A 1,153,433-nucleotide genomic window follows, 5' to 3' on the forward strand; every position below is an offset into this window, starting at 1 on the left:
CTTGACCTCTCATGGAGAATCACTGCTATTGTGAGCCATAGTTTCTGATGAAATTTTTCTCTCTCAGGTATTTGAGAGCAGAAACAAGATTGTGACAATTCTCAAACTAAGTGAACTGTGACAGTGGTGAGCTCATGAGATCTGAGCTCATGAGATCTGAGCGTTAGAATATTTGAACCATTTTATTTTACCTTTAAGTCTAAGATACAGAGATAGTGAACTCAAGAAAAATGGAAACAAAGCCTAAAAGTGAAAATTTAAAAGGAAAAGTGGTAGACACTATAAAATTTAGAGAGAAAGCAAACATAAAGAAAGTGAATATTTTTATATCAGAGGTTTTTTTTCCCTCTCTTATGAGTGAAAGCAGTTTGCATTCCCTGTATCTGTGAGACATGAAAGGGCCATAATCGTGGTTGATAAGTTAATCAAAGACAGGAAAGCCCTTAAGTTTAGAAATGAAATTAGACATAATGTGAAAAATGACATCACAGTTAAAAGCCCTTGAAAGTGCCCTGAAGTCCACCTCAGAATTTTTATGAAGTCTTTACCTGGTTGTAGTCCCCCAATAATCTTTATTTTTCTTTTATATCACAATTCATGTTAAATTAATGGCATTAATAGCTATCAGATTTGCTAAATTACTATTGTTTTAATATTTGACAACTGTGTGCATACTTCATAATTTTTTTTTTTTTTTTTTTTTTTTTTTTTTTTTTGCGGTACGCGGGCCTCTCACTGTTGTGGCCTCTCCCATTGTGGAGCACAGGACGCGCAGGCCCAGCGGCCATGGCTCACGGGCCCAGCCCCTCAGCGGCATGTGGGATCCTCCCGGACCGGGGCATGAACCCACGTCCCCTGCATCGGCAGGCGGACTCTCAACCACTGCGCCACCAGGGAAGCCCCTTCATAATTTTTTGATGGCTTCTGTATACATTTATCTCATGACTCTTTAAAGATAATAGTGGCCTCAATATTGTCTACCATTTTACTTATTTCAATTAGGTTATACATCACATAGACTCTTATCTTGCTTTATTTATTTTATTTTTTATTTTTTATTTTTTATTTTTTTTGCTCTACGCGGGCCTCTCACCGCTGTGGCCCCTCCCGCTGCGGAGCACAGGCTCCGGACACACAGGCTCCGCGGCCATGGCTCGCGGGCCCAGCCGCTCCGCGGCATGTGGGATCTTCCGGGATCGGGGCACGAACCCGTGTCCCCTGCATCGGCAGGCGGACTCTCAACCACTGCGCCACCAGGGAAGCCCCTTGCTTTATTTTTATTGAAATATATTATTCATATAGAAAATGCATATATCATGAATGTACAGCTTAATGAAGTTTTTGAAAAATTGGACACATCTGTGTAATCTTCACTCAGATCAAGAGACAGACCATTACCAACACTCCAGATTGCTTCTAAAGTCAGTAATTGATTTTAACTAGATGGTTGCCCATCTAGCAACCAATGCTAAACAATGTTCAATAAATAGCTGCTAAAAAACACGATTGTGCTATATGGTGTGGGAAAAAATCCATGTATAGATATTTCTAATGTTATCTTTAGATAGGATATGCCCTGTTAATAAGAAAATGATAAATGTTCATATAGAATTTTAGCACTGTAAGGCATCTAATCTACCACAGATTCCCTCAGATAACACTCTTTGTGGGATTCTGCTGTGTGACATCTTCTTCCTAATCCCTTATTAGTATTCCAGAGAATTTCTGCAATAAAGGACAGATGCTCTTGCCAAAAGCCTTACTTCTATTTTCAATTTGCCAGTATTTTCTGGGACTCTACCTCTTATGTTAAATCACAGAAATGGCAAAGAATTCTCTTTCAGAATTGAAACAGTGAAAGATCTTAATTCCTTCTACAGTGCTGGATCTACCCTCCAAGTTGGTCTGCCATCAATTTACTCTCATGTTTCCATGAAGCTGTCTGTGGCCCCCATCTTCTGTCCACTATAGTACAAAATTCAAATGACTGTCTGTCTTTTCAGCATGGATTCTTCTCTTTTCATCTCAGGCAAAGTCTCTTCCATGTACTTTGAGTGGTCCATGACCATTTTGTTTAATGCTTAGAGTCAGCCAGCAGGACAAGTACAGATTCATAGACCAAAATATGCAACTTCAGTTATATCAGTATTTGCTTTATTAATATGCTCTACATAACATTTTTAATTGATACATTGTCATTGGTTTTTTCTGTTCCCCTTTGCAGTACATGAATGTGTATTGTAGTCGTATTTTAAGTGTCTAGAGCTGAGAGGAATCTTGTAATCAACTGGTATGAATCATTCATTTTACTGATAAAGATTTCTGGGCCAGAGAGGTAATTGTAATAGTAGTGTCCATGCTATCCCAATTCTAATCTGGCACTATTTTAGTGTATCACACTGCACTCCTGTCTTACGTGTCCTGTAGTGAACTTCATACATATGTGCACACATATATACAAACACACACAACTTGTGTACCTAATACAAATGCATGAAACCACACTAAAAGATAAATCAGCGGTTTAAAAAATTTATGCTCTAATAATATATTAATTTTTAAAATATTATTTTTAATTTTTAATCTTATCCGATGCTTATCTTATCCAGATTAAAATCCACAAGAAAGGATGGATGGAATAAATTTGTAACCTAAATATATATGAAACATTTTTTATACAAGTGTGATTTCAGTGTGCTTACCTGTAGCATTTTTCCTCTCCCATTTTGCCACAAAGGATGAGAAAACCTACCAAAATGCAGTTGGCACTCAAAAAGGATTGTTGACTTGAAGATTGCAGGAGAGACTAGTTTTAAATATCTGGAGACATGCCCTTCATGGTTCAATGCTCTTGAGTAGTCCAGTTGGAGGAAATGACACTGAGCTGAAACACACAGAAGCTGCCTCTCACACTAGGAGTCACATAGTAGAACAAGTAGTAGAGAGGTTGGCAGAAAAACAACTACTTGTAAAAGGTAGGGACTGAATCTTTGCCTACGTTTGTGACCTGGGTACCATAACTAGACCCTACCTTTGAGAAAAGGGTGAAAATTATTCAGTGGCAAGTATAAAAACAGAGTTCTGTTAAAGGGGAGTAACGCAGAATTATCTGAAATGAGAAACTATGGTTTTATTATGCCTTTTATGATGCAATTTAAAAATAATGATTTATATTCAAATCATAAAATATTATACCTGAACATAATATTTTAAGATATTTGTCCCATGCCAGGACTCTGCTCGTGATTATCCTCTGAACTCAAAAATTTCTGAACCCGTGAATGTCTGGATAACTTCTCTAAATTAAAGACAGTTTTCTCACTGGAGTTATCCAGCACACACAGGTATAAAAAAGCTCTAGTTTAATCACTTACATTCACAGCTCTCTATGGTTATGATAAAACCAAAACTTTTGAAAAATATTTAGAAGAAAAGAGGGCATTTTGTTATATGTACTGTTTTAAAGAAAGCTAATCTTAAATTCTGACAATTGTTAATTTTAAGCTTTGAATTTGTTTTATTATCAAAATTTAGAAAAATGAGAAAATGGATTCAAGATTTAACCTGGGCTAAATTGCTATTATTATCTTCACTTAGGCTGTTCCTAGTATTCTTTCTCTAAGATATTCTTTTTACATCACTTCTATAATACCGATGGGACAGAATAGAAAAGCAGTCATTGACTGATAGTGTCATGTAGCTCTGTTTTCTCCCTAATGTGTAGGGGGACAGGAACAATGTGCCTTTGGGACATGGATGAGATAAGGTACTCTGTAATCATTCTAATATTCACGAGTGGGGTTATGCTAGCCGGGAAGATGGGGGATCAACAGTTTTAACAGCATATTATAGTAAGGCTGTGCACAACAAGGGAGTGCCCACCTTTGGGATCACCTCTTGTCAAAGATCCCTAGCTGGATTCCCAAATCTTCTCAGCTACATTTTGCCTTCCTCATTTATCTTTCATTTCTTTTTCCTGAGCCATCTCACTCCAGTTTATAAAATATTGGGAAATGTTTCATAGCAATTATAAAAATGTATATAAAAATATTTAAACCTCATTAGATGGTACAATAAGGCAAACTTTTTGAGACCAGGAATCATCATATTTACTTTTGTATTGTCTACAATGTTTCACATAGATATTCCCCCAGAAAAAGAGGAATTGATTTGAATGTCCTTGCCATTTAGACAATGTCGATTTCCTGTAAATAGGGATGATTTTGTGCCTTTAGGGAAAAATTGTACGATATTGCAATTTATCTGAGACATACGTGGAACAAAGATAAAAGACTAAATATAACTTAGTTAATTTAGATTTAAGAAGTGAATTGTAATATTAGTAATGATAACTTATTTTCCCAAAATTGTATAATAATCGTTTCACAACTATAACTTTCTACTTTAGACAGAAACAAAACAGTGATTTAAACAACAATAATAAATATTTAAGTTTAAAACCAAATAACTGGCATATTTGTTAAACAAATTAAGGAACAGAAAATATAACTTATAAGCCATTAAATGTAAAAAATGGAATGTAAGAAAAGTAATGAAACTGAAAAGGATGAATGAATTGATAGTATTCTCATTGCCCAATAAAGTCAGTGGTGCAAGTAGAAGATGAAGGGTTGTATAAACCAGGTTCTTAACCTGAGAGAAGAGCTAAACCCCTGACATTACATACAAATTTTGGATATATACTATTAAGGATTTTTCTTAGGACAGATTCATACTTTTCTTCAGATTTTCAACATACACCATTACTCAAAATTCTTCTCCTGTATAGCTGAACCACTCAAGGATTCAGTATTCTTACTCCTTGCATTCCTTACCTGCTATATTCTGCTCACCCCACTCCAATTATCATCGACCTTCATATTCCCAAGTCTAATGTCCACTTTCTGTCCTTGTTTTACTTAATATCTCAGAAGCACTTAAAAGATTCAACTAGTCCCTCTTTCTTGAGTTAGTCTCTTCGTTAACATCACATTCTTCTGGTTTCTTTCCTATTTTACTGGTACTCTTTCCCAGTCTCTTTTCCTGGGCCCTCATCCTCTTTCCAACTTCTCAAGTTCAGAGCACTCTAAGACTCAACCTAAACTCTCTTCTCTATCTCAAAGCTCTCTCTTGGTAACTGTATTCAATCCCATGATTTATGCTCATGACATCAGATTTTTATGTCCAAACCTTACCTCTTCCTTGGGCTCCAGACACAAATATACAACCACCTCCCGACTTCTCTACTTAGATGCCTAATGGACATACCAAACAACAACTCGCTTCCCCAGTCTCCCATTACTTAGTTAAATTGCTTTGATTTCCACTCAGTTGCTTAAGTCACACATTTTTCTCTTTCTCTAACTTTTGATAACCAATTAATGAGTAAGACCTGTCAACAGGGGACTTCCCTGGTGGCGCAGTGGTTAAGAATCCACCTGCCAATGCAGGGGACACGGGTTCGATCCCTGGTCCGGGAAGATCCCATATGCTGCGGAGCAGCTAAGCCCGTGTGCCACAACTACTGAGCCTGCGCTCTAGAGCCCATGAGCCAGAACTACTGAAGCCCATGTGCCTAGAGCCCGAGCTCTGCAACAAGAGAAGCCACCTCAATGAGAAGCCCGCACGCCACAGTGAAGAGTAGCCCCCGCTCGCCAAACAAGAGAAAGCCCGCGCGCAGCAACGAAGACCCAACGCAGCTAAAAATAAATAAATAAATAAATAAATATATATATATATATATAAAAAGACCTGTCCACAGTACCTCTGAAATAGATGACAAGTCTGACCACTTTTCTCAGTGTTAACCTCTGTCCAAGCCTCTGTCGTCTGGTCCTAACCACTGTAAGAGCTTCGTCATAGGTCTCCCTCCTTTCACTCTTGCCTCCCTAAATCCATTTACTGTACAGTAGCTAGTGTATATCTTTAAAATAGCATCATGCCACTTTTTGCATAAAACATAGGTTTTCTGTCACACTTAACATTTAATCTTCTAATTACAGCTTACAAGGCCCTTAACTTATTACACTATTGCCTATCTTTTTCCTCCCGTTTCTCAATCCTTCCCCCTTAATCTCTATACACAAACCACTGTAATCATCTTAGGGCCTGGTACTTCAGTACACCAAGTGTGTCTCCCTTCAGGGCGTTTGCATCAAATTATCACATGACTGGCCTCTTCTTATCCTTTAGGTTTCAGATTCACTGTCACTTCCTCCCTTGTCAATCAGTCTTATCCCATGAATCTCTCTATCACAACATCTGTTTTATTGCTGTTATAGTATTTATCACCATCTGAAATTGTACCTATTAACATATTCATTATTTGTCTACTGTCTGTCTCTGCACATAAGAATATAAGCTTTAAGAGGGCAAGACCTTTTCTTCTTCACCATTATATCCTGGTGCCTAAAACAATGCCAATTACGTGGTAGGAGATCAATAAATGAGTTCAGAATAAAACTCTAGAAGAGCTTAGGCTAGTGGAGGTAAATTTCCATGTTATTCTCCTTAGATTCTGAAAAGTTAAACTGAAAAGACAAGGCTGCCAAATCTCCATCAGCACAAATCAGAATTTAGCAGATGATGATCATCACTTGCTTCTTCCTTTTATACTTTTTCACCTTCAATCATAGCATCACAGCAATCTGAATGGTTTGCAGTTATTTATGATAAAAGCTAGAGTAAAATACATCACATACTAAGTGTAATGTCTCTTGGTGTAATGAATCTTTTTTTTCCTTTATTATACTTCTTTAGTTTTCCAAATTTTCTTCAATAAGTTTTATCTTAAAGATGAAAAAATTATAAAAGTTCTCTGCTTATGATCTGAAATCCATTTAGGCTACCACTGCTTAATATGCCTTTATCTGCCCTATGTAGACACATGCACAACTCACAAAATATGTCTTTTGTAAAATTTTGAAAGTTCTTTTCTTTATATATACATGTAGTTGTCTTTGTATATGTACAGCAAAAATAATAATGATAAAATAAAAACTGCTACTAACTGTTGATAGTGTAAGGTGGCTCCTATACATTATAGCTCATGGATTATTTATAACAAATTTCTGACATAGTATTATGTCTTCTTCTGTAAGTGAAGAAACCAAGTTGCAGAGAGGTTTAATAACTTGCTTACAGGAAAATAGCTAGATTTTGCTAGAGCAGAGATTATTTCAGACTTACTTCTGTATCTCCAGTGCTAACATGGTGCCTGGGAAATAGTAGGTACTCAACATGTATTTATACATGAATGGAGGAGTGTGGTTGGCATTTGAATCCAGGTATGAATGACACCCAGACACTTAACGGCTATACCACACTGTATCTTTGGGCTTATCTATATGTGTACGTTAATCAGAAGTCCTATGAATTAAAATCTTCTTTTAAATTAGCAACAGCTTCTTATTTAAGGCAATTATATTACATTTTATATTCAAGACAGGATAAAACACTGGAATGAAGGAATGTAAATGCCAAAATTGGTACATGAACTGGACTCCTAGATTGATAAGATGTATTGAAAATGATATTCACATAATCATATTACTACTAAAGATACTTGCTTTGGAAGATTGTCTCAAGAAAACAGTCATCATTAAAATGATCATAAATCTTTGAATGAGATTTTGAAGTATAATGATCTTTGGCTTTCGGCTGGGAATCAGTAATGGTTGAAACAATTTTTAGAGGTTTTTACATGAAAATTTAGTCTTGGAGTAGTTAGTTTAAATTTTTTAACTTCCTAAAATATTGATATCCAAAAGTTAAACATAGTAATACAGAGTCTCATTGGGTTTCCCCTGTTTATTAGCAAATAATGGTATGTTCTATATTGGGTTTCTCATTGTTTGATAATGCAATAAACAAAGTATAAAGTGGGCATTGGATAAAATTTAGATGAATTTAAAAATGAATATCATCATTCCTTTTATCTGATTTAAAATGTTTATATATTTTTGAGGTAAAAAATTACAAAATACATTTAGTTTTCATTATTTATTGTAGTTATATTCTGCATAGTCATTGCAAACACTCAATTAGTGAATACTGAACCATTGTTCCTACAAGAAATATAGGGTTAGGTTCCTGAGAACCTGTGGTCACAACATTTGCATCAATACATAACCTTGTTTTTGTATTTGCATCAATACAAACCTTGATTTATGTATTTCTGCTTAAAGTTACCTTGTTTAATGCATATGATTGATTCATTAACATTGAACTCACAATCAACAGCATTATAACTTATACCTGAAAGAAGTTTATCTAATGTACACCTTTCCTCTTTGTAAGGCACATCACAGCCTTCTTGCACTTAGGAACACTAAACAGCATTCCAGCACTACATTTGGGGACCACTTTAAATGGCAAAATTGACAAAAAGCACAAAAATGCAAAAAAAACATGGCACTAAGTATACAGTGAAAAGAACACTTGATTTCAGGTTAAGAGCTGCAACAAGAAGGCAAAGAGATGCCTTATTTGACCTCAGTTGGGAACTTGTGAGTCGAGCGACTCCAATTTTTCACCAGTCTGTTCGTGCATGAGTCCGTGAATGACCAGAATGCACCACAGTATTGATTTTGGGTTAGAAATAAATTTTAGCAATAAGGTGAATACACAAGTACTGAATCCACGAATGAGAATCAACTCTGTGAAATGCACAGATCTTAAGAGCACAAGTCAATGGATTTTGATAAATATATACACTTAATGCAACCAACACTCCAATCGAAATATAGAACATTTCATTACCTCAGAAAGTTTCCTTGTGCCTCTTACAGTCCATGCCCGTGTGCACCCTCCCCCCCCATAGGCAACTCATGTCCTGATTTCTATCACCATAGACTGGTTCTGCCTGTTCTAAAATTTCTTATAAAAGGATTCATTCAGTATATTATTTTTTTGTGTCTACATTCTTTCATGCAAAACAATGTCCAAACCACTAGTTCATTCTTCTTTATTACGTAGCAACATTTTCTTGTTTGAGTACACACTGTATGGTTATACAGTTATTTCCAATTTAGTCTCATTATGAGTAAAGCTGCTGAAACATTCCCGTACAAATATTTTTGCAACGTGCATTTTGATTTTGGGGGGAAAATAGTTAGCAGGGAAATTGTTGGGTCATAGGATTAATATATGTTTAATTTTATTTAAAAACTGTCAAAGAATTTTCCAAAGGGACTGTACAATTTTGCATCCCACCAGCAATGTATGAGAGTTCACATTGATCCAGGTCCTAGTTAGTCCTTTTAATTTTTAGCCACTGAAGTGGTGTAAAATTGTATGTCATTGTGGCTTTAATTTCCCTGATGACTAGCAATGTCAAGAAATGTTTCACGTGGCTATGGGTATTTAATTTACCTTTATTTGTGGTATGACTTTTGCCCATTTTTGTCTTCCAGTTATTGACTTATAGGAGCTTTTAGTGTATTTTAGTATGCTCCATGTTCAGATATGTATGTTGCAAATATTTTCTTCTTGTCTCTTTCTTGCCTTGAATTTTCTTAATATGTCTAATGATGAGTGGAAATCTTTAATTTTGATGAAGGCCAATTTATCAAGTGATTTTGATGTCCTCTAGGACAGCGGTTACCAACATTTTTGGCACCAGGGACCAGTTTCATGGAAGACAATTTTTCCACGGACTGGGGGCAGGGGAGGGATGGTTCAGGCAGTAATGCAAGTGATGGTTCAGGCGGTAATGCGAGCAGTGAGGAGTGGCAGATGAAGCTTTGCTTGTTCGCCCGCCACTTCCCTTCTGCGTTGCAGCCCGGTTTCTAACAGGCTGCGGACCAGTACCAGTCCTGGCCTGGGGGTTGGGGACCCTTGCTCTAGGAAATCTCTGTTAACCCCAAACTCCTAAAGATACTCTATGTTATCTTTCAGAAGCTTTATACTTAAGCTTTTATTTTTGGGTCTAAAATCCATCTGGAAGTAATTTTTGTGTGTTGAGTAAAGAAGAAATTAAGATACATTTTCCCCTTTATTTATCCAGTTGTTCCAGCACCAGTTTTTGGACAGAACAAGACAAACAAAGAAACAAACACAAAATCACCTTTTCTTTCCCCATAGAATTGCCATAGAGTCTTTGCCAAAAAACAGTGGATCACATATGTCTGGGTCCGGTTCTGATTTCTTTATGGAATACTATAGCTTTATAACAAGTCTTCAAAACAGATGATAAGTCCTCTACTTGGTGTTTTTCTTTTTGATAATTCTGAATATTTAAGGTTTTAAAAATTCCTTATAAATTTTAGAGTCTTCTATTTTTATTTCTACAAAGACTAGTGTTGAGATTCTGACTAGGATTGCATTGTATATATCTGTTTATTTAAAAGTTTAATTTCCCAGCAATGATTTGGAAATTTTGGTGTGAAACTTTTTTTTTTTTTTTTTTTTTTTTTTTTGCGGTATGTGGGCCTCTCACTGTTATGGCCTCTCCCGTTGCGGAGCACAGACTCCGGACGCACAGGCCCAGCGGCCATGGCTCACAGGCCCAGCCGCTCCGCGGCATGTGGGATCCTCCCAGACCGGGGCACGAACCTGTTTCCCCTGCATCGGCAGGCGGACTCTCAACCACTGCTCCACCAGGGAAGCCCGGTGTGAAACTTTTAAAGCTCCCCCAAATGACTCTAAGGTGCAGACAACGTAATAAAATCTATTAATCTGGGCTCTTTCTTTCACAAAAGATTCTGAGTGCCTGAAAGGAAAGAATTCATCCCATCTCTAAGATTCTACATATTAAGTTAGTGATGGAGTCATATCTAGCAACACAAAAAAAATGTCATGCAGTAGGCCCTCCCCAATGTGTATTTCTAACTTAAAGCTTCCATTCAAGTGGTTCTTTCAGAACAAAGACATGTTCCAAAGTGACATTCTGTCTATACCAATACAGAGGAGCATTTGACAATTTCTTCAACTTAAAAAATAAAAGTATTTTGTGCCTACCCAAGTATCGTATTACATGTTCTGTCTGATTGCAGTTGATCATATTTATATGGTTTGGATTGATGTGTAAAAGTGAGCAAGATTAAATTGGATTTATTTCCTTATGGGATTTATATAGATAATATAAGTAATAGTGTATGGCATATCTACATAGAGATGTATATTCTCTTTTTTCTTATTGCATAAATAGGTAACTGATAACTTATGAGATATATTAGTAACACCTCAGAGAATACTGTAACCACCTAAAGACGGATTTTATAGTCTCTGAGATTTTTCTCTCAAAATTAATAAATGTTGAGCAAAAGACTGAAAACTCTAGTCACTGTAATTTTATTGAAGCATTTTCAAACAGATGTTACATCTTGGTTTGTGACTATATTTTAAATACTTTCTTTTTTTCAACATTCATTAAACCAGTCTTCTTTTGTCTCTAATAAGAGAAACATCTGTTTCTTCTTGTTCAATCAAAGCAACCACCTCAAGAATCTTACTTTAAAAATAATACCGTTAGAAAGTCAGCCTGGATAGAATATGCTTCATTAACATTTTACATTTGTATACAAAACAAGTTTTTCTAGAAGTTATAAGTTAGGGAGATGCTAGAGAAAATATTGTAAAACAGTTTCGATATTTTATGAAAGAATTAAAGCCAGAAGCTGGAATATGGCTTCAAAGATGTTGGTTTTAGGTTAAAAAGTCTCTTTGTAAAAATGTTAGTTTCCTTTTGTAATGTACAGTTGAAAAATTTTTATAATTATGAATTAATGAATAACTGGAGGTATCTATCATAAAGTAAATTCAAATAATCTTTAAGTATAAAAGTACATCAAAATTGTTGAATAGTGTATATTTTTAAAACAAAAATACTTTGGAAAATGTGTACTACAGTTCATATCAGTCTCCTCAAAATTAGTCATCAGGCGAAGTCCTTGCTTGGAATTGGATTTGATTTTTGGAAATATTCCACAGACATTCAGAACCACACCTATTGAATAATCTAGTTGAAAACAAAACACATTTTGGGGAGGTGAAAGTACATCTGTGACTATGAAGGAATAAGACCTATTTTATTATATAGCTCAAATTTGGCTTTAGAAATTGTTGACCCTGATATTAACAAGAGATATATATTTAGCTACCTTCCCAAATTCCTCAAGACTTCTCTTGTACTCTAAAATTCTTATGGGGAGGTGGGTATTTATTCATAAAGAAAACCAATGTTTATTCATTTTATAATAGTTAATACTTATAGAATTAACGTACAACAACCCAAGTTGGTATTTAGAGAGCTAGTCTTAATCACTGAATACGAAACAATAGCTAATATCTATTGAGAGTGAACTTACTATGTGCCAGGCACTGTTCTAAGTGACAATGTATATACTTAATTCTCAAACCTCTATGAGGTAGATACTGTTATTATTCCCATTTAATAGAGAAGGAAACTGAGGCCTAAAGAGGTTAACTTGCTGAAGGCCCAGCTATTAGGTGAGCAGAAATGAGATTTATATCCATCTGACTTCAGAGTCTATGCTCTAGACCCTTATACTGTTCTGCCTCTCTGAGGGTGAGTCTGTAAGGCAGACACCCCTGGCTTCTAATCTTCCTCTGTGTCTTATGGAGCATGTTACCCATCAACCCAAATAAAATATGACCCCAAATGAAAGGCAATCCCCCATTTTCCCAATGAGATAATTAAGACTACCTTTTGACTTAACTTATATATTTATAAACTTTTAGGGCTGTGGGTGAAAATGTCTCTAATATTTAATTACTATTTTTAAAATTACATAAATAATTTAGAAAGTTCATTTTTCACTCTCACTTTTTGGAAATAATTTTGTTCGAATTTCTTCACATGCAGCTTTAACGTCAGTGTCTTTGTCATAACTTTGTGAGTCCTCTAACACATTTTTTCAGAACAAATCATCTTCAGCTCTAAATTGTTTGAATACAAAATTTTTTCCCACGTCTAATGCTGTCACTGGACATGTTTTTCTAAGTTTCAAGTGCCCATTAGCATAATGTTAGGACACTTTTATCAGTTGTCTCATATGTATATATTTCATGATCTCCACGTTGTTGAGTTATTATATTGCTGTCTTGTTTAGAAGGCTTATTTATAACTATACCAATATTTGTAATTGCAATGCAATAACCCCCAAAGAAAAAGTACTACGTTTAAGTCTGCTTTTTTCTTTGTAAAATGAGACTCAACAGCCTTCTTTGTTTTTTGACCTAATGGTATAGATACAGATATGCTGTTTCCTAGCTGCTAGGCACTGTTCTAATGCTATGCAAACCCTAATTCATCTACTCCTTAAAACCAATCTACAAAGTGGATACTACTGTTTGATTTTAGAGAGGAGAAGCCTGAGGCACAGAGAGGTTAAGTAAATTGTCCAGGTTGGCAAGGGCCAGAGCAAACACAGGCAGCCTGGCTCCTGGGTCAGTCCTCTTAGCTGCCACACTATTTTCCTGCCCTTGTGCCATCTTGATGCTCATTATTGAGAAAAGGCAATAGATTGACACATACAGAGTTAGGTAGTGCCAGGCACATACCAGGCTCTTAGGAAATGTTAGCTGTATGAGACATGGGTCTCTTTTTTAAGTATCAGTAACTAACATCCTTTTTTGGTCTGGTCCTGAGTCACTCTCCAGCCACCAAGACCCCACTGTGTCTGGGATTATGGGTCGCTGGTGAGTCTCTATTCCCTGGGACATTCATTGCTCTAGAATATTGAGTGAAGGGATACCATCTCTTTAATAGCAAATGAGAAGTGATGCCTTAATCCTATTTGGTGATGTGTTCTTTGTTGTTTACAACTCATAAATTTCTAATAAAACTTGGGATGATGATACATTTTTTTTCTTAATACTGTATTGGTATTGTAAGTGTATATCGTATGATCAACTGCACGGTTCTGAGTGAATTTTATATATTGAATTCCAAAAGCTCTTAAATTTCGTTAATGTTCTGTTTCATATGAATTAAAAATTACTAAAGAATATTGTTACTTTTTAAAAATGCCTCAAAGAGGCTATTCCATATAGTTTTCTCTGAAGCAAAACTAATTCTGTACTACTTCCCAAGTGTCAGGTGGCCCAGGAAATGGTAAAGGCAAAACTCAGTAGTCCGTGTTTCACACAAAGTTGTTCAGGTCTCCCTTGCACTGAAGCGAAGGGACACAAGAGGAGGGAAATTATGCTGAAACTATGGCATCTTTTTTTTTCACACCATAAAATTTAATGGCTGTGTTCTGAGTGGGAAGAACTACTGTTTGAGTGCAAAAGGCCTAGTTAGGATCTCAACTCTACAAACTGACAAAAGATAGCATGTTCAAGATCATTGATTGATCCATTCATGATAAAATGAAAGGAGTGAACACAGAGTTCTCTTCGCTGAGTTTCACAAAGTATGGAGATGATTTAAATGAATGCTCCTGGACTTACTTTAATATGCCTTAGGGAAATAATGCTAGAATTTGCTTCTCAAACTTATAAAATTTCCATTCAAATTACAATTTTAGGGGAAAAACATCAGTGTAAGAAAATACTAAAAGACATGTAGTAGTGGGATCCTAACATTACAACAAAAATCTGATGACGCAAGTGCTGAAAGTTGGCAGATGAAACCGGATCGGTGTCTCAGTTTATTTACAACCCTGATGTTGTATGAGACAAGGGTACTCCAAAAACTCCCTCTAGATGTGGTGGCAGATGGAAGTGTGTGTGTGTGGGGGGGTGGGGGTGGGGTGGGGTGTGTGTGTGTGGGGGTGTGTGTGGGTGGTATAAGAGAACTCTGATCACAGATGCACAGAGTCTATATACCATGTTTCATTGTTGTTGGTTTTTCTTTGTTTGCTGTTTATAAGAACTCAGCCTCCAGAACTAGATATAGCTGAGTTCCAGTTCTCGGTTCTGACATTTACCACATACGGGATGCCTAAACATTATTAGATTCAGTTCTCTTACCTATTTATTGGGGATAGTAATTAAAAAAAATCTTTTTCTGTGAAATATTGTTTCGAACTGTTAATATTAATCATCAAGAGGTATGCCTCAGCAATCTATGATAGGAATGGGCCCCAAATATAATGAAGTTCATTCTTCAGTGGGGCAAGGATGACCTAACTTCTCAAAAGAAAATATGTCACTTCTTAAAATTTTTCTTTATCCAGATGTTATTAAAAAACCCTCTTGATGATTAACATTAACAGTTCAAAATAATAATTGGAATTAAAATGAATAGAAATCACACCTTAAGCTCACATGCAGCAGTGGCTGCTATCAACAAGGGTGCTTTTATATGAGGTCCAATTTCTTTGGTAATTAAGTTTCTTGAAAAAATAAAGTAACCTTTTTATTTTAATCTGATGGAATAATAGACCTTTTTGTCATGAACAATTAAGCTGGTGATTTTCCCTTTAAAAATTAACTTTATGATGAAGAAGTTTTCATTAGAATTTTTAGGAAGGCTTTCTGGTCTACCGGTTAGAACAGAAAGCCCTGTCACTGAAGACAGCTTATAAGTGACTTCCTCTGAATGTGTGACTATTTAGGATTAAACATTTGTAACATTACTGTCCTTGGGACCCATGCCCCAAAACTGCATTTCAAAGCAGGGTCCATCACATTGTAAAGACAAAAATAACAACCAGAATCAAAACCATACACTTCTATGGCTAATTAACACTAACCCCAGTTTTATAATTTAACAGAATATGTTATGGTGACGGTACAGTCTTCCATGAATCAGTTTTGTGGGAGAACCCACAAATGGAGAAGGAATTGTGTCAGTAAACACTACTACTTGTCTAACAGCTAACTGACTTTACTTTTAGAATAAGACTGTATGTTTACATAGTAATTTCAGTACAAAAAAAGTATATATTTGTATGTATTATACATTTCATAATTTGAAAATTATTTAGTATTAATTACTTTAGAGCTGTTTTCCTCCATTGAAATAAAATGTGCTCAATAAATGTTACTAAGTTAAAATTTGAAAATCCTGAAAAAAGATACCTGAGGGATGATTATTTGTAATGATATTTACTAGTACAGTGTTAGTTAATACTACATATATGTGACTACCTTAAAGCCCCAGGAAGCCTTAATTTTTTTCTTTAAAATGGTGTTTCTGTTTAATAATGTAAACCAACCACTAGTTTATGCTTTTCCTATAAAGGACGACACAGTAAATGGTATAGGCTTTGTGGGCCATACAGTTTCTGTAGCAACCATTTTTGACTCTGTAGAACAGACAGTGTATAAACAAATGAGTTTGACTGTATTCCAGTAAATTTTATGTGGATACTACATTTGAATTTTCTATAATTTTCACAGGTAATTTAATATTGCTATTATTTTTATTTATTTTTCAACCATTTAAAATGTGAGCTTTATTTGTAGCTCTCAGGCTGCACAGAACCAGATGGCAGCAAGCAGGATTTAGCCTGTAAGCTGTGGTTTGCAGACCTCTGATCAGAAGCCTGGAAGCCGTCATGCGTGCTTCACTGATTTTCTCTCATTCCATTTTTGGATACCTTTTCATGCTAGGCTTCTCTTTCTTTTGTGAGGCTGAAGTGTACCTTCAGTAACTTCTACCTATGGATTCTAGATTAAGCCATCTGGAGTAGTCTAGAACAAAATAGTTTCCCTTTGCGTAGGCCTTTATAAGGTGAAAGAAAGTCATTTTGACTCACTTAGATTTCTGTCTCTCTTAGTGTTCCTTAAACTCTTTCAAGATATGTTTGTTCAAAGGCTGTTCTCCTCTCTTTATTCCTTAATTTTCTAATTACTATTTGAAAAATGAACACAAACTAAACAGAAACTTTATGTTATTTTCTGTCTAATGGATAACTAAATAAATTTTCTGTTTCTGAAGACCTTTGTACTAGGCAAGAGTGGAATGTGATTGTTAGGGAGTTGTTGATTTATTCTGTTGGTGTTTATCTGTTTAAATATAACCTAATTCATTATAAAGATATCTTATTTGTAAATGATCAGATAATCCTGGTATCATTTCCCATACCTATCAGTGGTCAATTAACACAAATAACTGCTGTAGGGAAGGAAAACTTTTCCTTTCTTCCCCTGTAGGTTCTTTGGCTAATCTAAGAATTAAATTGACATCAGACAGATTACCAGGAGGAAAACAAATATAATTTTGTACGTATGGGACCTCTCTGAAATATGAGGCTCAAAGAAGTAACCAGTGTAGGCAGATTTTGTACCTTTAGCCAAAGAAAAATATTAATTTTGTAAAGAATTAACAAGACAAAGAAGTTTTGGGGTAACTTTGGTAACCCAAAGTTTGGGGTTGGGGGTAGTAGATTAACAAAGAAGTAACATGGTTTGTTTATACAGCCTTCTTGGCCCTAACTTCCCTCTCTCTAGTGATAAGGAAGCCTTGTCCCCTCCTGGTACAGGGAGGGTACCTTTCACATGAGAGATTTGTTTCCTGCTCTCAGAGGGACAAAGGAGGGTCAGAGTATCCATACTGCACTTGCTGTTTCTTAAGTAACTTTAATTCAAAATAATCAGTATGCTGAAATGGCATATGTTGAGGTGGCATATTCTTCTCCCCTTCACTGCACATACTCACACATTTATTCTTTAGTCCTTCATTTCTATTAGCTATACTTGCCAGATGTGGCTATTGAGAGACAATGACAGTACAAAAAATAGTTTTTAAAAACAGAGAGGCTTCCCTGGTGGCGCAGTGGTTGAGAATCCGCCTGCCGATGCAGGGGACACGGGTTCGTGCCCCGGTCTGGGAGGATCCCGCATGCCGCGGAGCAGCTGGGCCCGTGAGCCATGGCCGCTGGGCCTGCGCGTCCGGAGCCTGTGCTCCGCAACGGGAGAGGCCACAACAGTGAGAGGCCCGCGTACCGCAAAAAAAAAAAAAAAAAAAAAAACAGAGAGTGACATTAGATAAAATTACAGGGCTTCCCTGGTGGCGCAGTGGTTGAGAGTCCGCCTGCTGATGCAGGGGACACGGGTTCGTGCCCCGGTCTGGGAGGATCCCACATGCCGTGGACCGGCTGGGCCCGTGAGCCATGGCCGCTGGGCCTGCGCGTCTGGAGCCTGTGCTTCACAGGGGGAGAGGCCACAACGGTGAGAGGCCCACATACCGCAAAAAACAAAAACAAACAAAAAATTACAAATCCTTTTTCTCATCTGAGAGTGGTCTAGTAAAGCTAACTAGAAAATAAGTTATTAAATTAAAATAGTTCATCATCATCTCCCAAACAACTTAATTCACTCCATTTTCTCATGTACCCCGATGGCACATTATGTCCCTACTTGATTGGGTTATGTTATGCCGTATTTGGTCTGGCGGAGGATAGAACTACTTAGAATATTAAAGAAGATGAGATATTAATTGTACCCACACTGAATTCTCCTAGATGAAAATATATTAATTTTTACTTACAAAGCTCTGACTGTTGTTATTAAAAATTATTTTAAACTGAATCATCTTAAGAAAAGAAATGGCCTTTTCTCTTGTATCTAACAGGTTCTGGGTTGAATGACGGCCAGTGGCATGAAGTCCGTTTCCTAGCTAAGGAGAATTTTGTTATTCTCACTATCGATGGAGATGAAGCCTCAGCAGTTCGAACTAACAGTCCTCTTCAAGTTAAAACTGGCGAGAAGTACTTTTTTGGAGGTAAGACTACCATTTTTTTAATTGGTTAACTAATACATTGCTAAAAATGGAGTTTCAATAAAGTTTGATTATGAAGTATTTATATTGATTCAGTGGACTCAGTAGATCTCAGAGAGGAAAAAAGCAAACAAACTCTGTAACCTCATTGAACTAAAAGGAGCATCAAATCTATTGTTTCTTTATGATAAAGTGTTAATATGATGTCACCATATTCTTCTAGTCCAATTCAAATATTCTAAGTATAAAGCATGAGATTCTGAATCCATTCATTCTCATAATACTATTCTCAAGAATCATGTCCTTGGATTATACATTGGTCATCTCTTGCTGTGTAACTAATTACCCCAAACCTTAGTGGCTTAAAAGAACAAACATGTATTATCTCACAGTTTCTCTAGACCAGGAATTCAGAAATGACTTAGCTGGGTGATTCTGACCACCTGGGTCTATTATGGGGTTATACCCAAGCTGTTGGCCATGGCTACGTTATTTGAAGCCTTAATTGCGCTAGAGAGTTTGCTTCCAAGACGGTGCACTCACTTGGTTGATCATTTGTGCTGGCTATTGGCTGGGGTGCCTCGGTTCTCCTCTATGCAGCTCTGATCCTTTGGGGCCTCTCTTCTTCTAGTGGTCTCCTCTATAGATGATGGATGTGTGTGTGTGTGTGTGTGTGTGTGTGTGTGTGTGTGTGTGTGTGTGTGTGTGTGTAGAGAGAGAGAGAGAGAGGGGTGGAGAGAAGTGGAGAGGGAGGGAGGGAGGGGGGAGGGGAGGGAAAAGCCAGTAAGTGGGAGAGAAAATTTACAAGATAGAAGCCATAAAGGTTTTGTTCTTGTTGTTTGTTTTTAATAATCCAATCTTCTGTTATGTACAATTGGAAGTCACATCCCATCACTTCTGTTATATACAACTTATTAGAAACAAGTCACTAAATCCAGCCCACACTTAAAGCAAGGGGATTACACAAATCAGGGGTTATTGGGGCCTTCTGAGAGGCTGCCTAACACAGGTTGCCTTACATGAAGCCACCTTATCACAAATATCTTGATTCTTAAGTAATAAAAAGATTAGTGGAATGGAAGATTCTTTTAATGATAAATTCTACTTCTATATGTGAAAGAGTGTTGGAAGACACACCTGGCATGTTTTCTAATTTGAGAAATGCATCCTGCCAGAAAATGTTTTTCTTCATTAATGAAACATAGGGATATCTTTTATTAAAATGCTAGGTGTGTTGCTTAGATCAATAATAATCTTTCATTAGTTTATTCCCTTTCTCATTCTAATCACCCAATGTGAAATCTAAAAAAGTACATTGTATCCTTCGAAAAGGCTTTGGTTTAAGCTTTAAAAGGTATGTGTACATATACTTGCCTCTGCAAATATGCCTATTAATATTCCTATATCTGTTTATTTGTATCTGTAAATATATGTTTATATATCACTATTTGTATATATTTCTCTAATTATTAGAATAAGCCTACTTGACAACAGACATCTTGTATGTCTTGTTTCCTGCTTTATCCCCCAAGGTCCTAGAAAAATTCCTGAATATAGTAGATGACCAATAAATATTTGTAAATGAATTAATAAATTCTGAAAAATAAGCAAGGCAAGCCTTTTATTCCTAAATTTCTAAAAGAAGCAATAGAAGCCCTAAGAGCTGTACTGACTTGCTGCTGAGTCTATAGCCAGCCCCTGAATTCAAAACCTCTGACTGCTGTATGAGGGTGTTTCTCCCCTCTGCATCATGATAGGATGAGTGGTGACAGCTCAGAGAGAGAAGTCCTGAACTAGACCTCTGCTTCTTTAATCTTCCATGGTCTTTGTTGGGAGTTAAAGCTACATGCTTTTTAAAAGTCTCTCAATAAATATTTGATGAGTGGATGAAGTCAGACAAGATGTCTTCGGAGTGAATAAACTGGCCTTATTGATGTGAGAAAAAGCAGCCCAGTAGCTAAACTGGTTTTTCTCCCGAAACATATTTAACAAGATGGACTTTTGGCCAACAGTTTTCATTGCTGTCCGAAAATGGATGGCAGGACTCAGTTGGAAAGCTATTGATAATCCCTACTTATCCAAATGGCAGTGGAATATCTTTGGCCATGAATGAGTTTGCTGAATGCTTAAGGCAAGTGTTGATCGATTTCCGTCTAGATGGGTAGGCAAAAAGCTGTAACCACAGATTTATGGCACAGAGTTTAGAAGATATGAGGGCTTTATAGTGTACTATTACTATTGCTTTACAGATTTGGGTTTTCAAACCCTGCGGTCAGGGTCATATTTCCTCCCTCTTGGGTCTTTAGTCTGCCATTGGGAAATGCTGTCAGAAAATGATCAGGATGCTGCTTTGGTTATATCTTCATTGGCTGGATCCTCAGAGTATATGAGAATCACTAGGGGAACTTGTTACAATTCAGATTCTCAGGCCCCACTCATAAAACTTTAGAATGCAGGATGTTGAGAAATAGAAGAATTCTAAACTTCAAGGGATTCTGAAACAAATGATCTGAGGAACAGAATTATAGATCTGACTTAGCCAACTTGCATGCGTATCTATTATATTCTTTTTAAAAAACACTGTTAGCCACTGACAAGTGAGATAAGTAAGAAACAGCTGTTCTCATACAGCTCTGCCACCATGGAGCAGTGAATGGAAGCCCCAGACAGGGTCTGGGGCACATATAGACATTTATGAAATGAACATTTATTAGCAAGCTGGAACAACCCTGTTAATACAAACTCCTCTGTCAGCTCAGTGAAGTCCTAGCTCTCTGACTTGCCTTACCTTGAAGAAACTGTTTTCTTCAGGCAGCTGTAGCAGTATTTCAGAGGCAGGATTCAGCTATACCCAGAGCCAGTGCCAGGCAACAGAAAGCCTCCTAAGCTAATAGCTGGCACAGGTTCACTGATCCAGAATCCAGAACCGTCTCCACGGCTTCAGGTCACAGACCTCACTGGAGTCTTACACCATTTTCACACAGGCTGTGAGTGTTTCTAAAAGATGTTTTGCCAAACTACATAACCTTAATATATTTAATTTCACCACTGAGATCTCTTTTCTAACATTTATCTACCATTTATGCTAATTAAGAGACTGCTATTTTTACCAAAGAAAACCCAACTTGACATTCAGAAAGTTGATGAGAGGAATAGATAGCAGAAATCCTGGAGTAGTCGTGTCTGGAGTGGCTGCAGTGTTTCTGAGAGCATGCTCACGACTACCTCTGGCACGTGGCTGCCTGATTAGAATGATAGCCGCCTCTGGACTGTAACTTAAAACACACACACACAACTTCATACTGTCTGTGCTAAAAATTTAAAGTAAGTTGTAGATGTTATAATGATGACATCTTAAGAAATATTAGTATAGTGGAAAGGAGGATTGACTTTGTTCTAAAATAAGAGCTTTGAATCATCCACACCGAATTTGGGACGGTGGCTTCTCTTAGTTGATAGGTCATTTTAATAATTTATCTTTCTTTATCTATTAAAAGGCAATAGGATCTGTTCTGTGAACATTACACAGCATCACCTGTTAACCCGAGGGCCTGACCCCAGGGTTTCATGCTAAATGCTGATTGCCTTTCCAATTCATCTGGGGTCTTTTCTTAAACTCCCTTTGAGACAGCCCCTTCCAAGGAAAATTTCAGATTTCAGGTCATGTGCTCATCTAAGGCCTCTCACCAACTGCTCGGCTACTCAAAGCATTTCTTCCTCCTTAGTCAGTAAAAATCAAATTGTTTTCCCGCTGGGTGAAAGCCTTACGTAAAGGCGTTCTGCCCTTAACCGTGTCCACAGTTTGCTTCTTTTGAAGTAAGTCCTGGCCACACAGCTGCTTTTGCCACCACAGGCACGGCTGTGCCCACCAGCGTGGAGCCTGCTCTCTCCCCGCCTGCGCCCTGCTCGTGCCAGGAAAGCTCTTAGTTCTCCTCTGTAACACTCTCAATCAGACGTTTACGCTCTAAGAATTATCTTGCCTTGTTTTTTTCTTGGGAATAAACAGAAAAAGAAAGATTATTCACTTGGGAATGTTTCCTCAAGAAAAGTTATTTGAGCTGCTTTACCTTATTCCTCTATCTTCCAACTTGAATTCCTTTTGATAACACTTCATTAATTTTAATAATCAAAAGAATTCTAAAGAAAATAATTCAATTCATTATTGACTGCTTACCGGGGAATTGGCTTTCTGATTTCTGATACAGACCAGGGCCCATGATCATGAGACGGTAGAAAGATTTTTAAACTTAAAAATTTCTTTAGGTTTGGTATTTTGATTATTTGTTTTAATTTAAAAGGAAAAGGAGCTGTGGGCTGAAGAGGAGGGGTAAGAGAGATCCAGTCTTGTTGGAAGCGGAGTTCTAAGGAACACATTGGGGGTGTCAGCTCTCAAGAAAGTGCCATATTAGGTGGAGGTGACCAGAGAGATGGGGGGCGTTGGGAACTGGCCAGAGTCTGATAGGAACGGAATTAATAAAGTTTAATAAAAGGGCACATCCCTTCCCAGTTACAAATCTAGGCTCACCGGTATATAGCCTTTTACTCCTCATTGAAATAGAGCATGAATTTTAAATAGTTATTAGATTGATATGTAAATATGTTACTGACCAGGGTTTTTGGACTCCTTAATCAATAGAAATTGATCAGAGACCAGACAAGAAATTCAGACAAGGCTTTACTGGGGCCCCTGCTGCAACAGTGGGGGAGCGAGAACAAAAACGGGTTCCCTTGCTCGCTCCCGAGGTGGGGCGAGCTGGTTCCTCATATGGGGTGAGGGGAGGGGTGTGTCCAGGGGTCAGGCTGGAGGTGTGGCTTAGGTGGTCTGCCCACCCCTTAGGTGGTGGTGAGTGCGGGGCGGGGGTGGGGGGGCATGAGCAGTGCCCTGCTTTTGCTCCCGACCCCCTGCCTTTGCTGCTGGCTCTGCACAAGTGGCAGTTGGGGTTTTATTTTGATTTTTTCTGTATTTTGTTGTTGAAAACTTGCCCCAGTTGCACATGCACACAATTATTTTTAGTTCCTTATATTTTCTTTGTGTTTTGTTGCTCGAGAAGACCTTTGTCCAGGTGCAAGTACTGCAGCAAAGTGTCCCAGGTCCCAGGTCCTAGCCTGTCTCAAATATGTATCTGTGTAAAGTAGTTCTCATTGAAGCAGTTAGAGACTTGTTACCAGTGCTGGTGCTCCCTGGCTGTTTAAGGGAAAATGCCACCAGCTGTGAGTGCCTAAATCTTTCCTTAGTGATCTAAAACACACCACAACTTAGTCATGAAAGGTCTCCCAGATAGTTTCTCAGGAATACCTGGGTTGACCCGTCTGTCACCAGAATATGTGCAGGGCCTTGCAGCACTCTGTTTATGGTCCAGTCTTCCTTCCTCTGAAGGGCCAACTGGCCTGTTGTTGCACCTACTGAAAATCTGTTGTTTGGAGATTTGTTTTCTAGCTCCTTTTTGTTGCTTTCCACAAGAAATGGAGTGATAAATGTTTTATCAAATGATATGGTACATTAGATGATTGTCTTCTCAGTGGTCTGAAAAGTGAATCTTAAACAAACTTCTTTGTATTAGGTTTCCAGGGCTGCTGCAACAAACTACAAACTGGGTGGCTTAAAACAACAGAAATTTATTCCCTCACAGTTCTGGAGGCTAGAAGTCTGAAACCAAGGTTCAGCAGGGCCCAAGGTTCACTAGGGCCCTGATCCCTCTAAAGTCTCCAAAGAAGAGTATTTTCTGGATTCTCCTACCTTCTGATGGTTGCAAGCAATCCTTGGTTTTCCTTGGCTTGTGGATACATTGCTCCAATTTCTGCCTCCATCTTCAAAATGAATTCTTCCCTCTGTTTCTCTGTGTCCAAATTTCCCTTTCCTTTTAAGGACACCAGTCATCAGATTAGGGATCCATTAGGTGATCAGATTATCACCTCATTTAACTTGATTACATCTGCAAGGACCCTATTTCCAAATAAGGCCACATTTACAGATTCTAGGGGTTAGGACTTCAACATATCTTTTTGGAAGGTACAAGTCGGCCCGTAATAAGATATAAGTGATTTGCTTCATAGCTCCCTTTAATTAAAGTTATCATACTTCTTAAGGGAGATTCATATTTCTGGATTAATATTATCCATTTTCAAAGATGAATTTTATAAGAGTTCAAAGTCAAACAAATTTTAGGCAATGTGGATAACTAAAAGGTAGAGACATTCTAACAATCAAACAGCAACAACAAAAATTAAACTACTGTGCACACTGGATAAAAACAGCACTGCTGGCCAAATTTCTGAACATTACTTTCTGACTTCTAAATAGGACTGAGTATAGAATTTTAAGGAAATCAATAAAAAATATTTTTGAGAAAATTCCATGACCACACTTGGTTATGGTGAGAAATCATCTCTGATATGTTAGAAAGCTTTGTGTAAACAAAACAATACAAAAGTACAAATGAGTAAAGGAATCATTGTTTTGAAAATGTATCCCATGTGTAAGAAACTAACAATTAGAGTGAGAAAAAAAGCATGCAGCTTAGACTTTGTATCAGTCAGGATTCATATATGTGTGTATGTGTGTGTGTGTGTGTGTGTGTACACACACACACACACACACACACACAGGGTTATGGAGCCCAGAAGTCCCACAATCTGCTGTCTGCAAGCTAGAGAACCAGGAAGACAGTGGTGCAATTCAGTTAGAGTCCAAAGGCCTGAGACCCAGGGGAGCCAGTGGTTTAACTCCTAGTCTCAAAGGCTCCTCTTATAAGTCCCAAAGTCCAAAGGCTGAAAATCTGGGAGCTCCAGTGTCCAAGGGCAGGAGAAGATAGACATCCCAGATCAAAAAGAGAGATGGAATTTGCCCTTCCTCTGCCTTTTTGTTCTGTTGGGCCCTCAACAGATTGGATGATGCCCACCCATTTTGATGAGAGCCATCTTCTTTACTTAGTCTACTGATTCCAGTGCTAATCTCTTTCGGAGACACCCTCACAGACCCACCCAGAAATGTTTTACCAGTTATCTGAGCATCCTTTAGCCTGCTCAAGTTGACACATAAAATTAACTATCACAGACTTGGAGTTAGCAAACTCTAGGGGCAGGATCATACATAAAGACAAGGGTGGGGGAAGTCTATCCACATTGCTTAGCTGACCTGGAAATTTTCAGAAACAGGAATTTTGAATTTGACCTTGATTTGTAGTGTGGTGGGACCTATCACTACCAAAGAAATGAAAATAGTAAAGACTTTGGCTGTAGATAATAATAATGCTGGAAATAAAACAATCACACACATACAAAAGAGTGCCATGAAAAGAAGATGAAATCTGGGAATTGTTCTCTTCCCTCAGTAGAGTTTAAGTGGCTTTTCTGAAATCACATTGTGTTTAAGAATAAATTGTCATCCTAATGGCATGCTGTACTGGTCTTGGAATTTTGCATAATGTGCATCTACTGAGTAGCAGAACATAGGCTCAGAGTCATAAAGATATAATGAAGTGTTCCCAGAGAGTTGTTCATATTAAAACAACCAGAAAAGTTCAGGAGAACATACTTGACACCAATGGCTATGTGTCCAGTCCCTTACTGACAGTAAGATCATTCCTACATTTAACATATAAATGCTGGGTACATGTTCTGTTTTGCACATTAAGTGTTCTCACAAGAAATGCCTTCAAAGAAAACAAATGTGATATTACTTTGGAAATTGAAATCCTTCAACTCTGTTATTAGATCAATGTTCAATTTTCTCTTAACTGGTTGAAATAATAGTAAATCTTTTAATCTTTTTGTGGGCCTATTTCTCTAAATGCTTGGTTACCTTTAGGACTTTCTTTTCAAACATGCATTTATCTTTCTATTATAGAACTGAGATCTGCATTTATTCATTCATATCCAAAGAGACTATGGAGCCCTTCATATAACTCAGGGGTTATGCTTGGTGCTGGTGATACACCGCAACCAAACAGGAAACAGAATCTCTACCCTCATAGAATTTACAGTTTTTGCTCTCATCCCCCCATATGTCTCACCTTTATAAAGTTATCATTTTACATTGTTTGTATGATTCTCTTTTTAATGTATACCTACTCTAAGCTCCATCTGGGGAAACGTCTGTTTTGCTCTTAAGACCTTTCAGCTGGTTGGATGAGGGCTACATTGTCAAGGCTTATCTCTTTTACTTAAAGTCAGTTGAATGTGGATGTTCACCACATCCACAAAACACCTTCACAGCAGCACCTAGATGAGTGTTGGATTGAATAACTGTGTATTAGAGCCTATCCAAGTTGACATGTAAAACTCACCATCACAGAGTACTTTTATATATCCTGGATTCTGGATTTGAAACATCAAATAAAAATTTAATCAGGTTGTCTGGTTTAATGTACAGATAAAGGAGTACCAGAAACTGCTTTTACAGTTTTCTAATTATGATATCCAAGCCTTCTACAGGCATGTTCTTCTATTTTGTTTAATTTTATGTTTCTAATGTTACCTCTCTTAATCCCTCTATCTCTTTTCATTGCTTTTACTAAGATAAAATTTACATATGCTAAAATCCACCTATTTCAAGTGTATATTTCAAGTATATAAATCAGTGAGTTTAGTGAATTTATACAGTAGTGTAGCCATCACCACAGTCCAGCTTTTAGATCATTTCCCCAGTCCCCCAAATTTCCCTTCTGCCCCCTGCAGTCAATTCTCATTCCTGCCCTGTCCCAGGCAACCACTGGTCTGGTTTCTATTGTTCCTATAATGTTTTCTTTTTTTCCTAGACCCTTATTTTTTTTGTTTCGTTTTTTGACTCTTCTCTGGTTTACTCTCCTTCTCAGAGACTTTGCCCAAGTCTCACCTCCTCCAAGAGGACGACCAGGCCCTCTCCTTCCTGCTCTAGCACATCCTGACCCCCGCCCCCCCTCCAGCATCCCTGGTCCCTTTTGTCCCACTCTACTTTCTTCCCTCCCCTACCACAGCACTTAATTACTTTCTAACATTCTACATCCTTCATTTTGTGCTATATTGACTGTTTATTATTGGAATCTCCACTAGAATGTAAGCACTAATACGACAAGGATATTAGTTGTTTACATTTTCTGCTATATTAAGTGTTGGGGACAAGTGCCTGATGCATAATAGTTCTATATTTAGTAATTGACTAAATTAATCAGCAGTCCATATGGTTACATTTAATGGTTACATGCAAAAGGGGCTAGAGGACTTCTCATCCCCACATAGGTGGCCAGCTTCTGCCACACTCTTCTCCCCCTAGAGAGCTTTAGGTAAGGGATACTGACTGTGCTGGCAGAGAACAGCCACTGGTATTCCATTATCATATTTGTCAGGAATAACTTCTCAGGGTCTTGACAATAACATGATTTTGTATTAGATCAGATGCACTCTTATGTAGGTTTACATACTATCTGTATGACTAATGAGGAGTAGGGCCAGGATTCAAATCATTTTATTTACTAAAGCCTGGCATTATTATTCATGCTAGAGCATTGAACAAGTCAGAAAAAAATACTTGCTGTCATTCCAGTCGAGATAACAAATTGGTGAAATGAATATTTTTGGAGAAAATAAATCAGAGAAGGGGATAGGAAGGTCTGGGGGAAGGGGGATGTTGAAGATGACCATTTAAAACAGTTGGACAGATGACGCCTCAGTGAGAAGATGGCACTTGAACAAAAAGCTCAAGGATTGAGCAAAAAGCTCAACGATGTGAGCAAACACATCAAGAAGAGACACGGAGAAGAGCATCTCTGGTAGAGAGAAAAGGAAGTATAAATAGTGCACAGGTGTGAGCACGTGGAGGCCTTGAGGACAGGAGGCCACACAGCTTCAGGAATGCGAGGCTTCAGAGGCTGGATTGTGAAGGGTCTTTTACTCTGAGTGAGGTGGGTGGCCATTTGAAGTTTGCACCAGGTGAGTGGCATAATCTAATTTATATTTTAAAACGATGTCTAAGGCTGCTGTTCTGAGAAAAGACTATGGTCAGATGAGGGAGCAGAATAGTTACAATAGTGGAGACGATTGTAATAACCCAGATAAAGGAAGATAGACTAGTGGAGGAGTGGGAAAGGGTCAATTCTGAATACATTTTTGGAACTCAAGCCTACAGGACTTGCTGACAGGTGGGCTATGGGCCGTAACACACAAAAAGGAGTCGAGGTGACAGCAGTCAGCCTGGCAAAAAGCCTTGCGCTGACCCTCTGCGCCACACTTTCTGTGTCTCCTTCTGCATTTTGGGGTCCGTCTGGCAGTGTTTCCCTAAAGACTACTTCTGACCTGTGCATCAGGAACTGCTGAAGGCATTGCTATCCATGGAGTAACCTGTCCTTCCTCCTCCCAAATTAACAAGACCATGAACCAACCCCCCAACACACACACACACACACACACACACGCACGCACGCACGCACGTTCACAGTTCCCTGCATCCTCTCTCTCCTTGATGGGTTCTGAATTAGTTCTCAAATCTTTCAAGTCTTGCCCAGATGCTCCTTTTGCTGCATCATACATGGGGTATAACAAGGGTCAAGATTCTGCTGACTTAAAACCAGCTCTGGTAAACTAAAGTTCCAGTCAGTCGCTGATTTGGGGACTGCAGTGCCACTCAGAAATAGGCAAGTAGAGAACTTCGACTCAAAGATAAACAACTGCTATAAAATAAATGGTCTTTAAAAATATTAGTCTAGTGGATATACTTCCAACTTGAAAGCATGGACTAGTCATCATCTTTTCCTCTTGGTCTTTCTTCCACCCATGGCCCAACTATACTGAGGTTAGAAGGGATCGGGGATAAATTATTTATTGCCTTTTAAAAACTAAAATGAAAGTTCACCATCATCTACATTTATATAGCGTTGAACATCACTTATTAATATTGAAATACTTGGATGCCCATTTTACTTTTATGTAATATACCTCCCTTTAAAATACTATGGCAAGAGTCAAGTTTTTCTGACCGACTAACAATTTATTAAATAGCAAAACAAGAAATGAGGAAATCACATCTTAGAACCTTAGGGATTCCTGTAAGTTGTTAAAAATTATTTTGATTTGGATTGGCTAAATTTATATAATAATTAGAATTAAGTTTTCTTTTATTGTTTCCAAACCCATTCACTAATTTTTTATTTATATATTTTTCCTTTGTGCTTTTACTATTTCACCCTGGTTCATTGTTATATGTGATTTTTTTTCTCTTATTCAGCTTCAGAGAGTTAGTCTTTCCTTAACTGTAGTGAATTAACCTAGAAACTTTCTCAATTATTAATTTCTTAAAAAGAAATTGGTTGTTTAAAACAACCACTTGCCATAAAAATATTTAGATCAATATTTGCTATTCTAAGCATATTCGTTCCCTGCTTTAAAAAATACATTTTTTAAGCCATTTCTTTCCATTATGAGAACATTAACCAGAAGAGACACATTTCTTTTTCAATCCAATTCCCAAGGAACTTTTGGTTGTTTTACTTTGTTTTCCAACTACATGCATAAAAGAAAAGGGCACAGAGGAGGAAGGGAATTGCACAGTGAAATTGAATATATTAACCTCTTCAGAAACTCTTTCTCTGTTGGAGATAGGAAAGTATTCATTACATAGCGCCCAATTCCAAAGACCTTTTTATACCTCCTAGAAGTAAAATTTGATTAGAGCTATGATTTGAGCTAATTATCATTAGAATTATTGTGATATTCTACATGCCTTTGCTTTTTTCTGGCTCTTACGACTGGCGTGCACTGGGAATATTCAGATTTAAGAGCAAATTATAAGTAGTTTTTCAAAGGAAAAAATCATGAAATTATAAAAACTCTTTGACTTACAGGAATTGTCTTAACCCTGTGGCTATTTATCACTGTTATTTTGTGGTTTTTTTCCTCCTTATATTAATTTTGTTATTTTAAAATCACTAGATTAAAAGAACATAATGTTCTGACTGTAGAAATATAGGTAACTATAAATATGTAGATTGAATATGATTTTTTGTATGTATCTTTTAGAAAATAATTTCCATATCTAAAATGCTCTTAAGTTAAAAAAAAATTGGCCAGATTTTAAAACTGCGATGACTTGTATATCTCATGTAAATATGTAATATGTGTGTCAGGTTATTATTTGGAGAACATAAACATTTCTACAGATCACCCTATCCAGTTGATTTTACAGTGCTTTACCAAAAAAAAATTTTATACTTTTTTTTTCATGAGTAATGTGTCAGTTCAGGTACTCCAAGAAACAGATGTTAAGGCAGATTTAGACACTGAAAGATTTACTGGGCAAAATGTCTCTGAAGGATAAAGGGGTAAAAGAGGAGGAGGAAGTCTGACACCTGAGGAAGGAGTGATGGAAGGAAGGAGGATTGTGTAGGAAGAACCCCAGGTTGTAGCAAAGCACTGAGACAGTGTCAGCCACAATCCTCATAAAAATAGCCTGTTAGAGTCCCATGATAGACGGAAAGGGCCTGACTTGGGTGCTCTTGCCATGTTTAGTAATTAACTGGGGCAGCCTCAGGGAGCATGGCCTCAGCGGGAGGACATCTGTGGACCCTAATTAGACCAACCAACTGTGCTCCTCAAACAGGAAGGGAGATACGACCAGCATCCCTCCTTGGCCACCACAAATTATTGAGTAATGACACAAATAAATGAAAACAAAGATAGTTTTAGGACATTCTCTCGTAAAACCTCTTTATAAACCAGAAAATAAGTTTTGTTTTGTTTTCTAATAAAGTTGGTATTTCTGTTTACATTCCTAATTTTCTATGGCCAAACAAATAGAAGAAATGATTTTAAGGGACTTTTTTTTAGTTGCTGAAAATTCATTCCCTCAAAAACACTGTAGTTTTGTAATCTATTTTCTTTAAGACGGTTCTGTGTGCAAGTAACCAAATCGAAATATCTGTTCTTGATGTAGTGGGTTTTTTTTCAGTAAAACTATTTATTTATTTATTTATTTTTGACTGCATTGGGTCTTCGTTGCTGTGCGTGGGCTTTCCCTAGTTGCAGCGAGTGGGGACTACTCTTCAGTGCGGTGCTTAGGCTTCTCATTGCAGTGGCTTCTCTTGTTGTGGAGCACGGGCTCTAGGAGTGCGGGCTTCAGTAGTTGTGGCATGCGGGCTCAGTAGTTGTGGCTCGTGGGCTCTAGAGCGCAGGCTCAGTAGTTGTGGCACACGGGCTTATTTGCTCCGCGGCATGTGGGATCTTCCCAGACCAGGGATCAAACTTGTGTCCCCTGCATTGGCAAGCAGATTCTTAACCACTGCACCACCAGGGAAGTCCCTTGATGTAGTTTTAAGCTTGGTGACTCTGTTCTTTTATTTCTTACCTTGGTGTTCTGCTAATTCTCAGTGGAGGTGAGTCACTCTGATCTCTCTCCAATAGAACATGCTGATCCATCCTTTCCTTCTCCTTCCTCCTTTCAACTTATGCCCCCTTTCAACCTCATGGCCTTGAGGAAGAATAACCCTTTATGATAATATCCTAAATATTATTGCCATAGGACTGTTTCCCACTTTCTGGTAGATGGCTCTTTTTGTTGTTATAATTATTTGTTCCTTTCATTTATTTATTTTATTTTATTTATTATCTATAGTAACAGAGTTTTGCTGATGATTATATATTTGCATCAGATATGAATTAAATCCTAATGTAACAAGTCCTAATCAATAAGATGCCTATTTCTCATAGTTTATTTTTCCCCATCCTTACTCTTACCTGAAGGTGATAAAAGGCATCTTGGGCTACAGCTTTACTTCCTTCTAAGGCTACCGCTTGGCAGCTATGGCTTATAATTACTGTACCTTAGTTTAGGATACAGTTTTTGTATGTGTGTGGAGGGCTTTCTTGTTTTTTTTTTTTTGTTGTTGTTTTTTAACTTTTTAAAGCTTGTAAATTGAGGATTCTCCATCATTTTAGATTGCCAGCAGAAGCAGAGAGCCTTCCATCTTCCATTTCAAAGTGGTTTTCCTTTTATCTCAGGCTGCTGACTGGCTAGTCCTAGACTGAGTTCATCTCTCGAAGACCGCTGAACATAGCAAGAAGGAGCCAATGCACATCAGCATTTAATGTTTTCCTAACTTTGCTCCTAATATTAAAAGTCTCAGTTGGCACCTGCTTTGCCTTCCAAGGAACAGCAGTTGACAATATGACCAAGTATTTTGCTACAAATAATAAAGGCTCCAGCTTGCCAAGCCTGTAATATCCCAGGCTTCAGGGCCCAGTGCTTATAGCAGGCAATTCCATGAACTTAGGTTTTGTCACACATAACATCTTATTTTTAAATATAATACCAAATAACAGTATTCATTTGGATTAGGTTCTGCTCTGAGTGACAGAGACTGCAGTTAACAGGGTAGAGATTTATTTCTTTCTTCCATAAAAGAAGATAGATAGAAGGTAAACTCTGGAGTCATGGAGTCAGAAAGTCAAGCTTCTTCCATCTTTCAGCTTTACCATTCTCAACATTTAGTATTAGCCTTGTGGTTCCAAGCTGTCAGTTTAAGCTCCAGACGTTAAATATATCCAAATTCCAAGCAGAAGCAAAGAGAAGAGAATGGGAGGGCCTGCCCCCTTCCTTCAGAACCACTCCCTCAAGTCTCATATTATGTATGAAACACTGCATTGGCTGGAACTCACATGGTCAAACAAGGGAGACTGGATAACTGAGTGCCCAGTTAAATATCTATATGCAAGAGAGGGAAAATAAGTATTGGAGGGTAATTAGCAGTCTCTGTAACAACTCCTCTTTTAATATTAAACAGTTGATATTATCTTTGAACTTATTATAGTCTGTATACCCAATTTTACTTAATAAACTGGCATCCAATATTATTATTCGTTCCTTGGGCAAATTTTGAAAATCTGTGTATGGTTATTTAATCTAAAGATATTAAGTTTGGGAAATACATTTAAGTGGATTCATTTCTTTTCCAAGTTTTTAATTATCCATCATCCTAGCCTGAAGCTTTTTACAGCAAATAATTTAGAGAAGCAAAATTAGTTTTTTAAAAGCAATAGAATATTCTCTAATCATGTATTTATATCTCTGCCATTCCCAATCATATTTCTATTCCCCATAAAAAAGCATAATTCAATAAATTTCTTGCCTTAAATTAAGAGAGAAGAGTTACTTGGCCATTCCTTAAAACACCAGAAGTTACTGAAATTAATGCTGGTTGTTATCGAAGAGCTTTTTTCTTTAGCTTGGAAAGTAAATGATTGTACATTTCTTAGTTTGCAGATGGTGGAAGTACAAGGGAAAAGGAGAGAGATGATCCTGATTGTTTAGTCTGGAGAAATGGGAATTAAGAGGCCAGAAAAACTGTCTTTGGATGTAGGAAGCTGCTTATAGCTTAAAAAGAAGTGAGGTGTATCAGGTGGACAGCATGAGGGTAAGCTCCAGGAGAGCCGTTCTGCTCATCCCGGTACAGATAGACAGATCTCAGTGCTATGTGGAAGGTGCTAATGTGGAGGGTGCTAATTAAACATTTGTTCTACGAACTAATAAGGCTAATTAACCACATCATTAAAAATTATTAGACATGTTTATATTACTTTATGCTAGCAGGCAACAGTGAGTGTTTTAAACTTTTTTTTTTTGCACTTCTTTTGCTATTAAAAAAGTATAAGATACACGATTCCACGCGTTACATTTTTACCTCTTACTGTGGCATTGAAGTATAATCTGTAGGAAGGCATGATTTTTACCCTGACATCAACTTTAAGGGTTACAGGTGCACTCTAGAACACCTTAGTGTTTCCTTGATAAACATCTCCAGTTTTTCCTTGTAAGAATTTCACTAAATCTTTCTAAGACGTATTTTTATGTTTGAAGATTATATTGTCCCTTGGGAAGGTGCGTTTTCTAATGTATAATTTGTTTTTCAAAGAAGAAAATCTTCTAAGCTAAACAAAGACACATTTCAGCATTGTCCTTTTTGAAATAACACAAATATCAAGTAGAGAAAAATGCATCATTAAATTCTGCACGTGGCTGTAGATAATATCATGAGAGGGAAAGCATCCTCCAAATTTTTAAAACACCAACATTTCAAAATGGTTTTGTAAAAATGAAATTAGAGTACTTAAACATAACTAAACGTAGCTTACTCACAGTAGTAAGAAATGTTTATTTACTGTTTTTGGAGGTCATATATGTTTCTGTCAAAGCAGACTGTTGGACCTTGTGTGCTAAGTCTGCACGTTTGCCATCTCTCTTGCTATGCCTGCTTGTTCCCTGGTGAAGTGAAAGAATAAGATGTTTGGTGGGAGGAGAGTCCTAGAATGACAGAGGGTAGCAAATGTTTTCTCAACTTATATAGAACAGGAAAACATAGCCTTTATTTGTTATTGCTGTCTAAATATTGATTTGTTTTTTTCAACCAGTCAGGTAACAGCTAAGATTCCCTATATTATAGTGGGAAAAAAATTATGCTAGTCACAGCTTCCAACTATATTAACTGTTGAAGTCACACAATGTATGATTTTTGGGGGTGAAATATACATAACCTAAAATTTACCATTTTAACCATTTTTAAGTGAATATATAGTTCAGTGATATTAAGCGCACTCACCTTTTGTGACATAGCCATCACTACTATCCATCTTTAAAATGATTTCATCTTCCCCAAACTGAAACTCTGTACCTATTGTACAACAAGTCCCCATTTCTTCCTCCCCCAGCCACTGGTATCCACTATTCCATTTCTGTCTCTATGAATTGGACTATTCTAGGTACTTCATATTAGCGGAATTATATGATTTTTGTCCTTTTGTGTCTGGCTTATTTCAGTAAGCATAATGTCTTCAATGTCCATTCATATTGTAGTATCAGAATTTTATTACTTTTTATGGCTGAGTCATATATTCCAGTGTATGTATTATATGTTAATCCATTTTGCTTCTCCATCCATCGATGGACATTTGGGTTGCTTCCACCTTTTGACTATTATGAATAATACACGTACAGATGGTATACAAATATCAGCTTGATTTCATGCTTTCACTTCTTTAGGGTATAATCCCAGAAGAGGAATTGCTAGATCCTTTGGTAATTCTATTTTAATTCTTTGAGGAACTTCTACAATGTTTTTCACCATGGCTGCACCATTTTACGACCCCACCCTTAGTGCACAAGGGTTCCAATTTCACCACATCCTCACCAACACTTGTTATTTATTTTTTTCTTTCTTTCTTCCTTCCTTCCTTCCTTCCTTCCTTCCTTCCTTCCTTCCTTTCTTTCAACAGCCATCCAAAAGGGTGTGAAGTGATTGGTTTTCTTTTTTTTTTTTTTTTTTTTGCGGTACGCGGGCCTCTCCCTGTTGTGGCCTCTCCCGTTGCGGAGCACAGGCTCCGGACGCGCAGGCTCAGCGGCCACGGCTCACGGGCCTAGCCGCTCCGCAGCATGTGGGATCTTCCCAGACCGGGGCACAAACCCGTGTCCCCTGCATCGGCAGGCGGACTCTCAACCACTGCACCACCAGGGAAGCCCTGGTTTTCTTTTATGGAGAGGTAAAATGTGTTGAGGTAAATGTTGCCTATCACCTCTTACACCTGGCTTTTACACTTAGCCTGCTTCCTGTTCTGCACTGATACCATGAGACTAGAAGTTCTTTGAGCGCAGGGAGAATATGTGTTGTTTTTCACTGTTTTTCAACTTCTAATATAATAGGTGCTTGATATATGGTGCATGAGTAAAAGAATGGAAGAAAAGATAAATGAATAAACAGATGAGTGCATCTTAGTATCTCAGTAGTAATATCTGTTAATTTTCCTTTTGTTGATCAGACAAGCTATGAAAACCCCTAGAAACCCTGAAACCCCAAAGCTGACTTGAAGAATCTTGTTATGTTTTTCTATTTAAAAAATAGAACTCACAACAGTAATATTACTCACAACAGTAATATTCATTGGCTTTTTACTGTGTTCTAGAGACTATTCTGGGCATTTTACTTATCTCATAAATGCTCGTGGTAGCCTCATCAGGTGGCTTCATTATTATGCCCATTTAACAGAAGTAGAAATTAAGCCTCAAGTTTTATGATTTGCCCAAGTACCCTCAGCTCTTAAGACTCAGAGTAGGATTTGAATCAAGGCTTGTCTGACTCTAGACACTAAACTCCTAATCAACATAATGTGTTGTTCACTACAATGCCTGAATTTAGTTGGCATTTTCTTGATTAGTTTCCAGGTTAAATTGTAATCACTGCTTTAAATGCCCTACGGAACATCCTTACATTAAAACTTAAATAGATCAGATCAGAGTAAAAGTTCTGAAAAATCATACTAGCTCTATTTTAGAAACCTCTAAAGACATGGAGAAGCTATTCCTGCCTTTATTGTATAGCTGTCTGAAGTTTTCAATGATGAATGTGCATTATATTTTCTTTTATTGGCTTTCCTCATGTTATTTAAAGAAATGAGACATTTACATATAGGTAAGTACTTAAAAATATCTGTTCTGTGATTAGTGGGGCTTTAGGAAAAACTACCTTCCTTTCAAAGTTCTTTCCTTATTGTCTCTGCCAGAATATTTGAAATCTCCAATCATGCACTCTTTTGGGTTAAGGAATTAAAAGCAGTTGTGAAAATGCAAATGCTATCCTAAAAGGTTGATACATTAAGCCATTATCAGCCATCAACACCTTAGCAGGAATTGTCTGATCAGAAAGAAAAAGATCTTGAGAGAATTAACTCTAAGAAAAACATCAGAGTCTAAGAAGCCTGAATAAGCTGGAGCTTATGAAAAATATTGAGACAATTTTTAGAAAAAAATACTTAAGTATGTGGAACAAAAATGTGGAGGATGAGTCAGGATGAGAATGTGGTCTTAACAAACAATAGGAAAGAAGCAAGGTGGGCTACTTCACTCTTATTTTCCTTCAGTGTTCTTCCATGAGGAAAATGGATTTCAAACTAGAAAAGGAAAAACAAGTATCAGAGAAAGGACACTGGAATCTAAAACCAGTGAAGAAAAGAAGAGCTTCTAGTTGTCTCTAAAAAGAACTCTTACCAAAAGATGCAGATCAGGGATACAAATTTTAACTCTCCGTTAAACACAAAATCATACATTCTATGCATCTGGCACCTAAGATAGCTGAGAGTTGTGATCACATAATGGATGGTCTCTCAGTTACAGATGAAAATGGCGGGGGCTGCCATGAGTGGTCATTTATAAAGTGGGGCAGGACGGATTCCAGAGGCCACAGGGCAGTGGAAGCCTGATTTTATACTCTCTTTAAAAATTATAAAAATTGGGGCTTCCCTGGTGGCGCAGTGGTTGAGAGGCTGCCTGCCGATGCAGGGGACACGGGTTCGTGCCCCGGTCCGGGAGGATCCCACATGCCGTGGAGCGGCTGGGCCCGTGAGCCATGGCCGCTGAGCCTGCGCGTCCGGAGCCTGGGCTCCGCAACGGGAGAGGCCACAGCAGTGAGAGGCCCACGTACCGCAAAAAAAAAAAAAAAAAAAAAATTATAAAAATTGGGGCTTCCCTGGTGGCGCAGTGGTTGAGAGTCCGCCTGCCGATGCAGGGGACACGGGTTCGTGCCCCGGTCCGGGAAGATCCCACATGCCGTGGAGCGGCTGGGCCCGTGAGCCATGGCCGCCGAGCCTGCGCGTCCGGAGCCTGTGCTCCGCAACAGTGAGAGGCCCGCGTACCACAAAAAAAAAAAAAAAAAAAAAAAAAAAATTATAAAAATTGATTATTAAACTAATGATTTATCAATACTTGGTACAATACTTGGTAATTAATGAAACAGTGAAGAGTCTCACTATGGATAAATTGCCCCAGGACTTTTTTCTTTTGTAGTTTTTGATAGGACTGACAGGTTGAAAGATCAAGGGACTTTCATTAACAAGTGATGATCAGTAGAGGAGAAGCCCCCAGCCTCATGCATGCACACACCATCTGAAAATTACTGCTAAAATAAAGCTAGGCTTCAGGAGTGCACTATATCCCTCAGCTGTCTTGGGACAAATATGGTTGACAACTTGAAAGACACTGTACCTTTAACTCAATTTATTTTGGCAAATCTGTTATAGCAGAATCTGGAGTTGAACTTTAAAATCCTAAATTCAGTAGCTTTTTCATCAATGTGCAGTTTTGACCCCAAATTAAATAGACATAATCCAAGAGAAAAAGCAAAAGGAATGCGTTGTCTTTACAAAATGTCCTGATTTCAACCTCTCTCTGCCTTGCAACTATGAAGATAAATAAGACAAAATTAGTAATGGGTTGAGAAAATACAGTACACTTTCTGATGACTTGTGGTCGGTTGGTCACTGCCAAGGGGTTGAGCATCCCCCCATCACACACACACACACACACGCGCGCGCGCGCACACACGCACACACACACACACAAAGGCACACATACCATATCGTTAACCACCATCATGGATAGCAGGCTGGATCTGAGCACTTGAGGTGAAGGCGAGTGAACTGTAAGAATTACAGAAGGCCTGATTTTTATGGAGTAATGGCAGTAGTTGTTTTTGAAGCTGCTCTATCTTAGGGAGACCTATTAAACTTTGTAAGCAGCTAGTTGTTATATTTCTGATATGAATATAACCAAATAACCAAATGAAATACTTGGCTCCATAGGTGTTTGTATGTGTGGAAACCAGGAAGGACTTGTTTCACATCCAGGTTAGTGTTGATGGCGGGATGCTTTTACTACATAAGTCTGCCTCCTTTACTATGGGTACCATTTAATGAAAGATAGTATTCTTTCAGCACTTGTTATACCTAGCACACATTTTATTTCATTTTATCATCTCAATAATCCTAGGAGGTACCACATGTTATTGCCCCTTTTCTACATTTGAGGAAATTGAAGCTTAGAGAATTTAAGTGACTTGGTATGGGTTACAGAACTAGTAAGTGGTGGAGCAGGAATTCATACTATCTTGTACCTAGTAGGTACTCAGTTTATATTAGTTGAATTTAATTAGCTTGAGAGTTGTATATTTTAGTGAATTGGCTTATGAGTATATTCTTATTATGGAGTAGGACACTTCCTTAAAAACTAATATCCAAGGAAGGGACTCATGCTGAGCTGATGCTTCTAATAGAATAACCTAGAAATCTATTATTGTATTGTGGTGCTGTCAGCGCTAATCAAAACTTTATTTGATTCCTGCTTTTCTCATTTATGCTACAAATGAAGGGACTAGCCTTAGGAAAGTGCTTTGCCTGTCACTTGATCTTTATGAAGAAATTACACATAATTAACTTATTTCATTTTTAGTAAGTTACTAATTAGGTGATTCGTTGAGATTCCAAAGGATTAATCTTTTGGCTTCCAGCATGGAAGTAAAAAAGAATCCACTGTCATAGAGAAAACAAAATCATCAGGAGTTCTTGAGCCCCCAAAGAAAATAAATGATTGAACAAATGGCAATGACAGGCTTTAATCTGAGCATTTAAAGTGAAACAGAGATTCATGAAATCTTATGATCAAAGCAATCAAATTAAAATAGAAATAAATTATTTATTTAGCTGAGGGTAACATTTTCTTTGTAATACTTTTCTTAGAAATCAAACGCATCATTTCACTTGTGTCATAATATTTTAGATTTCACAGGATGAATTACTCTACTTCCATATTATTAAATTGAATCTTATTGTTCCCCAAATGGAACTTAACATTTAGTATCTAAAGGTCATTGCTGTACAAATGTGACATGGAAAAAAATAAAATTTCGCAGCTGTATCGCATTATACCAGTCAGAAAGCATGGAAGTGACGAAAAAGCAGCAGTGTGAGATGGCTGCAGTGTGGACCAGTGAGAGGTGCTGAGTAATTAAATATGTTATTGTGGGCAGAATCTGATCCTGGGACATTTTCCTCACATTTTCATCTTTTTTTTTTTTTAACATCTTTATTGGAGTATAATTGCTCCACAATGGTGTGCCAGCCTCCTCTTCACAACAAAGTGAATCAGCCGCACATACACACACGTTCCCACATCTCCTCCCTCTTGCGTCTCACTCCCTCCCACCCTCCCTATCCCACCCCTCTAGGTGGTCACAAACCACCAAGCTGATCTCCCTGTGCTATGCGGCTGCTTCCCACTAGCTATCTATTTTACGTTTGGTAGTGCATATATGTCCAGGCCACTCTCTTGCTTTGTCACAGCTTACCCTTCCCCCTCCCCATATCCTGAAGTCCATTCTCTAGTAGGTCTGTGTCTTTATTCCCATCCTACCCTGCATTCTTCATGACGTTTTATGGTTTTTTTCCCCTTAGATTCCATATATATGTGTTAGCATATGGTATTTGTTTTTCTCTTTCTGACTTACTTCACTCTGTATGACAGACTCTAGTTCCATCCACCTCAGTACAAATAACTCAAGTTCGTTTCTTTTTATGGCTGAGTAATATTCCATTGTATATATGTGCCACATCTTCTTTATCCATTCCTCTGTCGATGGACACTTAGGTTGCTTCCATGTCCTGGCTATTGTAAATAGTGCTGCAATGAACATTGTGGTGCATGACTCTTTTTGAATTATGGTTTTCTCAGGGTACGTGCCCAGTAGTGGGATTGCTGGGTCGTATGGTAGTTCTATCTGTAGTTTTTTAAGGAGACTCCATACTGTTCTCCATAGTGGCTCTATCAATTTACATTCCCACCAGCAGTGCAAGAGTGTTCCCTTTTCTCCGCACCCTCTCCAGCATTTATTGTTTCTAGATTTTTTGATGATGGCCATTCTGACCAGTGTGAGATGCTATCTCATTGTAGTGTTTTTTTTTTTTTTTTTTTGCACGGTACACGGTCCTCTCACTGTTGTGGCCTCTCCCGTTGCAGAGCACAGGCTACGGACGCGCAGGCTCAGCGGCCATGGCTCGGGGCCAGTCGCTCTGCGGCATGTGGGATCCTACTGGACTGGGGCACGAACCCGCGTCCCCTGCATCGGCAGGTGAACTCTCAACCACTGCGCCACCAGGGAAGCCCTCATCGTAGTTTTGATTTGCATTTCTCTAATGATTAATGATGTTGAGCATTCTTTCATGTGTTTGTTGGCAATCTGTATATCTTCTTTGGAGAAATGTCTATTTAGGTCTTCTGCCCATGTTTAGATTGGGTTGTTTGTTTTTTGTTATTGAGCTGCATGAGCTGCTTGTAAATTTTGGAGATTAATCCTTTGTCAGTTGCTTCATTTGCAAATATTTTCTCCCATTCTGAAGGTTGTCTTTTGGTCTTGTTTATGGTTTCCTTTCTGTGCAAAAGCTTTGACGTTTCATTAGGTCCCATTGTTTATTTTTGTCTTTATTTCCATTTCTCTAGGAGGTGGGTCAAAAAGGATCTTGCTGTGATTTATGTCATAGAGTGTTCTGCCTATGTTTTCCTCTAAGAGTTTGATAGTGTCTGGCCTTCCATTTAGGTCTTTAATCCATTTTGAGTTCACTTTTGTGTATGGTGTTAAGGAGTGTTCCAATTTCATACTTTTACATGTAGCTGTCCAGTTTTCCCAGCACCACTTATTGAAGAGGCCGTCTTTTCTCCAGTGTATGTTCTTGCCTCCTTTATCAAAGATAAGGTGACCATATGTGTGTGGGTTTATCTCTGGGCTAACTATCCTGTTCCATTGATCTATATTTCTGTTTTTGTGCCAGTACCATACTGTCGTGATTACTGTAGCTTTGTAGTATAGTCTGAAGTCTGGGAGCCTGATTCCTCCAGCTTCATTTTTCGTTCTCAAGGTTGCTTTGGCTATTCGGGGTCTTTTGTGTTTCCATACAAATTGTGAAATTTTTTGTTCTAGTTCTGTGAAAAATGCCAGTGGTAGTTTGATAGGGATTGCATTGAATCTGTAGATTGCTTTGGGTAGTAGAGTCATTTTCACAATGTTGATTCTTCCAATCCAAGAACATGGTATATCTCTCCATCTATTTGTATCATCTTTAATTTCTTTCATCAGTGTCTTATAATTTCTGCATACAGGTCTTTTGTCTCCTTAGGTAGGTTTATTCCTAGATATTTTATTCTTTTTGTTGCAGTGGTAAATGGGAGTGTTTTCTTAATTTCACTTTCAGATTTTTCATCATTATTGTAGAGGAATGCCAGAGATTTTTGTGCATAAATTGTGTATCCTGCTACTTTAGCATATTCATTGACTAGCTCTAGTAGTTTTCTAGTAGCATCTTTAGGATTCTCTGTGTATAATATCATGTCATCTGCAAACAGTGACAGCTTTACTTCTTCTTTTCCAATTTGGATTCCTTTTATTTCTTTTTCTTCTCTGATTGCTGTGGCTAAAACTTCCAAAACTATGTTGAATAATAGTGGTGAGAGTGGGCAACCTTATCTTGTTCCTGATCTTAGTGGAAATGGTTTCAATTTTTCACCATTGAGGACGATGTTGGCTGTGGGTTTGTCATGTATGGCCTTTATTATGTTGAGGTAGGTTCCCTCTATGCCTACTTTTTGCAGGGTTTTTATCATAAATGGGTGTTGAATTTTGTCGAAAGCTTTTTCTGCCTCTATTGAGATGATCATATGGTTTTTCTCCTTCAATTTGTTAATATGGTGTATCACGTTGATTGATTTGCATATATTGAAGAATCCTTGCATTCCTGGAATAAACCCCACTTGATCATGCTGTACGATCCTTTAAATGTGCTGTTGGATTCTGTTTGCTAGTATTTTGTGGAGGATTTTTGCATCTATGTTCATCAGTGATATTGGCCTGTAGTTTTCTTTCTTTGTGACATCCTTGTCTGGTTTTGGTATCAAGGTGATGGTGGCCTCGTAGAATGAGTTTGGGAGTGTTCTTCCCTCTGCTATATTTTGGAAGAGTTTGAGAAGGTTAGGTGTTAGCTCTTCTCTAAATGCTTGATAGAATTTGCCTGTGAAGCCATCTGGTCCTGGGCTTTTGTTTGTTGGAAGATTTTTAATCACAGTTTCAATTTCAGAGCTTGTGATTGGTCTGTTCATATTTTCTATTTCTTCCTGATTCAGTCTTGGCAGGTTGTGCATTTCTAAGAATTTGTCCATTTCTTCCAGGTTGTCCATTTTATTGGCATATAGTTGCTTGTAGTACTCTCTCTTTATCCTTTGTATTTCTGCAGTGTCAGTTGTTACTTCTCCTTTTTCATTTCTAATTCTATTGATATGAGTCTTTCTCCCTTTTTTTCTTGATGAGCCTGGCTAATGGTTTGTCAATTTTGTTTATCTTCTCAAAGAACCAGCTTTTAGTTTTATTGATCTTTGCTATTGTTTCCTTCATTTCTTTTTCATTTATTTCTGATCTGATCTTTATGATTTCTTTCCTTCTGCCACCTTTGGGGTTTTTTTGTTCTTCTTTCTCTATTTGATTTAGGTTCATGGTTAGGTTGTTTATATGAGATGTTTCCTGTTTCTCAGGGTAGGATTGTATTGCTATAAACTTCCATTTTAGAACTGCTTTTTCTGCATCCCATAGCTTTTGGGTTGTCGTGTCTCCATTGTCATTTGTTTCTATGTATTTTTTGATATCCTCTTTGATTTCTTCAGTGATCACTTCGTTATTAAGTAGTGTATTGTTTAGCCTCCATGTGTTAGTATTTTTTACAGGTCTTTTCCTGTAATTGGTATCTAGTCTCATAGCATTGTGGTAGGAAAAGATACTTGATACGATTTCAATTTTCTTAAATTTACCAAGGCTTCATTTGTGACCCAAGATATGATCTCTTCTGGAGAATGTTCCATGAGCACTTGAGAAAAATGTGTATTCTGTTGTTTTTGGATGGAATGTCCTATAAATATCAATTAAGTCCATCTTGTTTAATGTATCATTTAAAGCTTGTGTTTCCTTATTTATTTTCATTTTGGATCATCTGTCCATTGGTGAAAGTGGGGTGTTAAAATCCCCTACAATGATTGTGTTACTGTCGATTTCCCCTTTTATGGCTGTTAGTATTTGCCTTATGTATTGAGGTGCTCCTATGTTGGGTGCATAAATATTTACAATTGTTATATCTTCTTCTTGGATTGATCCCTTGATCATTTTGTGGTGTCCTTCTTTGTCTCTTCTAATAGTCTTTATTTTAAAGTCTATTTTGTCTGATATGAGAATTGCTACTCCAGCTTTCTTTTGATTTCCATTTGCATGGAATATCTTTTTCTATCCCCTCACTTTCAGTCTGTATGTGTCCCTAGGTCCGAAGTGGGTCTCTTGTAGACAACATATATACCGGTCCTGTTTTTGTATCCATTCAGCCTGTCTGTGTCTTTTGGTGGGAGCATTTAATCCATTTACATTTAAGGTAATTATCGATATGTATGTTCCTATTCCCATTTTCTTAATTGTTTTGGGTTTGTTATTGTAGGTCTTTTCCTTCTTTTGTTTTTCTTGCCTAGAGAAGTTCCTTTAGCATTTGTTGTAAAGCTGGTTTGGTGGTGCTGAACTCTGTCAGCTTTTGCTTGTCTGTAAAGATTTTAATTTCTCTATCAAATCTGAATGAGATCCTTGCTGGGTAGAGTAATCTTGGTTGCAGGTTTTTCTCCTTCATCACTTTAAATATGTCTTGCCAGTCCCTTCTGGCCTGCAGAGTTTCTGCTGAGAAATCAGCTGTTAACCTTATGTGGATTCCCTTGTATGTTATTTCTTACTTTTCCCTTGCTGCTTTTAATATTTTTTATTTGTATTTAATTTTTGATAGTTTGATTAATATGTGTCTTGGTGTGTTTCTCCTTGGGTTTATCCTATATGGGGCTCTCTGTGCTTCCTGGAGTTGATTAACTATTTCCTTTCCCATATTAGGGAAGTTTTGAACTATAATCTCTTAAAATATTTTCTCAGTCCCTTTCTTTTTCTCTTCTTCTTCTGGGACCCCTATAGTTCGAATATTGGTGTGTTTAATGTTGTCCCAGAGGTCTCTGAGACCGTCCTCAGTTCTTTTCATTCTTTTTTCTTTCTTCTGCTCTGCAGTAGTTATTTCCACTATTTTATCTTCCAGGTCACTTATCCATTCTTCTGCCTCAGTTATTCTGCTATTGATCCCTCCTAGAGTATTTTTAATTTCATTTATTGTGTTTATCGTTGCTTGTTTCCTCTTTAGTTCTTCTAGGTCCTTGTTAAATGTTTCTTGTATTTTCTCTATTCTGTTTCCAAGATTTTGGATTATCTTTACTATCATCATTCTGAATTCTTTTTCAGGTAAACTACCTATTTCCTCTTCATTTGTTAGGTCTGGTGGGTTTTTACCTTGCTCCTTCATCTGTTGTGTGTTTTTCTGTGTTCTCATTTTGCTTATCTTACTGTGTTTGGGGTCTCCTTTTTGCAGGCTGCAGGTTCGTAGTTTCCGTTGTTTTTGGTGTCTGCCCCCAGTGGCTAAGGTTGGTTCAGTGGGTTGTGTAGGCTTCCTGGTGGAGGGGACTAGTGCCTGTGTTCTGGTGGATGAGGCTGGATCTTGTCTTTCTGTTGGGCAGGTCCACGTCTGGTGGTGTGTTTTGGGGTGTCTGTGGCCTTATTATGATTTTAGGCAGCCTCTCTGCTAATGGATGGGGCTGTGTTCTTGTCTTGCTAGTTGTTTGGCATAGGGTGTCCAGCACTGTAGCTTGCTGGTCATTGAGTGAAGCTGGGTTTTGGTGTTGAGATGGAGATCTCTGGGAGATTTTCACCTTTTGATATTATGTGGAGCTGGGAGGTCTCTTGTGGACCAGTGTCCTGAAGTTGGCTCTCCTACCTCAGAGGCACAGCACTGACTCCTGGCTGCAGCACCAAGAGCCTTTCATCTACAGAGCTCAGAATAAAAGGGAGAAAACATAGAAAGGAAGAAAGAGGATAAAATAAACTAAAGTAAAGTAAAATAAAGTTATTAAAATAAAAAATAATTGTTAAAAAATTTTTTTAATGTAAAAAAGAAAAGAAAAAGGAAGAAAAAAAATACAGACAGACAGAACCCTAGGACAAATGGTGAAAGCAAAGGTATACAGACAAAATCCCACACAGAAGTATACACATACACACTCACAAAAAGTGGAAAAGGGGAAAAAATAATACATATTGCTCCCAAAGTCCACCTCCTCAATTTGGGATGATTCGTTGTCTATTTAGGTATTCCACAGATGCAGGGTACATCAGGTTGATTGTGGAGATTTAATCCGCTGCTCCTGAGGCTGCTGGGAGAGATTTCCCTTTCTCTTCTTTGTTCACAGAGCTCCGGGGGCTCAGCTTTGGATTTTGCCCCGCCTCTGTGTGTAGGTCGCCTGAGGGCGTCTGTTCTTCGCTCAGACAGGATGGGGTTAAAGGAGCAGCTGACATGGGGGCTCTGGCTCACTCAGGATGGGGGGAGGGAGGGGTACGGATGCAGGGCGAACCTGCGGCGGCAAAGGCCGGCGTAACGTTGCACCAGCCTGATGTGTGCCGTGCGTTCTCCCAGGGAAGTTGTCCCTGGATCCCGGGACCCTGGCAGTGGCGGGCTGCACAGGCTCCTGGGAGGGGAGGTCCCATATTTTCATCTTGCATTTACAATCAGTGAGAATATAGAAATGTTGAGAATTAGGACCAATCTGAGTTTATCTGATATGACCTTTGTTGAATGAAAATAATTTCAAGAGACAGATATGTTAGCTCTTGAACTTTAGGTGATTTTAATAATTATTTGATAATTTTGCTGTATATTATTTATAAGTAAAGTCAAAGGTTTTGTTTTAGGAAGGTCATATCCCCATTGGATTGTGATCACATTTCCAAATCTTAGAGGCTTGCTGCTTAATTTCCTTTATACTTGTTGCTCACATAGATGCAGCAGCATGTCTAGTACAAGATGTACCAAAAGGGACCTTATTCAAGCAGAACTATATGAAAATGAATTTAAACAGGAAACAAGAGTCCATTTCCTCACAGAGCCTTAGGGTTCTTAGGGTTTGGTTTAATTCGCCGAACTCTCTCACTCCTTCAGTATATGGGTAAAAATACTCAAGAGAAGTTTTTTTGCCATCACCTGCTGATGAAAATTGGCAGTTAATGCTTTCCTGCAGAATTTACAGGTGGAAGGGAACTCAGAGCCCCTCTAGTAAATAGTTCCTTGATCTGTGAGAAAATAAAGGCTTGTGGAGAAGAAATCTCTTGCTGAAATCATAGAAGTAGTTAGTGGCAAAGCTAGGATCAGAATTCAGGACACTAAATTTCTAGTTCAGTCCCTTCTCCACCGTTCAACTCTGAGTCTGTGCTCCCTCAATGCTGGGACCCAGGTATTAGTTGTCTCTTGATTAAGTGCACCCCCACCATTCTCCAGAACTATGGAGAAGGACACAGCATTCTATGGAACAAACCATGGAATTTCCCTCTTAATTCAACTATGAAATTGGTAAAATTTTATAATCGAATGCTAGATCAGGTGCTATTATCAGCCAAGTTGGGGGTTTTTTCCCCTTATTTTCCTAAGTAGTATTGTATACCTGGGATAGAGGCAAGATAATCAATTGGAGAAATGGTAATAAAATATTAAAGCTTTTATTAGTATAAAATTTGTAGTTTTGTCTTTATATGTATATGTATAATATTATATAATTTAATTTACAAATAAAAATAAATTGATAGTAGTGATTTTCTAAGTTAAGGGGCACAATGTAAAAATTTTGGGGGGGCCAATATTTTAACTGAGACCTCCTTCAAAAACTAAGTCCTATCCATAAAAAGACTCTAAGGTCTGTTTACAGATTATCACAAAATATCACATAGTCTCTATTGCAGTTCCTTGATACTCCAGTCATAAATTCTTATCTCAAATAAAATCCATATTCTAACCCACCATCATCTTCAGAATGAACTTGGTTATTGCATTTTCAGACTTATTTGTAGTATTCAGAGGATGGCAGGTGGCTCCAGTTAGGATCAGTTTGATCACTGGAATTAAAGAAAAATAACCCTGCTCATCAATAAGACTATCTAAATAATTGACTCCTTGACTCGACCTTATCAATGCAAATTCTAGGTCTACACATCAAGAGGACTGACCTTGGCTGATAACATTTGAGAGAGCAGGTCAGTGCTTCTCACTGGTTAATATTTGGTTTGTGGTTTTATTTTTACCCTGGAAATAAGGAATAGGCTTGTCAGGAAGAGGGAGATTTCCCTCTCTACCCATCTTGAGTTCTTGTGGCTGGACTGGTAATAAAATTGACAGGATAGATTAATAGAAAAAGAAATAAATTGCAATCATGCACAGAGGTCTCATAGAAATAGAACCTAAGGAGCGGCCAGAGCAGGCAGCTTTTAAACTTTTGAGACAAAGAAACAATAAATTTGAGAAGAATTGACAGGGCAGCATTAGGTTTGGGTGTTTAATTAGTAAGGAATTTAAACAAAGTTTGGGCTTGGGTAGTAAATTAGTAAAGAAGTAACAAGATTTGTTTATACAGGCTTCTTAGCCCTGAATTTCCTGTCTCTGGGGATAAGGATGTCTTTCCACCTCCTGGTATAGGGAGTGATCTTTCATAGGGAAGATTTATTTCCTGCTTTCAGGGAGACAGAGAGGAGGGTCAAAGTGTTCCTCTTGCACTGGACATTTCTTAAGTAACTTTAATTCAAAATAATCAATATGCCAATTGAGGCATATTTTGGAGCAGCCTGCCCTGGGCCCCAACAGGTTACAAAATCTGGATATCGAGTGCTTTACCTTCAGGTACATATACCCCTGTAATCCCATCCATCACTATCTTGTTGGGTGTGCATAATGTGTACTGCTGGAATAGATGGCTGCCATTTTCCTGTAATTTTCAGATTACAAGATGCTGGCTCACAAATGCTCACTAGACAGAAGTGTTATGATCCCATCTCTGAAACAAGATATTTAGCTACTAGACTAGTTTGGAATTTCCCAGCACATTGCAGGGGCCAATCTTAAAATCAACTCCAGTGTGATTTCTATGCAGAGGGAATTCTCAACTTGACATTTTCAGTCTATATTTCTTTTCCCCAATGTAAAAAATACACAAAATCAAATAAGATTAGGGTGATCATCGTAGTCACCTTTCCAAAGCAAGGACAATTCGCTCTGCTTATTTGTTATTTATTTTTTTAAAACCAGCTGTAGAACATAGGAAGAAAGAGTGCTCTTTATTTCATTGTTAAGTCAATGCCCTCTCCATTGTTAATAAGTCAGAGAGGTGGTTCTGTCATACAGCTAGCTGTTAGAATTGAAGTAGTATATTACTAAAGCCTATTAGATGAGCATACTTCTTTTCAAATTTTTAATACTCGGGTTTTAAAAATCTAACTTAAACTGAAAATCTTATAAAGAATAGCTAAAGCATACCAATAGAGACTTGTTTCATATTAATCCACATTTTAAATCAGGCTTTCGGGTTAAAGGAGAGAAGGTAAAAAACGACTCCATAAAATTTCCTTTTCATTAAATAAGGACCAAATATTCTGATCATTAGTGTTTGCTGGTGTGTGTCTGCATGTAGATTTATAGAAAGTGTGAAAGGATGCATACCAAACTGTGGATGGGAATCTCTGAAGAGGAAAGTGAGAGTGGAGGGGCATGATCATTTTTGCCTTTCCTGCTTCTGTATTGTTTGAATTCTTTTTCATGGACAACTTGTTTAATTAAAAATTAATAATAAACTAAGGCACTGTTAAGTGGCAAATATATATTAAAAGGTCCCCCCCACGAAGAAATACAAAGTGCTTCATAAACATAATTTTATTATCAATGAATAGCCTACCTTGACCAATTATGAATTTGCATTTAAATCAGTAATTATTATCATTAAAAATAAGATAAAGTTTTCTGTGCATCCAGAAAGCTAGCTGAATTTTGTCAAAGCAGGAGGTTTTTTTTTCCTTTACAAATTAATAACCATCATTTAATTGGCTAATTTACAAGTTTTAAGTTTTTTTTTTTTTTGCGGTACGCGGGCCTCTCACTGTTGTGGCCTCTCCCTTTGCGGAGCACAGGCTCCGGACGCGCAGGCTCAGTGGCCATGACTCACGGGCCCAGCCACTCCGCGGCACGTGGGATCTTCCTGGACTGGGGCACGAACCCGTGTCCCCTGCATCGGCAGGCGGACTCTTAACCACTGCGCCACCAGGGAAGCCCTTAAGTATTTTTTAAAAATCACACAGTAGGTGCAAAGACTGTGGCTTGATTTGCAAATGTTACTCATGTCTTATATTTTGTCAGTTATTTTTAAACTTTGGAATGCTGAGCAGTAAAGATTAGATAAAGCATTTTATATCCAAAATCCAGTGACTTTTAGTATATTTGTTTCTTCACGATAGTTTTCCAGATAAATCAGTAGCTTCCTTGTTTTGTCTTTATTTGGATCTCACTGTTCCATAGTTGTTATGAAGTTGGGTAGTAAATTTGTCCAGCCAGGTCATCTGGGTGGCTAGAAAAGAATTGCCTTGATGAATATTTTGTGCTTTAGAGGTCTTCAGACACTCAGGCCCTGAAGCAGGACTTTACTGTCTATTTAGAGGTAAGAACTTTCCTGATGTCACTCTCTTACCAAGTGAATTCACATGAGACTGATGCATGAAACTGAAAAACCAGTTCATTAATTCATACTTCAGAGTGTTTCTTTTCATTTATGACATGATAATACCCTTTCAAAGGCATCTCCTTTTTCTGTTTATCTACTTGGGAAGCCAAATTAGTGCCCACTGGTATGAATAATGTTGGAATCATTTTCATCCATGCATGGTAAAGTCTGAAAAGGTACTTATATTTTTGCATATCCTTAAAATAATTCTGCTCATTTTAAAAACATCTAAGAGAGATCCTGTAAACTGTCCAGAGGTCATAGTATGTGGCAGGGCTGACATTTGAACTCAGGCAGCTTAGTTTCAAAGCCCTCACTCTTCCCTCCAGATGAAATGTCCTTGCACTTAATGAGCATCTAGATGCTAGATTTCCAGATCCAGCCAATGTTCTCACCACTGGTGCTGCAACATACTCAGTTGAGGTTTCCCTCTGACTCTCCTCCTTCTGTTTCCCTTTTGCTGATATATCTTTTCCTGGCATGTATTTTTGTCACGGATAAAGCAACTATCCAGTAATAGCTTTTACGTGAAAGTACAGAAAGCAGTTCTGTATGCCCCATGTGTTACCTGTCAGAGGGCAGCTTCCCTTACCTCTAAGTTTGGGGGTATCTGCTCACTGGTGCCCCCCATGCACAGCAAGCCTGTCTTATCCAACGTACTGAAAAGAAACAATATTTTAGGACAAATATGTGTTACTTATGTAAGATGTCACACTTCTGAACTGCGTGCACACACACACACACATACATACATACATACATACATACGTACATACATAACCCCCAGAACTTCAATCATGCGGACTAACCTTGTAGATAATTCACAGTGGTTTTTAGATTTCCTGTTCTGTAGGATCCTCTTCAACCACATAACCCCACTGTCTCAGCCATCACCTAGGCTTAAAGACAGTGTGACATTCTCTCTGACTGAGTGGCCCATCTTGGTGGGCAAGTGCGTGGGACTCCTTGCCCATAATACCTTCCATACTTGCAGAGTTTGAAGCTTTTTGTCAACTTCCAGCCATTAAAGTTTCCTCTGAAGGCCAACTATTATGTCACTGAAACACTTCACAGATTCTGACCTTGTAAAAAAAACAATGGTAATTACTCATTTCATTTCAAATATTGATACTTAAATCTGGGTAAAGTTTAAGCTCCTATAATTTCACACTCATTTTCCAAACCTCCCTTCATATTTTCAATGGTCCTGCTGTATCAAAATAATCACCCTCTTTTCCTGCTCTTTTACAAATACTGTCTTCTCTGTCTGGAATGGCCTCCCAATTATCTCCTGAGGTTAAGTGTCCTGCTTCCACAAGACCTTTCTCCCCACTACTCCCCTGAACCTCCACTGTTAGATGCTTCTTCCTTTATGTTTGCGTAAGAATTTGTTCATATTTCTGTTAACACATGTGTAATACTACTCCAGACTAACAGCAGACATGCCTGTCTTTTCCAGCATCATATATATATATATATTGCCACTCTGCTCTTCAGGGAGAGTATCTGCTCTGTGGCAGTCATGCAGAAAATGTCCATGGAATGAATGGATGGATTAAAAATGAAATTGTCTGAAAAATTGGATGAATTTCTCATGAACTTTTTTCCTTTTTGTTTTTAACTGCAGTATAGTTAACGCTCATGAGCATCTTTCAGAGCTGCACATATTGAAGTTGATACAGCATAGTTAGTGTTTAGGAGCATGAGTTTTCGGAATCAGAAAATATCTGATGTGACCTGCATTTAACTAGCAGTGTGAACCTGTTCTAAGACTAGCTAGCGGGTTCTTGATTGGCATCATCTGGTGAATGTTTACTTTGTAAATAAGCAGCCCCTGACCCCTCCCAAACCCAGCCAGATCCTGATCTAGACTCACACACATACACAATATCACATCACATTTAAGGATAAGAAACTTTTATTCATCCTAAAAGTTGGGTTACATAAAGTTGGATTATATGCATTGAAAGCAGAATATAAGTTATGATAATTAAACATGTGATATTTGGTAAGTTACAAGGTTTTTATCAATATTTTATGTAATTTAAGGACTTGTCTCTTTGAGTTGTGTTTGAACAAAGATAACTAATACATCTGTAAATGAGTGTGGGCTGTGGAAACATTTGTTCACGATCTCTTATTTCCCGTCAGTGATGATAATGTGATACTACATTCGTGCTGCTTTTTATCCTTTTCAGGGTAATATGTTTCACATATGTTATCTGATTTTGCACCCACTGCCCAGTTTAATGTCAGACATGTTTCCAAGCTTGTGTTTGTATTTGGTGGGTTTTTTTGTTTTGTTTATTATTATTTTTTATTTATTTTTGGCTGTAGTTGGGTCTTCGTTGCTGTGCATGGGCTTTCTCTAGTTGTGGCAAGCAGGGGCTACTCTTTGTTGTGGTGCACGGGCTTCTCATTGGGTGGCTTCTCTTGTTGCAGAGCATGGGTCTAGGTGCGCGGGCTCAGTAGTTGTGGCACGTGGGCTTCAGTAGTTGTGGCTCACGGGCTCTAGAGCACAGGCTCAGTAATTGTGGTGCATGGGCTTCGTTGCTCCGTAGCATGTGGTATCTTCCTAGACTAGGGCTCGAACCCGGGTCCCCTGCATTGGCAGATGGATTCTTTTTTTTTTTTTTTTTTTTTTTTTGCGGTACACGGGCCTCTCACTGCTTTGGCCTCTCCCATTGTGGAGCACAGGCTCCGGACGCGCAGGCTCAGCGGCCATGGCTCAGGGGCCCAGCCGCTCTGCGGCATGTGGGATCTTCCCAGAGCGGGGCACGAACCCGTGTCCCCTGCATCGGCAGGCAGACTCTCAACCACTGCGCCACGAGGGAAGCCCGGCAGATGGATTCTTAACCACTGCGCCCCAAGGGAAGCCGTGTATTTGGTTTTTTTAAAGAAGATTCTGCCCTTAGATGTGGTTATACATGAAATATATATTTACTTTAGTGCACCAACTCAGTGAAACCCATAGCAATTTCAATTGTGCTCATCCAAGGACAAAATTAGGTTTTAGGATTTAACCCGGGTGGCATAATAAAATATAAATAACTTGTTTACTTGAGAGCAATAGGAACAAAAAGAGACAATCTGAAATACAAGTTACTGTAATGAACAGTAATGAAATGTGACATTAAAACTATTAATGGGTGTTGACCTTCTGAAATGAAATAATAACAAAGGAAAAGGGAAACAAGAAAACTAAGAGTGCTCCTAAGGTTGAGAAACATTTCTCGAATTTCAGAGATTTTCCATTGTAACCCCTCCTTTTTTGTTTACATCTCACTTTATGCACTGGCCATGACATTTCTTTTTTTTTTTTTTCTTTTTTTTTTTTTTTGCGGTATGTGGGCCTCTCACTGTTGTGGCCTTTCCCGTTGCGAAGCACAGGCTCCGGACGCGCAGGCCCAACGGCCATGGCTCACGGGCCCAGCCGCTCAGCGGCACGTGGGATCTTCCCAGACCGGGGCATGAACCCGTGTCCCCTGCATCGGCAGGCGGACTCTCAACCACTGCGCCACCAGGGAAGCCCATGGCCATGACATTTCTTATGCTTATAATTTACATGTCTGTCTCCCATTCTAATCTGTTGGAGTCTTGTGCATCTTTTATTTGTTCACTGTTAATGCCAAACCTTGCACAGAGACTAGGCAGTCAATACACATTTGTTGAATTGCAACAAATGTGGGTGAAGTTATGCCAACTATAAGCCCACTTATTTCCTAAATCTTAAGCAGTTTAAGGAGAAAAAAGGTAAAACAGACCACTTTCTTCACTGCATGAGCAACAGTAAAATACAGCTTTCTGTGGTTTTTCCAATAGGAAATATAGTTATCCTAGCCATAATCTTAGTCTTCTGCTAAATGTGTTAAAAGTTCTTTATGTAATTTTTAGTGTTTTATTGTACAACATCCCCTCATTTCTCTAAACCTTTGATAATTGGTTTTTGTTAGTGTTCCCTTGGGGTTTCTAAGGATAAATGGTCCCATTCCTTATGTGATATGATGCAAGGCAGAGAAAAAAAAACTTCCTAAGGGGCGACTTCAATGAAAAGAAAAGTGCAGTAAAAATAGAAAATTGGAATTAGAGGTGATCAGGAAAATAAGGCCTGTGAGTTGTACAGAAAATTTTAAGTCCTTGGATATCAATCATATAGTATGTAAGACAGGTATTCAAGCTCCAACCTCCCTCCCCTCCATTTTATAAAAATTTTTAAAGAAAATTTGTTCCTGGAAGATGGAAGGACCAGGGGATCCCCTAGTTACAGACACTTGGGTTACATTTTTACATTCTTAATTGAATATGAGTGTTAGCATTTGTCAAATCCTTGAGAGTTACAGGATAATAATGTGCTAAATACTAAGCCATGGCCTGTCAGCTCCAAGCCCACTGGTCTCTTCTCTTCTTTGTGATGCACGAACTAGGATTCTGCAAGCCACATTCATCCTTTACCAGCAGGTTTTCTGTTGGGTTCCATCAACAGGGGACCTTAGAAGGAGACAGGAAGACAGGAGGAAGGAAAATACAGCTTGCCCTTTCCCACGTGCTTGCTCTTGCAGGAGACTGTTTCCAGTCGCCTGCTTTTTTTTCCACCTCAGTACTCTCAGAACCGACTTCATTATGTCTTCTCCAAAACAACAGAACTGGCCAGGTTGCAGCTCCTCCTAACAGGTCAGAATCCCAACTCCACGTGGTTTCTCCCTTCAGCTTCTAATTTCTGCTGACTCCAGTCGCTTCTCACTGTTGCCCCATCCTAAGAGGGGTAGCTGTTTCCCATAAATATTATCTCAGTATGGCCTCAACATTCCCTTTGCAGCTTTTCTGTTCTCTAACAAGTTTTTAACCAAACTCTTATATTAAATATTTTCCAGTTAAAAAAATGTCCTTTATACATAAATGGTAAAACCCCATGATGAATCTCTTGTAAGTATTTCAGCGTTAAACAGATGATTGTGCATTTTATGAACCCATTTTTATTAATCAGTAAAAAGTTAGCTTCCCTTTACCTATTTTATTTCTTTAAAGTATTAATAAAATGCATTATTCTGCTATATTATTTTTATTGTTAATATTTCTGAAAATTAAGGGAAAAAATCTCTTTTACTGAACCTACGTATAAGATCCAAATATTCCACATAATGTCTGATTCTTCTGTTGATCTCTCCGTGAAGATTATATAGTTGAAAGAATGTAATTTTACATATCCAGGTCAGCATCTCTTTTCTTTATATATGCCATGTAGCTTACCATTTTGTAACTAAAATTAAATTTGCTCATTATCTAAAGACCCAAGTTATTATTACATTAAATAGTCAGGAATATTATATGACATTTTCCAGTTTTATAAGCTTATTTTTATATAGATTACTTGGGATATTTATAAAATTTAAGAATGTGCTGTGGATTCATGAGCCAATACGTGTAATACATCCTGAAGTTTCCTGGTGACATATGTAAATACAGAACCATCACATTTACATTTAATTATAAAACTGTTAACAATGAAAATGTGTATTCTGAGTGGGTGGTATATTAATACCATACAGTTTGTCATTTTTTAACTTTTATTTATACGCATTTGACAGCAAAAAAATTGTCTAAATGTGTTTTAATAAGATAGTTTTATAACTTTATATAAAAGCTTACATAGATTCATTCTTTTTATAGTTACACATAGGTGATTATGAAATGAATGTCCCTAAATCAACATTTTGCTTCCTTGTTTGGATCAAATATATGTAGATATTTTCCTTTACTTTTTTTTAAATTAGAACTTGTGAAGTGAATGTTATGTATTCAATTTAATTGTATGCAAAAGGTGGCAGTTTTTGCTCAACTCGAGGACTTCAGTTTGCTTGGTTAACATGTCTAGCTAACATATGTTTGCTAAAGATAAGGTGCCTATTTAAAAAATGATGTTTAGAAATGTTGGTCAGTGACATTTCTTTCTGTCTCATTAAAGACAGTATATGCTTTCTACCTTTTCTCTTCCTTCAGCAAAGTTGGTGTAGATGAACTGTATTCAAATTATACAGCATATTTTGGAATTAACACTTAAATTTAGCACTGAATTTCAGGAAAATTGCAAGAGCATCATATAGTAATTCTACAAGGAGGAACTAAGATAAGACCTGGGAAGAGGAGGAAGTTTTAAGCACCCTGAGTCTTTTCCAAAGTTTTGCCAATTTCTGTATACTTAGGCTCAAGCTTACTTAATTAATAACCTGTAAAAAATTAATGGGTTAATTTTCTACCCATTAATTTCAAGAACCTTGAAAGAAATGTTTTTGTGATAGTCGCAAAACCATTATATTTCTATAGACCAGGACTAAGTGTGACATTACAGGTTTATTTTTGCCTCTGTCACATAATTGAGACTTTCCAAGCTTCAATGTTTATTCATTCCTATTGTCAATCCTTTTTTTCCTCGTTATGTCCATCAACACTGACCTTCAGATAAATTAGATTAAATGCAAAATGGATCTGACAATCTGTATGGAAATGATCCATGTGAATGCGAAGAAGAGAGAATTAAGGGACATTAAGATTTAAAACATTTCATCATGCTAATCCTAGCTTAGAAAGCTCAGGGACTACCACAGCTTACACGATATATTTTAAAATTCCTAGATTGACCTATTGAAAACTCTGCATAGTCTGTTCTAAATTTATCTTTTAAACCTTATTTACCATTTGCTTAATTGACTGATTTTCTCCATTGAAGTCACGTTGATGTTGATTTTATCACTTTTTCTTAAACATGTTATTCTTATTCCTGCTTTTTCTTAGTTGTATTCAGTACTATCCTACTAGAAATCATTTATTCATTCACTTATTCACCCATTTTTCATACTTGTATGAACAAAAATACATACTAGGCGCTGAGGATATAAAAATTAAGAAAATGTAATTTCTTACATGAAGGAACTCAGAGTCTAATAGAAGAGATACAAATACAGTATTGAGAGTACATCTTAATAAGTAATAATAAAGTATGCTTTCTCCAAGTGTGCAAAACCTATCTAAGCTGTAGATATCAACTTTTATCATATCTTCCATATTTATTTTAGGTCATAATTCCTTCTCCCTCTATATACTGCAACAAAATTTATTGCCTGTATTACTCATTCTATAAATAAATCATGAAATCTTGAATTTATCTCAGCCTAATGTGCACTTATATTCTCAATTACCGTTATTACTGAAGAAAGCAGTTTTTAAAATTGCCCACATTATAGTGTCTATACACCTATTTGGTACATAATAAACTTTTTTTTTTTTTGTGGTACGCGGGCCTCTCACTGTTGTGGCCTCTCCCGTTGCGGAGCACAGGCTCCGGACATGCAGGCTCAGCGGCCATGGCTCACAGGCCTAGCTGCTCCGCGGCACATGGGATCTTCCCGGACCGGTGCACGAACCCGTGTCCCCTGCATCGGCAGGCGGACTCTCAACCACTGCACCACCAGGGAAGCCCATAATAAACATTTTTGTATGAATAAACAAGTGAAAGAAGGAAAGAGAAGAATTCACAGGGCCAGAACAGTGTATTTGATTAGGAAAAATAAAATATGGGGGACACATAAATATATATATGGAATAAAATACATATAAAGAGATAGTATTTCAATACCACTGGAAGTATCAAATATATTATAATAGATTACTTTCATGACTCAATATTATTTCACTAACCATTAAATCTTATTCTGGAGAAAGTTCTCACAACTGATTGAGGAATGAAGAGCATGTAAACATTATAACAAACCCTGCCTGTGTAATCCAAACAGGGAGTGTTGGGAAGAATTTTAAACAGAGGCAAGGCACTATGGTCAAAAACCAAACCTGATCTGTTTTCAGATGGTGATGATCAACAAATGATCAGTCCTTTTCTACAAAAAATAAAGGTGACTATTTCATGTTAAAAAGTCAGTATGAGCCAATCATGGAAATTCTTTTTGCTCTTGCTGGTGATTGAATGAGGAAGATACTTATGAGCCAGTCTTGGTCAATTGGCTGTTTGTAGCTCAAAGAGAGAGCCTGTGTTTGGGCGAAAACCAGTTGAAGATAAGAAGATCACCATACCTCTGGATTTCTTGGTTATGTGAGAAGATAAAGAGGGTAAATGTTCTTAATGTTTAGTCCAGTTTGAGTCAGAGTGTTCCATTACTTGTATCCGAAGGATTCCTAATACAATGACCACTGAAAATAATCAGCTATATCAAAATAATTGAAAGACACTCATGCAATTTAAATATGAAGTTACATGAGTTTCTTGAAAAGCAAAAGTAGATAAAGGTATTTGTGTGATTTTCAACTCTAAAAATGTGCTTTTCATGAATTAAAAAAAAATCTTTCCCTTGCATGGAATTTTTTTTATACTAAAGATAATGATGTAAATTAATGCCTGGTATTTTGTAGGGTGCTTTTCATCAACATTATGACATTTAGGTCTTGTAACAACCCTATAAGGTAGATAGAACAAATATGGTAATATTCTAATTTAAAGGAGGAAATTGGTAATCTTAGAAATTGGTTTGTAAAATAAAAGAAAATGATGTAGCCCAGATATCTGGTCTTTTGATTTCTCACTTGCCATGCTGCCAGACTTCTTATTGGAACTCAGGGCTGAAATGATTATTTTAATGGTTTTAAATCCACTGGAAAACATATATACCACCCCAACCTTCCAGTGAATTTAAAGTTGGAAAAGTATTAGTAAGCTACATTCCAATAAAAAAATAGACATCATCAAGGTGTACATTGAGATGCAGGGAAGGAGCTCGTGGGTGAACAGGGATTGTCCTCTCATCTTCTCTGTCTACACCACCACTTTGTGGTCTGGCAACTAATTCATTGTTACCACAACCATGTGGGAAAAAAAAAAGAATTATCTTATATGCCTAAGCTCTTACAATTTTTGAAATATGTTTACAAAGTGTAATTAGCAAATTAATAAATCATAGTTCCATTCATATTTCTAATATGAAGGATAGTCATTTGCAAGTGAGGGTCCTTTGCCTTGATTATGGATGTTAGAAAAGAGAATGTGAGAGGGGCTATAGAAATAAACAATGTAAATTTTATTTATTTTTTGAATTTTATTTTTTTAAATACAGCGTATTCTTATTAGTTATCTGTTTTATACATATTAATGTATATATGTCAATCCCAGTCTCCCAGTTCATCCCACCACCACCAGCACCATCCCCCCATTCTCCCCTTGGTAGTTTTCATTTCAGTTATTGTATTGTTCATCTCTGTTTGTTTGTTCTTTAATTCTTCTAGGTCTTTGTTAAACATTTCCTGCATCTTCTCAATCTTCGCCTCTATTCTTTTTCCGAGGTCCTGGATCATCTTCATTATCATTATTCTGAATTCTTTTTCTGGAAGGTTGCCTATCTCCACTTCATTTAGTTGTTTTTCTGGGGTTTTATCTTGTTCCTTCATCTGGTACGTAGCCCTCTGCCTTTTCATCTTGACTATCTTTCTGTGAATGTGGTTTTTGTTCCACAGGCTGCAGGATTGTAGTTATTCTTGCTTCTGCTGTCTACGCTCTGGTGGATGAAGCTATCTAAGAGGCTTGTGCAAGTTTCCTCTTGGGTTTGTTTTTGAAGGTCCTTTTCTTCTCTTGTATTTCCCACTTAGAGAAGTTCCTTTAGTATTTATTTGTTTTAGAGCTGTTTGGTAGTACTGAATTCCCTTAGCTTTTCCTTGTCAGTAAAGCTTTTGATTTCTCCGTCGAATCTGAATGAGATCCTTTTCCGGATAGAGTCATTTTGGTTGTAGGTTCTTCCCTTTCATCACTTTAAATATATTGTTCCACTCCCTTCTGGCTTGTAGAGTTCTGCTGAGAAATCAGGTGTTAACCTTATGGGAGTTTCCTTGTATGTTACTTGTCATTTTTCCCTTGTTGCTTTAAATAATTTTTCTTTGCGTTTAATTTTTGTCAATTTGATTGCTCTGTGTCTTGGCATGTTTCTCCTTGGGTTTATCCTGCCTGGGACTCTCTGTGCTTCCTGGACTTGGGTGGCTATTTCCTTGCCCATGTTAGGGAAGTTTTTGACTATAATCTCTTCAGATATTTTCTCGGGTCCTTTCTCTCTCTCTTCTCCTTCTGGGACCCCTATAATGTGAATGTTGTCACGTTTAATGTTGTCACGGAGGTCTCTTAGGCTGTCTTCATTTCTTTTCATTTTTTCTTTATTCTGTTCTGCAGCAGTGAATTCCACCATTCTGTCTTCCAGGTCACTTATATGTTCTTCTGCCTCAGTTATTCTGCTATTGATTCCTTTTAGTGTAGTTTCATTTCAGTTATTGTATTGTTCATCTCTGTTTGTTTGTTCTTTAATTCTTCTAGTGTTTGTTCTTTAATTTTTCTAGGCGTTTGTTAAACATTTCTTGCATCTTCTTGATCTTTGCCTACATTCTTTTTCCGAGGTCCTGGATCATCTTCACTATCATTATTCTGAATTCTTTTTCTGGAAGGTTGCCTATCTCCACTTCATTTACTTGTTTTTCTGGGGTTTTATCTTGTTCCTTCATCTGGTACGTAGTCCTCTGCCTTTTCATTTTGTCTGTCTTTCTGTGAATGTGGTTTTCGTTTCACCGGCTGCAGAATTGTAGTTCTCTTTGCTTCTGTTGTCTGCCCTGTGGTGGATGAGGCTATCTAAGAGGCTTGTGCCAACTTCCTGATGGGAGAAACTGGTGGTGAGTAGAGCTGGGTGTTGCTCTTGTGGGCAGAGCTCAGTAAAACTTTAATCTGCTTGTCTGCTGATGGGTAGGGCTGGGTTCCCTCCCTGTTGGTTGTTTGGCCTGAGGTGACCCAACACTGGAGGCTGCTGGCTGTTTGGTGGGACTAATGGTGGACTCTCAGAGGACTCCTTCCCAGAACTTTTTCTGCCAGTGTCCTTGTCCCCGTGGTGAGCCACAGCCACCCCCCTTCTCTGCAGGAGACCGTCCAACAGTAGCACGTAGATCTGGTTCAGTCTCCTGTGGGGTCACTGCTCCTTCCCCTTGGTCCTGCTGCATACACTACTTTGTGTGTGCCCTCCAAGAGTGGAGTCTCTGTTTCCCCCAGTCCTGTCAAAGTCCTGCAGTCAAAATCCCGCTGGTCTTTCGAAGTCTGATTATCTGGGAATTCCCCCTCCTGTTGCCAGACCCCCAGTTTGGGAAGCCTGGCGTGGGGTGCAGAATCTTCACTCCAGTGGGTGGATTTCTGTGGTATAAGTGTTCTCCAGTTTGTGAGTCACCCACCCAGCGGTTATGGGATTTGATTTGATTGTGATTGCGTTCCTCCTACCGTCTCATTGTGGCTTCTCCTTTGTCTTTGGATGTAGGGTATCTTTTTTGTTGAGTTCCAGTGTCTTCCTGTCAATGATTGTTCAGCAGTTAGTTGTGATTCCAGTGCCCTCACAAGAGGGGGTGAGCGCATGTCCTTCTATTCCGCCATCTTGAACCAATCTCCAATAAATGATGTAAACGTTAAACACCTTTTAATTTATTCACAATGAATATATTTCTAAACACTTGATTAAAACAAGAAAATATGATTTTGAGTAGAATTCTTAAATGCAACATCTAATTTCTCCTTTCTGATGCAAAAATAATGCAGGATTTAAAATTTTGCATGCAGAACATATTGATTCACAGATGAAATGGCTCATTTATGTTATATTAGTTTAAGTCTTTCCATTCGTGGTGCTATGTAATTTTCCTCAAAGTGGATCATGAATACTGATAAACATACTTTTATACACTTCATAGACCCTGTTTCCCACAAATAAGTCAAAATTCCTTAATAACAGTGAGCAATATTCAGCTCTTGATTTAATAAGGCAAAATTCTGTTCATCAAAATAAAATATCATACATAGGAATTCTTGTTTAGTTCTTTAATCTCTTTGTATGTGTATGTGTGATTTATTCTGTTTTTCCTGACATTTGTGGAATCAAAAAGTTTTTCTACAACTGGACGTTTGTTTCTTCTTTTCAGTGCTGCCTTACAATACCATAGTATTGATATAAAATGTGCAGTCAGTAGAGTAGGCAATATATTTCAGACATCAGACTTAACCTAGGTACCATTTTTATTCTGGTTTTAAAAGCCAGACTTGTACAACCCTGCATTGAAAGCATAAAATACTTGTCCTTAGTCAGTGTTCCTGGACCAAATTATTTTACAGCATCTAAGATAAATTAATTTTTTTCTCATAAAAGGAAATGAAACATTTTATCAATCAGTAAACTCAATTAAACCAATGCATTTGAACAATCTATCTTTTGTGTTAGTGGTTATCTGCTAACTCTAACTCTGTATGAAAACCTTTTTCTTCGTTTCAGTGTTTTCCTAGTTATGTGGTTAGATTCAAGTTATTGTTTTTTAATTTCAAAATATTCCTAAAATATATTAGGTCTTGCATACACTGCTTTATCTCTTCACGCTCTGAAAACTTGATTGGTGATGTGGAAAATAAATTATTTATTTCCGCAATGATGTGGAAAATAATATATTTAAATTTATTAATCTTACATTTATTATAATAGTTCATAAATATTATAAGCACAAACCAGAGCTTCTTTAAACTGTGGACTAAATCTGATTCCTTTTTAAAATAACCAACATAGAATAATCATAAAACAATGCACAATTTGTGAAAAAGAAAAGAAGGGAAGGAGGAAGGAAGGGAGGGGAAAAAATAGCCATTCGAGCAATCTGGGAATTTCATAACAGCTGTTATAAAGTTCAGATGATTACAAATTATTTTAAAGCAATATATAGTGGTTATCTATATTTCTGATGTAGAGTAATGCTCTTTTGTATTTCTGTAATTAACTTTCTGGAGAATAGTGTTAAATATATATTTATTATGGTCTAAATCTCTAATTAATAAGTTGTAAGTTGCCAAGCAAGTTTACCTTAATTCATCAACTTCTGAACTTATGCTTTTGCCCCCCTCTTTTATAAATCATTTACCCAGTAGTTTGCACTGATGCACTAGACCTCCAGGCAAACACCTGAGAGTATTCTATCACAAAGAATTATTAAAACGAAAGCTACAAAGCTAAATCTTCAGTGGTATCTAAAAAGTAGATAAGGACTGTATAAATCTGATTCCTCAAGACAAGGAGTTCTATAAATTAAGGGCAAATTGGCAAGTGATTAGTCAACACGTGATTTAAGGTAAAAGTCTTTCAGTGGTCATGACATTGCATGGTGTTCACTGAATAAAACTATGCCAATTCTTCAATGATGAATAACAAACTGTTTTGCCTCAAATGAATTAGCTGATTAAAAAAATGAATAAATAACATGAGCAAAGGCCATCTGGTCTACTTGTTGCTTTATATTAATTTATTATATTTTGTCCACAGATTCCTCAGCTCTCAGAAATATCATGCCTGTCATGGCCCAAGAAATCAAGACATTTGAAATATGTCTATAATATGTTAGTTTTATGCAAAGGCAATTTAGCACATGTGCAGTTACTTTGCCTGCAATGACTATAATATAACAAAAATGGAAATAATTTATAACACTGTGCTCTGTGTCAAGTATACTTAAGCACTTTTGAGATAAGGCAGAAGATCTGGCTTCCCTCAGGACTAATAATGTTAATTTCTAAGTCATAATTCTAAGTCATAATTTTAATTAACTGCCGTTGTTAGGATAGTTTTTTCTTCCTCTAATCCTAATCACATTTGGTATTTAAATGACTTATTAAATAAATATTGTTTCCATTTTATCCATTGTCAAGTCAAAGGTCTTTGCTTTAAGAAAATTTTAGACTAGCTCTCGAGTTTTTAGAAGTTGTTCCGGGACCTTATGAACTGTATCATGAGTAAATAACTAATTGGTACTATACTCTATGGTATTGGCACATTCAAATAGTTTAATTGATTCAGTGTAGTTTTTCCCTCTTAAAAACATGAGACCTGTGGCTATGGTAGAATTCTCATTGTTCAGTTACATTGCCTGTTATATTGCCTGTTAGTGAATTATTCTGTTTCAAGGGCAAAAGTATGTTTTCCCATATGGAAAAAAATCTTATAATTTAGGCAGTAGATAAGTAAGTAATATGATTGTTAGTAGCGTGCTAAATAATAGTAATGCATGCAGTCGTTTACTTTGCACAACTTAATAGATGAAAATATGAGCCTATGACTGATAATTACTTAAACTTTACTGATAGGCCTGAGTTCTTTAAGCCTCAGCCTTTGGTCCTTTTGCATTGCTCTATATAGCAGTTAGTCCCTCATATGAAGTTGCATCCTATAAACATAATTCTGTTACAGCACTTAGCATTTTGTAGTTAACATTTCGTTGTTTTAGGAAAGTTTTTTCTCATCTACCACCTACTGAAGCTTTTAGAGAAAACAACTGGCATTGTAATCTAATTAAGTGTCATATTCATAGTAGAATTAAAAGAAATTATTGTTTAATGAAGAAACACTTTGTGCATTTGTATAATGTGCACATGAGCAATTGAATGCTTTCTCATGAAGGGGAATATAATTTCCAAATTTGAAATTGGTATTTTAATGAAGTAGAAGTTACCTTTATTTCATTTTCCTCATTCAAGTTTAGTGCAACTCTCCCCTCCTCATTTAAGGCTGTGTCTTAAGTTACTGCAAAATGAAACGAGGCTAAGATTGCATGGTCACCAGTTAACAGTGAAGTCCTGAGAGATGTCTTCTGTACTGGAAGCTTACCTAATATCATTTGAAATTGTATCCTTGTCTTTCATTCAGATGTAGACCTGCATCTTTCTAATTGTAGCATAGTCATCAAAATCTGCTACTTTCAGTGACTACAATAGCTAATATTCTCTTACATTACTTCTGTGGGATGGTTCCATAAATCCTCACAAAAATCCTATGAGGCAGGTTGTATCATCATCCCTTTGGTATCTTCCCCCGTTGTTACCCAGCTACCTCTTGGAGAGCTGGGAAGTGAACTTGTGATCTGACTACACACCTTGCTCATCATCATGAAACTTTATTTCCCACATCTTGACATCTTTGTCTTCTGTGTTCCTGCATCTGGATTGGGTCCTGAAAACCTGAGCTCAGCTGTAGTGCCAGAACCCTTACCCTAACATTTAGGGAGTCTTCCTTATCACTTTAGAGAAACTGCCAGAAAGCATTTCCTTCATTCCCTGGAGGCTGTTTCTCCTGCTCATGGGAGGTCTCAGCAGTGTCAGATATCTCTGGTGATAGAATCTTTTGATCCTAGAACCAGCAGCAATCACCACTGAGAGAAGTAACATTTAATCATTTCTTGACCTTTCTTCTTCCAACTTAGTGATTCTAGATAATGTTTTTTCTTTATCTTCTGTTCCTTAATTAGCACCTGTTGACTAAATGGATCAAAAAGCTTTACCTTATGCACATCATTATTTACTTTCTGGGCACAGATCTTGTTTTATGGTCTTGTTCATCAGAATTCCAATCAGTTTCCCTCATACTGACCATCCAGTGGATATTTTTTTGTTGTAATTTTCTCATTTTAGAACTTCATACTGTTAAGTACTTGCTGAATTTCAGGATATGTTTTTTCAGTCAGAACAGTGGGAAATGAGTTAATAAAGCTTCTACTTTCATTTTAAAGACCCCTGAGAGATACTTAACCAGTTGCCTGCTGTGTAAATGTTATTGAGAATGAAAAACATAAAGCAGATTTACAGCTGCAGTTGTGTCCACGTCTATTCCAAACTTTATACACAATAACAAAAATAACATATAGCACTTTAATGGTTATTTCTTTGAAAAGGCTTCAGTGTGATTTAGGTAATAAATTAGATACTAAAAACTTTATTGCTTAAAAACTAGGAAATGAAGACACTAGGGGTAAATATAACTTGAGAAATAGCATTTTCCCCAAAATAAAATCTTCATTTTCAAGTAAATGCCCTTTTTGCTAATTTTCCAGTAAATAGGTCTTATTGCCATAAAAATATGTATTTGTGAAAACTTCTAACATACTTGAAAAATCAACTGATTTTTTTAAGGAAACCTCAGTTTTTGGTGGTACTAGTATTTTCCTCTTCCCATAAATAAACCTTTCCCCCTCAAACAGATGTGTATTTTTTTCCCACATTGCCAGCAGTATATCACCCTTAAGTTCCTCCTGTGTAGCAAACCCTCACTGTACTCATTGAGTAAGGATGACTGAAGAGGTTACAGCCAATTTTTTTTGTAATTGTTTTTGAGTTTGAGGGGAGTTTTTTTTTGTGAACTTTTTATTTTTTAGTGGAGTATAGGTGATTAATAATGTTGTGTTAGTTTCAGGTGTACAGCAAAGTGATTCAGTTATACATATACATGTTTCTATTCTTTTTCAAATTCTTTTCCCACTTAGGTTGTTACATATTATTGAGCAGAGTTCCCTGTGCTTTACAGTAGGTCCTTGTTGGTTATCTATTTTATATATAGTAGTCTGTTTATGTCAATCCCAAACTTTCAATTTATCACTCCTGCCACCTTTCCCCTTTCATAACGATAAGTTTGCTTTTGTTTTCCAAACTTAAGTCTGTGAGTCTGTTTCTGTTTTGTAAATAAGTTCATTTGTATCTTTTTAGATTCCGCATATAAGAGATATCATATGATATTTTTCTTTCTCTGCCTGACTTCCTTCACTCAGTATGGCAATATCTAGGTCCATCCATGTTGCTGCAAATGACATTATTTCATTCTTTTTAATGGCTGAGTAATATCCCGTTGTATATATGTGCCACATCTTCTTTATCCATTCATCTGTAGATGGACATTTAGGTTGCTTCCAGGGCTTGGCTGTTGTAAACAGTGTTGCAATGAACATTGGAGTGCATGTATCCTTTCAGACCATGTTTTTCTATGGATATATGCCCAGGAATGGGATTGCAGGATCATATGGTAGCTCTATTTTTAGTTTTTTAAGGAACCTCCATCCTGTTCTCCACAGTGGCTGTACCAATTTATATTCCCAGCAACAGTGTAGGAGGGTTCCTTTCTCTCCACACCCTCTCCAGCATTTATTGTTTGTGGATTTTTTGATGATAGCCATTCTGACTGCTATAAGATGGTATCTCATTGTAGTTTTGATTTGCATTTCTCTAATAATTAGCGATGTTGAACATCTTTTCAATTTTAACACAATTTGGCCAATGTTTGTAAAACCTATAGTTTTCATTTGTGATTAATTTATGGCATCAATTTTAATTAACATAAAGGGTGGATGATGAATGTGTGTCCGTCAGTGTGGGACTTTAATGCACATAAGAGTGACTATAAAAAGCCCTTTTCTCCCAACAAAAGACAAGCAAACTTTATTAATCTAAATAAAATATTCTTCTCAAATAGTTTTAAAAAGCTATATCATTATTCTAATAGTGTTTCCATCCCTCAAAAACATTCCCAGACTTTTTTGGAATTACCTTGAGCATTCATCTCTGAAAGGCCATTCAGGTACTCCCTACACAAAAATGTACAGAACTATCTCCTTTGTTAAAGCTTATTTATTCTTTGATTGATGAGACTGAGCTCAGAAGTCAAAACTGGCCTGCAGAAGTATTGTGTTTGGGCACCAAGTATACCCTAAAGGGATTTTAAGGCCGTAGGACACTTCTTGCCCACAAGTAATTGTCTTATATCTGGCTCCAAACCTCATTTACATAACTTACTTAATCTTTGAGAATTTATACATTAGTTACCCCTGACCAAACTCAATATTCATCTGGATTTTCTACATCTCACATTAATGTCTAATAGGCATCCCAAATCACCCCAAAGAAAGCTTTTGATATTTCCCAATAATCCTGTTTCTGTTTAATTCTCCCTCATCTTCATAAACGACAACACTATTCTTCTCATTGCTCAGAACAAAAAGCTTGGAGTTATCCTTGACTCTCTTCTTTCTCTTCAGCTTCAATGCATCAGCAAATCCTGTTGGCTCTACCTTAAAAAAATGTGTGCAAAATGTGCTACTCCATTGTCCTCAGCCAACACACGCTCATGTTGGTTATTGCAGTCATCTTTAAGGTGGTCTCCCCACTTCTGCCTTTGCTCCCCTGCAGCAAAGACAATGGTCAGAATCATCCTCCTAAAATGCAAGCCAGATCTTGTCACCCTCTCTTCACAACCTTTCAGTGCTTCTCGTTTTACCACTGAAGAAGTCATGATCCTTGAAACAGTATTTGAAGCTCTGCCTAAGAGGTCCTTGAAACCTCTGTGACCCACCCCTAATTTCCCCTCATTGTCTCTGCTTCAGCTACACTCTTCTAGCGTGATAGGAATAGTGTTGCCCCGGATCTTTGAGCTTGTTGTTCCCTCTGCCTGGAATGCTTTTCTGCTTGTCCACATGGCTGCCTTTCACATCTTCCTCAAGTATTTGCCCAAATGTCCCCTTGTTGCTGAGGCTCTCCCTGACTGTCCTATTTAAAGTGGAAGCAACTCCTCCCACCCACCCCTCTATTCCCTATTCCCTTTCCTCTGTCTGTTTAATTATCTTTTGCCTGAAACTCTTAGCTCTCCTAATATAATGTGTTCTTTATTTGCTTATTGTCTGTCTCCCTGCACTAAAATAAAAACTCTTAGTAAATTTCAGGGATTTCAGTCTGTTTTGTTCACTTCCATATCCTTGGACCCGAAGTAAGTGATTGACACACAGGAACACCTATATATTAAAGATATATGGTTCTTTCCAAAACTCATAACAACCCTAGACTAGTAAGATATACCACTACTAATATTCATTCATATGTGGCTTAGAGCCTTTGATCCAATTTATTTATGAATTTTCATATATTCAGTTAGCATCTTTATAAATTCTTACATATAACTCCTTAGCTTGATCCTGTGTCCTCATTCTTGTGGTTCAGCAATATCTTGTCCATGTCTTGGCAGTTAATTAGTAATTGATTATTTTTATTAGATTTCAATGTCCTAATGTCTCCTAAAGTTGAACATTATAGTCTTAATGTATGCTTTTCTCTTCTCAAATTTCTCCTCCGACTTACATATTTGAAATACAACTTTTAATTCCTTCTCTAATAGTATGTTGACCATGACGGTCTTCACCTTTAAAGATGTGAGATGTTTTTCAATATTCTTCAAACAACTATAATTGAGACCATTAGACTATTTTCTTTTTTCACTGCTAATTCTGTTGCCTGAAACCTCTCCATGTAAGGTAATCATAGAGCCTTTTTCATTCTCCATATATCTTCAATTTACCAGATTCCCTCTCTTAGGGATAGTGCTTTTATTGCAAGAAGAAAGAATGTAGATATCATACTGTAGTTCTCCTGTTGTTTCCATGACCACTATGTGTCTATGAATATTTATCAATTTTGTGAAATAACTAGAAACGCCAGTGGATTCTCAGCTGTCCCCCAAAATTGAAATCAGCAAAGATTAGGGCTGAGTCAACAAAATTAATTCTATGAAAAAAAAAAAGAATAGATTGGAGCAGAAGGGGTCAGAGAAAAAAAGTGGTTTTCTTGGACATTACGAGGGGGTTGAATTCATCATTTGGAATCTCTCCAACTGAGGGTCAGAGAACCCAAAACCAGGATCAAGGGTAATATTATGCCAAAAAATGAAGGATCAGGGAACTCACAGAGATAAAGGCTGAAGTCTTGGAAAGCCAAGAAATGTCAAAGTGCTGGCGCTTGTAGTCAAAATATAAATAAATAAGCAGATCTAAAATCTAGGAATGAAGTAAGATCAAGCAAACACGCTGGAATTCTAAGGACTAGAGCCACACAGTGAGAATCAGTTTGGAAAATACTTGTGAAACTTTTCTATTTAAGACATGGGATCTTTTTGAGCTCCTGATATATTTTCTTCTATTCTGAAAAGTACGTTAAGCTAATAGCGTCCATGATTTCTTGATGATCATGAATTTTAAAGGCTCTTGATATATGAACAGTAATGTGAACACTAATAATTTAATGTTTGGCTAGTCTATCCTGTTTTGTGTGCATGCTTTGCATTTTCATCGTGTTCTATTATTTGATCTGCCCATTTTGTTCTTGCTTACCAAGGAATTTCTAGGAATACATTCTATACCCTGAATAATTTAACTCAAATCATGTTCCATTAGACAGTAAGTGTGCTTTATCTTCTTTTTTTTTTTTTTTTTTGCGGTATGCGGGCCTCTCACTGTTGTGGCCTCTCCCGCTGTGGAGCACAGGCTCCGGACGCACAGGCCCAGCGGCCATGGCTCACGGGCCCAGCCGCTCTGCGGCACGCGGGATCCTCCCAGACTGGGGCACGAACCCGTGTCCCCTGCATCAGCAGGCGGACTCTCAACCACTGCGCCACCGGGGAAGCCCCTATCTTCTTATTAATAATCGATTGTCCTAAATTAATTTCATCATTTATAGTTACCTATTCTGGTTATATAACACTGCATAATAAGTAACCACAAAACTTACTGGGTAAGACAATCCCTTTTTTGTGTGTGTGATCAAAGATTCTGTGGGTCAGGGATTCAGATAGGGAACAACAGGGTTGCTCGTCCCTGTTACGTGATGTCTGAGGCTCAGCTGGCATGACTTGAATGGTTAAGGGGTGACTCTAAGCCTGGGAGTTGAATCATCTGCCAGCTTCTTCATGCCTGTGTCTGGGACCTGGGCTTGGATGGCTGAAGTGTGGGTTCAGCTGGAACCAAGGATCCAAGTCCCCACGTGTGACATTTCCAGGCAGTCAGTCTCAGGGTAGTCTGCTGTAGTACATAATAGTGCAGGGCTCATGAGTGAGTGTTTCCAGCAATAAGTAAGCTGCATGATATTTTTAAGTCCCAGCTTTAGAAGTCCATGATGTCACTTCCACTGTACTCTATTCGTCACAACAATCTTAAGGCCACCCAGATTCCCGGGGAAGGAACGCAGACCACAACTCTCCTTGGGAGAAGTATTGAAGTATTTGCAGGTATAATTTAAAACTTAGGCCATATTGCCTAAGGAAATATTGGATGTTCTTTATTTCTGGAGTTATCAATAACCATTATAGCAGTTACTCATTTTAAAAAGCATGTGAGCATTCAGATAAATAACGTTACACAGTTTAACCATCGTGTGCATCCTCTTATGGTTGCACTTTGTTTTTTCTTGTACCATATACTTCTTCAAATGTGTTTTCTTGACTGTTTGCACTTCAAGTTCATGAATTGTTATTAACTTCTATGACTTTGCCTCCACTGACTTTGACAGATCATTTGTTAAAATGTATATTGTATATCATTTTGGTCTTAGAGTCATTTCCAATCCAATTGCCTGTCCACTGTTTTTCTATTTTCTATTACCATCCACAGTTTATTTTATAATATCCACAGAGTTTCAGGAAAATATACCATAAAGTAAATGTGCCAGTAATTCTTCATCTATTTAGGCTCAATTCTTCAGTGAAGTTTCTGAAAACTGCCTCTGTTACATGCAGTTTCAGAGAGCTGGTTTCATCTTGGATGTGCCTTTTCTGACATTGAAAACATGTGAATCTTAAAATAATCTTATTCCATTAGACAGACCTTGCTTATTATTCCTGCCATCAGCTGATATAACTAGTTTGGTCCTTACTTTGTTCAATTTATTTAATAATTTGTAGAATTTCAGTGAATGAGAGATACTTATAGGAAACAAATGTGCAACAAATAGGATTTTAGTAGTTTTGCTTTCCTTTTGATAACAGATTATATGGATATTCTCTATTGTCAAATAATCAGATTGAAAGCTTATGTTGTGTTCTTCTGTTTGCCTTCATAAACTACTTTATATGCTGTTGAAATAATGTGGATTAAGACCACAAGCATTTGAGTAATAAGTATTATTGGAAATGAGTGTCATTGTGTAATATTTCCAAAGTATGCTAGTTTGGGTATTTCCATGTACGTATTGAACAGCTTGAAAATTATATTTATGTATTTGTATATAATTAAATTTACCCATATATAGTTACATACATATATAATTATATGTACACCATGCAATTGTCATGCCATTTCATATATTTACCTTTTTCTGGTGTTAAGAGGGACTCAGTTTCCTTCTATATTATTTGAATAATTGTAATAGATACTATCTTGCATCATCCTGTTTTAACTTTACATTATAAATCATGAAATTCAGTATAATGTTCATTAGTTTATAATTAGTCATTTTTATGTGCTAATGGAAGATAAGACGTCATGGGACTATTTCATTTTTTCCAGTTCTTTTTTTTTTTTTTTTCACTTTTCCAGTTATTTTAGAGGACCATCATTTTTTTTTTTTTTTTGCTGTACGCGGGCCTCTCACTGTTGTGGCCTCTCCCGTTGCGGAGCACAGGCTCTGGACGCCCAGGCTCAGTGGCCATGGCTCACGGGCCCAGCCGCTCTGTGGCATGTGGGATCTTCCCAAACCGGGGCACAAACTCGCGTCCCCTGCATCGGCAGGCAGACTCTCAACCACTGTGCCACCAGGAAAGCCCTAGAGGACCATCTTTAACCAAGTTGATGACTTGAGGTTGCTGGACCTAAATCTACATAAGAACTAGCATATGACCCAAGTGTCTTAATAAAGGGTATTTCTCATTTTATTTTTTTTCTCCTTTGCTTAGAACCAAGGCATCCTCTAAAGGGGATAGGAATGAGGCGTTAAATTTTAGTTCATCTTTCCCTGGGTGTATAAATTTAGGGGGGTCCTAGCTTAGTGAGTAGAGCCCCTCCAGTCCAATTCCCCATGTTTGTTAAGCTTGGATCCTTGACTTTTGCCCCACAACTGCAAAGGTTGTCAGAATACCCCTATTTGCTGGGATTAGCAAATGTCCTCACTTAAATCATGGTTTTGATGCTCAGCACACTGTTTTCCAGTTAGAAATAATATAGTTTTTCAAGTAACCTTAGTTTTTTTTTTTTAATCACCTTCATAGTTGGTCTAAATAACCTGCTTGACATGAGTAAAAATGAACATTCTGTAGCATTTTTCTTTAACTCTTAAATGTGTCTTCTTAATATTTGGCTTGGATTTTTGTGTGAGTAAGATTGGCCTTAAATTGTAATTTCTCAAGTTTCTTGTCACAATTTTTAGTGTCGGCGTTATAATATCCACAAAAATTATTTGAGAGGGAATTGTTTCTTTTTTCTTCCCCTTTTCACTGTTGCTGTAAGATTGGAATGAATTTTGAAAGATTGGTAGTGTTGACTGAAAAATAATGCACAACCTGGGCTTCCCTGGTGGCGCAGTGGTTGAGAGTACGCCTGCCGATGTAGGGGACACGGGTTCGTGCCCCGGTCTGGGAAGATCCCACATGCCGCGGAGCGGCTGGGCCCGTGAGCCATGGCCGCTGAGCCTGCGCGTCCGGAGCCTGTGCTTCGCAACGGGAGAGGCCACAACAATGAGAGGCCCGTGTACAGCACACACACACAAAAATAATAATAATGCACAACCTAAAAGCTGAGAATTTTATTCGGTGGACTTACTGAGGACCTAAGCAGAGGGTACACCTTGTCAGATGGCCCTGAGGGACTGTTCTGAAGAGGTAAGGGAGAAGCCAGGATATATAGGAGTTATTATTTAGTGCTTTTTTTATATATGGGAAGATGCAAGGGTCTGGGCTTATTGAAATTATTCCTTTAGTATGCACCTCAGTTACCTGGGGCCAGTACCTGTTTTTCTCCATCCTGAATCCCTTCAGGGTACACAGTCAGGGTGGCTGCAGTGGCTGCTGGCTTGATGGCCGCAGCCTCCTTTGTTTACTGATATGGCAGGCGGCATTCTTTGTATACAGTAAGATTCACCTGTACTATCATATGAAGATTTTTGTGAGATTTTTTGCTCACAAACTCAATTAGTTCAGTGGTTATGGTGCTATTCAGGCATCCTGTTCTTTGTAGAGTTGGGATCACAATCTAAAGTTCTGTCTATTTCATTAAGTTTTCAAAATTTGGGCATAAATTTGTTCATAGCCTTCTCATTATTTTCTTAATGTTGAGTGAATCTCAACTCTTGCCTCCACTTGTACCTTCTCCATTCTTGTCTTCATTACTCTCAACATTGTTATCTTTCCAAGAACAAGTTGTTAGACTCAGTAGTTCTTCTCAACTTTGTTTTCTATATCGTTAGTATCTATTCTTCCTACTTGTATTTAGTTTTTCTTTTTGTTACTTCTTAAGAATGCTCAACTGATATTTTATTCTTTATATTTAATGTAAGTGTTTAGAGCTATCAGTTTCACTTACAAGTCCCCTTTAGATGCATCCCCCAAGTTTTGTTATATAGTATTTTCATTATTGTTTAGTAATGTTCAATGTCTTTTAATATCCATCATGATTTTTATTAGTCTGTGTGTTATGTTAAAGTTTTGAAAAAATTTGATGTACATACACACAGAGACTTGTATTTTATTGGTGATTTCTGTATAAACACATTATAGTCAGAGATATTATTTCTTGGATATTCATTGAAAGACTTGCATTATGGTTTTTTATATAGCCAGTTACTGTAACGGTGCTGTGTTTTCTGGAGAAGACTGTATATTCTCTAACTGTTGAACACAGAATTATTTATGTATCTTTAGATCTAAGAACTTTGAGTGTCCAGTTTATTATTGTAAGATTAAGCAATATAATTTATTAAAATTTATTACTGACGTTTATTAGATAATATGTGGCAAACCCTGTCCACCTCATTGTTTCAATTAGTATTTCATAAAGATCAACTTGCTTTTTCAATTTTTAAAAAAAAATAAAATGCATTTCATTTTACTGGAAGAGGTGTATTTGTAGGGTTATATGGCCACATATTATTATAGGGAATTCCCAGTTCTAAGCTGCACCTCTATATTGGCAGAAAAACAAGAACTAGTTAAATGAAAATGAGCATTTGGCTGCCTATGGCAGTTCTGTGGTGTCACAGCAGGGTAAAAGTACTGGAAAGGTTGTATGACCAGATGGCCATGAAATCTGGAATGCCTAGGAATAGAAGTTCTAATTGATTCTGTAAAAAGAACTTTTAAAATCGCTGTAAGGCTAGTCCCAGCATGATCCAGTACATAATTAAAGGACATGATAATATTAAATAAGAGAACTCAGAAGTAGGAAGCAAGACTCCTCTGTGCTTTCATGTAACTCAGCCACACAATAGAAAAGGCAAGATGCATTCATGAATAGAGGAATTTACCTACTCTCATTCTGGCTATTCATGAAATAGATGGACCTAAACCATTCCATTTCAGAATGATTCTGCCAGTTTAATGCTTTTGGCTTCAAATAACAGAATACCTAAATAATAATGAACTTCAAATTGTCATTATTATTTCATCTAATAAGAAGCCTGGAGGGAAGGGGTTCCAGATTTGGCTAATTCTATGGCCCACTGGTGCTAGGCACTTTATTTTTCACTTCACAATCCTTAATGGGCTAGCCTTTGTGGTCAGGTTTTTTTCCGGACATGGGTTGTTCTTACATAGCTGTACACAAAAGCGAGGAGGACTCTCAGTCTCTCTCTCTCTCTCTCTCTCTCTCTCTCTCACACACACACACACACACACACACCCTTCATGAGAAATATGCTGCCAGAATCCCCTAACAGATTTTATTTCAGATCTTCTTAGACATAATTATGTCATAGTTACATGGAATCCTGGATAACTAAGTATCTGACATGTTCAGCCTGTATTCTGGAAAGCTGGCCTACTCTCTTGATACGGAAGAAGATTGAGAACATTTCTTGAGTAAACAACAAACAGAATATCTAGAAGGATATTCTAAGGAATGTCAAGTTTTGGTTGTTCTTTTCTCTTTCTTTAATGTAAATAATGGCTAATTTAGAAACTTTTACTTTAGCTCTTAGATAGTACTTTTGTTCTTATTTTGAATGTAGGGGTGTCTAATGTTTTGAAACACTTCAATAAGAGAAGCTACAGTCTGCGGACTTTATGGTGGAGATGATTAAATACCTGTACCTTGTATGTCCTGCCCCGTTCCCCCACCCAACGGTCCAGTCAGTGCTAGAAGGAGAACTAGTTTGAGTTCAGGGGCTGCTCTAGTTAGCTGTGAACCTCAGGCAAATCACTTAACCTCTCTAGTACTGTACTTTCCATTTAAGTAAGGGCACTGTGTGTCCACCGCATGGTTTCTCTGAAGTGATTTTCTCACAGTTGCTTTTGCCAATCATGTCTTCGTAAGGTCTCCTATGTTTTTCTCATATTGTTGAAACACCCAATGAAAACAGAGCTGACATCTCTGTCAACTCATCAGCTTAATTAAAAATAATTAATAAACACCTACTATGTATAAGATGCCCAAATGAATAGGTCACAGTTCCCTTTCTCAGGGGCTTACTGTAGAGATGCAGTTATTAAAATGTAAATCAACACATTAAAATACAAAACTCGGGGCCTCCCTGGTGGCGCAGTGGTTGAGAGTCCGCCTGCCGATGCAGGGGATATGGGTTCGTGCCCCGGTCTGGGAGGATCCCATATGCCGCGGAGCGGCTGGGCCCGTGAGCCATGGCCGCTGGGCCTGCGCATCCGGAGCCTGTGCTCCGCAACGGGAGAGGCCACAACAGTGAGAGGCCCGCATACCGCAAAAAGAAAAAAAAAAAAAAATAAAAATAAAATAAAATAAAATACAAAACTCACAGAAGGCACAGACATAGAACAAAGGAAGGAATGCTTTATTGCAGTTAGGTTCTACACAATCACTTGGTTGGGTTAAGAACCTCTGGACTTTAGTCTGTATAAGAGAAAAAAGCATGGGAGGCTTTTAATACTTTATAACCATGTTTTTTCATTTGAAAAAATAACCTGCTATGATAAATTTTGTTTATTCCTTCTCTCTCCTTTTTGTGGCTATGTATTTCCAGTTTTCCAGTTGGACATCTTCTCCTAAACATCCTACAGGCCCTTCAAACTGAACATATCCAGAATCAAACTACTTGTCACCCCAAACTTGATCTTGCTCATTTGTTACCAGTTGTGACTTTAGTCTTTGCCTGGGGACACTTCTTAATAAATGCTGTTTACGATTTTTTGGTTTTGATCTTATCTAGCCCAACATCAAAGAGAAATAGCTATAGTATTAGTACATGTGCTACAACTGATGGTCAATGAATGGGTAGGTGAAAATATCCCAGGATATTTTAAACTTTAACACTGTGACCTCACATCACAAAGGGGATTTAATTCAATCCAACCATCCTCCTGTTGCTTAATGTGAGGATTTGTGTCTGAAATTAAGGTATTAGTAAATAGTTTTTTAAAATCTGGAAATATATATATTATGTGACTATGCAGTGACTCCTGTGGTCTTTGTGTATCTCTTTTGTGGTGGAATTTAACAACTACAAATTGATGAGGATGATAGTCTAGTAGAGGCCCCATTTAATTTCCCAAGAAACTACAGCTCACCTTTCTAACTTGGTTATTTTATGTACTGACTTCAGTTTTATGTATGATGCATAGCCCAGTGAATAATAAAAAATGTATTATTACATTGACTTTAACTCTTAGCCTTTGCTTTGACTCTGCAGGAGGAGACCTTTAATTTTTATACGCTTTGAAATTCATAAAAATTGACATTTTTGCCTCACAACTTATTTTTCCACTCTCATATGCTTTTCCTCTTGACTGAGTTGAGTCTTTAGTAGTATTGTGGAGGCTGCCAATTACAAAATTCTCCCAGATTCACAGAATGACCGTGGGCTTGAAGAATATGCTGGGTAAAATTGGAGAATGGTTATATTCTCTCAGATATTTTCAGATAAAAACCTTAAATGGACATTCTTTTTCAAATCAGTAGTATGTTATTAACAATTGTTACATTAACAGAACATATTTAGTGCAAAATGTTTGATCATGGCATGGTTAAAGTAATTATTTTGATCATGTTAATCACTTCACTGTTTTTTAAATTTATGTGAGAGTATTTTTTTATTTTATTTTTTGTAATTGAAGTATAACTGACTTACAATGTTGTATTCATTTCTGCTGTACAGCAAAGCAATACAGTTATACATATATACATTCTTTTAAAAATTCTTTTCCATTATGGTTTAATCACAGGACATTGAATATAGTTCTCTGTGCTATACAGTAGAACCTTGTTGTTTATCCATCCTGTATATAAAAGCTTACATCTGCTAACCCTGACCTCCCACTCCATCCCTTCCCCAACCCCCTCCCCTTGGTAGCCACCAGTCTGTTCTCTGTGTCTGAATTGTTTCACTATTAATATTAAACTCAAGTATCACTCGTTTGACATGAAAAGAAATATAGGGCTAGTTTGTTTGCTCTGGCAGCCTCTCCAGGCTCACTCATTCATGTGTGTGTACTTTGTGTATGTGTATTTTGTTACATATTTTAATAATACATATTATAGTCATACATATATATTAGTATACCTATGTGTGTGTCTTTAAATATATATGAGGGATGGGTGATGATCTGTTGTATTGTTCAACAAGGAACAAGGTTATGTAAACACTGTCTCTAAACCACGTTGCATAGCAGAGCTTTCAGTGGATGGCAGATGCTGTTACTACCACAGTGGCTTTGAGAGAGAAGATACAGCTCCCCATCCTGAGCATTTCCCCACAACACAGCCAGCGATAGGCTGAAACATTTGAAATAGCTTCCCTGCCTACGGGGAGAAAGCTGCACAGGCTGTCAGGCCATGGCACAGTTACAGTTTTCATTTTAATATGTTAATAAACAAACATTCCTCTAAACTTAGCTGACATGCTCTTACCCCTGAAAGATAAATCTGGTTTGGGAATGCTGACCCAGCGAATCTTCTGAGCCTATTAGAGTGAAAACAGTTCACTGTGGTCTAAGGTGACTAAAACTGTAAGTTGATGAATGTACTTTGAGAGACCACTTAAGAACAGACACTGGCCGTCTGGACTATATTTTAATGTCCCTTTCAGCTTTTTCATTTGGCAACATTTCATCTTACTTCTGTTTCGCTCCTACCAGAATTTTCCTCAGTTTAAATTGTTATACTCAGTTGTTCATTTCTGAAATGTATCCCAGGAACTTTTTTTCTCTCACTCTTATCAGAAGTCAAGAAAAATAGATCAGTCTTCAGTAATTTAGTAATTAATTTGGTAGCATTTTACTCAATCCTATCTTTTAAATGTGTGATAATTACTCTGCATCTCCAGCTTTGTTTCGAGTGATAGAATTAATACTGAGACTTTATCTTCCCTGAGAGTTAATACGAAGAAAGTTTTAGCCAGTTATATGATTTTTTTTTAATGGCATAAAGTTAGAAAGCCTGCTGCATGCATTTCCACAATGCAAATGGCATCAGAACACTTGATAGCATTAGCCTAGACTCCACTCACCTCTACGCTGATGATGGCTAAGCCAATGCGAACCTGATACTCAAAGTCCTTGGCAAAGCTCCCTCTCCACCGGTGGGGCTTGGCTGAGCCGTGTCCTCACTTCCTCTGTGGCTCCTTTTGTTTCTGTATTGGCTTGCTGACCAAGCCTCCACTGGTTCCTATTCACCTTATATACATTAGTCTATTCAAGCACAATATTTCAATCTGACTGATCAGAGAGGCCTCACTGAGAAAAGATGAAGGATGTCCTAACTGTTTTTAACCCGGGATACCATTTTTTTTTTCTTTTGGCTGCACAGCATGTGGGTCTTGGTTCCCTTACTAGGAACCAAACTCGCGCCCCTTGCAGTGGAAGCGTGGAGTCTTAACCACTGGACCGCCTGGGAAGTCCCCGCAGGTTACCACTTTTTACGGCATTCCAAATGGCCAGCCTCAAAGTTGCTAATATTTCCCATGATTTGCATATTATCAAAATATCTATCTTATTAGATTTTTTTTTTGCCAAGAAAAGTCATTATATTAAACTTAACCATTTACCTACCAATTGAGGTAGGTACAAAAATAACTACAGCCCTGACAATTGTAAAATAATATTTTCATATTCTTTACTGCAAATGTAGTATAAATTTCTTTTACTGGTTTATTATTTTGATAAATTAAGCCCAAAGGAAAGAGGGTATATCTTATTATTTTAATATTTAATTGTTAGAGCATTGAAATATTATTTGAGCATACTTATTACTTTATAAAGGAGACTTCTTCATTTGACAAATGTATCATTCCCTTGAGCTGTTTCTAGGCATAGGCAGTAAATAGAAGATACTATGTCCAGAAACTTTCCTTGAATTTACCAGTTTTTATATTAAGTGTAGATCCTGGCACTGAATCGGATAGCAATGCTTGTTAATCACAGAGAGTCAGGGCAGGAACATATTAGTTTGTTGTACCCAAGCCCAGGTTTATTTTTTATTTTTTGGCTGGGTAAATAATTATATTTTCTTTGGCACATTTTTTATATGCAGAAAAAGATATACGTTGGAGGTAGAATAAACATTTTAAAAAATATAAACTGCCAGTATTTTACTTACACTTCTAAAAAGACTTGGGACAGATTCATTCATCAGAAGAAAGCAAACATAGGCTGCAAATCCATTTGCTTTATGTATCTTTCTCATGGTGGTAGCAGTTTGTCTAAATAATGGAAAGCCATACTGACAATAAAACTCATTCCACAGAGGTGAATCCCAAATATTCCAATAGACCTGCATGGAGCCCTGTAAACCTTCAGACTGTAAATCAAATTTTATCATTTTTCCCCTTACTCATAAAGGAGCAGGTTTTATCCCTATTTTCCCAAAAATATGACTAGGAAGGTGAAAATCTGCTAATGTTATAGACTTCTTAAGAAGGAATTTGGCCCTTTAGGGGTTCAATTAAATGGCTAAAAGTCTGCTTTTTTATTTGTAACATGATTTTTCCACTGTTATCACTAAAAAGTAATTTATAGGTCTCTGTGGACACTTACATTTCCCTCATCCACAATTTAACCAGTGCATTTATTTGAAATCAGTGTTGATTTAAAAATTTTTTTAACCATTTGGAGCAATGCCTGTGAATCATTTATCCATATGTGGTTTGTAATATGCATTCCCAATCCCTGTACATATTAAACAACAAAGTGCCATGAAGAGGTATTTGTCTCTAGGTGACTGCTGTATTTATCACATGATCAGGGACAATGAAGTGGTTCTTAAACTGCACTCTAAAGTCTTTTTTTTTTTTTTTTTTTTTTTTTTTTTTTGCGGTACGCGGGCCTCTCACTGTTGTGGCCTCTCCCGCTGCGGAGCACAGGCTCCGGATGCGCAGGCCCAGCGGCCATGGCTCACGGGCCCAGCCGCTCCGCGGCATACGGGATCCTCCCAGACCGGGGCACGAACCCGTATCCCCTGCATCGGCAGGCGGATTCTCAACCACTGCGCCACCAGGGAGGCCCCTAAAGTCTTTTTATGAGACTACTTCCTCCAGAGGACGATCTGGTAGTTTCTGGCTGTGTTCTGGAAGCACAGGAAGGGAAGGCACCTGGGGATTCCACTGTCCAATTTGCAGTATCACTAGCAATCCTCGTTTCACTCTCTCAAGGGCATACACACCCTCCTCCACCACTGACTGAATCCAACTAGGATTCCCAGTGTCAGCTTCTCTCACAGCCTTTCAGGGGGCGGAGGGCAGGGGAGAGAAAGAGGAGAGATGCCATCTGCTGTTTGGCATCTCTCATGACACCTTGCACCTCCAGAGTTTGAACCTTTCTGAAGTTCAGCCCTGAAGCCTGGGTCACTTCTCTTGGGTATTTCTCTCCACAGGTACTTAAGTACTTTTCCTCTTCATCATCTCTGTTTTCACATCTCATCTACTTCACTATCTTTTAAAACTTTGTTGAAATCTCTCCCCCATCACTGCACTCCAATTTCTTTGACGTTGCAAAATTTATACTTTTTATTGATCTTGTTATGTGGGTGAATTTTCAGAGACAGGGGTAGAACCATGGTCAATTTATCAATCCCTGTGTCAGGATTTCTTATATGTTTGCGATTCATAGATATTTATGAGAAATTAATGTTTCTGTCATCTTTCACAGAAATGTATGTACATATGACAGTCTGCATAATACTGGGGTTTACGATAGGATGAATGGGTGGAAAGAAATACGATAATGTGTGGAGATTTCCTACATAGGCTGAGGAAGGTTAATCTTTTTTGGAAAAAAAAAAGCTGTGTCTGTCAAACTTTCTCATTTAAAGCCATTTTTTTTACTAATTGTGAAGCATGCATGTTTTGGATGCTTACTTGGTATCATGTTTGTAACCCAGTACTGAGAATACAGAAGGTAGTTCTAGTGTTCAGGGAGCTTAAAGCACTTGGTAGGAGAGAAGTGAGAAACAAAGAATTATAACTAATATGATAGGAGCCTATAATCTAATTTATGCATTGGGAGCTCCTGAAGCACTTAGGAAAGGGACCAAGAGTTGGGGGTAAGGGAGCAATCATCCGGGAAGGTTTTCCTGAGGGAGTGGTGCTTGCATTTTTTGAAAATTTATTTTATCTATTTGAATACTAGATGCAGACATATTTAGAATATAACTTTCTAGTGAATTTTACCTTTGTCGTTATATGCTAACCTTCCTTATCCCTCATGGTGCCTTTTCCTTCATTTGTTTTAGTTTTTATCTTAAAATAGATTTTTGTCACTTCATCCTCCTCAGAAACAGTGAACATTACTGTGTGTCAGACCCTGTGCTTAACAATTTACATGCATTCAGTCCATAATATATGTGTATTCAATTCATTCTCAAAATGATACTGTAAGATAGATACTATTATTTTCTCACTTTAGAGATGAGGAAAAACCGTGATGCTCAATTTTTAAGTAATTTAGTGAAATACAAATTGGGAAAACTAGAAAAAGCAAGGTCAAACTCTATCTCTTCACATATTAATACTAAAGCCAATATTATACACTGTATCAGTATTTTTGGATTATATCACTAAGGCTGGTATATTAATATCATCATAGCCACACCAGGTTTTTCAAACTTGTATTTGCCTTGCTTATGTTTTTTCATTTCCTTTACTCTCAACTTTTCTTAGTTCCTATGTTTCCGACATGCTTCTTAGACATAGTATATTGTTAGATTTAAAAAAAATTTTATGGTACAATCTGTCTTTTTTTTTTTTTTTTTTTTTTTTCTTTTTGCGGTATGTGGGCCTCTCACTGTTGTGGCCTCTCCCGTTGCGGAGCACAGGCTCCGGATGCACAGGCCCAGCGGCCATGGCTCACGGGCCCAGCCGCTCCGCGGCATATGGGATCCTCCCAGACCGGGGCACGAACCCGTATCCCCTGCATCGGCAGGCGGACTCTCAACCACTGCGCCACCAGGGAGGCCCTACAATCTGTCTTTTCAGTATGAAATTCGGTGTTTTTAATATCGATTTTCATTATTGCTATACTTGGGTATACTCCTACCATTTCTTTTGCTTTTGGTCCAGATTTTTCTTTGTTTCTTTTTTTTTTTTTAAATAAATTTATTTATTTATTTTTGGCTGCACATGGGCTTTCTCTAGTTGCAGCCAGCAGGGGCTACTGTTTGTTGTGGTGCGCGGGCTTCTCATTGTGGTGGTTTCTCTTGTTGCAGAGCATGGGCTCCAGGTGCGTGGGCTTCAGTAGTTGTGGCACATGGGCTTCAGTAGTTGTGGCTCATGGGCTCTAGAGCACAGGCTCAGTAGTTGTGGCACACGGGCTTAGTTGCTCTGCAGCATGTGGGATCTTCCCGGACCAGAGCTCGAACCCATGTCCCCTGCACTGGCAGGTGGATTCTTAACCAGTGCACCACCAGGGGAGTCCCTCTTTTTTTTTTCAATAGATATTTATTGGAGTATAATTGCTTCACAATACTGTGTTAGTTTCTGTTGTACGTCAAAGTGAATCAGCCATATGCATACACATATCCCCATATGCCCACCCTCTTGAGCCTCCCTCCCACCCTCCCTATCCCATCCCTCTAGGTCATCACAAAGCACCGAGCTGATCTCCCTGGCTATGCTGCTGCTTCCCACTAGCTATCTGTTTTACATTCGGTAGTACATACATGTTGATGCTACTCTCACTTAGCCCCAGTTCCCCCGCCGCAACACCCTGTGTCCTCAAGTCCATTCTCTATGTCTATGTCGTTATTCCTGCCCTGCCACCAGGCTCATCAGTACCATTTTTTCCTTTTTTTTTAGATTGCATATATATGCATTAGCATACAGTATTTGTTTTTCTCTTTCTGGCTTACTTCACTCTGTATGACAGACTCTAGGTCCATCCACCTCACTACAAATAGCTCAATTTCGTTTCTTTTTATGGCTGAGTAATACTCCATTGTGTATATGTGCCACATCTTCTTTATCCATTTATCTGTCAGTGGACATTTAGATTGGTTCCATGTCCTGGCTATTGTAAATAGTGCTGCAAACAATACTGTGGTACATGTCTCCTTTTGAATTATGGTTTTCTCAAGGTATATGCCCAGTAGTGGGATTTCTGGGTCACATGGTAGTTCTAATTTTAGTTTTTTAAGGAACCTCCATACTGTTTTCCATAGTGGTTGTATGAATTTGCATTCCCACCAACAGTGCAGGAGGGTTCCCTTTCACCACACCCTTTCCAGCATTTATTGTTTCTACATATTTTTATAATGGCCATTCTGACCGGTTTGAGGTGATACCTCATTGTAGTTTTGATTTGCATTTCTCTAATGATTAGTGAATTGAGTATCATTTCATGTGCCTCTTGGCCATCTGTATATCTTCTTTGGAGAAATGTCTGTTTAGGTCTTCTGCCCATTTTTTAGTTGAATTGTTTGTTTTTTCGATATTGAGCTCCACGAGCTGTTTGTATATTTTGGAGATTAATCCTTTGTCCATTGTTTCATTTGCAAATATTTTCTCCCATTCTGAGGGTTGTCTTTTCATCTTGTTTATAGTTTCCTTTGCTGTGCAAAAGCTTTTAAGTTTAATTAGGTCCTGTTTGTTTATTTTTGTTTTTATTTCCATTACTCTAGGAGGTGGATCAAAAAAGATCTTGCTGTGGTTTATGTCAAAGAGTGTTTTTCCTATGTTTTCCTCTAAGAGTTTTATAGTGTCTGGTCTTTTTTTTTTTTTTTTTTTTTTTGCTTTATAACAAATTTAATCAGCTATACATATACATATGTTTCCATATCCCCTCCCTTTTGCGTCTCCCTCCCACCCTCCCTATCCCACCCCTCCAGGCAGTCACAAAGCACCGAGCTGATCTCCCTGTGCTATGCGGCTGCTTCCCACTAGCTATCTACCTTACGTTTGGTAGTGTATATATGTCCATGCCGCTCTTTCACTTTGTCACAGCTTACCCTTCCCCCTCCCCATATCCTCAAGTCCATTCTCTAGTAGGTCTGTGTCTTTATTCCTGTCTTACCCCTATGTTCTTCATGACATTTTTTTTTCTTAAATTCCATATATATGTGTTAGCATACAGTATTTGTCTTTCTCTTTCTGACTTACTTCACTCTGTATGACAGACTCTAGGTCTATCCACCTCATTACAAATAGCTCAATTTCATTTCTTTTTATGGCTGAGTAATATTCCATTGTATATATGTGCCACATCTTCTTTATCCATTCATCGGATGATGGACACTTAGGTTGTTTCCATCTCCGGGCTATTGTAAATAGGGCTGCAATGAACATTTTGGTACATGACTCTTTTTGAATTATGGTTTTCTCAGGGTATATGCCCAGTAGTGGGATTGCTGGGTCATATGGTAGTTCTATTTGTATTTTTTTAAGGAACCTCCATACTGTTCTCCATAGTGGCTGTACCAATTCACATTCCCACCAGCAGTGCAAGAGTGTTCCCTTTTCTCCACACCCTCTCCAGCATTTATTGTTTCTAGATTTTTTGATGATAGCCATTCTGACTGGTGTGAGATGATATCTCATTGTAGTTTTGATTTGCATTTCTCTAATGAGTAAAGATGTTGAGCATCCTTTCATGTGTTTGTTGGCAGTCTGTATATCTTCTGTGGAGAAATGTCTATTTAGGTCTTCTGCCCATTTTTGGATTGGGTTGTTTGTTTTTTTGCTATTGAGCTGCATGAGCTGCTTATAAATTTTGGAGATTAACCCCTTGTCAGTTGCTTCATTTGCAAATATTTTCTCCCATTCTGAGGGTTGTCTTTTGGTCTTGTTTATGGTTTCCTTTGCTGTGCAAAAGCTTTGAAGTTTCATTAGGTCCCATGTGTTTATTTTTGTCTTTATTTCCATTTCTCTAGGAGGTGGGTCCAAAAGGATCTTGCTGTGATTTATGTCATAGAGTGTTCTGCCTATGTTTTCCTCTAAGAGTTTGATAGTGTCTGGCCTTACATTTAGGTCTTTAATCCATTTTGAGCTTATTTTTGTGTATGGTGTTAGGGAGTGATCTAATCTCATAGTTTTACATGTCCCTATCCAGTTTTCCCAGCACCACTTATTGAAGAGGCTGTCCTTTCTCCACTGTACATTCCTGCCTCCTTTATCAAAGATAAGGTGACTATATGTCCGTGGGTTTATCTCTGGGCTTTCTATCCTGTTCCATTGATCTATCTTTCTGTTTTTGTGCCAGTACCATACTGTCTTGATTACTGTAGCTTTGTAGTATAGTCTGAAGTCAGGGAGCCTGATTCCTCCAGCTCCATTTTTCGTTCTCAAGATTGCTTTGGCTATTCGGGGTCTTTTGTGTTTCCATACAAATTGTGAAATTTTTTGTTCTAGTTCTCTGAAAAATGCCAGTGGTAGTTTGATAGGGATTGCATTGAATCTGTAGATTGCTTTGGGTAGTAGAGTCATTTTCACAATGTTGATTCTTCCAATCCAAGAACATGGTACATCTCTCCATCTGTTTGTATCATCTTTAATTTCTTTCATCAGTGTCTTATAATTTTCTGCATACAGGTCTTTTGTCTCCTTAGGTAGGTTTATTCCTAGATATTTTATTCTTTTTGTTGCAATGGTAAATGGGAGTGTTTCCTTGATTTCACTTTCAGATTTTTCATCATTAGTATATAGGAATGCCAGAGATTTCTGTGCATTAATTTTGTATCCTGCAACTTTACCAAATTCATTGATTAGCTCTAGTAGTTTTCTGGTAGCATCTTTAGGATTCTCTATGTATAGTATCATGTCATCTGCAAACAGTGACAGCTTTACTTCTTCTTTTCCAATTTGGATTCCTTTTATTTCCTTTTCTTCTCTGATTGCTGTGGCTAAAACTTCCAAAACTATGTTGAATAAGAGTGGTGAGAGTGGGCAACCTTGTCTTGTTCCTGATCTTACTGGAAATGGTTTCAGTTTTTCACCATTGAGGACGATGCTGGCTGTGGGTTTGTCATATATGGCCTTTATTATGTTGAGGAAAGTTCCCTCTATGCCTACTTTCTGCAGGGTTTTTATCATAAATGGGTGTTGAATTTTGTCGAAAGCTTTCTCTGCATCTATTGAGATGATCATATGGTTTTTCTCCTTCAATTTGTTAATATGGTGTATCACGTTGATTGATTTGCGTATATTGAAGAATCCTTGCATTCCTGGAATAAACCCCACTTGATCATGGTGTATGATCCTTTTAATGTGCTGTTGGATTCTGTTTGCTAGTATTTTGTTGAGGATTTTTGCATCTATGTTCATCAGTGATATTGGCCTGTAGTTTTCTTTCTTTGTGACATCCTTGTCTGGTTTTGGTATCAAGGTGATGGTGGCCTCGTAGAATGAGTTTGGGAGTGTTCCTCCCTCTGCTATATTTTGGAAGAGTTTGAGAAGGTTAGGTGTTAGCTCTTCTCTAAATGCTTGATAGAATTCGCCTGTGAAGCCATCTGGTCCTGGGCTTTTGTTTGTTGGAAGATTTTTTATCACAGTTTCAATTTCAGAGCTTGTGATTGGTCTGTTCATATTTTCTATTTCTTCCTGGTTCAGTCTCGGCAGGTTGTGCATTTCTAAGAATTTGTCCATTTCTTCCAGGTTGTCCATTTTATTGGCATAGAGTTGCTTATAGTAATCTCTCATGATCTTTTGTATTTCTGCAGTGTCAGTTGTTACTTCTCCTTTTTCATTTCTAATTCTATTGATTTGAGTCTTCTCCCTTTTTTTCTTGATGAGTCTGGCTAATGGTTTATCAATTTTGTTTATCTTCTCAAAGAACCAGCTTTTAGTTTTATTGATCTTTGCTATTGTTTCCTTCATTTCTTTTTCATTTATTTCTGATCTGATTTTTATGATTTCTTTCCTTCTGCTAACTTTGGGATGTTTTTGTTCTTCTTTCTCTAATTGCTTTAGGTGCAAGGTTAGGTTGTTTATTTGAGATGTTTCCTCTTTCTTAAGGTGGGATTGTATTGCTATAAATTTCCCTCTTAGAACTGCTTTTGCTGCATCCCATAGGTTTTGGGTCGTCGTGTCTCCATTGTCATTTGTTTCTAGGTATTTTTTAATTTCCTCTTTGATTTCTTCAGTGATCACTTCGTTATTAAGTAGTGTATTGTTTAGCCTCCATGTGTTTGTATTTTTTACAGCTCTTTTCCTGTAATTGATATCTAGTCTCATAGCATTGTGGTCGGAAAAGATACTTGATACAATTTCAATTTTCTTAAATTTACCAAGGCTTGATTTGTGACCCAAGATATGATCTATCCTGGAGAATGTTCCATGAGCACTTGAGAAAAATGTGTATTCTGTTGTTTTTGGATGGAATGTCCTATAAATATCAATTAAGTCCATCTTGTTTAATGTATCATTTAAAGCTTGTGTTTCCGTATTTATTTTCATTTTGGATGGTCTGTCCATTGGTGAAAGTGGGGTGTTAAAGTCCCCTACTATGATTGTGTTACTGTCGATTTCTCCTTTTATGGCTGTTAGTATTTGTCTTATGTATTGAGGTGCTCCTATGTTGGGTGCATAAATATTTACAATTGTTATATCTTCTTCTTGGATCGATCCCTTGATCATTAGGTAGTGTCCTTCTTTGTCTCTTCTAGTAGTCTTTATTTTAAAGTCTATTTTGTCTGATATGAGAATTGCTACTCCAGCTTTCTTTTGATTTCCGTTTGCATGGAATATCTTTTTCCATCCCCTTACTTTCAGTCTGTATGTGCCTCTAGGTCTGAAGTGGGTCTCTTGTAGACAGCATATATATGGGTCTTGTTTTTGTATCCATTCAGCCACTCTGTGTCTTTTGGTGGGAGCATTTAGTCCATTTACATTTAAGGTAATTATCGATATGTATGTTCCTATTCCCATTTTCTTAATTGTTTTGGGTTCGTTATTGTAGGTCTTTTACTTCTGTTGTGTTTCTTGCCTAGAGAAGTTCCTTTAGCATTTGTTGTAAAGCTGGTTTGGTGGTGCTGAACTCTCTCAGCTTTTGCTTGTCTGTAAACGTTTTAATTTCTCCATCAAATCTGAATGAGATCCTTGCTGGGTAGAGTAATCTTGGTTGAAGAAAAGTTTTTCTCCTTCATCACTTTAATTATGTCCTGCCACTCCCTTCTGGCTTGTAGAGTTTCTGCTGAGAGATCAGCTGTTATCCTGATGGGGATTCCCTTGTGTGTTATTTGTTGTTTTTGCCTTGCTGCTTTTAATATGATTTCTTTGTGTTTAATTTTTGACAGTTTGATTAATATGTGTCTTGGCGTATTTCTCCTTGGATTTATTCTGTATGGGACTCTCTGTGCCTCCTGGACTTGATTAACTATTTCCTTTCCCATATTAGGGAAGTTTTCAACTATAATCTCTTCAAATATTTTCTCAGTCCCTTTCTTTTTCTCTTCTTCTTCTGGAACCCCTATAATTCGAATGTTGGTGTGTTTAATGTTGTCCCAGAGGTCTCTGAGACTGTCCTCTGTTCTTTTCATTCTTTTTTCTTTATTTTGCTCTGCAGCAGTTATTTCCACTATTTTATCTTCCACCTCACTTATCCGTTCTTCTGCCTCAGTTATTCTGCTATTGATCCCGTCTAGAGTATTTTTTATTTCCTGTATTGTGTTTTTAATCGATGCTTGATTCATCTTTAGTTCTTCTAGGTCCTTGTTAACTGTTTCTTGCATTTTGTCTATTCTATTTCCAAGATTTTGGATCTGGGAAATAGAATCTTGGATCATCTTTACCATCATTATTCTGAATTCTTTTTCAGGTAGACTGCCTATTACCTCTTCATTTGTTAGATCTGGTGGGTTTTTATCTTGCTCCTTCTCCTGCTGTGTGTTTTTCTGTCTTCTCATTTTGCTTATGTTACTGTGTTTGGGGTCTCCTTTTTGCAGGCTGCCGGTTCGTAGTTCCCGTTGTTTTTGGTGTCTGTCCCCAGTGGCTAAGGTTGGTTTAGTGGGTTGTGTAGGCTTCCTGGTGGAGGGGACTAGTGCCTGTGTTCTGGTGGATGAGGCTGGATCTTGTCTTTCTGTTGGGCAGGTCCACGTCTGGTGGTGTGTTTTGGGGTGTCTGCGGACTTTTTATGATTTTAGGCCACCTCTCTGCTAATGGGTGGCGTTGTGTTCTTGTCTTGCTAGTTGTTTGGCTTAGGGTGTCCAGCACTGTAGCTTGCTGGTCGTTGAGTGAAGCTGGGTGCTGGTGTTGAGATGGAGATCTCTGGAAGATTTTTGCCGTTTGATATTATGTGGAGCTGGGAGGTCTCTTGTGGACCAGTGTCCTGAAGTTGGCTCTCCCACCTCAGAGGCACAGCACTGACTCCGGGCTCCTCAATTTGGGATGATGTGTTGTCTATTCATGTATTCCACAGATGCAGGGTACATCAAGTTGATTGTGGAGCTTTAATCCGCCGCTTCTGAGGCTGCTGGGAGAGGTTTCCCTTTCTCTTCTTTGTTCTCACAGCTCCTGGGTCTCAGCTTTGGATTTGGCCCCGCCTCTGCGTGTAGGTCGCCGGAGGGCGTCTGTTCTTCGCTCAGACAGGACAGGGTTAAAGGAGCAGCCGCTTCGGGGACTCTTGCTCACTCAGGCCGGGCGGGAGGGAGGGGCATGGAGTGCGGGGCGAGCCTGCAGCGGCAGAGGTCGGCGTGACGTTGCACCAGCCCAAGGCGCGCCGTGCGTTCTCCCAGGGAAGCCGCCCCTGGATCCCGGGACCCCGGCAGTGGCGGGCTGCACAGGCTCCCGGAAGGGCGGTGTGGGCAGTGACCTGCGCTCGCACACAGGCTTCTTGGCGGCAGCAGCAGCAGCCCCAGCGTCCCACACCCGTCACTGGACTCCGCGCTTTCAGTCGCGACTCGCGCCCGTCTGTGGAGCCCCTTTAAGCAGCGCTCTTAATCCCCTCTCCTCGCGCACCAGGAAACCAAGAGGGAAGAAAAAGTCTCTTGCCTCTTCGGCAGCTCCAGAGTTTTCCCGGACTCCCTGCCGGCTAGCTGTGGCACATTAGCCCCCTTCACGCTGAGTTCTCGCCGCCAGCCCCAGTCCTCTCTCTGCGCTCTGACCGAAGCCCGAGCCTCAGCTTCCAGCGCTGCGCGCCCCAGCGGGCGAGCAGACAAGCCTTTCGGGCTGGTGAGTGCCGCTCGGCACCGATCCTCTGTGTGGGGATCTCTCCGCTTTGCCCTACCCAGGTATGTGGGGAGTTTCTTGCCTTTTGGGAGGTCTGGGGTCTTATGCCAGCGTTCAGTAGGTGTTCTGTAGGAGTTGTTCCACGTGTAGCTGTATTTCTGGTGTATCCGTGGGGAGGAAGATGATCTCCGCGTCTTACTCTTCCGCCATCTTACCCGGAAGTATAGTGTCTGGTCTTACATTTAGATCTTTAATCCATTTGGAGTATATTTTTGTGTATGGTGTTAAGGAGTGTTCTAATTTCATTCTTTTACATGTAGGTGTCCAGTTTTCCTAGCACCACTTCCTGAAGAGGCTGTCTTTTCTCCGTTGTACGTTCTTGTTTCCTTTGTCGTAAATTAGGTGACCATATGTGCATGGGTTTATCTCTGGGCTTTCTGTCCTGTACCATTGATCTATATTTCTGTTTTCATGCCAGTACCATACTGTTTTCATTACTGTAGATTTGTAGTACAGTTTGAAGTCGGGGAGCCTGATTCCTCCAGCTCCATCTATCTTTCTCAAGATGCTGTGGCTGTTTGGGGTCTTTCATGTTTCCATACGAACTGTAAATTTTTTTGTTCTAATTCTGTGAAGAACGCCATTGGTAGTTTGAGAGGGATTGCATTGAATCTGTAGATTGCTTTGGGTAGTATAGTCATTTTCACAATATTGATTCTTCCAATCCAAGAACATGGTATATTTCTCCATCTGTTTATGTCATCTTTGATTTCTTTCATCAGTGTTTTATAGTTTTCTGAGTACAAGTCTTTCACTCCCTTAGGTAGGTTTATTCCGAGGTATTTTATTCTTTTTGTTGTGATGGTAAATGGGAGTGTTTCCTTAATTTCTCTTTCTGATTTTTCATTGTTAGTGTATAGGAATGCCAGAGATTTCTGTGCATTAATTTTGTATCCTGCAATCTTACCAAATTCGTTGAATAGTTCTAGTAGTTTCTGATGGTATCTTTAGGATTTTCTATGTATATTATCACGTCATCTGCAAACAGTGACAGTTTTACGTCTTCGTTTCCAATTTGTATTCCTTTTATTTCCTTTTCTTCTCTGATTGCCATGTCTAGGACTTCCAGAACTATGTTGAATAATAGTGGTGAGAGTGGACATCCTTGTCTTGTTCCTGATCTTAGTGGAAATGCTTTCAGTTTTTCACCATTGAGTATGATGTTTGCTGTGGGTTTGTCATATATGGCCTTTATTATGTTGAGGTAGGTTCCCTTGATGCCCACTTTCTGGAGAATTTTTATCATAAATGGGTGTTGAATTTTGTCAAAAGCGTTTTCTCCATCTATTGAGATGATCATATGGTTTTTATTTCTTAATTTGTTAATATGGTGTATCACATTGATTGATTTATGTATATTGAAGAATCCTTGCATCCCTGGGATAAATCCCACTTTGATCATGGTGTATGATCCTTTTAATATGTTGTTGGATTCTATTTACTTGTATTTTGTTTAGGATTTTTGCATCTGTGTTCGTCAGTGATATTGGTCTATAATTTTCTTTTTTTATGATATCTTTTTCTGGTTTTGGTGTCAGGGTGATGGTGGCTTCGTAGAATGAATTTGGGAGTGTTCCTCCCTCTGCAGTTTTTTGGAAGAGTTTGAGAAGGATTGGTGTTAGCTTTTACCTAATGTTTGATAGAATTCGCCTGTGAAGCCATCTGATCTTGAACATTTGTTTGTTGGAAGATTTTTCATCACAGTTTCAATTTCATTACTTGTGATAGGTCTGTTTATATTTTCTAATTCTTCCTGGTTCAGTCTTGGAGAATTGTACCTTTCCAAGTATTTGTCCATTTCTTCGTGGTTGTCCATTTTATTGGCGTATAGTTGTTTGTAGTAGTCTCTTATAATCCTTTGTATTTCTGTGACATCAGGTGTGATTTCTCCTTTTTCATTTCTAATTTTATTGATTTGCATCCTCTCCCGTTTTTCTTGATGAGTCTGGCTAAGGGTTTATCAATTTTGTTTATCTTCTCAAAGAACCAGCTTTTAGTTTTATTGATCTTTGCTATTGTTTTCTTTGTTTCTATTTCATTTATTCTGCTCTGATCTTTATGATTTCTTTCCTTCTACTGACTTTGGGTTTTCATTGTTCTTCTTTCTCTAGTTGCTTTAGGTGTAGGGTTAGATTGTTTGTTTGAGATGTTTCTTGTTTCTTGAGGTAGTATTGTATTGCTGTTAACTTCCCCCTTAGAACTGCTTTTGCTGCATCCCATAGATTTTGGGTCGTCATGTTTTCATTGTCATTTTTTTCTAGGTATTTTTTCATTTCGTCTTTGATTTCTTCAGTAATCTCTTGGTTATTTACTAGTATACTGTTTAGCCTCCATGTATTTGTGGTTATTACAGTTTTTTTCCTGTAACTGATTTCCAATCTCATAGCGTTGTGGTCAGAAATGATGCTTGATACGATTTCAATTTTCTTAAATTTTCTGAGGCTTGATTTGTAACCCAAGATGTGATCTATCCTGGAGAATGTTCTGTGTGAACTTGCAAAGAAACTGTATTCTCCCACTTTCAGGTGGAATGTTCTTTAAATATCGATTAAATCTATCTGGTCTATTGTGTCATTTAAAGTTTGTGTTTCCTTTTTTATTTTCTTTTTGGATGATCTGTCCATTGGTGTAAATGGGGTATTAAATTCCCCTACTGTTATTGTGTTAGTGTCAATTTCCCCTTTCATGGTTGTTAGCATTCACCTTATGTATTGAGGTGCTCCTATGTTGGGTGTATAAACATTTATAATTGTTATATCTTCTTCTTGGATTGATCTCTTGATCATTATGTAGTGTCCTTTCTTATCTCTTGTAATAGTCTTTATTTTAAAGTCTATTTTATGTGATATGAGTATTGCTACTCCAGCTTTCTTTTGATTTCCATTTGCGTGGAATATCTTTATCCATCCCTTCACTTTCAGTCTGTATGTGTCCCTAGGTCTGAAGTGGGTCTCTTCTAGACAGCATATATATGGGTCTTGTTTTTCTATCCATTCAGCCAGTCTGTGTCTTTTGCTTGGGGCATTTAGTCCACTTACATTCAAGGTAATTATCGATATGTATGTTCCTATTACCATTTTCTTAATTGTTTTGGGTTTGTTTTTGTGGGTCTTTTTCTTCTCTTGTTTCCTGCCTAGAGAAGTTCCTTGAGCATTTGTTGTAGAGCTGGTTTGGTGGTGCTGAATTCTCTTAGCTTTTGCTTGTCTGAAAAGCTTTTGCTTTCTCTGTTGAATCTGAATGAGGTCCTTGCCGGGTAGAGTAATCTTGGCTGTAGGTTTTTCCCTTTCATCACTTTAAGTATATCCTGCCATGCACTTCTGGCCTGCAGAGTTTCTGCTGAAAAATCAGCTGATAACCTTATGGGGATTCCTTTGTACGTTATTTTTGTTTTTCCATTGCTGCTTTTAATATTTCTTTTTGAATTTAATTTTTGTTAGTTTGATTAATATGTGTCTTGGTGTGTTTCTCCTAGGGTTTATCCTGTATGGGATTCCCTGTGCTTCCTGGACTTGGGTGACTATTTCCTTTCCCATGTTAGGGAAGTTTTCCACTATAATCTCTTCAAGTATTTTCTCAGACCCTTTCTTTTTCTCTTCTTCTGGGACCCCTATAATTCGAATGTTGGTGCGTTTAGTGTTGTCCTGGAGGTCTCAGACTGTCTTCAATTGTTTTCATTCTTTTTTCTTTATTCTGCTCCTCAGCAGTTATTTCCACCATTTTGTCTTCCAGCTCACTTATTCATTCTTCTGCCTCAGTTATTCTGTTATTGATTCCTTGTAGTGTATTTTTAATTTGTTATTGTGTTGTTCATCTCTGTTTGTTTGTTCTTTAGTTCTTTTACATCTTTGTTAAACGTTTCTTGTATTTTCTCAGTCTGTGCCTCAATTCTATTTCCGAGATTCTGGATCATCTTTCCTATCATTACTCTGAATTCTTTTTCAGGTAGATTGCCTATTTCCTCTTCCTTTATTTGGTCTTGTAGGTTTTTACCTTGCTCCTTCATCTGTGACATATTTTTTCCACCATCTCTCTTTTTTTTTTTTTTTTTTTTTAATCCGTGCAATTGTGTTCCTGTCTTACTGGTTATTTGGCCTGAGGCTTCCAACACTGGAATTTGTAGGCTCTTGGTAGAGCTGGGTCTTGGTGATGAGATGAGGACCTCTGGTAGACCACACTCCATTGACTATTCCCTGGGGTCTGAGGTTTTCTGTTAGTCCAGTGATTTGGACTCAGAGTTCCCACTGCAGGAGCTATGGCCCAATCCCTGGCGGTTTGCTTGAGGGTTCCTCCCACTTCCTTGGGCATCGGGGTCCCCACCAGCGTCTGGCAGGCGCCCTAGTTGTGGGGAGATGCAAACTCTGCGTCTTCCCACACCGCCATCTTGACTCCACCCCTGGTCCTACTTTTTCTTTCTTCCTTTTATTCCTTCGTTTTTTCCTTCCTTTGGCTCCATAAGTATTTTAAAAAATATATATCTCCCCCACTAGTAAATTTCTGATTTTAGGGATTATCGCTATAATATTTATAAAAGTCAAAAGTAACTTAACATCTTGATCTTTGTCCTGAACTATGAAAGAAACTTGGTGGTTCTTGGGCTGCCATAACAGGATACCACAGACTGGATGGCTTAAGCAACAGTAATTTGTTTTCTCATAGTTCTGGAGGCTGGAAGTCAAAGATCAACATGCTAAGGTTGGTTTCTAGTGAGGACTCTCTTCAGAACTTGTACATGGCTGACTTATCACCACACCTTCACATGACCTTTCCTTTGGGCACATAGGGAGAGAGAGCGATCTCTGGGTCTCTTACTCTTCTTATAAGGACACCAGTCCTATGGGATTGGGGCCTACCCTCATGACCTCATTTAACCTTAATTACCACCTAAAGGCCCCATCTCCAAACAGTCACATTGGAGGTTGGGGCTTTAACATATGAATTTTGAGGGGAATAAAATACAGTCCACAACACTTGGTGTAACATAACTGTGCTCATCCCCTACCATCCTGTATCCTACTTTTGTCCTGCAATTTTGTTCTACCTCTTTTTTAACTTTAATATTATCATTTTTATAAATTTATTTTTATGTAGTCACTGTATTTTTAGGTTTTCCCATGTTTGCCAGTTTTTTCTCTTCCTGTGTCTTCCTGTGTTTCTCCTCTTTCTGGACTTATTTCCTTTCCATTTGACACACATTCTCTACTTTTAATGGTTTCTAATCAGGGTCTGTTGGTAATCTGCTTCAATTTTCGTTTTTCTGAAAATATCTTAATTTCACCTTCTTTCTTTTGATAGTTTAGCTTGACGTACAATTCTAGATTGGAATTTTATTTCCTTTCAGCACTTTCAGTGTATTATTCTATTGCATTCTACCTTTTGTTTCCCCTTGTTAAGAAGTTTCCTGTCTGCTTTAATATTGTTTTTTAGGAGTAATCTCTCTTCTCTCTTGCTTATTTTTATGCTCCTTGGCGACTTGCTCTTACACCATTGTGTGTAAGATTGATTTTTTAAAAAAATTTCGTTTGGGAATTATTGTCCTCCCTGAATCTAAATTTTTAGTCAGTTCTGGAAAACTCTTAGACATTCTATCTTTGAATTCCTTCTCCATAATTCTCTCTTTTCTCTCCTTCTGAAATGTTAATCAAATATATGTTAGACCTCATTTCATCCTCCACATGTTAATATTTGTATTTAATATTTTTAATCACTTTTTCTTCTAGACTACTAGATGTCCAATCTATCTTTCAATTCACAGATACATCCTATAGCTTTGTCTCATCTGCTTAACACAACTAATGAGTTTCTAATTTCAATAGTATATTTTTTTTCTTGGAGAATCTATTTGGTTATTTATCAAATCTGACTGGTTCTTTTTAATATTAGCTCATTCCTTTCTTATATGTTTTGTTCCACCTTTTATTTCTTTAAATAATTTTTGAATGTTTTACCATATTCTCAATCTTAAAATTTACCTGAAATCCATAGGGGCCAAATTTTTATGTGTGATGTTTCTGCTGAATCTTGTTCAGTATGCTTGTTTTCTTATGTTTCGCATCTTTAAATTATGAGTTTAAATTTCTCTTGCTTTTATCTTCAGGAATCTTATAATTCCAGAGTCAATCCAGAGAGGATTTATGCTTCCTTCAAAAGATAGCAATTTAGAACTACTTTCTGTATTTTAATTTCTTGGCTTGGAGGTTATACCCTATTAGCCAGAGTAAATTTGAAAGCCATAATTTTGTTGAGCAAGACTGTGGTTTATGAATTCTCAGAAAGTAATTTCTTTTTCATTTTCTTTCTATAGGCCAGTAAAAGAGAGACAAGTTTCCTTGTCACCTCTCTTTGCTGACTAGTGAATTATTCTCCAGTATCTGCTTCAACTGCAATTTTAGCATTTTTAGGCTTTATGTGCTAGTGTGGGGTGGTGGACAAGGCGGGGGTGTTCCTATTCCTTGCACAAGTCCAACACTTGATTTCTAATTCTGCTTGGCCTTTAAAATCCAAACTTCTGCATTACAAAGATTAGCAAATACCCTCTGAATACTAACAGCCCAGTATCATCAGGTACCCTGTAGTTTAGAGTTTTCCCTTTCTTTCTTGCTTTTTTTTTTTTTGCGGTACGTGGGCCTCTCACTGTTGTGGCCTCTCCCGTTGTGGAGCACAGGCTCCAGACGTGCAGGCTCAGCGGCTATGGCTCATGGGCCTAGCCGCTCCGTGGCATGTGGGATCCTCCTGAACCAGGGCACGAACCCGTGTCCTCTGCATTGGCAGGCGGACTCTCAACCACTGTGCCACCAGAGAAGCCTTCTTTCTTTCTTTCTTTCACCCCCACAAAAGCTTCTCCTACCTTATAGGATGCATAGAGATATAATTTAAATGATGTGTGTTACATTTTATCTAGCATTTCTATGTGTTTTGAACTGAAAAATTAAGTTTCAGGCTCCTCACTTTGTTGTATCACAGGAAATGGAATTATCTAGAAATTTATTTATTTGTATCTCTTTCCTAAATACTCTACAGTATGTTATTCTTGAATGTTAAATGTTGTTAAATAAATTCTCATAGCAGAGAATTTGTGTTATGTTAAAAAATTGAGATGTGGTAGAAGTTTTACAAATGTATTTATATGCAACAAGTCTTTTTTTAGTAACTCTGAATAGACAATGTCGGCATTTTGGGGAAAATTATTATTTTGGGAGAGTATTGAGTTAGCGAAATTTGAAGCATTCTAAAAAGCATTGGGTTGGCCAAAAATTGCTTTTGGTTTGTAAGTAAAAATAAAAGACTTATTTTCACCAAGAACTTTATTGAGCAACATATTCACCCTTCTTTTGTTCCACTACCTTCTGCCATTTTTCAGGTAATTTCATAATTCCACCTTCCCCAAACTTTTAATCTTTTTGAGCAAAGAACTGTTCCAGGTGCCTTTTACAGTATTCTAGGGAATTGAAACTTCTTCCATTAAGAGAATTTTGTAAAGACCTAAATAAATGGAAACCCGAAGGTGCAATGTCTGGTGAATATGGTGGATGAATCAGAACTTTCCAGCCCAGCTGTAGCAGTTTTTGCCTGGTCATCAAAGAAACTTGTGGTCTTGTGTTATCCTGATGGAAGATTATGCATTTCCTGTTGACTAATTTTGGATGCTTTTCATCGAGTGCTGCTTTCAGTTGGTCTACTTGGGAGCAGTACGTGTTGGAATTAATCGTTTCATTTTCTGGAAGGAGCTCATAATAGTGGACTCTCTTCCAATCCCACCATATACATAACATCACCTTCTTTGGATGAAGACTGGCTTTTGGTGTGGTGGTGGTTCATTTCACTTGCCGCACGATCTCTTCTGTTCCACATTATTGTACAGTATCCGCTTTTCATTGCCCGTCACAATTTGTTTTAAAAACGGAAAGTTTTCATTACATTCCAGTAGAGAATTGCCTGCGGAAATATGGTCAAGAAGGTTTTTTTCACTTTACTTATGTGGAACCCAAACATCAAAGTGATTCACATAACCAAGCTGGTGCAAATGATTTTCAAAGCTTTAATTGGATATTTTGAGTATGTCAGCTATCTCCCATGTGGTATAACATTGATAGTTCTCAGTTAATGTCTCGATGTGATCACTATCAGCTTCATCTGGTCTACCCAAATGTGGAGCATCATCCAGTGAGAAATCTCCAGCACGAAACTTCGCAAACCACTTTTGACACATGCAATCAGTCACAGCACCTTCCGCATACACTGCACAAAACTTTTTGTGCATTTCGGTTGCGTTTTTACTTTTCTTAAAATGAAGCATAATGTACTGAAAATCTTGCCTTTTTTCTTCCATCTTCAATATTAAAATGACTATACAAAAATTCACCAATTTTGATGTCTTTTTTTAAATGCATGCTGATATGATAGCTGTCACATACAACTACCAAAATTGTTTTGAATGAAGTTAAAGAAAACTAAGTGCTACAAGAGCCAACTTACGGAAAAAAACAAACAAATGTTTTGGCCAACCCAATATTTTACCTTCAAACTCTAACATCAGACTTCACTGATGAACATGGAAACATTATCACAACTGAAGAAAAGCACCATCATTGTACAGAGTGCAGAACATTGAAGTCTCAAAAGATCACATCAAGGGTAATAACATCATCAACAACAACAATAATTGTAACACCAAGTAGAAGGGAAGGAGGAGGAAAAAGGATAGGTCATGGACTCCTATTTTGGGCCAAGCACCCTTCTAAGCACCAAAGCCAAAACAGGTTGAAAATTTCTTGCCTATCCAGTTTCAAAGCAACTCCTGGAATAAATCTTCACAATATGGCTTTGTATTGATTTGAAGTTCATTTCCAGAATATCAAATATAGTCATATTTAGAAGCATTCCAAAGCCAGGTAGAAATTGCCTTGATTTCCTAGTATTTTGGATTATAGATATTATTGTAATGCAGATAATTGTGATTCTAGTTTACATGCATATTTTCCTTTTTCACATGTAAAAATACTAATAAAGAAAGGCAGAGTCCTCCCCCCTCAAAATATTAAAAGATACATAGGCTTTTAAAATGGGTCTATTTATAGGAGTGATGAGAAACCAATTTCTAATTTTCTTTACAGTATAGAACAGATCTCTCAAATATCAAAATACTTTTAAATGTGAGAAATTACCATGTTATTTAATCAAAGCCATGCATTTAACAGGCTCCTAATGATAAGAATTACCATTATTGAGCACCTACTGAGTGCCTGTCACTGTGCTAGGTGCTTTTCTTATAGTATTTTATTTAATGTTTACAAAAACCACATGAATTGGGTATTATTAATCCTGTTCTTCAACTGAAGGAACTGAAGTTAAGACCAGACAGGGGGAGGTAGGGGAAAGGGGAAGATGTTGGTCAAAGGATGCAAATACACAGTTATGTAGCATTGTAAGTCTAGAGAGAGATCTAATGTACAGCATGGTGTTAATCATATTATAATTAATCATATTATATTGTATAGTGGAAATTTGCTAAGAGAACAGATTTCAGGTCCTCTCACCACACTCCAAAAATTGGTAACTCTCTGAGGAGATGGATGTGTTAATTAGCTTGACAGTAATAATCATTTCACTATTTAGATATATATTAAAACATAATGTTGTACACCCTAAATATATACAATTTAATTTAAAAAAATACATTAAACAAAAGCCAAGTAACCTAGTCAAGGCATAACTATGTAACTAATATATTCAGGACTGGGATTCCAACCAGTTCTGCTGTTCTGCAGCCCATACTCCTGACCACTAAGATTGTATTTTACAAAATATTGTATTATTCCACAGTAATCAACAAACAGCTTATACAGAAGAATCAAGAAGACAATATTATTTTATTTTGTGAATGTATAAATGTACTTGTCTATTTTATGTGTTACATACACTAATGGGAATGGTCATAAAGAATCAAAGTTATCAAATGTGAAAGTCTTTTATTTTGCATTTTGCACTCTCTCTCTATACGAATACACAGCTAAGTTTTCAGAAATTCACTTAACATTAAAAAAAAAGACATAAAAGAGTTAAATTATTCAGTTTGGTAATTCTGCTCTTCTTTTTATGGTGGCCCTGGGGCAACAATGGCTTTTAAAATCATATTGTACAATTTGATTTGCAAATTGCTAACTATCCCAATTTGTCAAGATACCTAGTCTGCTTCTCTGATTTCCTTTTATTTTTCTATGTTCTTGTAATTTTCTTCATGATTATTAAAAGACACTCATAGAAATACATCCAGTATCTTCTAAATTTAAGCTAATTTTGGTATAAATACACTGTACTTATCTTATGAGTATTGTATGAGGATAGGAGGGGAGATTCACAAATAATTTTTTCTTTTTTTTTTTTTTTTTTTTTTTTGCTGTACGCGGGCCTCTCACCGTTGTGGCCTCTCCCGTTGCGGAGCACAGGCTCCGGACGCACAGGCCCAGCGGCCATGGCTCACGGGCCCAGCCGCTCCGCGGCATATGGGATCCTCCCAGACCAGGGCACGAACCCGTATCCCCTGCATCGGCAGGCGGACTCTCAACCACTGCGCCACCAGGGAGGCCCCACAAATAATTTTATTTGAAAAATTTTGATCCTGCTAAGGCAATAAAGTTTTGATAAACAGTGTTTTTTAAACAATATATTGATACTAATGTTTATATATTTTTAAATATTCTAAAATATACATATTTTACACTGTAAAGCAATTATACTCCAATAAAAAAGTTTAAAAAATATATATATATACATATTTTAAATTAATCTAGCTTCCTAAGTGGTCCAATAAATTATACTAAATTAATTTTAATTAAAGTCAAACTGATAAATACTATTTTTAAAAACAAATAAAATTTTGTTTTCATAATGTAAGAACCCATGTTTTGTATATCACTATAAATATATTTTGCATTTGGAAAACTAGAACATTAGAGGGAAAGAAAAACCTTGGGAATTAAAAAAATCCTGTTAATTCATTTTATCAAATAAATAAAAGACTCCTGATCAGGTTGTAAATTGATCAGATTAATATTTTTAATATGGATCACTTAGGCTTCATGCTGGAGATGGATTGGAAGTGGGTGGTGGAGAAGGTGTGATAGTCTGATCTCAGATGGTCATGAAGAGACTGAGGATTATTTAAAAGATAGAACTGACATGATGTGATTGTGCATACAGGGAGTAAGGATGGAGGTGCCAGGAATTACTCTTGGTTGTTTAATATGTGCAACATTTTAGATGAGAAAATTGAAGTTGACTTTCTGAGTGACTGCTGGTATAGGGACAATAACATAATACCACCCGGGATCAAGAACAATATATCTTGAGTTTTGAACATGTGTTAAATATTAGAATGGGGAAGTCCAAGAACCTCTGGATACATTAGTCCTCAGCTCAGAAGAAAGACCTGTGATGGAGATATCATTGGAGACCTACTCATATAGTTGGTAGTTCAAGCAATGGGTTTGGGTAATGCTATTATTGTGGAGAGACTACCAAGAAAACTGACATGGCCCAGGACAAACTTTGATGAACTCCTACATTTATACACCAGGTAGGAGGCAAGCAATCAGTAAATGAAATTGAAATGATACTGCTAGAAAAGTATAAAGAAAACCTGGGACAATATATATTCTGTTAGCCAAGGAAAGAGATAAAATATTCAAGAAGTGAGAATGATCTTCTCAAACTCTTCCATTACTTGCATTTTACTTACTCATTTGGGTAGGCAGTAACATTTTTAATACAATTATGTTCATGTTTCTGAGACCTGTCTTCCTAATGAGATTTTAACATTCTTAAGGATAAAAATAACATAGTTTTGGATCTCTGATAAATACAAAGATAATTGAAATAATATAAACCATTTGAAATAATAGAAATGGTGATGATGTTGGTTTCTGGATCTCTTTGGTGTATATTCTGGGCATTTTCTAGGCACTTACTTTGTAGTTGTATTCTTACTAATTCTTTACAACAACCCCCTGTGCTTATACATTTCATAAGTTTTATAAAATATTGTTTTATAAAATATTGTAAGTTTTCCTATTTTATAGATAAAGAAATAAGAAACAGAGCATTAATTTCCCCAAGGGGAAAAAATTGATAGAGACAAAATTCTTAATATTATATCTACTACTCATTTATTATAAATAAACAGTAGATAAACATAAATGTAATAAATATAAATGACATCCTAAATTTGAAAAAGCCAACAGATTATATTAAATAATTTACAAAATTAAAATTAACTCATAAACATTACCTCCAAAGATGTTAGTTAGTTAGCCTTTCGTTAGTAGACCACTGTTTGATAATGGAATGTTAGGAGCACTGTGCTTCCTGCTCTCCCACATGTTGTGTGCTCTTTTAACAATGCAATTTGTTATCCTCACCCACTTTTCCAGTTTCCCATTGATCTAAATGGTAAACCCAAGTCAAGCCCTAAGTCTTCATGTAATTTGGATTCTGTGATCTTTGATATTGTTAATCATTCCTTCACTTCCTTAATATCACTCCTTGGTTTTTCTTCTACCTCTTTCTTAGTTTTATTCACTAGTTTATTTTCCTGCTTTTACCACTGATATGTAGATTATTTCTAGAGTTCCAGCCTTGAAGTTCTTTGCTTAGCGCACTATACAATTTCTTTATACAATCTCCTCCACCTCCATAGCATAGTGACTGAAAAACTTCCCCAAATTCTGATCCCTCTCCTGATGTCCAGATATTAATATTAATCTATGGATTGAATATTTTACCTTAGATATCCCAGTGGTACTTCAGACTTGAAAAGGCTAGCTTTGAACTCATCAGAACCACCTACCACCCTTTCTCCTCTCCTTTCATTCTACTCCTTAAAGACCTGATGCTTTTCCTGCATCTTCTTTTTCATAGAGGCAAAAGCATCCATGTAGTTGCTCACCCAGAAATCTGAGTCATTCTAATCGTCTCTCTCTCTGTGCAGTACTCATATCCAGTAGATCAGCCAGTTCTGTCATATCTTCCTATGAAATATTTTCTTCCATTCCCTCTACGTCAGCTTCATTAACATAGTTTAGATAAGAATTGTAATTTATCCAATGACTCTTTTGTAAAACAATCCTTATCTCCTGTTTTCCCTCTACCAGCTTATTCCTCTCTCCACCAGAGAGAAAATAACATAATACAAATTGATTAAGTTATTTCCTTGCTCAAAATTCTTCAGTGGCTTTTTGTTCATTCAGTAGACAATGTTTGAGCCCCTACTATGTAAGAGATCTAGGAGTCGAAGTCTCATGAAGGGTACATTCCAGTAAAAGGAGAAAAAACAGTAAACAAAAATATAATATATAATGTGGTGATAAGAGTTATGAAAAATGAATCAGATAAGGGGGATAGAGCATCAAGGGGGTGGGGGAATGTTATTTAACTGGTGATCAGAGAAGGCCTCTCTGATAGGTAACTGAAACAAGAGTCCTGAAGGAAGTGAAGATGAAAGGTTAGATAGCACCTCATTCCAGGATAAAAATGCAAACATATTCACACACTTGATCATTCACCTAACAAATACAGAGGGGTCAATAAAGCCTGAAAAATGGAGATTATATTATGTTATAAAGGAGAGCTTCAATCTGTTGAAAAATAATTTATTTCCAAACTTTATAATATAGACACTTTGTATCTTGAATATCTCCCTTATATCCCATGGATTGTTTTAATATAAATAGGTTGGTAAATTTTATGCTATGTGTGTTTTTCTCAAAAAATATGTTTTTTTTTTTAATTCATAGAGAAATAAGGCAATACAATTGCTGTCATGAAACTATTATACTAAAGGGGAGAAAAACACATTCAGAAACACACACGTGTAAGTAAATAAATCAATCCAGATAATTATAAATTGTGACAAATTCTATGACAAGAAATAAGTAGCTGAGGAACTGGAATGAGAAAATGGATAGAATAATTTTAAGTAGAGTGGTCTTGGAAGAACCCCTCTCAGAAGGTGATATTTGAGCTGACCTGAATCATAAGTCAGCCATGAAAAATGTAAGTGGGAAGAAAATTCCAGGCAGAAAGATCTTGGTTTTCCTAAAGCACAGGCAAGAGAATGGGGGTGGCTGAAGCATAGTGAGCAAGAATAGGCACTTTTTTTTAATTGAAGTATAGTTGTGTCAGTTTCAGGTGTACATCAAAGTGATTCAGATATTTTTGAAGGGGGTAGGAATAGACATCTTAAAGCATTTAATTTGGGAGCTAGTAGTCACCCCAAAATACAACAGAACCATTTTTAAATGTGACAGATTTATTTGAAGCATAAAGTATATACTGAGGGAAAACATCAATCTTTTGTAGAATTTTCTTATACTTATTTAACGCTTTAACTAATATTGTTTAATTTTTAAATCTTGGAAGGGGATTTGAGTGTTTGCATGTGTCCTAATATTTTTAGGGTTTAGGAACTCCCTAGATCTAAAAATCTGGCTAAGGGGGATATGAATTGAGATTGGAATGTGGGCAGGATTCAGAATATTCAGTCTTTTAAGGCCACAAAAGTCACCCTGGCCTGGTAACATAGAACATAAAATGAGGATCAAGTGTTAAATGCCACTGGGAGGTCTAGTTAAAGGGTAAAAGATGTCCTTTGGTTACCTGAAAATGATCACTGAAATTAGGAAGAGCAATTTCATTGACAGTTCATGGGTACTGAATGCAGATTAAAGTGGAATAAAGTGGGATATGGGGAAATGGAGATAGGATGATTGCCTTTTATTGGGAAATAATTTAATCCAAAATAAGGTTCTCGAATAGCATTATGTTTAGCATCAAGCACCATCTCATGTCAAATGGATCATAATCTTTTTAAAAATAGTTTTTATTTTCAAACAATTTAAAATGTGAAAAAAAAATTGCAAGAAGAGTTCAAAAGCCACCAGTATAACTTTCACTCAGAGAACTCATTCAAGTTTTGTCAATTGTCCAGTAACGTCCTTTATAGTAAAAGACCCAGTCTGGGATCACATGTTACACCCTGTTTTCCTGCCTCTCCAGTCTCTGCTGATGGAAATCAGATTCTCAGCTGTTTGTTGGCTTTCACAACCGTATCATTCCTGAAGATGCTCTCAGTTTGAGTCTGTCTGATGTTCTCTCATGACTGGACCTAGGATATGTGTCTTGGGCAGGAGTACCACCAGGAGTCATTGCATTCTTCTCACTGCAGCTTATCAGGTGTCCCACAGCGTCAGTGGGTCCCATTACTGGTGGTGATAACTTTGATCATTTGATTACAAAGATGTCTGCCAGGTTTCTTTGCTGTAAAATGACTACTTTCCCCTTTGAAATTAGTGAATATATTCATAGGGAGACACTTTGAGACTGTTGATCATCCAAATTTCACCCACTCATTTGAGCATCAGTTAATATTTCTTGCCTGGATTAATTACTACTATGATGGTTGCCAGATTGTACCTTTCTAATTCCAACATGCTTTTTACATTTGTTAGTTATCACAGGAAGATATTTCTGTTCTCCTGTTTATTCATTTTTATGCAAGTGGACTCATGGATTCCTGTTATTCGATGAAGTATATCTATAAATTATTTCCTTTTCCTCTTATTTCCCTCCTCCCTCCCTCCCTCCCTTCCTTCCTTTCTTTTGATACTCAAAATATCTTTCGGATGCTCAAATTATTTATTTTGTTGTAAACTTGTCCAGATCGGAGCAGTAAGGGCCCTCTTCAGACTGGCCCCTGTGTCATTCTGACATGACACCATCGTTCTTTGAGCACTTCTTTACTTTCCTGGGCAGCAGAATGTTCCAGGCTCATATTGTGCTTTCCGTGACCCAGCTCTAGGATCAGCCTTTCTCCAAAGAGTCCTGCTTTTATTCAGTAGAGAAACTAAGATCTGAACTGTAAGGGGACTCATTTCTTCTGGGTATAATCCTTCTCTGGACCATCTTCAGTGGATGGTTGGAACCACCTGTATATTGAGCATATACACAGTTCCATCTAGATTTATTTCTATATATATCTCTATATACTGAAAACCACAAGTGCACACTTACAGATTAAATTCCAGTCCAAACCCATAGGATCCATTCAAGATCTCGTCTTTTCATTTGCACCCTCCTTTCCTGACAGTGTGAACCTGGCTCCCACTATCGTCAATCTATTTATTTATTTGCTCAGTCAACCTGTATTGTCCTCAGTCTCCCAGCCGTGCCAGGTGGGCATGTGCTTGGCTGTCCTTACTGCAGGCACCAAGCACCACTGGGCTCACTCCTGGCTCACTCTAACACACTGCTTGCTTGGGCCCAACCCCACCAGGGTGAATTATTTAGGAAGGTTTGGTAAACAGTAGAGATTAGTAGACACTTTGCACAATATTCCAAGGTTATTTTGAAAGGAAAAGCCTAAATGGTTTTTAGCATCTTTACGGCATTCTACCAGCCTTTCTCAACCTCCCAAACTTCCCAACTTTAAAATAAGTATAAATAGAGACATCTTGTATGCATGTAGTTTTAGACATGTAAAATATTCAGCCCTGTTGCCTGTTGTTTGCTTTTCTTGTCCCATCAAGTTACCATTATAATTTACAACAACTTAGATTGGCATTTTAATGTCAAAACAAATACCAGCATGCTTTTCACTAATGTATATCTGAGTTAAAATTTAAAACCTTGAAAATGCATGTGTTTCTTTTGTCAACAAGAATAACTAAATGCTGAAAGGACTTCAAATCAGGTATAAAGTTTTTATATGCCAAGTCTTGGAATGGAAATCTCAAACATGCCATTAAGGTAACATAGTTATAATGACCCAGTTCACTGATAGATGCAATTGAGAATGACACAATTACAGTTCACTGTGGGTATTACAACATATCGTAAGATCACCAGTAACTACAACCCATGTATAAACATTGTATTTTTTATTTCAAATTCATAGATATAATAAATTTAAAGGTCTAAGCCAAAACAAGCAAAAGTTTACTTTTTTACTGTTTTTAATTTTTATAATAACTTGGCAAATTTTAGTTGAGTTTAACCCTCTATCCATTTTATATCTATTCATTTCTGACCCTCAAAATCCCAGCTGCAAATTTTTTTTCTCCGAACAATCCTGCTGTTAATCTACTAAGTAGGTTAAATCCTAAGCTTTAGTCACTGGAAGTATCACAGACACTATTACACTAAGAATTTTTCCTGAAATTATATTTGTACATGCAGGGAACAATAACAGAAATAAATAATAATATGCTGTCCTCCATTTCAAGGGTAGGAGGGTGTTAGAGCACCCGGAATTTCAGTACCAGAGACTCAACATCTTTAACCCATTGCTAACTATAAGGGAGTGGTCAACATTCTACTAGTACAGTTCTCTTAAAAATGTGTAGGCTTCCTATGAATGATGTTTAGCTTTACTTCATTAAACAAAAGCCATATCCACACTTTCATAAAGATAAGCTCTTTTTCACATTGGGCTTCCACTGACATGCTGAGGGGAAAATGTCCATAAGATTATTAGAACCATTATTGTTTAACTCAGAGGCTCTGTAAGACATACCAGTAAGCTGGCTAGAAGTTATTTTGTCTGAATGAATGGTTTTTGGAGGCACCATCTAAGATATTTCTGAGGTCTTAATATGGATTTTATAGCCACACCTCATTATCATCTTTAGATCATGTTTTCCTGGTAGTAGAAATTTGCCATGAAGTGATTTCTTAATTTTTTGCGTTCAACAACTGGAGAGACTGAAATTAAGAAAATATTTTATTTTCAAATCCATCAAGACCTAGCTTCCTTATATTTAACAGTTTGTCTTTAGTTTTTCTCTCTTCTTTTTCCCTTTTACTATAAACAAAGAGAAGACGCCAGAGTACTCTGTGTGGAAATGTCCTTAGCTAGATATGCAGTTCATTAAGTACAGTGTTTTCCTTTCCACATTATCACAGTTTTGCTAAACTTTCCACTGCAACATAGCAATGATCCAGTTTTCTTCCATTTCCAGTAACATTGCTTCCTCACCTTCCTTTCAGTCATTACTGACAGCCTCTTCATGAGCCATGAGTCTCCATGGCTACGTTATAATGGACATGTAGTAGTTTGTACTATAATTATCTTCTCCTAGAATGTATCCCATGTAGGAAAATGAAAGGAATTGACAATTTCAAGCTCTAGAATTCATCAGGGCCAAACAACATTGTTATGAGTGACCGATGAAGTCTTGTTTTATGAACTTAACTGTACCCATTTGATAGCGATCCGTGTATTATATGCAGCTGCCTTGCTTCTGAGAAGATCTTGTTCTCACAATAGATCTACCCATTTTGGAATACTTCAAGTGTGGATACTTAGAGACTCCCAAGTATTCAAAAAACAGAATCATATGATTGTCTCGTTAAGAATAGTCAGTAAAGTTACAGCTGGATGTTTTCTCTTTGCTAAGTTTAGACATTAAACTCCATTCAATTTTATCTTGATTAGACAGAGTGAAAATCATATGTATGCATACAGCTAGTCTAAATAGACCACTTAGCTAAGATCAGCAATTTTCTGAGAGGATTAAGTCAATGCAAATGCAAAAAAAAAAAAAAAAGTGACTCAGAAAAGAAAAAAAAAAAGCCATATGTTTGACATTGAAATAGAGCCTTATTTATTTTTAAGCCAAGAAATTAAGTATAATCGTATTTTTACATAGTACTGTGTTGATGGAAAATGATTGTATACACTTCTGTGATTAATCCTTAAAGAGGATTCAATTGATAATTATTAGATTTTAATTATTGTAACCCATTAATAAAGGGAGAAGGAGATTTCTGTTGTTCTAAACTACTATTACTAGTCAAACACAATAGGACATTTAAAAAAAATCACTTAATGGGGACTTCCCTGGTGGTCCAGTGGGTAGGACTCCACGCTCCCATAGCAGGGGGCCTGAGTTCGATCCCTGGGGGGGAAACTAGATCCCGTATGCATGCTACAACTAAGAGTTCACATGCCACAGCTAAGAAGCCCACATGCCACAAGTAGAGATCCTGCATGCCACAACTAAGACCGGGCGCAGCGAAAATAAATAAATAAAATAAAATAAAATAAATAAATATTTAAAATAAAATAAAAAATCACTTAATTGTCATTTTTTGGACAATGTTTTTATTGAAAATTCCCTTTCATCCAATTAATGGCACATCCTGATACCAACCCATTTTGTATAAATTGTTTTTTTGCTATAGATATAATATTAGATTGAAAAGAATGTGTGAATAACTTAAGATTTTTTTGTTTGTTTGTTTGTTTTTTAAAGGACTGTTATTATTTCCAGTTTTTTTTTTAATTTTTTTTTTTAAACCCACATTTGTTTATTTATTTATTTTTGGCTATGTTAGTTCTTCACTTCTGTGCGAGGGCTTTCTCTAGTTGTGGCAAGCGGGGGGTCACTCTTCATCGCGGTGCGCGGGCCTCTCACTATCGAGGCCTCTTTTGTTGCTGGAGCACAGGCTCCAGATATGCAGGCTCAGTAGCTGTGGCTCACGGGCCCAGTTGTTCCGCGGCATGTGGGATCTTCCCAGACCAGGGCTCGAACCCGTGTCCCCTGCATTAGCAGGCAGACTCTCAACCACTGCGCCACCAGAGAAGCCCATAACTTAAGATTTTTAAGCAGACAAATTACTATAGTTTAAATTTACTCTGATAGGTGAAGTTCATTTGGGGGACTTTGTGGAGATATTTAATGTGATCAAGAAATTTTATTCCATATGGCCTACAGATTTTCTATGCATAATATGAATTATGATTTTTTTCTATTGAAAAGCGTAAAGGCAATTTATTTGTGGTGCTATTTTAAAGTTACTTTGCAATAAAATTTTTAAAATTATCTGATCTCAACCTTAGTATATGTATATCCTACTCTGTAATAGAACCAGTAGTTGCTAACCCAAATAGGAACTTTCTTTTTTTGTTTTGTTATTCATTCTTTTAAGCTTTTAGTTTCACTTCTTATCACTTATGCTACCTATACCATGTTAGGTACCTTATATGAGATGGATATTCAGAGCAAGGTGGCTGACCCTTATGCCTAAATTTATCTCTTTATGTTTCTTTGGGTTTTATAAATTGGGAAATCATTTGTAATGCAAATGTCTCTTTGGATTGAATTAGATATTAATCTATAAAAGAAACCCGCCTTAGCTGATAATAGTAAGTTTAGCTTCTTGACATCTGAATAACAGACCTCTGAGGAATTAAGAAAATAACAGAAAATATTAAAGACATAAAAGGAAGGAGCTTGGATAGTTGGGAAAGGTCTAAAATTTTATATCCTCATCTCTGAAGACAGGGTCAGATGAAGAAGTATAGCCGTGAGCAGATGGACAGAGATGTGACAGAGAGAAAAAGAAGATGTCAAAAGAGAAAATATGAAGGATGCTTCATAGACATAGACCAGAGACAAACATTTGCCTAGGTTCAACCCTTAACAACTTCCCCTGAAATAATACCGTTTTCTCAAAAGACTTCATTCTTCCACACTGAGTACAACGTCAGCAAGGATCAGTGAAACACAGTAGTTGGATACGATGGCTGTGGTCTGGGACAACACCCAGAGGAATTGTAGTGAAGCATGCTGGACGCAGAATTCAACATTCCCATTTTTTCTCTTTCACAGGTTATCTGAACCAGATGAATAACTCAAGTCACTCTGTCCTTCAGCCTTCATTCCAAGGATGCATGCAGCTCATTCAAGTGGATGATCAACTTGTAAATTTATACGAAGTGGCACAAAGGAGGCCAGGAAGCTTTGCGAATGTCAGCATTGACATGTGTGCCATCATAGACAGGTAAGCGGTCTTCATCCTTCCTCGAATTGTTCAGCATTGACATGTGTGCCATCATAGACAGGTAAGCGGTCTTCATTCTTCCTTGAATTGTTCAGCATTGACATGTGTGCCATCATAGACAGGTAAGCGGTCTTCATCCTTCCTCGAATTGTTCAGGTTTTCAGAATTCATGTTTTTGTTGTAGGACAAGTGAAACACCCGAACACACAACCCTGTAAGGGGTAAGGAGACAGGAGCCGTTTGCCATGCCTGTGGCTTTTGTTTGTGATGTTAGCAGTGATGTTTATATCAGGACATGGTTATATATGACAGAACAATATGTGATGCCACATTAACCCATTCAGCCTCCCTTGGTGAATGTGAGCATTATGCATGTAGTTTTGCAAGCAACAGCTGGAAAAGGAACTTAGTTTATTTTTAGGTTTGCTTCTGATGCCCACAGCAGAAATGTCCCTCTTCTTTTTGTCTTGGTCATGATTCATCCTCAGTATATGGTCCCCTCTAAAGGCCCCTCTTGAAGGAAAAGAAACATTAAAATGTGTTGGCAGGCAGTATGGGGATTTACTGAAGTAGAATATTTAATGTAGTTGAGTCTGCTTACAAAACAGACATACTGAAATATTATTACAAGATCTCATCTTTGTCAGTTTTTGCAAATCTGGGGAGAAACTTTTTGTAAAAACTTAGTTGACCTCTCACATGGTGGAAAGATACAACCTTTATATGAAATATTATGACAGCATTACATATACTACCTTAACATACTTCTAAAAAGTGGCTTTCATTCCAACATGAAAAAATTTCATTTTGAGATGTTTTGCCCACAAACAAACTACATCTAATTTTGAGTTGAATTTAACCCGGTGAATTTAAGTGATATTCTGTCCTATTTTCAAATCTTTTATGAGAGGGCTATGTTATTCTGAAAAGAATTTTATTAATTTTATATTTTGAAGATAAAAGTTCTATAAGTCTCAGCCAGCCCCCAGTAAAGTACAGACCTTAAGTCTCTAAAAATCTTAATTCATTTAAGAGGGGATCCTTGGGGAAGTCATCCAAAGACATATAATGAATCTTAAAAATATACAAAAATCATCTATTATGAAATAAGCTTGCTTCCATATAATCTTAATAAAGTAGTATTCACATGAATGGTAAATTACAGTTTATGATGTCTGTAGAATGTAACTTTTTTTTTTACATCTTTATTGGAGTATAATTGCTTTTACAATGGTGTGTTAGTTTCTGCTTTATAACAAAGTGAATCAGTTATACATATGTTCCCATATCTCTTCCCTCTTACGTTTCCCTCCCTCCCACCCTCCTTATCCCACCCCTCCAGGCGGTCACAAAGCACCGAGCTGATCTCCCTGTGCTATGCGGCTGCTTCCCACTAGCTATCTACCTTACGTTTGGTAGTGCATATATGTCCGTGCCTCTCTCTCACTTTGTCACAGCTTACCCTTCCCGCTCCCCATACCCTCAAGTCCATTCTCTAGTAGGTCTGTGTCTTTATTCCTGTCTTACCCCTAGGTTCTTCATGCCTTTTTTTTTTTCTTGAATTCCATATATATGTGTTAGCATACGGTATTTGTCTTTCTCTTTCTGACTTACTTCACTCTGTATGACAGACTCTAGGTCCATCCACCTCATTACAAATAGCTCAATTTCGTTTCTTTTTATGGCTGAGTAATATTCCATTGTATATATGTGCCACATCTTCTTTATCCATTCATCCGATGATGGACACTTAGGTTGTTTCCATCTCCGGGCTATTGTAAATAGAGCTGCAATGAACATTTTGGTACATGACTCTTTTTGAATTATGGTTTTCTCAGGGTATATGCCCAGTAGTGGGATTGCTTGGGTCATATGGTAGTTCTATTTGTAGTTTTTTAAGGAACCTCCATACTGTTCTCCATAGTGGCTGTACCAATTCACATTCCCACCAGCAGCGCAAGAGTGTTCCCTTTTCTCTGCACCCTCTCCAGCATTTATTGTTTCTAGATTTTGTGATGATAGCCATTCTGACTGGTGTGAGATGATATCTCATTGTAGTTTTGATTTGCATTTCTCTAATGATTAATGATGTTGAGCATTGTAGAATGTAACTTTTTAAAGCTTTAATATGTTTATAATAAAACATAACATAGTGCTTATTTTTATTACATATATGCAGATATGGGTCCTGATAGCCTAAACAGTTTATATTTAAACAGAACAGCAAACAATTTTAATAAAAATATACTCCTAATTTTTGAACCATCAATAATGTAATAGCTGTTATTTCTGCCTAAAGCAAGTGGTGGCAATAATCACAAAAACTGAGAGATGAATGTTTTAAGATAATATATTCTGATATTAGATGTGTATTCATAAATTTTAATAATGGTTTTCCATACAGGAAGATTTTCCTTCTTAGTAATAGACAGTATATTGAGTCATTTTAGTACCTTGTTCATTTTCCATGTCAGTAACTTTAATGATACAATAACTTCTGTGAATGATACCCAAGTTAGTTCATCCAGCTTTCGTAAACTGCTAGATTTTATGGTGGTGTTGCTATTTCACTTCAAACAGCATGTTTCCTGGGCACTAAATGTAAATTGTTTGCTACCAAAGAAGTGCAGGTGAGGTATTGAGATTTTACTGTTTTACCCCCATGGCAAGATTAGGAGTTAAAATATCTCCAGAAGAAGATTTTGATAAACGAACCAGGCACTCCTGGTAAGGAGAAGAACACAAGAGACGATGTAGAATAGGGGTTGCAAATTTCAATTTTTGGCAGGTAGAGAAATATACAAAATAGTTTTTTGCCAAACTGGCATCATGCAACTGTCTATGTTGCCAAGTATCCTGTAGCTGACAGAACAAGGAATATGTCTTTCTTATCCTCCAGGGTGATAACCCGGAAGAGTGGCTGCAGGGAAGTAGTCACCTCTGATGCATCACAAATTTGCTAAATCCACTATTGAATACGTTTTCTGCTTGTCTTACTTTTTGAGGACAATGACTTCTTTTTTTAGGTATAATTGACATATAACATTATATTCATTTCAGGTGTGCAATGTAATGATTTGATATTTACATATATTTTGAAATGATCACCAGGGCAATGATTTCCGCACATTAATTACCAATGTGTGAAATAGCAGATTCCTTTATTCACCCAAAATGTGCCCAGTTCAGAATCTTAATCTGTGAAGTGCTGTGTTTTTGCATGTATGATACAGGGCTGTATTCACCTTATTCAAACCGTTGAGGGGCTCATTGATGAGCTCACCCTTAATCTGTGTCTTTGCATATGAGAGTACCAGTGACGTTACCCTGTCCTCACATAGCTGTGACCCATCAGATAACATTTTAATGATACATCCCTGGCTTTTCTCTGGTTTGATCTTTTCCCCCCTCACTGACTGAGACTTTGCAACTGCCTGATCTCTACCATTTTATTTTCAGACTGCCTAAATTCTCCCTAAGCAAGCCTACACTGTCTCTTTCTTACTTTTATCCTTCCAAATTTCAGCTTGATTGATTTGAGAGCTATTTTTGAAAAAAATTTAAAAAGCGTAAATGAAAATATAGGGTAAAAAATTAGAAATCACAGGCATGATTTTTATAAAATGTTTAGAGATTATAGGAGCAGCTGCAATGATTTTATGAGTAGAACTTAGGAAAATAGTTTGGGAAGATGATTCTAAAGGAGTCTTGCTATGTGTCATACTGAAATATCCTATGAAGATATTTTTCTTTTTTTGGGTGTGGATTTACATGTGCCTTGTTTTGTTTATTTGTTTGCTTTCTGAACACAGCATTGAATCAAGGAAAGAGCAAGCATGACAAGCTATAGAATTATTTGTTCAGTAGTATTTTCTGAGTGCATCCATGGTGCCAGACACTGTTCTAGGCACTTAGGATAAATCGTTGAACAACACAGACAAAGATCCTTGCACTTGTGAAGCTCACATTCTGGGCGAAGGGGAGGGAGCACAGACATGATAAATAAAGATTATAGTAAGTTAGAAGGAATAAGTGCTATAAAAAAGGAAAGAAAAAAGTTGAGCAAATCAAGGAGGACTGGCATTTCAACAGATTGGTGTTGAGTTGCTGTTTAAATAGGTTGGTCAGAGTTAGCCTCAAATATTAGTTCAATAGAATTCACCAATTTGGGGAAAGACCATTACAGGCTGAGAGAGTAGTCAATGCAACAAGGCTGCCTGGTGTCATCTGGGGTTAGCAAGGGGCCAGGGTGGCAAGTTTGGAAGGACAGGAGCAGAGCCACATAAGAGGAGGCCAGAGCAGTGCTAGAGGCCAGGGCCTGGAGACCTGTAGGTAACTGTAAGGATCCGGCTTTTATTCTGAGAGAACTCGGGAGTCATTGCAGGTTTCTGAGTAGAGCAGTGGCATGCTTCAGCTTACATTTTTAAAGGATAACTCTGGCTGTGGGAGGAGGACAGGTAGAAGCAGGGAGCCTGTCATAGTAATCCAGGTGAGAGGTGCTGGTGGCCTAAGACTGGGGTGCTGTGAGCACAAGAGGTAGTGTCATGTGGTCAATTCTGAATATACTGAGAAGGGTTGGTCTGTAGGGTTTCTTAATGGATTGGTTTCGAGGCATGAGAGGAAGAGAAGATATAAGGATAAACCGAAATGATTTGGTAACAGTAACTGGAAGGAAGGAGTTACCATGTCCTCCAGTGGGAAGGCTAGTGGTAGAGAAGATTAGTCATGGGGTGGAAGAAAAAATCAGGAATTCACTGTCGGGCATGAGTTGAAAGGTCTATTGGACATCTAAGTGGACATTTCAAGAAGGCAGTTGGATACATGTATTGTACAAGCACACATCTGCAGATTAAACAATGAGGTGTTGCATCTGACAAAATATTGTGCTTATCTATTGAAGACCTCTGGTTTCTTCAGCTGTATTTCATAAACAGCAGGAGAACTGGAAAGAGAGAGGGTGAGTAGTGGGCAGGAAGCCTCTTCCAATGTCAGGAGCCTGTAGCCTTACCCTTCGGGTGAGACCCTGCTCTTAGGGAGGAGGACTTCATCAAACGCTCAGTTGCTAGAATATTCTCCATAAACAGTAAGATATCTAGCAGATAATCTCCTTGTTTCTCCTTGCATGAGTACCATTTTTTATCTGCTCCTTTGCGCCCTCACATTGTTGGTTCCCTGTGGCAAACATCTTCAGGCACCAGACTCACCTCCTGTCCTCGACCCACTTCTCTCTATCCTCTTTCTGGGTGTGAAAATCTGAGAGGCAAAAGCCTGCAAAAACACTCCTATAACTAAAGTTAGGTTTATTTACTTCCTCCTGCAAGTGGGAACCAAAAGAGAACCAAGGGTCTTCTCAGAGGGAGGTGGCGGAGAGGAAGGGAGTGAGGAAAGGGTATCGGGGGTCTGAGTCAGTCCTGGGAGGGTTCTGGCAGGTACTGGTCATAATTTATAAACTAGAAGAGTTGCTGCAGTACAGGGTAGAACTTGTGAATCCCTGCAGAGCTCTTGCTTGTTTGTCTGTGATTCTGATTCACGTCACATGGAATGGAGAAGCTGGTGTTAAAATATTTTGAGCTGAAGTAAGTGGTGTTCATGACTGGTTTGGCAATTTTTTTTCTGTTTTGTGAGTAACAGTAAAGTCCATTTTGCTATCTGTGACTTATATCAATCCTAAGATCACCCTCATAGATTAGCTGCCAGGGAGAGATTTTTTTTTTTCTTTGTCATCCGCAGTGATGATGTGACACAGTCCTGGCTAATGAGAGGTACACAGAAGTCAGCTAAGGTGTTCTGAGAAAACTTTTATTTTTCGGATACAGAGGTCCCCTGTTACTCTGCACTGTCCTTGTTCAAATGCAGACACCGTGCCTGGAGCTGTATGATCAAGAAAACCAGAGCTCCAGTGAACCACAGTCAGCAACCACCTTCACTCCTTTTTGTGTGAGGAAAAAAGCAATCCTGGTTTATTCAAGTCACTGTGAGTCAAATATTATTTTTCTTGGAGCTGAAAGCATCTGTCCTTTTTTCATCCTCCATGTCTAAAATAAACCAATGCCATCATTTTACTAGAACACAGAACAACAAATTCCTAATTATGGAAATGGCTTTGAAAGAAAAGATGGTAAATTTATTTTAGGATATATTAAGTTGCATGCCAGTGATGTCCCCTAGAGATCGGAACCTGGGGACTAAATGGCTGTTTAGAGGCCAAAGCAAATTCATATCGTTAGTCAGCATCTGGTAGAAAACCTGGTAAAAGTAGTTCATTAGAATTAGAATCTTCTATACCTTTTCTATAACCTTCCTTGTAAATATATTAAGAAACAAAACCAGTAAACATTCTGGATAGCACAGAAAGCAGAAAAGGAAGAGTAGACATCCCAGCTTAAGTACAGCCCACAAAATTACCCCTTGAGAAACTGCGAAGAGACTGGATCCTATTTCTGAGTTAGTAATTAAGTCTTCATTTTATTTTTGGATGGAAATGCATCATCACAGACCCGGTTTTTGTTTTTTAATTCAGTGCTTTCTTTTCAAGAACACCTACCCAGTTTGTTGGATATTTTTTTCCTTGAAAGGAAAGTATATGATTTTTTATAAGAGCACGTAAATGAGGGTTGGGTAGATACAGTGTGAGGTGCTTCAAAACTAAGCTAACTCTGCTGGAAAGGTGAACAATGAATAAATAGATTAATACTAACAGTTCAGAAGGAGGTCATGACTTCTTATAAAAGCAGGTTTAAGATTTACAGTCCTGAGATGAAGAATACATGTAACATTTTTTTTTCTAAAATTGATCTTCATTTGTTCATAAGCTCCCATTTCCAGTCAATAGCAGCAAAAAAGAAATATCGGAGCACATGCATACCTTCGGGTACCCTAATAACTATATATATAAGTCAGTATGGGATTCAAACTTAGTCAAAGGCCAAGCTCCCATTCGGGGCTGCTGTCCCGTTTTAAGTGTCCTCCTTGACTCCCCCAGCATAGCCCTTGGGCCGGGCCCAGCTAACTATGTAACATCATCAGAGGATTGGGGTCTGCTCCATGTGCTCTACTCGGGTTCCTGCTGGGCTCCCCACTGCTCTGGCAGTTCTTCCTCCTGGCTGTGGGATGAGCCTTGGCTCCTGCTGGGCTCACGTTTTGGGATTTTGGTAAGAAGGTAAGCTGTCCCAGTTTGTCAAGGACTGTCTTGCTTTTAGGATTGAGAACCCTTTACCTGGAGAAACCCCGCAGTTCTGGGAAAACCATGATGGTTGGTCACTCAAGATCCATGTACCTTCTGGGCACTGATCTTCTCCTAAGTCCCCTTTCTGGTCTACCAGCCACCCAAGCACTTTTATAGACCCCCATAGGGACATGCAGTGATTTTGAGATCTCTTGCAAACTGTGTACAAGCTGAGTGGGAGTGGGGAGTGGGGATAACTATCTTAGGCCCCCCTCTGACTCAGCATATCATGCTCTGTATCTGCTCTGTACACCTCAGGCTGACATGGGGCCTCTTATAATTCAGATTCCCAAAGGCGGAAAGCAAGGCACAAGCCACCACTGCCAGAGGATTTCGAAGTCTCTGTTGAGATTCATTCAGTCAATAAACACTTATTAAAGGTCACTCAGTGAACATTTCTTCCTGGAGCTTTAATGCTGAGGTAGTGGAGGGGGAGGGTCGTTGATCAGACCTTATGCTGTGCTAATACTATGTTCCTCTCTTTTGTTCTCAAAGACAGACCTCTTTCAACCCCAGAGCCCCAGGGTTTTAGACCATCTTCCCAAAATTGAATCTGCATGTCTACTAACTTTTTGTTCCGGTCCAGGGTCCAGAGGTGAACTCTCCCAGCCCCCACTCCTTGTGAAACATGTCGCTGATCCACTGAACAAGAAAAATAAATAAAATCAAAACTTTGACTTGAAATATCTAAAAATTATTTTTGCTCTAGGGAAAGGAAGGCTTTTCTCACACACATGAGTATTTCTGCAGTGACACTATTTATGCCAGATTTCCTTTCTGTTTCACCTGGATATTGCTACCTGCAAATTGCCACCCTGTGGCTCTGGCACCTTTCCATAGATGTGCAGGCTGACGGTTCCTTGCATTCTTCTTTACAAATGTTCATGTGGTCACTTAGGCTGGTGTCAAAGTGTGCTACTGCTCCTTTAACACTGGGATCATTTTGTCTTCTATCATTAGATTCTTGTTACAAAACTGTAGGTTTCCGGGAATATCTTACTTTCACTTCATGATAATTACGCAAAACGGTAAAGGAGGCAGAAAGTCCCTCAGATAAACTTCAGATTATTCAGAACTTCACGCCTGTTCAATTCTGACTTCATCGTGGCTCTGATCCCATCACACTTGAAAGGAGCAAAGAACAGGTCAGCTGGAACTCATTCCCTGAGAACTGGAGCCAGCAAGCAGTTTTCCAGGCATGAAGCTAGATTTCTTTTTGGAAAACACCCTTCAAAAACACCCTTAGGATAGAAGGTATTCAGGGTCCTAAAACCAGATCTCTAGCTCAAAATAAAAAACAAAAAAAGACTAGTTACGTAATTCAGTTTTAATTTTCATATATGACAGTTCATATTGTGATTCTTTATTCTGGGTATGTTTACTTTGTCTCTTCACCTTATCTCAGTTGACTCCCCACCTGGGATTCCATCCATTTTATATTGCAAATGGCTGTGTTCTTTCCTTCTTTGAGCTTAATCAAATGATTTATTAGTAGATTTCTGGAAAGCCCTGTTTCCTCATGCTAGGTCTGATTCATTTCTGGTGTTAGAAGCATGGATCTCTGTATAAATTTTCTTGGCCTTCCAAGCTAAACCCAGACTCACCTTTAGTCTTTAACTCCATTGCCAGAGCCATGGGGTTTCCTATAGAAGGGTCCAGAGAGGAGTATCCTGTTGATACGTAAACATTTAAACCATAGTCATCTATCTTAGCAAAAAAAAACATAAGCTCAATGACGTAAAAGTATCACACACCCAGGTGAACCCATGTTCAAGTCAGTTGCCTCTCTGAAGTGATTTCAAAGTGGTTTCATTTTCAAGTACAAGTAAAGTACTAGAGGGACAAAATTATTTTTTTAACATCTTTATTGGAGTATAATTGCTTTACATTGTTGTGTTAGTTTCTGCTGTATAGCAAAGTGAATCAGCTATACATATACATATGTTCCCATATCCCCTCCCTCTTGGGTCTCCCTCTGACCCTCCCTATCCCACCCCTCTAGGTGGTCACAAAGCACTGGGCTGATCTCCCTGTGCTATGCAGCTGCTTCCCACTAGCTATCTGTTTTACATTTGGTAGTGTATATATGTCCATGCCACTCTCCCACTTTTTTTTTTGAATTTTATTTTATTTATTTTTTATACAGCAGGTTCTTATTACTTTTCTATTTTATACATATTAGTGTATACATGTCAATCCCAACCTCCCAATTCATCCCACCACCCCCACCCCCTGCCACTTTCCCCCACCCCCTGCCACTTTCCCCCTTGGTGTCCATACGTTTGTTCGCTACATCTGTGTCTCTATTTCTCCCATGCAAACCGGTTCATCTGTACCATTTTTGTAGGTTCCACGTATATAGATTAATATACGATATTTGTTTTTCTCTTTCTGACTTGCTTCACTCTGTGTGACAGACTCTAGGTCCATCCACCTCACTACAAATAACTCAGTTTTGTTTCTTTTTATGGCTGAGTGATATTCCATTGTATATATGTGCCACATCTTCTTTTTCCATTCATCTGTCGATGGACACTTCTTCTTTTTTTTTTTTTTTTTTTTGCGGTACCCGGGCCTCTCACTGTTGTGGCCTCTCCCGTTGCGGAGCACAGGCTCCAGACGCGCAGGCTCAGCAGCCATGGCTCACGGGCCCAGCCGTTCCGCGGCATGTGGGATCCTCCCAGACCGGGGCACGAACCCGCGTCCCCTGCATCGGCAGGCGGACTCTCAACCACTGCGCCACCAGGGAAGCCCCCTGTCGATGGACACTTAAGTTGCTTCCATGTCGTGGCTATTGTAAATAGAGCTGCAATGAGCATTGTGGTAACTGGCTCTTTTTGAATCATGGTGTTCTCAGGGTGTATGCCCAGTAGTGGGATTGCTGGGTCGTATGGTAGTTCACTTTTCAGTTTTCTAAGGCACCTCCACACTGTTCTCCACAGTGGCTCTACCAATTCACATCCGTACCAGCAGTGCAAGAGGGCTCCCTTGTCTCCACACCCTCTGGCATTGATTGTGTCTAGAGCTTTTGGTGATGGCCATTCTGACCCATGTGAGGTGATACCTCATTGTAGTTTTTTTTTTTTTTGCGGTACGCGGGCCTCTCACTGTTGTGGCCTCTCCCATTGCGGAGCACAGGCTCCGGAGGCGCAGGCTCAGCGGCCATGGCTCACGGGCCCAGCCGCTCCGCAGCACGTGGGATCTTCCCGGACCGGGGCACGAACCCGTGTCCCCTGCATCGGCAGGCGGACTCTCAACCACTGCGCCACCAGGGAAGCCCGCTCATTGTAGTTTTGATTTGCATTTCTCTAATGATTAGCGACGTTGAGCATCCTTCAAGTGTTTGTTGGCAATCTGTATATCTTCTTTGGAGAAATGTCTGTTTAGGTCTTCTGCCCATTTTTGGATTGGGTTGTTTGTTTTTTTGATATTGAGCTGCATGAGCTACTTGTGTATTTTAGAGATTAATTCTTTGTCAGTTGCTTCGTTTGCAAATATTTGCTCCCATTCTGAGGGTTGTCTTTTATCTTCTTTATGGTTTCCTTTGCTGTGCAAAAGCTTTTAAGTTTCATTAGGTCCCATTTATTTTTGTTTTTATTTCCATTTCTCTAGGAGGTGGGTCAGAAGGGATCTTGATGTGATTTATGTCATAGAGTGTTCTGCCTATGTTTTCCTCTAAGAGTTTGATAGTGTCTGGCCTTATATTTAGGTCTTTAATCCCTTTTGAGTTTATTTTTGTGTATGGTGTTAGGGGCTGTTCTAATTTCATTCTTTTACATGTAGCTGTCCAGTTTTCCCAGCACCACTTATTGAAGAGGCTGTCTTTTCTCCATTGTATATCCTTGCCTCCTTTGTCATGGATTAGTTACCTGTAGGTGTGTGGGTTTATCTGTGGGCTTTCTGTCCTGTTCCGTTGATCTACATTTCTGTTTTCATGCCAGTTCCATACTGTCTTGATTAGTGTAGCTTTGCAGTATAGTCTGAAGTCAGGGAGCCTGATTCCTCCAGCTCCATTTTTCTTTCTCAAGATAGCTTTGGCTACTCGGGGTCTTTTGTGTTTCCATTACGAATTGTGAAATTTTTTGTTCCAGTTCTGTGAAAAATGCCAGTGGTAGTTTGGTAGGGATTGCATTGAATCTGTATGTTGCTTTAGGTAGTTTAGTCATTTTCACAATGTTGATTCTTCCAGTCCAAGAACATGGTATATTTCGCCATCTGTTTTTATCATCTTTAATTTCTTTCATCAGTGTCTTATAGTTTTCTGCATACAGGTCTTTTGTCTCCTTTGCTAGGTTTATTCCTAGGTATTTTATTCTTTTTGTTGCAATGGTACATGGGAGTGTTTCCTTAATTTCTCTTTCAGATTTTTTATCATTAGTGTATAGGAATGCAAGAGATTTCTGTGCATTAATTTTGTATCCTGCTACTTTAGCAGATTCATTGACTAGCTCTAGTAGCTTTCTGGTAGTATCTTTAGGATTCTCTGTGTATTGTATCATGTCATCTGCAAACAGGGACAGCTTTACTTGTTGTTTTCTGATTTGGATTCCTTTTATTTCTTTTCTTCTCTGATTGCTGTGGCTAAAACTTCCAAAACTATGTTGAATAATAGTGGTGAGAGTGGGCAACCTTGTCTTCTTCCTGATCTTAGTGGAAATGGTTTCAGTTTTTCACCATTGCAAATGATGTTGGCTGTGGGTTTGTCATACATGGCCTTTATTATGTTGAGGTAATTCCCGCTATGCTTACTTTCTGGAGAGTTTTTATCATAAATGGGTGTTGAATTTTGTCAAAAGCTCTTTCTGAATCTACTGAGATGATCATGTGGTTTTTATGCTTCAATCTGTTAATATGTTGTATCACATTGTTTGATTTGCATATATTGAAGAATCCTTGCATTCCTGGGATAAACCCCAATTGATCATGGTGTATGATCCTTTTAATGTGCAGCTGATTTTTGTTTGCTAGTATTTTGTTGAGGATTTTTGCATCTATGTTCATCAGTGATATTGGCCTGTAGTTTTCTTTTTTTGTGACGACTTTTTCTGGTTTTGGTATCAGGGTGATGGTGGCCTCATAGGATAAGTTTGGGAGTGTTCCTCCCTCTGCTATATTTTGGAAGAGTTTGAGAAGGATACGTGTTAGATCTTCTTTAAATGTTTGACAGAATGTGCCTGTGAATCCATCTGGTTCTGGGCTTTTGTTTGTTGGAAGATTTTTAATCACAGTTTCAATTTCAGAGCTTGTGATTGGTCTGTTTATATTTTGTATTTCTTCCTGGTTCAGTCTCGGAAGGTTATGCTTTTCTAAGAATTTGTTCATTTCTTCCAGATTGTCCATTTTATTGGCATAGAGTTGCTTGTAGTAATCTCTCATGATCCTTTGTATTTCTGCAATGTCAGTTGTTACTTCTCCTTTTTCATTTCTAATTCTGTTGACTTGAGTCTTCTCCCTTTTTTTCTTGATGAGTCTGGCTAATGGTTTATCAATTTTGTTTATCTTCTTAAAGAATCAGCTTTTAGTTTTATTGATCTTTGCTGTCATTTCCTTCATTTCTTTTTCATTTATTTCTGATCTGATCTTTATGATTTGTTTCCTTCTGCTAACTTTAGTGTGTTTTTTGTTCTTCTTTCTCTAATTGCTTTAAGTGTAAGGTTACGGTTGTTTATTTGAGATTTTTCTTGTTTCTTGAGGTAGGATTGTATTGCTGTAAACTTCTGTCTTAGAACTGCTTTTGCGGCATCCCATAGGTTTTGGGTCATCGTGTTTTCTTTGTCATTTATTTCTAGGTATTTTTTGATTTCGTCTTTGATTCCTTCAGTCATCACTTGGTTATTTAGTAGTGTAATGTTTAGCCTCCATGTGTTTGTATTTTTTTACAGTTTTCTTCCTATAATTGATATCTAGTCTCATAGTGTTGTGGTTGGAGAAGATACTTGATATGATTTCAGTTTTCTTAAATTTACCAAGGCTTGATTTGTGACCCAAGATATGATCTATCCTGGAGAATGTTCCATGAGCATTTGTGAAGAAAGTGTATTCTGTTATTTTTGGATGGACTGTCGTATAAATATCAGTTATGTCCATCTTGTTTAATGTGTCATTGAAATCTTGTGTTTTCTTTTTTATTTTCATTCTGGAAGATCTGTCCATTGGTGAAAGAGGGCTGTTAAAATCCCCTACTATTATTGTGTTACTGTCGATTTCCCCTTTTATGGCTGTTAGCATTTGCCTTATGCATTGAGGTGCTCCTATGTTGGGTGGTTAAATATTTACAATTGTTATATCTTTTTGCTGGATTGATCCCTTGATGATTATGTAGTGTCCTTCTTTGCCTCTTGTAATAGTCTTTGTTTTAAAGTCTGTTCTGTCTGATATGAGAACTGCTACTCCAGCTTTCTTTTGATTTCCATTTGCATTCAATATCTTTTTCAATCCCCTCACTTTCAGTCTGTATGTATCCCTAGGTCTGAAGAGGGTCTCTTCTAGACAGCATATATATTAGTCTTGTTTTTGTACCCATTCAGCCAGTCTGTGTCTTTTGGTGGGAGCATTTAATCCATTTACATTTAAGGTAATTATTGGCATGTATGTTCCTATTACCATTTTCTTAATTGTTTTGGGTTTGTTATTCTAGGTCTTTTCCTTCTCTTGTGTCTCTTGCCTAGAGAAGTTCCTTTAGCATTTGTTGTAAAGCTGGTTTTGTGGTGCTGAATTCTCTTAGCTTCTACTGGTCTGTAAAGGTTTTAATTTCTCCATCGAATCTGAATGAGATCCTTGCTGGGTAGAGTAGTCTTGGTTATAGGTTTTTCCCTTTCATTACTTTAAATATGTCTTTCCACTCACTTCTGGCTTGCAGAGTTTCTGCTGAAAGATCAGCTGTGAACCTTATGGGGATTCCCTTGTATGTTATTTGTTGCTTCTCCCTGGCTGCTTCTAATATTTTTTCTGTGTATTTAATTTTTGATAGTTTGATTAATATGTGTCTTGGCATGTTTCTCCTCAGATTTATCCTATATGGGACTCTCTGTGATTCCTGGACTTGATTAACTATTTCCTTTCCCATATTAGGGAAGTTTTGAACTATAATCTCTTAAAATATTTTCTCAGTCCCTTTCTTTTTCTCTTCTTCTTCTGGGACCCCTATAATTCGATTGTTGGTGTGTTTAATATTGTCCCTGAGGTCTCTGAGACTGTCTTCAATTGTCTTCATTCTTTTTTCTTTATTCTGTTCTGCCGTAGTTATTTCCACTATTTTATCTTCAAGGTCACTTATCCATTCTTCTGCTTCATTTATTCTGCTATTGATCCCTTCTAGAGAGTTTTTAATTTCATTTATTGTGTTGTTCGTCATTGTTTGTTTGCTCTTTAGTTCTTCTAGGTCCTTGTTAAACATTTCTTGTATTTTCTCCATTCTATTTCCAAGATTTTGGATCATCTTTACTATCATTATTCTGAATTATTTTTCAGGTAGACTGTCTATTTCCTCTTCATTTGTTGGGTCTGGTGGGTTTTTATCTTGCTCCTTCACCTGCTGCGTGTTTCTCTGTCTTCTCATATTGCTTAACTTACTGTGTTTGGGGTCTCCTTTTCACAGGCTGCAGTTCGTAGTTCCCGTTGTTTTTGGTGTCTGTCCCCAGTGGCTAAGGTTGGTTCAGTGGGTTGTGTAGCTTTCCTGGTGGAGGGGACCGGTGCCTGTGTTCTGGTGGATGAGGCTGGATCTTGTCTTTGTGGTGGGCAGGACCGAGTCCAGTGGTGTGTTTTGGTGTGTCTGTGAACTTATTACGATTTTAGGCAGCCTCTCTGCTAATGGGTGGGTTTGTGTTCCTGTCTTGCTAGTTGTTTGGCATGGGGCGTCCAGCACTGGAGCTTGCTGGTCATTGAGTGGACCTGGGTCTTAGCATTGAGATGGAGATCTCTGGGAGAGCTCTTGCCGATTGATATTACATGGGGCTGGGAGGTCTCTGGTGGACCAGTGTCTGGAACTCACCTCTCTCCCCTCTGAGGCTCAGGCCTGACACCCGGCCGGAGCACCACGACTCTGTCAGCCACACGGCTCTCACCACACACATTCCTGGAGTCTTCCTCTCTGAAATGTTCAGAAGCGCTACTAAAGGAGATAGGGGTGGCAGGATGCTGGGGCCGCTGGGCCCATGGACTTCTTGCACTGGAAATCTGCTTCTGTTAGGAATCAGAATCCTTTTCCCCTGGGGTGGCACCACAGCAAGATGTCAGATTGGTGCAGATTCCCTCCACACCTTCTGAGCTCTACCCTCAGAGGATGTCAAGGCCAGAGAAGTCAAGAGCCTTCTTTAGTTTAATGGGAAAGGTCAGCCGTGCTTTAATGGTCCTTCCCGTGTTCTCTTTATATGACTAAGAGGGCAGTCTTTTGGAGGCACATGGCTCCTTTCTTTATGCATCAAGTCCAAAGTGATATAAGCAGCTCTGGAATTCCACTGCCTTCAGTGTGATTCTTTTTCTTGTCTGCTTATAGCACTCCCAGCACCCGCTTCTAATCAACAGGAAAGAATGACAAAACTTATTTTTAATGAGAAAATACAGTAGTGAAATGCCAGAGGAGATAACTCCCCTAGGAGAAAAGGGAAAAAAAGAAAGTTGAATTAACTGTCTTAAGATTCAACAGCAGCCTTATTCTTCTTTGATGTATTGCATGTATTAGGACAAAAGAAAACTATATTTGCTTTTGGTGTGGCATATAGCTGTGCTTTGACATTTAAATCCCAAGGAGGGCCCGGTGCATAGAAGTAATGTCAGACAATAGTTATGTCTTTGAAGATAAGCAGGAAGGAAAAAGATAAATAATTTTAACATGTAGCTAAATCAACTACAGAGAGATTTAAATGAGTCCTTAAATTTTATTTCTTGTTTTTGATATTAGATTACCTGAAAAATAAAGACAAAAACAAGTAATTAAAGAATATATTTTAAACATCTGCCTTAACAAATATTTTCTTCTTAAGATAATTGCTTTTGTCAGTTTCTTAACTATATTGCAAAATTCTGAATGAACTCTAAGAACTCATTTAACTGCCCTCCCCTTAAACCGACCTTATGGATTAGTAGACACTCAACCATTCACTTTGTAAAATATAGGGAATGATCCCATAGCCTGGTGGATGAAGAGCTGGAGCTAGTAGGCTACCATCTTTCACCCCTTGTACTCTCCCACATGCTGTGTAGGAGTTAGGTGTTCTTCCTCAGGTATGTTTAAGCAAGTCATACTTGTTATTGTAATAACATGGTCCAATTAAATACTAACTACACTTTAAGTAGGTAGGGACAGAAAGAAGTAGTTTCCATTAAAGCCAAATTTAAAAGTTTTAGAAAAGCAAGTGGCCAGAAACAAACAAAACCACCAGTTTAGGTATGACGGACAAGGCCAATGTAAAAATTTGCAGGTTCCTGGGTGACTTTAGTTTTCACTACACTTTAAGAAGCCAAGACTGGAAATCAAGGGTGATGGAAATGGTTCATCAAAAAAACAGTTCCAATTAGTGGGCCCATACCCAATGACTCCAGAGCAAATCCCTCTGGAAGTGAGTTATTGAATTTACATGATGAAGGGTTTTAAGTTAATTAAAATGATTAAGGTAAGTATCCTACTAATGTTTAGTTTCTTTACTTCTTCTCTAATCTGGAAAAATAAGGAAGTAGAATTCTCTTTTGTCTTTTGCTTTCTATATTTCAAATAATAGAGGGAGAGAGAGAGAGAGAGAAGGAGGGAAGGAGAGAAGAAGAAAGGAAAAAAGGAAGAAAGGGAAGGAGGAAGATAGAAAGGAAAGGAAGATAAAGAAAACAAAGGGAAGGAAGGAAGAAAGAAAGGAAAACTTAATTCACATTGCTTTCTGGTTTATTGATATGGGACATTATCTACTTTCATTAAAGTAGAAATCAGGATAAAATTTAAACAATGCTGTCTATTTATTATTGCAGTTTTAAAATGATATTTTCTTTGAGAATTTTCCTTTGCTATTTAAATTATCCATGACCTGAGAAGAAGGAGAGAGTAGTCATAGATTTTTCTGTGCCAGGAAAAACAGCTTTATTAAGACTTGGGACTTGTCATTATTTTTATTTCATTTGTTAATTTCATTTGTTAATTGAACAAAAATACTTCCTCTCCCTGTGATTGTATTTATACTACCTAAAAACTAGTTTCAGGAGGGTTAACAAGCTAAATGTTTTAGGTAACATTGTTTAAAATTCTGCAAGGTACTCATTGTCCTATTAGAGATAAATACTTCTTCATTGTCTGTGTCTGTGAATTCATTGAGGAACTTACTAGAGTCTGAATCTCATTTTGTTTACCAAATCCTGCTTACATCAAAAAGAATGTTACATGAGCAAGAGGGGAATACAGATGGAAGGGGTGGGGAATATGTGCATGTTTGTTTGGAATGTTGTTGAAAAGCAAATCTGTAATAAATTTTAACAGACAAATTGTAGTATCTGAGAAGGGTGTCTTAATCAGAAAATAGATTGATTTAAATAGATCATAATCTACAGTTGTGATAAAGGAGAGACCCTCTAAGTACAATGCAACATTTGTTTATAAGATTAACTTAGTTTGCCTTAAACAAGTGGTGCCTGTAAACTTTTACTCCAGTAGCTTCATGATGTTTGATCCTTTGGCATAGTCCCCAAAGGGCTTCATCAACATGAAAACTATTCTCATGGAGGACACACTTCACTAAGACCCCTCCTGAGCAAATAGACATGACATCAAAGTGAATTATTTTTTCTTGAAACTTCAGGCATTTGAAAATTAGAAAATTAAAAAAAAAACCTTTAAAATCTTAAAGTATGACATTTCCAAGGTTAGATGGAGACACCATACACAAAGAGGCAAATTCCTTTCACATAGTTATTATACAGTCGTCTCTCTATGTACGCTGATGATTGGTTCTAGGACCCCCCAGGATACCAAAATCTGTAGATGCTCAAGTCCCTTATATGAAGTAGTGTAGTATTTGCATATAACCTATGCACATCCTCTTGTAAACTTTAAATCATCTTTAGATTACTTGCAATGCCTAATACAATGTAAAGTCTGTGTAAGTTGTTGTACATACTATGTAAATGCTATGTAATTTTGCTTTTTGGAACTTCCTGGAATGTTTTTTCCAAATACTTTTGACCTGATGTTGGTTGAACTCACAAACGTGGAACCCATGGATACAGAGGGCCAACTATATTTTATTAAGCAAGAGACATTTGTTAATATCCCGGGATGGTAAGAGCGCTGTTACTGACGTACACAGTGAGGAACTCAAGAGATGCAGAATGGGGTCTCTTCTCATGGGGAATGTACTACTTTAGCCATGGAAATATGAAACATTCATAACAACTTAAAAAGCTATGTAAGAAGCCTGTGCTTCATAATCATTACAGATAATTGTTTTCATAGGAAATTAATGAAGGGAGAATCACTGTGGGCTCCAGTGGCTGGTGGAGGCTTCAAAGAAATATGTTGAACTTTAAAGGAACTGTAGTCCCAGAGGAATATCCCAGGCCAAAGCAAAAGCATAAGCAGAATTGTGGAAGCACAGATGACCATTCCATATTTCTGAAACAATAAGGTGACTATTTGAATTAGTGCAGAAAGTTTGTGTAGGGGGTCAAGGAAGAGGTGGAAAGACATGTCATTCATTCATTCCCTTATCCATTCATCCCACAGTCCTTCACTGATAACCTACCATGTGCCAAGGATAGTGTTAGCCTTGATGAATAAGATGTCACCTTATGGAGCCTGCATCCTTACTGGCTAATAAAAGAGACGGACATTTAAAAAATTATTATTATTATTGAAGACACTGGGAAATGCCCAAATTGAAGTATGCAGAGGGATGGCACTTCTAATTCAGCCAGGGGTCAAGATTAGGATGGAGGATCTCATACAGAGGAGCAGGTCACAGGCACACAGGAAGGACTTTTTAGGTAGACAGAAAGCAGATGCAGAAGGATGCAGGTGTGAGTGACGTGGGGACCCACAGGGAGCTCGGGTAGTTATAGCAGAGTCTTCCAGACATTAGCAGCTACTAGTGTGAAGCTAGAAATTTCATGTGGAGATCTGAGGCTAGATATTTAGGGAGAACTGACTGGAAACAGGCCTACTGAAAAAATTATAATTTATCCTCCAGTCAGTAAGGAATCATTGAAGGATTTTCAGGGAAGTCAGTTTTGCATTACTGACATTTGCTCTGATGTCTGAGCAAAGGTGGTGAGAGCCTAAACTATGGCAGTATCCATAGAAGTGGGCAGGAAAGGGTCAATCCAAGGTATTTAGGAGTTGGACTGAGGAGAACTCATTGGATGTGGAGGTTGGGAAGGTATTCCAGGAAAGAGAAACTGGTTTCAGAGTGAGAAGATGCTTTCCTGGAAGATTAAGTGCTGCCTCCACTAGCCCCTGAACAATGTCCTGACTGAATATTTAAGTTATTTAGTTATTAAGACATGAATAGTTAAGTTAATTAACTGTTTAGTCGTGAGCATATTAGTCCCTCCCCATCCATGGTTTCACTTTCTTTCTGTGGTCAACTGTAGTCTGAAAATATTAATTGGAAAATTTCAGAAACAATTCATAAGTTTTAAGTTGACACCCTTCTGAGTAGCAAGATGAAGTCTCCGGCCATTGTGCTCCATCCCACCTGGGACTATGAATCATATCTTAGTCCAGTGCATCTCCTCTCTTAGTCAGTTAGTAGCCATCGGGGTGATCAGATCAGCTGTCGGTACTGCAGTGCTTGCATTCAAGAAACCATTATTTTACTTAATAATGGCCGCAAAGCCCAAGAGCAGTGATGCTGCCAATTCAGATAAGCCAAAGAGAAGCTCTAAAGTCCCTCCTCTAAGTGAAAAGGTGAATGTTCTGGACTTAATAAGGAATGAAAAAACAATTGTATGCTGAGGTTGCCAAGATCTATGGTAAGAACGAGTCTTCTACCCGTGAAATTGTGAAGAAGGAAAAACGAATTTGTGCTAGTTTTGCTGTCACATCTCAAACGGCAAGAGTTATAGCCACACTGTGTGACAAGTACTTAGTTAAGATGAAGAAGGCATTCAACTTGTACAGTGAGATATTCTGAGAGAGAGAGACCACATTCACATAGCATTTATTACATTACATTGTTAAGATTATTCTATTTATTATGAGTTATTGTTGTTAATTTCATACTGTGCCTAATTTATAAATTAAACTTTATCATAGGTATGTCTATATTGGAAAAAAACATAGTATATATAGGATTTCCCCAAGGCCCCCAGTGGATGCCTGTCCAAGGTTTTAGGCATCCGCTGGGAACCTCGGAACGTATCCCCTGAGGATGGGGGGGGGAGCTGCTCTGTATCAGTTAGAATAAGGTTTTACTGGGATCTAGAAAAATGGTGAAAACTAGTAGCAGCAGTTGAGCAATGGGGAGAGGTAAAAGAAAGTTAAAATAGGAAAGGCAGAGCTGAGTTAGAAATGCAGGCAATGACATTATGGAATAAAGAGGAAGACGGGAGATGTGAAGAGCTGTGCTGTTGAACATAGACGTCCCTAGCCAAATTTGGACACTTAAAAAACTACTCGAGGGCTTCCCTGGTGGCGCAGTGGTTGAGAGTCCGCCTGCCGATGCAGGGCACATGGGTTCGTGCCCCGGTCTGGGAGGATCCCACATGCCGCGGAGCGGCTGGGCCCGTGAGCCATGGCCGCTGAGCCTGCGCGTCCGGAGCCTGTGCTCCGCAACGGGAGAGGCCGCAGCAGTGAGAGGCCCGCGTACCGCAAAAAAAAAAAAAAAAAAAAAAACTACTCGAATTGAGATGTGCCATAAGTGTAAAATACACACTAGGTTGTGAACCCTTAGTATAGATAAAGGAATATAATATTATTAAAATTAAATCCACCTTTTTCTTAGTATAGATAAAGGAATATAATATTATTAAAATTAATTCCACCTTTTTCTTTTCACTTTTTTAAATGTGGTTACCATAATATTTAAAATTACACATAGTATGTGACTCACATGGTATTTCTATTGGACATTGCTGGTCTAGAATCCCTGCATAGTTTCAGCTGGATACTGTGCAGCTATAAAAAACCCTCCACCTTCTGTGTTGGTCTTGTCCAAAGGTGAGTTAAAAGATCCTTGGCTGCTTCTGATAAGACTCAGTAAGTTGCCCTTTAGAATTGTTTTATCTCAGAGACAATGGGGATTCCCAGAAGGTCTGTGAAACTGGCATCATTCTGAAATTCTCAGTCCCTTTTAATTAGTTAGAAGTTTTCTTAATCCCTAAATCTGCTTGAAAGACCAACTCGAGAGTATCTTTACAGACTTAGAATCCAGATGTGTTGGTTTTCTTCTAGAATATTAATTCCCTATTCATTAAAAATGAAAAGTATTCACTGAAAAGAATGAGGCCTAAATTAACTAGACAATATTTTAGTTGAGCACAAGTTAGAATTCAAAGATTAATTTCTTCCACTAAAATATGTGTCAGTTATACAAATGTGTACAAGTCGACATCCCTGAAGTAAAAGGTTGGGTTTCAATTAGAAATTGCTTTCAGGTGATAGGAAAAAAGACAATTACAATTTCTTTTTTTCTTTCTTTTTTTATTGAGGTATAATTGACATACAACATTATATTAGTTTTAGGTATACTATACCATGATTTTCTTTTTGAAGTTTGCATTGTCAAGTTTATTTATTTATTTATTTTATTGGAGTAAAATTGCTTTACAATGTTGTGTTAGTTTCTGCTGTACAAGGAAGTGAATCAGCTATACGTATACCTATATTCCCTCCCTCTTGGACCTCCCTACCCCCCCGTGACCCCTGCCATCTAGGTCATCACAGAGCACTGAGCTGAGCTCCAGATATTTGAATATATTGTGAAATGATCACCACAATAAGTCTAGTTAGCATCCCTCACCATAAAGTTACAGAATTTTTTTTCTTGTGATGAAACTTTTAAGATCTCTCTTATCAACTTTCAATTATGCAATACAGCATAATTAACTATAGTTGCCATGCTGTACATCATATCTCCATGACTTACTTATTTTACAACTGGAAGTTTGTACCTTTTGACCCCCTTTACTCATTTTCCCCCTCCCCACCTGCCCCTTCTGGCAACCGCCAACTACTTCTCTGTATCCATGAGCTCTCTGGCTTTTCTTTTGTTTTGTTTTAAGATTCCACATATAAGTGAGATCATATGGTATTTGCCTTTCACTGTCTGACTTATTTCACTTAGCATAATGCCCTCAAGGTCCATACATGTTGTTGAAAATGGTAAGATTTTGTTCTTTTTTATGGCTGAATACTATTCCATTGTGTATATATATATCACACATTTTCTTTATCCATTCATTCATTGGCGGACTTAGGTTGTTTCCATGTCTTGGCTATTGTAAATAATGCTGCAGTGGACATGGGGGTGCAGATATCTTTTTGAGTTAGTGTTTTCTTCAGATAAATACCCAGAAGTGGATTTGCTGGATCCTATCAACTATGGTTTCTTAGACAAATCTGAAATTTTAAATTGCACATGTAAGGTTTCTGAAACAGATAATTCAAAGCTTGTATGATAAGTCCTAAAAGCAACCAGAGATCCAGACTCTACCTTTCTGCTTTAATTTCCTTAGCTCATGATTTCCATTCTCCCAGTCAAAAAATGTCTGCTAGAACTCCAGGCATTTCATCTGCTTCTCCTGAAGAAAGTAGGAGGGCCCACCTCCCCTTTTAATTAGTATTCTCAGAAGTTTCATGCAACCCTTTCACTTATAGTTCATTGGCCAGATTTATTCAAAACTGCAGTGAATTGCAAGATAGACTGGGAATTATTCTCTTATTCTAGGTAGTAATGTGCTTACTAAAACTTGGGAGTTTGTTACTGAGATGGAAGAAGAAAATTTGTAATTAGAGAGACAAATAGAAGTTGATAGCCCAGTTGATATTTCAAAAAGCTTTTTTAATTAAAAAATATGCTTCCATAAAAAATTGATGCAGCATTTATATAATTATTCAATATGTATATTTTATATTTTTCCTCTCAACTACTGAAAAATAAATATATTTATCAATCTTGAGCCTAAGATGATAGGCATTTTGGGGCATTCAAGGATGAATAAGATACTTCAAGAATTTTATGTGTAGATCTGTAGATATGTATCGATCTTCAATGATTTTATAATAGAATGGCAGAGGTGGTTATAAACTCTAGTTCTTATGCTTCTGCTCCTTGATATTCATCAGTAACTTCTCATTGCCCTTAGGAAAAACTGCCAGATCCTTTAAAGTGGTGTGTAAGGCTCTTCCAGTCCGGCCCTTGCTTCCCTCTCCAGCTCCACCTTACATCATTTTCCACACCCCCTGCCACACTGCCTATGGTCAGTGCCTGGAGTGTGCCCTCCATGGCCCTTGCCTGTACTGTGCTGTGGGTCTGGAGTTACTCAACCCCCGACTCTCATCACCTCTCCTCTGCCTTATCCTTCAGATCAATTCAAAGATAACTTCCTCAGAGAAGCCATCCCAGACCTTCTATGACTGGGCCAAGTTCTTTTAAACTTCTTTATAATCACACATTCAAGACTGTGTTTACACCTCTATCTCCTCTTACAGACTTTGAGCTTCATAAGAATGGGGTACAGACCTGAGCTTGCTCCCCACTCTGACTGCAGTGCCTCACAAAGGGCCTGGCATGCAATATGCCCTAAATACATATTTTTTGGGTGTGTAATGAATGAATTAGTACAATAGTAGCACACACACAAAAAGGCTATAAAAGTACAAAGAAGGAAAAGAATAATTCCAAATGGAGGAATTCGGCAATGCATTTGGAAGATATGGGATTAAAACTGGTCCTTCAAGGGCAAAAAAAGCTAGCATCAGATGATAAGGGAGAAACCTGTCTTGGGAAAATGGACAATTTAAACTAATGCATGTGACATGGCTGAAACAGGGAGTTGCCCTAAATTCTCAGAATGTCTGAAAAAAACATCCTGAGAATGTGTGCTATAGTCCATAGGTCAGAAAAACCATTCACTTTTTGGAATATACCCATGGCTTGTTTTTAACTCTATATAGCCCAGAGGAATTGAGTCATCAGATTTTACCCATTTGAAGGAAAGCCCACTTCAACTCCTTCATTCTTAAAACTTATCTGCTTCTCTTTTCCCTACCCATCCTCTTTGAGTCAGTGGTCAGAAAATCCTAGAAGTGGGTACATAGGAAAAGAGTTTACTGAAAATATTTTAAAATAATGGTTTAGAATTATGGAATGTTGTAAACTCTTCTCTCTTAATGAGTAGAAAAGGAAATGACTGGTTTCTATTGACAAGTTTACTGTAGAATGTTTTCTTAGTGGAGAAACTAGATTTTGTAGTTATGAATGTACAGAAGTGTTGGAGAAAAATGTTCAAGGTCAATAGGAGTTTGTTTAGATACAACAACAGTTCTCTAGGAGAAGACTTCATAAAGAAGCCCTGGAAGGGTAGGTGGAAACACTGTAGCACAGATGATATGGATCAGAATAAAAATTAAGAGTCCAAAAGTTATTTACAGGGTAAATATCTTGCTGAGAGGTGAGAGGAGTACTTTCAATAACAGGGATGGGTGATAAAGGGGTTGGATGGAGATGCAAGCTCATGATGACCATATAATTTGCCAGAAAACTGGGGCACTTTTGAGAAAGAAAGGAGTGTAACAGGCATGAACTGGTCCTCTGCTGAACAAGCTGAGATGCATGGTCAACCTTACCTAACAGGTGTGGATCTTGCTGTGACTGGAACCAGAGGGAGTTCTTGATTCAAGACAGTTTAAAAGGCACAAGTTCTTCACCCAAAACGCTCTGCATTTACATATTTGAGCCCTCATTTTTTCCCCCTTTAATCCGTAAACCAGCTGGATCGCTCTCCTTATAGTTTTTGTACTCTTCATAAGTTCTGTGATGGATACACATTGCTTGCTTGGTCAGCAGCCGATTTCTTGTGGGCTGCCCCTACCCTATCCCTTTCAGCACCTCCTGGTTTCTGTTTGGGTTCAAGGAAGCTAATCTGTCTTCAGGTACGATCAATATTTCAACCTGTGGGCTTCCCCCGTGGCACAGTGGTTAAGAATCCGCCTGCCAATGTGGGGGACACGGGTTCATGCCCTGGTCTGGGAAGATCCCACATGCAGCGGAGCAACTAAGCCCATGCACCACAACTACTGAGCCTGCGCTCTAGAGCCCACGAGCCACAACTACTGAGCCCATGTGCTACAACTACTGAAGCCCGCGTGCCTAGAGCCCATGCTCCACAAGAGAAGCCACCACAATGAGAAGCCCACGCACCGCAACGAAGAGTAGCCCCTGCTTGCCGCAACTAGAGAAAGCCCGCGCGCAGCAATGAAGACCCAACGCAGCCATAAATGAATGAATGAATGAATGAATTAAAAAAATCTCAACCCGTGGTCACTGGGGCTACTTTACAGAAATGCATGTGATCCAGGCCAGCCATCCTGGAAACCTTCTGGAATGATGGATGGGGCAGCCTTAGGTGAAAGACAAAGTAGAGAGAGAGCCCTTGGAAGGACAAACAAGCCGGAATCTGGCTAAATTTCTTGAGCCTCTTGATCATGCCTACACCCAACCCCATACTTTTCATTTATTTGGACCAACTGACTTCCTTTTTTGTGAAGGCAGATCCAGTGCTGTTTTCTGTTATTTACAACTGAAACCATCCAAACTAATGCAACTGCAGTGTTCACAGTGCCCCGTATTTGGTCCTGCAACTCTATATGACCTTTTTTCTTTCCTTTGTTCTATAGAAGTCACTTATAACTGAATAATAATTACGTTTCTATACCCACAATTTCACAAGGTGATGAAAGGCATAATTCTATGGCATTTATCTTCTAAAACTAATACTTTTCCTCCAATACCCCATCCTGATGATTTCCACAATGAAATTTCCATTAGTAGGAAATTAGAAGATTTGATTTTTGGTGCTATTCCTTTGATCAAAGGAGAAAGCACATCTTTTACTGAACAGGAGATTCCTGATGTATGAATACTCCATTAAAGAATGATTAATAGGGACTTCCCTGATGGCACAGTGGTTAAGAATCCGCCTGCCAGTGCAGGGGACACGGTTCGAGCCCTGGTCCAGGAAGACTCCACATGCCGCGGAGCAACTAAGCCTGTGTGCCACAACTACTGAAGCCTGCGTGCCTAGAGCCCATGCTCCACAACAAGAGAAGCCACCGCAACGAGAAGCCTGCACACCGCAAGGAAGAGTAGCCCCCTTGCTGGAACTAGAGAAAGCCTGTGCGCATCAACGAAGACCCAGCACAGCCAAAAATAAATAAATAAATTAATTTTTAAAAAGAATGATTAATAACACTGGGAAAGTTCTGGTTCTGACTTCTGTAATTAACCTTTATTCTCCAAGTCAGAACATATGACCTGGAGTATCCCTTTTCTTAAATAGACATAGATACACAGTGAGCTAATGAAGTAAGATGTTTCCAAGAAAATCTTCCCTTGTCCATCTGACATGGCTTGTTATTTGACGGGCCATCACCAAATGGGAAAATATTCTCCTAAAGCCCTAATATAAAATTACAAATGCAGTTCCCCATAGTAACAGTAGTCTAAAAATTAGGAGCAGTGGCTGATAATTAGGATTAGGCTTTGTGGGCTGGCCTGGGAAACAAGTCTATTTATAGCATATTTTTATACCCAAAGGGTAAAAGTAGTCTGAATTTCAAACAATTGACTGGTAAATGCACTTTTTAAATGTCGTCTGTTAATAAATGGTTAGACTTATTCAAAGAACACAAGTTACTTTCTCTAGAAAATAAAGTGGGACAAATCACCAACATTTCACTTCATTACAAGTTAGGATGACATCTAAAGGTAAGTAAAGCTTCAGGCATTGCCTCCAGTCTGGGGGCGCCAGCTTTATTCTCTTTGGGGAATGGAGTCTAAAGCACATCCTTCTCCCTTTGCTTTCATGCCTGCTGTGTCTAATAGAGAATCAAATTTCTGCTAAACCTTCTGGTGAAAGTACTCATTATTAAATGGACTCTGAAATGCTATGGTTCAAAGCATGTTTCCAAAAAAAAAAAACATATTTAGCCTATGAAGAAACATTCCCTTCGACACCAGTGTTACAAAAAAACTCCAGCAGCTTCCAAACATTGAACTGTAACCACCATATGAGACGTGAGCAAGTCGATAAATAGTCATTCAAATAAACAGAAACAGGGTGAGTGTTTATTTCCCAGGGAAGAGGATTCCTGCCGTCCTGTCTTCACTCTGCCCCCTGCCTGTCTTGCCATCTTGTAGCCTGCAGGAAAATTCCTTAGGGCTTGACTGGAGAAGCTTTCAAACTTCAGTGTGGTGCCACAGGAGTGCCCTGCTTGCCCCTTGACAACCCCTCTCTACCCCTGCCACTACTCCTGGCAGCATTCATCTGTGTGGGGCCTATATTCTGCCACATAGATGCAGACAACTGGCCAGGGTTATGGGAGAAATTTTTTTCTTGATGTTCGGTAGGAATATTTTAAAAAGCGAGAAACACAAACAGAAACAAAGACCTGAGTTCTGTGTTCTACATCGTAACACGCTATCTGGCAGGATGACATTTTTATTTAATGACTTTACTTATAAACTGCCTATTTCCAATTAAGATTGAAAACTGGGGCCAAGGGCAAAAGGGAAGGCAGAAGTTAATATATTTTCTGTGCTTGAGCTTGAAATTTGGCTTGAAGTTTCTTGGAAGCTTTATTATATTTGTTGGGAATACGGGATTAGCCAACATACACAGCTGGGGTTCCCTGTTGGACTGTTTACCAGCATTTTTATGGGTATTGGTTTAGTATATAACCAACATTGCTGTGGCAAATTTAGAGAGAATTCTTCTTGATCTGGGCTCAGATGTGAGCCAGGAAGCACACAAACCTGTAGGGTGTATCCAGAGTTGGAGCCCTAGAAGAGTCGTTAGTTATGGTCCCTCCAAAATTCTCTGATCCAGTGACATGAACTCTCTCTTGAGTCTTTGCTTTGCCACTTGCTGTGGCAGGTAAAAAACTGACAAAAGGAGGCAGTTTTCCTTTCCTACCCAGTCATCTTATCAAAGGAACCTTAGAAGCAGAGGTTCAACAAGATACAAGAGGGTACAAATTAACATTTGTGAGTAATCTCAATGTTAAATTTTGGGACGGGGGAAAAAAGCTGAACTTGCTAATGGCATACACTTGCCTAAAAGTAGAAATTACACCATTCACCAAGTACATATTTCTAGAAATCAAAGCAATAATCTGCACTTACTATTTAATTCCAGTATAATGAGGGGACTCTGTCAAAATGTCATCTCTATTGAGGTGCTATAAAAAAAAAAGCCTCCAGCAGTGCCAAGTCATTCTAAAGTGTTAAGTATAATTTTTTTTTTCTTTTTTTTGCGGTACGCGGGCCTCTCACTGTTGTGACTTCTCCCGTTGCGGAGCACAGGCTCCGGACGCGCAGGCTCAGTGGCCATGGCGCACGGGCCCAGCCTCTCCGCGGCATGTGGGTTCCTCCCAGACCGGGGCACGAACCCGTATCCCCTGCGTCGGCAGGCAGGCTCTCAACCACTGCGCCACCAGGGAAACCCCTTAAGTATAATTTTTAAAAAGTATTCTTTTGTGTTCTGAAAATGAAATAACCAAAGTACATATTGAACACCACAATTTTTGATATTAAACTGAATTCTTTTCACTAAATATTGCAGTGTTGTCAAGAGGAATAAAACAGAAGAGCAAAATAAAGTTAGAAATAGGATGTGTTCAACATTGCTCCCTGAATTTTCCCAGAGAATTAATTTTTTCATTCAACAGTATTTCTAGAGGGCCAGAAGAGAAACTGTAGTATTTATTTGTATACAGCTCAAGATCTTCATGTTTTTTCCCCCATCCTTATTGAGGTATAATTGACAAATAAAATTTATTACATTTAAAGTGTACAATGTGATGATTTGATATACATTGTGAAAGGATTCCCACAATTAAGTTAATTAACATATTCATCACCTCACATTATTATCTTTCTTGTGTGTATGGAAATGCTTAAGATCTATTCTCTTAGCAAACTTCAAGTATACAATACAGAATTATTAACTATAGTCACCATGCTGTGTAGGATCTTTAGAACTTATTCATCTTATAACTGAAAGTTTGTACCCTTTGACCAACATCTTCTTGTTTCCCCCGCCCTCCAACCTCTGGCAACCAACATTTCACTCTGTTTCTAAAAGTTTGACTTTTAATTTTATTTTTTCTAGATTCCACATGTAAGTGATACCATACAGTATTGGTCTTTCTCTGTCTGGCTTACTTGACCTAGTATAATGCCCTGCAGGTTGTCACAAATGGCAAGATTTCCTTCTTTTTTAAGAATGAATAATATTCCACTGTGTGTATGTGTATGAGTGTGTATGTATGTATATATATTTGATATATATATTGTGATATAGATATATATCTATCATATTTTCTTTATCCATTCATCTATTGACATACATGTAGGTTGTTTCCATATCTTGACCACTGTGGATAATGCTGCAGTGAAGGATGTTCATGTGTGTAAACTCATTTTGTCACATTCTGCCACAGGTCATCTTTGGCAGCAAGGATGCAGGAATGAATGTTTGAAAGTTACCCCCTTTAAAAGAGTTATTTAAATTGATACATTTTAAAAGGGATTATGAAAGGTTAATATTATATTAGTTTTCTAAGTAGAGTTTACATTGTTTATGATTGATACTAGTAAATATTCATTGTTAATTTAACTCTGCACTAATAAATATTATATTATGAACAATTTCTGAGAGCAACCAAAAATCCTAACTGCAAAAATCAGCTGCAGACATGGATTTGTACATGAGTACTTTAAAACTGTGTCAATATTTGTCATCTAGTCCTCTGAGAATACAAAACTCATGACAAAGAGGGAGGTTATCGAGTGTTTTCTTAGTTCATCTCCAACAGAGGATCAGAAAAAAATCATCACTGAAAATAATTTTAATGCAAGCTGCACCAGAAAAGCCTATCCCTGCAGTATAGAAATACAGTGAAGAGGAGCACAGATGGAATCTCTACTCAGAGAGTTTGGTTTTGACCTTTAGGAATTGTATTTTATCACTGGTTTGAATTAAGCTATTACTGGCTCATTGTAGGCTCAGCAGCTAACACATGAGTCGGTGTTTTGAAAAGTAGTGTTTGGTATCATTTAAGATGTTTTTTTTGTTTTGTTTTTTTGTTTGTTTTTGCGGTAAGCGGGCCTCTCACTGCTGTGGCCTCTCCCGTTGCGGAGCACAGGCTCCAGACACACAGGCTCAGCGGCCATGGCTCACGGGCCTAGCCGCTCCACGCATGTGGGACCTTCCCGGACCCGGGCATGAACCCGTGTCCCCTGCATTGGCAGGCGGATTCTCAACCACTGCGCCACCAGGGAAGCCCCTAAGATGTTTTTTTAAAAGTTCATTTCCGCTGAGAAGATTTTCTAATAAGCATGTTTCTATTAATAACTCATCTATGTATGTATAAAAATATTGAAATTAGAGAAATAGGATATATTGGTGTGATACAATTTTATAGAGAAATGTTTATAGATGATAGACATTACAGTTCCTTTTCTATACAGAAAGGTTACATTGGAGGATTATCAGCATTTCTATCCATTCAAAATATAGTTGCATCACCTATCCTTCTATTTAAAACTATTAAAAAATAAATCATGGATAAATATACCACTATAAACATCATTTCTGGGATGTATAGACCATTTAGACCCTGGCAGATGCAGTCTCTTTAACTAAGACATCACACAAGCTAAAGGGATGGTTCAGAAGGATCACTAATAATTACCCCCATCTAAGCAGAAAATAGTCACAGATAATTAGTAAAGTTACTTGTACTTAAATGTGGGATACCTTCTTCACATAGAGGATCAGTTTTTAGTTCACAGAAATGAACATGGAAACACACCAGAATTACTTCCTGTAACATCATATTCAAAGTAAGTGTAGTTTCCCCAAACACTTTAAATACTTGAACATATTTTTATAAACTCACAGAATACTTTGTTACTATTGCTTTGGAACAAAGTGCCCCAATTGTAAATATCTAATGGTCAATTTTTACATGGGACTTGTCTGTATATGAGTTTGCTAAGAAGAAAAAAAAGTCATATTTCAGCTCTTTGTTAGAAATCACTTGTAGATTAGGATCAACTGAGCTACTTTTCTTACCAGTCATGGACTACAGACAGGTGCTTAGGTTGAGTTGAATAGGTGTTGCTAAGGTTTTACAGGCAAGTCACCATCACACTCTGAGTGTCCTGTATGACAGGCTTGAGATATGTAGATTTTTTGACTAATGACCTCTTCTAATTGTAAGACATGTAATGAAAAATAAAAGGCACACTCTGACCACCCTTCAGATCCTTTTCCCACCTCCCTAAATTAGATTTTTTGTGAAATGCCTGTGATTGTTATGTAAGTGATGGAATTTAATTTTCAAGAGTCTCTTAATTAAGTTAACCCAGCGAGTCTGATTTTTGTCACAAAGATCGTGGAATCAGCAAAGCAGTAATTTATATGCCCAAGAAAAATCCAGTTAAAATGTTTAATATAATGACCATACCTTTAATAATCTTAATTATAGAGCACATACTACTTACATCTTTTGAAGTGGTTCCAAAATCATGTTTTCCATTGTGTGTATGTTTGTTGAATAAGCAATTCCCTACACCTCCCTCCTCCAGTGCCCCAGGATAAAGCTAATTATATCACGTTCTACCTTTTCTTACTGTGGATATTTACAGACTCTTGGCCCATTACCTCTTCATCTTCGCAGATTGAATACCTGGACACTGCCACATGCTCCAATAACTCCCCTGTCATGTTCTTTGGAGCTTTCAAAGCTCTATCTGTCCCAATTATTGGACCTTCTCTTCTCCTCCAACGTGTTGTAGCCACTGACTTCCAGGGTCATCCCCTGGACCTCAACATGATCATTAACTATAACCACTCCATCATTTTTCTGTTCCTTATCTCTAGTTCCCTAAATCAACCATAACAAAAATACATCACTCACGCCCTCACTTCCCTTCCACCCACTTTCAGTTCTGTGTCTGAGCATTATAATGACTCCCTTATAATCATCCTCAGTTTCTTTGCTCTTTTCTCCTTTCATTATACTTCCTCAGAAAAATGCCAGGGCTGGTGAAGTGTAGGTTTCCATGTGCTTTGTATCTCCCCAGGGGAGAGAGATGTGGCTGGGAAAACTGCACAACTATCCTGATGGGTCTTACTTTAAGTTCATGGCCACTGACTCAAGTGAGACCCTGGGGCTGCAACCCTGCTTCATCCCCTTTCATTCCATCTTCTCACTTCCAACCTGTTCTCTTTCCTTTCAGCTAATTATGTTTCCCCATTCATTAAAAATACCAGCTGATTTCTTTGTTCCCTTTTAAATTAGTCATCATTGTGGCCTTCACCTTCTTTTGTCTCATTCTTTCTTGAACCTATTCCAAAAGGCTTTCATCCACAGCAGAACAGTTCTTGTCGACTCACCAGCAGTCTTCATGTTGCTAAATCCAGTGAGGAATTCTCAGTCCTCTTCTTGACTCATCATCAGCATTAGACACAGACCATTCCCTCTTTCTTAAAACATTTTCTTGGTGTTCACGTGGTATTTCTCTCTTTCTTCTCATCCTTCTACTACTTCATATTTTAGTTCTTGCTCATTTTTGTCATATTTAAACAGTGGGAGCCCCAGGTTTCAGTTTTTGGACCTGTTTTCTTTCTACACCTGCTTTTTGGGAGATCTTCCACCTATATGCTCAGGACTCACAGATTTCTATCTCTAGCTCTATCTCTAGCTCAATAGAGAGGCTACTCTCTATTGAACCTCAAACCCAACTGCCAATCCACAGTCATCACAGTATAATGGGCATCTCAAACCCTTTGTGTTCAAAACCACTGTCCATCAAAAAAAAAGTCCCCAAACTCCTAATTTATCCCTCCCCCACTACTATATATAAAATAGATAACTGCCAAGGACCTACTATATAGCACAGGGAACTAAACTCAATATTTTGTAATAACCTTTAAGGGAAAAGAATTTGAAAAAATATATATGTATGTATAACTGAATCACTTTGCTGTACACTGGAAACTAACACTACATTGTAAATAAACTATAATTCAATTAAAATAAATAAATAAGTAGATAAATAAAGTTATTATTAAAAAAAACCAAAATACAACAACAAAACAAATGTCCCTCCCTCAGTTTTCGCCATCTAAGTGTCAGCTGTATTCATCTATTTGCTCTGGTCAAAAACCTTAGCTACATCGTTTTTTTTAACATCTTTATTGGAGTACAATTGCTTTACAAGGGTGTGTTAGTTTCTGCTTTATAACAAAGTGAATCAGCTATACATATACATATATCCCCATATCTCCTCCCTCTTGGGTCTGCCTCCCAGCCTCACTATCCCACGCCTCTACATGGACACAGAGCACCAAGCTCATCTCCCTGTACTATGTGGCTGCTTCCCGCTAGCTCTCTGTTTTACATTTGGTAGTGTATATATGGCAATGCTGCATTCTCACTTCTTCCCAACTTACCCTTCCCCCTCCCTGTGTCCTCAAGTCCATTCTCTAAGTCTGCATCTTTATTCCTGTGCTGCCCCTAGGTTCTTCAGAACCTTTTTTTTTTTTTTTACATTCTATATATATGTGTTACTATGTGGCATTAGTTTTTCTCTTTCTGACTTACTTCACTCTGTATGACAGATTCTAGGTCCATCCACCTCACTACAAATAACTCAATTTCGTTTCTTTTTATGACTGAGTAATATTCCACTGTATATATATGCCACATCTTCTTTATCCATTCATCTGTCGATGGACACTTAGGTTGCTTCCATCTCCTGGCTGTTGTAAATAGAGCTGCAGTGAACATTGTGGTACATGACTCTTTTTGAATTATGGTTTGCTCAGGGTATAGGCCCACTAGTGGGATTGCTGGGTCATATGGTAGTTCTATTTTTAGTTTTTTAAGGAACCTCTATACTGTTCACCATAGTGGCTGTATCAATTTATATTCCCACCAACAGTGCAAGATGGTTCCCTTTTCTCCACACCCTCTCCAGCATTTATTTTTTGTAGATTTTTTGATGATGGCCATTCGATCGGTGTGAGGTGATACCTCACTGTCGTTTTGATTTGCATTTCTCTAATGATTAGTGATATTGAGCATCCTTTCAAGTATTTGTTGGCAATCTGTATATCTTCTTTGGAGAAATGTCTAGTTAGGTCTTCTGCCCATTTTTGGATTGGGTTGTTTGTTTTTTTGATATTGAGCTGCATGAGCTGCTTGTATATTTTGGAGATTAATCCTTTGTCAGTTGCTTCATTTGAAAATATTTTCTCCCATTCTGAGGGTTGTCTTTTCATCTTGTTTATGGTTTCCTTTGCCATGCAAAAGCTTTTAAGTCTCATTAGGTCCCATTTGTTTATTTTTGTTTTTATTTCCATTTCTCTAGGAGTTGGGTCAAAAAGGACCTTGCTGTGATTTATGTCATAGAATGTTCTGCCTATGTTTTCCTCTAAGAGTTTTATAGTGTCTGGCCTTACATTTAGGTCTTTAATACATTTTGAGTTTATTTTTGTGTATGGTGTTAGGTAGTGTTCTAATTTCATTCTTTTACATGTAGCTGTCCAGTTTTCCTAGCACCACTTATTGAAGAGGCTGTCTTTTCTCCATTGTATATTCTTGCCTCCTTTATCAAAGATAAGGTGACCATATGTGTGTAGGTTTATCTCTGGGCTTTCTATCCTGTTCCGTTGATCTATATTTCTGTTTTTGTGCCAGTAACATATTGTGTTGATTACTGTAGCTTTGTAGTATAGTCTGAAATCAGGGAGCCTGATTCCTCCAGCTCTGTTTATTTTTTCTCAAGATTGCTTCAGCTATTCGGGGTCTTTTGTGTTTCCATTACAAATTGTGCAATTTTTTGTTCCAGTTCTGTGAAAAATGCCATTGGTAGTTTGATAGGCATTGCATTGAATCTGTAGATTGCTTTGGGTAGTGTAGTCATTTTCACAATGTTGATTCTTCCAATCCAAGAACATGGCATATTTCACCATCTGTTTTTATCATCTTTAATTCTTTCATCAGTGTCTTATAGTTTTCTGTGTACAGGTCTTTTGTCTCCTTTGGTAGGTTTATTCCTAGGTATTTTATTCTTTTTGTTGCAGTGGTAAATGGGAGTGTTTCCTTAATTTCTCTTTCATATTTTTTATCATTAGCGTATAGGAATGCAAGAGATTTCTGTGCATTAATTTTGTATCCTGCTACTTTAGCAAATTCATTGATTAGCTCTAGTAGTTTTCTGGTAGTATCTTTAGGATTCTCTGTGTAGAGTATCATGTCATCTGCAAACAGGGACAGCGTTACTTCTTGTTTTCCGATTTGGATTCCTTTTCTTCTCTGATTGCTGTGGCTAAAACTTCCAAAACTATGTTGAATAATAGTGGTGAGAGTAGGCAACCTTGTCTTCTTCCTGATCTTAGTGGAAATGGTTTCAGTTTTTCACCACTGGGAATGATGTTGGCTGTGGGTCTGTTATATATGGCTTTTGTTATGTTGAGGTAAGTTCCTGCTATGCCTACTGTCTGGAGGGTTTTTATCATAAATGGGTGTCGAATTTTGTAAAAAGCTTTTTCTGCATCTATTGAGATGATCATATGGTTTTTCTCCTTCAGCTTGTTAATATGTTGTATCACATTGATTGATTTGCGTATATTAAAGAATCCTTGTATTCCTGGGATAAACCCCACTTGATTATGGTGTATGATCCATTTAATGTGCTGCTGGATTCTGTTTGGTATTATTTTGTTGAGGATTTTTGCATCTATGTTCATCAGTGATATTGGCCTGTAGTTTTCTTTTTTTGTGACATCTTTATCTGGTTTTGGTGTCTGGGTGATTGTGGCCTCATAGAATCAGTTTGGGAGTATCCTCCCTCTGCTATATTTTGGAAGAGTTTGAGAAAGATGGGTGTTGGCACGTCTCTAAATGTTTGATAGAATTTGCCAGTGAAGCCATCTGGTCCTGGGCTTTTGTTTGTTGGAAGATTTTTAATCAGAGTTTTAATTTCAGTGCTTGTGATTAGTCTGTTTATATTTTCTATTTCTTCCTGGTTCAGTCTCAGAAGGTTGTGCTTTTCTAAGAATTTGTCCATTTCTTCCAGGTTGTCCATTTTATTGCTTATAGTAACCTCTCATGATCCTTTGTATTCCCTTTTTTTTAACATCTTTATTTGAGTATAATTGCTTTACAATGGTGTGTCAGTTTCTGCTTTATAACAAAGCAAATGAGCTGTACACACACACACACACACACACACACACACACACACGTGCCCATAACTCCTCCCACCTGTGTCGCCCTCCCGCCCATCCTCCCTATCCCACCAGTCTAGGTGGTCACAAACCATCGAGCTGATCTCCCTGTGCTATGTGGCTGCTTCCCACTAGCTATCTGTTTTACGTTTGGTAGTGTATATATGTCCATGCCACTTTCTCACTTTGTCACAGCTTACCCTTCCCCCTCCCCATATCCTCAAGTCCATTATTTAGTAGGTCTGTGTCTTTATTCCCATCTTACCCCTAGGTTCTTCATGACTTTTTTTTTTCTTAGATTCCATATATATGTGTTAGCATATGGTATTTGTTATTCATTTTCTGACTTACTTCACTCTGTATGACAGACTCTAGGTCCATCCACCTCACTACAAATAACTGAATTTCGTTTCTTTTTATGGCTGAGTAATATTACATTGTATATATGTGCCACATCTTCTTTATCCTTTCATCTGTTGTTGATGGACACAGGTTGCTTCCATGTCCTGGCTATTGTAAATAGAGCTGCAGTGAACATACTGGTACATGACTCTTTTTGAATTATGGTTTTCTCAGGGTATATGCCCAGTAGTGGGATTGCTGGGTCGTATGGTAGTTCTATTTTTAGTTTTCTAAGGAACCTCCATACTGTTCTCCATAGTGACTGTATCAATTTACATTCCCACCAACAGTGCAAGAGCATTCCCTTGTCTCCATACCCTCTCCAGCATTTATTGTTTCTAGATTTTTACATGATGGCTGTTCTGACCAGTGTGAGATGATATCTCATTGTAGTTTTGATTTGCATTTCTCTAATGATTAATGATGTTGAGCATTCTTTCATGTGTTTGTTGGCAATCTGTATATCTTCTTTGGAGAAGTGTCTATTTAGGTCTTCTGCCCATTTTTGGATTGGGTTGTTTGTTTTTTTGTTATTGAGCTGCATGAGCTGCTTGTAAATTTTGGAGATTAATCCTTTGTCAGTTGCTTCATTTGAAAATATTTTCTCCCATACTGAGGGTTGTCTTTTGGTCTTGTTTATGGTTTCCTTTGCTGTGCAAAAGCTTTGAAGTTTCGTTAGGTCCCATTTGTTTATTTTTGTTTTTATTTCCATTTCTCTAGGAGGTGGGTCAAAAAGGATCTTGCTGTGATTTATGTCATAGAGTGTTCTGCCTATGTTTTCCTCTAAGAGTTTGATAGTGTCTGGCCTTCCATTTCGGTCTTTAATCCATTTTGAACTTATTTTTGTATATGGTGTTAGGGAGTGTTCTAATCTCATACTTTTACATGTACCTGTCCAGTTTTCCCAGCACCACTTACTGAAGAGGCTGTCTTTTCTCCACTGTACATTCTTGCCTCCTTTATCAAAGATAAGGTGACCATATGTGTGTGGGTTTATCTGTGGGCTTTCTATCCTGTTCCATTGATCTATATGTCTGTTTTTGTGCCAGTACCATACTGTCTTGATTACTGTAGCTTTGTAGTATAGTCTGAAGTCAGGGAACCTGATTCCTCCAGCTCCATTTTTCGTTCTCAAGATTGCTTCAGCTATTCGGGGTCTTTTGTGTTTCCCTACAAATTGTGAAATTTTTTGTTCTAAATCTGTGAAAAATGCCATTGGTAGTTTGATAGGCATTGCATTGAATCTGTAGATTGCTTTGGGTAGTATAGTCATTTTCACAATGTTGATTCTTCCAATCCAATAACATGGTATATCTCTCCACCTATTTGTATCATCTTTAATTTCTTTCATCAGTGTCTTATAATTTTCTGCAAACAGGTCTTTTGTCTCCTTAGGTAGGTTTATTCCTAGATATGTTATTCTTTTTGTTGCAATGGTAAATGGGAGTGTTTTCTTGATTTCACTTTCAGATTTTTCATCATTAGTGTATAGGAATGCAAGAGAATTCTGTGCATTAATTTTGTATCCTGATACTTTAGCAAATTCATTGATTAGCTCTAGTAGTTTTCTGGTAGCATCTTTAGGATTCTCTTTGTAGCGTATCATGTCATCTGCAAACAGGGACAGCTTTACTTCTTGTTTTCCGATTTGGACTCCTTTTATTTATTTTTCTTCTCTGATTGCTGTGGCTGAAACTTCCAAAACTATGTTGAATAATAGTGGTGAGATTGGGCAACCTTGTCTTGTTCCTGATCTTAGTGGAAATGGTTTCAGTTTTTCACCATTAAGGACGATGTTGGCTGTGGGTTTGTCATATATGGCCTTTATTATGTTGAGGAAAGTTCCCTCTATGCCTATTTTCTGCAGGGTTTTTATTATAAATGGGTGTTGAATTTTGTCGAAAGCTTTCTCTGCATCTATTGAGATGATCATATGGTTTTTCTCCTTCAATTTGTTAATATGGTGTATCATGTTGATTGATTTGTGTATATTGAAGAATCCTTGCATTCCTGGAATAAACCCCACTGGATCATGGTGTATGATCCTTTTAATGTGCTGTTGGATTCTGTTTGCTAGTATTTTGTTGAGGATTTTTGCATGTATGTTCATCAGTGATATTGGCCTGTAGTTTTCTTTCTTTGTGACACCCTTGTGTGGTTTTGCTATCAGCGTGATTGTGGCCTCGTAGATTGAGTTTGGGAGTGTTCCTCCCTCTGCTATATTTTGGAAGAGTTTGAGAAGGATGGGTGTTAGCTCTTCTCTAAATGTTTGATAGAATTCGCCTGTGAAGCCCTCTGGTCCTTGGCTTTTGTTTGTTGGAAGATTTTTAATCACTGTTTCAATTTCAGTGCTTGTGATTGGTCTGTACATATATTCTATTTCTTCCTGGTTTAGTCTCGGCAGGTTGTGCATTTCTAAGAATTTGTCCATTTCTTCCAGGTTGTCCATTTCATTGGCATAGAGTTGCTTTTAGTCATCTCTTATGATCCTTTGTATTTCTGCAGTGTCAGTTGTTACTTCTTTTTCATTTCTAATTCTATTGATTTGAGTTTTCTCCCTTTTTTCTTGATGAGTCTGGCTAATGGTTTATCAATTTTGTTTATCTTCTCAAAGAACCAGCTTTTAGTTAGTTAGTTTGTTTTTTAACATCTTTATTGGAGTATAATTGCTTTACAGTGGTGTGTTAGTTTTCGCTTTATAACAAAGTGAATCAGCTATACATATACATATATCCCCATATCTCTTCTCTCTTGTGTCTCCCTCCCTCCCACCTCCCTATCCCACCCCTCTAGGTGGTCACAAAGCACCGAGCTGATCTCCCTGTCCAGCTTTTAGTTTTTTTGAGCTTTGCTATTGTTTCCTTCATTTCTTTTTCATTTATTTCTGATCTGATCCTTATGATTTATTTCCTTCTGCTACCTTTGGGGTTTCTTTGTTCTTCCTTCTTTAATCGCTTTAGTTGTAAGGTTAGGTTCTTTATTTGAGATGTTTCTTGTTTCTTGAGGTAGGATTATATTGCTATACACTTCCCTCTTAGAACTGCTTTTGCTGCATCCCATAGGTTTTGGGTTGTCGTGTTTTCATTGTCATTTGTTCCTAGATATTCTTTGATTTCCTCTTTTATTTCTTCAGTGATCTCTTGGTTATTTAGTAATGTGTTGTTTAGCCTCCATGTTTTTGTATTTTTTATAGATTTTTTTCCTGTAATTGATATCTAGTTCATAGTGTTGTGGTCAGAAAAGATACTTTATATGATTTCAATTTTCTTAAATTTACCAAGGCCTGAGTTTTGACCCAAGATATGATCTATCCTTGAGAATGTTCCATGAGCACTTGAGAAGAAAGTATATTTTGTTGTTTTGGAATGGAATGCTACATCTTTGACTCTTCTTCCCCTCACATCCCAAATCCAACTTATCAGCAAAGGCTCTCCCCTCAGTATATATCCAGAACTCAGTTGTCTCTTACCATCTTCGCAAATTCCACTCCTGAGCCATTCACTGCATGGACTGTTGTGGTAACTTCCTAATCGACCAGCACAGCAGTCAGAGTGATACATTTGTATGATACGTTTGCTTCCTGTTTAGTGTAGAAGCCAAAGGCTTTAGGAGTGAAGTTTTTCTTCATTAATTATTGCTTTTGTTTTCAGATGAAGAAAATAATACATATTTAAAAGGAATATTTCTACACTGTGACAAAAACTTTATAATCCTTCTTATTGGTTCCACACAATGACTATTGCTTTTAAATAATCACTGTCCAGGGTTGGGATTAGGCAAATAGATCCTAAGAATAGAGAAGATTTAAGTTGTGTTTGTGGTATTATTATTAGTCATTTTTTAACAGTCTCTAGTATTATCATAAAGAAAGAAAATTGCTTCCTGTTATTAGTTGCAGTATTATTATGAAAAATTCTTATGACAAAACTCCAGATCCCTCTAACCTTTGACATCTCGTCTTCTAACTCACTCAACTCTCCTGAAAAGGCCCAGAAGCCAGAGACAGAATATTCCATCAACATTATTAGGCACTCCCTGAGCTGAACAACCAGCCCTGACCAAGGTCATCTAGTCATTCTCCATCCCATTGTCAAAACTTTCCTTGTGCAATTTAATATGCAGGCACTGCCTGACTTCTGCATATTTCTCTGGCAAAAATTCTTCTGTTTGCACCTGTTGTATCTGTTGACCACTTGTTCCAAACGCCCAGGGAAGGATAATTGGTCAGTGAAATTAACCCCATCAGTGTGAATTTCATGTTTGAATGTCTTATCAATGTTGTTGATTGAGGGGATGTTTCCCTATTGATTTGATCATTTGTTACTTGATTGTGTTCTTGGGCTCAGAGGTTTAACGTGATACTTAAAACTGAATCTTATAATGCATATTTTATTTATTCCAGTATTAAACATAATTTTATAGCTCAGAAACTTCAATGTCGATTGACTTCAAATGCTAAGGTATGAACTCCTTTTATTGCAGAATTATTATAAGGACATATTATATAGTTATATCTCAGTTCTCATTACTTTATGATTAGGGATTGAAAAATTAGTAATTCTGAAATGGTAATTTTATTCTGAGCTCCTTTGCCTATAGACCAGTGTCTTGTATCAGTCAGTAAGGAGGCCCAGTATACAAAGATATATGCATAATTGTGCCTATTTTACTTTTAAGCCAGGTGTGTTTTTTTTAAAGCATTAATAATTAGAAACCTCATGTGTATATAAATACTTACTATTTTCCATTATTCTTTATGGCGTTGCTTTAGCCTCAATCATTTATGATTCCAGTATTAAAAATTGAAGCCCCCACCTGCGTGCTTTTTGGGTGGTGGTGGCAGTGGTGGTGGTGTGTGTTTGTAATGGATATAAATAAACATTTGTCACTGAGTATGAACACTATAAAATTTCTCAACATGTCTTCTCTGACCGTAGATCCCAGAGACTTAAAGCTTCAAATCAGCTTCAGTCAAAATGCTTAGCTACCCCTTTCCACTGAGCAGATACCACCCTCAGTTTTCACCCTAGGACTTTTAATTTCTTCTCACGTGCCCTACACATCTAGTCCTACCAACAGGGTCTCTTTCTGTCTTTAATGAGAGGGACAGGACAGAAGATGTTTAGAAAGATGATGTGTCCAGAGGCATAGCACCCATACCTCAGGCCCTTATAACGTTTTCAGTACACAGAATGTCTGTCATCTCATTAATTTGTTATGTTTTAAGAGGCCTGGAAATGAGTCTATTTCGTTTACCACTCTATCTTCAGTGTCTAGCCCAGGGAAAATCTCATGACAGACTTTTATTGGACAAGTGAAAATTTTCATTGAATGAATGGGTGGATGAATGATCCCATACTCATTTTCTAAATATAAGTGGTATTAAATCATCGCAAATAGATAGAATGCAAGGCAGTTTGTGACAAGTGACCCAAAAAACCCAGAGGAGACAGCAACTAGTTGCTGAGAGTGTCTGGAAAGGTTTTATGGAATATGGATTCTTTTTAAGAGCAAAGATAAACTAAACAAATATGGACAAAATGAATCCAGTCAGGACAGAGGCAAAGGTGACTGTGTGGGGAGAACCTAGGACAAGTTTGAGAAAGTCAGACAATAGTTGGGCTAAAATATAGAAATAAAACCAACAGGTGCACCTTATGGACACTGAACGCTAAGTCAGAGATCAGGCATTTTACTGGCTAGGTTACAAATAGAAAAAATAGCAGGGAGTATATGAAGTACATAATATTCATACTGAAAACACATAGAATTGAATGGTAGCCACAGTAAAGTATATGATGAGAAGTATTCATAGAAAATAGACATTTTTCTGGGTTGCTTTTACTCTTTGCAAATACAGGAACATGCACTTCTCTACCCGTGATTCATTTTCCTGGAGGGCTCCAGGCAACCAGCTTTTATCTTTCCTGGGCTTTAGGAAGAGGGCAAGGTTAAAGCTGCGTCAAAGGGTAGAAGCAGCCCAGTTGTTTTGTTCATGATGGCTTTCAATTTTTACAGGCAAACTTAAATATGTAATTCTTAGAAGAGAATAATGAAAAAGAGGCCATATGGCAGGGGAAATCTGGCATATTCTAAAGGTTTGGGTTGCAGTTGCATACAAAAGACTTAGTAAAATTCATTGTGAAATAGAAACATTTCAATTGCAAAGAACAGTACAAATAAATCAAAGTGCATACTAATTTAATTGGCTCACATTAAAAAAATATTCAAGGGTAACAGTACAGCTTGATTTGTCATTTGACAAATGATGAACTGGGAAAACCGAAGGCATCACAGTCTACCTCAAGTTTATTTTGCATGACTTTCCGGGATAGTTTAGCCCACAGTGTACCCTCAGGAGTTCACCAAAGGCTTGAGCCTTGTAACCTACTCAAGATTGCTAAATGACTCTATTCTTATTAACTTTACTTCATAATTTTGCAGTTAATGATAAAACTGCTCTGTATTACTATTTGATATATTATTTCTTCAATAGATAGCATAAGATGAGGGCCCTCACACTTTTCTTGAATCTTATATTTCTCATTTAATGATTAAAACGGCAATATCATTAGCATTACCTCAATTACATTGAGTTGAATTGCCACTGTCTTCTACTCCAGAGTGGAGGATTTGATTTAGAGTTGACCCTTCTTTTGGAGCTTGTCATTTATTAGTGTTCAGTTTATTTTATAATTTCATACAGCTACCCCTTTTCTATAGAGAATTCTAGAGTCCATTGATAAATTGAATTCTGTCCTTTGGACTGCCTTTTTTCACTTAAGACATAGATTTATATTTTTGAAAGAAACAGGGATAAGAAGAATTCTTCCATTGTTTCATTTATTGCTTATATGATATCAGCTCTTCTAAGCTTGCGTTTGACCTTGTCGTATATGTTAGAGGTAAAAGAGGGCAGCAGATATTTGGAATCAGAAACCTGATTCTACTTATTCTTGTGTTCCAATTCTTCTTCTCCCCAGTTGTACTTTGAGCCTAGTCCAATTATATTTTTCAATAAGCATTTTTGGCAAATGCATTTTATATTTAATTTAATGGGAAAAATGGAGAAAAGTGTCCTGCCTTCTATGGGGCCACAGTCTGGGAAGAAAGATTCAATAAACACCCAGTTAATTAACTTGATTATGAAGTGCAGGCTTGCAGTTAGCAGAATTTCTGTTTAACTGAATTTTCTAATTAACTCAGGATTAACCCATCTGTTTAGCTGTTTAGAATAGAGAAGCCTGTAGCTAAGGGGTCATTCTCAGAGGCACATATGTGTACGTACATATAAATATGAGTTGGTAGTTCAATGTATAATTTTAGAGATTCACTGTTTTGCCAATGCAAGATAGCATTCCATTCGGGAGATATTTATAAGAAAAATAAAAAGGAAAGCTCATCTCCTAAGCAAGCACTTATTGGTCACCTGCCAAGAGACAGGCACTGGGCCCTAGTGTTCTGTGCGTGACGTGACCACACCCCAGAACAGCTCCCAGTCTAGCGAAAGAATTAAACAGGTAAAGAAATCGTTACTATATACTATAGTGTGTGCTACTCAGCACGGAGGAGGGAGCATCCACTTCCATCTGAAGGTGCAAGGAGTGGTTTCCAGAGGACAAGGAGTAGACAGGATTTTTTTTTTTTTTTTTTTTTTTTGCGGTACGCGGGCCTCTCACTGTTGTGGCCTCTCCCATTACGGAGCACAGGCCGGACGTGCAGGCTCAGCGGCCATGGCTCACAGGCCCAGCCGCTCCGCGGCATGTGGGATCTTCCTGGACCGGGGCACGAACCCATGTCCCCTGCATCGGCAGTCGGACTCTCTACCACTGTGCCACCAGGGATATTTTTGGTAAAAGGAACAGCATGGGCAGCAGGTTAGGGGACGTGCAGGTGCAGGACATTTCCTATGATTTGCTTCTGGAAATTCCTGATTAGATTGGTTTGAACAACTGAAAAGATAATGTTTTAGTCCATTTGAGCTGCTATAACAAAATACCATAGATTGGAGGCTTCCCTGGTGGTGCAGTGGTTAAGAATCCGCCTGCTGAGGCAGGGGACCCAGGTTCGAGCCCTGGTCCAGGAAGATCCCACATGCCGCGGAGCAACTAAACCTGTGCACCACAACTACTGAGCCCGTGAACCACAACTACTGAAGCACACGCGCCTAGAGCCCATGCTCTGCAACAAGAGAAGCCACCGCAATGAGAAGTCCGCGCACCGCAACAAGGAGTAGCCCCCACTCGCTGCAATTAGAGAAAGCCCGCGTGCAGCAATGAAGACCCAATGCAGCCAAAAATAAATAAATAAATAAATAAATTTTTAAAAATTAAAAAAGACCCCATAGACTGAATGGCTTATGATCAACAAGCATTTGTTTCTCACTGCTCTGGAGTCTGGGAAGCACAAGATCAAGGTGCTGACAGACTTGGTGTCTGGTGAAACCCTGCTTCCTAGATAACTGTCTTTTTACCATAACCTCACACAGCAGAAGGGAAGGGAGCTTCCCCGGGTCTCTTTTATAAGGGCACTAATTTAATTCATGCTGCCCTCATGACCTAATCACCTCCCAAAGGCCCCACATCCTAATACCATGACCTTGGTGGTTAGGATTTCAACATCTGAATTTGGGGGGAACACAGACATTCAGATCATAGCAGATCATGTTTTTGACCCCTTCTCATTCTATTTTATTTGAGGAATAAATATTTATTGCTGCACAATAGGCCACAAATCTTGTATCTCTTCTATGAAAACCAATCGGTAAAGATATTTATTGATTCTTCTCTCCTTTTACAGTAGAGGTGATTTCCCTGTTATAAAGCCAAACTCTCTATCTCTTTTCAACTCTATCCCCTTATAACTTCAGGGAAACTTGACAGTATAAACTTTTCCTTTTCTCCCCTGTATACTGACTGCTGGCTTCGAATCAAATCACTGCCTTCAACCTTTAATCACACTCAGGTCTGTCCCACGTTAACCTGGATTCCACACATATGCCCCTACAACCTCTGCTTCCCTTTACAATAGAAAATTTCCAGAAGAGTTGTCTCGAGTTCCGCGCTGCCACTTAATCCTGGTGCACCCCAGTCTGGCTCTTGCCTCCATCACTCAAGCAAGACAGCCCTCCTCAAAGGTCACTAACGAGTTCTGTGTCTCTTAATAAAATGGACTTTTCTGTCCTTTCTTTGCTTTTTCTCCTTGATGCATTGGACACTATAAATCAGTTTTTCTTTCTTGAGATAATCTCTTATATTGGTTTCCGTGACATCACACGTTTCTTATTTTCTCTTACTTCTTTGAATTCCTCCTGGTCCCACTAATTTTCCTTTGTGGGCTCATTGTCTTTTATCCAGTCGTTAAATGAGGGCTCCTGAAGACTTGGGCTCCTTTCTCTTTTTATGCTTCCTCTTTGGATTAGGCCTTGTCATCCCTACCCATGGATTCAGTTTCTGTGCACCCTTAAAAATTCTCAAATTTGGGGCTTCCCTGGTGGCACAGTGGTTAAGAATCCATCTGCCAATGCAGGGGACAAGGGTTCAAGCCCTGGTCCGGGAAGATCCCACATGTTGCGGAGCAACTAAGCCTGTGCACCACAACTACTGAGCCTGCGCTCTAGAGCCCGTGAGCCACAACTACTGAAGCCCGTGGGCCTACAGCCCGTGCTCTGCAACAAGAGGAGCCACTGCAGTGAGAAGCCCATGCACTGCAATGAAGCGTAGCCCCCACTCGCCTCAACTAGAGAAAGCCCGCGTGCAGCAACGAAGACCCAACGCTGCCAAAAAAAAAAAAAATTCCCAAATTTAAATTTCAAGTCAGGACCCGCCTTTTAATATATCTGGGTTTACTTAATAGGCATCTCAAATGCAACACTTGCAAAACTGAACATGTTTGCCATTCCTTATATCCTGAAATCTGGCTGCCCACATGTTTTCTATGTAGGAAATACACAAATACTTACCTTATACTTTAGGTTAAAAGACAATGAAAGACATCTTTAGTTTGTAAAACACTTTACAGTGGAGTTTCTCAATCATGACAGTACTGACATTTTGAGCTAGGTAAGTCTTCATTGTGAGGGTCAATCCTGCACATTATGGGATGTTTCTCCCTGGCCTATACCCACTAGATACCAATAGCACTGCCTTCCAGTTGTGACCACCAGAAGCTGCTAAATGCTCCAGGGAGACAAAATCAGCCCTGTCTGAGAACCACAGCTTTATAAGGAGGACAAGAGGGTAAGCTGCATTTTTTTAAACAACAGAAATCATACCGAAGTTTTTATGGTACAAAAAATTTGAGTCAGGGGCCTCCCTGGTGGCGCAGTGGTTGAGAGTCCGCCTGCCGATGCAGGGGATACGGGTTCGTGCCCCGGTCTGGGAGGATCCCATATGCCGCGGAGCGGCTGGGCCCGTGAGCCATGGCCGCTGGGCCTGCGCATCCGGAGCCTGTGCTCCGCAACGGGAGAGGCCACAACAGTGAGAGGCCCGCATACCGCAAAAAAAAAAGAAAAAAAAAAAAAAAATTTGAGTCAGGAAAATAATAAGAAATCTAGTAAGTGAATTATCAGTTCAGGTATGTATTATTTTTTGAAACATCAATATTCTCCACATTAGTTACAGCTTATGAATTTCATCAGTTATCTAAAATACTCTTCACAAAATTTGTCCAAGTAAAGACTTGCCCTATCACCTCACACTTGTTAGAATGGCTGTCATCAAAAAAGAAACAAGTGTTGGTGAGAATGTGGAGGAAAGGGAACCTTTGTGTACGGTCGGTAGGATTGTAAGTTAGTGGAGCCATTATGTAAAATAGTATGGAGCTTCTTTAAAAAAAATTTAGAAAGAACTACTATATGATGCAGCAAATCTGCTTCTGGGTGTTTACCTGAAAAAAACAAAAACACTAACTCAAAAAGATATTTTCACCCCCGTGTTCATTGCAACATTATTTACAATAGCCAAGGTATGAAAACAACCTAAGTGTTCATCACTAGATGAATGCATAAAGAAAATGCAGGAGATACAAACACACACACACACACATATGTAAAATGTAATGTTATTCATCCATAAAAAGAAAAATAATCCTGCCATTTGTTCAACATGAATGGACTTTGAGGGCAGTATGCTATGGAAAATAATTCAGAGACACAGTGCTGTGCATGTTTGAATTTATTATGTGAAAATGATAAGAGCGGCCATTTGTTGAGCTCTTATATCCCCTACCTAGGATTGTTAGGTTGTATTAGCTTCTCTCTATAGATAAGGAAATCCAGGCTCTGAGACAGTACTCATATCACTCACAGGAAGTGTTAGAACCATAAATACCACAGACCTGTAAGGTTCCAAAGCCAATACTATTAGGAGAATACATAAAATAATAACAAAAAAACTGGTGTTGTTTGTGATCAGTGTGACCATCACTGAAGCCAAGTGTCCTAGGCTAAGCTTTGTGTCTGGTGTACATTAGTGATTAGCTGGGTAAACACTGGTTGAACTGAATTAGTTTGATCGTTTTACCCTTTGAACTTGTCTTTGGGATGAGAAAGGTGTTTTTGTTTTTGGTAACAGCTTTGAGGTATAACTGACATACAATGAATTACACATATTTAAAGGATACAGTTTGACAAGTTTTGATATATGTGTACAACCGTGATGTTTAGAACATAGCTTAGACATCACTTTCCCAAGAGGCCTTCCCTGTACCCCTTGAAATCAGAACTGTGCTAAAAAAAATCTTTGATATACTGGTCATCCACAAAGTATAGTATCTTTTCTCTATGTCATACCACTTCCTGGGCATCATAATTTTTAAATATTCCACCATTCATCTCTAAAAATACTATTTTTCAGAACTGTTAATTCCCTGGGTGAGTATTATACACATATAAGTTTAAGAAAAATTTGTTTAGGTGGTAAATGCATTAGTTAATTATTTGAAATTTTATTCTACCCTACCAAATTTCATGGGTTTTAAACTGAAAATTCTACATGCAAGTGATTTGGGTTGGAGCAGTTGTAGGCAATATAAAGTAGTTTATTTAGTCACAGTGAGTTTCCTTTACTTTCGGATCTCCAGAAAACAGGGCTGTGCTACTCAGGAACCCTGCGACATTTCTTGGGTGACAAGGGAGTGAAGCCTTGTATTTGCTTTGTAAAAGACCTTGTGGGCAAAAGTGTTGAGGACTGAATTGAACACTTGTCTGGAAAGACGTGTTGTGAATTTTATAGTGTAATGTAATGTTACCTGTAAAATTTTGACCCTATTTTAAGATTTTCCTATTTTCATATCAATTAGAATTTGTTGTGAACCTGCTTTCTCCTCCACGTCCTACAAACTACAATAAAACTATATGCCTCTGGGTGTTTTCAAACTGCCTGTAGGTAGACAGTGACTATGTTAATATCTGGAACTCTGTGAATGTCTAACAGAGAGTTGAAATACCAAAATTTAAAAGCAGCTCATTTTTGTTGATACGTCTTCATATTTTATGACCTAGGTTGGGACTGTGGCAAAATTTGGACGTGTTCAAATATTTAAGAACCATGAAATTAGAATCTATTAAAATAGTAATGCTTTGTTGTCATTTAAAATAATATCTACACTTTAAAGTATTGGGAAACTTTTTATACTCTCTAAAAATACATTATCAGGCCACTAAAATAATGAATAGCTAATAGCAAAAAAGATGGAGAAAAATTGAAACTTACTGAAGGTCACAGGACCTGAAAAATTAGAACTGAGAGTAGAAAGTGGAAAAAATGTTCTTGATAACTATTCAGCTGGGTTTCAAGTTCAAGGTTATGCCCTCTCTTGATTTGTCAGTAGTTGCAGTACGATATGCCACAGTTGCTGAGCTTAATATCTTAAGCAAACATTTTTCCCTCAAATAAATATGTTAAATTTTTATATGTTAACTTAAAGTAGTCATATGAAAATAGATTCCTGTGCATGACTACTACAAAAAACAAACTTTTTTTCATAATTGTAATGTGGAGTTTTTTAAAAAGTCCCTTGAAGGTTATTTGAAAATCAGATTGGAAGGTTGCCTACCAAGATATTTAGACATTGTATATTTATCTTATCTTAATGTTTGAACTCTCCCTTCTAATTTCTATACTGAGGGAGAAATGGAATTGTCCAGTGTTTGCCAAGGAAAACAACAACAATAATAATATATTTATATTTAAAGCTTCATAATATCTTCCATTAGCATATGGTTGTATATGCACTTTTAACGTCTATTCAAAAATTAAGGCTATGCTTGTTCTGCATATAATTGATGTGTCTGTGTTACTAAGGAGAGGCTGACAAGGACAAGTAGGAAAACTGGTTTTGATTATCTGAAAGAGTATAACATACAGAAATTTATATAGTCCTTGTAAAGTATTTTGTGACTTCAGTTGCACGTGGGAGCACCTGCTACTCTGGGCAGTTGTAGCACTTCAAATAAATTAGCCATGGTCTGCCATGCTGTGACGACCAAATGCCAGGGTTCTGGACTGCTGCCCAGACTCCTGTTTTCCCTTGTTGGACTTGGCAGTGACCTCAAAACGTTATCTTTTGTCTCACTTGCAGTTCAGGTATGTGTATGTGTGCATGAAGGGGATAGAGTATACTGTGGATTCTTGCAAATTTCCTCAGCTTTATACTCTTAGTCTGTGGGAACAGGAAAGGGAGAAGTAGAGAGAATTTTATTGATTCATCCAACAGATAGCTCTGAAGAAAGCATTTTGTGTGTCTTCTGTTCTTGGTAACATGGGGAATGGCAAGATTTTGAAATGTGAGTTTCTTGATCTTTAATATCAAAATCTGCCCAGAAAAGGCATAGTTCCTGTACGTTTTTCCACAATAAATGGGTGGAGCCCACTTCAGGCTGGAAATCTACAAATCACTACAGAGTATTAGTAAGGTAATAACTCTGCACAAGAGCCAAGGCAACAGCAAGATAAGGATCTCTGCCAAACTTTGCCTTAGACAAGTGAGTCTCAAACTTGAGCAAGCATCAGAACCAACAGGAGGACTTGGTAGAACTGATTGCTGAGCCCCACCCAGAGAGTTTCTGATTAAGTAGGCCTGGGGAGGAGCTGGAGAACTTGCATTTCTAACAACCAAGCGATTCAGATGCTGCTGTGACCACACTTTGAGAACCACTGCCTTAGACAATGCGACTACAGCAAGGAGCAGAAAGAATTTTTTTTAAAGGATAATTGTGACTTAGCAAGACTGTAATTGAAGACCTAGCCATTTAAGCTGGTTTTGTATATTTTACCTTATTTCAATCAATTTTCTCATATCTGGTGTTGACAGGCTGCAGGCCTAGATGCTATGTAGTGTAATGGTTAAACGTGTTGGCTTTAGTGCTACACTCCTTAGATGATCAAATCCCAGCTCTGTCATTTATTAACTGTGTGATTTGGGGCAAGATATTTACATTCTTGGAACCATGCCTTCTTCATCTATAGAATGGGAATAATAATAGCACCTACCCCTAATGTTGCTATTAGGATTCTTTAAGTAATTCATACACTGCATTTGGAACAGTGCCTGACAAGTGGTAAGTACTTAATAAATCTTAGCTTTCTTTCTCCTTATTTTTTTTATTATTACATTATTCTTTTTTTTTTTTTTTTTTTTTTTTTCTTTTTTTTGCGGTATGCGGGCCTCTCACTGTTGTGGCCTCTCCCGTTGCGGAGTACAGGCTCCGGATGCGCAGGCCCAGCGGCCATGGCTCACGGGCCCAGCCGCTCCGCGGCATATGGGATCCTCCCAGACCGGGGCACGAACCCGTATCCCCTGCATCGGCAGGCGGACTCTCAACCACTGCGCCACCAGGGAGGCCCTATTACATTATTCTTGATAGCTAGCTATTGCAGGGACTTAAAGACTCACACATTACCACCCAAGTATGTCAATTTATTAATTTATAATTAAAACTTATATAAGCATTAAGGGAACCAGAAAAGTTATGGTGCTCCCTCCAGCATCATCCTAAGCAACTGAAATAAGATTAGAAGCTAGCGGAATTGAGAAGTCTTATTTCATTGTTCAATAACTGTTGTGAAAATTATTCTTCACTAAAGGAACAATCGCCTATGCCAAATAGATTAAGTATTCTTACTGACCAGCCAGGGAATCTTGTTCATTGAGAAACACTGAAAAGAATTTTTTTAATGTGTTTGTTTAGTTTTTAAAGAAATTTAAAATAAATATGTTCTAGAAAATTTAAATTTAATTTTTAAAGATATTTTAGGGTAATGAAAAGCACTGTTTACTATCATGTAACCTGAGAAAATCAGCCTATTTCCAAAGAAAAAAGCAAACTAAAAAATTACAGGGAAACAAAAGCAGACAGCTCTGATTACTACAACATAAAAATTGAAATTAACACTTTCAAAGAAACATTAGGCTGGACAAAGTTAAACAAGCAAGGAACCCTTTATTCAAGGTTATTGCAATAGGGGAGAGAGGCCAGAACTCAGTCCAAGCTCAACTCCACTGAAACACAGGATAGCGAAATCTGTGTGAGCCATCTGTGTTTGCTATTGGCTTTACCAAAAGGAAAGTAAACTTTCTCCTATCTTCATGACAGGAGGTAGTTTTACAACTTGGATTAAGGCTCCTTGAAGTTAGGCTCCTACCATCTTACACAGACTGGGAAATAGGGGTGCTATCTTCCTTAATTATTACATTTCAAAGGGATGACTGCCAGGTCCTTAAGAAAAGCATTCCTGGGTTGTAGAACAGTTAAGAGGCTTTTAAAAAGATTTACATCTCAGTGGGGCAGAGAAAGGATCTACAGTTACAGGTTTCTAAATTAAGTGCTCTAAGAAAAGGAAGGTCAGGAGCCTAGAGTCAGAAAGAAACCTCCCTAATTTTTTTTTTTTTTTTTTTTTTTTTTTTTTTTTTTTTTGTGGTATGCGGGCCTCTCACTGTTGAGGCCTCTCCCGTTGCGGAGCACAGGCTCTGGATGCTCAGGCTCAGCGGCCATGGTTCACAGGCCCAGCCGCTCCGCGGCATGTGGGATCTTCCCGGACCAGGGCACGAACCCATGTCCCCTGCATCGGCAGGCGGACTCTGAACCACTGCACCACCAGGGAAGCCCTACCTAAAATTTTTTATTTTTATTTATTTTTATTTTTATTTTTATTTTATTTTATTTATTTATTTATTTTGCGGTACGCGGGCCTCTCACTGCTGTGGCCTCTCCCGTTGCGGAGCACAGGCTCCGGATGTGCAGGCTCAGCGGCCATGGCTCACGGGCCCAGCCACTCCATGGCATGTGGGATCTTCCCGGACCGGGGCACGAACCCGTGTCCCCTGCATCAGCAGGCGGACTCTCAACCACTGCGCCACCAGGGAAGCCCCCTACCTAAAATTTAGTCAAGTTTAGGGGGGACATTAAGCCTGTCTTGGTCAGCACCTACTTTTTACATAGTTTTAATCACAACAGCGTATGTGGTCTGAACACACTTGGAAAGAAACCAACAAGAGAAAGACTGTTGAGGTGCCATGCCTGGTGGATGAGAACATTCCTCCATTTTTGATAATGAGGCAGAATGAAATGAATAGGAAGCCTTAGCCTAATACGGGCAAGTATGTAGGCAGACCACACAGTGTCCTGAACAAAATAGTGGACAGAAACAGAGTAAAGCATAGAAGGAACCAAAGGAGATATGTTTTTCATTTTGTTTAATTCTCTGAAGTCAAGCCCACACACTTGCAATTTCTTGGGTACTTCATTAAAGGCTTGCTGCTCTCAATCATATGGCAGTTGTCATTGTCGGTACCCAGTGTCCACAAGTCATGGTGAGTGGGCCTTCGTTGCTGTGTTTTTGTACCATTGGCCTCGTGGAATAGATCCTGGTCTAAGACACTCATCATTTTCATAGCTTTTCTAAAATGATCTGGAACTGCAGGGCTACCTTTGATTCCACTGCCCTTCATGTCACTTTCTACCACCCAAGAAGCTGCAAAGGGATTCAGCTGTGAGTAGAGAGGTACAAGGTACTTATTGTCCAAGTCTAAAATCCTCAAATTAAAGCTATTATTCTAAAACCTGCTATGTTAAAAGTACTATGACCAAGTAGGAGGTTCCTAAATCATATTTGAGGTTGAATTACTTTGAACCATATGATCTCAAGATTCTTCTTTCAATTTATGGATGAGTAAACTGAGGCCAAGAGGAGAAAAATTGCTACATAAAATGAAATTAGAAGACTATTAAGGTGATAAAGTTCTAGAAATAGGTTCTCAGAACTATGAATGACCACTCTTAAGAACACTTGAGAAGACTTCAGATAGGTATAACCCAAGGGGACAGGAGGCCTGGGGTCCCTTTACCATGTAACTACAAATAGGTTCATTAACCGATTCCTTTGTTAGATTAGGAAACCGATGACCCTTGGTTTCCTAATTTAACAAAGACTGGGTCCCATGATAAGATGATTTACCTTTAGAGTTCTGGCTTTCTGATTCCTACTTGGAGGTGGGAATTTTGAACAGCTGGACGTGATGTTCTCCTTAAGTTATACTAGGAATGTGTGAATCCACAGTTCCTGAGACGTGTATTCTTCATTCAGTGTGAGTCCTACTTCTGGCATTGCTCATTTCAATAGTTCCTTAATTTCACTGCATGTTTTGGGGCACATAGCAAACAGACGTATTTGTGCAGTGTAAACTCCAGTCAAATATTACTATAGGATTTTGATGTTACAGTACTTCCTGTAATAGAAGACAGTTAAGAGCTATAGTTACAAATTTTCAACATAAGAAAGTTGACATTTTATACAGCAAAAAGAAATAGTTCTTAGGATCAAATGAAATAATTTTGTTTTTGTAAACTGTGCCATTTGATAAAATTGCTTTGCTTGTGAACTCTGTGTAGCAATTATATTTCAACTTCATGATATAAAAAATAAAATATCCCTCCAAAAAAATTTCACTGGTCCAAAATTAAATATACTCAAAATTATCCACATAGTATATTGATGGAGATATTTTGCTAGGCAAAAAATACTAATATTCTAAAACTCAAAACTAATTAATAGGAAGAGTTTTAGAAATTGAATTTGGTGCCTGAAAACAAAATCTTGTAAACAAGTTTCTTTGGCAATTATGATTGTTCTCACTGACCCTGATCAGAATATGCTAGAGTTTAAGAATCAGAAATCATGACTTCTGCTACCTCTGCAAGTGCTTAATTCATATTTATTCAGTGACTCTATAATCTTTACCCTTACAACCCCTTACCCTCCCTCCCTCACCTACAATAATGAATCCTCATCAAAGATCTTAATTTGGCCTGGTGGGGACAGAGCTTGCCAGGAATTGGTGCTCATCTTTGGGCATGTTTTTGGCATCCATCTCAGTGCTTTCAACAATCTAGAATGAAGAGAATTGACCTCTGTTTCACAATTTGTGCTCAAAATTTCATGGACTATCCATTCAGTCAATAGGTGTGGAGAAACTCCCATGTTATCAAGAAGGGTTTAAAGTTTGTCCATTTTGGACCCGGACAAATATTCTTCCTGTCAGAAAGTTGGAGTGTAATATCGCGGCCTGGATGGGGAAGTTGTGTAATGTTACAACTTGGAGAGGGACAGCTATTATGTGGTACTGTTACGGTATACTCTGACTCCTGACTTAAACACTAGTTTACAGAGAGCCTTTCCTGAAGGTCCATCTGTCTAAACCCTGATCTGTTAACCTTACGGGCCAAGTGACTTTTACTTCCTTTTTCTTCAGATGATTCCATTTATTTATTTTTATTTCCGTAACCTCTTTTCAAATTCAAGCTCCAACTAAACAGCTTTATATTATAGCCTTTGTGTAGTGCTGCTTTTGTCAGCAGATATATTCCAAATTAATAATCAATTTTTTACTAACAAAGTAAACAATTGGGATGTTTTAGAATAATATTTTACTCCAGCTCACATAGATTATAGATAACTATTTCTGCTTCAATACAATATCTGTGCTTCATGAGTCTCTCTCGCCTAGCAATTCCAGATAAATATCAAATTCTTACTTCCCAGTTTCTACTCCCCACCCTTAACCTGTGTTTTTGTTGATGTTGGTGGTGATGTGGGGGGGCAGTGGGGGGTGATTAATGAATCACTGAAAACACAATTTTTCCAAGTCACAAACATTATAAAACTGAATAGGTCTAGAGGCACCCAAATCATGTGATTTTTATTAGGAGATATTATAGGTTTATTAGCAGTTAATTTCAAAATAAATCATTTTTTATTGCATTATAGTTGTTTTACATCAAAATAAATCATTTGAAAAATGGTTAAATATTTTGGTTTGACCTTTGCTGACTTTATCTCTGCATTCTAGGCAAATGCTTTAATTCAGAGGCAAAAGATGAATACAGCCAAAGTAATACAGATTAAGAAACAACTTTATTTGTAACTTTTGCATACACTGCTTTACATGATTATCTTTGGTATTTAGTTGGGCAAAAAACCTTTTAATTCCCTCAACTACTCCAGTCATTATTTAGTTGCTCTGTCTGCTTATGTGATCAGTTACATCAGACCTCGGTTTTTAGCTGAGTGACATTGGGGAAATTTCTTACATTTCCTGGCCGCAAAGTTTAGCATTACTTTGTAAAGTCCTTTCCAGCTCTTTTTTGGATTCCTGTATTCCAGCACACAGCAATATTTTAAACATGAAATTCCCACTCAGGCCATAGCGATGTGGGTAAATATGTGTATGGACAAGTTTATGGCTTTGTGTTCTCTTTAATATGCAATTTCAGATCCACCAATCCTAAAACTTTAAAAAGCATAATCCAAATACACTGTTTAAATAAACACTGCCCTTATCTGTTAGCAAGCAACTGGTTGTCATTCTGTTCCGGGACGATCAACTTCTCTGAGAAGCAGAGCTCTGCTGGCTGCATTTGTTTGACCCTCATTCCTGATTGTTTGGTTTTATTCTTCTTTAGGTCTCAGTCTCTCATCCACTATTTGCATTTGCTATTCCCAGTGAAAAGGGTTTTGTACAATTTTTGTTTTGTTCCCATCAGTCACTTAAAAGAAAAGACACCCAAAGGCAAGGGCATCAATCACTTTTTGAAGGTCCCTGGGAAATTATTATTTATGTGTCGGTGGTGAATCTATTCCACCCTCTAAAGGGCAGAATTGCTAGATTAGGAACATGGTTCCTAAAACACAGCAGTCATTAACCTTATTGCTTTCCCAACAAAGAAAGGCAGGGTAAAAACTGGCTGAAGCCAGTGGTAATTGAGAGCAGAAAAGATCAATAAAACGGAGCCCAACACAGAATAAAACTTAATGCCAGGGTCTTGGCACAGGTTTAAAATAATTTTATGTAAACAACTGTCCTCAAAAAATGGAAGTCAGTAAAATGATTTAGTAAAATGGCTAGAGAATTCCAAATCTTACTTATTCCTTTGTGTTTTGTGTAAGAAGGATTTTGTTTGCTTTAGAAATCTCATGATTTATTTGTTTTTAGTCTAATTTCCTTATTTTTACTGGCAATATTCCTCTTAGTTGCTAAGAGTGAAGTTAAAACCACCAAACTGTATTTGTTAGGTTATTATAATTATATTATACGTTCTCTCTGAAGGGGTGGCTCTACATAGATCATTTAATAATAAATGTTTCTTGAAAAACTTCATTTCTCAAGGGAAGGCAAGAATCAAAGAAATTCTAGGGATTGAGCAAGCGCAGGACAAGAGCACAGATATGGAAAGTGAGTCCAGGAAAAGTATGCCTACCTAGCAGGATGCTTAATCTCATCTGTTCTCTCACCAGGTACTGGTGACCTCCTGCTTTATGAATACTTGAAGACTGTGACAAAAGATGGTGCTGTTCCTGTCCATATTTTTTTGCTTTGTATTTTAGTGTTCATTTAAAATATATAATTAAAAAAAACCCAACAACCTAGTAGGACTATGGTGCTGGAGATCTTCTGGTGATTCCAAAAGAGCCTTGCCAGGTGGAATTAGCTTAAGCAGGATACCACATTACAGATTTGGTCTCAAAATTGTAGATCCGGAAACTTTATTTTCACATAGCATTTTATGTTGGTTAGACTTATCAGGATAGCCTCCTACCTCAGTTTCCTTATTTGTTGCTGTGAATAAAAACTGTATTTAACTTAAAGTGTTGTTGGGAGGATAAAATAGCATTAGAATGTTGCTTGACACAACACATTCAACAAATGTTAGTTGTCAGTCTTATTGAATTCTCAGCAGGCATATGTAGGTTTATTAATTTATGAAGTCTACATTTAATTATTTTATTCTCCTTTCAGAATATTCTGTTCATAGTACCAAATTAATTGAGAAGCTGATTCATTTTGACACGAAGGGGGAAAAAAAGTGGAACAGGGGATCCGAGTGGTTATAGTATGTATTTTTCTTGGGCTCTATAGCATCTGGTAAACTACTCACCACCCCACCCCTGTGCACCATCATGGAGTCCTTCAGGTAGTCCCAAGGCTGTCGAGTGTACAACATCAGAGTAGGATGCACTCTCTCTGTCATTATTTCTATGTGTGTTTCTCTGTATCTAGATAAATCCTGTTTAATTTTTGAGCTCCTGTGTCTTGTTTTCTAGATTACAGGAGGCAATCTTCCTTCTTTGACATTCTTTTTAGCTTACTTATGCCACTGTTTATGTTACAGCATTCAAATGAAAGGAAATAGGATTCTTTTCTAACTACTTTTAGTTGAGAGTCTTGCTACTGAAGAATATTCCTGAAAATGGTTACTGTTTGTGTTACTGGAATGTTTTGGGGTTATCAGGGCCCTTACTTACCAGTATTTAGTTGGTCCATGCTGTCAGTGATGGAATCATCAGTAGATGGAGGTTTATGGAGTTGGAGACCTAAGAGCCATATCCAGGTCTGCCCCTATTTACAGCCATGACTGTGGGCAAATCTAACTTCTTCTCTTCCTCACAAGGAGACAATGAGAGAAGACAGGTTTTCTCAAGAGTACCTGAACACCTGACTGTTTAAATTATTGAATCAGACTAAGCTTTAATATATAGTGATTATTTAGTTAAATTCTTGCCACACAACACCAGCTGGTGGGAACTCATGGTTAGGACAAGGTCAGCTATGGGCAAAATTTTAAATGTTATATTTTCTCTGGTCATTAATAACAATGTAAGATAAATCTTGTGCCTTTTATATAAAAGGAGTAGCATGTGAAGGTAAAAGCACTTTTAGGTGTCTGATAAGAGAAGCAGGGTCAGTGTGATTTGACAAGGGTCAGAGAGGAGAATGGGATGGCTTTAGGCTGAAGAGGTGAGCAGGGGTCAGATCTCACAGGACCTTGTAGGTCATGCTAAGACTTCCCATTTTATTCTAAGTGCTGTAGAAAGTCAAGAAAAGGAATTTAAACATAGAAGTAGTTCAAAAGGCTTTTATTTTTAAAAATCACTATGGTTCCTGTATGAAGAATAAATTCAAGGACATACACATTTAAGTATGGACCAGATAAGAGATGCTTGTCATTTTATCCATGATGGAGCCAGTAGATATAGTCAAGTGGATGGATTTCAGAAGAGCTTTGGAGAATGACATGTAAATAACTTGCATTTGCATGTTCCTGCACAGCATGTTCTTCTACTTGTGAATAGATCTGTTTACATTGTCTTAATCTGGTTGGGCTGCTATAACAAAGTACCATAGAGTGGGTGGCTTATAAACAACAAAAAACTGTTTCTGACAGTTCTGGATGCTGAGGATTCCCAGATCAAGGCACGAACAGATTTGGTGTCTGGTGAGGTCCTTCTTCCTAGATAACTCTCTTTTCTCCATAACATCACATGGCAGAAAGGGCAAGCTGGCCCTCTGGGATCTCTTTTATGAGAGTATTAATCCCATTCATGAGGGCTCCAAATTTATGACCTAATCATCTCTCAAAGGCCTCACCTCCTAATACCATTTCCTTGGGGGTTAGGATTTCAACATGATTGAACTTTGGAGGAATGCAAACATTCAATTCATAGCATAAACACATATGTATGTATATAGAATATGTATTTATGCATATACTTAGGGAAAAGGGTATGAAAATGCAACAAAATGTTTTACAGTGACTATATTCAATGTGGTAGTATTTGGGACAATTTTTCTTCATTACATTTTCTTTTTCCCTAATATTCTGTAATGAGCTATAAATATATAAAGTAAGATATGTTAACATATATTACGTATAATAAAGGTAACATTAACAAAATATTATGGGAACTAAATTATAAATAGGGCTAGTATTAAGAGAGTCATAACATTCAAGTTTTGTTATAAAACTTTTCCCCACTTCTCCAATGTATTAAAGTGCTTTTTACATAAAAAATAGTTTTTTAAAAGGCAAATTCTTGTGTTGTAGGCTCTCTCAATTTTTCCATGAATTATGTATATCTCTTAAAAAATTAAGAAGGCAACAATTAATAATGTGGTTGATTTAATTAAACACCCTTTGCCATTAAATGACACTAGAATTCGATAATGCAACAGTTTTAAAATTAAATTAATGTTGGTGACCTGCAACTGAATGTGATATGCAGTATTTCTGTTTCCTCATCTTCTGTTTCTGAAAATGTAAATAATCTTCTTTTCATTTTTAAAACATATTATTTATGAGGAATTATCTCCAGAATGCTAGATGAGAATCAATTAAGAGTTCTGAATTAAATTTAAAAATTTACTTCTAGAGATTTTTTTTGGGGGGGGGGTTGGTACGCAGGCCTCTCACTGTTGTGGCCTCTCCTGTTGATGCGCAGGCCCAGCAGCCATGGCTCACGGGCCTAGCCACTCCGCGGCATGTGGGATCTTCCCGGACTGGGGCACGAACCCGCTTCCCCTGCATTGGCAGGCGAACTCTCAAGCACTGTGCCACAAGGGAAGCCCCTTTTTAAATTTTAAGTTATTTTTTCTCTAGACTATCTCCTTTCACAAATGAAGGGGAAAACGAGGAGCCATCATGTAGGAAGAGGAATACAGAACAGTAAGGGAGAAGTAGAAAATTGTTCATATTTGTGCTTTCTGGTAGTATTAAGAGAAACAGTTATCTCAGTTATTAAACTTTATCACCATTATTGAAAAGTTAATGATCTCTTATCTATCCTGAAGAAACCATAATAAAACCATGGAGAGCTTTGAGGCTTAATAAAGGAGTGTCTGAATGTTTCCTAAAAGAAGAAATAACCCAGGGCTTCCCTGGTGTGCCCGGTCCGGGAAGATCCCACATTCTGCAGAGCGGCTAGGCCCGTGAGCCATGGCCACTGAGCCTGTGCATCTGGAGCCTGTGCTCTGCAATGGGAGAGCCCACAACAGTGAGAGGCCCCTGTACTGCAAAAAAAAAAGAAGAAGAAATAACCCAACATAAAGAGAAAAGTCTGGAGTAGGGCTGGAGAAGATATGGCCAAAAATGCAGCAGCCTACCCCCCAAAACGAATAACTGCCTCCCTCTGGAATAACCAGTGACCTCAAGAGCTAAGGATGGTCGTAACATTCTTTTCTTCTTTTTAAAAATCTATGTAGCATAGATATTGCTTATTATTTATTTATTTTTGTAATTATGTATTTATTTATTTATAATTTGCAGGGACCCAGAAGCTTAGATGACTAGAGATTTTTAAAAATTATTCTATAAATAAGAGCCCTTCTCGCTTATACAAAGAATAAACTGCTTGCAAGAAATGAAAGCACTTGTAAGACATTAAAAATTTTTAAATCTTGAAAAATATATTGTAATCTATTATTTTATACCTCTGTTCCCAGAGGGAAAAAATCCAGAGGATGGGGGTTTCCTACAGGAAAATAATTTTATACTAAACAAATAGATTTTTTGTCAGGTAAATCAGAAAAGAATAGGACAAGTATAGCATTTATAACAATACATAAATAGATATATATTTGCAGATATACTTTTGTATGAATTAAAATGACAGAGCAAAACTGTCACCTGAGAAGGGAGAATCTGTGCTAAAATTCAAGGGATTTCAGCCAGGCTTACAGAGTTTTGTGTGTTTTTTTTTTTTAAGGAGAAAATGCTCCAAGAATTTTTCCCTTCCTCAAAATTGTCTTGATTGTAAAATAAATGTGGTTGCAAGAGTTTTCTAGGATACTATTACCATAACTTGTTCATTCCTTTATTTTATCCTTTATTAATTCAACAGTATTTCTTGGGTGCCTACCATGTGGCAGATACAGTTTTATGCACTGGGGATTATAATAGTGAAGGAAAAGAAACAGAAAAAAACCAAAAACAGCCCTTCTGTAAACATGAACTATGGTTTAGTGGGAGGAGACAAATAATAAACAACTAAGTATAGTCAAGTAAGTGCTGTGGTAAAAATAAAGCAAGTTTGGGGGAAGAAATAAAGCAAGTTTGGAGGAATAAACAGGTGTGAGCTTTTTTTTTTTTTACATCTTTATTGGCATATAATTGCTTTACAATGATGTGTTAGTTTCTGCTTTATAACGAAGTGAATCAGCTCTACATATACATGTATCCCCATATCTCTTCCCTCTTGTGTCTCCCTCCCACCTTCCCTATCCCACCCCTCTAGGTGGTCACAAAGCACCGAGCTGATCTCCCTGTGCTATGCAGCTGCTGCCCACTAGCTATCTATTTTACATTTGGTAGTGTATATATGTCCATGCCACTCTCTCACTTCATCCTAGCTTCCCCTTCCCCCTCCCCGTGTCTTCAAGCCCATTCTCTATGTGAGGCGTGAGCTTTTCTGATGATGAGGCATTTGACCACGTGGTCAGGGCTGAGGCACAAGGTGGGAAGTGTTTTCCTGGCTGAAAATAGTACATGAAAGGGCCTGAAGTGGGAGCATGTTGGTCGAAGTAGAATGAAGGACATTTTTGATGATTCCCGTCTTCCAACCTGTGAGTAGTGGAGAAAACTTTCAGAACTCCAACTTCAACTTCCAACTTTATTTTTCATCTGTCCTTTTCCTTTGTTCTCCACCTTTGGTAACTTGTATTTCTTAATACAATACAGTGAAATGAGGGGTATTTATGTCTGGCTTTTGGGGATGGAAGCATGAGAACAAAGGAAAATGTCAGGGCAGAAATAAGATTTCTGGTCCAGTTAGTTTTGATTCCGTACTGGACACCTGACTACTTCCTAACTTTTGAGTCAATTAGGGCAAGAGATAAGAACATATGTAACACCATTTATACTACTGCTTCATCTTTTCAGGTTCTTGTCACATCCTATCTATTTTTTCTCTATGATTAATTTTTCTAAAGCACCAGTTGCATTTTGGCCCCAATCTTCTTAAGAAGATCTTCTTCACCATTCAAGGTCCTCCATTTGGTTGTCTCCCTTTCTCTTTCCTTCCCCTTCCACTAAAACACACAATCTCCTCATTGTTCTCTGCACAGACCACACTTGCCCCTACCTCCCAAATGGAAAAAAAAAAATTCTTGGAAGCTACTCTTATCTGAAATTGAAATAAGGAGTTTTCTGTTCCCTTCCATTATATCTTCAAACCTGTTTTTGTTTCATTATATATGGGCTATTGATTTCTGTATGTTAAAGTTATGCCCTGCTATGTTATTAAATCATCTCTTTGTATCTAGTAGTTGCTCCATTGATCTTTCTCAGTTTTTCAGATCGTCATATCATCTATAAATAGAGGTAGTTTTATTTCTTTATCTTCAAGTTGTATGCCTCTATTTGCTTTTTGTTTTTTTTTTTTGGTGGGGGGAGGGGCGGGGCTCGTCCAGGATTCTACTTGCCTTTTTTTTATTGTTATGTATCTGCAATATTACATTAAATCATGATGAAACTAGTGGGCAGCATCATCTTGTTCCAGTGGGAATTCTCTACTGTTGTCCTTTTGGATAGATGCTGGCTACATGCTGGCTTTTGGAGACATGGACATAAAAATACATATAGAGGGCCTTCCCTGGTGGTCCAGTGGTAAAGAATCCACTTTCCAATGTAGGGGATGCGGGTTGGATCCCTGGTCAGGGAACTAGGATTCCACATGCCTCAGGGCAACTAAGCCCTGCAGGCAACAGCTACTGAGCTTGCACTTCTCAACTAGTGAGGCTGCGTGCCACAAACTACAGAGCCCACGTGCTCTGGAACCCTCGCACCATGACTGGGGAGAGAAAACCCACATGCCACAACTAGAGAGAAGCCTGCAGGCCTCGGTGAAGATCCCGAGTGCCGCTTCTGAGACCTGATGCAGCCAAAGATAAATAAAATAAATAAATAAATAATAACAAAAAAATACATACAGATAAGTACACATACGTAAGATCATGTTAAAGAGGTATTTATCCTTTAATTCCTATTTAATAGTCATTTTTTGGGTTTGTTTGTTTTAAAGAACTGTTATTAAATTTTGTCTAATTCTTTTTCAACATTCCTGGAGATGATCATATTGTTTATCTCATTGGCTCTATTAATGTGATGACTCATATCATTAGACTTCCTACTATTGAATTGTCTTGCATTTCTAGAAGAATCCCCACTTGTTCATGATATATTATTTATAACGTGCTATTGAATCCTGTTTAATATTACTTTATTTAAGACTTGTTTTGATACTCATAGTGAGAGTGATCTGAATTTTTTTTTTTTTGTCTTGTGTTTTGTTTGGGTAAAATCTATGTCAGATTTGTCATTGTTGAAATTACTTCATGAAAATAATTTGGAAGTTTCCCTCTATTTCTATGCTCTGAAATAGTTTAAATTGAGCTTTTCTTTTCTACCTGTAATGTTATCCAAGCTTCCAAAGAGCTATTTGTTCATGTAATTGATTTAAATTGAGATGATGAGGTCAGAAATGTAGACATACGTCTTGAAGATTGTAAATAACATGAGTTTTTTCAACTGTGTGACCTGAAAATAGTGAATTCTGGCACTGTTATTATTACTGGTGTAAGTCGAGCAAATTATTTAATATTTTAAAATCTTTTTTTCTCACTATTAAGTGGGAGTTATAACATCTCTTAAGTTTATGGTGATCATTTTACTTTTGTTCTACTAGTGCATACATAGATACGGAAATTGTTGTTGTGTGTCACCCATTCTCAATTTCAGGGGTTATTCAACTTATAACAGTTTGAAGAGAGATTAAGGGACAAAAATGAAAATATGTGGAACAGAAGCTCTGGTGAACCTTGTCTACTTCTGTAACATTAAGTTTCTTCTACATTTAGAAGATGTCAAGCATTTAGTATTAATGAAATGGGTCATCAGAAAGTCAAAGTTGAGGACAGGGCTGCCTGTCTGTCACTACAGGAAAGTATTTCCTGAGGTCATGAGAACCATATTCTACAGGGCATGCAGTCAACTCTGGCACACCAAAAAGAAGATTAAGAGCCATGATCCGGTCAAATGGGGGATTGGTTTCTCAAATGGAATTTTCAAATACAGATCCTGCACAGTGAGCACTGGCAGACCCAGTGTTATTAAAAGTCATCGGGATGTTTTCTTAAAGTTGCAGTGCTGGCAGCTTTATCATGAGCTCTGACCCTTCAGGTATATCTACTCAGGACTTTTACTAAAACCTTGTTCACTTCACTTGTGTCAGAAAAGAAAAGCTAAGGTTTCTTGTAGGTTAATGGGCTACAGGAGAAGCCTTCTTTTAACCATTTTAGTGTTTGATTTATAAACCATCCAACGCACCCCTGATGAAGCAGCACCAATCCTGCTTAGATTTTAAATCCTTAAATTAAATTTTGTTGTGTTCTTGAAGTTAGAGGGCAAATACAGAAATCATAGCCCTGTTGGGAAACTGTCCTGGCAATATTAACGTAGTTGTGATTTTGCTCAAATATAAAATTATATACTGAATATATGACCCGTATCATAATTCTAAAACAAAACAGTGACAATCACAAAATACTATATAATTCAGTAGAAGAGGGGGAAGCGTTGTATAAATGATGGCAATTCATAAAACGAGAGGAATGCAGCTCTGGCTCTGCTGAATAAATATTTCAATTAAACTAGAAATCGTGTTGCAAAATAAACAAAATCCAAGATTGAAAAAAACCCTAAAACATCACCAAAGAAAATTCCATGTTTGACTCGGAAATATATGGTGTTGGACAATATTTTAACTAGTGTAAAAGTAAGGTAAAATTAAACAGAGTCGATGCTTAGCATATATGGTAAGGAGATATTTATTGAATCGATATATGAAAGAACACAGCAAAAATAAAGCCTCTGTTGATGTAAAGTTATATAAGTTTGATTTAACTGCAAAATGCTTTAAATTATAGAATGTTTAAAAATTTATTTTTGCTCTAGTATTGTAAATCAGTTCTCTTAGATAACACATAAGAGATAATGATGTATCTTAAGTTCCTATTTCATAAATTACCATGAATTTTAACTTTCCTACTATATATATGTAGAAAGAATGTATTTCTCAAAAAATTCATAATTAAAACACACTGAAGGGCTTTTCATAGTTCTTTCTTTAATTCTCAGAATTATTCTCTCAATTTTATATCTTAGCGAGAACCAAAGAATGATTTTCAGGCTCACTTATACTGATGATATTGACAAGTCACTTAAATAATCTGAATTTAGGTTTACTCTTTTGTAAAATGAGGAACGTAGTGCCTAATTCACATGGTTAGTTGTGAGAATTAGAAGTGGCAATTTATAGAATTATTGAGCGCTTCCTATGAACCAAGCCCTATGCAAGGGTCTAGTAACACAAGATGAATTAGACAGTTTCGCACCTTAAGAAGATGGCATTCTAATGAGGAGAGTACAGATGAGTGAAGCAACTGCTATGAAAGAATGAGAGCAGTTTCCTAGCCCAAGTCTACACTTCACTCTCCAGGAGACAGGAGGTACTAAGGAATCTGGGACAACAATAGCTCAGATTCTTCCTGGGGTGTGGGGACTGGGGAAGGCATTCCTGTTTGGATTTTTAACAGTGAGAAGTTTACAGGAAGAAAACAGTTCTGGGGTGAATAGGAAGCTTTAAGACCTAAAGAAGTTGGCGTGTTCTGGACAAACCTTTTCTAGGGCTGAGCAGCAGTCTTTGCAGGGAAGAGGAGCAGGAGAAGAGGGAGAGGAGCATCCCTTCCTTTCCTGCCTTCCTTTCCTTTTTCCACGTCCCCCTTCCCTTGTACTTCTTTCTTCCCTCCCTCCCTCTCTCCTCTCCTCTCTCCCTCCCTTTCTATCCTTTTTCTTATTTTTTTCTAGTTCCTTATTCCCCTTCCTTCTTCCTTGTCTTCCTTCTCTTTTCCCTCCCTTTCCCCTTTCTCCTTACTTCCCATTCCTCTCTCCATTCAACAGCATTTCTCCAGTGCTCATATATCAGGCATTATTCAAGGAAGACCTGATCCCTCCGTGATCTAGCGAATGTAATGTAATTACAGTCTGTATATCAGGTTCAGTCCGAAGGTCAATTCCACACATAAATTATGCTTAATGACATGTCCAGTGACCAAGTACAACTGCCTTTTGCAAAATTTAGCATTAACTTCTCTTCATCATGTAAGTGTGTTAAAATAGTTTCTTATTATCACTTTTTATCTGTACTATATCAGGCTGCTATACAGGGGAAAAAGTATTAGAGCCACTTAATTTGAAATTGTGCTTTTGATTGGATTTTTTAAATTCTTTGAGTGGTTTTAAATATATTAAATTTATTGATGAAAAAACATTATCAAAAGGTCATTCCTGATTTATAAGATCAGTCTCAAAGTTCAAATTAGAATAACAGCAGAACCATATAGTATGGACCTGACTGCACTCAGTCAAGGCCATATACCATTTAATATTAAAAATGATTTATCTAGGAAAATATTTAAAACTACTAAGGAATTAGGGTGTGACACATCCAGCAGTTGGACAGAGAGTTTAAGTGTGTGTGTGTGTGTGTGTGTGTGTGTGTATTCAAATAAACACAGTTCTGTGTAATCCTTTTTAGTCTCAATCTCTAACATTTGTAGACAAAACTTATCTTAAAATAATTCATGTCCCCACTTTTCCACTCCCCACTTAAACCATTCTGCAGGAATATGAAGGATGCTGATGCCTGAGCATCAGGGGGAGGGTGTGGAATAATGATGAGATGAGCACAGGCTGTGGAGTCACAGCGCACAGGTTTTAATCCTGGAGCCCCTCTTTCTAGCCCTGTGACCTGGAGAAAGACCACTTTCTCTGGTCGTCACTGTGCTCCTACTCTCACTCTTTCTCCTATTCCCAGCTTCAGTTTGGTGGGTCAAGACAGGTAGGGAGTTTGAATCAAGGAAATATCAATGAAATGAGTGGTAGGATAGTTGTGACAGTTGCTTTATTCTCTGAAATTTGTGAAACTTGGGTACAAATTTGGTTCCTTATGCATATACTCTATGTCAACAGAGTGCTATTAATGGTATCCAAAAAAAATTGAAAATGTTCTTTTCTTTAAGAAATTCACAGTCTTGTTAACAAAACAGCAAACAAATCTTGACAGCCTGTATTCTTTTGGTATTAAGGAGACTCTCTGGCTACACCTCGTGTTCTTATTTCTTCCCAGATCTTATCACCATGTTCTGCAATAACGTAGGTGACATTAGCTCAGCGTAGCTTTTTACCTCAACTAATGTTCTATGTTGACTACTCCCTCAACACGTTGTTAGACGGTGGAAGAAACACAGGACATTCCAGCTGAGGAAGGTGCTTGAGGAAAGGCAGAGGGGCAGGTGTGGTCAAAGGACAGTAAAGATCTGGCCTGGCTTCCGTGTGGTTAAGGCTCATCCGTGAGTGGGATTGAGACCTACCAATGCCGAGAGGCATGCTGGATTCTGAGCATATGAAGAGCCCCTAAAAATGCTCCTATCTTCAAGGAATTAGTGTTCAGTTCAATGGGGTGACAGATAAATACATAGAAAATTATAACGCAATATAAAAAACAGGAGATCAAGTTCAACAACGTATTATGGGAACATGTTCATTTAAGAATAGTAAAAAAAATTTAGTAAGGAATGTAGTAAGATAGGGAGGTTTGGCTTAATTTAATGGAATGTCTTAAAATCAGAATAAAGGTGTTGAATTTGATCCAAAGCCATGAGAAGGCTTGTAGATTTTCACACAGAAAAAAATGTTAAGATAAGCAGTCTTTTATAAAAACCAAGCTGATGAATATGGTTTAGTTTGCTTAGTTTGCTATTGCTGTGTAACAAACTACCACAAACTCAGCAGCCTGAAACAACCCACATTTGATTACTTCACAGTTTCTATAGATCAGGAGTCCATGTGGCCTTGGCTGGGTTCCCTGCTTAGGCTCTTACAAGGCCACAATCAAGGTTGGTTCAACTGGGCTCTTATCGGAAGACTCTGAGGGGGAAAAACCCACTTCTAAGCTCATTCAGGATTGTTGCAAACATTCAGTTCTTTGTGGCTGTAGCACTAAGAACTGTTTCCTCGCTGGGTTCAGCCAAGGCTACTCTACTCCTAGAGGCTACCTGAGTCCCTTCTCATGTGGCTCTCTCTATCCTCAAGCCACCAATAGTAGGTTGATTTCTCATGCTTTGAATCTCTGTGACTTCCTCTTCTGCCAGCAGTAGGAAACAGGTCTCTGCTTTTCAGAGGCCATATGATTACACCAACACCATTTGGATCATCCTCAAGTCAGTCATGCCATAGAACATAATGTGATTGTGGGAGTGATATGATGCCCACAGGTTCTGGGAACTGGGGCAGGACATCCTTAGTTAGGGGCTTTTTAGAAACCTGCCTACCATACAGGGTTAGGGGTGGAAATGAGGAGGATGTACTGGACATTGTTGGAAGCTATGTTCTCAAAATAGTGACAACAGGGAAAAACATAGGTATATGCAAAATCAGTTAGAAATAGAATTGATGTGATGGGCTGACAGGTTGGCTGTTGAGGAATCAAATCTATAAAGGAGCGAAGAACGTTTGTGATTTCAAGCCTGAATCCCTAAAAACAGCTTACAGACAAAAACAAGAAAAATGCGAAGCCCCTTGGGGTAAGGGAAGAAGAGCCTCCTTCATTCCAAGAGCCAGGTTGTATTTTCTCATTTTCTATCAAACTCTCTGGATGATCATACCTCAATCTTTTCATTCTTAAACAAATATTTTTTCTTAATCTAAAGCCTTATTGTCTATGCCTTTAATCTGAGACGTGCTCTGAGAAACTACATTATTGCATTTGTTTCCTCCAAGTCTTGAAGTACAGGCTGTCTCGTCTGTAACTTTTACTCAGATGATACTATATAGTCCACTTCTGAAAGAAGATGTAGAGATCAGCTCTGCCATCCTGCCAGGATAATCATCACAGGCAACTGACCAAGTGCAAGACAAAAGACAGATTTGGTCGTAGGTTGCCAAAAAAGACCACCTTGGCAGATCTTCATAGTTGATGCTTCACACTAGATGAGAGAATAACCCGCAGACATCCTGAGGGGACAAGGAATGCATGAGACTATTCCTGAGGCACACTTCTATATCTTACATCATTCACATTTCTCTTTGAAAGAAATATGCTCATTACAAATGGACTGCAAGTGTCTACTGCATTTTGCACCTTGCTAAGACTTCCTCTTGCAGATAATGTAGATAGCCAGAGAAGACATATCCACTTTTGACATGTTACCAATTTAATAGGCATATGAGTATTTCACATATTAATTTGTCTTACCTGTCCATTATGATTCCCTGCTCTGTTAAAACCAAAGAAAAACTCCTTTTAAATAAATATCTGGTTCATTAGCTCCTTGTAGCATTGCAAAATATTAGTATTTTCATGATTTAGCATATTTGTTCATATTTAGCACATACGAGCAAAAAGATGCCCAGAGTCCTTTGCTATTTAACAGTATATAATCATGGCTTAGTATATATAAAATCATACATGTGACAGTAGAAGAAATGAGCATAACAATAAATTCCAGTAAAATAAGTTATCCAATATAGCAGAAACAGTGCCAAATGTGTAGACATATAGACAGCTAAACCTTAAATTTTAAAAAGCATTTTAACCTTATTTTTATTACTTACAAATTTTTGTAAATATAAACTTTCAGGTGGCAACCTAGATTGAGTTATTTCATGAAATCCTGTCCTTACTGCTTCATTATCATTTGTGTGCAAATCTCTGTGTAAATGAGCTAAAACGGGTCCCCAACTGTACAGGTCCTCGGCCTGTTCAGAACCGGGACACACAGCAGGAGGTGAGCGGTGGTCCCTGCTCCCCATCACTCCCTGTCGCCCGCATTACCTCCTGAACCATCCCCACCCCCTGCTCCCATCCGTCCGCGGAAAAATTGTCTTCCACAAAACCCGTCCCTGTGCCAAAAAGGTTGGGGACCGCTGACATAAAATATAAAGATATCTACTCTGTCATTATAACATTTTCTGTTTATCATCATAGAGTCATTTAAGAGAAGAAAAAGGAAACAACATTGTTGTGAATTGTTTGTTGTATATTCAGTATTTCTAGTAAGGCTTGATTATCTGATATTAAGCAATGAGGAGGTTACAAATGAATATAATTGGTTTGTTTTTACTTAGGATTGGTTCATGCTTATGCAGCATTCAGCCCTAAAGTAAGAGTGCCCTAATCCATAAGGTAGAGAGAAGCAACTGGAGAGTTTTAGCCTGTTTACAACGCAGCATCTCAATAGGTAGGCATTTGTTTCTGCTTAAGAGCCTAGGCATCAAGAGTCTGCAATTTAATTTGAGCATGGATTTGGGAGGAAATTAGACATAAACATCAGCCCTGAGAATGACCCATTAATTTTACTTATAAAACCAAAAATGGATCAATTGACAATATATTATGTGGGTTTTCAAAACATTAGAATTCTTGTGGTAGAATACTGTAATGGCTCCCATAATGACATCCTGATAACCTGCGAATAAGTCACCTTACATGACAAAGGGACTTTGCAGGTGTGAATAAATTAAGGATTTTGAGATGGAGGGATTATCCTGTATCACCTTAGTGGGCCCAGTGTAACCACATGTCCTTCTCAGAGGGAGCCAGTAGAATGAGAGCTGGGAGGAGATAAAAGGAACTATTAGGACAGAAGCAGAAGTCAGAGCGGAGAGAAGACCCTGTGCTGCCGGCTCTGAAGATGGAGGAAGTGAGCCGGGGAACACGGGCTGCCTCAGAGGCTAGAAAGGCAAGGAAACAAATTCTCCCCCAGAAGCTGCAAAAGGAGTGCAGCTCCCTGGACACATTTCAGACTTCTGACCTCCAGAACTGTGAAATAATAAATGTGTGTTGCTTTAATCCAGTGTGTTTGTGGTAATTTGTTACAGCATCAGTAGGAAACTAATATGCTGCCCTAGAAAATCTCTTGTGCCCGGTACCCTGGTCTGTGGTGAAAAAGATAGGTCTGTAACGATGCTCCACAAAGGGGTCCAGGACTCAGTTGTATGTGCCCAGCAAAAATTCATATGCAGACTAACTTTATACCACCAAAGTCCACTTTGCCTCTAAAGCAGGAGGATCCTTGTGAGTAAATTATTCCTGCCACTTCACCTATTCAAATGCGAGTCGGCATCTGCCCATACACCATGTGGGCTCTATGAGAGGCAGCTCTTCACTGAGGCTGGGCAGAGCTGCCACCTTCCCACCCCAGCTCCTACCCACTCTGTGACTGCGTAAGTTGAATACATGCAGAAAAGCTGCTTTATTCTTGTTGTTTTGTTTTGCTTTACAATTTGGTTTAAAGTTTTCCTTAAACCAACTTTAGTTTTGAAGTTAATCTTTTGAAATTGGGCTTTGAATGCACCTAGATCAGATTTTCCCCATCAGAGAAGAACCAGTGCCCTCATTATTTTCATAAATGTTCTTTTTTGCAATTTCATTCCCTCTGTGAGTTACACCTAAGAGGAAACGGGTTATTTGGGAGGCTTTCATCAGCATTAACCATAAAATCCTACCCGGCCTGAGTCAGGGCAGCTGGTTACACATAGGGCTGTGAAGTCGAATTTTGACCTCGGTGTTCTGTATCTGGTTAGGACATTCAAGCAGAAATTTTGATTTTTTGTACTTGGTCAATTGCTTGGCTAATTACATTGAATTATTACTTTGGAGCAGAATTTTTGCTGTTTTCCATGGGGGGATTGGGAGGAATTTCTATTACCGTCGTATGTCTTGAGCTAACTAACCTGTCATGATAAACCAAAAATGAATTCCTAGATGTACATAGAAGGGAAATGCTGAAGACTTTCACTTGCTTTTTAATATATACACATACAATGGAAACCTGTCACTCCACTTGAAAAGGAAATACTTGTGAGATCTGCTTTGCAGCAGTGACAAAAACAATCAACACTAAAAAAAAAAGTGTTTTTGAAATAAAATACTTGGTGGTAAACTCAAGTTTAGGCTTGAATAATTAAGTTTGGGGGTATACTTCTGCTACCTGAGGCATAAGCCTCTAAAACCCCATAGTTTATTAATTATCTGAAACACTGAGAAAGACTCAACGGTTTTGACATGCATGATGATGCCATAGTAACTTGAGAGTAAAAGTAGGATCAAGAAACTCTAACCAGAAGCAAATTATAGCCTATCAGTTTTTCTGTAGGGCAATCAGACCACGTTTAAGTGAGATAATAAGTCCGCAGAAATGAGCTGTTTGTAATTAAAATTAAGCATGCCAAATCATTTCAAGTGCCTGTTAATTAAACAGTTAGATTTTCATTGTTATTACTTTCTTTAAAATTATTTCATTTGAGATGACTTATTTTGTTGAAAGTGGTTCAGCTTTGGTGTATTCTGAAGTTTTATTATTGTGGATTTGAAAAAAATTGTAATCATCTCCGTAATTTCCACCTCTTCACCCTATACTCTTAAGTGTTGAGTGAGGGTTCTTCCTGGCTCCAAATCTGAGTTGAACAGTGAATGACTTGTTTTTTGACTTTTTTTTTTCCTGTTTCTAGTGAACTGAAGATTAGCAAGATAATGAGTTCATAGTAACAACTTTATAATGTTGTTATAAATAACTTTATGGTATCTATCATAGAACAGTGATTATAGCCCTGCTATCACATCCTTTGTGCAATCTTGATTTCTTAACTTAAAACTAGAAGTAGAGGTTGAGTGCCTAATTAGGAAGTGGCAGTGTCTAGGTGAGTGCAGAGTCAGCTTCTAGGAAAGACAACAATGTAACATCTGTCCCACATTTAATGTCATTATTAGTCACATATAAAAATAATGAAATTACCTCCTTACCCCTCCCAGTTTTGCTCTTAAATTTCCAGCAATGATAGATTCCTGACATGTGCGATTCACCAGGCTGTTACAATTTACAAGCCTTCCTACCTATCTCTGCCTATGCTGTTCTCACATCCAGGAGTGACTTCTTAGATTGTTAACTCTCCTTCATCCTGAAAACAGCTCAAGCCCCATTTCCAAAGAGCTGGCATGATGATGAGCAACCGCACTCCCACCATAGCATCATCTGCACAGCCACCCTACATCCTCCCAGAGTATCCTGTCGATGTCTCTGCAGTGCTGCGTACGACAGTGTGTTGATTTTACCATATTCCCTTAGAATCCCCAGTGCTTCATGCACTGCATGGAACATAAAAGGCACTCAACAAGTATTCTTTCCATTTATAAATAAGACATAAACTATCGCCTACTTCTCATTAGTTTATTCTTCAGTGAACCTGCAAGACATCTTCTCTGGAAACTATTTCATTTTCCAACGCCTAATAATGTTAGTCAGTTTACTTATACTGCCAGCTTCATTCTTAGGTAAAATGTAAATTCTTGAATAGAACCCTAAAGGTAACAATATATTCAGTTCCGTACAAAGACAAATAGGACAATCTTTAGCAGTTTATTTTGGAACAAAATCAAATTAATGAGATAGTCGTTCTACAGCATGCTATCCAGGACTTCTATAGACAAGTGAAAGTTCTTAAATGAGAAGAAATTTGAAATGATTTATTTCTGTACTCTTGCTTAGCCACATATTAACATAAATGGTGATAATAGTGGGTACTAAACTGGAAACTGTCTTCTAGTAAACATACCAAGAGGAGAAGTAACAGTAGTGAACATGTTTGTTTTGAAAGTGCTAAGTATATTAAAAAATGTTTTGAGAAGATTTTATTTGAATTGACACCTTGTTAAACAGGTTATGTTCACTCTTTACTAAAATACGATACTAGACTATGATGAAAGAACAGTGTGCAAACCACCTCCCACTATTTATTGACATTTATGATATCAGATGTGCCCTGGAATCCTCTATCTTTTTTTAACAGAAAAGAAACAAGTGTGAACACTAGAAGACAAGGATTGAGGATATTAATCTGAGAATTTTATTTCTGGCAGTAACAAGCTGTGAGACCTTTGGAAAGCTGTTTAGAATGTTATGTTTGCACAGAATTACGTGTATCTCTGAAGGAAGTGTTAAGAACAGATTGCTTTTTTAACTTTTTACAATCTGAAAATTCTTTGATTCTTTTTGTGCTGGAACATCTATCATAGATGAGAAGTTTCTTACACGTTTTTCTTTGATTAAGTAATTCATCAACATGCATTTATTGAAGGCCTACTATGTCTCAGGTGCTGACACAGGTCTTATGTGTCAAATACCAATCTAAAGATATTTAGAATCTTGTTGAGGTACAGTAAAATAATCATGAGGTAAAACAAAACCCTATGTCATGGGACTTTTAATCAAGTATCCTCTGGCTTTCTAAATGATAATTGCCTTCTTCCCCTCAAATATTTTCCAAATCCCCATCTCCATTAGCGAAGCCTCTTTTCTGTACTCCTTAGAGAGTCAAAATCTACATACAGCCTTTTTGCAAACAATATCTGTCACAAACTGCTTCCGACAGAGAGATTTCTGACCAGCTCAATTTACAACAAACACTGCCTTTCAAAGAGACTAGCATATTTTTCAGAAAAAATAATAATAATAAGTTAAACAGTGAGGGTAATAACAAAACCACAGCAGTTGTTGAAATCATTTACTACACTATTTGTTTTGAATCAGCTATAAAAATGTCAGAAATATTCGTCTCATTTCTTCCTTGTACAGATACTAAAAATATGCATAAACATAGTGTATCTACTTGGATCCAGTTTTAAAAAAGAAAAAAAAAAAGAATTGATAGAGTCAGACATTGGAGAGACTGTATCCAGGCATTCCAGTGGTTTAAAGACAATAAATATGTACTCTGTTTCTTTGATTGTTTGTTACTCCCCCAAAAAAAGGGGAAGTAAGAATTATTTGTTAATTATGTGCTTCCCAAAGATCTCTAGTTTGCAACTATGATTCTCTATTGTAACTTAAGACAATTATGTAGCATTTAAAAAGCACTAGATAAACATCTGTGCCCAAGACCTGACTATGCCACAAATATGCTTTGTCACCTTGGGTCTACTTAATTTCACTGAATTTCCAGTTTTTAGTTCCTTCATCTATAAAATAAAGGGATTTGACAAGGAATTCTATAATTCTTTTGAGATCTAAACGTTTACCACTCTATTTCAATGGTTTGAAATTTCTTATAATCCAGAAATATACAGATGATAATTTTAGAATAAAAAAAAATCCAAAAAAAACAGCAACACACACACACATATTATGATAATTTCATGGAATCATAAATTTAGTAGTTTATTAACTTCATGTTTGAAACAAAAATTAAAATATCTTTAAGAGTGGAAGTGGAAATCATATTATATATCTGAGACTGCATAAACAATCTGCACGGTAAAGAGGCTTCATTGTAATCATTCTCTCCTAATATGTATTTCATTTGAGGTTTTCTGCCATTTACAGCTCTTTTCAATATTACTGGTGACAGTAGCCCCTCCTAGAGATTGTATAGACATGAATAGTTTCTTCTTGTAGGAGATCTGGGTTCATTTCTAGATGCTGACTTTTTAAAAAATTTAGAGCATGTCTACATGGTACACAAATTGCTCAACTCAAGCATAGAGCAATGGATTTATTACCAGTGCTTGAGCAGACTCTCATCCTTTTTGCTTTGCTGTTTCATTTAAAAATTTATCAGATCCTCTGGCTTGACAGGGTCAGTTTTGGTTTTCAAAGTCTTGGGCCAAATGTCTACCTGTCTTAGGAAAGCCATGAGCATTATGTGTTGCAAAGTCATGAGTGCCTTCCTTTAACAAATTATGTAATAATGGAATCTCTTCCTTGATTCAGTTCTTCACTGGTTACTGTTTTTATTATTTTGGAGGAGAGGAAGTGCAAACCTTATTGAATCTCCTGGCTACAAGTTCAACATTGAATAGACATCTTAAACAAGTTAACCATATCTAGCTTGTTTGTGTTTATATGTGTTTGTGTATGTGAATGTAGCTTAAGTGAAAACATTGCCATATTGATATCTAGAAAACAAGAATCTATTAGTTATACATTTCTGCCTTGGGAGAATTTTCTTTAATCGAATGCACTCTGTATAGACCATTAGAAGCCATTTGTGTCTCCCTATCTTTTAGACTATTGATTCAACATGTATGCTACTTTTTAAACCCAATCACACCAAAACAGGACATTTTAAATGTTCTTTGTTAGTGAATGTTTGGAGATAAGAACGAAATGATGCCTATCTAAGGGGCTGTTTTCAGTTTGATTTCAGTTTGATTTCTGGGTTGTAAGAAGTGGTGAACCCATTAAAAAAGACATTGTCCTTCAAATAGTATTATTTTTTGTGTAAATTTTTCTTATTTGTTAAACTTACATCAGTTTTTAAAAAAATAATGATAACTGCTTGTATTCCTTTGGAAACATAAACTGTAAAATAATTTAACTATTGTTTTCATGGTAACTTTATTAATAATAACACTTTGTTTAAAATATTTAATCATCCTAATCTAATAACAAAACAATTTTATAGTATCCTTTCAAGTTACTCATGCTGTTACTTTCTTTAATAAAAGAAACCTGTAAATTTATGGGGCTTCATTTTTGTATTAACTATTATTTTATCATACTTTTGGTATTTTTTTGTAAATTGATTAACTTGTAAGTATACTATCTTTGCTTGACTAGTGGGTTTCTCCAAGTTCAGACTTGCTATTCTAACAGTTATAGCAATACATAAAGTCTTCACTAATTTTCAGATTAAAGGGCTTATGTTAGATGTGTTATTTTTTCATATATAAATGAAATAGCTTTCTGGTAGATGTGGAAATTATGTAAAGCCTTTGGTCAGACAATTTAACTTATTGTTTAATGGTATAATGTTTATATGTTGGATTTGAGAGAAATGGAATAGATAATCCAAAACTTGCTTAAAATGCAGCAGCCTGAGACATTCCCTGTTTCTATGCATTCATATACTAGCAAAATGGTTCTGAAAGCCATTTCTAGTCAAACTGATTGATATTCATTTATTCAAAATCCATTCAATGATTATTTACTGAGCACCTGCTCAATACCAGACAGAATTCTAGGCAATGGATAAAGAGTGGTAAACAAACAGGCATAGTCCCTACCACCATGGAAGATATCATTCAATGGAGGAATCCTCACAACACACAAAAAAACCAATAGGTATATAATTAGAAACTGTGATAGATGAAAAAGAAAGCAAAAAAAAAATGGTGGTGAAGATGAGGGTGGTGACCACTTCAGATTGGAAAGTCAGAAGAGACCACTTTGAAAAATTACATTTAAGGTGAGAGCTAAAGGAAACAAGAAATTTTTTGTGTGTAAAATTGATGAAAAGCTGCATTAGAAAAAAGGCAGTGTGTGTGTAGAGACACTAAGGGAAGAGCCCATTGGAGAAGCAGAAGGGCAGATGTCACTAGAAGATGGGAGAGGAAGGGGAGCATGAGATGAGGTGGCAGCAGAGAAGCAGGAGAGCAGATTGTGCAGAAGGTCCAGTGTTTCAAAAGTGAAGTGAGACTCCATCAGAGGGTTTTAAGCAGTAGGGTGACATGGTGTTAAAGATCACTTTGGCATTTTGTTGATGGTGAATTCAAGCAAGGCAAGAATGGAGAAGGGTAGATAGAGGAGTAAGGAGACAAGTAGTTCAGGTAAAAGGTGATGGTGGCTTGAATTGGGGTGGTAGAGACACAGAAAAGTGGACAGATTTGAGGCAAGTTTCTGAAGTTTAATTCATGAAGCTTTGTTAATGATTGATGAAGAAGTGGTAGAAAGAACACCTTCCAGTTTTCTGATATGAGTGACAGGATAGAAGGTGTGCCATTTACTGCGATGAGATTGAACAGTGGGGGTAAGAAAGTTAGGAGTAAAATCAAAATATATGTCTGGTCACACTAATGTTGTGATGCCTCTGATACACCCAAGTAGGTATGTCAAGGAGCCAGTTAGATACGCTGATCTGAACTCTCAACTCAAAATTCAAGCTTGGAGGCATTCTAGACAGACAGAACCAAGTGATGAGCTTTGCAAAGAACCCCAACATCTAATAGTCAGGGCAGTTTAGGTGGAGCCACGAAATGGGGCTTAGCTCAGACCAATATTGTGAGTTCAAGTACATCCATAGGCTGGGAACTTGGGATTGTGCATACCTTGACAAAAGGAGTTCTGTGGACAGATGAGAGTGGATTTTATATTGGAGCTGATTGAAGTGGAAAGAACTTGCTTAAAAAAATATTGAAGAAGTTTGGCTGTTAAACGGATAAGATAAATGGATTAAAAAAATCAGTTGAATAAATAAATCCAGTCAGGAACTGCAGGGGGATATGGGGTCAAAAGGAGAGCTTTGTAGATTTGTTTTAGGTGAAATGGATGGCTGTGTATTGAGGGGAATGATTCAGGAGAGGAAAAAGTTGATAATTCTGGAGAAAATAGTGACTCAGTGTGTTATGTCCTTGAAAAAGCCCGAGGAGACAGGATGCGGAGCACACGTATACAGATGTGGTCCTTTCACATGGTGGCAGAAACCTGGGAAGTTCTCCTGCTCTAGCTGTGTCATTATGTGGATGGTCCAAACCGGTTCCTTATTTTTTTTCAATTTGAGGAATTTGTCTTAATAGAGAAAATAATAAGCACCTATAGTTTAACTTTTGTTTAGTAATACAAAAGGGCATATAGTGAAATATAAGCTTTCCCTTCATCTCAGGTCCTACTCATGGAAACCACTGCTATAGAATCTAAAGTATTTATTTTGGAAATATTCTGTCCACATACAATATTTATGTCTTCTTTAGGTGTATGTGTGTATGTACATATATTTTTTTTCTCCATTTTTACTTGTATCAGAGTGCCAAGAAGAAAGAGCTGACCAATGTAAGATAATTCGAAGAAAGCTTATTTACAAATGGTTAATTACAAGGGACGTAAGGAACTGCACGGGATCATGTAGGAACAGCGCAGGACTAGCAACAGCAGAGCCAGCACCACTCTTAAGCTCACAGGGATGAGGGGAGAGCGAGGCTAGAGAACGCAGAAGTATATAGTGTAACACAGGGCAGACCTGAGGGGAGATGTGACCTTCAGTCAAAGGACACGCCAGACTGAGGCAACGTCACAAGGAGAGAACCAGGAAAATGAATACTCTGAGCGAACGCTTCACCCTTCCTCCAGACTCCTGCCATGGACTCCCATTGGTCAAACCCAGTGTAAAGTCAGAGGGTTAGGATTTCTCAGTGTATCTGCTTCATGGAGCTGAGAGCAGGGTGCAGAAAGATTGAGAGTGATTCTTGGAGTGACAAACAATCCCTCCACCCCCCCACCAAGCTGCATTGAGACATAACTGGTATTTAACACTGTGAGTTTAGGTGTACGTCATGTTGACTTGATATACATATATACTGTGAAATAATTACTACAATGAAGTAAATTAACACACCCATCACCTCACATGCTCTTTTTTTTTTTTTTTGTTAGTGTGGAGAGAACTTGTAAGATCTACACTCTTAGCATCTTTCAAGTATACAGTAGAGTATTGTTAACTATAGTCACCATATTGTACATTAGATCCCCAGTACTTAGTCATCTCATAACTGGAAATTTGTACCCTTTTACCACATTCACCTATTAACTGCAACCCCCAACCCTTGTCCCTGGCAACCACCAATCTACTCTCTATGTCTGTGAGTTCAGTGTTTTTAGATTCCACATATACACGAAACCATGCAGTATTTGTCTTTCTCTGACTTACTGCAAATGGAAGATTTCTGACCTTCATATATCATCATAATCACTTCACTATTCACATGACAACTACAGCAATCAGCATTTAAAACAAAGGAGGCATGTTATAAACACTGGTCTATACATCTTGCTTTCTCACGCCCACACTACATCTTAGAGATTGCATCTTGTCAGTACACATAGATCTGCCTTGTCCTTTTAACAGCTTCCAGGGGTTTCATTATATTATTGCATTAATTTATTAGTTAGTTCCTAACCCACGAATATCTTTTTTTCCAGTTTTTAGCTGATATAAATAATGCTGCAGTAGACATTTTAAACATGACTATGTGAAAGTGTACTAGTATACCTGTGGGATAAATTCTTAGAAATAAATTAGCTGAGTCAAAATTTGAAATTAATTACCTGGCAAAGGTAACCCTGCAAGCAGTTTACACTCTGATCAGGAGAACTTAAAAAGGCCTTTTATTTTTATTTATTTATTTATTTTTTTGCGGTATGTGGGCCTCTCACCGTTGCGGCCTCTCCCGCCGCGGAGCACAGGCTCCGGACGCGCAGGCCCAACGGCCATGGCTCACGGGCCCAGCCGCTCTGCGGCATGTGGGACCTTCCCAGACCAGGGCACGAACCCGCGTCCCCTGCACCGGCAGGCGGACTCCCAACCACTGCGCCACCAGGGAAGCCCAAGGCCTTTTCTTAAGTATCAGAGAGATATCAATGAATCTCACTGAAATTTAATTTATACTTCCTTGATTTTGAATGACATTGAACACTTTTCTGTATGTTTAAAAGTCATGTGTATTTTTTGTGTGTGTGTGAACAGCCCCATTCATGCATGCCTTTTGCTCATGTTTTACCTGAATTATTTCCTATTGATTCATAAGGATTCTTTATATCATAAAGAAATTGGCTCTTTGTCTGATATATTAAAAAGTTTTTGCGGTGTGTTACTAGCCTTTGAACTTGGTTATGTTTGACCATGCAAGATATCTTATCTTTTTAAATTTTATGTAGTTAAATCTATTAATCTTCACTTTATAGTTTCTGGGTTTTGTGTCTTCATTAGAAATACCTCTTATAGTTACCGATTACAAAATGAACTCCTTCATACTTTATTATTTTTTAATTGCCTTTTCATGTTTAAAAGCTTCATCTATGTGGAATTTATTCTGGTGTCAAGAAGTAGGGGACTTTATTCTTTCTCAAATGAGTAGCTGGCTGTCTTAATCATTTATTAAGTAATCCATTTTGCCCACTGATTTAACATGCCACTGTTAATGTATTTAATTTATATATGCCAGTGTATTTATTTCTGGATTCTCATTTTTATTCTATTGGTCTGTCTTTGTCTTAATGCACCAATATTAATTTCTACTTATTATAGACCTATTAAGTGTTTTATTATTCACTAGGGATCATCTTACCCTGTTATGCACCAATTTCAGAGTGTTCCTGGCTCTTGTGTATATTTTCCACATAAGTATTAGAATTTTAGTGACTTTTATAATTTCTCATTAGAAATGTTTATGCTGACATTCTCCCAACAAGATTTAGGCACCTTGAATATCTTCCTCTCTTCCGCTTTCTCTCTTGCATCTTCCTCCCTCTTGCCTACATTTCCCTGCATAGCCGCTTTCTCTCCTAGGTTATGCCTAGCCCTAAACTTTTCTCAGTCTGCCTCTACAATTAGTGAACAAAGACCTAACAGTGAAAGAAACAATCCATGGGTAAGAATTTATGGATGGACTTCCCTGGTGGCGCAGTGGTTGAGAGTCTGCCTGCCGATGCAGGGGACATGGGTTCGTGCCCCGGTCCGGGAAGATCCCACATGCTGTGGAGCGGCTGGGCCCGTGAACCATGGCCGCTGAGCCTGCGCGTCCGGAGCCTGTGCTCCGCAACGGGAGAGGCCACAGCAGTGAGAGGCCCACATACCGCAAAAAAAAAAAAGAAAAGAATTTATGGATAAGAAACATGTAATTCAAACTTGATACTTAAAACATGTAGCTCAGTGTATGAATTCCTACTCTGCAGAGAATTTATTTTTCTGACACAGTGTTTCTTATATCTCCTTTTTGTTGTCCTTGTCATTCATTATCTTTTCCCCCACTAAAGGAGATGAAACTGAGATAAAACTTAATGACATTTTTTGGAGGAGTACAGCATACAGCCATTCTAAATTTAGTTCATTTGGGGAACTTTTTTTTTTAAATTATGAGTTTAAATTTAAAAATTACTGTCTTAAAAGTTTTGATAGAGTTTGAAATTTACCTACCTTTAGTTATATAAGAAAAGTTATTGCCTCAAACTGAAAATGTCACTGTCACTGTTTCCTAAACGCAGAATATCAGGCATTTTTAACTGATTTACTTCCAAGTAATCAGCTAATAATATAGTCTCTTTAATCCTTTTGTTTCTTCACAGTCTCATTCTACTTCAGAACTTTACGATATTTTACTTGGGACATTAAAACAGCTGTTTAGTTGATCTTTTTGCCTTTAGTTTTTCCTCTCCCATCTATCCTGCATATTCTTACTAGTTTAATGTCTTAAAATGTCTACTTATCAAGTAAGTTTATTTTTTAAGAGTCTCCAGTGCCTCTCATTGCTAGGAAAAAAATGTTCTAAATCCCAGAGTTAGTGAAAGTCATCCTATTAGGGTCAAAATAATACCATTCCACCATGCATTTCTCTGATGGTCTGGCTTTATTTTCCTGTGGATAAAGTTTAGAATCTCTTGGGGAGTGGATGGACTGCACCTCCTCACACAATATCCTATAAATATTGGTTCTTGCAATTAAACTTCTTGCTTAGAAAGCTTAATTAAGCAGCATAGATTATTATACATAATAAGCACTCAGTAAATACACATTAAATGAATAAACAAGGTTATATTCTTCAGGAAAATCCCTAACTTAATAAACATTACACTTTATGACCTGAACTCAACCTAGGTTCATAAATTTAATATCTGTTGGTTTGGCTGTTTTCAGTTGCAAGTAATATAAGACAACACATAATGACTTAAACAACAGTAGCCATCAAAAGAATAGATGTAGGGCAACCTCAGGGTAGATTAACTGAAGGTCTGTATTAGTTAGGATGTATTTGCTATTGCAACAAAGACCAAAATAACATAAATCTATTTCTTTTTTCTTTTTTTTTTTTTTTGTGGTATGCGGGCCTCTCACTGTTGTGGCCTCTCCCGTTGGTGGAGCACAGGCTCCGGACGCGCAGGCTCAGCGGCCATAGCTCACGGGCCCAGCCGCTCTGCGGCATGTGGGATCTTCCCGAACTGGGGCACGAACCCGCGGCCCCTGCATCAGCAGGCGGACTCTTAACCACTGCGCCACCAGGGAAGCCCAATCTATTTCTTTTTCATAAAAACATTTGGGTAGGTGGCCCAGGGCTGGTATGTTATCTGGAACCCAGTCTCCTAATAATTTTCCTGTGCCATCCTGTTGTGTTCTGAGATGTCTGTTCCAGGTATCACCATTATAGTTCTTCACAGGAGGGAGATGAAGAGGATAAAAAAAGTACCTGCCCCCTAAGTTAAAAAGAGTGTGGAAAATGGTATCTTTAGCTCTTTGTCAAGACGTAAATTCTATTGCTATAGCAGAAACAGATCATAGACTTGGGGGAACAACATACAACAGGTTAAATGACTTCATTGAGAAAACTGGTTCTTTACTTTTTGTCCCCTGGAGACCAGGATAGTCTCTCTTCCAAAAGCACACAGCCACGTGAAAGAGAGAAGATACCTGAAAATATCAGGGTTATGATAGGAAGGAAGAAAGGGGGAAAGGCTGTTGGTCAGACATCCAAAACTTTCTGCTATAATCCTCACTCCTGAATGCACACTTTCTTCTCTAGCCAAATTTGACAATCCATTATTTCATAATCACATTTTCCACTAACTCATACTGGTACAGGCCCCTGCTTTCACCCCATGTGGAAAGGTGCTCCTCCACCTTCCAGGCTAAGCTAAGTCTATATTTCTTTTCAAAGATGAGCTTTTCCATAAAACCTCAGTATACTCATACAGTAGTAGTATATTACCTTAATCCTGTACCAATGTTTTTAATATTAAGCATAGAGAGACCTAACTTGCTAATTACATTTTTTAAAATGAATACAGTTTCTTAAGGACAAAACATGCTTTATTCTTTGTTTTTCTATAGTTTGTTTTACAGTAACTGGAGCAGGTTCTGATTATAACGGGCTTACTGTTATTTATTTAGAGTAAATACAGTTGTACCTGGAAACAGGTAAAAGAACTAATGATCTGGCACCTCTCTATCCTCCTATGAGCCTATGATCTCTTAAAAGATGTTATATTCATAAAATTTGGGGGAATATATTATAAAATTATAACAAAATAAATTCACATTTATTATAATAGAAATTATTTTTAAGATGTTTATATTATCTAAGGCTAAAATTAATCATTTATATGGTTAGTGTAAAAATGTACAATTGTTAGATATGGACCAAAGATACTTGATGATTTTTAATGGAAAATTTGGGCATAATATAGGAGGTATCGTAAATATATCTGCATTTAAATATTTCCATAAATAAATGCTTGTTGAAGGAGCAACATCAATATAACATTAGTTTTTCTTTTTTTTAATTTAATTTAAAATTTTTTATACAGCAGGTTCTTATTAGTTATCTATTTTATACACATCAGTGTATACATGTCCATCCCAATCTCCCAATTCATCCCACTACCACCACCACCACCCACCCACCCCACCCCCCGCCGCTTTCCCCCCTTGGTGTCCATACGTTTGTTTGCCAGTTTGCCCTGCAAACTGGTTCATCTGTACCATTTTTCTAGATTCCACATATATGCGTTAATATACGATATTTGTTTTTCTCTTTCTGACTTACTTCACTCTGTATGACAGTCTCTAGGTCCATCCATGTCTCTACAAATGACCCAATTTTATTCCTTTTTGTGGCTGAGCAATACTCCACTGTATATATGTACCACATCTTCTTTATCCATTTGTCTGTCGATGGACATTTAGGTTGCTTCTATGACCTGGCTATTGTAAATAGTGCTGCAATGAACATTGGGGTGCATGACTCTTTTTGAATTATGGTTTTCTCAGGGCATATGCCCAATAGTGGGATTGCTGGGTCATATGGCAATTCTACTTTTAGTTTTTAAAGGAACGTCCATACTGTTCTCCATAGTGACTGTATCAATTTACATTCCCACCAATAGTGCAAGAGGGGTCTCTTTTCTCCACACCTTCTCCAGCATTTGTTGTTTGTAGATTTTCTGAGGATGCCCATTCTAACTGGAGTGAGGTGATACCTAAACATTAGTTTTTCTGGTTATACAACTATGAAACTAACTTATGTAGTAATGAAATACTAAATTAGTTGCTAAATTATGATAACTTCTCTATATATTTTCAGTTTGAACAGAAGAAATATAAGGCAGTAATATATACTCCATGGAGAGTATGCCTTCAAATAAAATTAAAATCTAATTAGGGTGAGAATAAAAGTACTAAAATATTGTTGAGATTGATATTGAAGGTAATGCAGAAGAAAACTCTGCCTTGACAGTGGAAATAGCTCTGAGAGCCAGGAGTATGAAAAATAGCATTTAAGAAACCAAACTTTCTAATTGAATTTCTTGTCTTGATAAAGCAAAAATAAAATTGGGAGCCGAGATGAAGGGGAAAAATCATAAATTCAGGAGCTCATTTATGCTGAGATAATAATTTATAAATTCCAATCGTTCACAAAATATCCTACAAGTAACCTGCAGTTTTCCTTTCTAAAGTTTAGAACAAGGCAAATGTAATGTCTAAGTATAAAATTTGTACTAATTTAAAAGCAAATCAAGTATCCTAGTATTGGCCTCTGTATAAGAACTAAGAAGGTGGGAAACCTCAGCTGACTCAGATTGAGAACACGGAACTTCATTTTAAGGTGAAGTGAAACTGCCTTTATAGTTAGTGATCACTTTCTATGAATTACATGAGGTCTGCAGTCAGATTCTGAAACGATTAAACCTACTAAATGAGGTTTAAAAAAGATTACTAAAAGATTATTATGTTGTCACTCTGAATGCATCATATTAAAAATTGGTAGGAGAGCCTATGAAAAAAGTACAGTCTCAGGAGAAATGGCAGCATAGATCAAATTTTCCCTTTCCACATGCTGTCTCTCCTCTGTGCCCTCCGTTCTTGGGCTGTTTCTTCTCTTGGTGTGCTCATTTTTTGAGATCCTACCGCAGTGAACTGGAAATCCCTAGAGACTTGTAATTAAAGCTGGTTCTCTGACCAGCTGCGTAAGTATCACCAAGGAGCATCTCAGACTCCACCCCAGACCTAAGGAGTCAGAGTCTTCTTTTTAACAAGATTTTCAAGTGATTCCTCTGCACAGAAAATTTTGAGAAACACTGCTTTTGCATACCAGTATCTTGGGATCTTAGTAACAGCTAGCTTTTCTGATAAACACTCCATGGTTAATTGTGATTTGGTTTTGTGGGAGCCTATTTCTGAAGCCATTGTGCTGGCACTGTGGATTTTATATTGGGTTCTCCAGAACCAAATGTAGTTGTAGGGGTAACACAAAGATTTGATTTGAATTTTATTTAAAACTATCTATTTTATGGGCCTAAATAGAAGACCTAACTAGACATTTCTCCAAAGAATACATACAGAAGGCCAACAGGCACATGAAAAGATGCTCAATATCACTAATTATTATAGAAATGCAAATCAAAACTACAATGAGGTACCACCTCACATCGGTCAGAATGGCCATCGTGAAAAAGTCTACAAGTAACAAATGCTGGAGAGGGTGTGGAGAAAAGGGAACCTTCCTACACTGTTGGCTGGAATGTAAATTGGTGCACCTACTATGGAGAACAGTATGGAGGTTTCTCAGAAAACTAAAAATAGAGTTACCATATGATCCTGCAATCTCACTTCTGGGTATATATCTGGACAAAACTATAATTCAAAAAGTTTCATGCACCCTTATGCTCATAGCAGCACTATTTACAATAGCCAAGACATGGAAGCAACCTAAGTGTCCACTGACAAATGACTGGATAAGAAAATGTGGTATATATATATATATATATATATATATATATATATATATATGTGTGTGTGTGTGTGTGTGTGTGTGTGTGTGTGTGTGTGTGTGTGTGTGTATACAAACATATATGCATATATACATATACGTACATACACAATGGAATACTACTCAGTCATTAAAAAGAATGAAATAATGCCATTTGTAGCAACATGGATGGACCTAGAGATTATCATACTAAGAGAAAGACAAATACCATATGATATCACTTACATGTGGAATCTAAAATATGACACAAATCAACATGTCTAACAAACGAAAACAGACTCACAGACATAGAGAACAGACTTGTGGTTGCCAAGTGGTGGAGAGGTGGGGGAGGGATGGACTGGGAGTTTGGGGTTAGCAGATGCAAACTATTATGTATAGGATGGATAAACAACAACGTCCTACTGTATACCACAAGGAACTATATTCAATATCCTGTGATAAACCATAAAGAAAAAGAATGTATATACAGTATATGTATAACTGAAGCACATTGCTGTACAGCAGAAATTAACACAACCTTGTAAATCAACTATACTTCAATAAAATAAATTTTAAAAAAACTTTTAATTTTTAAATACTGTAGAGAAAAAGAAATACAGCACCTTCACGGTGCTTTGAAGACTACCAGTGCATTCAGTTATGCTGTCAGATTAACATTTTTTAGATTTGAAATAAAATTTCTTCCACCATCCCCATTTAAGTAATTAGTATCCATAGACTAAAAAGTGAGCTGCTACAAACAAATGTGGTACAATTTTCAGTTTCTTATAGTTGTGAATACCAATTTTCTCAATGCTTTGCCATTAAAATCAAGTATAGAAATAAAAGAGATACTCTGGGTAAAATAAAACTGCACCTGTCATCCATAACCCTGGATAGAGTTGTTGCATCCATCCAAACAGGCACTCTGTTCATACTGATTTTATATTAAGTAATTGTTATATATTTGAATTTCCAAAATACAGCTTTTCGGTTCTAAAGTATTTTGGGAAGCATTGCCACAACAGAAAGGATGATTCCAGCTGGAAGAGTCTCTAATAACAGGGCTACCTCAGAACAGAGTTAATTGAATGCATCACTTCTTCCGGAGTCCTTTGATCAAAACAAATTGACACCTGCCAACTTCTCCCCTGTATGTTCCTGATCCCGGTCAAGTAGTTCTCAAGTCGTGGCAGCAAAGTTATTTTGATTAATTTTTTGATGTGAATCAAACTTTCAAGCTAGCACATGCTATGAAACAAATTATACATTTCCTGTGACCTACTAAAATAATTAGTTCACTAAAGCAAGAGTTTGGATTTAAGACTAATATCGTACCTAGGAATAATCTATATTTCTCACAGTAAAAGATATTTTCTCTGAAATTACTTTAGTTCCTTGATGTAAATTTCTAACGTTGTGTTCATCCATTCCTTCAGTCTGTCAATAGGCATTTACTGAGTGGGCTATATGCCTTGTCATGCTAAGAATCAAAAGATCAAAATCCCTCACTGCGGAGTCTCAGTTTAGAAGAGACAGATGCTCAAACAATAATTACTGAACAATGTGATGATGGTATATTGGGCATATACAAATGGTTCCATAGGAGCACAAGAGAAGAAATAAATAATTAGGAAGGGGAAAGCTAGGGTAATTCAGATTTTATTTTGCTTGGTAACTGGTTCTAACATTTTTTTTAATATAGTGATAAAATATTATGGTTTGAGATTATATTTGAATCAATTTGATTTAGAAATAAAACATTTCTCACCATTAGGAATTAAAATGCCAGTAATCAACATATGGATAATGTCAATTTCAAAAGATAAATATTAAGAAACAAACATTTAAATTAAAATATTAACATTTTATTTAAATAAAAGATCACTTTTAAAGAAATACTTAATACTGAATTTTATAAATATTCAGTTAACCTCACTTGACTGTTAAATGCTTATGTGTGTGTAAGTGCACACCAGTATTTTTTATCATTTGACGTGGATTTTCTCATTTGTGCCTTATTTAGAGCACACTTAGATTCCAGCCTGGTTTCCCCTGGAGACTCGGTACACTCTGTACTACTTCCCCTGAATTAATTGATATAATGAGCTGATGTAAATTACTTTCACTATTAGGCTGAGTTACTGTTAACCCACAACAATTTAGAAGGTAAATATACCACACAGAGACATATAAGTACTGAAATCCCAAATTAAGTATCAAAGATGTTTTTTAGCTTTATGTAATTTTGGAGTGTCTGTATCATTGCTTCCCCACATGGTCTGGAGAATCAGGACTCTTGGATATAAATGCCTTCTGCTAAGGCCTATGCCTGGGCACCTGTAGAGGAAAATGGCTCTGGCAATAGACCCGAACAACCCTGGGCCACCCACCCACTGATCATGGTTCTAACTCTTCCTTCTTGCTTTCTTGCTTGCTCTGCTGGGAACAGTTTTCAATATTTTAATTATAAAAATAGAACTTCTCTTTTTAAGGCCCAAGCAAAATGCTCTAAGCTTGATTAAGCCCTTTGTTTATAGTCTACCCATAACTACTCTGGTCTCCGCATTTCTGTACGTTTCATATCACTCTGATGACGGATCAGATTCTGCCTAGTATTGTATCTCGCATGAATCTTATCACCCACCCCCACCTCCACGTAGGTTATAGAGTCTTTGGAGAAGAAACATCTTCGTAGCCTGGATAACACCAAGTCCAAATTCATATGGAATAGAACTGCCTATTCAATGTAGAGTGAATTTTCCATCCCACCTCCTGAAAATCCAACGTTATGCTCTCTTATGTTGTATTTCCCCCCCTTATAATGTTCTTCCTCATTTTCTTCTCTTACAATCCTGTCCTCCTAGGCTTAAGCTCTTGAAAGGCAGTGAATAGACTCTTATTCATCTTCTGTTTCCCACAGTGCTCAGTAACTGTTTGCATGACTAAAGGTTTGCAAAGAGTTGTAGAGGAACAGCATTCCTATATAAGAAACAGAGTTCCATGCCAAACTGGGCTATGCCCTGCTATGGTAGTTTTAGGCATGGCTGATGGTAAGTCAAGAACAGGGGATGGAGACTATTATCTCTGAGGCCAGTCCTATTCTATTTTGCAGCAAGACGCTACCAGGGCTTTATGATTATTGGTGTTCAAAGTGTGGCTCTCCATCAAGCAACCTGTGACCCACTATTATGGGTTCTGCCTTTTTAATCTGGGTGGACTTTTCTACTTCAGAGAGTTTCCTATTCAAAGCTAGAAATATTTTGTGAATGCTAATACATAAGAAGAAAATAATTTGTGCTGTTGAAACAGGAGTTTTCCAGAACCAATTCCAGCTTCACTATTGCTAGGATACAGGCAGACTGTAAAACAGTGCCCTGCAAGCAGTGGTTCAGATATCCATAGCTCCTGTTTATTGGCCCTCTATTTCTTGCCTATTAATTATCTACTTTATGAACATTACCTCCTAATCTCAAAACTATTGGGTTGTCCAGAAAGTTCATTTCCATAAGATGTTAAGGAAAAACCAAATGAACTTTTTGGCCAACCCAATACTTACCAGATAGGTATAATTACTCCACTTTTCAAATGAGAAAATTGAGGATCAGAAAGGTTAAATTACATCATCATAACTGGCTATTAAGTAAATAAAAAGACAAAGATTTGAACACAAAACCTGCATTTTCCCCCCATATTATACTTGCTGCCTCCTTATAAAGGTGGCTTTCGTTAGCCAGCGGGGCATGGGAGGAGGGGTAAGGAAGACTTAGAAATCTTTTCTTATGAGGCTAGTATATTCTCATTGCTGTGGCATTATTTCAGAAACTCATATTGCTATAAAAAAAAAAACTCAGCATTACCCCTTTCTGACTTGGTACTATTGGCCTTGATAAAGGATAGTACAGGAAACAAGATGGCTAATGTTTTGTCTCTCACCAGGAGGAAATTTAGCTAGTGTCTTTGTTTATTTTGCAAAAGGAAAATAAAATGAATCTGTGATGTGCAAATGAATCTCTCAACTGTTTGTTAATTTCTACTGTTTACTCAAAAATGGGAAACACCAAGCCTGTGATACATCATCTTTTGTGTGCTTGGCACCTTCCATCATGAATCATATTAATCTGCTTAAACTAACAAGGATTAATTGCCTTGGTAAGGCAACCTGGCATTGAAATGATATATTGCCCAGACAGCTTGGAATTTAGCCACTCATAAATCTCATTTGCTTGTTGGTTTATTTCTGTTTGTCTCTTTCTCTGACAGATGTGTGCCCAATCACTGTGAGCATGGTGGGAAGTGCTCGCAAACGTGGGACAGCTTCATATGCACTTGTGATGAGACGGGATACAGTGGGGCCACCTGCCACAACTGTGAGTGCCAATTTATCTCACTTTAAACTTGTAATTGCATGAGAATCCTAGGTCTTCAGCTATGCTTTAAAGCTCAGCAACCTGAATAATCCACAGAGTAAATCACTTGATTCTGAAGAACCCAGATTTCACTGTTGCTTTTCTAGAATAGTATTCTAGTTGTCAAAATATATTCTCTCAAGCCTAATGACTCAAAAAGAAGGACCAACGTTTCCGAAGCTCCATAAACATGTAGTTGAGATTAGAATGCTGCTCTTGGATGTGACTTTATGTGTCTAAGCCACATCTGTCTGGATAGATTGTTTGGAAAATTGTGTTAGTGTGATGTCTCTGACTGGATACTTATTTATCAATTCATCAGAGAGGCAGACAGAGTGTAATTTGAACATTTAGTTTCTGGATGATAGTTGTCTCAGTGCTCCTTTAGAACTATTTGGCCACATTTTTTAGATGAGAAAAATGAGCTGGTAAGTGTAAGAAAGTCCATTGAAGTTGTATATGTAAAATAAAAATGCAAGAAGGCAAATTTTTTTAAATATTAAAAAATAAAAAGTAGCATGCAAAAATGTCTTTTAGAACACAGATGTACCTTGTTTTACATAATAGCTTTTCCCTGCAAAGTTAAATAAAAATTATATTTTTATAATTCAAAGATTATTAAAAAATGAATATTAACTTTATAATTGTAATGTTAATTTTCCAATAATGCATAGCACTTTTGAAGACAGATTTGCCATAAAACATACAGTTGAAAGAAGAAGGTCATCTATTATGAAGCATGAATGTGTGTGTGTGTGTGTGTGTGTGTGTGTGTAAGAAGGAAGAAGGAAACAGATTCAGTCTTCTTCAATCTTCTCTCCGTATGAAAATCTAATATCTAAATCCTCTAAGTACACAGAGTGCTTTCTCTTCATTTCACTTTTAGAAAATAATAACAAGCAAAATATTATTCGAGTTCTGGGGACAGTAAAAATGTAATACCGTTCTGTGAGACTTTTCATATCATTTGTAGTAATGTACAGTAAGACATTGAGTTCAGCATATACTGTAAGACCTCAACTAAGGAAAAAAAATTTGTAATTTATTTTATTGCACTTATTAATTTGTTTAGGAGGATATTTTAAAACAGTAAGAGACAAAAAGAACTAGAAAAATTAACATTAATAGGACGATATAAAAGAGTTAAAACAGACACTTAGTAGATTCATCATCTCTACAGTATTTATATATAGATATGTAAAAAAGTATTTTAATGAATAAAGAACCAAAGTGATTGATATTGAAAATAATTAGAATTAAGGAGTTATGACTTAAATTGTACCCTTCCAATCCCATCAAAATATTAACTTTCATCATATGACATTCATTGTATGATACATAATGCTTGAACTAAGTAACTTAGATGAAACAAAGTGCCTTCACTCCACCAGTAGAATTTATATAATATGTTATAAATACCACCTTTGACTATCACAGTCTTGTTTCTGAGAATGGAAATTCTAACTAAAGGAAAGAACAAGAAGTTGGTGGTGATTACAAGTGTTACCTATCTCAGCGACCACTTTTATATTTCATGTAAAAGCAAATAAATTTTTTATAATTGCTTCTTTCATTGAATACACAGCAAAGAAAAAAGACATTTAAACATATTAAATTAAAAACAATTTAAAATATATGCCAGTAGTTGAATAATTGAGTGTTTTTTTCTTTTTTAAAGAGTTAACAACTCCAAGTATTAGAAATGTCCTAAGTGTGGTTAGATTTGGCTCTTGTGGGAAGTTATAAATGTAAAAGAGGGAAATTATCTCTTCCCTGCTGCTTATTCTACTCTTCCTTTATGTAATTTTTGTGTGTATGAATATAGAATCATTCATTTTAACAGTGAAAGCCTGATCGCTCATTGTCTTCCCCAAATAAGGCCAAAATGTTGAAAATCATGTGTGTGCATAAATAGATGTTAGAAGACCATAGTGCAGAATTCAAGAAAGGATTGATTGGACACAATTTTGTTGTGAAAGATATATCTTGTGGGTTGTAGAAGGTACATGCTTCCAAATAAGCTAAAAGACTTGATATATCTGTTAGTTACTCCCATGAATTAGTTAAAAATTGGGAGGGTCTGGCCCAGCACATAATACTGTGAAAATTATATAATATATGCTATTCAGTTTGATACAGAATGAACAATTTGGCATTTTTACATAGTCAGTGACTGCATGGGCTTCTGATGCTGCCTGTGAGGTCACCATGCTGGGTGCCTTTGCAGGAAGTCATTCTCTTCTCTTGGACTTCCTTAATTCCTCTGTCGCCTAAGTGCCTCCTGAGGTCTCTTACAGTTCTGAAATCCAAGGAGCTGAGACTTCCAGTTGCTTATTCCGTGTTCTGTGGTTTTGACCTTTGTTAGCATTATTCAATTTTTACCTCATTATTTTCAGTGAAAGACCAAGTGTCCCTTTTGTAAAGGAACTTTGGTAATTTTAAAATAGTACTAGTTTAAAAAGGTAAAGAACAGCTAACTAAAGTCTGAAGTTTAGTAAAACTAAATATTTAGGAGAGCTTCAAACATTACAATTAGGCTGCTAACTGTTTAACACATTTTCTTCCCTGGTCCAGGCTTGGCCAGGATGAGAAAACTTCCTTGCGTGATTGTCCAGGCTGGGTTGTAGTCCAAGATAGAGGCTCGAAGCCCTTCTTTGACAGGTCACACTGCCTGAGTTTGAACTTGGATCGACTTACTTGTAATTGTGGGCACTAAAACTGTTTGAGCTTCATTTTTCTCCTTTGTGAAATGAGATTAATAACAGCACCGCCTCATAAAGCCATTGTGAGATTAAATGAGACGATGTGTGGAGAACACTGAGAAGGGCTTTAGCATGTTAGTACTCAGTGAATTATTGCCACGTCATCCCATTCAGAGCAGTCATCCCTTTGCTCTGAATTTCTATACAAATAGTTGTCCATGTCACACAATTTGTCACTTAATTTCCTGCTGCCATTCATTGTTTGCTATCGTTTCCATGGCAGATTTGAGCTTGAAGTGAATGATTGGTTTCCATAGGGTTTTGTTTTTCCAGAAGAATTGAAGAACATTAAAAGTGATCTGGGTATGTCCTAGACCTATCTGTTTGTTTATTTGTTGCTTATACATGGAGGAATTAATTTTCAAGTGAATTCTATACAGGGCTCAGAGGATTGTCATTTACACACCACTCCCATGAGGAGACAGGGTGTCATCCTTTGGGTGAGGATATCCTACAAGAAAAGCCACAGATTGCAGGAAAGGGAGAGACAGTTTTTCGTGTTCAAAAACTAAGGAGGCTAGTTTGTGAATATGTGCAAATACATTACATTCTTGCAGTTGCATACCTTTAAAATTTCCTTATGCAGGTATTCCATTCTCAATCAATTTCTAAGAACTGACTAGTAGCATATCAAAACATAAAATCATGACACAGAGACACAGAGGGTAGAATGATCATGTTAAATAGTTTATTTGCTTTGTTACATTGACTTATCCCTACTTCATTCTCCCAAAAGTGTAAGAATTTGTCTTTATTTTGAGCAAAACTTCATGTTTGTAGCTACAGTATTTTTCTTTTATCTGTCTCTTGGTGATAGATAGACCCTTTTCAGTAGATCTCCAAGCTCACATTCCAATACCTCAAATGCTTCTTAGGATCAAATTATCATCTCATTTTTTTCACTTGTGTTCTTTACACTTCATAATTCTGGCTCTGGTTTACATAAATTAATTCAAAAACCTATCCCTTATCCCAGGGCTTAGCAGATATTTTTTCTCATGCTGCTGGGGTCTATCTTTTTTTTTTTTTTTTTTTTTTTTTGCGGTACGCGGGCCTCCCACTGCCGCGGCCCCTCCCGCTGCAGAGCACAGGCTCCGGACGCGCAGGCCCAGCGGCCACAGCTCACGGGCCCAGCCACTCCGCAGCACGGGGGATCCTCCCAGACCGGGGCACGAACCCGTGTCCCCTGCATCAGCAGGCGGACCCTCAACCACTGCGCCACCAGGGAAGCCCTGGGGTCTATCTTTGACCTCAGTCATTCTTACATATACTATTAGTCCCCTATATGGAACTGCCCTAAAAATCCCCAGGGTATCCTCAATAATATGAAACCTTTTTGCTATTTTCACAAGTGCAAGAGGATATTTGACAAATATAAGCAATGTTTTGGGGTGGAACTCTCTAAGAATTACTAGATGCCAGACCTTCATTCTGAGAGAAAATATTTTTCCAGATATCTTTTTACTAAAGGAGGGAATTTCACCTTGCCCAGATATACAGACATGACTGTTTCCAGAGGAAGTAGGAGGAGGTAAGTTAGATGACCTATGAAGATCTCTTCCAATTTTAAACTTATGTGATTTCTGAATTCTGAAATACTAAGAAGAAACAGGGATTGATGTTGCCACAGAAATGCAAAAGTAAATTTTTCACCAGCCAGTTTTAGAAGAAAAATTGCAATTTAAAAGGAAACTATTCTACATTCTGTAGTCTGGAGCTATGACTCTGGGGCTATAAATTTGTAAACCATAAATTATACTGCACACATGAAAAGTGAAGTGGATTTCAGTAGCTCACACCATGTTATTTATAATCCATTATACCCATAAGTAACTTAATTCAAAGCATAATTTTTTAAAAAGAAGTTATTCCTAACTGCTGAAAGTCACACTAACCTAGGGCATAAAAACATAGATTTATTGGCACAAGGAAATATGGTCCCCCGCATCCATTTGGAACTACCACAAACTTAGACACCAATAAAGATAACTTGGAATTTGACCATTGCTACCAAAAAAACAAAAACAAAAAGGGCAGTCATTGGGTGGAATCATGGCCTTATGGAATTGGAATCCGTCCTTCAGCTGTAAGTTCAGTTGGCTTACAAGGTCCTACTTGGTATGGCTGTGTCTTTAACCTGGTTTTTGGCCATACTCTTCCTCCCTGTCTCCCCTCTAGTCCCACTGGCCTCCTTTCAGTTTTCCATACTTGTGTGGTGCCCTCGCACTGTTCCCTCTCCCCTCCCACTGCCACGACCACAGGACTTTTGCACATCCTCCCTCTCTGCTTTGCTTGGTATGTTTCTAGTCATCCTTCAGATCTCAGCTCAGTAGTCACCTCCTTAGGGAAGCTTTCCGTGAACCCGTAATTAGGTCAACAACTCTTATTTCAAGACCTATATCTTCTTCGTAGCCTTGGTGATGGCTGTGATTTTGCATTTATCATTTGTGATTCTTTAATAATATCTGTCTTTTCCACTGGACTATATAATATCTGAGAGGAGATAGTGCCAGGTTCTGTCCACCATTTTATCCCCAGAGCCCACCCAGCATATAATATGTGCTCAGTGAATATGCACTGAATCTAAGAGTGAATAAATGACAGATAACCTAAGAAGCATCAAGAGCTTTTTAAAAATCAATGTCCTTTATCCAAATTTATGAAGGTTGTAAAGCTAAGAAGAGAGAGTAAAGCCAAAGGGAAAAAAAAACAGAAAAAGGAGGGTAGAGAATAAAAGATGCATTAATTCAACGCAGAGGGCACAGTGATAGACCTGACAGCACAGACGATCACGAGAGGTGTCGAGTTTTAAGAAATTACATGGACAGATTCAATATATGGGCACACAGACCCACACGTTTCAAATAATCTTTGAGGAGAATATTGCCATGTTAAGACACCATTCGATAGAGTAACTTGTGGGACTATATGGTAATAGTGGCAAAATAAGTTGCCACGACACCAGAAGACCTTAGATAACATAGTGCAGTCAACTCCTGTGCTGGCTGACTGTATGAGCTGCTCTAAAATAAATATAAGAGGGAGAGGATATGGGGATGTATGTATACGTAAAGCTGATTCACTTTGTTATAAGTATATGTAGAGCTGATTCACTTTGTTATAAAGCAGAAACTGATACACCATTGTAAAGCAATTATACTCCAATAAAGACGTTAAAAAAAGTTATATTAACAGGATTTGAACTTACACACACACACACAAAATAAAATAAAATAAATATAGATGTGTTTAAATACTGACCATCTAGTGAATGATAAAGAACTGTTTAAACTTGGTATGAAATTTGAATAAGATGAACATAATCCTTTGATTTATCATGTAATAATCATGTGTGTGTTCTTACTACAGTAGAACTGTGGAAAGGGAAAAGAACTCAGGGTTTGAAATCAGATGATCTACTGTGAAACCCTCAGGCTGTCTGGCCAGCCTTTTTCCTTCATCAGCTGAGCGTGCCTAGTGTAGGGCTGTACCCTCTCCCATTCCTCCAGCCCTCTTAGCACAGTTGTGTGGATTCCACCTACACCCCTGGAGGGTGAGGTCGGCTCTCCCATTACATGCTGTTAGTTACAGGTCACTAACAGCAATTAAATGAGAAGCACTGGGTTTAATACACTTCCTCCTTGCCTCCTTTATTTCCCCCTCTGGGCTGCCTTGGCTTTGTGCTTTGACAATCACTTAACCTCTCTGAACTTAAGTTTCTTCTGGGAGATTCAATGAAATATTGCCTCTTAAAGTGCTTTGTAAATATAGAAAGCATCCTAGATCTTGTTGTAACTTTTATTGTACTGCGAAGTCTTAAAAAACAGCCAGCCAAATTTTTGTCTGCTTATAAGTAGCTTAAGGATACGGAGTACTGATACAGTTGATTCTCAAAGATCAGAGAGTGTCTAAGTATTTTAACCAATACTTATTGAAAAGATAAAAGGCTGTATTAGCAAATATAATGGCTACCCAGGCTGATTTATATGAACAGGGTGAATCTGCTGTTTCTAATCTAGACGTGGCATTAAGTAGCCAGACTGTGCCTCTTTGTTATCAAGTGAACAATTGCCAAATTCTTTCAATTTTACCTCCCTCTCATCCCCCCGTTCCATTCCTACACCATGAACTACTTCATATGCTCTATGTGTCCTTGGCATTAAAGAGTGACTATGGGGTACAACTGTAGAGCCGTGGGACACCAAGGTTCTGATTCCCACCATCATGTATTCATTCATCAGTATGTTGAGAGCTGATCCTGTCCTGCATATAGGACAGGTGTGGAGTGTGGAGACGAGAATGGAACAAGGCAGGGATACTAGAATAGAGTGTTGGACAGCCTCCTTCAAAGAAGTGCATAATTTCATTAAAAATAAAAGTCCTTATAATCTTAATTCATTTTCATATCCCTGGTTCATTGGGATTGTGAGCTGAGGGTAAATTGTACCATGCGCTTACCTTTTACAGTCTAGGTTGGTAATTTTCATGTTTACAAAATATTTATAAATGTAATTATATGGGAAATTATTTAATGCTATATCACAAATTCTTTATGGTTTTAAGCAATTGTTTCATCTTTTCAGAGGTTATTATCAGATTATTTACTTGTTTATTTCTGGTTTTTGTCTGATCAGATTGGCAGAGGGAAATCAGGGTGAGGAGGCTGCAGCTTCAGCATGGTGCTGGGTAGAGAAAGCAGTTATCAGTGGAATATGTACAATTACAATATTAGCAAGCTCATGCTTGGTTGTGTGTATTCTCTAGGTGAGAAGCTCACTTTCTTACCAGAGCTGGAGCATTTGGGGAAAGAGGAAAAATGACAAGTGCTGTCACTTCCTGAAATCACACTTATTAGGAAAAGAAAAAATCATCCCAGCATCTCCTTTGCTGACATTCTCACCTGACCTCTGTAAATAAAGTAACGTGGAGAGAAGTGGGGAGTGTTACCTGTGTAGAAATGTTGGAAGGGGATTTAGAGGCCATTCTCTCTTTCAGCTACAACCAAATAAATTACATTGGATTAAAATAGTGCAGGTCATTTGGAGAAACACAGCCCAAGCACCTTTACATTTCTAAGGCACCCCAAATTTCAAATTAATCCCCTCTTTCATGCCTTGCTTTGGAAAGATGGCTAAGATTAAACATAGAAAGAAAAGATTTAATTTCAGTTTTACAAAGACTTTCAATAATTTCAAAACTATATCTTTCTCTTTGAATAAAGAGCCTTTGCAAAAAGTTGATCTGCAAATGCATATAGAAAAGCAGACTGCTCTACCAACAGAGGAGCTGTGAACCTGTGAACTTCTCAGAGGTGATAAAATGCCAGAGCCGGGTCTTGAAGGAGCTGACATTATTCATTCAGCTCCCCTGTGACTATCTCATCCAAGGTACAGAGTGAAGAGAAAAAGGGATAGAAAACACCCACCTCTGCACCTTTGCCAAGTTCCATTAGGGGGAAGAAGTCTGAGGGAGGGAGGGCTGTTTAATTGAAAGATAAGGAAGGAAACTTCTGAGATGTTTATATCCACTCAAAACACAAGAAAGGAGAATTAAAGTTAAAAGCACTATGTGCCTCTCCTTTGATCCATCTGACATTTGCCAAATCAAACTTTTTTTTTGCTTTCATATTGACATTAGTCACTGTGTTCCTATTGCACGTCTTCAGCTTTACAAGCTTGGTGTATAGGAGTATCTCTAACTCATAGACAGTTTCAATTCATTCAGTACTATTATGTCTATTTTGTATGCAGCACACTACGTGGATGCAGAGATACAGACAAGAGCCCATTTCCTTATGAAGTAGATGAGGTAGTTAGAAAAGGAAGCAGGACAAATATTCAGGAAACATTAATATATTAGTAGATGTGTATGTGCCAAACTGGTGTAAAGGCTAGTATGTATATGTAATAGGAGAGAGAGAACAATGCAACCAAGCTGGTCAGGAAGGGTTCAAGGAGGAACTGAATTCTGGCTAAATTCCTTGTTTTTTGGGGAATAAAGATTGGGACTGGCAGAGTCCAAGGCAGAAATAAACATGGAGTGTGGAGAAGCATGCTAGTGAGGAGACCCAGCTTTGGAGTCCTCAGACCTCAAGGGGATACTCACTTAGATTTTTACATGTCGTAGGATCCTGGGGAAGTTGCTAAATCTCCCAGATTAGCACCACCCTGTTTGAATGGTGTGCTGCAGCCAGGATTGTTAAGTATTCAGGAACTTTGTGAGCTGGTTGTTAAAGCTTGGTACCTTGAACCAGATACAGTGGGAGAATTTACCCCATGGAACTTGACCAACCCTACAAATACAAACTCTTTTTTTTTTTTGGTAAAACTGGTTTACCAGAATATCATTGCCCTGTTTCATTATTAATAAAATGAGAATAATAGTATCTCCTATCAGTATTGTTGGGAAGGGTACAGATAATGTGTAAAATGTCTGGCACAGTTACAGTCAAAACAGGTGGTTCTCCAGAGATGATAGCTACACTTACAAATGTAATACTTTGAAGAGACTTCCCAACAAAGGAGCAGCAGGATGTGGAGTCCAGTAGGTGGGTTGAGATGGCCAGAGGACAATGGCCTCTCAGTACCTCGGTTCCGAAGTATGGCTTCAGACGTGATTCTTCATCACTCATTTTTACCGTGAAACACATTTACTTTTTTTGTGTGTGTGTGTGTAGTGGGGGTTTGCGGGCCTCTCACTGTTGTGGCCTCTCCTATTGCGGAGCACAGGCTCCGGACGTGCAGGCTCAGCGGCCATGGCTCACAGGCCCAGCCGCTCCGTGGCATATGGGATCTTCCCAGACCGGGGGACGAACCCGTGTCCCCTGCATCGGCAGGCGGACTCTCAACCACTGTGCCACCAGGGAAGCCCGAAAGACGTTTCTTGCCATCACAGATGCAAGCATAAGTGCCAGACAATGTTGACACCTATAAAATTGCTGTCATTATTCATTAGCAGACATCAAAATGTCCTAATAATACTCTTTTCCATTATCCAAGCCTGTTGAGACATCAGTTAAACACATCTTGCTTGCCAAGTCATGTGATCAACGTTCTCTGTGCTGGATAGGGGCAAGTGAAGCCATCCAATTAGACTGGATAAAGAAACACCTCTAAGGGTTTGACTGTGGAAAGAGAAATACCTTCCTTACATATTCCTGCAATGGAATTCAGAGATCTAGAAAACACTATGTGTGTTTTCCACCATACGGCCATCTGTTGATGAGTCTGCCCCACTTAGAGAACATTAAAATACTCAGTGAAAAGCATATTCGTACTCAGAAACTCAGAAAATGCTAGCATATTAAGGCTCCCTTGTGGTTTCAGTGACATAGATATAGACTTCCTGAATGAATAAAACCTGAAGTTGGGCCTCCCTGGTGGCGCAGTGGTTGAGAGTCCGCCTGCCGATGCAGGGGATACGGGTTCGTGCCCCGGTCTGGGAGGATCCCATATGCCGCGGAGCGGCTGGGCCCGTGAGCCATGGCCGCTGAGCCTGTGCGTCCGGAGCCTGTGCTCCGCAACGGGAGAGGCCACAACAGTGAGAGGCCCGCGTACAGCAAAAAAAAAAAAAAAAAAAAAAAAACCTGAAGTTTGTTGGGCCAGATTGATTCTTCTGAACGTTCCTACAGTACCTGGAGCAAGGTGAATGGAACAAGCTTGGTTAATTCATTGTCCAAAAGGACTATTTTTTCCTATATATAATTCTTTAAATCAAGCTGACTTAAGCCATGTGAGAGAGAAGAAGGTATTCTGAACTTCCACAGGAGAGAAATAACCAGTAATGGAGACTGTCCTGCCTTCTCATGACATAGCAGTTCTGGGAGAAGTATTGGAGTTGTACTTATATTAGATGCCTTGAGGAAGGCGGGTAGGAAACTCCAGGTGGCAACACTTGCTTCCTAGTTATCAGTTAGAGCATCTCCTCCTCTGTGATCAGGGCACCTACTGGGAAAGCCTGAGCTGTAATAGAAAATCTCTTCTCAGCTGGCCATGTAGCTGATGAGCCACAGGGCCAGTCGTCCAAAGAGTGCTGAAGTGAAATGGGGACCGGGAGAGGAAGCAGGATCGGTGATGGGTGACAGAAGTGCAGTGACTGCAGAACAAATCCTCCTCTTCTCATCAACACTGAGTCCACCACTTAGGACATGCTTTCCACCATCACCAGATAAAATGTGGTATCAGTCCTGTCTTGCAACTTCTGCTTTGCCGCAGTGCCATTGCCACAGCTCCAGTGAAAGTTGTCATTTTCACCCAGCTTTATTTCAACAGCCTGAACTAGGTTTTTGGGCTAACATGTAGTTTAGAAATAAAAATAATGATACAGAATGATTCATAGGGCAGACATAATATGGAAAACAAATGTGCTGAGGAGCGTTTGAATTGCTATTAGCAAGCACAGAAGAAAGTTTACTAATAGACAACATTTTCCCCTATCCCTTATACCTACAGATTAGATTTTGAAAGACCTTATACATAATAAAAGCATATCTCTTTAAAACCCAAGTAATTTATTTACTATATAAAAAATTCTAAGGGGCTCTGAATTAGTTCAGTTTTCATTCAAATTGGTACTTCTTTTTCCTATTTGTCTCACCCTATGCTTCTCATGTACCACCTATCTTAAGATGAAATAAATGAATATCAGGCCCTAAATTCTACCACATGTGGTTCCTTAGCCAGGGAATGGGTTCACATTGACACTTGACTCATCAATTTCACATGTGGTAATCAAAAAGAAAACATTTAATCTGCACAAACCGTAATTTTCATGCTGGGATCATTTAGATTCCAGCAGTCTTTCTCTTGGTTGGTTTAAGAAAATTGTGTCTCCATTGTGCTTTTTCAGTGAGGATCCCAGTGAAGAATCATACTTGAATCTTGAGGAACTTTTTGCTTTTCATAAGTGCAACCAACAGAACTTTGATGGTTGGGAAGATGAGCTTGTTGTCCATAGACTTAAAAAATTAAGAATAAATATACAAAGTTTGAGAAGGGGTAGTTTAGTAGATACTTTGAAATATTTATCGATGTCGTAGTATATTAAGATGAGAGATTATGCCTAAAAAATAAAGTAACATGTCCTGACATGCTGCCTTCTACAGTCGTCTTATCAAGAGGTATGAAACCATCCTAATTTCCTGAATTTTGTCCCAGTTCTCTTCCCCAGAATGTGGCTGCCTGTTACCTGTCAACTAAAAAAGGAAGACTTTAAGCAGGGGTGGCTGGGGCAGGGGTGGCTGGGGGAGGGAATGTGGAGGGAGGCTTGTTAGAGTGGATGGAGAGAGAAGGATGAGTGTTTCAGCCTTTGAACTGCAAGGCTGATTGCACAGAGTTTCCAGCTCCCTTGCTTTCTACACTGCGATCTGTGGATGGAGAGGTGGCTTTGTGCATATTTCTGGTAACCCTAGAGATCGTGTAGATGCAGTTTAGAAGTAGGAATTTATTTTTAAAGTAAGTTTACTTCCTGCCTTAGGTTTAAATATATACTTAGGGCCAAAAAGCATTTTTAAAGTGAAGTCAAGAGAATAGTATTTTTTCTCAGCAAAACCAGAACAAGATTTAAAAATAAAAGCAAAAACAAAGCCAAAATTTTTTTTTAAATGGCAGTAAGCAAGAGTGACTGTCATAATTCATCTTTTGGAATAGTTTATGGATAAAGATGGGGCGTGAATTATAGGCTCTATAATTATCACAGCATTTACTCTTTTCTCTTTGATGAAGAAGGACATTCTATTCATAAGAAATAATGAGAAGTTTACAAATCAGGTATTAAAACTTATCAATGACAAAGGCACAGACATTCGTACATTAAAACTATTAATGGAAAAACAGACCAGTCAGGTTTCTTACAAATCACCTACAATACAAGAGGTAAACACATGGACAGCTCTTATACTAGATAGATCTCAAGTAGAAATCAAATCAAATGCTACACACTTATTGAGGCATACTTCACACCAGCCCCCATCTGTGTCAGCAATAACTGCCTTACATTGAAATAATCTCTCTCACAACCAACTATGACTTTCTCAGGGCACTGAGCATGTGATTTTCATCCACACACTCATTGCTCAGCACCTGGTAAGTATTAAACACATGTAAGAGCAACTGAACTGTGATTGTGTCTAACGTGCACACGCACACACGTGCACACACACATATAGCATACCTTGAACGACTAAGAAGACACGTTTATCAGTCTCTGAACATACCAAGCCTTCTGCCTACTCAATGGAGGATCTCTCTTTGGGGCACAGCTGCTTCTTTTTTTTTTTCTTATTGTTGCTGTTTTTTTTTTTAATTAGTTTCTGCTTTATAACAAAGTGAATCAGTCATACATATACATCTGATCCCACATCCCTTCCCTCTTGCGTCTCCCTCCCTCCCACCCTCCCTATCCCACCCCTCCAGGTGGTCACAAAGCACCGAGCTGATCTCCCTGTGCTATGCGGCTGCTTCCCACTATCTATCTACCTTACGTTTGGTAGTGTATATATGTCCATGCCTCTCTTTCGCTTTGTCACAGCTTACCCTTCCCCCTCCCCATATCCTCAAGTCCATTCTCAGTAGGTCTGTGTCTTTATTCCTGTTTTACCCCTAGGTTCTTCATGAATACAGCTTCTTATAATAAAAAACTTTTTGTTTCTCAGTAAGAGACTAACTTTCTTTTCATTTCATAGTGTTCCTGGTGTCTGGTCCATGAAATTTTCTTTATGCCAAATTATGTTCTATAGAAAATTGCATGTAAAGTGGGCTTCATTATCAACAGAACGGACTCCCTCTTAAATCTTATAGTGAACTATGTATGAGACAAAGCCTCTACTTTATCCACGATCAGAAAAGTGTCAGAAAGCAAGTTGAAGGAGGGGTGCTTTGTGTCCTTCTCTTTATAAATGACTCCAAGAGATGGGATGTTATGTGTAGCAATGTCCTAGGGCTGCCTTAACAAAAGACCACAGACTTGGTGGCTTAAAACAACAGATATTTATTCTCTCACGGTTCTGGAAGCCTGAAATCAAGGTATCAGCAGGGTCATGCGTCCCCTGAAGGCTCCAGGGAAGAATCCTGGCTTGCGTCTTCCTGGCTTCTAGTGGTTGACAAGCAACTGTTGGTGTTCCTTGGCTATTGCAGTCTAGTCTCTACCTCTGTCTTCACATGGCCTTCCTCCCTGTGTGTCTCCGTGTCTGTATGTCTGAATCTCCCTCTCTTGTCTCTTATGAAGGCATCAGTCATTGCATTTAGGGCCTATACTAATCCAGTATGACTCATCTCAACTAATTACATCTACAAAGACCTTCTTTCCAAATACAGTCTCATTCCGAGTCTCTTGGTGGACGTGCGTTTTGCTGGACACCGTTCAGCCCCCCACAGTCTGCCTGCTCATGTCCATCCCTGTAGGTAGTGCCACGCGCCCTCGTGCTTTCCTGTCTCCTTTTTTTGTGCTTACACTCTCCTCCCAAATCCATCCCAAAACGTCCTTCTTCCCGCTTTCACCACATTTTTGCTCTGTGGGATCCAGTTCATAGTCTCTTTCTATTTTGTGAAATTTTCTCTGATCACTCAAGCTAAAAGAGGTTTCTCCTTTTTTCTTATTTTTCAGTAGCAATTATTATCTTATGTGATTTTTCTGCTATTTATACACTTAATTATTTTTTCCAAATGTTTGTTCATAATTTTTCCCCCAGAATGTAAGTTGTGTGGGCATAGGCCAACGATTCCCATATTTCTTGAGAAACCTAGTAGTTCGTATATATTGATTGAATTTTTAATTTTGAACGTGTACTGTGGATTGAAAGAAAATTAACGGGAACAGAGAGGGAAGGATGTTAAGTATTGGACTTTACATATACTATTTCATGTAATCTTCAAAACTGCACGTAAGGAAGATATTCTTATTCCATTTTGCAGGTGAATAACTGTGGTTCAAAGTACACGGCAGAGTCAAGATTTCAAACCCTCTCTGTCTATTTTGTGAAATCTGTATTTTGTTGGACTGCCTTCCTTCTGGCAAAGCTTTTTCGACTTTCAGGGCGTTTAAAATACCTACAACATGGAGACTATTTTGAGAAATGATCCTGAAAAGTTGGCTCTACATTGGAAGGTGTGGTTAGAGAAGTCACACCCCACATTCCCGACGTTAGTCTCCACTGATGTTCATCAGCCTGGGGGCAGCTACTGTGGGGTGACTAAGAAAGCTCTGGGAGCCATGGGGGGCGGGGGCGCTCGTGCGCTGTGGCTGTGCATGAGTACATAGGCCCCAAGGAGTCTCCGTGCCAATTCATTATAATCACCCTCTTTAGTAGAGACTATATAAAATCATGTAAAAGCATTTTGAAACCTCAAAGAAAGACTGTATATAAATTATTTTAAAATTTGTAGTTTGTGATATATTTATATTAGTGTAAATGTGTGTGCATATACCATATACATATATAATAGTAAACTATTACCTTATGAATCGGAAAAGCCCATTTTCCAGGCATTTTGGTTAGTGGAATCTGTCCTTTGCTGGCCTGACCATTTCGGATCTGATTAAATATGCGCGAATAATATGCATGATGATGCAAACTTCAGCAAGTTATCTGAGGCTGACTTTTTACAGGCTCTATTTTTTGACTCCATAAAATCCTAATGCGATATCCATTCCCACACAGACTTTCCTCCTCTCTGTACAAGACAGAGACCCAAATGCTGCAAAGCTCACTGGGGGCTCCTGGCTCAGAAACAGTTCTCTCAGGACTCTCCTGACATTATTAATGGCCCTGATGTACAAACCCAGAATAAAATAGAATTAAAATCCAAAATTAATTTCAAGCTCCATTAGAAATTAAAGGTGTTGGGGAAGAAATCAATATTTTCCCAGTGCAAAATGACTAAATTCAAAGCAATTAATTCTATTATTTTGTAACTTCTAAAAACTATGAAGAACTTTCAAACTGTAAAATGTTGCCACACTCACACATATACACCACATGTGACAAAAAATAATGAGATTGATTTCCAAAAGCAAGATACAAAAATCTATTTTATACTTTATAGCTACACCATGTAGTGTACACACTAAAATGTATGTCTTAAAATACAGCCAATTATTCTGTAAAATTCGTGGCTATTTCCAGCAATTACCAACACTTAGTTGCATATCTGGGAGGATGTAAGGAACAGAAACAATGCAAAAGAGCAAAGAGATTTATTTAAATAGAATAAACGTATCCATTTCCTTAATTTTACTTTTTCTCTTTTTCACCTTCTTTTTATGTAACGCTATCGATTACCAAACAAGTGACCCTAAAACACTGTAGTTCCAACTAGTATAAAGTATTTTGCAACCTGTAGAGTTGTAGGTCATAAAGGAAATAAAACTAACACTCAGTAAAATCTTTTTCATATCAGAATCATTGTCACTTCTTCCCTGTCATGACTTTCTGAGAAAATCTGAGTTAACAAATGGATCTTTTGCAGGTCCAGAAAGATCAGAGTCAGATGGCTCTGGATCAGACCTTGTAATGAAAATGTGTCACTTGTTCCTTCTCCCCACGTCAAGAAGAACCTCATGAGAACTGGCTCAAGCATCTCTTATTATTTCAGCAGACTGGGGCAAACAACTTGAAAGATAACGTGGGACTAAACCAGTTCTTAGCTCAGGAAATGTCATGAGCCTTCTGGGGAAGCTATCCTTTCTTTGTGATAAAAATGGTCCCTATGATTTAGGTCTAATAGCGATAGAGGAAGACGTAGTCAGACACTGGGACCATGCTCAGACTTTTCAATAAGAGAGGACAGAGCAATCACCATCGGCAAAAGCCTCATGTCCTTCAGGTTTCTTAATATTGACGTACTTTTCCAATGGCTAGTATTCAACTCCTTGACCTTTCAAAACTGGCATCTTTTAAAATTCTATTTGATGTACTTCCCTACAAGTGTGACTTATTTGGCCAGGTGAAATAAAGTTGGGATTTGGGAGGGGAGCTGCCTGTTCCATCAGCCCCTATCCACTGCCTTTGCTGTTGCTATTCAGAGTCCTACACTAGCTCTAACACAAACAGGTATCAGATCAGATTGATTTTCAACTCTCTTAACCTCCCTGTTGTTTAACTGTTCCTTCCTTCCTGTGATATTTTAAAAGTAGAGTGGATACAGGAATAAGCCAGACTGGGATTTCAGCCCCAATTTTGTCACTTATTGTCTGTGTGATCCAAGGTGTTGACTTAAACTTCCTGATCCTCTTTTCCCTTTCCAGTATAAGAGACACAGTAATCCTTACCTGGCAAGTATTTTGTTTTTGTTTTTAAGAATTTAAAGTGTGTGTGAAGTGAATGCTCACTACCAGGCAGATCGAGGGCCCTCAGAACTATAGCCATTGGTGTTACTGTGGATCTCCATTTCCTAGGTGCCCAGGGACTGTGTGTTTTCTCTCTCCATTTCTATCAAACCTACTCTCAGGAGGGCATCGAATAGCTAACATTCGTGCTTGCAGGTGACCAAAAGTCAAGTGAGAGAAAAGAGATAAGGAATGTAGGGTTAAAATGCAGGAGTGTAGAGAGGGCAGGGATGAGGATGGTGTGTGTTTAAAAACGATGAATCTGGGCTTCCCTGGTGGCGCAGTGGTTGGGAGTCCGCCTGCCGATGCAGGGGACACGGGTTCGTGCCCCGGTCCGGGAAGATCCCGCATGCCGCGGAGCGGCTGGGCCCGTGAGCCGTGGCCGCTGAGCCTGCGCGTCCGGAGCCTGTGCTCCGCAATGGGAGAGGCCACAGCAGTGGGAGGCCCGCGTACCACAGGAAAAAAAAAGAAAAATGATGAATCTTTCTCAACTCTTCTCGTAAATGCAGCCAAGGAGCCAGAACAAGTCGTCCTTCCTTGCTCTCCTCCTCCGACGCTGGTCGACCCCCAGGATGGCTTGCATCTCCCCTACTTCACTGAATCTGCTCTCATCACTGACCTCATATTGGCAAACTGGTGCTAAGTAATAATAAAAATAAAATAATAAAATAATAAAAAAATAATAATAGTAATATAAATGGGGCATCTGTACTTTATATACGTTGGCTCCTTCTTTTATAGAAGTTTTCTTTGTTTTCTGAGACTCAACAAGCTCTTCATTTGGGTTCAGTTTGAGTGAAGCCACTGTTTCTCAGTCTGCATCCTGGGCTCTTCCTTTAGCCTCACCCTTAAATAGCGATGCTCCCCAGTGTTGTCCTCAGACTTTTTTTCTCACTTACACTCTTCCCCTTAACGCCCTCAACCATGTCTTCAGTGTCCACCTATATTGCTCGTCCAGAACATTCTGCTGGATCCATTAACTTGCCTGATGGACACTGACTGACGCACAGAAGGAATTTAATAAATATTTGTTGAATGTATAAACATCTCAATATCTTTCATGTTGTATCCCTATAATAAACTCAGAGGATTGAAATTCAACTTTTCCTTTCCCTCATCCCACCCAGACTTGTTTGTCCTCCTGTATTACCTATAAATGTAAGTGGTCCATTACCAACCCAGTCACTGAAGCCAGTAATCTAAAACCCCCCACATCTAATCAGTCCCCAAGTTCAGCATATTCTACCTCTGGAATGTCATTCATACCCCACTTTCATCTCCAGGGCTACGCCTCAGCTCAGCCGCCCCTCTCTTCTGAGTAACTGCAGGGACCTTCCAACTCCTGATGTGAGGGTGTCACTTACTGTCTGTGTGAGGGCCTTCACATGTCTTCAGTACTCAGCTCATGTCATTTATTGCAGGAAACGTTCTATCATCCCAGGTCTAATTTAAGAGCCCACCCTTTGTGCTCCCACAGCACACTGTACATATCATGTCAACAAAAGAATATAGAGCTACTGGATAGTTGCTTCTTTTTTTTTTTTTTTTTTTTTCACAACAAAACATGGGAGATGAGTTTAGAAATGGAATGTGATGGAAAATCCTGGGCAGACTTAAGCCATGTCTGGATCCTGGATATTAGCTTCTTGATATCAAAAAGCTCCTTATTTGACTTTGTAAACTAAATCACATGATGGGACTAATGCAGTAGGCACTCAGCAGATGCTTGAGAAGTGAGTGAGAATTCCATGCATATTATACAATGAATGAGAATGAGTGTCAGGGAGCCTGACACTCCCCAAACTACTTACTGGCAGTTCATTTGCTTAAAGGAAGGCAGTTGGGCTTGTGCTAAACTTTCAGCTTTCTCTTTCTCTGTTTCTTCCCTTTGTTGTGCTTTGTTTCTCTCATCTCTTTCAAATGACGGAAGGTCTGATATCAGCCACTTATTTGGAAATTCTTTGGTACGAGTGGGATTCATTCACTGTCACTTTCCCCGTTGGTTATACGTTAAGCTGGCTTATAGGTGGTTGTGGAAGGAACGACTAGGTTCCCAGTTAAATACATCTCAGGGCGGAAAAACCTTCCTTGTCCTTGCTTTCTTTTTTTTTTGTTTTTAACGTCTTTATTGGAGTATAATTGCTTTACAATGGTGAGTTAGTTTCTGCTGTATAACAAAGTGAATCAGCTATATGTATACATATATTCCCATATCCCCTCCCTCTGCGTCTCCCTCCCACCCTCCCTATCCCACCCCTCCAGGCGGTCAAAAAGCACTGAGCTGATCTCCCTATGCTATGCAGCTGCTTCCCACTAGCTATCTACCTTACCTTTGGTAGTGTATATATGTCCATGCCACTCTCTCACTTTGTCACAGCTTACCCTTCCCCCTCCCCATATCCTCAAGTCCATTCTCTAGTAGATCTGTGTCTTTATTCCTGTCTTACCCCTAGGTTCTTCATGACACTTTTTTTTCTTAAATTCCATATATATGTGTCAGCATACAGTATTTGTCTTTCTCTTTCTGACTTACTTCACTCTGTATGACAGACTCTAGGTCCATCCACCTCATTACAAATAGCTCAATTTCGTTTCTTTTTATGGCGGAGTAATATTCCATTGTATATATGTGCCACATCTTCTTTATCCATTCATCCGATGATGGACACTTAGGTTGTTTCCATCTCTGGGCTATTGTAAATAGGGCTGCTATGAACATTTTGGTACATGACTCTTTTTGAATCATGGTTTTCTCAGGGTATATGCCCAGTAGTGGGATTGCTTGGGTCATATGGTAGTTCTATTTGTAGTTTTTTAAGGAACCTCCATACTGTTCTCCATAGTGGCTGTACCAATTCACATTCCCACCAGCAGTGCAAGAGTGTTCCCTTTTTCCCACACCGTCTCCAGCATTTATTGTTTCTGGATTTTCTGATGATGGCCATTCTGACTGGTGTGACATGATATCTCATTGTAGTTTTGATTTGCATTTCTCTAATGAGTAAAGATGTTGAGCATCCTTTCATGTGTTTGTTGGCAGTCTGTATATCTTCTGTGGAGAAATGTCTATTTAGGTCTTCTGCCCAGTTTTGGATTGGGTTGTTTGTTTTTTTGTTATTGAGCTGCATGAGCTGCTTATAAATTTTGGAGATTAATCCTTTGTCAGTTGCTTCATTTGCAAATATTTTCTCCCATTCTGAGGGTTGTCTTTTGGTCTTGTTTATGGTTTCCTTTGCTGTGCAAAAGCTTTGAAGTTTCATTAGGTCCCATGTGTTTATTTTTGTCTTCATTTCCATTTCTCTTGGAGGTGGGTCAAAAAGGATCTTGCTGTGATTTATGTCATAGAGTGTTCTGCCTATGTTTTCCTCTAAGAGTTTGATAGTGTCTGGCCTTACATTTAGGTCTTTAATCCATTTTGAGCTTATTTTTGTGTATGGTGTTAGGGAGTGATCTAATCTCATACTTTTACATGTCCCTGTCCAGTTTTCCCAGCACCACTTATTGAAGAGGCTGTCTTTTTTGCACTGTACATTCCTGCCTCTTTTATCAAAGATAAGGTGACCATATGTGCATGGGTTTATCTCTGGGCTTTCTATCCTGTTCCATTGATCTATCTATCTGTTTTTGTGCCAGTACCATACTGTCTTGATTACTATAGCTTTGTAGTATAGTCTGAAGTCAGGGAGCCTGATTCCTCCAGCTCCATTTTTCGTTCTCAAGATTGCTTTGGCTATTCGGGGTCTTTTGTGTTTCCATACAAATTGTGAAATTTTTATTCTAGTTCTGTGAAAAATGCCAGTGGTAGTTTGATAGGGATTGCATTGAATCTGTAGATTGCTTTGGGTAGTAGAGTCATTTTCACAATGTTGATTCTTCCAATCCAAGAACATGGTATATCTCTCCATCTATTTGTATCATCTTTAATTTCTTTCATCAGTGTCTTATAATTTTCTGCATACAGGTCTTTTGTCTCCTTAGGTAGGTTTATTCCTAGATATTTTATTCTTTTTGTTGCAATGGTAAATGGGAGTGTTTTCTTGATTTCACTTTCAGATTTTTCATCATTAGTATATAGGAATGCCAGAGATTTCTGTGCATTAATTTTGTATCCTGCTACTTTACCAGATTCATTGATTAGCTCTAGTAGTTTTCTGGTAGCATCTTTAGGATTCTCTATGTATAATATCATGTCATCTGCAAACAGTGACAGCTTTACTTCTTCTTTTCCGATTTGGATTCCTTTTATTTCCTTTTCTTCTCTGATTGCTGTGGCTAAAACTTCCAAAACTGTGTTGAATAAGAGTGGTGAGAGTGGGCAACCTTGTCTTGTTCCTGATCTTACTGGAAATGGTTTCAGTTTTTCACCATTGAGGACAATGTTGGCTGTGGGTTTGTCATATATGGCCTTTATTATGTTGAGGAAAGTTCCCTCTATGCCTACTCTCTGCAGGGTTTTTATCATAAATGGGTGTTGAATTTTGTGGAAAGCTTTCTCTGCATCTATTGAGATGATCATGTGGTTTTTCTCTTTCAATTTGTTAATATGGTGTATCACATTGATTGATTTGTGTATATTGAAGAATCCTTGCATTCCTGGAATAAACCCCACTTGATCATGGTGTATGATCCTTTTAATGTGCTGTTGGATTCTGTTTGCTAGTATTTTGTGGAGGATTTTTGCATCTATGCTCATCAGTGATATTGGCCTGTAGTTTTCTTTCTTTGTGACATCCTTGTCTGGTTTTGGTATCAAGGTGATGGTGGCCTCGTAGAATGAGTTTGGGAGTGTTCTTCCCTCTGCTATATTTTGAAAGAGTTTGAGAAGGTTAGGTGTTAGCTCTTCTCTAAATGCTTGATAGAATTTGCCTGTGAAGCCATCTGGTCCTGGGCTTTTGTTTGTTGGAAGATTTTTAATCACAGTTTCAATTTCAGTGCTTGTGTTTGGTCTGTTCATATTTTCTATTTCTTCCTGATTCAGTCTTGGCAGGTTGTGCATTTCTAAGAATTTGTCCATTTCTTCCAGGTTGTCCATTTTATTGGCATAGGGTTGCTTGTAATAATCTCTCATGATCTTTTGTGTTTCTGCCGTGTCAGTTGTTACCTCTCCTTTTTCATTTCTAATTCTATTGATTTGAGTCTTCTCCCTTTTTTTCTTGATGAGCCTGGCTAATGGTTTATCAATTTTGTTTATCTTCTCGAAGAACTAGCTTTTAGTTTTGTCCTTGCTTTCTTACTTTCAAAGTTAGCCTTTACTATAAGGTTTAATCCTTTTATGCTGCTTGGAATGTATCCAGAGTTTTCCTCTGCACATTGTTTTGTCTGGCAGTTAATCCCGAGTTACTTCTGAAGGGAAGAGGTGTTCCAGCTTCAGTCACTGGACTTGGAGATCACCAGTCAGTCCATCAGTTTTGTTTTGTTTTCTCTAAACTAGTGATTCTTAAATTCTAGTTTGTTTGAGAATCACCTGAGTAAACCTACAGAGTACAGATTCCAGGGCACCATCCCAAGAGTTTCTGGTTTATAACCTCTGTAATAGACTCAGGGAATCTGCATTTTAATGAGATTACTAGAAGATTCTAGAGGCATGACTCATACTAATTTGAGTAGATAATACTTCCCTTCCGTTCTCTTCCTCCAAACAGAAGACAGAGCCTCTCTGGCATACTTATTCTCTTTCCTTTCCTAGACTTCAAGTTCACTAGGCTCTGAAGCTGAAACCCATCACTTAGTGACCTTTTATAGAGCAAGTTCACTGACTATCCTACCTAAGCCTTGGAGTATCACTTCAGCCACGTGCCAGATGGGCTCTTCATTACCTTGTGATCCTGAGCTTACGTCACCTCATCTTCACCAGGATGCAGGACATGGTCAAGAAGCAGGTCCCTGCAGAGCATACTGTCTGTCAAGGGGGCTTTAGAAGGAAAGAGTCCCTGGGAGTCCTCCCACCCCAACCATGAGGAAGGTGGACAGGTGAAAAACAGGAGAGCTTAAGTTTTGAACCATTCATTCCAGAATCTTTGTTTTTAACATTGAAGGTGTTTAAGATAACTATAAATGGTGTCAGGACAAATACCGTTCCCTCAAAATAAAATTACAACTGATACCAACACAGAAGAGAATAATCTCCAAAAGTTTTATTTAACAGTTAAGTGACATCCATACATTTTGAATTATTATTAATTCATAATTCCCAAACAATATAACAATCATGCATTTTACAAAAGATGCAGATTAATACATGATATATATTAATGTTTGTAGATTTTTATTATAGCACTTAATTTCTAACATGTTTAAATTTTTTAAGTGTTTCTGTAACATACTCACAACTTAAAAAAATAATAACAACAGAGGAAGCATTTTTTTCCATTGTTCTGAATCCAGACCAAATAGATGGTGAGCTGCTCTGGCTGGGCAAACAGACAACTCTAGTCCTTTTTAGTTTTTCACCCCTCTGGCTACCTTTTTTATGTCAGTGACAAAAGGAAGTACATTTAGTACATCAGGAATACCAACCTGGCACTTCTTTGAACCCTACCTAGCACTTTCTCCTTTCCGTCTGATCTTCATACACTATTTAAAGAGTGATACAAGTACCAAGAATTCATAGAGTAATGATTTCACTATTTAATTCTACATTTCTTTTAGAAAAGGGTTCTTTACTTCTCAAGCTGGTTTCTTTTTTTTAATGAAAAAGCTAATTATCTTTTAAAGCAACATTTATTTTTTTGCTTTTTGTAATAAAACTAGGAAGTAATTTACTAACTTTCTAATAGTAAGTTAATGAGTTTCATCCAAGAGCTAGTATCATGTGGTGCATATTTTTTATATATACATAATGTTTCTAAACTAAGCCCAGTTGATTTTTTCTTTTACTTTTATCAGCAAGAAAGAGAGGTTAAAAACAGACTGTGCTAGCTCCCCAAAGTGCTCGATAGGAGTATTTAGCAGCGTCCCAACACACTTATCACTGTACATGTGGAAAGCTCTTTGCCACAAAATGACAAGGATCAGAGACAAATCACTATGGAAGGTGCCAGAAAACCTTTTATTTCTAATGTTCATGCTGTGCTGGTTGTCCTTGGAGAAAACCTAACCTATTTTCTTCAACCTTGCATGAGCAAAGAAGAATGCCTGTAGGTGCTTTGCATAGTGGGAGATCCAGGTACCAGTGCACACCTAAATAAAAGTTTGTTTGTTTGTTTGTTTGTCTTTAATCGCACTCGGTAGCCTCATAATTCAAGTAATTACTCTGTCAAAGCATTATGGTAGCCTGTATTATTTTGGAGGAATCTTCATGAGAAAGATACAAACTGGGCAAATTTTAAGGGAAGAAATAATATGAGTTGGATGAGAAAAAAATACAGGCTGAGGATACCAGTTAATGTACCTTATGTCCTAAAACATAGAGCATGTCTGCTACACTCTCTGCCGTATCCCTGACCATAGATCTCAAACATGTGTGCATTCGTGTAGGATCAAAGAGTTCACACTCCCATTTGCAGACATGTTCTTTTGAGATACTTTTCTGGAACCACCAGGGAGTACTTTTACTGAAAGAGAGAATTTTCACATCAGCAACATAAGAAGAATATATCTATAGGGAACAAAAGTTCATACCACACAACAGAACCATGTTATGGTTTTGTCTTTTAGTTGGATTATCTTCAGTTTAAATCACAGAGACTCAGACCTATCCCAGAAGCTTGCCATATTCAACTTCCATAAGATGTTTTTTCCGTAACTAAATAAAAAAATCAAAACTGTAGGACAATTTTCCCAGTAACGTTATAAAGAGAAATTTCATACATTAGCTTATTTAAACTTATTAACCATTAGGAAAGATAAAAGTTTGCATTCTCATTTAAAGAATTATAAATTGAATTTAAATCAAGATCTGTCCTCACACTCCAGAGGCCAATAGTTTTAAACTTAAATATGACCTTTGACCAACAATTCTATTTACGTAATTATATAGCAAGGAAATAATTAAACATATTTACAAAGATTTATGTATGATTTTTATCTCAGCATAGTTTTGGATGATAAAAATTGGAGCAAATTTTAACATCCATCAATAAGAGTATGGTAAAATAAATGATCAAATAATGACATCCTGGGAAACTATTAAGCAGAGCTATGTTGTTTGACATAGAAAACATAAGAATCCCACTCTATACTATAAGGAAAATAAAACTAAAATCAGAATACATAGTTTAAAAGTATAAATAAATAAAAAGCATAAGATGTTATGGTATTTTATAATTTTAACACTGATTTTTGCCAGGTGGTAGGATTACTGGTCATCAAATTCTTTTTCTTATTTTTATGTATTGTCTTATTTGCATTTAAATGAACATGAATTATTTTTATAACATGATAAAAAATTTTTATTTTTTAAATGTTATGATAAAGAAAATTAAATAGGATTAAAAAGACCAGATATGTACATGTAATGTACAACATGATTAGCAAAACAAAAGAAAATCAAAAGACCTAATATTAAGTCCTACTCTATTTTCAATCCCTAATCAAGTTTTAAATATCTATTTATTTGTACAAATATCTGAATGGATTGTGAACTCCTCAAGGAGAGAGACAGTGTATTAATTTTCTTTCCCCCCTGCAATGCTCTGCAAGAGGAAGAATTGTGGATGCATGGTAAATATTTTTTGAATAAATGTGTAGCCTTGGTTAAGTCACTTTCTCTCTCCGAGGCTTATATTTCTTTTCTACAAAATAAACAAAAGGTCCTCTCCCCTGCTTGCTGGAGGTTACAGTGGGGCTAAAATGAGGACATGTAGTCTGTATTTGCGAAGGAGCATCGTTTTAACCTCAGTGGTTACACTCAGGCCACTGATGGAGCAAGTGTTGGATCCTCATCCTTAGGGAAGGCTCAAGGCAAACCATGAAGCAAGCAACAAGTAGGCAGTGTCCATGGGGCTGCCTTCTTCACGTTAGGGCCACCCCCTCCTTCAGGGTCCTGTATGTTCTTGTGTTATCTCCAGTTTTCATGCAAATTTAATCTCGTGGAAAGGGGCTCAAGTCTAACCTACTTTGAGTGGAATTTGCATTCTCACCAGAGATAAGAAATTATCAGCCAAGACAATGAATGGCCAGTCACAGATTTTCCCGTTTCAGTGGACACCCCCCACCCCCCTGCTGAAATCACACCACCTTGCTTGCCCTCGTCTGAATGAAGGCCAAGCATCAGATCTCTCCTACGGAAGCAGAGAGTTCTCTGACAGGCAGCGCTTCTGACTCAGATCTCTGCTGTGACCATGAAAATATCATAAATCTGCTGAAACAAAATTCCACCTCTTTTTAAGAAAAATACCAGGTATTAAAAGTTATCTAGGGGCCTCCCTGGTGGCGCAGTGGTTGACAGTCCGCCTGCCGATGCAGGGGACACGGGTTCATGCCCCAGTCCGGGAGGATCCCACATGCTGCGGAGCGGCTGGGCCCGTGAGCCATGGCCGCTGAGCCTGCACATCCGGAGCCTGTGCTCCGCAACGGGAGAGGCCACAACAGTGAGAGGCCCACATACCGCAAAAAAAAAAAAAAAAAAAGTTATCTATGTGTCACATTTAAAAATGGAGAAAAATACACTGATAATAGACTTTGCTAGTGTGTTTCCATAATCATAATTATAATACTGTATTGGGCACTGAGAACAATACAAGGTAAATGTATTTCCTTATTCAGCCCATATCTATATGTATAGATATATATTTTACATATATTGTTATTTATATTTGCATAAAATATATATTTATATATTTTATACATATATAGGTTTTTGAGTAAATTGAAATTTATTAGATCTACAAAGTTATCTAAAAAGTTGCAATTTACTTTTAAAAAATCTACCATATATATATATATATATATATGCACACACTACCATATATTTACATATATGTATAATTTTTCAGCTTTCTAACATTTTATATACATATATTTAACAAATATATAATGTTAGAAAGCTGGCACACTATTTTAATCAGGACCGAGTCACAAAATAAACCTATCCACATGCCTCAGGGAATGCAGTTTAATGGAGTGTTTGGAATAACATGAGGTTAATTAGGTTAAGATTCTTAGAAAAGTTAGACTTAAACCAAAGTCAATCAGTGTGTTATATTGATAAAAATATAGGATCACATAATCCAGTAAGAATTTATCCACACCAAGCACAGAGGAGAGAATGGGCACTTGTTCCAATTGTCAAGGCCAGAACCCATCTTTGATGCTTCTCTGCCCTCACACCCCACGTCCATTCCATCAGCTAGTTCTGCTCTCATTACCTCCATTGCTACCCCTCTGGATCAAACACTTTTGTCTTTTACCCTCTATTTCAGCGACCTCCTACCTGCTCTCACCCTTGCCACACCTCAGTCCACTCTCATTACAGCAACCAGAGTGAGCCTGTTAACATATATGTCATGGTCATGTCACACCTCTTCTCAAAGACAATGGCCTCCAAGGCCCTGAAATCTTGATCTTGGCTTCTCCTACCCTCCCCATTGCTTGTTTGCTCATCCACTCACTCACCTTCAGCTGTACTGGACATGTTGCTGTTCCATGAACATATCAGGGCCATTGCATTTGCTGTTCCCCCAACATACCTACCAGCATGACCATCTCCATCAGTTCTGTCAAGTCACTGCTCAAATGTTGCCTTCTCACTAAGACCTTCCTTGACAACCATATCTAAAACAGTATTATCTCACTTCAGTCTTCATCTTCCCTTGCCTGCTTTAGGTTTCTTTGTAGCACTTATCACTTTTTAATATCACTTTTTAATACTTATTTATTTGCTTTATTAGCTGCCACATGCAACTAGAATGTAGATTACATGAGTTGGAGTTTTGCCTGTTTTATTCATTACTGTGTCTTCAGAATTTTAAATAGTGCCTGGCACAGCAGTAGGTCCTCAGTAAATATTTGTTGGATTAAACAAATTGATTTATTTGTGTTGGGGACAGCAAGGAAACTAGTTTGGAAAGAAGTGGCTGAAATTAGACCTACAAGAGGTTAGTTCGGTAGATTTACAGTTGAAAAATATTGAGAGGTTGTATTAAGATCTAGTTATGGAATGGTATACTGATAATGAAATAGTGGAAACCAAATTAAAATTTAAGTATAGATTCTAAAGTAAATAACCCCAAATCATTTCTTTCTGAAAAATAGTCTGACCCTATTTCTGCTATTACAACAGAAGTAGAGGATTTACAAAATCTACAAGGTAATGAAAGATGAGAAATTTTTGAACTGTTATGAGAAAACTAATAAAACCCTTATAATGTGATTGTAAAAAATGTACAAACAAATATCTCCAGGGGTTGATAAAAATTATCTACTGCTAATTACATGTTTTGTACTTTTTTAAAAAGTACATGTGTAAAACTACTGTTTTATTTGTTTTGTTCTACTCATGTGTAGAACAAAACAAATAGAACAAATTAATCATAGACTCAGAATGATTCACTACATACAGTTTACAAATTAATTAACTTTTTCTTAATCTTTTCAATTAAGAAAGTGTTAAAGCATTAGTTTATTGCTTACTTCAGTGTCAAAATGCTGGTTAATTGCAAAACATTATTTGGGGCTAATATTAAAATTCCACTTACAAGCATGAGGGGAACAGAACACATTTAAGGTTGATTTGCAAATCCAGCTTTTCTAAGTCTGCTTGGGTTAAAGCAATACTGTTAAAGTGCATTACCACACTCGGGTGATGTATGTGTAGAAGTTTTCGCATTTGACTTACATATATATGTGTATACAAATAAACATTTACACATGTGTATGTATATATACAAATTCTTAGTAGCATTAATTCTAGTCATAAAATCATAAAAGAGTATAAAGACTTTATAAAAAATTGTATGAAAATAAAGAACCATGCATACAAATCTACTTGTGATTTGCAATCTCTGTGCTTTCAGTTTCAAGTGTTTTCTTCTTTCTAGTTCTCTATGTCAATCAGATAGCTGGATTCAGCCCCCAGATTCTATTCAGACAATGTAAAGTTGTGATGAATTTGGTTAAGATTTGGAATAAGTCCTGCTGAAACATTCAAGGAGAAAATTGTGAAATAGGACCTGAAAGTATTCACAAAGAGTTGTTTCTTAATGCTTCAGAGGCAGCCTTGACTCTAGGAGGGGAGTGAAAACCCTCCTACTCTTAAATACTTAATGGAGTGGACATGGAGAACCTCCTTGTTACATTTTTCACTGCTCACTGAACCAACGGTGCACATGTGGGAAACGGAAAACAAATACAAATGTTGTGACAGATGGCTAATGTGAGCAGCTGAGAAATGATGTTCAAACAGGGCATAAAAGGTCAACTAATGGATGTCAGGAAAATTATTTCTAAAAATACTCAATAAGTAGGTAGCACTAGAGTGGCAAAACAAGTGTAGAAAGCAAGTTAAGCCAACTACAGAAAACCATTATAAAGAAGAAAAACAATAAACAGAAACGGTTTCCTTTGCATACATGTAAATAAGAGGACAGCATGGCATAAGAATCTTCTCTCAGTTTATTTTTCATTGGGTGTTTCTTTGTTAAAATGTTTAATCAGGGGCTTCCCTGATGGTGCAGTGGTTGAGAGTCCGCCTGCCGATGCAGGGGACACGGGTTCGTGCCCCGGTCCGGGAAGATCCCACATGCCGCTGAGCGGCTGGGCCAGTGAGCCGTGGCCGCTGAGCCTGCACGTCCGGAGCCTGTGCTCCACAACGGGAGAGGCCACAACAGTGAGAGGCCTGCGTACCGCAAAAAAAAAAAAAAAAAGTTTAATCAGGTCACAGAAACTTAGATTTCAAATCCTAAAAAGGGATTTAAAAGTAAGATTAAATGGTATTAAGGGGACAGGGTTTCGGGGGCATTTGGGGAGTTCTTTTTTTCAATCATCTTAGTGTGTTAAAAAAAGATATATTGTCTCTTTAGAAAAATATTATTTCAAGATGAGATATGTAATGTGGAAAAACTGGAAAGAATAAAAAAGGAAAAAGAGTCATCCATTACATCACCCTCTAGAAATAACCACTGTTATCTGCTTTGATACATTTTCTGTTTCTTTCTTTTTCAGTTCATATATATGTCAATTTATCAAATGCAAATTTCATTTTTGGTAGCTACCATTAAAATTAAGCACAAAAAATGGAAAGACATTTAAAAATAACTCTTATAGCTTCAAGATAACATAATTGAGCAGGAATGAAAATATATTGAACATAAGGAAATTAAACTTTTTGGATAAATAGAACTAGTAAGGTTGGATTTAGTTCCAAATGATGGCCAAATTAAGAAAAGAAGTCAGAAAGAAAAAAGAAGAGAATGTGAAGAGAGGGAGAGAAAAAAATGAGTGAGAGAAGATAGGAGACAGAGCCTGTAAGCAGAGGATAAAGGAGAAGGAAACAGAGGGATGCTGGGATGCTGATCTTTCCCTGTCACGGCCCAGATTTTGGTGGCCTCTTCTGTCACCCCTCTTGCACCACCTTTGGCTTTTGCAGTCCAGCACACAAACGTAGGAGAACTACCTCTGTGAAAAGGCCGATGTTGTTCTGTGCCAGAAACTTTCCTTCAGGTCTTCAGGTGGGCAGAGTTGTATGGTGTGCTCTCTTAAGTATTTTTATAAATTTCATAAATACTGAAATGCCCAGCACTGAACAGAGGAGGCCAGCCTTGTTTCCAGCCTTAGATGCTGTGCTTTAATTTCATTATCAGAGTCTTCATTGTCAGCCTCCTTTAAAGGAGACCTTATTTAATTAAAAATTAAAGTGTTAGATTTTTAAATGCTGCTGTAACACATTACCACAACCTTAGTGGCTTAAAACAACACGAATTCATTATTTTACAGTCCGGTGAGTTAGAAGTTTGAAATGGATCTCATTGGATAAAAACCAAAGCATCAACAGGGCTGCATTACTTCTGGAGGCTCTAAGGGAGAATCTCTTCCCTTGTTTTTTCCAGCTGCCAGAGGCCACCTCTATTCCTGGGCTTGGGGACCCTTCCTCCATCTTCAAAGCCAGCAATCAATGGTTGGTCCAGTCTTTCTCACATCTTATCACTTTGATACTGACTGCCTGCCTCCCTCTTTCACTTGTAAGAATCCCTGTGTTTATATTAGGCTCATCCAGATAACCCAGGATAACCTCCCACTTCAAGATCCTTCACTTAATCACATCTGCAAATTCCCTTTAGCCAGGAAAGGTAAAATAGTCATAGGTTCCTGGGATTATGAGATGACATCTTTGGGGGGCACTATTCTGCCTACCACAAACATTAAGTTGTATTTTGTGATAATTTTAAAGAAGAATAAACTCCTAAAATTGAATATTTTCTCACTATGTGGCACAAGCAGAAATTAGAAAGCATCATGACCATCCAAGAATCATAAAATTTTTAGAAGGACCCTTAGGTCAACATTTTTCTCATTTGGAGGGAACTTTTCTTCCATATCTAAAGATTTCTCAATATTATTAGTACATGGGTTTTTTTTGTTTTTTGTTTTTTTAGTTTCAAATCTGTTCACTTTTTAAATTCTTTATTTCCTTCTCATTTGCTTCCTTGTCTCATTGCTTTCCCAAGAATGCAGTGACTGTATTTTGGGACAAAATATTAGGAGTGTGGGAAGCCAGAGTGTGAAAACTCAGTTAAATTTCTCATGAACTCACATATTTGGCAGTCAGTATGGTGATTGATGATGTGTTTAGAATGTTAATGTTATGTCCATAATATTTCAGGTCAGTAAATCCAAGGAGAGAGAGATTCCATAGGAACAACTTCATGTCTTACAGCTCCCTATACAACATCACATCAAATAGAACCAGAGAGAGTTCCTACTTTACATTAGTGTTCTCAGCAGAACGATTTTATTCACCACTTCTTCCCTTTAAACAGCATACTTGGAAGGAAGATGTAACACAACTGTGTGTGCCATCTCCTAGGTTTCTTCCTTCCTGTCATCAATTTCAGACTTTGTCTACTAGGGAAGACATGCAAAGGTGATTTCCTCTAAGCTGCCAGGGCACAGGCACTGATATATAACTACTGTGGAGGAGGAATATCAGAATGAAATGATGCATTTGATGTTAGTTTTTCCATCTGTTCCTAAGAAAAAGTAACTCAAGCTTACTGTTGCACAAAACTTGTCAAGAGCATTTGATACCACTGAGAATTTTAACTTTCCTACAAGGTATTTTTTTTTAATTTCCAGAAAATTCTAATTCACTAACGTATTTATTTCTTCTACTAATATGTCATTTTCAGTGTCCCTCCTATCCCCGAAGAGTCCCTGAAGGCTCACGCTCAGCCTCTTTCTACTCTGTTGGTGGAATTCAGATAGCAGGGATGGTCAGGGACTGGCAGCTATACTTGCTGATCTCTTTGACTGGCATTTCTGGCAGACTTGAGAGCAACTGGGGACAGACTATATCAAGGAATAGTTCATCCTTATTCATTTTTTAACATACATATGTTTTTATATAACATATTCTTATATTAATGTAAGTTGAGAATCAGGGGCCTATATTTTTCTAGGTCAAAAGAACAGAGAACATATCCTGTTCTATGCAAATGGCAAATGGGGTGTGTGTGTGTGTGTGTGTGTGTGTGTGTGTGTGTGTGTGTGTGTGTGTAAGAAATAGAAAGACAAAGAGAAACAGAGAGGAGAGAATACAAACAAACTCACAGGGACCTTGAAAGATTTCCCAAGTGGATAAAAAGTGCATTTGAAAGAAGTGAGATGCTATCACACTGGGAGAACTAGGATGGCTGAAATGTCTGGAGGGGATGCAGGACTGGCAGGGGTATGGTTGGGTGGGTAGGCAGAAGCTGGTGATACAAAGTTTGATATCTCAAACCTAAGTCCTTTAGCTTTACCCTGGAAGGTCTTGATTTAATAGGGCAGCACTTCCTAACATAACAAGGTTGTACCTGGGGAGAAAATAAATTCCTGTGACCAAGTTAGGTCAGTAAATACATTCTTTATCTACATCAATTTAAGGACTCTTTAATGTTCCAACATGTATGTTGTTTCCCCAAATTATTTTACGACAGAAATCTTTTCTTGAGGGACCGGGGATTACAGAATCTTAAGGGACCAGTGTTCCACAGAACATGCTTTAGAAAATGATTTTGGAAAGCATTACAGAGGTACCTAGATCCTTAACGTGGTTTTTCATCTAATTCACAGTGTGACTTTTGGCAAATAACTTCATTTCTTTGGGCTTTTTTTTTTTCCTTGCAAACTAAGAAGGTAGGAGAAAATTAAATAGTGTCTCTGATCCCTTCTAGCACTAATGTTCTAGCAGCCAATGGAAAATATCCTATAATCAGCCTGTCTGGAATATAGATATCAAGCTTGAGGTAAAGCTTGACTCACAAGGGTGACAAGTAACATATTTATATATATATATATATATATATATATAAAATCAACTTGAATACTCTAATAATGGCTTAGTGCACATTGCTTGAAGGAATGATTTTTTAACAAGGTCATGATTTTCAAGGCTTATATTCATTTTTGCCTTGAACATTAGTAAGCATTAGAACCTGGGGTATATAGGTCATTGCATTCTGAGAGGTATTTCAGTGTGTGCTCACCAAATCAATTAGCCTTTTAAATGAAAGTTAAAACCTCTTTGAGTTCAGGCATGGTAGATAAAACTAGCCTAACTGGTGAAGACGGAAGAATCTTGTGCCTGTGATTAATGTTCTTCACCAGTATGTCAAAGTGGTAAGAGATAGAATAAAGATGTTTTCAAATAGCTCGTGTGGGTTTTTTTGGACTTATTTTTTTGATATATACTTCTATTTATTCTCTTAAAATATATGCCATAAATTTTTTCTTATCATTTAGGTACCATCAATTATTGAACAAATAGAACACTACACTTCTGAGTCCCATGTAAGACAGGTACTTATGCAAGACAGGTATTTCTTTTCACATTTTATAGCTCAGAAATCCAAGGCTCAAGAAATTTTAGAGATCATACCCAGGTCTTAAAAGTAAAAAGGTGCAAAATTTCAAGTGCAGTGTAAGTCTTCTCTGTATACTCTCCATTTGTATAAAGTATCAATTATCTAAAGTATAATCACATGTATAACATTTCTCACAAAGAAATGTATGTATACTGTATAAAATTCCCCCAAATAATACAAACTCTCAATGAATTTTAAAAAATGTGTTCTAAGAGTCATTATAGGACTATAACAGAGGCCACATTATGTAGCAGAATTTGTTATAATGGCCCAAGTCTTCTCTCTTACTCTTTGGTGTCAGGTGAGACTAGGTAGGCACATGAGTGAATAGCAAGTGTTAGCCATATAACAATCCAGTCCCCTTATGAAGCCCTTTCATGACAGGAAATGGCTTTTGTCATAGTTTTGGTTCTCCCCAGACCAGTTCCTGAAACCGGACTTGGCTGGAGGTAGTTTACTTGGGAGGTTATCCTGCAAAGCCCAAGTGAAGGAGTGGAGATGATGAGACAAGGGTGAGATAAAATAACAAAAGGCACATTGAGAAGTGAGTGACTGCGGTCATCATTGGGGCACAGTCCCCTGGAGAGTCTCTGAGGAACCTTTTGGTACATGGGGACGCTGGGGCATTTATTCACTGACTCTGTTCCCCACTGGCTCAGGGTGGACTCTGAGAACATTAACTCTCACACCCTTTCTGGCTGACGCGGCTAGGCAGGCTGCCTGGGAGCCCAGGAGGGTCTGTGGTGGGAGGCAAGTGCTTGAGGTGGAAGCTGTCATTGTACATAAGTAGTAATTCACCCTCAGTGGCGCCTGATCTCAGAGGTATGCTGAAAGGATAAAAGAAAATAAAGTTGGGTTTCCTCATTTACCGGCATCATGGCTGTAAGGCAAACTGGACTAGTCGAGATCATTTTGGTTGCCAGTAACCAAACGTTCTTTGTGCTAAGACCACTTTGATTGGCTTTCTAAGGATGCAGGTGTGAATCATGGCACATGAGAAACACTAAAGGCTCATTCTGTCTCTAATTCATCTGACCTCAGTGTGCCAGCATCTCATTCTCCCTCCCTCGCTCCTCTTCACACACATGCGTGCACTCACACACACGTGTGTGCGCACACACACCAGCTTTGTGTGCATCTTACATGTTCCTAGTCTAGTAAAGAAAGACTGACTTCTGTCTTTTAGTAACAATTCTGTATTCCTGGTGAAGGGACCCAGATTGACCCACACAAATGGGAGTCAGTAGGACATGTAAATCCAGAAAGAATGGGCTTGGGAGAGAGCTGGAGAGTTAACTTCATATGTAAATTTACTACAGTAGCAACTAGAGCAAATCAGTATTCTACCGACCAACTAAATGGAGGGGCAAGTAGGGACATCGTCTGTGCTTTTTTAAATGATACACTGGATGAGCCCAAAACATACCACATAACATAGTAGCTGTCTGAAAGCTATTTGATAAGCGGAAAAACAGAGCCAGGTCACAGTTCTGAAACTGCCTTTTAGGGTAGAAGTGGAGTAATGTGTAAGAAAGTTATGCTCATCTTAAAATGGAAAAGAGCTGTGTCCATTTCAGAATCAATCAGTGCAGAAAAATGTGAATATATTAGCAGCTTCTACATTATACTATTGAGATTTTATAGATTCTGAGTTTAATGGCACCATATCATGCAAAGGTATACTGGACAATTTGGACTGATGTTATACATATGGTTCTCAATGAAAAGGTCAGCTTTTTCTTTCCCAATGGACATAAAAGTTAGCAAATACATTTGACCAATATTTATATAGGTTCTGGTGATCCATTTTGGCTTTTCAGAGTGCACCCCAGCACATTAAGAGAGGATCCTTCCTCCTTCCCTTGGTCCCTTCCTACCCTTCCTTCCTTCCTTCCTCCCATTGTTTGTGTATTCATTCATTCATATCACTATATTACAGGCACTGCACCACGCATTATGAGCAGCTAACACCAGAGACAAGGTCTCTGCCCTCTTGGATATAATCACGAGGCTACACCATAACACTGTGGCTTTTTCAGAGAACTATTCCCATCACAGCCTATTCCCTGAGCAGAGTAACAATGTCATTTTAAATTGAACGCTTATGGTGATGTTATCACCTTCTTCCAAAGCAAAATCCAGGGAATCAAAGGAGTCAAGTTTTAATAAAAAATCAAAGTATATTTGTATATTTTTTATGTGTTAGGGCTACAGGTTTCCATAAAATAAAATTTTAATGCCAGCACAATTTTATTATTAGAGATTTCAAAGAAGACATAAATTTATCTGTTATCAGCAGAGCACAAAATGATATATGCTGGATACAATTTTTTTCCAACTATTTCCATAATGTTCCATTATGTTGCTGAACACAGAAAAAATTATTCCAATCACTAGGAAGTTGTAGGACTCACCTGGGGGTGAAAAGGCCCCTGTCTGATAAGAGTTTAGCTGTCTCCCTGCCTGTCAGTGTTAACATATTTATTCATGCAAGGTGTTCAGAATATTCAGTGTATTATTAATGATAACTGGGATGGCAGTGACGGTGGTGGATATGACAATAATAGTACTTTACTTTTGTCCTAAGTACTAGGATTCCTAAAGCAGTTTTTCATATACAAATTTATTTGTTTCTCATAAAAACTTCAGGAGACAAAAGGGTATCACTCTTATTTTACTTATGATACTTAGGCTGAAAGAGTTTAAATGATATGTCCAAGATCACATAGATAATAATGACAAAACCATAGCTAGAATCCAGTTTGTTTGGGGATGTTCTTTTGTCTTAGTTTGATCTTAAAAAAAAAAAAAAAAAGGACAGTTATACTAAATGATTTTCACTCTCATTGTAAGCTCAAAGACAAGAGTGTTAAGTTGCCCCTGTGCCTAAAATTCTGAAAGGTTACCGAATGATGAAAACAATCAATTATCTGATTATTTCTACATAAGTGCCCTCCCTTTGTAATTGAAGCCTTTGGAGTAAATTCTTCCCAGAACTGATCTCCATAAACTTCGTGAAAATGAGAAATAAGAATCAGCAGAAGGGACAAGTACGCATTGTACACATTTTTTAGTGATGCAGAAGTAAGAGGTAAAATATTTGTAAAATTTAATTAAATCTTTTAAAGTCTGCTGACAAGTAAAAAAGTTCACATGTTTAATCTTCATGCTTAAGGGAATAGTCTCTAATTATTATTTTTTAAAACCACTGATCCCTTACCCCATTCTATCAGTGATAACCAGGCACAGCAGGCACCACTAAACTGGTAACAATGGTTCTGATTATAGTCACAGCTGTACTGGCTTCAGTCGTACTGGTAGTAATAGTTAACATTTACTGCAGATACAATTACACAGTAAGCATTAACTATTAATACTAATTTAACCAAAACTACCATAACTAGCATTATACCCTTTCATTTTTATCATCATTTACAGGTGAAGAAATGGAGGTTCAGGGGACTTAATAGCACGGCTGTTAAATTCGTCAGCTGTTCAGTGGTTTACAGAGAACAGTGTTGCCCTTCACTTTCTAGCTTGTAGTCTTAGACAATTCCCTGTCAACATGGAAGCTCAACCTAATCTTTAGGCATCTTTTAGAACCGTGGTCCTCAACAGGAATGATTTTAACTCCCAGGGGACATGTGGCATACAGTATTTGTTTTTTTCTTTCTGACTTACTTCACTCTGTATGACACACTCTAGGTCCATCCACCTCACTACAAATAACTCAATTTCGTTTCTTTTTATGGCTGAGTAATATTCCATTGTATATATGTGCCACATCTTTATCCATTCATCTGTCGATGGACACTTAGGTTGCTTCCATGTCCTGGCTATTGTAAATAGAGCGGCAGTGAACATTGTGATACATGACTCTTTTTGAATTATGGTTTTCTCAGGGTATATGCCCACTAGTGGGATCGCTGGGTCATATGGTAGTTCTAATTTTAGTTTTTTAAGGGACCTCCATACTGTTCTCCACAGTGGCTGTATCAATTTACATTCCCACCAACAGTGCAAGAGGGTTCCCTTTTCTCCACACCCTCTCCGGCATTTATTGTTTGTAGATTTTTTGATGATGGCCATTCTGACTGGTGTGAGATGATGTTTCATTGTAGGTTTGATTTACATTTCTCTAATGATTAATGATGTTGAGCATTTTTTCATGTGTTTGTTGGCAATCTGTATATCTTCTTTGGAGAAATGTCTGTTTAGGTCTTCTGCCCATTTTTGGGTTGGGTTGTTTGTTTTTTTGTTATCGTGCTGCATGAGCTGCTTGTAAATTTTGGAGATTAATACTTTGTCAGTTGGTTCATTTGCAAATATTTTCTCCCCATCTGAGGGTTGTCTTTTGGTCTTGTTTATGGTCTCCTTTGCTATGCAAAAGCTTTGAAGTTTCATTAGGTCCCATTTGTTTATTTATTTTTTTATTTCCATTTCTCTAGGAGGTGGGTCAAAAAGGATCTTGCTGTGATTTATGTCATAGAGTGTTCTGCCTGTTTTCCTCTAAGAGTTTTATAGTGTCTGGCCTTGCATTTAGGTCTTTAATCCATTTTGAGTTTATTTTTGTGTATGGTATTAAGGAGTGTTCTAATTTCATTCTTTTACATGTAGCTGTCCAGTTTTCCCAGCACCACTTATTGAAGAGGCTGTCTTTTCTCCACTGTATATTCTTGCCTCCTTTATCAAAGATAAGGTGACCATATGTGTGTGGGTTTATCTCTGAGCTTTCTATCCTGTTCCATTGATTTATATTTCTGTTTTTGTGCCAGTACCATACTGTCTTGATTACTGTAGCTTTGTAGTGTAGTCTGAAGTCAGGGAGCTTGATTCCTCCAGCTCCATTTTTCTTTCTAAAGATTGTTTTGGCTATTCGGGGTCTTTTGTGATTCCATACAAATTGTGCAGTTTTTTGTTCTAGTTCTGTGAAAAATGCCAGTGGTAGTTTGATAGGGATTGCACTGAATCTGTAGATTGCTTTGGGTACTGTAGTCATATTCACAATATTGATTCTTCGAATCCAAGAACATGGTATATGTCTCTCCATCTGTTTGTATCATGTTTAATTTCTTTCATCAGTGTCTTATAGTTTTCTGCATACAGGTCTTTTGTCTCCTTAGGTAGGTGTATTCCTAGGTATTTTATTCTTTTTGTTGCAGTGGTAAATGGGAGTGTTTTCTTAATTTCACTTTCAGATTTTTCATCATTAGTGTATAGGAATGCAAGAGATTTCTGTGCATTAATTTTGTATCCTGCTACTTTACCAAATTCATTGATTAGCTCTAGTAGTTTTCTGGTAGCATCTTTAGGATCCTCTATGTATAGTATCATGTCATCTGCAAACAGTGACAACTTTACTTTTTCTTTTCCAATTTGGATTCCTTTTATTTCTTTTTAGTCTCTGATTGCTCTGACTAAATCTTCAAAACTATGTTGAATAATAGTGGTGAGAGTGGGCAACCTTGTCTTCTTCCTGATCTTAGTGCGAATGATATCAGTTTTTCAGCATTGAGAACGATGTTGGCTTAGGGTTTGTCATATATGGCTTTTATTATGTTGAGGTAAGTTCCCTCTATGCCTACTTTCTGGAGTGTTTTTATCATAAATGGGTGTTGAATTTTGTCGAAAGCTTTCTCTGCATCTATTGAGATGATCATATGGTTTTTCTCCTTTAATTTGTTAATATGGTGTATCACATTGATTTGCATATATTGAAGAATCCTTGCATTCCTGGAATAAACCCCACTTGATCATGGTGTACGATCCTTTTAATGTGCTGTTGGATTCTGTTTGCTAGTATTTTGTGGAGGATTTTTGCATCTATGTTCATCAGTGATATTGGTCTGTAATTTTCTTTCTTTGTGACATCTTTGTCTGGTTTTGGTATCAGCATGATGGTCGCCTCGTAGAATGAGTTTGGGAGTGTTCCTCCCCCTGCTGTATTTTGGAAGAGTTTTAGAAGAATAGGTGTTAGCTCTTCTCTAAATGTTTGATAGAATTTGCCTGTGAAGCCATCTGGTCCTGGGCTTTTGTTTGTTGGAAGAGTTTTAATCACAGTTTCAATTTCACGGCTTGTAATTGGTCTGTTCATATTTTCTATTTCTTCCTGGTTCAGTCTTGGCAGGTTGTGCATTTCTAAGAATTTGTCCATTTCTTCCAGGTTGTCCATTTTATTGGCATATAGTTGCTTGTAGTAATCTCCCATGATTCTTAGTTTTCTGCGGTGTCCGTTGTTACCTCTCCTTTTTCATTTCTAATTCTGTTGATTTGAGTCTTTTCCCTTTTTTTCTTGATGAGTCTGGCTAATGGTTTATCAATTTTGTTTATCTTCACAAAGAACCAGCTTTTAGTTTTATTGATCTTTGCTGTCATTTCCTTCATTTCTTTTTCATTTATTTCTGATCTGATCTTTATGATTTCTTTCCTTGTGCTAACTTTGGGGTTTTTTTGTTCTTCTTTGTCTAATTGCTTTAGGTGTAAGGTTAGGTTGTTATTTGAGATGTTTCTTGTTTCTTATAAGGTAGCTTTTAAAATTACTACATTTTACTAAGTTTACAAGATGAGACTAAAACGTCATGTTTCTTTTTTTGTTGGGGGTAGGAGTTTATTAATGTTATTATTATTTTTTTTTTGCTGTGTTGGGTCTTCGTTTCTGTGCGAGCACTATCTCTAGTTGCGGAAAGCGGGGGCCACTCTTCATAGTGGTGCGCAGGCCTCTCACTATCGCGGTCTCTCTTGTTGTGTAGCACAGGCTCCAGATGCGCAGGCACAGCAGCCGTGGCTCACGGGCCCAGTTGCCCTGCGGCATGTGGGATCCTCCCAGACCAGGGCTCGAACCCGCGTCTCCTGCATTAGCAGGCAGATTTTCAACCAGTGCGCCACCAGGGAAGCCCTGTCATGTTTCTTTTTCCAGTACTTTAGAAATAAATTCCTTCTTTGAAATGTCTTTCCAATTTATTCTTCATCTGCATAAGTTCATTTATGTTTTCATTTATTTAATCATTCAACAAGTATTATTGAGAATCTACCATGCACAGGGTCCTGGGAGTGCAGCAGTGAGACAATACACATAATGTCCCTACCCTCATGGAACTCCTTTCTAGTTGGAGAGAAACAAGATAAACAAGTAAATAGAATCCTAATCTGTGTTGGGAAAACAGTCAACAGGATGCCACTCCCTGGTCCTGGTGCTCAGGGTCTTCCTACAGGACTGTGTTCTCTCACTTCACTTGTCTCTAATGCATCTTCTCTGCCACTAAACCACAGTCCTAAACTTCTGCCTGATCCAGTCACATTCCTTTTCGAGACCTGCAATGGCTCATCCCACCTGGTGCTCCCTCCCCAGGCCTTGAGTACAGCCTCCACCTGCCTAAAACCTGTTCCTAGAGATGAGGCCTCCCCTCCCACCATGTCATCCCATTTACATGCCAGGTCTCTGTCCACATGGAAGATTGCACACTTTCCCCTCTTCTCTTCATCTTTCTAAATCCAGCCCTTTAGTTAAGATCCAACCAGTTTCCTGCATGCCTTGTTTCATTAGAAACCCAGCCCACGCTGAGAGCTCCCTTCTCTGACCTCTCACAGCACACACTTTAGCACTTTACATCATAGACACCCAAACTTGGAAGAAGCATATAGACCCAGTCCAGCATTGAATGCCGTATGGAAAACATAGTTACAGCCTTTCTAATAGGTGGCCTCAGACAATCACACTCTCTACTAGTATTTTTCAAATAACTAAATTTTCAATATATAAATATATATATTAATATATATAAATATACACATGTATATTTATATCTTTATATATATATGAATAAGTCTTTATGCTTACAGCTTTCATAAAATCATAAAAGAAAACAAATTTAAAAATTAAATATAAACCAATGACAAACCTAATTTCAACTGATCAATGTTAATTTATTGACACATAATGTTTCACCAAAGCAAAGTGTTTATTCTCATGTGAATGTGATAATGACTACTACTGTCAAGCAGGTTCTCCAGAAAATGCCATCATGTGACCTTACTTAGGTGTAAGGCTACCTTTGCCATTTTTTAAATGAAACTGCAACAGTTGCCGTAGTTTTGCACTGAAGAAATCCCCAGTACAAATACAATCCAGGCATTACTTAATTATAGGGTAGTGATCTAGGTCATGTGGGGTTTTTATTCACTTAAAATAAAAATTAAAAACTTTAAACATTTTTACAGAAACATATGTGCCTCTTCCAACATGTTTTTGGTTTTCCAGGCATCCAGAGATCCATGTCATATAGTTTTGGGCTGACTTAGGAGTTTATGCTTTGACTCAGCAAATGGCTACTATGTAAAATGGGCTGCCAGGAAGGACAACGTTTAACATTTATCCCGTTTTCATCATAGCACCTAACACTGTATATAGCACATGCTAGATGCTAACAGCAGATTTCTTGGATGTATTTTTTCTATTTCTTTCATCATTTCTTCTGGTATGAATTTCCAGAAGTTCATTTACAGACCTCCATAAATCTCCCAGAAAAGCGAGTTAGTGATTTTTCCTTGATTCTGATTTTCTGGACAAATATTTACACGAGCCCCATAAGACCTTTCCACAGACAGCTCCTCACAATGATGAAAGTCAAATTTAAGACAAAAAAGACTGAAAAATGATCAGCATAAGAAAATCAAAATCTAGGTAACCTAAAAGTCAAGCGATAGTTTAAGAATGAGGAATAAACTGTGGTTGTCAGTCAAGGAAAATTTCCTGTTGCTGACAATTATGTGAAGGGCACATCTTTTCAGACTCTTTCCACTTGTCCCCTATGGTGACAGTAACCCTGTTAGTAAGTCAATAAAAAAGAAATTGCCTCCCTATCTTTGAGATTTTCATAGAGGAGTCTGTATTTTTATGTTTTCAGGGGAAAAGAGTAAAAACAAATTCTGTAATACTCAACTAAAGGAGCTGATACCACCTGCAGGCCAGGTTTTTCCTGTATATTTTAACTTTTTCACTACCTTAGTTTCATCAACTAAAGGCTTTATAGTTAATGGAAGGAATGTGTTTTTTTTTTCTTTCTTTAATTGTCCTTTAAATAGCTGTCTTCCTTTTCAGTTGGTGAACTGATAATAGACTGTGACCAAAGAAAATTGTTCATGGAGCTGTTTTCTTTCACCTGGGTGGTCATCTCCCCAAGCTCCCTCCCCTTTCTCACAATTATCCGCCTGAGTCTGGGTCTTAAAAGTGTTGAGCCTCTAATAATTAGCCCCTTTGTTGTAGGCCTTAGTAGTATGCTTTGGGGGTAGCTGGGAAGCCACTGGCCGTTAAATGCTCTTTTTCATCTGTATGCCCCAAAGGCTGAAATTTACTAGTGGCAAGCAAGAGTATTTTGCCTCCCAAAGCACAGTCTTGTAAAGAAGATGAGAGAAATTTGTCTGGGGCTAATCACATAGGAATTAGGAATTAGCTTATCAGAACTCTTTATCTCTGTGGCAAATACTAAAAAACTGAGTGAAAAGCTAATTAGAGATTTATTGGGGGTTAGGGTATTAATCTGAGAAGAAGGAAAGAATTGCTTTATTAGAGGAAAATTATACCAACTGTGGAGGAGTGCCCTGGAGTGACATTATGGGACAATAGTGGGTAATTGAGAACTAGTTTGCAAGTTTACTTAGGGCTAGTCCTGCTTACAAGTAACTGATATTCATAGCATTTAGGAATGCCTTATGTTTTCATGAGGTCTAAATCTTAAGCTAATTTCAAAGAATCATGCAATTAAATTAAAAATAGTCTATATCATGGGAAAGGAGTATTTGGCTTTTTCTGGGTAACCAAAGGGAAGAATTAGGATCTGTGGTAATATAGGGTCCAGTTTCAGCTCAGTGTAAGAAGAACTTTGGAACAATTAGAACTCTTTAAAACTAGTCTGTTTTCTTCCAAGACTGTGAGCTGTCTCTCAATGGAACTGCTTACATAAGAGGCTGAATGATGTCAGCTTTGGACTTAATACTGGTTTTAGGTTTTACCTAGAATGTTCCTTCTGATTTAAGAATGATTATAAATTACGTCTGAATTGAGAAGCCAGTATGTTCTTTAGTTACGTCAAAGGAAAAAAAAAAAATATATATATACATCAAAAAAATGTAAGCTAAATTCCCATCTATCTTTAGCACTTTACAGGACCTTTTCACTTCCAGAGTGATGGTCCTCAGGACCATAATAGCTAAAACAATAATAGTTAGTACTAATGCAAAACTCAGTAAGTACAAGACACTAAATGTTCACAACTCACAAAACTCTAGGAAAGATAATATTACAACCCTCCTTCTGCAGATAAGGGAACTGAGCTGCTCTGGTTAAGTGATGTGCTCAAGCTTACAGAGCACATAAATAGGGAAGCCAGCCAACAGCCAAACTATTGTGGGGTCAGAGGCCAGGATTAACAATGACACTGCCCATTAACTAGAATCCTGTTGAGAAGCCACTAGGATAATCTCAGAATATTACTGGATGACCAAACAAATTGAGATTTTAGAACACTGACCTGGGCTGTGCTTACCCTAGTCATCATAAATCTTTATGTTTGTACAGACCAGGAAATTAAATCAATGTCAGAACAGCCTTAAAAGCCAACGACTGTTGCTTTATGACTCCAACGTACTGATGATATCAGCTTCCAGCTGCAATCAAGCAGAGAGGAAGATACCTAAACCAAGTCAAAAACGTTATTTCTTTGTATAGCATTGGCCATGTATTAGGAAATAATCATAAGCTAACAGAATCACAGAATTAGAGAGTTTTAGAGTGCAAGAGGTCTTTAGCATTGTTTCTCCCTTCTCATCACAGAAATGAGGATACTGATTTCTACTGAGAGGATCTTATTTCAGAACCATGCCATGGCCTTATAATTGGTCTTCATGTCCAGTCTTCCTATCATAGCCAAAGGGAATTCTTAATACAACTTGATCATCTCATTCTGCTTCTTTAAACTCCTTCAGATACTCCTCAGACTCAGTCAAAGTCCTTGATTCAAGCACCAGTTCTTTGAAGACCTGGTCCCTGGTTGATTCTAGTCCCAGCTCCTTCTACTTGCTTGTCTTGAACTCTTGACTTCAATCACTCAGGAGTCCACCCCCTTCCCAGAGCATCATACTCTGGCCTCTGAGCCTTTGCACATCCTGTTTCTTTCCTTTTACAGCCCTCTCCCTGGCCTCTCCTGGCTTCCTCCACTTAATCCTTCAGAAAGCAGCTTAATACCTCCTACAGGAAGACAACTCCTACTGGTCATATTTGTTTTGTTTCATTTGTCAAATACCCAACGTAAGCAAGCCTACCTGTATTGTTTCCCAACCTATAACATATAAAGAATAATTTATTTGTGTGTCTGAACAAGAAGTACAGTTTGAAATTGCACAATAGCAGTGTGACATCCCAAGTAATAATACAGTAAAGAGTCATAGTTTATAAAAAGGGAAACCAACAAGTCAATGAAACAAAGTTTTCTGATATCATTTGGTGTGACTCTGTTGCCTTTACAACATAATCCAGTGATTGACTTAGGTAATTATAAAACTTGAGTCAGCAAGAAATGGCACTTAGGTTTAATGTAGTGTGATTAAGGAGGCAGAAAACTGTGCAGTAACTTTTAGAATGATTTTCACTGAAAATATTTAAAATAAAATGAGTCAGTGCTTAAAGGAAGGAAAATAGTTTATCAGTTCATTTATATTAAAGATTCAGTTATGGTAGAGTGTGTATGATATAGAGGGAATGGGATAATAGATAGGAGACCCAAGTTCTGGTCTAGTAATTGATGCTAAATAAGTGAGTGAGTTGGAGTAAGACGTTTCCATATTGGATTCTTGGAGCTGGTGTAACATCGTGGCTAAAAAACGGGCCATGGGCTCAAATACAATCTCAGCTTTGTTACTTTTAAGCTATGTAGCCTTCAGTTATTTTACTCTCTCTAGGCCTCAGTGTGCTTATTTATAAAATGGAAAGAATAATACATACCTCATAGGCTTACTGTGAAAAATAGATGACATATTGCTTGCAGAAGCACTCAGCAGAGAATATGATTTATCATAAGGGCTCAAGCAGCCATGGTTGTTGTTATACTCCTTATAATTATTCACAATGAAGGAGCTACATTAGACGATTCAGGTGTTCTCAAGCACTAAAACTGTGGTTCTATGAAGGGCTCATTCCCAAATGATGTCAGATAAATGAGGTTTCACTGTATATTGGGCAAGAAATCAATATGGCCAATTTTCAATTGTGCAAAATAACGTAAGGTGAGCAGAGCGTGAATTATTCAAAACGTCGATTATACTCAATATATTTCTATTTGATCTTGGAATGCATAGATGCTTTAAAAGAATATTTTCTATCCTTCTCATATTGTGCTTAATGATTCAAATGAGCTTGGCCTTTCTGTGTTCACCAAAGGAAAAGAAATGGAACAATGCTAGATGCTGTATATATGGTATTTCACTTGATCCCTAGTGATTCAGATGCAGTTATCTGGCAACTGACTGGGTAACAGAAAAATCAAACAAGGTAATAGTTTGGGGCCAGAAGATGAACAGGCCTGGGGTCCAGTGTCAACAGCACAGTGTCCCCTCATGACCCTTTTCAGAGTTGCGGGCAGCTCCGGTCCACGTGTACGCTGAAACCCTCAGCGTGAAAAGAGGACTATCAAGTGTTGTCACCACGGCTATCTTAATTTAAAATGGCCTCACCACAGAAGTGGCGTCTCAGTAGAATTTCTTGGCACAACGGCCAAAGCCCAGCACTGTAATAGCCTGATTATCTAAATTCTCATTTATCACTCAAGAGTTCTTCCCCACCTACCACACACCTTGTCATGTAAAGAAGATACATATCTTTTTCCTTTTTTCTTCTTTTTCTTAGTGAAGAATTTGTTCAGTGAGATGTTTGAACTGTTCAAAGTAAATGGCACCCCCAAAGCAGATTGGGCAATAGGTGTTTGTGCTGGACTGCAGACATAACATAACCTGGAAAGGCAGGGCACCTGTGGAGTCCAGGTGTCCACTTACCGCCAAGCCATGGGACTTTGGTAATTCACTGAATCCTTCAGAGCCTTAGTTTCTTCATTTGTAACCTGGGGATAGTCAGAGGGAATTCACTCTGAATCTGTTGAGTACGGCTCAAGGCCTTCACTATATTTACGTACATTGTACAAAGACGTCTTAACTGCGGTGAGCCAAGACCGCTGTCTCTTTTCACTCCCACTTTCCCCCATCACGTGTTGGGGGACTTTGGAGTAGCCTCGAGCATCTTTGCTGCGTGGCTGAGGGGAAGTTAGGGATACAGTAAAGTTGGATTTAATGACTATATTTATATGGTCTGAGATCATGTCTCTATATTGTGAAGTTATTGCTGGTGTCCTGGTCCAGGAATGACTTCCAAGCACATTTCCACTGCCCATTTTCATGCCTACATTTTCATTTGTATATGAATATTCTTTTTTTCTTAGCAATAGCCTCCAAATTGTATTATCTCCAAGTCCCAGAAAAGCTGGATCTGCCTCTGAGGATAATAACACCTACCTCATTCCATTGTTATGGAGATTAATACTGAAGTTTTTCCCCACTTTCCTTCTTTCCCCTCTTTTACCTTCTTTTTCTTCCTTTCTAAAATCATATAATAATAATGAAGGACCTGAGGATTAACTAATCCAGGACTTTTAAGTGTTTCTCCCAAAACATTTCCGCCCCTCAAATAAAATCATCAGCAAAACCGTGTTACATAAAATAGACTGGTAATTGACAGGACTTATTCGAAGTTTAAACCTTCACTGTTTGGGGAGTAGCCCCAAAGATGTTTTACTATATAGAAGTAATGAGATATTACCAATCCTTGAAAAATATAAGTTCTTATTCTTCCACTCTTAAGGAAATAAATGCCTTGAAGAACCAGTCATATTGATCAGAGAGTGAACTTCTGTTGGAAGAATGTGACTTGGCTTTTGATGGTTACTCTTCATACAAGTTTTTCTTTTTGAGAGAGCTGGGCATGGGCGAGAGAAAGTCACAAACTGAACTGAAGAGAAAGGAGGGGTTTGTGTGGGGAATGGAACATATACTCAGCAGCAATTGGTCTCTTTTTTTGTCTCTGGCCCCAAAGGAAGGACAGCACCAGTCAGGGAGAGAACTGGGTAAGCACCTTCTGAAAGAAGCCTCTACCCCAATAACCACAGCAGATATTAAATAGCGGATGAACTCACAAGTAGAGACAGAAGTGACAAAATTTTTCAGTAGAAAGTAAAAAAAGTGTATACTTAATACACATCACAATGCTGTAAGAATTCACTAATGTATCTGGAAATACTGGACAATGAGATATTCTCTATAAAAATATTTTCCAGAGAACTTAACTATTCAGTGAGCTTTTATGGACTGACTCAGGTGTGCCAGGCACTGTGCTGCCAGGTGGGAATATAGAAAAAAGGATGACGTGGCTCTTATGTGCATTAAGATAAATCTTATCCAAAAATGTATAACAGGTTTTTCTGCCTTCTTAAATGAGAAAACAAACATAGCTTTCTCCTAATGGCCCAGGTGTATTATCATGGTCAACTAAATACTTGGCGAGATAATGCATTCTTTTCCAGCTTTTTTCCTCTGCTATACGTGGGATCAGTTAAACTCACAATAAAGGCCACAGAAGCTTCTATTGCAGTGTGAATACTTTCATGAAGCAGTTTCAACGTGCCTAGACTAGTGACAGGTAGTTCAAGATTCTGGAATATTTAAAAACGTTGCTTCCCTGCTTCTCAGCTGTGTTCAGGAAAGCTGACATTACTGACCACTAGATCTCTACTGAAGTGGCTTATTTTGAAGTTAGTGACTCCATCATTCATTTCAGAGATGGCTTTGACAGGACCTCAAGCAACAGGAAGTTTTGTAGGTCACACTTTATCATAATAACAGTCTGATGCTTTTGAGGCCTGTCCTGTTATAAAACAAGCCTGCATGTATATAATCCTCACATCTCAAAAGCAATTGGAGAAAGACACTGTCAGAGAAAGTCCTTTATTCTAAATCTAAAGTTAATGCTAATGTCCCCTTGCTGTTTCAGTTTTACCAAAACAGTCATGACTTTTATCCATTGATGGATGTTCTCTATTGTCTAAGGGATTAACTGTATTTAAATCTTATTTTAACTTTGAGAGAAGAACTCTAACACCACCAATGTTTTAATCACTACACCAGCGCTTAAATAATGAACTAGGTATAATAATAGATGCTTAGAAAAGATATCCAGGTTATTCTGGCCTTTTGAAATATGAGCCATAAACTATTAAGATCATAGAGTGCTTGGCCAAAATGAAACTTGACTATCATCCCATCAAAATCTTCCTTCCTTAATTGAGAAAATTCATACACCTAAAAGTTCAGTCATAAACAGTCCAAGCCATATGGACAGTAAATTACAGAACCAAAACTCAAAATAAGAACTCTATGTAAAGCAATTATACTCCAATAAAGATGTTAAAAAAAAAAAGAATTATGACTTCTAATCTAGACATCTTTCCTCTGTATTATTCTTCCTTACTGCCTTTAATTTGTAGGGGTGCATTATATTTGTTTTTGATTTGGGTTATATAATACTGTAGACACAACCCTTTCTGCTATGGGGACAGCTTATCTATTTCATTTTCAAGTTTTAATGCTCATATTATTTAATGGTTTACTTTTCCATCAAATCCAAATGACTTTATTAGGCATTTAAAAATCAGTCATATTGACTCATGCATTAAATTGGATAGATTATAGTAAAACATTTTTTATAGTGAAACATGTTTTAAGCTGTAAAGTAGTATAAAGTATAGTTATCTTTTTATTATTTGAATTACCAGGACAGCTTTACTCAAAATGACTGAAGTTTACAAAGGGATTAGCACTTTCTAATCAGAGCCAGATTTGATCTTTTGTTAAAGTTTTGTTTATCTAAAGACAATTGCAGAATTTCCTCACTCCATTTTTCTTTCCTAAGCACACATGCACACACTGATAGACATAAGAAAAGTCTACTCTTCCTTTCAAGAGACTCTTCCTCAGTGAAACACACCTCCTCACTTTTCTCCAAGTGATTCTTCAGCAATAAAAACAAAATACCCCCCTTTCCAAGATGAGATTAGTATAAGCTGTTCAGCATCATTTAAGAGCAGGGGCTCTGTAGCCAGAATCCCTGTGTTGGAATTCTGGCTCTGCCTTTTTCTAGGTGAACAATCTTGGACCAGCTAACTAATCCTTCTGTGCAGATGGCAGAGACAGAGCCCTGAGGACAAGCCCTGAGAGAATAGCTCCCTCTATAGACCAGGAGAAGAAAAAATGACAGTGCAGGACACAGGAAAGGAGTGGTCAGAGGGGCATGAGCAGGCAGACACGTGTAAGAGCACAGAAACTTAGAGAAGAATGGGTTTCCATGAGGGCCTGGCCAACAGTGACTGGGTCTACTTAAATCACAGAGCACAAGGACTTACTTAGTAAAGTCAGTGTGGACATCGGTGGCATTTTTGAAAGTGAGGTGGAAGTGATGACCTTCTGATTTGAGGGTGTGAAGGTGTACGTGGTGAAGAAGCAGGAGTTCTCCTATAAACAGGACTAGAGGACAGCATGCGTCTTTTCTTTTTATTTTCTTTCCCATTACCCAAGATAGAGAAGACAGATTAGATAGTGCAGATTATCAGACATAGAAGATGAAACCAATGGGAAAAAGAGAACAGGAAAATCAAGAAAACAGCCATCTTAAATTACCTAAGGACTCCATGGACTAGCGCGGCGTCGGGAAGGAGCAGGAAAGAAGGATCCCCTCTCCCCTTCCCGCCAAACTCCTGCTCATCCTTTACGACTCGGCTTCAAGTGACTTCACAGATGAAACCTTTCCGACTGCCCTAAACCAAGTTATCCAATCTCTATCTAAAGTGTCTGAGTATTTTGTTCATATATTTTTTATAACAGAAAATTATACACTATTTTATCTATGAACATGTCTGCCCCATATATTAGATAACAAATTTCTCAGAGCCAGGATCTAAGGTTCATTCATTTTTTTAAACTTATAGTACAAGGCATAGCGCTAGATCTAGTACTATATTAGTAGGTATTTAAAATAAATTGATGAATTAGCCATAGGAAAGGGAAAAGGACCTGTTTAATTCAGAGTTATATTGCAGGAGGGGGATATAGGCCCTAACACACCTTGAGTCAATGTCCTTAGTCTCATTATTGGGACACAGTAAAAATGAGAGTGAGAAGGTTAAAATGGGAATAGCGGATTAAGTAGGTGGAGCAAGAGACAACAGAGGCGACCTCTATAGGATCTAAGTAAGTCATTAACAGGGTTGCTGTGCTCCATTGTAGAGAGCTATTAAAATGAGGAAGCATGAGTTTATAGTATGCCCGCTTGGTTTTAGAGGGGGTTTTCTTCCCTCCTCATTGTCTTCTATATCCTAAAAGTAATAATGAAGAAAATACAAGGAGAGCTTGTCCAGACTGAGTCATGGAAAAAATGGACAATTTGATATTCTGTGAAGTGATAGTCAAAGAATAACAAGAAAAGATATTGACATCACCAAGGAATAAGGCAGTCATGACGATATAGAGGCAAAGAGTTGTAGAAAGTTTTGTAACTAGTATTGCAAAGGTATGGATTGTTGTTTTCTTTAAGGTAGTGCCTTGGAGCCAGTGCAGAGAATGGAGGAATTTGGGAAGGATCAAACAGAAGGCAGAAATGGATGGATGTGGGTTATAGAGAGAGTAGATTTTATTCTGATTTCCGAAAATTTTTTGAAGGACTTGTCAGGTAAGAAAACTATAAGCTATTGTTTTATTAACAGGAAATCAAAACTTGATCCTTTTTTTTCCCCTTCTAAATTACCCCTTTCCCTTGAGACTTGGACAGGTGAAAGAACGCATTAGAGGATGGTAATCAATAACAACTCACACAGAAGTTACATTCGTGGAAAGATCATGACATAGTATCAGCATGCAGAATATCTGTTTTTAAACCTCCACTCTCTCTAACCACCACTCTTTGTGGTGTGTCAATTATGAGACAGTAGTCCCTAGGGAAATAATGTAGTTTACTCAGGGCATTCATTCAAGCTGAAAAAAAATCCAAAGAGACAGAGAATGTACCAGGTTAATAGTCAGGTGTTAATGAGGACTTAGGTGTTATAAAGCTTACATTGTGCTAATTAAAAATAATTGAACGGTCCTAGAATTAGGGACATTTCACAGGGGAAGGTCTCAAGGCCACTGCGCCTCTTTGGATTTCCAGCTTGGCTGTGTACAAACCTCAGTAGTTACCTTAACAGGAATAATTAGATCCTGGGAAAACTAGTTTCTCCAAACAAATGCACTAGAGCCTAGTTGAGATCAGAAGGTCAGTTTCATCGTTTGCAATGACAAATATCTCTTCCCAAAGGAGAAACTTATTTTTGAAAGATAGATTAAGATCAGGGGTGGCTTTGTGATTAGAAGGGATCAGAATAAGGAGGACCCCAGTGACCATTCTGTTCTGAGTACCACCAACCCAAATATGCCCCAGGCCCCTCTCAAGGGCTGAGAACTACTATATTGTGTTTTTTTTTTTCTGCTATATCCACGTTTTCCATTAAAGGACTTCTTTATTAATTCAAGGTTAGAGTGTCCAGTAAACCAACCTCCCTTTTTAGCACTTTTGTCACCTGGTTCCTACAGCAACTTTGTAGTAAGTACTGGGTCACCTCCAATATAAGAGAGCAGGAAAGCGAGGCCATTCATAAATTACCAATACTCAACGTGTCATGTTACAGCATTTTTTAGTAAATGAACCATAAAGTTATGCTTCTTTCCAATTTTATATCAAATCATTGTAAGTGAACCCTTCCCTTTCTGTGCAATCAGGAAAAGACTACTTATGGGGTTCCAAAGGTAACCTTTATGTATGTGTTCATTTTTAACTTGGTTCATCCTTGGCCACTTCAAGCAATCCGTATGCTCTAGAAGGTAGTAACAGGAGGGAGGTATACCACATGCTTAATTGCCTTTCTCAAAGCGTGAAACCTAGAAAGGGGCTAGGAGAGCCTTCCCCAGCTCAGCAGCATCATGAAGATCTAGAGAGCTGTTGCTTTGTACTATTGAGAGCACCCAGCATAAGACCTTGCACAGAGTGCACCAAAAGCAACTATTTTACCAGGAGGATATTCTTTCTTAATATACTGATGTTCCGGAGCATGGTGGAGAGGCCTCCTCCACGCCACCTCTAGGACAGTTGGAAGAGCTCAGAGGTGGAGGTGAGGAGAGGTTGGCCCAGTCAGCTGGCAACGGTACGTCTGTATTAGTTTCCTAGAGGTACTGTAACAAAGTAACAAACAGGATGACTTAAGGGAAATTTATTGCCTCACGATTTTGAGGCTAGAAATCTGAAGTCTAGGTGTCTGCCTGGTTGGTCCTTCTATGGGCTGTGAGGGAGAATCTGTTCCATACTTCTCTCCTAGCTTCTGGTAGCCTCAGGCATCCTTTAGTTGTGGTTGGCAGTATCCCTGTTGTTTATATTGTCTTCCTATTGTAGGTGTCTGTCTCTGTGTCCAAATTTCCCCTTTTTATAAGGATACCAGTCTGGTTGGATTAGGGGCCACCCTAACGAGCTTATCTTAACTTAATCACCTTCAAATACCTTATTTCCAAATAAAGGTTCGAACTTCAACACCTATTAGGGGGATACATTTCAACCCATAGCAATGTTCTTCTTGAATCATCACTATTTATGTGAAAATTGAAGCCATGGCACAAATCACAGATATGTGCTTCCCTCTCTTTTCCCAGGGACTTTAATGTTCTAATCATGTATGTGTGTATGATTAGCTTCCATGTCCCCTTGCAGTGGTCTCCTAGTTGTTATTAATTTCCCTAACCTATTGTCCACACAGTTGCCAGGAGATACTTCTTAAACACAAAATTGATGATGTTACTACCTTATTTTAGCCTATGGTTACAGAGTAAATACAAACACCTTAGCATGCTAGTTAAGGCCTTTATTGTCATAAATGGAAGATAATATTATACACTTAGGAGCTGTGATAACAATTTTTAAAGGGGAAATCTTAATAGAGTTGATAACATAAAATATTATACATCAAAAGCTACATATTCAAGGTGTAAGGCAAAAAACAAGGAAGACAAATATGATGGAACACAGATTTTAGTTTTGATTTTATCATAGCCAATTTAAGTCAATGGAAAAATGCTGACGATAAATAAATGGGCAAAAGGCATAACTACATACCTCACAAAACAGTTTTAAAAACTCTCCAATGTATATGTGAAAATAAATTTTCCAATCAAAAAATACAAATCAAACAATAATAAAAGCTTTTTTTTGGCCAAGTAAGAAACTATTTTTTTCTTTTTATTTTGTTTTAAATCAGTCTAACCAGTGCTGGTAAAGATGCATTAACGGGCAAAGTTGTTATTACATTCTCAAGACTCTAAAAATTGACCGTCAGATTTACAGCTTATTTCCTGGTGGCAGACAGTGAGGGGAGTAACAAGTCCCTGATAACAGCTAATAAAACCTGGCTATTAGGTATCCTGGATTCTGACTATTTACATTAACTTCTCATACCCTTGAAGGAGGTCTAGAAAAGAGGAGAGGGGCCTCGCATTCCAAAAGAATGAAATGCAAACTCCCCAAATTTACTTCTGGAGCTAGGGAAACAGGAGGTTCTTTTTTTTCTTCTTCTTCTTTTTTTTTTTTTTTTTTGGTTACTTTTTCAGAATTAATACAAGGAGTATAGATGCTTTTTTTTTAAAATTTTTTTGACCATGAGATATGTGGGATCTTAGTTCCCCAACCAGGGATTGAACGCGCACCCCCTGCATTGGACGCGCAGAGTCTTAACCACTGGACCACTAGGGAATTCCCCTATAAATTCCTTTTATAATCAGAAATTACCCCATTAAAAACAATAAAGATAACTGTCTCACATATCCTAACAAAAATTCCCTCACTTGTACTTAGCAATCTCTATCAGTTTTTTTTCTATTTTTTCCTTTCACGGTTCAAACTCCTACAATAGTGTGGTCAACATTCACCCCATTCCACCAGCTAGTTCCTTTTCTTATAATCTGGTTCCTACAAGTACCACCACCCTGAAATATTTAAAAAGTCACCCAAATCTGCTCACTAAATGTATTACCACTTCCCCTAGCTGATTTCCATTCTGTTTTTCTGTGACAATTCAAAGTATTGAGAGTTATCCTTTTCCTTGGGGGTAGCTCCTTCTTTATACTCTGTTCTTACCCTAAATATTCCTTAAGTGATGCTTTATTTCCCAGCACATTAGGCCTGTTTCACATCTTTGCTTTTAAACCCTTTGCTTTTCTCTCTGCCAATGAGTTGGCATCTCTCATTAATCAACAACACTGGGAGTACATTAGGTGCTTAATAATATTTGTTCTTTAAATAGAGCAATCATATTATTTATATATAGTTGCGATAAGCAGAATAATCCTCTCCCCACCAAACGTGTCTATATCCTAAGCCATGGAACCTGTGAATATATTGGTTTATATGGCAAAAGAGACTATGGTTAAGTTAAGGACCTTCTCGTGAAGAGACTATCCCAGATTATCTGGGTGAGCTTGATGCAGTCAGAGCTCCTTAAAATACAGAGAGGTGACAAGGCAAGCAGAGAATCAGAGCAGAGTGTGAGAGAGACTCCACCAGCCACATCTGGCTTCGAAGATGAAGAAATAGGAAAATGAGCCAAGGAATACAGGTGGATTCTGGAAGCTGGAAAAGGCAAGAAAGTGGATTTCCCCCCTAGAATTTTCAGAAGGAGCACAGCCCTACCCACACTTTGAATTTAGCTCAGTGAAACCCACTTCGAACATCTGACCTCTAGAACTGTGAGATAATGCATTTGTTTCAACCTGCTAAGTATTTGGTTATTTGTTACAGCAGCCCGGTGAAACTAATACAATAGTACTTTGTCATTTTCCATTGTACCCAATATGATGTCACACAGACAACATTCAATATTTAATGAAAATTAATAAGATACTTAGGGTTTGTCACTTTCTGGATTTTTACATGCTATGAAATTCAGTCTGATGTGTTCATTCATAATATTTTTGAATATCTCAGATTTAGTTAAGAATATGTGGAATAATATAAGACCTTTTATTTGGGACTAGGAGTTGCAACAGAGAAAAATTACTTTTCCAGTAAATCAATGGACTTGATGAGTCTGTTTATTTTGCCATCAGCCCAATTGCCTTTCTGTTCTCCAGCAGTCTACTAGAAAAGCTCGATTATTGACAATGGCACAGATCCTTCTCTTTCTTCAGTGGCTGCTGGCTTAGCCCCTTCTGCCCTGTCAACTCCCTGGGGCTTGATATGCACAAATTGTGCAGCCCAGCCAGGACTCCGCTGGGTGGAGAGTTAACCGGCTGAGGCATGCAGGCTAGATACTTCGGTTAGCTCCTTCTGTGCATTAAAATTTCCATACGCTTAATGCTTTTTAGTTTACAAAGTGTGTGATTTCATTTAATCTTCACAATAACTTGGTGGAAGAGGTATTAGTGTCTTCATTTTACAGCTGAGAAAACTGAAAGTTAAGGGGAGTCTCCAGGTGGTAAATGACAGAAAGGAGATTTGAACAAAAATCTCTTAATTCCCAATTCAGTTATACAACTAATGCAATTTTACTATGTACAGCTGTTCTTGCCATTTTACCTCAGTGCCTTTACTCCAGACATGTATTTTGCAAGTGTATTTTTAATGATAACATAACTTATGCATGTTATAAAGTAATGTGGAAAACACAGAGAAGTATGAAGTTTTAAATCATCCTTAATCTTACTACTCAAAGATAACCACAGTTACTGTTTGAGTGTATTCCTTTCCAAATATTTTTCTGTGCATTCATCCAAGTATATTTCTTTCAACATGTATTTTTATTTAGAGTTTTGTATCTCATTCCATTTTTATTATTCTGAGTGAAGTGAGGTGGCATTCTAGCCTTATGTTATTGGATTGGCCAGAAAGTTCATTTGGTTAGTCAATGTGTTTTTCCATAAAGTTCTTCGTGAAAATGAAAAATGTGTCTTTTATTTTTACTTAAAACAGAACAAAATTTTTGGCCAACCCAATGTTTACAGTTGTACTGTATTGCCTTTCAGTGACCTACTTTTCCTATTTATACTAAAATATAAATAAAGAATTAGTCCACCTTTCTTGAGTTACCTTTTTTTTTCAAGACTAGAGCCATGCTTCTAACATGTAGTCAGGACCAGCAGCATCAGCATCACTTGGGAGCTTGTTAGAACTGCAAATTCTCTACTGAGTCAGAATCTTCGGGGTGAGACCCAGGAATCCCTGTCTTAACAAGCTCTCCAGGTGATTTTTCACACATGATAAAGTTTGGACTAAAGTTTTGGTTTTCCATTTGTGTTGATGAGGCAGAAGCAGCTAATAAACCTGTTATAGGTTAAAGACAAGCAGAATAGTTGTCACACTTTGAAGAAAAAGAAAGAGCTTCTTGCTTACCCAGATTTCCCTCATCCACGTGCTTTCAACTCTACTCTTAATTACTTGGGTTAAAGTCCAAAGACCTCTTTAAAATGCTTATATGCTTACTTAGAAATGCAGTAGTTACCTATACTTACTATCATCCAATTGTGCTTTCATTTGCATATACTTCTCCTAGTGAGCCAACTAATCATTTATCAAAATCAGAACAGGATGAAGGGTAGGCACATTTTAAGTTTCATTCTGACAGCTTTTCTTAAACATCTACCATGTTAGATCAATATAGAGTAGAAAAGAAAAATACGTTTTCTACACCCTGCCCTCACGACAATTCACAATCTTGTTAGGAAATAAAAATTTCCTATATGGTTTAATTAACAGCAGTCAATCAAGTCCTAAATTGACTAGTATTACAGTATGTGAGACGAGCAATGTATGCCCTGGACTATACAGAAAGCTGGACGTATTTATTAGGGAAGGTCTCCTTAAGAAAGGAGGAATGTCAGTGGTGCCTAAATAATAATAATTATATTAACGATAAACAGTCCACCTATTAACTACTACACCTGTGATACCTATTCCCCAGACAAGGCTGAATGAGATTAGGTATCTTTGTCAATGTTATATAAATCGTACTTCGTGGAGTCAGAATTTAAACTCAGATCTGTTTGACAGGAACCCTGTTTCTTACCACTTCTGCCTTCATAGTTAGCTCTGACTGAGAAGTTTTACGGATTGAGAAAGAGGCCTGTAGAAAACCACAAGTAGAGGAGGCAACCCCAGAAAGGGTGAGCATGAGTTAAACAAGTTCCTGTGTCAGATTCACCTGAGCAGAGAGCAAGGTTGATACTGGCGAGTTGCTAAAACCAAAAGAGATCTGTAAGGACTATGGAAGGTCTTGCATGCTTAGATGGTGATCTGGGATATACAATCAGAGATGCTGAAGAGCCACTACACATTTTTTAAACATAATGAAAGTAATGTTTTGGGATATTGCATAAAAAAGCATAATTGGGTGGGAAGTGAAGAGATATTTGGGTAGAACAATCAATTAATAGGTTGATTGTTGTAAATCAGATACCAGATGATAAGGAAAATGACTGGGGTGCTGGCAGTGGGGAAAGAGAATGATTATTAAATATTACAAAACAAAGGTGAAAGTTTTTAATGGTAGACTGGCTGAAGGGACAATTGGAAAACCTAAGAATTTGAACCTGACGTTCTGGGTGATCTTGAACTGTACACAAAAATTGTAATAATCTGAAGAAGGATTGTCAAAAATTAATAAGGCAGTTGGTTTTTTTCAGAGACTGAGTTTAAGTCATCTTTGTTGCTTCCTAACTACATCCACCCACCTAGTCTCCATGTTCTGTTGATCTTAAATCCCATCTACTTTATCCTGCCTTGTTTGCTTTATCCTTTCTCATAATCTTCTATACCTCTGGCCGTCTTTCAATAGGCCTATAGGCCTGTTGCTGTAGCAGTTATAACCAACATGCTCTCATTACTCACTTCTCTAAGAGCTATTGATTTGCTACAAGGAACTTTCTTTCTAAAACCTACGTCAAATTATGGCATCTTTCTGCTGAAAGTTTAAAAATATTTCTTCAGTCTTTTATTGCATTATTTCATTTGGTATGGCATTCAGAATTAGAGCGACCATAGTTTATTATCCAAATAAGACAACTGGGAGATTGAAAGTGGCATATTAATAATTACACTCAGACAAACAGTGTATGGGCTGTGCTTAACTTTCTAGCCACATCCTCTTCTGACAGCACTTCTTTCATGAGCAATGCACGAGTACTGAGTGAACAGTCCCTACTCCAAAGGTCGCCAATCTGTGTTGTTCACAGCTGTGCTTGTGTTGCCTAACCTACTGCTCAGCACGTCATATGGGCTCAATAACTATTTGCAGAAGGAAGGAAGGAAGGAAGGAAGTGAGAAGCAAGCCTTGAGTAAATCAAAGAGTTTATGAACTGTTTTAGTCTCCTGTGTTGTCTTTGTTGAAATGAAATAGAATTTAAAGTCTAGCATCCTTGGGAAGAGGAAACCATGGAAAGCCAAAGGGAAGCACAGAGAACATGGGAGAGGAAAGTAGAAAAGGGAGGTCCCAGAATCAGACCTCCTACTTCATAGCTTAGCTAAGGACAGATGCTAGGAGTATTGAATTCAAGGGCACTTTACCAAAAGACTCTGCTTATCAGATAGATAGATTTTTACCAGAAATAGTCCTTAGTTTTGTAAAGAGGTCTGTCAAATTCATCGTATATGTCAATGTAGAGCTATTAAAAAAAAGTTTTCACAATAGTGTTTTAGAAGTTCCAGCTATAAAGGAGATATGTAAATGTCCATTTTGCACTTCTGAAGACAGGTGCAGTCTCTGTGAGAAAAGAAAATGTGTTAGGAGAATGGGAACAAAAAGGAAAATGATGAAAAAGAACCTACAATCAAATTACATAAATGTCAGTTTTCTACAAAAACTAGATTTGATGTAATTAAAGCACACCTGTAACAAATAAAATGAAACAGAGACATCTTTCCATTTTCCTGAAATAAAGGAAGATTAGAAATCACGTGGTATTTGTGGGAGATTTATACTAAATATGCAAAAAACAAAGTGCCCCTGTGTGTGTGAAAGAGAGAGAGAGAGAGAGAGAGAGATTTTCTCTGATTTTCTCTGATCTCTTAGCTGATAGCCCAACAGTACAGCCAATATTCATGGCCTTTCAGTAAAGTCCCTTACAGTAAGCAGATGATATCTATAAATAAGTATAAATTAGTTTTCAATGATCATGAGCACCTGTGAAACAAACATTATATTTGTTTAACAATTTATTGATTGTTTTAGACCTTTCCCCAACTAAAGCCATAGCAGGAACTTACTATCTTTGTTTGTTAGGTCAGAACCAATGCTTATAGACTAAAAATCAGATTATGAGTTTAAATGTAGAGAAAAGCGTGCTCTTTCTAACAAGAGGATACTCTCCTAAACAGTGGTTTGATAGCATTTGATCTGTTACTGGGGCATTTATTTGGAGAGACATTTTTTGGGTGCTGTGCTCATGTAGGATGTTTCGTTCCAGCCATCTATGAGCCTTCCTGTGAAGCCTACAAACACCTAGGCCAGACATCAAATTACTACTGGATAGATCCTGATGGCAGTGGACCTCTGGGGCCTCTGAAAGTTTACTGCAACATGACAGGTAACTATGCCATATTTATGTTTCATGAAGATTGCTTTTCTGTATGTTGAGAATAATTAGCACCACTAAAGTTTGTTTCTTCTGTGCTGTATTCTTATCATAATGTGTAATAAGCTAAATATTGCTGGCTTTGTTAGGCTAAATGGTGAAATGTATTTCAATGCTAGGTTTTCAAAAAAAGTCTACCTTCTGATTTGAACGGTTACTAATTACTGTTTTAAAAAATCAGCATGTAGAGGAAAAACTAGAAAGTAAAACTGCAAGGTTGAAGTCCACAGAAAGAACTAGCCCATGAAGCATCCTCCACAAGAACCTAGACTGGGGAAGGTTAGTATCACCTCTCAAACCATCCACACTGCCCACGTGAAAGGAAGCTCAGAGGTCACGCCAAACCCTCCTCTGCTTGCCATGGTTATGCAAGGAGCCGTTCTGGGTACTGCAAGCCCATTCTGGCACTAGCAAAACTTACCTGCCACTTTCATGTAATTTTTCTGGGGAAGAGAGCCTAGTTTTTCTTCACTTCCATATTAAATTTCAGGGCTATGAAATGGGATTGTGGGTTCCCACAGTCATATGTAAGATGTACAGATCCGTAAGATAAGAGCACATCTTCCATCAGACACTTGGTAGCATCTTGCCCTCCAAAAATCTGGAGAAGTGTGTGGGGCGAGCCCTGTTTACTAGCTCCAGGAGAGGATCAGCATGTGATATGAACTCCTGAGGCATACAATGATAAGGATAATGATTATATGATGCTACTGATGATGATTGCTGCATGGATGGTTAACCATGTATCGGGTACCACAATAACTGCTTTATTCAGATAACCTGGGTTTATATTCTGGCTCTGTTAATCACCAGATATATAACCTTGAGCAACTTATTAACTGTATTAACTTCAATAAGCCTCGGTATGTTTTTCTTTGAAATTGATTGATAATAATATCTACCTCATAGCATTATTGTGTGAATGAAATAAGATAATCTACATATGGTTCTTAGCATATTGTCTGACACATAATAAACTTTCAGAAAAGGTTGCCAGGAGTAAGGTATAATTATTTTTTAAAGAAGTTAGAGAGTTAAATAACTCGCTTATATTATTCAGGCAAAATTCAAATTCCAATATGTTTGAGGCCAATGGTTCTTAAATCCAGCTATTCTTCAGAAACATGGAGTTTTGTCTTCCTATACAAACCTGTTGGCTCCATCTCAGGAGACTGACTCAGTAGGTGTGAAGTGCAAATAGGATTGTGCGCCTAGAACTAAGAGCCCTAAACAGTGCTGTAGACAAGCAGACCCCTGTGGAGAACTCAGCAACATCAGGAAGACACACATGGCACAGAATGGAAGGGAGAATGATGAGGACGTGGGTATAGTGTGGAAGGTGGGTAGAGAAAATGGTAAAGTGAGAGCTACTGTCCCCAAATTTCCCCCCATGTCAAGACTCTAAGCGTGCCCCAGAGAAATAATTCACTTACCAGAAAGCTTGACCTAAGAGTTCATTGATTGTTGGACTTGTCAGTGCACTCAGGTACTTTCTTCTTTACCTTCATTCTAATCTTACTTCAACTAAAGTAGAATCCATGAGAACTAGACTTAATCCAAAAGACTCCTGATGTTGATTTCTCAAAACTATTGTCAACTATTAACCTTAAGGGAAATCAGGGCATCCTGAATGGGCTTGGACAATTAAGAAGTTACTTTAGTTACTTTCCTATATGCCTTTTCAGAAAAGAACTAGAAAACTAAACAAAACCATAATGTATATGATCCTCATATGAAGAACACACAAAATGGAAGAGGATTTTTTCCTTTTTTGCCGGGGGGAGAGATCACTTTTCTGTGAATTGAAGGCCTTATGTGGAAACACAGATCTCCTCTTCATCAATACCTCCTTTAAAGAGTATGACTATAGTTTGACCTAATACTCTAGATTCAGTCTAAGTGGTGAAAAGAACAGCATGACTTCTGCAGTTAGAAGATTTTTTTTCTATTGTCAAGGTAGTTATGAACACCAGTGTTTCAGGGACCCTTGAAGACCATCAGGTACTCTTTGGCCTTTTGCAACCCATTAACCCTTCCTTCATCTGGAAAGAACATGAACTTGACCCATTAGGAAAACATGGCACCGTAGAGCTTGGCTTGGGTTGTTGCTTTTCCAAGAAATACATGTTGAAGAAGAGGAGGGAGTGACAGCATGAGATAGTCTATGAATCTTGAGATATCACTCTGTGGTCATGAGAAATTGTATATGCACCTTAATTCACAACATTTGTATTAAAGAATAGAGCTGTCCCACTTCTTAGTGACCCAGATGTAATTGAGTGTTTATCACTGTTGAATACATCACATATTTTTAAAATGGGAGCAAGATATCTTCTCTGGGGAAGAAGCAATGTCTTGGCAGTGATCAATCTCTTTTTCCTTCTTCTTACTAAGATGAGGGAGAGTTTTTCACTTGTACAGACATAGTGAAAATATGAGTCTTGATTTTGATTTCTCGACACTGGAGAAACTTTACTGGCAGGTAATATCTGATGTAAATTTGGGTAGAAATGAAAAATCACTCTGTTGGAAATCACTTCTGATTTATAATTATTCTTTGGAATACTAAACTTTAAATTCACTTACTAATTAAAAAATAAAACAAAATGAAAGCACAGTTAATTACTTTAGGGCCTGGCAAGAAGAAGGTGGTCTCCTCTGACTTTTAGAAAAGAACTTCCTCCAAATAATCATTACAGCATCACTGTTCACTAATATCTCCAAGTTTTATGTTTGTTTAACATGATCAAATAAGTAAATTGTTCCTCATCTTATCCTTATTTCCTTTTCCGTTGAATCACAGGGAAGACTTGAAGTTTGTCCCTGCTAGAGTATTTTACTGTTGGATTCAGTCCAAACGGTCAGCATATATCTCTTGGCATCTCAGATACTGTTAAATTCTCAATTTCTCCTTCCCAGTGCCTCTTGCAAATCATTATTCTTTCCATTCCTCAAACCACCATCCTGATTCAGACCCTCAGTTGTTGGGTTTAGGTTATTCTAGTAATGTCCCAACTGGCCCCTGTTGGTTTACAACCTTGGGAGTTCCCCAAGTGAAATCTGAAACTGGACCCCATACGTGGAAGGCAAGGAGAGACTGAGAAGGAGGCAGACCCTCTAGATTGGTAGGTGAAGGTTTAATAAGCAAGGGAACTTACTTACAAGGCTTGTCTTGGGCGACACAATAGGAGTAGATTTCTGCACCGAACCCACAGGATCTTAAAAGTTTATATCAAGGCCTTGACAGATTCAGTGACATATTCAGTCCAGATGGTCTCAACACCTACCTCTCGCAAGGATTTACTCCCTGCAAGGGCTGCTAGCCTGGGAATAGTAGGTGGGACGTACATTCCAAGGACAGGGGAGGGGTGGGGAGCCTCCGGTTGCCAGGGTTCTGCTTAAGGGTCAGCTGGCAGTCACATTCTCTCCATGACCTCCTCCAGCAGTCCCTTCAACTCCAATATTTTCCTACTGCCCCCGCCTCCATGCCACCTGTCAGCAGGCTGCTAGATGAATGCTCCTAACACACCACTGTGATCATATGACCACTGTGCTCCATCCCAACTACTGAATAATGGGAATGGGCCTCAACTTAGCATTCACCTCCCTTCACATTTAATACAAACTTTGTAGCACTGTCTTTTTTCTACCCTGCTTCCTTATGGCCATCCCATGCTCCAATCAGAGTAGAGTTTCCATCATTCCCTAAATTCAGTTTGGCTTGTTTTACACTAAATTTCATGACAGTCTCCCTATGTACAATATTCTCTCCTGAAACTCTCTATAAAATACTTATCTCTCAAGAGTTTTCTTGAATCCTAAACTCCTCCATGAAGCTCTTCCTCATCTTCAATATACCCTTCACCACCAAATGACCATTGTAAACTCTTTTATCGATCAAAACCTTTCCTTTTTTATTTTTAATTTTTATTTTATATTGGGGTGTAGTTGATTAACAACGTTGTGTTAGTTTCAGGTGTACAGCAAAGTGACTCAGTTATACATATACTTGTATTGATATCTATTCTTTTTCAAATTCTTTTCCCATTTGGGTTATTACAGAATACTGAGTAGTGTTCCCTGTGCTATACAGTAGGTCCTTTTTGGTTATCTATTTTAAATACAGCAATGTGTACCTGTCAATCCCAAACTCCCAATCTATTCCTCCCCCCACCCTTCCACCCTGGTAACCATAAGTTCTTTCTCTAAGTCTGTGAGTCTGTTTCTGTTTTGTAAATAAGTTCATTTGTATCATTTTTTAAAATTATGCATATAAGTGATATCATATGGTATTTGTCTTTCTCTGTCTGACTTACTTAGGATGACCATCTCCAGGTCCATCTATGTTGTTGCAAATGGCATTATTTCATTCTTTTTAATGACTGAGTAATATTCCATTGTATATATGTACCACATCTTCTTTATCCATTCATCTGTCGATGGACATTTAGGTTGCTTCCATGTCTTGGCTAGTGTAAACAACGCTGCAGTGAATATTGGGATGCATGTATCCTTTCGAACCATGTTTTTCTCTGGATATATGCCCAGGAATGCGATTGCTGGATCATGTGACAATTCCATTTTTAGTTTTTTGAGGAACCTCCATTCTGTTCTTGATAGTGGTTGCACCAATTTACATTCCCACCAACAATGTAGGAGGGTACCCTATTCTCCACACCCTCTGCAGCATTTGTTATTTATAGATTTTTCAATGATGGCCATTCTGACCAGTGTGAGGTGGTGTCTGTATTATTTCTTAAACTGCATGTAAAATTTACATTATCTAAAAGAAAAATTTTAATTAAAAATGTAATGTACACACACACACACACACACACACACACACACAAACCCCCAAAATGTGAATTTCTTCATAGACTTTGTGAAAACAAAAAAGAATATTAAGCATCCCTCTAGGATCCTTTTTCTAGGTTTTTTCATTTCTATATTCACTGTGTGCCAGGAACTGTGCCATGTGAGAACAAATGGATATAATAAATGCCTTCATGGTATTCACAACCCAGAATAAAAACAAGCACTAAAAAAGTAAACAGATAAGTAATTTTTCTGTAGAGAAAAATAATGGAATTGTGAGGAATGGTTTATTTTGGATAGAGGGTTTTTTAAAAAACCTCCCTAGGAAGCAACATTTTAGCCAAAATCTAGCATATGAAAGGAGACAAGGCACTCAAAAAGGTGAGGAAGGGGAATGAGCCCTGAAAAATTATACCCGAAAGAGTGAAAGAGATCATTTCCTTCCAAGGAACTGAAACCCCAGTGGCTGAAGCATAATGAGCCTATAGGGGGGCCCAAAATGAAGTGGGGAGATGGGCAGGGGCCAGGTGGTGGTGCAGGAAAAAAATCTGCTTTTTACTTTTTCAATTATATTTCAATGTAGTGGGTGGGAATCTATGGAAAGTTTTTAAACAGGAGAATGAGAGGGTCTCAATTAAAACTACCACTTGGAGTACCATGAGTGACAGACTGAAAGCACTGGGACCAGTTCTGAGGCTATTGTAAAAGTCCAGGGAAGGAAAGAAGCTCCTTTGGACTAGAGTGGTGATAGTTTAAGTGATGAATAAGAGATGAATTTCAGGTGTACTTTGAAGGAAGCATTGTCAGGATTGGTGACAGATAGGAGAAGGATGGTTAAAGACAGTTGTGAAGAATAACTCCTGGGGCTCCCCTGGTGGCACAGTGGTTAAGAATCTGCCTGCCGGGCTTCCCTGGTGGCGTAGTGGTTGAGGATCTGCCTGCCAATGCAGGGGACACAGGTTCGAGCCCTGGTCTGGGAAGATCCCACATGCTGCAGAGCGACTGGGCCCGTGAGCCACAACTACTGAGCCTGCGCGTCTGGAGCCTGTGCTCCGCAACGGGAGAGGCCGCAACAGTGAGAGGCCCGCACACCGCGATGAAGAGTGGCCCCCACTCGCCACAATTGGAGAAAGCCCTCGCACAGAAACGAAGACCCAACACAGCCTAAAATAAATAAATAAATAATTTAAAAAAAAAAAAAAAAGAATCTGCCTGCCAATGCAGGGGACACGGGTTCAAGCCCTGGTCCAGGAACATCCCACATGCCATGGAGCAACTAAGCCCATGCGCCACAACTACTGAGCATGAGCTCTAGAGCCTGCGAGCCACAACTGCTGAGCTCACGTGCCACAACTGCTGCAGCCTGCGTGCCTAGAGCCTGTGCTCCACATCAAGAGAAGCCACCACAATGAGAAGCCCACGCACCGCAAGAAAGAGTAACCCACTTGCCGCAACTAGAGAAAGCGCATGTGCAGCAGTGAAGACCCAACACAGCCAAAAATAAATAACTAAATAATAAAATAAATTTTAAAAAATAAATATTAAAAAGAGCAAAACATTTAACAACAACAACAAAAAGAATAACTCCTGAATATATGGATTAAATAACTGGATGAATTACAGTGCCATATGGCAGATGTGGGAAATAAAGGAAAGAACAGATTTAGAGGAATTTCAAGAATTCAGTTTTGACCTATTTAAATATGAAGTGCTATATGCCATCTCAATTGAGATGCAAATTTTTCAGTTGGACAAGCCCCCAAAGGATGTTTGGGTTAGAGACATAAATGTCCTAATTGTTAGCATATGAATATATGAGAAATGATAATATCACTTAGGGGATGATGTAAACTGGGAAAAGGCATCTGCGAAATGAGCTCCTAGGAAATCAGTAGATAGGTCAGATTTCTAGTGATGAAATATTCTATATGTAGGAGAATGTATAAGTAAGTGGAAGAAAAGTGTCTAAGAGAATTTTAGGGACAAATGGGTCATCCTTATGGATGTCAAATTGACTGCTTGGGTCGTAAAGAATGAGAAAAAGACTGGGAGGATGGAGAGTGATTTTGAATCAATGCAAATGTATATAATGAATGAGTAGGGGACCTTCCTGGGTTCAGACTCCCCCCACCTCCATGCCCCCCACCTCTTATTTGTAAAAAAAGCTTTAGCCTCCTATTCCTTCCCCAAGTTCCAAAGAGCAAATTTAATCAGAGAAGTGAGAAAATGAGAAAGTGCAGAAACAAAGGAAAATAGTCAAGCAAGACAAAATAATAATAGTTCAGCCATGAAACAAAGTCAGAAACATTTAGTTCTTCCTCAAGGGCTATGGATAATATCCTGAGCCATATCCTTGAGTTATTTTGCAGATACTAACCTCCCCGCCAGATGGAAGAACTTAGCTACATGCTGACCACCAGTATGTAGACCCCAGACAGGGTGGAACCAAAAGGTTGATCATTGAGATTCCTGAAACATCACCCTGTTACCTCACCGTCAACCAATCAGAGAATTGTGCAGGAGCTGATCAGGCACCCTACAACTCCCACCCGTAATGTTGCCTTTCAAAACTGTTACCTGAAAGCCATTGAGAAGTTCAGGTATTTTGAACATGAGCTGCCCATACTTCTTTCTTGGTGCCTTGCAATAAACTCTGTACTTTCCTTCACTACAACCCAGTGTCAGTAGAGTGGCATAAATCAACTTGTAACATGCTTTATATGGGATGCAAAGCAGTTAAAACTTGGCAAGCAATTGATGATACTGTATTTTTAAAGCATGGCTTTGGCAGCTGGGAATAGAGTTTTCCAAAGGAGACCCATACATAAGATAGGGAAACAAGTCAGAAAGCCTCTGTTGTAATACAGGAGTTAAAGTTGAGATTCAAGGTGGTGGCTGACAGGTAAAGGAGAGGATTGATTTGATGGATATTTAGAAAGTTGAGTTGACCAGACTGTGGCTGGTGATTGGAGTTGAAAATGATTCCCAAGTTTCTGCCTTGAGTAGCCCCATGTGAGGGAGTACGGAAGAGCAGGGACAGATCAGAAAAAGGTGGGACTCTGTGTTGCCTTCAGTGTCTGTAACTCAGCGTGTTGGAGCTGTGCTGTGGGCAGATGCTATACAGATTCCCTGAAGACTTTAAACACAATTAATCTCTGTCTCAGTTTCCTTATAAATAGAGTAGGAATTGGAATGAGTTGATCTCTACACTGCCTTCTATTCTTAAAAAAAAAAAATTCTATTATTGCCCTGGAACATGAAAGAAAAATATCACTATTCAAATAATTGAGAAGCAAAATCCTCTTGCCTCAAACAAGCTTGAATTTACTCATTTCTTGGCCACGTTTGACATAAATTGGCACTGTTCATTTTTTATCAAAAAGCAGTTCTTCTACTATGCAATTCTCCTTTTGACTATCTGCAGTTCAGTGCTTCATCACTTGGAAATTAGGGGGTGCCCTAAATGACAGCGTCTCAAGTGCTCAGTTGACATTGAGGAGAGAATATATTCATTGAATCTTTTGTAGGAGAATTCATCATTCTGTGCAAGTCAAAGCCTGGTTTCCTTTTTTAGATCTTAGGGCACATTATAAAATGTGGTCATTGTTCTCCTCACCTTCTCAATTTTTATCACCTCTCTGAAAATTTGGTATAAATATAATTTTAATGAGTATATACTATCATATATTTCTAATATTTACCTCTTTGTACATTTTTCTCACATTTCAGTTTATTTCTGTTTCCTTAAGATGCTTACCAACATCTTCTAGAAACATTGCACTTTTATATTTAAAGCTTCATTTAGTTCTCTCTGCCCAGTGATAATAACAATAGTAAATGAAGCTGGATCCAGCTATTATCCTTGGAAAATTACTGCTTATCCCTAAATCAAAAACAATGTTTTCCTTAATATTCTATCCTCGAATTCATCTTTATAACTCTCTTTGCATTCATATTTAATTTTTAAAAATTTGAGTAAACATCTGTACTGTACGGTGTGAAGTTTAAAGTCCAAATAAGGAACACCTCCTGCATTCTTCCTAGCACTACTTTTGTAGTTTTATCAAAAAGCCATCGAGCTTGTTTACATAATTTGTGCTTTATAAAGCCCTGGGATTTAGCTGATCAAATTCTATTATTCTCTATAATGGTAAAAGCTGTTCATGTCTTTTTAATCTAATATTTATAGAGAGCTTGTTACCCAAGTTCTTAAGCACTTGCACTCAGTAATATCATTTTATTTATCGTTATGCCTCTCAGGAGTTTCCGTAGCACAGTGGGGGGTGGGGGGTGGAAATGGGCTGCTGGGGTGGATGCTTGAGCTCTAATGGAATCATGAACCTGCCCCCCACTCCTGCTGCCATCACCTCCCGCCAGCCCCCCAGCAAAGCAAAGCAGTTCCTTCTCTGTCATATTCATTTTCTTAGCAGCTTTCAATAACACCAATTTATTATCTCACAGTTTCCATGGGTCAGGACTCTGGCAGAGGTTAGCTGGGTCAACTGCTCAGGGTCCCACAGGCTGAAATGAGGGATCAGCAGAGCTGTGCTCTCATCTGAGGCTTGAGATCCTCTTCCATGTTTATTCAGGTTGTCGATGGAATTCAATTCCTTGAGGTTTTAAGAGTGAGGGTCCCATTTTCTTGTTGGCTGTTGGCTGTGGCTTGCCCTCAGCTCCTAGAGGATGTTCCCAAGGTCCCAGATCTGCGTCCTTCTCATGGTATGGCAGTAGGAGGATCTCTGACCTCTAGACTCTCTCTCAAGAGCCCACCTGATTAGGCCATGCCTAATATCCACCCAGTATAACTACCTGTTGGATTAACTCAAGTCAAGTGGGGACCTTACTGACACCTACAAAATCTCTTCACCTTTGCTGTATAGAGCAAGCTAATCGCAGGAGTGATATCCTATTGTATATACCTGTCCCACCCACATTCAAGGAGTGGGATCAGGAGGTGTACACTGGGGGTCGGGAATACTGGAGGAATACTTTTTATTCTTCTTGCCACACCTACCTCTGTGTCTCTGTATACTATTCATAATTCCAGCTGCATATAGCCTTACCTTTTGAGTAACAATGCCACATTTAGTTTGTAAAAAATTAAGCTTTATTATTTGTCTTACGGTTTTTAACATATTGTTCAAAATAGGAAAATTTGAAAATATAGATAAGCAAAAATAAAAATTGCTTACCAGCTAGAGAGAACAATTACTAACGTGTTAGGAAATGTGATAAAGATTTTGTATTTTATGCTTGTAGCTATATATATAGTATTGAGGGCAAACTAAATGCCAGGCACTGTTCTAAGCAGATCACACACATTAACTCATCTAATAATTCACAACAACCCCACAGGGTATGTAATACTACTCTAATTCCAGTTTTTGGGTGAGGAAAGTAAAGCTCACAGAAATCAATTCCTAACTTACACATCTAGTGGGTTATGGAGATTGACTTCTTAGACAGGCTTGAGTCATCCAGAGCCAGCGTTCATAGTGTGTGTGTGCACATGTGTGCACATACATGCCTATATGTGTGTGAGTGCCCCGTGTGTGTTATTCATCTGAATGGCCATATGTGTGCATACAAATGGTACTCCTCATTTTGGATTTTGTAGTCTTATTTTAAATATGATTTCTGAGATGAGCATCTCTTATTTATATGTCTTCATTATCATCAAAACTTCCTTACACAACTCTAATTCATTATCTGTGGTTTGGACAGCACTTTTGCCATAAATTATTTACTTCTTCATTGTTCCACTGATGCCTTGGGGTGTTTTATGAGAGAACACGTTTTAAATGAAATCAGTTTATAAACCACTAAGCAGTTGTTATCAGTTTTAGGTCTTAATTCAGCTATAGGCATTTTCTCGAATACCAATTTCTGAGAGCTTTTATAGGATAACGTGTATTTCTTGTGTACCTAGGTTAATTATCCCTTAGGGTTTGAGCCAGTCTTGAAGGATAATTTAAATTCTATTCCCAATATCTAGTTACTTTTTCAGTGTAAAATCTTAAACTGAACCTAGCAAAATCTGGTTTGAGAAGGTAACAAGATTGAATGGAATTGTATTAGGTATCATTGGTAATATTTAATATGATTGTGGCACCTCGTTCTCTTTTTGCAAGGAAACCAGATAGAAATGAGGACACACAGCTCTCCTCTTCTCTGTGAGAGCTTATTAATATTCACAGGCCAGGCACCGCTATGATTCTACCCCTTTGTGTTCCTGTGTGTCATACACTGTCTCTCTCTCATGTGTTCACATTCTAAATCATAAACCTCAAAACACTGGCTTCTTCCATTTTCTCCCCCCCACTCATTTGTATGTTTTCTCATCAAAGGCATTCGCCCTCCTCTTTCTTTAACCTAGTTTGCCTCCTCTATCATTAACCTGCACATAGAATAGCTCTCCTCTGTCTTCTTTCACATCATCTCCTCTTTGTCGACTTCTCACAAGCTCTCTTTGTTATAAACCTTTGTAATCACGTAGCAACTCCCACTTCACGCGCTCAGCTGTTTCAGTTCCTCACAATCAGTATAAATCTTTGAATTCAATTCTGTTCATACAGCTCCAGTTGAAAATCTAGGAACCAACTCGCTGATCAAACACAGCCTGAAAGGAGAGCTCTTCTCTGTAACTGATTACCCACCACCCAAGACTCCCTTTCAGATTCACACTCTTATTCCTCAGATGACTTCTACCTGCCAGACTTTCTTTTAAATCTCTTCATTGTGTGCCAGTCACAGTGATAGGTTAATATAACAAAAAGTTCTCAGGTGGTTTTCGAACTTTAAATCAAGAAAGGGAGAGGAAAGCTGTAAGAGGTCTGGTGAGGCCCATGCAGCAGACAGAACCAAGCAAGGGAAGGCAGACCCCAAGTAAAATCAAGATGGCCTTAGATCTAGAACAGGCAGCTCCATCACATATGGAGCCTCCAAAATGGTACCCCAGATGCAAATACGCCCACCTTCAAACATTTTTACACACCTGCCTAAACAATATTTTAAACACACTGCCCTTTTAGTGCTTTAAAAAGCACTGCCTCTGTTGTGCGATTTCCCTGCTCAAAAACTGAGAATGGCTTCACATTGTCTATGGTTAGGGACTGTTGTTTGGTTTCCTCTGTCATTTGGGGGCTGAAACCCTTGTCTAGTCCATAAAAATCAGCTTGTGCAGCAGGCAGGTGGAAAAAAAAACAAAAAACAAACAAAACCTTGGGAAATCCAGTTAAGTCAGCGCAAAGTACAAGAACAACCTCACACTTACTCACTAGGAATTCCTCCCTTCTGGCTAAACTTAAAGCCACTATGCCTGAGCATCTATCTTTCCAAACCCTAGGTTTTTCAGTTTGCTGGGTCACCTTTCATGCCTTCTGAGTAAGTCAATTTCCATTTCAGAAGATTCCTGGCAATTTTAGCAGGAGTATCTCATATAGCAGCTAATCTCTCTTTTTATCTTTTCTCTTGGTCTAATTGATGCAACCAAGAAAGTTAAATAATAAACTGTACCAATACGACATGTTTTCTAAACTGGCAAATATTGGAGTCCTATTTCTGGGACAGACTTAAAGTAGAAGCAGAGCTCATCAATGCCCAACGCAAGTGAGTGCCATATAACAGCACTTGTCTCATTTATGACGAGTGAGAAAATAACTTTGAATAAAAGTATACCTGTGGATGAATTTCTCAAAAATCTCTTTGTTGTATTTATGTACAGAGGAGGTCAGTAGGGCTGACCTCCCCTCACATAATCATTAATCTCATATCCTGTTTCTACTCATATTTTTGAACAAAATCAGCATGAAAAATGAGACTATTCAGGAACTTGCTAGATCCTCATCATTAGCATCATTACTGTTATTTTTCCTTTTTGATTTATGTGCATATATTCTATTTTCTTTTCACTGGAACCATATTTGCCCCTTCTGCTTCTGAGCTCACTTGGTGTATCTCCAGGTTTCAGGGCTAAGACAAGGCAGCATGCTTTTGAGAGGTTACCTGATACCCTAGCCGATCCAGGCAGCAGGACAGGCACGTGAGAATAGGAAGTTTATTAGCGCACTGTTGTGGCGAGTACAGAGTAGAATCCGACATATTCTGTTCTCAGTATTTAAAAGACTGTAAAATAATAGTGGACATTTTGCCAGTGTTTCCTCTTGCTCCAGTCCAAACTGCTTGCTCTCTATATCTGGGGCATCCCATCATCATGAAATCTCCCTTCACCACACCAGTGTTTATTCACCCTACAATTTCCTCATTGCCCCTATGTTGGAACTCATGCTTCCTATTTCCCGTGTCTTCTTCATTTTAAATCACTCCCTCATTTGGGCGTAGCACATTCTCTGATAGTTTCTTGATCCTTCTCCCTAGAAATTAGAAGAACACTCTTTTACTCCCCAATGTTCTGACATTTCACACCATGCCTTAGAATAGGTCTGTTTTCATCTGTTTGGTAGGTGCTCACTTTCACACTGGCTCCTCCTCAAATTTCTTTTTATTTTTCTATTCATGATTTTGTCTCTTCTGATTTCTCTGTTTTCTCCTTCTTCCTAGAATGACTTTTCATCCTGGTTTTAAATCAAAGAGCTCCCTTTTGTTCTTCAAAAGTTCCATTTTAATAGCATACTATTATTAATTCATATATGCAAAATCTTTTCTTGTCTCTCAAGGATAATAACATTTTTTCCTTTCCCTCAGTTTCTAAGTTCCTTTATTCTGTTTATTTTCCTCATTTTTTTGTCCTCTAATCTCCTCAGCTTCCCTCAGATTCCTAATAATTACTAGCTATGTGTTTATTATTAAGAATGAGAGGGTCTTGGATTTCCCTGGTGGTGCAGTGGTTAAGACTCTGCAATCCCACTGCAGGGGACACAAATTTGATCCCTGGTTGGGGAAGTTCTGCTTGCTATGCAGTGGGGAAAAAAATACCAAAAAAAAAAAAAAGTGAGAGGGTCTTGTTGACCTTGAACTTCACTCTTGGTTAGAGTGGCCATATGTCCTGTATGCCCAGTATAGTCCCATTTTACTTCTTTTGCCCTCATATAATTATAAACAGCTCTCCCTTTTACTCTCAATAGTGTCCTGGTTTGAATATGTCTATATATTTATCATATATATTTATGAATGTACATGGGTACATAAATATATTCTAGCTTTAGTGGACTTTCAGGCGGGAGAAGTTAGATGCCAGTGTTTACTCAACATCCTAACCAGGAAGTCTCTTATTCATTTTTAATCCCTTGGTTTAATACCATAGAACCAATAGTTTTTCAAAACATGTATTTTTAAAATTCATTAAAATTTTCAAATTTTCATATCAGTTAATATTTCTCTTTTCATTTAAAGGATGTCATCATTCTTAAAGTGTTTATTGGTGACTCTTTATAAGGTAATGTGATAGATGCTTTCATCTGTAGTAGTATTCCATCTATTCTTCACCATAACTACTACAGATCTGTAGTAGTAGTCCATCTATTTCTCCCTTTGTATTGTATTTGTAATACAATACAAAATTAGTATTCCAATTTTGAAGACATGTGAACTGAGACACAAACAGGTTTTAAAAATTTCCAAACAGCTAATGAGTGTTTAAACCTCTTATCCTCCATGGGTGCATCTATAACAGAATTCACAAAAAGCTGTTTAGGTAAAGAATGAGGTTTGAATTAGACCAGCAGTTAGAGAATGAGAGGCTTCCATATCTTTTAGTGGCATAAATTTACACTTTTTCCTTTTTAATAGATTGAAACATTCTATAAACCCTTGGTTCTTATAACTAAAATAATATAAATTATTATTACTATTATTATTTAAAGTTTTTCTTCCCCTATTCCTAATTTCTGATTAACTAGAATCTAGGCTGTGAGCTAGGATGTCCGTCTTGTTCGCTCCTAAATTCAGCAGTGTCTGGTATATAGTTGGCACTAACAAATGCACTGTTCCAAACAGACCTATGCCACTCTGGCTTTTTAGTAGATATAAGTAGCCACCATTAGTTAGAGATAGATGAGTAGGTCTGAGTAACTTCTCCATCAATCTCAGTACTGTATAAGAAACATGTGTGATACAAAAGTCTGCCTCACCTACAATTAGAAGGCAAATGTTTATTAGCAATAGGCTCAAAAGTTGCCTATACAACCTGTTCTGTAAATTTGAAAATCCAAGCTCTCTGTCCCTTTAGTTTTTCCAACTACTCCTTGTGTGGATGCTTCTCCTATAGCAAATATGAAAACATTCTAGAAGCAGGATTGAGTTTACTTCATAAGTGGGATCAGGCAACCAGAATCCTCTAATTCAATGGATGAAAAAGAACCTAGCCATAAATCACCTATGAAAAGCAAAAGGCAAAGGGCTCCCTGTATTTCTTTATCCTTTTGTTGCAAGAGTCAGGGGGAATCTTTAAATATTTTAGCGGATTTAGGTGAACATCAGTAATCTCACCAATAAAAACCCATCCTCCAAATTGTAACTGAAATTAAATTAATTTATGCTAATTAACAAAACATGAGGTCTTGAGTGGTGATAAATGCAATGTGTACACTTGTATCCACTTCTGAAAGCGTGTTTTTTCTTGAAATACTAGCCAACAACCCACAGACTGTGTGTTTTTGCTTAGAGCAATCCTGTGCCAACTCTTGGGTATAAAATAACTAATATACATGTAATTATATCAGACTGTCCTTGTGGATGTATTTTAAAGGTAAGCTACAGACCACAAAACGTATGAATTGAATAACTATCCAGGTTGCCTACCAAGTATTTGTGAAAGGAAGTTTGTCAACATAAGTTGTAAATTTGGAAAACATTTGCAAAAGATGGTTACTTTAACATTGTTAGTAAGTTGGTTAATTGCTGTAAAGCACAGCATTTTGTCCTGGTAATAGTTATCATCAGTGATGTTCCTGTATCTGCTAATCATACTCCTGGATCACTCCTGCTGGTTAGTAACTGCAGTTCCAGGCCAATGTGGACACCATTTTCCTTTACATTTTGTTTTGTTCCTTTCTTCTTTCTGGTGTCTGTATTTTCCCCAAAGTTTCTCCCAAAGTTCTCCCTTGGATAGGAGAAAAGAGATCTGATATGACGTTAACATATTACTGTAATATGTTACCTCTCCCAGTGGTATTTCCATTTCAAAGAGAATAGCAAGAGGAATCAAAATATGAAGAAGATATTTTCAAACAGAGCGTTTTCAAATGCTAAGTCATTTCTGCCTATGTATACAGAAAACAATAGCCCAAGTGATTTTTAAAGGCCTTCCCATGTGAAGTTGTTGTTTGTTTGAGAGCTGGCAAGCCCTATTTCTATTACTAATTACTCTTATTTTTGCTTCAACATCTACTTTATACCAGGTTGTTTTTTCGTAGTTATCTCATTCCATAGACAAACACTAGAGGAAGATGAGATCAGAGAAAAAAATCAAATTAAATATTATATGGAAACAAAATATAAAGGAACACATTATGCAATAGAATATTTACTCTGGGAAGAAAATAATCTATTATCGATCATATTTCCACCACCTCTACTCTCTCCGAGTTCTATCTTCCCTTTGAAAATTCTAGATTCTACTTACTGAAAGATTCAGTATCCCCCTTTACAGTATTCATTTTTAATATTTGAAATCCTAATCTCCATTCCTATTTGAAAGTAAAATACTCTGACTCCCATATAACATTTGACTACTTCCTCCATGTGGCCACACATTATGAGGGTCTGTGTATAATTAAGGGTGAGTAAGAACCCAGCTTGCTCAGAAACTTCTGTGGATGCTGGGATTTTATCATTATGTTGCCTATCTGCACAATACAGTTTTGGTCGTCAGTAATTACAATCTTGTTCAGATATTTTTGGTTAATAGTTTTTTGCTACATAAAAAGGAAATTAGAAGTTGCATTTAGAGGAGATTTACTGTTAAAGCCAGGGATATTTTCTTTCTCCCATTTCAAGCCCTGGGCAGAAACCTTATGAAAACATTTGGATGGACTGTTATGGCCCCATTGAGCATCTGACTCTGTTGCAATGTCATTAAAATGAATTTTTGGTGCCAGTTCAACTTGTCTTCAGCTTTATAGTCATGGTCTTATTCATATTGATTGCTCTTCCTTTCATGGAAGCATAGTAAAGAAAATAAGAAACAGTGTCCAAAAGTGGTCCATGTGTTAAGGCTTTCTTTTTCAGTATTCCTATATCATGGTGTTTTAATAGACTGCAAATCTATTGAAGATGTTACTACATGATAATAATCTTGCTTTAAAGAGGATATTAATTTCCTGTGTCATAGTGGGAAAATATTTAGTGTATAAAATATTAAAATCATGGAAATTTTATAAGCATACAGATCTCAACTTTCCTTTGACAAAATTACAAAAGAAATCACTTCTTTATATCATAAAATTATTGTTTCCAACACAAGTGTAACTCTATCACTCTTTACCTTTACTAAGCTTGGAAAACGCTTATCTTGTGACCTTTAAATTAAAATCAACTATAGCTGAAGTTATTTATGAATACTAATATCTTTAGTAAATATGCAGAAAAAAAATCAATTCTGAAATATTCTTACAAATCAGTCTCTTTAACATAATCTTTAAATTGGCCCTTGGACTTCCCAGTTACCTTAGCATTTAGTAGATCCTTAATTGACATGGTTCCAAATCTCTTTCTAATTCCAGTCATTATCTATTTTTTTTAACTTAATGAACTCTATGATTTGATTAGCAACAACTTTAATGGTAGGTATGATATAATGGGGTTCTATCAGATATTAGACAGTGAGAGTCATTTCCCAGTCTTATAAACTATCTGTTTATTGTTCTATGTTTTCCTCTGGGTACGATTTTTAGAATTTTAATGTGTTCTCCTAAGTTTATATAATTGTTTATTGTCTTAACTAATATATCTTAGTACATATTATGTGCCAGGCACTAGGAACACACAGCAAACATGTTAGACATGACATCTGTTTGTGTGGAGCTTATAGTATTATAAATATGTATAAAGTTATTTTAAATAATCCAACAGAGTATTATATCAGAAACCAAGTCATTGCTATCAGACACTGAATTATTGAAATGAGAAGTTATGAAGTTATTAACGTGCTATTTACAACCAATTTGTGATAGATAAATCATTATCTTGTCAGCATTTCCCAAACTTTGGATTTGTATACCATCTTCATAAGTTTTACAAAGCCCACAGACCACCAATTTAATTATTTAATAAATATATTTTTTAATCAACTTACTTATGTTATTGCAGACATACAACTAAGATAATAAGATATGATATTTCTCAATGTATCAGCGGTACACATTCTTTGGGAAATTCTAGCTTAACTAAACCCTTGTGCCTAATTTAATATTTCTTTTTGGGAAATTATTAGCTTGCATGACCTTATGCAAAGAATTGTAGCTAGCATGATACATGCATTTTCAAAATCTAATATCTTACCTGAATTCAAGGAAGCCTTCAGCATGAGAACTTTCTTTTAAAAAGTATAATTTTTTAAAATATCTTTATTGGAATATAATTGCTTTACAATGGTGTGTTAGTTTCTGCTTTATAACAAAATGAATCAGCTATACCTACATATATTTCCCTATTGTGTCTCCCTCCCAGCCTCCCTATCCCACCCCTCTAGGTGGTCACAGAGCACCGAACTGATCTCCCTGTGCTATCGGCTGCTTCCCACTAGCTATCTATTTTACATTTGGTAGTGTATATATGTCCATGCCACTCTCTCACTTCGTCCCAGCTTACCCTCCCCCCTCCCCATGTCCTCAAGTCCATTCTCTACATGTGCGTCTTTATTCCTGTCCTGCCCCTATTATATTATAATTTGATAGTAAATAATTGACCTGGGTCCTAGTCTGTTATTTTGCTAACAGTTTTACATGTTGACCCAAGTGTCCTTTATTACCCACATCGGACCTTCCGACATTCTCCTTCTTTTGTCCTTCCAGCCGTAACTCTGATTTAAATTGGGTGTGTGCGCTCATAGAATGAAACCCAATAATAATGTTGTCCTTTGAACACTTCCTAAAAGCATTTTATATTGCTGACTCTTTTTCAGTTGGCTTGCAAAATGATTTTGCTTATGTTATTTATATTATGTATTTATCCAGTATCTTAGTCATTCTTCACCCACATTTTGAGCATGTAAATAACAACGACAACAATACAGTGCTAATACTTAGCAAACCCTCACTGTGTGCCAGGACTGTGCTTTATGTGCACAAGTTCGCATGAGGTAGGTCGGATTATTGTCCGCTTTTATGTGTGAGGCAACTAAGGCAAAGGTAGTTAACTGGCCTAAATCCAAAATTGTTAAGTGGAATCGTGGACACCAGGTTTGTGTGACTTTGGAGGCCACCACCTTTGTCACTTCATTATAGCATCCACTTTTCCTGGTGCCATGCTAGAGGGATAAGACACTATAGAAATGTACAAGACTCAAATCATACCTTTAATAAGTCTTCAGTCTAGTTCGAAAGTGAGAAGTAAAAATATCATTCAGCAGATTCAGATCTGAATAACTTTTGCCTACTGTCAAAATTTAAAGCTACCTTCATAAGAGTAAGATTCATGATCACTGATAGACATGTGATCCATACCATGGAGGCATTTTCAGTCAAAGTACTACACATTGCTTTGCACAATAACAGAATCAGTGAAATGTTTGTAGTTTGGTGTAGTTTGGTGTTTTTGCTTTTACTCCTGGAAATAAGGCAACATAAGGCCCCTGGTCAACCAAGGGAAAAGCCCTTATAGGCAGGTTCCAGCAGCTCCAGGTGTGTAGGACTCCCCTGGCAAGGACATTATGACCTATCATCTGGTGAACTTCCCTTATCTCATCCAAATCTGGTGAATAATCACTAGTGCTAATTTCATGGCAACTCAGTAGTAACAAGGTGTTAGGTTTAGTTATCTGGAATAAGACAACAAAAAGGTTTGCAGTGGTATGAGTGCTATAAAAGTGTACATTATATATAAAGCAGAGAACTTTTACATAGAAGGAACTCATTAAATAAATATTCCTGATTGATTACAAAAAATACAATAATGAAACATTGCTATTTAAACATGTAAATAATATGAGTCATGAAATATGATGTGAAAGTATGTATTTTTTCCTCCCTGTGTATAAAAGATGAGCTAAGAGATTTTAGGAGAAAAGGTAAGACAGAAATAATTTTTTAGCTTATTAGAAACTTAGAAGTTTATTGAAATTCTTTGCTAGTAGACTTGGTACGTTTACAGAATTTTTATAATAGCTTCAGTTTCCAAACAAGTGAGTACATATAATTGACAGCCAGCTGTAGTAATGAAAATTGTGGTGCTGTAAATTAGCTCTGTAGCCTCCATTCTTCACCCTGAGCAGGTTTACCCTGGCACTTGTAGATTGCGTGTTCTTATTGCAGGTGACATTGAGAGATTACATTAAGTTGGTTATCGATCATACTGTATGGGCTCATTTTACTACAATGTAATCTCTGTTTCTACAAATCTAAATCTGACAGCGTATACCATTTTCATGCCATTATAGTCTCAGCAAGAAGTTATAAGAGAAACTAGAGGTTGGTTGAAGCCCCAAATTATGGGCATTTCAAATCTAACCCACAGTGTTGTTTAGAAGTATTCAATTAAATGATACAAATGAAAATGTTTTTATACACTAATATGTAGATTTGAAACTACTGTACTTGGAAAAGTACAAAACAAGTGTCATTAAACATCTAGTGTCTACAAAACACTCTGGAGAGTCTTACAATGAATAAATCATTCTCTCCAGGGATTTAAGAGTAAAGGAAGCCTTTGTGACAATAGTGGCTTCTATGTGATAATTATCACAACAGAAAAAAATAGCTTATAATTTTCCTTACTTCTGGCTTCCCTTATTAATTGTGTCAGCTTCTGCTCTGCCACACATACAAAGGTAACTGTACCCGAATCTACCGGTACTAATCTGGACTTCATGCAAGACAATTTGCACATCCATTTAACTACTGACTCTAATCTGCACAGCCTACTTAATCACTATTGCTATTTCCTATCTTTTTCTTCAAAAATTTGGTATACAGGAAAAAAAATGCATTCGTGTGTTCCTGGGAAATTGAACAAGCAGATCCCCAGGGAGTCTCATAAAGTGATATTCGTTACATTGGTGATATTATTATTATCTAGAGAGCTTCATTGTTGAAGAATAAGAGGTGATGAAATCCTAGGAGAGTGACCCATTAACTAAAGCTCAGTAGATTTCTGTATAACACTAAAAAGTCAATTAACTTAATTTCTGATGAGAAATAATTATATTGAAACCTGATTCTCAAAAACGATTGCATCTTCTCCCTTATTGGCAATCTTACATAATCAGACAATGTGGTGGCTTGGAATCAGTATCAGAGGAATTACATAAATCACATGAACTGATGACATCAGGCTAAGCCTGTGTGTTGCATTATTTTACTGCTTTAGTCTGTTGAATAAACTTCCCTCTCCACTTGACAACTTCTGCGTCTATAATTGTTTCTTTTCCCCAAGTTTCCAAGGTTGGACAAATACCATTATGATCATTTTTTTTTCTCTACACATAAATGATGTTAAACATTAAACTTAGAAGTTCTAGACCTGCACATTAACCCATCTGTTAAGATCAGTTTACATTTTTTCAGTCTGATTCATGTGTCAATTTTAAAGTTTAACTCATCGAGAGGAATTTTGGTCCTCACATATTCACATTTTTAGGGTCCTCCTCAGTGATGCCTCACAGTACTCGCAGCATGTTCTCTGAGAGGGAGTGCTCTGTGAGGCAACGTTCTGAAATATGAAAAAGTCTATTTATTGTCAGAATCTCAGGGAAAACAATAGTTCATTGACTCTTGGATGCACATCGTTTTTCACAGTTTTAGCATCTCTGATATCAGAATGCATCTTACTGTTGACAGCCTCTTGCCGTCTCTCTTGGCCAAGCAGTGATTGTGAAACAGTTGCCTTTGCCTGGGTGCATGTGGCACTAGCATTAAAACTTGCAGATTAAGTTGCAGTGCCTTAGAAGCAAATTCTAGAGACAATGGAAGAGCCCTCTCTTTAAAGAACTTCCCTATCACTAGTGCTTTTATAGACACAGAGGACCATCCTGTGGGGACATCAATGATTTGAGCTGCAAAGTGTTTCAGGAGAGTTGGACTATGACTACGAATGTGAAGAATTTGAGGGATGCCTTAACCAATTCACTTCTCAATATTTTCCTTTTCAAGTATGTGCAAGGATAATATAATTAAATAAAATTAGAATCGTTCTTTTGAGATGCTTTAGTTTTTCTTTCTTAGTGGTATATCCTATAATCAATGACCTCTTAAATTATGAAATATGATAATGTGTATTTTAAGTAATATTCCATCTCTGTGCATATTTTGGGCATTTTAGAAATCTTTAAGCTGGAATCAACATCTTCCTTTGAGGTGGACAGATCTCCCTCTCTTTACTACCTGATGAATGAGAGTGGTAGGAGGCCATCATCCTTATTCTGAAAGATGTAATGGGTAACTTTAAGTGATATTTTCAAATTCTATCCAAATAGCAAGTGGAAAAGTAAAGCCCTTTATTCATGAAGTGTGATAAAGTGCTATTTCATCACTATATAGTCAAACCCATTATGCACATGGTTTGCATGTGAAAAAAATAGTAGAGAAATATAAATTTTTGTAAATGAGGTAGGGGAATGAAAATGTCATGTTACATCTGGAAATGGAATTTCCTGGAAGAGTAAGTTGACAGTATCACTACTATTTACGTGAAAAATTCAGGGCTTCTTGCCTCTTCCTCTCCGCTGGGGCAGAAGCTCCCAGGAAAGAAATGCCTCAGCTTTGAAGACACTGCAGGAGGCAAGCATCTCTGTGCTCACACAAGATGCTCTGCTGGGGTGACCTCCGTGGGGAAGTCGCACAAGCCCCCCACAGAACCCCCTGGCTCCCAGCCCAGGAAACAAGGCTGCCCTTGATGGTGAGTGGAATTCTCCAGGCTGCAGCCAGGGGAGATACTGATCGGGTGATGCTCACTGAGAATCTCAGGGACCCTTTGTGAGCCCCTGGGGTCTGCCAGCACATTTCAGTGTCTTTGAATATCTGTGCTACCCATGGCCTTCTGCCTGCACTGACCTGTTTGACAGTAACAGTGGCATAAAGTCAAAAGCAATTCCCATAAATCTTATTCTTATGGTTTGATTTGATGTCACATCCCCAAATGTCACTTCCAAGTCAGAAGCAGATATACTCACAGACTTGGGTGAATTGGCTTACCCAATTAAAGATGTTAATTAACATATATGATTTTAAATGTATATCCTTGTATATTGAATAATTTTATATGCTGCTCTAATCATTTAAAGCAACACAGAAAATAAATATTATTACTGTGAGTTAGGAATAAAATAACTTTGGTGAGTAATTTTATATATATACAAAATTTTATATATACAGATTTATATATATATATAATTATATTCTATAATAATACATAATCTCTAATATATAATATAACATATTAAAATTATGTACAATTATGTGAAATATAATTATGTATTATATAATTAAATGGAATATATATCTATAAGATTTTACATATATAAAAATTTATTCACCAAAGTTGTATCTATAAATATAGATATAAATACAATATATTTAATATAGGTAACATATTGTTTATTATATTTATATATGTTATATAAATATAAATATCTGGCATTACTGCTTGCTATGTATAGGTAATGAGCAGAGATAATTTGAGTCCAAATTATGCATGCTTATAATCTACTACCCTTAATTAGTTAAGACTTGAAATAATTGACTGTTTATTTTAAATTATTTTCTATGAAATTCCTCTTGTGCTTCACTCCTCTAAAAGGATATATATGTAGAATGAAAGAAAAAGAGAGAGATGGGGTAAGGGAGAGAATGAGGCAGAAACATAACAGAAATAACCCATCACAGCATAACCTGTGCATACGTGTGGCCACTGGGCTGGTCATACAGTAGTGCAGGTTGTTCCCTGAACAAGGCAGCCAGACGAGTGAGTCAGAGCTGCAGTCAGCTCATGCTCCACTCAGAAGCACGTGCTTGTTCATTGTCTGCATTCATGCAGTAAAATGGCACTTTTTTCTAAGTCACACAAGGGCACTATAAGGGCTACTTTGGCCCAAGTGGTAGAAATAGACTTTTCACACCCAGGCAACACAGAATCTAAAGTTACATCCATAGAAATTCAAGCTGTTGTATTAATCATTACTCTTTCCAAGCACACTCTTAAAATCCAGTGACACTTCCATGCAAAGTAATTTAATTGTTACTTTTTTTGGTGATTAGAGTAGGCACCGGCAAGATAAGAATCCAAAGGAATTTGGACAGAGGAATCCCAAGGAAAGTAGTGAGAAAAAGAGGTGAGAGTTGTTGAAAGCTGGCTTACCTGCTTCCTTAGGATCACCTGAGCATCCTGACGATCTAGATCACAGGATGAAGAAGATGAAGAAAATCTAATCATCTTCATTAAATATTCACTTCCTATTTGATTTATAGCAGGAAAGGTCAACACTTGAGAATTAGCACTATACCTAAAACATTCATAGAATCTTCTCAACTCAGAAGTGATATTGGGATAAAACTCAGGTGCAGAACTCATATGACTAGTAACAATTTCACTTATTTATGTCAAGACAAATTTTGCACCTGTGCTTTTGCAGCATGAAGTTAGTGAGCCTTCCTCCCTGCAAACCTCATTCTCTGGATACCACAGGCAGTGGATGAAGACAAGAGAATATCCAGCCCTGCTTTCTGCTTATGCAAACATTTTAGCATATTTTAAATTTCTCCACTTCATTTTTTTTTAACATCTTTATTGGAGTATAATTGCTTTACACTGGTGTGTTAGTTTCTGCTTTATAACAAAGTGAATCAGTTATACATATTCATATGTTCCCATATCTCTTCCCTCTTGCGTCTCTCTCCCTCCCACCCTCCCTATCTCCACTTCATTTTTGAACTTGGTATAGTTTGAATTTTGTGTAACCCTAAAAATTACCTAAACTAGCTCTAACATAGACTGCTACTGAAAGCCAGACTTATAGAGTTGGAAATATTCTGTTGAAGAATCATTCATCTAAAAGCAACAGCAAAGATTTATTGATACATGGCCACATCCTGCCAGTCCATTCTTCACTGTCCCCCTCTCTCCCGAAGAGACATCATTTTAAAGACAAATAAGACTCAAAGTGGTATTTCACTTGGAACCTCATGATAGAGAACTCAGTATATTTGAACATCGTAACATTTGTTTGTAATTATTTTACATTTCTTTTTTTTGTATTTCTTCCCTTTTATAACTGAATGAGGGGAGAAAATGTTATTAATTGCAAGTATACCATATCAGAAGCCAGAAGTCCTAAACTATATTTTTTTGCTTTCTGAATAATTGTGAGACTGTGGACAAATCAGTGCTTCCCCGGGCCTCCGTTTTCTTATTTATAAAGTGAGACAGTTGAACCACATCAAAGTTAAGGTCACATCCAACCACAAATGTACCCTAATACTATGGTGGAAACAAATAAGTTACTCAGAGCTATTTCAAATCAAAAAATGAGAATATTTTATAAATTGTAGAATTGCTTTGTAGAGTCTCAGACTTACTTTATTTAAAAAGAGAAACAAAGAGAAATAGACAGAGAGAGCCAGAGACAAAGAGAGGCACTAGACATGTTTAGATCCTCGTCAGTCTAAGAAAGTCCAATGAACTTTCTAAAGGAAACGGGGAATGGGAAATGTTTTATAAGGACTCCAGGGTATTTACAAAGGACTAGAGCTATAACCAGACCCATGGTTAGGATCTAAGTACTCAGCAGAGACTTGATGTTTCCAAAATGCGATTCCAAATTTTGAGGGGAGACAGTCAACTTGACTGAGTTTAGGTCAGGATTCTCTTCCTAGGACAATCAGCTATATTTAGATCGCTAGGATAATCTAGAAAAAAATGTCTCAAAAACCCCTTTATGAGGAGACAGTTCTCAAACAGGCTCCAGTGTGAGCAGAGGTACTGGAGTCTATCAATAGAAGTGCCTATTTCTTACCCCTTCAGCTATTGTACCCCCAAAGATTTGAATATTTAGATGCATTTGGAGAAATATAGTGTCCTAGGTTTTCATTCTTGGCTACCCAAGAAAATCATCAATCTGTACATTTCTTCTCTGTGTTGACGCAGTAATTAGAACGAAACTATTCAGATTATGCTCTTTTCCTCACGTCATAGCACCAGGCTACAGTGGAGGGACAGCGGAGCCAGCCTGGTGCCTGAAGAGAGACATTCTGAGTCTCTTAAGGTAGATGCCGTTTATGGGAGCTACTGTACAGCATCAGTAATTCACAGAACCTCATGGCAAGTACTGGCAAGCAGCTGGTCTACAGACAGGGACCTCATCACTTATTCATGTTTGAGACATTTTTACTGGTTCATTGCCTTATTTTAAAGCTTCTTTCTTTAATTGTAGGGACTACAAAAAGGATGTAGCAACCAGCAATTAAATCAAGAGTACAACTCTGCATTATAAGGGGGTAGGTTGATTACTTCCCAGAGAGGGTAATTGGTTTTTAAAGCCCTATGTGAATGTTCAGCCACCACAACATAATATTATAAATGATCCATTTCTTTCTGTTTAACATTTGCTTGTACAGTGAATTGAAAAACACCTCTTCCTCCTACCTTATTTTATAGAAACACAGACATTTAAACTTGAATGGCTCTTTAAAAATGATCAAATCCTTACTTTTTATTTTGTTTAAGAAACAAAGCCCTAGCATAAAGAAAATTTCCAAAATTCACAGCTGGTTCTTAAGAGTGTTAACACTAGAACTCAAGTTTGGGGGAATTTTCTCCCCTAACGGGACCTCACCTCCACAGAATTCAATAAATCATTATTCTTGATTTGTGTCCTACTATCACTATTCATCACTAACTCATCAGCTTTTATTTAATAATAATATAGCAAGGGCCTGCGAACCCATCATCCCCCCGAAAGAGCAATAATTTACTAAACTCACAGTCCTTCCTGTTTCGCTCCCTCCCTACCACACAAAGATAACTGTCAACCTGAATCCTGCTTTTCATTGATGCCCTTTCTATAGTTTTCTTGAATGTAAATGTAATCCTTAAAAAGCATATATTTTTAGATTAAGTTTACAAAAAATAAACAGTATCATGCTGTGTATAACTTACTATATTACTTTCATCCACATTGTGGTATACGTCAAGTATATTTTTCACTCTCCCATTAATAAGCTTTTGGACTGTCTGTAAGTTTTCCTGTTGTGAACAGCGTTGCTATGAATATTCTTGTGAATGTTTCTTGTTCTAAATGTGCAAGAATTTTGAAGTGGTATATACTTAGCAAGAATTGCTAGGTAAGAGACTACACAAATGGTCAGCTTTGTAAAGTAATGATAAGCTGTATCCTGAAGTGGTGGCACCATTGTGGACTCCCACCATCGATGTGTAAAACCTTATAGTGACTATCAGGGGTCAGAAAGCTTTTCCTATAAAGGACTAGACAGTAAGCAATTTAGGCTTTGTGGTCCACATACAGCCTCTATAGCGGTTATTCAACTCTGCTACTGTAGGTAAAAGGAGTCATGGACAACACTTAAATGAGTAGCATGGCTGTGTTCCGATAATACCTATTTTATGGGCACTGAAATTTGATTTTCATAAATTCTTTACATTACAAAATACTAGTCTTCCTTTTTTTCAACTATTTTAAAGTACAAAAATAACATTCTTAGTTTGTGGGTTGTACAAAAACAAATGGCAGGCTGTTGATGTCTTCCCTTCTCTCTTCCTTCCTCCCTTATTTCCTTCATTCTTTTTTTATTTATTAAAAAAGTTATAGATAACCTATTGCATGTCGTACACTGTTCCAAATACTGAGGATTCTGCCAGTGAATGAAATACATAATGATGGTGGTAGGTATTATAAAGACAAATCAAGGAAGTGGATGTTGTGATAGGTGGTGATTTTTTATACAGAATGGGCAGTAAGACCTCTCTGATAGAATGATATTTGTGCTGAGCCCTTGTTTTGAATGAGGGATTGAGACAGGCAAATATCTTAGAGGAAACTATTTCAGTGAGAGGTAACAGCAAATCTGTACACCTCCCCTGAGCTTCACATTTGTATTTCTAATGCTGTGCTGGCCATCTTGTCAAAAATCTGCCAGAAGTTCCTGTGACTCTCCATTTGCCAATTTGAATTTACCATCTACTGCAATCTTGGGTTTCCCAACTTGGTGAACTGCATCTCTAATAACCTGTCACTCAAATCAAAACCCTTTGAATTTTCTTGCCTCTCTCCTACCCTCTTTCCCCAAACACCTATCTAGTCAACAAGTACTTCTATTTATATTTCGTTAATATTTGTATCAGTCTGCTTGCACTGCCGTAACAAAATACTACAGACTCAAAAGATCAAGCATATTTTCTGACCACAACGCTGTGAGGCTAGAAATCAACTACAAGAAAAAAAACTGCAAAAACCATGAACATATGGAGGCTAAACAATATGCTACTAAACAACCAATGGGTCACCAAAGAATTTACAGAGGAAATAAAAAAAATACCTGGAGACAAATGAAAATAGAAACACAATGATCCAAAATTTATGGGATGCAGCAAAAACAGGAAACAAGAAAAATTTCGAATAAGTAATTTAACCTTACACCTAAAGGAACTAGATAAACAAAACCCAAAGTTAGTAGAAGGAAAGAAATCATAAAGATCAGAGAGGAAATAAATGAAATAGAGACTAAAAAATGCAATAGAAAAGATTAGTGAAACTAAGAGCTGGCTCTTTAAAAAGCTAAACAAAATTGATAAAACTTTAAACAGACCCATCAAGGAAAAAAAGAGAGAACCCACATAAATAAAATCAGAAATGAAAGAGGAGAACTTACAACAAACACCACAGAAATACAAAGGATCATAAGTAATTACTACAAATAATTACATGCCAATAAAATGAATAACCTAGAAGAAATGGGTGAATTCCTAGAAATGTACAATTTCCTAAGACTGAACCAGGAAGAAATAAAAAGTATGAACAAATTACCAGTAATGAAATTGAATCAGTAATTTTAAAACTCCCAACAAAGTCCAAGACCAGATGGTTTCCAGATAAACACTACCAAGCATTTAAAGAAGAATTAACACCTATCCTTCTCAAACTATTTTAAAAAATGGAAAAGGAAGGAATGCTTCTGAACTTATTCTACAAGGCCAGCATCACCCTGATAACAAAACCAGACAAAGACACCACAAGAAAGGAAAATTACAGGCCACTATCACTGATGAACATAGATGTGAAAATCCTCAACAAAATATTAGCAAACTGAATTCAATAATACATTAAAAGATCATACACCATGATCAAGTGGGACTTGTCCCAGGGATGCAAGGATAATTCAGTATCCACAAATCAGTCAGTGTAATACACCACATAAACAAATTGAAGAATAAAAATCATATGACCATCTCAGTAGAGGCAGATAAAGCTTTTGACAAAATTCAAATCCATTTATGATAAAAACTCTCAACAAAGTGGGTATAGAGGGAACAGACTCCAACATAACAAAGGCTGTGTCTAAGAAGCCCACAGCCAGTATCATGCTCAATGTTGAAAATCTGAAAGCATTCCCTCTAAGACCAGCAACAGAACAAGGATGCTCACTCTCACCACTTTTGTTCAAAATAGTTTTGGAAGTCCTAGTCACAGCAACAAGATAAGAAAAAGAAACAAAAGGAATCCAAACTGGAAAGGAAGAAGTAAAACTGTCACTGTTTGCAGATGACATCATGCTATACATAGAAAATTCTAAAGACACCACCAAAAATCCATTAGAACTAATAAATGAATTCAGTAAAGTTTGAAGGATGCTAAATTAATATACAGAAATCTGTTGCATTTCTATTCACTAACAATGAACTATCAGAAAGATAGATAAAGAAAACAATCCCACTTACAGTTGTACCAAAAAGAATCAAATACCTAGGAATAAATCTAACAAAGGAAATGAAAGAGCTATGCTCAGAAATCTGTAAGACATTGATGAAAGAAATTGAAGACCACATAAACAAATGGAAAGATATACCATGCTCATGGGTTGGAAGAATTAAGACTGTTAAAGTGATCATACTTCCCAAGGCAATCTACAGATTCAGTGCAATCTCTATCAAAACATAAATAGCATTTTTTACAGAACTAGAACAAATCTAAAGTTTATGTGGAAACACAAAAGACCCCAAGTAGCCAAAACAGTGTTAAGAAGGAAGAACAAAGCTAGAGTTATCACACTCCCTGATTTCAAACTATCCTTTAAAACTACAATAATGAAACAGTATGGTACTGGCACAAAAATGGACACATAGATTAATGGAACAGCATAGAGAACCCAGAAATAAACGAAGCTGGTATGGTCAATTAATCTAAAACAAAGGAGAAAAGAATATACAATGGGGAAAAGACAGCCCCTTCAATAAGTGGTATTGGGAAAACTGGACAGCTACATGCAAAAGACTCAAACTGGACTACTTTCTCACACTATGTACAAAAATAAACTCAAAATGGATTAAAGACTTAAATGTAAGACCTGAAACCATAAAAATCCTAGAAGAAAACATAGGTAGTATGCTCTTTGACATTGGTCTTAGCAGTTTTTTTTTTTTGGGATATGTCTCCTCAGGCAAAGAGAACAAAAGCAAAAATAAAAAAATGGAACAACATCAAACTAAAAAGCCTTTGCACAGCAAAGGAAACTACCAACAAAACAAAAAAGCAGACTACTGTATGGGAGAAGATATTTGCGAATGATATATCTGAAGGGGTTAACATCCAAAATTTCCAATGAACTCACACAACTCAATATCAGAAAAAAATGAACCACCCAATTAAAAAACGGGCAGAGGACCTGTATAGATGTTTTTCCAATGAAAACATACAGATGGCCAACAGACGTGTGAAAAGTTACTCAACATCACTAATCACCAGGGAAATGCAAACCAGAACCACAATGTGATACCACCTCAAACCTGTCAGAATGGCTATAATCAAAAGGACAACAAATAACAAGTACTGAGGAGGATGTGGAAAAAAGGGAACCCTTGTGCACTGTTGGTGGGAATGTAATTTGGTGCAGTCACAATGGAAAACAGTATGGAGATTCCTCAAGAAATTAAAAATAGAACTAACATATGATCTAGGAATTCCACTTCTGGATATGTTTCTGAAGAAAACAGTAATACTAATTTGAAAAGACATATGCACCCCTGTGTTCTTTGGAGCATTATTTACAATAGCCAAGATATGAAAGCAATGTAAGTGTCCATTGATAAATGAATGGATGAAGAAAATGTGGTACATATAACTCAATAGGATGTTAATCAGCCATAAGAAGAGTGACATTTTGCCATTTGCTACAACATGGATGGACCTAGCGGGCAATATGCTAAGTGAGATAAAACAGAAAAAGACAAAGACCATATGATTTCACTTATATGTGGAATCTAAAATAACAAAACAAATGACCAAATATAACAAAAAAGAAATGGATCCATAGATAGAGAACAAATTGGTGGTTGCCAGATAGGAGGGGTGTTGGGGGAAGAGTGAAATAGGTGAAGGAGATTAAGACGTACAAACTTCCAGTTATAAATAAGTCACAAAGATGTAATATATAGCATAGAGAACATAGTCTATAATATTGTAATAACTTCGTATGGTGACAGGTGGCAAGTATATTTATCATGATGATCATTTTGTAATGCATAAAAGTATCAAATCACTATGTTGTACACCTGAAACTAACATATTGCAAGTCAATTATACTTCAATTAAAAAAAAAGAAATGGAAGAAAGGAAAAAAATAAAGACACCAGTTCCATTGGATTAGGGTCCACACTAATAGCCTCATTTTAACTTAATCACCTCTTTAAAGGCCCTGTTTCCAGATACAGTCATATTCTTAGGTAACTGGAGGGTTAGGGCTTCAAGATCTGAATTTTGAGAGAACACAATCCAGCCTATAACAGTATCTTTTTTAGACCTTAATTTAATCTTCTTTTCCATTTTAATGCCATTCTCTTACTTAAGAAATAAATAAGAACAAATTTATGTTTGATTTCCTTATTCTTCTTCATACTAGTATGATCAACTTTCCCCAAAGATAGCAGAATAATCATGCAAAAATGAAAATTTGATTATCTTTTTTTTTTTTTCTTCTGCGGTATGCGGGCCTCTCACTGCTGTGGCCTCTCCCGTTGCGGAGCACAGGCTCCGGACGCGCAGGCTCAGCGGCCATGGCTCACGGGCCTAGCCGCTCCGCAGCATGTGGGATCCTCCCGGACCGAGGCACGAACCCGTGTCCCCTGCATCGGCAGGCGGACTCTCAACCACTGTGCCACCAAGGAAGCCCCTGATTATCTTTTATTCTGCTTGAATCCTTCGTTGGTTCCCCAGTAGTCTTCAGGGCAATGCCCACTACTTTACCAGATGTTCAAGGAAGGCACCTGTGTTCATTTCCAGTCCTCCCGCTTCCCAGGTAAATTCTCACCCCCTCAGCTGCAGCAACAGCAAACTACTTGCAGTTCAGGGCCTTTGCAAATTTTCTTTGCTTGAAATCCCACCTCTGCTCTAATTGAGTCTTTTTACATAATTAATTAATACATCCCCAAAAGTACAGCTCCATATCATCACCCTAGAAAAACATTAGGAGACCACTGTTCTCAATGTTGTCTAAATTTGCTGTGTCTCCTGTGTGCTCTCATAGCTTCATGGTCTGTTTCCACATCAGTAACACAATACGGTAGAATTGTTTCTGCCTTGCACTGTGGGTACCTTGTGAGCAGGGACTGTGTCTTGATTTATTCTTGTATCTTTAGTGCCTAGTGAAGTGGCTGCTCCCCTTAGGCACTTAGTACCTATTTGGTACATAAGTGAGTGAATGAATAAATGAAAGAAAAAAAGATTAGCTAGAGGGAACATTTTTGCAAGTTTTTTCAATACTCTAATGCCAACATCATGAAAGTGATCAATTATAGTTTAAAACAAACCTTTAGTTTTTACTAAGCAAAAATAATGACTATAAAATGGCATACATGGTATGACTGTAAATACATAAAAAATTAAAATCTATATAGCAAGAGACACTGAAAGTGAATACACCCAATATTTTAAAGCGGCGTTTTTTGTTTAGAAGTGATGAGTCTATAGAATTTATTTACTTTTTTCTACTTTCATGCATTTCTCAAATGGCCTTAGTTCTATAAAATGTCCCATGATCCAACTCATGTTGACCAATTTACCACCTTTTTCTCAACATCCTTCAATTTTCTCTCCTTTACATTTCACTGTTTAGAAAATAAAAGTGTATCTGCAACAAATTATTCTACCACAGATCCACATTTTCATGGGAACCAAGATGAAACCCATAACAAGGGTTGGGGGGTAAATTTCTCCAACCCACTGTGAAATTTCCATTAAGTCCTTCATAACTTCTCCAGGTCTTGGCCCTGAGAACAAATGAAGAGTGTAATCTTTGATCAGTGGTTACTTTAAACTGAAATTATCTAGTGTTAAAGAAAAACTCTTCCAAATGGTCACACCCTGCTGCTACAAAGGTGAGAGTCATCCCCACAGCTCACATACTGTATAGCTGTAGGATGCAAGGCAAAGGATTGGAAAAAAGATTAAACCTCATGCAAAACATTATTTCCATTAAAATTACATCATTCAATTATTACGTAAATGGTTTTATTTTTCTATAACTCTAACAAAACAAATGTTGCCCTTAAGGCAACCTTGCAGAATAACTTTCACTTAGGAGAAATGCAAAAAGGAATAGACATTATACTTTTAGGGAAGGAATAAAATAATAATGGTATGGTTTCTGGGAGCCTTCCCTCTGATTTTCTTTCATGTGCTGATTATCTCTGTGGCTAGATAATAGAACTGTAGAGTTTCAGAGATGGAAGGAGCCTTACAGATCATCTAGTATATATATAGCCTCATTTACAGTTGAGGAAATTAAAGCCCAGAGATGCTGAGGAACTTGGTAAATGTACTCATTCCCTTTTCTCCCAGAGACCTTGGAAATGAATTTCATGATAAGTGACGTCTCTGTTATTAATTTCAGTTATTCCACTTGTCTGCAAGCTCTGCAGTCAGAAAGACCTGGGTTACATACACCTTTCACTACACACCAATGTAACCTTGGGTAAATTATTTAGTCTTTGGAAAGCTCCTCTTCCTCAATTATAAAGTATTAATTTTAAAGGACTTATCATGTAACATTGTGTTAGGATTAAATGAGAAACTGATGAGAAGACTATCCAGGTTCATAAGTAACACTGGCGTTCGCTGTTTTTATTATTGTGCTCATTTATTCCATGTGCAATCCCACTATTTGAGATGAGGCATTCTGAAAGATCCAAATTTAAGAGTTTGTGAAGATGGTCCCTTTAACGCTTTTACCTCAGACTATTTCGTTTGTGTCCAGCTTTAATATGCCTGTTTCTTGGGAATTTTAAAGGTTGACAAAGGAAGAGAAGGGCCCAAAACACCAACAATAGTTGACACAGGGAGTGCTGGTTTGACACAAGCTCTCTTCTTTTTTGTCCTTTTTGTGTATTTTCCCATTTATTCTTCAAAACGACTTCACCGGGTAGGCAGGTGCTGTGGTAATCCCCATTGTACAGTGAGGAGTCAGATGCAGAGGGATTAACTGAGACGTGTTAAAGTGGTGTTTTATTACCATCAGCCACATCACTCCTCCAGCTCCTACAGTCACAAGTCAAGAGGATTTGCCACCTCCTGGTGGCTGGGTTCTGATCTTTGGCTCCTAGAGCTGACAGTGGCTTGCCTGGTGGCAGGAGAGTTTCCCAGCCCTCTAGCTGTCAAATCTTACCTCTCACCATACACCCCAATGAGCAAGATTTTATAGAGCAAAAAGGTAGCCTTTGGTGAGGGGTTTGAATACCTAGTTGTAAATAACATACAATCTATATAATGATACGTAAGTTATGCCACTGGAACATAGAACATGCTTGGAAATACGATCTGATATGTTTTCTTTCTAGGTTCTTCCCTTCTCCTTCCCTTCTCTGTCCCTTCCAAGTCATCTGGTGATGCTTCAGACCAAGTCCAATTGCTCCAGTGAAGGGAGGGTAAATACTCACTAGAGCTGAGAGCTGTTACTCAGTTTTGAGTTTCAATTTACATTTTTAGAAACTCTTAGCAAGATAGCAATTTTAAAGGAAGAAAGCATTTTTCTTGAATGCATAAATTTTATCAGAGTCAAAAGCAGAAATTAACTGAAGTAATTTATAGAGTAAGGAAGAATGTGCTTAAAAACAAAGTTCTTGCCACACAATAAAAAGAAAAGCCTTTCTGTGTGTGAAAAAGAGAGAGGAGAGGAGAAAAGAAGAAAACAGAGTGGAAAGGAAAGAGAAATAGAAGAATTGAGTTTGAGGTAAAAGAGAGAGTGAGAGATAGAAGACAGGGAGAGGAGAGAAAAGCGAGACCCATGAGCTCCTTGCACCCTCCCCCCCTCACCACACACCGCCTTCTGCCTGGTGTCAGAGTCCTGAGGGCAGGCCGAGTGTAGAAATACCCAGATTGTTTTCAGGGATCTAAGATAGGCAGACAGGTAGGATCTGAGACAAGTTCAAAATAAGTCTCTTAAAGAGATTATGAATATTCCCATAAATTTTCTCTATTCTTAATGTCAGCTCCTGTCCTATAACAGCTATAGTCAGTAAACTTTTTATGTATTCCGTCTTCGCTTTGTGACTCCTATCTAGATTTAGTAACCATGATCTGTATTTACCATCTCTTAACCTCAGCATTCAAATGATTCACCAATTTATGCATGCAATTGTATTGTACGCCTTATTTTCCAGTCTCCAAAGAAGCATCATTTTGGAAATGTTATGCAGGTCTGGATATAAATGTTTCTCTATCCGATATGTAAGTCGTACTTAGGAATTGAACAAGTTTCGGGATCTTTATAGGGACATTTAAAAACGTGAGGTGTTTTGAAATATTCCCTACTGATGTACATCATCTCATTTGAAGTAACATTCAATGGAAGCAAATGATCTGCTGAAGAGTATTCTTCATCTTGTTTCCCACAATGACTTACAGCCTTATCTCATTTCTCAGAGTGCTTTTCCAATTACAGCCAGCACTTGATCATTTGAGCACGCAGTACTTTAGCTGAACCATTCGTGCTGCTTTTACCTTTTTGCCTTATTACCGGCCCTGAGACCGTCCTCGGAAGTTGTAGTTGCTGAGGATGGAGTAGAGAGGAGAGATACTGAGGATGTGCCTTGTCTGACTGTGAGACTCTTACAAGATTTCGTTGACCTCAGTCTCCTTTGAAGACTCTCTCTCTCAATGACCTCGAAAAGTTGGAGCTCCCCAGGGCTTGTCCTGGCCTTTCTTCTCTTTGCTCTCTTTCTAAACATCTCCCCTCAGTTATCTCATTCATTTCCATGACACTAAATGCAATTATATGCTACTAGTTTGTTAAAAACGGAATTTTTGATCTTTCCACCAGAAAAATGTGTTCTTCCATTTACCCACTCATTTAAGCTAGAAAGCTGACAGTCATTCTACACACTTTTTCACTCTCCCTCCCCCCGCCACCTTGCCTGCTACCTGCCATATCCAATCACTAATTTCTGTTTCTTTGTTTCTATCAAATGTATTTCAGACTCATCCACCTCACCTCCACTGCCACCACCCTGATTGCAGTGCCATCATCTCTATTCAGGGGTTCACATTACCTGTCTGCTTCCATGCTTATCCCCTCCAATCTACTCTCCAAATGACAGCCAGAGGGATCTTTTAAAAACAGAAGCCTGACTGTACTGCCTCCCTGCGGGCTTCCTATCATCCTCTGCATCTTATTCAGCTCCTTCTCAGTCTCAGACCCTTTGCAGAATGGCTCCTCAGTCTCAACCCCACCCCACGTCCTTCAGCTGCATCTGCTTCTTGAGCCCAGTGTCAAACTCCGTGCCACTTCATTAGTTCAGCAGGTATTCATTGAGCACTTGAGTACCTACACCAGGTACTCGGTTAGGCAATAAGGATTCAGCAAGGACAGTGGTATCCAGCTCTGCCTCAGGGGCAGCGGAGTTGTGTTACAACAAACATGTTCCAAATACCATATGAGAAAGGCAAACCCAGTGGTAAACGTGGATTGTTAGGGAGGCAGATGGAGGTGGATGGATATCTAATCTGAACTTGGTCTCACACTGGGGCTTGGGAAGTGGGCGGTATTTTCTAGCAAAGTATGTAAAGCTGAGACTTGATGGACTCAGAGCCAGGGCAGGTGGGAGTGTTCTTGGCAGGGGGAAGAATTTGCTGGGTTTAGAGGAGCTTTAATATTTTAGTTTCTCAGAGAATCATTTTTTTTAAAAAAAGAGAAATCACCTAATACCTTTGTGCTTCTGTTAAAATTAAAGTGAGGACACCAGTTTTAGGTCCTTTGAATATGTTAATTCTGCTATCTTAAGGATTTTCTTTCCCTAAAAATTTATTTCTAGCTAATTATCCTCACCAAGGAACTTAATCTGTCAGACTGTCGTGCTAATGTTCCTCACAATAGGGGCTGCTTCAGTGAATAGAAACTGAGTTAATGGGGAAAATTAAATACTCAGAGGAGTTGATTATTTGGGGATTTTCTTCCAAGGTGATAAATATTATCTGTATTATCAAAAAAATTATGTTTAAGCCTGGTGCTTGGGTTGAAAGGAGGGAAAAGGGCCATAAACTTTATTTTTTTAATTGAAGTATAGTTGATTTACAGTATTGTGTTAGTTTCTGGTGTACAGCAAAGTGATTCAGTTTTATATATATTATATATATGTACATGTATACATGTACATATATATGTGTACATGTATACATGTACATATATGTTCTTTTTCATATTCTTTTCCATTATGGTTTATTACAGGATATTCAATATAGTTCCCTGTGCTATACAATAGGACCTTGTTGTTTATCTATTTTATATATAGTAGTTTGTATCTGCTAATCCCAGACTCCTAATTTATCCCCCCCCACTTCCCCTTTTGTAACCATAAATTTATTTTCTATGTCTGTGAGTCTGTTTCTGTCGCCACAAACTTTCTGATGGGACATCGCCTAAACCACAGCCCTTAGTGCCCCCAAAATGTAAATTGCTGGGATGTATTTGATCTTTTCAAGTTTCAGGGGCAGACAGTAATGTGAGCTAGGGTCAACATGAAAGGAAGGGCCATCTTATGAGATTCTATCCTGTTAATAGCGAATCAAACTGTCATTTTCAATTGTGTGTTTTCTGCTACATCAAAGCTTTTTGGATAGAAACTTCAGGAAGAATATAATTTCTCAGGTTAGCCTGATACAGCTTAGGTTTAAACTAAGTGCTAACAGAAAATAAAATCTCCCAACAATAAAAAAATATATAAATACAATAGCAGAGAATTTTAAATAATGTGTTATGTATGTTAAAGGATGTGATGTAGGTTATAAGTGGGTTTATGATTTATATGCTAAATCTCATTACTTGGATGATTCTGGCAGTTGTTTGAAAAGTAAGTTATTTTTTCAGGTTGTACAGTAATTACTTATTTTGTGTACCTTCTTCCCACTGGCTCTTTGGTGGCATGCCACACATGTTATTTGCCTTCATGTGCTCAGGACCTAGAACAGTGCTTGGAATAAAGCAAGTTGTTGATGAATGAAACTACTATGTTCAGGATCTCTTGCTATGTAAGGAGATGTCATACACTTTGCACAGAATGATTATTATCTTACTGTTCAACCCAGAAAGAAAATGATGATGGTTTTAAGAAGCTTATTGCATCTTGGATGTATTATCATGTTGCTCTTTTAAAAAATCCTTGCAGTTTACAAGATTTAAAAAATCTTGTAAATACTGCAAGTACAGTACCAGGATTTTATAATTTCAAATATCACTTTGTTCCACCTGTAAAGACTTTCTAAATGTTTTTTTTTTTTTTTGAAGCTTAATAAATTGTAGAACTATCTGATGGGATCTATAAGCCCATGAACTGTATTTTTTTTTTGAATATCTTTATTGGAGTATAATTGCTTTACAATGGTGTGTTAGCTTCTGCTTTATAACAAAGTGAATCAGCTATATGTATACATATATCCCCATAACTCCTCCCTCTTGCATCTCCCTCCCACCCTCCCTATCCCACCCCTCTAGGTGGTCACAAAGCACTGAGCTGATCTCCCTGTGCTGTGTGGCTGCTTCCCACTAGCTATCTATTTTACATTTGTTAGTATATATCATCAAATGGATATATACTACCAAATACCATCAAATCACTGATGATGATTGTGATAGAGATTTGTTGGAAACTAAGTGAAGAAAGGGTTAAGGTATATTATTAGCACAATATTTATGAACTTCTGCAGACTGCTAGGTACTATTCTAAGAATTTAAGATTCATGAGTAAACAAAATTTATTTTAAAAATTCACTGATATATTGAAGTTTATAGTCTATGAGGAAGGTGGGGTAGGGAGGCAGATGATAAAAATAACAAACAAGTAAATTGTATACTATGTTCAAAGGCCATATGTGTGTGCTTTGGGTGTAGAGAAGGGAAGGGACAGTGCGGGCTGTAAGTTTAAATAAGATCGACTTCACAGACCTCGATGAGAACATGCCTCTTGAATCAAGACTAATGGAGGCGAGGGAGTTAGCCTGAGACCATCTGGAAAAATTCCTCTAGGCAGAGGAAACAGCCATGCAGAAGCCTTAAAGCATAAGTGCCTGGCATATTTGAACTACAGGTAGGTCAGTGTGGTAAATCCTTGAAGTGATTTTTTTTAACCAAGTGTGTGCAATATGTTTTAAGGTATTTTTAAATAATAGGAAGTAAGTGGTATCTTGAAAGGTCCACAGAAATGGTCAGTCACTGATCCAAGATGACGTTTACCTAGTGTCCAAGTTTGAACTCAGATCAAAATCTAATTACCATTATAAGCAACACAAATTGAAGAGTAACATTTCCTTGCTACACAGGGTAGAAATCTTATTGCCACAGAGATGAGCTCCCGACTGTCAAATACACACCAACTACATCTCTACCCAGTGTGAGAGAAAGAGGAAAGGGAAGATTAGCTTGTCTAAGTGTTCATGTAAATGCAGTCAATAACTCCAGCCGTATTGTAAAAGAATGTTAACATCTCTACAGTGGAACAAAAACATTAACGAATATTCTTCTTCCCAGAAAATAGCTAATGTCTTCCTCGAAAAACGATATACATAGGCTCCAAATTGCTCTTCAGGTGGGTATGAATGATCCACCATTATTTATACTTGCTCACAACACACCATTTTTGAGCTGGAATTGTGAGCATAAAAATAATCAACATTTTCCACCACCTGCAGAACATCATCTGTACTTTTAGTTCATTTCCTCGGTGCTTCCTGCAGGGGTTCCATCTGCTTTATATACCTTATTTCTCTACATGTGATTAAAGCTGCTTATGCCACCTGAGCTGCATACATAGCAGGCATTATGGAGTGGCTCAAACCATTGAAGCCCACCATGGTGAAATGACCTCTATGATATTAGGGTCTAGGTTACAGAGATGCTTGTAATGCTCACACAAAATGTATTTGGGGGGAGAAAAATATGACACCAAAAATTTCTAATAAGTTAAATTTTGTCAGTAGGATCATAACTATTGAGAAAACCTTCTAAACAAAATAATGGTCTATAAAATTAATGGTCTTTAAACTTACCTACCTGGAAGACTGATGAAATTTTCAAATAGATCCTCTGACAAATGACTAAAAAATGAAACAAAAACAAAAAACCATCATAGCCTACCATCATTATAACCTAACATAGTTTGTAGAATTATTTAATACTTTGGATAAGCAACTATATAAGAAATTGTTCTGTGACTTATGCAGTAAAGCACACACAGCTCATGTAAAATGACCAGTATTTCCTAGATTATTACTTTTGCAAATCTGGAATTCATATAAAGTTTACCTGAAATAAGGTACCTGTTAATTGTTTGTTTCACTATGAAGTATTTCTAGTTTGTATCCAACACCCAGATTAAGAAATATAACATCACATATAAAATTAAAACCTAGGTATATCCCTAATCATATTCCCCTTGACTTGTTCCAGATTTCTAGAGGAAAAGCTTTCAGCTGTTCCCTGTTGAGTATGATGTTAGCTGTGGGCTTGTCCTATATGCCTTTGGAGACATATTTTTTTAAATATAAGTTAATCTTCTATCTCCACAGCATTTCAGACCTACACCATGACGGTCTACTAGAACTTTCAACCCATACGCAGTTGTTATGACTGCAATCGTATACTTCACCGTTCCAGACCCTTCAATTTCCAATTGATCCAGATCCCAGTTACTGAACGTTTTGTCTCCAAGGTATTTGGTCTGAGCTATAGGAAGAATGAAACTGCTTTTATCACCATCTTCATATGGCTCATCCCCATTTAACCTTCATCATTCACTGAAAATGCCATGTCTTCTTGGGTCACTTCATGGCTGTCTAAAGCTGGGTTATACAGACTTTCCATGTGAACTCACAAGACCCTGTGCATATATCTGTTTTAGCACCTGTTCACAATTTGCAATTTCAAGCTTAATGTTTTCTCCCCTCCATTGGACTACAGGCTTGTTGAGGACAGGAACTCAAGTCTTTTTCATCCTTGTACTTCCAGAGCCTAACATCGTGCTGAAACAGATCAAAAACAAAGTAATCGTTTATGAATGTATTCATGATTTTATGACATTTCTCTTGATGTAATAACTTGTATATTGTAATTTAAAATAATATTTAAAAAGTCTAAAATAGTGTCTATATTCCCCTGCCCCCTGAAAGTTAGTGGGGTGCTGTGGGGAAGACAATAAGTATTTTGACATGTCACCAAGCATATCACCACTGGGTCAAAGACATGTGTAGCGAAAAGAGCACTAAATCCAGAATTAGGGACAAAGTTTCCATTGTTTTGCCACTAACTTTTCGTATTCATTTGGTCAAGCCACTGTCACTTCTGACACTTTTTTTTAATTGAAGTATAGTTGATTTACAATATTGTGTTAGTTTCAGGTGTACAGCAAAGTGATTCATATATATATATTCTTTTTCAGATTCTCTTCCATTATTGGTTATTATAAGATATTGAATATAGTTCCCTGTGCTATACAGTAAATTCTTGTTGTATATTTTATATATAGTAGTGCATCTGTTAATCACATACTCCTAATTTATCCCTTCCCCCACCCTTTTCCCCTTTGAGAAAGTTTGTTTTCTGTGTCTGTGAGACTGTTTCTGCTTGTAAATTAGTTCATTTGTATTTTGTTTAGATTCCACATATAAGTGATATCATGTGATACTTGACTTTCTCTGACTCACTTCACTTAGTATGATAATCTCTAGGTCCATCCATGTTGCTGCAAATAACGATATTTCATTCTTTTTATGGCTAGTATTCCATTTTATACATATATTATTTTATAATATATGTATATATAATCTTCTTTAGCCATTCATTGACGCACACTTAGGTCGTTTCCTTGTCTTGGCTATTGTAAGTAGTGCTGCTGTGAACATTGGGGTGCATGTATCTTTTTGAACTAGAGTTTTTGTCTTTTCCAGATACATGCCCAGGAGTGGGATTGCAGGATCATGTGGTAACTCTATTACAGTTGGTTTCTTAATCTCTAATTGAAGAGATTCAAAATGGATGCTCTCTAAAATGACATTATCTTGATACTATGTAGAACTCAAAATTTTTCACGTGAGAACATGGTTTCGTTTAAATGGTAGGCTTGTTCCCTTGGCTGTGTTCTCCTGTAAGGCTGCAAATATGTAAGCAATTCTTATTGATGCTATAGCGTTTCATTGGCGATCTTTGCTCATATCTTCCTCACAGTTGAGGTTCAGTTGTTGATTTACTGAATCAGGATAATAGCTATTAAGACTTCTGTGCTCAAAGAAAACCACAAACCTAGTTATCAGAATGCAGTTTATGAGATAGAGAAGAAATTTAAGGATATACAAAGTTGAATTCACTAGTTTTATGCAGCAGGCCAAGTTTTACATGGAATATGGAAAATCTTAGGTGAGGCATGTATTATAGTTCAGTTCCAGTTGTGTTACTCTCAGAGTGAGAGACCCAAAGTCATTCCTGTAGAATTACTGTAATAGGTAACAGGGCTGCTCAGGGATTTGGACTACAAGTAGATGTTGCTGATGCCCGCCTAACAAGCTTTATACACCATTTTAAATTTAGGTAATTTATAATATAATATTCCCTAATTTTAAAGATCATTTCAGAGTTAATATGAATAAAGGTGTAAAAAGCTCCCAGATAGACAAATTGCTCAATAACCAGAACCGTGATGCTGCTTGAAAATCAGAAACACTTAGATGCATATTCAGATGTATGGGACACAAAATTTTTTTGTGCTGGATTTAGCTCAGATTGGACTTTAATTAAAATGTGCTGTATAAAGACCTGCTCTGTACTGTGAACTTCAGATTATATATGGATAACATGGAAAAGAGTCAAAGAACAGCCATATGCATGATGAAGAAACTGGTTATATTCTGGGAGGAGTAATTCTTTGCTTTCTTCACTGGTCATTTCCTCGCTTTAACAGGCCCTGGTCATAACTCCCACTGTGCCAGGAATTGAGTTCTCATGAAGTGAATTACCTGAGAATTACAGTTAGGATAAGGATATGGGGTCACTGATACAGGTAGCAGAGGGACCTTTCTAATGTACATATGTCAACACAACTAAGCTGTGTAATCTTGAGGACCCTGTAAATGCCAAGGAGAGGGATGTATTCCCACAGTATGTTCCAGATGTGCCCCAGTATTTGAAACATCATTAAATCAGCTATATGTAAAACAGTGTACAATGTGACAGGTTTTAAATATGTAATTGCATGATGTGACAGATACTAAGCACTAAGTAATCACAAAGGCCATTTTCATAACACACTAATCCAAAAAGAATATTTGAAATACACTAGCTTATCAGTTGCTTCTTCATGAAAACGGACAGTGGCAGAAATTAGGAGTTTCCATACACATTAGTTTTTATTTGCATTACACACATATCTTACAATACATGCTAGATAAACACACTGTGAATATGGGAATACGATTTTTAATTTTTCCACTTACAATACTAGTGAAGAAAAATCTATACAGCATAACTTTCTTCTAGATGCTGGATATCAGCAAAATTGTTAATATCCATTTGTCATTTAAGATTTAATAGCTCCAAAGGAGCCATCGCACTGTATAATATGCAAGCATTAAAAAATAATTTGCAAGATGCATCAACAGTAATTGTTTTATGCTATCAAAATAGAGCTTATATATTACCTTTTATAATGCCATGACACTGTAGAAAGTTTTAAATCTTTATAAAGATATATATATATTATTTTTCAAACCCCTCTGAAGTATAATTTTATTGCAGCAAAGAATAGTATGTCAAAGATTAAGTTAAAGCAAACTACTTTCACTTGCTCCAAACCTTCCAAAGCCAGTGGCTTTCCATCTCACTGAAAGGTCACAATCCACTCATTCTCATTACATTTCTGCCTTCAACTTCTCCTCTCCCCTTTCGTCACTCACTGGCTTTCTTGTATACCTGAAGGACATGCGGAGTATTCCAGAGTTAGAACATTTGCATTTTCATTCCCTCTGTCTGGAATACTTTTCCCCAGACATCTACATGGCTTGCTGGATAGCTACCTTATTTATTCAAATGTCACTTTCTCAGGGCTTTTATGGTTTCCTCTGTGTTTAAAAATGCAATCCCCATACACACAGCCTATCCTTCCCTTCCCTGATTTAGTTTTTCTCCTCGCCATTATCACTGGCTAACTATATATATATATGTATTCTTTTAATTTTGCTTATTATCTGTTTTCTTTTCTCCACTAGAATGTAAGCTGCAAAAATTTATGAATGCTTTTTTTTTGGCTGTGGTTTCCATGGTTCCTAGATCTGTACTGGTCATATAGTAAGTAGGTACATGATAATATTTGTTGAATGAATGAGTGGACTATAAAACAAATATAAAGATATAATGTACAGGGTTTTGATGATGAAATGTGTGTACTGAGATGGCTGGAACTAGAGTTTAGGGTCAAGAAGTCACCAGGACCAAAATGTTAGAGATTCATCAACATTAACAAATTGGTTAGTCTTTTTAAAGTTATTGACAGAGACCATAATGGGTGATCATTTTGTTTTACTTGCTTAATTAATGTTTGCCTTTATTAACGTATTTTGTATATATAAAAAGGGGTTTATGATATTTAAAGGAGGGTCAGATTAGAATGCTGTTCCATCAAAAGTTAAAGAAAGAGAGGTCTGGAACAGCGCTACAGGGCAAGGCTCTTGGTAAGGATTTGTTTTAAAAAAAAAAAAGAGAGAGAGAAAGAAACAAGGAAGGAAGGAAGGGAGGGAGGGAAAGAAAGAAGAGAGGAAGGGAGGAGGGAGGAAAAAGTAAGTGGTGTCAAACATTTGAGAATTCTGTGCCATAGACTTATTGTAACAGAAAAGTGATAGAAGTAACCTAATTCAATTAATGAATTTTTAATTAAGTGAAGGTAAATCTGAAGGTCTGGATATAAATGCCAATCAGTTCATTTTCAGAATCATGTCAGAAAGTGACAGAATTACCAAAATATATTGTAGCTTTTCTTGCTGTATCAGAGGAGCTAAAGGAAGGCAGTTCTGATCAGGCCAAAGATAAAACTGGCAAAACAACTATCTATAGAAAATGACTACAGGTGACACCATAACTGAACTTCTTTTAATCAATTTAAGAACAGCAAGCTGGGAAGTCTTCTGATAGAGAGGCATGTTGTAACAGACGAAGGGAAATTCTGGCTCAGAGGAGTGAAGTGGCCTGTCCACAGTCTCTAAGGATAGTCTTGGCAGAACTTGAACCAAAGTGATTTTTAAAAGTTCCTAGCTTAAGGATTTGTATTCTGTTTATTTTTATTAATTCATTCTTCTGTTCAACTAATATTTTTGAAGACCTGCTATATGTCAATTACCATCCTAAACACATTGCATATAGCATTGAAACAATCCCTGCTTTCTTCCCTTCTAATGGTGGGAGACAGACATTTAAAAATAATTTAAATGTGCCCTAAGATAGAGATAAACGTTATGGAGAAAAGCAAAGCTGGGCAGGTAGATGGAGAGCATCTGTGGTGGACTGGGACTCGGGAAGGAAAGGTTGTCACTGGAGCTCAGATCCGGAGAAAGAGTGGGCTTGAGGAAAGACGGCTCTAGATGCAGGAAAGAGCAAGTGCGAGTCTCCAAGGAGGCGGAGCCAAAGGAGCGAGGGGGAGATGAGTAGGGCGGCAAGGAAGAGCCGGATCTCGGAGGGCCTTTCACTATTCTAAGAACTAGACTTTGTCTGTGAACGAGACCGGGTGCCATGTGAGGACCCTGAGCTGTGTCAAAATCTGACTTGTGCTCGAAAACCTCAGCCTGGTTGATGTGTTGAAGGTAGGCGTGAGGGTGCAAGGGTGGAAAGAGGGGACTGGTTAGAGGTTACTGTGGGATGCAGGCGAGCGGCCCTGGGGTTTTGACCAGAGCAGTGGCGGGGGTGGGGTGAGGGATGCCCAGATTCGGAAGAATTATTGAAGGTAGAGCAGGCGGGGGTCACTGACAGGTTGCAGGAGGAGGTGGAAGAAAGGGAAGAGTTGAGGGCGACTCCAAGGCTTTTGTCCTAGAACTGGACGAGTGGAGTTGCCATTTCCTGAAATAGGAAGACCTCAGGAGGGGCAAGTTCAGGACATCTCTCATCTCTCTTAATCTAAAGCTTTCTGTCTCTCTCTCTCCTGTGCGTGTGTCTCTCTCTCTTCCTTTGTAAATTATCACTCACTCACCTGTTGAAAAACTAGATTGTATGATGTATACAGTTTTCCACAGCATGGATTTTGCTGTTTCCCTTTGGTGACATGTTCCCCTTTCCCCTGTATTTTCTAGAAGTTGGCAGGTAGGTCTGTAAGCTTGGTGAAATTCACCTCTGAGTTTTGTCCGCACCTCTCCACATGTAGTGCTGGGTACTTGCCTGCCCCTCCTGATCCCCAGGAGGCACGTCTCCTCCGGTTTTACTTGTTATATTAGCGACCATGAATAATCCTACTTAGATCCTACTAACTTGTTAGAAGTTAAAAAATTTATCATTTAGGGCTTCCCTGGTGGCGCAGTGGTTGGGAGTCCGCCTGCCGATGCAGGGGACACGGGTTCGTGCCCCGGTTCGGGAAGATCCCACATGCCGAGGAATGGCTGGGCCCGTGAGCCATGGCCGCTGAGCCTGCGCATCTGGAGCCTGTGCTCCGCAACGGGAGAGGCCACAGCAGTGAGAGGCCCGCGTACCGCAAAAAAAAAAAAAAATTTATCATTTAGCCTTCATTTATGAGCTGAAATATTTCCATAAAGAAAGTATTTAGTTACATTACACTTCATATAGCTAAGGTAGACAAAATGCTGGATTCTTTGCCTCTATTTACCAATATTCAAAGTAATGAGTTAGTTACCTAGCATCTTCCAAAATTAGACATTTCTTTTTTTTGTACAAACTCATGGAGTTAAATATACTTGCTGTATTTTAATTCATTGCAGGAAATTCTTATTGATGTTAATTAAAATCATCCTTCTTTGGCCCTGGGGTTTTTTGAACCACTCTTTGTCTCCAGTAGTTTGTTTCTGAAGTGACAATATGTTCCAGGCTCCTCTTATCCATTTCCAGCCCTGAATCAGCCATTTCTCTGGGGGCTTAGTTTTCTCTTAATGGAAAATGGTATTGAATAATGACAGTCTGGTGCCAGAGGTTGGTCCTTGTTTGGGGACTTTTTCAGTGGACAGAACTAAGACATATCTACATTTTTAAAAACATCATCCTGGGTTCATAGTGATGCTTCTAATTCAAATGCAGAACCATACAGGATTTTAATTTAATCTCATCAATCTTATATATGCTTCTCCTTTTCACATATTGAAATTTTTGGGGTCCAAAACACCAAGATAATTACTTATTTACATCATCCCACATGTGTAGAGCATTTCAATAACAGAGCATGCAGTGTCTAATTATAACTGAAAGGTCAGGGTGAAAAGAATATTTGTTGACAAGATGAGTATGCATATTCTGATTAGAGCAAACAGCATGTACAAAGATCCAGAGGCTTGAGAGCACGTAGTTCATTTAGGAAGGAGCAAATACTGTTTTACGGAAGGACTGAGGGATTACAGAGCCGGGAAGGCTCTGGAGCACAATGGGCCTCGCATTCAGTGCAGCAGATATTAGAGCATCAACCAGATTCTCAGGCTATTTGGTTTCATTTTCAGGAGGTGTCTTGCGTTTGTTTTTAATAAAAAATATTACTTTTCTACTCTGTCTATATAAGCAGAACTTAAGTGTGAGAAAGGGTAGGGGTTACTTTAAGTATTACTGTCCTTAGTTCTGTTCTACAGCAGTTCAGGGAAAACACCAGTGAAAGTATAGCTCACTTATTTTCTGACATTTGAAGATGCATTTGCATACTAATGACCCATTGTCGTGGCATTTTTCTCCCCACAGAGGACAAAGTATGGACCATAGTGTCTCATGATTTGCAAATGCAGACGACGGTGGTGGGCTACAACCCAGAAAAATACTCGGTGACACAGCTCATTTACAGCGCCTCCATGGACCAGATCAGTGCCATCACCAACAGCGCTGAGTATTGTGAGCAGTACATCTCCTATTTCTGCAAGATGTCCAGGTTGTTGAACACCCCAGGTAGGCTGAGAATGGAATGTTACTTTTAATTACTATCTCAGCTGGTGATTGGAATTAACCTAAACAGTCCAACAGGTGTGGCTTATTATCTTAACAGTCCAGTCTTCAAAGCACGGGCAGCTGTGAAAGTAAAATATAACCACTTGTTTTTTCTTTCTGGAGAAGGAAGCTAAGAAATACTATTTTTTCGAAAAAATTCCATTGTTTCTAACTTAGCGATTTTAAAAATTTATATGCATATATGTGTGTGTGTGTGAGTGCTTGTCGTGCGTAATTATCAGTATTTGTTGCTCTGGGCAAAAGTTTATCAAAGCTCCTTGTGAACTTTCAAGTAATTCCCTTTGAGTTCTTCAGTTGTCTCTAACATAGAGATGAAAGAATTCCGAAGGCTGTCTGCAGGTAAATAGCATATAGAATAGCGATAGAATTTAGAGCTGTTTGTTGTCTGTAGTCATTTAACAGTATCTGTTGGTCTCAAGAAGTCTGCCCTTTTTTTTTTCATGATGGCTTACTTTTAGCAGTGCTTCAGGACTTGTGTGTGTGTGTGTTGGGGATAAAGAAGATAGAGTTTACAAAGGGTATATTGGAAGTATCTTTACCACAAGACCCATACACTCTGGGATTCTTGGCAGTAAATTCATTATGTTGACAGCAAACAAAATCTCTTCGTCTATAGTATAACATAGAAGTAAAGCATGTGCTTTGAGTCAGAGAAACATATGTTCACACTTTTCAGCCTTGCTGCTTCTCGGATATGTGACTTTGGGAGAGTTCATTGAACTTCTCTGCCTCAGTTTCCAGTGTCTTTCAGTCAAAGAGGGATCATAATGCCTATTTCAGGGTGACTGTGAGAATTTAATCAGGGAATATACTAAGTGCCCGTTATAAGGCTTGATGCACTTAAGGACTTAATAAAGAGCAAATAGTATATTGATGATTTTTTTATTATTAAACAACTTTGGAAGTGGCATTATGTCAGAGACCAAGGGACTGCTTGATGTCCCAAATTAGTGTTGTACTGGGGCCAGTGTTGTTCGGAGTCACAGAGAAGAGTTATAAGCAGGACAGTCTATAATGTTTTGAAGATTTAAGTGCTTTTATGTGCAAAACCTTGTGCTAAAATTACAGACAAGTATAACCTATGAACTCTAAGAAAGTAAAATCTGTAAAATATGAAAATGATTGGTTCAGACAATTAGTGCTTCTGCTATTTGGAGAAAGAAGACGTGACTGTGGCTGGGATGTTGAAGTGAAGCTTCATTAAAGAGGTCGAAAGACAATTGGAGGTTGGTGAGAGTAAACAAGAGTCTGGAAGACAGAATACGAATGATCTTTCAGGCCACAGTGAGAAGTAGTTTAGCAGAAGCAGAGTTCGTGTCAAAGAGCAATAAGAAATAAGGCTGGAAAGTAAAAATGGGAGAAACCGTGGAGGAAATTAAATGCAATGCTGAGAGTTTTCCCTGGAGGCTCATGCTTCTCAGGCTTTAGTGTGCCTGCGAATAACCTGGAGGGATTAATGAGACACAAACTGCTGGGCTTCGGTCCCTGAATTTCTGATTCAGTAGGTCTGAGGTGGGGCTCCAGAATTTTCATTTGTAATGAGTGTTTTGGACTGAATTGTGCCCCCCAGAATCCACAAGTTGAAGTCCTAATCCCTATTGTGACCGTATTTGAGACAGGGCTTTTAGGAGATAATTAAGGTTAAATGAGGTTATACGGTTGGATTCCTAACCTGACTGAATTGGTGGTTTATAAAAAGAGGAAGAGTCAGAAAGAGCACTCTCACCGGAAACCAAACTGGCCAGTACCTCGGCCTTGGACTTAGAGCCTCCGGAACTGTAAGAAAAGAAATGTCTGTTGTTTAAGCCACTCAGCCGATGGTGTTTTGCTATGGCAGCCTGAGTGTGCTAGTGCAGTGAGTTTCCGGGTGATGATGGTACTGCTGGTCTAGAGACCACTGTGAGAACCATAGCTGTGGGCAGTGGAAATCCCTGAAGGTCCCTACAACTGTTCTTCTATCCGCCTTCACTTATTTCAGCCTTTTGTTTTATTTTTACTGGATCCTGTTTCCAGTGCTAAGAAAAGTCAACCAACGATTATAGAAAATCCGGAGCACTAGGCACAACTAATGAATCCCATCAGCTTGTCTGCCCTCAGTTTAATGAGCGGGTGCTCCTTGTGGAAGTTCATTCCAAAGATTCCAGTCCATCAGTCTCCAGTCCTGGAGGGGATGGTGTGAGGGAAAACTGCTGACCAGAAAAATAACTTGGTACCATCAGCTTTGTTTTCTTTATTTTCTTCCATTCTTCTATTAAACTCCAAAGTCAACTTTTTCTGTTTGAATTTTTGCTCTCGTGGTTAAAAAACACAATGCAACCTCCAAATAAGTTTATCTTACAGTTCAGGCACCAGGAGAATTAGGCTAGAGGTAAGAGAAACAATTTGCTTTTAGCAGTTCTGGTCTTGTAGTTCATTCCTTCCCTTCCCTCATTGGTACACTCTGTGCCTTCCCCCAGCCACCAAGAAGCCTCACACACTTATTACCCTCCTTTTGGAAACACAGGATGTCCAAAACCATCAGGAAACAGGATAAATTTGTTTTTAAAAATACTTCCATTACGTTTTCTCATAATAAGCTAAACACACTTCTCTTCAGCCTCCAGACACCTTTTCAGAGGAAGAACTACTAAATTGAAATCAAGAGTGAATTGTTAATCTGTACAATAAGCACACTATTTTCTTTGTGTTTGCAGACATTTGCAGGTTATTATTATACTTCCTAAACTGTGCATTGAAAATCATGTTATCATATGCTTCTTGCCTTTGGGGACACCCTCCATGTATCAAATTTTTACTCACATAGGATCGGACTTAATAAATGTTTGCTGACTGGAATGAAATGACAAATATATTGTTTTAAATATTTCCTCATTCAACCTTCAGTCAGTTGTTTTTAAACAAGTGTGTACATCAGAATTTTCAGGTTGCTCGTCACAATGCTGATTCCGTGATTCTGACTCGGGAGAACTTGGTTGGGGCACAGGAATGTTTGCTTTTAACAAACATCCATGCGTCATTCTGTGAACTGTACATTGAAAAATACCATCTTTAATTTATGGCATGAGGCCTCTCATCTTGGATTTTAAGGCATCAGTCCTCTGTGTGGGAGAAGATTAAAGGGAATATTAGAACTTGTCTGACCAACTGAAATAAAATGGCATACATAACTACCTGTTCCTCCAGCTAAAATAAATTGGCATAGTGGTATTTTAAAAATCCTTTTCGTAGACTATTGTAAAGTGAATTTCAGCCTACTCTTCTTAGGCATTTTTCATATCCCAATTTCTATTTTCAGGGTTAATTAATCCATAGACAGCTGAGGCAAGGAAAAGGAGTGGTTGATATAGCAAGTTTTCCTGTATTACTGTATTCTGTATATGTCCAAGTATGAAAGAATACAATTTAATACAAATCTTTAATTTGCTATTTTAAGGAGCTGATGTTTTCTGTAATTGGTTTTCTCCCTCCTTCCTGGTAACGTTCCATTTTAAATATCCATTTACTTATTCTTAACTAAGGCTGAATTTTATTGGAACTTCTGTAGTAGTACTTGTGACATCTGTTTGAATTCTAAGTATATTCATTATAGTCATGGCAATTAAAATGAATATCAATCGCTTCTCGGCCTTTTGGCTAAGATCAAGTGTAAAATGAATATCAAATGGGTTTGTAATAGCTATGTACTTAAAATGTTATTCTTTGTTTTAAGAGCCTTACCCTCAAGAGTTCATTTGGGGCTCTATAGTTGCTAATGATACTTAAGATAAAGAGTTGATTTTACATGTATATGGACCTCATTTTTATTTTGATAAATCTTTGGTTGTACCACACCATTAGCTAACAAATGTAGATTTACTCATTAATGGTTTCTCACAACTTTTACAAGGATAGTAATATATGACTTACAATGTTATGACTTCTTAAAAAATTTATTTATTAATTTCTTTGACTGCATTGGATCTTCGTTGCTGCGCGTGGGCTTTCTCTAGTTGCAGCGAGCAGGGGCTACTCTTGGTTGCAGTGAGCATGCTTCTCGTTGCGGTGGCTTCTCTTGTTGCAGAGCACGGGCTCTAGGCACGTGGGCTTCAGTAGTTGTGGCACACGGGCTCAGTAGTTGTGGCTCACAGGCTTAGTTGCTCTGTGGTGCATGGGATCTTCCCGGACCAGGGTTCAAACCCGTGTCCCCTGCATTGACAGGCAGATTCTTAACCACTGTGCCACCAGGAAAGTCCCATCACTTCTTTTTTTATATATAAATTTATTTATTTTATTTATTTGTTTTTGGCTGCATTGGGTCTCCGTTGCTGTGCATGGGCTTTCTCCAGTTGCTGCGAGCAGGGGGCTACTCTTCGTTGCAGTGCCCGGGATTCCCATTGCGGTGGCTTCTTTTGTTGCGGAGCAAGGGTTCTAGGTGCACGGGCTTCAGTAGTTGTGGCACACAGGCTCAGTAGTTGTGGCTCACAGGCTCAGTAATTGCGGTGCACACACGGGCTTAGCTGCTCCTTGGCATGTGGGATCTTCCCAGACCAGGGCTCGAACCCATGTCCCCTGCATTGGCAGGTGGATTCTCAACCACTGAGCCACCAGGGAAGTCCCCCATCACTTCTTTTTATTTCTACAAAATTTTTAAACGGAATCAATTTTAAAGTAATGCTTTTGCCATTCTTTATGATGATATCTACCCTTGCAATGTAACTATTAATTCACTTGTCCTTAATCAACTTTACAAAAGACACAGAGCAAAGACAAGTTTATTTTATTTCATACCAATTTGAAAATAAACAAATTAATTCTACCCAAACGGAAAAAAAACAAACAAACAACCATTAATAGCTATCCAAAACCACAAGGATGTTAACATGTTTTATATTTATATCCCCAGAACTGCAAATATACTGATACCTGAACTTAATGAAAGGCAGAAATCTTTAAACAGTGAAATCTACTTCTGAAAATAAATACCTCAAGAACTTAAATTTGATAAATTAGACACCAGGAGAAAGTATATTAGATCCCACTTGAGTCAAGACTTAGTCAACAATCCTAATGCTTTTAAATGGCAAAAATATTTCTCTATATTTGGATAAGACCTATTAGCCTGATTTTAAATGCTTATTTGTGTATTTTAGATGCACTGTTGTCATGTATTTATTTTATAAAACTTTATACTTTCTAATTAAGCATTTTCTTCTGAAGTATTTATTCCTTACATACATAAGTATTTAATTATAGAGATATAAAGTTGATATGTTTCCTATTTTTCTGACTATATTTAGTGTTGATTTCATTTGTTCCCAGTGTTTTTCATTGTGCCATGTAGTTTTGTTCTCATAAGTCATAGTTTTATTGCTTCTTTTTTGGAAAGAAACAGTATAAATTATCCATCCTTTTGGGTAGTTTACTATTAGATTTTGTATCTATTGAAAAGGAGTTACGTTCACAATTTTTACCTGCTAAGTAAGCTGTGTAAAATTCAATATACTTTAATGATACTGAACTGTGATTTAGTGGCATCCAAAAGACAAGAAAACGTGAGTTTGGCATTGTAACTTATAAGCTATTTTTAGAAAAAAATTCTAAACTTCGGTGAAGCTATCAAAAAAGTGAATTTTCAGCTTGTGATGTGCATTATAAGAAACTATGATGTTTAACTCTTGAAACAACGTAGATAAAACATTGCTCAACTGCAACTAAAGACTGGCATTTTCCGTGAATGAGTTTCATTGTGACTAGTCAGTATGTTAATCAAAAGATTAATCATTTATCTACTTAATCATTATGTTAAATAATTGTAATGAAATTGGAGGATACAATTAAATGGGACAAGCAATGAAGATAGTAATAACTAAAAGGTAAAATTAGAAAATTAAATCTAGCAATATTCTACACCCAGGCAACTGGCATCTTCATAGAGGACCCTGTAGTTAAAAGTGACAGAATGGTCACAGGGGAGAGTAGAGACTATTTCAGCAGTGTGGGTAGGAGGTGATCAGAGTCTCGGTTGGAATAATGGATGAGATAATCAATCCATATATATGTATTGTTTCTTGTGTATCAGGAATTGTGATATGTAGGCTGAGATGTGAAGGATTCATTTGAGTTAACTAAGAAGAAAAATGGCAGGGGGACATCTAGGTTTGAGATGTGAGAATGTGCAGTAATTCTGAGATACAGGTCAAGGAACACAGGACTTTGAAGGAAATGAGAGAGGTCAGAGGGCCTGCAGCAGAGAATGTGAGAGTGAGAGAGAGGAAAGCAGACGTGAGGAGATCAGTCCAGAGTCGCTGAATGATGGTTAGGGTTTCACTCCAAGGGCAAAGGAAATGGTTGTAAGTACGGGTATTCTGGCTGTGATGAGGAGGATAGAATCCAGGAAGGGCAGAGTCTGTATGATGGACCATCTGGTACAATGTCACAGGAGCACAGAGGAGACTGGATGACCTGTAGGGTCACTGGGAATTAGGAGGAAAGACGGTTTTAAGTTTAGATAGTAGAATGAACAGGATCTGTGACTGCGTATATGTAGAGTAACTTTAGGGGAAGGGAAAATGCAGTCTTCCCATGTACCCAGGGGTAAAGGTAAAACGGATGACTATGAACAGTTGTAAAGCCTTCACAAGATGACTCAAAGAGGTCATGGGAGGTGCAAGAAAAGAACAGAAGGAAAGAAAATACTAATCTGAAAAAGTAATTTAAGGAGTGGATGCTGCTAACTAAAGGGACTCAAAAGTAATGATCAGAGCAGTAGGAAGAGAATCAAATTAGAAAAGCCTTATAATGGGGAAGCTAAGGGAAATGTGTGTTTAACAATCAACAGGTGAAAAACAAAAACAGGAAAACTGAGATGTGGTCGGTGGTGAGACATCAAAGAAGGAAGTCAGCTTTGGCTTTGGCTGTTGCGAGGCCACTGGAGTTTCACGTCTGTGGGGTCTGCTGGGTGCAGCCACTGAAGAATGAATGGCAAAAGGAAACAAGTGAAGGTTTTCAAAAAGTTCGATGGTAGGGCTTCCCTGGTGGCGCAGTGGTTGAGGGTCTGCCTGCTAGTGCAGGGGACGCGGGTTCGGGCCCTGGTCTGGGGGGGTCCCACATGCCGCGGAGCGACTGGGCCCGTTGAGCCACAACTGCTGGGCCTGCGCGTCTGGAGGCCGTGCTCCGCAACGGGAGAGGCCGCGATGGTGGGGGGCCCGCGCGCCGCGATGAGGAGTGGCCCCCGCTTGCCGCAACTGGAGAGAGCCCTCGCGCGGGGATGGGGACCCAGCACAGCCAAAAAAAAAAATTAATTAATAAATAAATAAAAAGTCAAGCATTTGAAGCCCTTAAAAAAAAAAAAAAAAAAAGTTCGATGGTAAAGGGATGGCTATATAGAGGATTGCTGCTTAACCGGAAGGCAGAGCCCAAGTGAGGGTTTGGGGTTTTTAAGGATAAGGGAGTTATGAGTAAGTTTATAAATGTAGGAGGCAGTGTAGAGGCTAAAGCTAAAGGTATAAGACAGATAAGGAATGTAATAGATCCCACGAAAGAAAAGAGAGTATGGAATTTGCCTTGGCAAAGAATGAACACCTGCTCTGAGAAAGGAAGTAAAGAAAAAGGTAGAGATTTCCATTAAATTCTATTGACCAATACCATCCTTGACATTTTATCTCATTTAACTATCAAATTATGCAAAGTAGATTTTATTATCTCCATTTTGCAAACACAGGGCTCAAAGAGGTGAATAAACTCACTGAACATCACTACAGCTGGAAGCGGGCAAGCTGGGGTTCAAATGCAACTCTGCCCTACTATAAACGTTTTTTTCTGACACATTAAGAGTGTGTGAACATGTAGAGAGGTCAGTGTGCTGCCACCAAAGTGAGGGTAGAACTAAGCCCAGCAGTATCTGTACCCACCCCATCTCTTCAACCACCATCAAAGGACATTTTCCCTCTTGGCATTTACTTTTTCTGTCTATGATTAGAAATACTCTTTGTCAAGTGGCCTTGGGTCAAATCCAATATTTTGATTAATAAATTAATCTTAAGGTCAGATTTATTGAGGATAGCTTGTCTGACTTCTACTAAAAGTGTACTCATTTCAAGTTGCCAACATTTTGAGCTTTAAGGTGAGACTTTGAAGAACATTGACCTTCTACAGCATGATAAAGATTGTTTTTATTGCTGCCATTTTATTTTGTGAGTGCCTATATGTGTGTAGCTTCATTTTTTAATGACTAAAATAGAAACAAATGAGAACTTTGAAGTAATCCTATATCACTCTGTAGAATTTGAAAATTGTCTCTTCGTGTGCTTAAATCAAACTTTTTTGGTTGTACATAATCTTTATAATTATACATTTTAATGACATCATAAAGTGAGGATAAACCTAATTGCTCAGATTTGATAAATTACGTTTTTATTAATCATTTTAATTGAAGTATAGTTAATGTACAGGATATTAGTTTCAGGTTTATAGCAAAGTGAGTCAGTTATATATACATATATATATATATATTCATTCATATATATATATTCTTCTTCAGATTCTTTTCCATTATAGGTTATTATAAGATATTGAATATAGTTCCCTGTGCTATACAGTAGGTCCTTGTTGGTTATCTATTTTATATATAGTAGTGTGTATTTGTTAATCCCAAACTCCTAATTTACCTATTCCACCCCCCACACTATCCCTTTTGGTAACCATAAGTTTGTTTTCTATGTCTGTGAGTCTATTTCTGTTTTGTAAATAAGTTCATTTATATCATTTTTTAAGATTCCACATATAAGTGATATCATGATATTTGTCTTTCTCTATCTGACTTACTTTAATTAATAAGATAATCTCTAGGTCCATCCATGTTGCTGCACATGGCATTATTTCGTTGTTTTTTATGGGTGAATAATTTTCCATTGTGTATATATACCACATCCTCTTTATTCATTCATTTGTTGATGGACACTTAGGTTGCTTCCGTGCCTTGGCTATTGTAAATAGTGATGCTTTGGGGTGCATGTATTTTTTTTAATTAGAGTTTTCTCTGGATATATGCCCAGGAATGGGATTGCAGGATCATATGGTAACTCTATTTTTGGTTTTTTAAGGAACAGTATGGATACTGTTCTCCATGGATGCTGCACCAGTTTACATTCCCAGCAACAATGTAGGAGGGTTCCTTTTTCTCCATGTCTTCTCCAGCATTTATTATTTGTAGACTTTTTAATCATGGCCATTCTGACTGGTGTGAGGTGATACCTCATTGTAGTTCTGATTTGCATTGCTCTAATAATTAGTGATGTTGAGCATCTTTTCATGTGCTTGTTGGCCATCTGTATGTCTTCTTTGGAGAAATGTCTAATTAGGTCTTCTGCTCATTTTTTGATTGGGTTGTTTGTTTTTTTTATATTAATCTGTATGAGCTGTTTGTATATTTTGGAAATTTATCCCTTGTTGGTACCATCGTTAGCAAATATTTTCTCCCATTCCGTAGGTTGTCATTTCATTTTGTTTCTGGTTTCCTTTGCTGTGCAAAAGCTTTTGAGTTTAATTAGGTCTTATTTGTTTATTTTTGTTTTTATTTCCATCACTCTAGGAGACGGATACAAAAAAATATTGCTGTGATTTATGTCAAAGTGTGTTCTGCCTACGTTTTCCTCTATGAGTTTTATAGTATCCAGTCTTACATTTAGGTCTCTAATCCATTTTGTGTTTATTTTTGTATATGGTGTTAGAGAATGTTCTAATTTCATTATTTTACATGTAGCTGTCCCATTTTCCTAGCACCACTTGTTAAAGAGACTGTCTTTTCTCCATTGTATATCCTTGCCTCCTTTGTCATAGATTAACTGACCATAGGCACATGGGTTTACTTCTGGACTTTCTATCCTGTTCCATTGATCTATATGTCTTTTTTGTGTCAGTAGTATATTGTAGCTTTGTAGTATTGTCTGAAGTCAGCAAGCCTGATTCCTCCAGGTCCATTCAAAATACCTGTCTTAAACAGGATATTGAAAGAAAAGAGAGTTTTACTATAAAAATATCTTGGAAATATCTAGAGTATTATTGAGAAATTACTCAGTTATTTATTCAGCAACATTTATTGAATACAAAATACTCTGCTGGATGCTATAAGAATACAAGGAAGGCAAAGATAATACTTCTTAAATAACATTTGCCTCAGCTTTACTCTAAGTCCTTTCAACTGATAGAATCAGTCCATCCAGATTATCTGGCATAACCACTCTTATTTAAAGTCAATTGATAATAGACTTTAATGATATCTATAAAATACCTACATGGCAACACCTAGGCTAGTGTTTGGTTTAATGACTGGGCACCTAAGCCTAGCTAAGTTGATACATAAAATTGACCAGCAAACATTATTTTTTAAATGGACAACAGAGAAATTCTAGAGTAGCAGTGATTTATTCCCTCAGTTGTGCAACGTGTACCTCTCTATGGCATCAGACAGGTGAGACAACGTGTTAGAGGTGTTGAGGGATATTTTATTCTCATATCTCTCCATTTCTGATGAGGGCACATTTGAGCCTGGTGTCAAGTTGCCAAATGAAATATCATTTTATATGGTTACAGCAATGACAATTTGAATGAATCAAGTAGATCAACTTTAGTCAGGAAGATAAGTCAAAGAAAAGATTTTCATGTTCTCTGTGTTGCTTCAGAAAAAACCTGTAGACACCTCTGTTTCACATTTTAACCAAATTGGCATATGTCCACCAGGTATATGGCATTATTAACTCATTATCCACTCAGAATTCTGTCTAGAGTCAAGCATCTCCATAGATCCAAATAAGAACACTCTATATCCATAACCTTAGAAAAGCTGCAAAATACTTCTATCACCCCATCAACATTATTTTGCAGTTTTGTTGTTGTTTACTCATAATTGAATCAAATCCCATTGCCATGCAAAGTAAAGGAAATGTTAAAGAAGTTCAAAGAAATAAAATTAAAACTCATCTTTATGCATTTCTGTGTAGAATTGGATATGGACGAAATAATAGATAAATTTTATTTTGAAGACTGTATGTTTGGTAGGTTGTTATTTTCCCATCAGGGAGTGACAAAACTTCTCTAAAATACTAAGTCACCCGAATAGCAGCTGGATTCTAATTACCCTGTTGTGTTTGCTTACTATTTGCCAAAACCAGCAACTGGTAGTTTTTATGACAGTGAATAATGTTGCAGAGTGATAGTTGACTAGGAATGCCACAGCCACTTTGACCTTCACCTCATATTTTAAATTCTCTTGAAGAAATGATGACTCTTTCTTTCTCTTGGTGTTGGATCTGGCGTTGAGGCTAAATATATTGTTACCTATATAGTTGGATAAATAATACTTAAAAATAATTATCTCCAAATTAGATAATGATATAAATGGAGGGGAAATGGCATTAGTATTAAACATTTACCATGGGCATTTACATATATTGGCTCATTCAGTCCACCCCCAAAACTTTGCAAGTTATATATCACAGTTTCATTTCATAACTGAAGAAACAACTTCAGAGGGGTTAATTAACTCACCACAGGAAAAACGGTAAATATTGTGATAAGCGTCCAAACCAAGATGAAACTCTAGGCTTATGTGCCTCTAGAACTCATGTATTTTCTAACAAAATATTTAAAAAAATAAAAGGGAGGAAGGGGAGGAAAGGAGAAGTGGTAGGGGAGAGGCAGAGAGATAGGAGAGAGAGAGAGAAGGAAAGATAAAAATAAAATGGGAAGATTATGTACTGAAGATGGCGGAGTAGAAGGACATGCACTCACTCCGTCTTGTGAGAGCACCAGAACCACAGCTAACTGCTGAACAATCATCAACAGAAAGACACTGGAACACACCAAAAAAGATACCCCATATCCAAAGACAAAGGAGAAGCCACAGTGAGATGGTAGGAGGGGCGCAATTACAATAAAATCAAATCCCATAACCACTGGGTGGGCCACTCACAAACTGGAAAACAATTATACCACAAGAGTCCACCCACTGGAATGAAGATTCTGAGCCCCATGTCAGGCTTCCCAACCTGGGGGTCTGGCAACAGGAGGAGGAATCCCCAGAGACTCGGACTTTGAAGGCCAGCAGGATTTGATTGCAGGACTTCAACAGGACTGGGGGGAAACAGAGACTCCAGGCTTGGAGGGCACACACAACAAAGTAGTGTGCACACCAGGCCCCTTGGGGGGAAGGATCAGTGACCTCACAGGACATTGAACCAGACCTACCTGCTAGTTTTGGAGTCTCCTGCAGAGGCAGGGGGTGGCTGTGGCTCACCAGGGGGACAAGGACACGGGCAGCAGAAGATCTGGGAAGTACTCATTTGATGAGATCGCTCCCAGAGTCCACCATTAGCCCCACCAAAGAACCTGTAGGCTCCAGTGCTGGGTCACCTCAGGCCAAACAACCAACAGGGAGGAAACACAGCCCCACCCATCAGCAGACAAGCAGATTAAAGTTTTACTGAGCTCTGCCCACCAGAGCAACACCCATGTCTACCCACCACCAGTCCCTCCCATCAGGAAGCTTGCACAAGCCTCTTAGATAGCCTCATCCACCAGAAAGCAGACAGCAGAAGCAAGAAGAACTACAATCCTGCAGCCTGCAGAACGAAAACCACAATCACAGAAAGAGAGACAAAAGGAAAAGGCAGAGGACTATGTCCCAGATGAAGGAACAAGATAAAACACTAGAAGAACAAGTAAATGAAGTGGAGATAGGCAACCTTCCAGAAAAAGAATTCAGAATAATGATAGTGAAGATGATCCAGGACCTTGGAAAAAGAATGGAGGCAAAGATTGAGAAGATGAAAGAAATGTTTAACAAAGACCTAGAAAAAGTAAAGAACAAACACCTAGAAGGATTAAAGAACAAACAGAGATGAACAATACAATAACTGAAATGAAAAATACACTAAAAGGAATCAATAGCAGAATAACTGAGGCAGAAGAACAGATAAGTGACCTGGAAGAGAGAATGGTGGAAATCACTGCCATGGAACAGAATAAATGAAAATAAATAAAGACTGCCTAAGAGACCTCTGGGTCAACGTTAAACACACCAACATTCGCATTATAGGTGTCGCAGGAGGAGGAGAAGAGAAAGAGAAAGGACCCGAGAAAATATTTGAAGAGATTATAGTCAAAAACTTCCCTCACATGGGAAAGGAAATAGCCACCCAAGTCCAGGAAGGGCAGAGAGTCCCAGGCAGCATAAACTCAAGGAGAAACATGCCCAGATACATAGTAATCAAACTGACAAAAATTAAAGATGAAGAAAAATTATTAAAAGCAACAAGGGAAAAACCACAAATAACATACAAGGGAAATCCCGTAAGGTTAAGAGCTGATTTCTCAGCAGAAATTCTGCAAGCCAGAAGGGAGTGGTACAATATATTTAAAATAATGAAAGGAAAGAACCTACAACCAAGATTACTCTTCCTGGCAAGGATCTCATTCAGATTCAATGGAGAAATCAAAAGCTTTACAGACAAGCAAAAGCTAAGAGAATTCAGCACCACTAAAGCAACTCTACAATAAATGCTAAAGGAACTTCTCTAAGTGGGAAACACAAGAGAAGAAAAGGACCTACATAAACAAACCCAGAGCAATTAAGAAAATGGTAATAGGAACATACATGCCAATAATTACCTTAAATGTGAATGGATTAAATGCTCCAACCAAAAGACACAGACTGGCTGAATGGTTACAAAAACAAGACACATCTATATGCAGTCTACAAGAGACCCACTTCAGACCTAGGGACAAATACAGACTGAAAATGAGGGGATGGAAAAAGCTATTGAATGCAAATGGAAATCAAAAGAAAGCTGGAGGGCTTCCCTGGTGGCTCAGTGGTTGAGAGTCCGCCTGCCAATGCAGAGGACGCGGGTTGGTGCCCCAGTCCGGGAAGATCCCACATGCCGCGGAGTGGCTGGGCCCGTGAGCCATGGCCACTGAGCCTGTGCGTCTGGAGCCTGTGCTCCTCAACAGGAGAGGCCAAAACGGTGAGAAGCCCGTGTACCACAAAAAAAAAAAAAGAAAGCTGGAGTAGCAGTCCTCATATCAGATAAAATAGACTTTAAAATCAAGAATGTTACAAGAGACAAGGAAGGACACTACATAATGATCAAGGGCTCAATCCAAGAAGTTATAACAATTATAAATATATATGCAGCCAACATAGGAGTACCTCAATACATAAGGCAAAGGCTAACAGCTATAAAAGGGGAAATAAAAGTAGCAAAATAATAATAGGGGAATTTAACACCTCACTTACACCAGTGGACAGATCATGAAGACAGAAAATTAATACGGAAACACAGGCTTTAAATTACACAATAGACCAGATAGATTTAATTGATACTTATAGGACATTCCATTTGAAAACAGCAGATTACACTTTCTTCTCAAGTGCACATGGAATATTCTCCAGGATAGATTACATCTTGAGTCACAAATCAGGCCTTGGTAAGTTTAAGAAAATTGAAATCATATCAAGCACCTTTATGACCACAACGAGATTAGAAATACTTCTATGAGATTAGAGATTAGAAATAAATTAGCCATGAGATTAGAAATAAATTCAGGAAAAAAAAGTAAAAAACACAAACACATGGAGGCTAAACAATACACTACTAAATGACCAAGAGATCACTGAAGAAATCAAAGAGGAAGTTAAAAAATACCTAGACACAAATGACAATGAAAACATGATGAGCCAAAACCTATGGGATGAAGCAAAAGCAGTTGTAATAGGGGAGTTTATAGCAATACATTCCTACCTCAGAAAACAAGAAAAGTTTCAAATAAACAATCTAACCTTACACCTAAAGGAACTAGAGAAAGAAGAACAAACATAACCCAAAGTTACTAGAAGGAAAGAAACCATAAAGATCAGAGCAGAAATATATGAAATAGAAGCAAACAAAACATAGCAAAGATCAATAAAACTAAAAGGTGTTTCTTTGAGAAGATAAACAAAATTGATAAATCATTAGCCAGACTCATCAAGAAAAAGAGGGAGAGGACTCAAATCAATAAAATTCAAAATGAAAAAGGAGAAGTTACAACAGATACCGCAGAGATACAAAGCATCCTAAGAGACTACTACAAGCAACTGTATGCCAATAAAATGGACAGTCTGTAAGAAATGGACATATTCTTAGGTATAACCTTCCAAGACTGAAGCAGGAAGAAATAGAAAATATGAACAGACCAATCGCAAGTAATGAAATTGAAACTGTGATTTAAAATCTTCCAACAAACAGAAGTCCAGGACCAGATATCTTCACAGGTGAATTCTGTCAAACATTTATAGAAGAGCTAACACCCATCCTTCACAGACTTCCAAAAAATTGCAGAGGAAGGAACACTCCCAAACTCATTCTACAAGGCCATCACCCTGATACCAAAACCAGACAAAGATACTACAAAAAAAGGAAATTACAGACCAACATTACTGATGAATATAGATGCAAAAATCCTCAGCAAAATACTAGCAAACAGAATGCAACAACATATTAAAAGGATCATACACCATGATCAAGTGGGATTTATCCCAGTGATGCAAGGATTCTTCAATATAGGCAAATCAATCAATGTGATACACCATATTAACAAATTGAAGAATAAAAACCTATAATCATCTGAATAGGTGCAGAAAAAGCTTTTGACAAAATTCAACACCCATTTATGATAAAAACTCTCCAGAAAGTGGGCATAGAAGGAACCTACCTCAACATAATAAAGGCCATATATGACGAACTCACAACAAACATCATTCTCAATGGTGAAAAACTGAAAGCATTTCCTCTAAGATCATGAACAAGACAAGGATGTCCATTCTAGCCACTGTTATTCAACATAGTTTTGACATCCTAGCCACGGCAATCAGAGAAGAAAAAGAAATAAAAGGAATAGAAATTGGAAAAGAAGAAGTAAAACTGTCACTGTTTGCAGATGACATGATACTATACATAGAAAATCCTAAAGATGCTACCAGAAAACTACTAGAGCTAATCAGTGAATCTGGTACCATAGCAGGTTACAAAATTAATGCACAGAAATCTCTTGCATTCCTATACACTAACAACAAAAGATCAGAAAGAGAAATTAAGGAAACAATCCCATTCACCACTGCAACAAAAAGAAAAAAATACCTAGGAATAAAGCTACCTGAGGAGGTAAAAGACCTGGACTCAGAAAACTATAAGATACTGATGAAAGAAATCAAAGATGACATAAGCAGATGGAAAGATATACCATGTTCTTGGATTGGCAGAATCAATATTGTGAAAATGACTATACTACCCAAAGCAATCTACAGATGCGATGCAATCTCTATCAAATTACCAATGGCATTTTTTACAGAACTAGCACAAAAAATCTTAAAATTTGTTTGGAGACACGAAAGACACCGAATAGCCAAAGCAATCTTGAGAACAAAAAAACAGAGCTGGAGGAATCAGACTCCCTGACTTCAGACTATACTACAGTGCTACAGTAATCAAGACAATATGGTACTGGCGCAAAAGCAGAAGTGTAAATAAATGGAACAGGATAGAAAGCCCAGAGGTAAACCCACACACCTATGGTCAATTAATCTATGACAAAGGAGGCAAGGATATACAATGGAGAAAAGACAGTGTCTTCAATAAGTGGTGCTGGGAAAACTGGACAGCTACATGTAAAAGAATGAAATTAGAAAACTCCCTAACACGATACACAAAAGTAAACTCCAAATGGATTAAAGACCTAAATGTAAGACCGGACACTCTAAAACTCTTAGAGGAAAACATAGGAAGAACACTCTTTGATATAAATCACAGCAAGATCTTTTTTCACCCACCTCCTAGAGTAATGGAAATAAAAACAAAAATAAACAAATGGGACCTAATGAAACTTAAAAACTTTTGCACACCAAAGGAAACAATAAACAAGACGAAAAGACAACCCTCAGAATGGGAGAAAATATTTGCAAACAAATCAATGGACAAAGGATTAATCTCCAAAATATATAATCAGCTCTTGAAGCTCAATATCAAAAAACCAAACAACCCCATCAAGACATTGGTAGGAGTCCTAAATAGACATTTCTCCAAAGAAGACATACAGATGGCCAAGAAGCACATGAAAAGCTGCTCAACAGCACTAATTATTAGAGAAATGCAAATCAAAGCTACAATGAGGTATCACCTCACACTGGTTAGAATGGGAATCATCAGAAAATCTACAAACAATAAATGCTGGAGAGGGTGTGGAGAAAAGGGAACCCTCTTGCACTGTCGGTGGGAATGTAAATTGATACAGCCACTATGGAGAACAATATGGAGGTTCCTTAAAAAACTAAAAATAGAATTACCATATGACCCAGCAATCCCACTACTGGGCATATACCCAGAGAAAACCATAATTCAAAAAGACACATGCACCCCAATGTTCATTGCAGCACTATTTACAATAGCCAGGTCATGGAAGCAACCTAAATGTCCATCGACAGACGAATGGATAAAGAAGATGTATATATATACAATGGAATATTACTTAGCCATAAATTGGAACAAAATTGGGTCATTTGTGGAGACGTGGGTCAACCTAGAGACTGTACAGAGTGAAGTAAGTCAGAAAGAGAAAAATAAATATCACATATTAATGCATTTTTGTGGAATCTAGAAAAATGGTACAGATGGACCAGTTTTCAAAGCAGAAATAGAGACACAGATGTAGAGAACAAATGTATGGATACCAAGGGGGGAAATTGGGAGATGGGGGGTGGGATGAATTGGGAGATTGGGAAATACATAAAATTAAAATAAAATAAAATAAATTGGGTCCCGCATAAGCTAATCGATTATGAAATTTTTAATTTCTTCTAGATTGCAGAATTACTGTGTGCTTTCAGCATAATTAAAGTTGAAGGCTGAAGCATTTTTGTCAAGTAGTAGGGTAAAAGATACATTTATAAGAGCTGCAAAACCTTCATTTTGAAATCCTACCTTTTTTACTTTCAATATCCCTGGTTTGGACCTGGGAAATATATTCAAAAATATGGTTTAGATGACAATTTGTTTGGAACCATATTGAAAAACATTTTATATGAAAGAAAAAAAACAGGCCTCTCTTTCTGTAGAGCACGACTTTCATGTTTTTAATATCCAGGTATTTCAAATAAAACAGGTGAATTTTATATTGATGAAATACAAAAATGTTGCAAAAGGTTATCCACGTTTTTTCAGACATAAGATATGAAAACAATATGTTGACAGTTTCTTTTTTTTTTTTTTTGATCTTTGCAGAAGAAACTCACATTGCTAAGCCTAACAGTCATGATCTGCCCAACGTTGCATTCTTATCTTATTAATTTGCTGTTGACAGATTGTTCAGAGACCCTATTAGAATGGGGAAGGACAGGGATGGCCAGGTCTACCAGTGGGTGGGCAGGGACTGAGGGGTGGGCCCTAGGACACTGACATGGACAGGAAGGCAACCAGCAGAGACATAGAGATTCGTTCTCTTAGGATAGGGAATTGTTTTCTGTCAAGAGAATAAAATAACCCTCAGTTCAGTCTTGTAAGTGGGAGGGAGAGAGGACCAGGGGAGGTAGTTCCACAGTGAGTAACAGGAGGGAGGGGACTGAGTATGAGGGCGTGGGGGGCAGGGCAGGAGGGTGAGGCCAGAGAGAACAAAGGAAAATAAGTAGAACAAACAGCCCACTCCCTGTTATGTCCTGCCGGACTGTTGATTATATTTAGTATCTCATAATTTTTATAAACTCATATTGATCTTGTTAGCCCAAATGTTAAGATCAATGAATCTTTCTTCTTAGAAGGCAGCCATGTAAAGGTCTCTAGAAACCAAAAGTTTTTATTTTGTTTCATGTCAAAACATCAAAATGGTAAGGTGATCAGAGCAACAAAGTCAGGAGGACTGATATTATGAGGTACTCAAGTCTACAAAATGAAGCTTTGTACATACCATAGGCAGGTAGATGTTTCAGCTCTGTTAACCAGTCATGGATTTGCATAAAGAGAACTGATAGAATAATTTATAAGGTTTTCATGTAAAAATGGAAGTATTAATGAAATAATGCTGAGCAGAGAGGAAATGTGTACTTCCCGAATGAGTAGTCATTGCACGTAGGTCTCATAGACTGTCACAGAGGGTTTGAATTTGGGAATCACTGCACACACATACAGTATCAGCTTTTTGACGACCTAGGCGGTTAGGATAGGGAGGGTAGGAGGGAGGCTCAAGAGGGAGGGGATATGGGGACATATGTATACGTATAGCTGATTCACTTTGTTATACAGCAGAAACTAACCCAACGTTGTAAAGCAATTATACTCCAATAAAGATGTATAAAAAAATGAATGAATATAGTAGATGATTTTAAAATTAATATTTAGCTTTAAATTGCTTTACCATAATTTTTTAGATAGGAGTAACCAATATCTAAAAATGTACTCTAAACATGCTATTGAAGTTACAAGATACTCAATGGTGATGACTTCTTTCTCCTTCTGTTCCTAGGCAATTTATTATTCCTTTTCTTTCCAATCCTGAAATATTTTTCAGATTAAGCAAAGCACCCACCATAACTATATATATACATATATATATATTTTTTTTTATCCACTGAGGTATGTACCAGTGCATATGCTTCTGTAATAATGTACCTATATGTGTTTTAAATACATAAATACTACACACAGACACACACACAAACACACACGCACACACAAAACTTCCATGGTTCCAAAAATAACCTAGTCAAGCTGAATTCTTCCATTGAACTGTCCCTGAAATGAGAAACTGGTTAGTTCTGATAGGCTTCCATACTATATGGCACAGACTTCTTGAAAATAATAATACACAGAGCTTTTTTGAAATGCAAATGAAACAAATTACTTATATAGAATAGGTGTCTGCTTTTAAAAATGGCATTTGTGGGGAAAATAATCAGGCTGGAGATAACTAAAAGTTGGCTGTAATTTACTGAATTGGTAGCTATAAATGAATTTAAGATTAAAAATGACAGAGGTGGAAAAAATTAAAACTAAATGTAACTCAGTATCATATAGCTGAAGCCAGAGTATTTTACCAAAAACAGAGATATATTTAGTGGGGAGGGGTAGGCTTTGGTCAAATATGAGAGATAAATGTCTAAAGTAACATAGACCAAATATAAATTTAAAAAGCACCTGGCATAAGCATAGTGTGAAAATATATAACCCCCAATTTTTTAATCGGTTTTTCTACTACCACTTAGAATCACTGTTATCCTGTGTTGAGTATCACCTCAAGATTGGGGCAATGCAGTTCAGGCAAAATGTATAAAATATGTATAGGCATGGTTCAGAGAAATAAAGGCAAGGATAAATGACCTGAGGAGGAGAAGTATAATTGGAATTATATATGTAGGAGGAAGATCTATAAAAAAGAAGTCCTTGAGAAAATAAAAATAATGTTGAACTGCCGGGGAAATTTCATTTTTAATGAGAAAGTAGAAAAACAAAGAAACTGGGTTTCACTTATATTAGAAAGGATTTAGCAGAGATTTTTTTTTTTTTTTTTTTTTAATTTATGGCTGTGTTGGGTCCTCGTGTCTGTGCGAGGGCTTTCTCTAGTTGTGGCAAGTGGGGGCCACTCTTCATTGCAGTGCGCGGGGCCTCTCACTATCACGGCCTCTCTTGTTGCAGAGCACAGGCTCCAGACGCGCAGGCTCAGTAATTGTGGCTCACGGGCCTAGTTGCTCCGCGGCATGTGGGATCCTCCCAGACCAGGGCTCGAACCCGTGTCCCCTGCATTGGCAGGCAGACTCTCAACCACTGCGCCACCAGGGAAGCCCTAGCAGAGATTTTATCTGAAGCAACTTCTTAGGATAGTATAGATGAAATGCTTGCCTATGCGTAGAAGTTTCAGAAAGGAAAAGAAGCTTAGCTTCCTGCATCAAATTCTGGGAGCTGAAATTAGATCACATGGAGAGGTCTTGAAGGCTGTCTCTCAAGATATCTGACATTACCTTAATGAGTTTTCTACAATTCAAAGTCAGATTCTTGTGAGGGAACTTGATTCATCAGTGTACTCTAGTTTGCTCTCAAATATAATCAGAGCCTCTGAGATTGAGATCTGCAATCAGAATGCTGTTACATTAATTTACAATGAGAAGAGTGACTGCTGATGGGATAGGATGGACTGGCCAGCACATTCTATGCTGGCAAGGTACGTGGAGAGCCAAATTGTAAACCAGGATGCCAGTGGATCAATTTGTAATGAAAAATGTAGTGCTGGAGGGACTGGACACCTGTGTTCTCTAACCCGCCAACCGCCCCCCCCCACCCCCCGGAGGGTTACCATGCGAGGAGCCAAATTGAAATCAGACGCCTGCTTCCCGAGCATGGACCCAGAACAGGAGGGGCGGAGTGTGATGTGAGAGCTAGAGAGAAGAGACTATCTGTGGACCATGGAGCCCTCTTCCTTAGCCTGTAGCTGGATATAAAGTCCATCTTGCTCACCACCCTTTTGCCTCCATATTGGCTCATCTTTCCAGCTTCCTTCTGACCCTGTCCTTTATTATGAAGCTCTGCTAATATATGCAATCAGATTACAGTGGAGTCTTGCTAGCTTGGGAGCCATTTAATCTCGTAGCAATTTTGTTCCAATCCTTTAAATGTTTATATTTTAGTTTAACTCAGAGGCCAATCTTATTTTCAAAACTCTTCAGGGAAGCCGCCTAAGACCCCAACGCTGACAACCTAAGACAACAGAGCTGATTTCTTAAGTCCTTTCCAATCCTATCTTTTTGTCGGAAAAAATGTTTCTAACGCTGTATTATTGCACACGGATAACTGAATTTCCTTTGGAAAGAATAGGAGAGACAAAGAAAAAGAAAATTGGGTAGACTTAAAGATGTGTCCTACATATAACTAAATCCTTAATGGGTTTTTTTTCTTTTCAGTTCTGAGAGGGGGGAAAAAGACGATGATTGAGATGTTTACATTCATTGCTAGGAAACATGAATTTTGGCTCCCTATGGAGATTAAATGGAATATGCAGATACAGTACTTTTTTTCACAGTAGCTTTTATAGATATTTTGATCATTTTCTCATATTAGACTTCCAGTTTGGAATTGACTGTGAAAATGAAGAAATACTTGCTCAGCAAAAAAAAAGTCTTAGGACAAATGAAACCACGCACTCCCTGGAAGCTTTTGTGGTAACAGATGCCACCAAGACAGAAACCGTTGTGGTGAATAGACCTTATCATCTAGCTGTGCGCTCTCGCTGAAATACTGAAGGCAAGCCGTGTGTTTGCATGGGACTCCACTGGAAAGTTACCACATGATAATATAAAGAAAATGACAATGACTAGAGAGTGATACAATTAATTTATAGCCAGATACATTAAATCCAAGACTGATAGTAGATTTACCCCTGGGAAGGAAGAGGAGAGAATGGAATGGGTTTTGTTTTAAAGAACTCCTGAAACCTACCAGGATGTTTCCTAATGAGGTGATGTAATATCACTTGATGCTAAATTTGCATAATGCCTTTTTTCCCCTAAGAGATTGCTTTGAAACAATAACAAAGAAACTGAAATGAGGTGGAAAACAGAATAACAAAACACAAATATTTTCTCAGCGTTTGCAAATATTAAAAATAACTTTCTATCTTCTGATTCATTAGTTCTCCTGAGAGCCCACCTGGATGTCCTCAGAATATAAAATATTTAAATTAATTAATACATTGGGATTTAGATTTCTTTGTAACTATGCCACTTGTCTAAAAAATATTTATAGCTGTGTATGCATCATGCAAAGCAACAGTGGTCAGGTGAGTTATGCCATGTTGCTCAGGACCAGACAAACCCCTATGAACGGCTTTAATTTATGCACAGACTTGTAAATAAGGCCTCCCATTCAAAAGATTGTTCAAAGAAGTCTGTCTTTTGCAATTTTTTTCTTTCATTTTGTACCTTTGTCCTTTTAATGGAGAACTTTCTCTTCCTGTAGGTGTCTGTTTTCTGACCAACTGCTTATCCAAAAAGGAAAACGTTTTGGTGCTCTAATTTTTGGATTACTCTGTCACCCCAGGGTCCACAAATCTTCCCCTTATTGCTACTCCCTTCCCAATTTTATATGAGACCTAGTGCTTATATTGTCTGTGTTTAAAATCCTCTCTACAGAAGTGGGAAAGACTCTGCTTTCAAACATTTTATATTTGTTGCTTAATTAAGTTTTAGTATAAAAAGGTTTTAGTCACTGCACCACCTTGTACATATTATTTTGTATTTAAAAGTCTTCATGTTTAATTTTGAAATTGCTCATCATTCCTTCGTTTTTTCATTCATTCTCTGAACTGTTTATTGACCATCTACTCACCTTAAGGTATTAAGCTAACTTCTGTGGGAGATTAAAAAGTGAATAAGATCTGATCCCTTAAGGCGGTGATCTCCTATTAAAGGTGTTTTAAACAGCTTCTGCTCAGAAGGAAGTAGGAGGGTGGGAGACTGGTGAGCCTTTGAAATCACATTGTACCTAACATTGGCCCTAAAAGTATCCATCACTGAGGTCTTTGTTGAGGGAGCTGCAGAGCAGATGGAAGCATGCGCGCTCTTTCCTTGTCAGCATCCTCATGCCTGCCTCCCCACCCAAACATGCACATTAAGACGGAAGTACTTATGTCCAGACCTCTGTCCTCAGGGGTCTGCTGCCCTGGGTGTGGTTGTTATAAACCTATCTTAAACCTATTTCCTGATCTTGTATGTGCTCTCCTGGGCCCCTCCTTCCCTCCTCTCCCAGACATATCTTCGGTATGATGCACCTGTTAACCCAGCCTCAAACTTCAGTGTGACAGTGTTTTCCCTTCCTTTGTCTCAAGAACTCCAATGTTTTTATTGCATACCTGATATAATTTTTAGAGAATATATGTCATTTTCTGGATAACTCTTTTAACATTCTTGCCTTTTAACTTTAAGCTGTATACTTTTATTTCTGGAAGCAGAATTTTGGCCAGAATGTTTAACCCAGTTCAGTAGAGGTCAGTTCCCCACTTTAAGCCACAGTCCATGCTGACTACAGCAGCCTCACTGAGCTCTTTAATAGTAGAATTTGGTAGTAGTGTGCTACTTCCAGGCTTTGAAGAAAATGCCTCTGCTCTAACCTTCCAAATTCAGCTGCTTCCCAAGTGACTGCTTTTTGATCTGAAGCAATCACCCTCTAGTCTACCAGCCTGCACCATGCCATAACACTACCCTAGTAGAAAGTTGGACCTACATTCCAGTCACCAAAGCCATTTGCCCTTCACATCTGTGTCACTAATAACAGTACCAAGGCCCTCTCCCTAAGTGGTCCATCATCTTAACTCTCAGGACATACACCTTAGTCTTGGTGCTCTTGTAGGCTTTCAAGAAAGGCCAATTAATCCTTTCTTAGAAAGTTCAATACCAGTTTTCAGCTTATTTTCTCCAGTACCCAGGTGGCACATGTATTAATCAAATATACACCCCCCCAAAATCTGATTTCTATAATATAAATGCAACATCAGACACTTTGCACAATAAATTTAACCCTCCCCTCTTCAAGGACCCTTTGTCCTTTACAAACCAGTTTAAGATTCTCCATCTCCATCACTGCCTGAAGGATAACATCCCAGTGTTGTCAGGGGTCATTTAGCCCACCGATGGGATGGCACAGTCCCTACATCTGCTCCCAAATCAAGGGGCGGATTAATGGTGCATTGCAGTTCTTGGTAAGAATTAGAGTAGAAGATAAAATTAAGGTGTAGGAGTTAGGCAGGAAATGTAGGTAGAACTACTTGGGACATGTAGCTAAGCAAGATATAATTATCTAACTATAATTAGCCCAGAACATCAGGCCTACCATCCCTAAAGGCTGCTTTTTTTTTTTTTTTTTTGTAAAGAGACAGTGATACCATAAAAGAGCAGATGGGACTCTTGTATGAGTGTGAGTGAGTACTGGACACTTCGTACCTTAAAGAGTAGCCTGCACAGAATCTGGTTTAGGAATTCCTATTGGCACTAACTTGTCAGCTGGATAGCTCATTATTTATGTGTCTCCTATTCCTTTGGGCTAGCACAATTATTACATTAAAAAGAAGAGTTCTGGAAAATTTTAGTAACATCTCTATAGGCCTACTGGCCTCTATCATCAGATTACTTAAAACTACCTAGCAAATTAACACAACCAAGGAAAGCCAACAAATGCGATTAATTTGAACATGACTCCAACAATTTTTGCTACATTTCAATTTTATTCCTTAAAAATTCTATGCTAAAGAAAATTATTCAAGTCTAGAAGTGTGATTTTTGCCCCATTGAATGCTCCTGCTTCGAAGGCCCTTACATGTAACTCTGTAAGTAGCCCTATAATTACAACGTTGTTTCTTAAAAAAGGTTAACAAAGTCTCCTGCTTTCAAGAAATGCACTGTGGAGAGAGGCCCCAATACCACAAAGGGTTTATGGCTTCTGTTTATATAGGCAAGGTTAGTATGATGGACATTCTAGTTTGTTCTTTCCCTCGGTCTATAATAGGCATTTTATAGGCATCTTAGTTTGCTGAAAGCAACCTGGCCAAAAACATGCTGGCTGTAGGAAATGGTTTTCAATTGTGTTTCTCTAGTGAAATGGTGTCCTGGAATTACTAGTCTGTATAATCTTTGTATGTATAACCACAAAGGAATTTAGCTCTTAAAACCCTTTATTTCTAAATGTGGACTTGTTCATTTATTTACCCATTCACCCTGTAACTCATTAATTCTTTGTACCAACATTTGCTGAATATCTGTGCTATGTGACTTTCTAAGTCCTGTGGAGAATAAAAATAAAGTCCAGTTTTCTGTGTAGCAAAATCTGTTTAATTGCTAAGACATTAAGAGCATTAAACTAATATACATTTTCCATTTCATTTAGGAGGTGGAAATGCATAGTAGTGAAATAATTTAAAACAGAACAGGTTTTATACAATCATATATACACAAATATAAGTATATTTTTATGTGTGCATATGTATATATAGTTTTATATATAGATACAATTTTAGAGGTAGTAAACATGATTTCCCATAGTTACTTCTTTAATAATAACAAATAAAATGTCTTAATGCTTATAAATGACTCAGAAGATATCCATTTGTAAAATAATCAAGCAGAGTAATTATTCATTTTTGGAATACAAGGAGAACAGCCATAACAACTTACTTTAAACTTTAGATTAGGGCTTCCTAGCCTTTATCTTTATTATTATTTTTTTTTACTATATGATTCCATTTATTGAAATAACCAGAGTTGGCAAATCCTTAAAGACATAAAACAGATTAGTGGTTCCCTAGGGTGGGAGGTGGTGGGAGAGGGAAACAAGGAGTAACTGTTTAATTGGGTACAGGATTTCCCTTCAGGATGATGAAAATGTTCAGAAACTAGGTAGTGGTGATGGCTGTACAAACTGTGAGTACAGTACATGTCACTAATGGTACATGTTTCTGTTATGTACACACACACACATATATATATATATATTTTTAAATCTACAAACAGTAAGTGCTGGAGAGGGTGTGGAGAAAAGGTCACCCTCTTGCACTGTTGGTGGGAATGTAAATGGATACAGCCACTATAGAGAACAGTATGGAGGTTCCTTAAAAAACTACAAATAGAACTACCGTATGACCCAGCAATCCCACTACTGGGCATATACCCAGAGAAAACCATAATTCAAGAAGAGTCATGAACCACAATGTTCATTGCAGCTCTGTTTACAATAGCCAGGATATGGAAGCAACCTAAGTGTCCATCGACAGATGAATGGATAAAGTAGATGTGGCACATGTATACAATGGAATATTACTCAGGCATAAAAAGAAACGAAATTGAGATATTTGTAGTGAGGTGGATGGACCTAAAGTCTGTCATACAGAGTGAAGTAAGTCAGAAGGAGAAAAATGAATACCATATGCTAACACATATATATGGAATCTAAGAAAAAAAAAAAAAGAAGGTCATGAAGAACCTAGGGGCAAGACGGGAATAAAGACACAGACCTACTAGAGAATGGACTTGAGGATATGGGGAGGGGGAAGGGTAAGCTGTGACAAAGTGAGAGAGTGGCATGGACATATATACACTACCAAACGTAAAATAGATAGCTGGTGGGAAGCAGCCGCATAGCACAGGGAGATCAGCTCGGTGCTTTGTGACCACCTAGAGGGGTGGGATAGGGAGGGTGGGAGGGAGATGCAAGAGGGAGGGGATATGGGGATATATGGATATGTATAGCTGATTCACTTTGTTATACAGCAGAAACTAATACAACATTGTAAAGCAACTAGCCTTTTTCTGACAGAGAATGTTAGCTCCGTAAGGACAGGGCTGTTGTCTCTGTAGTTCATCACTGTGTTAACCAGCCTGTAGACCTGTGCCTAGCACATAGTAATATACATTACCATAATAAGCAGTAGTTGAATGATTGAAGGACAGAACGCAAAACGCTTTCAATGATCTTCAAAGACACATGAAGCGTCTCCACAGGAAAATGACATGGGTCCACACATCATTTTGTGTACATTTCAGGGAAGCGGTGGGCTCTCCTAACCCTCACCCACAGCTGCCAGGTTAAGATTCCCAGCGTTAGCTGAAGGTAAAGAAAAAAAAAAGACAGGATATGTACAAAAGAACATCAACCCAAAGCAGAGAGTACAGCTGCTGTCATGGGTCAGGTCATCCCTGAAATGTCCCATGATACTAGGAGGTCTTCTTACCTACAGTAGATTTGGTATGAAGTAACTTATTTTTTAAATCAGTTGTAAATATTTTTAAAATCAGTTGTAAGTGATACTCCAAGATTATTCCAAATATTCAGAGTAAAGACAGTGGGGGAGGGAGGAGCGCATGCGTTGAAGGACTGGGGACGGATAGTGAGTGATGTTTAACAGGAATCATTGTTCACCTTCAGTAATGCCATAGGGGAGAAAACTTCTCTAATAAAGTGTCAGTTTGTTCCTTCTCAGTATTAAAGTTATCTAAGTATTTGAAAATATTGAAATTATTCCTACATCCCCAACACACTGTAATTCATGTGCCGGTAATTGTGTCCCCCAAATTCATCTGTTAAAGACTTAAACCCCAGCAACCTCAGAATGTGACTATTTGCAGATAGAACCTTTACAGAGGTAATTAAGTTAAAATGAGGCTGATGGGGTGGGCTCCCATCCAGTATGACTGTTGTCCGTGTAAGAAAAGGAGATTAGGACACAGAGAGACAACAGGAAAGCACACAGAGGAGGGACCACATAAGGATACAGTAATAAGGCTGCCATCTGCAAGCCAAGGAGGGAGGCCTTGGAAAAAACAAACCTGCCAACACCTTAATCTTGGGCTTCCAGCCTCCAGAGCTGTGAGAAAATAGATTTGTTGTGTAAGGCAGCCAGTCTGTGGAGTTTTGTTATGGCAGCCCTAGCAAACACATACATCGTCTTTCATCTGACAGAACAATGTACTACCTTTAAAAAACAAGAATAAGATTCATCATCTTACTTCAAATCACGTGGCTTTAATGTCCAGTTCCTAAGACTCTACTTTGAAGAGCAGCTACTTTGACAGTTGTATTGTGAATAAATAATACCATAGTATTGTTAAGTTTCCTTTCTGTATACAAGGGAAAAGAGGAAAATAATATTTATATAATGTCAACTCTTTGCTAGACAACTTCATGTTTTCTGGGTTTTGTTATCTGTTTTATCATTCAAAGAATGTTAGGAGGTAGATACTATTAATGATGTTATACGGATAAGAAAAATGAGGTTCTGGTGGGTTTAGAATGTGCTAGGAGTGCCCTTAAGCTACTCACTGGCAAAGCCAGTGCTCAAAGCCACATGTGGACTCTGACACCCACACTCTCTTTTGGACACCACACTGATAATATCTCCGGGTCATCATGTTCTAAGGTATACCCAAGATGCTTGCTTGTTAAAGAGAGATTGGAGTGTTTGTTGTCACTTAATTTTGGTTTGTAAAGTGATGACACTGGAAATGAGAAAACAGGTTTTCTTTTCTATCTGTGATGACATCAGAAATTAACGTTCATTTCTTTTTTCCTCGCGGGAAACATACCCAGCAATTAATGTAAAAAGAAAGAAATGTGACTCTCAGGTTCCATTCTTGTATTTGTGTTGAAAGGTCAGAGAATATGTAATCAAAACTAATCGATTAAATTTTTCACCTTGCCCCTAAGAATTAAAAGGTGATCAGTTCGTAAAGTCAGTTTAGCACGAGAATTTTTAATAGTGAAAAGATATAGGTTTAGCATATTTTATCAATGTTTATATTTTATATACCTCACAATTACAGTAAGAATACTATGCAACTGTTTCTCATATTCTCTGAGAACAAAAATTGCCTGTTTATATGTCTATAGAAGTAGTAGAACCTAATGGGTATTACACGAGTTCTTACAATATTTTTTTATTAGCACATATGTCAAAGTTCCTAGAAGTCAACATAATGGTTGGTTTTCTTTTGTTTTAATACAAACACAGCTCCAATTTTATTTCTCTGCAAAAATCCTTTATTTGTTTGGGGATTTTTTAGAAAGCTATAACAGTGCTAATCTGGTTGAACAAAATTTCTTGATCCATCTTATTCTCACTCAATACGGCAATTTCTCAACATATTCTATTATTTACAATTGTCAAATAAGGATACAGTTTTTCAATTGAGTCAAATTATATTTTTCATTTTATACTTTTAAATTGCCATCCTCATTGTTAGTTTCAATGATGTATTATTTTCTTAGTGCCTTTTTCTTTTAAAGTAAACTGCTAGACTGGGGGAGGTTTTATCTCATTGTACAATATAAGTATTTCAATTTCCATGATTATCATTATAAAATCCTATTTATTTTCAAGTGGGTATGACCAAGTAAGAACATTGTATTTCTATTAAGTGCATACCTGGCAAAGGAATAATGCTAAATGATTTTAGGTCGCCTGCCAGCATGGAGAAGAGAATATTTCACTTGGCTATTTGTCTGTGACAGCAGTGAGAGGACAGTGAGAGGGTTTTTTTTTTTAAGTTTTTTCTCTTTTTTTGAGGTGGGAGGGGGATAGAGAGAAAGCAGGGTCTCTGCCAAACATATTTTCTTTCACCCCAAAATAACATTTCACCTAAACCTGCTGCTGGCTCTGCAGGCTCTTACATGATGTGAAGAATCTGTCGCAAGATCGTGTGGTCTTGCTCTCCCTGCATCCTTTTGGTTTTCTGCCACAATTTTCAGATTTATTCTCAGAATTCAGTTCAGTCTTTTTTCTCCTTCACAATAGGATGTGTATTGTGTAGAACATGAAGTGAAGCAATTAGAGATTCTGTTGTCTCTCTACCAGTATAGTACAGCTCCTGTTCTGCTTTTATTCCTATGAAATCTCCTTGGACCTATGCTGTAAATAGGCATAACTTCCCATCACACTTAGAATGAAAACCAAAATCCTTACCTTGACTATAGAGTCTCTCATGGTCTGGCCCCTGGCTGTATTTCTGGCCTCATCTTTGGCTCTTCCTGTTGCTAACATAGCCAGGAGCCAAGAAACAGAGATTCAAATCCAGTTCTGTCTGGCTCTAAACCCAGTACTCTTAGCCAGTGCCCTACACTACCTTTGTAAGCTCCTGACCTCTCTCCCACAGAGTGTAGGTGCCAGGTGGCCCACAGGTCTCACCTCAAGTCCTGTCTCCACCTCAAAGCAGCTCTTTTCTTAAAGTCAAATTTTGGTAAAGTATAATATCCATCGAGGTATGTGTAAAAATCATAGGCATAAAGCTTGATTACTTTTCACAAAGTAAATATACTCAGGCAACCAGGACCCAGACCAAAAAATGAAGTATTACTGTGTCCCAGCAGAGCCCTGACCACCCTTTCAGAACCTACTTCCCCCAGGGCAACTACTTTCCTGAATTCTGAAACCACCAGTGTGTTTTCCTGTTGTTGAACTTTATAGGTACTCTCTTGTGTCTAGCTTCCTTTGATCTCAATAGCGAAAACTGTCCCTTCAGCTATAATCACACACCAAAGAGCTGCATTTTTTCAAATTATCTCTCACAAAAAGTTAGTGTCCAATGATGTTCGTCTCAGAATTAAAAGGTTATTTGGTCAGAATAACTGGGTTGATTTACTTTACTCTAACAAGCGTTTTAAAATCCTGAGAGTAGAATGCAATATGGAATGTTTCCTAAAATGTTTCCACAGAACAGCTAATAACACGTGGAACGCTAGTATTCATCACGATATGGTGGGTGAAGCTCGAGTCCAGGGATTTTCTGTGGGGCTCTAAAGACTTAATCCATCCATTAGCTCCTCTGGCAGTGACCCAGTCCCTGCTAAAGGGAAGGATAGGCTCACTAGAACGGGATGGCCCGAAACTTAATTGACCAGTGTGTGCTTGTCCCGGGATATGGGCTACACCTGCCCACAGGACTGGTGATTCAACCTTCAGCTCATTAGCCATAGCGGATAGTATTGGGTGGGCCAAAAGTGCCTTTGGCTTTTAAGTAAGGAAAAAAGACACATTTTTCGTTTTCACCAAGAAGTGTATTGAACAACGTAGTCGCCCTTTTGTTCCACTACCTTCTGCCATTTTTCAGGCAACTTCATAATTCCATCTTACCAAAACTTTTTGTCCTTTTGAGCAAAGAACTGTTCCAGGTGCCTTTTACAGTCTTCCAGGAAATTGAAATTTTTTTCCATTTAAGAGAATTTTGTAAAGACTGAAATCAATGGAAATCCGAAGGTGCAATGTCTGGTGAATACAGCTGATGAATCAGAACTTCCCAGCCAAGCTGTAACAATTTTTGCCTGGTCATCAAAGAAACATGTGGTCTTGCATTATCCTGATGGAAGATTATGTATTTTCTGTTGACTAATTCCAGACGCTTTTCATCGAGTGCCGCTTTCAGTTGGTCTAAATGGGAGCAGTACTTGTTGGAATTAATCCTTTGGTTTTCCGGAAGGAGCTCATAATAGAGGACTCCCTTCCAATCGCACCACAACATCACCTTCTTTGGATGAAGACTGGCCTTTGGTGTGGTTGGTGGTGGTTCATTTTACTTGCCCCACGATCTCTTCTGTTCCACATTATTGTACAGTATCCACTTTTCATCGCCTGTCACAATTTGTTTTAAAAATGGAACATTTTTATTACGTTTCTGTAGAGAATTGCATGCAGGGATACGGTCAAGAAGGTTTTTTCGCTTAACTTATGTGGAACCCAAACATCAAACCGATTCACATAACCAAGCTGTTGCAAATGATTTTCAACGCTTGATTTGGATATTTTGAATATGTCGGCTATCTCCCACGTGGTATACCATTGATTGTTCTCAGTTAATGTCTCGATTTGATCGTATCAACTTCAACTGGTCTACCTGACTGTGGAGCATCTTCCAGCGAGAAATCTCCAGCACAAAACTTTGCAAACCACTTTTGACACATTCAATCAGTCACAGCACCTTCTCCATACATACACTGCACAAATCTTTTTTTGCCTTTCAGTTGCGTTTTTACCTTTCCTGAAATAATAAAGTATAATATGCCGAAAATGTTGCTTTTTTTCTTCCATCTTCAGTATTAAATTGGCTACACAAAAATTCACCAATTTTGATAATTTTTTTAAATGCACACTGATATGACAGCTGTCACATACAATCTAAAAAAATCGTTTCAAATGAAGTTAAAGACAGCTATGTGCTACTAGAGCCATCTTACGGAAAAAAACGAACCGAACCAACCTTTTGGCCAGCCCAGTATGAAGGTCCATTAAAAGGGGGCTGTTATGTTTCCCCAAATTAAGGGAAGCCATCTGGGCATCTTGTGTCTCCTTTTTGTAGAGAATTAATTAGAAAATCATGTATTGGTCTGACGTGAATGCTGGTTTGGATACTCAAGAGATTTTTTTAAAGTACTTTAAAATGCCAGGATGAAATCATTGAAAGGAATCCTTAGCATTAAGGTGGGATAAATTCCTGAACAAGGTATTGTAAATTGAAGTGATGTGTCAAGTCTGATTTTATTTCCATAGGAAAAAATGTGTCATAGGGAGATATAGTCCTGACCACATTCCTGATACCAAAAAGTTAATAGGAATTACCAAAAATTATCTACTAATTCAAATATAAATAAAACACAAATATCCCGTTAAACTTTCTAAATTTGAATTGTTTAAACAGGATAACACAGTAAACAGTCAGAAAATGACATTAAATATGACCCAATATTAGAGGCTTTTGTATGAAAATTTTGTCTTCCTTATAATTTCTAGTTTTTAAATTTTTTTCTTTTTCTCTCTTTTTTCCTTCTTCCTTTCCTTCCTTCCTTCCTTCTTTCTTTCTTTCTTTCTCCCCCCTCCCCCTTCCCCTCCCCCTTCCCCTCCCCCTTCCCCTCCCCCTTCCCCTCTCCCTCCTCCTTCTTCTTTGGATTGAGGAGGGCATGTGGCAAAGCAGTTAACATAGCAGGGAATACTTTTAAGAGGTTCAGGGAATTCAGAAAGTATTCTTTGGAAAATTTGGACTGACTTCTCAGCAAACACTTTAGAGAGACTTAAAGCTAGTAAATGACTTCTTGAGAAAGTAATCCAGGTAGCTGATCTTTTGGTTTCTATTTTTTAAATATATAGTTCCCTGTTAAAATATACGTATGAGACAGATCACATTTTTAGATGCTCTTCAGACTTCAAAACATTACCTTCCTGCTTTCAGAGAGCTATTCCTGAAATATTCAGCTTTAGTGTATTCACTGTGGACCCTGCTGTCCACTGTCGAGGCACCATCATGGCTCAAAATTCACAAGACCATTCTTATTTGTATTTCCTCCTTCTTCTCCTCCTCCACAATGTTGCTGCTTCTGTTTCAAAAAATCTCATAGCTTTGGTTTGAATGTAGCTGGATTCCAAGCTAACTAAAACCAAGTTTGATCCTGAATCCACAAAATAAAAAATATTTACATTTCAGCATGTGTTCTGCCCTTGGCCATGTAATAATAGATAGCAACCATCACTAGAGGTAGTGGTTTTTTTTTTTTCTGATCAGTAATTTTTATGACTTGAAAATAATAGGAAGAAGACTTCTATTCCAGACTAGGAATCAATGGATTTGATTCTACTACACATTTGCCAATAACCAGCAGTGTTACTAAACAAAGCAACTGGCTTAAGTCTTTAAAATTTCTGTTGTTTTATGAATTCCACATGAAGTATGACTTATACAGCCATCTGATCACTCTGATATACTGTTGTGGTTTTGCTGTTGGCATTATCTTTTCTAGAAGGAAAAGACAAAGTTGTGGGAGTGCAGGAGCTCACTGAAGGTAATTACCATGTAACTGAGTATCATCCCTGTTCTGAGTGCTGTGCTACTATTACATTATTTTATTTAATCCTTGCAACATCCTTATTCCCATTTTCTAGCCAAGTAAAAAATGAGGCTCAGAGAAGTGAAGTAACTGTTCATGGAGAGGGCAAATCCACAGTTGGGAATAAGTTGGAATGAATGTGAAGCTCATCCTCATTCCACTAGGGCATGCTGAGTCCTAGCTGTACAAGAAAAAATAGTCTCATTATTCTACTACCCCATTGAGAAACTACTATTGCCTCTTGTCCCCCCTCCTTCAGCCACGTGCGTACTTAGCTCCAATTAAATCTAAGTTAAAACCTGCTGCTGTTGCTGATGACTGCAGCCCTAGGGTGGCACTAACCATAGTTCCAGGGAGCAAATGGGGAGAATGACTAGACTGGAGACAGGGATATGAAATTTCCAGAGGCAGATCAACTGAAATCAGACTATGTTTTAAGTTAGTAATATGAGTTTAAATGAATCATTTTAAAAAAATCAGAGGAAGCTGAAGAGATAGGAATCAAAGGCGACCTGTGTTTCCTTATGACTTTCAAAGTAAAAAATAATTTTCAATATATATTAAGTGATATAATAATCAGGTAAAGCTTTTAAAAAAATTGAAGCCTTATGAGATAAAATAATAAAACACATACCAAAATATATCTGAATACTGTTAAAGATAAGTGGTGTATCATTAATAGCACTGGCTGTTTCAGAGAGGTTTAATAAACAAGAGATATATTGTAGCTATGACTATTTACTTTTATTTATTCTAAAAGGAAATTTCAAACTGTGAAATACATAAACAGAAAGGAAATGAATAATGCATCTGAATAATTGGACTAGCATGAGATGCTAAGCCTCATTCCCATTGCGGGCAGATAATATAGAAGAAAAGATTTTGGTGGAAAGATGTAAAAGCTGTTTAAATGGAGGATTTTTGTTGCTGTTGAAAACATACCCAGCAACATCTGAAAACCAAATAAAGGACTCTACAGTTTCATCTCTCCTTAGAGATATTTTTTTTAGTTGTTGGTGTTTTGTTTGGGAGAAAATTGCAGTTTAAGGTTTACAAACCACTTCATTTGCAAACTACTATTACAATACTTTCTGCCTCTGAAAATGTTTAAAGCTGCAGGCAATGAAAAGACATGGTATTAGAGTTTTTCCTTGTAAAGAAAGTTCTCATTCTGTTGTTGAAAAAAATGAGCAGTATATCAATACAATATTACTTATAGAGAGGTATTCGTATAAGTAGTATTTTAAAGTGCCTTGCTGAATTTTTAAGATATTAGGTAGCGGAATCTTGGAGAAAACGTATTTTACATGGTTGTTTAAATGTGATAGAGTTCAGGTAATTATCTTCATCATGATAAGATACAAAGAAATTTACATTGCTAGTTGGATCTTGTACATCATAAACGTTGTCACTTATTTTTCACATGTAAGGAAGGTTAGATTTTCACTGTTTAGAGTTAAGATTCTCTAGTTGATATTTGAAAAGTCCTTAAACATTGAATTTGTTCTTTGAAAACTTTCTTGAGTTCAATTGTGTCTTATAATAATATGCATGATCAGCTGTTTTTTTCTACTTTCTTGTCATCTTTCACCTTAAGAAATTATTCCTTTTACAGGACCACGTTAGTTTCCTGGGGCAGCCACAACAAATTACCATAAACTTGGTGGCTTATAACAAAAGAAATTTATTCTCTCACAATTCTAGAGGCCCAAAGTTTGAAACCAAGGTGTTGGCAGGGCCAGGCTTCCTTCAGAGGCTCCCGGGGAGAATCCTCCCTGCCTCTTCCAGCTTCCAATGGGTCCAGGCATTCCTTGGCTTGTGAAGACATCACTTCAATTTCTGCCTCCATCTTCACATGACTTCTCCGCAGTGTCTCTGTGTGTCTCAAATCTCCTTTCTCTAATAAGGACTCCAGTCATTGGAATTACAGTTCATCCTAAATCCAGATGGTTTTATTGTGAGATCCTTAACTAATTACATCTGCAAAGACCCTATTTCCAACAAGGTCACATTCACAGGAATCAGGGGTTAGGAATTGGACATATCTTTTGAGAGGATACAGTTGAATCCATAACAAGAGGTTAAGAACAGATTATGGAATTAGGCAAAACTGGGTTAGAAGCTTGGCTCTAACCAATGCCACTTGCATTGAAGATATGTCATCATGTTCATAATTCCTCAGCATATCGGCTTCCTTCTCTGTAAAATGTGGGTGATTATATCAGCTTCATGTATGTTGTGTGAGATAATAGATAGTGCGTTATGAGATAGTATATATAAAGCAGTTAGCCCAGTGCCTTGCTATTAAATGGTAGTTGCTACTGTTTTTGATATTGTTTTTTTTCTAGTGAGTAATTCTGTTGGCTTCAGTTTCTTTAGAGTTCCTCTTTTCTCTCCATACAGAAGTTACAAAAGAAAAAATTACATGAATCATATCTGTATTGAAAGTCAGAAATATGACGACTAATTTTGTTCAAACAGAAGGATGTGATTGTTGTTAGGATTAAATGGAAATAATGTATGTAAAGTGCTTAGCACTAGTGTTTAGTGTTAGCTACTATTATCTGCAATTCCTAAAACCTTCTAGATTTACAAGGACCGTGGCAACACAAATTGCTTTTTAAACCTCATCATCCTTTAGGATATATAATACAATTAATAATTTCTCAGGTATAAATTTGCACCTTTTCAAATAAACCATATATATTCCAAAAATTGATAACCAATCATGGTTTGAACTACCAACTGGTGGTTCCTTTCTAACTTGCCCTGAATTCTGTTATTTTATACACATACCTTCCCAGGATTGCTACATGAGTCCTCAGTTAAGCTCATCAAAACTCAACTCTCCAAAAGTTTTTACTCCCTTCCAGCTGTCTTATACCTATGCCTAATACCAAACTATGGTTTAGGTGACTTTGAAAATGTTCTGAAGATATATCTTCTCCAGAAAATCATTTTGGACCCATCTCCCTACATATTAATTACACTAGAATTATTTTACTAATAATTGAACTTTATTCTTCTCTAACAATTGTTCTCTTCGTTATTCGTTTCTTTTATGGCATTAATCAAAAGATGCTGGATATCTGAGTTGATTCTTCACTATATTAATAATATGTATTTAAAGGCCTCAGCTTTGTTAATACTGAATAACAGACCACAGAATGAAGGCTTCTAACTTGTAGATAAAGTCTCTGCCTTCTTTGTTCAGGGTAGGATCCAAAAAGATGGCAAGCTAAGAGCATGGGGAGTCATACGCCTGCAGGCAGTGTGGTTAAAGTTGTTCTCACTTAGTTCTCATATGCAAATTATAATTTGCATTTTAATTTTAATGTCTCTAGAACCGTGAAAGCATATTTAGGTAAATGTGCTAATTAGATCTTTGTAAACAACCATATGTTATTTTGGTTTATGAAATTTAAAGAGCAATTAAAAACACATACATTTTACTGCTTATAAGTGGGGGTGGGGATGGATTCAATCTGTGAAGCATAAGTGAATCTGAGGAAAGAGCTAAATTAGAGATGTGCTTAATGATCTAATGGGAGAAACTCAAAGAAGTTTGAAACTCTTCTTCATAAAACCATAGGACCAAGCAGTGCTACACATTGAGCCTTGCCATAATTAAATAGAAGTGTTTGAAAATTACCTTTCAAACTTCTTTTCAACTAGTGTACCTACCTTAGAAGAATTTCAAAAGAAGTCAGTGGTATGTCTGTTTTTAATGAGAGCATGTCATTCAATCTCTGGTGCCTTATCCGTTTTTAGCACTTTCACTGTGAAGAGCACAGTGATGTATGAGTGTGTTAGCTTGAGGTGACATCTTACAGTGTGATACATTATCTGAAAGATTTAGGGAAAGAGCTCTCTGAAAAACAGAACTAAGGAAACAAATGTTTCCAGAGGTATAATAAAAACCTTTTATGGTTTTGGTTCAGGATCATCCATTTCTATAATATCATGTACTGAGGAAGTAGTCTGCTGATCATGTAAATAACACTTGTATTTTGATTTTTCTTGGTTTTACTTTCCCCATAGAGAAACTAACAAATCATAAACAGAGAATAAAAGGGAAAAAGTGTCTAAGTTTGCTTAAAAGTTCCTTCCTGAAAGCTGTTAATTGGGAAATAGATTTAAAAAGTATATTAAAAGTGGACTCAAAAAAAAAACAAAACAAAACCGGACAGTGTTTTCCAAAAATACAGCCATGCTGTAAAGGTGTATTTATTTCCTCATCAATAAAAATAAGAACTGGGGCTTCCCTGGTGGCGTAGTGGTTAAGAATCCGCCTGCCAACGCAGGGGACACGGGTTCGAGCCCTGGTCCAGGAAGATCGCACATACCATGGAACAACTGAGCCTGTGCACCACAACTACTGAGCCTGCGCTCTAGAGCCCACGAGCCACAACTACTGAGCCTGCGAGCCACAGCTACTGAAGCCCGTGCGCCTAGAGCCCGTGCTCCGCAGCAAGAGAAGCCACTGCAATGAGAAGCCTGCTCACCGCAAGGAAGAGTAGCCCCCGCTTGTCGCAACTAGAGAAAGCCCACATGCAAAAACAAAGACCCAATGCAGCCATAAATAAATAAGTAAATAAATAAATAAAAATATAAAAAATAAAAATAAAAACAGGAACTGGATTGCTAATTGTCAGGATGCTTGGTCTCCTGTTTTTGGCCCCTGCCTCTTGGTCTGGGGCTATGGAGCTAACAAAAATATTTTTAATCTGCCTCATAATTACTCCCTGATTGACCCCATTTAGGGAACCAAAGAATTCCATTTTTCAACAAATGCTCTTGTGCCTTGCTCTGGAGTGATATAATTTCCTTAACATTAACCTAGTTTGATTTAAGAGGTCTCTAGTTTCCAGGCCAGGATTATAATTTGAAGATACAGAACTCATTAAAAATGAACCCAGAATCTCAAATCAGCATTGCAAAAATGACCTCAGTTAAATCAACCAAAGTGAAAGTTTAAAAGATGCTATTAACTTGAACTGAGAGTTCAGCCTGTACCTTCCCCCTTATGCAGAGCAAAACCAGTGGCCTCACCAGATCAGGGAACAGTGCACACTCTGGCCAGATTCAGCTCCCCAAACAATGAGTTGTACAGACCCTGGGTCCCATCCTGTTGCTCTACCAGGGCAGGGAAGCTAATTCATGGCTCCGTTTAATACTGAATATAGTACCCAGTCCTGTCCATCTAGTAAGCCTGACCAGAGAATGTAGGCAACTGTAGAGCCCACCCTACAGGCTCATTTGGGTAGGAAACCAAGCCAGCAGTATATCCAACTGTTCTCATCCAGAGGCACAAACCACATCCCCCAATCCTCAGAGCTAAAACTGTTGCCTCATCCAAAAATAGACCATAATAGCAGGCCCCCTGCCCAAGGACATTACCAAAAGACATACACAGAAACCCAAACTGAGCTGATCGGTGTAGAACAGTTTCTGCCTAAACAAACCTGTAAAATCTGGAAAAGGAGCCCATCTACTCAAACGTGCAGATAACAATGTAAGGAATCAAGGATCATGAAGTATCAGGTAACTATGACACCACCAAGAAAACAGTAAAGCTCCAATAACTGACCCTAAAGAAATGTAGATCTGTGAATTGTCAGACAAAGAATTCAGAATAATCCTGTTATGGAAGTTTAGTGAACTACAGGAAAACTCAGACAAACAACTAAACCAAATTAGGAAAACAGTGCACAAAATGAGAAGTTCAGCAAGGAAATAGCAATCATAAAAGAAAAAAAAAACACAGATAGCCTGTTGTTGGCAAATACAATAACTGAACTGAAGAATTCAGTAGAAAGTTTTGAAAGTAGACTCGACCATACAGAAGAAAGAAGCAGTAACCTGGAGGACAAGACATTGGAAATTATCCACTGGAGGAACAAAAGAGTGAATAAAGCCTAAGGGAATTATAGGACTTAATGAAAAGAAACAATATTTATATTATGGGAATTCTAGAAGGAGAAGAGAAAGAGAAGGGACAGAAAGTATACTTAAAACAATAATGGCTGAAAACTTCTCAAACCTGCAAAGAGAAATGGACATCCAGATCCCTGAAGTCCAAAAGACCCCAAATATGTTGAAACCAAATAGGGCTACACCATGATACATTATAATTAAATTGTTGAAAATCAAAGACAGAGAAAGAATTGTAAGAGCATGAAGAGAAAAGAGAGACGTTACATACACGGGAACCCCAGTGAGACTACTGGCAGATTTCTCAACAGAAACTTTTCAGGCCAGGGGAGAATGGGATGACAAATTCAAAAATATTGAAAGAAAATAACTGTTAACCAAGAATTCTATACCCAGTAAAGCTGTTCTTTAGAAATGAAGGAATAATAAAGACTTTCCTGAACAAACAAAAGCTAAGGGAGTTCATTATCACCAGACCTTCTTTATAAGAAATGCTAAAGGGAGTTCTTTGAGTGGAAGTAAAAGAATGCTTAGTAACATCATAAAAGCGTAAAAAGGGGCTTCCCTGGTGGCGCAGTGGTTGAGAGTCTGCCTGCCGATGCAGGGGACACGGGTTCGTGCCCCAGTCCGGGAAGATCCCGCATGCCGCAGAGCGGCTAGGCCCGTGAGCCATGGCCGATCAGCCTGTGCGTCCGGAGCCTGTGCCCCGCAACGGGAGAGGCCACAGCAGTGAGAGGCCTGCATACTGAAAAAAAAAAAAAAACAATGGCAGGTCACTGATGCACATTATCATGTATCATCAGAGATACTAGCCAATGTAATTAGAAAAGAGAAATAAATAAGAAAAATTAAAACCTTAGGGGAAAAGAATCATCAACAACAACAAATTTAACAAGTGATAGAGTGAGAAAGATCTTTCCAAGCAGAAAACAGAGCCCAGACATTATAAAGCAAAAGATAACAAATTGAGTGAAAGCAAGAACCTAATAAATTTGACTCCATTATAAACTTTAACACATGTGAGAGGAAAAGGGCTAATGGCCTTAATAATTGCTCATAACTTAATTTTTAAAACTGTAACTTGATGAAGAAAAGGAACAGAAATATGGAGGTTTTCCATTGTACCTTAAACCAAATAGGAGTCAAAGTTTATGCCTCCTCCCCACTAATTCCATCTTTAAAAAGTAAATTTTTTTCTTAGAATAACTTTAATATTACAGAAAAACTACAAAGATCATTTTCCTTTTTATTTTTTAGAACTTTTTCTTTTATCAAGGTGAAATTTTCATAACAAAATAAGACATTTTGAAGAGAACAATTCAGTGGCATTTAGTGCATTCACAATATTGTGCAACAAGAACCTCTATCTAGTTCCAAAACATTTTCATCCCCCAAAAGGTGATCACCCCATACCCATTGAGCACTCACTCCCCATTACCACCTCCCCCAGCTCCTGGCAACCACCAATCTGCACTCCGTCTCTATGGGTTTACCTATTCTGAATATTTCTGTGTATATGTGGAGTGATACAACATGAGACTTCTTGTCTCTGGATTTTTTCACTTAACATGTTTTTGAGGTTCCTTCACCCAGTAATTCTTAATGGCTTTTCAAATTCTGACACAAATTGGGGAATTTATTATTTTCCTGCTTATTTACAGCTTTTCTTTGCTCCTCACCCTGTGTTGTTAATGGTCTGAATCATCCCTAGTCCCAAGTGGGGCTGAAGTTTTTTCCTTCAAAGGCGTGTTTCTTTCAATTTTCTAGTTGTATCAAAAAAGTAAATGTAGATGTATAGAATAGGTAATGGTATCAGTAAGAATATGAAGGTAAAATCTATTATGGATTAGAATGATTTAGAAACCTACCCAGAGATGATTGGGAATTATTGAAGTTCACCAAAATATAACCTAGGGCCACCATGGTGTTACTCCAGGGAGGGCTATTCACATTGAGGTCCAAGCCATACAAGGTAACTCAAGAATATAACTGTACCAGTCTGTTACCCTCATGATTGCAACTATTTTTCTTTATCCAACTGAATTTTATACCTATACACATCAAACTCATCCCTGGGAATTATTCTCATCATTTCCCACTTTTATTCTCAGAGGGCAAGAAGTTGAAAAGTCACAAAACATATGCCTAAAAGATTAAAGAATTGAGTCATAGTATTAGTGCTAAACTGAAGAAACATCAGAAGGAAGAAATGAAAGCAGAAGTAAAGCGATTGAAGCTTGGAAACTTATTGGTGTTTTATGAGGAGACATAATTTCTCCCCCTGCACTATACTGGAGAAAGTGCCAGCTTCAAAATGAGAAGCTGAAATAGAACAGTGTGAGACCCATGTTAAGTGTTTTGCTTGAGAGAAATTGCTCGAAATGAGAGCAGTCCCTAAACTCCTAGTATCATTTAATATGTTTACTCATAACTATTACTCATCATTTGGCCCACTGGGTCTCCTTTTTTACCAGAATGGTACCGTCGAGTGGACTAATTCTGGAAGGAGAGGCACCGCTGGAGGCCTTGATGTCTGCTCTGAAATGTGAAGCTCAGAGGATGGATGGCATTTAGTCCACCATATTTCTCTGGGATCCTCATGTAGAGAAATCATTTAATTTTTAAAAATACCACGAATTGCTATTAGGGTTCTTCGTGGAGCTTCTCTCATTCACGCACTTAACTCCTCAGAGATGAGTTTTGTTAGTGACGTCTTTCAATGTGTCAGGCTCTTTTCACTGAAACTTAAGATGTTTTGATGTTGGACCACTGTAGCTGAACATTTTTCTTTCTTTGCCTTCATGGAAAAATGACCCTTGTGTAAAGTATAAATGAGGTTTGTTTGCAAGGAAAATGTACTATTCCATTACATGTTTCTGGGTGAAGGAATCTGTCAAGTTCTGCCTTTAGCTAATGGTAATGGTAGCAAAATCAGCTTCTTTTACTGTAACGTTAATTTATCAGATGACTTAGTGAGTGTGGGAATACAGCCCATAAAAAACCATAAAAATAAGTTATCAGCTAGGAGGCGTTTCAGTTTTTTAGCAGTTCACTGAGTAACTGGACCATAGATAGATTTTTATTAAATTACATATCCAAACAGAGTACTATGAAATTCAGGTGGGAACTTTGTCTTCTAACAGTTTTTTTAAAATTCTCATTAATCCATACTCAACTGGGATTCTTATTTGAGACCATTTTAAGTCTTTTAACAGAATCAGATCTTATATTTAATTACAGACATATAGACTTTTCTATAGAATTAACAGTAGTTAATTAATTCTAAGTTAATTTCTTAGAATTAACAGTAATTCTAAGTTTGTCCAACTAAACAAACATGGTATATATTAAGTTGAACACCAAACACATTTCAGGAAACTTCATTCTGGTCATGAGGTCCAACTTTTCATAAATGTCAATATCTAAAAATCACTTGGCCCTCCAACTAAAATATTCAGAGCCTAGCAGTTGTGATGTATTTTCATTAATACATTTACACATCTAACCCAAAACTGACACTATAATAAATGTTTCATTACGATGTACATCTGAATTGTCTTTTATTTGTTACATTTTCCCCTGAACTAGTAAATATGAAAGCAGTTTGAAAACTCTGATACAGTGCAAAGAGCTCAGTCAGGGGCATCATATACCTGGGTTTTGGGTCCAGCTTTCTCTAACTACCGGTGTGAACATGAGCTTGTTCCTTACCTATCTATGCCCCACTCTCTCATCTGGGGGGAGCAAAAAAAAAAAGAAAATTGCAGTAGAGCATAGTTCTTAACCAGGAGACTGTCAGATCACCTTGGGAATTTTTTTTTTCTTCTTGTCAGAATCATCTTGTCCACACCTCCCTGCTTCCCTCCGACACTATTCTGATTCTGTAGACTTGGGCGGTTCTTCTCTACCTAAATTCCTTTTGGGGAGGTGATATCCCTCCTCCGACCCGGCTCTGCAAGCTCTGACTCTGCAGCCTCAGTGCTATCAAGTCTTGATGTTCACCTCTAGCAAAGGAAGTCTTGATCCCGTGACGTTTCCCGATGAGAAGCGAGTTAGCTCTTCTCAATCTATTAGGACAACAAACCAACTTTTGAACCAAAAATCTTGATGTGTTGTGTAAGATATGGTCCAACATGTATTTCAACAAGGATACAGAGTATTTAAAAGTAGAATGGTGCTCACTCAGCTCCGCTGGTGAGAAGTTGGGACTGACTGGAGATTTTGTAGCCACTGTGTTCATTGGCAGCCTCCCCTCCCCAGGGCCCAGAGGGCTAACAGGCTAGAACAGGCGAAGGACAGAGTAATAGGAGCGGAACTTTCTCAGGTTTACAGTTGAGGTGTTAATCGGTGATCTGAGGGGAAAAAACTCCGTCTTTCTTATAGTTACCTTTTGAGTCTGTAACCAGGGCCAACCTTGTGGACATGTGACACATGCAGTCACACAGGGACCTAAGCCCAGAGGGCCCCGTGCTTGTTTTAATGCTCTGCTGTTAGTCTTGAAATTCTTAATAATTTTTGGACAAGCATCCTACATTTTTATTTTGTAATTTGCCTGCAAATTATGTAGCCAGGCCTGCTTATAGCAATAAAACCAAGCGCTCCATATAACCTTCTTTGGTTCTTTTCTTTTTCCTTTGAGGATTTCTCTTAAGTACATAGTTTAGTCACTGTCAGGGATGAACCCCTCCCCTGGATGCCATTGCACTTCAGCCACAGAGCAAGTTCGTCCTCTTGGGTTCTGGTGACCGGCCCATTCTGGTCAGTATAGCTTTGTCCTGGAGAGCAGCCCTTCTCACCACTTGTCCATACATCGACCTCATTACCAACCCTCTCTCCCATCACAAAAGGAAAATTTGCTTTCCTAATGCCCAGGTCACAATAATTATGACACTTCAAAAACTGACAACTAAGGCAAGTGATTGCCACATAGTCTTTACTGGTCTCTCCAGCAGAAGTGAATTTCAGAGTGATCATTTCCTTGTTACTAATAAAGCACTAGCAAGAAAAGGGGGAAAGTGAGGAGCCCCCAGAATTTTATTTCTTCTTTATGTTTTTAATAGCCAACTAGAGGGCCCTGGGCCTTTACTGAAAGGCACTTTCAGATGTGTTAGTAAATATCTATTTAGGATGACAGATCAATAATATTACACAAATGATTAGATTTATAATTTAGGTATTTATAGAGTAGGGACAAGAATGTATATATTTTTGCATTCAAAGGAGTTAATTGATGATCCTCTCTCACTTTTGAGTTGGATCAGATGAGGCCCAAGCTAAAATTCAATATAGTCCTTATTTTTTTTTAAGATTTTTTGATGTGGACCACTTTTTTAAAAGTCTTTATTGAATTTGTTGCAATATTGCTTTTGTTTTATGTTTTGGTTTTTTTGGCCATGAGGCATGTGGGATCTCAGCTCCCCAGCCAGGGATCGAACCCACACCCCCTGCATTGGAAGGCGGAGTCTTAACCACTGGACCACAGGGAAGTCCCTAATATAGTCCATTTTGTATCATGATCCATGATGGTATCCCACAAATCACCTTATGGAAAGGTAGTTCTACTTAGAGATCTAGTCTTTGGCTAAAGTAATTTATGTGCTTTCTAAGTAAAAAGGAAACAAGAGAAATGGATAATGCAGCAGGTATGGTATTAGTATTCAAAATATATTTTATGAAATTCTATATGAACCCCATAAATTTAGCTCTGAGCTTCATAGCAGCCAATGCACAGAAGAAAATCTGGCCAGTGATGAGGATACCAGTGTCCAAAATACAGAACATATCCCTTGTATGGGTTATGCACAGCTATGCCAGCTACCAAGAGCTATTTCTCCCATGGGGCTTCATAAAAAGGGTATTGCGTAAACAAATCTTTAAGGCCTTTGTGGCAACCCAGAGATACATCACTCAGATCCTACTTCAAGAAAGGACTAGATGCCCAGCTGAAAGGATTGTGGTCAGCTGATACATCCAGTCATTAGCTCCTTCAGGGTCTGTTCCAGCTTTTAAGATGAGGTCACATCCTCCTCCAGGTGGCCTCCAGGTAATGACAGCAGATTAATGGTACAAGGGCTAGGTCATCTCCAACCCCTGTGGGGCTTCTCCAGCATGCCATCTTTGCTCCAGAGCTCTTCCCTGGGCTGACAAAGACTGGATGAGGTCTAAATTAGGGCCTGTCGGCACCACATGCCCAACCCTGCATCTTGCTCTTTTCTTTCACTGGTGCTACTCCCAATAAAACTTTTGCAGCTCTAATTCCATCTTAGCATCTGTTTCCCAGAGAACCCAACCCGTACAACATCGTTATAGTGGATGAAAAGATGAATTTTACAGGGCTCCTTTTTATTAAGATGCTGGTATATAAAGTCTGAGCAAATTTAATGGAAGCAACACAAGGAGGGAAGCACCACAATAAGATGGGATATAACCCTCCGCTTGGATTTATTCCAGAAGAAAGGATACCCCACCTAACTTTCTAGCAGTTTCCTGTAAACACTGGTCCTCTGGACTGATCATTTGATACATACTGAGCAGCCTTAAGCTCAAGGTTAGAGGCCCTGGAAAGTAGATGTTGTCCAGAACAAGCCCCACTAGGTACCTAGAACTCTGACTTGAAGTCTCATTGTCATCTTCAACTGAGCATGTTTGTGGATTCATCTTTACCACCTAAGTATTCTTTCTCATTTTATTATTTTTATAAATCACTGAAGAACTTAAAAAGCTCAGTGATTTAGAATCAAAATTTCAGTTACTCATTTTTTTTAGCCCCTTATATCCAACTTATCACTGAGTTCTGTTTATGTTTTCTTTGAAATCTCTTACTTTTCTCTTGATCATACCATGCCTGATGGGTCTCTCCTTTGGCCTGACTCTACAGCAGAGGTGAGCTAGTCGTATACCAACTTTGTTTTCTTTTCCTCCTGGGCAGTATAACCTGCTGGCATCTTACAAAGCATGAATTCTAAATATAAGTTTGTAAGGAGGTATTGTTTCTGCCTGTTCGAGTTCCTGTAAATTATATTTACAACTCCTTGTTGATATCATGGTGCTGATGGAGCTGCGGGTCTCCTGTGAACATGTGCGCTGACCACTGACCTGTTCCCTTGGCTATAGCATTTGGTACACATTTTAAGCTCCTTAGTTTAGCACATACATCACGTTCTAATTTGTGGCCTCCTTCCCCCTAGCACTATTCCAGCTAATGCTTCATGCTTTGTCTGTGCCATTTGTCTTGTACAGAATCCTTTTCCTTGCTTTCTGCTTAAAGATAACTCCTACAAGCCTTCAAAGCTTGGCTTAAGTATCTCTTCCTATGTGAATTTTCCCTGATCCCCTAGTTTGATTCTCTTCCTCTCATGTATTTCCATCATACTTCAATTATACTATTATCCTGGCACTTACCATACTGTTCTCTAAATGTTGCTCTAAATATATAGTGAATACCTTGAGAAATGTAATCCTGTATTATTATTTAACTTTAAATGATCCCCCAGATGTTGAATGAATATGGTTTGTTTTCCATTTTGACATCTTCATGCTCTCTCTCTTTTACTCCAGGGCCTAAAATTAGCTCTCAGAACAGATGGCTGATAGGAACTGGCCTTAAGTATGCTAAGAAGTAGGTTTAGTTGTGGTCATGGACATGCTTCTTTCTCAGGGTTCCATTTCTGAAATGGAAATTAATTTGATGCTTCTCTGGAGTGATGTTCAGGTTAATGTTATGCCACTTGTAAAGACCTCTAAGCTCTCAGATGAAGGGCATTTGATATTAGCCTCATTGTTAGTTGAAGCTGTTTGTAGGGTTCATCTATTTGCTACTCAGCAAGACGTTTGACATCCTCTCTTCATATAGCACATCCCAGGATTAAGAGATTTCTAGAAGACTCAGGGACACACCTACTTCCATATCAATGTGCTTTGAATGTTGGTCTTGACATCTTTACTTGGAATAGTTATGGGGTATTTATTTTAGTATTTTTCCTTTTTTTTAATTTGAGAAACATTACAAATTTATTCCAGAAAATTTGATATCCAGTTTCTAATTCTTCAAGCTATCCTTTTTTTTTTAACATCTTTATTGGAGTATAATTGCTTTACAAAGGTGTGTTAGTTTCTGCTTTATAACAAAGTGGATCAGCTATACGTATACATATATCCCCATATCTCCTCCCTCTTGTGTCTCCCTCCCACCCTCCCTATCCCACCCCTCTAGGTGGTCACAAAGCACCGAGCTGATCTCCCTGTGCTATGTGGCTGCTTCCCACTAGCTATCTGTTTTACATTTCGTAATGTATATATATGTCCATGCCACTCTCTCACTTCTTCCCAGCTTACCCTTCCCCCTCCCCATGTCCTCAAGTCCATTCTCTATGTCTGCGTCTTTATTCCTGTCCTGCCCCTAGGTTCTTCAGAACCTTTTTTTTTTTTTTTTTAGATTCCATATATATGTGTTAGCATATGGTATTTGTTTTTCTCTTTCTGACATACTTCACTCTGTATGACAGTCTCTAGGTCCATCCACCTCACTACAAATAACTCAATTTCATTTCTTTTTATGGCTGAGTAGTATTCCATTGTATATATGATAACCTAACATACAATCAAGACTCCCTCATCCCTGTAAGGATTCTGAGTAGAATTTTATAGCAATAGACAATGAATACATTCTCCAGGATTTTCTACTAAATTTAAAAAGAAACCCAAGTTCTTGAGATTTATTCACTTTACTATAATGTCTTTCTCAATAAAGTCTCTTAGCTAAAACCATGGATGAGAGAACTGAGGCATTCATGAGCACAGATACTGGCCAAAGCAAGGATGCAGAATTGTACTCTCCTATACTCACCCTGAGGCTTCCAAGGAAGGAACGGATGCCCTTTCTTCGGTGACTTCATATAGGGGTCAAAATGTATTTGAACTCTGGATGGAGCAGAAAAGCACTGTTCTGTAGGATTTCTGAGATCAGGAATGACTTGAGCATGTGACAGTCCAGGCAGCTGCAGTCCCCAAGGTGTAAAAGAAAGCAGCCACTGAGCAGCCCTTCCTGTAGATGGTGCCCCATGCCCAGAAGCTATAGAAACAAACCGCTGGAGGCAGCTGTGCTTCCCTTCTGCTAAACATTTAAAGATGCCATTTTTAACACAGGATATCTATTATTAAGACAATCAGCTAAGATGTCAATTCAGAAAGCCACAAAGGACTCTCGGTCTGCAACATAAATAACACACTGATTCCCCTTTCCTGTTGTGCCAGGACGTGGCTTCTCTCCTTCTTCTAGAGGGAACACTACTTCCAGAATGATCATCTGTACAAACTGCTTTTTATGATAACCCCCATTCAAGAACTTACTATAACTGTCTTATGAGAAGACTTTAATCCTGTCATGGGCGGTATTTAAAATTTAAGACCCTCTGCAGTCTGGCTCCGTCGTCTTTATCAAATCAACTTCTCGTTCCTCTCAACACCAGCTCTGCTCCGTTCAGGTAAGACTCCTCATTCCTGCTCAGTATTTTTACTCACATTTCTTCAGGCAAAAATGCTCTTTCAGTTCTCTCTGCCCAGCCAGGTTCTGCCCACCCTTTTGATGTTTGACACTGAAGTCCAGTCTTTCCTCTTCCCACATAACTCAGTGACCTCTTTAAATTCAATTTATACCTATCCTTAAACTTCATAATTCAGCAACAAATTGTATACGAGTACATGTGATTTCCTTATTTATGTGTGTTAGTCTCGTCTCTTACATTATATCTGAAGGCACACAGTGGCAAGATCTGTGTTCTTAACTTTTAGGCTACAATTCTGTTTTTTTCGATTGAGAAAAAATTTGCATAAGGTAAATTCACCCTTTTTGGTGTACATTTTTTGTGAGTTTTGACAAATGCATACAATTATGTAACCGTCACTGCTATCAAGGTATAGAACTGTTCCATTGCCTGAAATATTTCCCTCGTGACCTTTTGCAGTCAATTCCCCTCCCATCTGCAGACCCTGATGACCAGTTATCTGTTTCCTGTCTCTATAGTTTTGCATGTGCGGAATCACACAGTATGTAGACTTTTGTGTGTAGATTCTTTTACTTAGCATAATGTGTTTGCAGTTCATTCATATTTTGTGTGTCAGTAGTACATTCCTTGGATTTCTGAGTAGTACTCCATTGTATGGACATATCAGTATGTTTATACATTTACCAGTTGGAAAATGTTTGGGTAAATTCCAATGTGGGGCAATATGACAGCTATAAACATTCTCATACAGATTTTTGTTTGAACATAGTTTTCATTTCACTTGGATAAATGCCTAGAAGTGGAGTTGCATGGTAAATGAATGTTTACCTTTATGAGAAACTTCCAGGCTTTTCCCTAGTGGCTATAGCATTTTGCATTTTTACCAGCAATGAATGAGATCCAATTGCCAGGATCTTAGTCATACTTATAGGTAGTATCATATTGTGGTTTTAATGATCATTTTCCTAATGACTAATGGCACTGCTTTGTCGTGTTCTTATTTATGCTTGTATGCATCTCTCCTTTGGCTGTTTCATCGTACTGGCAAAGTACTAAGAGTATATTGGATGCTTCATGAATGTTTCTTTGTGGACTGTTAAATTGCAGAACTCTATTTCCACTCTCTTTTGTGTGCCAATTGCTTCCTGTTACTTGCTGCTACCATCTGTTGAGCACCTACTGTGTGCCAAGCACTGTACTAAGTGCTTTACATATGACATCTTATTTAATATTCATAACAACCCTTTAAGGGTGGTGGGGGTTATTAACCCCATTTGATAATGAAAAGGGCAAACTATTAATGTGTCAATATTCAAATCTTCCTCTTTCCCCAGAGAGGTTTTTGTGTTTGCTTATTCAAGTTCTCAAGTTTTTTTGTACTGCTGCTAACGATGGCTGAAGAGGCAGTTAAAATAATCCAAAATAGGCTAAAGTTATGTATATAATAAAGAGATGATCCAGAGGTTTGTGGGACCATGGGGAAGAAAAGGACCTGTACTTGGGGGAGGCAAGGGGAAGCATAGCTATAGAGATCAGGAAAGGGGAAGGGGAGGGTTATTTGTTTGTGTGGTTGTTTTTCATTTTATTTGGTTTGGGTTGGGAGAAAAGACAGAGGAGCTAGACGAGGAAGGGCATGCTTAGGATGCTGGCTGTTTAGTTATGAGGTGTAATTCTCTCTTTGGAGTTTTTTGAGTGAATTATGCAAAAACAAGGTTTTATGGGGAGAGGGCTGGATTTTTTTTCATTTTGATAATGGTACAAGTCATAGAGCTTATTCAGATTTCACCAGTTATAGAGGACCATGTGTATGTGTGTGTGCCGTTTTATCAAATGTGTAGCTTCGGTTCACCACCACCACCACCACAATCAAGATATTTAACTGTACCATCACCACAAAGCTCCCATGTGCTACCCACTTTTAGCCATATCCACCCTCCTCATCTCTGACCCACAGAAACCACCAATTTGTTCTCCACTTCTGTGATGATGTTTCACAAATGTTATATATGGAATCATGCAGTGTGCATCCTTTAGAGATTGGTGTTTTCATTCATCATAATTTCTTTGAGGTCTGTGATAGTTGTTGCATGTATCAACAGTGCCTCCTTTTTACTACCAAGCCGCCTCCCGGGGATGGATGTACCACCGCTTATTTGAGCATCCACCTATGGAGGTACATCTGGGTAGTTTCCAGTTTGTGGCTACTACAAACAAAGCTGCTAGGAATATTTGTTTATCAGTTTCTGCATAAAAATAAGTCTTTATCTCTCTAGGATAAATGCCCAGGAGTATGATTCCTGGATTGCATGGTAAGTCTATTTTTTTAATTTTAAAAGACTGTCAAACTATTTTCCAGAGTGACTGTACCATTTTATATTCCCACCAGCAATGTATGAGTGATCCAGTTTCTCTACATGCTCGCCAGTATATGGCATTTTCTCTATTTATTATTTTAGTTATCTAAAAGGTATGCAGTGATGTTTCATTATGGTTTTAATATTAATGTCTCTAATGACTAATGATATTGAGCATCTTGTCATGTGCTTATTTGCCACCTATATAGCCCCTTTGCTGAAATGTCTATTCGCATCTTTTGCTCATTTTCTAATTATATTTGTTTTCTAATATCGAGATATGAGTTATTTATAAGTCTAGATACTAGTCCTTTGTCAAATATACAGTATGCAAATATTTTCTGCCAGTCCATTATGTGTATTTTCATCCTTAACAGGGTCTTTCATAGAATAAAAATTTTTCATTTTCATGAGGTCCAATTTGTCAAGCTTTATGTTTTTTAATGGCCCATACTTCTGGTTTTAGTTCAAGTCTAAGAACTTTTTGCCTTGTCCTTGGTCCTGAAGGTTTTCTCCTGTGTCTTTTTCTAGAAGTTTTATAGTGTTATGTTTCACATTTAAGTCCATGGTCCATTTTAGTTGATTTTTATATTACATATAAGGTTAAGGTCAAGGTTCATTTTATTCATTTATATATTTAATTTTTGCTTATGGCTATCCAATTTCTCCAGTACCATTTATTGAAAAAGCTGTCCTTCTTTCATTGAATTGCTTTTGTTTTTTTTAAGAAAATTAATTGGGTAGAATTAGACTTTTACTTCTGTAAGATGCAACTTGTGCTAAGACTGTTAATAAGACAGCCAGTTCTTACTCAGGTTTCATGTGAATGGAGAAACTGGAGCTCAAAGAGTATAAGTAACATGTTATAGCATCTATCTTTCTACTCCTTAACTGTCCCTCCTTCAATGTTTCTAAATGCCATATTACTGGAACCAGGAATTAGACTGTATGTTATATAATTTCTTAGACATCACAATAGCATTCCTATGCTTTATGACCACGGCAAGGTCAGTCTGGTTCTGAGGTTGAGGTGAACTTCACATTTGCACCTTCCCCTTCTCTGATAACATCAGGAAGTCGGAAGCTGCAAGTCTGGCAAATACATAAGAATCTCCCCGGTGTCTTTGTGAAATTATTTTGACATCAACATCAGCAGAATTCTTAGAGACTATTATACCTAAATGTGGGTGAAACCAGTCTTTTGATTTGTAAAGAAAGAGAAAGAAGGAAAAGCAATTGCCTTTCGTTTAGCTACTCTGCTTAGTATTAAAATTGCTGAGTAACCAAGATTTAAATGAAATGTCAAATTCGTAGAACACTGAAGGCTACAGTGATGATATGCCTGGAAGGTTCACCCATATTTACAGCAGATCAGATCTGCAGTGTTCACAATAACCCCAGAGGTGTAGTATTGCAGGGTTTAAAATCTCCATCACTGATATTTAAATATAGCAGAAAAGCAGCATAGGAAGGCTCAGTTTACTAACAGCATCCTCACCTAATTTCACATATATTTTCTAAATTGACTTTGAGTTAGGTAATATCCCATTTCATGGATCTCAAAACCAAATCCAGAGGAGAAAAGTCACAAATTAAAATGGCAAATCTGTATCTTGACTCCATCACTAATGTTGCCCTTGGAATTTTATTTCTTCCAATTTAGAACTTACAGTGATCTCCACTGTAACCTAAATTAGTATCAAAACACAGACTGTTTATCCTGGAAGCAACCCCAGGGTCTCACTGGAGAGATTTTATGTTACAATATGCTTTCATATTATGGATGAAGAAATTTTTATGTAGCGTTTTAAAAGGCAGTGCAAAGGTAACACCAGCAACATAATTCCCTTGGTTTTTCTGAATTCATTCATCTTTCTGTAACAGCACCAATTATACTTTATTATAATGGATGGTTTACCTATGCCTCCCTTAACTCAATAGTAAGCTCTGTGGAAGCAAGGATAAATTTATGGTCATCTTTATATCCATTTTGCCTGGTACAGTGCCTGGTTTATGAATACTAATGTCAGCATGATTACTTGTAATTTAATGTGCTTAGCCAGATTAACTTATTTATTTTACTTTGACCATATAAGGACAATTGTATTAGCCATGAAATAACTGTCTCAGATAGTTTTCATATGTGGGTGGTAAAAAACTACACAGAAAATTATTAAACTCCAGCTTTCACAGTAATTTGAATGAGCACACACTGCGCAGGCAGTCGATAAAACTTTGGCTCTTTTTATAAATGAAAATGCTCTTTAAAAAGATTATTAGCTTCCTAATTACCTTGTGATGCAATGCTTGGTGATGGCGGAAAATATGTATTCTGCATGATGTTTACTGACTCTATAACATTATTTTATTAAGTCTCCGTTTTCATATAAGAATCAGAGCACTAATATTTTTTAAAAGTGATAATCTCACAAAACAAAATACATTTCAGTCTTCAGAAGTTAAATAATTTGACACTGCAAGTTCAAAAAGCAGAATTTGAGATCATTCTTGGTGAGACCTGTTTTGCTGACTCTTCCTGTGTCTAAATGGTGCTTTCCTATTTCCTGCCATGAGTACCATACAAATGGATAAAGAATGTTCACTGAACTCATTTGGACCAACCACTGTTGGTTCTTGTATAAAGTAATTACTAAAAAAAAAGGCATGTAGCCATTTACAAATATAAATGCTAAGTTTCTGCTGTGGAGTATCACTTCTGGAGCCCAATGTAATAGTGTCATAATATAATTATACACATATATGCTTATAAGCACATGTAAGTTTCCAATCAGCAATAATAAGGCTCTGGATCTATCTCAAGACCTGTAGTATCACCATTGCACTGAGACATAAACATTTTTAATAACCTTCCCTTAAGGGTTTTTAACGAAAAAGCTATGAAAAACTCCCTCCTAACATGGAGCTTTCCTTAGAAGGGCATAAAGAGATGCAGATATTTCGAGGTTGTCTTAATGAAAATTTTTTTTATTATAAGATACTTAAAGAGGTTATTATTTCATATTTGCAAATACAAATGCATGTTTCTCCCGTCCACAAGAATTTCAGGGGGCCGGTTTACTGTGGTGATTCTGGGTGCCTAAGCACCTCCAGATGTTCCAGCCAAGAATCTTACCTCTGACTGTAAACAAGCTCAGCAAAGAGTGTCCTTCTCATCTCTCACATTCAATGCAACTGCTGAACCCACTCCAGAAAATAGTGATTGCCATAGCCAATTGAAAGCAAAGCCTACCACTAGGTTAATTAAAATTATTCTAAACTGGCTGGTATTCTTATTAATTATAATTGTACTTGACGATGTGGCAGAATCTGGTGAATCTGCTAGGTACTTTACACAGAACCTCTGCTGTCTCTAAATTATTTACCTAACTACCAGTGGTCATAAAATAATAATAACAGCAGCAACAGCAACAAGAGCTGAATTGTTTGACACTGAATAATATTTTAGTTCAGCTGAGATCGTCACTTAAAGTCATAAATTATCTCACGAGGAGTGTGAAAGTTCAACTCAAATTGTGAACTAAGTCTAAGCCATTTCATATATGAATAATATTAAAAACCAGAGTGAGATACTTAAGCATGTTTTAACTTCCCATCATTTATCTTGTCGCCACCCATACTGTGGCTTGTGCACCTTGATTTCTGAACTTCCATTTCCGCCTCTGTAATTGAAACACCCACATCTTTAGGTTTCCCTCACCAGACAAGGCTTTATTTTCATGTCCTTGTTACCGCTAGTATAATTGAAAATTCCCTACTTTCTATATTCCTATCATCTACATCGAAGTTAATACGTTCCCACCTCCTGACACACCCACCATGTGCATTTTAATTAAGACAGACACCCCTGTATTCTTTACATTCATCACATAAGCTTAACTCACGTTTTCTTTTTCTTTCAGTTCTTTCCCTTATACTCAATATCTATTAATCACTCCTCACTGAGATGCACATATTTTATGAATTCCAATTTTCCAAATATCAAATGACACGTATGTTCCTTCCAATGTAAACCGACCTGAATACAAATGAGTCTCAATTTTATTCTAAGAATAAAAGAGAGAACAAAAGCCTATGTGTTATATAAACTATGTAAACATGTTGACTAAGCATAATACTATTATATCTGTGGGAGAGAAGTTCTAAAAATAACTTTTCCAAAGCAAGCAACAGATGCTGAGGAAGGTTATTTCTGTCTCCTTTCTTCCTGCTGTGCTGAGGATCACCAAACAGGCTAATAACCCTTAAGTGTGGGATCATGTTAAACAAAAAGAGGACATTTTGATTCATGGATGTGCCAGGTTACAAAGCTCGTCCTTTGCAAAGTTTCACACTGGGCTCCAAGGCCTCTCTGGTGCTCATGAGGATCCTGAGTCCTGGCCCACAGCCAGTGACTGTAGTATGGCTTGGTGACCTGGTTTTGATGGCAAGTCTCAGTAGTTGCCAAATCTGCTGAATTTGTTAATTAGCACATTGATTCAACACAGACTTATTCAGTGCTTTCTCCCTGTACTCAGCATTCTGTTAGATGCTGTCTGGTCAACAAAATTAAGTTATGACATAGTTTCTTAACTTAAACAGAATCCTAAGGTCTTAGGTAGGTAGTGATACCTAATCTGTGATTGGGGTGATGGTAGGATCAATGCTTTTTTTTTTGGCCTATGTATTTCTACTTGAGTTAGTCATGTTATAGCACTTGTAAAATTTTGTTCTCTTTATGTTTGGTTTTGGACTCAGCTGGCAAAATCAAGATACATGTGTTCAGGGTTTTTGGTTTTCAGTCGTTTTCTTTAACCATGTTAACTTTACTCCCAAGTTGGGGTGGGGGGGGAAGGTGCTAGGATGTCTGTTAATCTAGATAGAGTTGACATCAGGAAAATTGTCAGGTTGTGATGTTTGCCTTTTGTGCTGCCCTTTGCCCTGGTATGTGGGCCTTCCCTGAGTCCTCCAGGCTGACATTGGTCCCCATGGAAATGAGACTTGTAAGGAGCTTTCCTCTCTTCTGTTCATCAAATTTACCTTAACTTTGTGCCGTTTCTTCAGGGAATTCCCTCTAATCTAGTATCTAAAAAATTATGAATTTCTCCTTAATTTTATGTCTTCCTTGTTCCTTTGCCCCAAGGTATCCTGAGGGAAAACATCTGTAGGAAATCCAGCATGAAACTCAGATATTCATTAAAATAACGGCTCATAGTGTCCTATTAAGCTGGCTGCATTTTGAGGGGGACACTAGTTCAAGAGATACTTCTGACAGTGGTAATGTACATATTTCTGTGATTTCCGAGGGCCAGTCAAGTTCTGGAGCACTGATTTATAAACTCATAGGCAACTGTTTACCAGTGCTTCAGTTTATACCAGACATCCTAGTCCTGGGTAGGGCAGGCCTTTCTGATCTGCAGATCTGTTCAGTTATAGACCACAAAAGGCCATGTGGTACAAGGAAAATAAAGACAAAGGTGGAGGTATTTTAAAGAGATTTTCTACCAAGTCCAATGATCGGTTGTTTCCCACTATTGGCTATTTCTGTTTAAGGAACTGGGGCCAGTTTTGTAACACTAGTGGGCCCTCTCCACACAGACCGTGCAGGAGAGACACAGACAGATCCTTCCTTTGACTCTAGATTTCATGCAGACTACCACACTTCTAATTTCATTTGTCAGTAACATGTTCCAGCTTCTGAGATGACAGTCTTTCATTAATTATATTTTAAATTAACCACAGTATGCTTTTACAGGGGCACTTAAGATGTCATCAGCAACACATTGTGTATATCATCGTTGAGGGTGGTTTACTTTTGAGGAGATTTATGTGGCTGATAATTCCTTAAAAAGCACATGGATTCTTAAAACCCTTTTTTAAAGTATAATATTTCTGGGATTTGACCATTATTGAAGGGTATTGTATATTAGGCAGTTTCTACATTCCTTCATCTAATTATGCCCACAAGCACATGGGGAATGATATATTTTCTTCTGTGGTTGTCTTTTGTCCATTTCAATAACCTGACTCCCAGATTTATAAACCTTATATGGCACAGTTATTTGAGACTATAATGGTTAATTTCATGTGTCAACTTGACTGGGACACAGTGAGCCCAGATTAAATATTGTCTCTGTCTGTGAGGATGTTTCAGATGAGACTAGCATTTGAATCAGTGAACTCCGTAAAGCAGATTGCCCTCCCCAGTGGGAGTGGGCATCACCGGTCCCGTTGAGGGCCTAAGTTGAACAAAAAGCTGAGGAAGGGAGCATCTGGCCCCTTCCTGCCTGCATGAGCTGGGATGTCAGTCTTCTGCCCATGGACTGGGATTTACACCATTAAGTCCTCTGATTCCCAGGTCTTTGGACTCAGACTGGAATTTTACCACCAGCTTTGCTGGGTCTCAAGCTTGCAGATGGCAGACTGTGGGACTCCTCAACCTCCATAGTCTTGTGAGTCAGCTCCTCATAATAAATAAATATATGTATATCCCATAGGTTCTGTTTCTCTGGAGAAGCCTGACTGACACACAGACCTATTCCAACTCTTTGCATTTTTAGTGCCTTGAAACCCCTAGTGACACGGTTATGAGGTCTCTCAAATAGGGTTATCACTTAAACCATTAAAGTCTCCAGAAGCTCATAGCATTATTTATAAATATGTAATATATTAAATTGCTAGCCTGCTACCGTGTAGCTGTGTCACAGGCCATTTCATCTCTCTGGGCATCAGTTTCCTCAAATGTCAAAATAAAGGAGAGTTAGAAGCACAGTAAGATCCCTTCCAAGTCTAAAGTTCTGGTTCTGTGAATAGTGCCATAGATATTCTACTTTTTTGCTTTACTCACATCACACTGACTGATGTTGATTTTTATCTCAAAAAATAAGATTGTGTGGGATGAATTGGGAGATTGGGATTGACATATATACACTAATTTGTATAAAATAGATAACTAATAAGAACCTGCTGTATAAAAAAATAAATAAAATTTAAAAAAATAAATATGTCAATTAAAAAAAGTGTTAGCTCTGGAGGGACCTTCAAGATTATCAGCTCTAACACCTTCATTTTGCTGATAAGGAAACTTAGGATTTGAGAGATGCAGTTACTTCTCAGTTTCCACAGTCAGTGAGTGGCTGACATGTGATGTCAACTCTCCTGCTGATGTAGTTCTCTCTCCTCTAAGCCATGAAATGTTTCCTGTATTTTCATTTAAATCAAAGATATTTTGAAGTAAATCTGATCAATGAGATGCAACTCCTATGCACAGATATTTCAGAATATTGAAGTCAGAAAACAGGCAAAGGGAGATGAAAAACAGCATGTGTAATAGCACCCAGACACCCAAATTAGCGTTGATTCACCGAACTGGGGACTGAAATGAAATAAGGACAAGCCTAAAGAAATTCACAGGTTTTGGGCAAGTGTGGAATTTAATAAAAATGGAAATAAGGCCTGGAGAAGTGCAGCTATGCTTTTGTCATTGACATTCAGTGCCATTAAGTTCATCTTTACTGGACACTGGTGAAGAAAGGGGTGGGCTTTTTCCACCCCAGAGTGACAGGCTTTTTCCACCCCAAAAAGACTGAAAGGCTTTTTCACCCCAGAATGACAGACTTTATATTTCTCTTTAGAACTGTAGTTTCTAAACTCTACTTATACATGAAAAAGGAACAATCTACATCTGTTGCTGTTGCCAATAGTAACCGTCTTTCATCCACTGCTGCCTTTCATAGCAGGTAAACATTTTGGTCCCTTTCACTTTACTCCGTTCAGTCTTCGGAGTTCACTTCGTTTCTCTCTGCATTTTCATGTGTTTTTCATGACCTCCAGGAATGCTCTCCGAGTTCTCTCTCTGGTCTGTGCAGTGCGTTTTTTGTTTTTTTTTTTCATTTCAGCTACTACTTGTCCTACTCCTTCATTTCTTCACAGCCATCCTGCTGCATTTCAAGATCTTTAAAAGCGTTACTGGAAGGAAATAATGGAGCTGTCACATTTACCATCTGTTCCACAGTCCTATAATTTAATGTATAGCATTTAGAGCATTCAGGAATTTTCATACAAGAAGGTCTATCAAAACTCAACTGCCATTAAATGTTAAATTGCATAAATAATATGTTTTTAAAATGCCTGGAGGCAGTAGTTCAGAAGGCTGAGCACACTGATTGGTGTTAATAAAGTCATTCTAGCTCTATGTACAGTACATACATCTTGGTCATACCACGTACTCAAACTTTCTAGGTCATCCTTTGACACTCAGTCCATTTAATTCATGCTCAGTGTTCTTATGATTTCTCCAAGACTCCATGGAAACCTTGGAGAACAAAGGTTGTGCTGTACATAGAGTCCTCAAGCGTCATAGTCGCAGGTTCTGCTTTTCAATTTCTTGTCCTAGTTTTACCTCCTTGCATTCCATTGCAAACGCGTCCACCCCACCTCTTTATTCTTTTTTACAACTTTATTGGAGTATAATTGCTTCACAATGGTGTGTTAGTTTCTGCTTTATAACAAAGTGAATCAGTTATACATATACATCTGTTCCCTCTTGCGCCTCCCTCCCTCCCACCCTCCCTATCCCACCCCTCTAGGTGGTCACAAAGCACCAAAGGGTAAGCTGTGAAAAAGTGAGAGAGAGGCATGGACATATATATATACACTACCAAACGTAAGGTAGATAGCTAGTGGGAACCAGCCACCCTACCTCTTTAAATGACAGCCAGATTCAATCCCTACTGAGGTGTTGACCTTGGTTAAGGCCTCTCTCTAGAGAACTTGTTTCTTAAAAGTCACCACAGGAATCCCTTATGATCCACACATAATATATATAAGAATCAGAGCATTACATTCATTCCTAATCCTTCTGGATAAATATACTGAATGTAATTTCTGCTTCCAACATCATAGTTCAAAAGCTAGAATTCAAAAGTATAGTCCTTGTTACCTTTCAAAGATAATACAACTTCAAGACAGTATTGCAGAAAACTGTCAGACTAGATGCCACTATTGTAAAGTTGGTAAAAGGTTAAATGCCAGAAACAAACATAATTAGATGACTTAGAAATCATCTAAGTGCCTTTTTCTAGTAACCACTTCTTTGTATCACAAACAGGAGCAACACATTTACCCCAGACTCTTCAAATCAGGGTTAATTAAGTCGAAGGGATTGCCATTCCATTTTATCTTACCTCTTCTCAGATAAGCAGATAAGAAACAGAAAAAGATGAAACCTGGTTGTAATCCCTGCAGAGATGGTTGTTTTAAAACTCTCCCACTCCAGCAAGGAGAAAGAACACTCACACAATTCCCTTGTTTGCTGCTCCATACTAGAAATCTAGAGGTGAAGCTATTACAAAATATTCAGCTTTTGAAGAGTCATTATCTTTTCCATGGTTAAAAAAAAGGATCTTTTTGAACTTTTAGAGCTTGATTTTCAGACCAGGACATATAGTGATTGCACTAAAATCTATACTAAAGTCACCATTAAAATCTAATCATTTATTTGGAGGAATTAATGCTATTTTCCTCTAAGGAACCAAAGGTAGAAAGTATAGCTGTCTTAAATGCAGTTCTTGAAATAAGCCTGTCTTCTTCATGCTTCAGAAATTGTTTAAGATCAAAGTGGCTTCCTGCCTTTTCAGATTAAAGCTCTGTCTTGGGCAGGGAGCAAAGAAGATACCACAATTGGTAGGAAGCTCAAAAGGGGCCCCTCCTCTCTCTTCCTCTCTCTGGAGTCCAACTTCAGTGGTGACTTTGGCTCTGAGAAATTCTCAGAAGAAGGAAAGCTGGTTCCCCACCAGGATGTCATATGTGAACAGCCTCCATTATTACCCTCAGATAAGAGCCACCCCAAAGCAGGGCACATGCTTTGAATTGTTTTTCAGGTAAATGTCATAGGTTTCCACTGAGCCAGTAACCTATACTTGTAGACCCAAACCAGGACTAGATAGGAGCCTGTCTATGTTCCTGTCTTCTTTCTGCCAAAAACCAATTTTATGAACTTGAGAAGATCACGTACCTACTCTAGGCCTCTGTTCTCCTCTCTGTCAAGTGGAGCATGTAGAGTGTGTGGCTTTTAGCTTTTTCCAGTCTGTGAGTGTATGAAAACTACGTTGTTCCTGATTGATGAAAGCTTAATATATCATCCCTCGCAGAGGACATTTTCCTTTTAAAGAGAGGACAGTGAAAGATAGGTAATGTCCTGAGTCGGGGGGGAGGGGGGTGTCTCCCCAACCTACATAATCCCTAGTAGACTGAGCTGTCCAAGTGTCAGTGGGACCAGGGTCTTCCATCTCTGTCTTCCTGATGTCTAGTACCCTGGCACTTTGTGGGTGTTGTGTAAATGTGGGTTACTGCTCGGTATTTGAATCGAACCACTCCTGAGAGTCGACTACGAGACCTAAATGACAGGTGCAGGCGCAGAGACCCTACAGTGCTGCCTCTACACACACCATTGACCTTGCCCTGGCCACGCTAATTCCCCTCATTAATTATCTGATCTAGTGAATTAGCTGTCAGTTGTGTGATTTTTATCTGATTATTCCAATTCGTCGCATTTAATTATGTTACTGTTTCTACCTTCCATTAGTGAGGAAGAGAGAACATTTGCTGAGAATTTTATGTGGTAGAACTATGCTAAGCTCTTTACATACTCCGTCTTATATAATTTAATAGTGTTCTCAAAAACACTGAGGTAGGAATTATGACACGTATTTCACAGGTGAGGAAAGAGACTGAAGAGTTTAAGTAACATGCCCAGATTCTCATCACTGAACAGCAGCAGAGCTGGGACTGGAAATAAGTCTACCTCCAAAACCCATATTTTTTCCATTACACTGCACTAGCTTTGTGTTACCTCACCAAATGATTGAATGTTATTTCTGAGATCACATAATGGGATTGTGGGGGGCTTTTGCAGGAAGCAGAGAGGGGCTGTCTGAAATGATTTTTTCTAACAGTGGTGATAGATTACATCGATCCAGTGAAAAGAACATCTCACTGACATCATCAACGTGATTTTATTATGTGTTTTGCTGCAGGTCGTGGTACAAATAACACCACAGATGATATTCCCTGTGTAAAGCAGCAGGCTGTTTTAGATGTATCATCCATGTCTTTTGTCTCATTAGGCCCATATTCTACCGAATCCAGTAAGCAAACATTAATAGATATCTTTCAGATAATAATGGCTAATGCTATTTTTTTTCCTGTAAGTAATCAATTCTTTCTGTTGTTTAAAAAAAAGTGCTATTTGCTATTTGAATTTTTGCACTTAAGGTTTTTGACAGTTATAATGGTAACTGAACAGCTCTAATTGTTTTTCTCAGATGAAGCCAAATATAAAAGTAGTCAAGTACTGATCACTGACTAAACAAGCAAGGAAATGTTTTAGATGATCATTTTGGAGAAAGAGGATTTTTACCTGAGTTCTTAAAGTTGTGAAAAGAGAAACTGAGATTCATTTCCTCTTTGGAGTTATAGTGACACAAGGACATTAATCACTTAGTTTCCATAAATATAAAATGGGGATCATAGTGGCCCCAAAATGATGCTATAACACACCTTGCAGGTTCTGCCATCATGAAATTAGTGAGGCTGTTGACAGCTTTTCTCATGTTTCCAGGCAGCCCCTTTATTGCAAGATTAATAAGGGCAAAAGGAGGAAAATCGAGGAACTCAGTGGGCAATGCACACTATAATACCCAATCAATTTCCTTCTGCAAGTTTTATTACATTGAGACTTCTGGAGAAGAAAATTGATTGGGCTTATTCTCCTGGGAACCTTTAAGGAAACAACGTAGGTTCTTTTCGTTTTCTATCGCAACCTAATTTATAGGTCTAGAACTAGGGAACAATGAATGGTCCTGCTATATTCAGTTACTTTATTCTGGATTTTATGCCAGGAGTTTAGAGAACTGTCAGAGAATTAAATAGGAGGGAAAGTTTAAAGAGGAAATAGTACAAAAAAGAACAGATCAAGTTTAATATAAAAAAAGATGAGAGAAAAATAGGAAAATATGTTTTAAAGGAGATAATTCAACTCCATCTCACCTCAGGTAGCCACACATTTATTGAGCACCTACTATATATCTAGACTTAAGCTCAATGGTGGAAATACAAAGATGATAAATAAATCATTCATGCGTCCCATTCCAGCGTCCCGTATGAGATAAGGAATCTCAGGAGATCAGTTGGGGGAATAAACATGGCCCATCACAGAAAACCACAACTGCCATGTTAGGTGAAGTAGGTCAGACTTAGGCAACAGAAGACCAGAGTGCTTTTAAACAGAGGATAATATGGTCAGATTTACATTTGGGTAGATGACTCTGGAATGATTATAGAACATGGATTTTAATAGGAAAAGACAGGAAACCAATGAGGATACCAGGGTTTACACTCTGTGAATGGAATGCCTCTGACAATTTCATTTAGAGGAGATCTTCATTGGTTTAAGTCGTCAATAAATTAAAAAGCAAATGAGTGAAGAGAAAAGAATTTATATATATAGCCAACCATTTATATCTGTGGGTATGAAGATGGAGTTTGACTTCATTTAGCATACTGGAACATACTTTAATATTGGGGCTATTGAATTAGCACATCTGATCATTTATAATTCTCAATATGTACATAGAAGATCTTTTTCAGGGGTGCTGTTTTAACTGCTCTCATTGTAGTTAAAGCATTTGCAAAGAATTGAACCACTTCAGATGTTCAAAGATATTGAACAATATGGTGCATCGAGAAGGGCAGATGAAATCCAATTAACTGCCAAGGTTCAGGCTTGCTTTCAGTCACAACTGTATTCTTTAGGCAAGTCACTTCATCACTCTGAGTCTTTGTTTTGTAAGAAGTGTACCAGTATACTTCCTATCCTGCTGACTTCATGGGGCTATTGTGATAGGGAAATGAGAAACTTTAAGAGAAAACCACATACCTTTACAAATCTAAGTGTTTTTTTTATCATTTATTGAGAGAGAGAAAGAAAGAGTTAGTTTACTATTAATATAAATTTTCCCCTCCTTGGGGCAACCCCATTCATTCTCATTTTCCTTTCATGTATCAGGTTTTCCAATACCTTTTCTTTATCAAATACTAAGTGCAAAAAAATGATACAAGTTATTAGCATGTGGAATAAAACCAGTGAGTTCCCCTTGATAGGAATTTCAAATCTTGTCTCAGCCCCATCATCCATGAACCTAAAATAAGAACTTTTAGTGTTCTTGTGGAAAGGTGGGTCTAATGGTTTGGGGCAGGGTGTGATATATGTGCATGACATCAAGATTGTTAATTATGTTCTTCAGATCTTCGAGATACTCACTTTTTGTCTGGAAACAGTTTTTACATTATTTTTCAGCTTGGGGTTCTGACAGCAGGTGGGCAGTGGTAATTTTGTGGTTCCCATACTGCATGGTGCAGGTTTAGGGGCCCAACATGGAGAACCAGGGTAGGGAAGCCCAGGTGTCCTTGACTCTTTCCTGGGATGGTAGGCAGAGCTTGTCCACCCAAACGGGACAGCCCTTTGGGGTTTGAGTGCTTTGCAGTCCTCTCAATCCCTCTCTCTACTGGGCCAATATCAGAGCCAATTCCATCCAGTTACTGTGGCCTCAGTTCCCAAGGTCATTGCCGTGTTAGCTTAGTTCTCCATGTTACCCAAGGCTGGCCATCCTTCACGTAGTCTTATGACTCTCTCTGCCCCATTACTCTGGGTTCCTGTGTAGCTGTGACTGGTGTCTCTGCAGAGCTGCCCTGCACCAGATGATGTAGCTGGAGAGGTGCGGTGGGAACTCTTTCTTCCTCCAGGCATCCACAGAGGGCTGGCTTCAAATTTATTTTAGTCCCGCTGCCCGCTGTGGGCCAGAGAAATGGATTAATTAGGTTAGCTCCTATGTGAGATATTGCTTTGCAGGTTAGAGCAGTTCTGATGCTATTCTGGTAATATGGAATTGTTTTCAAAAGTTTTGTAAGATTATGATGTGTGCAGCAAGCTTTCCTTTATTTAGACTTGAAAAAGGTTTTTTAAAATTAAATTTCAACTCAAAAGTGATTTTTTTTTTTTTTTTTTTTTTTTTTTTTTTTTTTTTTGCGGTACGCGGGCCTCTCACTGTTGTGGCCTCTCCCATTGCGGAGCACAGGCTCCGGATGCGCAGGCTCAGCGGCCATGGCTCACGGGCCCAGCCGCTCCACGGCATGTGGGATCTTCCCGGACCGGGGCACGAACCTGTGTCCCCTGCATCGGCAGGCGGACTCTCAACCACTGTGCCACCAGGGAAGCCCCAAAAGTGATTTTTAATATTGTCATCTAGAATGGACCAGAAAATAGTAAAAATAGATGTTTAAATGGAGGAAAACATTTATGTGGCAACCCCGAACCCCCATCACACCCTATTCACTACACCGGCCCCACAGACCCACTGAGGCTTGCTGCTAGAAATTGCCTTATTAAAGAGGCTTATAAGAGATCTGGAAGAGGTAATACAGAGTGAACTCTATGAGATTTTCTATGTAAAGACTAAATTGCTGAACCAATAAGGATAAGCTTCAGACAATCCAAGATAGGTTTTATTTTTGTTTTTATTTTTTCCAGCTTTTTTTTTTTTTTTTTTTTTTATGGTACGCGGGCCTCCCACTGCTGTGGCCCCTCCCGTCGCGGAGCACAGGCTCCGGACGCGCAGGCCCAGCGGCCACGGCTCACGGGCCCAGCCGCTCCGCGGCACGTGGGATCCTCCCAGACCGGGGCACGAACCCGTGTGCCCCGCATCGGCAGGCGGACTCTCAACCACTGCACCACCAGGGAAGCCCTATTTTTTCCAGCTTTTTAAAGATATAAGTGGCATAATAACACTGTGTACATTTGTGTATAATATGATGATACATGTACATATTGTGAAATGTTTACCACAGTAAGGCTAGTTAACACATCCTTCACTTAACATAATTGCCATTTTGTTAGTGTTGTTATGATGAGAACATTAAAGTTTTATTTCATAGCAACTTTCAAGTATATAATACAGAATTGTTAACAATAGTCACTATGCTGTACATTAGATCCCTGGAACTTATTCGTGTTGTAAATGAAAGTTTGTACCCTTTGACTAACTTCTCCCCATTTCTCCCACCTCTCAGCCTCTGGCAACCACCATTCTACTCTCTCTATGAGTAGATGTTTTTAGATTCCACATATAAGTGAAATCATACAGTATTTGTCTTTCTCTGACCTATTTCACTTAGCATATTGTCCTCAACTTTCATTCACATTATTGCAAATGGCAAGATTTCTTTCTCATAGATGACTCATGTTCTCATTTATATAAAACTTCTTTATCTATTTACTTATTGATGGAAACTTAGATTGTTTCCATATTTTAGCTATTGTGAATAGTGCTGCAGTGAACCTGGGAGTGAAGACAGGTCTTCGAGAATGATTTCATCTCCTTTGCGTATGTACCCAGAAGTAGGATTGCTAGATCATGAGGTAGTTCTGTCTTTAGTTTTTTGAGGAACCTCAGTACTGTTTTCCATAGTGGCTGTACCAAGATGGGTTTTATGAATAGAAAGAAACTTGTAGTTCACCGTTTATGTAGACAAGTAAAATATATGAGTTTAGGGGAAAATATCTTAAGTAACTCCTTCAAATTATTTTTAGAAGTAGTAAAATGTCAACCATATTATTAAATAATGAAACTGTCTGTCTTATGTAAAGTTCCCCAGAAGCAAATCCTGAGATGAGGATTTGTGTGCAAGAGATTTATTAAGGGGAGAGAGATAAGAAAAGAGGGAAGCAAGACAGGGATGAGATAGAAGCCAGGCGAAGGGGAGATCTTGGGCAAAAGTCCTTGAGAACAGGCAGCCAAGTGCACCAGGAACCTCTGGAGTGAGTTAAGTTTGTCCCAACCAGAGATAAGGAACTTAGCTATCATTCTTCCACCCCCAACAGTCATTGATTACCAAGCCCCCAGGCCCTTCTGACTCTTGGAAGTTCCAGTAGGCAAAGGGCAGTCAGTCAAAGAGTAAACCAGGTGATGGTCATTGAAAGTGTTCCATTGTGCTATAGACTGAATGCTTGTGTCCCCCCTCAAATTCGTATGTTGGAACCTAATTCCCAATGTGTATTTGGAGGTGGGGCTTTGGGGAGGTGATTAGGTCATGAGGGTGGGGCCCTTAAGGTGGAATTAGTACCCTAATAAAGGAGTTTCCAGAGAGCTTCCTCACCCCTTCCATCACATGAGGATACAGGGAGAAGGAGCTCTATATGAACAAGGAAGCAAGCTCTCACCAGACACTGACTCTGCCAGCACCTTGACCTTGGACTTCCAGCCTCCAGAACCATGAGAAAAAAATTTCTGTTGTTTTTAAGCCACTCAGTCTATGGTATTCTGTTATAGTAGTCTAAACTGACTAAGACACATGAGTTCAGATTTTCAGACCTTGGTTAGATGGGACAAGAAGAGATCTGGTCATCACAGCAATGACCATGGTATTGTCTGCTATGATGGACATTGCACCATTCTTTATGTCCTGACAAGGAATCTAGGTGTCATTTGACATATTGCTTCCTGACCACAAAAGCCAAATCATCAGGAGTATAATGGCAAATAAAATAGGTCCTGCATGAGACAGTTTGCTGCTGGGTCACAGTTTGATCTGTGACCCACTTTCGCTTACATGAGATCTTAAAGGAATGTTAAATTGAGCATTATATTCTATCCTGACATGAGGAAAAAATAATTTTCCATAATATAGAAATAGAACATTTTAAACTTGCTAAATCTGTTAAAACAAGAGGTTAACCAGAAATTAATATATATTCCTTTCTTCAGGAAGTTCTTAACTCATGGTTTAAACATGCTTTTGTATTAAGTTGTGTACCATAGCAATGAAATAACTATAGGGATGGCACAATACCAAAGGATAATTCCTAATGGCAGACGTTTGACTCTCTTCAAATAATGTGCAGTATTATAGTAAAGTAGTCCCCCAAACCAGTCTTGTATTATGAGAACTGACTGATGTTAATCTGAATTAATCTCTCTATCCTTTTGTGCTCATCACAGCACTTTGTTGAAATCATTCTACAGTACTTATGCCATTCTGTTCCATGTTATTATCTTGAAAGAAAACAGTATATTTCATCTTTAGATTATCCAAGACACTTATCACTGTACCAGCTCATAGTAGGTGTTTGGAAACATTCAAATGAGAAAATTGGCCTACAGTTCCCCTTCTTTGAAACATCTTGTCATTTATTTTAATAGCCAAGTACATTTGCTCTTTGAATAATGATTCACCATAGAGTCTCCTAGCTGCTTGTTAATTCTTGACTTCCTCTCTCTTGCTCATTTGGAATCTGCCAGCAGTGTTTCTGCAGGATGTGGCAAGCATCAGGGCATATGTTATCTGCATATGTATCAAAGGAGACATCTCTTTCCTCTTCTCTCCAATATTTTTCTCTTTAACGTAACTGTAAATTCCCAGAATGTACATCCTATTTTGAAACAAGAATTAGGCTTTGTGTAAGAGTTTGCTCAAATAGAGCAGAATTCAACTTGAATGCAGAAGGTAAGAATTTTGTGTAGCTTTTTCTGCTGTCTCTGAACATATATTTTAAACTAGTCCTTGGCTCTGACTTTGCTCCTTCTCAGGAATAGAGAGTATATTTATATAAAACAATGCACAGCTTTTTTCAAAGATAGAGTGAGAGAAAGAAGAGAGCTCTCTAACAGGCTTTAATACACTAGTGAATTTCATGGATTTATTTCGGACCAAATCATCCCAGATATGGTCCCAATACAGTCAGAAGCCTTGAGAAGCTGAAAATTGGGAAGAAAACTTGGACAGTATGTGTACCTATGAGAATTCCATTTTCACTACACACTAAAAGTTTATGCTGCCTGTCAGATGTTTCTATAATAAAATTTAACATCAGAATTTACTTAAAAATTGCAAACTTAATGTGCTCTCAACCTTACATAGTTTTAAACGTACATTAATGTCAGAGCCGACAGTATAGTCAGCTACTATGATGTGAGAGGAACACAAAGACCGGCCAGCCCCTAACAGCTCTTCCCTGACCTGGTCATAATGAGGTCTCTACTATGATAGTTACTCTTTTGGAAAATAAAATCTCCATCCGAAATCTCCTTCTAAAAAATGAATATCAGATGGCAGAAGGAAATTGGTAGGAATTAGCTTCTTAGACCATCACTGAGTGGATAAAGTTTCCTAAGTAAATGAGTTAGACAAGAGTTCAACTTTGATCAGGTAATCAGAGTCATAAAAAATCTTGCGCTGGTGGGAAGGGATTAGGCAAGGCTGCAGGACTGGATGCCCCAAACAGACATGCTTTTTCTTTCTTTTTCCTCCCACCCATGCCCTCCTTTCTTAGTTAACGCTACCACCATTCTCCCCTGGCACCAAAGCTAAAAACTATGGGTCCTTCGGATGCCCAGGCTCTCACCCCACTGTTCAGTCACTAAACTCCAGCTATTTGTCTTCTGCTTTATTCCTGCTGCCTTGGTTCAGGCTTTCATTTTCCTCCATTCAGCCCAATGCCATTTTCTCCTTCCTGACCTCTTATATGTCCCCATGGTGCTTTTCAATACCAAACATTTCTTCAGTCCTAGGTTCGTCCACACCCCCGCCTGCTCCATCAACCTCGTGGGGTCTCCCCACTTTCCCCCCCTGCCTTTGCCGTGGTGGTAGCTGCTGTTGAGCAGAGTATTGCTGAGGCCATAATATCTGAAAGATCTGGCTGCACAGCCCAGCTCTGCCTCTTACTACCTGGGTGACTTTGGCTGTTAGGAAGCGTCATCAAATCTTACTTTCCTTCTTTGGTTTTTGTTTTCCCCCCCACATACTATTAGTTCCTAACTCAAAAAACTTTTGTGAACATTAAGTAAGACAATACCTGTAAAGAGCTTAGCACAGTACCTGTTATGGTGTTATGTACTCTCAGTTAACATAGCAGTAATATTAATGATTGGTGTTCAATACCACTGAGGCTAGATGTTGTAAGAATCTCAGTGGGTGTGGGAAAATTTTAAGTAGATGACCAACATTTACTAAAAGAGTTGGGATACCTGTCATCTGCCCTTTTTACAACTTAAGGATGTTTTTAAAGATTAATACAATAAGCATAATCCCTTAATATAATGATTAAATATCAAATTTTAAGTTGACTTAGCCATAAATCATCTAATAGTTGATACAGAGACATAACCTAAACCTCCAGAAATAGTACCATCATCCTACTTTATATCTCAGCAGCTCATTTTTTTTTTTTTTTTTTTTGCGGTATGCGGGCCTCCCACTGTTGTGGCCTCTCCCGTTGCGGAGCACAGGCTCCGGACGCGCAGGCTCAGCGGCCATGGCTCACGGGCCCAGCCGCTCCGCGGCACGTGGGATCCTCCCAGACCGGGGCACGAACCCGCATCCCCTGCACCAGCAGGCGGACTCTCAACCACTGCGCCACCAGGGAGGCCCTCAGCAGCTCATTTTTTAAAAAAACATATGGTGCTTTCCTGCACACAGCGCTTAACTGAGCTAATTGTTGAGGATGTCAGAGGACAAGGCATGTTCATCTCCTTCCTTGAGAAAATTTACTCTCTAATGACAAGATCAGAAAATTAAAAGATCAATAATACTTTACAGTGATAAAGGCACACTTAGCTCAAGTCTTTAGATGAACCATGTCAATTATGAATTAACATAAAAACATTTCTGAAAGGAAAAAAGAAGCATTACATTTGGCACTCCGATTTGAAGATACTGGACTGAGAATTAGAATGTTTGGGTTCTACTCTTCCCTCCATGGTGAAGTTGCAGTTTACACAAATCAATTGCTCAAGTCACTCTGGCTCTCTGTGACCAAGTCCAGTGAAGCCTAGTGGTGCTTAGGATGTTGTTGTGAGACATAAGAAAACTCTGTAAAGGCAAGGCTCTGTGATTTTCATCACTGTCTTCCAGCTAAAAGCTGAAGCAAGTATATTTTTACCTTTTCAGAGAAGGCAGTCTTCATCACCAGTTCACTTACATAACATAATTTCAAAGAATATTGATGTTAAAATGTGAAGTTCCCTATCACAGCATTGATTAGACATGATTTTGAATAAGTTAATAGAGAAAACTTCCACCTACAAGCCACTGTCACCCATCGACAGACCCCAATCAAGAACATCTTTAATAGAAGATTGAATTCTCCTTTGTTGAAATTCCATGGTGTGTGTTGCTTTATTCCAATTAGAAGATGTCTGAACATGAAAATACAAATTGATTTTCATTCAGGTCTTAATTTCAAACAGCCAGAGTGTAGTTCTTTATAACTAATGGAGAAGTGTGACTGTGATGAAGTCAGTGCTACTTGATAAAAAGAAAAAAGAAAGCTTTTTTCCTAATGTCCTAACAATAGTCAAATTGATACTCTTATGTATAGTTAGAGGACATCTTTAATGTAAAGCAGGTCAAGGATATGCAAGGAATAAATTCAAGAGTCTTCATCAGCACAGCCATTCTTTTCTGTTGAACTGGAATTATTAAAATCATTTTCCATCTTTGAATGTATCTACCTGTTTTATAGTTTCCAATGCACCAGTTTAAAAAATCTATAGCTTTAGATGTGTAAATAAGAATGACATATTACTCAAAAGACTTCCCTTTCATGGGGTGTAATCCATAAATTGTTTTATACAAAGAAAACCATAATAAAGAAATCACCCCTATTCTCTGGGGATAGAGAACAGTAGCACATCCAGCAATCCCACTCTTGGGCAGATATCTGGAGGAAACTCTAATTCGAAAAGACACTCGCACCCCAGTGTTCATAGCAGCACTATTTACAATAGCCAAGACATGGAAGGAACCTAAGTGTCCATTGACAGACAAATGGATAAAGAAGATATGGTATATATACACAATGGAATATTGCTCAGCCATAAAAGAGAATGAAATAATGCCATCTGCAGCAACATGGATGGGCCTACTAGTGAAGTTAAGTCAGAAAGAGAAAGACAAATACCGTATGATATCACTTATATGTGGAATCTAAAATGTGATACAAATGAACTTATTTACAAAACAGAAACGGACTCACAGACATAGAAAACAAATTTATAGTTACCAAAGAGGAAAGGGGGTGGGGGAGGGATAAATTAGAAGTTTGGGATTAACAGGTACAAACTACTATATATAAAATAAACAACAAGGTCCTACTAAAGGTATAGTATAGGGAACTATGTTCAGTATCTTATAATAACCGATAATGAAAAAGAATATAAATATATATATATACACACACACACAGCTGAATCACTTTGCTGTACACCAGAAGCTAGCACAACGTTGTAAATCAACTGTACTTCAATGAAAAACTTTTAAACAAGCACACAGTCAAATGTACAAGTTTATATATGTAAGTAACATTGGTGAGATGTGTTATCTTACTTTTTCGTGATCTTTCTGTGACAGAATAACAGACTCCCTGCTCATCTCTAGTCATGACAATGATGAAAACTTGGGTACAAAGCAGAAGATGATCTGCAAGTTTTAAGTAAAACTCTTTGGTTTCCACTCTGTGTTTGCTCTACTGCATGAAAGATACCCAATTTACCAACTTTTAAAACAATGCTGAGCTTAAACACAAAATAATCAAGCAGCAAAACTCAACTGTTTATTTCTTGTGCCTTTTAGATGATAGGCAGTCAGTAAATATTTCCTGAAGGAACACATGAATCACCCAGATAAAGCACAGTTGGGCAAACTAATCACACATATCTTCTGCTGGGACAAGGGAGAGATATTTAAAGGTTGTAAAAAGTGAAACTTTTCCAGCCCACCACCCTTCTCCCTTCTTCTTCTGTAATAATGCAAAAACTCACTCCCAGTTCCTGCAGTGTCTCCAGGTACAAGGTGTTTCTAGTTATCTCATGTTACTTCTTGTGAGAAACTTTCCTTGCCACAGAAGAAAAGAATATAGGCAGGAGTTCTCCACTGACATCAGTGGGACCAACCGTTTCTTTCCCATCTCTGTCCCATCTCAACCCTAACTGCTGCCTTAAAATAGACATATTTTATTAAGGGTGGTGGAATCTCAGTTTCACAAACTATTTATAGACCGGACACATCACAAATTCACAATTTTACCATACTCTGGGAAAATAATACAATATTATATGAGGATGTTTTGAAGCCCACACTCATTTATTTTCCTTCCACTTAGTGATAATTTGGGCTTTTACACTCACTGATTCATATGATTTATATTTATATTTATCTATATTACATATATATTTTTTTGCCAGTTCACCTGTCATACATATATATATGCATATTTGTTTGTGTGTATGTGTGTTTGTGTGTGTGTGTGTGTGTGTGTGTATATATATATATATATATATATATGTATATATAATTTTTTTTTTTTTTGCCAGTACACCTTAACTTCAAACCCAAGTCCTAACTGATCATATAAAGGGATATAAGCAGAGCTGTGGAAAAAGAGCCCTTTGTATGTTCCACCACAGGGGGTTACTTTTGGCTTTTGGTTGTAAATGTCCCATTTACTTCCAGCCCAAACTCAATTAAGATAGCATCCTACAGCTTCTACCCACAGTAATTCACTGCAAACCTCTTGTCTGAGCCAGAAATGCACTCTTCCTCAGTTCCTCTGAGATGATTTTTACATCTCGGTCCACACCTCTAGGACCCTCCCTACTTTTCTCATCATGTCCTCCTGGCTTCTCAGATCCAGTCATTTTTCTAAAGACCTGGTCAGTCCTTTTCTTTCACTCTCAATTACATCAGACTGACAGCTCCTCCATCTTCTTTCTCTTTCTTTGTTTCATTGTATATGAAACCAGAAATCTTTTCACGATTCCAGGTTTCATCAACTCTGCCTCAAAAATGCTCCAAAGTTTTCTTGCAAATGAATCTCCATGCAAATATATTTCTTTTGTGATTGACAATTTAATTACAGTATTATGTCCCTTTTCTAATCAGTATGGAGACAACTTGAAGTCTACAATGGCTTTAAGGCAATTTCCTTGAAAGCAATTAATTACTTGTTGACCCACCCTGCCCATTTTGAGATAAAGCTTATCTTGTGTAGTGGTGCCCTGGACCAGCCAGTGCATTCCCCAGAATGGAAGAACCCCAAAATGGAGCTTAAGCTGATGCCATTCATTCATATAACAGGCACCTCTGCTGAGACCTTTTCCATTCAAGAGCAATAATCAGATGGAATGATTTGCATGGGAGAAAAGAACATTCTTATTAATTTTACAGATTGAATCAAGGTGTGTGGGAAGGATAGAGATATAAATGATCTCGACAACAGCTAAGAAAAAACTAGTCAGAGCCTCGAACTCAATGATGTTTAATAGAGATATGGGTTAAGTTGCACATTTAAACATTTTTTAAAAGTAAGGATATATAAAATAAAGTCTAAGTCACTGCACCATTAAAAACTCATGTGAGGGCTTTTCTGGTGGCGCTGTGGTTGAGAGTCTGCCTGCCGATGCAGGGGACGTGGGTTCGTGCCCTGGTGCGGGAAGATCCCACATGCCACGGAGCGGCTGGGCCCGTGAGCCATGGCCGCTGAGCCTGCGCGTCCAGAGCCTGTGCTCCGCAACGGGAGAGGCCACAGCAGTGAGAGGCCCGCCGTACCACAAAAAAAAAACAAAACAAAAAACAAAAAACAAACATGAGAAACTTACTGAATATGAATTGGAATTGTTCTTTTTTTGAACATACTCATTGAAATAAGATGAATAAAAAGAGTGTTGCATAGGAGAGTTTGAAGGAAAGTTAGAAGGTACTGCCATTTGGTTGGATCTTTTATTAGCACTCTTGTTGAGAACTGACAGAATTACACTCAAATTTGCTTAAGGGAAAAAGGTAATTTGGGGGCCCATATAACTAAGAAGTCTTTGGACTGGCCCTAGCTTCCAGCATGGGTGGATCTGAGGATTCAAAAGATACCATCAGGAACAAGTTTCTGTCTCTTGTCTCTTATCTCCGCTTGTCTTTCTTGGCTTCCTGTTGCTTTCACATGGCAAGTTTGTTACTGGCACACCTCACTGGAACTTAGAGCACATGACCCCAGAGCACCTCTACACTCCTGCTCTCGTTACTGTGTCCAAGAGATGGGATATTCTGTGGCATGGCAGACAAGCTCACCTGATTAAAAATTCCACAGGGTTATGTGGAGTAGGGGAATGATCCTTCCCAAAAGCAAACGGTGCTGGACAGATTGAAACTAAAAGGGAGGGGACGAGAAAGATCATTTCCTACAGACCCTCATTAATTGATCTTGAGGGTTCACGGCATTTGGTTGAGAAGGATTTGGGGGAAGATGTAAGTCATCTAAGTGGTATATAGGACTGATAATGAGTGAGGACTTTTAGATTCTGAGATATGTATCAATGATAGGACGGGTGAGTTTTGAAGTAGGTTTTTTATTTGTTCTTGCATAAAACAAATATAACTGATTATAGGACATTTAGGAGGAAAAAAGAACGATAAATATCAGAAGGAGAAAATAAAAAATATCTAATAATCACTATTAACCTGTTGGGCAAATTTCCCTTGTGTTTTATACAAATAGCACGTGTGTTTGCTAATCAGAGTAATTCAGTATAAATGCTGCATTTTTGTTTAAGATATTGAGAACATTTTGGCACATGACTAATCTTCAGAGATTATAAAGGTTTAATGGCTAAATGATAACACATTAAATGGATTTATCATAGGCAATAATCAATGTCCGTTTTTCATATTTAAGTTTTCTATTTTTACTTTCAAAGATTATATTATGATAAACATTTTGCTACCACATCTCTTGTCATTTTTCTAAGATTGAATCCTTCAAGTGGAATTACTGAGTCATAGAATATGAACATATAAAATTCTTGGTATGTGTTGTGAACTTTCTATGCAGAATATTACTATTTTTGCCAGCAATGTGGTGGAATGATCCTTATTAGTGCCCCAAATAGTGATTCTTCGGGAATTAGATTGTGAGGTTAATTTGTTAACATGAAATTAAATTGTTTAATTTAGGTTAAATTGTTGACATGAACTAGTGATTAAATAGCGTAGATGAGAATATCACATTTGTATAAAAGTATATATGTGTGTGTCTGCATAGAAACCCAAAGTGTCATTAACCAAAATGTGCATTGTGATTATCTCTTGGTTGGAGAACACTGGGTGATTTTTGCTTTCTTCTTTATATTTTTCTTTATTGATTGAATTTTCTTTATGAGTATTTGTTATATTTATGGTAATAAACAGTTAGTGAGACCGTTCCCATTTTTTAGAAACCTGATTACATAAGAACTTCTTTAGTAAACTCTGCAATTCCTAGGTGCCTTGCCTAAAGCCAGGTAGCCAGCTGGTTGCAGGACAGCAGTAGAACAGTTTACTAATTCCTAGTACACAGATCAGATGACGGCTGTCAGCTAAAATGATCAAGAGGAAAAGAAACCATCAATGAGATTAGGCTAAAACAATTAAAAGATTCCAGACTGTAAAGACAAAAGCTAGAAGTTGTGACCTATTTCGCTATGTGATCTTGGGCAAGACTCATGATCTCTCAAATGCTGTTTTCCTTTTTCTTTTTAATTCCATTTATAAAATCATTATCTGAAAGTTCCTAAATAACCTAATAAAGAGATAAACTGAGGCAAACTCAAGTGACCAGAAATTGAGTTTATTTGGGAATGGCAGAGGAATAGCAGTTCAGGAAATGCATGTTGTGGTGAGCTACAGGCCAGTCTGTTCAGGATTTGGGTCAGGCTGTATTTGTGGGCAAGAAATGCAAAGAGGGAGAAGTCCAGCCAGAATCCAAGCAAGAAGTTCATGGGCTTGAGGATGGGGAGAGATTCCTGGCAGATGTTCGTTGGTCAGGAGATAAGTCTCGGACTGCTGCAAATCAGGCACTCACAGGAAAATAGCCTCTAAGTTCTTAAGTTCCGTTCTTTTAAAGTAGCATGCGTGAGATTTTCCATTTCATATCCTCCGGTTCCAATTAGATTGAAATACTTTCACGTTCCTGTACCTTTGAGAACATAAAGGAATGAGGCTTATGACACAGGGGAAGCTGATGTATTTATTTAGTTAATTATTAGTTAGTTCCTTTTAACCAAATGTCAAAATACTAGTACTGGAGTAAATATTTATTCATAGTTGGGCTGTTACTGCTTAATAAGGATCACAGTGGATATGGTGAGAAAATATGAAATTACTTATCTGACTTGATGAGTCTGCTGAACACCAGAAGATGTTCTTTAGAATATGTTTTTGACCCAGATTTGACTCCTTTTAAACTTTCCCTCCCTATTTAACTAAAGGGAGGTAACACGTTATTGACTCACATAACAAAGGAAATTTTCAGAATGTATAGTAATTTGTTCTGCACAAAGAAAACCTGTTTGGGAATATTTTCTTTTTTCCTGAAGGGTAATCTTCAAGGCATTTCCCTTGAACACTTTTTTCTCTGCAGATTATAGAGGATATGAAAAGACTGAGATAAAACAATCTCGCTAGAAGCTATGATGACAGATGAGCAAGCTTAATTGTGACAGGCAGTGTTGGTCCCTTTCCCGTTTCTTCTGTGAAAATGGAACTGTCCTTCAGTGAGCTGAGAGCTTGGTCAGTAGAGTGTGCCCTGTGTGTGATGTGTACAGGAAGGAGCCGCCCATAATTGCAGGAGGCAGACAGTTCATCTGGAAGCTGTAGAAAATGAGAGAAGAAAAAAAAAAGAGCTCTAAATGTCCATCTGGGTTTTGAAAAGTAAGTATTTGAAGTTGTGTCAGGCTATTTTGTAATTAAATCATCACCGAGGTCCATTTTCATAGCAGTCCTATTCCAGATGTGATCATAGCATAATGAAGGGTGCCTTTATAAACATTGCATTTCCCGGGATCAAAATATGTGCCAGTATTTTTCTCCCAATTTAAAGAGTTTAAATACCACATTATTTTGAAAAGTGCTTTGCTCTACTGGTGTTTTTGTGCCATAGAAAACAGTTGGAGGGCATGGCATGGAATAACAGATAAAGGAAAACCTCCCTCCTGTTTGTATAAAAACAGAATTCACTGTGCTTCCATCCCGCTGTCCAGCCTCAATTCACGTGGACCAATTTCTCTTCTGGCTAGTAAGATAAATGTAGTATTTACCGAATAAAGGTGATCATATTTTTTACTCTGCTATGTATCAATCTTGAAGGGTCAGGATGCACTTGTTATCTAGATACACAATCCATTATGTGTAGAGGTATCTTATTCTTCTCTGATTTGAACCTCATCTTCAATTTATTTCTATTTCAAACTGAGTTTAAGAGTTGATTACCTATCAGAGAAAGAGGCTAGCTAGCATAATCAGGTTAGACAGGGCAGGCTCCTTGGAGTCTTTCTTGGGTAACTTTTCTAATAGACTGAAACTAATTCTGAGACTCTACCTGTCACTAGGAACAGTGTCTCATTCCCGTGCAACTATGTGAGTTTGTGTGAAATCTCTCTCTCTGAGACGCCCAGACAGAATTTATCTCAGTTCTGAAGCAGACTGTTAATACCTTGAGTAATTCTGGAGACACACCCTCATACTAAAATTTACATGCAGACTGAATCATGCCAATCCAGTTGTGGTGGGTGCAATTAGAGCAAATTATGTAAATGAACTATGAGCATTCATGGTTCCATAATGATGCTCAAAAAAGGATTGAAAAAAGGAAAGGGAAACAAAAGAATTGGAGAAACAAAACAAAATGCACTAATACTACTGGAAACTAAGGCACCAACTCCTATCTCAAAATGGATCGCTAATTGTAAATCATCTATACTTCAATAAAAAAATGTACTTGGAGAAAAAAACCTTAAAATTGAATTAAATTTTTATAAAATTGATAATGAGAAGGAGTAAGCATTTTTCCTGCCCCACTGGTAGGAATTCTACTTCACACTAACTAAAAAAGGCCTTAGGAAATGAGTAAAGCTTTCTAACCAGGAGGAATTATAGGAATAGAAAAGCATCGTGTTACAACCCCTAGTGAAATCATTGATTTAGGTCATCAACAAATAGTAAAACATTAGTGAAGATTTCATGGGAAATTTTAGAGTGATGGGATCAGGCCGATACCACCCAAACTGCACTGGTGTATCTCCGCCTCACTGAAGTACGTCACTCAGACTTAATATTGCCCCCGAGATTATGCAGATGTAATGTGCAGAGTACCACTTCTGAAGTAGCTTGGAGGAAAACAACTCAAGTAAAATCAAACCATTAGATTTAAAGTCCAGTTTATAGGAACTGTGGGGGATAGGGGACCTAACTAAGCATCAAGAAGCAATCAGTCAAATGCAAAACGTCAGAGACTTAACAGGATCATTCTTGTGGTTCCTTTAATAAGTCAAAGAAAAAAAATGAAAAAGGTAAGGATGGAGTACTGTGACTGCTTTAAAGAAACAAGTAAGATGTAACAACTAAATACAACGCATGGAACATTTTTGGATCCTGATTCAAGCAAACAAACCATAAAATTATACTTTTAGACAACAGGAGAAATTTGAGTATAGGCTACATATTAGATGATAGTAAGGAATTATCTTGTACTAATTTTGTAGGAGCAATAATACACTGTCTTATATAAGAAAAGAAATTTGAATGTATATTAAAGTATTTATGGGTAAATGACTTGAGATTTGGAATTTGGTTGAAAGTAACACATCCCAGTAAAAGGGAAGCGGGCACGGAGAAAAGATGGGAATAAATAAAGCAGACAGCAAAATAATCATTGTTGAGGCTTAGTGCTGGATCCAGGTAGACTATATTTTCTACTTTTGGCATGCCTAGAAATTTTCACAATAAATTAAAAATAAAATTAAAGAATTGTTAAGGCACACACAAAAAAGGACAGACAGTAGAAGGTAATGCATTAACTTCCATTGCAACTATCTGTTCATTTATGTGTTCCCAAACATCTTCATATAAAACAGAGGGTTGTGAACTCGAGATGGATGCCTACACACATAGTAGATGGGGTGTAAAGAGAGAAGTGCTGAGGAATTGTGACCTCAGGCAGAAAAATAACCCTGATGGCTGGGATGGCCACAACTTAAAGTTATCTGAGTCATGAGAATTGTCAGGCACACTTGTGTTTCGTGACTTTTGGAACAGTGATCTTCCCAAGCCTTATCTTTATAGGTGAGTCGGACAGGAGGTAGATTTGAAGAACAAAATATAAAAGTGTGATTTGTCCGCATTTCAAATGTTTTTGTTGTATTTTGGCTTTGTTTTTAAAAGGTCACCGTTGTTAATTTAATAGCAAACAAAAGTATTACAGTTAACACCAGGGCCAGCTTCCTGGGTGTGTAACTTGTACAGTCGCTCGGGGCCCTGTGCTCAGAGGGGCCCCACACTTGGTTCAACGCTCTGTGGGCGCCATCCTGAAATTCTTCATAAATTTTGAACTAGGAGTTTTGAATTTTCATTTTGTACAGGGTCTGCAAATTAGGCAGCCGGTCCTAGTTAAAGTGTATTATATATTATAAAGTGTGTGTGTTGGGAGAGAGATCTAGTGAACTTGATTAAGCTTATAATTCATTCTCCTGAAGGAGAGACATTAGTCACTTCAGGGTCACTTTATAGCATCTTTGTTTTTTAACTTTCCAACTCTTTGGGGGAAAACTAAATAAACACAGCCTCTAGCACTGTATTATTACTTGGGACTCTTAAGTTCATGAAAATGACACTCAAAAGCAAAATCCAATTTTAAAACATGATTGCTGTCTAGATCAAGAATTTTATTTTGAAATACAATTTTCAGATGCAGGTGTGCTTCCTGAGAGTTCTAAAATATTGAGTTTTATTAATAAAAGGTAAATCTGTCTAAACATACGGAACTCTTCTGGTAGTCTTTGTTATGCAAACATATACATTTACTGAGTGCAGCTTTATGTTTTTCCTGTGATAGAAGAATCTTTTCACTAAGGAAGTAATAGCAAGACTTGCAAGGTTACTGTTTGTTGTGTACGTGGTTTAAATAGCAATGAGATATCCAATTAATAGCAATGGATCAACAATAGCAATTACAGAAATCTTAACTGAAGTCACCCAGAAAGTCACTTGTCACCATACAGCCCATAATCTTGCATGCCGAGGATTAGGATGGCTGATGTTTTGTCACATTGCCAAAGTTAATCATGGTCTGAGAACACTGAAGAAAGGCTGAGATATGAGAATTAATCACCATTAAAAACAGATTTAAAAAGTAATCCTGAAAGGCAACTTTTAAGAAGAAATATGTTTTGAATAATTCATAATTCTCCTTTTCCAATATGGAAAAGATGCTTCTAGAAGGGAATACTTTTTCTTAGAATTTAGTATTATAACCGTAGGCAGGAAATTGCTTTTTAGAAATTAACCTTTCATGGTAACTCCATCAGGTCACTAGTTTTTATCCCTCCAAAGACACCAACTTTACATCAGATTTCTATGTGAGTTTTTGTGTGACCCCTGACATTCCAGAAAGGAGCCAAAAAAGAAATTACACCCTAAATCATGGCTTCTTAAGTTGATGCTATGTATATTTCTCTCTCTGCTGCCCTCCTCTGGCTCTCCATCTCTCTCTTTCCCTCTCCCTCTCTTTTTCTCCAAATATATAGTCATGATTAATACATATATATTTATTTCTTCTTTTATAGATGTCCCACAATTTATGTGGGGATCCCTCACTTGGATAGTTATTGTTTCTAAATATTTACTGTTTCAAATACTGCTCTATTATATATCCTTAAACATGTTTCCATATTTGTCTTCTTATTTGTATAGGATAGATTCCTAAAGGAGAACTGCTGGGTCTTAGGTAATGCATTTAACATTTTGAAACATGCCCCCAGAGACTGTGCCAACATACACTTCTGCCAACAGTGGTTTTAGACTGTTTTACCTAACCATTATGAATGCTGCGATACTCATATTTTTTAAATGGCAGTTTAATGGGCAAAAAGAATTGTTGCTTTAATTTGCATTTCTTTTTCAGCTTTCTTAAGGAATAATTGACAAAATTTTAAGATATTTAAAGTGTTCATGATGATTTGATATACATACACATTGTGAAAGGATTCCCCTCATTGAGTTTATTAACGCATCTATCACCTCACGTATGTAGCATTTTTGTGTGCTTGAGAACATTTAAGTTTTACTCTGTTATCAAATTTCAATTGTACAATTCAGTGTTACCACTGTAGTTACCATATTATACATTAGATCCTTAGATCTTATTCATCTTAGAACTGAAAGTTTGTACTGTTTTTTGTTTGTTTTTTGTTTGTTTTTTTTTTTTTTTTCTTTTTGCGGTATGCGGGCCTCTCACTGTTGTGGCCTCTCCCGTTGCGGAGCACAGGCTCCGGATGCGCAGGCCCAGCGGCCATGGCTCACGGGCCCAGCCGCTCCGCGGCATATGGGATCCTCCCAGACCGGGGCACGAACCCGTATCCCCTGCATCGGCAGGCGGACTCTCAACCACTGCGCCACCAGGGAGGCCCTGAAAGTTTGTACTGTTTTACCAAACTCTCTCTATTCCCCCCACCCCAGCCCCTGGCAACAACTTTTCTAGTCTCTGTTTCTGTGAGTTTAACTTTTTTTTTTTTTTAAGATCACATATAAGTGATACCATTCAGTATTCGTCTTTCTCTGTTTGGTTTATTTCACTTAGCATAATGCCTTCCAGGTTCATCCATGTTGTTGCAGGATTTCCTTCTTTTTTAAGGCTAAATAATATTCCATTGTAGATCACATTTTCTTTATCCATTTATTATCAATAGACACTTGTTTCCATACCTTGACTATTGTAAATAATGCTACAATGAACATAAGAGTGCAGGTATCTCTTCAAGATAATGATTTCATTTCCTTTGGATACACACCCAGAAGTGGGATTGCTGGATCATATGGTAGTTCTATTTTTAATTTCTTGAGGGCTTTCTATACCATTTTTCCATGATGAGTATACCAGTTTACATTCCCACCAACAGTGAACGAGCCATATCTTTACTCTAAATGAAATGGGGAGAAATTATTTTAACAGGTTACATTTACTGGATATCAATTATGTTCCACTTTCTGGTTTTTTGTTCCTTTGAAAAATTCCTTCATTTAATGACCACAGCAAACCTAATATTCTCTCCTACTTTACTGACAATGAAGCTGATGTTCAAAGAGTTCATTAATACATCCAAGGTCAACCAGAGTTGGAGCCCAGCTCTTATTCAAAAGCCCAGCTCCTTGTATTAATCTGTGCTCACAATTAATGACATTGAGAGGCCAAATGTAATAACTGTTTTCATCGCGATATGAAGTGTGATGAAAGAGAGACATTTTAAGCGGAGGAAGGTAGAATTTCATAGAGAAGTTGGTACCTCTGCTTGAAAGGTTGCCAGCAGACTGACACGTCCTAAGGAGTCTTCGCAGCCTGTGTCATGATTTCAGGCTCTACTGTTTTTAGGTCCTCTGTTTCCTCCCTTCATGAGAACAACTTGAGCAGTTCGTTTTGATAATAGTTTTCCTGCCACTGGTGTCCCTCAGGTCTGTCCCTGAGATTTACAGGGTGTCAGCTTCTGCCTAAGAACTGAATGAAAGTGTGAATTGGAATCTGGATACACGTCTCTTTGGCATCATCCCTTTAGTGGATTCATCAGAATTAGCTAGAGAACTTTATAAAGTTCTAGAATATTCAAATGAGTCTTTCTGTTATATGTGAAGGGAGGAAGATGGTTATCTAAATGGTCAGATGGTTGGGACATGAAAATAAGTTATTAAACACCGGTTGAATAACTTCAGAATTCACTTACATATTAACTTTGATACCAGTGGAGTAATCTGTCACCGTATCTTTTATTTTAATATTTGCCAATAGGCTTAAGAATGGGAACACTAGAGACCTACCTCTCCCTGCTACAAACCGCCAAGTGACTTGTAATTAAGGTGCCTGGTAGCGACAGTCAATCATCAGTCTTTTGTCTAAATACTTTATTAGCTCTTCCAGTACTGACTTATGGCTTGCCTGACCTTGCTTTTCTCTCCTTTCTTTTTTCCCCCATTTTAAAGAGTGCTTATTTCTGAATAAGCAATTTCCTTAAATTATCCAAGGAAACAGATTTCCAGGCAGAAGGAAATTTGCATTCTGAAGTTGTTTAGCATTCCAAAGACCTTCTCCAAGTCACCTCAGTCCTACGTGGTGTTTCATGGCCTGTCCTAGGAAAACTCACTTGAAGCCTTTTAAGTTTCATTTGTCCCTTAACCTTAACCCCTCTCAATATAAATAGAACAGAAAACCAATGCATAAATGAGCCCCAAATAATAGTGCATCGTTGCTCTTGTTCTTTCCTTCACTGTTATACAATTAAAATTTTCTACTCTGATTTTTCTCTTAATTGACTCTTCTGTTTCTAGATATTCCTCATACTAGTTTCCTTAGACCTTCAGACAAAAACCGTAGCCTGGATTTTAATAATTATACCCTACAAGCTGAGGGCTGAGTTCAGTCGCATAAGTATTGTAAATTAGCAAAAGTCAACTCATTAACATGTGGCAAATGCAATACTTTTACAAGACATGAAAGGTAGCAAGTTCCATAGATTCAATATGCCAATTGTCTTCTAGCTACCAATTCTTGGAGGGCATACTTAACTCTTTATAAGAAAGTTTTATTTTAAACAAAACACTGTAACTCTGGAAAGACAGATAAGCATAAAATAATTAGGAAAGGGAAAAACTGTCACTAAAGAAAAGAGGAAATATGTATAGATATCTTTCATAGTCTCTTTACATGCAACAAAGTAAAACTGAAAAATGAATCAAACACAGACAAGGAGCAAAATTCTTCTTCATAAGATTTCAGGAGCACATAGGTTTTAAGGCTCACCAATCTGATTGGTAACAAAACTGGTTACAAAGGCAAAATATAGTTTTAATGAGGAAATGTATTTCTCCAGCATCAGCTGAAAGTCTCTTTCTTGAATTGGGACATCTGATAACTGTTTTACTTACCTCACTGAAGAAGTTACCTTCCAGCAGATTATTGATAATGCTCCTCTGTCTTTTATAGTTCCAAGAAGCCTGCAGGAGCTCACATGCCAGGCAGTGAGAGGCCATTCTTACTGATTTCTCTTCCCTAAGCCCTAGCTTAGGTTCTCATGCCCTGAACTTCAAGGAAGAGCTATATATCCTGTTCAAGGCCAATTCACCGTGGCATTTGGGGTAAGAACCCACAGCAGGGGTGCCTGAACTTGGTTTTCAGTAGGTTAATTAAATATTTCACTTTTAACAGCCACTAGCATTTGTGTTGGGTTACTTTGGAGGAACGCTGATCTTTTCCTTTAGATTTCCTTCCAATAAAAGAAATTCTTCTTAGTTTCTAAAGATCTCTGCTTTTCAAGGTAATAAGATATTTTTATTACCTTATTCATAGAGCTTTCGAGATAATAAACTATTCATAAAGCCTTGAAGAAAAAGTAAAAATTAATATATATTTTTACATTTACATCCACTTACTATTCCTAAGGGCAGTACAATCTCTCTTCCTATACATAAACCTTTTTATTAGTAGATTGTGCTTTTGCTCCCTGGTTAGCTCTTGGTTGTTACAGGTAGAAATGAAATTATTTTTGGAAAATAAATTATGCTCCATGTAGCTATAGTAATCCATTTAAAATCCCCTTAGTTCCTGCAGCCTTTTTGTCTAGACTAGTCAAAGTATTCTGAATTCCATAAGACAGTTCCTCTGAGTACAGCGTTTTTTTAATATGAGTGAAACCTTAGACATTCCAAATAAAACAAGGGAATTACTGACATTCCAATGCTGTTTGAAATGAACACCTACAGCGTACCAATGTGGAGGAAATATTAAAAAAAAATTACTTTCTACTGAAATCCATTTGTTGTCTGTAAAAAGGCCCATTATTCATTTAAATTAGTTTCCAGACCTGTGATAACACGAAGGGTAAGTGTCAAATCAGACTCAGAGAAGCAGAGATCTTAGCAAGTATCAAACTTTGCTAATAATTCACAGAGTACAGGTGAAGACAAAGGCAATTCATGGAAACATCTGAGACCACCAGTCGGCTCCCCAGGTCCTTCTGTGCCACATTAAGATGTGGCCTGGTCCAGATTTAATGTTTGAAATCTCTGTGTGATGCATGCAGTTATGAAACAGCTCCCTCTGATACTTGGAAAATTACATAGCTGACCTAACACTTTCCAATGGGCCATATCCCACAGATCCATACATTCCTCATTTGTTTTCTATAAACAGCCTAGCCAGACTGGATATAGCCTACTAGAAAGATTCCACTGAAAACACTCTCATTATCTCTCTGCTAGTAACTACCATCAGGAGGTCTGATTAGCGTGTTTACAAGGAGTCTTTACTGGGCCATCTAATTTCTGTTTTCCCTTTCTCTCTTCTTGGGCATTCCCCAGGGGAGAGAAGATGAGTTACAAACAAGCTACAAATGCTTTCTTTCCCAAGACCCATCCCTATAGCAAATGTTAATATATTGTGTGTTTTTAGATGTATGCTGTTTTCCATGTGATGATTTATCATTCATAACATACATAGCACATACACAAATCTTCAGAATCACTATCCAACACTTTGCATCACTATTGACAGTGACAAAATTTGTGCTTCACTAAGGAAAAACATTCTAGAGGAACTTCCAAAGAGTTTTTTCCAGTCTTTGTTATTGGTCACTCTCACCATCCAAGGAATTAAACATGTTTTTTTTCCCCTTAAACCAGCCTTGGGATTATTGCTGGGTCTTATACTAATCTTAGCATCTTCTCTCTATCCTAAATCTTCAACATTGTCACATACTCTCAGCCATTTAGAGTACAAAAAGATAAATCATTTGGGCATGGGAAATAATTGGAAACAAATTATGTACATTTAGGAAAATTATACATTTGTACCAGAGTTATAAAATCTTTTTTTGAACAAATTAACAAACTGTTTTGGCTGATTTTGACTGCTCTTCCTGTTTCACGTCAAGCCATCTAGGCAATGTTCGTAGCCCTTTCATTCTTAGGATAACAAAGTTCTTTGAGCCTGAATCTCCAGGCAGACCTCTTAGTTAAACCATCTGGCCAGGGTAGTTCTGGTCCATTAATTCATTAATTGAACAAATTGCTATTGGACCCCTATTCTGTGGAGAGTATTATCCTAGATGCTGGGGATACAGTAGGGAACAAGACCATCATGGTTGCTGCCTTCATGGTCTGACCTCTTTATAAAGATCTATGGAAGAATTCAAGGAAACAAATTCAACTAAAACAATTACAAATTGTGAAAAGCCAAAGGATCTTTGAATTGAGATTTTTATGACAGTTATATTCTTATGAGGTTATTCAACAAAGGTAACTAGCAAATGAAAGAAGATTGCATTATGGCTTCCAGCTGCTGACACTATGTTATATGGCTTAGATTAACTCTTCACCAGACTCAAGAAGGAAATTAATCATCCAGTATCACAGAAAATCAATAAACTTCAAGCTGCTCTGAAAATACTAACATAAGAATGTTAATGCATTGATTACAGAGTTATCTGAAATGATAGATAATGACAAATGTTTGTCTCCTAAAACACACACTGGAAACTTTCTGAACTCACAGTGAAACTGATGTGATTGTTTTTCCTTTGCATAATTTAATCTTTAGGCAGTCATTTCAAATTAATAAACGTTTTCTATTCCAGACAGAGGGTACTCATACTACTTTCTGAAGCCTAAGCACCTTTCCCTTTCCTGCTCTCCTCTTCCCATCCCCAGGCACATGGAATTTCCTGTCCCCTTGTATTTTTATATATAAAAATGGCATTTGAATTCTGTTTTAAACATATTGAGGCTTTAGAAGCTTCCTTCAAATTGAAACCATATGAAGGGGTAAAGGACATTTTTGTCTTCTAGGTCCGTAAACTGCCCCTTTCTGGGTTTTCTCCTTTTCTTTAACAGTCACCATCTTCAGTACTTGTCATTCTTTATCCAACCACTGGGTTTCAACCCCAGCCCTGTAGGTGATCCACGGGGAATTATTGCTATAGATCCTGTACTCAAAGAGGTTATAACCTTATAGGGGAGATAAAAATAATCACAGCACTATGAAGCTGTACTTACCAGACATTGGGTTCTAAAATCAGAGAAGGTAAAAATTGTGTAAACTCAAAATAACACAAAAGTTTTTAAAATTCACTCACAAAATACAGAATATGCGGTCATAAAGGACAGAGTAGAAACAATCTATTGAATATAACATAGCCAGATTTTCCTTTAGGATCAGAACAGATAGCAGATTCTTCAACTGAGCATCATGTAAAGTAGATGGCTTATGTTTACAGGCCATATTGCATGAAAAATACATGCAGGTCAGTCCTGGCACAGCATTATGCTCACCCTATGAGAGACACAGAAAACTATATATAAAAAAAATAAGGCAAATGCAGATTTGGGATTTCCATCCCACACTCGCCAACACTTGGGGCAGTATTCACTGAGTGGGTGCTGAGCAGAATTGTCTGCTTTACTGTAATCTCTCTCTCTCTCTCTCTCTCTCTCTCTCTCTCTCTCTCTCTCACACACACACACACACACACACACACACACCCCATTCTGGTCAACAGTAACAACATAAGCTAAGCTTCAGAAAGCTTAGATAATGTGATAGCGATAGAGCAAAGAATATATGTAATTTTACTAGAAAATACTAACAGAATAGTGTGGCTGGGAATTCATTATAGAATATCATAAATATTAGGCAAAAGAAACTGGGCTATAGTCAGTCAGTTATATAAAGCCACTGAAGATTTCTGAGACAGAGAGTAACATTACTATTTTGCTGGAAGGCAAACATGATGCATTCAGCTGTGAACCTGCTGAATGGGAGCTGTTACAAGGACATTCAGAACCAGTTGGACACTCACATCTAGTCCCTGGAAGGAAGTCATAACTGGAGATAGAGTCTAATGAGCCATTTCCAGAGATATCTTGTTTATTGCTGTATCTTCAGCACCTAGAATGGTTCCAGGCGATAGTATACACTCAATAAAAAATTACTGGAGTAATAGTACTTGATTATATTGAGGTGATGATGACTATATAGCTATCAGATACTGTATGGATAAACGGATAAATGTATGGATGGATGGACGGGTGAGTGGGTGGAAGGAAGGCAAGAAGGAGAGAAGATCATTTTGTTTTTCTAGCTAGGTTGCCCCTTGAACTTTTCTAGTCTGAAAATTTCCACTAAAGATCTATTGGGTTCACAGACAGTTATTTGTAGACATGAGGTCAGATTCTGGGCAACTTCCAGCATCCCAACAGTATTTTTAAAGTGCTGTCAAGAGTAAAGGAGCAGCACCTTTGGAACAGCCAATGAAGAAGAAAACAGCTGAGAAGAAATGAGCACACCCAAGGGTTGCGGCTGTGATGAGTCGGCTTGCTAACCAGATGGATGGAGCATTGTACTGAAGAACTGTAGCTATGAAATGCAGGCTATTCGGGGATGAAAGCTAGGGGGTTGGGAGAAATGAGAAGGAGAGGAGAATGCAGTAATCCGCTTGCTTTTTCTCTTTCCTGAGGCCAAAGTGGCGGTAGGGTTAGAAGAGCATCATAGTAGGCATGCATTCTGACAGTGGAGAAGAGAGTCAGCTGTGGAGACTGAAGATAGCACAGCTCTCCTGTCTGGGGAGGCAAAGAGCCATTAAAGGTGTCAGTAACTTCTAAGGTTAGCATTGTGTTTCTCTAAAGACACCACATATGGCAAGTTCTGCAGTGTGGAGAGGGGGTCAGAAAGGCATTTGCTAAGAGGGCAAGCCAGGCCCTTTTCGCTTCAGTGTTTTCCTGGGAACTGACTGCATTGAGACAGCTGAACACTTCACACTCCACTCTCACCACCTGATGCAGAGCAGCAGTGTGGGGAGCTGAGCCTGGTTCAAGAGAATAAGTATTCTTGCCTGAAGGGCTGTGAACACAGATCACACCCCAGAGGGTGTTAGCAAGTGTCCCTCCTCTCTGCTTCCTGCTGCCCAGTCTCATCAACAAGTTGCAAGACATTCCAGCCTCTGGGATTGTCAGGCTGCACCCCACAGACCTGCAGCCGTGTACTTGCCCAACCTAGAGATCGAAGAAAGAGCTGGGAGTCAGCAACAGAGACATCAGTGGTCTAATGGATGGGGGATCTTACACGTCTGAAGCAAGGTCCTGGAGTGACAGACCACCCTGTGCGTGTGTGGGCAGGACATGGTGGCAGTCTTTGCCCCCCAGGGGAGGGGGAGGTTACCAGTTATAGGAATTGACAGTCAGGTTGGCTCATTGGTTACCACGGAAACTAGCAGAGGGGCACGCCCATCATGGCCCATTTGATAAGCTCCATGGTGGAGATGTTCTGATCTAAAGATAATAATCACTACCTGGGGCAGGGTGGGGGGTGCGGGGGGGGTGGGAGGGGGGCAAATCTGTAAGAAGATCAGTCACGTGAGTGAGGTATAGGTGAAGCAGGCGTTGGTGGGGCAGGGGGTGTACAGAGAACAAGACGACAGCCATCATGGGTGGCCTGGCCATACAGGGATCAATCCAGTGCTTAGTCAAAATGAAAGGATCCCAAGTGGGTTCTTGCCTTTTTAAATTTTTTAAGTGATTTATATCGAATTTTTAAAAACAAAAGACATAGCTAAACCAGAAGAAAACTCAACTATAGTCCTGTTACCCAGAGATAATCATTGTTAACATTTTGGCTTATATCCATATTCACATTTAAATTCTTTTTATTTATTCAGACAGTTTTCCTAGCTTTTATTGAAGTCTAATTTACCCCCCAAAATGTATATATGTAAAGTGTACAACTTTGTGATTTGATGTACATATACATTGTGAAATAATCACCACAATCAAGTAATTAACATATGCACCACCTCACATAGTTAACATTTCCTTCCTTCCTCCCTTCCTTCTTCTCTTTTCTTTTTCCCCTTCCTTCCTTCCTTCCTTCCCTCCCTCCTTCCCTCCTTCCTTCCCTCCTTCCCTCCTTCCCTCCTTCCTTCCCTCCTTCCTTCCCTCCTTCCTTCCTTCCCTCCTTCCTTCCTTCCTTCCCTCCCTCCTTCCTTCCTTCCCTCCTTCCTTCCTTCCTTCCCTCCTTCCTTCCCTCCCTCCTCCCTCCCTCCTTCCTTCCTTCCCTCCCTCCCTCCTTCCTTCCTTCCTTCCTTCCCTCCTTCCTTCCCTCCTTCCCTCCTTCCTTCCTTCCTTCCTTCTTTCCTCTCTTTCTCTCTTTCTCACTCTCTCTTTCCTTCCAGACCTGCCATCTCTCTGTGACCACTCCTTATATTGATACACTGACTTCTTCATGAACTGTGTTCTTAGCTTTCATGCTGGTTCTCAGAGCTCTACCTCATTTACTCCAGAAGCAGAACCCTGTCATGCTAGAGGTCATTCTCATAGGTACTTGTTGCCTTACCCTGCACCACAGGTCACAGCTGCCAGCCCTCAGCCTCTTACTCTGTAGGGTTCTTGCATTGCTGTGGGTTGGTGTGCCCAGCCTTACGGGTGCCCCTCTGGCCATTGTGTTTGGTTATCCTATCACTCCTGTTGAAAGTCTCCAGCACTTGGGGACTGCATGTCTACTTTTGCTTCCAAATCTTATAGGTGAGAGCACATCCAAACATCTAATTTTACTCTTTTAGGCATTTCTAATCTTCCCTACTTTTATCTTCTCCACCATCACCTGGATTCACAGATTGGCAGAGATAGCTGTGGTATGGCTCACTCTTATTCCTAGTGAAAGGCAAAGAGCACTTGAATCAGAAAGTTGTGTTAACCTTAAAAATGCACATAGAAATGTTTACACGTATTCAAAAGGTCGAGTGTAGGAAAATATTGATGGATCAATATAATATTGGCTTATCTTTGTAACATGCCACAAAAACTCACCAAGAAAAGTCAGAAGTTAAATATATTGTAGGTCTGGAAATTAACCTGCTGGTTTTGCTGAACATAGCCCATGAGTAAATCAGAACACCTGAGGGTGTGTTTTATGACTAATTCTTAATTAAAAAAAAAAATCAGAGGTCACCCCATCTCTGCTCAGTGCCAACTGAAAGCCAAGAGGTTAGTCAGAACAAATGTAGTTCACAGACCGATTTGGTTTGGTTCTTCAGAGTGAATCACAGCATTAGAGACTCTAGAATAATAAGCATAAAGGCCACATTGTGTGGCTTTTTTTTAACAACTTATTTCTAATAACTTCATAATGCTGTTGAAGCTGGTCGGATTTAATTATGCTTGTAAAGTCTACCCTCTTGTACACTAGTGAGTCAATTACTACAGTTTTAAACAGAATAAGAATAGTTTTCTAAAAATACATATTTGATCACATCATACCTCTGGCTATACCACTGTTATTTTGGTGCATATTCTCTGAGTTTCCATAAATAAAGTATTTGGCAACTGTTACATTTCAAAAGTGTCCTTCATTTATCTAGAGTTCACAGTATAAGTGACTTGGTAAGAAAGTGTTTCACGCTATAATCACTGTGTCCCTCCAGCATTTACATAGAGCCCACTCAGACAGTCACATGATGACAGAGTGAATGAATGAATCAAAATGAGTGAACACATCAAATAACCACTGGACAAAATAGTATTTTCTAGCTGATATAATCATTTAAAATATCTTTACCATAAATAATTTCCTAGCTCTAAGATTATTGCAGTAAGATTGGGAAACCCACTATGAGGAATTTAAAAGTAAAAAACTTAAGGAAAGGCATATGAAAACATGCTCAGCATCATTAGTCGGCTGGGTAAAGTTTATTGAAACTACAGCGACCTACCACCATACATCAGCAATGCCTAAAATAAGAATATCAATAGCACCAAGTGTTGGCAAGGATGGGGAGCAAATGGAACTCTTATATGTTGATATTTGCGTGTAAATGTTGCAAACACTTTGGAAAACAGTTTTCAAGTTCTTAAAAAGTGACACGTAATTAATATACGATTCTTCAATTCTACTTCCAGAAATGAAGATATATATCTACATAATACAAATTGTAAAAATACAATTTAGAAATAATCCAAATGTTCAGTTTAAATCAACAAGTAAATTGACACTCAGATTGTCAATATAATATAGCCATACAATGGAATACTACTTAGCCAAAAAAAAAAAAAGAAAGATTGTGATGAACTACTGATTGTAACATGGGTGGATCTCCAAAACATCATGAGTGAAAGAAACCAAAGTCTAAAAAGTAAGGGTTGATAGTAAATAATTTCATTTATATGAAATTCTAGAACAGGTAAACCTATAGTGATAGAAAGGAGATAAGTGGTTGTCTTGGGCCAGTAGTAGACAGAAGATTGACCACAAAAGAGCACAGGGAACTTTAGAGGTGATGGCAGTGTTACTCTTCTTGATTGAGGTGGTGGTTACACAGGTGTATGCACCTGTCAAAATTTATTGAACTATCCACTGAAAATTAGTACATATTACTGTATGTAACTTACACTTCAATAAAGTTGATTGCAAATTAAACAAAATTTGAAAAAGTTGGTGCCTGTTTTTATAACTACAGAAATTTATTTAATGTTTTATTAATTATCAGTATTGTTTTTAGCTTACTGAATCAGTTCTTCATAAGAACTTGCTAGTTGTCTAATATTGCTAGTAATATTGCTCCTTCATTACCTGCTGAATAACTGTGCAGATAAAATAGAAGAGAGATTATAAGTTCACAAAATGTTGCCCAAGTTCCACTGTATTAATGATGTATTCAGTATTTTGTATGATAGTAAGGGTAAGACAGAAATTCTCTCAAAGGTCAAAATTACCACTTGGCAGAAGGCTGTGCTTTCACCCTTTAACTCTGCAGGTTACTTTGCATAAATTTTGTTATGCTATCTCAGACATGAAGCCATCAAATATCATTTATTCATTACCTTAGGGAAAAAAAAAAAGAAAGTGACCGAAAAGGAAACTCATTGTAGATACTTTTTAAGGAAAGCAAGCTCTAGGGCCAAAGGTGAGACCAACACCCACCCAGCTTTATGCCTCATCCCATCAGCGCTGTGTATCTACAGCATAGTTGGTGCAGGACGATGTGAGCGAGCAAGAAAAGGTTAAACTGTGCTGAGGGTGCCCTCTTAAGGCAGAGGAATATACAATCAGTTTTGAAAGACTGTCAGGAAAAGCAGTTGAAATACTGTAAGTGTTTGCCCTTAGGACATTGCCCTCAAGTTACCTGGCAAATTTACTTATCCAGAGGACCATGGCCACCCTAGTAATATATAGTTTCTGAAGAACGTCTTTAATGTAGACTGGGCTAAACTATAGGAAAATGTCCGAAGAATGTTTAAGGAACACGAATGTTTTCAATGCAATATCATTCATATTTTTTTTTTTTCTTTTTGCGGTATGCGGGCCTCTCACTGTTGTGGCCTCTCCCGTTGCGGAGCACAGGCTCCGGATGCGCAGGCCCAGCGGCCATGGCTCACGGGCCCAGCCGCTCCGCGGCACATGGGATCCTCCCAGACCGGGGCACGAACCCGTATCCCCTGCATCGGCAGGCGGACTCTCAACCACTGCGCCACCAGGGAGGCCCGCAATATCATTCATATTAACCAAAGTTGTTTTTTTTTTCACCAAAGACAGAACAGAGTGTGGTTTTTGATACTTTTATTCCAAAGTAAATGTATCAAAAGTTCTCATTAAGAATGAAAACTCCACAATAAGAGCAAGAGCAGCGGAGGGAGAGAGGGAGAGAGAGAGAGAAAAGAGAAGAGAGACTCATCTATTGAGCTCCTGGTTTATTTTGTCCTTATTATCAGTCTTATTCCTGATTCTAACCCTGAACTTTTCAAGTACTTGAACCAATAAGTTCTATTTTTCCTTAAGCTTATTTTACTGGGTCTCTGTTCCTTGGATTAATTCTGTTATATAAAATTCAAAAGGAACAGAAAGTTTAATGCATTAATATACTTACAGTTTGGTAATATACTCTTAAAAAAATGCTGTATCTTATCCTTTCTCCTGTATCAGTCATCTGTTCCAGGTAATCAACTGGAGATTTTTTTTAATGAATAAGAATTAAGTGTTTCCAGTCTTTATTGAAGGATTTCAGGTTATTGAAAATTTGACAAAGAATTTCTAAAGTACGCATAAATTGTCATTCTATGAAATGTGCCAATATATATCAATGAGTACTAATTAGTTATCCATTGTTAAATTATCTACATACTGTAACATACCATTATGTATACCCTAATGAGTTGTTGAAGTTTAACTAAATTAGCTTACTGGCAAAGAAAAAAGCCAATATTTGAAAAGATATTATTTACAATGGAACTATAATAGATATCAGGTACATTTTTTCAATGGGGTAATGTGGTATGGAGGAACATTCTTTGCTATTAAAAAGATAGAAAGTGAGAGTACACCTTTGGATTTTAACGTATAGTGTCTGGTAGTGGTCACTAATCATATTTCTAGGTGAAGAAGCCATGTGTGACTAGTGGTGGTTTTTGTATCATAGGATAGCCATAATTAATATTGTTTGGCTTGATTAACATTTTGTTTACATAGTCTGGACTTGGGAAAGACTTAAGACATACAAAAGGTATAGGTATAAAACAGTAGACTAACACTGTGAGTATGAGTGATGGAGCTTTCTAGATCAGTCAGCATGCTGTGAGGTCAAGTGATGGGTTTTAGGGGAGATCTGCCTCTCATATGTGTGACCTTTACTAAATAACTTAAATTTGCTGAGTCTCAATACTGTAGAAAGTTGCAGAGTGGCTGGAGGATTGATAATGTGGGCAGATATCATTTCATCTTCAAAGAAACGAGAGTTGTACCGTATGATCCATCAATCCCATTTCTGGGTATATATCCAAAGGGGACAAAATCATTATCTCAAAGAGAAATCTGCACTCCCATATTCATTGCAGCATTATTCACAATAGCCAAGATACGGAATCAACCTAAGTGTCTGTCAACGGGTGAACGGATAAAGAAAATGTGATACACACACACAGAGAGAGAGAGAGAGAGAGAGAAATATTATACAGCCTTAAAGAAAGAAGGAAATCCTGCCATTTGCAACAACATGGATAAACCTGGAGGGCATATAGCCAGACAGAGAAAGACAAGTACTGCCTGGTATCACTTATATGTGGAATCTTAAAAACAAAAAAAAAGAAAGAAAAGAAACACAGTTTCAGAAACAGAATGACAGTTGCCAGGGTCTAGGGGCTGGGGAACTACGGAGAAATTGTAACTATGGGTACAAACTTTTAGTTATAAGATGAATAAGATCTGTGGGTCTAATGTATAACATACTGACTGTAGTTGAAAACACTGCATTGTATAATTGAAATTTGCTAAGAGAAGAACTTAAATATTCTCACCAAAAAAAGAAAAAAAGAAAAGAAATAAGGTAAACATGGGAGGTGATGGATGTATTAATTAACTCAATGGAGAGGAATCCTTCCACAATGTATGCATATATATCAAATCATCACTTTGTACACTTTAAATATCTTACAGTTCTTTCAGTTTTACCTCAATAAATCTGAGAGGGGAAAGCAGAGTTCTAAAAGTATAGATTAGAAATTGATATTTACCTTGTAAATGATCCTTAAATAGATTTATAAGGGGACAGAAAAAAGTTACAGTAACTTCACACACACAGGAAACCAGGAGCAGGCAGGAACTGACTGTCCCTATTATCAAGATATTAGCACGTGCCACAGCAAGTTTGGGAGACAGAAGTGACACAGGAGCCATGTTAATCTCAACCCTAAATGCCAGTTAGGTACAGTGTACTGGGTTATCCCAGAGGTTCTGCCATATAGGCAAGACATCACATGTGAAAGAAGATGGTAATCTCCAGACAGGCAGTTACTTGGGTCTGGAAGTTTCTACCTAAGCACCCCATCTATGGACAGAATACTGTAAACCCAGTAAGCATGCCATTTTCACCAAGATCCTGACCACAGAGATTAAGACCCTTACCACTAGTCTGGGCCCAGGGAAGGTACTTGATTTCCGCTACAGAGAAGTAGCAGGAACCAAGCAGGAAACTTATGCCTGCATAGTGGTTATTAATACATAGATCTTGGAATAACAATTAAGGATGCATTCAATAGTTCCCTGTGCTATACAGTAGGTCCTTGTTGGTTATCCATTCTAAATATAGCAGTGTGGACATGTCAATCCCCAAGTCCCTAACTATCCCTTCCCCCCACCCTTCCCCCCCCGTAACGATAAGTTCATTCTCTAAGTCTGTGAGTCTGTTTCTGTTTTGCAAATAAGTTCATTTGTATCATATTTTAGATTCCACATATAAGTGATATCGTACGGTATTTGTCTTTCTCTTTATGACTGACTTCACTTAGTATGATAATCTCTAGGTCCATCCATGTTGCTGCAAATGGCATTATTTCATTCTTTTTAATGGCTGAGTAATATTCCATTGTATATATGTACCAAAAAGAATTTGAAAAAGAATAGATACATGTATATGTATAACTGAATCACTTTGCTGTACACCTGAAGCTATCATAACATTGTTAATCAACTATACTCCAGTATAAAATAAAAAGTTAAAAAAAGAAAAAAAAAACATGAATCTCAATGCTACAGATGAAAACAACAGTCACATAGAAAGAAAAACAATAGTGCTATGAATACCCTGTTGTTTCAAGAAGAAATAACTAGAAAAATAATTTTAAAGTAATTCTTGGGACTCAGATTTTTAAATGTAGAGAGCATGAAAAATAAAGAAAAATATTTTAAAACATATGTATTGTGGAAACAACTTTTGAAGTGCTGATAACAGAAATAAAAGGGACATCATTATAACCTTCCTGATCTAACAAGTCACCTATTATCCTTTTTAAATGATTTTTAACGACTTAACTGTATACTATATGTGTAAAATTTTGAAAGACCAAAGAAACCTGTAAACTCCAAAGTGATCTTTTAAATAGCCATATCTCTGCACACACCTCTCTCTCTCTCACACACACATATACACACACATGCACACACACACTGTGACATACTATAATCACACTAAAGATGTTTTTCATACTGCTCTTTTATTTAATATTATGATGATAACTTCTTTGGATATGTATTCTTTGGAAACATATGTTTTGATATAAATAAAATATTCTGTCATATAAATAGACCACAATATACTTAAACATTCCTTTATTTTTGAATCTTTAGAATTTTTCCAGTTTTCTTTTTTAGAAATAAATTGCTTATATCCATATAAATAACTCTTTGAATAATTCCCTTAGAATATATTCAGAGAAGTGGAATTACTGGGGAAAAAAGTATGGAAAATATTTGACATTTTATTGTTTTCTGATTATAATAGTAATATATGTATGTTATAGAAAATTTGGAAACTATGAAAAGTTACAAAGCAAAAATATAAACTTCTAGCTCTACTCTTTATTGCCTCAAATGCATACATTAGTTCTGGACTGATATTTCTAGTTTCTTTAAAACCACCCATGCCCTCTTTTTTCTTTCCATCTCATCCTGCTCTCTTGCTTTATGGGCATTGAGTCCATTTCATCAAGGCTTGTCCTCCTGCCCTCTGGCTCCCATGCTCTCTTAGAAGTGTTTCCCTTAGGTTGATGTTCTTTTTCTCTGGTTCTACAGCATGTTTTCCTTTGGGCAGATAAGCACGAGAACACAGAGGTCAGAGCTTTTCCTAGAATACAACTGTCTGATTTGAATCCCAGCTCTGCCATTTCTGAGCAGTATGATCTCGGCCACACAGTTTAAAATATCTCTGGGCTGTGGTTCTCTGAACTGCAAAATGGAGATAATCATAATTCATTTTTGAGGTCATTGAGAAGATTAAATGAGCTAGTACAGGTAAATCATTTAGTATACACATAGGAAATGTTAAATCTTATTAGTATGGCTCTGTATTGGCTTTTTTCTATTTATTTTTCTTTAAAAAGAGGAAACCTGTAAAGATTTATTGATTGTCAGTATGTGTGTGAGACACTATATACACCTGTCCTTTGCGGCATGAGTCAAATCCTCACTGAGGTCAAATTGACGGGCGTAATCCCTAGCTCAGTTCCCCGTTCATAGTCACCTTCTGTGGCTCTGCCACTCCAAGGTGAACTTGCTTGCTGTCTCCATTACGTGGTAGGTCACAGGACGATCACAGGTGACCTATGACAGTCCATGGTCTGTAGTATCACCACTACCAGGATGACTTCCATCATCTCCCTGACTAATAGTTTTATTCCAAAGTAGTAGCACAGCACCGTCAGCCCCCTCTACTTCCTGTCTAACAGAAGGAAGTAGAAATGGGGCAATAAAGAGGAAGGGGTGGGGGAATGGGTAAGACAAACAAGGATTCCAAAGAAACTAAGAATGTCATTACAGAATTAAAATATGCATTCAAGATGATAAAGAGCAGGACTGACACTGTTTACATTTTTGCTTTGTAGCTTTCTATATTTTCCAAATTCTTTGATTTTCTATCTCAGAACAGATTTAGAAAGAGGTGTAATAAAAATGAGATCTTTAAAAATACCTTTTACAGTAGTATCAAAAATATCAAATAATTCTACATATGGAAGGGATATGTTAGTATTCCTGGGGAAAAAATTGTAAAACTTTATGAGAGATGTAAAAGAAGATCTAAATAAATGGAGAGATAAAGAATGTTCATGGAGTAAAAGACTGATTATTTTAATGATGTTACTCTTGTCAAATTGACCTATAGAGTTGATTAAACAGCAATCTAAACTCCAACAGGCTTTTCTTTGGTAAAAATACATAAATAGATAATTATAAAGTTCAAATACATAAGCAAAGGGCCAAGAGCAGCCAAAACATTCTGAAAGAAGAAAGTAGAAGGACATGCTGTACCATCATAAAGACTATCTGTAAAGAAAAGCCTGAAGGAGAGTGTAACTTTGGCATAAGAATAAACTAATAAGTTAATGGAATGGAATAGAGAACCCAAAAATCAACATATGCAGTTATGGATACTGGATTCATGGCAAAGGTAGTGAGAGAAAGAGAGTACCTACAGTAAAAATACTGTATTTTTGAGGAATAATTCTGGGATTATTGAAATCTTCTACATCACACCATATATAAAAAGTAATTCCTAGTTAATCACAGAACTAAATGTGAAAGGTGAAACTATAAAGCTTTCAGAAGATAATATAGGAAAATACCTTAATAACCACCAGATAGAACATATTTTTAGACAAGAAAGCACAAATCATAAAGAAAAAAATTTACAAATTTCTGTGCATGAAAAGATGCTGTAAATAAAATGGAACGAAAAGTCATAGCGATAAAGATAATAACATTACATAACTCTGACAAAGAACTCGCATGCAGTACGGGGCTGAAAGAGCACCTTGTGGTTCAGGGATGACTTTTCCAAACTAGGGAGGCCACAGTTAAAAGAACAGGTGCCTTTCTGTTTTGTTCGGCCATTGGGTTTGCTTTGTTTCTAGTTGGCATCGGCATAAAGGCCACATAGACATAGTATTTAGTAGAAATTCTGTTTATATTCTGACATTATATAGGGGATCATTTCTCCTTTCCAATGCTATCATTAGTTTTCACTTTTCTTTATGTCTTTATAGGTATTTTAGGGGGAATTTGAAGTTGCCTGGCCCAAACTGCAGGCCAGGTGCCATCTGAACCCCATTTTCATGTGCTTAAAATCTTTTATAATCTTTACTTTACAAAGATTCTTTAGTATTGGCATAGATTTATGATTTAGATATATTTTATGCCCTTTCTGTATGCCCTTAAAATTACATCAGTAGTTTTCCATGTTGAAATACCGTCTTGCATAATATTTCTAATTGCATAATTACAGTGTATTCAGGTTGTAATCTAATTAATCTTCCATTCCCCCACTGTAGGGAATTTTAAATTACTTTTACTTTTTCATAATGACAGAAAATTCAGTGAGAGACCTCTTGGATGGAATTTACAAACTATAAGATTGTATTTTTAGATAAATTCTCAGGAGCGAGTTAACTAGGTCAATGTGTATACGTTGTTTTATGCTTTTAAAATATATTGCAACACTTTTCTTGCTACCAACAATATTTGAAAGTACCAAAGATCTTGAAATTTTAGAATCAGAAGAGAAGTATGACCTCCTGATTAGGACTGGGCTTTAATGGTTCAGGACTCTGGGCTGGATGTCCCTAACTCGACATGATTTTTCCTCAAATTGAAACAAAACAAGTTTTTCTTTTTGTCTTCCCTTTTTCTCAACTTAGAGAGTGGCACAGCTGCCCAGTTCAGGCGTCTGAATTGACTCCTACCTTAATCGAATTCCATGTCTGATTCAGCTGGGATTCCGCCAGCTTTGCTCTCAGACATCTCTAACACCAGTCCCCTCTTTCATCCCCGTTGTAGCCTCTCAGCTGAGCAGCAGCGAAGGGAACCTAACTGGCCACCAGCCTTTCCAAGTCTTCCTTGCGCTGCTGCGGCAGATGTGTTCTCCATCACAGATGCAGCCTTGCCATTCCACCACCTGTCATCTCCAACGGCTCTCACTCTGCACAATAGAGCCAGTCCTTAGCATGTCAGCTAGAATTGTCACACCTGACCCCAGTGTCATTTCCAAGCCATTCCCCAAAATGCTGTCATTACAGACCACATCCCGCCACCTCTGTGATTGTGCCCACCCCCTACCAGATCTTCAGTACTTCTTTAGGACAATTATAGGTCAATGCCTTCACCCCTACCAGCACCCTTATGCCTCACACAGGGCCTGGGACACGTGGGAGATGTTTAGCAATGACAAACTAAAATGAAAAGAACTGAATTGAACTCAATGCGATTGGTAGATGTACAATCGTTACTCAAAGGATATTGCATTATTAGCATTCAAAAATGCCAGTCATTTTTGCTGGTCTTTTCATGACCTGAGCCCATTTGAGATTTTGTAGGAGCCCTTAGATAAGGATAGAAGTCATGTTTATTACAGATGCTGAAAACACAAACTAGAGAGCTGTAACTAATATGTGAGAAAAAATTATTGAAATTAAAAATAAATTTGCTAGGCCTGGTCAGAAATACAGAGTCCAAAACAACAGCAATATCTGCTGTCTCTATTTTCAAACTATTTGGAGAATTTGGCTACCTCCTGGCACCTTCACGGCTGCCACGTAGGTTCAGGCCCTTGTCTCTCACCTGTACCACGGTGGTAGCCTCCTAACTGGTCCCTCTCCTTCTTCCTTGCCCCCTTCAAACTATTCTCAACGCCCCAGTAAAAGTGACCTTGTTAAAACATGAGTCAGATCCTGTCCCTCTTCCAGGATAAGCCCTCTAATGCCTTCCCATTATTCTCAGTAAAAACGAGTCTATTTTATGATAAACCAGAATCTCTTGATTTTGTTCCTCTTGAACATCTACTACCCTAACCATCATTCAGTCTGTTCCAGTCACACAGACCTCCTTCTGTTCCCTGAACAATCAAGCATGCTCCTACCTCAGACGCTTTGATACCTACTGTTCCTTCTGCTTAGAATATTCTCCTCTCAGATATCAACATAGTTCCTTCTCTCATTTCCTCTACTTCTAAAGTTCCAACTCCCCCATCCAAATATTTAAGAACCCCTTTCAGCTTTACTTTGGTGCCTTGACTCTTAATACTATCTATTCTACTAAAATATAGTATTTACTAAAATATACTATTATATATTTGACTCTCATTCACTCACTGTCTGCCTCCCCAGTAGAGTATGAGCTCCATGTGGAAGTGGGTTTTTGTCATTTTCTGTTTATTAATAATTTCACAGACTTAGGACAGTGTCTGATGGATAGCAGATAACTGAACTATGAGCTCACTTAGGAACAAATAAGAAATTTCAGGGAGAAAAATAATAATTTGCTTTTTGGTTCAATATATTGCTTATACAATAGGACAGACATGATTTAACATGGCCTTTATGGAGGTAATTAAGGCTAATTAGGTCACAAGGGTAGGACCCTGATCCAGTTGGATTAGTGTCCTTATAAGAAGAGACAGGAGAGAATTAGCGCTCCCTCTCTGCCATGTGAGGGCACAGTGAGAAGGCAGCCACCTGCGAGCCAGAAAAAGAGCCTTCATTAGGAACCAGATCAGTTGGCACCTTGATCTTGGACTTCCCAGCCTCCAGAACTATGACAAATAAGTGTCTGCTGTTTAAGCACCCAGTCTGTGGGATTCTGTTATGGCAGTTCATGCAGACTAAGATAGAAATGTACCTTAAAAATCATTTAAACTAAATGCCTTACTTGACAGATAAAGAAACTAAAGCCAGAGAGTTAAGTGACTTTCCACAGGTCACAAAATCAGTATATAGCAGAATTAAACTCAACATCCGGGTTGAAGCTCAGCACTTTTCCTACTTACTATGCTGACTCTTACACCACTCTATGTAATAAATAATCAGTATAAGGCAGGGGTTCTCAAACCTTATTCTCAAGGAACTTATTCTGCCAAAGGCTGTACCAGGAGTTTTGACATTAGAAGTTAATGATGGTGATCTTTTCACAATATTTTAAGGGGGCAAGCAGTTATTTAAGTGATTTTTTCCCACAATTTTATGTTTTTTGCCAATTAATCTTCTTACTCCCGTAAAAAGATACGAAAGGGGAAAAATATTACTGGAAAAACTCTGGACCATAATCTCTAAAAGTAAATCTGCCCTTGGGAAATGTGGAGGGATAGATATATTTATATTTTATATAAATTATAATTAATATATATAATTGTATGTGTCTATATAATTATATATATTATATATATAAATAATTATATATATTTTTTTTGACCAGTACAATTGAGCCTGGTTCAAAAGATAGAATGAATGCTGCTCAGAATTCCACTGTATTCCAGAAAGTGCACCATGACCTCAGAGACCTGCTTCCTGGACACATTTAAAAAGCGCTGATAGGGCTTCCCTGGTGGCGCAGTGGTTGAGAATCTGCCTGCTAATGCAGGGGACACGGGTTCAAGCCCTAGTCTGGGAGGATCCCACGTGTCGCGGAGCAACTAGACCCGTGAGCCACAACTACTGAGCCTGTGCGTCTGGAGCCTGTGCTCCGCAACAAGAGAGGCCGCGATAGTGAGAGGCCCGCGCACCGCGATGAAGAGTGGCCCCCGCTTGCCACAACTAGAGAAAGCCCTCGCACAGAAACGAAGACCCAACACAGCAAAAATTAATTAATTAATTAATTAATTCCTACCCCCAACATCTTAAAAAAAAAGCGCTGATAAAACAGCATGACACAGTAGCTCAGAAAGCTATTATGAGCCTAGGCTGAATCAGTAGAAGAGAAGTGTTTGAATTGAAGAGATCTCAGTACCTCTGTACTCCTCACTTTAGAACATATACGTGGTATTATGTATGTTGCCTATTCTTGGATCCCATCTTTGAGGTGTTATTGACTAGCATCCAGAGGATGTTAAAAGAATGGGGAATGGTTACTTTGGGAAGTGAAGAGTTTGAGGAATATAAAGCTATTTTCAGAATTTTAAGGGGCTGAAATAAAGATGAGGGAGTAGATTTATTTGGCATTGTTCCCTGTGCAAAACCAAGCTCGGTGCACCCTGAAAGGAGAAGTTGGTTTTGACTCAGTTTAGGAACAATTAGAGTTGCTATCCCTGGAAAATGTTCCCTAGTAAAAGTATAAAAATGTATTGAAAAGTACTGGAAATGTTCCGGACATCACCCCAGCATATGCAGAAGAAATCCTATTTGGGAAGTGATTTAAGACAGATGACCTCAAAAGGTCATTCCAACATGAAGATTCTGCCATTGTATGAGTACAAAGAACTGAATCATTATTTATTATAATGAGTATGTTACAATCAAGTGAAAATGACTGGTTCCTTTCTTGTCTTGTAAAGAGGAAGCGGGTAAAGCAAAAAGGCTTTTGATAACCATAATGAACGTGGGGGAAGAAAGGAAAGTTGAAATAGTACTTCACAATTAGCTTAAGTCCTGGCCCTGTTTTCAGTGAGGAACTGCACTGAGGTAAATCATATTCGTGGTCCTGCCCATTCAAGTGTGTAGACTGATGTCTTGGCTCTATGAAAAAGTCAGTTACAGTCTTTGAGACCCTCAGTTTTCACTTGTCTGCTGAGATGTTCACGAATGTTATAAAACAGGAAAGAAAACCACTGGGAGAAATACCTTTAAGCATGGTATTTCACATTATTGCTTATTGAAATAAATACTACTGCCATAAATTCAAGAGATAATGAAACTAAAAGTTTGAAAAATTCCTTTGGTTCTAGGATCGGGTAGAACAGACATATCCTTAATTACCGCCTTTTTCTTTTAATATCATCATCTAAGCAATGGGATTTTTACCTTGATCTTTTTCTCTTCTTTAATCATCTTTTTTATTCCTTCACTGAGTCTTCCTCGTGATGTTTTATTTCTAATCTAAATGTTGAGTTTTCTCTTTTTATTGATACTTATAATAGTCTTTTCTCTTTCTGTTACACCTTTTATTCTTTCTTTGAAAGGTCATAGCTGAATAAAATACATGTCATTAAAAAAAAGACAGGGTACTTTTTGAATTTCATATTTGATTCCTCCACTTTCTAAACTTCTCAGGTTAAGAGTAATTCTATACTGTTTTAAGTATTATTTCATAAGGACTATGCTTAAGTTGTTGGTATACATTAGAATATAGCAAGTCAAACCCAATACAAATTTTCTTTCTGTATTTTGGGGAATTTATGAAGGAGGAGAAGAGAAAAACTTACGTTCTTTAGGTCAAAAAACCATCACATCTGAAACACATAAACTCCCATAACACAGCATGTTATTTTAAACATTGGAGTAGAAATGTCTAAAGTAGAGAGAAAATAAGGTTATCTTGATCTTTATATGGAAAAAGTTGATGATTTAAAGAATAATTTAGAATGACAAATGTTTGCCTGTATAAATTCCCAAAGAGCCCCCCAACCCCAGCAAAATGGCACACCTAGGAATGGAATAGCCATGAACAAAGTGAACCTGGGGACCCGCTTCCCAGCAGCCTTGCCTCCTGGGCCAGCCTCAGGTTCCCTACCTGGGCAGCACTACAAGGTGGCAGCTTATGCACTGGGCCTCTGCCCTCCATCCTCTCCAGCTTACTTCATTGAATTCCTTTTTTTTTTTTCAAGGTTTTGTAAGTAACAGTAATAAAACTGATAATCTAATTCATACCAAGGCATTAATGATTAATAGTGACCTAATATATTTTCCCTCACAGTTAATATTTGCATTATAAGTATTTTTGTGACTTAACCTAAAGTGTTGATGGGAATTTTAGGCCCATATGCATATAAACATATGCATATAACCCATCTTTTTCTCACAGAATTAATATACATTGACATTTTATTTACTTGCTACAATTTTCTGTGAGTGTATCACTTTGTTCTGTATTCAGTGTTTTAAATAGTACATCTTCATCCTAATGTATCTTGCAAATATTTGTAGAGCTAATCTCATCTCTATTATAAAGCCTACTTATACATACACATGTATGTTTTTCTTCCTACCTTAATCCTTTTTTTTATTCTTCTTTGTTCCAATTTACTCTTATGGAGACCTTTTGCCATTTGATGAGAATAGATATTTTAAAGAAATCTGAAGGTAATGGGAACTTCAGAAATGTTTTCACTTGACTCATGCATCAGCATAGAATTCCCATTCTGTCCTCAAACTCAACTACATATTTAGTTTTAAAAATTATGTTTTCACCTTTTGATTACTATGCCACTGAAAATTATATTCATTCCTTTATCCAATGCTTTCTAAATAGAGACAAGTGGCATTATCATATTTTATAATATGAGTCACAATTTGGAATAAAGAGAAGATAGGTTATTTGTTGAAGAAATAAATGTGGAAACACAGTTTACTTTATTGTCATCATGCTACATTCTTTGTGTATTTGAAACTCTCCGTCAATGATTTGGGGTAAATATAATTAAAACCAAGAAACATATAGAATTGTTTCTTGGGATTTATATTCTGGAATAATTATTTGATATTAATGCCCGGCTAGAAAAGCTGGCACTATTATCTGTGGAACTAAAATGTGTGGAAAAGAAGTGACTATCAGTCTACTTATCATTGACAGGTTAAAGGTACTACCTGTAGTTTCAGTGAAAGATGCCCTGGTTTCCTGATGGGACAATTAAGCTTTAATTTGCAAATGTTCCAGAAGGGATAAATATATTATGAAATAGCTATCCTATTTTTTTTGTCACACACATGAGAATTCCCTTACTGGAACAGACCTGTGGTTTGCCTCTCATACTGCTCTATGTGTGGAAAGGAGAAATAATTTATACAAGATTCCAACTGTATACAATCATTACAAAAACTTAAAGATACACTTCCAAAGCACTTTTAGTTTCTTTAACAACCTATTATAAATAAGATATTTAGTTAAATTTCTTAAAACTTCATATATCTGTGAGTTGTGCCATCTTTTATAATCAGAGCTTTAAAAAAGGCTAGAAGGAAAATTACCAGAATTATTCTTTTCTTGTTATGAAATTGGCTTGCAGTCATTTTTTCCTGTAAATAATGTAGCCACTTCAAAGAGGATGCACCCTTCAGATAATAGTGAATAAAAAATTCAGTGAAAGAAAGTAAGCGTATAGCCGCTGTAAGTTTCCAGAACCATTGTGTGTCCTGCTGCATTGGTTTTGTTGGTGCCGCTAAGCCTTTCCTCCAGGTTCCATCCTAGTATTTATGAGCATAAAATAAGGGTTGAAGGAAGGAGCTGAGAGTGAAAGTAAATGTAAGTGCATATAAGATTTTGATAAAAATTAATATTGCGTGCATGTCACATGTGATTTAGACCAGTGGTAATTTTCATGTTGGTCACATATGTTTATAAATTTGGGTATATAAATGAAGGGAAAACCTAGAGTAGGAGAAAACCTAGAGTAGGAGAAAAAAATCTCTATCTCTGTGATTAACAGGGCTAAAACAGATAATAGTTAATACTAAAACAGATAATAGTTCCTTACAGTATGTCTTATGGTTTGTGGTTTATATTATTATTAATGCTAAATATCATTTTTTCAAGCCTTTTCTTTGAAAACAGTCCCCAAATGGAGGACTCCTAGCCATGTGTTATGGTTCTAAAGCCTGTGGTTAAATTTCTATAGCATTCTTTAAAAGTTCCAGACTCAGGGAAGTTAATGTATTTAACTGAAATTAAACGAAGAACATTTTGGCAGGATAGCAAATGTTTTAGCAGAATAATAGGTTTTGACAAATCTATCTGTTAGACTGCCCTAAAACATGCTGCCTCCTTGCAACTCATCAGAAGTTCACCAGAAGTCTACCTTTCTCAACTGGTTTCCTTACCTGGGAATTTTAAAAAGTGAACAGAAAAACATCACACTTTGAGAAATTTGAGGGGTCCTTGAAAACATAATTTATTCCCCGTTAACAAATACACATCTCACCATAATGCAGTGTGAAACTACATAGAGTGATTTCAGGTGTAGTTATTTTTCCAGTTTCCTTATGCCACAAGATCATTTTTCTATATACCTTGTATAATTCCTACAAAAGATTTTCAAGCGGTCTTTTGGCATGTGCATTTATTTATCATCAAATATTTGTAAATGAAGGTGCCAGGGGATGAGACAGATTAGACAGCTAATCTTGAGGCTGTTCTGAATGACAGGCAAGGAGACAACACGGACGTTTCCAAAGGAGCAGAATGTCGGTACGGAAAATCGCCTTTGCAAGCATGGTTTGGGTCCTCAGTGCTCAGAAAAGAAGATCGAAATTGTTTGCAAGGTGTCCTAGTAGAACTGGCAGCAGCTGCTTCACTATGTACAATTAATTAATTAATATACACGTGCATACTTAAACAAAGCAACAGAAATTATTTAAAGATTAATGTGTTTAGAAAACAGTTTTGATATTATGAGAGTATTTCTGAAGTCAGTCTTTCCACCTATACAAATCTACATCTGGCCACTGAATATCCAAATACCGTTTACTTTAGAAATCAAGTTTCTTATCTGCTAGTTCTTAAGTGTAATTGCTGGTTTCAGTGTGAATTATTGAATGATCTCCAGGACAAAAAAATAAGATGCATGAAAATACATTCATTGCTACTGTCAGCAACTGAATGACTCAGTTTGAGTTTACCTCAGGTTTTCTTAGAGAACACCTGCCTAAGCTCCTTGCAAATGTCCCTTTGATGCTTTGCTGTGCTCTTCTCGTAGTGAACAAATAAGATTTCCAAGTCTAACTCTCAGAACAGAATTATAAGTAGTGGGATCTGCTAAATAATGAGGCTTTGGGGCATGTATCCCAGGATGTGTGTTTTATAGTCTTGTTTTTGGGTGTGAAAGGCTTAGTCCAAGAGAGGGGAGACCATTTAATGAGTATCTGTAATTTCCCAGGTACTGTAAAAGAAGGTATTATTCCAGCTTTAAAATGAAGAAACAGAGGCCCAGAGAATTTCTTTGCTCACATAATATAACTTTCTGGGGCAAACTCTCTCCTTATAGCTCCCTGAATGGTTACAGAACACCCCAAACAGCAAGGACCTGTGAGCTTCATTGACTAAGGTGTTAACTTCATCTTCACTTTCACCAAGATACCAGAGTGAAAATAATGAAAAATACTTTTTTTTTATATTTCTGTACAACAGTGCTGATGTTTTCTTTTATGGGGCCATTTTTCTAATATAAGAACTCTTTAGGGTATCTCCATAACTACTGAAATTTCATTTACTTAATGAAATAAATTTATTACTAGTACACTGCTGTCAAAAGAAAACTGGATACTAAGTGGAATATCTGGACTCAAGACTCATATCTGCCAATTTTGCTTGTGGTAACAGCAAATAAGTCACTTAACTTCTCTGGTTCATCCTCAAGAGGAAGAGCTTGGACTTCCAGCTCCTCCAGCAGCATTGAACGTGGCCCAGGTCCGGGTAGTGCTGGCGGGTTTGGGAAATGCTGGGGAGGAAGAATCTTTGGAGGTAGCAAAGTTGATTATCTATGTACTCCCCAATGATGGCAGTGCCCTGAAGAAAGCCCTTCCAGCATCTCCAGTCCCCATCCTTAATAAATGGCTTCTAAGAGGAGGAACTACCAGAAGAATGGATCCTTCTATGTATTATTCAGAATCAGACCAGATTTGAGATTAAATCACAAGCAGAAGAGAATCCTTAGAAGCTTCACAGTTGATACAGGCTTGTATGTACCTGATAGCATCTCCACCCAAATTTGGATGACTATGAATTACAATCTCTAACTAGGACCAAGATATTGATTTTATATCAATGTATGTCCAACACCCAGTTGGAAGAATATGGACATCTGTCTCACCATGAGAGTGAATTTGAAGTGAAAATATTTTATAATAGAAAATTCAAAATTAAATAAAAAGAAGAGTTTGGGTTCAATGAGCCCTAATATCTTTTCTAGGTTCAAATAGTTTTGGAAGATCCAGAAAATACAAAAGCAAAGCAAGAGTCCTAACCCCAAATTTGCAAAGTATTGCTCACAGCTGAAGCATTCTTTTTGTATTTTGCCTGTTTCTGTGACTTCCTCTTTGATTCCTAACCATTGCCCCACCCACCCACTTTAGTCTTTCCTCTGCCCTCCCAGGTACCCACTATCTGGCTGTATAATAACTATATATGTGCTAAACATCTTTGGTTTTCACTTAAACAATCCTTCGGGTATAATCAAGAAAATAATACATAATGTTATTAATTAATACTGAAATCTAAATTATATTAAATTTTTTAGGCAAGGTGAGATTGTGGTACCATGTAAATAGAAGGAACATCTTCTCTATCTCTGAATATTTAAGGTGTATACAGTGCCAACTACATTAATAGCCACCCTAATATTTGCCAAATAAATACATGAAGCAAGCAAACGTCAAAGGAAAGAATTTAGTTTTCATTTGAAAAATCCTTAGGGCATAATCAGGGAAAGAATGCATAATATTGTAAATTAATACTGAATCTAAATCATGTCCACCGCATTATTATTTGTAATTAGCATTGAGTTCATGGAAATACATTTTAACTCCTTTTCCTTCAAATTATAGATTTTTCAGAGAGCTTAGTTGCTGTTATTGTTTTGTTTTGGTATGATTTGTTTGTTATTTGTGAGTTTGCAGGCATATTTTAAGATTTTAATTTAAGAATAACTTTTTCATAGAACTTTAAAAGATTTACCTCAACCTGAGCCTCTGAGTGGTCCGGTTCCCTCCAAATCAAACATTGAGGTCAAAATCCTTTTTGGTACTTATGTTAGTTTCCTGGGTAACTTAAATAACAGAGACTTACTCTCTCAGAGCTTGGAGGCTAGAAGTCTGAAATCAAGGTGTTGACAGTGTTAGTTTCTTCTGAGGCCATAAGGGAGAATCTGTTCCAGGCCTTTCTCCTAGTTTCTGGTAGTTCCTGGCGATCTCTGGCAGTCCTTGGCTTGTAGACACATCACTCTGATGCTTGCCTTCATGTTCACATGGTGAGTGTTTGTCTCTATGTCCAAATGTCTCCGTTTTATAAGGACAGCAGTAGTATTGGATTAGAGCCTACCCTCATGACATCTTCTTAATGTAGCTGATTACATTGGACCTATCTCCAAATAAGTTCACATTCTGAGGTATTAGGGGTTTGGGTTTCAATACATGAATTTTGGGGAAACACAGTTCAACTCATAACAGTGATCATTTATCACAATAAAACCAAACAAAGAGACAAAGTTAAGGTACAAAGGAAAATTGTATCGTGTCTCTGTATAAGCTGAAAACAATGTTTGAAGTTGTGATCTCTGACTCTATTATGGGTTATGGGGAGAAGATGACCTTTGAGCTTTCATATAAGATGGTTTGGTATCACTGCTGTGTTTATGCAATCATCTACACCTTCTCCAAGGAGCTCGGACTTGCCCTTATATTTTGCATAGCCACATAAGTCATTCATATCCTCACCCATTGATGCTGTAGATATTTATTGACCACCTGCAGTGCTAGGCATTGTCTGGGCACTGCAGATACTATCAGGAATTGAAAGAGACTCTGGCCCTGTTCTGTGGAGCTTATAGTCTAGGGAAGGGAGAGATTAATCAAATAAGTGTATTATTAAATGTAAACCACGATTTGGACAGCAATATAAAATAAATTAGGGTTGGTGCTATGAGGAGGTATAAAAGGTGAATTTAAGCTCATGGGGTTGTTAAATGGGGGCCAGTCAATGAAGCTCACCCTGCAGAGGTGACGTTTGAGCTGGGATCTGAGGTTGTATAGGCGTTAACTTGGTGAAGAGGGAAGGGAACATTCCAGGCAAAGGAACAGCAGGTCCAGAGGCCCAGAGGCATAAGGCAGTGTATGTATTCAAGAAACCCTCCCTCCAAAACACGGGAACTTGAGTGTGGTTGGAGTGCAAAGATCTAGGGTGAGCAGAGTGGGAATTGAGATGACAGATGGAAAAGGGTCTTTATGTGAAGAAGACAGGAAACCATTGAAGTGTTTCCAGAAGACGTATGGCAGGATCAGATTTATATTTTTAAAAAATGATGCCCACAGCAGCATTGAAAACCAGATAAAGTCAGGCGTGAGTGATTGGCAGAAGTCCCAGCTGAGAAATGACCGTGGCTCATGCTGCAGTGGGGATGATGCTATTGACGGACACCCTCACCTTCAGCAGGTATTTGGTAGGTGAAATGGACAGGATATTTTGACCATGTGGGCATGGGAATTAGGATAGGAGAGTCACCAGGAGTAAGTCCTGGCTTCTTGTTTACATAAACAAGAGTAAGAATGCTGAAAGGGGACCAGTTTTGTGAGGTCGAACCATGATTTTTGTATTTGAAACTGTTGAGTTGAATGTGGCTTTGAGACACCGCGGCAATTGCGTCCTTCTGTCTGGAGCTCAGAGACAGGCCTTGGTGAGATGTGCACGTTCTGGGGCCATCTGTTTATGGTTGACAGAGCTCGGGATGGGGGGGTGGGGCTGGCACCTAGGCAGGGAAAGTAGAATGAGAAGAGTACCTCAAAATCATCTTTGAGACACCCCAACATTTAATTCCTAGACTAAGGAACCTATTTCAACAGACAGAGTAGTAAAGGGAAAGTCAGGAGCCTCTGGAGTGAGTAGAACCAAGAGATACTGGTGCTTCAGGAAGAAAAACCAGATGCTGAGAGATCAAATGACATGAGAACTCAAAGGATCCAGTAAACTCGGTGGCATGGAGCGACACGGTGCCCTAAAAACTGCTTCGGTGGAATAAAAGGAGAGAAAGCCAGAACAAAGTAGGCTGAAGGAGTAGAAACTGGGGAGTAGGAAAATGGACCCAGCAGCTACAGGGTAAATGAGCAAACATGCTGGAAACTAGGAGGCTGTGATAAGAGTTGGAGATGCTTGAATTCCAGGTTTTGGAGATGGAGAAAATGCAAGGTCAATGAGACGTAGTAAGGATGTAAAGATGTAAGCTGGATTAAGTGGCCGAAATGGACAGGAAAAGATTGTTGAAAACAAGGAGGGAAATTATTAGAAACTATATTTTTAGATGAGTGGCCTGTGTACTCTAAGATGGACAGCTCCAGTCCAGACCCAGAGACTTCAGTCAGTGAAGAGGAGGTGGGAGAGGTCAGGATGACAGCAAGGAGAAGGCAGAGAGGGTCATATGCTAGATGGCATGAGCATCGTAAGAGCAGGTTGTATATGAGGAGTCCGGGCATAAGGACATGGAAGCAATGGGAAGTCTGGCCTCAGTCCCACCAACAAGCCTGGGTCACCTGGGGTGGGAGGGAGAAGCAGTCACGCCTTGAGAAGGTGCAGGGGTGCAGCAGCCTGGTGAGTGCAGGCCGGGCACAGAGCCGGAGGGAAGACTGGGGGCAGGGGATTTTAGGGAGCTTCATGGATTTTAGAAATCACAGTGGAAGGATTTCAGGGGTGAGTGGGTAGGTGGATGAGTTCGGGGAAGGAAAGAGCAGACCCAGTGATCAGGATGACGGTGTCACAGAGGATGAAGTCGGGCTTGGGGGGTGGGGGGACTGGCACTTAACCTATGAAATGATGAAAACAGGATTGCAGAGCATATGGATATGGGGTTGAATGGCCACTTGGTGTGACGCAGAAGATTCACGTTCACCAGGTACAGCTCACAGGAAATAAATGTCCAAAGGAGCAACCGAATTTTCACAGTTCTGTAGATACAATTATGTACCTATAGTTTTCATGGAAAAAAAACAGGGGTGGCACACAGTCAAGTCCAGCTATCAATTCTGTGTGAAGAAATTACACAACAGTGACTTAACACCCGATGTTTAAAACAATTAATTACTGGCTTGAATTATTAATTCTTTTTAGCTGTTTTTGTATGTGTAGTTATAGCCTAGGGATGTACTTTATCAAAAAGCTACAGGGCTTCCCTGGTGGCACAGTGGTTGGGAGTCTGCCTGCCGATGCAGGAGACGGGTTCATGCCCCGGTCCGGGAGGATCCCACATGCTGCAGAGCGGCTGGGCCTGTGAGCCATGGCCGCTGAGCCTGCGCATCTGGAGCCTGTGCTCCACAACGGGAGAGGCCACAGCAGTGAGAGGCCCGCGTACCACAAAAAAAAAAAAAAAGCTACAATACTTACCTATTTGAAGTAGTTATCAGAAACAGGGAGAGGAGCTGGTAATTTTTGAAGGTGCTTGGAAAATAGTAGACTTTTCACACACACACACACACGTACACACAAACACTACTGAGAAAGCTAGTTATTAACATCCCATTAAGTAAGACTTTTTCATTTTATTATAAGTAATTAGCCCACCACATTAGGCAATAATGAGAGTTAATAATCACTTTTTTTTTTAAGGAAATTAGACTGGACTCATTTTAAAACAAAATTTAATGCATATGTTGTAATGAATGTGCAAAAGGTGTAAGTTGCTTAAGCAAAAGTTGTAAGTTGTGGTCTCCTCCAACCAAAAAGAATGACTCAGGAAGGACTGAAAAGCAGAGTTACTTTTCTCCACTTACATAAGTACATTCTGTTTGTTAACTCCTGAATGACTGAGTTTACATGACAGGCGGACTGAATTTTATACACTTTGGGATGTATTCTGAGCAGGTTGCATTTCAGTTTCATAATACTTTGCCACCAGGATTGGCAACAGAACTTATTCTCTCTCTGCTTATATGCAGTATCTTAAATTGTTTGTTGTATATTTAAGAAACCCACAACTAAGTGTAGAGTTTCAAACATCTACTTGAGTGTAGATTGCTGTCAACTGTGAAATTTGATGAAAACTGAACTATCCTAATCAATTTTACATTCTTCTGGAAATCTTAAAGGAAACAAGCAAGCTTTGTAGGAAATAAAATATCTGACTTCACCCTCTATGAAATTAGATAATTCTAATATGGTCCTTTCAGGCTGTGGGAGACTTAGATGTTGTTGCTTACCACTTACATTCCACTTAGCTTACCAGATAAACTAACAAAGGGTTAGGGAAGTTAAAAGACCTAGGTTCCCACTGCAGACCGTGCTTCTTTGTTGCTTATGCTCTTTGCTGTGAAAGGTCATGACGTGTGGGGCTTCCCTGGTGGCGCAGTGGTTGAGAGTCCACCTGCCGATGCAGGGGACACGGGTTCGTGCCCCGGTCCGGGAGGATCCCACATGCCGCGGAGCGGCTGGGCCCGTGAGCTGTGGCCGCTGGGCCTGTGCGTCCGGAGCCTGTGCTCTGCAGCGGGAGAGGCCACAGCAGTGAGAGGCCCGCATACCGCAAAAAAAAAAAAAAAAAAAAAAAAAAAAGTCATGATGTGAAGATCTTCACTGTGAATTGCCAGTGGGTAATCTCTTCATTTCCAGGGCTTTAAATACCATCTATATGTTAATGCCTTCCAAATCGGTATCTGTCATACCACTCTCTTCTCTGAGCTCGAAACTCATATATCCAGCTTGCCGTGAACACCTCCCTTCAGGTGTATGATACACATCCCAGTCTTGGCATGACCTGACCTGCCCCTCTCCAGCCTTGGCCGTTTCAGTGAAAGGACACACCACGTACCCAGACACGGATGCAAAAAACTCCAAAGTCTCTTCGCTTCCTCTTTGTCCCACATCTCATCCAGACCCTCATGAATCACCCAGCAGGATACATTTTAAAGTTAAAAATGAGGTCCTGTCATTGTCAACTTTAAGACAGACCCTAAACTTAACTTCTCTCAACACATCCCAAACCACTATCGTCTCTCACTCCGCCACTGCAGTTGCCTCTTGGCTGGTCCTTCTGTGTCCAAGCTGGCCTTCCTGTTGCCTACACGGCACAGTATTTTGTACGCTAAAATACAAATTCAATCACTCCCCTGTTCATAATTCTCTTTTGGCTTCCCATACCCCTCAGGATGAAACCTTGACTCCACACATGGTCTGCAAGCCCCTGTGCCTTCCAGCTCTTGCCCACCTCTCTGCCTAGGACTTACTCTGCTTTACCCATCTCGTCCAGCCGCACATGTGAATCTGCCTACAGCTTCCAGGTCCTCACCTTTGCCCTTACTCCACCTGGAATGCTCTTCCCCCAAATTTTCCAGTACCATGTCTCTTCATCATTCTGTTTCCTGCTCAAATGCCACTTGGCTTGAGGAGCTTTCCTCAACCACACTATGTAAGTGAGTTCATGGTCCACCCCGGCACTCCCTACCTCCCTGTCCTCCTTCCTTCACATGGATCACTGTGTGAGATTAAGTTATTGTTTGTCTTCTGTCTTCCCCACTAGGGTGTGGTCAGGAGGAGCTTGACTTTGCTCGATACTGTATCCTTAGTACCTGCATGGAGAGTTCATTAAATAGCTGTTGCATGAAGAATGGTAATACACTTCTTGCATTTCATCAGTGATTTGATTGTTAAACTGTAAACATTCTCGGTTGACACACGTCCCTGATATAAGGAAATCTAATCTATTGCATTACCTCCCACTTCCTCTACTCCACTCGACCCCTCAAACTATGCTAGTCATATTATTATTTACACGTTGTTATAATTAATATTACTTACATTCCATTCTATAACTTGAGTCTCCCAGTTGTTTAGAAATAGTTCTGCATTTGCTTGGATTCTATGTTCTCACCTCTTTCCTTTACCGCAGCTACCTTATCCATCTCTTGGTTGTTGGAAATTTCTTATTTAATAATCTTTTTTTAATGCTCATGAGAGTTAAAGTCCCAGAGATTTTGTTTGTTGAAAATATATATCACCATCTCTCTAGCAGGTTTTCTACATATGAAAATTATGAAGTCATACCTTCTTTCCCTGAGGATTTTGCAGACACAGTTCTACTTTCTCTTGGTACCGATCATTACAACTAAGAGAATTAAGGCCACCCTGATTTCCTTTTCTTTTGTCTGGATACCTATAGAATTCTTTATTATTGTTTTTCAATAAATTCACTACAACATTCTCATTTGTAGTCAATTTCTACAAGTAGTCACTGAAATTTTATACTTTCTATAGAATTAATTTTCCCTTTTTAAAGATACCCTGTTATTATTAATTTTTAAAATGACATCTATAATTTCCAGTTGTATTTTTTGTCTTTCATTATCATTATTATTTTACTAATGTTAATCAACTTTTTTGTCCTTTTCAATTTTATTTTGTTCATTTTTCTCAAGTAAGTCCTGGATGCCTCTGACTATAGTCTCAGTTAAGCCTATTTTTCTTTGTGTTGACTTTTATGTGACTTTCACTTATGTGATGATTTTGTTTTGCCCTTCCACTTCTTTCCCAAGATCTATCAGCTCACTTTTCAGCTACTTCTATTGTTTTATCACATCTTACTGAGTACTTCTATCCTTTTATTCCTTCTTTGGGCTCTTGTTACTTAGAGGGCATGTGATGTACATTTTATCTGCTCTGTGGTACTTTTTATCTGATATACGTTCTTCTTTCTCTGGCCTTCTGTTTGTTGCATTTTTCTCTTCTTTTTTTTTTTTTTTTAATTTAGGCAGTATCCTTGCATAAGTTGCATGTTCTTCCTTTTTGGTGTTTACTCATCATTACAGACAAGAACTCTTCCTTTTCTAGCCGTTTGCACAAAGAGAGAGTGGGGAAGGAACAAGGGTCAGGACGACACAGTTTGCAATTTGTTCTAATGTCTTCTGTGTCCTCATGCATCTCTGCCCCACACAGTGAATCTGCTCTTGGCTGGTGTGTAAGATACTCAGGACGAGTTTCTTGTGTGGTGCTTGAGCTTTGACTTGTCTTCAGTTGGCAAAAAGATAATTTCGGGAACATGTGTCATACATAGGTTCTCCTCCACTTGGCCACATGGACAGTCTGGCTTCAGAAAACATGCCATGGTTATTGTTTCCTCACTTAGCCTTCTCTTCCCTGCCACGCTTTGTGTCACACTGAGCGCAGGGAGGCTCGGTCCCCAGACCACAGAACTAGACCTTGTTGTTCCAAGCTGGGTTTTCCTGTTTTTTCCCTTTCGGATGCCACCTAAGTAGAAGGATCATTTGCCCTACTATCTCTACCTAAGATCTGCAGTGTCTGTAGTCCTCTCTCTGTGCCCCTCAACTGCCTGCCCTGCTCACAGAGTCCTTTTCTTCATATGTTGTGGCATGTTCTTCAGTCATTTCCAAATGTTATTAAAGATGGGGTTTCTTTTTTGTATAACAGCTTTATTGAGACATAATTTACATACTGTACAGTTCACCATTTTAAATTATATGATTTAATGGGTTTTATTATAGTATATTCATAGAGTTGTCCAATCATCATCACAGTCAACTTTAGAACATTTTTATCAACACAAGAAGAAACTCCATACCCATTAGTCACTATTTCCCTACAATTCCCCAGCCCTAAGTAACCACTAAATTCTTTCTGACTCTACGGACTAACCTGTCCTAGACATGCATATAAATGGAATCACACGGTATGTGGTCTTTTGCATTTGACCTCTTTCACTTAGCATAATGTTTTCAAAGTTCAACCATGTTGTAATGTATGTCAGAAATTTCTTTCTTTTTATTGCTGAATAATATACCATTGCATGAATATACCACATTTTATTTAATTCATCAGTTGATGAACAATTGGATTTTTTTCACTTTTTGGCTCTTGTTAAAAATACTGCTGTGAACATTTGTGTACAAGTATTTCTGGTGATGTATGTTTTCAGTTTTCTTGGATATATTCCAAGAAGTTAAATTGCTGGGTCATATTATAATTCTATGTTTAACCTTTGAGGAACTGCCAGACTGTTTTCCAAAGTGGCTGCACACATTTACATCCCCACTAACATTACATGAAAGTTCCAGTTTCTTCACATCGTTGCCAACACTTGCTAATGTCTGTTTTTTTGAATTATAGACTTTCTAGTGGATGTGAAGTTGTATGTGTAGTTTTGACTTTCATTTCCCTGATGACTAATGATGTTGAGCATCTCTTCAGATACTTATTGTCCATTGTGTATCTTATTTGGAAAAATTTCTGTTCTGGTCCTTCACCCATTTTTAAATTGGGTTATTTTTCTTTTTATTAGTAAGTTATAAAAGTTGTTTATGTATCGTAAATACAAGCCCTTTATCAACTTTATGGTTTTCAAAAATTTCTCCCTTTCTGTGGGTTGTTGTTTCACATTCTTAATGGTATATTTTGAAAAACAAAAGTTATAAAATTTTAATGGTGTCTGATTTATCTATTTTTTACTTTATTGCTTATGGCTTAAGTGTCACATCTAAGAAACCATTGCCTAATCCAAAGTCATGAAGATTTATGCCTATGTTTTCTTTTTAAAATTTAATAATTTTAACTGTTACATTTATATCTTTGACATACTCAAATTAATTTTTATATATAGCATGAGGTAGGGGTCCAATGTTATTCTCTTGCGTGTGGATATCCATTTGTCCCAGCTTCATTTATTGAAAAGACTTTTCTTTTCCCCATTAAATTGTTCAGCACCCTGGTTGAACATAAATTGACCATAACTGTGCCATGGTGAAAACCTCCTGTAAAATGTTAAATCAAAGTGGCAAGAGCAAACATACTTGTTTTGTTCTTGATTTTACGGAGAAAGTATCCAGTCTTTCACAATTAAATATGATGTTAGCTGTGGCTGTTTCCTTGATACCCTTTATCAGTTTGAATAAATTCCCTTATTCCTGGCTTGTTGAGTGTTTTATCACAAAAGGGAGTTGAATTTTATCAAATGCTTATCCTGCATTTATTGAGATGGACATGTAGTTTTGGTCCTATTCTATTGATATGTGTATTAAATTCACTGATTTTCAGATGTTAAACCAAACTTGTAAGCCCCTTATTCATGGTGTATGATCTTTTTGATATATTCCTAGATTTGATTTGCTAGCATGTCATTGAAGGTTTTTGCATCTTATTCAGAAGAGATATAGATCTGTGGGGTTTTTTCCTTGTGATGTCTTTTTCTGGTTTTGGTATGAGGGTAATACTAGCCTCATACAATTAATTAGGAAGTGTTTCCTCCACTTCTATGTTATGGAAGAGGTTGTGAAGAATTGTTATTAATTATTCTTTAAGTGTTTTGTAAAATTCACCAGTGAACCCACCTGGGCTTGGACTTTTCTTTGGGGATGGTTTTTAAAAAAAATTATTAGTCCTTATTTGTTATAAGATATTTTATTTCTTTTTGAGTCAGTTTTGGTAGTTTGTGTCTTTCTAAGAACTCATCCATTGCATCTTAATTGTTTAATTTGTTGGCATATAGTTGTCCAGTATTCCCTTATAATCCTTTTTATTTCTGTAAAGTCAGTAGTAATGTCCCATATTTCATTTCTGGTTTTAGTAATTTGAATATATTCTTTCTTTTCTTGGATCAGCCTAGTTAAGGGTTTGTCAGTTTTATTGATCTTTTCAAAGAACCAACTTTTGGTTTCACTGTTTCTTTTTTTTTTTCTATTTTGTTTATCTCCACTATAATCTTTATTATTTCCTTTCTTTTTCTTGCTTTGAACTTAGTTTGCTCTTCTTTTCTCAGTGTCTTAAGCTACTGTTTGCATGATATATCTTTTTCATCCTGTTACTTACAACCTGTTTGTATTTTTGAATCTAAAGTATATCTCCTGTAGATAGCATATTGTTGGATCTTGCTTTTTATCCAGTCTGACAATTTCTGCCTTTTGGGTTATTTAATCCAGTCACATTTTATGTTATTATTGATATAGTTGAGTTTATTTCTGCCATTTTACTTTTTTTCTATATCTCATGTCTTTCATGTTCCTCTGTTTTGTTTTACTGCTCTCATTGCATGAAGTGAATATTTTATCGTGTTTCTTTTTGAACTTCTAACCTTCTTTCTTAGATTTGGTTGGCTTCAGGGGGCAAGGAGAAGCAGAGGTCTTTACTCTCTCATTTTAAACTAGAAGTTCTCTACCTTGGTCTTCATGGAGCAGTACTTCATAATGCTAAACCTATGGTAGATATGTGTGAGTGTCCTCACAAATCATTCTCTCCTGGACATCTTTCAGCTTGGTTCAGTGACTTGGTCACGGAATACTAGGGAAAATATCTGGGCTCTTGTCTCGGCTCTATTCTTAACCAGTTGTATGATGGGATAGTCAGTAACCTCTTTTGCACTGATTTTTAAAGATGTAAAATAAGGAAATTGAATTGGGGGTTTCATTTAGTATTCCTTTTAACACGAATATGCTGGAATTCTAGGAATACAGTGATTATATGGCTCAAAATACATAAGCACAAGAATGAGGCAGAGTCATTCATGCCTTTTTCCTCTTAGAATAGGCAGTTTTGTCTAAAACGGAAGCCTTTGGGGGTATAGAATTTAACTAGATCCACACCATGGTGAAATTATTATTTGGTTCACACCACTGACTTAATAGCCTACTGACTACCCCTTATGTGTGAGTGACCATGATTTGGGGATGGGAGGAAATACAGACTTTGAAATGATTATAACTATAAGCTAGTCCAAGATGCCTCATTAGAATAAGAGCTTTGTGTGAGTCCTATGCCCATGTCCAGTGATTTTGTAAAGATATTTTGTTAGCAAATGCATTATCCATTGACTGTCTACAGTGTGTATACCTCTCAAGGGTCAAGGGTGGCTTATGTGCTGTTATGTAACAAGAAGATGTGATCCCTGCTCTAATAGGCCCTATTTTTTAATGAAAGGGAGAATAAACAAAGAAGGGTGGTTTTAATTATTAATGACAATTGAAGAGAACTTTAGCACAAATAATTCCAAAGACATTTCTGTTTGGCTTGGAATTTTAATATGATTTTTGACAGATCTGTTTACCTAATTATATTTTATCTAGAAAGGTATTAAAATGAGCTTCTATTCTCTAATCACTTACAAACGGAGCAGTAGAAGACATGGCTACAAGGCGTGTTGGTTAAAGAGGAAGCTGGTCCAGGATTTTAAAATGTTTTGTGAATTGTCCATAACGAGGAAGACTCTCAGGTAGATAACCAACAGTTGAATATACATAAAACCATAGATGATAAAAAAAAAACACATTTCTCTATAAATGAGCACAGCTGGGCAACGATGTACAGAGGAGCTGAAGGGGGTTCATGGGGTGACTGGAGCCAAGATGATTAGTTTGTAAAAGCTTTGTGCTGATGCCCTCCTGCTGCACATTTCTTTAACACTTTAAAAATGTTCCTGGTCCAGCTGTTTCATGGAACAAGGTAGACTTTTATGACCTCTCTTTTTTAATCGTATTCATTTTTTACCATCAATAATAAAGAATGGATCTTAGACAATTGAATGTTCTCGTTGCTTAATGATCAAAATCATGGAAATACTTTAGAATATTGATGGATTAAAGAATCCAGAAATAGTCTGAAATTTACATTTCCAGGCTAAGCCGCTAGCTGAGTGTCTGCCCAATTTAACCAGCTCTCACTTGGTTCTGCCCTGATGCGCCGTTGTTACTGGCTATTAAGTTACAAATCATATCCTCCTGTTTACAGTTCTAGTTGGAGGAGTGCAAGTCTCCCCCGATTTCATCTCTGTAATTACTTTTGTAAGAAATTATCTCAAAGGGACTCCTGTGCTTAGTCATGATCATGTATTATTATGTATTATATTGAATGGTTTTAGTCTTTAATCTTCCCTTGTAACAATGTCTCAGTTTACCTTTCTGTTTCATGCATTCCTGTTCCATTTGATATTTTGGATTTCAGATTCCCTTAGAGCCAACTAAATATTTTCTTATTGACCACCAATGAAAAATATATCTAACAACAGGTGGATATTTGGAGGATATATGGATATCCTCCATATATTTGGAGGATAACCATTCCATTTTTAAGCTGCTTGATAACAACCATCTTATGACAGCATTCCCCAAAATATGTTCCGCAGAATATTACTTACATGGAATTTTAATAGATATTTTGTCAAAATAAGTTTAGGAAACTGAGTAAAATAAATGTAAACAGGTTTTATTATTTAGGACTTATAAGAGGTCTGGATAGGCTGACGTGCCTTACGAATCTCCAGGAAGGGAATATAATATAATGCAACCCCCCAATATTTCTCATTGAGCATCTAGCAGGACTTGTGTTCTGAGAAATACCCCTTGAGTGATGTCCTAACATAAATTTATAAAGGCAGAGATATAACCATGTGGGCTATAAAGACTAGATCTTGTTTCCTACTTTCATTTTTAGATGGTACAAAACTCCCCATCAAAATTGTAACATTAAAACAAACAGATTAGGAATTTCAATCCCAGAAAAATACATTATAACAGAAAGAAGTTATGTAAATCTTGGGTACCTGTAATTACTCTTCAAATAACATGGTATCAATACTTAAGTATTTTTGTGATATTTCTGACGCTATCTAAGAAATATAGCTGTAACTTCTCTTTCTACGTAGACAAAAATGTTAATCAAATTGTAAGATAGTAAGACATATGGATAATGTATATGTGTTCATTTAGAAAATATTGACCGTACTTCTGCCAAACAAATTACTGTTGGTACACAAAGCACTTAATTTCACAAGAGATTTTATAAGGCCAATGGTGTAACTTTGAGTAGGTTTGGCAAAGGAGTGTGAAAATTCCAGCAATATAATTATATCATTTTCCCTTATGGGTGCCAACCAACTGAAAAATATGCACAAGGGTCAGATGGGGAATTAAACACAGTATCAGCTTTATTACTGGGTCAATTAGCATAGTCTTGCCTACGAGGAATGGAAATCACCAAGTAAAAGCAGCTTAAAAATAAGGTAATGTATCATTTCATATAACAAGAAGTTCCTAGGTAGATATGCTACAGGATGTCAGGGCTGTGGTGCTACTGCTCAGTTATTTTCTTGGTTTTTGTCCCTCTCTATCTGTTGGCTTCATCCTTAGACTGGAAGGAAGAGGGCTGTGTTGGTTACAGGTGTGATACCTAGACACAGAAACATCCAGAGGAAGAAGAAAGACTCCCCTCTTACTCAGGAGTAAGGACATTTTCCTGGAAGCCCCTAACAACTTTCCCTCACATCCCCTTGGCCACAATTGGGTCATATGCTCATTCCTAAATCCCAGCAGGGGTAATAGGGTTACCATGGTGGGTTTAGACAAATCAGAATATTCTGAAGCTGGGGGAAAAGTCACCTTTTCTTCAGCTACTTGGGAGAAATAGGTTTCAGTAGATGGAAAAGGGAGAGCAGGAAATGAATATTGAGTTGTAACCAAGAGTGTCTATTACTCAACACACAGGGTCCCTGGTAAAGTCAAGTCATGTTTTCTGCTTGTTTCCCTTTACACTGAACTTGCCCACCTCAGAGGCAGCAAAGAAAGTGGGAGCTTGTTGAAGCTGATCCTTTCTCATCTGCCTGTCACATGTAGAAGCAGCCAATGTGAAACTCCAGCTCTTTCTACATATCTATGTGCCAGGCAGCAGGAGAGACAGAGAGAGAGAGAGAGAGGGAGAGAGGGAGAAAGAGATACAGGAGTAATAAGAAGAGGAATAAGATTGTTTTGCTCTATCTCACCGATGATGTAAGTCACTTCTCCTCAGGGAAGAGTACGTGAAAGGATGGAAAGAATGGTGGATATTTACTTCTTATTTATGTCCCAGGACGTATTGGCAGAAGTTTCTATTTAATTGACAATTCCTGAACAGAAGGCCAGGGTTTTCTTATTAGTGAAGAGTGGGTCAGGGGGAGGGGGAGGGTCACGCTAGTTTTAGGTACCAACAACAGTCTTGTAGGCATTCATTCATCCTGGAATCATTTAGTCATTCCTAATCTTTATCACACAGACAGCTAGGTCCTGGATAAGCACTGCGCAGAAGACATAGTCCCAGACCTAAAAGGGATCCATGCTCTCTGTCTCCGCTATGATATAACAAGTAAATAGAATACATGGGAGAGACCCTATAGTAGTTTTGTCTACAAAGTGCTATAGGAAAAACAAGGCAAGAGATATTTTCTCCTGCCCAGTAAGTCCAAAAAGACTTCACCAAATACCTGAAACTAGTTTAGGACTTGGGAAGCTATATACGTTGTCATCAGACAGGCTACAGGAGAAAAAGTATTTCAGGCAAAGGGAGGATTCCAAGTCAAGGCATAGATGCATGGGACCAGAAGTTGTGTTCAGGAAGCTGTGGGTAAACTTCTGTGGTTCAAAGCTGGTGCCCACTGTTCGATGGATCATTGAGACAGAAAATCAGCCAGGAAGTGCGATTAGGATCAGGTTATGATGAGTTTTAGCCACTCAGTATTACAGTATTTTCCTCTCTCCACCCTGATCTGTGCAGTGAAGTCGTTCCGTGGAACTTATACACTGTATGATGTATGCAGTAAGAGCAAGTAATTAACAAGCCTTCGCCTTGGGCACTTGAAGATGGGCATAAAAGCAATAGAACACATAAATTCTTCACACAACAAATAGAGCATTTGTCGACATTACATTAGATACTAATATAAGACAATGAAGCAGTAGTGCCATTGCTCGTGGCAAGTTTTCATTCCGTCTTGGAGGCAGTGGCGCCTGATTTTGACCACCCTCTCCGGTGTCTAATTCAATCGTGCTGTCAGCAGATATGTATTGTATGCCATGTGCTGGAGAAAAACCTTCACCTTTGAAGGTAGATTGGATTTGGGGAACCCTCCCAAAGTCATTGATATCAAAGTCAGCTGAATAAGGGGGCCAATTAAGGTAAGGAATGTCATTATAGGCTAAAACTCTGGTGCAAGTGTGAAATGAGATTTTTCTCCTTGTTGGACCTGTAAACTGTGAAGCGTAAAATAAGCACTATAAACTAAAGGCACTCTAAAAAGAGAATAACAACAAAGTATTTTGAGCAAAGGCAGCATCAATGAAAACAGTGTCTGACTTGCTGCTGAGACTTCTTCCCAGGACCTGCTCATTTGGCTGTCTCAGTCTCCCTGTGCTTGTTATAACAAGCTTCGTACATCATAGTCGCACCTCAGCTTATCGAGTCCTATAGCATGTGGGTGAGACACCATTGCCTCAGCAGTTCAGACAGCACTGAAATACTTGTGGTCTGCAATAACCAAAAAAAGATCTTTAAAACGCTTTGGACCCAGCATGGACCTTCCAAGCAAATACTGGAAAACAAAGCAGTATATACAGAGTCTGGGATGTGCACTCTGTTAAATATCATCTCAAAGACAAGTTCCAAATAGAAAGAACTATGATATGTACAGAGTTCTCAAATATAGTGAGAAGATATTGTGTATTACTCTGAAGTTATATGTAATTAATGTTCACATATTTATATACAATTATATTTTATAAACATATATATATTTGCATATTAAGTAGATATACAACCTTTACCAACCTCTATGAAGTATTATCAACCTGTCCCCTGAAAGTAATATGTATGAATTACTATTCACTTCTCAAAACCATTGCTCACTTCAGATGGGAAAAAATAACAACCATTAGGAAGTAGCAGCACTAATAATAGTAGAAGTAATAATAATAACAAGTAGTTTAAATAGTTGAAGTAAAAACCCAATAAAGAGAGAAAGGAAGTGATGCCAAGGGGATAATAATGAACAGGAGTAAAACGTTATGGTTGTGAAAATTAGATTATAAAATGGCTGTAGAGGAAAAGTGCTGTAACTCACATTCCTGTGGTTACTTGCGAAGAAGAGGCCAGACCAGCTTAGACATGTTTTCACTGAGAATTTAAAAGGAAAAAAAACCCTGTAAGTGTGGGATTTTCATTCCCCCCTTATTTAGGAAGGATTAGCCGGCACAAGTCTGCACCCAAAGAAATGTGACCCCTAGCCCTGCAGTCAGTCCCGTGTGTTTCAACCCCAGGTTCTGCTCTTAGAGCACAGGTTGTATGTGTGTGCACAGCCCTGTGCTTCATATCTACAGAAATGCAGCCAGGACACCTGGGTACTTGGTGAGCCAGGCATACTTGGGCCTGCTGGGGGCAGGGTCCCAGGCGAGCGCAGGTGGTGCTCGGGTACAAGCTCAGAAACTGCGAGCCCTGTCCTGGGCGGAGCCCCTCTCGTGTTCTTTAGGGGGCTGCTTTGTCATTGCTGACAGTCACGGAGCTGGAGATACGCTGACCTTGGAGCTAGTCATAGATTTCAGTTCTCAAGAGGCAGGAAAGTCGTGAAACAAAGGACAGCCCTGGCCTTCCTCTGTGGTTGCCAGAGGGAGTCTCCACCTGGTTCCAGAGGACTATGTCTCATCTCAGTTTACTTCATTTAGCTCCCGTGTCTTGGCCTGTTTTGAGGCTGTCAGCTGGGGGCCTTTAGAAAGGTGGAAGCTTTAATGTGAATGCTTGTCTGCAGGAACAGCACAGAGACTGCCACCTCCTCTCACAGATCCTGTGTTCATATCTAGTGACCTGGCACAGAGCTCTCCCCTCAACAGCAAAACACGTCCATGCCCCTATTGCCTGGACTCAATTTCTCTGACTCATTTACATATCAGTCTTTTTCAGTTTAAGTGAGAATATGAATTTAGCTTCCTCAGCAGCTCATGGCAGCTTTTGCCGTGTTCTCAACGATATGAGACAATATAAGGCAATCATGCCACTGCTTGTGGCAAACTCCAAATTGTTGGGATTTGTTTTCAGCCAATTTTAGATAACTTATGATCTAATCTAGTTCCAGATTGGGCATCTAGTTCTTTACAAATACCAGAAACACTTACTTGGAAACCTGCCAGGTGTCTAAAGGCATCCACTAATATTTCTCAGCGATTTTTTAAATAGAGTAGCTTGGTTCCATAAATTGATAACTTAATTATCAGATTCTCTAAAAGCCAAGCTATCCCCAGATTTAAAACAAAATGATTTAGCCTTGATAGTTGTTGGTGGTGTCTGCTTAACCTGGGTATTCCACTGAGAAGCGTGGAGTCTCACTAGAAATTTTATTCCTCTCCTTGGTCCCTCTTTGGGTCAGTGAAAAGATTACTCCACAATTCAAAATCTTGTCAGATTACTCCCCTCCTAAAACCTTCCAAAGACTCCACATTGCATGCAGGATGTAATGTTCAGGGCCTTTGCATGACCTTTAAAGGGCTTCCCCACTCTCCTGTCTTTCCTCCTCTTACTCATGGCCTCACTCGTGCTCTGTGCACAGTTGCTTCATCTCCGTTCTTGGAACGCTACATTGATGAGCATCTCATCCCATAATCCAGCTATGCTCTGCAGCAGATGAGAAATCCGGAACCTGGAATTTCCTCTCTGTCACACCTCCTTTATCCTGTTCTCATGCCTTCCAGCAGCTTCCCTCAACCGTAATGATAAACAGTTCAACACCATTCTTGATTAATTAGCTGAAACTTAACAAGAAGGCATTTTAAGTCTCCACTGTGCTCTCAGAGCACTTAGTCATTCTGTCCATCCATGCATCCATCTGCCAATCAACCAGGTGCTGTGTTCCAGAAAAATTGGTTTTTAGCCTAGCACTTAATCATATTTTAGAGTGACTATATTTCTTTAGTAAGCACCTGTTATGCACTGGAGATAAAAGTTATTGGTAGTTGGGTTTAGTGGATAAGACAGACCAATAAACAAATTCAAATATGACAGAGAAATAGATCAGTTTTTTAGGAACATAAATGAGGGGCTCCTGACATACCATGATTTGTAGGGTGAGAGTCAGAACAGTTTCTCTAAGAGCTGATTTGAGCTAAGTGTTAAATCATGAATAAGAGGCACCATTTAGATTTCCAGAAGAGCTGTGTCATGTTCTCAGTGATGCACCCTTAACACTTTGCCAATCACATGGGCTGTGCTCAAAATGCGTCTGAGACTCATTCACTTGTCCTTTATTTAAAAAAAAAGGGGGGGGGCGGGAGGTGATTTGAGACATTAGCAAGTGGTTGTAGATAAATTTGGGGTGGACATGTCTGGGAACCTGGTGCTGAACCTACTGGGATACCTCGGTTCTCCTCCAAGTGGCCTCCCCTTCCCAGTGACACCCCATCGCCCTGGGCCTCTCCTGGCCTCTCTCTGTAGGCTATCCTGGGTCCCCTTACAGTGCGTCAGTTGAGATCCATGACAGCGAGAGCAGGAGCTGCCAGGGCTCCTGACGTCACTTAACATAGCATAGCATCACATCACATCTGGGCCCCCAAAGGGCCCAGCATCATTTCTGTGGTATTGTGCTGGTCAAAGAAAGTTACAGGCCAGCCCCAATTCAGGGGATGAGACCTCAGTTCCATCTCTCCTGCAGGCAGGGGGAAAAGGAATTGCTCGTGGCCATCTCTGGAGACTACTACATTCCCTCCTCCTCCCATCACCATGTGCTTTCCATCCTCCCGGAGACGACGATGTGTATATTTAAAGTTAATTGGTGGTTGTTAATGACTTTTGCCTGTGTCCAATCCCTACCCTTATCCTGTAGCTCTCCCTGAATCCTGGAATTAATCTCTGTGCTTCCAATATTACCTCTTTGTTTGATGGTACAATTTATGGCCACATAAAAATGCTGCCAGTCGAATTCTATCAAACATTTAGAGAAGAGCTAACATCCATCCTTCTCAAACTCTTCCAAACAATTTCAGAGGAAGGAACACTCCCAAACTCATTCTATGAGGCCACCATCACCTTGATACCAAAACCAGGCAAGGATGTCACAAAGAAAGAAAACTACAGGCCAATATCACTGATGAACATAGATGCAAAAATCCTCAACAAAATACTAGCAAACAGAATCCAACAGCACATTAAAAGGATCATACACCATGATCAAGTGGGGTTTATTCCAGGAATGCAAGGATTCTTCAATATACGCAAATCAATCAATGTGATACACCATATTAACAAGTGGAAGGAGAAAAACCATATGATCATCTCAATAGATGCAGAGAAAGCTTTCGACAAAATTCAACACCCATTTATGATAAAAACCCTGCAGAAAGTAGGCATAGAGGGAACTTTCCTCAACATAATAAAGGTCATATATGACAAACCCACAGCCAACATTGTCCTCAATGGTGAAAAACTGAAACCATTTCCACTAAGATCAGGAACAAGACAAGGCTGCCCACTCTCACCACTCTTATTCAACTTAGTTTTGGAAGTTTTAGCCACAGCAATCAGAGAAGAAAAGGAAATAAAAGGAATCCAAATTGGAAAAGAAGAAGTAAAGCTGTCACTGTTTGCAGATGACATGATACTATACATAGAGAATCCTAAAGATGCTACCAGAAAACTACTAGAGCTAATCAATGAATTTGGTAAAGTAGCAGGATGAAAAATTAATGCACAGAAATCTCTGGCATTCCTGTACACAAATGATGAAAAATCTGAAAATGAAATCAAGAAAACACTCCCATTTACCATTGCAACAAAAAGAATAAAATATCTAGGAATAAACCTACCTAAGGAGACAAAAGACCTGTATGCAGAAAATTATAAGACACTGATGAAAGAAATTAAAGATGATACAAATAGATGGAGAGATATACCATGCTCCTGGATTGGAAGAATCAATATTGTGAAAATGACTCTACGACCCAAAGCAATCTACAGATTCAATGCAGTCCCTATCAAACTACCACTGGCATTTTTCACAGAACTAGAACAAAAAATTTCAAAATTTGTTTGGAGAAACAAAAGACCCCGAATAGCCAAAGCAATCTTGAGAACAAAAAGCGGAGCTGGAGGAATCAGGCTCCCTGACTTCAGTCTATACTACAAAGCTACAGTAATCAAGACAGTGTGGTACTGGCACAAAAACAGAAAGATAGATCAATGGAACAGGATAGAAAGCCCAGAGATAAACCCACGCACATATGGTCACCTTATCTTTGATAAAGGAGGCAGGAATGTACAGTGGAGAAAGGACAGCCTCTTCAGTAAGTGGTGCTGGGAAAACTGGACAGGGACATGTAAAAGTATGAGATTAGATCATTCCCTAACACCATACACAAAAATAAGCTCAAAATTGATTAAAGACCTAAATGTAAGGCCAGAAACTATCAAACTCTTAGAGGAAAACATAGGCAGAACACTCTATGACATAAATCACAGCAAGATCCTTTTGGACCCACCCCCTAGAGAAATGGAAATAAAAACAAAGATTAACAAATAGGACCTAATGAAACTTCAAAGCTTTTGCACAGCAAAGGAAACCATAAAGAAGACCAAAAGACAACCCTCAGAATGGGAGAAAATATTTGCAAATGAAGCAACTGACAAAGGATTAATCTCTAAAATTTATAAACAGCTCATGCAGCTCAATAGCAAAAAAACAAACAACCCAATCCAAAAATGGGCAGAAGACCTAAATAGACATTTCTCCAAAGAAGATATACAGATTACCAACAGACACATGAAAGAATGCTCAGCATCACTAATCATTAGAGAAATGCAAATCAAAACTACAATGAGATATCATCTTACACCAGTCAGAATGGCCATCATCAAGAAACCTAGAAACAATAAATGCTGGAAAGGGTGTGGAGAAAAGGGAACCCTCATACACTGTTGGTGGGAATGTGAATTGGTACAGCCACTATGGAGAACAGTATGGAGGTTCCTTTAAAAACTACAAATAGAACTACCATACGACCCAGCAATCCCACTACTGGGCATATACCCTGAGAAAACCATAATTCAAAAAGAGTCATGTACCTCAATGTTCATTGCAGCTCTATTCACAATAGCCCGGAGCTGGAAACAACCTAAGTGTCCATCATCGGATGAATGGATAAAGAAGATGTGGCACATATATACAATGGAATATTACTCAGCCATAAAAAGAAATGAAACTGAGCTATTTGTAATGAGGTGGATAGACCTAGAATCTGTCATACAGAGTGAAGTAGGTCAGAAAGAGAAAGACAAATACCATATGCTAACACATATATATGGAATTAAAAAAAAATGTCATGAAGAACCTAGGGGTAAAACGGGAATAAAGACACAGACCTACTTGAGAATGGACTTGAGGATATGGGGAGGGGGAAGGGTAAGCTGTGACAAAGCGAAAGAGAGGCATGGACATATATACACTACCAAACGTAAGGTAGATAGATAGTGGGAAGCAGCCGCAGAGCACAGGGAGATCAGCTCGGTGCTTTGTGACTGCCTGGAGGGGTGGGATGGGGAGGGTGGGAGGGAGGGAGATGCATGAGGGAAGGGATGTGGGAACAGATGTATATGTATGACTGATTCACTTTGTTATAAAGCAGAAACTAATAAAATAAATAAATAAATAAAAAATGCTGCCAGAATGCAACTTCTTTGTTAACAGAATTAACACTCTAGTGTATAATTGTTTCTTATCCTTTTATAGTTAAGTTGGGTTTTTTTCTCACAAAGCAAAGGAACATCTGTTCCCATGATGAATCAAGGTGCCCTGCTGGTATAAACTATCATATATTAATATTATGTGCCATATACATATATATATATATACACACATATATACATAGGAATATGTATATTAAGGAATATATACACTATAATTAAAGAACTTAGAATATAAGACAATACATTAAATTACCTTATGGTCACCTGACCCTTGAAGAACAAGGTGAATTTAATTAAATCACAGAATTTGAGGGAACATTCAATCCTCAGTTGATGGGAAAAATTAGCTGTTTCATCATACTGATTTGAAATAAAAGCAAGTTCAGGTGGGAAATGGACTCAAGGCTTATATTATACTCTGTCATAATGCATTGGGAAGTATTAATCGGAGATAAGTTTTAATTAATGAATTAAATTTTAATTTCATTAAAATTTACCTTTATGGAGTCTAGTGTCACCAGGGAAAGTCAGAAGCATCACTATTTCCTCCACCAGGTAATTGATATTGTCCCCTAGCAAGTCAGTGGGATGATATATCTGAAATCTCTAAAAACATGAAAACCTTTTTAGGGAAAAAAATAGTCATATGTCTTTAAACTTAATGTGTACGTGCATGGTAGAGAGTAAACTAATTGAAGCAGAAGGTAGCTAGAATTTTAAAGTGTAATCATTAATAGCTTCTCAGTTGTGTTTATAGCATCCAACAGGGTTACCTTCTGGGGCGGAAACACAGATCATTCCTACTGTTCTTGGAGAAAGAATGAGGGGAAAATGAATACATGTTCACAGTACCCCTTAGCAAAATAAGTGCTCTCTAGAAGAATATGGTCCACTCCCGAACTCACCCTGTAACTTTCCAATGTCAGTCCTGTAAAATAGCAGTCCTTTGAAATTACTCATCGAACTAATGAAATTAAAACATTTATATTCTGCACATGCAGACATGGAGGAAAATCTCACTTCAATTATAGCAGTTAAGAAGTCTGAAGTAATTTTCCCAGCTAGCATTTGGCCATGCCATTGAGATTGAAGGAATCTGGTACAATAAAGGTTCTGATTAATTCACTGCTCTTCATGTTAAAAGAATATTATAATTCCTTTGTGATGTAGATTGTTTGGGCAATATGATGGTGTGGTGCCTTGGAACTAAAAAGTCGACAGGCTAGAAGGACCATGTATTCAGGAACAATAGCTAACGTTTACTGTTTGGCACTTTTTAAATGTTCTCTGCAAGATAATTCTTAAGGTCTGATTCGCTTTTCTTTTTGCCTTTCCCAAAAGGGATTTAAGTTAATTACTTTTTCTAATGTGACTTTGATATTTTAGTCCCCCCCAAATCTTCCAAGGAATATGCAGCTGAAATGTCATTCTAGTTCTTTTATTTTCCTAGAAACTCTGATATTAAATATGGGTGTCACACTGGAAAATTCCACCTGAAGAAAAAGTTAAACAAAGCATAAAATTTACATTAGTAACATCCCATTAACCCATCATCTAGAAAGATTTTGTTACATGATTTTCATCATTTATGAAATTATTTGGGTGTCTTTGCTGGTCTTTTTTGCCTGTAGGACTGAAACTTGTGCATTTATGTCCATCAAAATGTTGTAGCTGCATTTGGCATCATTCCTTCAACATTCTTCTCCTTTTTGCAAAAGGATGAAATTAGCTTAATTTAATAATAGTCATTCCTGATTACTCTCTCTGTGGAAAACATCTTGAGACACACATTATTTAATTAAAGGAAGTATTCACATTGCCCTTTAAAACCTTCATTTTATATAACCTATTGATTTTGAAACCAATTAGTCTTACATGAAAAAAATATTACTGCTTTTAGTACAGCACTTTTACATGTCATTGGAATAGTCATCACTGTGTAAAATGTGCATAGTTTTAAACTTTCTTTTTTTTTAATTTTATTGGAGAATGGTTGATTTACATTGTTGTATTTTTTTCAGGTGTACAGCAAAGGAATTCAGTTATACATATACATATATTCATTCTTTTTTAGATTCTTTTCTCATATAGGTTATCACAGAATATTGAGTAGAGTTCCCTGTGCTATACAGTAGGTCCTTGTTGGTTATCTGTCTTATATATAGTAGTGTGTGTGTGCTCCTCCCAAGCTCCTGATTTATCCCTCCTCCTAAACTATCAGACAAGACGTAAAAGATCACTGCTGAGTTTCAATTTGAAAAAATATATTTTATTAAAAATAGTTATGTAAATGATAGTTGGGTTTCTAGGGTAACATCTAAAGCAAAATAATTATAACATTTTGTTAATAACATATTTAGTAATAATAATAATGTAGTTTAAAAATAGTTGACAAAGTAGTATCATAGCCCTAAACTATGTATTAAGACAAGGTCAAGAAGTTGGCATTGAGGGAGGAGGGGAAGAGAGAGAGCAGTTCTTCATCTACCTCGTGATAGCTCAGACACTGTACACTCGGAGGGCACTGGTAATTCATTAATAAGAGAGTGCAGTGCCCTTCTGTGAAGTGATATTGTAGACCCAGGAACAATATTGATGTAGTCTTATATTGCCGCCACACAAATTATCACAAGCTTAGTGGCTTAAAACAACCCAAATTTACTATTTCATAATTCTGTCGGCCAAAAGTCTGAGTTGGTTCCAGCAGTTTCTAGGTTCTGGCTCATAGGAGACTGAAATCAAGGTGTTACTAGAAGGACTCCTGTCTGGAGGCTCTGGGAAGAATCCCTTCCAAGCTCATTCAGACTGTTAGCAGGATTCAGTACGTTGTGGTTGTAGGACTGAGGTCCCAGTTTCCTTCCTGGTCATCAACTGGAGGCCATCTTTACCTGATAGAGGCCTCTCTCTGTTCTTGCATGTGGCTCGTATATCGCAGAGCCAGCAAGCATGGACTCTTTTTCAAGCTTGGAATCTCTCTTACTTACCCTTCTTCCACATTCTTCTTCTGCTTTCAGCCCACGAATGTTCTCTGCTTTTAAGGGCTCATGTAATTCAATCAAGCCCACCCAAATAATCCAGGAAAATCTCTCTATTTTAAGGTCTGTATATGTAATCATATCCTCAATGTCTCTTTTGCCAGGTAAAGTAACATCTTAACGGGTTCTGAAGATTAGGGTGTGAACATCTTTAAAAGCCCATTATTCTGCCTATCACAAATATGATATGCTTTGAGTTGTTCTCCCAGAATTGAATTCATGCATAGGTTGCATTATGCCACCAAGCAGAAGCACAAAAGATGGCTGTCAGGGCTCAGGAAGCAGCCCCCGTCCCAGAGTCAGGTGATGCCCACTGGCCTCACAGGTTGGAGATAACCAGTACTCTTTCAACCATTCTTAATCTTATTTCCACAGAGGCACACCCCAGATACATTCTCTTGTGCTCATGTACTCTCAGACTCCAGTTACTGCACTGGTAAACTATGTTGTGACTTGTGCTTAATTTATAGTGAAAAGTTAAAGGGGTTTTATGTAAAAACAGAATGACCTATTTCACTACCATTGTCTAATGCATTGGCGTAAGTAACAGTGTTTTAGATCACTTTACCAGAATTTCTCTCCAGAACAAGAGAGGGTCATCTTCTATCTCATGTTTCCTCCGAGCAGGGAGTATCTTTGACATCTCAAGGGGCCCAGTGAGTCAGCAGCAGCCCTGCCTTGTAGAGATGCCAGTACACAGATGTCCTGGGGGAGAATGGTGGGAGAAACATACCGATGGGATTGTGACGGGAAAATTCTAGCCTGTTATTGGATTGGTGTTTCAAATTGATTATTTCATATACTCTAATATAATGTGAAATTCACAGAATACATAAATCTTGCAGAAAAAAAGAGTAAAGAAAAGCATTTGAGACTGAAGTTGTTTCAGAAACACTTCATAGGAAATTTGAGTCTTGAACTAGAACTTTAAAAATAATGGAGATGGTTAGTATATAATTTAGTTTATGTTTAGAATGCTTTTTCAACAACCCTCTGGAAATTATTAGGGTACTAACAGCTTGCTCTGAAAATGGATAATTAAAAGGGAAAATATACTTTGAAAGAACTATATTTTCCAGTAATCAAAATGGTCAACTGGTGAGGGAGAACTCTTCTTTACAGCAATATTACAGTTGATAAATATAGAGGAAATGATAGAATTAGAAAGTCACTATTTTGCAGTGTTAATGAAACAAAGATTGAGGTTTAAAGATTGAGGGAGAACTAGACAATAGACTGTAAGGTTTTTATTACAACTAAAAGTGGGAAAACAAGAGCTTTATTTTTCTTCTGATGTGATGTAATATAAAGCCCACTGCACCCTCTATGAAGTAGTCCTGTCAAAAAGTGGAGCCTGGGACTTCCCTGGTGGCGCAGTGGTTGAGAGAACGCCTTCCGATGCAGGGGACGTGGGTTCGTGCCCCAGTCCGGGAAGATCCCACATGCCGCGGAGCGGCTGGGCCCGTGAGCCATGGCCACTGAGCCTGCACGTCCGGAGCCTGTGCTCCGCAACGGGAGAGGCCACAACAGTGAGAGGCTCACGTACCGCAAAAAAAAAAAAAGTTGAGCCTGAATCTAACTGGTTCTCAATAGATAACTTCCAGCCAAAAGGAAATAGAAAAAGATGTAGTTAAATGACACAATGATGAAACAAACAGAAAGATCTAGAATGAGGGACATTTTATAGGACAAGTGACAGTTTCTGCCAAAGATGAATGGCATGGGGAAAAAAGGAGGAAGAGGAGAAAAGGACTGTTGTAGATCAAAAAAAAAAAAAAAAGACTTAGGAGACTTGACACATATAATATCTGTATCTTCTTTGGATCTGAATTTGAACATAGCTCTATGAAAAAGACATTTTTTAAGACAATTACAAAATAGTTACTGTGGACGGGACATGATACAAACCCATTAGTGTTACTGTGGAGGTGAGATAGTATCACTGTTATTTTGTGGAATGTCCATGCTTTCAGAAATGGCGACTGAAGTATTTAGACATGAGATTATTTGCTTTAAGAAATTTTGGCAAAGGGAAAAAAATGAAGGAAATGTGGCAAAACCTTGATAATTGTTGGATCTAAATGATGGGTATGTGAGGATTCATTATACCATCTCCCTTTCACCATACATTTGTGACATAAAATTTTTCATTAAAAAATTTTAAATCGCTTATTCCCGCTTAATTGTATACCTTAAATCTGTTGATACGCATGTCAGCAAAGAGTAATAGTATTATTGTGTTATTGTTCTGTGGTGGGATGAGTGGGTGTTTCTCTTTGATTGAGTGTGTTGTCCTCTTACATTGCTGGTTTCTTGTAGTATTTGGTCTAATGTCCTTGCGGCTCTACTTCTCGGGGCTTATGTTAATCGATAAGCCTCCTTTTTTGAAATTTCCATTAATAGGCCATCTTCAATCAGAAGCACATTAGTTCTGCTCATATATTTTGTATGCAGTTTTACCCTATTCCTAGATTTGCAGAAGCTAATCGTGTACTAACAAGGGAATGGGAACAATAATCGATCACATTTGCTTTGCCTTAGAGAGAAGTGCAGTGATCAGTCTTTGAAGACTGACTTAATGAATCTGAAGTGATGGATGTCCAGTGCAGTCACATTTGCTGCACCTTATCTGGGTGTACCAAGAGAAGGCGCATAGTCTGTTGGGAGATGCAGACCACAGTATTTTTTGGAAGTATTAGGTGGAGCCAGTGTCAGAGGGAAATGCTTTCTCCATTGCTATGAATACTGAAATGCTAGTTTTGTCCTGGCCTCCCCCCGCACCAGAAAAGAAATTTAACAAAGCTAATTCTAAGTTTGTGTATATTTTTTCCCAATGGTTAATTATAACCTTCCCTTTATTAAGTTTCATTTTCCGGCCTTTATAAAAAGCAATTAACAAAATGGCTTAAAGGCTAAATGAGAGCAAACCTCATTTTCTTAAGAGACTCTGTCATTTTCTTATTTATAGTTATAATTCCGGTTTTCAGAGAAAGGGAAGGAAGACAATGTACCTGGATATTAAAATGATATCCTTCAAGGTGCATTCCATAAATGTGAAGTCAAGTAGAACACCTCTCGATTTTTGTAGCATTCTAGAGACACTGAATCCAGTTTCTTCATGTTTTTTGTTGCTTTTCTCACTTTCTTCTACAGAGCGATTTTGTTTACAGGTGATTTAAGCTTTGGATGAGGCTCTGGTTAATTCAGTTTGTGGATAAAAGAATAACTAATTCAACCTAAAGGTCACCATAGAATTTTAATCATAGAGGTAAGAAAACACAGGAAGGCACAAACCTCATTAGTGATATAATGGGAAAAGAATTCAGCCTCAGACAAATGGTACTAGCTCTGAAAGTTGTACTGTGAGCTACACCAGCACTAAAAAAAAAAAAAGGTAGGGGGCTTCCCTGGTGGCGCAGTGGTTGAGAGTCCGCCTGCTGATGCAGGGGACACGGGTTCATGCCCCGGTCCGGGAAGATCCCACATGCCGCGGAGCGGCTGGGCCCGTGAGCCACGGCCGCTGAGCCTGCTCCGCAACAGGAGAGGCCGCAACAGTGAGAGGCCCGCGTACCGCAAAAAAAAAAAAAGATAAATAAATAAAAAAATTTAAAAGGTAGGATTAAAAATGCCGGACTTCAGACTTCATACCTTCCTAATGGTGCCGTTTCCCCTTCGGCTCCCAGCAGCCCCACAGAAGGGGTTCATCAGCCAGTACCCATTTAATCTTTATCTTCCTTTCTCCAGCCCCAACCAAATTATGAATTCTGAATCCCATATCTGGATCCTTATTTTTAAATTAATTCCCTTTCATTTAAATTTTAGTTATATTGTTATTATTTTATACTTTAAAATATTTTATCTTATTTTTATTGAGGTATAATATTCACACAGTAAGATTCAGACTTTGAACATACAGTTTGGTAGGTTTTCACAAATGTATACACTTGTGTACTCCACACCCATATCACGATAATAGAACATTTCCATCCACCTAGAAAATTCCTCCATGCCCCATCCCAGGCTGTCAGTGATGGCTATCAACCTAGATTAGTTGCACCTGTTCCAGAATTTCATATAAATAGTGTAATGTATACTCTTTGAAGTCTGCGTTTTTGCTTCATCACAATATTTTCGAGCATTGTCCATGTTGCTAAGTAGTATTCCATTGAATAAAGATACTTAAATTTATTCATCCATTTTCCAGTTCATGGGCATTTGGGATGTTTCTAGTTTTTTACTATTATGAGTAAGGCTCCTATGAACATTCTTGTGTAAATATTTAGGTAGATCTATTTTCTAAGTTACACCTAAGAGCAGACTTGCTGGGTCATGAGATGGGTATATGTTTACGGTTACAAGAAACTGTAAACTGCTAAGCAGTTTTCCAAAGAGCTTGTACCTATTTATACATCTACTAGAAAAGGTATGTAGTTCCACTGGCTCCTCCCTTACCAGCATTGGATGAAGTCAGGGTTTTAAATTTAATTTTATCCACTCTAGTGGGTATGTGGTAGTATGTCAGTGTGGTTTTAATTTGTATTTGCTTCATGACTAATGGTACTGAGCACTTCTTGAGCTTACTGGCTATTATAATTTTGATAAATGTCTGCATCATTTGTCTATTTTTTTGTTGATTCTTTATTGAGTTATATAAGTACATTATTTTGGATCTAAGCCCTTTAAGATATATTTTCTGCCAGTCTGTGGCTGCCTATTTATTTTATTAGTGATACATTTTGATGAGTAGAAGTTATTCAATTTTAATGAAGTTCAATTTAACTTTTCTTTTTTCTGTGATTACTGCTTTCTCTGTATTATCTAAAAAGCCTCTGCCTCCCCAAGGACAGAGCGGTATTCTCCTATGTTTTCTTCCAGAAGTTTTACAATTTTAGCTTTCAAATTTAGGTTACTAACTTATTTCAAATTAATTTTTATATATAGTGTGAGCTAGGGATCAACATTCCTTTTTTCTATAGTTATTCAGATGTTTCAGAAACATTTGTTTCTGAAAATTTTTAAATTACTTCCCTCTCTCTGTTGAATTCCTTAGGCATCTTTTTTGTTTGTTTGTTTGTTTGTTTTGCGGTACTCGGGCCTCTCACTGTTGTGCCTCTCCCATTGCGGAGCACAGGCTCCGGATGCGCAGGCTCAGCGGCCATGGCTCACGGGCCCAGCCGCTCCGCGGCATGTGGGATCTTCCCAGACCGGGGCACAAACCCATGTCCCCTGCATCAGCAGGCGGACTCTCAACCACTGCGCCACCAGGGAAGCCCCCTTAGGCATCTTTTTTGAAGATCAGTTGAGCGTATAGCTGCGTGTTATTTTTGAACTATCCTATCCCATTGATCTATTTATCTATCCTTATAGCAGTGTCACTCTACCTTAATTAGTGAATATTATAGTAAGCTTTTTATATATTAATGTGGAAATATTTCCAAAATATGCTGTTGGATGGAAAAAGAGTATGTAGATCAGTGTGTATAGCATTGGTATACACATTGATCTAACGTGTATACCAATGCTATACACCAGTGTATATACATTGGTGTATAGCATTGGTATTTTTTGGTATACCAAAATTGGTATAACATGATAATTTTTCTGAAAATGAGGGAAAATAACATATGTTCATGTATGTTGAATATGTATTAAAAACCCTGGAAGGATATACAAGGTATTAATGACACTCATAAGAACACTAGCATACCTCATTTTATTGTGTTTCATAAATACTGAGTTTTTTACAAATTGAAGGTTTGTGGCAAACCCTGCATTGGTCAAGTCTCTTGGCATCATTTTTCCAACAGCATTTACTCACTTCATGTCTCTGTGTCACATTTTGGCAATTCTTGCAATATTTCAAACTTTCTTCTTATTATATTTGTTATGATGATCTGTGATCAGTGGTCTTTGAAGTTACTATTGTAATTGTTTTGGGGGCACCATGAACTTTGCCCGTATGAAACTATGAGCTACTTAATCGATAAATTTTGTATGTTTTTGACTGCTCCACCAACTGGCCATTCCCCTGTCTCAGTCCTCTTCTTGGGCCTCGCTATTCCCTGAGACAGAACAATGTTGAAATCAGGCCAGTTAATAACCCTACAGTGGCCTCTAAATGTTCAAGTGAAAGGAAGGGTTGCACGTCTCTCACTTTAAATCAAATGCTAGAAATGATTAAGCTTAGTGAGGAAGACATGTCAAAAGCTGAGATGGACTGAAAACTAGGCCTCTTGGGCCAAACAGTTAGCCGAGTTGTGAATACAAAGGAGAAGATCTTGAAGGAAAGTGTGTTACTCCAGTGAAGACACGAATGATAAAAAAAAGTGAAACAGCTTTATTGCTGATATGGAGAAAGTTTTTTCTGGTCTGGATAGGAGATCAAACCAGCCACAACATTTCCTTAAGCCAAAGCCTAATCTGGAGCAAGGCCCTAACTCTCTTCAATTCTACACAGGATGAGAGAGGTGAGGAAGCTGAAGAAAGGTTTGAAGCTCACAGAGGTTGGTTCATGAGGTTTGAGGAAAGAAGCCATCTCCATACCATCAAAGTGCAAGGTGAAACAGCAAGTGCTGATGTAGAAGCTACAGCAAGTTCTCCAGAAGATCTAGCTCAGATCACTAATGAAGGTGGCTATACTAAACAACAGATTTTCAGTGCAGACAAAACAGTCTTCTATTGGAAGAAGATGCCATCTAGGACTTCCATAGCTAGAGAGGAGAAGTCAATGCCTGGCTTCAAAGCTTCAAGGGACAGGTTGACTTTCTTGTTAGGGGCTAATGTAGCTGGTAACTGGTAACTTCAAGTTGAAGCCAATGCTCATTTACCTCCTCAAATCCTAGAGCCCTTAAGAATTATGCTAAATTACTCTGCCTGTGCTCTATAAATGGAACAACAAAGCCTGGATGATAGCACATCTGTTTACAGCATGGTTTACTGAATATTTTGACTCAGTTGAGACCACTGTTGAGAGCTACTGCTCAGAAAAAAAAAATTCTTTTCAATATATTGCTGCTCGTTGACAATGCACCTGGTCACCCAAGAGCTCAAATGGAGATGTACACTGAGATTAATGTTGTTTTCATGCCTGCTAACACACATCCAATTCTTCAGCCTATAGGTCAAGGAGTAATTTTTACTTTGAAGTCTTATTATTTATGAAATACATTTTGTAAAGCTGTAACTGCCATAAATAGTGATTCTTCTGATGGATCTGGGCAAAGTAAATTGAAACCTTCTGGAAAGTATTTATCCTCCTAGATGCCATTAAAAACATTCATTATTCATAGAAAGAGGTCAAAATATCAGCATTAACGGGATTTTGGAAGAAGTTGATTCTCACCTTCATGGATGACTTTGAGGGGTTCAGGACTTCCGTAGAGGAAGTAACTGCATATGTGATGAGATTCCACAGAACTAGAATTAGAAGTGGAGCCTGAAGATGTGACTGAATTGCTGCAATCTCATGATCAAACTTGAACGGATGAGGAGTTGCTTCTTATGGATGAGCAAAGACGGTGGTTTCTTGAGATGGAATCTGCTCCTGGTGAGGATGCTGTGAAGATTGTTGAAATGACAGCAAAGGATTTAGAATATTACATAAACTTAGTTGATAAAACAGCAGCAGGATTTGAGAGGACTTACTCCAATTTTTTTTTTTTTTTTTTTTTTTTTTTGCGGTATGCGGGCCTCTCACTGTTGTGGCCTCTCCCATTGCGGAGCACAGGCTCCGGACGCGCAGGCCCAGCGGCCATGGCCCACGGGCCCAGCCGCTCCGCGGCATATGGGATCCTCCCAGACCGGGGCACGAACCCGTATCCCCTGCATCGGCAGGCGGACTCTCAACCACTGCGCCACCAGGGAGGCCCCTTACTCCAATTTTGAAAGAAGTTCCACTGTGGGTAAAATGCTATCAAACAACATTGCATGCTACAGAGAAATCGTTCATGAAAGGAAGAGTCAATGGCTGCAGCAGACCTCACTGGTGTCCTATTTTAAGAAATTGTCACGGCCACCCCAGGCTTCAGCAGCCACCACCCTGATCGGTCAGCAGCCATCCACATGGAGGCAGGACCCTCCACGTACAAAAAGGTTACAACTCCCTGAAGGCTCAGATGATGGATAGCGTTTTTAGCAGTAGAGTATTTTTAAATTAAGGTATGTACATTGGTTTTGAACACATAATGCAATATTGCAGACTCTAGACTGCAGTATAGTGTAAACATACATGCAATGGGAAACCAAAAAAAAATTGTGTGATTCACTTTATTGCAGTATTTGCTTTATTGCCGTGGTCTGGAACCAAACCTGCAATATCCCTGAGGTGTGCCTGTAATTGCCTATGAGAGGTGGGAGTGTATGGTGACTGACAGGAGTGGGACAGAAATATGAAGAAGAATTCTCACTGTATTTCTAAACAATATGATTATATTAATTACTCAGAACTTAAATTTTTAAGAAGAGTAAATGGTATGGGAAATATTTTTTTGTCTCAGGATAGGTAAAACTTTGAGGTGGCCGTTCTTTGGAATAATATCTCTTAGGTCAAATTATACTTTTCAGGCCCTGAATTTTGTTAGTATATGATATTTATTCAGCAAATATTTGAGTGCCTATTATATTTCAAGCAGTATTTTAACTCCTAGGAATGTAGATGTGAACAAAAATTTATGTTCATGGTATGTACATTCTAGTGGAAGAAGAAAAAGATAAAATGATAAACAAAAAAAACAGATATTTACTGAATGTGGTAAGTGCTGTGAATGAAATTAATGTAAGAAAAGCAAGACAAACATGAGCTGGGGGCTCTGGAGAAAGATTTTTAGATAAGATAACTTATGAGCTGAGACACAAATGCCAAGAATGATCCAGAGGTGTGAAGAACTGAGGGGGCGGTAGGGGGGCTCTTTCCAGGCAGAGTAAACTGCAGAGGAAAGGGCCCTGAAGATGGAAATGGCTGAGGAGAAACAGGAGGAAGACAGGTAGGGGCTGGGGCATAGTGAGAGTGATACAGGATGAGATTGTGCAGGTAGGCAGGGGCTCAACCAAGCAGAAATTCCAGGAAATGATGAGGAATTTAGATTTTATTCTAGGTTCAATGGAAAGCTGTTGAAGTTTATTGGAAAGTTATTGAAGGAATGAAATGATCTGATCTCAGTTAAAAACAAAATACCATTCACTTTGTTGGGGGAAGAATCGATTGAGTAGGGATTGCCAATGGGAAAGGAAGAAAATCAGGAATTTTATCACGTAAGCCAAGAAAGGAAAGTGTTTGAAAAAGAAGGTGCCTAGTTGTTCCAACTGAGGACAGAAAGCTGTCTGCTAGACTTAGTAACATAGAATTCCTCTCTGGTCTGATGTGAGCAAATTCTATGAAGCGGTGAGCACAGAGGACACACTAGAACATGCTGGAATGGGAATGGATTCTCTCTGTTTTATATCCCCATACACACACACACACACACACACACACACACACACAGCAAATCAGAGAATTGGAGAAAGAAAAATTTAGACAGTTCTTTCAAGTGTTTTATAAAGGCAATAAAAACACGGAGATGTGTATATCCAGAAGGGCAGATCTCTGTGTTAGTTTAGCACATTTAGTACATATTTTAAATCTTCATAAGGAAAACTGCTTTATAACAAGGTGCTCTTAGTGTTTTAGTGACTAAATTTCTATGAGTAATTCAAAATGGGTCTATTTTATATAATCCCACCCCTTTGGAAGTAATACTATTGGAAGTTTCCACTGAAGGTTTAAATCTGACCTCTAGGAATATTTTTGGAGTGTTATGTGTTCCACCAGCTTCTCAGATTGTTCCAGAATGTCCATATATAATGACAGAACATCTGCTCCTTTATCCACCCCACGTACCCACATCAGCTGTATTAACTGTCTTTGACTAAGCCCCATTGTTAATGCTCCTTTAAGGAATTGTGACTGATCACTGACGCTCCTTCACTAAGCAGACAGCAAATGGGTGTTTCAAAGATTGATGCCCATGAATGTCAACTGGATTTGCAGAAAATCACTAAGACAGCACTGTCAGTCAAAAATATAGCTGTCAGTTAAAGTATGAGGTGCTTAGGGGGCTTATTACTTACGAAAAATAGTAATATGTAAATTAAAATATTTTAGCACTCTCCTTTTATTTGCTATTTGTCACCTAAGAAATGACATTTAGGACAGGAAGTATTTTAGCCAAAGGACACTTTGTCTTCTATGGTAGGTACCATCTTTTCAAGCTGATTCTGGGTGTAAGCTTGTTTTACAATAATCCAGCATTTTCCAAACTGTATGTTTGACTCCGTCTTTATACCATCTGCTTATATCCTTCTTGTGTTTAATTCTTGTGGAAAATAGTGGGTCCTTTTTTACTCCAGCCTCATACATTACACTTTCTTTTCTCTTCTCCTTGAACTCGTGTGTGTTCTCCCAGTTTTCTGTCTCTGGGGGAGGCTTCAGTTCTTGCCCCTTCTGCAGCCACAGTTGCAAGAAACCTAATTGTAATCAGCAAGCTGCCTGCTGCTAAAAGCTATTAGTGCCCATGTTGTTAATGAATGACCCTGTTGAATGTGGTGATTTAAGAGGAAGACTTATCCCTTGTCTCTCCCTAGGGCCTTGTTCTTAAAGGATTCCTATGCTGTTTAACTCCTCTAGCATAAGGAGTATTAACCACTACCCACCACACTTCATATATTAGTGCATTGAATTGAAATAATGGGGAGCTTAAAACATATCACCACATCGGGTAGGAAGCTTGAAGAAACTCAGACCCCTCAGTTTAGCCTAAGGAAATTGGATAACACCACCATTTGCTCCGAAGTTATAAATACTATTTTCTCCTGGGGACTAGAGGATGAGAGGGGTACAGTTAGAATTCTTTTAGGAACTAAACACATTGGAAGTAACCTGCAAAATCAATACCAATTACTTGCAAGCAAGGGCTGAAAAATCATTGAAGCCATAGAGTGTGCACATAAGTGATGGCTTAAAGCAAACAATGGCGTGGCTCAAAACTCTCATGAGGACTTCCGGGTAAGATGGCGGAAGAGTAAGACGCGGAGATCACCTTCCTCCCCACGGATACACCAGAAATACAGCTACACGTGGAACAACTCCTACAGAACACCTACTGAACGCTGGCAGAAGACCCCAGACATCCCAAAAGGCAAGAAACTCCCCACATACCTGGGTAGGGCAAAGCGGAGAGATCCGCACACAGAGGATCGGTGCCGAGCGGCACTCACCAGCCCGAGAGGCTTGTCTGCTCTCCCGCCGGGGCACGCAGCGCTGGAAGCTGAGGCTCGGGCTTCGGTCAGAGCGCAGGGAGAGGACTGGGGCTGGTGGCGAGAACTCAGCCTGAAGGGGGCTAATGTGCCACAGCTAGCCGGGAGGGAGTCTGGGAAAACTCTGGAGCTGCCGAAGAGGCAAGAGACTTTTTCTTCCCTCTTGGTTTCCTGGTGCGCGAGGAGAGGGGATTAAGAGCGCTGCTTAAAGGGGCTCCACGGACGGGCGCGAGTCGCGACTGAAAGCGCGGAGCCCAGTGACAGGCGTGGGACGCTGGGGCTGCTGCTGCCGCCGCCAAGAAGCCTGTGTGCGAGCGCAGGTCACTGCCCACACCGCCCTTCCGGGAGCCTGTGCAGCCCGCCACTGCCGGGGTCCCGGGATCCAGGGGCGGCTTCCCTGGGAGAACGCACAGCGCGCCTCGGGCTGGTGCAACGTCACGCCGACCTCTGCCGCTGCAGGCTCGCCCCGCACTCCGTGCCCCTCCCTCCCTCCCGGCCTGAGTGAGCCAGAGTCCCCGAAGAGGCTGCTCCTTTAACCCTGTCCTATCTGAGCGAAGAACAGACGCCCTCCGGCGACCTACATGCAGAGGCGGGGCCAAATCCAAAGCTGAGACCTAGGAGCTGTGAGAACAAAGAAGAGAAAGGGAAACCTCTCCCAGCAGCCTCAGAAGCAGCGGATTAAAGCTCCACAATCAACTTGATGTACCCTGCATCTGTGGAATACATGAATAGACAACACATCATCCCAAATTGAGGAGCCCGGAGTCAGTGCTGTGCCTCTGAGGTGGGAGAGCCAACTTCAGGACACTGGTCCACAAGAGACCTCCCAGCTCCACATAATATCAAACGGCGAAAATCTTCCAGAGATCTCCATCTCAACACCAGCACCCAGCTTCACTCAACGACCAGCAGGCTACAGTGCTGGACACCCTAAGCCAAACAACTAGCAAGACAGGAACACAACGCCACCCATTAGCAGAGAGGTGGCCTAAAATCATAAAAAGTCCACAGACACCCCAAAACACACCACCAGACGTGGACCTGCCCACCAGAAAGACAAGATCCAGCCTCATCCACCAGAACACAGGCACTAGTCCCCTCCACCAGGAAGCCTACACAACCCACTAAACCAACCTTAGCCACTGGGGACAGACACCAAAAACAACAGGAACTACGAACCTGCAGCCTGCAAAAAGGAGACCCCAAACACAGTAACATAAGCAAAATGAGAAGACAGAAAAACACACAGCAGGAGAAGGAGCAAGATAAAAACCCACCAGACCTAACAAATGAAGAGGTAATAGGCAGTCTACCTGAAAAAGAATTCAGAATAATGATGGTAAAGATGATCCAAGATTCTATTTCCCAGATACAAAATCTTGGAAATAGAATAGACAAAATGCAAGAAACAGTTAACAAGGACCTAGAAGAACTAAAGATGAATCAAGCATCGATTAAAAACACAATACATGAAATAAAAAATACTCTAGATGGGATCAATAGCAGAATAACTGAGGCAGAAGAACGGATAAGTGAGGTGGAAGATAAAATAGTGGAAATAACTGCTGCAGAGCAAAATAAAGAAAAAAGAATGAAAAGAACAGAGGACAGTCTCAGAGACCTCTGGGACAACATTAAACGCACCAACATTCGAATTATAGGGGTTCCAGAAGAAGAAGAGAAAAAGAAAGGGACTGAGAAAATATTTGAAGAGATTATAGTTGAAAACTTCCCTAATATGGGAAAGGAAATAGTTAATCAAGTCCAGGAGGCACAGAGAGTCCCATACAGAATAAATCCAAGGAGAAATACGCCAAGACACATATTAATCAAACTGTCAAAAATTAAACACAAAGAAATCATATTAAAAGCAGCAAGGCAAAAACAACAAATAACACACAAGGGAATCCCCATCAGGATAACAGCTGATCTCTCAGCAGAAACTCTACAAGCCAGAAGGGAGTGGCAGGACATACTTAAAGTGATGAAGGAGAAAAACCTGCAACCAAGATTACTCTACCCAGCAAGGATCTCATTCAGATTTGATGGAGAAATTAAAACGTTTACAGACAAGCAAAAGCTGAGAGAGTTCAGCACCACCAAACCAGCTTTACAACAAATGCTAAAGGAACTTCTCTAGGCAAGAAACACAACAGAAGTAAAAGACCTACAATAATGAACCCAAAACAATTAAGAAAATGGGAATAGGAACATACATATCGATAATTACCTTAAACGTAAATGGACTAAATGCTCCCACCAAAAGACACAGAGTGGCTGAATGGATACAAAAACAAGACCCATCTATATGCTGTCTACAAGAGACCCACTTCAGACCTAGAGACACATACAGACTGAAAGTAAGGGGATGGAAAAATATATTCCATGCAAATGGAAACCAAAAGAAAGCTGGAGTAGCAATTCTCATATCAGACAAAATAGACTTTAAAATAAGGACTACTAGAAGAGACAAAGAAGGACACTACATAATGATCAAGGGATCGATCCAAGAAGAAGATATAACAATTGTAAATATTTATGCACCCAACATAGGAGCACCTCAATACATAAGGCAAATACTAACAGCCATAAAAGGAGAAATCGACAGTAACACAATCATAGTAGGGGACTTTAACACCCCACTTTCACCAATGGACAGATCATCCAAAATGAAAATAAATAAGGAAACACAAGCTTTAAATGATACATTAAACAAGATGGACTTAATTGATATTTATAGGACATTCCATCCAAAAACAACAGAATACACATTTTTCTCAAGTGCTCATGGAACATTCTCCAGGATAGATCATATCTTGGGTCACAAATCAAGCCTTGGTAAATTTAAGAAAATTGAAATTGTATCAAGTATCTTTTCCGACCACAATGCTATGAGACTAGATATCAATTACAGGAAAAGAGCTGTAAAAAATACAAACACATGGAGGCTAAACAATACACTACTTAATAACGAAGTGATCACTGAAGAAATCAAAGAGGAAATTAAAAAATACCTAGAAACAAATGACAATGGAGACACGACGACCCAAAACCTATGGGATGCAGCAAAAGCAGTTCTAAGAGGGAAGTTTATAGCAATACAATCCCACCTTAAGAAACAGGAAACATCTCGAATAAACAACCTAACCTTGCACCTAAAGCAATTAGAGAAAGAAGAAGAAAAACATCCCAAAGTTAGCAGAAGGAAAGAAATCATAAAAATCAGATCAGAAATAAATGAAAAAGAAATGAAGGAAACGATAGCAAAGATCAATAAAACTAAAAGCTGGTTCTTTGAGAAGATAAACAAAATTGATAAACCATTAGCCAGACTCATCAAGAAAAAAAGGGAGAAGACTCAAATCAATAGAATTAGAAATGAAAAAGGAGAAGTAACAACTGACACTGCAGAAATACAAAAGATCATAAGAGATTACTATAAGCAACTCTATGCCAATAAAATGGACAACCTGGAAGAAATGGACAAATTCTTAGAAATGCACAACCTGCCAAGACTGAATCAGGAAGAAATAGAAAATATGAACAGACCGATCACAAGCACTGAAATTGAAACTGTGATAAAAAATCTTCCAACAAACAAAAGCCCAGGACCAGATGGCTTCACAGGCGAATTCTATCAAGCATTTAGAGAAGAGCTAACACCTATCCTTCTGAAACTCTTCCAAAATATAGCAGAGGGAGGAACACTCCCAAACTCATTCTACGAGGCCACCATCACCTTGATACCAAAACCAGGCAAGGATGTCACAAAGAAAGAAAACTACAGGCCAATATCACTGATGAACATAGATGCAAAAATCCTCAACAAAATACTAGCAAACAGAATCCAACAGCACATTAAAAGGATCATACACCATGATCAAGTGGGGTTTATTCCAGGAATGCAAGGATTCTTCAATATACGCAAATCAATCAACGTGATACACCATATTAACAAACTGAAGGAGAAAAACCATATGATCATCTCAATAGATGCAGAGAAAGCTTTCGACAAAATTCAACACCCATTTATGATAAAAACCCTGCAGAAAGTAGGCATAGAGGGAACTTTCCTCAACATAATAAAGGCCATATATGACAAACCCACAGCCAGCATCATCCTCAATGGTGAAAAACTGAAACCATTTCCACTAAGATCAGGAACTAGACAAGGTTGCCCACTTTCACCACTCTTATTCAACCTAGTTTTGGAAGTTTTAGCCACAGCAATCAGAGAAGAAAAGGAAATAAAAGGAATCCAAATTGGAAAAGAAGAAGTAAAGCTGTCACTGTTTGCAGATGACATGATACTATACATAGAGAATCCTAAAGATGCTACCAGAAAACTACTAGAGTTAATCAATGACTTTGGTAAAGTTGCAGGATACAAAATTAATGCACAGAAATCTCTGGCATTCCTATATACTGATGATGAAAAATCTGAAAGTGAAATCAAGGAAACACTCCCATTTACCATTGCAACAAAAAGAATAAAATATCTTGGAATAAACCTACCTAAGGAGACAAAAGACCTGTATGCAGAAAATTATAAGACACTGATGAAAGAAATTAAAGATGATACAAATAGATGGAGAGATGTACCATGTTCTTGGATTGGAAGAATCAACATTGTGAAAATGACTCTACTACCCAAAGCAATCTACAGATTCAATGCAATCCCTATCAAACTACCACTGGCATTTTTCACAGAACTAGAACAAAAAATTTCACAATTTGTATGGAAACACAAAAGACCCCGAATAGCCAAAACAATCTTGAGAACGAAAAATGGAGCTGGAGGAATCAGGCTCCCTGACTTCAGACTATACTACAAAGCTACAGTAATCAAGACAGTATGGTACTGGCACAAAAACAGAAAGATAGATCAATGGAACAGGATAGAAAGCCCAGAGTTAAACCCACGGACATATGGTCACCTTATCTTTGATAAAGGAGGCAGGAATGTACAGTGGAGAAAGGACAGTCTCTTCAATAAGTGGTGCTGGGAAAACTGGATAGGGACATGTAAAAGTATGAGATTAGATCATTCCCTAACACCATACACAAAAATAAGCTCAAAATGGATTAAAGACCTAAATGTAAGGCCAGACACTATCAAACTCTTAGAGGAAAACATAGGCAGAACACTCTATGACATAAATCACAGCAAGATCCTTTTTGACCCACCTCCTAGAGAAATGGAAATAAAGACAAAAATAAACACATGGGACCTAATGAAACTTAAAAGCTTTTGCACAGCAAAGGAAACCATAAACAAGACCAAAAGACAACCCTCAGAATGGGAGAAAATATTTGCAAATGAAGCAACTGACAAAGGATTAATCTCCAAAATTTATAAGCAGCTCATGCAGCTCAATAACAAAAAAACAAACAACCCAATCCAAAAATGGGCAGAAGACCTAAATAGACATTTCTCCACAGAAGATATACAGACTGCCAACAAACACATGAAAGGATGCTCAACATCTTTACTCATTAGAGAAATGCAAATCAAAACTACAATGAGATATCATCTCACACCAGTCAGAATGGCCATCATCAAAAAATCTAGAAACAATAAATGCTGGAGAGGGTGTGGAAAAAAGGGAACACTCTTCCACTGCTGGTGGGAATGTGAATTGGTACAGCCGCTATGGAGAATGGTATGGAGGTTCCTTAAAAAACTACAAATAGAACTACCATATGACCCAGCAATCCCACTACTGGGCATATACCCTGAGAAAACCATAATTCAAAAAGAGACATGTACCAAAATGTTCATAGCAGCCCTATTTACAATAGCCCGGAGATGGAAACAACCTAAGTGTCCATCATCGGATGAATGGATAAAGAAGATGTGGCACATATATACAATGGAATATTACTCAGCCATAAAAAGAAATGAAATTGAGCTATTTGTAATGAGGTGGATAGACCTAGAGTCTGTCATACAGAGTGAAGTAAGTCAGAAAGAGAAAGACAAATACTGTATGCTAACACATATATATGGAATTTAAGAAAAAAAAATGTCATGAAGAACATAGGGGTAAGACAGGAATAAAGACACAGACCTACTAGAGAATGGACTTGAGGATATGGGGAGGGGGAAGGGTAAGCTGTGACAAAGTAAAAGAGCGGCATGGACATATATACACTACCAAACGTGAGGTCGATAGCTAGTGGGAAGCAGCCGCATAGCACAGGGAGATCAGCTCGGTACTTTGTGACCGCCTGGAGGGGTGGGATAGGGAGGGTGGGAGGGAGACGCAAAAGGGAGGGGATATGGAAACATATGTATATGTATAACTGATTAAATTTGTTATAAAGCAAAAAAATAAAATAAAATAAAATTTAAAAAAAAAAAAAAAAACTCTCATGAAACAGGAGTGAAGTAACAAAGCTCTCTTCTATTTATTTTGACATTTTTGATTTTAATTTGTATAATCCAACAATTGTTACACTTGAAAAATAGAGCAGCAAATACCTCAATATAAGAAGGATATTTTACTGACTCTCTGGCAAGACTGAGGTTTGTGTTGTCTTTCTGGTAAACATCAGGCATTCAGAGCATGTGTGGGGATGGCTTATCTCCATACACCAGTAAACCTTTCATTCAGTACCCAGGCTTTCTGCATGCCAACGTTATGTGTTTAGTGTCTCAAGAGTCTATTTAGTAGAAATTCACTCTGAAGGGCCTTTAGAGGTTTAACTGCATAGTCTCTCCTTTATTCAAAAGACTGAAATAATGCCTTTCAAATTCCTGGAATTCTTAAGCTTGTGTCTCAGATTAAACAGAAAATAGACTTTCTTCCATTCGCATTGTCTTCCAATACTACCAGGAGCGGGTTGGGGAGGGGGGACATGTCTGTTAAGATATAGACCCAGAACCCTAACTCTCTAGGCTGGTCATGATGGAGAAGCCCTGAGAGCCTATTATGTCTCTCCAGCTCGTTCAAGTCCATGACCCGTTTGTGCATGAGTGTGGGTGGGTGGGTGGAGGGAGACACTATAGAATTTCCTCAGAGTTTGTAGCTCTGCTTACCACACAAAGGAGGCGATATGGAGATGGTGCCTATTATTAAGTCTCATGTGAGAGGGAAAAGTAGGTGTGTCTCTATCACCAGTATGAATACCACAAAAAGTAACTATAGGTCTCCCCGAACTACTTTTTTCCTGGACTTCACTTTTGTCCTTCCCTAGGCATAGAGTGGTGTGATTCTTAACACTTGGAAGATTTGTCTCAAAACAGAAAAATAGCCCCTTCTTACTAGCTTCCTTCTGTTTTTAATTGCAGCGCCTCTAATTAATATGTAGGAAATAAGAAGTAAATGGCTGGCCACACAGTGCCTGAAAATAAGAGCTCTTGATAATTGCTCAGGGGAGAACAGAAACAAAGGAAGTGTGACACAGATCTCGTGGTGGCCATCCCACAGATCTCGTGGTGGCCATCCCACACTTTTCATTAAGGGAAGGCAGTCAGGGAGAAGGAAGTTTGCTTCAGGTGAGCTCAGGAAGTGTTTTGAATTAGATTAGGTTTGGAGAATTGAAGTAATTTTACAGGATGTACAAAGCACTGGTAAATTCACTTGCTGCAGATTGTACTGAAGGTGAAATGCTGCTGGAAGAGTCTAATATTTTCTCAACCTAATATTCACCTAATTTTTAATTTTTTAAAAAGGCATTAAAACTATTGGGATTCAATAGTTATATTTACTTTTATCCTTTGAAACAGAAATAACTCTCATTCCCATTAATGTTCAGTTGTTGAAAGAAAATCGAAAGAGGCAAATAATACATATGTTTGTCTTTGTGGGTTTATGCAGTTTATAGATATACTCAGCAGTGCCTTTGATGAGTGTTCTCTGTAGCGTGAGGTTGGTTGGTAATGGAGTATTGACCCAACAATTTATTGAGATAAGTCCTTGTGCTTCACTCAGTTGATATGTTTCATGTTATAATTGCATCTAACACTTTAATTCACAACTGAAATTAGTATAGTTGGGTAGAACTTTAAGGAAGTTTATAATAAGGCTAAGAGATAGGGTTATTAGATATTGTAAAGGTGAGTTCTGAGAGGAGAAAATAAGGTTATTGTTACTCAGGGAAAAAAGTTCTGAAGTGTGGTAATAATAGTCCTTCATAAAATTTAAAATAAACATCATAAAGGGATATAAGATTTTTGCTGGGCCATAGAAAGCAATAAAAATTGTGTGCTTAGTATGTGCAGCCACAGGCATATTATCTTAAACAAGGTTTACCATCAGCTGCAAGGAGAAAATGTATATGCAGAAAATCAGGAGATGAGATACAGCTACTCAACAAGTGGTAGGGGTAAGGGGTGCTCTGAGAGCCTGTGGGCAGCAGAGATCTCTCCTAACTGGAGAGGCAAGACAGGTTTTCTTGAGAGATGATACTGAGGGAGGTACTGAGGTGTGGGGTAACTATGAAAGAACGTCTTAAAAGGCAGAGTTTTTGCCCAGTAAAACTGAGTTTTTGACTTCAGTTCCTGGTTTTTGCAGAAGAGTGGTAGCAGAACCTTGAGACCAGATTACAGGGAACAATTCATCTCAGGCCAATGAGTTGTCGGCATTCTACCTTTAAGCCAGGCAGTGGAAAGCCATGGAAGGTTTACAAGCTGGAATATATTATAATGAATTCCACAGAGAACAGTATGGCAGTCATGTGCAGGATGGATTTAGAGAAAGACCAAAGCCAAAAAAACTAAGAAAAAGTTTTAATAGTAATTGAAAAGAACTAATTGGACTTTTTGCCTGAGATTTCTAAAAATAATAATAAAAGGAATACAAAAGGAAACTATAAGCTCTAGTTCAACAAAGTTTTAAAATTTGTAAGTGATGCTGTAATCCTGTAATTTATCCAATTGTTAGAAATCCATCATTCTGATTCTATAATTGGAATAATTTGACATTAGTTTAACTTAAAAGATTCCCTTAAATCTCAACCAGTCAATTTGTGTGTAATTAAGAATTAACTCTTAATTTGTAGTTTACTATTCACCAGAGAATAGAAACTAAAAAGCTATATAGCCCATGCTCTGCATTTGATCCATAAACCTTTCAAGTTCAAATCTGATGACTCTAAAACAACCATTTCGTGTCTATACTTTAAGGTTTTCTTCTAATGTTTCATTAGTGATATCAATGAGACTTCAAACCCAAGTCACTGACTGATGTAACTAGCAGCCTTCTTCAACAGATGGAAATCAATGGGGTGAATAGAAATTGCTTGGAATTTTTTCTGAAGTTAAAAAACAGTATAGGAAATATGTTTATAATATCCACATGGCAAAAGTAAAAGTAAACAGAACTTCCTGTTACGGTAAAGTTTAATGAATCCAGTTAATTCTTCCAACCATTATTATAGTCTTGTCAAGAAGTAAGAAAGAATATCATTAAATGGATATGTCCTTTAAGTAAATACTGAATAAATTTTAAGGGCTAAAGTCCTTGTCAGTAAAAACTTCAGTAACTACTTACTATTGAAAAATATCCTGGTGCCAAATGCTTTGTTCATCTTCCCCATTCTTGGTGGGGAAATAGATGGAGCAAGGGCTTCCGCGTCAACCTGACTTCTCTCTGAATCCTGCCAAGCCCTCCATTTGGGCAATCCACTTAACCCCTATGAAGAATTCTTAGCCAGTGGTTGTGTAAATTGCACATAATACATGTAGCATGTTTAGCACGTAGCCTGGCACATAGTAGGTAGTCAGTAAATATTTGTTAAATAAATGAATATTTTCACTCTAAAGGGTGAGCCACTAGATTTACTAAACAAATTTGATTGTAAAACTTCTCAGGTGTTCACTTCTTTATATTTATTGGAGGAAAGAGGAGAGAGATTTGTAAAATGATTAAAGATGCTATTTACATTTGGAAATTTTTTCTCCCCAGGCTTTGGGTTGGGAGTTTGGGGATCTTAGCTGCACATGGAAAAAAAAAAATAGATAGCTTCTGTATTGCTAGCTATATTCTCACCGAGCCCAAGAAGGTGAAAAGAAAATGAATAAGAAAGAAGGAGGGGAAATTGTTGGGGAGGTTGCTGACCAGTTGTCCCCTGCCTAAGACAAGTAACCAAATGCCTCCTTGGCTTAAACCCATCATTTGTTTAATTGAAGATAAAGCATATTTCTATTACTGGAGAATGAAAGGGGTGGAGAAGATTTCCTTAAAAAAAAGCACCCATTCTACTATTCTTACATTTTCTGATGTGACCTATGCTTTCAAAACGAGTGATCCATACAGGGGAGGAGAATGGATGCATTGGAGGAAAAAAATTATTTCTAGACTTAGGTCATTGATGAATGAGGAGAGAGTTGAAAGAAAGAAGAGAAACGGGTGAGAGTAGTATACCTGTTTAAGATCTGAAGCTGTGATTTTGGATGAGGCACTGGAAGCACAGGTGCATTCTAGAGCCTTGCTCACCGGTTCTCATTTCCTGCAGAATCACACTCATCTCAAGGCCAGGCCACTGATGCTCAGGTTAATACAGGTTTTAGGGAGCAGACAAAATTGCACTGAAATCCAGGTTACCTTGTTTCCTAGCGCAGTGGGCTGAGGCATTTCATTTAATATCTCTGAGCTTCAATTTCCTTATTTGTAAAATGAGCCTCATAGAGGGGATGTAAGGAACCGTGGATTACTGTATTCTTCCATTCTATGACATGCACAGTTCCCACTTTAATTCAGATGATTCTTAAAATCAATGCTATGTCCATTGGTGGGGGTAGAGTGCTACAAAAAATAATGGGCATGATACGATCACTGGAATCTTAATTTGATGAAACACATGAAGGTCGTAAAGGCAAAGTGCTCATCCTAACATCTGCAGCATAATAAGAAAAGAGCAAATGGTTTTGGGGGTTTTGGGGGTGATGCTCAACACTGCTGTCGCTATACTTTGCTACACCACGCAGAGCAGACATCCCCCTCCTTGTAAATGCTCACTTCACAGACGTTCCAGCTCACATTAATGCCATTCAGAACACATTTTGTGAAAGAGTAATTAAAGTCTCAAAGGTCCTAGTTTCTCTCATCATCTAAAATGTCATAATTTTCTAACGTAGAAAAATAAAGTCAGGTCATGATGTGCTCGGCACTCTGCCAGGCAGAAGTGTATTATTTTTTTCTAATATGACTTCAATATGATTTAATTTCCTCACTACCAATAGCACCATATGGCAAGTTCCCCATTTTCTCTAAAAATTTATTGAGGCTTTTGTGTGTTCAAGTGACCAAACTCTCTATGTTGAATTTTTCTCAAGGTTTCTTCAGGACATCAGAATACAATGGGGATTTTTTTCAGGTGGCGCTCTACCAACTGGATATGAAATTGGATCAGCTGGAGGCAAGAACAGATGGGGCTGAGCAGCAGATGGAAAGACCCTGTTTAGGATATATGCAGAAATCACTGGCAAAATCAGTCTGCCACGGGGGTTCGTTTCAGTTCGGTTCAAGAAAATGGACTGAAGTAGACAGTTGAGTTTCTGGGAAATTAATATGGGCTCACACTTTAGAAATCATCTTGATTAAGTGTCAGTAAGACAGATGAGCTAATGATGCTGAGTTAGGAGTCTTAGAATGTCATGTTTGTCAGTGACAATAGTTCTCTTTATTTGGTGCTTACTATGTGCCAGGCACTTTACATACATACCTCATTCAATTCTCACAAAAAACCCACGAGACAGACATCTTTCCCATTTTACAAATAATGAAACGGAAGCATTAAGTAAATTGATCCAGGTCACATAACTCTAGGTAACAGAGCCAGGATTGGAAGGTCAGGATTCTGACTTGAAAGCTCATACAAACCGTGACCCCTCTACTATACTGCCTTCCAGTGTTAAGTGATGTGTATGCAAGAGAAATTAGAAGGGCAAATGGTTAGTTTGCCGGAATCCCAGGTCTCTTCCACAGTAACAATTAGGATAGGCCTACGATATCCTGAATGATGCCTGGAGTACCTGCCTGAATCCTGGTGGGAAATACAGAGCAGTCACAATGATCATGTGGCTGCAAGTGAAGTAGAGGCCCACAGGGGCCACACACAGGACTATGGTGAATCACGTGGACTCCCTCCCTGTAGGAGCCCCCTAGAAACTCTCCCAAACTCTCAGTGGAGCCACACTGATCCAGAAGTGGATCTCCATAGGAACCTTGGGCCAAAAGAGCCCCAGGTTCCCATTCAAGCCAAAACACACTATGAAGAATCTTGTTTGCATTGAAACAAATATGTGAATCTGAAGATGTGGGTGACTTGGAGTACCCCCTTTCTTCAAAACTGTAGATAAGCCATAAAGAAGAAGAAAATCATTTCAGTCCAAATATTTACCCTGCTCTAACTTTGAAGCAAGACTAGGAAATAGAAGGGAATCATCATTAATTGATTGCCTGCTATTTTTCAGGCACTGGGCAGACCATATAATTGGTTGGAGGGAAGAAAAGATAAGGCAAAGCAACAGATGGAGACAGATCTGCCAGGCACCGTGCTCTTTATGCATTATTTCATTTCATATAATGTTCTTTCATATCACCAAGTTCCTGCTGTCTTCTAAGCTATGTTTTCTGCTCAGCCAAGTATTCAAGAGATAGGTACTGGTTATGAATAAGCAGAACATAACCCCTTCTCTGAGAAGAATAGCAGAAAGGGCAAGTATATCCTCTTAAGGAACTAAATTTCTTTCTCTGACTTATTTTCCTCAAACAAAACAAGATTTTGTCATTTCTATTACCATAGCCTTGTTATTCATGCATAGAGATCACAGAAATCCTTGAGCCTTCAAGAAGGTAGAGGAATTCTTATTAAGTAAGAGAGTGAATAATCTTTTCAGATGCAACTATGCCTGTAGTATAAGGACAATAAATGTTTTGGGGGTATAAACATGAATTAAAGCTATAGGTGTTATGCATTATAGACATTAAATTAATAATTATCAGTAATTAACCTGATTGCTTTAAAACAAGGCATAAGATGATATTTTAACAGCCTATCATTATGTTTGTATTCTGGGACACTAAAACCAATTATATGCCATGAACTATCCCTTGAAAATACACACATTGAAGAAACAGAAGGTAAGATAGAATTTAATGAATTTGGGGACACATAATTTTTCATATTGTATTATCTCTGAAATTGTTATGCATCTTAGATTCGATGACATCTTACACTCACTCTCAGCCAGATGTTAGTCCCGATGTATTATAGTAGGCATTGCTTACACACTTGTGAACATCAGAACTTGCAGAATGCATGTCAGCATCTTGCAAGAAGATTCCAGAGACAATAATGGTGCACTTATTATCCTTAGGATAATGTGTTTAACAACATAATGGAAGCAAGAGTAAAAAAAGGAGTCTAGCTCTATGTCAAATGGCCTAAGAGCCCAGCACCAAAGCATTTTAGTTGCTTAATAAATTTGTTTAAGAAGTATTGTATCACCTTATCGCTTGATGGCTTAGAGATTTATATTTAAAAGCTTGTTATATTAAAAAATTAGCACCAAATGACTCAGTTGAAACATGATTCCAAGAGTCAGACTCAAAGTGAAGGACGTTTTGGAAATACCTTAACCAATTTATTTTGTTTATATTTTCATTTTTTATATATATGCAAGAAATGATTTTTAAAACTAAGTCGAATCATGTCAAAAAGAGTTATCTCAGGGTTTCCCTGGTGGTGCAGTGGTTGAGAGTCCACCTGCCGATGCAGGGGACACGGGTTCGTGCCCCGGTCCGGGAAGATCCCACATGCCACAGAGTGGCTGGGCCCGTGAGCCACAGCCGCTAAGCCTGTGCATCCGGAGCCTGTGCTCCGCAACAGGAGAGGCCACAACAGTGAGAGGCCCGCGTACCACAAAAAAAAAAAGAAAAAAAAGAAAAAGAGTTATCTCAAATATAAAATTTATTTTTTTAATCACATGACAAAATTCAACATCCATTCATGATAGAAACTCTCATCAAAGTTGGTATAGAGTGAGCATATCTCAACAAAATAAATGCCATTTATGACAAACCCACAGCTAACATCATACTCAACTACTCAATGGTGAAATGCTAAAAGCCTTTTCTCTAAAATCAGGAATAAGACAAGGATGCCCACTCTCCCCACTTCTATTTAATATAGTATTGGAAGTCCTAGCCACAGCAATCAGAAAAGAAAAAGAAATAAAAAGTTTTCCAAATTGGAAGGGAAGAAGTAAAACTGTCACTATTTGCAGATTAAATGATACTATACATAGAAAATGCTAAAGACTCCACCAGAAAACTATTAGAACTAACAAATAAATTCAGTAAAGTTTCAGGATATAATATTAATATTAATATAAAGGTATCCATTGCTTTTCTATACACTAATAATGAACTATCAGAAAGAAAACGATTCCATTTAAAATCATATCAAAAAGAATAAAATACCTAGGAATAAACTTAACCAAAGAGGTGAAAGACTTATACTCTGAAAATCATAAAACAATGTTGAAGGAATTTGAAAGTGATGCAAAGAAATGGAAAGATAGCTTGTGCTCTTGGATTGGAAGAATTAATATTGTTAAAGTACCATACTACTCAAAGCAATCTACAGATTTAATGCAATCCCTATCAAAATGCCCATGACATTTTTCACAGAACTAGAATAAATAATCCTAAAATTTATATGGAACCACAAAAGACCCCAAATTGCCAAAGCAATCTTGAGAAAAAAGAACAGAGCTGGAGGTATCATGCTTCTTGACTTCAGTCTCTACTACAAACCTACAATAATCAAAACATCATGGTACTGGCACAAAAACAGTTTCATAGATCAGCGGAACAGAATAGAGATCCTAGAAATAAACCCATGCACTTATGGTCAATTAATCTAATACAAAGGAGGCAAGAATATACAATAGAGAAAAGATACTCTTTTCAGTAAGTTGTGCTGGGAAAACTGGACAGCTACGTGTCAGATAATGAGCTTAGAATATTTCTTCACTCCATATACAAAAATAAACTCAAAATGGATTGAAGACCTAAATGTAAGACCTGCAACCATAAGACTCCTAGAAGAGAACATAGGCAGAACACCCTTTGACATAAATCATACCAACAACTTTTTGTCTCCTAAGGCAAAAGAAACAAAAACAAACAAATGGACATTATAAATCAACTATACTTCAATAAAACAAACAAACAAATGGGACCTAATTAAACTTAAAAGCTTTTATACAGCAAAGGAAACCATCCACAAAACAAAACAAAAAAATTTACTGAATGGGAGAAAATATTTTCAAATTATATGACTGATAAGGGGTTAATATCCAAAGTATATAAACAGCTCATACAACTCAACATCAAAAAAACAAATAACCTGATTAAAAATGGGCAGAATGGGAATTCCCTGGCAGTCCAGTGGTTAGAACTCGGCGCTTTCACTGCCATGGGCCCAGGTTCAATCCCTGGTCAGGGAGTTAAGATCTCACAAGCTGCTCAGTGTGGCAAAAAAAAAAAAAAAAAAAAAAAAAAAAGGGAGGGGGGCAGAGACCTGAATAGACATTTCTCCAAAGAAGACATAGACATGGCCAACAAGCACATGAAAAGATGCTCAACATCATTAATTATCAGAGAAATGCAAATTAAAACCACAATGAGATGTCACCTCACACCTGTCAGAATGACTGTCATCAAAAAGACTACAAATAACAAATGTTGGCAAGGGTGTGGAGAAAAAGGAACCCTCATACGCTGTTGGTGGGAATATAAACTGGTGTAGCCACTGTGGAAAACAATACAGAGGTTCCTCAAAAAAATAGAAATTGAACTACTATATGACCCAGTATGTTCCATTCCTGGGTATAAATCTGAAAAAAATGAAAACACTAATTTGAAAAGATACATGTACCCCAGTGTTCATAGCAGCATTATTTACAATAGCCAAGGTATGGAAGCAACCTAAGTGTCCATCAAGAGATGAATGGATAAAGAAGATATGTTATAACTATACAATGAAATATTATTCAGCTGTAAAAAGAATGAAATTCTGCCACGTGCAACAATGTGGATGACCTAGAGAATATTATGCTTAGTGAAATAAGTCAGGGAAAGACAAATACTCTATGCTATCACTTATATGTGGAATCTAAAAAATGAAGACAAACAAATGAATATAACAAAACAGAAACAAACTCACAGATATAGAAAACAAACTAGTGGTGACCAGTGGAGAGAGGGTTGGTGGAGGGGCAACATAAGGGTATGGGATTAAGAGACACAAACTGCTATTTATAAAATAAATGAGTAACAACATATATATTGTACAAAGAAATATAGCCATTATTTTGCAATAACTTTAAATGGAGTACAACCTATAAAAATATGTAATCACTATGTTGTATACCCAAAACTAATAATAATATTATAAATCAACTATACTTCAATAAAAAATAAATAATAATAAAATAAAATGTATTTTTTCAATAAGTATAGTTTTCAAATTTTTCAATAAGTTTCTTCAATATATAACATTTTCAAGTGATAGAATATATTGAGTCAGTTTATTTGGCAGTGTTTTTTCTTGTTTTTTTATAAAACAATTATAATTGCTGACATCATAGATATAATGAAATATGCTATATAAAAGGATGCAGGAACATTAGGAGATGTCTATAAATCCAGAGATGTATGATACAGTAGAAATCAGTGCCAGCCTGGAAGTTGGGAGATAGGGATTCTTGGTTTGGTTCTATAATTAAGTGGCTGAGTGACCTTGAGCAAGTCACTTAGTCTCTCTGGACCTCATCTGTGAAACAAGGAGCTGTGCTAGGTGATTCCTGGGCACTGAGAAGAGAATGGACATGAGGAGACAGCTGAATCAGTCAGGAAAGTAGAACCTACTCTAGATATTCCAAGAAGTAAGGGACATAATGTAGAGCATTAAATGCTTACTCAAGTGATGGAAAGGCTGAAATAACCAAGATCAAGGAGATCACTGCTGTCTCTTAGCTTCTTCACTGGCTACCAATGAATTAGACTCTGCTTCTCACCACCCAGGTCAGGAATTACAGGAAACTTCCACCAGTGGTCACAGCCGCCTGCGGCACCCATAAGAGTACTTCTAGAGGCTACGACAAAACCTTGGATGTCCCAACGCCCACACATCTACAGACCACTGCCCACACATGTACTTCTTGGCCACTGTCCAAGTCTCAAACAGGGGCTTCTCACTGGTAGACTCTGAAAGGGCACTCTGTTGACAGGGGATTTTGGAAAATGTGTTCCCCGGCTGCCAGTCCTAGTGCTGTGGGGAGAGCACTGAAGGAGGGGGGAAGGTGCTGAGTGCCACAGACACATATCTGACACCCTGACTAGAGAACTAAGGGGGTGCGATGGCAATGCAGTTGATCGAGAAGTAAGAGGAGGCATGAGGACACATTCAGGAGTCACAGATGGGAAGGTCCACGTCAGAAAGACACTTCAAAGGAAGAACTGAAAGATTAGATAGGATTTTTTCCTTTCACACTAGCAAGTCAATATAATCTATAAATCAGGTTTCTTTGGCTCTTCTGCTGACTATCATGTTCTTTTTCTCTGACTTTCCTGTAACTGGAACAGTATGCCTGCCCCCTCATAGCGCAAGAATAATCATTTGCTGGCAGAAGCTCCGTGAATCAGCCTTTGCACTGAACATGTTATAATGTTTGGGAACCCAGCTAAATTTTTCCATAACTGCTTTGAAAGTGATTTCCGTTTACAGCTAGGTGGAACAAATTCCTGCTGCCGACTAAATCTTCTTTTTCTTTTCCTATGAACAGAGTCTCATAAAAAGGAATATTGCTCTTTTGTACTGTTTCTGTGATGCATTTTCTGTTGGAGTCCATGGAGGAAGCTATCTAAAAATGCATTGAGTGTTGTAAAAATATCCTCTTAACTCTACCAGAATTAGCCTTTTAATAGTTGTCTTTCTTCCCCCTTTATGTCTCTTTTTCAATTATTTCTTTCCCTTGGGTACACTGCCAGATTAATGTTTCTGGGTTTTTCATAGACACCTACAATGACTGAAAGGATCCATCTCCCACCTTTAAAATCCTCATTACACCCCAGCAGAGTTTTCTGACTGTAAGAACTCAAACTCCAGATACAGGGAGAGAGAATCACTTTCAGTAGGAAACCTAACATTACCAGTAGTTGGAATTCTAACTATTTTTTGTGATACATAAATATAATAAGCATCCCTTATAGCCAGTTTTTGGTCTGTACCTAAGTTATGTATGGCAGACCTCCGCTGACAAAAATGCTGCTGTTGATTTAGTAAATGCTGTCGATTTAGCTTATCTCAACATTTCAGTGTTGTTATGTGTATTTAAAGCCGTACAAAGGTGCTTCTTTTCTTTATAATTCAGCTGAATCAGAAACTTTTCTCTCTGCTTGCTCACACCTTCTTCTTCTGAACTACAGTGCCAAACTAACTTTGCCTAGGGACTGATTCTCTGCTATAAACGAGAAGAGACTTGCCTCAGCTTCCAAAGTATCACTGCTTCATTATCCAGTGAAATACTCCCCTATAAAAATGTTAGTCTCTGTGCAAGGATTTGGTGAGCCACAGGCTAGAGCTGACCAGCTGAGACATGGAGTAGGGCTCCAGCTCTTGATGCACAGGTCAGGGAGGACCCCACCAACCTCCCTATTGACCAAGAGAAGAAAGATGCACGTATTTTAAAGCAGGACGACCAGAGGCCAAAAAGTCAGCATGGGCAAGAAAAAGTGAGCAGAACCATGAATAGAGTCATGAAGTTATAGATCCATAGGAGAAATGTATAGAGGTGTATGTATATATATACATATATATATATATATATCAAGAGATTGGAGAAGATGAGACTCTCAAGAATTAAGTGTCACACAGCAGATAGTGGTCCAACCAGGATGAGACCCACATCCAGTACAGTCTAATGCTTGCCTCTGTAGCAGCTGTTGTCTTTAGTGGCATTAAAGTGATGAGAATTGACATGAAGACTCTAAGAAGTAAAACAGCAGCAACTCACAAGTCCAGTAACTGGTTTAAAATAACCATTATTTTAGTAGCTTGAACTGTGTCTCCGCCAAAAAGATATGTCCAAGTCCTAAAGCCCAGTTCCTATGAATGTGACCTTATTTGGAAATAGGGTCTTTGCAGATGGAATGAAGTTAAGGATCTTGGGCTGAGATCACCCTGGATTTATAGTCTGCCCTAAATCCAATGACTGGTGTCCTTATAGGAGAAAGGAGAGGGGGATTTGACAGAGACACAGAGAAGAAGGCCACAGGAAGACCCAGGAGCACAGGGAGGCAGGGATTGAGGTTATGCTGCCATGGGCCAAGGAATGTCAGGAGCCATTAGAAGTTGGAAGAGGCAAGGAACATTTTCCCCTACAGCCTGCAGGGGGAGCACTGCCCTCCTACCACCTTTGGCTTCTGATTCCTAGCCTCCAGAGCTGTGAGAGAATGCACTTCTGCTGTAAGCCACCAAGTTTGCAGTGATTTGTTATAGTAGCCCAAGGAAAGTGATAAAATTATGAATGTTTCCAATCTGAAAAGCAATCTAGGAAGAAGGTTTAGTATTTCCAATAGTTATTTTTTGTTAATTTTAATAAAGTATACCTCAAATGACATTACTTTTAACTTTTGTATTAGGAGTGCCTATATACATAAGGGCTCCCCTAACTGTTTCCAGCCTAAAGTCCTAAACGTTGAACATTGACCTAAAAGGCCCTGCCCACCTCCCCAGCCCCATTCCCTCCCACCTTCCCTTCTCCTGGTGTTTCAGGAATATGGTCTTCTCTCAGTCCTCACGCATGCGGGGTCTGCTCCCATCTCAGGCTTTGCTGTGTGCAGCTCTTCTGGCGGTCACACCCCTTCCCCAGCCCGCACCTCCTTCCCCAGTCTGAAATCAGCTCCAGAAGTGTCACTGTCTGCAAACCCCTACTGACTCTTCAAAATAGACCAGCCATACTCTCCCCTGCACGTTACAAGGTCTCCTAACACCTTTCCCTCCCGTAGTAATCATCACTGTTGGTGACTCCCCACTGATGGCAGCGGTGCTACATTGTGAGTCTTTCTCACCAGCCCACAGCTCCATGAGGGCAGGCACAGGGCTGTTTGCTTAATATTATATTCCGGCACCAGTGTGGTGGATGACATATAACAGGCCACTGTAAATATTTGGTAAATAAATAAGTGGTAATGTTTAGCCTTGGATGAAGCTGTGGTCCATTATTTACACTTCAAGCTGTTCATTTTCACACTTACAGCTATCCTATTCTCAAAATATAAAATGGAAACTGTAGGAAAAGGAGTACATAGTCATAACCCCCAAATTAATATATTCTTAATGTTGTCTTAATTTTCCCCTGTGAATTTCTACGTAGGTGAAGTCTGCTCTGTCCCAAAGGCATTTTATAAATAAGCAAACATAACTATAGGGGCTCAAAGCAGTTATAGTCATTTCGCCTTGCTGTTGACTTTCTTGGAAACACCAGCTTGCCCTGATTATCTTTATTCATTTGTGTAATCAGTAAGCATTTGTGGGCCATCTAATAGATTCCGAAGATTACATTCCAAAGTATTCTAAAATCTATAGGGGAGAAAAGAAGGTAACAGTAACTCTGGTAGGAGTTGTGGCAGTGGGGTCTACAGGGTAAAGGACTGAAGAGGTGAATGGAAGTGAGGCCAGGCTGTGGGTTTTACAGGAATATTTCCAGAGGCAGTAACTCTAGAGCTGAGTCTTAAACGAAGAGTAGGAGAAAGTGGATAAAGACATAAAGGTTGGTCTAGGGCAGCATTTCTCATCCTTGGCATTTTGGACAGGACAATTCTTTGTTATGAAGGGCTGTGCTGTGAGTTCTAGGATGTTATCCACATCCCTGGTCTCTGCCCATGAGATGCCAGTGTGACAATCGGAATCCATCCAATACTGCCAAATGTCCCCTGGAATGACACATTCCCCCCATTTGAGAGCCCTCCTCAGGGGCAGGGAAGGTCTGAGGTGCTACAGACATTTTCATGGAGCTCTTGCGAAGAGTGCTTGGAGGGCTATGGAGGGGGCTGGAGGGAAAAGGTAACACAGGGGTCTTACTTACACAGAGGTTTCATGTATTAAGCTGAGGCGTTTGGGACTTTATCCTGAAAGCTCTTGTGAGGAATTGAAGGATTTTAAGTAAGGGAGGGATATGGGCCAATTTGTGTTTAAGAAAAATCTCTCTGGTCACAGTGGAAAGGATGAACTGAACGGGGGTCAGATGGAGTCTGTGATCCAGGAAAGAAGGGATGAGTGTGGATGGAAAGGAAAGTGAAGGTAGGAGAGGCATTCAGATCAGATCTCTAGGAGGGTGTCTAGATTCTTGGCTTGGATGCTCAGGAGGTAGTAACATAAATGTTGGAAATTAAGCCGTATGACTCTATGAGAGAAACTCTCTGAGGCTTGAACACAGAAAAATTACTTGGAAAGTTTAAGTGTAATGTAGGTGAACTCATGGTGTAAGAAATACAAATAGCACTACCTAAGGGTTCAAATTCAATTAGGCCTTGAGCAAAGATTTCTTGAACAAATTGTCAAAAAAAATTATCAGTTTCAAGTAATCAATATGGCAGAAAACCTTCATAAATTTCCACCACCACCACCCTCAAGCAGTACCTTAGACAAGGGAGGCAAAGAGGCAAATTGAAGCCATTTTTCTTTCCTAATTGTCCAGAAAATTGTCCCATTTCTTTGCTTTACTTTCTGAATCTATATAATGATAACAGGAAAAATGGTATGTTTGGATATTTATAAATAGCTGGATCTTTGACAACACTGAGATACGTAATTGTCAACAGAAAATCTTAGCATTTGGCAGAACTTCTATTTTCATTCAGCTGTTTGGTGGTGTATAAGGCATGTCCTTTATGTGAGAAGTGACCAGATAAAATTTCGTGAGCACCTACTCTAGAGGAAGGAGAACAGGACTGAGATCTCAGTCCTAAAGAGACTTCCCGGCTGGCTAGTGCTGTACAATAATCAAAGGCAGTTAACAATCCAGGGCAAAGCATGATACCTTTCATAAACTGTTTGGCAGAAAAGTTCTTTGCTCCCTGTTTCACAAAGCTATGAATGTTCCTTGCTTTTCAACATGAGGAACACAGGATATTCAGGCACTGCTCAAGGATTTGAATGGTGGTCCTAGAAAATGTGGGCAGAGTTCACGGCAGTTGCTTTAGCTAAAAATCATTATGCAACTGAAAAAGCGTAACGAGAAATATTCCCTGTATTTAACCATATGCCAGGATCCAGGTTTTGACTAGGAGATTGTCTGAGCAACTTCCAAATGGGAGTCCTTCAAATTGCAGCAAGAACGTTTGAAATCTTGTTATAAAGCAGAAGCTAACACACCACTGTAAAGCATTTATACTCCAATAAAGATGCTAAAAAGAAAAAAGAATGGTTGAAATCATCTGAAATTTTGAAGAATACAAAAAAGGAATTCATACATAAATAGGAGGTATAAGTGGATTTTTTACGTGTTGATAAATTATGCATTTTCAAGTATTTGGCTTCAGTGACATATAAAAGATAGAAATCCTTACTAATCCAGATAATGGTGTATGCTCTCTTTTAAAAATCATCAATGTTAATATCATTAAAACATCACACATTTAACAAAACAGTTTAATTCATAAATCAAGCCGTAATTCAGAAATTAAAAACTATAAAACATAGCTCACATGGATCAAACTTACCATTAATTCTTTATTATTACTAGAAAAACCCATACACACACACAGAGTTTTTTTTCACTTCACATATGCCACACACTGTGCTTGGTGTTTTAAATGCATAGCTCATTTGCTCTTCACAACCACAGAGGTAGATATATGATTATTCCCATTTTACTGATAAGGATGTTAACATCCAGGTGAAATAGTTTACCAAAGGTCATACAGCTAGAAAGTGGCAGTCCTGTAATTAGGGGAGAGCATTTTCCCTATAAAATTTATGAAGAACAAAAGAAACATAAGCAATTAGTCACTAATGGATTTCGAATAAAATTTTGATAAAGACAGTTTTGATAGACAACTTGTTATAGATACATAAGATAGTACAGCCAGTTTTCAATGGAAGGAGGGCAATCTGGATGATAACACAGAATGCTGTATTTATTTCCACATATCTATATTAATAATAGTGTTACTTTTAATTTAATAGCGGCAGTAAGTACACTCAGCTCTGAGAGCAAGGGGAAGAGAATAGTTTTAGCAACTTTAAGATAATTTTAAATTTATACTTAAATATTTCAGTTCCATGTCAAATATCTTTTTCTGCTGAAAATTTGGCCTGTCTGGATTCTAAAAGGCATTTGGGCTTCAAACTGTGTTTAATGGTAAGAAAACACAACTGAGTATTTAATTTCCTGGAATGTTTCCAAATTATAGAAACAGAGAGAAAGCTTAAGTACCAGGGAACAAAAATTCACAGATTTTAAGGATTCATGATTCATACATAAAACCCTAACCCTTTAAGTGAATAACTGTGTTGTTGCCAGTTTGGAGGAAGTTTTAATTTTTTTTATATTTAAAAATAATGCAATCAGAGTCAAAGAGGCCTTATCTCCATGTTGGAGATTGTGAGTCACATCAGTCATGTCAGACTCCAGCTAAATCTTCTGAAAAGTATGTTAAATCAGGATGATAATGGTTCAGTAAAATTTCTCCTCGAAGTATAGTAAATATGATTAATATATCACTGAGACTCTACTGGAAGAATGGCATGAAACAGCAACATTCTGTTGCTATTTTATAACTTGCATTTTTGTAAAGTGACCATTAGCATAATACAGTCACATCAGTATGACAGTCCGCACAAATGAAATATCTCAAAGCCAGTATTACATTTTCATCAAGTAAATGACCATGTGTTTCAATAAACACAATTATGAATGTTAATATACCAACAGATTGAGTAACTTGATTTTTCAGCATGGGTGTTTATAAGGGGAAACAAATTAATCATCTTTGAGGTAACACTTAGGAATTTAAACTTGTAAAGGATGTAATCTGTTTCACCCCAACTGTTCTTTGCTAAACTGGAATCAAGATTGTGTTTCTGTGTTCCTTTGGGATAGGGATTGGCAAACTTTTTCTAAAAGGGTCAGATAGTAGTACCTAGGCTTTGCCAGCCATAACTCTCTGTGGTGTCTGCTAAACTCCGTCATTGTAGGTGCAAGTAGCCACAGATAACACATAAAGGAATGAGTATGGCTGTTTTCCAATAAAAAGAAAAAAAAAAGATTGTGTTTTCTGACTGTCCCCTTCTGAGATCGTCTTGAGATTAAGTAAATAGCCCATGCAGCAGCGTTATCATCATAGGGCCAGAGAATTTGAAGTGAATCGTAATCTTTGTTTTGATAAGGATCCACAGGTGCCTAGTTGCACAATAGAAACATCCAAGGAAATCTGCTTTTCCTGCCTGTGCCAGCAACACGGGCCATTCCTGAGCAAGCTGCTCTCTACCCTCGCGCACCTGCACTCTTTAGACCCTCATCCCCCCCACTTCTACCATGAGGTCATATTCACTGTCAAGAAGGCGAGCGAGATGTGTGCCGTCACTTTCACTTGAGTCCCTTTTAGCTCTAGGCACGCACTTGGCATTGGAATGGATGTGCAGGTGACACAGACACAAACAAAAAACAGAAGACTCAACTGTAATACAGCTTTCAGAATCAAACTGACAGGCTGCTTCAGCCTGCAATAATAACTTAATGATTACGTACCACTGGGGAAGAGATTTTGCTGGAAAGAGGCAGCATTTTAAACTGTTCAAGATTAACCCTTATGTAAGCACAAAGAAATATTTCTATTTTCACTTTTTAACAAAAATACTTAAAAAATAATAGATTTCTCTGACTTTTTTAAGAGACTGTGCTGAGAACAGATTAACCTTTTCCTGAAAACATATCTTTAACATTAAAATGATCAGTCGCTATATTCCTTGGTTGTAGCATAGCTGCAAATGTAGATAGTATGAGAACTACTTATCCTGGTGTGGGTCCCAAAATATAGTTTCTTGAAATAGTCCACATCATGATCATAATTTTTAGTCTTTTCATCTTTTAGTCTTTTCAGTTCGCCTTTTTGCTAATTCCATGAACTCCAGTGTGAAGAGATATATACACAAGCCCGTGGTCTTTAGGTTAGTATCACACAGCTGAACTTTTTGTTGCATTAATTGGTGAATTAATTAATTAATATAACAGAGCGGAGCTCTCCACAAGAGCATCTCCACACTTGCCATCAGTTGTCTGAATTCTATCCCCAAGACCTAAACTTTTATCCATCACACTAGTAACTGGAATCTTCTTACCAGGATCTGTCTACTCTTCCCATTTGCAAACTAAAATTATGGAGGAGGTGTGAATGAGAAATTCTCTGTATCACTTCAAAAGTTTGTTAGGATGTTTTGAAAAGTTATGACTCAATCTGTGAGTGATATAGCACCATCGCTAGGTGGGAAAAAAACATATAGTTACACTTCTTTCTCTAAGCTGCTTCTTAATATTGACTCTTAACAAAGTTTCAGATACTTTAAATTTTTAATCTGCTAATGTTGAGATTGAGTAGCCTATATAGTGGCTTTCTTATGGATCCCATTTTTTTTTTTTTTGGCTGAGACTTTCTATTTTTCATTGATTTCAAGCATGTTTGTAATTGCTCATTGAAGCATCTTTAGAACAGCCACTATAAAATCTTTACTGGATAACTCTTACCACTTCTGTCATCTCAGCGTTGGCATCTATTGATATTCTTTTTTTGTTCAGTTTGAGATCTTCTTAGTTCATGGTATGATGAGCCATTTTTTACTGAAATGTAGACATTTTGGTAATTACGAGATTATGGATTTGCTGCTGTCATTTTTCTATGCTTTTATTTTTCCTTTCCTCCTGCCCCCACCCCTTTAAACTGAAGCTCAAGTAGGACTAGGGGAAATTTAAAAGTTGGCTCACAGATAGAGCATGTGTCACATTTTAATTCTCCAAGGAGAAGGGACTTGTCGTTAAAGTGCCTTTCCGAGTCACAGCAGTAGTGAGGCTGAGATCCGCCCCCCTTTCCTTCCATTCATTGTCTCCCAATGTCACCTGTTTTCTGAAGTACCAAAGCAGCTCCACCAGTTTCCAGACTGTCATTCTCCGATAATATGCAACCATAATTCACTAGTGAAGATTAATTGGGGAGAATGCGAGTCTGAATTTAGGAATCACCAAAGTACTATTTTGAAAGAAATGCAGGTTTATTGACTTCAATTGTAAGCTTAATTCAAAAACACAGCCAGAACTAAGGAAATGTCTTAGAGGGCCTATTTTAAAGAAGAGAGCTGACCCATTTGTACATTCGCAGAAAGTAATGTGCTTTAAATCCTTAAAAATAGCTTGTTTTCTTGAGTAGATTAACTACTGCTTTTAAAACCCTGTTTATTTATTCTGTTAGCAAAGCTCAAATAAATTTCAACAAAACCCTTCTCTGAATTTTCACCAATTCTGAAGTTGTGGAATCCAAATTGGAAGCTTGGATATATGTGATGTTTCCATTTAAAGAGCATTAATTAAGCTGCTTTGTACCATAAGCCCTAGACTCTGGCTTGGCACAATTGCTCCATGATCTGAAATCTACTATGACTATTTTCTGGGTGAGTCATTTGCCATAAAATGTAACAGTCTGTATTACCTGCTGGTTTGAGTTTATGATCTGTAAATACTGTGCCTTAGCTCTTTGAATATTTATTTCTTTTTCTTTTTTATAGTTAATTTTGACTTTCATTGATTACGCATCTGGTTGTACAAAGTGCTTCTTGATAACAAAGACTCAAAACACTGTACTCTACACATTTTAACATAATATCGTTGAAACATGTTTATGCCTAAACGTGACTGAGAGTTGTAAAGTTTGACTTAGAGTAATACAGTTATAAGACTTGGAAGCTACTTTAAGAGAACCTAAGACAGTCTTGTAGAAGAATTGGCTCGCTGTTTTACAAATGGCATTTGAAATTCAGAGAACAATTTAAGCTTGGGGCAAATGGAAAATCAGAGATATTCAATAGTTTCTGTCAATTACGCACATTGTGCAAGATGTTTATGTGTTGATAGCTTATATCCCTATCCCCAGATCACTTTGGCTATTTTATGAATTCTTTTTTTTAAATTTTTTTATTGGAGTATAGTCGATTTACAATGTTGTGCCAGTCTCTGCTGTACAGCAAAGGGGCTCAGTTATACACATACAGACATTCTTTATATATATATATTCTTTTCCATTATGGTTTATCACAGGGTATTGAATATAGCTCCCTGTGGTATACAGTAGGACCTTGTTGTTTATTCATCCTATATATAATAGTTTACATCTGCTGATCCCACACTCCCAGTCCTTTCCTCCCCCATCTCCCTCCCCCTTTGCAACCACAAGTCTGTTCTCTATGTCCGTGAGTCTGTTTCTGCTTCATAGACATGTTCATGTGTGTTGTATTTTAGATTCTACATGTAAGTGATATTGTATGGTATTTGTCTTTCTCTTTCTGACTTAGTTCACTTAGTATGATAATCTCTAGGTCCAACCATGTTGCTGCAAATGGCATTATTTCATTCTTTTTTATGGCTAGAAGTATTTATTCCACTGTATATGTGTACCACATCTTCTTTATCCACTCATCTGTTAATTGACATTTCGGTTGTTTCCATGTCTTGGCTATTGTGAATAGTGCTGCTGTGAACATAGGGGTGCATGTATCTTTTTGAATTATCATTTTGTCTGGGTAAATGCCCAGGAGTGGGATTGCCGGATCATATGGCAAGTCTATTTTTAGTTTTTTGAGGAAACTCCATACTGTTTTCCATAGTGGCTGCACCAACTTACGTTCCCACCAACAGTGTAGGAGGCTTCCCTTTTCTCTGCAGCATTTGTTAACTTTTTAATTATGGCCGTTCTGACCAGCGTGAGGTGGTATCTTATTGTAGTTTTGATTTGTATTTCTCTAATAAGTAGCGATGTTGAGTATCTTTTCATGTGCCTGTTGGCCATCTGTATGTCTTCTTGGGAGAAATGTCTTTTTAGGTGTTTTGCCCATTTTTCGATTGGGTTATTTGTTTTTTTTTGTTGTCGACATTTATGAGCTGTTTGTATTAATGTATTTTGGAAATTAAGCCCTTGTCAGTTGCATCATTTGCAAATATTTTCTCCCATTTCATCGGTTGTCTTTTCATTTTGTTGATGGTTTCCTTTGCTGTGCAAAAGCTTGTAAGTTCAATTAGGTCTCATTTGTTTATTTTTGCTTTTATTTCCATTGCCTTGGGAGACTGACCTAAGAAAATATTGGTACGATTTATATCAGAGAATGTTTTACCTATGCTCTCTTCTAGGAGTTTTATGGTGTCATGTCTTACATTTAAGTCTTTAAGCCATTTTGAGTTTATTTTTGAGTATGGTGTTCTAACTTCATTGATTTACATACAGCTGCCCGGATTTCCCAACACCACTTGCTGAAGAGACTGTCTTTTCCCCATTGTATATTCGTGCCTCTTTTGTTGAAGATTAATTGACCATAGGTGTGTAGGTTTATTTCTGGGCTCTCTGTTCTGTTCCACTGATCCATATGTCTGTTTTTGTGCCAATACCACCCTGTTTTGATTACTGTAGTTTTGTAGTATTGTATGAAATCTGGGAGGGTTATGGCTCCTGCTTTGCTCTTATTCCTCAGGATTGCTTTAGCAATTTTGGGTTTTTTATGATTTCATATAAATTTTAAGATTATTTGTTCTAGTTCTGTGAAAAATGTCATGGGTAATTTGATAGGGATCACATTAAATGTGTAGATTGCTTTGGGTAGTATGGCCATATTAATGATATTGATTCTTCCAATCCAAGAGCATGGGATATCTTTCCATTTCTTTGACTCATCTTTAATTTCCTTTATTAATGTTTTATAGTTCTCAGCATATAAGTCTTTCACCTCCTTGGTCAGGTTTATTAATAAGTATTTTATTTTTTTAATGTGATTTTAAAAGTAATTGTTTTTTTACATTCCCTTTCTGATATTTCATTGTTAGTATAAAGAAATGCAACTGATTTCTGTGACAGATATTTTTATTATAAAATAAAAATTTTATTTTGATTAATTAATTTAAATTTTAAAAATTGAGAATTCGCATATGGAAGACTTTTAAATCTAATTGAAACAGTGTGGTTAGGTGAATCTACCTTTTCATTATAAGCTGTATGAAATCTGAGTATTCATCAATATTTCCCCTTAAAAAGAAGGGGCCAAATTAATATACATTGTAAACATAAAACATACACAAGACTTCAAAGACAGAGTACAAAACGGCATGTTGAACAGTTCATTAATAATTATTTACATTGACTATGTTGAAATAATTATTTTAGATACATGGGTTAAATAAAATATTAAAATTAATTTTTTAGTTCATTTAAAAATAATTTTTCAATGTGACTGCTAGAGAATTTTCTATTACAAATGTGTCTCCCATCTTATTTCTATTAGACACACTGTAGTTGGCAGGTAGGAGTCATGGTGGAGACTTAATTGTGTCTGAGGGAAGAAGAACAGACTGAAAAGAGTAGGGAGGAAGAGAAAGTCTGGCTTGTGGCTTCCCTGGAGGCTGACTGGTCTAGGCTACTCTGTGTCCCTACATAGCTTATGAACCTGAACTTAAGTGGAAGAAATCTTCCTTCAAGGGATTACTTCTGCTGCCAGGTGTTTGTTTCTTCCAAAACCAAAGCTTTCAAAGCTCTGATTGGCATCTCTGCTTGATGCTTCTCCCTGAAACTTGCTTTCTTGAAGCATATACTTCCTCTAGGCTCTCATTAACATTAACTATTCAAATTGCTGTATAAAAACACCCTTTTACCATCGATTTGCCTACTGAAGCATGACTTTGCTTTCCCTGGAAAGAAAAGTGTAAAAGATGAAACTCCTACCAATGCCCAGACCTCCAAAAATCTTACACTCACAGTCTGGTGGAGACAACACAGAAGACTGGGTTTCTGATACTTGAAAAGAAGTTCTGCACATGTGGATTTGAGCATATGCTCCTTTTCTAACAAAGGTCCTGACCTTCCTCCCTGGACTCTGAAACCCCCACAGAACTGGTGCTGCCTCTCTAGTCCAGGTTCCCTGGGAGAAGCTCTCCTGCCCTAAATAAAGAATCGCTTTCTCTGTCCTGTGTCCAAGCTCTGCTTGATAGTCTGAGGTCCAAAAAACCATCTGGATCCCTAAGATAAATGCTTTGTTTTGCTAAATCAAGGCGTGACCTGGTACATGGCTCAACTCTTCAAGTGAGCTCAGCCAGGGTGCCTCCTGCTCAGTCGTGGTTCCTAACCTTGACTGCATATTGGAATCACCTGAATAACCTTTAAAAAGAAACAGTGGCGTGGACATATATACACTACCAAACGTAAAATAGATAGCTAGTGGGAAGCAGCTGCATAGCACAGGGAGATCAGCTTGGTGCTTTTTGACCACCTAGAGGGGTGGGATAGGGAAGGTGGGAGGGAGAAGCAAGAGGGAGGAGATATGGGGATATATGTATGTGTATAGCTGATTCACTTTGTTATACAGCAGAAACTGACCCACCACTGTAAAGCAATTATACTCCAATAAAGATGTTAAAAAAGAAAAGAAAAGAAACAAGGCCCAGAGCTCAGGCCAAACCAACTCCAGGAATATCTCAGCTGCTAAGGGAGGGACCTGAGAAAAGGTTGGCCAATCAGAGGACTCACTAAATTTTTCCGTATATTTGTCATCTCTCTTTATCTTGGTTAATTTACTTGAAGTCTGCAGCTAAAATAAAATTATGTAAAGATAAAGACAGATGTTTCCTGTATTTTGACATAAACTAAATTAAGCAATTGTTTTTCTAATATATGGGATTATTACACTTGTTTCTGAGTGATATCCATGTTAATGTTATTGTTTTACTAAGTTTGAAATTCAGTCTTAAAATGGATTCTGTCTAGTCTTTAAGGTTAAAATATTCAGGTATCACATTGTTTAGATAACACATTACTTATTGCAAAAGTTTTCAAATGCTGTACACTTAATTTGAAAATCTTTTTCATTTTTATAAAGTTAGTATGAATGTGACTTGAAATTATCATAGATTATATTATCAAAAGGAACCTCATAGCTATTAGAACTAGATTATTGAGGAGAGCTGGTTTTGTAAGATCCTGAATTTGTCAGAAAACAAATGACCAAGAACTTGATTTCATGGGAAGAAGTTCTGCTCTTGTTGATGCTTGTTATTAATTGAGACCAGGGATCCTAAGGATTGACCTGGCCATTTGCCTCTAAGAAGTAAAGCCCGCCTATCATTTAGAGGCTAAAGTTCAGAAATAAAACTCTGACACAATGCAGTTAAGCTTGAAAAGAGTAAAACCAGACAGAACACTAGAAAAATCAGTGAATCTCTAATCCAAATCTACATCTCTCATACAGTTTACACTCCAGGAGCAGTGATTTGCATCCGGTGCAGACAGTTATTTTACCTGTTAGTAACATTTAAGTCATGTGAGTCACAGCAAGAACATGCACAATATTGATGTCCTTCAGAGACTGTACTCTGAGAAATCCTTCCAGCTCTAACTACACAATATGATATTTTAAAAAATCAAGTTCTGCTCGTTTTTGACCCAGGTACATTGAACTGGATGAGATATTGCCTTCAAGGACAAAGAATAGACATTAATTAAAACAAAAATACTTCCCACAAGGAAATGAGGGCTTTCCAGTGCTGATGTTTCTGTTTTCTTAGAGTAGAAGAACTCTGCTAAGAAGAAAACTGGGTGTTACTGAAATGTACTTTAACAAGTTCTTGGGTGTATACACCCTATAGGTTAAATTGCATCCCCCTAAAAGGCATGTTGAATTCCTTACCCCTGAAACCTGTGGATATGTTCTTGTTTGGAAAGTGCAGTAATCAAGTTAAAGTCATATTGGAGTAGGGTGAGCTCTAATCCAGTGACTGCTGTTCTTACAAGAAGAGGGGAATTTGGACACAAGCACTCAGGGAGTGTTCTCCCTATGTGAGGACAAAGGCAGACTGGAGTGATGTATCCACAGGATGCGGAGTACCTAGGACTGCTGGCAGCCACCGGAAGCTGGAAGAGGCAAGGGAAGATTCTCCCCTGGAGCTTCCCAAGGGAGAGCGTGGCCCTGCTGACACCTTGATCTCAGACTTCTAGACTCCAGAACTGAGAGACAATCAATTTCTGTTGTTTTAAACCACCCAGTTTGTGGTACTTTGTTACAGCAGCCCTGGCAAACTACAACAGCAGGTTATATCCAAACTTCTTACCTCTTCAAAAACCAAATTTGGATCCTTAAGAGAGTATAAGATAAAATGTAAATTCACAAATTACTCAGAATGCCCTCCCACTTTTTGGAACTAGTCCTGGGTTTGCATTATGCTTATAAATGCTGTAAAATTACTTTTTCAACCATATGTTCCCAAGAAGTAGGCAAGTTTCTGCATTAACAATACATAGTTTTGTAACAATTAGCCATCTGTTTATAATACTGTTAGGGATTGACAGCATCTCAATGGAAGCAGGCAAAATAACAGAAATATTATATCTGCCAAGTTCTAGTCATTTGTTAGCTTACATTGTAATTTGTCATCTCATGAGATCACTAAGAGAGAAAGAACCATGCCATGCTACAAAATCAACTTTGTAAAGCAGGTAGTTTAATAGCAAATTAATGATGTGCTGACAAGATCAAGACAAGATTTTTAAAAGTACAGTCATAATTTCTGCAGTGCAGCCAACAATACAAGTTTGGAGGGTTTCTCAAAAGAAGATAATGTTTATTTTCTCCCGAGGGTAAGATATCCTAAGATGATTTTTCTCAATGCCAATTAAAAAAAATATTGCTAGAGTTCAGATATCCCTAGCTTGCTGTCATTCTTGATATCATGTGGTAAAGTCTAAACTTTCTCAGTCTCATCCCTTGGCTTGATGACTGGTTTCACAGAATGTGTGAATACAGTGGGGCTTCTTTTCAAGAATAATGTAACTTCAATTAAAATTCACGAAAAGTAAAACAAAGTAGATAGCAAACATTGCCTGTAATATTGATTACAATATTATTATTTATTAAGAAATGTGTTTTATACATTAGATGATAAAGGCCTTATGGATCTCGCTCATACCCATATAAAAACAGTGTAAGTTACAAACCGTCATTGGAATATACAAAATATATACATATTAAAATATGTATTTTTAGACATAGATTACAAACTGGCTTTATTTTAAATTATTATAAGATGGGTTTAATATTTGAAAAATTTCCACAAAGATATAGAGTCCATATATTGCTCAGCCTGAATTAAAACCCTATATATATTAGCTCTAGAATCAAACTGTCTTTACCATGATGACAGAGGATGAGAAGTCACAAGTCCAGTTGAGAGGTGGTGACCCATTGTTTCTTTCTTGTAGATTTCTCTAAAGCAGAGAAGACTGATCACAACTTGTTTCCATTAGCCTATTAATCTAAACTTTTCCTTAATGTCACCCCACGTGCTAGCCTCATAGTTGTTTCCTTCTATGTCAACTAGGCTTCTTCTATTTGTGATAAAGATTCGTACCTTGTCTAATCAAAAGAGCACTCTACTGCAAGAAAGAACTAAGTTTTTAATCCCAAAGGACAAATAGTTTCTGTTACAGCAGAAACCACAAATATGGCCCCTTGGAACTTAATCCAGTACCTTTCCAATACAATGTTGATCATTGAGTCATCAGCCCATTCTTTCAGCAGATATTTATGCATCTACTTTGTATGAAGCATTATATTATATATGTTATAAAGGAAGCAGAGATAAATGAGGTCCAGGCCGTACCAATAAATGGCTCATAGCATAAAAGGACAGAGAAATTGTGCATAAATGAATACAAAATAAGATTATATCTAAGTCTCCATGATTGCTCATTTACTTAGGCATTCAGTAAATCCACTGAATTTCTACTACGTGCCAACTTTGCCCTGAAGACTGATGATACAAAATGGACAAGATTTAGACAGCCACCAACCTCACAGAGTTTGCAACCCAATTGGGAGAATAAGACAATTAAACTACCAACTATATTATAAAATCATAAGTGCAATGAGAGATGAATTCTCAAATATTAAGGGAGGCCATAGCTGGGTCTCAGCCCAATCCAAAGAGTCCAGAAGAAATTTCATAGAAGTGGCACATTAGTTAAGACATGAAGGATAGGAGTTAGCCAGCATGGAATTTTGTGGTGATGCAGATATAATCTGATCACTAGTGAAACTGTCTTCAGCAAACCACTTCAAGGCAGCCTTAGAAATTGGCACCATCCTTTTGGCCTGCCCACGGTCAGAAAAGATACTACCTGGCAAACCATGGATTTAAAATGCCTGCTACATAATTGTGATTACTGCAGTAGAGATTTAAAATGAAACTAGGGAAATGTGAAAGTAAGAAATTTACCTGAATCAAGAACTTGGATGAATTTCATGAAATCAAAATGGAATCTCTGTCAAAGCTTCCCATAAAAAAGAAGTTACTTTTGGCATAACACGTATCCTACCATGCCTCACCCTCCTTTGAAGTATTTTCAATATGAGTACCAATTCCAGTAGTAGAATCACAAATCATTTGTGTCAATTTCAACCATACTCCCAGCATTCCCATCTATTTGGCTTTGTACTATATCCAAGATTACTTAAGGGCAGCCTTCTGAAATCACAAAATAAATGTGCTATAACATGCATCTTTCGTGTCCATAATAATGCAGTCTGACAATTTATGATTTGTTATAATTTCCTGTGATATAGTTCTTTATTGATTCTGTATTACTAAAGAAGGAAGTTGAGAGATAGTCTTACAGGAGAACTTCTTGGGAATGGAGCATGTTAGTTTCAAATCTTTATAACTGGGACCCCCTTCACGTTAGCACTCAGCTGGGACCATGGTTCAGTAAAAAATTGTTAAGTGTCTCTGGGACCACTCTTTAATGAGAGAAAAAATATTTTGTAATGTTTTAATATTATAAAAAAATACTTGCCACTAATGATAAGTAAGTGAACTTTAAAAAATATACATACTATTCCATCATTTAGACTGTGTCTCAAATCATTGATTGTGTGTGGTATAGTTTACCTCTAGGAATTCATGCTCAAGGCATTCATGGCACTAAATGGCCCAGTGATAGGAACTGATTTCCAAAGGTATTATCTAAGAAATTAGTCATTTACAAGTAAAGCCAAAAATTGACTGGAAAAGCTAGACCCTTCAACAACTCTCCCTAGTACTGCGATCTTGGAGTCATTTACTGTGTATCACGTACACAGTGTGTTATTGCTTTGTTGCTGCATCAGCATGTCATTTTCAAAATGAAAACAAATACATCAATTGTATAAAGTAGGATGAGAATGTATGGTTTGGTCATGAGGTCTTGCTCTCAGATTAGGCCCAAAACAATGCAAATTTGAAAGAAAAAAAGGTTTGAGAATACAATAAAAGGTAAAAACTCTAGGTTGACAACAATGTGTTAAGAGAGTGAGAATTTCAAATTGAACTGTTGAAAGAGCTAAATTTATGCAGACAAAGCTAAAAAGAAATGAACCTATTCTGTGGGGTGGGAGGGAATCAGCGCATCACAGACAAGGAAAGTAAGTAAAATAATAAAGCGATATTAATTGCAGCTTGCAAGAAAGTGATAACAAAATAATTAAGGAAAAGAAGTAAAAAAATAAACTACAGTGTGAAGACTGACTTTTGATCCAGAGGGACATAAAAGTCTCCCTGAATAATGATTTTCATTATGGTTTTGGTTTTCTGGTCTCCTTGCTTGAGGACACGCTGCAGAGTGATGGAGAATATAGGTTGAGGGTAATAACTTTGTGTCAAGGATAGACTGGTCTGACCCAGTTTCATATCAGCTTACAATTTAACCTAGAGTTTTTTTACATCTCATCAGTTTACCATTTAAATTGCTGTTGTGAACTTCTTTTATTTTTAAGTCATCCAGTAAATTATTTATTCAGCATCTCACTTGTTGCTAGGGGAAGCATAAAAAATAATTCACAACAATCCTTTGAGATAGGCATTATTATTACACCTATTTAACAGATGGGGAGACTGAGACAAAGGCATGTTAGATGCACAAGGTCACATAGCTAGTAAACGGTAGGACTGGTGTGTTAGCTCAGGTCCTCCAAGAAGCACATGCTAAGACAGGATTCAACATGCAAGATATTTGTGACGTTTAACTGGGAGTGAAAAGAGGGTGAAGGATTTGGACTGTTAACCAAACTCAGGTCCAGCTGCCCACTGCTCAGAAATCAATGTTCAAGAGGCAAGTGTTGGTAGAAGCCAAAGATTGCTTTTAATCAGAAAGCCGGCATTCTGGGGAGAATGTGGACTCATGTCCCAGATCCAACTCTGAAGATTCTCCTCAGCCATGAAAGTTTTTAAAGGGAAAAAGGAAGTACTCTCAGTTAATCATTGAGATAGGGGGTCAGAGTCATCGCCACCCGCCACTGCTTGCAAGCTTGTCGACTTCCTGTGATCTTTCTTTAGATTCCATCTTGTTCACATAGTTTGCTCAAAGTTTGTTCACATGATTACTGATGCGGAAGCAAGGCAAGAGATCTGGTCACCTGTTAATTATTTATCCTTCATTTCTACTTCTTTGATCGATGGAAAGAACCAACAGGTTAGGCAAGGTATTACGTGATCAAAAGATTTGAAAGGTGTGCTTGGGCTGGAGGTGAGTAGAGCAGGGAGTGCCTGGTTTAAGGTTAGTTGCAATACAGCTTTGCCTAAGGTGACAAGATGAAAGGGGCCTCCTGCTAATAGCTGTTTCCTGCCAAAAGCTGCTTACAGGAGGATGCTGGGAGAGTCTTAGAGCATGAAGCAGTTCTGACCTTGTGGAAGAAGAAAGGAAAGAAGGAAGTTTCATTGAGGAGGAAAATTCTTTTTTTTTTCTTTCAACTTGTCAAAAATCACTGTAATTGTTTAATTCCATACACCTGCTAGCGTTGACAGTGGAGAACGTCATTAATTTGGTCAAGTGGTTTTTTTGTTTGTTTTTTTTAAACATCTTTATTGGAGTATAATTGCTTTACAATGGTGTGTTAGTTTCTGCTTTATAACAAAGTGAAACAGTTATACATACACATATGTTCCCATATCTCTTCCCTCTTGCGTCTCCCTTCCTCCCACCCTCCCTATCCCACCCCTCTAGGTGGTCACAAACCACTGAGCTGATCTCTCTGTACTATGCGGCTGCTTCCCACTAGCTAGCTATTTTACGTTTGGTAGTGTATATATGTCCATGCCACTCTCTCACTTTGTCACACCTTACCCTTCCCCCCCCCCCATATCCTCAAGTCCATTCTCTAGTAGGTCTGTGTCTTTATTCCCGTCTTACCGCTAGGTTCTTCATGACTTTTTTTTTTCCCTTAGATTCCATGTATATGTGTTAGCATATGGTATTTGTTTTTCTCTTTCTGACTTACTTCACTCTGTAGGACAGACTCTAGGTCCATCCACCTCACTACAAATATTTCAATTTCATTTCCTTTTATGGCTGAGTAATATTCCATTGTATATATGTGCCACTCTTCTTTATCCATTCATCTGATGATGGACACTTAGCTTGCTTCCATGTCCTGGCTATTGTAAATAGAGCTGCAATGAACATTTAGGTACATGACTCTTTTTGAATTATGGTTTTCTCAGGGTATACGCCCAGTAGTGGGATTGCTGGGTCATATGTTCTATTTTTAGTTTTTAAAGGAACCTCCATACTGTTCCCCATAGTGGCTGTATCAATTTACATTCCTACCAACAGTGCAAGAGTGTTGCCTTTACTCCACACCCTCTCCAGCATTTATTGTTTCTAGATTTTTTGATGATGGCCATTCTGACCGGTATGAGATGATATCTCATGGTAGTTTTGATTTGCATTTCTCTAATGATTAGTGATGTTGAGCATCCTTTCATGTGTTTGTTGGCAATCTGTATATCTTCTTTGGAGAAATGTCTGTTTAGGTCTTCTGCCCATTTTTGGATTGGGTTGTTTGTTTTTTTGCTATTGAGCTGCATGAGATGCTTGTAAATCTTGGAGATTAATCCTTTGTCAGCTGCTTCATTTACAAATACTTTCTCCCATTCTGAGGGGTGTCTTTTGGTCTTGTTTATAGTTTCCTTTGCTGTGAAAAAGCTTTGCAGTTTCATTAGGTCCCATGTGTTTATTTTTGTTTTTATTTCCATTTCTCTAGGAGGTGGGTCAAAAAGGATCTTGCTGTGATTTATGTCATAGGGTGTTCTGCCTATGTTTTCCTCTAGGAGTTTGATAGTGTCTGGCCTTACATTTAGGTCTTGAATCCATTTTGAGTTTATTTTTGTGTATGGTGTTAGGGAGTGTTCTAATTTCATACTTTTACATGTACCTTTCCAGTTTTCCCAGCACCACTTATTGAAGCGGCTGTCTTTTCTCCACTGTATATTCTTGCCTCCTTTATCAAAGATAAGGTGACCATATGTGCATGGATTTATCTCTGGGCTTTCTATCCTGTTCCATTGATCTATATTTCTGTTTCTGTGCCAGTACCATACTGTCTTGATTACTGTAGCTTTGTAGTATAGTCTGAAGTCAGGGAGCCTGATTCCTCCAGCTCCATTTTTCGTTCTCAAGATTGCTTTGGCTATTCGGGGTCTTTTGTGTTTCCATACAAAATTGTGAATTTTTTTGTTCTAGTTCTGTGAAAAATGCCAGTGGTAGTTTGATAGGGATTGCATTGAATCTGTAGATTGCTTTGGGTCGTAGAGTCATTTTCACAATGTTGATTCTTCCAATCCAAGAACATGGTATATCTCTCCATCTATTTGTATCATCTTTAATTTCTTTCATCAGTGTCTTATAATTTTCTGCATACAGGTCTTTTGTCTCCTTAGGTAGGTTTATTCCTAGATATTTTATTCTTTTTGTTGCAGTGGTAAATGGGAGTGTTTTCTTAATTTCAGTTTCAGATTTTTCATCATTAGTGTATAGGAATGCAAGAGATTTCGGTGCATTAATTTTGTATCCTGCTACTTTGCCAAATTCATTGATTAGCTCTAGTAGTTTTCTGGTAGCATCTTTAGGATTCTCTATGTAGAGTACCATGTCATCTGCAAACAGTGACAGCTTTACTTCTTCTTTTCCGACTTGGATTCCTTTTATTTCTTTTTCTTCTCTGATTGCTGTGGCTAAAACTTCCAAAACTATGTTGAATAATAATGGTGAGAGTGGGCAACCTTGTCTTGTTCCTGATCTTAGTGGAAATGGTTTCAGTTTTTCACCATTGAGGATGATGTTGGCTGTGGGTTTGTCATATATGGCCTTTATTATGTTGAGGAAAGTTCCCTCTATGCCTACTTTCTGCAGGGTTTTTATCATAAATTGGTGCTGAATTTTGTCGAAAGCTTTCTCGGCATCTATTGAGATGATCATATGGTTTTTCTCCTTCAGTTTGTTAATATGGTGTATCACGTTGATTGATTTGCATATACTGAAGGATCCTTGCACTCCTGGAATAAACCCCACTTGATCATGGTGTATGATCCTTTTAATGTGCTGTTGGATTCTGTTTGCTAGTATTTTGTTGAGGATTTTTGCATCTATGTTCATCAGTGATATTGGCCTGTAGTTTTCTTTCTTTGTGACATCCTTGCCTGGTTTTGGTATCAAGGTGATGGTGGCCTCGTAGCATGAGTTTGGGAGTGTTCCTCCCTCTGCTATATTTTGGAAGAGTTTGAGAAGGATAGGTGTTAGCTCTTCTCTAAATGTTTGATAGAATTCGCCTGTGAAGCCATCTGGTCCTGGGCTTTTGTTTGTTGGAAGATTTTTTATCACAGTTTCAATTTCAGTGCTTGTGATTGGTCTGTTCATATTTTCTATTTCTTCCTGGTTCAGTCTCAGAAGGTTGTGCATTTCTAAGAATTTGTCCATTTCTTCCAGGTTGTCCATTTTATTGGCATAGAGTTGCTTGTAGTAATCTCTCATGATCCTTTGTATTTCTGCAGTGTCAGTTGTTACTTCTCCTTTTTCATTTCTAATTCTATTGATTTGAGTCTTCTCCCTTTTTTTCTTGATGAGTCTGGCTAATGGTTTATCAATTTTGTTTATCTTCTCAAAGAACCAGCTTTTAGTTTTATTGATCTTTGCTATCATTTCCTTCATTTCTTTTTCATTTATTTCTGATCTCATCTTTATGATTTGTTTCCTTCTGCTAACTTTGGGGGTTTTTTTGTTCTTCTTTCTCTAATTGCTTTAGGTGCAAGGTTAGGTTGTTTATTTGAGATGTTTCCTATTTCTTAAGGTAGGATTGTATTGCTATAAACTTCCCTCTTAGAACTGCTTTCACTGCATCCCATAGGTTTTGGGTCGTCGTGTCTCCATTGTCATTTGTTTCTAGGTATTTTTTGATTTCCTGTTTGATTTCTTCAGTCATCACTTGGTTATTAAGTAGTGTATTGTTTAGCCTCCATGTGTTTGTATTTTTTACTGATCTTTTCCTGTAATTGATATCTAGTCTTATAGCTTTGTGGTCGGAAAAGATACTTGATACGATTTCAATTTTCTTAAATTTACCAGGGTTTGATTTGTGACCCAAGATATGATCTATCCTGGAGAATGTTCCATGAGCACCTGAGAAAAATGTGTATTCTGTTGTTTTTGGATGGAATGTCCTATAAATATCAATTAAGTCCATCTTGTTTAATGTATCATTTAAAGCTTGTGTTTCCTTATCTATTTTCATTTTTGTTGATCTGTCCATTGGAGAAAGTGGGATGTTAAAGTCCCCTACTATGATTTACTGTCAATTTCCCCTTTTATGGCTGTTAGCATTTGCCTTATATATTGAGGTGCTCCTATGTTGGGTGCATAAATATTTACAATTGTTATATCTTCTTCTTGGATTGATTCCCTTGATCATTATGTAGTGCCCTTCTTTGTCTCTTGTAATAGTCTTTATTTTAAAGTCTATTTTGTCTTATATGAGAATTGCTACTCCAGCTTTCTTTTGGTTTCCATTTGCATGGAATATCTTTTTGCATCCCCTCACTTTCAGTCTGTATGTGTCCCTAGGTCTGAAGTGGGTCTCTTGTAGACAGCATATATATGGGTCTTGTTTTTGTATCCATTCAGCCAATCTGTGTCTTTTGGTGGGAGCATTTACTCCATTTACATTAAAGGTAATTATCAATATGTATGTTCCTATTCCCATTTTCTTAATTGTTTTGGGTTTGTTATTGTATGTTTCCTTCTCTTGTGTTTCTTGCCTAGAGAAGTTCCTTTAGCATTTGTTGTAAAGCTGGTTTGGTGGTGCTGAACTCTCTCAGCTTCTGCTTGTCTGTAAAGGTTTTAATTTCTCCATCAAATCTGAATGAGATCCGTGCTGGGTAGAGTAATCTTGGCTGTAGTTTTTTCCCCTTCATCACTTTAAATATGTCCTGCCACTCCCTTCTGGCTTGCAGAGTTTCTGCTGAGAAATCAGCTGTTATAACCTTATGGGGATCCCCTTGTGTGTTATTTGTTGTTTTTTCCTTGCTGCTTTTAATATGTTTTCTTTGTACTTAATTTTTGATAGTTTGATTAATATGTGTCTTGGCGTGTTTCTCCTTGAATTTATCCTGTATGGGACTCTCTGTGCTTCCTGGACTTGATTAACTATTTCGTTTCCCATATTAGGGAAGTTTTCAACTATAATCTCTTCAAATATTTTCTCAGTCCCTTTCGTTTTGTCTTCTTCTTCTGGGAACCCTTTAATTTGAATGTTGGTGCGTTTAATGTTGTCCCAGAGGTCTCTGAGACTGTCCTCAGTTCTTTTCATTCTTTATTCTGCTCTGCAGTAGTTATTTCCACTATTTTATCTTCCAGTTCACTTGTCTGTTCTTCCGCATCAGTTATTCTGCTATTGATCCCTTCCAGAGTATTTTTAATTTCATTTATTGTGTTGTTCATTGTTGCTTGTTTCCTGTTTAGTTCTTCTAGGTCCTTGTTAAATGTTTCTTGCATTTTGTCTATCTTATTTCCAAGATTTTGGATCATCTTTACTATCTTTATTCTGAATTCTTTTTCAAGTAGGCTGCCTGTTTCCTCTTCATTTGTTTGGTCTGGTGGGGTTTTCCTTGCTCCTTCATCTGTTGTGTGTTTTTCTGTGTTCTCATTTTACTCATCTTACTGTGTTTAGGGTCTCCTTTTTGCAGGCTGCAGGTTCGTAGTTCCCATTGTTTTTGGTGTCTGCCCCAGTGGGTAAGGTTGGTTCAGTGGGTTTTGTAGGCTTCCTGGTGGAGGCGACTAGTGCCTGTGTTCTGGTGGATGAGGTTGGATGTTGTCTTTCTGTTGGGCAGGTCCCCGTCTGGTGGTGTGTTTTGGGGTGTCTGTGGCCTTATTATGATTTTAGGCAGCCTCTCTGCTACTGGATGGGGCTGTGTTCCTGTCTTGCTAGCTGTCTGGCATAGGGTGTCCCACACTGTAGCTTGCTGGTCGTTGAGTGAAGCTGGGTCTTGGTGTTGAGATGGAGATCTCTGGGAGATTTTCGCCATTTGATATTATGTGGAGCTGGGAAGTCTCTTGTGGACCAGTGTCCTGAAGTTGGCTCTCCCACCTCAGAGGCACAGCACTGACTCCTGTCAGCAGCACCAAGAGCCTTTCATCCACACGGCTCAGAATAAAAGGGAGGAAAAGTAGAAAGAAAGAAAGAGGATAAAATAAAATAAAATAAAGATAAAATAAAGTTATTAAAATAAAAAAGTTATTAAGAAAAAAAGTTTTAAGTAAAAAAAAAAGGACAGACAGAACCCTAGGACAAATGGTGAAAGCAAAGCTATACAGACAAAATCTCATACAGAAGCATATGCATACACACTCACAAAAAGAGGAAAAGGAAAAAACTAGTATATCTTGCTCCCAAAGACCACCTCCTCAATTTGGGATGATTCGTTGTCTATTCAGGTATTCCACAGATGCAGGGTACATCAAGTTGATTACGAAGCTTTAATCCGCTGCTCCTGAGGCTGCTGGGAGAGATTTCCCTTTCTCTTCTTTTTTCGCATAGCTCCCAGGGCTCAGCTTTGGATTTAGACCCGCCTCTGCGTGTAGGTCGCCTGAGGGCGTCTGTTCTTCGCTCAGACAGGACGGGTTAAAGGAGCAGCTGCTTCGGGGGCTCTGGCTCACTCAGGCCGCGGGGAGGGAGGGGTACGGAGGCGGGGCGAGCCGGTGGCGGCAGAGGCCGGCGTGACGTTGCACCAGCCCGAGGCACGCCGTGTGTTCTTCTGGGTAAGTTGTCCCTGGATCCCGGGACCCTGGCCGTGGCGGGCTGCACAGGCTCCCGGAAGGGGGGCGTGGACAGTGACCTGTGCTCACACACAGGCTTCTTGGTGGCGGCAGCAGCAGCCTTAGTGTCTCATGCCCATCTCTGGGGTCCGCGCTGTTAGCCGAGGCTCGCGCCCGTCTCTGGAGCTCCTTTAAGCGGCGCTCTGAATCCCCTCTCCGTGCGCACCAGGAAACAAAGAGGGAAGAAAAAGTCTCTTGCCTCTTCGGCAGGTCCAGACTTTTCCCCGGACTCCCTCCCGGCCAGCCGTGGCGCACTAACCCCTTCAGGCTGTGTTCACGCCGCCAACCCAGTCCTCTCCCTGCGCTCCGACTGAAGCCCGAGCCTCAGCTCCCAGCCCCGCCCGCCCCGGCGGGCGAGCAGACAAGCCTCTCGGGCTGGTGAGTGCCGGTCGGCACCGATCCTCTGTGCGGGAATCTCTCCGCTTTGCCCTCCGCACCCCTGTGGCTGCGCTCTCCTCCGCAGCCCCGAAGCTCCCCCTCGGCCACCCGCAGTCTCCGCCCGCAAAGGGGCTTCTACTGTGTGGAAACATTTCCTCCTTCGCGGCTCCCTCTCACTGGTGCAGGTCCCGTCCCTATTCTTTATCTCTGTTTTTTCTTTTTTCTTTTGCCCTACCCAGGTACGTGGGGGAGCTTCTTGCCTTTTGGGAGGTCTGAGGTCTTCTGCCAGCATTCAGTGGGTGTTCTATAGGAGCTGTTCCACATGTAGATGTATTTCTGATGTATCTGTGAGGAGGAAGGTGATCTCCACGTCTTACTCTTCCACCGTCTTCCTCAACTCCTATCATATCTTTTTTTTTTTTTTTTTTTTTGCGGTACGTGGGCCTCTCACTGCTGTGGCCTCTCCCGTTGTGGAGCACAGGCTCCGGACGCGCAGGCTCAGTGGCCATAGCTCACGGGCCTAGACGCTCCGTGGCATGTGGGATCCTCCTGGACCGCCTGCATCGGCAGGCGGACTCTCAACCACTGCGCCACCAGGGAAGCCCCCCTTATCATATCTTTTTAAGCTAACTATCTGTATGGGTTGTTTCCATGTCTTGGCTATTGTAAATTATGCTGCTGTAAATTATGCTGTAAATTATGAACATTGGGATGCATGTATTGTTTCCAGTGCTGCAATGAACATGGGGGTGATGATACCTTTTTGAGTTAGTGTTTTCATTTTCTTCAGATAAATTCCTAGAAGTGAGATTGCTTAATCACATGGTAGTTCTATTTTTAATTTTTTGAGGAAAACTTCATACTGTTTTTTTACAGTTTTGCACCAATTTACATTCTCACCAACACTGCACAAGGGTTCCCTTTTCTCCGCATCCTCACCAACACTTGTTATTTCTTGTTTTTTGATGATAGCCATTCTGACAGGTGTGATGTGATATTATTGTGGTTTTGATTTGCATTTCCCTGATGATTAGTGACGCTGAGCATCTTTTCATGCATCTGTGGTCATTTGTATGTCTTCTTCGGAAAAATGTCAGTCAGATCCTCTGTCCATCTTTTAATTGGATTATTTGTTTTTTTGCTGTTGAATTTCATAAGTTCTTTATGTATTTTGGATGTTAACCCTTTATCAGATATATGATTTGCAGTATTTTCTCCCATTCAGTGGTTGCCTTTACATTTTGTTGATGGTTTCCTTTACTGTGAAAGAGCTTTGTAGTTTGATGTAGTCTCACTTGTTTATTTTTGCTTGTTTTTTACCTTTGCTTTTGGTACCAAATTCAAAAAATCATCGCCAAGACTGATGTCAAGAAGCTTACTGCCTGCGTTTTCTTCTAGGAGTTTTATGGTTTCAGGTCTTAGGTTCACATGTCTTTAATCCATTTTGAGTTAATTTTTGTATTTGGTATGAAATAGTGATCTAGTTTCTTTTTTCACATGATGCTATCCAGTTTTCTCAACACCATTTATTGAAGAGACTATTCTTCCCCCATTGTATATTCTTGGCTCCTTTGTCATAAATTAATTGACCATATATGGGTGGTTTTATTTCTGGGCTGTCTGTTATGTTCCATTGACCTATGTGTCTGTTTTTATGTGTTTGTTATTATTAAAATTAGTGACACTGATGGTTCTTCTTACAACTAAGGGACCTAAGCACAAACCTTCATTTAAATAAAAGAGTGAGGAGTATTCTTAGCATGCCTTAGCTAGGAAAAATGTAAAATATAAAGGTCCCCTTTTCTTCAGAATTCTCTCTACTGGGAGTTTCAGGTTAATAGACTCAGGGAAAGAACAAAACAAAGTAAGTAAATATACAAACCAAAATGCTTTACATAATCTCTTCTACTTCAGCTGCAGTAATGAATATACATTTTGGTTTGGGCATCAGACTCCTCTAGTGACCCTATCTTCTGAAGCAGACAGAAGTGGTAACAACACAAGTAGGAAGTATTTGCCAGTGAAAAAATTATGTGAGAGTAGAGGATGGAGGTGAGGAATAAAGCTCCAGGGTCCCAGCTGGGGCTGGATTCACCACAGTAAAAATCATAGTGTATCATTTGTTCATATCACTGCAGAACAGAGAATTTTTCCACTTATTTATACTGAGACCAAACTAGATTTCACCTTACATACATGAATGAAAAGAAAATTCCAGCCACCTACTGGAAGAGATCCCTTTGCCCTGTGTTTTCCATTCTTTATATCTTTTTTTAAAAAATGGGAATACAGTGAATTCTTTATTAGCCTGAAAGTTGTTAGTAATGATAGCAGCTACTGGTTGCCCGGCACTGCAGTGTGCCAGGGACCCCTACGGGGGTCTGCTTGCTTTATCTCATTTAATCTTTTAACAACTTTATGAGGAATGTGGATTCATGAGCAACATAAAACATAAAGAGATTAATAAAGATATATGGCTTATAAGCAGTAGGGCTGTATTTTAATCTGATTCTAGAACCTGTTCTCTTGACTGCTGTGCTATAGACTAGTTTTGTGTTTAGCAGTCGGTGCTTCATTTTCTCCAGTTTAATATCCACCCTTGATAATTGTATTATACTCTTCATTTCACAGATCCAAAGTTTAATAATAGAGGGCCCATGATAGTATCAACTAATACTTACTGAGTGTTTTTTTTTATTGAAGTATAGTTGATTTACAATATTGTGTTAGTTTCAGGTGTACAGCAAAGTGATTCAGTACTACATATACATATATATATATATATTCTTTTTCAGATTCTTCTCCCTTATAGGTTATTCAAAAATATCGAGTAGTGTTTCCTGTGCTATACAGTAGGTCCTGATCATTTATTTTATATATAGTATTGTGTATGTGTTAATCCCAAACTCCTAATTTATCCCCCCCCACTTCCCCTTTGGTAACTATAAGTTTGTTTTCTAGTCTTTTAGTCTATTTCTGTTTTGTAAATAAGTTCATCTGTATCATTTTTTAGATTCCACATCTAAGTGGTACCATATGGTATTTGTCTTTCTCTGTCTGGCTCACTTCACTTAGTATGATCATCTCGTAAGTCTCCTTAATATCCCTCTGTCTTTTCTGTTCTGCTCTCTGGTGCCATTTTCTCCTCTCAGTTTCTTTTCTCCATCTTTCTTTCACTCTCCTTTGGTGTCCACTTTGTCTAATTTACTACTGAAGTTTATTGGGTTTTTCCTTACTTCTTGTCTTCCTTCTCATTGCTTTTCATTGTCATTGCCATTGTGCAAAGCTTTGTTTCCTTTCATTAATTTCAAAAGCAGATTAGAACATTTATATTTATATCTATATCTCTCAAAGTGAAAATAATTTTTATTTGTATGTGAACTTCAATTTACTTGTGTGTGTGTGTGTGTGTGTGTGTGTGTGTCCCACCTAAGACAGGGCAAAAAAAAAAAGCCATTTCCCCCATTATAGAACAAGAAAGGGATTAATCACTCTAAACTTCAGTCACACCAGACAATAGGTAAAGTTGCTAGAATTAGTTATTACCTGCTTTATCAAACCTTGGAATTAAATTGAAATAAATATCATTGGCATTCCTTCCTTTGCCTCCACAATTGTAGTTTCTTAGAGTAGCAGTTATAACTGCTGACATTACCCTGCTTTGCTCTTTTAAGTCATGAGGTCAATACAATACCTTCTAGAAAGCCTAAATTAGGGCACTTTTTATCATGTAATATTTGCTTTGTGATGCCCACCAACAAAGACAACCAAGAACACACCACAGGAAGTTAGGTTTTTGAGTCTCCTGCACTGAGGGAGGGTGTGAGCCATCAGGAGCCAGGGAGCGTCTTAGTAAGAGACTGCCTGGAGGAGAGGGCTGTAGGGTTTGGGCAGTGGTGGGTGATCTGGGGCAGAGTTTAAAGAAGTGAAGATTTCTTCTGGATTGGGTGCTGTTGGGAAGTGGATGCAACATGATGGTTGAGTAGCTTAATATTTTTTCCTGAGAGGCAGGAGGAACGTGTAGGTAGGGCTGTTTGTCACTGTGAAAGAAGCCATGGCCACACATGGAAACCAGGAGAGGGAGCTGTTTGGTTATTTTTGTGGCCACATGGGGCATTTTGTGTTTAGACATGATGAAGTCTTTTTTGGTCGTGTTTCACCAAGGTCATGGAGTGACGCTGTTTGATTATTGCTGATATTCTGTAGAGTCAAGCTTCTTCCCCAGACTAGCTGTTACTTGCAAGCTGCCAGCTGTCAGGGCCTTTTTATTTTTCTTTCTTTCTCAGGTGCCAGAATAAATGAGAAGTAATCAATCAGCCAATCCATGTATAACAGCCACCATGCCCAGTACTGAGCTAAATGTTTGGAACACCATATGGAGAAATACTCACTAATATATTAGCACCAAGACTAAAAACCAATGTAAAGGAAAATTAAAAAAAAAAAAACACTAAATAATACTTTACTTAACCAAGACTTGAAACTGAAATAAATATTCCATCATGCATCAATCTTATGCCATAGATAGTTTTAAATAAAAAGTTTGGGCAAAGCTATTAATTTCACAGCTATAGGAGTGGTTACGGTCTGAAAATAAATTTTTATAAATAATCCATTGAATTATTTCTCCTTTGTTATTCAAACAGTTGAGAAGGGCTTTCTTTGTTTCCTAATTACATATTAGAGATATTAGCTGTCTGTTTGTGTCTTATTTTTCCTTTGTAGCAGCTAAAAATTGTATGGTTTGATTCTGTATATTTAGTACTTTTACTCTTTAAAGGTAGTAAGTCATTAAAGGATTTTAAACGTGAAAAGAAAAGTCTAAATTGGCAAGATGATTTGACAGTGTCACACCAGTGTTTAGTGGCTGCTTGACTATTGCCATTTGACAAAGTGCATTGGAAAATTCAAGGACACGGCCCTGGGAAAAGCAAGCTTTAGAGGGACTGTTGGTTTTCCCCTGCATTATCCCCAACACTAACCTTTCTCATCCCTCGATTTTCATAGGGCCAAACTGAAGCTCCTTGCAGCTATGATGGTAACATTGTCTGGTTATCATTTAAGTATCTTTTTCAATGGAAAGTTTAGAGGTTTTCTCGTTCTTTTTGTTTTAGTAGGGTGACATGTAGAGATGTTCTCTTTTAAAGAATAGGGTATCTAAGAAAGATATATTTTGTTTTGTTTTGTTTTGAGAAAAGTGAATTACCTTTAGGTTTAAAAATCCTAGCAAAAAATAACCCAAATGTCCATCGACTGATGAATAAATAAGCAAACTGTGGTATATACATGCAATGTAATATTACTCAATAATATAAGAGAAATGAACATGGATACATGTTACAACATGGATGAACATCAAAGCATTATGCTGAGTGAAAGAAGCCAAACACAAAAGGTCGCATCTATAATTCATTTTATATAAAATGTCCCCAAAAGGCCAATTTATAGAAATAGAAAGCAGATTAGTGTTTGGCTGGGGCTGGGGGCATGGCAGCAAGAATTGACTGCAAATGCGCCAAAAGGAATTTGAGGGCTGATGGAAATGTTCAAAACCTGGATTGCGGTGATGGTTACACAACTCTATAAATTTACTATAGATCATTGAAATGTATACTTAAAGTGGGTTAACTTTGGGATCTGCATATTATATTTCAATAACTTATACTTCAATTTTTTTAAAAGTCATGGCATCTGAGTATATACATAATACGTACTTTTGTGCCTCAGTTCTCTTTTTATATTTGATGTTTTTACTTTCTATTAGAATATTATAAGATATGTGTGTATACATATATATATATATACATTATATATTTGTACATACATTGTACAGTACATTGCATTAAGTACATTAATCTTAAGAGTAGAGCCCAGTAAATTTTCTCACATACATATGTATGTACCCACTAACCAGGCCAAGCAGTGAAATCTTGCAGCATACCATGGGTTCCCTCATGGCCTCTGCCAGTCAGTACCCCCGGAGGTAACCACTATTAATTTTTTCCTGTTCTCAAAATGCACAAAAATGGAACCACTCAATGTATATTGTTTTGTGTCTGTCCTTTTTCACTCAGCGTGATACCCATAAGATCCATTCATGCATCAAATATTCTTCTTTACTGATTTGTAAAATTCCATTTTATTAATGGCCTCATTTTCTTATAGATGGACATTAAAATGGTTTCTACTTTAGGGTTGTTATGAATAAAGGTACTATGAAAATATTTGTACATATCTTTTTGTGGACCTAGACATTCATTTATCTTGGGTATATGTCCAAGAGTGGAATATTTAGGGTACAGAGTAGACATATGTTTCGTTTCTATAGATACAGCCAACAGTTTTCCAGAGTGGGTGGATCAGTTTACACTCCTATCAGCAGGGAATGAGCATTTCAGCTCCTGTACGTCCTCACCAACACTCAGGACTGTTAACATTTTTAATATTACCCATTCTAGTGAAAGTATAATAGTATTTACCTGTGCTTATAATTTGTGTTTACCTAGTAGATATTGAAGTTCAGTACTTTTTAATATGCTTACTGGCCATTTGGATATTATCTCTAGTGAAGTGGCTATTTAAGCATTTTGCCTATTTTTAAATTGGGTTGTTGTCTTTCTCTTATTCATGTATGGGAGTTTTTAATATATTCTAGATAGGAGTCCTTTGCCAAATACATGTATTTCAAATATATTTTCTTAGTCTGTGGCTTGCATTTTCATTTTTTTAATGGTTATGTTTGATAGAAATTCTTAATTTTGAGGAACTTCATCAATTTTTATTATTTTATTCTTAAAGGAAAATTTATAAATTAATAAATTTATAGGCCTGCATAACCACCACCACAATCCAGTTCCTTTTTTTTTTTTTTTTTTTTTTTTTTGCTGTACGTGGGCCTCTCACTGCTGTGGCCTCTCCCGTTGCGGAGCACAGGCTCCGGACACACAGGCTCCGCGGCCATGGCTCGCGGGCCCAGCCGCTCCGCGGCATGTGGGATCTTCCGGGATCGGGGCACGAACCCGTGTCCCCTGCATCGGCAGGCGGACTCTCAACCACTGCGCCACCAGGGAAGCCCTCCAGTTCCTTTTTTAATGCTGCTTAGAAAGTTTCTGTCCATCCCAAGGTCTATATGAAATAATATTTTAATAATTTTTCTCATTGGAAAATTATCATCCCTGGTCTTTCTTCTTGACACTGTAAAAGCTACCTCTCATCGCAAGCATAAATTTTATGCATGCCTCTTTATAACACATATCACACTGTGTAGTAATCCTTTGCGAATCTATCTGTCTCTTCCACTAGCTGTGAAACATTTTTATCTGGGGTTTAAGAGTTTAGACTCAGGAATCAGTCAGATCCCAGCTTTGCCATTTATTGAGCCTTTTGGGGCCTCAGTGTCCTCATCTGTAAAATGGAGATGATAACATATGTCCTCCAGGCTGTTTCTTAAAGATACGTGAGATGATGTATTTATAGTGCTTACAACAGAGCTGGGTACACAGTAATGGTTCAATAAATACTGATGCTGAGGAGGAAGAAAATGATAATGATTTTTTCTTCAAATCAAGCACAATGTCAAGTTAATTCCTGTCTTCCAGCACCTTACACAGTAGGTATCTGACTCAGCCTTCCCACAAGCCAATAGCCCTTGCTAATCATGTATGTTTCAGTCATTTGGTAGCAACTTTTTTAAATGTCTCTGTATTCCTTGAAAGAAAGTTACTATTTGTCCAAATTTAAGCAGTCTTTTTTTTTTCTCCAAAAATCCTCACCTAGGGCTTCCCTGGTGGCGCAGTGGTTGAGAGTCCTCCTGCCGATGCAGGGGACAAGGGTTCGTGCCCTGGTCCGGGAAGATCCCACATGCCGTGGAGTGGCTGGGCCCGTGAGCCATGGCCGCTGAGCCTGCGCGTCCGGAGCCTGTGCTCCGCAACGGGAGAGGCCACAACAGTGAGAGGCCCGCGTACCGCAAAAAAAAAAAAAAAAAAATCCTCACCTTTATGTATTTATTTTTTTTAGCAGAGACTTCTATAGATTTAAAGTCATGCACATTTAATGAATTAAACAGCCTGTTATTGTCTCTCTGTAATATTGCTTTGTTTCTTGTGGGGAGAAAAGATCATTTTAGATCCTTTGTAAATCACTCTGATTTCAAACTAGAAAGAATAAGGCAGCATGTGTTAACTCATTTTGAGAACATACACATTAGCTAGTTTTCTTTTAAGTCTTAGGATGACAGGGCACAATATTACTAAGTAAATTCTTACCAAACAGAAGCTTCTGGGCTCAGTTTCAATGTTTTATCTAATATTATTCCTACCAGCTTTCTTCTGACAGGGCTCAATCAAGATGTTGGTTAATATCCTTGCAAATTGCATCCTGGATGGGTTTACTCTCCTTGGCATGTACTCTGTTAAGGTTTCCACATGCTTGTGCTGGTTTATTACTAACCTTAGTTCTTATTGAGCAGACCCTCTCTTTTGTCCTCAGCAATCTGGGAAGCAGTAATTTCACAATATTTAGAAGTTCACCTTAATGCAATGTCTCCTACATTTCTGAGCTCGGTAATTTTTAGGTGCTTTCAACTTGCAAGGTAGCAAATTGATATACTCAGGGGACTTTTGACAGCTCCTTTCCTGAAGTGAATGACACTCCTACGACTATGCTTCCCTGTGAGAAAACAAGGCCTCCAGTGCTGGCTGGAGAACCTGCCATCTGGACCCTGAATTCTGAGGAAGGTGTCATCTACTCTGGGCTGGCACTCAGACTCAGGGTCACAGAGCGGCTCTTTCCAGGAGCAGAATGAAGTTGTCAAGAGCATACTTGCTGCGACTCTGCCAGGCGCCATTCTGATAGGACAAACTTGCTTTCCTATTTTTATTACGGATTCCTAATTCTGGAGAAAGATAGAACTTTTTTTCTTTTAATACATACTCATCCAAAGGTCAAAACAATTTAAACCAGGGCAGGCACGGTCCTGCAATAAAAATGCAGCAATCTAGTTGTGCAATACATCTGTGCAGGGGCTGGGAGAAGTGTTATGTTTACCTCTCTGGAAAGGGCACTTTAATCAAAAGACTGATGGCGCGATGAGCTTCAAATGTGTTGTTCTGTTTCTCCCGCATCTGCATGAAATTGTGTCTTTGAAGCCATATATTATTGAAATGAGTGATACTGGAAAGAAACATATGCTCTGAAGTAAACAGAAAAGTAGAGCAGCGTAATAGAATGTTTTGCCCAATTTTACAGCCTCTGTGGTAGTCGTTGAATAGGAGGTGCCGAGTGCGAGAGGTGTGGAGGGACGTTTGCAGGGGGCAGTTTTCCCCATTCCACTCGGGCACTTGTATCTTCCCTTGGCTGCAGTTCTCCTTAGGTGGGTCATGACAGTCAGAGGAAAAGCCAGTGCCTGCTGTTCAAACACAGCATGAAAAGTGAAGTTTAAGAGTATAAAAAACAGTGGTGAGGAGATCCAGTTCTCTGGTATTTCTCTCACAGATTGAATAAAAGACTTCCTGCCTGCAGCTTTAGAGCTCACTCTGGCCCTCTCAGCTCCAAACAAGAGTAGGTTCCTCCAAACAAGAGTAGGTTCTTTGGGCAGTGGTCTGTGTTTCCTTGGTACGGGGATTGGAACTCCCTCTTCCCAGAGCCCCATGCGTTACTGCACAGACCCACGGCTGCCCCCAGACCCATGTACACAGGGTGGCTGCTCACGGGCAAGAGAAACAACAGGCAGGGTTTATGCATGATCACCGTCCCCACCCCACCATGGCTCATGTAACAAGATGGATGCGATGGGTTATTAGCTGAAATCCAAAATTTCAGCTAATGGCACAGTGGTTAAGAATCCACCTGCCAATGCAGGGGACATGGGTTCGAGCCCTGATCCAGGAATATCCCACATGCCGCGGAGCAGCTAAGCCCGTGCACCACAAATACTGAGCCCGCATGCTGCAACTACTGAAGCCTGAGCACCCAGAGCCCACGCTCCACAACAAGAGAAGCCACTGCAAGGAGAAGCCCACGCATCATAACGAAGAGTAGCCCCCACTCGCCGCAACTAGAGAAAGCCCACGCGCAGCAACAAAGACCCAATGCAGCCAAAAAAAAATTTTTTTAATTAAAAAAAAAAAGACCAGATTTAGTTGAGAGGATCATGACTATTACGTACACTTAAATTGGGTTCCAGATACTCAAGTGGAGGTGTGAAATAAACAGCTCAGTATGTAAGTTGAATCTCAGAGGGGAGAGCTGGTTTAAATGTAAACAAGAGTGAGTCAGGTGCCTATCAAAGGCTTGGGTAGAGGATAGGGGTGAACAGAGAGCATGAAAAGAGGAAGCAAAGAAGAGAGGCTTGGAGGGCACCAAACTTTCATCGTTGGAGTAAAAATTGTTAAGACTACCCAGAGACAAAAATAGCAACTAGAGAAGTAGGAGAAATCAAGACCAGGTCTCATGATATATGTTAAGTATAAAGATTGTTTCAAGACAGAGGGTTGAGCATAAAATGCTGCTGCTGAGGAGTCTTGTAAAATGCAGGATGCAAAGTGTCCATTGGATCTAATGAGACTAAGGGACGGGTGGCCTTACAATAGCCATTTAAATAGACTAATTGGAGGAGAATCCACATAGGAGTGATAAGGAGGGAGCAGAAAGTGAGGAAATAAAAACATCAAGTACAGGAAACTCAAGAATGTTTGCTTCTTGGGGAGGAAGTAGGGTGATGGCTGGAAGGGGATGAGGCATTGAAGGAGTTGAGTTATGTTTGTTTTTCCAGATAGAATGAATTTTCAGGTTTAAATGCCAGTGGGAAGAATCTCAGAGCTTTACTCTTAAGAGTTCAAAAGAGTAAATGATAGTGTACAGCTCCTGAGAAGGCAGGGCAGGGGTGGAAGCCCAGCATCAGACCAGAGAGTGGCCAAAGGTAGGAGGAAAAATTTTATTTTTAATTAAAAAAATTTTTTTAACTTCTTCTAAGACTTTTATTATAACTGTTCAAGTTATTTAAACTAAAAACAAAAACAGTTCACCTATTTCTCCCATCTCCCTAATCCCCCACCTCTATAAACTACCAATCTGTTCTCTGTATCTACAAGCTTGGGTCTTATTTATTTATTCATTTATTTTTAGATTCCACATATAAGAGAGACCATACCCTGTTTGTCTTTCTCTGTCTGACTTATTTCACTTAGCATAATACCCTCAGGGTCCATCCAAGTTGTCGCAAATGGCAAGATTTCATTCTTTTTGATGGCTTGATAATATTCCACTGTGTGTATATGCCACAATTTCTTTATGCATTCTTCCATCGTTGGACACTTAGGTTGTTTCCGTATCTTGGATATTGTGAATAATGTTGAGGTGAACATAAGGGTGCACATATCTTTTCGACTTAGTGTTTTTGTTTTCTTCAGATAAATTTCCAGAAGTGAAATTGCTGAATCATATGATAGTTCTAGCTTTAATTTTTTGAGGAATCTGCATGCTGTTTTTCAAAGTGACTGCACAAATTTACATTCCCACCAACACTGAACAAGGGTCCCCTTTTCTCCACATCCTTCCCAGCACTTGTTATTTCTTGTCTTTTTGATAATAGCCATTCTGACAGGTGTGAGGTGATATCTCATTGTTGTTTTGATTTGCAGTTTCCTGACAGTGATGTTGAGCATCTCTTCATGCACCTGTTGGCCATCTGTATATCTTCTTTAGAAAAAGTCCATTCAGATCTTCTGCCCATTTTTTAATTATTATCTTTCTGTTATTTTGCTATTGAGTCATATGAGTTCTTTATGTATTTTAGATTTCAGTCCCTTAGCAGATACATGATTTGCAAATATTTTCTCCCATTCAGTAGGTTACCTTTTTGTTTCGTTGATGATTTCCTTTGCTGTTTAAAAGCTTTTTAGTTTAATGTAGTCCCACTTGTTTATTGTTGCTTTTGTTGCTTTTGCTTTTGCTTTTGGTGTCAGATTCAAAAAATCATTGCCAAGACCTGTGTCAAGGAGATTACTGCCTGTGTTTTCTTCTAGGACTTTTATGGTTTCAGGTTTTACGTTCAAGTCTTAATCCATTTTGAATTAATTTTTGTGTATTGTGTAATACACCATAGTCCAGTTTCATTTGTGTGTGTGTGTCTGTCCAGTTTTCCCAACACCAATTATTGAAAAGACTGTCCTTTCCCCATTGTATATTCTTGGCTCCTTTGTCATAAATTAATTGACCATATATGTCTGGATCTTTTTTTCTGGTCTCTCTATTCTGTTCCATTGATCTATGTGACTGTTTTTATGCCAATATCATACTGTTTTAATTACTATATCTTTGTAATATAGTTTGAAATCAGGAAGTGTGATGCCTCCAGCTCTGTTCTTCTTTCTCAAAATTGTTTTGCCTAGCCAGGGTTTTTTATGGTTCCATACAAATTTTAGGATTATTCTATATCTGTGAAAAATTGCCACTGCAATTTTGATAGAGATTGCATTGAATCTGTAAATTGCTTAGTATGGACATTTTAACAGTATTAGTTCTTATTTGTGAGCATGGAATACTTTCCATTTATTTGTGTCTTCTTCAATTTCCTTTATGTATTGTACTTTTCAATCTACAGATCTTCCACCTCCTTGGTTAAATTTATTCCTAAGTATTTTATTCTTTTTGATGCAACTTGTGAATGGAATTGTTTTCTTAATTTCTCTTTCTGGTAGTTCATTATTAGTAAATACAAACACAACAGATTTTTGTCTAATGATTTTGTATCCTGCAGCCTTTACTGAATTTGTTCATTAGTTCTGACAGTTTTTTGATGGAGTCTTCAGGGTTTTCTATATATAATATTATGTCATCTTCAAATAGTGATAGTTTTACTTCTTCCTTTCCAATTTGGATGCCTTGTATTTATTTTTCTTGCCTAATTTCTGTGGCTAGGACTTCCAATATTATGTTGAATAAGAATGGCAAGAGTGAGTATTCTTGTTTTGTTCCTGATCTTAGAGGAAAAGTGCTTCAGCTTTTCACCACTGAAACTGATGTTAACTGTGGGCTTGTCATATATGGCCTTTGTTACATTGAGGTACACTCCCTGTACACTCACTTTGTTGAGAGTTTTTATCATGAATAGATGTTGAATTTTGTCAAATGCTTTTTCGGCATCTGTTGAGATGATCATATAATTTCTCTGTGAAATAAAAGGTGAGCTCAGTGGAAGAGTGATCAGGAAGTTCCTTAGATCACAAACACAAGTGGATGCATGTGTTTTGGTGAAGGCAGACAGTGAGTTCTGTTGGAGATAGGTTGACATCCACGCACCTACCTGTAGCGCCACCAAATGCAGAAATCTATCAAGTTGTTAGAAATGCAAGTCTGAAGCTCAGGCAGGAGGGTGGGGCCAGACGTATGTGGCATTAACATTACCTCAGGTGTGTGGTGTAGCCATAAGATTGTATTCATGCAGCTATTTAATAAGTATATACTGAAAGATAATTATGAACTTTAGTAGCTGCAGAGAACATGAAGATAAACGACTTGGCTCCCAACCTCCGAATAGTCAAGGTCTGAGGGAGGCAGACATTTACCAGGTGATAATCTTGCAGCATGATAAGGGCTGTCATAGGCAGGACAGGCTTTATAAATGTCATATGAAAATGTATCTCCCTCTGTTAGCGAGACTCAGAGAAAGCCTGGATGAGAAAACAAAGTTTGTGTTTAGAGGAGATGAATACACATTAACAAACCTGGTGAAGAAAGGAGACATATTTCTGGTGGTGGGAACAAGTGTGCGTAGTGTTGCTACAACATGTGAAATGTTTAGAAAAGAGGGATGCTGCAACATAAACCAATTAGGTCACTTCTAAATAAACAGAGAGAAGAATCAGAGAGCCCTGGCAGGAGTAAAGCCAGAAGCAAAGGTCATCAAAGTCAATGCCCCCATGTTACAGAGCAGAAGAGGGTGCAAGGGAGGATGAAATGGGACGTGAAGGTAACAATGGAAGAGGAACTGGAGCACAGACCTCCCACCCCGGTGTTGGCCATGCAGTGATCTCTGCCTCACTGTCAGCTCCACTGGCTGGAATACATGGTCTGGAAGTCTGCCTGGGAAGGGGCGGCGTTTTCTGAGCTCCACTCCCAAGCAGAAGGTGCCCGGATCAGCTGTAGACTAGTCGATGCTTTATGTCCACAGTTAGAAGACAGTCACTGCGTGAGTCTCTAGGGTTTCAGATCTCCCTTGTGGATCTGTAGGATTTACATTACGCTGGAGGGGTAACTGCTACCCCACTGGGACTGGAGTACAGGCTGGGGAAGTCTGTCCGTAAAGCCTCTGGTGATGACCTAAGCTTCAACAGAGCATTGCTTCCCCCCACTTCATGGGGGTTATGCCATGTGTCTCCAAAATCTCCTAGCAATCTATCAAGGTATCAGCCTTAATTATACATTCCACTAACCCATAAAATGCAGAAAATAGAGGATAGAACCCAGGAAATCCAAAGACCCCCACAAATGACTGGAAAGTTGAATAGAAAACTATCTGTTTCAACAAATATATGCAGCAGTGTTTTGTTTGCTTGTTTGTTTAAACTAAGGTTTGCCTACATTTGCAAACATAATAGGCTGCATACAACTTAAATTTACTTCTTGTTTTGGTAAAACTGTCCTCAGGTCATGATTCTGAACATTGATAATAACTATACAGCATAATAGATATAGCAGGTGTAGAAGATTGTGCTGAATTGCCATTGACTGCTGTCTATACCAGAGTCTTCCAGAATAGAGGAAGCCTGGTGCTCCTTAGAATACGGACTCTCCTTCTCTGCAGACCAATTAGTCTCACCCAACCTAGGCAGCAGACTGCAGGCCGGATTGGACCTCCACCCTTGCCCCCCTCAAATCAACCTGCACAACCGTAGCTTATGACAAACTGTCAAAACAAGTCCCTGATGTAACTTTTTTTTTTAAAGTCAGTGTAAGATTCAAGTAGATTATTAAGCTTCCTGAAAAGCTAGATTCAGAATTAAGGTTTGATTTTAGTGCTGCTAAGAAGCGAATAGGGATATAATACAAAGTCAAGATATGATACAAGGTTCGCGAATATGATTATTGCTAATGGATGAGGGCTGACGGAAGGGCAGACGTAGTTGTGAACACCGATACTGACTGAATCTGTGGTCGGAGATGGTTGGTTACATAGGTGGTGAAATTGCTATAACTTTTCAGAGGCACATTGCAGTATTTCTGAAATCACCAGAGGCCAGGAGAAACTGTGAACAGGTAGGATAAAGCTGCCTCAGGTGAAATCAACTATCGACCAATAAGACAAAGAATACTGAAAGTAAAAACAAAACAAACAAAAACAAATCTTAAATTCCCAAACACCAGAATGTGCATATGATTTTTTTTCTTATTTGCTTGGATAGGAAAAAAAGGAAATAGAAATAAGAACTTGCATTCATGTATCTGAAAAATATTTGTTGAACACCCACTATGGACAGGCAGTATTTTTCAGAGACCGGAAATAGAAGCTGGGCTCTAATGGATCTTAAGCTCTAGTGGGGGGAGGGGGAGACAGAAAGTAAACAGTAAACAAAACAGTACATCATGTATCTGGCAATAATAAATGGTAAGGAGTAAACAGGTCAGGGTAGGGGATAGGAAGGGAAGGAATGGTGCTATTTTAGGCAGGTTATTAAGAGAAATCCACCCTAATAAGGTGTCACTGAGCAACATCTGAGCGGGGAGAGTGTGAGATCTGGTGAATATTAGGGGGAAAGGATTCCAAGTGGAAATAATGGCACCTGCAAAGGCCCTGAGGTGGGAGTGTGTGCGTGGATGTTTGAGGAACGACATTGGGTAACATGGTTGGAGCAGCTTGAGGAGGGGAAGAGGAAGCAGATGAAATTAGAGCAGGGCGTGCAAATGGGCAGGGATGCAAATCACAGGCAACATGGCAAGGACTCCAGCTTCCACTCATAGTGAGAGGAGGGTGAGAAGAGGCTTGACACCATCTGACTAACACTGGGAATCCCTCCAGTCTAGAGGTACAGACATGGAAACAAGGAAACCATTGAGTGCAGCCATGCTTGCTCAGCTGTCAGCTTCCTCCAGCAGCTGCCCAGTCATCCATTCTGTCCACCCACAGCCGTGGAGGCTCAGAGCACCCCAGACACAGGACAGAGAGAGGGAAAAACAGAGATGAGTAAGCTGCCCCTGCCCCCAAAGGGCACACAGTCCAGACTGGAAGACCCATCCATGGGCAAGTTCAGACCCACTGAGAAGTGCCAGGGGAGGGGTAAGCGGAGGGTGAAAAGGGATCCTACGAAAGGCATCCATCACAGCATAGCCCTTTGTAATAAGTAATTCCTCTGTCCCCTGTCTACCCCAGCCTGAACTGGGCTGCAAGCAGCTAAGAACATAGTTTATCACTGTGTGTCCCCTGCCCCTAGCACATAATAAGCCAACAATGCATTTTTGTTGTTTCTTGAAGTAAAGGGCATGTCACTTAACCTGACTTGGGTGGGGAAGGGAGAGTAGATCAGGCATTGGAAAGACTCCCAGAGAAGGCGACCACAGGTCCCCACAGAGGCGTGGCTATGAGAACAGCATGAGCAAGACACAGAGATACGGGGAAGCATGATATATTCAGGGACTGGAGCCGGTTCTCTGTGTCTGAGGGTGGTAATGTATGTCAGCAGGAGGAAGACTGCATGTCATGGACAGAACCCTTATTATAAAGAGTTTGGTGATGAGATTTGATATTGAGGCAGCAAAAAGCTACTGAAAGTAGTTTTGTGAAAACTCCCCTTGGGAGAGTGAGAGGATGTGTTCAAAGTGAGCACATCTGGAATAAGGAGATGCAGAGGAGTCTGAGGTGGTGCCTCCATATTAGAGGGAAGAGGCGGGGAGGAGGGGGCAGAAATGGGCAGGGACTTGAGAGATATAGAAGAGGAGGAGTGATGGAGTCAATGACCAACAAGGAGAAAGTGCAGGGACTCTGATTTCCATCCTAAGAGATGGAATAATGCTTCACCCTCTACAGAGATGGGGAGTGGGAGGTGGAGCGCATCTGGAGGGAAGATCATGTGTTCCACTTGGGCACAGAGTGTGGACTTGCATTGAAGAGTCAGTGATAGTTGCCCATCTGTATATCTTCTCTGGAGAAATGTCTGTTTAGGTCTTCTGCCCATTTTTGGAGTGGGTTGTTTGTTTTTTTGATACTGAGCTGCATGAGATGCTTGTAAATCTCCTTTGTCAGTTGCTTCATTTGCAACTATTTTCTCCCATTCTGAGGGTTGTCTTTTCATCTTTTTATGGTTTCCTTAGCTGTGAAAAGCTTCTAAGTTTCATTAGGTCCCATTTGTTTATTTTTCTTTTTATTTCCATTTCTCTAGGAAGTGGGTCCAAAAGGATCTTGCTGTGATTTATGTCATAGAGTTTTCTGCCTACGTTTTCCTCTAAGAGTTTGAGAGTGTCTGGCCTTCCATTTAGGTCTTGAATCCATTTTGAGTTTATTTTTGTGTATGGTGTTAGGGAGTGTTCTAATTTCATACTTTTCCATGTCCCTGTCCAGTTTTCTCAGCACCACTTATTGAAGAGGCTGTCTTTTCTCCACTGTATATTCTTGCTTCTTTTATCAAAGATAAGGTGACCATGTGTGTGTGGGTTTATCTCTGGGCTTTCTATCCTGTTCCATTGATCTATATTTCTGTTTTTGTGCCAGTACCATACTGTCTTGATTACTGTAGCTTTGTAGTATAGTTTGAAGTCAGGGAGCCTGATTCCTCCACCTCCATTTTTTGTTCTCAAGATTGCTTTGGGTATGCAGGGTCTTTTGTGTTTCCATACAAATTGTGAAATTCTTTGTTCTAGTTCTGTGAAAAATGCCAATGGTAGTTTGATAGGGATTGCATTGAATTTGTAGATTGCTTTGGGTAGTAGAGTCATTTTCACAATGTTGATTCTTCCAATCCAAGAACATGGTATATCTCTCCATCTATTTGTATCATCTTTAACTTCTTTCATCAGTGTCTTATAATTTTCTGCATAAAGGTCTTTTGTCTCCTTAGGTAGGTTTATTCCTAGATATTTTATTCTTCTTGTTGCAGTGGTAAATGGGAGTGTTTTCTTAATTTCACTTTCAGATTTTTCATCATTAGTATATAGGAATGCAAGAGATTTCTGTGCATTAATTTTGTACCCTGCAACTTTACCAAATTCATTGATTAGCTCTAGTAGTTTTCTGGTGGCATCTTTAGGATTCTCTATATATAATATCACATCGTCTGCAAACAGTGGCAGTTTTACTTCTTCTTTTCCAACTTGTATTCCTTTTATTTCTTTTTCTTTTCTGATTGCCATGGCTAGGACTTCAAAAACTATGTTGAATAATAGTGGTAAGAGTGGACATCCTTGTCTTCTTCCTGATCTTAGGGGAAATGCTTTCAGTTTTTCACCATTGAGAATGATGTTTGCTGTAGGTTTGTCATATATGGCCTTTATTATGTTGAGGTAGGTTCCCTTTATGCCCACTTTCTGGAGAGTTTTTATCGTAAATGGGTGTTGAATTTTGTCAAAAGCTTTTTCTGCATCTACTGAGATGATCATGTGGTTTTTATTCTTCAATTTGTTCATATGGTGTGTCACATTGATTGATTTGCGTAGATTGAAGAATCCTTGCATCCCTGGGATAAGTCCCACTTGATCATGGTGTATGATCCTTTTAATGTGTTGTTGGATTCTGTTTGCTAGTATTTTGTTAAGGATTTTTGCATCATATTCATCAGTGATATTGGTCTCTAATTTTCTTTTTTTGTAGTATCTTTGTCTGGTTTTGGTATCAGGGTGATGGTGTCCTCATAGAATGAGTTTGGGAGTGTTCCTTCCTCTGCAAATTTTTGGAAGAGTTTGAGAAGGATGGGTGTTAGCTCTTCTATAAATGTTTGATAGAATTCACCTGTGAAGCCATCTGGTCCTGGACTTTTGTTTGTTGGAAGATTTTTAATCACAGTTTCATTTTCATTACTTGTGATTGGTCTATTCATAATTTCTATTTCTTCCTGGTTCAGTCTTGGAAGGTTATATCTTTCTAAGGGTTTGTCCATTTCTTCCACGTTGTCCATTTTATTGGCATTGAGTTGCTTGTAGCAGTCTCTTAGGATGGTTTGTATTTCTGCAGTGTCTGTTGTCACTTCTCCTTTTTCATTTCTATTTTTATTGATTTGACTCCTCTCCCTGTTTTTCTTGATGAGTCTGGCTAATGGTTTATCAATTTTGTTTATCTTCTCAAAGAACCAGCTTTTAGTTTTATTGATCTTTGCTATTGTTTTCTTTGTTTCTATTTCATTTATTTCTGCTCTGATCTTTATGATTTCTTTCCTTCTGCTAACTTTGGGTTTTGTTTGTTCTTCTTTCTCTAGTTCCTTTAGGTGTAAGGTTAGATTGTTTATTTGAGGTTTGTTTATTTGTTTAAAATTTGTTTGTTTCTTGAGGTAGGCTTGTATAGCTATAAACTTCCCTCTTAGAACTGCTTCTGCTTTTGCTGCCTCCCATAGGTTTTGGATCGTTGTGTTTTCATTGTCATTTGTCTCTAGGTATTTTTTGATTTCCTCTTTGATTTCTTCAGTGATCTTTTGGTTATTTAGTAATGTATTGTTTAGCCTCCATGTGTTTGTGTTTTTTACGTTTTTTCCCCTGCAGTAGATTTCTGATTTCATAGCACTGTGGTCAGAAAAGATGCTTGATATGATTTCAATTTTCTTAAATTTACTGAGGCTTGATTTGTAACACAAGATGTGATCTATCCTGGAGAATGTTCCATGCGTACTTAAGAAGAAAGTGTAATCTGCTGTTTTTGGAAGGAATGTCCTATAAATATCAATTAAATCTATCTGGTCAATTGTGTAACTTAAAGCTTGTGTTTCCTTAATAATTTTCTGTTTGGATGATCTGTCCATTGGTGTAAGTGAGGTGTTAAAGTCCCCCCTCTTATTGTGTTACTGTTGATTTCCTCTTTTATACCTCTTAGCAGTTGCCTGATGTATTGCGGTGCTCCTGTGTTGGGTGCATATACATTTATAATTGTTATATCTTCTTCTTGGATTAATCCCTTGATCATTATGTAGTGTCCTTCCTTGTCTCTTGTAACATTCTTTATTTTAATGTCTGTTTTATCTGATATGAGTATTGCTACTCCAGCTTTCTTTTGATTTCCATTTGCATGGAATATCTTTTTCTGTTCCCTCACATTCAGTCTGTATGTGTCCCTAGAGGTCTGAAGTGGGTCTATTGTAGACAGCATATATATGGGTCTTATTTTTGTATCCATTCAGCAAGCCTGTGTCTTTTGGTTGGAGCATATAATCCATTCATGTTTAAGGTAATTATCGAGATGTATGTTCCTATTACCATTTTCTTAATTGTTTCAGCTTTGTTTTTGTAGGTCCTTTCTTTTGTGTTTCCCACTTACAGAAGTTCCTTTAGCATTTGTAGTAGAGCTGGTTTGGTGGTGCTCAATTCTCTTAGCTTTTGCTTGTCTGTCAAGCTTTTGATTTCTCAAAAGCTTGTCCTCATGGTGAGACAGAGCCATCCCCCACCTTTGCAGGAAACCCTCCAACACTAGCAGGTAGGTCTGGTTCAGTCTCCCCTGGGGTCACTGCTCCTTCCCCTGGGTCCCGATGCTCACACTACTTTGTGTGTTCCCTCCAAGAGTGGAGACTCTGTTTCCCCCCGTCCTGTCGAAGTCCTGCTATCAAATCCCACTAGGCTTCAAAGACTGGTTCTCTAGGAATTCCTCCTCCTGCTGCCGAACCCCCAGGTTTGGAAGCCTGATGGGCTCAGAACCTTCACTCCAGCGGGTGGACTTCTGTGGTATAAGTGTTCTCCAGTTTTTGAGTCACCCTCCCAGCAGTTATGGGATATGATTTTATTGTGATTGCGCCCTTTCTACCATCTCACTGTGGCTTCTCCCTTGTCTTTGGATGTGGGGTATCTTTTCTGGTGAGTTCCAGTGTCTTCCTGTCGATGATTGTTCAGCAGCTAGATGTGATTCTGGTGTTCTCGCAAGAGGGAGTGAGAGCACGTCCTTCTACTCCACCATCTTCACAGATCACATTTTTCAGATAGCAACAAATTACTGTCTTGAGAGTAGTATGACAGGGTTAAGGGTCAAGGCTAATTATTTTAATGTCATCAGTTTTTATTTTCTTTTTAAAGTTGTAGTAGAGAAGATGGGATTAGTTCAAAACGCCTTGGCATTAAGGCTTATCCTTCCTTCTTGTCCTTTCCATGACGCCCCCAGTAGCATCTTCATCAGAGTGGGTTGGAGATAAGGAAGCCAGCCTGAGATCTTCTCCAAGGCAGTGTTTATGTGGGGTTGATTCAGGCTCCTGCATGCTGGGAAGATGCAGTAAGAATCATTATAGCAATTGTATTTGGTTGGCCAAAAAGTTCGCTTGGGTTTTTAACGGCAAAGCCCGAACGAACTTTTTGTCCAACCCAATAGTTATTGATCAACATTGGCCCAATCGTCACAGCTTTCATCTTTTTCTCTTTGCAAACCCCCCTGTCTTGTAGAATCTGCACTTGCTCCCTGATCACCCCTTGGCTGGTCTCTCTCTCCTCATACTCATGGGGCTTCCCTCTTTTGATTATTCACATTTGCTTCCTTACATCCTCATTACCTTGACCTCTTGAAGTTTCATTGCTTGAAACGTGAAACTGCCCTTCAGTTTCATCAGTGACCCCCTAAGCCTCAAATCCACTGATGTTGATCAAGCTTTGTTGATCAAGTGAGCACATGAAACAGCTGCAACACAATATGATGAATGCAGTAACTCAGGTCTGTATAGACTGTGGCTTAACACAAAGACGGGAGCAGTATAAGTTGCCTTCGGAAATGAGAATGAGAGCAGACTTCAGAGAAGTAACCTTTCTTCAGACTACATTGCCTTGCTTATCTCTCCTCTTTGTAGCTGCCTCTTTTTTTTAAGTCTTTCTTCTTCTCCTCTGTTGTGGGCATACCTTGAGACAAGCACTCAGCTGGCCCCTGATCCCATTCCAAGTACTATGTTCCCTCTCAGTTTCTGTCATTGCTATGGATGACTCACAGATTCACAGCTTTGGCTCTGATCTCTCTCTTGAAGTCACAAATCTTGTCTCCTGTGTATCCTCATCTGACCATTGCTATATCAGAGGGCTTCTCCACCGGGGTACTGTTGGCATTTGCAGTGGGAGAGCTCTTGTTGTACAAGACTATCTCACACATTGCCGGACATTTAGCATCCCTGGACCCAGGGCACTAAATGCCAGTAGCACCTTACAACTGTTTCTAAATCACACCTGAGGAGGTAGAACCAGCCCCATTTGAGACCCATTAACACCTCAAATTCATCCTATGTAAAATCAAACAGAACTTCTTTTCTGCAAACCAACACCCTCCTCTGAAATAGAAAATTCTTTCAAAATGTTCAAATTTGCTTAACCTTAAAACCAAGGAGTCACCACCAGCTGTTGCATCTGGTTCTCAAATCCCGCTGATTCCCTTTTATGGTATATTTGACCCCTGCCTCTGTAATGGGACGTGTTCATGATCCTCCAAGTCTTTATCACATCATTCCTAGAACGGTTCCCCTGTTTCTAGTCTCCTTTCCCTCATGGCACATCCCAGAGCATCACATCGACATGCTTCTCACTTGCTTTAAAAACCACAGGAACAGACTTCTACTACAGGATTAGACCAGGTAGGTACCATGAAAGCCCTCCCCCATAAACATTTAAAATTGCATGCAAAAAATATTTTTTAAATCCTTTGAAATGTATAATTGAGCTTGAATGAAAGTGAGGAAGATCCTTAGTAGCAAAACCATGGACCAACAGCATAATGACTGCTAAAGCCATAACTGGCCTAAAGGCTTCTGCCAGTTCCTTGCAACCTTCGTTTTCAGTTTCCATGACCGTGTGGGGAAGAAGGGTCATACCAAGTGATGAGTTGAATCAAATATCCCTTTATGGAAAACAGCATCCAAGAGTCTAGATTCTCAGTGAAAAAAAACCCTAAAAACGCACTCTGCAAAGGAAGACAGCACAGGAATTTTGACAGTCTGGACCTTAGATGGAGGTAAAGAGAAAAAGAAAGAAATTATCCCTCGAAGCTGTGTAACAAAAAGCCAGTTCTGATGCCTGTTTACAGGTCAATTTCACACTATTTGCACAGTTGGAAAAAAAATTCAAGCTGAAAATATATTCTAAAGAGGTCTCAGCTTGGTAATACTCCCCCAGGTATCTGATGAAAGCAAATATAAACTATCTGAGAGGTTCAACTGGACCTCAAGGAATTCCCAGAGATGCATTTCCAAGGAATATGATCTCAAAGGAGAAAATAATCAAGAAATGTGTAGTGAACCAAGATACTACAATTGTGAGTCAACAGAAATAACTAATAGCATTTTCAGTCCTGCAAAGACTTAAATATTGGAATTATTGGATCAGATTTATTTTTAAGGAGAAATTGAAGAGATGATGATGGAAGACACTATCAGAAGTCATTAGTGGCATTTGAAAAAGAGCCAAATAAACATTATAGAAATCAAAATGTAATGGATAAAATTAAAAGCTTAATAGACTTAAATAGCAGTTTCTACCCAGCTGAAGTGAGACTAGTTAAATGGAAAACAGATTCTGAAGAAGGTTCCCAGAAATCTGGTTAGTAAGACAAAGAATTGTTAAATATGAAGGAGAGATTAAAAGCAAGAAATTAGATCAATAACATCTAATGCATATCTAATTAGAGTTCTGGAAGAAGAAAAAAGAAAAAGGACTAAAAAAAGTGAAATTTGCATTATTATAATTATTAAAGTATCATTTTCCTAAGCATTTTCTACTAATCAATAAAACTCAAAAAAATCCAATAAGAATATGCAAAAAAATGAACAGATACTTTTTAAAATAAGGAAATATAAATGAAAAATTAACATGGAAAGGCAAAGAATCAGGGAAGTATAACTAAAACCAAAAAGAGATACTATTTGTCATTCACCAGTTGTCAAAGTGAACAGCTTAACACCAGAGGTTGTCAAGGATTTGATCAACTGAAAGTTTTATATACTGCCGGTGGGATTCTACATTCATACAAGTGATTTGGGAAAATTTGAAGATGCACAAACCATATGACCTAAAAATTCCACTATAGGGATATGCTCAAAAGACTCTTACACATTTTCACAGAGCATGTTGAAATAGCAAAAAACTAGACACAGTCCCATGTTTATTAATATTAAAATTAGAAGTCAAAGAACAATATACCATATACCAATGATAATGGATAAACTAAGTACAAGGCTATATATTTTATCATTATTCCCTGTACTTTATATAAACTTATAATATTTGTATGTGTAAACTGCTTTAACATTTAGAAAATTTAAGGTTGACTTTCCATTACTACAAAACTAAAGTGCAAATATCATGGAAATACCCATAACCATTTCTCCCACCACAGATTCTACTTCTCAACACTGTCCCCACCAGCCTAAGTGATTACCCCATAGTTCCTGAAATGAGTGGGATGTTTCCTTCACACCTTGGCCCAGCCATTCAGGAGATTCTGAAATGCTCATATCCTCATTCTGGTTGTCTAGATCCTACCCATCCATCAAAACTGCAGTCAGATCTGTCTCTTCATGGAGGCTCTCCAGTCCACCTTGGTCCTTGGTAATCACTCCCTTCTCCAAAATCCCATAGGACCCATTGCCTGAACTGCTCCTGTGACATTCAGTGTGTATTTTTTCATCTTACTATGTGTGTGCCCTATCAGATATCTAGGCATAAAGCTTTCATAATTGTAAACTACTAAACATAACTCAGTCTCCACTAACTCAGAACCTTAGAAGGGCAGGAATCAGGTTTTCACTTCTGCCCGCAAAATTGTCTCTCCAGCCCTAAGAAGGTGCTTATTGAGTATGTAGCATGTCATTTCAGTTGCAAAACAATATTTTGCTACTAATTTGAAATATTATAGCCATCTTTTAATACAAAACAAGCTAAGGTGCTTGTTTTATATTTAAAAGATAAAATAAAAATTAATAAAATCAGAGCACAGGATATTGAGACATTCAGTATAAATAATAGGCTGAGGGAAGGCATGTTTTTTCGAGTAACTACAGTATTTAATGGAGAATAAAAATAAGGGGAGCAACCAGTACTCACACAAATCATTGTCCCTGGGATTCAGTTAATTCCTTCTTCATTTGTTCTATAAAGAGGAAAAGAAATATTTAATATAATTGGCCAGGGCTTTCCCAGTGAAAAAGACCGAAAAAGTGCTTCACTATATCCTACAAACAGCATGTGGTTCCATTCGATCACTTTGGTACTATTAATCACATTTGTTCCTGGGGCCATGGTACAAAGGAATTAACCAGAGTTACTGAGGAGACCACGAATGCCCATGACCTCTATAGAAACTGAAGCCAAGTTAACTTAGAGTGGGTTGGCTTATTCTGTTCTCTTAATTCTGCTCAGAATTATGAACTCCCATCTACTCTGTCACTTCAATTCCATTCAAATTAATAAAATCTAATTCATTTGAATAGGATTCGGAGTGATTTGATTCAACTCAATCAAATTCTGCTCAGTGGAATCAGTCCTTGATTGAAATCTATTAAGTTCAATTCAATAAAATAAATTTAAATATTATGCAATGAAATTAATTTTTAATGAATTAACATTTCAGTTAGGTCCATTTTGATCTGAACTTCAATTCTGCATTTCTAAATTTGGTCCCTATTCAAATTAATAAAATATAGTAAAATCCGATGTAACTCTGAAAGATGCAACATGAAGCTAATCAGCTTCACTCATTTCTATTCAGCCCTAATCAAATGAGTTTAATGATGTTCAATCATAGATAAAATGTTCACCTTTAATACCAAATTGAATGTTTATATTATAACTTCAAAATTATAAGTTTTCCCAATTTTACATCACTGTCTGCAGTATGAACTCCACAGGACTTTTTTGGATTAATTCTTTGTTTGGTCTTTATATTAACATAGAACAACATAGAACTAGATGGTTGGGAAGAAAAAAGGATATTGTTATCCAGTTTAGTGAAGTGATTTCACAAAAGTTGTAGGTGGCTTGAGATGATGGCTTTTGTGTCTATGAACATGCCAAGATATATGATTTTTAATTTTATTTTTAAAGCTCTTAATCTAAATAGTAAAATACAGCCATTTGGACTCAGGATCATGGTTATGAAATTGAGAAAAAGTGGGGGTGGGTTACAGTGACTAAATTATTCAGAGAAAAAATAATTAGGAATTTTAAATGGAGGTGTTACTGTGGTCAACACTGTGATTACCTCCTCAGATCTTACCCAGAAAACAGGTCCTGGATTGGTGTCCCAAGGGAACCCGGGCACCAGGCCTCTCACTAATCCACTGTCATTTCCACAGGTCAGTGTAAGGCCGACCTGTGTGAAGATAAGGATCACTAGGGTATTAAGTGACAGCATTTCAAGATCTTCCTCTGAGATTCTTATTCTATAGATTTTATTCTGTAGTCCAGGAAGTCTATATGGTTTACAAGAGCCTCAGGTGAATCTTCTTTTAGGTGAGTTGGAAACCATTCCCTGTACTGATTTCCCACTAGAGGGAAGAAACTTGGAAGTACTCCCTCCATGACATCCCCTCCTAGCCCTCATCTGTCTCTGAGGATCCTGAGACTTGGGCTGCCTTGGTCCAGTTCCTGGAAGTGATTGCATAGGGACCAATTTCACATGTCCAAGAAGAGAGGCTTCCTCTACTTAAGCCACAGAACTCTAAGACAACTGGCCTGTTCCTCCTTCTAGTGCTGGGGGCAAGGGCAGCTGTCAGCACTATCTTTAGGGCTCTGCAACCCTTGGACTGCGCACATGTCTTACTGAAGGAAAAGGGGATTCTGGCCTGCTTGATCTTTCAAATTATAACTGTCAGATTATCTGGAGAGCTCTGTGGTAGCTACAGCACCTCCAAATTTCCTCTCTGCTCCAGCCCAACCTAGGACCTGTTATAAAGGTTCTTTTACCTTCCTTCTTCTCTAGGTCGTTTGCATTGGGAGGAAAGTTCTCACCAGTACAAAAATGTTTTGCATCTACAGTCTAGAATTAAACATATCTTTACTTAATAAGCATATTGTCACCATGGATAATTGTAATCAGATCAGAGTGGTCAGCTGAAATTTAGTGATGAAGTGGAGGAAAAAAGATTGGGTGGTGCCACGGTAAAGATGGAAGGGTACTGGGAGATTTTTCAGAGTAAGAGTCTTTCTTTAGAAAGAGGATCCTGCATTGTAGGGACCTTCAAACAGCCAGAATGGGCCAGACAGCGTTCTGGGGAGTGCTGTATGGGAGCTGTCAGCAGGGGGCGCTAAGCAGAGCACTGAAAGGCAGGTTCCTGCTGCAATTGTACCTGCTCTAGTTAGTTCCTCTGCTAAAAAGCCACCTGTGATTCTTTAACACAGTTTGTAGATAAGGAGATAGTGGTAGATATAATAAGACTAGGTTTTATCAAGCTAAAAATATACTTTTAAGTTTTCATTTTGGAGACGATAAACCTTTACAGTATTTAATGTTAGTTATTACGCTTTTTAATATTCTGCAAAAGTGGATGAAATGAAACTAATTAAATGTGCCAGTGACCATAGTGGGTCTTACCGTAGATGTGCCAGGATAATATTTACGTAAGCAGACTATTAGGTTACTTTGTGTAGCCCAGAAGTTCTAAAGAACATATTTTGAAAGTCACAGGTATGTGCCACATTTTCATCAAGAAGTCCCCATGCATTTGTCCTTGTGTTTCTGAAGCAACTTGTTATTGAAGAAAATAAGAGATCTGTTGGTTTCTTTAAATTTGGAGGAACAAGTTGCCTCTTTTCTTTCTCCCTATTTCAGTTTTGTCATGCAAACCGTAATAAATCCTCAGCATAATAAAATTTGGTCTTAAGTGAGTACAAAGTGCCATGATTACATTTAATTCAATCCATATTTGGCTGTTTTAATACAATATGACTTACTTTGATAATTCAGCTTCTAGTTAACCTAGAATGTGGTTTATCATTTCATAATCTCGTTGCAGTGATTACACCTACTCAATATAGTTAACAAAAATCTTCATATTCTGAGATCAGAGAAATTCTTGAACTCTCAGCACTGGATAATTAAATTGTTTCTTTTCTCACCACTCCTTATCTTGTCTTTAAAAAGTCTTTCCATTTTTATCACCTTTAACTTCTTTTCCCCAAAGCCAATTAACAGGTAAGTAATGATTTGCAAAGCAAAGAGTAACCCTTCGTTAGCACAGCACTGAAATATGGCAGTTCTTTGCTCAACACAGATTGAACCATTCTCTTCTCGCTGAACATAAAATATATGCCAAATTAGTAAATTATGATGATTTGATTTAACTAAATTAGCCAACACTAATAACAAAGGGTACAACTTGCTTTTTCCCTGGAATGTGTTGTTTTTATTGGCATTCTTCTGTTCCTGGCAGATGAGGAAACAACTAAGTAAAACATTTTGTACTGCACTTATTTTCCTAGGAAGGAGAACAAAATAACATTGATTTTGCATCACCGTAACTGGGAACATTAGTTATATAAGACTAGAAGTGACTTGAGAAAAAGGTGGGGATGGGGGAAGAACTGGGAATTTGAGCCTCACCTGGTCAGTAGTGTGTCTCCTTCTTGCACTGAATACAAGAAACGTCACTGCAGATCACCTTCTTAGAGCCCATCCTGATGTCTAACAGGAGTCCTTGCCTATAGGAACTAAGGTCTGCCATGTGAGGTTAGTTCAGAGCCTGGGCCCCATGCAGAGCTTAGGGCTTCTACTGGAACACCCATGGCCCAAACAACTTGACAATGAGTCTTCCTCTCCTGGGCTTCCTGGTACTCCTGTAGGTGTGGTTGGGAATCAGCTGCCTCTTTCTCCACATCCCCTACAGCGCATTTCTCATTCTCCTGCTGAGGGAGCCGCTGATGATGACCTTGCTCCCTTGACCGACATTGTCCTGATTTTTATCAAGAATACTGAGCCATACAGCTTCTCTGGTTCATGCAATTTGTCATCACTCTCTCTGACAAAAATATAACAGGGTTAGGTTGTTTCTACTGGCCACTGGAAGAAAGAATCGGAAATTGAGCTGAGGTCCTGAGATACATACTCTTTCGTGGGCTCTTTGACCTACAGGCAGAACGGGGGCGTTTCCTGCCGGGCAGCCCACTGACTCCTTTCCTGCGGGTGTCTGGTTGTTTCTTACCCTCCACCAGGTGTGTTAGTATCCCCTAATTTCCAAAAACACTGATAGTCACTGAAATTCCTTTTGAGAGAAAGAATTTAGCATTAGGTCAGCTTGAAAAGATGCAGTGTGGTGAGTAGATGTGATAACCCGTCTCGGTCATTTTCTGGAAGGCCCCAGGGGCCTTTGCACGGTAAGCACGACACCATCCACCTTTGTCCTCTTCCTGTAACACGGCCAGAGATGGAATCAGCAGAGACCTAGTGCAGCTTACTACCCAAATGACCTGGCTCAGATTTTATAGTTTCCGTAAATGGAATATTTTAAGCCTTATTTTTTGTTTTTAACTCTTGACTGCATCAAAAGGAGACAAGAATTTATTATCGGTCATGGTTCCAACATTGGAAAGCATCAGAAGTTGGATGTGTTACTCTTTACCCTGATGGAAAGAGAAGTGAGAAGCAAAATAGCTTGAATGTAGAAAGCAAACAGCCCCCTGTCTGCTGGGACAGGCCCCAGAGACGCGGGAGACAAGGTTTCAGAATGGACCCTTATCTCAGAGAGCTGGCATCTTCCTCCCTTCAGAGCAGGGTGCTGAAATCACCCTCTGTACTGCTTGCCAGATCAACTCAAATGTATTTCTTAAGATTCAGGTGCCATAAATCATCTTGTGAAGGGAAAAATAGTGACTTCCAAATTAAGTCAACACAACTGGAAAATCTGGAAATTTGTATGAAGTGCAATACCTGAATAACTCGTTTCTAAGTTCAGAGCATTTGCTCATTTATTATATCAAGCCCGAACTCACAGTACAGTTGCCTTTAAATTGCCTATCTCTAAATAAAACAAAAACAAAAACAAAAGCTATTGGCATATGTGAGAAGGCACAGCAGCAGTTTTTACACAATTCCAATATGGCGCTCACTTACTTTATTGTGTTATTTGCTTAGATGTTGTGACTGTTTACACGGTAGCTTACTGAGTGCAAGACTTTTTCCTCCTTTTATTGCTAAACACAAGCACATGCACAGATACTGGGACAAGTGTACACCTAACATCCTGAAAGGGCTGGTGAGTTATTAGAATGGAATTTTAGTCACATGCCTGGAGACTTGAATTGTCAAGTGCAGGTTTACTGGCCGCACAGCCTCCATGAGATTCCATTCATTCCCCAGCTTCCTACATGGGAAGCTGTTCTCAGGGCCTCCACCTTCCTTTCCCTTCCCTTCCCTCCTCTGCCTGCTGCTGCCTGGCATCTTCTTCCCATCGTTCACCTGAAACTCCTCTCAACAAAGACCGTCTAGCTGTCAAATTAAAAGTCCAAACCTTCATCTTAATGGACTTTGCTATGAAATCTGACAAGGCTGACCACACTGCTTTTCTGGAAATTCTTTGCTTGTTTCTCCTCCACCCTCTCTGTCCATTTTCTTTATTGACCTCCACAATGGCCAGCTCCCTCTCTTTCTGTTCTCTAAGTCCTGTTGGAATCCAAAAGATTCCAGTGACGTCTGTCCTGCTACCAATCATTTACCTGATAGTTCCTAAAATGGGATTTTCAGCCCAGAGAATGCTCCTGAGATCCAGACTTCGATAGCCATTTGCCTGACTCATGTATCAGGTTCATCATCCTTTCTTCAACATTCCCTAAATTTCTCATCTTCCTCCCTGTGATCTACCTTGGTGAAGCACATCACCATCCTCTTAGTCACCTGAGCCAGAAACCCAGGATTAATCTCCACACCATCTTCCCACCTAAATCCCAACATTCCCAAGCTGGTTATACCTCCTAAATTTCCACTTTCTCTTCCTCTCCATTTCCACTACTCTCTTATTATTTCTCTTTTGTATTAACATAGGAGCATCACATCTGGCCTCCATGACTCCATCCCCCTGAAATCTGTCTTTCATCTCACTGTAGATCTTTCAAAACACAAATTTGATCTTGAAAATCTCCTGCTTAAAATACTTTAATGGTTTCCCATTAGTTTCAGAATGAAGTTCAACCTTCTTAAATAAGAAGTAAACGCAGAAAAGCAAGAATAAACCAAGGCAAAATAACTTCTTATTTGGACAAAGTTTGTTGTGCTATGACCCTTACCCACTGTCTATTGTGACCTACTCCTGCTACCCTCTCAAACTTATCTCTTCAGCCCTATTGTACTATCTATGGGTACACTCCTACTTGAGTGTTCCATATAGAACTTTGCCATTCTGCTTCCTTTACGTAGGAGTCCTTACCTCTCTTACCTCCTTATCCACCTGGGTAACTTAACCTTCAAGACATAGCTCAAATATGTTACCTCTTCTAGGAAACCCTCCTTCCGCACCTCCTTTCCCTCACCCACTCTCCTGTGGGTTCATAATAATAATTGAACTGAACTCTCAATCTGTATCTTTTCTCTCCATTATTCTGCTGAGTTTCTTATAATGTTTGATGATTAGATGAGTGAATGAATGAATGGGTGAATATTAGGCCAAATAATAAAGCGAAGTAATATTGTATAAAGAGCATTGTACAATGTCTTGTGAGATACAGTGTCAAACTTTTGGTTTGGGAGCCAATCTGCTGTGTAATTGAAAGAATTGTGTAACCTTTCTGGACCTAAGTTGCTTACCTGTAAAATAAGGAGATCATACTAAGGCATAAGTCCATGTTTAGCTCTAATATTCTGTCATCTCCATGACTATCATTTCACAGAAAAAGCACAACTAGCCATGAACTGAGTTGTATATTAAAGAATCGGTGCATGGCCTACACACCTTCATTGTGGATGTACCCCATCTGGGCAGCCAATTTACAGAACAGGCTCCTAAATTCCTGCAGCTTGAACGTAAACGTGTCTTTCAAAGGAAGAGGTGCATATACCCCGGTGGGAAAACTTGAGCTTACCGATCCCTCTGGTATTTTTTTATTAAATATTCCTGTTATTGAATTGCATTGACTTCTAAGAGGGTTGAATGATGTTCAGGCTATCAGAGAGAGATGCTGCTCCTGGGTTGGGGGGATGTACGTGTGACACGATAGTGACTGGGTCCTGGTCCTACTTCAGTGTGCCTTTCCCCTTTCTTGCAGATGGAAGCCCTTACACCTGGTGGGTGGGCAAAGCCAACGAGAAGCACTACTACTGGGGCGGCTCCGGGCCCGGAATTCAGAAATGCGCCTGTGGCATCGAGCGCAACTGCACGGACCCCAAATACTACTGCAACTGTGACGCGGATTACAAGCAGTGGTGAGTGTGCGGGGGCTAGCGTGCGGGCTCGCCCCCCTAGCGTGCCTGTAGGTCACACTAATTAGATGGAAGAGAAAGTGTGAAAAGTGCTGAAGTAATAAGATAATAGGTTAGAAAGGTTTAGAGCTAACCCAGTTGGCAAATGTCAGGGACGTTCTGAAAAATATAGAGGCGGAAAGAGGTCAGTGCTACAAGGGCAGGCATTTAGAATAGAAGAACACATAATGGATGTGTTCATATTTTATTCAGAGAGGGAAATAATGAGCCATGTAGTAGACAGTGATTTGCATTATAAAATGTGCTTTGTGACAATAGAGGGGGTGGCCGCGGGCAGGGAGCCTGTGTTCAGGCGTGTGAGCGCGTTCTCTGCAAACAGCCTCCTGTGGTGAATGCTTCCACCCCCTGCAATGTTTGCTTTGAGTAGCTGGATGAGAGAAAAAAAAAAAAGACAGAGGGGGAAAAAGAAAGGGAAAAAATTGCGCTTTGCTCTCGGTTTCAGCAACAGTGCTTACCGATCTACTTTTCTTTTATGCCTTGAACTGTTTATAACTCTGATACAAATCAGTTCAAGGAAGATCTATTTTGGGTTTTTTTCATCCCTCTACTGGCTTTTGTCCTGCTTCACGGTGAATGGCTGGTTCTGTGTCAGTAATAGATAAAGATAAATCAGCTGTCATTGCATAAGAAAAAGGCCCCAGAAGTTGGAGAGGAAGAATATAAACTTGAGTGCGGTTCTTCCCAGAAGCACACATCCTGCACCTGCTTCTGGTTTTCTGACACGTGGAGAGGCCAGCTGTGCTACATTCCCGCCTCTGGGCGGCAGCAGAGAGCAAAGTCCTGCATTTCCTCACGTGACCAACCACAATTTATTATTGTTGCCTCTGTTTTACACTATTTGGGACAATTTATAAGACAAGGTCATCCTACCAGTTTCCTGAAAACTAATTCTGAATGTAAAGTTATATGATTGTCAGGTTGGATGCTTATTTTCCAAAAGCCATTTTTCTTTTAGTAAATGAAATGAATTACCAAGGCTGAACGTTTCAGTGGCCTAGAATTTGTGTGTGTGTGTATAAATAGTTATCATTATTCTTTAATTGTGTTTTATCGTAAAGAGGAAATCATGATATTCACTTTTTAATTTTGTTTGAAAGGCGTATCTACACGCACGCACGCACACACACACATGCATACCCAGTACAAACACTACAAGTCAGGAGAATGAAATCAGAAGGACCTGGGCTTTGAAGATAACTTTTCACTCAGTCGGTCAGTCAGTCCTTCATTCTGTCAGTCATTTACTCAGCAAATATTGATGGAGCTCTAATGTGCCAGGGAGTCTTCTAGGTACTGCGCATAAAACAGAGAATGGCAATAACAAGAACCCCTGCCCTGACTTATGTTCCTGTCACTTCTTACTAGTTGTGGGTCCTTAAGCAAGTTCCGTGGGCTCTCTCTGATTCATTTCTCTGTTCAGCTTTGACTCACACCCCCTTCGGGAAGCAGACTTGGAGTGCAGCCTCCCTGACCAGAAATGAGAGCACTGTCCCAGATGGTTCAGATTGTCCAGGGAACCCAGACTGTTCAATTCTTCTTGTACTACCACAGAAGAGAGTTGACATATTCAGAAGGAAAAGGGAAATCTTGTGTGTGAATCCAAGAGAAATTCATTTTTGTCAGACGTCATTCCAAGTGCTAGGGATACAGTGACAAATAGAACACGCTCTTTGTCCTCAAGATACTCAAAAACTAGTTGGGAAGAAAACACACACACACATAGACAACATAAAACAATCAGTGCCCTGAAGAAGACATTGCAGGATACAACAAAACCAGTGCAAGAAAATGTAAAGTCCAACTGAGGGAGAGTTGGGAGGAGTTAGGAAAGTCCTTACAAGACAGGGATGCCTGAGAGAGAAGTAAGAGTTTGCCAGGCACACTCTTCCTTGCATGATTGACTTGGAGGAGAAGCATGAGTAAGGATAGCCAGTTTGGGGAACTGTCAGTGCAGTAGATCTGGACTGTGATGTGGAGAAGAAGGGAGAAAGCACAGTAAGGCTGAGCACCTGGGCAGGATACCATTAGAGCTGCCATTCTTTTCAGGGAGCGGTAGGAGTTTGGATTTACTGGCAGTGAGCCCTGTGGAGGAAACCTTGATAGGGACGGCAGTGGGAGGGGAGGAAAACAGTCAGCAAAGGATGTCAAGATAGTCCTTGAAAGGCATCGCTGGTGGTCCATTGAGTAAGACTTCACACTCCCAATGCAGGGACCTGGGTTCAATCTCTGGTCAGGGAACTGGATCCCGCATACATGCCACAACTAGGAGTTCACATGCCACAACTAAGAAGTCTGCATTGCTGCAACTAAGAAGTCTTCATGCCACAACTAAAAGATGCCACATGCCACAACAAAGATCCCATGTGCCACCCGGCGTGGCAATCAATCAATCAATCAATCAATAAGTAAGTAAATAAATAAATAAATAAAATATGTATTTATATATAAAAAGAAAGGCATCAAGGGCAAGACCATGGAAAAAGGGGAATATATGTAAGATATTTGGGAAGTGGTACCTACAGCACTTGATAGTTATGACTTTGTGAGAAGAAAGAGAGGAGTCTGGGTAGGCTCCCCACTGGGCACCTAGAAATGGTTAAATTCCTTATCAGGCTAAGAAATAACAATTTGAGGGGGTAGGTGATGAGTTCAGCTTTGAGAATATTAAATTTGAGGCTCCACCATGTCTAAACCCAGAGGAGTACCATTAATGGGATTACTGATTAAACATACAGGCTTCAGAGCAATGTATTTCCAAGAACACACCTGAATTCAAATCACAGATGGGAAGATGGTATAGACGGATCTGTTCAGCCTCACTCACAGACACACCCGTCTAGCAAGCTCTTGATTGGATTATAACTTTTCACAGTTACTTGGGACTTGAGCAGTGCTGATGTCTTGTTCCCTTCCAGCCGAGTAGCAGCTAAGACATCCTCACCCCTTCGCTTCTATGAAGTTTGTGTAATGTCTCATGATAGGGGCACTATATTTTGAGCAAACTGAAAAGTATAATAAATATGTTTACAATAAATAGCTATTAAAATGATCTTCCTTATTTGGCACAAGAAAAGAAGTTTTTGGTGATGTCTTATGGGACTTTGAATTCACCAGCACCTGGCAAAGACCTGTTCTGTGGATGCTTTCAATATTTTAGAATGATTGGTTCATTTCTGGAGGTGTGTTCCAAAGTTCCCAGGAGCAGTAGAGAGAGACCTGGACTTGGAGACAGAAGACTTTACATCCAGGCCAAGATTTGCCACTTTGGGGGCAGGTTTTTAACCAGTCTGAAACTTAGATTTGTCGTCTGTATGATAAAAATAAATCTTGACTGGTAGATCTTTGTGAGAGTTAACTAGAATGTGGAATAGGAAAATATTCTGTGAATTGTGCAGTGCGGATACATACCTGTTTGCAATTCTTAATTATGTAATTCTCATTGCAATTATTAATGGCTCCAGATGAATGTTAAGAAATGAAAGCAGACTGTGGAAAGAGGTCCCTTTGCGTTCTCGACCTGCTGGGCCACAGGGCTCAAGTCGAATTCTAGAATACCACGTGGCAGTGATACGGAGCAGCCTTTATCAGAGAAACTTACAAGTCAGAAACCATCAAGAGAAGAGAAGGTCCAGGTCCACCAACCCTATCAACCCTCAGAGAGAGATGCTGGGACCAGACTCTTGTGCTGAGCACAGTGTTCCAAAGAACCCCTGGCTTCTCTCTCTTCTCATAGGGCAAGAATGAGAGCAATTTTGTCAGTGGAGGAATCAAATTCTGAGGGCACCAGGCCAGCTGGGCATAGGGCCAGCTCTTTACTGCATTGTCTGGTAGTCCCGCAGGAACAGGAAGGAAGCCAGGGCCCCTGCAGGAAGCTGACTTGAGTGCAGCCTCCCTGACGGAGAGAACCGGGGAGCACTTCCAGCCGGTTCATTGTCCAGGCTACCCGGAGTGTGTGCTCCATGGTCACTGGTATCCAGTTCTTTTTGTCCTACCACAGTGGACAGCTGAGAGACTCAGAAAAAGGAAAATCTAGTGCATACACCCAAGTGAAATTCGCATATGTGAAACCACATTTGTTGTGATGTAAAAGTAAAAATAGAGGTTCTCCTGAATCTCATGTTTCCAGACTCCAGCTAAGAAAGTTACTTCTTCCAGTCATCTTACCTCAATCACAGAGAATCATTTGGTTAAACTGAGCTGAGATGAACGGGTGCAAAGTATCCTCCTACGCCGTTTCCTCTTTATGTGACCTAAGTTGGGCAGTTCACCTCTCTAAGCTTTCATACCAGCAAAATGTAGATAGTGCTTCCCAATTCACGTAAAGGTCTGGTAAAGTGCTGTCATAAATGAGTGTTTAAAATTGCAGTAGGGTATATTATTTTTATTACTTGAATGTTGAATGGAAGCTCAGCTAAAATCTTAAAATTTTTATTTTCTTTATTTTATTGAAGTATAGGTGATTTACAATGTTGTGTTAATTTCTTCCATACAGCAAAGTGACTCAGTTATACATATACATATATATATATATTCTTTTTCATATGCTTTTCCACTGTTTTGTCACAGGATATTGAATATAGTTTCCTGTGCTATACAGTAGGACCGTGTTGTTAATCCATTCCATATGTAATAGTTTGCCTCTGCTAACCCCGAACTCCCAGTGCATCCCTCCCCCACCCCACCTCCCCTTTGGCAACCACGAGTCTGTTCTCTATGTCTGTGAGTCTGTTTGTTTCTTAGACATGTTGATTTGTGTCCTATTTTAGATTCCACACATGAATGATATCATATGGTATTTGTCTTTCTCTTTCTGACTTACTTCACTTAGTATGATAATTTCCAGGTCCATCCATGTTGCTGCAAATGGCATTATTTCATTCTTTTTATGGCTGAGTAATATTCCATTGTATATATGTACCACATCTTCTTTATCCATTCATCTATCTATGGACATTTAGTTTATTTCCATGTCTTGGCTATTGTAAATAGTGCTGCTATGAACAAAGGGATGCATGTATCTTTTCAAATAATAGTTTTGTCTGGGTATTTGCCCAGGAGTGGGATTGCTGGAATCATTAAAAATTTCTTAAAGTTCAGATACATAAATTGGGGCCCAGGAAAATTTTAATTACTTTCTAAACTTACATTGGAAATGAGAAGTGGAGATAAGACTAAGACCCAGATTTCCAAAATTCTAGTCCAGTGTTTTTCTACAATATCATGATCTAGGAAAACTACTCTTGTTTTTATCTTTTTAATGATTTATGAATTTAATGTTTTCACTAGTTATATGTAAGTTTTGAATTTAAAGCTTAAACAATAGACAATGTATTATATGTTCTTTTTGCAAAGAACTCTAAAACTTAGATTAAGCATTTTTTTCTTATTTACTAGAGTAAAATACACAAAAATGGAGCTGAGATAAATTAGATTGTAGCTCCAAGTGTGATTGTGTCTCACAGCAAAGTGGCAATGGGCTGTGAGAACTATAAGCACCTCAATAATTGCCTGATTTTCTATGCCATGAGAAATTCTGCACAGTTATTTCTGAGATTGAATGTAATTTAACATTTATGATTTACTATTCACAGCAATAGTAAATATTCCCACCTACAGTGCCAGAATCTTACTTAAGTGAGCCTTGGTCTCAGCTAAGTGCCCACCACTGGGTAATTCCTGGTCTCTGACAGCCTGACTCAATGAGCTAAATCATCACATCTGAAATTAGCAATTCCAAAATGGAATTACCAGTGAAGGTGTGCCATTCATTGCTTCAGTACCTTCTTGTGTGTACTTGTAGAAATTCTGGATAGTTGTGTCCTGGCCAAGATGGGCACATACATGGGAGGAAATAAGTGAGGTGAAAATCCATTAGCACAGTCTTTGTGTTATAATTAGTAATCTGTTCCCACCTCAATAGTAGAAAGGCCAGTCACATACTAACCGGTAGTGCCCTATTCCATAGACCAGGAATTGGCGTGTCTGTGGAGCTTTTCTTCCTGGGCCAGAAATAATCCATGACAATGTTTACAGGCAGCAAAACCTCTTCACTGCTTCAAACCCAGAATCTTAACTTTTGATTGGCTCAGCTTACTGTCCAACTACTAACAGCAAAATATTTGGAATATTTTTATAAGTAATCATCCTATATTTTTTCATTGTTTTAATTTCATCTTATCTTCTCAGTAACATTTTTCTGTGAAACATGTTCAGTTTTACTCAAAGTGAAATATTTATATGTGCATTCTCACCCATCATGTTGTTCAAATAATAATAATAGTGAACATTTTGAGTGTTAATTATGTGCCAAATATTGTTCAAGAGCTTAAATGTATCGTGTCATTTAGACATCACATTGACCCAATGATGAAGGTGCTGTTTTTCCTCATTTTGCAGATGAGGAAATGAAGCCCCAGAGAGGTTAAGTTACTTCCCCAAGGTCACACAGCTAACAAGTCATAGAGCTGAGATTCAAGCCCAGGACAGGCAAACTCCAGATTCAAGCTCAAATATTACTCTGTAAAAGTTTCAACACATGTACTATATGCAGTATGATTTCATTTTTTCCAATTCTTAAAATTGTTATAAAATACACACAAAAAATTTACTGTCTTACCAATTTTTAAGTATATGTAGTTCAGTGGTATTAAGTATTCATTTTGTTGTGCAACCATCACCACAGTCCATCTCTGGAACTCTTTTCATCTTGCAAAACTGAAACACTCTACTCGTTAAATAATAACTCCCAATCTCTCCCTCCCCCAAGTACCTGGTAACTACCATTCTACTTTCTGTCTCTATGAATTTGACTGCTCTGGTGCCTCATATAAATGGAATCGTACAGTCTTTTTGTGGTTGGCTTATTTCACTTAGCATAATGTCCTCAAAGTTCTTCTGTGTTGTAGCATGTGTCAGAATCTCCTTCCCCTTTAAGGCTGAATAATATTTCATGGTATGTGTACACCACATTTTATCCATTCATCTGTCAATAGACACTTGGGTTGCTTCCACATCTCAGCGATTATGAATAATGCTGCTATGAACATGAGTGTAGGATTTCAATTTTATTATCTACTTTTACTCACCTCTGTGGTATTCCTTACTTGGTTTTTTGGTTCAGATTATTTTCTAAATGTAACCTGGTTTTGAATCCTAGCTCTGTTCCTTGCTAGCTCAGCGACCTTGAACAAGTTACAAAAGTGCTCTGTGACTATTTCCTTAGAAAAAAAATTGAAACAGTAATAATACCTACCTTGTGGGATAGATGTGAAGTCTAAATGAGAGGATACTCCTAAGTGAGAATGCACATGTGTATTTCACTAGTAAATGCTCCCCTAACATTTATTGTAATTGTTTTGACTACATCCAGTAAATACACACCGGGTTAGGTCATGATTGTCCCGAGGTACAGCCCATTGGTGTTCGCCAGCAACTCCTCCCGGCCTTCCACTCTGGCCGTCTTGCCTGAGTGCCCTGGTGCCGCCTCGTGAGATTCTTGTGCTGCTGGTGACGGCTGTCTCAGTCTGTGGCTATCACTAATGCTCTTATAGGAGACAGATGTGGAAACCCTACTGTGTCTTTCAGCGAGACCTTACTTAGGGGCTGGGACTTAGAAAAATCTGACGCCGAGAGAAATTTACCACTTCTGCCTGTGGTCAGAGACCACAAGCAGAACTCTGATCCCCGAGGCCCTGCTGGCTCCCAGCGATCCTTCCCCTGGATCTCCACCCTGCTCTCACTGATGATCTTCCTGGGGCAGCCCTGAGCATTAGGATCTAGGCTGGCACCTCCTTGAGAACCCACAGGAGGAGGAAGTCGTTCCTCCTCACCCCAAGCCCTACCCCAGTTCCTAGAGGAGGAACATTTGTTTCTCAGGCTGATGGATGGTACAAACATTAATTCCCTTTCAGGAGAAAATTCTCAGCTTCAAACAGTTTACAACAAAGAGCTGAGTCTATCACTGGCCTGGAACAGGCCATCATGATGGGTATATTTTCCCAAATCTACATTTCAGTCCTAGGTGATACCACCTCTGGGACAGTAGTCTGACCCACAATGTGCAGTGACATCAGTCCAGTTTCATTTCATGATTTCTCTTCATGAAGGAAGAGAAGTCAAGGAAGCCACCTTTAAGGGAAATTTGGAAATTGCTGTCAAAACTTTCATGTATCAATTCTTTGACTGAACTTTTCACTATCTGACATTTACATTCTTGTATGAATACAAACAAATATAAATACTGAGATTTTATTTTCCACTTTTTTGTAGCAGCCCAAACAAAACAAACCCTAATAGAAATGTCTATTAACAGAGTTTTAGAGAATTACACTGTATTTAGGCTGTTAAAGGAAGGCGATAGATACACAGACACTTGCATAGAAAGATGCCCAGATGAAAGGGCAAAAAGCAAGTTGAAGAACACCATGTATGAGATGAGTCTGGTTTTTAAAAAATGCATAGAGATCCATAACCCTTATACATACATAGACAATTTCTGGAAACTATACAATAAAAACTATTGTAGACTAAGGATGTGGGGACTTATAGAAGACTTCTCTTTAGCCATATACTACATCTTAAATTTACTCTGATTTTTTTGCCATGATCGTATTTAACCTGTTCAATTAAAATGTTTTAAAGTAGTTAAAAAAACTAAAATTAAAAAGTAGGGACCCCCACAAGCACCCTGTTTCATAATGAAACAATAGTAAATTGTTTTCTTTTGAAAAAAACAGAAGAATAATTTTCAACAGCAAAATGGCATCCCTGCTCTTGAATCCACCAGCCCCAATACTCGAACGAGTGTCTAGGCAAACTGAAGATCCCCCTTTCCTATTTAGCACAGTGAAAGCAAGGACATCCCTGCCATTAGCCTTACTGCAAAATATGTTTTTTCTCATTGATCTGAATTCTGTGAAACAGCTATTTGTGCTTTTAATCTCTAGGATCCTGCTTTTGATAATAATTGCTTACATCCTGATACTCAGTAGTCTTCCTTATGGATATTATAGGAATGTGATTTTATGAGGAGCACTGATATCACTTATGAGTAACACTCTTCTGGTTGCTAAACAGACCAAAACAATAGATGATATTCAAATGCGTATGCACATATAAAATAAAATATTAAAATGGGTAGCTATCGATATATTTCCTTTTTAGATACATAAATGGAGATGCCTTTTTGATGTAATGAAGGCCATCTTCATTAAGTTAAACTTTGTTAAAAAAATTTTTTTTAGAAAGAAGAAGAAAGAAAAAGGAAACTTTATTTTAATGCTGTTTAGCCCCAAAGCATGTGTTTCAGTATCAGAGCATTGCCAGAATGAATTTAAGAAAGGTTCTACACCCTGGGTATTTTATTCCTTATATTTACTCTTCTGAAGTTCACTGGCCAGATTTCCTCTACCATAAAGTTGCATCTAAATAGGATATTCCTCAAAAATCTAGCAGGTAAACTCATTTAGAAGCCTAACTACTTTTTTTTTTTTTTTTTTTTTTTTTTTCTCCAGTACGCGGGCCTCTCACTGTTGTGGCCTCTCCCGTTGCGGAGCACAGGCTCCGGATGCGCAGGCTCAGCGGCCATGGCCCACGGGCCCAGCCGCTCCGCGGCATATGGGATCCTCCCGGACCGGGGCACGAACCCGTATCCCCTGCATCGGCAGGCGGACTCTCAACCACTGCGCCACCAGGGAGGCCCCTAACTACTTTTCAATATGTGGGTCAGGGCTAAGAGCCCAAGGCAAGGGCTTCTGCTCTTTCATTAGGAATCCACCTCGGGATGTGAAATAGGAAATATCCGCCAGGCTCATCTAGCAGATGCTGGATAGCTCAAGATACAAAGCAGCCCTGTGACTTAAAAGACCTGGCAATGGGGACAGGGAAATGTCTCTCTTAGTTTGCAGAAAAAGCATAAAAATTATCTATTATATTCTGTCTCAGGGACACTTTGGTGCCAACTTGCTTGGCATAGCATAGTATTCTCCTGTCACCTCGTGGATTGTATCATGACAGATAGGTAATTGGGCTCCGGAGACGATGTCAGCAAAGTGTCAATATGGTTTGACCAGTGCCCCTAAATAATACTGATGACAGGAAAGGGAGAGAGATTAATCAGGTGTGAACCTGTCAAATGTTCAGAGCATGCGGTGGTTTCCCGAAATAGGCACAACTAACAAAAGAATGCTAAGTGGACTTGAACAGAATAGCTTATTTAGTGATCTTGAGAAAAACAGAGCTAAGATCCAAGAGAGATTTATAAGAAAGTTCATTTTCCATCAGCATCCCTCTCTCCAAAATGCTTTAAAAAGAGGGAGATCTATTATTATATTTTCTGGGGAAAAAATTTCATTCTTCCTAAAAATCAGTCATGAGAAAAAGATCAAATTAAAAGGCGTGTCACTAAACTGAAAGCAAAGTGCCGACTAAGCCATTGTGAGGCATATTATCAGTGTGGGTCATGGGGAATCCACACAAGCTGAAGCCTATTTGTTTCTTTACTCTGTATCCCACTGAAAGATCAAATCCATTACACCCGAAAGTCATCATCACACTTTTCCTTATCATGCCAACCACCTCTCCTGGGTCTTTCACAGATACCTGACCCTCTGTTACTACAGCTTTTCTCTTTGTTCCAAATCTAAGTTCGGAGCAGTATCGCAACAACCTTCCAAAATAACTTCCAACCTTGACTCTCCCCCCATCCTACAACTTTATAACTGTCATTATCACTGTACGGCTTCACATAAATTAGAATCACCCAGGAACCATTAAAAATGCTGATCATCAGGCCCTGCCTCAGAATAATTAAATCAATATCTTTGGGGATCAGGTCTGGTTACCCTGGATTTTCTGCAAACTCTTGAGGTTTCAAGTGTGTCACCAGGGTTGAGAACCACTGATTTGGGGTTAGGTTGAGCTGCACTAAATAAAGAAAGAAGGAAGGAGGGAGGGAGGGAGGGAGGGAGGATTGAAGGGTGGCTTAAACAAGATGAAAGCTTATTTCAGTTTCCTTTTTGTGTGAGAGAAGCCCATGCCCCTCCCAATAATCTTCTCTGGCATTCTTGGGGTTTGACCACATCCTCAGGATCCAGTAAGGCTTCTAGAGCTGCAGCCATCACATTCACATTGCAGGTGGAAGGTAGAGAAGGGGGAAAAGAAAGCATGACTTCTCTCTCTGAAAATGCCTTTCCATACATACTTCTATTTACATATCGTTAGCTGCATGACCACACTTACCTTCATGACCACACCTAGCTGCAAAGGTGGCTGAGTTATGTAGCCTTTAATTGGGCATGAATGTGCCTCCCTAAAAATGAGGGTTCTGTTACCAAAGAAGAAGGGGGAAATGAGCACTAGGAGGCAACTAACAGTTTCTGTTCCAACTGTTAATTCTTCAAAAGAGCCCTGCTACTGTCCTGTTCACGCACCTTCAAGGGCTCCCCGTTAGCTTCCTGGTTAAATTCCCACTCCTTCAGTCACTACTTAGAGTTCCGAAGTCCCTCCTCCTTTTACCTTCTCAGCTTTTCCTCACTCTACACCATGGACATTCTGAAAATATGTTCACCCTCTCATTTCTGGCCCTTCTGTCTGCACCTGAACTATCCCATCACACTCCTGCCAGTTAAACATCATTCTGCAGTGAAGACCAGCTCGAGGAAGTCTCCCTCACCTTGCCCACACCCCCAATGTCTAGCAACAGCTCATGAATTAAAAACTTGCCTCCCCACATTCCCAAAGCAAATTACATTGATTATAAAGTTATATTGTACCTTAACTGTAATTCTTTGCCTCTGTATCTGTCTTCTCTCTCACATGGTAAGATTCATGATGCCAAACGCCATGCCTCATTTGTGTTTGTAAACCCTTCGTGCCTGCCACTTAGCAGCTACTCAGTAACTATTTGCAATTTGAATTAAATTTATAGCCCTTTAGAGCAGCGGTCCCCAACTTTTTTGGCACCAGGGACCAGTTTTGTGGAAGATAATTTTTCCATGGACGAGGGGTTGGGAGATGGTTCAGGCAGTAATGCAAGCAATGGGGAGCGGCAGATGAAGCTTTGCTTGCTCGCCTGCCACACACGTGCTGCTGTGTGGCCCGGTTCCTAACAGGCTGCAGACTGGTACCAGTACATGCCTTGAGGGTTGGGGAACCCTGCTTTACAGATTTAGGGGTTTTCTTTAGTGTTTGAAAGCTATCTTTTTGTCATGAGACATAAACACACACAGAGACACACACTGATACTTTTGTCCTTGTAGATATTTTTTACTATGTACAGTAAAAATTGGAAAGTTATTTTGTACTAAATAGTAAGGTAATTCGGCCAAGGGAGTTTTGAAAATGCTAATCATATGTGTCTACTAATATGTTTATCTAGTGCACACATGTACACACATATATATGTTAAAGGTACATACTACCTTACTATATGTGATGTATGATACTGCATTAATTTTTTAGGAAGCATGCTATTTGTGTTAGGCTAGTTAAATGCCTGACATTTACACAAAATAAGTTACTCTATATGTAGGGAGATAAATGATCAAGATGGAAATACAGGATGTTTGGAATATTTGAGAAAATGAGCATGGATGATAATACTTTGCCTCCTATCTTTGTCAGCACTGAGAAGGGTGTACCTTTACAGTAGACTAGTGAGGTAGGCAGGATAATGGTCCTCAAAGATGTTCACATCCTAATCCCCAGACTCTGTGAAAATGTTACCCTATGTGGCAGAAGGGACTTTGCAAAATGTGATTAATGGTAGAAGCGTGAGATGGGAGATTATCCTGGATTATCAAGGTGAGCCCAATCTAATCACGAGTCTTTAAAATAGAGAAACTGTAGATAGCCTCATCCACCAGAGGGCAGACAGCAGAAGCAAGAAGAACTACAGTCCTGCAGCCTACGGAACGAAAACCACAATCACAGAAAGATAGACAAAATGTAAAGGCAGCAGACTATGTCCCAGATGAAGAAACAAGATGAAACCCCAGAAAAACAACTAAATGAAGTGGAGATAGGCAACCTTCCAGAAAACGAATTCAGAGTAATGATAGTGAAGATGATCCAGGACCTCGGAAAAAGAATGGAGGCAAAGATCGAGAAGATGCAAGAACTGTTTAACTAACACCTAGAAGAATTAAAGAACAAACAAACAGAGATGAACAATACAATAACTGAAATAAAAACTACACTAGAAAGAATCAACAGCAGAATAACTGAGGCAGAAGAACGGATAAGTGACCTGGAAGACAGAATGATGGAATTCACTGCCACAGAACAGAATAAAGAAAAAAGAATGAAAAGAAATGTAGACAGCCTAAGAGACCTCTGGCACAACATTAAACGTACCAACATTCACATAATAGGGGTCCCAGAAGGAGAAGAGAGAGAGAAAGGACCCAAGAAAATATTTGAAGAGATTATAGTCGAAAACTTCCCTAACATGGGAAAAAAAATAGCCACCCAAGTCCAGGAAGCGCAGAGAGTCCCAGGCAGGATAAACCCAAGGAGAAACACACCAAGACACTTAGTAATCAAATTGACAAAAATTAAAGACAAAGAAAAATTATTGAAAGCATCAAGGGAAAAATGAAAAATAACATACAAGGTAACTCCCATAAGGTTAACAGCTAATTTCTCAGCAGAAACTCTACAAGCCAGAAGGGGGTGGCACGATATATTTAAAGTGATGAAAGGGAAGAACCTACAACCAAGATTACTCTACCCAACAAGGATCTCACTCAGATTCCATGGAGAAATCAAAAGCTTTAGAGACAAGCAAAAGCTAAGAGAAGTCAGCATCACCAAACGAGCTTTACAACAAATGCTAAAGGAACTTCTCTAAGAGGGAAACACAAGAGAAGAAAAGGACCTACAAAAACAAACCCAAAACAATTAAGAAAATGGTAATAGAAACACACATATCAATAATTACCTTCAATGTGAATGGATTAAATGCTCCAACCAAAAGACACAGACAGGCTGAATGGATATAACAAGACCCGTATATATGCCGTCTACAAGAGACCCAATTCAAACCTAGGGACATATACAGACTGAAAGTGAAGGGATGGAAAAAGATATTCCATGCAAATGGAAATCAAAAGAAAGCTGGACTAGGAATACTCATATCAGATAAAATAGACTTTAAAGTAAAGAATGTTACAAGAGACAAGGAAGGACACTACATAATGATCAAGGGAATCAATCCAAGAAGAAGATACAACAATTATAAATATATATTCACCCAACATAGGAGCACCTCAATACATAAGGCAAATGTTAACAGCTATAAAGGAGGAAATCAACAGTAACACAATAATAGTGAGGGACTTTAACACCTCAGTTACACCAATGGACAGATCATCAAGACAGAAAATTAATAAAGAAACACAAGTTTTAAATGATACAATAGACCAGATAGATTTAATTGATATTTATAGGACATTCCATCCGAAAACAGCAGATTACACTTTCTTCTCAAGTGCACACTGAATATTCTCCAGGATAGATCACATCTTGGGTCACAAATCAAGCCTTGGTAAGTTTAAGAAAACTGAAATCATATTAAGCTTCTTTTCTGACCACAACGCTATGAGATTAGAAATAAATTACAGGAAAAAAAAAAGTAAAAAACACAGACACATGGAGGCTAAACAGTAAGTTCCTAAATAACCTAGAGATCACTGAAGAAATCAAAGAGGAAATCAAAAAATACCTAGAGACAAATGACAATGAAAACACGATGATCCGGAACCTATAGGATGCAGCAAAAGCAGTTCTAAGAGAGAAGTTTATAGCAATTCAGTCCTACCTCAGTAAACAAGAAAAATCTCAAACAATTTTACCTTACACCTAAAGGAACTAGAGAAAGAAGAACAAACAAAACCCAAAGTTAGCAGAAGGAAAGAAATCATAAAGATCAGAGCAGAAATAAATGAAATAGAAACAAAGAAAACAGTAGCAAAGATCAATAAAACTAAAAGCTGGTTCTTTGAGAAGATAAACAAAATTGATAAACCTTTAGCCAGACTCATCAAGAAAAAGAGGGAGAGGACTCAAATCAATAAAATTAGAAACGAAAAAGGAGAAGTTACAACAGACACCGCAGAAATACAAACCATCCTAAGAGACTACTACAAGCAACTCAATGCCAATAAAATGGACAACCTGGAAGAAATGGAAAAACTCTTAGAAAGATATAACCTTCCAAGATTGAACCAGGAAGAAATAGAAATTATGAATAGACCAATCACAAGTAATGAAATTGAAACTGTGATTAAAAATCTTCCAACAAACAAAAGTCCAGGACCAGATGGCTTCACAGGTGAATTCTATCAAACATTTATAGAAGAGCTAACACCCATCTTTCTCAAACTCTTCCAAACAATTGCAGAAGAAGGAACACTCTCAAACTCATTCTATGAGGCCACCATCACCCTGATACCAAAACCAGACAAAGATACTACAAAAAAAGAAAATTACAGACCAGTGTTACTGATGAATATAGATACAAAGATCCTCCACAAAATACTAGCAAACAGAATCCAACAACACATTAAAAGGATCATACACCATGGTCAAGTGGGATTTATCCCAGAGATGCAAGATTTCTTCAGTATATGCAAAGCAATCAATGTGATACACCATATTAACAAACTGAAGGATAAAAACCATATGATCACCTCAATAGATGCAGAAAAAGCTTTTGACAAAATCCAGCACCAATTTATGATAAAAACTCTCCAGAAAGTGGGCATAGAGGGAACCTATGTCAACATAATAAAGGCCATATAGGACAACCCCACAGCAAACATCATTGTCAATGGTGAAAAACTGAAAGCATTTCCTCTAAGATCAGGAACGAGACAAGTATGTCCACTCTTGCCACTATTATTCAACGTAGTTTTGGAAGTCCTAGCCACGGCAATCAGAGAAGAAAAACAAATAAAAGGAATACAAATTGGAAAAGAAGAAATAAAACTGTCACTGTTTGCAGATGACATGATACTATACATAGAAAATCCTAAAAATGCCACCAGGAAACTACTAGAGCTAATCAGTGAATCTGGTAAAGTTGCAGGGTACAAAATTAATGCACAGAAATCTCTTGCATTCCTATACACTAACAATGAAAGATCAGAAAAAGAAATTAAGGAAACAATCCCATTCACCATTGCAGTAAAAAGAATAAAGTACCTAGGTATAAACCTACCTAAGGAGGTAAAAGACCTGTACTCAGAAAACTATAAGACACTGATGAAAGAAATCAAAGATGATACCAACAGATGGAGAGATATACCATGTTCTTGGACTGGAAGAGTCAATATTGTGAAAATCAGTATACTACCCAAAGCAATCTACAGATTCAATGCAATCCCTGTCAGATTGCCAATGGTATATTTGCAGAACTAGAACAAAAAATCTAAAATTTGTATGGAGACACAAAAGACCCCAAATAGCCAAAGCAATCTTGAGAGGAAAAAAAAAATGGAGCTGGAGGAATCAGACTCCCTGAGTTCAGACTATACTACAAAGCCACAGGCATCAAGACGATATGGTACTGGCACAAAAACAGAAATATAGATCAATGGAACAGGATAGAAAGCCCAGAGATAAACCCACATATCTATGGTCAAGTGGTCTATGACGAAGGGGGAAAGGATATGCAATGGAGAACAGACAGTCTCTTCAATAAGTGGTGCTGGGAAAACTGGACAGCTACATGTAAAAGAATGAAATTAGAACACTCCCTAACACCATTCACAAAAATAAACTCCAAATGGATTAAAGACCTAAATGTAAGACCAGACACTCTAAAACTCTTAGAGGAAAACATAGGAAGAACACACTTTGACATCAACCACAGCAAGATATTTTTTGACCCACCTTCTAGAGTAATTGAAATAAAAACAAAAATAAACAAATGGGACCTAGTGAAACAAATGGGACCTAATGAAACAAATGGGACCTAATGAAACTTTGCTTTTACACAGCAAAGGAAACTATAAACAAGACAAAAAGACAACCCTCAGAATGGGAGAAAATATTTGCAAACATATCAACAGACAAACGATTAATATCCAAAATATATAAACAGCTCATGAAGCTCAGTATCATAAAGACAAACAACCCAATGCAAAAATGGCTGGAAGACCTAAATAGAGATTTCTCCAAAGAAGTCATACAGATGTCCATCAAACCCATGAAAGGATGCTCAGCATCACTAATCATTAGAGAAATGCAAATCAAAACTACAATGAGGTATCACCTCACACCGGTTAGAAGTGAGCATCATCAGAAAATCTACAAATGTGGACTTCCCTGGGTGCACAGTGGTTAAGAATCTGCCGGCCACTGCAGGGATCGAACACAGGTTTGATCCCTGGCCCGAGAATATCCCACATGCCACGGAGCAACTAAGCCTGCATGCCACAACTACTGAGCCCACACGCTACAACTACTGAAGCCTGCGCACCTACAGCCCGAGCTCTGCAAGAAGAGAAGCCCCTGCTTGCCACAACTAGAGAAAGCCCACGCACAGCAACGAAGACCCAACAAAGCCAAAAATAAATAAATTTATAATAAATAAATAATAAATTAAATTTTAAAAAAATCTACAAACAATAAATGCTGTGGAGAAAAGGGAACCCTCTTGCACTGTTGGTGGGAATGTAAATTGATACAGCTAGTATGGAGAACAGTGTGGAGGTTCCTTAAAAAACTAAAAATGGAGTCACCATATGACCCACTAATCCCACACCTGGGCATATACCCAGAGAAGACCATAATTCAAATAGACACATGCACCCCAATGTTCATTGCAGCACTATTTACAATAGCCAGGTCATGGAGGCAACCTAAATGTCCATCAACAGATGAATGGATAAAGATGTGGTACATATATACAATGGAATACTACTCAACCATAAAAGGGGCAAAATTGGGTCATTTGTAGAGATGTGGCTGGACCTAGAGACTGTCATACAGAGTGAAGTAAGTCAGAAAGAGAAAAACAAATACCATATATTAACGCATATATGTGGAATCTAGAAAAATGGTACAGATGAACTGGTTTGCAAGGCAGAAACAGAGACACAGATGTAAAGAACAAACATATGGACACCAAGTGGAGAAAAAGCGGGGATGGCGGGAGTGGAATGAATTGGGAGATTGGGATTGACATATATACACTAATAAGTATAAAATAGACAACTAACAAGAACCTACTGTATAGCACAGGGGACTCTACTTCACTTTGCTGTACGGTAGAAACTAACACAACATTGTAAAAAGCTATACCCCAATTTAAAAAAAGAAAAGAAAACAAGGCAGAATTGCAGGAACTGGATTTCTAAATAAATAAATAAATTTTAAAAATAGAGAAACTTCCCCAGCTGTGGTCAGAAAGAAATCTGGTATCTAATGACAGAAAAAGGAACAGAGAGATGGTTTATTGCTATTTTTTTAAGAAGAAAGAGTGGGTCCATGAACCAAGAAATGTAGGTATCTTCTAAAAGCAGGAAAGGGAAAGAAAATGGATTCTTTCATAGAAGCTCCAGAAGGAAGCTTGGCCCCGATAACCTTTTGGTTCTAGTCCAGTCAGACGCATGTGGGAATTTTAATCTACAGAAGTGTAAGATGATGACTCTGTGTTGTTTTAAACCACTCACTTTGCAGTAATTTGCTATGGCAGCAATAGAATACTAATAGGTCTGCTTTCTACTGCGCCGATGTCATTAAAAAAACTCCGCAAAACTTTTTTTCTCTCTCTCATAGTGGTGTAGAGTCAAGGTTGACTGATAAAATAGCCTTGCAGATAACTGAAAGGATGTCCAAGAACTGAAAAGGATGTCCATAAAGGTAGTCTCGTGGCCAACACACACTCCCCTGCCTGTTCACTGCTTGCTGATGCAGGAGCTTCAAGCCTGTGTAGAGGACATGCAGGGCCTTCCTTCCACGCATGGCCCTCTGGACCAGCGAGGATTGGTTGCCTGTTCTTACCTGTGATCAGATCTCCCTCAAGTGAGTGATTATACCACTGATGATCGTAATTTTTAAAACTAAACATATCCATCTACATATCCAAGCATTCAGCCCGTGTCTGAGTCCCTGTTCTGCATCTGGCCTGTGGTCCTCAAGAAACACTGGGCGGCAGGTAGCTTCAGTGCTTGTGCCTCCTGCTGAACGTTGGATTTAAGACAATGTCTTTTTTCTTTTGTTAACATCGTTATTGGAGTGTAATTGCTTTACAATGGTGTGTTAGTTGCTGCTGTACAACAAGGTGAATCAGCTATACGTATCCATATATCCCCGTATCCCCTCCCTCTTGAAGACAATTTCTTCTTGATCCCTTTAGCATTACAATCCCACAGACCTGATCCTGCTCCCATCCTTTGTTAATTTTAATTGACAGGCAGAGAAATGATTAGATAATGAAGGCTTCATCCGTTTTCTTATTTTCATAATAACTAATGAATTAAAGAGGGATATTATGGGCCTTATGGGATTTCCAATTGTAATAGCCCCATTTTATGGCAGAGGCCATTAGCCTTCATTGCAGGCCATTCTTAATCTGGCCTCAGTCTGTTATTTGCAGCCTGTTAAACTCCTCGTGATCCAGACAACCTCAGCCCTATTAGCAGTAAGGTTCCATAGCTATGACAATGCCTGGAAATGATAAGCACTATTATTTTCTGTTATTATTATTTGGGGATATTTTGGCCAGCTTATTGCATTGCATGGAAACTCTCCTATTTCCTAAGGGCCTGGATGCAATCGTCAATATAAAATAGATTTTTCGAGTGTCATTTATTTCATTCATTCATTTAACCAATTATTCAGTGAGTCTCCACCATGCACTCTGCTAGTACCAGTGACTATAAAAGATGATGCCGCCTCTGCTGCTTCTTAGCTGTATGACTTTGGAAACTTGTGTACTTAACTTTTCTCACCTCTGTTCTCTCGTCCATAAAATGAGAATAGTATTATCACCTCCACGTGGAGTTTTGTGAAGATTCATATTTTTATGCAATATTTGTAAGTATTTTCTTAGGCTTCTGAATTTCAGAAACTTGTAAGCCTAATCAAGGGGGAGCAATGGGCCAAATAAAATTGAGGTGGATTTATTCAACACAGGTTTATTGAGTGCCCACTCTGTATAGAGGTAGTACACAAATATGGGAGGGGAATTCATTGATGAGAATACAGAATAAGTCTAAGACACAGGGGTGGACCTCTAAAGTGTGCATTTTGCAAATCAAAGAGAACTTGTAAACTCTTATAGAGAAAGAAAACGCTCTGGAGGAAATTGTTAAGAATGATCCTGTCAGGTCCCAATTAGCCACATACAAATTTTCCCCATTGTAGAGTATCCATAGTATATATTTCTAGTATAGAAAGCATTAAAATAATCACATTTAATCCTTGTTACATTTTACAATATGCATGCCAAAGCAAATTACAAATATTGAAAAGAAAATGAAGACGAGGAAAATAAATGAAGGAATATAGTGAGGGGAAGGAAAACAATGATATAAAACAGCCAATCTTTCTTGTCAAGAGCAGCCTTCCCATTTCTAAAGGAATGTGTTGGATTTGTGTTGACTGTGCCCCAGCCCTGCTTGTAATTCAAAGTCAATACTGAGAGAAATCCATCACTGATACCGACGTGGCAGCCTTCTGAAGGGTCAAGCCCAGGTCTGGAGGACCACCACCCAAGCTTCCCTCCCGCTTCTTTTGAAAGGTTCAGACTGCCTCTTAGTCTTTCTGAAAGGTGCTGATGGCTTTTCAGGGACTCTCAAGAACACTGTGGGGAAGGAATTCTGCAGGGAATATGATAACATGCAAATGGCAGCTTGGAGTTTTTTCTAGTGCTGGATTATGTTCCATAGCAGGTCCATCCTGCCGTTGGTTTGCCCCAGGATGCTTGGTCCAGGCTGCAAAGTCTAGAAGCCACTCAAACTACACATAGTACTTCCTGTGACTGCCCATCCATTCCAATTCTATGATCAGTTCAGGCCATGTTCATCAGTATTAACTCTCTCAAGACTGAATTCAGAAAAAGAAAAATAGGCTGAAGCATCATGAGAGATGGTTATGAGTGGTTAGTAAAGAAGGGGTTAAAATATCAGCTTGGTATAATTTATTCCAAGCTCAACATGAGGTATCAGTATGATGTGGCTACGGAAATACACAACAAAACAAAATACTCCTAATATCACCTCAGTCAGGTGTCCAAATTACAGGACTCTACAGCAAGCATCAGTGGACCACACCTGAAGTATTATATCTGATACTGGAAAACTAGAATGTGGGAAATGAGGTCAGGGGATTTGACCAGTGTTCTAAATGAGAAACGATTGAGGATCAGAGGAAGGACAGTTAGGAAGGAGGGAAAGAGGGAGAGAAGGTGGCCACTGTCCAGTGCAAGGGTCCCTTCCCTAGTGTTAGGGGTTGAATTGTGTGTCCTAAAGAGATGTGTTAAAGTCCTAACCCCAGTACTTGTGAATGTGATCTTATTTGGACATAGGGTCTTTGCAGATGTGATCAGGTTAAGCTGAGGTCGTCAGGGTTGACTGATTTAATATAACTGGTGTCCTTGTAAGAGGAGAAGAAGAGACACAGAGGCAGACACACTGAGAAGAGAACAAAGGCAGAGATTTCTGTGGTTTTACCACCCAGTTAATGGTACTTGGTTACAGCGGCCACAGGAAACTAATCCCTCCAGCAAGGCTGGCTCCCAAGCCAGTGCATGTCTGCCATGTTGGACAGCTCTGGGCAGTTACTGAGGGCTTCCCAAATGCTGAGGGCCCAGTCTAAGTACTTAATCTGCATTTCTTCATGTAATCCTTGCAACAATCCTATAAAGCAGTTACCACTTTTAGGTCAAGTTTGTAAGTAAGGAAACCAAGGCTTTGAGAGGTTGATTAACTTGCCCAAGACAATTAATAAGCAGTGAATGGGATAAACAGAGGTAGTCTAATGCTGGAGCCCAAGGTCTGAACCATTATGCAGACTTCCTCTGGAGAGAAAGGGGAACTAGAGCAATGGGTCAGAAAGCTGAAAATAGAGAAGATCTAGTAGAGAGGAAATCCAGGTGCAGCAGTAGATCTTTGAGAAAGATGAACGAAGTAACCGCAGCCTGAGACTGGGGTCTCGTGTGCTAAGGGACACTTGTGTGCCGCGTATGGGAACTGAGCTGTGCGTAATGTGGCCAACGAAGGTCGCTGAGGGAGAGTTGTCCAAACCTCTCAGATCAGAAAAAAACAATATGTGTGGAACCTGGGACTGATAAGGAAAATCCAAAGAAGTTTCTAGAAAGGATAGGCAAAGTAAATCAAAATGCACCATTCAATTCCAAACTATTATTAAACTATCTTAAGATCCACAAAATTGCATTAATGTTTTATCCTCAATGTGCCAACATTATTATTTTAGTGAGTGTAAAAATATATACGATGCTGCTGTTTTGAACAATACAGCTTCAGCTCCTGCCATAGTTCTTTCCTGCAGCCACTAGTTATGAGTACAGACAGACCTCAAAGATATGGAGGGTTCAGTTCCAGACCACCACAATCAAGCAAATATCACAATAAAGCAAGTCACACAATTTTTTTGGTTTCCCAGTGCCTGAAAAAATTATGTTTACACTATACTGTAGTCTATTAAGTGTGCAATAGCATGGTATTTTTAAAAAATTATGTACCTTAATTAAGATTACTTTATTGCTAAAAAATTGTAGCCATCATCTGAGCCTTCAGTGAGTTATAACCTTATTGCTGGTGGAGGGTCTTGCCTCCACGCGGACAGCCACTGACTGATCAGGGTGGTGGTTGCTCAGGGCTGGGGCGGCCGTGACAATTTCTTAAAATAAGACACCAGTGAGGTCTGCCACATCAATTGACTCTTCCTTTCAAGAATGATTTCTCTGTAGCATGCAATGCTGTTTGATAACATTGTACCCACAGTAAAACTCCTTTCAAAATTGGAGTCAGTCCTCTCGACCCTGCCACTGCTTTATCAACTAAGCTTATGTAATATTCTAAATCCTTTGTTCTTATTTCAGCAATCTTCACAACGTCTTCACCAGGAGTAGATTCTGTCTTAGGAAACCACTTTCTTTGCACCCTTTTGGAAAGATAAGAAATTCTAAGAAGTTAATTGTGCAGATATATACTTAATATAATACTACAAATAAGCTAATTTCATTTTTTAACAGTTTTTAGAGTAGTTCTGGGTTCACAGCAAATCGAGTAGAAAGTACAGGCATTCCTATATACCCTGCCCACCCCACAGAGCCTCCCCCCACTATCAGCTTCCCCGCCAGAGTGGTACGTTTGATGAACCTACACTGACACATCATTATCACCCAAAGTTCAGAGTCTACATTAGGTTCAGTCTTAATTTTGTACATCCAATGAGTGTGGATAAATGTGTAATGACATGTATCCACCATCATAGTATCACACAGAGCATTTTCACTGCCCTAAAACTCATCTGTCCTCCGCCAGTTCATCCTTCCTTCCCCCCAACTCCTGTCAACCACTGATCCTTTTGCTGCCTCCATAGTTTTGCCTTTTCCAGAATGTTGGAATCATACAGTAGGTAGCCTTTTCAGATTGAGCGAATTTTAATGATGAAAAAAAATGTTAAATAGCACATGGAAGTATTTAGGGGTGGTGAAATTGTGAGAACAAATAAATTTAATTATCCTCAACTTGAAATTTAAATCAGATGCAAATGTCTTATGAGCGGGGTATACCTTCTTCAAGTGAAATCCTAGTTGAAAGTCTAATATGAAAAGAGATTAAAATGGAGCATTTGGGGGCAAAGGGAGGGAGCAGTTAAGAGCTCCACCTACTACATGCATTGCCTTCCCCTAACCCTCAACAGTGGATGTTAAAGAATGAAACCTCCAGTGCGTCATGAAGCACAGCATCAAAACCACAGACTTCAGAGATTAGGACTTAAAATATTTAGTGAGTTCATAATAAGAATAGAACAAAAATACTTTTTACTTCCATAACAAAATGTGAAAAACAGGCTATAAAATTGTCAGCCTGATCTCTTTGATTTATGCATTTAAATCCCTTGTCATATACTTCCTGGAGATTGTTCAAGCTCTGGTATTTGTAGACCAAATATCTTACTAAAATTCAAAGAAAATTAAAGTCAACATTTTTTTACATGTTGAAATGCGTCATATCACTATGATCTACATATAATTGCATCCTTTCCAAATTAAAATTAAAATTTGATTGATTGATTAATATACAGATTATAGGGGCCTCCCTGGTGGCGCGGTGGTTGAGAGTCCGCCTGCCGATGCAGGGGATACGGGTTCGTGCCCCGGTCTGGGAGGATCCCATATGCCGCGGAGCGGCTGGGCCCGTGAGCCATGGCCGCTGGGCCTGCGCATCCGGAGCCTGTGCTCCGCAGCGGGAGAGGCCACAGCAGTGAGAGGCCCGCATACCGCAAAAAGGAAAAAAAAAAAAAAAAAAAAAAAAAAAATATACAGATTATAGTCCCCGAGAAGTCTCTATATAATCTTTGTACCAGAGTTTGTCTTCTGAACATTTAGGATAAATGTCAAAAAAAAAAAAGACAAAGGAGAAAAGAAAGATTTTATGAAGGAAAACTGAAGACATGGGAAATCTACATGAAGAAAATAGTGTTTTTAAGATACTTTCTTGATTCATGTTTATGTAATAGACAATGGAGTTTTTGACCCTTAAGACAGGTTGACATTTAAAAGTAGTATGGATGGTTTGGAGATGTCTGAAGACTATATTTCCCTTCTAATTTTAATTATTTATAATCCTATAATTAATTACACAGAGTAAAATTGAATTACTAATAAATGCCAGAGAAACCAATTTAAATTGTCATTCATCTCCAAAGTCAGTTCTTATATAATCACAGCAGATTTTTCAAGGTTTAATATTTACTCTAATAAGGCACCAAAACAACTCTATATATTAGGGTAGAAGAAACTCCTTGGAAGATAAATATAATGTATATATATATTTATTATATTTAGTTTTAGATTCATAAAGAAAAAATTTTTTTAAGACTTCCCCATCTCAAAGATAACTTTTTAAAGCGAGGAAAATGGACAGCATTCTTTTCCCCCAAACAGATATTGTGCCATCCACTGGACCTCTGTCTTAATCATATCTAGCCACGGTGGGTGGCCATGGCAACCTATGCAATACTAAGAAAACCTCTGAAGGTGTGGTTAGAATGGTTGAAATAGCTGTGGACATTAGTAGCTAAATAAAGTTTAAAAAGTTTGATTTACTCTAAGGCTTAGAAAAGTGGAATAAATATGATTTCAAATATTGTGGAATAAATCAAATAACTTTGTTCAAAACAATTGTCAGGCATAGGCTAGTAAATTGGCCAATACCATCATTCTTTCAAAATAAATTTCTAAACCCAAGTCATTCCTTTGCACACATGCAGTATCTTCAGAATTTCATGGAGGAAAATAAGCTGTGTTTCACCAATGAACTTTGAGATGTTAAACTAAATGCATAAGAGCTCTTTGCCAACTCAGAAATAACTACTGATGCTGCCTGGGGAGTTTTCAGCACACAGGAAGCAGACCCCAGAGGCAAGCTCTTGCCACTGCACTATTTGCCTCTTAAGGAATTTCCTGCACCAGTCAAACAGTGGTTTTTCAGCCGGTGTGCCTGCTTTGTATAATCTGTATTTATGCAAAAGAATATTGTTCTAGATGGTTAACTTTCACTTCTTTATATGGAGTAGTTTTAGCATAAAATTGAAAAAATGCTGAATTTTGCCGCCTCCTGGTTGTGTGGCCTGAAAGCTGTTTCTTAGTCTTTCAGAGCCTCTGTTTCTTCACCTTGTATAGTGGCACATAGTTAGAACTCACTCATTCCTCCAAAGCATGAAATTAATTGGTTCATTGCTTCTCTAAGGTACCTGGCCTTAGTTATCAAAATTTACCAAGGTCTGAGGTTTCAAAATCACCACATGATGGAAAGCCAGCATGCAGTGATGATTATAGTAAGTGAATTAAACCATAAAAGTTACACTTTCAAGCACAGAAAGGATCTGAAGCATCTAGTTCAAGGTTTTTTACCTAAGAGAACACAGGAAATTATAGATACAAGTATAATCTCCAGGTCTAGAGTCATGAACTTGGGTCTAAATAACCACACATTACCACAAAATGGAAAGGATATATGTCTCAGAGTCTATGAATATGACAGGTTCTTGCAGCTTGTAAATGAAGCCCAGAAGTGAAAAGCTTGGGTAACATCCTATTCACAATATGCTCGGTACCCTTCCCCCAAACACTTGACTGCTAGAAATACATATAGATTTGTAACTTATCCAGTTCTATTGTTGTTCATTTACCGAAAGCCTCCCCCGCCCCGCACATTCTTGTTGCGTATAAATTTGCAAGACAAATACAGAGACATTTGGAATGACTTATTTTATTTAATGAATTTTAGAGCTGACGTTGGTAGAACATTAGGTATGTCTTTGGCCATACTGTTTAGAAATTTACATTGACCAGAAATCTGAAGCAAAGTCATTCTTTTTATTTAAATGATTTGGATAAATCTGTCTTTCAGAAATGCTCGGGCTGAATTTAGTAGTCTGTATTTATTTGCATCAGCTCACAATTGCATTTTATGCCATCTTTTGACAAATTGCGAGTTGAAATTGTGTAACAAATTATTTACAAGATTATGTTAAATCAGGGTTGAGAGAGAATATGTTTTGAAGTAGGATTCAAGGTTAGTGATTAATTTGTGTCCCTATATATTTTTAGCTACTTTGTGAACTATTATAAGCAGCCAGTGAATTTTTTTATGTTCTTGCCCTTTTGTTCTAGTCAGATAATTTATGATTTTTTTAAAGAGCTTCATTTTAGAACAATATTATCTTTAATATGCTAAGGAAGAAATCTTAGTATACCTCTTGTTTTGTTCAAACTTGTTAAAAACTCATCTATACATTTGCCTTCTCCACTTTGTTATCCTTTTTCTCGGGTATGTGTTTCCCTGGAAATCATGCACGCATTGTAGCATGCAGGGCATCAGGAGATACAATGTAGCACCTGCTAAACAACCCTTCTGTTCATCCCTCTCTTAGCTTCCTAAAGCTCTTCTTGTAATGTGAATCTCGTAAAAGCTCAAATGGATGTGTGCTTGTGGAGAGGATAAGAAAAAAGTCTCAAATGGATTAAATAACTAGTCTTTTCTTGTACTCTTTAAGACATACATTGATTTGTTTTATATTGGCACTAAAATAGCTAAACATAAGGACTTCTATCTTAGCACATTAGGTCTTGATAATAAATTTATTTAAATTCAAGTTTTTTTAGGAAAAGCAAGTAAAACCGAAAGATGTGATTTTATTTTTATTTATTTATTTATTTATTTATTTATTTGCGGTACGCGGGCCTCTCAGTGTTGTGGCCTCTCCCGTTGCGAAGCAGAGGCTCCGGACGCACAGGCTCAGCGGCCATGGCTCACGGGCCCAGCCGCTCTGCGGCATGTGGGATCTTCCCGGACCGGGGTACGAACCCGTGTCCCCTGCGTCGGCAGGCGGACTCTCAACCACTGCGCCACCAGGGAAGCCACGAAAGATGTGATTTTAAATCACCAATCTGGGTACGCAGACCCAGTCTCTTTTCCAGGGCTGCGTTTTTGCACATGGTGTTCTTTTATACTCACATACTATTGGCCAGTGGATCTTGACCCAAGGGTGAGTCAGGGTTGCTGGTCACTCAAGCATGGCTTAATCTGAAAGACAGAGAGGGACTGGTTGTAAAACAGAGTCAGATGTTAGAAAGGGAAGGGGTTTTGTTTGTTTGCAGCATCCTGGGATATGAATGCAAAAGAGAAAAAACAGTTCAACATGGAATGGTAAAGGGTCTGTTGAGAGGGTCACCTGGACCAGTTTTGCTTCATTCAACTATGAAAGGACTACATGTATTCATTTACTCTCCCCTCCCTCATTTTGAGGGTATGATAAATATGTTTCTCCTTTTTCTCCTCTTTCTTCAAATCTATCTTTTTTGAAACAAAATAAACAAAGAAAAACAATGCAGCACTCCCACACCCCTTGGTAATCGGTGTGGGTCTATTACAGTAAGCATTCTTGACACTCAAACATTGATTTTGGGGACACAGTACTCAAAATAGGAAACACAGTGATCGGCTTCCTGTTTCCTTCCCTCTGTGCCCTGGATCTCCTAAATGGAACTCTGCAGGTTTCTGTGCTCCTTTGACACAGAAAACAAAACAAGAGAGTGAATGAGTTAGAACAAGCTTTGCAGCCACGGATAACATGAGCCCATTGCTGTAGGGAAGGGGAGGCATCAAACTGCAGAGCAAGCTTGCCTCAGTCTCTGCCGGTGTTTTCTGTGTTGTCAAGAGACACCACCCCCACTCTCACCCCATCACCTCGACCACAGTGATCCCCACCTATCTGATTCTGCTCCAGAACTTTATTCTTAGACCCCTCACTGCTTGACTTAAGAGGAGGAGGTGGCGGGCCAGTCAGTCTTGCCTGGATTGTGGGAAAAGTCAGAGACAGAACTAGATCGGTTGGATTGTGACTCTTGTGTCCAGCTTTAGAATTTGTATCTATTCAGGTCTCCATGCCCTTTATGCTCTCTCACAGAGATCTTTAAACTGCCTTCCCCAGCTTCCCACCGACATACATTCACCTGACATCACCTTCCAAAGGACAGGAGTTGTCCATGGCTTGACCAACACTGAGCAACAGATACTCAGGTCCCAGTTAGTGGCCGATATATGTACGGGGCACAAGCAATGTGGTCAATGAGGCATAGCTGGAGGGTGGATGTTTCCTGAGGCTACTAGACGACCCATCCTGGAGCCTTACTCTTATCTCCTGGTGCCCTTCTTGCTGGCACCTTGTGGGCTTATTCTCTTCCCATGGGCACCCTCTCTCTACCACCTACACCTTACTTTCTGGAGCAGACCCCCATGTTTCAGATCATGTCTGAGTCCACTGGATAAAAGCAACAACTCATGGGTGTGTATCCTAATTCCCTGGGTGATACTGAAAAAGCAGCACCAAAGTCTCATTCCTAACCCCACTGAGGTATTAATGATTTCTCCACTCTTTGTCCGTGACTTGGAGATTGACATTTCAGCAGTAATCATGAGGTAAGAGAGGTTTTGGACTACAGACTCTAACTGTCCTTTAAGTCATACTGTATGATAATGACAATAATAAAAGTAGTTACCATTAACAAGTACCCACAATGCACCAGGTGCCTTATATCTTTACCACGGTTAATCCTCATGACTGTCCCCATAAGCAGGGGTCTTGTTCACATTTCTCAGGTGAGGGAGGTGAGTTTCGGCAGCGGCAACTCTTTTTCTGTTCATCTTGCAGCTTCAAATTGGCAGCTAGGTTTTGACCCCATGGCTGACTCCAAACTCATTTTATTTCTACAACACTGATTCCTGGGTAGAGATGGCAACTACAGGCTGTTACCATTGTTTTCTTTTTCTGCATCAAAAATCCTTTTCTAAAATTAGGGCTGACTTTCACCACTCATAAAAATAGGCATATAGGAAAGAGAAAGAAATGGAGTGGAGTGCTTCACTACTAGATACCACTCTATACACTGAACTGTAGAATTTAAGCATGTAGGACCAATGAGACAACTCGATTACTAAACAGGATACAAAATCTAGAAACTGATCCGTACATAAAAGAACTTGGTATATTAAGAGGAAACATGAATAATTAATGGGGAAGGGAAAACAAATGATATTATAATCATTGGATTTCAATATTTGAAAAAATAAAATAAATTCTCCCTCCTCAAATGAACAAAAAATATTCAGAGATTATAGACCTCAATGTAAAAAAAATGGAAATGTAAATATATTAAAAGATAAAACTTTAAAAATATTAAAGGAAAATGTAAGTAATATCTCTATGACATCTGGGTAGGAAAGGAGAAAATCACAAAGAAAATATTAATTAACTGGACCTCATCAAAAATTTATAATATTCAGATAAAAAATCACCATAGGTAAGTCTAAAACATAACAGACTAGAAAAGGATAATTATATTAGAAAAGATTAGTATTCAGACTGTTGTAACAAACTCCTACAAATGACAGAAGGGATGAGGCAGCGCTCAAAATCTGAGAGAAATTGGCCAAAATTATTCAGTTTTAAATTTTAAATAAGACTTTTATTTAATAGCCACCATATTTATACTCTTATCATCTAACTGTTTCGTATTAAACATCTTACTGTTTTTAGTGTTCTTTCAAACCCTATGAGAATAATTGCTAGAAAGTAAGATACTTAGTTTATCTACATTGTATTTAGATGAAAATAACCAAAATGCTAGAGAAGCCCCAATTCTGAGCCACAGAGGTGAGCACAGATGTTTTAGACAGAGGTTTCTAATAGAAAGAAGAACAGACACAGAGAATGGGAATTTTAAAACAGACCTTCTAACTTTATGTGTGACTAGTTTTAACTGGTAAGAAAAGGTAATGTAGAGGGGTTTTGCTTGTTTGTTTGGGGCTTTTTTTTATGACTACTCTAAATTTTGTACAATTTATAAAGTACACATGCTCCTTTCCAAAAGTAAGTCTCATGTGAATCTGGTCAGGCTCCAGGACTGTATTCACTTTTCACCAAACACTAATAGCCTGAGGCCATTATGTTTCTCTAGTTTTCCTGTGAAAAAGAAACATTAGAGCACCAACTCTCATGTCTGGGATCTTGCCTCATCTCATGCTGAACTCAACTGGAAGTTAATGCCTGCTCATGGAGCACCCTTCTGGAGCCAAAAGTAATACCTGAAAAATCCCAATTTTGATTCACAACTTTCATTCTACTTTTCAATTAGGTTTTATGATTTCACATTCCCATTTCCCTAGCCCAAGGGCTCATTTATCTTTAATATTAATTGGCTAAATACAAGTATTATAATCCACTCCTCATCACACATGACAGACAAATTTTAAAATCAATAAAAAGATGTTAACATAAAATATAATCATATAATTAAATATGTATCAGGAACCAAAAAAAGGGGAGGGGGGAATCAGGTAATGTTTTACTTGCATCTAACTAAAAAGCCATATATTTTAAGACTGTGAGATAAAAACAATCGTGAAATCTATCTGAATCCTCTAGCACCTACTCATGTAGAATTTTGTGGTCACATGCCTGTAGTTCAAGCAAGGAGATAAAAAATAAATAAATAAAGAGGAGATCTTTAAATGCATTGAGATGAATAATGAAGGAGCTTTCGGAAATATCATCATATCATAATCAAAAGTAAAGGTAGCTGTCTGTTTTCAGTCACACACACACACACACACACACAGTGGATTTGCAAGGAAGAGTAAATAAATACCCCATTCAAAAGGTTTTCTTTCTTTTCCCACTTGGGTCTGAGAGTTATTTGGTTTAACCTGAGTCACACTTAGTGGGCTTCAAAGCTATAAATTTTTTGCTTTTCCACACAATTTCTTTAAAACAAAGAAGATCAGAGCCTTCAAAATGATTCTTGAAGAATTTAACACCCAAATTTACCAATATATATAGTGGTCCAGACTTTTTTGACTCTGATGGGAGAAAACAAAAGGCACAGTAAAGCTCAGGGAACAATGGTGGGACTATATGATCTCGAAAACCAGTTTCCCTGAGCCAAAGTTTCCGAACATAAGAGAAAATCTTTTAGATAAATCCATACAACAAGTAAATTATCATACCATTTCACTATAAGTCCCAATAATGGTCTTGGTTATGATACTAGAAGCAATTAGCATAAAAAGAGAAACATAATTTATCTTACATTTCTGTTGTCAGAGTAATTTATCATTGCCAGAGTTGTTTGAGGTATTAGCTGGAATGACCCCAGTACTTTTTTGGCACGTGCACTGCCTGATAGACACTCACATCCACCCACAGCCTGGTCCAGAGAGTGGCCAACATGTGAGGGACCAGAGCAGAAGTAGTTCCCAAGGGAACAGTGTACCAAGGGATAGGGCGGGGGGTTCGAGGAAGGCTTTGTGGTGAGGCATCTCCTGAGTGGAAGAGAGAAACCCTGGACGGCATTCTAGGGACCATGGGCTTATTTGTCAACTAGGAGTTGCATGTGTAGACTTTACAAGGCAAACAAAATGGTGGCAGAAGGTGAAAAAACTGCCTCACGCCAGGATTCTCAGTAGCTCCTCTGAAATAGGGAGCCCTCGCTTCTCTCCTGCCAGCACTTAAAATGTTATTCATAGCACACACAACTTCCTAGAGAACACTCACAGCAGAAGTTGTCATGGCCAAGGGACTGTCTCTCCCCAGAGAGTTAAGCAGACAGAAAATAGCTGTGTGTCTTTATAAACAAAGTTCTCGGTGAATGACAGTGTATACACAGACATGTCAGTTCTCTGAGTTCTTCCTTGCTCAGATGCCAGGTTTGCTCCTATTTTGATTACAGAATTAAAATGTAATTAGTCTGTTTTTAAAGAGTCCAAATGTGACACATTAAGATTCAGTAATTACTGTAAAATAATGAATTGTGATTGAATGTCCCCACAAACAAGGGACATTTAAAGGGAGTGCCATTTATTGCTGGGTCATTGCTTCATTTAAAACCATTGCCCTTCCATCCGTGAATATATAGCTTTAGGATTTAAGTGATTATGCAGGATTATTGTATCACAGTTGGAGCCAGCTATCCTGATATTTTTAAAGTGTGTCAGTTCTTTGATAATGTGATCATGTCTACTTAAGAATCCGAGGCCTGACTTTTTTTCTTTTTGGCCACACTTCTCTGACTGTTGGCTGCCCAGCTTAGCTCACCATTGTAATTCATCTGCTTTTAAGACAAATTTGGTTCATGTGGCATCACTTTTTCTCTTCAATCTGACACAGGACCTCACGGCTATTTCTGGGGTTCTGTATGTCCTTAAGTCTCAGCAGGGCTTAAAGCAGGTCTAGAAAAGTGGTCCTCGAGGTTCAAGGTCCAGTTCAAGAGCAGCAGCTCTAAATGAAGCACCTGACTCATACAGTAGTCTGATCTTTTAACCCACCTGTCTCCTGGGCTGAGTCAGCACCAGGTTAGTAGGGACCAACATTGATGGATTTCCCAGTGATAATGGAATTTCAAATAATTTTGAAATAATTAAGTTCATTGTAGAATTAAACCTTTCATTCCCTAGCAAATCAAAAACAAAAAATCATGTGTAAATGTTTTCTGATAACTCTTAAGACAGGTTGCCTAAGAAATCATTAAATCATATGTTATTTGAGATCATCCCACCTGAATTTCTACCCTTTATAGGAAACCCACCCATGACATATTCCAACCAGTTACTGTGGAAGCCTATTTGGATATATCAATATCTCCTGCAGCAGTTTAGAGCATGATCAATGTTTTGGAGGCTTCATATTTCCTTGGAGTCACAACTGTCTTCCTATAGCTTAAATTCAGTGATCCCAGCTCTGCCCAGTGCAGGGAGAAATACAGAAAGCATGCACTTCTTATTTCCCAGTCCTTTATCCTTTAAGTTTGTGAAAACTACTGTCAAGTCTTTAAAACATCTCCAGACTGAAAATCCCCAGTTACCATAGTAGTTCTGGAATCTTACTGTCCACTGATACCATCAAATTTTTCAATGTTCTTCTGATTATGGCAACGAGAAATAAATGCAGACATTCATGTATGTCCTGATTAAGGCTGAAAACAGTTGGACTATACATATCTTCCTTTGATTTGGACACCAGATCCTTCAATACATGCCAAGAGTATATTAACTTTTTATACAATTTCATTTATTTCACTACTGGCACAAATGACATTTTTATGTAAAGTCTTCTAATCATTTTTACATGAAGTGATGTCCAGTCATATATCTTTATTCTATACTTCGAATTTAACCAGAAAAATTTCCACTTAATCCTCTTGGATTAGGTATTGTTATCTTAATTTTCCAATCTATTTAGATCATATTCATCTTGCTCTGAAAGCTGTATGGAAATGTCCACGTTTGGCTCACCCACAGATTTCATATTATGCTTTCTCTTCCAAGTTGTTGCTCATAATATTAAGCAAAACAAGTCCAAGAACAGACGTGTGACACATGCTCCAATAGCAACCTCTCTCCAGAAGCTCCTAAGTGGTGAATGCACCCAGCATCTCCATTATTCAGCCATGGCCCCACGTATCAACAAAGACTTTATGATTGGCTAAATCAAATGCTTTTCTGGAATGAACACATACTCACTGTGGGACTTTCCTGGTCTCTCCATCTCCTTGAGGAATAACTTCTAGAAGTCCTACCTTTCAGTTCTAAATGCTAATGGATCTTCTATTTAATGGAAGATCTAGCATACCAGCTTCTCATTCTCATTTTTTATTCTTTGCACCATTTTGAAAATCAAAACAGCATATAGTACCTATATTCTCCAGAAATATTTAATATAAAAATGTAAGATGTTGCCCATAGTCTGTTATGTGCAAGCCGTGGGCACTCACATGAAGTAAATACCACGTTTAGGAATATAAGTAAGTAGTATGATTATCCTACATTGACTACTGATTTTCCAAGATGTTTGTGATACATAAAGTAGGGGTGTTATTAGTTAAAAACAATTAAAAGGGCATGAAAATGTCAACACATGAAAGAAACAGCATTTCATGTTTCTAACAAGACCATCTGCCTATGGGCAAGATTTTTTTAAAATCCTAATTGAAAAGAAAATCATGTTAAGAGACATATGCCCTTGTTTACAAGCTGAGGGAAATGGACAAGTGTCTGTGTTTTGCCAGTACTTTTACAGGCAACTGTTAAACATAATGGGGAAAATTAAAATCATTAATTACCTTTCTGGTCTGCCATTGTTTTAAATGTGCTTCAAATTTCTTAAGCGTCCATTCCAAATAAATACTTATGATAGGCCAGAACATTTAAAAGGTTGTAGGACAGATACTCACCTATTTTGCAAAGTGAAATACTTTGATGAAAACAAATTGTTTTCCCCTCATTTCTCCCCATTGTTGGCAATACTGTGTTTATAGCTCAATTTGTAGATAATCCTTCAAGCTAAACTTTTTTTTTAGGCATGGCCATTATAAATGTCTTCTATTTGGCTTTGGCACTGCTTGGAACTTGAAATTGCTATTTGCTGCCTGCCAATTACAGAATAATTTAAGGCTTGATGCTTCCAAGCATAGTTCTTGAAATGCACAAAAGGAATATGTTAAGGTGGAATGCATAATATCTTCTCTGCATTGCACAGCTTCAATAGATTACATAGAATTTTATCCAAATTTCTTTTTAAAAAATTGATGGAAAAAATGCTTTCCTCTTAGAGGTGTTTTATAATGGTTTTACTCTTCTTTCTTTTGGTAGGATCATGGCAAATATTTTTTTAAAGATTCATGTTGTTTGCCACTGACTGATTTGGTTCTATAAAAATACGATGGGTGTAAATATAGATAAAATTTTAACATAAATTTTCAATTTCTAGGAAACAGAGCAAGATGTGATTTTTTTCAATCAATTTGAAATAATTAAGAAGGAAGGAAGAAGAGAGTTAAGTTTCCTGGATCTTTTCAACTCTGAAACAAAATAATTTTTTTGTGTGTATTTGTGTCTAAATCACTCAGCATTTACAGTACAAAGCAGGAAAGCTGTAAAGCAGAGTAAATTTGTGGTTTAAAGGGGTCAAGTATAATTCTGAGGATTCAGAAAATGCTTTTCTTTCGGGACAGTGGAAGGAAATGTGCTGATTGCCATGAGAATAAGAAAAAGAGCCATGAATTACTTATGTAAGCCTGCCATCATGCCTACAATATCTGGAAGAGTATTCAGGCACAATTTATTATCACAAAAGAAACTCACACAAACAAAAGTCTTCCCCATAGCCAATCACAAACATGCTCAGATTCTGGAAGATGATTTTTGAATTATTTTCTTTACTCTTCCCACCTGGGTGCTTTGGACATAGTTCCAGGAGTCCTTTCTCCAGTCTCCATATTTTTCTTACTCATCCTCCAAACACACAACACAAATACACAGCAGTTGAGGTCTGCAAACCTTGTCCTTAACTGTTCCTCAGGCAGGCCACTTTCTTCAGGATAGAACACCAGCAAGGTAAACAAATCTAGCTTCTAACCTGATATCAGTGTGAAAAGGCTCTCACTCCACCAAGGGCTCGTTTGGGAAGGAGGGAAGGTGAAACACCCACCTAACCTTGTACTGCCACATTGACCTTTTGGTTTACTTAAGTCATGCACAAAAATCCAAAAGCGTGAATGAAAACTCAAGGATCAATAACATGCGGAGGTTACAGACCAGGAAGAAGTAAAAAGTTAAGTACCAAGGTATTCCTCCAAGTAAACCAGATAACTTTGTTTATGTGGTAGAAAATAACCAGAACACCGTGAACATGAGCCATGGTAGGAGGTTTTCTATGCGGCTTTAGCAGGAGAGGGTCTAAATTTCAGTTGGTTTTAGGAATAGTTGGTGTAGAGAAGGAGAAACTTTCCCTCTACCTTCCTAGGCTCAGTAGCTGGGTCTGTGAAATAATCTGACCAAAGGCACATTCAGGGAGAAAAGGTATACATATTTATTAATTTTTCATATTACACACATGGGGCCATCACAGGAGAAAAAAATGAATACCCCAAAATATGGTGAGCTATGAGCTTATATACCATCTTAGTGGGGGAAAGGGAGGAATTATGGAGGCCTCTTAGGAGAGAGTAAATGATCTTTAGGAAAGATGAATGTGCCCTTAAAAGAATAGGTGGGAGGTATGATGGGTTTTGACAAAGTTAGTCTGAGTGTGGTGTCAGCTTTTAGTCTCCTTCCCTGTGATGAGTCAATCCACCCTGGTTGATGAAACTCCAAGGGAGGGGATTGATGACAATCGAGTTCCTTTTGGAGGATCTGTCTTTAGGCAGCTAAGGGGAGTTCAGGGAAAGCTTCTTCCAGGCACTGGCTGTTTCTCAAGTGCCTTCAGCTCAAAATAATCAATATATCAAAGTGACATATTTCAGGGTGGCATGTTCTGTACTCCTTCAATGGTCAAGTGTGGCTCTCCAAATGAAACCTCAGAAATGCTTCTTGTGGGGCTCTGAGGAGCTCCGGTTCTTTATGTCTCAGCATAGAAAGAATTTAGCAAGAGGCAAACTGATAGATAAGAAGTGATTTATTAGAATAGGACACTTGTGAGGTATACAAGCAGGTGGGCAAGAGGGTGCCATGCCCCAAGAACTTAGTGGGCTTCATTTTTATAATCAAAGGAAAAGTGGAGAGACCACCTCTCCCTCATTCTTGAGTAGACACAGAGTTCCATCATCAGCTCCGCCTCCACGTTGGGCGGGGGAGTTCTCTTGTCCCTACGTGGTCAAGCCAGGACTGTCATGGAGCAATGGAAATGACCAAAAAGTCAGTAACATATACTAAACTATGGTAAATCGTTTCAGGTTTTAATATAATGTCAGCCTTTCCTTATATTTTTATTTTTAGTGTGTGCAGAGGAACATGTCCTAGGAATCATTAATTTACTGAGCTCATTGGACAGAATGCGGGTCTCCTGTCACCATTGTTTTATTGTTTGGGGGCATGTCTCACGCTTCTGTTACATGGTTTTATTGCTAAGCAAGCCTGCTTGGTTTTGTGGTTGAGCAAACCTGTTTTCTTGAGTGATCATTAACTTGCAGGGGGCTCCCATACTTTTTCCTTACTTACAGTCCCCTAGTGGGATTAAGTATTCAGTCACCTACTTTGTCCCTTTACTCTGTCCCTATCGCAAAGAGGGAGGAATTGTTCTTGTTGATTAATAGCGTTGCCCGGGCAATTGGGTTTTATTAGAGAGAGACAAAGGCTCAAGTCCTGTGAAAGAGTGGGTGGGGAGAAATAGCTCTGAGAGACCAGGACATGCCAAAGCCACATGGGGTGTTCTCAGCCATACTGGGTCTCTCACATTACAAAGGGAAATATTGAACCTTCACACAATGCAAAATGAGTGCCCTGCCTACAACAGGAGTTCTATGACTCTAAGTTGGAAATGGCTTTCTTTTTTTGAAATTATTAATTTTAAAAATAAACTTGGATTTATTTGGTCTTCATAATCCCTGGAGATGGTTAAGGTTTCAGATGGAAACATGGTTTCTATTGGCTTAATGACCAGTGATCAAATTAAATACCATTTCTATACAAAATTTTTTAATTTGCCTCACAGTCTAGGAAGAAAGGGGAAAATAGCAACATAACTTAAAAAGTAACTCTTCTTCTCAAACCCATGTTTATGCAGACTTTGTCATGGTTTATTCAAAGCCCATTATAAACTTTCTTTCATCCTAATTATCCTCCATGATGAATTTAGGATTTCATTCTTCCCATTCCAGAAAAAAAATTTAAAAAGCCACAATTTGCAGGCAAGATGATGAGAACCACACAGAACAGGAAAATAGACATAAAGATTTAGGTCTATTGCAGAAAAAAAAAAAATCTTCTCTCCAAAGCCATGGATTTTACAAGAGTGATCCTGTCTGGCTCAAGATATCCTTAAGAAGAAACTTATACCTAGGAACACAGATGTGAATGAATTACAGCTCAGGGTAACTTGTTGTTCTCCCAGAAAGAAGGAATTTGAAAGAAAATTGGTTTTTATCAGGAAACAGAATTAGTGACCTCAGTGCCATTCTAATGATGGAAAGATCAGGGAGGTTTGGTGCAACTCTGCCAGGTTGGACAGAATCCAGAAAAGCTCAGTGGTGGGGTGGGGGGCGCTCCGTAGAAGCTTGACCCTGGACTGCAAGTCAAGGAACCCAAGCAGGATTCAGGGAACTTCTTCATAAGAAGCTTCAAGAAGAACGGCTTCCACGCAGGACTGTGGGTTGAGTGGAGGTTCATATAAAATAAATAGTACCTTGTCACTGCCCATATGAAAAAAGAGGGAACTGTGATTTGAATTGGAAACAATAGCCAAGAAGAAGAACAGTCATTTTCTATGGGTACACGGTTAGCTAGATTTCTCTCAGAAGCCAAATGCAAGTGACATTTTCCTGTCAGGTCCTAATTCCCACCCATCAGGAGCTTGAGGAGAAAGGAAGTCGATTGCAATCAGCTGGCTCTTTGGATGCCTCTGCTCTGCAGGATCCTGAGGTATTTCAAGCCAGAGCCCAGGATGGGTTGTGGAAAGCTGATGAACGCCAAGTACAGTTGTGAAGAAATAATAACTTATCATGCACTAACTTTGCAGGCTGAAGACTGTTCTCAGCTGTGACTGTGTCATTATAATTAATGCAATCCATCCAGCTGGCTAACACATCAGACAGGTAAAATGAACCAGCTTCAGTCTCATGAGAACTGGCTTTTACATCATTGTTTGAGCTGTTCCCCTAGAAAAGCTAAAGGGAAAAAAAAAAAGAAGTCCTTACAGTTTTGTTTATTGTGCTTATCACAAATGCAGGAAGCTGACATTTGCATTGCTAATAGCCCTCTTTCAAAGTTTGACAGTTCAGCTGATCTTTAATGTGCTGTAACATTGTAACACCCTTGGGCAAAGTCAGTTCTCCCTAGGAAAATAGGCAGCCTCTAGGCATCCCTGGGGAAGCTGAGGTGACTTGCACACACCCGTATTCTAGTCCTCAAGACTGAGTGAGCTCTGTTCTGCCCAAACCGCCCCACTCTGGAGCCCAAAAAGTGAACTACTGGGCTCTGTAAATAGGGAATGGGGTGGGGGGAAGTTTGTATATGTCCCTCAAGAGAATGTGAGAACTTATAAGAGATTCAAAGGACAGTAGTGGGGAAAAGTACAGAAAGGTACATTTATAATACATTCTGGAGAGTAAATCCGGATATTTTTTCTGTAATAGGGAAAGAGGAGAAAGAAGATTCATCAACAGGTTTTAGTGGAGAGAGAGTTGTCCAAACCTCTGTATAATAAAAGAAACATTATGCTTCTTGGAATGTATGTCCTAGACTAAATTAGGAAAGGGTGGTGCTGGTGAGGAGCCGGTACTAAAACTGGAACCAACAGGTTAAGAATAGTCAGGGAGGGGCTTCCCTGGTGGCGCAGTGGTTGGGAGTCCGCCTGCCGATGCATGGGACACAGGTTCGTGCCCCGGTCCGGGAAGATCCCACATCCCACTGAGCGGCTGGGCCCGTGAGCCATGGACGCTGAGCCTGCGTGTCCGGAGTCTGTGCTCCGCAACGGGAGAGGCCACAACAGTGAGAGGCCCGTGTACCACAAAAAATAAAAATAAATAAACACTCTAATAGAAAATATTAAATCAAAGAGCAATTCAAAAATTTATGTACCTTCAAAAGAAATGTCGTTATGAGAACTTAAGGTGGTATAGTTTCAATTTTTGAAACTGGGTTTAATCCAGGTAGGTGGGTAAGATTTAGATGGAGACCTAAAATGTAATGTTGATGTTGTATGGGCAGAAAACTTTTCCTTTCCTTCCTCCTAGGTTCTTTGGCTGGTCTAACAATTACATTGATATAAACAGATTTACAGGAAATTTATAAATTTATAAATTTATAAATTTCATACGTGCAGAAATCCCATAAAAATATGGCACTCTCTGGCAGTCAGGTAATTGAGGCTTACATACCATCCTGAGCTAAGGAGAAGGGGTTAGGAGTCTGAGGCTTCAAATGGGAGGAAAACAATTCACAGGAAGTTGAGTAAATGCTTGGTAAACAGATGTTTGCCAGGCCACACAGATAAGTCTTTCTCATGTCAAAAGTTATCTCTGGTAATAGCTCACTTTCTGGCACAGAAATATGTGAATTATGAATTATTTTTATATTTATAAATTATAAAGCTTTTTAGGCAATTAAGGGGGAGGTAAAAAGCTCTTCCTGAGTCTACTGGGCCCCAATTATCTGCACTTGAAATAACCCACATGCCAAAGTGGTACATTCTTGGGAGGCATATTCTGCTCCCCCTCAATGTAAAACTTAAGGTCATTGTTTAGTTCAAAATATAAAATATATTTATATCTCAGTTAGAAGCATGTACATTTAAATTTTCCCTTTTCAATGATTATAGATCATTGGCACATTAAATTGAATATATTTCTTCAAGTAATTAAATGCACGCCTATAATAATATAGTCCACCTGGTGATATGTTAATTTTCAGAGATTATTAGCAGTGCAGTGCTTAAAGGGAACTCAGGTCAGTGTATTTTAAAAACGTGAACTGTTACCCACAGAAAGAAAGTCATGTTATGTTAACCAAGTACAAACACACATAAACACAGATACTTCACACATGTGTACATAACTGAAATTAAACTTCATGAAATATTACTTACCTTTACTGTGCACAGAACCTGATACTTTGTTATCTCCTATTTTTTTTCATTCTTTTTCTTATTTTGTTGATGCTGATCATGATCCCCAAATTTAAAATTACCGTCTACGGATAGATCTCAACCTACAGTTTGAAAAACACTGCCTTATAGAATATCTAGTCCAACTTTTCTCATTTTGCACTCGAGGACTTTAGAGAAGTTAGGTGGTGTTCCCAAGGTCACATCGTAAGTGTCAAAGGAATCCTGTGCTGATACCTGGTCTTTCAAGTTCTGGTCCAGTGAGTTTTCTCCAGTCCTACATTATTTTCAATATACGTGGTCCTCCTTCGTCTAAAATGTGAGGAAGTAAGGACTATTCTGTGGATACTCCTCTTGCTGGCTTTTTCTTAGGTTAATGGGAAACACTAGTTGCACTCAACTTTAATCTATGTGTTCCTCTGTCTCCTCTCCCTAAAATGAAATCTCCCTGAGAATAGTTTGTATTCAGGTCAGTGTCCTCTAAAGCAGGCTGAGTAGCGGGAATGATTAATCCTGAGAAGGGCAAGATCATGTAGTCAAATAATTTAAGTTTTATGAGTGGGACAAAAATGTTGGCATCTAATTGGCCATAGATGCCCCTTCCCCCTTCTAAGGAAGATCAGTTCTATTGGTTGTACTGGTCAGAGTAAGTGGGAAAAGAATTGAAAAGTGCTGAGACAAACTGAATTATTATCCTAGGGCTTCTGTAACAAAGCACCACAAACTAGGTGACTTAAAGCAACCAACATTTAGTTTTTTTACAGTTCTAGAGACTAGAAATCTGAAATCAAGGTGTCGGCAGGGCTGTGCTCTCTCCTGGCCCCGGGCAGTGGTCAGCAGTCCTTGGTGTTCCTTGGCTTGTAGACATGTCACCCCAGACTCTGCCTCAGGCATCACATGGCATTCTCTCTGTGTCTTCTGTGTCCAAATTTCCCTTGTCTTACAAGGATATCAATCACTGGATTAAGGCCAAGCCTACTCCAACCTCATCTAAACTTGACTATATCTGCAAGGATTCTATTTCCAAATAAGATCACAATCACTAGTACTAGAGGTTAAACTTGGAAGTATATTTGGGGGACACAATCCTACCTAATACAGAAGCTCTATCAATTTATACTAGAAAGGGCCTGAGCAGATCTAGAAGAGATGGAGAGGAAAATGGGATGGAAGGCAGTTGAGCAGGAAGACAGGAAAGCAAACGAATGAAATACTTTCAGGGGAGAAAAAAAGAAGGGGAGAGAGTGGTCAGTGAAATATGGGCAGAGGTGAATAAAGATGACTTGAAGATACTCTGCTTTCTGGGGATATATGTATATGTATAGCTGATTCACTTTGTTATACAGCAGAAACTAACACAATATTGTAAAGCAATTATACTCCAATGAAGATGTTAAAAAATAAAATTAAAAATAAAAAAATTAAAAGTGGAATGAATGAGAAAATTAAAAAACAACAAAAAAAAGATATTCTGCTTTGGCTCATGCAACATAATTATATCTTGATGCTTCATCCAGAGACCTCTGTAAAGTCTTAACTTACCTTTCAATACTTTGTTCAAGTCAGATTTAGGTTTATTTCAGATGTTGCAATATTGCTGGAAACAGCCCGCAAGTGACCTAACATTATTTTAAAAATAATAAAAGCTGTTAAAGGTCAATTTTATTGTGAGTAGAAGATAATATCATTGCATTTTAACCACAGCCTTACAATTATACAGGAGGAAAAAACGACAGTAAGTAGAAAAGACAACTTTATGGACTTTACTGAAAGCAGTGGCATTAATGGAATTTATTTGAAAATCACTGAATATTGATTTGGTGATATGCATCTTATCTTTCTATATATTCAAGGTTACGTATATTTCTAGTACTGAAAAGCATGGTTACTTTCAGCTAATGATTGATATTTGAATGCTATATTTAATGTTTTTATCTAAATTTTCAGATAATTATTTTACTTTAATTGTCTTAGAAACAACCATCCATTCATTTACTCATCACTCAGAAATGTATGTTCAGTATCCAGAGTGTGTTATGCAAAATTCTGTGCACTAAAAACATAATAAAAAATATTGTCTGTCCCTTTATATTGACAGAGTCTAGTGGAATTAACAGAAGTTTCTGTTCATGGGACTGTACAGTATGAAAAGTAAACATAGTGTAAAAATGGAAAAATTAGATTATGTGTACATATGTATATATATATATATACATATATACATATATGAAGACATATTCAGTTTAAATGTTTCAAATCTATGTCTTATTCCTTTTTTCAGCTTTATTAAGTTATAATTAACAGATGAAATTGTAATATATTTAAAGTGTACAATGTGATGATTTGATATATATATACATTGTGAAAGGACTGAGTTACATCCTCACGTAATTAACTTTTTTTTTTTTTGGTCAAAACACAAGTTCTGTTCTTTTAGCAAATTTCAGTTATATAATATAGTGCTATCAACTGTAGTCACCATGTTATACATTAGATCCTCAGACCTTATCCATCTTCTAACTAAAAGTTTGTACCCTTTTACCAACATCTGCCTATTTCCCCAACCCCCAACCCTGGCAACCACTCTTCTACTCTGTTTCCATGCAGTTTGACTTTTTTCTTCTTACAGATTCCACATACAAGTGATACTGTGCAATATTTGTCTTTCTTTGGCTTATTTCACTTAGCATAATGCTCACCAGTCTCATCCATGTTGTTGCAAATGTCAAATTTTTCTTCTTTTTTAAGGCTGAATAATATTCCATTGTATATTACATATATACGTATATTTATACAGTATTATATATAATAGTATACCATTATATATATATATATATATAAATTATATATATATATATTTACAACATATTTTCTTTATCCATTCATCGGTTGAAAGACACTTAGGTTGTTTCCTTGTCTTGGCAATTGTAGATAATGCTGCAGTGAAAATGTGGGTGCAGATATCTCTTCAAGAGAATGATTTCATTTCCTTAAGATTTATACCCAGAAGTGGGATTGCTAGATCATGTGGTAGTACAAGTTTTAATTTTTTGAGGAACTTTCATACTATTTTCTACAGTGGCTGAACCAATTTACATTCCCACCAACAGTGCACATCCTCACCAGCACTTGTTTTCTCTTGTCTTTTTGATGACAGCCATTCTAATAGGTGTGAGGTGATATCATACTGTGGTTTGGATTTGGATTTCCTTGATGATTAGTGATGTTGAGTACCTTTTGATGTACTTTTTGGCCATTTGTATATCTTTTTAGAAAAATGTCCATTCAGGTTCTTTGCCCTTTTTTAATTGGGTGTTTTGGGAGTTTTTGCTATTGAGTTTTCTAAGTTCTTTTTATATTTTGGTTACTAACTCCTTATCAGATATGTGGCTTGCAAATATTTTCTCCCATTCCATAGACTGCTTTTTCATTTTGTTAATGGCTTCCTTTGCTGGGCAGAAGTCTTTTAGTTTGAGGTAGTCCCATTTGTTTATTTTTGCTTTTGTTGCCTTTGCTTTTGGTGTCAAAAGCAAAAAGTCATTGCCAAGACCCATTTCAGAAGTTTACCCTCTGTGTTTTTTCCAGGAATTTTGTGATTTCAGGTCTTATGTTCAAGTCTTTAATCCATTTTTAGTTGATTTTTTGTGTATAATGTAAGATAGGGGTCCAGTTTTATTCTTTTACATGTGGCTACCCACATGTATCAGTTGGGTGTTTTACCAACTTCATTCATTGAAGAGCCTATCCTTTCCCCATTGCATATTATCGACTCCTTTGTTGAAAATTAATTGACTGTGTCTGCATGAGTTTATTTCTGGGCTGTCTATTCTGTTACATTGAGCTATGTGTCTGTTTTTATGCCAATACCATACTGTTTTGATTTCTGTAGCATTGTAATATAGTTTGAAATCAGGAAACTTGATGACTCCAGCCTTGTTTTTCTTACTCAGTATTGCTTGAGCTATTTGAGGTCTTTTGTGGTTCCATACAAATTTTAGGATTGTTTTTTCTATTTTTGTGAAAAATGTCATTAATATTTTGATAGGGATTCCATTGAATCTGTAAATTGCTTTGGGTAGTATGGACATCTTAATAATATTAATTTTTCCAATCCAAGAACACAAAATATCTTTCCATTTATTTGTGTCTTCTTCAATTTCATCTATGTTTTAGAGTTTTCAGAACACTTTATTGCTTTTTAAAATTATAGTATTTACATCCTTATCATATTATAAGTAGCTCTAATTCATTTCGTAAAATATGTTTTATACACAAACACACACACACACACACACACACACATACACACACTATGAGTCCAGAAATAGACCCATACATATGTAATACTTAATTTATGACAATATTGACCTGACAAATCAATGAAAAAAGGATGAAAAGATCATCTTTCAAATAAATTGTGGTGGGACATTCAGGTGTCCATAGGGGAAAAATGAAATGTCCTCACCTCACACCATAAAAATCAATTCCAGGTAGATTAAAAACCCAAATGTAAAGGCAAACAAAAAAAATTTATGAACTAAAAGAAAAAAATATGAACTTAGGGGTAGGGAAAGTTTTCTTAAACATGATTTAAAAAAAAACAAAAAACTAAGTTTCCCAGGAAACAGAAAAGCAGGTATTAGCACATAGAACATTTTTTATGTTTTAAATATTTGAAATTAGTTACGTGAAATTCCTTTTAATTACTTCTATCTTTCACTCTCCCTATTATTTATCTAATTTAGTCTACAATGTGAAATCTTTGAGCCTGTTTATAGTTGTAAATAGTGAAATAACAAGCTCATTTCTAGTTTTGAATAGTGTCATTGGGTAACAGCAAGTAATTGATCATTTTCATTACAGAGACCTTGCTTTAGGAAAGACTGTATTTTAAGATGAATTTTAATTAATAAAAAAGCATATTTATTGTTTAAAAATAGACAATCCACGTAGAAAGAAGATCATGTAGCTCATCCAGCATAGTGGAAAATGAACCTTGTAGTTATTATTTTTACAGATAATATGTACTTTTTTAATATTTATTTATTTGGTTGCACCAGGTCTTAGTTGCAGCAAGCGGGCTCCTTAATTGCAGCACATGGACTCCATAGTGATGGCAGGCACCCTCCTTAGTTACGGCTCCAGGGCTCCTTAGTTGCATCTTATCAGCTCCTTAGTTGCGGCATGTGGGCTTCTTAGATGCGGCAGGTGGACTCCTTAGTTGTGGCTTGCCGCCTCCTTAGTTGCTGCACACAGGCTCCTTAGTTGTGGCATGCGAGCTCTTAGTTGCAGCATGCATGTGGGATCTAGTTCCCTGACCAGGGATCGAACCTAGGCCCCCTGCATTGGGAGTGTGGAGTCGTATCCACTGCGCCACCAGGGAAGTCCCTAGACAATATGTGCTTTTAAAAGCTTTTTTTTTTGTAATTTTGTATTGCTGTGTACAGGAAACTGATCATAATAGATAGATAGTCCTGCACACAAAGAGATGCAAAGACGTGAAGAAGAGCATCCTTGGGGGTTGGAGGTGGATCGGCAAACCTAAGATCATTCATCACTCAGATCAGCACTGATGGGGGAGGGAAAAATCCATACGCTGAAAATTCCCCCATTGCTGCATCAGAGTGAAACGTGTAAGACCAAATGGTTGACTTGACTTGAAGAGGTGATTTCAATGAAAGAAGATGAGATAATTTCACACTACGTTTTTCTTCTAGTTTCTTCAGGCCCATCTTAAATCTGACTATTTATAGAGTCCTCATTTTTGGAAATGCATCACAGATGAAATGACTGTTTTAATTGATAATAATAGCTTATATGTACAATGCTTCACACTTTTTAAAGTGCTTTCGTACAATTTCTTTTCTTTAATTCTATCAAGCACCTATTAAAAGTAGACAGAGCAAGTATGTTTTTCCCCATTTTGTTGAAAATCATGCTACTAAATGATGAGTGATTTAAAGTGGCCTAGTTTTACCCATTGATGGAGTCATCTAAGACATTGTTTTTCAGAGTTATGGGCTGTGAAACCATTTTAATAGCCAGTAACCAATACTTTTAAAAATAGTATGAATTAGAACATGAAATTCAAGAGTACACCAAATTCTGTAAGGGTAAATATTTTATAAAATTTTGTTCCAGTTATGTTTCAGTTACATTTCAGTTTTGTGTGCATGCATAGTCCTAATGAAACAATACACTTCTTACTGCTAATCACAGTAAAAAGGTTTGAAAAACTGATCTAGAAAAGCAAAAATTTCTCACTACTTGGTTTCTGATAACTGAAATCCTATTAAAATTTCTTTACTAGGTTAAGTCTGTTCTACACAGAGTAGTTCTGGGAGAGGTTAGTAATTGATCCAGGAAAAAATGATTTTTTGATCAAAAAAAGTTTGAAAAAAGCTACATACTACAAACCGCCTTTGAGTATTTACATGGAACAGCAGCAGCATATCAGATGATCACAGATAATTTGGGCACAGAATTTTTTTCATAGCAGTTTGTAATCTATCTGTTTGGGGAAAGTTCAGAACAGGCACCGTACTTAACTAAAATATAACTTCCCAGGACAGGCATCACTATATGTGTCCCTTATTCAGACAATGGACTCATATACCTGAAACGCAGAAGTAATAAAGGGCTAGGAGGATATGGTAGCAGAAAGCACTGGAGTAGCTCAGCAGTGTGGACTTTCCTAGTTTAGATTTCGTATTTCGTATTTGTTACTGTTTCCCCTTGCTCATGAGAGCTTCTGATCTGTAGGTAGAAGCTCTGGTAGAATCAGGAGAAGTTCTGCTTCTTCTTACTGATACATTTTAGAGTGACTGTAAGGGGAAAACATGCCTTTTCCAGCATTGTTGGTCATTGAAAACTCTCAACACTTGTAGAAGGAGGATTTCTAGAACGCCTCCACTGAGCAGAGATCTCTCACATCGTTCTTGCTTTGCACCCAGCCTCCAGGTTCTCTGTAAAAACAGCTACACCCATTTTATTCATCTGGTTTGGTGGATCCAAAGAGGGTAACAGAGTTGTGCCACTGGTACTGAATTTCCCACCACTAATGAAATAGCAGAATGGCTTCTCAAAGTTCAATTTAGGGACAATGAATGTCATTTGACATTTCTTGCATACCCAAGTATATGGATTAAGATTAGTTCCTCTGGAGCAATTGTTATCAAACTTTTTTTTTTTATCTCAGGACCTCATTACAATTGTAAACATTGATGCCCCAAAAAGCTTTTATTTATATGTTTTTTATATCAATATTTAATGTATAAGAAATTAGAGCTGAAACACTTTAAAATATTGATTAATTTATTTTAAACTAACAATTAAAAATCACTATGTTTATGAAAAAAAAAGAACTGTATTTTTCCAAAACAAAAAACGATTAATGAGAAGAGTGGCATTGTTTCATGATTTTGCAGATCTCTAACGTCTGGCTTAATAGGAGCAACTGGGTCCTCATATTTAATCTGTTAAAATCACATGCCATATAGCCTCTAGAAAATTCCATTATACACTAATGAAAGAATGAGAGTGAAAAGAAAATAATGTCTTAGTATTATTATGGAAATAGTTTGGTACCCCGGGACCCACAAGCTGAGATACAGATGAAAGAGCAAAGGATCCATACACAGATTTGACCTCAGCACAGCAAGTCCCCAAAGATGGCTTGTGATCACACTTGACCTAAGAATCACCAATTGTAATCAAACCATGATTTAACATAGGAGCTATTCGTAGTGAAATAGTTTTCCCTCAAGAAAGAATTCCACATCAAAATGAAATCATGGTTTGCACATTGCAGATATTGAAAACAATTCAGGATTTATAGCCCACTCAGCCTATTTAGCTATTGCTTTGCTTATATATACCAGTTCTTTCAACTACCATAAAATAATAATTATATTTGATTAAGTCAGTAAGTATGCATTATTAAATCTGAATTTTATGGCATAGAATTCGGTTACTTTTCATGTTTCAAAAAGCACAAAATACATGAGTATTCATGTGTATATTGTTCTATAACATTTTCCAAAAGACTCTTGGAGATTATCTCAAGAGGATTATTTCTCTGGCAGGGGGAAAAAAAGAATAGCCCTCAATGAGATAAGCAGAACACATCAGAGGATCTGTTTTCTTTTCAGTTGTGTTTAAATGGGCTATGACACATAATAGAAATTCTGGAAACATCCAAAGGAAAGTACCTCTCCTCAGATTTTTCCTAAATCTGGATAGAGTTGGCAGCAGAGACTGGAATGAAATCTTGCTAGTTTAAGAAGCCCATTAGGAGAACCAAATGGTGCTGAGCCTTTGCCTTGCCCAAAGGCTAATGTGCCCAAGCTGAAGCACATGCAGACATCCTTTCTTGTGATGAGCTGAATTGCACCCCCTGCCCCCCGCCACTGATTCATGCCTTGAAGGCCTAACCCCCCAGTACCTCCAGGTGTGACTGTACTTAGAGATAGGATCTTTAAAGAGATGATTAAGTTAAAATGAGGCTGTTAGGGTGGGTCCTTACACAATCTGACTGGTGCCCTTATAAGAGGAGGACATTAGGACACAGAGGAAAGACAATGTAAGGACACAGTGAGAAGGCGGTCTTCTGCAAGTCAAGGAGAGAGACCTCAGAGGAAACCAAATCTGCTAACACTTTTATCTTGGACTTTTAACCTCCAGAATTGTGAAAAAATAAGTTTCTATTGTTAAAGCCACCCCATCAGTGGTCTTTTGTTATGGATGCCCTAGCAAACTAATACACTTTCTTATACCAAGGCCCTGAAATGACCATGGACCACAGGGCTCTCCTGTGAGATTTTAGTTTATCTTCTATTTTTTTCATCCTTGTCAAAAATCAGATTTCTTTTTAAAAATAAGTAACATATTTACTTGTTTCAAGAACCAAAAAAATATACAAACACATACAGTGAAAGCTTTTCTCTCACCCCTAACCTCCATCTGTCCCATAATATCTGTTATTAATGTATTTTTGCAAAGCCTTTCCATTATAATATGTAAGACATCTAGAAAAGTACACAGGATCAAACATGGCATAACTCAATGATTTATCTGACAGCACTTACTCATGAAACCATCACACAAATGGAAACACAAAATGGAATATTACCGGCAGCCTGGAAGTCCCCCTCAGGTTTCTTCTGAACCACTACTGCTCCCTCCTTCCTTAAAGTATCTGCTGTTCTGACTTCTAATACCATAAAGTTGGTTTGCAAGTTTCTTTACTTTATAGAAGTGAAATCCTGCCTGGATTTTCTGCCTGTATTGCTTTTGCTCACTGTTAAATTTGTCAGATTCATTCATGTCATGGTACATAGCCATAGTTGATTTCATTGTCATAATGTTCCATGGTATAAATATGCCACAGTTTAAACTGTTGATGGGTACTAGGGTTGTTTCCAATTTTGACTTGGTCAGATAATGCCATGAACATTCTTGTTCATATCTACAGATGCACACGAGCATGTTTTTTTCTTGGATCTATTCTATCTAAAAGTAGAATTGCTGGATCAAAGACTGTGTAAATCCTCAGCTTTAGTAGATGATGCAAAAGCCTTTTTTAAAGCAATTTTATCAATTTACATGTCTGCACAAGTGACTTAAAGTTTGCTCTTCCACATACTCACCATCACAGGGTAATGTCAATTTTTTAAAATATTTTTAGCAATTCTGGTAGTTGTGTAATGGCATCTAATCAAGGTTTTGTTGTTGTTGTTTTTGGCTGCATTGGGTCTTCGTTGCTGCGCACGGGCTTTCTCTCATTGCGGTGAGCAGGGGCTACTCTTCTTTGCAGTGCACGGGCTTCTCATTGCAGTGGCTTCTCTTTGTTGTCGAGCACAGGCTCTAGGCGCACAGGCTTCAGTAGTTGTGACAGGTGAGCTCAATAGTTGTGGCTCACAAGCTCTAGAGCGCAGGCTCAGCGGTTGTGGTGCACCAGCTTAGTGGCTCTGCGGCCTGTGGGGTCTTCCTGGACCAGGGATTGAACCCGTGTCCCCTGCATTGGCAGGCAGATTCTCAACCACTGCGCCACCAGGGAAGCCCCTCTAATCAAGGTTTTAATGTTCATTTCCCTAATACTAATGAGATTGAGCGACTTTTCATAGGTTTATGGGTGTTTTGGATTTCCAAAAGTGATACAGTCTCTTTCTCATTTTTCCAATGAAATGTTTATCTTTCTTCTCATTGATCTGTAGGAATTGTTTGTGTATATTAGGTATGCACCCTTTTTCAGTTATGTGTGTTACAAATTTCTTCTCTGACTTTGTGGCTTTCTTTTTACTCTTTTCATGGTATCTTTTAATAGCATCTTGTAATTCTTGATTTTAATAGAGCCCTATATTTTTTATTGTAGTTAATGTCTGTCTTAGTCTGTTCAGGTTGCTTTAACCGAATACCATAGACTGGGTGGTTTATAACAGTAGAAATTTATTTTTCACAGTTCTGGAGACTTTGAAGGTCCTAGATCAAATTGCTGACAGATTCAGTGTCTGGTGAGGATCCACTGCCTGATTCATAGACAGTGGTCTTTTTGCTATATCTTCACAGGGCAGAAAAGGCAAGGGTGTTCCATAGGGGTACCTTTTATAAGAGTATTAATCCCACTCATGAGGGCTCCACCCTCGGGACCTAATCATCTCCAAAGGCTCCACCTCCTAATACCATCACACTGGAGATTAGAAGTTCGGTATATGTATTTGGGGGGGAACACAGACAATCCAGAAATGTGTAGGTCTGTTTCTGAGCTCTCTTTTTTTATACTGTTCCATCATTCTAATTATTTTCTTTTCCTAGAACATTATTACTAATTACTTTAGCTTTGTCAAGTCTTAATACCCAGTGGAATTAGTCATCCCACCGCACCGCATCCTTCTTCTTCAAGTGTGTCTGCAGATTTACATACCAGTGTAGACATGTAATGGTTTAAAAAAACAAAAACCAAAAAACCTTCTTTTTCCTTCTCTATGGAAAAATGATTTGTGGTTAACTCTCTAACTCTAGTCTCTTGGAAATCTGAGAAAGGTAGAATGTCAGCTGGGTTTCTAGACACATTCTGTATGCTAAAAAAAATGGCCCTGATGGGTAAGCTGCATCTGGTTTGGGAGGACTGTGAGTGAAATAGTTTGGAGGCTTCCCTGAGTCTGCAGCATTCTTGTAATTGCACACCCCCTGCTCAGACCCTTGAGAGCTGTGCCTGTGGGTCTGTGATAAGAGATATTCGCTCCTGTGCATCATGGGGCTTCTAAGCCAGAGTGGCACCAACACCCATCCAATATTACTTGTGTTATTGTACTTGAATTGACTACTTAGAGACCGGAGAGTAGCCCCTATACCCTATGAAGACACCACTCCTTATACTGTCCCCTACTAGTAAGTCCTATTTATACCTAATCCTGATTTGAATCTCTCTGAATAAGCTGATGCCAAGAAAGTCATTGGCATTTTTCACAGAAATAGACAAAATAACCCTAAAACTCATATGGAAGCACAGAATACCCCAAAATAGCCAAAGCAATCCTGAGAAAGATGATGGTCAAAGAAAGAAAGAGAGAAGTGAGATGGTCAAAGAAATACGATGTTCCTAGGTCATTGTCCAAAATTGCAATGATTATTATGTGTACAGTTTCAGGTAACTGAGAAGTTAAGCTTTGGCTATTCTGGAATTATCAGTAGAGTTGTTTTACTAAAATCAAAGTTTAAAATGCCATAAACATCAGGTTGTGTACATATTAAACAGAAATAAAATTGATATATAAAGAGATAAAAAGAAGAAATATTAATAAATGCTATGATCTTTTTTGCGGTATGCGGGCCTCTCACTGTCGTGGCCTCTCCCGTTGCGGAGCACAGGCTCCGGACGCGCAGGCTCAGCGGCCATGGCTCACGGGCCCAGCTGCTCCGCGGCATGTGGGATCTTCCCGGACCAGGGCATGAATCCATGTCCCCTGCATCGGCAGACGGACTCTCAACCACTGCGCCACCAGGGAAGCCCTAATGCTATGATCTTAAGCAAAGTTTCTTCATCTTTCTGGTCTTAGTTTCCTTATCTGCATAATGAGTGGTTTGAATTAGATTATCTGGAAGTTCATTCCTATGTCTGAAATGTGTTGTTTCCATTATTTAATATAACTAATTGATTATAATAATCAAAAAAATGGATATCTATGTAAATATTAGGCAGCAAGTATTGCTTAATTTTGGAAATACAAATTACTTTCTCTGTAGATGCTATTTTGGTTTTATTTATATATATTTTTAAAGACTGGAGAGGAGGAGTGGTATCAGAATCACTCTGATCTGAAATCAGAGATTTCAAATATCTCACACCGATTCACAAATCTTTAGGTCATCAGGCACCATCAAGGTCTCCAGATGATTTGATCCATTCATTTCCTTTTGATTGAAAATAACTAAGAGGAGAATGGGTACATTGGCTTCATAGTAGGCCCTTCTTTCTTCATGGGAGTGGAATTCCTTTTATAGGTTGATTGACAAACCTAGGGCCAAAAATCTTAACTAGACTATTACAGATATAAAATATTACATAATTTCATTAAAATATTATCATACAAATTCCAAATGTTGTGAACTAAATTATACTACCATAACTAAAGCTCAGTTGCCTACAGGAGTCAGGCATATATTGTAAATAAAGAGATAGGGTGAAATTGCTATTTTTGTCTGTTGGCCAGATTAACTCTGAAGCCATCAGTTTGTCTCCTGTTCCCTAAAGTCTTGTGCATATGAATCACCTGGGACTGTTGCCAAATGCAGGGTTTTTCTGCAGTAGATTTGGGTGGAGCCTGCAAATCTGCATTTCTAACAAGGTCCCAGACAATGCTATCATATTATGTCAAAATTCCACACTGAACATAACTCTATACAAAAACAGTAGTTTTTATTAAACTGGATTCTGAAAACTCAGGTAGAAATCAAGTGTTTGAAGACCTGTCATTCTCCTCTTTGGCCACTGGGCTTTTATTTCCCCATGCCACATCAGCTTAATAATGATATAACAAATTGCATTTCTCCAGTTACCTCTGAATTAACGATCTTGGAACCTTAAGCCACAATCAGATTCCCTTCAGCTACTTCAGAGTTCCCAAAGGTTGGCTCAAGGGGGACGGCAAACATATGCTTTCCACCTGCCCTGTGGCCTTCGCCAGTGCCCTTTGCTCTTGTTCCAGCTGCTGCTTGAATGTCTCTTGGACTTTCCTAGGACAGTTGTGGGGTGTCCAACGCTCAGGCCACAGGGTCCAGCCCAGGCACTTACCATCACTCCAACTGAAGAAGGTCACCTGTATCAGTTTTTATTGCATCCTTCTTATCAGTGACTTGCACCATCTGAGTGTCACTTCATTCTATTCAAAATTCCTTTTTTGCCCCAAGCCTGGTCCACCAGTTAGGGCCAAGCTTTAGCCCTTCAGTTCTCTTCTTCCTTTAGACTCAGAAGGCTGCTGACCACTTCATGCAAATACCGGCTTAACAAGCCGCCCCTTGGCCCACCATTCCCACAAGCCCAGCAAAACCATTGGGATCATGAAGTGATTATAGTTTAGGCTCTTAATTGAGATCCTTTTGGACACTATACTTCCTGCATGTACAAGGAAAAATGATAACCAGTGTTTATTGACGGCTGCGAGAAGCAGATGAATTACCTGCTAGACTGCATGAGTCAGCATCTAGAACTGATGAATGAGCAGGACAAGCCAGGGTTATGCAGAGGAGCTTTATGCCACCACTGGCACACTACAGGCAGGATCTAAAGCAGCAAATGGCGAAGAAACGCAATGCACAGCAGTGATGAACCACCAAGGTGGGCCTGGCTCCCAGTACTGATGTTAGTAAAGGTTCAGCTGTATTCGATTAAAACAGATATCTAAACTTGGATTGCCAGGAATTAGCCTACCAAACGTAAGAATATTCCAGATGGACAAGGAAAAAGAAGATTGTATAATAGTGATGATAATATGCAGCAATGCTTGACCAGCATCAACTGGAATATTATTTCCTATTCCAAGAATGTTAAAAACAGGATGAGCCCAGCATGCTGGGATCAGAAGAGAGTGGGCAGTGGTGGGTTAGACTCTCCCCCACTGGGGCACTCAGGGGCACTGTCTCTGACAAAGATGCCATATCCAAGTATCTTAGGATCATTCTTTCTTATTTTTGAAACCCTAGAACTAAGCCTTTCCGTTCTTTCTTATAGATCATGGTTATAAGTAGCAACCTTCATGCAGGTAATTCTTTAGTGCAACAAAAACATAGTTGGTGATGTTAACTAAAGACACAAATTATATGCAAGGAGGTAACTGCACATAGATTATAGAAGTCCATTGCATCTCCCTTTTGTAAAAAGCCTTCTGAGTCAAGTATCTTTCGATTGTATACACTTCGGTCTCCTTCTCATACCTAACTTATTTACATCAGATATCTCCTACTTGGCTCCTTGAAAGGTTATATTTCCTGTCTAGCAATGATTTATATTCCCTGTACTGCACTTCTCTTTCCTGCTAACCTCAACATTTTGTCTCTCTTTTATCCCCAGAATACGGAAATGAAAAATCCATTTCTTGATCTCTCTTCTGCTTTCTTCTAGATAGTTGTACTTCTTTTAGATCTATTTTACTTTCTAGACCAAGAATATTTGATATTTCCTGGAGAAGTCACAGTGAGTGGTACCTCTTGTTTACCCATTTGAAATGAGCTGGTATGGTCATTTAACAAATACACAAAGCATCAATGCACAAGATGATGAAAAGATTCTCATAGAGAAGGGAGTTCTCCATCCCACGCTGCTGGTTTACATTGTAAACATTGGAGTCTGTGAACTGTACCATTGTCTACCATCTCAGAGGGTCTTTGTGTCCAGGAATGGCATTATGAGTAATGCGTTCTACAGTCTTCCAAAAAAAGACATTAAATAAAGGGGAGGCTGTTTCTATCAGGTAATATTAAAACATTTACTTTCACATGCACTTGCTTTAACCAGCTTGAACAAGTTAGTTATTCCCAGTAGATTATTCTCATTGGTAATTCCATAATAAAAGATTCTAGATATCGTGCTTTTCAGTCCCTGGCATTATAAATTTTATTTTAGAAGCTCAGTAATCGAATACTCATTATCTAATTATAATTAAGTAATGTGATTCCCTTAAGAATGCTTATAACTATTTAAATGAATACGGACTTAATTAAAAGAATTAAATTAGGAGATTAAAATTATTCAAAAGGGGTAAACTTTGTTCTTAATAAACTGTAGAATGGAATACTAAGAAAGAAAAAATAGAGGAAGGCAACAGAAAATTGGTAAAAAGAAACAGAAACAAAAGAGACAGATCCCTGATATGCCATGGTGGAGGAATATTGTATTAATTTAATTATTTAATTATGGAAAAATAAATAAGACATGAATAGCCTAGTAAGCCATATGCTCCTTGAAGATTGCAGTTAGGACTCATTAATTTTTGCATTCCCACCAGACCAATGGCAGGAACCTAGTGGACTCTCAATTAATATTTGTTGAATGAATAAGGAAGCAAATTCTCCCTGAAAGTTTTAAGTAACTTCATGAGTCCTTTTTCAAGTCATTTTGTAGATACAGTGTTTAAAGAAATTTATATTTGGATCTAATTAGAATGTGTGCACTTGAGTGAGAATGTTAGTTTACATGCTCTGGGCGTTAAGTTTGAAGCTGATGAAACTGTACAGGAGGTAACTCTTCTCGGAGGAAGAGTTGGAAACTGTTTGGTTCCCTTTCTGTCTATAGCAGGGCATCCTTCACTACCTGGGAGAAAAAGCAGGAGCCTACAGCACGCTTTATACATGCTAGCCTACGTGATACACATGAGCCTAGCCTACGTGATACACATGAGCCTAGCCTACTTGATACACATGAGCCTAGCCTACTTGATACACATGAGCCTAGCCTACTTGATACACATGAGCCTAGCCTACTTGATACACGTGAGCCTAGCCAACTTGATACACATGTTGAATTTGTGTACCAATCATACTAAATATTAAAAAGAAACTGATTATGACCCCTTTGATGGACAGCATTGTAAAGGGAAGTGACAATGGTGATTTTGATAATAGTTTACATTACATCATATGAAACTGCCATTTTTATGTGAAACACAGTTGAATATTGGCAATTTCATATGGTATAAACTAATATTTATTGAATGCTTATTTTGTGCTAGGCACAATGCTAAGTAATTTACAGTCAGTTAACCCATTTAACTTTCACCCAGAAAAATTTTTAACAGATGAGGAAGTTGAGACAGACAAGCTGCCCATTGTGGAAGGAAGACCTAGAAATTGAGCACAGCTTGACACCAGCCCCCTGTTTCTTAAACAGAATCCCAACCTGCCCAGGAAAAAGATGACTATTGTAAATGATATAATCAAAAATCTTGCCTTCTGATCACTTAATTACAGCAACAAAAATGTGACAGTAAAATATACCGTGTTTAATTCACAATGCAAATTGTCTGCTTCTAGAAAGGTGAAATTTACTTATAATACAGAGATGATTGCCACTTCATTATCAAGGTCAAGTCTTGTGGCTACAAAAATGAGTAAGAGAGGATCTTTATTCAAGGAAATAAGGTCACACTGGCTAAGGAGGAGGATAAGGAATTATAAAACTTACTGTATCATTAGAATTATATTTTTGTTGGCCACATGCTCCAGAACAAAAGTGAGAAAAATAAGACAAAAGTGAGAATACATAGTAGCAATGTACTATGGAGACAAAGAGATAAATATTTGAAAGCAGGCAAGTCCCAGAAAATTCCTAATCTATGTCAGCTGTAAGTACATTGTCGATAGGGATAGATGGCTGTGGGAACCCAGATGAAGAACAAGAATTCATTTTGGAGATGTCAGGGGAGGCTTTACAGAAGAAACAACTGGACAAGAATGAGTGGAATTTCAATAGGCAGGAAGAAGAGGAAGGACATCTCAGAAAACGGGACAATGTGTACAAACAGAGGAAAGCGTAAAAGTCAACAGCAACATTGAATAATAAATGGTTCAGATGTCCAGGAAGCAGGGAGTGGATATTACATTATATTCTATATGCCTGGACCCCTGGAGCACATGGAATGTTGGAATGGTAACTTAGGGTCATATTGCGAAAGGGCCAGGATTGGGAATTTCATCTTTGTCCTAGAAAGCAATAATGAGCCACGATGCTTTTCCCTCTTGAGCTGTAACTTTTATAGAGTGAAGTGTACAAATATTAAATGTACAGCTCAATCATTTCATGTGTTGGTGTACTCATAAAATAATTAAACAGATCAAGATTTATTCAATAGAACATGGTTGGCTTCTTAGCCCCCTTCTCAACAATCTCCACAAGGGTAACTCCTATTCTGACTTCTATTCTCCTAGGGTATTTTTGCCTGTTCTTGACCATCATATAAATGGAATTGTTCAGCATGTACTCTTTTATGTTTGATTTTTCCCATCAGGGATTTTTTTTTTTAATATTGACTAGGTTTTTGTGTGGAGCTATGGTTCATTTTATTTCATCACTGTGCCTTATTCCATTATGTGAGTATATCACAATTTATTTCTTTCCTCTGTTGATAGACATCTGGGTCGAGTAGCTTCTTATTTTTTTCCCATGGAAGGAATACTAATTTAGTGGGCTTTATTACAGAAGCCCAGGAGTTGTTCTGTATTAATTGATCAAGACACATTATCTTTGTATGGTGGGAACAAGTACACACAAGGGCGAACATAGCATCTATAATTAAGATGTTAAGTACACACCAGTGCTCTCTCCTTTTCTATCTCAATCTCATCTGAAAGCTCTGTAAATGATTTGCCATTTAAGCTGTATTTGAGAAGCCACAGAATGCCAGAAACCATGCTTCACAGACTAGTACAATGCAGAATGTTTTTTTCTCAAGATACTGATATGTGTGCTAGGGAAAATTTCCATTTTCCAGGATTCTGGGTTAAGCAAAGTTAAATAGGTTTTACTCAATGTAGGGAATGTCATGGTCTTTATTTTACTAATTGGTATTTTGCATCTCCAAGAGTGAAATATAGAACATACACAGCATTTCCCACACTTGAGAGACAAAATATCTTTTTTCTTTCCAGAAAACCCATAATCATCTCCCAGAATTAATGTTTCCAAAACTCAACATGGAAAATTGTATACAACTGTATAGACTTAACTGTGAACTATGTCACCTCCTCCCAGTATTCATATGTTAATGCCCTAACCCCCAACGTGGCTGTTGTTGGAGATAAAGTCTTTAAGGAGGTAATGAAGGTTAACTGGGGTCATAATGGTGGAGCCCTAGTCCAATAGGATGAGTGTCCTTGTGAGAAGAGGAAGAGACACCAGAGCTAGCTCACTGTCTCTGTGTGTAACAAAAGAAATGCCATGTGGGGACATAGGGAGTAGATGGCTGTCTGCAAGCCAAGGAGAGAGGCCTCACCAGACAACCCTTCTGGCACTGTGATCTTACACTTCCAGCCTCCAAGACTGTGAGAAAATAAATAAATGTTTAGGCTACCCAATCTGTGATGCCTTGTTATGGCAGTTAAGCAGACTGATGTAACCTCTAAGTAAGGTTAAAATCAGTCATCAAAATCATGTGCACTCCAAGGAAATCAAATGGCTAATCCTCCACAGATTTGTTTGCATCACTTTTCCATTTTCAGATTATTTGCAAACTGGATACTCTGCCTATCAGAAGAATGTGGCGATTTCCCCTCCTGGATCCTCTTAGAGCAAAACAAATCCACACAAACAAGACACTCATATGCTTTATTCTCTCTATAAAACTGCCACTAAGTTGAGTTTTGCACTGTTCAAGACTTGCATAGCCCTACAAGTTCAGGCCACTCACTCTTTTCTTTGACAGTATTTGCTATCACTCAGTTAACAGTGAAGAATTTTTATTGCCTTTCTTCTGTGGGGACGATTTATATGCCTCTTAGTTTGTGTAAATTGGACTACACTGTAAATGATTTACCCTCTAAATTCCAAAGTAAACTTGCCAAAGAGATGACCTTGTTTATTAAAATCTAATTAACTGAAGTTTTAGAATGTCCCTGAGTGCGTTACTGAACTTCTATCTTTCTCCAGACCTAATAAACATCAAAGCCCCAGCTGGCTAGAGTTAACCATGAAACTCCAGACCTCACTGTGAAATTATCTAGTTAGTTCTTCTTTCAGTCCTTTTCTCCGAGAGTGCAGGTCCAAGAATCTTTTCCCAAAATATGTTGGCTATCATATTTCAGAAAGGCCAGGTGTCCTCACTTGATTAGTTTTGATTTGAAGAAAGAGATCAGGTGCTCTTTATTCCCTGGATTAGAAACAAAAGGAAGCTGCACTTGTTATTTGTATTCCCCAGCAATGGTCAGAATGTGCTAATTATATGCCACTTCAAGTCATCCTCTGGACAGGGTTATATGCCATCTATACACTACTTGTTTACATAGGACATTCATGAGTTTTGCTTCCAAAAGCTTGTAAAATAATGTCGGCAAATTGATTACAGACATATGTGATAAAACATAATTGATTCAGCTCCCAATGTACAAACAAAATCTCCTGATGCTGCAGATTCCTCCAGCTTCTATCCTATTGCTTCTTCCATTTCTCATTTCTCATTCCAACTTCAAAATAACAGTTTAGGGTTGGTCTCTACCCTCTTGTTTCCCATTTGATTATCAGTCATTGAAAATTTTCTTTATTACTGTACAGGAAGTCTTTGAGATAAGTCCACCAATGATCTCCATATTAATATATCCAATGTGCACTCTGATTTTTTAGATACTAGACATCTTTGCAATGTTTAACATAATTGACTACTTTTCTTTCTCCCTGAAGCTCCCTTCAGGCTTATATTACACATAATTGTTTTGGCTTTCTCCCTCCCAAATTTCAGATCATTTATTTTCCATTTCCTTGGGTCATCTGTCTTCCTTCATGCTTGAGACTGAGAGCAATCTTAAGCCTCTTTCCATGGCTGCCTTCTGCCTCGCATTAGTCTCAGTTACCAAGAGATAATTTGAAACTTTATTTTTATTTGAACCATCTCATCCTAAAGAGTAAGTGCTTTTCCTTATTTTAGCTGAGGCCTTTTTCACATGTTTACATCCCACAGCATCTTCAAGATATTGATAACATAAAAACAAATATCGATCCTCTTAAGGGCCCTACAGAGTTCAGAAACGGGTAAAGGAAACCACTTCCACCTTCAAACAAGTCTTTTCTGTGCACTAGGGGAGAAAAATGAGCTGCTGAGATGAAGTGGGAATGACAAAATATGTCAAGGATGATGTGATGTTTGTAGAGAAAAGAGTGTGGTAATCATCAATATAAGAATCATTTCTATGGATTTGTGTTACTTGGAGGGGGCTTTAGAAATTGCGATAGAGGGAAAAAGCAGTGCTCCTTAGTTAAAAGAAGAATGCTTGTATCATTGAAAAAAAGTACCTTTTAGGATGGTCAAATCCACAAAATAAAAATTCAAGGTGTATTAAATTTTCTTCTGAGGCCGAATTCATCAGAACCAGTGTTCTTGTGAGTAATCTATTTAAGAAAAAATTTAGGGGGTGGAGAGTCTGATTATTCTCTTTCATGATTGTGAAAATCTGTGAGGACACTGAAGTAATACTTTACACAGAGAATAAATCAGATGAAAATCTGATGTTAATGTTTATGTTAAATCCTAATGTTATTAGGATTTTTTTCATGTTCAGGGAAAGGATCATAAATTAGGTGACTTCTGTTGTCTTGGAGTTTTTAGCACTGGCTCCAAGGCTGTGAACTTGACTAAGGGGTCACGTACCCCCACGTTCTAAAGCCAAGTGCAGCTCTGGCTCAGTTACCTACATTGGGTGATGCAAGAGAAGCCTAAAAATTCCTGGAGAAGTTTAAGAGACCAATGGGAAAGATTCATTTGTGGAGTCGTTAGCATATCTATCTACCTGTAACCATCTCACCATTATGGGAGAGGGACAGGAGAACTTCACGAGAATGAATCAGAGAGCTTGACCCATGACTGCTGGAGCTAGCGAGGACAGGACCAATTCACAGCAGCCTGGAGTCTCTCTGACTAGCTTCAAAGTGAAGGGGCTCCAGCATGTAGTCAACACCCCCCTTTCAGAGTTCAGTGAGACAAGAATGCATCATGTGCCCTGTGGGCCAAATGTAGAACCTGTGGGATGATGACAGTCACAAGCTACCTAGAGAGGAAGGGCCATCGAACCAGGAGCAAGACTGAAGAGGAGCCATGACAAAGCAGAGGGGAGTCAGAAGTGACGAGATTTGTCTGCATTTGTCTGTTGGTTAGAAATAAAGCTTTAGGAACACTGAGAGAACCCAGAACATTCACCTTAATTTTAAAAGATATACACAGCCAGTATAAGCAAAGATTTTCCCATTGACTACTTTTGAGATACCAGGAGTTGGCCATTAATTGCTGGTGACGAAAATACATGGAAATGTCAAGGAGGCCACACATCAAGTACTCTGTCCTTGCCAATCATATAATATATGAGGCACAGTTTTCAGAAACACAAGGAACCCTTGTTTAGGGAAAATATGGGTGTAAATAGTTCAATTCAGTGAAACAATTTTCCTATATGATAAAAAAATAGATTTTCATATCATTTATAGGAAAACAATTGAAATTATTTAAGCAGAATTTGAGAAATGTAAACATGCATTTTCTCTTCTTAAATTCTAGAGTGGTAGAGATTGGTCTGTTTTTTCTAGTTCAGCCACTAATTAGTTGAATACCTTAGGCCAGGCATAGTTTTATTCCAAATCTGTTATCTCACCTGAAAAATAAGGGTGAAAACTAATCTCCCAAACCATATGTTGGATACTGTATTAATATTTTCTGGAGAAACTACATAGAACCACAAAGTCCTATCCTCAAAGGGCTACCAATGACCCCATGCCATTGAAAAACAGACCAAATATTTATGTTTTAAGCCACACATTTAAGTTTGCCAAATTTATTCAAATGCTTACTATTTGTTTTCTGTAATAACAAACTAAACAAACATAAGTAGAATCAAAGAACTACAGGGGAGGAAAAAATATATATTTTCCTCTACCCATCATAGGCTCTTCAGTTGGGGTCCTTTAAATTAGCAAGAGAAAAACAAACAGAATATGTTTGTTAATATGTATCTATGGTAGTACCTATGTACCTATGGAAGTACCCAGTGATGAATAACCCAAAGGGATGGTTAGAACTTGGGCTCATATACCATCTTAAGCCAAAAGACAAGGGGTTTGGGACTTCTGTGTGACGGAGGCAAGTTATGAGAAAGTGACCAGGAGAAGCATGGTAAAGAAGAGTTGTTTAGTAAGATTTCTTATGCAGGTTTCCTTTACAAAAAGAAAACATGTGCCCTGTTTTTAGAACTTTTCCTGTGTCTACCAGCCTCAATGGCCTTTAGCTCAAAATACTCTATATGCCAAAGAGGCATACTTTGAAGTTCCATATTCTGATACCCTTCAGAACCAAAATATATAGCTTATCTACGTAAAGAAACAATGGCCCAGATAAATTCAGTAACTTACCTTTACATAGATGCAGAGTTGAAATAGGACTCCTGTCTTTAAGATCTAATTCTTTCCATTATAATTATTATATATGAAACTTCTAATTGAATATGATTTTCTAAAGAAAAAATAAAACCTCAATTACAGAAAAGAAATAATGAAACTGTTTAAAGAGCATTCAAGGAACTCCAATGATAAGAAAGGTTTCTTTCTCATTTCTCACCACTGATAGTAAGCACATACTGATTACTATTTTAGGATTGTGCCTAGATGGCTTCTATGTTTATTCATGTATTTATTCAATCATGAAACATACGGAATGAGCCACTTTTAGGGGCTTACTAGTATTTGGTTTATAAAGTTGCATGAGACAATATATCTGGCCTCAGGGAACTTGCATTCCAGAAGGAAAATCAAAGAACAATTTGCGTAGCATCCTGAAATGGTTACAAAGGCTTTCTAAGAGATTCTAAACTGAACAGATAATTGCCATGCATTTACAAAAGGCCTAAGCTATTCCCACTGAAAAGGAGTAATTGAATCTGTAATTACTTCCATTTCATAGGGGACATATTCAGGGATTCTTAAGATCTAATTGTGATGGTTGTTTTATTAATTACTCTAATGGTTTTGTAGAAAACAGTACCTTACATCCATTGAGGAAAGCTCAATAGTCAATGGTGACTGAGGACGCCATTAGAAGTATTTTTAAAGTTCCACTTTATTGTGTATTAGACAGCTCTGTTGTTTATTTCAACTTCTCATGATCCAGCCATGCTTAGATAGCCCCCATGTGCTCTATGAACAAAGGCATTGACTTCTGATCATGATTTTCGTAAATGAACATAGAGGAACTGGCCAACCTGCTCCATGGTGATGGTAGGGCTGCCTTTTTAAGAACATGTAATCACCTCCATGTAGTTGTTTCAGTGATGCTAGCAATATTCCTCCCTCTCCCCAGTCCAACCTCCACCATTCATAGAGATAGGATTTCTAAGAGCAGTCTTTTGTCTCATTAAGGCATTGCTTTTCTTAAACATGGATGGAATGGTTTGTCACATTTTTCTCTGAAAGTGACTTTTAATAGGGGCAAGGACAGAGGAAGAATGAGAGTATTAATTTCCTGTTAAAGGAAAGGCCGAGGAGTGCATCCCCAGGCAGAGAAGATATAGGAAGATGGAGTTGAGGACCAAAAAAATAAAAAAATAAATTAAAAAAGCAAATAAAAATTCTCGCTTACTTGAAAACAAATGTTTTAACTAAAACTATCCTTGACTTGAGTCTATATATTTCCTGCCTTTCTTATGTATATTAGGTATGAACTAGTAAATAATTAGGTAGTATTTGGTATTGTACCTTGAAGACACATCTCATTCCTTGGTGGAGTCTGTCTCACTTTGCATACTGGATATGTTTCTGAACAGTTATTTGGGAATCAAAATTTGTCAGGTTCAATTGTATATCCTTATTTCCTTGTACCTCCAAAGTTATAGGGAGCAAATGAGATCATCCAAGGGAAAGCACTGAGTATTTTTAAACTCTATACAACTGTAAGTTCTTTATGTGTTTTTTATTTAAGAGATGGAAAGAATAAGAACAATGCAAAGTCCTTTAATAAAAATAATATTACTGAATCTGACATCTTTAGTGCAAGTTAACAGTAGAATAGTAACTATCCAGAAAAACTCAGGAAAATTCTTATAGGTTTTTACCTTTTGACGTACTTTTTTTATTGTATGTATTTAAGGTGTACAACTTGATGATTTGATGTATGTATACATTGTGAAATAATCAGTCAAGCTCATTAACACATCTATTACCTCACAGTTACCTTTTTCTACTGAAGTATACTTGTCTTAGAATATTATATTATATTTAACATAGTGATTCAGTATTTTTATACATTACAAAATGATTACCACAATAAGTCTAGTTGCCATCTGTCACCATACAAAGTTATTAAATATTATTTACCATATTCCCTATGCTGTACATCATATCCCCTGACTCATTTATTGTGTAACTGGAAGTTCGTACCTCTTATTCTCCCTCATCTATTTCACTCATCCCTGCAACCCATCCCCTCTGGCAACCACCAGTTTGTTTTATGTATGTATGACTCTGTTTCTGTTTTATTATATTTGTTTGAGAGTTTTATTTTATAGATTCCGTATATAAGTGAAATCATACAATATTTGTCTTTTTCTGTCTGACTTATTCCACTTAGCATAATACCCTCCAGGTGTCCATACATGTTTCGCAAATGGCAAGATTTCATTCTTTTTTATGGCTGAGTAATATTCCATTATTTATATATATGTATATATCACATCTTCTTTATCTATTCTTCTGTTGTTGGACACAAGTTGCTTCCATATGTTGGCTATTATAAATAATGCTGCAGTGAATATAGGGGTGCTTATATCTTTTTGAATTAGTGTTTTTGTTTTCTTCAGAAAAATACCCAGAAGTGGAATTGCTGTATCATATGATAGTTCTATTTTTAATTTTTAACGTTATTTGCATACTGTTTTCCATAGTGGTGGTACCAATTTACATTCCAACCAGCAGTGTAAGAGGGTTCCTTTAAGGCCTGTGTTTCCTTATTGATTACCTGTCTGGTTGATCTGTCCATTGATGTAAATGGGGTGTTAAAGTCCCCTACTATTGTGTTACTGTCAATTTCTCCCCTTATGTTTATTAATATAAACTTTATGTATTTAGGTGCTCCTATGTTGGGTGAATATATATTTACAATTATTATATCCTCTTCTTGGACTGTTCCCTTTATCATTATGCAATGTCCGTATTGATTACCTCTCCTTCAAATATGAATGTTAGCCTTGCCAGGTAGAGTGTTCTCGGTTGTAGGTCTTTTCCTTTCATCGCTTTAAATATATTGTGCCACTCCTTCTGGACTGCAAAGTTTCTGCTGGAAAGTCAGCTGAGAGTCTTATGGAAGTTCCCTTATAGGTAACTAGTTGATTTTCTCTTTGTGCTTTTAAGACTCTCTTTATCTTTAATTTTGCCATTTATTATTAAATTATTATAATGTATTTTGGTGTGGACTTCTTTGGGTTCATCTTCTTTGGGGCTCTCTGTGCTTCCTGGACCTGGATGCCTATTTCCTTTCCCAGGTTAGGAAACTTTTCAGCTATTATTTATCCAAAAAAGTTCTCTCCCTTTCTTTCTCTCCTCTCCTTCTGGGATCCCTATATTGCCAGTTTTAGTACATTTGATGTTGTCTCAGTGGTCTTTTAAATTATTCTCATTTTTTAAATTTCTTTTTTCTGTTCAGCTTGGGTGATTTTCACTACTCCATCTTCCAGTTTGCTGATCTGTTCCTCTGTATCATCTAATCTACTGTTGATTCCATCTAGTGTATTTTTAATTTTAGTTATTGTATTTGTCACCTCTTTGCTTCTTTATATTTTCTGACTCTTAGTTAAACTTCTCACTGTGTTCATCCATTCTTCTCCCAAGTTCATTTGGCATCTTTGTAATCATTACCTTGAACTCTTTATCAGGTACATGGCTCATCTCCACTTCATTTAGTTCTTTTGGGATTTTGTCTTGTTTGTTTGTTTAGAACATATTCCTCTGTCTCCTCATTTTGCCTAATTCTCTGTGTTTATTTCTGTGTATAAGATAGGTCAGTTACATTTCCCTATCTTGGAGAAGTGTCCTTCTATAGGAGACATCCTGTGGGTCCCAGCAGCAAACTCCCCTTTGGTCACCATAGCTATATGCTCTATGGATGCCCTCTGTGTGAGCTGCATGGGACCTTCCGTTGTGGAGGAGCTGACTATTGTGGGCATGCTGGCATGCAGAGCTGGCCCTCAGCCCAGTTGGCTGCCAGGCCCTGCTTTGTGTGGTGCCTTCTTGCCTGCTGGTGGTTAGGGCTGAGTCCCAGGGCAGTTGGCTATGCAGTCCAGGGGCTCCCAGGGCCAATGCCAGCCCACTAGTGAGCAAGGCTGAGTCCCGGGTGGCTGCTTGCAGGGCCTTGGGGGACCCCAGACTGGTGTTGGCTTTTTGGTAGAGAGGTCCATGTCCAGGGCAGCTGGCTGCTGGGTCTGGGAGGACCTGGGGCTGGTGCCAGCCCACTGGTGGGAAGATAAGCCCCAGCACTAATAGGCTAGAGGGAAGACTCCAAAATGGCTCTTGCGAGCACTAATGTCCTCGTGGTAGAACAAGCTCCCCGAAATGGCTGCTGCCAGCCTCTGTATCCCCAGAAGGAGTCCCAATTGCTTCTTACCTTTCTAAAAGGCTCTCCAAAATCAGCAAGTAGGTCTGACCTAGGCTTCTTTCAGAATACTCCCTCTGCTCTGGATTGAGAGGGTATGAGATTTTACATGTATCCTTTAATAGCAGAGTCTCTATTTCCTACGGCCCTCCAGCTCTCTTGTACACAAGCCACACTGACTTTCAGAGCCAGATGTTCTGGGAGCTCATCTTCCCAGTGCAGGACCCCCAGCTTGGGGAGCCCAATGTGGGGCCTGGACTCCTTGCTTCTTGGGGAGAACCTCTGCAATTGTGATTTTCTCCCATTTGTGGGTTGTCTACCCAGGAGTGTGGTCTTGACTATACACTGTTTCCACTCCTTCTACCTGTCTTGTGGTTCCTTCTTTGTATCTTTACTTGTGGAAAATGTTTTCTGCTGGTCTTCAGGTTGTACTCATAGATAGTTTCTCTGTAAATAGTTGTAATTTTGGTGTGCCTGAGGGAGGAGGTGAGTTCAGGATCTTCCTATCTGTCATCTCGGCTACACCCATCTGGCCTACTTTTTCTGAGTACTTGCTATGGAAAAAGTACAGTCTGCTTTTTCCAAAGTAGCATAATGTCTGGGGATGGCCATTAGGAGACAGAAAGGATCCAGAGGAAAGATACAAAAATTTATAGGTAATTTGAACATATTGTTTGAACCAAAATTACACAAAATATCCCAAAAAGTTTAGAAATGGTCCTTGAGATGAAGATTTGATGCTATAAAGTATTGCCATTTCCAGGAGATTACAGCGGCAAATGGTGACAATTGAATAGAATTTTACTTTTAGGCATGTCCTGGTAAACCATAGATATTTGGTTTTTGCTGAACGAGATACAGTTTCTATTATAAAGGTAGTTTGAGAATTTGCCATTGATCCTTATTCTCATCCCCAGACCCTGGCAGCTACTAATCTACTTTCTATCTTTATATATTTGCCTTTTCTGGACATTTCATATAAATGGAGTTATGGCATATGTGGTCTTCTGTGTCTGACTTCTTTCACTTAGCATCATGATTTTGAGGTTTATTCATTTTGTGTTGTATGTATCCACATTTTATTTCTTTTGCTGATGAACAATGTTCTATTGTGTGGATATACTATATTTTGATTATCCTTTTACTAGTTGATGGACATTTGGGTTGTTTCCACTTTGGGGCTGTTGTGAATAAAGCTTCTGTAATCATCTACCTAAAAGTCTTTGTGTGGACATAAGCTTTCTCTTGGGTAGAGATCCAGGAATGGAATTTTGGATCATATGGTAAATCTATGTTTAACTTTTTACAAACTACCAGACTACTTTCAAAAGTGATTGCACCACTTTGCAATCCCATGAGCGATGTATGATGATTCCAGTTTCTCCAAATCCTCGTCAACACTTATTATCTGTCTTTTCTATTATTCTGATAGGAGTAAGGTGGTGTCTCAGTAGATTTTTAATTGCATGTCTCTAATAACTAATAATGTTAAGCATCTTCTCATGTGTTTATTCCCCATTTCTATGTCTCTTTGACATCTTCTGTAGCTAAATCTTTGACTTCCTGTGTTCTTCCAGAAATTTCTACCTTGGTGATTCTGTGATGGAAATACTTGAATGTTCACTGACTGTAATTCTATTTGTTTGTTTGTTTTAAGTAAACAAGTGCTTCTAAAACTTCACAAAGCAGAGGAAATTCTTCTCTGCTAGAATTACAGATCATACTCATAGTGTGGTAACTTTTATAACATCTGGTAGAAAAGCAAGCTTATAATTGCAGACACTTGGACTGTTTATTTTCCTCTAAGGATTTGTTTTTTTTACTGAGCTAAGGGCAAGACCAGCGTGCCTAGAGGCTTGTTTGCTTTCTCAGCAGGATAAGAAAAGAAGGCAAGGGAACAGCAGCAGAGTAAGACAGAGTTCCTCAGAAGGATAGTACTGGCGCAGAATAACTGTAATGCAGGTGAGAGAAGCAAACTCTGTAGAATCAAGTTTCCTTTAATAACAACACTGATAGAAAGATTATGCAAGAGTCTGAGTTCAGGGCCTGTTTGAAAGGGATGATAGAATGTTTCTAATGTACCAGCTTAGCAATAGATGTAATTAGATTAGGCTAACATGATAAATAGTTACTGAATATCTCCCTAAATTAGATTGACCTCGATCATTAAAGATCATAACTTTCAATGAAGGCTTGTTTTGCTTGCTAAATAATTTTCACACAGGTGCTAAGATAGAAGTCTTAGAGGTGTTTGGAAGGGTGCCTCTTCAGGTCTCAGGTCATTTTCTGTTCATCCACGCATCGTTTTTTGAAAGTGGGTTATGCTGTAGGATCACACAAGAAACGTCATGCTAGCCAAACCACTTGATTGCCACCCATGAATTTGTTTCCACAACCGATTTGTTTCCAGCGGAGTTGACTGTTCGGTGAGTTTCACAAACAGTTGTTTGTGACTTTAAAATCCCTGGCCCTATTTATATCCCTGATCAAAAGTGATCGAGAAGGTAACTTTGTATTTTTTTTTCTCAGCTGATAATTATTTTCTCCTGTTTTCTTGGTTTGGTTAAGGAATATCTGAGGGTTATCACTACAGTAGTCCCTCATCCAAGTTTTTGCTGTATGTGGTTTCAGTTAACCTTGGTCAACCGTGATCTGAAAATATTAAATGGAAAATTTCAGAAATAAACACTTCATTTGTTTAAAATTGCAGTGCTTTTGTTCATTTTACTTAATAATGACCCCAAAGCACAAGAGCAGTGATGCTGGCAATTCAGATATGCCGAAGAGAAGCCATTAAGCGCTGCTTTTAAGTGAAAAGGTGGTGACTTAATAAGGAAAGAAAACCATATGCTGACGTTGCTAAGATTCATGGTGAGAACGAATGTTCTGTCCATGAAACTGTGAAGAAGGAAAAAAATCCGTGGTAGTTTTGCTGTCATACCTCAAACTGCAAAAGTTACAACACGGTGCTTACTTAGGATGCAAAAGACATTAAATTTGTACAATAAGATATTATGTGTGTGTGAAAGAGGCCACATTCACATCTTTATAACAGTATATTGTTATAATTGTATTTTGTCATTAGTTGTTGTTAATCTCTTACTGTGCCTAATTTATAAATTAAACTTTATCACAGATATATACTGTACATATAGGAAAAAGCATAGTATATATACGGTTCAGTACTATTTGTGATTTCAGGTATCCACTGGGGGTCTTGGAACGTATCCTCCGAGGCTAAGGGAGACTTCTGTATTAGCTGAACTGTAACCTTTTGTAAACTTCAATATACCATTAAAAACAGTGGTTAGCCTGGGGATGGGGTAGTTCTAGACCACTTTTACTTGGTGTGCTGATGGCGTAGGGGATGCCTGTGAGTATAATATTACAGATACCTTTGAACTTACTAATCACAAATAATTTTCTCAATGTTTCAGGATAACTAAGTGTATCTAAAAAGGTACATTTTCACCTCATCTGTAAATGAAAATTAAAAGAAAAAGGCTTTTAATTGACATAGTTGGTTTTTGGTTTTCTTCTGTTTTGTTTCTCCCCTCTTTTTTGTGGAAAATCCTAGATTAGGATCCAGATAATCTAGATTTGGATCCAGACTCTATAGTTATGAGCTGGTGACCCTGGTCAAGATAAATTCTCTGATTCTCATCAGTAAAATGGGGACAATGATGCCTCTATGGAAGAATTGATTTCAGATTAGATGTTGTATACAAGAAATAGTCTAATATACATAGGTATTCAGTGATAGATGCTGTATTGTTATTATTGTTTTCTATGAATTAGAGCAGCGTTCTTCATATTTTTTGATACCCTATTTAAAAATTTTTTGAGCACATATTTACAAATAAGTATAAAAGTAAGGTACAGGTTCTAGTGAATTAACATTTTATGTTCAATATAAAAAAAATTAAGTTTTTTAAAATGATATAAAGTTGTCATTAATAATATCTTCTCTAAAATATTAATAGAAATTAATAATTTTTCCTTTAATTGTTTTAGTAACTGTGATGTGATTAAATACATATTATTTTAAATAATCTTGGATTACCAATTTGAAGATCTGCCTCTCTGTGTTTTTCATTTTGATACTTGACTTTATTGGCTATCATAGTTGAAAAATATTACCTAAAGGTACATGTAACAAACTAGATAAAGGTATATTGCTAAGTGCACCTACTGAATCATGACGTTAATTTTTCAGTTTCATTGACCAGTAATGCAAAAGTTTTGATAAAATGTAGTAAATTTCTATCATCTCTGAATCAGTTTTATTTGCAAAGTAACTGAATAATGACCCATTTCAGTATTATAAAATAAGTCCAAAACCCACTGGAACTCTACATTTACAAGATTATTACAAATATTTTAAAACTATGTTTCCAAGTTGTGGAAGTGTGTAGATGTGTAAATTCTTATGAGGTTATGCACATATAAATTTTGGCAATAAGATTACATAGTGATTGGAATATTTCCAAACATTTGTTTCCAAAATACTCTTATATTAACACAAGATTTGTTATAAAGTAGTCACTTTCTCATTCATTGTAAATGAACCAACAATACCAAGTATCAGGTAAGGATGGTGAACATCCTGACACATGACTGCAGGCCACATAGTGCAACGTCCATCAGAAAGTTAATTATTAATAAGGTTTAAGTTACTTCTTACTGCTAGAGTAAATAAATGTTGGCTTAAATGCTTTTTTCCCCACCTCAGAGATATTCTCATGCCCCTTCCCTAACCCTACACTTGACTGTGGAGATAAGTTGCATATTAGGCCACCATGATTGTCAGTGGGATATTTGCTCAATAAATTCCCAAAGGAAAAAGGGACACTGATGATTTGGAGCAAGAGTTGGCAAGCATTTTCTGTAAAGGGCCAGATAATAAATATTTTAGGCTTTGAGGGCCATATGGTCTCTATTATAATTACTCAGCTCTGCCAGTGTAGCCTGGAAGCACCATAGACAATATTGTAAAAAAAAGTTAAATTAAAAAGTGACTTTATTTCAGTAAAACTTTATTTATAGACACTGACTTTGAATTTTATGTAATTTTCACATGGCACAGAATATTATTCTGCTTTTGATTTCTTTTCAACCATTTAAAATTTAAAAAAAAATAGGACTTCCCTGGTGGTCCAGTGGCTAAGGCTCCACGCTCCCAATGCAGGAGGCCCCAGGTTCCATCCCTGGTCAGGGAACTAGATCCCGCATGCTGCAACTACAGATACCACATGCTGCAACTAGGACCTGGCACAACCAAATAAATCAATATTAAAAAAAAAAAAAAAAAGCGTATGGGCCATCACAGAAAAAGCAACAAGATGAATGGTTCTCAGGACTTAGCTCACAAATCCCTGGTCTAGAGTCAGTTAATTCTAAGTGATAATGAACTTGTAGAGAATCTCGGCCTGAAGTTCCACAGGAATGCACATTATTCTACTAAGTTGTCAAATCACAGTATGTTATTAAGGATGTTTTCATTTATTGTCCCTTTAAGAAACATTAAATATCAAATTTAATAGCAAAGACTTTCTTCCCTCTCTAACATGATTTTAACTGATAGAAGTTCTAATATAAGGAGTTGGGTTTACAAATGATTTGAGGCTGGGTCACCAGTAGCTGCAATGTCAGTAAGGATCACAGTGCTTTTCTGCATGAGCTTAGTTCTCATTTGATTAAAAAAAAATTTTTTTTGGACTTCCCTGGTGGTCCAGTTGTTAAGACTCTGCACTTCCACTGCAGCGGATGAGGGTTCGATCCCTGGTCGGGAAACTAAGAATCCCGCATGCCATGTGGCAGTAGCCCCCCCAAAAAAAAATTTTTTTTAACTTTATCTTGGAAACTCATTGAAATAACTAAGGCAGTGGAAAATACACTTGTTTGCGGTCTACTGGCTAAATTCTGTGACTCCTTCCTGGGTTTCTGTGGGTCCTGACACATGAAGGAGCATATGTTCAGTGACTTTCTAGAAGGTCAGAGGAGCAAGTAACTGCTCCTAACAGCACAGCCTTTTAGAGACAGGCTTCCAGGTTGGTTCTCCTCAGTTCCCTGCAAGAGATGCAAATGACAGATCTTTAACCTGATTATTGAACTCTCTCCCTCATTCTTCTTTTTTTTTAAATTAATTTTTATTGGAGTATATCTGCTTTACAATATTGTGTTAGTTTCTACAGTACAGCAAAATGAGACAGCCATACATATACAAATATCCCCTCCCTTTTGGACTTCCTTCCCATTCAGGTCACCACAGTGCATTAAGCAGAGTTCCCTGTGCTCTACAGTATGTTCTCATTAGTTATCAATTTTATACACAGTATCCGTGGTGTATATGCGTCAATCCCAATCTCCCAGTTCCTCCAGCACATCCCCCGCAACTTTTCTCTCATTCTTCTATCATCCAAAATCAGTTTTCTCTCCTGTGATCAGCTGTATGTACAATTGCCAAATTCGCATTTACATTCAGGCTGAACAGTGCACAAAATCATGCAATAAGATAAATTTGTGGAATGACCTTACACTGATTTGTGCCTCCCAGTCATCTAGCCCCAAATGAGGGGATCTCTTGGCCACAGCAGTACAAAGAGAGGATGAGGGTGAAATCTGTGCTGCATGGTAACTCACCTTGGTTCCATCCCTAAGAACATCTCCTATATTTCTATGCTTCATCCTAGAATCAATACCTTACAACTAGCCTTGCCCTCTTCCTCTACTTAGGGTGGGTATGGGGTTGAGTTAGGAGACCTGAAACAAGATAGATATAGAATAAACAGGAGAACAAATCTAAGAGAAAAGCCAAATTGGGCTTGTATCTCAACTCCACTCCTCATTATTGATGGAAATAGACACTTAGTGAGCACCTGCTCTGTGCTGGAAACGTTGCATAAACTCTTTCAGTTGTTAAAATAAACAAGGAGATGAAGGACCTAAAAGTATCTCTTATTTAGCTGATGCACAGCATGGAAGAAAGCCTCTGAAGCAACTGCTTCAAAGCAATTAAGGAGACAAGGGAGTTTTTTAATAGGGTTTTGTTTCTAATTTTATGCAAGAGATCAGGTTGGCTTTGTTGAACTTTCGATTCCCTGACAACAGCAAACTCTGCATGCATGCTCAGCATTTGATGTGTGTACTTTAAGCAACATGGTAGTCTACACTCAACCTGAAATAGCATGCTGTGTATTGGTTGTGACTCTCTGGAAATCAGGGTGTCGGTTTTGTTTTCCAGAAGGCAAAGTGGTCACAGTTGCTTCTGAGCCATGAGCTGTGAAACCACCCAATGGAAGAGAGGGAACAACTCTAACTGTGGTTCTACTTAGTGCACCTCTGAGCATTTATTGGAATGTGGTCAATTGTTAGACAACTTAAACAATGATCAAAAAAGACATGTTTCTAACTTAGCCTCCTCATGCTTTTCTGTCTTTCCCTGTGATTCAGGAGGAAGGATGCTGGCTTCTTATCCTACAAAGATCACCTGCCAGTAAGCCAGGTGGTGGTTGGAGATACTGACCGGCAAGGCTCAGAAGCCAAACTGAGTGTGGGTCCCCTGCGCTGCCAAGGAGACAGTAAGTGTGCCCGTAGCTGGGGCTGGCACCTTCTTACCAATTTTATTAATTTATTTGTTTTTGCTGTGTTGGGTCTTCGTTTCTGTGCGAGGGCTTTCTCTAGTTGTGGCGAGCGGGGGCCACTCTTCATCGCGGTGCGTGGGCCTCTCACTGTCGTGGCCTCTCTTGTTGCGGAGCACAGGCTCCAGACGCTCAGGCTCAGTAGTTGTGGCTCACGGGCCTAGTTGCTCTGCAGCATGTGGGATCCTCCCAGACCAGGGCTCAAACCCGTGTCCCCTGCATTAGCAGGCAGATTCTCAACCACTGCGCCACCAGGGAAGCCCTCCTTACCAATTTTAAATAGTGTTTCCCAGCAAACGTGAGGTTAGCAGAAAACAGATTGCTGTTTGGTATAAACAGAGCCAAATGGAGGGCTAGGCAGACCTTAACACACAGAGGAGGGCAGCAAGCTGTTAGGTCTCCAGTACAGGAGGCTAGATATGGGCATAAAATGTGGCTATCCATCTTTCTTGTATATTCCTGTGTAACAAATGTGACTGCCTAAGTTCAGGGTGATATACGTAGCCATGCTCATGGCATAAAAGCAGCTCTCAACAGCTGTGATTCCAGTGGGTGCTGCTGTTAATGCCATTAGCATGACTATTTATATCACCGTAAACTGAGCTTGCGGTGATGTAAATAGTAGCATTCGGGCTTAATGTGTCATTGTGAACTTGGATTACGGTCCTATAAAGTTTGACATGAGAGCTATCAAATTTCACCATCATCAGAGCTTGATGGTCCCTTGAAAGCCAAAGAGTGTTTCTGTAACTACATCTTGCTTTCAAGATTCGGCACCACAGAGAGGCATTTGGGGCTGTTGGCAGTCAGGGAGTTAGCCTGATGATCCCACCCAATTAAGGTACCATTAGGATTTTATGTTGTTTGATACCCTTCAGTGTGCTTTATGCGTAGTCGGAGGGAACTGGTGACAGGCTGCTATGGGGATTCTGCAGTGAGCATCCTGGGTGTCGTTTCCCCTCTTCTCGTCTGCACACGTGATTTGGGCAGCTCTTCCAGGATTGATTGTGTGCTAGGCATCAGGAGACTGGATTCTGTTCCCTGAGTAGCTGACTCGTCAGAAGACCTCAGGCAAACACCTCCTTTTTCTCCGCTCTGGTGCTCAGAATACCACCTGCGTCCCAACTCCTCCTGGGGGGACCATAAAGATTTTAGTGCCTAGATCTGGATTCCTCCTAGCAAAGCATTCTGTCAGATGGAATGTTATTACCACTTCCATAAATCAAGGGAGAATGAGACCTCCTCAATGTAATAAATTATTGCATCCACTCAGAGAGGTGTCCTAAGGAATGTAATGATGCATGCTCAGCTGTTTACTACTTAGTGCATCGAGGCTGTCAGCAATTAAACCACGCAGTGTTCCTGATACAAAAGAGAGATGGAGTTTGTACTGATTTTTCCCTTACACAGAGAAAATGAAAATGCTATCCTTAAAATGACACTGGTCAAAAGAGCTTTGTCATGCATTTATTAAACAATAATACTTCATTTGACTAGCTTAGTAGAACTGTGCAATAAGAAATTTTGTTTCGACTGCTTAAGAAAAGTTATTGACATAAAATAATAATATATATGCCTTTTTAAACACATATTTTGAGAGGTGGACTATAGTGTCACTCTCAAAATAGGCAGATTCTCATGGGTTATCTAATGAAAATCAGTTTCATTATGTCATAATTACTCATTAATATGTAAAGGTAAAGTATTTCTCACTTATCAATTCTAATTCTAAAGTTAGGCTTAAATTAGAGAAAGGGTTCCCATTAGGTAGTGGATTAAGTCAATATAGTTACACAGTCCCACTTCTGCACGTTTTTTTACCACTCTTAAAGAGGCCAGTTACTTTAAATAGTATCTGTGGGAGTGTGTTAACAGTTTATAGCTAATATTAGCATGTTTTCTCTTAATAAATCAGTCCTCAGGAAGAATTTACTATGTGTCTGCTATTTGTCTAGCACTTTACTAGGTACTCTGGTGAGTTAAAAAAAAAGAATTTCAAACCATGTTTTGAGAAATGCACATTAGAAAGTATTGGAAAACGTAAAATGTTTTATAATTTAATAGACTTATGATCTAAAATTATTGCAACTGGTGCTCAAGAAAGGAGTGAGAGATAGTATATTTCAGGCAGACTTTATATTTAAATAGAGAAAATAGGAGAAGTATGGTGGTCAATGTTCATTTGCATTTCTTTCCCAAGGCTGTTGCTCTTAGAGACATTCTTAGGACCAACGGATAGACAAAGAGCTATCCTGTTCATTGACACTGCGTGGCCTCAGGATTCATGTAGTACTGCAGCTTCATCAAGACTTAATCTGTATTTTACCTGATACTTCATGAAAATAAAAGCACAGTCAATTTTTAATTGCAATTATGTGGAATACTTTTGTGTCCAAGAGAAAGGGAGAGAGAGAGAGAGAGAGAGAGAGAGAGATCTTCGTTTTTTGTAGGCAACCGGCAATATTATATACCTCATACCTGAATTGCCAGGTAGCAGTTTGCAGTTTTGATGCTCACCTTCCTTTTAAGAATGTTCTAACGTGGACACAGTAATGATAAAGTGTCTACATCATAGCATTTTCCAGATTTTACACACGTATGGTGTCCTTGGATACAGCCCTCTGCAAGGTAGGTAAGGTAAATATTAGCCTTTCTGCTTTACAAATGAACAAAATATTTCTTTTAAAATGTCATCTACGCAACAAATTTCTGTGCCCCCTTTTGCTGCTTCTGGGAGCCTCCCAGAGGAAAGACAGAGCGGAGAACATAAACAGCTTTCTCTGCACGAGGTCAGGCTTGTTTCCCCGACTCCATTCTCATCCCTGAGTCAACGGCAGAACTTAAATTGTTTTGAAAGTATTTCATCTGGGTCTCTCCCCACCCACGTCCAGTTAGCAACGCAGCATGAACGTTGGGGGGATTAGATTCCAATTTGTATAAATTAAAAAGTGGTATCATGCATATATCCTGTCGTTTGCAGAGATTAACTTTGTGTCATTTACTGAAGTCTGTGCAAAAGTACAGTTTAAAAAAACCAAATCCACTGTTGAGAAATGTCTTTCTCTATTTGAGGAGTTGAATGATGACGGCCCTCGCAAGCTGTCTCTTGAATTAGGTCTGGTTCTACCTCCCAGTCTTAGAGAATGAAACAATTTTTGTGGGCTCTGACCAACCGTTCCGGCAGTTTCAGTTGATTTCATCATGCCTGCTGAGTTTCATTTTTACTTTGATTCATCTGAACTCAGACCCATATAATCAAACTGCTAAGAAAATCAGTGAGTTCCAGACTTGCTGCATTTCCTGTATAGCACTGTAAAATGCTTATGCCCTTATACTTTTCGTTTTTTTTTTTTTTTCAAACACGTTCAAATGGAAGCCTCAGATCTAAATGAAACGGCAAGTGTGACTGAGGATGGATGGTTAGCTGAGATAAAAAGTGAGGTAAAATTACAAATTACCCCCTTAAACCATGCGTACTGCCTAGGAAGAAACAAGAGAGCTATTTAGAGGACCAAAACGGCTGACAGAGTAGAAATTGTTTTCAAATTTAAAAATATAATTGTTCTTGGACGGAGTTGCTAAACTTCTATGGAATTAGTTCAAAAACAAACTATTTTGGGTTTTGGAGGTAGGAATCTTTTTTGTACTATATATAGTGACTATAATTAATTGTAGAAAGTATTTGCTAGATAATTGTTTTATTCTCGACCATATAAGGTAAAGATTTCCCATATCTCCTCTAGTGATACAGAGACTTTAAACAATTAATTAGGAGCAAGTTTGCTACGAGGGCAGTGCTTTTAATACACATGGGTAGAAACAATCAGGAAAACATGTTACTCAAGGACCGCTGAGTCTGTGCCTGAAATCCACCCTGGCTGTCAGCACAGCAGGACTGGAGTAATGGTGGGCATTTAAGATGTAAATTCAAATTCTTAGAGCTACCAGAGGTGACTCTGAGAGGCCAAGAAGAAAAGGCAAGGCAGACCACATCCAATTCAGGAGCACTCAGAGGACAGAGACAAAGCTGAGAGTGAAAGAAATAAAGACGATGATGGAGTTTTATCCAAATGATATTGGCCTTTTTTTCTTTGGGAATGCAATCATATGTGCCCGAGATATATAAAGGTCACCCTGTCTTTACTGTAAGACTTTTATAAACCAGGGCCATCACCAGCCATTCCCTTACCAAGGAAGGCAAGGCAATGACTATATCTACATGTTGCTTCTCCCAGGATAAGACAATTTCATTGGGGGCTCAAATGAGTACCATTCCCCATAGGGTGGACCCAGGGGCACACACAGGCCACACCATCTCCCTGTGTGAGACACACTCAGTGCCGCCTAAGAGGACTAGACAAGGAGAGAGGGGCAGCTGCTCATCTGGGCTCAGGAAGCGGTTTTGACTGTGCAGAGGAAGCCGCTCCCCGGGCTCCAGAGAATAGTAGACAGTTTGCTTATCCCCCTTTTCTTTGCTGCTTCAGGCTTGGAAGAGCCAAGAAAGGGAAGGGGCCCGGCATGCAGGCTGTAAGCCACGCACTTTATATTCATCTTCTCTCTTGATTCTCCCAACATCCTGTATGCGGTGATATCTTTGTATTTTGTACCAATGAGAAAACAGAATCAGACTTACTAGATGGTTTGCCAATGAGTTTCAGAGCTGGGGCCACAAGAACTGCATGGTTCCAGAGCAGATGCTCCACGTTCTTTTTGTTTCCCCATTTCTTCCCATGAAATGTAGATGTATGTACTTGCGTCAAGTACAGCTAAAAGCAAGAACGAAGAATCACAACATTCTAGCGGTGGAAGACTTAGATATCAGACAGTACAAACCTCTCATTTTACAGACGAGGGAACTTGGGTATGGGGAGGTTAAGTGACCGACCCAGGGGCTCCCAGCTGGTTTATGGCAGAGCACAGGGAGAGAGAGTTTGACACGAGCCTTCATCTTTAGTAATTCCCTGTGGCCAAGATGAATGTTGAGATCCGAAGAGGGAGCTTTTACCTGGAGCTCTGACCCTGGGTCCCTGCCCATCAACAGCCAAGCAGAGCAATAAAGTGGTGCCGAGCTCTTAATCTTGCCCCACTGTGGGATCAACTGTCTGGAAACCCTGATAGAAAACTCACAACATAGGGATGAGGGGTCAATGACAGAAAGTTAGTGACTTCTTTTTTGTGTGTGTTTTGTTTTTACTTCTAGTTCTAGGCATTTTTTTGGCTGATAGTAGCCAACAGGGAAAAAACAAAGAAAAACCACCCACAGTTTTGTGTAGAAACCATTAACTTCTATTTTTCTCTTAATGCTCCAGCCTCTGCTGCTATTGCCATAGGCTGCTACCGACTGAGAAGCCAGAGTGTCTCTTAAGAACAAGCAGAAATAGTGAAATTTTCAGGATCAAAACCTAGGCTGATTCCCATTAAAGGATTGAGCCCTCTGGGTACATCTAAGGGCAGCTCCAGTGACACAGGCAGCAGAGGCAGAAAGAAGGAAGCCTTCCCTTTGGTCTTCCAGACTCCAGAGTGACTTTAAGTGGTTAGAAGTGGACAGCGCCCCTGAAAAGAATCAGCTCTTTTTTTTTTTTTTTTTTGTGGTACGCGGGCCTCTCACTGTTGTGGGCTCTCCCGTTGCGGAGCACAGGCTCTGGACGTGCAGGCTCAGCGGCCGTGGCTCACGGGCCGAGCCGCTCCGCGGCATGTGGGATCTTCCCGGACCGGGGCACGAACCCGTGTCCCCTGCATCGGCAGGCGGACTCTCAACCACTGTGCCACCAGGGAAGCCCAGAATCAGCTCTTTAATATTATTTGGCCACACAACGTTAGCTGCAAACTCACTGTAGAAATGGGAAGTAAAATTAGTTACAGTTGGGGGGTAGTATTTCTATTTTACAATAGATCCACGTGGTATTTGTATGCATGTGGCTGACTTTCCCACCTATCCTTTCAAATACTGCTTGTATTTAGAGGAATCATCACATCCCACAGAGGAGATCTGCCTGGCTGAGTGAGTCTTGCTTCCTTGGTGTCCTCTCCCTGGGTGCCCATCCTTTCCCCGAACTTGTCACAGGATCCCAGGTACAGGAGGGACTTTGTTCTGTAAATTGAATCCCCACCATTGGGTGCCTCTGCTGAACTTTCCAATTGATCTCTCCAAACTTTTGCAGAAGAGAGTTAGGCTTGCTCCTTTGGCTCTAAGAATTCCTTGTGTGGAACATGTTTGGAATCAAGAAAAATGCTAGGTGAAACAGTTTCTTACCTGTCCAGGATCTGCTCCTAGGATCTAATTCAACTTAACAGCCTTTACTGAGAAAAATGGGACATGGCTCCCATCCTGGATCAGTTTATATTATATCAAGGGTGAAAATTCTGACAAAGTGGAAATTTGGATGGAAGCTTGGATTCTTAGTGGGAGTTGGAAAAAAGTATGGAGGTCTTGAGTGGCAGTGCTTTACAAACTTTAATGTGCTCAGAAATCACCTGGGGATCTTGGTAAAATGCAGATTCCGATTCAGGAAGTCTGGGCCAGGACTCAAGATGCTACTGCTGCTGCCACTGGCCAGTGGACCACACTCTGAGTAGCAACGTCATAGAGCAGCACTGTGAATAGCATAGCCTTTGGAATCACATCTGGCTCCAAATCCCAACTCCCTCCCTCACCAGCCCTGTGCCTTTGAACCAGTTCCTTAACCTCCCTGGTCTTCCACTTCTTGCTCACAACCTTCTCTCAGCTGCAAATGAGAATAATCATAACTGCATCGCTGCAGTCGTTCTTTTAAACTCCAGTTCCCCGCAGCCTTGCACACAGTCAGTGCTCTCTGGTTGTTATCACCACCATTATTATTACCTTTGTTCATTATGGAAAGAGTGACAGGCTTGACATCAGAAACGCTCTGCCCACCTCCCTGTCCTATATCCCACTGTCTTTACCCTCAACTCTGCCTATTCTTGGAGAAGACCTGCCTTGTCTCATAACTGAGAGTTGGCACCCAGCCAGTAGCCTCCTTCCTGACTGGGAGGTGGTGGCCACAACCTCTGCCTAGAGCTCAGCTGCATTTGCTGGGCTCCCAGGGTGATGTCTGTCCATGCAAACAACCCTCATTCCCTTCTCTCTGGTCTCCTTTGCTGGAAGCAGATGGAAACCACCCCGTTTGCTTGCTGCCATCTTTGGAAACTGCCCTTGGAGAACCTGGAGGACCCTAGCAAAATGCACAGAGAGCCCATAACATACACAGCACTCACCGTTCCCGATGACAACCCCAAAAGGAGCCTTTCATCCAATAAGGAGTCAGCTAACCTTTTCTCTAAAAGACCAGACAGGAAGTATTCTAGGCTTTGGGACCGTACAGGCTGTTAAAACCACTCAACCCTATAGTGTGAAAGCTGTCGTAGACAATATGTAAACAGATGGATGTGGATGGTTACAACAAAATATTAGAGAAACAGACTGGATTTGGCCTGAAGGCCATAGTTTGCTGAACCTCTGACGTAGAGTTTAAAATTTTTTTGGAAAAATGTGTAGGACTTGAAAAATGTATGGAATTATGGCAGAATATTTTGCTGTTTTAATGCAGATTTTAGCCAGTTTTCAAACTCAGTCACAGTAACCTTCCAATTCACCCACTGATGATATTGAGCAAGGATTCTCCTCCCCTTCTGCTACATTCTTGTCTTTCTGCATGCACACTCAGATTTCAGCCTAGATTATACAGTAGCTTCTATATATACACTCAACATTGATCTGAGGCACTGTGTGAATATAAGGAAGTACAAACTACATTTCTTGCCCTCAAAGAGCCTACAAAAACATTGGCAATCAAGACATAAACACTGCAGACTGAAGTTCACATTCACCACCATAACTGTTTCTCCACCTATTATCCAGAGTGACTTTTCCAAGTGGTGAATCAAATTACAGCACTTCTTGACTTATAACCAGCTGATAGCTTCCCATCACTCTTAAAATGCCAACCCTTTACCACATGCTACAAGGCTACTTAGTGTGATCTGCCCCACCCACCGGTCATCCCCAGTTCTTCCATTCCAGCCCCACTGGTCTCATATCTCCAACGTGCTCTGCTTGTTACCACCTCCAGAACTTTTCCTGGTGGTTTCCTCTGCCTGGAACTTTCTCCCCATTGAGGCTCAGCTGGGCTGCAGGTCTCAGCTTCAATATTAACTCTTCCAAGAGATCTTCCCTGCCCACTCAGCTAACAGTCACCCACATCTCACCACTCCCCATAGAGCTGACCACAGTCTGAAATTCTCTCTGCAATGCTACGACACGACCCTAACGTGAACTGCCTGGAGTCAGCATAGATTTCAGTCCCTAAGAAGACGGCCTTTTCTTTAGACTCCAGCTGCAAGTTTAGAGGGGCTTCCCAAGCCACCTGCTCTTCTGACCAACTGACTACAAATTTGGGGGTTCCCAGTATCCCCTCAGGACCAAAAATTTACCAGAATGATTCGGAGAAGTCAGGAAAGCACAATACTTAAGATTACAGTTTTATTATCAAAGATACAAATCAGGACTGGCTGAATGAACCGATGCACAGGGTGAGTTCTGGGAGGGTTTCAGATGCGGAGTCCCTGTGTCTTCTCCTCATGGAATGTGGACACATCACCCGCTCAGCCTATCAGTGTGTGTCACTAACCAGGGAAACTCACGTCCACTTCAGATGTCCAGGTTTTTTACTGGGGTTTCATTTTGTAGGCATGATTCAGTAAGTCATTGGCCACGTGATTGAATTCAATCTCCAGCTTCCCTTCCTTCTCCTCCCTGGAGACAGGGCTGTTACATCCTGGTTCAAAGCCCCAACCCCCTAATCCCATGGTTGGTCTTTCGGGCAGGGCCATTCTCCATCTTAAAACATATCTAGGGGCCCACCATGAATAACAGTGATACTCCTATCATTCAGGAAATTCCAAGGGTCTAGAAGCTCTTTCCCAGGAACTTGGGACAAAGGCAGGATAAATTATCCATTGCACAAGCAGCTCTTTTCTCTGTGAATTTGCATTATTTTTGTCCTCACCCCAACGGTAGGTGGAAACTCAGGCAGAGATCTATACCCTGTACAAAGGCAGTGCCTGCCACATTGAGAAGCTCAAATATGTGTTCGTTAAATGAATATGAATGGCTAAATAACCACAAAAGATTTAAATAAGCATTTCGGGCTAACAGTGGAGGTAGTGCCACAAGGCACTTCATGATAAATTGCAGAAAAGTTGCAGAGACAATAATTGCTATAGAGGTCCAAGAGAGGAACTATCACTTGATTTATATGCACAACTATTTTTAACCTCAGTGAGGTTTTTGCACATTTATTCATCTTAACTAAATGAAAATTTTTATTGCTTTGTACCTTGAAAATCCCTTGAATCCGATGATTATCTTCAAATTAAGGATTTAAAAAAAAAACAAACCTTTTTTGCTAAGTTTCTATATTTTCTCTGGCATTTCTAAATCAGGACGCACGTGAAGTATTAAATTTATAGAACTCATTGTTTAATCTAAATTAGATTAACCCCCCAGCCCTTCGGAGATCCAAGTGGACTATTCCACACTTTTGTTTATCTGTGTCTCTAGGTTATTACTGACAAAATTACAATTAGTCAGTACTTCAAACCTATTGTTAGGCTGCTAAGCTGTGAGCTGTAAACTACCTCACTCTGATATAATTAAAACTGTGTTCCAGTTCACCTATTTTATGATACCTACTTGGCTTTTCATAAAGCTTCTTTTCACAGTCTGAACTACATGCAGGCCTAGCAAACTCAGGAACTTTATTGAAGAAAACTTTTAATGTAGCCTCTTCTTGAAGTTTGCTGATATTTCCAGAGCAGCAATCTTTACAGTCATCTGGATTAAAAAAACAAAACAAAATAAACCCTATACTAAACTATTGCAAACATTATGTAAGATTGCATAAGTGTCATTAAAATAAATCCTAATTCAAAACTCACCAGGTATATGTATATAAAACAGTACATTTTAATTTGTATACACCTATTGGCGTAGTAAACAGCTCCATGGAACTAGATTTAAAGTCCCAAATTAAAAAGAAAAGGGACGTTGGTTCAAGATGGCAGCGTAGAAGGATGTGCACTCACTCCCTCTTGCGAGATCACCAGAATCACAACTAACTGCTGAACAGTCATCAACAGGAAGACAATGGAACTCACCAAAAAAGATACCCCACATCCAAAGACAAAGGAGAAGCTGCAGTGAGACTGTGGGAGGGGCGCAATCACAATAAAATCAAATCCCATAACTGCTGCGTGGGTGACTCACAAACTAGAGAACGCTTATACCACAGAAGTCCACCCACTGCAGTGAAGGTTCTGAGCACCACGTCAGGCTTCCCAACCTGGGGGTCTGGCAACAGGAGGAGGAATTCCTACAGAATCAGACTTTGAAGCCTAGTGACTCACTGCAGGGACAAGGACACTGGCAGCAGAAGTTCTGGGAAGTACTCCTTGGCATGAGCCCTCCCAGAGTCCACCATTAGCCCCACCAAGAGCTTGTAGGCTCCAGTGCTGGGTCCCCTCAGGCCAAACAACCAACAGGGAGGGAACACAGCCCCACCCATCAGCAGACAAGCAGATTAAAGTTTTACTGAGCTCTGCCCACCAAAGCAACACCCAAATCTACCCACCACCAGTCCCTCCCATCAGGAAGCTTGCAGAAGCCTCTTAGATAGCCTCATCCACCAGAGGGCAGACAGCAGAATCAAGAAGAACTACATTTCTGCAGCCTGTAGAACGAAAAACACACTCACAGAAAGATAGACGAGATGAAAAGGCAGAGGGCTATGTACCAGATGAAGGAACAAGATAAAACCCCAGAAAAACAACTAAATAAAGTGGAGATAGGCAACCTTCCAGAAAAAGAATTCAGAATAATGATAGTGAAGATGATCCAGGACCTTGGAAAAAGAATGGAGGCAAAGATCAAGAAGATGCAAGAAATGTTTAACTAACACCTAGAAGAATTAAAGAACAAACAAACAGAGATGAACAATACAATAACTGAAATAAAAACTACACTAGAAGGAATCAACAGCAGAATAACTGAGGCAGAAGAACGGATAAGTGACCTGGAAGACAGAATGGTGGAATTCACTGCTGTAGAACAGAATAAAGAAAAAAGAATGAAAAGAAATGAAGACAGCCTAAGAGACCTCTGGGGCAACATTAAACGCCACAACATTCACATTATAGGGGTCCCAGAAGGAGAAGACAGAAAAGACCCAAGAAAATATTTGAAGAGATTATAGTCGAAAACTTCCCTAACATGGGAAAGAAGATAGCCACCCAAGTCCAGGAAGCGCAGAGAGTCCCAGGCAGGATAAACCCAAGGAGAAACACACCAAGACACTTAGTAATCAAATTGACAAAAATTAAAGACAAAGAAAAATTATTGAAAGCATCAAGGGAAAAATGAAAAATAACATACAAGGTAACTCCCATAAGGTTAACAGCTAATTTCTCAGCAGAAACTCTACAAGCCAGAAGGGGGTGGCACGATATATTTAAAGTGATGAAAGGGAAGAACCTACAACCAAGATTACTCTACCCAACAAGGATCTCACTCAGATTCCACGGAGAAATCAAAAGCTTTAGAGACAAGCAAAAGCTAAGAGAAGTCAGCATCACCAAACGAGCTTTACAACAAATGCTAAAGGAACTTCTCTAAGTGGGACACACAAGAGAAGAAAAGGACCTACACAAACAAAGCCATAACAATTAAGAAAATGGTAATAGGAACATACATATCAATAATTACCTTAAACGTGAATGGATTAAATGCTCCAACCAAAAGACACAGGCTCGCTGAATGGATACAAAAACAAGACCCATATATATGCTGTCTACAAGAGACCCACTTCAGACCTAGGGACACATACAGACTGAAAGTGAGGGGATGGAAAAAGATATTCCATGCAAATGGAAATCAAAAGGAAGCTGGAGTGGCAATACTCTATCAGATAAAATAGACTTTAAAATAAAGAATGTTACAAGAGACAAGGAAGGACACTACCTAATGATCAAGGGATCAATCCAAGAAGAAGATATAACAATTATAAACATTTAGGCACCCAGCATAGGAGAACCTCAATACATAGTAAGGCAAATGTTAACAGCTATAGAAGAGGAAATCGACAGTAGCGCAATAACAGTGGGGAACTTTAACACCTCACTTACACCAATGGAGAGATCAAGACCGAAAATTAATATGGAAACACAAGGTTTAAATGACACAGCAGACCAGTTAGATTTATGATATTTTTTAGGACATTCCATCGAAAACAGCAGAATACACTTTCTTCTCAAGTGCACATTGAACATTCTCCTGGATAGATCACATCTTGGGTCACAAATCAAGCCTTGCTAAATTTAAGAAAATTGAAATCATATCAAGCATTTTTGTCACCACAATGCTATGAGATTAGAAATCAATTACAGGGTAAAAAACGGAAGAAACACAAACAAATGGAGGCTAACCAGTACGTTACTAAATAACCTACAGATCACTGAAGAAGTCAAACAGGAAATCAAAAAATACAAATTACAATGAAAGTACGACAATCCAAAACCTATGGGATGCAGCAAAAGCAGTTCTAGGAGGGAAGTTTATAGCTATACAAGCCTACCTCAAGAAACAAGAAAAATCTCAAATAAACAATCTAATCTTACACCTAAAGGAACTAGAGAAAGAAGAACAAGCAAAACCCAAAGTTAATAGAAGGAAATAAATCATAAAGATCAGATCAGAAATAAATGAATAGGGGGCTTCCTTGGTGGCGCAGTGGTTGAGAGTCCGCCTGCCGATGCAGGGGACATGGGTTCGTGCCCCGGTCTGGGAAGATCCCACGTGCCGTGGAGTGGCTGGGCCCGTGGGCCATGGCTGCTGAGCCTGCGCGTCCGGAGTCTGTGCTCCGCAACGGGAGAGGCCATGGCAGTGAGAGGCCCGCATACTGCAAAAAAAAAAAAAAGAAAGAAAGAAATGAATAGAAACCAAGAAAACAATAGCAAAGATCAATAAAAATAAAAGCTGCTTCTTTGAGAAGATAAACAAAATTAATAAACATTTAGCCAGACTCATCAAGAAAAAGAGGGAGAGAACTCAAATCAATAAAGTTAGAAATGAAAAAGAAGTTACAATGGACACTGCAGAAATACAAAGCATCATAAGAGATGACTACAAGCAACTCTATGCCAGTAAAATGGACAACCTGGAAGAAATGGACAAATTCTTAGAAAGGTATAACCTTCCAAGACTAAACCATGAAGAAATAGAGAATATAAACAGACCAATCACAAGTAATGAAATTGAAACTGTGATTAAAAATCTTCCAACAAACAAAAGTCCAGGACCAGATGGCTTCACAGGTGAATTCTATCAAACATTTATAGAAGAGCTAACACCCATCTTTCTCAAACTCTTCCAAACAATTGCAGAAGAAGGAACACTCTCAAACTCATTCTATGAGGCCACCATCACCCTGATACCAAAACCAGACAAAGATACTACCAAAAAAAAAATTACAGACAAATATCACTGATGAATATAGACGCAAAAATCCTCAACAGAATACTAGCAAACAGAATCCAACAACATATTAAAAGGATCATACACCATGATGAAGTGGGATTTATCCCAGAGATGCAGTCTTCTTCAGTATACACATATCAATCAGTGTGATAAACCATATTAACAAATTGAAGAATAAAAACCATATGATCATCTCAGTAGATGCAGAAAAGCTTTTGACAAAATTCAACACCCATTTATGATAAAAACTCTCCAGAAAGTGGGCAAAGAGGGAACTACCTCAACATAATGAAGGCCATATACAACAAACCCACAGCAAGCATCATTCTCAATGGTGAAAAACTGAAAACATTTCCTCTAAGATCAGGAACAAGACAAGGATGTCCACTCTCGCCACTGTTATTCAACATAGTTTTAGAAGTCTTAGCCACGGCAATCAGAGAAGAAAAAGAAATAAAAGGAATACAAATTGGAAAAGAAGAAGTAAAACTCACTGTTTGCAGATGACATGATACTACGCATAGAGAATCCTAAAGATGTCACCAGAAAACTACTAGAGCTAATCAATGAATCTGGTAAAGTTGCAGGATACAAAATTAATGCCCAGAAATCTCTTGCATTCCTATACACTAACAACGGAAGATCAGAAAGAGAAATTAAGGAAACAATCCCATTCACCATTGCAACAAAAATAAAATAATACCTAGGAATAAACCTATCTAAGGAGGTGAAAGACCTGTACTCAGAAAACTATAAGACACTGATGAAAGAAATCAAAGATGACACAAACAGATGGAGAGATATACCATGTTCTTGGATTGGAAGAATCAATATTGTGAAAATGACTATGCTACCCAAAGCAATCTACAGATTCAGTACAATCCCTATCAGATTACCAATGGTATATTTGCAGAACTAGAACAAAAAATCTTAAAATTTGTATGGAGGCACAAAGGACTCCAAATAGCCAAAGCAGTCTTGAGGGAAAAAAACGGAGCTGGAGGAATCAGACTCCCTGACTTCAGACTATACTACAAAGCTACAGTCATCAAGACAATATGGTACTGGCACAAAAACAGAAATATAGATCAGTGGAACAGGATAGAAAGCCCAGAGATAAACCCACACACCTATGGTCAACTAATCTATGACAAAGGAGCCAAGGATGCACAATGGAGAAAAGACAGTCTCTTCAGTAAGTGGTGCTGGGAAAATTGGACAGCTACATGTAAAAGAATGAAATTAGAACACTCCCTAACACCATACACAAAAATAAACTCAAATGGATTAAAGACCTAAATGTAAGACCGGACACGCTAAAACTGTTAGAGGAAAACATAGGAAGAGCATTCTTGACATAAATCACAGCAAGATCTTTTTTGACCCTCCTCCTAGAGTAATGGAAATAAAAACAAAAATGAACAAATGGGACCTAGTGAAACTTAAGAGCTTTTGCACAGCAAAGGAAACTACAAATAAGATGAAAAGACACCCCTCAGCATGGGAGAAAATATTTGCAAACGAATCAACGGACAAAGGATTAATCTCCGAAATATATAAACAGTTCATGCAGCTCAATATTGAAAAAACAAGCAACCCAATCAAAAAATGGGCAGAATACCTAAATAGACATTTCTCCAAAGAAGACATACAGATGGCCAAGAAGCACATGAAAAGTGCTCAACATCACTAATTATTAGAGAAATGCAAATCAAACTACAATGAGGTATCACCTCACACCAGTCAGAATGGCCATCATCAAAAAAATGTATAAACAAATTCTGGAGCAGGTGTGGAGAAAAGGGAATCCTCTTGCACTGTTGGTGTGAATGTAAATTGATACAGTCACTATGGAGAACAGTGTGGAGGTTCCTTAAAAAAACTAAAAACAGAATTACCATATGACCCAGCAATCGCATTACTGGGCATATATCCAGAGAAAAGCATAATTCAAAAAGACACATGCACCCCAGTGTTCATTGCAGCACTATTTACAATAGCCAGGTCATCGAGGCAACCTAAATGCCCATCGACAGATGAATGGATAAAGAAGAAGTGGTACATATATACAATGGAATATTCCTAAGCCATAAAAAGGAACGAAACTGGGTCATTTGTAGAGACATGGATGGACCCAGAGACTGTCATACAGAGGGGGGAAGTAAGTCAGAAAGAGAAAGACAAATATCATATATTAACGCATATATTTGGAATCTAGATAAATGGTACAGATGAACTGGTTTGCAAGGCAGAAATAGAGACACAGATGCAGAGAACAAACATATGGACACCAAGGGGGGAAAGGGGAGGGGGGTGGTGTTGGTGGGATGAATTGGGAGATTGGGATTGACATGTATATACTAATATGTATAAAATAGATAACTAATAAGAGCCTGCTGTATAAAAAATAAATAAGTGAAGTAAAATTAAAAAATTAAAAAGAAAGAAAGAAAGAAAGGGGACCCCAGTGTCATATTCATTCATTTTATCTTTGAGCCAGTTCAGGAATCAACTGTCATAAAGTAAATGCATAACTTAAAGTGGGCTATAAGGGGAAGATACCAGTTGCTAGACTAACAATCAAGAATCTCTGTCAGTCCTGAAGTGTGAATAGAAGAGCCAGAATCAGCGCGGAGTGCTGGGTCTTTTGATGAAGGAGAGGTGGTTTGCCCATTAAGATTCTATCTATGCCTCTTCTGTTCAGGGTTTTTCTTGACTTAGACAATGAAACAGCTCAACGGCCTTTACTGTAATCCTTATCTGATGCTGTAAGTATTCCTTAATTCAACTCTAGTAGACTACCCCCATCAATTTTTTTTGTGGTATTTAGACCTTTAGAATTTAATTGATTATACTAAGTAAGATGCAAATCAGGACTTGGACTTAAAATATGGCCTGGTATTTAGCGGAAATGTTTTGCTGGTTTTCACCAGATTTGTAATTAGACACATATGTCTCAGATATTCTGCTCTGGTTCGCCTTCCCATTGTCATACCTGAGATAATAGTGAACTAGCTCAAGATGTCAAGATTGCCATGAAATAACCTCATTTTCACTAGGTACTTGGCTTACTCTTATGGTTTGACCAAAGATACAGTTAGCCCTGACCAGCTCCATACCAAGAACAAAAACAGAAAAACAGAAAGCAAAAAAAAAACCAAAAAAATGACCTTTTTTTAAAAATAACCTAACACCTGGGAATTGGATACGTGAACAGATAACATGTCCCAAGAATTAGAGCTGAGAAGATACTATGATCATTTTATTTCTTTACTTATGTATCTTTCTCTAATCTTTACTTCTGTATTTCAAGAAAACATAATCTCTGTCTTAATCCCTCAAGGTTACATATGGAAAAGTGCGTTTGTTATTGTTTAAGTATAAGGATAGTTTGTTGCACCAAAATTAAGTTTGGGCCTTTCTTTGCCTGTAGAACCGACAGTTTTCCTGACTTACGCTAATGATCCCATGTTTTGTTTTGGGGCAAATTATGCTCAGAGACTGAGATTGTCTTTGCCAACAGTTTGTTTAACACATGTTCACTGCGGGTGTTGTAATGGTTTCACAAACCAATAGCATACAGGATAATGTCTCTTGATAAGCCAATAAAGAAATAACATACTCAAAATCAATGATAGATTAATTACACTATTGTTTCAGGCAAGGAGAGATGAAAGGAATAAAGTCCAAATTTAGCTGATACATACCTTTATATGAGTTGGTTCTCAAGGGAGGTGGCTTAACCAACCACAAGCTGATGTCTGGCTGCCAGTGAAAACAGAAGTCCCTTGTTGCTAGAGCCCGTTGCTAGGGAACGACAGGCCAGTGTTGGCAGCCAAGATCATCTTCCCTGGGCCACTGCAAGTAAGAGTCGCCTTTGCCACAGCAGGAGCTATGCCCCAAGGTCTTCGGAGAGCTATTTAGATCAGCAAAGGGTAACCTTATGCCCAGAATGAACATTCTGGAATAGTTCTCACAAACTCTGGGCATTTATAGCCAAATGTCCCCTGGGCGTAGCTGCTTCTTCATATGCTCTTATTGATAAGCCTCCTGGGGCCCCTCAGCTGCTGAGTGCTTATCAGCAACCACTGTTGTGGATGATGACATCCTGACATGCAATTACATTTTTATATCAAAATGATAACTTCATTCTTGAAAACAGTTTCACTCTTACAACTTCATTTTTGTCATAAACAAGTGGATTTGAAATTGTATCAAACCACTACACAACACCCCAAAAAGAAGTTGCCATGTTTTGAACATCTATAAGAAATAAGACTGTAGTTCAGGGTCACATCTGTAATAAAGCAAACTTTACAGCTTCTCTTTGGGACTGAGGAGAGAGAACAAGCTATTGACCCCACCCTGGGCTTCAGGTGGCCACATTACATCTGAAACTGGTCATTTCTTGGTGGGCAGTGTTAAATCCAGACTTTGTCTTATGCCCTACAAGTCAGCAAATTATGTCTGATTGGATGACAGAACCCAAAAAAAGTATCTCAGTTTGGAACATCAATTCTTAGGACTTTCTGTTCTTGAGAAAACTCCTGGACTGTTTTTCTCACTCTTCTGGCTTATGTAACTCTAGTAGCTGGGGCTCCCTCCTACCTGTTTGCTTCCCTTTACAAGGACCACCTACTGGGGAATCAAGAAAAAAATGGCCAACACTTATTTTTAGAATAAAGTAATATTGTCTCTACCATTTCTACTCCTATACAGATTTTCCTTCCCTCTGGTGCTGATAAACACACACACGCACACACACACACACACACACACACACAAGCAGATATGCTTACCCTCAGAATGTAGCATTTGTACTACTGCTTCAGTCACCTCAGTCCTGAACCTACCTCATGGTAACCCCATGAGGGGATGAAAACTACTTGAACCCAGAGAAATTGGAGGAACTCTTGTTAGAGATGGGAAGGAAGGCAAAATGAGAATTGAAGTCAGACCTCCTCTCTCCCACATGCCCTGGCACCAACAGGACTTGGACACAGGGTGCTCTGGAGTCTGCTCTGAGAATGTGCTGTGACCCAACAGGTCTGGATCCATCCCAGGCTTAAACCCATAGTTTAGGGCTTTGTCCAAAGGGGGCACAAGTCACCTTTCTCATTTAGAAGTTAAAACTATTGGGGAGGAAAAATAACTTTCCCTTACCCTTCTAGGTTCTTGCCTGAGACTCCCCCTGTAATAAAAGGCAGATTAATAGGAGAAAAATAAAGTTGAACAGCATGTATACTTCCTGTATGCAAGGAAGATATACAGGAAAACTGAGCACGCCTCCGAATGGCCCAAGCCATCACCTTAAATACCATCTTCAGCCAAAGGCAGAAGAGCTTGTGGCGGGGAGGGAAGGCCGTTTCCGGGAGGTGGACCAGGAACAGCGTAGTAAACAAGGGTAAGGCTCTACGCACATCCAAGTTACTGTCTTCTCCATAGATGAGAGTTTCTAGGAGACACCTTTACAAAGGGAGACGTCCCTTATAAATGTTCATTTCTTTTACAAAACAGTGACTTCATTCCATCTGCTTTCAGAGCTTTTTCCTGTGTCTGCTGTTTCTTAAAAATAATCAGCCCAAAGTAATCAGTATGCCAAAGAGGCATATTTTGGGGTGATAAATTCTCCTCCCCTTCAAAACATTGAATTAATGATAAACTAATCCTTAATTCAGAACAAATCTATGTATGTGTAGTTATAGAGTTCAATAATAAATTTGAGTCTGTGGCCTTTGTAATGGTGTTTTCAGAATCATTCCATGCTATTTCACCCAAAAAGCCACAAAGAAGTTAAGACAGAGCCGTCATCTCTGAGAGCAGCTCTCTGCTGGAGAGAAACGGAGCACTAAGGCTCCAGAGCTTTGTTTTCCTGTGTTGGCTTGTTTGTTATCATTTTACAGTCATGCTACTCAGTGGTTTTCTGTGATGATAAAAATATTCTTTAACCTATGTTGTCCATACGGTAGCCACACAGGTAACCACTGAACATTTGAAATAGGACTGGCCTGACCAAGGATCTGAATTCTTTAATTTTATTTAATTTTAATTTGCCTAAATTTAAATAGCCACATGCGGTGAGTGGCTGCCATGTTGGACGGCAGAGCAACAGTGAGAGGCTGCTTTAGAAACCCGAGAACCTGTCCCTACCCGGAATTCAGTCTTACTGGTAGCTTCTAGTGGCCTGTTCTGATCCTTCCTGGAGTAAGAAAGGATTAAGGAAGAAAGAAGAGAAAAGGTGGGGTTTTTACCTCAGGGACTAAACCTAATGTCAGAAAAGACCGAAAAGCATGTGATCGGTTTGAACCTCAAGGAATATTTGTGTGATGAAAATCAAACTATATATAGGAAAACATTCAACACAGAGACTTCTTATAAATACCAGTAAATCATATCATATTGTTGAGTATTTTCTAAATGTGTCTGATCACAAAAATTCCCTGGGGTGCTTGTCAAAAGGCAGATTCCCAGCCCCCTCCTACAGAGATGCTGATTCAGAATCTCTAGAGTAGAGGCCAAGATTCTGTTTTTAAGAATTTTTTAAGAAGATATTTTTATGACAGGAAAATTATAGAAACTCTGGCTAAGAACACAGCATTTGGGGGCAGACAGACCTAGGCTCAAATTCTTCATGTAACAGCAGTGTGACATTGGGAAAGTTGTTTAATTTCACTAAGCTTCGATTTCCTCATCTGTAAAATAGAGATAATTATGCTTAGTACAAAAGGCTACCATGGGGGTAAAATGAGACAAATGTACGTAAAATGCTTAAAACAGTGACTGGGGCAGTGAGTTCTCAATAATGATAGTTATGAATATTATACAAAAAGAATAAAACTTTTATAAACCCCTTCATTTTGTAAAACTAATATGAATTAAGCTTAAATGCGAACTGCTACAATGCAACCACTATTATTTCTGTCAAATTAAAGTCATTCTGAAACAATGCATTACAATCTGAAGTGGACAAAAGAATCAATCAATTATCAATGATAAATGTATTTTGAGCACCAGCTGTACACAAGGCATCGTGACAGGCTACAGACACAGAGGCATGGCCGATGGTTTTTGCAATCAAAGAATTTAGAATCTCTAATAAGACAGAGAGATGAACAGATGCATCTCTTTATAAGAAAGCATACAAAGGTCAAGGTGGAAGGTGTGGGATCCCCACGTGGGATCTTGAAGGAGCGGGGGAGGGAATGAGGAGAGGGCATTTTACTTTACACAGGGACTGGTGCTTGAATATGGAAGACAGTAATTAGCCCAAACTGATCAAAGCAAAAGGTTCCTGCAGAAAAATATGTACATGACACATAGTAAGCATTTGGATACATTTTCAAATGAGAAAATGAGATCTGACTTGGAACCAGAAAAACCTGCAAATGCTAAGCCGAGAGCTGCATATATTCTGCAGGCAGCAGGGGGTGGGTGTGGGCCAGAAATAGGAGGAGGCGGTGATCTTCTGGAGGTTTTTCCTTTAATTAAAATATTAAACTCCTCGCTTATGTTTAATTTTAAAGATCAGTGCTCATGCAGTTTTATCTTTCTCCAGTTTTTAAAAATACAAGGAACATTGCTAATGAAGAAAATTAGGTAATTTGATGAAGGGGTTCCAGTAGGCCCACCTGCTGCAAGGGTGTCACATAAACACGCATTTAAAACTCAGTGTCTGAGTCTCATAATAGAAATCTTTCCTTGTAAGACTTTTTTAAAGCTACTGAGTTTAGACAAGCCTTTCTTAATTGTGGGAAAACTCTCCAAAGAAGACAGTTTTTAATATTTTGAATACATCTGTGAAATTGTTGGTGACTGGCAGGCTTTTCTGTTTTGCTTCATTTATATACGGTGACAGCTGTGGGTTGAAGAAGGTCCCCCCTGAAGCCCAGTGCCTGGGATTGTGACCTTTCCTGGAAATAAGGTGTTTGCAAACGGTCCAGTCAAGGTGACGTCATACTGGACTCGGGTGGGCTCTACTCCTGTGTGGCCGATACCCTTACAGGAAGAGAAGACAGAGACACAGACACACACAGGGAAGAGACAGGAGTTGCCCCCACACAAGGTAAGGAATGCGAGGAATTGCTGGCAACCCCAGAAGCTAAGACAGGCACGGAACATAGTCTCCCTCAGAACCGCCGCAGGGAACCGAACCTACCAACACCTGGATTTCAGACTTCTAGTCTCCAGAACACTCAGAGAATAAGTTTCTGTGGTTTGAAGCACCCAGTCTGTGGTACTTTGTTACAGCAGCCCTGGAAACCCAAAACAGTAACTCACTACCTACTCAGAGAAAACAGAATCACAGTTCAGGTGGTCTTTCTGCTCCAAGCGGAGCAGGCTGTGTCCATTATTTAAAGGAAGGCTAAGGACCGTTGAAAGGACAGAGGTGAGGTGATCTAAGCTAACGGTGAGTCCGCACCCCATGGAGCAGTTCACTGGAGAGGAGAAAGTTCTCTTCCCAGGAAACCACCCTCCTTCCCTGGCACTCTTCTGTGCAGTGGGTACAGCTCACCTAGTGCCCTCCTGGGGTGAGGAAGCCTTTGTGGGGAAACCCAGGAATGATAACGACTCTCAGATAATAATAATTGTATAATAATGATTGTAGATAACGTTTGTCAGGTGTGATTTAAACGCTTTACAGACTTGGCTCATTTAATCCTTCCAGGTATTCTCTGAAGAAGGTAACATCATTATCCTTATTTGACAGATGAGAAAACGGAGCCAGAGATTTCAGTAATTTGCTTCAGGTCACATAGTAAAAGACAGAGCCGGAATCTCACCCAGGCTGACTAGCGCCAAAGCCATATTCTTAGCCTTTGCAGTCTGGCAAGGCTGCACCAGACCCATGGCAGGAAGCCCTCGTCCTTTTGTGTGATAAGAGAAATATCGCCTGGCTCCGTTCCAGGCGACACTAGGTTCCCAAGGGCTGTGGAAAGCTGAGGACTTGCAAATACACGGTCGAGGTAACAGCTGCGTTCGTTTGCTAGGGCTGCCGTGACAATATACCACAGGCTGGGAGTTTAAACAGCAGAATTTTATTCCCTCGCAGTCCTAGAGGCTGGAAGTCCAAAATCAAAGTGTTGGTGGGGCCACACTCCCTCAGGAGGCTCTGGGGGAGGATCCTCCTGGTCTTTTCTAGCTTCTGGTGGCTTGTGGCCAAAGACCTCCAGTCCCTGCCGCCCTCTTCACATGGCTGTCTGTCTTCTCCATGTGCCGGTGTGTCCTTTTCGGTCTCATATAAGGACACCGTCATGGGATTTGGGGCCCACCTTAATTCAGTATGATGTCACGTTGTTCCTTACCTTAATTACATCTGCAAAGACCCTATTTCCAAACACAGTCACGTTCTGAGGTTCTGGATGAATGTGGATTTTGGGGTGACACTATTCAACCTGCTGCAGTGGTCAAGAAACATCTAGCTGGCTCATCAGAGAACACCATCTGCTGCAGAGCCTCTGAGCTCTTTGAGCCCCAGAACCTTGGCCTTTCACGCAAGTACTCAGCACAACTCTTCCCATACAACACGGCTCCACACAGCGCTGAACAGATTTCATGGCAGTGACTCAGCCTACCTGAGGTCCCAGGCAACCCACCTGGAAGATCCCATCACACTGTTGTCAGTGCCAACACCAGGTTCATTATTATTAACCTTCATTTTTTAGTATCTTGTAATCAATGTGCTTTGAACTGTGAGAGGACTTGGTGGTTAATGTCACCATTGCAGTGATCAGAGTCACCAGTCACAGAATGGGTATGACAGGAAAGCAGGATTCTTCTACTCGAGGTGTTTTTAAATACATCTAAACTGAGACATCTGTATTGGGGCTGTAGAAAAGCCATGCATGGATGTGTTTCTGAATGAGTATTTGTTCTCTTTTGATAAGTAGTGTATCTACTAAGCCACCTAGAACCAGTTGTGAGAAAGATTTTTAAAATAAAGCGTTTTTATCAGAGCAAATAGAAGAGTTACAAAATATTTCTATAAGATTCTCTGATGTATTTTTTTCAATTTGGTATTTTTTCATAGTTCAGCTGTTAAAGAAGGCTCATTCATTAGCTTGTGTTCAGAAATGAGCTTGATTATTCATCAGTTCACACCCTTATATTCATGGTTTTCCAAATGAATGGCATTTTCTATGTCTATACATTTGTTATTATACATAAGTTATTGTATGCCTAGAAAGTCTATTCCTGAAAAAATGATTTTGCTACTCAAAAAGACCATTAAGTTCACAGATTCTTTCTATGGCTTGATGCAATCTTTCTGCACTATAATTAGCGGCATGTATAGTTAATTATTACGAGAAAAGCAGAGCATCTCCAAATTTCTACAAGATACTTACAATGTGATAGTTTAACTATGTTTTTCTCCTTCAGTTCCCACATCTACCCCCCAGCCACATTTGTCTTTTCATGGTGGTAAGGTGATAAGCATACATTTTTTCCAAATGACAGCAAAATGTTCATCAAGAATTTCGTAAAACTTTGACAGATGATATGTATTTAGAACAAGCATTTCAATGGATCTTTACCTTTTCTTGAATTAAGAGCTCTTTTATCTTTGATCCCTATTGCTAGAAAAATGCACATTTTCATACAGTTACAAATTTTGCATGTAATTTCAAAAAGATTTGAAGTACTTTGGAGGTCGTATGTAGTCCCCTAATGGTGCCCACTTTAGAGACCAACATTTATTATCTATTTATTATAGGAGTTAATTATTTCTCTTAAAAATACTTTAACCAGTGAGATTCATTAAAATGACTTTTGCCCCAAATCTTGATTTTTTTCAGCATAAAAAGTAATTTTAAAAACACAGTATTACCGTTCAGGATTTTCGTATCTTCATACTGAGCACATCACCTTGGTTTCCCTTGTATGACTTTAGTTCATTCACCAGAATGTAAGTGCTTTTGAGTCCAGAAGCCAGTCTTCCTCATCACTGTATCTGGTACAGAGCCTGGCACGATGGTTTACACGTGGAGCGAGCTCAAATAACGTTGCTACAGTCACTGTTGTTTAATTTTTTAAATTAGGAGTAGTTACTATATACATATATAAAAACTTAAGTACACACATACTGCCGAAAAAGCCATTTGTGTTTAACGGATACGTGACACTGGGAAACAAGGATGAAAGATGTATTTGCATTAGACGTGGCGGAGATGTTAGTGGCCCACCTTTGCACAGATGAGAGGCATGGAGAAGGCAGGTGGGAAACCTTCCCGCTGACAGGGCACATTCTACTTTGTGGAAGAGGTGAGCATAGAAGGCACAGTGCTCAGGAGCTCCAAGCCTCAGTTCTCAAGAAGCTTCAGCTGCCATGGGTCTTCCCCAAGGAAGCAATGGGCACTAACTTGGAAGAGAACAGTATACAGTGCATAGGTCCTTCTGACCATTTCTTTTTTAAAAAAAAATTATTTTATTGATGTATAGTTGATTTATAGTGTTGTGTTAATTTCTGCTGTACAGCAGAGTGATTCAGTTATCATATATATGCAATCCTTTTCATAATCTCTTCCCTTATGGTTTATCACAGGAGATTGAATATAGTTCCCTGTGCTATCCAGTAGGACCTTGTTGTTTTTCCAGTCTATATATAATAGTTTGCATCTGCTGACCCCAAACTCCCAACCCATCCCTCTCCCTCCCCACCCCACTCCCCCAGCAACCACAAGTCTGTTCTCCTGTTTTGTGAGTTTGTCTCTGTTTTGTAGATAAGTTCATTTGTGTCATATTTTAGACTCCACATATAAGTGATATCATATGGTATTTGTCTTTCTCTGTCTGACTTACTTCAGTTCGTGATAATCTCTAGTTGCATTCATATTGCTGCAAATGGCATCATTTCATTCTTTTTTATGGCTGAGTAATATTCTATTATATATCTGCACCACATCTTCTTTATCCATTCATCGTTTTTGATGGACATTTAGGTTGTTTCCATGTCTTGGCTATTGTAAATAATGCTGCTGTGAACATAGGGGTGCGTGTATCTTTTTGAATTATAATTTCTCATCCCAGTCGCTCTGAAGGGATGAGATCAGAATTACTAAGGGCCGGACTTGATAAGTAGGGTAAAGGGTACTTCCCCCAACCAATAATACTTCCTATCTGCTTGCTAATGCCCAGAGTCTCTCTAACATACAAAAAGTTTTTCATTATCATATCAAAGAAAAATGTTTGCCAAGATATTGACTGAAATTTATTCACCCTCCATTTAATCCCAAAGAGTACAAGAGTGATGATATCTCCTCTCCGATTCCATTGATGAGAAGAGGTATTGAGGACCCGAGATTGGGAGAGAAGTACCATTGAGAATTGGCAAGGGCATCAGAAGTTGAGACTGGGGGAAAAGACATTCCACTGAACTCAAAAGACACTCATTCCATCTTTCTCTAGGGTTTTTCCTATTGCCAATTCCTTTAGGTGAGTGCAGGTAGAAACCTTGTGGAATAAAGTTTGTTTTACATGACTAGCTGTCCTTCACAAAACTTCATAATTTATTAAATTCGTGAATAATGACTTTTCCCCTTGGTTGATTAGTTTCCTTATGAAGAGATTTCATTCTTAGGAGTTTCACTAATTAAGATAAATACTTAGACAATTAGCTTCTTGGCAGCAAAAACTACTTCTTATGTATCTCTGAAATCCCACTATGTAGGACAGTGCCTTGCATAAATATTGTGCTCAGTAAAGGTCATTACACGCACATTTCTTGAATGAAGGTAACAAAAGTATGTATTATAAACATAAGTGATTTATTAATCAATTCTAGAAAGGATTTATAGTAACTTACAAAAATTCATTCAATGAGAGATAACATCAAATATTAAAACTGTTGAAGGACTAAATTAGAAATAAACAAAGGTGATATATATAGCTTTGATGGTATATAGCTTATAAGAAAATTTGTCTTTTAATAAGTAGACAAGATGTCTCTACATGTAGTTTGTGTACTCCCAGTTTAATATAAGCAGTGCTGTTTCTAATCATGATGAAGAAATATTCCAATATTCCAAATTCTTCTACGTTATGCCAGGCCTAGAACGTAATTTCTAGTATGTGATGTCTTGTATTTTTAGGAGGTATTTCTCAATTGACTGCTTTACATAAATTGCGTAGTTAATTAGAATTATTACCCCAAAAATCTTTCTTAGCTTATGATAGAAGTAAATAGGCTTTTAGGTCTTAAAACGTTAATAAGAAAAGTTCCATTATGTGCACACAGCTACCAATACTCCAGTGTCCTTCTGGCAGGCAAAGTTTCCAATGAATATGAGTACCTTTTATGAAATATAAGAATATTCATTCATTGCCCTTTAGATGCAGGTCCCTTAGTTTCCTACATCAATTGTTTTATTACTCTTTCATGTGGAACCTCTTCCAGCAAGATCTTATAAGACATTAAATGACCCAGTGGAGTATCCATTTAAAATGTAATAAACAAATGGGACTTCTTTCTTGGCCCCTGTTCTTTAAACTTTAATTAAAATGCTTCATCTTTCATCACAGAAATGTTTTCTGTTCTAACTTCTTAGCCTTGTTATTAGTTATAGTTTGGTTAGATTTTTAAATAGAACTAACATTTTTCTCAGGGTTTTGGACAGGAAGAAAGAATATCACATGAGGCACCTGTCAGCCTGTCCCAAGAAATAACTTTTAATTGAACATCTATCTCCTCTTCTTTAGCTAATGCAGAGAGCTTATGAAGCAGGTATGTGTGAGTCCCCAAATAATTAAGGAGCTGAATTCTACTTTCTTATCTTGAGAAAATGTTCCCAGTGAACTGAGTTCTGCTATTTGTTGGGTGCATCCCTGCATTCCCAGTAACAGATTCCTTGGTAACTTACCATCCTTGTAGCACTTTGCATTTATTTATGGGAGGACTCAACTGTCGTAAACAAGCCTGAAATTCCCTGAAGAGTCCCTGGAGACATCAAGGTGGAGAACAGGGGCTGCTGTGCAGTCTTCACAGCCTCCCTCCTTCCTGTAACTGTTGCATCTCAAAAAGTGCAAACACGCAGCCGTCGTGTCTTCCCGAAGCCCTGCTGCTCAGCCCTCTCACCTTCCCGCATCCTCTGCAGGCAGGGGAGATGCTGAAGGGCACTGCAGTAGCCCCATGGCATCGAGAGCAACCTGCAGATGTCATAAACTGGAAAATTGGGGCTAAAGGTGAAACAGCATCTTACAAATATCTTCCCAAAAGGCTCAATCTTATTTTAGGAATATATTGATCCACGGAGGACGTTATCATAAATTGATCTGAAGGAGCCAGCAAGCTTCGAATGGTTCTTGTTTTCCAATGAGCCTGGCATTGTGCTGCTTCAGTAGTCCAGCACGATTTAGAAGTATTACTGCTTAGTTACTAAAGAGACCTTTGTTTTGATTCTGTTGTTCTCCAAAATGGTTTAACTCGAGCCACTGCACTTTGGTATAATCCCGTAGGGGTGTTTTTCCAGGGCTCCACGGTCCCCTGGGAAACCATTGTTTTCAGTAGATTCTTAGAAGAGTCTGTGACCCTTCCAAATAACATTCATCTGGTGTCTGTATCCCTCTTAAATATCCTACACACATATGTGATCTTGGGAAAAAACAAGCAACACAGAACACAAAACGATGAGCATATTACTAACACATCTCTACATATCTACTGTATCTAAAGCATCCTCTCTGAGCACAAAGGCTTGTGAAAGCCCAGGGTGGGACCCAGGCACAGAGAGAACAGTGATACCAACATCTGAAAGCGGGAATATTGATGTTTCCAAATAGAAAATATGAAAGATTCTGTGAGAAATGAGCCTGTACTGTATGCCAATAAGCTTAAGAGGAACTTGAGTGTTCCAGACAAAAAAAAAAAAAAAAAAAAAAGGCCCAAATCAGGCTTACAGATTCGATACCAGGTGGCTCATGCTGCAGATTTTTTTTTTTTTTTTTTTTTTTGGTCTTTAGTTTGTTTGGACATGTGCTCAGAGGAAAAAGAAAAGAATTGATGGGAGAAAATTCTAAATCACATTCTGTTCTTTCACGAAAGTGGGCAATTCAAATAATTTATCTGTTTTCAAGTAGATGTTCACAGTAATTTGTACATTCAAAAGGGGCTAAGCTTCCATGAACACCAGATCCTTGGACTCGTAAGAATATATAGAACATTCCAGCAAATATTTCTTAAGCTTTTATGTCTCTGGCTCACTCATTTGTGAAGACTCATGTGTACATCTGATTTGCCTTATATAAACAGAAGGAAAGGTTATTTCTGAGAACAGTTCTTATAGGAAACAGAAGGAAAGGTCATTTCTGAGAACAGTTATTACAGAAAAACTTATTTAGAAGAAACTAGGCACTAAAGGATTCAGGTGCTCTTGCAACATTGGTGGTTTCAATACCGTGCAGTACACATGCTTTACACATTTCATTATTTAATCTCTTTTCCTGGTGAGTTCATTGATGGCAAATGGTGCCTTGTCTTCTATTAAATAAACACATATTTCAGAAGACATCTAAGTGCTCTCAACCAAACAGAGAAAATTCAGAAAATTTAGGACTTTTTCATGGGACTTGGGGGATTACTTCAATTGCCTCAATAGTCTACCAGAGTAGAAATACCATATTTTCTAAAGTTCAGATAAATAAATTGTGCTGCTTATGGAGAAATTATGCTATTCTCCTCTGTAAGCAGTCTTTTACATTGACAATGTAGAAATAATCTACCTCATTATAAGTTAAGACTGCATCTAAAGCCCTGAAACTACAGATTTATGTGTACTTCTGGCTGAAAATAATATTGAAATGTGAAAACGAAACCTCCCACCAAATCTCAGGGAACATAGGTCTGAGATTTGCGTTGGTAACACGGAAAGATCATTTATTCCCCACTATAGACCAAGCACCATAAGAACTGACCTTAAGGCTTGATTGAGTTTGTGCCCTAGGGTTGATTATATTAGTGGTAGGTATGTGGTAATAGTGATTGTACTGCTCTAAATACTTTGTTTTAGGGTAAAAATTCTAGCGTCCTTTGTATCACCAGTCAAAACTCCAAAGAAAATTGATGAGTGATTTCCAACCCTGAGTTTACGTGCATTCCACACTCATTATTAACACAGGATACAGTAAAATGCCGGGGTCTTGGGCTGGGGTTTTGACTTCCTGTACAGCAGCTGAACTGAAAAGTATCTGTGGTGGGAAGAGTTGTGCCTCTCCCACTTCAAAGATGTGCACATCCTCATCTTCAGAACCTGAGAACGTGTTACCTTACGTGGCAGAAGGGACTTTGTCGGTGTGAGTGTTGAGCATTATGGACCTTAAAGTGGGGAGATTATCCTGGATTATCTGGGTAGGTCCAATCTACTCACACGTGTCCTTAAAAGAGGAAAAAGGAGGCAGCAGAGGAGGGGCAGAGGAATGGGACAGGAGGGCTCCGTCTACTCTTGCTGGCTTTGAAGATGGAGGAGAGGGGTCCTGAGCCAAGGAACGCAGGGGGCCTCTAGAAGGCGAGGACACGGATCCTTCCCCAGAGCCTCCAGAAAGGAACGCAGCCCTGCCGACACCTCGATTTTAGTCTCACGAGGTCCACGGCAGCCTTCTGACCTATAGTTTGTAAGATAAGAAATTACCACTAAGTTTGTTACAGCAGCAATAGGAAACTAGTATGTCTAACAATTTGTTTTACAAGGTTCATAAGAAAAGAACTAGGCTAAAATGTTTTCCAGAATAATGAGAATTTGCCACCTGAAAAGTTTTAAAGCAGAAAGGCATGTTTTGGTTCTCATGTCTGATTTCTTTATCACTTTCTTGTGACCCAGAAACCTTCTTTCCACCTAACCCTCACAGGGCATTTCTTCATGGCAAACGTCTTAAGAACAATAAAGTCTGATCTTCTTTGAGGGTGCTTCTGAGTTCAACCTTAGAGTTAGTTCTTGAAATCATATGATAGCCTGTGAATTGGATGGAAGGGGCTAGGTGAGCATGTGCAGTTTATTTCCTCACTATTAGCAACTTTTTTTTTTTTGCGGTACGCGGGCCTCTCACTGCTGTGGCCTCTCCCGTTGCGGAGCACAGGCTCCGGACGCGCAGGCTCAGCGGCCATGGCTCACGGGCCCAGCCGCTCCACGGCATATGGGATCCTCCCGGACCGGGGCACGAACCCGCGTCCCCTGCATCGGCAGGCGGACTCTCAACCACTGCGCCACCAGGGAAGCCCTATTAGCAACTTTTAATCAAAGAAACAGCAAGTTTTCCAGAAGCTCATATTTTGCCTTAAAGATTTTGCACTGCATTTGTAATATTGACAGCCCAAGTCAAGGGGCTAGTTATATTTTCCAGGGCTCCTTACATTTTCTGTAAAAACATTGTTTCTCTTTGACATGGTTATTATTTCTTTTCCTTCTAATAAAACATTTTAGACTTATAAAAAAGCATAAAGTAATAAAATAACTTTCAGATAGCCACCACCAGATAAAACATTAAAAATATTACAAATACAGTTGAAGCCTACTGTGTACCTGTCCTTAATCATATTTTCTCTTTTATATATTCCAAAGGGAATATAATATGCTGGACTTGTCATTTGTCATTCTCTTGCATATCTTACACTTTTATTTATTTGTTGTATATGAGTATTTATAGGCAGTCTTCGCTTTCTACAGTTCTGTGACATAAAAATGAATGTACAGGCTAAAACTATTCAGTGCAATATTAATAATCAATGACAAAAATTACAATAGTTTCATAACCTTTAAGGATTTTGTCAAAATTTTAAAAACCTTACTGTCAGTAATGAATGTATAAGAAAAGAAAAATTAATAAAACTAATATTTCTTTACTGTAATTTAGAACAATAGAAACATTGCAGGTTAAAGTGTTTTGTTTCTTTGTAAAAAATGTATCAGGAGTAGCTCAGACAGTGCTTCCTTTCTCTTCTCATTGTATCACTTGCAATATGGAGCAAGAAATCTTTTGCAGTCACACTCCTAAGTTTGAATCAGCTTCTATCATTTTATCCTTTGTTCTTTCAAAGTCATGAAATCTCTCTGAGAGTTCCTTTAACGTGAAATATTGTGCCATTGTCACTTCCTCTAGAACATCTTTTATCCTTTTTATGTTCACAACCTCTTTCCTTGTTTATGTAGGTAAGTTTGCTTCACCGAGTACCTCTGAGTGCATAGCTAGAGTCTCTCACACAGTGGCAGGGTCAACTACTACTTCTCCAAACTCCATTCATGTTCAATTCATATTCCACTTGCAGCCCTATCGCTCCATTTCCTTGATGCACTTTCATCTTTGTTGGCCAAACCCTCTTTCAACTGTCCATTTTTGTAAAAATTTACAGGGTTTATCACTGGGAGACAAGGAGGCCACACAATTACATGCTTTGCTGTCTGTGTGTGAAAAGAATGACAGATGTGCAGTGACCAGTCACCAACAGACTTTGAAAGAAGTGACATGATTTGTCAGTGATCATGATGCACATCTGTTATTTCTGAAGTTTTGTGGACAGGAGAACTAGCAGTGAAGCGTGAACATTATGCATCTGCACAATGAAATTAGTATATCATACAATTACTCACACTTACTATACCATGGTAACTGAAATTTGAATAATGTTGTCGGGACACTGGTATATTCGACTAAACCATGATAACTAGAATTTGTGCATATCAGAACTTTGCAAAGCAAAGACTGCCTCTGTGCATGTGTGTTTTGCATATTTTAAACTTTAAATAAATACCATCATATAATACATATTTCAGAAACTTTTTCATTCAGTATATTGTTTCTGAAAGTTATTTATATCGATGTATACAGCTGTAGTTCATTACATTTTTCTGTCTTAGGGTTTTCCATTCACATGACTGTACTACAAGTTATTCACATATTCTTTTATGAAAATTTAAGTTGCTTCTAGCTTTTTATTATTGCAAATATCACTCCTCTGAGAATTCATTTACTGTTTCTGTGTAGTTATATGCAAGTTTCTCTAAGGTAACTATATCCATATGTGTTTACAGGGTTTTAAAGGGTTTTGTTAGATATTTCCAGATTATTCTACCAATTTACACTCCCAAGTAAGTTTCTAAAAGCTACTTTGGCTCAACTTACTCCATAACAATTAGTATTGACTAATTTAGTTATACCAATTTGATCATATAAACTGATGACAATAAACTAATTTAAATTGGATTTTTCTGATTAATGGTGAGATTGAGTATATTTTCATTTTTCCTCAAATCTTAATTTATGTTTATAGGCTTGACAGTTATACTGATATTATGTTGATAGAGAGAGAGACCAGATATTAATACTTTATCACTTGTATACATTACAGTTATCTCGTAGCCTTGGTCTTTCTTTTCATTTGGATTATGATATATTTTGATGCACAGGAGGTTTTAATTTGAATACAGTAGAATACAGTAGAATTTATCAATTTTCCTTTTCTAGTTTATGTTTTATGTTTTGTGTCATAAAAGTATTGTCTTTTGTGCTCCATGCCATAATGAGAATCCTTTTTTCTTTGAAAAGTTTTAACTCTTTCTTTATGTTAGGGCACTAATGTATATGGAACTCATTTTTTGACATGGCACAAGATAAGGATTGAGTTTCTTATTTTTGATGTATGAGTAACCAGATTTTCCATTATCATACATGGCGGGGGGGAATCCTTTCTCCACTGACTTGGAAGCCACCACTATCACACATCAGGGTTTTGTTGTTGTTGTTATGTTTTGTTGTGTTTTTGTATTTGACCTTAGTTCTTAAAGAAGTTTTAGGTTCCCAGCAAAAATTGAGCAGAAGGGGGCCTCCCTGGTGGCGCAGTGGTTGAGAGTCCGCCTGCCGGTGCAGGGGATACAGGTTCGTGCCCCGGTCTGGGAGGATCCCATATGCTGCGGAGCGGCTGGGCCCGTGAGCCATGGCCGCTGGGCCTGCGCGTCCGGAGCCTGTGCTCCGCAACGGGAGAGGCCACAACAGTGAGAGGCCCGCATACGGCAAAAAGAAAAAAAAAAAAAAAAAAAAATTGAGCAGAAGGAACAGAGATTTCCTATATACCTTCTGTCCCCACACATGCATAGCCTCCCCTGTTGTCAACACACATCAAGTTTTATACATACACAGGTCTCTTTTGGGGACTCTCTCTTTTGTTCCTTTGGTCATATCGTCAGTGCTGCGCAAATCTCATTCTGGATGGATGCATCTTTTAAATGGGACTTGATCTCTGATAGAATAAATCTCCTCACATTGTTGATTTTTAATTAAGTTTTTGAAGTTTCTTGCTAAAATTTACGCACATCTTGCTATTACAAATAGTATCATTTTTTAATTTTTTTTCTTCTTCTTTTTTTTGGCCGCGTGGCTTGTGGGATCTTAGTTCCCTGACCAGGGATTGAACCCCAGGCCCTCGGCAGTGAGAGTGCAAAGTCCTAACCACTGGACCGCCAGGGAATTCTCAGGATCTTCCTTTTTTAAAAAGTACTATCTTTTAACAAATTCTATTTTCTAACTATTGCTGGTATATAGAAATGCAAATTTTGACAGTTTAATGTAATTCATCTCTTTAAAATAATATAAATCAATGGCTTTGATCTGTCTTTGGAAATGTGTAATACATTTAATGAAATAGTATCAGTTCTGTATCTAGCCTCTTTCACTCAATATTATATTTCTGAGACTCATCCAAGTTTTTATCTGTAGTTGTGTCCATATATTTTTATTGCTGTAGAGTATCCCATTGTATAAATATATCACCATTCATATATCCAGTTTCCAGTTTTGGGCTATTACTGATTATACGTTTTATTTCTAAACTTTCCTTTTGGCTTGCCTTAAATTGGCCTAACTTTCTAGATGGTATTTTACTATTTTCTTACATTTTCAATTTTTTCTTATCTACCTTACAACCATTCTATATATGTATATTTGTTTTGTATCTTGTTTATAATTATTCCATTATGTTGAGGGTTTAGGAGTTTTTTCCTGACACTTTTCACAGTGACTTATTTTCTCTTCCATTTTGTAATTTTTTGTTATCCTTTGACTTATTCTTTGCACTTTGTAGTCTCTGGGACAAATACTATCTTCGGTTGATGTTGATCTGTCCTGAGAAGATTTGAGTTTGCTTCTGTCAGGTGCCTTGATACATGCCTGGCTCATGTTTATGTTTATTTCTTGGCTTGGGATTTCCTGGACACTCTAATAATGTAAGTTCAAATTGTAAACCTGTGTGAGGGCAGGCCTGTTGGTATGAACTTTCAGGAGAGGTTTTTTTTGCTAATCCAGTATCCTGGGCCAGACAGATGACTCATCACCATTTCCTGTGGCTGCTGGCCGGATGCTTTCCTAGCCTCACTTAGCATTGAAGATACAGCCTGGAGGGGCTTCACCTCTAGATTCCAACACTCCACCCTGGAGGAACTCTAGGCATTTCCTTGTCCCTGGAAAACTGCACACCCTCAATTCTCTTGTTTTCCAAGACAAAGAAATGTCCCCAGGGAAGTGGCAGCTCACCACTCTCATAGTCATCCCTGTCTCCCTTGTATGGCCTCAGGATTTTGCTTACCTTCTCAAGTGCTCAACTATGAATTGAAAGAACACTTGTTATATTTTATGCAGCATTTATAGGAATTATTTTGTAGATTTTCAGACCCGCTAGTTTGTCATAATACCAGAAATGAAAAGTTGATTATATCTTCTTTAAAGAATTGAAGACTGTTTTTTGAATAAAAACAAGACAAAACCTCATAAACGAATTCATGGTTTCCTAGTGAAGTGTGTCATGCCAATAATAAATAGGGGTATAAAACATTCACACTCATCACTCTCATTTAGTTATCAAGAATTAATTAAGCTTTTATTTTCTTTCACGGATTTCCAAGTCCCTGATAGCTAACTTCCAAAGGTAAAAGTTATGTTATTCTTAAATATAAGACAGTCATAAGCAACGCTTTTGCCGTTATGCATAATACTACAATAATATCCTTGTACAGACTTTGTGGATACATAGAGCCTATCTGTAAGGAAACATTCCTGGAAGTGGAATTTCTGGGTTAAGTTTAAGAGATATTTTAATTTTCTAAGATTTTTACAAAATGCCTCTGAAAAAGTCATACCAGCTTAGCCTCCCACTGGTAAAATATAACAGTGCCTGTATTCCCACACCCTCACCAATGAGTGGCCCAGCTACCTATGGCTGGTGTATAGAAATGCAAATTTTGACACTTTTATTGAGATGTAATTCACATATAATATAATGCATCTATTTAAAATATAGAAATCAATGGCTTTGATCTGGTTTTTGGAAATGTGTAATACATTTAATCAAATAGTATGAACTCTGTGTATGTACTTTGACAACCTGATAGTGGTAATATGGCATCTCATTATAGTTTAAATTTGCTATTCTTGTATTATGCACAAGTGATGAGGTGCACCCCCCCCCAGTTAAATGAACAGGGACCTGATATTCTGGTAGTTTTCACAATGCTGAAAGCAGGAGAGCATAGATTCGATTCAGGAGAAGCTGGGAAAATGTATTTTCCTTTTCCAACCCTCACCCCAGCATGCTGACAATAGAAACTTATTCTCGAACTGACCTTATTCAGGGTAAGAGAGGTATTGCCTCCAGTGTGTTGGTTTCAGAGATTTTCCTCCATGCAGGATAAATAGTGGAACTGAAATATCAGTAAAGCTCTTAAGTAAGCAGATTAGGTGCTATCAGCAGTGAATGCCCCATATACTCACAATGCAAGAACTTAAATAGAGAGAGGTATTAACTATCATGATATTTGAAAGAAGTAGAGAATCTGGTGCTCGCAGTATATTTGTTAAAACTGGACTAGGTGGCAACCCCACCCCATGCCCACCCTTCCAAAAGGTCACCCCAATTCCAGGCATCACATGAAGACAGAGATGCAACATCCAGCAGAAAAGAGATTATTACTTTATTTTGTTTCTATGTTCGAAGGGGGAAAAAAGGCACTTTCCAAAAATTACTACGTGGACCTCTCGCTGTGTCTCATTGACCAGAACTGAATCATTGAACCATATGTCAGTGCCTAAGTTAATCAGTTATTGGCATGAGGAATAGAATTTCCCTAATTGCCTTAGATTGATCTATTTGTGGCCATGACTTATAGGCTCTGCAGTAGAAGAAAATGTGGGAATAGCTATTGGTTAGTGTTTGATACAGAATGCATATATGTTTGATGGTATAATTTGTAATAAAGTTAAGTAACGTCATGAGGAAAATGGACCTATGTGGTTCATTTTCAGCTACAAAATGAAGGACCATGATCATGGAAACAAAATAGTGTCAGCTGATATTGGTCAGTACCAGAAAATTAACCATGGTTTAGTTTTTGAGCCATACATTTGATAATACTCAGAAGTATATATATTGCAATGCTCCTGAATGATTGCAATGCTGAATCCTCTGCATAAATTAATACATTTTATCTCAGCTGGTATTAAAAGTATTAAAGTCCTCATTTGGAACTCAGTCACTGTAGCGTTTCTGGGAAAATGGGCTCAGAATTCCAAATAAGTTCACAAATGAAAATTTGCAGCAGAATCCATTCACCAGCTGGGGACTGCCCAGTATTAGTACATTTTAAACTTGATACTTGAACATGAGTTTTAAAAAGAAATAGAAGCAAGTAAATATGAAAGAATCCCACCCCTCTTTGACACGGTCTTTCTGATGAGCTTAAGAATGGAATAGTTTCATTTCACATGAATAGCAACAACAACAAAACTTTTCACATAGATAAACTGAGAAAGGGCCCTTGAGGACTGAAATACCATCACTCTTTATTTTATTTACTTCACATCCGGCAGAGATGCAAACCTTACCATTTCACCATAAATGGTCACTTTCCCTAAATCCATACATCAAAGCCTACTGATAAAATAGAAAACTTCAGCAAGAAGGATAGCTCTTCTACTCCCCAAATGTCACCAAAACATTGGAGCACCGTCTCACTCTGCTCCTGTTTCCACGTGAGTTACCTGCCCCCCTTTGTGAGTATAAAGAGATCAAGGAGAAGTTTTGAAACCTATTAGTGAAACACTGAGAACCCACGCGGCACAGGTTGGAGATCTCAGCAGAGGCCCTAATTAAAGAAGGAAAACTCCAAGTTAAAAGAAAGCAAACACTCACTGGAACCAACCTGGAAATATCAGCCGGCTGCAGGCTGTGGCAGCGTGCTGGAATTAGGACAGATCACATCTACACCTGCTGTCGTGATGAAGGAAGCCCTACTGAGAGAGGAGGTTTTGAGTAAAGAAAATTGGAGAAGGGTTTATTTTCGTGTGAGGTTCTCGTGAGGAGGAATTTAGGACAGAACATTATCTGTTGTTATTGTCGTTGAGCTCCACGGCCATGCCCTTGCGTTTTTACAGCCCAGGTCACTTTTTTTTTTCCTGACAGTAAACACTTTCTTTGTAACACCGTTGTCCAGGGCTGCTTGAACAGGTCTGACTGAAAATGCCAGCCTATTAGCATGAAGGAAATCCACGATCTTACTCCTTAACTTGTAGAACATAATTTAGTATGTTTTCAAGTAGATGCAAATACCAGCCTTGCTGTTTGTGGTTAAAGAGCTTTAATGGCACTTTTAGCATCTCGGATGTGTAAGCGCTGATGTCCTCCGTCCTCCATGCTGAACTGGTTTCCTGGTTTCCTGAGGCTCCTTTTGTGTTGATTCAACACTCAACTTTACAAACAGAGGAAACAGCTCTCCCTCTGTGACCCTGGCACAGTGGGCTCTGCTTACAAATGCCAGGTCTCAGAAGCATTCCCTGGTCAGGATCACCCAAATCAGGAGGGCATTCAGGAGACCTGATGTCACAAAGCTTGTGCCTTTTGCTGCTGCTGTTCTGTGCAAATGATCACAGACGGATGTCTGACATGATTTTGAACCTCCACACTATTGAGCATCACTTAATTTGTAGCCAGGGTGCTAAACTGACCTGGAAACATTACACCCCATTTCCAAGTTTTCCTTAAACATCCCCAGATCCAAACGCACACCTCTTTCCTCCTCAAAAGGGTGTGACACGTCAGAGGCACATGCTTCTGCATATACTTTGCCTTGATGCTGGTAGGAAAACTGATTTCCCCCCCAGGATTTCTATCCAGAATACACAGAGATTAATAAGCAGCTTTCAAAATGAAAGTTTCCAGGTGAGAGATTTCAACACTGTTTTGTAGATCTGGTAGATTAGACTACATACTTTCAGTATTTTAGGAGCTCAAATCCTAATCCTTTCCAATTCACCAACTCACTTTACCCAAAAACATGGTATCAGAGCCTAATGAAAAGGGCCGTTAGCTTCTGATTTCAAGCTTCCCTTACCAACTGCGTTCACAAGAAAGTTTTTTGAAGCCAAGAAAACTGACAAGCCTTGTGACCTATCTGTACAGTTTTATTTACTTTTGGCTCCAAATGTTGTAAGAAGCACATGCCCCTGTGATTCGGGCACCAGTTTTGAATTAAGATGTCCAGTCTCTTGTGCCTGCCTGTGTATCCCCACATGCAGAAGAACACGGTGGGCTCATCTCCTCCCAAGGAAGAGTCTCTTTTTACTGCAGACCTCTGACCTCCACCCAGAGATGGTGCTGGCGATGACACCTACGTCTGCCCGTACCAGCCCTGGAGTCAGATCTGTGATTCAGAACTATTCTGGTGGCTTTGGTGTGGCTACTTCCCACTGTAGCCGCCCATCACTACCTCTCAACTCCAAAGTCACCCAGATGCTCCAGTGAAGCTGACTCCTCATAAGATCACTATGTCGCCATGCTCACACCGAACTGTGTATCTGTGTGTGTCTAGCTTATCTGGGAAAAGTAGTTGAAGAGACACAGAGGTGGAAAGATGAAAGAGAGCAGCAGATTCAAGAGGATTCACAAGAGAATACATTTTTCCTGATTATAAAAGTCACATATGCCCATTATAAAAATTTTGGAAATTACAGAGAAGTGTAAAGAAAGGAAAAGTTACCATAATCATACTCCCCAGCTAACATTTTTGGTGTATCTGTAGTAGGGAAATTTCTGGTTGTCAAGTAAAAAAGGTATCTTTCCCCTAATCACATAGGTTTTTAAAATAATCTTAAGTCCTAAATTTAAGTCGTGTGTGATAGCATGTAAATGGGAGGTTTCTGAAAGGGGAGTATTTCTGGAAATCATTCCTTCCCTTTCTTCAACAGATCTGTCCACTTATTCAGGTTTCTTGACTAATACATCCCAAGGATAGAGCACACCCCTTCCCAAAATTCTCAAATAAAGGAAAGTCTTTTTCATTTTTGGATTTGAAGAGAAATATTCAAGAAGGGTATTTCCTTAAACCCAATTCATCTATCATGCATTGTGATGATGCCTAGACACAAAACACAAGATCTCTCGATGGATGGTCAGGATAAATTCCATGGCTGGCATTAGTTCAGCAAAGTCTTGCCTTGAGCTCACTGTCCACACTTCTCATCTGCAAACGGTTGCCCAACTTGGTCCCAGAAATGTACAAAAGGAAAATAAAACATTTTTTTCCTTAATAATTAAATCTTTTCAAAACTCTATCAATATGTTATGAAACTGCTGTTACCGTAGTCCATTTGGTAAACAAAGAAACTACATTTTAGTAAATATTTCAAAGTGAAGCAGATACAATGGAGGTAGTAAAAATTCTTTATATTTATATATGGGACTTGGAGTCATTAAATGTTTTCATATCTATTTCATTAAAAGGCTGCTTATGTTAAAAATTGATAGTAACTAAATATATAATATTAAAAAATTAATAATATGAATTAAAATGGAATCTTAGGTTGGTTTCATAAACTATAAAACTTGGTCAAAATTTGTTCTGTGCACATGTTCTAGTTTTAGAATCTAAACCAGAACCAGAATCTAAGTAGTATCTAACTATTGACTTCTGTGTCACTAGAATGATTCTAAAACCGTGTGGCACTGCTCAGTCATAAGAGCACTGTCAAGGTTTTCCACCATAGACATTAATAAGAAACGCCCATCATGTTAGAGTGATTCTGAAGCTGACCATGGAGGAGTGTACTCTAGTAAATGACATAATTATAGCCCATTGAACACCCCCTCAAAATATACATCCCATTTGGGAAAATGTTGCTTCAAAACAGATAAAAGAATGCCTGGTCAAAATAAGGTTGGCTACCCACAACTCTAATGGCCCGAGGTTTTCTTTGTTTTTGTGAAAGGCAGTGACGGACGTTTTTAATCTTCCCGTGCAAGACTTCATAAGATACAAATGCTTCCTCTTCAAAATCACTGCAAAGATAGGGAAAAAGCATTCTCAGATGCACACAAATCCCAAGAATGCTCTCAGGGCATCCCAGGAGGTCTTGCTGCTCCCTAGAAACTTTTTCATCATATTGTGAAAAATAGTATGATTGGTACATGCAGTTTCTGACACCAGTCTCGCATCTAATCTCCTTGGGTTTATGAATATCTACAAGAGACCCAAGGCCTAATTGCAACCGCAGCTAACTATTGATTTATTGAGCTGTTAGTGCGGGTACTTTAGGAGGACTCCATAAATATGGGGCTGATGATAGTAGTGGTCAAGTTCCCAGAATTTGTTACTGTCAGTTTATTTATTTGTAATATTTATGGTTGTAAGATAGAGCTGAGTGATTATCTGTGCAGGAGGGCTGAAAATTCATTTCTAAAGGATGACAGTAAATACAAGCATGTTCTTGGTTGAATTTTCAAAAACATATTCCTTAGTAGCTAAGGAAAAAAGTCACACAATGAACTAGAATCATACAAAATAAGGAAAAAGTGGAAAATGAGAAGACATGAGGGTTTGAAGAACAAGTTATATTTGAGACTGCGTTGAGCATGTGGGTACATTGGGAGGGGAAAGCCAAGGCATCTCTTTGCTCAGTAGAGAAAGTGACTGAGATCAATAGCCAGCAGTATTCAGGAGCGTCCCCGCCGTGGTTTCCAACCCAGACCTTTGTCACATGAACGCATGTCACGTACTTGCATTGTGACATAAAGAGAGTATGACTCTCACTATAAAACTACATCAGGTTCTGTCAGAGGCTGGGCTTGCATCTAACAAAGGTTTGTTTGTTTGTTTAGCTCATTTTCTTGAACTGAAAAGTTGTTGGGAAAAGTGGGTCACGGTGTTCTTTTCCCTCTAAATTGGTCCAGAGCTCCCAGAAATGTGAAGACCAGTGAACTCAAGGTCTCTTGCAACTGCGGGGTTTTATGAAATCACTGTTGGAAATCTTTAGCGTCATTTTGGTGGCAAGTGTCTGTTCCTGTCCTGGCCCTGCTTTTTGCCTCCCCCCAGCCTAGAGCAGTCTGCAACAGAGGTGGGCTGTGAATATCCCAGGACATAAGCGTGAAAATGTTTTTACTGGCATGAAAATAATTCTACAAAGACTTCCCGAGGCCTTTTCTTTAGCATGACTTTCATAGTCCTCCTTGATGTGGCCCCATATCTCCCCCAGCCTTCATCTTCTGGCTTCTTCAGACTGCATCTTCCAGCATCACGATAGGAATTCTCAATTTTCCAGGACGTGGGACCCAGACCACCCAATATCCTTCCAACCGGCCTACAGCTTCCCCATTTGCAGATGTGGGATGTTGCTTCCTCTTCTTGCCAACTGAAATCCTTCTGGTTCTTCAACAGCTAACTTGGGTCTGCTTATTCAGAGTATTCTTTACTTACTTCTCTGAACAACCAAAAATCAAAGGATATTACTGCACCTTTAGCTGGCAGGTAATTGAGGCTTATGTTATAATAGTTGTTATTATTAATTATTAATTATTACTAGTAGTTTATCTGTCAGTTCCCCACCCTGAATTATACTTGAAGGCTGGAGCTACTTTTATTCTTCTTTAGCCTTTACCAGGATGCTAAAACAAAGAAAGAAAAGAAAGTTCTATTCCCTGTACTGGGCACACACTCACAATTATGACCTGCTTTTCAATTTTTTTTAATTTTTATCTTTTCACCAGAGCAAAGCAAGAGCAATTCATCTTATTTTTATCACTAGTCTTGGATTAACTATATTCTCAAGTTTACTAGATATCCATGTGGTCTAAGCAGGCATATTTTTCCCAAAACATACAAAAGAGGTGGGGCGGGGGGAGTACAAAGTTGTGATTTGCAAAGATAAATGACTAAACTTTTACTGTGGTATTCTCAGTCTACTGATAAGTCATCTTCACCTGAGAATTCATATTATTTTTGGTCAAGAAATATACTAGTGAAAGGCATTTAGTTAATTGTATCTATTTAGTGTTTTTTACATTGGCGGGACTAAGTGATTCAAGGAGGGAGTTTTATGATTGTGTGCACCACAGTTTCAGTAAAACTATTTTTTCCTTTGATATATTTATTGTCTGCCTTAAAACATGGAATCTGGCTTAAGCTAAAGCAAAGTATATTTTCCTTTTTTACGATAAACACCTTTAATTACCTTTCTTCAGACTATTTTGTTGGAACACACAGTGTGTATGTCTCCTGAGGTGAGCGTGAAAAAGAAACCCAGCAGGACTGAATTCTGCCATAATTAAAGGAAAACCAAAAAGGTCAGATCCTGGAATGGGGTAAATCTCAGGCAACTTCTGGGAAAGGGCGCCGCTCTGCACCGAGACTGTCAGTCCCTGACTTGGTTATTGAATCATTTCTTGTATTTCTTCTTCTCCACCTTGTGCCCACGTGAAGCAGGACATGCATCACATCTTCAGTTAGCACCTGCTCCTATTTCCATGCCTTCTGTAGACTGTTGAGTGGATTTCTAACAATAAAGCCGGAAAAAGAATTAACGCCAAGATGGTTAGACAAGCAATTGCAGAATCAAGGCAGGATGGCTCTTTTGGGGACTTAGTCTCCCACATGTCAACTCAGTGACATTTATCAAATACACATGAAACACCTGCTATGTGCCAGTGAGTCAGCTAGGTATTAGGGACACAAAAGAACAGTAAGACATGCTCTCCACCTTAAAGGGGCTTATTGTTTAGAAGGAAAGCAGTCTTGTAAATAAGGAAATAGAATAAATTGTGATCTGCTGCTTGGCTGGAAGTCAGGACAGGGCCCCTGAGGAGACCGTGGGCAGTCTGCCTGAGTAGGGAGGCATCAGGGACGGATTTCTCGAAGTGGCACCCCAGCGCTGAGTCCTGAAAGTTGAGGGGCTTCTTCCAGGGAGCCAGTGGGCAAGGGAACGCCTAACTTGTGAAGAACCGACAGCCTCAATTTCATTCAATTGGATAAATACTGTTGAGCAGCCCTACACGGCAGTGAGGGTGTGAGGTGGCCCCTGGGAACTCAGTGGCGGGCTGGAAAGGACTGCGTGCTCTCCAGGCTTAAAGGAGAGAATGCAGACAGGGGCACAGGCCAGTACCCTCAGTGCAGGAATGCGGCGGCACAAAAAGAAGGCACCTCACTCAGACCTGGGAAGTCAGTCCATCCCAAAGACTCAGTGATTGTCCCAAAGCTGTACAGAGTCAGGGCTAGAGGACGGGGTGAGAGGGGGAAAGGAATCACGCATTGGACACCTGCTTTGGCTTCTTCCGTGTTCCGTTGTCACAAGAGGCAGTACTTCACCGTCTCCGTCTCCTTTGTGGGCGTGAAGGGGGGATACAGAAGAGAATGCTGTGGCCACCCCGTGGGCTTGGCCAGCGCCTCGCTTGCTCCACACCCCCTTCTCTTCCGTGTCTGCAGCATCACCCTTGCTACTCCCTTCCCGTCTCACTTCGAGCGTCTCTGCCCCAATCTGATCCAAGTATTGCACATAAACTTTTCATGAGGGTCCTTTATATCAGGGCTTTGTGGTGACAACAGAGTTTTTTAAAGTGAGGGACCGCACACTCTAAATAGGAACTACATATAGCGGTCTACAGTTCAACAAAAAAGCTATAAAGGCTATGCAGTGTTGCTTCTCCCTGTGGAGTGGGTAATCACCTCCACGACCATGGCTGTGGGAACACTTGGGTCCATGTTACTTCTGTCTGGGCCATGCTGGCATGCCCGCCCATCATTTGCCTTTGCACTCTTATTACTGCTTTTTGTCTGTTTCCGTGAACTCTGTGAAAATGCTCTCATCTTCCTAACCTGAGCCCCTGGGTCTGCAGTCTCTCGCAGCCACACTCTCTGCCAGATCACCAGTGTTACAGAAACAGTGATGGGAACGAAGCTTTGAAAGCCCTGTTGTCAGGAAGGGCTTCTTCATGCTTGACATCTGAACTTAGAACAGATTCCCTGAAGTGGGGCACCGTGGCCCTGCTTATGCAACACTGTTAAATATCTCATAGGCGGTCGTGGACTAAAACTCTTGTGTCCAGTCATTTCTTTGGGTTTCACCTGTAGCAGCTCCATCCCTGCTCTCATCACAGTGCCGCCATAATGACTCTTGTAAGGATATTAGAAACCTGAGACAGTCGTTCCCAGTCAAACCTCAGCTCCATGGTTCCTCTGAAATTACTGATTCCCAAAAGGTAAAGAGAGGAGACAAAAGTCTTTCAAGTCATGAGCAGAATCCATCATAAACTTGGGAATCATCAACAGTAACCATGATCACTAGAGAGAGAGGCACTGTGACTGAGTTTTACTGAATTTTAACGGCCTAATTTTTAGCTGGGAAAACAAGCTCATGTGTGCCGGAGTGATTAATGGTAAAGTTTATGCAGCGCATTGGTCATACTTAAGTTAGTTTAAATATTCATCTGTTGTTTCATTAAGCTAAACCTCTGTTTCTTTTTAGTTCTGTTTTCCCTTGAGGGCTTCCTCTTGTCTGATTGGGACATATTTGCCTGAATTGGGGAAGAAATGCCCAATGACCTCCTAGGCAGCAATGCTCCTAGGCTGCCCAAGGATAGGAGAGATGAGGCATGAGGCATAAGCAGCACTTCACACTGTGAAATGCACACACAGCTGCACCACACTTTTCACGCGTGAGGCATCGTGGTGAACTCGGCAGCAGCCAGCTTAGGGCTTCAGTTTTCTGATTTGTGGCAAACGAAATTATTGGATAAAGCCGGATGTGGTTTGATGCCCTGGGGACTTCCTTACGTCCGTACATCAATCTTTTAACACCAGCCTACTGTAAGTCCTCCCTCATTTATGTGCATTTGTAATTTAAATTGAGCTGGAGATTCCAGGAACTCTGCCTCCTAGAATTGAGTGAATATTCCTCCCAAATAGGAAACTTGCCACACACTGCAATTACATTTGTGGTGAAGAAAGGAAAGGCCAGGAGAGTAACTTTAATGAGATCCTTTTATAACATACCTTTAAGATCTTATTCAAATAAAGGAGCATCTGCACTGGACAGTGTCCTGACCATAACAATACCCAGATGCAGCAGCCGTTGCCTTTTTAAGCTGTAGCCTTGAGAGTACAAGTTGCCAAATAGTCTACTCCATACTTCTTCCACTTGTGAATCATCCTATTTAGATCAACCTACATATAAACCTTTAAAATGTAAGAAATTACTTTATTGCAGTCTGAGAATTGATCCTTGCAGAGCTAGCTAGATGAACAATGGAAAATTCCAGATACCAAGAAGAGTTAGAACTCAGCTTCACAGATAAATCAGTTTATTTGGAAGCTGTGGCCTCCATACCAGCTGGGCATGAAAACAGCAAAGTGCGTTGTATACACACCGCTAGTTGTGAAAGAATCTATGCCTGATACTGGAACCATGGTGTCCAAATTTTCCAGCCTTGAGGGCCACCGTGTCTATTAATATCTGAATAAAGTATGCATCCTCCATGACACATTACTATAGGAAATCCAACTTTGTTCCCAGTATTAGCAGTGATTCCTGGGGGGGTACAGGGAGGGCCTAGTCTCCTAGATGCCAACTCTCCCCCCCCATTCCCAATTTTCTAACACTCACCATTGAACATATTATCATGACTCTAATTTTTTTTTTTTTTTTTTGGCTGCTTAGGGTCTTATTTGGCGGCACGCAGACTCTTCACAGTAGTGCGCAGGCTTCTTGCACGTGGACTAAGTAGTAGTGGCGTGCGTGTTTAGTTGCCCTGCAGCATGTGGGATCTTAGTTCCCCCACCAGGGATCGAACCCGCGTCCCCTGCATCGGAAGGCGGATTCTTTACCACTGGACCACCAGGGAAGTCCCTATCATGACTCTAATGATTGGCTTTTTCTACATTATTTGGCCCCGAATGTGGACACTATTAATTCAACAAATGTAATTCTATTATAAATTGTTACAGGTTATTACTAATTTGACAATTATTAAATTTCACATGAGATATTGTTATTATTATTATTATTGAAGTTTATCACCCATCGAGGTACAAGAAGCCCTTCCCAGGAAAGCATTTGTTTCCTTGGGCCCTGCATTGGACCATGCTCTTAGGACTCGTGCCCCCGCCCTCTCCTTTCCCTGAGTTCCAGGGGCTCAAGGTTGCATCTTTTTGGCAGTCAAAGGGAGAAGCAAGTACTTCCTGTTACCTTATTACCCAGAACCATCTAAGGTCCCTCTTCTCAGCCTCTCCTCTTTCTAGACTATTTAATCTGTTACCTTTTATATACTTGTTTGTCATTCTCTGCAATAACCTCTTTGAGAATCTCATCATTGTAATTAAATTGTGATTGAACACCCCCCCCAAAATCCAATCCATATTCTTTTAATTCTAATACATGAGGGTTTATAATTATCCATAATGAGAGAAAACAGCAGCATCCTTTTCATAAAGGGACGTTTGAAAGCAAATGTTTGGAAACAACATTAAATGCGTACTATACGTGACTATATGACAGCTTTTAATGTATTTAGGGGCTTGCTAATACGTCAGTATGTGACAGCCTCCTTCTTAGAGCTGTCACACTGTTGTTTGCTTCACCACAGAACATGTAGGACTTTCTGACCTGGGAGGAGGAGGTGAGGCTAGAGCAGGGTCTTGAGTGCACGTCTCTGGTCACAGGCAGGCAAGCTTCTCCCACTGCCTTCCAGGAAACGATGGCTTATGCCATAAAGCAGAGAAGATGTTCTCAGTATAGAAAAACCATTACAAGTATTCTGTGTGGAGAATAAAGTGGGAGGCAGCTTGAGGAGTGTAATGAGCACTGAATTTGGAGTGCAGAAAACAAGTAGGGTTCTCTTCCTGTCTCTGCCAGTCTCTGCACTTAGATTCCTATTTTTTAAAATACTGAGTTTGGACCGGACGCCCTCCCGCCCCTCATACAGCTCTAAAACTCTGCAAGGCTGCTGTTGAAAACTGCTACATTCCAATGAAGTGTAGACCCCTGATCATCTGGCTATGGACTAGCAAGATTCCATGTGTGAAAATAATGACCGAACAGATGAGTACCTGAGGTCTGCCGCAAGCTGCGTGTGTCCTCAAAACCACATTGTCGTGGAACTCTTTGAAGCCCATCACAGCCCTCTCCCACACCATCAATGCCAAACCCATCCTCTGAGCAGAGGCAGCAGCTACTGTTCTTGAGCTTTCTCCCCTATGAATAGAGGCTTTGATGCAAAACATAGAGCAGTTACTAACCCGAGGGGCTTTGGAGTAACAAATCGCACTCTAACCCTGATTTTCTGTCTGGGTTTTCACAAGCCTCTGTGTGAGAAAAGCAAGAGATTCCAGATCTCAGCAAGGCCCACTAGAAGAACCGATGAGAACATTAGGCGTGTGGTCCACAGAACAGCCTAAATCACCACTGTCTGAAATATCACTCTCCCTCCAAAGGCCTATCCAGGTTAATATCTAATTTTCTCTACATTACAACATATTAAGGTTGTCATGGTAACTGAGTGAAAAGTTTAACCAATAGAATCTGTGTAGCTTTTTAGGCTTTTAGGCTTCCCCAGATATCTAGAGTTTTTTCTTAATCTTTTTTCTCTCAAATCCAATCTGCCAATTTTTTTTTTTTTTTTTTTTGGCAATCTGTTTACCAATCAAGAAAATATTTTTTTCTTAATTTATTTTTTTAAGGTGGCATTTGGTATGGACAATGATTATGGATTCATGGAATGCTACAACTGGAAGATATTATAAAGGTCGTTCAGTCCCTTCTTTTCCTATTTGTCAAATAAAAAATTCATAATTTCCATTTGTAGATGAGGGTGTTCATTTTGCTTACACATGTACCATATGAAAAAATGAAGAAAGGATTTCATAGCTTTGATAGGATTATGGCCTAAAAGAATTGACAGAAATTGAAAATTGTTTTTGATGTAGCTGAAACACTGACCTTGGTTCCTTTAAGCTTCTGGAACCCTTAACTTTGTTGAGCCCAAAAAAGCAGAGATCATGTTACATTAATCATAGGAGTCAGCTTCCATACTCTCCCAACCGAAATAACACGCCATGGACAGGCAGCCACTGAGAAAGGCTGTTCTCTACCAAGAAGATTCAGGTCTCCTTTGGGGCACACACTTACTCTTTTAGTAGGTGTTAATTTGAGTGTGTTTTTGTCATTCTGTTTTTTGCATTTGTAAATTTTCTCTTTTGATTATTCTAGTCAGGTAGTGGTGAGCTCAGCAAAGTAAACACATGTGCAACTCCAAAGTTCTACACTTAATGTCAGTTATAAATTTCACCAAGTAGCTAGAAAAGCGGCTATAATAAGGAATATTCTAATTAGTCTTAGAGGCATTATGCTGCGGAAAATATGGGAATTATTTTCTTCTGCAGAGTTTGCTAATTGCCCCCAACAATATGAATGAATCTCTCTTGTTATGCTTGCAGAAAATATATGGCTCTGGCTTCCAACTGGGACACTGGCGATATGAGGGAAGTTGCGAAAAAATTAATGTTTTGAACAGCTAGAGAGAACAGTTACACGGCTGTGGAAATGAAAATACATAACAATATTCTCTCTACATACACAGTTCAAAACACTTTTGGGGTCAATGGAGGTATATTCCCACTCTATAGTTGATGGCTTCCATAAATATCAGTCCAGCATCTATACTTTATTTTAATTATAATTTTAAATATGCAAATGTAATACCTAAACTGACTGTAATTTCAAGGAATGCATGGTCATATTTTTTCCCAACTATACATTTGTAGAATAAATTTTGAGTAGTACGGTGATGCTACCCAACTGCTTGATGATCAAAGTTGAGAAGTTGTTCTAGTCACCAAACTATGAAAATAAGACCAGTTATCTGCATATAATCCCCAAGGAATATTTGAAGTGCTGTTTTGTTTGGTAGAATTGTGGTAGGGACGAAGAGGGGGAAGTTCTAAGTGTCTGGAATTATTTTGTATCCATTCTAGGATGTACTCAATATAATACCTGTTGATTGGAAATCCTCATAGGACAGACACCTGGTGAATAGCCTTTAACTAACTTCTGACCCCTTTGAGTGTGCATGTAAATACACTTTCCAAGATGTAGTCTAGGGCTTTGTATTTGTCTGTGTTGCTTTCCAGCTGCTATGGCTCCGTCCAATTAGCAAGTCCTGCTGGTCCTCCTGGAGTTTTTCTTAATCCTCTCTAGACCTCTCTAATTTGAATTATTCTGTGTCATCAATAAAGATTTGACTGTTGGGCCTTCGTGAAATCAGAAACTAGAATTGCAATTAGAGTTTCTTAATCATTTTGCATATTGTATTGCTACATTGGGAAAATATTGGAATCTAATTAAAAGAAAGGGGAATTGTTCATTTGCTTAATATGTCACTTTTTTCTTTCAAAATGTAAAGTTCAAAGCTTGATTGTCTTCAAGAGTTGCAGTTATCTGCCAGTGGGGACTACTGAATATACATGATACAGAAATTCAATGTCAACAAACAAGATATGCTTGAAGAAAGCATAATTACAGTGAGATTTAGAGGCTAAATAGTCTCTAAGTTCTTTAAGTTTTAGTTTTTCTGGCTCTTGGCCCATTGCTTTATTTGCAGAGTTATGAAAAACATGATTACTTTGGTAACAGTTTTCTTTATCCAACTCTTTTTCAGCAGGTGGTAAAGCTTATTCTTGTAATTTAATGTGAAATATGCAGTGTAATTTCATTTATATGAAGTTCAAAAATACACAAAAACTTAACAATTAAATGATTTAGGGCTACAACATGGAATCAACTCTAAAGAAAAACAAAGGGATGATTAAGCCCAAATCCAGGAACACAGTTTCATCTGAGTCAGGAGAAAACAGGTGGTGTCAGGTCAGGGCACAGAACATAAAAGAAAAATTATACCAGATGCTTGTTAAAAATGGCAAGGAAGATTTCAGTGAAGACCACTGAGAGAGAGAGAGGGAGAGAAACGCAACTGCATTGCATTGACTCAAAGCCTGGAGGGTCTTTAAGAACTAGGGTCAGCTAGAGGAAAAGTTCTGGAGGCCCTTAGGTTTGCTGACTGCCCTTATGAAAGTTGGTCTCCTACCCTCTGACTGAGACTGGGAGATAGGGACCCCATCTTTCTTGACGATTCCATTTCAAATGTGAATGGTTCCCAGGTCCTTGAGAAAGACCTTCAGCGTTGTAGACATCTCAAAGAAGCAGAAAATGTACAATTGCAAGTTTCCTGCTTTTGTCTTCTCCAGTTTTTAGTTTGTCCTTGTGAGTTTATAGAGGTTTATTTTTTTATTATTATTATTCCTTTACTGTCATTTTAATAGAGGCTACATTTATGGGAGAAGACTTAAATTCTCTAAGAAAAGGCAGGTTGGGGGCCTAGAATCAGGCAGAGACCTGTCTACTAGAGTTTAGTCAAGCTGAGGGGAATATTAATGCCTCCTCAGTCAACAGGAAGCTTCTGGGGTAATGCTGAGGTTCTTTTCCCTAAAATTTGTTAAATTCGAAGCTATTCATCATGAGTCTCTGTACTTCACATATACTCTATAAATTTTCTTCACTATTTAGTAAAACCAGAAATGAAATTGAATACTAATAATAGCAGTGTGGATCGCATTTCAGTAGAGGTAGAACGGGTGCCATGCTGTGCCCTGGGTCAGCGATGGATGCGCGCAGGGGTCGGTGCGTTGCCCTGGGCTGTTCTGCAGGGGCTTCTCTCCCGCTGTCACTGGCTAGACTCCATCTCTGTGAAGGAAAGGGAAGTATTTTACCCTTGATTTACTACTGATGAGGAGACTCAGGCAGAGGCGACATTAATTGTTTCTTCCTAACATCACAATAAACCCACATTCCCTATGGCTCCGTCCCTCCCTAGGACTTAGTTAGCTGCTTAGGGAAGATCACTCACCACTTCCAGGTCTCTGGGGTAACATCACCGGCTTTATTGTTGCAAGTCAACAAATTGCCTCCCATCTGTCTACGCTGACTGTCTTACTGCAGCGGCAGTGCCCTAGATGTTTCCCCAGTGGTCTGAAAGAACTAATGTGCCTCCCTAAGCATTTAACTTAATGCTAAGGAGGGACTTAGGCGTTAGGGAAAATCTGCTTGGCAAGGAAATTCTAGAAGGTAGAATACACTGTGCTTCTCATGCTGCGGCTGTGGCTCTATCCAGGAGGACATTGACAGTCCATCTGAGTCTCACTGAAAGATCTTAGAGATAACCACAGGGCTAGTGGGAAGCTAAGGGTTAGAGAAAACCATGAGCCAGCAGGCACAGGTGGTGCCCCAGACAGACCCTCCAGGCGCTACACGAAGCTTGACGTTACAATGTTGTGTATGTGGTCAGCAAGGGGCAGAGGGCAGAAGCCAGCCAGGGGGAGCCCTGTGCTGGAGACCACGTGAGATGCCTGGAAAATTCACAGCTCCCCTGTTCAGCTCTCTCAAGGTCAGAGGAAATGCAGAAGAGCCAGCTGAACAAGGGTTAGAGGAGAATTGAGATCTAGGAGGAAAGAAAAATTAATCAGTCGATCTAAAAAAGAAATGAAAACTTTTATTCGAGCCAAATTTGAGGATTATAACCCGGGCAGAGCATCTCAGAAAGCTCTGAGGACCATTCTGCCCATTAGAAATCAAGAAACACTTATATAAGTTTATTGAGACAGGGGGCTGTATATTAAATGACGTTTTATTGACAGTTTACACAATCCAGATCTAAGCGTCATCGTGTCCCCTTACAAGATCAAGAAGGAATGTTATCTTTTAAGCAGTTGTCTTGTTGATGCTAGGAGAATGTTGCCCTTTATGTTTGAGCAGGTATTTCTGCTGATGGGGGGGAGGTTTGGTCAATGCATAATACAGATACACAATGCACAGTGGGAGGAGAGGGGAGGCCAAAGGGCAGAGAAGAATGTTTAGGTTTAAATGTTTCTTGTCTTGCCATAAAATATGAATTTTATTTCATAGTCCCAACATGGCACCTTGCTTGCAGACATCTCCAAAATCAAAAAATTGCCTTGCACCCTGTTTCCTTCTCATCTTAGAGACCGACAGCAGCCAGCCCACAGAAGCAGCAGCACTCAGGCCCTGAGCAGAGGAGAGAACCACTGAGGAACCATTCTCTGCACCCACTGATATGGGGGCTGCCTGCCCGCTTTAGGGTTTTCCTGTGTTGATGGCCACTTTGCCTTGTTCTGGCAAATGCCTCTTTAACAGTCTCTAACGATCTTTAATGAGCTCCCATATTGCTGGCCCCAAAGTTTGACCTTTGGTTCATTCCCATCATTTTGCTCTGTTTTAGTCCATGAGCTCATGGCAGGCACACAGTGGCCCGGCGAAGGATGTCGGCCAAGTTCCTTGCAACAGGAGTGAATGGGACTACTGGATCCCAATCACTTAGTGACCCTCCCCTTGACCGAGCTCCCTGCTAGTCTAGAATCAACCCCAGTCACAGACCTAAAGGTGGCTCTTATGTAAAAAAAATGATGTCGTCCAGAACTACTACAAGTGAGGCAATCTTCGTGTCCATGTCTGCTTGTCTGCCAGCCTGCCTTCCTCTTCTGTCTACTGAAAGAATTTGAAGATATTTCTAAGTCTGCATACATTATAATAACATGAAATGGGGAAATCTTCATGGTTGAGAAGGTAGATCGGTTTCCCTCAGATTTTCTTCCAACTCTACCCCTCACCTCCAGAAAGACATTTATACCACCCACTAAGGTTCAGAGCAAGACAATATCATTCTGGGATGTCTATTTCTCAGAATGTTTTAATGTTAGACTTTAAAGAATACATGTTGGTTTTAAAAATTAGAATGAAACCTTAACAGGTTTAGTATGTTTTAGCCATTAGTTTCTCCACTAATTATATCAGATTTCATAATATCAGATTTTGAAAGAGTGTGTGTATGTGTGTGTGTGTGTATATACACACAGAGACAGACTCTGAGTTAAAGATAGTGGATTGCCTACATCTGTTTCAGTTTTCTCCCTCAGCAGCCTCCATTAAAATGGTAGTAAAAGAATGTTAAAAAAAAAAAAAAAACTAAACTCACAAGGACAAAGCAAAGTAGTTGAGGGATTTCAGTTCATTTTAGGAAGATGGAAAACTAATGTAGGAGCGGCAATTGATGTAGCAGGTTGGAGGGAACCACAACAGGAAGAGCCTACAGAAAGGGTTACAGAAAAGGAGTCCTTTGGCTTTCTAGCATGCAGGCTCTAGGCATGGGACACTGGTTAGTTTGGAGCAAAGCATAGACAGCAGCTGAACAAAGTACTAGTTGAAGGTCAGCGTGCAGAACTGTCAGATGCCAGTATCTTGCTGTTCTCATCCAACCAGGTAACTGGGCTTCCCCAGAAGATGGGACTGTTAAAACTTGAAGAACTTGAATAAGGAGACTCAAGTCCTAGGGCTAGTAGAGCCAGCTGAAAATGAGGGGAATTAGTGAAAGTCTACTTAAGTCTCCTTCACTTCCAAAAACCCAAAAACCAAACAAGTTAGCTCTCACCTCCCCCTTCCCCCATTCTCCTGCCAAACAGGAAATTAGAGAACTCTTTCAAGGGGAAACAGCCAAGGATTACCAAACATTAGAGAAAAGCATTCACTATGATTGGGGAAGAAAAAAGAAGAAACATTTTTTAAAAACTGAAATAAACAAAGATAAAGCAGGAACCAGAAGAAAACTTCTCTCGAGTGAGCCCTGCTGACATGCCTGCCCCGATATCATAGTGGAGATGTCAGAATAAGGCAATTTAATGTAGATGAGAGATCTACAACTACATTGATACAGAAATAAAGAATGAATCTCAAGTCGTAGAACTTCTGATGCGCAGTATCCATGTCAGAGGCTATACAAGGTTAAAATTTAAATTTGAAATCACCCAGTCTAATGTCCTCATTAGATTACGTGCTTTGCCATAATCATCTAATTTACTAGCTGCAGAATCAAGTTTAGAATGCAGACTCCTAATTTGCAGTCCAGTTTGCTTTCTACTATTACTTATCTCTACAAACTGGGTGTAAACATCTGGTTAAGGGAAATTTGTTGCCCAGAGTCAACTATAGGACACATAAAATCAACTTTATGTATCTTTTTAGATATAAATATGATCTATCTAAAACCTAATAGCCAAAAAGTAAGAATAAATTATAATAATTCTGATCACTTTTTTTTTCAAATTTGGAAGAGCTATTTTGAGATGATTTGCTAGGCTTCTTTAAAAATTTAGCCTATGAAATTATATTAGGGTCTTTACTTTTCTTTTGATATATTTTCCTCAGGTTCAACATCCAATATGATCCACTGATCATTATTTTTAAAAATAGATGGTATAGCACTCCAGTATTTGAAGACATTACTAAGGCTTTGTCTTATGAGTGTTTGGAAAACAGGGGTCACTTCTATCTGGCCTCCTCCTCCACCTTCTCAAATTACAGTCCATCCAAAACGGCAGCCTTAGTGTATAGAAGTGAGTTATGCCTCTGACTTGATATGGTGGGAAGAAATTATAAGGCAGGTAGTATGTGTATCAGACTCTCTGGGCCTTGTTCTCTCCTCCCCATTTCAAAATTATAGAAACCTGGAATTTACCATATCAGAACCAACAGCTAGAGATCAGTGTCTGGTTTGAAATGGGAGGTAACTTGTGTTTGTGTACATTTGCACACGCCCTTCCCGAAACACCTTTTCCTCTAAAACAACTTCCCTAAAATCTCACAGGTCTGTACTCCTCTCCACTGTGTTTTAAGTGGAAACCCTTCCATGTTGCCCACCTGTTGCTATTCTGGGTTTCTGGTAAATTTTAATGGGTTACATCTAGATGAGTGATACAAAATGAACACAACTATCGCTCAACTCACCAAATTCCAAGTCTAGCTAGTAATGCTTCAGCTCCTGTGAAAGCGGAATTGAAATGTAAACACAGTTTTAAGGACTTCAAAATGTAATTAGGGAAACAGGAAAATAAAAATTAATCTGTCTTAACAAACCCAGGGAATCATTGCAGTTCATGTACACGAAGATTCAGATGTCAGCTCTCCTTCCCTGGGGGTTTTTACTTAAAATTCACTTGTTGCTCTTTAAATTCACAAGTAGCTTAAGGCAAATGTTTGAATTTCTAAAATGAAACCATGTGGCCAATGTAAGCTTAGGGGAAACAAAAATAAGGCAAAGAAATGGAAAATCTTCCAAAACAAGCAAAAGCATTAAAATGATAATGCTCTTTCTGAACTTAACTTAAAAATAACATATGCACAAGATAAGCTTAAAACTATAGAGACACTCTCGTCCATAAAGCCTTAAAGAAAAAGCAGAAAATTACCTCAGATGAAACTTCTTTATATGTCATTTCTATTCCCAGGATATTCTGACTCAATTGGTCTGGAATAGAGCCCTGTCATCAGTATTTTTGACTGCCTAGGTAATTCAGATGTGCAGCCAGGATTAAGAAATACACATGAACAGTGTTTGGAAACTGTTCCAACAGGTATCGATGCCTCCCCTCTCTATAAGCCCTACCATACAACTGGCCCTTCCCTAAAATACACACACACACACACACACACACACACACACCAAATTTTATTCATTTGAATATTCATTTAATCAACAAGTTGAATTTTGGCTTAGTGCAAGGAACACTGTTTCTGTCTGCCAAAAGCTCCCTATCTAGATGTAGAGGATATGTAATGGTGCAGGGGAAATGGGAACAACTCTTGGGGTGGAGGGAAGGCAAAGGAAAAGTGAGCAGATTCTTTTAAAAGAGGTAATTTCAGATTTGCTCTCAGTTCTGACCTTTCTTTACACTGCCATTAGGTACTGGGTTGGCTCATGTATGTGAGAAAGAAAGATGGAAGCATACCTAATAGCTTTAGATAATTGTACATTCTAGACTTTCACTTTCCACCATGACTTCTGTTCATAGTTTATCAATGTAAGACGTCTATAAAGAGAAACAATTTCTAAACAAACAAAGCTTCTATGAAAGTATGTGACTCTGTTTGGCCATACTGGACTTCCTTATTACCCATCTGAAAACAAGATTGACACTACTATGATTATCCTCTAGTTGGAAGGGACATCTACACTTATTTAGCCAACTACTATGCTTTCAGGCATACCAACCCTGGAGAACTCCAGAAAAATGATTATTGGCATTTCAGAAAAGGCACCTGGCAAAGAAGATGAGCCTCCAACTGCAATTAACAGGAAACAGAACTGATGTAGTGTGACAGCAAGTACCCAAACCCTTAATGGAAAGGTTGACCCTTATTTGTGCACAGATGTGGCTAGAGATTCAACAACATTGAGCTTTGATAGGGCGTCAACTCTTTTTTTTTTAATTTTTGAATTTTATTTTATTTATTTTTTATACAGCTGGTTCCTATTAGTCATCCATTTCATACACATCAGTGTATACATGTCAATCCCAATCTCCCAATTCAGCACACCACCACCACCACCCCCCGCCGCTTTCCCCCCTTGGTGTCCGTACATTTGCTCTCTACATCTGTGTCTCAACTTCTGCCCTGCAAACTGGTTCATCTGTACCATTTTTCTAGGTTCCACATATATGCGTTAATATACGGTATTTGTTTTTCTCCTTCTGACTTACTTCACTCTGTATGACAGTCTCTAGAGGGCATCAAGTCTTAATGACATGAAAAGCTGTGATAGTCCACAAATATGGAGTCTGTTTGGAGTGGAGAAGAACAGAGAACTGCGGCATCCCAACTCTAGATTAATCTGGGGCTCCCTTTTGCTGCCTCTACCCAACAGGGAAAATTTTTCCTAAAATGTAATATTCTCTCTGGTATTTTCTATTTTTTTTCTTTGTATGAGATTATATTTCCACCAAGTCAGAGCAAATGCACAACTAAACCTAGATTATGAGGAATATCGAAACAAAATCTATGTTTGGGGAAGAAATGTCATCAGCATAGTTTCAAATAATTTATTATTAATTATCTCAAGTTCAAAATAGTCATCAGCTATTGAGAACTCACCTTGAACAAAGTATTATGGTAGGTGCCAAGTTTGAATAGAATGAGGCAGAAACCCTGCTGAACATATACAGTTAAAAATTATCCCCCAAAATCTGGCATGTACTTTGATAAGCCCATGTGTACAGATGTTCTGAAGTGAGCTGCAGTCTGTCCTTCAGTCAGAAATGTACTCATGGAATCAAGGTTTGTCCAGCCAAGTGCCAGGCTCTGTGCTTGGTGCCAGGCATATTGAAAGAGCAGCTTAAAAGGCCAAGAAGCTGTCACAGCTGCAGCCTATCATTTTGGATGATTTCTTTTTTAAAAAAAATTTAATTGCTATTTAAAAAACCCACACAACACAAAATTTACCACCTTAAGCATTTTTAAGTGTACAGTTCAGTAGTGTTGAGTATATGCCCATTGTTGTGCAACAGATCTCCAGAACTTTTCATCTTGCAAAACTGAAACTCTGTACCCCTAAACAACAACCACTGATATTAGGTATCTAAATATTCATATTAACAGAAAGTAGAGCAGTGGTTGCCAAGGGCTGGGGGGAAGGGGAAAGGAGTCATTGTTGCCTGATTTCTTCTGAAATCTCAATCTTCCCTTTGACTCCTAAGTGTGTTGACATCATGACCACCTGTCACTACCTCTAAGGGCAGACACAGCTCTACTTCTGGAAGAGCTGTCACCTATCTGACTGTAACAGCCCTGCCCCTGCCTGCATCCAGGTTCTGCTAGCTTAGATCTGCCCCCTGTTCTCCTTCTCCCTTTCTGTTTTATGCCCGTTGTACCTGCTGTGGCAAGCTAATTTGTTTGCTGTATTTTACAGGCACTAGAGTGCACCACCTCTTGGGGATTCATTATCCAACCTGATCTCCCAGTTCCTCTCTCATCCCAGGCTGCATGCGGTTTACCTCATCCCTTTTCAGCATCCTCAGTATTACTGCATAATATACATCCATTCCCCTACCCTCCCAAATTAACAGTACAGGCACTGTGTTTTTGGAAAATGCTTAAAACCCCACCTTTACATTCTGGGAAGCAGGGAACAATGAATGAATTTAAACCAAGAACAACCTCAAAAATGTCATGGTTCCCTACCCAGTATGTGGGAATCTTGGTCTCCAGCACACTGCTATTCATACATCACACAAATGTTCTCTAAACTATTACTGAGAATTATGTACGAATCTAAATGCTCTCCAGACAATTCTAAATATCAGCTTCAATACAAGACTTTACCTGCTAAAAGCATCTATTTATGGTTTGACACGCTGTCTCTGACATTTTGACATGATACATATCCCATCAGCCTGATACATTGCCACCTCCCAGTGAGAATTAAACATGTTGCTAAACCACTTTAGGGCCCTTGCAAAGCACATAAAGGCTGTTTGACAATTATCCCCAGCAAGGTAAATAATCAGCACACCTCTGACTCCCTTATTATTAACCATTATAAAATCATGTGCTGTGATAAACGTACCTAACAAAAACATTGACTTTTACAAGACTTCCCAAGAAGAAAACACATACATTTGATATAAGAAACCCACGGGGCGGGGAGGGGGAGGGGGACTTCCAGTTTCCTTTGTGTCTTCAATTTGCTGGGAGCTGCTCCTTGTATGGCGCTGGCTTTCATGTGTCTGTCCAGCTAAGGCTTCGATGACTGAGTTATGAAAAAATCATGGCCTATTGCCTTAACTGTAACACAAAGGGATGTCTTTCAAAGGAAAAGAAATCTTTTTTTTTTTTTTTTGGCTGCTTTGTAGTTAGAAGACTATTTTTAACTCAGAGATTTATATTTTTCTCCCTATTTTCCCTTGCTTTCTGTTTAATTCCTAGTTAGACAAATAAGTAGGCACTGGTCTGCACCAGAATGTGCCTGGGCAGGTCCCTGGTGTTTCGTGTTCCTTGGTTTTGTTTCCTTGTGCCATTGAGACCCTGTGCTGGTTATTCAGTCCTCACTCGAGGTAACGACACAACCATTCTTCACCAGTATCCTTTTTTTTAATTTTTATTTTATATTGGAATATAGTTGATTCACAATGTTGTGTTAGTTTCGGGTGTACAGCAAAGTGATTCAGTTATACATACGCATGTTATTTTGGGTGCCCAAAGATAATTTCCAAAGAATTTTCTGAATATATTCATAATCCCTTTTAAGTGTTACACAGAGGAGTATATATGACTGTTCAGTGGCATATTTGACTTAATTTTTTTATAAAATATTTTCCGTGTCCTATATGGTTAAAGATATGTTTCACTTGAGCTTGCAACAGAGACATGAAAATGACCCGCTGTAAATTTGTTATATTAAACAAACAAACAAACCTAACAAAAAGCATATGAGGATCGAGTTCAGTTCTAACTCAGCCAACTAATAATTTACTGGTCACGTTACCTTAGGTGAGGAAACTGAGCTTCAGTATTCTAATTTATAAAAACAAGAGCTAAAGAGTAGCCACAATTTATTGAGTGTCTTCTTTGGAACTGTGCTCATCAGGGCTTTACGTATAATGACTCCTCTTGTGCTCACAACACTCCTTATTGACATTTTCCAGGAAAAGGAAATGAAGCCACAGGGCAGTTAAGTCATGTTCTCAAGGATACACAGCCAGTAAATAGCAGGGACAGGATTTTGAGCCCAGGCAATTTGTCTCCAGAGTCTATTTTTTAACCATTAGGCAAAACTCCCTCTCTAAACATCTACCTTGCAATTAAATGAGGTAGCATGTGAAAGTTCATCTCACTATGCCTGGCAAATTATAGGTGTTCAGAAGAGTTAATTTCCTCCTTAAAAACAGATAATAGCAATAATTACACTCTAAGAATAATGTTCTTTATATCACTCAATATGCCTTAAAAAGATAGTCACAAAGGTGCAGAAATATAATCAAAAAACATCATAATTGTCATGGCTACCTTTTATTGAGTGCTTATTATACACCTTATTTTATTTTATTTAACCTTTGCAACCATCCTACCAAGTGGGTATTATTGTCATATCCGTATTAGAGACAAGGACACTGAGGTTCTGAGCCACATGGCTAGTAAGTGACAAATATTGATACCAAAACCCGCAATAATCTAACCGCTGCACATTACTATATCATGGACCATCGGAAGTAGAGAGTATGGAAAACATTGCTGTCGTGTTCATTCTGAAGCTAAAATTATGTAATCGATTTCAAAAAATTATAAATAAAAATTAACAATTGGTAAATTCCTACTTGCTAATGACTTAAGCTGCTGCAACATCTTATTAACTTGGGGGCCAGCAGGAAAGTCAATTCTACCTTCTTGACTTCAGAATCCTTTTCTAGACAGCAATGTCTCCATGCCCTATAACTACCTTAGTAAGATGTCACCATAGAGTAATGTGACCAATTTTTTTTTTTTTTTTTATGGTACGCGGGCCTCTCACTGTTGTGGCCTTTCCTGTTGTGGAGCACAGGCTCCAGACGCACAGGCTCAGCGGCCATGGCTCACGGGCCCAGCCGCTCTGCGGCATGTGGGATCTTCCCGGACCAGGGCACGAACCCACGTCCCCTGCATCGGCAGGCGGACTCTCAACCACTGCGCCACCAGGGAAGCCTTTGACCAAATTTTTTAAGTGTAACCATGGTATCACAGAAGAATAACAACATTTTTATGGAAAATATAAAGATTCAAGAAGTAGTCTCTAAATTAGTTATTAGTTTTATAAATGAAGTAACTTATTCCTCCTTAAGTAAATATTGACTTAAGAACTGCAAGTGCATAATGGCATTTTATTAAGTATGAATGGCAGGGGGTCATACAAGATATGGCCTCTCCCAGTTGAAAGCTTAGAGGGATAAAGAAAAGTTATGAGACAAGCACTTGAGTATTAAATAATATGTCAAAGTAGGATGTTGAGTAAGTATGTATTGTACAATTCCAAAGATACTTCCTTTAAGAGGCTCTGATGAAAAGATCATTGTAGGCTGACATGATCTTGGAAGAAACTGTGATGATGTGGGACTTAATTTGGAAGGAGAAGACATTTTAGTTGGAAAGAATCATCAGGAATATATTCAAGAGACAGTAGAGAGAGATGGAATTGACCAAACCAAAAATTCATGTTGTAGAAAATGAGAAATAGCTGTAGAAGCTAGTTGATAAAAAATGTTCTCAGTTATTCACCTAAGGATTTGCATCTTCTAGTTAGAAATTTTCTCAATGTCTATCAATTGAAACTGTTCACTTCCATGTTACATTACCCTGGGCATATCCAGAATTATACCTGATTCCCAGTGTTCTATCTGCACCCCATCCCTTTCTCTCCTCAAGAAAGCAAGTTGGGTAGATGGGTAAATAAAAATAGTGATACTATTATTCAGATAACTGCTCTATTATTCAGATAACTGCTCTAGAGTTGATAATTGGAGGCCTTAATACTTAATACTTATTAGTAATCAATTTCTTGTGAGTCAGATCACTACCAACCAAGCCAACATGTTCCTTCACCAGACCCCTGGAGCCAGAAATCCCAGAAGTACCAGGCTAGTTAGACAACTCCTCCTGCCGTGTGATCTAGGCAGGAGGGATAAGGGATGGACCAAGGTGGCAGCCATGCATTAGAAAGAAAATAAGATGATTCAAGAAACATTTTAGAGGAAGAATACATTTCAACAAATATTTATGGAATGACTAACATGTTTACAAAACCATAATACATAGTAGAAGGACTGCAAAGAAGGGGAAATAAAACAACTACACAATCACACAAGTAGCAATAATGCAAGGCCAATAATATCAAATAATCCAGCAGATAAACAGTTCGTATGTCGTAGGATTCAAAAATAAGAGGGATCTATTTCTCACCAAGTGTTCAAATGTTTGATAATATTGTCCTCATAAAATCACCAGCCATAAAAAATAATTTTTATGAATGATAATGATATAATGTTGGAAATAATTTTATGTAAAAATATGTAAGTAATTATGCAGTAGTTGTGATCAAAATTGATATTGGATTAAGGGTCAGGAACCTTTCTGTCCTCTAATTTCTCCTTAAATATTAGTTACCCAAACACAGCACTTGATTTTTAGTTAACCATATAAAGTACAAAATCTCTTTTACTTCTGAGCAATTGTAGCATTACACATACATATACTTTACGTCTAATTACATGGAGGTAAGCAATTCACAGGTTGTATCTTTAAGTTGTAACTTTCATCTTACAGGTTATAATATCTTTAGGTTGTAACATTCACCTTACAGGTTATATATGTTTAAGTTGCAGTGTTCACCTTCGCTTAATTTCACGTCTGTCCTGGTTTCTCATTCATCCCTGCTTCACCTTCAAGCATGGTAACCTCTTACTATAGGTCTTTCCGTCTGGTTTCCCAGTTGGCCCCCCTCTGGCCAGCAGGCATCCCAGTTTAGGTAGTTGAATTATTGCCTGGAATTCAAGTTCCTAAACCTCTGAAAAATTCAATTCTTGAGGCCATCCTGCCCAAGAACAAATTCCAAAATCTTCTGACTCCAGTTTTAAATGTCTTCCCGCTCTTTCCTTCTTCTTTCTTAATTTCTCTTTTTTTTTTTTTTTTTTTTTTTTTTTGCGGTATGCGGACCTCTCACTGCTGTGGCCTCTTCCGTTGTGGAGCACAGGCTCCGGATGCGCAGGCTCAGCAGCCATGGCTCACGGGCCCAGCCGCTCCGCAGCATGTGGGATCTTCCCAGACCGGGGCACGAACCCGTGTCCCCTGCATCAGCAGGCGGACTCTCAACCACCGCGCCACCAGGGAGGCCCAATTTCTCTTTTATTAGCTAGGAATTTTAGTGGACAGCTTTCTGGTGGACAGCTATCAGTACCAACCTGCTATTTTTTTTCTTGTTTTCATTTCCAAAATCAGATTTATGCTTATGAAGCATTGCATTTAAATATAATTGTTCCTTCTTGGCCAACATGAGTGCACTTCAAGGAAATGTCACATATTTCATCACATGCTTTAACATTAACGAAATTTAATTACTTTGTATTTATAAATTTGAATTAAAATTCATAAAATATTTATTCTAATAATATCATCTCTCTAGAATAGTTCTATAGCCTTTATTAGGTAGATCAGCTGCTTCTGTTTCAACTTGTAGTATCCAAACTGGAAGAATGTTTTTCAGTTCTATGTTTGAGAAATTAAAGTCTGTTCTTAAAGAATATATAGTATTTTTCATCTTGGGAGCAGTAGAGCCATTACCAAACGATTGTGCTAATCTTCACATAGAAAAAATGTAGTACTAAATCTTTGTCCAGAATAGCTGTTAACCATGGCACTTGGTGAATTGGAAGTAGACCTAAATGATGCTTCCTTGGGCACCATCCTGCCTGTGCCTGCCCTCCACGAAACCAGGCTGTTTCTCTCAGAATCTGCTTTTCTTTTGACTCTTCGGTTCATGCTAGATGATAACTATTTTCCATTGGTCACTACAGTTGATTCTCATTATTCACCAGAATTCTGTTCTATAAAGTCACCACAAACACTGGATTAGCAAATGCTGAACCACTGCTTCTAGGGGAAATACTGGGTTAGGTTCCTGTGAGCCTCTGTCACTACACTTTCGTCAACCCATCAATTTCTGTTTTAAGATACCACATCACATATGTGTGTGTGTGTGTGTGTATATACACACACACACACACACGATGTGGTATCTTAAAATATATATGTATATGATTCATTAATCCAATTTTTTTTATTGAAGTATAGTTGATTTACAATATTGTGTTAGTTTCAGGTGTATAGCACAGTGATTCAGTTAAATATATATATAGGGCTTCACTGGTGGCGCAGTGGTTGAGAGTCCGCCTGCCGATGCAGGGGACATGGGTTTGTGCCCTGGTCCGGGAAGATCCCACATGCCACGGAGCGGCTGGGCCCGTGAGCCATGGCGGCTGAGCCTGTGCATCTGGAGCCTGTGCTCCACAACAGGAGAGGCCACAACAGTGAGAGGCCCGTGTACCGCAAAAAAAAAAAAAAATATATATATATATATATATATATATATAAAACACTATATGTTGTATATATAAAAAACACTATATATAACTATATATATAACAAACTAGAAAAATATACTGACATAAAAGTCATAATGTATTTTTTAAAACTTTTAAAAATCAGCAACAAAAAGTAAAAAATAACAAACAACCAGGTCACAAAAAAAGATCCAGAATTGTTCAGTAAATGGGTAAAAAAAAAATTTGAAGTTCTTTCTGATCTAACAAATACAAACAAAAATAAAAATATAATATTTTATCATCTCTGAAATTGGTAAGATTTTGTTTTATTTTTGTTTAATAAGCAAAAATGATGGGGCATTTCTGACAAGCAATTTTACAAAACAAATCAATAATCTTTAAAATGTTTGTAGTTCTTGAAAAAGGATTTTCACTTCTAAAACCATATCCCAAGGAAATAAGTATAGATCACACACAAGTTTTTTTACAGATTGTTCATCCCAGAGTTATATGTAATTGTGAAAAATGTGAATCACTTGTATCTCCTCCCCAAAAGTGAAGGAAATTGCTAAATACATTTAAGTCTAGCCATATCATCATATTTCCTAAAAATAAATCTCCTAAAAATGTTTTGAAGGCTATTTACATGGACACATGATAATGGTATAATTTTAGTAAGTCATAGTAGAAAACTGATACAATATTACCCAGTTTTACAAATTGTATTTTTACATGTACTTACATAAAGCTGGGAGTAAACATAATGAAACTATTAACAGTTTATTTCTTGTCAGTGAGTTTATGGAAATTTTATATTATCTCCTTTATAGTTTTCTGTGTATTCCAAATATAAAATATTCATTATTCATATCCTTTAAAAATTTGGATCTTAACTACCTCTTTTCATTTAATTTGCAATTTGACCATTTTTAATCCAGTAAATTTAATTTTCTCAAAATGATCAAACTGAGTGTTTAACATTCTACAGATTAATTTTTTTTCAACCTTAATTTTCTTCCTAGTAATAGTGTATATTTTTAAATGCTGGCATATCCTCAGCTATGGCTGTGCCTATTCAAAGCCAAAAATCGTGCCAATTTTTAAAAACTTGAACTCATTATCTGTATTTGGTTTATAGTATAATAAATAAACATTTTGACTACAGTTCATCTGCTTTGGCTAAAGACAGATGACAGACAAGGGGGCTGATTAAATACAGGAGAAAATCTGGTACATTTTTTGGTTTTATTATTACTCTTTATAACCATTATGTTTGTGAATTATTTATAATATTGCTATAAAGAATATTTTGAGTAAAGTCTCATGTCTTGCTTCCAAAGAATGTGTTGTTTTGTTTTTATCATTCCAAATTGTATGATTATGTTAGGATTATAGGATGAGAGATAATAAATTTTATGAGTTGTCAAATAGTTATGAGAACAATTATGAATTTTCTTTAAAAACAGTGAAGGCTAAAATATTTAGGGATTGAAGATGTTTTCCTCTGGCTACTCTGTCATGTATCTCGGCAGCAGGATGAGATGGTGGAAAGGCTGAGCAGGGAACCAGGAAGGCTGGGCATGAGTCTTTAATTCCCCTTCTTATATTAGTGCTGGAATTGTGGACAGTTTCTCAGAGACAGAGCTTTCTCGCCTGTAAACTAAGAGTGAGTCCAGTAGGTGTATGTCTATAATCTGATTTAATCACACAATGAACCTGGACTATGTGGGCCTTAAAGAATCCATCACCACAACTTCTCTTACTGGCTTTTTTCTTTTCTTTCCTTTTCTTCACAAAGCTGGATAGTAAAGATGTAAGAATGTTATTCTTAAAAGGAAACTAAAGTGCTAGGCATTCTGAGTTGCTGACAGAGGATACGCATGTAAGCTTTAGCAAACACTGATAAATTTTTGAAAGTTAGTCTGTATTTCCTAACTATAATGGTACTGGAGTAAAGAGGCCAACCGTCTTCCTTTAAGAAATGGCCCCGGTTCCCTCCAGGATATGTCCACATGGTCAGTAAGATCCATATGCTGATAGTACCCTGAGAAAACTTTCAAAGGTAGGTCTGACAATTTGCAAACCATGGACAGAAACAGACAATATCAGTAAAACTCTCAAGTAATTCCTGGTTTTGAGCCATGTAGATTCCAGGTGAGCTTGCCAAGGTTAGTTAGGTGTAAAATATACTCCCAAGTACGTAAATGAATGGACATCTTTTATGGCCTTACTGGACTTAAAGCAACTGGATTTTGTAGGCTATCTGCCCAAGATAATTGTTTGAAATTTTAATGTTTATTTAAATATTTTTCCAGATGGTAATTGATCATTATCTTTTGAAGCTGCTTTGGGTTGGAAGCAGTAAAACTCCTCTCCTCCAACAGCCTATAGGAACTTATTCTTCTGTTGTCTGTTGAAGGAGGCTATGCATCCATGTCATCTAGCCAGCGACACTGTAGATCAAGCCAGATTTCCCACATCTGAGTCCAGTTCTATTTGTGACCTCCAGCGAGCTATTAATTACTATACTCCTCAACTTCCTCTTCTGCAAAACAGAAGAATGGCAGCACTTATCGTCTGAGAGATTAGGCACCTAATACAGTGCCTGGTAAGACCTAAATAAATATTAGCTACATCTACTGTGATATTTATAAAACTAGAGTGTAAGTTGTAATCCTATTTTACACCATTCAAAACTGTTTTCTGTTACCCAGAAATACTATTTCAGCCAAACTTTTAATTCGTGCAAAGTTAATTCCATTGCAGTTAAGGAACACCAGTATGGCATTAGAGCGAGTCCAGGAAAGTCTTTGCCTTAGCCATTTCCAGCACCTGTTCCAACCAAACCAAGAAGCAGGTCCTTATACCACCAGGTTTTCGTCGTGTAGCTTTGATAACTTGGCCACAACTAATCAAACCAGGGCTCTGGGTTTCTCCCTTAGGCAGCTCTGTGTATTTGGCCTATAGCCTTTTGCCTTCACATGACAACTCTGCCTAACAGAAAAGGTCCAAACTGAATAGCAAAGAACCAGCCCAATCCAGCCTTCTCTCAGTGACTTTAAATCAAAGACCTGCAGACTCTGTAGCGTTCTGTGGTGGATTCTGTTCATGTGCAAATTGCAGTACACTTGCTGAGGAGGGTGGGGGTCTTTGGGAGAGAGAGGGGTAGAACTGAATTTAAACATCGTAGGGTATTTCTTCTGTCTTTCCACTAGTGGAATTTTCCAGCCATTTGGTGTTTCGTAGAGTAGTTTGATATAGTTGGTTTCCAGGATGTATTTTGGTCAGCATTACCAAAAGGCATGCAGTTTTCTGTCTAGAAGTCAAATATTTTGTATGATTCTTTGACCCTAAAAGTGCATTTCTCTTATATCCTAGCTCTGGTGTCACTGACATTGCATTTTAGCAGTATAAACATTTTACATATGAATGACACTTGGAATGCTCTCCTGAATGGAACACATTCCCTGAAATTCCAAGTAAACCCAAAGCAGCAGGTCTGCTAACTTGAGTCTGTGTTTTTCTGCAAGTTGCTCACTGAGCACATACCCACCCCCCAAATGAAGACGAGACAGAGGTAGGATCTGTGGTTCCCCCTTCTACATCCCATAGAGTAAGTGAAAATCGGCTGAGCTGAATTTGCTTTTAATATTTTTGTACAATGTGGTGCCTAAACAGAAAATGACCACATCACCTGTTGCCCAGCCAAAGATGCATTGATCTCTTTTGTACTGTAGTATGGTTATTTGTGTTGGAGTTCTCCAGAGGTGATGGGATGTGGTAGTTTAGAGGTGATTTAAAAGCTCTCCAGTGCAATTTTGGCTTCTCTCAATTTTCCAGTTTTGTACCAACTTTAGAACCTACTACCCACATAAGCTTTGAATCCACTAGAATTAAAAGCTCAAACTTTATAGCTGAACTGACCTGGGTTTGAATCCTGCTTGCATCACTTGCCTGTGTGGCTTTAGGAAAGTTGCTCAACTTTTCTTGGTCTCCATTTTCTCATCTGTGTGATTGCTGTGAGCCTTAAACGGCATTCAAAGTTCTGGTTGCCATATCTTCTGTGTAATAAGAGCCACTGTTTTTATTGACATAGTTCAGACATTAAGAGATGAACAGAGAGGATGAACAGGAAGAAATCATAATCCCTTGGTCTTTAGAGGCAGAAGCCATGAGGTGATGAGTAGGAAAATACCCCCGGAGCTAAGAGATGCTGGGTGGTCCAGGTTTCCATGAGGACTGATCTTTCATTCAATAGGTTGGACAGTCTGCACCTGGACAGCACATTGGCAGGAAATAGAGACTACTCAGTAAAACTGATTTTCAACAATTCCGGTGTCAAAAGATCCTAACCTGGTGCTTCATTTAATTCGAGACCTTTAATCAGCCCTGGAGGAGCTCTGGGTAAAATACCTATAATAATACATGCCCCTTTTAACCTGGGTTATTATGAGATTAAATGTGTTTATGAATGTGGCTTTATTTTGAAATGATAAAGCCTTTTATGAATGTAAGATGGTAGCAGATAAATATTAATAGCATTTCAAGTCAGGGCTAATTATTTAGGAAAGTGAATAATGGAGAAGAAGAAGTCTATGGGCATGACTGTACTTCCTATCCTCAGTTAAAATTTACTGAAAGAATTTAAGATTATAGAATCCTTCATCATCAACCATTATATTTCCACAATGTTTTAGAAGTGTTGCCTAGGGGACAAACTTGGCTATTAGAGTTAAACTAACCCTGACTTTAAATCATAATTTTGCCACTGGCTGTGTGACCTTGGAGAAACTATTTAACCTCTCTGGGCCTCAAATTCCTTATTAAAAATATTTCACGAGAACTAAATTAGGTGACATGGGAAAGCAACCTGGCCCCTATAGACACTCAGTGAATGGATGGATGTACCCCTTACATGATTACAATTCTGAAACAAAAGTGACAGACTAAATGATTGAGTTAAAACTTTGTTGATCTCTCTAAAATAAAAAGTGCAAAACAAAAGGTCCTTAAATTGTGTTTGTTTCACTTGAGAATATCTTCCATAGCTTAATATAGGTAAAATGCAAAGATAGCAACAATATGGTCATTGCAGCTATTCCAGAAACCAAGCACATGATGCATTCTACACTGTCCTGATGGATTCTACATCAGCAGTCCCCAACCTTTTTGGCACCAGGGACCGGTTTCGTGGAAGACAATTTTTCCACGGACAGGGGACAGGGAGGATGGCTCAGGCAGTAATGCAAGTGACAGGCAGATGGGCGTTCGCTCGACTGCCACTCACCTCCTGCTGTGCGGCCTAGTTCCAAACAGGCCGCCAACTGCTACCAGTCTGTGGCCCGGGGGTTGGGGACCCCTGTTCTACATGATCAGTTATCCCACGTTACGAAAGCAATGTAATAGTGGAGTCAAGATTATTGGTATAGCCCTGGCGAGGAGTATTTGAAACCCAAACAAGCCATTCGTAAAGCAGCTCAAATGTGTGGTCTCTAGTGTGTTGATAACATGTCTTAATACATCAAGAGATAGCATACAGTTAATGTTTCACTTCACGTGAAAGCAGCCTTTCAAGCCACATCACTTGCAACAGATTTCCATTAAGAGTTGGCATACTTTCAGTGCTCAGGCTCTCCTGGAGCAGAAAGAACAAGCAGATGCAAATGTGTGCCTGCCCCAGTAGCATGTTCTGTGCCAAGGGGGCAAAACCATAGCCTCTACACATGGTTATACAACTTGACGTGTAGCCTCACTCCATGGGGCTTCTCTTTCTGCCTATGAGTTGTCCTGGTGGCTTGGAGCGGTTCAGAGCCAGGGTATAATTCACATGACAATACCGGGCTCTTTGCGGCCCATATTTTCTCACCTACCATCTCTGCACAAGGAAAACTTTAGGCAAACATGCAGCATGCACAACCAGGTCTGCATATCTGAGAGGTGCTCATTTCCTTCCAGAGAGTATCCCTTGGGGTGGGGGGGGGGGGTGGCAGGGGGTTGGCTGCAGAGGGACTGTCAGATTTTTGTCTCTTGGTTTAGATACAATCCAAATAGGTGTAAAATAGGAAGGACTGCATGACTGCACCCAAATTTTAATTTCCATAAAACATTTTTTCAGTAGTATTGTGTGCTTAATAGATCAGTGTTATTCCAAAACCAGCCCAGATGTTAGAAGACAAGATATTAGGGGCCCCTGAGGGATGGTAGTGAACAAAAGGGGCACAAAGAGGGCTTCTGGGATAACGGCTAATGTTCTGTTTTGTGATGTGGGTTCAAGTCACAACATGGGTATGTTCACTTTATGAAAATTCATCAAGCTGTATATTTAGGATCTGAGCATTTTTCTTCATATAGGTTATCCTTCAATTTAAACAACAACAACCAGGAAAGAGAAAAAATATTCTTCTTCTCTCAAAAAAAATTTTTTTAATATATATTTATATTTAGGTAAGGGAAGAAATACATACAATTTGGTACAAGGTCTACACCCAGTTAGAATATATTTAATAAAGTTAATATTTGAGCACACGTTAAATGTATTGCCTTTTAAAAAATTGGTCAAGAATATGAATTGCTTTGGAAGTTATAGCCATGTTCCATGTGAAATAACCATTCTTGGGTTTCATTCAGAATACACTTCCAGGAATACTTATTTTTCATACATTCATTATAACCTTTTCAGCATTATTTACAGAGTATTTGATATCTAAGCTATAACCATACATGATTGCCATAGCACTCATTTTGACTGTTTCAACAAAATATTTCGTCTAAGGCCTTAATCGGATCCACCAGCTTTGCTCAGTTGAAAAAAAGGATCACTTATACAGCCATATTGATTTTTAAAAGTCATCTAAAATAAGCCTGCTATCAAGTAAAATTATTTCTAATCTTATAATAGTATGAAATGATTTCAAATAAATGTTTTATATTCATGCCTTAATACATAACCATAATTTTCCTGTAGAGTGTTTGTAGTAGTTGAAAGACAAGACTGCAGAATGATATCTTCAAAGGGTTGAGAGAAAGATAAACAAAAATTGAGAGAGCCTGAGACCAAAATAATTTTATTAAAGCAACTTCTAAAGGATTTAATTCATAAAAAAAGAAACCCAGAATAAATGCCTGAGATGTAAGAAGCGTTGATCAAAGAAACTGATGGACATATAGGTAAAAAGTGTTTAAAACTGTCCAATGAAATATTAATGTTTAAATTAGTGTTTTAGAAGAGAGGACTGGATGAAACAATTAAAAATGAAGCCTGTAAGCCAGGAAAGAAGTAATCAGTTAAAGTTTTCTAAGACACTTGTATTCGAAGAGGATTTAGAGATGATTTAAAAGACTAATTAATTTTAGACTTTCTTGAGTTGTGTGTGTGGTAAAATTCCAAATATGCACACTTAATATTAGATAATATATAACTTCAAAACCAGAATGGGGCAGGAAATGGAATAAAGAAACAAAATAATCAGTTCAAAAAGTAGGAAGGAGAGCTTCCATGGTGGCGCAGTGGTTGAGAGTCTGCCTGCCGATACAGGGGACACAGGTTCGTGCCCCGGTCCAGGAGGATCCCACGTGCCGCGGAGCGGCTGGGCCTGTGAGCCATGGCCGCTGAGCCTGCACGTCCCGAGCCTGTGCTCCACGGCAGGAGAGACCACAACAGTGAGAGGCCCGCGTACCACAAAAAAAAAAAAAGTAGGAAGGAATGCAAAAAGAATTATACAAAATCAAAAAAAGAACAAAACAGTGTAAGACAGAAGGAACAAGTCTCTCTCTCTCTCTAAATATATTAGCTAAAAGAATTTGTCAGATTAGATTTAAAAGAGGCTAAATGTTTTTTTATCAGACACAAATAGGAAGACTTAGGCTACATGTAAAATGAGGAAAAGATACGTGTCAGGAAAATAAGAAATAAAAGAAAAACTTGGTAACTATAATAATATCAGGTAATATAGCCCTCAAAATAAAAGTCTTTTGGGGGATAGAGTCTTTTGTCATACTAAATTATGACAAAAGACACAATCTGCATGGAAAACATAGTTCTAAACTTGAATGCACTGAGCAAAATATTCTCAAAATATATAAAGCACATGGAGAAAGCAGTACATGGAGAAATTGATAAGTCCAAAATCATATAAGAAAAATTTACATAATAATTTCAAAGCTAATAATTTTAAGCACATGGAAGTAAAAATAGAGGTTTCCAAAAACATAATTAACAAACTTGATTTAATAGGTATAAAGAGTCTGAACAAAAGAAATAAAGAACACACATTCTTCTAAGACATAAAGGTTTGAAACATTTTATCACCTTCTAGGAGGAAAAATCAAAAATACTTAGAACTGAGTGGTAATAAACAATCCTATAAATAAAAATTCATGAGAGACAACACAAAGGTAGTTATAGTTGATTTTATATTTTAAATGCTTAAATTAGAATTGAGTTAAGGCTAGAAACTGATGGCTAACCTCAAATAAACTAAAATAATGAGCTTCATGAAACAGAATTTGAAGACTAGAATAGAATCCAAAGAGTCAACATAGTCAAAAGTTAGTTCCTTGAAAATAGAAAAACCTCTAACTTACTGGTTAAGAAAAAGGCAATCACCACAAATAACCAATACAGGAAATGAAAATGGAAAATAATTACAGGCAGCAGAGACTTTAAGTGGTAATAAGAGAATGCTATGAACAAACTTTGCCAATGCACTTAGAAACAGATAAAATGGACAAATTTCTAGTATCGTATATGTGAGTCAAAAAACTATTTTTGTCTTGGTTTTTGAAAGACATTCTCACTAGATATGGAATTCTAGGTAGACTGTATATTTTTTCCCTTCCTCTACTTTAAAAATGTTGCCCCACTGTCTTCTGACTTGCATTGTTTCCTAGAAGAAATCTGCTGTCATTCAGATCGTTACATGCAATTATATCCTTTTTCTCTGGCTGCTTTTAAGCAATATGCTTACAATGTACCTTAGTGTAGTTTCCTTCATGTTTCTTTTGTGTGTGAGGTTATTGTTCTTTTAGGAGCAGTAGATTATATCTTTCATTAAATTTGGAAAATTTTAAGCCATTAGTTCTTCAAGTCTTTTTGTTCCCTACATTCCCCCCTGCTTTGGGGATTGCCTGTTATACATATTAGACCACTTGAAATTGTCCCACAGTTCACTGATGCTCTTTCCACTTGTTTTGGCCTTTTTTCTCTATATATTAGATAGTTTCTACTGCAGTGTCTTCAAGTTAACTAATCTTTTCTTCTGTGGTGCCTATTCTGCTGGTACTCTTTCCTGGCATAATTTTAATTTAGAAATTGAGAGCCTTTGTGTATCTTCCATGCCTCTACTTAACATGTTCAATCATTCCTCTACATTCTTGAGTATATAGAAAATAGTTACAGTAACTTTTAATGCCCTTGTCTATTCATTCTATCCCTTGTGCCATTTCTTCATCTGTTTCTACTGATTGATTTTTCCCCTCATTGAGGATTTTATTTTCCTACTTCTTTTCATGCCTGGTAATTTTTTATTGGATGCCAGACAGTGTGAATTTCCCCCTTATTGCGAGTAGATATTTTTATATTCCTATACTATTCTTGGGCTTTATGCTGAAATGTAGTGAACTTACTTGAAAACAGTTGACCCTTTTGAGACTTGATTTTAAACTTTGTGAGATAGGACCAGAGAAGCCATTATCTAGGGCTACTTTTGCCCCAAGACCAATGTGATTTCCTTTTGAGTACTCTACCTCGTGCCCTTGAATTACAAGGTTTTTTCACTCTGACTGGTGGGAACATGAACTATTCTTGGCTTTGTGTAAGATATGGAGATTGTTCCTTCATGCTTCCCCCTGACCCAAGTAACTTCCTTACACGAATGAACTGATTTTTACTCAGGTGAAGATTCAGGGGAGAGCTTCTGCAGATCCTGAAGCTCTCTGTCTGGGCAACTCTCTTCTCTCTGGTATTCTGTGCTGAGGACTCTAGACTACCAACTCTGTCTCCTCAAACAATGGAGACTGCCAGGTTCCTGAGTTCACCTCCTCTGCATTGAGGGCTGAGGAATCTTATCAGACAACGAGCTAGGGCAATTTGGGGCTCACATTGTTTGTGTGTGATCTCTCAGACATAACTGTCTTGCACTACTTGATGTCCAATGTCTGAAAACTGCTGTTTGTATATTTTTCCAGTTTCCAACCAGGGCTCGAAACCATGTCCCCTGCACTGGCAGGCGAATTCTTAACCACTGTGCCATCAGGGAAGTCCCCAAGAGTAGTTTTTAAATATTATTAAATAATATGCTCCTACCCCCAATGTGCTAAAAGCAAAGCATTTTAAAATCCTATTTAATCATTTCTCTTTTTTTTCAAAATTCTTTTCACATTGACTAAAGTAGAATTTTGCCTCTTCTAATTTCAAAATATTTTCTAACAATATTCGTTGCTAGCTTCTCATGGTTCAAATGTAGAACATCTTTTTTGATGACTTTTCACTCTTCCCCCCAAAAATATCCCAATTTTATGAGACCAGTAGCAAATGTCTTCCTGTCATCTGTTTTCAGGAGAATCTCACTTCTGTTTAGAATGTGAATTATTTAGTGTGAGAGATACAGTAGGCAGAACAAGAAACGTGGAAGGTGAGGAACATCTGTAAATATTTTTAGAGGAGAGGAATTCCTGCGCAGGCAGCCTCCCAGGCAGCCTCATCAACAATGCGCCTAAAAGGAAAGGAGTAATACTGTTGACATCATTTCTGAAGGCATGAATTGTGGATTTTTATCTTTTTCTATAAATACTCACCTTGTGAAAACTCCTCTGCAATCTCTGCTGTCAGTAACTTTTATAAATGCCATATACAAGTCTTTAATTCACCACCACCTGCTTGAGACTTATTTATTTTTTAAAGAAGAGAAGCTGGAGAAGTCATTTGAAAATTGATGGGTAGTTCACTTTTCAAGGTTTTGATGTACTCTTGGAACAGCCATAAAAGCTTCTGAGTGACAACACATGGCCCCTTCCCTTCATGACAAATAGCTTTGCTTATTCATTATTTGAATAGCAGATTAGCTAATCAAGTAAACAGGTATCTTTCTAATCAGATGGCCAAAGTGTAGCCTCTCCCCCCTTCAACCGCATGGCCCCACTTACTCACTGGTTGTCAGCCTACTTTGTCATTGTTTTTCAGGATTTCCTCATATCCCTCCTCCTACTCACACCCCAAGTTCAGAAAATTATAAAAACAGTTTAAATATCCAAGTAATGGAAGTCTTCCAAGAGTTAAGCTAAAGTCTGTCATATCACCTTCCTAAATAAATGACAGCTCATTTGATATGTCTCTAGATAAGGTTCAACAGACTTTTCCTGTAAAAGGCCAGGTGGTAAATATTTTAGACTTGTGGGCCATGTGCTCTTGGTCATAACTGGTCAACTTTGCCATTGTACTGTGAAAACAGCCAGAGACCACATTTATAAAGGAATGGGTGTGGCTGTGTTCAATAAAACTTTATTTATAGACAATAAAATGTGAATTTCATATAAATTTCACAAGTCACAAAATAGTATTCTTTTTTAAAATCTCTTTTCAACCATTTAAAAAGGCAAAACCATTGCTAACCTGCAGGCCATGCTGCATCTGACCAGGAGCCATGGTTTGCCATCCCTTCTCTGAAGGATTAGCAGGATGTCTATAAAGGGTTTCTCACCCACAGAACTACTGACATTTTGGGCCAGATAATTCTTTGTTATGGAGGACTGTCTTGTGTATTTTAGGGTATTTAGCAGCATAGCTGGGCTCTACCTACTAGATGCCAGTAGCACCCCCGTCCCCCAGTTGTGACAGCTGGAATGTCTCTAGATATTGATAAATATCCCCTGGGGACAAAAATCACTCCTGATTGAGAGCCACTGGTCTAACACACTGAAAGTTAGAGTTTACCACATGAAATATGAGCTAATGGGCTGCCTAGTACTAGATAGTTTCATGCATCACCTGAGAGATATCCATGGAGTTCTCATGCTTCCAAGACAGAAAGGGCAATACTATTATACTTCCCAGTTCATAGCCTTTGAAGAAATCTGAGACCTAAGGCAACCCATTATGTAACTTGAGTGGAGCTGTTACAGTGTTTATATAAACAAAAATACCTACTTTGGACTTAGCAGTCAGTATTCTCTGCCCCCCTTTATTTCTTTTTATATTCATTTCCAATCCTTCCTCTTTCCACCCCCTCATATTCACACCATACACTATGCACCTGGCTCTGGACTACAGAGGTGAATCTAACATTTGATTAAATTATTTCATCTATTTGACCAGAATACCAAGACATGAGGTCGGAGCCACAGGATACATATTTAATATTAAATTAAGAACCTAAATTAATTTCTTTTTTTAATTGAAGTATAGTTGATTTACAATACTGTGTTAGTTTCAGGTATACAGCAAAGGGATTCAGTTATATATATTTTTCAGATTATTTCCATTATAGGTTTTTACAAGATATTGAATATAGCTCCCTGTGCTATACAGTAAATCCTTTTTGCTTAAATGAATTTCTGTAAATCCTCTTCCTACATAACTTTTCCTTCGGTCCAAAATTTTTCTACTGTGCAAATTGTCAGAGGTATATTCTTAGCTTTTTAGATAGTTATTTAGGCCAAAGGTACACAGTAGGTGATGTGCTACGATAATGACACAAAAGCAGAGAGACATTGTTATTTTTCTCTACTTTATTCATCTCCAGTTTAAAATTATTGGTATAAACAAAATTCTACTTCTCACTTTAGAATGTTTTTACCATTTTTTACAATTCATCAAAGGAAGTTTTTCTGGATTGTACTGAAAGTTCTTCTATAGAATGCCAGATTGTATATTCTAAAGAATATTTCTCCTTCTTATTTTTTTACAACCTGATAAACAACTTTTGGTCCTTCCTGGGTCATATCATATCCAAATTATGAATATTTTTGCCTCAGCTCCCTGCAAATTCCTCAGGATACTTAATTACCTGATGTCTCAGTATAAGAAAAAATGAATAGTACTTACTTTGCCTGAAATATGAGGTTTCTGATGAGAGAAGGAGAACTTGCTCTGCTGAAGCAGGGTTGCTTTACTCAGGTCTCTCAGTGAGTACAGCACAGCTAAACAGTTCCACACTGAGACACATATAATATGAAATGGACCTCCAGCAGCAACAAAAATGATAACATTTTTAAGAGACAGAACACATGTTTTGAAAAGGAATCTGAATTTTAGCCTCTGGCTCCAGGAACTAACTGGACAAGTCTTATCTTGTCTGAATCCCATTTTTTAATCCCCAAAATAAAGGAGTTGAACTGTGTAATTTCTAAATCTCTTGATTTTATGACCTGATTACAGGTTGCAAAAACAATCAGATGGTATCAACATTTCCTTCTACAGGTGGTACTAAAATTCTGAATCAAATATTTGGAAAAGTTTGGTGACAAGTTCAATAGTACGTATGTCTCTGAATTCTTCAATGTTTCTAAGTTTCCCTCCTCCTATAGTCTTTGTAGGTATTTATCTGTAAAACGTAACCCATAGGAATGAATATAAATGATAAATCACACAGTTTGGTATAATGCAAGATTTAGCTTATCATAGAAAACCTAAAATTAATTAAAGTTTAAGTGAAAAGCAAGTTCTTAAGAAAGTCAACAGTTCAGATTCCACAGTGGCAAATCCTCTCACGGTGTAGACCAGTAGTTCTCAACTGTAAGGTGATTTTTTTCCTCTAGAGGACATTTGGCAATGACGGGAGACGTTTTTGCTGGTCACACTGGGGACGGTGGGGTGTAGATAGCGTGTGTTAACGGCATCTAGTAAGTAGAAGCCAGGGATGCTGTTTACACGTACAGTGCATAGGACAGGCTCCCACAACAAAGAATTACCTGGCCCCAAATGGTGACAATGCCAAAGTTGAGAAACCTTGCTGTAGACCTGTTATAGATCTGATTTCTGTGGTCATCAATTCCATGTCTCTCCTCTTACTTTCCACCATTACAGGAGCCTTTGCTTCCTACCAACTATTAGTAAACGTCATGAACGTCAGTGGAATAGTCAGAATGAGGTTTCTTGGCATGAATCTACCAACGTATATAAAATTTTGCCAACAAAAATTTCATATGCATGGCGTTAACTAGATCTAACAGAGCAATCTGAGCCATGCCATGAAGTCTGATTTTCTTCAAGCCTGAGAAATATTGCAATACATACCAATAATATGAAAGGACTAATTTATATTTAATTAAAGAAACATGTGATTCTACATATGTTCTACCTGTGGTTCTAAAAGATACCTTGTAATTTCTCTGGATAATCACTTCGGGCCTCTTTTTTTCTTCACTCAGATATTCTCTGTTTGGCTTAAGAGCAGCAACCCACAGACCATAAATGTTGACTCTTCCCATTTTGAGAAACATTGGGGAAAACTCAATCAAATAAATAAATTCAGAATGCCCCATCAGAGTTTCTCATAGGCCAGAATTTACATACTGTTTGTTTAAAATTTTTCTTTTCTTCAGATGTGAAACTGCATGCCCCAAACTAAATGGAGGCAGTACAATTACACATTTTGCCTGAATTATCTCACCGACAAAAGTATCACCTAGCTAATTGCATCTCATTAGAATTGGCCTAAAAGAGATAATAAACAAGTGCCTTATCCAAGTATTTTAATTTATGTTACACACTCTACAAGGTCCCGATTTGTTGACATGCACTGTTATTTATTTAAAAATAAAATTCAATGAGCTTTAGATGATTTATTCTGATCCTATTTTCCATATAAGTTTTATCGCCAAAATAATTCTTTCTCATAGAAAGCCTGGAATCATACCACAGAGTTAGTATAGTTGGATTCAATTACAGCATACCTTAATAAACATTGTTTCAGATATACAAAAGATCAGTGTACTTTAAGACATAATAACTGATTCTTTCATTTGTATGTTCTTCTTGCCCTCCATTTCATCCTATCTAAAGTAATAAGAAAAAGTATTAAATACTTATTTTTAACATTCTTTCCTTGATTTTCCAAGAAGAGAGTTTTACACAAAATTTTTGGAATGGTAAATGCATTGAAATCTAGATTTCAAAATATGTTTGCTTTCTCTTACCCTTGTTTAAAATGGCAAGAAAATTCAGCAAATATCAGTGTTTGTAGAAGGGAAAAATGAGGAGCAGAACAAATTTTCCAGATTTTCCCATTTGATTAAATGGTGGTATCTGCGGTTTGAGTATTTCTCACTGAATTTGTGTTTGTTATCCTGTTCCCCAATATTCTGGTTTTCCTCCTTCCAAGCAGATGGTTCGCCTGCAGTTTTCCTCTTGCCTGAATTGAAGTTCAGTGTGGCCATGTGACTTGCTTTAGACTATGACATGGGAGCAGAAGTAGTGTGTCTCTTTTACCTCAAAGCCTTTAAGAGCCAGCGTGTAATTCACCATTTCCTCCTTCTACTATCACTGCACTCCAGATGGCTGAGCCTGTATCCCAGAGTGAGGGTGACATAGAACAGAGCCTTTCTTGCAATGAACCTATAGCAGATGCAAGAAATAAACATTTGCTGTGTTAATCCTCTCAGATGTCAGGGTTGTTTGCTCTGCAGCAAACCCCAGTTTTTGCTGACTAATGAACTCGTCCATTCAAGTCATGGGCTTTTAGTATAAGTGCCCCCAAGGAATCAGGTAAAGCCTGAGAAGGTAGTTTTGAATAACTCTCCACCTATGCCTCCCCAAAGAATGGTAGTAATCCAAGAGGTATTTAATTTAAACCTTCACTATGCAAAGTATATTTTGCCTAGGAACATCTTTACTGATATTAGTGGTGAAAATTATACAGCAGGAGAAAAAAAGGGAGAAAATAAATCTCAGATGTCAGCATTTGTAGGCATCTTGGTTGTCCTCTCCTCTACATTCCTTGCTTTGCAAATGAGGAAGTGAGTTCCCAAAAGGCTATGTGAATTGCCCTCAGCATAATGATATTTTTGTTGTGTTCTTCCATAAAAATATGTGTGCAAGTGAGTGTGTGTGTTTGGGATGGAATGGGAAGAAGGCAGGGAGTTAAGGCATAGATGGAAACCATGCACGCATATGGTATATATTTTATGTACTGAGCGTTTATATCATGCATAGGCTAAGCACTGTAATGGAAACAAAGAATAAGACAAAGGCCCTTCCCTAAAGAAACTTAAAGGCTCAATGAGTCAAACAATAAAGAATCTTTTGAATGATAAAGAACCATTCAAACAATAAAGAATCAAGTTCATAGGTAAGCAAAATTATGTAATTAATAATATCGCAACAATAAGGGCTACTATCTTTCAAAGGGTGATTTTGATTGAGTGGGGGAGACCTGGGAAAGCTTCCTAGAGGAGATAATAGCTGAACTACGTCTTGAAGGATAGTGTCAAGGAGAAGAAAGACGTGTCAAGGAAATTGAAGCCTGAGAGGAGGACTAAATTTTCCCAAGCATATGATAAACGATACCAGTATTGGAAGATTATATGGCCTAAGAGTGGGTAGGAAAGTGGGCCTGTGGGAACAGAATTGGAAGAGGCAGCTGAGAAAAGGGGAATAACCAGTTTCAGGCCTATAGATGAATTAAGCATAAAGGAGGGTTTATGGGGGGAGGGGAATGAAAGGAGCAGATGTGTGAGGCATTTCAAGAGAAGAATCTCAGCAATGGAGGCTGAGGGGCTGCGGGTAAAAGCTGAAGGGTCAAATCAGGGTTGGGACCAAGAGGACTATTTAATCATGGCAAAGCCTGGAGGCCATGCAATGAACACCCAACAACCGGGCCTGCTAGACTGAAGCCCAGGAGAAAAGTCAAAGCTAGTGAGACTTTGAGACTTTTCTGTCATGAGTTATGGGAGAAAGAGCTTGGAGGGAAGGAGTCCTGATGGAATCTTTTGTAATATCCACAGCAAAGGCTCCAAAGGCAGGGCCAGGAGAAGAGATGGAGGAGGTGTGATCACAGAGGCAAAAGTCATCAAGAAAACTGATGTAGAGGAGAATCAGGATACCCATCGTGGTGCGACAGTCGAGAGAGAGAGAGAGAGAGAGAGAGAGAGAGAGTTTCATAAAAGTGGGGGGTCAGCAGGATTAAAGAGAATGAGGACAAAGGAAAGGCCATTGGGCGTGAAGTTTGGGATTTTCTTGATGGCTCTAAGAGGAAGCATTTCATAAGATTTGGGGGAAAGCTGTATTATAAAGGGATAAGGGGAAATAGATGGGGAGGGATATACACTCTCCACTCCACATCAGTGGCATGAGGAAGAGGATTGGTTCCTGAAGGGGACATGAAATTGATCCAGTTGTTCTGTTGGGTTGTGTTTTGATAAGATAGGAGATAACTGAAAATAAAGAACAGGATATTAGGAAGATGCTCAAAAATACTGATTTTCTTAAATTTGTGTAACAGTTTATGACTGACACATTAATAGTTGTGACATTGACATGTTCTCATTTAGCTTTCACAGTAACATTAGAGAAATTATGGAAAGTTGCAGAGCTGGGGCAAAGGGGTTCTTCTGCCTCCATTGCAGTTTCCTTTATAGCATGGACTCACTTATAGGGAAGAAAACTAGTTAGAGAAGTAGCAAATTCAGAGGGTAGAGCGGGGAATGAAGAGTTTCAGGTAGGTTAACGTTGAGAAGAAAAGGTATGTGTGAGACCAGAAGCCATGAGAAGAAAGTAGACTAAAATTTATGTTTTACTCACCAAAGAGGTGAACAGCCTCTTCTTCCACCAAGGCAGAAACATTCAAATGTTCTGCACACCCTTTCCCTTATGCATGAAATGAAATACTTGTATTTGAAGGAAAAGGATGATTATGTCTCTTTCTTAAAACATTCATCCTTTGTGATTATGTGACTATTATCTCCGAGACTCTCAAAGACTTCTGCAAAAGTGCACAAAGTACAATTATGTAATGAATACCTACTGTGTGCTCAGCACACCATTATTGGTCACTTGTGTTACTTCTAGAAATTACATAACTATGAGTCACTCTTTCTCTAAAAAGGGAAAAGAGAAAAAACAATTACAATCTTTTCTTACCTTATCATTCAAGCCAGCACTTTTTAAACAGGACGGGGGGAGGGTCTGGAGCTCCCTAGATGGCCACAGATGTAATATCACAGTTCCGAATATTTCCTGAATTCTGTATTCTCATTTTACCATAATCTGAAAGACGAAATTTCTCTTGTTCTGCAACAACTCACAATTGAGAAACGTTTTCATGCAAGAAGACTGTATTTTCTTAAAGCAGTGTTTCTTAATATACATTCTCACAAGACTCATAATTAATTTTTCCTTTAATGCATTCATTACCCTGGGCCAGGACACCGGATTTGTGTACAAACCCTGTTTTCTACTGCCATCTGGTGGAAACTACAGAGGAGTCTTACCCAGGGCCTGGCAGTGCTAGGAGAGGGGGCCAGGCTCTTCCTCAGTCGCAGGATCCCACGTGGCGATCAAAGAGCAGGTCTTTCTGTTAAACTCGCTGGCAGGGAAAAGGCACAGGCTGGGCTCCCTGCCTTGGGGACTGTGCAGAGTGTCTCATTTCGGACGCCCATAGCATTTTTCTCTTTTATCTCTAGACTCCCGTGGCTCTCAGACCTGGAATATAATTCTTTCCCAAAGATTCTTTAAAATCACTGTTTGCTCTTCCTTTGCTCTTTCTTCCTTCTTTTCCTCCTTTCTCTTTTTGTGGTGTGCTAGAGGGAGGAGGAAAGGGTGGGTGTTTTAATGTAAAGACCATTGCATTAAAGTTATATAACTTCCTTAATTCATTAACTCACTGTAATAACAATTGGATATGACAAGTCGTTTATGTGTTATTCATCTGAGTCTCTTGTGCAGAAAGATCATGAGGAAAGGGCTGGGAAGTGCTTTTAGTATATTTATAAATGACCTACACTCAGAGGAGTGACATGTACAGAAAAGACATTGCTTTGTTTAAAAAAGTTTTCTTCTAGGCGATTTGGCTGCTTCTTCTATCAAGTATAATGGGAAAACAAGCCAGTCTTGATATTAAATACCCCAGTGATCCCTCAAGCTTTTTATTTAGTAATAAGTCAGCGCTCAGTTATACAGCATTGTGTGTTACCCACGACAGTCATTTAGTCGGTCAATTTCAGGCTAGTGATAAAACCCTGAGTAATAGGACAGCAGCGATGATGCTCCGTATTCTCCAAGGAGATGTCTATAAATTAAAGTGGCCAGGTACACACTCAGTTTATATTTAACAGCCATTACTAAATGCAGTATCTAAGTAAAACTGGATTATGACCTACATATATGGGAAACTAATTAAAACTGTTGGAAACAACCTATTTCTCTTTGGATTATTTATATAAATACATAGAGGTCTGAAAATTTAGTGCATGTCAGATGTGTTCCTGTCTATGCCTATTAAATAAAGCTAAGAACATTTAATGAGGAAATGGTGATTCTTAAAGATTGAGCTCCAAATATGAATTTTCGTATTTTTGTAAGGATACAGCTTGTATTATTAAACATTAGTGTTTTTCAAAATAGCTTTTTATTCTCACAAGATAAGAAGTAAAAATCTCTTTTATCAAAAAAAATAATAATTTTTACTAATTGACTAACCCCTCTGTTCTAAGTGCTATATCTGAACTAATTTTGAAAGAATATCAGTGCTTTTTCAGCTCCCAAAATGAAAAAGATTATTAGTTATACTATGATTTCTCACCTTCTAATCAAATTTCCATTCATTTTATAAGGTTAAAATTTTTGACAGTCGTTTTAAATGTACATTTTTTCCTTAGAATTTCCTAAGATTAAGCATACTGTCTTTCTCTTTAAAAAAAGTTTCTAGATGGAATAACATCTCTATTTGCCATGCCTGGTGTGCATCTCCCTGAAGCACAGGGCAGCAGTGCACTCTGCATTTTATGGGGAAGTAGCTGTGGCTGGTGGTGACGGGGAAAGATGAAAGCAAAGTGCAACCAGTCGTGGAGCCCAACAAAGCAGATCAAGGCAGCAGGTGAATGGGGAGTGACGCAGGTGCGTGTGCTCTAAGCATGGCCAGGTGTTCACTGGGGACGGGCAGAGCAACTTGTAAGATTGCTTGCGGCAATTGATGGATGCACTGGAGTGATGACAACAGGAGTAAATACGGATAGTGACCTGCCCTCAATTTTAAGAATCCTACGAGAAATTTCTGCTTAATTTACCCAAAGTTTTTCTTTTTCTTGTTGTTTCTAAAACAAATGAAGTCTGGTTAGCTCTCACCCACTAAAGTTGGCAGGATATCAAAGCGCAGTCATTTTGGGATGTTCAGTTTAGAGTACAAGGGGAGGAAGGGTGTGGGGAAGAGACTTTTGTGGCCTAAGAGAATTGGGGAGTCCCTTACCTTCCATGGCACCTGCTTATCATTGCTGCTAGTCACCCCTCTGAATCTGTATGAACTGGGAGAGTTGGGGAGCACATGTTGGTAAATGGTTGCACAAAATTGAGAAAAGGTCAGTTGACAGTATCCCAGGTGTGCACATTCACATTAATACCCTCGTAGGGTCAGGCCACCCTCACATTAATTCAAAGTACCAGCTCCATCCTCTCGCCCTCTGAAAAACCCAGTGGATTTAGCCAGTGTTCCTATCACCCTTTTAAGAAAGGAGGTGACACAGCCAGCCTTTTTTCAATCATATTGTTCTACCATATTAAATTTTCAACAAATTGCCTTTCTTCTATTGCATGTATTAAGTTTCTACTGGATTTCAGCCCTAAGCCTGGTCTGCCTCTATTAAATCATTAAATGTCTCATTTAATCCTGAAACAACCTTCAGATGAAATGTTGAAAAGAGAATAGTCCCAGGGAGTTTTAATTCGCCCAACCAGAAATCTACCACAATTACTTGGTTTCTTGAGGAGGGTTTGAAACTATGTCTTTATAAGGATTGATACTTTAGAATCAAAGGGGTTTTAGAAAGAGTCTTTCTGCCTTAGTCTGCTCAGGCTGCTGTAACAGAATAGGATAGACTGGGTGACTTATAAGCAATAGAAATGTATTTCTCATAGTCCTGGGGTCTAAGTCTAGTATCAAGACACTGGCAGATTCAGTGCATGGTGGGGACCTGCTCCCTGGTTCATGCCATCTTCTTGCTGTGTCCTCACAGGCCCTCTTTTACAAGGACACGAATCCCATTCATGAGGTCTCCATCCTCATGACCTGAGCACCTCCCAAAGTTTCCACTTCCCAATGCGATCACACTGCATGTTAGGGTTTAGCATGTGAATGGGAGGGGACAAACATTCAGTCTATAGCCCTTACTTTGGAATGAAACACTTTTCTTTGTACTTTCTTTAATGTCCATTTTTTAGTTTTATTAATAAAGCAGTATACATTTATTTCAACAGTCATCAACATTCCCCAAATATTGATAGATTTCTTGTTTACTCACACAACTAACAATCAAAACCTAGAGATTTAACAAATTAAATTTCCCAAACACTTAAACATTAATTACACACTTATTTAATCGTTTTTATATGCAGTTAAGTGAAATAAAAATTCTGATATATACAATTTTCCTAAATATGTTAAAATACCTTAAAAGTATATAAAACTCTCATGAAGCTGTTATAAGTACAAAGGTAATCAGTAATTCCAGGTCAAAATCAGTTATAAACATGCAAATACAGTGAATTTAAATTTGTCCTTTACCCTTATCCTGATTTATATTTTTGTTCCTAGTCTTTTCCTAGGCTACATTCCTAACATATCAGCTATTTTACTATTTTTATTGCTTCCTAGAGTTCAAAACTATTGCCATATCCCAATGGGGAAAAAAAAAAGAAATAACCATCTCAGAGTAGCCACGAATACAGGGTTTTAAGTTATGAACCAATTTATTCTTGGTAAAGACACAGGTCCTGGTTTCTAAGGAGATTTAAACCCTAGCCAATGATCATCAGATTGTTTCACTTAAATCTGCATATGTCAAACTGGTTTTATTTTTTATTTTTTATTTTTTTGCTGTACGCGGGCCTCTCACTGCTGTGGCCTCTCCCGTTGCGGAGCACAGGCTCCGGACACACAGGCTCCGCGGCCATGGCTCGCGGGCCCAGCCGCTCCGCGGCATGTGGGATCCTCCGGGACCGGGGCACGAACCCGTGTCCCCTGCATCGGCAGGCGGACTCTCAACCACTGCGCCACCAGGGAAGCCCTGGTTTTATTTTTAAATGATGTTTCTTCACAAATGATTTGGCCAACATCACATAACCTAATTGTATTAATCCTATCATTATAATGTATTGACTTATGTTAATCTGTTAGAATGTCATGTTGGGAAATTTTTAAGTAGTTTTATTAAGATTGTTAGAACCATATGGGAGCATTACCTCCTAGTAGATAATGCACTGAGTCTACATTTCAGTTCTCCTCTTCAGGACACTGGCTCAGATGATCATTTTTGAAATCACTGTTGATTTTTTTCTACACGGTAGGGTCACTGGTGCTAATGAATGGTGGGCTTTGGTTTTATTCAGTTTTCATGTGTGGCTCCGGCTACTGGTTGGTCCTTTCTGATCTCATTATAATAACTACCTCTCTTAGGATTATTTGGCTTGCTGGTTTTGTGCCTACTATATATATACTATATAATTTATAGTCAGGAGTATAATTAGTAGAGGAAACAAAATATTAACCCTCCATGAATCATACCCTATTTTATTTACCCTTCTTTGTATTATAACTGTCTTTGAAATGCCTTATATTAACTTTTCTCTTAGAAGTATCATTATAAGCAAATGACCATTCACAAACTAGACTCAACTTCTTTTAGTTAACCATAATTCACACTCACTTGCATTCTCTCGCACGCGTGTGCACTCTCTCTCTCTCTCTCTCTTTCTCTCTCTCAATGTTGAGTCATCAAAATTTGGCCAGCAGGAATCTCTTTACCTTGATTCCATTCTTTTACTATTTTGGTACTACTCCTAGCATTCTTAAAAACATGCTTGGTTTCTGGCAACAAGATATACCAGACCCATTCCAATTTGTTTTGTTTTGTTCTACTGCTCTAAGACAAGCAATCAGCACCCCTACCAGGAATAGTAGAGAATAATAAAATCCAAAATCTGGGCACCAGGTGTAACCAGGAGAGTCAATGGTAGGTAAATATGCTGCTGCTGGACCACAGTTAATAATGACAGAGATGGAACATACATGTTTTAAGGTCATAAGTTCACGGTGATTTTCCTCTGTAAGATTATATATTGCTATGATCTTTTCTCAGAGTGTGTGGTTTCGTTAAGACTGACATTTTTATTTTACATTGAAACATTTGACCCTCATTCTTTCATACTTAGGCAAAATACACTGAAATAGTTCTTATGCCTGGTTCTGAAAGGATTCCACACCATATATGCCTTCCCAGAATTGCATTTAGAATTTCGTGTGTGTGTGTGTGTGTGTATCTACTTCCAGCAGCAGGTAGTATCTTATTATCCAGCATGTGTGGTAAATACTTGTTGTATTTTGCTTTCCCACCCCCCAGTGAATTAATATAAACTATGATCTTCATTTAAATTCTTTTATTTTTATACTTGTCTATATCAGTTACTTCATACCCTCACATAACAATTTACACCTTCCTTTTGGAATAATATACTTATCCCAGTTCTCAAATTGACAAGTAATGAATTGAAGAATAAAGTATCCTAATCTGGCTTATGTAAGGTTGAGAGAAGCTAATGCATACAGGTCAAAATCAGAATATGAAAAAGCAATTTTCTTTAGATTAAAAAAATGTCAACAAATAGCAATGTTTGCTAGTCTAAGACACCATTAAAGAAAACCCAAGATTGGGAAGAGTTCTAACTTCATTCTTTTTTCCATTTATAGTCTTTATTCTGAGTGGTTTCAATCCATCTCATAACATCTGCTGCATCTTATATTGAACTGTCTCCACTGAGTGTCGCCATAGGTCAGGTTGTAACCTCAAAGGCACCACAAGCCAAAAAGAAACTAGAGTGTAGCAGGAGAAGAAGGAAAATCTCCCTAACTGGCTGGGAGTTGATGCATATGTGGATACGGGGCTGTTAAAAGACAGGCCTAGAGGCACAGGGTCCAGATCAGACAACTTCCCTCGGGTTCCAGAGACATAAAGTGAAGAATTTATGATCCTCAGAAAGGGGTAATTTGCTGAAATTCTCACCGTAGAACCTAAAAGAAGGAAGGATGCAGATGTGTTAACAGCACCAAAGTGGCCTGGGAGCTGTCTTGTTTTGCCAGTGATTTAACTGAAAATAACTCATATAAGGAAAACAGGCTCTGGTCTGGGTCCTAAGACCCAATCTGTTTCATTTCCTTGGGGAAATGGGTACCTAATTCTTACAGCCATTTGGTTAAATTTTGACCCAAAAAAGCAGATGTTATATTGTGTTTGGTGGGCAGAGTCCTCCTTTTCTGTTTAGTCTGGTGACTAGCGCATCAATCCACACAGAAATAGTCATGAGGTGTTCCCATCTTAAGGCATGGCATGATTCCAGAAGGGTAGCAAGCCAAGAGAGCTCTGAAGCCTCCCTGAAAAAATGCAGAAGCTCATCATACGTTACGCTTGGCTTGGACGGATGGAGGGACAGGGGCGGGCGGGTCCCAGTGGGGCCGTAGGTCCACTGCGTCCTGGAACCTGGACCGGAACGGGAGGCTGAGGGTGCGGAGGGGGCAGCAGCCGCCCTCGGGAGGAGACGGGCCTTTTGCCGCCGAGGCCCAAACCCCAGCAGCTTCGAGGAAGAAAAGAGCTTGGAAAACGTTTTACTGTGGCTTAAAAACCCTTCACTGCCGTCGCGCCCAGCTTTTGTTCCTTCAGCGCACCTCCTTTTTCTCAAGAAGACAGCATCTCGTGATGCTGGGTGGCCGCTTCCACAAATGCCTTGATTAACGTTAGGGAAGAGAAGCGGCCGGAAGCAGATACGTTCCCTCTGTGACAGAGCTCGTTTGGGTGCGCGAGTCATTTATTAGATATAAAAAGAGGGTTGCCAAGAAGTAAGTACGCACAGTCTCAGTTTTTATAAAATATCAAGCTTTGGTTTATGTGCCCTCCCCCTGACGACACAGATCAACAGTTTAATCGATCATCCTCCACATCTCCTCAAGTGGCAATTTGTTCCAGTTTTCATAATTTCTAAACAGAATAAAACATGGTGACACTCTTTAATAACATCTGTGGGGTTTAAATAAAAATAAACAGCACGGTCCATATGCTTTAAGTACAAAAATCAATTCTGTATTAACAGAAATACCGGGTAGCTATTTTGATATAGCATTTCCCAAATAGGTGTATATCAGAGCTGTGTTTAAGAAAAGAGAAAAAAAGGGAAAAAGAGCTCTGTGGTCAAAGGTGTGCACAACACGTACTGTATCCTCAGAGAATCGCAATGCATTGTGAGACACCAGTAGAGAAATCTGTTTGACATTTTTCAATCCTGCATTTCTCATTTGACTGAAAAAACCTTTTTTGATACGATGACCACTGATGTTTCAGAAATCTGAAATCAGTATTCTATTGAATATATTTGGAAAATATGTAACTAACCAATCTATTTACAGTGGAAAGAGTTACAGAGTTCCTCAGCCATTAACAGTTAATACGTTTGAAACCTATTAGCATAAAAAGCATGAATTTAGGAAGCTGGGGCTATGGGGATGGTCCTCTTTTATATGTTTATTTTCAGGCAACATACTCACCAACTCACCCTGACCCAACTGGATGAGGGAATGTAGGTGGATTGGCTGAAACCCATCACTGCTTTCCACCCACCATAGTGTAGAAATTATTTTAAATGCATGTAGTAAGAATACTTTCTATAGTATTTTTTTAAGCACAACAAAAATGAGCAGTGGAGGGAAATGATTAGAATTATAGGCGTTGGATTCAGACAGACTTACTCTGAAGCCCCTCTTACTACCCACATGAACTTGAGCAAGTTATTTAATTTCTGAGTCTCCACTGCCTCATCTGCAAAGGGGAATAATAGCAGCGCCTACTTTTTAGGGTTTTGTGAAACTCGAGTGGAATCATGCATATTAAGCGCCTAGCACGGTGAATGACACATACAGTAAAGTCTCAATAAATATTAGCTGTTATATATTATCATCCTTATCTCTACCAGTCATAACGCTGCGGTTAACTGAGGTCTAGAAGAAAAGAAGGAAAACAAAAGTAAAATGTCATCACAGATGGAGGGGGTTGAATCTGCCGGCAGGATCTGTGACTCGTGTTGCTAATTCAGCCTGTATTCAGAAAGTGGTCCTGCTGGCCCCGTGGAGGATGACTCAGCGGGAGGGAGGAGAGCTGGGGAGACGAGCTGGGGGAAGGGAGAGCAGGAGGTGACTGGGGAGACACCTCGGGGGTGGGATTGACGGAATTTGGCATCTGGTTTTGCGTGGACATGGGAACTGTGGCTCAGGATGGACCCCGATTCTCTGAGGATACAGTACGTGTTGTGCACACCTTTGACCACAGAGCTCTTTTTCCCTTTTTTTCTCTTTTCTTAAACACAGCTCTGATATACACCTATTTGGGAAATGCTATATCAAAATAGCTACCCGGTATTTCTGTTAATACAGAATTGATTTTTGTACTTAAAGCATATGGACCGTGCTGTTTATTTTTATTTAAACCCCACAGATGTTATTAAAGAGTGTCACCATGTTTTATTCTGTTTAGAAATTATGAAAACTGGAACAAATTGCTACTAAAAGCTTCCTAAAAGCAGGGCACTCCCAGCACAGTGACCCTTGAGGTGAAGACCACAAGAGGGGCCCATCGGTGGGTGAGGGCAGTGAGTTTGATTTTGTACTTGCTTTTTTAAGCTTCTGGTAGGAAATCTGAAAAGATGGGCACGTCCTGCTGGACTTTTGGCACTTAACTCTGGAACTCTGATTAGAGTCTGTGCTGAGACACGGATGGCGGTTATCGGTGGGAGGACAGCGGGGGTCACACGGAAAGGCAAGCTAGAGAGAGAAGAGTGGAGTGGCCTGACTGCAGCCTGGGGAGGACAAGCATGTAAGAGATGTTTGGAGGCAGGAGAAGCAGTGAATTGACTGGGAGTAAAGTTGTGGGAAGAAACCAGAGCGAATGATGTCCCAAGAGTCAAATGAACTCAAGTAAACAAGCAGAGAACTGAAAGGTGAGGGCTGGGTGCCCAGTCTCTGAGCTTCCTCCCGCTAGATTGTGGACTGAAGCCAAAGTCCTGTTTCCCCCAGAGACCCACGGAGCAGCCCAGTCTGGGTCTCAGTGTGAAGATCTCTCTGGCGAAGGAAGCAACATGCTTGTGCATCAAAGCGGATGGACCTGCCCTCTCAGCATCTGTGTGGCTTCCAAGCTGTCCTGGCTTATCGAAGCCTAAATCAGGAGCGAGGGTGATTACTTGGCAGCCTGTCCTCATGTCCTGATCTGGCTGCACCAAGAACAAGAATGAATGGCATGTCTACCCTTCACGAAGTTCGAAATAATAGTCGTTCAAAAATAACCAGGCTTCTAAGAAGGTGTCATTACGTAGACTCCAAAACCGTGTTTCCAAAGCTTCTATAGAAAAGATTGCCTGCATCAGAGGCAGCCGAGGTGCTGATTAAAAGGGCAGATTCCTGGACCTAGGCCTGAGTGATTCCAAATAGCTGAGATTAAGGCTCGGAAAGCTGCATTTTTAGCAAGCCCTGCAGATTATTCCAATGCACACTAAGGTTTGTGAGCTGTTGATTATAAAAGAATAAATATCAGATTGAAATACGAAAAAAGAGCACCACCTGGGAAAAATCATCTAGAAGGGACACTACATTTCACTCATGGGAAATAATCCTTAACAGAATTGTGATGCCTTGTGAAAACTAATCAGGTCTAGTCTCTCACCTTCCAAATTATTTCTGTGAAAATTTTCTCCTTTCCTGCTCTGAGTTTTCTGATTAATACACAGTGGGATGCCTTATAGTTTTTCAAGCATGTGAAATAGAGCAGAAGGAAATTTTCCCATGTATTTTCTTCAAGAAGAAAGATATTTTGAAGTTTAGTGTTAAAAGTCATGAAATAATTTAACCATTTTTCCTGAGTGTGGTGAGTTTTGTCCACAGTGTTATTTTTATTAAGCACTTTTCAGTGTAAACCTCATTTTTCTCAAGTATAAAAATTGACCTTTTTTCTACTGTAAAGTATTGATGTCCAAATTCATTGTCACATGTGAACTTTGGAAGTTTTTACTTGATTCTCGTTAGTGAAGAAAATTAGAATCGTTTATGGTCCACTTTGTTATTCTAATGTTTTCCCCTCATTTGTCAAGATTCTTAAGCTGAATGTTTTTCCGAGGGTATGTGTGTGTGTGCTGGCAGTGAAACATAGATCATAGCTGCAAGGTAACTACTAGATAATTATTATAGGTATAAACATGGACCATAGATATTGAAATATTTATCCCCACCCTGTGTTGATACTTGAAATCATATCATTAGAGATTAGTTAGTTTGGATCTTAAAGGCATTTCAATCTTCAAGAATCCCTTATTAAAAAAAAAAAAAAACTGGGATGAGTAATTGTTAAGCCGTTAGCAGCCACCATGTTATGGAGGTTGGGTTGATAAGTAGCTGAGAGAATATTGGTAGAGGTGAAGGTAGGGCCACATGAGGGGGATCAGGGTTACAAGAGGCAAAGCATCCCCAAACCAAACATCACTTCTGACATTCCTGAAGTCTCTCAAATGGGGTGATCCCCCCCATTTCTACAGGAGCCTGTGCAAGGAAGGCAAGCAAAACTTAGAAGAACGTATCTTCCTGAAGCATTGGGGCAGAAACCTTACTCGATGAGGAAAAGAGTTTCCCTGCTGGGAAAGACCAGGATCTTAATATCCCTTAATAGGACTAATATATTCATTAGCCACCCTGAGGGAAGAGGAGAGCCTCTGAGCCTGGGCAGAAGCATTGGATGAGTCTGGCCCAGCACCCGACTCTCCTTTAATATAAAGCTACTTGGAGATACCAGAGCTGGAGAACGCCTTCTCCCAGCCAAATCCATGCTCCAGGAAATGGGTACAGGGTTGCAGACTAAAGCTCAGTTTTTAAGCATGATAAGTGTCTTTGTGAAGGATTACAGCACAAACTTCACTTCATAGGGGAAAATTGGACCCTTCACACGTGACCTAATGCAGTGTTCAGCTGACATGGAGAATTTTCAGACAACTCCTTCATGAGTGTAGAACATTGGGAAGCTGAACAATTTAGAACAACTGGCCTCTCTCACGTGACCACTCCACCTCAGTGCTATGAATCTTCTCTCAGTGTGTCACATGCAACCAGAAATTATGTAAACCTAGCTCAAAGTCACTTGAAAAAAAAATCACAAAGACTTTGACAAGGTATATAAAGAATAAATTAAAATACCTTTAGTGTTTTGTCATATGAAGTCATTTTTAAGCTACTCTTTCTAAATAACTTCAATAAATATTACTGAGCTCATCACATCTCTAATATAATAACAAGGCTTGATTTAGGCAAATAGCAACTCCATCTCCAGGTAGAGGTTGATCTTTTGAAGCCTTCCTTGGCTGTTAGACTACGTGACTCACAGTTCCCAAACTGGTGGGCCCAAGGCTGTATGTCTCACTCATTCTACAATGTTTATTGAGCACCTTCTATGTGCCAAGCAAGGTCTAAGTGCCAGAAACACAACAAATAACAAAGCAGGCAAAGCACTTGCATTCGTGGACTTTATATCCTAGTTGAGGAAAGACAGTCAATAAATAAGTAACCTTAATGTATAAATAGATGTATTAGATAGTGATACATGCTACGAAAATGAAATCCATCGGGAATGACTAAGGATGCCTTGAGGGCAGATTTTCCATTTCTTTGAAAAGATGACATTGGCTCTGAGGAGGTGACTGACTGCTGAGTAATGAGAAGTATCCGGCAGCATTCCAGGGAGAAGAAACAGGTCAGAGATTGGAACAAGCGTGGTATTTTGAAGAAGAGAAAGAAGACTGGTGTGGCTGGAGCCTAGTGAGCAAAGGAGAGAGTAGAACAGGATGATGTTGGCGAGAGACACAACTAAGAGGTCCCTGGATGTTGATCTTCCGTGAAGTCTAGAGCTGTGCGTGACAGACAGCAGGTTCTCAGTGGAGATAGGAGGCAGGGCATGGCTGTCTGCTCCCCAGACTACCTGAACCTTACAGAAGTATCTCCTCTGAATCTCCTTCAGCTGACATTTGAAGATGGGAATACAGTAGCATCCTCAGGCTCCCTTCAGGTGCAGGGAAGCCAGTACAAAATCCCATAGAAATGTTTTGAGGGTTAATCTCTATTTATAAGAAAAGCTGAGGGCTGTAGGGGAGTGAGAGGGAATTGCTTTATAGAAAAGAGGGACGGCATTTTTTGTGGAAAGAGCATTGGTATTGAAACAATGAGACCTGAATTTTGTTTTTTTTAATTGAAGTAGATTTATAGATTAGACTCCATTTAAACTTAGACGTGGGTTTATAATGCAACTCTGAGTGCTCATGTTAAACTTTCTGCGCCTCCGTTTCCTCATAGGAAAAATGGAGCTAATACCAGCACTTCCAGTGATGTTGTGAGGACGGAGATAATGCCTGTACTGAAACAGTGCTTGGAGCATGGTGTGACAGATCGTAGCTCCTACTAACGATTATCAATAACTCCGTAAAGTTAACTATGAATAAGTATTAATAACTCTGTGAAGTCCAGAATCTTAACAGGATAAGTATTAGTGAAGAAAAGTTGGCCTGTGGCCCGAGAGAATTCTCGTAAAAAACAGTTTTACAGCATCGCTGTTAGTTCGTTAGTTGGTTAATTAGGCAGACATGGGCAGTTATAGTTTAGGAACGCCTCCATGGCATCCAGGCCTTCCATGTGAATGATACAGCCTCAGGACCTTGTTCTTTCTCAGGATAGGGAAGAACGTCCCCTTTTCCCACTGCAGCTCCGGTGTGGCTTTAGGGTGAGGCCCAGGGACCTATAATCCAAATGCAAAAGCCGAGGCCTCCTCTACCCCCACTGCACAGTCCCATTATGGAATTTCTTTTCAAAACTACAGTCTAGTAACCAAAAGTAATGGAAAATAATCTGACCTTTGTTTGTATCACACAAGGACCATCCAAGGTCATTTAATTCCTAGCACAGAACACTTGTACATTCTTTCACCTGCTCTGCGTGCCTTGTTCCTCCATCACACTCCACTCATGCTCAACCCCATCCTAAGTTCTTCCCCAAAACCCCCTTTCTTGCCGCCTTGCTTTTCCTCTTCCACTTACCTTTCTCTTTTCTTCTTTCTCATCTCTCGCAAACACACACACACACGACCTGGGTCCTTTCCGATACAAATCTTCCATCCCGTCCACAAAGGTGACCAATTAAAGTTTGATGAGAATCCTTCTAGACTTTTGTCTTTTACTCTGTGCTTAAATGAATACACACACACACGTGTATAAGGGGGTTTATAGTCTATATACGTATGTACATACATGTATACATATATATGTATCAGGCACACATACAACTCACAATGTACTTTTTAACAAAACGGAGCTATCATATGCATTTTATTCTGCAGATTGCATGCCACTTCACAATATACAATTGACCCTTCACTTAGTTCTATTTTCCTGTTTATACCACACTGTATTATATATTTGAATATACCGTAATAGATTACACATTTTGGTTTCTTGCATTTTTTTACTGTTAAAAGCTCCTTAAAATTTTACCAACCAGTGAAGCACCAAACTAAAAAGGTGTGTGTGTGTGTGTGTGTGTGTGCACGTGTATATGTGTTCAACTCGAGTTGGAGGGTGGAAGATTAAGGAGAAAGTCAAGTGGATTGAAATCAGCAATAAAGCAACCATTCTCCAATATTAAATGTACCTGAACTTTATTCCCCTGCATCTGTAGGTAAGTGTCCTTCTGTTCTTGAAACAATAAATCCCCATAAACTTCCCATAAAGTTTGGAAAGGTGAAATGTGAGATTAGTTCCATCAGAATCCATTCAGTGCTCTGTTTGTGCACCTTCCAATCTGATTTTTAAAACCTCCGTTTTTCCTCCGGAGCCCAAGACGGAGAAAAGGTCAGAATGCAGCATGTTTCAAAGCTGCTGTGCGCTGGGTGGCTGCCAGGCTGTTGGAAATAATTGCTTTCAAACCCCAGATTATGGCACCATCTACTCAGTTTCAAATTCACTTAACCTACAGCACCAGGTGATGGCAGTTAAAACTTTAACTTTTGCTTTGTGTTATAATCTAAATTCACTTTTTTAAATATTGAGATTTCCAAGCAGCTCGATTCTGGGCAGACAGCCTTCCCATTGCTCTCAATAACCTCAAAAACAAGAGTGAGACCAAAACCTCCATGTTACAACTGGATGTTTCGAAGTAGAAAGTGTAGTCTGATCGTAAAGTGTCATGTCATACTGAATTTCATTGTAATGACTTCTTTAGTACTTCATCATCCGGGAGTGTACTTTTGTACCACATTTCGCTCAATAAATGTGGAGTGAGGTTCTGCCATGTGGGACTGCAGCAGTACCTCTGCATTCGCTGAAAATCTTTTATGCTGGGCAGTTGGCACATGCCCTCGGGGTGTGATAACCACACACGCAGCAGCATCTGCTGGGGATCCCGCTATTCACCCTTCAAGCCACTTCGGCATCTGGTCACCACTCAGGCCGTCCGTCCTGCCCTCATACAAATTCCCAGGTTCCTTTGAAATTAACACTGTTCTAAATCAACATATTGGATGCCATTGCACTCACTTTATTATCTGTTTTAACTATGACACAAAGTTCTAAAACTCCTGTAGTCTTACATAATCACAGACCAATGTGTGTCCTCTACAATCAGCTTGAATTCCACTTTGCAATCGTTACCCCAGTGATCAGACCAAAGCTCAGTGTCTACACACCCCAGCCTCACACTACGAAAACAACAGCAAAGAATCACAATCACAAAATGCATCGTGTTCTCAGTGTGTTCTTTTTATCCTTAGTGTCTGAATGCTTATTTCAGCTTTGAGGCACTATTCACGTTCATATTAGAAATTATTTTCACTTAGCCACTGCATGGGATTTGTTTTCAGGCTTTCTTTCAACTGTGCTCCTTTCTTCCCGAGTTTCATCTTATAGTTTTGTTTTATGAGTTGGCAAGAAACTGCAGCATGTTACGTATACATCCAAACCAATTATCCGGCTCCTACATACGTAGAAATACATGTTCATTTTCTATCACTATTACTAAAGAGAGGCACAAAGGAATTTTTTGCCTCTTTATGGTTCTTTGGTGTTTCATAATGCTTCTGCATGCCACTGTCGCCTTACCTCGTTACCACGATCTTGTGACCATGGAGCTATTTCTCTAATTTACAAACAGGCTTATTTATCTAGAATTACAGAACAGGTGTCAAAAGCTGACATTCCTTTGCTCATCTCCTTCACTTTGCATCGTGAGTTGTGTGGTTGCTTTACTGATCCCATTCCTGAAGACACGAGGACCGTGGCAGTTTTCAGTAGGAAAACGACAGTTATCGATGAATAAGACGTGTGAGTCTTTTTATTTCCTGTAATGAAAAGAAGCACCAACAAGAAACTGATTTGTGTAGCATAACTGTACAGATCGTAGCAATCCATTAGTCTGCCGGGTAGCGCAGTTTACGATGTTCACATCTACCATTCTGCTGAAATGGGCAGCTTTTTTCCACATTTTACTCACCTAATGGATTTGATATAAAATCTGTTTTCCTATGGCTGTGGGGTTCTGGGGGGTTTGTAGTTTATCAGTACGGAAGGGCCACTCTCGTTATAGCCTCCTTCTCTGCACAGTGCCCGAAGGTGCCTACGCGCACGGCCGTCTTTACCATCCTGCCAGGACCATCCTTCATGACAGCAGGGCGGACCATGAAATGGAGCTTAATGGTGTTAGACCATGAATTAAAATGATACCAAGAGAAAAAGATACGAGGAGGTGGACAGCAAAGGGAGACCTAGGAAAGACAGAAGTGACCTCTGTGCACAGCGGATCTCCAAGAAGGGAAATACTGAATGTGCCTAGACGTCCAAATAAATAATGCCAAACCTAGAAAAGCTTCCGTCCCTGTGGGCTCAAGAACTCCGATTCTGAAGCTGTACAAGGTCGGCTTTGCAGATGGTCACATCAAGAAGTGGTAATAACTGGTAGTGGGATTATCAGTGCCGCAAATTATTCTTAGAAAAACATGTTTTCACTTACTCAAGAAACACATATTGACCACCTCTGTGTGTCAGGCTGCATACTACAGGGAGAAAAAAATAGCAAATATGATCTCTGCTCTCTGAAATTCACAGCCTAGCAGAGGAGGGGAACATAGGAAAGTAATTATAATAATACTTTAAGTTGGGCACAACGATAGATTCAAGATGTCACAGGAGCTCAGGGAAAGTGCATTGCACCCACCTGGGGAGGGGACACCTGAACTGAGCCTTAAAGGGTGAGAAGGAGTCAGGCCAGATGCAGTGGGCGAGTTGGGAGGATGGGAGAGGAACAGATGGAGAAAAGGATAATCCAAAAGGAGGAAACTATGCAAATAAAGATGAGTCCATACCAGCACTGCGGCCAATGGAAACTGGGCAGCTGCATGTGGCTGAGCTTACATTCTAAGGCACGGGGTAGGGAGAAAAGAGGCTGGAGAAATTGGGTTCATACGCCACATCAGGGAGCTTGCAGTGCATTCTGGAGGCATTTGGAACCATTAGGGGTTTTACTCACGAGAGTAACACAGTCAGTTGTGCATTAGAGAGATTTCACTGTTGGCTTTGTAAAGAATGGATATGAGATCCCAACACTGGAAGCAGAGCCAAAAGTTAGTGCAGGATGCAGGCAGAGATGACGGTCGAGCCAAGGCAGCGGGAAGAGCAGAGAGGAGGAACACACCGCAGGATATTTCAGAGGGGCCATTGCCAGGCCTTGGGGGTGGATTGCATACCCAGCAATGACTCCCATGTTTCTGGCTTAGGTGGCGAAGTAGAAACAGTTCCAAAGTGGAGAATACTGCAAGTTGAGTTAATTTGGAAGAAATACGTGTTCACTTTTAGTCATTTAGAGTTTAAGGTACTTGTAAATCAAGGTAAAGTTGTCTAGTAAGAAATGCATATGTTAATCTTAACCTCACATTAGAGATCTACCCATGTGCATAAATTTGAGAATCATTGACCTAAGGTTAGTACTTAAAAATGATGAAAGCATAGGAAATCACTCAGGAAAAGAAAGAAAGGCAGAGGATTCATGCCGGGGACACACAAGGCTTTAAAAGGTGGGCAATCTGCAGAGTCACCCTCTCATGGCCATTTCAGTGTACTACATACAGTACATGTTAAATATTGTCCATACCAACCTGCAAGTAGTGGATATAAATTTGTTCTACAAAGTTTTACTTTTGCTAAATCAAATAGATCTTCCTGCAATCCTTTACTCACAGGAATATGAGAGATTAAGTCTTGCTATTCCCTCATTCTTTGGAATCAATCACACAAAAAACTTTGGGGTTTACCCAAGAGCGGGAAGCCCACATGCTTCCATTACACACATACCTAGTTATTCATCTCTCCAGTCTGGTTATTAATTTTTAATTTGAACGTCAGTATACTTAGGATGATTCAGGAATAACCCATAGACCCAGTAAGGAAAGTTTGAGGAGATTTAGGGATCTAAAGTAGAGACCCTGAAGAGCTTTACAAGAGAACTTAGACCTGCTCCCCACCTCCAAACACCGGAGCACACACAGCTGTTTCAGGCACTCAAAAGGAAATAGAATGACCTCTTAAGTACCGTTATGTTTATTTTTTAATTAATTAATTTATTTATTTATTTGGTTGTGCTGGGTCTTAGTTGTGGCAGGTGGGCTCCCTAGTTGTGGCTCACCTGCTCCTTAGTTGTGGCACATGGACTCCTTTTGTTGCAGCAGGCGGGCTCTTTAGTTGCAGCTCACGGGCTCCTTAGTTGAGGCTCACAGGCTCCTTAGTTGTGGCATGTGAACTCTTAGTTGCGGCATGCATGTGGGATCTAGTTCCCTGGCCAGGGATCAAACCTGGGCCCGTTGCATTGGGAGCACAGAGTCTTAACCACTGTGCCACCAGGACAGTCCCTGTACCGTTATGTTGAAATGTACCATGAATGGATTTGCTAGGTGAGTTTTCATGACTACTTGAGAACAATCCAGTTTTATCACACACACACCCAGTCTAGCTATCGGTCAGCTCACGGCAGTGCAGGAAGCTCCCCAAGTGAGTATCATGACCTTTGGGGTTTCACCATCATATTCTTTTCAAAATTTTTTTAATTGAAGTATAATTGATTTACAGTGATTCAGGAATACAGCAATGTGACTCATATATATGTCAGATTCTTTTCCATTATAGGTTATTACAAAATAGTGAGCACAGTTCCCTGTGCTCTACAGTAGGTCCATGCTTTTTATCTATTTTATATATAGTAGTATGTATCTGTTAAGCCAAACACCTAATTTATCCCTCCCCCTGGCTTTCCTCTTTGGTAACCATAAGTTTATTTTCTGTGTCTGTGGGTCTATTTCTGTTTTGTAAATAAGTTTTATTTTAGATTCCACATATAAGCAATATCATATGATATTTGTCTTTTTTTTGCCTGACTTACTTCACTTAGTATGATAATCTCTAGGTCCGTCCATGTTACTGCGAATTCCATTATTTCATTCTTCTTTATGGCTGTGTAATACTCCATTGTATATATACCACATCTTCTTTATCCATTCATCTGTGGATGGACACTTAGGTTGCTTCTATGTAATGACTATTGTAAATAGTGCTGCAGTGAACATTGGGGTGTGTGTATCTTTTCAAATTAGAATTTTCGTCTCTCCAAATATATGCCCAAGAGGGGATTGCAGGATCATATGGTAACTCTATTTTTAGTTTTTTAAGGAACCTCCATACTCTCTTCTCCATAGTGGCTGCACCAATGTACATTCCCACCAACAGTGTAGGAGGGTTCCCTTTTCTCCATATCCTCTCCAGAATTTATTATTTGTAGACCTTTTGATGATGGCCATTCTGACCACTGTGAAATGGTACCTCATTGTAGTTTTGATTTACATTTCTCTAATAATTAGCAGCATTGAGCATCTTTTCATGTGCCTGTTGGTCATCTGTATGTCTTCTTTGGAGAAATGTCTATTTAGGTCTCCTGCCCATATTTTGCTTGGGTTCTTTGTTGTTTGTTTTCATTTTTTATATTGAGCAACATAAGCTGTTTGTATATTTTGGAAATTAAACCCTTGTCAGTCACACCGTTTGCAAATATTTTCTCCCATTCCATAGGTTGTCTTTTCATTTTGTTTATGGTTTCCTTTGCCATGCAAAAGCTTTTAAGTTTCATTAGGTCCCATTTGTTTACTTTTGCTTTTGTTTCCATTACTCTAGGAGAAGGATCCAAAAATAATATTGCTGCAATGTATGTCAAAGAGTGTTCTGCCTATGTTTTCCTCTAAGAGTTTTATAGTATTCAGTATTACATTTAGGTCTTTAATCCATTTTGAGTTTATTTTTATACATGGTGTTAGAGAATGTTCTAATTTCACTCTTTTACATGTAGCTGTCCAGTTTTCCCAGCACCACTTGTTGAAGAGACTGTCTTTTCTCCATTGTATATTCTTACCTTGTTTGTCATAGATTAATTGACCATAAGTGTACAGATTTATTTCTGGGCTCTTTATTCTGTTCCATTGATCTATGTGTCTGTTTTTGTGCCAATATCACACTGTTTCCTTGACTGTAGCTTTGCAGTATAGTCTGAAGTCAGGGAGCATGATTCCTCCAGTTCCATTCTTCTTCCTCAAGATTGTTTTGGCTGTTTGGGGTCTTTTGTGTTTCCATACAAATTAGAAAAATTTTTGTTCCAGTTCTGTGAAAAATGCCATTGGTAATTTGATAGGGATTGCATTGAATCTATAGATTGCCCTGGGTAGTATGGTCATTTTAACAGTATTGATTCTTCCAATCCAAGAACACAGTATATCTTTCCATCTGTTTGTGTGGTCTTCAGTTTCTTTCATCAGCGTCCTATAGTTTTCAGAGTACAGGCCTTTTGCCTCCTTAGGTAGGTTTACTCCTAGGTATTTTATTCTTTTTGATATGATGGTAAATGGGATCTTTTCCTTAATTTCTCTTTCTGATATTTCATTGTTAGTGTCATATTCTTTTTCTGTGTGGGACCCCATCCCCATTCTTGCCCAAAGGAACCAAGTCACAGACACAGAGTGAAAACTTTATACTGTTGACTCCTCTCACAAGGTTATAATATCACCCCTTTCAGTTGTAGCCATGGAAACTGCACGCTGGAGAGGATGAAACACTGCAGAGGGAATGGCTGAGTCCAGGGCAGGTCTTAACTTGCAGCCCTTGGTTCTGAGTTGAGCTCACCGTATAAAATGAGGCTGAGAGCAGAACAAAGCTACGTTTACCTCTCCTGAATGCACAAAATGGTTTAATTAAGGAAGTAATTTTTTTCTACCCATAAGGCCACCTCTACAAATAGACTCAAATCTGCATGCAAATGAAGCCATCTGGTTTATTGTTGTAAATAGCACCCAGGCATAGTAAACAATAGAAGCCTCATTACATAACTCAAAGAATACTCCAATTTTCTAACCTTTGGGTCACTAAAAATTTTCAGAGTAATTAGTCTCCTCAGAGCTAGTACTTATATTGGAAAGTGCTTGCCACTTTAACCAGAAGCTATAGATACGCTTCTCGGTGCAGTTCCAGTGCTGGGCCATTTGGAGACTCTGGAGAAATTGCTGCGTCTGGGAGAGGATGGAAACATCCACTGGCATCCAGGCCACACACCCCACTAAACCACACCCGGGAGAGCCACGCGCAGTCTTCTCCACGTCAGGCTAGTGCCAGCCCTTCCACCCACTGCTTTGTCACCTGTTCCTAGTTACCTGTGTCCCCTCTGAGGAGGAAGGGAGGACAGCAGGGGCGGACACAGCGAGGTGCAGCCGCAGCTTCTCCTCCCCGTCTCTGCCCATCGTGTCTCTGGTCACCTTCGTTCAAATGAACCTGTTTATAGTGTTTGGATAACTCTAGTTTCTTAGTTGCTCAGTCACTCCTTTCATCAGATTTTTATGTAATGGCTTCTCTACAAAACCCTCTCTCACGGTGCCGGGGCTCAAGGAGAATTCTCGTTTGTGTGTCCTGAATGCACATTTTTGTAAAGTCAGTAAGGAGACAAAGAAAGTGGGAGCACACAGCTTTGACAGCCAGTGAAAGGGGGGCAGAGGAGAACAGGACACAAGGCAGCCGGGCGCGGGTCAGGGATGCGCCGGCGGCCGGAGGGGCCGGGGTTGTGGGTGAGCGCTAGGTCTGCCTGGGCTGTTTGCTGCCTCCCCTGCGGAGAAGCGGGTTCAGGAGGAGCTCAGGGCATCGGGTCGCATGTCGAAAGAAGGGAGCTCCTCTCCCAGCCTCCCCGCTCCTTGGCCAAGCCCTGGACAGTGACTGAACGTGACACCGAAGCCCCCCGTTTTATCGTGGATAATACCATGTGTTGAACAGTTATTTTGTGCTCAGCGCCCTGCTAAGCACATTTCATGAATGATGTGCTGTGATTCCCAACCATCTTTAAAAGAGATTCCAATGTTATTCCGTTGTACCAATGAGGACACTGAGATTTAAGAAGATAAGAAACCTGTCCAGAGTTGCCCAGTGGGTGAGGGTGATAGAGCCGGATTGTCTGATTCTGGAGCTTGCACGTGGACCGGCACGTGGCAGCTTCACCAAGTAACAGACAGGCCAGCGCCACCCCCTGAGTTCCCCTGCTGTGTTCCCTGTGTCCCCCACCCCGCATCCTCACCACCACCCAGAGGGAACCTCAGCGTATCACATGTTCACTTGCTTCCTTGCTGACAGTACAAGAATGTTGGCAAGTCCAGACTGCTGATGGGCAGATGAAAGCTGAGGAATTCCACAAGGTTCAGGAATTGGAGTCATCACTTCAGCTGGAAATACTCAGTCTCCCAAGGTGCCGTATTTTGGGGTGGCACATCCTGAACCGCGTCAGTTATGTGAACGATGTAGTGATCAGAAAGCATTAACTTTCTCAACAGTGACACTGAGAGCTTGAAGATAGTGGAGAAATGCCTTTAAAATTCCCTGGGGAAGTAATTTTCTGGAGTGTCTCAATTACATGTGAAAGCAGAATCATGACTCTTCAGAAGAGCAGGGATTTAGGAAGCTGACTTCACACATCCCTTTTCTCAAGAAGCTACTTGAGAATGTGCTCCATGAAAATGAGGGTGTAGATCCGGAAAGAGGGGTCACCCAAAGCCAGAGAGACCAGGAATTGGGAGGTTTGATACTGAAGAGGCACAAAAGGAAGCCCCTGCAAGAAGGGCAAGAAGGCGGTCCCAGGCCCTGAGAAGAACCAGCGCGGACAGTGGCAAGAGAACAAAGGGCTGTCACAGCATGCCCCATCCTGTCACAGGATGTCACAAAAATGTGACTGCTGGATTGCCTGATGTATCGAATGTCAGAAATTTTTGAGCAGAGCTTTTCAGATGTGTTGGAGAATTTGTAAAGAATTCATGACAGATAGAAGGAAAACGAGGTAAATGAAAAAAAATAGGTAACTCGATTCTAGAAAAACAAAACATTATACACAGAAAGAAAACGTAATTAGATTTCACTCCTTGGCTCATTAGCGAATAATACTTAAATAGTCCTAAAAATATAAATATTGAACTTCAGCATACCCCCAAGTCTGTGATTTTGCTATTTGGGGAGAATATGGAGAAAGGAAATAAGGAGGTGGGCTTGTAAAAATGCTTCGTTCTCATCTGGCATCCGGGAAAGTCTATTTCCTGGCATCCAGGAAAGTAGAGACTATTTAAAATGCATATATTAATAAATATCTACACAGGTAGATTTTAGAAATACAGGGATACAAAAAGAATTGTCACTAAGAAATTGGGTTTGCTAGGGGGAGGGTGGAGCAGGGAACAGCCTTTCTCTATATCCCTTCTAGCACCATTGACTTTTAAAACCATGTACATGTAATACGTTGTTAGAAATTAAAATGAGGCTTAAAATTAATTGCCGCCCATCAAAAAAAATCCTTAGAAATTTTGAAGTCAGAATCCCATGCTAAATTATCACTGGTGAGATTAAAGTAATTGCCTGTTAAAGAATTTGGATGAATGCACGATACTGCATTTTCTACGAATGACTGAGGTTTGAAGTGATGGTGGGTGTCAGCAAGGCCGGGTTTGCTGCCCGGCCCTGACTCCTGCACCAGCTGAAGGTACCTCCCTGATTCCTCTGCCCACCCGAGATGAGTCCAGGCCTTGCCCAGAAGGTACTTTAAAAGCTTCTCACATGACCAACTGGTTTTCAAGCTGGTAGAACCATCAACCTCACCGCAGCTGTTTTGCGCAGCCTTTGCTGACCACTGCCTCTGCCCTGGGCTGGGTCCCTCACCCTTTCCCACCTGCCTCGTCGTTCTGTTCCTGCGGACGGGCCCCTCCCGTCTCAGACGTTTACTTCTGTCCTGCTTGGCGCTTCCCCTCCCAGTTTCCGTCCTCACCCGCTCTGCCTGCACACGTTGGCCGTCCTGCCACCTGCTGCGGCACCATGCTTGCCATCCAGCGACTCTCGTTCGCAACCTACTGTGCTCGTCCAGTGTCACTTGACCCTTGCAGTGCTGACCTTGAGAGCCAGTACACATTGCAGCCGTTTCAACAACCTTAAGGTTATAAGCCCATCCGTCTTGCAAATGCATGGCATCGTTCAATAAGGTCTATAGGGAATAATAAGAATTAAGTCATGGATAAAGAAAATTATGGGGTGCTAGTAGGGGCTGTTCTCCAGTTATAGTAGGTACTAAAGCAGCATTAGCTTTTATTTGTATTTATTTAATATCTTTAATACTCAGGTTACTATAAAGTAGATTTTGTCCCATGAAGACTTTGCATATAGAGTGGAATTGGATATAACTTATCCAACTGTTTCATTTATCCATTGATTTAATAATTATTTATTGAGTACTTAATATGTTCTGGAGCTAAAGGCTGCAGAGATGAAATGGTTTTCTCCCAGCTTTCAAGGAGCTTGCGGTCCGCTGGGAGCAATATAAACAAACAGTAATACTGCTACGCGCTCCCTGCATCAGGAAGTGCAATGAGCACTAGAAAAAGCACCCACGTTATTTTGTTAAAACCAGAAATCCTGGAGATTGGGCAGCAGACTCATCAGAACAGGCCTCACGGAGGTTCATCAGGGTCTGGAACAGCAGCACCCAAACTTTCTCATTCTGCTGCCCGCTCATTAAAGCCTTTAAGCTCACACCCAACAAGCTTACTTATGAATTCTATCCATGCTCCACTGTACTCATATATTATGTACATTATCAAGTATGACTAAAGTGCATATTTTAAGGGATGAGGTTTTTAAAAATCTAAATAGAATTTCTGGTCTCCTCCGCTTGTGCCCCATTGACTCTCCCCAGAGTAGATACCTCAACTGCCACCATCAGTCAGGTCCAGGGTAGAGTCCTCACTGTTGCTGGTCAAGAATCTGGACTTAGTCAATTCATCCAGAGATGGGGGACAACCCACAAGCCACGACTCCAAAGATGTCACGTGGTCATCCAGACATTTCCGGAATGATGACTGGTAGCCGCCATTTGTACAAGGCGTAATTTCCCTGTGAATATATTCATTCCAGAGACCAAAGTAATTCAAAGTTGCTTAGTGAGCATAGAATGAGAGCTAGTGGAATTGTGGTCTGCAGGGATATTTGAGCAAATGAGAATAATGGATTGAACTGTCCTTCTCCTCTCTGGGGATATTTCTGTCTGAATAACCAGTGCCGGACCTCAAATAAATACTGATATATTTTACTTTTAGCTTTCCTTTCTTCTAGAATCATTTTAGACAACTGCCCTTCTGTTAACACATCACCACCTCAGAAAGTAAGAATGCATTTGATTGGATTGAAACTTTAAAATGTTAATTACATCTATGTCCTGGGGATACAGCCTAAAGAGACAGAATTGTTTTGCCTTCAGGTTGAAACGTGGCTGGGGACCGATCCTTGCCGGCTCCTAGGTTGCTAAAAGGCTCACTCACCCGTTAGACGAGCTGAATCCTGCCAGCCTGGGGACTCTTCATTCCCTCCTGGAACTCAGATTGGTGACAGGGTAGCAACTTCAGCTTTTATCTTGAGAGACCTTCATTTTCGGCCAGCTGGGAGAGGTGACTGAACTCCTCTCACCAGACTTGAAGCCAGATCTTGAGCTGGGAAGAGTGCTCAGAGCTCAGGTGATAGAAACGTAAACCGTGGTTAAGATTCTTTCTTTTCAGGTATTTTTCTAACCAATATCATAGCACAGCCTTCTCCCCAAGAGGAAACCAGTCTATTTTTCTCCTACTAGAAGCTATGATACTGCAGTTTTTTTAAAAAGAGCTTGAAACTGCACTAAGACTTTTGGGACACCTTCAACAGTGGACTCCACCACCACTGGTTTTACCTTAATGGAGACGTTTACAAACATATTTTGCGCTGAATGACTGCTGATATTGGGTTGGCCAAAAAGTTCATTTGGGTTTTTCCGTAAGATGTTATGGAATTAATTAAATGAGGATACTTTAATATCTCATAGCAACATTATGTATTTAATTTGAACTTATGGCCTAAACATAGCAGTACCAACACGAAGTTAACTCTATTTAAGAATAGCAGTTGAACTTATTGCCTATGTGCATTATTTGCATAAAAGGAAGGAAAAAATATTGTAGATAGAAACTAACAGAGTAAATGTAGTTGATTCATTGTGTTCTTTGAAGGAAAGATATGGCAAAATCAACTTTTAAAAAAACATGTATTTTAGATGTTAAAAGAAAATTTTCCACAGGCAGTTTACTGATCTGGTAGGCTTTTCTTCAGCAGCTCATGAATCAGGCAGCCTCCAGTCTAGCCGAGAGAAAGGAGCTCCGAAGAGCTGTACAAGGAGAGATGTTTACAGACCAAAGGGAGCAGGGACAAGGAAGTCACACTGGGCGTGTGCTGGTGGTTGAAGCAGGGCTGCTCCCCTTGCATGAGCAGAGGGAAGGCTTGGAGTGTCAGGTACCCTGAGCTGAGCAGGCAAGTGCTGACTGGGTGGCCTGGGCCTGCCTTCTCTGGGTGAGCTGAGCACAGAAACTCAGTTAAGTTTTGCTTTGCTGACCTGGGGCTTAGCAAGAGTGACTCCATTTTGGGCCTCACCTGGTGACCTTAACATGGGCTTAGTATTAAAGGTAAAGGCTTTAGTGACTGTTTTAAAGCATATCCGTGTATTTTGGTCCCTAGCTGTGCTGGCAAATGTACTCAGAAATGTGCACGTTCTAAAGGAATTTCTCCCCTGGAGATAAAGTCTGGAGTAAGCTCTCGGTGTCATATTAAATTCTTAGTCCATCTGTTCTGATGGAATGTGAGTCCTCCAGTTTGGTGCTTTTATTTTGTCCTGTGAACTGCCTTTCTCCTGGGGCCACTGGCTACTACCAGGCGGTGGTGAGTAAGGAGGGGGGCGGGTACAACTGTGTCTACCCCATGAGTTCAAGGGTAGAGGCTGATTGTGAGTGCTCAGGTGGGCTCAGCTCAGCACTCCCACCCCCCAAAACACCCACAGGTCAGAGTGTCCCCTGGAGTCCCCAGGGGGGAAGAGGAAGGGGCTGAGGAGGAGACTCTCCCTTTACAGCACTCGCCTCTGGGGTTTGGAGCAGCAGGGGTGGGAGGTGGCTGGCCAGTCACCCCGCCGGCTTCTGGGGTTTGGAGCAGCAGGGGTGGGAGGTGGCTGGCCAGTCACCCCGCCGGCTTCCTCAGCTCCTCGCTCTGCAGGGCTTCTGCACTTGCCGCAGCTGTGTTCCTGCTGCACCTGTCCCTGGCGTCTGAGTGCTGCTGGCCGGAAGTGGGCACTGGTCATGCCAAGGCACAAGCAGATGAGAAACGGGAGCAGCGCCCTTCCTAGCGTGTCCCTCTAGGTCAGGTCGGGGGCTCCCTGCGCCAGACGTGAACCTGGGTTCAGGACGGCCACACCCACCCACTGCGGGGTACCGGGGCCTCTCTGCATTTTCCCCTCATCCAACATACACTCCTGACAACCCGCCAGCACTGCTCCTGGTAGGGTTTATCGATCTTCAATCCAATATCTTATATACATACCCACATAGAACTTCTGGAAAGTCAAGATATGTTTGCGGGGATTTTGTGCAGTGTTGCTCAGCAGGCAGAGAAGAAACAAGGGCTACTGTCAGTGGAAATGTATTAAAACTCAGAAAATGGGTATCTTTTCTATCACTGCCATGATCAAGTGTAAATTACCCTGTTTTCTTTCTTCGTTCCTTCCACAGGGAATTACTGGAACGCTGCCTCTTTCCCAAACCCATCATCCTACCTGCACTTCTCTACTTTCCAAGGGGAAACCAGTGCGGATATCTCTTTCTACTTCAAAACATTAATCCCCCGCGGAGTGTTTCTTGAAAATCTGGGGAACACAGACTTTATCAAACTCGAACTGAAATGTGAGTATAAATTCTTTGTCAGCTCATCAATAGCTACTCTTGTCACTTCGAGCTGATCTTAACCCTGATTATGTAATTTCGTTGGCTTCAACTATCAATGGCTTCCTTTGTTCCGAAAACAGCGCTAGATGGTAGATGCACAGCTTGAGAAAGATCTAGGTTCCTGTGCTCAGATTGCTCACCGGGAAGCAGACACAGGCAGAGCTTCCCACAGTGCTGTTCAGGGAGCATGAGGGAGAATAAACGGCCCTGATCACATGGGAGACGAATGTGTATTTTCTTCTTATTGAAGCGTAGCTAATTTACAATGTTGTATTCGTTTCAAGTGTACAGCAAAGTGATTCAGCTTATATATATAACTTTTCAGGTTCTTCTCCATTATAGGTTATTACAAAATATTCAGTATAGTTCCCTGTGCTATACAGTAGGTTCTTGTTGTTCACCTATTTTATATATGGTAGTATGTGTATATTAATCCAGACTCCTAATTTATCCCTACCCCCGCCTTTCCCCTTTGGTAACCCTAAATTTGTTTTCTGTGTTTGTGAGTCTATTTCTGTTTTGTAAATAAGTTCACACGTGTAATTTTTTTAGATTCCACATATCAGTGACATCATATGATGTTTGTCTTTCTCTGACTTACTTCACTTAGTATGATAGTCTCAAAGTCCATCCATGTTGCTGCAAATGGCATTATTCCATTCTTTTTATGGCTGAGTAGTATTCCATTGTATACATATACCACATTTTCTTTATCCATTCATCTGTCCGTAGACATTTAGGTTGCTTCTATGTCTTGCCTATTGTAAATAGTGCTGCTGTGAGCATTGGGATGCATGTACCTTTTTGAATTAGAGTTATATGCCCAAGAATTGGGATTGCAGGATCATATAGTAACTCTATTTTTAGTTTTTTAGGGAATCTCAATACTGTTCTACCTGGTGGCTCTGCCAACTTACATTCCCACCAGTAATGTAGGAGGGTTCCCTTTTCTCCACACCCTCTCCAGCATTTATTATTTGTAGACTTTTTTTTTTTTTCTGCGATATGCGGACCTCTCACTGCTGTGGCCTCTCCCGCTGCGGAGCACAGGCTCCGGACGCGCAGGCCCAGCGGCCATGGCTCAGGGGCCCCGCCGCTCCGCGGCATGTGGGATCCTCCCGCACCGGGGCACGAACCCGTGTCCGCTACATCGGTAGGCGGACTCCCAACCACTGCGCCACCAGGGAAGCCCTATTTGTAGACTTTTTAATGATGGCCAGTCTGACTGGTGTGAAGAATGTGTTTATTTTCCAAGGAGACAGGGTTAAGAGTAGACAGAGGATTGGTAAATAACAAGAATCAGGAATAAGAGAGTGAGGGTAACAACACAAAGGAAAATAGGAATAATCAGAATGAACACCTGTGGGAGTTCAAGGAGCAGCCTTGTGTTGTGCTGTGGAACTTTGAGTCTGCAGCTTTGCAGAAGAGGCCACATATCCACCCACCCTATAAAGGTTTGAGTTCTGGTAGATCTCGCCAAGGGCACAGAAACTAACAGAATCTGAGCAAGAGCCAATGCTGCCCTGTCCGTGGAAGGCAGGGGGTCACTGGATCTGAGAAGGGCAATTCTCATGGTACCGGGACCCTTTTATCCTTGGAGCATAGGTGCAGCTTCAGGAATTTATGTCCACAGACTTCGAGGTTTGATGAACATTTGCACACACCAGGCTGTCCTGGCTGTTCAGACCCACATGGAATCAGCAAAGGAACAGACAGGACCAGGAAGGGGAAGCAAGTCTGTGCCCACCTGTTGCTCCATGAAAACTCCTCAGTGCCCTCTCCCCGCATCAGAGTGTCTTTCTTCCTAGTCTGTGCTCTTTATCCAAGTGCCTAGGATACTGGGTCTGGTCTGAGGAAGATCCGGAAGCTATTTTCCAGAAATATCTGATGGAATCTTTTCTCCTTTTGTAGTTATAATTATGCAACATGGTCTTTGAAAACTGGAATCTCAGGTAACTGTCTTTCTGCTGAAATCCTATGGGATTCTTTTTATTAAATGGTGGACTGTGATACGGCAGGAAGTGCATGCACTTTGGAATCTCATTCTCCTGTTGAAATCCAAGTTCTTGTGTAAATCGCTTAATCTGTTTAAATCTCAATTTCCTGATCTGTAAAATGGGGATGGTAAATTGTGGAGGTTGTTACAATGCTAGGATGTAGCCAGTCATGAATCCTTTACTTCAGTGTCTAGTCGTTGTTGTAATTATCTTCTTCCCAAGAAAGCTCATTACAGATCTAATGTGAACTAGATCTGATTGAAAGGAAGACTGAGAATATTCTAGCCTTAGAAATAAAAAAGAAATAAATAGAAATCCACTCTTTTCATGAATTATGGATTGGAATTATTTATAAGGGATTTTCACTTTCCACAGCAAATTAATTGAATCAAACTGTTTTCTGACTTACACAGAGTTGGATTGTGTTTTAGAAATAACTCATGGCAAAAAAGGAAAATTGACAATTCCATATCTGAGTAATTTATAAGCTCCTGTAAAATTACTATAAAATTCACCCCACCCTTGTTTTCTATCCCCATGTTTTGTAAACCAGGCCTGGGTTGTAAGAAGACAAACGAAGTAAGAGCAGACATTTCTACTTAGCACCTGCAGAATAGAATTGCACTTATTTATAATTACAGAACACCTTCACAGATGTTTTCAAGTTTTCCAAGTCTTTCCATGATACAAAAACTCTGTGACAGAGGGTGAGGTATAGTCTTGTTTTGTCATATAGCTCTTTTCTGTCACATAGTTTACCTTTGGTAAAGAAGTATGGGGTATTCAAGGCACGGATTAGAGGCTGGCTTCTCCTTGGAGTTCTCTAGACCTTCTAAAATTACTAAGGGTGGAAATACCTTTTATAAGATCCCCCAAATGGTGGAGATACCAAATGTCCATCATTATATAGCATCTCCATTCAGGTTCAAAAGAATTTATAGGGTGAAAAAAGGCCCATTTCTCTATTTGAGCAGAACTTCTTCAAAGTATACAGGAAGTGATGCTTTCATGAAAAACATGGAGAAAAAAATGATTGAGGCTTCCTTCTGCTCATTTATCACATTTCTCCAGACTCTTCTTTGCAGGATCCACGGGGCAGTGGGTAGAGATGGAGAATTCTCGCAGGCCCATCTCTGCCTTCCACTGATGAGTCACTGCAAACCTGATGGGTCTTGAAGTCGAACTCTTAGAAAGTGTCTCTACTCTTTTTTCCCATTTAACTTGCAAGGCTTTCTGACCTCTTTCTGGTAGGAATTCAAATTTTGTTTCTCTACATGTGCCTCAAAGGAATTTTATCACAGGTCATGCCTACATAGTGGTTTCCAGAACAACATTTCTGTTAATTAACGACATTGCGCCCTTCTGTCAGAAGTGGAGATTCTTGACTCTGAGAACAGTGAGTCATTTGCACTAAGTTAATGCGATACCATCAGCATCTTAATGTGCAAGTAAAAATGCATATATGATAAACTTAGAGTGCTGTTACTCACTAACATACTTTAAAGGTAAAATTTTAAGGCTGTATTTCATTTATTTACTATCTTTATTTTTTTCATTCATTCAGTGAATATTTACTGAGTACCTACCAGGTCCCAGATGCTGTGCTAGGTCAAACATAGTTAAGTCAAGCATGGTTTCTTTCCCTCAAAGATCTTTCTGTTTGTTTTGGAAAGCAGCGAAGTAAATCAGTAGTTATAATAACAATAAAAATAGCTCAGCTTTGTTCAGACTCCAGCACCATTCCAGGGATTTTACATAGAGCATCTCACTTAATTTCCTAACCACCCTTTGGACTGGGCAGTACCATTAGCATCTGTACTTTACGGGGAAACTGAAGCACAGGGCCTGTAAGTTGCCTGGCCAAGGTCACACAGCAAGAAAGTGGCAGCGCTGGTGTTTGACCCCAAACATTTTTTGTCTGTCCTGAGTCATTGCTGTTAACACCAAACTGCGCTGCCTCTCAAAACAGACATTTGAGAGAGGTGGCTGAGCGCACCAAGGGGGGGTGGGGGGCGGATCTAAACCCGACTGGGGTGACAAGGGTGCTTCCCAGTGAGTGTAACTTTAATTAAATTTTGATGGACAAGCAGGAGGCAGGAAGGTGAAGAAGGTGGAGGAGGAAGGGAGATCAGGAAAGGAAAAACACTATAGGGGGAGAACATCGGTGAGTGAAGGTGTGGGGACTGAACCCAAGGACCCCAGAGGGAACGACTCGGCAGGACACCCAGTGCCCTGGGAGCAGCAGAGCCGCAGCTAAAAGGGCAGGCAGCGGTCAGACCACTAAAATGTGCTCTGGGCTGGGGCGGAGTTGGCTTGTCTTGACCCTGAAAGTTATGGTGAGCAGGGACATAACATGATCAGACTTGCATTCACCAGAGAAAAGATGGAAAAGCCAGAGAAGAGGCGGTAGGGGCTGGTGTGAAGATGGTGGCAGAGTGAATGGGAGCTGGGGAAGATGACAACGAAGGGTTATAGATGCAAGAGATGCTTAGGAGAGAGATTCCACAGATTCTAAGAAAATGGTTGTATGGGTGAAGTCGGAGGGAAGGTCCTAGAATGAAGCCAACATTTGGTTGTGATGGTTTTGATGACTGTGTGAGTAGAACAGCTTTCACTAAGGAGTGTGGCATTGGAGGCAAAATGCAAACTGCATTTTGGATATTTTGAGTTTGAGCGTCTGCTGAATATAGGAGTGTCTATCCAAGTGGACACATCTAGAGGGTGCCGTATATACAAGTCTGGAGCCCAGGAGAGCACTCTGAGTTAGAAACACACAATTTGAGCATCATCATCACCTAGAGAATCCTTAGGAAATAAGTATTGGGTACCTCCAGCATGGATGAGATTGCCCAGAACAAATGTGCAGAGAGAGGAAAGGAGATGTCCAAGAATGAAAACCACACTTAAAACCACAAGAAAAGTAGCTTTTGCAGAAGGCGGCCAGAGAAGTGGGAAGACGGTGATATCCTAGGGATCAAATAAAGAAAGAATTTCAAGAACCAAAAAAGTGTTTGATACCGCTGAACTGAGAGGTCACTAAAATAAGAACATGAAGGGCTCATCAGCTTTCACATGTAGGGGTCACAGTCAAAATGTAAGACAGTGTCTGCGGTGAGTGGAGGTGGATATGGAGATCAAGGGATGGTGGTTTTGTTCATTGTTCTTGTTGTTGTAAGTGGTAGGGACTTGGGCACCCATGTATATTAAAGAGGAAAATCCAGTAAAGAAAAAGGCATTGCAGATATGGGAGAGAAGGGACTGGCTGAAGGAGTGAGGTCCCCAAGGAAGTGGAAAGGAGTGGGAGGCCCAGAATTAGAACATCTGAAGGGGCTGAGAGATACAAATCAAAGTAAGGCGGAGAGCATAAACCATGGACAAGTAGGTCCATTTCCAAATCAGAAATTACTTTTGATTCTGTTGTTTTGTTTGCTTATATTTTGTTAGTTATTTCTGAGATGGCAGAGGAATCGTTCTTTAAAAAATATTCCCTAACAACCATAGGTTTACCCATTTATTTTTTCAGAGTTCCCCATAGGGAACAGCTTGACTTCTCTGCATCCGTTTTCTGACCAAGATAGTCCCATCTTGACCATGACCATGGTCCCATCATCAGGCCACCTCTCACTGAGCACCTGCTGTGTCAGAGGCACTAGAGTGGATCCTGGAGATTCCGAGGTGAAGACAAAAGAACCCAACACACCTCCATACACATTAATAGCAGTATGGATTCATAACTTTAATTGAGAATTTCCTAAGTGCCAGGTACTGTTCTAAAGCTTTTACAGGTACCAACATTTTTAGGTTTCATGACAAGTTTTATCCACATTTGACAGATAAGGAAACTGGGACACACAGTTGATTTCAGATATTGTGCTTATGATCATTAAAATACAATAAATAAATTACAAGGCTAGGCATAAGATATTGTAAATGTCCAGAGGAGAGATACATAACCCAACCTGGGAATGAAGAGGAAATGAGGTGATACCTGAGTTGGGTCATTGAGAACAGGCAAAGAAGTTAGCTAGATGAAGAAGTAGGGGAAAGAATTCTAGCAGGAGGGGGCAATGCAAACAGAAGCATAAGGATGGTGGGGGGGACTTCCCTGGGTGGCACAGTGGTTAAGGATCCGCCTGCCAATGCAGGGGACCACGGGTTCGATCCCTGGTCCGGAAGATCCCACATGCCGCCGAGCAACTAAGCCCATAAGCCACAACTACTGAGCCTGTGCTCTAAAGCCCATAAGCCACAACTACTGAGCCTGCTCACCACAACTACTGAAACCTGCGTGCTCTAGGGCCCGCGTGCTGCAACTACTGAACCTGCATGCTGCAACTACTAAAGCCCGCATGCCTAGAGCCCGTGCTCCACAGCAAGAGAAGCCACCACAATGAGAAGCCCGCACACCGCAACGAAGAGTAGCCCCTGCTCACTCCAACTAGAGAAAGCCTGCCTGCAGCAACAAAAACCTGCAGCCAAAAATAAATAAAATTAAAAAAAAAAAAGAAGCATAAGGATGGGGAACCTGATGGGTGCTCAGGAGCTACAAACGCTTGGTATTGTTAGAGTAGGAAGTATGACACAGGTAGTGGAGATATTTTTAGGCAAGTCTCAGATCTGATTCTAAATATACAGCGATCTAAATATTTCAACCAATAGTTACTGAGTACCTGCTACGTATGTGCCAAAGAGGAACTTGAGAAGAATAAGACATGTCCCCATCCCAGAGTCCCACACAATCTAGTGGGAGAGACTAGCATATGAAACAATATTTTGGATAAGATGAAATAAATATTAGAGGAATACACTGTGGTGACCCAGATGAGGCGATAATTACTTCTGATTGGAGAATAAGAAAAGGTTCTTTGGAGATTATATCATTTTGACTGAGCCTTAAAATAAATGGGAAAGAACGTCTTAGGCTCTGGATGCCAAAGGAAGAAACTACAGTGTAGATGCATGGATATATCACATATGTGTGAGGTGCGTGGTCCACTGACGTGGCAAGGGCTGTGGAACACTGTGCACTGTGGTACGTCCAGGGCCACAACACTGCCTGGCACACGGAGGTGCTGAGTAAGCATTTGTTGAGAGAATGAAATGAATGAATGAGGTGCTGGTCTAATGGAGAACTATGGAAAATCTAGGTGGAAAAGGAGATCACCATGATCAGGGGGCCAGTGATCAAAATGATGACATATTGAAAGGTGGAAGGACAGATCATAGTTGGTGAAATTTTGGAATTCAAGATTTCACAGGAAAGCAGTTTGAGTGGTAAGAAGGTTTATGATGCATCCATCGTCTGGCCATGCACATGGGCTTCTGGGTTGTATGAAAAGGCTATGGAGACAGTCAGGGAACTGGAGGCTAGTGTTGGCTGGTCATCCCCATCACTGCTGAGGTCCCTAGTAGCCATGGCAAGGGGTGCAGTGGACAGGGAGCCTGTGAGCCAAGCATTACAGTCCTCGGGTTCAATGATGGCAGCAATAAGCATGGGAGAGGGAATGTCACAGGAAGATGCATCGCTGAGTGAAGGCTCTGGTGCCATAGAACAGAAGAAGCCCTGAGGTCAAGGGTACTCCCAGCTGCCCTCCTGACCCCAAGACATGGGCCCCTGGGGAAGGGTGTTGCATGGCTGATGGGTAGGTTTTCCTCAAGGTGAACTGTAATCAGAGGAAGTATTTGGAAGTATTTGATGATAAATAGTGACCACAGCATTTTCATTTTTGTTTAACAATTTAAAAGAGCTTACCCAGTGCGAAGTTTTTGAAGGGGATGTTCACTGCCTAGGAAACATTCAGGAGAAGCAACCAGAAACTGTTGCAATACCTTAGAATAAGCTTCCGTGTTGACAAAGCTTGAGCTTTTTCAGATATCAGGATGACATGGAGAACATATTTGCATTTAACGCACATACCTCCACAAAAATGTGGCGGTAGCAGTCCAGTGTCCTGCTAATCTTGGAGAAGAATATTAAGGAAAAACTTTCATTTTCTGAGATGCCACCTTCTGCAATACACGTGCTCAAGAACGTCACAGAAGAGAATATTCAGCAATATATAGAAACTGATGAATCAGAAGAAATAAACTAATGGCAACTTATCTTCCACTATTTCAGAACTGGAACAACTTTTATATTAAAAGAGCTTCACTTGTACAGACATGAGGAATGTCTAATTCCACTTAACCGGCCTCTTGTGCCATAGGGATGTTATTTAGGGTGTCTTTTCTTTCATAAATATTGTGAGTGCTTACTAATACAGATCAGGTGGTAGCACCTGGATTTTTCCTTTTAACTATCCAAGCCATCTTAAGTTAATCACATAGATTTAGGAAGAATTTTAGTGTTTCTACTACTTTGCAAGTCTATGAGTTCAGTTTGCATTAAAGATTTTAGAGTCTAAAGAATGATTCTGGCTTGGTCATTATAATACATAAGAAACAATTACCGCCTTAAAAAATTTTTAACCTGCATAGCAACACTGTTGTGATTCTTAAAAATTTTTTTCTAGTGTCTGATTTAAACTTTTCAATTTCAATTGTGGACCAAAAAATTTCAGAGATGTAAATAAAGGTGAAAGTTGTGCTATATTAAGGCTATTTAATATATTAGCTGTGTGCATTTTAAGTATTAAAAGATATACAGACAATTGGTAAAGTCAGATTGAATGACCCAGATATTTTTGCCAGTCTTACTGAAGGGACAGTTATCTGAGTATATGGCATAGGTGCCCTGGAGTTAAAAGAATAGTCTTCAGAGTACAATGTCCTCCTGAAATGAAAAATTGCCCAAGTTACCTTAGATATTACTGATCCACCCGTGTCAGCTGATTTGGAAATTTCTACAAGGAGTTGGGAATGCCTCTTAAGCTGGCCATATGGAGTCACTTCTCTCTGCAGAGTTTGTGTTCCTGCCTTTCCTTCTCTACACTCCAGGGACATCTAGAAGACCATCTCCCTATTGAAATCCTGCCCACACAAAAGACATTTTTACTGCATCTGGATTTAAAATATAAAACATAAATAAAAGAGAAGCCTTTCATTTTCCTAAAAAAACCACATCCCTACAAGACAATTAATTCGGTGCATTGCCTGGAAAATAATAGGCATCCTCATTAAAGAGGATGAAAGGTGTTTGTCTGAAGAGTATGCGTTGTGTGTCATTTCTATAGAGAAATGCTGAAGTTTCTTAGAGATTTTTTTCTGGTGGAATTTCTCTTCTATCTCATTCCCTTTGATTCTAACATTTTCTGCATTATTTATCGTGTGTGATAGTCCACAAAATCTTTCCCTTCAAAGAGATGGCGTGTTAACGTGTCAAAAAGACCAGCTACTGGAATCAGCCTGCCTGTGGCCAGCTGGAAGAGAATGGGCATCCTAAGAGGAGAAGCGATTAAAGAAGCTTGGATTCATGCATCCTGATCTGAGACACAGCTAGGAGAAAGGGTGTTGCTATCGTGACAATAATAAACACGTGGATTAGTGAGAAAAACTGGAAACATATGTGTGGGGTTATAAGAAGGTTAGAGACCTTACATCTGCCATTCTAGATGCTACCAGCGTCTCTGCAGACTTGATATTTTATAAGAACAAATGCTTCAAGAGGGAAGAGTGGGTGCCGTCACTGGGTAGTGCTTGTTACCAACGCTGGAGAATTGATCCAACTAAGGATGCCACTTGGGACCAATTAATTCAAAGCTGGCTAAAAAAAAAAGAAGAAGAAGAAGAAGATACAATAAATCAAGGAGCAGAGCTTCATTTAAATATAGTGAGTGACTGGGGACGAGTAGTTGAAATAGCTCAAAACCAGAAATATCTCAAAGGGCCGAAGGTAACGGTAAATACAGCAACGCTAGGCTCTTACAAGTCATCAAACACCTAAATTAAAGCCATGTGACAAAACATTGGCCAACGAGATGTCAACTGGAAACCGTACAAAAGCAGTTTTTTACACATGAAGAGTTCTGCGAGTTATCTTCTTCAAGACACATTTTGCTCAAATTACAAGGTAATTTTAATAGCAATCAAGATAGGAAATTTGAGGAGACAGGGAGTAACATAAACGCTTACATGAAGTCTAACAGAGGACTAGGGTCATAGCTGGAATATATTTTTATTAGATACTTTAAGAAAGGAAGACTTGTTTTCATCCCTATGATATTCATGGGTTTTTAAAAAATTTTCTAGTTTAGCTATTTCCCGACTTACAAAGGGACTGTGTTATAGGAGTTTCTGAGCCTGTCATTCAGGTCCTGGAGTGTATCTTCCTATATACATAACATTGTAAATGGCACTCATATTCCACAGCTAACCATGAGGAGCTTTGCTGTTTGTCTGTGTCTTAAGTGTGCCTGAAAATAGAGCTGCATGAGCCAGCCTGAGGGTTCTGGGATCTGAAGTCCATTCAGTGTACAACAGAAATGTTGAAGAACAAAGGGAATTTCTTCCCATATCTCTGAATGTCGAGCTTGTCCTAGACAGACTTCTCAATAGGAAAAGGTTTTGTTCACCTTTATGATAGTCGAGGTGCAGCCCTGCATCTTCTTTGGGAGCTTGGCTTGGTGGGGTTAGTAAAGGAGATGGCTCAGACATCCAGAGCACGCACGGTCTAAAGCCTCCCATGTGGCTCCCAGACACTTCCCTTTGCTCTAAAACTTTATAGTTTTATGAATTATAGAATTCCATTAATTCATTCAAATATCACATTATAACCTACATATTTTTTAACTATGGCAATGTTGTGATACAGAGCTGGGTATTGAAACTAGAAGACCATTATGATGTAATTTATCCCATCAAAATTCCAGTGGCCTGAGGGAGAAGATCCTTTGGTTATATTTTTTAATCGTATGAATAAATACTTTAAATATGATAAGGTCATAAGAGATTTAGGAATAAGAAATTTTCTTGTTTAGGACTAACTTAAGCTGCTGTAACAAATAAAACCCCAGGTTTCAGTGACTGTATGGCAGCGTCATCTGCAGGCTCTGTTCCATGAAGTCCTTCTATACAGTGATTTGAGATCAAGGCTCCTTTAGTGTTGTGGTTCCACCATCTCCTAGAGCCTGGGAGTTTCTAAACCAGTTGGCAGAGAGAAGGAGGGGGGTGAGAAGCATTCTCTCTTCTTACCCACATTGGTCCAGAGGAGACACACACTCCTTTTGTTCTCATTCGGTTGGTGGTAACTAGGCATACGGCTACACCTAGATGTCCAGGGACCAGGAAATGCAGCTCCTGGATGCCTGGCAACTTTTCAGGGGTTGCTGTGGGAAGGAGAAGACAAACTTTTCATGAGAAGTTAGCAGTCACAGGTACTCTGGCCTGAGAAAGAGTAAGCTTTCACCTTGTCCAAAGACATCAAGGTAGGTTTCCAGAAGATGCAGCATTTGATTTGCTTCGAAGGGTGACAGGCAAATAAATGAGATAAAGACATTTTTCCAGAGAGTCAACAAGTAAAGGAGAAAGATCATGGAGCATTTGAGGAATTGAAAAGAATATAGTTAAAGCCCAGGGACTGGTTAAAAGACATTTCTCATTAAAGTAACGACCCACCCACATATCCGTGTTAAGAGTTGGACAAAAGAAAGCTAGCTGGACCTAAGGCCTCTTAGGAAATTACTCATTTTACTTGCCTTTGTGGATAGTGTTAAAAGGATCATATTTGGTTTTCTGCATCTCTGAATTTGATTCCTCTGATGAGACCTGCTGAGAATGCCAAATGACTTCTCATGAAGAGGGGTTGATATTTAGTATTCTACAGGGTCTTCCTGGGTAAGTGCAACCAGAGCCAATGAATAATAGAAACAGTGTATATCTGTCAAGTGTAATTATGACACTGAATATGCCCATCTTGCATTCTGATTCCTGTAGACATTAATTTAAACATCTGAACATGCTGGCACTTCAGACCTGTGAGGATTTTACTTTGCGAAATAGCGTGACCTTATTATTTGGGGCCATTTTTAATACGGAAAAAAACCTCACATCTTGTTCAAAATTATTTTATGGTAAAATTTGACTACTCTCTTTTTTAAAAAATCTTCTCAGGTATCTTAAGAACAGGAAAGAAGTAAGGAGGAATGTTTCAATCTAGTTTTAAATTCCCTCTAATTTTGTGTATTTAAATGAAATCTCATTCCTTGCATTTTGATTAACTAATCTCTCTGATTAAACACTTGTTAAAAATTATAGAATAGAGTGGCTTAAAATGTCACCAACCTTTGCAAAAGAAGTGAAAATGATCAGATTGTAACTTTAAAAAATTATACAAGTAGTGTTTGTTTATTGTTGAATGATTTTCAAATCCAGAGAAGCACAAAGAATAAACCCAAAAAATCAGCTATAATCTCAAATTTTAACGTATGTAATACCACTCTTTCAGTGTGCACATTTCCAAACATTTTTCTATGTGCTTATATGTAATTTTTTATAAGAAGGAGATCATAACAGTACGTACTGTTTGTAACCTACTTGTTTCAAGTAACAACATTTTAGAAACACATTTCCCTGTCAATTTTTTTTATACTCCACAACAGTGATTTTTTTTCACCTGAGGGCACAGACTATATCAGAATCTCCAAGAGAGCATATATGGTTTAGAAGATCATAATTTTATATTTACAAAACAAAACAAGAAAGCTATTGTTTTGTTATACAACCTACAGAATATAACACACACACACACACAAAATCTTATTGGCTGGTAGGATGCTTAGCTGAGATCTTCAGGGCTTTGTTTTATTGCCCATCAGCCTCCTACATCTGGGCATAACAACATCAGGAGGTGATAATTATGATTATTATGTCAACAAATGGGAGCATGGTTTAAAAAAAAATTGGGAAATACGGTGTCTCAATTGCCAAGTTCTCCATTTAACCAATTATCCCTTATTGTTGGGCTTAACTTTTAAAAGGCAAATTTTCACACAATCTGATCTACAGGCTTCCTGTTACTAATTCTCAGACCATCATACCACTACTTACCTAAAGTATGGAGCACGCTGTTGCTGTTTAAGACTTTCTCACATACCCAGCATGGAGCAGCAGGGCAGGCTAAAATGATGAAAGTGGAAGACGTCATTTGGGAAGGCCACACAAGGATGTGCCTTGCAGGGCAGTGCTCCTAATGGATGACTCTTCCCAGAACTCGTCCATTCACTCACCTTGTTGTCAAAGCACCTGAGGCAGAGGCTGGCAAGTAGCTCAAGCCTACCCACAACTGTTCTCTCAAAGGAGCTCTTTAGACAGAAACCATGATCCATTCCTTCATCAAATAATGAAAAAAGTAAATATGCTTGTCTGTACTTTGTACAAATTGGCCCTTTAAAATGTTCTCACATGTTTTATATATACAGTCTTTACGGAGGCAAAATATTTGTTTATGCAGTATAATCAAGGGAGTTGTCTTTTCAGCTGTTATAACCAAAATTAGAGAAAAGGAAGAGTTCTTGATGTGATTCATTTTTGTTATTTAACATTATCCATTCCCATGGGATGCTTTGTTCAAGTAGAAGCTGGTTGGCCCAACCCCAACGGACACTGTGAAGTTATGTCCTGTCATTTTCCAGAGGTGGAAATACATGACCTGAAGGGTCTATTACTCTTCTAAAATGTTAATTGGGCATTTCTCCAAGGATAATTTCAACCTTGAGATTCTAAGATCCTGTATTTTTAATATTCAACCCTAAGATTCCTCATTTCTAATATTCATTACTAAATAGAAGAACAAACTGAAGTAATTGTAGCTAGAGAAAAACTATTAAGGTAATTTAGATCTTTTGCAAAGATTCCAAGGAACTTTTGCAGGTCTTTCACACTTCAAGAAAGTTGTTATGTAGAAAGAGAGTGATTCTCCTCTCCTCTCATTTCTCTTTGCATTCCCATTTAGATAAAATCTCTGCTAACCCCGAGGCATGGTTTCACTTTTTCTCCACTATTTGCCTGATACTGCAAATACTGTAGTTGAAGTGCATCTGGTGTTGTAATGGAAAACAGAATAAATCTATTTTTATATTCTGAGTTCATAGCATGTAGAATATAGAATTGTCATTTGGCACTTTTTTCCTCATTAGAGAGGTCTTGTCTGAAGTCATACCAAGCTGGCATTGAAAGAATCTGCTAGAAATGAAACAATTTGCTGTAGAACAGAGAGAAAGAAACGGTGTCTGTGGTATGACCTATAGTCTGGGCTGAAACAGTCTATGGCAACCAGGAAATAGTCTGTTTTCCTTCTGACAGGCTGATTCACAGCTCTCATCAGCAGGCATGCACCTTCCAAAGCCTTATCCTTTTCTCCTTGGATCTTTGGCTTTTACTCATGATGTGTCCCCATAAGCATAGCCATCCATAGCTCAGTCATTTATAAATTACAGTTAATTAATTGACGGGTATGTTGTTTCCTTAGAAGCTTCAGCGTGATCCATGTTAACACCTATGAGCTTTTTTCCAGTTCAAGCTGTTTTAGCATCCAGTTGTATTACTTCCTTTGGCCCTCAAATCACACACTCCATTCTCCTTGAACTCTCCATAGCCAGGTATCTCAACGAACATCACCTGAAACCATCCCCATAAATCACCCCTGGTCCTCCACCAAGCACATTTCCTCCAATGAATGTTTTTCATTTTGCTGCACAACCTGACCTTGGTCAAAAGAAAAGCTTCTTCTACATCCATTGCCTCCTCGATCCATTCTCCTCTCCATCTCAGGAGAATCCTTAGGCATCCAGTTTCGAGGTTTCTCTCCTGCAGCTTCAGCATTTCCTTTTATCACAAATATTCTGTCCTCACAGTCACCGTCTGGGACTTTCATTTATTCTTCCAAACTGGGACTCTCTGCCCAGCACACAAGTCCCCACTGATTCCAAACATGGGGGTATTTAAACCCTGACTACATGTCCCTTACTGAGGACAGGTGCTGTTTCAAGCTACATGTCCTTTTGGAAAGCTTTTTGTCTTTTTCCTTTTTGAATCATATAGGTCCATTGATATTCAAGAAGTTATTCTCAGAAGGTAGTTAAATGCATGGAGAAAACTAAAATTAGAAAGGCTTTGCATTTTAAAGACAGCTGTCTGTTTTTTCATGGCCAGTGGTAACTCCCTTTTGCTTCCTTTTCTCTGTGGATGCCTTTGTTTGTGAAGTTATTTTTTAACTATAACAAAAAGCTTAAAGGCAAAAATACATAAAGAGAAATACTTCTCATACTCAGGAGGTTATCAACATACCAGAGATTTAAAACTGAGTTCATAACATTGATTGTTAAGCTTCAGGCATTTCCTTGAAGAACTTCCAAAAGACTTGAAATAAATTTTCTCCTTGCCAGCGTTCATTTTCAGATGTGTTTAACACTGAGATTTTGGATGTGAACATGCATATTGGCTCTAAAAATTTCCATACTCACAAACTAAGACTATAGTAAAGAAAAACAGGATTTTTAAAAAATTTCCTGCATAATATGAAAAGCAGTACAGCACAGTTAGAAAAACAGAAGCTCAATGCTTAGTTATAACTGGATGTTAGCATCTTACAGACTCAATTTCCTTATCTAGGCAGTGAAGGTGAGCTTGGAAGTTGGACTTCATTTTTGTACATCTTTCAGTTTGAACACTGTTGGACTTGATTACATGCCTCAAAAGCAAAGTGATTATTTTTGCAGAGAATTAGACCAACTGCAAACTTGGAAGGACCACAGCTCACACAAAATTTCACACAATTGTTTTGAGGGTCCCCCAAAACAACCCTCATTTTCAATGATTCTCTAAAAGGACTCACAGAGCTCATCAAAGGCTGCTCTACTCGTGGTTATGGTTATGACAGGGAAAGAATGCAGATTAGAATCAGACAAGAGAAAGAGCACAGAGGGCAGAGACCAGGAGAAGCCCCAGGTACCAAGCCCCCAGGTGTGCTCTTCCTATAGAGTCATGGACACCTTACTTTCCTGGAACTGACTGTGCCAGTATGCATGGGGTACTGCCAACCAGGGCAGCTCCCCTGAGCCTCAGTGTTCAGAGTCTTTATTCAGGCTCCTTTATTTAGGAATGGTCCACTGCTCATGTGGCCAGCCTTGGTTTCCAGCCCCTCCAGGGACTGAGCTGTGTGATCCAAACCCCTACCCTACATCACATCATTGGTCTATCTGGGGTGGTCAGCCCCTACCCCAAATACTATTTGATGAGGTTCCTACCCCAAATACTATCTGGTAAGGCCAGCCTCCACCCTAAATCACATTGTTAGACTACCTGGCATGACCCAAGGTCCCCAGGCAGACAGAGACACCCCTACCACCCCTACCAGGCATAACATTCTAAGGCTTTAGATATTATCTACCCAAAGCCAAGGGCAAAGTCCAGGCCCCTCCTTGGACACAGTTTGAAAATCTCTTGACGACAAGTAAGCAAAAAATTCCTAGGGCCTTCCTACTAGAATGAAACTTGGCAACCCTAGTGTTTAAAGTAGTATTCCATGTAAATTGATACAGCCACTATGGAGAACAGTATGGAGGTTCCTTAAAAAACTAAAAATAGAACTACCATATGACCCAGCAATCCCACTACTGGGCATATACCCTGAGAAAATCATAATTCAAAAAGAGTCATGTACCACAATGTTCATTGCAGCTCTATTTACAATAGCCAGGACATGGAAGCAACCTAAGTGTCCATCAACAGATGGATGGATAAAGAAGATGTGGCACATATATACAATGGAATATTACTCAGCCATAAAAAGAAACGAAATTGAGTTTTTTGTAGTGAGGTAGATGGACCTAGAGTCTGTCATACAGAGTGAAGTAAGTCAGAAAGAGAAAAACAAATGCCATATGCTAACACATATATTTGGAGTCTATGAAAAAAAAATAGTCATGAAGAACCTAGGGGCAAGATGGGAATAAAGATGCAGACCTACTAGAGAATGGACTTGAGGATATGGGGAGGGGGAAGGGTAAGCTGGGGAAAAGTGAGAGAGTGGCATGGACATATGTACACTACCAAATGTAAAATAGATAGCTAGTGGGAAGCAGCCACATAGCACAGGGAGATCAGCTCTGTGCTTTGTGACCACCTGGAGGGGTGGGATAGGGAGGGTGGAAGGGAGGGAGACACAAGAGGGAAGAGATATGGGAACATATGTATATGTATAACTGATTCACTTTGTTATAAAGCAGAAACTAACACACCATTGTAAAGCAATTACACTCCAATAAAGATGTTTAAATATATATAAAATAAATAGTATTCCAGGACCGCTTGTATCAGTCACCTGGCATTAGCAAAATACAAACTCCACAGTCCTGCCCCAACTTACTGAGTGAGAGGAGCCGTGAAATGTGCATTTTAAGCATGTTTCTTTGGCAGTTTCTTATGTAGGCCAAAATTTGAGAAAGGTAATTTTGATTCAAGGTCTTTGTTCCCAAGAGTAGAGTGAAAATAGCATGAGATGTAGAAATGGGAGAAAATTCTGCTTCTGGCTCCACTACTGTGTTTATCTTGGACAAGTCTTTGTTCCTCAAATGTTATAGGTTTGGGAACAACATTTGGCACAGTTTGTTTCAAACAGACATGACTCATGTATCAAGATCCCAGACTGAGGAATATACATCAAGTTACTGTATGCCCTCAGGGAAGATGCTTATAGAATATAAGATGGCATTCCTTATATATGCTTGTGTGTTAAGTTATGGTTTGCATTAGGAAAATGCATGGATTTCTTTTTTTCAGAGTATGTAGATAATTGTTTGGCCTGCATGGCAGGAGTGTTCCTATTCATTCATTCATTGATTCATAAATTGTTGAGTGCTTACTCTGTGTCAAGCATTGTTCTAGGCACTGAACAAAACTGAACAAAATGGAAAATACCTCTGCTTTAATGAGTCCAGGAGCACATATATATTGTGCTAGATGGCGATACATGCTATGTAGATCCAAAAAATTAGGATAAAGGGGCAAAGGCAGCTAAAGGGGGTGGGGGGTTGCTATTTAACATAGAAGGTTTAGGGAAGCAATTTCTAATACGAGGGCTGTGTGCAGAGGGATAGAAAAGCAGCCATAGAGTTATTTGGGTAAAGGAACCAGTAAGTGCTTAGGCGCTGAGTCAAGAGCAGTTTCACAATGTAGTGAAAGAGAAAGCCTTAAGGTGATGGGGTTAAAGAAAGACTAAGAGGAACAGACACAGACACAGAGCACACAGGCAGCTCCTTCAAGGAATTTGCAACAACAGGGAGCAAAGAAATGGGATGTGAAGACAAGAGAAGAATTTTGTAGTGGAGGTGGTAGCTGTGAGCATTAGAGGTAGGTCCACACGGTCACGTGGAATGATTCAGTAGAAGACAAATTATAGACACTGTAGAAGGGGAGGGGGAATTGCTGGAGGGATGTACTGGAACAGATAAGAAGGGATGGCACCCAGTGTGCAGTGGAGCACCTGGCCTTGGACAGGATCATAGGTGTTCTGTTTACTTCTTCCTGTTTCTCACCTCTCTGATCCCCATAATGACCTCATTTTCAGCCTACCTGTGTCTTCTCATACCCTTTCCTGTTGTCTAAATTCTTTTTTTTTTTTTTTTTTGCGGTACGTGGGCCTCTCACTGCTGTGGCCTCTCCCGTTGCAGAGCACAGGCTCTGGACGCGCAGCCCCAGCGGCCATGGCTCACGAGCCCAGCCGCTCCACGGCACGTGGGATCCTCCCAGACCGGGGCACGAACCCGTGTCCCCCGCATCGGCAGGCGGACTCCCAACCACTGTGCCACCAGGGAAGCCCCCCTGTTGTCTAAATTCTTTTGTCTCCTAATGGACACGTAGCCCTTCCTTCATGAAAAAGAAAAAGAAAGCAGAAAATTCATAACATTCCCCACTCGTAGAGTAAGGCTAAAATATCTGCTCTGCCTATTACCAGTTTTGTTGTATGGATCAAATGAGATTTGGTGCAGAATAGCCCTTTGGAAGCCATCCATCCTTGAACTTCACTGTAGAATGAAAGAAACAAATCATCATCAAAACTGCAACCCTGTTAGCTGGTCTTCTCAGTGTGCTCACTTTGTGTACCTTCCCTTGTGTTTTTACCTATTCTATGTTGAGTGACCAATTTTTTCTGCTGCTTCCAACTGATGCTTTGGGTCTAATGTCTGAATGTTATCTCACCCGCTGGGAAAACCCAGAGTCCAAAAGCCTACTATTCTGGTCAGTTGTTAAATTCGTCTCTCAGTACATTAAGCCTGGAGTGATTTGTTTCCGAAAACTCATGGTTAGAATGAGAGTGAATAGTGCCACCTGCTGGAATTACACTTGAAGGAGGGGAGGGGAAAAAAAAATATATATATATTATATATATATATATATATATATATATATATATATATATACACACCAAGAGCTGTCCATGGTTCTGTCCCATTCATTGCTTTGTCACTCAAGTGAAGTCATGATCCAGATGTGATCAAAGATGATTTCTGCCATCATGCTTGTTTCTAATGCCTATATGCCACCTGTGCATTTCTCTTCTAATATCTCTCTTTTCTCCCTGTAGTGACCCAATATCTACCACTACTAGTGAGACCAGCTCTATTTCATTTATTTTTTCTCTTAGAATCTCTTGGAAATTAGATCATAGAATGTTTGCATTTGAAGGGACCTTAGAGCTCATCAGTGTTTTCAAACACATTTTGGACATAGAAACTCTTGGGAAACTATAGATGTAATCCTCCTTTCAGACACCAATAAACAGAGCTCAAAAGGTGACAAAGCAACGTGACGACTAGAACTCATAAATACTGATTGCTAAACCATTCTCTATATACAGTTAAGATGCTTTTAGCTGCAAGAAAGATGGCTTTAGCAGTAAGGGATATCTCACATAAGAAGTCTTGAAGTGGCTCCAGGAATAATTTAGGGGCTGAGCAATGTCAGTTAAGCCCCAGGCTCATCCCATTGCCCTCCCTGTTCTCCTCAGTGTGTCTGAGGTTTACAGACGGCTCCACCAACACTAGAAACCACATCTCCACCCAAGACCAAGGAGCAAAAGGGGATGACTATCTCTTCTCTTACCAACTAATTAATTTTTCTTCCAAAGACTCCCCCTCATGTCTTACTGGCCAGAAGGAAATGATATATCCCATCTTAAGTGGGTTGCTGGCAGAGAGCTCAGAATTCTCATGTTTGACTTAGACAAATCCAGATACACCCTCTGGGCCTGGGGTAGGGCCATCCATACCTGAAGCTTAAAGTTGTATGGAAGCACATAGTTTCCTGGGCAAAATCAGGTCGGCTCACAAGGAAAAGGGTGGGGGATTGTCTAGCTGTCGGGCAGAATTCTCCATGGGTCTCTCCCATGTCTGCTTGTCTTCTGAACAAGAGGCATTGTCAGCTTTGTTCATACCTTTTAAAGGATGTGTGTATAGCAAACAGTCTCGGAGGATAGAGTGTCTTCCTCCAGAGCAGAGAGTAGATTTGTTTCCTGACCAGGATAATAAAGCCAGTGTCTCTCCCCAGAACAAACGTTAAGCAGGTTTGCTAGCAGCCCTTTTAAAACTTCGGGATTTCCTAAAGTCAGGGTTCCTTGGCTGTGATGTAAACTCACTGCATAGGCAGCATCCACCTGGGCTGCTGCCATGGGACTCTGGGGACCAAAGAAACCAAGGAGGGTTGACACTCATGCCGCCTGCTGCACCGTGAAGAATGCAGTGCGTTGTCTCTGACCCACGAGTCTCCTGTCTTCTGCCAGCATCTACAAAACGATGGCAGGCTAACTTGTGAGTTTGCAAGAAAGATGCTTCCCAGTTCCTGACACTAAGAGAAAGGCAACCATTCGTGTTTGCTACAGTGTTCTTTCTAATGAGCCACGCTAGAAACATCCAATCTTCAAATACTTATTTCTGAAAATAAGAATAGTTTCGATATGTCAGAAATTCCTTTTCCACAGTCAGAAACAGGGCAACACTTCAGCCTCCTGGAGACACGCGTTAAGAGGATGGTGTCGTTGGCTCTCGCGTCTTTTACTCTGCGTCCCTTTCATTCGCTTGCTGACTCTCTCTGTAATTATCTCTTTTAAAATGTCAGCTCCTCTCACCCAGAGACGAAGAGCAATCAGCCACAAACTGAACTTCAGAAGCTTTTAAAACACACTTGCTGTTTGTCTGGGAGATAGGGGTTCTCAAAGGCAATGTCAGGGAGGCTGACACTGAATGAATGGGAAAAAGGAACCCTTTCCCTCACTCTCATGTGGGGCCTCAGGAAGCACCAGAAGGGAAGTGGGATGGGCTGAAATTGTGGACATGACTTCAACAGAGCCTGGATGGAGGCTGTTGGAGGAGGATTCTGCTCTCAGAGGCCCTCAGCCCTGAGTCCCTCTTCCTGCACCCAGCTGGGGAGAGGACTGAGCTACAGCAGGTCCTGGAGACCTTCTTGCCTTCTCTAGAGGGAAGTGTTGACGTTAGGAACAGGGGATCTAGTGCGACAAGCAGAGAAGGAAGTAGGGATGTTTCCTGGTAACTGCTGGTCCTCAGAGTTTCTCCAAATAGTGACAACTTAAAGACCTGAACAAAAATTCGTCAGAGCAGGAGGAGAGGAGGAGAGGAAATTAGAGGAGCATTAATCCCTCTGAGTCAAATTTTAGAGTTAAACTCAATTTATCCCTAAATCGTATTTCCCTGAAGGCTGTTGATGCCTCTGAAGCAAAACCAACTTTCCTTCTTAGCTCAGGAAGCCTTGTTCTCTGGCTCTTCTGACAACTTACATTTTAAAATACATCTGCTAAGACACAGCACTGCAAGAACAGAACAAATTCAATCTTAAAAACCGAGGTTACGTTTTCCCCATTGACCATGCCAGAAATTCAGGGAAAGATCATTCAGTTCATGAGTCGTATGCTCGTCGACCCATATTCTGATCATACTTCTGCAGAAATCTTGGTGAAGGTCACTGGCCTCCATCAGGTCACAGTGACCCGGGAAGGCAGGAGCTCCTAATTTAGAGAAGAAATTTCACCAGAGCAGGTGTGGCCTCACCACAGGTGTTAAAATTAAAGTTCCCTTTCTAATGACATAAAGGAACCAAATTCCTTGGTACAATTAGGTTGATTAAATTGAGTTCTGCGTCTAATGTACCTGGAGCTCAATAAAGTTAACGCAACTTTCAGAGGGGCCTGACCAGAGGTGGGAACAGTCTAGGTCTTGAGAGAATCTGGCCCACTGCGGTTTTTAAATCAGAAGTTTGATTGCTTGCAACATCATTTCAAAATGGTACCAGTCCAAAGAAGCTGAATTTTTCATTAGCCTGGGGGAAAAAATGACAGATATTTAACTAAACTGCTCAGAGATTAGTCAGAGGCTCATTGATAGACAGAGGAGCTGAATCTCTTTATAAGCAAAGTTAGAAGATCCAGTGGTGTGCCTCATCTTTCCTGTCAAAAGAATTCACCAAGCTAAGGAGCTGGGACCTACACGCCACTACCTCTCCTGCCAATCACAGGAAAAATATACACTTAAAAAAACATATTTATAAAGCACTAGGTAGTCATTGAGGAACTTGAAACCTAAAATGTTTGTAAGAAAGCTACTTACAATTGGAGTTACCAAAGCAACCCCCTTAGTCCATTTTTCCATGTTGAAAGGTGATTTATTAAAAGAGTTTGAAGGGAATCCCCATCAGGATAACAGCTGATCTCTCAGCAGAAACTCTACAAGCCAGAAGGGAGTGGCAGGACATAATTAAAGTGATGAAAGAGAAAAACCTGCAACCAAGATTACTCTACCCAGCAAGGATCTCATTCAGATTTGATGGAGAAATTAAAACGTTTACAGACAAGCAAAAGCTGAGAGAGTTCAGCACCACCAAACCAGCTTTACAACAAATGCTAAAGGAACTTCTCTAGGCAAGAAACACAACAGAAGGAAAAGACCTACAATAACGAACGCAAAACAATTAAGAAAATGGGAATAGGAACATACATATCGATAATTACCTTAAATGTAAATGGACTAAATGCTCCCACCAAAAGACACAGATTGGCTGAATGGATACAAAAACAAGACCCAGATATATGCTGTATACAAGAGACCCACTTCAGACCTAGAGACACATACAGACTGAAAGTAAGGGGATGGAAAAAGATATTCCATGCAAACGGAAACCAAAAGAAAGCTGGAGTAGCAATTCTCATATCAGACAAAATAGACTTTAAAATAAAGACTACTAGAAGAGACAAAGAAGGACACTACATAATGATCAAGGGATCGATCCAAGAAGAAGATATAACAATTGTAAATATTTATGCACCCAACATAGGAGCACCTCAATACATAAGGCAAATACTAACAGCCATAAAAGGAGAAATCGACAGTAACACAATTATAGTAGGGGACTTTAACACCCCACTTTCACCAATGGACAGATCATCCAAAATGAAAATAAATAAGGAAACACAAGCTTTAAATGATACATTAAACAAGATGGACTTAATTGATATTTATAGGACATTCCACCCAAAAACAACAGAATACACATTTTTCTCAAGTGCTCATGGAACATTCTCCAGGATAGATCATATCTTGGGTCACAAATCAAGCCTTGGTAAATTTAAGAAAATTGAAATTGTATCAAGTATCTTTTCTGACCACAATGCTATGAGACTAGATATCAATTACAGGAAAAGAGCTGTAAAAAATACCAACACATGGAGGCTAAACAATACACTACTTAATAACGAAGTGATAACTGAAGAAATCAAAGGGGAAATTAAAAAATACCTAGAAACAAATGACAATGGAGACACGACGACCCAAAACCTATGGGATGCAGCAAAAGCAGTTCTAAGAGGGAAGTTTATAGCAATACAATCCCACCTTAAGAAACAGGAAACATCTCGAATAAACAACCTAACCTTGCACCTAAAGCAATTAGAGGAAGAAGAACAAAAACATCCCAAAGTTAGCCGAAGGAAAGAAATCATAAAAATCAGATCAGAAATAAATGAAAAAGAAATGAAGGAAACGATAGCAAAGATAAATAAAACTAAAAGCTGGTTCTTTGAGAAGATAAACAAAATTGATAAACCATTAGCCAGACTCATCAAGAAAAGAAGGGAGAAGACTCAAATCAATAGAATTAGAAATGAAAAAGGAGAAGTAACAACTGACACTGCAGAAATACAAAAGATCATGAGAGATTACTATAAGCAACTCTATGCCCATAAAATGGACAACCTGGAAGAGATGGACAAATTCTTAGAAATGCACAACCTGCCAAGACTGACTCAGGAAGAAATAGAAAATATGAATAGACCAATCACAAGCACTGAAATTGAAACTGTGATTAAAAATCTTCCAACAAACAAAAGCCCAGGACCAGATGGCTTCACAGGCGAATTCTATCAAACATTTAGAGAAGAGCTAACATCCATCCTTCTCAAACTCTTCCAAACAATATCAGAGGAAGGAACACTCCCAAACTCATTCTACGAGGCCACCATCACCTTGATACCAAAACCAGGCAAGGATGTCACAAAGAAAGAAAACTACAGGCCAATATCACTGATGAACATAGATGCAAAAATCCTCAACAAAATACTAGCAAACAGAATCCAACAGCACATTAAAAGGATCATACACCATGATCAAGTGGGGTTTATTCCAGGAATGCAAGGGTTCTTCAATATACGCAAATCAATCAATGTGATACACCATATTAACAAGTTGAAGGAGAAAAACCATATGATCATCTCAATAGATGCAGAGAAAGCTTTCGACAAAATTCAACACCCATTTATGATAAAAACCCTGCAGAAAGTAGGCATAGAGGGAACTTTCCTCAACATAATAAAGGCCATATATGACAAACCCACAGCCAACATTGTCCTCAATGGTGAAAAACTGAAACCATTTCCTCTAAGATCAGGAACAAGACAAGGCTGCCCACTCTCACCACTCTTATTCAACATAGTTTTGGAAGTTTTAGCCACAGCAATCAGAGAAGAAAAGGAAATAAAAGGAATCCAAATCGGAAAAGAAGAAGTAAAGCTGTCACTGTTTGCAGATGACATGATACTATACATAGAGAATCCTAAAGATGCTACCAAAAAACTAGTAGAGCTAATCAATGAATTTGGTAAAGTAGCAGGATACAAAATTAATGTACAGACATCTCTGGCATTCCTGTACACTAATGATGAAAAATCTGAAAATGAAATCAAGAAAACACTCCCATTTACCATTGCAACAAAAAGAATAAAATATCTAGGAATAAACCTACCTAAGGAGACAAAAGACCTGTATGCAGAAAATTATAAGACACTGATGAAAGAAATTAAAGATGATACAAATAGATGGAGAGATATACCATGCTCCTGGATTGGAAGAATCAATATTGTGAAAATGACTCTACTACCCAAAGCAATCTACAGATTCAATGCAATCCCTATCAAACTACCACTGGCATTTTTCACAGAACTAGAACAAAAAATTTCAAAATTTGTTTGGAAAAACAAAAGACCCCGAATAGCCAAAGCAATCTTGAGAACGAAAAACGGAGCTGGAGGAATCAGGCTCCCTGACTTCAGACTATACTACAAAGCTACAGTAATCAAGACAGTGTGGTACTGGCATAAAAACAGAAAGATAGATCAGTGGATCAGGATAGAAAGCCCAGAGATAAACCCACGCACATATGGCCAACTTATCTTTGATAAAGGAGGCAGGAATGTACAGTGGAGAAAGGACAGCCTCTTCAATAAGTGGTGCTGGGAAAACTGGACAGGGACATGTAAAAGTTTGACATTAGATCATTCCCTAACACCATACACAAAAATAAGCTCAAAATGGATTAAAGACTTAAATGTAAGGCCAGAAACTATCAAACTCTTAGAGGAAAACATAGGTAGAACACTCTATGACATAAATCACAGCAAGATCCTTTTGGACCCACCTCCTAGAGAAATGGAAATAAAAACAAAGATAAACAAATGGGACCTAATGAAACTTCAAAGCTTTTGCACAGCAAAGGAAACCATAAACAAGACCAAAAGACAACCCTCAGAATGGGAGAAAATATTTGCAAATGAAGCAACTGACAAAGGATTAATCTCCAAAATTTATAAACAGCTCATGCAGCTCAATAGCAAAAAAACAAACAACCCAATCCAAAAATGGGCAGAAGACTTAAATAGGCATTTCTCCAAAGAAGATATACAGACTGCCAACAAACACATGAAAGAATGCTCAACATCATTAATCATTAGAGAAATGCAAATCAAAACTACAATGAGATATCATCTCACACCAGTCAGAATGGCCATCATCAAGAAATCTAGAAACAATAAATGCTGGAGAGGGTGTGGAGAAAAGGGAACACTCTTGCACTGCTGGTGGGAATGTGAATTGGTACAGCCACTATGGAGAACGGTATGGAGGTTCCTTAAAAAACTACAAATAGAACTACCATATGACCCAGCAATCCCACTACTGGGCATATACCCTGAGAAAACCATAATTCAAAAAGAGACATGTACCAAAATGTTCATCGCAGCTCTATTCACAATAGCCCGGAGCTGGAAACAACCTAAGTGTCCATCATCGGATGAATGGATAAAGAAGATGTGGCACATATATACAATGGAATATTACTCAGCCATAAAAACAAATGAAACTGAGCTATTTGTAATGAGGTGGATAGACCTAGAGTCTGTCATACAGAGTGAAGTAAGTCAGAAAGAGAAAGACAAATACCGTATGCTAACACATATATACGGAATTTAAAAAAAAAAATGTCATGAAGAACCTAGGGGTAAAACGGGAATAAAGACACAGACCTACTTGAGAATGGACTTGAGGATATGGGGAGGGGGAAGGGTAAGCTGTGACAAAGCGAAAGAGAGGCATGGACATATGTACACTACCAAACATAGGGTAGATAGATAGTGGGAAGCAGCCGCAGAGCACAGGGAGATCAGCTCGGTGCTTTGTGACCGCCTGGAGGGGTGGGATGGGGAGGGTGGGAGGGAGGGAGATGCATGAGGGAAGGGATGTGGGAACAGATGTATATGTATGACTGATTCACTTTGTTATAAAGCAGAAACTAATAAAAAGAAAAAAAAAAAAAAGAAGGCAGACAAAAAAAAAAAAAAGAATGGATATATGTATATGTGTAACTGAATCACTTTGCTGTAAACCTGAAACTAACACAACATTGTAAATCAACTATACTCCAATATAAAATAAAAATTAAATTGAAATAAAAAAAAAAAAAGAGTTTGATTGGGAGCAGATCTATAAAAAAAGAAGAATGATTTGTGATTAGTGCTGGAGGGTAGGTTATGAGAAGGACCTGACATCCCAGATGGTGAACATCCAAGGTGTGCAACAAATGATTCAAGAAAGGGGTTTTTCTGCAGGACTCTGGAGCTGCCCTTTGCCCAGCCCCAGAGGTCCGGAAAAGATGTGGGTCATCCTCATTGCATGCACAATTCACAGCTCCCTAACTTCCCATAGGAACTTTAAGGATTAGATCAAAGAAAGTTTTGTGAATTCCCCCAAAGCAGTAGCTCTCAACTCTAGCTATATATTAATATTTTCCAGGAAGCTTTTAAAAAATACCAGTGCCTACCCAGCTGAGTGGGAATCCCTGGGGACGGAGCTGGACACGGGTGTGTTTCGTAAAGCTCTCAGGTGACGCTTGGTGCAGCCAGAGCTACAAGTCATGCCCTAGGAGCTACTGAAGAGTCACGGTGTATATAGAGCCAAAAGGTCTCAGGCTCTGAAATCTGAGAAGCCTGGTTCCGATCCTGACTCCACTACTCACTAAATCTAAGGTGCTCGACATGTTGTGCTCCAGCCTTCAGTTCCTTATCTGGAAAGAGTCAGTGATGGTAACTTCCTGATAAAATAAGCAAATGTATACCTGACCCCCAATCCAAGTTTATTTTCCTTCCCCCAGTTATTAATGGTTAACAATGGTTTCATGTTTTATCCCTCCTCAGAGGATTTCGCCTTGGACCTTTATAGCAAGTGACTAGCTTAGATCACTTTTCTCTCCATGCTTTGTTTTACCTCTAGAATTCACCGCTGTTTTGTATCTGGGAGGGAAATACTCATGTGCCTTTCATGCCTTCTGCTCCTCCAGCTGCCACGGAAGTGTCCTTTTCATTTGATGTCGGAAACGGGCCCGTGGAGATTGTGGTGAGGTCACCCTCCGCTCTCAACGATGACCAGTGGCATCGGGTCACTGCGGAGAGGAACGTCAAGCAGGCCAGCCTGCAGGTGGACAGGCTGCCCCAGCAGACCCGCAAGGCCCCAACGGAAGGCCACACCCGCCTGGAGCTCTACAGCCAGCTGTTTGTCGGTGAGTGATGGGACAGCCAGAGTGACTTCTCTGCTGCTTGAAATAACTTCCACCTTGGGAAGAAATAAAACTGCCTACGTAGGGTTCTGGTAGAGATTTTTCCAAAAGTAAGTGTTTTTGCCTCTTGTGGTCTCCTCTGAAACAGAATGGAGCAAGGAAGAAGACCCAGGAACCCTAAATCTGGTTCTACCCTCCGCTTTCTGTTGTGTTTCCTTTTTGGCCACATTGCACAACATGTGAGATCTTAGTTCCCAACAAGGGATCGAACCCGTGTCCTCTGCGTTGGAAGTGCAGAGTCTTAACCACTGCACCACCAGGGAAGTCCCTACTCTCTGCGTTCTGGAGCCCACAATCCTCATCTACAAAATGAGAGGGTGGGCTAGGACATCTCTGAGGTCTCTGATCTGTGCATTTTTAGGTTTATGGTTTTAGAACTGCATAAAATTCCTTAATGATTTAAAGCACTTGTAAATGTGCAAAAGGAAGGATGGAGGAAGGGGAGGGAGGGAGGGAGGGGAGAGAAGGAATGGGCTCCCTAAGTTCAGGTTTGCTTGAAATGATAAGTAGAAATCCACTCCTTTCTCTACCTAGCCTCAAGGTTCTAGGCAGAGAAAGACTTAGACTTCTCCTTACATAACATTTTTCCACAGAGGAAAGAGATCAACACTGAGAAGAAATTAAAACAGCAAAAAGTAAAGCATCCTTTGCGAGAAGTAGAACTAGCCCCACCTTCTGGACTTTGCTTATGACATGTCCTAGCTGAACCTAACATAACTTTCAATCAATACTCGTTTCCATGGCTTGTGAGATTTTAACTTTTGTTTTCCAGAATACTAATATTTTAGGAAATTAGGTATTTTTCTTCAGTTGAATGAAAAGAAAGCAAGTTTGAAGGACTTGGTGGCTGTCTTGCCACCTTAGACCTCCCCTCTAGGTGTGTGTGGGTTAATTGGTCAAGTCTGTCAGCTGTGGTCTCAGACCCAGCAAAAGCAGACATGGGGCCTCCCTGGTGGCGCAGTGGTTGAGAGTCCGCCTGCCGATGCAGGGGATACGGGTTCGTGCCCCGGTCTGGGAGGATCCCATATGCCGCGGAGCGGCTGGGCCCGTGAGCCATGGCCGCTGAGCCTGTGCGTCCGGAGCCTGTGCTCCACAACGGGAGAGGCCACAACAGTGAGAGGCCCGCGTACAGCAAAAAAAAAAAAAAAAAAAAAAAGCAGACATGACCTTCCACCTGGGCTCCACCCAGTGGAGGTCAGAGTCCCGATGGTGTCTTTCATAATTATGGCAGGATGTTTTAAGAACATTAGAAAGTCACAAAAAGACAGGTAAAGTTAGATGTCCACTCCTTTGGTGAAATGTGGGCAAATTGTTAACATAGGCAGTTAGCTTTGGAAGTAAGACTGACATGATAACAAGCCACATCAGCCAGGGGCCATGAAAGTCACAGATTTTGAAATAAAGTACTGACTGCCCCAACCCAACCAGAACTCAGTCCCTTCCAAATCCTCTCCTCAAGTTATAGTTCTCAAAATTACACATTATTTTTAAATTACTTTTTTATTGAGGTACAGTTGATTCACAATGTTGTGTTCCTGGTGCACAGCAAAGTGATTCAGTTATACATATATATATTCTTTTTCATATTCTTTTCCATTATGGTTTATCACAGGATATTGAATATAGTTCCCTGTGCTATACAGAAGGACCTTGTTGTTTATCCATTCTATATATAATAGTTTGCATCTGCTAATCCCAAACTCCCAATCCAACCCTCCCCCACCCCCTGCCCCCTTGACAACCACAAGTCTGTTCTCTATGTCTGCGAGGCTGTTTCTGTTTCATAGATAAGTGCATTTGTGTCATATTTTAGATTCCATATATAAGTGATATCATACAGTATTTGTCTTTCTCTTTCTGACCTACTTTGCTTAGTATGATAATCTCTAGGTCCATCCATGTAGCCGCAAATGGCACTATTTCATTCATTTTTTATGGCTGAGTAATATTCCGTGGTATATATATACCACATCTTCTTTATCCATTCATCTGTTGCTGGACATTTAGGTTGCTTCCCTGTCTAGGCTGTTGTAAATAGTGCTGCTATGAACATAGGGGTGCAGGTATCTCTTTTTTTTGGCGGTGTTGGGTCTTCATTGCTGCACACAGGCTTTCTCTAGTTGCGGCGAGCAAGGGCTACTCTTCATTGCAGTGCGCAGGCTTCTCATTGTGGTGGCTTCTCTTGTTGTGGAGCACGGGCTCTAGGTGCAGGCTTCCGTAGTTGTGGTGCATGGGCTCAGTAGTTGTGGCTCATGGACCCTAGAGCTCAGGCTCAGTAGTTGTGGCACACAGGCTTAGTCGCTCCCCCGCATGTGGGATCTTCCCAGACCAGGGCTTGAACCCGTGTCCCCTGCATTGGCGTGCGGATTCTTAACCACTGTGCCACCAGGGAAGTCCTGCATGTATCTTTTTGAATTATACTTTTGTCCCGATATATGTCCAGGAGTGGGATTGCTGGATTGTATGGCAACTCTATTTTTAGTCTTTTGAGAAACCTCCATACTGTTCTCCATGGTGGCTGTACCAATTTACATTCCCACCTACAGTGTAGGAGGGTTCCCTTTTCTCCACAGCCTCTACAGCATTTGTTATTTGTAGACTTTTTAATTATTTTTATCAAACCTCAGGTCCACTGATTCCTGCCAAAAGCTGTGAACAAATTCCCCTTTATCAATACATCTTACCCAGATCACCTAGGATAAGTTTCTTCCTAAATCCTGTTCATTCCAGGCATGCTGGTTAGATTCTACTTGGTTTTCATTATAACAGGTGACCCTAATTGACCCAATTTCTCATTTTTCTGAGATCTCCCTGGATGCAGAGATCCAATTTTACTTTTATCCCTTTCTGTCTACTGACTATAGTGGTCTCCAAGAGTCTTAGAGACCAAGTAAAGCTGCAAAATGAAAAAGGGTAGGGGGAGGCATTTATTATGGTCTTGGAAAGAATTTTGATTCATGTAAACAAGATGACCTAGGAACAGCTTAATAAAAGAGAAGAGGAGAGGGCTGTGGTCAGAGTCCGACAGAACACTTAAATCTAAGGGAGAGGCAGAAAGAGTAGCATCTCAGGAAGAAGAATGAAGAGGAATGAAAAGAACAAGCAAGGAAAAACCAGGAGACAGGCTGTCACAGGAGGAGAGAGTTTCATGAAACTGCTTATCATTGACAAATAATATCAAGTCCCATGTATAAAATAGAGCTAAGAAAATGTTCTCTGAATTTAGTAATTATGAAACCACTGTTGACTTTGGAGAGAGAAAAGTTTCAGAACAGTGGGCTGATATGATGAGTCAGCAGCTTCCTTTCACTTGATGAAAAAGAGTAAGTCTCTTGTGCCACTTTCTAATTTCCTGTTATCTGAGATGTGGGCGTGAGGCACATCTCCCAGACACAAGCTATTTGAGACAGTATGAGAAATATTGGTCTGCAATAGAAGTCTACCCCAGGGGAAGTGGGGAGGGGCTTGTTTCCAGAAAACAACAAATTCAACAGCTCTGAAGTCCTGGATCCAGTTATCCCAAGACTGTTCGATAGGGATTCAGGCAACCAGGAAGTTGTTCTCAGTTCAGCTCTAATAACAAGTGTTACCACTTTTCCTCTTTGAGTCTCTTTTTTCATCAAATAAAGGAATTGGATTAGCTGGTCTCCAAACTTTCTTCCAACTTCAGCCATTTAGGATTGTGTGTTTAGAAGTGGTTTGAAAAGTTCTGAGTTGCCAAGCGATTACCCATAACACCATGGGCTTGAATCCCACCTCTGCCACTTAGCATCTGAAGGACCACTGACAAGTTACCTAATAGATCTGTCAAGTAGGAATACAGTTCCTGTGTCTCAGGAGGAGATGAGCTGGTCCATGCTAAGCGCTCCGTATAGTATCTGGCACAGAGCCAGTACTCAGTAAATAGGAGGTATTTCTCTACCTTTTCCTTTACCTTTCATTCCCTTAGCTTTCTTCTTCCTCCATGTAATATTCACCCTCTCCTACAGAACCTACTTCCCTATAGAACTCACTTCTAACTGGCTCATTTCTTCCTTCCCAAAATACTGACCTGAAATGGGATCACTTGACCCCATGTGCTACATGGCCCTCGACATCCCAAGTCACTCCACAGTCACTCCGCTCACCTGCCATGGTGGCCACAGAGCAGCAAGCGAGGGCCCAGGAATTTTCTCACCAAGAAAGGAAGTGAGCATCCCTCTGAAAACACCACCCAGCATTCCCTTCTACAGCGGAGACTTGGGGCAGAGCTGCCCGAGAGCTCCATCCGGGTTCTAGAGAAGGAAGGGCTTAAAAGCTCAACCTAGAGCTAAAAGACGTTCTTGGCTTTGGACTCTATGGAAGGCCACCCTCTGCCCGCTGCCTACGTTAGCAAGGCCAGGATCCTGCCTCCTCTTCCAAAGTCACTGAAAAACAGAGGATACAGTTCTCTTCACTCTACATGTAAAATATAATTAGAAGGTAGAGCCTCCTTTCTATTGGATAGTCCCCCGCCGCGAGGTGGGAGGAGATAAGGCTCCATCCTTCAATAGCACTTATCTACCCAACAACTGGGCTGGGGGAGCAGTAGAGTCTCCATGGCATAAACGAAGAAACTGTGACTCAGAGAGCCTAAGTAAACTCCCTGATGCCATACAACTACATGCAGTGATGAATGTGAGATGCAGACTTGGATTTGTCTGGCTCCAAAATCTCTGTTCCTTCTATGACAATAAAACAAAGGAGAAGGAGAGCAAGAGAGCCATGTGGCTCACAGGGTCTTGGTGCCCCAGCCTAGTGTCAGGCCTGAGCCTCTGAGGTGGGAGAGCCGAGTTCAGGACATTGGACCACCAGAGACCACCCGGCCCCACGTAATATCAGTCGGCAAGAGCTCTCCCAGAGAGCTCCGTCTCAACGCTAAGACGCAGCTCCTCTCAACGGCCAGCAAGCTCCAGTGCTGAACACCCCATGGCAAACAACTAACAAGACAGCAACAAAACCCCACCCATTAGCAGAGAGGCTGCCTAAAATCATAGTGAGTTCACAGACACGCCAAAACGCAACAACGGATGTGGCCCTGCCAACCAGAAAGACAAGCGCCACCCACCAGAACACAGGCACCAGTCCCCTCTACCAGAAAGCCTACACAAGCCCCTGAACCAACCTTACCCACTGGCGGCAGACACCCAAAACAACGGGAACTATGAACTTGTAGCCTGTGAAAAGCAGACCCCCAAAACAGTAAGTTAAACAAAATGAGAAGACAGAAAAACACACAGCAGATGAAGGAGCAAGGTAAAAACCCACCAGACCTAACAAATGAAGAGGAAATAGGCAGTCTACCTGAAAAAGAATTCAGAGTAATGATAGTAAAGATGATGCAAAATCTTGGAAATACAATGGAGAAAATACAAGAAACGTTTAACAAGGACCAAGAAGAACTAAAGAGAAAATAAACAATGATGAACAACACAATAAATGAAATTTAAAATTCTCTAGAAGGAATCAGTAGCAGAATAACTGAGGTAGAAGAACGGATAAGTGACCTGGAAGATAAAATAGTGGAAATAACTACCCCAGAGCAGAATAAAGAAACAGAATAAAAAGCATTGAGGACAGTCTCAGAGAATTCTGCAACAACATTAAACGTACCAACATTCGAATTATAGGTGTCCCAGAAGAAGAACAGAAAAAGAAAGGGTCTGAGAAAATATTTGAAGAGATGATAGTTGAAAACTTCCTTAACATGGGAAAGGAAATAGTCAATCAAGTCCAGGAAGCCCAGAGACTCTCATACAGGATAAATCCAAGGAGAAACACGCCAAGACACATATTAATCAAAATATCAAAAAAATAAATACAAAGAAAAAATATTAAAAGCAGCAAGGGAAAAGCGACAAATAACATACAAGGGAATCCCCATAAGGTTAACAGCTGATCTTTCAGCAGAAACTCTGCAAGCCAGAAGGGAGTGTGAGGACATATTTAAAGTGATGAAAGGGGAAAACCTACAACCAAAATTACTCTACCCAGCAAGGATCTCATTCAGATTCGACAGAGAAATCAAACTCTTTACAGACAAGCAAAAGCGAAGAGAATTCAGTACCACCAAACCAGCTTTACAACAAATGCTAAAGGAACTTCTTCAGGCAGGAAACACAAGAGAAGGAAAAGACCTACAATAACAAACCGAAAACAATTAAGAAAATGATAATAGGAAAGTACATATTGATAATTACCTTAAGTGTAAATGTATTAAATGCCCCAACCAAAAGACATAGACTGGCTGAATGGATACAAAAACAAGACTCATATATATGCTGTGTACAAGAGACCCACTTGAGACCTAGGGACACATACAGACTGAAAGTGAGGGGATGGAAAAAGATATTCCATGCAAATAGAAATCAGAAGAAAGCTGGAGTAGCAATTCTCATATCAGACAAAATAAATTTTAAAGTAAAGACTATTACAAGAGACAAAGAAGGGCACTACATAATGATCAAGGGATCGATCCAAGAAGAAGATACAACAATTGTAAATATTTATGCACCCAACATAGGAGCACCTCAATACAAAAGACAAATGCTAACAGCCATAAAAGGGGAAATCGACAGTAACACAATCATAGTAGGGGACTTTAACACCCCACTTTCACCAATGGACAGATCATCCAAAATGAAAATAAATAACGAAACACAAGCTTTAAAGGACACATTAAACAAGATGGACTTAGTTGATATTTGTAGGACATTCCATTGAAAAAACAACAGAATACACTTTATTCTCAAGTGCTCATGGAACATTCTCCAACATAGATCATATCTTGGGACAGAAATCGAGCCTTGGTAAATTTAAGAAAATTGAAATCCTAGCAAGTATATTTTCTGACCACAACGTTATGAGACTAGATATCAATTATGGGAAAAAAACTGTAAAAAATACAAACACATGGAGGCTAGACAATACACTACTAAATAACCAAGAGATCACTGAAGAAATCAAAAAAGAAATCAAAAAATACCTAGAAACAAATGACAATGAAAACATGATGACCCAAAACCTATGGGATGCAGCAAAAGCAGTTCTAAGAGGGAAGTTTATAGCAATAAAATCCTACCTCAAGAAACAAGAAACATCTCAAATAAACAACCTAACCTTACTCCTAAAGCAATTAGAGAAAGAAGAACAAAAAAACCCCAAAGTTAGCAGAAGGAAAGAAATCATAAATATCAGATCATAAATAGATGAAATAGAAACAAAGAAAACAATAGCAAAGATCAATAAAACTAAAAGCCGGTTCTTTGAGAAGATAAACAAAATTGATAAACCATTAGCCAGACTCATCAAGAAAAAAGGGAGGAGACTCAAATCAGTTAGAATTAGAAATGAAAAAGGAGAAGTAACTGACCCTGCAGAAATACAAAGGATCATGAGTGATTACTACAAGCAACTATATGCCAATAAAATGGACAACCTGGAAGAAATGGACAAATTCTTAGAAAAGCACAACCTTCCAAGGCTGAATCAGGAAGAAATAGAAAATATGAAAAGACCAATCACAAGCACTGATTTGAAACTGATTAAAAATCCTCCAACAAACAAAAGCCCAGGACCAGATGGCTTCACAGGCGAATTCTATCAAATATTTAGAGAAGAGCTAACACCTATCCTTCTCAAACTCTTCCAAAATATAGCAGAGGGAGGAACACTCCCAAACTCATTCTATGAGGCCACCTGATATCACCCTGATACCAAAACCAGACAAGGATGTCACAAAAAAAGAAAACTACAGGCCAATATCACTGATGAACATAGATGCAAAAATGCTTAACAAAATACTAGCAAACAGAATCCAACAGTACATTAAAAGGATCATACACCATGATCAAGTAGGGTTTATCCCAGGAATGCAAGGATTCTTCAATATATGCAAATCAATCAATGTGATACACCATATTAACAAAATGAAGGATAAAAATCATATGATTATCTCAATAGATGCAGACAAAGCTTTCAACAAAATTCCACACCAAATTATGATAAAAAATCCTCCAGAAAGTAGGCACAGAGGGAACTTACTTCAACATTATAAAGCCCATATATGACAAACCCACAGTGAACATCATTCCCAGTGGTGAAAAACTGAAATTATTTCCTCTAAGATAGGAACAAGACAAGGTGGCCCACTCTCACCACTCTTATTCAACATAGTTTTTGAAGTTTTAGCCACAGCAATCAGAGAAGAAAAAGAAATTAAATCCAAATCAGAAGAGAAGAAGTAAAACTGTCACTGCAGATGACATGATACTATACATAGAGAATCCTAAAGATGCTACCAGAAAACTACTAGAGCTAATCAATGAATTTGGTAAAGTAGCAGGATACAAAATTAAGACACAGAAATCTTTTGCATTCCTATACACTAATGATGAAAAATCTGAAAGAGAAATTAAGGAAACACTCCCATTTACCATTGCAACAAAAAGAATAAAATATTTAGGGATAAACCTACCTAAGGAGACAAAAGACCTGTATGCAGAAAACTGTAAGACACTGATGAAAGAAATTAAAGATGCTACAAACAGATGGAGAAATATACCGTATTCTTGGATTGGAAGAATCAATACTGTGAAAATGACTCTACTGCCCAAAGCAATCTGCAGATTCAATGCAATCCCTTTCAAACTACCAATGGCATTTTTCACAGAACTAGAATAAAAAATTTCACAATTTGGGGCTTCCCTGGTGGCGCAGTGGTTGAGAGTCCGCCTGCTGATGCAGGGGATATGGGTTCGTGCCCCAGTCCGGGAAGATCCCACATGCCGCAGAGCGGCTGGGCCCACGCGCCATGGCCGCTGAGCCTGCACGTCCGGAGCCCATGCTCCGCAACGGGAGAGGCCACAACAGTGAGAGGCCCGCATACCACAAAAAAAAAAAAAAATTTCACAATTTGTATGGAAACACACAAGACCCCAAATAGCCAAAGCAATCTTGAGAAAGGAAAATGGAGCTGGAGGATTCAGGCTCCCGGACTTCAGAATATACTACAAAGCTACAGTAATCAAGACAATATGGTACTGGCACAAAAACAGAAATATAGATAAATGGAAGAGGATAGCAAGCCCAGTGGTAAACCCACGCACATATGGTCACCTTATCTTTGATAAAGGAGGCAAGAATATACAATGGAGGAAAGACAACCTCTTCAATAAGTGTTTCTGGGAAAACTAGGCAGCTATACGTAAAAGAATGAAATTAGAAAACTTCCTAACACCATACACAAAAATAAGCTCAAAATGGATTAAAGACCTAAATATAAGGCCAGACACTATAAAACTCTTAGAGGAAAACATAGGCAGAACACTCTATGACATAAATCACAGCAAGATCCTTTTTGACCCACCTCCTAGAGAAATGGAAATAAAAACAAAAATAAACAAATGGGACCTAATGAAGCTTAAAATCTTTGGCACAGGAAAGGAAACCATAAACAAGACCAAAAGACAACACTCAGGATGAGAGAAAATATTTGCAAACGAAGCAACTGACAAAGGATTAATCTCCGAAATATACAAGCAGCTCATGCAGCTCAATATCAAAAAACAAACAACCTAATCCCAAAATGGGTAGAAGACCTAAATAGACGTTTCTCCAAAGAAGATATACAGGTTGCCAACAAACACATGAAAGGATGCTCAACATCACTAATCATTAGAGAAGTGCAAATCAAAACTACAATGAGGTATCACCTCACACCAGTCAGAATGGCCATCATCAAAAAATCTACAGACAATAAATGCTGGAGAGGGTGTGGAGAAAAGGGAACCCTCTTGCACTGTTGATAGGAATGTAAATTGATACAGCCACTATGGAGAACAGTATGGAGGTTCCTTAAAAAACTAAGAATAGAACTACCATATGACCCAGCAATCCCACTACTGGGCATATAGCCTGAGAAAACCATGATTCAAAAAGAGTCATGTACCACAATGTTCATTGCAGCTCTATTTACAATAGTCAGGACATGGAAGCAACCTAAGTGTCCATCAACAGATGAATGGATAAAGAAGATGTGGCACATACATACAATAGAATATTACTCAGCTATAAAAAGAAACGAAATTGAGTTATTTGTGGTGACGTGGATGGACCTAGAGACTGTCATACAGAGTGCAGTAAGTCAGGAAGAGAAAAAAAAATACTGCATGCTAACACATATATATGGAACCTAAAAAAAAAAAAAAATATATATATATATATATATATATGGTTATGAAGAACCTGGGGGCAGGACAGGAATAAAGACACAGACGCAGAGAATGGACTTGAGGACACGGGAGGGGGAAGGGGAAGCTGGGAAGAAGTGAGAGTGGTGTGGACATATATGTACACTACTAAATGTAAAATAGATAGCTAGTGGGAAGCAGCGGCATAGCACAGGGAGATCAGCTAGGTGCTTTGTGACCACCTAGAGGGGTGGGATAGGGAGGGTGGGAGGGAGATGCAAGAGGGAGGAGATATGGGGATATATGTGTACGTATAGCTGATTCACTTTGTTATACAGCAGAAACTAACACACCATTGTAAAGCAATTATACTCCAATAAAGATGTTATATATATATATATATATATATATATATATATATATATATATAATTAGAAGGTGCCATGAAAAGAGGGTTAACACAGGTCTTTTGGAAGTTACGCGAATCCAGCTATGATTTTGGTTTAGTCAAAAAGTAACAATTAAAGTTTAAAATGAAAACTGCCCTGGGAAGAAACAGCAGTTGCTGGTATTTGTCTGAAAAGCACTGGCGGCTTTCTCATGCCTCATGTCTGTGCTCCAACATGAGCAAACGGCATTAGACGAGCTCCGGGGATGGCCTGGCCGAGGTATGTGAACCACACGGTGGTCTGCAGACCCAGCAGCCCGGGTGCTGAGACCTGCATCCTCCGTGGAAGCCATGGGCCAGATTTCCCTCAAGGGGCGGAGAAGAGCAGACACGCTCCAGGTCATTACTCAGCGCGAACAACAGCCGGCTGCACTGAGCCGGGGCCTCTTTGGCACAGAGACATGCCAGCAGTTCAGAGTCCTGGCCGCCGAAGCAGCAGCGGCCGGGCTGGCAGGAAGCAGGGGTCTGGGGGGCCTCAACCTGGAGGCCGGCGGTCGGCCCGGGTCAGGGGCAGCATGAGCCACTGGGGAGAGGTGAGCGGGCTTGTCAGGGCGGGGGGCTAGTGCAGGGGTTTACGCGGAGCAAAATCAGCACAGGCCAGAGTGTGTCACTGTGTTGGCGGTAGTTTAAGGCGGAGGCCAGCGTTTCCGGAGGGCTGGAGGCTGCTTCGGGGAGCTTCAGGGGCAAGTCAAGCTCCTCAGCGGCTCCTTGAGCAAGAAGGTTAGGTCCTCTTCACTATGACAGATGCCAGGCTTAACCCACGTGGCCCTGAACTCTTCTGAAATCTCTCTGGAAGTTCAAGGAGGCCATCCCTTTTGTGCAGGAGGTCGCCCGGCAGAGGCTTAAAAACTCGTCCTCACTCCTTGAGGATCCTCTGTGCTGCCCGGGAGGCCCGGTCGGAGGTTCCGTGGGGGAAGTGCTGTCTTCAGGAGGGCTTCATGGGAGCAGGGAGCCTGCAGCGCTTCTTCCTCTGCCAAGCAGTTTGTCCGTCCGGAAAATTTCCTCCTGTGTGGCAACCTGAGTTTATGGCAGAGTTGAGGTTTGTTAGATGGACTCATAAGCGAACGGGGACTAGAGTGCTATGACCATTCTCTGGGCTACGCTTGGGAGCAGCCCCAGACAGCTGCCCGCCTCCCCGGACTCGACGGTGTAGCTCGTTTAGTCAGCCGCCCCTCACACCCTCCGTGTTCCAGACTCATGAGTGGATAATCCCATGGCCATCTGAAATGCAAGGCCATGGAGGGAGTAAAGAGAAAACCGACCTTTGTAGGCAAGGGAGAAAGATGGAATTCACCTCATGAAGTGCACTCCAATCTGTGCATGAATAAAATGGCTCTTTCTGGTATCTGAAAAGTTTAAGATAAAAACTATACAATTTGAATTGCAGGAATTCAAACACAGGAAATCTGTTGCTTTTTCCCATTTCCCGCAAACCTGAGTCAATAGCAGCAACAGACATGCTGGCTAAGATGTCCTGGGTGATACTTCAAGGCCAAGTGCTTCATGTGCTCTATTTATCTCGTTTAATCCACACGAGAACCTTATAAAGTATGTACTGTTACTGATTCCGTTGTCTTTTCACAGTGAAGAAAGTAAAGCTAAAGATTAGTTAACAGCCCGAGGTCAGGCAGCTAGTAAGAGACAAGAGGTGCGATTTGATCCCAGTCTGATTCCAGAGACTTAACCATTGGTCTTGTCCAAGCAAAAATGGCAGCAAAGTTAAACAAGAAAGGAAGGCTTCATTCAAGGCTACACTGCAGGACGGGAGAGAGGCCAGAGCTTGGGGTGAGCTCAGCTCTGCTGAAGGAAACGGCAAGAAACATTGTTGTCCCTTTTACAGCTTGGAGCAAGTTGCCTGCCCTGAGGAAGTTAGGCTCCTCCCCTCCCCAGAAACTGGGATGTAGAGGCAGCACCTCCCTGGTTACGTTCCAAAAAGATGCCCCCAGGTCCTTGAGAAAGACATTCCAGTTTTACAGCTGGAAAAAGGCCATTTTACAACTGGCAAAAGGCGTTTTAAAAGATAAATATCTCAAAGGAGCAGAGAAAGAATTTAAGTAAATGCTTGAAGAATAGGGGAGTCAAGGATCCAGGGTCAGAAGAAACCTGTCAAAATTTACTCAGTCCGAGGGGAACGTTAAGGCTGTCTTGGTCCTTATACCAGGGTCCCTCATCTGGGGGGCTACTGTGACCCACCAGGTATTTGGAAAAGTGTGATGGCTTTGGAGCACTACCTTCAGCTCCAGCCACAGGCAAAGCTGCCCACAATGCAGAGGAGAATCCATCCCCACAAAGTCGTGCACCCCCAGATGGCAGCCATGCCCCATGCAATGCTGCTCTCAGTTGTGGAGCCTATAGTAGGAGACAATGAGATTAGGCCGGTCCTGAGTCAGCCCCAGCAGGCGTTCTGAGGATTACCAGTCACGTTGGCAAAGATCAAGGGGGGCAGGCCCTCACGGTCTGACACGAACACAAAGGGCTTGGATTAACAAGAGAATTTTATGCGGAAGCCCTGGTGGCAGGGAACAAACGAGATGCTTTACTTAAGAGTTCCTCTGGTGCAGAGATAAGCTGTTTTTCTTGTTAGCTCATTTGGTAAACCCTTTACAAAGGTTGTCAAAGTCAACACGGAGCTGTCTAGCGCTGTGTCTAGGGCGCATCCTCTGGCTTCTCTCCATACTCTCAGCGGCAGCCCACATGCCCTCCTTCTTGAAACACTCTCTTCTCTTGGATCCATGGCATGTGCTTGCCCACTTTCCCTCACCTCACTGGCCATGACTGGAGTCTCCCCTGTGAGTTCTCTTCCTCTCCGTGACCACTAAATGTTGGAGCATCAGACACAGAGCCTTCCCCTCTTCTCCAGCCATACGTTTCCCTGGGTGATCTCATCCAGTCCAATGGCTCCCTATACTATTTATGCACCAATGACTCTGAAATCAAAATCTCCAGGCCTTGCTTTTCCAGAAACTCTGCATCCACGTACACAGCTGTCTACTTGGTGCATCCACGTGGCTGTCTGATGGGCGTCTCAGAGTAAGCATGGCGAGGAGAGCTCCTGCTGCCTGCCCCAAGCCTGCTCTTTGGCCAGCCTTCCCGTCTCAGAAAATGACATCATCGTCCACCCATTTCTGCTTGAACCCAAAATCTGGTGTTAGCCTTGATTTCCTCTTTCCCTCATCACTGCCCATCATTAGTGAGTCCTGTGACTGCCCCCGGCTGTGCCCCAAACGCACCCACTGCTGTCTCCTGCCACGGGTCCCACTCTAGTCGAAGCCATTGTTGTTTACTGCTTGGACTGTTGTAACTGGTCTCCTGACTGGTCTCCAATCTTGGTATGTTTCTTGAACACACCAAGCCTATTCCTGCTTTAGAGCATTTACACTGGTTGTTCCCTCTACCTGAAACTCCTCCCCAGACATCAACAAAATTGGCTCCTTCTTTTTTTTAATTGAAGCATAGTTGATTTACAATATTACATTAGTTTCAAGTGTATAGCATAGTGATTCAATATTTTTATAAATTATACTCCATTTAAAATTATTACAAAACAATGGTAATATTTCCCTGTGCTGTACAATATATCCTTGTTGCTTATGTGTTTTATACATTGAGTAGTTTGTGTCTTTCAATCCCCTACCCCTATCTTGCCCCTCCCCTCTTTCCCTCTCCCTGCTGGTAACTACTGGTTTGCTCTCTGTATCTGTGAGTCTGTTTCTGTATTGTTGTATGCATTCATTTGTTTTATTTTTTAGATTCCACATATACGTGATAACATACAGTATTTGGTCTTTCTCTGACTTATTTCACTAAGCATAATACTCTCTAGGTGCATCCACATTGTTGCAAATGGCAGAATTTCATTCTTTTTTTATGCCTGAGTAATATTCCGTTGTATGTATATGTACCACATCTTCTGTATCCATTCATCTGTTGGTGGACACCTAGGATGCTCCCGTGTCTTAAAGGTTAGCTCCTTGTCATTCACTCTCAGCTCTGTACCTCCTCAGAGAGGCCTTCGCTGACCACTCGATCTAAGGTAGCCAGTCATTTACCATTTTACCTTCTCCTTCGAACTTCTGATATTTTCATTTATCTTTGTGTCCTTCCCCTAGAAGGTAAGCTACATGACAGGAGAGATTTAGAATATCGCTGCAGTGGTTGCCCAGTGGATTTGCTGAGTGAGCAATAGGATGAATGAATAAGTGAATTATATTTTTGTTACTTCTCTGAGTTAACAGTCATATTGCCATCTTTGGAAATATCTTTTTCATCAGATACCAAGACTGAAATCAAGCATGACCGAAGCCTAAAAAAAGAGTCGCAGAGAAATTCATATGATGAAGCATAGCATCTCAGATCATTCTAGGCCCTAAATATAGTTTTCAGCCTCCTTCTCTCAAATTGAGGTCTTGCCTGTTTGGCAGTGGCTAAGATGCTAGCTGGGACCCTAATGCAAAGAGTTTCTGGCCCGACCCTTGTAACTGGTCTCCTGGTTCTCTCCTGAACAGAGATAGGGAGTGATGTCATAATTAGGAGCCGCTGCCATAAAATAATCAAGTAAAAAGATGTGCTAGATTAAATCTAGTCTTAAAAAATCTCTAGATGAAATCAGTAAACTATCTACAAAGCAGAAATGCAAGTAAAAAACAGAAGCTTCTCCATGGAATGCTACTCCTTCACAGCTGTTCACCTCAAGGACTGCTAGCACATTTATTCTTTTCTTAACACGACCGCCTTTCACGAGGCTCTGCTATGAAACCACATGTGAGGCATCCACTTTCTTCTCAGAGGAACTGTCCCCTCCCTGCCAACCTCACAGGTGAAGGATGGTCCTTCCCCACTAAGTGTCACCATATGCTTTCCTGCCCTTTACCTTTTAGAGGTCAAAACGAATTAACTTTTGCAATCCCAGCTGTCTGTTTTACAATTAGAGTTTTAACATATAAAGTAAGTTATGATAGACACAATTTTTACCTTTCTTACATACACTCCCAACATAATCAAACTAACAATGTACTTTTATTCCAATTTTCTCATGACAGTTGGCATGGGCCAATTCAGAGAAGACATTTTAATGTAAAGGCACCAATTTTGAAACCAGTATGGAAAAAAAAAGTTTCAAAAATAGACTTATCAGGGTTTCCCTGGGGGCGCAGTGGTTGAGAGTCTGCCTGCCGATGCAGGGGACGCAGGTTCGTGCCCCAGTCTGGGAAGATCCCACATGCCTCAGAGTGGCTGGGCCCGTGAGCCATAGCCGCTAAGCCTGCGTGTCCGGAGCCTGTGCTCCGCAACGGGAGAGGCCACAACAGTGAGAGGCCCGTGTACCACAAAAAAAAAAAAAAAAAATAGACTTATCAAATAATTTCTCATATGGATTTTTTATTCTTTCAGTAAGGACTGGGACTAAGCTTCATGATAATAAATGGCAGCTGTCACACAGAAAAAGATTGTAATAAAATTAGTATCAGTGACACAATATTGAGGAAGGAACCAGTACTCACAGCCCCGCAGTCCTTCCTGTGATACACTAAGAAAGTGAGAGAAAAGCCATCCACGGTTACTGGCTTAAATAGAGTGTTTCCCGCCAAATGCTGCATTTTATCCTCTTTTCTTTCATCTGCATCGTTTTCAAGGTCCCCTAGTGTGGGATTCTGTGGGACTCACACTCTTCATATCGTGGTCCTGTTGTCACAAACTGGCAGTGTTCCCCATTCGTTTTAATTTCACTTTATTATTTTACATCTTCTTTCACCATTCCCAATTCCACTCTCTCCCCATCGCTGGCACCCACTCAACTGTATTTTATGTATAAACTTCTAGCCCCACCCTCTATATATTTGTTCAAAATATGTGCATATTATGGAAAATTCATAGTATTACCTTTCCAGTGTCATTATTTATATAAGTGGTATTGTACTACAAATCTCATTCTGTTTCTTTCTCTTTCACTCAGCCTTATGTTTTTATTTATTTATTTATTTATTTATTTATTTTGCCTGTGTTGGGTCTTCTTGCTGCGCGCGGGCTTTCTCTAGTTGCAGCAAGTGGGGTCTACTCTTCGTTGTGGTGCGCGGGCTTCTCATTGCGGTGGCTGCTCTTGTTGCGGAGCATGGCCCTAGGCGCACGGGCTTCAGTAGTTGTGGCACGCGGGCTCAGTAGTTGTGGCTCACGGGCTCTAGAGCACAGGCTCAGTAGTTGTGGCGCACGGGCTTAGTTGCTCTGCGGCATGTGGGATCTTCCCGGACCAGGGATCGAACCCGTGTCCCCTGCATCGGTAGGCGGACTCTCAACCACTGCGCCACCAGGGAAACCCCTTATGTTTTTAAGATGTATTTGTGTAGCTCTGTGAATTCTATGTGTATAGTGTTCCATTATGGGTATATCCATGCTTTATTTATTCCATCCCCTAGTGATGCATACCTAAGTTTCCCCAAACTCTTTGCTACCACAGATAACTATTTGGCAAATATATTTGTACCTATCCCCCTATTACCTGTATGAGGTTTCTCATGTGCATTCACATGTGTCTGTGTGTGTGCAGGACTCATAGGATATATGCATACTTAATTTCTACTGAGTCATAGGGTATGTGCATACTTAATTTCTCTAAGTCCTGTTTGATCAGATTCTGAGTGTAAACCTCAAACTTTACTGGTTGATTCTCTATTCCTGTCAATAGTTCTGTCATTGGTAGCTCTGTATTCTTTGAGGCTATTTTGTTAGTTAGATGTGTTCATAATCTTTTTGATTTATTGTTCCTTATACAAGTATGTAATTTCCATCTTTATTCCTTCTGATGTTTTTCATCACACAATTTTATTTCTGCTCTTAAAACTACTATGCAGTTCTTCTTGTTGTTAATATTCGCCTGGTGTTTTTATGCGGGTGTTGGAATCCTTTTATTTAAATGTGTGTCTTAGATCGTATAATGCTGAATCTTTTAAAAATCTAATTTGAGAATCTCTGTCTTTTTATTCATTTGTTGTGACTACTGTCATTCCAGGGTATGTCTTCTGCCATCTTACCCTGCATTTCCAATTTACTCTGTTCTCTGTTTGCTCACCCACCCCTCAACCTACTTTCCATTGGTAAAATTGAATATTATTCTATTGATTTAAAAGTTTTACATTCTACTTGCATTCCTCTGGCAGCTGCGCCTAACTTCTTAAGACTCACACTTATGCTTTTTTCTCTGTCACCCACAAAAACAAATCGATATCTCTGTTCTCCTGAATAAGAGACCAAGAACCCTCTGACCTCCTTCCCCACCTCACTACTTGCCGTTTTGACATCTGTGGTTTTAGTTGCAGAATCTTACGAATATACTTATTTTGACTGCTTATGAGAAAACATTAATATTTGCTGTTTTTCTTTTCACTTACTCTTCTTTCCCACGTCTTATCTACTCTTGGATTCATTTTCATTTTTACTCAAGAGCAATTTTTTCTAAAACTTCGTAGGTGAGTCCTTCCTAGACCTCACATGCCTGCAAATACCTTTACTGGTTCCCTGTATTAATCAACGCTGTGAGGATATTAGTCCATTGTTTTTTACAGGCAGTGTTGCTGCTGAGAAGTTAGATGTAAGTTACACTCTTACTCCTGAACATGTCCTTCTTTTCCTTTAATATTTGCTTAACTTCACTATAATCCAGCCGTTCTTAACCTTTCGGGGGCCAGTTTGGTAAAGTCTATGTCTCTCTTCTCTGAGTAATGTTTTCTATGAATAAAAGATACAGAATTACAAAAGAAACCAATACATTTATCAAAACATTTAAAATAACAAACTTGTTTTACAGCAGTAATACGTGTGCTTCGGGCTTCAGAAGGCCTCCCTCTCTCCCCCTCTGCTGTGGCTGATCCTTAAACCAGTGCTGGATCTTCACCTACTGAATCCGCACTCTCACTACCCGTTCCCTCGCTAAGAAGCATCTCATGACTCCATTGACAGGGCTGTCTCAAAACTAACCAAATCGAGTAGGCTTTTCCCGTTTTCTCCCTTTGCTTGGCCTCCGGTGTCGTTTAACGCTTGTAAGCATGCCCTCCGTGCAACCCTGACCTCAGCACCTCCCACGGTTCTGTCCTCGGCCCCTGGCTCCTCTCCCTCTCCATCCCAACCCTCACTTCTTTTTCTACCACCCTCGTGTCTTGGGAAGCTCCTGCCTCCTGGGAGGTTGGTGAGTAGAGCTGTGCTGATCCCTCCCAGACCCATAAATCTGGCCTTGACCTGGGACTGAAATCTTTAAACGCTTGTTTGGAGTCTGGAGTCTGACAGTAAGAGAGCGAGGTAACAGCTCTGATTCTTGGCTGTGGATGAAAAGGGAGTGGATACAGTTGTTTAAAAAATAAAGGCTTTTAAAGGCAAATAATAAAGACAGAGAGACAGAGACAGGAACAGGGACAGAGACAGAGAGGTGGATCAACCTGGGTCAGGTTCCTGGTCTGTGCATGCATGTGTGTGCATGAGTGCTTGTGCATGCGTGTGTGTGTATGTGTGAGAGAGAGAGACAGAAAGAGAAAGAACATGGGGTATGTTAAGATCAGCAGAAAGCAGATGCTAATTTTGCTCCAGAGATGAGAAGAACTCCCCAGCAGGATACATCATATAGCAGAAACATACAAATATTTGTAAAAGAAATATTTAGACAGAGTTGTAAGCTGATGTATTTGAAATCTGGCTTTGCATTGAAGTTTCCTGAAGTAACGATTAATAATTTAAAATTTGGATCTGGCTGGGATCTGCAGGTTTAACACTGTACTCTCTGTCAGCTGCCACTTCTGTGAGGGACTTGGAACCGTAAGGCCCACTGCAGAGTGGCAGTCCTCTGAACTAGCGCTGTCAGACCAAGTGTGGGGAGATAACCAACCTCCCAGCATCTAGGGGCCAAAGCTCATCACTGCTCTGGTTTTAGAGATGCAGTATTAAGCTTTTGCACCAAGAAAAAATACAACTTCAAGGACAGCATCAAAGAAGCATCTCCTGTTTGCGGCCTAGAGACCAGTTTGGGTGTCCATATGTCCACATTCCTGACTGAACTGTGAGCATGGCACTCCGCTTTCAGCTTCAGCCATCTTGGGACGGCACCGTGCCAAGTGGTGAATGATTTATCTCAGATGGTAATCATTCTGTCAGCATGTTCCATACCTCAGCACAGCAAAGTCAGAGAAGAGGCTCATATGATGCAAGCCCAAAAGTCAGGATGCAGCTACAGCATGGCAGGAGTGCAGGTTTAACAGGCAGAAAGCCTGGGGGGGTGAATTATGGCCTCTTATGACCCATGTAACACTGGGCGAGTCAACTCTCTTGGTCTCAGTTTCCTTACCTGTAAAATGGGGGTGATAATAATATTTCTTTCTGAGAGTTAAAAATGTGAAATTTGAAACAGTACCTGGAACAGCTAGCATTCAGTTAATATTAGCTTTTGAAATAGCTCATATTTTATTTTGCTTACCCTCCCACCATAGCCTCTGGAATGAATTCAGACCTCTCAGCAGCATCCCCATCATGGAGCAATTCACATTCAGACACATATGAGTGCTTTCTGCTATCAGAAATCCAGTTATTTTCTCCATCTCTATTTTGAAGTTTTCTTCTAGTTTAAATACTTCGGATTCACATATTCTGCATGTCCTCTACTCAGAGGATATAACAAATTCATGCAGTGATAATGAACTTTAAACAAATCCATCCTGTTGAATGATGTTATGCATGAGAACTCATGAGCATTCTCTGAAAAAACAATCCTCCAAAGCCCCACTCTCTGAGTACGGATAAACCTTTTCATACATGCCCTCCAATACCCAGCTGACAGAGGCATCCCTGGTCAATACTTGTCAATGACGCAGCTCTGCACTGAATAATATAAGCCCGCATCCTTGAACTCTCTCCACTGCTAAAGAATCTGGGCCATTCTGAGGTCCTCAGCTTAACCAGATAACTGGGTTTTTACTTTACACACCTGTACTGACACTGCCGGGTTTTTTCCATGTTCAGGTTGACAGTCAAGACCTAAGAGACAATGTTAACATGTAAAACAGGAGACACAGTGGGTGCAGCATCAGCCAAGCTGCCGATGGGGGCCCAGCCTGTCCAAGCACGTGGCTGCTTTTGCCCCCTGACCTACACGGGCCAGGTCTGACTGCCATGGAGAAGAGACAGGGTCTAGGTGGCTCACCTGGACACAGAAATCACAGCTGTGTTTCCTGTCAGTCTTTTATGCCAGCCAGTCATGTGTTGAGCGCCTCTACGCCAGCTTACTGCTCTCGCAATCCAGGTGCGGTCCCTCCACAGCAGACAAGCGAAGGAAAACAGCCTCGCAATCCTGAACCTGCCAAGGAAGTAGTGCAGTTAGAAGGAGAACTCCAAGGTCATTCTCTCAGGCAGGCCTGGACCAGCCCAAGCTTAAAGTTAACCCTTTACTCAACTGTATTAGCCTGCTCAAGCTGCCCTGACAAAATACCACAGACTGGGTAGTTTAAACAACAAAAATCTATTTGTTACAATTCTAGTGGCTGGAAGACCAAGATCAAGGTGCTGGCAGGGTTGGTTTCTCCTGAGGCCTCTCTCCTTGGCTTACAGACCTGTGCCTTCTCACACAGCTGTTTTTCTCTGTGCTTGCATCCCTGGCATCTCTTCCTCTCCTTTCAAAGGGCATGCTCATATTAGGGACCCACCCTTGTGACTCATTTAATCTTAAGTACCTCTTTAAAGGTACTGTCTCCAAATATAGTCACATTGGGGATTGGCGCTTCAACACATGAACTTTGGGGTGACACAACGCATTTCATAACGCTCACGATACCTCTGGTAGCAGATTCGTGTATACTCATCTTAGCCATATTTAATTTCCGACTCTGTGCTTCTGTAGAATTTCATTTATACTGAGTAATGGTAATAATAATAAACAGCTACCATTAACTGAACATTAGTACAGAGGGGGGTATTGTCACTTGTTATTAATGTGACCCTGCAAGGTGCATATTTTTATGCCAGTTTCATACATGAGACTGAGGCCCAAAGAGGAGGTGGGAAGATCAAGCCGTGAGCAGCAAAGCCAACACCCAAAAGTAGATTTTTGTGACCACAGTTCATGCTCTCCACGCCTCTGTTTCCTGCCTCTCCTGTGTCAAATTTTACCTTGAACCACAGTGTGGCTATTTGTGATTACATTTGTATTAACCTGAGAGCAAGAAGTATGTCTCCTCCATCTTCTTAGGAATGCCTCTCCCGGTGCCTTACACGTGTGACCTGGCGCTTTTGCTTCTCTTAGCATCTCAGAGCAGCTCCCCGTCTCACCCCCTGCCCTCACCTGCAGGGCAGTGCCTCCCTTACCTCTTGGTCTCCCCAGGGGTGTGCACCTGGATACTCTTTCTGTCAGTTTCTCAGAGGGGTCTGTCCTAAGGGCTCTTTTAAAATGGGAATCTCCCCCACCCCACTCCCACTTAACCCAGACTGACTTCTAACAGGCCATATACTTAACTTACTTACTGAGTTTATTGTTAAATTTCCCTCTTCCTCGGCAAGAAGATAAGCTCTGCAAGGGCGGCAAAGACTTTTGTGTGTTTTGCTTCATGGTGCCTTCTAAACATCTAGACAAGGCTAGCTTATAGTTGCTGTGAAATAAATACTTATTGAATGGATAAATTAGATTCCTCGTGGGGGAGCTTTGGTGCAATTCCTCTCTATGGCGAATGAATGGCTGGTCTCTCTGGGCACAGGTGCTCTGGAGCCCAACTTAGCTCCTTAGAAAACAGTTAAGCTCCTAGTTTGAGGACAGTGCTTTTTAGAATTCCTCCTGATCGTTATTTCCGCCCTTTTTGTTTAATTTAATACCTGATTATTTTGCTCCAATCTTCTGTGCTTTTGATGGTTGTATTATGGATAGTTACAACATTTTCATAATTAATCTTTAATTGCAATACTTGAATAGCATTTCACATGAAAAATGATTTACAAATTAAACCCACGTCTCACCTTGGGTAATTATCACAGGTCTAACTAATGTGTGTGAGGCCCTTGCATGGCAGGGGGCTCTCTCCAGTGACAATGTGTTGATTTTCTAATTAACAAAGGTTAAGTAGCCTTTTTGCTCGCAGACCTACAATTTAAACTTATGACATTTGTCACCAGGAAAGATTTCTGTGGAGCACATAACTTGAACTCAAATAATTATCACTGGTTATCACGTTAACATCCTTTGCATAATATATAATAACCATTTTCAGGACAAAAGATTTTTCTTCATATTGACTAGATCAGTAAAAGTACTTACCAGCTCACTGACCCATTTAATAAATCAGGGACCATGTTTAAAAAAGAGTGTAAGTTATTTAGTTTTCCTTTATATAGAGACAAATGGCATTCCACTTACCTTCTTTGTAAATTAAGAAGGAGTATAAAACTTTATTTAATGAAGGCAACAAATACAAATTAGACTATAGTCATACATTATGTTCAGTTAAGGGAAGGAGGGGGAAAAAAAGGTCAGGCAACAGTGCAGAGAGGAAAAAGGAAGCAAGAAGGAATTTAGCAGAAATTGACAGTAATTTGCTGAAATGGAGAGAGGGGGACACATAAGCCCAGAGGGAGAGATTGTACATCATGGACCGGAGTAATTTAGAGCTGGAAGGACCAGAGACTTCTAGTTCAGCCTCCTTTTATGTATAAGAAAAACTGACGCTGAGAAAGATGTAGCGATTTGATGAAAGCCACAGAAGTAACCAAAAACAGTCAATAGTCCTGATAGGGAAAGATATACAAACACAAAGGCAGGAAGAAAGATTGGCAGGTGTAGAAACTCAGAAAGAACAAGGCCAGAAAGAATCAGAGAGGCAGAGAGACAGAAAAATCTGCCCCTAAATCCCCTTACTGAATGAAGCCTGTGTATGTACATAATGAAGCATATATACATATATCTAAATGTTTACCTAAATGATGTAATTAAAATATGACCTAATCTAGATGTACTTTCTCTGCCAATTGACGCTTTCTAAATCTCCATTTTTTTGGTCATATTAACATTTACTTAAAGAGTCTTTTTTTAAAAATCTCAGACTCTCAACCATTGCTGACACCCTTAAATGTCAATTATTTCCAAATTAAAATACATTCCAGATAGATTAAAGCATGAAATGTTAAATGAGGTAAAATCATAAAAGTTCTAGAAGAAAATATAGTTGAATAATTATATTATTTTGGATTAAAGAAGGTATTTATAAGCCTAATATCAAAGGCAGAAATCATAAAAATTAGATAGATGCATGTGACTACATAAACATTACATACAAGTTAACAAACACAAACTGGAAGGATGTAGTTGCTGAATTTATAACAAAAAATTAAAGACCCGAATATTGTTATCAATCAGTAAGAAATATATATTCTTCTATTTCCCCCAAAATAGCAAAGGTCATGAAGAAATAAAAAATAAGAGTGAGGAAAACATAAAAATTATTCAACTCACAGTATTCGAAGCAATGCAAATTAAAACAATGAACTCTTTTTTTTTTTTTTCCCTTCTAGCCTATAAATTCAAAAGTATCCTGACTAGTATTAGAATTGGTGTGGAGAAGGCAGGAATCTTGTACCCTACTGGTGAAATACAAATTGATAAAGTCTTCTGAGAGGAAATTATATTGCAAATGACTTTAAAATGTTTATGCCCTTGTACCTAGCAATTACACTTCTAAGAATTAATTCTAAGGAAAAACTGGACAAGTATGTCAAGGTTTTTACAAGGATATTTATTATAGTATCATATAAAATGGGAATTGGAATAAGCTTTAAAGTCCAGTGGTATGGGATAGGGAGGGTAGGAGGGAGATGCAAGAGGGAAGGGCTATGGGAATATATGTGTACATATAGCTGATTCACTTTGTTATACAGCAGAAACTAACAACATTGTAAAGCAATTATACTCCAATAAAGATGTTAAATAAAATTTTTTTAATTTACTTAGTAAAAAAGTAAAATTAAATTAAAAAATTAAAAAACTTTTAAAAGTCCAATGGTAGTGGAATGGCAAAGTAAGTTACAGTGCATCACAGGGTGGGCTGCTATGCAGATGTTAAGCAAGGTGTTCTAGTTGAATATTTATTCCTGGGAAAAATGTTTTATGATATATTAAGTGAAAAAAGCAAATTTCAAAGCAATGCATATACCCTGTTTTTTCCTTTATTTTTTATACATATGTATGTTTATAGATAAAAGTAGAAAAGGCTATTTGCTAAAAGTGAAAGTCGTTCTATCTGAGTAGCATTACAGATTCTCTCTCTCATTTTGCTTATCAGTATGTTTATGGTTTCCACCATGAAAAACTATTACATTTGCAACCAGGGGAAAGGAGAGGCAGACATCTAAAAACAACGATTTAAAAATTTCAGCATATTTTGATAGGATATAATTGTCTTAATTGACTAGTGATGAAAATTTTAATGGCTAGGCATTTATTGAATGAAAAGGCCCTTTGGAAAGCCTTATTGCAAGAATAAAAGCCATAGCTGCTAAAATGATAGACGCCAAATTGAAATTTCAACACACAAAGAGTGACTACTGGATTGAAATTCTTCCAGATCATAACAAAGGGCCAAATTCCCCTTAGCCCAGAGGTGCAGCGGTGCTGGTGAGCAGATTGCAAAATGGGAAATCCTTCACAGTGGTTGTTTCTAATCATTTCTTTTGCCGTCTACTTTCCCATACCTTTCATCAAAAGGGGCATTGGGATCCCTTCAATTAATCCTCTTCTATTTAAATATTTTATTAAAAAATAACAATCCCTGGAGAATCATCACTCAAATCTATGCACTGCCCAATGAGAGAACTGCAAGGCTTGGGTTTATAAAGATAATAGTGCAAGTCATTTGCTGTTTCACAGTTAAGGATTCACAGGCATAAGCAAAGGCTAATCCATCTCTGCAGCTAAAGCCTTTGATCCACCAGCCCTGTCTGATGAGTCGTCTAGACGGCACACTTTTTCTCAAGATACTGGAGTAAGTGATCAGAATCAATCTCCAGTGTGCAACCTTGCCCAAAGTCTGCCAGTCCTATTGACCATGCCATTTTTAAAGACATTCAGATCTTTACGTCAGAAACATGTACGTCTGTGGCGCCCCAGGCCCTGAAGTTCTTCTGCATTAGACGATCAACACAGAACAGAGTTTAAGACCACAGGCTCGAAAATAAGACAGATCTGACACCACTTTGGCACTTCGGAGCTATGAGTCCTTGAGTACACGACTTAATTTCTCTAAGCCTCAGTTTCCTTATCTGTACAATGGGGTTAAGGTAACAATGCCTACCTCACCAGGTTGTTGTGAGAATCAGGTGAATATCATATGTAAGATGCTTAGTAGAGTACCTACTACATAGCCCTCAATAAACAGTAACTTTCACTTTATTAACCATATCTTTTTTCTAAATCCCCATCAGATTTCTTTTAATAATTTTAACTACTATCATTTTATTTAATTTCTAGAAAAGCTGTTAGTCTAAAATACAGGCATATTTATAAACTTGAGTTCCTCCTTTCGTACCAGCTGCTTAAAAAAATCATAGCTAAGGTTATTATAGATATAATCCACCTGTGATATAATTCTCCAGTGAACCATTCTATGAAATTTATTAGGAATATTTTAATATTTTCATGCTTATGAACCTCTAACTCCATAACTTACTCAGAAAATTACAGTGAATTTGTTTTGTGTGTTATGTGTCTTGCAATGGCATTTAGACAAAAGCAATAAAATCTACACTGACCTGGTAATAAATGTGGCGTAGCTGACTTCTGTGTAAAATTATCAATTCCAATTTCCAACCACCCCAGACAAGCAGCTCTGGGAACCCTTAACACGAATTTCAAAGCAAAGCATTTCTTGAGACAAGAACCAGGACTTACAATCACATTCCAAATGGATCTACTTCCTCTGGCTAATTGACTTGTTAACTATGCAAATATATTCATGTCCCTCTGCCTTTTTATATCTCTTCCAATAGATAATGCTATGGAACTGAATGCCGTGAGATTAAAAACGAAAGAACTTAGAGAGTTCTGTAAACTTCTTTTCTATAGGAAACCAGATTAAACTTCCAAATAGCTTATATAATTTTTGTGTCTCCAAACATTTTAGTACTATAGCAAATGTATTGCTTCACAGAAGACAGTCTCTTTTAATCAGGCATTATAGCCTAAGGGGAAAAAGCTGCAAGCTCTTCTGTTAGGCAGGACCAACTTGACAGTGAGCATGCCCCCTCCACCTGGCCGTCCCATCTCCCACCACAGTGGTCCGAGGAATGATGAATGAAACAGAAGCCACAGCAGAGGTTATTCTATCTGAACTCCATGTCTTCTGTCTTCCCAGGTGGTGCCGGAGGCCAGCAGGGCTTTCTGGGCTGCATCCGCTCCCTGAGGATGAATGGGGTGACACTGGACCTGGAAGAAAGAGCAAAGGTCACATCCGGGTTCAAATCCGGGTGCTCGGGCCACTGCACCAGCTACGGGGCAAACTGTGAGAATGGAGGCAAATGCATAGAGAAATACCATGGGTATTCCTGCGATTGCTCCAACACAGCCTATGATGGAACATTTTGCAACAAAGGTAAGTCAGAGCCAGTTTCCAAAGCCATTTTTAAACATCTTTGAAGTCCAAATCATCTATTGAATGGTTTTTCAGCTGTACCCAGGCATACTTCATTCTGAGAGTAAGGTATTTGGAATTCTTCTCCCACCTTAGGTAGGAAGTCTCCTAAACCATTCCCTAATCTTTGTTGTTCATTAAGATGAGAGAATCTTTGAGTGTGGTGCAGTTTCCCCCAAATTCCAGCAAACTTTTCACTGGCTGGAACATTACAAATCGAATAACCGTATCATGCCTTAATGGTGAGTGACAAAGTAAGCGGCCACTGAAAGAGGACTTGGGCCTGACCCTCCCACTCAGGGGAGTCAGAGGGTCAGCATGTTACCTTGGACCTGTACATCACTGCAGTGAGTCTCTCTGTGCCGTCCAGTGGTCTTAATGCCCACCCCCTCCCCCAGCTGCTAAGAGATTGGATTCAAGCTGGACTCACAAGAAAGCCCCTCTGGCCAGTTATTGTCATCATCTTTAGCATCACTCTTCTATAGGACGTCTCTATGGAAGGTTCTCAGCCTCCACTAAGCCACAGGAATACTGAGATACCACATCTAATAGGTCTGTCATTACCGCATTATTTCAGTCTTGAATGATTAATCTGTCATAAATTCCGCAGAGCCAGTCAGTTGACTCCAGGAGCCTGACGCTATGCTTGTTGTCATTCAGGGTGTACCCTGTGATCTTGCACGACCAGAAGAAATTCATTCGACTGGCCTGTGGCTTCCTTTCGCACTTGTAAACAGGAGAGATGGGGAGAGGCAGGGCTGGCAGTCTTCTTAAGCTACAATTGAAATGCGCGTAAATCACTCTTCTCTTTCTAAATGAATGTATAGCATTTGGGTAAAGTTCTCTGTAAACGGTTGGTGCGTCTCTTTATAAGAAGCTTTACATAAGTAGGCTATTCATACTCTCCTGAATACGTGGAGGGTTGTTTAGGCTGGCATTATTCACACAAGATGCCACACAGAAGGAGGAATTGTTCCATAACATTCTCTGTACATCCAGGCTACTGTCTGGCGGTGCTATAACGTGAGCATAGGAATTAGGTCAGGCAGGGCTTGAAGAATGAGCGTGAGACAACAACAAAGGTGGAAAGGAACACCTTTGCTGAATAATCCACAGCACGTTACCTCCGCTGTTACAGTGTGTTCTTCTGCTGGGAACAGCATGGCTCCATGATTTTCCCATGGCACACAGTGCGATGGGTTTGCAGAACACATTACTTTTGCACTTGTAGAAATGACAGTCTTGCAATTACCATTCATTGTGCTTGATGCTAATTTAGTGCAGTCATTCCCTTGCCAAAGTGGTGTCTGAATGTAATCAAGTAAGCACTAACGCCTGAGAGATTCCACTGCATAAGTGCCAATTTAAAGAAAATCATGAGCCCCTTATTTTTGGAGAGTTAGGTTAAGTACCGTGGCTCATACACAACCTCTGGAGGTTAATACGCAATATTCACGAATTGAAAGGCAAGGGTATGTACCCTTCAGCTTTGCCAACGTTCAAGATAAAGTCAAAGGAAGCTCATGAGTTTCCACTGACATTGTTTCAAAGGGTTTACACAAAAGATCCCTAAATCTTCTCTGAATATCTGTTTAGCAGGATGAGTTTACATTTGATTCAATTAGTGGCTTTACCCAAAAAAATTAAAATTAAAAACTGCATGTCATATTTGGAAAGTATTTGTGGACATCCTTCTAAGTCAAGACAAGTATCCTCTTGACTTGGGGAGGACGAAGGTGGTGCTGGTTGAGAGGAATCCAGGAAAGCTTCATCTGCACTAAGGCAAACTCGTTCCCGGACGGGATCTTCCCTCTGAGGCCTGCAGCCGGGTGCTCCCTCCGGTCAGGGTCTCACCTTCCAGAACAGCAGCTCCTATGACCACACCTCCAGGGAGGCTACAGCCAAACAACTCAGCCTCTAGAAAGCGCGGCCACAGCCACCTGCCAAAGCGTGAGCTCATGAAAGTCCTTTGCGGACCTTCTTTGGCTAGAATAGTTCTGTGCTTGTGAATATGGAAAAATGTTCATGATATTTTGCTGACTCAATGAAACAGGTCCCAACATACCACACACAGCCTGATTATATGTCTATACAAAATCAGACACACACACACGAGGAAAGCAAACTGTAAGAAAACACATCAGGGGCTTCCCTGGTGGCACAGTGGTTAAGAATCCGCCTGCCAATACAGGAGACACGGGTTCCAGCCCTGGTCCAGGAACATCCCACATGCTGGGGAGCAACTAAGCCTGTGCGCCACAACTACTGAGCCCATGTGCCACAACTACTGAAGCCCGCGCACCTAGACCCTGTGCTGTGCAACAAGAGAAGCCACCGCAATGAGAAGCCCGCACACCGCAACAAAGAGTAGCCCCCGCTCGCTGCAACTAGAGAAAACCTGCGTGCAGCAATGAAGACCCAACGTAGCCAAAAATAAATAAATTTATATTAAAAAAAAAAAAGGAAACACCTCAAAATATTAACTGTCATTATTCTGGGTGGGGAGTGAAAACACCAGTGTTTATTTTCTTATCTTTCTGCTGTGTTTTCTAATCTTTACACAGTGAGGAATCACCTCTTCTTTTCCTCATTTTTGCCTCTTTTAGGGAAGAACTAAGTACTAAGTGACAGAGTTCTTACCCCATGCATTCAAGACTCACCTGACTGTCTCTGGTTAAAAAATATCTAGTTATTAACCAGAAATCATTATACCGTGTAATCACACTATCTGGAGTGATGTAGCATCTCAGGTGAAAATTGCATATAATTAAATTACCTTTGAAAAATGTCTCTCTTAGTACATTTAACAAAGCCCAGTTTTTCACAAGCCTTCAAAGCGATCACCCTTCAGGTGGGCCCTGGAGGAAGGTTTGCCTTGTTGGGGCCAGGTTGTATGAAAATAAAAACACTTGTATCACTCTCAGCCAGGTGAGGAACTCACACTAGGACCGGCATGGGACCGACATAGACCACTTTCTCTTTCTTTTGATTCAGAGAGAAGGATATATGGTTGCATTTGTAAATCAAATTGCGCTGTGCTGCCACTTCATGAAGCTCAGGAGGACGAAGCTGGGTTCCAGCAGGTCCCTCCTGCTGATGCTCTTTTGCTTTGTAGTGATGCATTGATAGTCACTGTCCCCCACCAGTAAAGTAGAGATAGGAGACCCTCCTTTCTGCCCTTCTCCGATCTCTTATCAAAAAACTCCCAGAGCCCTTTTTCAAATGCACCTCTAAAGATGTGATCATCACTTAAGGTGTTCGCTCTCCCAGGGAAGAGCTATTAAATAGGAATGCTAACTGGGGAAAAATTCAGGTTTTGGAGAGAGCATGAGGGCCTCCTGGGAACTCTGTAATTTGGACCACATAGCCAGTCACCTCAACTCCACAGATAGCCATGCAGTGTCCCCTCTTCTCAGAATGTCCACCCACCAGCAGCCACTTAACTCAGTGGGCACAGCTCCATCCCATGGCACAGTTCCTTCGCAGCCCATTGGCTGAGGCTGTGGACTCCTCTGGGAGCAGATCAAACCCCAGCCTACATGGAAGGCTCAGCTGTGGGCCTGTCATCCCCAGGATTAGCGGGCACCCCCACTGGGGACCAAATGGGTAGTTGCCTGGACATGCCAAAGGTTGTCTTCTCTAATAGACTTATTACTTCTCGGATAGTCAAACCTCAAAACACATTTATGACTATCGACCTCATTTTTATGTCTAACCAGAAATTAGCAACATGATTAGAAGCAAACTTTATCTTCTGTTTTCAAGCAAGAGGGAAAATAACAGACCTATAGCAGCATCAGCAATTTCTATGTTAAATGTTTGTAGCTGAATACAATCACAGATTGAATAGTGTCCCTCTCCCCCAAGTGCATGTCCACCCAGAACCTCAGAATGTAGCCTTGTTTGGAAATAGGCTCTTTATAGATGTAATTAAGGTGAGGTCGTACTGGATTAGGGCGGCCCTGAATCCAATGGGAGTGTCCTTACAAGAGGAGGAGAGGACACAGAAGGACACACAGATGCACAGAGAAGACCATGTGAAGATGGAGCCAGAGACTAGAGAGACGCTGCCACAAACCAGGGAACACCGGGCTCATCAGAAGCTGCAAGAGGCAAGGGAAGATCCTCCCCTGGAGCCTTCAGAAGGGGTGTGGCCCAGATAACACCTTGATTTTTTTTACTTATAGCCACCGTAACTGTGAGAGAATAAATTTCTGTTGTTTTAGGCCACCCAGGTTGTGGTTCTTTATTATGGCACCCCTAGGTAATCAATACAAGTGCATATAAAAATCTGTGATGCTTCTTAATTCCTGCATTTAACAGTGGTAACAGCTGTCATTTGTTGAGAACCTGCTATGTTCCAGGCAGTGTGCCAAGGTCTTTAATTACGTTAACATTACCTGATACTCATGACAACCCTGTGTAGGTACTATTATTATTTTCCCCATCTGACAGAGAAGGAAATTTAGACACAAGTGGGTGTTAGTCGCCTGCCTGAGGTTCACATACCAGTAAGTATCAGGACTGGGGTTTATATGCAGGCAGTTTGACTCAAAGCTCCTGTTCTTCAACACCATTGTGTGTTACTGCTTCTCACCAAGGCCTGGTCCTTCATGTAGGTTCACATAAAACTAAAAACAGAACCCCCAGTCTTAAAGCTTTTTAGTTATTGTGATTCAGTAAAAAAAAAAATCAGCACATTCTTGGATGCAGAATTTAATAAGAAAAAATAGAATACAAGATCTGAACAGAGCCTCTGTCTCTCCCTTTCTGTCTCTCTCTCTCTCTCTCTCTGTCTCTCTCCCTCTCTCCCTCTCTCCCCACATTTAGGTGCAAGCTGTAATCATTTATTGATTTATTTCTTTAACAAACACTCAGTGAACACCTAATATGCCTGGGAGCCTTGAAAGTAGAGTTTAGTCTGACTATGCTGAAATTTTCAAAACATTTCAATGGTTTATATCTACAAAACCAGGACAATCTAGTACACTCGGAAGCAGGAGATGTGAATGAGCTGTCACGTAGGCTGCCAGGAACAGTTCTTCATTAGGATTCCTTCACTGAGCCAAGTTTAGCAAGAACTTATCATCAAGAGGCACAAAAATATCTCCTAATTCACTTCTCTGCTCTTTTTTTTTATAAAAATTTTCATGTTCGTCTGCCAAACTAAGACGGCAGCTGCAAAGCCCATATCCTTAAATACTCAGAAACCATTTCCTGAGTTTAGGGAGTTGTCTTTCCTTCTCAAACACTATTTGTCTGTCACTCAGATAAAGTCCAAAATTAGAAAGACCAAGATCACAGACTGCAGTGACTACGGGTGATGGAGGATGGTGAATAGATGCAGTGTTACCATCACTTATAGTCACACAAGTGCACACCACCCTCACTGTGGTCCAGCTACATCTCCTCCTCTTCCTGCAAGGGGCATGACATTGACTAACATTTTATGACCTAAGTTATTTATACAGAAGAAACTCTTTATTGCTAACTCAAGTCCCTACATAGAAAATTGGTGATGTAATTAGACATGGTTTTTTTTTTTTTTGCGGTACGCGGGCCTCTCACTGTTGTGGCCTCTCCCACTGCGGAGCACAGGCTCCTGACGCGCAGGCTCAGCGGCCATGGCTCACGAGCCCAGCCGCTCCGCAGCATGTGGAATCTTCCCGGACCGGGGCACGAACCCGTGTCCCCTGCATGGGCAGGAGGACTGTCAACCACTGCGCCACCAGGGAAGTCCTAGACATGGGTTTGAATCCAGCTTCCTCACTTGCAGGTCGTGTAACCTTGAGCAAATGGTTTAACTCCACTTGGCCTAGTCTTCAGAAATGCGTAATCCTACTTCTTAATTTCACTGGGAGGATCACACGGACTCGTATGAGCACATTTCCAAACGGAGAACCTGGCACCCATCAGTCAGGCAGCAGGTGTCCCTTTTCAGTCTCAGCACTCTTTCTCTTTTTGTTTGTTTGTATTTTTGTTTTTACTTTAAATCATGTCATCCTTTAATCCTTCCATAAAAGCTTTAAATGCCAGCTGCCTAACTGGCATCGTTTCAGTTACCTCTGAGTTCTAGATTGCTTCTCTGCTACTTGAGGAGCAATGGCAGTATCATAAAATGTCCACTCTCCTTAAGTGTGGTCACAGTCATATTATTCTGAAGCTGAAAATGTCATCTCCAGAACCTAAACCCTGATGGACTGAGGAATATGCAGATATTCTGAAGATGGAGAGGGAGACAACAGTCTCTGCATCCCAGGGGTCCTGCCCACAAGTGCAATTCCTGATGCAAGGGATCCATCCCTGTTAAGAGACAACTTGGGTCACCTTAGCAACTGCTGCATCCCTTCCTAATACAAAGCCCATCAGGAGACAGGAAAGCACTGAAAGGGTTCAGGATTGTGTTTTGCTGAAAGGAGACCTAGACTCAAGTCCAAGTTCAACCCGTAAGGGAGAGGGGATCTCCGCTCTTGCCTCCTAGAGGGATGTTTCATGGCGAGTTGGGAGAGGTGGGTTTGCCCAATGCACTTTGGATATTTACAAACTCTGCTTCTCCATGGCTCCAGGCACTGCACGGGGCTCCATGGCTCCAGGCACTGCACGGGGAGCAGAGGAAACCCATGGGCTACCCTTGTAGAGGGGGTTTGAAGCCTTTTAGGGAAAATTAATTAATTTAAAATATTATAAAACAAGTGGGGGAGAGAGAGAAGAGAAACGTTGGAGTTCTGCATCTTAGGATCTCATCCTTATATGAAACTAGTTAATGGCAACAATGGCCATTTTTTCCCCAGGTCGACCTACCCCGTCTTGATCCCAGCTTAGAGGAGAGTTTCACACCAGCAGGAAGAGATGTTTTTCACTGGCTTCTTTTTCATTTCCAATTGGAACAGGAGCTTTTATAGATTTGAATGAATGCCTACAGGAAAAAGAATTGAATTCTTTTTCCTCTTCCTCTTACAATGCTATTCAGGAAGGGAAAATACTCCTCAATTAATACTTTTCTTAAATCTTCAGACCTTAGGATACAACTTAAAAATACCATAGAAACATAAGATAATCTCATTAAAACCTTTAAAAAAAGAAAAGAAAAAAGAAAAGTTAAGAAAATATTTGTGGACAAAGGTCCATAAATTCTCATGGATAAAAGAAAATACTTTTGGCTTGATTCCAAAAGGTCAAAGCTGCAGAGATGGCCAACAAGTTTAGGTGACTTTATTACAGAATTTCATGGTGGTAAATAATATTCCCCCTGGCCTGGGGTTTTCTTTGGGGTCCCAGGTATAAAGAAAAACCTGGTTAATTAGCTTTCCTGGAAAAAGGGATTTAAAAATCCGTGGTAGAAGCAAGCCCTTTCTAAAACACTAAACAAAATAAAGGACACAGTTTTGGACTTTGCTTTGGGTTTAGGATAAATAACATTTTTTCAGGTTTGGGCCAATTTCTAATACCTACCAGGTTTTGGACCTTTTTGCATACAACCATTTTTATTTTCCTTGTGTTTTGTTGAATGTTTTTATTCTTCATTCTTCAGCAGTAATGAGAACTCTAAACAATATGAAGTTTATAAAAATAATACACTATCATTTCCTACAAATTAGTCATGATTTCAGCTGAAGCTCTATCCATTTCTTTTCTTTCATGAACCTGAAAATAATCAATCTAATAAATTTTCTGGAGGGTTTTGCTTTTTAAAAAAATTTTATTGGAGTATAGTTGATTTACAATGTTGTGTTAGTTTCAGGTGTACAGCAAAGTGAATCAGTTATGCATATACATGTACCTACTCTTTTTTAGATTCTTTCCCCATATAAGTCATTACAGAGTACTGAGTAGAGTTCCCTGTGCTCTACAGTAGGTCCTTATTAGTTATCTATTTTATATGAGAGTTTTGCTTTTAAATTACTCACGTTTTAGGCTCCCCTTATAAGCATGTCCATTCACCAAGATTCACATTGCCCTTGAGTACTTCATCACACCTACAGGAGATGAAGACCTGCCTCTGATGTGCAATTTCTCCTCTCCACAACCTTCTCAGATGATCATCATTGCCAGCAGGCAGCTCTGGCCTTAGCAAGTGGGCTCATTCTAGGCATCTCTTGGCTAGAGGGAATTCACTTTCTTAAATGATCAAGCCTGGGGGGTTTTGATCTGTTCTTAATCTGCCCATCTTATGATCGCCCTGGCTCTGAACCCATTCACATATTTTTACCTCCATCAATTGCAATTGACTGTAATATTGGTTGATTTAGATAAATATGTATTTTGCTTTTTTTCTCTAGTGAAGACCAAACCCTAAGGCCACAGAAATGATTAGGGCCAACTGCTGTCTCTGAGCCATCCCCTAAACTTGACGTTTTATTTTATGATTTTTTTAAGAATTTTATTTTTTTTAATTTTTGGCTGTGTTGGGTCTTTGTTGCTGCACACAGGCTTTAGTTGCAGTAAGCGGGGGCTACTCTTCATTGCGATGTGCAGGTTTCTCATTGTGGTGGCTTCTCTTGTTATGGAGTACAGGCTCTAGGCGCGCGGGCTTCAGTAGTTGTGGCACATAGTCTCAGTAGTTGTGGCACGTAGGCTCAGTAGTTGTGGCTCATGGGCTCTAGAGCGCAGGCTCAGTAGTTGTGGTGCATGGGCTTAGTTGCTCTGCAGCATGTGGGATCTTCCTGCACCATGGCTCGAACCTGTGTCGCCTGCGTTGGCAGGTGGATTCTTAACCACTGCGCCACCAGGGAAGTCCCAGCTTGGCATTTTAAATTTATTTATTTATTTATTTATGGCCGTGTTGGGTCTTCATTTCTGTGCAAGGGCTTTCTCTAGTTGTAGCAAGCGGGGGCCACTCTTCATCGCGGTGCATGGGCCTCTCACTATCGTGGCCTCTCTTGTTACGGAGCACAGGCTCCAGACGCACAGGCTCAGTAATTGTGGCTCACGGGCCCAGTTGCTCCACGGCATGTGGGATCTTCCCAGACCAGGGCTCGAACCCGTGTCCCCTGCATTGGCAGGCAGATTCTCAACCACTGCGCCACCAGGGAAGCCCCAGCTTGGCATTTTAAATGTGTTATCTCCATGTTCTCATGAGGTCTGGGCACATAATATAGAGCAATGTTTAACTCAGCCTGACCAATATCCTCTAGCTGATCTTCCAAGTGATGAGTTCACTAAATATAAGGTGGATTCTGAACTACTCAATTTCCATAAGGCAAAGACTCTCAATGAAATTGAATCATTGGCAGTAAAAATTAACATATCTATGTACTGGATGAATGAAGTAAGATCAAGTGGCTTGATCACTAATAAAAATTTAATTTCCTTATATGCACTGGACACAAGTATAGTGAAATATGGAACACTTACCTGAAAGCCTAATATGTGGGAAGCAGTGGGTTGACAGTGAGGAGACCAAGATAAGTGAGACGAGGCTTGGAATGAAGTGGAGGCTGTAGACCCAACTGCAGTACAAAGGAAAGCGAGACAGAAAGTGCTGAGTGATACCTGGATATGGAACCAGCCCACTGTGAAGGTGCTAATGCCAGAGCTGCTCTTAAAGTCCCATCCAAGGGTAGTAGGGCAGATAGTGCTGGGTCTCACTGAATTCTGGGGGGAGGCGTTTCACTGGGGGACCTCTCCCCCAGTGACCTCTCCCTTTTTTTCTTTAAAAAACATTTGTCAGGAATGAATCTCAAGCTTAAAGATTCAAGAAGCCCTATGAACCTCAAGTATAACAAAAATAAAAACTACTTAAAGATATGTCATTAAAACCAAAAGACAAAAGTTTAAAACAAAGCAGTTTTTTTGAGAAAGTATTTATTCTTGGAATAATGTAATTGATATTTATAAGAAATACTTATTTGCTTTTAATATTACAAAAATAGATTGCTTTGGAAAACTAACAGCAAACCAAATAGTTTAGGATTAGATCAGTTTAGCTCTTTTTCAACTTGTTCCCCACCAATCAATGATACTTTGTGAAGCTTTGCTTCTAATCTGAAAAAAATAGGGAAATTTTTAAGTGGGCCAAAGGCCTTAACAGGCACCTTACCGAAGTTATACAAATGGCAAATAAGCATGTGAAATATGCTCCACATCATCTATCATCAGGGAAATCCAAATTAAAACAACAATGAGACACCACTACACACCTATTAGAATGGCCAAAATCTGGAATACTGACAACACAAAATGCTAACAAGGATGTAGAGCAACAGGAACTCTCATTCATTGCTGGTGGGAATACAAAATGGTACAGTCACTCTGGAAGAGATTTGGGCAGTTTCTTACAAAACTAAACATATTCTTACTGTATGTTCCAGCAATCATGCTCCTTGGTATTTACCGAAAGGAGTTGAAAACTTATGTCCACATGAAAACCTGCACACAGATGTGTATTGAAGCATTATTCATAATTGTCAAAACTTGGGAGCAACCAAGATGTCCTTCAGTAGGTGCATGAATAATGAACTGTTGTACATCCATTCAGAATTAAAAAGAAATGAGTTATCAAACCATGAAAAGACATGGAGGAGACATCAATGAATATTACTAAGTGAAAGAAGCCAGTATGAAACTGGATGATTCCAAATATATGATATTTTGGAAAAGGCAAAACTGTAGAAACATTGAAACCATCAGTGGTTTCCAGGGGTTGGGTGGAAGAGAGGAGGAGGAATAAGTAGGCAGAGCACAGAGGATTTTTAGGACAGTGAAACTACTCTGTATGATAGATACTATTATGATGGGTTCATATCATTATGCCTTTACCCATTGAATGTACAACACCAAGAGTGAACTGTAATGTAAACTGTAGACTTCAGATGATTATGATGTGTCAGCATCTTTGACAAATCAACAGTGTGACTGTAACAACTATACCAATCTAGTGTGGGATGTTGACAGTGGAGAAGGCTATGCATGTGTGGGGACAGAGAGTATATGGAAATCTGTATCTTTCTCTCAATTTTGCTGTAAACCTAAAACTGCTCTCTAAAAAAGGTATTCAAAAAGGATAGGGGTGGGCCTTCCCTGGTGGTGCAGTGGTTGGGAATCCACCTGCAAATGCAGAGGACACGGGTTCGAGCCCTGGTCTGGGAAGATCCCACATGCCGCGGAGCAACTACACCCGTGCGCCACAACTACTGAGCCTTCACTCTAGAGCCCGCGAGCCACAACTCCTGAGCCCTCTTGCCACCACTACTGAAGCCTGTTCACCTAGAGCCCATGCTCCTCAACAAGAGAAGCCACCACAGTGAGAAGCCCATGCACCACAACGAAGAGTAGCCACCACTCACCGCAACAAGAGAAAGCCTGTGCGCATCAATGAAGACCCAATGCAGCCAAAAATAAATAAATAAATTTTTTTTTAAAAAAAGAATAGGGGATTTTATTCAATTTTCCAAAATTTTATTATCATCCTCCCAGATTTTTCCCTCGTCCCTGCTTCCCAAGAGTTTTATATGTGCTTAATGGTACCCTCTCTTTGTATTTCTACTTTAAAGATACCCCCTTAAAGATACCACTTCAAAAACAGATCAGTTAATTGACATGTAAATAACAGTTTATCCCTGCTTTTTTTGTTAAAAGAGGTCTTCTAAGAACTCTTTATTAACTTTAACATGACCAAATTCAATTTTAATATTCTATTCTAAAGTTCAGACTTAAGCAATGCAAACTTGCTTCCTTTAGACTTCTACAAATTTACCATTTACCACTCCGGGGGCCGATTTTACTTCCTGTGTTACTCCCCAAGGAGTTGGGTCAAGTGTAGCTTAAGGAAAGGTCCCCACTTCAAGCCCCTACGTGAAGCATTTTCTCTGCCACCCTTGCAGGCACCAAAATATTCTTTCAAATCTTCTGTTCTTTTCAACCATACCCCTATGACCAGCAATGCAGCCAATATCATTCTAAACTAATTTTGTTTTTTTAAAAAAGGAATCTGTAATCCTTTTTTGAGCTTTCTTGGTTGAAGAGAGAAAGCTAATACCATTTAGAACAGTGGAGCAAAAAATACCTTGAATTCCAATTTCAACATTATTGAAAACAGAATTGAGCAAGAGACTCTCTTGGCATTTAGTTTCTTTATAAATTGCCTTAATCATATAAAATGTATCATTCACAGGACCGTGAGGATCAAATGAACTGATGTAGGTGAAAGTACCTTGAAAAGTGTTAATGTTATGAAAATGCAAATGATTTTGAAGGTTATTAATCACTAAGTCAAAGGTCCTGCATTTGAGGGTCTCTTTAGAGAGAGGACTGAAAAGTATAATATATTGCCTTTCAAAAGCCACCAGGAAACCCTGCACAGAACTTCTCCGTCCACATGGGTAGTGTTGCCCTACATGCAGAAGAAAGCTGGATGTCCCACCTATTTACATTAGTACTTGCCCACGTCTGGACAGCAGTGACATGTATTATCTAGAGCTCAAAGATTAAACATTCAGCAAGACTTTAAACATTAGAGTTGTCCTATTCCTTGGCCCTGCAGGGCTGCATTCATAGTCAGTCCAACACTCGCATGCCATGACCGTGGTTAAATCTCTGTCTGTATCATGGAATTGTCATGAATCGTTTGACCTGGAGCACCATTAAAGCAGCAGATACACTTGAGCTTAAGTAAGAATGGATTCTGAAGCAGCCTCTTGGGGTTATTATTGAGGTCTTTAGAAAATAATATTGGTTCCTTGAATATACAGTTTCAAAAATAAAAAGTGACTGCTAGATTCTAGAAGCCTCATTTAAAATTTTCCTCTTGTCCCAAGTGATTAACAGTCTCTCTGCCCCCTTATTAAGGATGGCAACTTCAGTTCAGATTCATGAGTCCAGGTATTTCTCATGCTTAAGCCAAATGTAATGCAAATATTTGCACAAGACCATTGCTAGTTTCTTCTTAGAATCAGAGATTAATAAGGTTGCCACTGAAATGCTTTCTAAACTTTACTATTAGAATAATCTAATTTAAATCCATTTTAAATGGGTCTACTTTAGTCTGTTGGCATTTTAGAATTCCTTAGTAAGTGTCTCCTATAATGGAATCTTATAAATTTGGTTAAAAATATAAATTAAATCATGTAAATCAAATTAAAACAGTAGACCAAGTTATAAATTTCAAAGAAGTTTATAGGCCCCCCTCTCCTATTAAATAAGCAAAAATTTACCTTGTGTGACTTTGTAGGCTCCTACTGAATCAGAAGCCACAAGTGGTTATTACAGCACTTCATAACTTCTTTAAAAATATCAAGGACTAGTGCACAGAGTTTTATTTCTGTTACCGTAATGAATTTATCATTATTTCAGACTTTCAGCTTTTACCCTAACATTTAAATGTTATTGGGTGACTTATTTCAACACTTCTTCAATTTCTCTTATATTGTTAAGAGTTGGTGAAGCTCTTTTTGTCACAAAATCAAAGTATCTCAGGGTTGAAAAGGATATTACATTTATTCATATTCAACTGACATTTTACTGAACTCATCCTTTTACGCCAGGCACTGAACTAAGCATGTTCACATATCTTACTTTATTTAATCACCACAGCAATTTTGAGCTATAGGTATGAGCACTCCTATTTGAAAATGAAGAAACTGAGGCTTCTAGAGATTAAGTTTACTATCCAAAGTCCTGTGGCTTCAGAGCTACCCCAGCTCCAGGCCTGGTGTTTTCTCCACCATGTACCCCAGCTAAGTGTCCTCTTTATAATACACCCACTGGATGGGGTGCAGGCTGTGCTTGACAGAGGACGCGGCGCCACAGGAGGTGGCTCACTCCATATCTGGACATTTCTGATAGCTAGAAGCTCTTCTCTTATCCTGCACCACCATCTCTATCAAAGACGGAAAACGTCTTCGTGAAGAAACAGTGGATGTCAGGCTCTGGCTTTGAATCCCTACGCCTTTAAGAACTCAGGAATGTACACATACCTTCAAAATTCCCAACTCCAAGGAGGACAAATAAAAACATCTAATCTAAAGCTTGAAATAACCTAAAGCCTTGAAACAATCAGAACTCTAAACAATGTGAAGTTCACAGAAATAACACCCTTTATCTTTCCTGCGTGTTCACTTCACGGTTTCAGATGAAACTCTATGCACTTCTTTCCTTTCATGAATCTAAAAGGAACCAGTCTCAAAAACTGTCCTGAGGGTTTTGCTTGTAGATTACTAACGTTTTGACTCCCCTGCAAGCAGGTCCACTCACCGATGTCCGCATTGCCCTTGAGTACTTCAGCGCGTCCGCAGGGCGTCCTTCTCTGGTAGTTGTCCTGTGTGTAATGGCAAGTTAGTGAGTGCCATGGATCGTAGGTGACACATCCTTCCCAATTCGTCCTCTTTTTATCACACCAGCCTGATAGCTATGTGTAGGCCTAAGTCCCAAAAGTTCTGAATAATTTTCCCTTCTTTCTTTGACTGCCTTCCTGAGGCTCTCTCTGTGGGGCTGATTGAGGAAACACACACACACACACACACACACACACACACACACTCGGATACACACACACAGACACAGCACAGAAAAACATAGGCAGAGTTGAACCAGACCTGTGGATTTCTAATTGTAAGCCTCAGAAAACAAGACATTTCTTTGTATTTTTTAGGGCACCACCCACATACCATATCCATGATTTTGTGTTAATAATGGATCAGACTTTTCTCTCCAAATATATAAGGTGAGGAATGAAACAAGGGACATGGAGAGTCTGACCAAATTCTTCTGACATGAGAGACCACTCTAGACTGCTTTGTAACAAAGAAGGTGATTTGCAGGGTAACTCACAAGCCATGCTCTGTGAGTTTTCCTATTGATGGAATTCATGCTTTGAATTACTGATTGATGGCTGCTGAAGGATTGCAATATCTCTGTTCTAGTCTGAAGACAGCGCTGTAAGTAATGCGCTTCTGATGACTGAAATTTCAGAATCTGAAAAAACACGGAAATTACCAAAGTAAAGCTCTACGTCCATTTTTATAAGGAGCTAGGAGGGCAGACACACTTGGCCAGCTACACTATCCCCTCATATCCTTGCACAGAAGTTACAGAGGGAATTCAGTCTACAGCTGTGAGCTTTCGGCATTGCTGCAGCCCACACACTTTCATTATGGCTACACAGCAATACTCTGATTGCAACATGAGCTTTCCCTCCTCTGGCCAAAGGATAATGTGGAGATTATGACACAAGTAAAACATTTATCCTCTGGACAAGAGTAAAGAACTCACAAGCCAGGACACAGCTGGCTAGCACACTAGATAGAATCCAGAGTAGGTGTCTTTGTTCGGGCTGCTATAGCAGAATACCATAGACTGGGTTGCTTATAAACAACAGAAACTTATTTCTACAGTTCTGGAGACTGGAAGTCCAATATCAGGGTGCCAGTGTTGTCAGCTGAGTGTTCTCTTCTTGGTCATAGACTTCTCGTTGTATTCTCACATGGCAGAAAGGGCTAGGAAGGTCAGTGGGGTCTCTTTTATAAGGGCACTAATCTCATGCATGAGGGCTCCACCCTCATAACCTAATTACCTCCTAAAGGTCCCTCTTTCTAACACCATCACTCTGGGCATCAGGATTCCAACGTGTGAACTTGGGGGGGTTTTCCCAGCAGTGTTTCCTTTTTTTCATTGTTGTGAAAATAATAAACCAAAAATCATTCTTTATCATTTTAATTTGCACCTCATTAATCACTGGAGAACAGAAAATTCAAAAGAAAGGTCCGGCAAGACTGATGTGTCACTGAGAAAGCCCGCTGGAGTGCTGCACAGCCGCACGTTTACAAAGTCAGGGTCCAGGCTGAGTCGTTCCCTTTGCTGGTGTCCCAGGCTGGATGGGAGGGGGTTGCAGGTGACACTCACCATGTGCATGAGACTGTGTGAAAATGAACGGTTAGAGGTCAAGTGGATATTCTCTATCAAAACGTAACCTAGGTGTATTCTATTAACCCAGTAATTACACTCAAGAAACCTATCCTAGAGAAACATTAGTATTAGAGAAATAACACCTCCACAGGACCAGTCACCATAGCATATTTTTGTGGGATAGTGAAATGTAGGGGGAAAAACTAAATATCCATCAATAGAGGGACTACTATTGAATTGTGATACACAACCATGAGAAGGAGTGAGATAGACATATTTATTCACATGAGAAAATGTCCATGATATATTATTAAGCTTAAAAGGCAGAATATGTAAAGTTTGTTTGTGTTGGTATTAAAAACCCATGCATTTCCTGGGCAAGAACCCTACTCAGAAAGATTTCTGCAGTTCAGACACCCTCCGGTGATGATAAATGGATGCATGGTACTATGTGTAGCATTTTGCCTGCAGGCACATTCATTTGGTTTTCTTTTATCTAGAAATGAAGGTGAATTCACTCTTCTCTTGCCATTAATATAAGCAATAACTCCTCCCCGCTCCAAAATGCACTGAATATTCCGATTGTTGGCATCTTATGGTGGTAAAGGGGAGCCCTGGCCAAAAAAAAAAAAAAGCATGTATGTGTGTGTTATAATATACACCGTGTACACAGTACACACACACACACACACACACACAGAGTTGTTTTCAGCATGAGTGGAATCAGATTATATATGGAGCAAAATATTCATGTAATCCTTCCATTCTTCTTTAAAAAAATTTGGAAACTATTGGCACTAGCTACCTCCAGAGGTTACCTCCAGAGGTAGTGTGATGGAGTGGGGGAGGGTAGGATAGTAGAACTGTTCCACCATTTTCCTCTATAAAAGGGTCCTTTTTTTTTTTTTCCAATGAGCACATGTGACTTTTGAAAGCAAAATGAAAATGAGTAGGTATGTTCTACCTCTCCAAGGGTCTTCATTTTCTTATTTCCTAATGAAGAAAGAGCTTGGATGCTTCGCCTCTGCCCTGTTAAAGCAAACTGCAGTGAAATGGAACAATTTTCCATTTCTTTATTAGCTGAATTCAATCTTTGATGAATTTTTAATTTGTGCTCTCTGAGCACATTTATTTGCTAAGCTATTCATTCATTAAGATATTAGAGGCTCCAGTTCCACTTAAATGTGACAGATTGATCACACCTATTTGCTATTGCTTCACCCTTAAATCCTTGGAAAAGGATTTTTTTAAAAAAGACACAAGTCAACCTGAGCAAAGAGGACAGGAGAGGACAGCAACATACAGAGGACAGCAAGCAAATGGAGGAACTTAGAAGACAAAGGAAGGCTCGATCCTTAGCCACTGGAAGGAAAACTTCTTCAAGCAACAGACTTGTGCTCTGACCCCTGGAAAGGCTCAGAAATGGGGGCCCGGGTTATCGGAAAGATGGAGTTGACAACAGAGGATTGGCTTCAAGTTTATCAATGGAGCCAAGCTTCCCCCTGCAGTGGGGTAGCTGCCCTAAAGCCAGATCATGCAGAAGACTAGAGGTTCTATCGCTGGAGGGCAAGGCTCCAGGTAGCACAGGAATCGAGTGAAAGTTTTCACTCAGGCTTCCAAAGTCCTGGCTGCAAATTCCTTGAGAGAAAAACTGAAGGGTTCTTTGGGGGATAAAGGGTCATCCCTGAGAGAGAAGGCCGGTAGATACAAATGGACCAGACCTGCCACCCAGCTGTGAAGTCTGCCCAGTAATAAGCTTCTGGTCAAAACGTAGAGCCTCACTCTCACCTCCCCAATCATCACCCGTCACGTGATTCAAGTCTCTAATATGACAAAGACCAAACAGAGGATTCAGTGTAAACAAAGATCATACTGGAAGAACACACTTTTTTGAAAAACCGAACTACCGTTTATATTCTCTGTTGCAGGTCCATTTGCTGCATAACAAATTGCTCCCAAAATTTAGTGGCTTAAAATAGCAGCAGACTGGCAATTCCCTGGCAGTCCAGTGGTTAGTACTCAGCGCTTCCACTGCTGCAGGGAGCACAGGTGGGATCCCCGGTCGGGGAACTGAGATCCCGCATGCTTCGAGGTGCAGCCAAAAAAAAAAAAAAAAAGAAGTAGCAGCAGACATTTCATGATCTCAGATGGTTTCTGCAGCTTAGGAATTTGGAAGGGCTCTATGGGCAGTTCTGGCTTGGAGGCTCTAGGGGGTTGCAGTCAGATGGTAGCTGGACCTGGAGGAGTCGGGAGCCAGCCAGGCTTCTCTCCCTCCTCAGGTCGACTCAGGGCTCCTCCATGTGGCCACCCAACTGCACTAGTGTGGCTTCTTCCACCAAGATGGACTTGGGGCAGGCAGCTGCATTCCTGGCTAAGCATGGCTCCAGTGTGATTGATCCAGTTCCCCAGGCCACAGTCACATTGCCTTTTGTAACCTAGCCTCCAAGGCAATGCACCATAATTTCTGCCACATCCAATTGGTTCAAGCAGGTCCCAAGGCTGCCCAGGTTCCAGGGGTGGAGAATGAGAGCTATTGTGGCAGCCATCTTTGGAAAACAGATCAGAGAGAGAAGAGAAGATATTGCATCCATGAAGAAGGGAGGGAAGTATGCCCTCTCCCCATGCAATTCAGAGATTAGAAATAAACAATTTTGAAAATTAAAATCTGATAGCAGAAATTTAAAAATAAAAGATTTCAAAGGTAAAAATCTAGTAAATCATGCAGAAAAAAAGAGAAAAAAAGAGAGAGAAACAGAAAAGATAAGAAAAAGGATGAAACCAGTAAGTTCAAATATAGGTAATAAAAGATCTAGAAAAAGAGAACATAGAAAAAGGGATGGAGAGAATTGTCAAATAAATGGATCAAAGACAGTTTCCCTGAACTGAAGGGCATGAGTTTAAAGATTGAAAGGGCTCAACATAAAACAAAGAAGGGGGAAAAACCATATGAATTAATAACTTTATAAAATGTCAGATTATTAGATATAAATAGAAAACTCTAAAAGTTTCCAGGATGATGGTAAAAGAAGATTCGAGGACAGCAGCTATGCACAAGGCCAAGAGCGCAACCAGCTCAACTTGAAAAAGGAAGATGGATAGTCCAGGGCGACATTTCCAAGGAAAATACAGAACAGTTTTCTCTGTTTACAGAAATGAGAGTTACACTTCCAGTTGAGAAATGGAGGATTAATTAGTGATAGGTATGCAGAAAACAGGCAAAAGAAGAAATAAAAGATTACACTAGGATATAGATGCAAGTGCTATAAAATATATATGATCAAGAATAACAATATAAGCTTGTTACTTAGAAATAGGGAGTTAATGTCGGGGGGAAAAAAAGATTCCTTCTAAGGAATGGGATTTGGGGTAGGGGCTGTAGAGTGAAGGGCTTCTGTTATGTGTTTTCAGCCTTGTAGAAGTAAACTGAGTTCTTAGACTGTGTATGTCATAACATCCTTCAAAATGATCAACTTAAATACCACAATAAAATGATTGCTGAAAAGTGAAGATAAAAAAATAGTAGAATAAAAACACTTCTACTCCTCTCCCTCAAAGCCACTGATATCAAAAAGAATGAAATAAAAGACAAAAGAAAAATCTGTCTTCAGTGAAACATGGACATAGCCATTACTGCAGACCACAAATTAGGAAGCATGAATGCCAAATACTGTGAAATTTGGATCAGAACCAGAGAGGAGGCAGTGAAATCATGTTTTCTTAACTTTGTTTTACCCAAAGTTTAGCAATTCCTTTAGTTCCATTTCAGTTTCTGTTCGCTCTTACTTTTTTGTGAAATATGACTTTATTTTTTTCCTGTCAGAGTAGCATAGGAGATTGTAAGTTATTTGCATCTTTTGGTGCTAAGGTTTTTATAATGAGCACATGTCTGTTTTTAAAAAACAATCTAATTGCTCTTTTTTAAAAATGAAGACTTTTTTTTTCTTTTAATGAAAACACTTTTCGAGTAAGAGCTATTTTTTAAAATCGGAATTGCACAGTGATGGAATAACTCCAAAGCTGTGATATCCATTAAATAATCCAGGTCAGAATTTAATATATCCTTTAATTGAGACCCTTATAACGTTGTTCCAGGCATCTGAAGATCACTTTTATTTCTCCATTTGCTTGGTGAAACTCCTTTCTGAGAAATCAGTAATATTTCCAGAATACTCAAATCACAACAAAGACCATGGGGAGAAAAATGGGGCTGCTCAGGCATTCAGAGCACACAGTCTTACAAATGCATCGTACTGAGCTGCCAAGGGTAGCAGGAGTTTAGAATGCCTACCAAAAAATATCTGCATCAACATTTGACCTGTCAAAGCCAATCAGTTTTGTCTTGATCATTATACCAGGTCACTATCAGCTTTGCAAGCACTAATTGAAAGCAAAAGCATAAACAGCATTTTAAAAGAGCTCCTAGGAGAACCTTCCATTTGCACATACAGAAAAGATTAATTTTGCCCAGAGCTGAGCAATTTCAGAATCAACTGACTACTCTTCCCAAGGAGCAATCATAAATGAAATTGTCTAAAATTGTTTTTGAATGTCAAGACCCAGCAAGAGAAACTATATTTTGAAAGTACAGTTCAAATATCTCATGTCTTAATCCCAAATGAAGTAAATCAACTATTAATTAGACTTTTTTCTAATTCATGATGTGGCTAGGCATGGAAGAGTTCACAGCAGCAGGATTAGCATGAACTGGGGGTGGGCAGGTGGAGGGGGGTGTGTCTGGGTCTAGAAACTCACCCCCTCCCTGGAATGGGGTGAGGAGGGGGACAGGAGTTCGTAGAGATGCTGCAGCAGGCGATAGAGGGAGGGGCTTAGGAATGGTGACTGGCTCCTTGCAGGTGAGTCTAGCAATGATGATGTGAGCATTTCACACGTACTACTTAACTCACTTGCACAAGAATCCAGTGAGGGAGGTAGTGTTACTAGAGCCATTTGAGGAACATGAAAACCTGATGCATGGAGAAATTAAGTAGCTTGCCCCTTGCTCTGCAGAGCAAGGATTTGGACGTCAACAATCCAGCCCTAACTCCTGTCCCCTTAACCACTGAGCCTTGATTCTCCTCAGGAGGTAATGAGCTTCTCTTTAGGGCAGAGGACAGAGGACAGCCTCTGGAGCTGTGAGAGCAAGCAGTACTCAGATAGACACATCGAGGTCCTTCCAGGAAAGCCTGCCGGCTTGCACCAGGATCCAGGCATGGGGGAGGGACGCAGGGAACAGCCCTCGTGAGCTGGGGCTCTCTTTTCTAGACAGAGTGCCCCTAACTCCTTGACTGCACATTCCTAAGGAAAAAAAATGTTAGGCTGACTTATATACCTTCACTTATGTTTTCACTTATATACTTTGTCCATGTGCTGCTGGCTTAACGTCCATCATCAAATATGACTTTATTCATAGGGAAACTTACTCTTTTACTCTGAAAACTGACCATAAATTCACTTCAAATAACATTCACTTGCATTAGCACTAAAAATGTGTGTCCCTGACCAAAAATATATTTTTTAATAACTTAGGGCTAGTTTTTATTTTGACATCAGAATTTCTTGATCTAGACCCCAGTTTTCCTAGATTTATTGCCTAATTGTTTAAGATTATTTATCCACAAATGGATGATTACTTGAAAAAAATGTAATGCAAGACCTTTGATGTATTGCATAGTTCTGAAACTATATATTAAAATAAAAACAAAGTAAAAAGCCTTTAAAAAGCCTGCAGCAATACCAAAAGGAAAAAAAAAAAGGTCACCCAACAGGAAGAATTCTAAAACAATTCTTTTAAAATCCCAGAAACGAAGCCAAAATGTCAATCCATTCTTCTTAACATTTTTCACAGCAAAACAATAGCCAGTGTACAAAATAAAGCTTTGGAGTTCAAACAGTTTAAGCTACTGCCACTGACAGAACATGTCTCATTCAGGGCAAAGATTTCTTTCTCTGATCATAACATACGAAAAGAAAAATTAAATTAAATTAAAAGCAAGCATTTCAGCAATCCTGACAGGCATGAGCCCTCTGACAGCTCCCCGTATTCCATCAGCTGAGGATCTTAAAGCAGCCGCCTCCTGAAACTAAGTCAGCCGCCTCCTGAAACTAAGTCTGATGGAAAGAAATGGAGCTTAGCAAAGCCGCTTAAACATCCCACCTGCAGAGTTCATTTAAAACTAGGACCCCTATCAGTCATGTCCCAAAGTTTCCCCTCCATCCTGCACAGCAGAGATTAGTTCTTCAAGTTGCATTTGTGTGGTCACCACTAGAGTTTTCCCTGAAGCTCTGGAGAAGCTAAAAGGTTATTTCCAGCTGGAGCCACTAGACTCTGACCGCCATGTCCTTTTCCTGCACAAATCTCGACCTGACAGAAGCCGTCAAATGAGACTCCTGACTCCCGCATTAAGGGATCACCATGAAGTTGGCTGATAAGATTGATAATGGTAGGGTTGGAAAGGGTTTGACCCAAACCTGTGGTAACCAGGGCTGTTGTCTGCTGCGCAGAGCCAGCACCCCTGGGGTGGCAGATTACCGCCTTGGTTCTGTGTCTTTTGAAGCCTCAGGTCAGGGATAGGAAGCTGACTGCCTTTTGTATTCAAGGTGATAGGTTTGGCAATGGGAAATTATCCAAGAAGTAAGAAAATCCATGAAAGTTTCATAAAGGTTTTTAAATCATCAGATATCTAGTGCCGATTTTTAGTTACCTTACATGCTTTAAAGCAACGCCTCCAATGCTTCACTGGGCTTCTTCTTAATGGTTGAGGTAAGACAGTGTCTGCTGCAGCCCCTTTAAAACATCCCCAGATAAAATACTGCATCCCTGCTCTTCAGATGTGATTGTTGTGACTGGAAATGTCCTCCCCACGTGGTAGCAGACCATAATAGTTTTTTGAGGACTTTTGATTCTTACTTCTGGCTGCTCCCTGGACCCACATCTATAGTAACATGCGGTGGTCATCTTTTCAGATACGTCCTTGTTAGGCACCTGAGCCCTCATGAGAACATTCCAACCCTACCCTTGTCTTAGCAGGTGATTAAAGCTCCAGAGCGTATTTGCATTCTGGGTGCTAGTTGCAAAGTGTGACTTGAATTCTCTGCTGCTCAGAGCTTAGCAGAAGCTCATTTAAGAGAAAGCACTTCTAGGAGGACAGCCTGATGGCCGTGTGATCCACACACTGCCCTGGAGGAGTGTTTCTCCCCCAGGCAGGCATAACTTCTTGAAAATATTGATGCCTGGGCCCCATCTCTTGGTCTGAGATAGGTGCTCAGGGCACACAGGAGGCTGCTGGGGATGGAGGAGAATGAGCAGTCATGGAAAGAGTAGAGGAAATGAAGTGAAGGAACTAATGCAGTTGGAAATGGGGAGAGAAGCGCAGATTCTGTACAGTGTGGTTGGTCCTAGGAGGGGAGTAGCTTCTGCTCGGAAGGAGATGGGCATCCCTTCCAGGGTTTTGAGCAAAGGAGTGATGTCATATGACATATGTTACGAAATGAGCACTCTGGCTAAATTATCTCTTCTTCCCACTGCATCACTTAAACTCAGAAAAACTCAAAAGAAGAACCAGTGTTACAAGCAACGGTTCAAGTGTTTAAAGGGAAGAAATGACTAGGATCCTAAATGCCGGAATCTTCCATGTAGCAGCTCCCCAGATTCCTGGGGAGATATGGAGAGGGCATATTTCCAGCAAGTTCATGTTGTTTTTCACTCTAAGAGTGTTGAACTGGAAATGTGAGCTTTCAAGTTGCTCTTTGCTCAGGCATGTCCAAAGGTTATTCCCAGAAATTTTAACTTAATGGTTTGAGATAGAACGTAGGCGTCTGTGTGCTTTAAAAGCTTTCAGAATGATTCTAATGCACATACAGAAACCACCTCTCCAGAGGCTGGAGAGAACAACTGACACTGGCAAATGCTTTGATTTTTCCCTTCTCGTCCCCAAGAGCTGTACCGTCTAGTGTGGTCGCCACGAGCTACATGTGGCTATTGAGCATTTTAAACAGTGGTAGTCGAAATTGAGACGTACCATAAGCTCAAAACACCTAGATTTTGAAGACTTAGGATGAAAGGATATATGTAAAATGGTCTCATTATTTCTATGTAGATTAATTTTGAAATGATAATATTTTAGCTATAATAAATTAAATACAATATGTTATTATCAGTAACTCACTATTTGTTTAATGTGGCTACAAGAGGTTTAAAACTCCAGGCGTGGTTCACAGTACATCTCTACTGAACAGCACTGATGTGTGGAGCATTTCTGAGACTCCTCTTAGATAGGAAACATAGCCCTCTGTCTGCAAAACCTTCACATACACTTACCATGCTACCACCCTCCAGAGTAATTTTTTTAAGAAAAATGCTAAGTTGCTTTTTCAGATCTTTCTTCCAGGTCAGGTACAAGTAGAAAGCCTTGAAAGACAACACAACATAGCAGTTAATACTAAGAACTTGCTAGATGTGTAACCGTTAGCAAGTTATTCACCTTCTCTGAGGTCCATCCCCTCATCAGTTAAATCTGAATGATAACCTGTATCTCAAGGTATGGTAAAGCTAAATAACATAGTTTCTAACTCCCCGTAAGTGGTAGATCCTGTCATTGGCTCTGAGCATTAGAGAAATTGGGGAAGCACCTTGGATTCAGGTGATGTGATGTGGTGTCAGCAGTGATACCCCAATTCCCAGCATCAGTGGAGGTGCAGAAATCCATCATCTCCCTAACTACTTCTGAGTTTGACTTATGTTATACTTCTGTCATTTGATTGGAAATAAACTCTCAGAATGTCAGATTACATGCAACTAGAAGTATAAAATAATTAAAAAGCAAAATGTCTTTTGGAAAGAGTATTCTTGATGATCAGAACTGTGGTTGTCATGTGCCTTCACTATCATCACTAAAAAAGAAAGCCGTGTGGATCTTGGCCAAGAAGGCAAGAATGTGTCCAGAAGTCTTAAAACATCTAGTGCTCCAGTTAGACTTTTGATTTGTGAGGGTTCGCTTTACCCTGCTGTTTATGTTTGACCTTAAGTCTTTCCACCTTTTGAGCTCATAACCATTAACGAATAATGCTCACCAGCCTCGAACCTTAAACTGAATTTTTACACCATTGTGTCCCATTTCTTCCAATTGCCAAGTGCTAAAACTTTTTTTTACCTTTATGACTGAATACATTACACCAGTTTGTCTTCAAAAGTTTCCTTTTTTTCACAGACATGGGAAAACTCATATAGTTGGTTTCCCTCATTCTCAGGAGACAAACCAGTGAAGAGAAAGCTGGTTTTGTATGCAGCTAGGCTTCCTACCCTCCTCCTCCAGTGGGTCAGCTCCTATTAGAATGAAATCAGGGACGGGCAGCAGCATGCATTTTAAATCGCCCTCCATGGCCACCGTTATCTCTAAACCCAAAGACACCATTAGAACCAGAATATATTTGCAGACATTTCTTTACAGTTGGGTCTATTGAAAAATGTGAAATTAGAAACAAGTAATTATTTTAAACCTTCCCCAACCTATGGAACAAAAAAATGGCAATAGGCAGGGAAGAATCCTAATTTTAAAAAAAAAATTGATGCATGTGGTTGTTGAGCGACATTTCTGGAGGAGAATGTTACCAGCAGAAAAGGCAAACGTGTTAATTGGGAATAAGACAATCTCACTTCCCGAGCCAGGGTCCTCTGCATTAGACATGAGATCAAAGCCTTTAAAATACCAGAAACCTGTGCCTTCAGACTGTGTTTCTTGGAACGATTGGCCTGGGTGCTGAAAATAGCACAGAGCCTTTTGGAGAATCTTTAACTCTGAGCATTCACAGCATTTCACATGCAGTGCAGTCCATCCCAGCCTTGGTCTCTCTCCTGCTTCCAGGAGCTGCTTTTGCAGTTCCCTTTGTGTCAAAGGACAGGGCAGTGATCAAACCACCGGGCAAATTTGGGTGGGGCATGTCACTAAGCACCCACAAGTGCTTCCCGGAAACCATTCCCAGTGTTCTGGAAAGTGTGTGTGTGTGTGTGTGTGTGTGTGTGTGTGTGTACACTCATACATAATTTCTGGGTAAAATATATGCACACATAGTTACATACATACTTTCTGAAAACACACACACACACATTTCCTGGAAACCATTTTAAGGTTGATTTTCTATAAATGTAGAGAGAACTATAGATCCATACAGAAAACCTTTTGCAAGTATTTTCAATTTATTTCATATAAGAATATACTTATTTCACACAGCCATGAATAAATTTATTCTTTTCCCACGGATGTGGTGCAGAAAGAGGGGCATGCTTGAAGAATAGAGGAAAAAAATATTAAAGTAAAATTTTAGTTGTCAGTTTTGTAATTGAAGCCATCGCCTCACTTGAAAGTATTGTTCTCATTGAAGTAGAAGGAAAAGAGGAGCTGGCAAATGCCCCAAAATGTGAATTTCCCCACACAAGTTGTAAGCATATACAAGATTTCAGGAGGGCTCTTGCCGTGATGGGGGCATCCATCATTCAAGGCCATGTATAGCAATTCAATGAGAGAGTGGCCCAAATTCATTCTTTTTCTTCTGTTTCCTTTCTCCTCTTCTTAGTTCTACTTTTTTTTTTTTTCCTTCTTCCACCAAAAGGCAGACAAAATATACAACTATTTAATGACAACCTCATTTTCTGGAACTCTGGATAATTCATAATCCTGAACTTATCTTTTCAAAAAAATGTACTGATTGCCAATTATTTCTTGGCTTCTTTGAGGTGAATCTTTGTTTTTTATCCCATATTTTATCTTCTACCCTCAAAAATTATAGATGGTGATAGAAACACATTGCCAACATGTCTAAGATTTTCTTTGCAGGGAGATGGTGGGGGTTATACTCTGAAAAAAATCTGAATGTGGCCAAACTGGTCTATGAAACCATTAATCCATTCATTAATTAGACAAGTGTATATTAAATACGTAATATGTGCCAGATGTTGTGTTGGACTCTGGAGATACAAAATCAACTAAAATGTGGTGTTTGCCCTCAAGGAACCTTCTTTGGTCATCAGTATACATATTTGTCAATTACCAGTTGTAGTTTAGTGTGAGAAAGCCTTTGAAATTACTGCATTTTGAATCTGTTTCACAGGAGAAGTGAATGTTTAAGTCTAGTTATCACAGAAACAAGTGGTAAGCCATGCATAACAAAGCCAAGGAGGTCATTTGCAAACCAGAAAGGCAGACTCAGCATAAAGACAGCTCCTGGCCTGGGGAGGAGCCCAGTGGCCTTTGGCCTGCCCACTTCTGGATTCTGTGTGGCATCATTAACAGTTTTCAATAAACATCTTCTTTTTTTCAAAAGGCATAGTGTGGCCTACCTACTCAACATCCACCAATACTGTGAGGTCTCAGATAACTCTACTGGGATATAATCTAGCTCTTGAGTTGCATGAAGTAGATTGCCACTAGCTTCTAATACTTCATACATTCATGCCTCATTCAAGACAGCAATCCTAGATGAGTTTCTGTAAAGCACTCTGTTTATGTAACCATCAGCATTGTCCACAGGAGGCCACTTCCCATCTGATGAGTGAGACTGCATCTGTGATAGTTGACCCACATTAAAGCTGCCTGTACAGTGTGGCACGTTCTCTAAGGATGGCAGATAGTTTGAGGATGGTTTCTGTTGGTTGAAGGACAGATCAGGGCTGGGTAGAACATTTCAACAAATCTCAAGGCTTATTAGCATACCAAATAAAGTAGCCACATAGACAAAATGGCTGAGATAAGGAGGAATAATAAGCAAAGTCATTTCTTTTACCTTCCTTGGTCAAGAAAAATAACTTGTTTCAAAAGATAAACCCTGCTTTAATTATAAAAAAAAAATCATCAAATGGGAATGGCTTTGGATTTCAAGAAATATATATGTGAATGTCTCAAATCTTACAGTCAACCACAACCTTCAGGTGTGGCTTTTTAAAATCAAAATAGAAATTATTTTAATATTAACAAAAGATTATCATAAGTATTAGGACATTTGTGGATTTTCTGGTCATTCTTTTCTATTAAGGTCTTAGCTGGTAAAGAAAACAGAATTTTATCAACTTAAAGAGTCAATGGTATTTTTATGTTTGGGGGTAATAAACAATCAGTGGTTACCTGATTGTTTCCTTTTAAAATTCCCAAACAAGGGACTTCCCTGGTGGTCCAGTGGTTAAGACTTCACCTTCCAGTGCAGGGGGGGTGGAGGTTTGATCCCTGGTCAGGGAGCTAAGATCCCACATGCCTCGCTGCCAAAAAACCAAAACATAAAACAGAAGTAACATTGTAACAAATTCAATAAAGACTTAAATAAATAAATAAATAAAAATCCTAAACAAGAAGCTGGTAAACAAATCACTTGGTGGACGATGTTGGGCAAATTACTGCCCAATATCTGTTACCTTATCTGTAAAATTAGGATGATAGCATCTATCTCAAAAATGCTGTTAAATTAAATTAAATAATACATAAAAATTGCCCTTTGTGTCTGACACATAGCAGGAGTTCAATAGAAGCTCATTTCCTTATGGCGTGTAAATGTGTATCTGGCTCCAATTCAAAGGTGTACTCACTGAATCAACAAACTTTCAATGAGCGCCTCCTTTCACTAGATTTTGCGGCTACAACAGTGAATTAAAAACAGTCCTCGTCTTCAAGGACCCCATGGTTAAGAATTCTATTTGGCTCTTCAGATCAGCTGAGCAAGCAAGAAAATATGGGATGTGTAGTGTTAAGTATAGAGCAAAGAAGAAGCAACTTGCTACTTATCAACAGAATGAATAGAATCAATACAATGTCCCTTTTATCTGGCACAGGCACAAATTATGCAAGTAAATAAATTTACAAAGAAACAAATCATTCCTAAAAGCCGTAGTTTCAGAGCAAACGATGAAGTCAGCAGATCAGAGGTACAGTGAGGCAGAGACATTTGATTGGGGACGACTTTGCCTGTTGAGGCTATTCAGCCAATTAACCAATCTGTCAAAATACGTTCCCACTTACTAAGTCAATAAAAGGGCAAAAAACAGTAGGAATTAAGAACATCTGTTAAGCTGTAAGTCCTCTAATTCTTTTGGATACATTATTCTGAATGCCTCTCGTAACACTTTCATTAATAAACTTTTCTTTTAATTAGTGATTATGTCTAAGTTGATGAAAGAGCATTTCTCTCAAGAAGCCCACTTTACAAAGGGAATGAGACTGAAAAAATTGTCAGCTAAGGAAGGTCAGTCAGTGCAGATCAACTAGTTAAAGAATATACTGTTGCTATAAAAAAAATTCAAATTCTATTCAACTCAATTCAAAAAATATTTATTGTATTTGCTGGATGCCAGGGGCTGGCTGAGGTTACCAGGCAAAGTTCTTACCCTAAAACGCTCACACTCTAGTGAGGATCCAGATGTGTAACTAAGGGATTCAGCTCCCAGCTTCCTCGCCCCTTCCGTGCCTTCCCTTTCTCTCCCCTCTCCTCCTTCCCAGGATGAAAGAGGTGAGGTGGGCCCCCTATGTTGCCTGGTTATTTGCAAAAATCTTTCTACATGGAAATATATATATATATGCAAACATGTATATATAGCCTCAAGATGGTTTTCTAAAACTGTGTGTATATAAGTATCTGTGTCTATATATACATTTTTCCCAGAAATGGGACAATATTGTGTTACTGTTGGTTTCTTGACTTAGCTTGCTCTCATATGGTTTCAGGAATTAGTCTTTGTGTGTGTATGTGTGTGTGTGTGTGTGTGTGTCTGCATATGCATATATATTATGTGTATGTGTGTGTTCATCACACAGAAATGTGGTGAAATGTTAAAAGTTAGGGAGTCTGGATGTGTAGGATATGGAGGTTCTTTGCACTAATTTTGCAACTTTTTTGTACATTTGAAATTATTTCAAAGTATAGGGTTCTTGTAAAAGTTTTGAAAACAAGTGATTTCAAAATCACCTTTGCAGCCTCCCTTCTGCCTTCTTTCCTACTGGCACCTTCTGCCAGCTGTCACCCCACACTTGACACTGAATTAGACCCAACACCTAGAGCAATAGAGCTGGAGGGGTCCATCGATTAAATGCATTACATTGGAGTCATCCCAGGAAATGTTGAAATATACCTGAAGTATACCAACAGGCAGGCCTTTCCCCAGACCAATTAAGTCAGAATCTCTGAGAGTTTGCCTCAGACATATTTTTCTAAAGTACAGCCAGGCTGCGACGCTCTGACAGAAGTTCCTGAACCCTGTGCCGCTCCGCTCCTCTGTGCTTTGTTCACACTTTCGTCCTCCCCAGGAGCACTCTTGCCACCTTGCGAGTCTCGAGTCTCGCAGATACATGGTTGTTTACCCAACTCAGAGTCCCCTTGCTAGCGTATCGTCCAGACCTTCCCTCACCCACCCCTGAGAGAGCCCGTCTCTCCCCTGCTGTTTCCTCCCACACACACTCTGTGATTCTAAATCTCAAGCTCTGTTCTCCTGATGGTCTCCCAACCAACTGCGGACTCCTTCCTGGAAAAGTCTCGGTCTGTTTGCTCTTGTTATCAGCATGGGCCTAGCCTAGAGTAAGAGTCCGAGAAATGTTTACCAGTTCAATGCGAACAAGGTTACATGCGTTGGACTGAAGTTATAACATAGAGCTGGGAGGGCACTTAGAAGAGCTCTGTACACTGCATGGGGCTCTTAGCAAGGAGCTGGTGCCTACCCTGACAGGAAGAGTGGGTAAGGAATAGAATGGAAGGGATGAGAAGGAAGTGGAGGTGTGGAAGCCAGTAACCAAATCAGGCAAGGCCACAAGCAGAGCATAGGAGATGCAGCTAGGAAGCAGCAGGTCCAGGTAGTGAGGGTAAGGAAGGTCATTCTGGGGCTTGAGTCGTCATCCAACACAGAGCCTAATGGCACTGAGCACCTCAATGGATCATTTTGAGTGAGTAAGGAGTGAACTAATTTTTATTATTTTTTCCTCAAATTTGGGGGGTTGGGGTCATGAAATTTTATTTAAACTATTAACCCTCTCCCCAGAAAAGTGCATACACATTTACTTACTTTCACCTGAAGTTTCAGAAAATTTACAGATTTTCTGAAATGTCTCTAGTGACTCCCCCTCCAAATGATACCCCAAATGTTAAGAAAAGGGAGGAAATTTAAGTTTAGGAGTGAAATGCTCCCTCCAATCCTTTCACCAAACTGCAGCCAGAATTATCTTTTTAAATGGCAAATCGGATTATATCACGTCTACTTAAACCCCTTCAGGGCTGCCCATTACTTTCTATACAAAAACAATCCTCAACATGCCACTGCCTTTCTCACCAGCCTCTTCCTGCCACTTGCCCCCGAATTTTAGCCATCCTGACTTTGCTTGCATTGGTCCTTAATATTCCCTCCTTCCTCAGGGCCTTTGCACATGCTCTTTTCTCTTCCTAGAATGCTTTCCCTACCCCCAAATCCCAGTTAAATCTCATTCTCCCTCAGTAATTAACTTAAATATCATTTACTCCCTGTTAAATATCTAATAGCTTCATGGCTTAAATAAAGCACTTAATAAATATTTGAGGGCTTCCCTGGTGGCGCAGTGGTTGAGAGTCCGCCTGCCGATGCAGGGGACACGGGTTCGTGCCCCAGTCCGGGAAGATCCCACATGCCACAGAGCGGCTGGGCCCATGAGCCATGGCTGCTGAGCCTGCGCATCCGGAGCCTGCGCTCTGCAACGGGAGAGGCCACAACAGTGAGAGGCCCACATACCACAAAAAATAATAATAAATAAATAAATAAACAAACAAATATTTGAAAGAAAATATGGGAAAGCCTGGGAGCTAGCCAGATTGATATGGGTTCCGTGTTTAAGATGAGAATGATTTAAAATCCACAGCAATTCAATGACTTGCCTGACCAGGGTCATAGAGCTACTTGGTGGCAACATCAGGACTAAAACCCACACCTCTTGATTCCTGCCCTCCGCTTGTACCACATTAATCCCTTATGGATGTCTCAGCTGAAGTTTGCTGCAGTGGCATCCTCATCTCCCTTGCTCTCCCAAACACATTCTAACCTGTTAACCGCCATATATGCCAGTAATGCTTCTTAGCAGTTTCAGGAGCATGACCCTGGACATTCTGGATGCAGACTGTCTTCCTGTTTAAGACGCTAGTAAATTGGTTCAGTGCTCTTGGCTCTTAAACTCCAAGTGAGAAGGCCCCCTGGCTCCTCCATAGTCAACTCGTAGAACATGTAGTTTATTGATGTGTGTCCAGTAATAAACTTTACACCTGTGTCTCATGGGTAGCACATACCATTCAGGCTAAATGTATGAGATTTTTCTTTGGTATTTTTCTCCTTTGTATGGATTCAGACACTTGAAATTTATTACACACAAATGGACCTGGCAGTGCCCTGACCTTTAGAAAGAATGGTGGGAAATGGCTACAATAGACATGTATTCACCTATGGAAACAGAATAAGTAGAGATGAACATTAACCCGTCTGCGTCCAATGTTGTTGGCCCAAAATGATTATAGTAAATTAAAACATCAAACAAACAGAATTTAAAAAGTCAGGAGGGAGCTTCCCTGGTGGCGCAGTGGATGAGAGTCCGCCTGCCGATGCAGGGGACACAGGCTTGTGCCCCAGTCTGGGAAGATACCACATGCCGCGAAGCAGCTGGGCCCGTGAGCCATGGCCGCTGAGCCTGCGCGTACGGAGCCTGTGCTCCGCAATGGGAGAGGCCACAACAGTGAGAGGTCCGCGTACTGCAAAAAAAAAAAAAAGTCAGGAGGGAAATTCAGAGTGGTACACCTGGAGAGAAAAAGCAGATTTTGCCGATACAAGTCCAGGAGAGAAACTGGTTGTATTTCAGGATAACGGGGCCTTGGGAGTAGAATAGGAAATAAGTTTAAACATAACTGAGCCTTGCAGATTGCCTAGGAAGGAACCGGGCCTGATTCAAAATCGGGAAACATGCAGAAGGGTGACGTCCGAGGTCTCTAGGAGCAGAGCTCCATAAAATTCACTTCACTTTTTTTACTCGATGATAATTAAAAAAACAGTTAATGAGAGTGATCATTCTGATCGCTGGAATTCAGCCATGAAAGAGTTTAATGACCCGAGGCTGGGGCTGCCGTGTCTGTTCTGCAGAAATTTCTCCTAAATTTTATAGAGGCTGAATAGAGCTTTCCGGATCCAGGGTAACTGGGACAAAGTAGAAGAGAGCTTTGGAAGGCAGGAAGGAGGAAGCAAATATTAAGGTTTGGTTACAGCAGGAGCTAAAAAGAAGGAAGCCTGCTGTTATGGGCTGAATGTTTGCGTTCCCCCCCAACCAAATTCATATGTTGAAGCCCTAAGCCCCAGTGCTGTGGTTTTGGAGGTGGAGCCTTTGGTGGTACAGTCAGCATTCATGCCTGTAGGTTCCACCGTCATAGATTCAACCAAACATGGATCAGAAATATTAGAAGAAAAAAAAAACTCCAGAAATTTCCAAAAGCAAAACTTGAATTTGCCTTGCACCAGCAACTATTTACATAATATTTATATTATACTAGGCATTATAAGTAATCTAGAGATGATGTAAAGTTTTCAGGAATATGTATGTAGGTTATATACAAATACAATGCCATTTTATATAAGGGACTTGAGCATCCAAGGATTTTGGTATCCGAGGGGGGTCCTGGAAGCAATCCCCCATGGATACCGAGGGATGACTATAACTAGGCTTAGATGAGGTCATGAGGGTGGGGCCCTTATAATGGGATTAGTGCCCTCAGAAGTAGAGACCAGAGAGCTAGCTCTCTCTCTCTGCCATGTGCACACATGGCAAGAAAATGTGTCTGCAAGCCAGGAAGGGACCTCTCACCAGGAACTGAACCAGCCAGCGCCTCGATCTTGGATTTACAGCCTCCAGAGCTGTGAGGATAGATTTCTGTTGTTCACAACACCCAGTTATGGTAATATGTTATAACAGCCTGAGCAGCCTAACAGACCTGCCAAGATGGGGGCTCCGTAAAGGTGGTTTGCTTGAATGACTGGGTCAGTGACAGTGGGTGAAGGCAGTTCACACAGGCTGATAGACCAACTGTGAACATCTCTTCCCAACTCCATCATCTCTTAGTGATGCCACATTGGCAGCTTGAAATCAGCCAAGGTGGGAGTGTTTACACCATGGGAATAGGCGGACACCACAAATCAGGGTTTCCCCCCAGGAGAGCCAGCTGTGATGAAAGCCTTGTGGGAACATGGTTCCCTGGGGTTCTCACATTCACAGTACACCTTAACATTTGTTGTTGCTGTTGTTTCTGCTTTAATTACTAATACACAGTGGCACTCTTCAATTATCTTTTATTACCCATCCAGAGTGATTCAGCGTTTGTAGACTCTCCTGGCAAACCAACCATCATTTAAAGCATTGTTTCTATGGGAAAATAGTTCCAAGTTGCAAGTTACTGACTTTAAAATAAACTTTTGGGAAAGAACCCATCTGTGAGTTGGGGACTTTCAATTCTGGGTCCTCAGGGGGAAGTTAGAGAACAGAAAGAATCATGTCTATTTAAAAAATATAGGTTGCAAAACATATACTAAGTGAAAAGACAAAAGGAATAGAATTATAGAACTTGGAGGAGAAAAAGATGAGGAGCAATTTAATTACAGGGGTGGGTGCCAGCTGTTTGTTTTTCCACTGTGAGCATCAGGGATTTGGTTAGACAAAAGGGAGCATACCTCTGTGGTATTTTTCTGGGATGTATGGTTTGTGGATTTTATTTCAAACATTTCCAAACTTACTTTCCACAATCGGGTAATTTACATATGATCCGTTTTGAAGACCAAGAAATGGTTAAGACAAGATTACTTGTCTGCTTCAAGACCCCTGTGATCTTTATGATCCTAAGTCTGGCATAATGTATTTCAAAATTCTGAGACACATAACTCAACAAATCTCCTTCATAATATATCTTAGAATAACTAGACCCAAAATTTATCATTTTTTTATCCAAAAAAAATTAATATCAAGAATTAAACTATCTCATATTAGTATAAAACCTTAAATCAAGCATTCTAAATCAACTCTTTGATCATTTAATGGGGGAAAAGATGTTATTTGGGGCTGGTGAAGTAAGCATTATTTTAATTATTCATTCAGAAGGGATGGGAATATTACCTTCCTAAATGAAATCACAGTACTCTGATGTGGCATTTCCTTAAAAAGATCTGAAACAATGAAATAACAGCTGTAATTCTGCCACTTGGAACCTTAAATGGCTCACAGCACTCTCAGGCCCCGCTTTGACAGTTGGGTTACGATGTGGTTTCAGAGCAACACTTTTAAGCATGGTGTATCCCTTCCTCCAAAACTGGCATGAATCCTTAAAGCTTCTTAACTATGGATGACTCTGAAATACACCAAAAGTATTCTCTATGGCATATTTTTTATTTGTTTATCCAAAATCCCTAGCTTTCCAAATTTCCCTTTATGATCTGCCTTGGAAAGATTGTCGCCAGTTTATCTGAGAAAAATGTTAAGTTCTCACTCAGACAGGACTGTCCAGCAGCCCCACCGAGCACACTATCCTGCCTCAGTTCCAGCTCCCAGGACCTCAGACTCTTGTGTCCCTAAGCATCGCCTCTTACACGTGCTGATTCTCAAGACCCTCTGAGTCAGACCCTCTGAGCTAAAATCTGGGGCTGGGCCTGAGCACCAGCATTTTAACAGACTCCCAGGCCTGTTGAGAAGTGCTGTCAGGGACTCAGTTCTGCCCTCTCTGTGGGAGCAGAATACCTGGGGAGAGCCTGGCCCGAGGGAGCTTAGGACCTCACCGGCGATGCGCTGCATCTGTGGCTCAGGTGCTTGTGGTCTCCTTGGCTTTACCTGCTTCCTCAGCCTCTGCTGCTCAGAACCCCCACCCCTACCAGGCCCAGGTGCTGTGCTCCTCAGTCTTGAGTTTCAAGGGCCCGATACGTTTTTTCTCTCCCTGTGCATCAGCCCTGTCTGCTCGCCTCTGGCTTGTTCAAACCCTCCAGCCTTGATCTCTAGCCTTCCTCCCTCCCTCTCTCCAGGCCCCAGGTCTACCTCTTCTCTCCTGCTTGGCCCAAACCTGTTCCCAGATGCTGACCCCTGCATCCTCTGGTAGAACCTCTCTGCTGGCAAAACATACCCCTTGGTGTCTTTGCTCTGGGCAGCCTGCCTGCTCTCCCCGAATGCCCCCCCCGACACCAGCTGCTAGACGCTGTCACATCAGCCAGTCCTAGTAACGTCCGTCTGTCCCACTAGGATCTGAACTACTGAGGGTAAGGATCACCTCTGTCTCCTTCACTGTTTTCCCAGCAGTAGTGGGAGCCTAGTGAGTCTTGTGTGAACAACTGGTATTGTTAAAAAAAAAAAAAAAAAAAGCATGTGAATTTCACCTGGGGGCACGATGCTCACATTGCAGACTCTCTGGCCCCTAAGTTTGTTTGCACGCTGCGCCCTCAGCTAGAAAGTGGCTTGTCTTCATCTTCACCTTTACATAGCGACCCGCCTCTGGCTCTTTGGGCCCCGACTTCAATGTCTTTTCACTTGGGAAGTCTTCCTGGAGCCCTGGAGACAGGTCTGGTACCCCTGTTGTTCCAAGTGCCCCTTATGTAAACCTCATCCTGTACTGAGCACACTGCCTTCTGATGATGTCTGTTAGCCTAAATTCTCCTCTAGATCAAGAGCACCTTGAGAACAAGTATTGTAACCTCAGCACCCGGCATAGTGCCTGGCATGCAGCTGGTGATCAATTCCACTCTCTTTGCTGAGAGAGTGGAAAAGTCAGCTCAGCATCCTCTGGGCAGTAAGAGGGGGGTTCTTCTCACATAACCTGCCAAGTAAACCACCATAACTCTCACCACACTGTGTTCAAAGTGTCAATGTGTCTCCTCTGCACCTGCCACTGGATGTGAAGCTGGATCTGGCCTCTGTACCCCTACACCGAATTAAATCTCAGAGACAGAGTTTTGAGTGAAGTAGAAAAGAATAGCTTTATTGCTTTGCCAGGCAAAGGGGGCCACAGCGGGCTAATGCCCTCAAAACAGTGTGTCCCAACCCAGGGGGGGTTTGTGAGGAGTTTCACAGTCAAGGGGCAGGGTTGCTGATAAGGATGAGGGTGCATGCAGGGCCCGCATTCCTTCAGTCCAGAGATCACCTGGTGTCAGGTGATGATGGGCGAGCTGTGACCTTCTCTGGAATGAAGTGGGCATCATCAGGTAGTTACATCTTCCATTTGGTGGCGGCCTTGATTCTGCAGAAGAGCGCAAAGATATTGTTATGTGTATCCCTCGAGGGGGACCCAGGACCCTGCCCCAAGGCTGCACTATTGTTTCTTGACGGCTCCTCCCTGGTCTCTGCATCCCCTCCCTTCCCTGATCAGCAATTGTTTGAACCTGCACTTTGGAACCAAAGGAAGGGGACACAGAAAGGTTTTTGTGCCAGGAGCCCCACAGGGTCCTGCTCAGTTTCAGACAGAAGACTCTTTAAGGGCGTTGATGCATTTGCTGCATCTTTACATCCTGGTGAGTCGTGCAGTGACTAGCATGGATTAAGTGTCTGTTTAATCCTGTGTTTCCCCGCAAAGACACTCTAGGCATTTTGAGCAGGACAATTCTTAATTGTGTGAGACAGTCCCACATGTCACAAGACACTCAGCAGGCTTCACCCCCAAACACCAAATGCCAATAGTACCCTCCATGTATGCATGCGTGTGTGTGCGCGCGCGCGCGCACACACACACACACACACACACACACACACACTTGCAAAAGCCCTTGGGTGGGGGGCCAGGAGGAGAACAGTACTGCCCACAGTTGAGAGCTTGTAGTTAACTGACCTCTTCACCACAGCTCAGTGGGAAGCAGGACATGACAGCCTCTGCAGCAGTGCCAGGTGGAGTGTTGCACGTGTGTGATCGTGTGAGGTGGGGGTCGGGGTGGCATCTGCGGCCCTCAGTAGAAGGTGGTAACCTGTCTTTGTAATATGACTAAGTAATCTTTTTTGGACGCTTATCATACATTCCAGGCACCAGGCTAAGTATCATCCATGGGTTCTTTAACCCTCACGACAACCTGAGGCCCCAGGTTCCAGAGATGGAAGCTGAAGCTTAGAGAGTTTCAGGCCACTGACCAAGTTAACAGGCTTGGTTATAGCCACAGGTGTCTGACCGCAGACCCGGAGTCACCACACTGAGCTGCTGAGTCTCCCTGTGCTTCTTTAACAAGAACAAACTTCAGAATTCCCAGAGGAAAGAATCCTCTTACAATTGGTCCTCTCCTGTTCATTATAATGTAGAGCGGATGTTTCACAACATACATTCTGTGTAATGTTAGCTTAGTGGGATGTCAAGTCTTACGAGAGTAACGGGTTCCACGGGCAAAGAAGTTTGGGAAACGCTTTCAAGGGCACGTGCAGAAGGCAATGAAACAGTTAACTGTGAAGGCCAAGCAAACCTTGCTAGCGGTGCCCCAGCCTTTCACAGGGAGTCAGGAGGTGATTTTAGAACATGGAGCAAACAATGGAGAAACTGTAGCAGGAGCTTATCTGCCAGGCAATGATTAAAAACTAATTAACATTGATTAGGCCACAGGAAAAAACTGTTGAAGGATGGGTGACCTTTCTTCTCATTTCTTAATAATAATAATAGGTACTATTTATTATGTGCTAATTACATTAATTATCTTTTGTAATTCTCACTGTTATTACCTCTCTTTCGCATATAAAATACTGAGGCCTAGAGAAGCTGGCTAAGCGACTTCTAAGGCCACATAACCAATTAAGGGCAGCACCGAATTTGAACCCAATTCCCTCTATCTTCGTGTCTTGTGATTTTTGAAGACTATACCCAGAGTCTCCCAGGACTTCATCAGGGTTTCATCAAGGGCTTTCCTAGGTGAACATCCAGAGCAACTCCGATCTCTCAGAAGATGCCCGTGAGTTCCTTGAATTAGTGGTTCATGTGATGCTGTGGCAGGAAGGGAGACCCCTTCCAGGACCCGAGAGCGGGCTCTTGTCTGACACTCAGAAATGAACTGTCCAAGGAGACACGTGTACCAACAAAGCAAGAGACTTTATTGAGAAGGGGCGCCCGGGCAGAGAGCAGCGGGGTCAGGGGACCCCAGAGAACTGCTCTGCCAAATGGCTCGCGGTCTCAGATTTTATGGTGATGGGTTAGTTTCCGGGTTGTCTCTGGCCGGTCATCTTGCTTGGCCCGTATTTGGTCTGACTCAGGGTCCTTCCTGATGGCGTGCGCATCGCTCAGCCAAGAGGGATTCCAGCGCGAAGGATTCTAAGAAGTTGGTCGTCTCCTCCGGCTAGTTTTCCACGGCACCATGTTCCTTATCGGGACCTCCTGTTGTGAGACAGCTCAGGGAAGCGGGTCTGGCCGAGGCGGGTGGTGTCGGTCAACAGTTCCCTAACACTGCCACTGCCTTTATTCTCAGCATCTCTCTTCAACAGAAATTAGTTATTTGGTCTAAGTACTAAACGTGAGACTTTTTTCTGGTGTGAGTTAACGTTTCTTAATTTAGCTACTACGTTTTAAGTTGACAGACTGCTATACTCTGTTACACTGCTTTTTTGGTTTCGGTAGCGTATCTGTGTTGATGAAACAACGTCCATCTGCATAGACGTTCCCTTCCTGGAGTCGGTCCACCCTCCAGGAACAGCCTTAGCAGCCACGACTAAGCTCACCGTCTACCCAGGTTAAATGGTTGGTGGTATTAGCCTCGGACTTCTCACCTTTCCATTTTCTCTTTCCTTCTCAACAGATGTGGGTGCATTTTTTGAAGAGGGGATGTGGCTGCGGTATAACTTCCAGGCGCCCGGGTCCGGTGCTAAGGAATCGGGCGGCAGGTCAGAGAACTCCCCGGACCCGCAGAATGGGACCCCAGACCTGGCCCGCGAGGAGATCCGCTTCAGCTTCAGCACCACCAGGGCACCCTGCATCCTCCTGTACGTCAGCTCCTTCACCACCGACTTCCTGGCAGTTCTCGTCAAACCCACCGGTAAGGACGAGGACACCTAGCCTTCCGCCCTTCAGTGTTGTGATGTCGGGGACCATCTCCAAATATACACTGAGCCAGGAGTGTCAGTGCGACTAAAATAGGCATCCTATTTTAGAATATACAAATGGACTTGTGATCTTTCAGACAAATCTCAGCAGTCCTAAAGCATATAAACATGCCAAACATTGAGTCCATTTCCTCTCTGAAAACTTGAGTTCTGTGATACTTGGAGTTTTAAGATCTCTTTTTTACAAATAAAAATATTTAGGTTTATCAAGGGGCAAATCTCTCTCATTTCCCAGTGAGACTGTACAGGTTGGAGACACGGAGGCTCCCTCTCTCGTGGTCTTGCTGTTTAATGATTGAAGCTCTGCAGCCTTTTTTTTTTTTAACATCTTTATTGGAGTATAATTGCTTTACAACGGTGTGTTAGTTTCTGCTTTATAACAAAGTGAATCAGTTATACATATACATATATCCCCGTATCTCCTCCCTCTTGCATCTCCCTCCCTCCCACCCTCCCTATCCCACCTCTCTAGGTGGTCACAAAGCACCGAGCTGATCTCCCTGTGCTATGCGGCTGCTTCCCACTAGCTATCTATTTTGTATTTGGTAGTGTATATATGTCCATGCCACTCTCTCACTTCGTCCCAGCTTACCCTTCCCCCTCCCCGTATCCTCAAGTCCATTCTCTGGTAGGTCCTGCAGCCTTTTTTGACAGCTATTTCAGTGTCGTAGCATCTTAAAGGTCAAGATTTTCTTCTGTGGGAACTAAAAATTATTATTATTAACCCAATTCAGCTTGAGTGTTAATAAAATAGTAAATTCTTAAACTTCTCTGGGCAGTGCGCTGTTGGTTTAAAGATGGGTGGGAAAAAAGTGTTCCTTAGGATCTTCCCTTTCAGAAATTATTTCTGAAGAAAGAAGCCGAAAATCAGACAAAGGTTCAGCATGGAGATGTTCATCATAGCTTATAATGTTGTTTATGAAAATAAGAATTGGAAAGGACCTAAAAGTTAAATTTTAGGAAAATGGTTAGTAAAAGAGGGAATCACCATTTTATGGAATATCGTGTATCCATTAAGAATAATATTTATGAAGAATAATTAATGACATGGAGAAAATTTTTGTGTAATATTATATAAAACCAAAAAAAGGCATGATACAGCCTTGACTGTACAATATCAGTTTACCTCTGTAAAAAAGATGGATAGGAAAAAAAAAAGCAATAATGTGAGCACAAAGTATCTTTCTTTGTTTGGGTAGTTGATTTGTTTCTCCTGGGTAATACTCCTCTACACGTGTCAAATGCTGTCAATGATCCTGTCACTGTTCTCATCAGGAAAAAACAGTTAAATCAGGAAGCAAGGAAGTAGAAAAGTGTACATACACCCCTGCTCTCTGGAAGTTCACGTGTTAAGTGTCTCCTGCATCAGATGAAATAGCTGTTTAATCCATTGATGTTCTCCACCCTCATGTCCCAACCTCTCCTCAGTGAGCAGGGAGGCTGGTTCTCACCTCTAGCTTGTCAAGAATGTCAGGAACATCCCTCGGGAGATGCTGTATTGTCTGCTCCTCAAGCCACTGCCACGTTAAACTCTGGTCCCAGTTCTATCCAGTAACTCAGGGCCCCAGGCCTGCACCGGCCCCTGCGAGCACCCACGCGTGTGTCTGTGGGCCTTTGTCACGCGCAGGGGGTTTGACTAATCGTTTCCATATTAATGGCTACCGTGTAAGGCTGCCCGAAGCTGTGCTAAGTGTTTCACATGCATTCATTCCCAAGAGCACACACTCTGTAAGGTAGAGTCCATTCTTACCCTCTTCCTGCAGGTGGTAGATTGGAGTGCAGAGAGATTCGGTGATTTGCACACTCAGCTGGTGATGGCACAACTGGGGTTCCTGAACCCAGGTTTCTGATGCTGGACCCAGAGTTCTCCACTGCCCTGCTTAGAGACCTCTAGAACACTCGGTGCATTTGCAAAGCACGGACAGTCAGTTTCTCTCTAATTATTGCCAGGCTGTCCTCAATTGCTAATGAAAATTTGGCTTTTTCATACTCCAAATACTGCATTTTTTATGAATTGAGATTTAAAGGTAGAAAAATTTGAGGGACTCATTGAGGGAAAAGAAATCAATAAGGATTAAGCCAAAATGTCATTAAAATAAAATAAAAAATTTTCACTAAATGCCCTGGCATCTCTTAAACTTAACATCTTGGAAGCTGTGTCGTCCTCACTGCTCCCAGGCCCCTCTTGTCGTGAGAGTGCTACCGCTTCTCAGACACCGGAACTCACAGCCTGGCCTCACTCACGAGCGCTCCACCCTTCCGCCTCTTGCGGGCCATCCAGCCTGACAAGTCCTGTGCATCCTCTTCTCACCATGTCCTTCCTGAGTATCCCTTCCTTTGCTTCCGCACCGCTGCTCTCCTGGCAAATGTCTTCTGATTCAGCGCTTCCCGACATTGCTCCTGGCATGGCACACAGGAATGGCACCTGGGCAGATGCACGAGGTTGTGTTTGGGAGGCCCCCAGCCCAGCGACTCCAGCAGGCCTTACCTCCACAGATCTGCCACGGCCTGAGGGTAGCCGGGCTCCTGGCGCCCCGTGACCCCACCGTGGGGTAGCAGTGCACCTCAGCGCGTCCCTGGGATGCTCTGTCCCGACCGTCTCTCTGCTTCCAGTCGCCCTAACCTTGCCCAGCCCAGCCAGAGCAGCTCTTCCTTCACACACAGTGTCCCTGTCATACAGCCAGGAGGGCCTCCTTCCCCAGGAGCAGGAGGACAGGTCCCGAGTCCCAGCGGCTTCCAATCAGGACCCACCGGCCTCTTGAGTGAGAGCCCGGAGTGCAGAACCACAACGTCCGGCTTTGAATTCTGCTTCTCTGTTTGCACATTGTGGGATCTCGGGCAGCCGTGAGCCGCGCCGAGCCTCCGTCTCGTCATCTGTTACATAGTGTCTCCCTCAGGGCAGTGCTGTGAAAGTCGCATGAGTTAGTGTAACACACACACACACACACACACACACACACACACGCTGTGTGTGTGTGTGTTAGCGGTTATTATCCAGAGCCCATGGTTTAATCTACGTTTTGCCGCATATTGAGGCCACGCCTCCCTTCTCTCCCTTCTCCAGGAGCTCTTCACTCCTCACGCCCCCCAAGGACGTCTGCCCTGCTCCCTGCTGTGTCCCCTTGTCTGGAAAAGCTCCATCTTCCTCTGTAGCTTAATACCTGCCTTTCATTCTAGACCCAGATCAAGTCTCACCTCCTTTCAATGACTTCTCCTTCCTTTAAACTCCTATTACACTTATTTTCAATGTCCTTTGTTTGGGTTTTAGTACACTGTATTGTTGTCCATCTTTGTTATACATATGCCCTGTCTTCCCAGTGAGATGAACGGCCCCCGCACTACATCTCCTGCCTGCAGTAGGTGCTCTGTAGTTGTTTGCTGATGGTAATGGTGATGACCAGTAGAGAATAAACCTGTTAAGCACAGTATTTGCTGCAGCCAATAAAAGAGTAGTCCCTTATCACTGCTTTAATTCACCCAGGAGATGGACATGCGATGCAAGAAGTGAAGTATCTCTCCATCTTAATAATATTTTATTTTAATGAACAAATATTAATATTCTCCTTCCCGTCATTTAGTGGTTCTCTTGTGCTATGGTTTGAAAGGAATAAATATATCATTTAAATTTTATTATTCAAGAATATTGCCATTACTGTTGATAGATGTTCACTATATATAAATTTTAAGGTCCAGCTCATCTTTTTCCTCAGAGCAAATCATTTCCATTGCCATTAAGTGAAGCAGTTAGAGAAGTTTTACATCATATTTCCAAAGTCCAAGAAATCCAGAAAAGAGAAAAAATAACGAAAACGACTTAATACTGATTTTAATGAGCTGGAGAACATAAAGGGGCCAATGACGAAGAGACCGTAGGGAGAAAACTGTCCAGGGTTTTGTGGGGGGGGGGGTTGGCATAATTACCAGTTCCTCCAACTCCTAGCCTCAAAGGCAGAGCCCTCTCTTACTTCTCTTTGCATCCCCAGATCCAGGCACGGCCTGGCCCATACCATACAGGGGCTGGGGATGGATGTCTGTATTAGAAGTGGACTCCACACTTACAGCCAGCCAGGAAGTCCACTTCTAGACCTTGAAAACTTGGGTTCAACAGGGGCACTAAATAAGTATGTTCTAAAGAAATTAAGTTTTAAATGCTGAATGAATACAGCTGTGTATTTAAGAAAACTGGCTGTGATCATACAAGGTCAGAGCACCAGAAGTAAAGTGGAGAATAAAAACTCAAGACAATTGATTTGTTTTTTCTACCTATAGCCAAACAACTGCCTAATCATCTCCTTCACTGCCAAACAATAGATTGTTTTTAATGCTATTAGAATAAAGAAAAATAGGGTAAATCACTGAGGCGTGGGGAGAGAAGTAGCTCAGGAAACGGGAGCGACATATTCAAAATTCAAAGGTCCTGAGGCAGGAAGAATTGTATTTTCTAGGGAATAAGAGAAGTCCTAGGTAGCTTGAATGTAAAAAGTAAGAGGGTAAATGGCATGTTTTAAAATAAAGTAACTGGCAAGCTATGATCAGACAGGACATCATAAGCTGTGTTAAGAATGTATGTCTTTATCCTATAAGCAGCTGGAAAGTTTGAAGAGTTTTAAGTGAACCAGACAACTAGTCAGTTATGCACCGTGAAAAGATTTCTCTGCTAAGAAAACATGGGAAGGAAGAAAGCACAGAAGCAAGGAGACCATCATCCATTCATTCAGCGAGTAGTTCTCCAGCACCTACTATGATCAGGCCTTGTTCTAGACATTGGGAATTAAGTCATAAAGAACATAAACAAAAATTCTTACTCTCCTGGAGTTTACATTTTAGCAGAAGATAGCAGTAAACATATTACGTACAGTATGTGTGGTAAGAACTCTCATGGGGAAAAAAATAAGGGAGAGCCTGGCCAAGGGAAAGGAGTGGGTAAATTCTGCTTCTAATAAGGAAGTCACAGAAATAATCACTGAGAAGACAATATTTGAGCAGGACCTAAAGGGAGTGAGGGGTCAGCCATGCAGATAACTGGGAAATGAGCATCCTAGGCAGAAGAACCAGCAGGTGCCAAGGGCCTGAGGCAGGAACATGCTGGCATCTGGGGAGACAACAAAGAGGCCAGTGTGTTCAGGTGAGGAGTGAGAAAGGAGGAGAGTAATGAGAGGTTATGTCAGAGGTGAGGGGGAAGATTGCAGAGAGCCTGGTGAGCCGTTATGAAGACGTCGGTTTTTACTCTGAGTGAGACAGGAGGCCACGGGAGGGTTCTGAGCAGAGGACCGCTCTGACTGCCATGTGGAGAGACCAGGTGCGTGAGGGGCGGAGGCCAGGCTGGGCTGAGGGAACGTGGCAGAAGGGCAGTAGTTAGTATGGAGGCTGGTACAGTAATCCAGACGAAAGACGAGGGTGGCTTGGTCCAGGAATAGAAATGGAGGTGACGAGAGCAGTGAGATTCAGGGTGTGTTTTAAAGACTGAGCCAAGAAGCTTTGCTGATGGATCATACGTGTATTATAGGAGCAAGAGGGGAATCTGGGCTTTTCGGCAGGAATAGCTGGAAGGATAAAGTGGCCATTAACTGAAATGTGGAAATTGTGATGGAATAGTTTTTGGAGGGGAAGATCAAGAGTTTGGTTTCACGTATGTTGTGTCTGAGGTCCCAGTGAGACACCTCCGTTAATGGATTAGTAGTAAGAGAGCACAGAAGGAGGGGACTCGCCTGAGAGTGAAATGGGGTCAAGAGTGATCACTTTTAAAGGAGGGACTGATTTGGGTCACGTGATCCAGGCAGAAGCCAATGCACGTGAAGCTCAGGTGGTGGCCGTCAGGTCACTGATAGGGCGTGGCCAGCACAGAGGCCCTGAGCCAGGCCAGGACCTCTGCGTGCAGGGGCAGACTCCTATGGGAACCATACCAGGGCATTCTAGGTGCCAGTGGAGGCCCTGTGGTTGTGGAGATGGGGGAGAGTGGGTGAACTTAGACCCATTTAGGAGACGAAAGTCAACAGTGCTTGGTTGAAACGCTATAAAGCAAAGGAATCTAGGATTAAGTGCCAAGAGAAAACTCAAACAGTGAAGCCTTGCCAGATTTGTTCAGAAAGGAAACATAGGAAATGCAAGTAATTCATGATTGTTCTTTCAATTCCAGGAACGTAGTTCAGTATTTTAAATGGCACATGTAACTCTAAATAAGGAACGGCAGCATTCAGAGACGATTGCATTCATTTACGTACACATGAGGACATGAGAATTACCTACAAGGAGATACTGCCAAATATTTAGAGTAGTTAACCTCTGGATGGTGGAGTTTCCAGTGACTTTCTTTCTTTTTTTTCTGTTCACTTTTTAAGTTTTAATTATCATGTTCTATTTCACAACTTAGAATATCAGTTTCGTTCCTCTGGAAGGAAAACGAAAAAGGCGACAAAGAATCTTTGAGGTGATTTACAGTTAGCCAAACTCTTGCTAAATTACTGGCTCCATTTTTAAGCTCTGAGATGTCAAAAGCTATTAACACGAAGATTCCAATTTGAGTAAAAAATGAGATAAAAAGTCGATGCGTTTAAAAATCTTACCTAAGAAATAAAAGCTACGTTTGCTGTGCAGATTAATTAAAAGCAGGATATAGAATATTATATTAGTCTTTTTTTTTTTTTTTTTTTTTTTTGCGGTACGCGGGCTTCTCACTGTTGTGGCCTCTCCCTTTGCGGAGCACAGGCTCCGGACGCGCAGGCTCAGCGGCCATGGCTCACGGGCCCAGCCGCTCCGCGGCATGTGGGATCTTCCCAGACCGGGGCACGAGCCCGTGTCCCCTGCATCGGCAGGCGGACTCTCAACCACTGCGCCACCAGGGAAGCCCCTATATTAGTCTTTGAATATTGCTTGTCATTATTGGGAAGAAACAAGAAAGAGAAAAAAGAATAATTTGTGGAGGCAAAGTGAATACACCTGAGAGGCAGTGAGGACCCATCCTTTTGCCTTTGATTTGCATTTGGATTGATGAGGTCTCTAACCTAGAATAAAAGCCATTGCTTTGTTTTCTTGGTCTCAGTGAACCCACCCAAAATCCCATGTATTTATCTTCTGTAAATTATGTTTATTCTTAATTTTGTATGTTCATGATTCTTTTATATGCTGAATGTCACACTTTGCAGATGGCATGAGACCATCCCGGCATCCTGCATTTATTTTTTATTTCACAAAGTATTTTGTGGGGCCTGTAGGCGTCTCCATGGTCCTATATCATGTATGCGCTCATTCTGCCATCCCAGGCGCAATCCCGACTTGGATTGTTTACACCGTTTGCTGCTTCAACTTGGAGATGATGGTCACTGATGGCTTGTTGTGGGTAGATTGTCAACATGCGTGTGCCTGGTGCTGTGAGCCTTTATGGATTAGTGTGCTTCTGAGCTAGCGACTCAGAATTCAGAACGGCGGTGATATTGATGGACGTTGAAGCTGAGTTTAATGGAATTAGCCTCAAGGGTTGGGGGAAGTGACATTAAAATGAAATCTAGAGTGGAGAAATGACTGAATTTCTTTTCTTTTCTCTATGTAGGAAGCTTACAGATCCGGTACAACCTGGGTGGCACCAGGGAGCCGTATAACATTGACGTGGACCACAGGAGCATGGCCAATGGGCAGCCCCACGGCGTTAATGTCACCCGTCACGAGAGGACCATCACTCTCAAGGTACACGTGTGTTACTCATCAATCGGATGTGATACAGGGTTGCAATCTCTGTCCTCTGTCATGCTTGGCTATTGGTTTTGGTTGGTTTTGTTTTGGGCGGTTAGGACAGGTGGAAGAGATGCTTCTGATACTTTCCGCTACAAATTTCTAAGCTGTGAAGTAGAAAGATAATCCAGTTCCTACAGGAAGGACAATGACGGAGTTGATGGAGAAGAGATTTCTTGGGAGAAGGTAGAATAAATGTTTACTCTGTACGTTCTTTGTAGCTTTCCTGCTTGTAGCCTTGCACATCTATCAGTCTACTGCTTTTATCCATTGCAGCATCTTTTTTCTCCATGGTCTCAGATGTCTGGAGCTTATCGCATTTCCCAGCAAAGGTTATTTTGGTTTATCTGACCTGCTTCCTTCACGACTCCAATGCAATGTGAATAACTATTTTCTTTTCTTCTATGGATGCTTTGCCTTAAAAATCCTCAAACCTTCCGCAGCATCTCAGACTCTGGTTGTAGGCTTTCCGTACACAAAGGGACGGTTTTATTGCGACACTCAAAACTTTATTTCAGGTTCATGGATCAGGTTCATGGATTGTCCCTACCCCCACGACCAATTTTTACAATGAAGAGACCAGCCTGGGAGACACCATGAATAAAACATGGCATGAGGAGGTCTCCCTGGGAACTAAGGCAAAGATCAAGGCTGGAACTGTCACTGCATTCTCTAGAAGGAGTTCAAAATAGATACCTGTCAGGAAGAAGAACAGCAGGGGGATGCTGTTTTGTCAGTCAAGTGGAATGTCATTTGGCAGGGGTTCAGCAGCCTCTCCGACCTCATTTGGATTCGGATTTGTCTGGTAACTGGGAAGTTCAGGTTGCAAAGGAAAGGCACAAGCCCTGTCTCTTCATGAGCACTGGTGGATGTCAAATTCATAACTCAATATGGAGTTTACGCTTGGCCTTTAGCAGTAAATGCTAGAGAGCATTTTCAGGAGAGGCCTTTCCTAGGAAAATGACAACGTGCAGTTACAGCCTATTGCACAATCAAGCAAATGTGGCATAAGTAAGCTTCTCTCATAGTGATGGACAGTCGCTGAGTCTAGCGCAGTGCCTGTCACGTGTTAGGTGCTGCAGATTACTTATGGAGTAAACCACGCCCATCTTCCACCGTAAGTCAAGTTTGATTCAGAAAAGCCAACAAGTCTAGGATTAGAATGGTGGTTTATACCATTACAGGAAAGGGGTGGTTTTATACCATTTTATCAACATTGTGTTTATTGGCTTTTGATTAGAGGCATTCTCTTGTTTTAAGGTGCGCCACCTGTCACCTCTCTTAAAGAAAGTGATTATCTTGCCATTTCACCATTGCAAAATAATATTAAAAGTTAAAAAGAGCTCAGCAATCAGCTTGAAGGACAGTGTCAAGGAAGGGAGCTGTCTCAGCTGCGGAGTTTTGCAAGGTTAATCCTCACTGTCTCCAAGAAAACGCGTCGTGTGTCGGGACTGAGCCCTGTGGGTTGAGGAACCACGTGCAAAGACGAGGGTGGGTGAGTGGGAGAAGCGAGTCCAGGTGATAGGCTAAATAATTCCATTTCCTGGTGCATTTCCCCAAACGAGAGTCTGGAGTAAAGAAGGTCAAGGTGGCCTCCCTTCTGCCCAATCCCACCAACTGGGGAGTCTTTGGAAGGAAGCAGCAGCTCTGTAAGAGCAAATATCAGCTTAATCAGAGCTGCTGTCTGCTGCAGTAAATTAGAGATTACCCTGAAGAAGGGGAGAGGGATGGACTGTTTTCAGGACTTGGGGCTCTTGAGGAAAGGCTGAGAAATCCACGCAGTGGAGGAGCCAGAGGCCTGCAGAGTCCAGGGGACCAGAGCAGGGCTGGGGAGAATCGGCTTCTATTGCTCAGAGTTCTTCTGATCACAAAGGACAGAAAACCAGTTCAGAATCCATTTGTAGACAAAATTCCTAGGGTAGGTTATAGAATTTAAGAAAGGGAAAACCAAAATTTTGAAAGAATCCAGGGGACCTGGAGGATTAAAACAAAGCCTAGGCCACGACCGAGTGCCTCTCTCTCTCTTTCTCTCTCTCTCTCTCCCTCCCTCCACTTCTCCCCCACCTCCTTCCCTCCCTCCCTCCCTCCATCTTCTCTGCTTGCCCACCTGCCTCTGGAGGACTCTGGACAATTCCTCTTGCAGCAGGCTTCATCTTCCACACATCATGGGACACAGACACTGAAGTCGGCTCACATCTCCCCAGTTTTGCTGGGACCAGAAGCAAGGTCCTAGTTTCTCGGTTCTCATTTTAAAATCCGGAGAAGGTCTCTGATTGACCTGGCTGGGGTCACACACTCCCCCTATTGTGAGGAGAGGGGAACAATGACTGATAGCCCCTCATCAAACCTCATGATCAGAGTGGGGAGTCAGGGAGAATCCTCCAAGGAACAGGACTACAGTTCCAGGAAAAGGAAACACGATGGGTACGAGAAACTTTGGCTGCACAATGCTTTGAGGTAAAGGAGAAGATAGAAGTGGGAAGCATTCTAAAAGGCACGGAACTAATTCGGCCATAGGAATTGTACCCAGGGTGTTGGAAAGCCCTGTCCCCCACCTCCTCCTTCTGTCATACAATGGGATGCAATGGCACTGAGATTTCTGGACATGTTTAGAAAGCTGATGCCTCAACCCACTTAAATGCAGCCTGGAAAGACTTCATGGTCTGGGGTGCACTGGTCTTTGTCAGCCCGGCCTCTCCAGTCCAGCCCAGATGGAAAACAAAGGTAGACATGGTGGAGGAAGAAAAGATATGGTGCCTACTTCCAGACAAGCAGGTCGGGCCGATTCCCTGCTCCCATGACCTGCTTTCTTGCAGGCAGGGAAGACTGTAGAGAGTGGACGTAATTCCAAGGGTACCTTTAGAACTCCAAAAAAACACTCTAATTTTGTTTTTCCTGGAAACTATCTACAAATCCATCTTGAGAACTTCTACAACCTCAAGAATGTATGGAGAAAGATATAATAAAAGGTTAATCGTGATTATTTCTGTGTAAAGGGATTATAAAATGGCTTTATTTCCTCTAGAGTTTTTTATATTTCCTCATTTTTTTTTAAGCAGAGGTCTTCTTAGAAGCCCATATGATTTAAATTTGTTTATTTATTTATGGCTGTGTTGGGTCTTAGTTTCTGTGTGAGGGCTTTCTCTAGTTGTGGCAAGCGGGGACCACTCTTCATTGTGGTGCACGGGCCTCTCACTATCGCGGGCTCTCTTGTTGCAGAGCTCAGGCTCCAGACATGCAGGCTCAGTAATTGTGGCTCACGGGCCTAGTTGCTCCGTGGCATGTAGGATCCTCCCAGACCAGGGCTCGAACCCATGTCCCCTGCATTAGCAGGCAGATTCTCAACCACTGTGCCACCAGGGAAGCCCCCCCTTACATTTTCATTTTAATTTAAGCCCCTCATTTTTTAATTATAAGTGTATGTTGCATTTTTATAATCGAACAAAAATGTAAAACACACATATATCCTCAACCCATTCTGATAGCCCCCAGTTACAAGAAAATATAATGACAAATATATTTAAATAATTTCAAATTAAATGTACTTCTCATCAAAGAACAAAAATAAGGCTAACTCAGAGATGAGTTTAAAAGTGCCATGGAGTGTCGACAGATGAATGGATAAAGATGTGGCACATACATACAATGGAATATTACTCAGCCATAAAAAGGAACAAAATTGAGTTATTTGTAGTGAGGTGGATGGACCTAGAGTCTGTCATACAGAGTGGAGTTAAGTCAGAAAGAGAAAAACAAATACCATATGCTAACACATATATATGGAATCTAAAAAAATGGTACGATGAACCTAGGGGCAGGACAGGAATGAAGACGCAGACACAGAGAATGGACTTGAGGACACGGCAGGGGAAGGGAGGCTGGGATGTAGTGAGAGAGTGGCATGGACATATATACACTACCAAATGTAAAGTAGACAGCTAGTGGGAAGCTGCTGCATAGCACAGGGAGATCGGCTTGATGCCTTGTGACCACCTAGAGGGGTGGGATAGGGAGGGAGGGAGGGAGGCTCAAGAGGGAGGGGATAGGGGGATATATGTATACATACAGCTGATTCACGTTGTTGTACAGCAGAAACTAACACAACATTGTAAAGCAATGATACTCCAATAAAGATATAAAAAAAAAAAGAAGTGCTATGGAATGATGCCTTTGGAATTAAGGTAAAATTCTATACATTTATATATGTGCAAACATCATATAATTTAGATGATGTTTGTCAGTGTTTACAGTGTTTTTAAAAGCAGGTTTGCTTTCCTAGCTGGGTTTGGCTAAAGCTAACTTTAAATTAATCTGCATTCGCTGAGCACACACTGTCTGAAATGGTGCTGAGCACTTGAGGGAAACTGACCTTGGATGAAACATTTGCTGCCAAAAAACAAAGTGCCCAGTGTCCACCTAGAGAATGAAGAACTGACTCTCAGAGTTCTCAGATGCCAGCGCAAACCGGAGCCCAGGACAACCCTCAAGTTGCATCATTTATGGAAACTCACAGTTGCACCCGTGATAAAGCTAAAGGCTTAATGCCAAATGTAAAACAAACCCCGAGCAGGCAGAGAGCACCCGAAATATACTGTCTGTGATTAAAAACTGTGCCAATTAGCATGCATCTGAGAACTGAACATCACCATTACAAGGAATAATTTCAAAGCCTTGTGTTACAAATCCTTTCTTCTTACTTTCCTGCCTGCCTGCCGTCCCTGGCTTCACCCGCCCTCCTCTCCTTCCTTTCGTCCCAACCACATTGCACAGGGGATATAAGGTGGTTTACAGGGAGCACATAAAACAAAATTGAGAGTTAAAGTAAGTCACAAAACGTAGGGCCCCAGGACAATGGAGAAATGGAATACGGTTACCCAGGTCAGAAGGTCTTACCCACTTGCATAAGTTTGGCTCGGAACTTCTTGGTGGCCAGAAGTCCACAGCCCATAAGCATAAGATATACCAGTTCTTCTAACGAAATGGAATTTTTCCTACTCTATCATTCTTTCCTTTTTTTATCTACCATGGATTCTATTTACTGGCATAGCAAGCTGCCCATAGCACGATCCACTTGGCAACATCGCGTGCATGATGGTAGCTCACGTTTATTGATGCTGTGGTCCAGGCACTGTGCCAGCACTTGACACACATTTTCTCATTGAGTCTTCACAGTAGGCTTATGAGGAATGCACCATTAGTATCCCCATTTTAGAGATGTGGAAACTGACACTCAGAGTGTGATGTAGCTCACTCAAAATTAGGAAGCAGTGAGTAGCAAAAGCCTAGATGAACCTAGGTCTACCACACTGAAGTTTACACATGCTCTTAACTGAATCACTTAGTAGAGAGATGTCCGGAAGGGGGACCATAAAATGTTGGAAATGGATACCTCTGGCCAGTTAGAAATTGAGTGATGTTATTGAAGTTATAAAATAGTTCAAAAAGATGCAGAAGTACAGAGAATAATAAAACATACACCTATGGACCCACCATCCAAACACTAAAAATTTTGGCATTTTGCTATATTTCTTCAGAGTTTTAAAAATGCAGTGATAGTTGAAGGCCCTTCATCCTCCTTGTTACATAGCTGGTACCGAGAGAGGTGGTACGCAGGGCCTTCACCAGCGTTTCCGCAACAAATGTGTTTTTCACAAACCTGCTTGATGTAGCATTTCCTTGGGAAAGTCAAATATAACTTAAAAATGGATTTCAGCCCAAACAGTTCTGCAGGCAGTGGGGTAGGACAGGGTGATGGGAGCTGAAGGGGACAAGGGCTGAGGTGATACAACTTTCTGATATTCTCACCTGATCCAAGGGTAAAATTAGCTCAAAAAATGAATTAAGTACATGTTCCTTGAATAACTATCAAATATTTAGGGGTTTTATGGAAGGTATACAGTGGAGGGTTCAGTGATACAGTCTCTGGCACAGATACTCCTAATCCATTTTCTCTAAAAATCCAATGAACAGATGGTAAAGATGTATCATTTTGGCTTTCATCTAACTGGAGGGCCAGTTCCCTCTTTGCCAAGAAGAAGCTAACAGATTTCCTGCAAGTAAAATAAGGACTTTCTTAAATAATTCCAAGTCCTCAGAAACAAATGATGATCAGGTCCCCAAATTTTTATAGCACAGAGAGCATGACTTCAATTGTTTTCATCAGGAATTTTCAAAACAAATGTTCCTCAGACTCAGTGAATTACATCTCTTAAAATAAAGACGGTAATTTCTTACCTGCTATTAATCAGAATTTCAACCAAATTGTATAACAGCAGTTGTATCAATTGCTCATTGAGCTGTATATTGAATATGAATCCTAAAAATGGTCAGAGGAAAGTGTTACCAACAATAGTAGCAAACGGTGAGTGCTGAACACCAGGAATATAGAAAAAGACTAAGGTAACACCAGTTGCTGAAACAACCCTAAAATGTCAGTGGCTAAACCCAATGAACGTCTGCCTTATATAAGATATATTTTTTAAAAAGGAAAGTCCTGGGCTCCCCGGGTGGCACAGTGGTTGAGAGTCCCCCTGCCGATGCAGGGGACACGGGTTCGTGCCCCGGTCCGGGAAGATCCCACATGCCGCGGAGTGGCTGGGCCCGTGAGCCATGGCCGCTGAGCCTGCGCGTCCGGAGCCTGTGCTCCGCAGCGGGAGAGGCGACAACAGTGAGAGGCCCGCGTACCGAAAAAAAAAAAAAAAAAAAAAAGGAAAGTCTTGTGTTCTGTAGCAGTGATGAATCCATGCTGGCTAGACGCTCTGAGGACGTCCTGCAGCCGCCCTTGGCCATGGGAGTAGTTCCTTGAACAGGCCAAATTCCTGTCCATTATTTGCGTGGCTCTCCATGGCTCTCCTCTGAAGTGGATGTTGGCGATAATGCATTCCTTAAAGCTGTGCAGCTTCCAGGGACCATTCCCTGCAGGTGTCGATCACACTGAGGGTTGTTTTATACTCACAAGCCTTGGTAGACCAGACCTGCAGTTTCTTTGCCAATACAGTTCCTTCAGAACCTGAGTTGGCTTCTGATCTATCTGCTTCCGATCAGTTTCGTGTACCAGTAGATACGCCCTTCATTCTTCCCTAAACGTGGCTCTTGGACCAACATAATCATTTGCTTCCAAGGACCCTTGCCTCTCTCTCAAGGTCATGGCAGCTACCTTGAGGCCATCTGAGACAAGAGGCTTAGTTGGTTGTGGTGGGGTAAATACTCTTAATTTTAACCTCCCACATGGCGCTGAGCCAGTTTGCTGAGCTGAAAATCTTCATGTGCCTTCGTTGGTCAAAGCTTTTTGCAGTTTTATTTCTTACTCTCTGGTGTGAGGCTTTAAATTTTTGGACTTTTCTCTATTCCCTTTCACTGATGTTTGGAAACTGGCCAATTCTTTTCTGAACTCATCTCTTCCTTGACATAGGCAGCAGGAAACCACTGATACCTGTGGCCATTCTGGCTCTTTTGAAGCACCTTCCCTAAAGCCACCGGTCATAGGCACTTAGTCTGCTTTCCAGGTTATGTGCGGTGACAGATTTACAAAACACTTGCTTGTATACCATTACTGTCTGTCTTTCCAGCCTCTAATATCCATACCACAGGACCAGTGCTACAAATTTTAGGTTTCTCTTGTGGCAGTACTCTGCTTCAGGATACTCATTTATGTTCACTGGGGCTACGTTAGCTACTATAACAAAAAAGAAGTTCATAGATTGTGGTGATGTTTTCATGGATATATACTTAACTCCAAACTCATCAAGTTGAATACATTAATTAGGTACATTTATTTGTAGGTCAAAAATAAATAAATAAAATAGATCGCAACAACAATGAAAAATTGTTAAGAGGAATTTTATTAGCAGTAAAATGAAAAGTGATTCGATTATAGACTTATAGGGCAGCTATATATGTTAATTGACATGAAACATTGGTGGGCAGGGTGGCACCACTTTTTGTATGTGGAGAAATGTTCAATTGTAAGGTGTTTCAAGTAACCACCTCAAGCCAGGAGAAATTCTCTGTGTACTGGAAGGGCCTGAATAATCACGTCATGTGGTGCTCAGAATACTTTCATACATACCCTTGTTTGACGTGCTCAGCCTTATGAGTTGGTACTATTAGCCCATTAAACAGCTGAGAAAACAGAGGTTGAGGATGTCCAGGTGACCAATAAGGTCCCAGTGCTCGCGAGAGGCAGACTCCTATCTAGAACCCATATAACCAGACCCCTCCTTCCGGGGCTGGTCACTGCTCACCCCATTGCCTCTTTGTCACCTTTGAGAGCCATCAAGAGACCCAGGCTCACCCCCTGCCCATTTGCCTTATAAACTTTTGAAAATTCTTAAGAGTTTTAAATAACAGTAAGTCTTTTGGAGGGGTTAGTGTTTGAAGTCGATGAGGGTAGCAGTGGGAGAGAGTAGCATGCTTGTCTGATAAACGATAAACTCTTTTGACCTGTGCTGTGTTTAGAGACAGGAAGGTGCAGAGGGCAGCCTAGGAGGTGATAAGACAGCCTTCCACGTGGCCCAGAGAATGCCCCCTGCAGCTGGGAGGTGAGACGTGTGCGCTAAAGGCTCTGGGAAAAGAGGGTGATAGAGCAAGCTTTTTAAAAATTGCTGGATCTGCTTATGAAGATGATTTGGTTTAAATGGCTTTTCTCAAGAATATTAATAAAGATTCCAGGAATCCCACCTCAACCCAACACAGGAGAATCCTATTAAGGCAATAATGATAACACTCATAAAGTAGCGGTAGCAGCAGTAAAAGCAATCAACAGTTCCTGAGTGTACTGTGCACCAGTCTGTCTTACTGCTGTACAGGCTGCACTTTATGCAAATCACCCTCCTGTGAGATAAGTACCATTATTCCCATTTTACAGATGATGAAACAGAGACACAGAGAGGTCAGTAAGGGGTAGAGCTGAGGTACAAACCCAGGTTTGTCTGATTCCCAAGCCCAGACTCTAAACACTGTGATTCAACTGGTATTTAAATTGACCATGAATTAGGTGGTCTGGTCAGAGGCCGTAGAGGACCCTTCCTCACATACATCCACCCACATTTGAAAACTGACTCAGCACAATTTCTACAAAGTGTTGTTAGATAACAAATGAAAGGTGTAGAAAAGTGCATGCAATACGACCTCAGTGTTAAAAGAAATAATGACATAGAGCCTTTAAAACAAACCATGAGTAGCGTGTATGTTAAACAAGAAACAAATATATAGCCTACTGCAGTTTATGAAAAGGTATATTCATTTTTTTGAAATACCAAATTACATGATAGTCTCCTTAGAAAAAAATAACTATGTAATGGAGGGAAAACACTTTTTTTTTTTTTAAAGAAAAGCCCTATTGAGATTTGCTGGAGGTCATAAAATCGCAACTTTTCTAAGTGAAAAAAGAAGTAAGCAGTCCAACTTTCAGGCCAGTGTTTGTGCCACATAAAGAGTTCCACATCAGTTTTCCTGGAAGCATGGACATAACCTCTGGTCCTTCCATCTGAGCATCCTTCTCTCCTGTGCTGGCATAGAGCCTTGGCCTGAAATTAGAAGCTGAGGCTCAGATGAATTATTTAAAAATGTGGGCCTTTATTACCCTTGAACTTTCTGCCAAAAACGAACAATACTAAAAAGTGTATAGCTGTAAACACAACTGAAAATTTTAAGATCAGAGGTTGTTCAAGCCTTTATTTAAAAAAATAACGCTGTTTGGAAGCATTAAATCTTTTTAGGGATGTCAGAACAAATAAAGGAAGTTGACCTCACTAGTCTAAGGCCCTGCTCTGAGATTACATTTACTGTAACATCTTCCCTTTGGCTCATTTAGTGTTTCTCTCCTCTGGAAGATGAGCTCACAGCCTTGGTCGTGCATTACAAGCATGCTTGACAGAAGGGCTGTGATCGCGGGAATAGTGATAAGCCCTTTGATGTCTCTAATCCTTTCCTCCGGGAGCACTCCGACCCACGCACTGGCTCTCTGTTCTGTTTGGGTTCTCAGCAAGTGTATCACTGCTTCTCTTCCTGCATTCATGGAAGACCGACTCAGATGTTTACTTATGCGGAGGGCATAAGTCAATGTTTTATTTGTTTCTCATATCATTACAATGGTTTAATTCCGCAGGAGATACCTGGGAAGAGAAGAGACAGGAATGTGTCTATTGAAAACTTGCCCATTAATTTGGTCTGCACATGTGTCAGAGTTTGTTTTGTTTTGTTTTCAGTATTTCCATATATCCAGAGAAGCCTATTCACAGTCGAGACACACATCAAAAACCTCATGACCCCATTAGCTTTGTGTCATTTGGTTTTAGATTGGGCTTTGGGTCCTTGGCCCATGGTAGGGTATTTTAGCAAATTTTCCTTATTTATTTCTGAACAGAAAGTAGGACTGTTTGGTGAAGTGTCTCCATAAAAGAGAAACAAGATACACAACCATCAGTGCCGAGGATTCCTCCCCCTGCCGCCGTGTGTTCAAACTGACCTGCAGCTTTAAACTGAGACCGTCTGTATACTTAGTGGTCTGGGCACCCACTATGTAAGGTCTCAGTTCCGAGGTGTGCAGTGGAGATGTGTGACAGAATGTTCTCAAGATGATTCTGGGATGTTCCATTAACAGTGCATTTTTAAAAATATTAAAACCATACGATGATCACTGAGAATTTAACACTATGACATGTAATTGACATTAATCTCTTATCCTTGTCTGCCACTCAGCCCACGGCATGATGGGAAATTCCGAACAGCAACCATTCCTTAAGCCTGACTTGGGTAAAATCAGGGGGTCATCAATGCCATCCCATATGGCTGCTTATGAAATACAATTAAAATTAACTCAGCTTCACTGAGTATACATTGAGGAGAACAAATATATACTGTGTAACTATTACATGAAAGAAATCCAGGTAGACAATGATGAGTTGGTGGGGCAGGAGGAATGAACGAAATGTACCCTTTACCCTCAAGGAGTTTATATTCTGGGAGGAGAGAAAAGCTGTATACACACTCGATATACATTTCTTCAGATAGTGGAAGCTCATTCTGCCTAATTCTCCTCGGCAAGAGACTTAACAAGTTGGTCTCCCAATCAGCGTATAAATAATAGACTGGGGATCTAGCAGAAGAGAGTATTATGAGTCTTGGCTGGTAATAAGGCTATAGCACATGAAGCAGGATTTCCCTTTGAGGATGGTCTGAGTCTAAACGGAGACCACCATGGACTGGGATTGTTGTTACTAAGTTGTTACTAAGTTGTTACTAAGACATAAATTTTTAAACATCCTTATTGACAGATTCCTCCACTTCCTAACTCTGTTCTCTGGCAAGTTACTGAATGCTCTGTTTACGTACTTGTAGAATGGGAATAAGGCCACCTGTTTTAATGGGGCGTGTGTGTGTGTGTGTGAAATGAAAATATCGAGCATCTTCTCTGGCCCAATAAATGCTACTTCCCTTCCTTCCTTCCCAAGTCCCTTCTCTTTCTTAAAAGCAAAAAGTAAGAGAGCGGCTGTTAGGTCATTATCAGCAGGGCCTTCAGAACCAAGGTTCCTGTTCTATCCATTTGCAGTTCAACCCAGGGAGCAAGTCCTCAGCACCTTGTACGTTCACAGCGGGCAGCATGGCTGGTGCCTTCAGAGCCACAGTCCAACAGAAGAGACTGTCAGTCACACAGACATGAACCAGGGGCCAACTGAAGTATATGGACTCATGCTGAGGAAGCACAGAAAAGGGGGGGGGGATTAATCATCCTGAGGGTGGGAGAAATGGATCAGAGGAGACTGAGGAAGTCATTTGAGCTGTGCCTTAATGTTTGCATGAGGGGTGGGAGGAACACATTATCAGACTTATTTTTTACCCCAGGGACCCAATATTTGCTCTTCTGCAATCCAAAAAAATTACAGAGTCTGGGAACCGAAGAAAAAATAAGTTTAACCCATCAAACTCATCTGATCTGAAACAGAAAAAGACTCATAATGAATATGTCAACACTTCCAAGTTTTTCATTTCTTTTCTAAAGCAATTTCATCTGCAAAAGAAGTATGCGCTCTAAGGCCAGACAGGACCTCCATTCCAACGCTCCAGAAAAATGTGTTTACTTCGCTTTACGTTTCTTACAGCTCAGTGGGAAAACAGTTGCAATGCAATTTCTGAACCAGTTTAGGGTTTGAGATGTCAGTTCTCTCTTTTCTCCTCCAGAATGCAGCCAAAGCTGTTGGAGTGTTCATTTTTTTCCCCCAAGCACATTAGGTCCATAAATCATCTCTCAAGAAACAAAGTAAGGTTCCCAGATCTCTATTTCGTCTGGCATGAAAACTAAAGTCCAGTCTGTGAGGCATTATATCGTTATATCCATCTGCAGTGCACTAAAATCACTCTCAAAGATGGTAATTCTCAAAGCAATTTTGTAACACAATAGGCAGAACGGTGGTTCCCATGCACAGGTAACTGGAAGCAGGTTCCTATCTCACATAAATGTATCTCTTCTCGGAAAAATAAATTGTATCCCCACATGCAGTCTGAGGTTCTGAAGGGTTACACTCTGCCCTTTTACTCAGTGAAGGGAAAAGTCAGCACAGGGACTGAATGTGAGGATTTTGATGGACCGGGTGGCCTGGAGCAGGTCCTGAGCTAGTGCTAAGATGCCCTCTAGTGGTCATTAGCCCGAACCAGTGCTGAGCGTGGGGAAGGGAAAACTTCCGTATGAAACTAGCTTAGGTGAGGCTTCTACAAATGTTCATCTAATGCAGAGTCAGGAGTTTTAATGTGGGTCATTTGCATCTAATGTGAAATACTGGGATGGCCATGGGGCTTGGTGTTGCTTATATAAATGGGAGCTTGATGTCACGTTCAAAGGTACAGCCCAGGGCTTCCCTGGTGGCGCAGTGGTTGAGAGTCCGCTTGCCGATGCAGGGGACGTGGGTTCGTGCCCCGGTCCGGGAGGATCCCACATGCCGCGGAGCGGCTGGGCCCGTGAGCCATGGCCGCTGAGCCTGCACGTCCGGAGCCTGTGCTCCGCAACGGGAGAGGCCACAACAGTGAGAGGCCCGCGTACCGCAAAAAAAAAAAAAAAGGTACAGCCCAAGGATTTCGTTCTCACCTGTGCTTCTCACAGCTCTGTCCCTGAGCTGTGGGCACTAGAGAGCCTGAAGAAATGTTTGCTGAGTGACTAGATAAATGAATGAATCACATTTATAAATAATGGATTCTGAGCACATGTGCTGCATTTGAGAGTACAAAGATTCTTTCTGCTTCCTAAGGTGCATTTGATTTGCATTCTTCCCTGTCGTGGCTAGTGACCTAAAAGAATTAGCCCTACCCTAACATCTCTGAGATGAGGAGATGTGATCTGAATGCTGGAGGGGATGGTAATAAAAAACTTCACGGGTAGAAGCGAGGGTCTGAGCTGGTAGTTCAACAGTGAAGATGGCACAAGAGCATCAAAAGGGAAGTGGAAGTAAAAGCAAATAAAGCCACTGAGTAAATACTGCCGCTCCCTCCAGCATCCCCCCCTGTATTGTCACCCAGGCCACCAGCAGAAGTTAAACTGGAGAACAGACAGAAATGAGCCCTCTCTGCCCCTGTGAGGATGACATCGGGATCTGGAGTATCGACCCACAGCCTCTGCCTTTGCTTGTGTGCTTAAGCCCCACAGCCGAACACCACAAATGCACAGTGGTGCCAGCAGCGAAGTAACTGACAGGCTTCTGTAGCCTCTGACCTCCGACATTGAAGTCATCTCCAAAAACCCGTCCTGCAGCCAGAGGTGGATGCAGACAGCCAGGGTCATGTAAATCAGAAGATCCCTAAAAGGAGAGGTAGCAAGATGGGGGCCAGGAGGACACCAGGCAGAGGCAATGCCGGGCTGTCCCTGCCCTCCACTCATTCCCAGGAGTACTTTGTGCAGCTGCTGTGGACATCCTGCCGGCCTAGCTTTGCGACAGCACAGGATCCAGGCAGACACAGTAGAGTAGCTCAGAGTCTACAGGCGCACAGACCTCTGGGCTGTACCTCTCGGAAGCTATGTGTCCCTTTAGGCAACGTAACTTAATCCCAGGGCCTCGGTTTCCTCAACTGTAAAATGGGGTGAATGAGAGTCTGTGCCCACAGGGTTGTTTGCAGATTCAGTGAAATAATATGTGTAAAGTACCTAAGGTGGGATCTGACCTGGCGTTGACTTTCAAGAAATGTTAGCTGCTACACTGATGATGATGTTGATAATACGGAAAAGGGGGAAGAAGAGGATCAGACTTTGGGGGGATATCCTTTGCACGTTTCCTCCTTCTCCCAAATCCTTTCAGCTACATACTCTTTTTTCCCAGATTGTCAAGGGAACCCAGGCAGCATGTCAGGAACCAAACCTTCTCTAGAAGATTGCTTAATTAAGAGCTGGGACTTGGGCAGAGCACAGAGTGGGTCTGGGGTCAGCGTGAGGTTCAAGAACCACAGACTCACCCAAGCCTTTCCTGGAGCAGATTTGAATACAGGCTCCAAGTCCAAAGCTACATCTAACAGGCTTCCAGGTTGAGAATTAGCTTGGTCCATTTTGTTATAGCTTTAACACGCACGCACGCACGCACGGCTGCGTCACAAGAGAAGTGAATGCTCTCCTTAGATTTCTTACCTCATTTCTTCTAGTCTTTCCTATTTCCCATTCCTCACCACCTCTACTAAATTCTTCCACCCCTCCCCACATTCCACTTCTTGGAACAGGCTCCAAACACAGCCTTAAAAAACTACATTGTTGGGCTTCCCTGGTGGCACAGTGGTTGAGAGTCCGCCTGCCGATGCAGGGGACGTGGGTTCGTGCCCCGGTCCCGGAAGATCCCACATGCCGCGGAGCAGCTGGGCCCGTGAGCCATGGCTGCTGAGCCTGCGCGTCCAGAGCCTGTGCTCCGCAACGGGAGAGGCCACAACAGTGAGAGGCCCGCGTACCGCAAAAAAAAAAAAAAAAAAAAAAAAAAGCTGCATTGTTTCCAGGGAGCAGAGCCTCACTGCTTTCTGTACAGCGAGCGGAACGGACCATCATTCGAGCCGTTAGACCCCGCATTCACCCCACATCCTGAAGTCGCTCTGTGTTTAATGATTTTCTTGATACACCTTTATACGCTTTCACCTGGAACAGAATTTAAAGGATGTGGCTACCAGTCCTCTGATAATTGCCAATTTTTAGACTCCACCCTGAATATTGTTATTGCTGCCAAAACCCACTGGCAAAGTAATATCGATAGAGCCTCTGTACAAAAAAGAATGTGTTTGCTGAGTTTTCTTAATATCAAGGACTTTAACTATATAACAGTTGAAATCAATAGAAATGTAACCTTTTCAACCACATAAAATGAGTTCATTTTTTTAAATTAGTCTTTTTCTGCCATTACAGTGTCATGATTGCAGGAGGAATGAGGTCAACCTAAGCTTTAATGAAAGACCATTCAGGAAACAAACTCAAACTCATTTAAATACTGAAGCCAGTGCCTTAGAAAACCAATAAAGTAAAAGCACCTGGGGTCGCTTTACTTAAACACCCCACATATAAGAATCATTCCACAAGCACGATGTGAGCAAACCTTTAACCCCAGGAGACCAGCCAATTAGGAAGAAAATGCTGTTTCATTAAATAGGTTTAGAACCGTAAAGCCCTTATCCTTAGTCTGATTAGACATACAGCATTTAAATTTTCCCTCCGTATTTTAAGCATCATCTGGAGAAGAATCATTGATCAGTGAATTTACTTAGGAACGTCATCAGCTTTTAGGGTTAGGGGTGTGACAGTGATAGAAATCGCAGGTTCATTTCTTTAAACATAACAAACACTGGATTGTGCTGTAATGACCAGGAGCCTTAGAATTGCAGGGAGCCAGGAAGTGTTCTTTCTAACAACACAGCCTGGTGTCCGGCACGTAGTTATGTGTATTAAATTGAAGAGCTACCACTGAGTCCGTGGACCTGGGTCAGACACAAACCTCTTGGTGCCTCAGTTTCCCCAGAGCTGAGTATGACAATATCTTTTTCCACCTCCTTCGCTAGATACGAAAACAAAGATGATTGTCACAAACCTCTTCCAGTTCTTCTCTATAAACAACAATGTACATTGCAAACTTTAGTCATAATATTTGCTTAGAATAATTTTAGAATTGGAATGGTCTTTATGGGCCATTGAATCCAACCTCTGACCCGACTTAGAATCATCACCTGTCCCTCCTGGCGTCACCAGATATGAGAAACATGCTATTCTTCTTTTTTTTTTTTTTTCTTTTACTGAAGTATAGTTGATTTACAGTGTTGTGTTAGTTTTTGGTGGACATCAAAGTGATTCAGTTATACATACATATATATATATTCTTTTCCAGATTCTTTTCCATGATAGGTTATTACAAGATATTGAATATAGTTCCCTGTGCTATGCAGTAGGACCTTGCTGATTATCTATTTTATATATAGTAGTCTGTGTATCTACTAATCCCAAACTCCTAATTTATCCCTCTCCCACTGAAATGTAGTGGGATGTTCCCAGCTGGGAACATCTCCTCAGCACATCTTCAGTTTTGCTCCGCAAGGTGGCTGGACGGCAGAATCGCTCGAAAGTCTCTGTGTGGCGTTAGGAGGTCAGGAGTCCTGTCATTTACTAAAAGATGCGCCTAGAAGGTGATATGGTCAGAGGGGGAATTTGAGGCTTATGCCAAGGTCTCCCTCTTCCCGCAGGGAAGCTCCCTGAGCAGTCAGGTCACCCTGGGACAGTCATCCGCCTGTGCCCAGGTGGCCTAGGGGCTGGACAGGTGTAACCTCAGGAGCACACACCGGCAGATGCCTGACACAGCCAACCTGCTTGCTCTGAAGATCTGTCTGATTGTGTTCTTCAGTGAGGGGCTCATCTTCAAAGAAAGTCCTCGTACCTGGACCAGTCACAGCTGGGGCCCCCGCGGAGAACTTGACAGTCAGAGCGGCCACACCCACCTCCACACTGGCTGTCACAGCCTCAGCAGACAAACGGCCAGACAGCAATACCATCCCACACAGCAGCCTACATTGGTTTCCCTGTCCGTACATAGGCAGATGGTTCTAACACATCGTGTTTACTGATGGCTTTGTTAAAACTTCCCCCAAAAAACTCACCCAGGAATTTGCCAGGAACCAAATTTAAACAACCAACCCCTGAAAACATGTGCTTTGGACAAACCAAGATGACAGAAGCCAATAAAGACTGAAACAGAAAGGGCCCCAATCACATTTGTCACGTTGACATTGTTTCTCATAACTGTTCTCCCTCATAGTTCTTTATTCTTTTCATTTAATTAATAGAAGATCTGGCCATCGCATTGTATAATTTCAGCAACATTATGCTTGTTAATACCTGTTTTCAGAATTGACCTTCCCTAATTTTATTTTATTTCTCTTCTTTGTCTTCCTCCTCCCTTTTTCCATCCATTGATTTGTTTTTCCTTATTCCCGGAAAGTCGTTTTACAGTCTATCAAAATGTGTTTTGCCTTGAGATTTTTTCTTTGAAAAAATTATACAGCATTTGGGCCCTTCCTGCTATAAACATCTTCGAAATTAACTTTATTTTAAAAATGCTATATCAGCTATGAAACGAGAATTTCTCCTCTCATCCTTTGATATTTATAAATATTATAGGGATTTATTGATAAAAAAATTTATTGATAAAAAAATCAGTTTGTTCTTTTTAAAATAACTTTATGCTTTAAATAGTATTCATTGTTTTTCCAGTAGGTGGAGTATTAGACTAGGGAAAGTAGATTAACATTAGAAAGCTATTATTTTTACTGTTTTGAGAAATTTTTTATATAAAACATAAATCACCTAATGGGCTCACTAATATCTTTTAATTGCATCAATACCACAGGATTTCAATTGCGCTAGACCTTATGAGGCAAAATATGTTGTACTGATTACGTTTCCATAATAAAGATGGCATGATGAAGATAGTAATAAGTACTTATAATAACTCATTTTAAAATTGCTTATCAAGTCATAAATGAAAACTCCTGACATCTCTGAAAGAGAAATTATGTGCATGTACAGGAAAGAAAGATGTGTCTCTTAAATCCTTTATTTCTCAGACCTTAACCATTTCTGGAAAAGAGCATTCCTTGTGAGTTTAATATTGGTTCAAGGCCGACCTGCCACTTGCAGTCTGTGACCTGGGGCAGGCCACTTACTCTCCAGGCACCCTGCTTTCTCCTCTACATTTGTGGGCAAAAGGTGATAAGCTAGCTCTTTCTAAGGCCCCTACCTGCTTGAATATCCCAGATGAATCTGTCTGTTTTGTAAACATTTTCTCAGGGTGAATGCTGGGAGCACATTTGCTGAGATGTGCGAATGCATATGGCAGAGACAGCTCTTGGTCCATGGCCTGTGTCTCAGAACTGAAAGTGAGAAAACTCTGCCTGGTCTACGGGGCAGTGACTCTCCTTCCCGCCCTCTGTCCATCACTAGGATTGGCTGCCGGGGAACAATGTGCTGATGGAACACTTTACAAGGTGATGCCCTGGAACTGAGTCTTAGCAGAAGATTCTGCTCAAAGCCCCAGGCACCTGGGAAAATACTACTCCTTAGGCCCATAGTAGCAAAACATTTTCAATCAGAGAAACCTTAAGTATCTCCTGGTTCAACCTCCTTGTTTTACAAATGAGGAAACAGGTCCAGGGAACTTCGTGAAGTGTCCTTACCCATCTGTTCAGTGGCAGAGCCAGGACCAGTCTCCTGGCCCGTCCTCACTCCCCCGGACCACCCTCCTGTACTGCGCTGGAAGTCCAGCTGAGTTCCCTAGCGACCCTGGCAAGGACAGCAAGACTCACAGTCCTTCCCACCCTCCAAGGAAGAGAAACGAGGTCCTATCAAAGCAGGTCTTCTGAGGGTGAACAGAAGAAACAATCGCCACTTTTCCTCCTTTTTGCATTTGCTTGGACAAGTGATTTAGATTTGAAGAGAGCCTCCAGTTCCCGTTTGCAAGGTGTTCTCCATCCGAGAAAGGCTGGGCGTCCGTGGATTCAGCTGGATCTTTCCTAGATGTGGAAGTGAAGTCTCCTCTCCTTGGTCTTAGAGTAAAAGGACCCCAGACCCAGGCGCAGGCTGAGGAGAAGGGGGCTGAGGAGGTGAATGCATCTGCTTTGGTTCTAGGCTACGCCACCTCTAGCCTTGCTGCAAATTCATTCATTAAATAGAAGTCCCCCACGTGGTTGAGTCCAGCTCATCAGGGGACTGCAAGGAAGCTTGGGGCCAGTAATGAAGTGAGTGGGTTAGATAACATTCCCAGAACAAGAACTAATTCAGTCACTGTGTTTGGTGACAGAAGAGCAGAAGAGCTTGCCAGGCAAAGGACACAGCAAGAAGGGGGCCCTGGGACATGTTCCAGAGAAACAGTGGTCCAGGGGCTGAAAGATGTTGAGTAAGGTCAGAGCAGAGGGGCGGGGGGAGGGGAGAGCCATGCCCTTTCCTCGTCTAGGAAGATGGCGCCTCCCCCTCTGATCACCTCAGGGGCATTTCATCCGTCCTGAAGCAGCAAAGGCTCCCTGGCTGGTCCACCTGCAGGTGACTGAAGTATTCCTTCACAGAGGGGCACCAGGTGGCCTGTTCAGGCCCCTCTTTACAGGTGTGCGTCGCTATCCTGAGAATGAAAGTTTGACCATTTCTAGTTTATTTCATGGTTCTGTTACAGGGGCGAGTGTTTCTTGGCCTCTTTCTTCTCTTTCTGTATCTATAAAACAGCAGGGCTCCTAAGCAGTTTAGGCCAAAACCAAAATAAGGTAGATGTCACCGTGACCTCCCAGATGGCCCCCTGCCATCAGCATCCTTGGTTGCCCTTGGAATCGGAGGGATAATCCTGTGTCCTGGCAGTACAGGCGGGAAGAGGCTGGTGTGCTGGCCTCCACAGTGATGCACTTGTGCTTCCCAGCCATGTGGTCCCAGCAATGGGTTGTGATGCACTCACAGCTCCCAGAGAAGCAGGGTCTCCCAGAGCGTAAAGGTTCAGATCCAAGACCGGCCATCAGTCAGCGTCCTTCCGGGATGGAGTCAGGCTGCTTCACCCAAACCCGACGGCCATGAAATTCTCTGCAGGCTTCAGTCGGTTGGATCGTCCCTAGAGCTCTTCTCCTGTAAGAGCAGAAGTTCCAGCGGAAATAAAACCTTGGTTTTCCGTATCCTAAACACACACACACACACACACACACACCAACGTAGCTCATTCAATAAATGTTAAGTGAGCATCTAAGATGATACAGACCCAGTTCATGTGGGTAATACATGGACCAGGAGATTTACTAGATAATCTCACGGAAAAGGAAGAGCCAGAAGTGCAGAGGTGAGGTGCCATCCCCGGGGCTCCGATGCCCGGTGTCTTGCCTCTGCCTGCCTAGCCCACAGCTCAAGGTTTCGCAAGCGAGTGCGCCTCGGGCCCCGTGTCTGGGAGAGCGAGAGGTGGATGGGGTGGCCCCTGTCCTCGCAGAGTCACTGTCGAGGCAGGGGACCCTGTAACAGGTGGCAGACCCACATGAACTCTACTTTTCAGTCTCCCGCTCGCATCTGTGTTTCCCCTGTGTCCTCCCCATGAAGGAGAACAAAGCGACTTGGAGTCAGGAAGAGGTGGAAAACATTTACATGGATTTGCCCTTGATGCTGGGGTCAGTCTTGCTTCTCAGTTGTGAATGGTCTGGGGCTTGCGGGACCCCCATCTGCAGACCTGCAAATGGGATGGAGAATAAGGTGGGAGAGAGAGATACAGCCTCTCCTCTTTAAACTCTCTCTCCTGTAAAGTCCATCAGAGTTTCCAGATAGAAGGGATGGGTTGAGACAGGTAACAGTGAGACTAGCTGGTAGTTGTTTCTCATCCCTCTTTTCTGTTTGCACTGGCCTCTACCCGTGTTTAAACTTGGAGTAAAACATCTATCAGGATGGTTTGTTCTGAGTTCAGTATTGCTAAGCTGATTCCAACTATTACCCAGAATCCGGGATTAGGAAAAGAAGCAAGAAATCCCGGGCCCTTGTCCGGAGCCCCGGAAATGTGTCCTCGGGGCAGTGTATCATGGCCCTTCGTCTCCAGACATGGGGCTGGGCCCTCAGATGGTGAGAAGTGACCATGCTGCCTCAGTCTTTCTTCCCTCCTCCTTCCCCGCCTCCTCCAGTTTATCCCCAAAACCTAACCAGGCTGAGGAAATCCCTTCAAACTCTGCCAGGACAAACTGTGGCTTAAAATGGAAATGAACTGAAATCACAAAATAATACCTGAATGACATTAAAGCTCTGAACTCAGCATGTGAGATGCGAGGCCCAGCCTGAGTCACAACGATGGTAAATGTCAAACAAATGAGTGTCCCTTTAAGGTGTCCTGGGGCACATGGTGTCACAGCCTTTAATTTTAATGAGGCTCTATTACACCATCTCTTATTGCCACTTAACTGCCGGGAAATGACCACCAGCTAAATGTACAGCAAAACAGCTCACATGGACCCCAAAGAAATTACCTTGAAATTATTGCGCTTGACCATGACAAATGCACCAGGGTTCGTTGGAAGAGTGGCAACCACCTGGTAATATAAGTGAAACAGTATAATGTGACGTGTCCTGAGGCTTTGCAGGTTGAGCTGTACTTGCCTAATGTGATTTAATGCATTTTCTCCTTTAAATGTAAATACTTGAAACGCAGCTGATCTCTCCCCTGGTTGAACCAGCGGGGCTGGGGCAGGAGACTGTCCCTTTCAGCCTAACATTGTCTTTGGGGCTGGGTGTAGCTGGGTTGGAATGTCAATTCTGCCCATACTCCTTTTCTGAGTTTGGATGCTTTTTGGAATATCAAAGCAAAGAACACTATGCAATATCTATTAAATGAGTTAAGATGTGAAAAGCCTGGCACAAAGCCTTGCACACAGTAATGGCTCAATACGTGCATCCTCCTTTTCCTGGTGTAGATGCCTGGGTCCAAACAGGAGACAGAATCACATAGTAGGTTAAACATAGGGTTTTGATATAAGAATTTTTTTAACATCTTTATTGGAGTAAAATTGCTTTACAATGGTGTGTTAGTTTCTGCTTTATAACAAAGTGAATCAGTTATACATATACATATATCCCCATATCTCTTCCCTCTTGCGTCTCCCTCCCTCCTACCCTTGCTATCCCACCCCTCTAGGTAGACACAAAGCACTGAGCTGATCTCCCTGTGCTATGTGGCTGCTACTCACTAGCTATCTATTTTACATTTGGTAGTGTATATATGTCCGTGCCACTCTCTCACTTCGTCCCAGCTTACCATTCCCCCTCCCTGTATCCTCAAGTCCATTCTCTACGTCTGCGTCTTTATTCCTGTCCTGCCCCTCTGTTCTCCAGAACCTTTTTTTTCTTTTAAGATTCCATATATATGTGTTAACATACGGTATTTGTTTTTATCTTTCTGACTTACTTCACTCTGTATGACAGACTCTAGGTCCATCCAATTCACAAATAACTCAATTGCGTTTCTTTTCATGGCTGCGTAATATTCCATTGTATATATGTGCCACATGTTCTTTATCCATTCATCTGTTGATGGACATTTAGGTTGCTTCTATGTCCTGGCTACTGTAAATAGAGCTGCAATGAACATTGAGGTACATGACTCTTTTTGAATTATGGTTTTCTCATGGTATATGCCCAGTAGTGGGATTGCTGGGTCATATAGTAGTTCTATTTTTAGTTTTTTTAAGGAACCTCCATACTGTTCTCCAGAGTGGCTGTATCAATAGTGCAAGAGGGTTCCCTTTTCTCCACACCCTCTCCAGCATTTACTGTTTGTAGATTTTTTGATGATGGCCATTCTGACCAGTGTGAGATGATACCGCATTGTAGTTTTGATTTGCATTTCTCTAATGATTAGTGATGTTGAGCATTCTTTCATGTGTTTGTTGGCAATCTGTATATCTTCTTTGGAGAAATGTCTATTTAGGTCTTCTGCCCATTTTTGGACTGGATTGTTTGTTTTTTTGATATTGAGCTGCATGAGCTGCTTGTAAATTTTGGAGATTAATCCTTTGTCAGTTGCTTCATTTGCAAATATTTTCTCCCATTCTGAGGGTTGTCTTTTGGTCTTGTTTATGGTTTCCTTTGCTGTACAAAAGCTTTTAAGTTTCATTAGGTCCCATTTGTTTATTTTTGTCTTTATTTCCATTTTTCTAGGAGGTGGGTCAAAAAGGATCTTGCTGTGATTTGTGTCATAGAGTGTTCTGCCTATGTTTTCCTCTAAGAGTTTTATAGTTTCTGGCCTTACATTTAGGTCTTTAATCCATTTTGAGTTTATTTCTGTGTATGGTTTTAGGGAGTGTTCTAATTTCATTCTTTTATATGTAGCTGTCCAGTTTTCCCACCACCACTTATTGAAGAGGCTGTCTTTTCCTCATTGTATATTCTTGCCTCCTTTATCAAAAATAAGGTAACCATATGTGCCTGGGTTTATCTCTGGGCTTTCTATCCTGTTCCATTGATCTGTATTTCTGTTTTTGTGCCAGTACCATACTGTCTTGATTACTATAGCTTTGTAGTATAGTCTGAAGTCTGGCAGCCTGAATCCTCCAGCTCCATTTTTCTTTCTCAAGATTGCTTTGGCTGTTCGGGGTCTTCTGTGTTTCCATACAAATTGTGAAATTTTTTATTCTAGTTCTGTGAAAAATGCCATTGGTAGTTTGATAGGGATTGCACTGAATCTGTAGATTGCTTTGGGTAGTATAGTCATTTTCACAATGTTGATTCTTCCAATCCAAGAACATGGTATATCTCTCCATCTGTTTGTGTCATCTTTAATTGCTTTCATCAGTGTCTTATAGTTTTCTGCATACAGGTCTTTTGTCTCCTTAGGTAGGTTTATTTCTAGGTATTTTATTCTTTTTGTTGCAGTGGTAAATGGGAGTGTTTCCTTAATTTCTCTTTCAGATTTTTCATCCTTAGTGTATAGGAATGGCAGAGATTTCTGTGCATTAATTTTGTATCCTGCTACTTTATCAAATTCATTGATTAGCTCTAGTATTCTGGTAGCATCTTTAGGATTCTCTATGTATCATGTCATCTGCAGTGACAGTTTTACTTCTCTTCCAATTTGGATTCCTTTTATTGCTTTTTGTTCTCTGATTGCTGTGGCTAAAACTTCCAAAACTATGTTGAATAATAGTGGTGAGAGTGGGCAACCTTGTCTTGTTCCAGATCTTGGTGGAAATGGTTTCAGTTTTTCACCATTAAGAATGATGTTGGCTGTGGGTTTGTCGTATATTGCCTTTATTATGTTGGGGTAAGTTCCCTCTATGCCTACTCTCTGGAGGGTTTTTATCATAAATGGGTGTTGAATTTTGTCAAAAGCTTTTTCTGCATCTATTGAGATGATCATATGGTTTTTCTCCTTCAATTTGTTAATATGGTGTTCACATTGATTGATTTGCATATATTGAAGAATCCTTGCATTCCTGGGTTAAAACCCCACTTGATCATGGTGTATGATCCTTTTAATGTGCTGTTGGATTCTGTTTGCTAGTATTTTGTTGAGGATTTTTGCATCTGTGTTCATCAGTGATATTGGCCTGTAGTTTTCTTTCTTTGTGACATCCCTGTCTGGTTTTGGTATCAGGGTGATGGTGGCCTCATAGAATGAGTTTGGGAGTGTTCCTCCCTCTGCTATATTTTGGAAGAGTTTGAGAAGGATAGGTGTTAGCTCTTCTCTAAATGTTTGATAGAATTCACCTGTGAAGCCATCTGGTCCTGGGCTTTTGTTTGTTGGAAGATTTTTTATCACAGTTTCAATTTCAGTGCTTGTAATTGGTCTGTCTATATTTTCTATTTCTTCCTGGTTCAGTCTCAGAAGGTTGTGCTTTTCTAAGAATTTGTCCATTTCTTCCAGGTTGTCCATTTTGTTGGCATAGAGTTACTTGTAGTAATCTCTCATGGTCCTTTGTATTTCTGCACTGTCAGTTACTTCTCCTTTTTCATTTCTAATTCTATTGGTTTGTGTCTTCTCCCTTTTTCTCTTGATGAGTCTGGTTAATGGTTTATCAATTTTGTTTATTTTCTCAAAGAACCAGTTTTTAGTTTTATTGATCTTTGCTATTGTTTCCTTCATTTCTTTTTCATTTATTTCTGATCTGATCATTATGATTTCTTTCTTTCTGCTAACTTTGGGGGTTTTTTTTCTTCTTTCTCTAATAGCTTTAGGTGTAAGGTTAGGTTGTTTATTTGAGATGTTTCTTGTTTCTTGAGGTAGGATCGTATTGCTATAAACTTCCCTCTTAGAACTGCTTTTGCTGCATCCCATAGGTTTTAGGTCATCGTCTTTTCATTGTCATTTTTTCTAGGTATTTTTTGATATCCTCTTTGATTTCTTCAGTGATCTCTTGGTTATTTAGTAGTGTATTGTTTAGCCTCATGGGTTTGTATTTTTTACAGTTTTTTCCCCGTAATTGATACCTAGTCTTGTAGCATTGTGGTTGGAAAAGGTACTTGATATGATTTCAGTTTTCTTAAATTTACCAAGGCTTGATTTGTGACCCAAGGTATGATCCATCCTGGAGAATGTTTCATGAGCACTTGAGAAGAAAGTGTATTCTGTTGTTTTTGGATGGAACGTCCTATAAATATCAATTAAATCCATCTTGTTTAATGTGTCATTTAAAGCTTGTGTTTCGTTATTTATTTTCATTTTGGATGATCTCTCCATTGGTGAAAGTGGGCTGTTAAAGTCCCCTACTATTCTTGTGTTATGTTGATTTCCCCTTTTATGGCTGTTAGCATTTGCCTTATGTATTGAGGTGCTCCTATATGGGTGCATAAATATTTACAATTGTTATATCTTCTTCTTGGATTGATCCCTTGATTGTTATGTAGTGTCCTTCTTTGTCTCTTGTAATAGTCTTTATTTTAAAGTCTATTTTGTCTGATATGAGAATTGCTACTCCAGCTTTCTTTTGACTTCCTTTTGCATGGAATATCTTTTCCCATCCCCTCACTTTCAGTCTGTACGTGTCCCTAGTTCTGAACTGGGTCTCTTGTAGACAACATACATATATATGGGTCTTGTTTTTGTATCCATCAGCCAGTCTGTGTCTTTTGGTTGGAGGATTTAATCCATTTACATTTAAGGTAGTTATTGATATGTATGTTCCTATTACCATTTTCTTAACTGTTTTCTGTTTGTTATTGTAGGTCTTTTCCTTCTGTTGTGTTTCTTGCCTAGAGAAGTTCCTTTAGCATTTGCTGTAAAGCTGGTTTGGTGGTGCTGAATTCTCTTAGCTTTTGCTTATCTGTTATGGTTTTAATTTCTCTGTCAAATCTGAATGAGATCCTTGCTGGGTAGAGTAATCTTGGTTGCAGGTTTTTTTCCTTCATCACTTTAAATATGTCCTGCCACTCCCTTCTGGCTTGTAGAGTTTCTGCTATAAGATCAGCTGTTAACCTTATGGGTATTCCCTTGTATATTATTTGTTGCTTTTCCTTTGCTGCTTTTAATATTTTTTCTTTGTATTTAATTTTTGATAGTTTGATTAATTTGTGTCTTGGAGTGTTTCTCCTTGGATTTATCCTGTATGGGACTCTCTGCACTTCCTGGACTTGATTGACTATTTCCTTTCCCATATTAGGGAAGTTTTCAACTATAATCTCTTCAAATATTTTCCCAGTCCCTTTCTTTTTCTCATCTTCTTCTGGGACCCCTATATTCCGAATGTTGGTGCATTTAATGTTGTCCCAGAAGTCTCTGGGACTGTCCAATTCTTTTCATTCTTTTTTCTTTATTCTGCTCTGTGGTAGTTATTTCCACTATTTTATCTTCCAGGTCACTTATCCGTTCTTTTGCCTCTCTTCTTCTTCTATTGATTCCTTCTAGAGAGTTTTTAGTTTCATTTATTGTGTTGTTCATCATTGTTTATTTTCTCTTTAGTTCTTCTAGGTCCTTGTTAAACATTTTCTGTATTTTCTCCATTCTATTTCCAAGATTTTGGATCATCTTTACTATCATTACTCTGAATTCTTTTTCAGGTAGACTGCCTATTTCCTCTTCATTTGTTTGGTCTGGTGGATTTCTACCTTGCTCCTTCATCTGCTGTGTGTTTCTCTGTCTTCTCATTTTGCTTAACTTACTGTGTTTGGAGCCTCCTTTTTGCAGGCTGCAGGTTCGTAGTTCCTGTTGTTTTTGGTGTCTGTCCCCAGTGGCTAAGGTTGGTTCAGTGGCTTGTGTAGGCTTCCTGGTGGAGGGGACTAGTGCCTGTGTTCTGGTGGATGAGGCTGGATCTTGTCTTTCTGGTGGGCAGGTTCACATCTAGTGGTGTGTTTTGGGGTGTCTGTGACCTTATTATGATTTTAGGCAGCCTTTCTGCTAATGGGTGGGGTTGTGTTTCTGTCTTGCTAGTTGTTTGGCATGGGCTGTTCAACACTGGAGCTTGCTGGTCATTGAGTGGAGCTGAGTCTTAGCGTTGAGATGGAGATCTCTGGGAGCGCTTTCGCCATTTGTTATTACATGGAGCTGGGAGGTGTCTGGTGGACCAATGTCCTGTACTTGGCTCTCCCACCTCAGAGGCTCAGCCCTGACACCCAGGCGGAGCACCAAAACCCTGTCAGCCACACAGCTCAGAAGAAAAAGGAGGGGGAAAAAAAAGAAAGAAAGAAAGAAAGAAAGAAAGAAAGAAAGAAATTAAAGTTATTAAAATAGAAAATTTTTTTAATTACTAAAAATAAAAAGTAATTTAAAAAGAAAGAAAGAAGAGAGCAACCAAACCAAAACACAAATCCACCAATGATAACAAGCACTTAAAACTATCCTACAAAAAAGACAGACAGAACCCTAGTACAAATGGTAAAAAACAAAGCTATACAGACAAAATCACACAAAGAAGCATACACATACACACTCACAGAAAGAGAAAAAGGAAATATATATATATATGTATTAAAAAAAGGAAGAGAGCAACCAAATCAATAAACAAATCTACCAGTGATAATAAGCTCTAAATACTAAACTTAGATAAATATAAAACCAGAAACAAATTAGATGCAGAAAGCAAACCCCAAGTCTACAGTTGCTCCCAAAGTCCACCACCTCAATTTTGGGTTGATTCGTTGTCTATTCAGGTATTCCACAGATGCAGGGCACATCAAGTTGATCGTGGAGATTTAATCCGCTGTTCCTGAGGCTGCTGGGAGAGATTTCCCTTTCTCTTCTTTTGCTCGCACAGCTCCTGGGGTTCAGCTTTGGATTTGGCCCTGCCTCTGCATGTAGGTCGCCTGAGGGTATCTGTTCTTCACTCAGAGAGGATGGGGTTAAAGGAGCAGCTGATTCGGGGGCTCTGGCTCACTCAGGCGGCGGGGAGGGAGGGGTACGGATGTGGGTTGAGCCTGCGGCGTCAGAGGCCGGCGTGACGTTGCAGCAGCCTGAGGCGCGCTGTGCGTTCTCCTGGAGAAGTTGTCCCTGGATCACAGGGCTCTGGCAGTGGCAGGCTGCACAGGCTTCCAGGAGGGGAGGTGTGGACAGTGACCTGTGCTCACACACAGGCTTCTTGGTGGCTGCAGCAGCAGCCTTAGCGTCTCATGCCCGACTCTGGGGTCTGCTCTGTTAGCCGCGGCTCGCGCCCGTCACTGGAGCTCATTTAGGCGGAGCTCTGAATCCCCTCTCCTCGTGCACCCGAAACACCGGTCTCTTGTCTCTTAGGCAGGTCCAGACTTTTCCCCGGACTCCCTCCCAGCTAGCCATGGCGCACTAGCCCCCTTCAAGCTGTGTTCACGCCGCCAACCCCAGTCCTCTCCCTGCGCTCCGACCGAAGCCCGAGCCTCAGCTCCCAGCCCCGCCTGCCCTGGCGGGTGAGCAGACAAGCCTCTCGGGCTGGTGAGTGCTGGTCGGCACCGATCCTCTGTGCTTTGCCCTCCGCACCCCTGTGGCTGTGCTCTCCTCCGTGACCCCGAAGCTTCCCCCTCCGCCACCCGCAGTCTCCGCCCGCGAAGGGGCTTCTAGTGTGTGGAAACCTTTCCTCCTTCACGGCTCCCTCCCACTGGTGCAGGTCCCGTCCCTATTCTTTTGTCTCTGTGTTTTCTTTTTTCTTTTGCCCTACCCAGGTACGTGGGGAGTTTCTTGCCTTTTGGGAGGTCTGAGGTCTTCTGCCAGCGTTCAGTAGGTGTTCTGTAGGAGTTGTTCCACGTGTAGATGTATTTCTGATGTATCTGTGGGAAGGAAGGTGATCTCCACGTCTTACTCCTCTGCCATCTTGAAGGTCCCTCCCATCTTTACACTTTTAAAAGTGATTAACTAGATATTCAGAGATATGCAGGATACCATGGGATACGCTGTGCTTAAGGTCTAAGTGACAGGAAGCTTGCACTGCAGCCTGGACTTGCTACACAACTTCTTCGATTTTTTGACACCCGTGACTGAAGAAATTCTCATTTGAGCACTGGCTTCTAGGAAATATAATGGAAAGAGTCTAAAATGTACAGAAGCAGAGGAAGAGCCTTGGGAAGGCATTGCTTCTGAGACAGGAAGGAAGTGGGGAGAGTATGACCATTAAAAGAATGAAACAACCATTAAGAAGAACAGGATTCGATAGAAACTGCTTAGAACTCACTAGGCTCCTGATACAAGAATTAACTGCAATAAAGGAAACCTCCAAGATGTAAGGAAAGCCCTGTAGAGTTTGCTAGAAGCATCCAGGGCTGAAGGAGGAGACCCACAGAAGGACCAGCATGGGGGCTTCAGACGTCGTGGGAAAAGCCGTGTCCCCCCACAGAGAGCAGAGAAGTTCTGGTTTGGCGGGGCTGGAACTGGTCTGGGGTTGCTGGGCCAGCACAAGGCCACTGTCTGGAGTGCAGGTGGGGAAGCAGGGACCCAGCGTGTGTGGGGGTGGGGCTGGGGAGCTGGGGGCAGGGGGCTTCAGAGCACGAAGGCCACGCAGGGCTGCACAGGGGCTCTCGTTTCCAGGGGAGATGGAGGGTCACCAGGCCGTAGGCTCACGGAGGCGTCCTGCTCTGGGCCTGTGGCTTGGGCAGACCTCACACCCTAGGCCGAACCTCCACTACCTCCCCACCCCCAAGCCAGCACTGGAAATTTCCAGAAGCCCCTTCTTCCCTCCAGGGCTGAGAAAGTTTAACATCCTGCTCATTTTAAAGGAGATTAAAGGAATTCGTGTTTATCATAGAGCAGATATTGAAGGTTGAATTGGAGCCAGGAGGCCGTGAATGGATTTACTGGCACAAAGACAGTAATATACCAGGGACCACGATGGGGTATCACTGGGCGAGAGACGGGAAGAAGATGGGGCTTGTGTTGGGAGGATTCCAGAAAGCAGGACTGGGTGCTCTAAAAAGCGAGGGCAATTCCGGAATCGGGCAGCTTTGCGACCTTCGTCTGTGAGGCAGGAAGAGTGGAACAGGACTAGAGGTATTATTTGAGAACCGAGCTGGGAGAAGGTGATGTTCAGTCATGGTTTTGGTGGCACGGCTTTTTATTTAATTTCCTGTATTAGTTTTCTACTGCTGCTGTAACAACTTACCACAGGTTTAGGGTAACGCCGATGTATTATCTTATGGTTCTGGAGGCCAGACATCCAAAATTAGTATCACTGAGCTGATGCTCAGGTGCTGCTGGCAGGGCTGGTTCCCCCGGCACCCCAGGCGGTGAGGGGAGAATCTAGGTCCTTGCCTTTTTCAGCCTCTAGAGGGCGCCCGCATCCCATGGCTCGTCACCCCAGAGAGTCCGGGATCCATCGCGGAGCCACGTCTTCAAGGCCCCAGAGCTGCTCTTGCCTTTCCTGCCGTGTCCTCCACTTCACCTTCCCCTGTTCCCGCAACCCCACCTGCCTGCCTCCTCCTCAGCGCAAGGCAGGAGGGAGTGAGAGAGACAGAGAAGGAAAAAGGCAGCCAGACTCTTCTTTCCTGCTAGCTCTCCTCCTGCTTTCCTCTTTTATTACAGAATTCCCGCAGACACGAGAGTTTGATCTTTGTGAACGTTAAAGCCTTCCTGTGTATCTTCAGCACTTGTCATATTTTCTATGTCAGTTGTTCCAAAAGATTTTCCTAACTGAACAAGTAATTTGTATTAGAATTATAGGTCATTGCCCAGATTCCTGTCCAACATTTTTTCATTAATGACTTCATTAATGAATGAAGACTTGGCATGTTTGTGATATTTATAGATAAATCAAAACGAGGCAGAATCACTGATGACAGAATCAAGATTCAAAAGCTTTTGAGTAGGCTGTTATTATGCTTCAAAACAAAAGAAATAAATTTAGTATAAATAAGTGTAAATTTTAGCTTTTGGCTCGTCACCAACTGCCTATATGAAGGAAGGAGAAGAGCTGAAAGTAACCTATGGAGACAAACTAGGAATGTTATTTTACATGAGCTCAGTAAAGATAATATAAAATGTGCCCACAGGCCAACTCTGTCTGGTCTGGGTCCCCAGAAACAGTTCAGGAAAAGAAGGGTGATTCTGTTGTGTGAATCAGGCCACCACTGAGCACTGATTTCACCTGTGTCCGCTGCTGAGTTGCAGGAACGAATGTCAGCACGTTTTTATTGAGGAGCTGCTGTGTGCTCAGCACTGTCCTGGGCCCAAAGATACAAGAAATCTAAAAGTCTAAGCAGAGAAATTTGATATTTTTTTAAAATTGGGTACCATATATCCATAAAATGGAATACCCATCATTCATTGCAAGGGATGATTTAGTTGTATGTGTATTGACACAGAAAGAGTCTCCTATTACATTGTTAAGTGATGAAAAGTAAATGCAAATGCAAAACAATATGTATAGTTGGGTTCCATCCAATTCTTGTAAAAACTCAAAAGAATAGACATAAAAAATTAACATTAAATTTTTGTCTGCAAATCTATTATTTTCTCTATAATGAACATATATTCTTTGCATCCATTTTTAAGTTATTTAACAAAATAGATTAAGTGAGAAGTATTTAGGGGGAGATCATCACTGAAGCATAGTAGGATAGCTTACTAATTATTGATGTATCGGCTCTTTCAGGAAGCCTTTTGACAACAGGCAGGAGAAGTGGATGGAGGGACCGCAGCAGTTATGCATGTGCGCCACCAGATGGCGCCAAAGCAGCTAGTTAATATTTAGCAGCAGAAATAGTTGCCTTTGCTCCAGAGAAAATACAATAAAGTACTACAATGTTTAAGACTCTCTGGCCAGAATAAGTGTTTTGTTAACTATGCACTTGAAATTGTAGAAAGCTTTTCAAAATTATAGTCGAACACGCCGCTGATTGCTTTAATCACGTGTTTTGGACTTTTATCGCAGTGCTACCAGATACTCGCCCGTGCACAATAAAACTTACAGTACCCATTCTGCAGGTCAAAACTCCCGAAATTCCTGAGACATGATGATTCTTTGACTCTTAACCTTGAGTAACAATAGCCTCGAGGTTTCCAGTAAGCAGTCTCAAAACTCCGGTGTAGGCGGTCATTAATAATTAGCCATCATTCCTCAAAGTAACTCATTCTCCTCTTGACAAGTGACTTTAGCTCCCTCCCTGCGCACTTCCAGCCACCCGCTCCTTCCCGGAAGCAGGTCTCCTTCCTGCAGCTTTGCCCATCTTGGCCCGTCAGGAGCCAAGACCCTGGAGTGGATCTAGTTTCTGGAGTCTGCTACTGCCTTCAGCAAGTAGCTTCCTGGCGCAGTTCCCAGGGGAAGGCCCTGCCAGATAGGGATGCAGTGTTTCCTTCTGACCCACACCTTGCCTTATGCTCACCTGAGCAGGTATTAAACTCATTTCAGAAAAACGAAAGGTTACAAGAGAGGCTTTTCACATGTGGGTACACAGAAGCACAGAAAGTTCTAGGAGCTCACAGTTGGGGAAACACAACCAGAATGTTTGCGTTGTAAATATTCAGCTAAGGCAAGAAAAGCCACTTAGGGACACAAAGGACAAGAGAAGCCCTGTGATTCTGGGACACCACCACTTGCACTTTTACGTGGGAAGTGTCATCAGAAATGTGCATTGCCACAACAGGCATTACCTGTAAGCTAGTCCCATCTGCTTCGTGTTTTCCTCCCTCTGCTGCCAACTCAGCTGCCAAAGACAGCTCTGCTAGAGCAAAGGTGTCTTTGTCCCCTCCAGGCTCTGATGTCCCTACCCTGTGACAGGAAGGAGAAATCACCCTCATTTGTTTGTTTCTGGTTTTTTTTTTACATCTTTATTGGAGTATAATTGCTTTAAAATGCTGTGTTAGTTTTTGCTTTATAACAAAGTGAATCAGTTATACATATACATATGTTCCCATATCCCCTCTCTCTTGCGTCTCCTTCCCACCCTCCCTATCCCACCCCTCCAGGTGGTCACAAAGCACTGAGCTGATCTCCCTGTGCTATGCGGCTGCTTCCCACTAGCTATCTATTTTACATTTGGCAGTATACATATGTCCATGCCACTCTCTCACTTTGTCACAGCTTACCCTTCCCCCTCCCCATATCCTCAAGTCCATTCTCTAGTAGATCTGTGTCTTTATTCCTGTCTTACCCCTAGGTTCTTCATGACATTTTTTTTTCTTAAATTCCATATATATGTGTCAGCATACAGTACTTGTCTTTCTCTTTCTGACTTACTTCACTCTGTATGACAGACTCTAGGTCCATCCACCTCATTACAAATAGCTCAATTTTGTTTCTTTTTATGGCTGAGTAATATTCCATTGTATATATGTGCCACATCTTCTTTATCCATTCATCCGATGATGGACACTTAGGTTGTTTCCATCTCCGGGCTATTGTAAATAGGGCTGCTATAAACATTTTGGTACATGACTCTTTTTGAATTATGGTTTTCTCAGGGTATATGCCCAGTAGTGGGATTGCTGGGTCATATGGTAGTTCTATTTGTAGTTTTTTAAGGAACCTCCATACTGTTCTCCATAGTGGCTGTACCAATTCACATTCCCACCAGCAGTGCAAGAGTGTTCCCTTTTCTCCACACCCTCTCCAGCATTTATTGTTTCTAGATTTTTTATGATGGCCATTCTGACTGGTGTGAGATGATACATCATTGTAGTTTTGATTTGCATTTCTCTAATGATTAAAGATGTTGAGCATCCTTTCATGTGTTTGTTGGCAGTCTGTATATCTTCTGTGGAGAAATGTCTATTTAGGTCTTCTGCCCATTTTTGGATTGGGTTGTTTGTTTTTTTGTTATTAAGCTGCATGAGCTGCTTATAAATTTTGGAGATTAATCCTTTGTCAGTTGCTTCATTTGCAAATATTTTCTCCCATTCTAAGGGTTGTGTTTTGGTCTTATTTATGGTTTCCTTTGCTGTGCAAAGGCTTTTAAGTTTCATTAGGTCCCATGTGTTTATTTTTGTCTTTATTTCCATTTCTCTAGGAGGTGGGTCAAAAAGGATCTTGCTGTGATTTATGTCATAGAGTGTTCTGCCTATGTTTTCCTCTAAGAGTTTGATAGTGTCTGGCCTTACATTTAGGTCTTTAATCCATTTTGAGCTTATTTTTGTGTATGGTGTTAGGGAGTGATCTAATCTCATACTTTTACATGTCCCTGTCCAGTTTTCCCAGCACCACTTATTGAAGAGGCTGTCCTTTCTCCACTGTACATTCCTGCCTCCTTTATCAAAGATAAGGTGACCATATGTGCATGGGTTTATCTCTGGGCTTTCTATCCTGTTCCATTGATCTATCTTTCTGTTTTTGTGCCAGTACCATACTGTCTTGATTACTGTAGCTTTGTAGTATAGTCTGAAGTCAGGGAGCCTGATTCCTCCAGCTCCATTTTTCGTTCTCAAGATTGCTTTGGCTATTCGGGGTCTTTTGTGTTTCCATACAAATTGTGAAATTTTTTATTCTAGTTCTGTGAAAAATGCCAGTGGTAGTTTGATAGGGATTGCATTGAATCTGTAGAATGCTTTGGGTAGTAGAGTCATTTTCACAATGTTGATTCTTCCAATCCAAGAACATGGTATATCTCTCCATCTATTTGTATCATCTTTAATTTCTTTCATCAGTGTCTTATAATTTTCTGCATACAGGTCTTTTGTCTCCTTAGGTAGGTTTATTCCTAGATATTTTATTCTTTTTGTTGCAGTGGTAAATGGGAGTGTTTTCTTGATTTCACTTTCAGATTTTTCATCATTAGTATATAGGAATGCCAGAAATTTCTGTGCATTAATTTTGTATCCTGCTACTTTACCAAATTCATTGATTAGCTCTAGTAGTTTTCTGGTAGCATCTTTAGGATTCTCTATGTATAATATCATGTCATCTGCAAACAGTGACAGTTTTACTTCTTCTTTTCCGATTTGGATTCCTTTTATTTCCTTTTCTTCTCTGATTGCTGTGGCTAAAACTTCCAAAACTGTGTTGAATAAGAGTGGTGAGAGTGGTCAACCTTGTCTTGTTCCTGATCTTACTGGAAATGGTTTCAGTTTTTCACCATTGAGGATGATGTTGGCTGTGGGTTTGTCATATATGGCCTTTATTATGTTGAGGAAAGTTCCCTCTATGCCTACTCTCTGCAGGGTTTTTATCATAAATGTGTGTTAAATTTTGTCAAAAGCTTTCTCTGCATCTATTGAGATGATCATGTGGTTTTTCTCTTTCAATTTGTTAATATGGTGTATCACGTTGATTGATTTGCGTATATTGAAGAATCCTTGCATTCCTGGAATAAACCCCACTTGATCATGGTGTATGATCCTTTTAATGTGCTGTTGGATTCTGTTTGCTAGTATTTTGTTGAGGATTTTTGCACCTATGTTCATCAGTGATATTGGCCTGTAGTTTTCTTTCTTTGTGACATCCTTGTCTGGTTTTGGTATCAAGGTGATGGTGGCCTCGTAGAATGAGTTTGGGAGTGTTCCTCCCTCTGCTATATTTTGGAAGAGTTTGAGAAGGATAGGTGTTAGCTCTTCTCTAAATGTTTGATAGAATTCACCTGTGAAGCCATCTGGTCCTGGACTTTTGTTTATTGGAAGATTTTTTATCACAGTTTCAATTTCAGTGCTTGTGATTGGTCTGTTCATATTTTCTATTTCTTCCTGATTCAGTCTTGGCAGGTTGTGCATTTCTAAGAATTTGTCCATTTCTTCCAGGTTGTCCATTTTATTGGCCTAGAGTTGCTTGTAGTAATCTCTCATGATCTTTTGTATTTCTGCAGTGTCAGTTGTTACTTCTCCTTTTTCATTTCTAATTCTATTGATTTGAGTCTTCTCCCTTTTTTTCTTGATGAGTCTGGCTAATGGTTTATCAATTTTGTTTATCTTCTCAAAGAACCAGCTTTTAGTTTTATTGATCTTTGCTATCGTTTCCTTCATTTCTTTTTCATTTATTTCTGATCTGATTTTTATGATTTCTTTCCTGCTAACTTTGGGGTGTTTTTGTTCTTCTTCCTCTAATTGCTTTAGGTTCAAGGTTAGGTTGTTTATTCGAGATGTTTCCTGTTTCTTAACAGTTCTCTTAGAACTGCTTTTGCTGCATCCCATAGGTTTTGGGTCGTCGTGTCTCCATTGTCATTTGTTTCTAGGTATTTTTTAATTTCTCTTTGATTTCTTCAGTGATCACTTTGTTATTAAGTAGTGTATTGTTTAGCCTCCATGTGTTTGTATTTTTTACAGATCTTTTCCTGTAATTGATATCTAGTCTCATAGCATTGTGGTCGGAAAAGATACTTGATACAATTTCAATTTTCTTAAATTTACCAAGGCTTGATTTGTGACCCAAGATATGATCTATCCTGGAGAATGTTCCATGAGCACTGAGAAAAATGTGTATTCTGTTGTTTTTGGATGGAATGTCCTATAAATATCAATTAAGTCCATCTTGTTTAATGTATCATTTAAAGCTTGTGTTTCCTTATTTATTTTCATTTTGGATGATCTGTCCATTGGTGTTAAAGTCCCCTACTATGAATGTGTTACTGTCGATTTCCCCTTTTATGGCTGTTAGTATTTGCCTTATGTATTGAGGTGCTCCTATGTTGGGTGCATAAATATTTACAATTGTTATATCTTCTTCTTGGATCGATCCCTTGATCATTATGTAGTGTCCTTCTTTGTCTCTTCTAGTAGTCTTTATTTTAAAGTCTATTTTGTCTGATACGAGAATTGCTACTCCAGCTTTCTTTTGGTTTCCATTTGCATGGAATATCCTTTTCCATCCCCTTACTTTCAGTCTGTATGTGTCTCTAGGTCTGAAGTGGGTCTCTTGTAGACAGCATATATATGGGTCTTGTTTTTGTATCCATTCAGCCAATCTGTGTCTTTTGGTGGGAGCATTTAGTCCATTTACATTTAAGGTAATTATCGATATGTATGTTCCTATTTCCATTTTCTTAATTGTTTTAGGTTCGTTATTGTAGGTCTTTTCCTTCTGTTGTGTTTCTTGCCTAGAGAAGTTCCTTTAGCATTTGTTGTAAAGCTGGTTTGGTGGTGCTGAACTCTCTCAGCTTTTGCTTGTCTGTAAACGTTTTAATTTCTCCATCAAATCTGAATGAGATCCTTGCTGGGTAGAGTAATCTTGGTTTCAGGTTTTTCTCCTTCATCACTTTAAATATGTCCTGCCACTCCCTTCTGGCTTGCAGAGTTTCTGCTGAAAGATCAGCTGTTAACCTGATGGGGATTCCCTTGTGTGTTATTTGTTGTTTTTCCCTTGCTGCTTTTAATATGTTTTCTTTGTATTTAATTTTTGACAGTTTGATTAATATGTGTCTTGTTGGATTTCTCCTTGGATTTATCCTGTATGGGACTCTCTGTGCCTCCTGAACTTGACTGACTATTTCCTTTCCCATATTAGGGAAGTTTTCAACTATAATCTCTTCAAATATTTTCTCAGTCCCTTTCTTTTTCTCTTCTTCTTCTGGTACCCCTATAACTCGAATGTTGGTGCGTTTAATGTTGTCCCAGAGGTCTCTGAGACTGTCCTCAGTTCTTTTCATGCTTTTTTCTTTCTTCTGCTCTGCAGTAGTTATTTCCACTATTTTATCTTCCACGTCACTTATCCGTTCTTCTGCCTCAGTTATTCTGCTATTGATCCCATCTAGAGTATTTTTCATTTCATTTATTGTGTTTTGAATCATTGCTTGATTCATCTTTAGTTCTTCTAGGTCCTTATTAACTGTTTCTTCTATTCTATTTCCAAGATTTTGGATCATCTTTACTATCATTATTCTGAATTCTTTTTCAGGTAGACTGCCTATTTCCTCTTCATTTGTTAGGTCTGGTGGGTTTTTATCTTGCTCCTTCTCCTGCTGTGTGTTTTTCTGTCTTCTCATTTTGCTTATCTTTCTGTGTTTGGGGTCTCCTTTTTGCAGTCTGCAGGTTCGTAGTTCCCGTTGTTTTTGGTGTCTGTCCCCAGTGGGTAAGGTTGGTTCAGTGGGTTGTGTAGGCTTCCTGGTGGAGGGGACTAGTGCCTGTGTTCTGGTGGATGAGGCTGGATCTTGTCTTTCTGGTGGGCAGGTCCTCATCTGGTGGTGTGTTTTGGGGTGTCTGTGGACTTTTTATGATTTTAGGCAGCCTCTCTGCTAATGGGTGGCGTTGTGTTCCTGTCTTGCTAGTTGTTTGGCATAGGGTGTCCAGCACTGTAGCTTGCTGGTCGTTGAGTGAAGCTGGGTGCTGGTGTTGAGATGGAGATCTCTGGAAGATTTTCGCCGTTTGATATTATGTGGAGCTGGGAGGTCTCTTGTGGACCAGTGTCTGAAGTTGGCTCTCCCACCTCAGAGGCACAGCACTGACTCCTGGCTCCTCAATTTGGGATGATTCGTTGTCTATTCATGTATTCCCCAGATGCAGGGTACATGAAGTTGATTGTTGAGCTTTAATCCGCTGCTTCCTAGGCTGCTGGGAGAGATTTCCCTTTCTCTTCTTTGTTCTCACAGCTCCCAGGTCTCAGCTTTGGATTTGGCCCCGCCTCTCCGTGTAGGTCGCCGGAGGGCATCTGTTCTTCGCTCAGACAGGACAGGGTTAAAGGAGCAGCCGCTTCGGGGACTCTGGCTCACTGAGGCCGGGGGGAGGGAGGGGCACGTAGGCGGGGCGAGCCTGCGGCGTCAGACGCCAGCGAGACGTTGCGCCAGCGTGACGTTGCACCAGCCCGAGGCGCGCTGTGCGCTCTCCCGGGGAAGCCGTCCCCCGGCAGTGACGGGCTGCACAGGCTCCCCGGAAGGGGGGCGTGGACAGTGACCTGTGCTCGCACACAGGCCTCGTGGCAGCGGCAGCAGCCCCAGCGTCCCACGCCCATCTCTGGCGTCCGCGCTTTCAGCCGCGGCTTGCGCCCGTCTCTGGGGCTCGTCTAAGCAGCGCTCTTAATCCCCTCTCCTCACGCACCAGGAAACAAAGAGGGAAGAAGAAATCTCTTGCCTCTTCGGCAGGTCCAGACTTTATCCCGGACTCCCTCCCGGCTAGCTGTGACGCATTAGCCCCTTCAGGCTGTGTTCACGCTGCCAGCCCCAGTCCTCTCCCTATGCTCTGACTGAAACCCGAGCCTCACCTCCCAGCGCCGCCCGCCCCGGCGGGCGAGCAGACAAGCCTCTCGGGCTGGTGAGTGCTGGTTGGCACCGATCCTCTGTGCGGGAATCTCTCCGCTTTGCCCTACCCAGGTACGTGGGGAGTTTCTTGCCTTTTGGGAGGTCTGAGGTCTTCTACCAGCGTTCAGTAGGTGTTCTGTAGGAGTTGTTCCACGTGTAGCTGTATTTCTGGTGTATCTGTGGGGAGGAAGGTGATCTCCGCGTCTTACTCTTCCACCATCTTCCCCGGAAGTCTCACCCTCGTTTTGATAAGCAAGAAAACTATGAACCTGAATCTCAGCCTTTGAATTACATATCCATATATATTAATATATTCATATTCATATTTAAACATATATATATTCTGAAGATCAATATTTGTGTGCAAGTTGATAGACCCAAACGGTGAAGAAAACAGTACAGTAAGACGATCCTAAAGAAAATCCATTGCTATAGATGTAGCATTTTTTATCTCAGAGGTCAGTACTAGGGATTGGATCAGGCAGGTTTCACGCTGTTAAAATGAGCAAAAGGATCTTAATCCAGCAGGTAAACTATCCACAGAGAATGTGCGTAAGCTGGAGAACAATTCATAAAGGGTCTTCACTTACCAAGCTCCATTTGTTTTCCAATAACCCCAGCAGAGGAAGGGATGGACTTCCCATTTTCTCAGGCTGGTATTTCAGAGTCAGCAGTGATGAAATAAGATCCAGAAACTGAGGTTCAAAGAATGATGTCATCCCCCCTGGGAGATCTGAGTCCAGTGCAGGATGGTGACATTCTTCTAAAAGTGTCTCTCTTTTTCTTCCTGCAGCTGGATCATTATCCTTCTGTGAGTTACCAACTGCCAAGTTCATCTGACACTCTGTTCAATTCTCCCAAGTCGCTCTTTCTGGGAAAAGTTATAGGTAAGAATTTGGGGTAAATTGCTCACATAATTTTCTAAAGCTACTAATTTGCCTTTGAAATACATTGTGATTAGTGGTGGAGGCCTCTAAGTCAATGATGGTGATGAAACCCATGTTATGTGGTGTGTGACAGACTAAAACACATATGAAGCTGAGTATCTGCTCTTGGCTTCTTGATCTGGAATCTGTTCACTTAAGAGCCACCCTGGCCCTTCTCTTTACTACACATCCGTGCTATCTAGATTAAATAGAGATGTGATTGGCTAAGCATTTTTAAATGATTAATGTAAAGCCAATGAATTTTTTTTTCTGAGAGGACGTATATTGTGAACCCAAAGTGGAAATAGTCAGATGGTGGGTAATGTGCTGGCCAAGGAGGAGGTGAATTTGTGATCAGAATGTTATTAATCGTTACAAGCACTCATTTTAAAAGATGGGGGTGGGAGGAGCTAGCAGATAATGAAGGGAACAGGGGACCCAACCTATAATAGTAAATAACAGTAATGCACACTTATACAGGACTTTATGTGCGCCAAGGTCCATTTTAAGCACTTCAGATACATGAACTCATTTACTCTTCCTAGCAATTCCATGAGATAGTCAATATGATCATCTCCATTTTACAGATGAGAAGACTGAGGCACCAAGAGGTTAAATACCATACCCAAGGCCACCAATGTAAGTGGTGGAATCAAAACTTGGACCCGGGCAGTCAGATAGCGGGGTCTCTGTTCCTGACTACTGTGCTGTGACCTCTGTGATGGTTGACTCAGGAATGAAAGAGAAAGGCAGAAGAAGGAGATTGGGGCAACACAGGTTGACCAGTTGAGGGATAAGCCCTACATCCCATGTCAGAGAGTGGCCAAGAGCAAAAAGTATTCCAGGACTTAGAACCAGGAAGACACCAGGCAAGACAGGGGGCAAACAGAGTTGTAGGGGAGGCCCCATGCAAAAGGGCCACATCCTCAGCAAAAAGGCGGGAAGGAGGGGCAGGAGCTCAGTCGGGGGGGTGGACGTGGAAAAGGAAAGGGGGCCCAGACTCACGGGTCACCTGCCGCTTCAGGCATTGTGCTAAAAGTCTTACGTGTGTAAATGTGACAACTTAATGTCACAACAATGCCGTTAAGCAAGACCTATGATTATTATCCTCATTTTACAGAGGAGGAAACTAAAGCTAAGGATGGTCAGTATGCCAAAGTTACTCAGCTAGTATGTGGTAAAGTAGAGTTTTGAAGCTGCGTCTCTCTGATGAGAGTCCATGGTTAAACAGATCAAAAGAACTTGTCATTAAGGGTCAAGGTCCAGAAGGAATGCAGCTGAAAGTTGATTGATGCCATTATCATTTATTTACATAAGCCAGTATTTTAGTGGAATAGAGGCTTAGGCGTCCACAAGGCATGGACCCTTAGACGTTGGTGAGTGCCCAAATGCCGCCACATGCCTTCCACAGTTCAGTGAAGAATAATTGGAAATTTTAAGTGTTCCTTCAGGGTTGTAATGATGCCATCAGAACAAACCCTACACTATGACACTGATATTCCTAAAGACACTGCACTATGATATTCCTAAAGTAACACCCACCATGAACATACTTGAAACAATGGACTTTATTTCTTTAGTGAAACTCACAAAGTCAAGTTTGACAGGAATGTTGGGTGATTGCCAGGTTCCCTCACTGTGAGTAACGCTCTCTTCTTCATCAGCATTTCATGTCAGGTGATTAAATTGGCACTTCAGCAAAATTACAATATGCAATGAGGCATGGACCTTCAGGATCATGAACAAATAACATTGTAAAGGCAAATCCTCTATAATAACTAAGTATTTACTGTGCTAGAAATCTGTGTCAAGCTAAAAGCATAACATGAACTTCAGATGTAGGAGTGTTACACCCAGAGTTTTCTGTTCACCAAAGGAAAATCTTGCTGTGCAAATAAGCTAACTGTGCATGTGATGAGGTACATAAATAAATGCAAATACCTGTAAGGACATCCACAGTCCTGACATGGAGGTGGCCTCATGGTCTCATGCACCTGAGGGTAAGTTAAGGTGTTGCTGCAGGTCCCACACGAGACTTCTAGCTGAGACGGACTCTCATCCACACAAGCCCCAGAGCTGTCTGCAGACGAAGGCAGTGTATCTTAGCTCCACTGTATCCTAACAAGGAGCAAGTGCTCAATAAATATTTGTTAAATTAATAAAGAGTAGAAGGGAAAAGAAACAAAAAGCATATCCTGCAGAATGAGAGGGTATGGATGATGATGCTAAGACAATCAATAAAAATTAGCACAGAAGTGACTTCTGCTATTCTCACACACCTTGCAATCTGGTTTTCCTAAAAGCAGACGTCTGATAATAATGGAGTAGAAAGCATGTAGGCTTTGGAATCAGGCAAAGCTGGTGTCTTAGCTCAGACTAGGTGGCTTAAGCAACAGACATTTATTTCTCACAGTTCTGAAGGCTGGGAAGTTCGAGATCAAGGTACCAGCAGATCGGGTGTCTGGTGAGGGCCCACTTCCTCGTTTGCAGACAGCCGTTTTCTCATTGTATCCTCACATGACAGAGAGAGAAGCAAGCTCTCTCCTGTTTCTTCTTAGAGGGGCACTGATCTCATTCGAGAGGGCTCCACCCTCATGATCTAATCCCAGATCCATCCCCTGATGTCATCACATTGGGGGTTAAGATTTCAACATATTAATTTGGGGAGACACAAATTACAGACACCTCAGTCTGTAGCAGCTGGTGGTGTTTGAATCCAGGCTCTGCCCCTTATCAGTGTTGAACCCTTGGGTACACATTACTTGAACCTCGCAGGGCCTGGGTTCTCTCAGTTACAAAATGGGAACACAGTGCCTACTTGCAGGCTGTTAGCTTCCTGAAGTTGGAGTGTGTTGTCTTTTTTTCCTTTTAACTAATCTATTTGCATCAGCCAGATCAGTGCCTAGTGTATAGAAAGTGCTCAAAGAAATATTTGTGGAGTAAATGAACTACCTTTTTAGTATTAAGCTAATAACACCTTAGGAAGTAACCAATGTAATGCCTGGTAATAATTAAGAAAATAATTACCGTTTTTTGATGCTGGCTCTGTGCCAGTCATTATGGTGTGTGTCCTAAGTACAGTGCTGGCTGTAATCCTCACGACACTGCCCTGGCACCGTTACCTTCGTCGTACAGGAAACGGACCCAAGGCTCAGAAAGGTCATTTTCTTAAAGCAGGTTTCCCAACAGCAGCACTATTGCAGTCTGGGGTCAGATACATAATCCTTTGTTGTGGTGGTTGACTTGTGCCTTGTAGGGCGTTTAGCAGTGCCCCACCCCCACCCTCTACCAACTGGATACAAGTAGCAACCCAAGTTGTGATGATCACAGCTGTCTCTAGATGTTGCCAACTGTTCTCCCCAAGGGCAGAGTCACCACCAACTGAGAACCACTGGCTTAATGTCCCCCCTAGTCATTGGTAGAGGTGGCATTTGAAACAGATGTGTGACACCAAGAGCTGGGCATTGCTTCCTGATAACACCTGCGTCTTCCGGAAGGATGAAGAAGCAGGGAAGAGATCTGATACTCTGAAGATAAATTCTGTTAATACAATCAGAGGAGTCACATGTGAGGACCACAAAAGACATGTGGGTGTCTGGAGAGGCTGATCACTGGCCACCTCTTCCAGCCAGCGTTCCTTCAAAGCTTGGTCATTTAGTAGGAGCAGGACTGACGAGAAGCACTTTAAAATTTCCCTCTGAAACTGACATACATTTCAGTGAGAAACAACCAATATGCACTCACCAGCTCTGTACATATCCACCTGGAAAGACTGATTGAACTTCAAAAGGGTATCTAGTGTAAACCAGTAAGGTTCTGATACTCCCTAGCGATCCAGGCCCCCAGGATGTTGGTTAGCCGAGTCGGCTGCTAATCAGAAACTGATCGCATAAAAGAAGGAAAAGGAGGTGGATCTAAATAAATAATAAGACTCCACATGGAGCTCTTTGATGAGCACTGCTTGCAAAAGGACACATAAAAAGAATGAAAGAAGGATACCTAGTCAACGACAAGTGTGACTTCTAAAGGGAACAGAGGAAATATATTCTAGAAATTAAACGGTGATCGCTGTCAACCAACATCAGAATTTTGGAATGAGTTGCCACGTTTCTGAATCCTCCAAGCCAAGAAGGAAGTCAGGATCCCTAGCAATGAGCAAAGCTTCACAAAGTAGAGATATCACCAGACCTAGTTATGTCCATCATTTACTAGCTGAGTGATGTCATAGACTTTATATGTCTGATTTTCAGCAACAGATTTAATAATCTTTCAAGAGAATCTTTAAGTCAATTGGAAGCCTGAAGCAGGTCTTCTGTATTACTCACGTTTTTCCAACATTTCTATCAACGCCTTGGATAAAGACACAAATAGAATGTTTATTAAGTTTGCAAATGACACAAAGCTGAGAGGGATGGTTTAATAAGCTGGATGATAAAAAGCACTTCAAAAGCATCTTGACAGGCTAGAAAGATAGGATAAAAATAATAAGATGGAATATAATGAGATAAACTTAATTCCTGCACTTAGACCAAAAGAAAAAAAAAAGCACGTAAGTAGAAGATGGAAGACTCCTGGTATCACAGAAAAAGACTCAGGGTGTTGGTTTTATGGACAGTTTGATATGAGCCAACATTATGTGGTGACTGATTTTTTAAATAAATACAGTACTGAACTACCTTAATAAGAGAATTGTGTCCATAGCAAGGAAGTACAGTCAGACCTCATTATAAGATGTATATTAATCTTTTAAGAAGACCAGATAGATAAGGGACCCCTAAAGGAAAAATCAAAAGACCTGAGGATATTTATACCAATAAAAAGATATGATTTAAGAGAAGTGAAAGAATCCGTTTTCAGTGTTTGACAACTGCTCCATGAAAGAAGGGTTAGGCTTTGTAGAGGCTTACTCAGTGGGACCAGAGTAGCCCAGTGAGAGGCAAATGTCAGTTTCCTATTAGAAAGAACTTCCTAATAGCTAAGCTATTCAAAAAGGAGTGGCCACTATTTTGAGGTAGTGGACTTTCCAAGATTGAGAGTATTTAACAAAAGCTAAATGGAAATTTGTCCTGTACTTTGAGGAGTTTTCTGGATTGAGTGAGACCAGATTACATATACCCTAAAAACCCTTGAAACTGTAAGATTATGATTTTTTTAAGTGAAAATTAAAACTAGAATATTTTCCAAAAAGTCATAAAGTTATAAACCATACTCATCAGTTCATTCAGTCCCATGTAATTAATTCCTGTTGATCTGGATGAAGTAATCAGGTTTTCCATTAGAGTTTTGTCATTTGTTACCCAATTTAGTGGTATTACCTAAAGGCTATCAGAAACTTACATTTGTTTTTTTAAAAAAGTTCTTTTTATGAGTCTTCTTGAAAATCTTCATTTCGTAAAAACATCAGCATAAAGTAATGATTGTCTACAGAGGGCAAAACTTAAAAGAGCATATGGTTAAAAATTCGAGTACAGTGCAGTTAGCAGGAGACTTGGATATTTCTGTGACACATAACATTTTAGGATAATAACTGGAATTATGACTGATAACTTTATATCAGGGCATATGTTTTAAATAAATTTTTTTAAAGGTGGAAAATGCAATATTAAAGCTGAGAAGGTTCTCCTGTTCCGTGTGAGAACTAAAAGGATAATTATATTTAGGGTTCCTTGATGTCATGCACCATTATGGGTGTATTATAGACAAGAATTTAGAAGAATGTCAATATCTGCTGCTCATCATGTCACTATACATTCTGTGTTATTAAACAGAGAGCCTCTGTTTTCAGGATGGCAGTATTCATTTTACTTTTCTTTTTAGAAAGTAAAATCTGAGCCCCCCTTTTTTTTTTCAAGATAACTATTTGTGTTATGGCTGTGCAGCATAGTAATACAAAACCATAATAAAGTAGACCTGTAGGAAATACCTTACCTTAATTAATTACCTAATTAATTAAAGGTATTAATAACTTTTCTATAGGAAAAAGGTATTAATTCCTCTGTATGAGTTTGAGAAGCTGTACTTGGAAAGAAGTTGAATACTAACTAATGCAGAGCAATCATTGCTTTACTGACCAGAGCTATTTGTCAGTGGCAACGTCTGGGGTGGTAAAATAAAAGGTGAATGCTGATTCATTTGAATTTAATATAGTTTGTAAGTCATATTGGTCCCAGAGCTTTTTTCCAAACTACGACTATCAAAGCAACTGTGATAGAAGATAGACCTTTTGGTAGCCACTGTATGATTTCCATTATAATCTAAAGTGTGAATCTTATGATCTGTTGTTAAGAAATCCTTATTCTAGGGTCTTCCAAAACTTTCCAGAACTTTGGCAAAGTCTCCTCACACAGCAGGAGATGACATACCACTATGTTCATTCATGGGTGAGGTGGTGTACTCTGGTAGACATTACACTGATCACTGAGTATTTCCAGCCAAAAAAGTGATGAGTAGAAAAGACATGTGCAGTTTCTGGGCTAGAACATTTAATTGCTGATGCAAGACCCTCTGGGGTCCATCTGTCCCTTTGCTAGGGTGATCGACAAACCTCAAGATAGTGGTTGCTCCATCAAACTGGATCCCTCGGTGACCACAGTGTACAGAGAACCCTGTCAACTTATGACGAATCTATAGCATCAGAAATAAAAAACCCTTTGCTTTCTTAAGCTACCAAAACTATAGGGCTATTTGTTACTGGGGCACAACCTAGCCCATCCTGATTGATACATAAGGATTGCAGTTAAGAACAGTCTTTGCAATCACACACGTGGGTTTGCATTCTTACTCTGTCACTTACAAACAGTATGACTTTGGCAAGTTACTTTACATCTTGTGCATTCTGTTTCCTCGTGTATAAAACAGGAATAGTAAAGGTCCCTGCTTTACAGGATTCAACAAAATAACACGTTTAACAGGTAGCATGGGGTCTGCCCCATAGTATGTGTGTAATAAACATGAGTTATTTTTATTAAGTCATAACTGAACAAGTACGTAGTCATCATTTGTCAGGCATTGTATATGTCATTGGAACACCAGTGGTGTCCAAGACAGGCTCAGTTTCTTAAAGGGGCTTAGGTTCTAACTGGAAAAGAGCAGCAAAGGATGAAAAGGCAATTCGAAGTGGAAGGGCAGGTGGCAGGATAAATGGAAGGTGGAAATACTGGGTCCTTGGGGAGCAAGAAGGAAGGGCACTTAACCCCGTCTAGGAAATGAGGGAAGGGACACCAGGGAAAGTGACGTAGAAACTGAGATCGGAGTGATAAGTTACAGTTATCCGGGCAGAGGTATGGGGAGGAGCGGAGGGCAGGGGGAGGAGGGACTTTTCAGTTCTCTGTTTTGTTCAGCAACCCACTGAACACTCTGCGGCTTAAACAGTCTTTATTATTTCACACAATTCTGTGGCCTGGCTGGATGGCTCTTCTGTTTCACGTGGTCTCAGCTGGGGCATAAGAATGACTGGATGGTCCACAGTGGCCTCAGTCACGTGGCGTCCCAGGAGTTTCACTGGGGCTGTCAGCCGGTTGGGGGGGACCCCAGTTCTCCCCTCCAAGCCAACCGCCTACACCCGCTCCCACCCCACCGCCCTGCCCCCGCCCTGGGCTCTACCTCATGGCTGCCTGGGCTCCCTCCCTTCATGGCAGTTGGTCTCTTTGAAGGAGCATTGAAAAAGCAAAGGTGCAAGCTGGGGGTCTCTAAGACCCAGCCTCAGAGCTCACACACAATCTCTTTACTAGCTGCTACTGGCCAGACCTGGGCTGCAGCCCAGATTCCAGGAAAGGGGAAGCTGACTCTGCCGCTTGATGGCTCAGTGACAAGGTCACACTGCCAAGGAGCACGTGGGCTGGGCGGTGTTATGACCGACTTTGGAAACACAATGTGCTGTGAGGGAAATTTCAGGAACCACAGCCAGTTTCATTCAGAAGGGTTGAAATTAGGGTAAGAAGCAGCAGGTGATCAAAATGCAGCAGCCGTAAGCTGGGTTCATATCAAAACAGGCTTTATAAGGAGGGGCCAAATGTCCTGCTTTGCCCAGTTGCCTCGGGCCAGGACAAGTGTGTATCGTTAGCAATGCCCACATTCACTCTAAAAATGTGGCCCAGTGTGTTGATGAGTTGTACGGACACCTATCATGTTTTGGGTTCTCCCAGGAGGCGCTCTTGAGGTCAGAGGTCCGGCCCCTGTACCAGGAGAGGAGAAGCCCCTTGGTGGAGTAGTGGCAAGGAGGTGAGGACGTGAATACCAGCTTATTTAAGAAAGGACCCCAGGAAATACTAGTAGGGCAGTGGAGAAATGAAACATGGAAAGGAATGGCCTGGTATCGGGCCGCTCACGTTGCGGGCAAGCAGAGCTCAGGACCGTGGGGGCTGCAGGAGACAGCGCAGAGCAGGCGGAAGCCGGGCCGCGCCCCTCCTCCCCACCGGGTCTGGCTCAGGGCCGCCGCCAGGAGCAGTAACTCCCCAGCAGTTCTGGCTTGTCCTGCACCCCTACCCTGCACGCTCCCCAGGCCAGAAGAAAGTGCAGAGCTCAGGGGATCGCTGCCAGCCGTCTTTAGAGTCCGAGGTGAAGGCAGAGACGTCGCCATATTACTGGATTCCGTCTCAAGTCATGCGAAGGTTTTAATGTTGTCTTGGGGGCTAAAGGCGGTCACGGAAGGACTTTTTTTTTTTTTAATCAGGAGAATAACCTGATCAGATCGGCCTTTTAGAAAGAGAACACCACCTGCAGAGTGGAAAATACATAACAGGAAGTGAGTGAGAAGCTGCAGGGAGACCACGTTGGAGGTTGCTGTGGTTATAACAGAGTTGCACATTGTCACGCATGAAACAACCTGGATGTGCAGAGAACATGCAGTGTCTTCATTTGTCTGTGGTGAGCTGATGTTCCTTCTAGGATAGCAGGGGCAGATACACGGTGTCCAGCCTGGCTGACCGCTGCGTCTGACTTGCCGTCTCCACAGTCCCTTCTGTCGTGCTCTGTCCCTCCTGGACCAAGATGCTCAGGCTCTCAAGTGGCCCTCCTGTCCCCTGCTTCCTTCTGTAAACGTGTGTGCAGGTGTGTGGAACATGGAAGGGGGTGGGCGGCGAGATGCTGTAGCTTAAATGTTCTTTTTAACATCATCCCAGGGAGGGACCCAGATCATTGCTGGTCCTTCCTTGAGTTTGCAAGATCTGCCACCTGCTGGCCTCCAGCCCAGTGTCCTGTGTCCACCTGGTCCCGGGGTGCTTGTCTGGCCTTGGAGGCTAAAATCTGAGGCTGATGAACTTCGAGTCCCTCCTTGACCGAGGCAGTGCCCCCAGAGAGCATCTGCTGTCACGCCCTCACTGGAGGGGACAGCGCCCTGAGTCTCTGTCATGTCCTCCCCCTTCCCCACGGCAGCGCCCCCACGGCGGCCCCGTGGTGGAGTCACGGGCTTCCTCTCAGGGTTTACTCCTCACAAGGGAAAGGCTGGAGAGAGCCGGAGACACATCTGCTCACTCTTCTCCCGTCTCTTGACGAGGCCAGGTTGCCCCCGGTTGGTGCAGAGCCCCCTACGTGGCAGGCTCCTCCCAGAGCCCCGCGTCAGGAAGCTGGGCCGGAGCCCTCCACCTCAGGCCTCTCCCCACCCTCCGTAAGCACTGCCTGCTCTCCGGGCCGAGCTCAGCTCTTCTCTCTCCCTCTGTGTATCTCTTCTCATAGTCTCCTTGGGCTTAAAAATAAAGCCTTGCTTTTACTTATTCTACCAGGTAGCTGTTGACCCCAAAAAGAAGTGCCAGATAGCGAGCCGTCCCAACAGTCACTTTTTCTCACTGATCTGCAGGTCAGTTAAGAGTTGAGGGGCCTGTGATACACCCGTCATCGTCCTCCCGGGACTGTAGGGTTACACGGGCGTATTCATCTCAAGTCAGTGGCAGAGGCACAGACAGCAGCCCTCCCCAGGGCGCACTCTGCACGCTTTTGGTCTTGCCACTCCCACTAGCACGCCATTGTCCGAATTAAGCCATTTGACCAAATCCAGAGTCAAGAAGAGAAATAAACTCTTGCTCCTTCAGTCGGAGAAACAGCAAGTGATGGGGAGGGAGAGAGGGCTGGGGGAGGGGGCATTGATGCAGTGTACCATGCTCCCTGTCACCAAATTCTCCTGCGATTAAGAAGTAGCTTCATGTCTTCCCCATGTTGGCTGGAAGGGTAGGTACTGTCTCTGTGACACAGGAGAACTCTGTGACCTGCTTTGCTTAGTCCTTCATGGCTTAAAAGCTATGAGTAGGGCTTCCCTGGTGGCGCAATGGTTGAGAGTCTGCCTGCCGATGCAGGGGACACGGGTTCGTGCCCCGGTCCGGGAAGATCCCACATGCCACAGAGCAGCGGGCCCGTGAGCCATGGCCGCTGAGCCTGCGCGTCCAGAGCCTGTGCTCCGCAACGGGAGAGGCCACAACAGTGAGAGGCCCGCGTACCGAAAAAAAAAAAAAAAAAAAAAAGCTATGAGTAAAGGAATTTGGGGAAATTCACTCAAAAGTATATATTTTTTGTTGTTGTTTTTTTGCTTTATAACAAATTTAATCAGTTATACATATACATATGTTCCCATATCCCCTCCCTTACTCAAAAGTATATTGAACGCTTATATATGCCAAGCAATAGCGATGAAACAATGAATAAAACAGAAAAAGCCCTTGCCTTTATGAAGCATGTGTTCCAGTGGGCATGGACAAAGACTGAGAAAATAATTGTGTAATATGATGTTAGCTAGTGGTAAATGCTGTGAAGAAAAATAAAGGAGGATTCGGGGGAGTCCTCTCGGAGAAGGTAGGAGGAGGTGGCGTTTAAGCAGAGGCCTAAATGAAGTGAGGGCAGCAGCGTGCGGACAGCGGGAGGGGAAGTGTCCCAGGAAGCGTGGAGGGAGATGCACAGGCTGGGAGGCTGAGATGGAGGCATGTGCTCAGCTTGTTCAAGGAACAGCAAGAAAGCTGGGGTGGCTGGACCACGATGATGACAGGACAGACAGACGAAGCTAGAGCCTTAGCCAGCAGCTAGACAGCAGGTTGTAGACCATTGTGGAGGTGAGGTGGGAAGAGACAGGTGGCTTGGATCCGACTGAGCTGTTAGGAGCATCGTTCCAGCTGCTGGGTGCTGTGCTAACTAGCGCAGGGCTGGATGGGAAAGGGCAGGAGGGACTTAGGAGGGCAGCAAAGTTCCAGCTGTAGAGCCTAGGTGAGAGGCGGCCCAAAACAGTTACCGTGGCAGCAGGGGAGAAGCATTTGGAAAAGGAATATATTGAATATATTGAAGGAAGAGCCCACAGTATTTGGTGATAGATTGGGTGGGAGGTGAAAAAAAGATAAAAGATGGCTCCCCAAGATTTTGGCCTGGGTAACTGGGTACAGGGTGGTACTATATTTACTGAGAATGACATTGGGAGAGAAGTGGTTTGGGAACCAGGGGATAAAAAGTAAGACTTCTCTTCTGGACACGTTCCAGAGTATTCCGTGGATGCATGGTCCCGTGGCACATGTCAGAAACTGAACACTACCTGTAGTAACCCTCCCTCCTTCCACCTCTGTCCGCACTCCTTCTGCAGGCAGATGGTGTCTTGGGTTGACTTGGACACGGTCATTACTCAGAAAGGCAAAAGAGAGAAGAATACAGCTCCACTGGAAAATAATAGAAGCGGTGTCTCCATACCATGGAATACTGCTCAGTCATAGAAAGGAGCAAACTACTGATACAAAAAACCACTTGGATAAATCTCCAGAGAATTATTCTGAGGGAAAATCCAATCCCAAAAGGTTGCACACCTAATGATTCCATTTACATGACATTTTTGAAGTGACCGAATTTTAGAAATAAGAGGACAGATTAGCGGTTGCTGGCAGTTAGCGACAGGGGTGCGAGGGAGGGGTAAAGAGAGGCCAGAGGGGCTGTGGATATAAAAGGGCAACACGAGGGATTCTTACAGTTGGATTTGTTCAGTATCCGACTGTGGTGGTGAATAGACAGCCTGCACAGGTGATCCACTTATATAGAATTAAATACACACACACGCACACGCGCGTACGAAGTCTGAGGACCATCAGTGAATTGTATCCATCTCAGCATCCTGATTGTGACATTCTACAGTAGTTTTGCAAAATGTTCCCTTTGAGGAAAACTGGGCAGAATATACAAGGTGTCTCTATTATTTCTATAACTGCCTGTGATTCAACAGTTACCTCAATACCAATTTCAATTTTAAAGAAGTAATCGAGGTAAAAGAGGATCTAATCCACACTGTTCTCTGGAGTTGTTTATTCATGGGGTGGTGTTTAGTAGGTGTCTACGAGGAGCTGGTGCCCGAGACGCTGCAGAAGGTTGATGGGCAAGGAGGAGGAACGTGCCGTGATCACACCGTCATCTCCTGTTCATGCCCGACTTTCCTGCCCTCACCAGTAGAGACTGGGAAATGCACAGGGATTAAATATTTATCTACCGCTTAGGATTCTGTAGTTCTTCTAGAGGTGTGATTGAAGGGAGTGATTAACAGAATGCATTTTTTTAAATGGAGACAGAGAAATGTGGTGGATTGAGCTGTCTACTGCTCCTTTCAGAGGGAATCCCTGAGAGCAGTTCGTCGCCCTGTGATTTCCCTCTGCCTCCTGCGTTGAATGCAGCAAAATTGATGAATGTACAAATGGCAAATAGTTAATTGAAATTTCTTCTCAGTTGCCTTTGGCTTTTATTATAATGATTAAAAGAGTAGTAAAACACTGATAAGAAAGCTTATTTAAGTGGTAGGTAAGAAATAATATTAAAACTGAAGAGATGCAATTATATCTAATTTTTCACATCCTAAAGGAAATTTAACATAGTCTTTATGTCCAAAATCGTCTCAAGGATGAGGGAAGCCTTCTATTTAGATGGAATTTGTCCTGTGAGTTAGCTTGGCATTCTTTTCTTAATTGCATTAGTAACTTTCATTCTTAGAAATCCATTGGGTTTTTTTTTTCATCATCATTACCTTCATAGAATCATAGAAGTGTCTAGGATATAATGTATTTAAACCTCATCATATCACAGCTAAGGAAAACGGTGCTCACAAAGATTAAGTGACTGGGCCAAGATCTCATGTGGCAGGTTCGTTCAATATCCTTTCCAAAATAACACACTCTCGGCAGCATAATCATCTTCCCTTGTCACCCAAATGTGTCTTTAACAAACACAGTTGATAATTACAGCAGTATAATCAAAAGACACACTCTCAACATCCAGATAAAATAGCTGCAAAAGCAAATCTTTTAATAAAGTTTAGGCTGGAAGTGGAGATTTATGAAGAGTAAAGGCTAGGAGCGCAGGCTCTGGCTTCAGACACCTGGGATCAGCTGTCCCATCTGCTAAAGGAGCTACAGCAGGTTCCCTGCATATCTGAGCTTCAGTTTTCTTAATTATAAACTGTGGGTAATAGTAGTACTGGTGTCAGATGCTTTGCTATGAAGATTAAAAATGGTATGTTGGGGCTTCCCTGGTGGCGCAGTGATTGAGAGTCTGCCTGCCGATGCAGGGGACACGGGTTCGTGCCCCGGTCTGGGAAGATCCCACATGCCGCGGAGCGGCTGGGCCCGTGAGCCATGGCCGCTGGGCCTGCGCGTCCGGAGCCTGTGCTCCGCAACGGGAGAGGCCACAACAGTGAGAGGCCCGCGTACCGCAAAAAAAAAAAAAAAAACAGAGAGTGACATTAGATAAAATTACAGGGCTTCCCTGGTGGCGCAGTGGTTGAGAGTCCGCTTGCTGATGCAGGGGACACGGGTTCGTGCCCCGGTCCGGGAGGAATCCCGCGTGCCGTGGAGCGGCTGGGCCCGTGAGCCATGGCCGCTGGGCCTGTGCGTCCGGAGCCTGTGCTCCTCAATGGGAGACGCCACAACAGTGAGAGGCCCGCGTACCGCAAAAAAAAAAAAAAAAAAAAAACATGGTATGTTGAATGTAAAGCACTTATCACAGTGCTTGCTACACAGTAAGTGCTCAGTACATCTTAGGCTGTGTTACTACATCTAGCCTTTGACTTTTAATTAATAAAAAATAAAGGGAAGTCTGACCTCAATACCAAGTCACTCATAAAAACAAGGAATTAAGTAAGCACTGAAAACTTAGGGAAATGTTCAGTTGAAAACAAATGGGTACCATCATATCTCCACCTTTCTTTTACAAAATTAAATTATTTTTCATTAACAAAAACAAACCAAAAAAGGCATTTATTATTAAAATTCAGTGAGAGAACGTAAGTTCTGTTTTGTTTTTTGTTTTTTGTATTTTTTTTGCAGTACATGGGTCTCTCACTGTTGTGGCCTCCCCCGTTGCGGAGCACAGGCTCTGGACGCACAGGCTCAGCGGCCATGGCTCACGGGCCCAGCCGCTCCGCGGCATGTGGGATCTTTCCGGACCAGGGCACGAACCCGTGTCCCCTGCATCAGCAGGTGGACTCTGAACCACTGCGCCACCAGGGAAGCCCTAAGTTCTGTTTTTATGACGTTTTTAGTATTTGGTTAAACCAGGTTGTCAAAAGCAGGGAATCTGTTTTTGTCCCAAATCTTCAGCTCACCTGTTTTTGACATACAGTGTATATTTGTATACCCAATTATTTCTGAATGAGCAAACACTTTGAAAGCCAAAATTCTTCTTATAATATTCAGAAGCATTCCGGAAGACACAGAAAATTTACCTTCTTACATTCATGTGGTCACGCGTCATTATCCATAGATGTCATATTTGCGAATTCACCTACTTGTTAAGATCTACCTAGTGGTGCTTTTGTGGTCATCTGCAGAGATGTGCAGAGCAGCAGAAAATTTGTCGCCAACACCCACGTTCCAGCTGAGGAGGACAGGCAGCGCTGCCTTCTTGTTTCAGCTCTCATACTGTAAACCACTGTCGTTTTCGGGGTCTATTTAGTGCCACGTCTTTTTGCATCTGGGGGCTTTTTATTAGTGATTTCCCTGTTCAGGATGGCCCCAGATGAAGTCCTGAAGTGCTGTCTGTTGTTCTTAAGTGCAAGAAGGCTTTGTGCTTCACAGACAAAATATGTGGATTAAATAAGCTTCATTCAAGCATGAGTTACAGTGCTTTTGGCCGTGAGTTTAATGTTAGTGAATCAACAACATATGTTAAATAAGGTGTCTTTAAACAGAAACACACATAAAACAAGGTTAGGTATTGATTGGTTGATGAAATGCTGTGACCAGAGGCTCGCAGGAACCTTGCCCTGTATTTCCCCTGAGAGCAACGGTTCAGTATTTGCTAATTCGGTGTTTGCACTTACTATAGAAAACATAAATACTGTGAATATTGAGAATCAACTGTATTATATTTAACCCCCTATCACATAACTGTGATGATACATTATATTTGTAGGGCACTTTGCAATTTTAAAAGCCCATCATAACTGTTATCACATATGATACCCATGGAGGTTAAGATGAGAGTCATTGCTCAATGAAACAGAGTAACAGGTCCAACTGAGGTTACCTGGTAGAACTGGATCTTTTCCTCCTGGTCTGTGACATCTCACGATGCTTCACGCAGCACAAAGATTAACTGCCACTGAGCAGTGCTTTACCTTACGACCCAGGGAAGGAGAACGTGGTGTATTCTGGGGAAAGGAGTCTGAGCTCTGAAGATCCCTTGCACAATCTTATTAATGACCTAGAATTTAAACGCTGGAGACCTTGAAGATAAGCACATTGGGATGGAAAGAAATCAGGCTATCCTTCATTTGAATACACTGAAGGACAAAATGGAAAATCAGAATGAAGGGTGGACAGAAGAAGCAGATTTAGCCGATACGTTTGTGCTTTAGAGAACCCCCAGCAGCCTTCTGGCCACGTTTGGGAAGGCTGACCTCCCTGCAGACTCTTCTATAACAGTTGAAGAAAGCACAGAGGAGCCATAGAAGTACAAATATTTGCTTAGAAGAGTTATTCATCTCTTAAAAATTGGTAGGATGTGAATAATCCTGCTATTTAAAAGAGCATTAAATGTTTACAACAGATATTTCATATGACCATTATGTTTTCTGCCAGCAAGCATGGCTACATTTTAATTGTAACACCTCCATGCTCTGGAAATAAGATAGATAGACTGTTGTCTAAGATTTTCTTCTGCTTTTAAATGTAGCTATTAAAAACAAAGTGTACTTATATAAGGAAGCTAATCTTCTCAAAGAAACTTTCAATGATTTTTAATTTGTAATTCAAACTACTTCTCCCAGGTAAATTTATTCTCAAGCTATAATTCCATCTTAAATGTCCAGGAGGAATAGCATTTGAAGTATGAACTCAGAGGACAAAGCAAAGTCCTGGATCAGGAAGAAGGCACTATTCCATTTTTCTTTGTCACTAGCGTCAACTTTATTTAACAGATTGTCCTTCAGTCTCGGCTACAGTACCTAGACAGATACAGTGAGGAACAATGTCTGCTGAGCTTACTAACTTCACCTTGCAGATGGGTTCCTACTTAAACCCCCACTTGATAGATGAGGAGAGAGGCGCAGAGAATTTAAGTGACATGTGCCAGTTCATACAGCAAGTAAGTGGTGGGGCCAGGACTTCAGGGTGAGTCTTTCTGTGCTGGCTTGTCTGTTTATTGTCTGTGCTTGTTTTATGAATGAGAAAGGCCCTGGGAGATAGACATAATGTATTTGTTTGACAGTTCAAGTAGAGGACCATGTCAATCCCTGGTAACTTTCTGCTCTCCTCTCTTCTTCCCCTTGCCCTCCATCTCCCAGGGCTGATCCTTGTGTCCTCATCATTTGCAACCAGCAGAGGTCTCCAGGCTGTCTGGAACCCTGATATAGAGACCCACACACAGAAGGACCTGACTTCAAATTTCTAGTTAATATGGGAGGTGCAGTAGAAGGCAGAGAGGGCAGAAAATTCAATCAATAAGAACAGGCTCAACACAGACCATATGCATAAATTAATTTTTGTGGGACTAATTATTAAGCATTCTAAAACATTACGTTTTTATTGATTTTTCTTACTACGAGTTATAGGAATCAAAGCCTAAAACAAGTAAACACGTTTAGTGCTTCTTTTAATAGTAAGGTTATTTAATTTAAATTAATTAATATCAAATTAATGGCAATATCAGGTACAAATGGAGTCATGTTATTAATTTAAAACAAAGTGACCTAGTCTTGCAAATGACTTACTATCATGTGGCTTAATAATTTGAAAGCTTGATTTTACTGACTTTTTAAAAATGTAATTAATTGACTTTATTTTTTAAAGCAATTTTAGGTTTACATAAAAATTAAAGGGAAAGAACAGAAAGTCCCATATACCTGCTCACCCTTCCCCACATGTGTACATAGTTTCCCCTGTTTTTTTTTCTTTTTTTTTGCGGTACGTGGGCCCCTCACTGTTGTGGCCTCTCCTGTTGCAGAGCACAGGCTCCGGACGCGCAGGCTCAGCGGCCATGGCTCACGGGCCCAGCCGCTCCGCGGCATGTGGGATCTTCCCGGACCGGGGCATGAACCTGTGTCCCCTGCATCGGCAGGCGGACTCTCAACCACTGTGCCACCAGGGAAGACCTCCCCTTTTATTAAAGTCTTGCTACTCCATAATTATCATTGGTGTTATATACTTGCCACAGCCTAGCAGGTTTCTTATAATGATGACAAAATGTTGATACAGTATTATTAACTGAAGTCCATAGTTTACGTTAGGCTTCACTTTTTGTGTTGTACAGCCTACAGGTTTTGATAAATGTATAGTGAATGACTAGTCTCCACCATTGCAGTATCACTAGGATAGTTTAGTCTAAAAATCCCTTGTGTTCCACCTATACTTTCCTCCTCACCCCCTACCCCCAGCAGCCACTGATCTTTTTACTGTCTCCATAGTTTTGCCTTTTCCAGAGTGTCATGTAATTGGAATCCTAACCTTTTCAGATGGACTTCTTTTACTTAGCAATAGACATTTAAAGATTCTCCATGTCTTTTCGTGTCTTGATAGCTCATTCCTTTTTATTGCCGGATGATATTGCAGCCTCATTTTGCTGAGGGAAAAAAATCAAGAAGCTAAATTTGAATAGTCATTATAGGAAAAAGGTAGAAATCAATAAAGAAAAACAGTTGTTCAGCTTTGCTCATAATTATATGAGCTTCACAGCTCTTCACCTGGTTACCATCAGTAGCAAGCTGGATGCCACCAATTAAGTGATTCCATTTCACGCTGTGTGCTGTGTGGGGCCTCCTTTGCCTGACTCATGTTTATAATCATCTTAATCCTAAAGCAACTGTTTTTAACAAATATACATATATCCTCTTTAAGATAATGTAATTCTATTAAATTAAGAGGGAGATTTCACACTAATAAGTAAATTGGTTTTGCATCTTCTGTGGCTCTGTTCTGGTTATGTGTTTCTTAACAGTCCTTATCTATTTTTGAAAATTGTTGCTGTCGTGTCTGTGCTACATTTCCCAAAAAGTCAATCAGAGCCTGTTCATCTGAGGTATCGCAAAACCTTTCCACAAAAATTGAACACTTTTGAGGTTCAGAGAAATGACTCATTAAGCCACAATTCAATTAAATTTAGCAAATATTTCTTGTACAACCACTATATGCTTGCAGTTGGCCTAGGGACCTGTTTTTAAACTTCCTGTTCATTTTATTTTGACTTTTTGATAAGAGCAGATTAAAATACCTTCTTCTGCAATAAAAGAAGGAAAAAAGCCCTACTGTATATATTGAAAGGAGCGTGAGGGGATCTCTCTCCTGTGCCTGTCTCCCTTTGATTGTCTACATCCCCCAAAGCTGCAGCATTTTCCAGCATTAGTGCCCTAATAGGACTCTATCAGCTCAGCACTTCCAAAAAACTCAGCTGTCCCCAAATTCCTAGAAGGTCACTGTGCCCAGCGGACCTGCACTTAAATAGCCATCATGGGATGTGGAGGAGAGACAACAAATCTTTCCTGGGAAAAGGCTGAGGGGGCTAAAGCGTGGGGAGAAGGAGGTGGATGCTGACCCAGACTTGTGCTTTCAGGAGCAGAACTACTCTTCTCTCTGCATGCAAGGTGACCTGAATGAAAAGACTACATGTCACTATGACATGTACCAGGTACAGTCCTTGCGAGGGTTTGTTTTCTTTCTTTTTTTTTTTTACTTGAAATATAGTTGATTTATAATGTGCCAGTCTCTGCTGTACAGCAAAGTGACTCAGTTATACACATATAGACATTCTTTTTTTTTATATTCTTTTCCATTATGATTTATCCCAGCAGATTGGATACAGTTCCCTGTGCTACAGAGTAGGACCTTGTTGTTTATCCCTTGTACATGCAATAGTTGAGATCAGACTTGCGGTTGCCAAGGGTGATGGGGGTAGAGAGAGGGATGAACCGTGAGGGTTTTTATACAGATTCCTACCCCCGGGGTGAAATAACAAAGATTTGAAGCCATCCCCTACGTGGGTACAGCCAATACATACCAACTTATGGTTATTTTCCCCCACCCTCATTCACCCAGCTCATAAAACTCTGATGCATGTTAGATTCCCCTCGCTTCCAGTCATTCTTGGAAGCAAAAGGCACACACACCATGGATTAGTCAAGAGAACAGAAACGCTCTCAGCAAACCCATTTAGCACCAGAATAGCCAGACATTCTGCTCTCTGCCACATGGCACCTCCTAGGATGGCTTCCACAGGCCGGGTCTGCTTGATGGGGGCTGGCTGGACACCTCGCTTGTCCTCTTTACCAAGACGAGCTTCTTTATGGGACAAGGCGCCCTGCAGGCAGATACTTTTGGAGGAGGCAGTAGGGGAGCAGACCCCCCCTCCCTGCACACACGTGTGGCATCAGCAACAGAAACGTCTGTGGATGATGAACCCACTGTCTCATAATCACTGCAAAGCACACATTATTTTTGTCAAAGACATTTCTGTCTTTAATGACAAACCTCATTGTTTTTTGAAGAGAATTCCTTTAATAATGATAAAAATTCAGGTGGCATTAATGAAAATTTGTAATATATGTTATAATTAGAATCTATGTTCAGTGTTACATGCAGGATATAAATGGATTTCCTTTCTCTATCAATAAAAAACACGTTTAGGGCTTCCCTGGTGGCGCAGTGGTTGAGCGTCTGCCTGCCCTTTCAGGGGACATGGGTGCTTGCCCCCGTCCGGGAAGATCCCACATGCCGTGAAGCGGCTGGGCCCGTGAGCCATGGCTCCTGAGCCTGCGCATCTGGAGGCTGTGCTCCACAACGGGAGAGGCCACAACAGTGAGAGGCCCGCGTACCGCAAAAAAAAAAAAAATTTTTAAAATAAATAAGTAAAAAACATGTTTAAGTATTCACAGCATCCTAGATTTTTAAAAATAGCAATGTAATTGAATAATATTTTTATATATCTGATATATATCTGGTCTTGGTATTTAAGGGGATAGAAAATGAAATTGAAGCTTGAAATAAAAAGTAGAGGAAAGAGCAAATAAAAATTTTTAGCTGAGATAAAAGGGTTTCTTGTTTTTAAAAAAGCATTGTACATAACAGTTTTCATCTTCACATTTAGAAATCAGAGGCCAACCCTCTTTGTCACACAGTAGAGAAGAGACAGAAAATCAAGCTGATTAACTTCTCTATTCCTGTGCAAATTCTAACCCTTAAATATTTCTCTATAATGCTTCCAAGGAAAGGAAATAAATCTACAAGACATTTTTTGCTATTTTCAAAGCTCCCTGTATTTTGATTCCCGCCGTGAAGGACAGGAATATGAAAGCTAAACCCATTTTGCAAGGATGAGAATTCTTACTCATGTTCTTTATGCTGTTATTCAGGAATGACAGCAATCAGGTTTTAAGAGCCTGCATTCCACAGGTGTGAGCAGTAGACAACCCTGCCACGTCCTGTCTTCCGTGCAGATGGAATCTATACACTAAATTACTGCTGTGGATTCATTAAAGCAGGGGTTCGTTTCCCGCTGTAATGGGGACCCATTCCAGTTTCGTATGTCAGACCCATCACTCAAACTGGCATTCAGGCTCACTTCTCTGCAAAGCCCTTCCCCAGCGCTATCCTGTCTCCAAATGCAAGTGATAAACATGTCAGCTTGCAGTGCTTTCCCCATCTCTGAGGACCATCAATCATTGCAGTTCAAAGAAGCTTTTCTATCAGCCTTTTGGGGTTTATACCCATGAGGATATTACTTTTGTGGTCGCACAAAGGAGAATTATTACTTGAAATGGCTTTGGTGTTTCCTCAGTGTCTTTTTTAGCTGCTTTTCATGAAATTGACAAGCACAAGTCAGACTGTACATTTATATGAATGCAGATCCTGGGATGTACGTATCCTGCTGCTGCTGAGTCCTGTGGAGACGGGGATATGAGACCATCCAGTATTTAGAGACCTCCTCAAGGTAAAGGGAGCCGTGGCTTGGTATTGAGAGGCCATGCTTAATTCACCACAGGCTGAATTAGAAAGGGCAGTTAAGAGTAATAAAAGAAGTATGTAAATAACTTTGAGTTGAGGTAGGAAATTTTAAAGATCAGGAGAAGAACACACATACACACACACACACACACACACACACATAAAAAAAAAAAAAACAACCTTTAACATCTCAGAAGAAGCAGCGCTGAATTTTATTTCCCTCTGTTGATTTCACCACACCGGGAGTGGCACCTGAATGGCAAAGAAAACTCCAACAGCAGTAACATTAACATTTCACATTTTAGTCCTAGAAGAAAAAATAAATAAACATGTCCCAGGTCGGCAGCAGTTCGGGCCAGGAAAACCCAGGAACAAAGTCATTTTCTTGCAAAAGACATGTGTTCAGAAAAGGAAGTTTACAAAATTCTATAAGTAAGAGAGTTGAAAAGGAAGATTTTTCTCTCCTCTTGCCCGGGAGGACGAAGGCAAGCGTACCCAATTGGGCTATTAGGGTAAAATGAAATTTACTGAAGGCTGTGGATCAGGAAAAAAAACTGCTAGAGTTTTGTTTTCAAACCAGTTTAGGTCTTCAGATTACTTATAGTCACAGCGTAGAAAGTCCAAATTTCTACAAGTTCTACATTTCATCTGAAGTTCAAGATAGGTTAAAGCTGATGGGTTTTAACTGATGAAAACATGTGCCTCTGGGCTTCCCTGGTGGCGCAGTGGTTGAGAGTCTGCCTGCCGATGCAGGGGACATGGGTTCGTGCCCCGGTCCGGGAGGATCCCACATGCCGTGGAGTGGCTGGGCCCGTGAGCCATGGCCACTGAGCCTGCGCGTCCGGAGCCTGTGCTCCGCCATGGGAGAGGCCACAACAGTGAGAGGCCCGCGTACCGCAAAAAAAAAAAAAAAAACATGTGCCTTTGATTTAACATGTTTGTGGTGATACGTTTGATGCTATAGTGACAGTGAGTCGCCATTAAGCACAGCTTAGGTGACAAAGAACTGGTTCCAAAAAGAAAAGGGAAGTTTAGTGCCTTCAGCCTGGAGAAGGGAGAAGACAGTGGTTAAAAGATCATGTTAGTGCTCTTGCTCTGCCTGTTGAGACTCTTGAGTGGGCAGATTCGACCTCATCTGAGGGTGGACCAGCTAGTGAAGCAGAGGATGCTGCAGGGCACCCTGGCCACCACCTACAGACCAAACACTTCATGATGGACCAGAGAGGACCATCTAGCTGCTTTCCCATCCTTCTCCCAAAACCCCAGCATCTGTTCTCGGTGTGTGTCTACACCACACTGGGCCCCCTCTCTGGTTGATGTGAAGCATATAACAGATGGAACGTTCTGGGCTAACAAGTGGCAAATGGCTATAATTGCCTGAGACATCTACACTGGCAAACTTTCTCTTTTACTTTCATAAAATTTCCCCCAAATTCTGGTGTGAGTAGAGATTTTTTGATGGAGCACAGTTGTATGGCTACTATTATTGACAAAAATATTTAAGAAAAAGTGACAAAAATCCACTAACTGAACTTAAATTAACTGGTCTAGTTCTTTACAATTCTTCACCACCATCTCAATACACACATACACACACACACAGGTGCGAGCATGCAGACACACATAGACATGTGCACGGACTTGCACAAACACAAACCTGTCCTTAACGTGGTATTTTCTCTGTGACACTGAAGGCAGCATAAAATAGTGAAAAAGAAAATTGCCATACTGAAGTCAGGTAGAACCTGGCTTGACTTGCAAACCAACTGCCTGACCAGCAAGATGACTCCTGGTATGTGGTTATGTGTCTGAGCTTTAGGGGCTTGTTATCAGTATGTATGTGTATAACTGATTCACTTTGCTGTGCAGCAGAAACTAACACAACATTTTAAATCATCTAGACTCCAATATATATATATTTTTAAAGTTAATGATAATAGATGTAAAGAACTTGGCACAGTAGGTGGTCAGAGACACTCAACAAATTGAGGATAAACAAGGAAACGGGTTGTGAATCGGCCTGTAGCCAATTCCGGATATGGCTTATTAACCTTTGAGATACAGCTGCAGGTTTCACCCAAAAGTACAAAACATCACTGGCAAGATGGGTGAGGATTTCCATCTCACATTTTTCATCCTCTCGTTTCTGATAGATTCTAAAAAAGCCTACAAGCAGCCTAGATGTTTGTGAAAGAGGAGAAGGCATGGCTTGACATGATTGAAGGTCGAGTTTACATTAGAATTCTCCATGCTTCCAAGTTTCAGGTTTAGGATCTAAGGCCCTTTGGTCCAGAGAGGGAAAAAAAAGAGCAGAAGGTGTGTCCCATTGTTCTAAGTCTGTGCCGTGCCTCCGTTACCCCAAAACAACCTAAGCAGCTTTCTCAGCCATGGCTTTTATCCCAATCTCTCCATTCTCAAAAGACACACTGGCACCCATCTCTGCAAAAAGGCATAAAAATAATTTTTTAGTCAAAAAAAGTTATTGTTTTCTCTCATTTAAAAATATACTCATTAAGCTCTACCTAACTAAACATTATTGTGCTTATGTATAACTAACCTCAAAATAATAATTAAGCATTATTACCTTTATGTATAATTAACATAGAAAGATGAACTCACTTTCTGGTTATCAATTTTGATAAAATTAGAGCTCTTGTAATAATTTTGAATGAATTAAAACCTATCATCCTTCCCTTTATAGGGTGGAGAATCAAATCTTTGTGTTACTTAAAAACAGTTTCAGCATAAAAGCTTTTATTTTGTATCTGTTTCATTCTTGTAAATTGTCTAGGTAACAGTGATTATTAATTAATGACTGTTTGTCAAAGGTCTTAATCTTAGTTAAGAATGAAGCAATTACAATTTTTATTAACATAATGAATCCTTCTGACATATAGCATTGTAAAATTTCACAAAATTAAGCATCTTTTTAAAATTCATGATTACCTTCTCACGTAGCTGAATACAATTATGTGAGTGTATGCATAAATTTTAAATAAGTTATGGAAACAGTGATGATTTAAGTAACTCATAAAAACAATGTGGGAAATTTAGAAACTTTAAATCATAAGAAATTTGACGCTGGTCTTGTATAAACCAAATTGTTGTGCTGATATTATTTTTATATGGTAAACTAAATTTTAAAGGCTCTAAATAATGCTCAACGCTCTTCTTTTACTTGAAACGAGCCTTTTCTTCTTATCTTGAAACAATAGTAACAAAGGCTATTTTGTAAATACAGTTTTCAGTGTCCACAAAAGAAACACAAATCGCTTAATATTTTTCTTTCTGTCTTTTAGATATTTTTGACAGTCTGAAATAGAAATTCTTAAAGTGCACCCATAATGACAGGATGATTATTTCAATTAATTGATTTTTAAAGTTTACCACGAGAGAGAAAAAGAGAGGGAAAGGAATAGAAAAAAGGAGTGAGAGGGGGCCAACTTCAGACACTTATGAAATTATCACTGTAAACAACAGATATCCTTCCTCTGCAAGAAGAGAAGATAAACGTTTAGATTCAAGAAAACCCATTTTGACGTATAATATATGCAAAAGATAGTTATTACAACTGGTTTAGGTAATTACTTGGGCCTTGAAAATTTTATCAAGCAGCATATTTTAAAGCCAGCATTTATTAATCTTCATGGTACAGAAATGTAAGAGAGAGGTATCTACAAAAACCAAAATGCTCTCTCTTTTTTAGGCAGACGGGATAATCTCCTGCTGCTTCTTCCCTTTGTGTTCTAAGGCATCTCTCAAATGAACAATTTTGTTCATGTCCAGAGTTCCCCAAAGCAGCCACTGCAATTCAAAATTATTCCGGATGAAACTGCCGGTTAGAGAGAAAAGCATATAAATTAAGATGATGTGGGAAAGCAGGTGTTTATCCCAGAGGAAATGCATGGTTTTTGTCCATGAGACACTGTGAGAACTGCAGTGCTCCCAAAGGCCAGTGCTGGTGCAGCCGCCTGCCTTCAGGACTTGGCTAAAGCCCAGTCGACAGTCAGAGACCAGACAATACCTTCTGATTCCTAGAAGACTGAACAAGGCAGTCTCAGGAACACAGAGACAAGACTAATGAGGATGTTCTTATAAGGTTTTTTTTTGTTGTTTTTTTAACATCTTTATTGGAGTATAATTGCTTTACAATGGTGTGTTAGGTTCTGCTTTATAACAAAGTGAATCAGATATATGTATACATATATCCCCATATCTCCTCACAAAGGTGGCCATAAAGCACTGAGCTGGTCTCCCTGTGCTATGTGGCTGCTTCCCACTCGCTATCTATTTTACATTTGGTAGTGTATATATGTCCATACCACTTGCTCACTTCTTCACAGCTTACCCTTCCCCCTCCCTGTGTCCTCAAGTCCGTTCTCTACGTCTGCGTCTTTATTCCTGACTTGCCCCTAGGGTCTTCAAAACTTTTTTTTTTTTTTTTAGAAACCATATATATGTGTTAGCATACGGTATTTGTTTTTCTCTTTCTGACTTACTTCACTCTGTATGACAGACTCTAGGTCCATCCACCTCACTACAAATAACTCAATTTCATTTCTTTTTATGGCTGAGTAATATTCCGTAGTATATATGTGCCACATCTTCTTCATCCATTCATCTGTCTGTGGACACTTAGATTGCTTCCATATCCTGACTATTATAAATAGAGCTGCAGTGAACATTGTGGTGCGTGACTCTTTTTGAATTATGGTTTTCTCAGGGTATATGCCCAGTAGTGGGATTGCTGGGAATAAACCTACCTAAGGAGACAAAAGACCTGTAGGCAGAAAACTATAAGACACTGATGAAAGAAATTAAAGATGACACAAACAGATGGAGAGATATACCATGTTCTTGGATTGGAAGAATCAGCATTGTGAAAATGGCTATACTACCCAAAGCAATCTACAGATTCAGTGCAATCCCTATCAAACTACCAATGGCATTTTTCACAGAACTAGAACAACAAATTTCACAATTTTTGTGTATGGAAACACAAAAGACCCTGAATAGCCAAAGCAATCTTGAGAAAGAAAAACGGAGCTGGAGGAATCAGGCTCCCGGACTTCAGACTATACTACAAAGCTACAGTCATCAAGACAGTATGGTACTAGCACAAAAACAGAACTATAGATCAATGGAACAGGATAGAAAGCCCAGAGGTAAACCCACACACATATGGTCACTTGAGCTTTGATAAAGGTGGCAAGAATATACAATGGGGAAAAGAGAGCCTCTTCAATAAGTGCTGCTGGGAAAACTGGACAGCTACATACAAAAGAATGAAATTAGAGCACTCCCTAACACCATACACAAAAATAAACTCAAAATAGATTAAAGACCTAAATGTAAGGTCAGACACTATAAAACTCTTAGAGGAAAACATAGGCAGAACACTCTGACATAAATCACAGCAAGATCCTTTTTGACCCACCTCCTAGAGAAATGGAAGTAAAAGCAAAAATAAACAAATGGGACCTAATGAAACTTCAAAGCTTTTACACAGCAAAGGAAACCATAAATGAGATGAAAAGACAACCCTCAGAATGGGAGAAATTATTTGCAAATGAAGCAACTGACAAAGGATTAAATCTCTGAAATATACAAGCAGCTCATGCAGCTCAATATCAAAAAAACAAACAACCCAATCCCAAAATGGGCAGAAGACCTAAATAGACATTTCTCCACAGAAGATATACAGATTGCCAACAAACACATGAAAGAATGCTCAACATCACTAATCATTAGAGAAATGCAAATCAAAACTACAATGAGGTATCACCTCACACCAGTCAAAATGGCCATCATCAAAAAATCTACAAACAGTAAATGCTGGAGAGGGTGTGGAGAAAAGGGAACACTCTTGCCCTGTTGATGGGAATGTAAATTGATACAGCCACTATGGAGAACAGTATGGAGGTTTCTCATAAGGTTTTGAAATAGTGCCAAAGTCAGAGTTTACCCGAAGACATTCTGAACTCAACCCCCACAGCTGGCTCAGCAAAGACTGACCTGGCTGGTGCCCAGCATCTCCCCATGGACTTTTCCTCTTATAGACAAATACCACTCAATGCAGACAGAGTGTAAGAACAGATACTAGGAGACTAGAAAACAATTTCACCAAATAACAATCAATATCTGATCAGATAATCAAAAAGTCATTGATAACCTTATTCCTAAAGGCAGGAAAAGGGGTGGGAGTGTAGGGAGACAACAAGAAAGAAAGAAAGGAAGAAGCAGGGAGAAAAGGAGAGGGGAAAAACTCCTAAAATGGAAGGAAGGACCTCAACAAAATATCGGAGCTCAGTTCAGCATGAGCATCCTCCCAGCCAGGGGTGGTGGGACCTCAGACAGCTAGAGACACGAAGCCTTTCAAATGTGCCCCTCACAGTGCATTGAGGGTTTCCCACCAGAGGCATTAAGGCTCTCAGATGAATATTAATGGAACCTCCAGTCGGTAAATAAATCACAGCATTGACCTCTAGGAGCCTGTCTGTATGAGAACGAATTTGGGGTTTTTGATTCCTTGTAGCAAGGCAGGTAGCCCCTGGAGAACTGAGGGATCTCAGGGTGCCAAAAGAGCTTCTTATAGGACTTGGGTTTGTGTTCAGTGATTTGAGGGAGGGTTCAAAGAAGCAGGAGTTTGCTCAGAATTGGAGCTGTCATGAAACAGGGGTATTTCTGTGATTAGACATCTTAATATTTTTATCTAGACGGTAATAGAAATAAAACAGAACTAAAGCCATAGTTGGTAAAGATGGAGCAGTTATGTGTATTGGGCAGGAAAGGGTAGGTTTCGTCATTTTTGTGTTTTGGACATTTCTTTTGTCTGGAGTAAGACATGACTGTGGAGTGACAGCCTCGTTGCCTCACCATATCAGGGTCACAGTGACTTTGCCTGATGTGTCCTGTGAATCTGTGTGTGTTCAACAGAACAGCAGGACCTGACTGTGAGCACCCAGTCAGTTCCCAGTCATCAAGGGCTGCTTTTTCCTTTCTAGTTAGAGATCGAAGATTGGAGGACAACACTTGCAGGACAACCAAAGGAAAATTCAACAAAGTCACCTAAGGACAATTAAACAAACTAAAAACACAAGAAAACTCTAGGAAGAACAAAAGCTGCAGAAGAGGAGAAATAATCATGAGAAATGATATGACTTAGCTGTAAATGGTATTTCCATGTTGTTAGTAATCTGAAAACTAATGTTGATCTAAGCAAAATTACAGTCTACCTATTTTAGAAGGATAGATGAATGAATGGTGCTTGTCGATGGGGGGAGGGGGAGTAAAAGAGTGCTAAATCCTCATCCTCCATGTTGGTAAGTCAATAGATAATGCCTGAAAATGAAACATCGTGAAATTGTGATAGTACTATGTCATTTGGAGGTGAATCTCTAAATCAGCCTAAAGGGTTGAAAATGCTTTTAGAGGGAATTCCCTGGCAGTTCAGTGGTTAGGACTCTGAGCTTTTACTGCCAAGGGCCCAGGTTCAATCCCTGGGCAGGGAACTAAGATCCCACAAGCCTCATGGAGCAGCGAAAGAAAGAAAGAGAGAGAGAGAGAGAGAGGGAGGGAGGGAGGAGGAGGAAGAGGAGGAGAAGGAGAAGGAGAGAAAGAAAGAGAGAAAGAAAGGAAGAAAGAAAAATGCTTCTAGAAAGGAGAAGTAGGAGGGCAGAACAAAGAAAATTGTAACTATTCCTAACAGTCCTTAAAGAACTATTTGTTTAAACTTTTTTTTTAATGTTTTTAAAAGAATGAGTAGAAGTAGCCAGGTGAAGAGAGAGGCAAAGCAAGGAAAAGGGAGCAGACGGAGAAAAAGCCGTGGTGTGTGAGGAATAAGGGAAGGCCCTTTGCCTGCCCAAAGTGAGGCGGGGGAGGGGGAGGAATGGGCACATGAGCTCAGACCGAGCTGGATGTCCACAAAGGACAGAGTACAGTTGGGGACCACATGTCTGCATTGTTTATAGTGGCACCCAAATGCCATCAACCATTTTTTCTCACCAGCCGCTGCGGCGAGCACCTCTATGTGTGACCCTCAGCACTTTCTGCCTCATTCCAGCAGCCTAATAACAACCCCCCCATTTCCCCTCTACAGTTGTTTCGCAGATCAAAAGATATATCACATGAAAGGCATGATCTGAAAGTTTAATGTGGGCTAGAAATGCACAAAATGATGATTAGTCTGTGCCCAGTCATTTCTTAGCTTAACAAGCTCCTGATAAACCCAGAACACGTTGTGAACAATCAGCAGAGGAATATTTTTCCACTTACTAACTAAGCAAAAGGATTTCAACACATTCTGGAAAGCTAACACTAAATAATAATTGATTTGATGCTGAATATAGACTAATGTGAGGAGGTAAAAGAATCTCCCCTACACTTAATGTTCTTACTAAAAGGCCTCTGTCCTTGAATTGACCTTGAGAAGATGGCATAGGAATAAAGGATTTTTTTCAGAGACACACACTTGAGTGCAGGGCAGAAGAGGAGGGGAATGCCGCTCCTGTTTTTGCTGAATTGTTCTATTTTTCGAATATGACAGAAGTGCTCAATGAGATTTTCCAAAGGAAATCCTTGACAGTGGAATTTTAAAATGTTATGGTTTCATGTGGCTGTGTTCCAAGGATTCCCATGGAACAGCCTTACTTTAGAAAGAAATGAAGCTCTGGATCAGATTTGCTCCTCTCTGGAAAATATAGAGAGACACAGGAGGGAAGATAAATGCACGTGAAAAAAGAAAATCCATAGTTTCATGGTAATTGTGTATTTTGGTTACATACTGATTCCACTTAAGTTACAGAATGGACGGTCTTTTGTTTCATGGGCTTAAATTTTCTCTCCCCCATAAGTTTGAGGGATTGGATAACATTATTATCATCATCAAAAAACTGTTTTCTTGAATTTCTACTCTGGAGAATACAGTGTTAGATAGTGGAAAAGTCATTAAAAGTCTGTAGGCCCTTTGTACACCAGCGTTCACAGGAGCACTATTCACAGTAGCCAAAAGATGGAAACAATGCAAATGTGGATCATTGGATGAGTGGATAAGCAAAAGGTGTTATATTCATACAATGAGGTACTATTCAGCCTTAAAAAGAAGGAAATTCCAATACTTGCTATAACATGGATGAACCTTGAAAACATTATAGTAAGTGAAATAAGCCACAAACAAAAGGACACATATTGTATGCCTGCACTTATATGAGGTACTGGAATAGTCAAATACACAGAGACAGAAAGTGGACTGGGGTTTCCATGACCTGAGGAGAGGAGGGGATGGGGATTTAGTGTTTCCTGGGGACAGAGTCTCAGTTTGGGAAGATGAAAAAGTTCTGGAAATGCATGGTGGTGATGGGTGCACAATAATGAGAATGCACTTGGTGCCACTGAACTGTACACCTAACATGGTAAATGTTATGTTATACATATTTTACCACATTTTTTAAAAATGAACAAGCCATTTTCCTCCTCTGGGCCTCAGTGACATCATCTGTGCGACACATGTGCTGGAACAGATGGTCTCTGAGGATACGTCTAAGTCTGCGAGTCTGTGTGTCTACAGCGCTCCCTCCATGCTCATGGGGTGCAGCACGAAGTAGGGAAGATGAGATGCATGAATAAAAAGAAAAACTCCTGCTAGTTAATTTTCTAAGTACCTAGTTAGTGATAAAGATAGGAGTATGTGTCCCTCAGGGGAGGGACCGAGCAGAGCTGTGGAAGCCAGCTTTGTGGACCGTGTTCATCTTAAAAAGCATCAGGCTTCGCCGTGGGTCCTTGGGCACGTTTCATCTGCACCCCTGTATCCCATCTTCCACTCTGTCCTTAGGATGGAGGAAGCCCAGTTCCTCCCATGTTCCCCACGCCTTCTCTCCATCAGTTATTCCCTCTATATCTTGTATCCCTGTTCACTCTTTCTCCTCAGAGTATGACCTGTCCCAGTTTCTCTTCAGACCCTAGGTCTGTTTCTACTTACTACCTTCCCTCCTCCCATACACTAGTTTTACGGAAACCATATATGCTTCCTCACTTCCCAGTTATTCCTCAATCCTCCAAACTATTTTCTTCCCCTCATCACACCACTAAAATGGCCCTCACTCGTGGCCCCCCATGGCCTTACAATTACTAAACCAAATGGATACCTTCCCACCTTCTCTTATCTTTGCCTCTTCTCAGTCCTGGATTCTGTGGACCCAGGGCTACCGTGTTGGATGACTTCGGGGCACCACACACATAGACTGGGGTCCGACTGGGCGCCCCCTGGAGCTATGCACTGTGTGAGCTCTGCTTGAACCTCCATCCGTCCTAAAAACTTCTACTTGGTCTTCTCTGAGACTTGTCGTCCCCGGTTTTTCCACACCTCTTGGACCTTTCTTAGTTTCTGTCCGGAGTCCTCTTCCTCTGCCCACACTTGAAGTCTGGTCTGACCATGGGCCCCCTCCTCAGCTTTCTCCTCTTTCATTCTGGACAAGCCTCTGGGCAAGATGTCCTCAGCCCCCTTCCGCCCCCTGCACACCGAACCTGCTGTCTGTCCCTCCAACACAGACCTCTCTAGTGAACTCACACCATCATCCAGAACTGTCTCCTCTTCTTAATCCTATATCTGCAGAGGTAAACTTCCCTCACTTTCATAATAACCAAAATGGAACTTTTCTTTCTCTCCTGAACCTGCCACTCCTCCAAATTAATCTCTCCAAGCCAGGGGCCCCACCCTCTACCTGGTCACCTAAGTCAGAAAGCTTATTCAGTCACTGGTGGGTGGAGTGATAAAGACACAGGGTCTGCTGTCAGACCCACCTGAGGCCAAGCACAGAGCCACCCCTTACTCTGTGTGTGACTTTGGAAAAGTCACTTAATTGCTCAGGTCTCTTCCCTTGTCTATGAAACAGGAATATGGTATCTACCTTGCAGGATTCATATAAGGGTTAAGTAGGATGTTGCATGTAAAAGACTGAACTCCAAGCCTGTGAGGTCGAAAGCCCTTGATACGTGGTAATTATCTTCTTCTCACCCTCATTCCTGACTCCCCACCAGTCAGCAAGACCAGTAAAGTTCAGTTCTGTGATTTCTCTTGAATCTCTCCCATTTTCTCATTCCCAGGACCCGTGTCTAAGTTCAGAAGACCCTGGACTACTATAATAGATGACTGACTTATCTCCCCGCCTCTGGTCCTCTATCTCTCCACTGCATCCTCCACACTGCTGCTAGGGTAATTGTGCTACAACAAGAATCTGATCCCATCACTTCTCTGCCCAAAATATTTTCTGCTTCACTGCCCTCAATTTAAAGCGCAGACTCCTTAGAATGGCAGTGTGAGGTCTTCCCCTGCTCACTCTCCAGTCTTCCCTATCGCCATCCCCTCAAGGGCACTCTCTGCTTCCCCATACCAAACCGTCTTCAAGACCTAAGTGTCACCGCCTGTGGAAACCCTCCATGGTCCTCTAGGTTCAGACAGCTGTCCTTTTTCTCGTTCCTATAGCACCCTGGCCAAATATCTAGCACAGCATTGTGAATTATAGATCATAAGTTTCCTCAAGAAAGTGCCATGGGGCTTCCCTGGCGGCGCAAGTGGTTGAGGGTCCTCCTGCCGATGCAGGGGACACGGGTTCGTGCCCTGGTCTGGGAAGATCCCACATGCCGCGGAGCGGCTGGGCCCGTGAGCCATGGCCGCTGGGCCTGTGCGTCCGGAGCCTGTGCTCCGCAACGGGAGAGGCCACAACAGTGAGAGGCCCGCGTACCGCAAAAAAAAAAAAAAAGAAAGAAAAGAAAGTGCCATGTCCTTCATGTCTCCATCCCTTGCAGTTGTCAGTACAAGGCCGTGCGTGTGGTAGGTCCGGAAAATGGATAAAGATAGAAATGTTGAGGTTATGAGGTTAGTATGTCAGAGATGCTGCTACGTCATCAGTTGTTCTTGTAATTTCATCATTAAATGCGTATCAAAGTATTTTGTCCTGGGGCCTCCCTGGTGGCGCAGTGGTTGAGAGTCCGCCTGCCGATGCAGGGGATACGGGTTCGTGCCCCGGTCTGGGAGGATCCCATATGCCGCGGAGCGGCTGGGCCCGTGAGCCATGGCCACTGGGCCTGCGCATCCGGAGCCTGTGCTCCGCAACGGGAGAGGCCACAGCAGTGAGAGGCCCGCATACCGCAAAAAGAAAAAAAAAAAAAAAAAAAAAAAGTATTTTGTCCTAAGACCATTGACTGTCTTTACAAAGCATCCTCCCTACATTTGATTGCACTATTCCAGCCAGGGTCGTATAGTGGCTCGTATTCTGCGTTGTGATTACACTATTCCTCCTGTGGAAGTCATCTTCTTTTCTTCTTCTAACTGTGGAAACCTTACTCGTTCTTTAAAGTTCATGTCAAGACTCACCTCTCCCAAGCAGCATTTTTAGAAAAGGTCAGGCATTTTGCCTGAGCTGACTTCTTACGACTCACCTTTCGCCTGCCTGCCCTAAAAAGGGCTGCGCTGAGGAATGTGAATAATATGGTCTTTATGGAAAGTTGGAACAAGGTTTTAATCCAGCTCCAGTCTCTATAAACTGCGTGACCTTGGGAAAATTACTTAGCCTTTCCAAGTTTTAGGTTCCTGATCTATTTGTTCAGATGAGGGTAACAAAGCACATCTTGCTGGAGTATTGTGAGGGCTGAAGGAATAATTTTGTACAGCACAAGACATAGAGTGGCCATTTGACAGATATTAGTTTTCTTCCTAGTGATTCTCGCCTATGCACTTCTCTGGAACTTTCCTCTTCCTTTCTGGACCTATGATGCCCACCAAACCTCTCTCAGCCAAACTCCTGGTGCTAGATCCTCCCGATCTTCTCTAGGCAGGTCTGCCCTGCACCTGTCTAAAGCCTGATGCCAGAAGGCTGCAATCATGTCTCATTCTCATAGGTTTCATATCATTACACCCTTGGACGAAACATTTGCATGTTTCTTGTATTATTTGCAAGTTTTCCTCAATTTGGGTCTTTGACTTACAGGTGGATACTAATGAGCAGACAGAGTCAGATGTATCAGTGGGTACATGGGCTGTTTGATACCAAATACTTGACTGGGACAAACACTGGGACAGTCCCTTGCAAATACGAGGCCACTGAGCTGACTGTTGGAGACAAGAGGTGGTCTGTTAATTGGTCCATCTTTCCAAGTGGACAGCTCTCTAGAGTACAGACAGTATGAAGTTAGCATCAGAAGACTTTCATTAGAGTTCACAGTTTACCACTGGCCATAGAATTTGGGCAAAAGCGTAATCTCTTGTGTTAAGTCACTGTGGATGGAATTCGAGCTTTATTCTCCAGCCATGGTTAGTGAATCTTCAGCCATGCCCCGTGCTCACCACTGGACTCTCCAACTGAAAACACCTCCCCTCTTCCCTCCTCCCACCCAAGAGTGGGGGCCCAGCCTACAGTGCCCACGCTGGAGTCTGCCTCCTTCCCAGCCACTCCTAACTCCTAGAGCACACGTGACTTCAACCACTCACGTTATCAAGTGGCCCTTTGTGGCCCACCCGACTCCTGGGTGCCTGTCAGGTCTTCCTAGCACGTTGTAATCTTAGTCTTCTTTGTGTTCTCTACAGGGGTTCACGCAGAGCTAGGCACATAGTAGGTACTCAGTAAACATTTGCTGAATACACTGAAGTGACCGAGCCAGGCAAAGAAGGGGAGGTGGACAGCCAACACCCTGTGAACTGAGAGAAAGGCCATCCTCCTCTAGGAGCTTGGAGACCTGGCCAGCTGACTCAGCAGGAGTCTCACTAGGGCTATAAGCTTCAGTGGTTGGCACTGTTGGAACTGAAGTTTCTGCTGAGTAGGGTCATAAGTATTAACCTGAGAACATAATAGAATGGCTCCTTCTTTTTCACATCCTAGACTCAAGAACAGAAATATGCGCCATCACATCTACAGTATAATAATATCAATGTATTATCCGGTATTAGTCATATAAGAAAAGTACGTTTTCCGGAAAGTGTCCTTGTTTATCTTGAAGTATTGGATAAAAAATGACCTTTGTGATTGCTGGGACAAAGCCCGAAGTGCTACTAAATTGGAAACCTGTTTAATGGCTAAGACAGCTTACCTCCCGATTAATTATGGATGCACTACCATTTCAAGATTACATTAGGAAGGAAGTGTGTCACCAACGGTGATCAATGGATGGAATGTGAGTCTCAGTTGCATCCTTTAAAAACAAATAAATTGAGGTGTGAAGACAATTTGAGATCACTTTTGGTTGAGTAAAATAAAATCTGTTTAGCAAGTTCTTTGGATTTGTGGATTGTCTAGGAATCTAAAATCTGCAATGTCCTTCCTCCAGATACATTCAAAATGTAGGAGAGAAGTCATTTAAAGCCTAATGCTTGACTTCTTGCCTTGGTTTCTAACCAAAACTAAAAATAAAAAGGAAAAGAAAGGAAAGTTGACTCAAAGAAAGAAGTTGAATTGTAAGTAAAAAAGGTCCAAAAACCAAAAGCAGGAACAAAAAGAATAGAGGTAATTTTTTAACATTTTTATCACGGCGCTGAAAAAAACTTGCCTCTAATAAATTATATTAACGTGCCTTTTTTATTTAGATTTTGTTTTTATCAAAGTAATACAAGCACCTTGTTTAATGTATCAAATAGTTCTGTATAGCTCATTAGGAAAAACAGCCACCCAATTTTCACATTTTTGTTGTTGTTTCTTCTGGTGTTTGTCTCTAAACCTCTAAAGACATTTATTTGGTACACAGGGGGTCAGCATACTTTTTGTAGAGTGAAATAGTGAACATTTTAGGCTTTGAGGACCATGTGGTCTCTGTTGCAAGTACTCAACTCTGTGGTTGCAGCATGAAAGCAGCCACAGACAATATGTAAACAAATGGCGTGGCTGTGTTCCAATAAAACTTTATTTACAAACACAGGTGGCTGGCCTGTGGGCCATAGTTTACCCAGCCCTGGACTACAACCTGAATATCTCTTTTTAGTTAGTGACTACCAGGTGACTTCTTACTGCAGAAGGTGAGGATTAGGCTCTTCACAGCCAACATCGCCCTCTCCACCACCACCACCACCCACATGCTTCCTGTGCCGCCATCTTTCCAATAGGATGGATGCTTCACTAACTTTGGTTAGATCAGAATGCCGTGTTTACGTTACACAACTTTATGCATGCTTTGCATAGCTGAACCATACAGTGGAATTACATTTCCTTTCTTGAACAATGTCTTATTTTCCATAAAGGTTATAATTATCTTGCTTTTCCATTTGTTAAATTTTCTATGAATTGATGATGAATTCAAATTCTCCCAATTTTTAAAGCTCTTTCAATACGTTTTCACACATGTCAGATAGTCCACTTCATTTTTTTTTTTTTTTTTGGTGCTAAAAATTTTATTGAGAAGACTTTACATGAGGCACAACTTTAATTAAATTAAAATCTGTTCCACAAAACCAAATTCTTCAGCCTTGAAATGTGCTGTGGGATTTTCAAATGAAGTGTTAGAGCATAACCTTTAGCTCTTTGAGTAAGAACATTAGATATTAGTCATACAATATTTAGGCTTATTTACTACCAACTTTAACTCAGCACAGAGGGTGCCTGGGGTCTCTGAGCAGACTAGCTCTGCAAGAGTCTTCATTTGGACTGGGAATTGTTTTCTTTTTTTTCCCCAGTTTTATCGAGATATAATTGACATACATCCCATACATACAAAACATAAGTTTTTTTTTTTTTAATTGGAGTATAGTTGCTTTACACTGCTGTGTCAGTTTCTTCTGTACAGCAAAGTAAATCAGCCATACATATACGTATGCCTCTCTTTTTTGGATTTCCTTCCCATTTGGGTCACCACAGTGCACCAAGTAGAGTTCCCTGTGCTCATTTCATTTTCTTGGAGACATCTCTTCCAGAGCATTCTGGCTGGAGAGACCAGCTGTCATCCTTGCATCTGCCTTCTCCATCATCATAGAGATTCCCTTGTCCTCTAGATTGTTAGAGCCCCTCTGACCTGGCCTCCGTGACCTCCTCTTTCTTGATCTATTTTCTTTTCTTTTTTTTTTCCCATGGAGTCATCTTTCTGTAGCTTTCTGAGAAAGGGTGCATGGGAGTTTCATTTTCTGAAACTTTACAAGTCTGAGAGTGTCTTTACTCTCTCTCACACTTAATTGAAGTTAGACTGAATTTAGAATCCTTGATTGGAAATTATTTCCCTTCCAAATTTTGAAGGAATTTTTCAGTTGTCAACAGTGTTGCTCTCGAGAAGTTCATTGCCATTCTAATTCTTGATCCTTTACTTGAATTCAGTGTTTTTCTAGATGCTTTTAGGTTCTTATTCTTTTCCCCCATTTTCTGAAATCTCATGAATATTATTTGATGTGTGTTTATTTCCACCCTTCTTACTGGGTAATCAGTGGGCCTTTCAACCTGGAAAGCCATTCTCTTCAGCTTTAAGAACATTTCCTTGAACTGATTTTTTGGGACAATTTCTTCACCTTCATTTTCTATTCTTTCTTTCTAGAACTTATATTCAGATATCAGACCCCATGGACTAATCCTCTAGTTTTCTTATCTTTTCTCTCATTTGTTCAATTTCTTTATTGTTTTCCCTAAATTTTGAGAGGTAGCCTGAAATTTACATTTCAGAACTTCTCATTGAGTTTTTCTCATTTCTTTTATTACATCCCCAATTTCCAAGAGCTCTATTTTTTGTTCTTTGAATGTTCCTTTTTTATATCATCTGTTCTTGTTTCCTGGAAGCAATATATTATCTCTCAGAGGATATTAACGACACTCCTGTTCCAATTGTTCTTTCCCTACTCAGCCTTTCTTTCCTTCAAGTAGCTCTTGTTTGTTTGTTCATGTGTGTTTTCCTTTGGCCTTCTCCTGTGTTTGAGACATTTCCTCAAATGTCTGGTGATGGGCCTCCCTGGTGGCGCAGTGGTTGAGAGTCCGCCTGCCGATGCAGGGGATGCGGGTTCGTGCCCCGGTCTGGGAGGATCCCATGTGCCGCAGAGCGGCTGGGCCCGTGAGCCATGGCCACTGGGCCTGCGCGTCCGGAGCCTGTGCTCCGCGACGGGAGAGGCCACAGCAGTGAGAGGCCCGCGTACGGAAAAAAAAAAAAAAAAAAAAAAAAATGTCTGGTGACCCTTTAGCTGGCACACATATTTAAGAGTGAGGCACTAAAAATATGACCAGGAGGGACTTCCCTGGCGGTCCAGTGGTTAAGACCACATGTCCACTGCAGGGGGCACGGGTCCGATCCCTGGCTGGGAAACTAAGATCCCACATGCTGCACAGCATGGCCAAAATCTATATATATATATATATATATATATATATATATATTTAGTTGTATATTAATTATTTATCATAAGATCATATATAACTATATGTAAAAAATTTATAATTATAAAATTAGTATATGTTCATTGCAGAAAACTTGGAAAAAACAAAAAATATAAGCTAAGATAAACCTAAAAATCAAGTATATTCTCAACAATCACAGAAAGCTTAACAGTTTTGGTGCATTGTCCATTATGTTATACATACGTGGTTAAGAACTAACGTACCAACACACCAGTATCATTTTTAAATTAACAATTTAAATGTTGATGTATTCCTAGATTTTCTAAAAGACTTCTATTATATAAAGGGAAACATTGCAGTAATGGACTTGTGTGTTTATTCTTTAAGCATATTCGTTTGTTGAAGAATGATGGGTCTATTGTAGGTAGTTCAAATTCAACCTCACGCACAACTGTCAGACATAATTCACTTTATAGTCATTCATGCCTGCATGGCCCTCCTTCTTTGCCTTCAGGCTTTACTTTGGGAAATCACTTTATTGGACCTGAAGCCTTCCATTGAGATGAAAATGTTGTTAATTGCTCTGGCAATAGAGAGAATAGCGGCAGGAATAAACAACTAGGAAATTCATGGATTAAATCTTTTTTGATATTTTAAGCCTTTCAGTTATTTTTCTAGCCTGATGAGAATGCCTTCATAAAGCACCATTCTTAGAATTTTTGGTTTTCATAAATGAGCTTGGGTTTTATACGTCCCATTTGCCCACCACCAAACCAAATTCAGTACAGACTTCTACATATAAAAACCTAGAATTGAGACCAAAAGTATTCCTTCAACAACATACAGTTTCTGAAAGCAATGTGTAAGGCCAAAATATATATTCATATTTATCATTTGCACTTTTGTTGAACAAACATCTACTGAGATCCCGCTTCTTGCTTGCAATATACCTATTATTCTGAGCATGCTTCTTAGTGCAAGAAGAAAATTCATCATCAGGGGAGGAAGAAAAAGCAGGGAGAAAAAATAGATGACAAGAATGCGGCAGGAACCCAGTCTCAAGAACTAAGGGTCTTAAGAAGAAGGAAGCAGATAAAGATCCACACAGAACAACTAGATTAGAAACAAGAAGCAGGCCATTAGCCTGCAGGAAGACTGGATCCGATTCAGAGGGGAACCAGCAGCCAGGACAATCCCTGTTGCCCACGTTCATAACCAGTGTCAAACTCTAAGATGGAATTAAACACTTGGGTGGTGCTTAATGAAGATATGAGGATTTCAGAGATAGAAAACCAAGTAGGTACAGGTAGTACCCACACAGGTCCTAACTTACACTTACTTTATGCAGAGTTCTAATAGAAATCATTATCTGGTTTCCAAGATCCAACACAAATTAGAAGAATGATCTGGGTGGAATTAGAGGCAGGCACATTGACTGCAGTAAGGACAGGCTTATCAGCAAGAGAGGAGATAAACAGTAAGAAAGGAGAGGTCAGAAATCCATGAATCTCATTTTGCAAAAGAGCAAAGAGCCTAAATAGTTCCACAGGCACCGGTGTATATATTATTAAGGGTCATCAAGAAAAAACAGTTGTTATTCACTTTTTTTTTTTTTTTTTTTTTGCGGTACGCGGGCCTCTCACTGTTGTGGCCTTTCCCGTTGCGGAGCACAGGCTCCGGGCGCACAGGCTCAGCGGCCATGGCTCACGGGCCCAGCCGCTCCGCGTAATGTGGGATCTTCCCAGACCAGGGCACGAACCCGTGTCCCCTGCATCGGCAGGCGGACTCTCAACCACTGCGCCAGCAAGGAAGCCCTGTTATTCACTTTAAGGCAGCAAATAAATAAGGAAAAATTTGGAGTAGCATTTCCCACCTAAAATAAATTGGGTGCTTCAGGGTTTCATTTCCTTTATAAGGGGAAAACCATTTACTTGGAATAGTTCTTCCTCATTTGGCAGCCCTGTATTTTTTCTGAAGCCGTGATGGGGTTGTTAAAGGACTTCATAGACCCCACATGAAGTTGCAGAACCATAGATGACTTCTCCCTGCACGAAAATAGAGGAGCAGCAGTTTTAAATTCGTTGTGTTGTTATTCTGATGATGGGTACATATAAGTAAAATCATCAGTGTTATCAAGGTAAACTGCAATCCTGTTACTGATCTTAGTGTCAAAGCAATATTACAGCCCACCTGGGTTTTATACCAACTGGCATTTTTAAGCACAAGTTTGCTTGAACGGTAAAGAAAGTCTTGGTTGCCCTGAGCTCACATGTGAATTCATCCTCAACCAAGGTGATGGATCAAAAGACTGTTTCTTTGTCCAGCACGGATGGTCTTTCTTCAAAGCCCGTCAGACCCTTTGGCTTTTGGGATGCTTTTCTTGGGAGGTCTCTGAGCTGGCCACTCCTCTGAGAGCCTTAGAATCAGGAGAGCTTCTTACAGACCAGTCAACTGCGGAGGAAGCTACCTGAGCTAGTTAGCTCACATTCCACATTCTTTCAACTGTCGTGAAGATCTCCCCACTGGGATGACGTCACCTGCTGCCGCTTGCTGAGCCTCCCCCTTCCCCTCCGCATTCTCATTTCATTAGCAACGTGTGTGTTCACACCCTTCAATGTGAATACGATGGATGTTAATGAATATAACCCATCTGCCTAGCTCCTGTGGGTTTTTTTCCTAATAAGTCTAGTGAAAGGCGGTAAACAGTCTGGAGGCAGCTAAGAAAACAAAGAGCAAGCGTGGGATGTGAATCAGATTGGTGAATCTGAGAGGACCACAAACCCCCTAAACTGGTTTGAGTGTTGGTACCTAGGTCTTTGGACACATAACCCTGCATAGTCCTGCCCACCAAAAAAGCCCTCCTATTCGGCTCATTTTTAAACCAAGCAGATAGCGTGGTTTAAATTGTAGGAACACTGTTAACCTCTGCAAATGGACTTCATGGTCCGAATGGGTAATTACGGATTTCCTTCCATTAGGAGTTACAGCCTCATCAGAATTCTACATCCCACTCTTGGGTTTGAATCTCCATATGACAAAGGGGATTTATTACAAGAGGGTAGAGGGAAAGGGGAACATTGCCCTCTTTCTCTGGAGCAGAATGATGGTCAGGAAAGAACACACTGAAAGAATAAAACCTCTTTCTGTTAACTCGGCTTCCCAACTCTGGCCTACGTTTTCCAAGTTATCAGTAATCAAAACATTAGGAAAGGAGCTATAACCTCTTCTCCTGAAGGATTTATTTTAATAACTTCCTAATAACATGCTGCTTTGATTGCATTATAGGCTATTCCTGAAGAATTTATTATCTAAGATACTGTTTGTCAGTGGAGGCTGTTTGTCGATGGTTGGAGAGACTGATGAATTGGCTCTTAACATAGATAAGAAATCATATTGATTGAGTTGACTTTGCATTTAGTAATATGCTAGACAGCAACAATGCATGGAAAAGACACTCTGTAATGAAGAACTACTTTTTCCTTTATATCCCATTAAGACTCTTGCATATTTTATTCTGGCAAAATAGATCATGACCCTGATGAAAAGATCATCATGTGGTGATCGTGTGTCTTTACCATAAAAGTGAATTAGAGGGAAATTTTTATAACTCAGTACAGAAATAATTATGATACAAAAACCCTTTGTCTTTTCAATATCTCCAAAGTTCATTTCATTCGTCATCTTAAAAGCCTTGACAGTAGCATCAGTTCTGCTCCGTAGACTGCGCTTATGATTGTGTATATAAATGAACTCATTCTCCTTTCAGCCAGAGAGGGTGACCACATTGCCTTCACCCCCCAGCTGCGGGAGGGACCCCAGCTTTCTTATCAGATCCATCTGCATTCGAGGTGCTAATGACTGTGCCCTCCTAGGAGCTACTAGGCAATTTCTCCCCCAAGTCTCTCTAGAAATTTTGTCTGTTTTCTTCTTTTCTTCGAAGCTGGACTTGGGGAAGCGGCAGGTAGTGATGGGTCCAAGATGGAGATCTGAGAACTAATAAATAATTGTTAAGGTGCCTGCCATACAAAACATCTGTGCTAGACCCTGAAATGACAACAAAGGTGAATCAGACACGGGGACTGTCATTAAAGCCCTTACAGTCTAGACTAAGACATATGCAAAAATTAATTTAATACCTGGTAGAAAGTAAGAAGTATTTGATTTAACAACTTCTTTATAAGGTGCTGCATTGTAAGCTGTTTCCGAAGAGTTTACCTAAGACACTAGACATCTTCTTTATCCATTCATCTGTCGATGGACACTTAGGTTGCTTCCATGTCTTGGCTATTGTAAATAGTGCTGCAATGAACATTAGGGTGCACGTATGTTTCTGAATTAGAGTTCTGAAAGTTTTTCAAATAATGAAGTTCCACAAGGAAGGCAGGAATTCCAATCAAGGTGTTTAAGGTTTAGGATTCAGAATCCAGAAAAATAAACCTATCAGAACAGCAAGGAAAGGGTTCAGCTCTGACCCAACTCTCCGTGGTTATACCACCAGCGGGATAAGCTGAGAGTGGGGTGGCAGAGGAGGAGGGAAAGAGAGTAGCTTTCCCAAAGTCAAGGAAGGAGGTTTTTGAACCTAGCACATCATCATGATCAGATTTATCCAACAATATCTTTAACAAGCCATGGTTACTTCCCATTTAAAGGAAGCTATACATATACTGTATCCAAAATAGCTCCCAAAACAAAGTTGAGCTGATGTATAGGTTGGATCCATTCTCCCAGCAAAGGAGCAAAGTCTACTGAGATCCTAGGTGGAGGGAATTTACAAAATGTGTCCAATGCAAATTATCAGGAAAAAAACCTTAATGTTTTCTTGACATGCTGAGAATAAATTTCCCTAGTTTTTAGATGCAGTATTCCATTCTGGAAATGTTGCTGTGTTAAAAAAAAAAAAAAAAGAAGAGAGGAAAGAGAGAGAAGAAAAAGTATGTAATCATTTGTAAACCACAATGGAATACTAGCTGAGGTCTACCAAGAGAACTGTAAATTCTTGAAATTTGAGGGGAAACCATCAAAAAGAGAAAAAGCCTTGTGACTAACTCTGGTACATTTCTACTTCCTTTTGCCACACCCTTGTGCATTCTGAGGGGAACTCAAGAAAAAAGTACAACAAAAAATATTCCTGCTAGAGCATGGCAGCCATAGCTTACCAAATTTTGGGTATAAAATAGAAACATACTTTTAGATGTATACATTTACATGCTTAGATGTAATGCCTCTAGTATAACTGTTTTGTAAATAAATTTTATTTTAATTCTAAAACCAAATGCCAAAGAAATAGACTTCTCTCAAAATTGTACTTCAGCACATCCCTTACAGTTTTTTTCTGAAATCGAGGAATTGACGTGTTGCTCTGATACAACAGTACCACAAAACAATACACTAGAATGTTCCCAACATCCCTTTGAGGCTTCCACAATCTGTTATGTATTCGTTTATTCAACCTTATCTCTCCTTTCCTACTCCCAAGCCCTCCATCCAAGCTATTCTCCTAGCTGTTGCCTAAATAAGCTCATTTACTGTTGGTTTTTTCTTCTTCCCTCACCTCCAACTTTTGTTCAGAGAAAACACACACACACACACACACACACACACACACACCCCTTTCCATTTTTCTAAAGTCTACTCATCCTTCAAACCCCAGGTTGAAACTTGCCTCCTTCCTGAAATCTTCCCTCGAATATGCCAAACCATTCTGATCTCTCCCATCCCTGAGTCTTCTACATCGAATTGCTGGTGGCATTCATTGACTGATGATAATAATGACATTCTTATGACAATCACCACCATGCTGGTGCCTATCCAAGCATCCATGTAACGACAGATGTATTATCACCATTTTACAAGTCAAGGAACTGAGGTTTAGAAGGTTAAATAACTGTCTGAGGTCATGTAGCTACCAAGTGATGGAGACAGTCATGGCTCAAACCCAGGACCTACTGGCTTCCAGATCCCTGGTCTTTCTTCCTGTGCTACTTGGCTCCCCAGTCATGAATTTCCTTGCATTATTATTTTTTTTTTGCAGTACGCGGGCCCCTCACTGTTGTGGCCTGTCCCGTTGCGGAGCACAGGCTCCGGACGCGCAGGCTCAGCGGCCATGGCTCACGGGCCCAGCTGCTCCGCGGCATGTGGGATCTTCCCGGACCGGGGCACGAACCCGTGTCCCCTGCACTGGCAGGCGGACTCTCAACCACTGCGCCACCAGGGAAGCCCCTTGCATTATTTTTTAACATATCTATTCTGTGCATGATTCTAGGAGGTGGTAATTCTTTTGAAAGATGCTGCCTCATTACCCCACTGTGCCTACCTTTCACCTTGCCGAACCCATATAAAGTGTCCAGTTAATACTGGAGGAATTAACTTGCATTCCTGTTATTTGGGCCCTTATCTGGAGCTCCTCTTCTTTATCCATAGATGAATCATCACGATTATATCTAACTCTTGATGAGGGAATGCCTCTTCCTTGATTGCACATGAATTATTTTCTATCCACTTTACTAACATCAAGACAGTCACCATCTGTATGTGTTATATAAATGTGAACTCTTCAAAACACTAACCTTTAAGGGCCAGAACTTAGAGTAGAGTAAACTCAGTCATTGGAATCGTAAGAGGGAGAAGGTTGGATGAGCAGTTCCCCTCTCTGCTATCCTTGGGTTGGCCTTTCCAGCCCGCCTGTTTCTAAAGGCTAGAGGAAGACTTAGGTGTCTCTCAAGTCCCATTAGTCTTCCAAATGAAGGTACTGCATCATAGGCATCAAATCAAGGCAACCACCCAGGAAGTGGCAGGTGAGAAATGGGTCCCAGTGTTCCCTAGGAATCCACTACTCCAACACCACCTTCTCATGGCCTTAGGTGACCAGCGTTGTTAAAACGCACCTCGTACCGTACACATGCCCTCTCCCTCCTTCCTGATTTATGTTTCTCCGTAGCTCATGTTCTCACCTAGCACCCTATCTACTTCACTGAGTTGTTTGTGGCCCTTCTCCTCCCGCTAGAATGAAAGTTCCATGAGACAGGGATTTTGGTCTCTTTGTTCTGTTGTATGTCACATACCCAGCACCCATGACAGTGGGACTCAGAGGAAGTGCTCAAGAACATTTGTTGAATGAATGAAATGAATTGTAAGCAGAACATTTAAGGGTGTTGAGAAGCTGTGCTAGGAAAAACATTCAGTTGTCCTTTGTTTCAATACCAGATGGGGTTCCCCACCACGCAGTACTCGGTGACCTCAGCTGGGTGTCCTAAACTTTAACTCAATTTAGACAGTGTCTACCTGGCGACAGGGTCAGATCTCACAGATTACAGGCTCAGTCCCACAAGACTCCTCCACCCCACTCCAGAGGCTAATGGCAAGTCCAGGTTGTCTCCTGTGCTTTTGACCAAGTGGCTAAAAATCAGAGGTTCCCACAACCCCTTCCTCGGGCTCAATTCATTTGCTAGAGCGACTCACAGAACTCAGGAAAAGACGTCACTTATGTTTACCAGATTATTATAAGAAGGTTATGATAAAGGATATAGATAAACACCCAGATGGAAGAGATGCATAGGGCAGCGTATGTGGGAAGGGGTGTGGCATTTCCACGTCCTCTAAAGGCACACCACTCTCCCAGCACCTCACATGTCACCAAACGCTGATTAGAATTTCTGTGGAGGCTTCCTCACATGGGCATGATTGCTGTAACTCCATTCCCAGCCCCTCTCCCCTCTCTGGAGAATGGGAGGAGGGGCTGAAAATTCCAACCTTCTACTTGTGACTTGGTCTTTCTGGTGACCAGCGCCCATCCAGGAACTCACCCAGAGTCACCGCGTTAGCACAAAAGACACTGCTATCACCCAGCAAAGTCTAAGGGACTTAGGAACTCTGTGTCTGGAGCCCAGGATCAAAGACCAGGTATTAGAACATAAAATGCTCCTGGTGCTCTTTTCACTTAGGAAATGACTAGGGTCTTGGCAGCTCTGCCAGAAATCAGGGGCAGAGTCCAATATATACATTTTCCGTTGTCTCACGAAGCCGTAACCCATTCTAATCAGGCAGAGAAGAAAGTTAAAAGTTTGTGTCACGTACTCCTCAGTTATGTTGAAACCATTGAAAGTGTCTGTGTCAAAGGGACCGATTGCCTCATTTTTGCAGAGTCAGCTTTTACCATACAGAGCAAACGCTACACACCAGCCGGTGGCAAATCTGACCCAGAGTGAAGTCATTCATGTGAAATAAATGGACATTACGTGTGACATTCCAGAACCTCAGAAAGGAGTGACACAGAACGTTCTTCAATACAATTTTGAAGTATTTTTTCACCTTCACAGCAGCCTCAGTGTCTGTTTATTTTTAAAGTTTCCTAAGAAAACGTTGCCCTATTGATGTTGTAAAAGTAGGTGATCGAGACCTATCGTCGTGTGGCCTTCAGAAACAGAGCAGGATAGATTTAACCTGAGGTTCCAGAACTAGCTTTTCACTTCATTTGTTTCTCTAACTTAAGGAATTAGGTCACAACTAACAAAGGCCATCGGCTGCTGTCCCTCCGTCCAGAGGATGTCTGGGACGGACATTCCAGAGAAACAGGTACATGAGAAGCTCTCCCACGTTCAAGCTACTCCCAGTCCTGGTAGAAACTCGTTTCAGTATCTAATTGAGAAAGTTGCCTAGGAGACGCCCAGAGGCTCCAACTATTTACCCTTTGTGCCCACATTTCTACTCATGACCCCAGACCAACAGATTTATTTTCATTTGTTTGTTTGTTTTAAGCCTTGACCCCAAAACAACAGATTTTAAGATAGCAACATATAAACGTGTAACTCGTAAAATTAGCAATTTGGGGAAGCCTCGGCCAAAGCTGGCAGGTGCCTCTTCCCAAGGGCCAGCTCCTCTATTTCTCCCTCCTAGAACCCCAGTTCCTTGCAGGCATTCACACTTCTCCACACAGCCAAGAACTCCAGGGAGGCTGTGTTCTTCCCCGGCCCTAGGGTGTGCAGAATGGAAGGCGAAAGAGAGAGGTTTATGGGTGGATCCTACCAAGAAGCCATACATCCATCAATAGACTTCTGTTCACCATCTGAGGATGCCCCGAGTGGAACGGGTCCCAGTTCACTTTTCACCATTCACTTTGGGACTTCCCGGTCCCTATAGCATTGGTCCAGCCCAAACACCTCACTGCACACTACTGCCGCCTGGAGAGTTTCTAAAATCCTACAGATGCCCAAGTGCACCCGGAGAAAGCCTATTTCCGTGGGACCTAGGCATCCAGGTTTTTCAGAGTTCTCCAGGTGATTGTAATGTGCAGCTAGGGATAAGAAATGTTACAGTAATCCCAGTAGTCTGACTCAGTCTTTAAGATGCTTTGGGAGAACTTGGAGCTCAGGACCATCCTTTGGAAACCTTTTGCATCATCTGGTGTGAGCCTAAATCGAAGGTATAGCCTCTCAGCGAGGTTCCCTCAGATGGATCCTCATCTTTTAATTATATATGGTCTTCATGATCTGTCCTCTCTAATAGAAAAAAGCATATTTTTTTCATATACAATTCCCTTAATACCCTTCAGGGCTCTCTTCATAGCATCTGCACTGCCATCCTGCCCCCCAAGTCCTGTGATTCTTGAAACTTGCAGGCATTCCTAATCTAGTCTCTTCTTGGAAGGATTGAAATGGGAAAGCAGCTTTCCAGGAAAGGAAATAAACTGGGCACAAAGGGATGAAGAACCCCCATAGAGCTTTGGCAGATGTGGGTCACAGTTTTTTTGTTTTTTTTGTTTTTGTTTTTTCGGTACGCGGGCCTCTCACTGTTGTGGCCTCTCCCGTTGTGGAGCACAGGCTCCAGATGCGCAGGCTCAGCGGCCATGGCTCACGGGCCCAGCCGCTCCGCGGCATGTGGGATCCTCCCGGACCGGGGCACGAACCCGTGTCCCCTGCATCGGCAGGCGGACTCTCAACCACTGCGCCCCCAGGGAAGCCCTGGGTCACAGTTTTAAAAGCAGGTCAGCTTCCTTGGGCCCCTCCACCTCCCCACCTCCGGGAGAGCCAGGTGTGCAGTGTGCTCGGGACAGCTGTCTGATCATCACAGCATCCGGTGCAGAGAGGCGGGGTCGGTTTCTCTCCCCGACGTTAGCGTAGCCCAACCGTCGGGTGGATTACATGAGCAAGTGAAGAATGAAACCACCGAGGAGGGGGTTGCTCTAGCCATGGGGGCTGGGCCCTTGGGCAGCGTGGGCTGGCCTGCAGTTGATGGGCCCAGATGGATGCCTTGTGTGACGCTCCATTCTCTACCTGTTATAAGTGGAGGTCGAACATGTACAGCACTTGCTTATCGATTTCCAGGGAGAATTGTTTCAGCATTTCAAAATTCAGCTTAATGCTTGAAGATCTCTCCCTGAGCTTTGCCTCCAATGGGCATGCTCCATTTCCAGCATCCTCACCGGATGTTTTGCCTATTACCGCCGTGTAATGAGAGAACGATACTGTAAACTGATGTTGGACACACCTTGTTTAGTAAAGCCCTGTTATAACTGCCTCATTATTCTACCTTCCCATGGCCAGTCAAATCACACCCCATGGAAGTGGTGAGAAACAATGTAGCACTCAGCTTCAAATTCCAGACGCCTGAGTCACAGGCGTTGGACTATCCCCAGCCCTACAGTGGGATTACCTGTGTCTCCTGGAACTGGTATTGCAGTAGATACGCGCCGCATTCGCTTTTGCACACATGGCACCTAACCTGGGCGGGAAAATTTAACAGTTATTTATTACTTCTCAATGTCTGTGGGTTTCCATTGACTGGAAATTCGAGAGTTACAGCAGAATTAGAGCATCTGATCGCTGGATCACAAGGTCACCCCTTTGCCGCCTCCCAACTCCCGTTCTCATAGAGACCTGCTCATCTCAACTCTGGGTCCACCCACATGGATCTTCCAACACTGGTCCAGGGTTTAAGGGTAAAATATCTTCCCAAGATGTTTTAATGCTCATCTGTTGGAGGAATCTTGTTTCTGTTTGATAGGAGGCATTTGGGGTCTTAGAAAGTTGTGAAGGAATGGCATATCTCCTTTAACTCTGACTTCCACAAACATCCTACTCCAGGTACTACAAAAAAAAAACCTTCCAGAATAAAAGTGTTGTGGAAATAAGCAAAGAGCACTCAAGTGAGAACAAGCAAAGGCTGTTTGTTCAGAGACTGCTTGAGTAAGTGAGTAAGAGGCCATCACTTGTGTTTGTCAGAGTTTCAAAGGTAGGCTAGGAAGAGGGAAAGCTTTATGGTGGAAAAAAGGGAAGGCTTCAAGTGTGCCCTGGTTGGAGTTTGTTGGCCTGGGGAAGCTGGGCTCAGGCTAACGAGAAGCCAGGCATCCTATGTGATTGGTCAGGGGAACATATTTCTTTGGCTGGTCCTCAGTTGGAAAAGGGGGCAAAAATTAGGGAAGCTGGAAGTTATTGGTTAAGTTGGCTGATGGCTACAGAAGTTGTGATTTGACTGCTCAAACTGGCTGCTGGTCATGGGTCAATGTTCTGTTGTCACATATGACAACATATGTTGTCTGTTGTATATTCAGTCTCTCCGAGTTCCATCGGCCTGGGGGTCATGGAATCATAGGCAGCATTTTCTCAGGATGTGGGTAATGGAAACAGCAGAGGTGACCAATTATCCTTCAAACAGGGCTGGGTTAGAGAGGGTTCCCTCAAGCATTCCCGGCCACCTGGCCCAGTGGTGATGTTCTGAGAAAAACCCAAACCATCCAAGGAGATTGGATTGGACCCACTTCTCCACCACTGTGCTCTCCATGCTACTTCAGGGAGAGGTAGGGTCCATCCTGAGACTGTCCCTTCCGCGTCTGCAGATGGACTTGGAACGCTGAGCATAGCCTAGAACACCCGCCAGAGGCTCCCTAGGACTGAGGATTCTAATGACCTTGGGATTCTCTGGTGTTTCTGGAAACTGCTGAAAGATTTCCAGGGTCACTGTTAAGTTTCTTGGTAGTCAGTTAAAAAAATTAAACTCCATTTTTATATGGCCCAGATTGGAAGAGAGGAAGAGAGACTTGAGAGGCAATCAGAGGCTCAAGAAAGAGGATCAGGACTAGAAGGGGGTCAGGACTGTCAGGAAGTCCTGAGTGGTTGAAGCACATTCGTTCTTCATTCATTCAACTAACGGTTATTGCGAATGTCCTCTGTCCCCGGTTCCGTGGCGAGCGCTGGACAGTCTTTTACTGCGAGGATGGAGAAGAAGACCCATGAAACTCGCGGGGAGTGAACACACAGGCAGTGGTGGTGTGCGGTTAGTGACCAGGGGGGTCCTGGAAGAGGATTTGAAGGGGAAGGTCGTGAGGCAAGGCTCCTGGTGGTTTGAGGGTGATCAGTTGTCCCCCCGCACAGCACCCCCTGGACTATGGGAGTCAAAAATGCCAAGATGGGCTTCCCTGGTGGCGCAGTGGTTGGGAGTCTGCCTGCCGATGCAGGGGACACGGGTTCGTGCCCCGGTCCGGGAAGATCCCACATGCCACGGAGTGGCTGGGCCCGTGAGCCATGGCCGCTGAGCCTGCGCGTCCGGAGCCTGTGCTCTGCAACGGGAGGGGCCACAACAGTGAGAGGCCCGCGTACCGCAAAAAAAAAAAAAAAAGCCGAGTCACAGTGAGTGCTGCGCTCACGCCTCCTCTCACACGTCTGAGCCGTGAGTGTGCTGTTTCCTCTGACTGGAATGCTCTTCATCCAACTTTATGCCTGACTTCCTCTGACTCACGTTCCAAGTGACTAGACATCTCTTCATCCGGAAAGCCTTCCCTGATGCCCCAAAGTTGGGCGAGGGCCCCTCCGCAGAGCTCCTTCCCCAGTGCAAGCCCTTAACCCCCTGCCAGGTGGGACCATGTTGATAGAAGTCACCACCACACTCCCTGTGCCAGCCGGCATCTGCGCCATGAGGGACCCTCAGCCAATATGAATTGAAAGGTGGGCGGATGGAATGGCCTGACTGCTTACCTAAAACCCCCACTAGATGCAACTTCCCCAGCAACCAGCACACTGCCTGGCACATGAAGCGTTCAGTAAGTGTGGGAGGGCAGGAACGAGAAAGCGGAACTGACCGCCCACCTCCTGTGCATGCTTTGACCATCTTGGCCCACAGTTTCAGACACGCCACACCCCTTCGCCCTCTCCCCCTACATCCTGGCCAAGGAACGGTCTGACATTGGCTCTTGGAGATGTTGATTGGTTAACTGACCTTTAGTGTAAAAGACTTTTTAAGTAACCCATCATAATTTGTTTCTTGAAATTAAATAGTTGAAGTCATGCAAGCACACGTTTGGGTGCAAATAATCACCGAACTCCTGGTGGTAAGTGTGGGCTGTATCATGACTCTAGGTTCACGGCACCATGGCACAGTGGTGTGAAGAAGCTGAGATTTGTTATTTCTCAGGCATTTTTAGCCCTTTATTTATGATTATGAAATGAAGGGCCATGTCCCTTTCTGACATCTGTCTGATTGGAGGAAACTGCCGAAGTGGGAAGCCTTCTTTCCCAGGCACAGAGGGTGTTACAGATCCTCACGGGCTGGTCCTGAAGGCACGACTGACCCAGTGTCACGGGGAGGGGCTGCAGGGCTGGGCCACAGCGGGGCCTGGGCGCACACCGCCCTCAGTGGCTGGAGACCCGGTCTGGGGACACCGAGGCTGGCCCCGTCCTCCCCTCCAGACCCCTCCTCCCCTTCCAAGCCTGAGCAGTAGTTTAAGTCTCCTCTATCCCCCATCTCCTCCTTCTGCAAGGATAGAGTCCTGGATGGCAAGGACCCCAGCACGTTCTGACTGTGCCTTTATCCACGCCACCTCCAGCGCCGCTCCACGTGTCCAGAGTTTCTGCACACCTGAGCCCCCTTATAGGAGAGGAAGACTCGCTCAAGTGAAAAAACTCCAAGCTCCAAGCTCCAATGGGGGGCACAGTCTAGGGGCTGGAAAGAGGAAAGGTGGGGGAAGTTGCTCTAGTAGTTGAGTCGAATCCAGAGTCTTTGTATTTTAAAATATATGTGTAGAAGGATCACATTTTACCTGGTAAAATTATGACAAACTGAGAGAGGAGAAAAAGCCCTATAAACATTTGGTTCAACTGAGTAAAAATCATAATTACTACCATTGTTCTCAATCACACAACTACTGCATAGCATTAATCACATGTATCTTTAAACCATGTAAGTTTTATTTGCTTACGACACAAAATTCCAGTTTTTATATGTTCCATCTTCATATTTTATCCTTCAGATAATATGACATGATATGATGCTTTGCTCACCATTAGAGGCAGCATGGATTGTAAACAGGGAGAGAAAAGAATTATTTGCTCAGTCAGGGCAGGGGCCTCTGGCTGTTCTGGAAAAGTCCATGAGTCTCAGTTTGTTTTATAAGCCTCTTGATCTAGAGCAAGAACCTTCTGAATTCCCACAACGTTCACGCTTTGTGGTAATACATTGTAGGCTGGATTTAGCTACTAGCAAAATATAGTGACGTGTTCTGGCTTCTAAAACAGACTAATTCTCCCTGCTAAATAAGAAAAATTTCACAAATTACTATAATCAGACATTGAAATAGTCTCCGGGGGAAGAGAGAGAAGCAACATTATTCATGTCACTTAAAGTGAAACCAGGCCACCAATTTATCTCAGGCTGTTTGTCCTTTTTTGAACAATGCTGCAGGGATCAGTATTAGAAATGGGGGGATGGTAGTTGTAAAACAGTTTGTCGGTCTAATTGTTTGAACTATAAATCTGCAGAAAAAGAAAGGGGGTTCAAATCAAGTATGAAATAGAATCCCAGACCCTCCTAAGAGCACCTTTGTAAATGGTGTGCCTGTAATTATGGAGTTTGATGTACTCCTCATACAAAATTTTAATGGAATTGTAAATGTCACTGAGGAAGCAGTGTGTATTTATAGGAATCAGATAAACCTGAGTGGAAATGCCTGCTCTGCTACTCATCAGCTTTTTGTTCCTGGGTGTCCTCATCCAGAAAATGAGGAATAACGATAGACCCACTTCATCGGGCCGTTGAGAAAATTAAACAAAATGAAGCGTGTGATGCTTTTAGCACATAGAGCAGCACCTAACAACGTTGAGAAAGCTCCATGCGGCTCTGTCTGCTTTGCTCATCCTGGACCCCAGGACTGACCCCAGCACAGGACCCATGACAGATGCCCCCCAAATACAGGATAAATGGATTAATTAGTGAATGGTAGCCGACCTGATATTATTATTTTACAGTGCTTGATGTGGAAATATCTGTACAATATTCCATTACGTGGACGTAACTTCCTTAACCTTCTATCTCCGTGCCTTTCTGGGTGTTCAGTATTTTTTAACACATGTCTCTGTGATGAACATCTCCCTCCATACAGCTTTGTGTGGAGGGGCAGGGCTTCCTAGCGTGACAGAACACCCAAATCTGAAAAACAAACCTTTGAGCAACTTAAAGATAAAGGCTATGAGATCATCATCTAAAATCAAGGAAAGTCAGAATGTTCAAGCCGGAGGGGGCCTTGGGTCCCGGGTCCTCGCGGGAGCCACACGAGGTTGATCTGGAGACAGAACTCATTCAAGGGAAGAGAGGACGACATAAGAAGCCTACTCTCATGACTGAGGGCAGCGCAGGTTTTGGGTGCAGTGTGGTGATTGTCTGTCGAGTGGCCTAACACGTAGTAAGTCCTCGGGAAACGACCACAAGCTAAGAGGGAGATGTGCTGTGAAAAACTCGGCAGGCAAAGGAGCGGCAGGCAGCACTGCAGGCCTTCATAAGAGACACCAGAAACGTCAGGAAAAGGGTGTCGGTGGTCGTAGAGAGCCCACACTGGTGGCCCCACAGTTGTGTTGCTTCTGGAGAAAAGCTCCGGCGGCTTCAGCAGGGATGCCAGGCTGCACCAGCAGCTTGGTTGTGATGGCAGAGGGCGCCCAGGCTCAGAGGGTCTGCATCGAGCACCAGGGTGGGCACATCTTTGCCAGGCCCAGAAGTGCCGTCACTGCCTTCATAGGAGAGAGAGGTTAGCAGGCCCTTGGCACCAGACGGGAAGCCTGGCCACACAAGACACTGCCTGGGGACCCCAGCAATGGCTGGGGACACTTTGGGAGCTGGGGAGATGGAGGCTCCTGAAAAAAAGACACGGCCAGGAAAACACTGCTTTATTGATGTTGAGACTCTTACTTTACCCACCAGGCCGGCATTGGCAGATCCTACCAACGTCCCTTTGTCCATCCATCTGTCTTTGAGGTGGAATCATTCAAAGAGGAGGCGCCAGGAGCCAGGGCACCTGGTCTTCGCGTCCGCACTTGGCCACATCCCCTCTCAGCTGCCCTGGGTCTGGAGGAAACAGAGCTATGACGAAGCTGATTTGTATTCTGCCAACTAAGGGAAAATACAATTAACATGGCAGCTCGACTCAGCAAAGCCCATGGGAACGGCCGAGAAGGAAAGGGCTCCCGCAGCTCAGGGTGATATCAGAGAAAAGACAAGGCCACCCTTCTAGTCCCACAGTGTGTCTCCTCTCCACTGCCCACAAGTCGGTTAAAGGGAAAAGAGGATGAAAGCTGGCAGCCGGGCGGCTGGGAAGAACCTTCTGCCTCTGGGAGCGAAGGCGGGGCATCCAGCAGAGCAGCGGGGATTCCTGCTGCTTGGTCCGTGTCAGGGCTCACCCCCGCAAGGGAAGGGGACCGTCACCAGGCCCTGCCGCTCCTGCAGCTCTGATGGCACTCCTTCCAGCAGAGCCCAGAGGCCTCCCAGGCACCAGGAAGGAGTGGAACCAGTTGCTGTATCACACACACACCTCGCACATCATCACGTGTCAAGTGACAGAAAATCAGGCAGATATTAGCAACCCCCTGAAACTGAGTTGTGAAGGCTGGTATCAATCTTGAGCCGCTTCCCAGCTAACAGACTCCCAAAAAATGGAAAAGAAAACTGCTTCCTAATGCATCCGACTGGCACTTTCTTCCCCTGTAGTGACTCTTATTTATATTTAGAGACAATTTGATAAGCTTTATAGATTTTTATTTATTTAACATTACCTTAGCCTTTTTGATACATTCAACTAGAGTATTCTCTCAAGTTTTAAATTATTTTAACGTTTTTTCATGATTTGAACAAATTAGGGCTTAGCTTCTCCTGGCTTGAGACTCCTTTACCTCTCATGCGGCTGCCAACACAAAGGCAGGGGAGAATGGTCCACTCCCTTTCTCCCTGCTTGCCCATTTGTATTCATGTCTGTCTTTCTGCACTTGTATCTGTATATCTAGGCATTGTTAAATTGTTTGGTTTCAATATCTGCCTTTCCTTATGAGACTAGACTTATTATTCATTCATTCTACAAAAACTTAAAGAATATTGATATTGGATTTGAATCCAATATCAAAACTGTGTCTGATTGGTTCTAATTTCACAGACTTTGTATGAATTCCACATACAAACATAATTTTATAAAAATTAATAGCTTAATTCCAGAACTTACTGAATAAGATGGTGATATTAATGAAATGATTTAATACAGTTTAATCTCGTTTTATTGAGAGGAATATGGAAGTTTTATCCAGACAAAAGGAGCTGAAAACCCCACACTGGTGATGGAGGAGGGCTGCAAATGTGCAGAGGTTGACACGATTCTCAGAGGCATCTTTTTTTTTTTTTTTTGCGGTACGCGGGCCTCTCATTGTTGTGGCCTCTCCCGCTGCGGAGCACAGGCTCCGGACGCGCAGGCTCAGCGGCCATGGCTCCCAGGCCCAGCCGCTCCGCGGCATGTGGGATCCTCCCGGACCGGGGCACGAACCCGTGTCCCCCTCATCGGTAGGCGGACTCTCAACCACTGCGCCACCAGGGAAGCCCCTCAGAGGCATCTTTTATTAACAAGCGATAGTGCCGATGGTATTTTATTTTCAAGTTTCAGTTGTTTTAAGAAGAGATTTTCCAGTGGGAAGTCTGTGAGTACTAATTGGCTCATAGCTAACCCATACTTCCTGTTTGGTTGATTAAAAAAGAAAAAAGTCAAAAATAATAGATAATTTCAAGTCAAGTGTTAAGTCATTTAAACAACTCCTAGCGGGAGAAAAAAAAAAAAATGCAGGCAAGTTTCCCATTTTTCCTCCAGTCCAGAGCCATCCTTGAGGACCTAGATGCCATAAAACCTGAATCCAAAATAGATACTCACATTCCTTCATGTCCACTTCAAGGAACATTAAAGTGTTCCTTAGGGAACACTTTAAAGTTCCTGGTTTTGACCTTAAAACTTGATCATTTACTAGGAAATCATTTTTCAGGTGTTTTCAAATGTAAAATATTCAAGTTCATTGCCAGAATCCCAGTAGTGCGGAAAGAAACCTACCAGGCTTATCTTTATTCCTCTTTCTGGAACATATCCATTACATTTGTTAACTGTGAAACTTTGGGTAAATGACTTCACTTCCCTGAGCAGTGATGGTGCTCCAGTCAGGAAGGATAATAATCTCTCTCTCCCAGGGTGGTTTTTGGGTTTACATGAGAAGGATGTAGAGGGATGAAGGTGACTCTCCGGGATGCAGTCATGTATTCGCTCAGTCAGCAAATATTTATTGTCGGGCCCAGGCACTGAGCTGGGTGCAGGGGAATCTACTGACAAACAGCACTGGAGGACACCCTGGATTTCCCCTCATTCTTCCCTGGTGCTGCACCTGGACGCTCACTAAACCTGGCCAGGTCCCCTGCTGGACACAGGACCTCCGGTCCCCTTCCTCTGCTTTGCCCTCTGATTCCCTGGGAAGCGTCACTCCAGCCCCCAGAGAAAGCCCTCCCCCCACACATCCTGGAAGACCCTTCTCCCCCTGATGCCCTGCCTGCCTCTCCACCAGGAGCATCAGGCTGTTTCTTCCCCGGGCCTGGAAGGACTTTCCTCCTCTCCTAGGAGATGATCTGTTGCTCTAAGTTGGTGGTTCCCAAACTCACATTCCCAGCACTGGCGCAGGGCAGCTACAAAGAATAACCAGGGATCTCCTTTAAAATGCAGATTCTCTGACCCTGCCCCAGGCCTCCTGGGAATCAGATGATTTTGATATGAAGCCAGGCTTGGGAACCACTGCTTCTGGTCACCGGATTATTTTCGTTTGGTCTTTCCAGACTCAGCAGGCCTTTCCCTCTGATGCTCCTTCCACAAGCTGACCCTTCGTACCTGCTTCTTACTCGTCTCTTCAAAGCCTTACTCTCAGGTCTTTCTAATCTCACGCACAGAAATCTCTACTTATCGCTGCACAGAATAAAAAGGATTGGATTTTGTGTGTTTATAGCCAGCTCTTGGCCCAGCACCATGCAGAAGATATGCTATAGATTGGATTTTAAGGACACTTCACTATTAAATTCCAAGCTTAGGTCTGTGGTTTCTCCACAGAGTGAATAGGCTCTTAATCACACTCTCTGCAGTACCTCCTGGGGTGAAGGAGGAAGAGGAAGAACTGATCTCAGGAACTTTCTTTTTTTTTAACATCTTTGTTGGAGTATAATTGCTTTACAGTGGTGTGTTAGTTTCTGCTTCATAACAAAGTGAGTCGGCTATATACGTATACATATATCCCCATATCTCCTCCCTCTTGCGTCTCCCTTCCACCCTCCCTATCCCACCCCTCTAGGTGGTCACAAAGCACCGAGCTGATCTCCCTGTGCTGTGCGGCTGCTTCCCACTAGCTATCTGTTTTACGTTTGGTAGTGTATATATGTCCATGCCACTCTCTCACTTTGTCCCAGCTTACCCTTCCCCCTCCCCATGTCCTCAAGTCCATTCTCTAGTAGGTCTGTGTCTTTATTCCTGTCTTACCCCTAGGTTCTTCATGACATTTTTTTTCTTAAATTCCATATATATGTGTTAGCATAAGGTATTTGTCTTTCTCTTTCTGACTTACTTCACTCTATATGACAGACTCTAGGTCCATCCACCTCATTACAAATAGCTCAATTTTGTTTCTTTTTACGGCTGAGTAATATTCCATTGTATATATGTGCCACATCTTCTTTATCCATTCATCCGATGATGGACACTTAGGTTGCTTCCATGTCCTGGCTATTGTAAATAGAGCTGCAATGAACATTGTGGCACATGACTCTTTTTGAATTATGGTTTTCTCAGGGTATATGCCCAGTAGTGGGATTCCTGGGTCGTATGGTAGTTCTATTTTTAGTTTTTTAAGGAACCTCCATACTGTTCTCCATGGTGGCTGTATCAATTTACATTCCCACCAACAGTGCAAGAGGGTTCCCTTTTCTCCACACCCTCTCCAGCATTTACTGTTTGTAGATTTTTTGATGATGGCCATCCTGACTGGTGTGAGGTGATACCTTCATTTCTCTAATGATTAGTGATGTTGAGCATTCTTTCACATGTTTGTTGGCAACACAGGAACTTTTTAAAAAGTCCTTAAACTTGACTGATTTAATCTTTATTATGGCTGCAACGTGGTTTTTGGTTTTTTTTGTTTCTTAGTTTCTGTAATTTACATGCAGTAAAATTCACCCTTTTTAGTGTAGAGTCCAATGAGTTTTGGCAAACATACATATTCAGGTAACCAACACCGCAGTCAACACACAGAACGCCCTCATTTCCCTTGTTCCCTTTGCAGGCAGCCCCTCCCTCTGCTCTCAGCCCCTGGGAGCCCCTGATCCGTTTTCTGTCCCTATATTTTTGCTTTTCCCCGAATGTTGTATGTCATCTACATGGAAACACACAGTATGTTAGCTACAGCATTTTGAAAGATTGTATATTTAAGTACATACTGAAGAAAGGGCCATTTCTTCTAAATTTTTTGCTTTCTGGCACTTATAATCTGATATGATGTATCATTCTGTGGATCTTAATCCTTTTTGCAGCACATGTGATCTATTAGAAAATCAAGATGAAGCAGGCATGTCGTCTTGTCCTTCAGTGGGTAAACACAGACTAGCAAGGCCCTTTGTAAAAGGTCAGTTGTAGCTTCCTAATTTTCGCTCCCATGGCCAAAATATTCCCTCCTCCCACTTCCCCTCCCTCCGTACCTACTACCCTTTGCAAACTCCTCTCTCGGACATGCCCAGTAGTTGTGGGGGGAGGGACCACTCCCTGCTGCTGGACCAGGAGGCATTGCAAGATTCATGTTGCCAAAGGCTTCAGCTGCCACCCCTTGATCCGAGTAAGCATCTTCCGGCCTCTTCCTACCACTCCTGGCTTCTCTTTCTTTGAGAAACAACATATATACAAAAGAAAAATACTTGATTTTTAGGATTCCAGAATACTGAGATGCTCCAGGAAAGTGTGGGATGATTTAACCCTTCCCAAAGGAGAAGAGAGGAGAAGGTGGGCTTTCCCACACTCTGCAAATGAATACTGGACAGGTAACTCGCGCGCTCAGGGTGAAGAGGATGCACCTGGACGTGGGGAGTCACCATGCGAGTCTGCAGCGAGACTGGGAGGCAAGAGAAGCCCACTCGGGGTTCAAGGAAAGTCAGCAAACGTTAAATTTCTTTTCCCAGATCCTAGAGTTACCCAATGTCCCTCAGACAAAATCCCTCCCGAGCCAGGCCCCGAGGTTCTTTTCCTGTCTATACCATCAAACCCAGCCATCCTTTCCACACTAATCCCATGACTCATGCCATCCACAACAAGAATAGACATCATTTTCAAGGAAGAAACAAACAAACGGTCAGTGAAAAAAGGTTTCCCCCCAAAGGCCAGGCTCTCGAAGCACTCCTTGAAGCTCAGCAGTGTCTGAAGTTTCTGACCCAGATAGTCTCTGAGGCATCGGCTCCAAGCCCAAACCCCAGAAGAGGCAGCCTCACTCCTGTGCTGTGTCTACTGCCAACTTGCGGGAGGCTGCAAGTAAAATTATATTTTTAAAAAATTCCAGTCCATGTATTAGGTTTTGCCTTGAATGGAGCGGTGTCTCCGCGCAGTCCAATCTGTGCCGCCAGCCGAGGACTCCAGTCCGTGTTTTCCACCCTCCCTTCACCTGCCTTTCCGTAGTCGGGGCTTGGGTCCTACAAACCCGGGGCCGGCGGTCGCCCGCAGGAGTTCGAGCTGCCGCCGCCGACCAAGGACGGTCCTAGGGGGTCCTGGAGTGCGACTGGGCCGGTGAGAACTCCACCTGCATCACAAAAGCGAGGGGAGCTCCTGTGCCAGGCTGACTGCCAGAGGCAAGTACTGCCAGCTGGAGGCTGGTGACTTTGAGATGCTGAATCCCTGGAAGGGTGCGCGCTGCCCCGGTCCGAAGGGCGCGAGAGAGAAGGTGTGAGAGAGGGCGAGAGGGCCCAGGTGCCGAGCCGTGGTGCTGTAACGGGGCTTTGACACCCTGCAAGCAGTGCTTCTGGGAAAGGGACTTCTGATCTGGTCTCTGCAAGGTCTGGTGTTCTTTTGGGAGCAGGATGAGCGGGGGACTCCATCACTTAGAGTGCTTGGGGTGGTCTAGCTACACTACCAGTCCTGCAGCCCGCGGGACCCCTGAGCAGGGAGCAAGTAAAGAAAAATAAGGAAAACCTGGTACAAGATTGCTTCGTGCAGTGTGTGTGTGTGTGTGTGTGTGTGTGAAAGCAAAGCTGAGATTTACTTGGTGTGAGCTGCTAAATGTGTAGCATTTTCGAGACTTGTTTAAAGAGGAGGTTCTTTTTAATTTAGAACAAATTAATTTGTTGTTACATAACAAAGATCATCATCATCATCATCATCATCATCATCAGTGCTTTCCATAAGCATAAACACTCACACACCCCAAACTGGAAAACATCACCAAAAAGGGGCTTGCCTTCCTTTGGAGGAAGGATAAAGGATGTAGGTTTCTCGAATTGTTATGTTAAATTTGAAGTCCTTGGTTCTGTTTATTTCGCTTTTTTTTCTTAAGGAGTAAAAAGAGCATCAAATTGCATGTTTGGTTTTCCCCTTTTGAAACTTAGCATGCTGTTTGTTTCTCCCTGAAAAAGGCTTTAATTTGTCTGCCTCTCCTTTGGCAGCCAGCTCTCAGGGCTTTGCTTAACTCTGAGTAGGGACTGGATTTCCCCCACCCCGCCCCCCGGCAGTGGGTGAAGAATAGAACGATTCTCGCTCGTCCTTGGCACAATACCTAATCATCGCCATCCGCCCTCCAGAAGTTCACGGTCTTCTGAACAGGTGTCATCATTTCTTCCCACGTTTTCTACTGTTTCACATCATTAACAATCGCAAGGAAGCTCTTCTTTTGATTTAGAAGCCAAAGAGTTGGGGAAATCATGGATTCCATCAGATTATTCATTTAGAGGGTTCTCCACCTGTTATGTGCTACTTACGTAATGGGACGGGGGGGGTCGGAGGAGAACAGGAAGTCTAACCACTGCTTCTCCAGGTCCATCTTTACTTTTTCCAGAATGAGAGAATTGGGAAGCCCTTGGTACAGCTGAAAGGGAACTAGGGGCTCCTCTTGTGCAAGTCCAGTCAGTTCACAGATGGAGGACTGGGTAGCCCTCAGATGGCCATTTCCTCCAAATGAGTCTGTAGATTCTGACCCGTGGTCACAGCTGACCTAGGAATTCAGTGCGTGTATCACAGGCAGGTAGCTCTGAGCCTTAAGAAATGCCATGCTGGCCAATCAAAAAGCACAAACCTGACTTTGGAAAGGCTCATTCCTCTTGTTCTTTTCAGTTCTTCTATAATAACGTCAGACTACACCTGCTTACTTGGAATGTTCAAGTTGGAAGTTCACTACATTTAATCTATTCAGGAGAGATTTCTTTCTTTTTAAATCAGTATTGGAGCTGAACTACTTAGACTCAGTCCCTAACAGCGTATGTGTATTTGACAGACTTTCTTTTATGTTCGGCTGCTGGCTAGTAGTTGAATTCCAAGGCTGCTGAAAATCAGTAATAGAACTAAGAATGGCTACCATTTCTCAAAAGTTGATTGTGTACCATTTACTATACTAAGGGCTCTACTCATATCGTCCCAGTTGATTCTCACGACATTCTTAAGAGTTACCTAATATTATCCCCACCTTACAGATCAGAAAACTGAGGCTCCCAAAAGATGAAGTTACTAGCCTGTTATCACTCACCTCCTGAGGAGAAGGAGCCAGGTCTGTCTGACTCCTAAGCCCAGGGTCTTTCTGTACCATTCTATTGCTGTAACCCACACAGATTTCTTAGGACACGGTAAATTTTATTTTATTTTATTTATTATTTATTTTTTTTGCGGTACGCGGGCCTCTCACTGTTGTGGCCTCTCCCGTTGCGGAGCACAGGCTCCGGACGCACAGGCTCAGCGGCCATGGCTCACGGGCCCAGCCGCTCCGTGGCATGTGGGATCTTCCTGGACCGGGGCACGAACCCGTGTCCCCTGCATCGGCAGGCGGACTGTCAACCACTGCACCACCAGGGAAGCCCCAAGATAAATTTTAGATAAATGACCGTGACCTTAATGTTCTGTCACGAGTGAAGGGGTACACAACCACTTAGACAAAATGCCCTGGAATTATAGGAAACCTTGGTACACTGACAACTAAGCTGACTGCCCCAAACCATAGTCCATATTCAGACCAGTCTCTCACTTCCCAGTGAGAGGTTGGGATGGATGGGAAGAAGGAAGAGGAAGTGCCTCTGTGTCCCCGGAGAGGGAATCTCTGCTCCTCCAGAGGCCTTTGTGTTGTGTCCAGTGGACTAGAGGAGAGCAGGGGATTGATTGAGCAGAGATTTAGAGCAAAGGGAAGAATATTTTATGTTTTTAATCAACCAAGCCCTGAGCTAAATATTTATGCCAAGAGAAGGTGAGTCCCCCATGGAGAGACCTTTCCAATAGCGCTTAAACTGTTCTGCTGCAGTATTTTATCATGTCTTTGTTGAGGCAGAAAAATTTTCCCTTCTTCCTGGCCCTACATCTTCTAAATCAGACTTGACCCTCCCCCCAGCTTCCAACAGGACAATAGAAATGTGAAATGTTCATCCTCAATAAAAAGTCAGAAATGATCATCATTTAGCTATTTTCATCATTGAAAAGTCTATATTCCTGAAAACTGGCCTCTAATTTCTGTCTGTGTTATCCAAGGGAGTGATTGAGGAGTGAGAGGCTAGTCTGAAAGCTAATATATCTCCATTTTTTACTAATTCCTTAACAATGTTTTCTCCTTTTAGTTTATCCTGTAAGTATTCTTGCTGATTACTTCTCGGTAAGACACGGTTATGTCACTTGGGAGGATTTAGGGAACAGTCTCCATCATCAACATTTTTCCTTCTAAAATCTCCGTATGTCCGTGCATACACGCACATATAGTTCAGTCATTGTGCGGCTTTTACAAATAATCGTAGTCAAAGTACGTTTGTCATATTGCTAGCTCAGTTGTTCATCCTTTACTCATCGGAGCTGGTGACGATTTGGACAGGGACTAAATTAAAGCTCACCCCTGACCTTAGTTGCAGCCAGAGGAAGACAAGTGTCTGCTAAATAAACAAAAACCTTGATCAATATTATGCAATGATGGAGGAAAGGGAGAGGTTGTAAAGTAATGTAAAGTGAGCCCTTTTGGAAGCAAAACGTGTTTCAATTAAAATGCTAATCCTAAACCTCACCAAGGTAAATCTGCTTAGAGGACACCAGACCGAATTTCTTTACGATGGAAAATTACAATGGAAAAAAGAAGGTGTTCTCAAACGGGCAAAGGAAAATTCCATCTGGAAAAGGAGAGAATGAGAAAGCCCCGCAGCTCCAGGCCCACATGCCCCCATCTCCAGTTAAGCCTCCACAAAGTGAAAGTTCCCTCTCTACAGCACAAAGCTGGCCCAGTCCCTCCGGGATTGAGAACCTGTAGGGCCTCAGTTTCCTAAGCACCCCTTGGCCAGACTCTACCAGAGCATCCATCCTGCAGCTTCCGGGACCTGCCACACGTCCACTGTGACCTCTACTTGTCCTTCACTACTTAGCCCCTCCCCGCACTCACCGAGCACTTGGTACCCGCCCATATCCTAGTATTTCTCAGACTAGATTATTTCAACATCTGTCAGTGTATCTTACTTATGTCTCAATATCTAGTCTGTCCATCTTCAGGACAGGAGCCAGGTTATATTCCTTATTCCTTTCATTCTTTCCCTCATCCATCTCTCTTTCTCCTATTTGATTATCTCTTGGTACATAGTAGTTGCTCCATCAATCAGTAATTAATTTAATTACGGAGTTCATTTCCCCAGGTGCAGACAGATCGCCTCAGAATGCTGAAAGCATTTGTAGACGTGATCAATCAGTAATGGTGGAGAAACTTTGTCAGTCTGGAGAGGTGCTAAAATGGAGGCAAGGAAATGCCAACTTTCAAAAATACCTTTTTAAAAAGTAGTTTCCAAAAAGCATAGGCTGGTGAAATGATTGCCAAAATTCTGGAGCAGGTTACTCAACAGGTGATATGTGAAGATTTAGAGAATAATATGATTTGTATAACCCAACATGAGTTCCCCAGCATCAAGCTATACCAAGCTAACCATATTTCTTTTTTCTGAGGTTAGTGAAAAACGGGTACTAGAGGCTAGAGATTTGTAACCCAGTGGTGTGTTCTATCATTGTGGAATCGTTGCTTCTATATCAAAAAATGCGAATAGCCTGAGGGCTATCTTAACTGGGCTACAGCCAATTGATAGCAATCTAATTACACCCCTAGGACTGCCTGGGTGAGTGGTATCCAAGACAAACGTAAAGCCTTGTCATATGGTCTTGACATAGTGTTTCTTAATTTTAGCAAGCATTGGACACAATCTTTCATGGTGTATTTTTTTCACGTATTCAACCAATATTTATTAAAACGTGCATTATGGGCCAAGGGTTGTATTAGATGCTTATTCAGTGTTTGTTGACTCAGAAGCAAATTATGAATTAGTTGAGACCTAGGAGAACAAAACCAAGTCGAAAATTGATTGCCTGAAATTCTCTTCGCAACAAAGCAGGAAGTCGATCGATTCATTCATTGGCGTGTTTCCTGGTCTCCCGGGTGCACTGTGTGCTCCACACTCCCTCAGGTCTCTGCTTGGGTCCTCTGACCACCAACTCTGTAAAGCCCCTCCGGCCAGTCACTTCTCTTCTCCTGCGCTGCTTGATTTCTCTTCATTGCCCTTTTCATTCCTTGCGGTTATCTTGCAGATGGAGTCCTGGCGCTGCCCATTGTCTGACTCCTTAGAATGTGGTGGGAAGAAGGGGGCGTATTTCACAGGGCTGGGCCTTTTGTTCCTTCCGCTTCAACCTGTTTATCTATCAGTGACAATTGTTGCCATTCCTGCTAATCAGATATCCAGATGATGGAAAGTTAGGAGGGAGAGCTGATACGGTAAATAAGAGAATCAAAGTTCATTCTAGTATCATATGCTAAAGCACTTGGATCGCTGGAAAATTATAATTAAGTGTAAGTTATTCTCATTATTTAAGTGGCTATAACTCTGAGCCCAGACCAATAAAATGAAGGTTAAATACAAGCTTGTGCATTTAGGTTCAAAAAAATCAATGACATGCATCCAAGATGAAGGAGCTGGGGGACAGCACTGTGCCCACAGGGACTTAGCTGGGAGAAGAGATGATTTTAGAGCTGCCATGGCAAACGCATAGTATCCAGGTGGCTGGGCATTCTTGGAATGTCATCCGGTTTGAAGAGCCACGTCGTGAAGGGGACATTGACAAGCCAGAAAATGGCCAGCAGAGGGTGACACCCAGAGAACAGCAGAGGGAATTGAGGGCGTTTAGCTGAAGGAGAGGGGGCTTGGGGAGGTGACATCCTTTTTTTTTTTTTTTTTTTTTTTTTTTGCGGTACGCGGGCCTCTCACTGTTGTGGCCTCTCCCGTTGCGGAGCACAGGCTCCAGACGCGCAGGCTCAGCGGCCATGGCTCACGGGCCCAGCCGCTCCGCGGCATGTGGGATCTTCCCGGACCGGGGCACGAACCCGCGTCCCCTGCATCGGCAGGCAGACTCTCAACCACTGTGCCACCAGGGAAGCCCCGAGGTGACATCCTTTAACTTGCTGTCGGGCGCTCACGTGGAGAAGGAGAACTTTGTATGTACGTTGAGGGTGCAGTTAGAACCGTTGGGTCCTGGGGGGCAGATTTCCATCCAGGGAAGCAGAATGGCCGGAGCCCAGAGCAGGCACCCTGTAACCTGGGTGGGGACCAAGCTCGCTGTTGCTAGAGATACTTCAGGAGAAGCTGGGCAATGGAGAGGGAGCTGCAAGAGCTGAACCAACTGGAATTTGTTGTTCAACTCTGACACCACCTGTCTGTTCCAAACCTCAGTGTTTTCATTCCATTCAGACTGAGTCTTTTTCTGCCTGGTCTGATCTTTGATTAAAATACTGCTGTGCACACCTAGCTTCCTCTCCTTGAAGGGGCTTTGGGGTGTCTGCTACTCTTGCTCACTGAGCAAGTCCCTCCCATCCCTCTGCAGTGGCTCCACTTTCTCTGTCTCCTGCCCTTTCAGTAAATTGGAGTTTGACACCTTGGGTCCTTGGAAAGCCTTCTGAACGCTACCCTCGAGCTCTGCACGGTGGATCCCTTCACCTTTTTAAGTGATGCTTGTGTGCCAAGCCTTCCCCAGATGCCCTGAGTCTAGCCTGAACACTGAGGATCGAGTGAGTGCATTTTACCTCGAAAAATTGAAACAACTGAAAAATGCAGCTTGGATATGCTTTTTTAAGGCATTCCCTCTTTCTCTTTTCCCTACTTCTTTAGAATTTTAATATTTTCAGAATACCTGGAAATACGATTTCATTTCTTTTTTAATGTGAAATGTAAGAAATTATGATAAAAACAAAAGAAAATTATGATTACTCATATAGCATATAACATTTGTGATTAAAAATACATTTTTACAAAGAAAGTCTGATTCCCAGGGAACAATTTTCTGCTTATAAAAATGCAATAATACCAGATGGCCACCTTTCATTTACAGGCTCCAGGTTCATAGAAAAGGGGAGAACCCAGTAGTGTTTTCCCAGTTCTCTCTCCCAAAGATGGCAAGGAGAGAAAAACCAACCTTCCAAGACAATAGGAGAAAAGTGTCTCTGTAAGGCTTTCAGGAAAAAAAACATGAGGGACGACAGCAAACTACAAACGGGACGAACCCGGATTATTTAGAATGTGGGTAGAAGCACTCAAGACTAGAATTAAACAAGACTTAAACACATTATGTTTCCCACCCTTGGTGCAACCTATTATGCCACCTATTCAATAGCTATTTGAAAAATGTAGGCGTGTCATACTTTTTAACTCCACGGACCAGTTGTTTCTTTGTTTGACTGTCAGAGTCACAGGGAGGAAATAAATTAGGGCCTTTCCAGGTCGAATTGACATTATCTAGTGCTCCGTCATGATTGCAGGCTTAAATAATCCTAGTCTCCTAAAAACATTGTGAAACACAGATCAGGAGGTAGAACTCACTACATGTGGTGACTCAGGGGGAATGAGAAGCTCAGACACAGCATGAGGAAAGGCAGGAGCACAAAGTCGGGAACAGAACTTGATGTAAGCCCGTCACTCTGTTCACTAAGGGTGGGCAGCAGATGCTCCGTCATCCAGCCTGGACCCCTCTGGTGGAAGCTAGGCACGCTGACCTGCATGAAAGCTTTCCAGCACTGAGCCACTTGCTACAAACATGCTGGAGTTTTCATCCATTCAAACCCCACCCGCAACAGTATTCTTCCTGTGTTGCTCAGTGCGTCTGCGTCTGGGTAAACTTCAGAAAATCCCTCTCGTGTTTTCTTACAAAAACTCTTTGGCTGGTTATATCTGAAAATATTTTTCTTCAGCTTGTAGTTCTTTTTCTTTCCCTTCTAAGCATTGGAGTCTAAGAGCGTCTCTCTTCTGGCGGTCGACTCAGACAAAGAGAAAGCTCTGCTCTCAGCCACCTCCACGCACCTCAGGATTCAAGCCGCTGGTCCCGAGTGGGCCCCAGCACAGGCCTGCGAAGTGCTCCCGGCAACCCAGCCCTGTAGAAAACAGTGGAGAAAAAGCCCTGCAGCAAAGCAGCCTGATCTTTACATTTGATGGGAGTACATTATTAGTAAAGCGACATTTTTCCCTCAAATAATGTATTTTCCCTCCTCATTCATGGATATGTTTGCAGGACACATAAAAAAAAATGTATTGGGCAATGATCCATCATTCAGTTTAATTGCGCATCTCTCCTGGGTGCCTTGTGATTCAAAATGAGTACTGAGAGCATGGTTTGCGCTTACGGATTTAATCTCCCTACGAGAGAGGCGGGGCCCCAGCACAGGAGGTGACTACAGAGGGTGGCAGAAGAGCACAGATAATAACACCGCAGGAGATGAGGACACACCAGCCAGGCACACATCATTCATTCGTTCGTAAGCACCCTCAGGGCAAAGATGTGGACTCCATCTTTCCTACCGTAGCCACGCCCCATACAACAGAAACAACCTTACTCGTTGGTTTCATTTCAGTAAGCGTGAACAGCTCCAATCACGCAGATACTGGGCAGATAAACTAATATGAGAGATTTTTCATCTGATTCTGACCTAAATTTGTGAATGTCAGTGTCATACTTTCTAATTAGAGGCTCAAAAGACGATTGATAAAGTCCAACAACCGTATAACCCTGCACATTTTTGACATTTAAGCCTCACCTCAACCCTTGGAAATAGACACTCTTTTTCATCCTCATGCATTCATCCCTCTTTTCCTGGTGCCTTCTAAAGAAGTGCCAGGCATTGTGCTGAGTGCTGGGGATGCATCAGTGAAGAAAGATGCAGAGTCCCTGCTTTCATGGAGCTGACTTTCTGGTGAGGGAAGAAACAGCAAACAAGAATGAATAAATAAATGCATAAATGCTTTAACTCTCTGGTAAATACTATGAAGAATATAAAACCTGTAATATGATGCAGAGTCATCAAGGAGGAGGTGAGATCTCTAGAAAGAATTCTCTAAGGAGGACTTGAAGGAGCCAGATTTAAGGAAAGGGTGTCCAGCTTTAGGAACAGCAGGAGCAAAGGCCCCGAGGCCAGACAAGGCTGCTGGTCTCCCAACAGAAGGAAATCAGGTGTGGCTGACTTGGTGACCAGGAGGAGAAAAGTAGAAGCTGGGGTCAGAGAGGCGGCAGCAGCCAGTTTATAGAGGGCCTCATGGGCCTTGGCAAGAAGCATGGATTTTATTATGAGTTTGAAATATCATTTGGCCTCTGGGTAACGGACTAAGCATGCGTGGAGGGAAGGAAACCAGGTGGGAGGCGACTGTGAGACTCCAGGTGAGAGATGGTGGCGTGAACTGGACGGTAATTCGTGGAGAGGGACCAAAATGGGCAGATTCCTGCTGTATTTTGGATGTCCAGCTGATAGTACCTGCTGAAAGATTCGATGCAAGAAATGTGGAGAAGAGAGGCTCAAACCCTTAATGGGTGTGTTGAAACCGAGGTTCAAAGAGATTAAGGAACCTTTGTCGAAGGGCAGGGAGTCCAACCCAACGCTCTAATTCCAAAATGACGTTACTGTCCGTTCTTGCATAATGATATGAAATTTGCATCCCAAAAAAGGGATAAATGAGAATTGAGTCCTGTGAACCCCTCTTGATACTGATGTAATGATTTGGGGGAGGCTGTATGTAGTAGACTGTGTGTAAAATCCATTCAACCGGCTGGTCGAGTTGTGGTCCTTCGCAACCCGTCATATTCACTGACGTCACCTCACTGCTTCTGGGAGTGGACATTTGTGACCACAACGTGTGCTTCAGCTAAATTCTTTTCAGAGGTTGTCTTATTTTCAGAACCAACATTTGCTAGTGACATCATAAATTATTAGAGGGATACCAGGCAACAGACCAAGTCTATCCCTGTAAGGGCTCTCGTCGTGGTAATACGTTCCATGGTTCTGTTAAATTGGCCTTAGTAGACAAGATGTCCTTTAAAATCTCCCTGTGGGCTTCCCTGGTGACTCAGTGGTTGAGAGTCCGCCTGCCGATGCAGGGGACACAGGTTCGTGCCCTGGTCCGGGAAGATCCCACATGCCGCGGAGCGTTTGGACCCGTGAGTCATGGCCGCTGAGCGCCTGGGCGTCCGGAGCCTGTGCTCCGCAACGGGAGAGGCCACAGCAGTGAGAGGCCCGCGAACCGCAAAAAAAAAAAAAAAAAAAAAAAATCTCCCTGTGAGCAGCAAATGCTCTAAATTCAGATCTTTATTCTGCAACTGACTTGCCAAGTAATACAGAAAAGTTCTCTCGCCTCTGAACTCTGACTGACATATTTCCAGACCTTTTATACTAGATCCACGAACTGGAAAAAAAAAAAAAAACTGGAAATACAGCTCCCAGTGCTTGTGGCTTCATCTGTTCGTTTATTCCATCAATATGTACTGAGCCCCCAGCACACGCCAGGTGCTCTTCTAGGCTTTGGAGGACAACATGCATGAGGGGTCCCTTGATCCTAGGCTTCCTCCTGAATCACAGGTGACCAGGTACGGTTTCCGTCTCCTCCCCAGCATCTCCCTTAGGACAGGGTCCCTTCTTGACCTGTCCCCACAGCCAGCTGCCCTGCATGCCAGTCCATGATATCAGTTACCTTCAGAGCAGGACTGGCCAGATTCCGAGGGTAGATAAAGTGATTCTGAGGGATTATAACTCAACTTTGCTGAAATGTGGTCCCAAGACAATACCACAAATTGTGAAGGCAAGTGCTAATAAAGGTCCCTAGGGAGAGCCCTGGCTGCCTGTTCTCAGACCCCACGGTCAGCAGGGCAGGCACCCAGCGATTGCTTGGGGCCATTTCCGAGTCCTTTAGGTAACGCGTGGTGCCTCTGAGAACCCCAGCTGCGGTGCCCCTCAGAGTGCTGTGGGTGGGAGGACGGGGTGGGAGGAAACAAACGGAAGAGACAGCGCCAGTGAGGACTTCATTAAAGACACTAGAATACGCTTTTCTGCAGTCGTGGATGCGTGTTTCCTTGTGCAAAACTATGGCTTCTGGAATGATTTATATACCCGGAAAATAGAAATTAAGGCTCGTGCTGCTCCATCGTCTATAAAACACTCCCTTTTGTCTCTGAAAAGACCTTAGGAAAAAAAGAAAGAAAAACTTGTGGCAAAAACTGTCCTCCTAATCAGCATTATCTGATAAGATTTTAAGCACAAAATGCCATATTGTTCTACAAATTTTCTTATACAAATGGCACTGCTATGGAAAATCTCAAATAGAATTATTCTCAAGAGTCTTCCACTAGGGTGAAAGTTCATTTTCGGGCATGAGTGTTCACACACACCCATGCACATGCACACACAAATATCAGGAAGCAAAAAAGGGAATCTGCACAAGCTTTCAGTTCAAGTGTTCCATGTTTTTATTGTGCTGGCTGTTACATAGGTGTATACATTTGGCAAAGTTCATCAAAACTCTACACTTAAAATAGGTGTATTTATTGCGTACAAATTATATCTCAGAAAGTTTGATTCAAAAAGTAGAAAGCACACCAAAAATTATCAATTTTATATTCCTTTCATATTTGCGTATCTGCCTCCAGCTTCTGGTATTTTTATTCCCAAGGCTTTGGGCTTGAGTACAGTCAGAATGAGCAGAGCTACTATCAAAAGCTTGCTGTATTGAACTAAAGTTTAGCCAGAAAATTAAACTTAATTAGCCTTAAATTCATGTTATTTTGAGAAAAAAACAAATGCAGACCTCTGAATAACAAAGTTGTACAGCACATAGCAGCTTGTACAACTTGAAAACTCAGCTAAAGCCTGGAAACCAAGGCTTTCTGTGGTGAGCCTTAGCAGGTGGCGAGAAGTAATCAAGGAGTCCATTGTGGTTTGTGATAAACTGAAAAGGCCTGGTTTTAAGCCTGTCAAACAAATACTAGCATTCAATATTTTGAAGCAAATCCTAGTTCCAAGTATTTCTTTTCTGTTGCATTCTTCTGGTTCCTCTTGATAACCAAGGCAATCTTCGTTCTTTGAACTGTTTCTGTAGAAAAATCGTTGACGTGGCCCAAATTGTCCAGCTCTGTTGGGATTTAGACGCATTCCTGGACTGGCCCAGGAGATTATTTGGGGCAGCCTTTGTGCTGCTGGTCCAATCCAGGATGTGCTGATTGTGAAACTGAGACCCACGCAGATCTTTGCGAGCCTGACGGCAGCCTTCCTCATCCCAGCCCAGGCTGGCAGCCTCTGTTGGATGCCGGGCCGGGGAGGGGAGGTCTGGGGAGGCAGTGCTCCCCTCTCTTTCCTGAGACACCTCCTTCCACTGCTCCTCCAAAGTCAGAAACACGCAGGTTCTGAACAAAGCCCAGCTTTTTTTCTATGTCCTTTTCATTCCAATTCTCCCTCGCGTCCCAGAAGCACCAACCTGCTTGGCCGGTGAGAAATTCACATTCCCCACTTGGATGTGCCTTTGGACACATGGTAGCAAACTCCCACTCTGGGCTCACTTGGGTGCCCCTGGCCGCAGGCTAACATGGGGAGTTCAGACCCACATTGATGCGGAGAAAGGGGCAGTATTACTGACAAAACAACACTCCCCCAAACCTCAAAATAGATTAAACAAAGGAAAGCTTGGCCTTAAATGAGATGGTGTAAAGCAGTCAGCATCTGTGCGTCACTGGAAGGTGGAAGTTTTGCAGGTGGTGGTGTTACTGTCCTGAGGGTGAGTAGTGAAGCTCCAGACATAGAGAGTACCAGTGACGCAAACCCACTTTCTCCGTACATCAGCCCCCAGCCACTCCTTACGGACACTTGTTGCCCAGATCCTCCCAACATTCTTTCAGTATTAATAGCATTAAAAGAGTTAATTACGGGCTTCCCTGGTGGCACAGTGGTTGAGAGTCCGCCTGCCGATGCAGGGGACACGGGTTCATGTCCCGGTCCTGGAGGATCCCACATGCCGCGGAGCGGCTGGGCCCGTGAGCCATGGCCGCTGAGCCTGCGCATCCGGAGCCTGTGCTCCGCAACGGGAGAGGCCACAGCAGTGAGAGGCCCGTGTACCGCAAAAAAAAAAAAAAAAAAGTTAATTACAAGATCATTTCAGTTGGCAGCTTTTTCTCTCTTCCATTCTAAGTGTTAGGAGTTTGCCAAGTTAACTTTATATACTCTTAATGTCTGTGATTTCACATAATCCCGGGCCAGAGCTCTTCCTTTACTGGAAGCAAGCCTGTTGTCAGACTCCGTTTATCAATATGCTTCCAGTTACTCAAAGATTCTAACCTGAGAGGCAGACTATGAAATAAGGCAGAACAGAGTCCACATTTGTGAGCGCTGACAATAAATGCTCTGCACACACATTATGAATCCCTTTGGCATTCCTTTGTGCTGTGAATCAACATGGATTTATCTGGAGTTCTTTCACTTTTCCTCCAGAAAAATTTTACATAATTTGGAAACAAAGTAATATACTGTACAATTAGAGGGGCATAGAATCCAGCAAAGGGGGCTTCCCTGGTGGCACAGTGGTTGAGAGTCCACCTGTTGATGCAGGGGACACGGGTTCGTGTCCCGGTCCGGGAAGATCCCACATGCCGCGGAGTGGCTGGGCCCGTGAGCCATGGCCGCTGAGCCTGCGCGTCCGGAGCCTGTGCTCCGCAGCGGGAGAGGCCACAGCAGTGAGAGGCCCCCGTACCGCAAAAAAAAAAAAAAAAAAAGAAAATCCAGCAAAGGACTGCCTGTATCACTAAGGAGAGCCACGCCATGTGCTTACTTAATCCCCATCATCCGAGTGAACATTTTTGTTCCATGGAAAGTTAGGTCTCTGAAAACCAGGACTGAGTATCAAACACTGGCTCTGCCATTGACAAGCTGTGTGACAAGTTACTTAATGGACATAAGCTTTGGTTTCCTCATCTAACTGAAAATATTAATACCTACCATTATTATTTCATTTTGAAAGGATAATGATGTCCCTATATGGTTACATGCACACCCAGGATATAATGGCATTTGCGTTTTAATAGTATTCACAACTTTAACTTAAAAAAAATTTTTCCTGTTTAAAACACAGCATCCTACTGGAACAAAAACAGAAATATAGATCAATGGAACAGGATAGAAAGCCCAGAGATAAACCCAGGCACATGTGGTCACCTGATCTTTGACACAGGAGGCAAGGATATACAATGGAGAAAAGACAGTCTCTTCAATAAGTGATTCTGGGAAAGCTGGACAGCTACATGTAAAAGAATGAAATTAGAAAACTTCCTAACACCATACACAAAAATAAACTTAAAATGGATTAAAGATCTAAATGTAAGGCCAGACTCTATAAAACTCTTAGAGGAAAACATAGGCAGAACACTCTTTGACATAAATCCCAGCAAGATCTTTTTTGATCCACCTCCTAGAGTAATGGAAATAAAAACAAAAATAAATAAATGGGATCTAATTAAGCTTAAAAGCTTTTGCACAGCAAAGGAAACCATAAACAAAACAAAAAGACAACCCTCAGAATGAGAGAAAATATTTGCAAATGAAGCACTGACAAGGGATTAATCTCCAAAATATATAAATAGCTCATGCAGCTTAATATCAAAAAAATAAATAACCCAATCAAAAAATGGGTGGAAGATCTAAATAGACATTTCTCCAAAGAAGACATACAGATTGCCAAAAAGCACATGAGAAGATGCTCAACATCACTAATTATTAGAGAAATGCAAATCAAAACTGTAATGAGGTATCACCTCACACTGGTCAGAATGGCCATCATCAAAAAATCTACAAACAGTAAATGCTGGAGAGGGTGTGGAGAAAAGGGAACCCTCCTACACTGTTGGTGGGAATGTAAGTTGGTACAGCTGCTATGGAAGGCAGTATGGAGGTTCCTTAAAAAACTAAAAATAGAACTACCATATGACCCAGCAATCCCATTACTGGGCATATACCCAGAGAAAACCACAATTCAAAAAGATGCATGCACCCCAGTGTTCATAGCAGCACTATTTACAATAGCCAGGACATGGAAGCAACCTAAATGTCCATCAACAGAGGAATGGATAAAGAAGATGTGGTACATATATACAGTGGAATATTACTCAGCCGTAAAAAAAAAGAACAAAGGAATGCCATTTGCAGCATCCTGGATGGACCTAGAGATTATCATACTGAGTGAAGTAAGTCAGACACAGAAAGACAAATATCATATGATATCGCTTATATGTGGAATCTAAAAAAAGGGTACAAATGAACTTATTTACAAAATAGAAGTAGAGTCACGGATGTAGAAAACAGACTTATGGTTACCAGGGGATAAAGGGGGGAGGGATAAACTGGGAGATTGGGACTGACATATACGCACTACGATATATAAAATAGATAACTAATAAGAACCTGCTGTATAGCACAGGGAACTCTACTCAATACTCTGTAATGGCCTATATGGGAAAAGAATCTAAAAAAAAGTGGATATATGTATAACTGATTCACTTTGCTGTACACCTGAAACTAACACAACATTGTAAATCAACTATACTCCAATTTAAAAGAAAAAAACCCACAGCATCCATTTTCTTCAATTTGCACTTTTTTCCATTTCACTTGGTACATGACCTTTCCATTCACTCACTCTTACAAAGTCACCGATAAAGGACTGGAAGTTAAGAGAATTATATCATGTAAAAATATGTCATGTGCATCTGGTGTGACCAGGCTTTCTGCAGCTCGTGAACTCACAGATGGTAACAGTCACCGGGGGTTTGTCATCAGAATGAATAATACAGATGGAAAGTTCTGGCTCCTGAGTGTTGGATGCCTTTTGACTGAATTCCATTTTAACCAGACCCAAGAGGTGAACCGTCAAACAATAGAGCCCACTGGAGAAAACGCCGGCATTTTTGCCTATTTATTAAGCAGTATCCTGTATTATACTAACTCTCCTACCTTTGTATTTTCCTGACATTTATCAGCATTTCTTCCTATTTGCCAAACCATAGCAGATGAAAAGCAGGGTTGTAGAAGTGTGTTCATTTATAAACAAAGCGTCTCGTGTGTCTACTCCGCTGTCCTTCCCGTCAGACCCTCCCCACCCCTCCCCTAGGATGGCTGTGATGGTCTCCTCCCCCACTCCCTACTTCCTGTGCCTTCTCCAGTCTGTTCCGTCCACCAATGCCAATTAGACCAGACTTACACACAACCCTGATTACATTTTTTTCCGTGCTTGTAAATTTTATGTGTGTTTTAACACAATTAAAAAAAAATAGTCCTACAGAGATGTTTGATGCTTACCCAATCAAGTAGAAACTGATTTGAAACTTGAAGGCCTACCCACCACCCACCCCAGGAGTGCTTTCCAGCTTTATCCAGCACCCCTCTGTGGCACCGCCCATTCCCAAGCATGCCCCGTTGGTTTCCTTGTTGGGGATAGGCCCGCCCCCCACCCCCATCCTCCTTTTCTTTTCAGACGGCTCTGGTTCAGTGATCTTTTCAGCTGTCCTTTCCTGTGGGCTTCCCTCAACCCTTTTTACCCCAGTCTAGATCTGTAGATTGTGCATCTGAATGTGCATCACAGCCTTTATCTTGTTTGGCCTTGGCTAGTGTTTATTCTTGACAGTGAGATCTCTGCAGGGGATTGTGGTGTGCCTATTTCTCTCTGTCTCACGGTGCCAACACAGGGCCCTTTAGCAAGAAGTATTAGTAAATATGCCTGGTTTCAACTAAACGTTTGTATGTCCAAGGAGGAAGTATGATTAAGTGTCTGCATATGGAATCAAAACGATTACTTTATAGTCAGCATGCAAATGTTTGTATACAGAAAATTCAAAACAAATATTCAGACAAGAAGGAAGATGTATAAGTAGGAAAAACACGTCTCATTCGCTCATGACCTGTGAAGCCAGGAGTCTGGAGGTCTCATCCAGTTACTGGTTTGTCCAGGCCGGAGAGCGGCAACATCTGTAGAAACCACAGTCAGGGACTCTACTTTCGTTTAACTTTCTGGAACTAGAACAGGCCTCCTTTATACTATGAGTCTATTAGTCAGCATTCAGATATGATCCTTTCAAGCACAAGATCAGGAGTGCATTAGAGAAAAGCAGTTAAGATCAGAGTAACAGAAGGGTTAAGATATTTAACTTCTCCGGGTCTGTTTCCTCTGTAAAATGAGAAGGAAAATAGTAATAGCTCTATTTCACAGAGAAGCTACAAGAATTAAAGAACCTAATGCATGGAAATTGCTCAGCATAGGGCCTTGCATAAAATACACGCTCCAGATGTCAGCTGTTATTATTATTGTGGTTTCCCTGTGGTAGCCTTCTGATGAGGAGAGAGGAGAAAATGTCAGGGCTTCTCAGCTCCGAATCCTTGCTACAGTTGCAACAGAGGCAAAGCCTTCCTTCTTAAATGTGAATAAGGAGAAGTCTCAGTTTAGATGCACATTCTATCAAATTGGAAGAAAGCGTTTTGTCTTTCCATAGGAAGATCTGGAAATTCTGCTGTAACATCAAGTGACTTGCATACAACATCTCCACATGCATTCTCGTATGGGTGCCGTCCTCGTGTAGGTCCTGTGGTCTAAAGGTGCAGGCAGGTAACTTGCTAGAGAGATGGCATTTTTAAGTCATCCTCTGAAAGTTTCCTCTGAGGAAAGTCTGTCTTTTCTTTTGTAAGGCCTTCGGCAAACTCATTCACTAGGACAGTTTTGGTGTGTTCAACTCTCAGGGATATTTTTTATTGTCTCTCGTCCTTTTTTGCTGTTATGAATTTTAACAGAGAACAAGGTAAAGAGAGGAATGTTCTTGAAGTCCACCATCTAAGTTGTCTTTATTTTTTTAATATTTATTTATTTATTTAGCTACACTGGGTCTTAGTTGTGGAATGCAGGATCTTTTTTTAGTTGCGGCATGCGGGATCTCAGTTGCAGCATGTGGGATCTAGTTCCTTGACCAGGGATCAAACTCGGACCCCCTGCATTGGGAGCGTGGAGTCTTAACCACTAGACCACCAGGGAAGTCCCAATTTGCCATTACTTTAAATGACTTGTGGTTTGATCCTTCATTGAGGACTTCTCTCCAGACGTGAAAAATGCAATAACATTTCTTAGCAAAGGGAATCTTTAGAAATGGTGACCTGTGTTTTGGTAGCTTCTAGGAGATTCTTAGGACTCCTTTAAAGCACTGGCAAGTCCTGCAGTTCAGCAGCCTTGGGCTGGCAAGACTATGGGGGAACCAGTTCATTTAATTTGAAGCGTCAGGATAAGCTAAACAATAATGCAGGGAAAACAGAATAACAAGCAACAACTCCTGGCTAACTGCTCGGAAATAAACACATGGATTTCAGGCCTCATCTGGACCAAGGTCATTTTCTTCAGCTCAAATGAAGCATTCTGGGCCTGCAGACTCTCCATAAGGTATAGAGAAAAGTTGGATGCAGGAGGAGGCGGGGGATAAGAAGGAACTCAGAGGCTACCAAGCATCTGGGTGGTGAAGAGAACAGGCCCGAAGCAATGAAAGAAACTGCTTCTCCAAACCCAGAGTTCAGAGAACAGCCCCACCCACGGCCGAAAGCACGCCAACCTTGAGATGGAAACAGAGATCCCAACAGACCAGGAGGAATAGCGACAAAACCCTAAAATGAATGGATCAACTTCTTTGTAAGATTTCTCAACTCGGAAGAAATAGCACTTTAAAGATTTTGAGTCAATTAAAGCATATAGGGCTGCGTGCTATGGAAATGGATGTGTAGGAAGGACCCCAAGGAAGACCAGAATCATCCCTGTCTCTGTTCCAATATTCGTGGGCAAAAGTATTTTTATTAGTTTTTAAAAGGCTGGAAATTTTATTAACACAATTCAGGTGAGCAAAAAGATGCATTGTTGTTGTTTATATTTTCTGTAATGGCCTCACCTTGTTCTGGGCACTCATTTCTGTGTTCTTGGTTTGGGCTGGGGAGAGATTTAAGCTTGCATTTAAAGTTAACTCTCGGGCTTCCCTGGTGGCGCAGTGGTTGAGAGTCCGCCTGCCGATGCCGGGGACACAGGTTCGTGCCCCAATCCGGGAAGATCCCACATGCCGTGGAGCGGCTGGACCCGTGAGCCATGGCCGCTGAGCCTGCGCGTCCGGAGCCTGTGCTCCACAACGGGAGAAGCCACAGCGGTGAGAGGCCCGCGTACTGCAAAAAAAAAAAAACACAATCCAGGGCTACTTCCCAGCTGTCTCCATGACACGATAAAACAGTGTTCCCAGTCCATCCCCAAGCCACCAAGAAAAGTCACCAATTGTATTCTGCAGAGGCTGATGTACCCATTCGGCCCAGTAGTCACAGTTCCTGGGGCCACAGTACTTTTTAGGGACTCATGAAAATATTTGAATTTCTTTTAAAAAATCAGAAGGAAAAAATGAACTTTTAGGAGGAAGAAAATGGTTAAAATATTAATATATTCATCTTTATATCAACATGGTCCTACAATACTGGTTTGATTTATTTTTTTGTTGTTGTTATGGAGGAAAAGGCCCTTGAAGGCAAAAGTGCCTAGGGACTATGAAAGTGGTGTCCCTGCCGTCAGTCTCCTGGGGTTAAGAAAGCCTTCTAGACACGTTAGAAACACTGCAGTGTGCTCATGCCAAAAGAGTTAAATCCTCATCTAGAAAAACAGCTTTTCCAGGCAGATCCATTTTCTCAAGATACCTAGGATACACAATAACGTATTTCAGAAGAGAGATTAATGCAATTGCCCCATAAAATATTTTAAGTCCCAATCGTCTCTGAAGCAAAGCCCGCAGCATGATTCCGAGAGAAAATGACTACCAGTGCTGGGAAAATGCATTTTCTTCAAGGTGCTTCAACCACTGTAATTTGCACCTTCTGAAGTGGAGACAGAAGCGCCGTCACATGTACAGGCAGCTGGGAGAGAAGAGATAATAACAGGACAGGAGGAGGCGCCCAGCTGGGCAAAGCACATGCAGCTCTCACCGTCGGAGCTGAAGTGAAGGCCCCTGAACAACCACTGCAGAAGGAGGCCCTTGTCCTTTGTTCAAAGGAAAAGGAAACATCAGCAGAACACTGAACCCGACTTGAGTCACTGAAGTCATTTGATTTAGGCAAATTAGGGACAGATGCAGGCTCAGCGCCTTCCTCAGATCAGCCCTGGCCTCCCTTACCTGCTGTACTTTGAATAGTTTAGACTAGAGCCATGGGGAGTACCTGACAATTCACACGGGCCAAGTCTTCAGGTACCCTGTATTATCCGATCAGTTACAATGTATTATCTGAAAGTCGGGTAGTAACATCTGCAGTTCCTTCATCTGTCATAGAATGTGGTTTCAAGAGTGGTGGCCTCGCTGTACACACCCTAGCTGCTTATTGCTGCCTGGTTCAGAGTGATCCGCCCTGAACTCAACACCCTCTGGGCTTTACTCTAACCCCTGCAGGGACAGTGTCAGAGACCACCTCCTAGACTAGAATCTACGCTCCATCCTTCCCTTGACTCGACCCCACCTCACTCCTAACTGCTAGACCGCTTATAATGAAAATACCCTCGTCCTGTTTGGGCTGGGGTGGGGGAGGGAGGGGGGAGGGTGTGCACTGCCATCAGGTGTGTCCTGTCCAACTGGACATTGAAGGTGATGGAGGGAGGGCGGTATTTCCAGCTTTAGAAATTAAGTACTTGTTTCTGCTAAACTTCTCTGGTTGAATCCAGGCAATCATTTCAGCTCCTCAGTGTCCCTTTGGCTCACGAGATCCTGTCATCTCATGTAGAGATACGCCTTTCCACTAAATGCCGTATGACACATTGGTCAATGTGCCATGGATGTCCTTATCCAAATTGCCATACTAATAAAATGTCAGCCTGGAATCCTACCCCTAAAATTCTCCATTGAAGCTAACATCCGCCATTGATCAAATTCTACCCGCAGTTCATCTTGTCATAAATCTACCTTTAAAATGCTACTCTTACTGTCATGAGCCCACACAGATCTGCCTGGACCATGAAAATGTCATGAGATCCCTCTGCCCATGTTCCCCAACCTAGTAGGCTGTTCCTCCAAGCTGACAATAAGGGAGTTGGGTTTAGAGGAACAGGAGAGAAAAAGGTGCTGAGGGAGAAACACACTTGGATATGCCCACGCCTGCCAGGCCACATCTGGACTCCAGGCATCCAGGTCTGGACCCCATGGCGTCCAGGGTGGTTACAGTTGTGGCGTTGAGATTCGCGTACTGATCCAGTCTAGTTGGGGGTTCAGCCTCAAAGCATTTAGGCTCTGTCTTCTGGACAGCATTTCATAAGTCAGGGCCCCAAGATGTGAATTCTTACGTTAATTATACAACGTGGTGAGCGAATTGAGGGGACGCCCCCCCCCGGCCCCCGCCAGTGCACTTTCTGGCGACAGTGCGCCTCTCTCTTTCTGTGTGTTCCTAACGGTCTCCTTGTCCTGGGAGCTCCAGTGCGTTCCACCCCCGCCCCAGTGTCTGTTTCTTAATGCTTTCCCGTTTATGCTGTCCCACAATCTTAATCCTTGAAGGATTTTTTTTCTCTTCGGTAAGATAGTTTTAGTGGCCTCCTGGGGTAAGAATTACAATACAAGTGAGAACTAAGGAAGGAAACCACTTGTTATTTTACTGAATCATTCAATTTGACATAGTTTGGAAATTACAAATTTTGTTTTTCAAAATATTCCTATGCTTTTCCTAGCCTGTACTTTTTTTTTTTTTTTTTTTCTTTTTGCGGTATGCGGGCCTCTCACTGTTGTGGCCTCTCCCGTTGCGGAGCACAGGCCCCGGATGCGCAGGCCCAGCGGCCATGGCTCACGGGCCCAGCCGCTCCGCGGCATATGGGATTCTCCCAGACCGGGGCACGAACCCGTATCCCCTGCACCGGCAGGCGGACTCTCAACCACTGCGCCACCAGGGAGGCCCTAGCCTGTACTTCTTTATGCTGCTCACGACGTGTATGAGGTCAGCACCCTTCTCTCCTCCTTTTCTCATTGCCCCAAATTCCCCTGCTTCCCAGGGAGTTAGCTTCAACTGACTGTGGGCTGGTCTTAGCTGAATACTCTTCAATGGTTGGGAGAAGAATTAAGGAAGAAACTTAAGAGCTGAATCTCAGTCTCCTTATAGTATTGGTTGCAGTTCAGTAGGGCTTTCCAAGCCTTAAAAAAAATTTTTTTTTTAAGTTTTAGCAAAAGCAGGGCATACAATTTGGTCATTTTATACACAGGATTCTGTTTCTGCTGCTTACAAGTTAAAATGCAAAAGGAAAAGTGGAATAAAACCCAGTGTGTAAGAATCAGGTTTGTCACTTCCAGCTCATGAGACATTCAGACCATACATGTGTGTTCTGTTCTCCAATAGCAAACAGGTGGGGCACGTAGCTTATATTTACTAAGACTTTGAGAGGTAAAATCCAACCTGCATTTCTAATGGAGTAAATCACAGCACCCAGCTCTGTGGTTTGACTGACGGATACATCCATTTTTCTGAAAGGTCTTGCTACTCTCAGCAGACCCTGTTAGTCTTCGCCCTGAAAAATCAGGCGAGTAAGCAGGGCACCTGAGGCTGCAGAAGAGGGGCACCAGGCTTTCTGTCTCATGTCTGACAACTTGAAACATTCAGGGAAAAGAGGGAAATCCATATTTCAGATGTGTGAACTCTGTATGGTGCCAAATGTTTGGTGCTTTGGAAACAGCTAAGGGATTTTAAAAGATAAACTGAGGCATATTAAAAATTTTAAGAGTTTTTTTGAGCAAAAATTGATTTGAACCAGGCAACATCCAATCTAGCAGATAAAAAGAAGCTCCAAGGATCTGTTCAAAATGAAAGTCTTTTTATAGGCAGAAAGGAATGGGAACACTGAAGTTACACTGGCAAAAAGACAGGTTGGTTATTTCAAAGTTACCTTCCTTTAGGGGATGTCAGGGGTCAATCAGACAGATTACCTAACTAGTGCTGATCAGGTGATTCCTGATGGACTGGTTTAAGGTTTCATTGCTGGGAGAGCCAAAACAGTGATTGAGTCTCAGTTTGGTGACCTGGAGCTTAGCATAAGAGAATCCATCTTAGGTCTTTTGTTTTTTAACAGGGATCATATCCTTCCCTTTGTATTGAAATCACAACTATAGTATATTATCCAGCAATCTTAATAAGTTTGCAGTTTTCACACTAGATTTTAGAAATGGGGATGACAGTTTTAACCTATACCTATATATAGATATATAGATTTATCCCCAAAAGCTCAGGTACTGTGATCGGTTTATACAAATAAAAGTGTAATACTTTCTTTTTGCAAAACAGTATAATAAGCTAGCATCTTCACATTAAGACATCTCTTTTTATTGAAGTTTCAGAAAAAAATACAATCTTGTTTTCTCAATCCTTAGGGAAGGATTTACAAATTAAAACACAGCACAGACAATGTAGGACAAGAAGATTCTGCTTCTCCCAGCAGCTTGCCGCTTTGTAATTGAGTTAGCATATGTCACAGGTCAAGAGCTATTTAAATTACACCTGCATATTTTAGTCCCTCCTTCCTTCATAAAAGAGAAAAGCATATAATAGATACAATGAAATTTCATTAATGTCTTTTTTTCAGGGATTAATAAAATATCAGAGTGTGTAATTTATACATCAGCTATGCATATGGATTTAATTCTAGCTGTTCATCTTCTGAAAGGCAGCTGGTCAGCAAGATGTCACTGATCAGAAAATTTTGCCTGTAAGAGCAGGAGCTGACATTGAACCTAGATTCCAACATTTCAGGGCCCTGCCTAGTGTTTATCATTTGCTCATGTTAGAATTGAGGAATGAGGTTTATTTGGTTTTGTTTTGCTATTTTAGATTAATGCTCTTGGCTTTTTGGGGGGTTTTGGGGTTTGTTTGTTTTTGTTTGTTTTTGTTTTTTGGTTTCTTTTGGTTATGATCACTTCCCATTTATTTATTCTGGGAACAATAAATTCTGGAACCCATTCAGGCTCCTGTTCATACAACTATGGCCAAATGGGAGACTTGTAGCCACCCTCCTCACCCCCATCAGCTGCTCAGATGCTCAGCAATAACCCTGAGAGTCGCAGCTTAGGACGGTTGCCAGCCCAGCAGGACCCTGGTCATGTTTTCAAGTCTACATCAGGTGACTACTCACCAATCTCATTTCGGTCTACTTTTCCAAGAATTATTTAAATCTTCAGCCCGGCAGTGATTTCAAACCCACTTCCTACTCATTTCGTTAGGTCCCATGTAACCCCCTGCTCTATGCCGGAGGCCCGAGGTCTATGTAGCAATGGATATTCAGCATTAACAGATGTGTCAGTTTAAGAGCCACATGACAGTATTTTCAAAGATGAGTGCAATTTCAGTGAGATGGACAGATTTCCAGGTAACAGTACTTCTGGAAATAAATATATAATGATCTATGGGATCTAAATCTGCTCCTTCCCCTTCCTCTTTCAAGGCCACAGTTCACAGCTCTTTACCAGGTGAGGCTGACAGACTCTGCCCCCAGTGAGCGTTGCTGTGCCTAAACTTCCAGAGCGCTCGGCCCTGCCCTCACAAGCAGGCTCTGCATGACAGATGTTTAATGTACAGTTTCCAGGGTAGTCAGCATGCACTCACCGGCCAGGTGTTATTGTAGACACTCCGTGGAACACAGGGACTGAATGAGCAACCTAGTCTCAGCTCTCAAGGAAACTGCAAATCTAGTAGAGGCACAAGTTCAGGTTTCTGGCCCTTATGGGGAGGGAAATGACCACACCTGGGCCAGGTAGTTAGGGCCGGGAGCAGGACCTAGGAGGAAGCCATTCGGAGCTCTTCTTTTGAAGGGCTGGGCACCCCTGTGTTCTAAAGTGATGGAGAAACACAGCTATTAGGGAGGAACATGGATTTCCATCTGAATGGAACAGAGGCCCCTAAGGCGGAAAACCAAGGGGTTCACAGACGGACCAAGTGCTTCCACAACAATATTCCCCAAAGGAGTAATCTGAGGCCCGATGATACAATTTTTGCCATTTTCAGTTACATATTTTCCATTTCTGGTTACCTCCTTTACTGTTATTTACTTAATACTTTTCTTTAAATGGACTCACTATTTTTACTTAAATAAATCTATGCTAAAAGCAGACTGTTTATGTTCAGAGGAAATTTTGTAATGCGACCATAAAATGAAATACCAGTGGCACTTGCTGTAACGCTAAGGCAGTGATAAAATATATATTCTATGAAAATAATGTGAAGTTCAGTACTGCTGCCTGCAGAAGAGTCCAGGTCTGTTCTTTGTTAAAAAGGGAGCATAGCAGGTATTGAGGTGGTGGAAGAGACAGTCCAGTCCCAACCCGAGACCCTTTCTTTGAAGGATTGAAAGAGAATTGAGAAGGAAATAACTTCGTCACCCTGAGATTGGATGTTATTTAATGTCCAGTCTGTGAATAACCTACAGCCGCCTCCAGTGCCACTGGAGGGTCATACTCCACCGGAGAGTTGAGGGCAGGAACAGAGGAGGGACGATGCTTCGGGCCAGTTGTGCCCATGGTCTCTGCTGAGCAAAGGTGAGGTCTGCCAGCCCATTCTGATCCCACAAATTCTAAGAGGCTGACTCCCCCAGCCCCTGGCACAGTGCGGGGCACGCAATAGAGCCTTATAAAAGGTCTGAGCTCAGGTCTCATTGACATTCTAAGATCTCTTGGCTCTGTTTCATAAATAGTAAGAAGTTAAGTTTATGGTGAAATTTCATATTTCATAATATCACATTCCCCCCAAGAAAGGAATATTGATAGAATATTCTAAGAAGTATCAAACATAAAAATCAGCTGATGAATAGATCCTATGGGATACACAAGAAGACTATATCGATGAGTTTGAGTAGTCTCAAAGGGAAATGAGAAATCTCTTTGTGAGTCAGCATCTGAATGTCTGCCCGGTCGCTGAAGAGGCTCCTGGGTGTCCACAAGGCCCTGGCACAATGGGGTCCTCCACTGGGCTGGCTTCATTCTCCCCGTGTTCCTTGCTCAAGTGCTCTTTTCTCTTTTCATTTCTCACCACACCCCTGCCTGTCACTGGGTATTCAGCAATCTAGTAAGAATGAGCCCGGAAAGCATGCTAAATGCATCGCCAGCGTAAATGGCTGCATCCACCATGAAAGTATCATCATGAGCATTTCATTTTAAGCTTTCACCCGGAATTGCATCAGTATGTTAAGTGGGCTATTTTCTATACCCCATATCACTATGAATATAAGACATTGAAGTACTAATGACACCTTGAGAATTTAAGTTCAGAAGTGACTGTACTGCATTTCTGAAATTTGCATGCTTTAGAGCAGGCTTTCCCCAGATGACACCTCAGCCAAGACATCTCCACGCAGAGAGTAGTTTCTTACAGTAAATGATATCTTAATATGTGGTTTCAGTATGAGATCAGTGCAATCAGCTTTACAGATTAACGTAATTTACTTTTAATGAGCTCAAATGCACTAAACTGATAGCTTTACCGTTATTTGTTCGATGTTCTTAAGAAGTATAGATTTTTATTGCACACAAGTGTTTACAGCACTTGCTGGTGCTTTAACTGATGCCGGCAAAGCTTTGACATCAGTTCACAGCATTTTTTAAAATCTTTATTATTGGCTCGGTCACTAATGAAACATGGTCTTAAAGCAGACTCTAATAGCCATTTAAATTTTTTAAAAACAAAACAGAACCTCACTGTGCCATTTTTATGAAGAGTCCCTGAATAGAAATGCCAAAAATCCAAATGAATATAAAAGCAACATAATATGGTCTGTTTTTCAGAGAGAAATTGAAAATACAAAACATTTGACTTCTCTGTTTTTTTATGAAACATAAATGTTCATTCAGTTATTAACTCCTCTAAGCCTCAGTTTTCCCATCTGTGAAGTGGGGATAATCTTTTTTAGCTCAGAGGGTTGTTAGGAAGCTGAAATACTGCATAAAGTGTACTAAACACAGTACCTCACACATGTACCAATTTTGGTTTATCGTGGAAGCTTTTAATATAATTATTATCACATGGTCTAGAGTTGGAACCGTCTGGCCCTGAAGAGACCGGAGTGTCTATTGCATTTGTGGTCCCCAGGGAATGGGTCTCAGCCAAGAGTCTTTAGGGGCACATCAACTGGATTTGGAACACTGTCCAGGTTTGGAACTATTGGTCTGCTGTCCTGGGCATCAGGACCCTTGTTTTTGTGACTTAGCTGCCTTTCAGGAAAGGAACAGCAGTTGAAACACTGAGGTAAAGAAGAGTGTGAGCTGAGTGAACAAGCTGCTAAGAGAAAGGAAAAGTGCAGCAGTTCAGCCCCCAGCACAGTCCTTGCAGCCCAGCCCCCAGCCTCTGCCCACTTGGCAGACATTTCCACCAACGCTCATGGCAACCCCCGCCATGGCGGGAGCCTCAGAGCCCCTGCTTCCCGCCGTTCCTCTGGTCCCTGGTCCTCATCAGAACCCCCTTCCTGGGGCTCCCCTCTGGCCATCTGCCTTGTGTCTGTAATCCCTCTTTGAGGGTCACTTCAGGGGGAAACACTCATGGGAGGGCAGCTCTTTAAGAAGGGGGGACCCCACGTTAAATTGGGAACCCTCAGATAACTACAGCTTTGAAACTGTTCGTTTTCTGTGGTGTGGTTGGAAAGCTGGCCCGACTTAAAGTTGAGAAAACTGTGTCAGGGACTGTATGAAATGCAGCCAGAGTCAGAAGTTGCCTACCCAAATCTCTAGCAGAGGAACCAAACTCAAAACGGATTCTCTATAGATTCTACAATGGCTGCGCAAAAGACAAGAGGATGACGAACAAGGCGCTTTATCCACAGCTTAACTCTGCCTCAGCCCTACAGCAAAGAGAAGAATCCCTCCCTGTCTTCACCCAGGGAGCTTGCAGGGCCCTGAGGGGTCAATGAGATCGCCTGCTCAGAGCAAATTGCCGTGCTCCTCTAGAATTATCTTTCCAATACGGCTCCCACAATCATCCCCTACAGCCTAACTATCTTTGAGTTTCCTACTGAAATATAGACATCTTAACATGGTGTTCAAGGCCCTTCCCAATCTGGCCTTGAGCTCTGACCCCATCTGACTCCCACAAAAACCTCATGACAAACTCAGCCTGGAGTTCTCTTTCCTTTCATCCTCAAAACCTAGTTCTACGAAAGACAACAAGCATTGGTGAGGGTGTGGAGAAATTGGTGGGAATGTGGAATGGTGTAGCCACTGTGGAAAACTGTATGGAAGTTTTTCAAAAAATTAAAAATAGAACTACCATGTGATCCAGCAATTCCACTTCTGGGTACGTACACCAAAGAATTGAAATCAAGATCTCAAAGAGGTATCTGCACTCCCATGTTCATTGCAGCATTATTTCCAATAGCCAAGACATGGAAACAATGTAAATGTCCATCGACAGGTGAATGGATAAAGAAAATACAGTATACACATACAATGGAATATTATTCAGCCTTAAAAAAGAAGGAAATTCTGCCATTTGCTACAACATGGATAAACTTGGAGGATATTATGCTCAGTGGAATAAACCAGACACAGAAGAATAAATACTACACGATCCCACTTACGTCAGGCACCTAAAGTCGTCAAACTCACAGAAGCCCAGAGTAGAATCATGGTTTCCAGGGGCTGGGGGGAGGGGCACTGGTGGGGCATTGGTGAAAAGGTACAAACTTTCCCTTATGCAAGAAGAATAAGTCCCAGAGTGTCTGTAGTTAACAATACACTGTATTTGTTATGTAAACATTTGTTAAGAGGGTAAATCTTATGTTAAGTGTTCTTACAAAAAAAAACAAAAACAAAAAAAAACCTAGTTGTAGTGTTACCCCTCCTGAAGTGCTTTCCAGAACCCCACACAAACCTACTTCCCTGGTTTACCATAGACTTTAATAATTTTAACCAGGGGACTTCCCTGGTGGTCCAGTGGGTAAGACTCCACGCTCCCAATGCAGGGGGCCCGGGTTCGATCCCTGGTTGGGGAACTAGATCTCGCATGCATGCCTCAACTAAGACCTGGCACAGCCAAAATTAACTGATTAATGAATTTTAAAAAAATAATAGTAAGTTTACCAAACATAAGTTTTGTTTCTTAGCTAGGAACATTGTAGGGGTTAGGAGGCCTGGGGTCAGTCTGCCTGGCCTCAACAGCTGACGGATCTTAAGCCTCATTTCCTCGCATGTTACAGAGCGATAATAATGCTCCCGCCTCCAAGGGTTGTTCTAGGAATTAAATATCCAGTTTGTCTAAGACAACTAGCACATTTTAAGGGTTCAACAAATACTATTGTTACTGGACAGCTTGTGTTCAGTCACGTTAGTTGGTTGTTTGTATGCTTGTTTCCTGGCGAGGCTGTGAGCTGCTCAGGGTAAATCCCTGTATTTGTCTACCTTCCTAATACTGCTGCAGCACCCAGTTCCTGCGATGAAGTGAATTGAATCGAACTGACCTGACCTGAAGTCCCACAAGATGGCAGTAGCCACCAGCCCCAGAAGGTTCCTTGTGGAGCCCTCCCCCAAAGCTAGACAGGCTAAAAAGGACTCTCCTTTTATGGGCAGCTGATGGAGCTGAGGTGTCGTCCCCAGTTTCCTGCCACCAAGTGGCTATTTGTTCTGGTGCCTCTACCACCAGTGAAGCCAGATAGGAATTCAGGACAGCAAGGAACTGAGGTCCTCCTCCCCGTGCTGGGATCAGAGTCATCCCGAGTCTCCTTGGTCTGAGGGTGTTTCGAGGGAAGGCAGATCACTGCAGGGAGGGGATGGAAACCAAATACTGGAAGTGTGTGCATGGAAGGCAAGTTGGTGAACGTACAAGGGGTTCTGATGTTAGACAAGGAGATGAAGAATGAATCATTGAGCAGCCTGCAGTCACTGAGGAAAAGGCAAGGGAGGAAAGAGGGGAACAAGCCAGCGCAGGTGTCAGTGGGACCAGAGCCTCTTCCTGGTGGTCATGGAAGCCTCAGGATACATCCTGGCGGCAGGGTTTCTGTACTTGGTGGCAGGGGCATCCTACCTCCGCATCCTAAATGGGATGTGCTTTAGCTCAAAGTCACAGGCTGAAATTTACTGCAGGAGAAAAATATGGAGAATCACCAATTAAAATTTCTTTATGTACTTGTCTAAGTAAGACCCTATTAGAATCCCCAGAATTACCATTCTTCATCATCCCCATTGTCATAGCTGTCTGTTAATCAAAATTCACGTGGGACTAGTACAGGTCAGTCATGACACATTTTTTTTAATGTGATGAATAATCAGTACATTCATTTCTTCTGCCCCCAAGGCCTAAAAGCTCCCTTCTCCACTGTCTATTCTTTAATTAATGGGGAGTACATTTTTATACAAGGCTATTTCACCTGTATTCATTCCCCAGGTGTAAAACGTTGTAAAATCCAACTTTTCAAAGAAGTAGCTAGCCCCCTGTTTTCCAAAGTCTTTGCTTTTCACAGTTCAAGTGGAAGGGTAAATGTCTCACAACCTGGTCCTTGTGTTTACAAGGTCATCATCATGTTAACCTAATCCCCCACCCAGAATACAAGTGCTGTGCTCTTCTCTGGAATGCCATTTGCCCGGCCCCTGAGTTTGTAGCCCTGCACCGTCATTGCCTGTAGCAGTAGTTCTCAGACCTTAGCGGTGTCAGGACCACCTGGAGGGTTTGCAACACACAGATTGCTGGGCCCCGCCCCATGCGTTTCTAACGCTTTCCCAGGTGACACTGCTGCTGCTGGTCCAGGAGCCACACTGGTGAGAGCCACGCATCAGGAGGGTCTAGGACTCCTTCAACAGTCGTTTGTTCTAGGTAGATTCTAAAACCCAGGGCTACGGTCAAGAAGACACTTGCTTTTGCTGATAATGGTATGACAATGTGTGCTTATAGTAATCGAAACAGTGCTTTGGAAATGCCTCCACCGGGCTCACCCCTGATCTGAATGTTAGATAGGAAGAAGATGCTGACTACACGTTTGGAGCAGGTGGTGATTCTTTTTTTTTTTTTTTTTTGCGGTACGCGGGCCTCTCACTGTTGTGGCCTCTCCCGTTGCGGAGCACAGGCTCCGGACGCGCAGGCTCCGCGGCCATGGCTCACGGGCCCAGCCGCTCCGCGGCACGTGGGATCTTCCCGGACCGGGGCACGAACCCGCGTCCCCTGCATCGGCAGGCGGACTCTCAACCACTGCGCCACCAGGGAAGCCCTAGGTGGTGATTCTTAAATGCATATGTATGTTTGTGATTGAGTTGGGAAAGCTTCCTGACTTCCAAAATGCCCATCCGACGCTAGCTGAGATTCTGGAAACCCCAGAATTCCCAGGGGATTGGATTCTAAAGAAAGGACATGCCCCATTATAGGCTATGGGAATGCTTTTCCTTTTCTTCTCTTTTCTTTTTTAAATAAAGAATTCTAGAGAAGAAAATGAGGCACAAAATGAAACCGTAATCTACCAGGAGGGCTGGGAGGGCTGTCCAGTATGTACGAGGGTCATTGAAGCATCAGAAAAGGGGAGAAAAGTCAGTCAGAACCAAGCGAGTGTTGTTAGTGTCGGCAGTATCTCACATATCTGGAAGGTGATTAGGAATGTGTGTCATTTTCCCAAGTGTAGTTCTCTAGCCACACAGAAGGCTCTTTTAAAGTGAAGCCTCCAGCCCTAAAGCCTTATCAGGTCATTACTTTTTCATCTGAAAGAGCACAATATCTTAAACTGAAACCTAAGAGGAAGATTTGAAGACAAACATTCAAAGGGGAGTTGTGTATTACAGCGGTGATACGGGGAGTGGGATACGACCTTTACTTTCTCTTTTTCTTTTAGAAACAGGGAACATTGACCAGGAGATTCACAAGTACAACACCCCGGGATTCACTGGGTGCCTCTCCAGAGTCCAGTTCAACCAGATCGCCCCTCTCAAGGCAGCCTTGAGGCAAACAAACGCCTCAGCTCGCGTGCACACCCAGGGCGAGCTGGTGGAGTCCAACTGCGGGGCCTCCCCGCTCACCCTCGCACCCATGTCGTCTGCCACCGACCCCTGGCACTTAGACCACCTGGATTCAGGTAAAGTCTAACGCAGTGTCTTGGCTGGGATGCTTTATTTCTTTACGCCTCAGTTTCCTCACCTGTAAAATGGAGTTAATAGCAGACCTTCGCTGGTGATGTAGTTGGAGGACTTAAGGGAACAAAGGAATGTGTGAGCACAGAGTTCTTAGCACGTCAAGGGCTCAAAAGGTACAACCGTATTCGTGCTCAGGGCCAGAAGTAAGTAAGTCGAAGGGAAGGAGTATAGGAATTATTGACTCTTGTGCACTTAAGTGAAATGATGAGATACCTTAACCAATGTCTGCAACGGGACTGTCGGACGATCTGATCAGATCACTTCCTCGCTTTTGCCTTTGTGACTCAGCTGCCTAGCAGCCCCACTGTCCAAGTTCTGATATCAAAAGATTACCTAAAGCCATACAGAGATTCATCTCCCGACACTGTATTTGTACATATAATCCCATAGCCTTCCAGGTTTTAGCGGTGCATTTAGGCTTAGAAAGCTCAGTGGATTTAGCTCCACTTCTGCAGGTGATAAGACTTGTCATTTGAAATCACAGCGCTAAAAGGATGCAGCTGTTGGCTGCGAAATTAACTGGATGCAGATTCAGTGTCCACAGGACCCCGTGTGGTGGGGAGCCTGTAAGTCCCCCTCCTCACTCTATCCAGACTGACATCAGGCTACTCGGGTAGCCTCTCCAAGCCTTTGCTTTTTCACCCACAAGGTATGAAGTGGGGCGTGATCTCTAAAACGCCTCCAAATCTACCATCCGATGGATCTCCAAAGCAATGTCTGACTTTGCTGATGCCAAAGACAGGAAGTGGACGAGGTGGGAGCCCTGGGTTCGATACCATCATTGCCTCTCCCCAGCAAGTGTCTTACTCTCATTCCTCAATTTCCCCACCTCTGAAATGGAGATAATAAGACCTAACTCAGAGAATTCCATGCAAGACGATGGATTTAAAACACTCAGCACAGTCACAGACGTGGAGCAAGCTGTACAAGAGTTTAGCTGCAGTAATACTAACAAAGTGGTTATTATTATATTCGACACAATTTGCTATGTTTGAATGTCCAGTAGTAAAGGCTCCCAAATCCTCCCCGACCCTAACTTCTAGTTAGTAACAATTCACCATGGAAACGTCGTGTGTTTGATTGCTTTACATATATTCCAGCCCTGAGCACAGTATTTATCAGCTTCCATGAAGCTCTCGTCGTCGTGAATTCTTGCCAGGATTTGCCTGCAAAATTTTGTGAAGCTTCGAAAAGAAGCCGAAATTGCCCCGTTGTCAGAACAGCCAATTTACAGACTAAACAGTCCTCTTCATTCCTCACACATGGGGTCCTATAACATGATGGGGTGATGATGGGTGCCCAGGGTACTGATAAAGAACTGCCTTTTGTGGAGTTGTGAGGATGACACAGCGGGCTGGTTTCTCCTCGTGAGATGGCTTGAGCAAAGGAAAGCAGTCCTAGTGCTGAAAGAAGAAACGTAGGAGTGACGTTAGGAGGCGAGAGAAAGCACTTACAGGGCTGCAGAGGAGCAGGGACTGCTCAGGTAGATTTGCTCCAGATGCCAGGGTGGATGGAGACAAAGCCGAATCTTTGAAATACGCAGGGTCCTTACTGTTAGAGGTTCTCACTGCTCGAGGCCATCAGCGTGTGTGGTCCAAGTCCGCTGCCAAGAAACCAGTTTCAAAAGCCTCTAGATGCTACTTTGGGCCAACAGAAGTTCATATTCATTCTGCCTTAATTAGCAAATTATTTGCTTGATGGTCTGTGAGATACAGGTGTATGGGCCAAAGTTTGAGTTCATTTATTTTTTAAAAATCATGCTTTATACATGACAATTTCATTCTTTTGACTGATGTAATAATGTATATAGGGAACATTCTGTTATTATTCAGTGTTCAAATCAAAAGTCTACAATCCAGGTATTACGGTAGGCCTGTACTATATAACATAGGTCCATTTACAGAAAATTTCCACTTGTACTTGGACAGCAAGTTCTTACCTGGTGTTGACCAGTTGCTGTATCAACCTCATCATCATAATTTATTCCATGATTGGAATTCCAAGTTAATTTCCATAATGGGTCAATGCTTATAAAGAAATGTGTATCTGTCTCACGAACTTTATTAAAAGAACAGAAAAGAGCTTATGAGCTATGACATAGAAGGCTTGTTTAGATAACATGATTTTTTTTAACATCTTTATTGGAGTATAATTGCTTTTCAATGGTGTGTTAATTTCTGCTTTATAACAAAGTGAATCAGTTATACATGTGTCCCCATATCTCTTCCCTCTTGCGTCTCCCTCCCTCCCACCCTCCCTATCCCACCCCTCTACGTGGTCACAAAGCACCGAGCTGATCTCCCTGGGATATGCGTCTGCTTCCCACTAGCTGTCTATTTTACATTTGGTAGTGTATATGTGTCCATGCCTCTCTCTCACTTTGTCCCAGCTTACCCTTCCCCCTCCCCGTGTCCTCAAGTCCATACTCTAGTAGGTCTGCATCTTTATTCCCGTGCTGCCCCTAGGTTCTTCATGACCATTTTTTTTTTTTAGATTCCGTATAAATGTGTTAGCCTATGGTATTTGTTTTTCTCTTTCTGACTTACTTCACTCTGTATGACAGTCTCTAGGTCCATCCACCTCACCACAAATAACTCAATTTTGTTTATTTTTACGGCTGAGTAATATTCCATTGTATATATGTGCCACATCTTCTTTATCCATTCATCTGTTGGTGGACACTTAGGTTGCTTCCATGTCCTGGCTATTGTAAATAGAGCTGCAATGAACATTGTGGTACATGACTCTTTTTGAATTATGGTTTTCTCAGGGTATATGCCCAGTAGTGGGATTCCTGGGTCGTATGGTAGTTCTATTTGTAGTTTTTTAAGGAACCTCCGTACTGTTCTCCATAGTGGCTGTATCAATTGACATTCCCACCAAGAGTACAAGAGGGTTCCCTTTTCTCCACACCCTCTTCAGCATTTATTGTTTGTAGATTTTTTGATGACGGCCATTCTGACTGGTATGAGATGATATCTCATTGTAGTTTTGATTTGCATTTCTCTAATGATTAATGATGTTGAGCATTCTTTCATGTGTTTGTTGGCAATCTGTATGTCTTCTTTGGAGAAATGTCTATTTAGGTCTTCTACCCATTTTGGGATTGGGTTGTTTTTTTGATATTGAGCTGCATGAGCTGCTTGTAAATTTCAGAGATTAATCCTTTGTCAGTTGCTTCATTGCAAATATTTTCTGCCATTCTGGGGGTTGTCTTTTGGTCTTGTTTATGGTTTCCTTTGCTGTGTAAAAGCTTTGAAGTTTCATTAGGTCCCATTTGTTTATTTTTGTTTTTATTTCCATTTCTCTAGGAGGTGGGTCAAAAAGGATCTTGCTGTGATTTATGTCATAGAGTGTTCTGCCTATGTTTTCCTCTAAGGGTTTCATAGTGTCTGGCCTTACATTTAGGTTTTTAATCCATTTTGAGTTTATTTTTGTGTATGGTGTTCGGGAGTGTTCTAATTTCATTCTTTTACATGTAGCTGTCCAGTTAGATAACATGGTTTTTTTTTTTTTTTTCTTTTAGGTGAATGGGAAAATGAGAGAGAATGGGGGTTGGGGGATGAACAGGGGACAAAGAAAGAAATAGACATAAGGGAAGGTTACTTAATATCAGCCTCCAGTGGCTTAGTGTCTAGGAGGAAAAACTTTTCCTCTAGGCGCTTAAGTTCAGGCAATGGGGGCCTGCAAATTAAACTCATAAAAGGCAGATAACAGGAGAAGAAGTTTATTTGTATGCATATGGAAGCTTACAAAAGAAGTAGCTCAATAGTGGTAAAAGTTAGAGGCTTATATACCTTTCTTAGTAAGGAAAAAGAACAGAGGATAAAAGGCCTCTGGGAAGAACAAATGGGTTTCTAAAAGAAAAAACAGGAGATAAGAAAGTTTGTGATTATGTTTGTTCATGCCTGTGTGAATGGTCTTTGTCTTTTTCAAGGCCTTAAAACTCCCCTGGAAAGGGTGATTTAGGGTAGGTTTGCTCTTGGCCTCCTTCCTGGGACCTAAAAGCCTCCTAGAGAAAAGGGGATTTATGGTCTCATTTCTCAGAAGTTTCTATGTTTAGTCAGATAAGGAAGTTCCAAAAAGATTTCTTTCTGCATCTGTTGAATCCCAAATGTCATCAGTTTAAAATAATCTTCATCCCAGCTCTGGGGGTCTTAGTGGGTCCCCACATCAGCAATTGCACCCTAGTTTCTGTGAGCCTAAGTTCATCATTCTGAATTTTGATTTGGGGGTTTTGCTTTTTTAGATAATCTTTCATGTATGACTGAGGATCCTCACTATCATATTCAGACAGAAAACAACAGAGCATACACAAAAATGCCATTTCTAGCTAGAAATCATGTTACTTGAGTCTGTATAGGTACCTGAGGGAAGAAAATAAAGGTGAGAGTTCATAGTCCTGGTTTGAACAGAGGACATTTGGAAGGAGATCTGTTTCATCTGGTGCCTTGGGAAGTGTGATCCTCGACCAGCAGTATGAGTATCACCTGCAAGCTGGTTAGAAATGCAAATCACAGGCCCCAGACCCACTGAATCAGCATCTGCATCTCAGCAAGATTCCCCTGTGACTTATCATGGGCCCATCAAGTCTGAAAGCACTCCTCTCAATCTCAGATGCACTTTCAAATTACCTAGGGAGCTTTTAAAAGCCCCTATATCCAGGCTGCACCCCTGAGCAATTAAGTCAGACACTCGGGTTGAGATGTCCAGAGATGTACAACCTCCCCAGGTGATTCTAATGTGTAGCCAAGATGGAGAATCACTCACTAAATAAGAGAGAAGCTTAGTAATGGCCCCTTTGGTAAACCCTTTGAAGTGAGGTTACTAAAAAGAAAAGAAAAGTAAATACCCAAAACCAGTTTATGAAAAACAGTGAAGCCTTTAGGTGGTGAAATCCCAAATTGAAAGGCTATAGCAGTAAGTTTGCCAAAGGTTGGGCTCCTCTGACCATTTCATAAGGAAGCTCAGGGAGATAGAGGAGTTTTCTCTGAACTTGAATAGAGCTAGTCTGCCTGGAAAAACAGACAAACAAACAAGAGATCCACAGAGCGTGGCCAGACTCGGGGTCTCCATGAAAATGCATCTTTATTGAAGTTGTTACACCCCAGGAAGGAGCTTCAATTTGAGGAAGATGTCAAATTATTAATCAGTTTTTTTAATCAGCTGCAAGCTTAATTTGGAAGGATATCAGGAAGGAAATGCTGCTTTAAAATGAAGTATGTGCATTTATTTTAAAATCAAGCGGGCCCCTTGCGGTGAAGATAGGAAGTCTGTGGCTTTAGTGTTAGCAGAAACTTAGCGATCAACCAAGGGCTACTTACTTCATACTCACACTGGAGTATTTGCTTTGCAGAGACCTGGAAGTTAGGATTCCAGACATCTACCCTGAGGTCTTGTGTTCTTTCTGCTCCCTTATATTTCTTTCTTATATCTTAGATGATATCAAATGATAAAGACAGAAAATGGATTCCAAGGTATGCTGGCTTCCTGTGATAAGATTCCTTTTCTGGAACACCACTGACTGAGCTGCTCATTGCCTCTCTAATGCCCTTTGGGCTCCATCACTGTTTTCCAAAGTGGGGGACATTTACAGTTGGTCAGGCTGTGTACTGCACAACTCCAGAGGATTCCGTTTGCATTGCAGTCTATGGCTTCTGGAGCCCTGAAACACGGTGGCCTTGATAGGGGGTCATCAGATCATTATGGAAAGAAAATAGACATATCATCACGTGGCATAATATAAAGTTATTTCCTGTTCATTTCTTTTTCAGTCTTTCTAATTTTGTTAAAGAGAAAGTCTCCATTTGGTTCTGGCATGCATTTAACAGCTCTCTCACCCATGCTATTCACCCTTAAATGGAGAGCAGGCTTCTGTTTAAAGCCTTGACAGGCCATAGAATTACTCAGTAGGGTTATAAAGTTTTATCACTGCATTTGTTTAAATAAGAAATCAGGTCAATTTAGTGAGAATAGTAAATAAATAATAATTACATTTTCCATGGATATGGCAAAAAGATATGATAGTAGTTCCTATGTGATTGGAGTTTGGCAAACAGTGGACAGTTTGTCAGGATGATCACAAACACGAGGTCCTGGCGTGGAGCTGGGAGTGCATTTTTTATAGGGGGAAATGGTAAAATTATGTTGATTTGACTTAAACCCATTCTGCTCTATTAGAAACATCTAGTCAATTCTTTTTCTGCCTAATTTTTTCTGCCTTTGGATAATAGGTACGGCCTGTTTAACCACATCATTATGGTCCTTTTAGAACAGTAGTTACAAGGTAGAAAAGGCAATCCCTGGCCCTGAGTTCTGGTTTATTTAAAGGTCACAGAGCACCAGACAATTGCTGTGATTCACCTCTCAGAATTATGGGCTCTGTTTTTTCTCTTTGTCAGATTCAGGGAAGCTTATTTCCTTGGAATGGCAAGGATTTGCCAGCAGAGAGACGACTACAAATGGCAACGCACTTTCTGTAAAATGTAGAAACAAAATAAACACCAGAAAAAAAATAAGAATCCGATGCCATAAATTTCTGCACTAACAACTCCGAACTGTATACCAAGCAGTTTTATGAGGCATTCATATTAAGTCTTAGGGTTGGTTTGTTTTTTAATCACATTCATGATATTGAATACAGAATACATCAGACCAAAGGCCACATCCTAGGGGTTTTTTTAATAGCATTAAGATAGACAAGGCACTTTAAGATGTAAGATTTCATTTCCCAAGGAATCTCCTCGTTATAAAGATTATAACGAGTTACTGGAACCTAGAGATTCTGGCTCCCCGCCTAAAGCTAACCTGCATCTGATACTGAGAGGCTCTGGACCAGGAACTCTCAGAGCCCCTCTGAGAGGAAAGTGGGCAGGACATGGAAAATCCAGAAACACTGAGTGGAAAATAGTCCTCTGAGAATTGTCAGGAATTCGGGAATCCAAACCCAAACTCGTCCGGTGGATTCACTCAGGGTCACAGAGCAGTTGGAAAAACCAGCTCTCAGGAATGTGGCTCTCATCCCAAATAAATTGGGAACTAAATGGAATACGGTGCCTGGGATCACTCAGTGTAACAACCTCATGCCCCAGTTAGATTCCAGAATATACAGTCTGCCCAGGTACTGTGAACTAAGAATTAAGGGCTCTGCGTGCCACATCAGACACTTTACTGCTGGAAATCGTGGGTTTGATTTCTAAAGGCACCCGTTTCTCTATTGCTATGATTTTTAGTGACTTGATTTCTTATCTATGTTCCACATTTTTTTTCTGCCATCTAAGGATAAAATATTTTTATATCTTCACGTGTGAAAGAATTATGGATAAGATGAACATTTAAAAACTGTATATATCTGTTCCATTTCCATCATAATTACAAGCTGGTAATTGGTTTTCTTTACCACCTGCAAGCACTTAAAATAATCTTTCCAGCTGTTACAATTACATTTTAATTATTTCTGAGCAGATCCCATTTTTCATCCTTATGCTAAGGTTGCATGATTAATTTGTTTAATCTCTGATACCTAATCTTTTTATTCTCTTTTGTGTCTTTTGTTCTCTTCTGTGACCGACACAGACATTTATTCAAGTCCAAAAAACATTATTATCTTCTCTTTTCTGACATGCACTTTTCCTGCAGATGATCCAAATTCTGCTTTTCTGCAAAAGCACCAAGGACATTTATATATAGCTTAAGTCAAATATAATAATAGTTACCAGTTTTTGATCTAATGGTCATTTAAGTTTCCATCTTTTGTTTCCATAATGAATAGCTTTATACACATGATCTTGTTGAGTCAGGGATGTATTTTTAATTTTGATTGTATTACAAATCTCCCTCCAGTGACATAGTACCTCCAATTCAATAAGATATAAATCTCTTTTTCCCCACACCCTCATCAACGCAGCACATATGATATTCTTTTAAATCTTACTATACTTTATTTGAAAAATGAAATTTTGTTGTCTTAATTTGGATTTCATTAATCCAATTAAGTAAAGATAAGTAAAGATACTTAATCATGAGTGAGATTAAGTATCTTTGTATATGTTCATAAGTCACTTGTATTTATTTTTCCCCCAATCTGCCTGTTTATATTTTTTGACCAAAGAATTATTTGTATATTTACATTGTTTCCCATTGGTCTGTTGGTCATTTACTAATTGACTCATAGAACTTTTATATATTAAGTAAATTGGCATTTTACTATATGTTTGAACATTTTCTCAGTTTGAGCTTTTTTTTTTTAATTTATGGGGTTTTTTTCCCCATGTAAAAATTTCTAAATGTTACATGATGAAATATAAAGTTTTTCATGGCTTTTGGGTTTTGTGTCATGCCTTCTCCATTCAGAAAATTTTTTTTTAATGATTGTACATTTTTTCTAATAATCTTATATTTTATTTGTAAGATACACATATTTACTGCCCTTGAAATTTACTTGGGTAGTAAGAGTAAGGTAGAAATCCAACTTTATTTTTCCCCCCTGGCCAGCCAGTAGTTCCAGAACTATTGGCTGAGGGCTCATCCTTTACCCTACGTTTATCCCATTCAAAACTGACCTTTATATTTATGTCTACTTCTAGACTCCCTGATCCATTGCACTGATCTGACTCTTCCTAAGACGGTAGCAAGCTGTGGTCATGATTGAGCTTTTGTAATAGCATTTGATTTCTCATAAGGCTAAATTTCCCTTTTATTCTCTCTCTCTTTTTTAGGATTTTTATATGTATATGTTACCTAGAGGATTCCTGTTTTCATAAGGGTCTTATCAGGGTTAGATGTTAAATAGTATCTAATGCCACTTCAACATCTACTGGAGATAACCATGTGCTTTTTCTTCTGTGATAGATTAATGCGGTGAATCATAGTAATAGATTTCCAAATACTGAGCCATGCTTTCATTCCTAGCATTAACCACATTTAGTCATGGTGAGGCATTCTCTTGAGGTATAACTAAAGTCATTTTTCTAAAACTTTTTTTAGTTTTGTTTTTTGCATCAGTAATTCTTGGGTAAGATGGGTTTGTAGTGTCCTTTTACTTGTGAGGGGAGTGCAGATTTGGATTTTATACTTAGGCCAGCTTCATAAAAAGAAAGTAGAAGGGGCCACCCAGCAAGGAATGTGGGAGGCCCCTAGGACAGCAGTCCAGACAGACCAGGAAGGAACCTGGGACCTCAGTCCTACAACCTCAAAGGCCAAATTCTGCCAGCATCAGGAATGACCTTGGAAGCACATTTTCCCCCAGGACTTCCCCACAGGCATTCAGCCCTGCTGACACCTTGATTTCAGTCTTGGGATACCCAGTCACACCATGGGGGACTTCTGCATCACTCTCTAACTAGTAGAATAACTCAAATAAGTGCCATCCAAACTTGAATGTGCTCAGAATCACCTGGCGAGAAGAATGAATGCAGATTCAGGAGGTCAGAGGTGGGATTTGAGACTCTGCGTCTCGAACAAGCTCCCAGGTGATGCTGATACTGCTGGTTCACGGGCCACACTGTGTGCGGCAAGGGTATAAACAGCCTTGGAGCCTTACCCACTTGTAAGTTAGGTAAACTTCACCTGCAAAACCACTGGAGTCTGTTTTCTTGTGTGTGTGAGCAGAGCTCTTCGACAACTCTCTCAGTTTCTTTTATGAGAATCTGTCTGATTAGATTCTCTTTCTCATCTACTATAATTTCTGTTCTTTACATTTTTCTAGAAATTAATGCATGTAATCTAAGTTTTCAAATTCATTTCCATAGAGTTGAGCAAAATAAGTTTTTATAATAATTCTCGTTCTCTCCTTAGAAAATGTTTATTCATATATTTTTATATTGTAGGTGTAGATTTTCCCCCCATTCTTCTTAGATTATCTGACAACTTTTTTTTTCAAAGGACCAGCTCTGGGTTTATTTATTAGTCCTATCATTTTTCTGTTTTCTTTTACCACTTGCTTTTATCCTGACATCTTTACATTTATTTTTGCTACTCTTTAACTGTGTCATTTGAATATTTCCTTGTTGTCATTATTGGCATGTGGGTAACATCCTCTTTCAGAGGAACATGAACCAAAGTTAACAAATCTAAGCTCTAAGCCTAAGTCTCTGGCCACTTCTGACCCCACCTCTCGGACCACACATGCCACATGCAGTGTCTTGGCATGAATATTTTTAACTAGACTCTCATCTAAGGGGCCTGAACAGTCTTTAGAGGCCACCTTAAATGCCAAAGCCTTCAGACATCACTGTAAGAACAGGTTTGGCAGGCGTGTGTCCCCACAGCAGTGGAGCAGGTGAGGAAATGATGGGGCGAAACATGACCTAAGAGGCTAAAGTGAAGGGCGGTGGGGTTTGATCCCCTTTCAGCACCGGACACCCCCTGCACACTGCCCCATGTGCCTGACCGTGTCTGGGGCCACCTTCACTCAGGCTTCTATTCTTTCCTAACCAGGACTGTTCAGTGCCATTGTGGGAAAATCCAAAGGAGCACAAACACCCAGCTTTGGGGTAACTTCCTAGGTCCTTGATTCCTCCTTCATCTGGGCTTCTCTTTAATCCCAGCTCCTCCCCTTCTCTGTCTGTCTTTCCCTTTGTCCCATACAATAGATTCTGAAGCCCAAGGAGGTTGGGGTTCTGTCCAGCGCCCCCTCTAAGCCGTCCACCCTCTGACCCCCCTGCCTGGCACCATCCTTAGAGACACCTCTCTCCCCGTTCCCACGCCTGCCAGGACTCTCAGCTGTCACCTCCATCATGTGGGGCTGGGAAGGGCAAGTGACACAGGCGTGCACGTTGCTATAGCAACTTATTTGTTGATGGCAGAACCACCAACTGCAGTGAGTCACAGTGTTCATTTCTGTCTCGCTCTTACGCAGGCAATGTTGTGAGAAGCCCATGAAAATGAAGTCAATTTGAGCTCAGGGTTGTCCACTGATGTCTGTGTCTGTCATTGCCTCTGTCAAGGCAGGGCCCCATGCTAACTTTGCCTACTACACTGCATTTTTGAACATCCTTGTATATCACTTGGGCCATTCAAGGGAGCACAATATTCCAAATTAATCTGGTGCCACTTCCTTTTCTGACTTGTCATCCAGAAGACTCTCACAGAAATCCCTGAGTGTGAATCCTCCCCGGGGAATCCCTGCCAGTCACCACGTAGAAGTGCTGATTCTGCCTTTGCTGGCAATTCGGGGCCTGTGTCCTGCCTATGGTTTCTGAAGTTGCAGAAACATTATGCTAGATGAAGTTTTTGACCCAACGCCAGTTGTTTTACTCATTTGAGAAGATCTTTGCTCAATTCTCTGTGCTCTGCACAGACTGTTCAGAAATGTCTAAAGGGGCCTCCCTGGTGGCGCAGTGGTTGAGAGTCCGCCTGCCGATGCAGGGGATACGGGTTCGTGCCCCGGTCTGGGAGGATCCCATATGCCGCGGAGCGGCTGGGCCCGTGAGCCATGGCCGCTGAGCCTGCGCGTCCGGAGCCTGCGCGTCCGGAGCCTGTGCTCCGCAACGGGAGAGGCCACAGCAGTGAGAGGCCCGCATACCGCAAAAAGAAAAAAAAAAAAAAAAAAAAAATGTCTAAAGATCAGGTGGATCCTTGATTCTGCTGTTGAGCTTCTGCCTGGGAACAATCCTGAAAGGCTTTAAAAAAAATTTTTTTTTTAAGTAAAATCAATTTTATGTTAAAATGTAAATGTACATAAAAATCTATATGAATGTGGGGTGTAGTTATTTTAAACATAGAGAATGAGATTAATTGTGAAATTTCCCCACGAGAAAAGGCTAAAAGTGGTTTTCAAGAATTTACTTGGGAATTTTAACTTTTAGGAAATGGGAAAGGATAAAGACAGAAATGATAAATTGGTAAATGACTTCGATTGCTGAAATGCTTTCAGTGCATGGTTTTGTTTTATCCTGACAGTAGCTCTACATGGTCTGAGTGGACATTATTAACCACATTTTAAAGATTAAAAAAAGTGCAACTCGGAGAGAAAATGTACTCATTCCCACAGTAAACATCTAATGAGTGGCTGCAGCGGTGACTATGCATTAGCAGCCCCTGCGGAGCTTTTTGGCCACCCTGACGCCTGCTCCCCATCCGGAGAGAGTCTTGATGTGCTGTCAGGACTGTGAACCAGTGGGTCCCAGTATTTATAGCACTTTGCTCAAAAGTATACAGAAAATAACATCATCAGGTCTAAAATTTGGGTATACTCACCTCTGATTCAGTGCTCTTCCCACTTTTCCTTTCTCTCAATGAAACATTTGAATCTAAATATCAGAAGATTCCAGTTCTTTACTCTGAACTGTTTTCCTATCTTCTATCATCCCTTCAGTATAATGCAGGAGCCTGAAATCATCAGTAATTTGCATATCTGTAGGTAAACCCCTGATACTAAATATACCTTCCTTTTTATTTCCACTATCCCTTTTTTGATTTGGAATAAATCATCCCCAAGCCTGCTGGAGCCAATTAAATATTGTTTCACACGTTGTTGACATGAATGAGAAGAGCTAAGACAGAGCAACGTGGCTGGTACTGGAAGATTATCACATTATCTTGATGCTGACGTGAGCCAGCACTAAGGAGGCATCTCTCTGTGGGGGAACATCAGGAAGCTCTCATGAACAAGGATCATTTGTCTCACCAGATGCTCTTTGATGGCCATTCCACCTGCCAGCCAGAAAATACAGCTGCCTTTTGAGATCTGAGGTTAATTCAAGGAAAGAACAGTTCAAAAAACAATGAAAATAACCTAGCATGGGGGTTGTATATTCTATTTTCTGAGATCAACCTTGGAAGAAAAGACATTGTCTTGGGGCTGAAATTTTAAACTTTCACTTGTGCTACTGCAGCCGGAAAAAGTATTTCCAAAGCAAGAGCCCAGCGGGACATTGATAAAAGACTTAAAATATAGAGAGACTTAATGTTTAAAAGCCCTTTAGTTTTGCTTGGTCTCCCCTCTGACAGACCCCAGAGGAGGCAGAATCCCATTGGCTGGCTGTGATCTGGGTCATATACCACTGTGTTCTCAGAAACTGTCCTCTTCTCTATCCTGGTTTCTGAACACTTAGGAACAAAAAGGGTCAGTTTTACATTTAGATGAAATAGCAGTTACAACACAGACATCCTGAAAAGCCAAAGCCCCGTGGATATTGATGGAGCTGGTCCACAGAGAGCTGGAGTATAATCATCATCTTCCACTGAAGGCAACATTGTCTGCAAGTTGAGATACAGAGGTTGTAGCAGAAGATTAGATGTTTTTAATGCATATTATTATTCATTCTACTACCTTGAAAGACATAGGATGATAACAAAATCAGTAATGTCTAGGCATTTCCAAAAGAGCCATCCACAGTCAAATTATGGCCTTTGAATTTACTAGAAATTTCCACAAAGGGGGAGTAAAAGGAGACCCTTCATCTTTGCCTGATTCCTCAAATGATTAAATGTGTTTAAATATTCTCACAAATGATGAAACTCATCTTCTGACTAGATTTTAGGTGATTAAAAAAAAAAAGTTACTTTCACTGAACTCCCAAACCACAAATTCTGCAAGTCCAAAGCCTCTGCTGGGACCTGCATAGTGCCTGGTGGATGCGTTTCTCAGCAGAAATTTGAAGGCAGTGGCTCCAGGGTCTCCTGAAGACGTTGGTCTTCTGAATGGTGCCAAGTCTTGATCACAGTCTAGAAGAAAAGGTGAAATACATCAGGGAATGTCTTTAAAAGACATATTTTGGCTTCCTCACTGTGATTGGGTTGCTTTCTTCTTCTTTCTTACTATTGTTAGTTTCTCAACTACCCCCTCCTTAGAAACTGAGGCCATTTCCATGAATCAGCAGACAATTCTGGCTAAGACTGCCCTGCTGATAAGGAACCCACAAATTGTATTAGCAGGTGTGTTCACCTGGCTTGGTAACCATCATAACTGTGACCCAGCATTTCACCAAGTGAGAATCAGTCACTCTGATGCTATGGGACCCTGGACACACCATATTCCTGTGTGGTCTCAGGCTTTCCACCCAGCTGGACTGCATTCTGCCACTGCACAGCCCACCCATGCAAGAACCAGCAGCAAGGAGACAAGAATTCTTTCCAAAAACAAATCAATAAACTCCAGAGAAACCAACAACCCAGTATTTTGAAAAACATCTGTTTTCTCTCATATATGCCTGTGAATGCATCCGTACCATCAAGAACCTACGTGCTGGCATCACAATGTTTCCGAATTGGGTCCCACCACTCGCCACTCGAAAAATCAGTACTCGAGAGAGACAGATGTTGGTAGAAAGGAAAATTGCTTTTAATCAGAACGCCGCAGTCTGGGGAGATGGTGGACTCAGTGTCCCCCAAAAACCACCTCCGAAGATTCTGCTCGGCCATGAAAGTTTAAGGGAAAGAAGGAAGTCATCTCAGTGAATCACTGAGATGGGGGAGGTCAGAGTCGTCCCCATCCGCCACTGCGTGCAGGCTTGAGTGCAGGCTTGTCCACTCCCCGTGATACATCATCTCCTTAGATGCTGCCTTGTTCACACAGTTTGTCCATGAGATCCCTGAAGAGATCTGGTCATCTGTTAATTACTTGTTCTTCACTTCTTTGATCCACAGAACCAACAGATTAGGCAAGGTTTTGTGTGAGCAAAAGATTCGAAAGGTGTGCTAGGGCCAGAGATGAGTGGAACATGGGTGCCTGGTTTAAGGTTAGTGACAAGACAAAAGGGTGCCCCCTGCTAAGAGCTCTTTCCTGCCGAAAGCTGCTTACATTTTTCCTCCCTGATGCGCATGCTTTAGAGAATCACCTATTTTAAATGAGGAAAGGTCTCCAAGGACATGTCTAAGATAACTATTTATTAAATCCCTTGGCTGTTTTTTCTTAGACTGCTCTTAATATTGAGCAGTAATAGACTCCCCCTCTACATTCAAAATACTCAAGAATTGTCCTCAGAAATGAAAGCAGGGTTCCATTAGTAGCTTTCACAAGACTAAAAAGAAATAGCGTTCAAGGAAATGAAGCCAAGGGGCATTCTGTCATGCAGATCATTTAAAAGCACACAATGAGTCAGCACATCACCACCCCCCCAAAAAAGACAAGGTCTCAGAAGAAATTATTTCAGTTCCTTCTCAGGCATCATATTAAATGAAAACACACATGCACAGGAACAGCAGGAGGTGTGAATCACCAGGAGTCTCAATTAAACCTCTGCTACTCAAGAGTGAGGCCTGTACTCCAACTCCCCCGCCGCCCATTAGAAATGCAGACTTGCAGCCCAAGGCACTCAGAATCTGCATTTTAATCAGATTCCAGGTGGTTTGTGAGAGCCTTCAAGTTGGAAAGCTCTGAACTAAAGCACTCAGGAATCAGTTTATTTATTTTCTCCTAAAGGCACATCAGAACGAGGTGTACAGAGGAAGACAAAGCCTACACAACCCACTCGAGGCCAATGAGCCCCCTTCTCCTAGTTACTCAAGGCAGAGGTGCTTCATCCCTGACCTCCAGAGCCCTGTGTGAGTGCCAGCACCTAGAGGGGGAGGCCTGCATGCAATCTGAAAGCCGTTTTCCCTCAGAAAGGGGTTTAAATGGTACTTCCCAGATTTATCACATGCCCCCAGGTTTGGGCTTCCTCCTTCTTGCATTCCTGTTAACATGAGCCTGGAATTATAAACCCCTGTGGCAGAGGGAAAGGAGTGATGGCCCATGCACGGATGGGGCAGTCATCCCCCCAGTGGAGGAAGATGCACACACCCGGACTCCCAGCCCCTCTCTCTGGGCTCCTCGATCTAGACTTTCCAGGCTCGGCTTAGAACTACAGCAAGGTGCACAGAACTCCTGAATGAGCCCAGAGAGCCGGTTCCAGCAGCCCTGGTCTGGTACCTCCCAGCCCCATGACTGTGACCGAACCGCTGTCCTGTGTTTCAGCCGCCTCAGCTGTGGGAGAGGTCACAGACCAACCCTGTCAACGTGGGCTGTAAGGATCCATGATCCACAGTGCCTGCAACATTAGCCAACCAGAGCTTTGACAGTCGACTTAGAAACCACTAGCACTAAATACAAACGAAGCGACAATTTGCCCACCTGAAAAATAACAAGACCTCTTTGACATGAAAATGATATCATACATCTTGTCTTCGTGTTTACATGGAGTCTGAGCTTCTGTCAATAACGAGCTGTTTCTAATCCAAATACCTCCTACAGTTAATCAGACAAAAGAATGCAATGGCAGCCTCGTTTGGGAGTATCAGTGGATCTCCTTCCGAAAGGCAACTGAGGCAGTTTAGAAGTTGGCTAAGAAAACCGATGGAAGGAGGGAATTTAGTAAAAATCGATTGCTCTTTCAGTACCTTCATTTAAAGTTGGCATTACTTAAACAACCAAGATCTATAGTAGAGGACGGCAAGTTCCTTTATTCTGTTTCTTTTCACATAATTAGCCTCTTTTGGTCACTGGATCTCCGACACTGGAGCAAGCAGCTGCCACTTGGCCGCTCTTTTAAGAAGCTGGAAACGTAAGGCTTGATTACCTTCCCACGTCGAAGCCCAAAATTCATACTCTCTTCACTGCTGGGGCTCTGAAATTCTGGCTGGTCACCTTTCTGTAGAAACTGACGTGAAGGGTGTAGTAGAAACACAAAACTGAGGCTCACCAAGGTCCTGCCAGATAGGGTTTGCCTGGCTAAAAACCTGCTGGCCTTGAGAAATCTCTCCCTCCTGAAAATGATCAGCAATAGCCTCTCTGAAAATAAAGGAGCGTCCCCTGAGATCTTCAGCATCTTACCTGACAACACTTTGTTTTCATATGAGTTTCCAAAGTATCAGTCAATAGTGAATGGCTAAAAGAGTTTGAAAAAAATTACTTTCTGCTATAGAGCTCAGATTTGAAGAGAGTGAATAAAGTGAAAGGAAGCAAAGAAACTGGGAAGAACAAAGACATATTTACAACCTGGAGCGCAGACTCCACTACAAAAAGGATGTTGCCATTGAAATTAAATTATAATTAATAGCAGCAGTTTTGTTGAAGTATCTCAAATTATCCCATTAGATGCTGAAGCCCAAGTGGTTTCCATGGCAATATTTTCTCTAGATGTCAGCTACTATCTAATTTTTTGGTCCCTGGTATATGACAACCTGAAGCATTTAGTGCCTTTCATTTTGGGGGAGTTTTCTGCTAGACAATCTCGGTTTATTTTTATATGCATTTAAATGTGTGTTTTATGTGCAATGGGTTTCTGAGCCTAAAGTCTACAATTTTACGTATTTTGAAATTTAGTAAATAAGAATCACAATTACCTCGTTTATGTTCTGTATTTTTTAAATTATTTTTATCTTTTATTTTTATACAACTTTAAAGGTTACACTCCGTTTACAGTTATTACAAACTGTTGGCTATATTCCCCATGTTGTACAATACATCCTTGTAGCCTATCTTACACTCAATAGTTTGTACCTCTCACTTATTGTCTGTCTTTTTGATTATAACCGTCCTAGTGGTTATGAAGTATCTCACTGTGGGTTTGATTTGCATTTCCCTGAAGCGTAGTAATATTGAACGACTTCTCATATGTTTATCAGCCACTTCTGTATCTTATTTGGATAAATGTCAATTCACATCCTTTGCCCACTTAAAAAATTGGTCATGTCTTTTTATTATTGAGTTGTGAGTGATCCTTATATAATCTCCCTTATCCCCAGATAAGATGTATACCTTATCAGATATATAATTTGTCAATATTTTTTAACCTATGGGTTGTCTTTTTGCTTTTTTTATGGTGTTCTTTGAAACACAAAAGTTTTAAATTTCAATGATGTCCAATTTATTTTTTCTTTCATTGTTCGTGCTTTTGGTGTCATATTTAAGAAATTATTACCTAATCCAAGATCTTGAAGATTTATGCCTATGTTTTCTTCTAAGAGTTTTATAATTTTAGTTCTGAAATTTAGGTCTTTGATCCATTTTGAGTTAACTTTTGTATATATGATGTGAAATTGGGGTCCAACTTCATTCCTTTGCACGTGGAGTCCAGTTATTATTGTGATATAATTCACATATTATACAATTTACCCATTTAAAGTATACAATTCAATGGCTTTTGGTATATTACATTATTAATCTTCTAAAAATTGTAGTAAAATATATATAACATACATTTGCCATCTTAAACATTTTTAAATGTTTAATTCAGTGGCATTAGTCACACTCACAATAGTGTGTAACCATTACCACTCTCTATTTCCAAAACGTTTGCATCATCCCAAATAGAAGTTCTCACCATAAGCAATAACTCCCCATTCTTCTCTCCCCAGTCCCTCTAAGCTCTAATCTACTTTCTGTCTCTATGAATTTGTCTACTCTAGGTAACTCATGAAATGGAATCATACAACATTTGTCCTTTTGTATCTGGTTTATTTCACTTAGCATAATGTTCATCCATGTTGTAACATGTATCAGTACTTCATTTCTTTTTATGGTTGGAAAATATTCCAATGTATGTACCACATTTTATTTGTCCATGGACGAATATTTGGGTTGTTTCTACTTTTTGGCTATTATGAATAATGCTGCTGTACACATCAGCACACAAGTATCTGTTTGAATGCTTGCTTTCAATTCCTTTAGATATATACCTAGGACTGGAATTGCTGGATCATATGATAATTGTATATTTAGCTTTTCTTTTTTAATAGATCTTTATTGAAGTATCATTACTTCATAATACTCTGTTAGCTTCTGTTGCACAACAAAGCCAATTAGCCATATGCATACACATGTCCCCATATTCCCTCCCTCTTGAGCCTCCTTCCCATCCTCCCTATCCCACCTCTCTAGGTCATCGCAAAGCACCAAGCCAATCTCCCTGTGCTATGTTGCTGCTTCCCACCAGCCAACTATTTTACATTTGGTAGTATATATATGTCGATGCGACTCTCACTTCACCCCAGCTTCACCTTCCCAACCCATGTCCTCAAGTCCATTTTCTATGTCTATCTCTTTATTCCTGCCCTGAAACTAGGTTCATCAATACCTTTTTTTTTTTTTTAGATTCCATATATATGCATTAGCATATGGTATTTGTTTTTCTCTTTCTGACTTACTTCACTCTGTATGACAGACACTAGGTCCATCCACCTCACTACAAATAACTCAATTTCATTTCTTTTTATGGCTGAGTAATATTCCATTGTATATATGTGCCACATCTTCTTTATCCATTCATCTGTCAGTGGACATTTAGGTTGGTTCCATGTCCTGGCTATTGTAAATAGTGCTGCAGTGAACCTTATGGTACATGTCTCTTTTTGAATTACGGTTTTCTCAGGGTATATGCCCAGTAGTGGGATTGCTGGGTCATATGGTAGCTCTATTTTTAGTGTTTTAAGGAACCTCCATACTGTTTTCCATAGTGGTTGAATCAATTTACATTCCCACCAACAGTGCAAGAGGGTTCCCTTTTCACCACACCCTTTCCAGCATTTATTCTTTCTAGATTTTTTGATAAAGGCCATTCTGACCGGCATGAGATGATACCTCATTGTAGTTCTGATTTGCATTTCTCTAATAATTAATGATGTTGAACATATTTTCAAGTGCCTCTTGGCCATCTGTATGTCTTCCTTGGTGAAATGTCTATTTAGGTCTTCCACCCATTTTTTAACTGGATTGTTTGTTTTTTTGATATTGAGCTCCATGAGGTGTTTGTGTATTTTGGAGATTAATGCTTTGTCTGTTGTTTCATTTGCAAATATTTTCTCCCATTCTGAGGGTTGTCTTTTTGTCTTGTTTATGGTTTCCTTTGCTGTGCAAAAAGCTTTTAAGTTTAATTAAGTCCCATTTGTTTATCTTTGTTTTTATTTCTGTAACTCTAGGAGGTGGGTCAAAAAAGATCTTGCTGTGGTTTATGTCAAAGAGTGTTTTTCCCATGTTTTCCTCTAAGAGTTTTATAGTGTCTCGTCTTACATTTAAGTCTTTAATCCATTTTGAGTTTATTTTTAGGTATGGTGTTAAGTAGTGTTCTAATTTAATTCTTTTACATGTAGCTGTCCAGTTTTCCCAGCAACACTTATTGAAGAGGCTGTCTTTTCTCCGTTGTATGTTCTTGCCTCCTTTGTCATAAATTAGGTGCCCATATGTGCATGGGTTTATCTCTGGGCATTCTATCTTTCACCATTGATCTATATTTCTGTTTTTGTGCCAGTACCATACTGTCTTAATTACTGTAGCTTTGTGGTATACTTGTGATAAGTCTGTTTATATTTTCTAATTCTTCCTGGTTCAGTCTTGGAAAATTGTACCTTTCCAAGAATTGGTCCATTTCTTCGTGGTTGTCCACTTTATTGGTATATAGTTGTCTGTAGTAGTCTGTTATAATCCTTTGTATTTCTGCAGTGTCAGTTCTGATTTCTCCTTTTTCATTTCTAATTTTATTGATTTGCATCCTCTCCCTTTTTTTCTTGATGAGTCTGGCTAAGGGTTTATCAATTTTGTTTATCTTCTCAAAGAACCAGCTTTTAGTTTTATTGATCTTTGATATTGTTTACTTTGTTTCTATTTCATTTATTTCTGCTCTGATCTTTATGATTTCTTTCCTTCTACTGACTTTGGGTTTTCTTTGTTCTTCTTTCTCTAGTTATTTTAAGTGTAGGGTTAGATAGTTTATGACATTTCCTTGTTTCTTGAGGTGAGATTGTATTGCTATAAACTTCCCTCTTAGAACTGCTTTCGCTGCGTCCCATAGGTTTTAGGTCATCGTGTTTTCATTGTCATTAGTTTCTATGTATTTTTTTATTTCTTCTTTGGTTTCTTCAGTGATCTCTTTGTTATTTAGTAGCACACTGTTTAGCCTCCATGTATTTGTGTTTTTTTACAGTTTTTTTCCTGTAATTGATTTCCAACCTCGTAGCGGTGTGGTCAGAAAAGATGCTTGATACGATTTAAATTTTCTGAGGCTTGATTTGTGACCCAAGATGTGATCTATCCTGGAGAATGTTCCATGTGCACTTGAGAAGAAAGTGTATTCTGCCACTTTTGTGTGGAATGTTCTATAAATATAAATTAGACCTATCTGATCTATTGTGTCATTTAAAGCTTGTGTTTCCTTATTTATTTTCCGTTTGGATGATCTGTCCCTTGGTGTAAGTGGGGTGTTAAAGTCCCCTACTATTATTGTGTTACTGTCTATTTCTTCTTTCATGGTTGTTAGCATTTGCCTTATGTATTGAGGTGCTCCTATGTTGGGTGCATAAACATTTATAATTGTTATATATCTTCTTCTTGGATTGATCCTTTGATCATTATGTGGTGTCCCTCCTTATCTCTTGTAACAGTTTTTATTTTAAAGTCTATTTTATCTGATATGAGAATTGCTACTCCAGCTTTCTTTTGATTTCCATTTGCATGGAATATCTTTTTCCATCCCTTCACTTTCAGTCTGTATGTGTCCCTAGGTCTGAAGTGGGTTTCTTGTAGACAGCATACATATGGGTCTTGTTTTTGTATCCATTCAGCCAGTCTGTGTCTTTTGGTTGGGGCATTTAATCCATTTACCTTCAAGGTTATTATTGATATATATGTTCCTATTACCATTCTCTTAATTGTTTTGGGTTTGTTTTTGTGGGTCTTTCTCTTCTGTTGTGTTTCCTGCTTAGAGAAATTTCTTTAGCATTTGTTGTAAAGCTGGTTTGGTGGTGCTGAATTCTCTTAGCTTTTGCTTCTCTGCAAAGCTTTTGACTTCTCCATCGAATCTGAATGAGATCCTTGCTGGGTAGAGTAATTGGTTGTAGGTTTTTCTCTTTCATCACTTTAAGTATATCCTGCCACTCCCTTCTGGCCTGCAGAGTTTTCCACTGAAAAATCAGCTGATAACCTTATGGGCATTCCTTTGTATGTTACTTTTTGTTTTTCTCTTGCTGCTTTTAATATTTTTTCTTTGAATTTAATTTTTGTTAGTTTGATTAATATGTATCTTGGTGTGTTCTTCCTAGGGTTTATCCTGTATGGGACTCTCCTTGCTATTTCCTTTCCCATGTTAGGGAAGTTTTCAATTATAATCTCTTCAAATATTTTCTCAGACCCTTTCTTTTTCTCTTCTTCTTCTGGGACCTCTATAATTCGAATGTTGGTGTGTTTAGTGTTGTCCCAGAGGTCTCTGAGATTGTCTTCAATTCTTTTCATTCTTTTTTCTTTATTCTGCTCCTTGGCAGTTATTTCCACCATTTTGTCTTCCAGCTCACTTATTTGTTCTTCTGCCTCAGTTATCCTGTTATTGATTCCTTCTAGTGTATTTTTCATTTCAGTTATTATGTTGTTCATCTCTGTTTGTTTGTTCTTTGGTTCTTCTAGATCTTTGTTAAACATTTCTTGTATTTTCTCAATCCGTGCCGCCATTCTATTTCCAAGATTCTGGATCATCTTTACTATCATTACTCTGAATTCTTTTTCAGGTAGATTGCGTATTTCCTCTTCATTTATTTAGTCTTGTAGGTTTTTACCTTACTCCTTCATCTGTGACATATTTTTTTGCTGTCTCTCTCTCTCTCTCTTTTTTTTTTTTTTTTTTTTTTTAATGAGTGGGATTGTGTTCCTGTCTTACTGGTTGTTTGGTCTGAGGCTTCCAACACTGGGGTTTGTAGGCTATTGGGTAGAGCTGGGTCTTGGTGCTGAGATGAGGAACCCCATGAGACCTCACTCCAATGAATATTCCCTGGGGTCTGAGGTTCTCTGTTAGTCCAGTGGTTCAGACTCAGAGCTCCCACTGCAGGAGCTTCAGCCTGACCCTGGGGTCATGAACCAAGATCCCACAAGCCACCTGGGGTGGCAATAAAAATAATAATAATAATAACAAAATAACAAATAAAATTAGGCTAGTAAACTAACAGATATGCTAGGAAGAATATAAAAATAAAAATATAGATGAATCAACCAGAAGGTACAACAGTATCACAATAGTGAAAAAGAGGAGGAGGGAAAAAGGGGGGGGGGCAGGAAGGCCTTGGCTGTCGAGAGTGGGACCTAAGCAAGGGCAAGGTTTGGGTGGTGGGTGGGGCCAATGCTCAGGACCCACAGGGCTGGAAAAGGCCCTGGGGGCTGTGGAGGGTGGGGCTTAGGCTTAAGGAACAGAAGGGGCCCAGGTGTGCCCCCCACTCCTGGTCTCAGAGGGCAAGGGATCGCCTGGGAGCTCAGCAGACTCCCCAGCCCGAGTGTGTGGGGCAATTGCCCTCCGCTCCTCTCCCACTCCTCCCAGAGGGCCCCTCCTGCCTGCCTCTCCTGATCTCCCTGGCCTCCCTCCTGTGCCCCCAGGACCCACACGGCCTGGATGGGCCTTTGGAGGAGAGGTACCGGCCTGGGAGCTCAGCAGGCTCCCCAGCCTGAGTGGGCCAGGCGATCGCCCTCTCCTCTCCCGCTCTTCCTGGAGAGTCCCTCCCGCCTGCGTCTCCTGATCTCCCCAGCCTCAGGGGTGCTGATCCTGTCTGGCCTCCACTTTTCCTCCCCCCATCAGTCCCCCTATGTCCTACTGGTTCACTTTGGGGTTCCTCCCATCTCCTTGGGTGTCAAGAGTCCCCCACCAGCAGCCAGCAGGCACCCTAGTTGTGGGGAGACGCTAACTCTGCATCTTCCCACACTGCCATCTTGACTCCGCCTCTTGTATTTTTTTTTAATGCTTTACCACTGCTTTTCCTCCCTACCTGCTCAATGAGACAGGCAAGAAATTTAAGGCTAAAGAATTCAAATCTCTTTTTAATATTCCATTCTTATGAATATCTTTAAAATCAGCTTACTGTTCTTAAGTACCTGCCTTGAAACTTCCTCTCAATTCTTCACATTCTGTAAAGGCAGTCAAAATTATAATCTGACAGTAATGTTTTAAAGCACAGTTAGCACTCTTCATGATTTCACAGGTGTTACCCTAATGGTGAGAACCATTCTCTCTGTGCCGTTTGGGCCCATGAGGGAATTGTATCTGGAATATTGGGTTTCTCTTCTTACGATGTTGGTTCAGAGTTCATAGTTTATCGCATTGCTCAGCTGATGCTATCATCATGTGGAATTATCTTTGTCAGGTAAAATGCCTCACATGCTCACTTTTGACGCCAGACAAGTGCAGTCAGAAGCCTTTAGACATCTGTGGGCCTCCCCAGACAGCCCACCAACCACAGAGAAAACAACTGGGCTAAATTAGTTGGTCGCCTTAATGATGGTGATGATTTGATAAAGCCAGTGTAGACCCCTTCTTCCTCATCAGAGACACTTCAGCTTAGCGCCTTGCAAGTGATTTCTGGAGCCAATTCCTGGCTCCACCACTTCTTGGTCATGGGACCTCAGCCAAGTGTTCAGCCTCCAAAATGGGATGAATACACCAACCTTACAAGGTTCACAGGAGGAGGAAATGAGCTAATCCATGAAAAGAACTTAAAACAGTGCCGGACTTGTGGGAAGTGCTATTAATATTATTTCCTAAATAGCTTGCTCCCAAAACTTAAATTTCACGTAAATTTACTTTTTGTGCTCTATGGTAGAAGGAAAACGCTTCTAGGCTGATTCCGCCACAGCGAACACTTGCTACTCTGGGCCCCAGAGAGTTTTATATGTGAGGAAAGTATAGTCCAAGTAATGAGTAATTTCATGTAGTCCTAAAATTTAGAGCTTTACCACGCATCCGTCACCTACGTGATGATTGGGGGCCCTTGTTGTGCGAGGTCCCTCACCTGGCGGCAGGTACAGGGTAGTCTGAGAACCAGCTGCCCGAGGAGGGCCGCACCCTCGCCCCGCCTGGCACACGGACAGAAGAGGCAAGGATTAGACTGTCTTTTGCTTTCCTGATGAAGTCTTCCTAGAATGTAGCAAAGGGCAGGCAGAGGCCTTTAGAAGTGGAATAAAACAGTCACGGTTTCTATGCTTTGGGGGGTAAGAAGGTGTATTTTTACTCACCCTGTCCTAATTTCTGACCATTTTACTATATCTGTATGATTACGAGGAACAGGTCCCCCTGGGCCTGCTGTTACAGAGTGTGTGTGTTCTTCCCTTTTTTTTCCGACCTGAAGTTGGAGGAAGAGAAAGGGCAGGGGCACCAGCGCTGAGCTCTCAGCTTGCTTCCCAGGTTGAAGACAGAGGTGATGGGAAGGGAGGCCGTCTGTGTGTGGAACTGTCCGAATGTGTTTGGGGGCCTGGGATGCACGTGCCTTCTCTGTGGGCTCTGCAGCATTGGCCAAGCTGTTTAACAAGCATGTCCACGGGAGAAGCATCCCCACCGTCAGTTCCTGCAGCAACATGTCTGCCTGTCCCCGCTGGGGGGAGGCGGGGAGGAGAGCTGATCTCTGGCTGATGGGGCAAAGGAAACATGGTCTGCCAGTGTAAAGGGCATGACCAGACAAACAGGACGTGTGCAAGGGAAATAAGCAGGAACACGCTTCCAGGAGACACTAAATCAGAGCTGGAATAGCACCACACTTTAGTGTTATCACATAGTGTGTCAACTGAGAAAAAGCATGCACAACCAAAAAGTTGAGAATTATGTTTTATGCAGTGGACATACTGAGGACTTAAGCCCGGGAGACAGACTCTCAAATAGCTCTGAGGGACTGCTCCGAAGAGGTTAGGGAGGGGCCCGGATATATGGGAGTTTTTGCAACCAAAACAAGTAGTTGGTACATCAAAAGATTACTATTAATTACAGAATAACCAGACTTCTCAAGTTAATGGAGTAAGCAATTTTTTATGTATGGGAAAATTCCAGAGTCTGGCCTCATGGAGATCATTCCTTTGATAGGCACCTTAACTATCTAGGGCCAGTATCCTGTTTTCTCCATCCTGAATCTCCTCAGGTTGCACTGTGGGGGTGGGCGTGGCTGATGGCTTGATGGCAGCAACATCCTTTGCCAGGTGACATTCTTTGTCCACCAGTGTCATTTGGGACCCAGAAGAAAAGTGTATTGAATACAGTCTTTGCCTATTCAACACAAATCTGGTCCTGAGACTTAATATCTAAAGTCTATTTTGGAACTCCACTGGTGGCACAGAGGCAAATCCACTTTATCCTGGCATGCAGACTGATTTGCTACTTTGACAGATAAGATCCGCCTGCCAGTGCAGGGGACACGGGTTCGAGCTCTGGTCTGGGAAGAGCCCACATGCCGCAGAGCAACTAAGCCCGTGTGCCACAACTACTGAGCCTGCGCTCAAGAGCCCATGAGCCACAGCTACTGAGCTCGTGTGCCACAACTACTGAAGCCCGCACGCCTAGAGCCTGTGCTCCACAACAGGAGAAGTCACCGCAGTGAGAAGCCCGTGCACCGCAACGAAGAGTAGCCCCCACAAGCCACAACTAGAGAAAGCCGGCGTGCAGCAGCGAAGACCCAACACAGCCATACATACATACATAAATGAATAAAAAATAAAGTCTATTTTGGACCTACTCATGACGTTTCCCAAAATACAGGTTCCTTGATACTCCAGCACCACTAAAATGCCTCTGCTCTCCTAGCAACCTTGGAGGAGGTGAGGTGGGAGGGGCATAAAGGTCGGCAGCAGAATGGAGCCCGTGTCACGGATGAGGTCTGTGGTTTGGCCTCATCTGTGTCTCTTGGCCTCCATGTTTCTTTATGCGAATTTCCAAGAGGACGTTGGTACCCAGGGGAAAGGACAGTTACAATGAAATCATTTGAAATATATCTGTCAAAGTAGCAAATCAGTCTGCATGCCAGGATAAAGTGGATTTGCCTCCAGGGAGTAAGCATTCACATGCATTAGGACAACCAGGCTCAAGGTATAAACAAAGCCAGGAAAACAGGGATGGCCGTGCAAACACAGAACCCTGTCCTTGAATTTCATGAGGACTTCTGTTGGGCCTGGGGGTTTTCCACTGATTGTTTTCTGATAATAACCAGACTAGTGGACCCAGGAATCATTAGCAGCTTTTCTGTATTCAATATGTTCCTTTCCTTTGTTGGGAAGAGTAAGAATGCTGCCTTGCTTTAAGGGTAGAGTTCAGTTTAGGCAGCTGATTTTCAAAATAGTACCTGCATGGGGGACTTTATTATTAGAAGAGGCTATATAAATGTTTAGCACATCTTAATGGACTGATTTTAATTATACCAGTCAACGAATATCCAATTAGTTCTGCTACTTGTCTGCACTATTTGTCATTGGGGCTGCAAATATAATTAAGATTGGCCCCTGCCTTTAAGAGGATGAATACCGGGCCTCCCTGGTGGCGCAGTGGTTGAGAGTCCGCCTGCCGATGCAGGGGATATGGGTTCGTGCCCCGGTCCGGGAGGATCCCATATGCCACGGAGCGGCTGGGCCCATGAGCCATGGCCGCTGAGCCTGCGCATCCGGAGCCTGTGCTCCGCAACGGGACAGGCCACAGCAGTGAGAGGCCTGCGTACCACCAAAAAAAAAAAAACACACACACACACAAAAAAAGAGGCTGAATACCATGTAAGGAGTGATGAGAATTAAGGTGATAGCCATTGAAAGGAGGGCAGATGCTTCATCTGCGGTGGCTGAGGATGGTTTCAGGAAAGACGCAAGATTTAATGGACAAAGAGAAGAAGGGCGAACCAGGTGTCCTGACAGAGAGTGCCGTGTGGATGAGCAAAGGCACGTCCCCCTCAAGCATCAGGAATCCGTGTGCCTAGAATGTTGAGTTGGAAAAGTGGTTCCATGAGGAAAGAGGCAGGAGAGAAATTCGTCTCAAGGGAAGCCTTCCTCCCCATGTTAAGGAGTTCAGATTTTATAACAGAGGCGATCCTGGGGTATTTCTAATGTTCTTTTCTAGTTCTTATTATTCTCCTTGGGTCATCGCAGGTCACATCCATACCTTCCACTAGTGTTTGTATCAATAACTTCAAGAGAACCAGAGAGAAGATGTCAACCTCTTGGCATCTGTGTTTTTCTGCATTTTTGTGGCCAAGGACGCAAAGCTCTCTTTAGAGCAGGAACTGTGCTGTGTCCCACCATCCATGTTACCTGAAGCAGGAGAGCAAACAGTTTTGCAGTGTCATGAATACCAAACGACAGAATCATGACAAAGTTGCCACTGTAATTGTTTTGTTACCAAATATGTTTTGAAGATTTATGTTATTGATATTTAAGGGTCAGGAGATTTCTGTGTTTATCCAAAGGAGATGAGAGATATGACCCACTCACCCCAATGTCTAGTAGTTATGGCCATACATCCTCCAAGCACCTCAGATTCAATGTGTCCAAACAAAACAAGTCTATCTCCCCAAACCCTGAAGAAAAGGCTCTTCCTCCCATAGGCCCTACCTACGTAAGCTAAACTGTCTGAAAGCTGGCATTTCCTCAACAGCTTACCTGTCTGTGTCTTCCTGGCCCTTGAAAGGCAGGACAGGGAAGATTATTGACTTTGGAATTAACCCTACCTGGGTGTTAATCCCAGCTAGGCCACTTACAAGCTCTGAAGCTTTTGACTTTTTAGAAGGATGTAGACCAAATCGAGTCCAGAGAAAGGCAAATACAATGTCAAAAGACCTAGAAACTGGGCCCCAGAGGCGCAGTGAAGGTGCAGGCCTTTATCCTTGAAAAACAGCTCTCAGTCTTTGAAGGGGGGTTGACGTCAGGGAATTATGTGTATTGATAACCAAATCTTACTGTGTCCTATGAGTGTGTGAGTTACAACGTGGAAGCTGCCCCATAATTTCAGGCAGTTCACTATAAATAGGGTCATAACTAAAACCACATCCATGCTTCAGATTAGTAGTTTGACTATATAAACCAAACTCTTCAATGAGGCACGGGAAGTTCTCATTAATAACAATTTTCATCTTTTTTATTGTTTACTGTATATCCCCAGCACTTAGAATAGCAACTGACATATGGTAGGCATTCTGCAAAGGCTTGTTGAAATGGGGAGAGAAATAGAAAATTTATTAGGCAGTTAATATTCTTCTCAACACTTATAAGATATTATCCTCTTACACATTCCTGAAGTGTACAATGTTTTACTAGAGCCATGTAAAATATTCATTTAAAGAAATGATTACTTTTTAAAACAAAAACACTAATTTGAAAAGATACATGCACCCCAATATTTATGGCGGCATTATTTACAATTGCCAAGATATGGAAGCAATCTCAATATTTATGGAAGCATAAATTACAATAGCCAAGATATGGAAGCAACCTAACTGTCCATCAACAGATGAATGGATTAAGAAGATGTGGTACCTATATATACAATGGAATACTACTCAGCCATAAAAAGGAATGAAATTTTGCCATTTACAACAACGTGGATGGACTTGGAGGGCATTATGCTAAGTGAAATAAGTCAGACAGAGAAAGACAAATACTGCATGATATCACTTACATGTGGAATCTAAAAAATACAACAAACTAATGAATATAACAAAAAAGAAGCAGACTCACAGATATAGAGAACAAACTAGTGGTTACGAGTGGGGAGAGGGAGGGGGAGAGGGGCAAGATAGGGGTAGGGGGCCAAGAGGTAAAACCACTATGTATAAAATAAATAAACACAGGGAATATAGCCAATATTTTATAATAACTATAAATGGAGTATAACCTTTAAGAATTGTGAATCACTATATTGTACACCTATAACTTATATAATATTGTACATCAGCTATACTTCAATTTTAAAAAATATTTTTTAATGATTACTTTTTTTTTTTTTTTTTTTTTTTTTTTTTGCATTATGCGGGCCTCTCACTGTTGTGGCCTCTCCCGTTGCGGAGCACAGGCTCCGGACGCGCAGGCCCAGCGGCCACGGCTCACGGGCCCAGCCGCTCCGCGGCATATGGGATCCTCCCAGACCGGGGCACGAACCCGTATCCCCTGCATCGGCAGGCGGACTCTCAACCACTGCGCCACCAGGGAGGCCCTAATGATTACTTTTTAAACTAATGCTGTAAGCTGTAAAAAGCTCATTGGCGAGTATATCCAGTGCCACCAGTTATGAAAGGGATAAAAGTGGGTTGGAAGCAGATTTCAGCCAAACTTAAGTATTCTAATACGTAAACTTGTCTGTCAGTGGAACCAAAGCAGGCCAGCTCAGGTAGTTCTAAGATTTGTTAATACTTCTCCCAAAGAGGTAGGCTGTTCATTTGGGAGTTGTACAAAGGCAAACAGCAGACACTGAAGTGGCTGTGATTCTTGTGGGAAACAACAGCAAAATGGATTTAGATGAAATGGAGATCTCATTTGGGAAAACAGGCTGTTGAAGGGTTGTATGAAAAACTAGGTATCAAATTATCTGGGATAAATGATATATATATGTCTTTTCATTTCTTCCTCTACAGCCAGTGCTGATTTTCCGTATAACCCAGGACAAGGCCAGGCTATAAGAAATGGAGTCAACAGAAACTCGGCCATCATCGGAGGTAGGTGACTTACAGGACAGGCTTTCCTGTAACTTCTCATCTGTGGGGAGTAGTCATTGTCAATAAAACCATAGTCCAGGGGAAAAGGCGTTATCTGGATTTGTACTTTATTCATTTCGCTGTTTAAATATGACTGAAGATTGAGAAGTACACATTGTGGAGAAAGTATGGTCAATGTAACCTGGCTACTTTTTATGCTGACTTATAAAAAAAAAAAAAAAACAGTAGTACGGAGCTAGCCAGCATCAGAATATGCAAGCAGGCAGTCATGGCAACAGCCAGAACATTCCTTTATGCCCTCCAGTCTTTTCCACTCTCATCCCCTTGCATCCCAAGTGGTCCATAATAGCTTACTACAAAATCAGGAAGGACTATGCCAGTCTGGTTTCAGTTATCTTAATACAAATTATCAGAAAATTAATAAGCAGGGACTTCCCTGGTGGTCCAGTGGGGAAGACTCCATGCTCCCAATGCAGGTGGCAGGAGTTCGATCCCTGGTTGGGGAACTAGATCCCACGTGCATGCTGTAACTAAGAGTTCACATGCCGCAACTAAGAGTCCGCATGCCGCAGCTAAGAAGTCCACATGCTGCAACTAAGACCTGGTGTAGCCAAAATAAATAAATAAACAAATAAACAAATAAATATTTTTTTAAAAAGAAAATTAATAAGCCAGAGTATCTAAAATATTCCAGTCTTTTCTTCTCACCAGAATACCTGCAGAATAATTCGACTCTCCTAGTATAGCGCCTCGTGTTTGGATCAGTATCAATAACCCTGTTGCCTGTTGCCTTCTTTTCTCCCTGCCTCTTCTGCCTTATTTCATAAAAATGTTTCCTGCCTCTCTAAGTATGGCTAATATTGTAAGCTTATCAAGGGTTTTAAACTCAGCCAATCAACTCAGCTTATTCAGTAGGTTTATTTTCCACAGGAAGAAAGTAAACACCTATATATATGTATGTGACTGTGAAATTAGAATACATTCAAAATGGTGCTCAAAGCACATAGTTCAAAGTTCTGGTATAATCCTTATCCTCATTGTTTTTGCTTTTTTAAGACCAACTTTATTGAAGTATAATGTGCACTTATTTAAGTGTAGCAGGTTCATGACTTTTGACAGACACATACGCCCATAACCACAGCTACAGTCAAGACACAGAACATTTCCATCCACTAGAAGTTCTCTTGTGCCCCCTTTGTAATTCATCCTTCCCTCTTCCCCACTTGCTTTTGTCACATAGATTACTTTTGCCCCTTTTAGGGCTTCATATGAATGGAATCACTTTGTATGTAATCTGTTGTGCCTTCTGTCACTCAACATAACGTTTTTGTTTTTTTAATTAATTTATTTATTTTTGGCTGCATTGGGTCTTCATTGCTGCGTGTGGGCTTTCTCTAGCTGTGGCGAGCGGGAGCTACTCTTCGTTGTGGTGCGCGGGCTTCTCATTGCAGTGGCTTCTCTTGTGAAGCCCGGGCTCTAGGCGCGCGGGCTTCAGTAGTTGTGGCTTGCAGGCTCTAGAGCGCAGGCTTAGTAGTTGTGGCGCATGGGCTAGTTGCTCCACGGCACGTGGGATCTTCCCAGACCAGGGCTCAAACCCGTGTCCCCTGCATTGGCAGGCGGATTCTTAACCACTGCACCACCAGGGAAGTCCTGACATAACGTTTTTGAGATATATCCACATTGCTGTATGTACCAGTGGTCTGTTAATTTTCATTGCCAAGTTGTATTCCATTGTATGAAGGTATTATAATTTGTTTTATCTACTCGCCTGTTGACAGGTGTTTGGTTTGTTTCCAGATTTGGGCTATTTTGAATAAAGCTGCTATGAATATTCTTGTCCAAGTCTTGTGTGAACAAAAGTTTTTGTTTTTCTTTGGTAATCCCTAGGAGTGCCATTGCTGGATTATAGAAAGAAGATATTTAACTTTATAAGAAATTCCCATATAGTTTTCCAAAATGCTTGAACCATTTTACACTCCCATAAGCAATATTTGAGAGATCAAGTTGCTTCACAATCTTACCAACACTTGGTATTGTCATTCTTTTTCATTGTACCCATCTAGTAGATGAGTAGTGGTAACTCATTGTGGTTTTAATGTGTAGTTATCTGATGACTAGTAATGTCAAGCATCTTTTCATGTGCTTACTGCCACTTGCAAATCTTTGGTGAAGTGTCTGTTTAAATCTTTCCCATCTTTTAATTAGAGTTTTTTGACTTCTTGCTACTGAGTTGTAAGAGTTCTTCTTACATTCTGGATACAAGTCCTTTCTCAGACATATGTATTGTGAATATTTTCTCCTAGTCTGTGACTTGCCTTTGCATTTTCTTAGTGGTATTTTTTGAAAAGCAGGAGATTTTAATTTTGATGAAGTCCAATTTTTTTAACCTTTTTATAGTTTGTGATTTTTTAAATTCTTTCTAAAAAATCTGCCTACCCCAAGGTTGTGAAGATCTTCTCCTATGTTTTCTCCTAGAAGTTTTTTAGTTTTCATTTTTATTTTTCAGTCTATAATCACTTTGAGTTAACACCTATATATAGTATGAGATAAAAGTCAAAGTTATTATTTGCCAAATGAATATCTAGTTATTCCAAGATCACTTCTTGAAAAGTCTATATTTTTTTCCAATTTAATTTCCATGGCACTTTTGTCAACAATCAATTGGCTGCATATGTGTATGTCTTTTTTCTGGGTTTTCTGTTCCATTTTGTTGACCTATATGTCTTTGTTTGGCCAATACCATGCTTATTTTATTGTTGTATTTTTATAGTAAGTCTTGAAATAAGCAGTGTAACTGCTACAATCATTTCTTTTTTTCAAAATTATTTTTACTATTCTGGGTCCTTTGCACTGCCATATAAAATTCAGAATCAGCTTATACATTTCTACCAAAAAAAAGTTTGCTCTGATTTTCATTAGGATTGCATTAGATCTATAAATGAACATCTTAACAATATTGACATTGAAATATGGTATATTCATCCATTTATTCAGGTTTCCTTTAGCTTCTCTCAGCAAGGTTTTATGATTTTCAGTGTACAGTCTAGAACATCTGTGTTCAATTTGTTCTGTTATAAATGGCATTATTTTATTACTTTCATTTCCAAGTGTTTCATGCTAATATGTAAAAATACAAATTTCACTTTGCTAAATTTATTGTTAGTTCTAACATCCTTTTTCTGTATATTCCTTAGAATTTTCTTCATAGACAATCCCATCACCTGAGAATAGTGTTCTTACTTCTTCCCAATCCGTACACTTTTTTATTTCTTTTTTTGCTTTATTGCACTGCCTAGGGCTTTCAGTACAATCATGGATAAAGGTGTTGAGACCTGACAATCTTGCCTTAAGGGGAATGTGTTTAATCTTTCACTATTAAATACAATATTAGCTGTAGATTTTTCAAAGATGCCCTTTATCGGGTTGAAAAGTGTCTTTCTCTTGATAGTTTCCTGATAGGCTTCATGATGAATGGGTATTGAAGTTTGTCGTATGCTTTTGTGCATCTATTAAGATGATGATATGGTTTTTCTCCTTTATTTGTTTAATGTGGTAAATTACACTGCTTAATTTTTTAATATTAAATCAATCTTACATTCCTAGAATTAACACTACTTTGTCATAATATATTATTTTCTACCTATTGCTGGGTTTGCTGCTAAAATTTTATTAAGAAGGTATATGGCTCCATCATTTTCTTTTCCTATAATGTATTTGTCTGGTTTTAGTGTCAGTATAATGCTGGCCTCATAAAATGAGTTGAGTGGTATATCCTTCTCCTCTATTTCCAAACATATGTGTAGGATTGGTATTACTTCCTTAGGTCAAGTTTGTTAATAGTGTTTTTGAGGTCTTCTAAATTCTTACTGATATTCTGTTTAATTGTTCTATCATTACTAAGAGAAAAATGTTGGTATCTCCAAATATAATTGTGATTTGGTCTAATTCTCCTTTCAGTTCTGTTAGTTTTTGTTGTTGCTGTTGACTGAAAAAAATGCGCAGCCTAGAAGTTGAGAATTATGTCTTATTCACTGGACAAAACTGAGGACTTAAGTGCAGGACACAGCATCTCAGATAACTTTGAGGGGCTGCTCCAAAGAGACAGGGGGGAGCCAGGATACAGAGGAGTTTTTGCAACAAAGACCAGGTAGTCGGGAACATCAAAAGATTACTATTCGTTAAAGAAAACCAGACATCTCAAGTTAAGGAATTTAGCACTTTTCTATATATGGGAGGATGCAAGAGTCTGGGCTCACTGAAATCATTCCTTCGATGTGCACCTCAGCTCTCTGGGGCCAGTACCCTGCGCTTTCTCATCCTGAGTTCCCGCAGGGCTCCCCATCTGGGGCAGCTGTAGTGGCTGACTGCTGCAGCATCCTTTGTTTACTGATATGGCAGGCAACGTTGTTAGTCCACGTTGTTGTCGTTTTGGGGCTCTGTGTTTCGTGTAGGGGAGAGGGCAGCACTTGAGGGAACGATGACGAAGCAGGGGAACAGTGTTGGCGTGATCTACAGGATCTGGTTAACCTCTAGTCCCTCTGCTGTCTCCACCAGGGGTCATTGCCGTGGTCATCTTCACCATCCTCTGCACCTTGGTCTTCCTCATCCGGTACATGTTCCGTCACAAGGGCACCTACCACACCAACGAGGCCAAGGGGGCAGAGTCGGCAGAGAGCGCGGACGCCGCCATCATGAGCAACGACCCCAACTTCACAGAGACCATTGACGAAAGCAAAAAGGAATGGCTTATTTGAGGGGCGGCTCTTGGGTGATGGCATGAGGGCAGGGGGAGTGACTGGGGAGGAGGGCAAGGGACAGAAGCACCCTACTTCATACTCCTGAGCACATCCTAAGAATAGTAGCACAAGCTGGGGGAGGCAAGCGACAGAAAACTCCTGAGACGGACGGCCACGAGAAATACCTTCTGATATTTCTTTAGAGCCGAGTTTCCCCTTCTGTATCGAAACAAAATAATACAAAAAATGCTTTTAGAGTTTAAGCAGTGGTTGAAACTTGTAGGTACTATCTGTCTTCTTTTGTGTGTGTTTAGAGGTGTTCTAAAAACCCATGGTAACAGGGGAAGCTTCCTACATTTTGCAGAGCCCTTAGAATGTGGATATTTTTTCCTGAGAAAAGCTGATGCACAGTATACATGACTTCCAGCATTTTCTTCCTTTTACATAGAGTCAGCCTCTAACGGGCTATTGTAGTAACTAGTTCGTGTCCATGTAATCTTTCTTTTGGTGTCCTGTGAAGTGGAAAAGGAGAGATGGGGCAGAGAGAAGCTATGATTTGACAGTTCTCAGAGACCTCAGTCTGTGCAGCTCTCTGAGAGTTCCCACCAGAAACAGCTGGAGGAAGAGGGGGTGTGGCCCCTCTTGTGTGACAGCGTGGTCAGTACAACTGAGAACAGCTTTCAGAACCAAGGAAGCAGTTTCCTGTTGGGATCGTTGGTTTTATATTTCATCAGATTCTGCAGGATAATACTGTTCCACGTCTGCAGTCTTAGCCCTATCCAGTGTCTGTAACGATCAGCTACGATACCTGGTGACCAGCTGTTACAAAAAAAATTTCCCTCTGCTTTACCTGCAACATATTGGGCTAGATTGTACGCGTGTGTAAGCACCTCAGTGGGGAATTAGAGCCAGATGTTAAGATTTGTCTGCTCTGTTTCTTTTATAGTTGGTAGCAAGAGTATGGACACTTCCTAGTAAATGCATAAATTAGGTTGGTCTTCTTATTTTGCTTTAAATCTCTAGTCTTTAAGCCCCGGGACAGGATCCTAGCAGACAGTGTCCTCTGAATGGATGAACCAAAATAAAGCCAAGTTGTGACCGCGAGTATGGTTATTGCTGTTAACTCTGGAACCCTGTGGAAAACCCTGCCGTAGTTTAACTCATCTACGTCCACGTACTGTTCCTTCCTAAAGAGACACACGGCCATGATGCAGGGACCCTCTCTGGCAGATACATTTGAATCTCAGGTTCATCACAACCTGGTAACTGATGATTGCCTCTCAGAGAATGGACATGTCTGGTCAACCAGACCTCAGTTTAATCAGGAACCTTCATCAACTAATTCCAGCAAGTAACTATTTATTTAAAAATAATCGACTGTGTGTGTAGGCAAGTGGGACAATGCTCCTACTGGAGCATCCAAAAAATAACTTCATTTATTTATTTTAAAAGAAGGTTACACAAAGGTTATTTCTAGAATGACTACCATTTATGATCCTTATAGTTCAGGCTGTTATACTTAATAAGTACCTCAAAAATTTTTTTAGACTCCAACATTTTGAGGAATTAAATATCCCTTTTTTCTTTCTCCCCCTGGAAGGAGGTACAACGAGGTTAAAAAGGTACTGATGTGGGCTTCCCTGGTGGCGCAGTGGTTGAGAGTCCGCCTGCCGATGCAGGGGACGCGGGTTCATGCCCCGGTCTGGGAAGATCCCACATGCCGCGGAGTGGCTGGGCCCGTGAGCCATGGCCACTGAGCCTGCGCGTCCGGATCCTGTGCTCCGCAGCGGGAGAGGCCACAGCAGTGAGAGGCCCGCGTACCGCAAAAAAAAAAAAAAAAAAAATAGTGCTGATGCTATTGTTCTGTTGGCCTGCCTGGAGAAAATGGAAATTCTGGTTCATTTGGGTTATATATTCAGGATACTCAGGATGCCTGACTTATTGGAGGACCTCAGTTTCTTGAGTGATGGAAAATGTTATCCAGAGCTGCACATGGCACCAGTGCCTGACACATTCCAAAGGAGACAGTGGACCAGTTAATTCACATTCAAGTCAAGGTCATAAAACAAAAGAGAATCCTAGCACCCTTTTACAGTTGCTGACCTCGGGCACTGTCATAACCACCCTTTATTTAAAAAGGTCTTGATCATTCTTCCATAAAATGCATTTAACATGAAAAGCATTTATTAATGACCAAATATTAGAACAACATAACATTTACAAATGATATATTGAAAATAAAGGTTATTTATTTGAGCAAGATGACTACCATTAAGGATTCTTTTATATATTTTCAAAATGAAAGCAAATTGTAAACATTATGTTTAAAAATGTTTCTGATTTCTTAATACCTATTTGATAGGTATTACTTTTGTACTTAACAAATAGCACCAGATGGAAATTTATTATTTATTGCATTTGCCATGAGAGCTTTATTCTTTATACATTGTCTGAGCACTTTCCCTTTCTTTCCAAAATGATTAAGAAATTAAAACAAACATAGCCCCTTATATAAAATGTTCTCACCCTTTCTCTTCTCTGTCTTCTTTTCTTTTTCCTGCCACAAAAAGTGAAAAATAAAACCTAACACTTCTCCCCAGATTTTCTAACGTAGGGCACCGGGATGACCGCGGGGACCAGTGTTTCTCCCACCTCCGCATCGTTTGAGATTTACAGACGCATGACACGGCCTCTGCCCTGAAGGGGGTTACAGCCCAGCCAACGGACAGGACACAAAAAAAGTGGATGAGGTATTAAGTTATAAAGTAAAGGGCCAAATGCGTGCTGGACATCCTCTCTTTGGGACTGCAATCTTCACCCAAGTTCCTAAATTTATTTGTGAAGGCCACATACAGTACCTTCTTAAATGCTAAATAATTTTGTTTTATGTGCAGAAAAGAAGACAGCTCTTTTTTCCAGCTCCCCAGGCAGCCATGACATTATGACCCAAGCTCAGGGCCCAGTCCTGCTTTGTCAACCATATCCTGCAAAAGCCTGGTGTCTTATAACCCAATACCTTACCAATCAAGCTAGTGGTAGTCTCTTCAAATAATAAAAGAATCAGAACAAAAACAAAAAGTTTTCTTTAAATAAGAAGTTGTTTTCAAGTTGCAGGAGAAGCTGACAGTTGATTTCGGGTTGTTTGTGCAGGAAACATCCTCCGTGTATAAAGCAAGCATCTCTGTTTTGAGTTGCTAGGATTGGGGTCTTCAAATGAATGCAAAATCAGTCCCTAACCACGCTCTCAATGTACTCCCTTGAGCTCAAGGATGCTGGCTCAGGAGGTAAGAGGTTATATTCTTAAGTTCTTCTCTGGCCCTTCATAGTATATAAGACAACATTTCCCTGTGGCTTTCAAACAACTGCTCAAAAAAGAAACGAAAAAAAAAAAGGTGAGAGAGAGAGAGACCTGTTGTGTGGGAGTTTTTATTGACGATCTGGGGATAAGAGTTTGAGAGCCTTTGTTGGAAAATTTCCTGTTGCCCTGTGTTTGACAAATAGCATCCTTTACTAAGAGGAGCAGGATTTCAGAGGCACAGGAAAAAGAGCTGGCGTGAGCCCAGGAGTGGATCTTAATGTTGTCGTTGAGCATCTGTGGGGCAGCCACCAGATGGCGCTGAGAGCTGGGCACAAAGACACAAACCATAGGAAGCGCCAAAGGAAGAGCTAACAGCTGCCGTTAGGAAAATGCAGTGTCAGTGCAGCGTCAGGATGGAACTATTAGTTCCTTCTGTAACAGGATCTGTACTTTTCTATTCTTCCACACGTTCTTTTTCGCCCTGTCCTTTCTCTTATGGTGTAAACGTTTTCATGGTCCCTTGATGTCTCACACCTCCAAACGATTAGCACCTGATTGGAACCTCTTAATATTTTTCTTTTCCTTTTCACCATCCTGCCAAGCAGTTTTCAAAAAGAAAGGCAACAATTATTCAATTGAGTTCCGATGAGCCAGCCAAAAATAGGTCTAAATTGCTAGTCCCGATAGTACCACCTCATCCTGAAATAGATGAGAAACAAATAGTGTTTCTAACTGACCTGGGCTAAAACCCAACAGGTGCCGTTGTTAAAATGATGTTTTGGTGAGAGTTGATCCCTAGAGCTGACCCTTTCTCTCTCCCTGACGTGCTCTGTAACCTTGGCCAGCTCGCTGAACGTCTGTTCCTTTTTGCCTCGTGTGTAAGATAGAGCTGTTTTATCCACTTCATGAGACAATGGTGAGGTGCCATGGATTCTTGGCTGTGGATACTTTGAAACCCAAATATAAAGGCCAAAGTCAGTGGACCTATGGGAAGACTTACTTTCCAGCTCGTGGTTGTAAGTCACATCAAAAGAAACCACGCATCCATGTCCAGGAGTGTAGAGACATGAAGCATGGCTGTACAATTACTAGATTATAACTCAGGTAGACTGCCAGGGAGCTAATCCGTCAACACTGGGAGATGCAACACAGCCAAAGGCCAGAGAAATCAAAACGCCACAGGTATAAAACCCTAAGTTCCCACCTGGGTGTGACTTGTCGCTTACACATGCCCCAGTATGATTATAAATAAGACGACATTGAAAAGCAAATGTGACTGTTTCACGTAGCCCGATGGCCCTGTGCCTACACTACACACACCCTGCATGATGATGCTGGAAACTTTAAATTTATTTCACAGCAGTATTTTCTGGATACACGTGGTTCGTGAAACTCATTGTCCGTGAAACAGGGAAACCGTGTTGAAAAGTTGGTTATCTCCCATGGAGCAAAGACTAGCAAAAGGTAATAAAGATACCTGGGCACATGGGTATTAATAACCAGCAGGCACTTACGAGTTTATTTTCCAGATGAAAATGTGTTTTAAGAGCAGATCTACTTACAGGGGCTGCACCACTTTCCGAGTCTCGATTTTTTTTCAGCAACTGCTGGACCCTGAGATGGTCATGGAAACATGGAGACTCCTCCCATCTGGTAGGCCAAGAAACAGTTCTCAGTGTCACTGATTCTACTTTTTGTTTTATCAGGTTTCTTTTTGTTTGTTTTTTCAGTGAGCATGGTGAACTGCAGAGGTTAGGGCTGTGAAAAGCTGGGCTGATATTCTTTCTGTAAAGTCAGTTAGGCTTCCATCCCTGTGAAATAACACGAAATGTTGCTCTCTAAAAGCAACAGCATGTAAACTAGAATGAAAGAAGGAAATCATGTATGTATGCCTACTGTTCTTTGTGAATGTCTTTCATTTAACTAAAATTATATTAGAAACTGGATTGATAAATAAAAAAGTCCAACATAGTTTTAATTATCCTAAAAGCGATTCTTTGTGTTTTGTTCCACCTGATTCTCTTAGAAGCTATTTTCAACCTTCAGCAAAGCAAGTTTCAGGCACTGCAGTACACATCTCTTTGGAATATAATCTTTCCAAAAGCTGTGGTGAACTGGTCGCTCCACAAAGACAGGTCTCAATGGATGCATCCATCGTTAACCTCCATTTGCTGCAAGCTCCTCCCTGCACCCCATTTTTCTTAAGGTGGCTTAATGGATACAGGCTTCACGTTTTGGATTAGTTTACACACAGCTTGGTAAATTATGGTTGGAGCTCCATGATGTCCAGAGTATATTCTGAGCCCAATTTGGGATGAGGGAGTAACGCTGGGTAATGGACAAATAGATCCAGGGCAATGAACTAGGTAACAGGAATTTACAACGTGTGTGGAGATGCAGATCTTTCTAAATTCACTCCTGTACATTAAGGGCTACAGTTCTTAGTTCTTAGTCCCATTTTCTAGTCTTCAGTTACCATTGGGAAGCCACTTCCTGCTAATCAACTTTCAGTGAAGCATTTAAATGTACACCAAATAAGTGTGAATTCCAGTTAAAAGCCCAAGCTCTTTGTGCTTCAGCGATTCCCAAGGCCAATCAATAGAAATAACTCTGAAGTCTGTTTAGAAGGCGTTGTGCCCTGAGGTTCTTTGTCTGGATTCTGCTTTGCAAGTGTGATCCAACAGGTGTGGGGAGAATGTCACAAAGTCCCCCGAGAAAAGAAAATCAGCGCTTGTCAAAGTTCACAACAAACGAATTTTAAAAGGATGAGCCGGCCAGTTCAGGATTTACCGTCTGCAGCAAAAGCATCTGAGCACCACATGCTTCTTCCCTTTCCCAGTCTTCCTGCCGTCAGCCACGTGGACACCACGATCAGTAAGCTCCAGGAAGACAGTGATTTTATTTTGCAGAAGACAGTATCTTTTCAATGAATGGGGAGTAGAGAAGCAGAGAACGGGTAGGAGGGAGAACAGCGGGCGGAGAGGTACATTGAAGAAAACATCCAGTTTTACTCTTTGTTGGTAATGACGTGGCCTGATGGACTTACCAGAAGACAGAAAAGAGGAAACAACTGTGTTGTTATTTTTTGAAAAAGAGTTTATGTCCTCCCCAAAGAACCTATGTTTGAAAGCTAACCCTTGAGAGCAAGTATTACATGAGTCATCATTAACATACGCACATCTTGCCTTGGTCACTCTGAAGTCCATGAATTCAGAGAAACCTGGGCTAAATAATCCCTGCCCTGGAAGATTCCTTTCTACCAGCAACCCTTCCCCTCCCACAAACACGCCAACATGCCTGCAAAGGACCGCAGCTCAAAGCAGTTTGCCAGGAAGAGAATGCAAGGTTGGTTTTGGGGGGAGGGGGGTTTCCCCTGCATTTCCATTATCTTTCCATTCATCTTAATTCATCCTCTGGGTACAGGGTGAGTAAAATCTCTTGACACAGATAAATAAACATGTATGCGAAGTCTTCACCAAAGGAATGAAGCCGACATTTTTTTTAAGTCCCTGGAACCAAAGCATGAGAAAGTTAGTCATTTCTTCTAAATATAGAAATTCAAGTTATAAAATGTAAATTAAGATGTGGCAGAGATGAAAAAGGCCAAGATGATGTCAATGAACTTATGTTGTTGGAAAGTTGGAAGATGAAATTCTCAGGTCTAGGAAGGCAATAGCTAAAATGGAACGTAAGGGCAAGCTTTTAAGTCGTGAAAGATATAAAAAGGCTAAATAAGAGCTTTACTCCCTAAGATCCACTACAGCAGGACTAGGTGGAAACTTTGAAGCCAGGAGTGAACTCTTGAAGTGTTTGTAGTAGCCAGGAGTGAAGTATCAGCGTCTGAAGTATCTGTCAAGTCGTTACTTAAAACAAGGTGGAACACACTCAGAATGCTGTATAGCCATGGGAAGTCACCAACTAGATATATACACAACAATCTTAAATCCTATATCTTAAAACTATAGTACAGAGTGAAAAGGTAAGAAACAAAATTAGATTCATAAAGCAATGGAATTTATTAACATTAAAAACAGAGCAACAAAACATTTGCAAGGATCCATGAATAATTAAGGATATGCATATGTACTTACATCCTTCTATAAAATATATGTTACACGCAAAGCAAAATATGATAGTCATTACCTGTGGAATGGTAATGAAGGAAATGGGAGGGAGGATGGAGTGAAAATAAAGTAAAACAAAACAAGAGACGCCTTGCATGGATGAATGATGAGAAAAAGCCTTATTCTGTGGATTATCATCGGCTTCACTCTCAGCCCCATGGAGCCTGGGGGTGGGGAGAGAGGGGCCGGGAGGGCAAGCATCCCGTCGCAGGGCAGCACAGTTAAATCTCGACTGCAAAGGGCTGACCCATGAATGGATGTCAGGAAACATAACCGCTAATTCAATCAATCAATAAATATTTGTGGGGCTTCCCTGGTGGCGCAGTGGTTGAGAGTCCGCCTGCCGATGCAGGGGACACGGGCTCGTGCCCCGGTCCGGGAAGATCCCACATGCCGCGGAGCGGCTGGGCCCGTGAGCCATGGCCGCTGAGCCTGCGCGTCCGGAGCCTGTGCTCCGCAATGGGAGAGGCCACAACAGTGAGAGGCCCGTGTACCGCAAAAAAATGAATGAATGAATGAATGAATGAATGAATTATATATTCGTGGATGAACAAAAGCAATGAGAAAGGGGGGTGACAGCAGAGCATTTCTGTTCCTTTAAATGCAATTACGTTCCTTGTATTGTGGAACTGAAGGAAACTCAGGGATAAAGGGTCTGCCCTCCAGTTCTGCAGATGAACAGACGCCAACCCCTTTGCAAGGACGTGAATGAAGATGCCACCTCGCTCCTCCGCGTGTACTTTCCGAGAAGGCGCCCAACCTGGACCTACCTGCGGATGACTCCGCCCCCCGCCTGACTTCTCCTTCTTGGACAGAATAAGGTCTGTACTCCTGTCGAGCGGAACCAGAACAGCACTTCTGCTGGTCAAGTGCTAGTTCTGAAGCTGGGCCAATGGGCAGGTGTCCCTATTCTGTACTCACTGTAAAGAAGACATTCCTGGTTAAATCACAGATCTTGCTAGAAGCACATCCGGGGCTTTGTCAAAAATACAAGAAGATTCTGCAATATATTTCTGGGTGATCATGTTATAACTCCTCTAAATTAAATGTACAGAGTTCATTCGCTTTGATTCCAAGCAGCAACCATGGTGTTCCCTTTACATCATTACAAGTGTAGGAGATATATTGAGTACTGCCAGACATGTCATTACAAATCTCAGCTTAAGCACTGCAGAAGTGAACTCTAAAGTTTAATTGGTGTCCCCGGCTGGTGTTATAAAATACAAGTCCGGGACACATGGGAAAGAAAAATGACTTAATATGAATCATCTTAACATGAAAGCAGCAAACAGAGTAAAACAGATAGCTGAATTTATTCTGAATCAAAATGACTTGCCTTGACACCTGTACTGTATTATGTGACTGATTTGGGGGGAAATATTTATGCTTCTCAAGAAGACAACTGTTTTCAGGGACAATTGAGGAGAAGGAACGAATAGCAGACATTGGGTCATTTCACAAGATTACTTGGAAGTATATGGATTGCTGCGCTGGCCGCGTCCAGACATAATCACTGGCAGAAGCTCCATGGGACGAGTCCCCTTAACAAAACCAACTGTCATCTATGACAGGGTGCCTGGCTGTGTCCCCAGCTGACCTGGAACCCGGAAATAACTGAACCCTGGCCTGTCATAATGATGCCTCTATAATAATATCTGACAAATGGGTGTGTTAGTTTCCTACAGCTGCCTCAACAAATTACTACAAACCTGGATGTCTTTAAACAACAGGAACATGTTCTCTCACATTCTGGAGGCAAGAAGTTTGAAATTAAAGTGTTGGCAGGGCCACGCCCTCTCTCTAAAGGCTCTAGGGAAGAATCTGCCTTCCTCTTCAAGCTTCTGGTGGTCCCAGGCTGTCCTTGACTTGAAGCTGCATCACTCTCGTCTCTGCCTCTGTCTTCACAATGGTCTTCACGTGGCCGTCTTCTCTGAGCGTGTCTCCTCTCCTTATAAGGACATCGGTCATATTGGATTGGGGCCTCTCTACCCCAGTATGACTTCATCTTACCTAGTTCATGCACAATGACCCTATTTCCAAATGAGGTCATGTTCACAGGTACCAGGAGTTAGAACTTCAATACATCTTTCTAGGGGACACAATTCAGCCCATAACAATGCACAAGGGCCAGTTCTGTTGGGAAGGCATAGCAAACACCCCTGTATTCGTTCTGTCATGAAGTTGAATTGTGCCATAACCATAATATGCTGATCTGGTATAACACTGGCGTTGCTGAGATTCAACTACCTTAGGCAGATAAGTTTTATGATAATACTAATAATGATAATCAAATATATTGGGAGCCTGAGTTAAAACCTCCTTGGGATGCAATACTGAGGTAGAATTACTGACCCAAGGAAGAACTGGATTTTGCGAGCCATCAGCTAACTCCTATCCTCAATAGTTCTGCACAGTTTATCATAAGGTACAATTAGCTGTAGATGAAAGGAGAAATTGAGGAATCAAATGAATACAAAATTATAAAAATGTGTGTAATGGCTTTATAGAATGGACTAGTTGTTTATTTAAATCTTTTCCTACACCACAGTGGCTTCTCCAAATATTAGGCCTATTCATTTGGATGCTGTTGCTGTGTCTGTTATATAAACACTATACTAAATGTAGATGCTTGGACAAACATGGTCATTTTTGGAAAAGGGCCAGGGGCTGGCCTGTGCAGGAAAGGATTAACCTTGACCAAAGACAGGTTTGGTCCTTTGTGTTGAGTTCTTGGGAGGTAACTTCGAGCTCTTGGACTATCCTGACTGATGAGTGCCTTTCTTGACCTGTGAGCCTTGGGCCAGATAGTCTGTTCTAACAATGAGATTCATGGGTGGGGGCTTTGGGTCACTTCGTATCAGCTTGACCTTTGAAGGAGCTAGAGACTAAGGTCAGCCATAGGGGTGGTCAGGCATGTCTGTGTGACCAGCCCCAGTAAAAACTCTGGACACCAAAGCTCAGGTGAACTTCCCTGATTGGCAATATTCCATATTTAATATCACACATTGTGGCTGGGAGAAATATGCACTGTCCTGCCAGCTCCACTGGGAGGCGACGGCTAGAAGCCTTCAGCTGGTCTCCACTGAGCACTGTGCCATGAGCCCTTTCCCGTTACTGATTTCAATCTATGTCCTTCCCCTGTTTTAAGCTGTAACCATGAGCACAACAGCTTTGCTGAGTTCTGTGAGTCCGTCTAGTGAATAATTGTACCTGAGGTTGGTCTTGGGAACCTCCCCAAATCAAATGATACATACTCTTCCTCAACCAGTGTTTTTCCACTTAACAACAGAACAATTATAGTTCACTTTACTAAATAATTTCCATGATTTTAATGGCTGCATGCTATTCCAGTATATGGCTATAGCCAAACTTACTCTCTGTTTTACTATTTTACTTTACCTCTGTTACTCGACATTTAGATAGTAGATCTGAATTTTTCCTATGAAAATATTGCTGCAAAGAACACACATAAATAGATTCTTCTGTTTATCCATCATTACTTTATGATAAATTCCTAGAGGTGGGATTCTCCGTCAACTGGAGAATCCATTCACATTGCCAGAGGGGTCCTGCCAAAGATTTTACCAAGTTACACTCCTAACACTCTCATCAACTCCAAGCATCAGCATTTTTCCATTGCCAAACTAAGAGACGGAAAGTATTATCTGAATATTAATCTAATTTGATTTCATTTGCATTTTATTGATTACTAACAAGGGTGAATAGCTTTTCAGCTGCTTTTTATTAGTCCTTTGAGAACTCTCTGGAATATGATCATTTATGAGGCTCTTGATAATTTTTTTTTTAGTTTGCACTAATTCACACTCCATAAGCAGTCTTTGGGGATGCCTGATTTCAGAAACGGTACGTATCAGTGTGAGCTGCACTCACAAGGGATGATCCAGCAGGAAGGACACTTGGCTGGGTATGTTTGAATAGTAGGGCATTTTCATCAGGGAAACACATATGCGATGAGAGTGGGATGTGTTTTAGAAGGATAAAGCATCTTGGTGGAGGCAGAGGGCAGTTAGCTGGGACTGAATGGGAAAAGGTGGAGATGAGCAAAGGGGCCTCAGGGTGGAGAGACTTGAATTGAAGACTGCTAATCCTGTGGTCAACAAGAAGCCATGACAGATTCTTAAGCAAGGGAGTGATTTACAACTACTGTTAACTTTCTTGCTTGATCAAAGAGTTGAATTCCCAACATGCACGGTGTTGTTATAAAGTCTGTTTTAATTTTCAGATTAATCTTCTGACCACCCGCTCTCGCAAGTCCTCATCTGTTCACCTCTGCTCCCGAAACACACATCCACTTCCCAGAACCTACAGCTCAGCACCACCACCACCACCGTGTGCACTGCACACACGCACACACACACACGTGCATGCACACACACACACCCCAACCCCACGCCCTCTGCCACTCAGTGGTTGCTAGAATGCCCTTGTTCCACCTCTTCACCTGATCAATCCCGACCAAATCCTTGGGACCACAGCTCTTTGTTCATTTCCTTAGAATCTCAGTGACCAAGCTGGACTATAATGTGTCTGTTTCCTTATCAGTCTACCTGCTGACCTGCCAGTTCTCTTTTGTGGTTGTCATGGTCATCAGCAACTAACCTTACCCTCCAAGCCTTGAGTGGTCTATTTTAAGGATCTCCAGGCAACCTCTCCCACCTGAGAATTTCTCCCACACACATTTGCCTAGAAGCCAGAAATACTCTGAGTCTCAGAGGGTTTTCATTCCTCCAGCTTCTCCTAAGAAATTGAAAATGCCCTTACCTGCAAATCTCTCATCAGCCAGTATTTTGATTATTGGCTACTGTCTGAGTATGGATTAGGCAATGGCTCTGATTTACCCGAATGCAAATAAGTAGAGCTGGGGGCCAAGAAGGCTAAAGGACTCCTCAAGAGGAATAGGATGTGTCAACTAGAACTTGACCTGCACCACTGTTTCCCAGGTGGCAGACTCTGGAGGGAGAGAAAAAGATGCAACCACTGGCATCAAAATTCCATTTGGAAAATCGTTGCAGAAGTGGCTCGATAGTGAGTCTTGGTTCCTGGGTTTCAATTCTCTGTACTTCATGTTAAACTTCTCCACCCTCTTTACACTAACCAGGATCAGGAAGAGAGGAAATGACATCCGTTGAAAAGTTACTTGGGAGAAGATCTCAAGATGTATTTATTCACAATATAAGGCATCCCAGTGAATATGCGGGACCATTTTTTAAATAACTTCTTTAATAATATCTTGAATAAACCTCAGTTCTTACTTTACTCCTGTCCTCTCTTTTGCTGCCGCCTCTTTGTTCTTTCTGCATAAACTCTTGCAGCGTCTCAGAGGCCAGACAGAGCAGCACTTAGGACTCAGAGGTGAGGGATGCCTTCCTTCCATAGCCGCTCATAACCGGCCCCTCCTACCCCGTGGTATTGCCTGTCTCTCACAATTCTTTGTGTGGCTGCAGGTATTGCTCTGCAATGCAAATTCCCTGTTATCCTCATGAAAACACATGCACAGTCAGTTTAATCTATGAACCACGCTTGTCAGAAGCAGGTGGGCCTTTTTGCAGCTCTCTCTGGGTTACAGGGAAAGACAGAAATACGAAAAATGTGCTTGTAATCATATTTGCTTGGACTCCGATTCACGTCTATCCTGAAAAGCTGGAAGAATAAACTGTGAACAGCAACCACAGTCGAAAAACCAATATTGTGGCAACAGCAGAGATCTAGGGTTCTACTTTTTCTTCCTGAGACCTCTGGGGGGTGGGGTGGGACTGAAGCTGCTGAGAAATGGGATCACAGGTGGGGTAAGTCAGTCACTTCTAGGAAACAAAACAAGTTGCTTTGTGGTTTAAAGCAAAAACCTCGATTCAAGGAATAAGAGCCTCGGGGGTGCTCTTCGTGCAAAGTCTATCTCTGTGGCAAGTGTGCTATTCAGTCACTTCTGCAGACATTCATTAACAGCCTGCTGTGTGCCAAGCACAGTGCTGGGCCCTGAAGATGAAAACAAATGAGTCTCTCCTCTCCAAAACCCATCCCGTCAGGCAGTCAGGACATACACACAAGTAGCTCTAATACTCCGGTGTCCGTAGTAGGTGCTAATTTAAAGGTTCAAACAGCAGTGTGGGGAGGAAAGAAAGCAAGGAACGAATCATCAGAGAGGCAGGGCAGTTGAGGAGTAAGAATTGGAGCCCAGAGCCAGCTGATCGACTCCACCCTTGGAACCACTTGGCTTCATCTCTCTAACCCTCAACTTTCTCACCTGTAATACGAAGACGACAATAACCTCTTCATCGTGCTGGACTTGAAAGGATTTTAAAAACAATTACGTGCCCTTCCTGGCATGGTGCCCAGCATGTAGAAAGTGCTCAGGAAATGTTCATTATCATCGGGGCAGCTCTCAATATCTTTTTTAAAATTATTATAATATCAAACTTTTCTATGACCATTGAATGTTTATTTTAAAACTTTCCTTAATCATGGACGAACCTTGAAAACATTGTAAGTGAAATAAGCCAGACACAAAAGGACAGATATCATATAATCCCATTATATGCAGTATCTAGAATAGGCAAATTCACAGAGATAGAAAGTGTAGAATAGAGGTTCCCAGGGGGTGGGAGGAGGGAGCGGGTAGTTACTTACTTCATGAGCACAGAGTTTCTGCTTGGGCTGATGAAGGCCTGAAAGCCGCCGTGCTGACGGTTGCACAGCAATGTGAATGTACTAAATGCCGCTGAATTATACACTTACAAATGGTTTTTATGCTGTAGATATTCTACCACAAAAAGAATACATTTCTCTGTGGCTTCCCATCATAGAGGGATAACACGGTGTTTCTAGAGAGACTTATTCTTAGAGAATAAAGTTTCTCCCCGGAACCACAAACTGAGTTCCTTAAACAGCCACTGTGGGATTGTGGCTGTGGAGAGCTCGCCATGGCCCCGCAGGACCAGCTTCTTGGCTCTCTTCCCTCCCCAGAGCCCCAGTCCGAACTGATCCACAAACTGGAACTCGCGTCCCACGCTGTTAACGCGCAGCAGAGTCGCTCAGGTGGAGCCAATAAACCTCCCACGAGGCCCTTTTTCCCAAAGACGCGGCAGAGCCGAGAAGCATTTACCCAGGAGTCTGTGCTTCCCGGGCCTGGGGGCGGGGCGAGCGGCGTCCGCGGTGGTACCGGGAGGGAGAGAATGGAGGACGCGCCTTCGGGCACATCTGCCGGGACCCCTGGGCTAGTCCATCCTCCAGGGCGGTTTCCATCTGAAAGGTGAGCACACCTTCTCCCAACCCTAGTTTGCGGTAACTTCTCTACAAAGCCGTTTCTCGAGCACAAAATAGCCGGGCCAACGGGAAAGCCCATCAGAAGGGATGGACTGGTTTCCTTCTGTTCTTCCTGTGAGGCTAAATGAGTCGGGATATCAGAAAAGGTACTTTTCCCGGTTTTCTGAAAAATCCAGGAAAAGGTGTGAGGTTGTTTGCAGTGCGAGGTTGTATATTTGGTTGATATTAATCTGGGGCTGTGAGAAACGCCCTCAGGTGGATCCAGAAGTTCCCAGGTGGCAGGTCAGGTGCCTGGGTTCCCGCACACGCTGCCCCTCTGAAGCCCTGTGACCCCATGTGGCCCCCGGACCCAGAACCCCTCCTCTGCAGACCGCCTCTAGCACCCCTTCCAGCTCTACAATTCTGTGGTAAAAGTCTGTGAGCTTAGTATCAAAAGATATAGAAATGATTACACGTCTGAGACGGAGCACCATTTTACAGGTTGGTGGATTCATCCCTCAAAGCGGCTTCGTGCTAAATCGCTCGCTGCCGGATGTACCGACATCAGATAACAGCAGCCACCTGGCTTCTGAAGGCCTCCTGGTCCTGGCTACGAAGCTCAGGTGTTCTGCTTTAGATCCAATTATAACGCTGAATTGGCACATTTTCCTTCTTATCAACGTGCTGTTGAAAAATAAATATGTAGTGATAACTTTAGAACTTTCTCCAGCTAGATTAGCAACTAGTAATTCTGGTTTCATTTCACTCGAATCGTATCCTCCAGTTTTGATTACGATACCTGTTTCAAACTGCCTGAATACCTCCCAGAAACTGTACCTCTCCCAGGATGGCACAGGAATTTCAGCCTTCAGACTCATTTTCCCTCTGGGGCAGGGATAAGGACCCTTCGTGGAAGTCAAAGATCCATCACTGGGGCTGGGGTTTTGGTTCCTCCAAAGTTCCCGGCAGGCAGGGTAACAGGGGAAGGACCAAGACCTTGACGCCCTTAGAGGCCAACAGCACCTTTAATGAAATGACTGGCCAGGATGTAATGGACACTCTCCACCCCAGGAGGGACTTACACACACGACAGGCAGGGACGGGATGCTGGTGTATTTCTTCCGGTAACATTTGGGATACCTTCTACTTGATGTGCCTTCAGTAACGGGGAGTTTCATGTTCATGATTTGGTGTGAACTTGAGCCCACCGCAGAGACAGTGGGAAATGGTCGGTGTGGAGGGCTCTCCTGAGGCCGACGAAACAGAGGTCCTGCCCCACCTGCCGTTACCCAAGAGGGGATGGTCATCAGCAGAAAACCCTTGACCAAGTCATTGTCAGGGACTGAGGGAAGGAGCAAAGACTCTTCTGGCTGTGACGTGACGTAAGGGAGAATGATTCTGGGCAGCCAGGGGCCACCCTTCGGGTGAGATCAGCGGCCACTTCACTTTGTTCCAGAAACATCAGCATCTGGGTGTAGCAGGTGTGAATTTGCACTGGCCATAGACTCAGGTGTGCAAGACATACAACCAAACTTCATTGCCGTCAGGAGCTCTCCATGCATGTCTGGGAGCAGAAAATGTCACAGGTCACTTTGATTCAGGGTTCTTTCTCCCCAAGGCGGAGTCTAAATTCTGGGAGTGTTTCCATGGCGTCCTCTGTTTCCCTATGGCCTCTGTTGGTGATGTACGATATCCCATCGGGTCCCAGTCGTCAGCTGGTCTCCAAGCCAGCCCTGGCTGGGTAGAAACCTTGTTCTTCTCAGATTCCCAGACTGGACAGAATCCCCTCCTCTCTGCCATCCCAGTCCCTTGGGCCCACGGACCTCTCCTAGCTGACCATGTGCCTGTACTCATGGGCACAAGGAAGCCTTGACTGTTCTTCCCCTCTCTGAGTGTTCCAGACACAGGAACAGAAAAGCAAAGGCCCTGGGGCAGGAGCCAGCATATTTAGGGAAACTGAGGTAACTAGAGAAAGCAAGTTTGCAGAAAGCCATTAGAGGATTTTGAGCAAGGGAGTGACATATACTTACCTTTTCAGGTGGGACAGAAGTGGATGAAATGATACTAGTTAGAGGCCTGTTTAATAGTGGAAGTGAGAAATGAGCATGGCTTGAAGTGAAGTATTAACAGTAGAGGTTGTAGAAGTAGCTGGATATAGGATGTATTTTGTCAGTAGAGACAACAGAACTTGCTGTTGGATTTAAGGTGTGAAAAAGGGAGAAGAATCTAAGGTTAATCCTGGGTTTTGAATGGTGGTATCATTCACTGGGCGGGGGAGGGGGGAGGGAGGAGGGAAGGAGGGGTGGGAACCAAGAGGTCCCATGTGAGACGCTGATTAGGCATCTTAGTGGAGAGATACAGGAGACAGCTGAGACGCCCGTTAACAAAGCTTAGTAAAATAACTTACAAAAGAGAGAAATTAAGGAGTGCTTGAGTGCAAGGTATGCTGGATTAATGGGGAAGATGAAGCCAGTTCAAACTACTGCGGCCAGTGGAGCTGAGGGCAATTTTCCTCTCCCCTGGGGCCTATCTCCAGGGAGGTGAAGGGACCCAGAGAACTTAATTGGCTGGTTCTGCTTTTCAGCGGGCAGAGCTGGGCTGCACACTCCTGCCTTTGTGTTGGCACACGTTGCCCTGCAGGAAGCGGGGCCCTATGCCCCTTCCCTACCCCAAGCAGCTAGTTGGAGGCCTGATCCAAAGGGACAGGAGCCCAGGACCGAGGCAATTTGTGCTTCTAAACACCAGGTTGAACCCCCCCTTGGATACTGAAGGTGGACTCAGTCAGGCTCCAGGTCATCACGTCCCCCTGGGCGGCCGGCTTCGCCACCCAGATGCCCTCTGCCCCCTGCCGGAGCACTGAGGCAGCGACCCCAGGCAGAGCCTGACGTCCCGAGGCTGCACAATCTCTTTAAACATTTGGTGCAATTAAAGCAGAGATTTGATCTCTGAGAACTTGATTTTCACATAACGTGTGGTCACAGATGCTGTGGGAATTGGGACCCACCTGTGGCAGAATAAGTTGGTGTGTGTTTATTGAAAAGTAATGGGGGAAAGCTAGCTGATGCCAGGCTTTCTTGGAAAACTTGTCCTAGTCATTTGAACAAATGACTGGCATCTAGATGACAACAAACATGTTCCTGACGATTAACTGGAAATATCCGAAGCCCTTGCGCACTTGGATTTCAAACCATACTGCACGCATGCAGCTGCTAGGCTAGCAAACAGAAGCAGACTGTCTCCAGAGAATGTTCTAATCTTGCTTCCAGTTGGTTAACTGATGAATTTCCCTGACTCTCACCGAGAAAACCTGTCTGTCCCCTGCCCATGACTCGCCTGTCTCTGTAGGGTGAGGCGCCCTGCTCTGCTCTGTCCACAGCGGGTGTAAGGGTAGGGGCACAGTTCTCCTGGGGTGACTGGCTGTGCCCAGAGAGCACTGAGAGGTCTTTCCTGCTTCCAGAGGCTTCTTGATGCAAATGACAACCCGAGGGTCTCCACAGAAGCTGTTATCAAGACAAGAGTTAAAACAGGTCCTTGTTTGTGATTTTTGACCTTCAATGACTCAAGCTGAGCTTCCCCTGGACCTAGGTCATCCTTTCTAAGAGCCTTATTTCCATCTACCATCATCTGGGCACACTGCCCAGCATAATTTTATTTTTAGTCCTATGTATAGGAACTAACTTAGAGATAATATTCATAAGAGGTTATAAACTCCTATTAAAATTTATATGGTTGTAAATTTTGGTTCCCTCCTCTTCCACAGCTGTTGTCTCCAGAATGCTTTTTTTTTTTTAACAAGTCCGAGAGGGTTTTCACTGCCTACTCTCCTCCTTTATCTTTTTTTTTGTATAAATTTATTTTATTTATTTATTTATTTTTGTCTGTGTTGGGTCTTTGCTACCGTGTGCAGGCTTTCTCTAGTTGCGGCGAGCAGGAGACACTCATTGCGGTGCGCAGGCCTCCCACTGCGGGGGCCTCTCATTGCGGAGCACAAGCTCTGGGCGCACAGGCTTCAGTAGTCGTGGCCCTTGGGCTCTAGAGCGCAGGCTCAGTAGTTGTGGCCCTTGGGCTCTAGAGTGCGGGCTCAGGAGTTGTGGCGCTCGGGCTCTAGAGCGCAGGCTCAGGAGTTGTGGCGCACGGGCCCAGCTGCCGCGTGGCACATGAGCTCCTCCAGGACCAGGGCTCGAACCCATGTCCCCTGCATTGGCAGGCGGACTCCCAACCACTGTGCCACCAGGGAAGCCCCAGAATGCTTTTTAAAACTTATTTGCAGTTGTACCTTTTCTCTTTCTTTGGCCCAAATCCTTTTCAATGAGAAGCCGCAGGGCCCTGACAGCTAAGTCACCCTTTGTCAATTAGATGAGCACCCAAACTTGCCTTTGTCTGGGGCCACCAAGCATATCAGATTTTTTGTGAAAGGAGCCCCCAGCCATTCTTTCTAGCCTCCCCACCGCATTAGTCTGCTGGGGCCACCATAACGAAATACCACAGACCAGGCGGTAAACAACAGAGGTTTACTTCTCACAGTACTGGGTGAAAGGCTGCAAGTACAAGATCAAAGTATTGGCAGGGTTGGTTCCTTCTGAGGCTTCTTTCCTTCCCTGGCAGATGGCTGTCTTCCCTCTGTGCATGTCTGTGTCTTCATCTTGTCTTCTTAGAAAGATTAGGATCCTATTGGATTAAGTCCTAATCCTAATGGATTAGGACCCACCCTAATGACCTCATTTTAACTTGACTACTTCTATAAAGGCCCTGTCTCCAAATAGTCACATTCTGAGGGACAGGGGGTTAGGACGTCAACATATGAATTTGGGTGAGCACAGTTCATCCCATACACCCACCTTATAGAAAAGAAAGTGCTCCTTTGAAAGACCCTTGCTCCAAGCAGCTTCTCCACATGAAGCCCCGTTTCCAGCTCCAGACTACACAGCACTTGCTGGAAACAATGCAGAGAGTGGGTCAGCATGGGTGGTAACACATCCCAGAGAGTCAGAGTGCTACAAGGACCCCCCTGTGTCTCAGTAGGTGCTCCCTTGAAGAGTGTAGCACAGAGCAGCTGATTCTTTCAAAGACTAAGTAAGAGTGTAGATATTCCAAGAGCTTTCCTATAGAAGATATCTCTCGCTACAGGATACCAGTGGTATTTATGACTTCCAGAATGCTCTGTGGACTCTAGAACTCTGTCTCCCCTTCATCTTTCCTTCCATGGCTGTAAAACCTGGTTTTCCACCATTGGAACTGGATGAAAGAGGACTCCTGTGGAAAGAGGAAGGCAGCCAATCTGATACCACGGGGCTGAGTGATTGCCGTTTTCATCTCTGATAAAAGAGAGGATGCTGAGAGAGTGGGCACTATAAACCAGAGCTGTCTCTTCATGCAACAGTTTATTCACCCAAATGTTGATACCTGTTATTAAAAGGTGAAGATATGAATCAGAAATGAATGTGTTTCTCACATTCTCGAGGAACTATGTGTTTTGACCACCCTTGATTAGCTATGTGGTAGGGGATAATTACTCAGCCTCTGGGCCTGTTTTCTTATCTGACAAATGGGAAGAATTCAGTCAATCAATACACAAAGTGATTTTCAAAATCCTTAGCAAGGAGTAATGGTCCAGCAAATATTATTTCTATTAAAATAAACTTCAGGTATGAGAGTTTAAAGACAAGGATATTTTCTTTAGGTGGACTAATCAGGAAAGGTTTCATGAAAAGAGAAGTTTGGTGGTTTTTCTTTTTGTTTGTTTGTTTTTTAGTGGATCCTGGAAGGATTTGTAGGATTTAGCCAGGCAAATATGAGGAAAGGGCATTCTAAGTAGGCTGAACTGCCTAAGTGATAACGTGGGGGAAGGAAACAGAGCCGTCTGGATTGGCAAGAGCAGAGAAGTGCTCCCAGGTGGGGTTTCTGACTTCTTAAAGTGGTCCTTATGTAAGTGAAACCGGAGGGAAAGAAATCAGACTCCCACTGTATACTGACCACATTCCAGGCACTGTGCCTTTAAGGCCTCATCTCCTCTGACTCTCACAGCCCCCATATTAGGATGCACCCCACTGCCAAGATAATGCTTCTAGCAAGAGGGGGAACCAAAATTTGAACCCACTTGTTGCGACTGGCAGAGCCCGTGTGTTTGAACAGAATCCACAAAAAGACTCATTGGTAGAAAGACTAGTCACAGGATAAATCACACAGCTGTACAGATGAAAACTGGGCAGAATGTACGTCAACACTAACTGCGTGGGACCCAGAGCCAGGCAAGGTCAGGGGCAAATCAGTAACAACAGTTTCAGGAAGAAGTGCTGCAGCAGAGAAGCAGCAACGGAAGTGAAGATGCAAAGCTAAACGGGCAATGGCACAGCATACCAGCATTGGAGCTCTCTGTGATTGAAATGGAACAAGACAGGGACCGGGCCACCCCACCACCATGTCTGAATGCAGACAAAAATAGGGCCATTGTCCAAACCACAAAAAAAAAAAAAAACCCTATCCTGGTGAGTATGGGTGGCCACTGCTCCCACCAGTTGAGCACCAGCCCGGATTCAACCCGCCCATCTTCCAGTTCCATCTGCTAAAACACCTAATCATGCCTGCTTCCTGACATCGTCCAGTCCAAAACGAAATAGCCCCACTGCCTTGAACCAGCCCCCAAATCACCAAACCCAAGCCCAAATCCTGTAACAAGTTGTTCCTAGCATCCTCTGGCTGAGACGGTCCACAGTCCTCTGTGGTACACGTTCGCCCTCTTTGCAACAAACAATAAGCCCAATGTGTTGAGCTACAGGTCTGTCCCTGCAGTTTCCTGCTCCTGCTTGGGTGTGAAGGAGGTTACACAGTCCTTCCACATTAAATGCAATTACTCAGCTTACATGGAAGGGCCTCAAATCCAGCTTTTGACGTATTTTCCATGTAAGTCATCGCATCCGCGTTCTCCTCAACCGCTAGTTCAGTCATTCGGTCAACAGACATTCATTTGTGCCTGCTGTTGGGGGCTTCCCTCTTCAGCACCCCTGGCACCCAGTTCTGCAGATGTCAAGATCCCCCCAGGTTCTGACTCCCTGTGGTCTCCATAGATAACAAAGTATCAGAACTGAAAGGGGGGGCTTCCCTGGTGGCGCAGTGGTTGAGAATCTGCCTGCCAACACAGGGGACACGGGTTCAATCCCTTGTCTGGGAAGATCCCACATGCCGCGGAGCAACTAGGCCCATGAGCCACAACTACTGAGCCTGCGCATCTGGAGCCTGTGCTCCGCAACAAGAGAGGCCATGATAGTGAGAGGCCTGCACACAACGATGAAGAGTGGCCCCCACTTGCCGCAACTAGAGAAAGCCCTCGCACAGAAACGAACACCCAACACAGCCAAAAATAAATAAAATAAGTTAATTGAAAATCACAGCCAAATAAAAAAAAAAAAACTTAAAAAAAAACTGAAAGGGACCTTCATTTTTTTTTTTTTAGGTATTTTTAGTTAGTTGCGTGGGGTGTTAGTTGCGGCAGGTGGGCTCCTTAGTTGTGGCTCACCAGCTTCTTAGTTGCAGCACGTGGGCTCCTTAGTTGCAGCATGAGGGCTCCTTAGTTGCGGCTTGAGGGCTCCTTAGTTGCAGCTTGAGGGCTCCTTAGTTGTGGCTTGCAGGCTCCTTAGTTGCAGTTCACTGGCTCCTTAGTTGTGGCATGCGAACTCTTAATTGCAGCATGTGTGTGGGATCGAACCCGGGCCCCCTGCACTGGGAGCACAAAGTCTTAACCACTGCGCCACTGGGGAAGTTCCGGGACCTCCCTTTTACAAATGGTTGCACTGACACCCAGAGGAGTTAAGCCTTTCATTCTCTCATGGGCTTTCTTTCTATTTGCAACAAATGAGCATCTTGGGCTGGGTCCCCACAAACAGACCCTGGGATGAGCACTTGACTGCACATGACGATGTATTAAGGACCTGCTCCCAGGAGAGCCCCATAAAGACGAGGGGGGAGCAGACAGGGAAGGGATGAATAAGCCAGTCAAGGGTGTGATTGCTTACAAAGCCTGCAGAGGGTATTTTTAATCCGGCTGTTCCCAGCTGGGGCGACTTGGCAATGGCTGGAGACATCTTGATTGTGCCGATCAGGCGAGTGGGCGCTACTGACGTGTGGTGGGCAGAGACCAGAGGCTGCTGGACATCCCACAATGCACAGGGCAGCCCCACAGCGAAGTCTTACCAGACGGAAATGTCCACGCGGCTGCCTGCAGTTGGGAAGTTCTGGCCAACAGTGATGACAAAAGAGTTCAACGATTTGTGACCAAAGGCCTGAGCCCCCCGCCAGCCAGGCCAGAGGGAGAACACTGAGCTCCTTGTTGAGGAGAGACTGAGGGATGGAGCCCAAACGTACATGGAATATTCAGAATCAGCTGAGGCATTTGACTATTTTGCAAATTCAGCCAACACTTTTATAAATAGTGTGATTGCATTACTCTCTGGCACATTCTCCTCCTTTCTGTAAATTCCAAGTTTGACCTTCCAGTGAAGTCAGCATGGTGCAGTAGAAAGGGCACAGACCTTGGAGCTGACTTTGAACTTCAGATTCATCCTTGACTTAATAGTATGTCTTCAGAGAGGTTACTTAAGCTTTCCATGTCTTGGTTTCCTCACCTGGGAGATGGGGGTAATCATGCTAGCCTTTACAGGGTAGTTGTGAGAGTTAAAATAAAGCAGTAAGTGAAGAGAGTCTGGAAGGTGGTAGGCACTTCATTACTGAGAGCTGTTTCTGATATTATTATCCTGTTATGAATTGGTCAAATAAAACCGGAGTCCTACAACCATCGGGTCATTAGACTTTAGTGCCCAGGCAGGGGAGGACCACCCCAATGAGGGCATATGAACTTCAACTTACCAAGGAGACTGGCATTCCCAAAATCTAGTGTTGTACCAATCAGATTTCTGGTAGAAAAGAAAATGGACACACACGCGCACACACGCAAAACAAGGACACAGGCACCTCACAGCTCTGTGTGGTCTCTTGGGAAGCCCTGGGACAGCTGAATCAGAAAAGAGATGATCTCGTTTTCATGAAAACTGAGTTAAACACCACAGTTAAACTTCGGCTCTTTGGGGTCAAGCAGCAAATTTAAAGTCTTTCTGGCCACAAGAGGTCGAGAAACTTCATGCATGAAGGCTCTGTTCCCAGCTCTAGTTACAGAGCAAAACTATTCCATTTTCGTGTGGTTTTGTCTCAAGAGAACCAAACTGGTGTGATTGACTCGGGTCCTGGGGCTGATGGCCGCGTGGCAGCCAGGAGAGGTAGAGCTGTGTGTCTGGCATCCCGCGCTTGTAGTGACTCATCCTGGCCCCTCCTTCCCCCTCGGCAGGGGGCCTGCTCCAATCCCCGCCCCTGCCCCAAACCCAGCCACCACCACCCCACCCCGCCTTATCTCTGCAGCTTCAGAGCACTTCCAAAGGGAACTGAAAGCCAGCAGCACGTGGCTTTGCAAACATAACATTTCTGGAGCTCACGCTCTGGGGCATTTGAGATGACAGATGTGATCCACATGGTCTATGACAGATATGGCCCCGGAAAATGTCAGTGTTAATATTTAATATTATTTGAATAACTGCCCTGTTTGTCTCACTCAGTGTGGCAGGCACCAAGGGGGGCTGGCTGTGTGTCTCCCCGGGTGTGGGCGGGAACGCGGCTTGTAGGAAACGCTCGGTCACCATCATGTGCAGAAATTCAGACGTGGGACCCAGACGTGGTCTGAGATGTTATGTTCAACTTGTTCAAAGTGACGAAGGGAGACCCCAAAGCACCGAATACACAGAAGCCACTTTGTTCAAAGGTAGTTACAGGTGCTGTAGAAACATACCAATGGGCCCCTGGATGACAGCGGCTAAGGGAAGGTGTAACATTAGGGAAATAGTAAATGAAGATCTTTATTAAAATATGGCCATCACTTCTCATTCCAGGCCTCAAGGGCAGGAGCAGAGAGCACCTTCTCTGTCTTTCTGTGCCCCTTCCCCTCTCCACCCCCTCTCCCCTGACCACCTCTGCTGTGCAGAAACCCAGGGCCTGCATTGCAGACCCTCAGCTGCCATCTAAAGCACCGCTCGGTTCTCGAATCCTGAACCTACATATTCCTCTTGAAATCCTTTCCGAGATTCACCCGCATGGGGTTACAGCCACATTCCAAGGGCTGCATATTTAGATGGTTCTTTGAGAGGCTGGGCCGATGGAATTGTCCAGAACAACCTTCTAGGAGAGGGCTCGGCTCTGTTGATGGGGAGGAGAGAGAGCCGGCGTAGTTGAAGGTGCCTGGACCAAAGGAGGACCGAGCCAGATGCCCACCTGGGGGACAGCTGCCCTGAGCGTGCCCCAGACGTGCAGAGCCGGGGAAGGACCGTGGGCGTGATCCACAGCCGTCGGAAGGGCGTCGCGACCCTCGGGAGGCTCTGTCACGTTCGGCGGTGCTCTCCCACCCCGTGTCCCCCTACCCAGGGCCAGGACCAGCTGAGGCAGCCAACCTGGGACTGGGGCACAGACCCCCAAGGAGGTGCTGGCTCGCAGGGCTGGGCCAGCGCCAGGCCGGTGCCTGAGCCCAGGGCCTGCTCGGGCTGCACCCTGGGTGCCTTGCTTGCCTCTCCCTCTGGCCCGGGTACAGCAGCCCCTTTCTTTCGATTGGATAGCATCATTTCAGAGTTCTGGGAAAACTGAACGTGTCCCAGACGGCACTCTCGCGTAGGACGCCGTTCAACGGCAGTCGGTGGTCCAGTTACATCTCGCAAAATGAGCGTCTCCTCGACCCAATTCAAGCATCACGTTTTGAATGTCGAAGGCTTGTTTCTAGCCTGCTGTAGGATGCCAGAATACGTGTGCAGGGGGCTCCTCTCCCCCACCCAGGGCTCAGGTTTAGGAATGGAGGCTGGCGGGGGTAAGGCCAGGGGCGCTGCACAAGGGCACCGCATGCAGGGGGCACCCGCCAGCCAGGGTCTGCGCGCCGGGCCGGGGGCAGCGGCCGCACCAGCTCTCCCCATCTGGTCCCACCAGCCCCAGCCAAGTGCGCACGCAGATCACTTAACCACCCAGCTGCGTCTCAGCGCCCTTGTGGAAAGTGGAAGTAGGGACACCGCCCCAGTGGAGTGTGTGTGAGCCTGGGCTCTCCTGAGAAACAGAACCGACAGGAAGTACAGTTGACCTTTGAACAACATGGGAGTCAGGGGTGTCAACCCTCTGGGCAGTGAAGAACCGTTGTGTAACTTACAGTCGGCCCTCCCCATCCTGGGTCCTCCGTGTCCACAGGTGCGCGTCCATGGATTCGACCAGTCACAGGTGGGGTAGCACTGCAGTAGTTACTGCTGAAAAAGATCTATGAGTGGACCTGCACAGTTCAAACCTGTGTTGTCAAGGGTCGTCTGCAAATATATATATAAAGAGTTTTATTATACAGAATTGGTTCACACGGTTAGACAGGCTGACATGTCCCAAGATGTACAGTTGGCGGGTTGGAGACCCCGGAGGGCTGGTGGTGTAGTTCCAACCCACGTCTGAGTTCAAAGGCAAGACCCAGCTTAAAGACAGTCAAGCAGAGAGAGCGGCTTCTCCCTTACTGAGACCTTTTGTCCTATGTAGGCCTTCAACAGATTGGATGAGTTCCACCCATACTGGGGAGGGCATTCTGCTTTCCTCACTCTACAGATTGAAATGTTTATCCTCATCCAGAAAGACCCTCACAGACACACCCAGAAACATCTTTGATGAAATATGTGGGCACCCACAAAATTAACCATCACGGAGTGGTTGAGAGCATCAACGGCTGTCACATAGAAAATGCTTTAAAGCCAATCAAACCCCACTACTCTTGGGCCGTGGGTGCCCTATAGTGAGCCTGCACCAGGGAGGCCCAGCTTACACAGAGCCCCTTCACACATTCTGCAGGTCTAGGCTGATGGCAATGTAAAATAGATAGATTTTATCCTTTTTGCAAGGCTTTTTTCTAGTAATTTTTATTAAACCTTTGGTTATGCTGATGTTCTCTATTCTGGAACGTAGACCAAGAGACCATCTCAACTGAGCACAAACTTACCTGTTTGATTATTTTAGTTTTAATATAGATTTTAATACATTATATGATGATGCTCCCAGAGAGCTCAGAACTTCCAAGTTGTTCTGGCATCTAGATAGACTTGAAATTTTCTGGAAAAGAGCATTTTCTTTCATGGGCACATGGCCTCCTTTGGTGGAGGAAGGGGGCCAGGCTCCCCACTACTTGTCTTAAGAGGGTAGAGAACAGGCCTCAAGATGCCCAGCTGCTCAAAGCCTCTGGCCACTCGGGTTTTCACTGGAATCAGGGGTCTGATCTATCACTGGGTCCTGCAGCCCAAGTGTCTTAACTGCCACCAGAGTCTGAAGACAGATCAGCAAAGCTTTGGGGGGATTCTTTAGACAGGTAAGATGTGAGGAAAGTGGCGAAGGGGTGCCCACTTTTCTTGGGCAGATGTTGTAAGGACATTTGAGTTAAATTGAGATTTCACTCCATCTGAAATAATCAATATGCAATGAATCATGTTTGATTTAGACTTTACTTGAACGACATGAAGGTGGTAGGCAAGAGAATTGAAAACAGAGCAAAGTGGGGTTGCTTCGGTTCTTTTCTGATCGCTTGATTACTTTTCACTTCGGTTTATCTATAGGATGCAGCTCCAGGTCCTTGAGGAAGGGGTTTTTTAAAAGCAACACGTCAGGAAAAAAACATTCACTGATCATGAGTTCCCTTTCCAAATGCTTAGTCTTAGGAATTTTACATCTCCACATCGGCATTTCTATTCACACAGTTACATTGTTGGACATTTTTCACTTAGATGAATCTGCGGCTGCACCTACTCCACAGAAGGGCACATTTCCGTGTGTGACGAAGCGTTTGTGGAACAGAAGTAAAATTACAGTGCCATCTTCAGGAAACAAAAAGTGTTCCTTTATAAAGCCCTGCATTTGTAGCTCCAAGTGACCTAAAAATGTCCCTAGGTTTGAAGATAAATCTCTCCTTTACGTTTGGAACAGAGTAGGTGAGGCAAAGAATAAGCATGGGGCAGCTCCTTGCGGTGAAACGTAGTAAAATCTTCCAGAAAACCACAGACACACTAAGGATTTAGTGATCCTGGAACCAGAGAGGGTGTGACTTCCTGGTTTTACAGCTGTAAATTGTATGACAGATGGCTAGAGGAGAGGAAAAACTTAAAAGGAGGAATCAAAGTTGCCTGGATTGCAAGTGAGAGGCCACTGTTTTCCTGAACCTTTTGTGGACTGGTCAAGCCAGCAGAAAGCCTACCTGGTCCCAGATGCTGGCTCCTGGCCTGGCAGGAGTTTATGCTGTGAGCCTTGGTGTACATGAGGACACACACGTGTGTTTCGATACAAGCATTGGAGAGACCATGACAGACCACCGGAGGCTGCAGAAATTCAGGCCATGAATGGTTAAAACACAAGGCTTGGCTTCAGAGAACCAGAGAAGGTTGGAGCCAGAATGGAGTTTATTTTACAGATGAGGAAACCGAGGCCTGGAGAGCATACTCCCCTTGCCCGAGGCCACACAGCGAGCAGAGGCCTGGAAATTCCAGTGTCCTGCAACAAAGAGGCCGATAAACTGGTCCAGTGTTTCTGGAAAGCAACTTGGAAAATGGTCAGACACTTAGTATCCTGACTTCCTCTCACACTGACGTAGTGCTGGAGAAGAGGTCCCTTTCCCTGAGCCTGCAGTTTAGAGAGACCTCGCTTCTCACCCTCTTCTCGTGTCGTCTCCAGGAGCCCACGGAGCTTAGGGAACGTGCCCAAGCTTCACCTCCCCTTCTGGACCCCGCTCCAGGGACCAGGAACTCTGCAGCCCCTGCCCCAAACAGCCCCCAGCCAGATTCCAGGGCTCAGCAGGCCATCATAAGGGTAGCCAGGGTGTGAACATTTGCTGGGAAGGAAAGAACTGGAGTGTGCAGCCTGGAGTGTGAACACACATACACACACACACGCCCCTCACAGAGGAAGACAAAGCAGGGAGGGGAGGGGGTCAGGGCACGTGCCGGCGCCAGGGCCCTGTTGTCACACCAGGACGTTCAATCACAGAACTCCAAGGAATCTAAAACTCTCAACTTGAACCTGGCATTTCAGGTCATTATGAAGATCTGTTTGTCCAAGTAGAAGGCTAGAACATAGTTTAAGTATCTGTTTACTTGACTTATAACTTTTAAATATTTAGACACATTTATACTTTTGCCCACGGCCCAGTAAATCAGGAAGAACCTGATTCTTTGTCTAGATATTTATTCAAAAGACATCACCAGAAATGCTAACAAAGCTTTATTCACAAAGATGAAATTTGAAGTGTATTTTATAGGAGCAAAAAAAAAATGACATCCTCTTAAAAGCCTAATATTAATGGACATATTAGCTAAATTATATTATATCCTAGATATAAGATCATGCCACGGTTTTAGTCTGGAATGACTGAAAGGGAGAAACAAGTCATGGGGGTGGAGGATTTGCAAATCAAGGGCTTCATTTTAGACCCACTACATTCGAGACACCTGTATGATATTCAATAGGTAGCTGGTTATACAAATTGGGAACACAGAGCTGGAGATATAAATTTGTGATTCATGTATATAGAATTATCATGTATACATCTATATACAAAATCACTGAAATCATATATAATCATATAGATAGAAGTACTATCTATATGATAAATCTCTAGGGAGTGTTGATAGCTAGATAAAAGAAGAGGGTTTGATACTGAGCCCTGAAAGAGTCGTACATTTGGAGATCTGGTAGAGAAAGTACAGGTGTTATGGACTGAATGTTTCCAGACTTTTACAAAGAGGTCTCGTGAAATAATAGGAAATATATGTATTGGTCTCTGCCCCCCCAGTTCCTGACCCAGAGCTCCTAGGTCCCTTGGAATTTCCTGTGTGATAGGAGTGTATTTGTTCTAAAGTCTCTTGGTGGCTCCTGGATAGCTTCAGGATGCGGGCTCGTTGCTGGTAAGACCAAGCCAGGGTTAGAAGCTTGGAATTTTCAGCCGCACCCCCATCCTTGGCAAGGAGAGAGGGACTGGAGATTAAGTTAATGATCAATCACGCCTGCATGATGAAGGCTCCATAAAATCCCCAAAGCACAAGGTTCAGTGAGCTTCTGGCTCGGGGAACACATCTACCTGCTGGGAGGGTGGCACATCCCATCTCCACGTGGACAGAAGCTCCCGTGTGCAGACCCTCCCAGACCTCACCCTGTGTATCTCTTCCTTTTACTGCTCATCCGTATCCTTTATTACATAATAAACTGGTAAACGCAAGTCAGTGTTTCCCTGAGTTCTGTGAGCTGTTCTAGCAAATGGTCAAATCCAAGGAAGGGGGTGTGGGAACCTGTGATTTGCAGCCAAGTTGGACACAAGTTGTAGGCGAGCTGGGACCTACTGCCATTGGCATCTGAACCGGTGGGCAGTCTTGTGGGACCGAGCCCTTGACCTGTGGGGTCTGCACGAATTCCAGGCAGTTAGTGTCAGAATTGCTTCAGGTGGAAACCCCACACAACTGGTGCCAGAGGTGGGGTGAGCATGAAAGTAAAGGAGACAGTGCATTTCCCTACTCAGGCTCCTTTGCATCAACACTTCCTGGCTCCTTCGGGAGGATTGAGAGCAACAGACAGAGGGCCGGTATTTATCTCTAGGGTCAGCGGTAAATTGGAGGACTCTTCCTTGGAAAAAAAAACTGTAATTTATTCTCAGCGGTAAGTCAAGATTTGAAATGTATCATTTATAAATTTCCCCCTTTCGCTCTATGTTTGAATTAGTTAAGCCCTAACAACCTGATGAGTGAAAAATGCTTTCTTTGGACAAACAATGTCTGTTTCCCTTAGGAAAACATCCAAAAGTATTTCCTCAATTCAAGTGAAATAAAAGGCTAGAAAGAAATAGAAGACAACCTGATTGCTTAAAAGAAACAACATAAAACAAGGCACCAACTGCCATGAAAACAAATCATTCCTTTTATCTGATCCTTAGTGAATCAAGATAGATTGAGAAGAAAAGACATTTCAGTTTATAAAGCCCTGATTGTTTCTGGAAGTGTTTTTCTTCAAATGCCCCCTCGTATTTCATTTGGGGTGCTAGAGGCCTTGGTGATGTGTCCCATTTATGTAGAAATTGGCCGTCACCCCTAGGTTCACGGTCGGCTTGGACACACTTCTGGTCATAAGTAGTTGCACGGGCCCCCCCAGCAGCTCTCCCGGCAAAAGTTCACCCTTTCCAGGTGACACCACCAAGGGGTTGGGTTCACCTCCATATGTCTGCAGCTGTTCCATCAGAAGCACCAACACCCAATTCACACTGCTACAAAATTCAGATCACCTCCCAGCCTGCCGAGTGTGTAGGTCCCACGAGCGGGCGAGCACCTGTTGGTTTGAGCAGTTCTAATGGGCTAGAGACGCAGGCCACAGCCAGGGAGGGGAGATGCCGGGAGCGGCTCTTTTGAAGCTTTCAGGCCTCTACTTCTTTTTATTTCATTTATTTTATTGAAATGTAGTTGATTTACAATGTTGTGTTAATTTCTGCTGTACAGCAAAGTGATTCAGTTATGCATATATGTACATTCTTTTTCATATTCTTTCCCATTATGGTTTACCCCAGGATATTGAATATAGTTGCCTGTGCTATATAGTAAGTCTGTGTTGTTTATCCATTCTATATATAATAGTTTTCATTTGCTCATCCCACACTCCCAATTCATCCCTCCCTCCCCCCTCCCCCCGCCTCGGCAACCACAAGTCTGTCCTCTGTGTCTCTGAATCTCTTTCATAGGTAAGTTCATTTGTGCCGTGTTTGAGATTCCACACATGAATGATATCATATGGTATTTGTCTTTCTCATTCTGACTTGCTTCACTTAGTACGATCATCTCTAGGTATCTGGCCTCTGCTTCTGACACTCGCTTCCTTGTGTGCACTTCCAGCCTTGTTCCATGAAGGCATCTTCTGGCTCCCTCTCTTTTACTCCAGACCTGGGTGTTTCAGGCCTGTTGATCTGGTCCAACATTTGGTGTGAGCTTTGGAAAAGGGCCAGTCATGGATTAACCCTTCCTGCAGCTGAAACCCAGGGTCCCCTGAGGCAGGTACAGTGAGGGGGATGTGGACCAGCGCTGGGCCCGGTCCCCTGGCCTCTCACTGAACCGCAGAGGAGGCTGCAACTGCCATTCTCACTGCAGTTTGAACACCCCCTCTTTCTCTGGTTGAGCCCTCCATGAGGAAGGGCAAGACGAGTTGTCCTTCAGGGTCGATTTTATCCTGGACACAGGGCTGCAGTGCTCCCTTCCATAGGGTACAAGTGCTCACATACATAAGATTAAATAATTCGCAGTTCCATTTCAGGAGGGCATCCTAAAAGATAAACATACTGTTCTCGTGGGGATGGTTGATTTTTTTTTTTGTTTTCTTCTTGAAAGATGCCCATAACTGTGAAACCACAAAGCAAAGAACAAAGCTTCCCTTTCTCTCCTTTTGATAAAGAAAAAAATCGTGTGGAATTCGGGTGTTTAATTTTTTCCACCTTTTTCATATACATGATTTGTAATTTCAACATAACCGATGTTTTGCATCATAAAACAGCATTAAAAGTAGAAAAATCAAAGAACTATGTTTATCACGTATTCAAAGGTGGAAATGGAAACACTGTTAATATAATCATGCAAACAGAAGCAAATAAAGTAAATATAAGCCAGTGACTGAGGAGTAAAAGACAGGAATACAACCAGAAAGGCAGTGGTTGGAATATTAATACAAACCAAGAATGCTTGGCTCAAAAGTGTGGGCCCTGCTCTCTTCTAAAATAGGAAGTTCCGTCTCTGTGTGCTCTGCATGTATGTGAATATGTGTATCTCTATATCTATCCATCCCTCCATCCATCACCTCCCAATCCACCTGGGAGTTGGGAGTCAGAAGAGTAGCTTTAGGTGAAACTGTAAAGTCTTATCAACACCCTCGTTCACGACACTCCACAGTGGCACCTTCCAGAACACCCTCCCTTTTCACTGAGTCTCCTCCCACCCACCTTGGGCAGCCCACTGTCTGTGAAAAGGGCCACAGTGGGTGGGCTGCCCCCTGCTCCATGGCCCACATGTCCCAGTGGTTGTCCTACCCAGCCTGCATCACCCGCCTGACTCTTCTTTTTTTTAAGGTGAATGAATTTTTTTTTAATTGAGGTATAGTTGATTTACAATGCTGTGTTAGTTTCAAGTGTACAGCAGTCATTCAGTTATATATGTATATATATACATATATATATTCTTTTTCAGATTCTTTCCATTATAGATTACTACAAAATATTGAGTAGAGTTCCCTGTGCTGTACAGTAGGTCCTTGCTGTTTATCTATTTTATATATAGTCGTGTATATCTGCTAACTCCAAACACCTAATTTATCCCTCCCCCGCTTCCCCTTTGGTAACCATAAGTTTGTTTTCTACGTCTGTGAGTCTGTTTCTGCTTTTTATAAATAAGTTCATTTGCATCATTCTTTTAGATTCCACGAAAAAGTGATATCATATGATATTTGTCTATCTCTGTCTGACTTCAATTAGTCTGATAATCTCTAGGTCCATCTCACTCTCCTAACTCTTGTGTCTTCCAATTGTCGCCTCTGAGGTTTCAAATAGCACAGTAAACCCACAATTTCTTCATCAGCGCGACCTTCTACACCATTTTCCTCATCTCTAAAATGGAATTAATATTAGTGCCTACTTCAAAGGTTTGTTGCTAATAAGTTTGTTATGAAGAAGTTAACACAAGAAAAGCACTTAGAACAGTGTTGACACACAGCCCGTGGTGCGCATTCAGCGGCTGGTAACTTGCGTTACCATTAAAGACAGTCATTCCTCTCTTCTTCACCTTGTGAAGTGAGGAATTAGCACGCCCACCCTTTTCTCAATCTCTTCCCCATCCTCCAGCCTCTCAATCTCCGTGAGCTTGGCTTTTATTTTTACGTTATCAACACTTACAGTCTTTATGGTAACCATTGATGAGACTTTCAAGATTTGTCTATGGATGGATTCTAAATTTGAAAATCATGTAGATCACAGCTATGTAAATATAACTACTGCAGCATCCAGTGATGGGCTGTGATCACACTTCCTTCTCTACGCTAACTCCTCCTCCTTTACACAAAGGAGAACAGACCCAGCATCAAGTCCAAGTGCAGCCTCCTTTTGCATACGTTGGGAGATAAGTCTGGGGTTTCTGCACCAGAAGTATCTCCTGGGCAAAGAGCAACCAACAGCTTTGTTCAAGGATGTTTGCCTCACAGACAGCTTTGGAATCTAAAGACAGTGTATCCCTCCAGGGTAGAGGGCAGATTCGTTAATAAAGATGGTGATTTCCTCCCCTTGATGTAGAGATGTCTCTCTCCAGAGCCATTTTAGAGTATGAAGCTGGACACTTCTCCCTTCCCTCCCCTGAGAGACTCCAGGCTAGTCTCCCCCTAGAAGCAAAGGGGACAGGTGTGATGGCAATTCCCACTGAAGATCAGCGTCTCCCGGTCTCCGTGCTCCTTGCTGTTTACAGCCCACTGTGTGCGCAGCACCCACCTGAGCCCACTCCACCTTTTGCCCCCGTGAGCTGGGGCTTGGGAGGTGGAGCAAAGGGAACCTACCACCCAGGAAGCTCTGCAGCCTGCTCTGCTGCGCTGATGAAACGTCTCAGCCCCTCTGGGCTCACCATCTTCCCACCTGCTGAGCCTCTGCAAGTTTGGCAAATCAGGCAGCTTCGCAGTTGCGGTAGTTGTTGTGCTTCAGGGCTGCTGGACGGTTTACTCCAGTTGTTCAAAATCATGCCATGGTTTGGTTTTCTTTCATCTCGTTAGTGCCTCCCTTATATAATTTATTATTTCCTGGAAGTACTGACTTTTTTCTTCATTCTGTAGCTTGATCATAGCCAGGTTGTTCCAAGCTGTTGCCCATACATTTATTCTATCAAGTTCTCTCCTTTTTTCCTAGAAGAGCATCCTCTGGTGGTCTCCATGCTCCTCTTCTAATATGGACTGATTCTCTAGCCCTTCTCTGTAGCTGTCGACTTGGAACTTTTCTCCACGACTCTTCTGGATTGAATGTACTGTTTCCTAAAACCCATGTCATTCTTCCTTGTTTTACTCTGTCATTTTGCTGTACTACACCCACAAGTAACATCCTAAGAAAAGGTATTGAGTGCTTGAAAAGTCAATATGTTGAGTTTTTGATTATTTAAAAATATTTCATTCTTCTCTTACCTTTGATGATTCAGAGTAGAATTGAAATCATTTCCCTTCAGAAATCTGACAGCTTGTTCCATGGCTTATAGCATCTGTGTCTGTTCATGAGATACCAAATGCTAGTGTGATTCCTGTTCCTTTGTAGGTTATCTTCTGTTTTCTCTCTGAAACTTTTTGGTATCTTTTCCTTATATGCAGCGCCCTGAATAGCTAGATGAGGGTTTTGTGGGTTTTTTTACATTTGCTTTGCTTGGATCTTTCATTTAAAACATTCCTGTTCTCCTTTAATTCTGTGAAATGTTCTCGTATCAATGCTATTTTCCAATCCTCTGTTAGCTCTCCTCCCTCTATCTGGAATTCCTGTTAGTCAGGAATCTAGCTCCTGGACTGATTCTATATAACTTTTTTCTTTCCCTTATTAAAACAAACAAACAAAAACTCACTACCTTTCTGTTCTACATACGAGAGAATTACTAGAGTACACTTTCTGTCCAACTGGATCATCAGGATCCTGGCAGGAAACAGATGGCATGCGCAAAAAGATGACTGAAGACACAATAATAAGGAACATTTACAGAGGCGCGGTCAGTGTTTAAGAAGCACTGAAGGATGGGGAGGCTCTTGTAGCCCAGCAGCAGTGTAAAGCACCACCTACCCGGAGCCTGGGAGGGTGAGAGGAGGAAGTGATGTTGTTGGAATCGGACGTGCAGTAGCCCCGAAAGAGGGGCCGTCTGACAGGAGCTGTGGCCATAGGAAGAGAAGCAGCCATTCCAGAACCACAGCTCAACAGAGGAGGGCTGAGGAGGGATGTAGGAGGTTGATCCAGTAATTATTATTAATAACTCCAGTAATTATTTGCTGTAGAGTCACCACAAACACTGAAGTTGTGAATATGGAACCGTTACACCTAGGAGAAATAACAGGTTAGGGTCCTGCGAGCCTCTGGCCACATTGTAGTCAACATATCATATATAACCTTGCTTCATGTGTGTTTCTGTTTAAAGACCTCTTATTTCCTATATGTTGTTGATTCATTAACACTGAACTCAAAGCCAGCAGCACTGTCACTCGCGCCTGAACAAAGCTCATCGAACACATGTATTTCCTCTGTAACTCGCTCGCCTTCTTGTGCTCAGGACCAACAGACAGCATTTCGGCACCATGCTTGGAGGCCATTTGAAACAGCAAAATCACCGACCGAAAGCACAAACATGTGAAATCGTGGCACTAAATAGACCACGAAAAGGACACTTGTTTATAGTTAGGAGCTTAAACAAGAAGGCAGAGCTCTCCTGCTTGGACCTCAGCTGCGAATGTATATGTCGGGCGTGTAAAATTCTTAGTCACTCTGTGCAAAAATGAGGGGGAAAGTGACATAAGTGTTGATTTGGGGGTTACACATAAATTAACAAGTAGGCAAACTTACATAGGTGGAGTCTGGGAGTAATGAAGGTGCCTGCCTTCTGATCACCGGCAGCTCCTTTCATGGGCTAAACTCAACCAGAAGTCAGATGCCACAAAATCCAGTTGCTGTGATTTGTAGGCGTCAGCGTGCCAGGCACACATCAAGGCAGAAAAGAACAGAGAACGGGTCTGGAGGACAAACAGAGAAAAGCCAGCCCACTCCTTCTATTGAATTTCACATTTGGCAGGTATGTTTTTCATTTCCAGGACATCTTCCATTCTCTAATTGTTCCTTTTTTGTGACATTTTGTACAGAGACGAATATCTTCTCAGATCTCTCTGAAGAGACACTGAAGTTACTGCTGATGGTGGTATGTATATATGTGTTTAATTCTCTTTTCTTCCCTGTATTATCTCTATTTCTTCAGGCATTATTTTTATATTAATCAGTATAGATGTTTCTTTTTCATGTTGCAATCTTTCATCAACCATCTGGTCAAATTTTAAGGAGAGATAATAGAAAAGGTAACTAGAAGTTTCATATCAAAGATAGGGCCTGTAGGGCTTCCCTGGTGGCGCAGTGGTTGGGGGTCTACCTGCCGATGCAGGGGACGTGGGTTTGTGCCCCGGTCTGGGAAGATCCCACATGCCGCGGAGCGGCTGGGCCCGTGAGCCATGGCCGCTGAGCCTGCGCGTCCGGAGCCTGTGCTCCACGATGGGAGAGGCCACAGCAGTGAGAGGCCCGCGTACCGCAAAAAAAAAAAAAAAAAAAAAAAAAAAAAAAAAAGATAGGGCCTGTTGACTGGTCAGCTTCACTCCCCATCAGGGTTTCTCCAGTTGGCATTATTGACACACAGGGCTGATTAACTCTGTGCTGTGGGGATTGTCCTGAGCATCATAGGATATTTAACAGCATCCCAGCATCTACCCACTAGACGCCAGAATGTCTCCACAACCCTGGTACCCTCTTGGTGGGAATGTAAATTGTTGTGGCCACCGTGGAAAACAATATAAAGGTTACTCAAAACATAGAATTACCATATGATGCATCAATCCTACTTCTGGGTACATATCCAAAGGAGATGAAATTATAATCTTGAAGAGATATCTGCACCCTCACGTTCATTGTGGCGTTATCACAATAATCAAGATAGGGAGACAACCTAAGTGTCCAACGACAGATGAATGGATAAAGAAAATTGTGGTACGTGTATGTATACAATAGAACACTATTCAGCCATTAAAAAAGCAGGAAATCCTGTCATCTGCAACAGCGTGGATGAACCTTGAGGGCACTAGGCAAAGTGAAATAAGTCAGACAAAGAAAGACAAGTACCATATGATCTCACTTAGGTGTGGAATCTAAAAACATCAAGCGCATAGAAAGTGAGGGTAGCATGTTAGTTGCCAGGGGCTGAGGGGAGGGGGAAGCGGGGAGGTGTCGGTCAGAAGGTACAAACTTGCAGCTATAAAATGGATAAGTTCCCCAGATCTAACGTACAGTGTGGTGACCATTGTTAACAATACTGCTTGGTGCCCTTGAAAGATGCTATGACAGTAGAGCTTTAATGTTCTCACCACAACAACCACAAAATGGTAATTATGCGAGGGTGAAGGGTGTATTAACCTTATTGTAATCATTTCCCAACATATACGTGTATCAGATCATCACACTGCACACCTTAAACTTACACAGTGGTATATGTCGATTATGCCTCAATAGAGCTGGGGAAAAAAGTGTCTCCAGACATTGCCAAATGTCTGCTTGGGGGTGAAATCACCCATTGTTGGAAAACTCATCATCCACTTGGGAACTTGTTAGAAATCCAGATACTCCAGTCCCACCCCAGAGGTACTGAATTCCCTAAAAATTCTGACAGGTGAAGCCCAGTAATCTGTGTGTTAACAACCCTCCAGGTAATTCTTACGCACACAAATGCCTCAGTTTCCTCATCTGTAAGAATGGAATAACGACCCTCACCTCATAGGATAGTTAGGAAGCTCAGTGAGCTCACACAAGTAAAGAGCTTAGATTTGCCTTTAAGTGTGAAGAAACAAGCAGATCGTTTACCTCTGCTCCTTGCCACAATGCTAATGAATGAGATTTTTAAAAGAGAGACAGAAAAAAACCAAAGAATTGCGGGTCAAGATCATCCTGGAGGCTGGGAAGCCACAGGAAGATCAGAGAGGCAAAGCACATTGCACTGCAAAGTCCTCTGAAGACTCAGGAATTGGTAGCACCAGGTACCCCCGAAGAAACAGGCAGAGCAAGTAAACGCTTACCTACAGACTATGGAAGCTTGATTCTTGTTCTCAAACCCCTCCCACCCTAGATTTCCTCCCTGACTCCACTAACTCCCAGGAGGCTGGCAACCAGGCTTCTCACTCCAGGCAGAGAATTGGAAAGAAAATTTCCAGAAACCTAAGGACCTGAATTTCCAGACACATAAGTGCATCTCACACCCCTCAACACAGATGCAGGTGACCCACACAGAGGCATCTATCTCATCCTTCAGAGCAGCGGGGCCAAAGAGTGGGTTCTTCAAGCTTACGGGGGATGGAAGGTGGAGGACAGAGGGAAGGGAATATTATACACACACACACACACACACACGCATGCACGCACACACACACACAGGGACCTACGCGACCTCAGACTTCTCAAAAGTAACACTGAGAGCATTGCCTTCAAATGTCAGAGGGAATGATTTCCAACCTAGAATTACATACCAGCTAAATCCGCTGGGAGCACACACTAAGGGCACCCTCAGACATGCAGAATCTCAATCCAAATGAGAATGATTTTTCTCCCGCAGACAACATTTCTCTAATATTTGCCCTTCCGGAGGGTAGAGAGTAGTTGAGGGTGGTCGCTCCCTGGAACATAGACACCCCAGAATTCCTCTCCATGGGATGATGGGAAGATGGGGACCTGCCCTCTCAACTCTTGTGGATCCTGGCCTTGTACATTTCACCTTTCCCAATAAACATATGGCATCGCAGGGGACGGGAAATCGACATTTCCTCTGTTCTCCTAGGTTCTCCAGCTGGGGCCCTGGAAATTAAACTGACAAATTACTAACAAGAAATTAAGAAGAGAAAGAAGAAATTAACACAAATAAAACAGTTAACCTGCAGCACACATAAACCTGAAACAAACTCAGTGATGAGTAACTCAAAGGGGTGCTTAGAACTTGGACTTATAAAGCATCTTAACAAAGAACAATAAATTTGTAGGGAAATGACAAGACAAAGGAAAAGGGGTTTAGGCTTGTAGGGGTAGCAAACTGTGGGAAGGTAAATATATGAGGGAAACTAACGGAAGATAAGACTATTTCAGTAATGTCCGTTGTGTAGATTCCTCTCCATGCCATGTCTGGGCGGATAGGGGTCTCCAGTGATGAAGAACCGAAGCGGAATTTTAGGTAGATGGGGCTGTGGAGGGAGGCAGCATGCGGGGGCATCTGCTGCTTCTCAGTTGTGTCTGCTGCTTCTCAGTTGTGTCTTCAGCTCAAAATAATCCTTCTGCCAAAGTGGCATACGTGGGGTGGCATATTCTGATCTCCTACAGTATGATGTGCAAAATTTGTTCCAAGCCCTGGGCCCTTCAGGGGGACATTCCCACCCTAAGGAAAATAGCACATAACCTCAAATTAAACTTTCTAACTTGGTCAAGGGGGGTTGGGAAGGGAAGAAGAGAGTGTGTGACAACCTCTCTGGTTAATTTATTTTTCTGTAAAATATGGACAATAATATGTGTTTATCTCTGTGGAAATCAGAAATAAGATATACTAAGGGTTTAGTAGAGTAGTTTGCTCATGCTGGGAAAAACCATAACTTTTTATTTTATTGCCTAATTTTGTCAGTTTGTCAATGCCCTTCTTAAAATACTGTGGCCAGGTGTTATCTGAGAGGCGCCAGATACAGAATCTCCACCCCACTCCAACTAATGCTGGCTGTGACCATGTGGCCTTCATTAGCTGCTTACTCATGGCAGACTTGAGAGAAGCTAAAATACCAGGTCCTTTCCCTCTTTCTTTTACTTAGCAAAAAAAAATTTTTTTAAGATTTTTTGATGTGGACCATTTTTTAAAGTCTTTAATTGAATGTGTTACAATATTGCTTCTGTTTTATGTTTTGGTTTTTTGGCCCCGAGGCATGTGGGATCTTAGCTCCCTGACCAGGGATCAAACCCGCACCCCCTGCATTGGAAGGCAAAGTCTTAACCACTGGACCACCAGGGAAGTCCCTTACTTAGTAAAATTTTAAATCAAGTGCTAAACTATTTATCTTCTGAATCTCACTTTATTGGTTTCAGTTCAGCATTTCAGCCCGTTGAAGTCATTTTGATTCTGAAGACTCCTCTCTATAACATTAGCTCTTTCTTACCATCTTTGTCTCATAGCCGCACATTTGATTGTCATTTCTTCTGTTTCTTTATCCAAATCATTGATAGGAATGTTAAAACCAAAGGCAAAGCTTTCTGCCTCTCCACTGGAGACGTCACTGATAAGCGTGGTAGAAAGGCAGTTCCCTTTTGAGAGTTACAGTTTTGCATTGAATCTATCCTCAGACTCGGAAATGCAGAAAAACTGCATGATTATCATATAAAAAAAGTTAACCAAAAAATAAAGGGATGTCCAATTTCATTGGTTCTTTTCAATCTTGATAAATAACTATAACATTTTCCAGTTTGGGAAACTTACGGATCAACACCCCTGAGCATGAAAACATTACAACACCTCCTCACAAATTCAAGATAAAAATAATACTAAGCAAAAAAAATTTTTTTTACTTTGCAAAATGACACAAAGCGTACAGAAATGCTGAAATTAAAAAGAGCTTTTCTTTCAGTTTTTCTCATTTCGTCTGTTAGTGGGTGTTTTGGTGGCAGCAGAGGTAGCTGCTGGGCTTTGCTGCTGTGCCCCAAGCATGTGACTAATGAGCATTTTGTCATTCAGTGGTATTCTTGAGCACAGTTATACAAATCATCGTGCCAGTGGAAATGGCATGATGATTTTTTTTATTATTATTAAAACTATGATAAGCTTTTGTTACCAAGCAGCATTTGATAAGAGGTCCACTGGTTTTGATAAACAAGAAACATTTTTATAACAGTTGTACAGTTGGTGGAAATGACTATTATTCGAAAATTCATAAAAATACAGTTGGAAGGAACATTAGATTTATCTAATCCAAACTCCTGTCATTAAATATATATATACCTTACACTTTAAATTTAACAGGAAAAAGATTTCATATGCATCATCTACTTCTTAGCTCCACACTGTCGGGCAGCCTGGCGGTCATCAGTTTGACCTCTTCCCCCTGTTTGTCCCTTTGTCCACTGACCACACAGCGGAGAGCTTCAGTGGGTACAGACCGTATTCCCTGGTCCAGAGGCAGATCCTGATGAGTCAACCCCTTCTCCTCTCCTGGGAAAGTCTGCTGGTTGGATATGAGGCAATTCTTATAAGAAATCTCTCTTACAGGAGGGTCTACATTTCCTTTTTCACCAATTTGAGTCAGATTTCCTGTTGCATGCAGCCAAAATAATCCAAACCAATGTAGGTGGGAATTTGAGTTCCATTAAACAGATGAGGCACTGAGGCTCAGAGATGTTATGTTACTTCCCCAAAATAGCCCAGGAGCAGAGCCAGCACTTACCACTCCCCCGCCATACAAATATTCCAAGTCACGGTGCTACATCCCAGGGCATCCCAGCTGAGGCTTAAACAACTCCAGCTGCATGTGTTCAGCTCACATTTTATTTACAGAAGCCTCAAAGACTTCTGGTTCTGGAGGAGACGCTGTCGGAGGCAGAAAAAGCATGTCATTTTGTTCACAGCAGAATCGTTCCTTCGTGCACTTACCTGGCCTGCTATTTGGAGTGATCTCAAGACGGCAGTTCAATAGCCATCTGCTAAGCACGCAGGCAGATGATTAGCAAGTGAGTTGCCAGCTGTTGTCTGGAGTTTGGACTCAGGATGGATGTCAGGGCAGCTAAGATTTCCTTAAGCATCAGCTTTATGTTCCTTGCTTGAAAGACCTCGTCATCAAGTACTGCAGGAACCACTGCTTCCTGCTTGAGCCAGAGGACAGCAGAGTGGGAAGAGACCTCAGAGACCATCTAGTCCAGCAACATCACTCCACAGGGATGCGAGTGAACCCTGATGGACCAAAGCCAGACAAGAAGTTAGCCATGGCGCTGGGGCCACAACTCAGTCCCCCCAACTCCCAACGCTGGGCACTTTTCAAAGTAACTCGATGGTAACAACGCCTACTTCTTAATGGCCTGTAATTCTTAAACAAGAAGTGCACTTTGTTTGTACCATGGAGACCCTGGTTTGGGTCTGAACTATGCTTACCCCGGATTCCAGCAGGTCTGGAGGACCCATAAGGCAGGACCTCCAGGACCTTATTGCATGTGGGTCCCAGGAGGCTTCTGGAAATAAACCATCCTAACAGGGACAAGCAAGTCACACACACGTGATCGGCCGCACTGGGTTCGTGTTGTGATGCCGTGCATGGTGTGGAGTGCTTGCTCCGGCATTTGTACCTTTTCAGTCACCCTAGGAGGTAGTAATATTAGTACCCATTTCATTCACAAGGAAACGAAGACCTTCAGAAATTGCCTAACTTCCCCGAAGTCACCCAGCTGGGAAGTCACCGAGCCATGTCGCCACCCCGGTCTGGGGGCTCCTGCCCACGCTGTTACCCGTGACCGTAACTGGCCCCCCAAAGGACAGACAGCTGACATTTATTTATTGCTAATTCATGCAAAGAACAGTATGAAAGACCTTCTACCCAGTGACTGTTTCACCTTTGGGACCTCCAGTATGAGTTTCCCGTGGCTGCAATAGCAAACTCCCACAAATTTGGTGGCTCAAAACAACAGGAATGTATTGTCTCACAATTCAGGAGACCAGGAGTCTGAAATTGAGGTGCTGGCAGGGCCACACTGCCTCTGAAAGCTCCAGGGGAGGGTCCTTCCTTGCCTCTTGCAGCTTCTGGTGACCCCAGGTGTTCCTCGGTTTGCGGCAGCATCTCTCCAGATCTCTGACTCTGTCTTCACATGGTCGTCTTCTCCGTGTGTTTCTCTGTGTCCTCTCCTCTTCTCATAAGGACACTCCCATTGGATTTAGAGCCCACCCTAAATCCAGGAGGATTTCTTTTCAAGATCCCTAGCGAATTACATCTGCAAAGACTCAGTTTCCCAATAAAGTCACATTCTGATGTTCCAGGCAGATGTGAATTTGGGGGATACAATATTGAACTCACTACACTTCCCTATAAGGAAAGTAGTAATGTTTATCCACATTTTACAGATGAGAAAACTGAGGCTCAGAGTAAGTTGCCTCCGATGACACAGATGGCAAATAGCAGAGGTCTGAGCCCAACCAGTTTACTTCCAAAGAGGTACCGTGTTCCTGAATGCGATGCTACACGTCCTCTAAATGCTTTAGTGTGCAGCAATTGTCCGTGGCTCCTGGGGAAAGGAAGCACTCATGTCATAAAGATGTCAGTAAGACAGCAGGAGCACAAGGCAGCACCACTTGGGATCCAGTTCGACAGAGTGTGATGCGAAAGTTTTGGCCAGAGAATGGAGTGCAACCCATCCACCTCGGAGGCTCTGACCATCAAAGGTGTCAGTGGTTTCGGCTGCTGGGATGTAGGGAGCATCCTCAGGGCAACAGCGCACCCACCCCGTGTGACTGCAGACAGCCCTGAGCAATCCAGCAGGTGACACCATGTGCTGAGCCATCTCCACAGGGCCTCCTTGCAGCGGAGGCCTCACAGCCGACCTCACTACAGAAGCTGGACATAGAATGAGCCAGAGGAAGAAAACGGCAGGCACTACGGGGGACAGAATCCTAACAGCAAACCCGTGCGTGGCTCTGAGGTGTGTCAGGCACTGCGCTAGACACGTTGCATAAATCGTCTCACAACGACTCTGACAGATGAGGAAACTGAGGCACGATGACATTAACAACTTGCCCAAGGTCAGGTCCAGGGGCTCTGGCTCTGGGACCCTCTGTACCACGGAAACTCCTGTGATCAGAAGCACAGGAACAACTTCCCGGGAACTCTCTGTCCCAGTTGGGGCTGCAGAGGGGGTTAAGGGGAAGCCAGAGGCCCCACAATAACACATGGGAGACAAGTGGACAAGCCTCTTTCTTTTTTTTTTTTTTTTTTTTACTATTTATGAGACCACATTCTTACCCCTAGACCTGCATGTCCTGAGAAATATTATCTGTACTTTCACCAGAAGGAATTTAAAACTAAGAGTCATGTAACTGGGGCTTTCCATGGTTGAAACCTGCTAGACACTCATTATTTCTCAGTCTCACAATTACTTAAATGTTTTCATGGACAATTTAATCATTAGAGGTTCAGTAACACCAGGAAATGTGTACTTAAATTGTTGTTAATTCTCCTACAGTCTAGTTCTCTGTGCATGGAGAGTTCCTGTTTACACTTGAGTTTTTGAATAAGAAAGGTTTGCTCATTCACACAACTCTGATTGATAATTTTCTGTTTCTAAATGAAGAAACAATCTACCCAACTTTGAACTCCAAAGGAAGAGTAATTTCAGCATGAAGCCGCTAGATGGCAAACTCCCACAGTTTGAGACAGACAAATGTTGAACAGATAAATTACCATCAACAGAACTATTTTTAAAAATATGTTCAAAGTCAAAGACTAGCTTCATATGTAATCAAGAAAGCGTTTGTGAAAGTAACTGATTCCTTAGGCAAGAAAATGATAGGATAAGTATTAAACCTGCACCTACTCCCAACCCTTACACCCTAATGGTCAGTAAAATTAGTGGAACCCAAGGGAATTTACAGAAAAAAGCAAACAGCTGGCCCTGAAGTATAACCCTCTTTGGATAGGAGACAGGGAGCTTTGTGATACTTCTGCAGCTTTGGCATCCTCTCTCTCACAGAAATTGACACCCAGGGGCCCACCCTCGTGTCTGACTTTCGCAATGAGGTGGCCGTCGGCAGGCATCATAGGTGGCAGTGGATAGGGCATGTGTGTGGTGACCTGGGCTGGGACACCGGCTCTGCCAAGGACCACTGCCTGGAGGTCAGTTTACCCCTCTAAGGCGAGGTCCTCATCTATATTAGTAATCTACTTTATGAAATGTATCTATAAATACACTATAAAAATATATAATATTAATATAATAATTACCTGACAGGGTATTGTAATGGTGATAAATAGTGTCTTTTTTTTTTTTTTTTTTGGCTGTGTTGGGTCTTTGTAGCTGTGCGTGGGCTTTCTCTAGTTGCGGCGAGCGGGGGCTACTCTTCATTGCGCTGCATGGGTTTCCCACTGCGGTGGATTCTCTTGTTGTGGAGCATGGGCTCTAGGTGCACAGGCTTCAGTAGTTGTGGCACGTGGGCTCAGTAGTTGTGGCTTGCGGGCTTTAGAGCGCAGGCTCAGTAGTTGTGGCGCATGGGCTTAGTTGCTCCAGTGCATGTGGGATCTTCCCAGACCAGGGCTTGAACCTGTGTCCGCTGCATTGGCAGGCGGATTCTTACCCACTGCACCACCAGGAAAGTCCGTAAATAGTGTCTTTAAAGCCCCTTCCACACAATTGTCCCATGCTGAGGAGGAGCTGTGTGGTCGTGGGCAGGTCACTGGACCTCCCAGAGCCTCGGCATCTTCTGCGAAGCCGAGATGAAGCTGGGTGCTTTCTCCACGGCCCTCCTCTCTCACCGCTCACACTCTCGGCCTGTCCTCAGTGAGGCCTTCCCTGACCAAACTATAAAACTCTAACTCCCTGCATCCCTGCCCCCACCATCCCAGCGTTCCCTTCTCCCTTCCCTGATTGATTTTTCTCAATAGCTCTGGACACCTGACGTAATATTTGACTCTGTCATTCGTTTCCTGTCTGTGTCGGCATGTAGAATGCAAGCTCTGTGGGGGAATGATCACAGGCTGTCGTGGTCACAGCTGTATCCCCAGGATCTAGGACGGTACCCAGCATATGGCGGGCACTCTACAAAAATGTGTTACAGGAATGAACGAACGGTACAGACAGTTGCTAGAGATACAAGTGAAGGCATGTTTGCAAAGTTCAGTGCTACGTCCGGCACGCAGCAGGTGCTCAGTGAGTGGTAGTTAGTGTTATTACTGTGTGTCCTTGGGGAAGCGACTCCATCTCTCAAAACCTCAGTCACCGTATTTCTAAGTGGTCCTAATAACCAGGTCACAGGTTTGCTACAAGGATTCAATTAAAAGACACAGCTCCATGCCTGGCACAAGTCCATCTATCCAGGCTCTCACAGCAGAGTCTAGGCTGTAGGAGGTGTCAGGCCTTGGTTTGACCATGAAAAGAAATAACACGAGAAAACCGTATGAGGATCTCACGAAGCAGTTCCTGGGTCTGCAAATTACCACAAACATGGTGACTTCAACGCGACAGGAATTCATTCTCTCTCAGTTCTGGAGCCGAGAAGTCTGAAATCAAGGCATTGGCAGGGCCCCATTTCCTGCAGGAGATCTAGGGGAGAATCCTTCCTGGCCCCTTCCAGTGTCTCGTGGCTCCTGGCATCTCTTGACCTGTGACAGCGTCTCCCCAGTGTCCGCCCTCACCTTCACGTGACCTCCTCTTCTCTCAGTGCGTCCCTCCTCTGTGTCTTTGATGACACTTCTCACTGGATACTAAGCACACCCCGCCCACCCACCACAGAACCCAGGATCATCTCATCTCAGGATCCTTTACTTCATTACATCTGCAATGACCCTATTTTCAAATAAGGTCACACTCACAGCTCCAGGGTTTGGACTTGGACATGTATTTTGGGGGGCTACTATTAAACCTGCTGTACACATTTATGAATACCTGTTACTTGCAAAAATCTGGGAAACAAAGCATTGGAAAGCTTGAGGCCTCTGCGTTTGTTATTCGTGATGTCTCAGAGACAGTCACAGACAGCGGCCTCAGGACCCACCCCCACCAAGGTCTTTGGACTACAAAGTGGCCTGAATTCCAAAGGAGTCTTTGGAATCACATGTGTTTTCCCAAAGAAGCAATGTCATAGATGGAGGTCAAGCCCTCAGACAAAAGCTTCTATGATTTGTAATGCAGGGGAAGTCGCATACAGGTATATTTCAAAATTGTATTAAGTATCATCACAATTCTAATAATTAAAGATTTAAAATGACAAAATTAAATAGGAAATAATTTTGAATCTTAAATAGTAGTCCACGTTTACTTAGAGGAGGATGGGAAGGTAGCTTGAATTTTTAATGGAGATCCTAAGAGACTTTGAGGAATGAGGTCATGATTCTTTGTCTAATTTAATTTACTATTTTATGAGTTTTCTTTTCCTAATGTTGCTGTATACTGAGTGGTACTCTTACACGTTGACTATGAATCAAGTTGGCAGAAGGAAGAAACAAGGAGAGATTTTCCTGACACAACTCATTAACTACCTTCTTCAAAGCAATTATCTATAGATGTTCTTAACTTTATGTATACACAATAATATCACTTGATCATAACAACAGTTTTGTTTCTTCTTTTATGATTCTTAAATGTTTTATTTCTTTTTCCTGTTTTACCGGTCTTTTTTTTTTTTTTTTTTTTTTCCCTGCGGTATGCGGGCCTCTCACTGTTGTGGCCTCTCCCGTTGCGGAGCACAGGCTCCGGACGCGCAGGCTCAGCGGCCATGGCTCACAGGCCCAGCCACTCCACGGCATGTGGGATCTTCCCGGACCGGGGCACAAACCCGTGTCCCCTGCATCGGCAGGCGGACTCTCAACCACTGCGCCACCAGGGAAGCCCTTACTGGTCTTGATAGGCCCTCCAGTACAATGTTGAACAGAAGTGACAATAATGAATATCCTTAGTTTGATTCTCATTTTTTTTTTTTTTTTTGCGGTACGCGGGCCTCTCACTGTTGTGGCCTCTCCCGTCGCGGAGCACAGGCTCCGGATGCACAGGCTCAGCGGCCATGGCTCACGGGCCCAGCCACTCCGCGGCATATGGGATCCTCCCAGACGGGGGCACGAACCCATATCCCCTGCATCGGCAGGCAGACTCTCAACCACTGCGCCACCAGGGAGGCCCTGATTCTCATTTTAAAGGAGGTACTTTTAATATTATGCCAGTAATGTTAATAATATTTAATTATTACAAATATTACTAACATTACTAATTAGTAATATTAGTGATAATTAGTAATATTGGTAATTAGTAACATTAGGTTTACTGTAGAGTATTTTGGTCACTACCCTTTATAAAATAAAGAAGTTTGCTTAGAAGCCAAGAAGGGTAAGAATTTTATTTTTGTTTTTGTTTTCTAATCATAAGATGTTGAACTTTTAAAACTTTTTCAGACAGTTATAAATTCACATACAGCTGTAAGATATAATAGAAGTTCTGTATACCCTTCACTGCCTTTCCCTCAGTAGTAACATCTTGCGTAACTATAGTACAACATCACAACCAGGAAACTGACATTGATACAATCCAGGGATCTTGGCTCACTATTTTTTTTTTTTTTTTTTTTTTTTTCTTTTTGCGGTATGCGGGCCTCTCACTGTTGTGGCCTCTCCCGTTGCGGAGCACAGGCTCCGGACGCGCAGGCCCAGCGGCCATGGCTCACGGGCCCAGCCGCTCCGCGGCATATGGGATCCTCCCAGACCGGGGCACGAACCCGTATCCCCTGCATCGGCAGGCGGACTCTCAACCACTGCGCCACCAGGGAGGCCCGGCTCACTATTTTTTTTTATGAGGCCAGCATAACTCTCATATGAAAACTTGACAAAGAAATTATAAGACAGGAAAATTATAGGCCAATATCCCTTATGAACATAGATGTAAAAATCTGCATACCATTTGATCCAGCAATTCTACTTGAAGGGGTTTATCCTAAGGAAGCCCTCTTAGAGCTGTACAAAGATTTAGGTACAAGGATATTGATCACGGTATTGTAATTTTTGTTATTTGTCTGAACTTTTTTTTCTTGTCTAATTAATTATTTTTTAATTTATTTTATTCAAGTATAGTTGATTTACAATGTGTTAACTTCTGTACAGCAAAGTGATTCAGTTATACATATATATACATTCTTTTTCATACTGTTTTCCATTATGGTTTATCACAGGATATTGAATATAGTTCCCTGTGCTATACAGTAGGACCCCCTTTTTGTTTATCCATTCTATACATAATAGTTTGCACCTGCTAATCCCAAACTCCCAACCTATCCCTCCCCTATCCCCCCTTCCCCTTGGCAACCACAAGTCTGTTCTCTATGTCTATGAGTCTGTTTCATAGATAAATTCATTTGTGTCATATTTTAGATTCCACATATAAGTGATATCATATGGTATTTGTCTTTCTCTTTCTGACTTACTTAGTATGATAATCTCTAGGTCCATCCATTTTGCTGCAAATGGCATTATTTCATTCTCTTTTTATGGCTGAGTAGTATTCTATTGTATATTTGTACCACACCTTTATCCATTCATCTGTTGATGGACATTTAGGTTGTTTCCATGTCTTGGCTATTGTGAATAGTGCTGCTATGAATATAGGGGAGCACGTATCTTTTTGAATTATAGTTTTGTCTGGATATATGCCCAGGAGTGGGATTGCCGGATTATATGGCAACTCTATTTTTAGACTTTTGAGGAACCTCCATACTGTTTTCCATAGTGGCTGCACCAACTTACATTCCCACCAACAGTGTAGGAGGGTTCCCTATTCTCCACATGCTCTCCAGTACTTGTTATTTGTAGTCTTTTTAATAACAGTCATTCTCACCAATGTGAGGTGATACCTAATTATAGTTTTAATCTTCATTTCTCTAATAATTAGAAATATTGAGCATCTTTTCATGTGCCTGTTGGCCATCTATATGTCTTCTTTGGAGAAATGTCTATTTAGCTCTTCTGCCCATTTATCGATTGGGTTGTTTATTTTTTGGTTGTTGAGTTGTATGAGCTGTTTGTATATTTTGGAAATTAAGCCCTTGTTGGTTGATCATTTGCAAATATTTTCTTCCATTCTGTAGGTTGACTTTTATTTATGGTTTCCTTTGCTGTACAAAATCTTGTAAGTTTGATTAGGTCCCATTTTTAAAAATTTTGCTTTTATTTCTTTTCTCCTGGGAAACTGACCTAAGAAAACATTGGTACAATTTATGTCAGAATGTTTTGCCTATGCTCTCTTCTAGGAGTTTTATGGTGTCATGTCTTACGTTTAAGTCTTTGAGCTATTTTGAGTTAATTTTTGTGTAAGGTGTGAGGGAGTGTTCTAACTTCATTGATTTACATGCAGCTGTCCAGCTTTCCCAGCACCACTTGCTAAAGAGACTGTCTTTTCTCCGTTGTATATTCTTGCCTCTTTTATCAAAGATTAAATGACTGTAGGTGTGTGGGTTTATTTCTGGGCTCTCTATTCTGTTCCATTGATCCATATGTCTGTTTTTGTGCCAATACCAGGCTGTTTTGATTACTATAGCTTTGTAGTATTGTCTGAAGTCTGAGAGGGTTATGCCACCTGTTTTCTTCTTTTTCCTCAGGATTGCTTTGACAATCTGGGTCTTTTATGGTTTCATACAAATTTTAGGATTATTTGTTCTAGTTCTATGAAAAATGTCATAGGTATTTTGATAGGGATCCCATTAAATCTGTAGATTGCTTTGGGTAGTATGGCTATTTTAACAATATTAATTCTTCCAATCCAAGTGCATAAGATATCTTTCCATTTCTTTGAATCATCTTTAATTTCCTTTATTAATATTCTATAGTTCTCAGCATGTAAGTCTTTCACCTCTTTGGTCAGGTTTATTCCTAAGTATTTTATTTTATTTTATGTGATTTTTTTTCCCACACCACATGGCTTGCAGGATCTTAGTTCCTGGACCAGGGATCGAACCCAGGCCTTTGACTGTGAGAGCTTGGAGTCTTAACCACTGGACCACCAGGGAAGTCCCTGATGTGATTTTTTTTTTTTTTTTTTTTTTTGCGGTACGCGGGCCTCCCACTGCCGTGGCCTCTCCCATTGCAGAGCACAGGCTCCAGACGCGCAGGCTCAGCAGCCACGGCTCACGGGCCCAGCCGCTCCGCGGCACGTGGGATCCTCCCGGACCGGGGCACGAACCCGCGTCCCCTGCATCGGCAGGCAGACTCTCAACCACTGCGCCACCAGGGAAGCCCCCTGATGTGATTTTAAAAGAGATTTTTTTTTACATTCCCTTTCTGATATTTCATTGTTAGTGTAAAGAAATGCAACCAATTTCTGTATGTTAATCTTGTATCCTGCTACCTTGCTGAATTCATTTATCAGTTCTAGTAGTTTTTGTGTGGGATCTTTAGTGTTTTCTACATATAATATCCTGTCATCTGCATATAATGACAATTTTATCACTTCCCTTCCTATTTGGATACCTTGTATTTCTTTTTCTTGTCTTGTTGCTAAGACTTCTAATACTATGTTGAATAGAAGTGGTGAGAGTGAACATCTTTGTCTTGTTTCAGATTTTAAGGAGAAGGCTTTCAGCTTTGCACCGTTGAGTATTATATTGGCTGTAGGTTTGTCATAAGTAGCATTTATTATGTTGAGATATGTTTCCTTTATACCCACTTTGGTAAGAGTTTTTATCATGAATGGATGTGAACTTTTTTAATTAAACTTTTTTATTTTGAAATAATTGTAGGTTCACATTGCAGTTGTAAGAAATAATGAGAGATCCCTTTACCCAGTTTCCCACAAAAGGAACATCTTGCAAAAAACTCTGGCAGAACATCACAACCAGGAAATTGACATTGATACAGACAAAGTAGTTTTGGACATCCAGATTGAAAAAGGATCCAGAAAATATGAAGAATTTTTTTTCACTCAAGACTACTTTCTGTTCTGCATTAATGCTAGGTTAAGGAGCATCTCACCCTTAAAAGTTAGGAGGGAACAAAGGATAAAGTTTTAATCTACTCTTTGATTGTATCAGCTCTGGAAAGTATTTGTTTTTTCAGCTTTTGGATGTGCTATTTAAATACGCTTTATTACACATCATCAGTTTCTTTTTTTGACAAAAAGTTAAATTCTGTCACCTATTCATTACACCACTCTTGCCTTTTAGACGAGCTGATGATATCTTAGCTCAATGTTACAAAGAATAACATTTCAGTCCTAGAGTGATAGATTCAGGCTTTGCAATATGCAGAATATGTCTTTCAGATTCACCACCTGGGCTGACAACTTGAACCAAGCGGAACGGAATGTAGTGATATGAGTATGTCACGCTTGAAGGACAGTTTTTCTCTTAGCCCTCATTTTAAAACCCACATAAGCATCTTCTCCCTTGAGAGACAGTAGACTTGAACATGGAAAAGCAGCAGTAGTCATCTGTGCCCATCTCTTCTCCCAGTTTGCTGAAAAGATATACACTGAGTAGCACACATGGTCACATTGATTATACAGTCACATTTTTAAAAATCCCTTCCTTCAGTGCCCAAGACCAGAGGCCGATTTCTGACCTCCAGCTGTTTTCTATGGGCTGTCACTTCAGTACAGTCTTTCTGTAGCTGGTTTCCATCAGCACTGCCCTGATGGCATTGTCTAGTCTGTATCATTTGTTATTGGCAAAATAGTCAATAACACAGTTTTTAAAACCTCTTCTTCCACAGCATGAGTTTTCAATGATAAGCAGAACAAAGTGTCATCATATTTTCTGTTCAGCATCTGCATAATGTATGAGCTGGCTCATACATTATATGCAGCAAATTTGTCCAACAATAAAGCAAAACTCCTTCTGTACTTTCTCATATTTGATGCCACATAAGTTTTGTGACATCCTACAGAGTCACCCAATACAGGAGTTTAGCCAGTAGCTGGTTCTGCTTTCTCCCTGCACAGCACTTCATGGCATTCATTTTTGTGGCTGGTTCAGCCAGCTCTTCCTTGATAGTGGGATCAACGATATCTAGCTATAAAGAGTGTGACTTTGAATGAAATCTATGCATTTTGGTCTCATCTCCACTTTTAGTGCTAAAATTCATTTATTTCAAGTTGGAAGGGATTATGTGACCTTTAGGGGATGAAAAAAAAAACTTGGTCTATCAGGTGGTCACTGTGTTTCATTAGAAAATGATATGCACAAATTAACAGCTCTACACTGCTATCAGAAAAGTTTTGAAAGAAAATAAACTGGGAAGAGATTGCAAATGGTCCAATAAAATTCTATTTGCAAATGGCCCAATAAAATTAAGGGTTTTGATATTTTTTTTATTGTATTTCCCACCTGCAATTCTTCTTAGGCGGATTTTGAGAATCATCCCACTCACAGATACATTTTTCCCAATTCATGCAGATCTGCATTCTGTATTTGCACGTTCACAATTCACATTTGTGTTGTTATTCTGAGTTATAATATTTACCTTGTTACTTTAATCCATTTTGAATCGTTGATCCATTTTTGTGCAGGGAGAATATGATGCAACCTAATAGTAATTTTGAAAAATACCAATTTAACAAATAACTATAAATTACTGGAAATATATTACAGACAAGCTGCCCCTGTTCAGTAATGCTGACATGAGCTAGCCAACAGATTCTTTGCACCGACAAGCTCTGCCCATAAATCCAGTCCATCCTCTGTGAAAAGACTAGGTTGTCATGAGAATTTTTACATTTTTATGATATAACAGATGTATTTTTTATTGAAGTATAGTTGATTTACCATATTGAGTTAGTTTCAGGTGTATAGCCGAGTGATTCAGTTATATATATGTATATTTTGGGGATTATTTTCCATTACAGATTATTACAAGATATTGAATATAATTCCCTGTGCTATGCAGTAGGTCCTTGTTGTTTATCTGTTTTATGTATAGTAGTTTGTATCTGTTAATCCCATACTCCCCCCCTTCCCCTTTGGTAACCATATGTTTTCTGTGTCTGTGTGTCTGTTACTGTTTTATATATAGATTCATTTGTATTATTTTTTAGATTCCACATATGAGTGATACCATATTTGTCTTTTTCTGTCTGAGTTACTTCACTAAGTATAATATTCTCAACATGCATCCATGTTGCCACACAGATGTATTTTTTTTTCCAGCGGTATTTTTTTGCTTGTGGTGAAATACACATAAAATTTACTACCTTAACCACTTTTAAGTGTACAGGTCAGTAGTAGTAAATACTTTCACATTGCCAAGCAAGACAGAACCGTTTTTACCTGTAATATTTACGTGCCCGTAACCAGCTTTGGAAGATGGGGCACAGAGCAAGCTGGCCAGGGTGAAGTTCAGTTTCATCAGCACCTAGTCTGGCTAGAGGCCCTGGACCACAGGTGCCATTATCCAAGGACTCTCTCTGCCATTAGCCGGTGCATTGGCCAGGCTGAGGCTAAAGCTCTCTGTTAGGCTTTCATCCTGTTCATGGACTTGTCCCTCGGATATTCTTTTCCGTTAGAAGGAAGTTCAGGTTTTTCACTAATTTTGTTCGAAGAGTAAACCCATGAATCCCAAACCCATCCCAGCTTAGGGCACACAGCCCCCCTCTCCTGACCCCCACTCCCACCCGGTGTTCTGCTCTCACCCTCTCCTCACCTCTGCTCGTTCCTTTCACCAGGGAAAGAGTTAATACTTGCAAATAAAAATTTCTTATACAACCCAGTAATGCTCATTCCCATAAGTGGATATTAACATTTTGAAGATTTTGGATACCTGTCACCAGGTTATACGTGCCTTCTCACCTTTCAGTATTTCAGATGATATGGAGAATAGGAATCTTACTGGAAAATCTGGCAATAATAACACACAGTATGATTCACAAGCCACTACAGCACACCCTAAAGGACGGGAAACAGCTGCTTGTTTGTGCTTAAACCAAGGCAGACTGAAAGAAGGAGGCGGGGAGGACATTCAGGTGTATCATTAGATCAGGTAGAGCCTGACTCTCCGTTTCAGATGTGCAAAGATACCAGCATGGGAAACAAGCTGCCGAAATACATGGGGATCCCATCATTCTGAGTGAGATGTGACCCGCGTTTCTATTGTGAACAAGTAGCAGCGAGGAGAGGACGTGAAGGAAGGAGGGAAGTGAGACGAGGTTCCCACTGGCTGCCTGAGGGCCTGCAGACCCTCTTGGGGGTACAATCATTGTAAGGTTGAAGAGGGGTCATGAGAAGGGGCAGGGATGTGTCAGCTGGGCCCAGAGGCTTCACGGAGGTCAAGATTCTGGCAAGAACTCTAGCAAGAGGGTGTTTTAAAGATGCAGAGCATGTTTCTGGCTGTTACAGGATGGAGTCGGGGTTGGGGGCTCGGTCCTGACTTCAGCAGCAGTAGGTCACTGAGGGGTCCACACGCATCCAGAGGGCAGGGGCAAGCGAGAAAAGAGTTTGGACTTTAGGGGCACGAGGCAAAGTGCAGGACCTAGAACAAGGAGCCGTTCTGCTCTGCGCAGACCAGAGCATCCGTGCAAACCTGTATGCAGCTTGGGTACCCAGCTTCCAAGAGGGGTGGAAACAACCCGGAGCAAAACCAGGAGGGTGGAATGAAGTGAAATAAATTCGTGTGGTGAGAGCCAAAGTGACTGAGAACGGGGAGCTTGAGAGGGGCAGCACGGAAGGAATTCGATGTGTTCTGTTTGCCTGCCAGGGAGTAAGAGCTGAGCGCGTTCAGAGGGATTCCTCGTTTCATGTAAGGAAGAGCTGTGTGTTTCCTTTTAGTGTTGGTGTTTATAATTATGAAAGCAATGAATGGTTATTGTAGGAAATTTGGAAATACAATAAGTTTAATAATAAAAAAGAATCATCCTGCCATTTTCCACCATCCTATCACCCAGAGGTCTAGTATTTCCTTCCAATGTGTTTTTCTGCACACGTGCGCACACATACATATATGTATATGTGTTATGTGTGTGTTGCAAAGTTGGGATCATATGGTATACTTAGACATATACCCTGCTTTATTAGACATATACGCTGCTTTATTCACTTAAACAATATGTAATAAGTATTTTTCATAACCTTAAATGTTCTTTTAAAATATTTTTTTAATGGCTGCAAAATATTCCTTCTTATTAACGTGCCCATATTCTATTATTGTTTTTAGGGTCTCATTATTACAGATAGTTCTAGGATGAATATCCTTATTGGAGCATCACTGACAATATCCTTAAGACAAATTACTAGGAATAAAAATACTCCATCAAAGGATTAAACATTTTTAAGATTTTGCACACCGATTGCCTTATTGAAAGGTCACACACCTTCAAGGGGAGAATGGTTGCACATTACCTCATCTTCATCAGCCCTGGATGTTACTTTTTTAAAAATTGATTTATCAGTTTTCTGGGACAGAATGGCATCTTGCTGTTTTAATTGGAATTTCTTTTTATTACGAATGAGGTTGGAGATGCTTTCATAAGGTTATTGACTACTGTATTTTTGGTAACCATTTAATTCAAGTTTTTATTCATTCTCCTACTGGAGCATTTACTTATTATCAGCTTATATGAGCTTATTATACAATTGGGACTTAAGTCCTGTGTCATTGATGTTGGAAATGTTTTCCCTACTTCATTTACATTTAATATTGCTTAAGGTGCTTTTTGAGATACAGAAGTTTTTCATTTTAATGTAATCAAGTCCACTGATCTTTCTCCTTATGGTAAAAAGCGTATGTGCTTAGAACAGTCTTCCTCTTATCCAGATCTGATCAATATTTACACATATATTCTTCTGACTCTTTAATAGTTTCATCATTTAGATTTACCTCTTTATGAAATTTGTTTTGGTATAGGGTATAAGGTGGAGAGCCAACTTAAATTTTTTTGTAAATATTTAATTATCTCACCACCTTTGTTGTTTTCTTTATATAGGTCCTGCATGTTTATGAAGACTATTTCCACGTGTTTCATATTTTTGCTGCTATTGCAGGTAGGATTTTTTATTATATTTACTAATTGGCTTTTGTTAGAATATACGAAGCTATCATTTTTCAGATGTTAATTTTTTAATAAGCAACTTCACTAAACCTCCTAATTTTGAATTGTATATTCATTGTCTTGGATTTTCTAGATATAAAATTCTATCAATTACAAATGATGAAAAATTTTGTGTCCTCCTTTCTAATAATTATGAAATTCCTTTTTCCTGTTTTATGCATTCACTAAAACACTATTGTGGTACTAAATAACAGTTATAACAGGCCATCTCATCTAGGATGTAAGAATGTTCTAGAAACTGTTCCAGTATCGGATGGTTGAGCTGGATGCTTTAACTAGCATTTATGAAGCATCTGTCATCTACTCGTTACAAGAGAGTTAAATAGAACCTTCTCTACCCTTCATGGCCTGAGTGTAGTGGGGGACACAGCCATACGGGAAAATAATTATAGCAATGTAAAATGTGGTACATGAGTGCTTTAAATAGAGTTATCCACAAACATGGAAAAAAGAGATGAGTATTTAACTCTCCTCGTATGAGGATGGCATTCCAAGCATAGGGAACAGTATATAAAGTCCAGGTCATAATACACCAGGTTCACATTTATCTACAAATGCTTGCGAATGACTGGAAAACAGAATCTTGATGTTCCCTTGGAATCATGAGATTATATTATTCACTGTTAAGTTACACAAATGCACATAGGGTGTCACGTTTCCAATTTCTCATTAAGCCTCTAGTCTCAGACTCTTTACTCTGCTAGTATGCATTGTGAATCTCTAAATATAAAATATTTACTTATAATATATCAGTGACTTGTCTTTAAGAGGAGTTAGAGGGTTTGAGGTAGGCAACAAAACCGTAGAAATATAAAAAGATAAAGTAAAACTTTCAAATCAAAACCACCTTCAAAGAGGCCAACACAAAAATATCCATCAGTTGGCTATGTACGCCCCCAAAGTGCATATTATGGAAGTAGAATGGTGGTTGCCAGTGGCTGTGGGGAGGGGGAAGTGGGTAGTTATTATTTAATGGGACGTTTGGGAAGATGAAAAAATGTTCTGGAGTTGGATGGTGGTGGGAGTTGCAGAGCAGTGTGAATGGACTTAACGCCACTGAACTGTACACTTAAAACATGGTTAAAATGGTAACTTTTATGTTATATGTATTTTACCACAATAAAAAGTATATATTTTATAGAACACTAATTCTAAGAAATGTTAATAGATGTTATATGGAAAAAAAAAGTCTTCTCAAATAAACTGGGGAGGAGGGGGAAATGGGTTAAAGTATCATAGGTTTCTTTTCTACGGACTCCTCTGGGCCTTTAGTACATTCACATGTATTATGAACTATGGTATCCAGTATTTCCCAATTGTATTTAGGCACAGAGTACCTGGTGGGGCTCTCCTTCATAGAGCCCACTCAAAGCAATGCTGATGTAGAAAATAGAATATCTACTGTGATGAATTGTTAAACCTACTGTCATTTTTTTCTGGATGATTAAAACAAAAAAGAAAAATAGTCAGTTGTAGCTCAGAAAAGGAAAAAATAATGTTCTTTTTTCTTGTGCTAAATTCTTAAGTGATTGTGTGAATCCTTCTACGAAAAAACAAAGATTATATATATATAATATATATATATTATACATATTATATATATTATATATATTATATATATAATATATATATATTATATATATCTTCAAGAGTTTTACAAAGGTGCAGAAGTGGTCTTCCTATAGCTCTTTCTAATAATATTAACCCTCAATAAATGTTAAAGCTAAAATATGAACCTATAACTTAGTAAAAGGTATCTAAGTTGATGTGGCATTTGAATATCTACAGGAGAACTTTGCAGAAGTTTCTGTTTAATTTATAAATTACAGAATGGTGCTTTAAAAAATGAACCTTAAATTCCTGGCAATAAAACACGTGGTCATAAGTTGACCTCTCCTGTGATGTTTCCAGAAAGCCAGAGGCTTCATATTTTGGACTTCTGTCATTCATGTACTTTTCTTCATAGTTTTCAGCTATTACTTCTTTGCATTAAGGAACAATATTATGATGTTTTTTGTTACAATTTCTTCCAATACTGGGAGGACCACAGTCCAATATTTAAGCTGATTTTAAATATTCTCCTGCCCGAGACACATCCAGAGGCAATCTTTAATTGCTGCCTCTGACAAACTTTACCCATTATGACTTCCCAAAATTCTCTGACAAATTAGCTGGGAAACTCCCACTCTAAAACAATGGTGCTTGTTTCTGAGCCTTTGCAACAGACCAGGCTGGCCAATTGTGTCATAATGTATTGCTGTAATTAAGCATTTTGACAGGAAAGAGACTTGTTTACGTTTCTAGCCAATGTGCCCGGCTAGTTTTCACTCACACCCTGAGCTGAAGACTGAAACTGAACAGAGAAGCATGAAAGAAGCAGAAAAATCTATGGGACAATAAACTATACATTTCTGCCAGATCCCAGAGCCTGAGGCTTCAGTGTTGACCCTGCCTGTACTTGCTCTTGACATCAGCTGTACGTATGGATCCAGAAAGCAATGAATTAGCATTGTTTTACCAGACAGCCATGTTGGAAATTCTCCTGCATTTACAGTCTCGGTGAACAGCATAACCATCCTTCTGGTCAACCAAGCTGGATACCTTGGAGCAACCTTAATTTTGCCCTCTTTTTTTTTTTTTTTTTTACCATCCATATTCAGTCCATCACATGTGATCTCATCCCATCTTAGAAAAGTGTCTGGACAAAATCTGTCTCTCTCCATCTCCGTGATCACTGACAGTACTTTAGGCCCTCATTTTTCCTGGACTATTACAGTATTTTCTTGATTTGGGTTAGATCCTTTTGCCTAACTTGAGCCTGACTCTAACTCAACTTTTAATTGACTGCCTAAGTTATTTTTCTAAATCGTCTCTCTGATGACCCTACTTTTCCTGAAATACCGCACCGACTCTGATCACCTGCAACAATATTTCCCAAAATGAAGTCCAGAGAGCACTAGGAGTACAGAACTTTAATAGGTATTACCTGAGGTAAGGATTTTTTATGGCCAACTAACTTTGGGAATGCCGAGTTAAAAGATATGTTGGCTATTCTTTACTATAAAGCTTCCCAGAACCTTAGAAGTGCTATAGGGCATTGTGAAGCTACAAGATGCAGGAATCTAGCACATGGGGCTTTCCGAACATGTCAATTCTGGAACTCTTTTTAAAGAATATCTTGTAGGAGTATGGTTCTATGGAGCACACTTCAGAAGACACTGACCTAAAGGATATATCTTCACTCCTTAATACGTTATAAAGATCTGGCCCCAATCTTCCCTTTCTGGCCAAGAGGACATGAATTAGGATATAAATCACTAGTGATTGACTCCTATCCTCTGTCCATCCCATTTTCAAACATGGTAATGGGGACCCTCTCTCATAGGCTCTTGTCTTCCAGGTGGAGGAGTGATTAGCAAGTGACTCTCTTCTGATGAAATGAAAATGGTGGCAGCCTTCCATATGAAAGCAACATGACACTTACATTTGGGAAGCCTTAGAAAATGGAAAACCTGAGCTTGCCAAACTGCTCTCTGAAGTGAGAGGGCTGCCACAGGGCAGCTGCCAACAGTGTGGACACTGGGTCCCCTGACTCAAATAAGTCACCAGGAACAAAAGAGGCTATTTTTGTTGTAGCAAGTCCAGAAGACCTGCCATGACTGATGTTTATCTGAAGCTGTTTGAGCCTTCGCTGCAAGCTGTCTGCTCCTTGCCTGCATGGTCACCCTCTCCCCACTACACTGGACTGTACCCCGAGATGTGCAGACATCTCAGCACGGCTGATTCCAAATGATCTTAAAACCTGTCTTTGACGTCCTGCTTGTGAACACCTGAGTGAGGGACGGCTCCACAGCTTAGGCCTCAGTGGAGGAGAAGCAGGGTGTAGAACAGCTCTAGTTATGTCCGTGTCCACCCAGAACCTTCCATGGCTCTCAGTTGTCCAACCAAGATGACTCTTAGCCTGGCAGCAAGGATCTCCATGAGGGCCCCGTCCCCCCAACAGTCCCTCTAATTTTCAGGCAGCACAGTGATTAAGAGTGACACTAGAGCCTGACTCTCTGCTTCAAATGCTGCCCCCAACCCTTGTTACTAAATAACCTTAATCTCTCGGAGATTTTCATGGTTTCCACGTCTGTAAATGGGAGAGAATGGTGGTGATAGATACTGTCCTGCTCCATGAGGGTTTTGAGGACTGAGATAAAGCGTATCAAGTGTTTAACACAGAGCTCTTTCATCACATAGCAAGGATTCAGTAAATCAGGGGTTGGCAAACACTGGCCGGTGGGCCAAATCCAGCCCACTGCCTGTTTTTGTAAATATTATTGGAACACACCCACACCCACATGGTCTATGACCGTGTTTGTGGTACAACAGCAGAGTCGAGTAGTTGCAGTAGAGACCGTGCTGCCCACACGGCCTAAAGTACTATTACGTGGCCCTTTACAGAAAAATTTTTGAACCCCTGAAATAAATGCTAACTTACTTTGTTTTATTCCACTCAAACAGCTTACCTTTCCTTGGATGAACCCTGTAATTGCCTCCTCTGGCCTTTGCTCAGGCAACCCCTTCACCTAGAAAGCCCTTTCCACCCACCTGGATCCATAAAACACCAAACACAATGCCTGACTCTAGCAATGCTCAGTAACTGTTTCTTCCCTCTCTTCCCAGCTCTGAAATACGATGATTCTAAGGTTCTCCTGATTCTGTTACAACTGAAATCAGTACCTTCTTTGTATCAATTTCTGTAATACTTCATTCATGCAAACTTATGACACTTCTCATATATAGCTTTATGTGTCCCTGTTTCTTTATTTTTTTAAAAGAACCCCAATAAATATTTGTTGAACCAATGGCAATCACACTACATCATAAAATAAGTCTCCATGCTCTTGGACACACCGTCCTTCACCCCTCAGGACCCAGCTCAAGCATCATCTTCTACAGGAAGCCATCCCTGAGCCCACAGTTTGGAAAGGTGTGTCGACACAGTCCAGCACCACAAAGACCCAATCTGATCAGGAATACACGCTCGGAGTCCAGAGCAGACACTGCAGAAACTGTGCAGACATTTCTTTATTAGTCCCCTTGGATATCCACTCCCCCAGCGCTAAATCCAGCTCACATGGACCCCAAACACCATTTGGTGTCCCCCCCGCTCCTTCTCTTTTTCTTTTAAATTGCGAAATAACATCATAGAGCAATTGTATATGCACGTACATGTATAGTTTCAATACTATATAGTTTAACATGTAGTTTAAATAATAATAAAGCAAACAGCTCTGCGGCCACTACCCAGCTTAGACAACGGAACTTTGTCAGTGACTTCAACACCCTCTGTGAGCCCGTCTCTATCACCAACCCCCTCTCCAGCTTCCACCATGGAGGGCACCATCCTGACTTTCGTATCACTTAGTTTCCAACTTTTTTTTCAGGTCTAACCCTTACATGCATATCTGCAAACAATATATCATTCCCCGTTGCCTGTCCTTCAACTTATCATGAGATCTTGCTGGATGCGTTCTTCTGTGACTCGCTTTTTTGTTTCTTTTCACTTTGTTTTTTAAATTTACTAATATTGATACCTGAAACTCTACTTTCTTCATTTTCATCGTGACATAGTGCTCTCTTGTATGGGTCTATTAACACTGGTTTATCCAATCTACTGTTGATGGATATATTGGTTGTTTTGAATTTTTATTATTATAAATAATGATACTAGATGTACTGCTGCACATTTCATCCCTTGAAGTGTAATTGCTGGGTTGCAGGAGTCGCTAACTAGCGCTGACTTGTTTTCTGATGCGATTGTGCCAATTTACGCTCCTAACTGTGTGGTAGGAGAGTTCCCCTTACCTCACAGCCTCACCAGCACTTGGTTTTGGTTTACTGTATTTTTTGCCAATGAAGTGGGTGTAAAATTGATCTCTTGCAGTGGCTTTAAAACTTACATTTCCCTGCTTGCTAATGAGGGTGACATTTTTCATAAGTTTATTGGCCGTTTATGTTTTCTCTTCTGTGAAATGCTCATTTGTGTCTTTCGCCCATCTTTCTTGGGTCTTTCTCTTAGTGACTTTTTTCATTGACATTCTATTATCTTTTTATGACTTATTTGTAGATGTTTTTATGCTCTGGATGCTCACCTTTTGTCTGTTATATGTGTTGCAAAGAACTTCTCTGGAACTCCTGGAGGGTCCCTATTTGGGGCTGGGATGCAGAGGAATCCGCCCCACAGAGATTCATGCCCCTAGAGCCAAAGCTAGTGACTCCGCTCAGAGTGTCAGAATCTCGTGAACTGAGGATGCTCCAGTCAGGTGAATGGCCAGTATGGGTCACAGAAGACCCCTGACAATTCCATGCACGATACTGATCTTCAAGAACTAGAATTTTAGGGCTCTGGGCAGTTTTCAGGATCTGTTAGCCTGACTGCATCCTCTGCGTCACATGCAGGTGTCTAGTTTCCCTTCTTCAGTAACAGTTCTCAGCATCCCAGGTGTGAGTTGTTTCCAGAACTGTCTGCCCCAGCTCTGCTCCGGAGTCAGTTGGTCGAGGGATGCTGAGGAATCTGATGACCGTTTCTGTGCTGGTCAGCGTCCAAAAGCTCTCAGCTCAGCCACAGCCTTTGACTGATCGTGAACGGCCTCCCAGCAAGGTCTTGGCTGAGCCCTCCTGCACCTGGCCAGGCTCTCTCAATGCCCAGCCAGACAAAGAAACAGCTCGGAGCCGTCCTGCTTCTCCGGGAGGAAGCAAGCCAGCCTCGCAATCTGCAATGAGGCCCCCCACCTCGGCTCCCTCTGGGCTATCTTCGGGCAGCAAGGGAGGACAGGGCAAGTTTCCTTGCCCCCCAAAGAGGCCTCATCAAAATGAAGCAAAATAGAGGCCATCAGCAGCTGAGTGGTGTGCAGGAAACAGAGGACTTGGAAATGGCCCTTTGTCAAGATATTTCCCTCCTTGAAAGAGAAAGACATGAAAATAAATAGTCTTAAGGTTGTGTTCTTCAAAAGGTAAATATGTAAAATGTGTAAACTTCACCCTTGATTTTCAATAAGTTTTCCAGATCTGAGAAAGTTCCCCACATTAAAAACCAAAAATTGATTCTGTTGGCACGTTTGAAAACATGCTTCTTCTCTGGGTCAGCGATTTAAAAAGTCTACAGGTGAAGAATTTGGGCCTTTGGTACTCCAGAGGGGAGGCTCCCTTTCTGGAGAGGCATTTGTTATGTCTCTGCTAGAGCTGACTTCAGTTACCTAAGTTAATTCCCACAGCTCCAAGGAAATAAATCTCTGAGCACCACAAAAATGTATTTCAGTTATTGATTTAAACTTCCTTTCTTGGGAAGAATAGAAAAAGAGCATCAGAGACGACTTCAATTTTTTGAATCATCTAAATAGAAGTGTTTTTTGCCAATAAAATAACATGAAATGACAAAGAAAGGGAGACAGTGTCTAGAAACTTAAGTAAACGCACCCTTCTGTGGAGCTGAGGAAACAGAACTCCTTCTTGAAAAGAAATAATATTCTTTCAATAGCAACAAAAACTAAAGAGCATAAGGAACAAATAAAGTCTGAGTTAAATGCGTGAGAATATATTTGCCCCCTTATTTCCTGCTCATCTGTGCCAAAGCCTTAAAGTGATACTGACATGTTGGAAAACCATCAGAACAATTAAGTTCCAAAGCAGCAAATGTGAAGCTAAAAGAAGAGGCTGCATAGTTAATCCTCACTTTTCATCAGAGAAAACCAGAAAATGAAATGGGTACAAACCAACTGGAGCCTGAAAGAATGAGCATATAAAAGCTTTTCTGGGTTTCCCTGGTGGCGCAGTGGTTGGGAGTCCGCCTGCCGATGCAGAGGACGCGGGTTCGTGCCCCGGTCCGGGAAGATCCCACATGCCGCGGAGCGGCTGGGCCCGTGAGCCATGGCCGCTGAGCCTGCGCATCTGGAGCCTGTGCTCCGCAACGGGAGAGGCCACAGCAGTGAGAGGCCCGCATACTGCAAAAAAAAAAAAAAAAAAAAAAAAAAAGCTTTTCAGGCAGGTGAAGTTGTTGAACACATCATTTCAGGGATTTGTAACTACTGAGAGGAGAAGAGAGAGCGAGAAAAAGGGAGGGAGGGAGGGAGAGAAACCACATCCTCTAGTTTCTAGACCAGACCTCTTGAATCCTATTTCACACTAATGATTATTGATTACCTGAAAAATCATCCAAAGCTTAGCCGGTGCTGACAATGCCATTTTCCATCATGGTGGAAACAAAATCGTAATGTGCTTTTAGGTTTGTACCTGGCAAGCTACTTTTAGAAAAATTACTTACATTGCCAATATAATGATGACTATTTATTCTCCACTGTTTTCTTTTAAAATAATCAAAACCAGCTAAAAGTACGGATGTAAAATATTTCTCTGGCTGCTGTGCCATTTTGATGGAAGATGACAGATTAAAATTCTTAACAAATACACCCACTGTGGAATGCTAAACTACACTTTCGGGCAATTTTTCAGAGTAATGGATTCAATTTATTCTTGTCACCATAGCAACAGAAGGACTCACTCTATTATTTTCATCATAGCATTCCCAATTATTTTGTCTCACAGTTTAGGCCATAGACAAAACTAGAAAGAATGGTGTTGGCCACAAAGCAAACCATAAACCCATAATTTCCTCCCAGGGGTAAAGGTTGCTCCTGGGTAGCTAATATTCTTTGGCCATTAAGAATTCCATACTAAAGTCTCCAGAGCTCTGAGAGGAAAAAGAAAAAAAAGGATTTGCTTAAAAACTTGTCCCTTTACTGCTTTTGAGTTGGGGGAAACAGAGGAGGAGACATTTTACCAATTATGTAAACTAAGAAATTTTAAAACTATTTAATTTTCAGAGAGCTTTTTTTTTTGGAAATAAAAACATAAATAAATGGAACCTAATGAAACTTAAAAGCGTTTGCACAGCAAAGGAAATCATAAATAAGATGAAAAGACAACCATCAGAATGGGAAAAAATATTTGCAAATGAAGCAACTGACAAAGGATTAATCTCCAAAATATACAAGCAGCTCAATATCAAAAAAACAAACAACCCAATCCAAAAATGGGCAGAAGATCTAAATAGACATTTCTCCAAAGAAGATATACAGAACTACCATGTGACCCAGCAATCCCACTACTGGACATATACCCTGAGAAAACCATAATTCAAAAAGAGAGCTTTTTTTGAGGAGTGAAAGTAGGTAACTTTAAACCTCAATGATTATGACCCTCAGTGACGAAGCAACATTCTATTCTGTGCCTCTAAGTTGTCAAACGCAATATATTGGGGGTAAAATAACATGGCAACAATATATCCCTGAGATCAGAGCATCAGACATGATCTGCACAAGATCCAGGAAGAGGAACAAAATAACTGAGCAGCACTGGGTTTTAGCAAAACATCAAACATTTGACCCCAAAGGAGAATGCACTGGCTGAGCAGGCAAAGGTAAATAAACTCCTCCTACAGAAATGAATGCAAATGGTTTTTCAATACATGTAACCAGCAAGCTCAGGCCTTACAAATTTGTATATAAAATAATGCCACTGTTTTATTCCTACCCACTGGATTCCAGGAACCAAACCACCTTCAGTCTCTGTCCCCTTCACACTCCTGCCACCTCCCAGTTTATCTCAAGATGCAGCCTGGACCCAGCCCAGAGACCTGACCTCACATTCCCCTTCCTCAGCCTCCTCATCAAGTCACTGATACAATTTCCTTCCTTAGTTTTGCCTTTTCCAGGATGTTCTATAGATGGTATCATGTGGCCCTTTGGGTCTGGCTTTTTTTCTTTAGCCAAATGCATTTGAGAGTCTTTCATGTTGTTGCATGAAAACAGCAATTTTATTTGTATTTAATAATGGGAGAGTCAGAAGGATAAAAAATATATATAAAATACAAGAAGGAATATTTCAAGAAATAATGAGTAGAGAAACCTGGTGGAATCACCTTAACCAAGGAATCAAACTTATCACCAGTAACAGAACAAATCAACATCACACATATATCCCCAGCTCAAACTGAAAGATAAGGTATGTCAGTTATTTTTAGGAGCCTGGGCACTTCCTAATTAACTGCCTGGGCTTGATTTCTGGGTCTGCCACACACACATTGTGTGTGATTTAACACAATGTTGTAAATCAACTACACTTCAATTTAAAGAGAAAATTTTAATTTTAAAAATAGCAACCATTAAAACACACACACACACACACACAAAGAATTGTGATTTGCCAACCTATGAAATATAATTTGTTATTGCATTTATCACTGTAGTCATTAAAGTGATAATCATGAAAAAATTGTGTGTGATTTTGTACAAACTTCTTGGCCATTTACATCGTGGCCTTCTGGGCTGGTTCTAATGGATCAAAACAGCAGGAGGAACAAAAGTCAGTTAGCTTCATTCATGCCATGTTTTGCATGCCATTACAAAGAAAGAAAACATTCAAAAATTCAGGCCACAAAGCATGAAGGAGCCATAGCCAGTGCTGCAGAGTTCCAGAGCCAGGAGAGCCAGAAGGGACCTGAGGGGTTTCTGGTGTGCAGTGCCACGTGTAAAGAGCTTAGAAGTCATTAATCCCATCCTCCCAACAAGGAAAAGGCTGAACAAACTGACAGTCAACCACTCTTCTTAGATCCGTGAGCAAACGGAGGTCACAGGATGAGCCACTGCTCCGGACACTGGAGAGAGAGGAGGGTTCGGAGAATCACAGCCCCGAGGAGCAGAAGCTCTGGAGTGGGAGCCAGTGCTGAGCCAGTGCGGCAGGAACACCAGGACAGTTATAACTCCAGGGGCCAGTCTTAGGGGAAGGCCCCCACTCTTCCATGAGTTTTACCTCCAGGAGCTCTACTAGGTTTCCACAGTGAAGATCAGAGAACAATCCCCTTGTGCTTCAGGCAGGAGAGGGAAAGGTAATTGTTTTGAAATATATGCAGAGCAGTCTGTTCTCCTTAACAAAAGGCAGTCCTCAAGGGAAACTATTTTGCCAGAGCCTAACCCATTTGGGTTTTACCAGAGTCTGAGCAACGTGAGGGAAGGGAAATACCCAAATCCAGCCCCGTCTCACCTAAGGAGAGGAGGGCATCAGGGACTGGGAAGAGTGTGGGAAGGTCACAGCCCACGGGCGCAGGCTCACTAAAAGGCTGAGACCCCATCACAGGACTATAGGACACTTCCCCTCTCCCCATGCCTTATCGCCACCATGGGGTTTCTGTATAGTTATAGGGGATTACGGCTGAAAGAGCAGAAAGGCTCAGACCCTACATAAGAAAGAGTCTCTAGAGAAACCCAAAGACAACAGGAGAGACAAAAACAAGGATGCTAGAGAAAATCTTAGCTTCTGACACCTACAGCTCCTGAAAACATCAGACACAGGCTAACCTCTAGCCAGATAAGCATAAAACCTCACTCTAACCTCCTATTTACCTCAGTTCCTTTTACCTGATACATCATACCTGGTTATTAACAAAAAAATCACAAGGTACGCTAAAAGGCAAAAAAAAACACAGTGTGAAGAGACAAAGCAAACATTAGAACCAGACTCAGATATGACACAGATTTTGGAATTATCAAACCAAGAATTTAAAATAACTGGTTCATAAGTTAAGAGCTCTACTTAGAAGGGACCTTTAGTGAGGCAGTGTAGTACAGTGGTTGAGAATGAGTTCTGAAAGCAGCTGCCTGGATTTGAAGCCCAATTCCACACAGTAGCTTGTTACCTAATCAATTTCTGCCTTGATTTCCTTTTTGAGAGCTTCACTCATTGCCCAAGTTCTTTTGAGAAGAGTATGCCCAAGTGTCCTAATCTGTTCAGATTGCTATAACAGCATACCATAAATTGGATAGCTTATAAACAACAGAAATTTACTTTTCACAGTTCTGCAGGCTGGAAGTCCAAGATCAAGGTGCCAGCAGATTAAGTGTCTGGTGAGAATCCATTTCCTGGTTCATAGATGACCACCTTGTCACTATGTCCTCACTTGGCAGAAAGGGAGAGCTTGCTGGGTCTGTTTTACAAGGGCACTAATCCCTTTCAGGAGGGCTCCACCCTCATGACCTAATCACCTCCCAAAGGCCCCACCTCCCAGTACCCTTCATACTGGGGACTAGGTTTCAACATATGACTTTTGGGTGGACATAAACATTCAGTCTACAGCCCCAAGTCGGTGTGAGAAAACTGTCTCATAAAGGCCACTATGTGGACTACACTCACATGTTTACACATGTAAAGCAAGGGCTGTGTAAGTGCTAGTTGCTGCTACTATTGTTATCACCTGGTTCACATACGGGACAACCAGAGGCAGAGGAAAATGTGCCAAAGTCACATGCTTACTTGCTGACAGAACTGACTGCACACCTCAGACCATCGTGCTCTGAATCTTTCTCTTCTCATGAATCTGACTCAGACCTCTCCTCTTAACTCCTTTCTGAGGCTGTTTTCTCCCTGGCTTAGGAGATATTTCTTATGATTTTGATGATTGCCAACAAATTGAACAATGTTCCCTTTTGACGGACTTTGTGATCTAGATTGTGAAGCTTTTTCAGAGGTGGATAACAGTATAGGAGAGGTCATAATTCCATTCAATTATACTTCTTATGAAAAAAATCAGTAGCCCAAAATTAACAGAAGGAAATTTGCTTTACCAATAATAAACAACAATTATTTTAGAGAAAACTGTAAAGACATATAAATACTTAAATATATTCAGGTACCTTCTAAAAAATCTTCAACTATTACTAATCACAGATGAACCACAGATTATTATCACTCTGTGACAATATTATCACTCTGATTATTATTATTTTCCCTTACAGTTTTTAAGATAAGCCTTTATCTCTTAATTACTGGTGCTCATGGTTTGAAAAATCTGAGTCTTGAAAATAGTTTCTAGAAGGCTTTCTTCAATTATATTTTTAATTAAGTATTTTTTGTCATAAATACAATATTTTGTCATTGTATATGGGAAAATAGGAAGAAGATTTAAATCATCCATTGCTGTTGACTTTGACGATCAGACATTCCCACTCAGGATGTGTACTTAGTTCTCGACTCCTTCCTAGTTGGCTGCATTTTCCTGCAAGAGAGAGAAACTGGATTTCAGCTCCCCGAATCTGGCTTTCTTCTCCATGCAGCTTGGATTTCAGCTCCTCAAATCTGGCTTTCTTCTCCATGCAGCTTGGCTTATGCAGGAAAAGTCACAATGTACAATGCACATCAGGACTGCCCTTTCTTATACAAAGGCATCAAAACTAATTTTCAAAAACTTAAAAACATGATTCATGCACAAATAGAGAATGGATGCATGACCAAGACTTATTCTGTTCTTAATGAGAGAACCAGCTGGATGGCAAAGTTTGGTTCAAGGAACATTTGAGGAAGTGACTATTTACAGGCATTGAAAAAAAGAATGTCAGAATAAAAGTTCTAGATTATACAAAACTGGTTAATATCCTACAAAGCAATAAACAATAACCTTTCAGTTATCTTTTCTAATACACTGAAATTATTTGCGTGTTTTCCAGACAAATATATCAACATAACATGTAATTTTGTAGACTCTGGCCCTTTAATCATGAATAGATGGCAAGACAAACAAGTACATTGCCCTAAATATTTAAATAATCCTCACTTAGACGTGTTAAACAATGCTCCAAGATGACATTGAAAGAACATGCTCCCCTCTTTTTGTCTTATTTCCAAGTTTTGAATACAAAATTAGTTTTTAAAAAATCTTTTAATAATTTCTGAATAGATTTAAATATTCTAAAATAGCTGACAAATAGACTTTTTGACAGTAACTTACACAATAAGTTTTTCTACATAGTGAAATCTTGCTGGTGCCTGGGAGAAGTCTTTATGGTAGGGTTGCCAGTTTAGCAAAGAAAAATACCAGACAGTTAAACTGAATTTCAGATAAACACACAAAAAATTTTTAATATAATGTAAGTATAATAAGCACAAACGATGAATAATTTTTAGTATAAATAGGTCCCAAATATAGCATGGCTGCACATTATCATTTCTGTGGGCCCTTCCAGTTCTAATATTCTATGAAAGCATCCCCTTAACGGCAAATCTTGAATATAACAGACTATTTTTTCTAAATGCACTTTGAATCCATTCATATTTTCAGCATGTCATGTTCTACAAATGCACGGTGTGCTTGAATACTGAACTCCATTTGGTGTGCTCTAAAATGAACAATTTGAAATGTCACAGAGAATCCCAGGGTTAGATGATCCAGGAAGACAATGAGATAGCTTTGTAGCCTTACAATACCTGGGGGTTGGCCATTGGTGAGACAAACATAATCACAAATACTCACTTTGTTCATGACCTTCCTGAGGCAAGAACTTGAATAACCCCTTATTGTTTATACTGACCTAATTCAAAGTTCTTTGCAGCTTACCTCACGTACTTACTGACAACTGGTCTCCAGCTGCTGTTTGGCTTTCATTGTTTCACCTCCTAATTCTACGCAGTAGTGGGAAGATTCCCTGATCCTTTTTGATGAAATAAATTTTACTTTGATTTTTTTTTCGGGCATAACTGGGAACCTAGTCCATTTTACCCTTTCACTCCTTAATAAGTGACCAAAACAATGATAAACATTTTTTCCTATACTAAAAAATAGAAGTTGAATATGTGTCCCATTCTGCAAAATAAAAGCATATCTCAGAAACTAACCCATTAAGACCAGTGCATTTTTACACTCTCATCTGACCTATAGAACCTTCTAAAGTTGAGCCAATGAGAATACAAGCTCGGTAGTCAGAGGAGCAGAAATACACACATGAGTTGTTCACCCCAGTGACTGACTATAGCTACATCAAGATGCAAATCTGAGCTGCTGACCTATTCACCAGCTAACCCAGGGCTGTCTCAGATTCTGGAAAAATGCAAACTGTAGAGACTGTCATTCCAGCCTTGGGTGGAATAAGGAATAGTGCATCATCTAGAATTCAGGGTCCTTATTCATTTCCCACATCTGGTGGTATATCCTAATTATATACCTGTATATATATATATATACAGGATTTGTCTTTCCTCAGACTCTCACAAAGTGAATTACTAAGGGATATATTTCAGCAGAGGGAAAGGGATTCGAGACAGAGGGTCTGAAATGCAAGAAGAAATGAAGAACAAAGAAAGAGATAAACCTTCCGATTAACGTACATGAATATTGACTAAATAACTCTATGTAAATGAGTAATAACAATGACTAGTGAAGTTTTAAAAAGAACAGAAATACATGACAATGTGTTAGTCAAGAAAATTAATGAACTTAGAGTGTTCTATATTGCTCATTGTCCAAAACCAGGGTAAAAATACTGATTAATTTAGAATGTGATAAAATAAGTATGCAAGTAAAAATTTCTTAGGTAACTAGTAAAAGAATAGTAACAGAAATAACAATTTCAAAGCTAGAATTAAGAAATAATTACTGTTGAAAAAACACTGTGTAATTCCAAAATAAAGCAAGAAAAAAAGGAATAAAGAGAAAAGGAAACAAAAAAAGGAATAAAGAGAATATGAAACACAAAAAGCAAGACAAATGGAAAGCACAGAATAAAATGATATATTTAAACCTAAATGTATCAGTAATTACATTAAATGGAAATAGATTAAATTCTCCAGATAAAAGAAAAATATTGTCAAACTGGACTTAAAAAATTAAAGCCAACCCTATGCTGTTTATAAAAGACACATCCAATAGATAATCACACAGAAAACTTGAAAGTAAAAAGATTAAAAAAGTATATCATGCAAATGCTAATGGAAAGAAAGATGGTGTCACTATAAACACAAAATAGATTAAGGCCAAAAGCAATACTATAGAAAAAAGAGCCACAACATAATGACAAAAGATTCAACTCACTAAGAAGATTAAAAAATTTTAACTTATGTGCATCTACGATATAGCCTCAATATATATAATGCAAATATTGCAGAACTATAAGGAGTAACAGAATGGGCATGACAGATCTTATTATACTTTTCTGAGTTATTAATATGGCAAAAGCAGAAAAAAGTAAGGATTTAAAAGATTTGAGCAACATGATTAAGAAACAACTAATGGCACATACAGAACATCATACCCAATTATGCATAATATGCGTTCTTTCCAAGAATACATGGAACATTTACAAAAATTGACCATATGTTTCGTCATTAAGCACGCCTCAATAAGTTTTAATAATATGAATAAAATTTAGCAGGTTCAATGACCATAACTTAATCTTACTAAGAATCAAATATGAAAGATAACCAGGAAAATACTTATGTGTCTGTAAATTGAGAAACGCATGTCTAAAATAATCAATGAGTGGAGGAATCATACTGGGAAGTTGAAAGTAGTTCAAATTATACAATAATGAAAATATCACATATCAAAACTTGTGTGATAAAGCTGAAGTAATTCTTAGAAATCTGTACAGCGTTAAGTGCAGATACTCAAAATAAAAATAGCTAAACACGAATGCATGACACATTTACCTCAGTACATTAGAAAAAGAATAGCAAAATGAGCCCAATGAATTAGAAGAGGGGGAAAAAGCAGAAATAAATGAAAAATTAAAAAAACAAACAGTAGAGAGTATCAGTAAGCCCAAAAGTGATTCTCATAAAGACTAATAAAAAAGTAACCAGTGTTGCACTGTTGGTGGGAATGTAAATTGATACAGCCACTATGGAGAACAGTATGGAGGTTCCTTAAAAAACTAAAAATAGAACTACCATATGACCCACCAATCCCACTACTGGGCATATACCCTGAGAAAACCATAATTCAAAAAGAGTCATGTACCACAATGTTCATTGCAGCTCTATTTACAATAGCCAGGACATGGAAGCAGCCTAAGTGTCCATCGACAGATGAATGGATAAAGAAGATGTAGCACATACATACAATGGAATATTACTCAGGCATAAAAAGAAAGGAAATTGAGTTATTTGTAGTGAGGTGGATGGACCTAGAGTCTGTCATACAGAATGAAATAAGTCAAAAAGAGAAAAACAAATACCATATGCTAACGCATATATATGGAATCTAAAAAAAATGGTTCTGATGAACCTAGGGGCAGGACAGGAATAAAGACACAGACGTAGAGAATGGACTTGAGGACATGGGGAGGGGGAAGGGTAAGCTGGGACGAAGTGAGAGAGTAACATTGACATATATACACTACTGAATGTAAAATAGATGGCTAGTGGGAAGCAGCTGCATAGCACAGGGAGATCAGCTCGGTGCTTTGCGACCACCTAGAGGGGTGGGATAAGGAGGGTGGGAGGGAGATGCAAGACAGAGGGGATATGGGGATATACGTATGCATATAGCTGATTCACTTTGTTATACAGCAGAAACTAACACAACACTGTAAAGCAATTATACTCCAATAAAGATGTTAAAAAAAAAAAAAGTAACGAATGAAGGGCAAGAAAAGTCCCAATAACCAAAATCAGGAATGAAAAAGAGTTTGCTGAAGATGCTTAAAAAGGAAGAAGGTAAAGACAAAACAGAGAAGAGATGCTATTATGAACAATTTTATGCCAGTAAACTTTTCCAGAAATTAATATTTCCAGAAAATAATATCATTTATCAAAACTCATTCACAAAGAAATTAAAATCTTAAAATATCCCAACAAATGATACTGGGGCAATTGGACCTCTGTCAAAAAATCAAGTGCATACACAAAAATCAATTCCAAAGAAATTAAAGACCCAGATATGCATAGAAAAACTATAAAGCTTTAAAAATAGAGAAGACTATCTTCATGACTGCTAGGGGAAGTTAAGCCAAAAAATGAGAGCAAACACAAAACCAAAGCAAATGGGAAGATGTCTTCATCACATACACGTGTCTGAACCAGGAAGACAAGTCACAGATTGGAGAACAGCAACCAGTTTAACTAGCATCCCAGGCATTGCAAAAGAGCGTAAGAACATTTCTGAAAATGAAGTCATGGTAGCTTCATGTTATTGCTTTTTTATATTCACAAGGTCTGCTAAATAAATTTGGGAACTTCCCTCAGATTCCCTTCACTCCCTCTTATGCATTCTCTATTTTTGGCTTTTCTTGGTGGAAGATTACTGTTTCACACTTAGCTTTTATTTCTTTTTTCATTCTAGCCCACTCTAATTACTATCTGTTTAACTTCTTTCTATCGGAAGTCTAGAAAATAAACTTCCTTAAAATAAGACCTATGTTTATTAAATTTTTAAAGCATAATATATGCTCAGAAATATTTTTTGAACTGAGAATTTGTTGCTGAAATATTTCAAATATAGCTTAATATGTCTGATTACATAATGATTATGTAATTATAATTTATGATTGTGTCTTTTCTGTACTGGGTCTATTTTTCCAATGTTTATGAATGACTACATAAAAAAAATTTAACACATACAACATGTGCGGTTTTGTGTGAAAAAAAGAACTCTTTACACCCTTTACTTCAAAACTGATCTACTGAGGAAAAAATTTGAGTGTTTGAATTTTGGGGTGGGGTTTAATTACTGAATAATGTAACTATCAAATAATTTAAATAAAGTGATATTTGTACTTTCAGTGTTTCTTCTCTGTAATTCATTCCCCTTTGCCTCCCCAGAGAAAGAGGTGCCTGGAAGAATATTCATATCCAGCTCCCACTTTGTGATAAAATCAAAGACCTGAGAAAATAGAGTAGTTCTTCCTTAAACTATGAGAAACTGTCATCATGATCAGACAGCAAAACTAATTTACCAACGATAAGCATTTAAGCACTAAATTCTTGTCAACAACCTATGTGTCTCTTAAAGTACTAAGTGTTTTATTCTGTGTTTCATACAGTTAGGAAAATGCAGACAAAATTTCTACTACCTGTCATTGTAATAAAATAAATACCACCTCTTCCCATTTTCTGAATCCTATCCTCATTTTCTTCAGCAAGACTGAATACTGCACTTCAAAAAACAGGCACCTAAAATATATTCAACTAGACAGTATTTATCCCATCTTTTAGTTTCAAGGTGAAATTTCAAATTTTAAAATTGTAGTTACCTCAGATGATTACCAAAATGGGGGCATGATGATATTCTGCATTTATGATTATTGATGCACCTTTTTATAGATTCATTTTTATTCATTTTTATAGTAGTTTTTATGCATACAAACTACTTATTTTGTATGCATTGATGAGCATAATTGTAATTAGTTGTCTAGTTTGGTAAATGAGTGTCTGTGATAATTTATGAGTGTTTCTCATTTTTAGGTCAGAGTTGACATTTTGATATTGACTTGAGAATTTTACATACCCTACTGGATACATCTGATAACTCACATTTACAATGAAGAATATGGCTATACATATTTATAAACATAAAGGTAAGCCTTGTGTTTATTCATTCAATATTTATTTTCTTCAAAATCTAGTGAGCGTCTACTGCCCAAAAAGGACTCTCCAGCCTGGAAAGGAATTCCTGAAAATATTTTGTTTTCCTCAAGTTAAATTTATTAAAGTTGTGAGTTAGAAACCTGACTTCTTTGAAAGCTTTAAGCTCAATTTATAAATCTTGCTATTTTACTTCTAAATTTAACACATTTTGTGTAAAAAATAACAATCATTTCGATTTGTTCCCTTATTAGTATTTCAGTGAACTCAACTGACCAAATCATCCTTAAGCATTTCACCTTACTTGGAAAATTAAATTCCTTGAAACATTTCAAACTCTAATTATAAATTTAATGCATCTGGTTCTTTCAAATACTTCAAACACCTAAGAAAATGTCTTAGGTTGGGTTCACCTGTAGCACACTCTGAGACAAGAATTCATGTAAAAGTGTTTTATTAGGGAAAAAATTGGTAGGGGAATGAAGACTGAGGTAGAGAAAGAGAAGAAGGCCACATAAGGGTGCCGACCACCAGGTACAGGGACTTTGACTCAGACCCACACAGGAGCTCTGGAGGACACACTTTAGAGTTGTCCTAATTAGTGGCAAAAACTCTGGAGTATTTATGCCAGCTGCACCTAGAGGAATGGAAATTCTCAGCCACTCCAGCTTTGGCAGCCTGAGGACTGCCCTCCGACAGAGAGGCGGGTCCTGACTCTTGAGAGGGAAAGCCCACTAGGATCAAAATGGTAGCGGGATCCGAGGGCACCTGGGTGGAGCTCTGTCCACCCCTTGCACCGCTCAGATCCATCTGTGCCTCTCCCTAGTGGAGGACTAGTTCACCCCACTGATCCTTCGGGTCGTGGCCGGTCACCATTTCTGGAAGAAAAGACTTTCAAGAGAAGGGTTAATGGAGCAAGTTACTGCGGGTTGGTCCTCAGGCTGCAGGTGATGATTTGTCTCCCTCCTCTCCTCCTCTCCTCTCTGATATTCCCCTCATGCTAGGCCGCTGTTTGTCCTTTGGGGGGCCCGAGACCATCCTCTCTGAGGAGCCTGAGCCCCTGGTTACCAAGCCCTTGTCACACCAGAGTTGCTATGATTGCCTAGTCACACTTAAATCTAGAACAGAAAGAGATGCCCTAGTGGGTTCCAGACATACTCACCTCTGCCCCCAGTATGTAGCAATGAGCATGCAGACTGATAACCTGTCCGTATATTAACTCCTTCTTTGCCTGCTCCACTAGCAGGAAGAGACCAAAATGACCTGACCAGGGGGCACTCATAGCTTTAGGTAGAGTGGAAATGTAATTTCATCCCCTGGGGAAAGTGTCACAAAAACCAACCCATCAGATACAACGTTGCAAGTACAGGAAGCACAAATTCCCCAAGTGGGTCGCTGAGAGTGCCGGTGAGAAGGACCACTCTTACCTCCATCCCTTGGTTTCCAGACTTAACGATGCTCCCTCTCAGGGACAGCGTGCATATAATGGTTGTTTGTTCCAAGGTATGTATAATACTTCATCTTGAAGCTCTCCAACCACACACGGTGTCCTCTCAAAGCACATGCCTTAGCTGTGTTTTTTTATTATTATTATTACTTCCTGCTTTATAACAAAGTGAATCAGTCATACGTATACATCTGTTCCCACATCCCTTCCCTCTTGCGTCTCCCTCCCTCCCTCCCTCCCTTTAGCTGTGTGTTTTTTTGTTTTTTTTTTTTTTTTTTTTTTTTTTTTTTTTTTTTTTTTTTTTTTTTGCAGTATGCGGGCCTCTCACTGTTGTGGCCTCTCCCGTTGCGGAGCACAGGCTCCGGACGCGCAGGCCCAGTGGCCATGGCTCACGGGCCCAGCCGCTCTGTGGCATATGGGATCCTCCCAGACCGGGGCACGAACCCGTATCCCCTGCATCGGCAGGCGGACTCTCAACCACTGCGCCACCAGGGAGGCCCTAGCTGTGTTTTAAGAGGACAGTTGAATGTTCTTTTGGGTCAGGAGCTGGACCTGGTCCGTGGATGAGTTCGCTGACAGTGGACTGCTGCTGCTCTACACCCCAACTCAGGAGTGACATTGAAAATTAGTGGTGAGGGACTTCCCTGGTGGTCCAGTGGTCAAGACTCCACACTTCCACTGCAGGGGGCACAGGTTCGATCCCTGGTCGGGGACCTAAGATCCCCCATGCCGCACAGTGCAGCCAAAAGAATTTAAAAAAAAAGAAAAAAGAAAGAAAATTAGTGGTGAGGGGAAATCCTCCCAGTGGACAGGGCTTTCATTTTGGGGGAAGAGAAAAGTGCCCTGAGAGGAGGATGACTGTCCAAGGACTTGGCTGGATGGTCAGGACCATGGAAGGACCAAGACTGGATGACTGGGGAAAAGAGGTTTGAGAAAGAGGCTTGTGACCCGGTGGAGCAAACCAGAGGGGCCCTTGTGTCCACTATTGCACCTCCTTAGCTGTAAAGTAGGCCCCTTGGTGCGGGACAGTGTTTCACAGTAAATTAGGCATTGTGTGTGCCCTCAGATAGTAGTGTTGACTGAGTCACCGTAGGCAGGAAGTGTAAACCCATATCTGGTAGATATGCCAGTCCTGGTCACAGAGAAATCACTGCCACGTAGTTCCAGGGTGGAGAGTACCTGATGTAATCAACTCACCACCAAGTGGCTGATTGGTCTCAAGGGGTTGTACATACTTGCAGCCCTGTATTAGGCTCTGCGGCTAACAGGCAGAGCAGCAGCTACGTTCGCCTTGGTGAGAGAGGATCTAATTCTGTGCTGGGCACACACATAGCCTCCATCTCTGCCACCAAAGCTATTCCATTCTTCAGTCCACTGTGTGAACACAGGGGCCAAGGTCTGAGGCTGGCTGACATCTACAAGGTGTCATATTGTTTACCTGGCTGTTTGCGCCTTCTCTGTGGTGCATAGTCTCTGGTGGGTGTCGACATACAAGATCTCTCCCAGAGGTCCATCCACATGCCTCTTCCCCGAGCCTCTTTGCAGATAAACTTCTTCCAGGGCCCTGACAAACCAGACATGCTTCAGCCACTACTCAGGAATCCATGTATACCCTTACTGGTCTTTCTTCATGAAGCGAAAGCTCTTTGTAGAGAGGATTTCCACTTACCACTGATTTCAGGGCCACTTCTTAGTGCGGTTTCACTGGGGCAAGAGTCCACCCCCCACCCCAAGTTATTAAGACAACCTTCCATGAACCAGGCCCAGATTGTTTCCTCCATCAGCTGGTCATGGGGAGCCCCATATGGGGCCATAGTTATAGAGAAGAATGGATGCAAAAGTGGTAGAAGAATGGATGCTAGAGTGGTAAGTGACAGGGTCTGGACCACTTTTTGTGTAACTTACTTGCGCCCCCTTGACACGCTCAGGCTCGGTCCTGGGTACCACTTTCATTTCATCATTGATTGCTGTTGTGCTCACTCAACTTGATAACTTGGTGGGTCTGACAGCACCCCAGCACCCAGTTCACAGTAGGCAGCTCTGATCACATACCAGTTGATATCTCATTTACAGATGCTCAGTGCCCAACAGCATAAGAGGAGATTTTTCCAATGGTGTATAGTTTTCTTCTGCAGGGGGCATGGCATCACTTCAGTATCCCAGGGGTCTATGCTAAGACTCACTGGGGCTTTGCCAGAGGTAGTGTCTTTATCAAGCATCACAGGATCTGCCAAGCCATATGGCTCCAGTAGCATAGTCACGTGTTCCACAGCGTGGACCACTGCGCAGCCCTCTCTTGCTCTGGAACCCACTCAGATCTGACAGCTTGACGGCAGCCCTCCAATATGCAGGTCCTGGCTGTTGGAGTGAAAATCAAGGGGACCCATGTGCCTGAAAATGGTAAAGAGATCTGAGAGGAGGTCTCAGAGTGCAGCACTGACCAGCATCTCCCACCAAAGGCAAAAGCTCCTTAAGCTCTTAAGTAATTTTTGTAATTCTCATAAATCATAACTATAAATTTAGAAGATCAAATTTTCTTAAAAGTTTCAATCATCTTAAAATCAGAGAATACTCGGGGCTTCCCTGGTGGCGCAGTGGTTAAGAATCCCTCTGCCAAAAAAAAAAAAAGAATCCCCCTGCCAGTGCAGGGGACACGGGTTTGAGCCCTGGTCCAGGAAGGTCCCACATGCCGCGGAGCAACTAAGCCCGTGTGCCACAACTACTGAGCCTGTGCTCTAGAGCCCACGTGCCACAACTACTGAAGCCCACGCACCTAGAGCCTGAGAAGCCACCTCAATGAGAAGCCCATGCACCGCAAAGAAGAGCAGCCCCTGCTCGCCGCAACTAGAGAAAGCCCGTGCACAGCAACAAAGATGCAATGCAACCAAAAATAAAAAAAATTTTAAAAAATACATAAAAATCAGAGAATACTCAAAAGATTCAAAGACTGTTACCATGCTTCTATACACGTATCTTAAAAATGTTGGGGCTTCCCTGGTGGCGCAGTCGTTGAGAGTCCGCCTGCCGATACAGGGGACACAGGTTCATGCCCCGGTCTGGGAAGATCCCACATGCCGCGGAGCGGCTGGGCCTGTGAGCCATGGCCGCTGAGCCTGCGCATCTGGAGCCTGTGCTCCGCAACGGGAGAGGCCACAACAGTGAGAGGCCCACATACCGCAAAAAAAAAAAAAAAAAAAAAAAAAAAAAGTGAATGATTTTTCTTCATCTCTCTAATTTTTTATTGAATATAGTTTATTTACAATATTGTGTTAGTTTCAGGTGTACAGCAAAGTGATTCAGTTGTATTTTCAGGTTATGTTCCACTATAGGTTATTACAGGATATTGAATGTAGTTCCCTGTATTATACAGTAAATCTTTGTTGCTTATCTATTTTATGTATAGTAGTTTTTATCTGTTAATCCCAGAGTCCTACTTTATCCCTCCCACTGCTTTTCCCCTTTGTTAACCCTAAGTTTGTTTTTCTATGTCTGTGAGTCTGTTTCTGTTATGTATATAGATTCATTTGTATCATTTTTTTAGATTCCACATATAAGCGATATCATATGGTATTTGTCTTTCTCTGTCTGACTTCACTTAGTATGATAATCCCTAGGTCCATCCATGTTGCTGCAAATGGCATTATTTCATTCTTTTTATGGCTGAGTAATATTCCATTACATATATGTGTATGTGTGTGTGTATGTATGTGTATATATATATATATATATATATACACATACATACACACACACACACACCACCTCTTCTCTCTCTACTTTTTTTTTTTCCATGCCTTCCTAGGGGAATGATAATTTTAAGCAGCTATGGTAATTGGTTGAAAACTCAGGACCAAAGAAACTCCAGACCATCAGGGGCATAGGCTCCTAAGACTGCCTAACAAAATACACGAGAAACTATTGCCATGGAAGCCACTAAAGGGCATCATGTACTTGCCGGGTCAACAGAGTTTTCTAAATTCGTTCTTCAGCTGGGTTTTAAGCAGTCACATAAGTTTCAATTTCTTGAAACTCAATTCCTTTCCCCAAATGACCTGTTTGCTAAAATAACAGGGACTTTCTAAGATCCTTTGGGTTTCACTTCATCTTGTTGATAAAACCTTATTGTGTAACCTTCTGCATGAAGTCCTCGTGTGTGCTAAGAAGATTTGAACTGACTCCCTATTCTACCCTTTTTCTCTTTTATTCTTTTTATGCATCTCATTGGCCACTGTTTTTTGAGTTTGCTAATACAGAGAAATAAGAAATATAAATTTAATTCTGCTGTTATGCCTCATACCATCTGAAGGAGCACATGTATTCCACAGACTCTCATACCTGGAACACAGCCGGTCACAAACCACCTGGAGAATCGTACAAAATGTAACATTTACAGTTCCTGTTAGGAAGACTTCAAGGATGTAAAAAGCCTACCTCCCTTGGACAGGCAGCTGCAAGCCCCCACCTCCTATCTTGCATCCTCTTTTTCTCCCTAGGGTACCAGGTCCTCTTGCTGAAGTCCCTGGGGCCTAGGCTGGTAAATGCCATCTTCACTCTATGCAGAAATCTTCACCTTGGCCTTGACATGCTGCCTCCTGTGCTCCAGGCCAGCAAGGCTCATTCACCTGGATCCCCTATATTTCAAAAGGAAACATTTTTTAAACAACGTTCAGTGCAATTTTTATGCAGAGAAGAAATGATGCTCCGACCAAAGATGGGAAGGGATAAAGAGTGTAAGGAAGACTAAGAAGCCCCCATGGCTTTACCCAAATCTGTCCCTCCAGCAGGGACCTCATCACTCCCAAAGCATCCTGACTCATTCTGCTGTGACGTAGAGGCTCGCCGGTACCTGCCTCTCACCCATGATCATTCTGAGGTAGTCAAGTTTCACAAGGTTAAGAGTAAGAAATGAAAATGAAGAGCTGTAGCTCCAACATGGCTGGATTTCAACTCTAAGTATTTTAACTGATCTAGCCCTCTTAGGTAGTTTGAATCTATGGAGTGTTCCTACAGTATTTTTTGGATTCAGGACCTGTCTCCAATCTGAAACCCCATGGGAAACTTGGGACTTTTATTTACCCGTCTCTCCTCAGCCAACAGTGTTTTATCCCTAGCAAAATGTAAAACACTTAGCTGTGTAATCCAAATGTGGTCTGGCCTCACTGCCTGGATATGTACAATGGGAATGAGATAACGTGAGTTTTTAATGCCTAAGTTATTATAACACCTGGGGCCTGTACTAGGTTTCTGTTCCCAGGTATTTCTGAGCATCTACAAAGAATAATGACGTGTTCCACACATCTGTCCAGTTTGAAGGTTGCTGGCTTCACCAGTGACCTGGCTTTGGAGCACTGTTGTCTACTTCCTTCCCTGGGAATCATTTCCTGTCAAATCTGTATCCACTTCCTTAAGCTGTTACTGTTCTCCCATAGTGCACTTTACTCCAAGCCCAGGCATCCACCCCTCCTGAATTTCCCATGGCGATAGCTGAGACACGAATTGAACCTTTAACAAGATATCTTTAGGAGCAAATGTCAGAAACCCTAATTAAAACTGACAAGCCAAAAAGGGAGTTATTGCTTACCATAACTGAAAAAGTTCAGGCATATTTTTAGTTTGGGTATGGCTGGATTCAGAGACTCAAAGAATGTCCTTAAGAATCAAAGTCCCTCTCTTGGCTCTGTTTTGCTCTGTGTACTTTAAGCTCCACGCGGAGGCCCCCAGCAGTTCCAGGCTTGTTCATCCCAGTTATAAGAGTATGACTCTTTCTCAGTGGTCCTGGTGAGTTCAAGGGCTGATTCTCATTGGCCCAGCCTAGGTCATATGCTCATCCATGAGCCAATCACTATGGCCCGGGGTGCCCAGTACTTTCATTGGTTGGGTCTGTGTCACATGCACACCTGTAAGGCGATGGGATGAGGCCAGCCAGCCCTGTCTGAAACCCAAGGAATATGTGAGGAATCCAATCGCCCAAAGGAAATGGAAGGTGCTATTAACAGAATATTGAGAAAGCAAAAACAACAGATGACCACTACCTTTGAGGATAACAGAAAGGAACTGCAATACAGAAATCCTTTAAAACTGTGTCTACAAATGGCTTCTTTCAGAATGTAGAGGCCCTCAAGGATGCAAGAAAGACGGAGTGCAGCAGCTGCCTAGCTGCTCCTTGGAGGGCCCCCCCCCTCAGAGCCCCAAGGCAGCTGTTGTCAGCCCCCAGGAGGTCCCCGAGGCCAAACCCAGAATAGAAACAGAGCTGCCTGAGGCAGTCGGATCCACGGAGGGCTTTAACCCTAATGCTGCAGGACCACCAGTGCACCTTTCCCCAGTGCTGCTGCCGTCCTCACAGCCATCAGTTCCAGCCGGAAAGGGTCAAAAATACCCCTTGAGGCTTGGGGTTATATGTGGGGGTTTCTAAATCAGGGGTCAGTGTCTTAGGGACTGCTGAAAACTTGCTTCTGAAATCATTTCTAGACTCTTTAAATCCATCAGTAGAAACATGGTGATGAAAACCATTTCTATAGTAAACTTTCACACAAGACAAAGATCAAAGGTGTAGATAATCAGTGAGAAAAGGAAGCGTTTCAAGTGATAAGAAGTAAAAGTTGTTCCTAAATGTATTTTGGTCTTGATTTTATTTGAAATAGCTCAGCTGTGATACTCTGACTTCGTCTCGGCAGATTCTGAAAACAGCAAAGCCCTGGAAAGTACCAGAGATGCTTCACAGTAGGGAATCTTCATCACTGTCTGTGCCACGCCTGGGCAATCTCTCTGCTGCTCCATCCCTTTTATGAAGGTTGAGGTTTGCAGGAGTCCTGAGAGTTCTCAGCACTGTGCTTATAATTTGGATTTGAACACCAGGTGGACTCTGGCACCTGCTTATGGGGAGTCATATAAGTAGCCGCCAGCGGGAACAATGGTGTTTCTCTTTCACAGCACACCATACCCGATAATTACGGTTTTTCTGTGAAAATAACTGCTTTTAATAGATGTATTATTAAACCAATAAAGCATTATTAACTATTACTAATTTAGGCAAAAAAAGAGAACATATTTTAGAGTAAAGGTGCCAGAGAGTCATTAACTGTTGATAAATAACACATAACACCCTGGTTTTCCCTCTTCTCCTTTAAAGGGAAACCTCAAACTCTCCCTTTAATAAGCAAATCTTTGTAATTTGAAAGAGTCCAGGATTTTCCAATAATCGCATTCCTTAAAATGAAGGTGCAGGTTCGCTTTTCTTCGCGTAAAAAGCTTTCAAAACTTTCTCACAGAGAAAAAGCATTGATTTCCTTCAGCTCCTTCGGAGCCCCGTGAAGCATCTTGTTTTCTGCGGGAAGAGTTACTCCCAACCCTGGCCCCGCCCACCTCCAGCTCCACGCATGCTCACAGCTCTGGGACCCGGGGAGCCCAAGCTTTGCGGTACATAAGGTCGTTGACTGCCCAGTCCCTACCAGGAAGGACTGCTGAGATCTGATGAGTTCTTGGGATCGAGGGTGCACCTCTCACTGGCACATCAGTCATGGTTCAGATATTTAAATTTCACAAACGGAATCAATGGGTGGTGAGGGCATTGTGGCTTACAGGAGAGCTGGGCCATCTGTCACAGCACGGAAATTTCCAGGCATTGACAGGGCAGGATCTCTTTGTGGATTTCAGGATGAAGTCCTCCAATAGGACTTCGTGACTGAACCAGGTTTGGAGTTCTTTATAATGTCCCCAGATGGGGCCCGGCTGATGAGACTGCATGTCACAGCAATTAGAAGATCATCTAAGTATACACACTGTCCAGAGAGCGAGGGGCAGAGCCCACGTTCGGCAATGGGAGAGACATCCAGACATCTGATCTACAGGAAGAGATTCTGATTTTCCCCTAAAGGGTCGCCGCTCCCCTCTCAGTTATGGCACGAGGAAATCTTAATGTCGATGGACGTACTAATCACAGAAGTGCACAGATATTCCCTGAATCCAACTTGGGTCATTAAAACAACAATTAGGCTTGTACATTGGCTCTGTTCATGCCTGGGATGACGGCTGTCTCACTCCTCAGCCCAAATCCAGGAGAAGCAACTCTATCCAGGAGGAACTTTGGCCACCCTGGGAATTCTCTGACTTACTTTCATCTAGGTCCATGGGTCTTGACCAAGTGTCAGGTGTGCTCAACTTAAGGTGATAACCTTTTTAGTAGTAGTTTAAGAAAGAATACTCTGAGGTTTGTCCATTTCTCTGGTGGCCAAAGAAGCAAAAAAGCAAAATTGGAGTCGGCGTTGAGAGTTGCAGGTCCAAGCATCCACACAAAATTCCTGGAACTACAGCCCTACCAGCCCTGCTGCAGATCATCATTATTCTTCCCACCCATGGAAGTATTTGCAGAAAAAAAATTCCCCCCTTACCCTCCCTCAAGGTAGTGTTGAGCCTATTAAACTTTCTCCCAGCAATATACAAAGTAATTGAAGGGTTTCTGGCAGAAAATAAAAAAAACAACTTCTGCTTCCCCAGATGGCCCCAGGCCACATATGCTAATCAAAAGCCAGGAACAGCCCTAGTTATCCCAAAATTCCCCAAGGTGCACCTATAAACTCCTTTTCACAGCAATGCTGTCTTCTAAACGGGGCTGCATCTTTCCGGGCATCTCTTGTCATGCCAACCTGTTTGGCACTGCCCAGAAATTCTAACATTTCTACCATTTTAACTGATCCTAAGGGATTAAATCACAATGCATGATCTTCCTGCTGACAAACAGCATTTCAACCAGTAACTTCTGAACAGAGATATTCAGTCAATGGGCTGAGCCCATCCCTGGTGATTTATGAAACTATCAGTCTAGGTGGAGACTCTTCCATTAATTCCTCATAATTGTAAGAGGGAAAATCATTCAGTTAAATAACAACTCCAATCTGTAAATCTTATAATATTTCTGCATTTGCGATATGGTTCTACACTGAAAACATAACTCACCTAATCTAAATAAGATTTTTCAGAAAAATGGTTTCCCCAATATTTTCTTCTTGCCTCTGGGTTTAGTAAACTCCCAATCATGTTTTCTTTCAAAAAAAATTTTTTTTTCTCATTATGATCTGAGACATGAATTCTGATTTCAGGGGTTTTAGATAACTTCCTCTAGGTATTAATCAGTTCTAGCCATATGGTGAGGGTGAAGTGATTCATTATTACTTTACAATGAATGCCCTTAATTACATTTTCAATAGTAATATTACTCCTGTTTCTTTGAGTTCCTAGGAGCTGCAGGCAACGTGGTCTGAATTACATGGAGGACGAGCTCCAGCTGACTTTCTTCAAACTCACATTAGGATTCTCATCGGAGAAGACGGAGCAGGTGGGGATAATGAGCGTGGAGGGGCTGTCCATTATACCGCCGAGAACGGCCCCGCTTTCACCTCCAGTTTGCTCCGGGCATTTTATACTTAGCTGTGACCTCACCCATGGTCGTGCCATCTGGTGGTCAGGCGGGAGGTGCCCATGCTACTTCTGAATCCTCCAGCTGCCTCTGGGGAAAGGTATGACTTTATTTCAGTTATTGGTGGTGAATTGTTGCCCTCCTTGAGAGCCTCCGGGAAGGTCGTTACTTTTCCAACATACGAGCGGGAGATCGCAAGCCTTGGCCTTTGGAGTGTTCCCGGGCATTTCCAGGCCCTCGATGTGAATGTGAAGAGCTCTTGCCCAGGGGTGGGCAAGGCACTGACGGGGTCTCTGCCTGGGCGAGAGGGCAGTTGCTGTTTGGGGCCGGTCCAGGGAGAAGTAAGGTCAGTGTAATGTTGCCGCCGGGAGATGGAAGGTAAGTTTGCGATTCTAAGATGGATCCACGGCCGTTGCAGTCAACAATATCCTCTCTCGCGAATCCACTGATTTACTCATCCGGCAGAGGCGGGTGGTGTCTATTGTGTGTCTGGGCACTCGGGTAAAGGACATTTAAGAGAGAGACTGGTTCGCTACCATAAGGGGGCCGGGAATCTCCTTCGGGAAAACAGCCCTCAGGAAGCAGCTCCTTGAGTAGTCTTTTGTTTACCCTTGAGTCATGCTGACTTGAAATTTTCCAGCATAAAAGTCGTGTATTTCTACCCACTAAGGTAGGAGGAATAGTCCTGTTCTGTGCAATTCTTTGCTGGGGAGACTGGGCTTGACACCCAGATGGGGTCCTGCCCTGGAGAGACGTCGGTAGGAAGCCTCCATCTTGGTGGCCCTTGGGCGCAGCACCGAGCACCTTCCTTGGGAATATCTTGCACCTGTTCCCAATCTCACTGCCTGGGTTCCTTAGTGCCTCTCTGGAAAGACCCGGACCTTTGACTCATTGCTTGCCTTTGACCTCTGACACCCCCTCACCCTCAGCCTTTGCTGCATCTCACTCCCCAGACCTCTCCCTCTTGCTCTGCGTGCATTTTTGGTAGAAGGATGTGCCCCCTCTTTGGATTCAACTCGATCTCAGGTGTCCAGGTCCACTGGGACCACAGGCTTTCTCCTGTAGCTCCCTGACACCCATGTGCTTTCTTCTCGTTTTCTGGATACAGGCTCCTTCCGAGTGCCTGCACTCTGATTGTGGGGGCACATGCCTCAGGCTATCTTCTAGGCCGGTCGTTAGAAGGCAGAACGGGGCTTAAAGACCTTTCCCTGGGAACAGCTGCGTGAACCGAAGGGTCAGCAGGAGGGTTTAGGCTCAGCTGCAGGTGGCTGTGATGTGTCTGCTCCCAAATCAGGGGAAGCCTATTTAGCATCAGAAGACAAAAAAAAAAAAAAAGGAAGATGAAAACGCCTCCAAGCCAGGGTTATTTTGATGTGAACCAATGAAATTCGTCTTTGAGCTATGAGTATGAATAATCATTAAATGACATATATGTGTTTAAAAGAAGATGAGAAAAGATTATCAGTGCCCAATCCCTTCTTTTGAAGGAGGCTACAAGTGGCAGGGTGGAGCCTGTGGGGTAGATCTGATTTAAATCACCAGAACAGACATCCACATCTTCACAATAGTTGTCTCTGGATGGCACTGTGGGGTCCATGTGATTTGTCTAAAGTTCAGAATATTCTGAATTTTTAAAGGAAGAGAATATAAATATATTTATATATTATAAATCTATATTTATAAACATACATATAAGTATAAGTAAATATATATTTATATACATACATATAAATATATATTTGTATACATATAAGTATATATGAATATATATAAATATAATATGTATGTTGTTTTATAGTAAGATTCTTTAATATATTTTATTTAAAATGTTCATTTAAAGTCAAGATAACTCAAAGTGCTTTTCCTCCAACTTGGCGTCTATTACTTTTGGAGAAGACTGTGCGTGAAGCCACCGTCAGGGGAGGAGCCTACTTGGAGGAGAAATAAGGGAAAATCCAAGCTGGGACTGAGTGGAAAGGGACAGAGCTGGGGAGGTGTCCACTGGAAAGGAAGGAGGAGGAAAGACTGTGCCCGCTTACCGACAAGGGTGTGTTGCGATGACGCTTAAGTCAAAGCAGCACAGTCGTGGCTTGATTTGCTCTGCAGAAGGTGGGTACGAATTTGTAGGGAGACATGCTTATAATCCATCCTCACAGATTAGGGAAAATGTGATGGAATTGTTTGTGTCAGATATATCCTTGGAGATGAAGATTTGGTGCGATCGCCGTGGATCCTTTGTCTTCTGTTCAAAAAAAGGATGACATCTGTGTCAACACTGTGGTTCAGGAACCTCGTTGGCAAGTGCAGCCTATGTGCGCCACCACCCCATGCATGCGCGACCACAGGGCAGACAGGGGCGCGTCCCGGTGCAGACCTGCTTGGCCCTGAGAATCAGTGGGGACTCTAGCAGGAGGCCGTCAGGAAGTCCCAGTCACATAACGATGAGTACCAGGTTTCCAAACTGGGTAGTTTGTGAACATTCACCAGGTCACTTGTGTTTGGTTGGTTGGTTGGTTGGCTGGTTGGTTGATTGGTTGGGTTTTTATTAACCCACAACCTTCCTGATTACTTTGCATTAGTCTTAAAGCTGATTAGACTTGGTATCATGCAGTGTTGCTTGGGCTTTCTCAGGTCATGACCTTTGAAATTTCATCTTATCACAAATTACTGAGAATACTGGCAAGAATTCACAACTGCAGAATTACAGTAGGTCAGGTGCAACTTGAAATTTTTTCTCAAATAAATTTTACATTAACATTAAATATTCCAGAGTTACAATCTCTATTCTGTGGTCAGTGTAACTGAGTTTGAAAAAAGAATTCCCCTCTTCACGGGAATGTGAATTTTTTAAATATATTTTTTTAATTAACAAACTTTATTTTTTAGAGCAGTTTTAGGTTCACAGCAAAACTGAGCAGAAAGTATAGAGTCCCCCCCACCACAGTCTCCTTTACTGTCAACATCTCCACCAGAGAAGCAACGTTTGTTACAATCTGTGAACCTACATTGAAACATTATCACCCAGAGTACATGGTTTACATTAGGGTTCACTCTTGAGTTGTACATTCTGTGGTTTGGACAAATGTATAATATCATGACATGTAACCACCATCATAACAGCATAGAATAGTTTCACTGCCCTAAAAATCCTCTGTGCTCTATCACACCAACCACTGGCAACTGCTGACCTTTTTACTGTCTCCATAGTTGTGCCTTTTCCAGAATGTCAGATAGTTGGAATTACACAGTATGTATAGCCTTTTCAGATTGGCTTTTTTCACTTCATAATAGTCATTTAAGTTTCCTCCTTGTCTTTTTTTTTTTAATTTATTTATCTTTGGCTCTGTTGGGTCTTCGTTTCCGTGCAAGGGCTTTCTCTAGTTGTGGCAAGCAGGGGCCACTCTTCATTGCGGTGCGCGGGCCTCTCACTGTCGCGGCCTCTCTTGTTGCGGAGCACAAGCTCCAGACGCGCAGGCTCAGTAGTTGTGGCATGTGGGCTCAGTTGTTGTGGCTTGCAGGCTCTAGAGTGCAGACTCAGCAGTTGGTGGCGCATGGGCTTAGTTGCTCCGCGGCATGTGGGATCTTCCTGGACCAGGGCTCGAACCCATGTCCCCTGCATTGGCAGGTGGATTCTCAACCACTGCGCCACCAGAGAAGCCCCCTCCTTGTCTTTTCATGTCTTGGTAGCTCATTTCTTTTCAGTGCTGAGTAATATCCCATTGTCCAATGTACCACAGTACCTACTGAAGGACTTTCTTGGTTGCTTCCAAGTTTTGGCAGTTATGCCCATGGGAGGAGGTGAGCTCGGGGTCTTCCTACTCTGCCATCTTGGCCACCCCCCTCTAGAAGTTTTTTTGAGTTTTTTTGTTTTATTTTTCTTCCTCTAGAAGTCTTGGCAGTTGTGAATAAAGCTGCTATGAACATCTGTGTGCAGGTTTTTCTGTGGACATAATTTTTCCATTCATTTGGGTAAATACCGAAGAGCGTAATTGCTGGATTATGTGATGATAATAAAATAATTTTTTTCAAAGAATGTTTAACCAAAATTAAAACTAAAATCTTTCCTAAATGTATTTTAAAATATTTCAGACAGGGAATTAATTCCCTGGCAGTCCAGTGATTAGGACTCTGTGCTCTCACTGCCGAGGGCCCAGGTTCAATCCCTGATCGGGGAACTAAGATCCCACGTGGCCAAAAAAATAAATAAATAAATAAAATTTAAAAATTAAAACAAATATTTCAGACAAAAAGCCATTAGGTAACAAACAAGAACGTTCAAGCCCACTACCCAGCAGGCTTACCTTGTCCTTCCCAATCTCCCTTCCTCCCCAAGAAATAACCATCATCCTGAATTTGTTGTCAATCCTTCCCTGGAATTTCCTATACTTTTACTGCTTATATATGTATTCCTGAACAACAGACGGTATGTTCTGCATGCTTTCAACTTTATATAAGTGGTATTATGTGTTTATTCTTTCATAACCCGTCTTCCTCCTTTCCCTCCAAGTCTCACCAATACTAGGCTTATAAGACTCATTCATATTGAAATGCTCAATTCTGATTCAATGACTTTCACTGCTATGTTGTGTTCCAGACATACCACAATCGGGTTTTCTATCGTCTTGTTGATGAACATTAAGGTTGCTCCCACATTTTCCCTATTACGAACAATGCTGTTATAAACATTCTGGTACATGTCTCCTTGGGCACATAGGCAAGAATTTCTCTGGGGCAGTGCTGCTCAAAATATGGTCCTAGAACTGGTAAGTCAATGCCTTGCTTCCTTCATCAAGAAAGTTTCTCTGTAAAACAAATTGGAGCTACAGTAAATAGTGTGCTTGGTGATAAAGTTGATTTTTGTCATCCTGGTACAAGCTCTTCTTTCTTCTGCTATTCTCTGAATAGCACTGCTCTTGGGTATATATCTAGGAATGGAATTATCGGCTCAGCTGTTGAATGGTCTACTTTCTAAATAATGGCATACTGCTCCCCAGAGCTTAACACCTAACATGAGAGTGTGAATTCCCATAAATCTAAAATACTGAAATACAGGTCTACTTCAAACATTGCAGGGCCTGGGGCAAAAATGCAAATGGAAAGCCACATACCATATGTCTAAATATTTAAAGTTATAAGTCAGGCTAACAGACTTAAATATGTTCTGTCATCCTACCATGACTGTACCTTTGTAGCAACCTAGAAGGTCAAGTTCAAATTTAGAATTCTCAAACTCCTTGAGGTTCACTTTGCAGTATGGGTAGCTGGGGAGAGCTGGCCCCTGACCTGCAGCCCACCCCTCCTCCCTTCCTATCCCCTGCCCTGTCTTGCACCTCAAAGGTCCTCCTATGCATGTGTATGGACACCCAGCTACACATCCAAACTGCATCTACACTGTCACAAACAGCCATCCCTTGTCCACTTTGGGAGACCAGGCCTGTGTGCAGTAAAGAGCCTACCCAATTCCTGGCAGTGAACCCAGACTTGCTTGGACAGACAATTCCACACCTGCTCCTTGATCTAGTGGAGGGGACAGGCGCCAATGGGCACGTCCTCTTGGCTCTGGGTCCCCCTGGCCATATGGGGAGGGAGAGCCAGAGGAGGGTCAGATTTGGGCCCTCTAAGGCAGGCCCAGGGCAGGAACCCCTCTTGCCAGGATAAGAGGGCAGTACTGGGAATTTATTACTTTCAGTGAGGTTTTCAAATTTTTAGTGTTTTGTTGTTCATAATATTCATTAAGAAAACAATTTCTCACATGCTTGTGTTCCTTTTTTAAAGGAACATTTCCTTTTTTAAATTCTTTATTCTATTTTCATTTTCTTTTGTGTTTTCTTGGTTGCTGTTACCAGAGTTGGGTCTTATTAATCTTTTCAAAGGACTAGCTTTGGATTTTGTTAATCTCCCTTGTGTTGCTGTTTTCCCCATTTCTTTGACTTCTTTAAGGTCACTTTCTGGGTTCACTTTATTTAACCTTTCTTATTGCCCAAAACATTTATTTTGACCTAAAAAATTTCCTCTTAATTCTGTTTTGACAGTTTCCCACAAAATTTGACAAGTAGTGTTTTCATTATTGCTAATTCTATGTATTTCTTACTTTTTATAACATCCAAATCCTTTTCAAGTCCATGATTTTTTAGCAGCATGTTATTTATTTTCCAAATAGGTGGGCCTCTTTAAGCAATCCACTTGTTACTACTTTTTAATTTTACTGCAATATGGTTAGAAAACGTGTTTGATATTGATCCTTTGAAATGTGTCATGACATCCTTTATGGTTTATCAAATGACCTAGACAAATTCCTAAATAAAATTTAAGTTCCCAAAATTGGCTTAAGAAGAAGTAGAAAGCCTGAAGAGTTCTATAAAGGTTAAATAAATTGAATCCATTGTTTAAAATTTTTATCTCAAAATACCAAGTCAAGATGCTGCCATGTTGCCTAACTCCATATCCAGATGATTTTATATGTAAATTCTGCAAAAGTTTCAAGGAACAAAAAAATTCCATTTTACATAAACTCCTCTGGAGAGTAGAAAGAGAGAACTCATTCTTTGAACCCTATTAACCTTGATGCCAAAAGCAAACAAGAACAGTACAAGAAATAAAAATTATTGGCAAGTCTTATTTTTTAATATAGATGTAAACATTCTAAACAAAATATTACCAAAACAAGCCCAAAATGTTTTTTTTTTTGTTTTTTTTTTTTTTGTCTGCGCTGGGTCTTGGTTGCTGTGCATGGGCTTTCTCTACTTGTAGCGAGCAGGGGCTACTCTTTATTGTGGTGCACAGGCTTCTCATTGGGGTGGCTTCTCTTCTTGCGGAGCACAGGCTCTAGGTGCGTGGGCTCAGTAGTTGTGGCACACGGGCTCTAGAGCGCAGGCTTAGTAGTTGTGGCGCACGGGCTCTAGAGCACAGGCTCAGTAGTTGTGGTGCACAGGCTTAGTTGCCCCGCGGCACGTGGGATCTTCCCAGACCAGGGATTGAACCCATGTTCCCTGCATTGGCAGGCAGATTCTTAACCACTGGACCACCAGGAAAGTCACCCAAAATGTATTTTAAAAAAATAATACATCATGACCAAGTTGGGATTGGTCCTGGAACGATAGAGTGGTTTAACATTAGAAAATCTATATTTTTCTCTCTTTGGAATGTTATTTGACTAAGAGATTAAAACCATATGATTTTCTCAGTTGATGTAGATAAAGGTTTATAAAATTCAACACTCTTCCACCATTAAATTCCCTTTTAAAATGAGAAGATAGAAATTTCTTTGATATACTGTATCTACAAAACAGTTTCAGCAACCATTATATTTAGTGGCAAAGAACCCTAATAATTGATAATAAGACAAGGATGCCTGCTATCAAACTTCTATTCACAGTTGTGCAGAAGATTCAGCCGACGCAGTAAGACCAGAAAGGGAAGTAAGAGTTACAAGGGGTTAAAAATGAAAGAACAAAACTGTCCTGACCCACTGATATGCTTGTCTTCCTGAAAATTCTAAAATAATCTAAACTGTTGTATTAATTGCAACATTTAGCAAGGCTGTTGGATACAAAATAAATACATGAACTCAATTACATGTCTATTTACCAGCCATAGTTAGAAAAGAAAAAAAATTTTAAGGAGTCGTTCCTTCCAGATTCCTATAGGATGATAGCTACTCCCTAAATATGAAATTCTCCATACATTCTTCAAAAGGCATAAAGATTAATAAAAGAGTTAATCCTAAGAGTGCTCATCACAAGGAGAAAATTATTTTTCTTTTTTCTGTTTTTCTTTCTTTTTGTTTTATCTGTTGGGTTGGTCAGCAAGTTCGTTCAGGTTTTTGTAAGATGTTATAGAAAAACCTGAACGAACTTTTTTGCCAACCCAGTATATGAGAAGATGGATGTTAGGTAAACCTAATGTACTAATCATTTCACAAAATATGTAAATCAAACCATCATGCTTTGTATACCTTAAACTTATACAGTGATGTATGTCAATTAATAAAACTGGGAGGGAAATGTGGAGTCAAAAATAAATACAATAAAAAGATCAACAAGAAGAGCAAGTGAAACAGTCCAAAAAGGCACGTCTGCATCATAACTAGAACACTACAAACGTCAGTTTACACGTCAGGGAGGAAATAAACATACAGAACCAGCAGACTGGCTCCAAAGCCCACACTGGAGCAAAGAGTCAGGTGAAAATCACACAGAATCAGGAGACTGAAGCAAGATTCCTAGTGGTGGCAGAACACCCCGGTAAAAATGTCACAACCAGGAGGAAAGCATCTCCCTCAGGATGGGGGAACTTTCAGAACAGCTCTGAGATCAGATGGACTTGGCTACAAAATAATCAAAAGGAAGACACTTGAAAGTGTAGGGTCAGAGGATCAGCAGGAGGCATGTACCAGTTCTGAGTGAGGAGGAGGACTTGGAGGGGGAGGCATCTCTTAAAGAAGTGAAAAAAAAACCAAGCAGTGGAAATTAAAGGTCTCACAGAAACAAGGGAGTCATACAACTGGAAGAAATACTACCTTCCTTGGCACCAAAAAATAAGAGCTGCACTTTGCTGTACCAACAGAGCACCCTCTTGGACTAAGAAACCTAGTAAGTAACTCAACCCAACTCCTCACTCACCCCATAGATGCATGTGCTATTGCTGATCAAGAAAAACCGGAATGAACAGAAGTAAGCAGGTAACCTCCACACAAAGCTACTATGAGAAGAACACAGCGAGAATCCAAATGTATCTACCAATAAAAAGTTCCAATAAAAGTTTTTTTTTTTTTTTTTTTTTTTTTTTTTTTGAGGACACATTCCACATTTTATTTACAATTGAAGACTAACGTTAATCTCAAAATCACATATCCATACATCTATTTCCTTTTTGTTGATTTCATTTAAATGTAAATGCATGGTTTGTCCAACAAAGACTGTAAACAACTCTTCACCGCGTCTGGTACATGGAACACCCAGGAACAGCTTGTAACGGAAATCCGTCCACCTCCCCACAACAATTTTATTATAAATACAGGTATCAAAACAATCCTGAACGTGTTTTTGATACTACTAGTAGTCAGCACCTATACCGCTTCAAAAATGAACACATCTTGTGACAATATTCATTGTACCTGCTATTTTAGACAATTTCAACGGAAGCTCTTTCACTAAGCAAGAGCACGCCGTTCTGGGTTTTCCTTCTTGAGCTTTCTCTTCAGAAACGCATCTGCTTGCACAGCCATCTGACACTTCTCACTGTTCTTCCACCTGGAAACCTGAGCTCCACTCTGAGTACTCCAGGTTCATGTGTAAATGACGGCGCCTTAACAAGAAAAAAAACTGTGCTGAATTCTCCTCCTGTTACCTGAAAACATAATGGGTGTACATGTATTAAATATACTCTTACAGATGTCCAGGTCATGTTTACCAGCTGGAATTATCTTACTTAATGTGTGGGTATTTTGCATTGTGATATTTAATCAAGACATTAACATGAATAGAAGGTTGTTGATTTAAGACAAGTTTTAAATCCACTAAAATTAATTGTTGTATGTTTGTCCTTCTGGTGGCTGTGGAAGCTTCATATTTTCTTTGGACATCATTAGACGTCTTAGCTCTTGAAGTACAACTTTAATGCTGTATGAATTTTGCCATTTTGCTAACACTGGTATGCTCCGTGCATCCACCATTCCACTGGAATTATTTATTCCATTCATATTAATTTTGGTTACAAATCTAACTGATGGAGGTGCTTCTGGGTATTTAGGTCCACATTCTACTTTCAGGCTATATATTCTGTTTTCATAATTTGTCCTTGGTGGCCCAATAATCATGCCTGTCCACCTTGTAAGTGTCATGTCTTCATCATCTTCAAGGCCCCAGCTAACCGTACCATCGCCTACTCCTTTTTGTCCTTCTTCAAGTTCTTCCAACAAGCGAAAATTACGAGGAACTTTAACGCCTGTGGAAACCGCCATCTTCTCCTGCAGCCCGACGCACCGACCGGACGCACGCGACGTCCGCGCTACCTCCCCCAATAAAAGTTTTAAAAAAAGGAAAGAAGTATTGTAACACACTCAAATATGAATTAAATATAGCTAAATGAACAAGAGCAACTACGACAGAGCACCATGAATACGAAACTACATATAGAGGTGGACAAAAAGGAGAGGTGAAACAATTAATTTAGCTCAGAAAAAAAAGTGAAGAAAAAGTCCAGATCAACTCATAAAATAGGACTAAACTGCAAGGTGTTCAAAGAGAATCGTGAAATGAAAACACCCGAAAGAACAAGCAACAGAGACATAATCTGGCCATTGTCTCCAAGCTCCGATCCCTCCCCTCTACATGCTAAGCCACACCCACACCCAACCCCACCTCAAAGATCTGTGTTTTAGCTTCATGGAGCCCCACCCCTAAGTTTCTACATTTTCCCCTTCCTTTTTGTTCTGTCAACCCTGGGAGTGGTAGCTGCAGTTGCTGCCTCCATGTTGCCTTGAAGTTCTCTTTTTACCCTTTTTTTTTTTTTTTTTTTTTTTTTTGTGGTACGCAGGCCTCTCACTGTTGTGGCCTCTCCCGTTGCGGAGCACAGGCTCCAGACGCGCAGGCTCAGCGGCCATGGCTCACGGGCCCAGCCACTCCGCGGCATGTGGGATCTTCCCGGATGGGGGCATGAGCCCGTGTCCCCTGCATCGGCAGGCGGACTCTCAACCACTGTGCCACCAGAGAAGCCCTCTTTTTACCCTTTTATAATTTTATAATTAACACATTTTTACCTAATTGACTTTTTTTTATATTAACCTTTCAATGTTCAAATAATCTGTTTGTATACTGTCTCCTGGCTGGACCCTGACTACTCTGGCTAACTTAAGTAGAAAAGGAATTTATTGAACTGTTAGTGGGTAGCTCATCGGAGGAACAGGATGGCTAGAGATCCAGCCTTGCGAAGGCAGGAAGCCTGGCCACGTTCACTCTGGAGCAATCTTTTGGATGAGCCCCTGCTGCTGAGGTTTTCAAATTGCTGCATCTACCCTCACCACCACATATCCCAAGATACAGAAGGTTATGAACAGACAACTAAGATTTACTCTGGAGATAGGCAGGGGCAGTTAAACCATGCACCTCAAACTGGGACTTGAACCCACATGCCAGGACTCAAACCCAGCCTAAACCCAGATTGGGACTTGAACCCACTCAGCCAGGACTCGAACCCGGCCAAAACCCACAGTCTTCCAACTGAGATCACACACCTGGTCTCAGGACTTAATGAAGCTCAGGTTCTTGATGTCTCATTGCAGAAAGAATTCAGTGAGAGACAAAGTGATAGGTAAGAAGTGGATTTATTTAGAGAGAAACACACTCCACAGAGAGAGTGTGGGCCATCTCAGAAGGTGAGAAAGGTCCCAGGGTATGGGGTTGTCAGTTTTTATAGTGGTGGGTAATTTCATAGGCTAATGAGTGGGAGGAGTATTCCAGCTATTTCAGGAAGGGGTGGGGATTTCCAGGAATTGGGCCACCGCCCACTTTTTGATCCTTATGGTCAGTCTTGGAACTGTCAGGGTGCCTGTGGGTGTGTCATTTAGCTTGCTGATGTGTTACAGTGAGTGTATACTGAGGCTCAAAGTCTAGTGGAAGTCGACTTGTCCACCATCTTGGACCCACTTGGTTCTAATCAGTTTATGTGATGTCCTCGGGCTATGTCATTCTTTCAAAGATTGTGCCCTGCCCCCTTTTCTCCTGTTTCAACAGGACAGTAAGGGGCTTCAAAGCCAAAGTTTGAAACACTCACTTTTCTTAGATCCTTTCCTCCAAAACCCATTTCTCAAGCACTTCCTGCGTGCTAGGCATTAGAAAGAAGCAAAAATAAATGACATGGATCCTGTCTCAAGAAACTTAAAATCTAGACCAGTGTTTCTGAAGATAAGAATTTGTAAAAATTACAAATCTGGGGTGCTGGTTAAAAGTACCCTTCCCCCAAAGATTCTGGGTCATTCAGGCTGGTGTGGAGCCTCATAATACATACTTTAGTTATCGAACAAAGTTTGTGTGCCCGATGCACAGTGAGGCCAAATAAGCCAAAACGTTGGAGTTTGGAGCAGAGAAAGGTTTATTGCAGGGCCAAGCAAGGAGAACAGGTGGCTTGTGTTCAAAAGCCCTAAACTCCCCAATGATTTGGTCGGGGGGAATTTTTATAGGCAAAATTTGGAGTGAGGGCTGCAGGGTGTGTGACTTTCTTCTGATTGGTTGGTAGTGAGGTAACAGGGTGGTGCTCCAGGAATCTTGTGCTCAGCCTGAAGTTACCATCCTCTGCCTTAGTTCTGCAGAACTCCAAGATATTGTTATGTGTGTCCCTTGAGGAGACGCCAGGACCCTGCCCCAAGGCTGCACTATTGTTTCTTGACTACTCTTCCCTTGCTTCTGCATCCCCTCCCTTTCCTGATTAGCAACTGTTTGAACCTGCCCTTTGGAACTCAGGGAAGGTCAAGGAGGCTGAATGAAGCCTATTTCCTACAAACAAGAGATGGGGGACATGGAAATATTGAAACCGAGCCGGACCCCATGGAGCTCCCGGGTACAAATCCTTTCCCCTTGCCTACTGAGTGTCTCCAATAATCACTCTACCTGGACTTAAAGTTACACAAGAGTGGGTTTTGACTTTTCATCTAAATTGCAAGGAAAGGCAAAATAAATCTCACTGTGAAGTTGACCTGTCAATTTACAACATAAGTAGCCCCAAATCCTGCCTATTATGAAGCATCAAGTCCTGCTAGGAGTCCTGGGTAGAAGGCCCCTGGGGTAAGCAAGGCTTTGCTTCGGCAAATGCTGTTGTTGATCTATCCTGGGTTCAGAGCTTAAGGGCTTAAGGCTCATTCTTACCTTGAAGAAGCAAAGAGTTTTTTGTGTGCATGGAAAAGAAAATACCTTTAACATTTTGGAGAAACTATTAAAAAAAAAATCCAGGTCCAACGTAATAGGCAAGAGACAGCACATTAAGGGGATCCTGGGATGAATACAGAACAAACTCCCAGCCTCCAGAGCACCGGCTACTATGAAATTATATATGATGTTCAGGCTTGACAGGGTCTCTCTGGTATAAACCATTCTTACCTTCCTGGGTACAGAGCAAGTCTAAACATTCAGAGGGCTATTCAGTTATACTTTGGCTCCTGTAACAGAAGGATTGAAGAGGAAAACAATGGCAGAGTGTATGTTCCTGCTTTCAGATACAGAGTAACAGAAAACCCAGCTCACAGGTCTTTCCAAACAAGGAAACATATTTAATCACAGAAGGAGAAGTTGAAGATAGAGCAGGCTTCAGGTTACCCTCGATGATGTCAGCAAGGGCCCAGTTCTTTTCAGATCCCTGCCTTGCCCTCCACACTGACATCATCTCGAAGCTGGTTCTTCTCCTCCTGGTTGTAAACTGGCTCACAGTAATGACTGGAGCTTCTCTCTCAAGAGGAGCAAGGGCTTTCCTGGACATCACAAGCAACTTCCCTTCAAGATTCTGTAGCCAGAACTTGGTCACATGTCCCTCCCTAAACTAATTCCTGGCAAGAGGGAATGCAGTATCCTTAAATTATCTAGCCCGGGGTGAGGGTCCCCTCTGATACAGGGCGATGGTTGGGGGGAGACTTGAACAAAATCAGGGCTGTGTTAGAGGAAGAAGGGAGAAATGCTGACCTGGCCACCAACCGTGTCCCCACCTACAGGCAGAGTCTTTGCTGAGTAGGACCATGAAGTGGCTGCATTAGAAACAGAAGGACGTCACGGACTCTTCCACCTAGCAGATTTCAAGAGCCCTAGAGAATTCCTCATCCTCAATCCATTCATTCATCAAATATTAGCTGAGGTGCTGTGTGTGTGCGGAGGTGCAAAGGTGCATGAAAATGCTTCTGCCCCAAGAGCTCATTGATCAGTGAGAGCCATAGGACGTGTCTCTAAGTAACAATGAGTTAGAACCACTCTGTGGACAGTTCAGCCTCCTTCAGGGACTTCCAAGGAGGGAGATCACATCTGAGAAGATTGAGGAACAGCAGCAAAAAGGAGGTGGCTTCTTGTGAGAGGTCAGACTTTACCTGCAAAGGTGTGGGGGACACGTGTACCTGGGTGAATGAGGGAAGCAGGGGAAGAAAGTTAAAGGCATGATGAGGGAATGACCTGCCCTTTTTTTTTTTTTCTTCTTTTAGTGTAAATTGCTCCCTCACCAAAGAGGGAAAATGCCCAACTCGCCGTCCCAGTGACTGAAGGGACGTTCTCCTTCACACCCACTCTCCACCCTCCACTCTTCTCCATCTTGTTCTGTGGCCCCAGAGACTGGCTTTTATGGACCATGTCCACCAAGTCCCCTTGGTCCTGGCTTTTACTTGGGTTTGCCTAAGAAGGCACAGGCAGGAGATGACAAGAGTTGGAGGCCAGAGAGCTGAGGTACTGTTCCTCCAGCTTCCTCCTGGCCTCGCTGTAGGTCAGCAGTGGCTGCATCCCTTCACTAAAAGTCGTGGCTTCCTTTGAGCAGCCCTTCCCTATAACTAGTTTCCAGTACCTCCCTGTTTACCAGGTCGTGACAACAGCTTCCCAGCCTCACTAGCCCCGGGTGCTTCATCATCATTTGTTGGTTTCCCTTAACCCTGTCGACCAAGTCCCTTCATTAACCTCTCCCCAGTATCCCATCTGCTTCCCGCCAGGACCGTGACCAACAGAGAGACCTTCACAGTCAACTGAAGTTAGCCAGTGACTTTTTAAAATCTCCCTTGTCTGCTGCTTTCTCACTTCTTGGTTCTAAGTGTCTTATTTCCTCATCTTCAACATGTCTCATTAATAATAAATTTCCCATCAGACTTATAAGGTGTGAGTAATTCTTTTACCTCTACCCTGAGGAACTAGTTTATCTTTTAAAATGTTGGAACTGCACAAGTGACAGAAGAAAAAAATAGATAAAAATTGGATTTCCTCAAAGTTAAAATATTCTGCGCTGGTAAGAGAATCATCAAGAAAGTGGAAAGACAACCCACAGAATGGGAGAAAACATTTGTGAATTTCATATCTGATAAGAGACTTGGATCTAGAATATATAAAGAATTCTTACAACTCCCTAAGAAAAGATAATAACCCAATTTTAAATTGGGCAAAGCATATGAGTAGACATTTCTCTGAAAGACAGACACAAATAGCTAAGAAGCACATGAAGAAATACTCAGATCATTAGCCTTTGGGATCTGCAAACCAAAGCCACAGTGAGATACCACTTTATACCCACTAGGATGGTGATAACAAAAAAGACAGATAACAGCAAGGGTTGGCGAGGATGTGGAGAAATTGGAACCCTCATGCCCTGCTGGGGGAATACACTGGTGGGAATGTAGAATGGTGCCAGCTACCTTGATACTTCCTCAAAACATTAGACATAGAGTTACCATATGACCCAGAAATTCCACTTCTTGATGTATACCCAAGAGAAATGAAAGTACGTGTCCACACAAAAAGTTGCACGTGAATGTTCATAGCAGCATTATTCATAATAGTCAAAAAGTGGAAACGACCCAAATGTCCACCAAATAATAAATGAATGGATAAAATGTGATATGTCCATACGATGGACTATTATTGAACATAAAAAGGAATGGAGTGCTGGGACATGCTGCAACATGGATGAACCTTGAAAACATTATGTTAAGTAAAAGAATTCAGTCCCAAAAGGTCACATACTGTATGATTTCATTTATATGAAATGTCCAGAATAGGCAAATCCATAGAGATAGAATGTAGATTAGTGGTTGTCTAGGGAGACTTGGGAGGAATGGGGGAGTGACTGCGGATGAGGACAGGGCTTCTTTTAGGGGAGATGAAAACGTTCTAAAGTTGACTGTGCTGATAGCTGCACGTGACTGTGAATATAACGTATTCTGTCCACCAATTACCCAGCTCTTCTAAGTGTCTCTTGGAAGCGTGGGAAGAAAGCGAATAATTCATACCTGAACATAAATTCTGAAGGGTCTTAGAACTTACAAGCTTAAGAATACCCTCAGGAATGCCCTGAAACTTTCCCCAAAATTAAAACTTGGAGGGCTTGCTTCTTTCTAGCATGCCTGATATTTTATAATTCTCTGACTATCCAGCGTGAACTGATCACAAGCTTTTTTTTTCTTTATTTTTTTAATTGAAGTATAATTGATTCACAATGTTGTGTTAATTGCTGCTGTACTGCAAAGTGACTCAGTTATACACAGATATACATTCTTTTTTATATTCTTTTCCATTATAGTTTATCCCAGCATATTGAATATAGTTCCCTGTGCTAGACAGTAGGACCTCCCCGTTTATCCATGCTATATATAATAGTTTGCATCTGCTAACCCCAAACTCCAAATCCAACCCTCCCCCACCCCCCTCCCCCTTGGCAAACCACAAGTCTGTTCTCTATGTCTGTGAGTCCGTTTCTGTTTCATAGTTTCCTCTGGATCACAAGCTTTCTTGCCAGAGTGTTTTATGTTAGGATAAAAGAAAATACCTTTTACGAACCTCCCAGAGCACCTCATTAACGTGCTTCCTTTCTTCTCCATTATATTTATGATAACTAATGTTATTAAAAGAGTGTATGGCAACTTTAACAAAAGATTAGCTCAGTAATGGGGATTATATATCTAAACTTGTTTATGCAAATGCCGTTCGTCAGCTAACTTTGTGCTGTAGAAAGAGGACACTACAGGAAGCCAGGGGCCTCGGTAGTTACCGTGACCCTGGGGAAATCGCTCAGCACATATAGCTGCCTCCATCAAATTAGAGCTTCCAACTAGAATATCTCTGGGGAACTCCAACTCAGAAAAATAATCTATCAACTTGAGCATTCATATCATCTACCTTACCTTAAAAATTTAAAACGCCAGTAGTGGTAATAAAGCAGTGAGATGGCTCTAAAATTATCGTTGCCTACATCACTCTAAATCTTTGAGATGAAAGGTATCCATGAAATCTTTTTATGGAAAATTCTAGAGTTCTAAGTAAATAGGCTGGATGTTAATAAACATTTAGATGAAGTAAGTGAAATTGATTTCCTTTGATTCTAATGGGAGCTGGTAGAGCTGGTGTTTTAAACTGTGTTGTTGATGTTCCGGGAAAAAGCTAAATCAGTCTGAGATGACCTAAGTCCTTGTAACCCACACACAGTTAAATGGATATGAAGTATGTAAGCTACAGAACCCTGCTGAGGCCTCAGCTGTTTGTAGGAGTTTTGCAAAATTGAAGAGTCTCATCTCTAAATGTGTGTGGACTGTGGAATATCCTCTTGCAGGAAGAAAGAGTAACTGCTGGAATTATGGATATTAACAGTTGATGAAAACTTGGCAGCCTGAAATCTGACTTTGAACAATAGCAGAGAAGCTGAGAATTCTCTAGTGATTCCACAGGAATCAGTGTGGTGGGTGTGCACTGGTGTGAGGCTCATGAGAGCACCCCAGAATGACAAGGGACCAGGCATTAAGGGAGAGAAGGTCCCACAGGACCAGGGCAGGGATGTTTCCCTGACCGTCGTTTGCTAAGTGTGTCCCCAGTGATGGTGTTACTGTACCAAACTTGGGTGTGCTCCCCCGCACGCAGTAACGCCAATCTACTGACACCGGGGTGTGGTGAAGGAAAGTGCAGCATTTACTGTAAGGCTCCAGACAAGGAGTCTGGGACAGCTAATGCTCAAAAAACCAGAACTCCCTGATGGGTTTCAGGGAGGCATTTTTAAAGGCCAGGTGAAGGAGGTGAGTCTCAGGGTGTGTGATCAACTCATGCACAATTCTCTGATTGGTTGATGGTGAGGTAACGGGGCAGTGTCACAGGGGTTATTAACATTATCAATCCTTAGATGCCAGTAGCTCTGGGGGCTGCGTACCTGCTCATGGTCATCATGCCATTAACTTCTCCCATTTGGTGTGGTGGGTTTTCTTGATTTTTGTTTTGTTTTGTTTTTAATTTATTTTATTTATTTATTTTTGGCTGCACTGGGTCTGCGTTGCTGTGCGCGGGCTTTCTCTAGTTGCGGTGAGCAGGGGCTACTCTTCGTTGTGGTGCACAGGCTTCTCATTGCGGTGGCTGCTCTTGTTGCAGAGCACGGGCTCTAGGTACGTGGGCTTCAGTAGTTGTGGCCCGCGGGCTCAGTAGTTGTGACTCGCAGGCTCTAGAACACAGGCTCTGTAGTTGTGGCGCACGGGCTTAGTTGCTCCGCGGCATGTGGGATCTTCCCGGACCAGGGCTCGAACCTGTGTCCCCTGCGTTGGCCACTTAACCACTGCACCACCAGGGAAACCCTGGTGTGGTGGTTTTAACTTGTGTAAAACAACTCAGGAAATGTGTACCAGATCCTGTTATATAAGTACTTCAGGGGGAACTAACGATTCTGTGACGCCGTATGGCTGACTGACCATTGAAATTCTTACCAGCTCTCCTGGCCCAACTGCTATTTTTGTCACTACATGTTCACATCCTTTCAGTCACGAATTCTTGAGCCAGGCTTTTGTGACTCAGGAGAGGCCTGGGAGGTTTTCTGCAAACAAGAGGCAGGCAAAGGACAAGGGGGGAGGGGTCTGTCCCAGGAAGGTCCCATAGGGTCCTCCTTGGTTATAACGGGAGCCGAGGGTTTATGCCTGACCCACACTGTAATTCACTTGCATATTATTCACAATACCTGGTATGTCTACGCTAACTGTTCAGTAAAACACACTATGTAGCCATCCTGCCGTGATGAGAGCCATGGGATCAGTTAAGGTTGGGGGTTTAGATTTATTAGAGTTTTAGGATGGACTAAACTAGATTAAAGCAAAACCAGAGGCAAGAAGAGAATTTTCTAGAAATTTGTTCACAGTCAAAAGAAAAAAAAAAAAGATATTATCATGGACCAGGGCTGGGGCAATAGTGAGGGGAAAATGGACAAAGTCAAGGACCTTGAAGATATTCCATAGGAGTTGCTTGGTGATCCCAAAGGGACATGGGGGTGAGAGCAGAAGAATCTAGGATATCTCCAAGATATTGTGAGGATGTTGATACCGTTAACCAAAGAGGAAAATAAAGGTACAGGACCAGTTTTCCAGAGGGAGAACGTTAATTCCATTTTGAACCTGTTGATGAACAAGATGCTTTGGTCTGTGGGTTTCTCCCGCTCAGTTTGCGTCACGTTATAATATACCAGTTCTGAGTGAGGAGAATAAAGGTATCCTGATATTTAACCTGCGAACTTTGGCTGTCACTCTTGTACACCTCAGCTGTTCTGCGATTGCTCGGCAATATTAGACTACGTGGACCTTTACACCTTAAAATGAAATGTGTCCTTTTGAGGTTCTTTGTATTCAAAGGAAAACTCATTTCAGTCATACAGCAGACACGTGCCGATCACCTGTCATATTTCAAGGTGTGATCCAGGAGATGTGGAGATCACACACCTGAATCAAACAGAGCCCTGCCCTCAAAGAGTTAACAAGCTGATAGATGTTTGGGTAAACTCCTTGAGACTCTTGGGAAAAGGCAGCTTTTCTAACTATACACCACCTCCCTCATTTACTCAGTGGCCCGTCAACTACAAAGTAGGCCAAACGAGCACAGTGTGTTTAGTGACATTAATGAATATTGTGCTTCTTGGGTCCTGGCATTCCGCAGCCTGATTAATCTTCCCGAGCCTGCTGCTAGATGCCCCGAGGGCAGGAAGGAGGGCCAGGCAGGGCTGTGCACAGGCAAAGCGAGCTGCATCAAGCCCAGACTAAGAAACAGATGAAGAGAGGGTTGGGAGAAGAGACCGGCTCAGCAGCAGCAACCCCGCATCGCCACCGTTTGGGGGTACACTCGTCCCAGCTGCAGACCACCCATGGATGAAGCTGTACCCAAAAGGTGAGCAGGCTGCACGGCGGAGACCATCATTGCTCCCACCTGTGTAAAACAGGGAAGGGTGGATATATTTGTACACGCGTAGAAAATGCACGGACGGATGCCCGGGAGACTCTTTTTTTTTTTTTTTTTTTTTTTTTTTTTTTTTTTTTTGGCGGTACGGTGGCCTCTCATTGTTGTGGCCTCTCCCGTTGCAGAGCACAGGCTCCGGATGCACAGCCTCAGCGGCCATGGCTCACGGGCCCAGCCGCTCTGCGGCATGTGGGATCCTCCCGGACCGGGGCACGAACCCGTGTCCCCTGCATCGGCAGGCGGACTCGCAACCACTGCGCCACCAGGGAAGCCCGCCCGGGAGACTCTTAACCCCTGGGAACCAGAGATTATGCCTGAGGAGAGAGGCTGCCGTCAGAGTGGGAGAGAGACTTCCTTTCCCTGGATCCCCTTTAGTTTTGTTTGAATTCTTAACCTGATTAAGTGTCACTTCTTCCATGAAAAAGAAAATGAACCAGCATTCAAAAAACTTTTTCATGAGTAAATTCATAGAATTGCCATAGGGGCCCAGCAGTTCCACTCCAAGGATATACCTGGAAGAATTGAAAGCAAGGACTCAAATACTTGTACACACATGTTCACAGCGGCACTAGTCACAAGAGCCAAAAGGTGAAAACGGCCCAAATGTCCATCAACAGATAAACGATAAACAAAATGCGGTCTATACATACAGTGGAATATTACCCAGCCGTAAAGAGGAAGGAAGCACTGACACACACGGCAATGCAGATGCACCTGGAAAACATTGTATGAATCCATGTGCGGGAACTATACAGAAGAGGTAAATCCATAGAGACAGAAGCAGATTGGTGGTTGCCAGGGGCTGGGGAGAAGGACAGAGTAGGCAACTGCTTCATGGGTACGGGTTGCCTTTTGGGGGTGCTGAAGATGTTTTGGAACTAGAGGTGGTGGCTGTGTGTGTACTGAATGCTGCTGAATTGGTCCTTTAAAACTGGTGTGATGTGAACGTCACCTCAGTAAAAAGATAAGTTTTTTAAAAAATAAAGGAAAGTGGGAAGGATGCGGTGGTATAGCAGGAAGGTCACAGATCACCCTGGCAACAGCCATGGGACCGTCGGTGGGTACAGGGTAGGGGGCCGGAAAAACTAGCCCTGTGCCATCCACCAGCCCTGTGCACTCTTTAAAAATAGTTCGTTGGAAATAGAGCATAAAGAGATTAAATCAAAATTCACAATAATGATCACAAGGCTCACCCGTAGTCCCACCACACTAAGAACTACCTGCATTGTCTTTCCAGCATGGTCTCGACAGTACATTTCTTGGAAACACTGAGTTAACAGGCCTTTCCCCGGCGCCCCTTCTGCTCCTGGGAGCACACTGCCTCCTCATGAAATGCTTCCTGTCAAACTGGGCACACGTCCAGCTTGAAAAGAGAGTCTCTCAACTGTGGTCGAGAACGGCAGGGACCTGCCCCTTTGAGGTCCTGCTGTCAGCCAGGTGGGATGTCTCAACAGGAGCGGTGGCCTGCATGTCCCTTCCGAGGCCTGGCATTGTCCCTCAGGCGCCCTGCTGCCGTGTCCACGTCATCTCATGGCTTGTGTGCTCCTTTCTGATGCAGCCCCTTTGAACTGACCTGTAGTGACCTCGTGGTGACCCTCCACTTACTTGGGCCTGGGGTCCTTTCTCAAAAATATCCTATGAGAAGCCCAGGTCCATCCTATACCTGGCCTTTGACCCAGATAAATTAGATGTTACATAGCTTTCTCCAGTGTCACCTAAAAAACATTTGGAAACCATTATATTGGGTATAAAGGAGGGGAAAATCCTTACCAGGGTGAAACGGAGAAGTCTGACCACAGCTTTACTCTGTAATAGTATAATTAGTCAGCCCAGGCTGCCCTAACCGAGTACCGCAGACTGGGTGGCTTAAACAGCAGAAACTCATCTTCACACATTTCTAGAGGCTGGAGGCTGAGATCCAGGTGTCAGCGGGGTTAGTTTCTTCTGAGGAGGGGACTAGAGCATTAGAAAGGAAAAGGCACACTTCTCCCATTTAACCACATGTAAATGCAGATTTGTTTACAGTCCCTGCTAGCATCTGTTTTCCCTACGAAGTAGGGGGCCAAGCCATCTTTGGAAAAGGGGAGAGTGGTGAGGCCGGAGGCTTCAGGGGGTCGTCTACAGGAATATTATGGGAACACTGAGGGGACCTATTCCTGTATTCAGCTGCATTCTCTCCTGATAGATGCTATCTGAGCTCTGAAAACCAGTGCCTTTTAGTTGAAGAGACCCATCCTCTCTGGGAGCCCTGGGCCTTGGATGCCTACAAAGTCTACTCCTTCTGCCCTATGGACTTGAGAGCCCTCGTCCATTCGGTCTCCTGGAGCATCGGAAGGCAGGTGCATCCACCTCCTTGAACCCCTTTCTGACTCTCCTGCATCCTCCAAACCTACTCCTGCAACTTAAGAGGCAGCTCCTAGTCTATCCCCTGAGCCCAGTGAAAGCTGTTGTTTCTCAGAAGTCTGCCGTTAATGATTTTCCTGAGTCTGAATGCGTACTAGGTATCTGGTGATGGGTCTATAGGAGTTTATTGTTTCTATTCTGGAAATTCTCTGTAGGTTTGAAATTTTCAAAATAAAAACATAGTACACGAATCATCTAAGAATCTGACCAAATCCTTTTCCAAACCGAATCAGCTTGGGGTCCTGTCCCCCCGCCATCCCCTCTTGAAGAGCACTGACACCTCTCAAGGAGAGGGTGACTCTCCTTGGAGCTGTCAGTGGCCCCCAGGAACAAAACCAAGCTGACTGAGTCCTAGAACCTCCTGCACAGAAACACACAAGACAATACCAGAAGAGAGAAGGCCGCTTGAGGATGGCGTGGGATCCCCAGCTGTCCGTCGTGCTGCCCTGCACTCAAGCTGTCCATCTACTGGCTGTTGCCCCTGAATGCCCCGCTGCTGCCAGTGCCGTATAATTGGCTCCTACTCTAGCAGAATGCATCAGCTGGCGCTTCTGGGTTGGGGTACTGAAGCACCAGTTTAGCTTTCAGTTTGGTGTTGCCCAGTCTCCCTGTCCTAGTTCTCACTTCTGTCGTGCAGGCTGTGGTCCAGTCCGCTAGGTGCTCACTCACCTTACTGCTGACGTCTTGCCTCATCGGGACTTGACCTTTGACTCCGGGAGAGTTCCTGGCTCCTGACTGGCTCTGAGGTTTTTGACCTGCTGTCCCTCTTGATTAGCCTTCAGATTTGAGCCTGCCTGATGTCAACCACTCCCTTGAAAAACGTACAAACCCCTGATGTTACTTAAACCACTGACCACAACACAGGGTCCTCTCAGCAGCCTCTGAGTTGTCTGCATCCAGCCTCCCTCCAGTTCTTCTAGACTTGGCATTAACAGGTCGTCCAGCCCTGGAGAGCCCACTGAAGCTCTCGTGTATGCTTACAATATGCACTACTAGGCTTTTGAACAAACACAGCATTCACAGATTGGATTCTGAATCACTCCCCTCGACCTTTGTCTTGCATCTGATTGTGCTTACCTCTTTTGTAGCTGTTACTTCTTCCATTTTTGTCTTCACCCCAATGATTAGACTTAGTGGTTTCTATTATGTCCCTAGTGATGATCTCCAAGCTTCACTCCTGTGATTCTGGTTCCCAACTTGGCCAAACACCTACTCTGGATTTAACTTATTCCTGGGACCCTGTTTGGTAGAGGGAGAAAAAGAGGAGAGAAAAGAGAGGGGAAAAAAGAAAGGAAGAAAGGGAGGAAGGAAGGAAAAGATAAAAAAAAAAAGAAACAGTGAAAACTTCGGAGCATTTTTTCATAACTTTGGTGTAGGGGGAAGCCTTTTAACTATGACACAAAATCCAGACATTATTAAATAAAATATTTATAAATTCATCTTAAAAAACATTTTAACATAAAAAGTAAAGTCAAAACACAAGGAAGAAGTGGAGGAAAAAACATATACTACTCTATCACAGACTAAGGGTTAAGCTTACTAATATAGAAAGAGTTACTACAAAATAATTTTTTAAAGTCAACAACTCAGTAAAAGAATTGGAAAAGTGTAGGAATGCAACCAAGCAGGACCCTATGGGGCCTTCCTGGGACAGACCCCTTCATCATATCCTCTGCTGTAGCGTCTCTCTGAAGTACCTAGATGACAGTATCTGATGCACATTTCCTGAGTTGTTTTATAGATGCTAAAACCACCACCAAATAGAAGAAATTAACTACTTGATGACCATGAGCATGTAGCCCCCAGACCTACTGGTGCCTAAGGATTGATAATGTTAATCCCTGTGACACCACCCTGTTACCTCACCATCAACCAATCAGATCACATACCCTGTGACTCCCCTCCCTCACCTGGCCTTTAAAAATGCTTTGCGGAAACCCATTGGGGAGTTCAGGCTTTTTGAGCATTAGCTGCCCTGGACTTGCTGCTTGGTGCCCTGCAATAAATGCTGCACTTTCCTTCACCACAACCTTGGGTCAGTAGATTGCACTCGGGCGAAAAGATCCAAGTTTGGCTAGGTAACAGGAATGGACAGTTTACAAAAAGCAAAATGCAACAGCTTTAGAACATATAAAACATTTTCAGCCGTACTCATAAAATACAAATGCCATTCAAAACTACACTGAAACATCACTTTCATGTGTCAGTTTGGCAAAGATCAAAGAGTTTGGTAACACACTTTGTTACTAAGGCCATCAGAAAACAGGCCCTCTCATACCTTTCTGGTGGAAAAGTAAATTGGTAATACCCCTATGGAGGGCAATTTAGTGGTATCTTTCAAAATTTAAAATATATGTACATTTTATTCAAGAAATTCCATTTCTAGGAATTTATTTTATGAATATTCTCACATTAGTGTGAAATGATTAGGATTAAGGTTATATGTTCCAATACTGTTTGTCTTAGAATATTAAAATTTTATTAAAGATTTAATTAAAGTAATAAAGTTTTTAAGTAATTTAATAAAATATTTTAAAAGACTTCAAAATTGAAGTATAGCTGATTTGCAATGTTGTGTTAATTTCTGCTATACAGGAAAGTGATTCAGTTATACATACATATATATATATATACATTATTTTTTATATCCTTTTCCATTATGGTTTATCACAGGATATTGAATATAGTTCCCTGTGCTATTCAGTAGGACCTTGTTGTTCATCCATTCTATATATAATAGTTTGCATCTCTAATCCCAAACTCCCAGTCCATCCCTTCACCACTCCCCCTCCCCGCTGGCAACCACAAGTCTATTCTCTATATCTGTGAGTCTGTTTCATAGGTAAGTTCATTTGTGTCATATTTTAGATTCCATGTATAAGTGATATCATATGGTATTTGTCTTACTCTTTCTGACTTGCTTCACTTAGTATGATAATTTCTAGGTCCATCCATGTTGCTGCAAATGGCATTATTTCATTCTTTTTTATGGCCGAGTAGTATTCCATTGTATGTATGTACCACATCTTCTTTATCCATTCATCTGTTGATGGACATTTAGGTTGCTTCCATATCTTGGCTATTGCGAATAGTGCTGCTATGAACATAGGGGTGCATGTATCATTTTGAGTTATAGTTTTGTCTGGATGTATGACAAGGAGTGAAATTGCTGGATCATATGGCAACTCTATTTTTAGTTTTTTGAGGAACCTCCATACTATTTTCCAAAGTGTCTGCACCAACTTACATTAATAATATATATATATATATATATATATATATATATATATATATATAATATATATATATATTTTTTTGCAGTACGCGGGCCTCTCCCGTTGCGGAGCACAGGCTCCGGACTCGCAGGCCCAGCGGCCATGGCCCACGGGCTGAGCCGCTCCGCGACACGTGGGATCCTCCTGGACCGGGGCACGAACCCACGTCCCCCGCATCGGCAGGTGGACTCCCAAGCACTGCACCACCAGGGAAGCCCCTAATAAAATATTTTAAAAGACTTTTTTTAACCTTATCGTGGTAAGAACACTTGACATGAGATCTACCCACATAACAAAATTTTAAGTGTACAATACATTACTGTTGAGTATAGGAAGACACTATGTTTTAAATAACAAGTGAAAAAAATCCTTAGAAAGACTCAAGAGAAAGAATGAAGAGTCAAACCTCAAAATTTCGTGATTTTGTAACTTTGGCCCTGCCTCTGGGTCTGCACATTTTTTAAATGCATCCCTGGAAAAAGCCTGGGGGTTATCTGCATTGAGAAACTCCATCTCCAAAACCTGCATCCTTTGAAAAACAAGCTCGCTCTGGTGGCCACTCAGAGCTCTCTGGTTTTTACTACTCCTGTGGAGCTGTTGGTTTACTGACAGATGGTGTAGCGGTGAACATACAGCCACATGGGAAAGAAGTAAAATCAATGAAAAAGAAGAACAAAACACTCTCTCCAAAGAGATTTCCTTTTTTACACTAATAAATGTGATTCAAGGTTTTTAAATAAAAACCACATAAAACAAAATATCTACAACAGGTATGCTACATATGAGGGTTTTAGGAAAATAGCAAACCTGGCTATGGCTAGAATGAAAAACATTTTAAAGGCTTTTTGTAGAAGCTGGTCTTCTCCATCTTTACAGCGATGAAGGAAAAAGACAACACATTTTTAACAGCTTTTGTTTTCGTAAATAGCTTTTTTTTTTAGTATGCAATTAATTAGAAAGCTTTATTTAAATGGAAATTGAGTGGATCGGTGTGGAGAGGTAAATCGATACCCATCAGATTAAAGATAAGGAAAAGAAATGGAGTGACCTATATATTCAGAACATTTTAAAAGAATGATCGTTTGTCTTTTATGCTCAGTTCTAGAGAAATTGGCTGGAAGTTGGCAAAATAACCACTGGGAAACTGTAAAACTGCCTGTCTGAAATCTGTTCTCTTTTGTGGTTATTTGGGCTAGACCAACAGCCCTGCTACTCCCATCAGCAGGCTGTAAGCCACAAACCTGCACAGCCCATCACAGGCTGAGGGCATCACACATGCTCCAGCTGGTAACTTCTTCACCTGGTCTGGATCCGATGGGAGTACATTTATGGACTGATTGGGTGTGACAGTTCCTATAATGTTTCACCTAGAGGCTGGAAAAAACATCTGATATTTGAAAAGAGCCACTTTATTTTAAAAGTTGTGAACAAGCCTGAAGAGGCTTTCATGTGTAGTTAGCTGATTTCACTTTGCAAAATGCATTCTCTGTAGGCTTCTTTTTAACAAACAACTATGCTAAATACCATTGTTACCAAACCAAACGTAGGTTGCTCACCTGCGTGCAGTAAAGCCAATCTACTGACACTGGGTTGTGGTGAACAAAAGTGCAGCATTTATTGCAGGCACCAATACAAGGAGAACGGATGGCTCATGCTCTAAAACCCCAAACTCCCTGATGGGTTTCAGCAAAACATTTTTAAAGGCCAGGTGAGGGAGGGCATTCCAGGGTGTGTGATCAGCTCGTGCACAATTCTCTGCCTGGTTGATGGTGAGGTAACGGGGCGGTGTCACAGGGGTTCACATTATCAGCCCTTGGGTACCAGCAGGTCTGGGGGCTGTGAGCTCATGGTCATCAGGTAGTTAATTTCTCCTATTTGGTGGTGGTTTTAGCATCTGTAAAACAACTTGGGAAATGTGCATTAGATACTATTACCTAGCTACTTCAGAGAGGAGCTACAGCAGAAGATATAGCGTCTTCTATATCTTCTATATAGAAGGTCTATATAGAAGACCTTCCCAGTCTATCCTGGGAGGGCTCGATAGGGTTCTGCTTGGTTATACCATGTTAATAAAAAGCTAGAGGGCTTCCCTGGTGGTGCAGTGGTTGAGAGTCCACCTGCCGATGCAAGGGACACAGGTTCGTGCCCCGGTCCGGGGAGATCCCACATGCCGCGGAGCGGCTGGGCCCGTGAGCTATGGCCGCTGAGCCTGCGCGTCCGGAGCCTGTGCTCCGCAGTGGGAGAGGCCACACAGTGAGAGGCCCGCATAACGCAAAAAAAAAAAAAAAAAAAAAAAAAGCTAGAAATGAGCTTTAATAGTTAAAAATAGCCATTTTCCAATCATCTAAAGGCAGGGTTGCTGTAATTCCTGAAAATATTTTTATCAAGTATTTGTTAAAATATTATGGAGTCATACACCGAAAGAGCATATAGAGTCAACAGAATAAAGCATGGCAGTACCATTCAGCAGGCGAGGTCTAAATTTTTTCCAAACTGTAAAATTTTCCCGTCTTTGTACAGGAAGTTGGAAAAGAAACTAAAGATAAAGCAGAGTTTTACTTTAATTACTGACAGGCAACCAGGGTTTTATTTTTTTCTTACTTCTGGAATATTCCATTCTGTATTGGCAAAACGAATTTCATAACAAAGGCAGAAACAGAAGAGACCTACCGCAAAAACAAGCCTACATTAAGTCCAAATGTTCCCCTCTAGCTCACTAGGTGCCTGTTTGTTCCCTCCATAATGCAAGTTTTATTTCAGGTAAACCATTCAGCTCCATCACACTCCTTGCAGAAAGGCTGGGTTCCTTCCAGTTGTCAGTGTCAGGCAGGAGAAACAAGGCCAGAGGCAGGTTGAGCCGAGGTCAGGTCTTTGGAGATGCCAAAGCCTGGTACCGAGGAGCAGAAATGGGGATGGGTGGAGGTCAGAACATGAGTCAATAGCCAGAGACACCAAGTTCAAACAAGGACAAGCCAAACCCGGCATCTTGGGGGCAAATCGGAGGACAAATCAAACAGGGATAGATGACTAGGCAAGTTAAAGGAGACTAAGGAACATATAGAATAGGAAAGGCTAGATCAGCACAGATGTTTTGTTTAGTGTCGGGACCTCTTCTCTACAAGCAGGCTTCTACCGGTCTTAAAGCAGCACATAATATTTTCTAGGGAAGGAAACTAAAGCAATGAATAGAAGATGGAGTCTTGGTTATGCACAAGCAGACACCAGCACCACCACAATCCCCAAAAGGAAGGTTTATGAGAAATACACAAGCTAAAGATTTATGAGAAATACACAAGCTAAAGACAAGAGAAATACACAAGCTAAAGTCACTGTTGTTAGAACAGTAAGTTACATACAAGCGGGCTGTAGATCCCCTGAAATACAAAGTAAGACATGTAATATTCATCCCCTAATCCCTTCATTAAAATATTTATTGAGAACCTACAGCCAGGCACTAAGCTGAAAGCTGGGGATAAAAAGTTAAACAAAATATAGTCTGTGCTCCCAAGGAATTCAAGAAAGAGACAGACAAGGAAATAAGCAATTCCAATACAGTGTGATGAACACTTTGCAAGAGGAAGGTACGGAGTGTTACAATAAGATAGAAGGAGGATGGAAAGCTTCCAAAGGAGATGAAATCTAAGCTGAGGACTGAAGGAGTGATGCGGGAGCATTTCTCTCCTTACTGAGTGTTGTGTTTAATTACTCCCCAGACCCACAGAAAATTTAGAGACAACTCAAAGGAAGGCAAACAAATGAAGGCCTGCAAAGTATGACCCATCTACAGGGAGTGACTGTCAAAAGTATGATTCTCAAAATGCGGAAAACACACAAGTAGAGAGCTTATGTCGAAGTTTTATTTAGCTCATTCATGAGGGAACCATCAGAATGACAAAATGATTCCAAGGCAGAGTCAAGAAATGGATGTACATATAGTCTATTAAAGAAAACAAGACTAGAGTAAAATTATCAAATTAGACACAAAACTCAGTACCTACGGGGCAATAAACTATCATCTCTTAGGTTATTTTCTCTGGTAAGCAGAAATCGTTTGCATTGCTCTTAGACAAAAATTATTTTTAACTTATTCATTTTTTTACATATTAACTTCTAATTTTTGTTGTAAAATGCCTGGGTCCTATTCATCAGTTAATAGCTAAATAAAGTTATATTTGCCTAGAGTCAGACAATCCTGAGATTGGCTTGTTAAGTGCTGCTCTAGCATAAAAATAAAAATCACACAACCATGTTTTGGGGAACTTTTTTTATAGTAACTCCCCCCCGCAAAATTTTAGTCTCTGAAATTTGCCAAACATGAAGATATCCCACAAGGAGAGTTGTGACTGTCCTCAGTCACCATGAATAATGAAACTAAAGTTCACAGTAAAATAGATTTTCTTTTTAACCTGGTCCTAAGGCATAAAGACGATGACAACCACCTACATTCCCAGCACTCTTCTTATGTTTGTTTTCTCACTGAATCACCTCACCAGTCCCACGTGGTAGGTTTTACTATATTTAATATCTATAGTTGAGGAAACAAAGGAGCACAGAAATAAAATAACTTGCCCAAACTATAAATTAATAAAGCTCCTTGAGAGGACATTTGGCAGTATCAATCCGAATTTTAAATATATGTGCGTATCTCCTTTAGAATCTCCTTTAGAATCTATCCTAAAGACATGTTTGCTATTCAATACAGCAATGTTTATATTAGCAAAGAAGCATGAAAGAAGTAAGGGGAGGGAAGGAGAGAAGGGGAAAAGAAGAACAAACCCATGAGTCATCGAAGAGAAATGGTTAAATAAATTAGGAAATATCCATATTTGGGGATATTAAGCAACCTTAAAAATGAATGGGGTAGGGCCTCCCTGGTGGCGCAGTGGTTGAGAGTCCGCCTGCCGATGCAGGGGATACGGGTTCGTGCCCCGGTCTGGGAGGATCCCATATGCCGCGGAGTGGCTGGGCCCGTGAGCCATGGCCACTAAGCCTGTGCGTCCGGAGCCTGTGCTCCGCAACGGGAGAGGCCACAACAGTGAGAGGCCCGCGTACAGCAAAAAAAAAAAAAAAAAAAAAAGAATGGGGTAAACCCATTCCTTTTTTTTTTTATTGAAGTACAGTTGATTTACAATATTGTATTACTTTCAGGGGTACAGCAAAGTGATTCCGTTATATATATATATATATATATATATTTTTTTTTTTAAGCTCTCTTTTTAAAAATTAATTTATTTATTTTTGGCTGCGTTGGGTCTTCGTTGCTATGCACAGGCTTTCTCTAGTTATGGCGAGTAGGGGCTACTTTTCGTTGCAGTGTGCGGGCTTCTCATTGCGGTGGCTTCTCTTGTTGCGGAGCACGGGCTTTAGGTACGCGGGCTTCAGTAGTTGCAGCACGTGGGCTCAGTAGTTGTGGCTCACGGGCTCTAGAGCACAGGGTCAGTAGTTGTGGTGCATGGGCTTAGTTGCTCTGCAACATGTGGGATCTTCCCGGACCAGGACTCGAACCCGTGTCTCCTGCATTGGCAGGCGGATTCTTAACCACTGCACCACCAGGGAAGCCCTATATATATTTTTTCAGATTCTTTTCCATTATAAGTTATTACAAGATACTGAATATAGTTCCCTGTGCTATACAGTAAATCCTTGTTGCTTATTTATTTTATATATAGTGGTATGTATTTGTTAATCCCATACTCCTAATATATCCCTCTCCCACCTTTCCCTTTGGTAAACTTAAGTTTGCTTTCTATGTCTGTGTGTCTGTTTCTGTTTTGTAAACAAATTGATTTGTATTATTTTTTAGATTCCACATATAAGTGATATCATATGATATTTGACTTTCTCTGTCAGTCTTACTTCACTTGGTATATTCGCTAGATCCATCCACGTTGCTGCAAATGACAATATTTCATTCCTTTTATGGCTGAGTAATATTCCATTGTATATATGTGCTGTAGCTTCTTTATCCGTTCATCTGTTGATGGACACTTAGGTTGCTTCCATGTCTTGGTTATTGTAAATAGTGCTGCTATGAACATTAGGGTGCGCATATCTTTGTGAAGTAGAGTTTTCATCTTTTGCAGATAAATTCCAAGAAGTGGGATTGCTGGATCATATGGTGACTCTATTTTTAGTTTTTTAAGGAACCTCCATACTGTTCTCCATAGTGACTACACCAATTTACATTCCCACCAACAGTGTAGGAGAGTCCCCTTTTCTCCACACCCTCTCCAGCATTTGTTATTTGTAGACTTTTTGATGATGGCCATTCTGACCAGTGTGAGGTGGTACCTCATTGTAGTGCTGATTTGCATTTCTCTAATAATTAGCGATGTTGAGCATCTTTTCACGTGCCTGTTGGCCATCTGTATGTCTTCTTTGGAGAAATGTCTATTTAAGTCTTCTGCCCATGTTTTTGATCGGGTTGTGTGGTTTTTTTGATATTGAGTTGTATGAGCTGCTTGTATATTTTGGAAATTAAGCCCTTGTTGGTCGCATCTTTGAAAATAGGTTGTCTTTTCATTTTGTTTATGGTGAGGTAACCCCATTCTTAGCTCCAATATATATTATTCAGTGAAAAAGCAATTTGCAGAATGGTGCATTCATGTAAAGTAAAATGTGTTTATAGAAGGCTGGACAGGACATACATCATACATGTTGATGGTGGTCACCTCTGACGGGGAGTAGAGTGGGGGAGGTGGGGGAAGATAAGAGTGGGAAGAGGAGATTTTTCCATTTCATTCTACACTTATACATTCCTAGAACCCTTTATCATGGAGATTGATTAGTTACACATTTTCAAAACAGTAATAAATGGTCAGGGTTCAAGAAGGATAATTTGCTGGAATTTTTTACAGTTGAAACTCAGGTTGGCTGACCTAAAAGCTGTAGGCTTTGCCAATTATTATTCACTCAGCTGATCACCTATGACCGCATCTACTCAGGGATGTTACTGAGGACTTGTCCACCACATCAGTCAGGGAAAAGATTCCTTTAGAGTAAGGGTTGGGACCTGCTTTCCTTCTCCCAAGATACTGGTGTCATTTGTTTTCTTCCAGAACAGTGAGAATTCTGTAACAGAACATGACTGCTTTTTACTTGATCACCAAGAAACTCAGCATCAGATCCATCACCTAAATCCCATATTCTACCTTCGAGGTAGACACTCAATTTCAGGCACAGATTAGAAGTTAGTAAAATTGGGATAGAGATCCATATCAAAATATAGCTGCTAAAAAAAAAAATATGGCTGCTGAATCAGGCTCCCCAGGTTGGGCTACGTCTCCTTCAGTTGTCTCAGGAAAAAGTCAGGATTCATCCTAACAGGTGGATTATCAAACTTTAGTGTGCCTCAGGATCACCTGGGGTTACTCATTAAAAATACAGATTCCCAAGCCTCATTCTCACAAAAAGACTTGTACATGGATGTTCATAATAACCCCCCAAATGGAAACAACCTAAATGTCCATCAACAGATGAACAGATAAACCAATGTACTTATAGAATGGAGTACTAAATTAAACGGGAATAATACACAGTAGAAAGGAGCAAACTACAGATACACCCAACAGCTTTGTCACTGAGCCAACTCTCATGTGAAGGTCAAGGAACCAGTATAAGTGCTGCATATGTATGGACCCCACTCACCAAGGCTGAGTTAGCTACTGCCATGGCTGGAGGTCCAAACTGCCAGCCCCAGTGTGGCACTAGCCTTTGAAGAGACCAACCACTTGGTAGCAGGTTGACTACAGTGGACCCCTTCCAACCTGGGAAAGACAGAAGTTCATCTCGCCTGGGATTCCACGTGTGGATGTTCCTCTCCGGCCCCCAGTGCCTCGGGGTAGCGCTACTGTTCAAGGATTTCGAGGGTTTAATACACTGAAATAAAATATCTCCTAACAGGATGGAACCAAGGAACCCACTTTGCAGTAAAGGAGAGGAAAATGACCATGAGATCCAATGAGACTGTCACACCACCAAGAAGCCACTGGCCTAGTAAAGCAGTGGAATGGCCTCTTAGAGGTGGGGCTGGGGCACCGGCTTGGAGGTGATGCCCTGCAAGCATGGGGCATCATGCTGCCTGTTGTGTTAGTTACATACCCTAAATCAACAACCATTATAACGTTGCTATGTTCTCAACAGGTAGAACACATGGTTCTAGGAACTAAGGGGGTAGGAGGAGGAGTGGACCCATCTACCATCATGCCCAGTCACCCACTTGGGGAGTTGGTGCTTTCTGCCCTACAACTCTAAACATTGTGAATCTAGAGGCCCTTACTCCCAGAGGAGTACCACTTCTACCTGGGGACACAGTAAGAATCCCATTGAACTTTAAGCCACGGCTGCTACCCCGTCACTTTAGAATCCTTGTGCCAAGAGACCAGCAGACAATGGAAGGAGTTACCACGTTGGCAGAGAAAATTGTCCCTGATCATCATAGGAGGTAGGTGGGTGGGCAGGTCTGATGCTACACATCTGTACCATATGTGTGACACTCAGATGACCGACTGGGACATGTCTTAGTTCTCCGTGTTGAGTTTTAAAGGTTGAGACAAGTACAGTTGACACAGCCTGGAAAGAGCAAGGTAACCAGAGACGTGCACTTTTCTGGGATGAGGGTCAGAATCACTTAACTGGACCTACATCAGCAGAGTGCCAACCCAGTGGGGAGAGAAATCTAGAATGGATAGCAGAGGAGAGATGATGAGTGTCAGTTACAGCCTTGAGATCAACTGTAACATCAGGGGCTGTAGCTCCTCCTTCTATGTCTTCCCTTAGAAGCTCCTCAGGAAACAAAACCAACCAGAATTCTAGAGGAGCTGTTCCCAGAAAGGACAGACTTGCTATAAGAAGTAAATGGAGCTGAATGGCTCAAGGGGTGGAATGGGTTCTGTGGCCTTCACTCAGCTCCCCCTTCAGAACCAGTGCTGCTGGGAAGACCGGCTGCTGAAGGCTTACAGCTGTGTCCTTCACTGGGCCTTGCTCTCAGCCACAGGTGGCCATCTCTTCCCGGGTTGCAGCCCGTGTCAGAAATGTGACTGACTCATAGCTGTCAGTCTTTTAAAAACTGAAAACTTCTCTTTAAAAAAAAATAATAATAAATTAAAGGAGCCCTTTTTCAAATAGATTTCTGGATAGACATTCTCAGGGTTTAGCAAGGAAGTGAGTTCCCTAATTATGGTGGAGTGTAGTAGGGGAAGTGGTTATCTCTGAACCCAAGCTTGAGTTGAAAGGCCACAGGGGCAGATGTTTCCAGCTTTTTAAGATTCTCTCCATCCACCTGTGCAGCTGCACACCCTCCACCGCAGTCCGGGAGCCTTGCTAGTTTGGGTTCTCAAACCAGGATGCTCTGCCCTCCTCCTCTTCCTCCCCTCATACCCAGATCCTGGCTCTCAGGGATTTTGATCCTGACCCCATTTATCTGATCTTCCTCCTTATCTTAAATCTTATAATTTCTTCAGTTTGCAAAGTTAGAATCTCTGTTTGCTTGCTCTGTCTTCTGAAGGCTTTCTTCTGAGGAGTTAAATGTCAAGTGGCTCCTAGATATACCTGGAGTGAAGAGTCCGCCCTCTCTTTGGTTTTAGATGACAAGGATAAGGGTATAACATAGCTTCCAGCTGTGGCTGGGCCTCTTTTCAAAGCACATGTGTGGTCCAGTTCCCACATGTGCCTGCCCCGGGTCTTAAAGTCAACAGTGCCCTTTACCATGTCTGATGAGGAGGACCCACTGCATTAGAACTGTTTAAATGCCTTTTTTTCTTTTTTCTGTAAATGACTCTTAAGATTCAACCTACTGGCATAACATAGGAAACTGAAGAGCCACAACCTCAGAGAGATAATTATTTAAAAGCTAGAGCTCATGCCATCTCTAGTGTATGTTATGATTCCCTTATCTTTGAGTGAAGTAACTTAATTAGTAACTCAATGAGCTTAATTGGTGTATTAGAAACAGAAAAAATAATCACTAATATGATTGCGTAGAGCTTGAACTGAAAGCCTCCCTCTGCTCCTTTGAGCTATAATTAATTTGTGTTTGTTATGAAATATGAGTACGTTTTGAGTGCATCAAAATACATGAGGGATCTGAAGATGCATAACTGCGCTTGTAGTTAGGTGTGCCAGGGGGTGCTATGGCCCAAGATTTACATTTTACTCTTAAATCTTCTGGTTTGGGGTAGAGCAATTTTACGTCAGATTAGCCCAGAATGTTTTTTTTTTTTTTCGAACATAAAATGTTGTCTTTTAAGGGCTTTCTCTTTTCTTTGCACACATCCCATTTTTCTTCTATCTTCTAGTCACGATTATCCCATCTTTTCCCTCTCTTTCATTCTATATTATCTCTATGTTTTCTATTAGGTTTATGTCCCTCTTATTTTATTTTATTTTATTTATTTTATTTTTTTTTTCTTTTTGCGGTACGCGGGCCTCTCACTGTTGTGGCCTCTCCCGTTGCGGAGCACAGGCTCCGGACGCGCAGGCCCAGCGGCCATGGCTCACGGGCCCAGCCGCTCCGCGGCATATGGGATCCTCCCAGACCGGGGCACGAACCCGTATCCCCTGCATCGGCAGGCGGACTCTCAACCACTGCGCCACCAGGGAGGCCCATGTCCCTCTTATTTTAATAGTTTCTCCCTTCATTTAGCCTTTCTGTAAATCCAGTACTGAGGGCTGAAACTTTACCTTTTTGAAATAACATATATGCTAATTATATGCTAATTATTAACAGGCAGAGACTGCTCAAAAGAGAACACATGCTGAAAATGGTATCAGTCAACATGCCCAGGGAACACAGCTTCTGACCCAAAAGTTGAAATATGTGTTCTGATAAGTATATGAGTATATTTGAGAGCAGCCAGATAAAGTTTTTGGAATTGAGACTGTACGATAAAATTCAGGTCGCATAGTCTGTATAGTATGAAGAGGATCTCAAATGCCCAGCCTCATGTGCTCAAGAGGAACTCCCCATAGAGGCTGACATGCTGTCGCACTTCTTGGACCTGCATCTCCTCACTCTGGATTATATGATGAAAATGAGTGCATCACATCCACAACGCCTATGTTAAATTGCAAATTTTACCTGGACAAGAAAGGACCTCTTTTGGTTTCTTCATTGGTTCATTGGCATAACCTAGCATACAACGCCATCTCAAAAGGTACAGTGAGCTGCTCTGGCGCACAGAACGTATATATATTAATGGGGGAACAGAGAAGATGGGGGCATCCAGCAGGAGAGGAAAAAGCTAAGCCAGGTGGGGTGCCTAACCCCAAAACCATGAGTAAGGAAAGAGACCTAACTACGGGATGGGACTGTCCTGGTCCCAGAGAACGTGTCACTGTTTTCCTGGCCAAGAAGCAGGAAAGAAGTTTATTTTTCTATTTTTCCTTCTCCATCTCTACCCTAACATCCTCATCTTCTCCCCTCCTTTTTCTCTTGGCTCTCTGCCCTATTTGTGGCTTCGAAAAAGAGGTCATGGATTCACAGAACAGTAGATCAGGAAATGTGACTTCAGAGTCACCTCTTCCAACCCCTTGAATAAAGGATCGAGGAGCCTGGAGCCCAGAAAGGTAGTGACTTGCTGTGCTAAGTAGTGGCAGGGGCGTATCTTGAATGTAGCCCAAGAATCAGGGCTTTTTCATCAACATTATGCTGCCTCCCTCTGGAAGAATTTTTAGGACAATGAAAAAATGGTAATGAAATACTCTACCCTATCAGGAGAGACAAGAGGCGAGAGAACAAGAGGAGAGACAAGAGGTAGAAGAAGGTAATCAGGAGAATAGGAAGAAGAAAGTCGAGAAAATCAGATGGACGGAAGGGTAGAGATACGGGATGTGCTGAGCTATAGTGATTTCACCACCTAGTGCTAAACTAAACCATTTAAAATAATGCTGGGGATTCTATTCCTATTTACCCCAGAGAAATGAAAACATGTCCATAAAAAGACTTACATAAGAATGTCCATAGCAGATTTATATATAATATTCAAAAGCTGCAAACAGACCAGATGTCCATTAATAGAAGAAATAAACAAACTATGATAGAGACATTCAATGGAATGCTGATATTCACATGAACAAGGATGAATCTTTTTTTTTTTTTTTTTTTTTTTTGCGGTACGCGGGCCTCTCACTGCTGTGGCCTCTCCCGTTGCGGAGCGCAGGCTCAGCAGCCATGGCTCACGGGCCCAGCCGCTCCGCGGCATGTGGGATCTTCCCAGACCAGGGCTCAAACCCGTGTCCCCTGCATCGGCAGGCGGACTCTCAACCACTGTGCCACCAGGGAAGCCCAACAAGGATGAATCTTGCAGGTATTATACAGAGCAAAGGAAACTAGACCCCAAAGAATGTGTACTCTATGATTCCACTTATATGAAGCTCTAGAACAGACAAAACTAATCAGTAATGGAAAAATCAGAACAGTAATTGCCTGCCAGGGAGGGTGGGGGAATGACAGGGGTGGGGTTCCATAGGAAGAGGCATGAGGAACTTTTTGATGTGATATACTGCTCTATGTGTTGCTAAGGGTTTGGGTTACACAGGTCTATTTATTTGTCAAAACTCATGGAAAAATATACTTAAGCTCTGTGCATTTCATCAGGGGTAAATTTTATCTCAAGAGGGAAAAAAACATAATAAATACTAAAGTCTAGTTAATGATATGCATGCTCAAGTGTTTAGGGGAAGGGATATGGCAATTTACTTTGAAATGCATTAAAAAATAAGATGGACTGATGGATGGAGAGAAGAAAGATGTGATGAAGCGAGTGTATAGCAAAATGTTCATTGTGCAGTCTAACTTTTTTTTTCTGCATTGAGTCTTCATTGCTGCGTGCGGGCTTCCTCTAGCTGTGGCGAGCAGGGGCTACTCTTCATTGCGGTGCACGGGCTTCTCATTGCAGTGACTTCTCTTGTTGTGGAACACGGGCTATAGGCACACGGGCTTCAGTAGTTCCATCATGCAGGCTCAGTAGTTGTGGCACGCGGACCCTAGAGCACATGGGCTTCAGTAGTTGTGGCACATGGGCTCAATAGTTGCGGCTCACAGGCTCTAGAGCGCAGGCTCAGAAACTGTGACTCATGGGCTTAGTTGCTCTGCGGCATGTGGGATCTTCTCAGACCAGAGACTGAACCTGTATCACTGCACTGGCAGGCAGATTCTTAACCACTGCACTACCAGGGAAGTCCCCATTGTGCAGTCTAGGTGATGGGTGTATGGGTGTTCACAGTAAAGTTCTTGCAACTTTTCTGTATGTTTGAAATTTTTCATTAAAAAATGGTGAGGAAAACTCACTTAAAGACATAGTATATTAAAAAATAAAATAAAATGCTGCACATGAGGATTTTTTTAACTGGATTTTCCCTAAACATAGGTGTGTGCAGGGACAGTGAAGAGAGAAACAATGTTCCTTGATAAGTATTTCCGGGAGAAGCTTTTGAGCTAGTGAGCTAAACTTTTAAAAATTTTCTCTCCAGCCTTTTGGCACTCCTTTCTTCCTGCCTATATTTTCTGTCTTTCTCATATTCCCCGCCACTCATGGTCAGGTTTGTGATTGATACAACCTTATTATTTTATCATTTGTTACAACCCTGGGTCATTCACTTTTCAAGCAATCCACGTGTCACCATCCAACTCTGCTCCAGCCAGATACTAAGTCCTCAGAGCTGGTGTAAGAACACGACCCACTGTGCAGATCTGCACCTGAGCTGGGCAGGGCTGGGTTCCACTGGGCAGAATTATCTCACAGTTTGGAGCCCTGGGACATAGGATCTTCAGTGCTATGACCGAGACAAGCTGGTCACCCTGGCATTGGCAGTTGCCAACTCACGTTCACAAGAGTTCAAGTTTATTTTCTAAAACTATGATAGTGAATTCAATAGATTTTACATTCTACATAGTACATAACTGTCTTTATTTGTAAATATCTGATAATGTTTAAATCAAATTCCACAGATAAAATGCTCTGAAACACGATGTCTCTTAACAAAAATTGGCTGAAAACCCACATATATTTATTATATAGTTCATGGGAACTACATATGTATAAATGAAGCAAAAATCATTTGGGCTGACCTCCAGCCTGTGACCTTCACTGATGGGAGGTCCCAGGCACTCACCAGGATACCTCAGGGTATGGACCAAGACATTTCCTTTGGATTGTTACACTGTCTTTCCGAATGTCTCTGCTGAGAAAGGAACTGCATCTTTCCTTTGATTGGTATTTTTCTGTGAATTAAGGAAGTGATACTGATCTATACAAACCAAATATAAAAAGCATTCCCTTGTCTTTACAAACTCAGATAGCTACCTACCTGTATTGTAAATACTCAGTAGTCACCTGGATGACAAAATTCACTGTAAATAGATAATGGATCTTACCACTAAATTCCCATTTAAACCATAACCCTGCCATCTAAGGAAAAAGAATCACTAATTCCACAATAATATAGGACAATTTTTCTGTAGACTGTGGTAACAAGTATTGCTCATTTTTAAATGTATGGTCTCCTGACTTTAAATTACAGAAGTGAAATAAATACTTTGAAGTAATTTGTAGGGGCTACTATACTTCCCAAGCCTGGATGACATAAATTTTTTTTCCAGTAGAAATTCCAGTAAAATTCTCATGGGTAGAGGATGTAAGGCAAGTCCCCAAATACCTGAATGTCTGGCATGCCCAAGACATTCCCCTGCCCTGACTCATTTTACACAGAACAATAGAATCATGATGTAGACGAGAATCGCAAACACTTTGCTTGTAGTTCTCCTAAGGAAACGGCCACATCTGATTTCTCACTCATCACACCCTAAACATGTGATATTCCTTTGTGCCCGAGCTTTGCACATGCTGTGCCCTCTGCCTAGAAAGCCTGTCCACCCTTAGTCTGTTTTGCAAATCCTCAGTCATCCTTAAAGAAAACACGAATGTCACCTCCTCTGTGAAGCCTACCCTGGCTCGTACACACAGAATTAGGTCATTCTCCTCTGTTCCTGTATACTTTCTTGATCATACTGCTATTATAACACATACACAACACTGTAATTATTTGTTTACATATCTCTCTACAGTAAACTCTGAGTCCACAGACATGTCCTATTTATTATTTTGTCCCCGATAATAACGTGGTACAAGGAACACATGATGGTTGGGAGACTGTAGGAACCAATGATACTCTGCTTCCACAATTATAAACTTTAAGAGCATGGGCACAGCTTATTCTTACTCATTTCTTACATTGTCCGAGGTAGAACTCATTTTCTTGCACATATTAGGCAAAAAAAAAAAAAAAAGTAAAGAGTTGAAGGAAAGAGATGTCGTAGCGTTAACTATGACTGCAAAATTGGCAAAATCTTGTTTTCAACTTCTCCTACACTATTTTAATCCAAATTATATAGTATTTTCACACCAAAAATGAAAGAATGGTCATCACTAAAAAAGTTTCCAGATTTATATAAAAGATAAGAGGAGACTAAAATCCAGACCACTGATGGCTTTATAAGTCCCACACTCCGTCCCGTCATATTAGAGGTACACAGATTTTCGGGACCACAGAAGCCATTTTCCCACTAACATCTCTGGAGAATGTGAGCTGGAGGTGAAGGCTGTTTATATCATCTCTCTCCACATCTTGACCTCCTTTTTTTTTTTTTTTTTTTTCTATCCCCAAGGTGTGGAGCCAAGGTCATAAACTGGCAGTCCACCCACAAACCTGTTTTGCTCACATGGTATTTTTGTGTTTTGAAGTTAGCTGCCAACATGAAAATTCACATTACCAGCTTCTCTTGGAAAATCCCATCTGGACGATCTTTTTTTTTTTTTTTTTTAACATCTTTGTTGGAGTATAATTGCTTTACAATGGTGTGTTAGTTTCTGCTGTATAACAAAGTGAATCAGTTATACGTATACATATGTCCCCATATCTCTTCCCTCTTGCGTCTCCCTCCCTCCCACCCTCCCTATCCCACCCCTCTAGGTGGTCATAAAGCACCGAGCTGATCTCCCTGTGCTATGCGGCTGCTTCCCACTAGCTATCTATTTTACATTTGGTAGTGTATATATGTCCATGCCACTCTCTCACTTCGTCCCAGCTTACCCTTCCCCCTCCCCATGTCCTCAAGTCCATTCTCTACATCTGCATCTTTCTTCCTTTCCTGCCCCTAGGTTCTTCTGGACGATTCTTGACCTCTCATTCCCACGTGGCAGTGATCAGCTGTTCTGAGTAATAGGGGTCCCCATTAATGGGGCCTGCTTCACTCACTTGCTTTACCTTCCAGAAGCATCAGAGCATGTGTCTCCTGGTGTAGAGGAAACCGCAGGCCAACACCATACAACAAACCTAGGATTGAATACCAACCTAGAGTCAAGGCTTTGCTTGGTCATCCTTGTTCCTCTCCTAGACGCTATGCAGAACTTGTACAAGTCGTGGCCCTCCTGGGGCCCCAATTTCCTCATAAACCACCTGAGGGTACATCCCACTGGACTTTGAGATTATAACGGCTACTAAATTCCATTTTCCCTTAAGCTTATTCGAATTAGATTTTCTGTCACTCAACATCAGGAGTCCTCTTTTATGACCCATTCTCCCAGTGAACAGGTTAGAGAGATCTAAGACATCTTTAACTCTCTGTTTTCCTCTCTAACATTCGATTCATGACCAAACCTAGTGAATCCCATTTCCATAATAGTCACCATACCCCTCATCTCTTCATGCTCCAAGCTAATATCCTCATCTGCCTTTTGAAAGGCTATTGCAATAGCCTTCTAACTGGTGTCCCAGCATGCAGACTGTACCCACTCCACTCACTTATATACCACTGTTAGACCTATTTTCCTGCAGAATAAGTCTCATTATATAATTTCCCTCTTTTCCGTTTCCATGGGTACCCAGTGCTTCCAAAATAAGAAACAAAAATCCTGTATTAGTTTGGTAGGGCTGCCATGACAAAGTACTAAAGACTGAGTGGCTTAAACCACAGAAATTTATTTTCTCACATTTCTGGAGCCTGGAAATACAAGATCAGAATGCCTGCAGGGTTGGTTTCTTCTGTGGCCTCTTTTCTTGTCTTGTAAATGGCCATCTTCTCCCTGTATTTTGATATGGTCCTCTCTCTGTGGATATCTGTGTCCTAATCTCCTCTTCTTACTTCCTGAGGTAAGATTGTATTGCTATAAATTTTCCTCTTAGAACTGCTTTTGCTGCATCCCATAGGTTTTAGATCGTCATTTTTCTTTTTCATTTGTCTCTAGGTATTTTTTGATTTCCTCAGTGATCCATTGGTTGTTTAGTAACATGTGTTTAGCCTCCACATGTTTGTGGTTTTTACAGTTTTTTTCTTGTAGTTGATTTCTAATCTCATAGTGTTGTGGTCAGAAAAGACGCTTGATATGAATTGAATTTTCTTAAATTTACTGAGGCTTCCTTTGTGGTCCAGCATGTGATCTATCCTGGAGAATATTCCATGTGCACTTGAAAAGAATGTGTATTCTGCTGCTTTCAGATGCAATGCTCTCTAAATATCAATTAAGGCCATCTGGTCTAATGTGTCATTTAAGACCTGTGTTTCCTTATTGATTTTCTGTCTGGATGATCTGTCCATTGATGTAAGTGGGGTATTAAAGTCCCCCACTATTATTATTGTTACTGGTGATTTCTCTTTTTATGGCTGTTAGCATTTTCCTTATATATTGAGGTGCTCCTCTTCTTACAAGGACACCAATCCTATTGGATTAGGGCCCACCCTAGTGACCTCATTTTAACTTAAACTTACTCACTTTAACTTAGTGACCTCATTTTACCTCTTTAAAAATCCTATCCCCAAACACAGTCACATTCTGAGCTATTGAGAGCTAGGTCTTCAATATATGGATTTGGGGTTGGGGGGACACAATTCAGCCCATAATAATTCCTCGTTCAGATTTCTTTATGTGGCTCCAGATCAACATTTTCAATGCTATGAACCTTGTTTCCTACCCCTATTCACATACTAAGCTCTACAGAATTGTTCTTAGTCCCTGAGAGAGTCTCACATTTCCTGTCTCTGGGCCATTGCTCATTCTACCCCACCTCTTATCTCTGTCCATCAGAACCCTTCCTGTACTCCCAAGTCATGTACAAATGCCATCTCCTCTAAGTGTTCCTGTTTTCTGACAGGGAAGTGGTCTCTCGCTCCTCTTGAGCAAGCACCAGTTGTTTAGTCCACACCCCTACATTCCTTTACCTCCCCCTTGTCTTAGGAGTACAGCTTCTCTCCCACTCATTAGGTCTGGCAGAGCTTCCAAGTAGAGAACCCCTGGCAGCAGGTGTGGTCATGTGACCCAAGCTCAACCAATCCGATTCTATCTCCCGTAGGATTTTCTCCCCAGTGGAAACACACAGACAGAAGGTAGTTGGAGCTGAGTCACTTGATCATGGCATGCTCAATGGTTCTTGAGTTCCTCCTGCTGCATTCACCAGTTCAGCCCCAGTTCCTGTCATTCTCAAAGCATCTATTGAGCTCTTTTTTTTCTATGCAGTGAGGTACCCAGAATCCTTCTAATGAAACCATTATTTTTCTCTCTTAAGTTAGCCAGTGGTCATTTCTTTCATGTTGAACCAAATATCCCGATTGATATAGTTGAATCCCCAGAGCACAAAGCTTATACATCTCATAATACACCCTATTTCTGCCTTGTATGAAATAGCTTCCGCGTTTTGCCCCACATTTCTTTCCCCCTTTCTCTTCTCCACATTCAAGCAGATAATCCATTCTGTGTTCATTGACTTAAAGGGATGTGAGAGGGCAGAAAAGGGAGAGAAAAAGAAGTTTCCCAGTGTAACAGAAATGGCTGACAGCAAAGACAAAAGATTTGAAAGCAAACATTACGTGTCATAGTAGGATTCCCCACCCCACCTACCCCGTCTCCCCAGATCAGAGGGTTCTCAGGGCTAGAAGTAAAAAGGAAAGATGGCAGGGGGAGCAAATGAGGAGAATCAAAATGTCAATTGGTTCTAGAGACAAGGGGCACTTTGTCCTGTGTCCCACATAGATCCTTGGGGACACATAGTAAGACCCCCATAAAGAAAATGAATGAGTGGTGTGTGTCTTAGTCTATTGAGGCTGCTATAACGAAATGCCATAGACTGGGTGGCTTATAAACAGTAGAAATTTACTGCTGACAGTTCTGGAAGCTGGGATGTCCAAGTTTAAAGTGCTGGTAGATTTAATATCTGGTGAGAGCCCAACCTCCTGTGTCTTCACTTGGCAGAAGGGGCGAGGGATCTCTCAGGGGTCTCTTTTATAAGGGCAATAATCCCATTCATGAGGGCTCTTCCCTCATGACCTAATCACCTCCCAAAGGCCCTACCTCCTAATACCATCACCTCAGGGGTTAGGATTTCAACATATGAATCTGGGGGGGACACAAACAGTCAGATCGTAGCAGTGTGTTTAAGCATGCTGGGAAGAGGCACACAGATTACCGTGCAACCCAGAAAGGCCTAGAGGTAGAAGAGAGAATCAAAATGTCCTGAAGGGACCACGCAGAGCAAATGAGTATGTTCCTGTGGCTGCCTGCATGAACTGATAACACAGAACCACGGGGCTTGTGGTTGTTTTTATCTGCTGACAAATGACATTGCGGACCATAACAGCACCCCCTCCTGGTGCCTTAGGATTATGTAAGCCCTGAGAATTAGTTGTGACCCCAAAAATGGTGGGATTCCCACGGAGTTTATTCCAACTCGGTAAAAAGTAGGCTCAAAACAGAAATTAAGTTAAGGGGAAATATAGAAAGAAATTGTCCTTTCTTCCCTGAGCTGAATGCAAAGATGTATGCCCCTAACACACTTATTTCTGTACCGGTCTGACCCTTCCTGCTAGACTGTAACAGAACAAGCACTGCAGCTCTCTTACCTTTGTATCCCCTGCAGCTGCTGTCCCAGGAACTCACCCAAAGGAGATACTCAATAAATATGTTTTTAAGCTGAATTGAACTGAATCGAGTACAGATTCGGAAGTGTACAGCAGGGTTGAATTGCCAATGGCAACAAGACAGTTATTCTTGATTTATGGGAAGGGCCCTGGACGTTTTTCATATTTTCATGAGAAAATGAAAGAGTTGCATCAGTGGTCTGGAAACATCGATGGAATTTGCTTCTCTGGCACAGAGAAGGTTGTTTGACCCCAGTGATTAGAGGGAGTTGGCAGGGTCTCTCACCCATGGTCAAAGAGTACTTGCATTTTTGCAAAATTGAACCGCAGAATTTTAGAACTGGAAGGGATATTCACCGAGCGAGCCAACACCCTCTCTTTTAAGTGGGAAAACACTGAAGCCCAGAGATATGTGGCATTTGACCCAAAGTAACAGAGTCGACATGAGAGCCAGAGCAGGAGTCTGCCCCTCCTTCTCCCCGTTCCCATCCAGCTGAGACGCCATAGCCTGCCCCATCACCCAGGCTCTTGCAGACCCTCAACTCTCTCGCTCCAGTGTCTCCGTAGTTCACTCTCCCCAACTACCTGGAAACTCCTCAACTTGGATCAAGCCAAGGTTCTTGAGCTCTTTGTATACCTGGGCTGCCAAGCTCCGCTTGAGAACATCAGACAACCTCACAGATTGGTGCCACCATAAATTCATGACTGCCAGACCTAATCGGGCCCTAAGCGCTGCCAGCAACCTGTGAATCCTTCCTTGTCCACTCTCACAGTCTCCACTCTAGTTATTTCACAATGTTTCGACTCTCCTCACACTTCTGACCCCACTACATCTCCCCTTTACACTCAGTCCTACTAAAATGAATTCCTCTAATGGGAAAGCCCTTGATCCCTGTATGGTTAGGTCATTTAAGATGGCTGTTCTCTTGCTCTCTGTACATCCCCTGCTCAACCAGTCCCAGCTTCACTCACATGACTACCCAGTCCTCTTAATTATAGGGCTTCATTAGTCTTTGGTAACTGGTGAGCCCACCTGATGTCAGTAACCCCCAATAAACGGTAGCCTCCTGCTCCCCCAAATGTCCTGCCCACTGTCTGCTGCACACAGTGGGGTGTCGCTCCAGGACCCTTTGTGTAAGATCCCCTGTGCAATAAACCATTGATGTCTCTGTCGCTGTCTCCAGGCTCTTTCTTCAGTCTTGAGTCTGGGCAACTACAAGGCTTGCAGGACTGTGGCGTGCAGCCCAGCAACCTCCCACCACCAAACCCACGTAAACATCAGCATCCACACCCTCCCTTCCCCCCCCACCATCCCCCCCCACGGCAGTCTGAAGTCAATCCCTCCACCCACTTCCACTCAAAGAATGCACTCCTTGCTTTGTCCCGCCTCTGCTCCATCTCTCACTTCTTTTTCTGAACTGCTTCCTTATCATCGGCACGTGAGTAGATGCACACAGGTGGTTCCTTTATTTGAAAATCAAACTTCCTCAGCCCCTGTTCCCCGTGTTCTTTTCCCACAACCATCTCACTTCTCCCTTCCTGAGTTATCCTCACTCATCGCCTCATTTACCAGCACCGTCTGGCTGTTACTCATCAACTGTGACTGTTCTCACCAGGGACGTCCTCGATGACAAGTCCACCAGAGCATCCCAGCCCTGCCCCTCCCAGACGGCATGGTGCTGCCCAGCTGTCCTCCTCTGCTGGAAGAGCCTCTTGATTCCTGTGACGGCCCATTCCTCTGCTTTTCACACGTCTCGAGCCACATCTTGTCAGTCTCTCTTTCAAGTTATGTTTTCTGTGTCCGTTCCTTGGGGGTACTAGGCTATCTTCTCCAGGCACCCTTAACATCGTACGAAGGCAATTTTATCTACTTCCTTGACTCCAAGTATAATCTAGGTTGAGGACTCCCAAATCTGTGTCTGTCAGACCATACCTGGCTTCTGAGCACTGGATTCCTGATTCACCCAGACATCTCCGCGTGGTATCTCCGAGTCGGCGTGCTTAAAGCTAGACTCCTTATGTTCATTCTCCCCTCCCCCCTCAACCAAAACCTCCCTTGTCCTCCTGCTGAAAGGCAATACCATCCACCCAGTCATCACCCCGAGCTCGTCCCGCTTCCTCTTGACTTCCAGATTCAATCACTGGATGCTCTCAAGCCCACTCTCTCGATATTCCTCAAATCAGCCTACCTCTGGAGAGAAAACTGTAAGGAAGTGGTTACACTTGCAGCCAGAGGAAGTAGGTTCAAACCCCACATCTACCACCTAGTTATGAAACGAACTTAGCCTCTCTGTAAGCCTCTTAGTTTCTTCATTTAGAAAATGTGGCTGTTAATAATGGACCTTCCTCATGGGGATGTGCTAAGGGTTAAACGAGATGGTAGTGGCGCTCATCATAGCCCTCACTGCCACACTCCAGAGCCGGCCATGCCCCATGTCTCTTCCCTGGCTTATCCTGACATTCTTCCTGTGTAGGATATTATCCCCTCCTCCAACTATTACAAAAGGATCATATGAAACAAAATTTGATCTGGTCACTTTCCTACTAACAACTTCACGGTGGCTTCCCATGGCTCTTAAATTTCAAATTTCTGAACATGACTTCCATGGTCCTGGCCGGGAACACGCCTTCCTTCCCTCCACCTCAGACCCTCAGCTGCATTGGCTGTGCCAGCTCCTCCTCAGCCTTCAGTTCTCAGCTTCGCATCACTTGCTCCAGGAAGACAGGCTTTCTCCTCCGAGTCTGAGAATTCCCCACCCTGTCCTCGCCCCCAAAACTCCCCAGCTGAGTTTGTCATTGCATATTTGTGTTTTTTGTTGCAGATTATGAGTTCTGCTCTCTTTTACATTTACGGCTTTTTTTTGTTTGTTTTTATTGCCTCCACACTAGAGTAGGAGGTCTTTGGGAGCAGGGACCTCATTTGATTCACTGCTGGATCCCAAGAACCTAGAAGAGTGCCTGGCATATAGGACTATCTCCAGAAATATTTGTTGAATGAACTAAATGATGCCAAGGCTATCATTTGCTCACCACAGATGTCAGCTTTTTAGGTAGCAGAAAACATTACAATTCATTTTGGAAATTGGACACCCAGCAGATCTTCTTAAAATAACATAATCTATTCTTGTTCAGAGACCTCTCACCTTGAGAAACCTTGTATAATCTTCCTAGATGACTTCTATATGCTCCATCCTCTCTGCTGTAATACATCTTCATGGAAGAGGCTCCGGAGGCCCTTAATCTTGAAGAAACCTTAGCTCTTCTTTTTATGGAAACATTTCTTATATGAGAAAAGCCTGTGGGCTCCTTTAACACAAAATAATGACCTTAATTACATTTGACAACCCTTTCTACTTAAAATTATGTATGAGATTCAACTGAGTAGTTAGTAAATTAATGACAGATTTAATTTGAAGTGGTCCTGCCTTCCTAATGCTTTTGCTGAAATGACTTGGTATATGACATAGCCTTCGCTGGTTTTAAAAAGTAGAAAGAGAGTTTCTTCCATTTTAAAATGTTCTTTTAAATTTTCTTTCCTTAGGCTAGAACAGATGAGAGTCCAAAAGGGCACATGTCACTAATTATGATGATTAAGGATTTATTCTTTTCATATTAATGTTTGGGCATCTCTTGGTCACCCAGTTCTGTTCTCTTTTATTCTCTCCCTCTTTTCTCTTCCTTCCCTCTTCTGAAGGGAAAATAAAAGGTTAGAATAAGAAAGACATAGTATACAATATATACATATATATAGATGTGGAGGGAGAGGGAATCTCACAATATATTCATATATGGAGAAAAGGGTTTGCATATATATGTATGTAATCTATTAATAAATATATGTATATTTGTGTGTTTATATGTATATGTGTGTGTATATATAAATACTTAGTGTGTCCCAACATATTTATTAATTAAGTTCCAAGGTCATCTTCATAAATGTGTAAAATTTCTGCAGATGAATATGAATATATGGATGTATATGTATACACATATATGCATATTATGTATATTACATAATATATACATGCAGTACATACAATATATGTAAATTAATATACATATTAAGATATACATCCTGTACGTGTGAATGCATATATATACATATATACATATATTCTATATCTATGTACATATAAATATATGTATATATTGTGTATAAATACATAATGCATGTGTATATTACATATGTATCTTATGTACACATAATATGAATATATATCCATATGTTCATATGAATCTAAGAAAATTTTACCCATTTGTGAAGGTGACCCTGGAAATTAATTAAGCATGTTAGGAAGTACTAAGTATTTATGTCCCTTATAAAACTACACTACCATACATATTAATTTGAATTTTTAATGCTTAGTAATCTCCCACCTTTTGGGAAATATTGGTAACCCTTTTGTTTGGTCTAAATTTGATACATTTCCTTTCTCCCAAAAACTGTCCTGTTGAGCCAAAGTTAAGTTCAGTTTGCTCTAGATTTGAGGATAATTCTTTGAGACCACCTGACAAACCTAGAGGCCCCTGAGAACGTTCCGCAGACAGAGGCCCCGACATCCTAGTGAGGGGCCATCTTGTTCTTCTTGCCTTGTGTACTCTCCACTTGTCCCAGACGGATCTCCATGCAGCCACCACTCTGCGTCCTCATCCCAGAGAACAGATGACCTTTCCAGAAGAAGCTAAGGCCCTCCTTATTTACCACTGTTGCAAGAAGAAATGGAGGGGCTTCCCTGCTGGTCCAGTGGTTAAGACTCCAGGCTCCCAATGCAGTGGGCACAGGTTCCATCCGTGGATGGGGAACTAAGATCCTGCATGCCACACGGTGCAGCCAAAAAAAAAAAAAAAAGAAAGAAATGGAGGTGCAGACATCTCATCCTCCCACTTGCCAATGCGTGACAGTGTCCCCCCTGCTCCCCATCTGCTGGAAGGGCTACCCTCCCACTGAGACTTCAGCCCACCAGCAAGGAGGGTGGAATTTTCAAGTGTTTCTGTGAACCAAAAGACCTGAGTTTCTACTGAATTTTATTAATTAGCTGTGCGATCCAGGGCACATCACTTTCCTTCTCTGAACCTCCGTTCCCCTCAGTCAACTAAGGGATTTGGACTAAATTATCTCTAAGGTTCTTTTTAACTCTACTGTTCTGTTCTGAGTTGACGTTCATAAATGTGGAAATATAAGGCTACTGTCCTTCTAGTTTCTAATCGATGTAGTAAAAATGACCAGTTTAATTAAAGTTAAGTAACTTTTGTACTGAATACAAAATTCAAAATACAAAATTGGGAGATGCTAAAAGTAGCTTCAGCAGTAGTTGGCGCTATGAAAAGGGAGGATCTTGAAGCTTAATATTACTTTACTAATGAGATCTTAAGTGGAGGAAAAGGAAACCAGGAGTGCGGTTTGGAAAACAGCTTTCCTCACTTTAGGAGTTCTGGAAGCAACAGAAATTACTATAACCTCGCATTCCTGGCACACTGTCTGATTGTTAGGACAGGCATATAAAAAAGTCCGGGGGAGACTCGCGGTGGCGGAGGGGGTATTACGGAAGACTCTCAATTTGGTATTTATAGATGTATATTTGACTTTATTAAACCATGTGCTATCTTTGAATTCAGGGAAAAAAGATAAGTAAAATTATGAAATAATAAGTAAAAATTACTGATAAAATTAATTACCATAGTCAATTTTGATCACATTCCTTCAGGGTTTATTTTGCTCAAGCGAGAACTACCTAGCATAATCCCACATCTCTTCTCCCCGTCCACCAGGAAGGAAAAAAAGATCTGAGAGTGAGACATAATTAAATGAAATCACAGGCCTTAAAGCTTAATATTCCTCTACTAATGAGGAATCTGCCAAGAAGAGGGGAAAGGCATCATCATTTTCTCAGTGTCTCCTCTGCGTTCCCTTCAAAGTGCTCGTTTCGTGGAATCTTGCGTCTCCCAAGCACTGGGTTGAGAAAACCATTCTCTTACCAAGGCAGGGAACAGGAGTTGTTGCCTAAGCGAAAGAAGGGTCAGCATGACAAACAAAAGCATAACCGAAATTCACTAACTAGTCTTGCAAAGAGAACCTTAAACAAATGTGCCCTCTACTACATCATTTTTGCCGATTTTAATTAATAATTGGCAATTTTGCTTGCCACTAACTATATTAAAATGGGGGGGATGCAGAAGGACCGTACCAAAGTTAATATCCGTAATATCTCTATTACCTGGTGTAAGAGAAGTACTAGTTATCCCCAGCATCTGTTTTACCCACCTGCTATAACAGGGATCAGCTTGTGGGCCAAATCCAGCCAACCACCTGTTCTTGTAAATAAAGTTTTATTGGAACACAGCCATGAACATTCATATGTGTATTGTCTGTGGCTGCTTTCACATTGCAACATCAGAGTTAAATAGTTGAGACAGAGATCATGTAGCTCAGAAAGCCTGAAATATTTACTCTCTGGCCCTTTACAGAAAAAGAATTTTGCCAACCCTTGTTCTGTAATGCTAGAACATGCAGCTTTAAGCTCGCTTCGTGGCTGCCTGGAATAGAGACTTTATTTTTCTACCTCCCTGCAGTTGTGTCATGTGTCTAAGGATTGAAATAAGATGTAAGCACAAGCTGGGCACAATTTCATCTTGAACCACGAGAAGAGCTTGAACACAGAGGCCCTGCACGGCAGAGCAACAGGATGGGAAGGACCCGGTTCTGACACCATGGGACAGTATTCCGGGCTTGGACACTCTGCCCAGATTTCTAGATGAGAGGGAAATAAATTCTTATTTTGGGTTTTTGTCTCAACTAAATCTAATTCTAATATATGGGGGTATGACTGTTTTTAACATAAAATATAGCTAAAGCTAAAAAGATTTTTATTTTTAATTGAAGTATAGTTGATTTACAATGTTGTGTTAGTTCCTGGTGTATAGCAGAGTGATTCAGTTATACATATACACATATTCTTTTTCATATGCTTTTCCATTATGATTTGTTACAGGATATTGACTCTGGTTCCCTGTGTTATATAGTCAGGCCTTGTTGTTTATCCATCTTAGATATAATAGTTTGCATCTACTAATCCCAAACTCCTCATTTATCCCTCCCCCACCCCCTGACCCCTTGGTTACCATTAAGTTTGTTTTCTATGTCTGTGAGTGAGTCTGGGTATTTTTTTTAACTTATTTTTTTATTGAAGTATAGTTGATTTACGGTGTTGTGTTAGTTTCTGGTGTACAGCAAAGGGATTCAGTTATACATGTGTATACATATTCTTTTTCATATTAAAAAGATTTTTAAAATTTATCTTCCTCTAACAGAAACACATGGATCTGCGTTCAAGCCAAGAGAGATGATACTAGAGCGTCTTAAAATAATTTCGAATAAATGACCTGTAGACAATTCAGTAAGAGCATCATTACAGAGAGATAGAGGTGCCCATTATTGGCATCTAAAGTTTTATTTTTATAAGCTATAATTTCTCAGTTTATCATTCTTGTCCTTAATTGGGTAAGGACAGGATGTTACTTCTTGTCATTATAATAACGATTAAACAAAGTTGTCACACCCTAAGTAATTAAGAATGTCAGATTCAAAAATGTGTGCTTTTGAATCTGTGTTAACACAAATTAACAAGCACTGTGGTGGGAAATCAAGGACGTATTGGCTACAATTCGACTTTTCCCTCTTGCTCTTTTTTTCCTTTGCATCTTCATTGTTTAGTGGTAAAACTGTTCCATCACAACAGGCAAGAAGCCTGTGCCTGGTGACACAGCAGGTGTGTGGCCCATGTTTTAACAAAATGCCTTTTTATTAATTTAATTAGCACCTATGATGACAGGCTGGTGATGCAAAAGCTAGAAGCTGGAGCATGAACTCTACAGCATCACCCCACCGCCATGGTAAATGTCTCTCTGGGACTCATTCACCTCCATCTTCTTACAGTGAAAACTCACTTGTCATTTATTCCTATTGTCACCTCTTGGCCTTACTACTCTCTCTCATGGATTAAAAAATGAAAATAAGAGCCTTTCTAAAATGGGGCAATTTATCTACATTTTTTTATTCGATGAGAAAATGTCTGAGAATTAGAGAATACTCAGGAACATAAAGGTTTATTATTTTTTTATTGGCGTATAGTTGCTTTACAATATTGTGTTAGTTTATACTACAGCAAAGTGAATCATCTCTACGTATACATATCACCTCTTTTTTGGATTTCCTTCTCATTTAGGTCACCACAGAGCATTGAATAGAGTTCCCTGTACTATACAGTAGGTTCTCATTAGTTATGAACATAAAGGCTTAAAGTAGAACCATAGGAATTGGGACCTTGGACAATACCACTACAATTGCCTTTTTTTTTTTGAGGGTGATTTTGTTTTTCATAATGATGCAACATATTGGACAAAGGATGTGTATGTTTGATATAGCAATTGTCTACAGATACCTAGTATCACCATCTACCTACAGCACACACTGTAAGAAGGTGACGGGTGACCCAAAGACACCCTGTGACAGAGCATCCCAAGGGGATCATGTTGAATCGTCTCTTACAGTAAATCAAAGCAAGAATCATGAAGCCAAACTTGATGAAGCTTCCCAAGCTCATGAAAGGGATCCCAACAGTACAAAAGGAACTGTCCAGGATTAAAGTACTAAATGATCCATACATTATAGGTAAAGAGCTTATCTGTGACAGAACCCATGTGAGATTCGGGCGGGACCATGGTAACAGCCCCTCACTCTCTGGAAGAAGAAACTGAGGCCCAGAGAAGTAAAGCGTTTTGTCCAAAATGGTGGGAAAATCTGGTTTAGTTAGAAAGCAAGTCCTTGACTTCTAATACAGAGCTCTTCCCACAAATTGGACATAGTCTTCTAGCCTCAAGTCTTATAACAGTTTGAGGAAATACGACACTGAGCTTGACTAGGGTTGTGTGATGGGTTTTCACACCACAGAGAATGTTTCCAGAGAACACGGACCACCTCCTTTCATGGCACGTGGACAGAGTTAGGATATCCACAGCCAAAGTGTGGGCATCGACGAAGTGGGCTTGGGGATGCACAGATGTGCCGTTCAAAGATTCAGCCATCCAAGGGCACTCAGAAAGGTCTGTACGTTTAGTGTTTGCTAATACAGGATTTTCAGTGACGTGCTCTGCCAGGAAAATCTCTTGGAGTGAGTCTGCGTTCACTTCAAGTGTCAGCCCAGCATCACACACGACTCTGTTACTCTCTTACTGTACGTGAGAGCTCAGGAACAGTCCTTGAGTGATTTTTAGAAATTATTATTTTTTATAAATTGATTTATTTTATTTATTTATTTTTGGCTCCGTTGGGTCTTCATTGCTGCACGCGGGCTTTCTCTAGTTGCGGAGAGCAGGGGCTATTCTTCGTTGCGGTGCGTGGGCTTCTCATTGCGGTGGCTTCTCTTGTTGCAGAGCACGGGCTCTAGGCGGGCGGGCTTCAGTAGTTGTGGCACGAGGGCTCAGTAGTTGTGGCTCGCGGGCTGTAGAGCACAGGCTCAGTAGTTGTGGTGCACGGGCTTAGTTGCTCTGCAGCATGTGGGATCTTCCTGGACCGGGGATCGAACCCATGTCCCCTGCATCGGCAGGCGGATTCTTAACCACCGTGCCACCAGGGAAATCCAGAAATTATTTTCATTGTGGAAAATTGCTCTTTAGAGTGATAGAAAGTCAGTTCAAAATGACTCAGGCTGAAAAATGGGAGAAACGATGGATCCTCATAACTGAAAATCTAGGATATAATAGCTTCGGACAAAGCTAGATTTCAATGTTGAAAGATGTCATTAAGAATCTGTTTCCATCTTTCCACTTTGCTTTCTTCTGTAGTGGCCTCCTTCCCCAGCAGTCTCTGTGTTTGTAATGATGAAGAGGCTATCACCAGCTACTAACTTACATCCTGCTAACTTAGGGACCCCAGAGGAGTTATTGTCACTCGCTCTTTGGGGCATGTGTCCACTCCTGGGATTGGAGCCTGTGGTCAGACTACTTGAGCCTTGTGAACCAGGATTAGTAGACATGGGTATGGTGGGGAACACCCAGTGGGACTCTGGAAAATGTTTAATGATGAGCTCTGGGGGTGGGAGGTGGGATCTTCATGTGTAATGTTTGCCAATTTCCATGGTGTAAATACTCTCACCAGGGCAGATTTCAAGCTACCAGTGTGGTCCCTGAACACAGAGTTAAGGAAGAGAGATGCAGTACATAATATTTCTACCACAGAGGTAAAATAAAAATAAGTAACCTCAAGACCATCAATAATAATAAAATGTCATAAAATAGTTAGGAAGTGATGAGTTTTGAGCATGCATGACCTTTGTTTTTAATAGTTTATTTAATCATAAGATTATAGAATTTAATGTTAATACTGACAGCATATGACAACGGACTAGCCAAATTCCTGAAATTTTAACAACGTTGGTGTGGCAGCTCTACACACCAATGCAAATGCCCCAAAAGGAGAAGCTTTCTGTTACCAGAATGAGGGAGAATGGATGCTAAGTGGGTAAGAAGAACGTGGGTCTCTTATAAATGAGAGGTAAGATTTCAAGTGAAAGTTGAAAATTGGAGCTTGAGGATATGCAAAAGAAAAATTGTAATTCTTGCCAGAAACACATCTTGAGAGAAAATCTTGGAGAATTAGGGAGACACAGAGATCTCGTGTCTGTTTTCCCTCGTAATGTCAGGAGGTAATAGGTCTTGAGGCCTTCTGCAGCCTCAGTCCTAAGGGTTGGTGGTTTGGTACAGGACAGCACCAGGGTCCAGACCTAAGACCCTGAAGAGTTGCAGAGATGGGGTTGGCTGGGCGGGAGGGCGCAGCTGGAAAACGAGCTTCTCAGTCTAATTCTCCCACCTATATCCTCCATAAAAGTTGCTAGTGATAACCGAATAATGCAGGAAAGTCCTTTGTAAATTGAGGAGAGTCTGGATTGTAATTTTTTGGAAAGAACCGAAGTTACCTTTCCATCCATAGGACAAACACCCTCTATAAAGCCGGTCCTTACTAACCCAGAATGCATTGATCTCACCTCTCTGAACTTCTGTAATACTTAACTATGATACAGTCTACACTGTGATTATATACTCTCTCGTTTTGTTATAAAAATCATTGTGGGAGAAATCTTTATCCTGCCAAGCGTATTATTGCCTCCTTAATATTTATTTTTATCACCAGCAATGCTAGGCATAGTATTAAACACATAGAGTGTGTTTAATAAAAGTGTAGTGATGCGAAAACTGGACTGTCTACTAAATGACTATTGATTAAAAGAACTTGTTTTATGAAACGGCAACGGTGACTTTGGTAAACAGGATAGTAAGTTATGTGTAAGTGGTCCTTCTATACCCTTGAGGGTGCCTGACAAATTATTTATTCATTTTGAAATTTTATCAAAAATGCTAACTTGGTTTTCAGATGTTTTTTTACAAAGACGGTATCATGGTAAAATACAAATTGGGCCCTGTCCAAAGTAACTCAAATTTTAGACCTGATGAGGTCCAGGATATGAGGTTACACTATAAATAAGAATTCACATTAACAATTCTCTCTTAGCCAGTCTCTTGGGCTTACTGTCCACAGTGTGAAAGCTGATCACACTTGATAAATTCACAGAATTACACAAAGGTCCCTTCAGATGAGGTGGCATCCAACATTGGTTTCTGGAAAAGAGGTCACTCTTTTTTGGGCAGAGCTTAAGGTGGACATTAATTCCAAATGGAATTTCCAAGTTGAATGTGGTCATCAGCACTGAAACAGTTGACACCATTTTACATACCTTCAGAGGCAAAGTCATTTTTTCTGGTAAGGAAACGGAGACAATGATCACTTAATCATCTTAACTGTTCATACTACCTATTAGAAAAAGTCGTAGAGTCTCAAATGCTATAATTATGGTGTCTTACTCGGCATTCTGACTACAGCTGCTCCCCAGACACTCCCCCACCCCTCACTAAAATTGCTTCTTAAAATTATGCTGCTCAGGCTTCCCTGGTGGCGCAGTGGTTAAGAATCCGCCTGCCAATGCAGGGGACATGGGTTCAAGCCCTGGTCTGGGAAGATCCCCCATGCCGCAGAGCAACTAAGCCTGCGAGCCACAGCTACTGAAGCCTGCACACCCTAGAGCCCGTGCTCCGCAGCAAGAGAAGCCACCGTGATGAGAAGCCAGTGCATCACAACGAAGAGTAGCCCCCGCTTGCTGCAACTAGAGAAAGCCCACAGGCAGCAACAAAAACCGAACACAACCAAAATAAATAATAAATAAATAAATAAATTTATAAAAAGAAAAAATTATGCTGCTCAGCTTCTGGTTGGAGTTTCCTAGTTCAAATTAGGTTTTTTCCATATATCCGAAGCCCTCTCCTTTTGATTTTTATTTCTCAGTCTTTGTGGGCCAGCTGTCTTTAACAGATGGAAATTTTGTCCCTTAAAAAGGCTGCGTCTGTTACGGTACCTGCTGATATCATTTCTTCCCATATCCTGTTGAATCACACGCGTTCTTGCCTATGGACTGCTCAAGCCACACTTTACACCTAAGTTTAATTTTAATTCCAAACACAATGTCTCAGAGCAGCATATAAAAACAAGTAATTAGAAGTTTGCAGGTTTCTGATATGACAGTAATTTGAAGGAACGGGAAAAAATGGTGCAAATATGGAATTTAAGAAAGTATATGTCAAACTCACAAATGTTGCTAAAACCCACACATCCCAACCCACCCTCAGGGAAACACAATATTATTAATCATAGTCAAATTTCCCCGATATCCCAAGGACTGAGTGTGGTTTTGCATAGCTGACTTTCCAAAACAGTTGAGCAACTACACCTTTAAATCAAAACTTTAAAATCATAATCGTTCTCATTTGACTGCTTTGCAAGAGGTAGTATATTAAGTTTATAATATAATTTTTGTGTTTTTTTTTTTTGCGGTACGCGGTCCTCTCACTGTTGTGGCCTCTCCCATTGCGGAGCACAGGCTCCGGACGCGCAGGCTCAGCGGCCATGGCTCACGGGCCCAGCCACTCCGCGGCATGTGGGATCCTCCCGGACCGGGGCACGAACCCGCATCCCCTGCATCAGCAGGCGGACTCTCAACCACTGCGCCACCAGGGAAGCCCTATAAATATAATTTAATCCATTTCTTAATGACTTGGTGTCATCCTACAGTGAACATTCTTCACTGTGCTGTACTGTTGTGGTTGATAGCACACCAGGACAAAAATAAGTCTTGTTCATTTCCATTCAGTACCACAAACATTTGTGTATTTCCCTCTCCAAGCCAGACATGATGCTGAGTTCTAAAAATAGAGCCAATGAAGCCTGGGCCCTGTATCCAGGGTTGCTCATTCTCCCTAGAGGAACTCGAGAGCATGGAAGATGTACAGTGAATGGTCACAGGCAATTGGCCTTGGAAGTGAGCAGGAACCAGATCAGGAGGGAATTTGAACTTGACCCTGAAGTATTTTACACAGGGGACTAACTTGGTCAGGTTCAAAGGATCATCCGAAGGGCAGTGTGAAGAATGGACAAAGTAAATGCAAAACTGGAGATGAGACAAGTATGGAGAAATCTGCTCTAGTCCAAACAAGAAATGAGCTAAGGGAGAAACAGATTCAGAAGGTAGAACCAACAGGATCTGGTGTCTGTCTTAATAGTGGAATAAAGAAGAAGGAGGAATCTCGGATGATTTCTAAGTCCCTTGCTATGGCAGCTAGGTAGATAGGCCATTAGCCAAAATGGGAAATTCAGAAAGAAGAGGTTTGAGAGCAAATGAACTGAGTTTGGTTTTTCTTTTTATTATTATTATTGTTTTATTGAAGTACAGTTGATTTACAGTGATTCAGGTGTACAGCAAAGTGATTCCGTTTTTTACATATATATGTATATATATTCTTTTCCATATCCTTTTTCATTACAGGTTATTACAAGATATTGAATATAGTTCCCTGTGCTGTACAGTAGGTCCTTGTTGGTTATCTGTTTTATATATAGTCGTGTGTATCTGTTAATCCCAAATTCCCAATTTATCCCTCCCCACCGTTCCCCTTTGGTAACCAGAAGTTTGTTTTCTATGTCTGTGAGTCTGTTTCTGTTTTGTAAATAGGTTCATCTGTATCATTTTTTTAGATTCTACATATAAGTGATATCATATGATATTTATCTTTCTCTAAGCTTGGTTTTTCATACATTTATTCGACAAATATTTATTGGCCACCCAGTACATGCCAGGCACCAGGTTAGCACTGTGGACACGATGGTAAACAAAAGAAGACGTAAGCTCTGTCCTCTGGGAGCTTATGAGAGAGGATTAACTGAGTAATCACGTGAAGATATTTATAACTACAAGTGTGATGAATGCAAGAAAGGAGAAGAACGTGATGCTCTGAGGGACGATTATTGGGAGTCTCACCTCTTCAGGGAGGTCAGAGCAGCTTCCCGAGGAATCCTTGTTAGAGTCAAGATATAGGCAGGATGGGTAGGAGTTTGCTAAGTGAAGGAAGGAAGGAGCATGTTCACAGAGGAAGCAACGCCCAGGGGCTCCAGAGTGGGAGGGCGGTATTTTCAAGGAACTCAAAGACCAGTGTGACTGGAGGAGGGAGGGCAGGAGATAAAGCCAGAGAAGTGGATGGATGCCAGACCACGGAAGGCCTTGGAAGCAGGCCTGGCGGTCAGCCAATCTGCTCCAATATGGCTGCACTGTCATTAAGGCAGTAACACACTTCTGGACCCGATGATACATAGCTCCTGCACTGAGCCACCCTCATCCACCCCAAACCCAGTCCAGCTGCCCAGGCCCTCTTCTGGGCTTTGCCATGATCTAGCAACCAAGAGAGTAATATCTGGCAGAACAGGGCAGGGAGGGCAGATTTTTTAAATGCTGCTCCAAGATTCTGGCATCTGTTCTGATGGTCAGTACCTGTGCAATATTGGTTGTTAAATACTTAGACTCTTTTGAATATGATCCCTGCTTTTAGGCCATGTAACAGGTTAGTGTTTACTCCAAGAATAATGGGATACCCTTGAAGATGGTAACATGGTCAGATACATGTTTTGAAAATACCACTCCAATTACAGTGTGAATAACAGATTGGGGAGAGGCCAAAGTGAAGGCAGATGGACCAGTTAGGAGATTCTTTTTTTTTTTTTAATAGAAGTATAGTTGATTTAGAATGTTGTGTTAGTTTCAGGTGAACAGCAAAGTGATTCAGTTATACATACATATATCTCTATTTTTTCAGATTCTTTTCCCTTATAGGTTATTATGAAATGTTGAGTATAGTTCCCTGTGCTATACAGTAGGTCCTTATAGGTTATCTATTTTATATATAGTCGTGTGTATATGTTAATCCCAAACTCCTAATTCATCCCTCCCCCTAGTTAATAGACTCTTGTTCATCCTGCCTTCTGTTAGGGTGGTAATTGGGGCTGGGATGGAGAGAAACAGACAGATTCAGGAGACAGAGAAGATATCCCAATCAAAATCCCAGCAGGCTTTCTTATAGAAATCCACAAGCTGATTCTAAAATCTGTAAGGAAACATCAAAGGTCTAAAATAGCCAGAATGATTTTTAGAAAGAACAAGGTTGAAGGATTTACACTACCTGATTGCAAGTCTTCCTGTAAAGGCACATCAATTAATCCAGTGTGTATTGGGAGAAGGATAAACAAGGTTTTATAAATTGAAATGTTTTCTGAATTTCCCTTTTGGATTGTTCACTGCTGGTATATAGAAATACAACTGATTTTTGCACGTTGATTTTATATCCTTAAAATTTGTCAAATTCATTTATTAGCTCTAAAACTTTTTTTTTGTGGATTCTTTAGGGTTACTACATATAACATCATGCCATCTTTGAAGGGAGATAGCTTTACTTCTTTATTTCCAATTTGGAGGAACTTTATTTCTTTTTATTGCCTGACTTCTCCAGCTAACATTTCCAGTACTATGTTGAATGGAAGTGGGGAGAGTGGGCATTCTTGTCTTGTTCCTGATCTTGGGAGAAAAGCTTTCAGTTTTTCACCATTAAGTATGTTAGCTGTGGGCTTTTAATATCTGGGCTTCATCCCGTTTATTTCTAGTTTATGGAGTGCTTTTTTTTTTTATCATGAAAGCGTACTGGAATTTGTCAAATGTTTTTTCCACATCTTGTATGCATGATGTGATGTACATGAGATGATCATGTGTTTTTTCCTTCATTCTATTAATGTGGTGTATTACATTGATTGATGTTCTTATGTTGAAATACTCTGGCATTCCTGGGATAAATCTGACTGACCAACTGATTTTTGACAAAGGCCCCAAGGTAATTCAATGGGGAAAGGATAATTGTTCAATAAATGGTGCTCACAAAGTTGGATATGCTTGTGGAATAAAACGAAACCTTGATCCTAACCTCACACCATAATAAAAAAAATGTCCTATTTTCTGTGGGAAAGGAATTTGGAGGTGGCTTAGCTGAAGAGCTCTGGTTCAGGGTCTCTTGTGTGGTTTCAATCAGGAGGTCAGCTGAGGCTGCGGTCATCTGAAGGCTTCACTGGGGCTGGAGGATGCCCTTCTGAGATGGTGAACTCGCACGGCTGTTGGCAGTAGCTCTCAGTTTCTCACACGTGGAGATTTCCTTGCAACATGGCAGCTAACTCCCTGCAGAGCAAGTAGTCCAAGAGAGGGAGCAAGGAAGAACACAGCATCTTTCACAACCAGGTCTCCCAAGGCTCACATTATCACTTCCGCTTTCTTCTGTTTATTAGAAGCGAGTCACTAAGTTCAGCACACATTCCAGGGGAGAGGAATTTGGCTCCACCTCTTAAAGGGAGGAGCATAAAAACCTTCGTGGACATAAAGCCACAAGACAGAACATTAACTCCAAGGACTGCTGCAATTCAGAGGCTGAGATCTCTTTGGGTGGAGAGAAGTGAGGTGCAGCACATAAAATATTGTACAATTTTTACCTATGTGAATAATGCGTTTTAAAAGATGACAGCTGATTTTGGTAGAACCCATATCATTGCTGACTTTAAAAGTAGACAGGGCTTCCCTGGTGGCACAGTGGTTGAGAGTCCGCCTGCCGATGCAGGGGACACGAGTTCGTGGCCCGGTCCGGGAGGATCCCATGTGCCGCGGAGCGGCTGGGCCCGTGAGCCATGGCCGCTGAGTGGGTGCATCCGGAGCCTGTGCTCCGCAACGGGAGAGGCCACAACAGTGAGAGGCCCGCACACCGCAAAAAAAAAAAAAAAAAAAATTAGACAAAGAAGCAAAACTCTTTACATCTTATTATTTCCTTTGAGCATACCAGTCAGGATGAAAATACTGAGAAAATTCATCTCTCAACAAAGTGCTATTTTCAGATAATCCTATTGAAAATTTTAATATTCCTCATGTAATGATCAGCACCCTAACATACTGAATATCTATTATAGGTGCAATTTAGAGTCTTCTTTTTACATTTTTCATTAGCATATTGAACTCCCTGCCTATCAAGTATGTATATAAAATATAAGTTTTGAGAACTATAAACCCAGGCTAAAGAAATTCTTGAGAAATCCTTTCTGTAACAATTTTTTTTTTTTTTTTGGCTGCGTCACATGGCTTGCGGGATCTTAGTTCCCCAACCAGGAATCGAACCTGTGCCCTGTGCAGTGGAAGCGCGAGTCGTAACCACTGGACCGCCAGGGAAGTCTCCTGTAACAATTTTTTTTGCATTCTTCTTTGACATCTATTTCAGTCACCAGTTTCTAAAAATGACTTGTTGAGATCCGATTTGACATCATGCTTTTCTTATAATAACTATTCCATACTCAAATGTTTTGGCTAAAAAAACACACTTAATGTGTCCCTGTTTCTTCACAAGCACATATCCTTCACCATTTCATCTTTCTAAACAGCAAGAAATCCTAATTAAATAATGTGACCATAACAATTTTTCTTCTACAATTTTTCCATTGTTTTTAACTTCCTTTCCCCTCTCTTCAAAATAAAATCAAGAATCTTTCTTTTACCATGGGAGAAAGTCTTCAGGATCTGGGCCTAGGTAAAAGAGTTCTTCGACTTGACACCAAAAGCATAAGAGGAAATTTGATAAATTGGACATCATCAAAATGAAAACCTTTTGCTTTGTGAAAGACGAGAATAAGAGGGTGACAAGACAAGAAGCCTAGAATCTAGTGCAGCAGAAATACAAACCACAAGAATCTGTGTCTATCGGAGAGGTCCAAACAAAGTACGATGAGAATACAAAGAAGAATGAGATTAATATCAGCCAAGGAAATCTGGGAAGTCTGATGAGGTGAGAACCAAGCTAGGAATCAAAAGACAAGTAGAACTGCAACAGGCGGACCCAAGAGTGAGGAGAGCACCGAGGCAGAATTAGCAAAATCTAGAAGGAAGGAAAGTGCACGGATGTTTATACCTCAGGTTGCCCAGTGCAGATTCCGGTGTATGGGAGGAGGAGGGCGGGAAGTGAGCCTGGAAAGGTGGGCTGGGGACAAGTTGTGGAATCGAGTGCAGTGGGGACATAGTCCTGTTCCCAAATAGCTTACAGCTAGAAAATGCTAATTCCGGTAAGAGGTGCAGAGAGCACCTGCCAGTGTTGTGAACTCTGGACTTCCTGAAGAATGGGATTATTTGGCCAGGCTTCATCATGAAAGATGGCCATCTGCTCCCACTTGAGGGGAGCTGGGGGAAGTTGCCGTGTGACCCCTCCTGTGTGCTTTCCCTCTTCTGTCTGCTGTCTTAGGCACAGGCTGGGGTACCGGAGTCTGTCTTTTTCCCACGGGAGTCTCTTCCTTGCTTCTTCCCACAGTCGTTCTTCGACTGAGGGTGGGGCTGGAACTGCTACCCTGCAGCGGCTAGGGTGGGATTGATCCCACTCAGTGCAAGGTAAGAGCCACCCAGCTTCCCATTTGTAAGTTACAGCGGAGCGTTTTAGCTGCAGGGGGGAAAAAGTAGGTCAGTTAGTAAATGGTTTATGAAGTGCTCACTCAAGAAACACATCACAGTCACTGCTTTATTTTGCAAAACTCTAGATACCCTGAGCTTTTAAAAATCACTTTATTTTCACCACTAGAGTCTTGGACCTGCTCTTTACATCCACTCACCTAATTCTATCAGGAAAACTTAAGTGTCTGTGGTTCAAAGTAAATTTTATTCCCTTGCCCATTTCTTCCAGGTGGCCTTGCTGGTATGTTCAGAGTATAAATTTTTTTTGCATTGTCTAATTTAAAGGCAAGTAAGTCATCAATCTTGCAATAATTATTTGTTGGAACCGGATTGCTGGATATTTACCTAGTTCTAATCTTTTAGTAAAAGGTTACGGTCGTTGGAAGGAAGGAGGAAGGGAGAAATAAAAGAAAATATCATCGACAAAAGGATGGGAAAGATGGCCTGGCTTCCCAAAGGGGATGAAAGTTTGAGTGTTTATTTTGGATATTTAGGAGGTGATTTCCCATCTATCTTGTATCTCTTGCTCCCCTACCAAGTTGTTGAGGGGGAGGGGTTGTAATTCTTGCTCTCATCATGGTATTTCCCTCTTGATGAACTGCTTAAACTCACAGAAGCAGACTTGAATGCTGATGGCATCAGTAGAAAAGCCAAACGCCTGCCCATGGCCTTGTCGTTGTTGGGGTGGAACAGTGGCTGATGACATTGACCTCAGTTTCTGGGATATTATCAGCAAAAATAAAATGTACCTCTCACTGTACAAAAAACCTTTGGTTTCTGAATTTACTCTGCCACAGAGCTAGCCAGGAACTCCTTATCCAGATTCCAAGTCTGGATTAAACACACGTTCTTAAAAAAAATAGAGAAATTATGAAAATTTGAGAGAGGTCTCTTCAGTTGCCCTTCCACAGAAAAAAATTAATGGAGGGGGAAGTAAAATAATTTCTCCCGTAAAATGGTAAATGGTAGTATAATATCTTTTTTTTTTTTTTTTTTTTTTTTTTTTGGCTGCATTGGGTCTTTGCTGCTGCACGTGGGCTTCCTCTAGTTGCAGTGAGCGGGGGCTACTCTTCGTTGCGGTGCACAGGCTTCTCATTGCAGTGGCTTCTCTTGTTGTGGAGCATGGGCTCTAGGCACGTGGGCTTCAGTAGTTGTGGCTCGCGGGCTCTAAAGCGCAGGCTCAGTAGTTGTGGTGCACGGGCTTAGTTGCTCCACGGCATGTGGGATCTTCCCGGACCAGGGCTGAACCCATGTCCCCTGCATTGGCAGATGGATTCTTAACCACTGTGCCACCACATAGGGAAGCCCTATAATATCTTTTTTGATTATTATCTGTTCATGTAGAACTCCAGCCTGCAGTCTTCTTTAATGTTCATTTTTTTCATCCCCAAAGTGAATAGTGAGTCATAAAGCAAAGGACCTTTCAGACCAGGAAAACCAAGCTCTAAGGTCACTGGAATTTCTTAACTTCTCTGTACACATTCTCAAAATACTATTGCTCTTCTTTAAAATATATCATATAAACAAATAGTATTGAAGGGCTATAAAGTTTTTCCTGGCACTTCATCATTCATGACTAGAATGTTCTCTCCAATTTATGCCAATAAAAACTTGGAATAATCCAAGATATACTTTACATGTATTACATTACATACAAGAATAGTGCCTCAAAAATGGAAACCCCATTTTTGGCAATTGAAAAAGAATGTTCAGGGTGAGAGGCAATTTCTCAGAGGACTTTTAGCCAATGTATATGCAAAAATATAAGGTTACAGTAAGGATGAGAAGAGGCTGAGGAAACTTCCTAGAGAAGATGACATGGGATTAGGGATCTGGGGAATGATTCAGGGAAAGAAAAAGGAAGGAGGACATTCCCAACAAAGGTCTCTACCAGGAGTCCCCCCGCTTCATGGGGAGATCCCTGTGGTTGTCAAGTGTGGCTACAGCACAAGGTCCAAGAGGAGACATGGCTGGAGTGGAAACTGGGAAGGGAGACAGAGGTCATGCTGTGAAGATTGTTTTGAATGTCTACTTATGGGGTGTGAAACCATTGAAAGTTTTTTGTAGGAGAGCTAGCTGGTAATGACAGTAATATGCCGAATGCTTTCTGTGTGTCAGACATCCTACACCATGAAATGCTGTGACTCCCTTCTTAAGGCCATCCTATACAGTGTGTACTATTCCCATTTTACAGGGGAAGAAATTGAGGCAAAGACTGATGAAATAACTTTTGCAAGGTCCAACAGCTGGTAAGTGGTGGAGTCAAGATTTAAATCTAGGGCTTCCCTGGTGGTACAGTGGTTGAGAGTCCACCTGCCGATGCAGGGGACACCGGTTCGTGCCCCGGTCTGGGAAGATCCCACATGCCGCGGAGCAGCTAGGCCCGTGAGCCATGGCCACTGAGCCTGCGCGTCCGGAGCCTGTGCTCTGCAACGGGAGAGGCCACAACAGTGAGAGGCCCGCGTACCGCAAAAAAAATAAATAAATAAAAGATGAAATCTAGATAGTCTAGCTCCAGAGCCCATGCTCTCCTGCTTCTTGAGGAAGTCACTGCCATACTCTAGAAAAAAACTCCATGGCTGTGTGGAGGATGAATTAGAAGAGAGACTGGAGGCAGGGAGACCAGCTAGGAGGCCACTGCAGCAGTGCAAGTGAAAGCTAATACAGGTCTAAACTGGATAGGACTTAATGAACCAATGGACACAGAGGTGGAAAAGAGGGCAGAATAAATATACCTGAGGCATGTAACTTGAATGAATGGGTGGATGGTGCCGCCAGTACCAGAGACAGAAAACAAAGGAGAAGATATAGGACGGGTCGGGGAAGAAAGAACGGAGGCCAAATGATTTGAAACATGGGGGACATGCAAGTAGAGGGAGCTGCAAGCAATAGAAAACCAGACCTAAAGTGTGGGAGAGGTGGAGGCTGAAGACAGAGGTGGAGGGGTACACTCTGGAAGGTCGTGAAGCTCTACTTTCAGGGCTCATCCCATGAATGAGCCCTTCCAAGCCCCTTGGGGGCAGGGGGCAGCTATATGTTCATGTAGTCCTGTGTGTTTGTAAAAATGTCAAAAGTGGGTTCTTCTGGCTGCATCGATTGGCTGTAATTATAACCTCTTTCCACCCCAACTCCTCTCACTTTTCCCTCAGAGCCAGTGGCACTGGAGTGGTCCAGGCATTTGGGGGAACCTGTTTAAGGAGAAACTGAGTTAGAAATATAATAGAGTGTGGGATTAAGGGGATACATCTGTGTGTTTTCTGTGTATAGTTAAGCTATTGCTAACCATCCTGGCATAGAACTTTCTTAAAAAACACCCTCCCACCAAATCATATAAACATCACGTGCCATAAAACCTAGATGTGTCCCTGGATTGAGTTAGAGGTGCTAATGTGATATGGTTGTCAATTGAAGCCATTGAAATGACAACATTACATAAAAAAGAGGATGTAGCAAGAAAAGATCGACAAGATTAGAACCTTCAGGAACCCACATGTAAGTGGTGGGTGGAGGAGAGCCAGATGAAGAAAAAGTTACCAGACAGGCTAGACGATCCAGGAG

The 1,153,433-nt window shown here is 40.1% G+C and overlaps 3 protein-coding genes across 3 annotated transcripts; 2 read left to right on the forward strand and 1 right to left on the reverse strand.

Annotated features, from left to right (window-relative positions):
• Positions 1 to 2,845: 2,845 nt before the first annotated feature.
• On the forward strand, positions 2,846 to 616,307 carry LOC309810308 (contactin-associated protein-like 2; the record flags this gene model as incomplete). Its single annotated transcript, XM_082632268.1, has 8 exons — positions 2,846 to 2,975; positions 18,488 to 18,637; positions 113,202 to 113,373; positions 205,876 to 205,982; positions 266,722 to 266,841; positions 315,441 to 315,641; positions 540,116 to 540,272; positions 615,956 to 616,307. 8 exons carry the CDS (start codon positions 2,846 to 2,848, stop codon positions 616,305 to 616,307), a joined length of 1,389 nt encoding a protein of 462 aa, XP_082488394.1.
• A 213,193-nt stretch (positions 616,308 to 829,500) lies between these two features.
• LOC309810056 (contactin-associated protein-like 2) lies at positions 829,501 to 997,900 on the forward strand (the record flags this gene model as incomplete). Its single annotated transcript, XM_082631773.1, has 5 exons — positions 829,501 to 829,800; positions 870,105 to 870,198; positions 962,516 to 962,755; positions 993,066 to 993,146; positions 997,701 to 997,900. The coding sequence occupies exons 1-5, from the start codon at positions 829,738 to 829,740 to the stop codon at positions 997,898 to 997,900; spliced, it is 678 nt and encodes a 225-aa protein (XP_082487899.1). The 5' UTR covers positions 829,501 to 829,737.
• A 96,319-nt stretch (positions 997,901 to 1,094,219) lies between these two features.
• LOC309810473 (ubiquitin-conjugating enzyme E2 variant 2) lies at positions 1,094,220 to 1,095,444 on the reverse strand. The gene has a single exon (XM_082632500.1). The coding sequence runs from the start codon at positions 1,095,393 to 1,095,395 to the stop codon at positions 1,094,958 to 1,094,960; it is 438 nt and encodes a 145-aa protein (XP_082488626.1). The 5' UTR covers positions 1,095,396 to 1,095,444; the 3' UTR covers positions 1,094,220 to 1,094,957.
• Between the last annotated feature and the right edge of the window lie 57,989 nt (positions 1,095,445 to 1,153,433).

This window comes from Mesoplodon mirus (genome assembly GCF_964341445.2).
Source record: "Mesoplodon mirus genome assembly, chromosome: 9".
Lineage (NCBI taxonomy): Eukaryota > Metazoa > Chordata > Mammalia > Artiodactyla > Ziphiidae > Mesoplodon > Mesoplodon mirus.

Bases quoted from the DNA above. Each gene is read 5' to 3' on its own strand.
- LOC309810473 (XM_082632500.1), bottom strand. From the start codon at position 1,095,395: ATGGCGGTTTCCACAGGCGTTAAAGTTCCTCGTAATTTTCGCTTGTTG.